Genomic DNA, 1,153,433 nt, shown 5'->3' with positions numbered 1-1,153,433 from the left:
TGGAAGGGAGGTGGTAGGGGGGATAGGGTAACTGGGTGACGGGCATTAAAGAGGGCACGTGATGTGATAAGCACTGGGTGTTATACACAACTGATGAATTACTGAACTCTACACCTGAAACTAATGATGTACTATATGTTGGCTAATTGAATTAAAAAAAAAAAAAATGTCCCTACCATCAACATGTTTGCACTTTGGTTAGAGTGTTGGTCAGCAGGTACACACATGGCCTTCTACCTCCCCCTTCTGCCCCCTTCCCAGATCCCTTCACTGGCTCTTTCCTTTCTCTTCTGCCCACCACTCAAGTGTGCTAGTCTCCATCTGTGGGGTCCTGCCTTTCCCTGCCTGAACTCATCCACGTCTGTGGCAACGGAGCAAACAAGGCTATGGATTCAACTCTACAATCAGGCCCACTTGCCTTGCTTTCACATTTGAGCTTCACCACCAACCAGCTGTAGGACTTCCATAAAGAAATGTAGCTTTTTGTAAACCTGTCTCTTCAGGTGTAAAATGAGGATAATCATTTCCACCTCCTACAGTTTTTAGGACACCTGTATTGAAATTAGGCAGTGATGTGCCTCGCCTTGTGTTTGGCCCAGGATATGCACTGGAAAGCAAATGTTGTTAAACTATCAAACATCTGCTGGTGACTTCTAGCTCTGTGTTTGGGACTTCAACCTTACTCCTGAATTCCATACCCTATTCCAACGGCCTCTGGGGCATTTCTACCAGGCTCTCTGGCAGATGTGTCAAGTGCAGCATATGCAAAAATGAACACATTATCTACCCTAACAGACTTGTTCCTTTTCCTGTATTCCTGGTTTTGATCAGTGGTTCCACCCTCACCAAAGTCTACCAAGCCTGAAAACTCAGTCACACTTGACTCCTCCCTCTGAATTACCCACACATCCCATCATCTGGGTCCTCTGATTCTATCTCGGACCAATTCCTGAGTGCGTTTCCTCCACTCCATTCTGTTAGAACACAGAGGTGAATATCTATTCAATATTATTTTTTTAAGTAGGTTTTTTAAAGATTTTTATTTATTTAACAGAGAGAGAGAGCACAAGTAGGCATAGCGGTAGGCAGAGGGAGAGGGAGAAGCAGGCTCTCCTCTGAGCAGGCAGCCCGATGAGGAACTCAATCTCAGGACCCTGGGATCATGACCTGAGCCGAAGGTAGTCACTTAACCGACTGAGCCACCCGGACGCCCCTCTATTCAATATTATTGAGGGCAAAGGATTTTTAAGCATTATGCAAAAGGCAGAAATCATAAAAGGAAGAGCATTTTAAATGTATATATATTAAAAATTACCAGAGACAAGACAAATGATAAATGCAAACTGAGGAAAAATTTGCAACTTTTAAGACAGGCAAAAAGGGAATATAGTTTATATATAAAAAGCTCTTGTAAATTATTTTAAAACATGCAACTAAAGGGACAGGGATATAAATAAACCACCACACAAGAAAAATGAAAAGCCAGTAGTAATAGAAGTAGGAAAATTAAACAATGAGATACCATTTTTCACTTTTCAAACAGACAAATATGTTTTAATACTAAAAATACCCAGTATTGACAAAGATGCAAAGAAATGGACATGATCATATGATCGTGGTCGGGCTATAATTTGAGAAAAAGCTGTTGGAGGGAAATGTGGTTATATGCATCAAAAACCTTTGACCTAATGATGTCATTTGTATGAATTTATGATAATGAAATCATTAGAGGTTTGTACATATTTAACTTCACAAATGTATATTACAGTGTTGCTTATCATAGAACAAAATGGGAACTTCCTAACTGTGTATCAGGTTAAATATCATAATGGCATAAATATATAATGGCACATTATACAACCTTTATAAAAATGAGGTAAAAGAAAAATACTGAATGACTTGGAAAGGTGTTCATCATATTTTTCACAATATTTTAAAACTGGAAAAAAATATAAAATATTATAATACCCCATTTGGCATATCTATCTAGTTTCCATTTTACATATATGCATAAATACACACAAAAAAGTATGGAAAATTATCTATTTATTATCAGAGATTATCTCTGGATGATGAGGTTACTGCTTTGCTGTATTACATTTTTTCTACCTTTCTGTATATTTTTTTACAGGGAACATTATTGATTTCAAAGGAAGAAAAAAAAATTTTTTAAATGAATGTACACTGATCGGGTCTTGGAGCAGTTTGGCCAGCAGCCTCATCCGAGGCTCCAGCCATCATTGTGTAACAGTGTTTTCTAGGCCTCTCCACCAGGTGCTCAGAATCAGTATTTTAGGTTTCCGTCTTTTTCCAGCCAACCTTTCTCATCCTGATTCCACTGATCTTATCAGTGCTGAGATGTCTGCCCTCCCAGGGGAACCATGGCACCGTGTCATGGGTGGTACTATCAGGCCCACACTCCAGAACGTCAGACAGGGTCCCCACACTGTCCTGGAGCCCCCGCCCCCAGCAGCCCAGGCTCCGTTCGCAGGGCAGTGATGGAAGCCGTCCCCATAGGCTCCACGTGCCTGAAAGGAGGCATCATCTTTCCCCTAAAGAGAGGGTCCTCCCCAACCTACATATCCTCCTCCTCTCCTTCCTGCCCATGTCCTGCTTTTCCACTTGGACACCAGTTTGCTGATTCTTCCCTCCCATATCCCTCCCATTCACTCTGTGCTTTCCATTTCAGTCCCTCTTGACATCCCATCAAGTGGCTGCTTCCTCAGGAAATCTCCCTGGCTCTGTTTCCCCTTCTTAGACCTGTCTGTTACCATTCCGAGATCACTCTTATTCAGAAATATTTTTTTCCAGTAGGGCACGCCTCTACTCACAACCTCTGAGATGATTTTATGTTTGAGAGAAATAAATTCGGTCTTATTTAACCCCTCCTGAGTGGTTTTCAGTTCTATGCAACCAAACCAAATCCTAAATGATAAACCTCTTGACTTCCAGCAAGGTCTTCTCCTTCCTAGCACACCTATGTAACAGCAGCATGTAGGTATGCTGTTCCTTACTCTGTCCTACCAGAATTACTTTGGGAGATTTCCTTCCAATCTATCCTACTGATCATATATTTTACCAGCACCTGGCACAGTACCTGCCACGTCACACCCATGGGCTCTAGACGAGGTCTGTCTTCTTTCAGACCGGGCTGCATTTACTGTCCTGGCTTGCACAGACAGTAAAGGTTTGAATGACAATGGAAAATATGAACCACGTGAGACCATATCTTACTGCCAACCACTTTGAGCCCTGGATGCAATAAGCTGCTTGTTTTTTTTTCTATAAGGAACTTACTTGAGCATTGCTGCTGGCACCCACAGAAAGCAAAGAGAAGGGGGGTGGGGAGTCCCATGACGGCTAGACTAGAAGTTTTAAGGGCTGTGTTCCATTTTTGACTCTGCCACTAACTCCCAGGTCGGCCTGGTCGCCTCACCCCACACCATCAGACCCTCTTTGAATACCTTCTCTAAATTGATGACCTTCTCAAAGACAATCTGGCCATATACAGTAAGAGTCTTGAAAATAGGCATAATTATGCAACAAATAGTAAATGCCCTTTAACCAGTTGTTCCTCTTTTAAGAATCCATCCTAAAAAATAATCAGTCGTTCAAAGACTTATGCACAAGATTTTTAGTAGCAACCCGAGTACCAATCAATAGAAAATTGGTTAAAAAGACAATGTCATAACCATAAAATTTAATATTTGATAGCTATCAAATATCACATTTGTAAAAAATATTTAGTGCCATGTAATGTTTTGGATATTATTTGGAAAAAAGCAAACTATGAAATTATATACAAAGCACATCTACGTTATCATCTGTCTCTTCACTACCCTCCTGGGAGATTCCCAGGTGTAATCTGAAACCAGCCTCCATCCTTGGAGGGCAGGAAGAGAGTAATAGAGGCAGGCCACTCCAGGTTGGTAGGTGGCTGTTCTAATAAGCAAAGGGAACTTATGTATAAGGCTGGTCTTGGGTGGCAACAAGACAAATGGATCCCCACACCTGTCCTCCAAATCTTAAGAGTATATGAAGAGGCCCTAACTGGGCTCAGTCAGGTATACTGTGCAGTTGTTCTCAACACCATGTAATAACTATCTCAAGGCTATGACCCTGGAGCAGCCTCTGAGAGCAGGAGAGGCAAGCAGAACACACATTCTCAGGCTGCGGTGGGGGCTGGGGGCTCCAAGTGGCTAGTGATATTCCCCCAACATCATCCCAATCTTGCAAACATATGTGCATGATTATATGTATAGCTGGCAGGAACCTTACCGAAATACTACTTATTTTTATTTACTCTTGGCATTTTGAAATTTTACAGTAATACACCTTTGTTGAAGTCACTAAGTAATCTCATGCCCTTCATTTTGGCAGCAGCATTTTTGTAATATTTCTTTGATAACTTGAACTTTTTTATCTTTTTGCAGTATCTTGAATTTTCTTTAATCTAATTCTAAACCACCATTATTAAGATTTTTTTTTAAATGTTTCATTCTTTTTGTTTCTTTATCTTACTTTCTGGAAGACTTGCTCAACTTGCTTTTCCAAGTGTTCCACTGAAAGTTTTTTTATTAGCCACTACTTTTTTTTAAATGTGACAGCTTCTGAAAACATAAATATACATCTTGATCAATAAGTTCTCTTTGTTGATTTTTGTGAACAATTTCATAGCAGCTTCCTAAACATTATTAGAAGATTCACCAGCTCTCCCCACCCCGAACCTACCACATTGGAAGTGTTTAGCACTGGAATTATATGATGCCTATAGATTTGCAAGCTCTGACAATCCCTAGCCTCAGCAATAACCTAGGAGTTTTGTGAAAGAGGTAAAAGATGGCCACTGGGGAGCAGGAATTCTTAAATTGCTTTGATCGACACTGGAGGACCCTTTCGTTGAACTAAGCTCACTTTGGGGCAAGCTAAGAGGCAGGGAAAATAACTAGTTTTTGCTGTTTTCTCCCCAGTTATCTAATAGCCCTCTTTATTTCAGAAGTTTGGGCTAGGAAGAACTCAAAGGAAAGACAAAATGTGGGCAAAGAGGAAGAAGGAAAGTGTGTTTTTATTGTTGTTCTTAAAAAAAAAACTTCTTGGCTCTGGTCCATTTAGACTCCAGTCTACCCATTAAAGGGGTTTGGAAATATCTTTCTGTTGATGAGGGTTTGGACCTCAGATTTTGTCAGCAGCTGGGTACCTGGATCAGAAGCCGGCCTCCCTCAGCCAGTTCCCCTTGGAGCAGAGATACTTAGCTAGACAGCTGGGATCACATGCCCTAGGTAAGGCCTACTGTTACACAAGCTGGCCTATATTACAGGGAATAGAGCCACAAAGAGGATTGGAGGCCTCCCAGACATGTCTGCTGGGCTTCTCGAGGCTGGTAATTCCATGATAAATAAGAAAAGAAAAGAAAGGAAGAGAAAAGAAAAGAAAAGAAAAGAAAAAAGAAAAGGGAAGGGAAGAGAAGAGAAGAGAAAAGGCAAGGCAAGAAAAAGGTGTCAGGTTCCTAGGTTGTTGGGTACCAGAAGGCTCAGGAAGATCCGGGCTACAGGCACTCACAACTCCAGGACCCAGGGGACTAGTGTTTACAACAGCTATAGAGAGGGAAGAGGGCCTCCTCCACTGAGTTTAGAGCTCCTGGTGACAGCGACTGCTGAGTGGTTTTTGCTGCTGCTTCCTTCATTCAATGAAATAATTCTTTAACGAAGCCTTTATGCCTGACTCATTAAAGTGAAGGTACTCCAAGGCAATCCCATCCAGGCATCTGACCCTAATGAACACATCTTCCAACACTCAGCTGTTCTGGGATAAAATCTGTGCATCTCCAACGAGCACCTCTTGGTTGTGCTGACAGGAGATCCTTCTGGAGAGCAACAGTTCAACCAGCTTAATTACTCCGGAGTCACTCCATGGTACCTTAGTTTACTCTAGGTTATATATTGTTGTTTTGGTTTAATAAAAGGTTTTAGAGTTTGTTAATTCTCTTCCACTTAGGAAAACTTTACATTGTGAGGAGCTTCTCTTGAGCCCTTTTTAAAGCACTCCCTTTGGAGAATAACCATCAGGAAGCAAGCTCCTGATGCTGCCCCATCTCCACCCCCATCAGGGTCATGGCCTGACAATCCACAGCCTGGTCCTCCAGCTCCTGGTATGCAAGGCTAACATTCTTTCCTACTGATACAGACTCCTGAAGCTCAGCCTGGGGGATTAGACAGCCCCTTGCCCTCCAGAGAAAAGGGCCACATAAATAATCATTGAAGATGAAAGGGATTTTCACAGTTTCAACTAAGGCTAAGAAGATTACCTGTATTCTAACCCTAATCACAGTGGTAGCTTTATTGCCACCAGGGTTCACGGTGAGGCCACAAGTCACTGGCAGTAAATAGGGGCCTTGGAAGAGCAAGTTATGTATCAATGTGCATTGTCTGCTATTTGCTAATTGGCTAGTGCTGCCTGGCATTTTTTATACAGCGAAGTTAGCAGAACTAGGAAAAACAAGAATTGGGACACTGGGCTGAGAGGCATTACCGAAAAGTCTGTAATTATGGGTCCCAGCCAGAGAAGTGACAGCCATCGTGGCTGAGAGAAGGAAACATATATATGTAGCAAATCCCCAGGACACACAAGCAGGGAGGTCAGTGGGAACTCTTAACTTTGCATTCGTGGCTCTTCAGATTCCACTAAAAAAAGCAAATTATTTGGTCCAGTCTCAGCTCTATAACTCGCTTGCAGTGTGACCTTGCACTGTCCTTGGATCTCTCTGAGCCTCAGATTCTCTAGCAATAAAATGTGATGAATATTATCCGACTTCCCTCGCTATAAAAATCAAATTGGATAAATGAGCAATTATTTAGGAAATTAAAGAGATCACTATACAAAGGTGAGTTATGATTTCTCAGTACTCCTGTTGCCCACAGCAAAGGAATTCTAATATAAGATGAAATACTAATACTCTACTCTAAGACCTTTATTATAGGGCTAAAAGAACTTTATTGCCCAGGCTATAAACCTAAAAGACCAAAAGAATTCAACCTCCTCTAAGAAAGCGTCACTGAACATGGCCAACTAGAGTGATTCTCTAGCCCCTGTAAAAGTCTGTGACTTTATGCGGCTGTTGCTTCAAGCAGACCTGAGTTTGTACGATCTTGGGGAAGTCACTTAACGATGGGGCTTGGAGTTGCCATGCTGTCCCCACTATGTAATGCAAGCCCATTCTTTTTTATGGGTGAATCATACCATTATCCCCATCTCAGGCTCAGAGGCTAAGTTCCTCCACCAAAGCCACACTACATGTAAATACTTGAATCGTATTTAAGCCCAGAACCATCCAGGTCTGACATATTCATGCTTACCATGAAGCAATGATTCATAATCAGCACATAGTAGATATTTGCTAAGTGTATGCATAGTATGCTGGTTAAGAGTGTGGGTCTGAAAAGAAGAAGATAGCAGGAGGGGAAGAATGAAGGGGGGAAATTGGAGGGGGAGATGAACCATAAGAGACTATGGACTCTGAAAAACAAACTGAGGGTTCTAGGGGGGGGGATGGGGGGATGGGTTAGCCTGGTGATGGGTATTAAAGAGGGCACATTCTGCATGGAGCACTGGGTGTTATACACAAACAATGAATCATGGGACACAAATCAAAAACTAATAATGTGATGTATGATGATTAACATAACATAATAATAATTAAAAAAAAAAAAAGAGTGTGGGCCCGGGAGCCAAACTGCCTGGCTTCATTCTGGCTCTGCCATTTATCTGATGTGTGACCAAGAGCAGGATACTTAATCTTTCTGTGCCTCAGTTTCTTCTCCCGTAAAATGGAGATAAAAGTATTGCAACTTTGTCAGGTTGTTCTGAGTACTGAGTTAATACATATAAACATTTAGAGTAAGTGCTTAAAAAATATGATCATTGCTTGGGGCACCTGGGTGGCTCAGTTGGTTAAGCCTCTGCCTCATGATTTCAGCTCAGGTCATGATCTCAAGGTCCTGGGATCCAGCCCCTAGTCGAGCCCCACAACCAGCCCCACACCCAGCTGGGTGTCGAGCCCTATATGGGGCTCTGCACTCAGTGGGGAATCTGATTGAGGATTCTCTCCCTCCATCTCCCTCTACCCATGCATACTCTCTCTCAAATAAATAAATAAATCTTCAAAAACTATATAATCATTGCTTATTAGCAATAATTTTCTGAACTTTTCTCACCAATCTGTACTATACATGTATTATTGTCCACTTTATGAAGGACCAAATATAGTCACTAAAAAGAAATAATTTATTTTCTTTCTTTTATTCACCACACTGAGACAAATAAGGATTATTTTAAATGTTTTTAAATTATACATTCACACAAGTACATTTTCAAGAAGTGTGGAAAATATAGACGGTAGAAAAACTAAATCATTCATAATTTCACCAGCCAACATCTTACTGCATTGTATTTTGTTACTTATGTCTATGTTTATTTCTCTGGAATGTATTTATGTGTAGATATATAAATACAGTTACAACAATATCATACAGGTACCTTAATTTCTTAATTCTAATTGTTTACACAATGGGGATTTCCTTTGTTTCAAACATTATTTCTTCCGGTCATCATCCATTGTCCCTTAAAAGCGTATTTAAGATAACACAGCAAATTATCAGTTTTGAACCCAAATAGAGCTTTTTAGTTATAACATCACTACAGTTAATGAGATTTTCCTATTTTTAACCCCATATGTATGAAGTGATATATCACAGGAAATGGCATGTTAAGAAAATATCATTTCCGTTTTCAAAAGATAATAAAACATCTGTGGGTTTTTTTTTTCCTAAGTGAAATAGGGGGTAATAAAAATAGTCTTCTTGAACTATATGAATTATCTTTCATATATTTTGGGAGTTTATCCAAAATGCAAATTTCACAAAAAAAAATCAATGTGGTCTTTGAACATAATTTTTAGCATGTGCAAATGTGCTATATCTAATTATACTTAGCACTTAGCACTTCTTATCTTAAAAGCATCAAAGCATTTCACACATCTTAATAAAGACTCAAAGTTTTTTTTAATTAAAGATTTAAACTGGAGTGATATTCAACAAAGAAAATCTATAAAAATATCCTTTATATGATGCTACATGTAATATATGGTTAGCTTCAATTTCTAGTGTACTAAAATAAAGGCTCTATTTCAAGATGAATATTATAGCAAAGGGAATCAAACAAACCCATATATTCTCATTTTTTACCTATGATAATTACTATTGAGATGAAATAGATTCAAATAGGAACTATTTATCAAGGATAGTCAATTAGGTAAATAAATAGCTTTAAAAGCTTTACTAAATCCTCATGCTTTTCTATCTTGCATTTAAAAATATTTGCAATATTTCAGGTACATTTGAAAGAAGATATAATTTTTATTATGATGGTTTATGGTTTGATATGTACTTACATTACTACTTTATTGGTTATATTTTTAGGTCTTTTTATTCTTGGTATTTTTGTCCTTTTGATCTGCCTTGAATTGCAAAAGGTATATTAAAACAGTCCCTTTACACAATAAATAAATTAAAAATAAACAAATAAATAAATAAAAATAAAATATTTTCCACTGTCGAGCTGCCAATCTTGCATCACTGCGCGTGTGCACCTAATCTCAGCTGGTCTTCCCAAGCCCCCTGAGTGCCAACCCTAGTTCCCCTGCGGGGTCCCATTTCCACTCCAACAAAATGAAAGTTGCTATCATAAACCAGAAGAAACTCGCCAAACTGCAAGCACAGGTGCACCGTGGTGGGAAAGGAACCACTCACCCAAAAAAGTTGGTTCATAGACTGGCTACAGCAGATGATAAAAAATTCAGTTCTTCCTAAAGAAGTTAAGGGTAAACAGTATCTCTTGGTATTGAAGAAGTGAATACATTCCCAAACCAAGGAACAGGATCCACTCTCACAACCCTAAAGTTTGGGCCATCCCTGGCAGGAAGGGTTTCACCATTCCAGGCCATGCTGAGACAGAGCAGCTAATAAACGCTACCCAGTGTCTTCAACCAACTTGGCACAGACAATTTGGCTAGTTTAAGAACACTGGCTGAAGCTCTGCCCAAACAATCTGTGGATTGTTTGGAAAAGCACCACTTGCTCCCAGAGAGGAGGAGAAGGAGGATGAAGTTCCAGACCTTGTGGAGAATTTTGATGAAGCTTCCAAGAATGGAGCAAATTGAATTGAGTCAACTTCTGAAGAAGATAAAACTTGAAGAAGTTACTGGGAGTTGCTATTTTATAGTATGATTGATTTTTAAAATTTTGTTCATGGGGGCGCCTGGGTGGCTCAGTTATTAAGCGTCTGCCTTCGGCTCAGGTCATGATCTCAGGGTCCTGGGATCGAGCCCCATATTGGGTTCCCTGCTCAGCGGGAAGTCTGCTTCTCCCTCTCCCACTCCCCCTGTTTGTGTTCCCCCTCTCGCTGTGTCTCTCTCTGTCAAATAAATAAATCTTAAAAAAAAAAAAATTTTGTTCATGGATCTGATAAAATTTAAATCTCTAATATTTTTAAGCCCTAGTCCCTTGGACACTGTAGCTCTTTCTAGTTTTGGCTTATATGCAATTAATTCTTTTCAGGTAATTAAGCTCAAGAAACCTGGGAGTAAAGGCTTATTTTTTTGTTTTCTTTTGTTTTAAATATTTCATTTATTTATTTGACAGAGAGAGAGAGCATAAGCAGAGTGAGTGGCAGGCAGAGGGAGAGGGAGAAGCAGGCTCCCCACTGAGCAGGGAACCCAATGTGGGCCTCAATCCCAGCACTCTGGGGTCATGACCTGAGCTAAAGGCAGACACTTAGGCAACTGAGCCACCCAGGCGCCCCAGGGGAATAAAGTTTGAAACAAAGTTAATGAAGTTCTTTGCCTAGTAATATATAAATACATACATACATACATACATACATACATAAATATATACATAATAAAATCTTTTCCCCTGTCATTTTTTTTTAAATAGTTTTCAGCCCTCTGTGGTGCTAGTTTGGATATCTAATTGCTCTTTCTCAGCAACATGTGTAAGATATGCCTGGAAAGTATACAGGCCATCCTCCCAAGTGGATAGTGATAGGTACTTCTAGTGTTAGAAAAATAGTTTTATTTATTTATAATTATATATATATTTATTTATATCCTTGATTAGATTGTTCAAAGAGCATTCATGCTAAAGAGTATCTGTTAGAATTTAAATGTAATCTTGGAGAATAACAATTTAGCCATTACATGTTTATCTGGAAAGGAAGTTATGAAATTAGGAAGCTGGGAAGGAAGGAAAGAAAATAGAAAATGACATGGAATAACTGTCATCTATTATGTGGGAGGAAGTAATATAGGCATTTGGCACTCATAAAGGTACAATGTGGCAGAAATCAGCCATTCACCAAAACCATTTCCTGCTTTTCCCTGAGATTATAGCTTGACTATTTCCCACTGGACTTCCAGTCAGATATAACCATGTGACCCATGTCTGGTCAGGGTAATGTCACAGACATGAGTAACAACTTTTAGACTTGACTCATAAAATTACCAACACATGATCCTTCATGGTCTTTCTCTTTCCATCGCTTGATGATAAAGAGCACAGAGATCTTGCAAGCTGTATGTTGAAAATGGAGAAGCCGTGGGACGTAAGGAGCTCAGGCACTTCAACTTCTAACTGGAATGGAGTAGAGGGATCAGACTTACCTTCCTTCCTGAAACAAAAATAAACTGGACAATATATTTAAAACAATGGTTTACAAGGCATTGGATATCAGGCAATGAAGGACAATGATCCCTGAGAGATCAAGGTAAGCTCTAAAACTGCCTCAAGATTTTCCAGGACATGGCTCAGGGATTGGAAAACCAGAGAGGACCCAGCACACTTATCTGAACTGGGAAGTCAGAGATAGGGGTCTGGGGACACCCAGGCAGCCAGAGTTCACAGGATAGAGCACTATAAAGGAAACAGCTTCCCAGAGAAAGAGAACATAAGAGATATGCAGAAGCTACCCCCTTTAGTGTTCAGCAACATACTCTCACAAATGTGTGTGAGGAAATTAAGGCTGGAAAAGGAAATGTTCTAGAGGAAATAGTATCTGGAGATCACACAGGGCTAGAAAGGTCTTATTAGCTAAGCTGGAAAACCTCATAATTTATGGAATACTGGGGAAAGTTTTTAGAACTAAGATTCTCTCTCTCCCTCACCCTCTGCCCCTCCCCCAACTCACATGCTCACCCTCTCTCTAAATAAATAAAATCTTAAAAAAATCTCTTACAGTGATTACAACTTTCTACCTTTAATTACAATTAATTACATGCATATAATAAGTTAGGAATACAACCACAGAGACAGCCAAGGATTAGAAGATTGTGAATCAAAACTCCTATAGGACTGAATGGAGACAGAACTTTTTGGTCAACAAAGGAAAAGCTGGTCTAATTACAAAGAGTCCCAGCAATATCTCTATTTTGAGTGGAAAGTACTTAGATACCAAATGTTACTATGCCACTTCTCCTTTTCCCAAAACAAGAAATAACATGAATTCTTGAGCATACAGTGTGTTACATGCAACAATGACCAAGAGTGAGAAAATGTTCTGATGAATGCAGTACCCAAGGAGGAAAGTTTCCTAGACATTTTCCAGATGTAGCAGTGAAGTCCCACGACATCTGGGAGATCAAACATACAAATAAATGAACCATCTAGAGAACCAAATTAAACATCAATTCTGACACTAACTCTAGTGCCCGGGTTTACTTTGGGGTTTCTATCAGTTTGGTGCTATGTGATGGCTGAAAGTTGTCATAACAACATGTTAGTAATTCATGGTGAACTTCTACTGAGCTGGTAGAACAGTCAGTTCTGGTTGCAAGCAAATACACTGGGAGGGTCACTTGTTCACACCTACTAACTTGCACGAGTTCACTCGCAGTATGTATGGTAGTAAATATAGAGTGAAGGAACTTTTATTAAATGGTCCTTTAAATTTTTCAATATTGTATTTTATAATGCACCATTAATCAAACTGGCCTACTAAAATAATGTTTTGGGGCCGCCCGGGTGGCTCAGTCATTAAAGCAGCTGCCTTGGCTCAGGTCATGATCCCAGGGTCCTGGGATCGAGCCCCGCAACAGGATCCCTGCTCCGCAGGAAGCCTGCTTCTCCCTCTCCCACTCCCCCTTCTTGTGTTCCCTCTCTGGCTGTGTTTCTCTCTGTCAAATAAATAAATAAAATCTTAAAAAAAATAATAAAAAATTAAAATGTTTTGGTAGTGACAAAAATGTTTCTACTAAAAATGAAATTAAAATGATTGTGATCGTGAAAAATAACCAAAGAATAGCCTGGCCATTTCAAAAGAACAAAATCAAGTACACACAAAAGCAAAGCATAAAACAAGCCAATGCATGTTTGTACTATTAAATTCAAAACTGGTATTTAAATTTCAGTGATACCATCTATCACATTTATTTTTTTTAAGATTTTATTTATTTAGTTTTAGAGGGAAAGAGAGCTCACAAGAGAGCAGGGAGGAGCAGAAGGGCAGGAATAGGCAGAGGGAGAGAGAATCTGAAGCAGACTCCAGGCTCAGCGCAGAGCCCAGTGTGGGGCTTGATCCCCTGACCGTGAGATCATGACCTGAGAGAAAATCAAGAGTCGGATACGTAACTGACTGAGCCACCCAGGTGCACCTCATCTATCACATTTAATTAATATTCTAATTCTAATTAAATAAGTCCTATGTATCTAATCTATAAATGTATTTTGATTTGTTTAGTTCTAAAAGAGCTAGTGAATTTATACCCAGTCTTATCCTTACACATATTTATGTAACATCGTAATAAAAATAAGTTAAACTAACACTAGAAATCCATGGAAATGCTTTCATTTTAAGGGAGGTCTATATTTTACTCAGGTTTGGGAAACAATCTTATATAAAACTTTTTCTTAATTAAACACATAGAGGGCATGCTCTACATTTCAGAAATCCTCAAGTTTGATAGGAAAAGTACCAGAAGAAATGAGATCAAGAAGAAAAAGAAACAAAAAATTCCTAGAAATTCCTCACACCTCAGACAATTTTTAAAAACCCTCCACGAATAAAAACATTATGCCTTTTGTTCTACCCTAAACTTTAAAAGCCTAAGAAAGTTTTCATACCTGATTCACCATGATCTTACACTCTATCTTATTTAATATGTGTTTATTTAAATAAATACATTCCAATCAGTCCATGCCCACACATATTTCAATTAAACAAAATTTATCAATTATGTGCTGAGAACACTTACTACAATAGGTGCTGTGGATGTACAAGTGAAAATGATATAATATATCCCCATGAATAATCACTGAGACATAAAAACTGTAAAGCAGTATGGTAAAAATAAGACGTATATTATAATTTATATATTTATTTTGATATAAAATATGTATTTTATATATTAAATTATGTATATATATCCAGGGGTGCCTGGGTGGCTCAGTCATTGGGCGTCTGCTTTCAGCTCGGGTCATGATGCTGGGGTCCTGGGATTGAGCCCCGCATCGGGCTCCCTGCTCCACGGGAAGCCTGCTTCTCCCTCTCCCACTCCCCCTGCTTGTGTTCCCTCTCTCGCTGGGTCTCTCTATGTCAAATAGATAAATAAAATCTTAATAAATAAATAAATAAATAAATAGTGTATATATATCCAGAAATTGTTCAGAGGATGGAATATTTCACTTCAGAATGGTAGCAGTAGAGGGAGGAGGGTCAGGGAAACATGTACAGAGGAAATGGTTCGATTCAGTTTTAAAAGCTGACTTTCTTAAATGGTGTAGAGTATGAAGATCATTCTAGGCAGAAGGAGAATACATGCCCTGCGAAAACAAGGGTCAGAGTTTTTAAAAATTTAATTGTATGGGGTGGTGAATTCTGTGACAGAATAAACGTCCTAGAAAAATAAAATGTTATGTTTACTCAGATTGAATACGAGATTTGAATTTACCTAGTCGAACATAATACACTTAATTTCTTCCTGAAACCAAAGAAAAGAAAATTATATTTTAAAATGTTTGTATATGCAGGGCGCCTATGTGGCTCAGATGGTTAAACGTCTGCCTTCGGCTCAGGTCATGATCCCGGGGTCCTGAGATCGAGCCCCACGTCGGGCTCCCTGCTCCACGGGAAGCCTGCTTCTCCCTCTCCCACTCCCCCTGCCTGTGTTTCCTCTCTCACTGTGTCTCTCTCTGTCAAATAAATAAATAAAATCTTTAAAAAAAAAATCTTTAAAATGTTTGTATATGAACTATAGACATAGTATTATAGGTATTAGGGTTCTCCAGAGAACGAGGAGACACACAGAGAGATGACAGACAGACAAGCAGATAGAAAGATAAATAGATAGATAGGTATTATAGGAATTGGCTCACGTGATTATGGAAGCTGAGAAGTCCTACAGTCTGCTGTCTGTAAGCTGGAAACCCAGGAAAGCTGGTTGTACTATTCAGTCTGAGTCTGAAAGTCTGAGAACGAGGGACACTGATGGTGTAAAACATACTATTAGTGATTGGAGCCAAACTAACTTTCCAATCATTGACTCATTGATTAAGTGTCCTTGAATTACTCAGCAAAGCTTTAAACTGCTTTGAAATGAAGATGAATATATTTTAATAGACACATAGTAAAGAAAAATAGTCTTGCTAAAAAGTAATACCTGGGAAATACAAGGTTTTATTAATCATGACAGTTGGTGATATTCTTTTAGCTCTAAAAACTGGAACTATGAGCCTGAAAATTTGCAAATGTAAAGACTTGCAAGTGATAATCAAAAGAGATCATGGCTGAGGAGGGGGGCATGGTTCATTCAGCTTCTTCCACAAGTCAACACGAGTTCCTTGCCCTCAATGGGGCCATCTTCCCACCCTTCTGTAATTTGTGTCTCACCCTGATGGTTTCCCCATAGGAAGACCCACTCTGTTTGTCTTGGTTCCAGTTCTCACCTACTACTCAATCTTCTCTCGACACAACATTCACAGCCCTACTTGTGTCATTGACCCTGAAGCCCTTCAGAACTAATTCCATTGTGTCTTTATTCCTGTTCCCATCAGTCATCTCCCGAAGTTCAGGACTCCCAGATCATTCCCTGTCTCCTGCTTGTAGCCCTGCATCCCCTACTGTGATCCTGCTTCTTAATTGGGCCTCAGCATTTGAAATCCTTCCACCATGTCCTCAGGAACTCATCCATTATGTCATCCGCAAAGTCCTCTACTTCACAACGATGTCTCTCAACAGTCTCTCCACCTTCTGGAAACTGACTTTTGCTAAGGATCCTGCCTTCCCTAGGGTTGTCTAACGTACCAGCATGATCATAAGATATTAACACATGGTTGGTAGTTGAGAGAAAAGATCAGTCCACAGAGAGACTTCCAGAATGGTTTCCTTCAACTTCCAGGTAAATGAGCTTTGGTGACCCTATAATTATCATAGGAGACACTATCTAACTTTCCTATGTATTTTATGCTGCAACTGTAACAGAACAGACTACAGAGAATCTTTGAGTTATAATCTCATTTTGCATTTCTCTGTGATTAAGAAAGGGGATCTTTGGTGTGGTCCAAAGAATCTAGGTTTGTACTCACTTCCAGAGGTTTGAATTCTGGCCCTTCAGTCTCCTACTTGTGTGACTCTGTGTAAAATTCCTAACCCTTTGCAGCCTGAATTGTCTTATTTTTATAATATAGAAGATAATATCTTTGAGAGTCTGAAAATTTAATGAGAAAATTTACATGAAAATAACTGAATAAAAACTGTATGCGCAAAATGACACTGTTCTTTAGGACTTATATGTCTGAGAAGCCTTTGTTTTGGAGAAGAACGTCCATAACTTTAACTTTGGGTATAATATCTCAATAGCTCCTACAAAAATAAATAATATAAAGGGAAATCATCCTACTTTTCAGATTGTTCCACATTATAATTAAAAAAACCCTTCATCTTTGTATATCCTTTCTCGTTATCCAAAACCTTTTCATACATATTATTTTCACAACTCTCCAAATATTAATTCATGTTTCCAGATGGAGACTGAATTTCAAAGAAATCCTTTTTACATTGCTCCTCAATGAAAATGATCTGTTTCGATAAACTATGTTTGCTGATTGTATCTCTAAATACAAGAAATTCCCAAATTCAAGAGAAGATTCATAAAATTAGGGAAGATTTAATAAAATAAAAGGTAGTTTAACTTCCAAAAATTAATAGAGCAAAGGATCTCTGCTTTCAAATGAGGTAGGCTGTGTCACACCTATACTCCCACCGGGTTTAAAACATTAAGCCTAGAAAAAGTCAGATTAAATTATACAAATCCTAATTTTGAAGACATTAAGATGCTGTGGGAACATGGACTAGATTAAAATTTCAGAGAAGCTTATATCTTGGGTAAGCAAGCTGATGATCTCCAGTCACTGTTCCCCATTGAGGTCATTGCCCATTCTGACCCCAGGCTGAGGATTGGGAGTGGCCCAGGCCTAGGACCTCTGATGGGGAAGGAAAAATCAAAAACTGTTAGCAACCATGCTGGGCTGGTGTAAAACAAGTTGGAAACCTGAGAGACCCCAAAGTCTACAATGATTCTGCTCCCAATCTCCAGTGTATTGGCAGTGGGGAGGGGGGCAGTTTCCACACCACCACCAATTCTTTAGCACTCTCTGGGTGTCCTACAGTTCAACTCAATTCTGACACTATCTACTGGGAGACAGCATTAGATTCCACAGGATAAGCGTTTGGTTCTACAAGACTCCCTACCCTACTTCAGATGCCAGTTGAAAGCCTCAGTTGTCACCTATGCCTCTGGCCAACTAACTAGATAAAGAGGTTCCCACCAATCCCTCCATGGGTTCAATTAATTTGCTAGAATGGCTCACAGAACTCAGAAACATTTTACTTATCAGATCATTAGTTTATTATAAAAGGATGTAACTCAGGAACAGCCAAATAGAATAGATACACAGGACAAGGTATGGGAAAAAGACACAGCTTCCATCCCCCTCCAAGCACACCATTCTCCCCCCATCTCCACGTGTCTGCCAATGGAGCCTCTCCAAACCCCATGCTTTGGGGTTCTTAGGGAGGCTACATTACATAGGCAAGACTAAATCATTGGCCATTGGTGGCTTAACTCAATCTTCAACCCCTCTACCCTCACCGGGAGGTTGGGGTGGGACTGAAAGTTTCAACCCTCAAATCACAGGCAACCAGCCCCTCCCTCCCACCCTCATCTTAAGGTGCTTTCTAAGTCACTTTATTAACATAACAAAAGATATCTTTATCTCTCTGGGCATTTAGGAAATTCTAAGGATTCTTGAGCTCTTGTCCCTAAAACTGGGACAAAGACCAAATACATACCTCTTATTATCAATCACAACATCACAAAATCCCTCATAAAATAGTTCCTAAATCCTGGGGCTGCACAGAGATTGGAGTTATGCAAAAGATTCTAGAAGGGGATGTTCAAATGCCCTTAGTCTCAGGGTGATGAGACTATAAAGACTGGTGGGACACGGTCAGCCTCAAGCACACACCCAACCTCTCCCCAGAGACATTTTACCAGATCGCGAAGTTGTATGAGGTAGGAGGCCTCAAAGCTATGTGGAAACCTTTGAAGAGCATAGTTGGATCTCCCATGGTTTTTCAGTACCAAAGAGACAAAGGCTTGCCAATCTTTCAGTATAAACCCTAGGATTTAGGATTGTTACATGTTCTTGGTGAACTGTCCTCTTTATTACCACACGATTGCACTCTCGTTGATAATATTCCACCTTCTAAAGTCTATTTTGTCTTACATTACTATAGTCACATGAGTTCTTTTGATTAGTTTTAGGTACAAAAGTACACATCTCCTTCTCCCACAGCAGTTTCTCTCATATTTTGATAATATGGTAGGTAACTTCAGTTTATTAAGTGATCAGAAAGGCTTCACATTGCATGCTAAATATCCAGCATGGTTACATGGGCTGGACATGCCATGAAGGCATGAAGTAGGGGTGTGACTCTCATGTCCCTTCCACATATGCTCTCAACATGCACTTTGCAGAGACACATATAAGCAATGAGCTTCCCACACTCACAGCAATCTCTCCAGCACACTCAAGAGGATGCCCAGAAATTTTCAGTGCACTAAGTTCTAATTCTGTTTCTTTCCCAGTCAGAAAGCAAAGGAGTGTGACATGACATTTAGTCAATCCTTCTCATTTATTTTTTAACGTACATCATTCCTTGGAAATTTTATTTATTGTTAACCTAAATGCATGCCAAATTGGTAATTTTCTCAGTATTGGTTGAGGGCAAACTTATAGCTGAAACCAAACAATGTAGGCCAGTACCTGTTCCCTCAAAATTCCACAGGGATGCTAGACCATCTAGGCAGATTCTTCAAAGAATGTGACTAAAGAGCCACCTCCTGAGGTTAGGGTAAATTTGGAAGGAAAGCAGTTGAGGGTATAAAGATACTTTCTCCCCACTACTCACTCCCAGACAAAAGAAAAGGTGTGTTCTCCTTATTTCAGGCCTATTGAGACAGGTTGCAAGAAGACCACTTAGGCAACTTGATATACAGCCCTTGGAGTTTGGGAACTAGTGACAAAAAAATCTGAACTGGGTAGGCTGTGACTACTGTCCTAGGGCCAGAGTGAAAAGTGGTATCCACAGCGGGAAGCAGCTGAGTTTCCAGTACTGATGGGGGGGAGATGCATATTTGTCAAGGACCCAACAAGGATTGCATAGTAGGGAGCCAGCCTGGAGAGTGCTTTGAAATAGACTCTGTCCAAGAGTTAGCCTCATTATAAATGTGTTTATTAGATTTGTAAAGAAAAGGGTAGAAGTCATGAGTGGACAGCCAAGAAGAAGACACTGCCAACCTCAAGAATGTGAAAATCAGATGTTTCCAACTGAGAAATCTCCAAGGAAGCCACAAATGTGCCTCATACAGGGGAAAAAAGAAAATCACTGACCATCCATCATGCCCAGAGACCACTAGCTCCAGATCACAAGCAAACAATTGAAGCATGGCATTTCCTGAATCTGACCTCTTTGTTCTTTCCTTACACCAGTCCTAGAGAATTCAAGAATCTCATCTAGTGAAAAGAAGCTTATCATGCATGGTTTTTTACCCCCAAACTGGCTTCCCAACACGATATTCATGCAAGTTGAAGAAAAGGGAAACTTTAGTTTCAAAGGGATTTCATAGTTTTCAGTTATTAGACTGCGATTTTTCTTGGAACTAAAGTGATGTTTAATTATCTGTGAGTGACTAGAATTGTCTTAGTACCTGATCTATTTTTCACAGGTAGCAAAGGAAGAAACAGCTTCACGGTATTTACATGAATAGGTATTGGTTGTAAGGAGACAGTAGTTTCTGTCAGCCTCTTGTCACAGAGTAGCTAGATGCAGATCAATTCCATCTCCTCTTCCAGGGAAACACAGGAAAAGTAATTTCCCAGCTTTCATTGTATTTGGGTTGGGGTCATGTGACTGAAATTTGGGCAGTAACTGTCCAGTAAAAAGGGACTGGAGATTTCCACTATGTAGGTCTGGCTATGAACCACCCAAAGATTCCTATCTAATTTTCTCTGACCTTATGCCTAAAAGTCAAAGGTCTATAGGACCACAGATGATGGACATCATGCTGCATGATGGGAAATCAACATCCCCAAGTCACTACTTGGAAGGCAGTACTACCCCAAAATCCCCAGCAAATCACCTGACCCTATGCAGACTGTTACACGAGCAAAAACTAAACCTTTGTTTTAATCTACTGTGATTTGTTTTCCTCAGCAGCTAGAGTTAATTACCCTGATGAATACACAGCCTAACTCTCTTTCTGACAACATTAGCAATTATACACATCATACCCACAACTGATGGTGATTAATCAGTGAGTGGTAACACTAAGTAGAGAGTGATTTCCTTGCAGAACCAGAGGTCTCCTCCTAAAGCCTGATGAGAACACAGAATCACAGACATCTGTCCTTTAGTGGACAGGCTACCAGGACTGCATCACAAGTCTGTGGTGTGGAGAGAAAAGTAGGATATGTCTATCTGAAGTCCACAGGAATGGTAAAGGCCAGTTGGGAATTTAAACCCTGTCCAAACTTAAAACAAGGTCAACTCCTGGTTTCTTAGTGGGAGGATTACTATCTATTAAATAAATTAAGGTTTCATCAAATGATTAATACAATGCAAGGACAAAACAGTCCTCAGAGTTTTAGAGCAAAACATCTTTTTCTTTGAAAAGTGTCATGGATTTTTAGGAGTTTATTAGGAAGGGAATGTAGTAGAGGAAAAACAGCCCGCCATTCGGAATTTGCTAAATCCTAGCTAAAACTTCCTTTATAAGGTATCAGCTTACTACCATAACTGTCACTTCTTAAGAGAAAAGTTTAAAGAAATTTATCTCTACCATGTTTTGCATTATCATTCCTATATATTTTCATAATACATGTTGTGAACAAGAAACAATTATTTATTGGATAAGAGATGCAGGCTCTACATCACTGAAAAAAAAAGTAACCTCCCCTTGAGGCTCAGTCATATTTAAATAGTAATAACAGAACTTGTGATGTATCAGATATTGAGCTAAATGGTTTATTACAAACATCAAGTTTGTAGAAATATTGTGGTATAATGAAAAGAGCTAATGTTTTAGAGTCAGGTAGGTCTGAGCTCAAAATTGACTCTTAACTATCTGGGTACCTTGAACAAGTTGCATATCCTTGTTGAATCTCATTCCCTTATCTTTAAGAAAGGGACAATAATATCTAACAAATGTTACCATATGTAAAACTTCTTCTATAGCACTTAGTACATAATAGGTACTCAATAAATTCACAAGTCTAACAGTAGGCACAGAAAATTTGTCAATGCTTTGAATAACATTGTCCTGGTATTTCTGGCCACATAGCCTTAGTGTTTCACCAGTAAATCCGATTGGGCAGAGGAGTAACTATAAATGACTTTTGGTATACAAAAAGCTAGATTTGGGTACACATTAATGTTGAATCAAAAGGCCAAAACTATTGTTAATACAATGCCTTGGTTATAGCTGAAAAATCAAGTCAGGTGACCTACTCTTTGTCTTCAGATCCTGATCATAATTTTATACACTTAAATTAATTTATTCCACCAGCCCTGTTCATTTTCCTGACTTTCCCTCATCTGTAGTTTGAAGATCACTATTAACATTATCTTCTTTAGCTCCTCTGATGTTGCAGACATTCACAAGACCTACCACAACATTTCCTGCCAGACATGATCAAAGCTTTGAAGTCAAAGACACTTTTCATGGAAGTTTTTCGACAGTTGGTCTATGATGAGCAATTAATAGGGTGTCTCCTTCTTACTGGGGCTTGCGTGCAATTAGTGCTAAGGGTTTATGGGGTATTTCTGAATATTTTTCCTTTTGATTTGGATTCTATCTGACCGAATGTTCTCAATCTCTCAATAAAATTTTATAGTGTTCTGTGTACAGGGAAACCTTGCACATCATTCATTAGCTAGGTAGTTTTTAAATTTTTTTCTGATTACTTTTTGCTGGTATATAAAAGGCAAATTGATATTTGTATGCTGAATTTATTAAATTAACTTGCTAATTCTTAAAGTTTATCTGGAGATTTTTTGGGATTTTCCACATATGTAATCACGTTATCCACAAATAATGACAGTTTATTTTTAATTCCTTTCCAAAACTCGGGCCATTTTCTTCTAACTAGGAGCTCCAGTATAAAGTTACACAGCAAAGGTGTAAGTGGGCATCTTACTCTCATTCCTGATCTCATGGTGCAAACTTCAAAGATTTTACCATTAATTGGTGAGGGGTTTATAAATGTTCTTTATAAGATTAAAGAAGTTTCTTTCTAGTATGCTAGGATTTTATCATGTGAATTCATGTAGAGTGGCATCAAATGCTTTTTTCTGCAACAACTGACATATGATTTTTTTCCTTCATTTTCTTAATATAGCATATTATATTGATTTTGAATATTGAAACAATCTGAAATAAACCCACCCTGATCTCACTTGATTCCATTATCAGCCAATATAATTTGGGATTTTCTCATCTATGTTTATGACAGATATTAACCTGTAATATTTCTTTCTTAATGTGTCCTTATCAGGTTTTGTTATCAAGATTATACTGGCTTAATAAAATTAGAAGTGTTCCCTCTTTTTCTATTTTCTGACCAAGTTTAGATAAGACTGGTGTTATTTTTTTCCTTTAATGTTTGGAATAATTCACCACTAAATTCATCTGTGCTTATAGTTTCCTTTGTGGGAAGGTTTTTATTTTCTTTCACATTTCTTTACTAGATAAAGGACCATGCAATTTCTATAATATGCCTTGTGTATTTTTTTTTTAAAGATTTTATTTATTTATTCATGAGAGACAGAAGGAGAGAGAGAGAGGGAGAGAGAGAGAGAGAGAGAGAAGCAGAGGGAGAAGCAGGCTCCCAAGGAGCAGGGAGCCCGATGTGGGACTCGATCCCAGGACCCTGGGATCATGACCTGAGCCGAAGGCAGACGCTTAACCATCTGAGCCACCCAGGCGCCCGCCTTGTGTATTTTTTTTTTTAAAGATTTTATTTATTTATTTGAGAGAGAGAGAATGAGAGATAGAGAGCATGAGAGGGAAGAGGGTCAGAGGGAGAAGCAGACTCCCTGCTGAGCAGGGAGCCCGATGTGGGACTCGATCCCAGGACTCCAGGATCATGACCTGAGCTGAAGGCAGTCACTTAACCAACTGAGCCACCCAGGCGCCCCGCCTTGTGTATGTTTTTAATAAATTGCATTTTAAAGTCATTTGCAGGTTTTATCAAAATTGTATAATTTGATGGCAAATGTTTTTCATTATCTCTATTTTAATTTCTTTAGACTCTAATAATAATGCCCTCACTTTTATTCCTGATATTATTTGTGCTCACATTTACCTTCATAACAACTCTATGAAGTAGGTATTATAATTTTCTCACCTTTACAGAGGAGGTAATGAATCTCAAAGAACTAAGAAGCTGTCCAAGTTCACGTAACCAGTCAGCACAGATGCAGGACTCAAAGCAAGATCTGTCACCTCAAAAGCCTATATTTTTTACAACCACATCATACTCATTCCAAACATACATGGTAGTCATGGCTATACGCTTATTTGAGTCCTTTCGGGGGTGGGAGAACATAAGGGAGCAGAGCTTTTGTCCACGAAAAAGAGAAAATAGACTAGGAACAAGATAAATGAACTTTCCTCAGTCTCTAAACACTTACACATTTAACATCAGTACTGTTTTGACTCAGTTTCCGCTTAACATGTGCCTTTCTGGGCTACTCAGTTTCTCTGAAGAGCACCTCCTCATCCTGTTAGAAAACTTTAAATTGTCCTTTAACTACCAGCTTCTATTCCATGAAGTCTTCCTTCCATTCTGTTGTTCTATTCTGCATCTTCAATCCCAAGAATTCCTTAACTCTCCTAACAAAATAGATCTCTCTGTTATATTACCACTATAGTTATTCTTTTAAAAACCTCTATTATAGCTCCTATATTGACATACAGAATTGTGACTATGTTTATAAACATCTGCTCTCCCACTTATCAGTTTCTTGAGGTTAATAGGCACGATGTCTCCTGCATTTTGCGATCTTCATTGTTGAACATAATCATAAAGGAGGTGCACAGTGAAAACATGATCACTGTTTTATAGGGCTAATTATTTTTATGCAGTCTTCTGACCTCCCCTAAGACCTTTTCCCTCAAGGAATCTACTACAACAAAACGCTACTTGGCATATACTAAGTGTGCTGTCTACCTATGGACTTTCTGAGAAGAAAAAATGGTCTCAACTTTCACCATTCGAAGCTCCAAATGTAATTATTTTAAATGAAGAAATGCTGATACCTGTCTACAAAAACTGAAGCATCTTTCAAATGTTTACCTCTAACTAGTTAATGCTTAAACACACCATCGCAGACTTAATTGTATTATCTCAATGAGAGACATCAAAGTCTAAATTTGATCTAAATTTGAAGCTTTTACTAAATGTGAGACTCAGAATAAATATTTGCCCTGTTCCCCTTCTTCTCCCCACCCCATTCCATTCTCCCTGGTTTACAAATTATGAATGTACCTTGTGAAGAACAGACCAAAACCCTCAAAGAAGCTCGAAGAAAACCTGGTAAACTAAGAGCTGCAATATGGGGCAAGACCACTAGGTGGAACCTCATAAAATCTGTTTGTCTATGGCCTGTTACTAATCCCTTTAGCGGTGGAATGCTGAGGCTGAAAAGGACCAAGGAAAGCAACAAACCAACCCCTTCATTTTCTTAGAGAAGGAATGTGAGGGCCAGCCAAGGAAGGACGAGCCTAGGCCCCTCGCTGAATTAGTAGTGGTAGACCCCACGTCAGCACCCAGAGTTTGTATTGCTGTAGGTCTCTGGATTTGCCACAGTGATTATTTTGCCCCAGGGCTATGAAGTGGAAAGGCGTACAGCTTAAATAAAAACAGGTGATATGGCTGATCAGTCGTCTGTATGACGAGACAAAGCAGTATTGGCACAACATTAATTAGCTTGTGTTCTGGAATAGTATGGATCCTCAGAAAAAGAAAGACAGGATATAGCTTTCATGACAGAGGACAAGTCATTTTAAGCCCCCAGCTATTTCTCCTGATCTCCATCCTACTTGCCCAAGCATACTTTTTGTAGAACTTCCTGGAAGGTGTTAGAATTACAAAGACATGCAAAAACCTCAGTAGTTAAGGATTTTAAGGGAACAAAGGAAATGCAAAAACAGTCCCTAGCAGGCCAGGAAATAGCCTCACTAGATCGGAGACGACAAAACAGTGGTAAAAAAAAAAAGAGTAAGCAAGACCCTGCCTTTCTTACCTGAGACCAGGAGCCCAGAACCCCAAGCAGTTTACGCCCTTTCTGGGAGCACACCCAGAGCCCCTTCCCCTGGTCTGACAGTCACCTCTGCTTCCTTACCATGTTAAAGTCTCCGCCCGAGGAGGAAGACAGGCTTCATTACCATCACACAGGATTCAGGGGTAGGCTTGTTTTCTAAGTGTCTGTGCAACCTTATGCCTGCCTTCATATGCGATGACTAAAGCTCCCCTTTCTGAATATTCATCCTAATCCTAATTTTTTTTAATTTTTTTAAAGATTTTATTTATTTATTTGAGAGAGAGAATGAGAGATAGCACGAGAGGGAAGAGGGTCAGAGGGAGCAGCAGACTCCCCGCTGAGCAGGGAGCCCGATGTGGGACTCGATCCTGGGACTCCAGGATCATGACCTGAGCCGAAGGCAGTCGCTTAACCAACTGAGCCACCCAGGCGCCCTCCTAATCCTAATTTAAAGGAACCCACTCACCGCTGCTCTGGGAGTCCTGGCTTTGAAAGTGGCGTCCTGTGATCTCCTTATTGGATGTAAATAAAGTTTCCTTTGTGTGACAACTCCACTTGCTGTAGTCTCTACCTCTGAGTCCCTTATCACCAAGAAGTGAACTCAACATTAGTTCATATAGTATTAACCTACTTGAGCCAGAGGCAGCAGGCTTCAGGGTCTGTCTGTAACAGTGCATCAGAATGAAAGTAGCTCAACTTCTCACTGCAGAATCGAGACCTTACATTACGGGTCTATTTCAACTGTAGGAAGGGGTTTGTGCAGACTGGGTGGAAAGGACTCTCAGTAGCTTTTCCACCGACAAACCGTGTAGTCTTAGAGGCAGATTTCCTGCCCACTATCTGTAAGGGGTAGAGCAGTGCAGTCCGCCTTGCCTAAGGGGCACAATCCGAACAAGGAGTTAATGGGATTTGGGATCAGACGACTGCAGAACAAAACTGATGGAGACAGGTTATCAGAGGCAGCTTCTCCACCCCTTCAGTTCTATCTGGTCCCTTATCCCAGGGTCCCCAATCTGCCATGCAGCTGTCCTAGAGAGGGAACATGGCAGACAAACACAGGGATCTGAGAAATGGAGGTAAGACAGGAGGTATAGTGTTAAGAGTTAGTTGGACAGGTAGGGAGTCAGGGCCAAGGTCCCCAACAAGAAAATACAGTCGAGACAGCTAAGATTTGTTTTGCAGCTTAGACAGGACCGCACTTGATGAGGGAATAGAAGGCAAGCTGAGGACAAAGTAGAAGCTGACACCCCACAACCCCCCCATGGGATATATGTGACATTCCTCATGCACTCCTGTCTCCCTAAAGCTAGGAAAAACAAATAGTTAAACTTATAGAAATCACAATCCTATAAGACGTAAGTCTCCCTCAGTTTACAAATGTCTTAGCAATCTACAAGAACAAAGTGTTTCTATCAATAACCTAGCTTCCAGAAGGAAATATAGATACAATTAAATGTCCTTATAACCGGCAGCCCATTGACAGATCCTTGAAGCGGGCAGAGTATAATGTTCCTCCAGAAGCTCCCAACTATCTTTATGTTAATGTCTCGCTAGAGGGAAAAACAACCTTAATTTGACAATGGCAAAGCCTCAGATATCTGTGAGTTTTCTTTAACATATGAAAGTTCTTTCAAAACCTCCCTTTTTCCAAAAAAATGAAAAAAAGAAAAAAAAGAAAAAAAAAATCTCCTTTTTCCTTACCTACCCCAGCCCCATAGTATATAATCAGTCACCTGTCTCAATCCCAGGCAGCAGCAGCTCTTTCTGCTCAGGGGTCCTGTCCCCGTGCTTTAATAAACCACCATTTTGCACCAAAGACTCCTCAAGAATTCTTTCTTGGTCATTGGCTCTGGACCTCACCCCACCGAACCTCACCTATATTCCAAAAACACATCACACTGACATTCTGGTTTGCAGCCTTTGTAGAACTGACTACTGCAAAACGTCCTAAAATAAGACAATTAACCATGAAATCATTTTCAATATCACGGGCAAGGGGCAATTAAGACCTAATCCCCAGATGTCAGCAAAAAAAAAAGACAAAGACCATCAGCACGTGGACATTAACCTAATAGGTAGATACATGACCAAAGCCCTGATTGGCACGGCTCAGCACAGCCTGACTGCTTAAAAAAGTTCCACAAAAAAGCTCATAAAACCCCTAAACTTAGAACAACCCACTGGGGCCTCCCTCCCTCTCTAGAAGCTTTATACTCTTGCTCAGTAAACTTTGCTCTGTTGCCCACCACTCTTCATCTGGTCTACTGCTTCATTCTTTGAAGTGGTGCAATCAAGAACAACAGGCACTAAGGGGACACAAATCCACTAACATTTTCTGGGGGCTCACCCTGGATTTTCACCATCATCAAGGACATCTACCATTGAGTAGTGGGCAGCAAGTCTCTCTCTCTCTCTCTGTCTCTCTCTCTCTTTTTGCTTGGCAAAACAACGGGCACTCATCAGCCATGTAAGAGTGATTAGCACGTCTGCCATTCTCAAGTCTCAGGAGACGGGTTTTCTGGGCTCCTTTCAGACTGATCCACCAACATCAGTTGGGAATGTCAGTTTGGTGAGGACTCAAAATTCCCTTTGGGGCAGATCACAAGATGTGGGGAACCCGGGAAAACCAAACAGTAATTGAGGGGTCCTGACCAAGGCTACTCTTCGGTGGACACCCAAAGGCTCAGAGGAACCTGGCTCCTTTACAAGCCCAAGTGGGCATTCAGAGAGAAACTCCTCCAACCACTCTTTTCTCAGCTGATTCCTCCCCAAGGAGAATGAGTGGGGAAAAACCCAGGACAGTCTCCCTGAACATCCTCTTGAGGGTGGCCTCCAAGGGATCATATTCACAGTTCCCTGTCATGGTGAGGAACAGCCTTCTGTCTCTGCCATCCTGGCTTTGGTGGCATCTTTGACTCATACTCCCTTACCTGGTTACCTAGTCAGATGGAAGGAGTCTTCATATTAACAAGATGGGCAGGCCATCGAGACCTCAGGATCCTGGCCCAGACAACACTTCAGAAAGACCACCCTTTGATTCCTCTATTAGGAAAGGGCAGGCACTACCTTCTCTGTGCAAAGAGGCATGATTGTTGTTTCTGCCTAAATAGAGGGTACAATCCACCACCCCTGAGTTTTGATCTCTGTGATGTACCATTAAGTCAACTTCCTCAACTCACTGGGGCCATCCTGCCCCACCCTATTGACACCCCCCCATGGGAATTACAGTGGACTCCCCGATGGCTGTGTCATATCTATGAAAGAATTGCAAGACAAGAATCAGGGACGAGGGTCTTTCCATGTTACTTCCCCCTCCCTGGGGGCACCCTATCTTGTCCCTCCAACAGCTGGCCTTTTCTTTTTAATTTTTTATTCTTATGTTAATCACCATACATTACATCATTAGTTTTTGATGTAGTGTTCCGTGATTCATTGTTTGTGCATAACACCCAGTGCTCCACGCAGAACGTGCCCTCTTTAATACCCTTCACCAGGCTAACACATCCCCCCACCCCCCTCACCTCTAGAAACCTCAGTTTGTTTTTCAGAGTCCATCATCTCTCAAGGTTCGTCTCCCCCTCCGATTTACCCCCTTCATTCCTCCCCTCCTCCTTTCTTGTTTTTCTTTTCTTTGTTTTCTTAACATATATTGCATTATTTGTTTCACAGGTACAGATCTGTGATTCAAAAGTCTTGGACACTTCACAGCGCTCATCATAGCACATACCCTCTCCAGTGTCTATCACCCAGCCACCCCATCCCTCCCACCCCACACCCACTGCAGCAACCCTCAGTTTGATTCCTGATATTAAGAATTCCTCATATCAGTGAGGTCATGTGATACATGTCTTTCTCTGATTGACATATTTCACACAGCATAACACCCTCCAGTTCCATCCACGTCGTTGCAAATGGCGAGATCTCATTCCTTTTGATGGCTGCAAAATATTCCATTGTGTTTATATACCCCATCTTCTTTATCCATTCATCTGTCAATGAACATCTTGGACCTTTCCACAGTTTGGCTATTGTGGACATTGCTGCTATAAACATCGGGGTGCATGTACCCCTTCGGATCCCTACATTTGTATCTTTGTGGTAAATACCCAGTAGTGCAATAGCTGGATCATATGGTAGCTCTATTTTCAACTTTTTGAGGAACTTCCATACAGTTTTCCAAAGTGGTTGCACCAGCTTGCATTCCCACCAACAGTGTAGGAGGGTTCCCCTTTCTCCACATCCCCGCCAACATCTGTCATTTCCTGACTTGTTAATTTTAGCCATTCTGACTGGTGTGAGGTGGTATCTCATTGAGGTTTTGATTTGGATTTCCCTGATGCCAAACGATGTTGAGCACTTTTTCATGTGTCTGTTGGCCATTTGTATGTCTTCTTTGGAAAAATGTCTGTTCATGTCTTCTGCCCATTTCTTGATTGGATTATCTCTATGGGTGTTGAGTTTGATGAGTTCTTTATAGATTTTGGATACTAGCCCTTTATCGGATATTCCATTTGCAAATATTTTCTCCTATTCTGTCGGTTGTCTTTTGGTTTTGTGGACTGTTTATTTTGCTGTGCAAAAGCTTTTTATCTTGATGAAGTCCCAAGAGTTCATTTTTGCCCTTGCTTCCCTTGCCTTTGGTGATGTTTCTAGGAAGAAGTTGCTGCAGATGAGGTCGAAGAGGTTGCTATCTGTGTTCTCCTCTAGGATTTTGATGGACTCCTGTCTTACGTTTAGGTCTTTTAACCATTTGGAGTCTATTTTTGTGTGTGCTGTAAGGAAATGGTCCAGTTTCATTCTTCTGCATGTGGCTGTCCAATTTTCCCAACACCATTTGTTGAAGAGACTGTCTTTTTGCCATTGGACATTCTTTCCTGTTTTGTCAAAGATGAGTTGACCATAGAGTTGAGGGTCCATTTCTGGGCTCTCTATTCTGTTCCATTAATCTATGTGTCTGTTTTTGTGCCAGTACCATACTGTCTTGATGATGACAGCTTTGAAATAGAGCTGGAAGTCCAGAATTGTGATGCCGCCAGCTTTGCTTTGCTTTTTCAACATTCTTCTGGCTATTCGGGGTCTCTTCTGGTTCCATACAAATTTTAGGATTATTTGTTCCATTTCTTTGAAAAAAGTGGATGGTATTTTGGTGGGGATTGCATTGAATGTGTAGATTGCTCTAGGTAGCATTGACATCTTCACAATGTTTGTTCTTTCAATCCATGAGCATGCAACGTTTTTCCATTTCTTTGTAACTTCCTCAATTTCTTTCATGAGTATTTTATAGTTTTCTGAGTACAGATTCTTTGCCTCTTTGGTTAGACTTACTCCTAGGTATCTTATGGTTTTGGGTGCAATTGTAAATGGGATTGACTCCTTAATTTGTCTATCTTCTGTCTTGTTGTTGGTGTATAGGAATGTCACTGATTTCTGTGCATTGATTTTATATCCTGCCACTTTACTGAATTCCTTTATGAGTTCTAGCAGTTTTGGGGTGGAGTCTTCTGGGTTTTCCACATAAAGTATCATATCATCTGCAAAGAGTGAGAGTTTGACTTCCTCCTTGCCGATTTAGATGCCTTTGATTTTTTTTGTTGTCTGATTGCTGTGGCTAGGACTTCTAATACTTTGTTGAATAGCAGTGGTGATAGTGGACATCCCTGCCACGTTCCTGACCTTAGGGGGAAAGCTCTCAGTTTTTCCCCATTAGGAATGATATTCCCTGTAGGTTTTTCATAGATAGCTTTTATGATAGTGAGGTATGTGCCCTCTATCCCTATACTCTGAAGTGTTTTAATCAAGAAAGGATGTTGTCCTTTGTCAAATGCTTTTTCTGCATCTATTGAGAGGATCATATGATTCTTGTTCTTTCTTTTGTTAATATATTGTATCACGTTGATTGATTTGTGGATGTTGAACCAACCTTGCAGCACAGGGATAAATCCCACTTGGTCATGGTGAATAATCCTTTTAATGGACTGTTGGATCCTATTGGCTAGTATTTTGGTGAGAATTTTTAAATCCGTGTTCATCAAGGATATTGGTCTGTAATTCTCCTTTTTGATGGGGTCTTTGTCTGGTTTTGGGATCAAGGTGATGCTGGCCTCATAAAATGACTTTCGAAGTTTTCCTTCCATTTCTTTTTTGGAACAGTTTCAGAAGGATAGGTATTAATTCTTCTTTAAATGTTTGGTAGAATTCTCCTGGGAAGCAATCTGGCCCTGGGCTTTTGTTTGTTGGGAGATTTTTGATGACTGCTTCAATTTCCTTAGTGGTTATAGGTCTGTTCAGGTTTTTTATTTCTTCCTGGTTCAATTTTGGTAGTTGATACATCTCTAGGAATGCATTCATTTCTTCCAGGTTATCTAATTTGCTGGCATAGAGTTGCTCAAAATATGTTCTTATAATTGTATTTCTTTGGTTTTGATTATGATCTCTCCTCTTTCATTCATGATTTTGTTGATTTGGGTCATTTCTCTTTTCTTTTTTTAAGTCTGGCCAGGGGTTTATCAATCTTGTTAATTCTTTCAAAGAACCAGCTCCTAGTTTCGTTGATCTGTTCTACTGTTCTTTTGGTTTCTAGTTCATTGATTTCTGCTCTGATCTTTATTATTTCTCTTCTCCTGCTGGGTTTAGGCTTTACTTGCTGTTTTTTCTCCAGATCCTTTAGGTGTAGGGTTAGGTTGTGTATTTGAGACCTTTCTTGTTTCTTGAGAAAGGCTTGTATTGCTATATACTTTCCTCTCAGGATTGCCTTTGCTGTATCCCAAAGATTTTGAACAGTTGTGTTTTCATTTTAATTGGTTTCCATGAGTTTTTTTAATTCTTCTTTAATTTCCTGGTTGACCCATTCATTCTTTAGTAGGATGCTCTTTAGCCTCCCTGTATTTGAGTTCTTTCTGATTTTCCTCTTGTGATTGAGTTCTAGTTTCAAAGCATTGTGGTCTGCAAATATGCAGGCGATAATCCCAATCTTTTGGTACTGGTGGAGACCTGATTTGTGACCTAAGATGTGATCTATTCTGGAGAATGTTCCATGGGCACTAGAGAAGAATGTGTATTCTGTTGCTTTGGGATGGAATATTCTGAATATGTCTGTGAAGTCCATTTTGTCCAGTGTGTCATTTAAAGTCTTTTTTTCCTTGTTGATCTTTTGCTTAGATGATCTGTCCATTTCAGTGAGGGGGGTGTTTAAGTCCCCCACTATTATTGTATTGTTGTAATGTGTTTCTTTGCTTTTGTTACTAATTGCCTTATATAATTGCCTGCTCCCATGTTAGGGGCATAGAAATTTACAATTTTTGGATCTTCCTGTTGGATAGACCATTTAAGTAGGATATAGTGTCCTTCCTCATCTTTTATTACAGTCTTTGGTTTAAAATCTAATTTGTCTGATATAAGGATTGCCACCCCAGTTTTCTTTTGGTGTCCATTAGCATGGTAAATGGTTTTCCACCCCCTCACTATCAGTCTCGGGGTGTCTTTGGGTCTAAAATGAGTCTCTTGCAGACAGCATATTGATGGGTCTTGTTTTTCTAATACAATCTGATAGCCTATGTCTTTTGATTGGGGCATTTAGCCCATTTACATTCAGGGTAACTATTAAAGTTATGAATTTAGTGCCATTGTATTGCCTGTAAGGTGACTATTACTGTATATTGTCTGTGTTCCTTCCTGGTCTATGCTGCTTTTAGGCTCTCTCTTTGCTTAGAGGGCCCCTTTCAATATTTCTTCTGGACTGGTTTCATGTTTGCAAATTCCTTTAGTTTTTGTTTGTCCTGGAAGATTTTTATCTCTCCTTCTATTTTCAATGACAGCCTAGCTGGATATAGTATTCTTGGCTGCATATTTTTCTCGTTTTGTGCTCTGAATATATCATGCCAGTCCTTTGTGGCCTGCCAGGTCTCTGTGGATAGGTCTGTTGCCAATCTAATGTTTCTACCATTATAGGTTATATATCTCTTCTCCTGAGCTGCTTTCAAGATTTTCTCTTTGTCACTGAGACTCGTAAGTTTTACTATTAGATGTTGGGGTGTTGACCTATTTTTATTGATTTTGAGAGGGGTTCTCTGTGCCTCTTGGATTTTGATGCCTGTTTCCTTCCCCATATTAGGGAAGTTCTCTGCTATAATTTGCTCCAATATACCTTCTGCCCCTCTCTCTCTTTCTTCTTCTTCTGGGATCCCAATTATTCTAATGTTGTTTCATCTTATCGTATCACTTATCTCTCGAATTCTGCCCTCGTGATCCAGTAGTTGTTTATCTCTCTTTTTCTCAGCCTCTTTATTTTCCACCATTTGGTCTTCTATATGGCTGATTCCCTCTTCTGCCTCATTTATCCTAGCAGTTAGTGCCCCCATTTTTTATTGCACCTCCTTAATAGCCTTTTTGATTTTGACTTGGTTAGATTTTAGTTATTTCTCCAGAAAGGGTTTCTCTAATAACTTCCATGCTTTTTTCAAGCCCAGGTAGTATCTTTAAAATCATGATTCTGAACTCTAGGTCCAACTTTGCACTAATGTCCGTATTGAGTAGGTCCCTGGCAGACGGTACTACCTCTTGTTCTTTTTGTTGAGGTGATTTTTTTCATCTTGTCATTTTGTCCAGAGGAGAATAGATGAATGAGAGAACAAAATGCTAACAGGTTAACAACGTCCCCAGAAAATATACTCTAAACCATCCAGAGAAGACCTGAAAGCAGGGGGAAAGTAAGGGAGAGAAAGAAAAAAGACAGAAAAAAAAAAAAAGATAAAGATAAAAACAAATAAAAACACAACAAAACAAAACAAAAAAACAGAATATGATCAAATATGATCAGGCTGGTGCAGAGATCAGAGCCACACACTAGATTTTGGTTGTGTTTTGGTCTGTTAGAAGAAAGTGCCTCCTAAATTTTTAAAGAAAGAAAGACTTATATATGTACACAATAAGGGTTGATACGATGAAGGGATGGAGTATGACTGTAAAGATGAAAAGTATAAAAAATTTTAAAAAAGGAATTGATCAGAAGGTGTTTGAAAAAATATAGAGGAGGATTAAAAAAAAAAAGGAAAGAAAGAACGAAAAAAAATGGGAGAGAATGTGATCAGGTAGGAGACCGGAAAAAAGTCATACACTAGAGATTTAAGGTCTATTTTGATATGTTAGAAGAAACTGTATCTCAAAATTTTAAAGAGAGAACAACTTATATATATATATATATGCCAAAAATAAGGGTAACTACTATGAAGGGATAGAATATGACTCTAAAAATGAAAGATAAAAATGTTTTTTTTAAAAAAAGGATTGATAAGTTTTTGGTTGAAAAAGGGAAAAAGAAAAATTCAAAAATAAAAACAGTTTTTTTACAATCCAGTAATTTAGAAGCATGTGCATTTGTCCAAGCATATCAACATGTTCAGTAACTCTGTGCCTCAGTACAAACCTCATCCCTGCAAAGCCCCTTCTCTTTCCTCACCCAAAACTACTCATTCTTCAGGTGATTCTTCCTGCATGGAGCTTTCTTTCCCTAAATCACACACTCCCTCCCCATTAGTTGCTTGTTACATCCTGAAAGGCTCAGCCATCTTTCTGCCACTGTTTTAGATTGTCCATTTTATAGTACAATTATTTTTATACATCTATCTCTTCCTTTGTACTGCAAGATCCTTAAAAGCAGAGAACCAGTCTTATTTGACTTTATAACTTCCTATCTTACCACAGTATCGCCACAAAGCAACTTTCAATATTGGTAGTGATGATGATGGTGATGATGATAGATGGATGGATGGGTGAAGAATGTAAGGCTCTACATCAACAAGAGTCGAGATATTTGATGCGACCGACCAAAAACCACGTGTGGGGCCCAGTGTGGCTTATGTGCCGGCCGTCTGTCCTGTTCTCCTTGGTGGGGGGAGTCCGTCTGGGGCAGTTGCTCCCACCAGGCCTGCAGCGGGCCTTCTACAGAACTACAAGCCCCCTGCATGTTGCCTAGAGAGCAGGAATGCCACACAGTGTCACAGACTGGGAATAGCAGATTGTGTTTCTCAGAAGGATCCTGCCTTAAGTGCCTAAACAGAAATCTGCCTGAAATTAGCCTGTAACCTTGAGCAAGCCTCTGTAATTTCCCTGAGAAAATTTTGCTTCTTTGTCTACACTGAGAATAGTAAGCCTGGTCTGTATTTCTTCCATGGCATGTGGTTGTATTCAGAAGGCACTCTATTTGACAGTGCTTGTAACCAGTGAGGTATGATGCAGATTTCAAAGATTGTTATTAAATGTTGCTTCTCTTCTTATGGATCCAGTCCTGGGTTTTTTCCCTTGGGAAAATTGTGTTCTATGGTTTCCACTTCAGCTATAGCATGTCTATCTCCAAATCCTGGGCATTCCACAGGATGGGTTGGTGAGGAGGCAGGGTGTATTGTGGAAAGAACACAGACATTTGATTTAGAAGATCTTGTAGAACTCTTAGATTCATTATTTACTAGCTATATGATCTTGGGAGGTTTGTCCAACATTTTTGCCCCTCAATTTCCTCATCTCCAAAATGGTAATACCAATGCCTTTCTTGCACATTCATTGTGAACATGAAAGACAATAAACCAATGATACAGCATATAAACGCCTTGTACAGATATGGTAGATACTCAGTAGAGTGAAGCATGGATGAGGGAGGAGATACACACCCAAATCTAATGGGTAAAAACTTCCTAATTGCCTACGGTAGATAATAATAATAATAATAATAATATAACAATTATTACTATAATAAAAACAAATTAACTTTGACTCTACAGAAAATGGACTGGAATTTACTAAGAAATATAGGAAGTATCAGTCTTACCGCTTGCATTTGAGAACTGCTTGTTTCCTGTCATTCATTCAGCACATCCATAATCTTTATATGTATCTGAGTAGTATCTGCACTATTATTTTCTTAGTTGACTAAGTTGGTTTTTACTTAGCCATATCATCCATGCAATCACAAGTTTGATATGCTGGTTAAATTTATTCTAATACACATGAATATATATATTTCATCTAAAACACATAATAATAATAAAGAATCATCAGGGTGCCTGGGCGGCTCAGTCGGTTAAGCATCTGCCTTCAGCTCAGGTCATGATCCCAGGGTCCTGGGATCAAGCCCCACGTTGGGCTCCCTGCTCAGCGGGGAGTCTGCTTCTCCTGCTCCCTCTGCCATTTCCCCAACTTGTGCTCTCTGGCTTTCTCTGTCGAATAAATAAATAAAATCTTAAAAAAATAATAATAAAGAACAACCAAAAAACAAGAGTGTGCACCACCTAAAAGGTTTAGAGAATTCTGCATTACAATCTTCTTCCAGCAAACGTCTGTGCCTTGAGGCCCTGCTCACAATTGCCTCATTAACTGGATTTAAAATAACCACAGGGAGTGACACAACTTTATGGCTTGAAATGTTTAAAATCAGTTTTAAAAATCTGTATTACACCAAGAGTTAAGCTTTTGCTTGCTTTAGAACGTCCAAATTTTACTATATAGTTATAGGTTGTTTCTAGTTCAGGCAAGGACCTGGCAGATAACTCAGATCTATAGTAATTTAATAGAGTAGATGCCTGGTGGACAGAAATTTATCATACGTAGTTGTGCATTTAAAGCCACTAACACTCTTTGCATGTTAATTTAATCACCTAAGAGTCAATTGAACTAAAACTTTCTATTCAATCTCAGAAGCCAGGTAACAGAGGTTTATGCAGAGGAATGTGGGGTACCACGCAAGGGGATCCTACCCATCTAGAAAGGGCAGAACATTGAGACAGAGAGAGAGGAAACTTATCTCACCTCCCTAAAATCTATTCTATCTTTGTTACCATGATTTCCAGAACCTTAGTTCAGACCTTGAGTAATTTAGGAAGGCAGAGTTTCCCAACGGGCTTCCCTGCCTCTCCCTCACTTTAGTGCCTCCCAACTTCAACACGGCTGCCAGCTTCCATTTCTTCACTCAGTAAATAGATCCTGAGCTCCTGCTAGGAGCCAGGCGCTGTTCTAGAGCTCTGGTCATGTTACTAGCCCCAACTTGATCCCCTCCCCCTGTGATCTTCCTGTTACAGTCCACAACCCTTAGCGTGGCACGCAGGGCTTACCTCCTGACCAGTCTTTTTTCAGCATCTCAAACTCCAACCCAGCTGCACTGCTTGACTTTTCCCTGCTACCCTGTGTTCCCACTCCTCACAGCCTTCACTTGTATACTTGTCTTCCTTCCACTGGCTGTCTCCTCCTGGCCTGTCTAAACTCACCCCTTCTGGGAAGGAGAGATATCGAAATAGATGGAATCTCCAAAGGGCATCTACACTGATATTTTTTAACACAAACAAACAAAAAATAGTTTCTGTTACATACACACATACACACACACACACCAAAAAAAAAAAAAAGATGCATTTACAATATTAACTGCGGTCATTTCTAAAGAGTAAAACAATGGATTTTTTTTTAATCTTTCCATTTGCCTGTATTTTTGCAAACTTTCTTTGATGATCATCTTTTAATTTTGTAACTGACAAACATTTTTAAATTAGGATGGGTGGAGGAGCAAAAGGATAGAAGCAAGGAAGAAAGATAAAATGCAAGATAGAGAAGCATGCAACAAATTTCAGAATGTTATATAAGTTACCATCAGTTTACTGAGCTTGTCTTCTCGGCTAATAAAAATCACCCACATGTTTCCCATTGATAGTCAGACTCAGTTAATTACAGCATTGTTTGTGGCTGCTTCTGGGCAGGGTCAATACAGGTAATCAGATCTTTTACAATCTTTAGAAAGTTACTCTCATTCCCCCTGAAACGTCAATTATCAGACGCAAGGAGACATGGTGAGCAGCGTGAATGAGTAACATGATCCTAAGGTCGGTGAACTGAAAAACTGAGGCAATTACAAGGATAACTCAGACATGGTTTTTTGTCCCTGAACAACCAAGCACAATTAATTTTTGTCAGAAATATTTAGAAAAAGGTCTCAATTCTGAATTTCAGGAAAATCAGGAGCATTCCAGAATCATACATTGTTAGAGCTAGACGGACCCTTAGGAGTTGTCAAACTTTGTTCTAGAAGTGAAAGCTTTTCTTCAACCCACCTCTTAAATAGGAGCTTCTCCATCATAACCTGTGGGGAGCATGACAAAGCAGAAAGGGCAGGAGTTACAACCTTAGAAGAGCGGGCTTGATTCTAGCTCCATCCCTAGATAAGTCAATTGGCCAGCCTGAACTTCGGCTTGTGAGTAAAGACAGTAACATCAACCTCAAAGATGAGTTGTGGAGGCCAAAGGAAATGCAGCCTGGAGGTGGCAGGCAGTATTAGTAAGTGGGCCCTGAAGTTTTATCAGCCCTCCTCAAACTAAATACTAGGGAAATGAGTTTGCCCCTTGGAAATTAAAATTAAGGCTGACATATGCAAAATCACTGAACAAGTCTGAATAATTTACAGCCCACCAGAACTGGTTTGTATCTGATTGAATTTATTAACATTTAAAGAAAGAATGTGAAGATCAGAAGGAGAGGTTGAGAACCTCAGAGGCATTCCACATGTAAGCATTTTCTGGAGGATTTTTCATATTTGGCCAATAGTCTGTTAAGTCCTATTCATGAGGGGATGGCCAGTGTGGAATGGTTGGAGGGATTTTCTGCCAAGGAAGTTTAGATTCCTATTTTCATAGGCACTATTGCCCTTACTCACCAGTGCTGGTGTCGGGGTGTCTGAGTCTAATGCCTTTAGACCTTGGGTGCCTCTGGTTTCCTCTGTCCTGATTCCATGCTTTTCTTTTCTTTTTTTTTTTTTTTAAGATTTTATTTATTTATTCATGAGAGAGAGAGAGAGGCAGAGGGAGAGGGAGAAACAGGCTCCCCCTGAGCAGGGAGCCTGATGCAGGACTCGATCCCAGGACTCTGGGATCATGACCTGAGCCGAGGGCAGACGCTTAACTGTTTGAGCCACCCAGGCACCCGATTCCATGCTTTTAATGCAACCTCTGCTGCTTCTTTGGAGTCCCATGTAGGTCAGCGTGTAGCAACAGTACATAGTGGGCCCTTGGAGGTTGAGTATTCCACTTCCTGTGGCCATTATTTCTTACGGTAAATTCATAAATTGGCATTTGAGTTTTGTATCTCAGCTCTGTAAGCTTGCCTGATATGATCTTGCCAACAGATGAATCTACTCTCTGTGCTGACATCAGCAAGGCCTCTGATCAGGGAAAATTCTGCAAGGCAATAAATGTGCCCTTGTGAGAGAGGATGGTTGGCAGACTCCTTTCATGGGACAGCCCAATGGAACTTCATGGCTAGGTTCAATCTTTTTTAGTTTCCATCCTAGTCACCTGTGAAGTATTCATTACATCTCTTTTCTATACCAAGGAGGAGTCTCTGGTTAAATGATACCTGAAGCACTATCCAAGGCAAATATTTGTGTGCAAATAGTATACTGGGGAGGTGATCCTGGGAAACATCAACAGAAAAGTGGGAGTAGGAGGTAGGAAATGGAAGAAAGCCAGTAAAGTTTATAATATCAAGCAAGTTAATGTTGGGGGCAACTAGGGCTTAATCTCAATAGGAACTTAGGGAGACGATATTGATTTGAACATGGCACAGAGTTACTCACCTCCTAACCCCCACAGGCAAGGAAGATGTACATTTGTTTGCTAGTTTCCATCTCTTTTTGGCTGAGGGCTATTTCCTGGTGCATCAACTCCTGGCACTTCTGGCCTGCTGGTATCTGGGGCCTAGGGGAGGCCCTCCCAGGTGAGAATCACATCGGTTTTCAGAAGAACTGTGTAGGCCTGTACTAGAAAGGGAGTGAGCACCAGGAAGGGGTGGGGGCAATGAATGGGGTACCCAACAGCACCTGCCAAAGGAGGTAGCTCATGAAAGAATAAAGCGCAACTGATACTCTCAAGTGCTTATGATGACTTGACATAGTTCTACGTGAAAATCCAGTTCACTGACAGTGGTAAAAACAGTGGAAAATTCTTCTCTGTGTTTTTGGATTTGGCTCCGTAAAGGGTACAGAAGGAAGGAAGGCAAATCTGAGAGTGAGCCCCACTTCGTATTCTAAGTGATGACTATAGGAACTTATTCCCCCAAGTCAATGCTGAAGCAGTATGTGACAGCTTTGCCTCATATTAACATTCTGTTTCAATGTCTGGCAGACATCAAAGCATGGGGGTGGGCCAGGTGACCCCAGTTTAACTCAGGCAAGTGTGATGAGATCAGAACCTAAGTTCAAATGTCTCCATGCTCAACACTCAAAGCACAAGTAATGTCCCATTTGTAATGTTCCTCAGTTTTATTTAGGATTCACTGAAGACTCCCCCATCCACCCAACTTTTGGGGAAATCCAATGTCAATTACCTGAAAGACTGTTGGTATGGGTTGCTTTCTCTCTTCCTTTTTATGACACAAGAACGCTAGCAGGGCAGGAGGGAGGTGAGGCTTAGATGGACCTGAAATGGTGACCAGCAGGCATCAAAAACCTGAGCAGGGGAGAAACAAGATCAGTGTATGGGTGTCCCTACTGCCCTTGCTCCCTGTGGCTGTGTGTGGCTTGGAGGAATTGTGCTCCCCTTTTACTCCTGCTCCAAGCTGTAGTAAAGTCTCTTCACCCCCCTCTCTTCCTGGAAGGCAGCTCTTTGGGCGGACTGCAGACCTTCCTAGCTAAACTCAGCTCCCATTCTTCTTCACACCTTGGTCTTAGGCCACAACTGCCAGCCCTGACCCGCATCCCCGCTGCCCTCTTTTGTAGAATCCTACTGAGTATGGATCCCCCACAAAACTAAAAGTCAAAAGTACTTTTTTATTGCCTGTTCTTTTTTTTTAAGATTTTAATTATTTACTTGAGAAAGAGAGAGTGACAGCATAGGTGGGGAGGAGAGAGAGAAGCAGACTCCTCACTGAGCAGAGAGCCCAATGTGGGACTCCATCCCAGGACCCTGAGATCATGACCCAAGCTGAAGGCAGATGCTTAATGGACTGAGTCATCCAGGTGCCCCATTTATTGCCTGTTCTTGAACAAGAAAGTCTAATTACTTAACTGGAACTAGAGTCAGGCTTGATTATTTTCAACTTCTCTTTTTTGGTCTGTAAATTCTTAGGCATACATAAACACAAATGCAGGAGGAGAGGAGAAGTAGAGAAGAGTGACATGGCGATAAGGGGATTGGAGTGTGATACATAGCTCCAAAGTCACTCACCAGAACCAAGGAGAACCAGCAGGCATCAAAGGCATTTCTGTTGCTAAAAGTGACAAAAATACAATTTGGCCTAGAATTCCACCAGAAAATTTCAGGAGTTATAAATGTTTACTCACGTGAGAGTCTGATGGAAGTGTCCCTGCCTTGACCTTCACTGGCTATCAATAGGCATCTGATTCCAGCCAGTCTTCAAGTCCCAGACTGCCCTGCACCATTCTCATCAGCAAAGATCACCTTAGTCATGGGATATTTAGAGACACAAAGAATTGATAAAGGTTTTTCTTTTATATGCTATTGCTTTGAAGTGGGTATTGCATTCCCTAAAGTCCTCTGTTAAGCTCATTTTGATGCGTCTACAATGCAGTGGGTGATACTTCGGGTTCTAAGATCATTTCAAGAACCTCACTGCAGGCTTTTTGACTATCTGAATTACACACACACACACACACACACACACACACACACTTGTGTATGTGTGATGGAAATATTTAATATTTGCTTAGTATAATAATTTTGAAACCTCAGTGAAAAATGCTAAAGGGATTTGTTAAAAATTCAGATCAGTTCCTAAGATTCTAATTCAATAGAAGACCTATTGGTCTGGGCCTAAGGAATCTGTATTTTTAATAATGGTTTTCAGATGCAGGGGTAAGAGGACCACTTTCTGTAAAACACTTATTTGATATCATTTATGTGTCAGGCAATTTGCTAAAAGCTTTAGAGACTTTATTTTATCAAACTGTCACATCAATGCTATAACACAAATTTATAACACAATAACAAACAAACACAAATTATCAGTCTCATTTTATAGATGAATAAATGGGAGCTGAGAGAGAAGTTAAAACTCAAGGTCATTAAATAAGTATGTGGTAGATCAGAGATTCAAATTAAATTATATCTACATGATTGCAAAACCTAAAGCCCTTCAATGATATTACATTATAAAATAAATTTTAGTATCAAGGACATTTCAATTCTAGCAAATATGGCAATTCTCTATTAATACATCTTAAATTAAAAAAAAAATGGAAATAATCTGCTCAACTCTATTAGCAAGGGAGTTGGGAAATAAAATTTCCAGGCTTCTGGCCACATCTGTACAGGGGAGAGCAAAGGAAGGAAAAGTGTGGGTGAACATTGTTCCATAGTGATGTCCCATATGTGATGGTTGCCAAAATGCACCTCCATGGTCTCCAGGCTGCTCCCTCTAATGTCATTTATGTAACTCGTTTATGTAACATCATGATGTGTTCATTCATTCACAAAGCTAGACCTTTTTTCAAATCTGCCATAATTGGAGAAGGAAGAACACAGAGAACCAAGTTGAGGAGTCCTTGGTCACCAGTATATCTCCAGCACCTATTAACGTGGCATACAAATAATAGACAATAAATACTCCATCAACAAATATTTTCTTTTTAGCCAGCATTTTACCTTGAGTCACCTACTTCTACCCATCAAACATACCAATCCCCATGCTGATGGGAATATAAATTATATATTCTCTTTGGAGGACAATCTGGTAAAATACATCAAAGTTTTAAGAATATACATACTCTGTGATCTAGCACCTGAATCACTCTGTGATTCTAGGACCTAGAGAAATAATAAAAATGGTGTATAAGAATGGCACATTGATAATAGGAAAAAATGGAGAAAATGTAAATGTTCCTTAGTAGGAAATTTGTTAAATTATAGTATATTCCAGAATGGACTACTATGAAGTCATTTAAAAGGATAATGATAGATAATGATAGATAGATAATGGTTGACAGGAAAAAAAAAAAGGTAAACAATACGATCAACTGAAATATTTCAGAAGAGCATATGTATATATATATTTTCAATTTTATAAAAGTAAAGAAAATTAATTCTATCTATATGGGTGTATTAAAATGTACAAGAAGAGGGGCACCTGGGTGGCTCAGTTGGTTGAGCGTCTGCCTTCAGCTCAGGTCATGATCCCAGGGTCCTAGGATGGAGCCCCACATCAGGCTCCCTGCTCAGTGGGGAGCCTACTTCTCTGTCCCCCTCTGCCCCTCCTCCCACTCATTCTCTCACATGCACACCCTCTCTCTCTCAAATAAATAAAATCTTTAAAAAAATAAAATACAATAAAATGTACAAGAAGAATGAACCTATAATGTCAACAGTGGTTCTCTCTAGGCAGTGGGATTGTGAGTTTATAGGTCAGAACAGAAAATCAGACTCAAGGAGACCTAAGGAATCTGAGAACTTGCAAAACTTAAAAGTCCAGAAGTAGTGCTCATTTTAGGTAACAATCTACCCAGCTACTCAGGATCACAAAAATATGGTTTCTTGATTCCTTCTCCAGAGTCTCCTTCATCTTCATTCCATGAAAGGGACCCCTTGCCCCCAAAGGACGCCCTCATATAGCCAAATGATTCAGCAAACTTGTTCCCCATTCAGAGGTAGAGAAAGGATCTCTTCTAATACCTCTTGTTTAAGTCCTGGGTTTTGCTTTTAGTGCCCAAGTTAAGCTTGTGCCCAGTTCTGAACCATCACTGTAGCCAGGAAGGTAGGATTGACTTCAACCAATCTGGACTTATCTCTGGAGTTGGGCCTTCGCTCAGCATCCCTTGAATGGCTGAGAGGGTAAATACCCCAGTGGAAAATCAGGGCCCCCTCTCTGAAGAGGTGAACGGACTCTGAGGAAGCACCAACAAATGTGCATGGCAGTGGGTAATTACGTATGTTATGCATTTTACTCAATAACCTCTTGTCCTTTGTATGAAAAATAATCTGTTCTTTAGTCATAATTCATGTTAGCTTATGCTGTGGTAATAAATAATGCCTGGAGAGTAGTGACTTAACTCAGATTCCTTTTCACTCATGTTCCATGCCCATCTTGAGTTGTGTTGGGAGTCCTGTTTCACCTTGTCTTTACTCAGGGACACAAACTGGCAGAGCCACAGCCATCTGGAATGTCACTGCTCTTTGTGGCAGCGGAAAACAACAAAGCAAGAAGCCATCAGCTCTCCTCTCCCATTTCCTCAGCCAAGACAAGGGGCATGGCCAGGCTTAGCATTAGGAGAGCGGGGAAGTGCGATTCTGCCCTGTGCTTAGAGGCAGAGAGCAGCAAATACTTGTGAGCAGCACAAAGGTTCACAGGCTAGCTGGAGACCACTAGACTCAAGGAAAGACAGCCTTGGTTCAAATTCTGACTTCACACTAGGCTAACACTACGATTTTAACCAAGGGAATAAATCTCAGTTTCTTCCTTTCTTGAGCAGGTATAATAATGCTTACACCATATGGCTGTAATAAGGCTACATCTATAATTTCAAACAGTCAACTGCCTGAAGCATAATAGATGCTGTCACTAAAACTAGTTGAACGAGAAATAATCACTGTGCTGACTATGGTTACCTATCCACATACCAATGATGTTTCAGATTCACATAGCTGTTATTTTATTTTCACATTTAAATTCAGAGATGGTGTCTAATGAAACTTGGGAAATCACCATGTAGGGGAGGATTGAAGAAAGTCACCTCTCTCCTTTTCATAGGCTGGGTTCCCCAGTAAACAGAGTCTGGGGTAAACATTTGTTTGCAGGAACAGCATCTGCAAAGGGATGTGTGACTCTTGATCTGGGGGCTCTGGGTTTGAGGCCCATATTGGGCATAGACATTACTTGAAAAAAATGATAAAACCAGCAAACGGCATAGGTTGTAACACTGGAAGAACCCAGACTGTGAGTTGTCATTATTTCTCATTGAATTGTGCTTCCATTTGAACAGTAAGTGAGGTATTTAAGTTTAATATTCTAATATATAAGCAGGGACATTTATAAAAAATGCAGAACTGGTATAGAACCTAAATTATTTTTCTCTTGCCTCTCTTTTGTCCTCATGTAGGAATAATTGCCCTGTGTTAGGTCTAATGACAAAATAGAACATATTTTTATGGAAATCACCTCAGAAATAATTCCTGGAAGGCAAAAATCAGTATTTGGCTTATTTGTACATTGGATGAAATACTTTCTAAGCCAGTAATTCTTAGACTGGAGCATGGGGTTTCTGCAGGACTTCTCAGGGGCATTTACCTACTTCTTAGGGGCATAACCATTTAATGGTTTTCAATTAAAAAAGCATATGTATTAAGAAGAAAAAACTGCATCATTTTAAAAATACAAGTATATCCTTTAAATAAATCTCATGCTCCCTGTAGAACACTCAAACCACATGGAGACACAGTGGATTCTGCTGTGCCTTTAAGAGAACTTAGAAGTCTGCAAAGCCTATTCTATTTTTTTAATTAAGTAATTAATTTATTTTTTAAAGATTTTATTTATTTATTTGTCAGAGAGCACAAGCAGGAGAGCAGCAGGCAGAGGAAGCAGGCTCCCCGTGGAGCAGGGAGCCAGATGTGGGACTCCATCCCAGAACCCTGGGATCATGACCTGAGCTGAAGGCAGCCACTTAACTGACTGAGCCACCCAGGCATCCCTACTCTATTTTTTTTTTAAAGATTTTATTTATTTATTTGACAGAGAGAGAGAGAGACAGCGAGAGAAGGAACAGAAGCAGGGAGAGTGAGAGAGGGAGAAGCAGGCTTCCCACCAAGCGGAGAGCCCGATGCGGGGCTCGATCCCAGGACCGTGAGCCGAAGGCAGACGCTGAACAGCTGAGCCACCCAGGCACCCCTGCAAAGCCTATTCTAAACAGTGACAGCTTTCTCATTACTGGCTGATCACTGCTTCTTTCAAATTTCAGTTTTTATACTGAAGAAATCACAATTCCAGCAATCATTTCCTTGGGAAAAAGAATAAACAAAGCTTTTATTTCTGTTAGAGCACTAAGTCTATCTCATCCTTCAAAGGGGCTCTATGTTAGCAAGCCAATGACACTCCAAAGAGATAGGTAGAACCTATCATCTCAAAGCGTCTTTCAAAATAGGGTCATGATGGAATGATCAGCGAGAACTGAATGAGCAATCATGTTTGTCAAGAATTTTCCATGGGCCAAAATATTTTCACAAAGTTTATCTCATATAATCCAGTTTTCAGGAAGTATTTATTATCCTGATTTGGTGAGTGAAGAAACAGAGGCTCAGAGAAATTAAGAAAATGGGAAAGGGCTTAAACTCAAGTTTGTTGGTGTTCAAAAATTACAGCTCCTTTATGTTAACATGTTGTTGGCCAAAATCCTAAATTCTTTTGACTACTATAGAGAAGCCCTATAGTACAGAGAAAGGTATTTGGGCTTTGGAATCACACAGAAGTTTAGATCCTGGTTCTATCATGTACTAAAACTATGACACGTAGAAAGGACTTAATTTTTTTTTTTTTGAGCCTAAGATATTTTATCTGGAAAAATGCCAAGACCCAGTGCTGAGTTGTGAGGATAAGAATGATATATAAAGGGGCACCTGGGTGGCTCAGTCATTAAGCGTCTGCCTTCAGCTCAGGTCATGATCCCAGGGTCCTGGGATCCAGCCCACATTGGGCTCCCTGCTTGGCGGGGGAGCCTGCTTCTCCCTCTCCCACTCCCCCTGCTTGTGTTCCCTCTCTTGTTATGTCTCTGTCAAATAAATAAAATGTTTTTTAAAAAAAGAATGATATATAAAAGCACAGAAGAATGGACTCTGAGAAACAAACTGAGGGTCTCTATAGGGGTGGGGTGGGGGGATGGGTTAGCCTGGTAATGGGTATTAAAGAGGGCACGTATTGCATGGAGCACTGGGTGTTATACGCAAACAATGAATCATGGGATACTACATCAAAAACTAATGATGTAATATATGGTGACTAACATAACATAATAATTTTTTTTTAAAAAGCACAGAATAATAGTAATTTTGTTGTATTTAAGATACACAGAATAACTTTCTAGGAGGTTCCAAATCTAGCTTTATATAAATCCTTGAAATGAATGTGTCACTTCTCCTGTCCAGTCTAGTTAGAATGAAAACCCTGAGTCACTCCAGAGCCCTGGGCAGGAGAGGAACATCTGACTCAGGGGCTCCCCTACCTGTAGAGTTCAGCCCAGCCCTGAATTTCTTATACTCCTCTAGGCAGTTGCTGACAATCAGATCATCAAATACCCTCCTCCAGTTTTCCCAAAGAAGCCTTGGTAATATTCTCAGTATGCTGTGGCTAATGCTTTTTTTTTTTTTTTTTAATCTTCCTCTTTTACCTGACCCACTTTTGGTGGGATATTTTCTCCACCATTTGAGCCAGTTTTAGTTAAAGCTGGTAATTCTGGGGTGTCTTCTACATGCTCCCTGATGAGTGTGATATAAATGGACACAATAAACAGACCATCTAATATTGATAGAGTCTACAGCTGCATCTGTTAATTAGGGCCAATAAAGGCTTTTGGGGCAAGAGTTCCCATGTGACATTTGCTTAATTAATGCCTTAGTCTGCCCTGCTCAGAAGGGTGAAAAATATTCCACTTAAAATAGACCGAAAACAAACATAGCTTTTAGAATGCAGAACATTCCATAATAGATACTGGGCTTCCAGAAGGAAGATTTTAGGCTAAAATAATATTTTTTTCTTGATAATATTTACAATGTTGTTGTTGTTTTAATGAAACAGATCATTTATTCTATTTCTCATAAAAATGATGTTTTTGTGGCATAAGTGGAAGACTCCAATCTATATGGTTGTCCTTGGTTCATGATTTAGCCCTGTGTTTTGCTAAAATGATAAATAGCACAGTGTCTTAATTCTACGATGCACTCCCTCTCCATATTTTAATGTTTCTGAAATCAAGATGCTTCTCAAAAATTGAAGCCAAAAAGGACTAGCCTTAGTTGTAAAATATGTCATTACCTCCAGATAAGCAAATTTAGATGTGTGTGTGTGTGTGTGAGAGAGAAAGAGAGAGAGAAAGAGGAGATAATTTTTTATTTGCCACTCACCTGTGTTTAGTTACTTGTACTATACTGGGGGTTAAATTTCAACTTTTATATTTGGAACCCTAATTGTTACTAAATATGCCTTCAAAAATACTACACTAGAAGGCAGTATTGGAAAAAAACAGTTATGAATGTTGACACTTTCCTGTCAACCACAGATAAGTAAATTAAAAGATTTCTAAACTCTCTCAGGACAGGTGATGAAATAGAGCTAGAAAAGATTGATCTGACCAGGTCACCTGTGGGAAGGACTGCAACTTCAGTTCCAGAATTCTCTCTTTGTAAAATTCCTTTCCTCTTTCCTTCCTTCCTTTTTTAAATAAGTGACTTTATTCTTGATATCTTCACATTATTAAAAATTCAATGCATATGGAAATTCAATGCATATATAAATTATCAATCAATCAATCAATAGAATAGATTAGAATAGACAAATTTCCTCTGCAGAAGAATTCCAAATAATTTATGTTGATACTTTACCCTCAAAAAAGTGAGGCATAATTCCTGACTCCTTAAGTGTGGGCTGTATATGGTAATTTCCCTCGAAGAGTAAAGTATGAAAAATGGGAAAAAGAATAACTTGACAGTGGAAAAACCAGACAGTCATCACGTCGGCCAGGTGAGTAAGACTGACAGTGATAAATCATGTTGACAGTATGGGCCCTTGATATAATGTGATGGAAATGGCACTTCACCTCTGGGATCTTCTTCCCCCAAATTTGTAACCCCAGCCTAATCATAAAAATACATCAAATAAATCCCAGTTGGGGGACATTCTATGAATACCTGACCTGTATTCATCAAAACTGTCAAGGTCATCAAAACCAAGGAAAGTCATGGCCCAGGGGAGCCTAAGGAGACATGATCACTAAATGTAATGTGATATGCTAGATGGCATCCTCAGAATTGAAAAAAACATTAGATAAAAATTAAGGTACTCTAATTAAGGAATTAAACTATGAACATAAGTTAATAAGAATGTATCAATGTTGGCAAATGGACCATACTTATGTAAGATGTTAATAATAGGGAAGCTGTCTGTGGAGGTAGATAGGAACTCTCTGTAGCATCTTCACTATTTTTCTGTAAATCTCAAACTATTCTAAAGTAGAAATTATTTTTAAAAAATTAAGTACTCCAAGAGAAGTACTGTATTTTTAAATTCTTTGTATATCACAAGAGTTATCTCCTAAAATATATTTCTATTTATTACATGCGCCTTTAAAGTTGAGATGTTAGAGTCATATTTTTTAAGTGTTTTTTCATCTTTAGAATTTCTGTTAGCTACCATATGTGATAGGTGAGAAATTAGTTCAATTACATATTATTCCTTCTTCTTTCCTTCTACCCCATTCTTTTGAAATATCATCATATATCAGTATCATTTTATTTAAAATATACAATACCTCCCACAGATGTTTACCTTTAGTCCTATATTTAAATAATTGGGTGCTAGCATTTTTAACCCAATTTTTTTCTATTTATGAAATTTTTATTTAAAATACATCAGTGGATCCCCCAAATCTCATTATCAAGTAGAGTTTTATTTTACAAAACTAACTCTGAAATTTTATATTTCCTGAGATCTGGGATGTCTGAAAACATCGATACACAGTGTTATACTTGAAATAAATATAACCAGGAGTGAATGTATTGCATCACACTTCTTAATCTATGTACTTTTAAATGCAAACCATGTGGGTGTGTGTGGTTTGCATTAAACAAATAAGAAGCTTACATTAAGTGTTTTCGTAACTGATTCTGCTGGCCTTTGTTCTGTATAATGAAAAAGCCTCACCTTTTTCAGTATCACAGAGTTTAAGTTGAAGATTTTTCACATTCAGAATTGAAAAATTATATTGAACCAATTTTGTTCCTTTGGAGTTTTAGGATATATATGAAACCAGCATAACAGAAGCAAAAATGGTAGGCATGGGAAGAAGGAACAGAAGAGTACAGGTTAGCCTGGTGATGGGCATTAAGGAGGGCACGTACTGAACGGAGCACTGAGTGTTATGCACAAACAATGAATCATGGAACATGACATCAAAAACTAATGATGTAATGTATGGTGATTAACATAGCATAATAAAATAAAATTAAAAAAAAAAGAAGAGTACAGCTTAGTTCTAAGCCACCAATAGTTGGTTCCAAAACTAGTATCTGGTTTATAATAGGACTTTCCATGAGGAGTTTCAGCTTTAACTCCTCTGACATAACATTTGAAAACACTTTGTATGGGACAAGGCAGAGCAGAAGTTTGTGTTGGGATCTGGGGCAAGAGGCATGAATGTGAGTTTGGCTATACTGACAGAGCTCACTTCTGCTGACAAGGTCCATCATCCCTGCCGACCTCAAGCACAGCCTCGGTGCCTTGGGGACACTGGGCACGTTCCAGCATTATTGTGTTTCTCTCTGAGCCTTTATCAATTTGGAGCGTCCATCTCAGCATTTATCTCATCAGCAGCCTGCTACCCACCTCCTAGGTGTGTGAATTTTTCAGGGAGCTCAATGTCTGGGGAGACCAAAATAAAAATTCATGTCTAAAAGTAGAGGCTGCAGGTCCGCTTTGAGCAAATATTTAGTGATATAGGTACAGTCCCTTCAGTAGCAACTTTTAGATGTGTAAATATAAAGTGGTGAGACATGTTTACTGAATTAAGGGAAGGACGAATAGGATCTCTTAAGGTTCAAAACAGGCTATCCTTTTAATTACCCTCTAGCATACAGAGCTGACATCTCTGTTTCTTGTGCCTTTCCCCAGCAAAACTAATACTTGGTTCAAAGACCATTTGTCACAGCATCTCTGACACTTTCATCCTCTGTCTTCTCCTACATAGTAGCAGTCAGAGCTTTTTTAATTTACAAGGAAAAAGTAGCTTTAGCCAAAACAGGGATTTTAATATAAGGAGAAACGGCAAATTCAGAAACATGTCAGTGCTGATGTGTCTCAAGAAGATACTGACACCAGGAGTAGAAAACTGAATCATCTGTTTCTTTGTCTCTGCTCCTGCTAACAAGTCTGTCTCTCTCTCTCTCTCTCCCTTTCAGATTGATGTGCTCTGTTTAAATTATTCAAGTCCATACAAAGGGATTCCTTTCTCTATAAAGTTGGAATGATAATACACAATGAAGGCAAATATGATTATAATAATGCTGCTGCTGCTGATGATGAAATACCTATTTTCTATGCCTAAAAACAAGGGTAATACCCATCCAATATGACTGTTGTAAATATTGGACAAAATCGTATTTGGAGAAATTTAGCTCACTTCCTGAGCCACAGTAAATTTAGAAGTCAAGTAAGGGTCCGACCACAGAGGGCTTTGCATGCTGTGTCAACAGTGATATTAATTAGCATTCGTTAAACACTCACTGTGTGCCAGGCAATTTTTGAATGGCTTTAGGTAAATTATCTTCTTTAATATTCTGCTCAACTCTATGAGTTGGGTGCTATCATTACCCTCATTGTCCAGATGAGGAATCAAAAAGACAGAGATGTGAGTAGGTGGGTAGCAGAACCTGAAACTGAAGCTTGTCCGCCTGACTCAAGGGTTTGTGCTCTTGACCTCTCGGTTACACTGACTCTCAGGTCGAATTTGAACCCCAGGACCGTGGTGATCTTATAATGGTTTCAACCAATGAAATTTTAGGAACAACTTGAGACCTATTTGGTTTTTATAAAGATCACTTAGATGATAACATCGAGAATACTTGAGGATACAAAGGTTAGCTCCCAGCACTGTTAGTAAAATTAAGCATAAAAATATCTCTGTGCCAAGAAACTGGAAATATATGTGACTCAAAATAACCCAGATAAATATATCACAGCCTTGAAACCATTTGATGATTTTAAAGGGTTCAGACCAAGGTTACCCTACATGCTGGTTTTTCAGAAAGCATTAGTTCTCCCTCTTTTCTCCTATGAGGCAAAATCTAGCTTAATGGCAGGACTAAGGACTTTTGAATTACTGACAGCAGACCAAGACTTGAGATAAAACAGCCTTGGATTCATGAAGAGATCAGTCAGATATTCAGCATTTCCGGATCAGACTGAGAGTGAGCTCCAGAGGGTTACCTGAGGCCTAAGTTTAAACATCCCTGAAGAGCAGGGGTGCAAAGCAAGTATGTGTGTGCTGCCAATCCTACGCCCTAACAACTGCAACTCAAAGAAAGCCGAGTGGACTCAAAAATATTTCATCTTCATACTAGGCACAGTCCCAATTTCAATTTGTAAACTGACGAAAACCAGATTTCTCTCAGCACTTGGCCTTCGCTTCTCAATTTCTCTTCTCTCTCTCCCACACACGTCCCCACATATATAAACACATACACATACAGATGCCTGCATACTTTAGTCATTAATTTTTCTTTCAATATATTGTGTTTAAATAAATTCAGTTCCAGACAACATGGATAGGAAATTGTTCCCTTTCATTTAGTTTGGAATGCTCTTTGGTTCGTTGAACTTTTTAATAATTTACTTTTATGTTTTAGATTCCCTCAAAGTCTGCACAGGGTCTCCCTCTATAAGTAAGTAATAGACTCAGGGCAACAAGAAATAGCTTTTTTATTTCTCATAACCCAGGTCTATTTCATGATATTTTAGTTGATCTTTGCTTTTATAGGATATGAAGTCTTGCTGTTCTGGTTACAAAAAGAAAGAAGTCCATCTTTTCCCTCCTTAGCAACCAGCCTATTTTTCAGAGGTGAGGCTGTTGACCTAGATACTCTGCAGTGATCTGGTCACTTCCCCTGACCATTCTTCAAGATGGTATTATACGGAATATTACTCCATTATATAACCCATGGATGATCTCTAAATATATCCCTATCCACACTTCAGAATGTCTGTGCAGTTATCAGAGATCAATATGATGTTTATATAACAAGTATTCCCCACAGAAATAAAATCTGATGAAGTAAGGCACGTTATGTGTGTGCATGAGGTAAGGATCTGTCTGGAAAAGGCCGAGAAGTTTATAACCCACCACAAAGGAACTACAGGGATAGTAGCATTTTTGTTCTTTAATAGATTTTGTAATCATATTTAGAATAGGTTATCCCAGAGTATCTCTGATGATCCCAAAGGCCTGCCTTGCAGGTTTCCTCCTTCTTTGACATGATTTGCTATTATCCAGCACAACAGAAGAACTATTTTTCCTCTTCATTGGTGTACCTACATACATGCAGGAGTGATTTTTTTTTTTAGAGTTTATGTTATTGCTTCTCTCCAAAACAATCTCTGAATGTAAGCACAGATTAAATTAAACAATAATTTAAAGTTGTATAAATAGTAGATGGGACTATTCATTCATTCAACTAACAAATATTTTTTTGAGCAGCAATTAGGTGCCAGCAAATGTGCGAAGTGTGGAAAATGTATCATCTGAGTTCTACATTTCCTTGGGATATAGAAAGGCAGAGGACGATTCTGTTTCCACTCTAATAATGAGAACAAGCCAGATACTATATAAAACCACAGAAGTTTTTAAATGTATTTGAGAACAGAGGCCACAGGGTAACCTGGGGAACTGAAAAGCACAAGGTGACGAGCCTCTTGAGCCTCTCAGATGAGAGAGCAGACACGCATTTGGCAGGGCAGTGAGAGGAAGAGGGAGCTGCCATAGACATGGGTAAAACGAAACTAGATGGAATTTTAATTACTTTTTAAATGCTGAGGCATGGAGATCTCTCCGCATTCCCTCACTGACTCTTTCCCTGGGCCTTCACGGAGTGCTCACAAGAAAGACTGGGGACAGAGAAGAGGAAATAAAAAAGACACTCTCTGTGGTATAAGGTATATGGCTATCTAAGTGAGAGCGAAGAGTGGGAGCCAAGAGGGGCCTGCTTGTGGGAGAAGGCAGTCATGGCTGGAGGGAGGAAGGGCAAGATATCACTCCTCCTGAGAGGCAGGCACGCCCCCACCCCCCCAAGTCTGCAGAAGAACTGCAAGGAGCCGGCCAGTGCTCCAGGCCTCTTACCAATTAGAACAAAGCCCTTGCTGCCATGGGGAATTTGAGGACTGCCATGCACAGAGGAGAACTAAACAGGGGGGTGCAGAGCAGATGGGACAAACAGAAGGTAAACACCAAGATGGTAGACTCAAATCCAACTGTTTCAGTAACTACACTAAGTATAAATGGATTCAATATCTAGCAAAATTCAAGGATTGCCAGGCAGGATTAAAAAAAAAAAAATACCCACCTTTTTACTGTTTATAAGTAACACAAAAAATGCAAACAAGTTGAATGACAAAGAAATAAAATAATATACCTTTGAACCTTAAATGTAAGAAAGATGGTCTAACTTGTGATTCAAAAAGTTGCCCACATGATAATGTCCTGCTATTGGAATCAATCAACCTTTCCCTTTTGACACATTGATATCCTTAAGCACAAGGTATCTCCATTTCTCTGTTCATGCCATACTTTGTCATGCTTTGTCTTTTTCACTGCAAAATCTCCATATATTTTTCTGATTCTTTTTCATTAACCTAATGCTATAAGCAAGCAAAATTAAGTGTATCAAATTCACCGAAGTTTACAATCTCATTAGGGAAGCATGATACAGAAACAGAAAATGAGTGTTCAATGATTTGGTAAGAGGGACTGTTAAGGATTTCTGGAAAAAGAAGTCTGACAAGGGTGAAGACGAGGCAGACAGTGCTTTGAAGAAACCAATAGCTTCCCAATTGATTTCAAGGTTTGCAGTCATGCCTCCTCAGCTTTTCCTTAACAACAAATAAAAATGTTAGCAAAATAACAATTTGATTATATTATTTCCCTGCACAAAATTGTTCTCCCCAGTGACCCTATCTTCACCGGCAGGGATGGCTGTTTAATATGGTTAAAATCCAAAGCGGCAGCCTTTCTTCCTCCCCAGAACCTTGAGCACTCACTCTCTTGGACTGTGTTATCCTCCCAGAGTCTTGGCCCAGTTTCCTGGGTCCAGATATCATGCTTACCCATTATTTTGTTGCGTCCTGACATTATGCCTACCTACTGCATCCAGGCACTAACTAGGAATCTTTTGCCAAAATTGAGAACATGTTAGGGCCCCCATTTGTGCCCAGGAGACTCCCATAGCCATGTTTCATCATCTACAGAAGATGTCCCCTTAGATATCAATGCTGTGTGGATCACATCACCATGTTTCCTTGGAGTCCATATATTGGACTGATGCTTCCTTTATTGTTCACCAACCCACCTCTGAGGTCCTAAATTGTTTCCCAAGCACAGGTTTATATAACATGGTTCCATTTGCCTCTTCCCTTGCTGACTTCTAAACTTCTTTCTCCAAGAAAAAGAACCAGGGATGATGGGAAGCAAATACACAAAGGATTGAACTCAGCCAGAATTATCATCAAATTGAAAGACAGTGAGTTAGTGCGATAGGCTTTTAATATAGAGGGCAAGCTATATCCTCACCTCAATACAGAGAACCATTTAGAGGTCTCAGGGCACTAAATGATATGAGGTCATGAGTTAGAGGATAGTGAATTTCCAGAGGCAGGAGATCCTGGTTAAAATAAATTTTCTAGGAAAAAGGAATGTGGGCATCAACACATATTTATGACTCCAAGACGTATTTACTTATGGGCATGTTGGTAGACACTCAAGCCCACACCTGTTTTATCATAACAGATCAGTCATGAGTAGGATGATTACCTTCAAAAATACTGTAAAAGTACTAATGCTAAGGAAGGTATAAATAACCTCCAAGTCATTACTGGTTAAGGGTGGTAGTATATAATTTTCTGTCAGGCACAGTTAAAGGAAGAATTACTAACTCACTGTTCACTCCATTGCATGTCAGATAATAAACATTGAAAATAATGTAGCAAAGTGGAAAGAAAACAGGCTCAAGTCTAGAGCTGTGGGCTCAAGTACTGATTCTTCCAAATATCCTGAGCCAGGCTTTTGGTCTCACTGAATCTCAGTTTTTATATCTATAAAATGGGCTGTTAAAACCTGTCCTATCCCATAGGTTGTTGGAAGAATAATATAAACATTACATATAACTTAGGTTATATAAACATTACACTGCCATGCAAAAGGTAATTATGCCTTGTTATGGCCATTTGCACAGGCACAGTGTCTCATAAGCAGGTTAATATAATGGCTTATTTTTGACATGTAAATGACCACTAAATGTTTTAAATCCTTCTTTAACACAGGAGATTTGAAGATCAGCTTTTGAAGCTAGGGTTTTGGCCAGAGACCAAGATAATTCAGCTGCCAGCTACAAAGTGCTACAGCAAGTGCCATAAACACTACTCATTTTTGAATTGGAAAAATATCTTTGCCAATCCATGTCTTAAGGGTTTTTATAGTTCTTTCCCACATGTCGCCATGAAAATGTTATTTTTCATATCTCATTTTTGAATGGTGCTGTCAGGATAACAAGTATTAACTCTTTTCCAGACCTGGGAAATTGAGGAGTATTTTAGGGAATCCAGTGAGTTATGTCTTGAAGGCATGGGCAGTACCGACTGAAATAAGCACAGGGGGCTGGTCTCCAGTTGCTAGCTGGTATTCCCAAGTCTGCTTCTGCACAGAGAAGCTCCCAGACAAACATTCGAGGACTGGCATCAACACCTGGGAGGACACGGTGGCAGTTGGGGAAATATTTGAAAAATGTGACAACTAATCATGTTATAAAGAAAGAGAAAATGCCATTGTCACTCTTAGCCATCCCCACCTCGTGGCCACATTAGGAAAAGGAGGTTTGTTTAAAGCAGACCACAACATCTACATTCCCAGCAGCTAGAACTGAAGATGGTTTGGGGAGGGATGAGGCCTCCGAACTGATGTGTGCAGGCCCCTGTTGCATCCAGGACCTAATCAGGAATGTCCTCCCTCTCTTACACTGCCATCCCGAGTATCAGCAGGGACCCTGAGAGGCTGAAATGGTAGAATAAATAGGTCTGAGTTTCTTAGGATGGGTCTGAAACTTTAATAAATGAAAATACTTGGAAAGTTATAGGACAGGACTAAAATAGTTTCAAGGGACTCAGTCCCCCAAGAAGATCATTTTTTAAAGAACAGCTGATAGAAGTTACTGCAAACAAATACAACTGTTTTGAGTTTACATCCTACATACTTGCAATACCACAATAAACCACTTACATACTACCAAGAAGTTTTGATATGAGTCAGATACAAAGCTATTCCCCTCACAATATTTGTCATTCAACTTGGTATATCCCAACCAGCCAAGAAGATTTTGCTGAGTTTAAACTCTGTAGCCTGGCATTCTGAAAACCACAGGTTTACTGAAGGTGCATTTTCAGACTCTTCACCTTGTCCACCTTTAAATATTTCTGAGCTATGGGGAGCCAGCTGAAGACTAAGCAGGGGTGTGACACTGTGACCATTGCCATGGTGAGGACTGGAGGAAGGCAAGGCTGGGAGTAGGAGGGGACACAGGAGGCTGTGGGTCAGTGACACAACTCATGGGAGCTTAAGACCGACACATGTGCACAGATAGAATACATCTTCAGAAGTGAGCAAGAGTAGGAGGTCATGACTAATAGAATGTTCGGGGTGGGGAAGAAGAAAGAATCAATGACAGTGCCTATTATTTCTGATTTTGGAAACGTGGTGAATGGCAGTGCCCTTAAAAGATGGAGATGAGCTTCCTTTGGGGATGGGGAAAGGATGATGTACTCAGATTTGTGCATTTTACTATTGCTAATGGAACTTGTACATCGATGTACAAGTGGGAAGTGAGATATCTGGTTTAGAGTTATGGCAGGCATTTTTATGTTGACCCCAGATATTCAAGCTTTCTGTAAAACTCTGGTTTTCAAGCTTTGGTATTCAAGCTTTCTGTAAAACTCTCACCTTGAGGAATTTGCTTCTGACCAGCAGAATATAGGAACATTGAGGAGATGTCTCTCCCATGATTAGGTTACAAAGACTGTGACTGCTATCTTGCTAGGGTGCTCTCTCCATTGCCTTCACAACTTGTGCACTTAGATGAGGCTAGCTACCGTGCTGGAGAGGCCCACATGGCAAGGCACTCAGGGTGCTCTCTGGCCAACGGCCAGCAAGCACCTGAAGGCTTTAATCCAAAATTATGCAAAGAACTGAATATTGCCTCCACTGACTGCATGAGCCTTCCCCAACTGAGTCTTCAGATGAGAATGCAGACCGCCCGCTGACACCCTTCTCACTCTTTGTGAGAAGCCAGGAAGCAGAGAACCCAGGGAAACTGAACCCAGATTCCTGACCCACAGCAATTGTAAGATGATAAATGTGTGTCAATTTAAGCCATTAAGCTTCTGGGTAATTTGTTTTGCCCCAAGAGATAACTAATACACAAGCTCTGGAGATGGGAACTGGGTTGGAGACTCACCAGCAAAGGGATGGTTTATGCTGACAGTGAAAAGCTCAACAAAAGATAATGTGTAGTGATGGGGAAAAGGAGATTGGTACAGAAGCTGGAGGAATAGTAAATTTTTTCAAAGATTTTATTTATTTATTTATTTGAGAGAGAGTGAGCAGTCATGAGCGAGAGAGCACAAGCAGAGGGAGCAAGGAGGGAGCAACAAAGAGAGAGGGAGAAGCAGACTCCCCGCTGAGCAGAGAGCCCAATGTAGGGCTCAATCCCAGGACGCTGGGATCATGACTTGAGCCAAAGGCAGATGCTTAATCTACTGAGCCACACAGGCACCCCTGGAAGAAGAGTAAAGTTAAGGGAAGGAGGGGGGATCACAAGCCTAATGAGAACTGTAAAGAAAGAGAGATCTGAATGGTGCGAATTGCAAGGTTAAGGAAAGCATGACCTAGTATCAAATGCTGAGATCAAGACTGAAAACTGCTTTTAGCAGCAAGGTGTCTTCTGCTTACTTTGATGTGAACAACTTCAAAGAAGTGACCCTGCAGAAGGCAGATTTCTACAGACTGAGGAGAGAACACAAAGTGAGAAGGGAAAAGAAACTTCTTTGAAGAAGCACAGCTGTTAAGAGAAGGAAAGAATAATGTGCTATTTGCAGTAAGATGAAAAGTCAGTGGCTTTTTTATGAGGGGAAACAGACTTGAGCCTGTGAGGCTTCTTGCTCATGCAAATTTTGATTGCATTTTCTGGTATTTATAACTAAGCTGTTATAACAAAAACAATAAAGAAATAACGCTCATTCATAATCTTCCTGCCCTTTTGAAGGTGCATATATGTCCATTTGCATTTTACAGAACAACAAAGCATTATTTTTGTATATATTATAAACATCTGCTAATGTATATCAGCAGCAGAGTTGTTTTTAATATTGCATAATATTGTCAAGCTTGCATACTATAAATGATCTATTTCCTATTTGTTGGACCTCTAGGTTGTTTCCAACTTTACATAACTGTAAATAATGCTGTGACTAATTGTGCAAAGTTGCTCCAAAACAAAAATGGAGAGGTTCCTCCTAAAAGATGTCTTCTGGATGCTTGCCAAAGCAAGCACTCCTTGGGCTTTGCAGGGCTCTGAGCTGAATGCAATAAAAATTCAAGTAAAAACTGCAGGGGCTCTTTCTTTTTGCTTCTTTCATTATCCCAAACTTCAAAAGCCCAACAGGTGAGTAGTTCAAATATACAGAAAGAGATCACTGAGTGCCCAAATTGATGTTCAAATTTCACTGAACCCAAATGCATTCCGTGAACTCACCCTGGCTTGATGTCTTTCTAACCAACATCCAGAGGTATAGGAAATATAGCAGAGGGCCTCACTCACCTTTCTTTTTTTACTTATTTATTTTTCATATACCTTCCTTGCCATTGCACTCCAAGTAAAATGATCTACTCTCGGAGGGCCAGGGGTGCTACCAGAAAATATCTTCCGTTTGAGCCTATAGCAATTGTTGCAAATCTGCTAAACATTAGGTTTGCCAAATCCTTATAAAGAATCACTTTCCCATTTCTGGTGAGATGCTTTTTGAAAGGAAAATCTTTTACTGCTTTTGCAGTGGTCAGCTGAAGTTCACCATGTTTAAAAGAGAGTATGTCATACCTTTTTCTGCTCATCCCCTGATTAACCTCTCTGCCTCTGAGATCACCCTTCTTTTATTCATCCTGGTTTAAGATGATGAATGAATCTTCTCATCTACCAGGGCTAGTGCTAGTAGGATAGTTACCTACAAAAGGACAAGGGAGAAGTAAGTGAACCCTTTACATACAATGTCTTATTCAATTCCTTGTAAAGATTCTGTTTTACAGGTAAGGAATAAGAGCTGTTAAATAACTTGCCCTAAATCACAGAGCTCATCCATTTACTTGGGCTTAGAAGCTGGATCTCTGTTTTAGAAGTTCAGCTTTATACTTCCTCCTTCAAGATGTCTTTCCTCTGTCTTCCCCAGTTCTGTTGGGGAACTGCCCCATTGTTCCAATGATCAAAATGTTTGGATCAATAAATGATGGTGTTGACTTTTCAGGAAATGGTCCCTATTACTCTCCCTTGTCTTTTTTTTTTTTTAAGATTTTATTTATTTATTTGACAGAGAGAGAGATAGCAAGAGAGGGAACACAAGCAGGAGGAGTTGGAGAGGGAAAAGCAGGCTTCCCACGGAGCAGGGAGCCCGATACGGGGCTCTATCCCAGGACCCTGGGATCATGACCTGAGCCGAAGGCAGACGCTTCATGACTGAGCCACCCAGGTGCCCTCTCCCTTGTCTTTTTGTTAAGGGGCTTACCACACTACCTGGCACAAAATAAGATTTTGATAAATGGTAGCTATTATTAACAATAAAAAAACAACTTAACTCTGTGCAAAAATCAAGGACATCTGGCAGTTAGAGTTAAGTTGGAAGAGACAATGGCAAGAAGGTGACCACTGTTTGACCCTCAAGCTAGCACCGGGCAATTAGAATCTCCTCACCTCCTCCCCTGTCCTTGGAATGTGCATTCTGCCTGGGAGCTCTTCTAATGCCATAGCCTTGAGTAAGGTGTCGTTGAGACCACCTGGATGGTATACATGCCCAAACTCAGGTAAGACCTCTTAAGATGCCAGCAGGCAGGTGTAGAGATCTACTCATCTTGTGGCTGCCCCAGACAAGCCTTGTAAGTTCTCTTGCTTATTAAACCTGCCCCTGACCAGTCCGGAGACGTCTTCCTCTTTGCTCAGTCTTTCCTTGCGCTCTGTGTATACGGGGGATCAGTTTGTGAACCACCAAGGTATCTCCTAGGTAAAGCTGCTGTCAGGGAGCAGGGGGCAGCAGTGAGTTCAGGGAGAAAGGAAGTAATGGTGCTTCTCATGTGGATGGCATCCAGTGCTGCACAAAATGAAGAATTTTTGAAAGCAGGCAGCAAACAACCAAAGAGTCTCTCCACTGGTGGAAGGACTGTAGTTGCCAGGTGGGGTTTTGCTGTCAGGGTCCTGCTCTCAAGACACCGATAGTAGGAGTAAGACTAGGTCCCAACCCCAGAGAAACCAAGACAAGGGGCTGGAACCAAAAGAACCACTAGGGCTGGGAGAACGAATGGGGAGCTCAGTGTCCAAACAGCTTCTGACCGAGAGGGGGGTTATGACTGCAAGCTGAGTTATCCACCAGATACAGGCCCCCCACACCCCACCTGCTGAGCCTTTTAAAGAGTTCCTCCCAGGCTAAAGCTGGAAGAAAATGGATAACACCTGCACTGCGGGATGACTACTTGCTGGGAGAAAAAGCACCTATACACACAGAAGTATACTTCACTATGCTGGCACTTATAGGTCTCCAAGAGGCTGCTGAAATTTTATGCAAAATTTAGGATGAGTGTGTGCTGTTTTGAGAGGGAAAGAATCCATCGTTTTATCAGTCTCAGAAGGGTATATGGTCCTCGATCTTGCAAGGGCAAAGGACAAATGCTTTAAAGAAATGCTCTTTTTAAGCACAAATACTACAATCTATTTCTTTCCTTGGTCAAAAGTCTGGTGAGTTGAGACAGGGTGTTCACCTCCTATGGCGGAATTTTCTCATACACCTGGGCCTCCGATTATCATTCTATCTTTCAGTTTGCTCCCCTCCATTTTCAAAATACAGATTCAACAACTTCTGGTCTACTAAGGAGCTCCATTCTTACTACATGGCTATGTGTTTAATAAGTCTAATATCTTCTTCAAATCATATCTGCGGGTTCCTATAGGGTGGAGGCTACCATAAAATGGGCCCAGTCTGTCGTCCTGAGACTGAGAAATGCCCTACCTTCTCCCATTTCTTCAATCTTCCCCACTGCCTGGGCCTTGCATGTCTTTTACTCCCCCCTCTTGATTCTTTACAGCTCAGCTCAAATTTCATATACTCTTTGGAAGCTTCTGGGATTAAGTTAGCCCCCCGGAACTCTCTCCCTTCTCCAAAGTCTATACTACCATTAGGTGCTGGGAAAAATGTGTCAGGCAGTGAGTGTGTTGTAGAGCAGGCTTTCTCCACTATGGCACCACTCACATTTTTGGGCTGGATGATTTTTCATTGCAGATTGCATCTCCTCTCCCAGCATGACAACCCCAGTGTCTGCTAACATTGTCAAATGTCCCCTGAGGGACAAATCACCTCTGGTTGAGAACCACTGTTGAAGTGTGATCTTCATGTATCAGGCAATGTGTTAGACTCTGTACAGACTTTATTCATGGTCATACTGTACTCTCCTACCTTTATCTTCCTTTACTTCCATTCGCTCATTTCTTTTGAACTTATTTTGTACTGCACCTTTACCTTTACAAAGAACTTTAAACTCTTTGCAGGGCAGGTAATATAAACAAACACTTATTGCTTCTTTTATGCTTTGTTGCACATAGCCCAGACAGGTGAATATTACCATTGCCTTTTAGCACATAAACACTGAAGGCTAGAAATCTCTGTTTGCTAACCAAACTAAGGTCTAAATAACAACTACTAGAGCAGCAAAGACTCAAAGTCAGGACTGTCTGCTTCCAAAGTTCACAGTATTTTCAGAGCACAATGCTACTTCGGTTACTTTCTCTCCATAGACTCATTCTTGTTACTGCTCAACTGTATTTCAGCCTGCAGAACTGGGATCATGTCTACTGCCTCTTGGGAATACTGTGCATTTCTTAAGATGCCATAGGAATAGTTAAAGGAAAAATCTAACTTTCTTTTTTTTAAGCTCTCCAGAACCCCACAAAAGAGAACGAGGGTATAAAAATCTGGTATTAAGGGCATTCATTTTCTAACACTTAAACTACACTGAAACTATTCAATACTTTTGAAGGGTCAGAAAATACATTTCAGGAAAAAAAAATAAATCATCTCAATTATTACTTTAAAGCACAACCCTAGCTTTGTGACATTTCCCTCATTTCCACAGGGGAAGGCTATTTCTCCAGCTTAATTCTTTTCCATTGATTGCTAGGATTTCAATCTCTTTAGACCCGTCTACTTGCATTAGAGGAAGGTAACAAATCTGCTTTACATTTTTCTCGACTCGAGGGGTTTGGAGTTTATCATATTCTTTCCCCTTTTCACGATCAGTAGAATTGAATTTCAAAAAACAAATATGCCTTTTAGGACAGAAAGCTACAACTCAACGTTTTGGATCCGCATCACATCCTCAAATTTGGAAGAGTAGAGGTTAAATTTCTCACTTCTCCCAACTCTAAGCATTTAAAGAAAAGCAATCTTGAGAAACAGACTTCTGAAGGGAAAAAGGAGGAAACCAGCAAAGGCACGGGTTGCATTTTCTGTCCAAAGGCTAGTTTCTCTCCTGAGATTTTGGTCAGCTGTCAGCACGAGGACATTCTGTAGCACAGGCGGGTCTGCTGAGGTTTCAATTATTTTACAGTCCAGGTGATTTCACATTTTCAATCACAACTACGGTTCAATGAGGCCAGTGTTCTACAGCTGATGAAATGAAGGCCCAGTGGCTAACTGACCCACTACCAATATTCAATTTCAAGTCCACCCAATTCCTGTCAGAGCAAAAGACTTTGATACATTTAAAGCTTTCCAGTCATGGTCAGGAAGTTTCCACTTAACTTTAGGCCAGAAATAAATCTTTATTACAGTTAAGACATAGAAATATTAATATCGCTGTATTTAGAGGACAACTGTTAAATTAAGCCTTCCAAACCACCACACGTGGACTGAAGCTTAGAGTACTTGCCCCTGAGAGATAATAGGATTTCTGAAAGCTGGAAAACAACTTAGAAATGATTTTACAGAACAAGGTGAGCTTATGTGTCTCGCAACATATGGATTTCTTTCTCCTTTTGTAACTGGGAGGCAGCAGGAACAGTAGAACGTTCTGGATTCAGTGGAATCTAGACTTAGCATTATTAACTAGAGCCCCAGGTATGCTACTTCCCCTCTGTAAGCCCATTTTTATTTTAACAAGAGATGAACCAGATAATCTTCCAGCACTAATGTTTTGTGACTCTATTATGCTTACCTTATCTTTACTGGAAAATCCAAAATAGGAAAATAAACATATTACAACCTTAGATTAACCTTAGTCTTTTTTGCTTTAAAATTGCAGTGACTTTTTTCTCAGCCATAGCCTTCCAAACTTGATGGCCTCTCACTGTTTTTCTCTCGACAGGGGTAGCAACAGAGGCACTCATGTGGTGAAGGATGTAAAAACCTCTGTACCAAGAGGCGCCTGGGTAGCTCAGTTGGTTAAGCGTCCGACTTTTGGTTTCAGCTCAGGTCATGATCTCAGGGGTGTGAGATCAAGCCCCGCTGAGCACGGAGTCTGCTTGGGACTCTCTCCCTCTCCCTCTGCCCCTCCCGCTCGTGCTCTTTCTCAAATAAAATCTTAAAAACAAGCAAACAAAAAAACCTCTGTACCAAAAAATTCAAAATGATCTCCCTCAAGTTTTTGAAGGTTTGTTTCTTTATGCTAGTGTTCTTCTATAGATTTTCTTCCTTAAAAGAATCTCATTAGCTCCTCTACTCTCATAGATTGTTTATTAATAGAACATGTCTTAGCTGCCTCCTCATAGCAAACAATTATTTTATAATTTGAATTTAGAAAAGGAAGACTTGAGTAATAACTAATATTTACATTCTCCTATCTTCCAAGCACTGTTTACATGCTCTACATATTAGGAAGGCATTTAACCCTCAGAAAACTCTGTGAAGTAGGTACATGTATATCCCTTACTATTCAGATCTATCCAGTTCTAGGCTTTGGTGGTTAGAGGTCAACTAGAGGTCAGTGAGCAAGTATGCCTGGCTGGGAAACTGCCTTATCTGAATCTACTTCGGTTTCCCCACTTGGGATGGTGAAAGGCTTGAACTTAAGTAAGGCAAACAATGGCATCCGAAAGTACAAATCTATTTGGTTCCGTCATTGCAACAGCAAGGATTTAGAGGGAGAGCTCACACAGGGAGGGTTATCTATCCTGCAGTTCAGGCACCTGAAGCACATGTGGGTTAAGGAAACTGCCTCAGGCTTTATGGCTTATATGAGGCAGAGCCAGAAAGCTGATCCAGGCACCAGGCACCCAAGTCAATGCCATGCTTGTGCTTGACTGCCCAGCTAAAACTTTATTTTCCTTTATGGGTGGTGGTGTCTCCACACATACAACACTGTTGTTCTCCTGGATAGGTCTTTGGGGAGGTTAGCCCGAGTTCCCATTCCATTTTTTGCAGAGCTCCACCCATCAACAGACTCTGATTCCATGTTCTAGTAGCACCAATAGAAACAGTTTTAGATTACGAAACTTGTTTTTTCTACAGCTTAAGAGTTTAATCACACAGCTTGAGGAACTGTGATGTTCCATTTAGTCACCATCTTTAATGAATTCTGCCACTGGGGATGAAGCAGTGATCTGTCATCTAGAAACAGGAAAAGCAGACTCCCATAGCAGATAAATTCAGGTTGAAGTGCAGTGGAACCTGAGCTCTCGTTCTGGGTAATCCCTCTTGTAATGTCAAGAAATTTAGGGTCTCCTCGAACCATTGCTTGTCAACTAATCATGCTTATGAGAATTGTTTCCCATCACCAGTTAGGTTCACACCTCTATGTAGTCTTTCAATATTTCCCAAAGTATTTTATGAATGATATCAGCAATGATTCTCCTTACGAGCTCGGCCAGGGTTCTCATGAAATTGTGCACAAGCACGGGTGCCCTGCATCTTCATGACTTACTCCCATCGGGGTGAGCAGATAGCAATGCAGGTGGAAAACCAGAGGATAAGCTCCTGCTTTCCTGTTAAATAATACCTTATTGGTTAAGCTGACAGGTAATATCTCTAAAAGTTCTAGTGAAAAGTAAATTCATGCTTGATTTCAAAGGCTATTTACACTTTCACAATAGCAACAAGGAAAGCGAGAAATAAAGTAAGACTGAGACGGCATTCATAGCTCCTTGGAGGCCTTCCACATGACAAGCACCCTGGCTCTGCCTGCCATTCATTGCGTCTGCTTCTGAGTCATCATGTGGTGAGAGAGTCAAAGGCATGTGGCAGTGCGCCAGGACACCCAAGAAGCCACACCTTACACATGGGGCATATTCCAGCAAGGAGAGAAAAGACGTCATTGTAGTGAACTGCAATACAAAAAGTCGAGGCTTCAGACAAAACTCTGACGCTTAACACGTGAAATTTCCAAGTATACACCTAGTATCTCCAGTCATTTTTGATTTTTTTGGTGGAAAGGGCTGAGACTCAGTCTGAAGATCTTGCTTCTACCCAGGCCCAGTCATTTACCACCTGTGTGACCTGACCCGTGTCACGTGCCCTTTTCTAAGCTAATCATTCTTTCCATGCAAAGAGAGGAATAGATCCCATGAGCTCTACGGTCCCTACCGGCTCCAAGAGGCTTGTGGATTTTGCTTATGTTTTAGAACTCTGACCACCTAATCTGCCTGATTGTCACATCATTTCTAATAGATGCCACCTGTTTAACCCCACAAAGAGATTTCATATCACTGTGAAATATCCCTTGGAGATCCAAGATCAGCCCAAATCTAAACTGCTAACTTCTCACTAATTTACAAATGCTCACCCAGTGAAGGCTGACCAATACTTCCAGATGCAAGATACACCAAAAGAAAGTTTAATCAGTATCCAGATCTTTATCAAAACTGATTTCTATTTTTGGCCTCTAGCTCATCAAATATCCATGGAATAATTTTAGGGTTAACTAGTCATTATTTGAGTATACCCCTTATCATAGAGGTTCATAGTTTGTTTTTTTAATTGAAATACACTCAAATTCTTTGTTTTCAAAATACTTATTACATAAGTAATAACCATAAGTCTAACTGAAAGGGTCAATGGAGAAACCTGTTAAGCACACATATGAATTCTATAATCTCTATCACCTGAACACTTACAAAAATCTTTTTTTTTTTATTTTAAAGATTTTATTTATTTGAGAGAGACAGAGAGTGTGCGTGCACTCATGATCGGGAAGGCAGGTGCGGGGGAGGTAGAGGGAGAAGCAGACTCCCCGCTGAGTGCAGGACCCAACCTGGGGCTCGATCCCCAGACCCTGAGATCATGACCTGAACCAAAGGCAGATGCTCAACTGACTGAGTGACCCAGGAGCCCTCGTCTTGTGACTTTTACAGTTTAAAAGGCTGGGAACTGCTCCCTACAATTGAGGAACTGGTGTGGCTGCCATGGCTATGCTCTCAATGGCACACTCATCAGTTCCTCTGCGGATCCGGAAGTAACCATTCTCACCCCAACTGGCGCCCCAGCTGTTTTTAACAATCCAGTAATCCATCCCAGAGGCTGTGTCAGTGCCATAGCCCACCAGCAAAACGGCATGATTCGTCAGCTCAAAGGGGTTGAAAGGGTCTCGTAGGCCCGTGTGGTAATAGATCCCTGTGTGGTAGTGGAAGAAGTCATCATAGACTTGAAAAGCAACAGCCATGGGCCCGTGATGGACCAGCTCGAGCTTCATCAGGGCCTCGTTGCAGCCGCCATAGAAACCTCCCACATAGTGGTACTCGGAGGAATAATAACGGAGGCAGTCCTTCTTCGGTTTGCACGGAGAATCAGTGCCTGTGTAGGGGAAGCAGGCCTCTTCCACCAGCCCAAAATCTTGGGCATATTTTCCTGCGATGAGGTACGGGAAGCCACCTTCACAGCCTGAGGAGGAATAACACACAGTTATTATTACCCCTCTGTTAGAAAGGGGCACAGAAGAAATGGTCCCATTTTTCTTTTTTTCTTTTCTACTCCATTAATTCTTTGTTATACTCAGGAGTTGTTCTTAGCTTAAATGTTACTTCGTTCATTCATCCATAGCCCTCTAGCCAACTATTCTCTCATCCCCATCTCATGAACAGTTATTTGGCACCTGGTGTGGAAGGTAACTATAGCATAGTGGTTACATGGGGAGGCTCTGAAGCCTGACCATGGAGGTTCAAATCCTAAACTGTGGAAAGAATTTAACTTCTCTGTACCTCTGTTCACTTATCTGTAAAATACAGATAGGACTAGAACCTTCCCTGTAGGATTAAATTAGTTACTTAATGTAAAAGCAATAAAAGTTGGCTACTATAGTCATTATTAAATAGCCAGACACCACAACATGGCTCTTCCTGAAGGAAGTCTTCTCTGATCACCCCCTGTGAACAAGGTCTAAATCCGGTCCCCATTACCCTCCTCCAGTCCTTGCTGTATTATACACGTCCATAATCCTATATTTTTTCTTCAACGTTCCTTTAATTACTTAATTTCTCCTTTCCTCACTTCAAAGCTTCATGAGGGTAAGGACTGTCTCTGATACTCAGTCCCCAGGGCCTAGAAGTCACACTGTTGGTGTTTAATAAATATTTCAGAAGGGACTAAAAGGCCCAATGACAAACAATCATTCCTAAGCAGTTTCACTTTCTAGTGGCCAAATCTGGAGATGACAGCAGAAAACTTTAAAATGAGAATGTTTTGCTCTAAATCAATTGCAGCTGGGCTTTCTGCATCATTACACAGGGCCTGTTCTGAAAGCCCAAGGACAGAATTGTCACTTTCTCAAAGGGGGAACCAGTGTGAGTGTGGTTTTAATATGAATTTGGTTTTGGAGTGAAACTTTAGTTGGAACTGAAACTCTAATGTTTAGAAGCTATGTGGCCTTCAAAATATTATAGAACAACTTCATGTCTGTCCCCTGGCAATAAACAGGGATATCTACTTCTCAGGGTTTTGAGCATTGTTGGATAATGTACATAAAAGGCTCCAAAGAGCTAGTGCTCATTCAATACGTAGTAACTACTGACATTTTGCTGAATGGTGCAGTGAATTCCATGAGAACCACTCATTAGTAAGTGATAAGGATTGAACTCCAGAACTTGCACTCAGGTGCTCCGACTCTGGACACCACGCTCTCCACTACACCATCCTTTTACCTTTGCCGACAATGGCCAACTGCACCCCAGTGAACAGTGCCTGAAATTTAACACTCACCTTGAGCATACTGGCTGCAAGAGACCACCTCCTGCGGACTCAGGATTGGGGTGTGCGTGTTGTTGGTTAGTATTCGGAGTCTTGCTTCCAGCATACCCATAGAAGCAAATGAGTAGCAGCTTCCACATGATGCTGGTGATTGAAAGGAAAGATATGTAACCAAAGGGAACTCTGAAGCACTTGCAAAGAAACACAGACAAATCTGAGTGGAGAGATACAGTAATATATTTATATTGAGTGTTGCTGTTGTTGTTCATGAGGATCAGCCCAATATAGAAGATTCAATGGAGAAATACTATTAACCTTATAGGCAAACATAAAGATCTCAGCTTTTTCACCAAAAGACAAATGTTACTACATGGGGCTTTCCTTGAGACTATTTTAGGAGGCAAAACAAAACAAAACGAAACCCAAAAAACTCCTCTGGTCTCATTTGATAGTATTCTTGATAATGAAGAAATGATATAGGTCCACAGCACGTGGAGCCTTTCAGTTCAGAGAAAACTATGGAGGGATACATGTGAGCTGAGCTTTTCAGTATCTCAAGAGCAGCATTTTCTTTCTCTTTTCTTTTCCTTTTTTAAAGATTTATTTATTTGAGAGCGAGCGAGCACACACACATGGGGGGGGCAGAGGGAGAGAGAGAAGCAGACTCCCTGCTGAATGCAGAGCCAGGACTTGGGGCTCTATCCCAGGACCCTGGGATCATGACCTGAGCCAAAGTTGAGAGTAGGATGCTCAACTGACTGAGCCACCCAGACGCCCCTCAAGAGCAGTATTTTCTAAAGCTGCTTGTTGGGGGGAACGAACCCAAAGAATGGCTCAGGTATGGGCATATTAGAAAAAGTTCAATTTACCCACGGTCCAGGAGGCAAAATATAACAAAGTCCGAGAAAAGTAAGAGATTATAATTATAAATGGTGAGATTAAAATTATAATGATGGATATGGTATTTAAGGTGGCCAATGAGGAAGTAAAACTCTAAGGATGGAGGTAGTGAAACTGAAAACAGACTGGTTCTAAGGGAAAAAGGGGAAGAGCAGTGCAGCTGTGGTTCCCTGAAAAGTGTCCCCTGGAGGAAAGAACATGAAGAGTAGCTGAATGGAGGTCGGGGAGCAGGGAAAAGAGAACTGCTTTAATACCTGGATGCTCTGTTGAAGACAAAATAAATGTATTTAAGAAGCACATGCTAGGAATATAGTTGCTATTTCAAGAGAAGGAAGAATGTTTTGTTATGAGGTAATTTATATGGACAATATTATCTTTCTGTGTTTCCTCAACAGATGTGGGTAAATACATACATACATTTAAGAAAATATGGCATGCATGTAACAAAGCTGGGATTTCAACTTGTTATAATTCTAGAAAAAAAATGAACATAATTTTAATATCTCTATTACTATAGAGCCTCTTTTACCTCTACCACTGATATAAATTCTACATGGAGATATGCTTGTACCAAATCCCAAACATTGGTATTAAATGTAGTTATACACAACTGATGTTATTCAATGCACTAATATATTATTTACCAAATTATTTGAATGGTGAGCACTCCCTTATGCACATACAGTAAGATTAATGGACAGCATTACATGAAAAAAATCATCCTACGCAAAGTGTTGCCTTTGTTCTCTTTAATAAATCTGAATTTAGTAATTTAGTACTGCCTTCCTTAGAGAGAGAAGTATTCAAAAGAACACAATGCATTAGAATACCATCAGGGCACTGTTTTTCCCTTCCCCAGGTAATGTCGATTCATGTTCCTCCCTGAGTGCAAACGAAAGCCGGGACACTGTATGCTCAGCCTCCAACATCCTAAACTCTTCCTGAATTACTTATATTGCTTTCCTCAGACTAAACTGTGAATTTCCTTGAGCGTACATAGGACATGTGCCTTCTTCATCTACGTGCCTGATGCAATGAAGAAACTCCATGTATGTTTATAGAAAGAAGACTCAAATTAGGAACAAGTAGACACATATTTACAACGAGGAAAAAGAGTGACTTCATCGGAAGCAGTCAACCTTTCCTTGTTTCTAAGCTACCAGGGAGGCAGAACCTACTGGGAGCCCTCTGGCGAGGTTCAACACCACCACAGGTCCTGGACTAGGGTCTATCAGAGTTTAACTACCCTTTAACTCTTCCATTTCAGATGTTCCCCAAACTTTTCCCTATAAATAGCTCAGATTTATCCATACCTTCTACTGCTTTTGCTGCCAAGAGATCACCTCAATTATGAAGATTAGGACAAACGCTTGGGAGAGGATCTTAAATTCATCTAGTGTACTATTGACTTGATAATGTATACACGGAGACTCAGAAAGAAGCAATGACTTGTCCAAAGTCCCAAAACTAACAGATGGCAGGTGCTAGTGGCTAAGTGTCTCCTAATGCAACTTGTGCTCTTTTCAGTTCATAGGTCTGCATCTACTTTAAAGAATTTTCAAATTTTCTTCCCCATCATCTAGTCACTAACCATGCCAAAGTTAACTGGCACAATTTGTTTTTGGAACCATCCAAGTAACACTATCCTTGGGAACCCCTCTTTCAAACGATAGAGTGTCAAAGAACTAGATCATCAATAGTAAACTGACAAAGCCAGTGTTCCTTTCATGTGTCTTCTAATAAATAACCTCCCAGGTATCTGGAAATGGCCCCATTTTGGTCATCCAGCTTTCCTGAACCACGGTGGCCACAGAAATAATCACTCTTGCTACTAAGCATGGAACGCTCCTCATGGGACCATCCAGCACTGTGGGAGGGCAAGGCCATGTGTCCATCCAAGGACTCAGAATGTGCTGTGAACAGAGAAACCAGGGGAATGAGGTAAAGAGATGACCTTCCTCAAGCCACTGACGTTCCCAGAAGAAGGTGTCAGCTGCCAAGGAAATTAATGCCTCTTTTCAAACAGTCAAGGCCAGAATGTAGATTGTAAAAGGACTATTATCCCTTAAGAAGACTAGAGCGTAATAAAGAATAAGGGGAATCTGACCCAGAGGTCTGCAGTAAATATATTTCCACAATCCCCAATAGGTAAACAGGATGATTCTCACGTGGTTTAACAGTGTTAGGCTGCAGCTTCCCTACAGGGGAGAGCACGCTGAGCTAAGAGTAAGGAATCGGGAGTCTTCATCCTCAGCCCATCACTCGGCCGTGGGACCCTGGGCATATCACTGGACCTTCCTGGCATCTCTTTTTATCTTGTGTGTAAAATGAACAGCGTGGAACAGAGTGTGAGGTGTCTGCATTCCAGCTCTAAGGGTACAGATGGTATTTAGAACAAGGCTTAAATGAACTAGAGTTTAGACAGTAGGAAAACACTGCACTTCCTAACTAATGTGACCTGAGAGACACTCCCCTTCTCTCCTGAAGATACAATCATAAATAAAGACAGCATAGTGGGGAGAAGAATCCAGAAAGTCCAAGTCTTCCAATTTCCTAGCTTCTCCTCCCTCTCACACTTGGAAGAGATCTAGCTACACAGCTGGTGCTTAAAGCTGATTTCAAGTATAAAGGTAAAACCTCATTTGTCCTCCCAATATTTCTTTTTTCCCTTAATCTTGATTTGCTCTCTGAATACAGAAAAGTTGTGAATTCCCTTAAGTTGGGTAATTCTGAATTCTGGTTTTCTAGAATGCTGGTGTTCCTAAAGTGAATGGAAATTTCCAAGTAGCCCCGTATTTAAGAAGAGAAAATAACTAATTTTTCCCCAACCTAAAGTGCAAAAAAACAAAAGGAAGTCAAAAGAGGAACCTTTAAAAATTGCCCATGTCTGTACAAATCATATTTATAGCACTCAAACAATATGGAAATCAGAGACAACAGCTTTTGCCAAGCTACAAGAAAACCAATGTCAAAGAATTTGGCTTTAAAAAGTCTAATTTCTGCCCCTGAATTATTGTCTTGTCATCAGTCAATTGTATCTTTCGGGAAGTGAGTGGAACTAAGCTTCTCTTTTGACCTTCTCCTATGCTCCTGATGAATTTAAAAAAAAAAAACAACACTTTATTAAGTATTTACCCTATGGTATTTTAATATTTTGCTTGCAGATCTTGCTAAACTGCAAGTCCCTAGGCTGAGAGCCATGCCACAGTTGTCTTTATATCCCCAGCCATTAAAAAAAATCTTAACACATGTTAGATGTTCTATAAACACTCTGTAATATAGCAAAAGCAGCCACGTGCCAGGCTTTCAATAATCAATGCTTGACATTGCATTATTTACTTAATCCTGTCAGATAGGTACAGGGAATCTGTTTGATGACAGAGTAAATTTTAATCCTCTCTTAACATCAACCCTTTAATTTCACTTCCCATTCATTCCTCAATTACCTTCAAAGTTCTCTCACTTCCTAACCCTCCTTTCCAAAGAAGCCCTCCCCAGGAAAGGAAAGGCAGGGGAGAATTTTCAGGATCCATAATTTCTCTAGAGCTGAAGAGTCCCAGAAGAACTTGTAAAAGCAAAGACAAAGAGATGAGATCTCTGATGTCATCTGTAGGACAGGAATGCAGCTGGCTGGCTGCTCCAAGACCTGCTCAAAGCTCCACATGCTCAGAACACTTGGCAAGAATTCAGCGAGCATGGAACTGAAGGGCTGGTGGTGAATGCTGAGCAGTCAGAGGGGCTGATTGTCATTGAGTTTCTAGGAAAGGGGAAGGACAATTTATCTTTGGGTGTTATTAATTTATAATCATCTCAGGAGACACTAATCAGAATGTTTCCAGACAGCAAATACTACACCTATTTTATAGTAACAAATCAGTCATGTGTACTATAATTATCTTCAAAATGAGCTTAGAATAAACCTGAGTACGGTATAAATGATTCTCCGAGTCATTGTTGGCTAAAATTTAGGATAACAAGATAATTTGCTATCAAGTACTATTAGAAGAAGAGTTATTAAATCTACTCATACTGGATCAAATTTCCAAAAATAATAGGTAAAATGCAATTAGAGTGATACTTTTGGTAAATCTGGGCTGTGCAAGGCCACCATTTAGGAAGTGGGGTTAATACTTAGCATCGTATGTCATGTTCTGACATAAAGTGAATTAAAAAGGTCCTTTACACAGCTCAAAAAATTTGCTTTACCAGAAAAAAAAAATTAAAGGATCCATTTTTCTGGGCTCTTACAGTAACTAAAAACTAAATGATGGGGGGCAGGGGGAGGTGGAGAATGGATGGACAAGTAGCAAAGAAGGATTCCACCAAACCACTTGTAGAAGGAAGACCAATTTTAATTCTATGCAATCCTTTGTTTCTACATGAGTCTCTCCTACTGGGGAGGGCAGAGGAGTTTGTCTTACCTATTACTGATTAATTTCATTAGCTAGCTAGAACGTATTTTGAGAAGGATACTCAAGAATGCTGGGCTCAGCTGGAGAGATTATCTATTATCCAAGTCTATGATGGATACAAAAAGGAAGAGGTGGCCGTTGGCCAAATATATTCCATTTCTTTACTAAAGTGGATCATGCCTGTTGCATCTCTGTATCCCCAGAATCTACCAAAGAGCCTGGAACATAGTAAATGTTCAATAAACATTTCAGAATGAATAAATTAAAAATCAGACCTTTTTACCTTGGTTTCGAACAGGACTAACAAAATTGGTACCATGAACGTTTCTCCAATCCCACGATGCTGGCAAACGTAACATCTTCTCCTGTAAGTCAGTGGTCAGGGGTGCGGGTTTGGGCCTGGGATGGAAATACACATCTGACTTCAATATAGAGTCTTTCCATTGAGGATGACTTCCTCACCTTTAATTCCGTGACTTCAGCTACCTGGCTGCCTAGAATCCAGATTCAGGCCCAAAGAGCACTTGTCCCATCAGAGTTTCCATTACACAACGTGTCCATTATGCAATGTGTCAATTATACAACTAAGTTTTGTCAGTGGCTTTCATTATCTGTGTCTTTTTCAGGATCTATTAACTTTCTTCTATGAAATGACACTGGTTCTGTCCATCACAGAGATGCTATTTTAAGTATGCTTAAATAGCTGCATTTTCTTAAACAGATTTTGGCCAAGAAAATAGACACATGGGAAGTTAAAGATGGCCTATGAAGGAAAAGAGAGGAACTACCGAGGTTTGACTCAGGAGATGGCTGGTAGTGATGATGAGGCAGCTGGAAAAGAAGGGAAGCAGGCACAGAAATTAGAGGTCTAAGTACAAAGTAGACTGACCAGCTCCATCAACAACAGACAAAAATGCTTCATCATTATTGACCTGCAGCCTACACGATATGGTTGCAAAGTAAGACACGAAAAGCAGAGTTGCCTGGAACGATGGATAGACACATTGTCTGGAAATGAGAAAATTGTTCTACAAGCTTCTCTGTATTAGCAGTGAAAAACAAACAGCATTCTAGCTCTAGACACACTAGATTTCTTGGGTGCTTCCCAAGTCAGCTACATGACTTCAGTGTTCCAGGTCTTTGCGCTGCTCCATTGAAACTGCCTATTGCCCCTGTTTAGAAGAAATCCCTTCAGGAGTTTTTCCCTCTTAATTTAAGGACTGCTCCCACAGCAGCCCGGGCTCACGAACCCCCAAGGAAAACTCACTCCTAGGCTCCATCAATTCTGTAGTTAGGACACTACTATTATACCCTGATAATGTGTATCTTTCTGATCCTGTAACTACTTGGATTTCTCATTCAACTTGGCAATAGCCAGACTGCACTGTTCTAACTTTTCAGTGGTTATCCTGTGCTTTATACCAGGTTCCAATTTAGTCACTGGTAAAGATTCTTTCTGGACTTCTTCGTGTCCTCTGCAACTACTTCCAAGGAGCTCCCTTCCGCACATGCTTTAGAGAGGCTGTTAAGTCAAGGCTAGGACACAATGGAAGGGAGCTAAAATAGAGGGAGAGAAAAAAGAATCACATATTAATAGCCATCATAACCTTGAGAATTATAAAAATAGACAGCACATTCCATAAAGAAATGTCAATTTTCACTAAAATATTAACTAAGCCAGGGACATTGCTGGAAGCTGTATATGACACAGAGATGAACATGAGGTGCTATTTGACCATATGGAGGACAGTATTAAGAGACATGAAACAATAATTAGAATCACAAATAAAAAGAAGTTGTAATGTTATAAAACATACAACTTGGATAATACCCATGGAATAACCAAGGTACATAAAAAAGCTATGCACCATGAAAACTGTATATATAGGGCAGGGGAAAAATCAAACCAAGAAACAAATCTTGGATACTTCCTTTAAGATTTATAAGTAAAAATTAGGGTACGAACAATTTTAGAACTGAATAAAGAGTTTCTGGGATCTCACACTGAGAGGCCAAAAGATTTGATCAATCAACAGATATTAACCGATTGTTTTGTATGTACTTAAGGATACACTAAGTAATTTAAAAGATAACGAAGGAATTGAAGTTTGGTAGCAAAATGTAATTTCAGAGCAGGTATCTTAGGGTCATACTGATCTCCTACAAGTGGTTTCACCACTTACTAGCTGTGTGACATTTGTCAAAGAGTTTAACATCACAAAACAATCAGTCTCAATGATGTGAAAATGAAGAGTGAAAGAGGAATTGGTGAGACAGACAAGACTGCAAACATTACCGGTGCACTATACATTATAGGCTCTTAATCATTTGGGTCTAGATTCTTTAAGAATCTGGTGAAAGCTCTGAACTCAGGCAGATGACCATACCTAATATATTTTTCTACACTTCTGGCAGTCTCAATGACTCCCTAAACCTCATGTTAAGAATTTCTGAGAGATTCTATTATGTTACTGGATTCTTCTAAGAGGACTAATTTATATACAAAAATGCTAATGAAAACCAGACAGCCAGACCACAATGTTTGCTTCGGTATTTCCCATTTCACTCAATTCTATCTTCGATCTTTAAATTTCTATGGAGACTTCACCTTAAAAGCAGCCCTTCATAAAGCTAGCCCTTTCCTAAAATAAAAGTGGTTGGGTGGAGGGCATCAAGGTAAAAGCAGCATGGCCCATGATGCACTGCCAAGCAATTATGTCTAAGGCTCAGATCTTTTAGGCGGGAGCTCCAGGACCAAATGCTGACACCTCTTCCTCTCACGCTCCTTTGGATTTTCACTAAACAGTTCTCGACTTCCTGTCTCACACATGCTCCATCACTTTAGCGAAACTGAGAAGGGACACAACATGCTCCCTTTCTTAATTTCCATTAACCAGAGTGTCCCATGGACTAGAAATTCCTTAGAATACACTTTGAGAAATACTGTACGAGATCCTTTGAGAAAGGGGCAGAATAATGAGAGAATGCTATCAGTTGAGATAGGAAAATTCTCCATACAGCCTTGCAGTTGAAAAATGTCAGAGTGTTAGGATTATTAGTCTGCAAATGTAAAAATTAGAAATGTATTTTAGTTAATTAATCAATTAGTGGCCTGTTCAAACAAAATCTGAACCAAAACTCTATAGATATTAAGAAATAATCATTGTATTCTCTGAAAACTGGAAAATGTTTCAATGTATTAAGAGGGAAAATAACCTAACTAGCTTATTGAGTCCCGGTGACTCCATATTAGTTTCCAGTTCTCTGCCCTTCGGTTATACCAATTTCTCCCAGAACAGGACTATCCTTGGCCATTTAACCCATGTTAAGGGACCATATATTCTGATAGATCCAGCTATAGTTTGGAGGAAATTTTTAAAAATCTGCCAAATTCCTGACTATGTAAATTCAAAGTATTTTTGACCCCATCTCCTAAAGTAAGAAGTATGACATGGAGTATGTAAGCTAAAGATGGGAAGTGTCAATTCTGGCTGAGGGTAGTAGAGGTACATTGATCTATGAGAAGGAATTTTTTTGCTGGACCTTATAACAGAGAGGGTTTTGAGATTTTTTACAGGTGACAAATCTGACAGTTATTGTAGGCAAGGTGAGGGATACTTGAAGCAAAGGGAGTGGCATGAACAGAGGTAACTTGAAAGCAAAGATTTCGGTAATTGTGTGTCATCTTGTTTGAAAACAAGTCATGGTACTAATATAGGCGTGGTCAAATTTAGATGGCTTACCCGGTGAAATGTATTCATGAGATAACAGGTGGCAGCACAGCCATAGCCAGATACAGGAAGATGAAACTAGCATTTTAGGGAATGGCTGAGAATGGGGGCTGGAAGGGACAGGACTAGAGAGACAGGATGTGGAAGGCTGATCCATAATGCAGCAGAAAAATGACAAAACCCTACACTGGTGTAGAGAAAATGGCCGGGGAATGATGGAAATGGCAGATGCTGTGAAAGCAAGACCCATCAACAGGACTCAGAGAGCACCAGAGATCTATGGAAAGGAGAGGAGGACAGTCGGAACAAAGATACCCTAAAAAGTTTAGGTTGCAATGACTAATAAAATGGTGGGCAAACCAGGGACAGCAGGTTGGAAGGAAGGGTGGCATTCAACACAAACAGCTTTATTAGTGAAGTGATAAAGGGATATGCTTTATTACCTTGGGATTCTCTGGCCACCACCTCTCCTCATCATGTCTCTCAGGGTGAGAGTCTCATATTCCGTGTATCTGGTTGCAGTCCAAGACTTCTGAATGGTATTGATTGCTTTCACAAACTCGTGGTTATATCTGTAGAGCTTATTAGAAGAGCTGCCAACAAAAATAAGGTAGCGCCAGTTACCCTCTTGATGTAATTGAAGGTAATATATATATATTTTTTTTGGTGATGCAACTGAACCACTTTATTCAAATCTCCAAAATAATCTTTATTCTACATTTTTAGTGTATTAGCGGGGGGGGGGTCATATAATACTGAATTTCTATTAACAGTCAATGGTATAGTCAAACATCACATGTTCGGAACACAAAATTTAGATAAACTGAAATGATCAGATAAAAAAATCCAACTTCAGAAAACAAAAACCAAACTATTAAGGATCCCTGAAATATTCTTACCCTTCATGAAACTTCACTGGACTCAAGTTATTTTGTAGTGAGGCATTCAGAATATGCCCCCATTAACCCAGCTCAAGAATCCTTGGGAACCATGAGTAACTGCATCAGACTCTCTAGAAATAAATGTAATCAATTTTTGATCTGAAAAATCCCCTTAATCTGGCTCTAAAGTTATCAGGCTTCTGAAATGCATCCTCCTCCTTGCTCCTCATATTTCAAACAAACTGTTGTTTATAGTAAGTTTCTGCTGACATCTTTTGTTCAAACAAAAGTCAGTTTCTCTGGCACCAAAGCAAATTTGGGTTTGGTTCATACATGAAGAGACAACCTATGAGGAGGGTCCAAAAAGCATTCTTCACCGTTGCCTGAGGAGAGGCACATGTATACTAACAGCCTGGAATTGGAATGACTCCTATAAAAATAAAAATTCAAGTTAACTAAGATGTATGTATAAGGATGTTCAATGAAACACTTTTGTAATAGTGATAAATTGTGAATAACCTAAATAAATGTTTTAAGATAAGGAACAATTAAAGAAATAATGGTACTTCATTTACTATCTAGTTTATTCAGTAAAAATGTACAGAACATCATTCAGTGTGTGACTATTAATTAAGGGAAACCTCACTAAAATGGAGTAGGGAGGTTGGCAGGGAAACTAGCTCTCATGCCCTACCACTCTTCATCAATTACAAATCCAAAGATTTGTAGGATTTGTAAAGGAAGATAGGGAGGGACCTTGCATGTGGATACACTTTGCTATTCCAGTACGAGGAACAGCCCAGCCAATGAGAGATAGTCACAACTTTCCCCTGGACACAGTCCAGCCAATGAGAGATTGCCACAGCTCAGCCAATGAGAAGCCACTATACTTCCAACTCCCAGTTGATTCCAATGGACTTTTTGTTTGTAAAAGCCTTCCCAACTCCCTCCTTTCCTCTATAAAAGAGTCTGCTTCTCCTTTGTTCTGCAGCTTTGCCTACAGTTTTTGCCTTAGCTTGTTTGTTCCAGTTGCGGTTCCCTGTTATTCCCGAATAAAACCATATTTTGCTGGTAAAATAATTGGCAGTTTTATTTTTAATATTAACAAGTGATATGGAAGAGTGTTCACACTACATTAAATAATAAGGCAGGATATCAAAGAAGTTTATGCCATCTGCAATGACGTGGATGGAACTAGAGGGTATTATGCTGAGTGAAATAAGTCAATCGGAGAAAGACATGTATTATATGACCTCAATGATATGAGGAATTCTTAATCTCAGGAAACAAACTGAGGGTTGCTGGAGTGGTGGGGGTGGGAGGGATGGGGTGGCTGGGTGATAGACATTGGGGAGGGTATGTGCTATGGTGAGTGCTGTGAAGTGTGTAAGACTGTTGAATCACAGACCTGTACCTCTGAAACAAGTAATACATTATATGTTAAAAAAAAAAAAAGAAGAAGAAGAAGATAGCAGGAGGGGAAGAATGAAGGGGGGGGAAATCGGAGGGGGGGACGAACCATGAGAGACGATGGACTCTGAGAAACAAACTGAGGGTTCTAGAGGGGAGGGGCGTGGGGGGATGGGTTAGCCTGGTGATGGGTATTAAAGAGGGCACGTTCTGCATGGAGCACTGGGTGTTATATGCAAACAATGAATCATGGAACACTGTATCAAAAACTAACGATGTAATGTATGGTGATTAACATAACAAAAAAGGGTATCAAAGAAGTTTAGATAGAATTAACCGTTTTGTGAAAGGATATTTATATTATAAATACTCTTCTTTAAATGCCAAAAATGGTTATCTGAATGACAATGCAGGATCACCACCTTTCCCCACCCTCTACAATTTCTACAATGCAACCTTTCTAACTTTGTAATAATAATAATAAAAGGAGAGGACGGCAGGAACTGTGTATCACGTACGTATAACATGGCAAACACTATTACCATAGGATGCAAAAAATTATCACATTGGACCTGGGTTTATATCCTTGTTACTCAAATTTGGTTCTTGAGTCCTGTATTAGCAGCAGCACCTGAAAGCCCTCTAAGTATCCAATCCAAACCACCTAAGTCAGAATCTACATTTTAACAAGATTCCCAGCTGAGTCATAGTAACATTAAAATTTGAGAAGCACTGGTTTCCCTGTTATCAAATGCTTGGGTACAGATACAGATAAATCCAACACAAAGAGCATGTTTACAAAGCAAAAAGATAGTCACACAATTCAAACATGTATCAAACCTATGTGCCAGATGCTAGGAATTACAGAATACACACCATATTATTTCTACTTAGAGAAGATTCCGTCACTCAAGTGTGACTCATTATCCAAGACTTCACAACCATGCAGAGCAAGATATACCTAATCTGAGAACATCTAGCCATACTATGAACTTTTCTTTCTCTTTTTATTTAGATGTTCACTGAGGAAGTATTTTGACATAGTCAAAAAACCTGGAAGCACTGAAGATAATAAGAAAGATGGGCAACTATATTCAGAACGTTATGTTTTTATCAAAGTTCTTCCCTTCTTGTTGCAAAGTATGAAACCAGAGAAGTACCTTTACTAAAGAGATTTTAAAACTGCCTATATCATATTTCTGACAACACTTGTACAACAACAAAAACAAGTTACAGTTGTTTGTCTCTTTAAACAAGGGGATAAAATTTTAAATTGTAAATGTGTATTTTGAAGTATTTTCTACTAATGAGTCACTATTGATTTTGAAGTATTCGAGCAACAGTAACTCAGCCCTACTTCCCTTGCTTTATCATTGACGTCTAGCAAATATCAGACACTGACATGTGCGTTATAATAACAAGGTAGGTCTTAAACACTTATTTTCAGTGTTTAAGATCCAAGTAAATTAAAAATAACGTACTTTACTATGGGATGACAGATCATTAAGAGCTGAAAGGGACCTTGAAGGTAATTTAGTCCCCAATGTTCATTTTATAGGTGCAATAACATAGGTTCTGAGCACTCCAGCTGGTAGCTTCTTCATTAAATGAGGCAACATTTGAAATAATCAAAAAGAACACATTAGTACATAGTACCTCCTAAATGGTAGGGTGAAAAGTGAACAGTTTAATAGGAAATGTATTGTTCAAGGATCACGTCAAGCAAAGCAATTTAAAAGGTAAATTCAAAATGGAGGGGATGTATTAGTTTAGATCTTGGTGAGTACCTTCCCAGACAAGAACAATTTGTCCCTTTAAACTCTTGTCCCCAACCTCTTTACTACAGAATCATTCACTCCCAGCATGGCCTGGCTTGGGATGATTTATTCATGTGTCCTTTCCATGGATTTGACAAACTAAATGAAACAGGAAGAAGTTGCTACCATTAATATCCATTTATCTTTCCCTTCCAAGTGAATAAAATCTGAAATCTCTTGTGTGGTTCAGTTACTTAAACTGAACCTCACTTAACAAAAACATTAACTGCATGTTGTAAGCTGAATTGTGTCCTTCCAAAATTCACAGGTTTAAGTCCTAACCTCCAGTACCTCTAAAAGTGACTATATTTGGAGATATGACCTTTAATAATGAAATTATGGTAAAATGAGGTCATATGGGTGGTCCCAACCCTGATATGACTGGGTGCGCTTATGAGAAAAAGAGAGCAGGACACAGACAGAGGGAGGCCGTGTAAGGACACCAGGAGAAGGTGGACATGTCAGGTCAGGGAGAGAGGCTTCCCAAAAATCCAAACCTGCTGACACTGACCTTGGACTTGTAGCCTACAGAACTGTGAGAAAATACATTTCTGTTGCATAAGCCACGCAGTCTGGGCTCCTTATGGCAGCCCTAGCAAACTACTACACTCCATCAATACTAAGAATTTTTATTTCGGTTATTCACTGCCTTGTGTAAAATTTATTTCAGTTAGTATCACCTACATTTGTTGCAACATAAACATGTATCTACGAGTGTTCTACAACATGTTATCACATGGCAATAATAAAATGATTTTTCTTTATTAGTCACTGCAATTCTATACTCTCTCATATAAATTTCCTTTAAAGCCATCACTGGTCCATTACTTTCAGAGTGCTGTGAAAAAAATACTTTCTCCTCTCAGTTCCATTACTCAACACCAGTGAATTTTTATAGAATATGGCTTCTGTTTCTAAGTCAAATAAATTTTATATAATCAAAAAAAAAATTTCCAAGAACTAACCTAGACACATACTGCTACATACTCTAAAACAAAACTAAATGTATCTCCCACTGGTGACGACTCACTTTTCCCGGAGCCTCTCAGAGTGTGCTGTGTTCACCTTCACTTTCTCAGGGATGGCTCCCATTTTGGTTCCAGTAAAACAAGCCCAGTTCCGGCCCAGCACGTCATGCACCCATCCAGGCAGGGTCTCGTTGCAGTAACTGGTTACCGTGTGACCCTCTTCTTTATACTATAATCAAAACAGGGAAGGAAACGTCAAGTGAATTGATGTTCATCTCTCAGGTCCATTTCCCTGGCTCCCATTCACAGTCAAGATGCTCTTTTTTCATTTCATCTTGGGAACCAGCCTCTGCCAACCAAAATAAAAACTTCACCCTGAGAGGTTACATTCTGAGAATTGGCCTAGAAAAGGATGAGAAATAAACTTTTCTATGATTACCATCACTAAGTGCCAAACAAAATTTACATAAGAAAACACTTCTGGGAATCAAATGCAGGGAAAGAAACATTTTTAGAGCATCTACCACATTCCAGGCATTTTACAAAAGTTCCCTCCTTCAATCCTCACAGGAACCCTAGGAGGAAGGAGGCTTCCATAACCCCACTTTACCAGCAAAGGAGTGGAGGCCCAGCTCAGAGAGGCCACGGAGCTCCTAAGGAAACAGAGCTGTGAATTGGCAGAAACAAAATTCTGCTTGGGCTGTCAGAATATAGTTTTCTACTCACAGAAGATGGACCCCGGCAAACTACAAAACAAAGAGTGAAACATTTCCATACAACAACAAAATCCTTTCTTCTGTCAACCTCACCATTGAGTAGGACATTCTGATTACGGGGGAGCTAAGAGGAACCTGATTATTAAATATGCTCTCCATTTAATTTCACGAATCTGGCCCTTTGTCTCATTGAAAGTTAATACTGAAAAACACCTACAAAGTGACAGACCTGGGATTTGAACTCATACTTAAGCTCCAGAGCTTACAAACATTCACATTATAACATCTCCTCATGGAGGAGGGACACAAAATCCAGAATGAGAGCACAGAGTTTTGGGAAGAAGAAAGGAAAAAATCACGCTAAATTTCAATGAGGAGGGACTTGGGCTGATTTCAGGCATTGACTTAATCTAATGGAACAAAAGCCCAAAAGCAGTCAGACAACACATAAACAAACTGGCACGGTGGTCAGCTGTGTTGCAATACTTTCCACAAGTACACAGTAGGTTATTTTTGGTTCATGGGCTATCGTTTGCAAACTCCTAATTAATATGACGGATAGTACTTTACCTGTGTGCAGGGGTTGGCAAGCTTCTTTTTTAAAAGCCAGAAAAATCGATACTTTAAGGCTTGCAAACTATAAGGCCTCTGTCAAAACCACTCAACTCTGCCACTGCCATATAAAAGATGTATAGGGAATACAGACATGCATGAACTAGGCTGTGTACCAATAAAACTTTATTTACAAAAACAGGCCTGTGAGGGGTGCCTGGGTGGCTCCTGCAGTTAAGTGTCTGCCTTCGCCTTGGGTCATGATCCCAGGGTCCTGGGATGGAGCTCCAGCATTGGGCTCCCTGCTCAGCGGGGAGTCTGCTTCTCCCTCTCTCCCTCTGCCTGTCTCCCCAGCTTGTGTTCTCTCTCTGAAATAAAAATCTAAAAAACAAAACAAACAAAAATAGGCCTGTGGTTTGGAAACCCTGAGTTCAGAGGCATGTATGGGCTAAACTATACATCAAGTAAAATTACCTTATTGCATCTGACTCTCTCTAAATTTGAATCATCTCTTTAGGAATGGAGTTAAAACTGTCTGGCTTTACAATCCCAAAGAGCTGGATTTGAATCCTAGGCTTCACCATCCACTAAGCTCTCCAGCACAGAATAAGTTACTATGGACTACTCATAGATACTTACACTTTGCATCTGTATTTGTGGTTCATGATATTGTGAGACCTGTCTATCTACCTCTGGCTAAGAATATCTTCACTTGCATGAGTTCAGCTCACCACTCCTTCTGTCCCTGCCAAAGCCCCAACTCAGGATGCGGAACACTGAGTAGAGGCCTAGGATATGACTGAGCTGCGACATTAGAGGGTATGTTGTATGGGGTCACTAAAATTTATATTATTCAAAACTACACTCGACTGCTATTTTTATAGATCAGAAACACAGTAATTATGGGTAACCTCGTATGATGTAACCTAAACCCTTTAGCGTTGTATTTCGTTTCTCTCTGGCACAGGCTCTCAATCATGTTCCCTTCTCGGCTGTCAGCTGTCAGACAGGCCAGGCAGGGCTAAGCCAAGGCTCCCCCACCCTTGAGGTTTTAGAAAGCAGTCTCACAAGACTGAAGAGTTCTTGAAATGTATCTCAAAGAAACTGTCATATACACATAAATGAAAAAAAATGCTAAATATAGGAAGACACTCCTCACAAGAGAACAGAAAACCTAAAAACAAAACCAAGAACAAAAGTGCCCAAATGTTCATGTATAAAAATAATTTAGTAAATTAATAACTCAAATAGTATTATATAGCATTCTACATGATAAATAGTAGTTCTGTAGGAGAGAGGTAGGTAAAGTAGGGCTAGAGCAGCCTGAGTGCTTCTGTGAGTATAGTTTTACTGAGCACAGCCAGGCCCCCTCGTATCTGCGCGGTCTACGGCTGTTGTCATGCTACAGCAGCAGGACTGCGCAGCTGCTCAGAGGACACAGGCCCACAAAGCCTGGAACATTTACTATCTGGCCTTATAAGAAAAAGTGCATCAACCCCTCCACAGAACCATAAAAAAAGCAAACCTATGTTAAGAAGAAAAAGAAATTACAAGACAGTGCTTAAGTTGAATACAAACACATAAAATTTTTCTGAAATATGGTTTTTAAAAAATGGAAACAAAAGGTGAAATGGGTCTCTGGGTGGAATTTTCTTGTTTATAAAATGAAGAGTGTTACATAAATTTTGTGAAATTAATCACTTTAAAAAAATACTCTTATTTCCTAAGAATGAGACTCACAGCCTACAAAGTCCTAGAAGAGGACACCCCTGAGGGATAGTCCAGGTGTTGTTAAAGGCTACTAAGGCTCATCTGTTTGGAACTAGAATTGCACTTTCTGGAAAAAAAATTGTTATTTATACAACCTATTTTGTGTTTTGCTAAGTTCTTTCACTTATTTATCAAGTATTGATTGGGCACATTTTTCTCAGGCATTGTGCATGTGCTAGGCATGCACACACATATGTACTGAGGTGGCCCCAGCCCAAACCTGAAGAGGCTCACAATTCAATGAAAGCAGCAGATGTAAATAATTCATTATGACATCATGCAGTTCAACAAGCTAACCATGATGGAGAAGCCCAGGAAATTTCCCCATCTAGGCAGAAATTTAGATCACAGATGAAATAACTTTCCCTACATACCAAAAGAGTTACGGGCATTCAAGTTGGAAGAACTGGGCCCCACGTTTTTCATCAGTGTGGTTTTGCACACCTGGTTGACACAACTGAGTCATAGTTACAAGCAACATGTCTAACACCAAATGAGCTTTCCCTGTGACAGGAAGGCTGACTTGTTATTTCGAAAGGGGGAAAAAATTCACCAAAGCATGACTTGTTTCACTGCATTCTCTTACCAGATCTGTTTAAGGACTCGAGATTCCTCATTGACATACAGCACGACAGCACCTCCACATTTACCTCTCACTTCATGCTTTATAAATACTTCACAGGTCACTCATCAATCTTAGAGGCTCAGGGAAACAAAGAGATAATACAGTCTCAGGGACCAAAAAAAAAAAAAAAAAAAGAGCCCTAAAGAAGGTGGTCAAATGAGAATTTATAACCAAGGGCTCCTAGATCCAAGGGTTCTTCCCCATACTGCGTACCACTTCTTCATACCCTTTTGTATTCTCACAAAGAGCTAGAGAAGTAAACATACTGGTCAATTGCCCAACACAGAGAGGAGATACCTAGACGTCATGCAGCCAAAGGTTTAAATCCCAATTTGCAAAGGGTTTCTGTCTGTATCATTTGAGCCACAAAATGATTCCTTGGGATAACAGGCATTCCCCTTCTCATGAAAAAAAAAAAAAGTGGCTTCACAAAGTAAATGGAGAAGAGAGAATTCAAATATGGGCTCACAGGTGATTGGATCATTGCTTCACCCATTGTTTCCTTAAAAAAAAAAAAAAGTTGCAGAAGATTAATGGACTCCCATGAATCAGGTCCAAATTGTTGTCAAAGCACTTTAAGGGCCACCTACATTCTCTAGCAGCCCTAACAGGTACCAGTCCTTCCCCACGGTGAAGTATTTATATTGCCTTCGTTTGTTAAGTCTTTTTACCATTTTTGATGGGAGGTGGGTAGAGGTCTAGGATATGTTTTTCTGGCTGGACTGCCTAGACTATATCCAGCTCTGCCACTTACTGGCCGTGTGAGCCTAAGCAGGTTACTTATCCTTTCTGTGTCCTCATCCATAAAATCAGGATGATAAAAGATTCCACCTCATAGATTGTTTTATATATACTAACCTATTTAATTTTCACAGCAGCTTATGAGGTTGTTCTGTCCTCAAAAACAAGCACTGTGAGAACAGGACTTTTTGTTTATTCAGGAACTAGGAAACTGGCATTAGGAAGCAATTAGTTATGGAATGAGTGAATACATGAATGAAGAATAGAATAGAAGGAACAATAGATGCCAAGTCCCGTTTAGCAGTAACACAAGAAACTCAGAAAAGATATGAAATTTGTAAGAGAAGTGTGGTGCTTCTAAGATACTAGAGAGACCCTGAAATTACCTTATAAAAGGTAGGACAGAGTTGTTAACAACACCGTGCAGAACTCAGTAGAAAGGAGGGATTTACCACTCCAGAAGCCAAGTGCTCATGACCTTCCAGCCTGAGAGGACCACACTCTGTGCTGTTATTTTCTTGCCTGGAACCTTCTCATGGTATCTGTTTTTTTTTTGCTGCTCTCATGAAATATTTCTTATTATGATTTCTGACATTATTACCAATCCAGAAGTTGAAGTTTTGGCCACACTATCCAGCTTGAAATGTAGCCAAAAATTTTTTTTAAGAGTTTTCATTTATTTCATTTATGTAAACATCAGTGTCTCAATACAGTCTTGCACAGATTAGATTCTATTTATGCCAATTTCAACAAATACATAATTTCATAAAATGTAAAGAAATTCCACATGCCAGCCCTTAGGGTTAGGAAACTACTGGTATTCCATAGCTATCCACTTGCTTCTTCAAAATTACTGCGGGATTGCCAAACACTCTCAAACCCCTCCTTAACTTCCCACTCATTTTATTTACATTTACCTAGTAATATTAACCATCTGAAAAAGAACAGACTGGGATATTTTAGAACTCAAGTTATTTACCCTGCGTCTCTCCCAATGGCTTTTTTGACACTGAGGGGTTTCAAATCAACTTGTTCCACTGTTTCCCTGATTAATAATATACTTGGCAAATATTTGAATACTTTATGTGATGCACTATGAGAAAAAAGCAGTTTAGTAAAAAGAACTTTGCCCTTTAAATCTTATTCTGCCACTTATAATTTATGTAAACTTGAGTAAGCCACAACTAAGAAGCCCCAGTTTCTTCACCTGATAATGGGAATGAAACCCACACTTCACTGGATTCCTATGACGGATAAAGAGGACATTGAAGTGTGAAGAGTTTAAAAAGTTATGAAACACTCAAAAAGCAACAATATAAATACTACAACCTGTTACCATGGAAGATACAAAGTTGTCTTAAGACTTTACTCTTGCCATGGAAGAACTTAAACACTAAACCCAATCTGGCAACTGAACAGCTGATACGGGTCCTACCCTGTGGCTTCCAAAATGAAATGAAAAGATGATCCACTGGAATATTGGGAAAAATAGAATTTTTTTTTTTTTTTAAAGATTTATTTATTTATTTGAGAGAGCGAGAATGAGAGAGAGTACACGAGAGGGGTGAGGGCCAGAGGGAGAAGCAGGCTCCTTGCCGAGCAGGGAGCCCGATGTGGGACTCGGCAGGGAGCCCGATGTGGGACTCGATCCCGGGACTCCAGGATCATGACCTGAGCCGAAGGCAGTTGCTTAACCAACTGAGCCACCCAGGCGCCCAATAGAATTTTTATTTACATTTGTAATTATATAAATAAAACTGAAAACCCACTTCCACTGTTATTTAATATCCAAAGCAACAGTGACACCGCCACTCAGTTTCAAGGTCCAACGTTCACCTGCCATGCACTGTGTTTACCAATGCGAAGGTTAGGACATGGCATCTTCCCTTTTACATGTGCCTACCTAAACTGATTTATGTACTTACCTGATTTAATTAAGCTAATTCTCACAATATGAACAAATGGCTTAAAATACTTACAGAGAAACCAGAATTTGCAAATAAATTTAAGCAGACATAAGCAAAGGGTAAAGCTTACATTTGTCCTATTCCTAGTAGGAGTTGTCAGCCTCATAAAAATCTAAGTTTTTGAAATCAGATGTTTTGAAATGTTGCCATCACTGCAGTATTTATTCACTGCAGTATTTATTCAGCTTTTCACCTTATTTATAAATAAAGCAAATTTGTCTAGCTACACTTGTGGTAAGCATAGCATAATGCATAGAGTCATTGAATCACTAGATTGTACACCTGACACTAATCTAACATTGTGTTGACTATACTTCAATTTAAAAAATTGCCCATTAAATTGTCATCAACCCTAATACCAAATAGCAATTCTTCAAAACGTTACTAAACTTTGACACTTTCATACTTCTAACAAAATGGATCAAAACTATTGAAATCTTTTAAAGATTTTCAGTAGAAAACTGTGCTTCCAAATGTTGAAAGTTTTCAGTATGAAAATCATAGGTTAACAGATTCTTACCATAATGAAGCATACTTTTGTATTATTTTCAAAGGATAGCATCATGAAATATATTTTGGCAGGATCCAAGTGAATCAAATATTTAATCATTTAATATTATGCCATGTGTTTGACATCAAACATCAGTATAGTACTGCATGTATATAATTTCTTAAATGTACCTTTACACACTGTGGAATACATTATAAAAAATTTGGAGAACCAGATCTTATCCATCAAGATCATTCACCATTTCCGAAAAGAATATCTGGCGTGAAGTTGAATGATTTAATGGTAAACCATATACATAAAGATATTATATTCCAGCAATACTGATTAACAAAAACTGTTTACTGGAGTTTTGCCCTTTGTTTCTTGTATATATCTATGTAAATGTAGATTATTTCAATTGCTGTCAGGTCTAGAGTGTGAGTAAAGCAAAACAAAACGAGGCACATTTTACTAAATTGATACTTTGCCAAACTTACCCAAGAGTACCACAGTTTTCCTCAGAAAGAAACAGACTTCCCTCTGTCAGTTTCAAGGATTAGCTCTGGTTTTCTAACTAGATTTAACCATTTGTTTAAAAAGTTGAATTTCAAAGAATTTTGAAACTGCCAAGAAATCATTATAGTGGTTGCAACCAAATACCTTCAAGCATTTTACTGAAGGAACTGGCAGCTGGATTTGCATGTGGAAATGGAGTCATAAATTTGCTTCCAGTGCTTGAAAGACATTCAGTTTAAAAGAAAATAGACACCCCAGAACTACTTAAAACAGCAGTTTATCACTCAACAAAGTAGTCAAAATCCCTTGGCTCATTCCTCACTTCCTCTCTCATAAACTGTGAGACTGGGAGAAATCTGAGAGTTCACCTAATCTAACCTTTGGCTCCTGCCTCTCACTGTTCTAAAGACAGGGGAAGGCAGGACATAACTTACAGCACTCCAGACTCATTCCCATTGTTGCTTCTCCAGGCTTTGGGGAACCACTGCAGTCATAAAGCTCACTATTTACCCTGACAGATAACTCAGTTTTGAGTAATTCTGAAAGTTAGAACTTTGAGCCCTATCTTGGCCTCTACAGTCTCACACAAAAATTAAAATATAAACAAACCAGATAAAATCTAAAAGTCTCAATTGTTTTCTACCATGTCATTCAACAAATACGGCCTGAGGGTCCACCACAGACTTTAAGTACATAAAGGTAACAATACTCCCAGAAACACATCAATGAAACAACAGGACAACACACAAATGAATATTATTCATTTTCTTTCTTCTACAGAAATTTATTAAAGGTCTATTTATCACATATCACACTATATACAGGGAACAAAAGTTAATAGAGTACATTCCTGCCCTCTGAATTTAAAGACTAGAGAAGACAAACAGTTATGAGAGAATGCTAAGCAGTATTATGTTATGGCGCTTCCTAACACAAATGTACCCACCAAGTCTTCTCCAAAATCAAAACATTTATGTGCAAAGTTGCTCAGAGAAATAGAAAAAAAAACTTTAGTAGAGGTGATTTTAAATTCGATATGAAATATATTCTTATACATATTAGCTGCTTTGTCAGTATTCAGTATTCGCATCCTGGAAATTAGGTTGAAAATATACCACTCTTTTAGAACTCTGGAGACGGGTAACCTCATTTTTTTAGAACACAGAACCAAAAATATAAACATAGCATCGTTCCTGATTTGTGCTTCTAGAATCCTATAGAATTAATTCTTTGCAAGCTGACAATACTTGTGAAAAAAGCCTTTGAAGAGACAAGAGAAGTGTGGTCAATTTTCCAAACACTTATCAAGTCCTGGGTGATAGGGTTCTGAAGACACACAGGGAGATCAACAGATTTTGAATCTGGAAGAAGGTGAAAATGTGCTATCAAAATCACTCCATGTCTACAGCAGTTAGAACAGTACTACCTGAGCAGAGGTGACTGCAAAGCACAACGTGAACCAAATAATGGCATCTCTCCCACAAATGGAGAGCGCCGGGGAGGGTCTCACAGGGGCTGCGTCAAGGTCCTGAGTGACGAATGATCAGATCCAGAGGTAGGATGGAAGAAAGTACCCACGTAGAAATAGTTACGTGTACAGTTACTTCACTTTTCTAAGACGTGACCTGCCCAGAATAGCAGACCAGTGCCTCTCAGAGGTCATAAAAGTATCTAAACCAATAAAATAATGATAAAAATACGGTATCTAGAGATTCCTCCATCAAAGCAAAGATACAGGAGAAAAGCCCTCCCAGAAAATAGGGACTAGGTGTAGCCCCACATTTTCAGTTTACTGAACTGAGCAGGAAACTAGTCCATTGTTTAGTAGGAAAGAGCTGAAAGATAGCAATCAGTGTGAACAATAGTGTAACTGCAAGAAGTCAATGTGGCAACGGTACTTAATTTGTAATTAATTTGAAGCTTACAAAGCTCTCCTTCCAAGTTGGAGGACTACAAAAGGAAAGAAGGTAAGTTTTCCTCTTGAAAAGGACTCTGGTTTAGGAAAGAAAGGGAATAGCCTAATTTGGTAAGGAAACGTAAGCTTTAAGCCAGTTCTCCTAAAATTTCAAAAGGAGCCAACGCAATGCAATTCATTCTATTAAACTAGCCTTCAAGATGCTTACAAACTGGAATTCACCAGAAAATCTATTGAAATCCTACTCCAAGTACCATTACTTCTTTGTGAAATGGCTTTTCTTTTACTCTTTAGCCCCAAGGAGGTCCTTAGGCTTGAGAGACTAGCCCTTGTCATTTTACAATTAGATGCCATGTGAGTTTAAGCACTGTAAGAGACTCATTTCCCTATCTAGAAAATGAAGCTAGTAATATCTACTTTGTAAGATTCTTGTAAGGTAAAGCGCATCAAGTTCTTAGTACAAAGCTGGCATCTAATCAAAAAATAGGCCAAAAAAAAAAAAAAAGTATTAATCACCCCATCTTTCTGGCCAGGGTAATGCAGGCCTATGATCTGCAAAGATAGCTTTTAGCAGTTTGACTTATCTCAGCAAGCCTGTTCCCCCAACCAAGTGCTCCACAGAACCATCTTTCCACCAATAACATATCTGTGCATCTTGAGATATCCTGAAGCATTTTCTCCTTACAGTAGGTGCTGGGGTTCCTCAAGGTAATTAGAGAAAGAAGGTACACACGAAGATAATTTAACTGGGAATAAAGTTTGCACTATGAACAAAATTAAACACAAAATTCAAATCCTAATCAGTTTGGAAAAAATAATTTCAGTAGAGTAATATTCAAAGGGAAAAACTTGAGTTGCATATCTTTCCTTTCATTCAAAGGCTGAATTGTGAAGCCACCTAAGACTTCCAGACTTTTCTTTCCTTTTTCCTGTGTAGTCTCTGGTTGTTCACATTTCAAAATGGTGGTTGCTGCTTTCCAAGGAAATGTTCCGGAGGGCAGCTGCCTTGGAGGTAGGTCACCAGGACTGCTCAGCATTTTACAGGCACAGAAAGACTCCAGAAGGGAATGTAGCTGCCAGAGGCCTCTGCTAGCTGTTAGAGGGAGGCAGGTCCATGGCTGAATGCTGCTCTGCCTCTTAGCCCCAAAGTCTGTGCTTGGCTGTTGTTTTAAAAGAGCCCCTCAACAGATGCTCTATGTAACAACTAAAAGACAATAAAAACTAGAGTTACAAGCCAACAAGGATCATACTGTCTCTTAGGATGGTTTAATCATATTAATTTAAATATAAATAAATAAATAAATAAGTAAAGACAGTACTAGTATTTGAAATGCTGGTAAATTTTTAATGCTATTTAAGACATTCACGATAATGCTATTTTGCCATTCTCAAAAGCTGAATGTTTAAGCAACATGTGTCATGCACACAGCCAACATGCTCAAGAAGCACATGCAGATGCATTTGAAATTAACTACCACTGTATAAATCTAATATAATTTTGAAATGTACTTGGAAGAAACAGGCTAAATCTAGCAACCCAGATACATTAACACATATACCTTTCAAATTCTACAGGGAGGCTTCATGCTGCTTTGATCCTTATTTCCAGGTACAAGCCTATTTATCCCATTTACAGAGCAAATACTGGGGGTGGGGTGGGGGTGGTAATCTTCTAGTAGAGGTGTCCCCCTAATTAGAAGGAAGAATGAGAATTTTAAGACAGAATTTTGTAAACTGCACAAAAAATGAGAAGACCTCATTTTTTGGGGAAAGTTTTCCTATTTTATCTTCCTAAACGACCGCTCTCTGATATATTAAAGAGTCTGAGAAGTTCTGAAATAAAGGAAACGATTCAACACAATCTATACTTATTCAACTACTAGGAATTCAGGGAGGAAAAAAAAAGCTTATTCTTTTCAGCTTCAATTTCCACTTTGAGCCATTCATGGTGGCTGCCTGAAACCACCTCCAAAGCTTCACAAGATGAAGTGAATGGAACCGATGAGCAATTCCTACTCAGCAGATGTGTGGGCCACTGTTGGGCCATGAACAGTTTGGAAAACGCTGATACAGGATAAAGCCGTGGAGCTTTCAACACTTGCCCCCAGTTCCCTTTTTTATATCCCCCTTCTGTACTTAGGAGTTTGTAAAGGAGGTAGGGAAAGGGGAAATAATATTGTGTTAAAATGCAAGGAATGGTTAAGTCTCTATCAACTTTACTCTCTAACCACCTTTTGCCCACAAAAACGTTAAGACCTCTGAATTTATGGATCCAATGAGAGTAATGATTTAAACTCTTTTCTAAGTGTGAGGAGAATGTAAAGAGTGAAAAAGTTCCTCTTTCCTTAGTCAGTAGTCTAAGTTCTGAGCAACAGCCAATTTGAAAAAAATGAGGGACTCTCCCAGGGAAGAGTGGCAGGTATGCAAATTTCTCCGGAAGAGCCACCCTCTCCACCAGAAGACAGACCTAAAATGTCAGAGCCTCACGTGGTTCCTTCTTGAGTCCTTTTAAGAAAAAGAAAAAAAAAAAAGCAACCCCAGGAGGCACAGCTACTTCAAGGAAGTGAAACAACCTTCAGCTGATTTTTTCTTAACTGAGTCTTGATCTTTTTGGGTTTAGGTCTGCTTAGGTTAGAAGCATCAGACTTGGGAGAACCAATTCGATGTGTGCAAAGAGAATAAAGTGAAAGATCACTCGCATAAAATAGTGCAGGCAGGTAAGAAACAGCAAATAAGCAGGCTCAAGCAAGAAATGTGTGTAAAAACCCTAATCTTTCTAGTCTCCATCTCCCTCTCCCAGATGAATCAACAAACATTGCTGGCTTTTAAGAAGTTAAAAATTTCAATGGAGCTCACCCAGTTTGTTCCTCAGATGTCTCAAATCATGTACCCTCACAGTTCCCAGCTGCATGAACAACTGACTGATAAAATCAGTGACATCCTATGAAGAGTTCACAATGGGAAACTAAGTCATCATGTTAAGATTAAGCATCACCATGAAAGAAAACAAAATTAGGCATGGACTGTTAAACTTAAATTTAAACACTATTAAGAGTAAACCCCAAGTTGTTAAAATTTAAAAAAGACAAAATCTGGATCTCAGTATACTGAATCTATATTAAAACAAGCAAATTACCCCCCAAAAAAAGTATTCTGAAAGGTGAACCCAGAAAGCAGAGTGAAAAAAATGTGACAGGATTCCCAAATCTTTAATTGTAGAAACATGATTGACATTTCTGGCTGTTGGTGACAAGCTGGAAATTTGTAAGTCACTAGCACACAAAATGGGCTCTAAATCCTCTGGTATGTTTTTCCCAAATTACGGCTCATTTTCAGTACCAACCTGCTTTAGAAACACCCATGGAAGTCTTTTTTGCTTAGAGTTCTACTAAGACTGGTGGGCCCCAAACAAAAATCAACAAAATTTGCTTGATGGTCATAAGATAAAATTTTCAGCCATGAGTCTAGTTTCCCTTCTACACATCTTTAGCCCTTGAGTGGCTTAATCTTCAAAATGAAATCAGTTCACTTTCTCCGAGAAAGTGAAATGAGAAGCAGGAAAAGGCTAGAAAACCTATTCAACTTGAGGGTGTTCTTTGGGACTTAAGTCTCTTTCATATGACTTCCTTCCTCTGAGCAACTAGATTAGATGGTGTGCAGAGGAACTTTATACATACTCATCATAAAAAATGAACAAAATACATAAAAGCATAAAACAAATCATTTATCCACCCAACACCAAGTCAGCCATAATTAAACATCCCGTTTCATTACATTCGGTTTTCATTTAAGAGGCTGGCTGCTTTTAATCTGCAGGTACTCTCAAGCGGTGGAGATCTGTTGGGTTTGCCAATAATAACCAAATGGTAAAGCTATTAAATTTGATGACTCTTAGAAACCAGCCTGCAGACAGTACTGTCATTTATTTTGACCAGTACATTATTTTAAAAGAAAATTGAGTACGAATGCCTCTAAGAAAGTTTCCGTTTTGTCACAGGTCTAATTACTCTTTACTGTTTTATATGAGGGTCATTTCAAATGCTTAGGTATCTGCCTGGGTGGGCCCTAAATGCATTTGAGTTTGTAACCCCTCAAAGCATTCAGATAATTGAATGTATGCGAAAGTTGAGTAGAAAAACTTACCTTCTATGAATATATACCTAGTGCTTCCTGCCAAACTCAAACTATCCAAAAAACTTTCAGTGTCAAGATTTATCTCCTTCCAAGCTTTTATCTAGCTTGAAGTCATATGCAAAAAAAGATGATCCCCATTCAAAAAGAACTTACAAACCTTAAATCGTGAAAATTGCCCACCTTCCAGGTGAGGCCTGAGAACTTAATAAAGCAAATTCCTAGCAATAGTAGTGGTATCACAACTGCTCCAAAGTTGGCATGCAGGGAGAATGCTGTGGAAGCTGTCTGCTCTGTTGAGCTGTAGGATAGTCTGGGGAAAAGGTGGACCAGCAGCCTAACAGAATACTCTGCAAAGATCACCTGCTGGGCAAACTCTAGCAGCAACAACAGACAATCGAAAGCAAATGTGCAATCTAATGAAAGCAAATCTGAAGAGGGCAAAAGGAAACAAGTGGTAGGGTTTGGTATGAGTCAATGGAGAGATATGGAAATCCACTTGATTTGTAGACTAACAGTACACAAAATAAAGGTGATAGATGTACATGGAAAAAATGTCAGATGTTTCTTTAACAGTGGTAGGCCGATGTTGTAGTTTACATGAGACATTTTAAATAACACATACTGCTTACGCCTTGGTAATTCTTCACTTATAAAAAAAAATTTTTCATTTTCAAAGCTATTTTCTAAGTCTGTAGAAAAAGCCACATGTGCTTTGCTCATTTCAATAGGTCTGCATTTTTCTTGAGTTAGAACCCAACTTGGTTTCCCTAGCACCACTGCAGGAAATGCCCTGGTGCTTCTGGTTAAAGCCAGCAAGTTGTTTGTGTTAGCCAGGGTCACCAAACGTGCTTCCCTTTCCTAGTATCTAAAGTCAATTCCAGGGGCGCCTGAGTGGCTCAGTCAGTTAAGCATCTGCCTTCGGTCATGGTCCCAGGGTCCTGGATCAAGTCCGACATTGGGCTCCTTGCTCAGCGGGAGCCTGCTTCTCCCTCTTCCTCTGCCCCTCTCTCCCCACTCGTGTGTGCTCTTTCTCTCACAAAATATTTTTTAAAAAATAAAGTCCATTCCACTCTATAATTTTTCTTAGATTTTTTAAAATTCAGTTCCCCATTACCCTGTCAGCTGGATTTGCTAAAAGAACATAGATTTTTATCACTCTGCAAAATATGTTGACCTAGAACTACTTGATTAGGTTAAGGGAAATTTTAAAGCCAAGTATCTTATATATATTCTACTCTGTTTATTGAAATTATGATCCCATCACAAGGCCTAACTATCGTCCAGTCAGAGTGACTGATTTCTCAGCACAAAAACAGCCCTGACAACGGTTCTATTAAATAGGCACTTCAAGAAATATACTGAAATCAGTTAACGTTAGAACACTCTTCCTATTTTTATTCCTAATCAGAGAATGCCATCCAGGAGCCTGTGATTAGGTAGGGTTCTAGCCTACAACAGTGTATAATAGCGATTCTCCCCACGTGTGGCTGAGTATACCAATAAACTCATTTGGCTTTATAAAGTGGATCTCTACTGACCTATAACTTATGTTCTGAGGCTATGGAAAATACCAAATCTGCTTACACTGTGATTTAAAGAGAAATACAAAGAGGTATTAGGATTCCTCCTCCAGCCACCAGCTGTTGCCTCTGTCCCTCCTAGCTTTGGACTCTTCTTTAAGCTGAGAGCAGACAAACTGATGGAAAGGTATTAATATAGGGAAACCAACAAGATCTATTTCTGGTTATGGCTCAGGGAATTAAATGGTGACTTTAGAAGTTTGCCCAACATTTTCTCCCATTCTATAGAAGGGAAGAATGAAAAATTTTCTAAGCCATATGGGTAAAACTATTTTATTTACTTGTCTATACTTACATACAACTCCCATCTAACACTTAAATAACTTTTTATTCAACCTATTTCTCAACTGAATTCTACTTCCATGATTCATTTTCATTTTTTTAAACAAATTCTCGACCAAGTGCCTAGTATGTGTCAAGCAAAAAAGGACAAGGGGGAAGGTGGGTAGATTCTATAGTGAACAACTGTCTTGAATATCTCCTTGTCCATCAATTCCATAGGCAAGTGGTTCTCAACCTGAAGGCAAAGAACTTTCGAAGGGTTATAGCGGAGTACCTACAAGGTCTACAGAGCCCTGAGCTCATCAATATGCAGACCAAGAATTATATTCGGAATGAATTATACTTACCATCAATGTACTACAACTTTAAAAATTCATATACTTTTTTTTTTTAAATACATAGTATCCAGGAGTGATAGTAAACATTTCTTAAATGGTCAAGCATGAGCTCCAACTACTAAAATGAGCAGGCTGCCCTCAACAGCCAGAATGGATCAATCGGCTCCCACCAGCTGATTATCAGAGCAGCCAATCCAGGCAAGAGGGGAGAATTTTTCCTTTTGTTCTCTTTCCTTTTTTCATGTTAAAAAGGGATTCTCATGGGGGGAGAAAAAAAAAAGGAGTTACTATTCTAAGAAAAATTGTTGGCTTAGATGTAACACCATATTGTAGTGATTAAATTACAAGAGAAAGCACAATAAATTTAGAGGTTACGCTTTTGTTGGTGTTTTGTTTTTCATCATCTTTAACAGATTCATCCCTACTTTCCCATGAATCCTACAATTGGCTAACTCTTAGCAGATGTTCCAAAGGTTGTAAAGCCTACTTCATGAAAAAGTCTGTGTGTGTTTGTACTCTATTTATAGCAAGAAACAGCTAGTCTCAGGTTTGTGTCCTCAATTTACTTAAACCAGTTAACACTCTGCTCGCAGGAGAAGTTCCAACTTCAGAACGATATCTGGGATGGACTGCAATGTGTGCTAAACTATTTTATCCTAGAATGTATCTGTAATTGGAAGCAATGCATTAGAATAGAAGAATGGACAAGACTTCTTCCCCAGTGAAAGAAGGAAACAAGCTGGACTGGCAGGGCTACCTTTTACTTTAGCCCAAGGAGTAACTCAAGTTCTCCATCTCTTGTCTCAGCTTAGAAAAGGGAGTTATTCACATTAACATATCAAGCACATTCTAACAGACAGTCCCTGACTTTACAATGGTCCAACTTACCATCTTGGACTTTACAAGGGTGTGAAAGCTATACACATTCAGTACAAACCAGACTCTGAATACTGATCTTTTCCTGGGCTAGCACTATGCAGTAGGATACTCTCTTGTGATGCGGGACAGCAGCAGAGAATCAGTCAGCCCCGTGATCCCAAGCCCCAGGGCAGGGCTTGAACTCAGGACCCTGTGATCAAGACTGCAGCTGAGATCAAGAGTTGGACTCTTAACTGACTGAGCCACCCAGGTGCTCAGTGCTGTTGCTTCTGGTTATCTTCTTAATCTAAAAATCAAAATTCTGAGGGTCTGATTAGAAGAAGCTTCAAATATCAAATCACCAAAAATACAAATGCATTTCCAACAAAACTAACCTTAAAAAAGGCAAACCACTTGTAGTCGTTCAACACAATCTCAAAGCCTTGATTGTAAATGATGGTGAAATGGCCGGTATTGCCAAGATCATCACGTGCTGTGTCCAACTTCTCAAGATGCACCACTACTTTTTTTTCTGGTGGTCCTAAAAAAAAATGCACAATAAAGGAAAATTATTTGGACTTCAACTGGGAGGGGAAATCTCCTCTACAATTTCCATTATTTTTAAGTGGCTTTACTTTCATGCTACCGATTTGGACCAGTCTGGCTCGTGAAGATACCAGCCCCCATCCTGTTGCTTCCCTCTGCACACTCCCACAGGGTCTCAGGCAAGCCTGTGAAGTAAAGGCTCAACAGTTAGAGATATGTCAAGTAGCCCAGCAGGCAGAGACCCCGAAAAGTACAGCCCTTTCCTTCCCAGAACATCCAAACACTGAAGAAATTTGTCCACTAAGGAAAAGGAGGAATAAGGGATGTTTAAAACGATACACAGAAATGGGTAGAATACAAGACGCTAATCAAAAAAAAAAAAAGGGGAAATATAAAATATAAAAGGATCTGCTATCAGATTATAAGGACAAAGGAAATTATCTCTTCAGAGAAGAAAAGGGGTATCTTTTTCCTCAATGGCTCTACAGTTCAGAACCTCAGAATCTGAATCCTTTCACGGTATTCAGCAAATTCAAGATTTCTATCCTATAAAGCTAGCTCGTGCTGATAGGAACTAAGCTTTCAACTTCCAGAAGATGGGGTGCAGGTCTTGGGGTGTCTATACTAGATTAAAGTCAAAGATATGACTTATAGGCAGAGGCTGCCTGAAAGGGTTCTGCTGTGTCCATCTGGAGGTTTCACACTTTGGACATTTCCTTCAGATTAATGCTCTGTAATAGGAGATTGCATGTGACAAACAGGGCCAATCCTGATCTCCCCCTCCTCCGTACCTCCACATTCCACTTTAAAACAGAAGGTGTTTATAATGCCCAGGATTAGGAAATGCCACACAGTCATCTGGAGTTGGACAGTTGAATAGGTCTGTTTTAGTAACAAATGACCTGGCAATCTTCCTCCTGCTGACAGGGAAATTGCAGCAGAAGAGATTCACTCGCTCTGCACATGCCACAGGGTGGTAAGGGTTTGGCAGAACAAGAGTGCCTCTTTTGATTGGGGATTGCTTTTTTTCTTCTCCATTTTCTTTGTCCTCAGTGTAGCTATGTTATCTGAGGGCATACGGAATATCCCAGCGGTGTTCTAACACTAAATATTCATTGACAGCCTTCCATGAGCTAGACATTGTGCTTGTCTCTGGGCATTCCCAAATATAATTACTGGCTAAAGAGTTATTTCAAAAAAAAAAAAAAAAGAGAGAGAGAGAAGAAACGGCGGGGGGGGGGGGGGGGGCAACTTTTATATATCTCCCGGCAATACATGAAAACACTGGAGCCATACCAAAAGTTTTCTTGGACTAGTAGCATCAACACACGTGTAAATCAAAAACGCTGGGCATAAGGGTTCTTTTCCACAGGCTAACAAAAGGAAAAAACAAAAAAACCAAAAACTTTTCTTGCTATATTCTCCAGTGTTTGAGCTCATTTTCCATGGGCAAAATTTAAAAAAAAAATGCAGATTGGACAGGGAGATCAGAAGACTGCACGGTTTCAATTCCTTTCCAAACTAAATTGACCAAAAGACAGAAACTAATGGAGGTTAAAAAGTTCCTGAAGAAAGTGTTTAGGTCCGATAATAACCAAGAAAACGTGAAATTAGAAGCTCTCAGCTGCTAAACTTTGCCTTCTTGGACCTACAGCGGCAAAGGGTACCCCAAAGAGCTTTAGGTCCACCCGGCTTCCCACTGGCACCGGCCCCGGGTGGGGGCGCTCCACGTGGGCGCTGCGAAAGAAGAGCTCCGGGACGAAAAGGTAGGAGTCCCGGGCTAAAGCGGGTAGGGAGAGAGTCCCGGGGCGCCGGCGGCTTACCCATGACCGAGCAGTTGACGTTGCGTTGGGAACCCACAGCGCCCACCTGGAAGACCCATGTGCCCAGCAGCTCAGGGTAGGTGCAGTTGGCCGGTGTGTCGCAGTGCGCGGTGCCGACGCCGGACAAGAGCAGGAGGAGGGCGGCCAGCAGCGAGCGGGGCCAGGGTCCCATGCTGACGGGGCTCCGGAGGGGAAAAGGCGAGATCCGTAGCCAGACAGCAGAAGGCCTAGAGCGAGAAGATCGGGACAGCGCTTGCCTTAAAATAGCCGGAGCTGCCGGAAACCGGCGGCCGGCGGGGGCGGGGCGGGGCGAGGGCGCCGCGGGCGGGGGGAGGAGCGCTCGGGAGCAGTCCCGCCCCGCAGGTGAGGAGACCCGAGTACGTGCTGCTCCGTACGTGGAGGGGCTGGACCTTGAGCCCGGAGAGAAGCGAGGCACAGGTTCTATGACTATGGGACGTCTCAAACTAGGATTTAAGAGCCACAGTGACTTTGCTCCTTGAAAAGTAACGGGCGGGGTGTTGGGGAGGGGGACGTGGAGAGAGAGAGAATGTGTGTGGGCAGGGAGGTGACCAAAGATCAGAAAGAGGCGGAGACAGAGTCTCAGGAGGGAGACTGAAGAAGGTGAGGCGAGGGGTGGAGGGGGAATAGACAGAAGGTGAGTCCCAGAGAGGGAGAGGTCTAACAAGTGAGGTTTTCTTTTACTTGCTTTTCTTCCCCGCTTCGTACTCACCAGCTCAGTTTCCCACCCCCGCCTCGGAAAAATTTTACTTGCTACCTCCAGTCACCCTGGCTGTTTGAGAACTGCTCTTCCTTCCGTTTTACAAAACTTTCTTTTTTTTTCCACAACCCTTTTTTGCTTGGTTTTGTCTAGTTTCCTGTTAATGTTGTTTATTATCCACAAGAGAATTCATTTGTAGTGCAAACTTGCAGTTTTTGTGTATTCGTTTTTTTTTTTTCTCCCCTGCAAACTTGATAGGATTTAGTTAACACATACAGGCACACACATGCACAAAAGCTGTCAGAGATTATGTAGCTCAACCCCTTCTTCTCTTACCGATGAAAAGCAGGAGGCTCAGAGAGAGGAAGTAACTTGTCCAGAGTGAGGAAGGAAGCGGGTGGGAGAAAGCTGGTCTTATGAGCAGGTTCCAGTGTGCCAGTCTGACTGCCAATAATTATTAGGTAGCACTGTTTTCAAGTGCCTCTTTGCTTAGTTTAAATATCACCCTTTTCTGTGAGAGCTCCTCTGACTTTCCTGGCTGTTAGTGGAAGTTGGGGCTCCTTTTGCTCACAGAGCCCATTATGTGTGTCAGGGCTTGTGTCAGCCTCAGGGCAAGTGATGAACAAAATAGACTTTTCTGTGTCCCTGCCCTGTAGGGCACATGTATTTTGCCCTCATCACACTGGTTACAAGTAAATATGCATGTTATTCACATGATTCATCTTTGTTTCCCTAGATTCTGACTCAGAAACACTCAGAAACTGTCTTGTGGTGTTAAAATAAATAAGTGAAGGGGTTTAGAGCAGGTCTCCTCAAAATGTGCCACTTACACATGTGCACTATTTTGGGCTGAAGGCAATCAAGACTACAGGGTCAAGAGAAACTTTTTTGCCCCACAGCTACCTAGAAGAATCTAAATGGGGATCTTTGTCAGAATGAGAGTTATTACCAGAGATATATTTTTTCTGACTGACCCATCTGTATGGCAGGGCAAACATCTAATTACCAAATACTTGCTCTTCTTACTGCTCTGTGAATACTACCCCTCCCCTTTGAGGCACCAGGCCCCTAGCCCTTCCTTAGCTCAGGTTGGCATATATACCTCATTTTACCTTTCTGGCTTTGAACTGCTCACGTATGTGGGGGTCCCATACAGATAAAATCACATTTTATTTCCTCCTGTTAATTTGGTACATGTCAATTTAATTCTTAGCCCAGCCAGGAGAACTTTTGAAGGGTAGAAAAAAATTTTCTTCTCCCTGATACAACCTTACCTTGGTTTCTAAGCCTGAAAGCCAATTTCAGTTTGGCAAGAGGAGTTACTCTTGAGAGCTCAGAAGTGGATATACTCTGTAATGTAGGCACAAACTGCAAAGGCAACGGTGGGGCCTTTTAGATTTTATAGCCCTATACTTAAGATTAAAAGTTGACATCATATAATTAAGCTAACACACTTAGAGATAAATTGGCAGAGTAGCACTGCCTTTCTAAGTCCCTGGGAAAGCAAGTTATTTGTTGTTAAAACATTAAAACTTTTACTAGGTTGTCAATATTGAAGAGTTGAACAGTCCCGTTGGAAATTTCTTTGATAGGTATAATCAAAGTAGCATACCTAATTGTGAAGAAAGTTTAAACAGTCTTTTTTCTTTTTTTAATTTTATTTATTTTTTGAGAGAGAGAACACACGAGCAGGGGGAGGGGCAGAGGGAAAGGGAGAAGCAGATTCCGCACTGAGCATGGGGCTTGATCACAGGACCCCAGGATCATGACCTGAGCTGAAGGCAGGCACTTAACCAACTGAGCCACCCAGGCACCCTGAAATAGTCTTTTTTTAATGAATGATAACTGAAAAGGAATCTTGGAGACCTTTTAGTCTAATGGGTTCATTTTAATATTGGAAAATGGAGATCCAGAGATCATAATAACTTGTTCAATGTCACATTGCCAGTTACTGAGATTCAAAAATAAGCTTCAGGTACCTTGAGTTTAAATTTAGTTTATCTCCAATTATCTACTAATTCCCAAACTATTCCCCCTCAAAATAAAATATTGCTCTGTTTCCATTAGCAGGGAGGAAAATCAGTGATTCTCAAACTGATCAGGCCCTAAGTTTTATTTTTATAACAATATTTTATTTTATTTTATTTTTTAAAGATTTTATTCATTTATTCATGAGAGACAGAGAGAGAGAGAGAAGCAGAGACAGAGGGAGAAGCAGGCTCCCCAAGGAGCAGGGAGCCCAGTGTGGGACTCGATCCCAGGATCCCGGGATCATGACCTGAGCTGAATGCAGACGCTTAACCATCTGAGCCACCCAGGTGCCCTATAACAAATATTTTATAGAGATCTTTATTATTCTGAAATGAAATGTACACATAAGCCAGTTACACACTTAATAAAAAAGAAGAATATACCAAATTTAATATAAAGAACAAATAAAAAAGATGTTTTAATTAAATTTCTAATGCAAAGACATATTTCATCATCTAAAATGCCCATGGATCAATATACTGGAAAACAGAATAAGACATTCAGATACTTTTTATACCTCTATGTAAAATTGTAGAATTAGGATAAAAGTGACAGGTGCCTGTTCTCTGAAAACAGAAATCATTTCAGTGAGTTAGAACACAAATATCAGGGCCCCTGGGTGGCTCAGTCAGTTAAGCCTCAGACTCTTGATTTTGGCTCAGGTCATGATCTCAGGGTTGTGAGATCGAGCCCCACATCAGGCTCTGCACTGGGTGTGGAGCCTGCTTAAGATTCTTTGTGTCTCTCCCTCTGCACCCTACCTCAAAAAAAAAAAAAAAAAAAAAAAGAACATAAATATCTCATCAGATGATCATTCAACTACCATACCTTGGTGTTGATGCTAGATAACTCTGTCAAGTGTCGATGCTAGATAACTCTTGGTCAAGTCCCAGCAGAAGAAACTACAATCTTCTGTTGATTTACCTGGAAGTGTCATTCCTAAAAATTTGGCATGTATTTAAATAATATGAAACACAACCGATTTTTTAAAAAGATTATTTATTAATTTATTTGAGAGAGAGAGAGAGCACGAGTGGGGAAGAGGCAGAGGGAGAAGAAGATTCCCTGCTGAGCAGGGAGCCTGTCATGGGTCTCAATCCCAGGACTCTGGGATCACGACCTGAGCCAAAGGCAGATGCTTAACTGACTGAGGCACCCAAGTTCCCCGTAACACAGTTGATTTTATATGCAAACTGGAATTTGGTGCTCAGATCATTATAACAAGTAAGTTTGTAGAGAGGCAACATGGCTTAGATGTAGTTCCCAAAGTGTGGTCCCAGAACCAATAGGACCAGCAGCAGCCACATCTTCTTGGAATTTGTAAAAAAGCAAATCCTGACCCCTACCTCATAACCTACTGAATCAGAAAATGTCCACATAGGTCCCAGCAATGTGTGCTTTAACAGTCTCCTTTCCAGAGTTCCTGATACAGCTACTGTTTGAGAATCACTGTTTTAAACATTGGCAAAGACTCAAGTCACACTGCTTGAGAGGGGAGCCTGGCACCTACCTCTCACCAGCTGTTTGATCTTAAAGATGTTATTTTTACTTCTTTTTGTACCTTGGTTTTCTCATCTATAAAATGTGCATGATTGTGTTCCCTCTCTGCCTCACCTGGTTTTGAGAAGACAAAATGAATTAATACAGATCTCTATGGAGATCTGACTGCATTTATTATTGTATTTATTTTTATTAGAAAACCATAGGCTCCAAATCTTGTTCTCTATTGTAGCCCTAGCACCCTGAATAATTTCTGACACACAATAAATTCTCAAATATTTGTTGAACGAATGAATAATATGATGGACATGAATGTATCTATATCTCATGGTGAAGAGCAAAGAGCATCATGATTTCCAAGTTCCCTGCCTTGAGCATAAGTTTGAAAGCCACTGTTCTGGAATGCCTATTAAAGCAATGAAAGATCTTAGAAATAGAGGGGGAAAAAGAGAACCTGACATATCATTGTAGCATGTTATTTGGTTGGCATGTACACCTCTGTCATTGGGAATCATAATAATCGTAGTAATTTTATTTATTTAGGACTGTACATTGTACCAAGATAATTCACATATATTAGGTCATTTAATTATCACACAATTGTATGAGGAGGATATTATCTATTTTATTGGAAATAAAACTGAGACTCAGAGAATTTATTAGGGACTAATGCCCATAAAAGAGAAAGTGGAGAGGGAAGAGGAATAGGAGGGGGGGGAGCCTCAAATTTCACTCCTGTTAAAGGAGGAAGGAAGGAAGGAGGGTTGAGGAGAAGGAGACTCAGGAATACAACTCTGAGATCGTTTCAGCCGGCACAGCAGAGACGAGCTTGACTTGGGCAGAAATGGCCAGGCCCTAGTCCCCGCGCTGCCTTTAGTCATTGGCCCTGACTGGAAAGCTGAGGTGGTTCCTGAAGTCATTACAGGTGGAGGCTGTCAGCCAGCTGCACTCCTATGCAGGTTCTCTCCTGAAGAAAACGGGAGCAGTGTGGCGCCCTGGCACCTACAGTGGGGACCTTCTGTCTGGAAGTAGGGCTTGATCCACAAGCATGAAAAGGACACCGGACCATTTGTTGAGGTCTTGTGATGTCCCGAGTACTGTTTCTGTCCTTCTGAACTCCTAGGAAAATGGCAGAAGGCCCTCTTGTGTCATCCCATGTTCCTGTGTTCATGATTCATTGTGATTATCTGACTGACTGCTTTTTCTACTGGATCCATGCTCCTTGATAGCAGGACTTTATTATTTTTGTACCTCAAAGTTTTAGACAGAGCCTTGCCAATATTCACTCATTCATCCTCTCCATAAAATTTATGAAAGGGCGGATCCTATGCAGGAAGGAAGGCAGAAGGAGTAAGTGATTAATTAGCTTTCTGTACATGAAAACAAGCTAATTAGAGCTTACCCTGGCTGAAATAAGAGGGTTGCTTAGGAATGCTGCCCAGGTTGGCTGATTGCACTATACTGTTTCTCATACTTTTTGTTCTTAGGACCCCTTTGCATTCTTAAAGATTATGAAGACTCCAAAGAGCTTTTGTATATATGGATTATATCTGCAATATTTACCCTATTAGAAATTGGAAGTAAAAAGTATTGACTTATTGAATAATAACAATAAAGTCAAAGTAACACACTTCTAAAAAATGTAGCTATATTTTCAAAAAACAAGAAAAAATAGAAGAGTAACATTGTTTTACCATTTTGCAAACTCGAATGCCTGGGCTAATGGAAAAGTGCTGTATTATCTGCTCCCACATTGCATATGTTGTGATGTGTTGTTTTGGTTGAAGAATATGAGGAACACCCAGCATTATACAGATATGTAGTTGAAAAAAAGAAGAACCTTACAAATTCCTGAAAAAGTTCCATGGGTTCCCATGCGTTCTCAGAGCACATGCTGGGAACTTCTTCACTAGAATAATTGTCCACCCTGAGATTCTCTCAAAAATGTGTGTCCTTGGTCATGAGGTGAGTAGAGATGAGCAGAAAGTGTGGTTTTCCGACCACAGTCACAACTGCAAGAAGGGAAAAACTGCTTAAGCCATGTTCCCTACTGATTGGGGGTCATTAGTGTCATTTTTGTATATGAGGGATGGTAATATTCTAGGTTTACTCAGTTAAGATATAAAAATTGGAGGAGGACATCCTTGCATTTGATGGAATATGAGCTGAAGAAGTTAGAAAAAGAACTATTGTGCTTTCTATTTGAATAGCTTATCATAACTTGCACAATACATTCACATGTTGTGTAAATCTGATAGCAATCTTATAGATATCATTACTCCCACTTTACAGATAAGGAAAACAGGGCTCAGGAAACATAAGTCACTTTTCCATAGTCTCACTGCTTGTGAGTATAGATAGGTCTGATAACCAACCGAAGACTTTCTGGTTTTTCATTAGATTACTGGAATGCGATTTCTAAAGAGATGTGGTCAGATATAAAATTAAGAGAAAGAAAGGTTCTACAAGTGAACTGGACAGAAGATGCATATGTTGAGGCAGCTGTGGAACCATGTAATGGAGAGAGTCTCTACTATTTGATCCCATTCTCACTTCACTATTTCCTTCTGTGAAATAAAACGAGTTTTGGAAATGAAATTTTTAAGAAGTATCCTCTTTACTTGATAGACCAGACTAATCCTGTAGATCACACAGAGTAAGAGCCAACAGATGTAATGAATGTATCCACTTTGCTCCCTTTCCATCAACATCACTCTGGTCCAATATGCCATCCTTTCTTACTGAACAACCATGGTTAGCTTCTAATTTCATCCACTCTTGTCTTGAATGTAATGTACAAGCCACGAACCTAAGTGTCATCCTTGACTCTGCCTTTTCCCACACCTTCCATCTGATCAGCCAATGTATCAAACTACCTTCAATACTGTGAATTTTTTTTTTAATTTAAATGTAAATCATATCAAGTTACTCCCAATATTTGGGAAGCTGAATACTTCCCAATAGGTTATCTTTTTATCATCTTTGAAGAAAATCCTACAGGAAAGATCTGCGTGGACTGTCCCCTATCTCTTTGTTCCTCCAGTTGCTCACTGTACTGGGAACTCTTGCCTTTTGTTTGATCCTCAGACCCTCTAGATTTCTCCTCTCTTCTTTACCTTTGTATTCTGCTATCCTCTCTACCTGAAATAACTTACCTATTCACATGGCTGCTCATTCTCACTGTTTATGACATTGTCACTGATAAATATTTCACCTTCTCAGAAAGACCTCCTCTACCCATGCTATCTGAAGTTGCCTTCTCCAGCTATTCAGTTTTATTACTGTTTATTTCTATGTAACACTTAAAACTGCCTGTAATTATTGAATTTTCTTGTTTATTATGTTTCTCCCCTATGGAACATAAGCTCCATGAGGCTTGGGACTTCTCTGTCTTGTTCACCATGGTATTTCCAAAACATAGTAGGTGCTTTGAACTTAAAAAAATAAAATAAAACTGCCAGTTATTTTACCAGCAAAAGACGGGCTTATTCGGGAATAGCAGAGAACTATAATCCAGGACAAGCAAGTTATGGCAGAACCCTAGGCAAGTCAGCAGAGCAAAGGAGAGAAATGCTCTTTTATAGAGGAAAGGGCAGGGTTGGAGAGGCTGTTGGAAACCCAAAGTCCACTGGAGTAAACTGGGAGTTGGAAGTATAGTGGCTTCTCATAGGCTAAGTTGTCAATGTCGCTCATTGGTTGAACTATTGCAGGATAGAGGGAGACTTTCTTCCTTCTGCTGGGATAGTGAAGTAGTAGCTAAAGCAGTAACCATGTGCAACGTCTGTCTTCCTGTTGGATTAGCAATTGCTGACTAGTGGCAGGGCATGAGAGCTCCCACTGCCGAACCTCTGGACTCCATTTGAGTGAGGTTTCCCATAAGTAATGTTCACAGTGTTCAATAAATACTTATTAAACATTGGGGCGCCTGGGTGGCTCAGTTGGTTAAGCCTCTGCCTTCAGCTCAGGTCATGATCCAGGGTCCTGGGATGGAGCCCCGTGTCGGGGGCTCCCTGCTCAGTGGGGAGTTTGCTTGTCCCTCTCCCTCTGCCCCCCATACCCCCGCTCATGCTCTCTTTCTCTTTCACTTTCTCTCTCTCAAATAATAAATAAATAAATAAAATCTTAAAAAAAAAACCCACCATTAAATGTTGATTGAAACTCTTTTACTCTCCAGCTTTAAGAATCATGTTGATTGGAAGCTAAGTTTCATTTGTGTTTGTGTGGCAAATGTTTGTGGAATGAGATGATACATTTTATATGTCTCACTTCATACTCTTCACTTTCAGAGACATTCAAGTAGTATAAGGGACCAGCCTGAGAGCCCCAGCAATCTCTGGAATTTTAAGTTAATATAACTGTGTGGGTTAGTTTGGAAGTTGACAGTGGACTGCTCCACAACTGTTTGGCTTGCTCTCCTGAAGTGAAGTTACAAACACATGTTGGCCAATAGGAAGTCTAACCCATGTCTCAGCATTTTATTTCAAAGTTTCAAGTTTTGATTTGAATTCCCTTTTTTGTATATGTTATCACTGACAAGGAAACATGAAGTCAACCACGGTGAATTCTAAAATAGCAAAACTGTAGAGCTTTTGCATGAAGAGCAAAACCAGACCAGGATGACAGGTTTCGAGGTCAAGACTGTCCATTTCTCCAAGCAGAGAAAGAGCAACCCTTTTTTAAGAATCAGATAACTCACCCAAGTAATGATATGGGAACATCTAAAATATTTCATTTTAATAAATTGAAAATAAGTTGACTTATTATTTATTGTTACTTTTTATTATTTAAGTTGACATAATCAAGCTGATTTATGCATTCCTCTTTTTAAACATTTAGTACTCTTAGAATTTAAATATATATATAAATAATAGATTTTTGTAAATATATAAATAACTTTAATGTGGGCACAATTAAGGTAACAACTCTGAGGAAAAATGACCTCAAATTTATCATCATTTTTATTTGTTCTGTAAGGGTGGAAAACTTCTCTCTTCTTCCTTTCTAGGTTCTTTGGATAGTTTAATACTTAAATTGATATAACACAGGTTGACAGGAGAAAGACAAACAGAAGTTCCTAATATGTATACCTGCTGTACACAAAGGAGAGACCTCGTGAGGCTGGACACCTGGTTCCAGACCTGCTATGACCGCATAAGCAGAATTATAGCTGTATTAGTTGCATTATTAACTTAGTTCCACATTTTGTTTGTTTCCCTACTTAATTATGTGCATAGAATTTGCCTTTCCCACTCCTAGCCCGTGTTTACCCACTGATTGTAGAAACCTAGTAGGAACCTGACGGTAACATTTGTTTTGAAATTACCTGAAATACCTGATGTACCAGGTCCCAAAAGACACCTCACTGGAAGAATGCATACCTCCAGATTGTTTCAAACCCCCACTCTCCTCAAGGTTTCAAGAAGCCCCACGCCCTCCTCTCCTGTATTCACTTCCTTTGCAAACATATAAGCTGTACCTAGGCTCAACAGGACAAGGCAGCTTTGCGATGAGCTGTCCTTCAGATAATAAAGCTGTCTTTGCTTCCCAAAACTGGTGTCTCAGACATTGGCTTACTGCGCATTGGATGCACAGACAAGTTTGAGTCTGATAACACCAGGAAAACTGAGTAACTCTCCAGAATGGCCAAAGCCATCACCTTAAATACCATCTTCAGCTAAAGACAAAAGATATTCATTGTGGGGAATCAGTGATAGGAGATTACCAGGAAAAGCACAATAAACATGAGTAAGGTTGTTACAGAGATTTAAATCTGTACGTCTCCATTGATAACAGTTTCTAGAGATTTAGAGTCATTCCCATCTTCCTGGTACAGCGAGGGTGACACCCTTACAAATGGAGATTTCCCTTGTTAACCTCTCTTCTAACTTCTATTGGGTTTTCAGAGCTTCACCTGTTTCTGCTGTTTCTTAAAAATGACCAGCTTAAAATAATCAATATGCCAAAGAGGCATGTTTTGGGGAGGTATAATTTGTTCTCCTTCAGTTGCTACGGCTGATTTTTGTTCCTTATACTTAACCATATTTATGCTGTTATGTAATGAGATATAAAATTCAATAAATTTTGTTTAAAATTATACCAAGTACATTTTGCCATTGTGCTACAAAGTTCCTGCCCCCCCCACCCCTTTTCCTTTTCCTTTTCATTTGCACCCTGCCAAGCAAGGTAATCTGTGTTCACTTCCTGGTGTGTCTACTTCCAGATCTTTTACTAAACTTACCAGCCATTTACAAACATGCATAAGAAGCAGGGCACGTGATGTATAAAGGCACAGATTCTAGATCATGAATGCCATGGTTTGAATCCTGGCACCACCTCTCACTATCTGTGACTTTCGGGAAGTTATCTTCTCTGACTCAGTTTCTACCCTAGTAAAACTGGGATAATAGTAGTACCAACATCACAGGGTTGTAGGGAAGTTTTGAATGAGTGAATATGTGAAATGCTTTTAATAATGTTGTCACAGAATAAGCACGTGGGTATGGATTTTGAGGCTTATTTTTATGAAATGGGAGCAGACGCTATACATTTCTCCTCCGTCTGACTTCATTTTTAATAAAAATTATTCATTCTTGAGCCCTGATTTGGTCTCTGGGCTGGGTGTGGAGCCTGCTTAAGAGTCTCTCTCCTCCCCTTCTCCCACTTGCTCACGCATGTGCATGCTCTCAAAAATTGTTTTTTCATTCTTAAGCTACAGAAATCTCTTCACATCAAGCAATTGCATTTGTTTAAGGAAAATAGGTGCATGGTGCTTAAGGCATATAACAAATCTATTTAACTGTTACTTAATTGGCATTTGGGTTGTTTCTAGGTATTTTAGCATTACTCCTTTTTTGCCACTGCAAGCCATGTTGCAATAAGAATTTTTGAACATATATCCTTCCTACGGCTGCTTTTCTTTCTTTCTTCTTCCTTCTGCATGTATAGCCATGTTTCCTTAAGATGAGATGCATGTACCACTTTATGCCTGCCTCTACATATGATGACAAGCCTTCCCATTCTAAATATCCATCCTAATCCTAAATAAAAGGAACCCATAAATGGGGAGTCATGACTTTGGAAGTTATTCCCTGTGATCTCCTTATTTGCTGCAAATAAAGTTTACTTTGTGTGACAGTCCCACCTGGCATAGTTTCTGTGACTCACCAAGGAGCAGACTCACATTAATTCAGTGACACCGGCAACATCAGAGAACCCTCCCCCACCCCTGCCTTGCCCGCTCCTTGCAAACCTCCTCTCCTCCCTGAGTTACAAATCTTTTAAATTGTTTTAAATTTAAATATTTTAAATTGGTTGAAATATTTAAAATAATGATTATTTAATTTTAACTTTGTATCTCAGAGGCACCTAAGGTCCGTTTTTGTATCTTGTGTGATAGATGGGTTCAGTTGTCTTTTCATTCAGGCAATGGTACCAACACCATTTATTAAATCTTATTTCCCTCTAAATTTAAATTTTTTTAAATGTTTTATTTATTCATGAGAGTCAGAGAGAGAGAGAGAGAGAGGCAGAGGCAGAGAGAGTCCTTGCTAGGCGGGGAGCCCGACACGGGACTAGATCACAGGACCCTGGGATCACGACCTGAGCCAAAGGCAGATGCTTAACCATCTGAGCCACCCAGGCGCCCTCCCTCTAAATTTAAACACCAAATTTGAATATATTCAATTCCCATAAATAATGGAATGCTTTATTTTGTTTTGTCTTACTGATTGACTTTAAAGCAAGTTTGACTGACTTATTTCACTCAGCATAACACCCTCCAGTTCCATCCACGTCGTTGCAAATGGCAAGATCTCATTCCTTTTGATGGCTGCATAATATCAGAGAAAGACATGTATCATATGACCTCACTGATATGAGGAATTCTTAATCTCAGGAAACAAACTGAGGGTTGCTGGAGTGGTGGGGGGTGGAGGGATTGGGTGGCTGGGTGATAGACATTGGGGAGGGTGTGTGCTATGGTGAGCACTGTGAATTGTGCAAGACTGTTGAATCATGGATCTGTACTTCTGAAACAAATAATGCAATATATGTTAAGAAAAAAAAGAAGATAGGAGGGGAAGAATGAAGGGGGGAAATCGGAGGGGGAGACGAACCATTAGAGACGATGGACTCTGAAAAACAAACTGAGGGTTCTAGAGGGGAGGGGGGTGGGGGGAAGGGTTAGCCTGGTGATGGGTATTAAAGAGGGCACATTCTGCGTGGAGCACTGGGTGTTATGCACAAACAATGAATCATGGAACACTACATCAAAAACTAATGATGTAATGTATGGTGATTAACATAACAATAAAAAATTATTTAAAAAAATAAAATAAAATAAAGATGCCAAGGGAAAAAAAAACAACTATGCTGTATGTAGAAGATAAGTGGATCCAATGTCAAATCTTGGTTCTGCAACCTAAAATTGGTCAGGCATTCTGAGCCTTACTTTTATCATCTGTAAAAATGGGGATAATCACACCATTTGCTCTATGTCTTTTTTTAAAATGATATGTATAAGACAACTGAATGGCATGAAAAGATGATAACAGTACATGTGTAAACAATCATGTCAAAAAATAGTATGCATGTCAGGGTAACATTTTTGTTTAAAAAAGTGGGACCTATATTCATAGAGACAAGGGCTGAAAAGTTATATTTAAAATATTAACAGTGGGTGGGAATGCAAGCTGGTAGAGCCACTCTGCAAAACAGTATGGAGTTTCCTCAAAAAGTTGAAAATAGAGCTACCCTATGACCCAGCAATTGCACTACTGGGTATTTACCCCAAAGATACAAATGTAGTGATCTGAAGGGGTACATGCACCCTGATGTTTATAGCAGCAATGTTCACAATAGCCAAACTATGGAAATAGCCTAGATGTCCATCGACAGATGAACGGATAAAGAAGATGTGGTGTGTATATATATATATATATATATATATATATATATATATATATATATAGTGGAATATTATGCAGCCATCAAAAAGAGAAGAAAAAAACAGAATCTTGCCATTTGCAATGACGTGGATGGAACTAGAGGGTATTATGCTAAGCGAAATATGTCAATCAGAGAAAGACAAGTATCATATGATCTCACTGACATGTGGAATTTGAGAAACAAGACAGAGGATCATAGGGGAAGAGAGGAAAAAATGAAATAAGATGAAACCAGATAGGGAGACAAACCATAAGAGACTTTTAATCTCAGGAAACAAACTGAGGGTTGCTGGAGTGGAGGGGGTTGGGAAGGATGGGTTGGCTGGGTGATGGACATTGGGGAGGGTATGTGCTATGGTGAACACTGTGAATTGTGTAAGACTGATGAATCACAGACCTGTACCCCTGAAACAAATAATACCTTATATGTTAATTAAAAAAATAAAAATAAAATAATAAAATAAAATATTAAAAAAATAAAACAAGTTTGATCCTTATTTTTCTATTTCATATTTTTCTCAGCTTTCTCAGGCATTTTCCCTCCTCCATAATGAATTTTAAGGGCACTTTATTTGTCTTAAAATTTTTTATCACCTTCAAAATTGTATGTTTTGCTACCCATCACCTTTGGTTTACTTGTTTGTTTTCTTAATGGAGCATTCAATGGGTATTATTTTATTTTTTAAGTTTTTATTTTAATTCCAGTTAGTTAACATATAGTGTTATATTAGTTTCAGGTACTCAATATCATGATTCAACAATTCCACACATCACCCTGTGTTCATGAGGACAAGTGCACTTGTTAATCACCAACACCTATTTCCTCTATCCACCCTCCCCCCCCATAACCATCAGTATGTTCTCTATAGTTGAATCTGGTTCTTGATTTCTCTCTTTCTCTTTTATTATTATTTTATTTCACTTTTTTTTTTTAGAGAGAGAGCAGGGATGGGGGTGCAGAGGGATAGGGAGAGAGAGAATCTTAAGCAGGCTCCATGCTCAACTTGGGGCATGATCTCATGACCCTGAGATCATGACCTGAGCCTAAATCAAGAGTTGGATGCTTAACTGACTGAGCTACCCAGGCAACCTTGAGTTTTATTTATTTATTTTTTTAAAGATTTTATTTATTTATTTGAGAGAGAAAGAATGAGAGACAGCACGAGAGGAAAGAGGGTCAGAGGGAGAAGCAGACCCCCCGCTGAGCAGGGAGCCCAATGTGGGACTCGATCCCGGGACTCCGGGATCATGACCTGAGCCGAAGGCAGTCGCCTAACCAACTGAGCCACCCAGGCGCCCCAACCTTGAGTTTTAAAAGAATTAACTTTGTACCATAATATTCTTTGGGTTTTTTTATTATTTTTTTAATTTGAGGATCTAATTGGCCTTATTAAATGGTGTACAAATTGGGCAGCATCGTGTCTAGCCAGTAGATGTGTGCTCTGAGAAGCTGTACAAAATGGAAGGTTCTTATAAAGGAGGGTGGGGCAAGAAAATTATTAGCAAAAGAAAAAGAATGTTCCAGGCAAGATTTTTGTTTGCTTTTGTTAACCTTCAAATAAAACTGTTATTTTACCAGCAAAAGATGGGTTTATTTGGGAATAACAGAGATCTGCAATGTGACACAAGCAAGCTATGGCAAAAACCAGAGGCAAGTCTGCAGCCAGGGGAGGAGGTAAGACTTTCTTCTTCCTGCTGGGATAGTAAAGTAGTATCCATGAGCCAGGTCCCTATCTTCCTGTTAGATTTGCCATTCATGAAGAGTGCTAGGGCATGAGAGCTAGTTTCCCTGACAACCTCCCTACTCCATTTTGATGAGATATCCCTTAATTTTCCTGTTTCCCCCTTTTGATCAAGATCTTTCTTTAAAAGCATTGCTGATTAATAACTGGGTTCTTTATATTTAATGATTTTGCCCCTCAGTTCCAGGAAGGACCTTTTCTGGTTGTCATATCCTCTGTCAGAGGGAAAGTATTTAGTAACTGGAAACCAGTTAAGGCCACATTTGAGTAACCAGAAAGGTTAGGAGGGAGAAACTCAGGCATTCCAGTCTAAAGTGTACATCTTCTCAAGGTTGTAAGTGTTGGAGATCATCTTGAAGCCTTGAGCCAACCTCACCTCATTGGGTACATCTTTTTAATTTTTTTTTTTTTTAGTTCAACAGTCAACAAAATACAAAATTTAAAATCATTATACAAAATAGAAGAGGTAACATAACAATTCCAAATTGTATGATGGTTCTAAATCAGGACTCTAGGTCTGAAAGTAGCCAGCTCAAATATCTATTGACACTTATTCCAATTTAAAGGAGAAAGGATCTCCTTATAAAGGCAAACCTGGGGTCTCTGTTTCTAGAAGTCTCTCCTTAAAGCAACCATGAAAGCAGATGAGTAGTTACAGCAGGAGCACACGGAAAGAATTAACGGAGTGTATTTGGGAAGATACAATGCAGGTATAAACATGAAGCAGTAGCTGATAACCTTGATGGAAAATAGAAAAACTTCAAAGAATCTTTTAAAACAATATTGTTATCTCAGGGGTGCCTGTGTGGCTCAGTCAGTTAGGTATCTGACTCTTGATTTCAGCTCAGGTCATGATCTCAGGGTGGTGAGATCAAGCCCCGTGTCAGGCTCTGCGCAGAGTCTGCTTGAGATTCTCTCTCTCGCCCTCTGCCCCTCTCCCTGCTCATGCTTTAAATAAATAAATAAATAAATAAATAAATAAATAAATAAATAAATAAAATCTTTAAAAAATATTTAAAAAATACAACAGTATTGCTATCTTAGAAGAACTGTTTGGAACCAAATGTGTTATTGATAATACAGCCTGTAAGACTGCAAATTCAGAGACCATGAATTTGGATAAGCTTCCAAAGTCAGTTAATAGTTCAGATGAAAGAAGACTTGGGTGAATTCTGAACCTTCTAACCCTTCATAAAAAACAAGTAAAAAATTAACTTGTCCCGAGATCATGATTGAGGCTATTTGAAAAGAAGAGTTTCCCCCCCTTTCACAAGGGTTTGGGAAATGCAGACAAGGGCCTTATCTTTCGAAGAAACAGAGAGAAGCAGCAACAATGAGAAAAAGGTATACAGACCTGCTCTGGACATTTTGGGAAAGGTCTCGTCAAATGTCCTCTGCTTTGATTCTAGGAATCTTCACTTTCAGGTCACAAGCTGGTGGGCAGCTCCAATCAGCGTTTGGTGCTTTCTTTAGATGTGCCATGTGAACCCAAGAGTCTATTTCCTGGAGTTTGGAAGCATGGGGGTTGGTTTGCAGTTGCTCATACGGGCCTTTTCAATGAGGCTGCAGAGAATGTTTCTGGAAGTGTCTATTCCAATAGATGAAATCTCCAGGTTGCCAGGTGTGATGCTTAGAGTCATTGTCCCCAGGCAGTGCACCAGGAAAAGACCGCTCTACCAAAGCACAGCTGTTTCTAATAGAATAAATGAGGCCTTTGCACTACGGAAGTATAGCTCCTTTTAACAACTGTGGGTCAAAAGAAGCAGGGGCTAAATGCATTGGATGCCCTGTGACTATCTCAAAGAGTGGGAGTCTATGAGTTCCCAAGAGGGTGGATCTGAAACTAAGAGGGACTAATGAGAGAATGTTGCCAGGGGAGTCTTAATAGTGTCATTAGTGAGTACACCTAACTTTGAGGATTAAGGATGTTATGCATGATGAAGTATTATAAAAACTTGTCAAACAGCCCAGATTTCTTGAAGAACTTGAGTGATAAAGGGGGTTCCCCACTCACTATGTTTTGAGAGGCATTTCCTAGGTAAGAATAATCTTTTCAAACAGAATTTTAGCCACAGGAAGTGTTGATCTGTCTATAAGGGAAAGCTTTGGTCCAGTAAAAAACAAACAAACAAACAAAAAACCACAAACAATGACTAAAACATATTTATGTTCATGATATGGGGAAAGGTATACGAAATCCACTTACCAAACCTAAAATGATCTATTTTTTTTTAAGATTTTATTTATTTATTTGACAGAGAGAGACACAGTGAGAGAGGGAACACAAGCAGGGGGAGTGGGAGAGAGAGAGAGAAACAGGCCTCCCGCCGAGCAGGGAGCGCAATGCGGGGATTGATCCCAGGACCCTGGGATCATGACCTGAGCCGAAGGCAGATGCTTAACTGACTGAACCACCCAGGTGCCCCTGATTTGTGGTTTAATTTAAAATGTTCACAAGTGGTTCCCAGTATTATATTCTGATTAAGTGGGACAAGCAAGATAGGCACTTTTTGTGGCCTTCTTAATACTTCTCCACCAATACTGGTTCATAAGAACTATCATTTTTCAGTAGAATAATGGTTTAATGTATGTACAGTGGTAAGTAGTAGGAATTTTAGAATTTCTGGTAGAGCTGGATTGTTATTTGGTCCAAACCCGAGTTCTCTCTCTCTCTCTCTCTCTCATTTTTTAAAAATTTTATTTATTTGACAGAGAGAGACACAGAGAGAGAGGGAACACAAGCAGGGGGAGAGGGAGAGGGAGAGCTGGCTTCCCGCCAAGCAGGAAGCTCGATGCGGGGCTCCATCCCAGGACTCTGGGATCATGACCTGAGCCGAAGGCAGATGCTTAACGACTGAGCCACCCAGGTGCCCCAAGTTCTCCCTTTTTATTGAGGCAACAGTTACTAGATTGCCAATATTGTTTCTCACTCCCTGGGGCCGATTGTTCAATGTCTTTTGTCAATTTTTCCAAATTCTCATTTGAGAGAAGATCCCTTTGGGCTGTGACGGAAGTTTGGCTATTGGTTTCCTTGACAACAGAATTTTTGGTGGAAATATCACTGAGGTGGATTAGGTCTCCAGGGAATGCCTGACAACCTTAATAACCAGAGAAGCCAACAAGATTATGGCATCTAATGTATTTTGTATATAGGAGCCATTTTGAATTTTATCCTCCTTGGAGGTAAGGGCGTCTTGCTGTTTCCCTAATACTCCAATGTCAGGAGCTACCCCAAAGGCATACCAACTACCAGTATATATGTTTGCTATTTTACCCTTGGGTGTATAATTCAGCCTTTTGGGCTGAAGTACCAAAGGTAAAGGAGCTGTCTCAATGACTTCAAAAGAGTTGCAATAGCATACCCAGTACAATATTTACCTTTTTTTCCTTTAAATAAGAAGCATCAGTAAAGCATGAAAGATCTGCATTAGTTAGAGGAGTTTCACTGTAAATTGTCTTAGTCAAAAGGTAATCTGTCAGTATTAAGCAGTCATGAGGGGTTTTGTCTGAATCCAAATGTAGTCCTTGTTTTGAGATCAGATGCCTTACGTATCTAACCCAAGTTTGAGCAAACTAGAATTTTTCTTTGGAGACTTTATGTCCCTTTAAGGCCAAAATGCTGTCTTCCTTGAAGAGTTTTGAAAAAGGGGGTAGGGAAGCAAATCGTCTATGTATTAAAGCAAGGTAGAGCCTATAGGAAACTTTATATCATCCAAATCAGCTTTTAAGGTTTGTGAAAAGTAATAAGGACTCTCTCTGTAACCCTAGGTCATTACTTATTGTCCAGGTGTACTTCTGTTTTTCCCAAGTGAAAGCAAAAAGATATTGGCTATCCTTCTCTACTGGAATATTAAAAATGCACTGCCTAGATCAATTACAGAGACAAATTTGCTTTCAGTGGGAATGGATGTTAGTAGCATGTGGGGGTTAGGAATGATAGGGTGCCTAGGGATAACTGTTATTTATTGCTCAGAGGTCCTGCACAAATCTTCATCCTCAGTCATTTGGTTTTCTCACAGGTAAAATAGGGGTAATAGAGGGGCTAGTGCATGGGATATTGAGGCCCTGGGTCTTGTAATCTTCTGTTATGGGCTTGATGCCCTAGAGAGCTTCTTTATTTATAGGGTATTGATTAATTATGGAAAGAGATTTGGGGGGATCCATTTGAATATTCATGGGAAGTGCACTGTGGATTCTGCCAACATCAATTGAAGATTTTGCCCTTAAAGAGGATGGTAGCTGATTCAATAGGAACAAATGATTATTGTCCCCAGATTCAACTATAGTGTCATTAGAGCATAGAAAGATGTCAAATGGTCACTTAATTCCCCTGGTTGGCTATTTTGATTACTACTTTCAAATTATAGAATTATTTTCCCCTTTTGGGAGAAATTCTGGCATGATACTTTTTAAGAAATCTCAGCCCAATAAATGGATAGGGGTGGAGGAACTAAGGAGAAAAAGGGTGAGTATCTCTTGAAGGACCTAGACAAAGGGAATAGGTTCAGAGACAGGGACCTGTTGAAGTTGATTAGACTCCCACTATTAGAACTGTTTTAGTATTCTCATGCAGGTGCTGCTTTATAGCAGGGGGTTAAGCACTGGGAGTGTAGCTCCCAGTGTCAATATGGACAGAGATTCATTCCCGATCTGAGGAGTGGTTTCTCCAAGCTGATTAAGAGAGAGAATTGGGAACAAATCCTCAGTTCCTAGTGGAGTTCCTGAGAGCAGTTCCTCAAAGCCCCACCACTTGGAATTAGGAGGACACTAGAAAGGCTGGTTAGAAGGTACCTGGAGCACTTAAATTTGTAACAGTCCTTTTTCCAATGCCCCGTCTCTTTGGAATAATAGCAGAAACTAGAAGGTTTGGGTGTTTATTTAGTGGCATCCATTTGTCAAAGTTGAAAAAATAATTTTAGCAGTCTTTCTTTTAGATGGCTCATCTAGGATGCAAGTAAGCTGGTTTGCCATAGTAACTAAATCGGGAATGGGCAGTTTCCCATTCCATCCTGGTCCTTTTGACTAAGAGTGAAAGATTCTAGTTCAGCTCATTAATAAATAGAATTATATGCTAGCAGGTAGAGTCAACATCCAAAAGAAGACCAGAATATTCTTAAAAGACAATTTGGAGTTGATTGTAATAGTCATGAATAGACAGGTTCACAAGGCTTCTGGTATAAACCTGAATTTTGTTCCTATCAACAGGCTTAGGAAAAGCTATTATATTAGCTCAGTGGAGATTTCCAGTGAGTTTTCTAGCATGTTGCCCAAAAGCTAGGAGTCTGTTTGTCTAATTCCTTTTCAGGATGTTCCCTTCTGGGTGGTATCATATAATGCTTGCCTTATCCTCACCAACAGGTATGCAGACTAATTGATATAAACCTGAGAAATTAGATTGATAAATTTCAATAACTATGCTAAATTCTTCAGCAAACTTATATGGGTTCTCAGCCACTTGAAGAAAATCCTTAACTATGTCTTACAATTTAGCCTTAGTCCAGGGAACATAAAAAATTTGAGGTTTATTTAGATCTTCAGAAAACTCAACTTTAAAGAGGCAAGTTTCAGTAGGTTCAGAAAAGGAGTGAGTGGGAGAAATTCATAAGAAAAGGGAAGTTCAGCAGATAGAGGAAAATAATGCTGGAGGTGGAGCCTGAGCACAAGATGGTCACCATGTGTCTGCAGACAGAGAAAATGGTAAGGAAAAAGAGGCCTCAGAAATCATTTTGACTTATTGCAGTGGTTTGCCTCAGTTAATATAGAAATAGTATTTTGCAAAGACACAAACAGAATCCTGAAAACATCTGTAAGTTTCAGGGTACCATTTAAAAATAGGCATCCCATTCAGTTGTCCACCCCCCTGCCCTGGGCTTCCCCCAACCACAACTTTCTAATTTGAGTAGAAAAAGTTTGGGAAGATCTAAAGTTCCCTATAATGGCCATTGAAGTTTTAAATTACTTTTGGCTAAGTCAGTCCACTTAGAAATTCACATGAGGAGGGACCATAGTTTTTAAGCATAAAACCAGCCCAAGTCTGAGTTATGGGGGGGGGAACCCTCAAAGCATTTGGTGACTGAGATCCCATTTTTTAGAGGTTTTTCTGGAGAAAAGACAAAAATTCCTAAATACCAGTTTCAACAGAAACAGCCTGGTTCCAGAAGAAATCAGACCAAATGCCAGACCAGTTCCAGTAGGAATAGCCCAGTTCTGAAGAAAGTAGACCAAAAGGCTGGCCCAGTTCCATCAGGAACAGTCCCATTCTGAAAATGAGTCAGACTAAAGGCCAGTACGGTTCCATCAGGAACAATCCAATTCTGAAAAGGAATTGGGCCAAACGATTATTCTGAGATAAAAGCAAAAACGAAAACCAAGGCCTTAAAATAGACCCCAAACAAAGCCTGACGAGCTCAAACACAAAGCATGGAGCTCGAAACCGAGGAGAAAACTTACCCTCCAACTCCAGGGTCAGTGAAAAAGCAGTGAGCCCAATCGGCTCTGTGGGTACCATCACCTGTTTGCTCTCCAGCCTTGGAGTTGCCAAAGGTCTTCTACGGATCCCACTTCTGATCACCAAATACTATTAACCTTATGAATAAAACTGCCAGTTATTTTACTGGCAAAAATTGGTTGTTTTGGGGAATAGCAGAAAATTGCCATCTGGGACAAACAAGCTACAGCAAAAACCTCCTGACTCCATTTTAGTGAGGCTTCCCGTGATTAATTGTCACATTTTTTAATGAATTGATTTCATATTTTATTTGTAAGAATTTTTCCTTCCAACTTCATTTGGTTCATTTTGTCTTTTTTACCTTAATTTATTAGCATGAGTACTTAGCAGCTCATTTTTACTCTTTCCCTTTAATGATTAAGGTGTATTAGGCTCACACTTTTTTCTAAGACAAGCTTTAACTGTATCTCACAAGTTACAGTATGAAGTCCTTTTTTTCTTCCCTTTGTAATTTAAAAAAGCTTGTAATTTAGATTTAATTTCCAGGTGCCTCCATAGGTTATTTAGGAGTCTCTTATTTTAAGTAGCTAAGTTCAAATTTATTTTTTTTATTTTATTAGATTATGTTCTGTAAAATATCAGCATTTAAAATTTTATTAGTTTCTTTGTGGCAAAATTTATGGCTGAGATTTATAAAATAAACATTAAAAATTACATTTCCTTTACTCAAGGCAACTGATACACAAAGTGATTAAATCTTTCTGTGGCTATGATTGTTATTTATTGTCTCTTACATCTTTCAATTCTGAAAGAGTGATTGAAATATTTCAATGTAACTTCATTCTAATAGAGTTCTTAGTTATCTAATTATTAATATTTTAATTGGTTTGTTATCTGGTAAATTTCCATGTAAGTATCTTATATCTTCTTTGAAACCTATGCTTTTTGCCTATTCATAGAGGTTCCACAATAGCTCTCACCTCTGGAAATTCTACCTAAAAGCAGCCACTAAAAGCAAGAGGAAATGATGGTGGAGTAGGTGTTTGGGGAAGAAAGACAAATGGAAACATGTATTTGAAGTATCTGTGGAATATCACAATGGAGATGTCTACTGATAAGCTGGAAATATTGGTGTAGGACTCAGGGGAGAGGCCATTCAGTCATTCAACAAATATTTATTGGTCATCTAATCTGTTCAAGGCACAGGCAGGCAATGAGAACAGCTACAGGTGTTAAGACTATCGTAGGTATTCACTGAATGCAGTTTGTAATACTCATCACCAAATAAATGAAAGTTGACTCTTATAGGAGAAGATCATCCAAAGCAAGTCAATAGAATGCAGGGTGTGCAGGGATAGTGAGCAGGGACAGGCTGAAGATAGCTGTTACAATAATTACCACAATTTAAGAGATAAGCTCAAGAAAAAAAATTCATGAAGGAAAAATTAAAAGAATCAGAATGAGGACCAAGAAAAATAATAATACTTTGAAAGTCAGGAAGAACCACTTTTGAGTCTAAACTTTAATGAGTGGAATTTTGCTTCAGCTATCCCTAAGTCATGATCAACTGTGTCTTCCTCTTGCAGGACCATATGCCAAGTTGGTGCTCCATTTCTTGGACTCAGGGCAAAGATTCCCAGCTCTTTGGGAAACTGATCAGAAACCTGGAGTTGATAGTCGCAAAATCCTCTACAAAACAGAAGGCTCCCTAAAACTGTAGCATGGCTACTCCTGATGGGCACTACTCTAAGCATTGGTTCATATTTTGTGGTTCTATGATATACAAATTGAGTAGCATCTTGAACCCGCTCAGTTCCATTATACCATCATACTGCAATATGGCACATACTGACAATTGCTTTAAAAAGTAAATTTCACATATGAACTTATTTATCATTGGCCTCTCCTTATAAGAGGATATAGATACATTACCATAATTTGAATTTCCTAGTTTCTTAGGACCTGAATAAATAGGAATAAATAGGAATTATTGTGATATGTTTCAATTTCTTTTTTTTTTTTTTAGGATTTTATTTATTTATTTGCTAGAGAGAGACACAGCGAGAGAGGGAACTCAAGCAGGGGGAGTGGAAGAGGGAGAAGCAGGCTTCCCGCCGAGCAGGGAGCCCAATGTGGGGCTCGATCCCAGGACCCTGGGATCATGACCTGAGCCGAAGGCAGATGCTTAATGACTGAGCCACCCAGGCGCCCCTGTTTCAATTTCTTTATTGATATTTTTTGGAAAAACTTAAGTTTAGTCAACAGACCTATTGCATTATTGCAAGAGCTAATGAAAAAATTCATCTGCACATGATTCACATGACATCTCTGAAAGTCAAAAATAAGTATTTCATTTTCTGTACAATGTGAAATTCAACATGGCTCCCTAAAGACCAGAAAAACAACTTCATATCATTTCTGATTTGGCTCAGCTGAATCCATTAATAGGCAATAAGTGATATAGAGGTATTATATCTCTACAAAGTGATGTATTTAGAGAATCACTATAATTATCCCTGTGAAACCAATTTGCATGAATGTTATTTTTAATAATAAAAATAATCAGAATTTCCCCCAAAGCATTGACAGTATTTAAGGAAAAAAAAAGTATCTTCCAAGGGCCAGGAAAGCTGGGTTGTAATTATATCACTGCCACTAATTCACTTGGGGAGTTTGAGGAGATCAATTCTAACTATCCCTGTGATTCTTCCTTTGTCAAATTAGGAACAATTGCTCTGCCAACCTTACTTTGTTGTTATGAATTTTGAAAAAGATGAAAAAAAAAGAAAGAAAAAAAGATGCATTAATTCCAGTAGTATTTATTAAGTGTTTACTGTGTGTCAAACTCTGTTCTAACATCTGGAGTTCAGTGAAGAACATGCCAAATGAGATTCCTGCTTTCACAGAGCTTAAATTCAAGCCAAGAATAAAATCATTGCACAGTTACATGAAGATGAGTACGGCGAAGGTAAGCATCAGAGGTAACAGCAATGTATGGTAGTTTGAGAGGTCAGGGAAAGATTTTTTGAGGAAAATGACATTTAAGGTGAGGTGTGCAGGGTAGGGCTTGTATATATTACTAGCATTCTAAGTAGAGGGAAGAACATAGAGGCTAGAGGAATTTGAGGAAGTGTGCAAAGTTCAGAACAGCAAACACAAAGAATGATGGGGAAGAAGTGAAAAATAATAATTATGAAAACACACCGTGACATGGCTAGTGAGACCATAAATTGATTTAACTTTTGGAAAGCATTTTGGTAATATGAAATAAGAATGTCAAAAAAGTATTTCTTTTTTGATCACCAGGGGCACCTGGGTGGCTCAGTCATTAAGCGTCTGCCTTCTGCTCTGCTCAGGTCATGATCCCAGCTTCCCTGTTCAGCGGAAGCCTGCTTCTCCCTCCCCCACTCCCCCTGCTTGTGTTTGCTCTCTCACTGTGTCTCTGTCAAATAAATAAATAAAATCTTAAAGAAAAAAACTTTATTAAGCAGATAAGATTATGCTCATCTTACAAATTAGATTCTAAGAATTTACAAGACTTACTCAAGGTCTCCCATTTTGTAAGTGGCAAATCATAGATTAACATTAGCAGTGTCTGATTGCTTGGCTTGGAATCGCTTGAGATGCTTTCTCCCACCGCCCCTTCCCCGCTCTCTCTTTCTAAAAAACAGACAAACAAAAACAAACAAACAAACAAAAAATGATATTGAAACCCTGTACCAATTTCCCCTTTACTTATTTTTATTCCTTGCTTCGTTTTTTATCTTACTCAAACAAAAGGTTTGAAAGAAAGGGTGTAGAATGTTTTCAACTGAAAAGAGTTTTAAATCTTTTGAGTCTTGCTTTCTTCTGTCTAAAAGTAGAGAATTCGACTAAGTTTATTCTTTTAGTTTTGACATGCTGAAATCACAGTTTCGAATTTAGAAATTTATTTTAGGTGGGGATTTATAAAACATTTTAAAACATTTCCCATTTTTAGGGATAGACAGAAATAGGCTTAATTCTTCAAACATGGAAAGCACCAAGGATCTATTGGCTTTTCTGACAAGTTAATACAGCTACATAGATGAATACTGCTATAAGAACTGTCTCTCCCTTGAATGCAAACATCAACACCTCTGGAATGTGGTGAGGAGAGCTAGGGAGGTTTAACCCACAGAAAACAGAACCAGATGAGAGAAAAAAACACAGGGACTGTTTTCGGTCAACTTTGCTAAATAATTAATAATAAATAATTAATTCAGTAAATGGATAATATATTAGAGTTTTTCATTGTTATATTCGGTAAATAATAGCCCAAACACATGTTCACCAGCCCTGCATCTTTTGTCTCTCCCCATTCTGATAAGAGTTTCCCCAAATGTAGCAACCTGTGTACTCATCCCTGTCCACCTTTGCCCCTCATTCATCCCCCTGTCCTTACTCCTCAACCTCCACTGAAGAAAAGGGAAAAGAATATGAGTTATTTTTCTCTCCAGGTTTACCATCAGTTTAGTGAGGGCAGTGACCACGTCTATTTTATACTGCTGTATCCCCATTAACTAGCAATCACCTATCGAACGGATGAACTGATATCCCTTCAAGCTGAAGCATGTGAAGCACCCATAGATGCTTCCCTCCCCAGTGGAAAACTGAGAGCCCTTCTAATCCTCAACTTCCTGCTTTTGGGCTTCATGAATAGAAAGTTTCCCCTGCTTATGGGGAAGGAATAAGGGCAAACAAAGCCAGCTCTCACTATAATTGTCAAGTTTGAATACTCACTCTTTCTGCTCCCCTCAGGGTTTTTCTTCTCTGCACAGCTGTAAATGATTTATTTCTCCCAGGGAAAAGACATAAATTTAACAAGGCTCTTTGGTGATTGCATTTCAATTTTCCTTTTGAACAAATACACATTCTTCATTAATAATGAAAGAAAATCCAATAGAAAAATGGACCAGGGATATGAATTAGCAGTTTAAGTGAAATAAAAATATTTAGATTCTTACCAGTTAATTCAATATGCAAATTAAACTGAGTTATTTTTGCCTAGAAGTGATAAAAATACCCACTTTGGGTAAAGATGTGGGGAAATAGGTACTTTGCTGTATTATCAATGGGTGCAACAATGGAAATAGCCCTTCTCAAGAGCAATTTGACAATATCGATAAAATGTAGTGCTTTAACTTTTCAGTTCCATGGGTTATGGGTCCATTATAGCATTGTTTATAAAAATGGAGTGGTGAGCTAAGTCAATTAAGGAAAATCCATAGTATGGAATATTTTCGGAGCTGTGAAAAAGAATAAGATAGAGCTTTCAATAGAGACATGGAAAGATGGCCATAATACATGGTATAAAAACAAATTACATGGTAAAAAAATATGTGTAACTTCATGTTTGTATTTACAAAGAAATAAACTGTGTGGGATAATCAGAAAATTCTTGGCAATCGGAGCTCTGAGATGGAGAGGTATGTACATGTGGGGGGCTGAGATATATGCACTGCAGTGATCCAAATGAGGACTATTTCTAACATTCTAGGAGGCAAGGATTTTTTTCACCTACATTTTTAATTGTAAACTCAATAGAGAGAATTTGTAAAGCAAATTTCAATGTTAATTCATTGATGACAATTGTTTTTATGTTTCTATGTTCCTTTTTGCCCTCCTGCATATGTTATTTGAGTCCTTTGTGCCCTGTGGCTTGATGGACAACTAGAGTGAGTATGCTAGCATTACTTGCTCACACTTACATGTGTGCATGCACACGCACGCAGGTTCCTGTTCTTACAGAGCTAACAGACTTTATCTATGTGCATACATGTTTATCTTCACTGTGGCATAGAATTTATGCCTGCTATTATTTTGCTTAACATTATATCTTATTTCTGAACACAATAGTTACTATTTTGAATATTCCATCAAACACAAGCACTGAAATATACATAATTATTCCCCTAATATTAGATATTTAGGATATATATATATACACCCTTTCTCATTTAAGAGGTCTGCCATCTAATAAGTTGTTAGTATCTACATACAAATTTTTGAGAGTGCTAAGAAGAAAATTACAGATGGGGTCCAAGAGATGTTGCCCAGTATCACTCTTATTGCACAGGGCGACCCTAGAACAGAAACAATTATATTGATACCTTTTATTTCTTGTGCACCTACTATGAGCCAAGCACTTTCCTGTATACCTCTTAATTCTCACAATAAGACTACAGTATTAGTATCTTTATTTTACCAATGAGAAAATTGAGTTCAGAGAGATTTTGTGAGGAGGTTATGATTTACCACCACTTTATTAATTTACTTGAGAGAGAGAGAGAAAGACTGCAGGGAGGAGGGGGAGAGTGAATGGGAGAGAGAGAATCCCAAGCAGACTCCCCGCTGAGCACAGCACCTGACTCGGGGCTCTGATCCCATGACCCCGAGATCATGACCTGAGCCAAAATCAAAAGCTGGTCACTTAACCGACTGAACTACATAGGCGCCCCTACCACCACTTTAAAAAATACTTTTTAAATTGCCTCTTTTGAAAGAGGAAATTGATTAATGCTTACATAATTATGTTTAATCCTCCAAAAACTCCAGCAAGATATGTATCTCTATCTTAAATTTACATCTGAGGGAATTAAAAAAAATAAAGCCTCGGTTTGTCAGGGACTAAATTGGCAGACTGCTAGCAAGAGTGTCAAGCAACACTAATAAGTGATGACATCTTATAGTGGGAGTAGATTCTCGTATCACATCCCAAGCATGGCGCGGGGTAGGGGGACTCTCTGTTCCAAGTTTTTCTCAATTGTTGTTACCACAACACTGGCCATCTCAAGCTATTCCTAGGTAGATTCAAGTTATTCTTCCTCTGCAGTATGTCCCCCAAGTTTCCCTTCCATTTTGGTTGAAACCAGAAGGATGAAAAGAAAGCAGGACCAGGCACGGCTGAGGTACTTGATGCATAGGGAGCAAAGGCAAAGGCAAGGTGATTTAACGGAGAGGCTGAAAATAAATGTATCCTTGACATTGCACAGTGATAAGATCACCTCTAAATAAAAGCTTCTGCTGTTACAAAAAACATCACATATTCTGCCTCTGAAAAGATAAGATAAAGTACAGGGTTTCTCCCTGCCAGAGGCCATAGCCTAGAATGTGTGGTCTTTTTCTCTTCTGCAGAACCCTCGTGTTTCCCGGTCCACCAAGAGAGCTCAGACTGCCTCCCCACAGTGACGCGAATCCTGGAGTTCAAACTGCACCTACTCCCTTATTCAAATGACAGACTTGTCAATCATTTCAGTTGTGCCTAAGGATACAGACAGGTCCTCAGGCTATTTTACTCCCCCAGAGTCAGGAGAGTGGTAGTTATGAGCATAAAACTTCAAGTTAAAAGATTTTGATTAGAATGACCAGTCTGTTCCCCACTAGATTTTGACAATTTATGACACCTCTCTGAGCTGGTTTTTGTAAAATGACAAAGCCAATGTTATGTTTTTCATAAGATTATTGTGGAGAGTAAATTTAGCTACCTAGTGGTGATGGCTATCATCATCATTGTCATCATCATTTCGATCATGATTTTATAGGCCTAAAAACCTTTATAGCTTCCATGTTGTGTTATACTGTCCATTCTTCCTGATCCCCCAGGCTCAGATTTTCTCTCAAATCTTGACTCATTTCTCACCTCCCTCACTTCCTTGGGTGTACCCCAGGTCTCCTGGTCTTTCTCCAGCCTGCAGACCACCTTGTTTTCTCATTGCTCCTTGACACCTGGATGGCAGTGCCTCTGCTGAATCGAATGTGGACTGATGAGAACAAGCCTCTGTTTCTTGCACATTGGCCAGCATAAGTTTCCAAGAACCGTTTTTCTATTTTCTGTGTGCTAAACTTTCAACCTTCTAATTTTATACTTTCAAGCTTTCCCCAAACTTTAACTGTTGCCTTTAGTTTATTCTGACTCAGGAGTGATTTATGTGAAAAGTCTTTGGAAATTTAAAAGTGCTATAGAAATGTTGAAAATGTTATTGCTTGTCTTCTGGCCAGCTGTTAGTAATTCTTAGCACAAAATTCCAATCATTAAAACTAAAGCATTAAAAATCTCATTCATGGGGCGTCTGGGTGGCTCAGTCATTAAGCGTCTGCCTTCGGCTCAGGTCATGATCCCAGGGTCCTGGGATCGAGCCCCACATCAGGCTCCCTGCTTTGCAGGAAGCCTACTTCTCCCTCTCCCACTCCCCCTGCTTGTATTCCCTCTCTTGCTGGGTCTCTCTCTGTGAAATAAATAAGTAAAATCTTGTAAAAAAAAAAATCTCATTCACATTTTGATTTCTTCTATACTTTTACATCTAAAGCAGACAGACATACATTTTTACTTATATTTTGAGGGAGAAGATTTTACATCATCTTTGGTGTAGGTTCCTTTTCCAGACATTTGAAGACTTATGCAATCTGTCTTTCAATTCAGTAACACCTCTTTAGCTGTGCAAATAAAGTTTGCTTATGTAAAATGAACCAGATGTGCTTAATTCTTTATCAAGAAAATCAGTTTAGTTAGTTTCTATTCATAATCCCAAACTTATTAATCAAGTGTTGGCAAACTAGGATCTTTAGAAAATTATTTTGCTGATGGGCGCCTGGGTGGCTCAGTTGGTTAAGTGACTGCCTTCGGCTCAGGTCATGATCCTGGAGTCCCGGGATCGAGTCCCACATCGGGCTCCCTGCTCGGCAGGGAGTCTGCTTCTCCCTCTGACCCTCTTCCCTCTCATGCTCTCTATCTCTCATTCTCTCTCTCTCTCAAATAAATAAATAAAATCTTTAAAAAAAAATAAAAAAAAGAAAATTATTTTGCTGAATAGATATAATTTATAATTTATAATTTATTATGAGTATTTTTATTTTATTTTGAGTATTTTATTTTACTTTCATCATAGCAAGTGCACTCCTTAATCCCCATCACCTACTTTACCCATCCCCCCACCTGCCTTTCCCCACCCCCAACCATTAGTTTGTTCTCTATAGTTAAAAGTCTATTTCTTGGTTGATCTCTCTTTTTTCCCTTTGCTCATTTGTTTTGTTCCCTAAATTCAATGTATTAATGAGATCATATGGTATTTGTCTTTCTCTGACTACTTATTTCACTTAGCATAATACACTCTAGCTCCATCCATGTCATGGCAAATGGTAAGATTTCATTCTTTTTTATGGCAGTATAATATTCCTGTGTGTGTGTGTGTGTGTGTGTGTGTGTGTGTATACACTTCTTTATCCATTCATTTGTCCATGGACACTTAGGCTGTTTCCCTAATTTGGCTATTATAAATAATGCTGCAATAATAATAGGTGTGCATGTACCCCTTTGAATTTTAAATTAGTGCTTTTGTATTTTTGGGGTAAATACCCAGTAGTGTGATTATTGGATCATATGGTAGTTCTATTTTTAACTTAAGGAGGAACCTCCATACTGTTTTCCGTAGCGGCTGCACCAGTTTGCATTCTCACCAATAGTTCAAGAGCATTCATTTCTCTCAACATAATAGCCAACACCTGTTTCTTGTGCTGTTGATTTTAGCCCTTCTGACAGGTGTGAGGTGATATCTCATTGTGGTTTTGATTTGCATTTCCCATATTAGTGATGTTGTACATCTTTTTATGTGTCTGCTGACCATTTGGATGTCTTCTTTGGAGACATGTCTGTTCATATATTCGGCCCATTAACTGGATTATTTTTGGGTGTTGAATTGCATAAGTTCTTTATATATTTTGGTTATTAACCTTTTATTGAATACACCATTTGCAAATATCTTCTCCCATTCAGTAGGCTGCCTTTAGTTTTGTTGACTGCTTCCTTCCCTGCACAGAAACTTTTTATTTTGATGTAGTTCCAATAGTTTATTTTTGCTTTTATTTTTCTTGCTCAGGAGAAATATCTAGAAAAATGTTGTTATGGCCGATGTCAGAGAAATTACTGCCTGTGCCTCTCTTCAAGGATTTTTATGGTTTCAGGTCTCAAATTTAGGTCTTTAATCCACTTTGAGTTTATTTTTGTGTATGGTGTAATAAAGTGGTCCAGCTTCATTCTTTTGAATGCTGCTGTCCAGTTTCATCAACACCGTTTGTTGAAGAGACTCCTTTCCCATTGTATATTCATTCCTCCTTTGTCGAAGATTAATTGACCATATAATTGTGGGTTTATTTCTGGATTTTCTATTCTATTCCATTGATCTATGTATCTTTTTTTGTTCCAGTACCGTATTAATTATAACTTTGTAATATAACTTGAAATCTGGAATTGTAATGCCTCCAGTTTTGCTGTTCTTTTTCAAGATTGCTTTGGCTACTCAAGGTCTTTGGTGGTTCCATGCAAATTTTAGGATTGTTTATTCTAGTTCTGTGAAAAATGCTGTTACTATTTTGATAGGGATTGCATTAAATGTGTAGATTGCTTTGGGTAGTATAGATATTTTAACAATAATTGTTCTTCCAACCCATGAGCATGGAATGTCTTTCTGTTTCTTTGCGTCACCCTGAATTTCTTTTACCTGTGTTTTACAGTTTTCAGAGTACAGGTCTTTCACCTCTTTGGTTAAGTTTATTCCTAGATAATTTATTGTTTTTGGTGCACTGGTAAATAAGATTATTTTCTTAATTTCACTTTCTGATGCTTCATTATTAGCGTATAAGAATGCAACAGATTTCTGTACATTGATATTGTGTCCTGAAACTATTGAATTCATTTATCAGTTCTAGTAGTTTCTTGGTGGAGTCTTTAGGGTTTTCTATGTATGTTATCATGTTATCTGCAAATAGTGAGAGTTTTACTTCATCCTTACCAATTTGGATGCCTTTTATTTCTTTATGCTGTCTGATTGCTGTAGCTAGGACTTCCAGTACTATGTTGGATGATATAATAAAGCATTTTATATAACAAATTACTATTACCCGTTCAAAACCTTTTTTATGGGTCAAATAATGTCACCATAATATTATTTACATTATATTTTGTTCTGCTAGCTCATAGATATAGTAATTCAATAACTATTTCACATATTAATAAAAAAGTCAAACAATCCTGTAGAAAAATTGAGAAAGTATAAATAGCCACTTAACATTAAAAGAAATATAATCAATAATGCTTGGAAAATGCTTATAATTTGAATAAAACATGAAAATTAAAATGAAACCTTGATAAATTATCATATTGATCAAAACATAAAATTTGATCCATAATATCCAATGTTGGCTGTATTTTGAAGTGGCACTGTCCAATAGAAGTTTCTGTGATGATGGAAAATGTTTCTACCTGTGGTATCCCATATGGTAGGCACTAACCACATGTGGTTATTATCACTTAAAATATAGCCAGTGTGAGTGAGAATTGAATTTTAAATTCTATTTAATTCAAATTTAAGCAACTATATGTAGGTAGTGGGTTCCCGTATTGGAAAGCACAAGTTTGAGAACATGGGAAGTTCATTAAATCTTTTGTGGTAGTATAAATTCATGTACCTTTTCTTGGTGAATGATTTGGAGAAATCAAAATTTAAAATGGAAACACATTTTGACTTAGCAGTACTGACAGTAGTGATTATGAGCACTTTAATGAATACTTGAAAATATGCAAAAACTCAAATGGTATTTATTACAGTATAATTTTTAAGAGTTAATAACTAGAAAGCCAGTTAAATATCCATTAGTAAAAAATAGGTTAAATAAGTTGTGATAGGTTTGTAACATGCAATTTTATAGTTGTTTATAAAAGTATATGTTAGATTTGAAATATTGACTTGAAAAGCTATCCATGATAGTCTATTAGATTAAAAGATAATGGCATGGCTAAAAATATACATAGTATGGCAAGTTCATTTCCCAAAGAAAAGAATGTGGGTATATGTTTGTCTATGTATAGAAAAATGCATGATAATATATTAAACCAAGTGCCATTGGTGTTTTTCAATGGAAGATGGGTTTATATACTGATGTGCTACTTAAATATTTTAAAAGCATGTTTCCTTTTTGAAATTAAAAGTAATCCATAGGAGGAAAAAAATGTCTTCTGATGTGCTCATTAGAATTCAAATTATGTGAAATTTGTATTCTACCTTTTAAGATTTTAAATTTCAGACATGAAAGAAATGCATTTATTAACAGTTGTGAACACTGTGGAACACTGGGATGTTGACTACACCAACATACAAAAGGGAGAGTATACATGATGGTGTATTTACTCTCGATGTGTGCAGGTGGTTATTACTGAGGACAGTTGCAATCTTTGTGCAGAAATGTGGGTGAAAGATCACTGTGGAATCAGCTGTCTTTGAATGTTAAAATCATGTGGTATTTATCCTGCATATAATCCCCAGGGGGTTGCTAACCAAGCCTAAGCCTAGACTTCTGATGATTGATATCTCTTCTTTCAAGCTTCTGGTTATCACAAAGTCTTGGATCAAAGGGGAGGCTTTTTTTTTTAAATATAAATTTGATCTTCTCAGTCTTTCAAATAAAAATCTTTAGAAGTCTCCATGTAGATTACAGAATATTGTTAAGTCCAAACTCTTTAACATCATATGCCAAGACTTCTACAGTCTGGTCCCAATTTTATTTTTCCTCCTTTGTCTTTCACTGCTTACCCATTCTCTTCCCTTTTGTAACAGGCTACTCATTCATTCCTGAAATGTGCTACCCAAACCTTCATGTCCCTTTCCACGCAATTTTTCTCAGTAATAACCTTAATTACACCTTTCTGTTCTTATCTACCTGCTGAACTCAAGGCCTAGCTTAATGTCACCTCTTTGAGTCTCTCCTTGATGCCCCTAGGCAGAACTAATCTCCCTCATGCTCTGTTTTCTGAAACTCTCTGTAATTACCTTTATCCTAAGTTAGAGATGTTTACATATTAAATTAGAGATAATTATTTGCATTACTCATTACCATTTTCCCATCTCAATGATGAGTTCCTCAGGCTGCTATCATGTCTTATTCATCTCTGTATGAGTTAATGCATACATAACTTGACAAAGTGTAGGCCCCTGATATATGGAGTTATTATCTTGTTGTGTATATTCTTAGTGCCTCCTCAAATGTATATTACAGATTTCATATTTAGTTGATTTTGCTTGAATTAGTGAATTCCTCATAACACAACTTGAATGAGCTGTCTATCATCTAAACCCTAGCTGAAATAGTACTGTTACATTGCTCACCTATGCTTCTGTGAATCCTAAAATTTTCTGATCTTCCCTGGTTTTAGATTACCATATTTCTCCTTGTCTTTATATCTTAATTTAATTTGTTCATTTCTTATAGAAACATGTACTGAACACCTATTTGAATCAGAGAGTTTACTAGGCACTGGGAATATAGAAGTAGATACAATGAGAATTATTCCTGCCCTCATGAAACTTCAGCATCTAGCAGAAAACATAAACATTCAACAAAAGGTTATATAATTAAAACTTGTTATCTGCAATGTAGGAAAATCAAAGGGTATTAGGAATGCTTATAAAAAAAGACTCTAATTTCATTAGGTGAGTTAAGAAATACTTATTTGAGGAAGTGATATTTAGGTTGATATCAAAAGAAAAGAATTATGTAAAAAAAGGGGAGATTGGGAAAATGGGGGAGAATTTCAGACAAAGGGAACTAACTCAGAAAAACATCATGAGTGAGAAGACAGCAGGCTTTATAGAACCAAGTTGTCCTATAATAAGTATGACTCCCTTTGCTGGGATTTTATTGTATATATAACCATGCATGATATTCATGAAACAGTCAGTATGGAGCATTGAAGGTCCATGGAGTTCAAAAACAAAACTGTTTAGTAAAACTTTGGTTTAGTCAGGAGGTAGATATGTATTTATCACATTTATCATGTTTAGTTGTGATCTCCCCAAACAAGGAATCATGAGGAAGCCCATCCATTTCCCAGGAGCACTCTTAGAGATGAAGAGGGTAGATCTTACAGTCTAGTACTCCAGTGTCACCCTACCACTATACATATATACATCATGATAAAGACATATTTCTATCAGGTTTTTTTTAAGATTTTATTTATTTATTTGACAGAGAGAGACAGCGAGAGAGGGAACACAAGCAGGGGGAGAAGGAGAGGGAGAAGCAGGCTTCCCGCTGAGTAGGGAGCCTGATGTGGGGCTTGATCGCAGGACCCTGGGATCATGACCTGAGCTGAAGGCAGACGCTTAATGAATGAGCCACCCAGGTGCCCCTCTATCAGTTTTTAAATTTAAATCGTAAAATTGAGTTTTAAGTTCTTCCGCACAGAAGTTTGTTTTGCTGAAGCTGTAACTGCTTTTTTCTGGCATAAAACTCACATAACTCTGAGCAGTAAGTAGAGTCTTCTCATCCAGGCCCCGGGAGGCACGTATAATCCCACCGTGGGTTCTGAAACCTACCTATTTCTCCTGAGTCTACTTGAAAAGAAGTATTAAAAGAGCTGATTCAGTCATGATCTTCCCCACTTAAAGCATCAGTACCTCCAAAGCAATTCCATAACCACTCTGCTCTGCTGCGATCAACAACAGCAAAATAAATGTGCCACACCTGGCCTTTCCCTCCACTTAACCTAATTTAAATTCAGGTTTCACACTTGTGCATCTGATTGGTGAAACATAAACATATCCAGAGTCTTTGCCTCAAGGGAATCTAGAAAATGCGATTTTCAACTTTACAGCCTCTGCAATACTAGATGATTAGAATGGATGTTGAAAGATTTCTGTTTTCTCCCAGATGTTGAGACAATTCACCATTTCTGTTTACTCTCTGCCTATATTAATTACATTGCAAGGTAATGAGATTTCTGATGATGTAATGATGAAATAATAAAAATACATATAAGTAAAGCTAGTTTCATAAAGATTCATAATGGCAGGAACTACCTAGCTCAGTGCCTGTAACAGAATAGCTGATCAAGAAAAAGCCGTCATTTTAATGATTGAGATTATGGGATCACCTTGACCAACCCCCTTGTTTTCCTGAGGACAAAACTAAGCTCCAAAGAGGTGAAATGATTAGCTCATATTCTCCACAATGGAACCCAACCAAAGTTTCCTATCTTAAGTGTGTGGTCATTTTATTGTTCCAAGGTTCTAATATTATAATTCACCATATCAAATAAAGTAATTTGCCCTTTTTAAAGGGTTAGAGGGAGACAGCAATGTGTAATCAAAAGGAAACTAACAAATTGAGTCAACAAATATTACTGAGCTGTTCAAATATGTAGGATGCTATGCTAGGTACTGCAGGGAACATAAATAAGAATATAAAATCCTGCCCCTCTAAAGCATCAACAAAATGAAGTTCTCAGGGTGGACTTTCTCTCTGTGCACTGTCATTCGCAGAGTGTTAGAGCAAAATTATACCTGCAATCCCCATAGCCACTTTCACATACATTCCCCAATACTTGAAGGCCCAGGAATGAAACAAACAGAAAGACAGTACATTTAAACCTAAAGATATTGATAATTACATTAGTTATAAGTGGTTCAAACATCTCAAGTAAAAGAGATCCCAGTCAGAGATTTTTAGACTTGATAAAGAAAACAAGAACCAATCACATGCTATCTATAAGAACACAAGTTTAAATATAAAGATAGAATTAGATTAAATGTACAAGGATGAAAAAATATATACTATGCAAAAACTAATCAAGAGAAAACCAGAATGACTATGTTAATATCAGACAAAGGAGATATCAGAATGAGCAGTATTATTAGGGATAAACAGGAACATTTCATAATGAAAAATGGGCCAATTCATGAAGATGACATTATGATCCCACATTACAAGGTAAAAACTGATAGAATTGAAAGGAAAAACAGGCAAATCCATAATTAGAGTTGTAGACTTGAACTCTCGGTGATTGATAGGACAAATAAACAGAATCAGTAAGTATAGAAGATTGGAATGACGCTATTGGGCAACATGACCTAACTTACATTTATAAAACAATATACCCCCATATAGCAAAATATACATTTTTTTCCAAGTACACATGAAAGAATCACCAAGATATAGCATGTGCTAAGCTAAAACAAATCTTAGCAAATTTAAAAAGATTCCAATTATTCAAAGTGTGTTCTGGGAAGACAAAGAATTAAACCAGAAATATTGACAAAATGTTATCTAGAAAATTCTGAAATATTTGAAAATGAACACTCTTCTAAATAATCTATGGGTCAAAGATTCCAGGGGGAAATTATGAGATATTTTAAACTAGATAAAAATAACAATATAACATGTCAGTGTTAGTGTGAAGCTGCTCAAACAGTGCTTAGATGAAAATCTATAGCATAAATGCTTATATTAAGAAAAGAACAATTGTCTCATATCAATGGTCTAAATTTCAACCATAAAATTTTTAAACAAGAAGAGCAAATTAAGTCCAAAGTAAGACATGGAAACAAATAATGGAACAAGTAAAAATCATTACAATTGAAATGGAGAAAAAAAATAGAGAAAACCAGTGAAAGTAACAGCTGCTTTTTGTCAAAGTTTCAATCAATTTGTAAAACTAGCCAGATTGGGCAAGAACAAGAAACAGCACAATCTACTAACATCAGAAAGGAAAGAGGGGCCATAACTGCAGATTTTTCTTACATTAAAAGATAATAAGGGGTTATTTTGAACAGTTTCAAGCTGTAAATTCAAAAACATAGATTAAATGATGGGGTGCCTGGGTGACTCAGTCGTTAAGCGTCTGCCTTCCGCTCACGTCATGATTCCCGGGTCCTGGGATGGAGCCCTGCATCAGGCTCCCTGCTCAGCGGGAGGCCTGCTTCTCCCTTTCCCACTCCCCCTGCTTGTGTTCCCTCTCTCGCTGTCTCTCTGTCAAATAAACAAATAAAATCTTTAAAAACAAAAACATAGATTAAATGAATACATTCCTTGAGAGGAAAAAAGTAACAAAGTTTACTCACAAAGAAATGACCTATATAGTCATCTATCTAGTTCACCTAGTTTTTATCTTAAAAGTCTATTGAATTTTGTCAAATGTCCTTTCGGCATTTGATGAAATGATCATATAGCTTTTAATTTTTTAGTCTGTTGAGACTATAAAAATGCAGATTGCTTTTGAAATGATGAAGAACCAACCTTGAATTACTAGAGTAAATCCACTTAGTCATAATATAGCGTTTGTTTTAAAAGCTGTAATTCTGATTTGATTTGTCAGATTTTTTACATTTTTTTCTTCTTATGCTTATGAGGTCTGGGGGGCTTTAAGGATATTTGGTTTGCTATCAGGATAATGCTGGCCTCATAAAATCACAAGTGTTGTCTACTGTATTAACTTCAGAATTTCAGGATAAATATGAAGAAAAAGACACTTTCACAATTTATAGTCAACTTGCTAAAAAAAAACAAAGATAAAGAGAAAATCTTGAAGTGAGAGAAAAAAGAAGCATTATACAAATGTGAAAATAGGCAGACTTCTCTTCTGAAACTCTGCCAGCCATTAGACAATGATATGCTTATCCGACACACAAAAAGAAAACACTCCCCACCCAAAATTATGCCCACTGAAAGCATTTTACAAATAGGAAAGCAAGGGGCCTTTTTAGACAACAAAAGCTAAGATAAATTGTTTCCAGGAGACTTGCATGAAAAGACACGTTAAAGACGGAGTATGATCAGGTAGACTTTTGAATCAACACACACACACACACACACACACACACACACACACACACACACACACAGGTGGGTGCTTCCTTAAAGGAGGATAGGGAGGGAGGAGGCAGCGGCAGCAGCTGGACATGGTAACAATGTGAGTAAATGTGATACACTAATTTTTTTAGACCCTTTAAAATAAATTTGACTGTATTTATCCTGCTCCATGAGTTTCTCTGAGGCTTTTGGAACTGTGGCTTATTGTATTTCATTATATTTGAAAAAGTCTTAGCCTTTACCTCTTCAAATATTTCTTCTGCCACATTGTTTCTCTTCTTCCTAAAATTCTAATTATGGGTATATTAAACCATTTGGTATTGTTTTACAACTCAGATGCTTCTGTTTGCTTTTTCCCTCTTTCTTCCCTCTTTGTGTTTTAGTTTGGATAATTTTTATTGAATTATCTTCAGATTTACTGATTCTTTCCACTGCTGTGTCCCTTCTGCTAATAAGCCTGTTGAAATAATTTCTTCATATATTTTTTCTAACATTTATATTTGAATCTTTTTTGTATTTTACTTATTTATTCTGAAATCTCCACATCTTTTCACACATGGTGCCATCTCTTTCACAGCTAAATTTCTTTAACAGGTTAATTGTAGTTATTTTAAGCTCCGTGCCTGATAGTCAATCTCTGGGCCATCTCCGATTCTGGTTCTATTCATGCTTTTATTTCTTGAATATTGGTCTTATTTTTCTTTCTTGCTTTGTGTGTCTCGTAATGTTTAAATAAATGCCAGACATGGTGAGAGGAATATCAGTTAAAGCTAGGTAAATAGAATTTATGCCTGGAAATGGGCAGCCTTTTCTTCTGTCAGACAATTTGAGTGGAAGGGTTGAGTAAATCTAATCTGTAGCTGAGCTGGGTTTGGGTTTCCTTTAGTGGTGGGGCAGTATTACCTTAAAGTTAATGCAAGTTCCAGAATGCTAGAAGTTTCCCTGTCCCACCCTTGGCTTTCTTGGGCTTGCACGTCTATGACACGTGGATGGTTTCTCTCTATGCCTTTGCCTCTCCCTTGGTGAAAGACTGCTATTGTTTGTTACTTGTGGTAAGAGCAGGGCTTTCTTGGTTCTCCTGCTTTAGCCTCAATCTTAGGTAGACCCTGTGCACAAGGTCCTCAGTGGTAGGATTTTCCAATGTTCCTTTCTCTTCCCAAGTGGTAGCCAATCACCACCTTGTGTTCATACAGAACCTACAGAACAGGTGGACTTCTCCAAGTACTCCTCCACCCACACACCCAGGTAGGTCCAGCATGCCTGTGCCACTAACAGACCTCTTTCTGGTCCTGCCCTGTCTCTAGTCTTCCTCATGAGCACCTGATAGATGCACACAGAAAACAGCTGGTGAGAGACAGTGGATTTCCTTGCATCTGAGACTCCCAGGAATAATAAACTGTCATGCTGGTCCATACTGCCTTTAAGAATTTATTAAAATATCTGTTATATTCTTCTACCCACTTTTATCATTAATTATCGTGTCATCTTCTTTGGGGGGAAAATTCATTACTTGAAAATAATGAAAGCATATGAATGTTTTAACATCTATGAAATGCACTAAACATAACAAAGATATGATATGATCTTATATTGCTTAATTCATGACACATAAATATCTGGAAAGATATGTTTATACCAACTTTATAAAGGAAGGAACTGTAAAAACTGACATAAATTGTCACCATATAACTAACAAATGGTGAATACAGTTCTCATTATCCAGACTTGCTTTGACCTTCATGTATCTACTCTCATGGAAGGCTTCTTCCCAAATACAGTAAGTGGACATTTGAGAAAATAAAAAAACAAAACCATTAACACCTATTAAATGAGGTGTGGAAGGAGTGAATGATGTCATGTTTCAGAACCTGCCTACTCACATGATCTAAATAAGGCACAGAGATTGTTAGATGATCTTGCATTAGAATCAATGCAGCATATGGGCTTCATAGGCTGAAGTTCACCCTGGCCACATTTAAGGACATTTTTGAAATAACCAGCAGGAATAAGCTTTGCAGCTTAAACCTAACCTTCTATAGAAAGCCTTTTCTAAAACCCCTAGACTGACCTCTACACTCTTTCTCTGGGCTCCACAGTTCTCTCTCCCTTTTATCTTTATACTTGTACTGATAGTGTTTCATTGTTTTTGCTTTTTTGTGTCTCACTGGATAGAGTATGAATTCCTCTCTTAGAGGTGAACTACTTCTTATTTTTCATGGTACTGAACATACAGAAAGAACATGACAAATATTTGTTAAATTAATTTAATGTCCTTCTGATGTTAAAAGATATGTGTCACTATTATTTGCCTTATTAAAAAAAAGCTATAGCTATAATATTTGTCATAATTTAGATAGCACATCATTTCCTAAACATCAATGTTTCCAAAATATCAGGTTTTAGAAAGAATGAATTTTTAAAATTTACCCTTTGTATGAAAGAATGAAACCTATTAAATATGTACAAAACATTATGAAATAGTACATATTACTAGATACAATATTAAATGACATTGGCAAGTTGAAGTGATTTTTGTTGCACTAAAGAATGTTTATGTTTCTAAAAGAATCATTGAGTATTTCCAGAATTTGCCTTGATTACAGTAAAGACCAAATGCAATAATTAAGAGAAGCAAAATAGTATAATACCATGCTTTCTCATCATTTTTAAACCAGAAAAGTCTTTTAGTGAAATATTACATCAAGGCCAAATACAGAAAATACCTTTGGAGTTTTATTCTCCTCTGGTTGAAGTAAGAGTGGGGTGTATTTCACTAGGTGGACCCCTTTCTACCTCTTTTCCATTTACACACACAGGCACATATTCCTTGGAAGCTTGAGAAGACCACGGGGCCCTGTGAAGGACAGACTGAAAACACCAGTGTACTAGAATGAGCCTTCAACAGGGCATTGGGAGACCTGGTTAAATAACAGCCTTTCACCAAGACATTCAATAGCCTAGTTTTTAGAAGTTCCTCAGGTGATTCCGATATTTAGCCAGACTTAGGGATCATTAGATATGTACTCTTATGGTCTTTTAGAAATTTATGACTTTACTATTTTTTCCCAAAATCTTATGTTTTCTCTTTTTCTTCCTCATTAGTTTTTTTACTCTTCTCCCCACTTTACTTCCTTTCTCTTATCTTCTCTTTCTTTCCTTTTTCTTCTTTTTCCTTCCTGAATAATTCAGTCCAAAAAACATGAGGTAGTAGGTGTCTGTGGTGGGAGGACGGCCCCTGTGGCACACAGTGTGGAGTCAGAGCTCAAGGGGGTTAGGAAGGATGTCTTTTTAGGAGGGTGTTACAATGATGGCATCAGAACCCAAGAGTTGGGGGAGATGGCCCTGAATACTGTGCTGAAGCCAGAGCAGGGTGAAGAGGGCATGCACATGCAGGGGGTGGAATCAACAGTTCTCAGACCAATCTGGGAACCCTAGACCCCTACACACCCTTTCTTGCCAGACAGGTTGCCTAATCCCAACCCCTGGACAATATAGCCCAGGGTATGTAGTCTGAATGGAGTTAGGAGAGCAGTAGAGTAAGGAGGGTGTCCACATGGGGAGTGGAGGCAGGTCAGGGAGTGTGTCAGAGCCCAAGCAGAGAGAAGAGGGTACATGCAAGAGGGCAAAGTGGGCATTAGTCCTGGAAGATGGTTGACATCTTGGACAAATAAGTAGATAAAGCTGGCATATTTCCTTTGGAAAAGGAAGCAAAAATTAAGTTTGCCCACAAGTCAAAGTCCACAGGCAAGACTTCAGGATGCTTTAAAGTAAAGTATTCAAATCCTTTTTAATTACCTCCCCTAAGGCAGATATGTTGATATTCAATCCAAACTCTTTTAGGTTATTCAGGATGGTAAGCAGCATGTCTCTCTATATTCTTTAAAGAAATAATTCAAAAGCAACTTAAGATAATTTTTGGCAAGACAAGATTTCCCCTTGGAATTTTGGAAACACATAAAAATTTTATGTGGGGTGCTGAGAATGGAGATGATTTTCAGGACTCTGAAATGGAGTATGTCAAAAGGTGCTCATCATGTCCATTCCACTGTAGACCTCTAGCTGCATCCTTTGCTGTTTCTGAGAGAAACACAAGCCTTCCAATTCTTTTTCAGATCAGGATAATATTCAATTCCTAAATCTTCCTAAGTTCCTCTATATAGATGTTCAAACTTGTGATACTAGATTAACAACTTTATAAAATTGTGTATGTCTTCATAAGACTAATTTCCCACAAGGCATGAGTCAATTTTTATAATGGTAGGTATAATTTTCATGGCTTCTCAGGGAATTTCATTACTTTACATTAATTAAATGCTCTGAGAAGAGAGAGATAGAGAGACAGATATGCTTGTTGCTCAACTGTTCATATCATCTCTTATTCACTCTGTTGGTGAGGGAGGGATGCCTCCTAAATAATTCAAGATGATCAATCATATGACAGAACACTGGAAAGAGTGTTGCCACGTAGGGCCACAAGGGGTTGTACTTGGGAGCACAGTGAAGAAGCAGGGGCTGTGGAAGGCAGGCTTTAGAGTGACAAGATGATGAGGTGCCCTTGGTTCTTATAGGAGAATGTAACTGGCTTATTTGAATAATCCACAGGCTGGCAGGGAACTGAAACAGGCAGGTTGAGGCACAGTGAAGCTGCTAGCTGAGTGGGTCTGCTGGTCGGGAAGCATATCTGGTGAGAGGAAAGGAACTCACAAACAACCCTTGGGACTCTTTGGGACCCAGTGACCCATGTCAAAGTAGCACAGGTAATTTTAGATATTACAACACATCAACCTAACTTCAACTGATAATTCAACTGGCAAAATCTTCAGAAAAAAAAGTTGATATGTTCCATTGTTGGAGAAAATTTAGTTGTGCTGTATTCATATCTTCAATATGGAGCCTTCTCAATCATAATTTTTAGTATATATGATTTTCTGATTAAGTGCTAAGATAGATGCTGCTAGTTGACTACTCAGTATTGGTTCTTTCCTTCTTCTTTACTAACTTCAACTTTATTTGGGCAACAATGTAATTGTTTAAAAAATGTGATGTCACAGGCTCTATTATATTTGTGGTGACCATGTGACATAGCTTTGGCCAAGAAGATATTACCGGGAGGCTACTGGGTGGGACTTTCAGAAAAGCAGTGCTTCTCTGATAAAATGTAACAGACTCATTTGGTACACATCTTTTGTTCTTAGCAACTTTGTCTGTTTCCTTTCTCGCTCCCTCATATGAAGATGCAATGTCTAGAAATGGAGAAATATGACCATAAGAAGGATGTAACTTATACATATATGTGAAAAATTTCAAGAGTTAGTGTGGCATAAGGGTAAACCTGAATTTAAATGTTGACTTCCAGCCATAGATTTGGTTGGATAAACATGAAACGATATGTAAATTTTCAGTATTCGCATTACTTTTCAATTTTCAAGGTTCCTATAAAGTTTATATCTGAAATGGTTTTATACAATATACACTCCATTGTGTCTGGCTGGCTTCTTTTGCTTCACATTATGCTCTTGGGATTCATCTACATTTTGCATATAGTTGTAGACTTATTCATTCTTATTGGTTTATATTTGCCACCAGGTGAATATACACAATCTATTAATCTATCCTTCTATATACAAGCATTTGAGTAGTTACCAGATGGGGGCTATTTCCATTATTATTTACAATATATTGTTATGAACATTCTTGTATTTGTCTTTTGGTGAATGTATGCATGCAATTCAACTGGATTCATACCTAAGAGTGGAATTGCTGGGGCACAGGGTCTATGAATGTTCGATTTTACTAGATACCACCACACCGTTCTCTAAAGTGTAGCAATGACTTCTCCTGTAACAATTTATTCTTCTATTAAAAGGTATTAAAATCCCAGTTCTTCCATATTGTTATCAATGCTTGGTATTCTCTGGCATTTTCATTTTAGCCACTTTGGTAAGCATGTCATAGTGTAGAAATAGTTATAATTTGCCTTTCTTTGATAAATAATTGTTCAGGCTGCTATAATAAAAATACCATAGACTGGGTGGCATTTACTTCTCACAGTTCTGGAGGCTGAAAAGTCCAAGATCAAGGTTCTTGCAGATCTAGTGTTTGGGGAGGGCCTACTCTCTGGCTTATAAAGAGCCACTTTCTCCCTGTATTCTGACATAGTTGAGAGAGAGAAGCACGTTTTTTGTCTCTTCTTATAAAGGTACTAATATTATCATGAGGGCTCCACCCTAATGACCTAATTACCTCCCAAAGTCCCAATCTCCAAATACCATCATATTGAGGATCAGGGTTTCAACATATAAATTTTGGGGGAACATAAACATTTAGTCCATTGCAACAATGAAATTGAGCACTTTTTCATGTGTGTATTTTTGATTTGGATAGCTTCTCTGTCTACTCAATTCTGTGACCATTTTTGAGACCTCTGCCTTTTTCCTTAATTTATAGGTCTTCTTTGCATATTCTGGATATACTGCTTTGTTAATATATATATTTTGCCAATATTTATAGGTGTTTTTATATATTCTGAATATGACTCCTTTTTTAAAAATAGAATACACTTTATTCATAAATATATCTCCATAAAGTTAAAAGCAGAGACAACCTCTTTTTGGAAAAGGGAATATAAGAAGGCAACATATCATGTATATATATATAGATAGATATATCTATCTATATCTATATATCTTGTCTCAGTCTGTGGGTTGCTTTTACCTTTTCACCCTCTTAATGGAGTCTTTTGATAAAGAAAAGTTCTGGAGAAGAGAATTTCCAAGTTATTATTCTGTATGTTCAGTGCTTTTGGTGTCCTGTTTAAGAAACAATTGCCTACTATGAGTTCATGTAGGTATTTCCCTATGTTTTCTTCTAAAGATTTTTTCTCTAGTAACTTTCAGTGAATTATATTCTGTATGAATCAGACAAAGCTTGTTTACTTTGCTTGCAACTAAGAATACTTTTATAATCACCTAGATATTCCAAAGTCACCCTAAATTCATCCAGAATAAAACAGAATTTGTTCTACCCTCAAAAACTAGGGCACTGCCTGTATTCTCTATAAAAGCATGTCAAAGTAGCTAAGAAAGCCAGAAATCTAGGAGCTATCCATGATAACTTCTTTTTCACTTACCACATTCAGTCTCTTTCCCTATGAATTACTATTGCTGTGTAATACTTCAGCAGCTTAAAGCAACAATAACTTTATTACCTCTCACAATTTCTATGGTTCAAGAGTTCAGATGTGACTTGGCTGGCCAATTCTGGCATGTAGTGTCTCTTAAGCAGGATGTAGTCCAATGTCAGCTGAAAATGCAGTGCTCTGAAGGCTTGAGTGGGGCAGGAAGATCTATTTTGAAGTTGGCTCATACACATGGTTGGCAAGTTGTTCCTGATTGTTGGTGTAAAGCCCCAATTCTCCTCTACATAGACATCTCCAAAGGGCTGCTTGAGTATCCTCATGGAATGGCTACTGACTTTCCCCAGAATGAGCATCTAAGACACCAAGGCAGAAGTTGCAATGCCTTGTTTGATCTAACCTCAGTAGTAATTGTCACTTCTGTAAATATTTTATTGGTCACATAGGTCGGTCTGATTCAATGTGGAAGTTGCTTATACAAGAACATAGACAACAGGTGAGGATCACTGGGTACCATCTTGGAGGCTGGCCACAACAATCATGGGTTTTGTCCATTTTGTATGAGAAATATCTCCCAACTCTGCCACTGCTGTGGTCTAATGGACAATCATTTATCTCTTATCTAATATCACATATCTTCTTTAAAACCCTTTATAAATCATATCCTCACCAGGAGCCAGAGTGATTTTTCCAAAAGATAAATCTGATCATGTTAGTCCTCTGCCTTAAATCATCAGTAGTAAAAATACTTATAATTTATAAAGATTATATTATACAATATAAAGATTATATAATGCAATCAGCATTATAAATACTTCCTAATAATTTTAAGAAAATACCTAAAGCCACTTAAAGACATATTGGGTCCCCCATGATTTGGCTCTGCTTCCTTGTACCTCTCCTTCTATTTAATGTACTATTACCTTACTAGTCCTCTCTCAGTTACTCCAATGCTAGCTTATTCAACTCTAATACCTCTTCCTGGAATACTCTTCCCTCTCACCCCATTTCTCATTTAATTAACTCCTAATCATTCTTAGATGCCCATTTAAATACTAATTCCTAACTTTTTTTTTTTTCCTAAGCTCCCACACTAAATTAGATCTTACTGTTATACTGGGGTGCCTGGGTGGTTCAGTCAGTTGAGCTCTTGATTTTGGCTCAGGTCATGATCTCAGGGTCCTAGGATGGAGCCCCATGTGGGGCTCCATGCTCAGTGGAGAGTCTGCTTGAGGACTCTCCCTCTCCCTCCTTCTGCCCCCCACTAAATAAAATAAATCTTAAAAAAAATTAGAACTTACTGCTATTCTTTATTACATCATATGATTCCTTTCTACCATAGTTCTTAGTTTAGTATATTTAACTATTTAGGTAACTACTTGATCAGTGTGTATCTCTTCTACTAAAGTTCTGTAGGAATTGGAACCATATCTGCTTTCCATTCCATAAGGAAATGCCTAACTCACAGTAAGTCAATGCACATTCTTGAATAGCTTTGAATAAATGGATGAGTAGATACATGGATGAATAGATGGATGGGAGTAGCTGAGTACCTAAAAGAGCAGCTGAGTAGAGAGCCTTAAATCTTGGGACATGATGAAGAAAAACAAGGTGGTAGATTTAGCTGGCCATATCTTTCCCCCAAGATAACTGGTTCCAGAATTTCTTTTATGGATATGTGTGTCTGGTAAATGGTGAAGGGGGTGATGGGAAGGTTGGATTCTAGCCAACAGGTGGATTCTGTAAAGCAACTCATACTTTATATCATGGTTATTACTGAAGGAATGCCAGTTCATACATGCAAAAGAGTGACCACTTTGCAAATACATTTTGCCCTGTATGTGTTATTGTTAATTATCAGAAGCTATTTCAATTTAATTAAAGAAATGAACAGTTTTGATTCTCTTGCATTGTGTTTAAGGACAGAAGTCCCTAGAAGACTTCCCTCGAAGACTTTCCTCAATGTCTTTAAAACTGAAAGGGCTTCTGTCCCTTCTAATCTTTATATAATCAGAAGCAACCTAGATTCCATGTCAGCTTAATGCTCTACAGAATAAAATGTCAATGATAGAAGTATTTTCAACTAAGGCCATAACATGAATTCTTTTTAAAAAAATCAGTTTAGGGCTTCAAAAAAATGAGGGCATGAAATATTTTTAGTTGTCTTTTATTTTGTACTTTAGCCCCAGTTCTTAATTCCACATACTATCTCAGTAACTTTGTTTCTTAGAAACACTAAGGAACAGCAACTCAAAGTCATAAACCAACTTCCTGAAAAGTAATTTTGGAAACAAGATCTTAATACTAATACAAAGATGAAAAATACATACAGTGAATGAGTTTGGTATATTTATTTTTGTCAGTTTTGTGTGTGATGGGAAAAAATTGGGTGTATGAAGTACACAATATGTGTTAAAGACCACTCCTTTCCTGCAGACCCTCAATTTCTGAATCTCGTCTAGTTTCTCTCCAGTATCATGCCTAATTGATCACATGCTGAAGCTTTTCCATGGGGCCTTCTTGCAGTATTTAGAAAGAACATCAGCTACAGAGCTGTATTTGGCTCTATCAAGCAATTTCTTGGTGGAAAATGACCAACGAGTTTAATTTCTCTCAACAGGGAATCATTCAGCCTTACTTCCTAGGGAAGAAAAGCAATGAAAGAAGGGGTTATAAACTGGAGAACACATAAAAATTTTAATTTCAATTTTATTCTACTTTGTAATAATAATCTTTTGCATTTGTATAACATGCTACATACAGCACTTTCATGTTTACTAAGATATATTTTGTGCTTGCTTATACAAGATTCTTTCTTGTTAAAAGTCTGTGTGTTTCTAATACTTACCAAATTATCTTAATTATTTCCATTATCTACTTTTTTGTTGAGAACCTCAGAACACATTTATTGGTCTGTGCCATAAATAAATGTGCTCAGTACTATTAAGAATTCACACATGCACACACATATGCTTAAGAAAGAATATCTGCTCATAATCCAAAATCCAATGACAAGAAGAGGACAAGTGCACAGACACCAATAACAATAGGGAAAATGTGGTAATGTGTGAAAGGATTCATAAAATGAAAATGCCAAAGAAGTTCTGAGTAGAATAGAAATTATCACTAGGATTCTTGAATGCTTATTATACACTAGATACTTTGTACTTTATACACTAGATTGAACATTTACAGAACATTATTCTGTGAGACAACTATTGTTTCCATTTTACAGATGAAAGAAAAAGATTCTCAAAGTTCTTGAATTCCCAATCCCAAATCAAAATAAATAAATGGAAGAAGATCTAGAATAGAAAAGCATGTTGAGAGCCTACGTATTTAGCTACTACGGAAAAGTTTCACATGGAAGTGTCATTTGAATTAAGCCAAGCATTGTAGGAATCAATAGAATTTTGAATAGACAAAGAAAGGGACAGAGGAAACCAACCACTTGAGCACAAGTACAAATCAGACCTCAGGCAGCTGGAATGGGTATCTGGAGGAGTGAGCTCAAGCACAATGGTGAGTTCTCAGCACAAAGCTGAGAATATGAACTCTAACATACAACTGAGAATAATGCCAAGAATGAAGTAAAAATGAAGACTGGGCACTAAGTGCTAAGGATATTAAGGAGGTGGGGGCATGAGCTAGTTTTCAGGGGGAGAAACGAAAGATGAGGATGGATAATACATAATGTCATTACATAAATTTGAAAAATTCCCTTGTCTCTGTTTTTAACCCCATACTGAAAAATACTGTGGTATCTGATTTGCCTTGTATATCAGAGACTGAAAGTAGTCACCAGCATCTTCATCTTCCTTATTATCTTCATCTTGCAGGACAGATGATTTCTTTATCCATTTTCCTAGCAATCAGATAAAGCCAGTGACTAAGTTCTGGCCAATGACACGTGAGTGAAATGATGAGCAGCACTTCCAGGCCTAGTCTAGGAAAGCCCTCTCCACTGGGTCAATGATGGTGTGGTGGATACCATCCACTGACCTATATTACTTGTCATGTGGGAAACACTGCACCCCCCTACCCTTTTTGTGGTAGTAAACCATTGGAATTGTGGGATTATTTGTCTCTGCAGCTATCCCACCCTGATACTCTTTGTTGAATAATTTGGCATGCTAACTTTTATCTCTGACCTGGTCCCTAATTCTCTCCTGCTTGCTATTCCTGAGACTGAACAGTGCTGGAGAAATTATGCAACCCTATTTGATAATGCCTTGACTGGGCTCCCAGTGTTTCTGTGCAATCCTGCTGTGTGCTTCTGGTCATGAACTGTTCTGATTCCTTTCATGGCCTATTTTGAAGATTCACGTCCCTCCTTAAGATCCTTTCTGCTCTCACTTGCAGCAGATGAATTAGCTTTCTCTTTAGTTAAGTGCTTATTCAAGAATTGTGTCCATGTTTTTGTTGTCCTTTTCTTATTAATTTAAGTAGTTCTTTATGTAATATAGATAGAAGACCATTATGCGTAAAAGATAAAAAATGGCTAAAATTAAAAAGACTGACTATGCCAAAAGTTGGCAATGATGTGGAGAAACCGGAACTCTTGTACACTCTTGATGGAAATGTAAAATGGTACAATCACTTTGTAAAACTTTGGGCAGTTTTTTAAAAAGTTCAGTACTCATGTATTCTATAATCTAGACATTCCACTCCAAAGTAGTTACCCAAGGGTCAGAGAGATTAGCCAGTAGTAGTATGGCTGAGAAGAGGCTTTATACAGAAGATTTCCTGTGGTTTTGCGGCAGGGAGTGAGATGTAAATATTTTTCTCTATTTTCCTTATGAAATCTTCGCTAAGGTTAATGTCAGTGACTAGTAAGCTGTTTTTCATGAAAAGACTACTGATAATTGGGCTATATTAGCAACATCTATTGATTACTTACCTTGGTCCAAGTACTATGCTGTCCACATTCAAATATATTCTTTTTCAAATCTTATAATTACCTTGAATAATAATTATTATTCCTCTTTTATAAATGAGAAACAATGTACCTGTACTAAAACTAAAATAAAACAAATAACAACTAAAAAGTTGCTAAGAATAACATACTGGGTGATCCTAACACCCTCTACCCTCCAATTAAAGATAAAGCCGCTTATTGTTATCTTTACTTAGAACTTGACCTTAATTTTTATCTCAGTTTTTGACCTGTCAATCTCAGGTTAGTATGAGTGGGAACTTACTTTGGGCTAGGTTTGAGGCAAAAAAAAAAAAAAAGCTTAGGAGTGGGCTGGAAAATAAGACATAGTACCTACATTCAATACTTTAGAGGGGATGGAGAGTAAAAAGATATTGCCTGGACATCTATAGTGAAGGTCAAGGTCCAAAGAAACACAAAGGAAGAGTATTGATGGTGTGAAAAAAGGAGCCTTCCCAGAGGAAGTGACACTTCACCTGGGTCTTAAAAGATATGCAGGTATAGGAGAAAAAGTAAGGGGAAATGGCCCTGAGCCATTTCTGGCAGAGGGGCTAGATGGTACAAAGGTAAGAAATTAGAAATCACAAAGTCATCAGAGAATAGTGGGTAGTTCAGAATGGCTGGAGCTTGGAACAGAGATTTCAGTACGTGGTGCATGGCAATAAATATGGGCAATGGTACAAAGGACACCAACTCCTAGGAAACTACTCTTGTGTTTAGCAGCCAACTGGACCTAAACCAGACTCAGTCCCCCACGCTCTATCTACAGGAATTTTATAACCGTTTTTCCTTCTTAGACATACAACATGGAGCTCAGTACTCTGATTTTCATTTATTTTTATATATACTCAGTTTAAATCAGAGAAAAAAGAACAGATTATTTCATGGCATAGAGCTTCTTATGTAGACAACTATTGATAAGATACCCTGATTTTGCCCTCAATTTTGTAGGTTCTTTAATGTGATTTGATCACCTTCTCCATGGATGAGAAGGCCCAAGACCTCCTAGTAGACTGCCTCACATTAACAAAACTTATAACCAAACTGGCAAATTAAATGTCCATTTATTCACTGATAACACAGGAATGCCTCTCCACTGGCCAGAATATTTGATCTGGGCATTCTTGGTAAGGGGAATGGCATTTAGTGAAGAACTACTCCATACAGCTGTGAACACTTATTTGTATTATTTCAACTAGTTGTCATCACAATTTTGTAATGTAGTTCTTACTTTATACCAATTTTATTGATGAGAAATTCAAATGAGAAACATTAAATGATCTTCCTTTTTCTCATAGCTATTAAGTCTTGAAGCTAAGATCCAAATCTAAGATTCTTTGATTTCTATCCCATACAATGGATAGAGTGTACCCACACTGGCTGGAGGAAAATGATGATGACCTAATTATTTTAATTATAATTTATTGGATGCTTACTTTCAGCGAGGTGCTTTTACATACATTATCTTATGTAAGCTTCACAACACCTCTATTCGGTGGGAAACTACTTTCATTTTAGAAGTGAGGAGATAGATGTTCAGAAAGATTAAGTAACTTTTCCAACCTTTCAACCTGGTTAAGTGGAGGGGCAAATATTCAAACCAGGTCTTTCTGCACATAAAGTTCTTTCCACTGCTAGTCAAATAAGAATACCTGATGAATGAGAGTCAAGAGTGGAGAGAATTTGTTAGTTGAGAGAATATTCCATCTAGACTGGGATAGAAAATAGAAAATCATTGAAATTGCCCTAGTAGGTACTGATCATGTCTTTATAACTTGATGTAGCAGACCAAACAGTTTATACTATCAGTTTTTACTTTTATTAAGATGTCTTATTAATCACAAAGAGCTCCTGTCACCATCTTTATTCACTGTAGGCGATATACAGTATAATTTTTGTTTATATATCTCTTTTTTCTCAGGAGATATTTTAGGGATGACAAAGAAACATTATCTCCAACCTGAGCAAAAACTTAATTACTTTTTGATAATATCCTAGAGCAATTTTTCTTTACTAATTGGTATTGTATCTTTTTAACATCCTGATCAGTGAAATTATAATCTAGCCTAAAAAATGGATATATGTGTGATAGTTTTACAAACTTAAAACCTTTAAGCAGTCTTGGGACTAGATCAATAAACTTTAACAGACATTCCTTTCTAGCACCTAGTGTAACAATCTTATCAAGACAGTGCTTTTGACATGTATCATATGATCTCACTGATATGAGGAATCCTTACTCTCAGGAAACAAACTGAGGGTTGCTGGAGTGGTGGGGGGTGGGAGGTGTGGGGTGGCTGGGTGACAGACATTTGGGAGGGTATGTGCTATGGTGAGCCCTGTGAATTGTGCAAGACTGTTGAATCACAGACCTGCACCTCTGAAACAAATAATACATTATACATTAAAAAAAAAGAAGATAGTGGGAAGGGAGAAATGAAGGGGGGGTAAATCAGTGGGGGAGAGGAACCATGAGAGACTATGGACTCTGAGAAACAAACTGAGGGTTCTAGAGGGGAGGGGGGTGGGAGGATGGGTTAGCCTGGTGATGGGTATTAAAGAGGATACATACTGCATGGAGCACTGGGTGTTATATGCAAACAATGAGTCATGGAACACTACATCAAAAATGAATGATGTAATGTATGGTGATTAACATAATAAAATAAAATTTAAAAAAAGACTGCTTTTTGTTTTGTGGGGGTGTGTGGCTTTTTTTTTTTTTTTTATAAAGGCTTTTTGCAAAAATAAGATTTGAACTAGCTTTCTTTGAAGTTAGTACCCTTATGGCAAGTTTGAAATAAACGTAGACTTCTGCTCAAAATAAATACATCCGAGAAACTTCCTTCAACATTCTTTTATCTCTTGAATTCAATTCCTTGAGAAAGTTTTTTTTTAAGATTTTATTTATTTATGGGGGGCGGAGCAAGATGGCGGAGGAGTAGGAGACCTAGATTTTGTCTGGTCTCAGGAATTCAGCTGAATAGGGATCAAACCATTCTGAACACCTACGAACTCAACAGAAGATCGAACAGGAGAGTAGCAACAACTCTCTGAACAGAGAAGCGACCACTTAATGGAAGGTAGGACGTGCGGAGAAGTGAATCCGAGGCGATATTCGGGAGGATAGACAGCGGGGGAGGGGCCTCCGTCGGCCGCTTCTGGCAAGTGCTAGAGCCGCGGAGCACAAAATCGGACCTTTTAAAAGTTGGCTCGGCGGAGGGACGTCGCTGCAGTGGCTAAGCGGGGGGTGGAATCCTCCCGGGACAGTGTGGTCTCAGGACCCTTGGGGTCACAGAGAGACCGGGGGTGCCTGAGTGCGGCAGAGCTCCCAGGTGTCGGGGCGGGGAAGCCGGCTGCAGATACGGAGCAGAGTCGCGGGCTCTCAGCTCGGGGTGGCCATAAGCTGTGATCTGCGGCCCAGTCGGGGCACGGCTCCCCCAGCAAGGACCCAACAAGCAGCAGATCCGGGGAGACTCCCCTTCCTTCCCGGGGAGGAGCGGTGCGGGAGCGCACTGCAGGGATCTGCTGGGTTTGGAGACTCCGAGCGGGGTCGGGTGCCAGAGATACAAACGCTCGGTCACAGGCCGGGTGAGCACGGAGTGCGGCCAGAGACCGGGGACACGGGAGTGACTGCTTTTCTCTGGGGGCGCACTGAGGAGTGGGGCCCCGAGTTCTCGGCTCCTCTGGGCGGAGACTGGGAGGCCGCCATTTTCGCCCTGGTCCTCCAAAGCTGTACCGAGAGCTTGCAGGGAACAAAAGCTCCTGAGAGCAAACTGGAGCAGCTTCCTTAGCCCGGACCGACAAGGGCGGGGCAATTCCGCCTCCAGCAAAGACATTTGGAAACCACAGCAACAGGCCCCTCCCCCAGAAGATCAACACAAACAGCCAGCAAGCCAAGACCAAGTTGATCGATCAAGGAGAATAGGAGAACTCCAGCGCTAGGAGAATACTGCACATAGATTCATGGCTTCTTTTTTTTTTTTTTTTTTTTTTTTTTACCATGATTCATTATTTCATCAAAGTTAATTTTTGTTGACTTTTTTTTATTTTTCTTTTTCCCTTTTTCAACCAACATCTTCTAAATCCCTTTTTTAAAAAAAAAAACATTTTTTATTTTTTTTTCATTTTTAGAGTCATATTTTATCCCTTCATAGTAGTTATCCTTGTTTTTGGCATATATATATAAGTTGTTCTCTCTTTAAAATTTTGAGGTACAGTTTCTTCTAACAGATCAAAATATACCCTAAACCACTAGTGTATGGCTTTGTTCTAGTCTCCTGCCTGATCACATTCTCTCCCTTTTTCCTTTTTTTTTTTTTTCCTTAAATCTCCTTTCTTTTTTCAAACAACTTATCTTACCAAGTCCTTTTATAAAATCTTTTATAATTTTCATCTTTATAGTCATCTTCCATCCCTTCATTGTATCAACCCTTATTTTGTACATATATGTCTTTCTTCCTTTAAAATTTTAGGAGGCCCTTTTTTCTAACAGACCAAAATATGCCCAAAATCTAGTGTGTGGCACTGATCTATGCACTAACCTGATCATATTTGATCATATTCTGCCTTTTTTGAATTGTTTTGTTTTTGTTTTTATCTTTTTTATCTTTTTTTTTTTCTTTTTCTCTTTCTTTTTTCTTTCTTTCCCTTTCTTTTCCCCTGGTTTCAGGTCTTTTCTGATTTGTATACAGTATATTTGCTGGGGACGTTGTAAACCTGTTAGCCTTTTGTTCTCTCATTCATCTATTCTCCTCTGGACAAAATGACAAGACGAAAGAAATCACCTCAGCAAAAAGAACAAGAGGTAGTACCGTCAGCCAGGGACCTACTCAATACGGACATTAGTACGATGTCGGACCTAGAGTTCAGAATCATGACTTTAAAGATACTAGCTGGGCTTGAAAAAAGCGTGGAAGTTATTAGAGAAACCCTTTCTGGAGAAATAAAAGAACTAAAATCTAACCAAATCGAAATCAAAAAGGCTATTGATGAGGTGCAATCAAAAATGGGGGCACTAAATGCTAGGATAAATGAGGCAGAAGAGAGAATCAGCGATATAGAAGACCAAATGATAGAAAATAAAGAGGCTGAGAAAAAGAGAGAGAAACAACTACAGGATCACGAGGGCAGAATTCGAGAGATAAGTGATACGATAAGACGAAACAACATTAGAATAATTGGGATCCCAGAAGAAGAAGAGAGAGAGAGAGGGGCAGAAGGTATATTGGAGCAAATTATAGCAGAGAATTTCCCTAATGTGAGGAAGGAAACAGGCATTAAAATCCAGGAGGCACAGAGAACCCCTCTCAAAATCAATAAAAATAGGTCAACACCCCGACATCTAATAGTAAAACTTATGAGTCTCAGAGACAAAGAGAAAATCCTGAAAGCAGCTCGGGAGAAGAGATATGTAACCTACAATGGTAGAAACATTAGATTGGCAACAGACTTATCCACAGAGACCTGGCAGGACAGAAAGGACTGGCAAGATATCTTCAGAGCACTAAACGAGAAAAATATGCAGCCAAGAATACTATATCCAGCTAGGCTATCATTGAAAATAGAAGGAGAGATCAAAAGCTTCCAGAACAAACAAAAACTAAAGGAATTTGCAAACACGAAACCAGCCCTCCAAGAAATATTGAGAGGGGTCCTCTAAGCAAAGAGAGAACCTAAAAGCAGCAAAGAGCAGAAACGAACACAGACAACAGACAGTTAACAGTCACCTTACAGGTAATACAATGGCACTAAATTCATACCTTTCAATAGTTACCCTGAATGTAAATGGGCTAAATGCCCCAATCAAAAGACACAGGCTATCAGATTGGATTAAAAAACAAGACCCATCAATATGCTGTCTGCAAGAGACTCATTTTACACCCAAAGACACCCCCAGATTGAAAGTGAGGGGGTGGAAAACCATTTACCATGCTAATGGACACCAAAAGAAAGCTGGGGTGGCAATCCTTATATCAGACAAACTAGATTTTAAAACAAAGACTGTAATAAGAGATGAGGAAGGACACTATATCCTACTTAAAGGGTCTATCCAACAAGAAGATCTAACAATTGTAAATATCTATGCCCCGAACATGGGAGCAGCCAATTATATAAGGCAATTAATAACAAAAGCAAAGAAACACATTGACAACAATACAATAATAGTGGGGGACTTTAACACCCCCCTGACTGAAATGGACAGATCATCTAAGCAAAAGATCAACAAGGAAATAAAGACTTTAAATGACACACTGGACCAAATGGACTTCACAGACATATTCAGAACATTCCATCCCAAAGCAACGGAATACACATTCTTCTCTAGTGCCCATGGAACATTCTCCAGAATTGATCACATCCTAGGTCACAAATCAGGTCTCAATCGGTACCAAAAGATTGGGATCATTCCCTGCATATTTTCAGACCACAATGCTTTGAAACTAGAACTCAACCACAAGAGGAAAGTTGGAAAGAACTCAAATACATGGAGGCTAAAGAGCATCCTACTAAAGAATGAATGGGTCAACCAAGAAATTAAAGAAGAATTAAAAAAATTCATGGAAACCAATGAAAATGAAAACACAACTGTTCAAAATCTTTGGGATACAGCAAAGGCAGTCCTGAGAGGAAAGTATATAGCAATACAAGCCTTTCTCAAGAAACAAGAAAGGTCTCAAATACACAACCTAACCCTACACCTAAAGGAGCTGGAGAAAGAACAGCAAAGAAAGCCTAAACCCAGCAGGAGAAGAGAAATCATAAAGATCAGAGCAGAAATCAATGAACTAGAAACCAAAAGAACAGTAGAACAGATCAACGAAACTAGGAGCTGGTTCTTTGAAAGAATTAACAAGATTGATAAACCCCTGGCCAGACTGATCAAAAAGAAAAGAGAAATGACCCAAATCAACAAAATCATGAATGAAAGAGGAGAGATCACAAGCAACACCAAAGAAATACAAACAATTATAAGAACATATTATGAGCAACTCTATGCCAGCAAATTAGATAACCTGGAAGAAATGGGTGCATTCCTAGAGATGTATCAACTACCAAAATTGAACCAGGAAGAAATAGAAAACCTGAACAGACCTATAACCACTAAGGAAATTGAAACAGTCATCAAAAATCTCCCAAGAAACAAAAGCCCAGGGCCAGATGGCTTCCCAGGGGAATTCTATCAGACATTTCAAGAAGAATTAATACCTATTCTCCTCAAACTCTTCCAAAAAATAGAAATGGAAGGGAAACTTCCAAACTCATTTTATGAGGCCAGCATTACCTTGATCCCAAAACCAGACAAAGACCCCATCAAAAAAGAGAATTACAGACCAATATCCTTGATGAACATGGATGCAAAAATTCTCACCAAAATACTAGCCAATAGGATCCAACAGTACATTAAAAGGATTATTCACCACGACCAAGTGGGATTTATCCCTGGGCTGCAAGGCTGGTTCAACATCCGCAAATCAATCAACGTGATACAATACATTAACAAAAGAAAGAGCAAGAATCATATGATCCTCTCAATAGATGCAGAAAAAGCATTTGACAAAGTACAACATCCTTTCTTGATCAAAACTCTTCAGAGTATAGGGATAGAGGGTACATACCTCAATATCATAAAAGCCATCTACGAAAAACCTACAGCGAATATCATTCTCAATGGGGAAAGGCTGAGAGCTTTTCCCCTAAGGTCAGGAACGCGGCAGGGATGTCCACTCTCACCACTGCTATTCAACATAGTATTAGAAGTCCTAGCCACAGCAACCAGACAACAAAAAGAAATCAAAGGCATCCAAATCGGCAAAGAGGAAGTCAAACTCTCACTCTTTGCAGATGATATGATACTGTATGTGGAAAACCCAAAAGACTCCACCCCAAAACTGCTAGAACTCATACAGGAATTCAGTAAAGTAGCAGGATATAAAATCAATGCACAGAAATCAGTGGCATTCCTATACACCAACAACAAGACAGAAGAGAGACAAATCAAGGAGTCTATCCCATTTACAATTGCACCCAAAACCATTAGATACCTAGGAATAAATCTAACCAAAGAGGCAAAGGATCTGTACTCAGAAAACTATAAAATACTCAGGAAAGAAATTGAAGAAGACACAAAGAAATGGAAAAACGTTCCATGCTCATGGATTGGGAGAATCAACATTGTGAAGATGTCAATGCTACCTAGAGCAATCTACACATTCAATGCAATCCCCATCAAAATACCATCCACTTTTTTCAAAGAAATGGAACAAATAATCCTAAAATTTGTATGGAACCAGAAGAGACCCCGAATAGCCAGAGGAATACTGAAAAAGAAAAGCAAAGCTGGCGGCATCACAATTCCGGACTTCCAGCTCTATTACAAAGCTGTCATCATCAAGACAGTATGGTACTGGCACAAAAACAGACACATAGATCAATGGAACAGAATTGAGAGCCCAGAAATGGACCCTCAACTCTATGGTCAACTTATTTTTGACAAAGCAGGAAAGAATGTACAATGGCAAAAAGACAGTCTCTTCAACAAATGGTGTTGGGAAAATTGGACAGCCACATGCAGAAGAATGAAACTGGACCATTTCCTTACACCACACACAAAAATAGACTCCAAATGGTTGAAAGACCTAAACGTGAGACAGGAGTCCATCCAAATCCTAAAGGAGAACACAGGTAGCAACCTTTTCGACCTTAGCCGCAGCAACTTCTTCCTAGAAACATCGCCAAAGGCACGGGAAGCCAGGGCAAAAATGAACTATTGGGATTTCATCAAGATAAAAAGCTTCTGCACAGCAAAAGAAACAGTCCACAAAACCAAAAGACAACCGACAGAATGGGAGAAAATATTTGCAAATGACATATCCGATAAAGGGCTAGTATCCAAAATCTATAAAGAACTTATCAAACTCAACACCCAAAGAACAAATAATCCAATCAAGAAATGGGCAGAAGACATGAACAGACATTTCTCCAAAGAAGACATCCAAATGGCCAACAGGCACATGAAAAAGTGCTCAACATCGCTTGGTATCAGGGAAATCCAAATCAAAACCTCAATGAGATACCACCTCACACCCGTCAGAATGGCTAAAATTAACAAGTCAGGGAACGACAGATGTTGGCGGGGATGTGGAGAAAGGGGAACCCTCCTACACTGTTGGTGGGAATGCAAGCTGGTGCAACCCCTCTGGAAAACAGTATGGAGGTTCCTCAAACAGTTGAAATTAGAGCTACCGTTCGATCCAGCAATTGCACTACTGGGTATTTACCACAAAGATACAAATGTAGGGACCCGAAGGGGTACGTGTACCCCAATGTTTATAGCAGCAATGTCCACCATAGCCAAACTGTGGAAAGAGCCAAGATGCCCATCGACAGATGAATGGATAAAGAAGATGTGGTATATATACACAATGGAATATTATGCAGCCATCAAAAGGAATGAGATCTTGCCATTTGCAACGACGTGGATGGAACTGGAGGGTGTTATGCTGAGTGAAATAAGTCAATCAGAGAAAGACATGTATCACATGACCTCACTGATATGAGGAATTCTTAATCTCAGGAAAGAAACTGAGTGTTACTGGAGTAGTTGGGGGTGGGAGGGATGGGGTGGTTGGGTGATAGATATTGGGGAGGGTATGTGCTACGGTGAGTGCTGTGAATTGTGCAAGACTGTTGAATCACAGATCTGTACTTCTGAAACAAATAATGCAACATATTTTAAGAAAAAAGAAAAAGAAGAAGATAACAGGAGAGGAAGAAAAGGGGAGTATGTCAGAGGGGGAGACGAACCATGAGAGATGATGGACTCTGAAAAACAAACTGAGGGTTCTAGAGGGGAGGGGGGTAGGGGGATGGGTTAGCCTGGTGATGGGCATTGAGGAGGGCACGTTCTGCATGGAGCACTGGGTGTTATGAACAAACAATGAATCATGGAACACTGCACCAAAAACTAATGATGTAATATATGGTGATTAACATAACAATAAAAAAATTATAAAAAAAAAAAAAAAAGATTTTATTTATTTATTTGACAGAGAGATATAGATAGCCAGAAAGCACAAGTGAGGGGAATGGCAGAGGGCAAGGGAGAAGCAGGCTCCCCACTGAGCAGGGAGCCCAATGCAGGGCTTGATCCCAGGACCCTGAGATCATGACCTGAGCCAAAGGCAGACACTTAACTGACTGAGCCACCCAGGCACCCTGAAAGTTTTGTTTCTTTCCACTGTAGCTCAGTTATCTGGTGTAAGGTTTGGTACAAGTGAACATGTTTTCTAAATGTTAGCTGAATAAATGAATATTTGAATGAATTCACCAACTATGGACTTGGCTTCATTTTTATAATGCTTTTTTTTTTAGAAAGATATCCCTGATAAAGGAAATTTGTGTAAAGGGACCCACTAAATGGAGGTTGCTCCAGTGGCCCAGATCACACCTCAAATCTAAACCAAAGTTAGCACAAACTTAGGGGAAACATCTCACTGTCTAGGAAACCTAACATATACTAATCACAATCCTCCAACTCAGCTTTAGCAAGCTCACCTTACTATAGAAAACAGTATTCCTAGCCAATCATGCTTTGTGTCTGTACTGCCTCTTCTAACATTCTGTAAAACTTGCTCTTGCCCAAAATCCCACGGGAAGAGTGCCTCACTACTTATGAGGCACTGTACTCCCCCAGTCCATGGATGGTTTTCCCTTACATAAAAGACATCGATCCTCTCCAGGTTTCTCAGGTGTGTCTTGTCCTATCTGACTTAGAGTTTTCTAGGCTCTGGTATTTCCTCACCGGCCTGGGACAATTCCACCCAATTAATTCACATCACATTCAAGGATAGCTTCCAAACCCCCTTCTCTTACGCACAAGGTTTTGTTTTGTTTGTTTTTCTTCTTAAATTTGAAAAGGATGGTGGACATTTATTTAGACAACTTACAGAATATTTAAACAAAAGAGAACAAATAAAACAAAAGAGAAGTAGGTAGAAGGTTAAGAAAAGGTCACTATAGTTAGTAAGAGTCTGACTCACTAAAAAAAAAAAAAAAAGCCATTAACTGACAAAAACAAATCAGAAGAAAAATGAGAACATTTTGGGTGTCTGGCCAAACCAATACCAAAGCTGCACGTGATAAGAATGGGAAATTAGTCAGAAAAGACTACAGGCACACCTCTCAGATACTGCTGGTTCAGTTCCAGACCACCACAATAAATTATCACAATGAAGCAAGTCATGAATTTTTTGTTTGCCTAGTACATATAAAAGTTATGTTTACACTATACTGTAGTTTATTAAGTGTGAAATAGCATTCTATCTTAAAAATGTACATACGTTAATTAAAACATATTTTATTGATAAAAAATGGTAACCATCATCTGAGCTTTCAGTGAGACACTCAACCTTTTTGCTGGTGGAGGATTTTGTCTGGATGTTGATAGCTGCTGACTGACTAGGGTAGTTGCTGAAGGTTGGGGTGGTTGTGGCAATTTCTGAAAATAAGACAATGAAGTTTGCTACATCATTTGACCCTTTCATGAATGATTTCTCTGTAACATGCCATGCTGCTTGATAACATTTTACCCTCAGTAGAACTTCTTTCAAAATTGAGTCCATCTTCTCAAACTCTGCCTCTGCTTTATCAACTGAGTTTATGTATATTCTAAATCCTTTGTTGTCACTTCAACAATCTTCACAGCGTCTTCATCAGGAGTAGATTCCATTTCAAGAAACCACTTTCTTTGCTCATCCATAAGAAGTAACTCCTCATCTGTTCAAGTTTTATCATAAGATTGCAGCAATTCAGTCACATCTTCAGGCTCCACTTCTAATTCTAGTTTTCTTGCTGTTTCCACCACATCTGAAGTGACTTCCTCCACTCAAGTCTTGAACCTCAATTTGTAAAAAAAAAAAAAAGCAGTATCTGTGAAGTGCAATAAAGTGAGGTATGCCAGCATTCGTGAGATGGAGAAATTTGCATGGCTCCTGAAGGGAGGTCTATGTGTAGCTTTGTTCTGGCTGGCTATGTGACTTCTCTGCACTCTCATTTTTTAAAAAATATTTATTTATTTATTTGAAAGAGAGGGGTGGGGAGGGGCAGAGGGAGAGGGAAAGAAAATCTCAGATAGACTCCGTGCTGAGCATGAAGCTCAACACGGGGCTCCATTTCACAACCCTGAAATCACAACCTGAACTGAAACCAAGAGTTAGACACTTAACCGACTGCACCACCCAGGTGCCCCACTACACCCTCACTTTTTAAAGGAGGAGATTGGATTAAATGATACATAAGATCCTTTCCAATTCTAATATTTTATAGAGGCTAGAATTTTCTAGCAGATTAAACAGATTCTTATGGCTTAAGTTGTATATTCATATTTAGTCTCATATAACTTGGTCTTTATATTTTCTTCATTATTTAAGCCATAATTATTTAGTGGTTGCCTGATGTTTGAACAGTGTGTTAGGCAGCGAGCATACAAGATGGGTAAGATAAAATAACTGCCATCTACTGCCTCACAGCTTCATAAATTGCAACAGAGCAACTGGTACAGAGAAGATAGCTGGGGGAGGGAGGCCAGGGTGGAGAGAGACAGTGAAAAGGATAAGAGCAAGAGAAAACATTTTGCAGTTTCTTAAGACACAAGTGAGACCATCACTTTAAAGTAAAACCTGGTTAGGATTTTCATTTTCACTTTGGTTTTATGAAGATGGTTAGTGCCGTATGACTTCAGCCACTTAGAAGGCTAACAAGGGATTCACTGGACTTTCCACACCTTCTATAAGAGAGGACAGTTGATTCTTAGTTGTGTTGATGTGGTCACTACCTAGCCTGGTCTATAGACTTGTTTTCAATGCACAATAGCTGCCTCTAGATCTGGGAGGTTGCTCAGTGGCTCTCCCAGAGCTTGATGCTGACATGAAAATCTGAATTCCAGATGGAAACCCTGAGAACAGAAGAGCCTAGGCCTGGTTGGGAATTTGGCCACCCTCTGAGCCCCTGCAGGTGGACATGAATGTGTGAAGCAAGTAGGCACAAGACAATAGAAAGCAATTTAATTAGCAATTAACTGGAAAGCATATTTCACTAAAAATCTTCAAATTCTTCTTTCTCTCCTTCTCTCCTTTGAACTCAATGCCTGAAAACTGCACAGGCAGTCCCAAGTCTCAGTTGGAGATCTCTGGTGCCCAATACATTTCTCCCCTGCATGATGACTTTTGATCTCAGATGCCTGGTCCAGTGCCTGGTACACTACAGTACTTAACTAAGCAAGCTATTTTTGCTGTTATTGCTTACTTGTTTTTATTGCCTCTTGTTTGAAAAGGTATTTAAACTTGTCAAATGTTAAATATTACTAGGATGACTATTATAAGCAATGCTGGAGATTTAGACGCAAACATATATAAACATTTGTTAAGTTAAAACAGTACATATAGTGGGGTGTCTGGGTGGCTCAGATGGTTAAGTGTCTGCTTTCGGCTCAGGTCATGATCCCAGGGTCCTGGGATCGAGCCCCACATCAGGCTCCCTGCTCAGCAGGGAGTCTGCTTCTTCCCCTCCTCTGCTTCTCCCCTTGCTTATGCTCTCTCTATTTCTGTGTCTCGAATGAATAAATAAAAACAATCTTAAAAAAAAACAAAAACAGTACATATAGAATACAGAAATACACAAAAAATTACAGAGAAAAATGCACATAGATACACAAACTGAGCATGCCTACATCAAGAAACACAACATCACAGAATCATGGAAGCACCAGGCCACCTCATGCTCATTTTTAAGGATGATGCTTAACATCAGTTAATAGTGTCTGCCTCCTAGAATGATCAGTGTAGAATCAAATTATTTTACTTATCTCCTCCATCAGACTATGAAAAACTTTAGTCAAGGATTGGGTTTTTTTTTCTCCTTTGTATCCACATTATCATGGCTTATAGGGTCATCTTAAAGTCCCCAGAGCCCAGACAACTATCTAATGGGAAGCCACAGAAAAATCCCATTTTCAGGTCACATCTCAGTTTCTGATTTTATATATCAGATTTAGCTCTTTAGATGTACTTAGAGCTCTCAGAAAAGAGGCATATTCTAAATACAGTCTCTCTGGTTGAAGAATAAAAACTGGAGTAGAGGGTGGTGATAGCAAAAGGAGTTAATTAGCATTTTGTGTACATTAGATAACACAGCTGCTTCCAGTTCAACGACCAATATCAGACGTTCTCTAGAAATGTGTTTGATGGAAATTCCCACTTACTCTTCCTTAAGTGGGTTGATAAAACTTCGGTAAGCAAATTGCAACACTGGGGGTGGGGGGAGGAGGCAAGTACCAACAAAGAAATGAACCTCAAGTGCTTTCTGGTACACCAGATAGCCGTGGGAAAATCAGAGCAGGATTGGAGGTTTCTGGCAAGCAGCCCCTCTCTTCATTTTCCTGTCCTTCTTTAACTGGATTATAGCACAAATTTTGTTATGTAGCTATTTCCTTTGCAGACCATTGTCTTTAGCTTAGGTTTACCTCTAATCAATTGAAATTATCCTCATGCAGTCCTGTGTTGAAATGTTGCTGAGCACCAACTGAAAAAGATCATACTTTATTACAAGATGGGGATCCATCTTGCAAGCTGTGAAGGAGGAGTGCAATAGTCTGTCTGGAAACATCTGTGGGGGTAACCAGATGTTTTATTTAGAGGAGAAATGCAGGCTGAATGAATAAAAGAAAAAGGCAAAGGAGTGGATGACTCATCTCTGAGCAGATGAAAGCACAAATGTTCATGGATTTTCTTTTTTTTAAAGCACTGTAGTTGGATTAAGTGTCTGAAATCATCCCCCTCATACCCTATATTTTTTGAAACTGTTGAATTAAGTTTCTTGCTTCATGGCTCCTACTCAAGGATGACAGCCTTTGCATAGCAAATTTCTGATGCCTGGATTGGGAGAATCAGAGCAAAGCCATCCCTGTTCATAAGCGGTGGTGGTGTGATTTCAAGGTCACCAGGAAAGCCTTCACTCATGTTTCTCTCTACCTGAAGTTCATAATCCCACCAAAAAGGATTCCTTCTTTCAGCAAAATCAATCAGCATCTGAACTTAGTTTTAAAGTGTAAATCCTAATACAAGGATTAACAAGTAAAATTCTATCTGTATCTCTTAAAAGCAAATTAAGGGTCTGGGAAAAAGAGCAGTGTGTGTGTGTGTGTGTGTGTGTGTGTGTGTGTGTGTGAGAGAAAGAGAGAGAGAGAGAGAGAGAGAGAGAGAGACTTTCTTAAGAATGTAGTCTATCAGGCACTTCTCTGACCCTGGATTTTGAAATTCTAGCAGCAAGCAGAGAAAGGAAGGCATCTGAGGAAGAAGCAACAAGGGAGGCAAGGGTTCAGAAAATGAAATGAGAGAAAACCAATTTTGGATTTTGAACTGATAATTTCACTTTTTGGAGTCTCAGTTTTCTCATCTGTAAAATAGAACCAGTAACATTTTTTTCCCAGCTATTTTTGGTCAATGACCAGAAGGTACTCTCTTTCCTTTGCCAGACTAATTAATTAACTAATTATCTTGTTCTTTCTACAAAATAGCTAGTGTAGGGATTTCAAGAGATGTATATAATCAAGAGTGTTTTCTGTTCTCTCCTATATTTGTTTCTTCGCGCTTCTCTGGTGAGAATTCTTTATTATTATTTTTTTTCCAAAGGCATATTGAAAGGATATTCTTCCTATCTTGGGTCAGAGACTGGGGACTAAAAGAAATCTGCCCAAGTTCATAGTTCATGGACATGATTTGATCAGGAATTTGAAAAGGCAAGATGATTTTGTGTTTTTATTCTTTATTTATCCAAGCAATTTTTTGGAAGCCTTTTTTGATACTATCCTCTAGATTACTTTCACTACTGACAGTTGGCTAAACCCAAGATTTTTCAGGAATGGAAAGATGATTTCATGTCAAATGTCCATCAGTTCTGGCCGCACAAGTTTCTAGAGACAGCTCAGGATCACTGCAAATCACCTAGGTTGAGGAGAAGAGTAAACATGATACTAAATATAAAGCACCTAGCAGAGAGCCTACACACAGTATGTATTCATAGCAACTTACATACTGACAATTTTGAGAGTAGCTTTCCTGGATTTTTTAGAACCACTCTATTTTATGCTACAAAATTTTTTGTCCTTTTTCACTGATTGAATAGGTAAAACACAAGCTGACAGAAAATTCAAATTTTAAGACATATGATATTATTTCTATGGGTACCCAGAAGTATTGTTACTTCTGAATTATTAATGCATTGGCTATTAGTGTATTAAGGCCCAGGTTACCTGTTTAAAACAAAACAAAACTAAATGATTCTAGGGACTTAGGATATCATAAACTTTTTTCATTACCAGTTGGCACGGAGCCAATTCTGTCACTAATTTAGACTTTTTATGAAGCAATTTTCAGTCTCTACCACCTCTTGAAGTAATGAGTTTCAGAAGATTGCTTCATAATTATGAGATAAGTCTTCTCCGCCTAGGTCTTCTTGGCCGAAGTCTGCCTCCTTCTCCTTCTCTTCCTCCCCTTCTTTCTTCTCCTTTTTTTCCCTCTTCTGCTGCCTCTTCCTCCTTTTTCTTCTTTTTGAGATCAAATTAACTATCAAGCTGAAAGCAGAGTTTCCTAGCTCTGATAGACTAGAATATCCAAATTATGTTTACCCATGAATAAAATCAGATTTATGGAATATCTTTAACTATTTGGTTGTCAACATCTCCAGGCTATTGACAAATATTTCATTTCTCATCCTGTCACACAGAAAAATTATACTGCTCATCTACTTTAATATGGGGCATATTCATGTGATTTATTTTTCCCAATGAAATCTGAATGAAAGTTGTATATGGCCACTTCTGAGCAGAGGTTTTAAGAGCCATGCTCAATTTGTCCCATCTCTTCCCCGGACAAAATAATTTTTTTTTTGAAATTAATTTTTTTATTGTTATGTTAATCACCATATATTACATAATTTGTTTTGGTGTAGTGTTCCATGATTCATTGTTTGTTCATAACACCCAGTGCTCCATGCAGAATGTGCCCTCCTCAATACCCATCACCAGGCTAACCCATCCCCCCACCCTCCTCCCCTCCAGAAACCTGTTTGTTTTTCAGAGTCCATCATCTCTCCTGGTTCGTCTCCCCCTCTGACTTACTCCCCTTCATTCTTCCTCTCCTGCTATCTTCTTCTTTTTCTTTTTTCTTAAAATATGTTGCGTTATTTGTTTCAGAAGTACAGATCTGTGATTCAACAGTCTTACACAATTCACAGCGCTCACCGTAGCACATAATTTTTGACAATTAAACCCTTACCAGCATAGGTCCCTGAGTGACTAGTATGAGCAGTGCTGACTTGCTCATACTAGTACATACTGGAAATGTACAGTGAAGAGAGAAGTAAATCAGCTATTAGACCATTGAGATTTGGAGGATGGTTGTTACTGCAGCATAATCTAGCCTATTGTAATAAAATACAATTGCATAATAGATTCTTAGCCTTTATCTTCTCAGACTGAAAAGTTAGTCTCTTTTTTCATTTTGAAGACTTTGTTTATTTTGAGACAGAGAGAGAGCGCAAGCATGAACTGGGGGAGGGACAAAGGCAGAGGGAGAGAGAGAATCTCAAGCAGACTCTAGGCTGAGTGTAGAGCCCCATGCGGGGCCTGATCTCATGACCCTGAGATCCTGACCTGAGCTGAAATCAAGAATCAGATGTTTAACTGAGCCACCCAGGAGCCCCTGAAAAGTTAGTTTCTAGTGATGGTTTTCAAGTTAGTGCAAACTTGCCATACATTGTTAAGAAGATCTCCTAATACTCATGGCTGGTGAAATCCTGGCCGGAAGCCCTTCACTTTTCATCATCATCATCATAACCAGCATTACCCAATGATGTACTTAATAATATAGACTCTTAAAGTTAAGAAATAAAATGAGTTACCTTTCTAACAGTCTTATTCCAGAAATGAGAAAGCTCAGATTTTCCAGAGATAAGGGATTTATCTAGGACAATATAGTTAGGTTTCTTTTTAATTTTAACATGTAATATTTTTCTAGATTTGCACTTTGCAACTCACTCCACTCATTTATGCATCCAATTTCAATTAAATTTTTTAAAAAGTGAGTATTTCCTGGTTAGTGGAGTAACCAAGATTAGTCTTAATGGCTTTTACTAGAGACCAGTGCTATTTCTACATGTATTAATTTCTTAGGGCTGCCATAACAAAGTACCACAAGATTCAGTGGCTTAACAGAAATGTATTTTCTCATGGTTCTGGAAACTGGAAGTCCACAAGGTGTTGGCAGAGATTCTTAGGTTTATTCTGAGGTCTCTCTCCTCGATGTGAAGATGCTCTTCCTTTTGTGTCCTTTTTTTTTTTTTTAATTTTTTTATTGTTATGTTAATCACCATATATTACATCATTAGTTTTTGGTGCAGTGTTCCATGATTCATTGTTTGTTCATAACACCCAGTGCTCCATGCAGAACGTGCCCTCCTCAATGCCCATCACCAGGCTAACCCATCCCCCTACCCCCCTCCCCTCTAGAACCCTCAGTTTGTTTTTCAGAGTCCATCATCTCTCATGGTTCGTCTCCCCCTCTGACATACTCCCCTTTTCTTCCTCTCCTGTTATCTTCTTCTTTTTCTTTTTTCTTAAAATATGTTGCATTATTTGTTTCAGAAGTACAGATCTGTGATTCAACAGTCTTGCACAATTCACAGCACTCACCGTAGCACCTACCCTCCCCAATATCTATCACCCAACCACCCCATCCCTCCCACCCCCAACTACTCCAGTAACACTCAGTTTCTTTCCTGAGATTAAGAATTCCTCATATCAGTGAGGTCATGTGATACATGTCTTTCTCTGATTGACTTATTTCACTCAGCATAACACCCTCCAGTTCCATCCACGTCGTTGCAAATGGCAAGATCTCATTCCTTTTGATGGCTGCATAATATTCCATTGTGTATATATACCACATCTTCTTTATCCATTCATCTGTCGATGGGCATCTTGGCTCTTTCCACAGTTTGGCTATGGTGGACATTGCTGCTATAAACATTGGGGTACACGTACCCCTTCGGGTCCCTACATTTGTATCTTTGTGGTAAATACCCAGTAGTGCAATTGCTGGATCGAACGGTAGCTCTAATTTCAACTGTTTGAGGAACCTCCATACTGTTTTCCAGAGGGGTTGCACCAGCTTGCATTCCCACCAACAGTGTAGGAGGGTTCCCCTTTCTCCACATCCCCGCCAACATCTGTCGTTCCCTGACTTGTTAATTTTAGCCATTCTGACGGGTGTGAGGTGGTATCTCATTGAGGTTTTGATTTGGATTTCCCTGATACCAAGCGATGTTGAGCACTTTTTCATGTGCCTGTTGGCCATTTGGATGTCTTCTTTGGAGAAATGTCTGTTCATGTCTTCTGCCCATTTCTTGATTGGATTATTTGTTCTTTGGGTGTTGAGTTTGATAAGTTCTTTATAGATTTTGGATACTAGCCCTTTATCGGATATGTCATTTGCAAATATTTTCTCCCATTCTGTCGGTTGTCTTTTGGTTTTGTGGACTGTTTCTTTTGCTGTGCAGAAGCTTTTTATCTTGATGAAATCCCAATAGTTCATTTTTGCCCTGGCTTCCCGTGCCTTTGGCGATGTTTCTAGGAAGAAGTTGCTGCGGCTAAGGTCGAAAAGGTTGCTACCTGTGTTCTCCTTTAGGATTTGGATGGACTCCTGTCTCACGTTTAGGTCTTTCAACCATTTGGAGTCTATTTTTGTGTGTGGTGTAAGGAAATGGTCCAGTTTCATTCTTCTGCATGTGGCTGTCCAATTTTCCCAACACCATTTGTTGAAGAGACTGTCTTTTTGCCATTGGACATTCTTTCCTGCTTTGTCAAAAATAAGTTGACCATAGAGTTGAGGGTCCATTTCTGGGCTCTCAATTCTGTTCCATTGATCTATGTGTCTGTTTTTGTGCCAGTACCATACTGTCTTGATGATGACAGCTTTGTAATAGAGCTGGAAGTCCGGAATTGTGATGCCGCCAGCTTTGCTTTTCTTTTTCAGTATTCCTCTGGCTATTCGGGGTCTCTTCTGGTTCCATACAAATTTTAGGATTATTTGTTCCATTTCTTTGAAAAAAGTGGATGGTATTTTGATGGGGATTGCATTGAATGTGTAGATTGCTCTAGGTAGCATTGACATCTTCACAATGTTGATTCTCCCAATCCATGAGCATGGAACGTTTTTCCATTTCTTTGTGTCTTCTTCAATTTCTTTCCTGAGTATTTTATAGTTTTCTGAGTACAGATCCTTTGCCTCTTTGGTTAGATTTATTCCTAGGTATCTAATGGTTTTGGGTGCAATTGTAAATGGGATAGACTCCTTGATTTGTCTCTCTTCTGTCTTGTTGTTGGTGTATAGGAATGCCACTGATTTCTGTGCATTGATTTTATATCCTGCTACTTTACTGAATTCCTGTATGAGTTCTAGCAGTTTTGGGGTGGAGTCTTTTGGGTTTTCCATCTTCCTTTTGTGTCCTTAACATGATCCTTCCTCTGTGCATACGTACCCCTGGTGTCTCTGTATTTAAATTTTCTTTTCTTAAAAGAGTACCAGTCAGACTGGATTAAGGCCCACCTTCACAGCCTTATTTTATCTTAATCAGCTCTTTAAGGTCCTACCTCCAAATATAGTTACATTTTGAGGTACTGGGAGTAAGACCTTCAACATATCAATTTGGAGGGGGGGAATAGATTCAGCCCCCAACACTAAGATGGCAAACTGATAGCATTTCATACTAAAAACAAAATAAAACAAAAGTTATGTTTAGAATCCCACTGTAATTTTCATTAGCAGTGATGTTTACAGAGTATCAGTTAGAGGAGTTGGATAGAAAATATCTGTAAGACTTTAATATATTTGCCCATGTTACAAAAGGCATTCTATCCCAGTGCCGAGACTATATCCTCATTTGGTGCAACTGACAGTTGAGCCATCTACAAGCTGTGTAATATTGACCACACCTCTGAAGGGGAATTCTCCTGGACGTCAAATGGAAAGAATCTCACTCCCACTAATGAAAGTCATAATACTTCTCTCCTCTCTCTCTTAGTCCCGCCCTTTCTTTCCCTCCTGCCCCCCCCCCCCCCCATATAGTTCCTGTGAGTACAATGCCAGTTTCAGGTACTATACTAGGAATCAAGGTTGGGTAAACCATAACTCTACCCTCCAGGGGCTCATATCTAGGACATAAGATAGACAAATGATCCCACAATTATAAATAATGCAATATATACACTGCTCTAGGCTATATGAAAGCATGGAGGAAGATTTTCTAAGTCACAATTGGAGGTGGTGGGAAAGAGTCTTATCCCTTTCATTTCTACAACTGTTTTTTTCTTTTCAAACATATTCCTATATTATCGTCATTATATTCCAAGAGATAGAGCATGTAGTACAAGGCACATTTGCAAAGTATGGGACTAAATTTCTAACTAACAAACTGGGAAATATGCTTCAAAAGAAGTTGGCCCCTTTAAAGTTACCCCTTTGAGAGGCTACTCTATAATTCCAAAGATGCTGCCTTTCCTTCAAGTATTTGGAATTTACATTTGGTCAGACTGTGAACTCTTCTAGAACACAACAAAAATTAATTTAATGTATGGTATATGATTAGGGTTTATAAAACAAGAGAATAAATCCAGAAACAGTGGCACATTTTTAATATCATGTTTGGCAGATAATACTTGTTCCTGCATGTTTTGGGTTTCTAGAGAGTTAAGACATCCAGATTAAACAAAATCATGATCAGATGAAGAATGTTTAGAGTTCACGGTGAAGTATGACTGTACAGTAATGGAACTGGATTCCTTTCAAACCAGCTCTGAAGAAAACCAGAACAAAAGCAGGAAGACAAGAAAGCAGAGTTTGTTGAATAGCAATGTCATTCTCAAATGTGAAGAGTGCTAGGTGTCATGGAGGAGGAGATTGCTATATAAAACCATAAGTACTTTCTAAGAAAATCAGGTTGTATTAGAGGTATAATTTCTTCTGAGAACAAAAGCACCACTCCAGGGTTACTCAAGCCCTGGATGATTGTGAATAAACAAAAGTGCCCTAGAGCTAAATTTCTGGATTGGAGCTGGACAGTACTGCATTAATACACATGGTGTGAAAAGAATTTGAAGTTCCTAGGAGCAAGCCAGGGGAAGCCCACCAGGAAGGAGAAGAGAGAAGAGACACCACCAAGATGAAGAAAGGACAAGTGACACCACTGTGCCTGGATGGCTAGGGGACAAAGGTAGATTGGTTCACATGGGGATTTGTTTCTTTGCTGCTTATACTGTTGTTGCAAGTATGAGCACCATACCTGCATGATTTTATTGTTGGTGTTTTTTAAAGTCAAAGAAAAGATCTGAAATTTTATACTTGAGTCAAAGTGGTATAAATCAGAGACACCACGCAAAGTAGATGCAATAAATAAAACTGATTTGTGGGAATAGGAGTTCAGAGCTACAAGTGACAATGGAAACCTAAATCCTCCAGGGATTCATAGAACCCTCAGAAAAGGCTTTCACTGTGGCATGGGAGTTCTGAGAAGTCTTAGTTTAATGAAGGAGTGGGGTTATTCCAGTTGACATGTGGGTTTCATGTAAAAGTGCTAGACAGACTTTTTTTTTTTTTTTTTGACAGAGAGAGAGACAGTGAGAGAGGGAACACAAGCAGGGGGAGTGGGAGAGGGAGAAGCAGGCTTGCGCTGAGCAGGGAGCCCGATGCGGGGCTCGATCCCAGGATCCTGGGATTATGACCTGAGCCGAAGGCAGACACTTAACGACGGAGCCACCCAGGTGCCCGACAGGTGCCCGACAGACTTTTTTTTTTAAAGGAGAATACTTGATTTGAACAAACAGAACTGCATACCTTCCCTTAAATCCTTCTGTTTATTTTGTACATTTTGTTTCCAAGGATCTGTGGTATAATCTGATCCTGATGAGGGATGTGATGTCATGTGCAGAAAAAATGGGATGAACTAGACATTAAGATCTGAGCATCTCAGTTTGGTTATAGAAGAGTGATCCCAGAGCTCTTTCCCCTTACCCAGAAATGTGCTCCTTTTTCTTCCTTTGCTTTATTAAGAAAAGTTTCCCATCCAACTACTGCCACTGTTACAGAGCTGACCGTGTCTGCTGGCATCCCATTGTATTCTCTGGGGATTTCTATTTTAGCACCTATACAATTTTAGAGAACTTATGTCTTTATGTATATACTTTTCTTCCCCTTTAGAATGTGAGCTACTTGAGGGCAGGGTACATGTCCTATTTATCTATGTTTACCCTGGCCCTGTTATTTATATCAATCATCCAATAAATATTTACTGAATAAATGAATGAAAAAGTGGTTAAATGTATGCATGCATAAGTAAATGAATGAGAATGGGTATCTATATTCCTAGAACTTACAATCTAAATATAGAAAAAATATGAGTAACAAAGTATGAGTGAGAACCCAAAACAAAGCTTTTCAAAAGTCAAAAGGAATTTTGCTTGACTTCCTTCTTCAAGACTGTCTCGGTTTGCTTGTTTTAAACATATTTCACCTCTATGTCCTTTTTCCTAGAATTTCTCATCCATCACCCTCACAAAGCAAATCTTTCCCAAGAAACAGAAGAGGAAATAAATGTAATTGGTTTGCATGTCTTACTGAATTCTTACAATGAAAGAATAACCTGGAAACACTTTCCCTTGCACTCAGCTGAACATTCTTCAGTCTACATAACCCACTAAATCAGAAGCTTGAAATATTGTTAAGAATGGAGCAAAATCCAAAGAACCAATTACATCCCCAGTCAGGGTTACTGGCAACAGCAGCTGGTGAGAGAAAAGAGGAAGTGGCTAAACCAGAAGATCTCACCAGCCTATTGATCATGTGAGGGGAAGCTCATAAGCTTTCTTTCTGTTGTTCTCATAGACGCTCTGTATCACCCAAATGGAGACAAGAGACCTCTTTAAAGAGATCACATAAAGCTGATAATAGGAGTGCATGGGTAAACATGAACCTTGGGGAGGGATTATTGACAAAAAACTAGAAGCATCAATTTGCCCTGTTCCTGGTCTTCTTCAAAGACCTACTTTGAAAGCCGGCCAGCATGAGCTGACTATTGCTCTGCAGTCGACCAGAACACACTCTATTACTGGAGAAAAAGCAGTATACATGGGAAGGAGCTCTGCACTCTTTTGTGGGCCTTGGCTTGTGATTGCACAGCAGAGGACCACAAAAGGAAACTAGCTTGCTTCAGTGTTTTTTTGTTTTGTTTTTAAGGAGGATTTGAACAAACAAAACTATGTACGCTCCCTTAAATCCTTGGGCTGATTTTGTACAATTTGTTTCCAAGGATCTATGGTATAATTTGATCCTGGTGAGAGATATGATGTCATGTGAAGAAAAAAAAAAGAAAGAAAGAAAAGAAGGACTTACATTAAAAATTATTTTAAGATTGGAAATAAATATGGGCTAGGAGAAGGAAAGGATGTGGCTTGGTGGCTAGGAGGCCTAGGAGGAAAGAGGGTGTGTTAGGTGGAGAGCACGTGACATGTGAAATCCTAGAAGTTAGAGGGTCTAGTGTTTGGGGTGGGCAAGTACTGTTTGTGTAGAAAGCCAAGCCAGGAAACCACTGTGGAGGAGATGGGTAGTCTCTAAAATCCAAGGTCAGATCCGTAGACACCTGTTTCTTTTTTGGTTTTGACTATATACTGGGATCATTTTTAAATGACTAATGCCCTGATATTATAGGAAGGTGACTTTAATATACCACATGCTAGAGGAAGCACCTTCATTATGCCCTGGGCAGCTTCAGTCTTGTAATACTCCTGACAGTATTTCTTGACTTCTTTTGCTTTAATGACCATCTGTAGTGTGTCACCTGCTAGCCTATCTGCCCCCTGAACATGTGGTTTTCAAATTTAAGATGCATAGGAATTTCCAGGGCATCTTATAAATTAATTTTTAAAGGACAGATTTTGATTTAGTAAATCTGGGGAGAGGTGCGAGCCTTAACGTTCTAACAAGTTCTTTGCTGGCCCTTTGAACACACTGAGTAGCAAGACTTTAAATTACACCCTACTTAAAGCCTTGTTCACACTTCAATTTTGGCATAGCTTTTAAGAGTCCAGGCTTTGGTTTCTGACCATATTGACTTCTACCTTCTACTTGCTGATCAAGTCTGGACTAGTTTATAAATTACTAACCTAGTTTCCTCACCTATGAAATGAGGATAAATGAGGGTTTTGTGAAGATTATAAAAGATCGCTAAAGTGGACTTACATGCAGGGCCTAGCACAAAGTTAGTGTCTAATATATATTAAATATCATTAGCTCTAACTCCTCAAATACTTTCTCTCATCAGAGCTCCTTTAATTTGTTTTCTCCTCTGCTCAACTCACTTCTATCGAATCTTACAGAAATTCTCAGTTCATCCAGTTGATCTCTAGTCCTGTGAATTCTCCCAACTTCCCTAATCCACTGCTTCTCCTTTGGCCTCTCTTCCCTTTCCACCCACGTGTGTTCTCTGGTCAATCATGAAGACCATGCCTTCTACCATGCCTTCCATCCATTCACTCATTAAATAAGTATTTTCTGAGCACCTGCTATGTATCAGGCACTGTGGTAAGCTCTAGGAGTATATCTGGTGGCTGGCTGGTAAATTTTAATGGGCATAAACATGTATGTGTACATATGCATATGCATACATACATACATGTTTTTATATTAAACACTTATACAAAGAATGGTAGCATACAATGTTCAATACTCTTTATTGTAAATTTCAGAGAGCCAGTTTGTTCCTAATTTTTATTTTCAGCAAACTCTTGTGTCTTCAGCCGACGGTTGCAACTGATAAATAAACATCGTCCACAGAGGAATGTCACTTGATTTTTTCAATATATATTAATGAGTAAGATGAAAGCAAAATGAGGACAAATGTTGCAACTTCATTTGTTTGCCAATGACATGCTTCCTTGATAATCTCAGGTTTTGAATACCGGAAGAATAACATTTCTTAAAGTTTTTGGGTAACAGCTATAAACACAGTCCTTTTTTAATCTTAAACTGTGTTATGAACATGTTCACCATTTTTTAAAGTCTAGACAAGAAAATAAATAATAAATCGAGGCATCAACTAGTGTTTGCTAATTTCTGTGGTATAAATACTTCCCCTATGGCTGATTTCAAGCTCCCAATGTAACATCACTGAACAGATATTTGGGAAGAGATGTGCAGTAGCACATCAATAAATAGTGTTTCTACTATACAGATACAATCAATGAAAATAACCTCAAGAGAATAGGTAAGAGGATACAGGGTGTGATAAATAGGAAGTGATCAGTTCTGATTATTTACTAACTTTTGAAAATATAATTTATGGGGCACCTGGATGGCACAGTCAGTTAAGCATCCAACTCTTGGTTTCAGCCCAGGCCGTGATCTCAGGGTTGTGAGATCGAGCTCCATGTCAGGCTCCATGTTCAGTGCAGAATCTACTTGAGTTTCTCTCTCCCCCTGCTCCTGCCCCCCCAACTCTCTCTCTCTCAAATATGTTATATGGCAAAGAGACTTTGCAGGTTTAATTGAGTTTATAAAGTAGATGACCTTAAGATAGAGATGTTATGGGGCACCTGGGTGGCTCAGTCGTTAAGCGTCTGCCTTCGGCTCAGGTCATGATCCCAGTGTCCTGGGATCGAGTTCCACATCGGGCTCCCTGCTCAGCAGGAAGCCTGCTTCTCCCTCTCCGGCTCCCCCTGCTTGTGTTCCCTCTCTCGCTGTGTCTCTCTCTGTCCAATAAATAAATAAAATCTTAAAAAAAAAAAAGATAGAGATGTTATCCTGGATCATTCCAGTGTGCCTAATGTAATCATATGAACCCTTAAAATAGAGGGAGGCAGAAGCAGAAATCAGAAAGATTTAAAGTATCAGAAGGATTTGATGCACCACTGTTTGCTTGAAGAGGAAGGGAATCATGTAACAAAGAAAAGGGGATCATGGTCTTATAACCTTGAAGAATGAATTCTACCAATAACCGTTAAGTTTGGAAGAGGAACCTCAGCTCTAGATGAGAACCAGAGCCCTGGCCAATACCTTGATTTTAGCCCAGTGAGAACTCAAGAAGGTAACTGTGCCATATCGTGTCAGACTTCTGACTTAGAGAATGGGTGAGATAACAAGTTTGTGTTGGGTAAAGCTACTCCATATGTGGTAATTTTTTATACATCAATAGAAAAATAATACAATCAATGAAGAAAGTATCAAAGTATAATAGTTTTGGACGAAGAGCAAGGGAAGAATGTTCCAGCACTTTCAGGGACCTAGAGCTGTTTGGAATGTACAAGAGGAAGAGAAATGAGAAATAAAAATGGAAATGAGATAGATCCACTTATGAAGAGCCTTTTAAGCTAGGAGAATATTTTGAACATTTTCCCAAGAGCAGAGGGAATCAAATTATTTAGCATGATCAGTTTGCATTTACAGAGAATAGATGAAAGGGGGGTAGACTGGAGGCAGGCAGATCAATTAGATCAGAGGAGCAATGTAAGTCTGGGAAAAAGTCGACTGGGAATGCCTAACCCTGGATATGAACTATGCCCTTCTTGTTTGTCCTTTCTCACTTCCATACCTCAGTTCAGGTCAACAATCTCTTGTTTGGTACCAACTGTCTGCCAGGCACCATGCCAGCAGCAGGATACCTACCCCAAGCTCCCAGACTCAGCATTGCTGCCCTTTATCAGCAATCACGTGGAGGAAGATAAATAAAGTTCACAGATTTCCCAAACTCGTTCTGTCAACCTAGGGTGAGTCACTTAATCCTTCTGAGTTTTCCTTTCCTGATGTGTCAATAATTTTATAGTTACTTCAAGAGGCTATTGTGGGAATCAAATATAAAGTATATAAAAACTTTAAAAGTCATAAATGCTTTATTCAAATGATTTATTTTCTTCTCTTTATATTCCATGTGCTCCAATTCTTCTTATATTCTTTTTTATCTCTCTTCGAGGTCATATTTCTTACAAAATTAGGTCAACAAATAATTCTTGAGGGCCTTGATATACTATCCACTCATCTGAATTTCCCTCTGTATTTGTTTACACATGTGTTTTACACACACACACACACACAGACACAAATAAACACAATTCCTGTCCCTCATGGAGTTTATTCTGTGAACACTTAAGTGTATATAACAAAGCTCATAATATATTTTTAAGTGGAAAAGAAAAGTGATTACAAAATGTGTTGCATTGGGCAAGCATGTTTGTATGTATATCTGTGTGGTGTGTGAAGGGAAACAGGAGAGAAAAAATATGAATTTATGCAAAGAACCAAAGACTGAAAAAAAATACTTCAAATGTTAGTAGACTTCATCTCTAGATGATTTCATTTGGCTTTCTTTTCATATTTTGTAAGTTTTCTGTAATAAACATATTTTATAAATTGAAAATATCTCTACACATTTTAGTTAGACTATAAAGTGCAAAGTGCTATGAATAACTTATACACAGGATGTTATGGGAGTGGATATTACTTTTATCTTTTTCTTTTTTTTGTGGGGGGCGGCAGGGGTGGAGTAGAGATTTCTAAATTAAATGATGCCTGAGTGGAATCTCTATGCTCAGCTCTGAGGGATAAAAATTTTTTAGGAAAGAACCTAGGGAATGACATTTCAGAAAGAGGACCCAGGGGGAAGAGAGGCTCAGCATGGAGTGCTTAAAGGACAATATTATGTGTGTAGTTCCTACTGCCTGAAATGTGCCTTGGTGTGAAGCAGGAGATGGGAATTGAATGTCATGCTATGGATCTTAGATTTTATCCTTTAAGTGCTAAGGCATTTGAACAGAGAAGTCACTGAGTCAGACCTTCATTTTCGGTAGATTATAGTGGTAGCAGCGTGAAACATGTAGAATAGAAAGATCAGAGGCAGACAGGAAGCATGGAGACTTGTTAGGAAGCTAGTGTCCAGGTTAAAAAAAAATGATAGACGTCTGGACCAAGACAATGTAGTGAGAATGAAGAGAAACATTTTATAGATAAATAAGAAGTATTTCGGGCTTATATCCTACTCCATCAATGTCCTACTACAATGCTAAATTAACAACACCATGACTCATAAGAGAATACACTTGGTGCCTACATAAAATGCCTACATGATTTTCCAACTGGAAGAAGAGTGTCAAAGCGGATGGGAAGGCCAAGACTCAAAGACCTTGGAAGAGTTCATAATTTGGCTTAGGCCTAACTTCTGCATGTACAGAGGACATATTTAGGGTTAGAAATTGCCACACTCTGACCCAGGACGAGGCCACAGAGAGATGGGAAACAGCGTTGAACCTGAGAAATTCCTGAGGGAGACCCAATAGGCTTCAATGGCAGACGAGGAGCAGAGGAGCCCCTGTGATCCTATGGGCTGTCAAAGGACAGGCTGTGCAGAGATGTGACTTGGACAGGGAGAGAGGGAGTTTTGTTTTTGAGTCATGCTTAGTTTTCGTGGCAGCACAATTTCCAACTGGCATAAAGTGAGTCAGGAATTAACAGAGAAAGCAAAGAGCCCGAGTGTTTCATGAGAACAGGATGTCAAGACATGTTTGCTGGCAGTGAAAAGTAACTTGGCTATCCATGCTAAGGAGGGGCATAAGGCACAGGGGAGGGATACATTCTCAAACTCTCTTTGGCCCATGCTTCACCTCATTCAAGGTCTGCTTTATGTTTGTGCCAAGAAAGCAAGAGCCTTCCTGGTGTGATTTTTGAGGCTTTCTCTTCATCATCTCTCCCTGACCATACAGGTGGGAAGTGTCTAAAAACTGTCCAATTAAGAGACAGATCTTCTTCTTCCATATGCAATGAGTGAAGGTAGGTACTGAAATACAAACCAAGTTGTGACTGATCTCTGCCTTCCTGCTGGCAGACCTTGATGAGTGTGAACACCGAGGTGTGAGAGGGGAGAGAAACCCTAAAGTAAGGAGTCAGGAACACAGGGAGGCTTTGCAGTAGAATGCAAAGAGCCTGAGATCAGAAGTCAGGAGCACCTATGACACACGCCTTCTGAAGTGATGCCCACAGAGGGTCACAGCCTCTTGTCTCTGAAGAGCCCTCTGAATTCTGCTACTGGGGGAAGTCAAACCTCGAGTGAGGTCTGAGGGGGTTAGACAACCTGACTTAGATAATCCCTAAGATTCTTTTCATTTTCACATTTAGATTCCATGGACCAGGAAGATTGAAAATAACAATTATTTGGAGCTTTTGCAGAAAATGAGAGGAATCTACAAAAGTGACCTTTCCACAATAGGATAACAGAGGTTTTTAACTGAACCAACATAGAAGGCCACAGGTAAAAATCACAGGGCTGCACTTTTCAGAGATGCCTACTTTGATTTTCAAAGGGATGTGTGTGCCTCACACTAGCCCTACATTAAAATACATGGGATTTGGCAGGGTCGTGTATGTGTGTGTTTATTTCTTTTTACTCAAGTGAAAGTGAAAATTCTTTCTTCAGCAAAAAGCCCCAAGGTACAGGAAATATAATGAGGAGGCAGCAGGTGATGGCATGGGGTGGTAGAGAGCTGCTTTGGGCCTCAAAGTCTTCAGATTGGATACCAGGAAATGACCTGTCACATGACCTCCAGGAACCTGAAGACTTGTGGAACTGCTTTTCTGAGAAGACTTGCCTGGCAAACACCCACCCACAGCTTCCTCTTGCTAGCTAGTCCTAAAGGAGTTCACTGTTAGCAAGGCAAGAGCAGCTACCCTGACGCCCCTCTCCCAACCTCTAAAGTGGCTCAGAGAAGGCCATGTAGTTCCTTTACTCCTGAGGGGAGCTCACTGCTGTGGTAAATACCCCCCTGGGAACTTTTTTTTTTTTCCTTTCTGTTTATTACCATTTTCCTAATCCTTTACCTTCAACAGATTTTCTTTTTCAAATGGAATTGTTGCTGGGGCACGTGTTTGGCTCAGTTGGTAGAGCACGTGACTCGATCTCAGGGTCTTGAGTTCAAGTCCTACATGGAGCCTACTTAATTAAAAAAAAAAGAGTCTGTAAAATGGAATTGTTGCCAATGAAATAGAATGACACTTGTTTTACAATTTTATCACTGGTTAGGCCCATGGGGATACACAGTAATATTTCTGAGGCCTTTTAATTTTTTTCATTTTTTTAAAAAAAGTACTTGTTTGGGCTACACTTCTTTCAGCTAGGTCTTTTTTTCTGGGAGGTGCTGAAATTGTCCGGGGGAGGGATGTGGGTGAAATAAAGTCACAAAGGCAGAGTAGGATTCCTACACCGATTGGCAAGAAAACCTGTACCTGTGTATGACCTTGATTTGGGAAAAGTTAATTATCATATTTCGAAGGGTTAAAAGCAAAGCAAAAAATTTTTTTTTAATTTGTATGGAACTAGAAAAGGCTCTGAATCACCAAGGGAATGTTGAAAAAGAAAAACAAAAGCTGGGGTCATCACCTTGCCTGATTTCATGCTATATTACAATGCTGTGATCACCAAGACAGCATGGTATTGGCACAAAAGCAGACACATAGATCAGTGGAACAGAATAGAGTCTCCAGAAATGGACCATCAATTCTATGGTCAATTAATCTTCGACAAATCAGGAAAAAATATCCAAGGGAAAAAAGACAGTCTCTTCAATAAATGGTGCTGGGAAAATTGGACAGCTATATACAGAAGAATGAAACTCGACCATTCTCTTATACCATATACAAAGATAAAGTCAAAATGGATGAAAGACCTCAATGTCAGATAGGAATCCATCAAAATCCTAGAGGAGAACATAGGCAGTAACCTCTTTGACATTGGCTACAGCAACTTCTTTCAGGACACGTCTCCAAAGGCAAGGGAAACAAAAGGGAAAATGAACTTTTGGGACTTCATCAAGATAAAAAGCTTCTGCACAGCAAAGGAAACATTCAACAAAACTAAGAGGCGACCCACGGAATGGGACAAGATATCTGCAAATGACATTACAGATAAAGGGCTGGTATCCAAGATCTATAAAGAACTTATCAAACTCAATACCCAAAAAACAAATAATCCAATCAAAAATGGGCAGAAGACATGAAGAGATGCTTCTCCAAAGAAGACATACGAATGGCTAACAGACACATGAAAAAATGTTCATCGTCATTAGCCATCAGGGAAGTTCAAATCAAAACCACATTGAGATACCACCTTACACCAGTTAGAATGACAAAAATTAAAAGACAGGAAACAAGTGTAGGCAAGGATGTGGAGAAAGCGGAACCCTCTTACACTATTGGTGGGAATGCAAATTGGTACAGCCACTTTGGAAAACCGTATGGAGATTCCTCAAAAAGTTAAAAATAGCACTACCCTATGACCCAGCAAGTGCACTACAGAGCAGATGGTTCAGTGAACAATTTTTTAAAACTGAATTTTGATCCTCTATTTGAAATTTCCCTGGAGCAAAAGCTTGTGGTCCAATTCCTTCATTGACTCTAAGGGTCCCAGTTTGTGAAATGTTGAATGCTAGACAGACTATAAATCTTCAGATGACTTTCCTTTGCCTTCCTCCCCCTGCCCCCATTGTCTCTTTCCTATGGAATTCCATAGTAGAAGATAATAACATCATCCGAACTTTTCTAGGGCAGCCAGCTGGCAAAGTGTGCCTCTTTACTTCTCTGGGTAGAAGAAAATTCTGAGATCTTTCTCCTTGTCTCTCTATGTCCACCTATCCTTCAAAACACAGACAACATACTTCCTTCATCATGAAGCCTCCTTTAATTCTCCTTTATTTCTTCCAAAATAAATTTTGAGAATTATGAATAAGTAAAAGATTTCCCTCTCCTAAGTTTCAAAGAGCACAAAGCGGTGTTTTGTTAATCTAGAATTAGAATTTCATGGATTCCAAGTTACCGATTAAGCACATTACCAGCACTAACATTGTAGGTAAATACAACTTTTATCTCCCTTTTGTAACTGATAAAGAGATGAAAAGATGATTTTGTGACTTGCTCAAGGCCATTGGTAAATGGTGGAGCCATTTATTTGATGTATTGATACACATAATATACTCTTTAACTTTACTGATGTTTATACTCCTTGTCTTATCTACATTTTCTCTTGCAACAATAATTAACATTTGTAAAAGGCTTTACATTTTGCCCATTCATGAGCTCATTAACAGCAAGAAACCTTTTGTGATGTGATTATTACTATTTTCCTCATTTCATCAATAAGTAGGGCTCTCCACATTCCATGGGAAGTATGTTATAGTGCTTTGATTATAAATTTCACTCTTCCTCAGACCACTGAACTCTGTTTCCTAGCCTCATTCAAGGTCAACCTGGTGTTTTTTCTGCCTTTGTAGGGCCAGGTCTTTCTCCTCATCATAGCTACCTGAAGGCCTAAATTGTGGAGAGAGGGAAGGAGCATGTCCCATACTGGCTCAGGGTTCAGAGAAGCCTGCACATTCTCTTTACTCCTAAGAGCCACCTTAGGGAGAGAATGTTCAGATCTTTCTAAAGTTGTATTACTTCCAAAAGGATTGATGGGTATCATTTTACACTGGGCCATTCTAGGAGGTCATAGAATGTAAGGAGCCAGGTCAATATGAACAGTGGCTTTACATGATCACGTCAATATATCAAGTAGCTTTCACCAGCCCAAGTCTGGATTTTGGTTCACAGAATGGTTCCTTCTCTTTTCTGAGGATAGAATAAAGGTCCAGTTCCATTTGGCCAACACACACTAAGAAAAACTAATGTGGAATAAAGTTACTTAAATGAATCCCTACAGTAGTTAAAGGACATGTTATAGTTCATTTATCCTTTTAGTCAGTCACTATCTTGAGCACTATGTGCCAGACCTATGTGCATATTAGAGCTTTACAGGTAAAACAGTGAACAAGAATTTGTCCACACCCTCAAAGATTTCATAATCTTGTGAGAGAGATATGCAAGATGGTTATGCTGTGCGATGGTGGCTCACAATAACAAAAGCAGGGTGCTTTGCATCAGAGAAGAGGGTCACTTACACTGCAGAGAGTTGGATAAAGCAGAAGGTGGCAATGGAGGGGAAGAGAGTGATTGAAGGAATGAGATACAGGGGAGAGTATTCCTGGCAAATGGAATAGCATGCACATGGGTGAGAGACAAAAGAGGACACAGCAAGGCTGGAGTTTAGCACTAACAGAATGTATTTGTACAGTAGGACTGGAATATCTTCCACCTCTTGGGAGGTTAGAGCAACTACTGATCTCTGAGGGTTATATTGCTTCACAGTTCACCCAACTAATAATGTCATTACACATTAAAGGAATTCTCTAGGCCTTTGGACAAAAAAGTTCCAACTGTTAAAAACAACTTATGCTCACAGAAATAAATGGATGGAGGATAGTGTTTTCTGGTTACTATACCGTGTAGTAAACTGCCCCAAATGTAGTGGCTTAAAACAATAAGCATTTTATTATGTTTAGATTGTGTAGGTCAGAAGCTCATAAAGAACCAATGAAGAAATCTGTTTCACATCTATGGCCTGAGGCTACCTGCTATTAAGTATAAGAACACGTCTTGTGATGGGCCACTGGGACTGTGTAATGTGAGTATGGCAAGCCAGGGGCATGTAAGAGTCTTCTTGGAGGCAGCCTTCTTCCTCTGGTTTCTTTGGTCTGGCCCTCAACTAGGCCTTGGGTGGCCTTCCATGGCTAGACTCCTGTTTAGCACCAGGTGACTTGCCTAGAACTTTTACTCTCATTCTATACAAGATTTTACAAATGGACTTTTGTGAATGGATGATCTCTTGAGGCCACAATGGCCCCTCCTGATTAGCATTTTATCCTGTTTGGCCTCACCCTTTTTCTCTTTAGCTCAGAACTAAACCTGAGTTGAGATGTCCAGATTCTCTGGATTAGAGTCTGTACCCCTGTTAGACTCCTGAGAGTACTCAAACCTCTCAGTTTTGTTTTGTTTTTCTTCTTTGACCCCAGTAATTTGAAGAAACTTACCAAAGCTATGTGTAAGAACCGTATCTCATTGGTTTCCTTTTAAAATTTTAGTTAAAAATGATTTTTTGAATAGGTAATGCATTCACATAGATAAAAATTCTAAGATGAATAGATAAATAGGTTCCTTTCCACACCATCGTGTGCCTCATAAATGTTTCCAATTTTTCTAGTATAGGACCTTAAAATACTCACTGAATTTTAACAGTCAGGTTCCTAGCCAAGTACACATAGTACATGAGATGGGTTTAGCTAATGAGCCTTAAGCTTCAGGGCACCTCACTTGCCTGGACCTTATCCTAGTTTGTTTGGGCTATATAACAAACTACCATAGACTGGGTGGCTTGTACGCAATAGAAATTTATTTCTCACAGTTTTGGATGCTAGGAAGTCCAAGATCAAGGTGCCAGCAGATTTGGTGTCAGGTGAGGACCTGCTGCCTGGTTCATAGTTATTTTTTCACTGTGTCCTCACATAGTGGGGAGCTCTCTGTGGTCTCTTTTGTAAGAGCATGGATCCCATTCATGAGGGCTTCACCCTCATGACCTAAGCATCTCCCAAAGGTCCTACCTCCTAATACCAACACACTGAGAGTTAGGATTTAACCTAAGAATTTGGGGGAGATGCAACATTGTCTATAGCAGGCCCCTTCCAAGTCACCTTCCAGGATTGTCTTTGCATAATTTGCAATCATAATATGTTTTAACCACATTATTTGAGTCTACTGACTCTCTCCACTCAAACTCCCCTTGCCAAAAGGTGAAGTGGGAGAGTACCTACTTGTGGGCAATTTTAGGATCTGGCCAAGGAGAAACTGAAGTGGGAATACATTTTGTTTATGTTTAGGGAGAGATGTTTACAAGCTTTACAGTCTCTTCTGTGAATAGCTAAGTTACTGTTAAGTGTAGCATTGATTTTCTGTTATATTCCTACTGCTCACTCACCTACTGTCATAATGTGACAACTCACCTACTGTCATAATGTGAATCTGCAAGGCCAGAGTTATTTGCTACATAAAAATGTGTTATGGCACCTGGAGTTGGAAGTATGTGTGAGAAAAATAAAGTATTATAGTGCTGGAGGAGACCATTTGTTAAAGAGAATATTAGGATATTTTTCTAGACTTTGTGATGTTTGTACTATCCGTCAGCACTGTTATATTTGTAATTTTTTCCCAAGTCTTTTGTCAATTTTAAAACATGTGTTTACACAATTTTTTGTTATTTTGTGTTCTTTTCCTTAGGTACCCAAAACTGCAAGAACTTTTGGCCCCACAGAATATTGATCCTCTCCTAGATAAATAGCTCAGCAGGTGTCTCACTACTTTCCTTTACTCCTTTGCCCATCTGTCCCCTAAGAATGACCCAAACAATAGAAGGATTGGCTGTGTTTCCCACAATACAGTCTTGGCACTTTCTTGGCCCTTGCCAAAGTCACCAGCTCATAATCTCCATCATTATTGTTCAGATTAAAATGCAATCTTTACAAGTCATCTTGGCTATGCCAATGCCTGAGTTAATGAATTGAGAAAAGGACAAAGAGGAGAAACCTAAAGGCAAAGCAAAGTGGGGGCGAGAGATAGCATCTCCTCAGCTGCCCTTTCTCCACAAACTTTCCTAGTTTTATTTCCAGTTTGCTCAGCAGTGTGTGCTTACTCTTTCTCTGACCTTGAGAGGACACTGTTAGATATGCACAAGGGAGGAACATGAAGAACTCCAGATAAACTAGACACTGACACAACAGACAGAGTCGAAGTCATTTGTTTCCTTTGACAGTGCTTTACCGTGCTGGATGGAAGGAGAAGAGATCATCAGTAAAGCAAATTGCTCAAATGGAGTTATAAATCAGCTCTGTACTCTTCAGAGGATTTATTCAGCTGAAGACATGTCCAATCCAGGCCCTCATGGCTTTATTATTATTATTATTTTGCTTATGTGGAGAAATAACAGTTAATACAGTTAACTATTCCAAGGCAGAGGAGTATTATTTAAAAAGAGTACTGTAAAATGTTATTGATTTCTCAAAATACCATCAAATATTTTAAGGTTTGCATTTAATAACATATAATACAATTTCTTTTATGGGATTTTTATGTTTTCCCAATCTTTATTATGCTGTGTGTTTCATATTTCAAAATCCTAATAAGAACAGTTGAATGGATCTTTATCCAGGTTACAAAAAACTATGGCCCTTAGAGCCACAATGTCACATTTCCCCAGTCACATCTTTCTATGTGACTGAATCTATTTTATGCTTATTCATATTTTTCTACTTATTAAATACACACAGTATAATGTGATGTGTTCTATAAGAAGAAAGACTGGACTCACAAGGATCCCTAAGCTGCTTTAGGGAAATGGGTGAGGGAGAGAAGATGAGGAAAACTTAGAAACTCATCTAAACTGAATTTAAAGCTTTTTTTTTTTTAAACCACGTCTGTTTTGTTCTTCATTCTTTGCCCAGTACATACGAGTTCCTGGCATTTGGGAATTATTCTGGTACAGGGAAGGGATGTGGGAGAAGAAAAAAAAATTGTTTCACAGAGAGACAATAGATATCTTCAAAGGAGGAGGAAACACAGAGATTAACAATAATTTATTGAGGGCACAAAACATGCTAAAATTGCTATGTGGATATGGTGAAAGATGCATTTGAAGAGTGGTGATCAGTTATTAAGTACATGCATACCAGAGAGCTTCATGATTTTCAGTAATATTTAAAAAGAGGTCATTTACTTGGAAAGAACCAGGTAGTTGGCAACATAATTGGGCTACAGCTGAAGCCTTCAAACCTCTGAACTACAATTTGTATGAGGAGATAAATTCCCTTTGTTATTTAAGCCAGTTTCTGTTATTTGCAACTGAAAGCAGCTGAGCTTTATGTCAGATGCAATCAAGGATAAAAGCAGAAAAAGTGACCTGCTCCCACCACGCTGCTCTAAACGTGTTCCATACAACAGCTGCAATGGTAGGATCACCATGGAACTCATCAGAAAAGCAAATTCTTGGGCCCCACACCAGGCCTCCTGAACCTCTGCGGCACACAGTGATCCTTTCGAACAAGTTTCCAGATGACTTGTATGCTTGCTGAAATTTGAAAACCATGGCAGTCCTGAGAGGTCCCTCCTGTGAAGCTTCAACAAGTCACAGGGACTGCCGATGCCACTGGAAGGCGGACTGGCCTTGAATGGCACAGCTGTAAAATATTCTCTTTCCTAAGTGCATGTGGAGGTACACACTCCAGAGTTTCAAGGGATTCATACTAAGATTTTGTTCTTACCAGAGGTATGCCGCAACGAATTGTGAATTAATTCCAGCTGGTTTCTTCCCAAAAGAAGAGGTGAAACAGCTGGAAGAACATTTCTTCTTAAATATTTCTTCTTTATATAAACAAAAGTGGATCCTATAGGTTCTTTGGCTGCTAGGAATAGTATAGGTCTCTAATGATTTTATTTTATTTTATATTAAAGATTTTATTTATTCATTTGAGAGAGAGAGAGAGAGAGAGAGAGAGAGAGAGAGAGAGAGAACCAGCAGGGGGAGCAGGAGAGAGAGAGGGAGAAGCAGGCTCCCTGCTGAGCAGGGAGCCCTACACGGTGCTCCATCCCAGGACCCTGAGATTATGACCTGAACCGAAGGCAGACGCTTAACCGACTGAGCCACCCAGGTGCCCCTCTAAAGATTTTAAACAAGGAAAAGTTTAGTGGAAGGACTCTGCCTAATTCACAGAGGAATCTGTAGCAGCAGAAACATGGGACTGTTCTTGTTCAAGGGCTGGCACTGGATGAGTCGGTTACAACAATCTTATACTCTTGTGTGTCTTCACTCAAGTGTGTACATGTGTCATTCCCACTATAAAAAGACTAGTCTATCTTTGGGCCCCATGATCACACATGTGTTTTGTTCATGATTGGCAGACTCATAACAATAACATGGATGGAGCTGGTGAGATGCTCTTCTCCCAAAGGAAAAGCTGCTGGACATAACAAAAACACAGATACCCATGATAATGCTTCTAATTCAGAAAAATGAGGAAGAAGAAGAAATAAAAGATTGTCTAAAAGCGCCAAAGGGGAATCATGAGAATGAAGTTTGAAAAGTTATGACACTGACCTAATGGGATGTATATATTTAATAAGCAACAAAAATAGTTAAAGAGCATATGCTAGTTATTGTGCATTCATGGCAGGTATGAGACTTGTTTTATATACTGCCAGGTTTCTCAATATCTGTGCAATGTACAATCATTCTCTTTTGGGGGTGGGGAGATGCAGCCCTGTGCATTGTAAGATGCTTAGCAACATCCTTGGCTCTACTCACTAGGTACCAGTAGCTACCCCCCTCCCTCGTGACAATCACAAAAGTCTCCAGACATTGCCAAATGTCTCTGGGTCAAAACAGCACCTGGTTTAGAACCAGTGATTTAGAGATTTCAGATTCTGGTAAAGACATGATCCAGTAAGGATGATTTTCAAGCCCTGTTGGGAAAAGGAAAGCTTACCATTGATCACAGGAGGCAGGGATAAATTGGCATGGCTATTGTACTTTCTACTGAGTCATTTAGATATGGATGAATGTAAACATCCTTATCATCCAGAGATGCCTTGTTCTTCCAAAGCATGTGTCATATAAGAGAAGGAAAGCTTCAGCAAGATGGCTAACCATTTCTTACTCCTGCTGACTTATATCCGAATTAAAGACATTTAAAAATAGAATTCTTTCTTAGTGTTGAGCATGAAGTTAAAGTAAGTGATGGGACTACAGATCCCAGGTGGAATTTTTGACATATCTTCCTAACCAGGAGACGTTAGAAGAGAAAAATGGTCTCAGAATTGAACATTTGGCTACACAGATGGTACTGGCAATCATTTGGACTTCTGAAAAATAGCCTAAGACACTGGAATGATGACCTCTTAGATGACATAGTCTATTTCACTAAAGCGGGAACATTTGTTTGTGAGGAATAGTACTTCTCAAAGGGTGGTCTGCATCAGAGTTATTACCCAGAATACCAGTTTCTGGGCCCTAACAAAGATCTACTGAACCCATTGGGAGAAGGAGATTGGAAGTTATTGAATTTGCAACTCGAAATTAGTGCTATAAGTCTTTATGCACTGTGAGCTTTGAGAACTTATGGTCTACTAGATAGTTCATCTATCAATTACACAGCATCAAACCAGGTGAAGAGTGAGTGAAAAATATGTTAAGAAAGTTACAATGTGAGGGGCACCTGGGTGGCTCAGTTGGTTGAGCATCTGCCTTCAGCTTGGGTCATGATCCCAGGGTCCTGGGATTGAGCCCCACATTGGGCTCCCTGCTCAGTGGGGAGCCTGCTTCTTCCTCTCCCTCTGCCTGCCACTCCACGTTTGTACTCTCTCTTTCTCTGTCAAATAAATAAATAAATAAATAAATAAATAAATAATCTTTAAAAAAACGTTCTAATGTGAAGAAAGGGACATATATCAAGTATCTGGTAATTCTAAAAATGAACAGAGAAACCCCAGAACTTAAAACAGTAATAAAGAGGACAAGACAATGTATACCTACATATTAACTTGTAAAATTGAGATTATCACCTCAGATAATAAGCAATAATCTTGTAAGGATTACTGAGACTTTCTGGGTTTAAGTGTGAGCCCTATTTAAAAAACAATACATCTTTTAGGCTAGAATTCAGAGATCTGCTCTATATCAAGAAATACATTGTAGAAATCTGCAAATTAGATTTTAGAGTCTATTTTCATGAGGACAGAGGGAGGGAAATAGAGGCGATATCACAGTGGATATACACTAGAAGCAGCAGGGACCAGTTATAGAAATGAATAATATATCCTAAGAAAGACATAAAGCCAATACTGCAACATCTGCCAAAATACTCCTCTGGCTCAAAGAAGGGTTTCTGACAATTTTCTTTACTACCTTTTGGATAATTTCACTCATGAGGAGGAGATAAAGTATCTAGGGTAACTGATTTATGGGGCCTAAAGATATAGTGAAATGCAAGAGATTTGCCTTCGGATAGAAAGCTGCCATGTTTGTTAGTTTAGTATGGCCTGGGAAGGAAAGACCAAGCATAGTCTGAAGTAGGCTTTGCAAAGCAGATTTCAAGTTCAGAGGAAAAAGAAAAAAAAGAAAAAAGAGCCATGACACAGCATTATGGAACATCTGGAAGGGAAGTTTACCAGAGATTGCTAAACTCTCAAAAAAAGCAATTGGCATCGTACAGTTGCAAGTGGCCTTAATGAAGAACAAAAGGACATAATTTAAAAAATCAGTGACATCGTACAGAGAGTGTGCCGAAGTGACCAGATTTTCAAAAAAGTACTATGTGTGTGGCAGAATAATTTATCAAACTATTAATATGTTTACTCTTTATTTTTCATCTCTCGTCCCTAATTCACTTCCTCATAAATTTTTCTAGAGTGGGAAACAGAAGCTTCTTTGGTCTATGGCTCTTTATTTTTCTGTAAAAATCCTTAAGTTTATTATAGAGGTTATACGAATGAATGTCCCTGAATGGTAGGCATGAGAGTGTTGTAAAAACACTTTTAAGAGATTTCTTAAGCCTGGGAAAGGGACAGAGGTTAGTGGGTTCTGAAAACAGCTAAGTCTCACATCCAACAAAAGAGCATCCTCCAGTAAGTTCCCCAGACCACAGAGAGAATGCCTGTGCAGTAGAGCTAAAGAACATGGATAGCAACAATTGTCATTACCCACACTAGAAAAGATACCTATGCTCTAGGGAATCAGTAAGGTGAGGTCCTGTGTTTCAGGTCAGGGAGTGTCTAAGAAGTCATCAGTATGAACTGATAAACAAGGACCAAGGGGCATTCCTAATCCTCTGGTGCCCTAAGTTGGAATCTTTGCACAAAATCTGATGGAAGACTAAAGAACTCCAATAAGACATTATATTAAATTTCCCAATATGTACTAGCTGTGTGATACTGGGAAACTTAATCAGCCTCTTTGTGCTTCAGCTTCTTCTGTAAAGTAAGGATGATGCATCTCATAAAGGAGTAAAGAGGATTAAATGAGACAATGTACATACAGTGGTAACACAGTGTCAGAGATGTAATAGGGACTGGGCCAATAATAACATTGTTCTTTTTTCTTTTCCAAGTTAAGAAATATAAACATTCTTGAGATTTCTAACTGGGCTGACGACAGCAGGACTATATAGAAGTCTGTAAAGGAGGACTTTCCACCTAGGTCCTTTCTTCCATCAGTGAAGGGCATTGGAGGTATATGTTCCTGAAAAATTAAAGCAGAGAGGCTATGGATTTGGGGACACCCAGCAAAGAGGTGAAGCTCTGTACTTAAAACAGAGTGATTATTGAAATTCTATATATTGAAGGTAAGATTTCTCATCCTTTGTCCATCTAGCTTCAAAGTGTCAGTAGCTAGGCTTATAGATTCCTGATGGAAGTTTGAAGGATTATTCTCTAGAGTAAAATAACATAACTGATACAGAAAAAAGACCTGCATATATTGAAAATTGGGGAAGTCTAATATAAAGGCTGGAATACTTTCAATTTCCAATTTAGATTGATTTGTATCAGTCAAGAAGCCCTGAATATGTACATAGTACTTCCAACCAGCTTTAGGACCCCACTTTTAAATATGAAAGGGAAAGAAAGAACTATTAAACATTATAGGAAGTATCTAAAATGAAAGAAAATCAAAACAAAAAAATCTATTTAGAAAAATAAGAGACAACAAAAGGTGAAGAAAATATGTAAGAGATTAAAAATACCACAGAGATAAGGAAAGCTACTTCAGCCATGAGAAGTAAACAGGCAGCTTTAAAAAATGAACAATCAGAAATTAAGGAAGGGTTGCCAGAAATTAAAATAGAATATCCAAAGTAAAAGAAAAATGTTTGGAAGATAAACTTAATAAAATCATCCACAAATAACAACAAAAAGGCAAAGAGACAAAAATAGAAGAAATAAAATTTAGGGAATCAATCTAGAAGGTATTATTTAAACAATACAAATTTGGGGAAAAAAGAAACAGGAAATGAAAAGAAGTAAATTATCAAAGAAATAATAGAAGGAAATTTATTAGGATATGGATTTCTAGTTGAAAAGGCCCACTGAGAATTCACCAAAACAAATGGTCATCAATTTGCAAACATCGATGATAAAATGTTAATTTAAAATTGATCCAGACAGTAAAAACAGTATATATAAAGATTTTGTGTTAAGAATGGTAGTTTGTAGATAATGGACTAATGTCTCCTAAATACTGAGAGGAAATGTTTTTCAACGTAGAATCATTGTGTCCAACTCAATCTCCAATCAGATGTGAGGGTAAAGGAAAGGTAGTTTGAGTCAAATATACAATCTCGATCTGCATGCACCTCTTTTCAAAAAGCTAATGGAAGATGCACACCACAAAAATAAGGGAGTGTATCAGGACATAGGAGAACATGGTTTTGTGGGAGTGGATAACCCAGAGCAGGAGAAAGAGGACGTAAATTCCTAAAATGGTGACAGAATCTCCAGGACCTCAACTGTGCAGCAGGATTTCTGTAGACCAGCCTCTGGAGTGAAGTATAGGACAGAAAATCTCAGAAAAGACTCCAAGGAGAAAATGGAAAAAAGAAATGGATTTCGTTGAATGACAGGTTTTATGTGTGCAATATTGTAATAGATCTGTTCAAAAGGTAGGAAGACGGCTTAGTCATATATTTATGTAAGCAAATAAAAAAAAAAGGAGGCAAATTTTAACTCCAGTAAAACAAGAAACCGGTATAAGAAATGTAATGACAATAGACTATTTGGTTCAGCAATAATAGTTATGTCATCATAACAATTAAAACAACATACAAATTTAACCAATAATAATGATGATAACTATAATGGGGATAACAGGGATAATGTGGGATAAAAGGGAAGGAAGAATGAAAGTTAACATCTTCATTTTCCATAATAGGAAGGCAGTTGAGAATGTATAACCATGATGATATAAAAGATAATAGTAAATACCTATTTTTAAATGTTTTTGTTTTGGAATAATAAATTTATAGAAAGTTGCCCAGAAATGTCCAGAGAAGTCCCACGTACCCTTCACCTAGTTTTGTAAATAACTTCCTCATTCTTTTTGTTTCTTTCTTTTTTTTTTTTAAAGATTTTATTTATTCATCTGAGAGAGAGAGAGAATGAGAGATAGAGAGCACAAGAGGGAAGAGGGTCAGAGGAAGAAGCAGACTCCCTGCTGAGCAGGGACCCCGATGTGGGACTCGATCCCGGGACTCCAGGATCATGACCTGAGCTGAAGGCAGTCGCTTAACCAACTGAGCCACCCAGGCGCCCCTCTCACTCTTTTTCCAGATCAGCTGTACTGGTTTCCATTCCCACCAGCACTGTATGTGATCCAGGTTTTCTGCACCCTTGTCAGCATTGGTTGTGACAACTCCTTTTATTTATTTATTTTAATTTTATTATGTTGATCACCATACATTACATCATTACTTTTTTCCTTTAAATTTTTTTATTGTTATGTTAATCACCATACATCATTAGTTTTTGATGTAGTGTTCCATGATTCATTGTTTGGGCATAACACCCAGTGCTCCACGCAGAACGTGCCCTCTTTAATACCCATCACCAGGCTAACCCATCCCCCCACCGCCCTCCTCTCTAGAACCCTCAGTTTGTTTCTCAGCGTCCATAGTCTCTCACGGTTCATCTCCCCCTCTGATTTCCTCCCCTTATTTTTCTGTTCCTACTATCCTCTTTTTTTATTTTTAACATATAATGTATTATGTGTTTCAGAGGTACAGGTATGTGATTTGTCAGTCTTACAAAAGTCACAGCACTCACCATAGCACATACCCTCCCCAATGTCTATCACCCAGCGACCCCATCCTTCCCACCCCCAACAACTCCAATAACCCTCACTTTGATTCCTGAGATTAAGAATTCCTCATATCAGTGAGATCATATGATACATGTCTTTCTCTGATTGACTTATTTCGCTCAGCATAATACCCTCCAGTTCTATCCACGTCATTGCAAATGGCAAGATTTTGTTCCTTTTGATGGCTGCATAATATGTCATTTATATATATACCACATCTTTATCCGTTCATCTGTCGATGGACATCTTTGCTCTTTCCATAGTTTGGCTATTGTGGACATTGCCACCATAAACATTGGGGTGCATGTAGCCCTTCGATCCCTACATTTGTATCTTTGGGGTAAATACCCAGTAGTGCAATTGCTGGGTCATACGGTAGCTCTATTTTCAACTTTTTGAGGAACCTCCATACCGTTTCCCAGAGTGGCTGCACCACCTTGCATTCCCACCAACAGTGTAGGAGGGTTCCCCTTTCTCCACATCCCCGCCAACATCTGTCATTTCCTGACGGTTAATTTTAGCCATTCTGACGGGTGTGAGGTGATATCTCATTGAGGTTTTGATTTGAATTTCCCTGATGCCGAGCGATGTTGAACACTTTTTCATGTGTCTGTTGGCCATTGGATGTCTTCTTTGGAAAAATGTCTGTTCATGTCTTCTGCCCATTTCTTGATTGGCTCATTGTTCTTTGGGTGTTGAGTTTAAGAAGTTCTTTATGGATTTTGGATACTAGCCCTTTATCTGATATGTCATTTGTAAATATCGTCTCCCGTTCTGTTGGTTGTCTATTGGTTTTGTTGACTGTTTCCTTTGCTGTGCAAAAGCTTTTTATCTTGATGAAGTCCCAATAGTTCATTTTTGCCCTTGCTTTCCTTGCCTTTGGCGATGTTTCTAGGAAGAAGTTGCTGCAGCTGAGGTCAAAGAGGTTGCTGCCTGTGTTCTCCTCTAGGATTCTGATGGACTCCTGTCTCACGTTTAGGTCTTTCAACCATTTGGAGGCTATTTTTGTGTGTGGTGTAAGGAAATGGTCCAGTTTCATTCTTCTGCATGTGGCTGTCCAATTTCTCAACACCATTTGTTGAAGAGACTGTCTTTTTTTCCATTGGACATTCTTTCCTGCTTTGTTGAAGATGAGTTGACCATAGAGTTGAGGGTCCATTTCTGGGCTCTCTATTCTGTTCCATTGATCTATGTGTCTGTTTTTGTGCCAGTACCATACTGTCTTGATGATTACAGCTTTGTAAGAGCTTGAAGTCCGGAATTGTGATGCCACCAGCTTTGCTTTTCTTTTTCAACATTCCTCTGGCTATTCAGGGTCTTTTCTGATTCCATACAAATTTTAGAATTATTTGTTCCATTTCTTTGAAAAAAGTGGATGGTACTTTCATAGGGATTGCATTAAATGTGTAGATTGCTCTAGGTAGCATTGACATCTTCACAATATTTGTTCTTTCAGTCCATGAGCATGGAACGTTTTTCCATTTCTTTGTGTCTTTCTCAACTTCTTTCATGAGTATTTTATAGTTTTCTGAGTACAGATTCTTTGCCCCTTTGGTTAGATTTATTCCTAGGTATCTTATGGTTTTGGGTGCAATTGTAAATGGGATCAACTCCTTAATTTCTCTTTCTTATGCCTTGTTGCTGGTGTATAGGAATGCCACTAATTTCCGTGCATTGATTTTATGTCCTGCCACTTTACTGAATTCCTGTATGAGTTCTAGCAGTTTTGGGGTGGAGTCTTCTGGGTTCTCCACATAAAGTATCATATCATCTGCAAAGAATGAGAGTTTGACTTCTTTGTTGATTCGGATGCCTTTTATTTCTGTTTGTTGTCTGATTGCTGTGGCTAGGACTTCTAGTACTATGTTGAATAGCAGTGGTGATGGTGGACATCCCTGCCATGTTCCTGACCTTAGGGGGAAAGCTCTCAGTTTTTTTCCCATTGAGAATGATATTCGCTGTGGGTTTTTCATAGATGGCTTTTATGATATTGAGGTATGTACTCTCTATCACTACACTCTGAAGAGTTTTAATCAAGAAAGGATGCTGTAGATGGTCAAATGCTTTTTCTGCATCTATTGAGAGGATCATATGGTTCTTGTTCTTTCTTTTATTAATGTATTGTATCACATTGATTGATTTGTGGATGTTGAACCCACCTTGCAGCCCAGGAATAAATCCCACTTGGTCGTGGTGAATAAGCCTTTTAATGTATTGTTGGATCCTATTGGCTAGTATTTTGGTGAGAATTTTTGCATCCATGTTCATCAGGGATATTGGTCTGTAATTCTCCTTTTTGATGGGGTCTTTGTCTGATTTTGGGATCAAGGTAATGGTGGCCTCATAAAATGAGTTTGGAAGTTTTCCTTCCATTTCTAGTTTTTGGAACAGTTTCAGAAGCATAGGTATTAATTCTTCTTAAATGTTTGGTAGAATTCCCCTGGGAAGCTATCTGACCCTGGGCTCTTGTTTTTTGGGAGATTTTTGATTACTGCTTCAATTTCCTTACTGGTTATGGGTTTGTTCAGGTTTTCTATTTCTTCCTGGTTCAGTTTTGGTAGTTTATACGTCTCTAGGAATGCATCTGTTTCTTCCAGGTTATCTAATTTGCTGGCATATAGTTGCTCATAATATGTTATTATATTGTTTGTATTTCTTTGGTGTTGTTTGTGATCTATCCTCCCTCATTCATGATTTTGTTGATTTGGGTCATTTTTCTTTTCTTTTTCATAAGTCTGGCCAGGGGGTTATCAATCTTATTAATTCTTTCAGAGAACCAGCTCCTAGTTCGTTGATCTGTTCTACCGTTCCTTTGGTTTCGATTTCATTGGTTTCTGCTCTGATCTTTATTATTTCTCTTCTCCTGCTGGGTTTAGGCTTTATTTGCTGTTCTTTCTCCAGCTCCTTTAGGTGTAGGGTTAGGTTGTGTATTTGAGACCTTATTGTTTCTTGAGAAAGGGTTGTATTGCTATATACTTTCCTCTTAGAACTTTGTTGCATCCAAAGATTTTGAACAGTTGTGTTTTTTCATTTTCATTTGTTTCCATGAATTTTTTAAATTCTTCTTTAATTTCCTGGGTGACCCATTCATTCTAGTAAGATGCTCTTTAGCCTCCATGCATTTGAGTTCTTTCTGACTTTCCTCTTGTGATTGAGTTCTATTTTCAAAGCATTATGGTCTGAAAATATGCAGGGAATGATCCTAATATTTTGGTACTGGTTGAGACCTGATTTGTGACCTAGGATTTGATCTATTCTGGAGAATGTTCCATGGGCACTAGAGAATATGTATTCTGTTGCTTTGGGAATGGAATGTTCTGAATATGTCTGTGAAGTCCATTTGGTCCAGTGTATCATTTAAAGTCTTTATTTGTTTATCTTTTGCTTAGATGATCTGTCCATTTCAGTGAGGGGTGTGTTAAAGTCCCCTACTATTATTGTATCGTGTGACAATTCTTTTTAATTTTAGTCATTCCAGCAGGTGTGTGGTAGCATTTCATTGAGGTGGGTTTTTGGGTTTTTTTTAAGACTTTTTTTTAAAGCATCCTCTACACCCAGTGTGGGGCTGGAACCCACAACCCCAAGATCAAGAGTTTCATGCTCTACTGACTGGACCAGCCAGGCACCCCTCATTGAGGTGTTGTCTTCTTTTAATGTCTAAAGGTGTTGACCATCTCTGCATGTGCTTATTTGCCATCTGTATATTCTCTTCAGTAAAATGTCTGTTCATGTTTACTGCCTATATTCTAACTGGATTGTGATTTTTTTTTTTTACTATTGAGTTTTGAGAGTTCTTTATGTGTTCTAGTTATTTTTCTTTTATTGGATATGTGGTTTATAAGTATTTTCTCTCAGCCTGCACCTTACTGTCTTTTCATCTTCTTAAAAGGGTCTTGCAGAAAAGTTTTTCTTTTACAGAAATGTAATTGATCAATTTTCCATTGGAGCATGTTCTTCATGTCAAGAATAGGAGGTCTTCACAGAGCCCTAGTTCCTGAGGACATTTTCCCTGTATTTTTTTCTTCTTTAAATTGAGAGGCTTGTGTGTCTGTTTTCCTACAGATGTCCAATTGCTCTGGCATCATTTGTTGAAAGGACTACTGTTCCTGCATTAAATTTACTTTTGGATCTTTGTCAAAAGTCAGTTAGCCATACCTGTGTGGGGTTTATTTCTGCATTCTCTACTATGTTCTATTAAATTGCCTATCCTTTTGCCAGTACCACTGTCTTTGTTACTGTAGCTATATAATGTTTTAACTTCAAGTTGAGTTATTCCTCCCACTTTATTCTTTTTCAAAACTGTTTTATCTATGATAGGCCCTTTAACTTCCACATTTTAGAATAATAATGTCTATATCTATAAAAAATTTTTGTTTGTGATTTTGATAGGAATTGTATTAAACCTGTAGATCAATTTGGGGAGGATGGATGTCTTCATTATCTTGAGTCTTCCAATTGATGAACACAGTATGTCTCTCCATTTATTTAGGTCACCTTTGGTCTATTTCATTAACATGTAAGTTTTAGTATATAACTCTTACACAGCTTTTGTTAGATCTATACTTAAATATTTTATTTTCTTTGAAACAACTATAAAAAGTATTGAGCTTTTTTTTAAATTTTGGTACTTACAACCTGTTTATTACTAGTATGTAGAAATGCAATTGATTTTTAAGTGTTGATCTTGTATACTACACCTTTACTGAACTTGATTAGTTCTGGGAGGGCTGGTTTTGTTTTAGTTTTTGTTTTTGTAGATTCCTTGGTGTTTTCTATGTAGACAATCATGTCATCTGTAAATAGGGACAGTTTTATTTCTTCCTTTCCAATCCATATGCTTTTTATTTCTTTCCCTTGCCTTATTGTGTTGACTAGAATTTCTAATACTTTGTTAAATAAGAGTGGTGAACGTTTATTTTAGTTACTATATTTTTCAGTTCCTTTATTCTTTTTTATATCTTGTATTCATTTGGTGGTATTTCTTTTTCTTAAATTTTTCCAAGAGCATTTATAATATTCTCATTTTTTTTTTATTCTGGCTGTGTTAAATCTGTGTCAAATAATTCCAGTATTTGATTCATCTCAGTGTCTTTTGATTGTCTTCTCTTTCAAGTTGAGATATTTTTCTTGTTTTTGGTATGGCAGGTGATTTTTGGTTGGATCATCAAAATTTGTAATATTAGGAGATTCTGAATTCTGTTTTTTATTTTAGGTAATAATCAACCTTTTTAGGCTTAGCATACAGGTCCTAGTCTACTTTTGTGGGCTATGTTTCCAATGACAATTGAGTTTTTGGAGCCCTTTCAGTGTGATTCTGGTCTGCTTCTTTTACTTGGTGCCAAAGGGTCTTTTGTTTCATTTCTGCTTCTACCCCTGGAGTGGGAGAGATGCACTTGCTGAACCTGGTAACTCCAAGGGGGGAGTGGGAGAGGTTGGGCCTATAAGGGTAGAAACTTCTTCCCTTGGCCACCAGATGCCAGGAAGGCCCCCTTTCAGTCCCTGCTGGTGTTGCCTCTGTAGTCAGAACATGCTGCCCTGGCCTCCATCCCTGGTTCTGTTCATGGGGGAGATGGAAAATGCCAGGCCACTGTCTTTTCCTCAAGTCCTATGGTCTCTAACAGCTCTTCTTTCTTTCCACATTTCAGTCCTTCTATGCATGACTGCCTGCTGTGTTATTTCCAGGTTTCTTAGTTGTGCTTAGTGTGGAGGAACAAGGAGAGGTGAATCTATTCCATCTTGTCCCAAACTAAAAACCTAATTATCAGTAAATGCATTTTTTAAAAATATGGAAGCAAATTTTAGAGCAAAGAGCAAAATAATTGAAAATAGTTGGCCCGGAGGAGCACAATGCAGAGGAGAAAGTCTTTGAGACAGAATACAGGACTTTCTTTCTTTCTTCTTTCTTTCTTTCTTTTCTTTCTTTCTTTCTTTCTTTCTTTCTTTCTTTCTTTCTTTCTTTCTTTCTTTCTTTCTTTCTTTTCTTCTTCTTTCTCTTTTTCTACTTTAAGTCTTTTGACACTATCTCACTTTTAAAACCATTCACAACTACTATTAGGTGTGGTAGGCAGAATAATGGTTCCAAAGATGTCCTGCCCTAATTCCTAGAAACTGAATGTGATGAAATACCCTTCTGTGAATATATTAGTTTACATGGCAACAGGGACTTTAGAAATTTAATTGAAGTTACTAATTAATTGACCTTAAGATGGGGAGTTTATCCTGGATTATGGAGATGGGTCCAATACAACCACACAAACCTTTGAAAACAGAGGGCAAGGACAGAAGAGAGAAGCAGAAGACAGTCAAAGAGACATGCTCTGCAGGTGTGGAAGAAAGCAAACATCCATGTTGTGAACTGCCAGCACAGAGTGCCAGCCTTCATTTTAGCAGCTAAGAGTGATCTCTAGCTGACAGAAAAGAGACAGGGACCTCCATCCTACAGCATCAAAGAACTGCATTCTGCTAACAGTTCTGCCCAGAGGTGGGCCTCCAGATAAGAGCCTGGCTTGCAGACACCTTGATTCTGTCTTATGAGATCCAAAGCAGAGAAGTCATTCAAGACTAGACTTGATCTACTGAATTCTGCTATAACAAATGGGTATTGTGTTAAGCCACTAAGTTTGTTATATATATTTTTTATGTCAGGAAAGAAAACTAAGACATTGGCTAAAAATTCATTAAAAAAGAAACATGTAAACAAGACAAAATAAATCATCATACCTTTGCAGTCCTCTTACTGTACTTAACCCACTATCTTATGATTAGTTCTATTTATATGTCTCCCATTCTAGATTATATGTTTATATCCTTCAAGATGATGCTAATGTCCATGACAGTGCTCATGCATGAGAACTGAGACAACAAATTCTAATGTGGAATAATAATAAGAGCTACTAATTACTGAGTAGCTACTCTGCAATACACAATGTGATAGGTATCATACATATTAACGCCCTCATTTCATCCTATTAGTCACTATTCCACCTGTTTTACAGATGAGGAGAATGAGGTTTGGAGAAGTTCACTAACTGGCCTAAGTTAATGTATTTTCTAAATGCTAAGCTGGGATTCAAAGTCTCTAAAATTAGTGAGTTTCCCACTATACCAAACTTACTTCTCTTATAAAAAAAGCAAATGACATTTGGTTTCTAAATATTCTTTCTTGCCAAAGAAATGTTGAAAAAGAAAACTAAAACTGGTGGCATCATAATCCCAGACTTCAAGCTCTATTACAAAGCTGTCATCATCAAGACAGTATGGTACTGGCACAAAAACAGACACATCGATCAATGGAACAGAATCGAGAGCCCAGAAATGGACCCTTAACTCTATGGTCAACTCATCTTCAACAAAGCAGGAAAGAATGTCCAATGGAAAAAAGACAGTCTCTTCAACAAATGGTGTTGGGGAAATTGGACAGCCACATGCAGAAGAATGAAACTGGACCATTTCCTTACAACATACACAAAAAGTAGACTCAAAATGGATGAAAGACCTCAATGTGAGACAGGAGTCCATCAAAATCCTGGAGAAGTACACAGGCAGCAACCTCTATGACCTAGGCCACAGCAACTGCTTGCTAGACACGTCTCCAAAGGTGAGGGAAACAAAGGCAAAAATGAACTACTGGGACTTCATCATGATAAAAAGCTTTTGCACAGCAAAGGAAACAGTCAATAAAACCAAAAGACAGCTGACAGAAGGGGAGAAGATATTTACAAATGACATATCAGATAAAGGGCTAGTATCCAAAATCTATAAAGAACTTATCAAACTCAACACCTAAAAAACAAATAATCAAATCAAAAATGGGTAGAAGATATGAACAGACATTTCTCCAAAGAAGACATACAAGTGGCCAACAGGCACATGAAAAAGTGCTCAACATAACTTGGCATCAGGGAAATACAAACCTAAGCCACAATGAAATACCACCACACACCAGTCAGAATGGCTAAAATTAACAAGTCAGGAAACAACAGATGTTGGTGGGGTTGCAGAGAAAGGAGAACTCTCCTACACTGTTGGTGGGAATGCAAGCTGATGCAGCCACTCTGGAAAACAGTATGGAGCCTCCTCAAAAAGTTGAAAATAGAGCTACCCTATGACCCAGAAATTGCACTACTGGGTATTTACCCTGGTATGTAAATACTGGGTATTCACACTGGGTATGATACCCTGGGTATCACAAATGCAGTTTTCCAAAGGGGTATGTGCACCCCAATGTTTATAGCAGCAATGTCCACAATAGCCAAACTATGGAAAGAGCCCAGATGTCCATCATCAGATGAATGGATAAAGAAGTTGAGGTATATATAAGTACAATGGAATATTACTCAGCCATCAAAAAAATTGAAATCTTACCATTTGCAATTACATGGATGGAACTAGAGGGTATTATGCTAAGTGAAATAAGTCAATCACAGAAAGGCAATTATCATATAATCTCACTGATATGTAGAATTTAAGAAACAAAACAGAGGATCATAGGGGAAGAGAGGAAAAAATAAAACAATATGAAACCAGAGAGGGAGAGAAACCATAAGAAACTCTTAATCATAGAAAACAAACTCAGGGTTGCTGGAGGGGAGGGGGGCAGAGGGATGGGGTAATTGGGTGATGGACATTAAGGAGGGCATGTGATGTAATGAGCACTGGGTATTATATAAGACTGATGAATCACCGACCTCTACCTCTGAAACCAATAATACATTATATGTTAATTAATTGAATTTAAATGTTAAAATATTTAAAAACAAATAAATAAATATTCTTTTTGATTTTGGCTAAAAATATTTTCCTCTGAGGAATATGGGCTTTTTACATATAAGGAGTGGATTTATAGGGGCTCCTGGACGACTCACTTGGTTAAGTCTCTGCCTTCGGCTCAGGTCATGATCCCTGGGTCCTGGGATTGATCCCCGTGTCAGTCTCCCTGCTCAGCAAGGGGCCTGCTTCTCCCTCTCCCTTTGTCTGCTGCTCCCCCTGCTTGTGTGCTCTCTCACTCTCTGTCAAATAAATACATAAAATCTTAAAAAAAAAATGAGTGGATTTATAGAAGTCTGTATTAAGGGCACTTTGTAAAAATCTCCAAAGGCATTGTTTGGTTTCATGAAAATTTCAATTTTTGTCATAGTGCTTCCAAAGAGAAAATGATTATTAAGGGACATGGTTTTTCTATCTCACAGGAAAGATATTATATGTATTGATTTTTCAAATCAAACTGCCTAACATCCATTCTTGGCCCCACCATTTACTAGTTGTGTGACACTGAGCAATTTTCTTATGCTATCTCAGGTTTCTCATCTGTTCAATGGGAATATTAACTGTACCATCTTTATATGGTGCTTATTAAAATAAAATTAGGAAACATGTAAAATCTATCACAGTGTCTAGCACATAGTAGACTGCCGAATATATATTAGCTAGCTCTTATTTTGATATAAAATTTTATTCTGCTTGGAGGTACATAAAATGTCAGCATAAAATGAAGTTGAGTCTTTAATAGCTGTTTTCACCTACTTAAGTGTTTTATGTGCTACAGCAGATGGCACTGGTTGCCTATCTAACAGCTATGTTTCTCTCCCTTTTTCTTTGAAAGCTCTGTATGCCTTCTATGACAGAGATTTAACATTCCAGACATCCATGTGGCCACCCATGCTTGCACACAGAGCATGAAGATGTGACCCACAACTAACCAATGGGATCTGATGATCTTTTTGGGGACCTAAAGCTAAGTTTTTGTGCTGGAAAGGAAATTTTTCTTCTTAAAAAAGAGGTATACCAGGAGAAGTTATCTTTTTTTTCTCTTTTTGATATGGCAGGATATGATCCTTAGGACTGGAGTAGTCATTTTGTGATTATGCCATAAAGAAGAAAATTGAGGATGGCAGAGCTAAAACAACGTGTAGTCATTTCCTAGATATGGGCTGCCATAGCAAAGTACCATAAATTGTGGGGCTTAAAACAATAGAAACCTACTGCCTCACAATTCTAGATACCACAAGTCTGACATCAAGGCATCACAGAGCCGTGCTCCCTCTGAAACCTGTAGGAGAATCTTTTCTTGCCTGTCTCTAGCTTCTGATGATTTGTTGGCAACCATTGGTGTCCCTTAGCTTATAGATACAACTCTCTAATCCTCTACCTTGACATGGTGGTCTCCCTGCATTTGTTTATATTTTCCCCTCTCTGCAAGTCGATCTCTATGTCCAAACTTCCCCTTTATAAGGACACAAGTCATATTGTATTAAGGCCCACCTTACTTTAACTGGATTACCTCTATTAAGATCCTATTTCCAAATAAGGACACATTCTCAGGCACTGGGGAGTAGGGCTTCAACATATCTTTTGGGATAGCACAATTCGACCCACAACACAAGTGGAAAAGGCATGGTTCCTACTGACATCAATGGGACATATAGTTCTAATCCTAATACCACATTTTCTCTTGATTTCTCTGTTGTAAAGACATTTTGTTACCATGGCTTAAGCCACTTTTAGATGGGTATTCTGTTATTTTCAGCTGGAATCATCTACTGATCCACATACTTTAGTCTTTTTATTTTTATAATAACACTAGTGTGTTACATAGAATAATGGAAAATTCAAGTTATGAATCCAGTTCTATCTGGCTCCAAAGCTAAAGCATGTAGTTATTCTTCCACATTGCCTCTTTCATTCATTCATATATGTCTTCATCTGTCCTTTATAATTCCAACTTAGCACAGTAAATTTTATCCCAGTAAACAATAAATGTTTACAGAACTTAATTTTCTTAAATTGAATCCTTCATAGTGAAATGTTCTCTTCATCCCAGAAAGATAATGGAGAAATTAAAAACAACCATCAACTTAAATTTTTGATTTTCATGTCTTTTGAGATGTTTTCCCCCCCAAATCTAGCTTTCTAGATGTGTAGCCTCTCATTCAAAGGAAAGTACTGCTGTGATAGAAGCAATGCTAGATCAAACCTAGCTCCCTTTACTGTTTACTTGCTCCCACAAGGCAGGCTAAGTCATCTTTCTCTGGGAGGCAACTTAAAACCATTTCTTTAACTCTATGTGATGCCAGAAGCAAGTCGCTACCTACCCCACATCTCTAGCATTTCAATCTAAAGTCCTTTAGCTTCCTCATCCTTTTCTTCCAGGCAGGTGTCCTCTTATGGGTAGGTAAAAAGAACATTTTTGGTATAGCTATTTTAAATCAGAATAAAACATTCCCAGAGGTTATTTAAAGTAAAACAAAACAAAACAGAACATTACTTAATGTAGAGCTCTATTTTAGTCCTTTGGATTCAACCTATGAGAAAGCAGAGTGTCTTTAATGGGTCTTGATCTTTCCCTCAATCTCTTTCCCATACATTTAGTTTATCAAGTAAGGCACATCCCTAACCTCCAGAAACTCATGGTCTAGTGTGGACACAACTACATTAACAAATGATAATGGTATGCAATTATGTGGTATTTCTTAGATATGTGTAAGGTCCTATGGAGACACAGAGAAGGAACAATTAACTATGCTAGGGCCCATAGAAGGGCCCATTCAGTTTTTGAAATTGATGCCACGTCAAAGCATCAAAGGCTGAAAAAGAGTTTGTCATGCAGGAGAAAAGAAAGTCTACTCCAGAGTGGGGACAGTGTGAGCAAAGTCATTTGAAATGGCAAGGAGTATTTTTCAGTATTCCCTATCACTGAGGATAGCACAGGGAAGGGCAAGTCACAGGAGCTGAGGCTGGAAAGGGAGGGAGTGTGGAGTCCTCTCAGCCTCCCTTACATTCCCACTCTGTCTCACCACAGGGTCAATGAAGAGCTCTGCCCTCACTTTACACATCTGTCCTCCTGAAGCGTCCTTGCTACCCATTCTTTGTACCAGTTCTATCTGTTCACTTCAGACCATTCCATTTGTTTCTTTGCTTTTTTTCCCTCAACCCTTCCTATTTGATGCTAGGCACTTCTGCTAGCTTCTATGCATAGCCAATTGTATGTGACTCTTGTTCTCTTTCCCAAGAGCATTTCTGAGTACCTCAGATAAACACAACTCCCAGTTTTTGTAGGCTTTCTCTTTAGTCCTGCCACTGGTAACACTCCCTAAGGCCATATTGCAAAAGGCTTTGTGCAACATGCTAAGGCATTTGGATTTTATTTTGAGGCCAACAGTGAACAATTAATGATGTGTAAGCAGAGGAGTGACACGAGCAGATTTGCATTTTGGGAAATATCCCTCTAGTTGAAGTGTAGAAATGAATTGGAAGATGATAAAAACAGAGTCAGGGAAATCCATGGAGAGTTTCATAATGATTGAGACATGAATAGTGACAGGCAGCTGATGGAGGAAGACAGGGAGGTGGATTCAAGAGTCAGTCAGTAGATACCATGTCATGTTATCACCAGTAACTATAATCAACTTAGGTCAATTTTCTCTTTTATTTCTTAAAAGGACCTGCCAATGCCTATATATTTACTCTTGTTTTATCCCTTAAATCCATCTCTCCAACTAAAATAAGCAATTATTAATCCATAAAAGTAAACTCAGAACTACTTTGACATCATCTAAGGCAACTGATGACAGAATGGAAGTCCCACTGTGACCTCTCACATATATGGTTGTTCTCCTGCTTCCTAATCTAATTTTCATGCTGTTACACAATAACTTTTGTTTTTCTTTCCATTATTTATTTTCACTTAGGTACATTCTCAATCAAATAAAAGCACATATTGCTTCCATACTCTGCATTCCTTCTCTAGGGAATACACATGGCTTAGAGAGGGGAAGTTCGGAAGAGGGACACAAAATCCACATGTGTGCAGCAATGACTGCTTACCCACTGAGCCCCATTCCCAAGTCACTGGGCTGGAGAATTCTCTCCTGTATTGTTAGGTTCTGCACTGCTAATCCTGCCTGCTTCCCAGCCCAATGGTTATGCCTCCCTTTGGAAAGCTCACACTATCTGTTTGGGTGTGACTTTAAATGGAATGTCACTCCAGTGGCAACTTTGTGGCTTGCTATCAGCATCTTCCATTAAGTATAGCCATGAGAGTGTCTGATGGACTGTGTGAAAGAGGCAATTTCCCAATTATAAGGAACTTCACTTGTTTTAACAGCCCCAAGCCCTGTCACATACTTCTACTGAAGGAAGATATTGCTTTTCAGCTTGTCACAGAGTGTGATTCCCTTATATAATAGCTTTCTGTACATCACTGTTTATCTTTTTTTTTTTTAATTTATTTATTTGACAGAGAGAGACACAGCAAGAGAGGGAACACAAGCAGGGGGTGCGGAAGAGAGAGAAGCAGGCTTCCTGAGGAGCAGGGAGCCCAATGCAGGGCTCGATCCCAGTACCCTGGGATCATGACCTGAGCCAAAGGCAGACGCTTAACAACTGAGCCACCCAGGCACCCACTGTTTACCTTTAAAAGCCCACCCGCTACTTCCATGTTACTGGCAGCTGTTGATAAGTTAAATTTCTAAGTAAAACAACCATTTTGGGGGAGATTCAGGACTGAAGAGTTTTGTGAACTTTTTCTGGGTTCACTCCAGGAAGCATTCCTTTCTTTTTATCCACTGTTTATAACTAATTCCAGACTATGAAGATGTCTCAAAAATCTGTAATGAATCTATTGTCTACATTCCATTGTCCTTAATGCACTTTAGGATTTCTTTAATCTCTCCCACAGAGAAGAAATTCCACCTAGTCTTATTTTTTTCTTTCAGTAGGATCTCTGTTTTGTATGAACTGAAACACTTCAAAAGTGTCTCAGTAAAGAGCATTTCTCTTTCACAGCTAAATACATTTATAGCTTGGTGGGGGGAGGGAAGCAAACTTTGTCAAATGTAGCACATTAGTAAACTTTATATCTGGAATGGACATTAGAGGTCTTGTTGTTGATATTTTGCAAACCAAATCATACTACAGACTCAGTGGTCATGGTCCACCAGGTGAAATCTAGAATGTGAGACAGGAAGAAGGGGAAACTGAGCCTCACTCCCAGAGGGGAACGGTGAAAGGAATAGTCACAAAAAGGTAAACAATTTGCCATACCTATCAGTAAATCAGTGGATGGAAAATATAGATCTAATGTGCAGATGAGGAAAATGGGACACAGAAAGAGTAAAGATTTGTTCAAGGTCACAGAGCTAGCCATTGGCTCTTTGAAGATGCACCCCTGAGTCTCTTTGCTGTGCTCCTTGTATATTATACCATAGCTGCTATTTGACCATTTACTTATACTAAGTACCTTGTTGGTAAAGACAGATCTTTCCTTAAGAGAATAGTTATTAGAGTCTGAGAGGTTTAAGTTTAAATACATAGACATTAAATGATAAATGCATGCAAGCTTTTTGGCTGAAGCCTGACACTACGCTTAATAAAATTTGAGTCATTATTATTAAGGTTTTTTAAAATTATATATAACTTGCCTAAGACAGTGCATAGCAAATAATCGATAATGAGTTTCCACTTCATTTTATCTCTAAGTTGGGAGACTTCCATTGTTTCCACTTCATTCTTAGGATCCTCACCAAATCCTGCCTTTCCGCTTTCACTTTGGTGTTACCAAAAAGGCAATCTTATCTATAGACTCTTTGAAATTCTCTTAAGAGTCTTCAGTAACGAGAAGCCCCCATCATTTCCTACCAACCCACCATGACATTTTCTTGGGCTATAATAAAATATAATATATAAATAAATAAATATAAATATAAAATATAAATATATAATAAAATATAATAAAATATCATCACTCTTAAGAAAACACTGCCTAATGCCTACATTGTCTTCTAATAATACAATCAATTGTCCTTATAATCACACTTCTGTCTTAGACATGAACATAATCTTCCAAATACTTGGTATGCATATTTTTACCTATTTACCGTCTTTAACTTATCCATCACCCAGTCTTATTATGTCTTAAGCTCCTTCCCTTCAATGTCACTGTTACAGTGTTTTTCAGTCATTGTTTATTTTTCTCTTACCTCCAGTGCTTCTCCTGGGAAGTCAGGCCTTCACACTGGTTCCAGAGTGGTCTTCCTTAAATATAACGATAATCTCATCATTTCCTACTTAAAACTTACCAGTGACTCACTGTGGGTTGTCTCACTATCCATACTTCAGGGCTCAGTTGAGGGTAAAAATCAAGACTCTTTATGAAGACTAACCCCTTACATCTATAAGGTGGCCCATGGTCACCTCTATAGCTTTGTTTCTTGCCATATTTCTTGATATCTGAGTTCCCACCTCCCCCCCCACACCACTGTTGAAAATTATGTTTTATCTGTTTGAAATGCTTATAACTCTATTTATAACCATACTTCCCTCCCTGTCACTTCTGTCTTACTTTACTCCATTCATTCTTCACATTTTTAGATCTTCACTGAGGTAGGCAGAATAATGGCCCTCCAAAGATGTTCACCTACTAATCCCTGAAACCTATTTCTATGTGTGATGGTTAATTTTATGGGTCAACTAGGCCAGATATTTGGCCAAACATTATTCTATATGTTTTTGTAAAGTTATCTTTTATATGATATTGACATTTAAATCAGTAGACTTTGAATACCCTCTATAATGTGGGTGGTTTTCATTTAATCAGTTGAAGATCTTAAAAGAAAAAAAGACCTTCTCCAGTGAAGATGGGCTACATCTATAAATCTATTTCTATATGTCTATTGGTTTTTGTTTCTCTGGAGAATGCTGACTAATATACCATGCCACCTAACCTGACAAAGGAAAAGGAACTTGGCATATGTGATTAAATTAAGGATCTTGTTATGGAAAGATTATCTTGAGTCATCCAGGTATGTCCAATATAATCACAAGGGAGGCAGGAGAGGCAGAGTCAGAAAGAATTTGAGGCTGCTATACCTGGCTGATTTTGAAGATGAAGGAAGGGGCAAAAAGCCAAGAAATTTAGGAGGCCTCTAGACGCTATAAAAGGCAAGGAGATAGTTTTCTTCTAGAGTATCCAGAAATACAGCCCTGCCAACACCATGATTTTAGTCAAGCGAAAGCTGTTTTGGATTCCTGGCCTCCAGAACTATAAGATAATAAATAATAAATAAATAAATAAATAAAAAATAAATAAGAAAATAAATAAATTAAAATGTATTGCTTTAAGTCAATACGTTTGTGTCATTTTGTTATAGCAGCAGTAGGAAACTAATACAGATTTTGGTACCTAGAAGTGGGATGGTGTTATGTGGAAGCAGTTTAGGAATTGGCAATGGGCGGAAGATGAAAGAATTTTGAACAGCATGAGAAAAAAAGTATAGATTGCCTTTAATAGACTATTAATATAAATGTGGACATTAACAACTCTGCTAGTGAAAACTCAGAATGAAGTGAAAAGCACAGTAGAGAAAACTTATATTGTCTTAGTGCACACAAATCATTATTATCAGACTATTGGTAGAAATATGGATGTTAAAGAAATTGTTGGTAAGAGATCAGAAGAAAATTAGGAACATGTTATTGGAAACTGCAGGAAAGAAGATCCTTGTCATACTGTGGTGGAATGCTTAGTTGAATTGTATACAGCTATGTTGCAAGCAAAATCTGTAAGCAATGAAATTGGATATTTACCCAGGTACATTCCCAAGCAAAGGATGAACAGTGTGACCTGGTTCCTTCTTGTTACTTAGTTAAATGAGGAGAAAGAGACAGACTAAGGGAAGAACTGTTAAGCAAAAAGGAACCAGGACTTCAAGATTTGGAACATACTCAACCTAACCAAATTGCTAAAGATGCAAAAATTAGAAGATTCTTTGTCAGGGAAGTGTGCTCTGGACTAAAAGTCAATGATATACCCAACAACTTTTTGATAGTGGATTGGAAAGATTAAAAAGTCAGCATATTCAGTCACATAGAAGGCTCCTTGAAGAGGTTAGACATGTGACTTCTGGATTCCCCTCAGCCATCTAAATAGAATCCAGGAATAGAGAAGGAATTACATAAGAAAGACCTGTAGTAGAGCTTCCTGCTTAAAGAAGTGAATCCCTGAGACATACATGAGAGATCCCCGAAGATCTTGAAAATGTTGTATCATCAGAAACACTGACAGATTGTAATGAAAAAAAAAAGAGGAAGACTTTTATTTTTTTATATATATTTTTAAGATTTTATTTATTTATTTGACAAAGAGCAACACAGAGAGAGAGGGAACACAAGCAGGGGGAGTGGGAGAGGGAAAAGACGGCTTCCTGCCAAGCAGGGAGCCTGACGCGGTGTTCGATCCCAGGACCCTGGGATTATGACCTGAGCCGAAAGCAGATGCTTTAACGACTGAGCCACCCAGGTGCCTCAAAAACAGAGGAAGACTTTTAGATTCACAAAATTCTATGAAAGGAAACAGACATTAAAATTTACTAAGAGAGTAGACTTTAAATGTTCACACACAAAAAAAAAGGAAAGGAAAAAAGGCAAATATGTGAGGTAAAAAAAGAAAAGTAAATACGCACACACATAAATATAATTTTCAAATCTGAAATGTGTCAGGAGAATAAAAAGAGAAGGTGGACACCCTTGAGATGGTTATTAGTGTTTTGGAAGAACAAGGAGAAATATATGACCAAACATATAACAAAATATAGAGAAATAGAGACAATGGAAGAAAAGATAAAGGATTTGGAAGAAAAACCCAGGGGATTTTATTGCTAACAATGAGACTTATAGAAAAGAAAGGAGCTAGCATAAGAGTGGTGATGGTTAACAAATGACAGAAGAAAATCTCGGTGAATTTAAAAAACATTTAAATCTTCTAATTTAGAGTCCTCACAATATTCAGGCAAGATGGAGAAAACAAAGATACAGACATACACATATCCTGGTAAAATACCTGAATGCTAACGATAAAGACTTTTTTTTTCAGATAAAGACTTTGAGAGATTTTTAAAACATAAAGATTAAAATTTAAGTTTCCTGACAGAGAAATAAGCTTTAAAAAAATGTTGAAGTGATATCAAGTATTTAATTTAAAATAGTAGACTCTAGGGGATGAAGAATAACAGCTACTGACGATGGGGAAAAGAACTACTACACTAGACCCTTTATTTTTTAAAGATTTTATTTTTAAGTAATCTCTACACCCAACATGGAGCTCAAACTCAAAATACTGAGATCAAGAGTTGCATGCTGTACTGATTGAGCCAGCCAGGGACCCCAGAGCTACTACATTAGACTCTTATGTCCAATCAGATATTATTTATCTGTCAGGATAAAAGGGAAAAAATTGTAGATATTCAAATATTTAGAGAATATATCTATTTGATAAAAATATTCCTGAAAGGATTCTAATAAATCAAAAAATGAAACCAATTAAGAATTAAGATGACTCAATCTCTCATTCTTAACCTCCATGTATATATGTATATAAATGGGTAATGATAGTGTGTGAATGTATACAATTCTAAACAAGAGCTCTTCAACTAATATAGTCATATTGCAAGGGGAAAACTTGATAATCACCTGTGATTAAAATTTCTAAGTTATCTTTTTTTTTTTTTTTTTTTTTAAATATTTTATTCATTTATTCATGAGAGACAGAGGGAGAGAGAGAGAGCAGCAGAGGGAGAAGCAGGCTCCCAAGGAGCAGGGAGCCCGACGCGGGACTCGATCCCAGGACCCCGGGACCATGACCTGAGCCGAAGGCAGACGCTTAACCATCTGAGCCACCCAGGCGCCCATAAAATTTCTAAGTTATCTTAATGAATATAGGTATTTAGGAAATTAGAGACTAGGGAGAAATCTTAAAACTTTCTAAACTTATCCTGGAGTAGCTAAGGGTTAGGGAAATAAAATACACTAAAACATCTATCATAATACACTGTAAAATAAAGCAAGAGAAATAGGAAATATAGAGATGGAAAATATTTAGTATCTTGTTTTCATATAATAATATACAGATTCATAAATATAGATAGATATAGATGTCTGATTTTCAGGAAATGAAGGGTAAATACAGTGGCTTGGAAGAATAAAAATATTCCCTAATAAAAAAGGGTGAGATGTTAAATAAAAACCAATTAAAACCAAAATAAAATGAGGAAAATGAATAAGAAAAACTAATACGATGAACATAAAATGGAAAGAATAAAACCAAGTATATCAGTTGTTGCAGCAAATGTGAAAAAATTTATTAAAATAAAAAGCAATGGGGAAAAGACATATTTTTAAATGAATGCTTTGGTCAACTGAGTATTCATAGGGAACTAGATGCTTCCCACACATAGAACAAAAACAAACCCATTAACTTCAGGTAGTTTGTAGACCAAAATAAAAAAAGGAAAAACTACAACATTCAGAAGATCACATGAGAAAATATCATCATGTAGTATTATAGAAAAACTGCTTAAACAAACAAAAAATTAACCATTTGCTAACAGATTGACATCTAAGGAAAAGAAAAAGGTATGTGTAGCACATATACCTAGCAAGCCCTTTGGCTTGCACTAGAACATATAAAAACAACTGAAAAACAATAATAAAAGAAGAAACTCAAAAGAATATTGGGCAGGACACTTGAACTATTACTTCTAATAACAGGAAAACCAAGTGGTCAATAAACATTTAAAAATGTACAATATCAGTAGTAATCAGGAAAAAAAAATAAACCACACCACTATACCAGAGTGGCAGACACACAAAAATAGGAAAGTCTGACAATATTAAGTGTTATCAAGGAAGTCAACTAGAAGATATTCATATTCACTGTTGGTGGTCTTGAAATTAATTTAGTTACACTGGAAAATGGTTTGGCATTATCAAGTAAAGTTGAAGATGCACATGATCTATGATACAGTCGATTTACTCATGTTATATATCCCAGAAAATCCATGCATGTGTGCACTAGGATACATGATCAAAAATATTTAGAGCAGCATTGTTCACAATGGCCAAAACTAGATAAAAAATCTCTCAACAGGAGAATGGATAAATAAATTGTGGTGTATTCATAAAAGAGAATTCTACACAGTGATGAAAATGAACTTGAGCTATATGCAAGAGCATGGATGAATCTTACAAATATACAGCTATAAAAAGGAGTAAGACATGAAATATGAATATAGTATAATTGAAAAGCAGGTATGACATTTCAAACTTAAGGGTGGTAACAGTGCCTTGCCTCAAAATTTCACTGTACCTTGCTCACACATTTATAGTCTTGTAAACTCTTCTCAAAATTCATAATTTATGTATGTCATCTCTTTCTGATGTATTTCTATCTGATTCAGCTGTCAAAATTATGGTAAATTTGGTTTGGAAACACTATTATTATTGATTGTATTTTCCAAAGTCAGCCACAAAATTATTTCCCACCATGCATACTCTTCCTACATAACATTCTTCCCATAGATAGGTGAAATTTATGTTCTCTCCTCTTAAAACTGGTTGGGTGTGTAATAATGTCGATAGAACTAGAGGGTATCATGCTAAGCAAAATAAGTTAATCAGAGAAAGACAACTATCATATGATGTCACTGATATGTGGAAAGCAATAATACGTTATATATTAATTAATTGAATTTAAATTTAAAAATGTTTAAAAAAACTGGTTGGGTATACGCCAGCTAAGTACTGCTGTATGACCTCTGAAGCTAGGTCTAAAAAGGTGATACAGCTTCATCCTTATTCTCTTAGGGCCCTCACTCCTAGAACTCAGTTGCTATGCATGAGAAAGCCTAATCAGTCATACAGAGTGTCATTTTTAGGGGTTCATATGTAGGTATGAGGTCCCAGTTGATAGCCAGCAAAATCCACTATGCATGTGAGTGAGCAAACATTCAAATGACTAAGTCATTCCTCGCCACTGAATCTACCCATTTAAGGCCCCAGACATCACAGAGAAAAAACAAGTTATTCCCACATAATATTTATGACTTCCTAACCCACAGAATCCATGAGTATAATAAAATAGTGGTTGCTTTATGCCACTAGGTTGGGGTTGTTAGGAAGCAAAGGAATAACTAGAAGAGATTTTGGTACCATAAGTTGTGTGTTACCATTACAAAAACCTAAAACAGCTATCATTGACTTTGGGACTATGCAGTGTGTGAAAGCCAAAGGGCCTCAAAAAAGTAATAGTGAAGGCAGCAGAGTTTTCAAGAGGCCATAAGTAAAGACTTGAAGAAAATAAGTAACATTTAATTAAGTAGATGGAGGAAAAGGGACCCTTGTTACTTATTAGTGAAAAGTTTGGCAACACTGTTGCCTGCAGTATAAAAAACAAGATACATAATGTTGATGACATAACAAAACTAATGATGACATAACTTCAATTTCCAGGAAGACCACTGAAAGTGCCACCTGGTTTCCTCTCACTGCATAATAAACGTGAGAGGAGAGAGATGAGCTAAAAAATATTAAATCTAAAAGAACCAGGACTTGTTCGGTTCAAAAATGCAACTATCACATTCTCATCTTCTCTGGGTGTCCAATTATTCTGAATTTAGGAAATGAGCTCCAGTCAAAGATCAAAGTTAAGGTAAGGCTGTCAGATCCTTTGTTAAGACATCAAAAATATGTAAGGCAATGTTTTATAGAACCTCTCAGACTGACAAACTGTTCATCTGAAAGAGGGTGCCTTGAAGATAAGGTTTATAGACATTTTGTGATTAAGAATCTTTTCCAAATTTTCATTTTTTGATTGCTTTATTATGTAAAATTGATTCATGTTCTTTTAAAGAAATTATCCTCTTTAATAACTGTACATATTCTTTATCTAAACCACAAATTTTAAAACATAAGTGCCATTCTCACAGAAATAGTAAACGCATAACACTTTCAGTTTTTAACGATAAAACTTTGTAGTGTCATTTGTATCCAAATTTTATGTTACTAGCAATAATAAGTCACTTGTATTTTTCATTGAAACAGTTTTTCTTTCCTCAAATGAAAGTTATTTGTTTCTATTTTGTATTCTCTTCCACATCGTCAAAAGACATTTTAGGCTTTTCTGACTTTTGCATAGTATCAGAAAAATATCTAGACTATAGTTCATTATTAGTGTCATTTTTTTTCTTCCCTATAGATTCAGAAGAATCAATCTAAACTGAGAATTATTAGTCACAACATAATCAAGGATAATGACAAACTAATGCTTCATCTAAAGAACAAAGTGTTTCATAAGCAATCCTTAGAGCAGCCTTGCAACTAATCATGACTTAGACCATCTGGAAGACAGTGCTGAGTGTTTTGCAGATGCCACCAGGATAGGAATCCAATTCCCCAGTGGTCTTTGTGGCATCCTAAGACAATCAGCATAAACCAATAAAATTATAACTTTCTTATTAATTAATATTGCTGCTTACCACAATTACCATTACTATTACAATTACTACTACATGAAAGAATCTCAAGAAAAAAAAGCAGTGTAGCCATTTCAGTACTAAAATATGAAAATTAATTTTTGAGAACTTAAGAACCAAGACAGTACAAGGATAGGAGCAGGTACACTTAGTGGCTATATTGAGCCCAGGCAAAAAGAAAGATAATTATCATACGGTTTCACTCATATGTAGAATATAAGGAATTGCATGGAGGACCGCAGGGGAAGGGAGGGAAAACTGAATGAGAAGTATTTGGAGAGGGAGACAAACCATGAGAGACTCTGGACTCTGAGAACCAAACTGAGGGTTACAGAAGGGAGCGGTGTGGGGGGATGAGGTAACCGGGGGATGGATATTGAGGAGGGCACGTGTGGTGATGAGCACTGGGTGTTATATGCAACTGATGAATCATTGAATGCTACATCAAAAACTAATGATGTACTATATGCTGGCTAACTAAACATAATAATAATAAAAAAGAAAAAATTATTAGTAAAAAAATAAATAAAAAGTTCAAAAAAGAAAAGAAAAATAGAAGCATTTTCTTCATTATGGCAATACATAAATTTTTGGGTAAAACTATAAATGAATTACAATTGTAAATGGATATGATGTAAATATTTGTATATGTAATTGAAACCTATATTGAAATACATTTTGAAACAAAAAAATTTTTGTGGATACCAAAAAAGCCTAAACAAACAAAAGCAAAACCAAAAAACGGCAAAAAAGAGAGAGAATATACAACACCAAATTTATATTCAAACATGTTACTCCATTCTTTTGATTTATTAAACCTCATTAACATGTCCTTAGAATACTAAGGTCAGTAAATGTAGAACTCAAGTAGACAAAAGTAAAAAATTTTATATTTTTTAATATTCCTTTTGTAAACTTAGCTCCACATACTCAGAACTGAAAATACATATGGCACTTCTGGAACTGTTTAGGATTGTTTTTCAAACTAATTATTAGGCAAATAACTAGATATGTTAGAATTCAGAGAATAATACCCAAAATAACCAAATAGCACAAGCAGAGCTATGAGAATGTAAATACCCTACCATGAGATTAAACTTTACATTAGGATCTATTGATATTTCATCCACAAATCAACATACTGTGAACACAAAGTTATGAAAATAATTCACTGCATCCAGTGAGCTTTGGATCATTCAGACGGAATACCCATAATGTTGGCACATACATATTCTGATACAGATGAGCATAGGTGTCAACTGCTAAATGAGTGCTCCCAACACTTCTTACATCAAGAAAATTACTTTAAAACTTGTTCTGACTCTTCATACAACAATAAAAATAAAGCAATTATTACAACGGTAAAAAAAAAAAAAAGAGATATATTCTATGTGAGATGGCAATAAGTGTTATACAGAAATAAGGAAGCAGGAATGCTGGGGTACACTGAGACTGAAGTTTCTATTTAATACGGAATAGAAAGGAAAGGCTTTCAAAATTTGCGTGCCTGAGTGCTCAGTCAGTTAAGCATCTGCCTTCGGCTCAGGTCATGATCCCAAGGTCCTGGGATGAACACTGCATCGGGCTCCCTGCTCAGTGGGAGTCTGCTTCTCCCTCTGCGCATCCCCCTGCTTGTGCCCTCTCTCTCAAATAAATAAATAAAATCTTAAAAAAAGTTTTGATATATATATATGTATATATATATTACATATATGTATATGAATAACAGGCATTCTGTAAAAATTTATAGAGCTATAATCTATGCACCTTTCTGCACATGTTTATTATACTTCAAAAAGGTTTTTAAAAATCCAGTCATCATCAACAATGTTTCAACTGCTTCACTTATTTTAAAAATGTACCTAATTGTAAAATTCATGACTTTGAAGTTATTTTTATGGCTTATGTTGATCCTCTGGACTAGAAGGAACATTATCTAAAATAATATACTAATTTTATTATTTATAACTGAGAAAAGTAGCATTCTTGAGAACTTTGAAAAGTGCATTAAACCTTTGTGCAGATGGTATAGTGTAATACTAAAGAGGGAGACTGGAGTTTCAGCCAAGATTTTGAAAATTTCCAGATGTTTTAATTGGCACTATTTCCAAATAAAAGTATCTCTAGATGATGCAATCATTGGTAAATTTTTGTAGTCACCTTTTTTCAATAAACTTTAAATTTGTTTCTAGTCAACACAGAAATATCAAAAAGGATTAAATAATACATCTGAAGATCTAGAAATCAGCAATTGAAAGAATATATGTGCAAGCCAAACTGGCAGCAACTTCTTTTCTAGCTGCAGAAGTGGTCTGGAAATTCTATCAGACCTTGGGTATTCACTCTGATGGAAATTATGAAATGGAGGTCACTAAAAATGTTTTAAGTAAATTTTAAATTAAACTTGGCTTTTCAAAATGATATTTTAACAGAGATGTTAGTATGTTCTTTCTCTTTACAAGAAGGAAACATGATAGTTGTAAAGTTGATAGATTAATTCAATGAACAGTGACTGAATATATAAATCAAAGAATGCATGAAAGAGAAGTGAAACTCTAAAAATGAAGATATATGACATACCATTTGAAATAAACCAAAGCAACAATTTCTAGAGGCTTAGATTGTCTAATAAGTTATATGAAAATATGCTTGTAAGATGAAAAACATGAAGGCATAATAAAAGTTTATATTTCTTTTAATTTATTGAGTCTTGAAAATTGGCCCAATGAGGTCTGCAAAGCTCTATGAATTAGGAGTAAAAAATAATTTATTAAAATTGGGATAACTAATTAAATATGATAGTATAATAATCATCCCTTAACATAATCTAATAAATGATTTTCTTCATTTAGTCAAAAGTAGAGAGATTAATACTACCTGAGATTTTAATATGCCCAAAGGTAGTTAAAAAAGTCATTTTGAAAGTAACTTGTTCTATTCATCTTAGGTCTATCATCATCTCTTTTTTTTTTGATATTTAGAAAATACTTAGTAATCTACAAAGCACTATTCAAACATAAGATATTGTTATTCCTGTCAAGTGCTGTATTCTAACACCAGAAAACAGTGTTGGGTCAGAGGATCAAACAAATGAAATATGAGCATTTAGATCTTTCTTTATATAAGATTTTGGAACTCTGGTTTTGTCCTACTTCAGTAGTTATAGGAAAGGTACATATTCAATTCTGGCTCAAATTTTTCCATGAGAGTCTTTTGGAAAATGTTTTATTTGGCTTTTATGACAAATATTTTGATGCCTCCATCAGAAATTCATAATTTGTTTGGGTCCACTCAGTGTCATGACTCATAAAATGTGTACTATAATTTATTGCCACTTTGGGACCTCAGTTTCACTCAGTTCTAATTCCAGAGTAAGGTTCCAAGATAAAAGAAAAGGAAAGCGTGAGAAAAATGGTGAGAGTGACTGTGTCAAGGAACAAAAAGCCAAAGGACCCTGGCGAGAGCCAGGGAGGAGAGGAGAATCTTGGTCACTCTTCCCAAAGGAGCATGTTTTCTCAGAAAAGATTAATCAAGACTTTTGTATTCTTAGGAACACTACTAAACTACTTAGAGGAAAAGGGAGGGCGGTGTTGTCAGGATATGGTGGGCCTTGCATAATGATGTATAGGACCTGTACAGCTGGGAAGCTTCGAAGCTGGGGCTGGAGATCTTAGAAAAGGGCAAGAGTCTTTACCACAGGCCCTCCATTACCATCACTCAGTGATTATGTGTGCAACAAATCTTCCTCTTTCTTTTCTGCTTTCAGCTAATTTAGTTTATCAATATATGTGAGCCAAATTTAAACTATAGCTTATCATTTTGCAATAGTTTGGATGAGCAGAATTTAATTCAGATGCGCACCTGGGCTAATAAGCTGTTTCCCATGGACATATTCAAGATGTGCACATTGTTCACTCTGCCAAACTGTGGACAAAAAATGTTCTATTAGAAGAGGTTGTGGCTAGATGGTGGAGGAGTAGGAGACCTGGATTTCATCTGGTCTCAGGAATTCAGCTGAATAGGGATCAAACCATTCTGAACACCTACGAACTCAACAGGAGATTGAAGAAAAGAATAGCAACAACTCTCTGAACAGAAAAGTGACCACTTTCTGGAAGGTAGGACGTGCGGAGAAGTGAATCCGAGGTGATATTCGGGAGGATAGATGGAACAGCCAGCAAGACAAGACCAAGATTACCGATCAAGGAGAACGGGAGAACTCCAGTGCTAGGGGAATACTGCACATAGAATTCATGGCTTTTTTACCATGATTCATTAGTTTTTCAAAATTAATTTTTTAACTGTTTTTTAAAATATTTCTTTTTCCCTTTTTCAACCAACATCCTATCAATTCTTTTAAAAAATATTTTTTATTTTTCATTTTTATAGTCATATTTTATCCCTTCATAGTAGTTACCTTTATTTTTGGCATATATATATAAGTTTTTCTCTCTTCAAAATTTTGAGATACAGTTTCTTCTAACAGATCAAAATATACCCTAAATCACTAGTGTCTGGCTTTGTTCTAGTCTCCTGCCTGATCACATTCTCTCCCCTTTTTTTTTCTTTTTTTTTTAATCTTCTTTCTTTTTTCAAACAACTTCTTATCTTATCAATTCCTTTTATAAAACCTTTTATAATTTTCATCTTTACAGTCCTCTTCCATCCCTTCATTGTATCAACCCTTAATTTGTACATATATAAGTCTTTCTTCCTTTAAAATTTTAGGAGGCAGTTTCTTCTAACAGACCAAAATACGCCCAAAATAAAGTGTGTGGCACTGATCTAGGCACTAGCCTGATCATATTTGATCATATTCTGGTTTTTTTGTTTTGTTTTGTTCTGTTTTTGTTTGTTTTTATCTTTTTCTTTTTCTTTTTTCTTTTTTTTTTCTTTCTCTTTTTTCTTTCTTTCCCATTCTTGTCCCCTGGTTTCAGGTCTTTTCTGATTTGTATAGAGTATATTTGCTGGGGACGTTGTTAACCTGTTACCATTTTGTTCTCTCATTCATCTATTCTCCTCTGGACAAAATGACAAGGCGAAAAAAGTCACCTCAGCAAAAAGAATAAGAGGTAGTACCGTCTGCCACGGACCTACTCAATACAGACATTAGTACGATGTTGGACCTAGGGTACAGAATCATGACTTTAAAGATACTACCTGGGCTTGAAAAAAGCGTGGAGGCTATTAGAGAAACTCTTTCTGGAGAAATAAAAGAACTAAAATCTAACCAAGTCGAAATCAAAAAGGGTATTAATGAGGTGCAATAAAAAATGGCGGCACTAACTGCTAGGTTAAATGAGGCAGAAGAAAGAATCAGCGATATAGAAGACCAAATGATTGAAAATAAAGAGGCTGAGAAAAAGAGAGATAAACAACTACAGGATCACGAGGGCAGAATTCGAGAGATAAGCGATACGATAAGATGAAACAACATTAGAATAATTGGGATCCCAGAGAAAGAAGAAAGAGAGAGAGGGGCAGAAGGTATATTGGAGCAAATTATATTAGAGAACTTCCCTAATGTGGGGAAGGAAACAGGCATCAAAATCCAGGAGGCACAGAGAACTCCTCTCAAAATCAATAAAAATAGGTCCACACCCCGACATCTAATAGTAAAACTTATGAGTCTCGGACACAAAGAGAAAATCCTGAAAGCAGCTCGAGAGAAGAGATATGTAACCTACAATGGTAGAAACATTAGATTGGCAACAGACCTATCCATAGAGACCTGGCAGGCCAGAAAGGACTGGCATGATATCTTCAGAGAACTAAACGAGAAAAATATGCAGCCAAGAATACTATATCCAGCTAGGCTGTCATTGAAAATAGAAGGAGAGATAAAAATCTTCCAGGACAAACAAAAACTAAAGGAATTTGCAAACATGAAACCAGCCCTCCAAGAAATATTGAAAGGGGTCCTCTAAGCAAAGAGAGAGGCTAAGCGCAGCATAGATCAGAAAGGAACACATATAATATACAGTAACAGTCCCCTTACAGGCAATACAATGGCACTGAATTCATATCTTTCAATAGTTACCCTGAATGTAAATGGGCTAAATGCCCCAATCAAAAGACACAGGCTATCAGATTGGATTAAAAAACAAGATCCATCAATATGCTGTCTGCAAGAGACTCATATTAGACCCCAAAACACCCCCACTCATATAGACCCAAAGACACATTGAAAGTGAGGGGGTGGAAAACAATTTACCATGCTAATGGACACCAAAAGAAAGCTGGGGTGGCAATCCTTATATCAGACAAATTAGATTTTAAAACAAAGACTGTAATAAGAGATGAGGAAGGACACTATATCCTACTTAAATGATCTATCCAACAAGAAGATCTAACAATTGTAAATATCTATGCCCCTAACATGGGAGCAGCCAATTATATAAGGCAATTAATAACAAAAGCAAAGAAACACATTGACAACAAACAATAATAGTGCGGGACTTTAACACCCCCCTCACTGAAATGGACAGATCATCTAAGCAAAAGATCAACAAGGAAATAAAGACTTTAAATGACACACTGGACCAAATGGACTTCACAGATATATTCAGAACATTCCATCCCAAGGCAACGGAATACACATTCTTCTCTAGTGCCCATGGAACATTCTCCAGAATTGATCACATCCTAGGTCACAAACCAAGTCTCAACCAGTACCAAAAGACTGGGATAATTCCCTGCATATTTTCAGACCACAGTGCTTTGAAACTAGAACTCAATCACAAGAGGAAAGTCAGAAAGAACTCAAATACATGGAGGCTAAAGAGCATCCTACTAAAGAATGAATGGGTCAAACAGGAAATTAAAGAAGAATTAAAAAATTCATGGAAACCAGTGAAAATGAAAACACAACTGTTCAAAATCTTTGCAATGCAGCAAAGGCAGTCCTAAGAGGAAAGTATATAGCAATACAAGCCTTTCTCAAGAAACAAGAAAGGTCTCAAATACACAACCTAACCCTACACCTAAAGGAGCTAGAGGAAAAACAGCAAATAAAGCCTAAACCCAGCAGGAGAAGAGAAATAATAAAGATCAGAGCAGAAATCAATGAAATAGAAACCAAAAGAACAGTAGAACAGATCAACAAAACTAGGACCTGATTCTTTGAAAGAATTAACAAGATTGATAAACCCCTGGCCAGACTTATCCAAAAGAAAAGAGAAATGACCCAAGTCAACAAAATCATGAATGAAAGAGGAGAGATCACAACCAACTCCAAAGAAATACAAACAATTATAAGAACATATTATGAGCAACTCTATGCCAGCAAATTAGATAACCTGGAAGAAATGGGTGCATTCCTAGAGATGTATCAACTACCAAAATTGAACCAGGAAGAAATAGAAAACCTGAACAGACCTATAACCACTAAGGAAATTGAAGCAGTCATCAAAAATCTCCCAACAAACAAAAGCCCAGGGTCAGATGGCATCCCAGGCGAATTCTATCAAACATTTAAAGAAGAATTAATACCTATTCTCCTGAAACTGTTCCAAAAAATAGAAATGGAAGGAAAACTTCCAAACTCATTTTATGATGCCACCATTACCTTGATCCCAAACCAGACAAAGACCCCATCAAAAAGGAGAATTACAGACCAATGTCCTTGATGAACACGTATGCAAAAATTCTCACCAAAATACTAGCCAATAGGATCCAACAGTACATTAAAAGGATTATTCACCATGACCAAGTGGGATTTATCCCTGGGATGCAAGGTTGGTTCAACATCCGTAAATCAATCAATGTGTACAATACATTAACAAAAGAAAGCAGAAGAATCATATGATCCTCTCAATAGATGTAGAAAAAGCATTTAACAAAGGACAACATCCTTTCTTGATCTAAACTCTTCAGAGTATAGGGATAGAGGGTGCATACCTCAATATCATAAAAGCCATCTATGAAAAACCTACAGCGAATATTATTCTCAATGGAGAAAAGCTGAGAGCTTTTCCTCTAAGGTCAGGAACGCAGCAGGGATGTCCACTCTCACCACTGCTATTCAACATAGTATTAGAAGTCCTAGGCACAGCAATCAGACAACAAAAAGAAATCAAAGGCATCCAAATCGGCAAAGAGGAAGTCAAACTCTCACTCTTTGCAGATGATATGATACTGTATGTGGAAAACCCAAAATAATCCACCCTAAAACTGCTAGCACCCATACAGGAATTCAGTAAAGTAGCAGGATATAAAATCAATGCACAGAAATCAGTGGCATTCCTATACACCAACAACAAGACAGAAGAGAGACAAATCAAGGAGTCGATCGCATTTACATTTGCACCCAAAACCATAAGATACCTAGGAATAAATTTAACCAAAGAGGCAAAGGATCTGTACTCAGAAAACTATAAAATACTCATGCAAGAAATTGAAGAAGACACAAAGAAATGGAAAAACCTTCCATGCTCATGGATTGGAAGAACAAACATTGTGAAGATGTCAATGCTACCTAGAGCAATCTACACATTCAATGCAATCCCCACCAAAATACCATCACTTTTTTCAAAGAAATGGAACAAATAATCCTAAAATTTGTATGGAACCAGAAGAGACCCCGAATAGCCAGAGGAATGTTGAAAAAGAAAAGCAAAACTGGAGGCATCACAATTCTGGACTTCTTGCTCTATTACAAAGCTGTCATCATCAAGACAGTATGGTAGTGGCACAAAAACAGACACATAGATCAATGGAACAGAATAGAGAGCCCAGAAATGGACCCTCAACTCTATGGTCAACTAATCTTTGACAAAGCAGGAAAGAATGTCCAATGGAATAAAGACAGTCTCTTCAACAAATGGTGTTGGGAAAATTGGACAGCCACATGCAGAAGAATGAAACTGGACCATTTCCTTACACCACACACAAAAATAGAATCCAAACGGTTCAAAGACCTAAACGTGAGACAGGAGTCCATCAAAATCCTAAAGGAGAACACAGGCAGCAACCTCTTCGACCTCAGCCACAGCAACTTCTTCCTAGAAACATCGCCAAAGGCAAGGGAAGCAAGGGCAAAAATGAACTATTGGGATTTCATCAAGATAAAAAGCTTTTGCACCACAAAAGAAACAGTCCACAAAACCAAAAGACAACTGACAGAATGGGAGAAAATATTTGCAAATGACATATCAGATAAAGGGCTAGTATCCAAAATCTATAAAGAACTTATCAAACTCAACACCCAAAAAACAAATATTCCAATCAAGAAATGGGCAGAAGACATGAACAGACATTTTTCCAAAGAAGACATCCAAATGGCCACCAGACATATGAAAAAGTGCTCAACATCGCTTGGCATCAGGGAAATGCAAATCAAAACCTCAATGAGATACCACCTCACACCAGTCAGAATGGCTAAAATTAACAAGTCAGGGAACGACAGATGTTGGTGGGGATGTGGAGAAAGGGGAACCCTCCTGCACTGTTGGTGGGAATGTAAGCTGGTGTAGCCACTCTGGAAAACAGTATGGAGGTTCCTCAAACAGTTGACAATAGAGCTACCATATGATCCAGCAATTGCACTACTGTGTATTTACCACAAAGATACAAATGTAGGGATCCCAAAGGGTACGTGCACCCCAATGTTTATAGCAGCAATGTCCACAATAGCCAAACTGTGGAAAGAGCCAAGATGTCCATCGACAGCTGAATGGATAAAGAAGATGTGGTATATATACACAGTGGAATATTATGCAGCCATCAAAAGGAATGAGATCTTGCCATTTGCAACGATGTGGATGGAACTGGAGGGTGTTATGCTGAGTGAAATAAGTCAGTCAGAGAAAGACATGTATCATATGACCTCAATGATACGAGGAATTCTTAATCTCAGGAAACAAACTGAGGGTTGCTGGAGTGGTGGGGGGTGGGAGGGATGGAGTGGCTGGGTGATAGACATTGGGGAGGGTATGTACTATGGTGAGCTCTGTCAATTGTGCAAGACTGTTGAATCACAGATCTGTATTTCTGAAACAAATAATGCAATATATGTTAAGAAAAAAAAGAAGAAGATAGCAGGATGGGTAGAATGAAGGGGAGTAAGTCAGAGGGGGAGATGAACCTGAGAGAGATGATGGACTCTGAAAAACAAACTGAGGGTTCTAGAGGGGAGTGGGGTGGGGGGATAAGTTAGCCTGGTGATGGGTATTAAAGAGGGCACGTTTTGCGTGGAGCACTGGGTGTTATGAGAAAACAATGAATTATGGAACACTACATCAAAAACTAATGATGATTATGTATGGTGATTAACATAACAATAAAAAATTAAAAAAAAAAGAAGAGGTTGTGGCTAGGTAGACACACTAACCTATCCAATACCATTCAACTAGTCCTGACTTGTTGTGGATTTATATAAGGGATGCAAAATAGTACAAAGCAAATAATTTTTATTCACAAAACTTGAGCTTTCTTTTGAAAGATCAGACTATCTAAAAAAGCAATAAAGTAGAGTGAAAAGAAATTGGCATCTAATGAAGTACTTTGTGGTACAGTAAAGAAAAATAGATGCCATGAGAACTCAAAGAGTAGGAAAGGGCTTCCCAGGGGAGCTTTGGACTGTCCTGGGCATGGAAGGATCACTGGGTTTGTGGCCATTCCACCCAGGAAAGCATGGGAAAGGATTCTTTGATTCGTAGACCAATTTATGCAGCAAGTAGTAATTGAACTTCTCTTATGTGGAAAACCCTATGCTGGGTGTGCAGATGTGAATGGGCATGCCATAGGTTCATGATGGATGGATGGATGGATGGTTGGATGGATGGATGGATGGATGGTGAATCTGCATAAGTAGGAGAGATGTGTTAAGAGAACAGTAGAAGAGGCAAAATTAAAATGAGGACTTAATATGGAGAGGCCCCAAAGCCAGGCCATGGACTTTTAGGAAACAAAAACTATTAAAGGTGCATAAACTAAGAAATGTCATGATAAAATTGGCATTGAAAGAAGACAAATTGAGCTGAGATGTATAGCCAGGAGACAGAGACACCAGCCAAAAGAAAATGGCCACAGACTGGGTGTGGATTATCAAGAACCGGTTCCAGGTTGTTGGCAGGGCCCAGAGAGGAAAAGACTGATATAAATGATATTCTAAAGGATGAAAATAAGAGAAGATAAATCAGTGATACTTCTGAGGTCTTTATGACATAAGTAGAAGTGATAGGGAGCTTAGAAACTGAGAGTTGGGAGGAAAAATATGTTTCAGTAAGTTTCTGAATGTGATGTGATGATAGAACATAGGAAAAACTTACAGCCCTGATTATAACCCTGTTAATGACATGGTCAGGGCATTTCTTTTCTTGTTCCTTTGTATTTTTTTCCTAACTCATTTCTGGCACCTGATTTCCAATGGATATAGATAAAAGAAACAGGTCTAACATCAGGCTTTTTCACATCCTTAGAGAATGAAGTCTTGGCCGTCTCAAAATTGGAGGCACTCCTGTGTGGCATTGAACAGCTGACTGTTTCCCTTAGAATGCATGATTCTTTTATAGTACATTGATTTACTAACTGGGGCTCCTCCCAGCAGAGGCTGACATACTGAATTAATGGCTCTGGCTGATCAGGTGAGAGTGATGGGGAACAATGCCCCATTTCCTAGGATGAATGCCGGCCTCATTTCACCCCACTCTAAGGAAATGTTTGTTATTCACCCACAGAGTAAAGTGTGCTCTGAGAGTATAGCACCAGTGACATACATCTAGATTATAGCATAAAAGGTCATTTTAGCCAACTTACTTTAAAAAATAAAGTATGTTACTTCCTGCCAAAATACTGCCTTTCTCTACCAAAAAATATTTCCAACTCTTAAGCCTCTTACTTTGGCCAACGGAGAAAATTGTATTGCATGTTCCTTTTGATCCCCTTTGCAAAACTCTTGTTTTCCACTGGAAGTAAGTGGACCATCTTCACAGAGAGCCTAACCCAGAAAAATCTGCCCCAGAAGCAGATTGTGGACAACAAGGGCTGTATGTCAAGGTCCCTCTGCACTTCACTATTAGTAGGATTTTACCTTTTGAACTGCATAATTTTAACCCAAACAGAACTGAAAAACCCTAACAGCTAGACTGTGGCTGTCACCCAAATATGGTTGGAAGATGGAAAATTCTGTCCTGTTGTTGTCAAATTTCTGGGTGATTTTTCTGAAGTGGGGATTTTGGGTCCATAAAGTCAAGGCAGCTTGAGGTATAATTATATTTTTCATTTTATGGTAACTCTTTACTTATTCTTATTCTTAAAGTGAAATAATTATCTCTGTCCATAGTGGTATCTCCATCTTCAGGTCTTTTTCCCATCTTAATCCAGCTCGAGTGCACCATTAACTGCATCTCTGCTTAACAGCTTAGCCAGGCCTAACTTTGCCACTTGAGATCTTCCACAACCTGATCCCATCTTAAATCTTCACTCCTCACATAGCTGGCTTCCTCACCGTGTCCCACCACCTCTCTGTACGTCCTCCTTCTCCCTGTTGCCTAGAAAACCATTGCCTCTTGATTCCAGATGTTTACATTCAGTCTTTATTTTGGAATCCAAAGAGTGAAGATGGGGAGAATGGGAAGAATCAGCATTTACTACCTGTGAGGCACTGCTCTATGTACTTTATAAAATTATCTCATTTAACCCCCCCAACATCACGATGCTGGTATTACTATTCCCCACTTGAGAAAAGAGGTAAATGAGGTAAAGTAACTTTTCAGGCTAAAGTAACTTTCCTGAGGTCACAGCTAAGGCTCTCCCGACTTCTCACATCCTCTTTCTATTATCTACATAAATAGAACAATACAACTTATACTATTTCTTGTATCTATTACTCAATGCCATGTCTGTGAAATTCATCCACATTGTTAGATGGATCATTTTTTACCACTGTTAGCTTAGCACGCTCTTGATTTGCTTAGTTTTCCACTCTCAGAAATTATGAAAATGCTTTATTTCCAAAAATTAGAAATTCCTACTTATCAAATGTGTAATATTTGGTATCTGATGATGTAGATCTTTTTAACTTTTAATATTATACCTTTTTCCAGTTTCATTGAGATATACTTGACAAATAAAACTTACACATATTTAAACTATAAAATGTTTGATATATATACATTATGAAATGATTATCAAAAATCAAGGTAATTAACATGTCCATCACCTCAGAGTTCAGATTTTTTGTGTGTGTGATAAGAACACTTAACATCAACTATCTTAGCAAATTTCAAGTGTACAATGCTGTATTATTAACTGCAGTCATCATACTGTAAATCAGATCTCTAGAACTCATTCATCCCACATAACTGAACTTTTGTACCCTTTGGCCAATATCTCCCTATTACCCCTGCCCCCCAGCTGCTGGCAACCACTATCTATTGTTTGCTTTTATAAGTTCAACTTTTTTAGATTCCACAAATAAGTGAGATCATACAGTATTTGTCTTTCTGTGTCTGGCTTATTTCACTTAGCCTAATGTCTTCCAGGTTTATCCATGTTGTTGCAAATGGCAGAATTTCCCTTTTTTAAGGCTGAATAATATTCCCTTGTATTTCACATTTTAATTAGTGAGTTTTATAGTTAGAAAGTGATGAACAAAATCACACTGTTTAAGTATTCACTTAATTGTTCAAAGATCATTAATCAAAAGCTTACTCTGTTCTGGAGAAAGAGTGGATATGTTTTTAATCCTGTAGTTGTTTTACCATCACTATTTTAACATTGGAAGCATTCTGATTCTGTGTTAATGATTATAAACATTTAAATCAGAATTATACTAGTACCAATAAATTATTGATGAGAAATTACTCTTAATAATTAATTTCATTAACCCAAATTAATTCCTTGATCAGTTTTGAATATAGCACAATTAAAATATTTCCAGCTTTGTCATGTGAAGAAACATACTGAAATTAAAGGGAATAAAAAGAGAATCTCACATGAAACATTGTCTTAAGGGAAAAGAAGTTTCAAAGTTTGAGCTCATTAGGACTTATCGACCATCTGATCCAATATTTTTCAAACATCTTTTCATCCAACCAACACTTAGTGATTATGTGACCACAGGCAAGTCAATGGACTTTCTGTAAAGGGGAGCTTACTCCTACCCCAGAGAGTACTACTACCCAGATTACCTGGTATGATGTTTATGCAAATTCCATGTAGTATGCTTTGACATATAGTAGGGACTGAAGTTTGTATATATTTTAATATGAGTAGGTAGTTGTGCTTGTGGCTCAAGTAAGTGGCTGTCACTGTGTTACCAGTTAAAAGCAGGGAGGCAGCATGGATGTGGCATAAAGAAAATTTGTCTTCATTTCTAAACACCTGGGTTCTGTTACTAACCGCCCCCCTTCCTACTTAAGGAGTTTCAAGACTTAATATTTTGAGCCTCAATGTTCTAAACTGTTAAATGGAGATATTTTGTATACATATATCTTAGAGGATTATTGTAACATTCTGCCTGCAGAGGTACTGTGTAAAATAAAATGCTTTTAAAATCCAAATGATTAGTTTTATTATAGAAAAGACTTTGGAGAAGCCTCACGGCATCACTAAGGAAAGAATCCAGAGTGGTTTTAACTTGATTCTTAATAGCTACACATTGTGGAGAATTTATAATATGCCAGTCACTGCTAAGCACTTTACAAACACATTCACTGACTCACTAAATCCTCACAAACACCAGGATTTAGAATTGCTCACATTTTCATGTGAGAAAATTGAGATTCACAGACATTAAGTATCTTAGCAAAGGCCACTTGGGAATGAGTAGGACCAAGGCACAAGCCCAGGTCTGTCTGGCTTCAAGGCTAATGCTCTTTGCATCACGCAGTACTGCCTCAGCCATGTGAAACAACAGATGCTGCCCAAATTAACATTACGTGGAGGTGTGGCAAACAGACTGGCATGGGCTGTGTGAAGTGGGTGAGACAGATGCTGAAACGAGGCAGAAGTATGTGCACTGTCTGAAGGGAACCAGGACAAACAATCAAAGAATGTGCTCATGAGAAAAAAAATCTGTTGCTCTCAAAATGTTAAAACATTTTCTTGTAATGAGGAGCATCAGAGATTTAGTGAAATATGATTAGTGAGGCAATCAGGAATGCTATTAAAAGTTACAGTATGTCCAGTCTCAGGAAGACCCCGAAAGTATGTGTCATCTTTAAGTGAGCCTCGTTTAAAGTATGACCCTTCAGTCCATTAATGTCCCTTTTGGCAATATTCTTAAATTGCTTATAAAAATGTCACACAACTTGTTAAAAGAAGCATGTAGGAGAATTCCAGCCCTCTCGGTTATATGGTCATAGAACACCTCGGGATGGGGGGGGAGAGATGTTTTATTGGGAAATTATGTCTTTTCTTTTTTAATTGTGAGTAGAACTACTTTAATTTAAATAAATAAATTATTTAAATTTAAATAAAGTTGAATTTCAAAGGAGCAGAAAAACTAGGTGGTTTTGTCTATACTACCTAATTATAAAGTTCTTCTGGAAAAAATATAAAAATGGAAACTGTAAAAGGAAATAAAATGGTAGGGATCCTTAAGTAAAGTCTGTGTTGTATTTCCCAAGCAAATATTTGGAGGAGCTCATTTCCTTTTCTGTTCTAAGCATTCATTTAGCCCTTTTATGTTTTTACTGATCATAAACAATAATGCATTCTTGTTGTAAATACTTTATCAGAATTATGTAGAACAAATGTCATCATCTAAATATGAACATTGTTTGCACTTGGATGAACATTCTTCTGCACACATCTCCTGTGTCTCTGTCTTCTCACGCATGCACACATATTCCTGCACACACGTCATCCTATAGAAATGGAATCAAACATATGTAACACTTTATTAATCTTTTTTGCAAGTTTCCATGGATATATTTCCAAGTTTTCTATTATCATGTTTAGTGGCTGCTTAGCATTTTCATCATATGAATTGATGAGGCATATTAATAGTACTGATTACATACTGAAATCAGAGTCAGCAGTTTCTATCAAAGCAAAGTCCCTTTCTCTCATAGTTTTTAAGGTTCCTGCTTATAAATGAGATGTTTGAAGTAGATGACTTACCTAACATTGGCCTTCCATACTTTGTCCATGTCCTACCTTGAATTGTTTTCTAGTTTTGTGTGCCCCTGTCTTTCCTCACCTCCCAGAATGCGGGACCATGAGAGCACACAAAGGAAAGAGAGAGAGAGAGGGAGGGAGAAGTGGCGGGCTGGGGAGTAGATTATTACATTTGGAAATCAAGAGAGGTTTTATTGGAGGAGAGCTTTAAAAGATGAACTTGACTTTGAAGAACTGGTACTGAACATGGGGCAGGATGTGGAAAAAGGCATGCAAAAAGCAGGAACAGAATAAGGACAAGCACTGAGGCAGGACAGAGCACACAGTCAGGTGAGGCTGACATAAGGCTACTTAGAGGAAAGTGACAATAAGCAAATTGGGATCATATTATGGAGGAATTTCTAAATTGCGGGAATTGTGATGTTGGGAAGGAGAGAGGGGAAGGTGATGAGTTTTTAAAGGCTTTAAGTGGGAGGAAGATAAAATAATAAGGGCAAAAGGATTTCTCTCACCTCTGTCCCCTTGCTGTTTTTGACTGGTTCAGAGAGGAGAGTTACTAGATCAGAAAGACCAGTAGGGAGGTTGCGGGACCTGAATCTTGTTAGCAGCCCTGTGGCAGGCAGGCAGAAGGGCTTGCAGCATCAAGCAGTTGGTCTCCAAGAGCCTGCCTTCTAGGACCAGATTGCCTGGTTGGAATCTTTTCTCCAGGGTTTAGCAAGTATGTAAGTTCAGGGAGTTACTGAAACAAAGTTTCAGTGTCTTCATCTGAAAAATGAAAATAATGCTATTGACTACTTTCATGGGGTATTGTGATGATTTAATGTATATATCTATGTATATAAATGTATAGATTTATATTGAATATAGGAAGTACCACCTTTTTGGCAGAGGTAGTATAAAGATGTAGTGAATGAAAGAGACACTTCAGAAATAGAGTTAGTGGGACATTTAGGGGAAAAGATTTGATGCCATAAGATGAAAAAAGGAAAGATGACTCCCAACATTTCTAATTCAGGTTACTGAGAACATATTAGAAAGTGAGTTGAGTAATAAGTAGGGAGCAGGTTTGCAGAGGGAAGTCATGTCTGGTTCATGCTAGGGGAATTTTAAGGTATATAAAGGATATTCACATAAAATATACAGCTTGAGATTTAAAACAATCTTGTACTTAGGAACCCAAGGAAAGGTGTAAGTTTTGGAGTCATGAATTTAACATATCATCAGAGGTCATTTTTGGATTTGATTTGATTGGGTTAAATTTGGATACGATTGGATAAAAATTCTAGGCTTAAAGAGATAGAGGGCATGCATCCATCCAATAAATATATATTGGAGGTATCTAATGTGTGCATGGCAGAATATGATTTTTTTATTATGTTCTGTTAATCACCATACATTACATCATTAGTTATGGATGTACTGTTCCATGATTCATTATTTGCGTATAACACCCAATACTCCATTCAATACATGCCCTCTTTAATACACATCACCAGGCTAACCCATTCCCCCCATGCCCCTCCCCTCTAGAACCCTCAGTTTGTTTCTCAGAGTCCATAGTCTCTCATGGTTTGTCTCCCCCTCCGATTCCCTCCACTTCAATTATTTTCTCCTACTACCTTCTTATTTTTTTAACATAAAATGTATTATTTGTTTCAGAGGTACAGGTCTGTGATTCAACAGTATTACACAATTCACAGCGCTCACCATAGTACATACCCTCCCCAATGTCTATCACCCAGCCACCCCATCCCTCCCACCCCCCCACCACTCCAGCAACCCTGTTTGTTTCCTGAGATTAAGAATTCCTCATATCAGTGAGATCATATGATACCTGTCTTTCTCTGATTGACTTATTTCGCTGAGCATAATACCCTCCAGTTCCATCCACGTCATTCCAATGGCAAGATTTCATTCCTTTTGATGGCTGCATAATAGTCCATTCTATATACATACCACTTCTTCTTTATCCATTCAGCTGTCGATGGACATCTTGGCTCCTTCCATAGTTTGGCTATTGTGGACATTGCTGCTATAAACATTGGGGTGCACGTACCCCTTTGATCCCTACATTTGTACCTTTGGGGTAAATACCCAGTAGCGCAATTGCTGGGTCATATGGTAGCTTTATTTTCAACTTTTTGAGGAACCTCCATATTGTTTTCCAGAGTGGCTGCGCCAGCTTGCATTCCCACCAACGGTGCAGGAGGGTTCCCCTTTCTCCACATCCCTGCCAACATCTGTCATTTTCTGACTTGTTAATTTTAGCCATTCTGACTGGTGTGAGGTGGTATCTCATTGAGGTTTTGATTTGGATTTCCCTGATGCCGAGCGATGTTGAACACTTTTTCATGTGTCTGTTGGCCATTTGGACGTCTTCTTTGGAAAAATGTCTGTTCATGTCTTCTGCCCATTTCTTGATTGGATCATTTGTTCTTTGGGTGTTGAGTTTAAGAAGTTCTTTATAGATTTTGGATACTAGCCCTTTATCTGATATGTCATTTGCAAATATCTTCTCCCCTTCTGTTGGTTGTCTATTGGTTTTGTTGACTGTTTCCTTTGCTGTGCAAAAGCTTTTTATCTTGATGAAGTCCCAATAGTTCATTTTTGACCTTGCTTCCCTTGCCTTTGGTGATGTTTCTAGGAAGAAGTTGCTGCAGATGAGGTCAAAGAGGGTGCTGCCTGTGTTCTTCTCTAGGATTTTGATGGACTCCTGTCTCACATTGAGGTCTTTCAACCATTTGGAGTCTATTTTTGTGTGTGGTGTAAGGAAATGGTCCAGTTTCATTCTTCTGCATGTGGCTGTCCAATTTTCCCAACACCATTTGTTGAAGAGACTGTCTTTTTTTCCATTGGACATTCTTTCCTGCTTTGTTGAAGATGAGTTGACCATAGAGTTGAGGGTCCATTTCTGGGCTCTCTATTCTGTTCCATTGATCTATGTGTCTGTTTTTGTGCCAGTACCATACCGTCTTGATGATGACAGCTTTGTAATAGAGCTTGAAGTCCAGAATGTGATGCCACCAGCTTTGCTTTTCTTTTTCAACATTCGGGGCTAAGGAATCTGCTGGGTTCACTCTTGGGAGCTTTTGTTCCTTGCAAACTTTCCATACAGCTTTGGAGGACAAGAGTGAAAATGGCGGCCTCCCAATCTCTGCCCTGGAGGAGCCAAGAGCTCAGAGTCCTCCTCCTCACTGAGCTCACGGAGAAAAGCAGTTAATCACTCCCATCTCCCCGGTCTCCGGCCACACTCCGTGCTCACCCGGCCTGTGCCTGAGCATTTCTATCTCTGACGCACGACCCCGTCTGGAGTCTCCAAACCCAGCAGATCCCTGTGGTGCGCTCCTGTGCTGCTCCTCCTGGGGGAGGAAGGGGAGTCTCCCTGGATCTGCCACTTGTTGGGTCCCTGCTAGAAGAGCAGTGGCCCGACTGTGCCATGGATCATGGTTTATGGCAACCCCGAGCTGAGAGCCCACTCCTTGGCTCCGTCTCTGCAGCCAGCTGCCCTGTTCCAATACCTGGGAGCTCTGCCACACTCAGGCACCCCCAGTCTTTCTGTGACCCTAAGGGTCCTGAGACCACACTGTCCCAGCCAGGTTTCCACCCCCCGCTTAACCACTGGAGCGATGTCCCTCAGCGAAGGAGACTTCTACAAGTTCTGATTTTGTGCTCTGCTGCTCTATCACCTGCTGGTAGCTGCTGATGGAGGCTCCCTCCCCCACCATCTATCCTCCCAAATATTGCCTTGGATTCATTTCTCTGCACGTCCTACCTTCCAGAAAGTGGTCACTTTTCTGTTCAGAGTTGCTGCTATTCTTTTCTTCGATCTCCTGTTGAGTTCATAGGTGTTCAGAATGGTTTGATCCCTATCCAGCTGAATTCCTGGGACCAGATGAAATTTAGGTCTCCTACTCCTCCGCCATCTTGCTCCTCTCTGGCAGAATATGATTTTAACATTGGTCTATCATAACAGGATTCATTTGACACACAATTTAAAATGGTCTGTTACTAGCTCTAGGAAACCTTGATGATACTGTTTTTCTGATACTCAACTAGCCTGTAATATAATTTCCAAATGATGTTTTTCCTACTGGGCTGCATCAAACACTGACAAATGGTCTCCTTAATGAGCCTTAATCTAATTAAAACACACACATGAGAGAATTCTATTGCACTTAATCAACAGAGAAATAAAGAAAAATTCACTGTGATGAGCAAATGAACTTGGTAAATCAATTATAAGTTAATTTCCAGAACAGATTTTGAAGGCTACAGAAATCTGATATGACATGGTTGTAGGTTAGTTGTTAAGTTCTGACAGAATGAGAGGAAAATAATGGGAAAACTACTTATCTGAGATTTAGAAAAACTAGGTGTTTGTTGGAGCTCTCCAACTAATTTCATGACTGGTCAAATCATTATACTTCCTTGAACCTCAATTTCCTTGTCAAATTACACTAAAAATAACTTTTGTGATCCTATGATGAAAGTAAGTGAGATGTTGCAGGTAGAAATGATTTCATTGTCTGCTGGTCAGTTTTGCCAGCACATGCAGGGACCAGGTAGGGTTGGGTCATTGATGTCTGTGGCAAAGAAAGTAGGCCTAGGTGCCAAGAAACTGTATTACAGTTCACCACCACTTTGGTGTGTTTAATTTACTATATGTCAAGGTCTGCACCTTAGCCTTGCAGGCTCAGCACGGAGGGGATAGATGCATTTCTCAGTGGTAGACTTATATATACAAGTGAATTAAACAGGAAAGAAAACAATTCCAAAGTTCTAATCTATAAAAAGACATAGCAATCAGTGAGAATTGAATATGAAGTATAAATTCTGTCATATTCTCTTCCCTGGCAGACCTTCATGAGACAGATGTTAATAATGCCATTTTAAAGCATGAAATTAAAAACAGGAATTACATAGAATCAGACGTGGAACTGTATAGCATTATTTGTATATATTAACATGCTGTAAACATCTGGAGAAGGTCTTGTTTTTTTTTTAAGATTTTATTTATTTATTTCACAGACAGCATTGTCAAATAAAGAGGGAACACAATCAGGGGGAGTGGGAGAGGGAGAAGCAGGCTTCCTGCAGAGCAGGGAGCTCAATGCAGGGTTAGATCCCAGGACCCTGGGATCATGCCTGAGCCAAAGGTAGACACTTAATAACGGAGCCACCCAGGCACCCTGGTTTAGTCTTTTCTTGAAAGTTCCTACTTCGTAGATCGTACTTAACTGGTCATAGCCCAAAGCTCACCTCTGTGATTCTTCTTTTCTAATCTTTAGTGACTGATTAAACACCATTCTAAAAGTCCATCTTTAATATGTTACTATAATCAAGCAAGTTATATTTAAGTCCATTGACTGGTGAGCCACTACCACTAGATCTTTCACTTCTCTGATATGAAGATGGCATTGATTCTACAGGTTTCTACAGTGCTCCACTACCACCACCCTCCACCCTCTCCCCTGCATCAGCATATGTTAGCAAAAAATTTTTATTTATATCCATCCATACTGATTATGAAATCCTAGGAAGTAGAATGAGATAGACTAGAGTGCTCTCCAATAGAACTTTCTGCAAAGATGGTAATATTCTGTAATCTGTGTGATACAATACAGTTTCCACTAGCCATGTGTAATTACTGAGGACTTCAAATGTAGCTTAGCTAGTGTGACTGAGGGGCTGCATTTAAATTTCATTCTATTTTAATTTAAATATAAGTAGCCACATATGGCTAGTGGCTACTGTGTTGGACACCAAAGGTAGAGTGGTGGTTCCCAAACTCACTGAATCAGAAAAGTGATTCAGTGGTTGCAGGCGTTTGTACTTTAGAGAAAAGGTTCCCAGAGAATTCTGATGCACAACTACCTTTGGAAACTTCTTAAGAAAAAGTAGTGAACTGAGAACAGAGAAGCCTAATCTTGCCTGCCCTTGGTCTTTTCCCTGTTTAGCTTTGGGCAAATAACTTAGTTGATCCAATTTTCAGCTTCTTTTTGCTGTAGAAGGGAAATTTACCTAGGGTTCATTGTATGTGTTAGCTAAATTAATACTCGTAAAAAATTGTTAGGTTAAAATTCTTGGGGAGTCCCAGAGTTTCTAAGACAGTAGAAGATGCTGAATGAATGAACGATTAAAAGTATGGCGGGAGAAAATCTCTAATAGGACATTTCTTAGTTGTTCGTAAGCATCATTTAATGATAATACTTTGAGCTAAAAATTATTAACTGTTTACTGTATGCAAGCCAATATGCTAATACTTGTATTACTCTCTGTAGTAGATATTTTAGAGGTAAGGTGTCTAAGATTCAAAGATGATAAATTTTTTACCCAAGACAACATAGCTAACAAGTGGCTGGGAGGGAGATCAAATCCATATTTGAATCCAATATCCATGTACTTGATCAATAAACTCTGCCTCAATTTCATAAGCTTTTCTTCCATTGGGATTCCAAAGGAGAGCAATAGAAGGAGCAGCACATAGAGGCTTCAACTGCTCATACTCTGGCTGATCTGAAGTAGCCATCAAAGTGAAGAGACTGGATGGATTGAAGAACAGAGAGGCTTGACCAGAACCTCATGTAAGGGTTGAGTGGGGTTGGGGGGGGTGGGGTGCCAGCAAGCTCTGGAAGGAGTACCAGACTTAAGCAGCCTCCAAGCACCTACTTACATTAACCCAAGCAAGGTTAACCCCTCTACCCAATTTGTAGTTTTAGCTAAGATATCTGAAATATAATGCTGTGACAGATTTTGATGAAAGTGTGACAGGTACCAAATTTTTCCAAAGCTCAAACTCTCAATTTTGACATTAAGTATTTTACAGAATTGGGCTTTGGTCCTTTTCAAAATTTCCAGTTTCCTCTACCATACTTCTTCTTCTGTTAAATACATTCCTCTTCTGTTACCATACATTAGATACACACAGACATTATAAAATCTTGACCAGGTTTCCCTGCTTAAGTTGCAGTTACAAGAGACTGACTCATCTAATCCTAACTTCTTGCCAGTCTCTACAATAGAGGCTTTAAAACCTAATAACTTAGTTTTTCATTCCTTCCAGTAAGGAGTAACCTTATCACACTGGCCCAAGAGATACAAGAGAAGTTTGGTTTAGGTGCTCCCTTGCCCCTTTTATCCTTCATCACAATTTTACTTGGTGGCTAGAAATGGAGTAGCCATCTTGAGAGGAAAGCCAGGAAATAGGAGACCCAGTAGTCTGACCCTTCTAACCCATGGAACTAAGGCCAGCAGACCCCTGCCTCAGGCATACTTGTTTTGAGGCTAAAATAAGCCTTTATTTTTTTCCACTATAATAAGTTTTCTAATATGTACAGGAAAGGAACCCTAGCCAATATAACTGCCTTTATAACCTGAATTGGGATATTTTTCTTTTTCATGAACCATAATTATTGACCATTAGAATTATGTATATTTTAAACTTAGATATTTGGTTAGTTAGTTGTGAAACCATCTGATCCTGTTGTCTGTTTGCTTGTTTGTTTGTTCATTTTTGGTGGTCTTTTTTTCTTTCTTTAAATTTTTATTTTTTAAAAAAATTGAGTATAGTTGACACACAATGTTACATTAGCTTCAGGTGTACAACATAATGATTCAACAAGTTTATACATTGTGCTATGTTCACCACAAGTGTAGCTATCATCTGTCCCCATATATCACTATTAGAGTATCACTAACTATATTCTTATGCTGTGCCATTCATCCCCATGACTTATTCATTATATAACTGGAAGCCTGGATCTCCCACTCCCTTTCATCTATTATGCCCCTCCCTTCCAGTAACTATCAGTTTGTTCTCTGTATTTATAGTCTGATTCAGCTTTTTGTTTATTCATTTGTTTTTCCTTTTTTTTTTAGATTCTACTTATGAGTGAAATCACATAGTTTTTGTCTTTCTCAGTCTGACATATTTCACTTAGCATAATGCCATCTAGGTTTGTCCATGTTGCCTCAAAGGGCACCAACTTATCCTTTTGTATGGCTGCATAATATACCATTTTGAAAGAGAGAGAGAGAGAGAGAGAGAGAGAGAGTATGTATGGTATCTTATCTGTTTGTCTATTGATGGATACTAAGGTTGCTTCCTTATCTTGGCTATTGTAAATAAGGATGCAATAAACAAAGTGGTGCATATATCTTTTTGAATTAGTGTTTTCACTTTTATGGATAAATACCGAATATTGGGATCATATGGTATTTTTAATTTTTTAAGGAACCTCCATACTGTTTTCTACAATGGCTGCACCATTTTGCATTCCCACCAAAACAGTCCAAGAAATTTCCTTTTTCTCCACATTTTCACCAACACTTGTTATTTATGTTTTTTATTTTAGCCATTCAGAAAGGTGTAAGGTAATATCTCATTGTGGTTTTGATTTGCATTTTTCTAATGATTAGTGATGTTGAGCATCTTTCCTGTGTCTGTTGGCTGTCTGTATGTCTTCTTTGGAAAAATGGCTATCCAGGTCCTTTGCCCATTTTTTTAAATTGGATTGTTTGTGTTTTGGTGTTGAGTTGTATAAGTTCTTTATATATTTTGGATATTAACCCCTTATCAGATATATCATTTGCAAACATCTCCTCCCATTTAGTAGGTTGCCTTTTCCTTTTGTTGGTGGTTTCCTTCACTGTGCAAAAGCTTTATTTTGATGGAGTCCCAGTAGTTTATTTTTGCTTTTGTTTTCCTTGCCTTAGGAGACATATCTAGAAAAATAGTGCAACACCTGACATAAGAGAAATTACTGCCTGTGTTCTCTTCTAGGATTTTTATGGTTCCAGGTCTCACATTTAGATCTCTTAACCATTTTGAGTTTATTCTTGTGTGTGGTGTTAAAAGATAGTCCAGTTTCATTCTTTTACATGTAATTGTCTAATTTTCCCAGCACCATTTATTGAAGAGACTGTGTTTTCTCCATTATATAGTCTTGCCTCATTTGTCATAGATTAACTGACTATATTTCTGTGGTTTTATTTGTGGGCTCTTTATTCTGTCCCACTGATCTATGTGTCTATTTTTGTACCAGTACCATACTGTTTTGATTACTACAGCTTTGTAGTATATCTTGAAATCTAGAATTGTGATACCCCTGCTTTGTTTCTCTTTCTCAAGATTGCTTTGGCTATTCAGGGTCTTTTGTGGTTCCATACAAATTTTAGGATTATTTGTTCTAGTTTTGTGAAAAATGCTGTTGGTATTTTGATAGGGGTTACACTGAATCCATAGATTGCTTTGGATAATATGGATGTTTTAACAATATTTATTCTTCTACTCCATGAGCATGGACCATCTTTCCATTTGTTGTGTTCATCTTCAATCTGTTTCATCAGTGTTTTACAGTTTTCAGAGTATAGATCTTTCACCTCTTTGGTATGTTTATTCCTAGGTATTTTATTCTTTTTTGGTGCAATTGTAGTGTCTCGTCTCTTTTCTCTTCTCTTCTCATCTCTTCTCTTCTCTTCGCTTCCTTTTCTTTTCTTTAGTAGGTTCCACACCCAGCATGGAGCTGAAGGCAGGGCTTGAACTCATGAGCTTGAGATAAAGACCTGAGCTGAGACCTTAACCAACTGAGCCACACAGGCACCCCAATAGTGTTTTCTTGATTTCTCTTTCTGCTACTTCACTATCAATATATAGAAAGACTACCAATTTCTGAGTATTAATTTTATATCCTGCAACTTTACTGAATTCTTTTATTCTAGTAGTTTTTTAGTGGAGTCTTTAGGATTTTCTATGTATAGTACCATGTTGTCTACAAATAGTGACATTTTAACTTCTTTACCAATATCGATTCCTCTTACTTCTTTTTCTTGTCACATTGCTTGGCTAAACTTCCAGTATTTTGATAAATAAAAGTGGCAAGACTGGACATCCTTGTCTTGTTCCTGACTTTAGTGTAATTGCTCTCAATTTTTCACCATTGAGTATGATGTTAGCTGTGGGTTTTTCATATATGAAAGTATGCAAGAAGTATGTTGAATTATGTTCCCTCTAACCCCTCTTTGTTGAGAGTTTTTATCATGAACCGTTGTTGAATTTTGTCAAATGCTTTCTCTGCATCCATTGGGATGATCTTATTGTTTTGTTGATGTGATTTATCACATTGGTTGTTCACAAATATTGAACCATCCTTGCATCTCCAGAATAAATCCCACTTGATCTTTTCAATGTATTATTGTATGCGGTTTTGCTAATATTTTATTGAGGATTTTTGCTTTTATGTTCATCATGGATATTGATTGGCCTGCAGTTTTCTTTTTTGTGATGCCTTTGGTTTTTGTATCAGGATAATGCTGACCTTGTAGAATGTATTTGGAAGCTTTCCTTCCTCTTCTATTTTTTGGAATGGTTTGAGGAGACTAGGTATTAACTCTTTAAATGTTTGGTAGAATTCACCTCTGAATTCCACTTGTCCTGGACTTTTATTTTTTTCATAGCTTTTTTTTTTCTTTTTTAGAGAGAGAGCATGGGTGGGAGGAGGGGCAGAGGGAAAGGGAGAGAATCTCAAGCAGATGCCCCACTGAATGTGGAACATGACACGGGGCTTGATCTCACAACCCTGAGATCATGACCTGAGCTGAAATCAAGAGATGGATGCCTAACCAACTGAGCTACCTACACACCCCTATATTTTTCATAGCTTTTTAATTACCAATTCAATTTTGTAATTTATAATCAGTCTGTTCAAATTTTCTATTTCTTCCTGGTTCAATTTTGGAACATTGTATATCTGTAGGAATTTATCCATTTTCTTCTAATTTGCCCAGTTTGTTAGCATATAGTTTTTTTTAGAGTATTCTCTTATAATCCTTTGTATTTCTATGGTGTCCGTTGTAACTTCTATCTTGTTTCTGATTTTATTTATTTGAGTCTTTTCTTTTTTTTCTTGATGAGTCTGGTTAAGAGTTTATCAATTTTATCTTTTCAAAGCAGCTCTTAGTTTTGTTAATTTTTTTCTATTATTATTTTAGTCTATATATAATTTATTTTTTATCTGATCTTTATTATTTCCTTCCTTCTACTCACCTTGGGCCTATAGTCTTTTTAAACTTTACCTTTCTTTTCTCTTTTTGGTAATTGGTTAATTCAAGTTACATATATATTCATATATATAAGTGATATATATGTTATATATATTCATAAAGTTAATACCATAAATTAGTTGGTAATTGGTTGATTCAAGTTATAAATATATATGTATATATATACACACATATATAATGAATATTATAGTATTGTTTGGTAATTGGTTGATTCAAGTTATACATATATATGTATATAATGACATTTAAGCTATGTATTGTTTTCTGTTAATTGTTTTAGTTTCTTATAGGTTGGGTTTGAAGTGTTCACATTTTGTCTTTTTATAGGAATTAGGTAATTTTAGGTTTATTTTGATTATGATCTAAAGGTTATCTAAATGTATGTTAATTAATTCCAAGTTTTTATGTAATTTTATTATTTATTTTTAATGTTTGCTTATTATTAGAGAATACTTATAAAATCTTTACTTTTGGAAAAGCTGTGAAGATGTACTTTGTAACCAAGTACATGACTATTTGTGTTAGTTATATGAATATGTAGAAATATATATGGATATACTTTTTTTAAAGATTTTATTTATTTATTTATTTGACAGAGAGAGATAGCAAGAGCAGAAACACAAGTAGGGAGAGTGGAGAGGGAGAAACAGGTTTCCCAGTGACCAAGGAGCCTGATGTGGGGCTCAATCTCAGGACCCTGGGATCATGACCTGAGCCGAAGTCAGATGCTTAAGACTGAGCCACCCAAGAACTAATAACTTTTAAAACTAATGAAATAGAATATACTTTAGAAAAATGAATTACTGGAGCGCCTGGGTGGCTCAGTCGTTAAGCGTCTGCCTTCGGCTCAGGTCATGATCCCAGGGTCCTGGGATCGAGCCCCACATCGGTCTCCTTGCTCTGCGGGAGGCCTGCTTCTCCCTCTCCCACTCCCCCTGCTTGTGTTCCCTCTCTCGCTGTGTCTGTCTCTGTCAAATAAATAAATAAAATCTTTAAAAAAAAAGAAAAATGAATTACTGGGTTGTCGTTTGATGATAGATAAGATTTAACTAAGCAAAACAGTGAAAGAGCAAAACAGTTGAATTTAGAAATAAGAAAAAATATATCTAGAGATGAAAATGAGGAAAATGTAAAGAATATTATGTGCAGCTCTTTGGCAAAAAAAAATTCAAATTGAGAAAAATTGATACTTTCCTAACAAATATGTTACAAAAATAACCAAAAAAAAAGTATCTTGAATCAACCAATTATCAAAAAGAGAAAACTGTCTTTCGTTCCAGTAACAATTTTCAGTAGATACCAAATAACTGGAAAGCTATTCGGATAAGACGTTAATGGCTCTGACAGACGTAAGCCTCAATGAGACAGATTGACCCTTTTCTAGCTATACTAGAGAGCAGGACTCCGTAGGACTGTGCTTTTCTGAAGTAAAGATGATCTGGTTCTCAAGTTTATGTGCATAATACTTTCTTGGTACTAGCTTTGATAAGGTAAATATTTTGAATTGTTGGCTCCAATAATGATTGTGCTAGTTCATAATCTTTATTAGATTATGAATGTAATCCCAAATCCCAAAAAGTGTTAGAAATATTTCCAAGCAGTTCTTGGTCTTTAGTCTGCATTTCTGGGCATTTGTAATATGGTATTCTACTGAGTTATATATTTTTTTAATTAAAGTTTGTGTTTAGATACGAAGGGGAAAGAAGTTTGGAAGTATATTCTAATAAAATATTAAGACTTTTACATATCCACATTAGAAGTTCTTGAGAATGTGGACTCGAAAGCTATATCCCTGATCCATTGCTTATAGCTGTGTGAGCTTGGACAAGTTTTTCTCATCTTCCCTGTTCTTCAGTTTCTCCATTTGTGAAATGGGAACAAATTAGCATCTGTCCCATGGGGTCAATAAATAGTATGCAAAGCCCTTAAAATAGTGCTTATACATGATAAGCACCTTATTAGTCTTAGCTATACTAGGAGGAAGAGGAAGAGTTATTCTGTTTGGTCTTCACAATCACCCTGCAAGGTATGCTGAGCAAGGATAATTATAGTTATTTTATTTTTGAGGAAATCAACACCCTGAGAGAACTAATGACTGGTTAGTGGTAGTCGTGTAACAGAAATCTAAATTCAGGCCTTTTAAACTTCAACTCAAAGGATGTTTGATGATAGAAAATGTTGGAACTGTCTATACTATTCACAGTGATTGCCAAGGAATACATGCTTCTTACATACACAGATAGTGCCTCAAGCAGCTGTGTTAGTAGGCACCCCACCCCCAGTGACTGGACCAGAGTTCGGCATGTAATTATAGTTCAGTCAGAATTCTTTGGCTAGGAATCTGGAATCTAGAAGGAGGGAAAGACTAAAAATAAAAATAAAATTGAGAGAGAAAGAGTGAGAGATCCATTGCGGTTCAAGCTCAATCATGTACACTTGGGAACTATAAGTAGCCATGTTCCTCCAGTATCACCATATTCCACCAGGTGGCTGATGAAGCAGAGATCAGAGATAAGAGGTGAATACTACTTTATTTGCCAATAGTTTTCCCATGTCTATTTTTAGCCCTTCCTGGAAGCTGGCTATATTCCTTTGGAGAGGGGGAGTATTCTGTGAGACAAAACTTAGCCATGGCAAGGGAATGTTGACGAATGAGTTAACAGCACTAACTCTGTTTGAACTCAAATCCTTCCTCTACCACTTACTAGCTATGTGACCTTGGTTAAAAGCTTTGGTGTCATTTTCCTCATCTGTAAAATGGGGATAACAATTGTACATACCTCATCAGTACCACTATGAGGAAAAAATGAGGTAACTATAATGCTTTTAGAATACTGCCTGGGACTGTAAATGTTCAATAACTATTAGCTGCTACTCTGCTTATAATAAATTCCCCTTTGGGGTTAAGCCAGGTCAAAATAGTTGGCACTGACCGGTTTAGCATCATCATCTTCCAAGCAATCCAACTCAAAAATCGCAGTCATATTACTTCTCTTTTCCCTTAATTTTCCAAATCTAATAAGTCACTAAGTCCTATTAAGTCTAGCATTGAGATTCCTTCTGCTACAACCCTATTCCTTACATCTTCATTTCATTGTATTTAGCTCTCTGGATTGCTAATGTGTTTATCTGTCTTTTACATTGGTTCCAGAGTAGATGATTGCAGGCACAGAATAGCATTGTAGAATGAGGTGGATCTGCCATATCTGAGTAACAACTGTTCATTTTAGATAGGAAACGTGCTGTTGTACTCCCTTCAATCTCCACTTAGAGAACAGAGTCCAATATCATTAATCTAGAATTCAAAATCCTTTATTATCTGGCCCCTATTTGGGCATTCAGTTCTCAGTGCTCAATTCATGCTTGACATTACTTACACTCTACCTTCACTGAACCAATTATTCATTTTCCTTAAATTTACATAGTCTTTCCATATCTTGGTAACCTGTTTCCTCTGAAATCATTCCTACCTATTGAAATTCTCATTCCACAAGCCCAAATCAAGGACTTTGTTTTCCAAAAAGCCTTTCAGAAGGCTCCAGAATGTTACCTCTCTCTGTTCACTGAACTTGAGGGGAGAGACCTTCTTTGGGTCAACTCTGCTGCTCCTTACCCAGCTCCAATGAACATTTGTCAGTTTCTTTGAGCAGTGGTTCTCAAAGTCCCCCAAAGCAATAAAACTTAGATCAGCAAAAAGGCTGTGTGTGGGGGGGTATAAAGAGTGTGGAAGATGGCATTCTTCATATGACAAATTCAGTATTATCTAAAATGAAAATAATTTGGGTGGAATATATGAAGAGAAGAATCAGTCTCTAGCACATCCCATTCTTTTGTTGGCTCTCATTTGCTTGCTGGTAGGCTGCAAACTTGTAGACATTAGGTAGGTACACATCACTCAGGTAGTGTGAACTGACATGTTGCTGAAAGGCTACAACTAAAGGATTCGATTTTTTTAAATCCCAAAACAAATCATGAAAGAAAGCTGCAAAGAGGTAAACATTGGACAGGTTAAACTATGCTATTTTCTACTTAATAAAAGGAGAGGAGGGCCTCTGCATGTGTTATCATCAGGTCAAAGGCTAGTTGTCTGGAAAGAAACTGTAACTTAGACATGTTGAACAAAATAGAGATTTGAAGGGGAAGTGCTTTTCTCCCCAAGGCATGAAGTGTATCATGTGTGAACCATTATCCACAACCTTTCCAAGGATCTGGGTCACATTCTATTATTTAAGGGAAAGAGGCAGCTGGGAAACTGCCCTTGTGTATGCCTTGGGGATAAACCACTTTATCTATCTACCTTTTATTTTGTGCCATGCAAACATTCTTCCTGCACTATTAATTCTCACTACAGTCCTGTGAGGAAGGCACCATTGTTATTTCCATTTTGTAGTTAATGAAACTGAGTATTAGGGAGGTGAAGTAACTGGCTCAAAATCCCAGTTTAAGTAATCTAACACGTGGTACTATACTAAGTGGAAGAGCAGAGATTTGAACAGAGGTTTGTCTAACTCCAAAGGCTATCTCTCCTAGAGGTCCACCACATCTCACCCACCCTTGACTTTTATATTCTGCTTATACTTAATATTTAGGCAGACATGGAGAGACCACATAATTATCATCTAAACTGGGATATTTTTGAGACTGGAAGTAGTTACAACCAGAACTTATACTGGGACAACATGTATGAATTGGGACTGCCCCCAAGGAAAACCAGGGTGTGTCATCTTGGTTCTATATCTATTTGGGGAAACAGCACAGACTTAGGAATGAAATAGTCTTGGGATCAAATCCAATTTTAAAGGCTCAGTTTTCTCAGCTCTAGGATGACCATAATCAAATCCTTAAATGATGTACTTATAAACTACCCGGCATCACCAAAGTTCATTGTAACTAATGCACAAGGAACGTAGGACCTTTTTACTGTCCCCCTTTCCCTTCATATATTATTTTCTCAGTCTTGCATTTGCATAAATATTCACATCTCCACTTACATGCCCCCAGAATTCAAGGTGCAAATCTTATAAAATCACATTGCCCACTCTCAGAGTAAATAAAAAGCTCACTGACACTCAATATATATTTGATGATTTGACTAATGGGGAAATAAATTGCATGCAGAGTTTGACAGTAATTATCTTTTTTTAAAAAATGAATTATATCTAGATTTTCTTATAAACAAATAGATTCTTGCCTTTTACTATATATTCTCGGGCATTCATATGGGAGCACTTCTCTAAGTTGTTATATCCTTAGTATCCCATCAATTTCTTCACTATTAAAGTTAGTTTAAAAAAAATAGAGAAATAGGCAGTAATCCTTAAATGGTCCAAAATGTTCTTTTACACAGATTTCCAAAGATGGCATCAAAATCACCTGGGTTCTATAACAACTACAGATTCCTTAAGCTCCACCCCTGAAGATTCTGCTTCCACAGGAGAAGTGCACAAGGTTTTCTTTCTTTCTTTAAGCCCACTCGCTGATTCAGACAAGCAGACATGGTTGTCAGTCACTTTTTTAAAGCTTTCTCATGGCTCTTCTAAACCAATCATCATGGTAGTTCAATTAATAAAGAAATATGTATTAGGTATCTATTATATGATAGGCACTAGGTACAGAGGATACAGCTGTGAATAACACAGATCCTGATTTCATAGTTGTAAAAGACAGTAGATTCCTTAAAGCCTAAATTTTCAGAGAGTTCCAATCCTGGGAGAAATACTATTGGAAAGAACCTTATGATTCATAAGGCATGAATTCAGATTTTTGCCAATTCCCAAAAACTTGGAAAAAGAACAAAGCCATAGTGAGAAGCACTCATTCATTCAAACATCAGAGACCTTCAAGTAGATCATGCAAGAGCTGAAATCAAAGACTATTAAATTTGTGAATGAAAAGTTTCTATTATACTCACAATAAAGTAAGAGTTTGTCATCACTTCATCTCTCTCTTGTCTATTTTCTGAGTACCATATAACCTCATTCAAAGCATGTATTTCTACAGTTGCAACTTTCCTATTAGTCTGTGTAATTGATTAATTTATCTGTACCATTGGACTAGATGACCCATGAGGGTGGCTACTGGCCCACGTTTTCTGTTCGCCATTGCATCTCAGTGCCTAGCACCATACTTCATACACAATAGATAATCAAAAACCATTTCTTGAATGGATAACTGAATGAATTCATGAGACACTTCTACCCGCCACACTAGAACATTCATACTCTAAAGGACCATAGAGTACTTCTAGGTAGCCCCCTTGGGGAACCTCAAGCTTTTCCTGATCAATCTAGCATTTCCAAATCTTTCCTGGAAGTCTAGAGAGTGGGTTGTGCATTTTGTTAAATAATTATCTCCAGTGGAAGTAAATATTCACAATTCAAGAGAGGCTTTTATTTAAAAAAAGTCAAGGGTCACACTTGGTAAAATATTGGAAAAAATGAAAATACTTGCATATAAATTTTGTTCTGGGTGAATAGTCATTGCCAAACTTCTTTTTAGAGAAGCTATATATTTTATCTCCCCACCGTCAGTGTACAAAGATGCTCGTTTAATTGCTTTTCTCCTTATATTAAATGTTACCATTTAAATGTTTGCTAATGTGTTAGAAACAATTATTTATAATTGCAATGTGTAGTTCTTTCACTCTCATAAAATTCAACTTTTTCCTATTAACATTTGTATTTAATTTTTCTTAATAATCAAATCTATTGATTTTTCTCCCTTCACCAATCCTCTTTGCTTCTATGCTTAGAAAATCTTTTTATTTTTTTAGTCCTGAGCTTAAATAGTCATTTTTCTTCTTAGTTTTTTTAAGACCACTTTTTTTTTAACACTCAACAGTTAATTGCACTTAGATATAGAGTGGTGTATGATATTTTCCAAATTTGATAATTTTGGTTTTTACATGCTCTATTTTTATGTGAGGAGTGTTTGTGCATGTGTGCATTCTTCTTTATTTAACCTTTACTTAATTATTAAATAAAATGTAGAGTTGCTGCTTTGTATGACAAGCCTTTCTCTTTTTTTGTCTCTTTCCTCTGGCAGGAGAGCTACTTACTTCTATTTTGTTTTATCTTGTTTCTAATGGGTCTGAAGGTTTCCCCAGTATGTGAAAGACTTTGAAAGGGAAGCAAAGGACAAGAACAACTTTGGCTTGTTTTAATTTCATGTTTATGAGTATTTATCAAAGATGAAGAAATTTTCTTCTGTGGAGTTGCCTGACTTGCAGAAAAGACCTTCGTCAACCCTTGGCTATAGGTTAGCAAGTGTTTCCTGCTAAACTATAGGAAAAGGTCTTTGGTTTGGGTTCATAGAGATGAAAGGAAGAGAGACTTTACTTAAATTACCTAGTTTTTAGATATAGAGAAACTAAAGGATAAATGAGATAATATAGTATATGTGACAATATCTAGCACAATGCCTGGCACATAAAAAGTGTCAATAGATACAAGTTTGCCTGGTCTATACCAAACATAAAAGCAAAATATCTTTTTTTTTTTTGAGGTCTTATAACAAAGATTCAAAAACATTGACCTTAGAATCATATTGCCAGGTAAAGAATATCTACTCAGTACTTAGCTGTAAAATCTCAGGTAAGTTATTCAATCTTTTTGTACTTGGTTTCCTCAATCTAAAATGAGAATCTAGTTCTGTAGCAATTTGGATTATGTTTAGCAGCATATAATTATAATAGTTTATTTATTTATTATGTAAAAGAATCACAGAGGAAGACCATCCATGGAATATATAGTGTCTTCTAATAATCTCAGAAACCCAGGCCATTTTATTCTGCATCCTTAACAAGTGGTTTCCAACCTTAAAGTCACCCTAGAGTTCAAGACAGCTGCTAGAATACATTTTATATTTTATATACATTTAGTCATTTTATATACATTTTGTGCATCAAGAACCTGAAATTAAATTGGGGCTCTCTTTCTAAGGACAAAGGAAAGAATTACTGTGTAAGAATTTAGTAGTATCTGCCACATAATAACTCTTTTGCAGGGTCAGTGACATAATTAAATAGGATGACGTATGTAATTGGGGCACAGGAGTAGAGTATTATAAGTGGTATTTACTACTGATCAACATTACAAAGAAAATCAGTCATAGAGTCAAGATCTGTGTCTAGGTTTCCAGGTCTTCCCTATTTTTCATTTCCCATGTATTAAGGATATATTGATGAGAAAAACACAGTGGGATTTTTAGAGGTTACTACCAGCTACTAGTGTATGTGTTTTTAATGGGGTGAACTTCTACTTAGTCCTTTCTTCCATGGCCTGGGGTGTCTGCAGATTCAGAAACCTGTTTTTGTTGACATAATGATAACAGATGTGTCTTAGAACAGACTCACAGTAAATAAGCCTACACAGACTAATGTATAGTTACTAGGATGTCAACTTATTGATTTACACTGAGAAATATAACCTCCAAAGGAAAGGATAACATAATGTCTTGCCTATATACTCATTCCCCGATAGTGACCTAAGCCTAAACCAAAATTTTATTAGAGAGTTATTAGTGAATATAATGGCAAGAAAAAAAACAAAATGAGCTTAAACTGGAAAATCACATCCTCTAGCTAAGAGCCACCCTCTTTCTGGTGACATGCTAGGGTCATACTGATGACATTCCACATTTCCTTTCTCTTTTTTCTTTTTCTCTCTATCATCTATAGTTCCCAAGTTCTCTTTTTTTACCTCAAATATTTATTGTTATGTTAATCACCACACATTATATCATTAGTTTTTGATGTAGTGTTCCATGATTAATTGTTTGTGCATAACACCCAGTGCTCCATGCAGAATGTGCCCTCTTTAATACCCATCACTAGGCTAACCCAACCCCCTAACCTCCTCCCCTCTAGAACCCTCAGTTTGTTTTTCAGAGTCCATCGTCTCTCATGGTTCATCTCCCCCTCCGACTTACTCCCCCTCATTCTTCCCCTCCTGCTATCTTCTTCTTCTTCTTTTTTTTTAACCTATATTGCATTATTTGTTTCAGAAGTATCTGTGATTCAACAGTCTTGCACAATTCACAGCACTCACCATAGCACATACCCACCCCAATGGCTATCACCCAGGCACCCGGGTCCCTCCCACCCCCCCACCACTCCAGCAACACTAAGTTTGTATCCTGAGATTAAGAATTCCTTATATCAGTGAGGTCATATGATATATGTCTTTCTCTGACTGACTTATTTCACTCAGCATAACACCCTCCAGTTCCATCCACGTCGTTGCAAATGGCAAGATCTCATTCCTTTTGATGGCTGCATAATATTCCATTGTGTATATATACCAAATCTTCTTAATCCATTCATCTGCTGATGGACATCTTGGCTCTTTCCACAGTTTGGCTATTGTGGACATTGGTGCTATAAACATCGGGGTGCATGTACCCCTTCGGATCCCTACATTTGTATCTTTGGGGTAAATACACAGTAGTGCAATTACTGGATCGAATGGTAGCTCTATTTTCAACTGTTTGAGGAACCTCCATACTGTTTTCCAGAGTGGCTTCAGCAGCTTGCATTCCAACCAACAGTGTAGGAGGGTTCCCCTTTCTCCACATCCCTGCCAACATCTGTCGTTTCCTGACTTGTTAATTTTAGCCATTCTGACTGGTGTGAGGTGGTAACTCATTGAGGTTTTGATTTGCATTTCCCTGATGCTGAGCGATGTTGAGCACTTTTTCATGCGTCTGTTGGCCATTTGGATGTCTTCTTTGGAAAAATGTCTGTTCATGTCTTCTGCCCATTTCTTGATTGGATCATTTGTTCTTTGGGTATTGAGTTTGATAAGTTCTTTATAGATTTTGGATACTAGCCCTTTATCTGATATGTCATTTGCAAATATTTTCTCCCATTCTGTCGGTTGTCTTTTGGTTTTGTGGACTGTTCCTTTTGCTGTGCAAAAGCTTTTTATCTTGATGAAATCCCAATAGTTCATTTTTGCCCTTGCTTCCCTTGCCTTTGGTGATGTTTTTAGGAAGAAGTTGCTGCAGATGAGGTCAAAGAGGTTGCTGCCTGTGTTCTACTTTAGGACTTTGATGGACTCCTGTCTCATATTTAGGTCTTTCAACCTAAATGTGAGGAGTCTATTTTTGTGTGTGGCGTAAGTAAATGGTCCAGTTTCACTCTTCTGCATGTGGCTGTCCAATTTCCCAACACCATTTGTTGAAGAGACTGTCTTTTTTCCATTGGACATTCTTTCCTGCTTTGTCAAAGATTAGTTGACTATAGAGTTGAGGGTCCATTTCTGGGCTCTCGATTCTGTTCCATTGATCTATGTGTCTGTTTTTGTGCCAGTACCATACTGTCTTGATGATGACAGCTTTGTAATAGAGCAAGAAGTCCAGAATTGTGATGCCTCCAGTTTTGCTTTTCTTTTTCAACATTCCTCTGGCTATTCGGGGTCTCTTCTGGTTCCATACAAATTTTAGGATTATTTGTTCCATTTCTTGAAAAAAGTGGTTGGTGTTTTCATGGGGATTACATTGAATGTGTAGATTGCTATAGGTAGCATTGACATCTTCACAATGTTAGTTCTCCCAATCCATGAGCATGAAACATTTTTCCATTTCTTTGTGTCTTCTTCAATTTCTTTCATGAGTATTTTATAGTTTTCTGAGTACAGATCCTTTGCCTCTTTGGTTAAATTTATTCCTAGGTATCTTATGGTTTTGGGTGCAATTGTAAATGGGATCGACTCCTTGATTTGTCTCTCTTTTGTCTTGTTGTTGGTGTATAGGAATGCCACTGATTTCTGTCCATTGATTTTATATCCTGCCACTTTAATGAATTCCTATATGGGTTCTAGCAGTTTTGGGGTGGAGTCTTTTGGGTTTTCCACATAAAGGACCATATCATCTGCAAAGAGTGAGAGTTTGACTTCCTCTTTGCCGATTTGGATGCCTTTGATTTCTTTTTGTTGTCTGATCGCTGTGGCTAGGACTTTTAATACTATGTAGAATAGCAGTGGTGAGAGTGGACATCCCTGCCGCGTTCCTGACCTTAGGGGAAAACTCTCAGCTTTTCTCCATTGAGAATGATATTCACTGTAGATTTTTCATATGGCTTTTATGATATTGAGGTATGTATCCTCTATCCCTATACTCTGAAGAGTTTTGATCAAGAAAGGATGTTGTCCTTTGTCAAATGCTTTCTCTGCATCTATTGAGAGGATCATATGATTCTTCTTCTTTCTTTTGTCAATATATTGTATCACGTTGATTGATTTGCGGATGTTGAGCCAACCTTGCATCCCAGGGATAAATCCCACTTGATCATGGTGAATAATCCTTTTAATGGACTGTTGGATCCTATTGGCTAGTATTTTGGTGAGAATTTTTGCATCCGTGTTCATCAAGGATATTGGTCTGTAATTCTCCTTTTTGATGGGGACTTTGTCTGGTTTTGAGATGAAGGTAATGCTGGCCTCATAAAATGAATTTGCAAGTTTTCCTTCCATTTCTATTTTTTGGAACAGTTTCAAGAGAATAGGTATTAATTCTTCTTTAAATGTTTGATAGAATTCGCCTGGGAAGCCATCTGGCCCTGGGCTTTTGTTTGTTGGGAGATTTTTGATGACTGCTTCAATTTCCTTAGTAGTTATAGGTCTATTCAGGTTTTCTATTTCTTCCTGGTTCAATTTTGGTAGTTGATACCTCTCTAGGAATGCATCCATTTCTTCCAGGTTTTCTAATTTGCTGACATAGGGTTGCTCATAATATGTTCTTATAATTGTTTGTATTTCTTTGGTGTTGGTTGTGATCTCTCCTCTTTTTTTTTTAATTTTTATTGTTATGTTAATCACCATATATTACATAATTAGTTTTTGATGTAGTGTTCCATGATTCATTGTTTGTTCATAACACCCAGTGCTCCATGCAGAATGTGCCCTCTTTAATACCCATCACCAGGCTAACCCATCCCCCTACCCTCCTCCCCTCTAGAACCCTCAGTTTGTTTTCAGAGTCCATCATCTCTCATGGTTCCTCTCCCCCTCTGACTTACTCCCCTTCATTCTTCCTCTCCTGTTATCTTCTTCTTTTTCTTTTTTCTTAAAATATGTTGCATTATTTGTTTCAGAAGTACAGATCTGTGATTCAACAGTCTTGCACAATTCACAGTGCTCACCGTAGCACATACCCTCCCCAATGTCTATCACCCAGTCACCCCATCCCTCCCACCCCCAACCACTCCAGTAACACTCAGTTTGTTTCCTGAGATTAAGAATTCCTCATATCAGTGAGGTCATATGATACATGTCTTTCTCTGATTGACTTATTTCACTAACCATAACACCCTCCAGTTCCATCCACGTCGTTGCAAATGGCAAGATCTCATTCCTTTTGATGGCTGCATAATATTCCATTGAGTATATATACTACATCTTCTTTATCCATTCATCTGTCGATGGGCATCTTGGCTCTTTCCACAGTTTGGCTATTGTGGACATTGCTGCTATAAACATTGGAGTGCACGTACCCCTTCGGGTCCCTACATTTGTATCTTTGGGGTAAATACCCAGTAGTGCAATTGCTGGATCGAATGGTAGCTCTAATTTCAACTGTTCGAGGAACCTCCATACTGTTTTCTAGAGTGGTTGCATCAGCTTGCATTTCCACGAACAGTGTAGGAGGGTTCCCCTTTCTCCACATCCCCACCAACATCTGTCGTTCCCTGACTTGTTAATTTTAGCCATTCTGACGGGTGTGAGGTGGTATCTCATTGAGGTTTTGATTTGGATTTCCCTGAGGCCGAGCGATGTTGAGTACTTTTTCATGTGCCTGTTGGCCATTTGGATGTCTTCTTTGGAAAAATGTCTGTTCATGTCTTCTGCCCATTTCTTGATTGGATCATTTGTTCTTTGGGTGTTGAGTTGGATAAGTTCTTTATAGATTTTGGATACTAGCCCTTTATCTGATAAGTCATTTGCAAATATTTTCTCCCATTCTGTCGGTTGTCTTTTGGTTTTGTGGACTGTTCCTTTTGCTGTGCAAAAGCTTTTTATCTTGATGAAATCCCAATAGTTCATTTTTGCCCTGGCTTCCTGTGCCTTTGGCGATATGTCTAGGAAGAAGTTGCTGCGGCTGAGGTCGAAGAGGTTGCTACCTGTGTTTTCCTTTAGGATTTTGATGGACTCCTGTCTCACGTTTAGGTCTTTCAACCATTTGGAGTCTATTATTGTGTGTGGTGCAAGGAAATGGTCCAGTTTCATTCTTCTGCATGTGGCTGTCCAATTTTCCCAACACCATTTGTTGAAGAGACTGTCTTTTTTCCATTGGACATTCTTTCCTGCTTTGTCAAAAATAAGTTGACCATAGAGTTGAGGGTCCATTTCTGGGCTCTCGATTCTGTTCCATTGATCTATGTGTCTGTTTTTGTACCAGTACCATACTGTCTTGATGATGACAGCTTTGTAATAGAGCTGGAAGTCTGGAATTGTGATGCTGCCAGCTTTTCTTTTCTTTTTCAACATTCCTCTGGCTATTCGGGGTCTCTTCTGGTTCCATACAAATTTTAGGATTATTTGTTCCATTTCTTTGAAAAAAGTGGATGGTATTTTGATGGGGATTGCATTGAATGTGTAGATTGCTCTAGGTAGCATTGACATCTTCACAATGTTGGTTCTCCCAATCCATGAGCATGGAAACTTTTTCCATTTCTTTGTGTCTTCTTCAATTTCTTTCATGAGTATTTTATAGTTTTCTGAGTACAGATCCTTTGCCTCTTTGGTTAAATTTATTCCTAGGTATCTAATGATTTTGGGTGCAATTGTAAATGGGATCGACTCCTTGATTTGTCTCTCTTCTGTCTTGTTGTTGGTGTATAGGAATGCCACTGATTTCTGTGCATTGATTTTATATCCTGCTACTTTACTGAATTCCTGTATGAGTTCTAGCAGTTTTGGGGTGGAGTCTTTTGGGTTTTCCACATACAGTATCATATCATCTGCAAAGAGTGAGAGTTTGACTTCCTCTTTGCCGATTTGGATGCCTTTGATTTCTTTTTGTTTTCTGATTGCTGCGGCTAGGACTTCTAATACTATGTTGAATAGCAGTGGTGAGAGTGGACATCCCTGCTGCGTTCCTGACCTTAGGGGAAAAGCTCTCAGCCTTTCCCCATTGAGAATGATATTCGCTGTAGGTTTTTCATAGATGGCTTTAATGATATTGAGGTATGTACCCTCTATCCCTATACTCTGAAGAGTTTTGATCAAGAAAGGATGCTGTACTTTGTCAAATGCTTTTTGTGCATCTATTGAGAGGATCATATGATTCTTGTTCTTTCTTTTGTTAATGTATTGTATCACGTTGATTGATTTGCGGATGTTGAACCAGCCTTGCAGCCCGGTGATAAATCCCACCTGGTCGTGGTGAATAATCCTTTTAATGTACTGTTGGATCCTATTGGCTAGTATTTTGGTGAGAATTTTTGCATCCATGTTCATCAAGGATATTGGTCTGTAATTCTCCTTTTTGATGGGGTCTTTTTCTGGTTTTGGGATAAAGGTAATGCTGGCCTCATAAAATGAGTTCGGAAGTTTTCCTTCCATTTCCTTTTTTTGAACAGTTTCAGGAGAATAGGTATTAATTCTTCTTTAAATGTCTGATAGAATTCCCCTGGGAAGCCATCTGGCCCTGGGCTTTTGTTTCTTGGGAGATTTTTGATGACTGCTTCAATTTCCTTAGTGGTTATAGGTCTATTCAGGTTTTCTATTTCTTCCTGGTTCAATTTTGGTAGTTGATACATCTCTAGGAATGCACCCATTTCTTCCAGGTTTTCTAGTTTGCTGGCATAGAGTTGCTCATAAACTTGTTTGTATTTCTTTGTTGTTGGTTTTGATCTCTCCTCTTTCATTCATGATTTTGTTGATTTGGGTCATTTCTCTTTTCTTTTGGATAAGTCTGGCCGGGGGTTTATCAATCTTGTTAATTCTTTCAAAGAACCAGCTCCTAGTTTTGTTGATCTGTTCTACTGTTCTTTTGGTTTCTAGTTCATTGTTTTCTGCTCTGATCTTTATTATTTCTCTTCTCCTGCTGGGTTTAGGTTTTATTTGCTGTTTTTCCTCTAGCTCCTTTAGGTGTAGGGTTAGGCTGTGTATTTGAGACCTTTCTTGTTTCTTGAGAAAGGCTTATATTGCTATATACTTTCCTCTTAGGATTGCCTTTGCTGCATCCCAAAGATTTTGAACAGTTGTGTTTTCATTTTCTTTGGTTACCATGACTTTTTTTATTCTTTAATTTCCTGTTTGACCCATTCATTCTTTAGTAGGATGCTCTTTAGCCTCCATGTATTTGAGTTCTTTCTGACTTTCCTCTTGTGATTGAGTTCTAGTTTCAAAGCACTGTGGTCTGAAAATATGCAGGGAATAATCCCAATCTTTTGGTACTGGTTGAGACCTGATTTGTGACCTAGGATGTGATCAATTCTGGAGAATGTTCCATGGGCACTAGAGAAGAATGTGTATTCTGTTGCTTTGGGATGCAATGTTCTGAATATATCAGTGAAGTCCATTTGGTCCAGTGTGTCATTTAAAGTCTTTATTTCCTTGTTGATCTTTTGCTTAGATGATCTGTCCATTTCAGTCAGGGGGGTGTTAAAGTCCCCCAGTATTATTGTTTGTTGTCAATGTGTTTCTTTGCTTTTGTTATTAATTGCCTTATATAATTGGCTGCTTCCATGTTAGGGGCATAGATATTTATAATTGTTAGATCTTCTTGTTGGATAGACCCTTTAAGTAAGATATAGTGTCCTTCCTCATCTCTTATTTCAGTCTTTGTTTTAAAATCTAATTTGTCTGATATAAGGATTGCCACCCAGCTTTCTTTTGGTGTCCGTTAGCATGATAAATGGTTTTCCACCCCCTCACTATCAGTCTCGGGGTGTGTTTGGGTTTAAAATGAGTCTCTTGCAGACAGCATATTGATGGGTCCTGTTTTTTAATCCAATCTGATAGCCTATGTCTTTGGATTGGGGCATTTAGTCCATTTACATTCAGGGTAACTATTGAAAGATATGAATTTAGTGCCATTGTATTGCCTGTTAGGTGACTGTTACTATATATTGTCTGTGTTCCTTTCTGTTCTGTGCTGCGCTTAGGCTCTCTCTTTGCTTAGAGGACCCCTTTCAATATTTCTTGTATGGTTGGTTTCGTGTTTGTAATTTCCTTTAGTTTTTGTTTGTCCTGGAAGCTTTTTCTGTCTCCTTCAATTTTCAATGACAGCCTAGCTGGATATAGTATTCTTGGCTGCATATTTTTCTCATTTAGTGGTCTGAAGATATCATGCCAGTCCTTTCTGGCCTGCGAGATCTCTGTGGATAGGTCTGTTGCCAATCTAATGTTTCTTCCATTATAGGTTACATATCTCTTCTCCCGAGCTGCTTTCAGGATTTTCTCTTTGTCTCTGAGACTAGTAAGTTTTACTATTAGATGCTGGGGTGTTCACCTATTTTTATTGATTTTGAGAGCGGTTCTCTGTGCCTCCTGGATTTTGATGCCTGTATCCTTCCCCACATTAGGGAAGTTCTCTGATATAATTTGCTCCAGTATACCTTCTGCCCCCCTCTCTCTTTCTTCTTCTTCTGGGATCCCAATTATTCTAATGTTGTTTCATCTTATCATATCGCTTATCTCTCAAATTTTGCCCTCTGATCCTGTAGTTGTTTATCTCTCTTTTTCTTATCCTCTTTATTTTCCACCATTTGGTCTTCTATATTGCTAATTCTTTCTTCTGCCTCATTTATCCTAGCAGTTAGTGCCGCCATTTTTGATTGCACCTCATTAATAGCCTTTTTTATTTCGACTTAGTTAGATTTTAGTTCTTTTATTTCTACAGGAAGGGTTTCTCTAATAACCTCCATGCTTTTTTCAAGCCCAGCTAGTATCTTTAAAATCATGATTCTGAACTCTAGGTCCTATATCGTACTAATGTCTGTATTGAGTAGTTCCCTGGCAAATGGTACTACCTCTTGTTCTTTTTGTTGCAGTGGTGTTTTTCTTCTTGTCATTTTGTCCAGAGGAGAATAGATGAATGAGAGAACAAAATGCTAACAGGTTAACAACGTCCTCAGAAAATATACTCTAAACAAATCAGAAAAGCCCTGAAACCAGGGGAAAAGAAAGGGAAAGAAAGAAAAAAGAAAGAGAAAAAAAATAAAAAGATAAAAACAAACAAAAACAGAACAAAATAAAAAAAACAGAATCTGATCAAATATGATCAGGGTAGTGCATAGATCATTGCCACTCACTAGATTTTGGGTGTATTTTGTTCTTTTAGAAGAAAATGCCTCCTAAAATTTTAAAGAAAGAAAGACTTCTATCTGTACAAAATAAGGGTTGATACAATGAAGGGACGGAATATGACTGTGAAGATGAAAATTATAAAAGATTTTATAAAAGAATTGATAAGAAGTTGTTTGAAAAAAGAATGAAGATTTACAAAAAAAAGAAGAAAAAATGGAGAGAATGTGATCAGGCAGGAGAGTAGAACAAAGCCATACACTAGTGATTTAGGGTATATTTTGATCTGTTAGAGGAAACTATCTCAAAATATTAAAGAGAGTACAACTTATATATATATATATATATATATATATATATATATATACAACTTATATATATAAGGCTAACTACTATGAAGGGATAGAATATGACCTTAAAAATGAAAAATATTTTTTTTTTAAAAAAGAGATTGATTAGATGTTGGTTGAAAAAGGGAAAAAAGAAAAAGTTAAAAAAGTTAAAAAAATTAACCTTGAAAGACTAATGAATCATGGTAAAAAAGCCATGAATTCTATGTGCAGTATTCCCCTAGCGCTGGAGTTCTCCCGTTCTCGTTGATCGGTAAACTTGGTCTTGGCTGGCTGTTCCTGTTGATCTTCCGGGGGAGGGGCCTGTTGCCGTGGCTCTCAAATTTCTTTGCCAGAGGCGGAATTGCCCCGCCTATGCCTGTTCGGCCTAAGTAATCTGCTAGCGTTTGCTCTCAGGAGCTTTTGTTCCCTGCAAGCTTTCCATACGACTTTGGAGGACAAGAGTGAAAATAGTGGCCTCCAACCTCCACCCAGGAGGAGCCGAGAACTCGGGGCCCCACACCTCAGTGTGTCCCCAGAGAAAAGCAGTGAATCCCTCCCATCTCCCCATTCTCCGGCCGCACTCCGTGTTCACCCAGCCTGTGACCGAGTGTTTCTGTCTCTGGCACCCGACTTGGTGTGGAGTCTCCAAACCCAGCAGTTCCCTGAGGTGTGTTTTCCCACTGCTCCTCCTGGGGGAGGAAGAGGATTCTCCCAGGCTCTGCCACTTGTTGGGTCCCTGCTGGAGGAGTAGTGGCCCGACTGTGCTGTGGATCCCAGTTTACAGCGACCTGGAGCTGAGAGCCTGCGCCTCGGCTCTGTCTGTGCAAGTTGGCTTCCCTGCTCCGATACCTGGGAACTCTGCCGCACTCAGGCTCCCCTGGTCTTTCTGTGACCCTGAGAGTCCTGAGACCACACTGTCCCGTGAGTGTTCCATCCCCCGCTTAGCCACTGGAGCGACGTCCCTCAGTGGAGCTGGCTTCTAAAAGTTCCGATTTTGTGCTCCGCAGCTCTATTGCTTGCCAGAAGTGGCCAACGGAGGCCCCCTCCCCCACCGTCTATCCTTCCAAATATCACCTTGGGTTCACTTCTCCGCACGTCCGACGTTCCAGAAAGTGGTCGCTTCTCTGTTCAGAGTTGTTGCTATTCTTTTCTTCAATCTCCTGTTGAGTTCATAGGTGTTCAGAATGGTTTGATCCCTATTCAGCTGAATTCCTGAGACCAGACGAAATCCAGGTCTCCTACTCCTCTGCCATCTTGCCGGATCTCCCCACATTCTCTTAAGAACTTATTAAAATTAGCATCTAAGTCCATTATTGCCAAATTTTGCTGATTATTTGATGTTAAATCTTACACCTAGGTCCTGGCCTAGATCTACTTAACCTGAATTACTAGGGACTTCAAGAGAAGTAGCTCAGGAATACACGTATTGAAAACTGTCCCCAGATGTTTCTGCTGAATGACACTCCCTGGCCTGCTTCTAGGAATCACTGTTCTAATCTACAACTTTTCTAAGACAGCTCATACACTCAAGTGAGAGGCAGAAGGAGGGAGCTGGGGAAGGGAAAGCACAGACATTTTACCCTGCAGGGAAGTGCTATCTTCTCCCATCCCCATTTAATTCTCAGTCTGAAATTCTAAAGGACCTTCTTCCTACCTGCCTTGAGAATTCTATTATAATGAGTCACTGTGACTCATTCTATCAAGGAAGGGACAATCAGTACTTAGCAGACATATTTGGTAGATTAAAATGCAAAAATGATTCACAGGCTAAACTAGAGGGAGAAATTTTGGTGGGGAAGAAAAAAGGAACAACCATTCTTGACTGGATGGATTAGGTAAGGATCTAGGAAGGCAATGATATCTAAATTCAGTTATGACAAGTGGCCAATGAGAGGTATCAGTTCAGGCAAAAGGAATACTGTGTGCACAGGCATACAAGTCTGACACTGTAGTATCGTCTCTTTGAGCTTACACCAGAGGTCAACTCTGTTCCTTCCCTCCACTTACCTGTAAGATAATTCTGAGCTTTGGAAAATGCTTGTGGGTATGTGCTCCTGCTCATGTTGAAAGGTCAGTTTCTAAAGCTTTGAGAGCCTGATCCAAAGCCGTGTCTTATAAACTAACAAGGAAATAATAACAGATAGAGAAGATCAAGCCAAACTCTGTGGTAGGTTAAAACTGGAGGTGAATGGTTTCATTATCTCTTAGGTAGTCTTCAGAGATCAAGTATTGTGCTGACATAGATGTTCCAATTCATTAGCAAAATATCCTTAAAGGAATGAGAAGACCTTGAAGGCTATTGTAAAGATTTAGCTTTTATTCTCAGTAATGTGAGAGGGTCTTGGAAGGTTTTAAGCAAAGGAATGTCAGAATCCAACTTATATTTTAAAGGGATCACTCTGGCTATTGTGTTGAAATACGCTGGGGTGGAAGGAAGGGATGTAGGGTGGAAGCAGAGACCAGTTAGAAGGCTACTGCTGAAATTAGGCAAGAGACAATGCTATCTTGAACCAGATGGAAGTAGACTACTGTGAAGTGTTCTGATTCTATGCTTTGAATGTATATCAAATGATAGTTATGAAGGTATGAAAGAGGAAAGAAGGAAAGAGAAGAAACAAGGGTGTAGTTTTTGACTGAGCAATTAGAAGAATGGATTTGGCAGAAATATTTTAGTATTTTAATGATTAGTATAACAGTAGACAGCTAATCATTTTATAGTTCTATGTAATTACAAGGGAATTTGTAATGTTATGACATTATTTTATCAGCAGAACAACCTGGAGATAGGCTTAGCACTATTATCAACTCTATTTTCTGGAAAATAAAACTATGGCTCAAGGAAATAAAATTACTTGGCCTAAAATCTCATGGCTAGTTTATGATGGGACTCAAACTTTAACCGAGGTCTGATCCATCCAAGTCACATGCTGTTTGCCTTTTAATTTACTGTTTATCCAATATTTATTCAAACTAAGAGTAATTCTGTTTTCACACTGATTTCTTATACTCCAATCTATGTTACCAAAGCAGCTACAGCTAATGCCATTCTGGGGAGATGTAGACACAAGAGGAAAGGTGAGAGAAATGTGTAACTGTGCTTCTCTAACAAACAGACACACTTAGCCATGTCACTTGTGACATGAAGTAGTGGCAACTTCTTTTGCCAATTGCTGAGATATAGAAGAGTTCAAATAAAAGGAGGCAGTAAGGTGTCATGAAGGCAGCCCTCACATCAGGACCTGATAGAAGACCTAGTTCAAGTTTCAGCATTACAGAATATTAGCTGTCTGATTATGTCCCTGTCAAAAAGCTAATGCAAATCTTATTTAGGATGAAACATTATTATTAAAGTTAATAATAATAATAAACAACTTACAAATGGCATTGATCACGAACACTATTTTGTTTTAGTCACCATTAATCCTGCAAGGGAGGATGTCTTACTGATGGGAATTCTGACATTGTTAGTAAGTAGAGCTGGGAGTGTTAGTAAACAACAGAGGACATGTTAATTCCATTGCTCTTTATAAAAAACTTGCCATAGGGGCACCTGGGTGGCTCAGTCGGTTAAGTGACTGCCTTTGGCTCAGGTCAAGATCCCTGGTTCCTGGGATGGAGGCCCACATCGGGCTCCCTGCTTAGCGGGGGGCCTGCTTCTTCCTCTCCCTCTGTGGGTCCCCCTGCCTATCCTCTCCTACTCTCTGTCAAATAAATAAATAAATAAATAAAATCTTTAAAAAAAACTTGCTGTACTGAGTCCTCTGAAACACCTGGGTTAATCCTCTATTTCTTTCATTTGCCAAGAATTTTGGCTTGAATTCATGAACCTTTGATCTAAAAAACCCCTAAAATACAAATGTTAAAAACTTGCTAAGCTTTCTCCTTAGTTCTTCTTCCTCTCTGCCCATTCACTATCCAAAAACAACTTGTCACTTCAGGCAAGGCCAGCTGCATGGCAAGGTGAATGTATATTCAGTTGTTTGCCTGATTCAGATAGTTGTATGTTTCTTAGCATTCTTAGTGTCCCTTTGGGTGTTTTCCATGTGTTTCCTGCGCAACAGAGAGATGTGTTGGTTAAAAATGAGTTAAAAACAAAGTAATCAAAATGGTCCCTGGTAGGGCAGGAAGGGGTATAATGGAATAATCTTGAAAGAGGACCATTTTCTCTGGGTGTCTAGATGCTATCACATGCGACTTTGCCCATCTGTTGGCAGAACGGATTTTTAGCATATTGTCCACAGATGGATGATGTTAGCAGTGGCTACAATCCCTTGCCCAGGGCTTCTGAGCCAGAAGTGTGTCAGACTCATCTCTGGAGAATGCCGAGGGAGATGCTGCTAGATAGCATGTCTCACTCCTTTGCTCATAGTGTTTTCCAAGTTGGCAACTGCATAAGCATATGATATTCGTTATTTTAAAAAAAAAGTGAGAAGTCATTTGGGACCTTCCTAAATTATTCTCTCTAGGAAAGAAGCTGGGAGAAAGAAAAATTTTCAAATATGATTCCAATCTTTCAAATTATTTGAACCCGAGTGTCTTGCTGACCTTGGCCTGCCAGCTGCTCTGTTTTGTTTCTCCTGAATCCCATCCATTTATGATTTTTGAGCCACCTGTCAGTATGGTAAACAGGAGAGAGGCCACAGCAAGAGGGCAAATTAAATGGGAATGTCTCTGTGAGCTTCTCTGTCATTGGAAGCTAATGCAATTGCATATTGAGCAAGCAGAGGATCCAAAGAGAAGCTGCATGCTAGGGCAGAAAGCCACTGGAATGGGATCTAGGAAATGGGATCTAGAAAATGGGTTCCAATCTAATTCACAAGGGCTTCTGTATGGATTAAATGACACTACATATGTTCTATGTCCAGTTATAAACACATAGCAGATGTTCAATCTTTCCCTTTCCTGGTCCTGAGTCTTTCTGAACTAATTGCAGCACTGGACAAATCAGTCATATTCTCTGCAATTTCATCTCTAATGGAAGAAGAGCTGAGAAGGAAGGATGCATATTTAGACACTATGTTGCCAAGAGCTATGCTAGGTGTTTAACATAAATTATTACATTTAATCCTCATAAGAACCGTTTTGGTAGGTTTTATCATCATGAGTCAAATGAGACATCCAACACTCAGAGTTTTAATAATTTGCCCAAGGTCATGCAAACTTTATTTTTTTAAGTTATTATTTTAATTCCAGTTAGTCGACATACAGTGTTACATTAATTTCTGGTGTACAATACAGTGATTCAATAATTCCATACCTCACCAGAAGCTCATTGTGACAAATGCACCCCTTAATCCCCATCACCTATCTAACCCATTCCCCAACAACCATCAGGTTTGTTCTCTATCATTGAGTCTGTTTCTTGATTTGTTTTTTTCTTTTCCCTTTGCTTTTTTTTTTTTTTAAGATTTTATTTATTTATTTGACAGAGACACAGCAAGAGAGGGAACACAAGCAGGGGGAGTAGAAGTGGGAGAAGCAGGCTTCCCGCGGAGCAGGGAGCCTGATGTGGGGCTCGATCCCAGGACCCTGGGAACATGACCTAAGCTGAAGGAAGACACTTAACAACTGAGCCACCCAGGTGCCTCTGCTTGTTTTGTATCTTAAATTCCACATATGAGGGAGAGATGAACCATGGAAGACTATGGACTCTGAGAAACAAACAGGGTTTTAGAGGGAAGGGGGGTGGGAGGATTGGTTAGCCTGGTGTTAGGGAAGGGGGGTGGGAGGCACGGAGCACTGGGTGTTATACGAAAACAATGGATTGTGGATCACCACACCAAAAAATAATGATGTATTGTATAGTGACTAACATAACATAATAAAATTTAAAAAAAATTCCACATATGAGTGAAATCATATGGTATTTGTCTTTCTCTGACTGAAAGTGAAGGGATGGAGATCCATTTTCCATGCCAGCAGACCTCAAAAGAAAGTTGAGGTAGCAATTCTTATATCAGACAAATTAGATTTTAAACTAAAGACTGTAGTTAGAGACACAGAAGGACACTATATCATTCTTAAAGGGTCTATCCAACAAGAAGATCTAACAATTGTAAATATCTATGCCCCCAACATGGGAGCAGCCATCTATGTAACCCAACTGTTAACCAAAATAAAGAGTCATATTGATAACAATACGTTAATTGTAGGAGACCTAAATACTCCACTCTCAGCAATGGACAGATCATCTAAGCAGAAAATCAACAAAGAAACAAGAGCTTTGAGTGAAACACTGGACGAGATGAACCTCACAGATATATATAGAACATTCCACCCTAAAACAACAGAATACTCATTCTTCTTAAGCGCACATGGAACTTTTTCCAGAATAGACCACATACTGGTCACAAATCAGGTCTCAACGGATACCAAAAGATTGAGATTATTTACTGCATATTCTCAGACCCTAATGTTTTAAAACTGGAACTCAATCACAAGAAAAAATTTGGAAGAAATTCAAACACTTGGAAACCACTTTGCTCAAGAATGTTTGGGTCAACCAGGAAATCAAAGAAGAACTTAAACCTTTCATGGAAATCAATGAGAATGAAAACACATCGGTCCAAAAAGTATGGGATACTGCAAAGGCAGTCCTAAGGAGGAAATACATAGCCATCCAAGCCTCACTCAAAACAAAAACAAAAACAAAAACAAAAACAGAAAAATCCCGAATTCACCAACTAACTCTACACCTTAAAGAACTAGACAAAAAGCAACAAATGGTGCCTAAGCCATGCTTTAGAAGAGAAATAATTAAGATTAGAACAGAGATCAATGAATTAGAAACCAGAAACACAGTAGATCAGATCAAGGAAACTAGAAGTTGGTCCTTTGAAAGAATTAATAAGATTGATAAACCACTGGCCAGACTTATCCAAAAGAAAAGAGAAAGGACCCAAATTAATAAAATTATAAATGAAAGGGAGAGATCACGACTAACACCAAGGAAATAGAAACAATTATTAGAAATTATTATCAACAACCATATGCCAATAAACTGAGCAATCTGGATGAAATGGAGGCCTTCCTGGGAGCCTATAAACTGCCAAGACTTAAACAGGAAGATACTGACAACCTGAATAGGCCAATAAACAGTAACAAGATTGAAGCAGTGATCAAAAACCTCCCAAAAAACAAGAGTCCAGGGCCTGATGGATTCCCTGGGAGAATTCTACCAAACATTCAAAGAAGAAATAATACCTATTCTACTGAAGCTGTTTCAAAAAATAGAAGGAAAACTTCCAAACTCATTCTATGAGGCCAGCATTACCTTAATTCCCAAACCAGGCAAAGACCCCATCAAAAAGGAGAATTTCAGACTGATATCTCTAATGAATATGGAGTCCAAAATCCTCAACAAAATCCTAGCTAATAGGATCCAACAATACATCAAAAGGATCATCCACCATGACTAAGTGGGATTTATCTCTGGGATGCAAGTGTGGTTCAACATTTGCAAATCAATCAATGTGATAGAACACATTAATAAGAGGAGGGAGAAGAACCATCTGGTCCTCTCAATTGATGCAGAAAAAGCATTTGACAAAATACAACATCCTTTCCTGATTAAAACTCTCAGAGTATAGGGATAGAGGGAACATTCCTCAAGTTCATAAAATCCATCTATGAAAAACCCACAGCGAATATCATCTTCAATGGGGAAAAGCTGAGAGCCTTTCCCTTAAGATCAGGAACACGTCAAGGATGCCCACTCTTGCCACTATTGTTCAACAGAGTACTAGAAGTCCTAGCAACAGCAATCAGACAACAAAAAGAAATAAAAGGTATTCAAATTGGCAAAGAAGAAGTCAAACTCTCTCTTTTCGCAGACGACATGATACTTTATGTGGAAAACCCAAAAGACTCCACCCCCAAATTACTAGAACTCATACGGCAATTGAGTAATGTGGCAGGATACAAAATCAATGCACAGAAATCAGTTGCTTTCTTATACACTAACAACGCAACTGTAGAAAGAGAAATTAGAGAAACAATTCCATTTACAATAGCACCAAAAACCATAACATACCTCGGAATAAACCTAACCAAAGAGGTAAAGGATCTATACTCTAGGAACTACAGAACACTCATGAAAGAAATTGAAGAAGACACAAAAAGATGGAAAATATTTCATGTGCATGGATCAGAAGAATAAACATTGTTAAAATGTCTATGCTATCCAGAGCAAACTATACCTTCAATGCCATCCTGATCAAAATCCCAATGACATTTTTCAGTGCTGGAACAAACAATCTTAAAATTTGTATGGAATCAGGAAAGACCCTGAATCACCAAGGAAATGTTGAAAAAGAAAAACAAAGCTGGGGGCATCATGTTGCCCGATTTCAAGCTATATTACAAAGCTGTGATCACCAAGACAGCATGGTACTGGCACAAAACAGACATATAGACCAATGGAACAGAATAGAGAACCCAGATATGGACCCTCAACTCTATGGTCAAATAATCTTTGACAAAGCAGGAAAACACATGCAATGGAAAAAAGATAGTCTCTTCAATAAATGGTGCTGGGAAAATTGGACAGCCAGATGCAGAAGAATGAAACTCGACTATTCTCTAACACCATTCACAAAGATAAACTCAAAATGGATGAAAGATCTCAATGTGAGACAGGAATCCATCAAAATCCTAGAGGAGAACATAGGCAGTAACCTCTTTGACATTACCCACAGCAACTCCTTTCAGCATACATCTCCAAAAACTAGTGAAACAAAGGCAAAAATGAACTTTTGGGAATTCCAAGTTAAAAAAGCTTCTGCACAGCAAAGGAAACAGTCAACAAAACAAAAAGGCAAACCACAGAATGGGAGAAGATATTTGCAAATGACACTACAGATAAAGGGCTAGTATCCAAGATGTATAAAGAAATTCTCAAACTCAACCCCCCAAAACAAATAATCAAGTCAAAAAATGGGCAGAAGACATGAACAGACACTTTTCCAAAGAAGACATACAAATGGCTAACAGACACATGAACAAATGTTCATCATCATTAGCCATCAGGGAAATTCAAATCAAAACCACACTGAGATACCACCTTACACCAGTTAGAATGGCAAAAATGGACAGGGCAAGAAACAACAAATGTTGGAGAGGTTGTGGAGAAAGGGGAACCCTCTTACACTGTTGGTGGGAATGCAAGTTGTTACAGCCACTTTGGAAAACTGTGTGGAGGTTCCTCAAATAATTAAAAGTAGAGCTACCCTATGACCCAGCAATTGCACTCCTGGGTATTTACCCCAAAGACAGATGTAGTGAAAAGAAGGGCCATATGCACCGCAATGTTCATAGCAGCAATGTCTGCAATAGCTAAACTGTGGAAAGAGCCGAGATGCCCTTCAACAATTGAATGGATAAAGAAGATGTGGTCCATATATAAAGTGGAATATTACTCAGCCATCAGAAAGGATGAATACCCAACTTTTACATCAACATGGATGGGACTGGAGGAGATTATGCTAAGTGAAATAAGTCAAGCAAAGAAAGTCAATTATCATATGGTTTCACTTATTTGTGGAACATAAGGAATAGCATGGAGGACATTAGGAGAAGGAAGGGAAAAAATGAAGGGGGGGAATTGGAGGGAGAGATGAACCATGAGAGACTATGGACTCTGAGAAACAAACTGAGGATTTTAGAGGGGAGGGAGTTGAGGGGATGGGTTAGACCGTTGATGGGTATTAAGGAGGGCACGTATTGCATGGAGCACTGGGTGTTATACAAAAACAATGTATCGTGGATCACTACATTAAAAACTAATGATGTATTGTATGGTGACTAACATAACATAATAAAATTTAAAAAAAGAAATTTTATTTGGAAAAAAATAATAAATAAATTGTTGGATTATAAAAAAAATCAGAACTACTAATAGCCTACTACTTACTAGAAGCCTTACCAATAACATAAGCAATTAACACATCTTTTGAATGCTATATGTATTATACACTATATTCTTAGAATAAAGTAAGCTAGAGACAATGTTATTAAGAAAATCATAAGGAAGAGAAAATATATTTACATAATTGTAAAAAATCTATGCATAAGTTGACCCATACAGTTCAAACCTGTGTTGTTCAAAGGTCAAGTGTAATAGGATTTACTCTTATATTATCTTCTGTAATTGATTTATGTTTTACAGCTCCAGCCCAGACTTCTTCCCTGAGCTCTAAACCCTAATACCCACCTACCTTCTCTAAGAGACTTCTCAAATTCAACTTGTCCTGATTCTCCTTCCAAAATCTGTTCAAACTGCAGCCTTTCCCAACTCAGAGGCTGCTCAATCCTGGTCAAAAAACCTTGGACTCATCATTCTCAATTCCTCTTTCTTTAGCAGCCCGCTTCCAGTCCACCAACAAATCTTAATGAGTCCATCTTAGACACATATACAAATTATGACCCTTCTCGTGACCTCCACTGCTACCACCATGGTCTATAAAGTCACTATCTGTTTCTTGTCTGTTATTTGCAATAGCTTCTTAACAGTCTCCCTGCTTCCTAACTCTGCCTCCTAAAAATTTATTCCAAGGCTTCGACTGGTCCTCTTAAAATAAACTACGTAACTTATTCTTCTGCTAAAAACCCTAAGAGTAAATGCCAACCTCCTTATTATTAGCCAACCTCCTTATTATATAAATGCAAGGTTCTATATGAGTTGACTTAGGGCTTACTGACATCAGCAACTACTCCAGGATCAGTCCCTCAGCCACACTAAACTTGAGTTCCTAAAATTTTCAGATTTGTTCCTCAGGGTCTTTGCATTTATCATTTCCTCTGACTGGTATATTCATATGTTCATGATTTGTTTCTGTACTTCCTTCAAGTCTTTGCTCAGATATTACCTAAAAGTTAATCTTTCCATTGAATTTATTTACAATTACTCCCCTTTCCTGAATTTTTATCCTTTGCCTAAGTTATTTTTCTCCACAGCACTTACTACTTTCTAATATATGCTACACTTTGCTTTAAATTTTTTTTGTCTCTTCTACCAACACACACACATTCATATACATAATAAAAAGGCCCACGTAAACATAATTTTTGTTTTGTTCATTGCTGGACCTCCCAGAATCTAGAAAAGTGCCCTGGCACACAGCAGGCACCCATTAAGTATTTGTTGTTTGAATGAATTACATATACATAAAGACAAATTTCAACTCTTTTCCATTTATCAAAACACTTCTTAAAATTTAGTCTAAATTATATTTGGAAGAAAAACCCATGTTTTGATGACAAAATAAGATGGGATTATTTCATGCTTAGCTTAGATATTAAATGTAATTTAAAGGTAGGTTGAAATACACTACATATGACAAAAACCTGCCTTCATGATCTGTATTAAGAAGTATATTTGGAATTTAATAATCAAATTGCTTATATTTCTAATGTTCATGATTTGTTTCTAAATTAAACCAGACGTCTTCATATTGAAACCCAAAGCGACTCAATGCCTCCTAGGGTTTAGCAGACAAGATCTCATTCTTACCAGCTGCTCATCCGCTCCTAGCTTTTCTCAGTGTCCCTGGCATCTCTGTGACTTCCCAACACTAGGGTAAGTTTTTCTGCCAAGATGAGTGAGGCTCTTGGTGCCTTCTAGAAGCCCCACAAAGGCAGAATTGTGAAACGGTCCACCAGACTGCCTCCCCTGTCCTCCCCAACCTTCTCTGGGTGTCAGTTATTCTGGGTTTCACACAAGCGTCCAGGGAAAGCCTCTGGCCGGTTACCCTATGTCCTCGCCAGTGCATTTTAGACCAGTCATTGTGAGGCCACCTGCCCTGTCGCGCACATTCTGTCCCCTCCCGGGGCTCACCTCTGGCTGCAACCGGGACAGGCCCGCCGCCCTCTTCCAACTTTCTTCCCTACCCCCCCGGCACTGCTTGTTGACTGTGAAAAGGGCAGTAAACAGGCCTTTTTTTTTTTTTTTTTAAGATTTTATTTATTTATTTGAGAGAGAGCACATGAGAGGGGGGAGGGTCAGAGGGAGAAGCAGATTCCCCGCTGAGCAGGGAGTCCGATGCGGGACTTGATTCTGGGACTCCAGGATCATGACCTGAGCCAAAGGCAGTCGCTTAACCAACTGAGCCACCCAGGCGCCCCCTAAACAGGTTCAGTTTTGAAATGGCCCTGGGGAAATGGGTCAGGAGCTGTGCGGGAGAGAGGGAAGGTTCAGAACCACTGGACAACTGAGAGCGAATATATATATATATATATATTAGAAACAAATGCAGTGGAAACAAGTCTTTCGAGGAACCGACAAGATAACGGAAGTGGAACAGAAGAGGGCGACTTTTCACAAGCTCACCTACCTACCCTGTCTTGGAGCTGGACCAGCGGCTAAACACGGTCTAGTGGTGCCTGAGGCAGCTGAGCCCCTGATGGACTCTGTACCCGCGGGAGCCGGAAGCAGACGGCCTGCTGGAGCGCCTGAGCACAGCCCACAAGGAGGTCCCGCCCATGGAGAGGTCCAGGTGGTCCAAACGCACCTGCTGGGCCTACCTGGTCTTCGTACCGCAGGCAGTGGGCTTCTGCAAGGGCCTGACCTTCAACCAGGTGGAAAGCAAGCCTGGGTTGATTTGGCCACTACCTGGGCGAGTTCTCCCATCACCTTCAAAGCTGTGAATCACGGTTGGTTCCACATCCGGGTGCCTCACTTCAGCCGCTTTATAGCCTGCATGCCAATAAAGGCTCAGACTTCTCTTAAAAGGAAGGAAGGAAGGAGAAAGCAAGCGTCTAGATGGGTGTTGGGTAACATGGATCTAAATATTTAATTCCTTTTTAGTTATTTACAGTAGCCAGGATGTGTAAACAACCTAAATGTCCATCAACAGATGAATGGATAAAGAACATGTGACATAAATACAATGGAATATTCTTCTGTCTAAAAAAGAAGGAAATGCTGCCTTTTATAACATATTGGGTGAACCTTGAGGACCTTATGCTAATTGAGACAATCTAGTCACAAAAGGACAAATAATGCAAGATTATTCCACTTACATGAGGTATCTCAAATAGTCAAACTCGAAGAGTATATTAGTGATTGCTAGGGGCAGGGACTGGGAGAAGTGAGGAGTTGCTATTCATTGGGTATAAAGTTTTAGTAAGGCAAAATGAAGATGTTCTAGATATCTGCTGTACAACATTGTGCCTATAATTAACAATACCATATTACACACCTAAAATTTTTTTGAGGGTGGCTCTCATGATAAGTATTATTGCCGCAAAAAAAAAAGAGAAGTTAAAACGTATGTATCTATTGTCTTAAAGGCATGAAGACCCTTGCATAACTTTGAAAATCTTAGAAACATTGATCTAAGACAACCGTTTCAGCTGCCAGAAGAAAAAAGAAGGTCTAGGGAAGGGGGGTTATCTGAGTGGCGGAAGCTCCAGAACTGAAGGATGCTCTTGTCCAAAGTCATACACAGTGTAGTTTGTATTCTTCTAAAGTCCTCCTATTTTTGCCCTCCCAAGGTTTAAATATCCTTTTGTTTTAAAGGTTGTACTTAATTATTTGAGAGAGAGAGAAAGAGTGCGCAGGAGTGGGGGGAGGGGCAGGGGAGGAGAAGCAGACTCCCCGCTGAGCAGGGAGCCCTACATCGAACTTGATCCCAGGACCCTGACCAAGATCAAGACCTGAGCCCAGGGCAGACGCTGAACGGACTGAGCCACCCAGTCCCCCAAGTTTTAAATATCCTGATTCAAATGCCACGTCTTTGTTATATTCTCTCTCATTTTTCGTTCTTGTCCAGCCTTATTTACTTTTATTAGTTACCAGCCAGAGGTGATTTAGTAATTCACTTTTTCATTTAATCTAATTTGGTTGTAAATGTTTATATTAACTTCTTTCGCACATTTAATTCTGATATTTGTTATAGTAAATGGTTGTGAGCTTGTGGTGTGTGTGTGTGAGAGAGAGAACTATGCACGATTAGGATCCTGAATTCTGATTGGTTGAATTTATTTATATACCACCTGTTAGAAAAGGTGCATAAATGCTTAGGAATAAAAGTAACAATATCAATTTTGCATTGGTTTATTATTATTGTTTCATATTTTACGTAGTATTTTATTAAATCTAAGCATCCAACACTATCACTATACGACTACTGCTGCTGCAGCAGCTAGCATTGAAGGAATATATTATGTGTGCCAAACACCACGCACTTCACTTCCTGTACATTTTCTCACTTAATTCTCCCAAGGAGTTCTACTCAAATCAAACTAATGGTGAACACTCCTAACATACCATACACTTTCTTGTGTCAGTGGATGTGCTATTCCCTATGCCTAAATGTTTTCTTCTGTATGCATCTTGTCAGCCCCTACTGATCCTTTAAAATTTTGTTCTTTGTAAAGAACAATTATTATCCATATCTCGGAACATATGGATCTCACCTCCACCTTTCCCCTTTACTTCCTCTTTGTCAGGCACAGTTTCTTGTTGTTTTTCTTTTTTTCCACCACAATTAAAAAATTACTGTGTCTATGTCTTTAATTTTCTCTACTAGTTTAGCAGATTTTTACAGTGCTCATGAGCAATCTGTGACATGAAATTGCTTGCCCAAAGTCACAAACTCATCACTTTTTTCTTTTTTGTTTTTTCATTACACTACATTTAATATTTTATTCCTTTTTTATAGGTTGATGAATCTGCTAATAGTAGATTTATTTTTCTTTAAAGTATTAAAATCTGGGGCACCTGGGTGGCTCAGTTGGTTAAGCAACTGCCTTCAACTCTGGTCATGATCCCACGGTTCTGGGATAGTGCCTGCATAGGGCTCCCTGCTCAGTGGGAAGCCTGCTTCTCCCTCTTCCACTCCCTTTGCTTGTGTTCCCTCTCTCACTGTCTCTCCTCTCTCTCTCTCTCTGTCAATTAAATAAATAAATAAAATCTTAAAAAAAAAATAAGTATTAAAATCTACTTTCTCTTTCTTGACTTAGATATTATCTAGCCCTTCAAGTATCATATGAAATAGTAGTGAGTTAGAGTGAGCCTGTTTTGGTTTGCCCAGAACAACCCAGGTGTAAGTAGTTGCCCCAAGTAAAGCCACTTGTCTCAATAGAACTAACGGTTACACTTTAATCATAGTCACTTTAGAAATTGTGCACATATGGCCTACTTCTCTCATTCCTGATTTAATGGGAATTCTAATATTTTTTCTAACAATATCATGTATGTTATAGGTTTCTAATAGATTTTTTTTCATCTTAAGAAACTTTCCTTCTATTTTTAGTTGCTAATTTGTTTTACTTTATTTTACTTTTAAGATTTTATGTATTTCTTTCAGAGAGAGACAGAGAGCACTAGCAGGGAGAGGGGCAGAGAGAGAGGGAGAAGCAGACTCCCTGCTGAGCAGGGAGCCCGATGTGGGACTCGCTCCCAGGCAAAAAGCTGTCCAAAGGCAGACACTTAATCGACTGAGCCACCCAGGTGCCCATGCTACTTTGTTTTATTTTAATCAGAAATTGGTGTTGACTTATCCAGTGTTTTTATCTTATTTATTATATAGATTATATTTTTCTCTTAATATGTTAATGTAGTAAACTAGGTTAATAGATTTTCTAATATTGAACAACACTTAAAATCGTAGGATAAACTATGTTTAGTTATGGAGTATTACTAGTTTGTCAAATTTCACAACTTGGTGTATAGTTTATTTGGGATTTTAAAATCTATGTTTATGAGAATAGCCTATAACTATTTCCCTCCTTATCTGATTTGTGTTCCAAAGTTACAAAAGCCTCATAAAATGAGTTATAGATAGTTCCATGTTTTTCCATGTTCTATATTTATATTCCATAATAAAATTCTCCTATAAAATATTTAGGTATATGCTTTTTAAGGTAAGATATTTTAAAAATTTCTCTCATGATATTTTATCATTTTTTGGTTTATCTGCATTTTCTACTTGTTTTTGTTTCAATTGGATAATTTTATATTTTCCTAGAATAATATTCATCTATATTTTCAGATTTATTAGTAAAAAGTTTTACCTAGTATCTTCTTATATATGCTCTCTATACATGAAGCTATGACTCCTTTCTTATTACTAATATTAATTGTGATTTCTCTCTTCTACTTGATTAAATTTGACATGTGTTCAACAATGTATTGGTCTTTTCAAATTAGAAGACTTAAGCTTTAATGATCACTTTTAATTGTCTGTGAGTCATTTGTATTATTTTTTAAAAAGATTTATTTATTCAGTTGAGAGAAAGAGAGGGACAGATTGAGTGGAGTGGTAGAAGGAGAGAATCTTTCAAGCAGACTCCCCACTGAGCATGGAGCCAGCCACGGTGCTCCATCTCATGACTCATCAAGATCAGGACCTGAACCAAAACCAAGAGTTGGACTTTAAACCAACTGAGCCACCCAGATGCCCCAGATATTTGTATTCTTGTATTAATTTTGATTTAATTAGTATTTGTATTTTCTTTTTTTTAACACTTTTAGTTGAATGTTTAATTAATTTATTCTCAATCTATTTTTAAATGTACACATTTAGTGTAAAACATTTTCTTTGGCACACTCTTTAGTGGTTATACAGATTTTAATATGCAGGGTTTTCACTAATGTGTATTTCGAAGTAAGTTGTAATTTCAGTTTTCTTCTTCATCCTAAAAAAGCTCTTAGAAAAGAGATCCCAAATAAACATATTTCTTTTGCATATCTTTTTTTAATTTCAAAATTCATTTTTTTAGTCAGTGAATGTAGACTATATGATTTTTATTTTTTGGGATTTGTTAAGATTTCCTTTGTGGTCAAATCCAGGATTAATGTTTATAAATGTTTCATGGATGATGAAAAGAATGTCTATTATCTGTTAACAAGAACAAAGCTCTAAATAAATTTGATTATGGTATTTATGGTACTTGATTCCCCTAAATTCTATTTTTTTCTATTTTTTTCTTCTGGTTTCTTGCTATATTTGTGAGTTAAGTATATTAAAAAGATTCATTGTGATTGTGGAATTTTTGTGTGTGTATATTTCTATTAGTCTTTGCTTTGTATGTTTTGAAGCCACATTGTTAAGCACATATAGGTTCAGGACTGTTTTCTGAGCAGTTTTATCAATTCAAAATATCCCTTTGGCCCTCTAAATTAATTTAATTTTGAATTATTTCTTGTCAGACATTAATATATATACACCCACCTTTGTTTATTTAGCATTTGCCTCTCTTAGTGTTTTGCATATGTGAGGGTTGGGCTAACTGATGGTGCTGGTTAATCTCACTCAGTAACACAATTGCATTATTTTGTCTTTAGACCTTAGCTTCCTTTAATAGTTTATCTGTTTGTTGGCCTAGTCATCATTACTTGTATTTTTCTTGTGTCCCTCACCCCCACTTTGTCCATTTGGAATGGCTGAATCTCAGCTCCTTCTTTCTTTCTTTTTTTTATTATTTTTATTTTTATTTATTTATATTTTTTTAAAGATCTTTTTATTCATTTATTTGACAGAGAGAGAGCACAAGCAGGGGGAGTGGCAGACAGAGGGAGAAGCAGGCTCCTCACTGAGCTGGGAGCCTGACATGGAGCTCGATCCCAGGACCCTGGGATCACAACCCCAGCTGAAGGCAGACCCTTAACCGACTGAGCCACCCAGGTGCCCCTCAGCTCCTTAAGAATTGAATTTGGGGCTCTTTGTTATTATGCAAAGAGCAACAAAGCATTTCTACTGGCTTTTCTCTTACTGACCAGACAGAACTAGCTAGGGTATTCTCCTAATTTTGCTGCTTGATTTCTCCTAGATTATTAGGGTGGGTACTTGCCTTCCTAGGATAAGAACTTTTCTCTCTGTATACATTTAGTTTTTAATACCTCCTTGAAGTGTGGGGTGAGGTGGATATACTAGGGTTAATGATGTGATTTGAGCTCTTCAGAGAGAGAAAGTATGTGACAGAGAGAACCTCAATACCCAGGGAAGTAAAAGGTTGAAATCATTATTTTGAGTATGTAGGAGTAGAAATGCGTTATTATGGTATATGCGGTAGACACACCCATGTAACTTTGCATATTTAGGTAAGTTAGAAAAGTTTCTAAAATAACAGTTTTATAGTCTCCTACTACTCTTGGCATACAGTTCACTGGCTACTTAACATCTCCTAATGCTACAGTGTCACATATTGCTTCATCCAAGGCTGTTGGAATTGAGGGAACCATCCAACATATCTGATGAAAACAAAAACAAAAAAAGAAAGAAAAAGAAGAAAAAGAAAAAGCAAATCCTCAGCTTGACCCCTGAGAGTAAAGTTAATGTGCTGGTAGAGCACTTGAGAAATCAGAAAATAGGAGGAAAGTGGAAAATAAAATTGAGTAAGACTTCCCATGACTCAATAAAATGGCTCTGAAGGTGATGCTATCAATCCTTTTTTTTCTTCTCTAAAAGCCTTAGATCATTATGGAAATTAATTTTCAAGACTGAAGGAAAAAAGTATGTACAAATTATAAATTTTATAACATAGCAGTTTCAAAATTCATTCTATGAAGCTCTACTCAGAGGAGACTACTCATAAATAATAATAATAAAAAAAACAGACTTCTAAAGTTACTGTACATTAGCATATTTAAAGAGTGGCAAGTTCTGGGGGCACTTGGGTGGCTTAGTCAGTTAAGTGTCTGCCTTTGGTTCAGGTCATGATTCCAGGGTCCTGGGATGGAGCCTGCATCTCCCTCTGCCTGCTACTCCCTCCGCTCGTGCTCTCTCTCTGTCAAATAGATAAATAAAAATCTTAAAAAAAAAAAAAGAGTGGTAAGTTCTGAAGCAAAGGTAGTCATTTAACTTAGAGTTACTATGTTTTCCAAACTTTTAAAACTCTAAAATATTTTATTTTATGAAACATCTGTTACTATTTAGCAGTTCAGAAAAGCCAATTTACTACATTATGTAATTTTCATGGACATACCATTCATATAATTTATTATTTAACATTTGTCCTGTTATAGAAACATGATAGCTATGTAAAGCTTTCTTTTATGTCAACTGGTAAAAATACAAGCAATATTGGGGCGCCTGGGTGGCTCAGTCGTTAAGCGTCTGCTTTCAGCTCGGGTCGTGGTCCCAGGGTCCTGGGATCAAACCCCACATCTGGCTCCCTGCTCAGTGGAAAGTCTGCTTTTCCCTCTCCCACTTCCACTGCTTGTGTTCCCTCTCTCGCTGTGTCTATCTCTGTCAAGTAAATAAATAAAATCTTAAAAAAAAAATACAAGCAATATATAAATAAGCCAAATGTGTCTGATATATATACCACATAACTAGCCTGCTTATGTAAATGTTTATATGGGTCATATACCTAAAAAAGACTCATATGTCACAGCAAAAATAAATGCCTTTGGTCTGGAGTAAAAGCTAATTTAAAATATTCATTCATGTGGCTGTTTTCCTATAACACTTTTTGTTTAGGACTCTGAGAATAGCCACAGAGGCTGAGTCTACAGGTTTCCTTCATACAATTTACTAAAATACTTCTTAAAAAATAATAAACAGGGTGAAATGTAGTAACTGATTCTGAATTTCAAAATACTTTGAGAAAATAATGGAAATACTATACTGTGTTTAAGGAGATAATTTCATTAATATAATTCTATTTATCTACCTATGTTTCTAGCTGACTACCATAAAAAAGTAAATGCTTGAGACTTATTTTTAAAAACTGATCATTCATGTATAGTATAACCAAAAAATTGGCCAGTGTTCAGCATAGATTATAACAGAAGAAAATCATTCTTTCTGTCATGTTTAAGATCATTTTGCTATGTCCATCCTAGTCTGAGGTTGCATGAGTTCAAACTTCAATAGGCTTCCTCCCCACCCTGGCCCAGTGATATATGCTTTAAGTTGGACAAGAATTTGTTATAGTTCCACAAATAATATTAGATATAACATATCTAAGCTGAATATTAACTGTATAATAAATTCCATGTTACCACGAATAAAAGCTATTATCTACTGAGCATTTGTCAAGTACCAGGAATGCTGGAAATGAAAGAAATCTCACTGGTTATTGTAATTCATCTCTGCATTTTAAAAAAGGGGAACTGAGTTATAGAGAACTCAAGGTAATTTTTTCAAGGTCATATGGGTCAGGGTGATGGATTTTTTAATTCACTGCTATTTCTATTGCATCGGCTAGTTTTGACTGGCCTACTGTGAGTCTGTGGAGTCTTAGAAGACTCATTTGATCTTTAGAAAATGATTTGCTGAATGTGGTCCAGGTATCTCTCACCTCAGCCCTAAGTTTACATAAACATATGCCCATTTGTATTACTTCAGAATAGAAGACACTGAAGCAGTAGATTCTGACAAAGCACACAAAATGGTTTTCTTTTTTAAGATCAAACATATTTTGTATCAATTTCCATATGTATAAGAATATATGTATATACATATTATATGTATATAAATAATACAATGTAGGGAAGCAGAGAGAAGCTAGATTTTAAAATCTACTTGTTTTTCTCTTCCACACATCATGCTTTTAGGTTTTAGATAATCTGTGTTCAAGGAGTGTAAATTTGCTTAAGAATCCATCAAAGTAGAAAGTGATTTGACAAGTAATTTTTTTTTTCTGGTAAAATTATACAGATATGCCCATACATGCACACACAAACATGCACACAGAGACACATATACAGATGGACTCAAAAGTAAAATATTTACATAGATTTGTGTATGTCTGTATATACAACCAGACATACACAGATATATAAACACACATAATCTATATTGTTTTTATGATGTAACTTCTATCAACACAGATAACTGTGGAACTATAATTTGTATGTGTATTTCCAGACACACAAAAAAAGGTATAATCCCTACATGCTTCATTGTTTAAAAAAAATATTTATGTCTTAAAAGATGTTTGTAGATAGATATCTTTGAGGACAGCATCTCTGGTTGATTTGTGGTTGGTTTACATTTTTAATTTAATCTATTGTCCATAGGCTACTATGTAAATCCCATAATTCAAATGTGTAGATCATACAGAATTTAAAGATGAATTAATAGTATGGCTCTTTGGGTCTTGGAAAACACTATTAAGACAACATTCTAAACATTTAAGGGGAAGAATCTTAAAGTCACACCATAGTTTCTTTTTTAATATTTTTCAAAAAGTAACTGACTTCACAAACACCAACTATAACATGATTTAGACAACTGAGAAACAGGCAAGTGTACTTTTAAATGCTAAAAGAAAATACATTTATACAAGTACAAAGCAAAACAATGCAGATAAAAATGTTAAACTTTATGAAAAAAATCATTTGCAATTCACATCAAAATAATTTAACATTCTCTATTGTTTTAATAGTACAAGCTGCAACAACAGAAAAAGAACAGATACGCGCACACAATTTTAAAACCAAATCAGTTAAAGTGCAGAAAAAAGTAAGTACAAGCACTTATAGCCCACACAAATCTTTTAGGATTGGCACCATCTTTCTAAAACATCTATATTCTATATAGATTTCTAATTACAACACCACCAGCAGCTGCCATTGAATTCTAGAAATACACACAATATACATAGTATATTTGTTCACATTGGGAAGATCAGTGAAATTCAGCCAACTATTTTATACATGCCTCATTCTTCAACAGATAGTAGAGAATCTCCCAGGCCTCAGACCCTCTTGAGAGTGAATTTCAATTTATCTTTATGCTTTTCACTGATCTGTACTTTTTCACAGTATAAAATTGTAAATGGTTAACTACAGAGATTCTGCCAGCTCAAGGGTTATTAAGAAGCTGTGGCTAAATGTGAACTCAGATAATACTTTTGAAGTCTCCAAAACACGTACATTTTGCTGGGAGACTAGCATAGGAAATGTTTTTTGTTTTTTTTTTTCTTAAAAAGTGTTAAATTCCTGGTTTGGAAGTCACAGAACTGCAGCAGAGCCATTATAACAACTCATTCACAGTCCGAAATAGCTCCTAGTCTTCCTGATCACTTGCTGGGAACAGCAGAAGCTTGGGAAAGACTTTTACTAACAAGGATTTGCACATTTGGGGATTTACTGTTTTTCTTTGCTTCAGTCAAATCTCATATGATTTTCCTTTGCGTACTCCCTCTCTGGTACCCACCCCTCACACAGAGAGATGCTTCTTCCCAATCCACATAGGGTCTTCTCTGCCCCTACTCCTTTCCCAAAACAGAAGAGTGAGTGGACTGCTTAGATGGTCCATATAACTTGATCAAACCAGGTCTTCTTTTTTTCATGCTGGGACCAAACTGTCCTGCAGGGTCACTTTTCTGAATCTCAGCATTTCACTGTACTTTCCCCTTCCTTTTAGTCATGCTGGTCCAACTGAATTATCACTGGGCACCAGGAACAGACTGTTTTCAAGGAAATTCAATGAAAATAGGTACCCAAATGAATTGTGAAGTTCAAATCCTAGCCCTAGAATGAATATTCAGTTCTCCTTGTAGATTTATCACTTGGAACCTGGTATTAGAATTGGCAAAGAGACAGAGTTAGCATCATTCCAAAATAAAAGATCCCAAGAATGCATTACGAATAATATTATGTATCATACAATGTACTGAATGAAGTGGCAAAGGGTGCAGAAACACAGAGAAAAATACATCTTGTTCTCCTCCAATTGGATAAATTATTTTTCTTATTATAGTTTATCATAATTTCATATAGAATTATCAGATGGCAATTTGTTTGCATTAAATTTTAATTTCTGATGAATTTTCTCATAAGGTAGTGTACTTTTTAACGAAATATGTTACTAAAAATTTAGAAGAGGAATTTGATCATGGAGAAAGTTTTTAAAAATATTTTTCTGTCAGTCAATACAGAATAAAATGGAAATCAACCTAAGGGTTTAAGAAACAAATTTAAAACTTAGTAGAGTATATTTGGAAAGGTTTCAAAGTTTAAGAAATCAAGATGGTAATCCCCAGGTGAATGCCACCCTTTTCAAGAGGATTGAGGGGTGTTAATTCTTCAAAATACTTACATTTGTTTTTCAAGTAGAGGCAGATATTCAAGTTCAATGAAGCCATAAAGCTTAGCTAAATTCACTGTTTCATGAGTCTCATAATATGTGGGTTTCAGGGTGCTCTGATGACATTATTTTCAAATCTGGCATGGGAGGTTTGATTTTTGAAAATTTATATTTTACTAAATTAATGTGTGCTTTTAATATTTTATACTGAGAGATTTGATTTAAAAATTTAAGAACAGATATCAGGAAAGTCAAGCAGTATAATGTATTATAACTTTTAAAACTGGGGAATGATAAATTATGCCAATGGATATATTTCCATTTCTCAATTCCTTTTTTAAAGTAGATGTAAAATAAAAAATACATGCCAAAATAAGGATATTGAGCTAAAGAAAAAGGTTTCATTTATTTTTCCTTCTGCTAAAAATATACTTCTGCCTACCAGCAAATCTTTTTCATAAGGCTATCTTTAGTATAAGGCTAGATCAACTAAACTCTAAATTTATAGGACACCTCCTCCTTTTATTACTATGCTTATTTTTAAAAATTAAAAACGAAACCAAAACCAAACCAAACCAAACCAACCAACCAACCAACCAACCAAACAAAAAAACCATTTGGCACCTGAAGATAGCTGTAATGGGAGGAAGAAAGAGATGACAGTGGATGCAGGCCTTGAGCTATGAATTCTACCTATATGAGCCTATTAAAGCACATGTATTTCTATTATATCTTTAAATCTCTTTTCTGCAGTATTTAAAAAGTGACAGTATGAAGTGCACAAAAATCATATTAAGAATTATTTTAAAAAGGAAATACTAATAATTGCTTTGCCTCTTTTTGGAATGGCTAAGAAAGACTGTGTGGTTTATATTCATTAAGGTTCCTCTGTTTTAGTATTCTGTATTGCTTTGAAAAATCTACATTTGTCATAGTTCATAGCTGCCCTATTTAAGCAGCCAAGAAAAGTTAAAATCACTGCTCACTGGCATAGCTAAATCTCTGCTAAGCCGACTTGACACAGTTTAAAATTTCCAGTGTATTAAGATTGTGTTAACTTTTTGAACAACAGTCCCTTCAATCATGACGCTGTCTTCAGTGGGTCTATAGACCATTCTTCCAGTGGTGGGACTTGAAAAGAACAGAGGAGCTCTTTGTGCATCAGGTTCTCAAAGGAAAGGAATGAAGAAGCCCAAATGTGTATTTTAATATTTTAGCTGGCAATGCTAATGGAACAGCATTCATAAGGAGGAGTGGCCACATTTCATGAAAGAGATAGCCAAGCTGGAGCTCAGGAATTATTATTATTATTATAAAGAGAATTTCCAGCTACACAACATACCCCAGTGAGGGAATTACAAAACAGTATTCCAGAAAATATTTTTTTGCTACTCCAGTATTGATTGGCAACATGGTGAAATAGTCAAGAAATCTTCCACTGGTTTTCTGGGTTAATGGAGGTGAATTGAAATAACTAGGTGGACTCCCGGATGCAGGCTTCTGGAAGAGAATTTCAAACCAAATCGGAGAGGAATGTCTCTGGTAAAAGCCCTACACACGTCAGCGCAGCACTCATTATCCAGTTGTGTGTTATGCATGGGACACACTCACAGCAACGCCTCAGTAAATACTGGGCTCAAGGTACTGCTTTTCAAGGTCTTTACAGGACAGAAAAAAGAAAGAAAGAGAGAGAGAGAGAGAGAAAGGTTGACGTTTTGGTCCCAGATTTTGAGTTTGTTAGAAAATGTACATTCATGTTTGGTGAATCAAAGAATCTTCTGGGAAAAGAATTAAACAAAACTTTTTACAGTTGCTTATTAACTATGCTTTTCCCCCTCCATTATGCTGTTTCACACTCATTGCTTCCCTAGAGCAAAGCACTTGGTATGGAACTGGTTCAACAGACTCCTTGTCAGCCCTCAAAAAGATAAGCAGTGTTTCTTAAAAGCCCATGTTTTCTAAGGCCACTAGAAGAAAATCTGCCAAAAGTTTGTAGTTGATGTCTTCGTCGGTTGATGTTAAATAGCACTATTAATCTCATGTTTCCATTACGGGTGTACTTGGCATCTTCCACCTCGGGTCTTAACCAGGCAACTATGCTTGTCATGTGTCTACGTGAACGCGGGAGGTCTCGGCTCCCTTAGCGGAACCCAGTGTGGTTTCCAAGGACATTCACAACGACGAGGAGCTCTGAGTGTAATCTCTTATGATAAGTGTGTCATATTTGGGAGACGAGGGGATGCAGAGGGCCGACTCCGACACTGGCGAGTTGGGGGTCGTACTCCCCGAGTCCACCGAGTCTCTAAAGGGGGACGGCGGGGTGAGAGCCACCAACTCTTCCAGGTCCGGCTTGCCGGTCGCAGCCTCCGGGCCGGCCGCCGCCGGGGTCTCCCGGGCAGCGCCCCCTGCCGGCGGGGCCGTCGCCGCCGCCAACGCGGGCTGCGCGCCTCCGGTGACCTCGATGGCGGGCAGAGGCTGGATTTCGGCGAACGTCGTCATGGTCGTGGGCAGCTGGATCTCTTTGGGGATCAAGTAGGACGAGCAGAGCGGGGCGCCCACGCCGGCCCCGGGCGCCGAGGTGGACAGCATCATGGAATTGAGCTCGCTGATGTTGGCCGTGAAGCGGGTCACCACGCTGCTGATCTGCTCCATGAGCGAGCCCTGCGAGGAGCTGCTGCGCGCCGCGGGCTCCGAGTGCAGCGACGGCACGTCGTCGTCCGTGCGGTTTGCCGAGCCCGCGCGCTGGCTCAGCGTGCTGATGGGCGATGGCGAGCGCGGGCGCGCTGGCGCCCGATAGTGCTCCTCGGCCTCCGCCACGTCGTACAGCGCCTTGGGTCCGGCGTCCGGGGGCTCCGGCCCACCCGGGCCGCCGCCCGCGCCCCCCGCGCCCCCGCCCGCGCCGCCCGCGGCCCCCGCGCCGCCGCCGGCGCCCAGGCCGCGGCTCTCCGTGCTCTTGGGGAAGGGCTTGATGACGGCCGTTTGGTTGGGGTTTTCCTTCTTGTTGATGTGGATGGACAGCCGCTGCCACAGGTGCTGCCCCCGGCTGCTCTTCTCGTTCTGGGCCCACGTGACGGATTTTCCGTTGGAGCTGCAGGGAGAAGGGAGACCAGAGGTGATTCGAAAGTTCCCCAGTGCTGGGTGATGGGACTCGGATTGGGAAGGACTTTTCCTGGTCTTTCAGGAAATAAGGCGTCACAGGACACCACGGGCAGAGATCTTGCAAGTGACCTTCGATTTATCATTACCACAAAAGTGTGTCGCGGGGTATAGTAGTGAGGATAAAGGATGGGGATTATGGAGATTGCGCAGCAGTTCTGAACCCACCGGGAGTGCAAGGGCTGGTTATGCTGCCGAGCTAGAAGCCAGGGTTTACAGTATTGGGGCGGTGTACAGAAGTGCCTCGTACTGGGCAAGGCTTCCTGAAGTTGGCAGCCTCTGAAAGCATATGTTAGACCTAGGACATCAACTCACCAACCCAGTCATCAGAGGGGAGGGAAAGGGTACGAGTCAAGTTAGCAGGAAATAGTGGTTCCGGGTCACTGTTTTATTCTGCACGCCAACGATTGGTGTATTTGACTAGGGATTTCTATCGCAGCTCCAGACTTTGAACATGGTTTTGGTTAGTCTGGCTTATCTGCTAGGAAATAGGAATTCAGTGAACACATACACAAATTTCTAATTAATTAGAGCGTTTCTACTTCACCCGAATTTTCCTCACAAATTTGTTTTTCGGCCTAAAACTTGAATAACAGTTATATGAGGGAGCATATTGCCTTTGGCACCAGCATATTGATTTCCAGTTAGGGTCTTCATGAGTGTTACCTGGTTCACTTCACTTCTTAGGACCTTTCTCCCTCCTGTCTTTCCCCAAGCAGTCCATTTTGGTTTCCACCCTGGGGTCTGACAGCTGCTCTGATGAAGATGCAATTGGTGCCTCACCCGCAGGTGCCGACTGTGTCCTTCTTACCATTAAATAGGACACAACTTCTAAAACTACAGACCCTCTATCAGGAACCTCACTAATGTTCAGAGGATGTGGCCTGACCTTCAGGGATGTTCTATGGAGAGACCCTGGGGGAATTTCTCAGCACAAAGGATTCCAAGATCTCTGTAACTAGGGGGGTCTCTTTTGTCCATACAGCTCTGTCCCAGGTGCTGTGACCAAGAGATAACCTTGGGCAGTCTATGAACAAAAGGCTTTGGCCACTCAGTTTTCTATCTCAGCCAGGGGTGATGAAACTTAATCATACATAAACTCATCTAAGGCATTTGTCAACTATCCCAGGCAGGACCCCAGGAGATTCTGACTGTCTGGACTTTACACACACTCCATCCCCAAACTGATGATGTAGCAGGTGTTTCCCAAACTGAGAAACTCTAGCAGGAAGCTCTCCTTTCTTTCTGGGTTCCCATTGCTCCCTTGGCCTCCTTGCTGGAGGGCTGAACTGCTTTCGCCAGGCAGGGGACTGACTTGTATTTGGAGCGCACATGCCTTGAGCTTCCAGACTGTAATTGCCAGATCCACTCTGCCTGAGACACCTACTCCTTTGATAACAGACCTGTGTTTCTGCAGCTGCTATGATAGGGTGCTTCCTCTTTCCCATACTGCTTCTCATTTCTTCCTCTGTCCCTTTCCTCTTCGTGGTCTTCCTTTTTCTGCTTCTTCCTCTGAGATCTCATTCCATTTAATCTACCCAATATTTTGCAACCTGGTATCATTCAGAATTCTGGAATGTGATCATTCCCCCACCCCTGCCCCTCTTCAAATTCTTTCCAGGTTTGGAGGTTGCTGTGCATCCCCAGTAGCAGAATGGGCCCTGCCAACCTAACTTTCCTTTCCCAGGAGAGTTTCTGGATTTGTTTCTACATTTTTGCATTAACCTGACCTGCCACCTTTTATGTTTTTAGTGCATTACTTTCTTCTTCCTAGGTGTCTACTAACTTCTGGAACACGGCACAGAAGAAATGGGCCGGACTATTTATGGGATTTCATTGGGAGGATGGTTGCCAACAACCCCTTTTCTCTCCTACCAGCAGGATAAGAAACAGGCATCTTGGGAAGGACAATTAGTCTTTCAGGTTGCTGAGGCAATTTTTAATACAAAGCATGGGCTAGAAACTAGAAGCTTAACTGAATTTATTCTACTAAGCTTTACTATAGAAAGAGTCTTGCTCCCGACATAGAGAGGTTTTGATGGAATATAACTGTGGGTATTGATAGTGACAGTCTTTGGAATCATATGTTGTAGTGCCTAAAAACATGATGGCAGATTGAAAAGCGTTTGGTTGAATGTTCAAGAAGGAAGCTATCCTACCCAGCCAATCTGCATAGAGTACTGACATTTTCTTGGTCATGCCTTTGCTCATTAGTGTCCATGGTCATGTGGGAGAGAGAGCACCAATCTGCATACCAATGGAAATGGATGCAGGAGACACCAGAGAACTGGAGGCCAAATCTGAGTACTTCATTTCTTTCCTTGGGTCATGAAAGGTTTTTTTGTTTTTGTTTTTGTTTTTCCAAAATGGGAACTTTTCATAAGCACCTGATGGACGAATAGGATTCTTAAACTAGCAGGACCATTGTGTGGTATCCTGCAAAGTGCAGTGGACAAAGGAACCTAAAATCTGGCTTCTAATTCTGTATCTGCCAGCCTTGATGCTTGGAAAATAATGGTCTGTAAGCCTTGGTAAAAAGCTGAGAGGATATCATGTAGTGAAGGTGGTTGTGAGGATTCAATGAGACAGTCCAGGTCAAAGGTTCTTGTAAGGAGAAGGTATCTAAGAGTGTTAGTTTTTGCATTCCATGTGAATACTGAATTTCAGAAAATAAAAACAATATACTCAAGAGGTTTTGAGCTCTGGCTGAGAAACAGAGAATTCAGTGTAAAGTAAAATATTTTATGTGGTAAAGCCATAAAATATTTCTGGTTGTTCCATTGGGTTTGGTCTGTGGGACTTTTTCCACGGTAAGTTATCTACTTGGTGATCCATCCACTTCACTAAATTGTACATTATTCCTCTTCCACAATTTACCTCTTCTTGATATGCTCTTTCATGGTGCTCCCTCCTCTCTATCTCTTCCTTCCATTTTGACTAAGCTCTTCCTATTTTTTTTTTTTAATTTTACCTTAATTGTATTTTCTTGAGAGAAGCTTTTCTGACCCCACCTGACTAGGTTAGATTCCCAGAGTCCTTGCATCAGGTACTTAATAACAAGGTATGTCTGTCTCATCTGCTGGAGTGTTCTGAGGGTACAGACAGAGGGTTCTTTGTTTCCTGTTATAGCCATAGTGCCTAGTGCATGGTCTAGGACACAGTATGTGCTCAATAATATCTTTGAACTAATAATTGAGTGGATAAATGCATTTCATTTCAAAAAACCCATGCTGAATTGTTTTTGTTAGAAATATGTTTTAAAAATAATTCAATATTAAAAATCAATGGCAGTGAAATTCTATTTCTTTTCTCTTATGGATCTATCTACTTTTTATATAACTTACTGTAATCAGTAGTGTTCAGTGTATGCAAATAAAAAATATTTCATTAACTAAGTACAAAAACACAGATCTTCATATCTCCTATGAAAATTACAAAGGAACTATTTGTTCCTTTTTTCTAATTTATATACATATATGTTTAGATGTATATGTGTATGTATGTACGTGTGTGTGTATGTGTGTATCTGTTCTAGTGAAACTTCTCAGTGATGAAAGTTTATGGAGGCAGAATGGGTAGTAGCCCCAGAATGTGGGTGTAAGATCCAGCCCAGAGTGATGGTAGGCAAATCACTTAACACATTTGTGCCTCTTTGTTCTTTGGTAAAAAATGGAAGAAATAAACCTCCCCTTGCTTACCTCACATGATTTCTGGGAGGAAACCAAACAGTAGTACACATGAGGGTAATTTATAAAGCATAGCACCTCTGTAGACCTCACCATCAAATCTTCCAACCAATTGAGATAAAATCATCATTGTTGCTGTTGTTGAGATTTTTTTTTTCCACATCAGGATTATACATTTGCCCTAAGGGCCCTGAGGTAAGAAAAGGGAAAGCAAAATTTTCCTTACCTGTCTATAGCACCTGACCTTCCCCACTGAATATTTTAGACATTAGAAAAGAAGGAAAGAGGAATGGAGAGAGACGGAACAGATGGTTTGCTACATCTGGAATGGACAGTTTGGCCAAAAAAAAAAGCCTGTAAAAACTCTGTGCTCTGTCCAGGCACCAATTAACCCTTTGCCAAATATAATACTATGTAATCTAATGTTCTTTCTACTATGACAATTGGTTCTTTTCTGGCAGGGAGAAAAAAGCATTTTGATAATGCTGTTTGAGGGTTGCATTTTTTTGTTTGTTTTTTGTTACAGTTTGTGTTTGCCAAAATGACACCTTCTACCTTTATTCTCAGAAGTCTGTTCTTCCTTTTTCTATTCCATGCGTGACACATAAATAATTTATTCACTTCAAGCAGGCTCTGAATGTCAGCTCAATGACCTCTCCCAGTTTCTCTATTCACCTGCCAAAACCTGTAGGAATTAGCATTCTGCCACTGCAAACCATCATTAGGAGGCAAATGTTAATACAGAGAGTTTGACCATCCAAAAAGTCTATGGAATTTAGAATTTTTGTGTTCATTTTAAATGGCTATCGAATAAAAATAAAAAACTTTAAAAAAAAATGGCTGTTGAATGACCTGTGTGGTTCTTTCCTGAGAAATTGTTTAGGGTTTTATTAAGGCCATATAAATAATTAAAATCCTCAGAATATTTCACTGAATTAAAAAAAACTATGCCTTTATCCTCTCTTTTGTTACATGGTTTAGGAGTACCTTCATGAGTTGTACAGATCCAGAGCATCAAAATAATCAAATATATTATTTGAAAATTAGCACATTCTTTTCATGAAAAAATTATCTTCATTACTAAACCTCTCCTGTTTATGATTTTGAGTTGAGAGGCAGCCAGGAGAGAGGAACGGTGAGATTATGAGCTTCCTAATGCAAAAAATATTTTAAAAAATTTTTAAAAAGCTTGTAATGTCACTAGCAAATACAACTTTGGAATGACTTCAGAAAATAGGCCAGTAAAAGATTGTCATGAATTAAGAATATTATAAGCAGAAAATTTCCAATTGCAGTTCCATTTTCTGCACATTTTCTTAAACTTTTGCTTGCCATAATTTGCTTTGAATTACAAAGTATGGAAATAAGATTTTTAAAAGATAATGAGGAATTTGATATTATTTATATTCAGACACTCTAAATTAGGTGGAATAATTTTCTGAGCCTTGTCTAAAATCTGACATCTTGATTTTGACAATTACACTGAGAAATACACCATAATATATAAGAAAATGGCAGAGTCATCCATAAAAATTTCCCCAGTTACAGCGTAAATGGATGTAAATATCTATCTTACTGACAAAAACAAGTTAAATGGCCGTGATGATGTATGCATTAGAAATACACATATAGACAAAAACACTTGAGTAAATGGAAATGAATTACCTACAGTGACACAATAATCGAAGCACTATCACCTATTTGCATAGTGCTTTATAAAGTACTTTAGGAACACTGATTGTCAAAGGTAGATAGGATCAATGTCTTGGTCCTCCTTTCAAAAATAAGAAAACTGAGGCTCAGTGAGATAGGCGATTTGCCCAAAGTTAAGCAGTTAGAAAATGACAACATGCAACCAATACCATCTCATGATTTCCAATTCATTTTTCATGACAGGACACCATCCATATTTGTTTTTTAAAGTGAGCTGTCCTTATTTCATGGAAGAGAAGCCCTCAGATGTTACCTGGTGATGATATGCGTTTTTAAGTTGATAAGTTAGTCATTTGATTTATATCCTCTATCACTGTATATCTTTATTCTTCTTAATCATACACCTTGAAGTCTCAAGAAAACACCCTACATCACTCTTTGGTTGTTAACTCAAAACGGCACAGGTTGACCAAGCACTTACACTAGTCAAGGATAAGGACGATGCCTCGATGATGAAGGCACTTATTTATACCACCATATAAATAAATATCATATAGCAATTTTCAGCCCCTCTTTTTTTTTCCCATGCTGTGATCTAGTAAAAGACAGTTATCCTATGTGTAGCACACTTATTTTATGAGACTTCCCTCCAAGAGGGCAAGAGAGAAGATGCACATAGAAGGCTAACAATATGAGTTACTCATAGTATTTTGATAGAAAGAGGTTATTTTTCTTTTCCCTGAGTCTTGAAAGAAGGAAGCAGATGGGCATGTGGAAGGGTGCTGAGGACAAGGAGAATGAGAGATTGTGGAGCATAGGAACAAGTAGCTTACTGGGTAACTGTAGGGTACAGATCACAAGGGATTCAAAACTTCATGAGAGGAAGAAACCATTTCTAGCAGGGGGGGAGTGGCCAGGGAATGACGCTTGCTTCCAGAAGACATATTGTATCTACACCTTGAAAAATTAATAGATTATGGCAAAATTCAATAAGAGCACTAGGCATTGCCCTCCAGGAAAGATAGCAGTGACATAAGTTCAGGAATCCACAAAAGATATTCTAAGATAAGCAGTAGTCCTGCGTGGGGATGGATAAAGCATCAGCAGGTAAGAGTTTGGACTTTTTTGTCCACTATAAAAATGCTTTGTGGCCACCCATGACCTGCAAGGATCTTCTTTCTTTTCCTTTCTTTTGCTATTTTAATAACTCATTGGTAATTAACCTTGGACTTCTTATCAGTGTCTGGAAAAGATAGGTTGTCTAATATATTTGACCAGAGAGATGGTCTAATTATTAGATACATATGTAATCTACATACTCCATCAATAAATGAATGAATATATAAAGAAATACTCATGGGTTCTTTTCTGTGTTATTCTTCAACTGTAAGAAACTTCTTTTGTGTTATTTAATCTTTTAGGTATTCGATATTTCTGGAGCTCAACAAAAACAATTAAATGTAGGAATCATGCCAAAATCTTCTTTAAAACCTCACTGCAGATTCATCCATTGACCTTATTCCTTGTCTGCCCCAGTGCTGGTCCTACTTCAGGAATATGTTAAGGCCTAATTAATATCTGTTAAGTTAATTAGTCCTTCGGGCAATAAGGAACCAAGAAGATTGATACAAGCAAAAGAGTGGTGTCCAGGGTAGATTTAAGAAGCTGTTTCCAGGGGCACCTGGGTGGCTCAGTCGTTAAGCGTCTGCCTTCGGCTCAGGTCATGATCCCAGGGTCCTGGGATCGAGTCCTGCATCAGGCTCCCTGCTCAGTGGGAAGCCAGCTTCTCCCTCAGCTCCCCCCCTCTGCTCCCTCTCTCACTGTGTGTCTCTCTCTGTCAAATAAATAAAATCTTTAAAAAAAGAAGCTCTTTTCATAGAGCAGGGAACACAGTATTAAGATGCTAACAGATGTGGAAAAAATGAAGGCAAAAAGGAATATACTGATCTGAAAACTGCTATGAAAGAAAAAACATTTGTCCTTGCCCATTGGTATTAGAGTAATGCAGAGAAAAGTTGCTCACTGGGGAAAGAAGTTTCAAGGAAGGATTTGCAAATAAAGTGGAGATTAACGAGGCCTTAAAGCCTGGGGAATGTTAAAATAACACGGATAAACAAAATCCAATTAATATGTGTGTTGCATATATGGCAAAGCAGCTAATGCCACATGCTCAATCCCAGGAAGCCTTCCAACAACCTGGTAGGGTGGACTTCTGCCTCCTTTTTAAGTAGCTGGGAGCGAGCCGTGGCTGCCTGTGTCTATGATAATTCCCCCAGAAAATGTCGCTTGCTAGGCATTTAGTCCTTAATAAAATCCTTGCGGGACGAGAACCACTTGGCCCTATTTTAAGTAGGCTTTGGTTTAACAGGACGCCTTTTCAACAGGCCACAGCCCATCTGGGGGGGTTATTAAAGTGCCCTGTGCTTCTAGCTGCTGCTTGCCCCAAGTCCTCCTAAGGAGAAGGCATCTTACAAAGGCCCTGACGCAGGAACATGCGCCAAGCAGAAGCAAGCTGTTGGATCACCACAGAGTTCTCTTTCTCAAGTGAAGCTATATTTTTAAATCTAAAATTCAGTAACCCAAACTCAAACTTCAAACTAAACTACTCCTCATACTGAGATGTAAGTTCTAGGCTTTAGTCGAGGTGCTTCAACTAAGATTAGAGAATGTTTTTTATCCAAAACGGAAATGATTTTTTCCCAGCAATTACTACAAAGCCCAGATTACAATTTCATAAAGAGAAAACAACAGAAGACACGGCTATTTTACGTCCCTTGGCTGATGCCACTGAAAGGACTTGGTGGAGGAATCCAGCTTGATTTGAAGCTTGAATAAAACATGGGATTGGGATTGATGACTAAGAAGAGGAGAATCCTGGGATGATAAGAGCTCCCCTTGGAATAGAACTTTACACCTCACAAGGTGTTGTCATCTGTTTTATTATATTTGACCTTCACAACAGCTGTCTAACATAGCACTTACTGCACGGTATTTTTAATCACTTATTTACAAGTCTGATTCTGCAGGAAGCCTGGAACACTCCAAGGGCAGTGACTATGTACATTTCCTACGCTTGGTATGGTGCCTGGTGCAGGGTAGTGGGCTGGGAGTATCAGGGAAATGAAGCAAATTCTATCACTTGAATGCCTCATATAAACATATTATTAGGGACGCCTGGGTGGCTCAGTTGGTTAAGCAGCTGCCTTCTGCTCAAGTCATGATTCCGAGGTCCTGGAATCCAGTCCCGCATTGGGATCCCTGTTCAGTGGGGAGTCCGCTTCTCCTTCCCCCCTTCCCCGCCCCCGCTTATGCTCTCTCTCTTGCTCTCTAATAAATATATAAAATCTTTAAAAAAATAAACATATTATTTAACCTGTACTATAGATGCAAAACCTGAGATAAGGAACTTGTGCCCAAGTCAAATAAAAGGCAAAATACTGCCCCAAATTGGACTTTAAATCCAGAGTAATTGCCAACATGTGATATTGTCTGTGTGTTAAGGACACACCAAAACTAAAGGGCTAACAAGACACATCCTTATGGAGCATCCAGGGAAATGATAACACCCAAGTTTATATCCATAAAATGACCTGATAATAAATTCCAAATCTCTCTACTAACATTGACCTGAACATTGCAGAGATGAATACCGAGGGAGTGGAGAATAAGAGAATGTCCCAGGATTGTGATAATGGTTGCTGAAAAAATGACTTCTGCTTAGAAAAAAGATTCCTTATGCCTTATGCATAATAAGTGATGAATTAACATTTTTAAAAATAAATAATCCTTATGTTAAAGAATCCATTCAAAATGACTCATGAAACAGGATTAGATGAAATAGTGATTCAAGTTTCCAGAGCACTTAGCTTTGCTGAATAGTTTGCCCTTATTTTTGGTATTATCCACCTAATGGGAGTATGGCAATAAGATTTGGTGGACATTGCGAGATTTTATCCATATTTTGTGGTGGGAATAAAAGTAGCGAGTATGCCTCTGTCATTGACTTCTTCCTCTAGAATACAAGAATTTGAACTGATAACTCCAAGGCTGCTCCTTTTGTGGCCTTAGTTCTATTAGAGACAGTTCTGGTTCCCTTCTTCCCTTTTATAGGAAATTATAAGCTATCAAATCTTTTGTCTCAAAATATACACAAAGATGTATATTTGTACATAACTACTAAATTATCTTACATATGTATTTCATGGGCAAGGACAACAGCCTTACAAAAGATTTTGACCAGCTCCTTTTTTTTTTTTTCCACCCAACAAAAAGGATGTTAGACAAGAAGAGGACTGAAGGAAACTGAGAGCAGAGGGCTGGGGAACCCAAGCAGTCCCATTACTATGTTGTATTATGCCAGGCTGAAAGAAGTAGAATATACTCACAGCAATTAGTGATTCTTTTGGAAAAATAAGCAAAGGAAATTAGGAATCTGGTTCATATTTTCATATTTGTGGCACTTACTAAAGTTAATCATTTCTAGTCCAATCACAAGACATTAGCTGAACCCAGTTTTTGTCAGACTTATAAAATATTTCCCTAAGAAATTTCTTATAATAAGATTTCAGGAATTATTATAAGTTACTCAAAAATCTATAACTTTGTTCCTTTGTTTTCTTTTTTTTTAAGATTTTATTTATTTACTCAAGAGTGAGCGAGAGAGAGAGCACGAGTGGGGGAGGAGAGAGGGAGAGAGAGAAGCAGACTCCCTGCTCAGCAGGGAGCCTGATGCAGGACTCTGGGATCAGGACCTGAGCCAAAGGCAGATGCTTAACTGGCTGAGCCACCCAGGTGACCATGTTCCTTTTTTTTTTTTCTGATCAATATGCTTTTATAAAACTGGTTGGCAAACTGTTTAGAAAGTAAGAATGACCATAGGTGGTTCATGAATAAATGTCTCCATGGTCAAATAAGTTAAGTAGATTTAAACAGCTTTCTGTAGAACTTCTCAAGTCTGTCTGCCTGCCTTCCTAACTTCCTTTCCTTTTCTTCCTCCCTCCCTCCCTCCCTCTCTCCCTTCCTTCCTTCCTTCCTTGTTCCTCAGAGTGCTCACCTGGTGGCCTGGAAGTGGGGCAGAGGGAGAGGGAGAAACAGAATCTTAAGCAGGCTCCATGCCCAGCCATCCAAGCCCCCCTCAAGTCTTTGTTTTGTAAGCATTACTGAAAATCTCCAAGAAGGACATATAGCAGGTAGTATTGGCTATACTAATTTCATCCATACTGTCACTTCTGCCTTTTCTTCTCTCCTACTCATGGAGAATCTCTTGCACTTGGTCTAACAATCTTCAGAATATAGTTTGTGAAGTTTTCTTCCAGGGAATTCTAAAAACCTGAACTTGAAACTGCATGTCATGTTGCTTTCTCCCTTCCTTATTCAAATCTGGGCCTTATTATCAGGATCACAGATACAACTATACCTTAATGTAGCCTGCTCCTCCAGTTTCCATCAGAATGAGTTTTATTCCTTTATTGTCAGGGGCACATGGGTGGTGCAGTCAGTTAAGCATCCAACTCTTGGTTTCTGCTCAGGGTCTGATATCAGGGTCATGAGATTGAGCCCCAGGTCAGGTTCCACCCTCAGCATGGAGTCAGCTTGAGACTCTATCTCCCTTTCCCTCTGCCCCTCCCCTCTGTGCGCTCTCTCTCAAGTAAATACATAAATCTTAAAAAAAAAATAAAAGAAAAAGATTGTCAGTTTTTGCCTTAAAAATCCTCAAGTTTAGTGGGAAGAGACAGGTGACCAGATAATAAGCAGTATTGGAGGTAAACTTAAAATACTTTAGAATTATGAGTTTGGGAGGATGTAAAATAGATTGTAAGAATTTTGGAAAGGTTTCAAAGAGGAATTGATACTAGATTTGGGTTTTGAAAACTGAGTAAGAGTTTGCCAGGCAGAACAGGAATGGGGGTTGGAAAAGATGGATTCAAGGAGCAAGGAGGGGCAATTCAGGCAGAGACACAGCATGTATTAGAGTGTGAAATTGTAGAAAGGAGTCAGCGTGTTTGGAGAGTGGTAAGAAATTTGGGGTTTCTGGAGAAGAGAACACACGTGCCAAAACATGAATAAAGGTCAAGAGTTAGAATAGGGTTAGTGTGTGAAGGTCCTTGTATTCTGAGTGCATGGGTTTGGATTTTTATCTCAGGTGGCAGATATCATAGTGGCCAGAGTGTGAATTCCAGAATCAAACTGAGTTTGGTTCCAGTGTGGACTTTATCGTTTACCTTTTTAAAGATGAAATAAGAGATCATACAGGTAAAGCACTTAAGCCAGTGTCTGGTGTATCTAAGCACCCAGGGAGAACCATGGGAGAACATGAATTTTATTTTATTTATTTATTTTTAAAGATTTTATTTATTTGACAGAGAGAGACACGGCGAGAGAGTGAACACAAGCAGGGGGACTGAAAGAGGGAGAAGCAGGCTTCCCACGGAGCAGAGCAGGGAGCCTGATGCGGACCAGGGAGCTGGGAGCCTGATGCAAGGCTTGATCCCAGGACCCTGGGATGACCTGAGCCAAAGGCAGACATTTAACGAGTGAGCCACCCAGGTGCCCCGGGAGAACATGAATTTTAAAGCAGAGAAATTATATCATTGAATTAATTTCATTGATATTAGATTTTATTTTACATACTTTCCCAGAATTGATTGTTGAGAAAACAACCATGTTGGCAGGGGGAGAACGGAAGAAAAGACAAAAAAAAAAAAAAAAAAAAAAAGACTTTCTAAGCTGTGTAGCCTTGGGTAACAGTTATACTAAATAGAATCTATTGAATGCCTGGTAAGTGCTGTGCTTGCATTATCTCATTTAGTTTTCACAGCAACAAATAGTAAGGGAAGTGCTCTATTATTATCCTCATTTTGCAGACAATGGAGATTAAGGAGGTAAAATGGTGGCTCAAGGTCACTCGCTAATGCTGGAACCAGGTTTTAAAGTCTTTGATTTCAGAATTTTCACTAAGTCACTCTACTGTATAGATTATTTAATATCCCTGGGCCTCATTTTACTCATCTGTACCATGGAAAGATCTTTCTTGGCAGAGTTTAGTGCATAACCAATGGGAAGGGACCGCTACGGTGTTTGATGCATAGTAATTATGCAAGGGTAATAACTGGATATTGTTATTTGCTTTAGGACATCTCTAAATGTAAGTTAGAACATTAATCTGAAACTGACTTTGGGGAGGAATGAAGAGAAGACTACTGCAGCAGTCCTATCACTATGAAACTAGCTGGCTTCATACTGGAAAGACAGAATGTTGCTCTCTGTGGCTCTGAATTTAATGTAACTCTGTGTGAAGTCCCTTCTGAACAGTCAGTTCAGGTTAATATTATTTAGTTTCTATTACTCTTAATTCTATTTGCACTGGCATAAGCTGTAGTTTTGATATCAAATGAGGAGTTAATGGGACACATAACTTTTCCTGTGGGACAGGGGTTTCTGTTGCATTGTAATTATCTGTTTTTTCTGGCTCTGTTCTCCTGTGGACTACAGATTTTCAAGGGTTCAGTCAAATCTTTATCATCCATTTATCTCCAGAGTCTTTTAAGTGCTTGGCTCATGGTAGGTGCTTAATAAATGAGCATTACTGAGGGAAGAAATAACTGAATCAAAGAAAGGCAAAACAGTCTTAACACAGACATCACATTTTGGGATTGCTTTTCAAATCTGAGTTCCTCATGCCTATGACATCACCATTACCAGATTCTCTGAAGGCTCTATGAAATATTTATACTCATTAAAATTAGATGTTACACTTACTAGGTGAAAATCAGTTACTCAAGTGATTGGGGATTAATATGTCACCTAATTGATATCATAACATTGCAACAGTAAAAATAACCACGTACCACCTTCCTTCCTTCAAGCCCTGGAGGGGGACTATAGATCTATTTCATTTGATTAGGGAGCACTTTTCCAAAGAGAGACCCGGAGGCTCAGAATGTCTGTGCCTCTCCTTCATGGGGTACAACTCGAGCACTTCAGAACGCAGACTCCAATGAGCACTCCGATAGACTGGCCTGGCTGAGACAGGAGATAGTAACTTTCACTGTTGGGGTTTTAGCCATCTCTGAGGTGGACCATCTCAGTGTGAACTCATACAAGAATTCCCCGTTCTTAGAGCACCTCCCTGTTTCAAACTCTCTTTCACTTCTCCTGCAATCAGGAGGTCTCTGCTCTGAAACACACTTAGACTGTCCACTGTGGAAATATGAAAAGATGACAAGTTATGCTTGATTCTGACAGAAGGGGAAACATTCACATAAAAGGAAAACAACAACATGATATTTCAGGAAGCTAGAGTGTTAGGGATACATATAATGTTCTTATTCCAAATGTGGGGGTGGAGGCAAAAGGGAGAAGTGAGGGAGTGTCTCTAAGGCCCTGTCATTATTTCAGGGAAGATGACAGTGTTCAGCTCTAGGGCTGCAAGCACCGGAAAACTCTCTCTCCCTGTCAGGTAACTTGGCTCTGGAAGAATCACCCCAGGCATGAATTCTCTGGGTCCTGTCCTTTGCATAAATTTCAGCATAGAAAACATAGGCAAATGAGATGCAGGGCAACACTCCAGCGTTTCTGCCATTGTTTGAGCTTCCCTTAGCCCTCCCTGGGACGGGTTGTTTGGTTAAGGCCACAGAACCAGCCCAGATGTTTGCAAAGTAAATATGCTTGACTCTGACTCTGGGAAGCAACTGGCAGGGTGGGGAAGAGTGGGATCCAATAAGAAAGAGGGCCTCAACAGCTGATGCTAAAAGTATCTGTAAAAGTCCAATAGTGATTCTTTCCCCAGCCCTTCTATTCAGTTCCAGAGGAAGCACACTGGGATTAACTACTGTAACCTCTTATTTAGAAATGGTCTACATTGCCTTTGTCTCCTCTCTGATACCTTTTCTCTTAATATTCATTTTCAACTTATTTCTCCCAGATAAATGTCATTGTGTGTGTATGTGTGTGTATTTATATAAACAAATATGAAGTTGGAAAAAAAGATTTGACAGTTTTAGACATTTTAGCCTCTCCTTTTATGTGTCTCTAGGCATTTTCTCCTCCCTAATGGAAAGCTCTCTTAGAACACTGAAGGACTCACTTTCCCTCCCAAGTACTTTCATTCTCTTCTATCAGGTTTTATTTAATGCTAAAGAAATGGGAAGGAAGAAAAAGTAGGAAGGGACGATCATTTGTTCCCAATGAATTATGCTTATCCATGGGACTGAGGTGGTCATTCCAACAGAACTATCCTTACTAGTGCATGCAATAGTCCCCTGGGCTTACCTGGATATATAAATGTAATAAGCCTTGTCATTACCTTGGCTATATCCAAACAAGCGAGGAAACAAAAGCTAACTATTATCTTGCTGTTGTAGAGAAACTTGGACTATTCCCAGTGTAGTTACATTGAATTGCTGTCTCTATGGATCTGGACCTGACCCAAAGAATATTGGTCTGGTTGACCTGGAGTCCCCTTATACCTTTGTGTCCTACTATCTCCTGTCCATCTCCTCACCCATATTCAATCAAGACTGCCTTGAGCAAATCTAATCGTTGGGCTGATTGGATCTAAACACTACCAAGAACAATGCATGACCCAATGGAGACCTAATGTTTACCACGAATAGCTCCATGTCATCTCCTAGACGAATGGATTATTCCACAATATCAGTTTATGGATATAAATTGGAACGACCTAGGAAACTTGTTACAGTACAGATTTTGTCTCAGTACATTTGATAGGCAGCCAAGTTTGGGAGGTCCAGTCCTAGACAATTGCTTCAAATCAGGACTCACTCTGGACAGAGCCCCTGTATTCATTTGAGACAGTCATTTTCACCTTGTCCAGCCAACTCCAGTGCTGTTTGACTGATTTTCAAGGACAGGAATTATGGCACTTTGTCATATGTGAATGGAAGGAAACCAGTAGGCCCAATAGTGGTCTGTTGTATTACTCCCACAAAATGATCCATTGAGACTTATCTTCTGGACACATTGAGATCCAAAGATGGCTGTATAAAGGGATCATGGACAGAAGGACATCAGATACACTAATGTGCACACAAATATATATGCTTACACAGGTACACACGCTCTCATTGCCTTGTTCCTGGGAGCCATGGACAAAGCTGGCCAAGCTCTCAGCCAGGGCTGCTCTAAATGATTGGTCAGACTATATGCTACACAGTTCCGGGCACCATTTTCACAGACAGCAACATGAATTCCACTGCCCCCCTCCAAGAAATTGTGCCATGCGGTGGTCCTTGGAAAAAGTTAGACATTATTTTGAAAGCCAGAAGGAGCCTACTACAGAGGAAGCAAATACAATGGTTGGGGTGAAAGTTCAACAGGGCTCCACAGGATTATCTTTTTGCTGTGCAGATGGATACCAAGTTCTGCTCTCAGCACACGCACACATACATGTACACACTGTACTTCCTGCACCTCCCCTTTTCTTTCACCAGGCTGACCTGCAGCAGCTTCCCTTCCACACCTTTGTACCACCGATGGATGCGAAATGCCACAACAAAGTAGAAGTGGAGAGTTAGTTCATGGTGAGTGAGTCCCCCGCTCAAGGCTCCTCCGACATTCTGAAACTGTTTAACGCCATTCTTGACAGTACTTGTCTCCAGAGCCCTTTTCTTGAAATGCGGTCCCATGCAATAAAGCACGTTCATTTCATGCAACACAGCTAAGTTGATGCTTATAGTTCTAAATAACCCAGTTGACTGGGCATAGTTCAGTTGGGAGTGCCTGGTAGGAAAGAACATGCATAGCACAGCGACAGGGGGTGTTGGCCACTAGACACAGAGAAAGAAAGGAGCTGCAAAGCTATGGTAGGTAGAGGAGGACTAGCTTTCCAGATTTCAGTTCATGAAAAGCCTCTTGCCTTGACAGCTCACTAGTTTGGCATGGCATTTGACCTTGGCTGTAAAATGATGTTACATTGAAAGGAAGTCAGATTAATTCCCAGGTTTGTTTGGGGTCAGGGCTGGAATCTTCCCTCATTGCAGTCCTTCCCTCAGAACCAGTCTTAGGCTTTTGCATTTGTTTTGACAACTGATTGGACAGTCCCGAAACGTGAATTGCCTCCAATCTCTTCCACTTTGCAAACTCCAGAAGCATTTGACCAGTAAGTTAAACTCCATGGGAGAACTGAATGTGAGCTAAGGCTTTAGACATGCAAAGCACAGGACCCTGGGAAACAGCAGCATCTGGGACAGGAGGCTCCCATCACTTCACATGGGGATGGCATGGGTTTTGCAAATCAAACACACACAGAAAACCAGTGGTGGCCCCGGTTGGACACACTGCATGGGGGACACAGTGGAGTGAGGACCTAGACCAGGGAGCCGCCTGTTCCTCTAGCTTGCCGACATTGAGTTCACACCACCTCAGGCCACTCACGGTTTGCTTACCTGCTCATTGTTGCTCTCCCACCATTCCCCACACTCCCTTTGGGGGTGAAACACTCTATTTCCGACTTGTGCTGGGCCAGTCTCCTGTCTTTGTACCTGGTAAGCATGAACAAGGACAGGAGCAAACAGAAAGATATGATTGTGTGCTTAACTGGCCAGGCTGAGGAAGAGCGGTGGCTGCAGAGGGTGGTCCCACGGTAAAGCAGGCTTCTGCTCTTCCCTGCAGCGGCTGACCTGTAATATGTATTAGATGCTTGTGATGGCATATGGGTCACATTGGGCATGATTTTGTTACTGCTTTTTAAATCACACATGATCTACACTTCTACATGGCCTATTACTCTATGCTTTCATCACATTTAATAGTCAATGGTAAAAGGAAGGCAATTCCTAGCCTCTAAGCAAAAGATTAATATCAATAAATTAGAATTCATTTAGTGTTTACCATGCACCAGAGATGGTGCTAGGATTTTACCTAAATTTAAACCTGGCAACAACCTGTGGCAGAGGCTCTGTTATGATTATATCCATTTTACTGAAGAGAAGAAACCTAAAATTGTAAGAATTAAGTAGATTGATCAAGGATTTTGAACACAGGGAGTCTCAGTTTAGAACCCACACTTTTAGTCATTGTAATGTGTTGCCTTCTATTGTGTTTTTTTTTTTTCAAATTGTTCTTTTCATTAACAAAACTTTGTTGAGTGGCATTATGTCTGAGCATTATATCAGAGCCTCGTGATGCCAAAAGAGAAGAGATGCTTCTTGGATGTAAGATGCTCATATAACCATTAAACTGAAATTGAACAGTCCGTATTGGGCTGCCTGCATTGTGGTGGATAGCTCAAACAGCTTTTGTATCAGAACTGGCAATTCACCACACCTAGAAGGTACTAGATGTTTCATCTAAAATAAGTTGTAAAGTTTCCAACATTAGTCTGCTATATGGACAGTTTTCAGAACCAACATGCTTTCATAGAAATAGTCTTTTTTTATCCATCAGTTTAAGCCTGTAGGTGACTAAAGAGGGTACAGTTATGCTCATTTGCCATATGAGGACATTGAGACTTTTTAACTGACTTGACCAATATCACAAGCCTCACTGGTAAAGAATAACTGTTAGTAGAACTGGCAAGGGCCCAAGACTCTTAAGGTTTATTGCCTTTTTCCTTTCTAAAACTGGAGCCTGATATGATGCCACTTCATCCATGCCCCTGGTGTTCAACAGGCAGTGATAAAGTGACTTGGTATCAGAAGACTTGTTTACCCTTGGTATAGTCATCTTATCCCTAAATTTCTTTTCTTGCTGTCTCAAAATTAATATGAAAAAAAACAAAATGCAATAAAAGCAAAGTCATTATTAGTCCTGGATAGAGGCCTTTCTCTTAATTTTCTTTTCTTTTAAGTTGTTAAAAATATTTAGTATTTGAATAAAAATGGCTCATTAAATCAAGCCAAGTGGATGGAATGGATTACCTTATTCAACAGACTTTAGTTGAGCATCCATTTAATTCTAGACAATGCACTTTGGCCTGGAGATATAGAGATAAATAATCCATAGGTCCTGCTTCACAGAGTTCACAGTGTAGTAGAGAAGGAGGGGAAGAAGGCTCATGTTGTTTATCAGTTTCAGCCAATGATCAAGAGAGAGAGTCTTCTGGAGATTTCTCTCTTTTTTTTTTTAAGATTTTATTTATTTATTTGACAGAGAGAGACAGTGAGAGCAGGAACACAAGCAGGGGGAGTGGGAGAGGGAGAAGCAGGCTTCCCGCTGAGCAGGGAGCCCGATGTGGGACTTGATCCCAGGAGCCTGTGATCATGACCTGAGCCGAAGGCAGATGCTTAACGACTGAGCCACCCAGGCGCCCTCTTCTGGAGATTTCTAAGAACAGTTTCTTTTTTTTTTTTTACTCTTGGCAAACAAAACACTGGAAATCATGGTCTCTTTTTGCTATGGACAATTGTCTGGTATGGTACTTAGCAATGCTACACGCATGTTGTAGGCATGAGAGAAGGTAAGCCAACATTCTAAAAAATGGTGGCACAGAAGATTAGAAGAATGTAAGTCCTAGACATTATCTCTGAGCAATGGAATTAGCCTGTTTCATCTCAGAACTTCTTTTTATGTGAGTCTTATCATGTCAGCCACTTTGAATTAGGTTTTAGATTCTCTGATGCCAAAATCCTCCTAGCTTTTACTTTGCTTTTGTTACTTTCTCTACCACAAACGAGTCTGAGAATTTCTAAGGTTGTTTATCGCATTAGGTTTGGATATTTATAAGTTCTCCTAAAGAAGCAAGTTACTGGGGCACCTGGGTGGCTCAGTTGGTTGAACGTCTGCCTTTGGCTTGGGTTGTGATCCCAGAGCCCTGGGATTGAGCCCCACATCCAGCTCCCTACTCAACGGGGAGTCTGCTTCTCCCTCTCCCTCTGCCTGCTGCTCTGCCTACTTATGCTCTCTATCTCTGTGTCAAATAAATAAATAAAATCTCTCTCTCTAAAAAAAAGCAAGTTACTAACAAATGCTCTAGTCTTACCTAATCATTTGTCTTCTTTTTAAATATTGTTCCCTTTTATACATACCATTGTATGTAAAAAAGTATAAGAATCTTCAGAGTTAGATTTTGTATAGGAAGAAAAAGAGGGAGACAGACTGGGTAGAACAAAGGATTATTTTCTCAATAACCCACATTTAGAGAATACCTAAACAAATGGCCCTTATAACCATGATACAAACACCACTGTTAATTTACTGGAAGCCATGCTAATTGTAGTCCTAACCCGTGTAATATGGGGATTTATAAGAAAAATATATATTTGGTTATTCAGATGACCAAATATAAGTAATACGGATGACCAAATATATATGAGAATATATATATATTTCTTTGATATATTTGATCTTCTACTGTGCCAGGCTCAAGGTTCCCCAAACCCTTGGAATTTCCTAAGCATTGAGAGTCATAAAGATGCCTTTTGTTATGTTAATAAGCTGAATCCTGAAAGCACTTAAGGATGGGGGCTAGTTGCCAGTGGATTAGAGGGCTTGAACTTCCAGGCCCACTCCCTTGCTCTGGGGGGCGGGGGGGGGGGCGGGCGGTAGGTAACCTGGAGACTGAATTCAACCACCAGCGGTTGATGATGTAATCAATCATGCCTTTGTAATAACACCTCCATAAAACCCCAAAAGGACGGGTTTGGAACGTTTCTGGGTTGCTGTACTCTGTGGGCTGCTCGAGGAAATTACTCAAACCTGAGGAGGGGGTCATGAGAATCTCTGGCTTATAGCCAGCTGGTCAGAAATACAGGTAACAACCTGACTTGCAACCGTCTCAGAAGTCCAAAGAGGGGAATCGTTGGAATCTCCAATCTACAGCTGGTCGGTTAGAAGCCCAGGTGATAGCCCGGGCTTTTGATTGGCATCAGAAGGGGTCGTGGAGGGGGGACAATCTTGTAGTACTGAACCCTTAACCTGTGGCTTCTCCAGGTTGAAAGTGCCAGAATTGACTTGAATTATAGGATACCCAACTTCAAGAGAATTGCTTGTTGGTTTGGGAAGTGCCCACACCCAACACACACACACACACACACACACACACACACACACACACACACACACGCGCGCGCACCGGAATTGAGTCCAGGAAACCAAAGTAACCAGTTACTCTGGGTTTAGTGCTGCATTTTCCAACTGATTAACTAATGGGCATTAACAAGTCAGAACACTGATGAGTACTTCAATAAAGCTTTTGGTCCCATGTTTGCAGCATTGGCCTCGGTCTGCATGGATTTGCCAAAGATTTTCCTCAATCACCTTTCCTGTCACTAGACTAAGAAAGTGTCAAGAAAAACAAAATAAAGAATACCAATCTGTTTCCCTATGTGCTCATCCCTCACCTCGTCCAGTTACAGACCCGTGTAAAGGTGGTCCTGGCTCTCTGATGATTTTGGATTTCTCTTCCAGTTGCCATCATGTCTGGGCTTGGAGCCAGATTTTTTTCCTAGTTTTCCCTTTGCCTTCCTGGCTTTGGACAGAATGTTTCTGCCTTAGTTTTCAGTCACTGTTTCCCTTTCCCTCTGTCCCAGTATGGGCCTTCCTAATAGCTCCCCTCCGTCCTAGTACGGACTTCCATAACAGCTTTGGAAACATCCAGCTCTGTTCCCATGCTGACTCCTCAAATACCAGCCTAGCCTCAGCTTTTGGACTCCAGACACAGTTCAGATCAGACACCTACCCTTAGGTAGTATCCTTAGCAATCATCTAAAAACACAGTTTCTGATTTTAAAATGTATGAGGCAGAGTGCAACCCACTGCATTTTATTTCCCAGATATATTGCCACATCATCTTTAGGATTATCCTAATTTTGGATGCTGACAATGATAAACTAAGGAGAGAAACTATGATATACATTTGAATAGCATTTCCAATATCTTAGACAACGTTTCCTGTACCATTTGATTCTCTCAACAAACAAAGTAATTATTATCCTCATCCTTCAGGAGAACCTGTGGCTCAGAATGCTTTACAATCTGGTCAAGTCTCCATAATGGCCAGTCACAGAAACAGGGCTAGAAAACATATGATCTACCTCCAAACATCATGCTTTTTATTAACACCTCACTTCTTAATGTCATTTTACACTGAAACAAACAAACAAACAAACCTTTTCTAAATAATCTGATAGCCCATTTGAGGGACTGAAAATGTCATACATGAAGGGACTAGTGTGTACTTAATGCAGGTGGGCTTTGAGCACAATATAGACCGATTGTTTTTTTCAAAGGTCAAATTTGACTACACCATGGCCAAGTAGGACAGATCACCCTCCAGGCCCCCTGCTAACATGGAAACAGACTGCCATTCCTCTGACTGAAGTTTACCTACAAGGGATACAAAAATCTAAAGGCCAAAGAGGCATTGCTGAGAACAGCTGTTGGTCGGTATTGATGTAGGGGATTCTGCGCCGTATCAGAAGATACACAAGATGAGGTGGTAGACTTTTTCAACAAGTCTGAAGTGTTACAGAGAGAACCGCAGGAAATCCCAAGTCAATCTTCCAAGTCAAATTGCTCAGGGGAGAATTCTAGCTGAAGACAGAAGGGAAGTCCTTACAGATCTTCACTTTAGAGGGAAAGAGTAAGGCTAAATCTAGTTCATGATTACAAAAGATTCCCTACTTCAGTCTCATCCTTCTGTCCCCTGTGTGTCTGTATGCAAGTAAATGTATTCAAATGGTTTACTACTTGTTCCCACAGATCTTGTGGCCCCCGTGTCCAGAAAAAAAAATAGCTTTTGTCCAGACTTGCAATGTCAAGTTGATTCACTCAGAGATGTCAGATTAAAAACAAACAAAAAAATAAGCATGATTAATAGCCTGAGAAAATAATGTCAGAGATGAACATAAGTTGGGAAAGTATTTGAGAAGCTGCCACGGAGCATACTGCTCCCTCCTCTATAAAATAAAAGGAAGGTAGAAGTTGACAGGTGGGGATCAATGCAAAGAAGCAATTAAAATGTAAAGAATCAGCTATATTGGCCCAGGAATTCTATTTATAGGAATTTATGCTAAGGAAATAATTCAACAGAAGCTCAGAGGCTTCTGCACAAAGATTTTTTTCCTTTCAGTGTAGTAGAAAAATAGCAGAAACTAAACAAAACAAGAACAAAGTGCTGGAGAATGGTTTAATAAATTATAGCGTAGCAATATTATGGAAATGTGTTAAATTTTGTATTGAGTAAAGTCTTTCATTTAGCTTCCAGAAAATTCCCCAAGGATGTATTTTAATCCCACTTACAATGAGAACTTGTTTTCAGATATGAATCATCTGAAGTCATTGCCTTTCGCCATGTGCTTTTTTTTTTTTTTTTTTTGACGCTATTTGTTTCACAATAGAAACCCAGGAAGATACAGATTTTAAAACTAATTCTGAGGTGCTTTACAAGCTTACACAATCTCCTCAACAGGGAAAACTTTTCAGGGAGGAGCACAACATTGATTGACCAGAGGGAGGATCTCCAGAAGAGAATAGGATCAGCCTAGAGAAATGTCATGGCAAAGCATTAATTAGAAGTTGCTGGCTTCTCTCTTAGGACTGAGGGATTTTCAGACAAAATAATTTATTCTTCCTGAAAACCGATGAGTCATTTTCCGACAGTTATTTTTCCTAACATTTTTGTGCATAAACAGCTGGAAAAGCTTTGGAGTCAGACCAAACTGGGTAATGACCAGAAGAGCCAATATATACGGAGCACTGGGAATATACCAGACACATATTGAGTACTCAAACTTACTGATTTAATCACTGCAACAGCCCTACACATTAGGTACTACTGATTTCCCTATTGTACAAATGAGGAAGAGCCAGGATGCAGGGAGATGAAGCGATTTACCCAAGGTTACCAGATTGGTTAACTCTGATGCATATTGTTTCTCACTAAAATGCTCATTACCAACACTAGCAGGGCCATTTCTTGGGCCTGGTTTTCTCTTAAATGGTTGAAGGCACACTGGGAACTGTGCTATTTTTTGAACTCTTTTATCTTTTTTCTGATCTCCTAGCTTAAGCCCCTGCCTCTGCTCTTCTTTTGACACTTCTTATGCTAGTGGAGAGGGAGCCTGATCCCTCTTCCCCTCTCCCATACTGACTTTGGTTACAATCTGCACTTAATAACTTCATTTTCTCAGCCTGGGGGTTGGTTGGAGCCCAAACCTCAGTGCTTCTCTGTGGAAGCAGATTTGCTCTGAAAGTAATGGAGACTCAGGGGCCCTCACAGCAGTCCCTTGCAAGGCAGTTTCTATTTTTCTATTCACATTTTGTTACCTTTTTCTTAAATAGAGTCCCTTCCCCAAATTGTATGACCTTACGTCTCATAAAACTTGAATCTACTGCGGTGCCTGGGTGGCTCAGTTGGTTAAGTGTCTGACTCTTGGTTTTGACTCAGGTTGTGATCTCATTTGTTGTGAGATCCAGCCCCACGTGGAGTTCTGTGCTCAGCGGGGAGTCTGCTTGAGATCCTCTGCCTCTGCCCCTCCTCTCTCCACATACCTGCTCGCTCGCTTGCGCTCTTTTTCTCTCTAAAATAAATAAATAAATCGAGTCCAGTGTCTGGCTCCTTGCTCAGTGGGGAGTCTCCTTGTTCCTCTGCCTGCTCCCCCTGCTTGTGCACTCTCTCTCTCTGATAAATAAATGAATAAAATTAAAAAAAGATAAATAAATCAGTGTGCCTGGGTGGTTCAGTCTGTTAAGCATCTGCCTTTGGCTCAGGTCATGATCCCAGCGTCCTGGGATTGAGCCCTGCATGGGGCTCCCTACTAGGCAAGGAGTCTGCTTCTCCCTCTGTACCTCCCTCCACTCGTGCTCTCTCCCTCTCTCTCTCAAATAAATAAAAAAATCTTTAAAAAATTAAAAATAAATAAATCTTAAAAAAAACCCAAAAAACAAAACTTGAATCTACTGCTTCCCAGAGTTTGCCTGCTCTCCCACAAGGAAACCATAAACCAGCTGTGTTATACTAGTGGACTTGCTAATGCTCTCTGAGTTACAATTGCCCCACCTGCCAAACGGACATGTTGGGGATCAGGTGAGAGAGTTTATGTAAAATTCTTAATCTTAACAGGTGCATATTAATGGTACTTTTATACCTCTCATTTTTTTTTTTGTTCTAATAACTTCTATAACCTGGTAGGTTTTCCCCAGACAATTCTGATGCAAAATATTTTGTCCTGTTTTCTCCACATGTCCCCTAATACTTAGGAAGCTATGGGTCCTCCTATGGGATAGGATCTGGATGACCCCCATTACATCTTGTGGATTAATGAATCTTTGATTTTTACCACCATTCAAACCTTGCTTGCAGGATCTGGGTGCTCCCACTTGCCCTAACTCAGGCTACGGGAATGTAGGCTGGATTTGAAAGAGAAATGCAGGCAAAAGAGGTTCTTTTCTTTATCTCAACCCGTCTCTCCTGTTGGTCTTTAGTAGTGCCTTTGGAACACTTATTTCAAATTCTAATTAGATATCAGTTTGCCTACTAGCTTATTATCTCTCATTAAACTGTAAACTTCATGGGAGCCAAGGGCATGTGTGTTCCTTTTGCAAGCACCTCTCGCAGGGCCCAGCACACAGCGACAACTCAGCGAATGCTTCTTTGCAGATTGCCACTGCAGAGATGGTAAAAGCAAGAACGTTTATCAAAGGTGAGGCGGTAATATTTATCCAAACCTAGTTCCATCTAAACTGCCTTTCCCTTTCTGTTGTACACACACGGTCATTCACCGGTTCTGATCACAACGGACTTGTTCTGTTGGCTACCCTCCTTTCTCCCTCTGTCCTCTTCCTTCATCTTCATTGCTCCGGCCCCACAGCCACACATAAAACTTTTCTTTTTCTTTACTTGTCTGTCTCTTGGCTACTGAGGGACAAATAAAAAGTGTTTCCAACTACCGCCAAGAATCTTAGTTCCCCTTTCTCTCAGGTTTAAAAATCACTTGATTTTGATAGGACCAAGAGGGGGTGGGGTGACAGAGGGAGGTTGCGGTGTTCCTGATCCCTGCGTGCATGTGAGGGGCTGAGGAGTGCCAGGAGGTCATGCTTCCTGTGACCGTGGCAGCTGCCTGAGAAAGGGGGCTGCCCCCAGAGAGAGGGGAGCAGTTGTGGCAAGTCTGGGTTTGCTGAGTTGTGCTCTGACTCACGTGAGTGTCACAAAAATCATCTCTACTCTAGTGCACTGGACAGAATGCACTAAAATCACAAGTCTTTGACTAAGGATTGCCTTTCCACCTCCCTTCTAGACTTCATTTCATTGTTTTAACAGTATTTTAATAAAGGCAGTTATACTTCTCCTGGTCTTAAGATAATGTCTTATGGTTTATTATAATCACATATAACTACAACAGATGGATTTACTAATTTTGCCATTTCTGAGCAGATTCCACATTGTTCAGTGTCTATCACAATAAATTGAAAGTGAGATTGTTTTAATTTCATAATGGGAGACACCCAAAGAAACATTACATAAAAATGATGCTACAAGGTCTTTTCTTTAGTAAATTTACTTGTTTCTTAAGTACTCATTATATACCAGGAGCTGAGCTAGTAGTTGCATGGTGATCTAGAAGTACAGGAGTTTATCATGGCAGAGTGTGATAAACAAAAGTATGCAGTTATACAGCATCATATATACTACACATATACACAAACTTATATGAATACACATACATTTATACACACACAATTGCACACATATCTCTAAATAATCATATACAAACACACATATAGGTAGAAATGCAGTAGTTCTCCAAATCTTTCTAAATATGTTGGGTTTTAGTTTACATGAGATAGGCAATAAATCAAGGTAATTAAGTGTACTGGCTTTGGAATTAGTCAACATGAGTTTGCTTCCTAGCAATACCACTTACTAGCTGTATGATTCTGAGTAACTTATATAACTTTTTAAAAAATTTTCTTTTTGAATAATAGGAGCAATGCTACTTAACTCATAGTGTTGATGTTTTGCATGAGGATTTTAGCATTTAACTTCACAAAGACATTATGAGGTAGGTACTATTATCATCCTCATTTTACAGGTAAAGAAACTGAGCCACAGAATGGTTAAGTAACTTGCAGAAAGTCACACAGTAAGAGGAGGCAAAGCCAGACACATATCTGAGCTGTTGAATTTGCAAGGTTGTGCTCTAGAACATTAGAACCAACATTAACAAAGGGATGACTAAAAGGGAAAAGAAAACTCATTTTAAAAACATCAAGGAGAAGCCAAAGAATAGGAAGAGGAGGGGGGCAAACATAAGTGCCAGGCACCGTGTTAGGAGTTTTTACATATTGTCTCAAGCATCCTTACAACGTTGGGGAGGGGTAGTGATGACTTTATTCAAAAGAGAACTATAGTTCACACAACTGGTGAATATTGATGTTGGATTTCGACAGTAGGTTCTTCTTATAAATAATATACTCAGACACATATCGTGTGTCTTCTAGATACTTAGCACAGTGCTTGGTTCTGTAGTTGACATTAAGAAAACTTGTTTCACTGCCTCTGACCTCAAAGAGTTTATAATCTAATGGGGATGACAAACATGGATGCCCTAAACAGTCAGGAACACTAAATCCAGGGTGAAAACAATACCACCACATGTGGCCAAGACTGATGGATCATAGAACTAAAATGGCAAATCTCATGATGGAATTCTAATTTAACCTGGGCTGAGAGGCACATTGTGCAGTCACGGGTTGTTGAATGCATAAGCGAAAAGACATGATGTTATTTTTTCCTTTTTTTTTTAAGATTTTATTTATTTATTTGAGAGAGAGATTGAGTGTGTGTGTGCATGCATGTGAGTGAGCTGGGGGAGGGACAGAGGGAGAGAGATCATCTCTAGCAGACTCCCCATTAAGCACAGAGCCCCATGTGGGCTTCATCTCAGGACACTGAGATCACGACCTGAGCCAAAATCAAGAGTTTGATGCTTAACCAACTGAGCCATCCAGGTGCCCCATGATGTTATTTTTCTATTTTTCTTTCTTCTCACACAGGACCTATCAGACCAAAGGGCTTAGCTCTCTCCATCCCTAGAGAGAGGGTAAATTGAGGGGGAGGAAGAGGAAAACCGATGGGGGCAAGTTCATTGCTTTGCCTGTTAGTGCCATGTCAGAGCCACATTGGTATCCTTGTGCCCACAACTGTGACTAGAACCTGGCAGGGTTTGATAAAAGAAATGTGCTGATTTGAAGGAATAAATGAGGAGAGGAAAAAAAAGATTATTTCAGGGAAGACCTAGAGAAATCACAAGAGATACAAAAAACACTACCACCAGGACCCATAGTATCATGTTTTCCTTTGAGGCCTTTCCTGTCTGTTCTTAGATAACTATGTCCTTTTCTGTGCCCCTGCCATGCCCCCAACAAAGACTTGAAGGACCTACAACTCTCTACTGACATTATCTGTTTACATCTCTGGCTCCGTTTTGAGGAAAGGCATCGTCTAGGGGAAGGACAATATTATATTCATCTTTATTATCTCCAGTGCCTAAAATATCATCTTGCTTACAGCAGACAACATTATGAATAATAGGTTCTCAGCAAACAGTACCTGTTTATTATTACAGTCAGGATAATAAACATGCACTGAGCAGAGAACCTTGCTTTCCTGTGACTGACTTCCGCCCAACTCTTTCTAGCCAACTTGTTTTTGTTGTCTGGTATACAACTTAGATCCTCCTACCTCTACTGACTTCAATTCATTGATTTGGATCCCATTCTCTGTACAAGTGTGCATTGCCCCCTTGTGTCTCCTCTGGTGAAACAACTCACGAACCCCCTTTCCGTATTTCTCCCCCTTCCTGTGAGGCTCTGCTGCCCTCTAGGGGGCCTTGTTCATCTCAAACTTCTCAGGATCCAGTTTGATCTTCATTTGGCAGCACAGTCCTTAGGGGCTAGCTCCCAGGGTTCCCTTGCCTGCACTTGTCACCCCCATCTTACAAGCCTGTGGCTCCATAGTGTCATGGGTTTAGGGATATTTTACTCGGGCATCAGCAAGCAAGGAGGATGTCAAGAATGGAAATTCATCACAAGTGGAGGTTTTGAGAAGGCTGCTGTGGGGTCTCACTATGCTTGGAACCAACAGGGTCCTCAGTTATGGGTATTTCACTTGCATCTCAGTAGTTTACATATTACATCAAAATGTATTCTATGGAATCCAGTAGCCAACTAATGGATGTGTTCTACCTGATGAATGAACAATGATTTCTGTCTTCGAGTGGGCCTCTGGGAGACAAGAACTTCCTCAAAGTGTCTGGGGACTCAATTGCTTTTTGTCAAAGCCCAAAGCAACATCCGGTTGCCATATCCAGTTAAGGATGACCCTTAAGTCTATCTAGTTTGACTTTGCTGGAGCTGCTGACTACTTCTTCATTTATGAATCATTCTTTTTCCTTTTGTGTCACCACTTGCATCTGGGGGGGCAGGGGTACTTGGTCTATTCTTTAGGAATTCTTTGTCTAGTCTGCAGACGTGCTTTCTTTATCTAGTCTCTGGTTCTTCCCTTGGCTCTCCCTCATTGTACTTCAAACACTAAACTCTCCTGATCTTCAGGCCTGTTTTCCAGCAGCTTCTTGGACTCATTCACTTAGATGTTCTCTTGGGAATCTTGAATTTAGCAATTCCAAAACCAAACTTGTGTTTTCTTCAAACTTTCTCTCCTTTACCTTGGGATCATCTCTGGTCCCAAGTGTCTCCTCATTTCATCCTCTTATCATCACATGTGGATGGCTCCCCCCAATCCTTTTATTTTAATCTCTAGCTTGGACTTCTCTAAACTTATAAGACATAGTATTAATGTGTCCAAAACTGAACACTTGATTTTACCCTTCAAAACTCTCTTCCCCAAGTCTGAATTACAACAATCCCAATCCTCCCATTTACACAGGTCATAAACCCAGAGCTCATCTTTATTTTTTCTCTTTCCTTTATATACAACTTAATGATTAAGTCCTATCTCTTACCAAGCCTGTCATAATGGATGTCTGATTTCTTTCTTTCCTTCTCTTCTTTCCACTCTACATTCTATTCTATCTCTAGAAACCAGACGGATCTCTTTAACATATTATTCTCATCATGTAACTTCTCGATACTTCCAAAGTTTTCCACCACATTCAGGACAAAAAACAAAATCTGTACCTCACTTAGTCTGATCCTCAAGTGCCAGTCTGCATTTTTCTCTTACTGTTCTCCCCTCTTCTTATCTTACCCCAACCACAATGGATTCACTTGCCGCCTAAGTTGACAATCTGGTTCCTGCCTCAAGATCTTTTTACCTGTTGTACCCTCTGCCTGGAACACTTAGCCTCCACCTCCCAGATCTTTATGTATCTTGTTTTCTCACTTCATTGTGCTCTCTGTTCAACTGATTCAGAGAGGCTGTTCATGACACCATATCTAAAAATATCCAAAATAACTTGCCAAAGCTCACTGTAGTCTCTCACCTTTCTTTATAGAAATTACACCTACCTGGAATTACACGATGTATTTTTTTAATATTTGGAAATATGTTATGTATTTGTTTATTTTTTATCATTCTTTCCAAATAGAATTGAAATTCTGTTAGGGCTGAAATTTTGTTTTGTTCGCCATTTTATCCTCAAAGCTTTATCCAGTTCCTGGTACACAGCACATTCTCAATTAATACTGGCTAGATATACTCGGTTAATAATGTCAGGCTATTGAAATATAATCTGAGTCCTTATATAACTCATATAACTTTGGCTTGATCTTCAATGGGGTGATGTATATAAAATGTATTATGTATTAGTTTGAAAATATTTTAAAATAGCATGTAATACCTCAATAACATCTAATACCTGATTAAATATGTTTAAGTTGAGGACAAGAACAAATTAAACATTGCTAACATTTTGAGACTGGGAAGTAACATTTGTTACATTTAACAGAAAGACAGAAATAGTGAAACTATTACAGAAAAATTTATCTGATATAAAAGTGAGTTTTGGATGTGTTGGGGTTGAGATCATGCCAGTTATGAAGATGGTACTATCCAGGTACCATGTGAAGACTAATGACCAGAGCTTAAGGAAGACTACTTGACAATTGAAAATACAATGATGGTTGGGTTCTCCAAAGAAAAGAACACAAGGAAAAAGGAGCCAAGGACCATGAGTTGATCTTAGAGAGATAGCTAGGAGACAGGAAGTGGTCCCACGTAGCCCTAAACTCTGTACCTTTGTGCCTGCTGTTATCTCTTGTTGGAATGTCTTCCCCTCCCTAAGCAACTTGAACACTTCTACTTAGCTTTCTTTTCAATGCTACTCCTGTGAATTTTTTTAGTAGATCACTGAGAATCGAAATTGATAACTGATTCCCCCTTTTCAGACCAACAGAAATATTTTTTTTTCAGCTGAAGAGTAATGGAGGATATAATAAGGCACAGTACAAAGAGCATGAGGAGTCACCTGGCAGTCATGGGTTTAATTCAGTTCAATCATAGGCTAAGTGTACAATCTTGGAAAAATGATTTCATCTCTCTGAGTCTCCATTTCTTCAGCTATAAAAATTAGTGTATCTTTACTTTTCAAGGTTGTACAAATTAAATGACATATGTAATAGTTCAGAGCACACTGAAGGAGCTCGATAAATATTCGTTCTCTTCTTGTGTGTGTGTATGTGTTGGGGGAAATTGGGAGGAATGCTAGAACAATCAGTGGCCAAATGACTCAAGAAAGGTGGAAAAACTGTTTTAGCCAAGAAGCTAGAGAAAAGGATATTCTTATCTTCCCACTGTTTATTTCTTCCTCAACAATTCCATCTTTACCAAGGGAATGGAGATTGAGGAAAGAGGAAGAATCATTAACTCACAGATTTATGCCTAAGGCATACTTTCTTTTGGTATGAAGTGTTGTGTTCTGAAAGAGATGTGACTTGCATGCCCCAGATATGGTGTAGCTAGCTCACTTCCAAGCAGGGCTAATACAAATAAAAAGAACATTTCTGGAAACAAAACTTTGAAAAAAATGCTTAGTTTGCCCCCCACCAAATTTGTATCAATTAATTGAAAATATTTTAATCAAATTCAAGTAGTAACAAATAAAATCACTAACGTCACTTGCAAATTAAAATTCACTATAATCACAGCATTCAAGAATATCAATTCATTATACAAAAGGAATGTTTTAGATGCAATTCATCAAAATCATCCAGACATAGTCTTTTATAGTTCCACAAATATACGTCAATTATTGGAGAGCCAAACCATTTAATTAATCATTTCAAAGCATTTCTCTTCACCCAAATTAAATACCTGAAACATATCATTCGTAACACTACAACCCACCAGATCTAAATTTTCTTAGCATTTACCTCTACCTACCCAGTGAGATATATTTAATTTTTGTTAAATATAACAGAAATATATTTAATATCTGTTAAATATAACAAATATATTTAAATGCCATATTATTAGGCAGTGGTAGAGCAAAACTTGACAAGTCGACTTATTCTCTTGGAAAATGAACTACTATTGAGTGCTGATTCACCATTAGGTGAGGAACTAGATCTTTACCAGAGGGAATCTTTGCTGGTCACTCACTCACATATTTATTAGAGAATCTTTTTTTAAAGATTTTTTTTTTTATTTAGGATCGAGTGAGAGAGAGAGAGAGAGAGAGCACAGAGGTAGAGGGAGATGCAGACTCCCTGCTGAGCAGAAAGTCTGATGTAGGGCTCCATCCCAGGACCCAGAGATCAGGACCTGAGCCGAACGCAGATGCTCAACCAACTGAGTCACCCAGGTGTCCCTAGAGAACCTTTTAAAACAGTCACTGTGTTAGTCGTTGTTGATGAAGACATAGAAAACAATGCCTACAAGAAACTTACAGTCTAGCAGGGAGAAAAGCAAATAAATAAAATACAATTTGAGGGGTTCTACATGAAGGGACCCAGCAAGTCCAATGGAAATGCAATTTATAAAAGAGGTATAATATTTGGGTTAGGAATTGGAGGGTAAAAAGTGTTTTTTAGGTAGAAGGAAGATAAACACAGGTATTAGTAGAGGCAAAAAGAGTAGATTATACACAGACAGGAGTATACCAAAAAAAAAAATAGCCAAGGCCTTTCATTACTCATGGAGGGGACATCAGTAGTGGGTAGGATATGTAGTATGTGTGTGCAGGAGCACAGGAGCACTGGATCTTTGGGGATTGGTGGAGTACCCTGGTGACTGGACCTCAGGTTGAGAAGGTCAAGTCTTGAAGGGCCAGGTCTTTAAGGGCTTTGTGAGCTATGTGAAAGAGTTTTAGATTTTTTATATTTTATGGCTTATATACGTACTGTTTGAAGGTTGGGTAACATGATCAAATTTGCAGTTTAGGAAGATAGCTCTGACAGCTGTTGGGACAGGCTGGCATATCAATAATAGAGATTTAGGACCTTGTGTCAGTAGTTCAGACAATAGGTTATGGAGTTCTGATCCATGGCGATATCAGTGAGGATGTAAAAGATAAAGTAATGTAAGTAGAGAATATGATTGATTGGATATGAAGCATCAAGGAAAGTGAAGAGTCAAGACTGACACAGGTTTGGGCAGCTAGGTTGAAGGTGTAACTTTATCCAGAGAGGAAATGTAAAAATGTACAAATAAGAAGAGCCTGCAATGATAATGTTTAGAGAAGTGATGATGAAGTTATTATTTAATTTCCTGGTCAAAATAATGTTTTCCTCTGATGTCCTGTCTTATACATTATAATTATCCAGGATGTCAAAAACACTGAATTCTAAAAATTGACTTAAATATTTGCATGCAATCAGTGCTTAAGAAATATCTGGTAAACAAAGATACAAATATAGGGATCCAAAGGGGTATGTGCACCCCAATGTTTATAGCAGCAATGTCCACAATAGCCAAACTGTGGAAAGAGCCAAGATGTCCATCGACAGATGAATGGATAAAGAAGATGTGGTATAGATACACAATGGAATATTATGCAGCCATCAAAAGGAATGAGATCTTGCCATTTGCAACAACGTGGATGGAACTGGAGGGTGTTATGCTGAGTGAAATAAGTCAATCAGAGAGAGACGTGTATCATATGACCTCACTGATATGAGGAATTCTTAATCTCAGGAAACAAACTGAGTGTTGCTGGAGTGGTGGGGGGTGGGAGGGATGGGGTGGCTGGGTGATAGACATTGGGGAGGGTATGTGCTATGGTGAGCGCTGTGAAGTGTGCAAGACTGTTGAATCAGATCTGTATTTCTGAAACAAATAATGCAACATATGTTAAGAAAAAAGAAAAAGAAGAAGATAGTAGGAGGGGAAGAATGAAGGGGAGTAAGTCGGATGGGGAGATGAACCATGAGAGACGATAGACTCTGAAAAACAAACTGAGGGTTCTAGAGGGGAGGAGTGTAGGGGGATGGGTTAGCTTGGTGATGGGTATTAAAGAGGGCACGTTCTGCGTGGAGCACTCAGTGTTATGCACAAACAATGAATCATGGAACACTACATCAAAAACTAATGATGTAATATATGGTGATTAACATAACAATAAAAAAAATAAAAAAGAGAAATATTTGGTGAATTTCAACCATACCTGACCACTTTTATTTTTATTTTACAGATTTTATTTATTTGTTTTACAAAGAGAGAGAGAGAGCATGAGCGGGAGTCGGGGGGGAGGTAGGGGATGAGGGAGAGAGAGAATCTCAAGCAGACTCTGCACTGAGTGCAGAGCTCCACACAGGGCTCGATCTTGAGACCTCTCGAAATCAAGAGTTGAATGCTTAACTAACTGAACCACCCAGGCGCCCCAATCTGAGGACTTTTAAAAGATATCTTCCACCATCTCACATAGGTTTAAATTGCTAACTTTAGAAATAGGCTTCATTTGAAGAAAAGAAATAAAAATAAATCATTAAACAATCATAACTGGTAAAAATGTAACCATGTACTTAGTCTGATTCTGCTTTTAGGGAATATACCCCATTCCTTGTAGTAATTTAGTTCAAGTGAGTGCTGTCTACATTATGTGGATATTTCAGCCCCCCAAAAACCCTGAAATGTCCTTCTTGTGCATACTTGCTTTGATGACCAAACACGGATGACTTTGGACCTTAACTAGATTATAACTTAGCAGAGTACTTAATCACAGAAAAAGAAAGTACGAAGGGAAAATGTTAACAAAAGAAAATGGGACAAGGAGTAATCATTTCATTTGCCAAGGGGCTTAAATGGGAAGGTATCCAACCTAAATCAAAATACAGGGAAGATGACACTTTTTACAAGTGTCTTTTTTCAACCTTGACATTTCATTGATTCCTACAAACTCTTCACTACCTTTTCAAATATAGTATTAATGTTTATAATTTCTGGTAGCTAAGGTCGTGGACTCTAAAGCCAAACTCCTGGGATTAGGATCCAAGGTCCAACCCTTCCTAGATATCTGTCCTTAGGCAATTTGCTTTTCCTCACTGTCCCTCAATTCTCTCGTTTATAAAGTGAGGATACTCATGGGGTTGACTTAGGATCTGATGGAAGTTTCTGAGGCATCGATAAATAGTGCCTACCACATTATAATTGCTGGTAATGGTTAGCTATTAGCATCAGCATCATCATTCTGGTCATCCTGTTTCCACATCTTACATTCCACCTTCTCTTCTATGGTTTCTGCTTGTTTTCTGCTTGTTTACACTTTGGACTGGAGTGCCTAAAAGCTTGATTTTAAATCTAGCAGTGGTGACTGCCTGATCCCATACTTGGTGTCCTTTCATCTGCCTCCCCCTGGCAGTCTGTAGCCTCATCTTACTTGCACCGAGCACTCTGCTACAAAATGCTGCAGACTCTGACTCATTAACTTTTACTGAAGTAAAAAGCTACCTGCCCCTTCATCATGCTTTGGTGCCCTGTGGAAATGGTCTGCCTCAGCACGAGACAGGGCAGATTGGCTTCTCAGTCAGGAGGTCAAGCTCCCGAGAAAGCCTTACATTTTAGGGCTAAAGTTCATAACTGCAACAGTGGTGTTCAAAACTGGGTTGAGTCACTCACCACTTTGGGTAAGTGTCTTCATCTTTCTAACCTTTGGTGTCTTCATTTGTATAATGGGCCTTCCAAGCAGGATCATGTAAGAAATGTAGTGGACTAACAGAACAAAAGACAACTTACTGAATGGGAGAAGTTATTTGCAAAGGACATATCCAATAAGTGGTTAGTATCTAAAATATATAAAGAATTTATACAACTCAACACCAAAAACCCCCAAATAATCCAATTAAAAATGGGCAGAAGTTATGAACAGACATTTCTCCGAAAATGACATACAGATGGCTAACAGACATATGAAAAGATGCTCAATACCACTCATCACCAGGGAAATGCAAATCAAAACCACAATGAGATATCACCTCACACCTGTCAGAATGGCTAAAATCAACAACACAAGAAAATACAAGTATCGGGCGGATGTGTAGAAAAAGGAACCCTCACATACTGTTGGTGGGAATGCAAACTGGTGCAGCCACTGGGGAAAAGAGTATGGAGGTTCTTCAAACGTTAAATATAGAACTACCATATGATCCAGTAATTCTACTACTGGTTATTTACCCAAAGAATAGAAAAACACTAATTCAAAAAGATATATGCACCCCAGTGTTTATTGCAGCATTATTACAATAGCCAAGATATGGAAGCAGCCCAAGTGTCCATGGATAGATGAATAGATAAGGAAGAGGTGATACACACACACACACACACACACACAGACACACACACACAGACACACACACATATATGCACAATGGTATATTAGTCATTAAAAAGGAATGAAATCTTGCCATTTGCAATAACATGGATGGATCTAGAAGACACAATGCTAAGTGAAATAAGTCAGAGAAAGACAAATATCATATGATTTCACTCATATGTGGAATTTAAGAAACAAAACAAGGTAACAAAGGAAAAAAAGAGACAAATGAACAAACAAAAACCCCCAAACTCTTAACTATAGAGAACAAACTGGTGGTCACCAAATGGAGGAGGGTAGGGGGATGGGTGAAATAGGTGAAGGGGTTTAAGAGTACACTTATGATGAGCATTGGGTAATGTATGGAATTGTTGAATCACTCACTATATTGTACACCTGAAACTAACATAGTGCTGTATGTTAATTATACTGGAATTAAATTTTTTTAAAAAAGAAATGAATTGGATTAAATACATAGTATGCATGGGCACTTGTTGTATCCCAGTAAATCAAAGATCTTGATAGAATTTGGTTTGATTCCTGAAGAATAAACACTGGAAGCCTGATCAATTGAATTCAAAAGGCATTACTAGTGGCCAAGTGTGTGGCAGGAAAATATTTAGGCAAGGCTCCTTTACAGTATATGACAATAATATGTATGTTTCTAAAATCTAGCATCACTATTCTAGTAATGCTGATTTTTTTTTCCAGCTTTTATATGTCACACCGTTTTTATAGGTATGGAAATAGGTTATCAATGATGATGAGAAAACCAACAAGTTTGTGTTAGGAATATTCCTCAGTCAGTACATCTGGGAATCAGCACATCTACCGTTCGCACTGCTTTCTACAAAAGTTTGCCTCCAGCTGCTCGCATCAAGCTGTCCGTACAAGCCCGCAGTGGCGGTTCTGCATTGTCGCCGCACAAGCTTAGTGAAATTCCCTCGTCCCCTGGAGCGGCCCAGAGAACCCCGCCTGCCACCTAGTGGCCAGGAGAGGGACTGGTCCACTGCTGCCCGGGGTGGGCATGAAGGGGTGTGGGGGCAAGGAAAAGAAAAAAGAAGGGGAGAGTCCGTAAATAGTTGACACACTGAGCCTGGTTCTTCACTAGCATCACTGAAGATGGTTAGAAATGCCCAGGAGTTAAAGGCTGTCTGATCCTTTCAGCTGGCGACTTGCTCTCTGTCTGGCACTGTTCTCCCTGGAGATGCAGTGGCAAAGCAGTGTCTGCACAGTGAATACAATTAAATGAAAGCCTCTGGAAATGTCCAAGGGGAATTAGATAACATGTGCTTTGATGCAGGGATTTGGAGTTTGAAGGTGAAAAAGACAGGCAAGACATCAGATGTCTGCATCTGCTTAGCCCCAGTTCAGCTCATTAGCATTCTGCTAATGTGTCTTTGTAAGTTCTTTACTGAAGTCAATTTGCTCAGTTTTTCTCAAGTATCATCAGACATTTTGAACATCTTTTAGATTAAAGTTAGACTTCTGTGATGAGTGGATGCTGGGATCATTTTTTTCTTACATTTTTATTAGTTAACCAACAAAAGGGAAAAGTGCTTGCTGGTCCATTTGGGCTGGAACATTTGGTTCTTATTTTGCTGCCCTGGCAGCCATTAGATCAGTAGAAATGTCTACTTTTGCCCTGGTCCATTCTTCAGCTGCGGGCTGCACTCTTGGCTGTACCGCATGGCTGGATAGTCCCTGTGAGAAGCATCCTGAACTCAAATTCCCTCTTATTTCCCTCTGATGTTCCTACTGTGCCTTTTCCCCCTCAATGTTATAATGTGTCTGCTTGAGTCATAACACGCTCTCGGGAGTGCCTAACTCCCACCAATGGGTCAAGTGGGCCCTGCTGTCTTCAGTTTCTGACCAAGACACTGGTGGGAGCCAGAGTGAAATGAACAGACATATCATAGAGGATAGTTGAGATGGATGATGGAGAACAGTGGGAACCTTTTATCCTTTGAGAACCCTAAGTAGGAGGGATCAAAAGGGCTTGATCTCCTTTTTACCTCCTGTATCACCACAATAAATATTTACTGAACTCCTACCCAGAGCCAACCTAGGGATAAATAAGAAAATGTTCTTGCCCTCAGGGATTTCTGGTAGAATGTGTGTGTGCATGTGATACATATGACCATAGTAAATCCTCGTAGAATGTCATGGAACCTCACCAGAATTTTGTGTGGAGAAGAACAGTATCTCCTCTCTCTCTGCCTGAGTCAAGATATCTTTTCAGGAGTGTTATGGTCAGAATATAATCATCTAGCTTACAGAGTAACATCTTCAAATCTCTTTCTGACTCCAGTACCCCTGCCTTCCTCTTATAACAACTCTTGTGACTACCTTGGTTCCACCTGAATAATTCAGGAAAATCTCTTCTCAAAATCCTTAACATAATCGCATCCACAAAGTCCCTTTTGCCATGGAAGGTGACATATTCACAGGTTCCAGGGAGTGGACTGTTACCATGTTTGAGGGTCATTACTGGGCCTACCACAGAGGACATCCTTGTTGATATTATACTACTCCATTATCTCCCTTGTGGACAAACAGGAAGGAGGAACAACTACCTACTGAATATACCCTGTTGAAAGCTTGTCAGTCATGTTATTGTGGGAAAAAACTGGTGTTTAGTCTTGGGTTTGAATCCCACCTGCAATCACTAAACCTCTCTGCACTTAAGTTTTCTTGCCTTTAAAACAGAAAATAATAATATCTAATTCATGGGGCACCTGGGTGGCTCAGTTGAGCATCCAACTCTTGGTTTTGGCTCAGGTCCTGATCTCAGGGTCGTGGATAGAGCCCTGCGTCAAGTTCTTTGCTCAGCGTGGAGTCCCCTTCTCCCTCTCCCTCTGCCCCTCCCCCAACTGGCTCTCTCTCTTCTCTCTCTCAAATAAATAAAATCTTTAAAAAAATAAAATAAATAATATCTAATTCACATGGTTGTTGTTAGCTGAGAATATGTAAGTCTGTGGTTCTCAACATGTGATCCCTATGTCACCAGCACATTCATCAATATGAATCATTATTACCTGGGAGCTTGTTAGAAATGCAAACTCTCTGGCCCCACCCAGACCTGCTGCATCAGAAACTCGGGAGTTGGGGAGCTTTATTCTAGAAGATACTCATGTGTAATACATGTAGTACAGTGTCTCACACATGACTGGGACTTGCTTAGCAGATGCTGATTGTAATGATCTTGACCTACTCTGGGAGCTTCATTAGGGTTACCACACTTTGTTTTTTACTTACCATTCATTTTAGAAGAACAAGCAAGGTCAGTGACAGATCTGTTTGTTTACCAAGTCATGATCTCTCTCTTTCTCTCTTTTTTTTCCTCCAACAAAACAAGGCACATGAATTAGAGAAAATAGTGCTATTAGTTTGTATTTTGGCCATGCCATTTTAAGTCAGCAGAAGGAGAGTCATATTCTCTGGCAGCTTCTCCCATCCAGAGTATGTAATCACGAAGCCTGATAACAAGGCCAGGCAGCAAGCTTGTACACAGGAGGGATGTTGTGATTATTTCTTGTTTCTTTCTTTTCTTTCTTTCTTTCTTTCTTTCTTTCTTTCTTTCTTTCTTTCTTTCTTTCTTTCTTTCTTTTTTCTTTCTTTTCTTTCTTTTTTTTTTGCTAAATGTAAATGAACAATGTGAGCATGCACTTGCCTTCCCAAAGAGAGCTTCATATCATGTGATATATAAAATTGACCACAGTGATTCATCACTTAGTTTCTAAACATTAAGTAAAATGGACCCATCTGGGCCAAGTTAAAAATCAAAATAGTTTTTTCATGAAGATTTATAAATGTACTGCCAAAACCACAGGGGGAATGAGAAAAGTGGCTAACACTTACAAATCGCTTTTATACTCTGAGGGAAGCCTGACTTCTGATAAAGCATTGTCACAGAAACTCCGTAAACTTCTACCTAAGAATATAAAGGAAATTTAGAGGGCCATCGGTCCCCAGGATGTAGCCATGATTTACTAGTAATTCAGGCCAGGTTCCCAAAGTCAAATATTTCCATTTCAGTTAATTTCCTGAAGACTGATGTCATGGAACCTCATATTAGGTCACCAGAGCTTTATATTGGGAGGACGGGAAGTGAGATGACCCCATGATTAGGAAAAAGGAAACTCACGTCTCATGAACCTGACGTGTGGGACATAATCTGTAAGATGTTCACAATGATCCTGTATGCATAATACACAGTGGGATGCATAGTATCATCCTCATTGTCCAGAGGTTCTGAGAATTAAGGGCTTGGTCTCAAGTCCCAGTTTGTGTGTGGCAGAGCCAGGATTGGAATCCATATCTTTGCTGACTAGGCTCATTTCCTGCACCATAGTACTTCTACCAAGTTATAAACAGGATTGACACTGACAGCCTATCTTTTTCCATGATGTCACCCTGACTGATTTGCCCGTATGCCAAAAAAAAAAAAAAAAAAAAAAAGTCACCTTTAGGGTCATTTCTCTAGGAGTAAAAATTAGAATAAAAATACTAATATTTTATTTGGTAGAAATACATTCACAGTGACTATCAAAAACAAGATGGAATGTATATACATGGTTGAGAAAAATGAATCCATCAGAAAGGCAATATTAAAATAAAAAAGAGCTATAAAAACATACAGACCTGGGTTTGAATCCCAAATTTACTACTTATAAAATATGCACAAAATAAAGCTTGCTTAACCTCTACCTGTCTCAGTTATTTTCTTTTTCTTATCTGTGGAAGGCGTGATACTTTCTATTATAAAATACTGTGTGACGATCCAGTGAGATAGTACATACAGAAGTACTTAGCATAGTCTCTGTAATCAAATAGTTGTTCGAGAAGTGTTTATTTACCACCTAGAGGATGAAGCAGGTCACGAAGGATCATTATTGGGAAAGCACAAACAAATTCGTATGTTTTCTAGCAGAGAGGAAGGTGAGGACACATAAGTTTTGGTGGGGGATAGCTGGGGAGGCATCACACTGGTGTTAGGAAGTGGCCATGAGTATATGGAATTTGATGGTAAACCGAAGAGGTTATTGAATGGAAGTTGCAGGAGCTGGAAGGCGGGCAGTTGGCAGCCCCCTTGCTCAGGCTAAGCCTCTGCAGTCCATTCCCTGCCTCCTGCCCACACACATTTGACACACTGCAATTCTCTGCCCACACCGGGTTGGGTCATACCTCTGGGCTGTTGTTCATATTGTTCCCCCACACTGTGTACCTCACGGTTTTTACCTGGCTCATGTCATCTTTCATCTTTCCCAAAGAATGGGAAATAATGCAGTGCAGGTGTTGCCTTTCCAGGAAGCCTTCCTGAAACCTCCAGATTGGACAAAGTGTCCTTTTTAGCCTGACTTACCTCTGCATCATCTCCTTTATCACTTCATACACTACAAAAGTTAATGATTTGTATATGGTTTGATCTCCCCCACTACTCCGTGAGCTGCTCCTAAGGGCAGGGTTTGTGTCTTATTTGTCTTTATATTCCTAGAATTCAGCAATGTACTGAGGGTACAGTGATTATTCTAAAAACACTGGTTGGAATTACACTGGATTGGGTCAAGGTGGGAAACACTAGGATTCCCTGCCTATTTCATGAGATTTTTATTGGAGATTAGGCATACCACAAAACACAAAGAGTTATGTCAGAAATTATGTAAATCCTCATAATTCCTAATTATAATAAAATGCTCATATTAATAAGTATAATAAATACTATAAATAGTAAAAACAAGTCAGATTTTTTCCTACACAAACAAAATCTATATAGATAGCCAAAAATCACCGTTAAGTAGAAAAGATATCGGGCAGCCTTTTCAAGTTCAAATTTTACTTCGTAGGCTTCTGAGCTAAAACACAAGTCAGATCAGGCTCAGCTGAAGGAATGACCGTGGCAAGAAAGTAAAGTGCCATAAAGTTCCAGGAGCAGTTTGCAGGGAAACTCCTGGGGGCAAGTCACATTTCGCACCCATTCAGTCTCAGTTTTTCTCAGTCCAGGCTACAAAATATGAAGAGCTGGGGTGGGGACCATTGTTGGATGGTTATCTGCATGCGCCCTGAAGCCAGCCCATCTTTATTGGAAGCCTGCCTCTTCTACCAGCTCTCTTCATGGATTTGAGCAAGTAAATTACCCTCTGCTTACCTCAGTTGCCTTATCAGGAAAATGAGGATTGTTTTGAGGATTAAAAGAGTTAATCCGTATAAGGATTTCAAACAGCACTGGGCCCATCACCAAGTGGTCAATGAATATAATTATTCGCTATCCTCCACCCTTCTTTGTGTTCACTGTCAAATGCCAGTGTCATCCACGTGTCATTATTCGTATATCCACCCATCTATCCATTTACTCAATCAACATTTTTGAATGCTAACCACATGCCTGGCACTGGGCTGGGATCCAATGGCGCAGAAAAATGAAGACATGGACCTTGTGCTTAGTAAGTTCACATGATAGTGTGTGAGTGTGTGTGTGTGTCTGCTCACACTCATGCGTATCATGTGTGTAAGGGAGTCTTACAGTTAAACATGGAATTGCAGCACAGGGTGATGAATGTGCTGGAGGGAGAAGCACATGGCTCATTTGGATCATAAAGAGTGGGACCTAATGTGGTCTCAGAGGGTCAGGACAGGCTTGCGGGTAGAAGGGGTATCAAAGCTGAGTATGATTTAGCCGACTTAGAGTTGAGGGTGGTGGAGCAGGTGTATTTTATAACACATTAGCTGCACTGATAGAAGCCTGAAAGCAAGAAAATTGAATGGGTCCAAATGGAAAGTCAAGGAGGGAGGGACTAGATGCCAGGCTGGCTGGGGGAAGGCTCATACCACCAGGGGCCTTTCCTGCCACGGAAGGGTAAGGAAGTTTGGCTCTAACCTATCCTCGCTGGGGAAGACCTGAGGATGGCTAAGTAGGCCATAGTATTTAAATAGTATCTATTGTTGGAATTGGATCCTTTGGGCGGTATTTCTAATTCTCCACACGTAGAATTTGCTGCTTCTGCCTCTGGGCTCTTTTGCTCCCCCCCTAGACTCCTATCACAGCACTTCAATCATTTTATTGAAACTAACCTGTTTCCAGTTCTGTTTCGGAAGACTGAGAGCTCCTCAAAGACTGTTACTTATGCTCTGTGTCCCCAGAATCTACTTGGCACACAGCAGGCCTCCAAGGAAGCTTGATGAAAAACAAAAAGTTTGCTTGTAGCAAAAAAAGATTTTTTCTTATATTTTTCGAACCAAGTATTATCAGATAAAATCTGGGCAATCAAGTCCATAAAGTGAGTAGTTCTGCTCCCCGTAACGGCAGTGTAAGCCCTAAGAGCTGCAGCCCACCCGAATCAGACTCTGTCACTGAGCACTGCTGTGTGTCAGGCACGGGGCTAGACGCCAAGGAAGACAGAGAACTACTGTTAAGACAGCATCAGGTAGCTACACAAAACAACCCCATCCCGGGCCCCTAGGGCCTACCACAGTGCCTGACAATGTTCAGTTCTGTTTGTATCAGAAATAAATGAAGAAGGTGTGAGGAATGTGTGCTAAATGTTCTGAGAGTCCAGATGAGGGAAAATCTATGAGACAGTTTAATCTGATAGGGTTTCAGTGCGGAAGCTGGGCCCTGGAAGAGAAAAACAACCCGGAAAGATAGAAGGAAGAGGCAGGGGATTCTAAAGGAAGAGATAACACGAACGTCCCTTCATATGGACTAATAACTCCTTAATGAAATCTAAGCAGATGGAACTCATCAAAGCTCTGAGCATCTTTGGGGTATATTGGCATTCACACAAGAGAACCAATTTTCCAGGCAAATTATAATTTGGGCAATGGACGTGAAAGGGCTAGCGGTTGCTTTAGCAGATAGTCTGAATGGGCTCTCATGACAATGTCAATGAAAGCAAAGTTAATTAGTTAATTAAAACAAAAGCGGCACATGAGAGTTTCTAAAATTAAGGTGGAGGCAGGGAGAATGTTTCTGCCACTGAGGAGAATCCCCAGCGAGGCTTTTACTTTCTGAGAAAATGTATGGTCTGGAGCTACAGCCTCTGTCATTAATGTAGCTATAAATGCCCACTGCATCTGAGAACCTCAGCCCCATGACCCTGGAAATTCTGAATCTTGTAGAACCAGAACTTTAGACTCCTCACATTCAATGCTTTATTTAGGTCAGAAGGGGTTTTGTGCTCATTTGTCAATTTGCAGCTGAAGTGAAGTCCTTCCACGGAAGCATGGCATTATCTGCTTGACAATGATTTGATGCTGCACCATGTCGTGTGGGAAAATTAGTGTCTAGAACCAAAATGTTAATCACAGGGACCTCTATACATTGATGGCATAAATAGTATGTTTCTATATTTAAAAAAATCTATAGTGACTCACTCCCATTTAAATAAAAATCTCCCTTTGCTATTTCAGTGAATTGAATGAGTGGCTCTGGGTATTTTCTTTTGGGGGCTCTAGGGTGAGCCTATTTCACTTCCTAAAAAACTGCTAGATCTCTTAGCATTGGCTCTATTTTTCCCTGAGGTGCTCAGAGAACAAAAGTGACTCTGTCTCCATGACCAGAGGTGGGAATTGGCTCCTTCTGTCGCCCTCTCACTGGTGATAGGAATAACCCTTCAGTCGCCCAGAAACACATCTTCCCTTCGGCTATGATGATATTTTCCATCATGATTCCCCTTTGTAGTATTAATGCTCCAGAAAGTTAAGAGAGTTACCTGAAAATAATAGTCCTGTGTTCAACAAGTGTGGAGAATGATTGAAAAGAATGAACGAATGAATGATTGGTTTCTACACTGCAAAACTTCTCAGTGTTTATCCGTAAACACAGTCACACTATTTTAAAGGTATAGTCAGGAATAGTCAGAGTGCTTTCAAACTTGTTTGACCAAATACTTTTTTTTTTTTTTCATAGAACAATTTGTGAGACTAGCTCTCTAAAGAATATATTTTGGGGAAGGCTCAGCTCTAAGGCCAACGAGTTAAGGCCTGAGTCGAGAGCTGAGTGTAACTGGTCACAAGACTGTGGGTGAGCATTCTAACCACGCTGGACCTCAAGTTCCCCGTTTGAAAAATGGGAAAGATTATTGTTTCTCCTTTCAATATTTTGTGACCACTAGGTAATTCTCCTACCATTACTACTACCACCACCACTACTAGGTACTATCACTTTCCACGGTAGACACTATTCATGTGCACTTGACGCCCCCTTCTGAACCTTCTCAGTTTCCATTATAGAAGATGTAAAAGCTAAATGCACACTTTTTTCCTACTCTCTTGCAGCTAGGGGTATCTGCAGGAGACAGTTTTGGTCAATGTGACAGAAAGGCAGCTATGGGATCCTGAGAAGACAATTGTTTTCCCTAATGAAAGGATGTAACACATGAAGCCATTGAGCAACCATTAGTAAAAAGGCCCAGAGACGACACCGGGGTGACTCAGTTGGTTAAGCATCTGCCTTCCACTCAGGTCATGATCCCAGGGTCCTGGGATTGAGCCCCACATCAGACTCCCTGCTCAGCTTCTCTCTCTCTCTTGGCCTTTCCCCCTGGCTTGTGCACTCTCTCTCTCTCTCTCTCTCCCTCACGCTCTCTTTCTCTCGAATAAATAAATAAAATCTTAAAAAACAAAAGGCCCAGAGAACAGTGGAGATGTTGGCTCTGGAACCACTGAGCATTGGAAGACCACGAGGAGCTGTCTGTCTACGTGTTTCTTGTAACATGAGGGAAGTGAAACCCATACAAATCATAAAAGTCTCTGAAAATCAGGCTTTCCCTTACTTGCAGCTGAACACATTTCTAAAGATTTACCTACCATTTATTGAGTGCTTTCTGTGTGCTAATACTAAGCATTTAACACATATCACTTCATTTACTCTCACAACAGGGATCATTATCTACCATTTTACAGTTGAGGAAAAGGACTGGTGTACCTTGTTCAAATTTACACTGCTAGATTTGAATCCAGGTGTGGCTCCAGAGCCAGAACTATACACTAGTTTGCTATATGTGCATCTACTGTCTCTACATCCACTGCTCCAAGAGTGTGTCCTAACTTTTGGAAACACAGTCACTATAACCTCAAGAGGTATTACTTTCATTCTAACATATGCAATTCATGTCATCTTTAAAATGAAGCCCTAGCTGTCTGCCATGAGATGCCTTTTCAAACAGGGCCCAGACCCAGTCTGGGTTTATAGTAGCTTGCCTCTCCATGTAACAGATGGAAGAAAGCAGAACCAGGCTGGGCCTAGCATAGCAGCTGCTTCTCTCCAAAGACCTACAGTCAGAGATCTTTTTTTTTTTATTAAAGATTTTATTTATTTATTTGAGAGAGAGAGAGAATGAGAGATAGAGAGCATGAGAGGGAAGAGGATCAGAGGGAGAAGCAGACTCCCTGCTGAGCAGGGAGTCCGATGCGGGGCTCCCTGCCCAGGACTCCAGGATCATGACCTGAGCCGAAGGCAGCCGCTTAACCAACTGAGCCACCCAGGCGCCCCTACAGTCAGAGATCTAAGTTAACTATTTAAGCTCCCTGTAAATCCCAATAGATGGGCTCATTGGCATATTACAGAATTCAAGCCTGAGAAGCCCAACTAATGAAGGTAATTTAGAATAAAATGTGAAAGTATTAGAAGCATCCAAGTTCACGTCTTTCCCCATTATTTAAGTCCTAGAGATAGATAATGTGATACACACTGGACTTTATAAACTAAAAGGGAAGATAAATCCATATATAACCAGTTATATCTTACAATGTGATAAATACCATATTAACATTCTGAACATCTTGATGTTGGATCACAGAAAAGAAATACTTAGTGTGAGAGCTCATGGGAGACCTAGAGGAAAATAATTTTAGTTTGGATCTAAATTATGTTGTAGGATTATAGCTAAAAGAGGGTGGCTGGTAGGGGATGTATGTGAAGCAAGGGTATTATAGCTTTTTCTGGTCTTTCTTCTCCATATCAAAAGTAGGTTCCAGCAAAAAAGAAGTCACTATATAATCAGACTATAGCCTGTCTCAGCCAGAATAGACCAGCATTTGCCAGAACTAAGTACAGGAAATTCAACAAGTGCCAAAGGTCCCTCCTCACTACCTTTGATATTCTAATACCCAAACGTACTGACCGCAAAATCCATTCATCAAGGACTACATGGCTCTGTAGGGAAAACAAGTTAAAATATTGCCAAGAATCCTGAGAATTTCTGTTTCCTATTGGCACTATCAGTAAATTTTGTTATTTATGTTGCCCCTTATTTACTAAAGTAGAGAGGAAATAGTTGAAAATAGTAACCTAATGTTACTAGAGGTATGTTAGAATTATAGAAAAACATGAGATCAATGGATGGGATTGATGACCTGATTCTTGAGCAGAAACTGAGGACCACGGGAGTGCAGGTGATACTTGTAATAGAGATCACAGTAGGGTTCATGTTATGAAAGGTAGTAGAACCACTAGAGGATAGTAGTATGCACATCTGAACACAAGCAAGATATACCCCCACATTCCTACCTTCCCAAATTTATTTGCTCAATAAATATACCAAAGATTATCTTGTCTTCTATGCATCAAGCACCCTTCTTGGTACTTCCAGACACTGGAGGCACAGTGATGACAAGGGAGACAAGGATCCCACTCCTAAGGAGCTCACCTTGCTTAAATTAGGACAAAGGGTATGTTCTATAATCTGGCAAGGAACTAGACCATGTCCAAATGGAGATGCTCTGGAAAGGTCAGGCTGTGTAATCAATGTGCCTATAGACCTATACTGCGTTTTATGATGCTCTCTCTGTTATTAGGATCATCCTGGTTGCATTCCTGACACAGAGACTTTCAAGGGTGGAAGAAGACTGACAATTGTTAATGTAGTTAAAAATAACAACAAACACACACTTATGAAGTGCTTATTGCATGGCATATACTTTACATGTATTCTCTCATGGTAGATGAACCATGAGAGACTATGGACTCTGAGAAACAAACCGAGGGTTTCAGAGGTGAGGGGTGTGTGGTGATGGGTTAGCCCGGTGATGGGTATTAAGGAGGGCACATATTGCATGGAGCACTGGGTGTTATACACAAACAATGAATCATGGAACACTATATCAAAAATAATGATGTACTATATGGTGACTAACATAATAAAAAAATACTTTACATGTTTTTACTCATTTAGTCTTACAACTCTGTATGAAGGCTGTGTTTCATTATGTCCATTCATCAGAGGAGGAAAGCAAGGCATAGAGAGGTTAAGTGATGTGCCTATGGTTCCACAGCTGGTAGGTGATGCTGCCAATATTCAATCCCAGAGCTGCCTGACTCTATACTCTGACACGTTCAGTAAGGTATCTACTGTGTACCTGGACTTTATGCATATATTGTTTCTTTCACTGTTTACAGCCCTCTGAGGCAGATGATATGATCTCAGTTTGGCAGATGAAGAAACTCAGGCTCAGAGAAAAGAATGGCAGCACCACAGGTCAGACTCAGGAGAAGCTGGCTACAAAGTCAGTGCTTTTCCCCATCACTCCACACTGTCTAAGGAGCCTGTCTGAAGGGAGTGTTTGAGGTGCTTCAGCACAGGCTCACAATTCCACCCCTCTCACAGCCTGTTTGTATTACCTATCAGGATGCCTTGGAAGGTTTTATTTGAAGAGAGAGTTTGGTAAAAGAGAAGTCTGGAAAATAAATCTTCTTAGACAAAATAAAAGTCTGATCTTGCAGAAGTTTCAGAAAAAAAATATTCTAGAGAGGAGTCAGGAAAGCATATGGAAGATATTCTGGCAGTTTAGAGAGATGAAAGGTCTTCTGTGGATAGACCATGACATTGCCACGATTTATTGAAGAAATAGAAGACACAGTTATTTGCCCCAAGATTTACAATTTAGTTAAATACCTTGCTCAGTGTACATGGAAAGAGATGAGAGGCATACAGAAATTAGAAAAAAAATTAAAAGAGGCAAGGATACAAGTTAATAACACAAATGAATTAAGCGATGTGATTAAGTACATTATGAGTGCTTTTCAATCCTCAGAAGAAACAGTATCTTTACCATCACTATTATTCAGGATTTGAAGAATTAGGGCTGATAGAAAGGTGGGACTTTCCATGCAGGCTAAATTATGGCATAAGAGAATTGTTCAAGCAATAATATTTAGCTATTTATCTTCCATTTGAAAGATGTTTATCTTTCATTTATTTATCAGGCTTTATGAAAATTATAAAATCTCTGTGAAGTAAGCAGATGATATCCTGACTAGCTCTTCTGATAGGTACTTTTTATTTTTTTTTTTTTTTTTATTTTTATTTTTTTTTTTTTTAATTTTTTATTGTTATGTTAATCACCATATATTACATCATTAGTTTTTGGTGCAGTGTTCCATGATTCATTGTTTGTTCATAACACCCAGTGCTCCATGCAGAACGTGCCCTCCTCAATACCCATCACCAGGCTAACCCATCCCCCTACCCCCCTCCCCTCTAGAACCCTCAGTTTGTTTTTCAGAGTCCATCATCTCTCATGGTTCGTCTCCCCCTCTGACATACTCCCCTTTTCTTCCTCTCCTGTTATCTTCTTCTTTTTCTTTTTTCTTAAAATATGTTGCATTATTTGTTTCAGAAGTACAGATCTGTGATTCAACAGTCTTGCACAATTCACAGCGCTCACCGTAGCACATACCCTCCCCAATGTCCATCACCCAGCCTCCCCATCCCTCCCACCCCCCAACCACTCCAGTAACACTCAGTTTCTTTCCTGAGATTAATAATTCCTCATATCAGTGAGGTCATGTGATACATGTCTTTCTCTGATTGACTTATTTCACTCAGCATAACACCCTCCAGTTCCATCCACGTCGTTGCAAATGGCAAGATCTCATTCCTTTTGATGGCTGCATAATATTCCATTGTGTATATATACCACATCTTCTTTATCCATTCATCTGTCGATGGGCATCTTGGCTCTTTCCACAGTTTGGCTATGGTGGACATTGCTGCTATAAACATTGGGGTGCACTGTACCCCTTCGGGTCCCTACATTTGTATCTTTGTGGTAAATACCCAGTAGTGCAATTGCTGGATCGAACGGTAGCTCTAATTTCAACTGTTTGAGGAACCTCCATACTGTTTTCCAGAGGGGTTGCACCAGCTTGCATTCCCACCAACAGTGTAGGAGGGTTCCCCTTTCTCCACATCCCCGCCAACATCTGTCGTTCCCTGACTTGTTAATTTTAGCCATTCTGACGGGTGTGAGGTGGTATCTCATTGAGGTTTTGATTTGGATTTCCCTGATGCCAAGCGATGTTGAGCACTTTTTCATGTGCCTGTTGGCCATTTGGATGTCTTCTTTGGAGAAATGTCTGTTCATGTCTTCTGCCCATTTCTTGATTGGATTATTTGTTCTTTGAGTGTTGAGTTTGATAAGTTCTTTATAGATTTTGGATACTAGCCCTTTATCTGATACGTCATTTGCAAATATTTTCTCCCATTCTGTCGGTTGTCTTTTGGTTTTGTGGACTGTTTCTTTTGCTGTGCAGAAGCTTTTTATCTTGATGAAATCCCAATAGTTCATTTTTGCCCTGGCTTCCTGTGCCTTTGGCGATGTTTCTAGGAAGAAGTTGCTGCGGCTAAGGTCGAAGAGGTTGCTACCTGTGTTCTCCTTTAGGATTTGGATGGACTCCTGTCTCACGTTTAAGTCTTTCAACCATTTGGAGTCTATTTTTGTGTGTGGTGTAAGGAAATGGTTCAGTTTCATTCTTCTGCATGTGGCTGTCCAATTTTCCCAACACCATTTGTTGAAGAGACTGTCTTTTTGCCATTGGACATTCTTTCCTGCTTTGTCAAAAATAAGTTGACCATAGAGTTGAGGGTCCATTTCTGGGCTCTCAATTCTGTTCCATTGATCTATGTGTCTGTTTTTGTGCCAGTACCATACTGTCTTGATGATGACAGCTTTGTAATAGAGCTGGAAGTCCGGAATTGTGATGCCACCAGCTTTGCTTTTCTTTTTCAGTATTCCTCTGGCTATTCTGGGTCTCTTCTGGTTCCATACAAATTTTAGGATTATTTGTTCCATTTCTTTGAAAAAAGTGGATGGTATTTTGATGGGGATTGCATTGAATGTGTAGATTGCTCTAGGTAGCATTGACATCTTCACAATGTTGATTCTCCCAATCCATGAGCACGGAACGTTTTTCCATTTCTTTGTGTCTTCTTCAATTTCTTTCCTGAGTATTTTATAGTTTTCTGAGTACAGATCCTTTGCCGTCTTTGGTTAGATTTATTCCTAGGTATCTAATGGTTTTGGGTGCAATTGTAAATGGGATAGACTCCTTGATTTGTCTCTCTTCTGTCTTGTTGTTGGTGTATAGGAATGCCACTGATTTCTGTGCATTGATTTTATATCCTGCTACTTGACTGAATTCCTGTATGAGTTCTAGCAGTTTTGGGGTGGAGTCTTTTGGGTTTTCCACATACAGTATCATATCATCTGCAAAGAGTGAGAGTTTGACTTCCTCTTTGCCGATTTGGATGCCTTTGATTTCTTTTTGTTGTCTGATTGCTGTGGCTAGGACTTCTAATACGATGTTGAATAGCAGTGGTGAGAGTGGACATCCCTGCCGCGTTCCTGACCTTAGGGGAAAAGCTCTCAGCCTTTCCCCATTGAGAATGATATTCGCTGTAGGTTTTTCATAGATGGCTTTTATGATATTGAGGTATGTACCCTCTATCCCTATACTCTGAAGAGTTTTGATCAAGAAAGGATGTTGTACTTTGTCAAATGCTTTTTCTGCATCTATTGAGAGGATCATATGATTCTTGCTCTTTCTTTTGTTAATGTATTGTATCACGTTGATTGATTTGCGGATGTTGAACCAGCCTTGCAGCCCAGGAATAAATCCCACTTGGTCCTGGTGAATAATCCTTTTAATGTACTGTTGGATCCTATTGGCTAGTATTTTGGTGAGAATTTTTGCATCCATGTTCATCAAGGATATTGGTCTGTAATTCTCTTTTTTGATGGGGTCTTTGTCTGGTTTTGGGATCAAGGTAATGCTGGCCTCATAAAATGAGTTTGGAGTTTCCCTTCCATTTCTATTTTTTGGAACAGTTTCAGGAGAATAGGTATTAATTCTTCTTGAAATGTCTGATAGAATTCCCCTGGGAAGCCATCTGGCCCTGGGCTTTTGTTTCTTGGGAGATTTTTGATGACTGTTTCAATTTCCGTAGTGGTTATAGGTCTGTTCAGGTTTTCTATTTCTTCCTGGTTCAATTTTGGTAGTTGATACATCTCTAGGAATGCACCCATTTCTTCCAGGTTATCTAATTTGCTGGCATAGAGTTGCTCATAATATGTTCTTATAATTGTTTGTATTTCTTTGGTGTTGCTTGTGATCTCTCCTCTTTCATTCATGATTTTGTTGATTTGGGTCATTTCTCTTTTCTTTTTGATCAGTCTGGCCAGGGGTTTATCAATCTTGTTAATTCTTTCAAAGAACCAGCTCCTAGTTTCGTTGATCTTTTCTACTGTTCTTTTGGTTTCTAGTTCATTGATTTCTGCTCTGATCTTTATGATTTCTCTTCTCCTGCTGGGTTTAGGCTTTCTTTGCTGTTCTTTCTCCAGCTCCTTTAGGTGTAGGGTTAGGTTGTGTATTTGAGACCTCTCTTGTTTCTTGAGAAAGGCTTGTATTGCTATATACTTTCCTCTCAGGACTGCCTTTGCTGTATCCCAAAGATTTTGAACAGTTGTGTTTTCATTTTCATTGGTTTCCAGGAATTTTTTTAATTCTTCTTTGATTTCTTGGTTGACCCATTCATTCTTTAGTAGGATGCTCTTTAGCCTCCATGTATTTGAGTTCTTTCCGACTTTCCTCTTGTGGTTGAGTGCTAGTTTCAAAGCCTTGTGGTCTGAAAATATGCAGGGAATGATCCCAATCTTTTGGTACCGATTGAGACCTGATTTGTGACCTAGGATGTGATCGATTCTGGAGAATGTTCCATGGGCACTAGAGAAGAATGTGTATTCCGTTGCTTTGGGATGGAATGTTCTGAATATGTCTGTGAAGTCCATTTGGTCCAGTGTGTCATTTAAAGTCTTTATTTCCTTGTTGATCTTTTGCTTAGATGATCTGTCCATTTCAGTCAGGGGGGTGTTAAAGTCCCCCACTATTATTGTATTGTTGTCAATGTGTTTCTTTGCTCTTGTTATTAATTGCCTTATATAATTGGCTGCTCCCATGTTCGGGGCATAGATATTTACAATTGTTAGATCTTCTTGTTGGATAGACCCTTTAAGTAGGATATAGTGTCCTTCCTCATCTCTTATTACAGTCTTTGTTTTAAAATCTAGTTTGTCTGATATAAGGATTGCCACCCCAGCTTTCTTTTGGTGTCCATTAGCATGGTAAATGGTTTTCCACCCCCTCACTTTCAATCTGGGGGTGTCTTTGGGTCTAAAATGAGTCTCTTGCAGACAGCATATGGATGGGTCTTGTTTTTTAATCCAATCTGATAGCCTGTGTCTTTTGATTGGGGCATTGAGCCCATTTACATTCAGGGTAACTATTGAAAGGTATGAATTTAGTTTCATTGTATTACCTGTAAGGTGACTGTTAACTGTCTGTTGTCTGTGTTCGTTTCTGCTCTTTGCTGCTTTTAGGTTCTCTCTTTGCTTAGAGGACCCCTCTCAATATTTCTTGGAGGGCTGGTTTCGTGTTTGCAAATTCCTTTAGTTTTTGTTTGTTCTGGAAGCTTTTTATCTCTCCTTCTATTTTCAGTGATAGCCTAGCTGGATATAGTATTCTCGGCTGCATATTTTTCTCGTTTAGTGCTCTGAAGATATCTTGCCAGTCCTTTCTGGCCTGCCAGGTCTCTGTGGATAGGTCTGTTGCCAATCTAATGTTTCTACCATTGTAGGTTACATATCTCTTCTCCCGAGCTGCTTTCAGGATTTTCTCTTTGTCTCTGAGACTCGTAAGTTTTACTATTAGATGTCGGGGTGTTGACCTATTATTATTGATTTTGAGAGGGGTTCTCTGTGCCTCCTGGATTTTAATGCCTGTTTCCTTCCTCACATTAGGGAAGTTCTCTGCTATAATTTGCTCCAATATACCTTCTGCCCCTCTCTCTCTCTCTCTTCTTCTTCTGGGATCCCAATTATTCTAATGTTGTTTCGTCTTATCGCATCACTTATCTCTCGAATTCTGCCCTCGTGATCCTGTAGTTGTTTCTCTCTCTTTTTCTCAGCCTCTTTATTTTCTATCATTTGGTCTTCTATATCGCTGATTCTCTCTTCTGCCTCATTTATCCTAGCATTTAGTGCCCCCATTTTTGATTGCACCTCATCAATAGCCTTTTTGATTTCGATTTGGTTAGATTTTAGTTCTTTTATTTCTCCAGAAAGGGTTTCTCTAATAACTTCCACGCTTTTTTCAAGCCCAGCTAGTATCTTTAAAGTCATGATTCTGAACTCTAGGTCCGACATCGTACTAATGTCCGTATTGAGTAGGTCCCTGGCTGACGGTACTACCTCTTGTTCTTTTTGCTGAGGTGATTTGTTTCGTCTTGTCATTTTGTCCAGAGGAGAATAGATGAATGAGAGAACAAAATGCTAACAGGTTTACAACGTCCCCAGCAAACATACTGTATACAAATCAGAAAAGACCTGAAACCAGGGGAAAAGAAAGGGAAAGAAAGAAAAAAGAAAGAGAAAAAAAAAAAAAGAAAAAAATAAAAACAAAACAAAACAATACAAAAAAAGCAGAATATGATCAAATATGATCAGGCTAGTGCATAGATCAGTGCCACACACTAGATTTGGGGCGTATTTTGGTCTGTTAGAAAAAAGTGCCTCGTAAAATTTTAAAGGAAGAAAGACATATATGTACAAAATAAGGGTTGATACAATGAAGGGATGGAAGATGACTGTAAAGATGAAAATTATAAAAGATTTTATAAAAGGACTTGGTAAGATAAGTTGTTTGAAAAAAGAAAGAAGATTTAAGAAAAAAAAAAAAAAAAAGGAAAAAGGGAGAGAATGTGATCAGGCAGGAGACTAGAACAAAGCCATACACTAGTGATTTAGGGTATATTTTGATCTGTTAGAAGGTACTGTACCTCAAAATTTTAAAGAGAGAACAACTTATATATATATATGCCAAAAATCAGGATAACTACTATGAAGGGATAAAATATGACTCTAAAAATGAAAAAAAAAAATTTTTTTTTTTTTTTAAAAAAAGGGATTTATAAGATGTTGGTTGAAAAAGGGAAAAAGAAAAATAAAAAAAAGTCAACAAAAATTAACTTTTATGAAATAATGAATCATGGTAAAAAAAAAAAAAAAAAAAAAAAAAGAAGCCATGAATCTATGTGCAGTATTCCCCTAGCGCTGGAGTTCTCCTATTCTCCTTGATCGATCAACTTGGTCTTGGCTTGCTGGCTGTTTGTGTTGATCTTCTGGGGGAGGGGCCTGTTGCTGTGGTTTCCAAATGTCTTTGCCGGAGGCGGAATTGCCCCGCCCTTGTCGGTCCGGGCTAAGGAAGCTGCTCCAGTTTGCTCTCAGGAGCTTTTGTTCCCTGCAAGCTCTCGGCACAGCTTTGGAGGACCAGGGCGAAAATGGCGGCCTCCCAGTCTCCGCCCGGAGGAGCCGAGAACTCAGGGCCCCACTCCTCAGTGCGCCCCCAGAGAAAAGCAGTCACTCCCGTGTCCCCGGTCTCCGGCCGCTCTCCATGCTCACCCGGCCTGTGATCGAGCGTTGCTATCTCTGGCACCCGACCCCGCTCGGAGTCTCCAAATCCAGCAGATCCCTGCAGTGCGTTCCCGCACCGCTCCTCCCCGGGAAGGAAGGGGAGTCTCCCCAGATCTGCTGCTTGTTGGGTCCTTGCTGGGGGAGCCGTGCCCCGACTGGGCCGCAGATCACAGTTTATGGCAACCCCGAGCTGAGAGCCCGCGACTCTGCTCCGTATCTGCAGCCGGCTTCCCCGCCCCGACACCTGGGAGCTCTGCCGCACTCAGGCACCCCCGGTCTCTCTGTGACCCCAAGGGTCCTGAGACCACACTGTCCCGGGAGGATTCCACCCCCCGCTTAGCCACTGCAGCGACGTCCCTCCGCCGAGCCAACTTTTAAAAGGTCCGATTTTGTGCTCCGCGGCTCTAGCACTTGCCAGAAGCGGCCGGCGGAGGCCCCTCCCCCGCCGTTTATCCTCCCGAATATCGCCTCGGATTCACTTCTCCGCACGTCCTACCTTCCAGTAAGTGGTCGCTTCTCTGTTCAGAGAGTTGTTGCTACTCTCCTGTTCGATCTCCTGTTGAGTTCGTAGGTGTTCAGAATGGTTTGATCCCTATTCAGCTGAATTCCTGAGACCAGACAAAATCTAGGTCTCCTACTCCTCCGCCATCTTGCTCCGCCCCCCGGTGCCCAGCTGATAGGTACTTTTTAAATTGAGGGAGTCCTTATTCCCAGGAACAATCTATGTAGCCTTTTTAATACCTCCAAATTTGTTCCCAAGCCACCGATAAGATGATCTCATTGCCCCCATGTTGGGAAGTTATTAGTTGCACTAATTTTACATCTGCCCCTCACAGAGGCCACAGTCTTCTCTTCCCCCGAGAAGCAGGGAAGGAGAAAGTGGTTACTAGCCAGACTTGCTACTAGCATAAGTCTGAGCAGCTATTTGGGATGATAGGTTACACTTCAAGTTCTTAAAGCTTGTCATATTTAAACAGATTTTAAAGGAACCATAGGTCTCTGGGATAGCATGGAATATAGCAATCTATGCTACCAGTATTCTCTAGATGTTTATTAAAGATACAGATCTCAATTGGCTAAAAAAAAAAAAAAAAAATATCTCATCGCCTTCTGAAATGCCTTAGGAAGTATTTACCACATAAAAGTCCCTCATGGTGGGGGAATCATTGGCTGATGGCTCCAGATTCTTTTCAGATGGGACTTGACCCATAAGTACCACCTGAGATACTAAACTTGAAGGGAGGATGGGACTGTGGGCAACAGAGAAAACAGGAAACTGGCTAGTGGTTGTGGAAGATTATATGCAAGGTCACTTTTGCCTCATTCGGATACTTAGACATTTCCCAAAGAGTTCAGGTTGCCCACTAGGAACTAAAACATGGAGTCTACATTTGCATATCTCTATGGGATGGGCAGTCAAAGGGCTCTTCTGAGCTTGGAAAAGTTCAGGCACACAGCACAGCCAGATACATAAGGCTTGTGGCACTCTGTGCTCAGCTTAATCTTCTGTGTCTTCTCTACTCTGTTCTGGTGAATTAGAATTTGGTCCACAACGTATTTCTGTCTCCTCAGGACCTGGAGGTCCTTGCCTTGGCTTAATGACTTAATTGTGCTCTCCCTGCCCTTTTGGACCTCATTTCCTTTCTGCTGAAACTCTGCTTTTTTTTTTTTTAATCCCAACTTCTCTGTCTCTGGCTTTGGCATAGGTAACTGGGGCCACATCCAATTAACCCCACAAAACCCATTCAATGAGAATACCCAAGGCCCCTTTCCCCACACCCTGCCTCCCAGAGTTTAATTCACTCATATATTTCCCATTTAAAAGACCCAGGAAGCAAACACCATTGCTTCAGCTATAGGGGCCAGTGCCCCACAATCTCCCCCAAAACTTTTACCTTAGGGTTTCCCCAGAGGAGCCCCTCCTCTTCCACAGGTTGACCAGGCTGCTGGATCTGCTCGCTGCTGAGGATGACTTGCCATCCCCCACATGCATGCGCACCACGGTAGATGTGGTGAAGGCGCTGCGCACATTTCTCTCTGGTTTGGCCAGGATGATGTACACCTTCGGCACAAACATGCAGCCCAGTGCCACTGTGGCACTGAGACTGACTGAGAAACACATGGTGATGATTTTGTAGTTGCTGCCAAAGTAGATTGGCACAAAGGCCAGCCATATAATGCAGGTGGTGTACATTGTGAAGGCGATATACTTGGCTTCGTTGAAGTTAGCTGGAACATTTCTGGTCTTGAAAGCATAGAAGGTACAGCTCAAAATCAGCAAGCCATTGTATCCAAGAGGAGTGACAACACCTAGGTTGGTGGTATTACAGATCAGGTAGACTTCTCGAATGCTTGGGTAGTCGTGCATTATATCAGGAGGCTCCATTATAAAGAGGGCAATGATGATGCCCAACTGAATGCATATAAGAATGAAAGCAATCACCAGCTGGGCACAGGCACTCATGAATCTGGGCTTTTTGGTACAGATCTTCTTCTTGCTGCCGGCCAGGATCCTTGCAATACGATTGGTCTTGGTCACAAGGGCTGAGTAGCTCATGGCTGGGGAAAGACCAATACCAATTCTCTGAAGGTAGCAATAAATCTGTTTGGGCTTTGCAATGAGGCAGAAGGTACATAAGTAACCCAGGCAGATGCCAGCAAGAATGATATAGCAGAGTTCCCTGCTGGAGGACTTGACTACTGGTGTATCACGATAAATGATGAAGACTGCAGTGACAAACAGGGTGGCCAGCAGGCCGAGGCAGGCAAACACCACAGCTGCAATGGGCTCAGGGTCACCCCAGCGGAGATACTGTACTGGGATCAAGTCACAACCTGCAGAGACACAAACACATATCAGAAAAAAAGGGAAGGAACATTTACTTGGGTCCACCTAAGTAAACTGCCTAAGTTACAAGGAGCTGCTTATGACCCTTTCACTTTGACTCCAGTCTACCTTTCTAATCTCGGTATCTTATGCTACTCTGTTCTTCATATATTCATTCATAATATATATATTTTTATAATATCACATACCCTGCGATAGGAGCTGTTCTAGGTTCTGAAAACAAAATGGTGAAGACCTTGCTCCCTGCTCTCCTAAGAAATAACTGGGGAGGGTGTGCTTCTAAATAATTACTTACAGCTGTGATAAGGGCCATTAAGAAGGACAGCATGGTTCCTAATGTAGTCTGTGGGAGCAATCAAAGCCTCCTTCAACAGGATTGAGCAAATGGAAGTGTTGGTTTGATGAGTTTGGGCATCCATTAGGTTCGGCACATGGAGATTAATTGTAAGGAAAGAGCTAGGGGGCACTGGAGGCATGAAAGGAGGCCACCGTACAGGTGGGATGAGTGGCCTAGATAAGCCTGGGAGGTAGGCAGGAAGGGATCTTGCAGGACAGAGAGGCCTAGACCAATAGGAAATCATTGGAGGGATCTATATACAGGAGAGGAAAGACATGGTCAGACCTATTTTAAACATTCTTTTGGTTGCTGTGTGGATCTGGGATGAGATAAAGGTGTGGACAGATTTGAATATTATTTGAAGCAATATAAAGAGTTTAAGTGGGTGTGGGGCTCCTTGAGAGGTGAAGACATCAGGATGACCAACATTGGATCCATCTATGCTGTCCTTGAATCCACTGTATAGAAAAGTTAGGATTTTCAGAGAATTGTATGGTTCCAATGTTACAGAAGAGAAGACACTTTATAAAAAAGGGAGGGGCAGCAGAGGAAAAGTGACCCCAAAGGCAAACAATTGGTCTGTGTGGGAAGTGGCCAACACTCCAAAAATTATTCTTGACTCATGGCTTGCAGGTTTTTATATCACTTCATTACACATCAGAAGAAAATGACAAAACTTGGCATCATTTGGGTTATGTACCTTCTTTTCACATTTCTTTATGATAGTGATTCTCAGACTTGGCTGCACACTGGAATTACCCAGAGACATTTAAAAAAATACTGTGGCCTGGGTCTCACTGTCAGAGTTTCTGATTTAACTGGTCTGGACATCAGGATTTTTAACAGACACTCCAAGTGATTCTAAACATGCAGCCAAATTTGAGAACCACTACTCTAGAAGGGTCGTGTATGTGTGTGTGTGTGTGTGTGTGTGTGTGTGTGTGTATGTGTGTGTGTAAAGTAGCATTTGTTATATTTAACAGAAACATAGAAATAAAGAAACTGTATTGAGTGAGCAGGAAAGGAGTTAAACAATCTGGAGCATTGGATATTTGAGGAACAAGGCAGAGATAACTAATTGCTTGCAAATATCCATTCTCCCCTTTATATCAGCAACAGATCTCTAATTTCATTTGGGGCTGGTAAAGGGTGCAGCTACCCTACATTTTCCAGCAACCTTTGCAGTCAGAGGTGCTATGTGACTAGGTTTTAGCCAGAAAGATGTAAGCAGGGAACTCCTTATAGAAAAATGACTCATAGTGGAGAATACACTTTTTGCCCTTTGTGGCTTTCTCCTTCTCCTGCCTGTAATATAAAGATGGTGGCTAGAGCTCCAGCAGTTATCTTGGAATATAAGGTAATTTTAAGGACAGAAAATGTGTTCTGAGTTTTGGAAGAGAATCCCTGTTAACCATGGAATCACTGACTAGCTCTAGACGATGGACATCATATTTGCCTTGTTTAAGCTACTTTACCCACCCCGTTATATGTAGCCAAACCAAATCCTGATACAGGTATAAGATTTTCCTATTAAATTCCCATATTCCACAATCAAGGGTGTTGGAGTTAAGAGGCTTTGAATACCAAAGTTACTTGGAGGTAAGGGAGACAACAATAAGTAATGATAGCATAGAAGCATGTGGTTCTTTCAAAATATGTCTAAGGGCAGCTTTTGTAAAAAGGAAAGGAAATATTCTCTGTCCCTTATTTCTGCCTGCCAGTCTCTGTTCAAGATCTCAGACTTCAAATAGTACCATTAGTTTATTGTTAAATTCATTATGGGTTTAATGGGATTTGTGAGTTAGCCTAGGATCTTCAGCACACTTTACAGAGTTGTTTCTATGGGAAAATGCAGTCTTATTTTTAAAAATCTGTGTGTTTAGAGGCCCCTGGGTGGCCAAGTTGGTTAAGTATCTGACTCTTGATTTCGGCTCAGGTCATGATCTCAAGGTCATGAGATTGAGCTCTGCATTGGGCTCCAAGCTAGGCATGGAGCCTGCTTAAGATTTTCTCTCTCCCCCTCTCTCTCTGCCCCTTTCCCCTGCTTGCTCTCTCTCTCTCCCTAAAACAAAACAAAAATAAATAAACAAAACCCTTGTGTATTTAATATTGGAACAAGGTGCTTTTAACTTAAAAAAATATGGATCGCCCAGATTAAATATGAGACTGTTATTTTATATAATGTTATTAATTATAAATAAACACATATCTCACTGCTAATGAAGATAGCTGTATCCTTATTTTTAGGCAACAGTGTTCACATATGAGGCTTATATGTTGGAATTCAGACTCTGAAATTTTAGTATACCAGGGGGTTTAGCTTCATATTTATAAATTTGCTCCTTGTAGAGACTATTTTACAATAGAAAAATAGGGATTAATCAATCATTCCTATCTCTATTCTTCCATAACTTTTATTTAGAACAGTGATGTGACAATGAAATTTATTATCTACTGTAGTTAATTCTAATGGGGACTGTTTCCCCTCGTAAGTCATGAGCTGCTAATACCCACAGTAACTTACTGACATAGGAAACAGGTTATGTGGTACATGAAGTGGGAATCCTTTCATTAGCTAAAAAGAATCAGCTGAAAAAAATGTATAAATGTTTACTTTAAAGTCTTTCGTTTTACTCCTTTTTCTCTGCTGTTTTGCTAAATCTTAATTGCTTTTATCCAGATGTAATTAGCACCCTAATCCTAAATGTTTTGCATATGACCGCACTCACCACTATTTTTACATCAAATATATTCTTGAACTCTTCCTACGTAACCCATTAACATCATGTGTGAAACTAAAGAAAACGCCATTACATATATTTGTTGGAAGAAATGTGCATGAGGCATGCCTCTAATGTGATGTGATTATTGTCACAAATTTGCCAGAACTTATACGTTCAAATGTATGTTTTTTCATTTAATGTGAACCACTCAAAAGGCTTTATGTTTAGTTTAATGATGCTGCCATTGCAGAAAATACTTTTGTAACTATTCTCTTGGAATAACAAACTGGATTCTGATTAGACTGCTATAATCACTGAATCTTATAATTGATTAAGTTCTTAGAGTTTCCAAAAACAGATGTGCATTGCAATCACTTGTGGCATCTACAAAAATACAATCCAAGGGTCTAACTCAGGAGATTTTGAATCAGTGCATTTTGAATCAGGACAAAGGAATCTTATTTTGAATAAGTAAGCTTAATGACTATACAACTGATCCTTGGTTGGCAGCCCAATGTTGGACTATCAGACTCACTTCTTATCCAGTATGTGAATGTCTTCTTTGATACTTCCAAGGTGTGATCATCCACACTGTAGCTAAGACTTTGAACTATATTGTCTCAAGGCCAAGATTAGTGGTGGGGGAAGATAGATCAGAAAGGCAGGAGGTCAGGATGGCAAGTGGAGACTGGAGGTGAATAAATTGGTCAGAAGGCTATCACAAGAGGATAGTCCTGGGATGGTGGAGCAAAACTAAGTCATTGTACTGAAGAAAACATTGATCTGGGAAAGACATTTTAGAGCTGGAATTGAAAGAAATTATGAGGTAGACAGAAGCATTAGGAGAGGGACTTCTAACCAAGTTGATAGCAATGCTAATAAAATAACTAAGATGAGGGCTGTAGGAAGAAAAAGGTCACATTTTATGGGGATGATATCTAGTTCCAATTTGGACATGTTGTATTTGAAATGTCTATGAGTTACTGAGTAGGTGGAAGCAGAGGTTTAGAAGAGATATCAGGGTGGCAGTTATAGCTTTAGGAATCAGGAGGAAATAAGAGACATATAAATAAATATAATTAATGAGGAAATTCACAGATAGAGAGCAGAGCTTAGAAGTCTGGCTTAACACCAATATTAAGGAATGGCAGAGGAAGAGTGTATGTCAGGGAAGACAAGGTAGACCAGCTAGAAGGAAAGAAGTGTATCAGCAGCCAAAGGGAAGTGGTCAAGTAGATGGCCCACCATATCCTTCTCCAACAATATCATTACAACTTTTCTTTTCTTTTCTTTTCTTTTTTAAGCCCTTGCCCAGAGGGCTGGCAAAAAGTTGTGAGCTTCAGGTTTGCAGATATCTCTTCTGGTGGTATACCTTTCTCTGATTTCTTTCCCCCCTTACTGCTATTAGATTTCTTTTGAACAAGGTGGTTTCCTTCCATTGTTGTATTCCTATCACAGAACATATTCTTCCAAATCTTGGAATAATGTTAATCTTATTATGATATAAATTTAAATTCTCATTGACTACTACCTCTGCTCTGTGCCTTGGTTTACAAACATCTGAATGCCCTGTTATTCCCCCCAAATCCTTCTTTATTTCCTTCCGTGAATTACTGGGCATTTTCTCCCTTAATGTTTGTTTGTTTTTTAATCCCTGTCTCCTTCTTAGTATAATGGTAAGTTACTGGAAGTACGGTAGGTTACTGGAAGTACTCTTAGTGTACTGGTCAGTTACTACATACTGGAAGGGTATATAGAAGTTAAATAAGAATAGAGTATATATATTTTATAGATTTAGAATAAATTTAATCAATTGAGCATATGTTATGTTTTAGATTAAAGAATCTTGATAATGTCAATGAAGTTCCCTCCTAGCAAGCATATTAGAGTTTCACAGAAGGTACACAACATTGCAGCTCTTTCTAGAAATGCAGATGATCAGTAGACTAAAAAACCAAGACCTATTTTCTGATAACATCTATTTAAATAGCTACCCATTTCTCATTTTCCTCCTCTTTCATGCTTGATCCTTATTCTACTGTTCTCTAGTATAATCTATGCTTTCATAGCTTGAAGTGATAAATATTGAAAATAAAAGAGATTTTTTTTTTAAGGGAAAGTGAACTGCCAAAACTATATTATCCACACTCATCCTGTGATTCCACCAATGTGTTTTCCATACCTCTAACAGGAGAATGGATGGTCCACTGATTTCCTGGACACCTAAAAACAATATGACTGCTCAGTAATAACTGGTACTCATGCTTATCGTTTGGGTATTAGTCTTACAGGATTAATATTCCTGTGGTTAATAGTTCCTAGACTATTGCATTTTTCAAGTCCTGTTCCAGATGTCTTTTTAGGCAGAAGGAATGACGAGTCAAAGACCCTAGGATGGATACCTGATATTCTATAAGTCAGCTAGGCAGGAAATCCTTAACAAATTCCGTATTTTGGGAGGAAGGGAAGGTTGCTGCGAATCTCTGAGAATCAGATGTATGTGTTCCCAGCTGCTGATCAGGCCATTTCAGGTGTACAAAACCGAAAACCAATATGGGGCCATTGTGGGACTATACTTTGATACCTGAGCAATAGATCTGCTCAGAGTACAAGGTGTTGACTAGTGACAAACATCATGCTGGCTTTCAGTCTGTTCTATCCATAGACCATTTGTCTGTCTTTACTCCTGTCTTTACTTGTCTAGATTTTAATTTCTAGGATGTTGAGCTATCAGAGGAATGCAAACTCAGAATTCTTTCTGAATTGTCCATATCCCTGAAAATAATCTCTTCACATAGCCTGAGCTAAAGTTTCTTTTTTCTTTATCACTTCCGTGGTTCAGAAGAATTGGAAGTGGTGTCTCTCTCTCTCTCTCTCTCTCTCGTGTGTGTGTGTGTGTGTGTGATATTTAGGTACCATATTTTTCTTTGTAGCATTTACTATAACATCACCTATTTTGTGTGTATGAGAGAGAGAAAGAGAGGGTGAGTATATTGTTAAGGTCTATCCTCCTTCCTTGACTATATAACACTCTGATGTTAGGGAATTTGTCTCTTTTGCTCATAAATGGATCCCTAGTACTGAGCACAGTGCCTTACTCATATTAACATAGCAATTAACAAATTAGTATATATACCATACAGTCAAAGTTTATAATTTTCATCCTGGGGTATGGATCAAGTCATTCTCAGCAAACATTTTGTTGACTTTAAGAAATTCCAAGTTACAGAATTCTTAGTTACCATTATAGATAGAAGTCTGAATTCAGTACATTACACCTGAATTTTAGAGTAAAGATTCTGGTAACCAGAGAGAGCAAAACTAAGTAAGTACCTCAAAAGCTTACTTCTGCCTAGAGGTGACCTGTTTCACATTAGAAATATTCCTGGTACTAACTTGGCAATGATGGCAAAAATGTTTTATGATTGACTGATTAATCTCACTCTGAGTAATTCATGGATCTGGGAAGCATGGGTAGAGGAAAAAGAAGGGCAGTAGACAGAAGTCATTCTTTAACAAGTGCCATCTAACTAGGAAGTTCAGATTCACTCTTCTCAAAAAGGCTGCTAATTGCAACATGTTTTACTTTAGAACAGGAAAAAAAAGTCCTCATTGGCAAAAGCTTATTCCAGACTTAATTGATTTTTACTATTACATTATCATAAAACAAAACATACCATGATTACTCCCTGATTTAGTCTGTATCCAAAATGTTGGATAAGTTTTATCTGAAACTGCCTCAATAGGAAGCTACCTCATTCCTGCTTATTGAAGCATTACAAAAAGGAGGAAACTAACATTTATTGAGTGCCTACTATATGTCAGGTATTATCCTAGGTATTTTAGTAATCTTCATAATCAACAAGTAAGATAAGTATCATTAATTCTGTTTTACAGAGGAGCAGTATAAAGTTTGATATGCTAACTTATTGGGGCTGAGATTAAAATCCTGTGGGATTTTTGACTGATTGACTGATTGATGCTGTATCAGGAGAGGCAAACGGATCAAGTGCCACTTTGAAAGGGGTCTTGAGTCTACTTAGAAGGAAAGCGAATCATGAATGATTAACAGTGTCTGCCCATGGGCTAGGAGGGGCCAGTGGTAGCATACATATTTGATATTTGTTATCCTAACAGAAGGCCATGCCCCCTTCCTGAGAAAATCTCATTGGTTGACACTCATCAGCAATGTCCTCAACCTGGCACATATGTCCTGAGTTGCTGGGCCAGAGACACCAATTGTTGCTTTTGTGTTCCTAAAGTTTTTTAGTGTAGACATTTTCTTGAATGGGCACTGGATCCCCACAAGTGACTAGAACAAGGATTAATTGTGCGACATTTCTAAGATTGCCACACAGGGGACTCACAGCCATCCACTTATCATTGGACCCAGCCTATATCATGCCCTTCATGGTTAATTAAATATTTGTGTTTTAGATTCCCTTAATAAAATCCCTTCAGAGAGGTGACAACTCAGGGCTGTAGCTTTTATTTAGTTTTCATTTTTTGTTCTTTTTTTATTGGTTATGTTTTATAGGGGAGTTTGAAATTGTATGCAAAGATTTATTTCATAATTAAAGCATAAAGGATGGTTTAATGGAACTGCAGGGTAGTAAGGGGAAGGATTATCACAGATGCACATTTGTAGGGAACAGCTTTGAAAAATATGGCTTCCAGGCATACTGCAGATGAAGAAGGGAGGAAAAACACAGCATAGGAATTTCAGTAGTAAAATGTGCTGACTGGAATACTTTTGAGCCATTTTTACCTTTCCCCTCTCCCTTTTCACTAGCCAACTCCCCCTTCCTCTTTCATTTGCCAGATCCTCTGAGCATGGCTATGGCTTTTCTGATCTCCTGAGCCCAAAGCACAGGTCCCTCCCAGGTGGTCAGCCTCTGGGCCTGGGCCTATCACCACGCTCACACCACACTGTTTTGCACACAACAGCACAACCTTCATGCTCACGGTGAGTTTGCAGTGTCTGTCTTACCCAGTGGACTGTGAACAATTTGAGAGCAGGGCCGTGCCTTTGCTTTTGTACTGTGCTTGACACACAACAGGGAGGAAAACAGTTGAATGAATGCTTGATTACATTAAAGAAGAGGAGGGACTACTGAAGAATCAGGAGACAAGCACTTCATTTTCACCTTGCATGCAACTATTTCCTGTGAATATGAGGCTTTTACTCTATTTGTGTCTCAATTTTCCTGCACATGAAACAGAAATAATGCAGAATTCCATCCCTTTCTCTTCCCTATAACAAGACATTTGATCTTGAGAAAACCCTTGAATAAGAATTCACATAAGAGAAATTAAAGACTGATTACCTGTAAAGCATGAGTGAAGCAATTTCTCGGGACTGAGTCTATAAAAGGCTTAAAACTATTTTTGTGTTTTACTAGAATAAAACACTACAGTCATCCCTTTAAAACTGACAGACTCTCAAATAAAGTTTTACATAGATATTTTCAGCTCTAATGAGTGTTTTACAATTAATTTATATCTCTTTCTATTGAAATTATGGCTTGCCAGACCCCTTTCTCTGGTTTTAGTCAGACTCTTATAATATTTTTTCAAATAGTCTACATACTAAAAGGCATTTTCCTCCTGTGTGGCTGGTCTTCCATCGAAATGTTCAGAGGCTTTCTAATTTTATGACTCAGAGCTTTTACAGGCCCCACAGTATTCCTTCTGTGTTCCCACAGACCCTGTCACATGGTCTTCATTATTTTTTTTGACCTTGGAGACATAAGAAGAGTGTTCTAAGGCCTGGGTTTACATTACCTTAACTAAGGCTGATTGCAAAATCTCATGTATATTCTGTCATAGATTTTACCTCTTGTTTCTGTTCCCAAACTGACTAATTCCTGAATTTTAAGTGTCATAATATTTAAGTATTTCTTAATTGAGCCACTGGTATATATGTTATTAACTAAAATGCTCATGTTTACTATAAGAAGAAAATGTAAGAAGAGACCCCACCCATATATAAATGCATAAGGACCAAAATTAATGTCTCGTCTTACCATTAAAGAGAATAAAAATGTTCACCTAGCTCAACTAGAGCATGCCACTTACTTCTCAGTTGAGCGCACATTAGCAAGCACCCATTCCATTCAAGGCACTTGGCCCACACCATGATGATACAAAGACAATCATTTATTCCTTTAAAATGGTGGCTTGGTCAAACACTCAGGGTCTTTACTCTTCTAGGCACTTATATCTTCTTCAAAACCCCACATTCTACTAGGTAGGCACCATTACTTCATGCATTTTTAATGAAGAGAACTGAGGTAAGATTGGATGTGGAGAGCATCTGGAGGGAACCACAGTAGGAGAAGAACAGATGTGGAAAACAGAAGAAATGTGAAGAAAAGGGTGAAAGGCAGAAGTCAGATGTACAGAGGCCTATCTCTACAGCTTCATGATAGAATGTCATAAAAGCATTATATTTCTGGCAATTACTGCTGAAGGTTCAAATGGGAAGTCAATAAAAGCTTTAGGAAGGAAAATAATACTTTCCTGCCTACATCTCAAGGATTAGACCGAGGACCACATAAAATAACATGAGACTTGAAGAGTGGCGTGATAATTATGAAGTGAGAAAAGGAGGAAAAAGAAAAGTGTATGCCTAAAATGGTAGTGACTCAACAACTGCTAATTTGCCTGTGTGTTTTATTAGATTGTCCTATGTTCTTCTGGGGGAAAGCCAGGCCTATTTCATCTTTCTCGCCTTTTATATATACACAACCCCAAGTAAATGGTATTATATTGTCTTAAATTGTTTGTAAGTACAAGGCAGCACATATCCTCTCAGAATTTTTCACTTAATGTGATTTTTAAGAGGTGGCAAGTAGGAGACATCTTTCTGTTTCATATTACTCATATAATATACCACTGTTTATGAAGCATTTTCCAAGTGGGTTAGATAATGTAGTGGTAGGCACTGTGTTATAACGTTTTATGTTATTGGGGGGAAATGTGATAGTTTATTTTGGGTAAGCTATATTTAACAAGAACTGAACTCAATGAAACCACATTATTTTCTTTAGTCTGGTTATATCAGAGTGGTTTTTGACCACGAGGACATTGTTTTTAGCCAGACCACAAATTTATCACTGTGAAGAATACAGCACACATTTCTCATTCCATGGTTTCTGGCGAGATGAAAATTGGCTTATGTTCTCTTTGAGACTTGTTTTGAGAAGTTCCACTGAGAGAGGCCCTTTTAGCAATTTCATTTTTCCTGGCACAAATGGTGTTATGCTTGTAAATATATCATCTTTTTGACTTCTCTGGTGGGATAAACAAATTTATCAGTTAATGAAAATTGAGAAATTGGAAGAGTAAGAAGGCATTTTATAATTTTTCGATGCCTGAGCCCTGGAATTTCACTTTAAAAAACCATTGTTCTTTACAGCATTAACTAAAACAGCTTCATCAAGCTCACTATTTGAAAAAGACCACTGCACACAATTTTTCATTGCATTTTAGAGATCCTTCAGGAGAAATCCAGCGATTCATGCTTATTTCCATATTGCCTATGGCATCATATCAAGGAAAAAGCTAAGAGTTTTACAGTAAGGCTTGAACCTTATTTCTGTTACTTACTGTGTGACCACAAGCACAGATATTTTACACTTACAACCTCAGTTTTCTGTAAAATGGAGATAATGATTCCAATCTTTCTGGAGGATAAAGAGGATTATTTAGCACCTATTACAATGGGTGACAGGCACTCTCTACATGGAGATTTGTTTCCTTCTATTCTGTAATTTATTTCTTCAGCAAATATTTATTATCTTCTTTGTTCTAGGAACTTGATATTCCAAGGTGAACAAAACAGGCAAGAAAAGGAAAAAAACCTACTTTGGCTTAGGGATATTGACAATATGCATAAAATCAGTAAAAATAAATTAATACATAAACAACATAATAGAATGAAAGTTATATATGAAATGGAGAAAATAGGAGGTAGAAGAGGGTAAGGAGGGACAACTGATAGACAAGTTGCCCAGGGTAGACATTTGAGCAAGGACTTGGAGGAAGGAAGGATAATAGTATATGTGTCTGGGGTGGAGCATTCCAGCAGAGAACACCTAGGGCAATGACCCTAGGACAAGAGCCTTCTAGGTGTTTTAACAGAACTAAAGAAGGACAAATGTGTTAGAGGGAGGGGAAGATGAAGTGAAGGGAAAGTACTCTAGAGATATAACAAAGGACCAGATTATACAGAACATAAATTTGTAAGGACTTTGAATAAGATAGGAAACCATCGTAGTTTATTAGACAATGGAGTAACATGATTTGGCTTACTTTCCAAAAAGTTATCTCTGCCTGGGGTGTTAAGAAGTAGCTGTAGGTAGGGGTAAGAGTAGAATCAGGGAGACTATTTAGGAGCTTGTTTCAGTAGTAAAGGTAATTAATGATGATTACTAGGACCAGGGATCTTATAGTGGAGGTAATGAGAAGTGGTAGAATTCTCTTTGAAGAGTCAGTGGGATTTCCTGATTGACTGATTAAAGCATATGAGAGGAATCAGAAGATGATTCTAAAGTTATTGGCTTGAGCTACTGAAAGAATGGATTTGCCATCTGGTGAAATATAGCAGCTTTGGAGATCAGGAAGGTAAAGACCTGGTTTGCATCTTTGGAAATGTAGAATTTGAGACATTCAAATAAATATGTCAGGTAGGCAGTTGAATATTCAAGTTTGGAGATTAGATGAGATGTCTGGGCTATATATTTAAATTCAGAAATTTCTTCAATGTATAACTGAGAACAATAACATGAGACTGGGTAAGGTCACCAGTGAAGCAAATGTAGATAGAAAAGACTTAGCCCTGAGATACTACAAAACTTTATCCTTAGCTTTATTTCAAACACAAAGCTGGATATAAATGTAAAAGTACTGAAGGCAATAGATGCTAGGTCCCTTTGGGGAAGATTAAAAAAATCTTTTTCCTCTTCTGATTGAGAAAAATAGCAGAAGTGGATAATGATGCCTTCAATGAAACCAGAAAACCCTTGATTACACAGAGTGGTTTATAAAAGGGGGGAGGCGGTGCCTGGGTGACTCAGTTGGTTGAGCATCTGACTCTTGATCTCTCATGTCTTGGTCTCGGTCATGAGTTCAAGCCCAAAATGCCTTTTAGTATTGTTATGGCTCATGACTACTTTTCTGGGGTTTCCAGATCATTGTTAACTTGCATAATCCATTCATTTAGAATCAGAAGGCCTAAGAAGATAATCTGAGTGACCTTAAAAGAAATGTTCATAATAGTTCAACAATGTTCACAATAGTTCAACAATTCCTATTCTGTGCCATGCACTGGGCTAGATAGTCATTGATTTAAAGGATCTTACTGTCAAATGTGGAAGACACTCAATAGAGAGAGGTTGGAACTTTTTCCAGATTTTCTCATTCATCCATCTTCAATCAATCAATTTCTATATTCATTTCTTATCACTGTATATTTTTTAAACTTTATTAACACTAGACTGATAATATAATTGAATTGTTAACAGGTACTAACTCCTTGTACACTATTTCATCTCTCCAATAATTCTTTGAACTAGTTACTACTATTACCTTCATTTAATGTAAGAAGTTGAAGTTCAGAGAAGGAAATTTATTTACATAAAGTCACACAGTGAATCACTGGCAGAGTATAGATTTGAACATGGATATGTCTGACTCTGAAGCCTCTTGATTTAAACCACTATGCTATTGGAAGATAATAAAGATGAATTGTTGCAGACATGTCATGCACACAGCCAAAATTCTCATCTGCATTTTTTAAACTACATTTGTCATAAATTCACCTTCCTCAGATTGTACTGGTGTTTACGTAGCAAACTTAAGGAAAATCTAGAAAGTGTTTAGCGACCTGGGAATTCCATTGTTAAACAAAGTAGTCGCTTACACCTGGTCACCATTATGATGTTTGGTCTTTAGAAAAGGATAGTCCCCAGGCATCTAGGTGGCTCAGTTGGTTAAGGTCTGCCTTTGACTCATGAGTGTGCTCTCTCTCAAATAAATAAATAAATAAAGTCTTTAAAAAAAAGAAAGAAGAGGGTAGTTCCCATAGTATCAGCTTTGTTAGAGAGGTGAATGTGAAACAGTGCTTCACTTGCCCCTGAATAGCTTTTGATATTGGAAAAAATATTTTCAGAAACATACATTCCGAGATATGACATGTAACATTCCTTAGCGTCTTTTCTTTCTGTTTGAAAATTCCTCTCCCTTTTACCTGGTTAACTTCTCATTCCACATTCGTTGATTCCATTTCCTTCCAGAAGGTACCACCAAACTGCCAAGACCTGGTTAATTTTCTCTTCTCAATGCTCCTTTAGTAATCATTATTTACTCTAATCCTAACACTTTCCTTTCTCCTTTTTTTTTTTTAAGATTTTATTGGTTTATTTGACAGGAAGAGAGATAGTGAGAGCTGGAATACAAGCAAGGGGAGCAGGAGAGAGAGAAGCAGGCTTCCTGCCGAGCAGGGAGCCCGATGCAGTTTTGATCCCAGAACCCTGGGATCATGACCTGAGCCAAAGGCCGACGTTTAACGACTGAGCCACCCAGGTGTCCCTTTCCTTCCTCCTTGGTTTCTTTCCTTTGTTTATTCATTTATTCTCTTATTTCCTCTTCTCTCTTATATTCTTTCAGTGGATGGACATTAAATCAATTTCTCCTATATGCTGGGCATACTTAATATATTACATTAAAATGGCCTTTTTATTAGTACATTTGTCTGCCCAGCCCTGGGATACTTGAGGGTAGGATCTGTGTCTCCATGACCACTGTGTGTCCCATGCCCAGTGTTATGTTTGCACCTACTTCGAACTATTTGCTCACGACTACTATAATGTGGCACTGGTGAACCCGGCATTATAGTTCCTTTATAGCATATGTCATAGGTTATCTCTTAATGCAATTACTTCTTTTTTTTTTTAGTTTTTATTTTTTGACAGAGAGAGAGACAGTGAGAAAGGGAACACAAGCAGGGGGAGTGGGAGACAGAGAAGCAGGTCAACCCTCTTCTGTTAAGGACGTTTGATTCTAGGGGCACCTGGGTGGCTCAGTTGTTAAGCTTCTGCCTTTGGCTCAGGTCATGGTCCCGGGGTCCTGGGATCGAGCCCTGCATCGGGCTCCCTGCTCAGCGGGAAGCCTCCTTCTCCCTCTCCCACTCCCCCTGCTTGTGTTCCCTCTCTTGCTGTGTCTCTCTCTGTCAAATAAATAAATAAAATATTTTTAAAAAAGGACATTTGATTCTATATAAATGGAAATTTAGGCACCTTCCATTTACATCTCTATCAATAGTACTTTGCACTGTTGACAACACTGTAGAAACTTGATAAAAGAACTTCTGTTAAATGAATGATAGAATAACCAGCTGGTATAACATATGTTCCTATTCAAATTACTACCTAACCTAGAAGCCAAGAAATTAGAGGTCACCATTTATGAAAACCTGTTCTGTGTTTAATATTAACAGGAACTATTTATTATAATCATAATGATAAAAATAAACCAATTTCTCAGCTAAACTCATAACAGATCTCTCCTAGAGAATCAGAAGCAAATAATATTTAATACATGGCAAGGATTTTTTTACCCCTTTCCTCATCCAAATTAAATTGTAACAAACAGGCAGCATATTTTAAGCACATTTGAAATGAAAATATCACAGCAATTTTGAGATAATTAACGTGACCAGCTTGAAAGCTGAATTTTTTTCTTTTCTATAATTTCTGGATAATATGGGACTCCAAAATGTGATGGTGGAGAAAGGAAGGTGATGTAGCATAAAACAGTAAAATCACAGTACTTAGGCTTGATTTTCCACTAGTTTTGTCAATTAGTCACTAGTTTGAACAGTTCACAGAATCTTCTTGGTCTTAATTAATTCAATTATAAAATAGCAATATCTACCTTGTAGGATTCAAAAGGATAATGCTTAAGATAGTTGTAATTATTGGTAATGAAAATCAATCTTCCCTATATTTTTAAAAATGTACTTATTTATTAAAAGGCAAAAAAAAGTCCCAAGGAAAGGGGACAAACTGAGGAACACAAATGAAGTAATTATTTTAAGAAGAGAGTAGCTGAAATGCCAGAGTTATAAATCTTGAGTAGTTAGTCCCCTTGGAGCTCATCCTCCAATCCCTCCCAGGTTCCCACCAACTCCCTTTTATTTGACTCTCTTCTCCTTTTCTCCCTTAATGAAGATACAAAGGTTCCCATCTCCGAACCAATTAGGTAACTCAGGGAACCAAAGAAACTTCCAAAAGAATGTTCCTATTGACATTAAAATGTTGATATGCCCTGCCTTCCTTCTATTTTACAGCTCTGCGTTGAAAATAAATAGGATACATTTCCTTATAAGTGAAAAGCAGGAAATCGTTATAAATTCCTGTCATAAAGCTTCTCATTGAGTTACTTTCTGGAAAGTCATTTTGTTTTTGCTTTTTCCTTTCAATTAGTTTGTTTGAAGGTTGCCAGACTTGGCAGATCCACCTGAAAGGGTTTCCCGTGGCTTTGGCTTTAGACAGAGGAGCCAAAGATCTGTTACTTTTAACCAATCCCAAATTCTTTGAGAGAAACAAATTAAAGATTCTTTCTAGGACAGTTTTTGCATTTATCTGGTGGGGAATGGTGTGCAATGAAAAAGTTGTCTTGGCAGAAGATTTTAAGGAATTCTCTGAATACTGAACCCCAATTGTTGCTTTACACTAGTTTTCCCTCCTTCCTTGATCAAACCAGACTGCATTGGCACTCTTCTCTCAGGGAAACAATTACCTTCTTTTGTTTTTAATTCCTAATCAGATCTCTCTGTTGATCTTTTTTCCCCACCACATCATCATAGTCCAAACCATAGATTCACATTGTGATTTGCAAAATTTCATTACTGTGGTTTTTCTCTTATCCTCCTTTTAAAATCCCCACTTTAATCTTCATTTTTAAATTGTATCTTTCAGTATTCAATATATGAATAGCTCAAATAGTATGAAATATTTTAAGTTCTAAAGATTGTAAACATTCAGGGAATTACAGAACAAACATAAAAAATCCAGACTTAACAAATCACGATATTTTGCCATAATTGTTTCAAATTACACACACACAGCTTATGGAAAAAATTGAAACCTCTTTTGTAACTCCCATCTGACTCCCTCCCTTCTCTCTCTCCAGATGAAACCACTGTTCTAAAATCATGTTTTTAAACAATATTCACTCTTTACATTGTGACTATTTGTTTTTTTTTTTTTAAATTTTTTTATTGTTATGTTAATCACTATATTACATCATTAGTTTTTGGTGCAGTGTTCCATGATTCATTGTTTGCGTATAACACTCAGTGCTCCATTCAATACGTGCCCTCTTTAATATCCATCCCCCACCCCCTCCCCTCTAGAACCCTCAGTTGGTTTCTCAGAGTCCATAGTCTTTCATGGTTCGTCTCCTCCTCCGATTTCCCCCCTTCAATTTCTTAAAAATATTTATTTATTTATTTTAGGGGGGAGGGGCAGAGGAAGAGGGAGAGAGAGAACTCCCCACTGAGTGTGGAACACGACATGGGGCTTGGTCCAAGGACCCTGAGATTACAACCTCAGCCAAAATCAAGAGTCAGCCGCTAACTGACTGAGCCATCCAGACACCCCCTTATTAACTTCTTTAAGATAGATGTTGCATATTTATTTCTATATCTTTATTTCAATGGTAGGAAAATAGACATGTAATATATGCATTTAATAAATGTTTACTGAATAAATTGGAAGAAAAGATGAAAGGTATTATATTCTGTTTTTATACTGTAAAAATTAGAAATAGCTATGAAATATAATCTTGAGAACACAATGACATATTCCTTTACATGTTTGGGAGAAAAAAAGAACCCAAACCAAAACAACACAAAAGCCAAACAAACAAAACAAACAACAACAGCAAAAACAAAAACCCAAGCAGAGATGAGTTTTACCCTGTGCTAACATTATTCGAAAACTCATTAGTTAGAGCTTCGTGGTTTAGACTAAGGAAAAGTACTAAGAGTAGCAAAGTTTTAGACCAACTTCCACCCAAATCTGTGCTACTTTTTTTGCTCTTGGATATGTCATGACATATTTTAGCCTTTTCCTGGCAAACAGCTCTCTCTCTCCCTGCCTCAAATGATGGTTAACTGGGGCCCTGCTTAGGACCTTCTGGGAATATTCTGAGGATGGGCTGAAAAACCCAGTAGAAAACCTGGGAATTCTGATCTGCTTTGGGGGTGAGGGTGGGAATATTGACCAATCTCTCCCTGTGATGTAAAGATTTTCGTGATCAGCCCAGACATTGGGAAGGCTTCTGTCCCTAAGGGAATTATTTGTCATATGAACAGGACCACCAAGATGAGAAATACTTGGAGAAGTGACCCCCTCCACCCATATCTGTGTCCTTTTGCAGTTGATTTTTGAGGCATGTACCCCAGCTGACATTGTGATACATATACCTGTCAGGTCATCAGTGGGCCACGACCCCAGCTGACACGCCTTGCAGGTGTACTCATCAAAGACATACTCATTCTCTTTACAGGGTGTACAGGTCCAACAACAGCTGACTTCTCCCTTCCGGATCACCTAAGGTAAATATTTAAAATTTTCATTATTTTTTGTATAGATGAAAATCCAGCAATCTATTATACAAATATGCTCTTTTGAAAAACAGAAATTGCTTTCACATAAATTATTCCAAATGTTGTCAGATAGGCAGTATATATATTAATATTCTCATTTTATAATCACAGAAACTGAAGCTGAGTTTCAGTGATCAGTCTACATCATAAAATTCGTTGGTCCCTCTCACAGGGTCTGGAATTATTTTTTACTTTAATTTTTTTAAAGGTTTTATTTATTTATTTGAGAGAGAGAGAGAATGAGAGATAGAGAGCATGAGAGGGAAGAGGGTCAGAGGGAGAAGCAGACTCCCTGCTGAGCAGAGACCCGGATGTGGGACTTGATCCCAGGACTCCAGGGTCATGACCTGAGCCGAAGGCAGTCGCTTAACCAACTGAGCCACCCAGGCACCCAGGGTCTGGAATTAAATTAAATGCAAGTCTTTGGATACTTAGCTTTAGATATCTATATTTAATTAAGTGCCTGTGTTTGTGCTTATATATAAATACATTCATTTACATATGTATATATGTAACGGTGAATTTTCCCCAGAGTCTGTGTCTGTCTTTCTCTAAAATTAAGAACTTTTACTCTTTGAATTTACCTTTGCTTCCCTCCACTAGCTGAATAATTTTTAGCAAAAAACATCATATACCTGCTACAGTTCAAAACTCTACCCATATTGATCAAAAAATCACTAGGAATTTCTACTGAGTTAAGAGGTAGAACATGATTTTTTTTTTTTCTGGAGTTCATCTTTTGGTCTCTGTTTCTACTCAAAATCTGGTTCAATAACTCACAGCTCATTCTCTCCTATTCTAGTAGCTTTGATTTGCTTGGGATGACGGTGGATAAGGTCACTGAGACTGTTATATACCCCTTCATCTGTTAGATTTTTTTAAAGCAATGGAAAATAATTGAAATAATTTAACAGTTGAAGGAGTCCCAGATGTTATTCTTTAGAAATGGATGTCTTTTATTTTTTTCCACCACTGGTGCATGAATAACCTCTGTGGAATAGAGACAGCATTCATTAAACATTTCTATAAATAATTAACACTGTGATTAATCACCAGTGATAACAAAAGACACAGTGATGATTACACCATATACTCCTTGTCCTCCATGCTCACTCTCTAACTGACCTTCTATAGTAACAATGTCTAGATATTGATAGCCATATACAAGTGTAATCTGGCACGTCTTTCTTTGTATTTTCTATCCCTTTTGCTGGCTCTTGACACTGCAACCACACAAGGAGAAAATGATGACAAAATGGTCTGAGGGTCTGAATCGTCCTTTCCTTAAAATAACCAGATAAGTGAGGCAGAGTTGCTAATTAGACCTGTTTAATCTACCTAAAGTATTCTTCATAATAATACTATTTATTGGCTGTTTTCTGCGTGCCAGGCCGTATGCTGTTATCTCTTTAAAACATGAAAGTGGCTCTGTTGAAGGTGGCTGGTTTTTTTTGGTTCTGTTTTTTTAAAGGGGAGAGAACTGAGGTGTAGTGAGCTTACATAACATGTACGGATAAATGAAGTCTCAAACAATAACCTTTGGACTTCAAGGCTAATGCTCATAAATGCAGAGCCTTATTAGTCTATATAAAGGTAGAGTTCAGGGGCAGGTGGGGGGATGGGGGAAATAGGTGATGGGGATGAAGAAGGGCACTTGTCGTGATGAGCATTGGGTGACGTATGGAAGTGCTGGATCACTATATTGCATACCTGAAACTAATATAACACTCTATGTATAACTAACTGGAATTAAAATAAAACTTAAAAACAATAAAGATAGTGTTCATGATATTTTGAAAGATGTAGTAGAAAGAGTTCTGGCCTTGAGAATCAGAGGCACCAGGGTTCTAGTCTTTCTTGTAGCCACTAAATAAATTGTGCAGCTTTGAACAGTCCCCCAGCTGATCCCAAGACCAATGCTTTTTAAATAATATCTAGATTTATTGGCTTTCCTGAGGATTAAATAAAATATCACACTGATTTGTAAACTGTAGGACACTCTAAAAATGTTGTGTTTTATTAGTAATATGCATATAAATATTTATATAGAGAAATAAATTTGATCTTAAGGTAATTTCAACCACACTTGGTAAAACTATTGTTGGAGAATTACTAGATTTTGTAATGCAAGCAAGCATTTGAAATACTGAAGGAGGGGTGCCTGGGTGGCTCAGTTGGTTAAGCGGCTGCCTTCGGCTCAGGTCATGGTCCCAGGGTCCTGGGATCGAGACCCGCATCGGGCTCCCTGCTCGGTGGGGAGCCTGCTTCCTCTCCCTCTGCCTGCCTCTCTGCCTACTTGTTTTCTCTCTGTATCTCTGCCAAATGAATAGATAAAATCTTTAAAAAAAAAAGAAATACTGAAGGATTCTCTTTCTTAGCAGTGCATGGTAAACAAAAGCAGTTGCATTTTTCCTTCTAAAAATATGTTCACTCCCATGCTTTAGTTTGCACTGGTGTGTAAATTTCAGGTTTTTTTTTCTTTTTTTACCAAAATAAGATCCTTTCCTTTTCCAAGAATAATTCCAGTATTATAGTCTTTTTAAAAAATCTGGTGACAGCTCGGTATGTCTGCTTCTGATCATTTAGAATTGATTTTTTTTTACTTTTTTAATTTGAGATATATATATATGTTCTGTTTCATATTCATTTTGAGTATAAGAGGTAGTGATAATTCTGTTACATAGTGATTCCCATTCTTTTTGAAGACCCTGGAAGTAGTCATGCTTTCTTTATGAATAACAATATGTAACACATTTGAACCTTTGCCAGACCAAGTGTACTTCTATGGACACTAAGTTAATAAATCGGAAAAATGGCATGAGGTGTTGACATCTTTAATGAAATTGCTCAGTGACATCTTTAAGCCATATTAAGAAAATGTTGTCATTTGCATATTTAATGGAGTGAAATGATATATGGTTAGGAAAATAAAATTTGGGATGAAAAAAGACTAAATAAACATTACAGATTAACTAGTATTAAAAATATGATACTAGGGAGTCAAATTCTTCCATCGTGGAAGTTACTCCCAGTAGAATGGGGTGGAAAAGGATATATAAAAAAATCTCCCAAATCAGCCATTCAGCATTTTGAAGTTACAGGTTCAAATTGTCTTGCTGTGAAATGTCAAAACAAATAACGTCCATGTGGTAGCTTACAAAGGCTTATCTTTCTACAGGAGGAAATGGAAATTATGAACAATCAGTATTCTGAGTGAGTCTAAAAAGAATTTCACACACAGAGTCTAATTGCAAGATGACTGGACAAGATGCAGACTGTCACTGAATATTAAGGGTTAGCAAACTTTTTCTGCAAAGGACCAGATAGTATTTTTGGCTTTGTGGGCCAGACTGTCTCTCCTGCAACTCAACTCTTCAACTCTATTTATTATAGCATGAAAGCAGGCATACACAATACAGAAACAAATTAGCATGGTGTACTTCAATAAAACTTTATTTTTTAAAAGATTTATTTATTTATTTGAAAGAGAGAGAGAGCGCGCGCACGCACACACATGAGTGAGGGGAGGGACAAAGGGAGAGAGAGAGAGAATCTCAAGCAGACTACCCACTGAGCATGGAGCCTGATGTGGGCTTGATCCCAGGACCCTGAGATCAGATCTAAGCTGAAATCAAGAGTCAGACACTTAACCGACTGAGCCACCCAGGACCCCCTCAATAAAAATTTATTTACAAAACCAGGCAGCAGACTGGATTTGGCACATGGGCTGTGGTTTACTAACCCTTGTATACCATAACAAAACATACAGAAATTTTTAGCTACTCCACAAGCTACTGTGCCATTTAGCAGATATTAATAAATTTATATTTATCTTTATTTACTTTGTCTTTCTTCTTTCTGGTCTTATGCTTACCAAATCTTCAGAATTACCCCTTGAAGATTTTAGAATTAATACTGAATTATTTCAGTTTCATTTGTAATCACCAATGAATGAATACCTCAAATGTTCCAAACAGAGTAAATACGAGGTTGATTGAAAAGACCAAGGTAAACTGCTCCAGGTGTATACAGTGCTTGAAATGTGGTACTGTAGTATTTCAATAACTATTTGATGAATAAATTATTTTGATATCGTTTTTCTTCCCCTAAGGCATTATACCCCAATAACTAAACTTCTTTCTATTTTTATTATATCCTCATTCTTTCTTTCATGACTTTTTATTTCCTCTAAGTGTGGCCAGAACTTACTTAGCCTAAAAGTAACTTTTCAATGTCCTCAAACTACCAGGACTGCCCCTTACCTGCTTTTCACCACACACTTCTTGCTGCTCTGTTATCCTTCTATCCTTTTTAATCTCCAAGTTCTGTTTCCAGAAGGCCCCAGATGAAGGGCTAACCACAATTTTCCTGTCTTTCCCTCAGTTCTTGTCTTCCTTGACCTCTCTCTTCCACTGAACACCACCTTACATGACCGTGTGCTCTCTGGTTCTATCTCCCTCTAAACCTGTTGTCCCTCACTCTACCTTTTCTTCTTCCTTTATGCTTTCAATGCAGATCTTCAATATCTATTTTTGGTCTACATTTATTTTCTCTGTATACTTTCAGGTTCAGTGACTGATCTACTCAAACAGCTCCAATTTCAGCTCTATTCAATTAACTTCTAAATCTGTATCTTCAGCCTTATTACTCAGTGTTGTAGACCAGTGTTTCCTATCACTGCCTAGATATCTCAAAACCAACAGCCCACCAAACTAACCCACTGCCTTTCTCTAAAGCCATTCCCATTTTTCTATGCTTGACTATGACACTTTCTAGTTACTAAGAATTGAAATTGCAATAGATTGTCATAGACTTCTTTTTCTTCTCCAACCCTACATCCAGTTGGTAGCCAGGGCTCACTGAGTATACCTCTCTATATGATATTTCTCTTAAATATCTCTCCGCTCCCTCTCCATTCTCACTGTTTCTTCCATAATCCAGGATTCTTGTCATCATTATCACAGTGTCCTTCTTACTTGTCTCTTCTTTCTCTATTCATGTTTCACAACTACTCGTACATCTCACCTACTATAGTCCACCTTATGTCAACATCTTTGTCAAGATTACTTTGACTCCTGGTTAATAAAAATTAAGTTCAACCTGCTTAGTTTGACATTCAAAACTCCCCACAAATGTGGCTTCAATCTATCATTTTGACTTTCTCTTTTATAATAACTATTTAAAGCAATGAACCCTAGATTATTCACTGTTATTCCAGAACAGTCTTCAATCAACTACTTCTGTATCTTGCCTATTACTGTTCCTTCTACATAAGTGATCATTTTCCCACATCTCTCTCTGAAATCATATCCATTCTTCATGGTTCAGTGTCTGATATTTTACTCAGAAGAAATCTCTCCCTTTATTTTATATGAACTTATATACATCTGTTTTTTTCTTTCTTTCTTAATGAAGTCATCGCATTTTATATGATGTTGCTTATTTGTGCCCATGATATTTTTCCTCATCTAGACTATATATCTTCTGGCAGTAAATGTGTGTTACTTATTTTTGTCCCATTGATATAAACTATTACATTAGTAGGAGCTTGATAAATATTTGTTAATTAGAAATTAATGTGGTTTCCAACTGTGAACTATTTATCCCCAAGAAGCAGGTCTTTAAAAGATTTACAAGAGTATAAAGGGTGTGGGCAAACAAGACTCATCAGCTGGTTCAATCAGTCCAATCACTAAGATTATTGTGGGTCATACTAGCAAAAGGAATTAATGAGAGAAAAGTAAAAAACAACAACAACAAAAACCCCACAAAACACAATTTCTGACATTAGAAGCTTATAATGTAAAAAGACAAATATCTAAATGTTTTAGAAATAGCCAATGATGAGGCACCTGGGTGGCCCAGTTGGTTGAGTGTCCAAATCTTGGTTTCTGCTCAGGTCATGATATCAGGGTTGTGAGACTGAACCTTGTGTCAGGCTGAATGCTCAGTGCAGAGTCTGCTTGGGATTCTTTCCCTCTTCCTCTGTTCCTCCAACCTGCCTCCACTGCATGTGCACACACATGCATTCTCTCTCTCTCAAATAAATAAATCAATCTCTTTTTTTAAAAAAGAAATAGCCAATGATAGTGAACACTTTAATTTATGACAAAAATTTAAAAAAACATGGACTCCATTTTACCTTTATCTGGCCTTTCTCACATGGTTCACTGCACACGGATCTGATGATGTTGTTTTTCTTGGACCATACTTCATCATCATCCATTTTTAATTCTCCATTGTCCCAGCTTCCAACATTGATATAGTCAAAATAATCTTTTCCCATTTCCTTGAAATTCATTATTTCATACCTTAAGAACAAGAATATAATGATTATTTAGCTAAGGATATAAGTTTTCAGCTAAGGAAAAGCAATAGACTTCATTTCCCAAAAATGTATCTACTGTCATATTAGTGACACTGGAATTTTCCATGTCACTAAGCTTAGAATAGCAAAAAAGCCTGTTGGCTTCACTTTCTCTTGAGACTTTTTTTTTTAAAAAACATCAAGCTTATACCTGAAATAGAAGATAATCCCATGTGAGAAGGTGACTTGACCTCAGCAGGATGAAAGACAGTTTTGAAATAACTTCAAGAAGTTTAAACAAGTACTACTGTTAGTCTTCTAAAAAAGATAGAAAGGTTTTTATCTCCACTTAAATAAAATGACAAAATTTTCCTTTACTAACCAAGTTAAGAAATTTGGAAACCTTTAATCTTGTCTTCGGCTTTAGGGAATGTGGGGATAATCTGGACCTGATCTTACCTTTTTTTTTCTTACCCTTTATCAATGGCTAAACTCATTGTATAAAAGATACTTTCAGGAATGATGTTTAAAATAAGTCTGAAAAGAATTTATGAGGCTGGAAGATGGCAGCAGAGTAGGAGGATCCTAGACTTGTCTTGTTCCTCAAGTACAACTAGATAACTATCAAATCATCCAAAATACCCTAGAAATCAACCTGAAGACTAGTAGAACAAACTCCACAACAGAGAAGAGGCCTCACTGAAGAAGGTAGGAAGTGTGGAGACTCAGTTTGAGAGAAACAGGTCATGGCTGCTGTGGTGGGGAGGGAGCCACGGTTGCAGAGAAGGGTGAAAGACATACCAACACACAGGGGAGTACCTGAAGAAAACAAATCCCCATACAAATTGACTAGGAAGGCAAGAGGGCCTGAATTTCATGAGTTCTTGCAGTCAGTGGGGCTTAAAGCCTAGAGTTCTAAAGGTCAGTGGGCTTGGCTCCAGGAGAACCTGGAGGATATTGGTGCTACTCTTATAGAAGAGGCAGGCAAATGATCAGCAGACATGCAGCATGGAAACAGCAAGCTGGAAATTGTCTGAGGCACATAGTGGGGAGGTTATCTGCTCATCTTGGAGCATGTCCCAGAGAAGCACCATTCACAGAGAGACCCCTCCAGGAATGAAGAAACTGGAAGGCGCCATTTCCCTGCACTGCCCCTCAGTGTAAACACAGAGCCACCTGTGGTAACAAGCCCAGCACTGACCTCTCATTATCTGACTTGCTACACCACACCATGACCCATGCTCCAGGGCAACGGCCCTTCCCAATCACGCCTGCCTAAATGCCAGCATGACCAGCTGCCTCCCCAACAGGACGGGACAAAACCCCAGCTCACACCACATCTCCTCATGCAGGAGTTTTCAGGGCCTTGGTTCAGGAGGCAGTGATGACAGTTCTCATTGCACAAGCAGACCAGAGCACACCTAGTAAAAATGAGCCACATTCAGGCCAGGGACCCAACACTGCCCACAACAGACAAAGAGAACCTCTGCAGATGACTAGCCTAATGGATAAAGTGGCCAGGGCACAACAGCAGAGCACATGCAGCACACACTAGAGCTACTCGTTGAAGTCCCAGGCTCTGGGAAACAGGGGATAATACACTGTAAGCACTACAGGACCTCTTCTTCATAAGGCCATTACCCTCAAGAACAGGAGAAGTAGGTGAATTTCCTAACATAGTCACAGAGACTTAGACAAAATGAGAAGATAGAGGAATTTGTCCCAAATGAAAGAACATGACAAGGTCACTGCCAGAGATCTAAGTGAAACAGATATCAGTAACATGCCTGATAGAAAATTTAAAGTAATAAACATAAAGATACTCACTGGCCTTGAGAAAGGAGTGTAAGACATGAATGAGACCCTTGACACAGATAAGCAGTAACATAGCAGAGATAAAAGGTTCAATAAAAGAAATGAGAAACATGCTTGATGGAATGAAAGCAGGCTGGGAGAAGCAGAGGAATAAATTAATGACCTAGAATTCAGAGCAATGGAAAGTGATCAAGCTGAATAAAAGAGAGATTACAGAATTATGCAAACCAAGAATATACTTAGGGAAATCGGTGACTCCATCGAACACAATAGCATTCATATAATAGGGACCCCAGAAGAAGAAGAAGAGAGAAAAGGGGGCAGAAAATTTATTTGAAGAAATAATAGCTGAAAGCTTCGTTTACCTGGGGAAGGACACAGATACCTAGATCCAGGAGGCACAGAGAACCCCCAACAAAATCAACAAAAGCAGACCCACACCAAGACATATCATAAATAAAATAGGAAAATGTAGTGATAAAAATGTTTAAATCAGCAAGAGAAAAGAAGACAGTTAGAAACAAGGGAAACCCCATAGGGCTATCAGCGGAGTTTTTTCAGCAGAAACTTTGCAAGCCAGAAGACGGTGGCATGATATATTCAAAGTGCTAAATGAGAAAATTCTGCAGCCAAGAACACTCTATCCAGCAAGGCTATCATTCAGAATAGAAGGAAAGATAAAGAATTTCCCAGACAAACAAAAACTAAAGGAGTTCATGACCACTTAACCAGAAGTATTAAAGGAGACTGCAAGAAATATTAAAGGAGACTGTTTAAGTGGAAAACACAGACCAAAAGTGAAAGTATAATGGAAATACAAAAGCAGTAAAAATTAATATTCCCATAAAAATCAGTCAAGGAACTCACAAAATAAAAGGATGTAAAATATAATAACATATACCTAAAATGTGGGGAGGAGAGGAGTAAAAAATGGGTTCAATCTTAAATGACCATCAACTCGATATAGACTGCTATATGCAGAAGAGGTTATATACCAACCTATTGGTAACCATGTATCAAAAACCACTAATAAATATGCAAAGAATAAAAGGAAAGAAATCCAAATATATGACTAAAGAAAATCAGCAAAACATAAAAGAAAGAATGAAAGTAAGAAAGAAACAACAAAAGAAAGAAAAGAAAAGGATAAGAGAAAATTTTCAGAAACAACCACAAAACAAACAATAAAATGACAATTAGTACGTATCTATCAATAATTACTTTAAATGTAAGTGGAGTAAATGCTCCAGTCAAAAGACATAGGGGGATGAATGGATAAAAAATAAGACCCATCTATATGCTGCCTACAAGGGACTCTTTTTAGACCTAAAGACACCTGCAGATTGAAAGTGAGGGGATGGAGAAACATTTATTATGCAAATGAATGTCAAAAGAAAGCTGGAATAGCTAATACTTACCTCTGACAAAATGGACTTTAAAACAAAGTCTTTAAAACAAAGACTGTAACATATAATAATAAATGCACACCCAACATAGGAGCACCCAAATACATAAAACTGTTAATAACAAACATAAAGGAACTAATCTATAATAATACAATAATAGCAGGGGACTTTAACACTCCACTTGCATCAAAGGACAGATTATCTAAACAGAAAATCAACAAGGAAAAATGGCTTTGAATGACACACTGGAACAGATGGATTTAACAGAATATTTCATCCTAAAACAGCAGAATACACATTCTTTTTAAGTGCACCAGGAACAATGTCCAGAATAGATCATATATTGGCCCACAAAACAAGCCTCAACAAATTCAAGAAGATCAAAGTCATACCATGCATGACCTGACCACAACACTATGAAATTAGAAGTCAAACACAAGAAAAAACCTGGAGGGGCCACAAATACATGGAGGTTAAATAACATGCTACTACAAAATGAATGGGTCAATCAGAACATAAAAGAAGAAATAAAAAAAATATGGAAACAAATGAAAACGAAAACACAATAGTCTAAAACATTTGGGATGCAGCAGAAGCAGTTCTAAGAGGGAAATTTATAGCCATATAGGCCTCCCTCAAGAAGCAAGAAAAATCTCAAACATTCTTACACTGAAAGGAGCTAGAAAAAGAACAAGAAACAAAACCTAAAATCAGAAGAAGGAAGGAAATAATAAAGATTAGAGCAGAAATAAATGATACAGAAACTAAAACAACAACAAAACAACAACAGAAAACCCCGAAAGAACAAATCGATGAAACCAGGATCTGGCTTTTTGAAAATGACAATAAAATTGATAAATCTCTACCCAACTTTATCAAGAAAAAAAGAGAAAGGACTCAAATAAATAAAATCACAAATGAGAGAGGAGAAATAACAACCAACACCACAAAAATACAAATGATTTTAAGGGCATATTATGAAAACTATATGCTAATAAACTGGACAACCTGGGAGAAATGGATAAATTCCTAGAAACATATAAACTACAAAAACTGAAGCAGGAAGAAATAGAAACCAGATCAATAACCAGCATAAAAATTGAATCAGAAATCAAAAATTCCCAACAAGGAAAAGCAGGACCAGGTGGCTTCACAGGCAAATTCTACCAAACACTTCAAGAAGACTTAATACCTATTCTTCTCAAACTATTCCAAAAAATAGAACAGGAAGGAAAACTTCCAAATTCATTCTATGAGGCCAGCAATACCCTGAAACAAAAAAACAGATAAAGATACCACTAAAAAAGAGAACTACAGGCCAATATCCCTGATGGACATAGATGCAAAAATTCTCAAAAAAACACCAGCAAACCAAATTCAACAATACATTAAAAAGAAATCATTCACCATGAACAAGTAGGATATATTCCTGGATTGCAAAAGTGGTTCGATATTCCCAAATCAATCACTGTGATACATCATATCAATAAGAGAAAGGATAAGAACTATATAATCATTGCAATAGATGCTGAAAAGCACTTGTCAAAGTACTACATCTATTTATGATTAAAAAACCCTCAGCAAAGTAGCTTTAGAGGGAACATACCTCAACATAATAAAGGCCATATATGAAAAACCCACAGCTAACATCATCCTTAATGGGGAAAAACCGAGAACTTTTCCCATAAGATTAGGAACAAGACAAGGATGTCCACACTCACCACTTTTTTTAAAAAAAATAATTTTATTTGGGGTGCCTTGGTGGCTTAGTTGGTTGAGCATCTGACTCTTGGTTTCAGCTCAGGTCATGATTTTGCAGTGGGATGGAGCCCTGTGATCAGCTCTGCACTCAGGCAAGTCTCCTGGAGGTTCTCTCCCTTCCCCTTTCCCTCCCACCCCTCCCCCCACATGCACTGGCATGCTCTCTAAATAAATAAATAAAGAACGAATGAATGAATGAATGAATGAATAAATAAATAAAATCTTTAATTAAAAAATTTAAAAAAATTTTTCTAACCAATCTCTTACACCCAACATGGGACTCGAACTCACGATCCCTAGATTAAGAGGCATATACTCTACCAACTGAGCCAGCCAAGTACCCCACATGACTTTTATTCAGCATAGTACTGGAAGTCATAGCCACAGCAATCAGACAACAACAACAACAACAACAACAACAATAAGGCATCCAAATCGGTGAGGAAGAAGTGAAACTTTCACTATCTGCAGATGATATCATACTATATATATAGAATCAAAAAATTCTACCAAAAAAACAGCTAGAACTGATAAGCAAATTCAGTAGAGTCAAAGGATACAAAATCAATGTACAGAAATCTGCTGCGTATCTATATACCAATAATGAAGCAGCAGAAAGAGAAATTAAGAAAACAATCCCATTTACAATGGCACCAACATAATAAGATACCTAGGAATAAAACTAAACAAAGAATTGAAAGACCTGTACTCTGAAAAGTATAAAACACTGATGAAAGAGACTGAAGAAGACACAAAAAATTGGAAAGACATTCCATGCTCATGGGTTGGAAGAACAAATATTGTTAAAATGTCTATATTACTGAAAGCTATGTATGCATTTAATGCAATCCCTATGAAAATACCAACAGCATTTTTCATACAGCTAGAACAAACAATGCTAAAATTTGTATGGAACCACAAAAGACCCACATAGCCAAAGCAATCTTGAAAAAGCAAACAAAGCTGGAAATATCAAAATTCTGGACTTTAAGTCATATGAAAAAGCTGTATTGATCAAGACAGTATTATACTGGCATAAAAACAGACACAGAGATTAATAGGATAGAATAGAAAACCCAGAAATAAACTCACAACTATATGGCGAATTAATCTTTAACAAAGCAGGAAAGAATGTCCAATGGAGAAAAGAGTCTCTTCAACAAGTAGTGCTGGGAAAACTGGACAGCAATATGCAAAAGAATGAAACTGGACCACTTTCTTTTACCATTCACAAAAATAAACTCAAAATGGATTAAATACCTAAACATGAGACCTGAAACCATAAAAATCCTTGAAGAGGGCACAGGCAGTAATTTCTTTTACATCAACCATAGCAACATTTTTCTAGATATGTCTCCTGAGGCAAGGGAAACAAAAGCAAAAATAAACTATTGGGACTTCATCAAAATGAAAATCTTCTGCACAGTGAAGGAAACAACCAACAAAACCAAAAGGCAACCTTTGGAATGGGAGAAGATATTTACAAATGACATATCCTATGAAGGGTTGGCATCCAAAATATATAAAGAACTTATAAAAGTCAACACCCAATAAACAAATAATCCAATGAAAAAACGACAGAAGACATGAATAGACATTTCTCCAAAGAAGACATTTAGATAGCTAACAGACACATGGAAAGAGGTTCATCATCACTTACCATCAAGGAAGTGCAAATCAAAACTATAACGAGACATCACTTGGACCTGTCTGAGTGGCTAAAATCAACAATGTAAGAAACAACAGGTGTTGGCAAGGATGTGGAGAAAAAGGAACCCTTGTGCACTGTTGGTGGGAATGCAAACTGGTGCAGCCACTCTGGAAAACAATATGGTGGTTCCTCAAAAGGTTAAAAACAGAAGTACCCCACAATCCAGCAATCACACTACTGAGTATTTATCCAAAAAATACAAACACACTAATTCAAAGGGCAACATGCACCTTTATGTCTATAGCAGCATTATTTACCATAATGGATATTGCAGATATGGAAGCAGCCCAAATGTCTATTGATTGATGGATGGATAAAGGAGAGTTATATATATACTGGAATATTATTCAGCCATAAAAAAGAATAAAATCTTACCATTTGCAATGACGCGGATAGAGCTAGAGAGTTTAATGCTACATGAAATAAATCAGTCAGAAATACAAATACCACATGATTTTACTCAAATATGGAATTTAAGAAACAAAACAAACTAGCAAAGGGAAAAAAGGGAGAGAGGGAGATATAAGTCAAGAAACAGACTCTTAGGTATAGAGAACAAACTGATGGTTACCAGAGGAGGGATGGGTGGGGTGTTGGGTGAAACAGGTGATGGGGATTAAGGAGTGTACCTGTTGTGATGAGCACTGGGTGATGTATGGAATTGTTGTCACTATATTGTACACTTGAAACTAATATCACACTGTATGTTAATTAACTGGAATTAAAATAAATAAAATAAAATAAGTCTGAAAATAGCTTCTAAAGCACCTTATGCAACGTAAAAATGCTGGAAGCTACTAATACTTTGTGAGTTCTCAGCCTTTATTAGCTATTGTTCTCATTTTGAGTATGGGGGATAGAGAGTGTAAAGAGGGAAAATTAATGTTCTTATTTGTAAGATTTTTCTTGTGTGCAAGAACATTTCCAGAGAAGTATTTTTGAAATAATTTTCCAATGTCAGGACAGTGGATGAGCAACTCCTGTAGACATAACTGTGGGTATGTCTTAGGTACACAATGTCTTCACATAGAAACCTATGCTTTTACCTCCTAGGACTTATAGGATGGGCAGATGGGCTTTGAAAATTCCCCTTCCATCTTTCCACGCTCAGCATAGTTAGCTATCTGGAAATTGACAAGGATGGAAAACTTTCTAGCTTTTGGGTTCCAGTGACCAGGTGACCATAGTCAGACCAATGCTCAGTAAGGAAATGTTAAGAACAAATCTGACATTAGTCTGTTTGGATCTACACTGTAAAGGGATACCATTCTGTTTTTACTCCTAATCACAATATTTTACAGTAGTATCTTTTTCAGAATGCTAATTCATTCTTAAATTTGTTAGCTGTTCAGTAGCTTAAGGATCATCCTAAAGTGTTTTATTTTCAGTAACAGTTTTGAGTAACTGTCTCAAGTCCACTTCTAAGCCCAAAGTACCAGTCTACAGGATACATAACTGAGTCCTAAACCTTCCCACTGTCACAGTTATCCAAGGGTTACTAGGCATACAATGAGTTGAGATATTCGAAAATAGAGCACTAAGGCTACAGAAGAAACTCATATATTATGTCATTGACTACTTCAAATACATGGGCTCCGGAGACTTCCAAAGGTACTCTGTGTGAGCCAATAAAGACTGTGAGCAAATAAGCTTTGAACATTCTAGGCTGGGAAAAAGAAAGAATCATCAGTGTCAGGAAGCTTCTTTCTTTGCTGCTGCTAATTTGAAGAGCTATGAGGGTTTCACTGCTCACCCCAAGGAAGGCTCAAGCCATTCCTACCCATCTTTAACTCTCTCCAGGTCTATCCATATTGTGAATTTTACAGATAATGAAACCGGAGCTTGGCTAGGTTATTGAGTTGTACCATGTTGCGGAGTATGCAAGTGGCAGAGGAAACTGAAACTCAGCCTTTAGACTTCTAATCCAATGTTCTTCTCCATTAGACTGTTCCATATCTATTTGACAGAGTGAAGAACGAACTTTCACTGTTCCTCGATTGCAGAACTCTGTTTTATGTAGGAGAAACGGTAAAATGTGGAGAGATCCAATTTTTGCAAAATAAATATGAAAACTGCATAGAACAGAAAATGTTATATTTGACAGGGAAGAGATTTCAAGAAAAGTTAAACCTTAATTTTGGTTCAAACCTGTCAACCTGTTTTAACTGTGTTAGAGATAATGAATCCTCCTCATGGAATTAGCTTTTAGAGTTCTGGTAATTATTTCTTATCTACAAGAGAAATACAGAGATGGTATCACTAATTGTTTGGTCAATGAAATGATAACATTGCTGTAAAAATCTTTGGTAGCAGTACATTAGAAAAAGAAATAGGTAAATAATTCTTCATAAAAAAAGATTTCTCCCTTCACTTGTCAATTGGTATGAATTCTTTCAATTTTCAGAGATGGGATATAGGTTTTATTCTCCATCATAAGTGAGAGAAAGTGAGTGTTTGAAAAATACTCTTAGTTAGATTTTAGTTAAGAATTAAAACACATAATGGATTCCTGCAATTGTTTTCCCATTATTCAATTCCCTCTCTTTCTTACTGTCTTGCTCTTTTGCTCTTTCACTGAGTCTCTTGGTTTCTACATCTTTCTGCTCCTGAAACTTCTTTCTCATCACTGTGTGGTATATGTGACCTGTCCTCTGTAATATCTCTCCCTTCTTTCTCCTTTCTCTCTGCCTCCCCTTGTAGCTCTTCCTTAACTGGCCACAGTTCATGGTCAAAATATACTGAAATTTTTTAAAAATGAATTTTATATAGCATTCAACACCAAAATAGAACAGATAAAATGTGTTCTAACCAAAAAGAAAAAAAAGTCCTATTAAAGCATTAAATAGAAACTAGAGGCAGGCAGGGTTCAGTTTAGCAGAATTGAAGAACTTTCTAAGTGGTTAAACTCTCTGAAAATTAGAGCAGCCTTCCTTCCTCAGAAGATAGTGAGGTTTTCTTTACCCAACAGGGATAAAGCAAGATTGTCAGGAAAATGGCAACATCATGAGGGGGGGAAGGGATTGTGCGGAAATTTAGATTTATATAGCTCTTTTATCCTCTCAGTCTAGAATTCTAATGCTTAGGGGTGTGTGTGTGTGTATGTGTGTGTGTGTGTATGTGTGTGTGTGTGTGTGTGTGTGTGTGTTTTAGAGTTTGATTCTTAAATATGTGGTAAATTGTCTGTTGGTCTAGAAAATAGACACTTTAAGCTCCAGTCCACGCAACAAAGCAATTACAATGATCTGTGTCTTTGGGGTTGGATTATCAGAGATTAGAGAGAAACCACAAGGTGGTTTTGACCAAGTCCTTTAATGGTAACTAATAATGAAATCTTTTTCCAGGATATACATAGAACCATTTCACATGTAACATAAAGAAAATGGGGGGAAAAAAAAGAAAAGAAAACTAAGTTACATTCTCCTCATTTGAATTTAATGATTGTGCCTGGGAATTGCGTACTGTCCTTGTTCTACTACTAATTGACTGCATGAGAGTGGGCGCAACTCTTCCTCTCTCTGAGACTCCATTTTTGCCCCAAGGAAAGTTAGGAAATTAAAAACAAATCATCTCTGAAGTCCTTCTGTGGGTAGAGCCACATATTAAGAACCCTTGTGGAAACCAGCTCAGTATCTTCAAATTTCTAGTGTTCTAGCCTTACTTTCTATTTGTCACATCTGTTTACGTCCACCCATTCCTCTTTTCTTGCCTCTTGGATTAATCAATTTTTTAAAAGTATTCTATTGGCTTTTTAGCTATTCCCCTTGCTAAGGGATTAAATATGCATTCTTTCTTTATCTTATTCTATTTAGTGTTAATTATAAGAAACTTGCTGTTGTAGAATTCTAGACCCCCTTTCTTTATGCTGTGTTGCCAAATAGTTTACATCCCCATACTTAATCAATCCCACAATATAATGTTGAAATTCTTGCTTTAAATAGTCAATTGTACTTAGTCCGATGTTCTGATGTTGACTCTCCATGTTTCCCCTGCCCAATTATGGTCGGTCCCAGGCAGTGGCTAGACCTCCTAAACCTTAGTTCTCAATGGACTCTCTCTAAGAGGGTCAGAAAACTTTTGCTCTAAAGGGACAGTCAATATTGTGAAGCTTTGTGAGATGGTCTCGGCTGAAACTACTCAACGCTGCCCATGTAGTGTGAAAGCAGCCAGAGACAGGTTCTAAATAAGTGGGTGTGACTGTGTTCCCATAAAACCTGATTTATGAAAACAGACAGCAGACTCCATTTGGCCTGCAGACCAGTTTGCTGACCTGTGGTCTATACCATTGGTGGTAAACAGTCAAGGTCCATATTTCTTATCTGTAATTCTGAAATCCTTAGAGCTCTAAAAATTATATTTTTATAACTCACTTGGCAGCAAAACATGACCCAATCTGAACTTATCTGGTGAGAGAACTTGACCCGCCCTGTAATGAGGCTCTGTATCGCCTATTTATCACACTTTGTGTGACTACTTGTATGTTTTACTACAGAGATATTAATATGTTGATTAAAGAGTGCTGCTCCACAGCATGCTGGTGGCGTTAGAGGACTGTGTTTCCTTTTCTAAATGGAAAAATTCTCAATTCTGTAACATACCTGGCCCCAAGGGTTTCCTTAAAGAATTGTGGACTGATAGTAGTCTGATTCAATGTGAGGTTTAATAGAGGTGGTAAAAATGAACTCTTTAATGGTCTATGAGTGTGTTTGCCAGAATAGTTGCTACCTGTCCCTATTTCCTCTTGTTTAAGAACTTCCTCCTGTGCCTCTGGCATTTTAGGGGACTCTCTAGTCACCCAAGCTCCTCTGGTTCATTGCCCAGTTTGGAATGTCTTTGACCCAGCAGAACTGTAACTTTTAGTCTACAGAAATAACAATAGAATGCCTACCAATACATTTCTCAAAAAATAGTGGTTTTTTAATTTTGGTCCTGGTTGATTAATTGGCAGGCTGGTTGGATAAAGTTAGGGGTGAAGTCCAGAGATTGAATTAGAATCTTGGTTGTCATTTATTAGATTGTATCTTTGGGGAAGTCACTTAATCTGTGTAAGCCTCAGTTTGTGAGCCTTCAGCTGGAAAAGAAAATGCTAACATTACCTCATAGGATTCAAATGTAGAGGACTTAGCTAAGTGTTTGGCTCAGAGCACATGTTCAATAAATATTAATTTAGTTATTTTATAAATAAAACGATTAATTGGAAAAATAAAAATGCTGCAAACCACCTTCCTGAGTCTGGTTCATGTCCTCAGAGGCCAATTCAGATTATTTATTAATGGGTTACTGTAACACCCAACCTTTGAAATATGTGGAAAGTCTTTGAACAATTGTGAATTCTTGGAAATTGTTTGCAAAATTTTATGTGTATTGTCCTTTAGAGAATATCTATAAATTGCATCTGAGTCTTACAGAGATTCACGTTCTAAAAAAGATTAAGAAACAATGTCCTAAATGCACCCCATTACAGCATATTTGGAGGATTATGAATGAGACAGTGATGTTCTGTCTGATCCATTAAAGTTTCCCATTGGAATAGAGCTGAGACATTTCTTCACTATCTGGTTTTGTGAAACTGGCTTGGGTGCATGACATGAAAACTCTTTGAATATTTGGAGTGTAGTCATCAAAGTTTATGAGCAAGTCCCAAGCTGATGTCAGTGCTATAGGTATGCTCACAAGAATAATAAATCCATGCGCAGATATCAGGGACTAGGTCTAGACTTGAGCCTATAGACTGAGCTCATTGGTTGACCTGCCCTGTGACGCCTTATGACAAATGTGAAATTTTCTGTGGCCCTGATAAAATGCTTGTATTCCCTGTTCCCCATGGGTATACTGAACAGCCAAAAAGAAGAAAACTATATGTGAAAAGTCAGCTTATCTTGGCAAAGAGCCTGCTTGGAGCAATATTCTTCAAGTCTCTAGAAGAGAGAAAATATATATCTTTCCTCTTGGCTGCATGACTTGGAACTAGCTGTCACTTAGCAGTTCAGCTTGTGACATGGTAACAGCTGCCTCAGAGACCAGCTCCAGTTCACCTCAGTAACACGGAGACAAGCTAGAACCAAGGTGGCTGGTACATGGGTGGGCACATTGGGTGTGAGTTATGGACCAAGTCATGAAACCTTCTCTTGGCAGGATCTGCTGCAAACAGAGTGTAAGGACACCCTCTCCAAGCATGAATATCAGGAATAAACTGTTGCTGGAAGAATACTTACGATTTTACAGTGGGAGACCACAGGACCCTGAACGTGCCGATGTAAGGCAGAGTGAAGAGCCAGCTCTGCTACAGCTCAGAATATCTTTTCAGTGACAATATCCCTCATGGATTAAAAGTCTCATGTGTAGAGTCACTTAAGAATTTAGAGTATGAGATAGATGTGAATTCTGGTAAGTTTTAGTTACCTAATGACTTCCCTGGAGGCTGATCCGTAATAATGAGTAAGTTCATATTTCTCAGGCTCCTCTATAAATAATGAAAGGTGGAATTTCAGAGTAAAAGGCAATTTAGTCCTCAAGAAAGGAGAAAGTCCTCCAGCTAAAGGATAATAAAATAAAATGACTTATAATTTACTATAGGTACAGCAAACAACATAACAGCACCTTAGCCCAATTTCTGAATTACCAGAAATGGAATTGTTCCGGTTTCAGAATAGTTCTATGGCCCATGAAGAGATCAGACTACGGAAAACATGTACAGAGAAATCACAGGGCTGGTTTTTGGGTTTCTACCATAATGTGAGGCTCCTGTCTCTAAGGGTGGGTCTCTGAAATGGGATGATCCCAAGAGCCTGTTTTGGAAGTCAGCATCAATATGTGTACCTGGCCACAGAAAATAAGGTTCCCCTTCTCTATCTTTAATCCCTTTGTGATGTCGGAGCTGGCCAAATATGACCAGTAAGCCTAGATAACCACAAAGGAGATAAACAGGCACATCAGGATCAATGGATGACTGTTCAGGTGCTATTGTCTAGAGGAGAAAATATTGTCTAATAGTACCTTCCTGGAGAGTCTCCATTCTCATCAAATAAGATCATATCTCCAGAAACTCCAGTAAAATTGGTTTTCATCAGGGAATCCAAAAGTTTCCGTCCATCGATTGGCTTCATTGCATCACAAAGGCCCGCATAGCCTGGACAGAGGGACATCTGCATGTTGTGGAGTCCATAGGCCATGGAATAGATTGCATTAATCACAAATCCCATTTTGGAATCTTGAACGTGATGTGTTCTCAGAGTCAGAGAACCTGTTGAGAAACAAATTATGGATTAACTATGAGATTTAATTCTACTATAGCTCTCTCCATGGATTCTGAATAATTGGAGAATTCACAGGAGCAATTTATCAGAATTAGAACCAGAGTAAATGCAAAGATACAGGTGCCAGCATAGTATGCCTACTAACTGTCTTCTATTTCCAGGTTTTTCTCCCCTGAAAACCTTGAAGAACGACTTGAATTCCCAACAGTAATAAGGTTCACTTCCTCTATTACCAATCTCTGGAGATGGATGCAGGAGAACACTGTATTTCTGTACCAGAAAATTTATCTTAAGGACAGATTAATCTCCTTAGTACTCAACTATGATAATATAACTCCTTGGAGTAGAAATCCATGACAAATCTCCAGTTTCCAAACTATTTAAGTCCTAGCTTAGCAAACTAGATTTTCTACAATCTTGCCTCAACTTACCTGTTTGGATTTATCTTGCACCACTTCCAACCTCAAAGCATACGCTCTCCATTTGGAAATTCTAAAATATAATCTAATATAATCTAACATTTATGCTCCATTAATTAATTAATTAATTATTGGAGTCTGAGCATACAAAAAGCTGTGTGGTTGATGATCTAGGGACAAAACAAAGGTGAATTGGGCATGGATTCTGCACTTAAGAAGAAACTTGTTCAATAATAGAGGTAAATTATGTAACTATAGTGAAAGTTCAAAGGTGATATATCTGTAACACATGTGGAGGTAAAATCTACGGAGGCCCAAAGAGGGAGAGATCCCTTCCAATGGAGGGCTCTTGGGAAAGTTTCGTTGAAGAACTAACACTTGGTCTGGCTTACTGATTCAGTAAATATGGAATAAGTGCCTGTTACTTCTGACTGCCCAGAACCTGCTGGGAATGAGGGACATAATGTTGAACAAGATAAATCTGATTCTTGTCCTAGAGTCTAGAGGGCACATGAGCATCTAAGCAAGCCATTGCAATGTGGTTTGATAAGTGTGGAGGCAGGACTGAGTTGGGAGGGGCACCAGATCCAGAAGCTCACTGATGCTAACTATTATGGCTGAGTATCAGCTGGATGAAGAGTGGAGGGAAGAGTGTTTGAAGGTTCATAGGTGAGACAGAGCATGCTGTGTTTGGGACACTTTAAGAAGGGTGGCATATCCAGAACATGACATGGGAGATGTGAGAATGGGGAGAGCTAAAGGAGCAGAGGAGGGAAGGACTGCTTAAGCTACATTAAGATTGCTGCAATTTATCATCAGATCATTGGAATCCTTTGCAATGTTTAACTAACAAGGGGCATGATCAGATTTCTATGTCAGGAAGACCAGTCTGGCTACAGGGTGAAGAAAGATTCAAAGGGCTGTGGGAGTGGAGCCAGAGAGACCTATGAAGAGGAGATGCAATGATCTGCATGATAGCTGAAGGTGGCCTTGCCTAGGGGGAGGCCATGGTTATGGGCATTATGGTCTAGGAGGCAGAATCTACTACCAGGCCTGGTGAGCGAAAAATGGGGAGGATTGATACATATAAGGAGAATATGGCAAGAAGGTGAAAGGAACAGCTGAAGTAAAGACAGAATTTGTTATTTGGGGAGAAGTTTTCTGTAAGAGAGATAAAAAGGAATTTTTCAAAGTAGCATGGTTCTTCATGACTTTTCAAACTGAAGAGGCATATTATCCCACTTCTTCATATATCCCCAAATGCTGATACTTTATTACCCTGAGCAGAGAAACAGGGAAAACAGCTTGGCTCATCCTGACATAAGTCTAATGTGGGGAATCCTGTTTCCATCTAAGGACTAGACACTGCACCCAGGCTACTTTCCAACCAATTCTTACAATTTCCTTCTCTACACAGGCTGTCTCAATACTTCCACATTTCCTCTCCTGTCAATGGAAACTCGATACTTCTAGGTACTAAGTCAAATACTTTGGGATCACTTTTCACTCCTCTTTTCTTCATATATTCTCAACTCTTATTTGATATATCTTTAAAATATATCTAGAATTAAACTACTTCACACCCATCTACTTCTACCAGATTAATCATCTCCTGTCTGGATTACAGTGACAGTCTTTTGACTGGTCTCATTTTTACTTTTGCCTATCTTCCCCCACTCCAGCCAATTTTCAACACAATGGCCAGAAAAATTCCCATAAAATTTAAATTTGATCATGACACTCCTCTGATCAAACTTTCCAGTGGCTTCTTTATTACTGAAAGTAAAAGCCACAGTCCTTGCAATGATCTTTGAAGACATACAGGAACTTGACTCATGGCACTCCATCCCTCAACTTCTGACTCCATCTCCTAACACTCTACATTTAAATGATTTCTCTCTAGCCACACTAACCTCCTTCCCAGTCTTCACCTATTCAGGGGTGCCTCTGCCTCTGGGCCCTGTACTTGCTGTTCCTTCTACCCAGAATGTTCTTGTTTCCTCCTCAGTGCAGGTCTTTGCTCAAATATTATCCTCTTTGTGAGACCTTCTGGAGATATCCTGTCTAAATCTTATCTCCAATCCTCCCCCCCCACCCCATACACCCTACCTCCTTTCCTGGCAATATTTTTCTCCTTACCACCATCTAAAATGCCACATGTTTGTCTTTTTATTGTCTGTATCATCTACCCACTAAAATCTAAACTCTGTGAGGCCAGGGATTTTATTTCTAGTTTTGTTCACTACTCAGTGCCTAGACCAGTGTCTAGCACATAGTGGGTGCCCCAAAAATATCTGTTGAATAAAGAACTGTCCCTTCTAACTAGACTATTCCCTTCTATTTTCTTTTCCTTCTTGACCCCACTAATACGAATTCTATCCAGTTTTAAAGGTTCCAAGAACATTTCCTTCATGAGGACCACCATGATTGCAGATACTAAAATTAATGTCACCCTTCGGAACTCCCTGTCACTTTTTCTATATCTCTCTCTCTCAGGCACCCTGCACACCATACTATAGAAATGTGGGCACACTTAGGGGAGGGAGAATTTGAAGCATCCATTCCCCATGTCAGTCCATCTCCTACCTTCCTCTAATGCCTTAAGTGGATGTGTTACTCACACATCACCTCAGCCTCCCAACCCACTATCAGAGGTCAGCAATAGTTGCTTCTATGACTACTAGAGAGGTGGTTGTTTGAGTCTCATTCTCTTCTTTTTTTTTTCTCTTATGAGCAGAGGATGGAAATGCTTTATGTCTTCCTAGCTCTGTGACTTGGGCAAGTTACATAAATTCTCTAAGATTCCGTTTAATCATCTGTTAAATGGTAATAAGTCATAACTACCTCGCACAGCACCTGGCACAAGAGAGATGCTTCATAAATAGTCACTGTACCAACATGTAAACCATAATGATCTTTAGCCACTATGATGAGTGGTCAAGCCTTTGGAGAATGAAAGCAAGCCAAAGGTCTTGCCTGACAGTATGTGCAGTAGAGTTCTCAGGCAGTCATCATTCCGTGTGCCTTTCCTGATTTTTCTTTATGCCTAGTCTGTGATAGACAGCAACTGGCACAAAGGCAACATGTGAGGCTTATTCATTTGTAAATCAAATCACAGTGCTTAGGGCATGGTCACTGCACTGTTTGTTGAATTGAATGGGGGCAAGAATGAAAATTTGCATTTTTGTTTGGCACTTTTCAAAATAATTTTTGCGTATATCAGTGATATGCTGCAATACTGTATTCATACTGCAGAGATAAAGAAACTGAGCTGTAGAGAGGGAGGAGAAAAGATGGCAGAGGAGTAGGGGACTCTATCTCAACTGGTCCCCGGAATTGAGATGGATATCTACCAGACCACTCTGAGCACCCACGAAATCAGCCTGAGATGTAAGAAGATCTGGATCTCTACAAACAGAATATTGCAGACAGTTCGTTTTGAGGTATGAAGCGGGGAGCCGTGATTCGGCAGGCAGATATCAGAGGATAAACGGCAGCGGGAGGGAGCCTGGCTGTGGGGATCCTACACCGCTGGTGAGCGACAGCCTCGCTTGCTGGGGATGGGGCAGACTCCCAGATGGGTAGCAGCAGGGAAAGGACTTTAGGGCAGCCCCTGGGTCGGAAACCCAGAGCAGGGGGGTCGCACCTGCGAACTGGGAACGGCTGGTGGTTTTAGAAGCACAAAGGGCAGAGACGTGCCGCGACCTGGAGGCAGGACTGGGAGCGCTGCGGAGGGGTGCACAACCCAGGCTGCTGCAGTTTATAGCAGCATGGACAGAAACGGAGACAGTGTGGTCTGGAGAGCTCACTGAAGAAGACTGCGGTCTCTCTGCTCTGAGGCAGAGGGCTGGAAACGGTCTCTTCTGCTCTGACTCTCAGAGAGACACAGAAAGCCGCCAGGGAAAGCCACCAGAGAACAAAAGCCCCAAAAACTGATTACCGCTGAGCCCATCCCCTGCCACAGGGGGCAGGGCAACTCTGCCCAAACAGAGTTGCCTGAGTAACAGCGCGGCAGGTCCCTCCCCAGACAGGCTGGGAAAACAAGAGGCCAGCAACACTAAGGTCCCTAGAAAACAGGCGCATCTTGCTTGGGTTCTGCTCAATAATTTGGACTCTAAACATTCCCTCAACCACCCATCAACAGAAAGACTAGGAGGAGGAACCCCCAAAATAGAAAAGACTCATTACAAATGGATGCAGATATAACCAAGATGTTGGAGATGGAATTCAAGCTAGCAATTGTGAAGAAAATAGATAGAATGGAGAAATCAATTAATGGCAACATAGAGTCTCTAAGGGCAGAAATGAAAGCTGAATTGGCAGAACTTAAAAATGCTATCAATGAGATCCAATCCAATCTAGATAATTTAACAGCTAGGGTAAGTGAGACAGAAGAACGAATAAGGTCTTCCAGGTCAGACAATATAATAGATAAAAAGGGAAAAGAGGAGGCCAGGGAAAAACAACTCAGAATCCATGAAAATAGAATCAGAGAACTAAGTGACACCATGAAGCATTCCAATGTCAGAATAATTGGAATCCCAGAGGGAGTGGAGAGAGAGAGAGGACTAGAAGATGTATTTGAGCAAATCATAACTGAGAACTTCCCTAATCTGGGGAATGAAACAAACATTCGCATCCTAGAGGCAGAGAGGACCCCTCCCAAGATGAAGGAAAACAGGCCAACACCCTGGCAGGTAATAGAAAAACTTGCAAATCTTAGAACCAAGGAAACCATCTTAAGGGCAGTTAGGGGGAAGAGATTCCTATGTACAGAGGGAAGAACATCAGGATAATGTCAGACCTATCCACAGAGACCTGGCAAGCCAGAAAGGCCTGGCAAGACATATTCAGGGTACTAAATGAGAAGAACATACAGCCAAGAATACTTTATCCAGCAAGGCTGTCATTTAGAATGGATGGAGAGATGCAGAGCTTCCACGACCAGCAGAAACTGAGAGAATATGTGACCACTAAGCCGGCCCTGCAAGAAATATTAAGGGGGGGTTCTATAAAAGGAAAAAGACCCCAAGAGTGATATACAACAGAAATTTACAGGGACAATCTATAAAAACAATGTCTTCACAGGCAACATGATGACAATTAATTCATATCTTTCAATAATCACTCTCAACGGGAATGGCCTAAATGCTCCCATAAAATGGCACAGGGTTGCAGATTGGATAAAAAGACAGGACCCATCCATATGCTGCCTACAAGAGACTCATTTTGAACCTAAAGATACATCCAGACTGAAAGTGAAGGGATGGAGGTCCATCTTCCATGCCAGAGGACCTCAAAAGAAAGCTGGTGTAGCAATTCTTATATCAGACAAATTAGATTTTAAACTAAAGTCTGTAATTAGAGACACAGAAGGACACTATATCATTCTTAAGGGGTCTATCCAACAAGAAGATCTAACAATTGTACATATCTATGCCCCCAACATGGGAGCAGCCATCTATGTAACCCAACTGTTAACCAAAATAAAGAGTCATATTGATAACAATACGTTAATTGTAGGAGACCTCAATACTCCACTCTCAGCAATGGACAGATCATCTAAGCAGAAAATCAACAAGGAAACAAGAGCTTTGAATGATACACTGGATCAGATGGACCTCATAGATATATACAGAACATTCCACCCTAAAACAACAGAATACTCATTCTTCTCAAGGGCACATGGAACTTTCTCCAGAATAGACCACATACTGGTCACAAATCAGGTCTCAACCCTCAATCAAAAGACTGAGATTATTTCCTGCATATTCTCAGACCACAATGCTTTAAAATTGGAACTCAATCACAAGAAAAAATTTGGAAAAAATTCAAACACTTGGAAGCTAAAGACCACTCTGCTCAAGAATGTTTAGGTCAACCAAGAAATCAAACAAGAACTTAAAAAATTCATGGAAATCAATGATAACAAAAACACATCTGTCCAAATCTATGGGATACTGCAAAGGTGGTCCTAAGGGGGAAATACATAGCCACCCAAGCCTCACTCAAAAAAATAGAAAAATCCTGAATTCACCAACTAACTCTACACCTTAAAGAACTAGAGAAAAAGCAACAAACGATGTCTAAGCCACGCATTAGAAGAGAAATAATTAAAATTAGAGCAGAGATCAATGAATTAGAAACCAGAAATACAGTAGATCAAATCAACGAAACTAGAGGTTGGTTCTTTGAAAGAATTAAGATCGATAAACCACTGGCCAGACTTATCCAAAAGAAAAGAGAAAGGACCCAAATTAATAAAATTATGAATGAAAGGGGAGAGATCACGACTAACACCAAGGAAAAAGAAACAATTATTAGAAATTATTATCAACAACTATATGCCAATAAACTGAGCAATCTGGATGAAATGGAGGCCTTCCTGGAACCCTATAAGCTGCCAAGACTGAAACAGGAAGAAATTGACAACCTGAATAGGTCAATAACCAGTAATGAGATTGAAGCAGTGATCAAAAACCTCCCAAAAAACAAGAATCCAAGGCCTGATGGATTCCCTGGGGAATTCTACCAAACATTCAAAGAAGAAATAATACCTATTCTACTGAAGCTGTTTAAAAAAATAGAAACAGAAAGAAAACTTCCAAACTCATTCTATGAGGCCAACATTACCTTAATCCCCAAACCAGGCAAAGACCCCATCAAAAAGGAGAATTTCAGACCAATATCCCTGATGAATATGGATTCCAAAATCCTAGCTAATAGGTTCCAACAATACATTAAAAGGATCATCCACCACGACCAAGTGGAATTTATCCCCGGGATGCAAGGGTGGTTCAACATTCTCAAAGCAATCGATGTGATAGAACACATTAATAAGAGGAGGGAGAAGAACCAGATGGTCCTCTCAATTGGTGCAGAAAAAGCATTTGACAAAATACAACATCCTTTCCTGATTAAAACTCTTCAGAGTATAGGGATAGAGGGAACATTCCTCAAGTTCATAAAATCCATCTATGAAAAACCCACAGCGAATATCCTCTTCAATGGGGAAAAGATGAGAGCCTTTCCCTTAAGATCAGGACGTGTGTCAAGGATGCCCACTCTCGCCACCATTGTTCAACATAGTACTAGAAGTCCTAGCAAGAGGAATCAGACAACAAAAAGAAATAAAAGGTATTCAAATTGGTAAAGAAGAAGTCAAACTCTCTCTTTTCACAGACAACATGATATTTTATGTGGAAAACCCAAAAGACTCCCCCCCCAAATTACTAGAACTCATACAGCAATTCAGTAATGTGGCAGGATAGTAAATCAATGCACAGAAATCAGTTGCTTTCTTATACACCAACAATGCAACTCTAGAAAGGGAAATTAGAGAAATGATTCCATTTGCAATAGCACCAAAAACCGTAAGATACCTCGGAATAAACCTAACCAAAGAGGTAAAGGATCTATACTCTAGGAACTACAGAACACTCATGAAAGTAATTGAAGAAGACACAAAAAGATGGAAAAATATTCCATGCTCATGGGTTGGAAGAATAAACATTGTTAAAATGTCTATGCTACCCAGAGCAATCTATACCTTCAAGACCATCCCGATCAAAATTCCAATGACATTTTTCAAAGTGCTGGAACAAACAATCTTAAAATTTGTATGGAATCAGAAAAGACCCCGAATCACCAAGGAAATGTTGACAAAGAAAAACAAAGCTGGGGGCATCACGTTGCCCGATTTCAAGCTACATTACAAAGCTGTGATCACCAAGACAGCATTGTATTGGCACAAAAACAGACATATAGACCAATGGAACAGAATAGAGAACCCAGATATGGACCCTCAACTCTATGGTCAAATAATCTTTGATAAAGCAGGAAAAAACATGCAATGGAAAAAAGACAGTCTCTTTAATAAATTGTGCTGGGAAAATTGGACAGTCACATGCAGAAGAATGAAACTCGACCATTCTCTAACACCATTCACAAAGATAAACTCAAAGTGGATGAAAGACCTCAATGTGAGACAGGAATCCATCAAAATCCTAGAGAACATAGGCAGTAACCTCTTTGACATCGCCCACAGCAACTTCTTTCAAGATACATCTCCAAAAGGTAGTGAAACAAAAGCAAAAATGAACTTTTGGGACTTCATCAAGATAAAAAGCTTCTGCATAGCAAAGGAAACAGTCAACAAAACAAAGAGGCAACCCACAGAATGGGAGAAGATATTTGCAAATGACACTACAAATAAAGGGCTGGTATCCAAGATCTATAAAGAACTTCTCAAACTCAACACCCCAAAAACAAATAATCAAGTCAAAAAATGGGCAGAAGATATGAAAAGACACTTCTGTGAAGAAGACATACAAATGGCTCACAGACACATGAAAAAATGTTCATCATCATTAGCCATCAGGGAAATTCAAATCAAAACCACGTTGAGATACCACCTTACACCAGTTAGAATGGCAAAAATGGAAAAGAAACAACAAATGTTGGAGAAGTTGTGGAGAAAGGGGAACCCGCTTCACTCTTTGTGGGAATGCAAGCTGGTACAGCCTCTTTGGAAAACAGTGTGGAAGTTCCTCAAAAATTTAAAAATAGAGCTACCCTATGACCCAGCAATTGTACTCCTGGGTATTTACCCCAAAGACACACATGTAGTGAAAAGAAGGGCCATATGTACCCCAATGTTCATAGCAGCAATGTTTGCAATAGCCAAACTGTGGAAAGAGCCGAGATGCCCTTCAACAGATGAATGGATAAAGAAGATGTGGTCCATATATACAATGGAATATAACTCAGCCATCAGAAAGGATGAATACCCAACTTTTACATCAACATGGATGGGACTGGAGGAGATTATGCTAAGTGAAATAAGTCAAGCAGAGAAAGTCAATTATCATTTGGTTTCACTCATTTGTGGAATAGCATGGAGGACATTAGGAGAAGGAAGGGGAAAATGAAGTGGGGGAATCGGACGGAGAGATGAACCATGAGAGACCATGGACTCTGAGAAACAAACAGGGTTTTAGAGGGGAGGGGGGAGGGGGGATGGGTTAGCCCGGTGATGGGTATTAAGGAGGGCATGTACTGCATGGAGCACTGGGTGTTATATGAAAACAATGGATCGTGGATCACCACATCAAAAACTAATGATGTATTGTATGGTGACTAAAATAAAAAAAAAAAAAAGAAACTGAGCTGTAGACAGATTAAGTACATTTTCCAAGTTTATGCAGATAAAATCAGAAGTAGACACGAATTTCTAACACCAAGATTGGTGCCCTTTTTGCTATACTAAATCACTTTCACTAGAAATACTCTCTGCGTAATATTACTGTATCACCTTTTAAAATTTTTCTTTTTATTTTAAGATTTTATTTATTTATTTGACAGAGAGAGACACAGCAAGAGAGGGAACACAAGCAGGGTGAGTGGGAGAGGGAGAAGCAGGCTTCCCGCGGAGCAGGGAGCCCGATGTGGGGCTCGATCCTAGGACTCTGGGATCATGACCTGAGCCGAAGGCAGATGCTTAACGATAGAGCCACCCAGGTGCCCCTAAAATTTTTCTAATTAAGAGATAAAGTGAGGGAAAAAAAACTGGTAACAAGATTGGATCTTTCCTGGAAAGTGTATGTTTCTGTTCCCTTGAATAATGCCTACTAGCGCTGCCTAAAACCTGGGCCCAGGGACATACAAAGGGGCTGACCAAAAGCAAGAGCTCGGAAACCAAAGGACACAGTGGTTGTGCACAGTCTGTTGTATCATTTGTTGTTACTGGGCATCTGGAAACAACTGGCCTGTTTGGGTAGCATTAGGGTCTTGGGGAAGTTCCTGGTAACTGTTTTCCCTTGTCATTGGAAATACCAAAGGATCACAAATTCAAAAACAAACAAAGCCTGCCAGAAGAAAACTAATGTAAATCTAACCTTTATAATTTCTCCTTAAGTCATTTCGATGCATGAATTTTTAAGGAAAAACATCTTAATCTGTTTTAGCATTCTGGATGCAACAGGGGGGTCAATTAATAGAAATTAAAGTCTAAATTCTGCCTATACCACTTCACCTGGGTACCAGCCTTTTTCCTCCATTAGAAGCAGCAGCTCAAGGCTGAGTTATCACCTTTTGGTAGCTGAGAGAGCTCGGGTGCAATGTGTGACAACAAAATAAATGTGTGACAACAAAATAAATACTTTAAAAATGCTTTAACTTCATGAAACTCAATGAGCTTTAGGAGCTTTTTCCACAATAGATGAAGAAATTAAGGAAATCAAGATGCTTGTTAATAGCTGGCAAGCCTAGCTTTTTGTGCAAGGGGTAGTGGTAGCTGTATTTAAAAGCAATTAATGTGATAGACTCAGTATTTGTATGTGTGGGGGGAAATTTGGTTAATTAAGGAATTCTTCTGCCTCTTATTTCTTCAGGCTTCGATCTCTGTCTATATCTACCTGCTCCCTAACTCTGCACACATCAGAAGTGGGTGAATCTGCAAGATTCCTTACTTTGTCTTAGAGATGCATGTCAACTACTAGGAGAGGCCGAACATAGTGGATTTAGAGTACAGATTCTGGAACCAGGCAGCAGGTTAGGATCACAGCTCTGCCTGCTACTTACTAGCTGTGTGACTTTGGCCTACGCCATGAACCTCTCTGTGCCCAGAAAAAAATGGGTTTAATAATCCTATCTAACTAATAAATGTATACAAGGATTAACTTAGTTTATATTTATAAAGCACTTGATAAAATGATTTATATTACTTGGTCCCTGATCTAAGTTCTGTTACAAATGATCTGGTTTGTTTCTTTACATTCAAAATATAAAGATCTAGAAGAAGTGTGTTGCCAAGCAGAGAGGCATTTGCTGGTGCAATTGTGCCTAGCGTGTTTTTGAGGAATAAAAGAAAGGCCAAAACAGTGAGTAAGGGGAAGACAAGTAGGATATGAGCTAGGGGACAAGGGCTGTATGATATAGAATTTTGGAGTGTTTTTATAGGAGAAATATCATTACTTTGAGGATGGAAGATTGAGAGAGAGTGGGAAAACCTACGGAGTATGGAAATAGGAGCTAAGAGACAATGGGACCTTAGTCTGGGATAGGATTCTAAGTATATTTCAGAAGCAGGGAGAATAGGATGTGTTAGTCAATTGGATGTGAATTACTAAAGAAAAAGAAGAATCAGGGTTAATTCAGGCTTTCATTTTAAGCAACCAGGTGGATTGGAGTGCCTTTGAGGTGTGAGAAATAGGTCAGTGGGTGTGGGGAATCCAAAGTGCTGTTCAGGGTGTGTTGAACAGGGAGATGAGTCAGTGGCCAATGTGACAGACCAGACAACAGACCCTGGTGGCTTAGATGAGGGTGATAGCAGTAGAGATGGTGAGAAGTGTTCAGATTCAGGGCCCACTTTGAAAACAGAACTGTCATGAGCAGCTGACTGATTGGATCTATCTCATTCATCAGACTCCTTCTTGAGTTCCTGGCACCACACTATTTTACTAGCTGTGTGTGGATATAGCATGGTTTATTTTTTATTAGTTCCAGAACTAATTATATAATTAGTAATTATATAATTTCTTGCTTGGGTTACTACAATAGCCTCCTAACAGGTATTACTGCCTCCCAGCTTGCTCCGCTGGAATCTCCATATTCCCAGTGTAGATAATATAAAGAGTGGTCTTTCTAAAGCACAAAATTGATTTTATTAGTCTCCTTTTAAAACCATTCAGTTGATAACCAAATTATATCCTAAATACCTTGTCCTGACTTTCAAGAACTTTCTATTCTGCCCTTGATTTACCCCTCAATTCTGATCCATGATACTCTATATACACCAGATATTTGGAACTTCTTGTAGCCACATAATAAACTCTTCTCCCTTGTATCTGGGCCTCTGTGCATTTCACTCTATATATCTGGAGCCTACTTTCCTGCAGATTTCCTACTTATTAATTTGTGTGGGTCTAAGACTCACTTCCACTCAGAAATTGGTCACGACCCTCCTCCAGTTCAGAATTAAGGATTTGCTCTGTTCTCCCACAGCAGTGATGCTGGAGTTTATCACACACTGAACCCCCTAATACACAAATTGCCTGTTTACCTATACGTCTCTAGTCTAGACTTAAGGCTCTGCTTTGTTCTCTTCTGGCACTGGTAGTGACCTCTGGCCGGTTTTTAGTACAGTCTGGACTCCCCAACGACAAAGATTCTGTGTCATTCAGAATGTAGCCCTTGTGCCAAGCACAGCACCTGACACATAAATGACACTATTAATAGATGTTAAGTACATGAATGAGGTCTGATGAATGACAGGATGTCTCATGGGCTGTCACCAAATACCAGGTCTGGTCTTCAGATTGTCAAATCAGTGGACTAGAGCAATCATTCCTTTGTTCAAGAGCACTAAATGAAACTAATATTGCCAGTGTACAATAGGATTTGCCAGGTGGACCAGGCGATCCCCTTAAGCAATCTCATGGGCTTTCACTACCTCTTAAAACTATATGAGAAAAATTCTGGCCCAATCAAGATCAAGGTGGAATAAGTCCTCTTCTCCATCCAGGTTCTCCCATTGAATGCAGCTAAAATCCTGAGGCAGAATGAGTGGGAGCAGCTTTCAGAGGATTCTTTTTTTTTTTTACATTTTCATTTTATTTTATTATGTTATGTTAATCACCATATATTACATCATTAGTTTTTGATGTAGTGTTCCATGATTCACTGTTTGTATATAATACCCAGTGCTCCATTCAGTACGTGCCCTGAAAAGCAAATGGTAACAGGTGGACTGAGGAAGGAAACCAGAATTTAAAACACCACTGAAGCATGCATGAGATTCTTGGATCCTTTCCCTCCCGTATTTCCAGGCTCAGTTGCAAAGGTGACCCAAAACATGGAACTGTGCACTAGTTCGAGGTGCAGGCAGAAAGAGCTCCAAGAGAAGCCCTCTGTTTCTGGTCTAAAGTGTGGAAAGGGGCACCTCACAAGTCAGAGAGAGTGGAGGAAATTCCATTTTTGTTTTTTATTTGTCTGTTTTCCTGTGTGAGCCCCAGGGCAGCCCTGCAGAGATGGTGGTGGCAAGGGCCACCACGGCTGAGTAAGCTCCTGTCCCTCTTAGGATGGGATCCCTTCTCTATGACCAAAGGAACTGTGTCCCTAAAGTACAGGCAAATGCTCTTTTCCTTTCTCTAGCCTCTCCTCACGTGACTCCCATGGCAATCCAGCCAAAGGAACAGGTGAGGGACAGAGGTAGAGACGAAAGCCTCAGATTTCTACCCACCAGGACCAGGACAGGATGGGAGAGGCTGAAAAATGTTGGGGAGAGTGGGGAGCGGGAGATACCGGTGTAGAAATGTCGGTATCTAGAGCCAGACTGAGCTGAGGGGGCAGCTGAGGACAGTGATACTACAAAGTTGAATGTGAACTCCTGGGCTCCCCCCTGATTTGTGCAGGCATAGATTTGACCCTAGTTAGCCGACCAAAGTTTAGAGACGTGAACTCTGGGGTAGAACACTGCCTGGGTGCAAGACCGGCCACTCAGTGAGGCGCATGAGCAATAAACTCTGAAAGTAGCACAGAGGCTTTGAAAACTGGGCTGACGGTGGAACCAAAGCCCGCAGAAGGTGGGTTCCAACTTGCAGCCTGATGCTAACCAGGTTGATTTCTGGTTTTGTTTTGTTAATCAACTTTCTCTAGAAGATAACATTATATATGAAATGTCCAGATTCATGAGATTATATGTGGACTATGGGGTTTGTCTGTGATCATTTGGAAGAGCTGTAAAGGTCCCAACCACCTTCTACTGTTCTTCTGTCTATATTTTCAAACTCCTTACTCTCTGTTGGTTGACACAGCCTTTCTTTAGATGTCTTAATAGAACTCGGAGCTCTATTCAATTCCTTTTGCTTGTTGCTTAGGCCCTAAGAGAAATTCTGGATCTTACTTAATTTATTCATTGTCTCATTCAGAGGTTAATTGTTATTGATTAAACAGACATTTATTGAGTCCATACTATACGTCAGACCCTGTGATGGATGCTGATGAGACAAACATGAGTAACAGGATTTCTGTCCTCAGAAACACTTAGCACATAACCTATGGGCTCAGTGACAGAAGTTTGTGGGGATCCAAAGAGTTTGACTTTATTTGGAAAATGTTAAGGTACAGACCACACATAGTAAAACAGCTCATTTTATTTAGACTTCTTTTCACATCCACTAAGCAGCAGGAAAGAGAGGGCATGTTGATGCAGGAAAGAACTGGACTTTATTCAACAGTATTTGCTTTGTTTGAGGATTATTTCTTAGGGTCTCCTATGGGCCAGCCCAACATGGGCATGAGAATCTGTGCCAATCCAAACTGGACAGCTACTCCCAGGCAAGAGCCACCTCACAGCACCCGCACAGAAGAAATGGAAGCAAGGGAAGAGAGGCAGTGCCCTTTTTATTTCTCTTCTCAAAACTGGATCTCAGATTTAGAACACTTAACATTCAATCCTAATTTTACCATTTAATCAAATGAGAAGACTCCAAAAGGATTAGCAGAAACTGAAATCCTCCAATCTGTGATTACAATTTAATTTTACAGTGCTCAAAACATGTTCTTTAATTCATCTGGGGAATCGGAACATTGAAACTTAGTAGCTGCTAAACAAAGGGAAATCAGAATGTCTTCACAATGCAGAATCAGAGAAGATACAAGGGACTCCAGAAAGCATCTAGTCTAGAAGGGACAGAGAGGAAGTCCTTGGGCTGAACTGGCCTTTAGATATGTTTTGTTTGGCTAAATACTATTTTGTGGAAATTTTACAGGAGAATCCAGCTTAGTAGACTCTCTTGAAAAAAACTAGAAGATGTCACAATACTGGCTTCACATTCTCACATGGTAAATGCTTCTCCCTCCTATATCATCTCTTTGGCCCCTATACCCGTCTGATTCTGGGAACTCCTAATATGGTCCAATAAACTCATTTTATAGATGGAGAAATAAGGCCAAGGGAGGGAAAAGGATATCCCTAAAGCCATACCTTTGGTTAATAGCAGCTGGCCCCAAACCTCTTGTGCTTAAACTTTTGGACTAGTGCTATTTTCATAGGGGAGGCAAAGGAAACCATGATTTAAAATTCTTTACAGCAAACTAACCCATGACCATAGCGTAATGAAACTGGTAACATTTATTTAAAAAAAAAATTTAGAAATCCCAAGTCAACTCTTTACATTAGCCCTTAAACCTAGACACCAAAACACTTTTGGAGTGTAGAGGTAGAGTTCAGTGATTCATCAGTTGCATACAACACCCAGTGCTCATTCCAACACGTGCCCTCCTTCATGCCCACCACCCAGTAACCCCATCCCCCCCCCCACCTCCCCTCCAGCAAGCCTCAGTTTCTTTCCATGCTTAAGAAGTCTCTTATGGTTTGTCTCCCTCTCTGGTTTCATCTTGTTTTATTCTTCCCAGGTTTGTTTTTGTTTTTGTTTTCACTAACCAGTAGGGGAAGGATAGTAAAGGGAAGGAAGATGTAAGGGAAGAGATTCAAGTATTTTCTAGAAAGGAGATTATAAATCTGGAAGATGTCATGTGATAACATACTGTAAATTGCAAAGAAAAAGAAACAGCAGGGAAACAAATTCTCCCTAATGTCATTTATTTTCTGAATCTACTCACTCCTTATGCATACAGCAAATGGATTCCAGTTATACTCAGTGGCTGACATAATCATTTGCTTTCACTGTGACAGAAGGGCAGGACATCCCCCAAGCCAGAATTAAATCTTTTGTTGTTATGTGCTCCCACAGAAATGTATTTATACCTCTATTACAACACATAATACTCTCTGCCATGCATTAGAATTACCTATGTGCTTGTCTGTGCCCATCACAGAGTATTAGCTACATGAAGGCTAAAACTGTCTTGTGTACATTGTATGCTCCACAGTTCCTAATGCTGTGGCATAGAGTGAGCAACCCATTCCTTCATTTACCATTTACTAAACACCTATTTTGTGCAAAAAGTCTCAAAAGATACCACGAGATTCAGAGATTAGTTCATACGAGGCAATGAATTCTATGCAGATGGGGTCCACATTGATCTTACTTCCCAGCGCCCAGAACATTGTTCGATGTTGTCAATAATGATGAGTCATATCAGTGATGGAGGAATATGAACAGACCTCCTGTATGGAACTTAATATATGGTGGGCCAGAGACATGTATGTTCTAATGAAGATACAGCTAGCTTCTTGGGAGCAGAGGTTAAGATTAATAAAATAAAGGACAGGTTAAGTGATCTGGGGCTTGGATCAGAGATTAGTGATACCAGGAAGGAAAGAAATAGTCTACAAAAGGCCTGGATTGGACTGCTGACATCACATAACTCATTCATGCTCTTTCCTAACACTGCGCCTTTCCTGTACCAGGAAGCCTGGCAACACTGGCACCCTAGAGCTGTATCCATACACCTGTAGGGACACCAATTTCCAATACCTGCTGGGGCTCCAATTTATAACTGTGCCTGAAATTCAGGCAGTTGACCTCTAAATGTTCATATTGAAATGCAAATGAATGCAGCAGCTGCAAAAAGAAGACATGTCTTCAGGGAGCTACAGAAATTCAACAGGGATTGCACACTTCTATGTGCGGAACAACAAATTTTAAATTTAAATGATTCACCATGAACAGCCGGTTGGCAGCCCTCTGATGGATATGTTATTTCAGATAGTGTATCTCTTTCATTCACATTACAGTATTTTGAGGAACTTCCATATGGTGTGTAAATGAAGGAAGACTTCCACAGGGATATGAAGGCTGGTGGTTATATTATTTAAAAGAGTACATGGCAAAGAGTCATAGCATTACATTCTCCTTACTATACTAAGACCAAACTCCTAGGCCGGAGCTTTCCACTTGGCCTATCTGTTTGTCCATCTTCGATGTCACCATTCTCTTCCATTTGCACTGTTTCACAATATTTCCTAAAGATGTAGCATTCTCATCTCTATCTAATGTGCTTCCAATTACATTTGAAAACACAGTTTAGTGATCTCTCTACTGTGGAGCCTTGCTAGAATTTCCCAGTAGAGTTGAATAATTCTTTTTTTCAGGACTTCCTCATTTGGAAAACAAGGAAAATAATACCTTCTTGTCAAGTTGTAAGAATAAGAGACAATACATATTGAAGTCATGACCCCATAAGAGGTACCAAATACTACCAGAAGCTCTTAGCTGGTGGTGTTGTCTATCTAATACAGTTTATATACAAGAGGTTACTAGATTATTCAAAGGTATTTGTAAATTAGTGCTCCCCATCTTTGAAAATTTGAGAATTACTATACTTTTTAATTTGCAAAGTGTTCCAGAGTTTACACTTCTGAAAGTAAGGAATGCTAAAAATTTAAATTTCATTAAGACTTTTACATCTAATTAAAAATAACATGCTAAGTGGAAACACCATCTCCTATAAGAAGCACTGTGATTGAAATGAAGTAGGAAATTGAAAAAATGAATTACAGCATATAAACCTTCTGTATATAAGCAAAATGCAGTTCACAAATTGTCCATGTGGAAGATTAATTGTCCTGTCTAATACCAGGGATTTGATTAGAATAGAAAGATTTGATAGACATTGGATCATGTTTATCAGAAACTATGAAGCTCCCTCTGTGAGCATGCTATTTACTGTACTGCTAGTACTAGCTTCTTCATTATAGATATTGCATTAAAATCATATTAATTCCATTTTCAACCATGACAATGATTATTTTCTATAAACCATTTTATTTTGAAATATTTTCAAAAACAGTCATTAATGGAGAAGAGATGGGAGAAAAAAGTATCCCACAATGCTGGATACTAGGTGCTTTATCTTCATTATCTCATTTAACCCTCACTGCAGACATATGAGCTAAACATTATTTTCTGCCTTTGTTTAGATGAGACACTTTGGACTCGGAGATTTAAAATGCCCAATGACATAGAGCTGAAATGTAGTAAATGGAATTGTAAATGTAGTAAAGTGGAATTTCAGAATCAGACTCAGTTCAGTCTGGTGCTATAGATGGACATTTCTACACCAGTATCTCTCCTAATTTTTTATGAACATAAGAAAGTCACTTTTGCAAATGCCATTTTCCTTCCCTTGCAAATGAGACTCACCATCCCTATTATCTTTGGAGGGTTAAGACTTGAGGAGAAATGAGAAAGTGTATCAATAGTAATGAGTACTATTTATTGGGAAATTACAGTATTCTAATTTAGCTATTACAAAAGCCCTGTGAATAGGTATTACCACTAGCCTCACATTTTTTTCAAGATTTTATTTATTTATTTATTTGACAGAGACAGAGAGATAGCAAGAGCAGGAACACAAGCAGGAGAAGCGAGAGAAGGAGAAGCAGGCTTCCTGCTGAGCAGGGACCCCGACTGTGGGACTTGATCCCAGGACCCTGGGATCATGACCTGAGACACCAAGGCGCCCAAGCCTCACTTTTTATACAAAGAAACTGAGGTTCATTTATGTTAAACAACTTTTCTAAGGACAAACAGATTGAAAACATCAAATTGTATAATTTCAGAAGGTAAAATTCTGGTATGCCAGAAATTAGGAAATTCCTGTCTCAATAATGTGTAACTAGGACATATCTTTTTTGGGGGGGTTTCCTTTTTTTAATTTTAAGTTCAATTAGTTAACAATATAGTGTATTATTAGTTTCAGAGGTAGAGTTCAGTGATTCATCAGTTGCATACAACACCCAGTGCTCATTCCATCATGTGCCCTCCTTCATGCCCACCACCCAGTTACCCCATTCCCCCACCTCCCCTCCAGCAAGCCTCAGTTTCTTTCCTATGCTTAAGAAGTCTCTTATGGTTTGTCTCCCTCTCAGGTTTCATCTTGTTTTATTCTTCCCAGGTTTGTTTTTGTTTTTGTTTTCACTAACCAGAATCATGCTGTATTGTTCTTTGATGTGCTTGTTGGAGATGTTCTCACCCTAGCACATTTCTTTTATCCATTCTATATTCCACAGAAATAGTTAGATGTTTGGGTTGCTTCATTCTGCTGTTATAATTATGCCTACTATTGTGCACAAACTTGAGCACAGGGGCTGGAATTTGAGGGGAAGAGTGTCAATTTGAGCCCTTGGCAATCTGAGGTGAAGGCGTGTTGACTTGGCATTTAGCAGGTGGCAGGCCGTGCATGCTGACTCGGGCAGGAGGGTGGCTGGACTGTGAATTTGGGACCCACAGGCCGATGGCATCATGTGTGACAGGGACGTGGCTGGCTTTGCTTTTAATTTTTGTTTTTCTGGGAAACTCGATCTCTCCCTCTATTCTAAATGAAAACCTTGCTGGATAGAGTATTCTTGGCTGTAGATTTTTTTCCTTTTAGCAGTTGGAATTTATCATGCCACTTTCTTCTGGCCTGCAGAGTTTCTGCTGAAACCCAATGAGAGCCATATGGGGCTTCCCTTGTATGTACCTGCTTTCCTTTCTCTTGCTGCTTTTAAATTCTCTCTTTATCACTACTTTTAGCCATCTTATTTACTTTGTGTCTTGGTGCAGACCTCTTTGGGTTGTATTGGGGCTCTCTGTGCCTCCTGGATCTGGATTTCTCTTTCCTTCCCCAGATTCAGGAAGTTTTCAGCTATTATTTCTTCAGACAAATCTTCTGCCCCCTTTTTCCACTCTTCTCCTTCTGGGATCCCTATCATGTGACTGTTATGCCTGACAGTGTTGCTGAATTCCCTGGGTCTATTTTCATTTTGCGTATTTTTTCCCCCTCTCATCTGCTCGGCTTGATTGCTTTCCATGACTCTGTCCTCCAGGTGGCTGGTCCTTTCTTCTACTTCCTTTTGCTTGCTATTTATTCCAGATGGTCTATTTTTATTTCCATTTAGTGAGTCCAATAGCTCTAACTGGTTCTTTTTTATGTCTTCTATTTCTTGGTGGAGGGTCTCATGGAGGTCCTGCACTCCTTCCTCAATTCTAGCTAGTATCTTTATGAGTGTTACTTTAAATTTGCTATCAGACATATTACTTACCTCCGTTTCACTTAGGTCTCCTGCTCTGATTTTGTCCTGTTCTTTGATTTGGGACATATTCCTCTGTCTCCTCATTCTTTCTCTTGCATTGTCTGTTCTTCTGTGTTAGGACAGTGAGCTACATCTCCTGCACTTGAAAGTAGTGGCTTTATGAAGAAGAGGTCCTGCAGTGCAATGTCTGTTCCAGAATCTGGTGCTTCAGGGGGTGTTTCTGGGAAGATGGCAGAGTAGGACATCCCTCAGCTCACCTCTTGCCATGTGGCCACCTAGAGAGCGCCCACATCGTCATAAATAACCTAGAAAGCAGCCCGAAAACTGGCAGAACAGACTCTCCGCAGCCTGGCATAGACAAGAGGCCACAGCGAAGCAGATCCACCCCTTCCAATCGCTCTTGTCAAGATCCCATCAAAGCAGTGCCACAAGCCTGGCAGTGTGCACGCGGCCCAGACAAGGGCCAGTGCCACTCCAAAGTGAGTCCTGCCCCAGGGAGAGGGGAAGATAACCACACACCCATCTGACTGTGACCTCAGCAGTGGTCTGGGGGCAGGCAGTGGGTCTGATTGCAGGCCCCTACCCACCAACAAAAGCTTCTCAGGGGACTACACAGGGACAGTGCCTGCAGTTTGGTGTTACTGCATCTCTGGCAAATGCCTGGTCTGACTCAACTCAAGCCCAGGGCAGCCCCAGAGCCACCCACTAACACCACGAGCACCAGACTCTGCCCACAACAGTCAGAGAGCCATCGCAAACAACAGAACTGAAGGCAAACACATCCTAGCCACGACTAGGACATATCTTAACTAGAAACAAATTCCTAACTATATTACCACATGCTTAGTCTAAATAATAATAATAATGATATATAAAAGATTAAAATATAAAAATAAAGCAAGTATATGTATCCAAAATTTGGGTTGAGTCTACATATGTTATATAAAAGAGAGGGCAGAGGAGAAAAAAAGGGAAAGAAAAATACAAAGTTATCGAATGCCTACATGTGTCAGTTTCTAGGTTTCTTTTAATATACATTGTTGACACTTTCCTCTCACTTCTTCCTCATCCTCTAAAGTATCCATATCCAAGTCCTCTCAATTCACCTCCAGTCTCCATTCATGTGTCTACATCTCTACCATCACCAATTTAATCCAAACGACAATCATCCCTCACTTTTATTACCATAATTACCTTCCAACCGATTTAGCTTCATCCACAGTGGCCACCCTTTAATTTGCTCTCTATATGCATAAAGAAAAAGTTTTTGAAAAACAAATCTGATCATGTCACCATATAGTTTTCCTTGATTCTCCTCACTCATAAAAACTTTGAATGAATTCCCATTGTCTTAATATAAAAATAAATATGTTGCTCATACTCTGCCTACTTCTCCAGGCTCATCTAAGGTGACTAACCTATGATAAATCCCAATATTTATTAGATCCCTATAGTACATAAGATGTAACAACTGTAATTGAAAATAATTGCTAGGTACACTCCCGCACTGTTGGTGTGAATACAAACTGGTGCAGCCACTGTGGAAAACAGTATGGAGCTTCCTCAAAAAATTAAAAATAGAATTACCATATGATTCAGTAATTCCACTCCTGGATATTTACCCAAAGAATACAAAAACACAAATTTGAAAAGATATACACACCCTTGTATTTATTGAAACATTATTTACAATAACCAAATCATGGAAGCAGCCCTTAATAGGGCTATTATTGAAGCATCCCTCAAAGATGAATGGATAAGGAAGATGTGGTATGAATATAGAAGAGCTGAATATTACTCAGCCATAAAAAAGAATGAAATCTTGCCATTTGCAATGATATGGATGGAGCTAGAGAGTATTATGCTAAGCAAAATAAGTCAGTCAGAGAAAGACAGAAACCATATGATTTCACTCATATGTGGAATTCAAGAAACAAAACAGATGAAGAAAAAAAGAGACAAACCAAAACACAGACTCTTACCTAGAGAAAACAAACTGATGGTTGCCAGAAGGGAGGTGGGTGGGGGATGGGTGAAACAGATGAAGGGGATTAAGAGTACACTTACCATGAGGAGCACTGAGTAATGTATTATTGTATACTTTAAACTAGTATAACACTATATGTTAACTACACTGGAATTAAAATTAAAAAAAGAGGAACATAACTAAATGGACTAAGAAACTGAAAGTGACCAAAAAAGAAAAAAAGAAAAAAGCAAATGGTGAAGCACTGCTAGTATCTGGACTGAACACTTTTTCAAATATTCTAGCACTGTGTTAACATAGAGAATCATGGAGGGGAATACTATAAGAAACCAGCCTTTGGAACATTAACTTTTTTATCTCCTAGGCTCACTCCCAACTTAACTCTGTGTCATCATGCCACCAGGCAGATACATATCCTTAGAGCACCAGAGAGATACCACACACCATAGGCCCTTCCCAGTGGACCCACACTTAATGCCATGTGTTGAAGACAAAACCCAACAACATAGAAACCATGAAGCTAAATCTCCTTGAGACAACTCAGGGGGAGACTGATTTTTCCTGCTTTACATCATTCTGCAAAATTCCAGATTGTGTTCAATAGTGGCTTAATGTTACCAGCTGGATAATTACTTACTAATTATTTGAGTTCTAATTCATCCATTACTTTTTAAATAATTATTGGTTTGGTTCTATCTAGTGTTCTATGTGTTTGTTTTACATTTATAGCATTCCCAATTACTGAATTAATTTGTCATAATCATCATTATTTGGCCTCAGAATCCAGATCCCCTTCCCAATTTTGAGGAATTCCTCATTATACTCGGATTATGGTAGGCTTTATATTCCTTTCATTAGGGAAGTTGAAGTAGCCTTATTCCATGGCATTCTCCGGGCTTTGGTTGCCAAGTAATAAGAATGTAACCCAGGCTTAGTAAGTTATAAGCCTCCTCCCAGGAATCTGGAGAAAGTGAAGTAAAGCAAAAGGATGGCCGGTATTAATTCATAATGAAGTAAGCGGTGGGAGCCAAATGCAGTTAGACTCTGGCCAAAGTGCTAAAAGAGGAGCTTCTTGTTTTGTGGCCTTAGGGAGCTGGTCCAAGTTTTCAAACGTGGCCCTCCAGCAACCAGTAGATCCTGCAAGGCCTCAATATTCTTCCAAATCCTAATATTTATTTATATTTATATTTATTAATTTTATCTTCAAGAGCCAAGCTAATGTCATTTCCAGTGATTACAACCAAAACCTCTGACATGAGTTGAATTGTTTGCAAAAGCAAACTGTTATCAGCGGGACATCTACTCACTAATTATATAAATTCCAATTATCTGTTAATTTTTATAATAATTACTGGGTTGTCTCTATCCAGTATTCCATGTGTTTATGTGGGTGCCTACAGTCCAACAGAGACAAATTATTTAATTTTAAGACTGAAGGAGAGCCACAGACTAAAAGATTGCCTGAGTTGAATTATTAAACAAAGAGAATGCAGACATCAAATTTGGTTCACTACTCCTGCTTTCCCTTGTCAGAAGAGCAGATGCTTTGCACCCTGGAAGCTGTTTTCACAAGAGAGAACACTCTCCAATTACCTGTGACTATATGAACAAGCTGATGCAGTTTAGAGAAAGAATCACCAGATCAATTTTTTTCTGTTGGTGTGTTTCATTGCACATTGAGCCTTAATTAAATATTACCTGAAAGCACAGAGGGAAACCCTCTTGTCCTTGCCTATTTCTTTCCCTCCTCCAAAGAAACTGAGAAACGTGAGAGGAAGCAAAAATGACAACCGAGAAACTAGAATAAGAAGCTGAAAATCTCAGGCTTCAAGGGAACTCCTACTAAAGAAAAGTTGCCATGTGCTTCTGAGATAGTCTGATCCAACACCAGTTTTGTTTCCTAAATTTTCCACATGATGACTGGTAACAGGATTTAAAAATCCAGAATTTTTAAAAATACCTCCTGCCCCTTTTGAAGCAATTTACTATATGGCAGATAAGGTGTTCTAGAAACAAAGCACTCTTAAATATTGTTTTTATATTTTGCTAGAATTTCCAGATGCAGCATATGCCAATTTGAGCAGAATATGGAAAACATTTTGACCTGGAACATCCCTAGAAGCAAGAGTTTGCACATAGTTTATAAATGCACAAACGAAACCTCTTGTGTTGCTCTCTACTGAGGCCTATAGGGGTTTGTGACTTTGTTTGAGTTGTATTTTTCATACAATGTAATTTTTGGCTGAACTCTTTCTTAGAATCATATTCTTTTTATTTGTTCTGCAGTGTTGGGATTCTTAGCTCTGTAAAGCTACTAGAGAAAAATAATGGTGTGGAAGAAAAATACTAATAATGATAGAATTTATTGAATTTTACTAAAGGCCAGAGACTATGTGCTATGGATTCAACCTATGTCCTCTCAAAAGCCCTAACTGCCAACATGATATTTGGGATAAGGCCTTAGGGAAATAGGCCCTTTGCAGGATATTTGGGATAGGGCCTATGAGATCATGAGTACAGAGCCCTCATGATGGGATTAAGATCCTTAGAAGAAGAGACACCAGAGAGCTTGCTCCCTTTCTCTTTGCCATGTGAAGAGGCACCTGTGTGCAAACCAGGAAGAAGAGGTTCTTACCAGAACCTGATCATACCAGCACCTTGATCTTGGGCTGGCAGCTTCCAGAACTGTGAGAAAATAAATTTCTGCTACTTACACATCCCAGTCTATGGTATTTTGTTATGGTAGCCTCAGCTGACTAAGACACCATGTTAAGTGCTTCATAGGTACTATTCCATTTTCTTCTAAGATTCTAGGCATTTAACATCATCCCAAATTTATATCTGAAAAAAATGAGTAAGAGAGTTTAAGAAACTTGTCCATTGTCCCAGAGCTATTAAGTGGCAGAGCCAGTATATAAATCTAGTCTGTCAAATGCCAAAGCTGACCCATAACCACTCTACTTTGATGTTGCCAATGTGTACAACTTTTTATGTAAACTTGCCACTTATCAACCAATTTGATAACATTTGTCATATTTATTAATAGATAAGTTTATATCATATTTCCTTATAGAACATTTTTAGGTTGAATGGTCTGTGCTTTTTCTGTTACTGTCTGAATGATGGGCATTAAAGACAGTGGTCAATGGCCTCTCACCTTGAGTTCTCTATGCTTCCATCTAGCCTTCTAGTCTTGCATTTACTGTAATTTTATACCAGGACTTCCTCATTACCACTGCATGTCACTAAGCTACCAGTCCCATTTCTAATCGTCCCTATACCTGTGTAACTTCAAACGTGAAATATTTTAAGGGAAACTCATTTTCTCTTCCTAATCAATCCTCTTTTTCTATTTTCCCTATTTCTCTATTAAAAATTTTTTTCTCAGTCACCTATAATTGAAACCTTGAAGTCACCCTTGACTCCTCCCTTTTCCTCAGCCCCACAGAGGGTCACCAAGTTTATATCACTCTTCTGTCATCCAACAGGGGCTGCTGGGACATCCTCAAATTCCCAGTGGATTAAGATAATTAAAGCTTATTTCACACTCATTTCCAATATTAATCCTTCCTTTATCCCATCAACTCCCAAGGACACTGTCAGATTAACCTTTTTAATTTTTTTAATTTTTTTATTTTTTAAAGATTTTATTTATTTATTTGACAGAGAGAGACACAGCGAGAGAGGGAACACCCAAGCAGGGGGAGTGGAAGAGGGAGAAGCAGGCTTCATGCTGAGCAGGGAGCCCGATGTGGGGCTCGATCCCAGGACTCTGAGATCATGACCTGAGCCGAAGGCAGACGCTTAACAACTGAGCCACCCAGGCACCCCCAGATTAACCTTTTTAAATATGATTTTTTTATTGTATCATTGTTCTGCTAAAAAACTTCCAAAAATTACTTAATATGTAGAAGAAAAATCTTCAAATCATAGCCTGGCATGCATGATCCTTAAGAAATATTTCCCCACTTTCATTTCCAGTCTTCATCTGTTACCACATATGACACTTCCACTCCAGTTGAACAAGATCACCTGCCTATCACCTGAACAGGCCTTGTATTTTCTCAACTCCATCCTTCAGTTTCTCTAGGCTTTAATGCTTAGAATAATCTGCCTCAGACTCTCTCTCTTAGCCCAACTGAACTTTTGGACTTAACTCAAATGCCAGCTGTTATCATTAAGCTCTCACCTGCCCAGCACAAGCAATCTCTACCTCTCTAATGCCTAAAGCTCTTAAGGCCTATTTCACTAATTTTCTACTTAACAGGTATAATGTTATATTAAAAGTATCCCCAGATGAATTATAAGATACCAGAGGGAAGAGGTCAACCACTAAACTAATTTTTGCATCCTCTCTTATAACTTTTGAACTAGTCCAAGATCTTACTTAATCGATGTTCAAAAAATGGTAATTTGATAAAGAAGATATAATAAAATTTTAATAAATGCCCTGAAGTTGCATCAATACTGATTTCTCCTATCCATAGACTTCCACGACTCTGTACTTGAGTCTCTCTTCCATAGTGCCTGGCATATAGAAGCACTCAATAAATAGAGGTTCCTTCTGCTTTACTTCCACTAGTTAAAAAACCCACTACTTCCACTGCTACTGCCTGGATCCCAGCCATCATCTCTCATTTTATTACTGCAATAGCCTTCTAATTATCTCCCTGCTTTCTTCTCTGCCTACACTTACCATCTATTCTTAACATGACAGCCAAAGTAATCTTTAAAACAAAACAAAAAACCAGTTCAAGTCCTTCCTTTGCTCCAGTCCTTTAATGGCTTCATGTTTCACTTGAGTAAAAGCCAAGGTCAATGCTATGCCAAAAAGACCTTACAAGATCTCCCCTCTGTTACCTTTTTGCCATCGTCTCCTTCTAGCTTCCTCCAATTAACTCTGCTCCAGCCACACCTGCCTTCCAACTCTTGCCCCTCTCGGGACTTGTTACCTATGATTTTCCACTGCTGTGATCATCTTCCTTCCCATCCACCTGCGTTAGTCCCTCATCTCCTCTTGGGGTTTGTAGAAAGTCACTTTCTTAGTAAGGTCATCTCTGCATCCTCCCTAACATTCTAAATCCTGCTTCACTGCTTTCTTTTTCTCTTAGCAATTATCACAATCTAATATAATACATAATTTGCTTAATCTATTTTGTTTTAATCTGTCTTCCCCCTAATAAGCATATAAGCTCCATGAAGGCAGGAAATTTAGTTTACTGCTATAGCTCTAGCACCAAAAAAAAAAAAAAGAGTGGCACATAGTAGGCATTTAGTTGAGTATTTTCTGAAGAGATAAGTATTCAGTTTTAATAGAATATCTTTTATTCTTCTATGTTGATACCCTAAAGTCAAGTACCAGATCATAGGCTTCCCCTGGATTCCACCCCAGTCTTACCCAATGCCATAAGGGTACAGCAATAACTTACCAATGTGAATTATCTTTTAATAGTCAAGCACTTTCACATCATTTTTTTGGTGATCATATCTTTGAAAGAAGGCTCTCTTGTCACCTCCGTGCCGCATCACAGCTGTGGGGGACAGTAGCTTCTTTATTTAGTAGCCATCTGGCCTGGGTGTCAGTTCTCTACAATTTTTAAAGGTTGTGACACTGGCAATTACTGAAATGTCAAAACACTAGGCCAGCCATGGGGGCTGTGGCAACAACCATCCTACACAGTTACCATGGTGATGTGAGTAAAGTCATATATAGCATCTGACACTGACATAAAATTAAAAAGTTAGCTCTATATATTGGCTCAAGGAATGGCACCTGTTATAAAGCAGGTACACTCGACTAAAACACCTACATTAATATGAAGACTAAGGCCACCAAAAGGCAGAGGAAATATGTGTGTGTGTATGTGTGTGTGTGTGTGTGTGTGTGTGTTTCAATGTCATATTTTAATAATATGCCGTTAATCATCATTCCTAGCCCGGAGATTATTGGAAAATATGTTTACTAATACTACCTGGTGCATTTCATTTTCATTTTCAGATTAATGTAATATAAATACTTTTAAGGTAAAACCCAATTTGATAATTTGGTAAGTACAAAGTTTTAATACAACATTTCTAGAGATCTTTTTATAGGATTTTTACATGTTATCATCTTATCCTCATAATGAATCTAAAATAGAAGTATTATCCAAATTGCGTAAGCAAAAAGGCAAGGCTAAGTAACTGGCCCATGGTTACAGAGTGAGTGACTGGTGGAGCTGAACTTAACATAGTTCCCTGCCCACCACAAAGCTCTCCTGCCCACTGCACAGAGACTACTGAGCCATCCGAGAGACTAGCACAGAAAGCTGCACGGGAGCTCAAAGGGGATGAGCTCCGGGATTAAAAACAAGAGGAAAATATCCTATAAAAGGAATTTTTATTTGGTTATGGGCATCAAAATCATAAGAGATAGAAGAGATCAAGGATTTGCTTATTTGCTAGAATTCTCTGAAGCCTGAGAGTACGTCTGGTAATAAATATTTACATATTTGTACTTAAAAACTTAAAGTATAATTGACATATATTAAACTGCACATATTGAAAGTGGACAATTTAATAAGTTTTCATATATTTATACTTCTGTGAAACCATTACGACAATCAAGATAATGAATGTATCAATCACCTCCAAGAGTTTCTTCATAGACCTTTTTAATCGCATCTCCAGGCAAACACTGATCTGCTGTCAGTGTAGATTACTTTACATTTTCTAAGGCTTCATAGGAATTGAATCATGCAGTGTGTACTCTTTCTTTTCCTGGTTTCTTTCACTCAGCATAATTATTTAAAGATCTGCTATGTTGTTAAGTGTACCAATAATTCATTGCTTTCTGGTAATGAATAATATGCCCCTGGACCTACAGCTATCTAAATTTTCCAGTGTCATTTTTTAAAAAGCCTATCCTTTCTTCACTGAATTGCTTGTTCATCTTTGTCAAAAGTGGTTTTGACACTTTTCCATATATGTGGGGTCTGTGTCTGAATTCCCCATTGATCTATGTGCCTCTTTATACTGATACTACACTTTTAGTTACTCTAATTTTTTAGACTGAGTCTTAAGATCATGTAGTGTTAATCCACTAACTTCATTCTTCTTTTCCAGAGTTGTTTTGACTAATTTAGGTTTTTTGCATTTCTATACAAAATTTTTAATCACTTTGTCAATTTCTACTTGAAAAAAGACTGCTAAGATTTCTATTGGAATTCTTTGAATCTACAGATCAATTTCAGCAGGATTGACACATTAACATTATTGAGTCTTCTGATATGTGCAAACATTGTCTCTCTCCATTTATTTAAATCTTCAAATTTCTGAGCAACATTTTATGGTTCTCAACACACAGATTTGCATTTATTAATGTTTCAAGTTTTTTTTTTAGTTAGTTAACATATAGTGTAGTATTGGTTTCAGGAGTAGAATTTAGTGATTCATCACTTACATATAACACCCAGTGCTCATCACAAGTGCCCTCCTTAATACCCATCACGCATTTAGTGCATCCTCCCGCCAACCTCCCCTCTCGCCAGCAACCCTCAATTTGTTCTCTATAGCTAAGAGTCCCTTATGGTTTGTTTCTCTCTCTTTTTTTCCCCCTTTCCCTTATGTTCAACTGTTCTGTTTCTTAAATTCAACATATAAGTGAAATCATATGGTATTTATCTTTCTCTGACTGACTTATTTTGCTTAACATAATAACTCTAGTTCCATCCACATCATTACAAAAGGCAAGATTTCATTCTTTTTGATGGTTGAGTAATATTCCATTATATATATATCCCCTGCATCTTCTTTATCCATTCATCAGTTGATGGACATCTGAGCTCTTTCCATAATTTGGCTTTTGTTGATAATGCTGCTATAGACATCAGGACATATGTGACCCTTTGAATTGATATTTTTGTATCCTATGGGTAAATAACTAGTAGTACAATTGCTGTGTCATAAGGTAGTTCTATTTTCAACTTTTTGAGGAACCTCCATACTGTTCTCCAGAGTGGCTGCACCAATTTGCACTTGCACCAGTGGTGTAAGAGGGTTCCCCTTTCTCTGCATCCTCTCCAACATCTGTTGTTTCCTGTGTTGTTAATTTAAGCCATTCTGACAGGTGAGGTGGTATCTCATTGTGGTTTAGATTTGCATTTCCCTGATGATGAGTAATGTTGAGCATCTTTTCATGTGTCTGTTAGTCCTCTGGATGCCTTCTTTGGAAAAATTGTCTATTCATGTCTTCTGCCCATTTCTTAACTGGATTTTATTTTTTGGGGGGTGGTGTTGAGTTTGATATGTTCTTTGTAGATTTTGGATAATAGCCCTTTGTCAGATATGTCATTTGCAAATACCTTCTTCCATTCTGAAGGTTACCTTTTAGTTTTGTTGATTGTTTTCATTGCTGTGCAGAGCTTCTGATTTTGATGAAGTCCCAATAGTTTATTTTTGCTTTTGTTTCCTTTGCCTCAGGAGACAGATCTAGAAAAATGTTGCTATGGCCAGCATCAAAGAGGTTGCTGCCTGTGTTCTGTTCTAGGATTTTTATGGTTTCAGATCTCACATTTAGGTCTTTCATCCATTTTGAGTTTATTTTTGTATATGGTATAAGAAAGCGGTCCAGTTTTATTCTGCATGTTGCTGTCCTGTTTTCCCAACACCATTTGTTGAAGAGACTCTCTTTTTCCCATTGAATATTCTTTCCTCCTTTATCAAAGATCAGTTGACCATAGAGTTGTGGGCCCAAGAAATACCATAGATTTTTGCACATTAATCTTGTACACTACAAACTTAATAAATTCACTAGAACTTTTTGAAGAGTCCACTGGATTTTCTAGGTAGATGATTATTTCATTTGTTAATAAAGACAGTTTTACTTCATCATTTCAAATCTGGAGATTTTTATTTCTTTACTTTAGTTGCTATGGTCTAGTTCATTGACAGAAACCGGTGGTACCAGAGCCAAACTCCTTATTGCCTGATCATATGGGGAAATTTTACTAGGTTGAGGAAGTTTCTGTCTATTTCTGTCTAAGTTTGCTGGCAATTCTATCATAAATTAATATTAGGTTTTGACATTTAACCCTTTGGTAAACAAGTTTTTAATACATTAAATTACACTGACCAATTTTTGAATATTAAATCAACCTTACATTTTGGGATAAATCTTACTTTGCCATGATATAGCATATTTTTTGACATCTAGTTGGATATAATTTGCTAAAATTTTCTTTAGAATATTTACACCAATGTTTTTGAGATATGTAGTTCTTTTCTTGTGATATCTTGGTCTGGTTTTATAACAGGGTAATGTTGGCCATATTGATTGAATTGGGACTTATTTCTGCCTTAATTTTCTGATAAAGTTTATGTTAGAATTTCTATGAGTTCTTCCTTAAATATTTAGTAGCGATTCACCAGTGAAAGCATCTGGTCTGTAGTTTTCGTTCTGGAAAAATTTTTAACTACAAATTTAATTTTTTAAAAGATTTTATTTATTTATTTGACAGAGAGAGACACAGCGAGAGAGGGAACACAAGCAGGGGGAGTGGGGGAGGGAGAAGAAGGCTCCCCACTGAGCAGGGAGCCCAATGGGAGGCTTGATCTCAGGACCCTGGGATCATGACCTGAGCCAAAGGCAGACGCTTAACGACTAAGCCACCCAGGCACCTCTACAAATTTAATTTCTATAACAGATATAGGACTATTCAGGTTGTCTATTCTTCAGTGATCTTTTGTAGTTTATGCATTTCAAGGAATTTCTCCATTTTATTTAAGTTAACAAATTTATTGGATAGAATTGTTTTAAAAATGTTTCCTTATTTTCTTTCATATTTGTTGACTCTAGAGTGATGCTCTACGTCTCTCATTCCTGATATTTGTAATTTGTTTCTCTTTATTTTCCTGATTAATCCGTTTTTTTTTTTTTTCAATTGTATTGATCTTTTAAAAGAACCAGGCTTTAGTTTCATTGGTTTTCTCTATTGTATTTCTGGTGTGTATTACATTGATTTTCACTCTTATCTATTACTTCCTTTCTTCTACTTACTTTGAGTTTAATTTGTTCTTCTTTTCTAGATTTCTTAACCTGGATCTCTGGTCATTGAGTGGAGATATTTTTCTTTTCTGATGTAGCAAGTTAATGCTATAAAATTTCTCCTGAGTGTTGTTTTAGCTCTCTGAACTGTAAGTTTTTCTAGCTGGACAGCTGTGGACAGATACTGTTCCCTTGTCTCATATGGGTGCCATACTGTTCTCTCTAATCCTCTCGTGGTTCTTTCCCAGGCCTTTTTATTTTTTTGGTCATTTTCCCCTTTTATTCTTTTTTAAATAATTTTTTATTGTTATGTTAATCACCATACATTACATCATTAGTTTTTGATGTAGTGTTCCATGATTCATTGTTTGTGCATAACACCCAGTGCTCCATGCAGAACGTGACCTCTTTAATACCCATCACCAGGATAACACCCCCCCCACCCTCCCCTCTAGAACCCTCAGTTTGTTTTTCAGAATCCATCATCTCTCATGGTTCATCTCCCCCTCCGATTCACCCCCCTTCATTCTTCCCCTCCTGCTCTCCTTCTTTTTTTTTCTTAACATATATTGCATTATTTGTTTCAGAGGTACAGATCTATGATTCAACAGTTTTGCACAATTCACAGCGCTCACCATAGCAATACCCTCCCCAATGTCTATCACCCAGCCACCCATCCCTCCCACCCCACCCCCACTCCAGCAACCCTCAGTTTGTTTGCTGAGATTAAGAATTCCTCATATCAGTGAGGTCATATGATACATGTCTTTCTCTGATTGACTTATTTCACTCAGCATAACACCCTCCAGTTCTATCCACGTTGTTGCAAATGGCAAGATCTCATTCCTTCTGATGGCTGCATAATATTCCATTGTGTATATATACCACCTCTTCTTTATCCATTCATCTGTCGATGGACATCTTGGCTCTTTCCACAGTTTGGCTATTGTGGACATTGCTGCTATAAACATTGGGGTGCACATACCCCTTCAGATCCCTACATTTGTATCTTTGGGGTAAATACCCAGTAGTGCAATTGCTGGATCGTATGGTAGCTCTATTTTCAACTTTTTGAGGAACCTGAACACTGTTTTCCAGAGTGGTTGCACCAGCTTGCATTCCATCAACAGTGTAGGAGGGTTCCCCTTTCTCCACATCCCCGCCAATATCTGTCATTTCCTGACTTGTTAATTTTAGCCATTCTGACTGGTGTGAGGTGGTATCTCACTGAGGTTTTGATTTGCATTTCCCTGATGCCAAGTGATGTTGAGCACTTTTTCATGTGTCTGTTGGCCATTTGGATGTCTTCTTTGGAAAATGTCTGTTCATGTCTTCTGCCCATTTCTTGATTGGATTATTTGTTCTTTGGGTGTTGAGTTTGATAAGTTCTTTATACATTTTGGATACTAGCCCTTTATCTGATATGTCACTTGCAAATATTTTCTCCCATTCTGTCAGCTGTCTTTTGGTTTTGTTGACTGTTTCTTTTGCTGTGCAAAAACTTTTTATCCTGATAAGTCCCAAGAGTTCATTTTTGCTCTTGCTTCCCTTGCCTTTGGTGATGTTTCTAGGAAGAAATTGCTGCGGCTAAGGTTGAAGAGGTTGTTGCCTGTGTTCTTCTATAGGATTTTGATGGACTCCTGTCTCACATTTAGGTCTTTCAAACATTTGGGGTCTATTTTTGTGTGTGGTGTAAGGAAATGGTCCAGTTTCATTCTTCTGCATGTGGCTATCCAATTTTCCCAACGCCATTTTTTGAAGAGACTTGTCTTTTTTCCATTGGACATTCTTTCCTGCTTTGTCAAAGATGAGTTGACCATAGAGTTGAGGGTCCATTTCTGGGCTCTCTATTCTGTCTCATTGATCGATGTGTCTGTTTTTGTGCCAGTACCATACTGTCTTGATGATGACAGCTTTGTAATAGAGCTGGAAGTCCGGAATTGTGATGCCGCCAGCTTTGCTTTTCTTTTTCAAGATTCCTCTGGCTATTCGGGGTCTCTTCTGGTTCCATACAAATTTTAGGATTATTTGTTCCATTTCTTTGAAAAAAGTGGATGGCATTTTGATGGGGATTGCAATGAATATGTAGATTGCTCTAGGTAGCATTGACATCTTCACAATGTTGGTTCTTCCAATCCATGAGTATGGAAAGTTTTTCCATTTCTTTGTGTCTTCCTCAATTTCTTTCATGAGTATTTTATAGTTTTCTGAGTACAAATCTTTTGCCTCTTTGGTTAGATTTCTTCCTAGGTATCTTATGGTTTTGGGTGCAGTTTTAAATGGGATCAACTCCCATACAGATATTGGTCTGTAATTCTCCTTTTTGAAGGGGTCTTTTTCTGGTTTGGGGATCAAGGTAATGGTGGCCTCATAAAATGAGTTCGGAAGTTTTCCTTCCATTTCTATTTTTTGGAACAGTTTCAGAAGAATAGATATTAATTCTTCTTGAAATGTTTGGTAGAATTCCCCTGGGAAGCCATCTGGCCCTGGGCTTTTGTTTGTTGGGAGATTTTTGATGACTGCTTCAATTTCCTTAGTGGTTATAGGTCTGTTTAGGTTTTCTATTTCTTTCTGGTTCATTTTTGGTAGTTTATACATCTCTAGGAATGCATCCATTTCTTCCAGGTTATCTAATATGCTGGCATACAGTTGCTCATAATATGTTCTTACAATTGTTTGTATTTCTTTGTTGATTTGATCTCTCCTCTTTCATTCATGATTTTGTTGATTTGGGTCATTTCTCTTTTCTTTTTGATCAGTCTGGCCAGGGGGTTATCAATCGTGTTAAATCTTTCAAAGAACCAGCTCCTAGTTTCATTGATCTGTTCTACTGTTCTTTTGGTTTCTATTTCATTGATTTATGCTCTGATCTTTATTATTTCTCTTCTCCTGCTGGGTTTAGGCTTTATTTGCTGTTTTTTCCCTAGCTTCTTTAGGTATAGGGTTAGGTTGTGTATTTGAGACCTTTCTTGTTTCTTGAGGAAGGCTTGTATTGCTATATACTTTCCTCTCAGGACTGCCTTTGCTGCATCCCAAAGATTTTGAACAGTTGTGTTTTCCTTTTCATTGGTTTCCATGAATTTTTTTAATTCTTCTTTAATTTCCTGGTTGACCCATTCATTCTTTAGTAGGATGCTCTTTAGCCTCCATGTATTTGAGTTCTTTCTGACTTTCCTCTTGTGATTGAGTTCTAGTTTCAAAGCATTGTGGTCTGAAAATATGCAGGGAATTATCCCAATCTTTTGGTAGCAGTTGAGACCTGATTTGTGACCTAGGATGTGATCTATTCTGGAGAATGTTGCATGGGCACTAGAGAAGAATGTGTATTCTCTTGCTTTGGGATGGAATATTCTGAATATGTTGTGAAGTCCATTTGGTCCAGGGTGTCATTTAAAGTCTTTATTTCCTTGTTGATCTTTTGCTTAGATGATCTGTCCATTTAATTCAGCGGGGTTTTAAAGTCCCCCACTATTATTGTATTATTGTCAATGTGTTTCTTTGCTTTTGTTATTAATTGCCTTATATAATTGGCTGCTCCCATGTTAGGGGCATAGATACTTACAATTGTTAGATCTTCTTGTTGTATAGACCATTTAAATAGGATATAGTGTCCTTCCTCATCTCTTATTACAGTCTTTGTTTTAAAATCTAATTTGTCTGATATAAGGATTGCCACCCCAGCTTTCTTTTGGTGTCCATTAGCCTGTTGAATCGTTTTCCACCCCCTCACTTTCAATGTGGGGGTGTCTTTGGGTCTAAAATGAGTCTCTTGCAGACAGCATATTGATGGGTCTTGTTTTTTAATGCAATCTGATAGCCTATGTCTTTTGATTGGGGTATTTAGCCCATTTATATTCAGCGTAACTATTGAAAGATATGAATTTAGTGCCATTGTATTGCCTGTAAGGTGACTGTTACTGTATATTGTCTGTGTTCCTTTCTGCTCTATGCTGCTTTTAGGCTCTCTCTTTGCTTAGAGGACACCTTTCAATATTTTTTGGAGGGCTGGTTTCATGTTCGCAAATTCCTTTCGTTTTTGTTTGTCCCAGAAGCTTTTTATCTCTCCTTCTATTTTCAGTGACAGCCTAGCTGGATATAGTATTCTTGGCTGCATATTTTTCTCCTTTAGTGCTCTGAAGATATCATGCCAGTTCGTTCTGGCCTGCCAGGTCTCTGTGGATAGGTCTGTTGCCAATCTAATGTTTCTACCATTATAGTTTACATATCTCTTTTCCCGAGCTGCTTTCAAGATTTTCTCTTTGTCACTGAGACTCGTAAGTTTTACTATTAGATGTCGGGGTGTGGACCTATTTTTACTGATTTTGAGAGGGGTTCTCTGTGCCTCTCGGATTTTGATGCCTGTTTCCTTCCCCACATTAGGGAAGTTCTCTGGTATAATTTGCTCCAATATACCTTCTGCCCCTCTCTCTCTTTCTTCTTCTTCTCAGATCCCAATTATTCTAACGTTTCATCTTATCGTATCGCTTATCTCTTGAATTCTGCCCTCGTGATCCTGTGGTTGTTTCTCCCTCTTTTTCTCAGCCTCTTTATTTTCAATCATTTGGTCTTCTATATCACTGATTCTTTCTTCTGCCTCATTTATCGTAGGAGTTAGTGCCCCCTTTATTGATTGCACTTCATTAATAGCCTTTTTGATTTTGACTTGGTTAGATTTTAGTTCTTTTATTTCTCCAGAAAGGGTTTCCCTAATAACTTCCATGCTTTTTTCAAGCCCAGCTAGTATCTTTAAAATCATGATTCTGACCTCTAGGTCTGACATTGCACTAATGTCCGTATTGAGTAGGTCCATGGCAGACGGTACTACCTCTTGTTCTTTTTGTTGAGGTGATTTTTTTCGTCTTGTCATTTGTCCAGGGGAGAATAGATGAATGAGAGAACTGCTAACAGGTCAACAACGTCCCCAGAAAATATACTCTAAACCAATCAGAAGAGACCTGAAACTGGGGGGAAAGAAAGGGAAAGAAAGAAATAAGAAAGGAAAAACAAGAAAGAAAACGATAAAAGCAAACAAAAACAGAACAAAACAAAAAAAAGAATATGGTCAAATATGATTAGGCTGGTGCATAGATCAGTGCCACACACTAGATTTTGGGTGTATTTTGGTCTGTTAGAAGAAAGTGCCTCCTAAAATTTAAAGAAAGAAAGACTTATATCTGTACAAAATAAGGGTTGATACGATGAAGGGATGGAATATGACTTTAAAAATGAAAATTATAAAAAAATTTTAAAAAAGGAATTGATCAGAAGGTGTTTGAAAAAATAAAGAAGAGGTTTTAAAAAAAAGGAAAAAAGAAAGAAAAAAAGGGGAGAGAATGTGATCTGGTAGGAAACTGGAAAAAAGCCATACACTAGAGTTTTAGGGTATATTTTGATATGTTAGAAGAAACTCTATCTCAAAATTTTAAAGAGAGAACAACACATATATATATATGTATATATATATATATATACATATATATATATGCCAAAAATAACGGCAACTACTATGAAGCGATAGAATATGACTCTAAAAATGAAAAATAATTTTTTTTTAAAAAAACCGGTATTGATAAGATGTTGGTTGGAAAAGGGAAAAAGAAAAATTTAAAAAAAACAGTTAAAAATTTTAACTTTGAAAGACTAATTAATCATGGTAAAAAAGCCATGAATTCTATGTGCAGTATTCCCCAGTGCTGGAGTTCTCCCGTTCTCATTGATCGGTAAACTTGGTCTTGGCTGGCTGTTCATGCTGATCTTCTGGGGGAGGGGCCTGTTGCCGTGGTTCCCAAATGTCTTTGCCGGAGGCGGAATTGCCCCGCCCATGCCGGGTCCGGGCTTAGTAATCAGCTCGGTTTTGCTCTCAGGAGCTTTTGTTCCCTGCAAGCTTTCCGTACAGCGTTGGAGGACTAGAGTGAGAATGGCAGCCTCCCAATCTCTGCCCCAGAGGAGCTGAGAACTCGGGGCACCGCTCTTCAGTGTGCCCCCAGAGAAAAGCAGTTGGTCACTCTTTTCTCTGCAGTCTCCAGTCGCAATCTGTGCTCACCCGGCCTGTGACCGAGCGTTTCTATTTCTGGCACCCAACCCCATGTGTAGTCTCCAAACCCTGAAGATCCCTGCGGTGCGCTCCCGCACTGCTCCTCCCAGGGGAGGGAGGGGAGTCTCCACGGATCTCCCGCTTGTTGTGTCGTTGCTGGAGGATTAGTGCCCCGACTGTCACGGATCACAGTTTATGGCAACCCCGAGCTGAGAGCTTGCTCCTCGTCTCCGGTTCTGCAGCCGGTTTCCCCGCTCCAATACCTGGGAGCTCTGCTGCACTCAGGCACCCCCGGTCTTTCTGTGACCCCAACGGTCCTGAGACCACACTGTCCCGCGAGGGTTCCACCCCCTGCTCAGCCACTGGAGTGACGTCCCTCAGCGGAGCTGACTTCTAAAATTTCCAATTTTGTGCTCCGCAGCTCTAGCACTTGCCAGAAGCGCTGCCGGAGACCCCCTCACCCGTCTATCCTCCCGAATATCACCTCGGATTCACTTCTCCGCACGTCCTACCTTCCAGAAAGTGGTCGCTTTTCTGTTCAGAGAGTTGTTGCTATTCTTTTCTTCAAGCTCCTGTTGAGTTCCTAGGTGTTCAGAATGGTTTGATCCCTACGCAGCTGAATTCCTGAGACCAGACGAAATCCAGGTCTCCTACTCCTCCGCCATCTTGCTCCGCCCCTCTTTCCCAGGTCTTAAGTATTATCCTCATATGCATGCAGTGATCAATACTCAGCTGCATACTCAGGAAGGAGCCTCTGCCAATCTCCAGAGTTCCCCCTTCCTGCACCTCTCTACTCTTTGTTCCTGTGCTCTGAGAACTCTAGTTTCCGTGGTTTTTCTGAACTCACAATTCCATCTTCTTAACTCTGAATTGGGCTCTTAACACAGCAGGGGAGTGGCAGAGGGAGATGGAGAGAATCCTCAACACACCCCTTGGTAAGCATGGAGAGCAATGTGGGGCTCCATCCCAGGACACTGAGATCATGACCTGAGTTCACCTCATTTATTTCCTGTTTCTTAAGAATAACTGTCCTTCATCACTTGATATTCAATGTCTTAAAAACTGTTGTTTTATATATTTTGTCTTTTTTTTGTTGTTGTTGCTATTTTAAGAAGGAGAGTAAATCCAGTCTCTATTACTTCACCTTTACTAGAAGCAGACACTTTCCCATCACATCAAGTGTCTTCCCATACATCATCATACCTAAGCCTCACTAGAGTCCTCTGTCAGTTAGGTATCTGTTTTAATACTCACCTCATCTCACACCTGAGAAAACAGAGATTCAGAGACACCTAATACTGGCTACAAGTTAAGTTTTTTAATATAGATCTTCTGGGTGTAAATGTAATACTTTTTACAGTACACCTGTATACCTTAAGTGACTGATTCAGCAAGCTTGTCTGGGCTCTCTTTGGTTTATGTTAAATATCTTTAATACATCATGCATTCCATTTCCAGTATGTTAAGAGTTTGAAAATCTTGGCAGTTTCTAATGCAAGGGTTTTGTTCTGGAGATCTCTTCGAGTACTTTTTTGATGGTAGCTATTCATCATGAAGAATTACATACACTGACACTTACTTGGATGGATAATTACTCTTATTTCTTAACTTTGGAATTCAAATAAGAAATATGACAGATTATGTTTCTTAAAACTTTGATATGTTAATATCTGGGGCCTTGATCTGGCTCTATGTTCCATTTCTTTAAAGCAGAGTCCAAGATGGTGAAATTCTCCTCTCCTGGCAATGAAAAGTATCAAAATGTAACAAATCCAAGAATTGCATTAAGCCAAAACTGACACTTCAAATTCTAATTAACTTAATTCTTTGGCTGATATAAAGAAAGAAATGGGCTTCTGCTTAGCAGATTTCATCACATACATTATGATAATGTGATCGAATTTCTTTTTCAGTATATGGTTATTAAATTGTCCTAGTGTAGTCTTTCCTGAAGTATGGTGATAATAAATGTCATATAAGATAAGTTCATAGTAAAAGGAAACAACAACAAAGGAGATGCTGAATTAACGAAAGGTATTTAAATTTTTTTTACAATGGGATTTGTCCTTTTCCAACATGTGGATATACATTATGTATCTCTAAAAAATGGACACAGAATGTAATAACCCAATATATGCAACCATGGAATCCTTTTTGCACATTGGATTAGTTTTCTTTCCAAGTGCTATCTTGGATATATTAATGTAGTGCAAGGATGAGAAATCTCTAATCTAGAGGTTAGGTATGGCATTTCATTTATTTGGCCTTTGTGATGCCTTTACTAAAGTTCAGCTCCTCTTATCTAGACAATTATTTCCTCTCAATTTACTGTTCTGGGTTTTCTAGTCATGTTTTTAGAAGAGATGCTGAAGTGTTTTGAGCAAAGTCTAAACCACAAAGAAGTGTTTTTGTTTTGTTTCTTTTCTTAAAATTTATTTATTGGGGCACCTGGGTGGCTCAGTCAGTTAGGTGTCTGACTCTTGATTTTGGCTCAGGTCATGAGCTCAGGATTGTGAGATCAAGCCCTGACTCTGGCTCCACACTCAAGTGGAGCCTGCTTAAGATTCTCTCTCTCCCCCTCTCCTCTCTCTCTCTTTCTGTCTTTCTCTCTCTTAAATAAATAAATTTATTTATTTATTTATTTATTTATTTATTTATTTATTTATTTGAAAGAGAGAGATTGAGAGAGAGTGAGTGTACACAGCAGGGAAGGGGCAGAGGGAGAGAGAGAGAATCCTCAAGTAGACCCCTTGGTAAGCGTGGAGCCCAATGTGGGGCTCCATCCCAGGACCCTGAGATCATGACCTGAGCTGAAATCAAGTGTCAGCCACTTAACTGAAGCAAACAAGATGGCAGAAAGAAATTTCTGATGCATAAGAAAGTATCCTTTAACTAACCCACCTCAAATACTTATGACACATATTTATCAGAGAAAATGTGGACATCTCTGGCTGGAAACCTGCTGTAACAAAAATGGAAAAGAGCTACCTCCAAGCTAGTGAAATTAACAGGAAATGTTTTTAATGTCAAAAAATTCCACACACTCCATAAATGTGATTAGTATTGCTAGTATCTTTTACAAAGAAAATGCGTAATGGTAATAAGCTACCATGATTTGAGCAATTTAAAATTAATTTGTAATTTGTTAACTGCAGCAGCTTGTGCATAAAAATAAGGGACTTCCATATATAAACACACACATGTTCACACAGGATATTCAAGGCACAGTTCAGTTCACTGATAATGCTAAACCAGATAAGAATTCTGGATCTAGTCAACAAATCAACAGTGACCTTGGGATCTGTAGCCCACAGATTGGGAACCTCCGTTCTAGGTCCTCTAGCCGTTGTAACACTACATGGGTCTAAGAGAAATGAAGTCACATTCATTTAACAATATTTATCACATACTTGTTCTATATAAGGCATCATGTTAAGAATTTGGAAAACACAGATGAGTAAGACAGTTCTTCTCCTTGAGAAATTTATAATTTAATGGAGACAGATGGACATAAAATGTTTACATACTGGTGTAACAATGTGAAAAATTTATTTATATGTTAGTGTAATACAGTGGAAAAAATTATACTGCTGTAGCTGCTTTATCTCCTCTGAGGATGGCATCATGTTTTCTCTGGAGTAAATGGTTTTCTGCTTGGCAATGTAACTTCAGTAGCAGCTTTGCACTCAAAAGGTGAGCAACACTTCTCCAAGGGTAGAATTTTGAAGGAGACAACAAAACAAAGAAACAGATCAACAGCTCTACCTATGAAATGAAGAGATATTTACTGTGGCATATAAAAATATTGAGAGGAAAGGGGGTAAGGGTTATAGAAAAAGAAAGGGAGAGGAATCAAGCAACATAGTGGCAGAAATCTGGTGGGAGTGGGTGTGTGTGGGGGGGAGAGTATGAGAAATTTGGACTGAAGGGAATGTTAGACTGGACATAGTGGCAATAGGACTTTTATGTGGAGGTGGGTTAGTTAAGGTAAACTCAGAACACGAACACAGGGAAGTGCAAAAATCATAACTATACATTAATTTTTTCAAAAGAAACACATCCTAGTGATTATCACTGGCTCAAGAAATAGCACCAGAAATGCCCTCCTGGCCAAAGGACTTTTACGTTGCTCTGAACCCATTTTTCTCATCTTCATTTTATTGGTAGTAGTTTGGCATATGCAGAAATGCCTGTGTGAGTGGTGACTTGGTGGCATAAAAATAAAGGGCATGGAGGATCTACGTTCAATATCTGGATTGGTATGTGACAAAAAGAAGACAAAAGGCATAGGAAGGGACATGAGGAAAAACACAGTTTCTTTGAGAACAGGAAACTGAAGTCATCTGAAACCATGAGAATATATGCTCTGTGGAATTGACAAATATCTTGAGGTAGGTCTTTCACTGAGCAAAAGTGCATGTGCAAAAGTTCAGGGACTTAAGTAGGCATGCCACTTGAAACTGGATGAGCACAATCTGTGAAGTGCTTGGAGCATAGACTTCTTGGGCTTAAGGTATAAAAGCTGAGATTTGAAAAACATATATGGTGAATTTGAAGAGTTGTTTTTTTTTTTAAGATTTTATTTATTTATTTGACAGAGACAGAGAAGCGAGAGCAGGAACACAAGCAGCGGGAGTGGGAGAGGGAGAGCAGGCCTCCCACCGAGGAGGGAGCCCGATGTGGGACTCGATCCCAGGACCCCAGGATCATGACCTGAGTCAAAGGCAGACGATTAACGACTAAGCCACCCAGGTGCCCTGAATTTGAAGAGTTTTGACTGGGGCAAAGAGGTGTGTTTCCTTTTTATAGACATTGGAGAACCATGGAAGATCATTAAGAATGGGAGTAATAAGGATGAGATTCATTCTTTATATGGACTCTTTTGGGGTTATTTGTCAGCATAAAATGGAGGAGGAAGAATCTGGTATCAGTAAGAAGATTAAATAGGAAGATTTTTCTAATATATGTAGTGAGAGATGGTGAAGAACCAAACCACAGCAGTGGTTTAAAGATTTGAATTCAGCCAGCAATGAAGAACAGATAACAGATGTGGAAAATGTTCAAACAGTAGAATTAACAGTATTTGGTCACCAGTTGGCTGAGAGGATGCTAGAAGGGGCATAGGAGAGGGCCACTTTTCCCTACATCTTGGGAGACAGGGTAGATGGATTTATCATTTACTCAAACTGGAGATGCTAAAAGGAGGAACTCAAAGTTTAGGGCTGTGGTTGCAAAAGTTATAATGAGGCAAGTTTTAGGTATGTGAGTTTGAGGTGCCCTCAGGACATCCAGATAGGAATGTTTGTGTGTTAATGTCATAAATGACATCTCTGGAAAATACTGGAAGTGACAGGGAGAAATCATAGAAAGGAGACAGTAAATGAATGTCAGTGGTTGACAGTGTAACTGTAAAGGAAATGGGTCCTTAAATTCATTCAAAAATGGAATAGCATACAGTTACTAGAAAACAGTTTTAATTTAATTCTCTGTAGCTCTTATTACTGGGTTATTTAAATAAACAATTAGAAAAGTTAAACTATATTCTTCATACTTTAATTTATTATCATTACTAGTCATTTAGTTTATAATTCAATTGTAACATAACTGCAATTTAAGTAAAATTTACTGAAATTGGGCTCACTGTTAATAGTATATAAACCTAGATTCTGTCAAAACCACTTAGTAAGACACTGAAGGTTTATAGTAATATTTTGATTTAAGTTTTTAAATGCTTAAAAATAAAACAAAAATTAACAAAAGTATAAGCATTTTGGACATTATAAATTGCAGGGTTCACTTATATATCCAAACTGGGATTGTACAGGTAGTGACGATTAAAAAACAAAAAATAAAGGAGGAACCTTTGGTGTTAGGTAGGATGGAGAAGAAAGCAAATGGAAAATTCTTTTACTGCATAACTTTAATAGGCCAAAGAAATGCAAAATTAAAAAAAAATTTAAAGGCAGTGAAGATGTATGGACACAACAAAGACAGAATGAAGAACAAAGAGGAGACCTATGAAAGTGGGCAGGTGTCACCCACTACTTTGTTGTTTGAGGGCACCTGCAGGTTCTGGACCAGGCTGCCAATCTAGTTTGGTCTGAATGAAGGGACATTAGTTTACTAGGGTGGCCATAACAAAGTACCACAAACTAGGTGGCTGAAAACAACAGAAATTTATTCTCTCATGGTTCTGGAGGCTGGAAGTCAGAAATCAAGGTGTCGACAGGGCCAAGCTTCCTCTGAGACTCCTGGGGGAGTCCTTCCTTGCCTCTTCCTAGCCTTTGGTGGTGGCCATTGATCTCTGGCAATCCTTGTCCTTGTGTTGCATCACTCAAGTATCTGCCTATGTCTTCCCCTGTCACTTTCCCTGTGTGTCTCTCTGTCTCTCTGTCACTTCTCTTTTGGCGAGATTAAGAGCCCATCCTACTCTAGTGTGTCCTTATACTAGCTAATTACATCTGTGATGATGCTATTTCTCAATAAAGTCACCTTCTGAGGTCCTGGGAAAGGATATGGCATGTAGCTGGGGGAGGGGGAGGTGTAACTCCACACAGTACATGACAGTTCTGGAAAAAGAGAAACCAGAAGTACTTCTGGATATTGAAATGATCTGCTATCTCAATTTATAAACAGCAGGAGCCCTAAGTGCATGGTAGTCTTTTTCCTTTTTGATTCATTTGCTGATTCTGGGGGCTGCATGGAGGCTCAAGATTTTGAAGAGGAAGACTGAAATCTCCCATTGTTTTATACTATCTGAAAGAAAAGACCCACCTGAGGAATAGAAACTGCTCAAACTTCAATTAGTTCTTTCCTCAGAATGCATGCCAAATTTGGAAACCATATGGTACAGGAAGCTCGAGAGCAAAGCTCAAAAATAGTAAAAATCTGATCGAGTCAGTCAGCCAGGGCATGGGATACACTAGACTCTCAACTGATATTACATGTTAGCTGTCCCTTAAAGACATTTTTAAACCAGAAGTTGACTCCTTCTATCTTATGTTGCAACTTACCTCATTTCAATTTCTTTGAATCTGGACAAGGTGAACCATTACTGGGGTGAAAATAATATAAAATTCAATCTGTATGGTATTTTATACTCAATGTCTAGCACAAAAGAAAACATGGTAGATGTGTCAAGAAGCACAAAATGTAACCAATGTGAAAAATAAGTCAATAGAAGAAGACTGACAGAAGATCCAGATGTTAGAATTAGAAAAAAGGGACCATAAAATAGCTATAATCAATCTGTTCAAGGAAATAGGATAAATGATTGAAAAAAGTGGATGAGAAAGAATATTTCAACAGAAAGTTGAAGACTATAAAAAGAAAGAAAATGAGCATTCTGGGACTGTAAAACACCATATCTGAAATTAAAAACTTATTTTGTTTAACAGCTGACTGGACATAGGTGGGGATATGATTGGTATAATCAAAGACAGAATAATAGAAAAGAACCAAATTGAAGCACAGAGAGGAAAAAGAGAAGAAAGCCCAGAGAAAAAGTCACCGGTATGACACAGTCAAATAATCTAATAGGTGTATTTGAGCACAAGAAGGAGCAGAGAGGGAGAAAAATGTGGCAGAAGGAATGTTTCAGGAAATAATGTCTGGGAAATTTTCAAAACTGATACAGGTCTTTCTTCCACAGGTTTAAGAAGTTCTGGAAGCCCAAAGGATGAAATATATAAGGGAAATCACACCTAATCTCATCATGATCAACTAAGAACTTAAAAAAAAAATCTTAAAAGCCTAGAAAAAAAGATACATTTGTATCAAGGCTACAACATTAAGAATGGTGGCTAAATTCTCAATGAAATAATGGAATACAGAAAACAAAATGGAATGCTGTTTTCAAAGAAAAATTAAATAAACTGAAGAAGACCCAGCAATACAGAAAGCTATACTTGGCGAATACATTTTTTAAAAAATAAATGTGAAATATAGATATTCTTATGAAAAAAAGCTGATAAAATTTGTTGGCAGTAGACTTATATTACAAGAAATACTAAAAGAAATTCTTTAGGCTGAAAAATATCACTGGTGAAAGCAAAGAAGTACAAGAAGGAATGAAGAACACTAAAGTGGGTAAATATGACTGTTGACCATTTACAGCAACAATCCTAGGAAAGCCTGTGGGGTACATAATACATATAGAAATAAATTATATGGCAATAGCAAAAAATAGTGTTGGGGGATAAATAGATATAAATATTTGCAAGATTTTTGAATATAAGCAAGAACCATCTTAAAGATCTATTTAGTAGTTCTATGGAAAACTAAATGAATTATACTGAGATGAAACAAAAATATTAAGAGAGGTGATAGAATAAGATAATAAAAATTATTGATGAATCCACAAGAAGGCAGTAAAAGAGAAAGAGCTGAAGAACAAGTGGACAAATAGAAAACAAATAACTAATGAGAGAAATAGAAACTAGAAATAAGCCATGGTCTAATTGGGCAATTTTCATGATACATATATCCACATTATATAAGGAAGTCTTAAAATAGATGTTAAAAGATAATCAACTCAAAGAAATGTGCAAAAGACTTGAACAGACACTTTACAAAATAAGATGCCCAAATTTCCAATAAGCATATGAGAAGGAACTTAGCTTGGTAATAGATAATGGAAAGCCAATCAAAATCACAATACGATACAAACACACACTTACAGAATGTTTAAAAAAAAAGATAGAACCAAGTGTTGGCAAGAGTGCAGAGCAATTTGAACTCTCATACATTTCAGGGAAAGTAGAAATTAGTCCAATCATTTTGGAAAACTGCTTGGCACTATCTACTAAAGCTAAACATATGCAGAGCCTATGATGTAGCAATTCCATTACTAGGTATACATCTAACAATAATTAGGATATAGGTCTTCCAGAAAATATGTACACACTTATTAATAAAATTTTTATTTCTAATACCTAAAACTGTAAATAATCCAAATGTCCATCTATAGGAGAACTGATAGGTAAATTCTGGTAGTAAATCCATACAAAGGGACATGACATAGCAGCAATAAAAAAACAATAAACTACTAATATACAATGATGGGATAAGCTCTACCACATTACTTTGAGGGGAAAAAGCCAGACACAAAAAACCAAATAATGTAAGATTCTATTTATATTATATAAGAGAATAGGCAAAGCTAACAGGCATTGAAGAATTCATATGAATGGGGCATATTCTCTATAAAGCTGCTGCTAATTCTGGACTACTAGATTTAGATACCTCTCCTAACTTTTATACTTTGCCTCCCAAGAATCTCCTAAGAAAAATAAGCAGTAATTCAGCTATGAATATTTCTATTCTTTGGGTCAAGCCATTTTTCTTTTGAACTCTCTGATTTAATGTACTGTAGACAGTGAGTAACATAAAACATCTTGACTGGCATGAATTACAAACTCTTAATACTTCTTTTTTTTATTATGTTATGTTAAACTCTTAATACTTCTTAACACTCTAACTCAAAAATGGTTGTCTTATGCACACTGCCTGATGAAAGGGCTTAAGTGCATTATATTTAGGAAAACACTGGTAAATTCAGTAGTGTTATAAATACAAGTAACCTACTGGGGCCTCTTTGAAGATGGGGATTAAGATAGTGCTTGCTTCGACAGCACATATACTAAAATTGAAGATGGGGATTAAGATACAAAAAGGACATTTGAATAAATAAGGAAATATGTTCAAAAGTAGAGAGTAGTGAACATTTGGGTATCCATTACTGCATTCCATAGTCATATACAAATAATTTTAAGATTTTTCTTTTTTGTATCTTTGGCCTATTTATTAACTATTATATAATGCAAATTTGATGGCAATTTTTAGAAAACTATCATATTCTATCTCTTTAGTATATCATATTGGTTAAACTTTAGACAAACCTGAGTCCAAGTATAAGTTCCAGTGTTTAATAGTTAGGTGACCTTGAGCAAGTTATTTTTTCTCTCTAAATCTTGGTTTTGTTATTTTTAAATAAGGATAATCATAGTGCTTCCCTTATTGAGAAGAATAACAGAGGTACTTCACATAAGTGTCCATGTTTATGTACAAAATGACATCATTGTCAGATAAGATTCCAATGGTGGCAGAGTAGCTGAAGACTGCTTTCTTTCTTTTTTTTTTTTAATAAATAATCTATATTTATTACATGCGAATAAGTAATACAAAATCAATTAAGCTTCTGTGATTTATGTCACCACCGTTCTTTTTGTTATCTCACCTCTTTTTTTTTTAAATTTTTTATTGTTATGTTAATCACCATATATTACATCATTAGTTTTTGGTGCAGTGTTCCATGATTCATTGTTTGTTCATAACACCCAGTGCTCCATGCAGAACGTGCCCTCCTCAATACCCATCACCAGGCTAACCCATCCCCCTACCCCCCTCCCCTCTAGAACCCTCAGTTTGTTTTTCAGAGTCCAACGTGAAGACTGCTTTCTAATACTAGAGTAAGGAACCAATTCTGAGCAGAGAAATTATATCAGGAAAGTTACGTGAAAGAGAGCTACAGCAATAGGTTGAAAGGCAGGCTTTTACAGAACAATTTCCATAGAAATAATATTCCATGGAAATCAATTAAAGAGTTTTTCAAGACTGTATCTAAATAAGGTCTGTAACAGTAGAGAAACAAAGACCTATTTCAAGGAGAAAACATTTCAGACAAAGAGGCATAGGAACAGAGCATTGGTACAAAAGAGGATGAAGATCAACTGGAAAAATTCCCTTAGCCAGACTGTTAGGGACAGTCACTAGCACCTTGGTAAAAGAGACTGAAGAAGAGATCAGATCTATTGTTTACTCTTTATAACTCCTTGAATGTAGCTACATATAGTAACCTGTACACAATCATAGAATTGGAGCCCAGAGAGAAAGAGTTTCCCAAATCTCAAGAGCAGAAATAAGTCTGTGGCCATCAGAAACTGGATAGAATGGTGAAAAAATATGAAATTATCTATAAAAATTGAAATTGTATAACAGGAGTCACAATGTATTGTGTTATGTATTCTCACACATTTCTTTTTCCTGAAAATAAAAATAAAAACAAAGGAAATGAACAAGCATTTGAAAATTTTGGACAAGAAGTATCTGAAGTGAGAGAGAAACAAACACAGGCTCACACCATGAGCCTTCTGTGATTTCTGGATTTCAATGACCAGTACAAAATCCCACACTCCAGCATCCCTCCCCTCCCTCGCTACCCTAATAGGAACTGACATAAGGTTGCCAAGTTCTTATTTTAGTAAGAACTGACATTTAAAAACAATCACAAATTGCCATTTACTCCTTTCTTCATTTCACAAAAGAATGAACTAATACCAAAAAACATAGGATGGACATGAACTGGGAGGGAAAGTGCATTATGAAAAAATTCTCTATATCATTCCCATTATTCTCATTTTTGTGCTGGAATGGGACAACTTCTCTGTGAACTGGAATTGGTTTGTGGGCCAGGATTTCAAACCCACTGCCAGGGTTTGTGTTCCAGGCTTGTGGATAAAAGACACCTCTACCACTAACTCAAACTATTTTATTCCCATGTAAATGCATATGGGGTTCTTGTTACACAACGTGGGGATAAGGCAGTCTCAACAAATCCCTTATCAGTTTTAACAAACCTAATTTTTAGAAAATTTGACATATAGATCAATATTGGCCTTACCTCGGTTATTAGAGTCGAGATTCCCTTTCAACGTGCAACTTATAAATAAGAGTGCCAAGACCCTGTGTTTAACTCTTATAATACCACTTACAATACTGGATTGCAACATTGGCTGGCATGACTATCTCCCTTCTAGACACTAAATCTCTTGAGAGCAGTAACTAGTTTTCCTCACCTTGGTACCCTTACAGCCAAAGCCAACAGTTGGGACAACGTAAGCCCTTATACATATGTAAGAATGCATGGCTCTGCTCAGATTGTGTCTCCTAAAACATAATAACTATACACAACAAATCCCTGCTGGGAATTGGCTCTGTCCTTCAATATTCACTGATTCATTCTTCAGAATATATGAAACCCTTACCAAGTGTTTAACGCTGTACTAACTGCTCAAGACAATCAAAATGAGCAGAATGTAGATCTTGCCTTCAAGGGCGGCAACAGCATTTCCTCTATGAGGCTCACGTTATCTTCTTAGCACAGTGCCAATTTCTTGAATGATATAAATAATAAAATTGTTGGAGATCTCCGTGGAGCAAACATTTGCTCTGATATGTTTTTCTTAGTGAGAATAAAGTCCGTTTATCACTGTAAGTAGCAATACCCACCCTGTTTCTGTAAGAGTCCTCTTCTCTAACAGATTACAGCCACTATTCCCCTGACATACTTTACTTAAATTGGAGCCTTAGCCTTATCCACTCTAAATGAAACAATAAATCTGCTTACTATTGCAAGTTTTGTTGTATTTGCTGTTCTCCTGTGCAAACCCTTCCAGCCGGCACTGAAAACGATGCTGCCAAAATTCTTGAAACCAAGGGTTTCGAAGGTTTGTTTCTGGCCGGAGCTTCAGATAATAATCATCAAACCACTTGACATCGGGAGATTGGAGCTTGATTGTGATTCCACCAACAGCTTCTCGCTGATATCCATCTGTCACATCATACCTGTCCGCCCAGCCATCACTGTGGGGAAACAAAAACCAGCTCAGCTCAGAACAAATAGTTTCTAAGGAAATGATTCCATATTTGCTTTCTTTTTGAAAAGTTTAGTCATTAAATGGCTCTTCAGGCCACACCAGGGTATACATTATACCTACATGATTACTGAAAAAGAAGCTTGGAATAAAGAGTATGAAACACCATGGGAACTTTGGGTCTAAGAGGGCTAGAAGGCACCAGTCTTACAAACCTCAAACTGTGGAGAATAACGTAATGCTTTTGGCAAATTTTACTGGTTGTAAAACTAGTATATGCATGGAAATTGCATGATATCACCATTCATACTACTTACTGGATAGCTAGGTCAACTTTAAATCCATTCTGTTCCTTTACTTTATAATAATTATTATAATGATCATAAAGTAAAAATGAAAATATTTCTAAAACACACCTAATATAAATTTAACATCCTATGACATGATATTAATTTTTTTTCCACATTTTACAAGTAAATCATAAGGAGGTTATAAAAACTGATTATGGTCATTCTGTTAAATATAGATTCTTCAACACTTCAAATGGTGTCCCATAATCCACAATCCATATACTCTTTCCTGTCACATGGTACTTCTTTAATACATTTAAAATGCACATATGAAATCCTGTTTTACATTGGACAGATTAAAAAACTTCTTAACAATGAGCCATCAAGGATGGTGACAGGGATCATACACTCCAATATTACTATCATTCTATGTACTGACCACTCAAAGTAACCTAGGAATTTTAAAATAAAAGAGTTTGAAATCAGAGAGTTTGTGTTACAATGGTATAAGAGTATAAAAGAATAAGGGGAAAGTATTCTAAGCTTATTTGGAAAATATGTGAGACACAACATCGGAAATAAAAGATATAAAAATATGTTTATATCAAATTTGGGCACACCTCGAGGCATTCAGACAAAAGATACTGACTTTTCCATCCTCTCTCCCATTGGAAGATGCACAACTTGTGCTAAGTATCTGCTGGGACCTGGTGGGGCTGTCCTTCTTTGAAGACAGGCAAATGCTTTTTCAGGAAAGATAAAGAAAGTCAAGGGACATTTTAACACTGAGAAAAAGTAACAAAAAGGGAAGAGAAGGGGTTTGGAGAGAGCTGAGTGGAAAAACAGAATGGAGCCTCCTGAAAGCAAAGCAGGAAGTGTTTGGAGGTAAGGGGCGGGAGGGGGGGGGGTGGGAGGATGGGGGGGTCGGTGAGGTGGTGAGTGCAGGCACGGGGGAAAGGGGGAGGGAAAGGATTTACATTCACAATCATTGTTTATTTCATCCATATTAGATATATTTATCAGAATGTAAATTTCCCTTTATCTTCCTTAAAACGCATTTTTGTCTTTTTAACTTTTTTTGTAGGTGGAGAGCATGCTCCAATATTTTGCATATAAAATCAGAAGGTATTATATAAGTAATTGATTAAAATAAGTATAAAAAAACATGTACTTTTTTTCTAGCATGCTCTGCTATGGCAACTCTGACTTAAAAACTGATAATGAGAGTTTTTCCAAAGGTCACGGATTACTCATTAAGATATCATAGGGGCTTGCCATAACTTGAGATGTTTCCTAAGCCATCAATGGGTAAAAGAGGAGAAAATAAATAAATAAATAAAATGAACCATTTCTTCTAAGTTGTCGCTGACAAAAGAGATTTCGTTAAAAATTATGGTGAAATTTCAAAACTTTTGTGGCAGATCAGGAAAAAAACACTAATAAGTCATGCAATATGTTTTGTCCCAGTGTTGAATTTGGTTACTTCACACATTCTCTTCCCTCAAATTTCTCATTTTCAGCTGCAGAAGTTTTTATTTAAAGCTGACAAGTTGAAATGCTGTGGGCTTGTTTGCCTCATTTTCTCCCTCTGTTGTGGAGGGTTTATTATATCACTGGTATGAGAGTGTAGGTCTCATTGGCGCTGGAGGAGATGCAGGGGCGTGCTGCAAACGGAGCAGAAAAGGCTGTTTGTCAAGCAGAGCCCCATTCTCCAAGAAGTGGGAATTTAAATTGCTCCTTTTGTTAATGCTAGCTCGCTCTTATGTAACACTATGATTATGAATATTACATAAGAAATGGTTCCAATTTACCCTTCACAATTCATTCACTGAATTTAAAGAGGATTGTAAAAAGCTTGTCTTGATAAACTTTTTTAGAGGAAATATTTCCATAAAAAAAGTATCCAGGCCAGATCAATTCTCATCATGTTCTTTAGCTTTATTTTTCCAGGTACAAATCTCTTCTCCATATTTAAGAATCTGGCAAAAGATGTTTTATTAGTAGTCTGTAAGTTAGAGTTGTGAATTTAAAACAGTTTTGTTCCAGATGTTTCCATTCAAGAGCAAAGTAAAAAATCATAATGGAGTTTGTATGCAAACAGAAAATTCCAATATCTATTTGACAAAACAGGGTTATTCTATTTAAACTTACTGAGGAATGTCTGCTATGTAAGTTTCAAGAAACTTCATTCCATGCTGGCTAAGTTAGATGGTGTCATGTTGACTTTAGGTTATTAAATATTAACATTTTCATAAAAATGTGCTTTTAAGATTTGTGTTAAGATGATAGGGTATCTCTAAGTAAGAAATAATAAATCCAAAAGCAAAATGAAATACCAAGAAAAACTTGCGCTTACTTTTCTATGATCTAATGCTTTACATTACATTGATAGATTAGACTGTCAAGTACTACCTAAATACTTTTGGGTAACATCTATTCTACCAAATAAGGAATAAAGAGTAGGGAGGAAGATAAGGAAACAAACTAAAAATACACCATTTTTAAAACATCTCTCTAGATTTAGTATCTATCTATCATCTATCTATCTATCTATCATCATCATCTATCATGTCCATCCATTCATCCATCCAACCATCATTTATCTAATTTCCCTTCTCACTGGTGGGCGTTTTACCCATCTCCCCATAATCCATTTCATTATTTTCCTTCCGATTCCCTGATATACAGTAAATCCTCATTATTTGCAGATTTTGTATGTGCAAATTCATCTACTTGCTAAAATTTATTTGCAATCCCCAAATCAATACTCATGGCAGTTTTGTGGTCATTTTCACACATGCACAGAGTGGCAAAAATTTTGAGTCTCTTGATGTGCACATTCCCAGCTGAGACTGAACAACATGCTCCTCTGCTTTCTTGTTTTAGCTTTCATATTATAAACAAGTGTTCTTTTCATGATCTATTTAGTATCAGGGTTTTTGTATTTTTGTAGGTTTTTTTTTGTTGATTTCACTGTTTAAAATAACCCCCCAGCATAGTGCTGATGTGTTGCCTAGAGTTCCCAAGTGCAAGATGGCTGTGATATCCTCTACATAGAAAATGCATTTTTAAAACCAGCTGCATTCATGCATGAGTAAAGTGCTATTCGTTGTGAGTTCAATATTAATGAATCAAAAATATATATTAAATAATGTGTTTTTAGACAGGAACATGCATAAAGCAAGGTTATGTACTGCCTATGTGATGGAAATGTTGTGAGTAGAGGCCCCCAGCAATTTAAACCTGTACTTCCCCTGGGGACAGTGGTCACTATTCACTAATTCAGTGTTTGGTGCATGTTTATGGAACATTACTGTGAATAACAACAATTAAGTGTACATATAATATTCTTAATTGGAGTGTTATATTAATCAGGGCTCCAGCTTTTCTTTGACTATAGAAACTGAGTGAGTTGGACATTTAAAATAGGAAAAACATTTTTAGCTTACTTGGCTTAACTAAAGGAGGAATCTTTAATATATACCCAATCTAAAAACACCTCCTTAGTAGATACCTTAGATTCTTTAAATTCTCCCTGAAGACATCTTAAGGACATGCTCATCCTGCAAGAATTTATTTTCATTTTCTTTCCAAATTGCATTACTAAAATATATATTCCTACTCTATTATCTACATATCCTCCTTTCTTCTCTCAGCCCTCAATTTCCACTATTTCTCCTAATTAGCAATTCATGGAAATTTAATTTTTATTTGTTTTCAACAGAAGATTGTTGTTTAACAAAATTGACTCTGGAATTCTCTAGCTATAATTCATCTTCCATATCTCTACAGCTTTGCTTATTTTCATCAACATTTATTAAATATCTACCTATCTTAGACTAAATTATTTTGTGGCAATAAGCAGTTCCAATGTCCCAGTGGCTTAGTACAGAAGTTTATTTCTTGCTCAGCCTTTAGATTCATTGCTGATGGTCTATAACTCTGCTTCATGTTGCCTTCATTCTGAGACACAGTCTGAAAGAACACTTTCCTTCTGGGACATAGCCAATGTTGCAGAAGGAAAAAACATGCAATTGTTCTTAAGTAGTCTACTCAGAAGTGGCACAGGTCACTTTTGTTCATATTTCATTGATGAAAGCAAGTCATATGGCCAAGCTTAACCTAGTAACAAACTATAGAAATGATCCCTGAAAGTATAGTCTTTGGCCAAGCCTAACCTAAATGGGACAGGTGCATGTGATTTTTCCCACACAGGGGATCAATTAATGTTGTGAAGAAAAATTTACGTCACCACATTTATTATGTATTGACATTGTATTGAGACTGAAAAAAAACAAGTTAAATAGGTTTTAGACACTACACTCCAAGACTCACAGACTAGTAGAGAAATGAGAAAGAAGGACAGATATATAAATAAATGACTCATATAAATAAATATTGTTGCAGGTGTGAAACAAATGCAATGGGAGAGAACATCGGTAAATAACTGACTATGTAGGAAGATCAGTTTATTTATTTATTATTTATTTATTTATTTATTTATTTATTTATTTATCTATTTATAAAAGGAAACTTATTTATTTGTGAGACAGAGGGAGAGTGCAGGGGAGGGGCAGCGGGAGAGGGAGAGGGAATCTTAAGCAGGCTCTACAGTCATCATGGAGCCTGACTCGGGGCTCCATCTCACCACCCTGAGATCATGATCTGAAACAAAATCAAGGGTTGGACGTTTAACCAACTGAGCCACCCAGGTGCTCCCAGTTTTATTTGTTTTTAATATTTATTTATTTATTAGAGGCGGGTAGGGACAGAGGGAGAAGGAGAGAATCCCAAGCCAACTCCCCACTGATCTCGGTGCTCCACTCGGCTCCATTTCAGGACCCTGAGATCATGACCTGAGCTCAAGCTGAGAGACCGGAGCTTAACCAACTAAGCCACTGAGGCTCCCTGGAAGATCAGTTTTAAACTGAGCTTGAAAAGTATGGATAATGGAGTGATAAAGGTATTTTGAAATGTTATTTTCTAGATAGGGAGAAGGTATTTGGGGATCAGAAAATAGTGACTATGAAGGATCGGAGCTACGTAGATCACCCAGGAAAGTGAACCAATGAGAATAAGCAAAGGAAGACCAATTGCGAATGGTCTGTTGTGTCATCCCAAGGGTTTGAACTTTTTCATTTGGGCAACAGGGAGCCAGTGGTGGCTTTTAAAGTGGGAAATGAAATGAGGAGACAATGAGAACTGTGTGAACTATGGTAGCAGTTTAACAGATCAGCGTGGTCGTAGATGAGTGTTCAGGGAATCAAGTTAGAAAATGTGCTGCAGTGTTCACGGAAACTGTTGGAAGCCTGAATTTCAAGGAGTAGCAGTGGGCTTGCGGAGCCTCATTTGTAAGGAATTCTAAGAATCCATAGGAAGAGATGTGTGGAGAATCGGGGTAAAGGGGGATTTTTACGGTTTATGGGGGACATTAATGCTATTGTGATGATATTGCAGGTATAAAACATCCTAAATGTAAAGGAGAGGAAGACAACAGGTCTGGGGTGAAAAAAAGAAAATGAATACAAGCTGGAGTCTGTGATGATCAGATTTCCTTTTATATGCTCTCTAGTAGTTCTTTTCTCCTGGATTTTTTTTTTTAAGATTTTATTTATTTATTCATGAGAGACAGAGAGAGAGAGAGAGAGAGAGAAGCAGAGGGAGAAGCAGTCTCCCAGAGAGCAGGGAGCCTGATGCGGGACTCGATCCTAGGACCTTCAGGATCACCTGAGCCGAAGGGCAGACGGTTAACCATCTGAGCCACCCAGGCGCCCCTTCTCCTGGATTTCTATCTGTTCTCTACATATACAACTGATTTGAATGTTAAAAAAAATAAAAGTTAACAATTTTCTTATCTTTGGTCCACTACCATATTAACCTACCCTATTCTATTTAGTATTTTTGTATGCTGAACAATAGCTGTTGGCAACCAGAAAATGAGAAATAATGAAAATTATAGAACTCTAAAGACTTGATACTCTATACCATTATGTCCTTACAATATAAATATTTTAACCTTAGAATTATTGTTTTTATCATTTATTTTATTAAATCAGTGATATATAAAGCAGATCAATACTTATGGTTATAAAATAATTACTTCCAGGTTTACAACCAATAGATTTAATATCAAAATAAATTTCTGGAATGTGAAAGCCCCTGAAGGCTACATGCTAACAGGAATAAGAAAAAATCTTGGAAAATTATAAAGAGAAAAGGTTTATGAATTATCAAATGTTATTAGAGATGATAAATAATTTTAAAAAATTGTTTCTATTATCAAAATCTAAATCTGTATAATGCAGATGATATAATATTCCTTTCCTCATTTCTTGTTAATATATTTTAAGTGATTGCTATGGAAAACAGAAAAATACATGTAGCACAGAAAATTGCCATTGGATGATCCTTTAGTTACAGTCTCCATGTTCTATTCATTCCAGCTCATTAATTCAATAAGCATTTTGAATGCCTCTTCTGTGCATTCGAACTACACAGACACTGTGGTAGGTTCTAGTACATGCCCTTAAGGAGCCAACAGTCCATTAGGCATGACCTGGCTGAATGGGCAATCCTGACTTACGACCCATTGGCAGTCTCCTCCTTTATCCTTCGGACTGAACATGCCCTTTCCTTTTTCCTTAGTCTATCTGCAAACAGTACTGTTCATTAGGTTTCCAGTCACTGCATCACTTACTAAAAATCACATTCCTGTCCTACCTCCCTGAGATTATTCCCCAATAACCCCAATTAGTATTCTGGGTGTTTTCAAACTCTCAGTTCTTAACATTTACAATCTCTTGATTTATTTACTGGGATGGCTAATCACATACAATTGGTATGAATTTCATTAGTTGAACTCTCAGACAACCCAATGATTCAGTATAACTCTACAGAGTTCTTGGGGAGGCATCTGCCGTGGGCAAACAACATGAAAAATCCCCTCCAAATCTGTTTCAAAAGGAGCAATACCAGATTTAAAATGTAAGCATCGGAATGACTGTTCCTCCAAGGGAGCAGTCATTAAATTAGTGTCAGGAGATGTGGGTTGGGGGCTGTGCCAGGCACCCATGGTCATTCTTCAGTCCTGCGTGTCAGAATGTCAGTGCTGCAGAGAGTAAGCACACACATGTTGTATCCTGGAGACGTAACACATAGATTCCTTTGCCTCAGATGTGTCACACATTCACACCCCCAGGCCTTTGAGTACACTATTCCCTCTAGAAAGAGTGCCACCTCTTCAACACGTCACATGTCTTCTGATTTTAAAATCTAATTCATCAGTCAAGCCTGGGCTAGAATGCGACCTAGCAATGACTGGGCTAGAATGCAACCTAGCTTGAGCTCCCCTGGGCTGAACAGTTTCCTCCTCTCTGCTTCCAAAATGCCGGGACACTTATTCCTTTATTCATTGAACAAGTATTGGGTAACTTATATGCTAAATGTGGGGTATTGTGGTGAACAGGAAGACAAGACCTGCACTCATGGGGCAATATTATGATGCTTTTAGTTTTGCATGTGTCATCATATTTATTTTTGTTTTCTCTAAGTAGACTAGAAATGTTATACTTTGGAAAACTCCTCATCTTTATGTCTATTATAAAGCCTGGCACGTAGTAAGTTTAATATAACTTACTAGAAAATTAGATCTTAAAAGGCAAAATTCAAATGATAGAGAATTATTTTAGGATAACTGTATATATTCATTTTTAATTGAGGATGCTCCACTGTCGGATGTACCTTGTAAAATGACTCTGAAGGCTGAATTGACTCCCCCTTCCAAAATGGTCCTCTCCATTCTCTACCTGATGCTATTAAGGTTAATGAGTACATTCATTAGACTGCATCCCAGCATTTTTTTTTTTCCAAATCTCTTCACAACCCACATAATTATTATGGAAACTGCTGTTCTACCCACATGTAATCATCATCCTGCCAAATCTTTTACCAATAGCATTTTAACAGATATTTCAGGATTTTTTTTTTCTAATAGTGGGAGTCTACTGACTGCTTGGCTGTCTTCATATAATATTTCTTTTTTTTCTCCTCTGGGGGAGTAGGAGGTCTTAGAATCTCTAAATAATAGTGAAAAGCAAGGAAGGATATTGCGCTTTCAGACAAAAGTTCTTATGAATATACACCAGTCAACACTAATGGATTATTTAATTCTAAAGAGAAGCACAATGTAGATTTTTTGAGAAAATGTTTAGGTTACTTACTGATAATCAACCTATCTCTGGGGTTTATAAATATGAGTTTTCCCAGTTTCCAAGGCTTTATAAAGAACAAGTAAATGTGGATTGGAGGAGCTACATTAGAACATTCAAAAGAAGGATAAAAAGTTAGGAACCTAAACTTTGCTATGTGTCTAGCGTAGATCAGGTGATTTCTATCATAATACTTTCCCTAATTCTCTGTAGGCTTTGGAGGTGACTATTTTTAGCCCTGGGTTTTACTGCTCAGGAAACTGAGGTTCTGAGGGATTAAGGAACCTACTCAAAATTTCACAGCAAATATAGAGAGGATTTAAACCCAGATATTTCTAGCTGCAAAACTCCAGTGCTTGCAGTGATGATAGCAAGAAGTGTTTCTTAAGGGGAACATATTTAAAAGGCATGTAATGGAGGATGGGGAGCAGAGTGTAGGGCTAGGGCTGCATAGGTAGAATTCTAACATGACACCCAAGATTGTTGCTCTCTGGTGTACACACACCTTCTCCTACCTTTTTAGTCAAACACTAATCTAGATAGGTGCTGCTGTGAAGGGATTTTCAAGATGCAATTAAGGTCCCAGATAAATTGACCTTAAAAATACAGGGAGATCAACCTCAGTTATCTGACCTAATCAGGTAATCCCTGAAAAGAGACTGGCTCTCCCTGGACAAAGAGATTCCAACATGAGAGGGATTTGAGGTGAGAGGGCTGGAGGAGAAGCTCTATTGCTGGCTTTTAAGATGGAGGTAGCTCTGTGTAAAGAAACACAGTGGCCTCTGGGAGCTGAGAGTGCCACGAGGCGAACAACCAGCAAAGAAACAGAGACTCAGGCTTGAATCCAAAAGGAACTGAATTCAGCAAAAACTTGAATGTGCTTGGAAGCAGATTCTTCCACAAAACCTCTAGAAAGGAATGCAGTTCAGCCAATGCTCTGATTTCAGCCTGTTTAACTAAGTGGAGAACCCACTCATGCCAGGCATGGACCCCTGACTTCTAGAAAGCATGAGATGATAATGAATACTGTTTTAAGCTGCTAAATTTGTGGTAATTTGCTACACAGTAATAGAAAGTTATTATGCATTTCCCACCTCTCTGCTACATTTCTTCACTTGGAAGGCCAAAGCATGTTAATATTGGAAGGAATGCAATTGTAGGAGGTTTGACCGAATTCTCAGTTTGGTCCCAATAGACAGACTTCCAAAGGATTGGGGATTACCAAAAATTATGGAGAGTATTTAGCATATTGGAATAGTTGAAACATCGAACTTGCTTCAGTTTAGATTTCAGGATGATAAGCATTCTCCCCTCTGGTTTAAAGACTTGTTCCTCAGGGGAATGCTTCCTTATCATACACATCCTTCACAGAGGAGAAGCTGAGAATAGATTTTGTGAATAGATTATTTTGTGAGTTGTGCAATCTATTGTTTCTCTTGTCATATTATAGCCATTTGGAGAAATGCAAAAACTGAGGCAATTGTGTAAGATGTGCAATATGGTAAGATAATTCATTTAAATGGAGAAAGTGCATTATGAGTAGTCTACTGTACCCACAGCTTTCTATATAACTTTTTCTATGTTTTCTCATGAAGCTTCCTTACTTAGGATAACCTTCCAGTTTTCAAACCCCTTTTTCACTGACTTGGACTAATTTCTTCTGTTATGCCAGTAAACTAAGCATAATGTTCAGAGTAATAATTATGTATTGAACATCTATTAAGTTCCAAACAATAAGGCATATTTCATGATGATGCTGGTGAATATACAACCCCCCATCCATACACACCAATTTGTTTTCTTCCCTTATATCTTAAAACAGGTCTTCAGGGACTTCGTAATTTCAGATCTACTGTATTTTCCTCATACTTTCCTCAACCTTCCTGCAGTATTTGACCTACTGTTCCAGTTAGCAGCATTTAATGAGTAACACGGCACATGCTAAATTCTCTGCAGAGTGCTGCAGATGAGGACTAAAGAGAAGAAAAGCTGTCATTCCTTACCCACTAGGCAGCATTAGAGACAGGGAAATAAGAATTTACAGAGTAGTAACGGTCCTCACGTATTTAGGGTTTGCTATCTGCCAGGCATTGCTCTAAGCACTTTCTATGGGTGCTTCCTCTCTGCCAGGTATTATTTATATATTCATATTCATTGTATATTAGAGAGGGTGGGTGGGGGAGGGGCAGAGGAAGAGGGAGAGAGAGAATCTTAAGCAGGTTCCATGCCCAGCACAGAGCCTGATATGGGCTCAATTCCACAATCCTGAGATCACAACCTGAGGAGAAATCAAGAGTCAGATGCTTAACTGACTGAGCCACCCAGGGACCCCTCATATGATATTTTCTATCTTCACATTTCATATGAAGAAAATTCAGCTGGAAAAATAATAAATCACCCAGGGTTATATAGGATTCCAATTCAGTCTACCTAAATCTAGAAATCGAAACTGAATACATACAACCTATTAATGTGGTCTTTGATCCAAATCTGTGTCCAAAGTGATCTGGTTTTGTACATGAAAATGTAGAGAGAACGGTTATTTTAATTTCTGTTAAACACACACATGCACACATTTGGAATTCGTTTCTTTTTTTTTTTTTTCTCCCTGGGACTGTAAGCAAAGAATTGCCTTAAACCACTGCATCCATCTTCTGAAAAAAAAATGCCTATCTTTTTAGTGTTAGAATACACTGGCACGGTTATTAAGAATCCTTCTACTCACAAGGAAAAGAGCTATTAGGAGATGCTCAAGAGACCTTGATATCTGTACATAAACACAGAATGGACTCTCTTCAGTTCACATTTCATTTTGAGGCAACATGTTTTTCCTTGACAAAATATCCCCATGACACCCACTGAAACCAAGTGTGTTGTTAACTTCTCACATCTATCAGAGATGGTTTACCAGTGAACACTCACAAGCTGTGGAAGTCAAGTAAATAATCAAAAATTGCTCTGGGTGTGAGACTAAGGTTTAGAAATAGTCACTACTGAAGAAGCCAGATAAAAGTCAAAACCTAAAAGCCTGAAAATTTAGATGAATTTAGATGCTACAGGCCTAATAATTAATCCAAATAGACTGAAAATGTAAGTCACATATTAGAAACTGAACAGCTCCTTCCATTTCCAGCTATGATAGAAGAGACATACCTGCCACTGAAGACAATTAGAAAAGCTAGGTAAACTTTGAAAAATGTCTGCTTATGCTATTAGAAAGCTGTCAAGTCAACTAGGTCTCAGGGACCAAGATCCTAGAGAGAAAAAAAATTGTACAGAGGTATGATTTTCCCTTTGAGTCGTGATAATTCATTGAAAGGCGGGGATGAGTGGCTAAGGGGTTGGAACAAAAGCAGAAAGTGAGGTTCAAAGTTTTTTAAGTTCTGGGCTAACATTACTCCAAAACATGATCAGCAAATATCTGGGAGAGAAGAGAGCACAGATGTGAAAAAAGACATTTGGTACTATCCCTTGAGCCATCTGCTTATTTGTAGACGGTTGCTGAGAAGCTTAGAAGTTGAGCATAAAGCAATGGCTAAGAGGCTGAAAAGATGGGCAGAGCTTTACACAGTTACAATGGATTGAAGAATAAAATAATTGGAATTTTGGACCTCCAAAGAGAAATACTTCAGGCTTTCATTTGTGATCTTTAAAGGCTATACCTTCGTTGTCAGGCCAAACCAGAAAAAGACAAGCCCCAACAAAAATGGGACCCAACTTCAAATCATCTCAATAGTAAATTAGATTAAAATGGTCGCTCTCTGTTGTAACTGCTGGAAAGCAGCAAAAGCAAATCTTTGGAGCAACGTACTATTAGACATAGCTTCAGATAGTCTCTACATTGTCTATCATTCAATTAAAAATAAATTTAAGCAGTTTTTTGGGGGGTGGGGTGAGATGTAGAGGATATTTATGAACAGATTCTAAAATTTGTGTGGATATATAAATGACTAAGAATAGTCACTATTATACTGATAAAGGGAACAATGTTGGGAAAATATACCATTTAGATGCCAAGGCTTAGTATAAAGTTACAACTATATATAATTTGTAGAGATAGATAAACAGACCAATAGGACAGAGTCCTACCTGTATACAGAGATTTGATTTCTGACCAAGTCAACACCACAAAGAAGCACAAAAAATATTCTATTAAATGAATGAAAATCTGTATCTATATGGAAAAAATCCTGATACTTAATCCATGAAAATTAATTCCAGGCAGTTTGTAGATCTAAATGTAAATGATAAAACAATAAAGCTTCTATAAAGTTTTTTTTTAATGTTTTTATTTATTTATTCATGAGAGTCAGAGAGAGAGAGAGAGAGAGAGAGAGGCAGAGGGAGAAGCAGGCTCCCCGCCTAGCAGGGAGCCCGATGCGGGACTCGATCCCAGGACCCTGGGATCATGACCTGAGCCGAAGGCAGAAGCTTAACCATCTGAGCCACCCAGGCGCCCCAACAATAAAGCGTCTAGCTGATGACAAAATCTTCCAGATATAACACAAGGAGGATATATTCATCATCTTAGGATAAGAAAGATTTCTCAAACATAGTACAGAAAGTACTAACCATAAAATCAGGATTATCAAAAGTATTTATAATAAAGTTGACATATATATACATACATATATATTTTCATCAAAGATATCACTGACTGAATGAAAAGGAGGCCACAAATTAAGAGATCCCTGGAGTGTGTGTGTGTGTATGTATGTGTATGTGTGTGTGTGTATGTGTCTGTGTGTGTGTGTGTGTGTGTACAGGTAGATAGACAATAGATGGATTAAGAGGTAGGTAGATGATAATTTAGAAAGTATTCATCTCTAGAATACATGAAGAATTCATATACATTAATATAAAAATAAGTCCTATAGGAAAAAAGGTCAAAAAGTTTGAACACTACACTTCACAGAACAGCTTTGAAATGGCCAATAGATAAAACAAGCACTCCACTTCATTCATAAAGGCAATACAAAGTAAAACCACGATGGATAGCATTACACACCAACATGGATGGCTAAAGTTAAAAAAGATGGACATAGAGCAGGGTTAAATCTGAAGCAATTTCAGTTCTCAAACATTGACAGTATAAGTATAGTTTGGTATAATCACTTTGGAAAACTATTAGACAGTGTCTTTTTTTAAGATTTTACTTATTTGAGAGAACCAGAGAGAGAAAACGAGTGGAGGGGAGGGGTAGAGGCAGAAACAGACTCCCCACTAAGCAGGGAGCCCGATGTGGGGCTCAATCCCAAGACCCTGGGATCATAGCATGAGCCAAAGGCAGATGCTTAACTGAGCCACCCAGGTGCCCTGAGGCAGTGTCTATAACAACTGAATATAAGCATACACTATGACCAAGCAATTCCACTCTTTGGCATGTCCCCAATAGAAATGCTGTCATATACACACCAAAAGGCATGTAGAAGAATGTTTACATGAGCAATATTTGCAATAGTCCTGTTTTGGAAAATAACCAAAATCTTGATTGCCAGTTAAAAGGATAATAAAGTGTGGTTTACTTCACATAATCAGTACAGATAGAATGAAAATGCACAAGTACTGCTACATGAAGCAAAATATATAATATAAACATAACATTGAATGAAAAAATATTCACAAATGAGAAAAACATTCCATTCATATTAAATTAAGACAAAGATAATGCTAACCTACAGTGTTAGAAGTTAAGATAATGGTTCCTTTTGATGAGTGTTCTCCAGCTTTCCTCCTGTTATTGATTTCTTGTTTCATTCCACTGTGGTAGGAAAAGATATTTGACATAACTTCTATCTTCCTGAATTTGTTGAGACTTGTTTTGTGGCCTAATATTTGATTTATCTTAGAAAATGTTGTGCGCACGTGAGAAAAATGTGTATTCTGCTGCTGTAGGAAAGAATGTTCTGTATATGTCTGTTAGGTCCATTTGATCTATAGTGTTGTTCAAATCCTCTGTTTCCTTATTGATTTCCTGTCTGGATGATATATCCATTGTTGAGAGTGGGGTGTTAAAGTCTCCAACTATTAATGTTTTGATGTTTATTTCTCCTTTTAGTTCTGTTAGTATTTGATTATATATTTAGAAGCTCTAATGTTGTGTGCATAAGTATTTACAATTGTTTTATGTTCTTGATGGGTAGGGCCCTTTATCATTACATAATAACCTTTGTCTTTTTTTGACCATTTTTAACTTAAAGTCTATTTTGTCTGATACAAGTATAGCTACCCCTGTTTTCTTTTGGTTTCCATTTGTTTGAGATATCTTTTCTATCCCTTCACTCTCAGTCTATGTGGGCTTAAAACTAAAGTGACTCCTTTGTACGCCTACTTTTGGGATGCATATTGGTGGATCTTGGTTTTTTTTTTTTATCCATTCAGCCATTTTTTGCTTTTTGGTTGGATAATTTAAACCATTTATGTTTTAAAGTGATTATAGATATGTAAAGATTTACTATTGCAATTTTTTTTTTTTTTTCTGGTTTGATTCCTTGTTACTGTGTCCTCTCTTGCGGCTTCATTTGTAATTTGATGATCTTTTGTAGTGGTATGCTCTGACTCTGTTAGCATAATCTTCTGTGCACCTACTACAGATTTTTCCTTTGTGCTTTTCATGAGGTTTATGAAAAAATGTCTTATAGCATCCTACTCTATTAATAACTTAACTTCAATAATATACAGAAATTTTAGCTTTTACTTTTCCCATCCTCTCATTTTTGGCTATTGATATTATAATTTCCACCTTTTTAAATATTATGTATCTAATACCAAATCACTGTAGCTATGGTTATTTTTAATATATTTGTTTTTAAACTTTAAATCTAGAATTGTACATGAATTAGGCACCAGCATTACAATATTCAAATCTGAGTTTATCTATTTACCATTACCTATGAGTTTTACATATTTAGATATTTTTACAATTTTAATTAGCATCTTTATTACTTCTGCTTGAAAAACACCCTTTTGCATTTCTTGAAAGGCAAGTCTAGTGGTGATGAACTCCTTAGCTTTTTGTTTGCTTGTTTGTTTTGGAAAGAGTTTATCTTTTCTTTATTTCTGAAGGACAATTTGCCTAGTATAGTATTCTTGGTTGACAGTTTTCATCTCTGGTCAGGTGAGGTTGCTGGCTATGTTCTGTTGGGGAGTTGCCACTGGTGGACTTCTTGATTGGGTTATGGCCTTGGCTCTTCAGTTGCTTCTGGTTGTGTGGAGTCTCAGGCCATGATCTTTCACTGGATGGTGCTGCTGGCTGGACTCCGTTCAGGTGGGGCTGCTGGCAGAGCTTTGTGGTCATACAGGGTCTCAAGCTGTGTTCTACAATCAGGTGGGGACACAGACTATGCCCTGAAGTTGGGTGGGACTACAGGCTAGGCTTCCCAATCAGGTAGGCCAGTGGCTCTGTTCTGCTATTGGGCAACGTCATTGGCCAGGCTGTTTGGTTGGGAGGAACCTTCAGCTATATTCTATAGTTGGATAGAGCTAGAGACTGTGCCTCACATTTTGTGGGGTGAGGATTACTTTCCAGTCTCCTTTGTTGGTGGCAGAAGACTCTGGCTATGTTCTGTGATTTGACTGGGCCACTGGCAAGGCTCCCTGAAGGCTATGTTCAGCAATCAGGAAAAGCCATAGGCTGGGCTCTATTGTGGGGTGGGGCTATAGGCTGGGCTTCATAGTTGAGTGGCACTGAAGACTGGGTTCCAAGTCCAGGGTCACTGATTAGACTCCATAGCTGCCTGAGTTCTCTGGTAAGGCTTCCTGGTTGGGCAGGACTTGAGGCTATATTATATTATTTATTTATTTATTTTAAAGATTTTACTTATTTATTTGACAGAGAGCGAGAGCACAAGCAGGGGGAGCAGCAGGCAGAGGGAGAGAGAGAAGCAGGCTTCCAGCTGAGCAGGGAGCCCAACATGGGGCTCCATCCCAGGACCCTGGGAATATGACCTGAGCCGAAGGCAGACGCTCAACTGTCTGAGCCACCCGGGTGTCCCGAGGCTATATTTAGCTAGTAAGCAAGGGTTTAGGTTTGCTTCCCTGCCCAGACAGGGCCATTGGACAGGCTCCAAGACTGGTACAGAGTTTTGCTTGATTCAGGTTGGTGACCTGAATCAGGAAAAACACTGGGGGAGCTGGATATCCACCATGGGTTCTTTTCTCCCCACTGGAGAAAACCTAGGCTCAGGGGCCCCTCTTGCTCTGCCGCTGTGCTGGCCTGGGGCAGGGGTGATGGAGTCTGCTGCTCATGTAGCTGCTCTTCTGGCCCTTCCAACGGGTGCCCTGCTTCTCAGTCTCTGTGCTCCAGAGGTGCTTCAGTGGCATCTTTGTTCTGGGATTTTCACCACCACGTCTTGTCTATGTATAACTGCTAGTTGTGAGGGCGACTGAAGTCAGGAATGACCTGTGTTGCTATCTTGATGACATCAGTCTGACCAGCAGTTTGTTTTTCATAGAAGTTTTAAACATGAATATGACATAATTCAATGTACAGTTTTGATGGAAGACTCTTCTCCATGAATATGTCTGAAGAAAGGCAAGACTTATTAGAAGGCAAGGACTTATAATTCAGACAAGGACTGATGAGCATTTGAGAGAGAGAAGAGAGCACAAGATAAAAGTAAAGGACTCAAGTAAGTAGTTCAAAGAGGCAGGGTTTGTGGATAAATATTCTGTAGAGTAGGAGTAAGGTGAAGGAGTTAGAAAGATTCCAAATTTTCTTATTTGTGTGATAAGTACCATTTAGTAAAGAGAAATGTGTATTGAGACTTTAGTTTTAGATATGTTGACTTTGAAATATTTGTAAGATATTCAAATGGATTATGTCAAGAATGCAGTTACACAGATAGTCTGAAACTTAGAGAAGTCTGGCCCGAGATATTTAATTTAAATGTTGCCAACAAGGGGTGCCTGGGTGGCTCAGTCGGTTAAGCATCTGTCTTTGGTTCAGGTCATGATCTCAGGGTCCTGGGATCAAGTCCCACGATGGGCTCCCTGCTCAGCGGGGAACCTGCTTCTCCCTCTCCCTCTGCCACTTCCCCTGCTTATGCTCCCCCCCTTTCTCTCTCAAATAAATAAAATCTTTAAAAAAATAAATGTTGCCAACAAATTAGTGTTTGGTAGAATTGTTAAAAGGTAATGTAATCACCCAATGAGAGTGTTTTGTGTGACATAAGCAAGGGAGAAATGTCTAAGTCCAGATGATACTTGCATTTAAGGAATATGTGGAAGAGAAGATATGCTTTTAGGAATTTGATAAAGAAAGATAAAGAGGGAAGAGAATAACAATAAGTATAGTGATGGGAGTAGGGTGCTAATGCAAAGCCAAGAAATGCAACAGCTTGAAAACAACCTAGCCACCAGTGCACCCATCACAAGGCACAGGACTTAAAACTGTCCTTAGGATCTGGCAACATGGTCAAGACGTTCTAGTGGAGTGGTAAGGACAAAAGCCAGATTTTAGTAGAATGAGACTGAAGGAAAAGGGAGAAAGAAAGGGCTGGTATGGATCATGATGGAATAGAGTTGCATGCTTTTCTCTAATATTTCTCAACAGTTGAGAAATAGGACTGCTGAAGGTGGATTATAGAATGGATTTTGCCAAATGAGTGAAATGTAAAGATCGGATTTGTAAGACATTTGAGGGTCTGGCTGAGAAACTGGTTTGAATAATCAACTATGGTGTAAGATGATTAAGAAACTCAGGCTGGACTGGAAGGAGCAGAGATACTGGGGGAAAATGGAGAAATCCTAAAATAAGGGTCTTCTATAAGAGCAAGGACATATGAAGAGGCAAGGAAAACAAGAAATGGCAAAAGCAAAAAGTAGATAATAAAAGTGAAATTAAGAGATGATAAAATAAGATAAAAACAGAGAGGGAGGTAAACCATAAGAGACTCTTAACTGCAGAGAACAAACGGAGGGTTGCTGGAGGGGAGATGGGTGGGGGATGGGCCAAATGGGGGATGGGTATTATTAAGGAGGGCACTTGTTGGGATGAGCACTGGGTGTTGTATGTAAGTGATGAATTACCAAATTCTACTCCTGAAACCAATACTACATTATATGCTAACTAACTTGAATTTTAAAAACAAATATGCTTTACTGAGAAAAAAAAAGGCATTAAAAGGAATAAGCCAGATACATTTGGCTAGCTTCAGAAATTATAGTAGTGGGATTTGTTTCAAACAGACATAAACTATATGAACCTAACCCAGACTATATAAAAATGTTGAGCCTAACCCAGACTATTTAAGAGAGAATGCATTACATTTTTATTAATAAGCTTTAGAATACCCAACAACAACAACAACAACAAAAGAGATGATAAAAGCATGTTTGTTCAGAAAATAGGATATTGGATTTAGAATTTGTAGGTGATGGAAGAATTGAAGATGTGCCATTAGGCATGTGCTAGGATAAACTGGATATTTATTTCCTTTATTCCCCATGCAACTCTATTCTTTTCTATTGAATTTCACTTCAACCAATTATTTTTAAGCACCCATGTATTATCATGTTTGATTATAATAGAGAAATTTTACAACTAGGGAAGTCTTGAGCAGGTGTCAGCAAACAATCTTTTAATAACAAGGAAGTTATTTTGTTTGTTATTGTTATTTGTGGTTTATTTGTTGAGTTGTTCGAACGTAATGTGATGTTCGTCTGTTGGACAGAATGTTTTTACCTAACTAGGAACATGAACTTCTTAGCTTTTCTGCTAACCAGAAAATCACTGTTAGTATCTGTTCTCTAGAGCAGTTAGGGTTTTATACACACAGTCACACTCATGTGCACACACATCAATACACACATTAACACATATAAGCCCACGTACATCCATGCACAGCACATGGATGCAGATACATTTGCAAAGGAAGAACAGAACGAGTGTTCAGTGTAAGCATCACCTTATCTGAGACATTATTCCTTACAGGATATTTTGGAAAGGGACAAAAATTCATTTGTTCCAAAGAACTGAAACAGTATGATGATCTGCAGCTCTAAAATTACTGGCAATGAGCAGTGCAAGATTTTAGTCACAATTCAATACAGAAAAGTCAGCCAAAAAATAGCACTCAGAATGTGAATTCAGGCAGTTCAATGATTCTGCTCTGGACTAACATCTGGTTATTAAAGTCACCCTGGAGAAGCCTGGCAACTTAAGAATAATTTATTTCTGAGAAGTAGATTCATTTGTTCCTCATCTTACCAAATTCATTTATTCTAGATTTTTAGGGGAATAAAATTCACTCTTTTAGTTTGCTATTGCCCCTAAAAGGTTTAATACTGGCTCGTCATGCCTGAATGTCCAGTTAGAACAAAAGCTATGTTTCAAAAGTAGAAAGGGAGAAAAAAGGTGTCGAGGGAGGTGTATTATATTTTTAGTAGAAAATATGAACCTAGACAATGTGAGAGGAATAGAGAAGGGATGGATAGGGCCAAATGGTTCATAATTTATCTCTATCAGACCAGGGGCACCTGGGTGGCTCAGTCATTAAGCGTCTGCCTTCAGCTCAGGTCATGATCCCAGGGTTCTGGGATCGAGCCCCACATTGGGCTCCCTGCTCTGCGGGAAGTCTGCTTCTCCCTCTCCCATTCCCCCTGCTTGTGTTCCCTCTTTTGCTGTCTCTCTCTGTCAAATAAATAAATAAAATCTTTAAAAAAAATCTCTATCAGACCAGAAGACACCACATTATCCTCTCTCACTTAGATTAGGTGCTACTGGTCTTCCTTTGCTGTTACCAGTGAGATTTTTAAAACCCAAACCTAATAAGATATCAGATGTGATAACATCTCTGCAGAAACATTTTCTTTGGTTTTCTCTGGCTTTAAATAAAGTCCAAACTCCTTAAGGAAGCACACAGATTCTTCATGATATTGTCCTTGCTCAATATTCTCTCTCATCTTCTGCTGTTCTTTCTGTATGTCCTCATTACTTTAAGTTCCCAGAAGATATCACGGTTTCTTACTAATTCTCCCTACTACCAGTTTTAATAATCACTCGTGTTTGCTTAGTCACACTTTTCTTCCCTTCATTTTACTAATTCTGTTTTCTGACCTCTTTTCAGATGCCTTCTCTAAGCCTCTTATGATCCCACCAGTCTGAAAGAGATATGCTTTTGAATCTTAATTCCAATTTAGTATGCATCACATTGAATTCCATTTGTTTATATACTTCTCTTCCTCAGGACATGGTGAATTTCTTAAGGGTGGTGCTTCTGTAGCCCCAGCACTTAACTCATTGCTTGTTGATGAAGCAGAGATTCCATAGTATTGGATAAATGGAAGACATGTGGCAGTGGTTAAAGAGGAACATTCTTTATCCGAATGAAAAGAGAGATATGCTAGCAGTTTAAATGGATAAGGATTTTGGAGGCTACATTGAGGTTTCAGGCCTGTGGGGCATTTGAGAGGGGAAGTAATATTTTCTATCTTCAAGAAGATTAAAGCCTTTTTGGTTGACAAACTTTTGGTACACAAAATAATTTTGAACCACCTAAGGCTGTCTCTAAGCAAAGGTGTTGTACACCAGAAGAGATGCGCAGCAGGAGGGAATATTTACAGGAATAAGGATAGTCCAAGTAGGGTTTATTTATTTTTTCTAAGATTTTATTTATTTGAGAGAGTGAGAATGAGAGAGCGAGAATGAGATAGAGCACATGAGAGGGGGAAGGGTCAGAGGGAGAAGCAGACACCCTGCTGAGCAAGGAGCCCGATGTGGGACTCGATCCCAGGACTCCAGGATCATGACCTGAGCTGAAGGCAGTCGCTTAACCAACTGAGCCACCCAGGCGCCCCTCAAGTAGGGTTTAAAGAAAAGATTTGAACTGAGTTTTGATTATCCATAGGTTTTGTGTAGGCTGAGAAAAACAAGATTTTTTAAGATAAAGGGATCATCCGGCACAAAAATGGAGATTTTCATGGCATGTGTGAGTGGTGATAAAGATTCCTTCTTAACTATTGCCTCCATGAAGAATCAACCTCCCTCCAAGGATTCTGCCCCACAATCATAACTGTTTGCCAGATGGTTATATCTAGGTGTCCCATCCTCACCTGAAACTCTATATTTAAAGTCAAACTCATCTTCCTTCCTCCCTAGTCAGTTGCCCTGTGTTGACCTTTCTCAAGCCATCCAGCCTTCAAAGTTTGGACTCATTAGCTCATGTCCTACACATGAAGAGTCAGGTAATGGTCTTGGCACATACTAGGCATTTTATAAAAGTTTACCAAATTCATAAAAGGAAACACTTTGGAGTCCAATGTGACCATGTGAAGGTTAAACACAGGAATGGATGGATGAGGTATGGAAAGGCAGAAAGAATAGATAGCCATAATTGAAGGTCTGAGCATCCCAACATGTAAAAGAATCAAACATAGTGTTTGGAGAGTTAGAAACATTAGGTGCTGGGAACTGCAGCTCTGGTTTCATGAGCCCTTGGATAAAAGATTTGAAGTTAATTATAACAAAGAACTTGGCAACAGGGATCATTAGGAAAGTTAACGTATTTTATCCTTTAGGGAAGTTACCAGCATTCCATAAAAGTTAATTTAATGTCTTGAATTTTGTCATAATACTCTCATAAAATTCAATCTATCTAATTCAGTGTTTTATTTCCCTAATTGATTGGTTTTATAACTGATTGACTTGAATCCCACTCCCAACCCTTCCAGAAGAATTGAGTGAGCTGTAAAATTCTCCAAAGGACATTATTAATTTGGTCTTCAATGGATTATTTGTAAACTTAAAAATGTTCATCAGGTACCTACTATATATCTATGCTATCATTTGAGTTACAATGGCAAATAATATGTTCTTTATTCACCCTCACCCCCACTCCACATATTCTTAAGTTTGTTGGAGGCAGGTATTGTATCCTTGTTATATTTATGTTCCAGTGCTTGGCAAATAGTGAACACTGAATAAATATTTGTTGAATTAATGGATGACAAATTACACATTGTAAGTGCTATGATTTATATATGCACAGTATGCTATAGGAAGTATAAAAAGAATGATGATTACTTATTGCTTAGAACAGTATATTTCAGAGGGATTCTCAATTTTGTTCATAAATTTTGGAAAGTATAAGACAGAGTGAATCCCTCAACTCAAGCACTTCATCATTATCAAGTTGCTAGATAATGAAAGTAATTATTTTTAAAGTGAAAATTACAGACTTGATAAGTTAGTGAGTCTAAGACTGAAGTTAATCCATTCATCTAATCAACATGTATTTATTTAACACCTACTGTGTGCCAGGTACGGCACTTAATGCTTCTCGTCAAATGATGACCAAGATGTGGTCATTTTGTTGAAAGAACTCAGTGATTATTCATCTGAAATTACAGAAAAGCAATTTATATTATTTATATATTATTTATATTAAAAAAATGAAAAGTGGGGTGCCTGGGTGGCTCAATCGGTTGAGCATCTGCCTTTGGCTCAGGTCATGATCCTGGAGTCCTGGGATCAAGCCCTGCATCAAACTCCTTGCTCAGCGGGGAGCCTGCTTCTCCCTCTGCCTGCCCCTCCCCCTGCTTGTGCTCTTTCTTTCCGTCAAATAAATAAAATCTTTAAAAAAAATGAAAATACTCTCTTCTGCTTAACCAACTACTTGAAAAAATACTTCAAAGCTGTTGAAATGCATTTAGGATAGTAAGATAATAACAAGTAGTTCTATAATAATTTTAAATTCTTTTATTGTTGGACAACCTGCCATTTCACCTTTTTATTTATTTTAATGTCCAATGATGTTGATTTTACTATATGCATTTATGTGATGAGAAGGTATCTCTCTCTGTCTCTCTCTCTCTCTCTCTCTGTGTGTGTGTGTGTGTGTGTGTGTGTGTGTGTGTGTGTGTATACATACAGTTTTTATTCAGTTGTACATTTGCAGCATTCTTCAGAAGCCCTGACTTATAGTGGGTAATGGTTTCCTGTCAATATATACTTTTGTCCTCCTCCATAGTAAATGTTTTAACTCCAGAGGTATGACCTATTAAGTCTCAGTCAAGGTAATCTTTCTTATTGCCACAGTTATGTGTTTAGGTAACCTTAGTCAATATAGTTAGAATTTATATTTTTTTCTGGCCTACACAGAACTTTTCTGGAAATTGTGTGACGTAGATATTCTCTTTCCCCCTGAAGACAATGCCATATGAAGGGGTAAAGCTGCTAACTGCTATTCTTCCACCATGAGGGAGAAACAAACCCAAGAGCAAATCTGCTTTGGCTTCATGTTTCATGGAGAGTCATAAGGAAATGGAGTCAGAGTTCTGGTCACAACATACCTAAAACTTGACCACTCTGGACTTTTTAGTTACATGAACTAATACATTCTTTTTAATGCTGAAGCCAGTCTATATTGAGTTATCTGTTATTTGTATCAAAAATAAAAACATTAAAAATTATAGGTAGGTGTTAAATTCAGATGTGGCTATGAATTCATCATTGATCATAAAGCTGTATCTTTGTGTTTGACTTACATTAAACATTTAACTGGAAGAAAGAGACTTTTATTTCATTGAATACTCAAAATTGATAAGTTTTTAGATTAATGTTGCATACTATAACAATACATGGAATGTTATTATTACTGCCAGATGTCAGTTACTGACAATTATGCTGTAAAAATTCCAAGATATTGGAATAAACATATAGTATTAATAATGAACATGTGATCCTTAAGCAAATTATAAACCATGGGAGACTCTGGACTCTGGGAAACAAACTGAGGGTTACAGAAGGAAGTGGGGTGGAGGGATGGGGTAACCAGATGATGGGTATTAAGAAGGGCACGTGTGGTGATGAGCATGGGGTGTTATACACAACTGATGAATTGTTGAACACCATTAAAAACCAATGATGTACTATACGTTGGCTAATTGAACATAATAATAATTTTTAAAAATCACAGTATACAGAATAATGTGGACCTAAGATTGCAAACATGATGAATTTTTAATAGGTCTAGCCCATCCTGAACCTCTCCTCGCCTGTCCATTATTTGAGCCACACCACAGAAATTGTTGCTTCTTAGTTCCACTGGTCATCAGCACCCATTTTCCACCTTTGAACATATTTCAGCAATTGGCTAGTTCTTTCCCCTCCATAATCTCATTTATTTTTTAACTCATTCATTCAACACATTTATTTAGCAACTCCTACACACCAGACAATGAACTAGTTACAAAACACCGAATACAGCAACAATGAAAAAGATATGTGATGCCATTACAGTGAATAAAAACATTTATACCAAGATCACATAATAATTTTAAATTACAAATTGATTACAAAAAGAGAAAGAGGTACAACAATGAAGAAATATCAAATGTTGACTTGACCTCATCTGGGGGCCAGGATGACTTCCATGAAGAAGTGAACATTTAATCAGAGCTCAAAAGATGATGATAATTAACAACGAAAGAAATATACCAGTAATAATTCAACCAGGTAAAGCAGGATCCCAAGAAGAAGTAACTTATTTGAAGCTCCTATATGAAGTCCCTAAGGTAGGAAGAAGCATGACCTCATTGAAAGAAGTGAAAGAAGGCCAGGGCCGAGAATGAGAGGGGAGAATGGTCAATGTGCTGAAAACCACATCGCTGGAACCTCACAGGTCACTTGAAAGATTTTAGTCTTTGCCCTAAGAATGAAAAGTCACTGAAGAGTTTGAAGTAAGAAATGGCAGGATTAGATTTGCATTTTAGAAACATCACTCTCTAAACTAGTTAAGAATATGAAACATTACTGGTGAGAGCCCAAAGTAGAGGATACAGTTGCAAATTAAGATGTGAATCCTATTATGAATTCTATTTTAAATATGGTGACTTTCTAATATACAATTGGAGATATTGGATATATGAGTTTGGGATTCCAAAAATTTGGCATTGTACACATGAATCTGAGAATAAGGAATCAGGACTCTCAGGTTATAAAAGAAATAAAATACAAACTAGCTTGTGTAAATATATGTATGTATGTATGCACATACTTATATATCTATCTATCCATCCATCTATCCATCCATCCATCCATCCATCCATCCATCCATCCATCCATCCATCTGGATTCTTTTGCCTTATTACCAGGAAGTTCACTCATAGGGTTGGCTTCACATATCACTATATCCTGGGGTTCAAATAATTTTATTAGCCCCTTCCATTTAGAAGTTGGGAGAGAAGTTAGATTCAATTAGTTTAAAAACCATGTGGAAGGTGAAAAAATTGAACAGCAAGTGTCATTATTCTGAGGGATATCTCTGTCATTGCCATTTAGACTGATTTCTTTTTAATTAATTAATTAATTACTTTTTAAATATAAATTTTAGTTCGTTAATATACAGTGCAATATTGGTTTCTGGAGTAGAATTCAGTGATTCATCATATACAACACCCAGGGCTCATCATAACAAGTGCCTCCTTAATACCCATCCCCCATCTAGCCCATCCCCCACCCACTTCCCTCCATCGACACTCAGTTTGTTCTCTATCCATTAAGAGTCTCTTATGGCTTGTTTCCCTCTCTCCTTTTTCTTTTCTTTTCCACTTTCCGTATGTTCATCTGTTTTCTTTTTTAAATTCCACATATGAATGAAATCATATGGTATTTGTCTTTTTCTGACTTGTTTCACTTAGCATAACATACCCTAGCTCCATCCATGTTGTTGCAAATGGCAAGATTTCATTCTTTTGATGGCTTGAGTAATAGTCCATTGTGTGTGTGTGTGTGTGTGTGTGTGTGTGTGTGTGTGTGTGTGTGTGTATACCACCTCTTCTTTATCCATTCATCAGTTGATGGACATTTGGCTTCTCTCCATAGTTTGGCTATTGTTGATAATGTTGCTATAAACATCGGGGTGCAGGTGCCCCTACAAAAAAGTATTTTTGTATCCTATGGATAAATACCTAGTAGTGCAATTGCTTGGACCATAGGGTAGTTCTATTTTTAACAGTTTTGAGGAACCTCCGTCCTGTTCTCCAGAGTGGCTACACCAGTTTGCATTCTCAGTAAAACACAAGCTTGGCCGTATACTGGACAAATCCTTTTTAAGTGAGACATTTTTCTGCTTTTGAGAATTGAATTTGGTACACACTCCCATAACCCTGTTTCCTGACATCTTCCTTACTCTTTATTTTTTCATCCACTTAATAAGAAACAAAAAACCAAAACCCTGAGAGTTGCTACAGTTTCAATGATTAAACCACTAAGTTACATAAACCGAGTCTATCATCCTTCTTCTGGCTTCTCCAGATGCTGGACTGGGATGGGCAGTGACTTCAGTGACAATCATTATTAAACCAAAATTTCACACCTTTCATCATGTCTATATCTTACTACTATCATATCACCCTCACCATTTTCCTTCTTGAGGCTTCTGGATGGTCTGGAAAGCACTCAGAAAGAAGTCTATAAGGCAGACAGTGAAGGAAGAATGATGGTATGGGTTCCACTCTGGACTGTCCATGATACAAATTTCCCATTTGAATCCTAGAAGGCCCATGATAAGGCTACTTCTTTATGTATAAGATTTAATTAAAAAATCCAGAGCTTGATTGAGGTACCTCTTGAATGAAAAGCATATATCACTCAACAAAAGAGAGTATATTGGAGCAAATTTGGGAATCAAAAATTCATAGTGGTATGAAATGCTATGTGAAAAAGGTAGTTGAGAATTTTATTTTATTTTTTTAAAGATTTTATTTATTTATTTATTTGAGAGAGAGAATGAGAGAGAGAGCATGAGAGGGGGGAGGGTCAGAGGGAGAAGCAGACTCCCCACTGAGCAGGGAGCCTGACACGGGACTTGATCCCGGGACTCCAGGACCATGACCTGAGCCAAAGGCTGTCGCTTAACCAACTGAGCCACCCAGGCGTCCCAAGAATTTTAGATAAGAGATAATTATAAAACTTTTGCAAGACTCTGTGTCTTTTGTAAGATTTTCATGACTGATTCTAAGTCTCAAATTCAATGTCGTTCATTGTGTCTAGATCAGACCCTCCTCTTCAAAACACTTGAATGGACGGGACGTGCTCTCAGAATCCTCATCAGCATTTCCATTTTTCTCTTTTCATTCTCTCATTTCCTGCATCTTCAAATTTGCACAGACCTCAACATTCTTAAAAACAGTCTTAACTTGCTCCTATACCCTAATAAGTTATGTCATCTTTGTTCTTTTTTGTTCACTTTCAAACTTGTGTTAATGGAGCACACTTTACACTTCTACTTCTTCATCAATCTCTTACTTTTTTTAAGTCATTTCCCCTTCTACCCTTCCTACAGAAATTACTTTGTCAAAGTAAATAAGTACATGTAAACACACATACATACACACACCCTAATTTTTGTCCTTTTTCTCCTTTGACCTATCTGGAGCCCTTTCTTGAAACTTTTCTCTTTGGTTTCATGACCAGGGCTATTTGGTTTGGAACTCCTTTTCTGGCTCCTTTTCTTTCTTTCCATTCTTTCATTTATGGATTATATTTTCCCCTCTTGTCCACAAACTCCAGAGGTTGAGTCCTTTTCTTTTTGTTTTTCGTATTGCATGTTTTTTTTTTTTTTTGAGAAATCTAGCTATTCTCATGGTGATCCCTTATCCTACTCATTAAGTGATCCAAATCGTAGCTACCACATATACTGCTACATGTTTATATATGAAAAATCTAGTGTTCACATAGAACAATAAGGTTACCAATATTGTCAGCACAATTTAAAATGTATGATTACTGTTTGATTTAAATTCAACGAGCTGACTTTAAATAAACTAGGACTCAGGGCCCAGAATAGGTAACTTATTTCCTTATGTATCAATACACATCTATGGGGCTGCTGGGATGACTGCTGAAGTAAAGAGGCAGAGCCTGGAAGATGCAAGGGTATCATTCAACTTTATGATAAGGTGAATAAAATATAAAAATTCAGCAACAACCTGTCCTTGGAGAATAATGATTTTAATAAATTACTGCATTTATTCAAATCAGAAAAAAGTAGACATTGATTATAAATCAGGTATCATGCTGGATGTAATCATGTGTAGCAAATAATATACAGGACAATGCGCTATCTATATATTTAGCTGTATGAAAACTACCACCAGAATATCAGTTATTTGACAACTGAAAAATTGTGCACCATTTTTTTCTCTTTAAATCCTATTCATTCTAGCATTAATTACTTCCTGATACCTTAATCAATCCTCCCTCCTCTCTTAATAATGAATCAATTTTTCTTTTTTTTTAAAGATTTTATTTATTTATTTGAGAGAGAGAATGAGATAGAGAGCATGAGAGGGGGGAGAGTCAGAGGGAGAAGCAGACTCCCCGCTGAGCAGGGAACCTGATGCGGGACTCGATCCCAGCACTTCAGGATCATGACCTGAGCTGAAGGCAGTTGCTTAACCAACTGAGCCACCCAGGCACCCATAATGAATCAATTTTTTATATATATCTGTTTGTGATGCTTTTTTTGTATGCTTGTTAATTCAGTTATCTGTAATCACCGTTGGACAGGTTACAGTCTGGTGTTTACTAGTGTATACTACCATTAATTGGTGATCTACATGAATTAAAGGCATAGTCTTTCCTTCCTTTCTTCCTTCCTCCTTCCTTCCCTCCTTCTCTCCTTCGTTTCTTCTTCTTTTTCTTCTTGCTATTTCCCATGTCTGGTTCATTATAGCTGCTTCATAGCTTACTGGTGTTTACACAGAATAGTCTTTTTAATCAACTAACATTTTAGGCAACCATTTTGTACTGAGCATTTTCAATGATATCAATTTCATTGCCACCTTAAATAGTTAATTTCTCAGATCTTAAACAAAGCAAGATACTTTTCTCCCAACTCATACAAAATAAAGTTTCCATCCTATTTTTAAAGTACTTTTCCTCCTAACAATTTGTGACAGTGAGTCATAGCTACAATGCCACCACAGGTAGGTCTCAGGGGATCACTGTCCCCACAAGGAAGTGCATTAATTTCACACTGTGGTTCATTAATGGTATTGTCAATGCCCCCATGAGGGATGGGCGTTTGTGAATCCCTGATGTTTCTTGATTACTTGGCCTGCACTCTATTCCTCTACAAAGAAGTCTTTCCCACTAAGTTGTCACTAAGGAAAACATTATAAAATGGCACATCATATAAACTATGTACACAATCATCTACTACCATAGCATTTTATACTGCACCTGTTAATTGTATGTACAAATTTATGTATGTATTTGTCTAGCTCCTGCTAGACTAAGACATGTTAATGATTTCCTGGGCACAATGTGATAAGCTATACAGAAAATATCATAATGGAGGCTGTCAGTTGGCATTGTTCTCAAACTCACTAATAACCACTCAAAAAACCTAAAGTTTTATTATTTAGAAATTAGTTTTCTGGATAAATTCATATATAGTGGGTAGTTTAAAAAGAATTCTTTGTGCTCTCATTCAAGATTCAACATCTACTTTGGATAAATGAAAATTGATTATACATGACAAAATCCTTCACCAGTTAAAAAATACTTAATGAACTCTCTTACGTGCCAAGCACTGGTTTAGGTGCTGGGAAATTAGTGGTAGCAAGGGATAAGAAGGGTGCCTGTTCTTCCAGAGCTTCTTTCAGAGGGATCTGCAGAAAAATAAATAGGCACACACACACACACACATATAGTGATTTGTGTTATAATAAAAGAGTGGAGTCCAAGAGTCAATAGTAATTGTGGCAGGGATTGTGGTATTTAGCGAGAGTGATCAGGAAAGAGTCTTCTGAGTTAGTGATATCTGAACTGAGACCTGAATAATGAGAAGGAAGCACTCAGAGGGAAGTCTGGGAAGAGAATATTCTGGGCAGAGAAAACAGGAAACACAAGGGCTTTGCTGAAGAAATAAGCCCTGGTATGTTCTTATAATGAAGAACAGTGTAGCTGAAACATAATGAACAAAAGGGAGAATCATAAGAGATTACTCTGTAGAGGTAGAGAAGGATTGGATCATGTTGGATTTGTAGGCCATTTTATTTTAAATGTGATGTGAAACCTAATATACTAGTCCAGGTAAGGGATCATGATGGCTGGGAACTGAGAGGTAAAAGGATTGGTGATACCACTTATTGCACTGGGTATATATGGTGAAGCTTAAACACAGTGCAATTTACTGTTGGTTGGATATGAAGAGTTACAGAGGGGAGTTAGAGGTGAGCCAAGCGGTTTTGGCTTGAAGAATGAATGGTAGAAATATAATTAAAGTGGAGATATCTGGGGGTGGAGGGTGGAATAAGAGGTTCAGAGGCACAGATCAAGTTATCTATATTAATATGCTAAATTTAAAATGCCTATGAGGTATTCTAATGGAGATGTTGAAAAGGCAGCTGAATGGATGTGTCTGGAGCTCAAGGGGAGAGGTCCAGCCTGGAGACAACAGATTTCAGAATGAGTAGAAATGAGGTGGCCTTCAAAACCATAGGAAAAATGAGAATGTGAGGCAAAGAGCACAGGACACTGTTGAGCTTTTCACAAAGCCTCTCTCCTCCTTCCTCCTCTCCTGAGGCTTCCCACCCTCTACATATCCCCACACTCTCCTCTCTGATTGCTCAGCTGGAAGGGATCCTTCTCCAAACTCCCCTCAAATCATCCCTTTCCTATCTCATGGTCCTCATGGCACTGACTAGATTTTGCTTTCTATTACAGTTCTATTTTAGCTTTATCTCCTCTACTAGACCCTCTTATGATTACAGTCTCCACCTGGAACTTTCTATCTGATTTGCCTGGAAAAGTTATTTTCTTTCCCAATCCCAGCTCTTCCCTAATATTTTACCTGGTCTACACTTACGTACTGGGCAGGACCTTCCTCCCTAACACTTTCCCTAGTCTAAATGATACTCTGGTACAACTCTAGGTTTAAGATCTATGGTAAGATGTAGCCATATCAGAAGTTCATCATTAAAATATATGTACTCTAGGGGCGCTTGGTTGGTTAGCGTCCAACTCTTGGTTTCAGCTCAGGTCATGATCTCAGGAACCAAGCCCTGAGGCCTACATCTGGCTCTGTGCTCAAAGGGGAGTCTGCTTGAAGATTCTCTCCTTCTGCTCCTCCCCCAACCCCTGCATGAGGTTTTGTGTTTTTTTGTGGGTGCCACTGCCCTAAACATCAAATTTATTGTGCTGTTCTTACATTCCAAACCCACCCCCCTCTCCCAATGGGGGTCAGCAGAAGGAAGGATTTTCACAGTAGCTGCATGCCCCCTGCCAAACTTCCCCCTCTTAACCTTCAGTCCATCTATCTGTGGTCACTGAAACTCAGTTAGGGACAAGGGCTGAGGAGAAATAGAAATCTCCTTTGGAGAACAGGAGGAAGAAGCTAGAGAATTTGATTACCCCTCCAATTCCCATACCTGAGGAGAACAGAGGTCAGCAAACAGTCCATGCCATCCAGCCCGGTGAGTGGCAGGGAGAGAGGAAGATGTCGGTACTCAGCACAGCTGGGCTTGCTGCTTAGGGTGCCAGAGGTGTAGGGAGGAGGCTGGGGCAGCAACATAGGAAAAGCTTTCTTTGCAGATCCATGAAAGGAAACTATTTTTTGGAGCCAAAAAGGAAAGACCTTGGGATACTTTCCTTTTCCCCAGGTCCTTAAGAGCTCTCTATCTCTCCCTAAAATAAACAAATCTTTAAAAAAATATAAAAACATATAGTATTCCATATCTATCTACACATGATGGTGGAAAATGAATTTTATATACTTTGCATCTAAATTTCTGTATAGTTTCACTGAGTAAAATGGGAATTTTCAATTCAATATGTATATATGTATAGTGCTTTATATTTAGGAAAGCCCCTTCACCAACATTATTTAAATAATTCATTAGCATATTAATATATAATATTAATAATAACAACAAATAATAACTATTAGTATTACTATGCTATATATGAGAAAAGTTAGGAAACTTTAAAAACCTAATCTAAGTTACAGATAAGTGATAATATTGAGAGTCAAATCCAGAACACTGTCTACCACTGCAGTCTTCCTTCCAGTCTAACACAGCTTATTCAGAAGCATCAAATATTTCATTTAAGCCTTCATTTAAATTTAACCTTTTCATTACATTCACTATATGCATTTACATACCCTCATTCACAGGCATTTGCACATACATACTCACTCATATTAAACGGTCCATTAGGCTGTACCATTTGTAAAGGTCTTGGATGAGAAATGAGAAAGGCAGTGTGACAGGTATGATTATAGACTCATAAAGTGAAGCTCTATAATGATCGACCTTCAATACTGAACTTAAATACTGAAGTCTCAAATTGTTAGAATCAGATTATTGGGTATTTAAATAAATGTCTTAAATGCACTAAGTAGGGAATAAAATAAAGTTTATATCTTGTTATATAATCTACTTGTTACATAATCTCTTTCAACTTTCTTTAATTGTATTTAATTTTAAATCACTTTATTCCTAATAGCTATAATTAAGGTGCAAGTGGACAAGTTATTTTCTGATGCCCAGGCTGTAGGAAGCCCAAACAAGAGCTAAGAATAATATTCTCCAGGGGTGCCTGGGTAGTTCAGTTGGTTGAGCGTATGACTCTTGATTTCAGCTTGGATCATGGTCTCAGGGTCCTGGGATCGAGCACCTTGTGGGGCTCTGCACTCAGCGGGGATCTGCCTGGGGTTCTCTCTTTCCCTCTCCTTCTCCCTCTGCCCCTCCCCCTGCTCACTCTATAAATAAATAAAATCTTTTTTTAAAAAAGGAATAATACTCTCCAAATTTCAGTACAAAATTCAAAAGCATTAATAAAATATTGACCACAGTGGGACTTCTTGTATTTGAATAAAATCTACTTGATTTCATAATTAAATATAGCCTAGTAAAAATCAATTTTAAGACACATAGAAAGATCCAACCAGAAAAACTGTACTTATCCTGAGACTATTTTTTAGTTATTTTTCAAAGAAACAAAATCACCCAAATATTTTATTCACTAATCCAAACCACATCAAAGAGGAATCCAATTGAATGCAAACTAGTATAGCCACTGTAGAAAACGATATGGAGTTTCCTCAAAAAAAAAAAAATTAAAAACAGAATTACCATAGGATCCAACAATTCTACTACTAGTAAATTCCATTTGCCCAAAGAATAAGGAAGCACTAATTTGAAAAGATATATGCACCCCTACTTTTGTTTATTTGCAGCATTATTTACAATGGCCAGGATATGGAAGAGGTGATATACAAATATAAATGTAAACACAACTATAAATATATATAATGGAATATTACTCAGCCATAGAAAGAATGAAATCTTGCCACTTGCAACAACATGAATGGATCTAGAGAGCATAATATTAAGTGAAATAAGTCAGTCAGAGAAAGACAAATACCCTATGATTTCACTCATATGCAGAATTTAAGAAACAAAACAAATGAACAAAGAAAAAAAAGAGACAAACCAAAAAAACAGACTCTTAAATATAGAGAACAAACTGACAAGATACCAGGGGGCAGATGGGTGGGGGAATGGGTGACAGGTGATGGGGATTAAGGAGCACACTTACCATGATGAGCACTGAAGAATGTATAGAATTGCTGAATCACTATATTGTGCAACTGAAACTAATCTAACACTGTATATTAACTACACTGGAATTAAAATAAAAAAGAGAAACCCAATCTCTTTCCTTTATTTGCTCACCAAATTAGAGAATTATATTAATTAAATACTTATAGATACACAGTAGAAAAAGAATTATCTTTGAATGAGACAGATCTGAGTTTTGATTCCAGCCACCCCCTCAGTTTATTAGATTAGACTTTGAGCAGTTAGTGAGCTTCCATGAAACTCACTTTCATCATCCGCAAAATGTGAGGCAAAGGACCACTTCTACATGTTTTTTTTTTTTAAGATTTATTTATTTATTTATTTGACAGAGACACAGTGAGAGAGGGAACACAAGAAGGGGAAGTGGGAGAGGGAAAAGCAGGCTTCCCGCAGAGTGGGGAGCCTGATGCGGGGCTCAGTCCCAGGACCCTGGGATCATGACCTGAGCCGAAAGCAGACGCTTAACCGACTGAGCCACCCAGGGACCCCTCTACATGGTTATTGTTATAATTAATGTTAAAATATAAAAAGCACTCAAACGAAACAGACACTAAACAAAAGGATCATTGCAAAGACAAAAATTCATAATGTAATGCTCACGGCATTGGGTACAGTACCTGGCACCTAACAGACACTTGATAAAGATTTGTTGAATGAATGAATCCTAGAAATTACTGAGATACTAAAAAGACTCTGTTTTTTTTATTTAAGATTTTATTTATTTATTTGAGAGAGAGAATGAGAGAGAGAGAGAGCATGAGAGGGGGGAGGGTCAGAGGGAGAAGCAGACTCCCTGCTCAGCAGGGACCCCAATGCGGGACTCAATCCTGGGACTCCAGGATCATAACCTGAGCTGAAGGCAGTTGCTTAACCAACTGGGCCACCCGGGCGCCCAAGACTCAGTGTTTTAACAGTTCTTGTGCAAATGTAAAAACAAACCATTCCTTCTTACATTTCATTCAACAAATCTTTATCAAATGCCTGCTCTATGTTAGTCATGGTGCTAGGCTCTGGGTATGGTGAATAAGTGTAACTTGCAGAGAAGTTAGTAAAACAGATCCTTGAATAGGCAACTTGCACACACTGGGATAAGATTGGTAGCACAAAGAGCGACATGAACTTGCAGGAAGTGTACCCAACCTAGTTTTGAGGAACCTGTTAAGACTTCTCAGAGAATGACCGAGAGGTTGGAGTCTGCACAAAAATAGTGGCAGAACGGAGGGGATGAAAGCCTATTATAGATGGGGGGAGGGGAGCAGCATACACACTAGAAAAAGCCTGGGTCACTGTGGGCCTGCACAGCTAAACAGTGAGGAACTTCTATCCTGCAGACATGCTTGCTAATTATCTTCAGTTTATAATCCACTAACCTCTCTGGATCCTGATCCGAGTCAGTCCCTCAGGGACTCACCATTGTTCTCACCCGCATCTGCACGCCCCTCAACCAGGTCACTTTCTGATTCCCAGCTCTGTTTTTCTTCTCCCCGCTCAGCTTTGAGGTCCTGCTTATTTCTCATGGTGTCTGACATGGGTTCATGACCCTTCCTTGGCTTCTTTCCTCCGCGCTGCTCTTGGCACGAAGACAGAGGCTTGGCTGTGTGGCCTGGCAATACAGATGACCACCAGATACCCTCCAAGAGTAAGATGGGGTGGTCCTTAATTTAAAAATGACTTTTCTTTTTTTCTGAATTGAGAAGACATGTTTGAAGTTCCTTCTTTTATGCCAGACACCAAGGAATAAAAACAACCTGTCCTTCAGGAGCTCACTACCCAGCTGGGTTGAGTAATATAAAAACAAATGTCTAGCACAACAAGAGAGGTGCTGATAAAAATTTGTGCAAAGGCCTAGGACATCGTCAGTTTATTAATGCAGATAAATAAGAGTATAGTTGAGCATATATAACACTGACACATATATCAAGCATCACAGTGTTATTTTCTTTTTATTTATGGTTAAATCAACTCTTCTATATTACAGAAATGGTTTTAGAATATGAGAAGCTTTCTTTGTTTTTTTTTAAGATTTTATTTATTTATTTGACAGAGAGCGAGAGGGGGAACACAAGCAGGGGGAGAGGGAGAGGAAGAAACAGGCTTCCCGCCGAGCAGGGAGCCCGATGTGGGACTCGATATTGGGACCCTGGGATCATGACCTGAGCTTGAAGGCAGATGCTTAACCATCTGAGCCACCCAGGCGCCCTATGAGAAGCTTTCTTGATCCTGACTTTCAGATATATGATTCAGAATATTTGATTCTAACTTAATAGCTCACATTTTATTCTTGGAACAGAGCTCAATCAGTATTTTGGAGGGAAGAGGAGCTCCATCATTGTGGGAAGGCATATTAGAAATCTTGAACAAAGAAAGTAAAACTGTCACTATTTGCAGATGACATGATACTATATAAAGAAAACCCTAAAGACTCCACCAAAAAAGTATTAGAACTAATAAAGGAATTCAGTAAAGTCACAAGATACAGAATTAACATACACAAATTGGTTGTGTTCTACACACTAATAATGAGCTATCAGAAAGAGAAATTAAGAAAACGATCTTATTTACAATTGGATTAAAAAGAATAAAATGCTTAGGAATAAATTTAACCAATGAGGTGAAAGACCTGTACTCTGAATACTATAAGGCATTAATGAAAGAAACTGAAGATGACACAAATAAATGGAAAGATATTCTATGCTCATGGATTGGAAGAATTAATATTGTTAAAATGTCCACACTACCCAAAGCAAGCTATGGCTGCAATGCAGACCCCATAAAAACACCAATGGCATTTTTCACAGAACTAGAGAAAATAATCCTAAAATTTGTATGGAACCACAGAAGATCCTGAATAGTCAAAGTGATCTTGAGAAAAACAAACCTGGAGGTATCACTGTCCCAGATTTCAAACTCTACTATAAAGCTATCGTAATCAAAATGGTCTACCGGTTCTGGCACAAAAACAGACACGTAGATTAATGAATAGAGCAGAGAGTCTAGAAATAAACCCAAACATACATGGTTGATTAATCCACAACAAAGAAGGTAAGAATATACAATAGGGAAAAGACAGTCTCTTCAGGGGCGCCTGGGTGGGTCAGTTGTTAAGCACCTGCCTTCGGCTCAGGTCATGATCCCAGGGTCCTGGGATCAAGCCCCACATCAGGCTCCCTGCTCTGCAGGAAGCCTGCTTCTCCCTCTCCCACTCCCCCTGCTTGTGTTCCCTCTCTCGCTGTCTCTCTCTCTGTCAAATAAATAAATAAATTCTTAAAAAAGAAAAGACAGTCTCTTCAACAAATGGTGTTGAGAACACTGGACAACTACATGCAACAGAATGAAACTGGATCACTTTCTTACACCATACATCTAAATAAATTAAAAATGAATTAAAGAATTAAATGCAAGATCTGAGACTGTAAAACTAGAAGAAAACAACGACAGTAAGCTCTTTGACATCAGTTTTAGAAATATTTATATTTTTTTGAACCAGCTTCCTCAGGCAAGGGTAGCAAAAGCTAAAATAAACAAATGGAATTATCAAACTACAAAGCTTTTTCACAACATAGGAAACCATTAACAAAATGAAAAGGCAATGTTCTGAATAGGAAAAGATATTTGCAAATTATGCATACGACAAGGGGTTAATAACCAAAATATATGAAGACCTTACACAACTTAATATAAAAAAAATCCCGACTAAAAACTGGGTAGAAGTCTTGACACGATATTTTTTCCAAAGAAGACATAGATGGCCAACAGACATGGGAAAAGATGCTTAACATCACTAATTGTCAGGGAAATATAAATCAAAATCACAATGAGCTATCACCTCATAGCTGTCAGATTTACTATTATAAAAGACAAAAAATAATGAGTGTTGGCAAGGATGTGGAGAAAAAGGAACCCTTGTATATTTGATGGGAATGTAAATTGGTGCAGCCACAGTGGAAAACAGTATAAAGTTTCCTCAAAAAATTAAAAATAGAACCACCATATGCTCCAGCAATTCTACTTCTGGGTATTTATCCAAAGAAAATAAAAAACACTGAACATAAAGAGATATATGCACCTCTATGTTCGCTGCAACATTATTTATTATTGCCAAGATATGGAAGCAACCTAAGTGTCTATCAATGGATAAACGGGTAAAGAAGATGAGGTATGGGTGTGCACGTGCGTGAGCACACACACACACCCACACACAGACACACTGGAATATTAGTCACCATAAAAATGAATGAAATCTTGCCATTTGTGGAAAACCTGGATGGACCTAAAGGGTATTATACTAAATGAAATAAGTCAGACAGAAACAGAAATACCGTATGATTTCACTTATACGTAGAATCTAAAAAACAATACAAATGAAAACAAAACAAACTGTTGGGTTACCAGAGCAGAGAGGCATTGGGGATTAAGCCAAATAAGTGAAGGGGATTAAGAGCTATAAACTTCCAGTTATAAAATAAATAAATCAGGGGATGTAATGTGCAGCATAGGGATTATAACCAATGATATTGTAATAACTATACGGCAACAGATGGTAACAAGACTTATTGTGGGGATCGTTTCATAACATATAACAACATCAAATCATCAGGATGCACACCTGAAGCTCACAGGATATTGTATGTCAATTATACTTTGGTAAAAAAAAATTAAAAAAAGGAAAAGTAATTAAAAAGAAAGTGATAGGGTAAAATAGATTTAGTCATTAAAATAGGGTATTACATGCAATTCCCCAATGACATTTTTGTTCACAATGCTTTATCTTTTTAAAAAGATGAATTCTGGAATGAATTACAGTTTGTTTGAAAGAAATAGTTCCTACTTCATATGACTTGTCATGGTTTGGCAGAGATAGATAAATACCCAAATTCCTGTTTTGGATTTGATGCCACACTAGGTGCTGAGGCAACTAAAATGAATGGCATGTTCCCTCCCCTGAAAGAACAGTCACTCTGGTCACAGAGATCCATGTGGTTCTGAGGGGGTAGTAGGGTAAAGTGCTCTTCTCAGTCAGGATGGGGCTGGATGGCAAAAGGGCCATGGACAGTTTCTAAGGCTAGAGGTGCAACCTGAAGTGAGCCTTGAAAACAAATTATATAATCACTGAATCCACATTCCTTTTGACCTCACATCTTTATTCATCTCTCTGCTCAGTGAGTTGAGGTAGCGTTACAGCTGAAACTTGCATATGTGGAATTTGGAAGAGAATCAATTTCAAACCAGCATATACACCAGTTTGCTTAACCCGACATGCAAAGAGGATGCTGCCCTTTGTGTTCTTTAAATAAGTTGCCACTGGCAGGAAGAGAGGGCTCTAGCTAGAGTGCAGTTCGGTAAATTTCAGAGGATGATAGGGTGGGGAGGAGGGGCGGGAGGGTGGTGTAGAAGAGAATACATTTCTAATAAAGTTAAATAGGGGCTTGAGTCAAAAATCTCTTCTACTGTGACCACAGCTTTATTTTTTCCCTCTATTATACTGTAGGAAGGATCACATTTAACATATTTTAATTATCGCAATGACCCATGTAGTCATTTTTTCTGTATTCCTAAGAATAATGTGTAGATGTGTCATCACTCTGGTGTTTGGTATTTCAAAAGAATAATAGTTACTTTGCTCAGCCATGTAGGAAGACCCAAGAGTGACCTTCCTTTTGGAAGTAAGAAACGTTATCTATGCTGTCAAAGCAATTAGAAATACAGTTACATATAGAAAAGATTCTATCCACACCCATAATTTTAACCACTGTCTCTGTATTGAGGATTATTTTATGCCTCAGCTGCTCTCTACGCTGTCTGCCCACTGCAACCTGGATAGTCCACAAACACTCCAACCTCAACATCCAGATTTATCATTTATCTCTCCACATTTACCTGTCACCTTGGGTTTCCTGGCACTGCTAATACCCAGGAATTTAAGCCAGACTTTTAGGCTTATCCACAGTTTCCACCTTCTTTCTCTCCCTCACTTTTTTAAAGATTTTATTTATTTATTTGACAGAGAGAGACACAGCAAGAGAGGGAACACAAGCAGGGGAAGTGAGAGAGGGAGAAGCAGGCTTCCTGCCAAGCAGGGAACCTGATGCGGGGCTTAATCCCAGGACCCTGGGATCATGACCTGAGCCTAAGCCAGATGCTTAATGACTGAGCGACCCAGGCGCCCCCCCCTTCTCTTATACTGCCTTTCCTATGAACTCCCAATAAACAGGCATTTGATCAGGATCAAGTCTTGTCATTCTATCATAAATATCCCTCAAACAAGACTCATGTCCATCTCATTGACTCTTCTTAGACAAGAATTTACAACAGCCTACATTCTGTTCTTGTGGTTCCACAATGAACTTTTTATGATGTAATCGATGACATCATCCTCCTCCCTTTTTATGATGTAATCAATGACACCATCCTCCTGTTTGAAGTAGCTCCCTAGGAGCAGAAGGATAGAGTCTAATTTACTTAGAATGGCCTCATCTCTTCCTTAGCCCTTACATGCTGTCGATGTCCTCAGAGGAATACTCTGCTCTGGAAACTCTGGAAGCTCTGCACCATTTTCTTTGGTCTCTGGATAACTCCTGCGAAAGCCCTCAATGTTCAGCTAAAAACTGATCCCCTTTTAGGAAATTTTCCTAGACCTCAGGCTGGTTAGAGACTCTCTTTCACCCTCCCATAGCATCTGCACTCTAATATTTCCTTTTCTGATCTGTCCTTCCTTGTGGGCCCCTCCAGGGCAGGAGCAATCATCTGTTTATCTCTGTCTCTAGCACCTCCAGTTGGGTTCTGCATAGTGTAACTGCTCTGTTAACAGCTCTCAGAACGTATTAAAGCATGGACACAGGTGAAGGAATGAGTCAGTGAATGAACTGGATTATGATTATTTACAGAATGAACTTCAAATAAAAAATAATGCTGAATGAGCAGAGCACAACTTTCATCCAAGGCCCTCATGACATTCAAAAACCCTGTCCCTGATGTTCTCTGTGACCTCTAATGAGTCACTTCGTTTCTCATCCATAAAGCTTAATTAGTGTTTCAGCAATAAGTGCAAGCTCTTAAAATGCTAGGTGTTAAGTTCATTGCTTCAGAAACAGTGTCAAGAGCATATTCATTTGAAATAAAACTATAAAATATGCAATGATACTCCATTTTCAATTAAAAACACTAGGTTCCCTCTTGCCTGAAATAGACTTAAAGGCAGCCGGCTTCCAGCTGATCCTGAAGATGCTTCAGCTTTAAATATGAGAATGCTGCCATTTCTGAGAGGCAAAGTCCCTTCTCTTAATTCCAGGGTAACCTCTCATGACGGTGGCACCCGGGGTCCCAAGCGGGATGAGTACTCAGAATGGAAGGAGAGGCAAACAGGCCATTCTTCTAATGGAAGCAGTTGATTGGCTCACTGTCTGCCAGAAGGCCAGCAATTTTTCAGTTTCTCCACTGGGCCTGAATCACCTCACTCAGTGGCCTACTGCAGAGGAGAGGAAATGGAATTTGTTTTAGCCAACAGGGGAATTAAGAAAAGTGCAAAACAAAAAGTTTAAAGTTACACACAAAGATGACATTGCATGAAAGCAATTATATTCAATTCAATTCAAAAAATATCTTTTGGAGATTCTACTTTTACAAAATACTGCATTAGGTTCTGCAGAAGATACACTGATGAAGAGCAACAGTTGTGAGCCTTGACAGTTTCACATAGGCAGCAATAAATGTGTCACTAATATAAGTGAACCTGTTATAAAAGCTCATATGGAGGGAGAGGAGCAAGATGGAGGAGGAGTAGGAGACCTAAATTTCATCTGGTCCCAGGAATTCAACTAGATAGGGATCAAACCACTCTGAACACCTATGAACTCAACAGGAGATCGAAGAAAAGAATAGCAGCAACTCTGAACAGAAAAGTGACCACTTTCTGGAAGGTAGGACATGCGGAGAAGTGAATCCGAGGCAGTAATTCGGGAGGATAGACGGCGGGGGAGGGGGCCTCTGTCAGCCACTACCCGCAAGTGATAGAGCCTCAGAGCACAAAATCGGAACTTTTAGAAATTTGCTCCGCTGAGGGACATTGCCCCAGTGGCTAAGTGGGGGGGAGGGGGAACCCTCGCTGGGACAGTGTGGTCTCAGGACCCTCGGGGTCACAGAAAGACCGGGGGTGACTGAGTGCGGCAGAGCACCAAGGTATCGGAGCGGGGAAGCCGGCTGCAGAGACAGAGCCGAGGAGCGGTCTCTCAGCTCCGGGTTGCCATAAACCGTGATCCTCTGCACAGTCGGGCCACTGCTCCTCCAGCAGGGACCCAACAAGCGGCAGATCCAGGGAGACACCCCTTCCTCCCCCGGGAGAAGCGGTGCGGGAGTGCACCACAGGGATCTGCTGAGTTTGGAGACCCACACGGGTCGGGTGCCAGAGAAAGAAAAGCTCCGTCGCAGGCCGGGTGAGCAGAGAATGCGACCGGAGACGGGGGAGACAGGCGTGACTGACTGCTTTTCGCTGGGGGGCTCACTGAGGAGCGGAGTCCCAAGTTTTTGGCTCCTCCGGGCGGAGATTGGGAGGCTGCAATTTTCACTCTCGGCCTCCCTTTTGCAGGGAACAAAAGCTCGGGAGAGCAAACCCGAGCCGATTACTTAGCTGGGACCCAGCAAGGGCGGGGCAATTCTAGCTCCAGCAAAGACTTTTGGGAACCATGGCAACAGGCCCCGCCCCCAGAAGATCAGCAAGAACAGCCAGGCAAGACCAAGTTTACCCATCAATGAGAACAGCAGAATTCCAGTGCTAGGGGAATACTGCACATATAATTCATGGCTTTTCCCCATGATTCTTTAGTCTTTCAAAGTTAATTTTTTTTAACTTTCTTTTTCTTTTTCTTTTTTTTTTTTGAATTTGTCTTTTTCCCCTTTTCAACCAACATCTTATCAATCCCTTTTTCATTTTCAGGGTCATATTCTATAGCTTCATAGGAGTTAACCTTACTTTTGGTATATATATGTATATATAAGTTCTTCTGTCTTTAAAATTTTGGGATACAGTTTCTTCTAAAAGACCAAAATATACCCTAAATCTCTAGTCTATGGCTTTGTTCTAGTCTCCTGCCTGATCACATTCTCTCACCCCCCCCTTTTTTTTAATCCTCTTCTTTCTTTTTTCAACCAACTTCTTATCAATTCCTTTTATAATATCTTTTATAATTTTTATCTTTACAGTTATATTCCATCCCTTCATCGTATTAACCCTTATTTTTGTACATATATAAGTTTTTTGTTCTTTAAAATTTTGGGAGGCACTTTCTTCTAACAGACCAAAAACACCCAAAAGCTAGTGTGTGGCACTGATCTATTCACCAGCCTGGTCATATTTGATCATATTCTCTTATTTTTGTTTTTGTTTGTTTGTTTTTATCTCTATCTTTTTCTTTTTTTTCTTTATTTCCCTTTCTCTTCCCACAGTTTCAGGTCTCTTCTGATTTGTTTAGTGTATATTTTCTGGGGACATTGTTACCCTGTTAGCAATCTCTAATTCATCTATTCTCTGGACAAAATGACAATATGGAAAAAAATCACCTCAAGAGGCAGTACCAAATGCCAGGGACCTAATCAATATGGATTTGGAACTAGAATTCAGAATGATGATTTTAAAGATACTAGCTAGGCTTGAAAAAAGCATGGAAGACATTAGAGAAACGCTTTCTGGAGAAATAAAAGAACTAAAATCTAACCAAGTCGAAAACAAAAAGGCTATTAATGAGGTGCAATAAAATATGGAGGCTCTAACTGCTAGGATAAATGAGGCAGAAGAGAGAATTAGTGATATAGAAGACCAAAGGATGGAAAATAAAGAAGCTGAGAAAAAGAGAGATAAACAACTATTGGATCACGAGGGCAGAATTTGAGAGACAAGTGATACCATAAGATGAAACAATATTAGAATAATTGGGATCCCAGAAGAAGAAGAAAGAGAGAGAGGGGCAGAAGGTATATTGGAGCAAATTATAGCAGAGAACTTCCCTAATTTGGGGAAGGAAACAGGCATCAAAATCCAGGAGGCACAGAGAACCCCTCTCAAAATCAATAAAAATAGGTCAACACCCTGACATCTAATAGTAAAACTTATGAATCTCAGAGACAAAGAGAAAATCCTGAAAGCAGCTCGGGAGAAGAGATCTGTAACCTATAATGGTAGAAACATTAGATTGGCAACAGACCTATCCACAGAGACCTGGCAGGCCAGAAAGGACAGGCTTGATAGATTCAGAGTGCTAAATGAGAAAAATATGCAGCCAAGAATATGATATCCAGCTAGGCTGTCACTGAAAATAGAAGGAGAGATAAAAAGCTTCCAGGACAAACAAAAACTAAAGGAATTTGCAAACACGAAACCAGCCCAAAAGAAATATTGAAAGGGGTCCTCTACGCAAAGAGAGAGACTAAAAGTAACATAGACCAGAAAGGAACACAGACAGTATACAGTAGCAGTCACCTTACAGGCAATACCATGGCACTAAATTCCTATCTTCCAGTAGTTACTCTGAATGCAAATGGCTAAATGCCTCAATCAAAAGACACAGGCTATCAGATTGGATAAAAAAACAAGACCCATTGATATGCTGTCTGCAAGAGTCTCATTTTAGACCCAAGACATCCACAGATTGAAAGTGAGGGGGTTGGAAAATCATTTACCATGCTAATGGACACCAAAAGAAAGCTGGGGTGGCAATCCTTATAACAGACAAATAAGATTTTAAAACAAAGTGTGTAATAAGAGATGAGGAAGGACACTATATCCTACTTAAAGGGTCTATCCAACAAGAAGATCTAACAATTGCAAATATCTATGCTCCTAACATGGGAGAGGCAATTATATAAGGCAATTAATAACAAAAGAAAAGAAACACATTTACAACAATACAATAATAATGGGGAAGTTAACACCCCCCTCAATGAAATGGACAGATGAGCTAAGCAAAAGATGAACAAGGAAATAAACACTTTAAATGACACACTGGAACAAACAGACTTCACAGATCTATTCAGAACATTCCATCCCAAAGCAACAGAGTACATATTCTTCTCTAGTGCCCATGGAACATTTTCCAGAATAGATCATATCCTAGGTCACAAATCAGGTCTCAACTGGTGCCAAAAGGTTGGGATCATTCCCTGAATATTTTCAAATCACAATCATTTGAAGGAAAACTCAATCACAAGAGGAAACTCAGAAAGAACTCAAATACATGGAGGCTAAAGAGCATCCTACTAAAGAATGAATGGGTCAACCAGGAAATTAAAGAAGAAGTAAAAAAATTCATGGAAACAAATGAAAATGAAAACACAATTGTTCAAAATCTTTGGGATGCAGCAAAGGCAATCCTAAGAGGAAAGTATATAGCAATACAAGGCTTTCTCAAGACAAAAGAAGGTCTCAAATACACAACCTAACACTACACCTAAAGGAGCTGGAGCAAGAACAGCAAAAAAAGCCTAAACCCAGCAGGAGAAGAGAAATAATAAAGATCAGAGCAGAAATCAATGAACTAGAAACCAAAAGAACAGTAGAACAGATCAATGAAACTAGGAGCTGATTCTTTGAAAGAATTAACAAGATTGATAAACCCCTGGCCAGACTTATCAAAAAGAAAAGAGAAAAGACTCAAATAAATAATATCATGAATGAAAGAGGAGAGATCACAACCAGCACCAAAGAAATACAAACAAGTATAAGAACATATTATGAGCAACTATATGCCAGCAAATTACATAATCCGGAAGAAATGGATGCTTTCCTAGAGATGCATCAACTACCAAAACTCAACCAGGAAGAAACAGAAAACCTGAACAGACCTATAAACACTAAGGAATTGAAGCAGTCATCAAAAATCTCCCAACAAACAAAAGCCCAGGGCCAGATGGCTTCCCAGGGGAATTCTACCAAACATTTCACGAAGAATTAATACCTATTCTCCTGAAACTGTTCCAAAAAGTAGAAATGGAAGGAAAACGTCCAAACTCGTTTTATGAGGCCTGCATTGCCTTGATCCCAAAACCAGACAAAGACCCCATCAAAAAGAGAATTACAGACCAATATCCCTGATGAACATGGATGCAAAAATTCTCACCAAAATACTAGGCAATAGGATCCAACAGTACATTAAAAGGATTATTCATCATGACCAAGTGGGATTTATCCCTGGCTTGCAAGATTGGCTCAACATCTAGAAATCAATCAATGTGAAACAATACATTAATAAAAGAAAGAAGAAGAACCATATGATCCTCTCAATAGTTGCAGAAAAAGCATTTGAGAAAGGACAGCATCCTTTTTTGATCAAAACTCTTCAGAGTATAGGGATAGAGGGTACATACCTCAATATCATAAAAGCCATCTATGAAAAACCCATAGCGAATATCATTCTCAATGGAGAAAAACTGAGAGCTTTTCCCCTAAGGTCAGGAATGCGGCAGGGATGTCCACTATCACCACTGCTATTTCAACATAGTATTAGAAGTCCTAGCCACAGCAATCAGACAACAAAAAGAAATAAAAGGCATCCAGATCAGAAAGAAGTCAAACTCTCACTCTTTGCAGATGATATGATACTTCATGTGGAAAACCCAAAAGACTCCACCCCAAAACTGCTAGAACTCATCCAGGAATTCAGTAAAGTGGCAGGATATAAAATCAGTGCACAGAAATCAGTGGCATTACTATACACCAACAACAAGACAGAAGAAAGGGAAATTAAGGAGTCAATCCCATTTACAACTGCACCCAAAACCATAAGATACCTAGGGATAAATCTAACCAAAGAGGCAAAGGATCTGTACTCAGAAAACTATAAAATACCCACGAAAGAAACTGAGGAAGACACGAAGAAATGGAAAAACATTCCATGCTCATGGATTGGAAAAACAAACATTGTGAAAACGTCAATGCTACCTAGAGCAATCTACACATTCAATGTAATCCACATCAAAATACCATGCACTTTTTCCAAAGACATGGATCAAATAATCCTAAAATTTGTATGGAACCAGAAATGACCCTGAATAGCCAGAGGAATGTTGAAAAAGAAAACCAAAGCTGGCGGCATCACAATTCGGACTTCCAGCTCTATTACAAAGCTGTCATCATCAAAACAGTATGGTACTGGCATGAAAACAGATACATTGATCAATGGAACAGAATAGAGAGCCCAGAAATCAACCTTCAACTCTATGGTCAACTAATTTTCGACAAAGCAGGAAAGACTGTCCAATGGAAAAAAGACAGTCTCTTCAGCAAATGGTGTTGGGAAAATTGGACAGCCACTTGCAGAAGAATGAAACTGGACCATTTCCTTACACCACACACAAAAATAGACTCAAAATGGTTGAAAGATCTAAATGTGAGACAGGAGTCCATCAAAATCCTAAAGAACACAGGCAGCAACCTCTTTTACCTCAGCCACAGAAACTTCTTCCTAGAAACATCGCCCAAGGCAAAGGAAGCAAGGGTAAAAATGAACTCTTGGGACTTCATCAAGATAAAAAGCTTTTGCACAGCAAAAGAAACAGTCCACAAAACCAAAAGACAATTGACAGAATGGGAGAATATATTTGCAAATGACATATCAGATAAAGGGCTAGTATCCAAAATCTATAAAGAACTTATCAAACTCAACACCCAAAGAACAAACGATCCAATCAAGAAATGGTCAGAAGACATGAACAGATATTTTTCCACAGAAGACATCCAAATGGCCAACAGGCACATGAAAAAGTGCTCAACATCGCTCGGCATCAGGGAAATCCAAATCCAAACCTCAATGAGATACCACCTCACACCAGTCAGAATGGCTAAAATTAACAAGTCAGGAAATGACAGATGTTGGCAGGGATGTGGAGAAAGAGGATCCCTCCTACACTGTTAGTGGGAATGCAAGCTGGTGCAGCCACTCTGGAAAACAATATGGAGGTTCCTCAAAAAGTTGAAAATAGAGCTTCCATACGATCCAGCAATTGCACTACTGGGTATTTACCCCAAAGATACAAATGTAGGGATCTGAAGGGGTACGTGCACTCCGATGTTTATAGCAGCCATGTCCGCAATAGCCAAACTATGGAAAGAGCCAAGATGTCCATCGACATATGAATGGATAAAGAAGAAGTGGTATATATATACAATGGAGTATTATGCAGCCATCAAAAGGAATGAAATCTTGCCCTTTGTAGCAACGTGGATGGAACTGGATGGTATTATGCTGAGCGAAATATGTCATCAGAGAAAGACATGTATTATATGACCTCACTGATATGAGGAATTCTTAATCTCAGGAAACAAACTGAGGGTTGCTGGATCTGTGGGGGGTGGGAGGGATGGGGTTGCTGGGTGATAGACATTGGGGTGGGTATGTGCTATTGTGAGCACTGTGAATTGTGTAAGGCTGTTGAATCACAGATATGTACCTCTGAAACAAATAATACATTATATGTTAATAAAAAAAAGGAAGATAGCAGGAAGAGAAGAATGAAGGGGAGGGAAACGGAGGGGGAGATGAACCTTGAGAGACTATGGACTCTGAGAAACAAACTGAGTGTTTTAGAGGGGAGGGGGTCGTGGGGACGGGTTAGCCTGGTGATGGGTATTAAAGAGGGCACGCACTGCATGGAGCATTGGGTGATATTTGTAAACAATGAATCAAGGAACACTATATCAAAAACTAATGATGTAATATATGGTGATTAACATAATAATAATAAAGGAGAAAAAAACCAACAAATGTGCTCTAAGAAGCTTTGACAGAGATGGGTATGTTCATTATCTTGATTATGGTGATGGTTTCACAGCTGTGTGCTTATGATTAAAACTCATCAGATTATGGATGTTAAGTATTAAAAAAAAAAGCTGATATGGAAATACAAAAGATGGTGTCGAGGAGAAAAAGAAAAGCGATTTCTGACTTGGGTTTGGAAAAAGCTTTTCAGAGGACGTAGAATCTAGGGATCTGGGCAGGCTCCTAAACTGCACCGCTTATCTCTGCTCCATTCTGAAAAAGTTGTGAAATAAAGAGTAACAGTGTGGGGTAAAGTATCACCATAATCACTGATGACACTAAGCTGGGAGACAACTCTCATGGAGAAACAAGTGGGCTTCTTAAAACGCATTCCCAGAAGTAGATAGACGTATTCACTTACCATGGTAGCGTTCGATGGGACATACTTTTCCATATGGACAGGTTGAACACATAAGATTTAGGAACTTGGGACAGTTTTTGCTCTAAAATAAGGATTGCTCTCCACAGAAGAAAGGTAAAGATGAGCAGATACTCGTTATTCTTCCCACACTTACCAGTCAGAGAAGTCACCCTACCTCCTCAGAGAGAAGCCCAGAACTACACTAACTAAGCTCCCTCTGAGGAAGGAAATATTAGGACTAGGGAAGAAATGTTCCCAACATATGCTAGGATCTGAGTGGTGAGAGAGAAGGAGGGGCGTTTCAAATATGAACTTTGTAAGCAAGCCCTGAGGAGATGGAATAATGTGATGATTAAGAACACTCTGTGGGTAACACCGACATGGGTTTAAGTCTAATTCTTCTTGATATAAACAAATCACCTAAATTCTCTGACCCTTGGTTTCTTCATCTTCAAGTTGGGGCTAAGAGTACCACTTCACAGAACTCAATAAATAGTCACTATGATAACTTCTACAACCAGAGTGACTAGACAAGAGGATTTGTTGAATAATCAGACAGCTTCCTTCACAAAGTCATTTGACGATTTTAAGTTTTATTAATAATCTATTTCTTTCTGATATATCAGCTTGGTGAAACAAATTCCTGGGTATTGGGTTTTCTCGAAGTGAACTGGGCCTATTAAACACTTTAGTTCACCATATTTCTGTAGTGTATTAGCATAGGAAGACTCTCATGTGGATTTGTGGAGCAGGAGATAAGAACATTACAGGCAGGTACAAAGAATGGCACAAGAAAGTATAGTATAGGAAGCAAAAGGATGGGACCCAGTTTAAGTGAAGTGGTGTGAATGCAAATGAAGACCGCCAGAGAGTGGAAAGAACACTGGGCGTCAATTCATTTCCAGTTCCACACTTTTTAGAGCATCTAACTTTTTTGATGGGACCAGGCTAATGAGCCTGAACAAGCTTTAAACAGAACCCTACCTGTTACAAGGCCTTAATACCCTTAAATGCAAGACTGAACAATCAGAACATCATGAACATGCAATGGAAGATTATTCAGGAATGCACTTTCTTGGTCTTTTAGAAAGCAATATTGTGGGTATTTTTATTATATAAATATGAATGTTTATGGCTATGGAATCATCTTAGGCTGTTGGTTACATGTGACTTAGGGGAAGATGAACTATTTCTCCTGTTTATGAATGTGCTAGAATGCTAAAATACATCCATCACACATGTTTTTTGGAAGACTACCTGAAAACTGGGATCTTCAAATGGAAATGTTTTTAAGCTTCCTGATGAAGTAGCCACTCCTAAATGAGCTCTGAATTTAACCATATAAACCTTGGCTCCATGCCAGTTCAACAACTAATTTCAGAGTTATGTGTCTGAATCAAAGTTTACAGAATAATTGGGAGGGCTTATTTGCAGCCATCTAGGTGTGACATCTGACAAGGAGAAAGAAGATAGCAAAGAGCTAGCATGCTTCTTAATTTTCATTAAATAAATTTTCAGAAGGGAAGCCAAAAGGACTTGTCTGACTGCAATTTAACAACCTCTAGAATGGATTATGTAACCAGGTAGCAATGTTTATCTTTAAAAAATATACAGTTCTTAGATGTTGAAAATATCACTGCTTGACCACTTAACTCAGCCATCTTCCAAATATGAAATTCCATTATTTCTATAGTGCAGCCATCCTACTTGCTTTTAAGACCAAATGCTGAGATTCACTAAGAAGAAACTTTTCACTTAAGACCATATCTCTACTTCGTGTGATCATATTACCACTTTGAAAGACTCCAGGTCAGTATTTTTAGGAAATAACTATGGTAGGGTTTCTTTCTTTCTTCTTTTTTCTTTCTCCTTTCTTTCTTTCTTTTTCTTTCCTTCCTTCCTTCCTTCCTTCCTTCCTTCTTTCTTTCTTTCTTTCTTTCTTTCTTTCTTTCTTTCTTTCTTTCTTTCTTTCTTTCTTTCTTTCTTTCTTTCTTTCTTTCTTTCTTTCTTTCTTTCTTCTTTCTTTCTTTCTTCTTTCTTTCTTTCTTTCCTTTCTTTCTCTTTCTTTCTTTCTTTCTCTCTTTCTTTCTCTCTCTCTTTCTTTCTCTCTCTCTTTCTTTCTCTCTTTCTCTCTTTCTCTCTCTCTCTTTCTCTCTTTCTTTTCTTTCTCTCTTTCTTTCTTTCTCTCTCTCTTTCTTTCTTTCTTTCTTTCTTTCTTTCTTTCTTTCTTTCTTTCTTTCTTTCTTTCTTTCTTTCTTTCTTTCTTTCTTTTCTTTCTTTTTCTTTTTTTTTGCTTTTCTCCAGGTCCTAAGTGAGTCTAACTATTCCCATTACCAAAGAAGCATTAAGATTCCAACATGGTGACTTAGATTATGCTTCCTCTTCATACTTAAATATCTCCTGGTGGGATTTTCTGTGTCCTCCAATTACAATGGTCCTGAAAGAATATTTGCAGTTTTCAAGGGCTCAACACATATCTTTGATAGTTGTGTTACTATGATGACAAGAATGACATGATTTGAGAGAAAAAAAAGACTGACAGATGATTTGGATATTAAACTACTCATCCTAAGTTACACTTAGGTGGGAGGTGTGGTTTAGGTGAAATGGTCATTTATAAGATAGCACTTTGGCAGTCCAAGTCAGACATGCCTGGATTTCATTATAGCATTTGGTATTTAATCATGGAGTCCCACTGAGGAACTTAAGTGACATTTCTGATCTTCAGTTTAGTCCTCAGTAAAATGGGTTTTATAATGGTGAAGATTACATGGGATGATGTATATAAAGTAGTGTCACAATATTTGGATATTTTACACACAGTAAACCCTTAATATGTATTTGGAGTTATTACCTTTGAATGAAAGAAAGAGAAAAAATGTTTGAACTTCATCAAACTTCTCTCTAAACTCCAGATTATGGTTAAATTTCATGTCAGATGATTGAATACTTTTAGAAGACTCTCTGGAGAAAGTGATACTGCATCTCCTTGTATATGACTTAATTTTTTTCCCTTCCAAGCCTGCTAGCTACAATTTAAGGACTTACTCTCTTTTCCATTATTTGTGGATTGACCCAGGAGCTGATTTAGCATATATAGTTTATGTCTCATGTGTATACAGCATGTAGTGTATATGATCGCTATATATAGTATGTTTATAAAATGTTCATCATGGAATCAAACCCTAAGTCAGCAATTCTATTTCAAATGCAGCTGCATCCAAATGAATCTATCCTTGGGGAAGGAACTATTTTATTCCCTACCCCCCAAGGCCACATGAAGCCAGGAACTCAAAGGGGAGCTGACAGAAGGCAGTTTTTCTCTGAGGGAGAGTGGCTTTTTCCTGACTGTAATGCCAGGGCAACCCTTGTGTTTGGTTCTGTCATTAAGGATTAATGTACTTTTGCATGGGTTCCCAGAGGAACATTTATGTTTTGTGATTCCCTGTGAGAATTAGGATAGCGCTTTGCAAGTGCCCACTAGATGCTCATCTGTTTACCAACAGTAAAATACAAAATGAATGGGTAACTGTAGCAGCTGTGTGAAGTTATGTTCCCTATCTTCCAACGTTGTGTTGTGCGGTGTGCAAGTGAAGCAACAGGGTACGCATTAGAGAATAAAGATTTGGTAGAGCTTGTTTTGCCTCAGATCTATAGACTGCATAAATTCCATGTGAACTGAAATTAACATGGATGAAACTGGCCCACAAAATACATGCAAAATCATGAGTTGATGAGAAAGCACTTTTTTTTTTTTTTTGGACAGAAGTTATGAAACTTCTGTTATGAAGTTGTCATCAATTTCTTACAGGATCTACAGTTCAAAAATTAAGGATCATATTGAAGACTAAGGCTCAAAATTCATAGAATTCTCTTTGTATATAAGTAAACTCATTAAATATTTAATCACATTTTGCCTGGACATGTTTATATGTGTCTGTCTTGGCATTCCTTCCATTCAGTTACAGTAACCAAACCCTGCTTTATTTTTTATTTATTTATTTATTTTAATTAATTTATTATTATTATTTTTTAAAGATTTTATTTATTTATTTGACAGAGAGAGAAATAGTGAGAGAGGGAACACAAGCAGGGGGAGTGAGAGAGGGAGAAGCAGGCTTCCCACGGAGCAGGGAGCCCGACATGGTGGGACTTGATCTCGGGGCCTCGGGATCATGACCTGAGCTGAAAGTAGACGCTTAACGACTAAGCCACCCAGGAGCCCCTATTTTTTATTTTTTTTAAAGATTTTATTTATTTCTTTGTCAGAGAGAGGGAGAGATCACAAGTGGGCAGAGTGACAGGCAGAGGGAGAAGCAGGCTCCCCTCTGAGCAGAGAGCCCAATGTGGGACTTGATCCCAGGATCCTGGGATCATGACCTGAGCCGAAGGCAGACACTTAACCCACTGAGCCACCCAGGTGCCCCTGTAACCAAACCCTAGAAACCATTCTAGACATCTTTTCTCCCATATGTAATCCAGCAGCTTGTGTTGTCCATGTTACTGACTGAATACTTTTCAAGTCCATTCACTTTCTCCAACTCCACTAGCTGAATGTCATTTATGTTATCTTCATTTTTCATCTGAACAACTGCAATGACCCCCTAACTCTCCATCACCACCCAGTCTTGTCCCTTGTCCATCCTCCACAGGGCAGTTAGGGGGACATTTTAAAGATGCAAACCTAATTATCTATTTTCCTGATTAAAATGATCCAGGCAGTTCTTCAGGGTAAAGACAAAACTCCTGCATCATCTGGCCCTTGCTTACTGGTCCCACTATACTGCACACACTTGTCTGTTTTCTCTACTCAGCCAGAATAACCTTTTAATCCTTCGTATGGGCCATGTCTTCCCCTGCCAAAGGGTCTCAGCATGTATGGCTCCCTCTTTCTTGAGTACTCCTTATTTTTTCCATCAAGTCAGCACTATTACTGCTTTGTATCTCCATGCAGTAAGCGTTACCTTAGCAAAATCTTCTGTGACATCCACGATTAGGTCATGTCCACTTTTATGCACATTCATGGAGTCACAGTTCTCTATTTCAGAGCACTTATCACAACTATAAGCTTTTATTTACTCTGTGATTATTTGATAAGTGTGAATCCTCTCAATGGGCAGAACTTTGGTGGATATTTACTTTATGTGAGAAAAAAGTTCCCTGACATAGAATATATATAGTTTATTGGCTGCAAGGAATTTAAAGAAAAAAAAAAGGAAATCCACAGCAAGAAAGTCTGGGGGAAAGACAGATGTATGAACTTATGGGAGTGGCCAAAGTGTGAAGAGCATTATGTTGTACGTTAAAGTTCATCAGAAAGCATCGCCACAGAAGGGGCACCAAACAACCCCTTGATACCAGCCATTCTGTCACTGGCCACTCAATTGCAGGCACAATGTGCTCAAGAAGACAGTACCTATTGGCTATGCATGGATTTTACAGCATGGGTTTTCACTCTCCAAGATTGATCTAGCTATTGACACTGTCAAAGCTTTAAATTACAAGCAACAGAGACCAAGGTCAAGTCCCTGATATGGAACTGTTGCTCAAGGAGACTAACCAACTACTTGGGACATGATGTCTATGTTGCACTTCTTCTACCTTGAAAGGGAAAACAATTTATTTTCAGTGATACCAACACATAGTCCAAGTATGGATTTACCTTTCCTGTCCACAGGGCCTCAGCTCGTACCTCTAAGTGATGGCTCAGAGTGTTTGATCCACAAACCTGGGATCTTGCATAATGTTGCACTAGACCAAGGGACACACTGATCAACCAAAGTGGTGTGGTAGTGGTCACATACCCATGCGATTCACTGGTCCTATAACATATTGCACCTCCCAGAAGCTGCCAACCATATAGAGCACTGGGACAGTGTCTTGAAGGTATTAGCTTGGATACAATGCCCTCCAAGGACAGGATGACATTCTTTAAGATTCAGTGGACATCTTTCATCAATGAAGTCGTGCTGTGTCTTTTGTAGGTAAAGTGTATTGGCTCAGCAACCAAGCGTGGAACTAGGAGTGGCCTCCCTTATCATCACTCTATGTGTCTCACTTGAGGTATTTGTGTTTTCCCTGCCCACACACCTAGGTTCCGTGGTTCTAGTGGTCCTGGCTCCCAAAGAGAGAGATGCTTTCAGCAGAGGACATAGCAAGCATCTCAATAAACTGTTAGCTTTAGCTGCTACTCAGTCATTTTAGATTTCTTGGGTGAGGAAAGCAGGCCATCCTGGTCTGGGTAATTGACCAAGTCATCAGGAAGGAAGAACTGCCAACACACAATGGCCACAATGATAGTGAATAATATGATTTCCACTTGGGTGAATCACTGGAATGTCTTTTGGTATGTCCCTGTCCCATCTTGACAGAAAAATGAATGCAGTAGCCACGGACTATAAAGGACATAGTGACCAGGAGTTCAGACCCCTCAGGGATTAAGCTCTGCATCACAGCCAGTAGGGAAGCCCTCAAAACAAGCCTAGCTAAGGATGCATACACAAGTGAGGAAATCTAGAACATAAACATACAAATCTAGAATGGGTAGTAGCAGGAGAGAATGACAGTAGTATGAGTGAAGGACTCAAGTCAGCTATGGTTTGTTCTACCAACCTTCTTTTTGTATATTTTCTTAGGTAAAAAGACCAATCAAAATCTTGGAGTAGATATTTCTAGTAGAGCAAAATCAGTATATGAAGCCACTAGATCCAAACAGTACAAGAAATAGACTGGGGCAGACACAGGAAAGCTGCTTTGTCCAAGATATCCCCCATCCACAGAAATAGTTGTGTGATTCAGGGGTACAAAGAGGGACAATCTACTTCAAAAGGGGAAAACTCTGAAAGGTTATTTAGCTCAAGAGTCCTAAAGGATCACAGAAGTTTCTCTGCTGCAACTGCCTCACAGTTCAGCTTCTTCTGTTCAGTCCTGCTTTGCTTTATCCTTCACAGTTGTTACCAAGATTCTCCAGCAAAGGCCCTACATGCATTTTTCAGATTTGTGGCGTCAGTTTCCTGGGACCCAGATATTGTGTTATGATCCCAAGAGGAAATTCAGCTACTTTTTAGTATTTGGTGTTTACTTGATTTTATGGGGAGGCGATATGTATTTGAGGGTAACTTAAAAGCTGTTTTTTGGACAATTTTGTAGGGTCAAACCATGTGATTCATTGAATTAAGACTCACTGATAAGGTGTTATTGGCTGAATTGTGTTCCCTAGAAACTTCTATGTTGAAGTGTCAATCCCCGGTGCCTACAAATGCCAGTAATGTCTTCTCAGACCTAGGATGGGATCATTGCATATTCTTCTCCCAAAGACATTCAAAACTGCTTCTGGCAGAAAAAGAAACCCAGTATTTAAATGGAACTGGATATTCTGAAAATTATTTTCTCAACCTGAGACTGTTCAGGAAGATTTAATAGACTTAAGAGAAAAAGTGAATGAGTGACTCTCCCTGACCCTTTTGCTCTCCTTCCATTTATTTAGTCTTTAACTAAAGCATGGAACTAGTCTATTTGCAAAGTGCTGCCCTTGATGCTGGGGATGCAACAATGAAGAAGACTGACATAGCCCCTTGCTTTCATGGGATTTTTCTTTTTTCTTATCGATATGCTTTTTTCTGTTCTCTCATAATTACCTTTCCCAACTACCACAGGAGGAAACTGATTATATATAACTTAATAAGGCTTGTCTACCCTGGGTTGGTGGAATGCATATGTGGTCTTATGCCCTTTTCTGTGCATAAAGTTCTTCTTCTCTTTGTTTTATTTTAGCAATTTTCTTTTCCTGTCTTGTTCCCTGCACCCATTTCTATCCTCAGTATAAACATATTACAAAATGGGACTATGTATCAAATGCCCAGGAGGTTCCAAAGTTGTTATAAGTACATAAGAAACTATGTTTATATATTATAGGTGAGACAGGTAACACAATTATCAGCCACATCCTGAGAAAAGCATGTCTGGGGTTCACCTTCCACCTGTGTCCAGTGTGGGGGTTGGATGGGATCAGTGGTGGTTCTCTGCTCTGGCTCCTGGCTGCACATGAGAATCACCTGGGGGGTTTTGAAGATCCAGCAGTGCTTGAGCTTCACTCCCAGAGACCCTTACTTAAGTGATCAAGTGTGGGACCTGGGGATTGATATTTTGTAGAATCATCCTAGAGGGTCTTGACTGTAGCCAGGGTAGAGAGCCACTAGGCTGGATCATTTCTTTAGGTCTCTTCTAAATTTAACATTTCAGTCAACCCTAAAAGTACCCGCTATACAAATAGATGCTAAGAGTATTACTGTGTTGAAGGCTCAAATTTCATCTTCACAAACCTAATGTGGTTAATTAGCTTTGTGGCGAGGATTTCCCACCAGTATGGTGAGGATTTCCCACCAGTATGGTGAAGATTTTGACATGGGGTTAGGTGATGCTGCCGCTTAACCATCTACTGAAATAGCTTCTCTCTCTGCCTCCTACTCATCTCATCTCCAATCCATCCTCCACACACTTGTCAAGAATGATTGCTTTTTTAAAAATCTAATCTGATTGTTTCAGTCCTCTCTGTGCCACTCCCCTTCAATAATTGTTCTTTCCCTCTGGATCAGGTGCAAACTCCTTGGATCAGTCACACAAGAAACTGCCCCCCCCCCCCCACTTAGGATATTCATATGTATACACTCTATATGTTTCAATCTAATTAAATCAATAATAACCAATCTTTTTAACACTTACTATGTATCACCCGCTTTTTAAAGTTTTTTTACATACATTAGCTTAGTGAAGTCTAACAACCCTATGAGTTAGACATGGTTGTTCTCTATTTTATCCATTTAGAAGCTAAGACTCAGAGAGCTTCAATAACTTCAATGACACACACAGCTAGCATTTCAGACTTGGTATTCAAAATCTGACACTTTAATCCCAAATCCCGTGTTTCTTGACCACTAAGTTTTATTATCTTCCTTACATATCTCATTAAGTTTCATTTATTGTTCTTCTATTATGAATGCCCATCTTTCTCTAAATCCTCAAATATTGATTAATATCTATAATCCTTTAAGATTCAGCTGAGGTGTTTTCTCCCTGAGAAGCAGTCCCTAAGCCCACACGCTGTACTCTACACTGACCACCTCTCCTCTATTGTCCAGGCACCTTGTCTCAACATCTCTATCCTGGCATTTGCTGCACTGTCCTGTAATTTTATTTCTATGTATCTCCTTCGAAGTGGGGTGAAATCCACCCTGTGAAATCTCGAGGGCAGGAACTGTATCTCCTATCTGTGTATTGTTATCATCCCCCACAGGGGCAAATGAAGTCCCTGACATGGGATGTTCTCTTAGATAAAGTAGCCATATAATTTATCATCCAACCCATGGGTGAAAGAGGCATTATTAACAGTTGTCCAGGGATTATATGTATAAACCTGGATGTATGGTTACCTTATTTTAAAAACTGTTTCCTAAGGTGACTTCCCCTGTGTCTTAATGATCAAATTCTGACAATTACAGATATTGATTTACCTTTAAGTAAATGTCTTTATTGTGCAAGAGAGATTGTACAACTTCTCCAAGATATGAATGCTTATGATTTCACAACATCTATACTTTTGTTTACAGCTAAGTTTAAATTAAGAATTAATAGCTGTATATAGAACTGGTGTTTCATTAAAGAAGATGGTATTTAGTTAGTGGTGACAAATCGAAGTGGGGTGAAATTTACTTTAATGTGCTTCAATTTCCTCACCTATAAAATATTATAAACCTACCTTTAGTCCCATGGGCAAAGACACAATCAGATCAGTGATCTGAACACATGAAGCGTTCTGGGTAGCCGCAGCATGGGGGAAGGATAAAGTAGAGATCAACCATGAGGCTAAAGGGCTGGTTAGAGGTCAGGTCATGTAGAGCCAGGCCTCCTTCTGATGAGCAAAAAGAGTCCTTTAAGCAGGGTGTGGCAAGCCTGGAATTGCAATGCTGAGAGATTTCTGTGGACTTTTGCCATGGAAGCAGGTAGGTAAGCCCAGTGAGGCCCGGAATGAGGAAGGGCCTTCTTGGAAATGGAATCCAACCTAGTTGTCTGAAGTGAGGGAACTCAAACAGTGCCCCTAGAGAAGAGGCGACCTACGCGTCATCCTGACTGATCACAGCAGAAACCAACACGAACCCCCAGCACTGGATCCTGGGCTGTCTGCCCGAACTCACTCAAAGGCAACAGAGGCTGTATTTCTGTGACTATTCCCAGGCAAGCCCGTGTTGCCGACATCATCCCCGTGTGCCCCGGGGGCAAATTTAGCTGGGTTGTGAATGTGTGAATGCCCCATTGTGGCTGAGAGTCTGAAAATCTCTCTTCACAAACGTGCCCTGAACAAACCGGAATCTCTTCTCAATAGGAAATAACTGTGCCACTGGAGTTGGCCCAGTGAAGTTGGAAAGTGAGCAAGGTACAACTCAGCTGCCTACCAAGCTGCCTCTTCCAGCTTCTTGCTAAAGGCCCCTTCGCTTCTCTCTCCTCCACAAACTGGAGGGAAAATGATGGGTATTCACATTCACACCTCCAATTGTTTCAAATTAAACTGCCCCGGGAGCTGAATTACCTCAGCTAACAGTTTCTCAGTATTGTGGACTCTGCAGTCTAGAGGTTTCAAACAAGATTCCCTAAAGATAGGCATTGTTTCCTTCCTCCGCTCCAAAAGAAAGCGCTTGTGAAGTTGCAATTGTGTCCCCACAGAAAATGTTGTTTGTATGGTTTCATGAAACTGGTGGGTGGGAAGAAAATACTGCAACAAAATAGAAAACGAAATGTCTAGAAAAGAATAGTTTCCAGCACATCCCTGAAACAGTTGTATTGAAGTTCCTTTTATTCTTAGGACCTGAGAGAAACTTCTGCTAAGCAGGTGACCATGCTGGCCTGGCTTGCTAGCAGGAGCCCAAGAGAGGCAGTAATAATAGGACATGGATTACCCTGAACCTGAGATTAAATCATGGTTCTGTTACAGACTGTTTGTCTGTAAACAGCAAATTAGACAAGTCACTTAAGTTCTCCAGCCCATTTTCTCCATCCTCACAGAAATGTGGTTGAAAATATAGCATGCCATTATAAATTGCTTTGCAAATATAATGAGCTCCTCAACTCTAAAGGTTCAAAATTACTTAATAAAAATTTGAAAAATGTAGTCTTTCTTTGGCTTCCAGTTCCATTAATTTATTCAAAAATAATTGAAACTTCTTATGGGTCAAAATAACCCCCCAGAAAAGGAGCCCACCAGAGGAATAAATAACCCAACTTTACTCCTTCCTCCCTTGAACTTCTTGCTCCAGCCTCCTAGTGGCTGAATCCAAAGGCAAAAGAGCCCACTGATGATGTCCACATTTGTTAGCCACTAGGGCGCTGGGTTGGGCTGAGAAGAAACCATTGTGGATGGTTTTGGCCCGTCCACAATGCCTGTTCAAACCCAGGCAGGCATTGTTCCTTCCTTTGCTCCAAAAGAAAGCACTTGCAAAGTTGCAATTGTGTTCCCACAGAAAATGTTGTTTTGTATGGTTTGAGTGAAGTTGGGTTATTTATTCCTCTGGTGGGCTCCTTTTCTGGGGGGTTATTTTGAACCTGTAAGAAGTTTCAATTATTTTTGAATAAATTTAAAAGCAAGTGCTTTCGTTTGAACAACACACTGCAAGGGGTGTTCTTAAGGGACTATGTCTTTATTCTAAAGGCAGCAGAGCTTTCAGCCTTAAAATCCTTTGCCTAAAGCTCTCCTGGTTCTCATACTGACGTGCACTTCTCCAGTACACATGCTTTGGATTTGGAGTCCTTGGGTTTACAACCTGGACCTACAACTTGTTATCTGTATGACTACGAGCAAGTTGTTTAATCTCTCAGTTTCCTCATCTATAAAATGGGAGTAATAAGAATAACTTTGATTAGGACTACTGAAGGGATTAAATGTCATCATTCATTTAAAACATCTAGAAGAGTGTCTGGCAAAATAGGCAGTATCAAAAAAACACTCTCCTAATTCATATTATTGACATTTCAAAGAATAAAGAGTCAAAGTTTAGAGACTTTTCCAAAAAGTCACACAAACTAGTCAGTCTCAGAACTGCGGGAGAGAGATTCCATTATAACCCACCAACTCTAGTAACAGTAATCTACACTTTCCTATAAACTCCTTGAGGGCAAGGATTATATCTTAATCATTTTGCATTCAAGAAGCCATCATAGTACATAATTTTTGCTCAATAAATGTTTGATGAATGAGTGTATAAAGCACTGTGACAGAGATACAGAAGTAATTACTAGAGGAAAGAGAAGAGCTTTCCTTGCAAGCCTAAAATTCTTCTCTCTTGTCCTATATAAATTGTTCTATAAATAAAACATAATTTGCTTTCTTCAAGAAGGTACTGAGATTCAGTAATAAATTGTAAAAAACTGGCAGGTTGGAATGACTGCTCTGAGGTCCATTACTTTGGTTGAAATATTTGAGTGACCATTCCTGAAGTCCTCCCCTCCTGCATCCTATATATATTGGAAGGAGAGATGGTCTATAGCTTGTAGGAACTCGTTACAGCCAACATTCTCTGAAGTCTAGTAAACAATTGTCTACTATTGTTTGGTAGAGGAATTGATGCGTTATTCAATGAGACGCTGTTAGTGGCCTCACTGGCGCTTTATTCACCCTCATCTTGCATTGACTATAGGATAGTCTGGGGCTTCCCTGGAAAAATTGAGCCTGTAAGTGTATAACCAGAGTTGTGATCTAATATCTTACTCACATGGGAGGTAAGGCAGGAGTCTTAAAAAACCGAGGTAACTTAGTCATCTTAGGTTTAGAATGGTCTTAGAATGAATCTTGTTTATAGTTTGTTGTCAATAAATCCAGAAGGAAAAACGGACTAGGAATCAGAAGACTTGGGTCATATCATTGACGGTCAGGACAATTTCACTAAACTGTAAAATGAAAATAATAACTTGCCTTGTTACCCATCATAGTGACATCATTAGAATCAGGTACAATTTTTATCCTGTACATTCTGTGAATAATATAAAAACCAATACAAAAGCCAAAAGTTATTATCTTTCTGTTTGTAAGAAATTGACAATTATACATTGTTGTCTCTATTTGGTGCCTTTGGTATTCACCAAGGATTCTATCTTCCATTTGGTCAATGTTTGCCTTTACGCCTGGGTATAGAAAGGCCCTAGTGTAGAAAAAAGGAATGCCTGCCTTCCATTCCTTCTAGATTTGGGGAGATCTTAGCAGATTATAATAAAATTTTGGAACACTCATAGTTTTCAATGGCATTCCAGAAAGCCTAGCTCCACACTGTACCTCTAATTCACTTTGAACATTTTGTCAAAATAAATATTTACTAAGCATGTTTCTAAGAGCTGTTCTGCGTTAGTCAAGTGGTTTCTAAATAAATATTAATAAAAATGTCCTCTCTCCCAAGAGAGCTCATGGTTTATTACAGGAAAGTGAAGGGATTAACACTAAGAGCTTTGGGTAAGTAACCCGATCCTCTTTCCCAAGCGTCCATTTTGACATGTGTTAAATAGAGGTAATTGCATCTACACTTAAGGTTGCTGTGAAGATGAAAGAATCTTGATAATTATAAAGCTTTGAGCACAGTGTCTGTCACATAAGTGCTCGGCTAATGATGGCTGTTTTTCTTAGGAAAGGCACGTACTGAAAACAGATCTTGCTGTGCCATTGCTACCCAGTGACAGAACGAAGGTGTCTTTACCCATCTCCTTTTGTGTCCAGGAGTACAGACACTTTTGCTGTATAACCAAATACTAAAATGTGAGAGATGTGAATATGATGTTGTAAATGTTCCATAGAAGGAAGAAGAGTAGTCTTTTTCTCCAGTAGGAAGTATGCAACTTCACCTCTGCAGGCATGGGCAACTTGGCTCAGGTACTCCGAGCCTTCTTTGGAGACTAAAATTCATTGTGGGCCTTAAATGTTAAATGCTACAGGAGAAACACATTCCAAATTTTCCTGAAAATTCTCCCAAATTGTTGACAGCTCTCCAAGAAAATGAATAAAACCAGTATTTTTTTTTTCTGTTGAAACAGTACATTTTTCAAAGACAGTAACAGGAAAAGATTGACACTGAAATTTTAAGATTTATGAATCTTATGGCCTATAATCAACTTATCAAAGATTTTTTTAGATTTCAAATAGGTGGATTTTTTGTGCCAAGAATGTGGATTTTAGTTTTCACCTCTTTCAATCATGGTGGTTAATCTGATATGGAGTTAAGGGTTTTGTTTCGGAGTTTCAGTTAGCCAATGAAAGAGTGTCAGAGACAATAAATTCTGGAGAGATCTAGAAGGTGGAGGAGCTACCATGGGCTTCAGGGGGGCTGTGGAAGGTTTTCAAAAAGGATGCAGGCCGTGAACTGGGGTTAAGGAGCTATTAGAGTATGGGTGGGGTAGGAGCAGAGGTGTAGGACGTTTTCTCAGAGAATAGGTAGGTGAGCCTAATGTTAGAAATGCATGGAAATGCTGGGCAGGGAGTGTCAGCTGCAAGGTCAGCTTCACAAAAATGAAAACACACATCTTTGGGAGCACTTATTCATTTAGGGTAAAAATGGAGGAGAATTATTTTGATGGAGACATTCTGGGAAACAGATCTAGATCATGTCTTGCAGCTCACAGGTCTGGCCGTATAGCACGGAAGAGTCCGGCAGTTTTACAAATCACTAGGGTCCCTTCTTCAAGATATAGTTGCATCTTGATCACACCTAGATGGCAATCACTTGGCCTCTGCTGTTTGCAAGTGCATCTACAGTCCCTTCATAAAGTTCTCAAGTAATCTGTGAAATGGAATTTCATGTACAAAAGAATGAGGCAGATGCAGGTTTCCTGTTGGTGTATATTAGAGCGTCTACGGTACAGCTGCGTCTAGAACTCTGTAAAGATGTGACTCCGGGCCTTCTCCCTGGGACCCGTCATGGTGAAAAATTCCAAATGAGACCATAAATTCCACTAGTTCTGCATCAAAGAAAGAACCTCAGCACAAGTTAAGGGACTTTTTTGGATCCCAGCTTCTGCCTTATTTTTCTTCAGAATTAGAAGTGTTTTTAAAAGGGACATTTGGGAGAATTGTTTTCCCAACTATATTTTGGGGTGTATATATATCACTTGAAAAGAATCAAAGGTGGGGAAGAGAATTAACACTATGGAATGCTTATAAATATACAAAGGTTTTATGTACATTTCGGCTTCACAACAATCCTCTGAAATAGGCAGAGTTATGCCTTACAGAGAGGGTGGGGAGTTGTCTGTTTTATTCCCCCAAGTGTTTAAAATAGTACCTGTCATATGCTAGATGCTCAAGAAATATTTGGGAAATAAAAATGAATTGAGTTGAATCTTGTCAATAAAGAAATAGTAGTAAAGAACAGTTAAGTCTATTTCCCAGGACTGCAGAGCTATTATGGGCTAAGTATGGTACATATAGGAGGATCTGAATATAGTTTTATCTGACTGTTAGACACAGGATTTGCTAACCTACATCACAATACCTTTCCATGATGACATTTTTATGAAAGACAAAAAAAACCTATGCAATTCTCAATAAGGTGGATGTTACCAGTTTAGGGTAGGAATTTATCTAGGAAGCAGATATTGTTTCTGATCCTTCCTGGATTATTCTACAATTGAATCCTCTCCTGAATCAGAATGGAGAGAGATTTTACATGAATATTGATTGGTAAGCTGCCTTAAATACTTTCTGGAACAGGGATGAGTAAACATGAATACACACAAATAATGCTGAGGATCCACTGTGGTTTCATTTTCACTTCAACAGGTATTTACTAAGTGCAACTCTGCAATTTTGCTTTGGGTATGTAGCATTAGGGATCAAGGACATAGTGAAGAAAGGATACATTTCCTTCCTGAATTTGGGCTCAGCTTTATTCTAGGTGGGAAGATTAATCAAATCAGTGTTTCCTAAACCTGGTTGTATATAAGAATAACCCATGGAGCTTGTTAAAATATAGAATTAAACTATCTGGGGTTGGGTCTGAGAGTTTCTGTTTTATCAACAGCCTCAGATCATTCTGATTCACAACCACATTTAGGAACACTGAATTAGATGCACACTCAAATCCCTTCCAGCTTTGGAATTCTGATTTTCTATTACTCTACAAGTGTCCTACAAAAATAGGAAAAAAAAAAAGAGGTACATGTTTTCTGTCAGCAGAGCATTGCTCTGAGAGGGAATGCTAGAGAGAAAAAGATGGAAGCTGTTAGTAAGAATGAAGTTTGTTTGGAAAGTCACAGGCAGCTCTGGGCCAAGCACCAGCCTAAACCCTGAGTGACTTAGGCCAGAGGTAGATTACCTAGGCTCTTCAGGTTTGGCTAAGTTGGTATGACTTGGACTAATTATGGAAACTAAGCCAGCCTACTTGCTTGCATTTTTATTCTTTCCTATTTAGAAAAACAGCAAATCATCATGTATGTCTGCACCTTACTAGCAAAGCTACACAATGCAACTGCTTCCTTTATTTTTTTTTTAAATTTTTATTTATTCATTTGAGACAGAGAGATACCAAGCAACACAGAGAGCACGAGCAGTGGGGAGAGGCAGAGGAAGAAGGAGAAGCAGACTCCCTGGCAGGGGGCCTGATTCAGGGCTTGATCCCAGAACCCGGAGATCATGACCTGAGCTGAAGGGCAGACGCTTAACCATCTGAGACACCCAGGCGCCCTGCTTCCTTTCTTTAAAGGAAAAGAACTCCGTACAAAAACATCCTTCTGTAGACTGAGCCATTTAAATACGAATCCGTTCTTTATCACAGAAAACCAGGATTAGTGACTATTGAGGGTTATATACTAAAAAAAATCTGTTAGTCATTGTGTATGTTAAGATTACTTTATGAGCACTGAAACATCAGAAAGATAGTTGTTAATATTTACTATATACAATAATAACAATTGTTAATATTGTTAATGAGTATAGTAGTTAACATTTATTTATTGTTTAATATTCCCACTGTGTTTTGAAACATTTTCCACAATTGATTCAATCTCTTTAACCACTTTATAAACTAGATCTCTTTTTAAACTCCATTTTACCAATGAAAAAATTGAGGTTTATAGAGATTGAGTTCCTTGAAAGATCCAGCTGACAAGTTTGGGGCAAAGACTCCAGCCTACTTCTGTTTGAATCCTCAGCTCATATTTTTAAATACTACATTAAATTAGCTAACTAAATAAAACAAATCTTTCCATACAACAGAATATTATTCTCTAGCCATTAAAATTGTGTTTTTGAAGAATACTTAAAGGCATGGGACGATGTCTATGGCATTAATAGTAGGTACATATAACACACACTAGGGAAATATACACACAATTTAGGAAAAAGTTTGAAGGAAATACATCAAAATGTTAACATTTTTCTTTAGGTGGTTGAATTACAGATGTATATTATGTTCTACCCAATACTTCTCTGTGTTTTCCATATTTTCTATAATAGCTATTTATAGTTAGAAGGATAATTATGTATTATTAATTAAAAATAAAACCTTTTGGGGCACCTGGGTGGCTCAGTTGATTAAGCATCTGCCTTCAGCTCAGGTCATGATCTCAGGGTCCTGGGATTGAGTCCCATGTTGGGCTCCCTGATCAGCGGGGAGTCTGCTTCTCTCTCCCTCTGCCCCTCCTCCCTGCTTATGTGTGTGCTCTCTCTCTCATAAATAAAATAAAAGTCTTTATTTATTTTTAAAGATTTTATTTATTTGTTTGAGACAGAGAATGAGAGATAGAGAGCACAAGAGGGAAGAGGGTCAGAGGGAGAAGCAGACTCCCTGCTGAGGCAGGGAGCCCGATGCGGGACTCGATCCTGGGACTCCAGGATCATGATCTGAGCCGAAGGCAGTCGCTTAACCAACTGAGCACCCAGGCGCCCTAAGTAAAAGTCTTTTAAAAAAAATAAAATAAAATAAACCTTTTAGTGTATTAGAAAGATTATAAGGAAGATTAATCAAAATTTTGAAAAGGCATTTATTTAGGCAAAAGAGCTATGAAACTTCAAAAATATCACTTTTTAAAAAAATAATTTCCTAAAGTGTCCTCATAGAAAATATTTAAAAAATCCAAATGCCTTGGTTACCATACCAGATTTTTATAATCTAGCCCTTGGCTATCTTTCCAGATAAAATTTATCTTTCCAGAAAGATTTATAATCTTTCAAAGACTTAAATCCCTAAAACTCTCTGTGAGATATAGTCTGTTTTCTGGTTTTACCAAACCACTTGAAGGTGAACAATGACCTATTTCTTCATATGTCTATGCCTGTACCGTGTGGTTCCCCTTGCCTGGAATCACTGGACTGTAGCCTTTTTGAGGCTGAGGTTCATATTGTCTTAATCCTTGTATCCAATGTACCTAAGATGGTGCTCACTGCACACAAGGCTTGCATACATATTAGTTGAGCATATGGAGCAGGCAGGTCCAGGCTTTACAGCCAGTCCGAGTGAAGAGTGGTGTGTGCGTTTCATATCCACCCTATGCATTGTTGAAAGTCTGACAGTAGAAATGTATTCACTTACTAGTTATGTAATTTGAAATACGGAGATGAAAAGACATGTTTCAATGTAAAATTTTCTTGACAGAAAGGAAAAGGTTAGCTGTTATTATTAGTAGCCATTATCATTTTTAATCCTCTGTTCAAATATCGCCTCTTTCCTAAAGCCTCCCTGTATTCCCCATAGGCTCAGTTCACTTCTCTATCTTCCTATTGTTCATTTTGCTTTTTATGTTTCTATCCTATATCTTCACTGCATTGAATAATTTATTTCTGACTGTTTTCCCTGTTATGATGTGAGGGGGAGCATAGAGTCTATTTCACTTTTATACTCTAAAAGCTTAACTCATACTATACATTTGTTTAGGACTGGACATGCACAGGATTCCTTCTCTCATATAACGCACAGACTCTGTGAAAGACCTCACTGAGAGACATTTGACTGAATTCCTCCTCTCCTTCCAGTTGTTACCTTCATGCCCCTACCCAGTGAATCACACCCGGCCCGCTTGCCTAAATGGCCTCATCCTGTCCCTTGTCCAACACGCTCTCTTCTCCTTCCCTGCAACATTTTTCTCCTTAGTACTTATTACTACCTAACATGGTGTACACTTACTTATCTTTATCTCTTTATTACTTTTCTTTCCTCATTGGAATGTAAGCACCATGAAGACAGAGCTATGTGTCTGGTTTGTTCACTGCTAGCCCTCGAGCCTAAAATAGGCCTGGGGGGTGCATGGGTGGCTCAGTCGTTAAGCGTCTGCCTTCAGCTCAGGTTATGATCCCGGAGTCCTGGGATCGAGCCCCGCATTGGGATCCCTGCTCCACAGGAAGCCTGCTTCTCCCTCTCCCACTCCCCTGCTTGTGTACCCCCTCTCGCTGTGTTTCTCTCTGTCAAATAAATAAAATCTTAAAAAAAAAATAGGCCTGGATGTACAGGCGATATCCGGACTGACATTTGTTGAATAAATGAATGCCACGGACAACACTACAGAGGCCTGCACAGAAGGTGTGTTCTTCTGTGGATGGAGTGACTCTACTGTACAAAATCTAAGCCTTTTTCTCAAATATCGTTTTGACAAGCAATGAACCAAGGAACTGAACCTGAGATAATACTCCAGAGAGAGCTTTGAGCGGGGAGTCATCTATATTGACTGATGAGTTCAGATCTAACGGGATCTTAACTGTCCCTAGGATACAATTAAGTGAAGGGAAGGGTGAGCATCCTTTCATAAAATATGAATAATTTATTAAGCAGCTACTCTCAGCCTCTGGTACAAGGTACTTGAATAAGTATCTGCCTGCAAGATTGCCATTCACCTTAAAAATTGCTTCCCATCTCACACAATCTACTGGGTGGAGAAAGCTGTAAGGTTTTACCCCACAGATTGTTACCAAAGTAGTTTTAGCTTGAAACATTACTTACCAGAAGTATAACTAGATACTTATCCTAGCCAGGGTACAATCCCAACAAAGCCCCTTTTAGAGCACCATGTTACACCATGGTAGAGCTTCTTCCATGCAGTCCACCAGGATAATGGAATCAGAAATAGTGAGGTAAGTAGCTGAGGTAATATACTGACAGCCTGAGCAAAAGATTGGGAGCAAGAACAAAAGATACATTTTGTTTTTAGAGTATTTGCTGTCCCTTTTTCCATTAGGCAATATGAAGCAAGCAGGATCTGTTGTTTACTCAGACCTTTCCCAGTTTACCTAGTAAAATCAGACTGTCTGCTATAGAAGACCATGGTATTCTTTTCTCTGTAATGGGAAAACATATCTGGTTTCTCAAAAATTAAGTCAACACATTGTAAAAGAGTTAAAAAGAATGTTGGAGAACACTTTCTGTTTAACCTCTCTGAAAGTACTATGTGCCCTCTCCAAAGACCATTTCTATGGACTCAGACTCATGTAGTATTTGTAGGACAATCGTTACCAGGAGTGTTTGCATGTGTGGTGGAGCGGGGTGAGGATGGTCCATGTTCAGTTTATACTACTGAGCTCAAAACCAGTCCCCATCAACAGCGACAAGTATTCAGTAATGTCTACAAACCTCAGATGTGTTTTTTCCAGAAGTAGAAACAAATACACATGATTCATGTAGGGTAGCCATGACGTAGCATTTTGATATGTGGATTCAAATCCAGGCATTGCTGCTTTACTATCTACGTGATCTTATCACATTTCTTAATCTTTCTAAAACTTACTCCCCTGTGCTATAAATTTGGTAATAACAAAACCTTAATATAGGATTGTTGGAAAGGTTAAATAGGAGAATACATGTAAACCATTTAGCCTCCTGCCTGTGACACAGAAACATAATAATGGTTACCTATAATAGTGAGTATTCTCATTATTCAAAGAGCAACTAACTTTCCTTCTTTCTAGAAACTGCATATTTTGGTGGGACTATGGGGCTGAGAAATGTCCACAGAAGAGGTCGCATCTGATCATTACGGTCACCTCCGCAATATTTGGGAATCTGAAAATAAGAATACATTGCTTCATATTTTTCTTGATTTTATTGACCGAGGAATATAGAATGAGTGACTATTCAAAAGTAGGACCTTTCTTCTGAATTCAGACAAGCCTGTTTAATACATTGTTAGCAACAAAAACACACTTTAAAGTTTCTCTTTGGAGCATTCTCTTTCATTGTAAGTGGCATTAATCATGCATACTTTATTACTGTTACATATCAGTAATTATTCCAAACACCAATAAATCTCTCCAGAATCATACTGTTACAAATGCACAGCCACATCTTGATTTTGGGCCATCTAAGGAACTGACAATTTTGTTAGAAATGAGTGCAAAGCATCTATCTGTGAAGTCTCTCTCTGTAATGAAATTTTTATGCTTCTGAGGTTAATATAGAAAGAATGTCCTATTGTACCAAGATCTTCAAATATATGAAAAGAAATTGACAAAGAAAAAGGCAGCTTTTGTTCTCCACAATACTGGATGCAAATTTGAAGACTGTTCACTTTTAGGAAGACACACCTCATTGCTTCCTAATTTCTTCCCAGAAAAACAGACTGAGGATGTAAGGTATGACTGAATGACTGGTGATACCTAATTATCACAAGCTGAATACATGGCCTGTCACTGAGTATTGGGTCAATTCACATTTCTAAATTAATTAGCAAAGCAATGAGAAGAAAACATCAAATAACCGAACATTCTTTTGGTCCACATTTAGTCGAGGTTACATGGCATTGCTGAGAATCACTAACAACACCTGTGCATTTAGCCTGTAACCATACTTGGCATTAGTTTGCACCCTTCTTTGGTTTTGGCCTTTGGAGGTGATGGGGAAGGTGGAAGAGCAGAACGATATTAACAAACCTGTTTTGTAAGATTGTGAATTTGAGTTGGTATCACTGAGGAGATGTCCAGCCATTTGTCACTTATTGGGAAATCTGCTGAGCTTCTGACACAACTCAATCCTACCCCAGGGCCCTTGCTGTGACTGTCATTCAGGCATATCTCTTAAGTGTTGAGCAGAGGGGAAACCCAGAAATGAGAAAAATCACTTCATGGTGGCTTTTGTATTTCTTAGAGACTGTAACATGCAGAACACTCTGTGCAGCTGCTTCTTTTCCTCAATCCCTCACATTTGTTGGGAGGCCATGGCACAAAAAATTCTCTCTGCACTAAGACAAGGGAGATCCCTTGGCAAAAAGCCAGAGATATTCCATTGTGGGCTGTATGACAAAAGAGTCTGTTTAGTTTCTGCTTTCTAGTAATTCATGGCTATGGCATGATTTATTTATTTTTTAAATCAATAGACCTTATTATTTTAGAGCAGTTTTAGGCTTAAAGAAAAATTTATCAGAAAGAACAGGCATACCCATTTTATTGTACATGGCTTTATTGCACTTTACAGAAATTGTGTTTTTTACAAATTGAAAATTTGTGGCAGCCCTGCATCGAGCAAGTCTATGGGCACCATTTTCCCAGTAGTGTTTGCTCACTTCATGTCGCTGTGTCACATTTTGGTCATTCTCACGAAATTTCAGACTTTCTCATGTTTGTCATGGTGATCTGTGATCAGTGACCTTTGATGTTACTACTGTCATTGTTTTGGGGCACCACAAACTGTGCCCATAAAAGACAGAATTCAACCAATAAATGTGTTTGTTCTGACTTTTCCACCAGCTTGCCATTCCTCCGTCTCTCTCCCTTTCCTCAGGCCTCCCTATTCCCTGAAACACAACAATCTTGAAATTAAGCCAATTAAGAATTCTACAATGGCCTCTGAGTGTTTAAGTGAAAGGAAGGGTCACACATCCCTCACTTTAAGTCAATAGCTAGAAACGGTTAAGCTTCGTGAGGAAGGCGTGTTGAAAGCCAAGATAGGCCGAAAGCTAGGCCTCTTGTGCCATATAGTTTGCCAAGTTGTGAATGCAGATGAAAAGCTCTTGAAGGACATTAAAAGTGCTACTCCGGTGAACACACACATAATGAAAAAGAGAAACAGCGTCATTGCTGGTATGGAGAAAGTTTGAGCAGTCTGGAAATAAAATCAAACCAGCCACAATATTCCCTTAAACTAAAGTCTAATCCAGAACAGGGCCCTTCTTCAATTCTAAAGTCTGAGAGAGATAAAGAAGCTGCAGAAGAAAAGTCTGAAGCTAGCAGAAGTTGGCTCATGAGTTTTAAGGAGAGAAGCCATGTCTATAACATAAAAGTGCCAGATAAAGCAGTAAGTGCTGATATAGAAGTTGCAGTAAGTTATACAGAAGATCTAGCTGAGATAATCATGAAGATCGTTACACTAAACAACCAATTTCAGTGTAGACAAAACAGCCTGCTATTGGAGGAAGACGCCATCTAGGACTTTCATCGCTACAGAGGAGAAGTCAGTGCCTGGTTCAAAGCTCCAAAGGACAGGCCGGACTCTCCTATTAGGGGCTAATGCAGCTGGTGACTTTCACTGGAAGTCAAAGTCCACATACCATCCTGAGAATCCTAGGGCCCTTCACAGTGATGCTAAATCTATGTTTCTTGTGCTCTATAAATGGACAACAGAGCCTGGATGACAGCACATCTGGTTTACTGACTATTTTAAGCCCACTGTTGAGACCTGCTGGTCAGGAAAAAAAAAAAAAAAACTTCCTTTCAGAACATTACTGCTCATTGACAAAGCACTAGGGTCACCCGGGAATTCTGATGGAAATGTACACCATTGATGTTGTTTTCATGCCTGCTAACACAATATCCGTCCTGAAGCTTATGGATCAATAAGTAATTTCAATTTTTAAGTCTTATTATTTAAGAAATATATGTTGTAAGGCTAGAGCTGCCATAGATAGTGATTCTGCTGCTGGACCTGGGCAAAGCCAACTGAAAACCTTCTGGAAAGGATACACCATTCTGGATGCCATGAAGAACATCCATGATTCATGAGATAAGGACAAAAGATCAACATGAAGAGGAGCTTCGAAGAAGTGGATTCTAGCCCTCATGGATGACTGTGAGGGGTTCAAGACTTCAGTGGAGGAGATAACTGCAGATGTGGTGCAGAGAGAACTACAATTACAAAGGAAGCCTGAAGATGGGACTGAATTGCTGCAATCTCATGTTAAAACTTTAATGGATGAGAAATTGCTTCATATGGATGAGCAAAGAAAGTGGTTTCTTGAGATGGAATCTACCTACTCCTGATATAGATGCTGTGAAGGCTGTTGAACTGACAATGGAAAAATTTAGGATATAACATATACTTAGTTAACAAACAGTGGCAGGGTTTGAGAGGATTGACTCCAATTCTGAAAGTTCTACTGTGGGTGAAATGCTATCAAGCAGCTTCACGGGCTACAGACAAATCAACTGTGAAAGGAAGAGTCAATCAGTGCAGCAAACTACATTATTTTCTTATTTAACAAATTGCCATAGCCACCCAACCCTCAGCCACTACCACCCTGATCCTTCAGTAGCCATCAACACTGAGGCGAGACCCTCCACCAGCAAAAAGATTACGACTTGCTGAAAGCTCGGATGATGCTTAGAATTTTTAAAAATAGAGTATTTTTTTAATTAAGGTATGTACATTTTAGACACAATGCTATTGCACACTTAACAGACTATGGTATAGTGTAAATCTAACTTCTATGCACCGTGAAACCAAAAAATTCATCTGACTCACTTTATTGCAATAATTGCTTTATTCCAATATTCATTTTACTGCTGTGGTCTAGAAACAAACCTGAAATATCTTTGAAGTATGCCTGTAGAGAGTTCTTATATACCATCTCACACCACTCCCAGTATCCCTTATTATTAACATACTGCATTAGCGTAGTACACTTGTTACAATCAGTGAACCAATATTTATAAATTATTATTGACAAAAGTTCATAGATTACATTAGATTTCACCCTTTGTATTATACTTTCCGTAGGTTTTGACAAAGATAGAACATGTACTCTGTGAATGTATGGTACAGAATAGCTTCATGGTACAGAATAGTTTCACTGCCCTAAAAATCCCCTGTATTCTACCCATTCATCTTCATCCCATGCCCCTGAAACTGTCGGCAAGCACTGATGTTTCTACGGTTTCCATAGTTTTGTCTTTTCCACCATGTCATATAACTGGAGTCATACAGGATGGAGCCTTTTCAGATTCGTTCCTTTTGCTTAGCAATAGGCATTCAAGGTTTCTCCATGGCTTTTCAGAGCTTTGATAGCTCATTTCTTTTCATTGCTAAATAATATTCTATGTGTGGTTGTACCGCAGTTTGTGTATCCATTCAGCCACTGAAGGGCAACATGGTTGCCTCCAAGTTTTTGCAATTATGACTAAAGCTTCTGTAAACATCTGTGTGCAGGTTTTGGTATGAACATAAGTTTTCAATTCATCTGGGTAAATACCAAGGAGAGTGATTGCTGGATTATATGGCAAGAGTATTTTTAGCTTTGCAAGAAACTGTTAAATTGTCTTCCAAAGTGGCTGAACCATTTTACATTCCCACCAGCACTGAATGAGAGTCCCTGTTGCTTCTTGCTTTTTTCTTGCTTGTCTCTCCAATCAAGTGGTTGTTAGTGTTGAAGGGGTCATTAAGCTATGTGAATTCTAAAAAAGATGTGGGAAATATCTGAAAATTCAGGCAACTAGGTAACAAATAACTGTTCAGTGTGGAGCATCTCTGCCTGTTATCTCTGACGTTCTGAGCTGCAGTTCCCCTGTGGTTAGCATCTCCAGGATCCTCCAGCCCTGCGGTCACAACCTCCATCTTGGCCAACATCAAAGCATTCTACTCTAACCACATGTCTGCTCTTCCAGAACCTATTATAACTCTTTATTCATTTGGTAGCCAGAGTGATCATTTTAAAATGCAGATTCTAACCTAAACATTTTCAGGAGACAGACTTCAAATTCTACTTTTTTTTAGATGGGGGAGGGGCAGAGGGAGAGAGAGAATCTTAAGTAGACTCCACTTTTAGAGCAAAGCCAGACACAGGGCTCGATTCCATGACCTGAGCTGAAATCAAGAGTCGGATGCCCAACCCACTGAGCTACCCAGGCGCCCTGACAGTTCAGCTTCTTAATACAACGTAGGAGGCCTTGCATGTGCTGGTAACTACCTATCTCTCCCCATCCAGCTCTGACTGCTTTCTTGACTGCTCAGTTCTGAGCATCTCTACTGGCTGTCTCCCTCTTTCATAAGAGTATTGAGTTGCTAACCCACCACAAAGCCTAAGCATATGACATCCCTTTGTGTGGGATGTCCATTCCCTCCCATTGCTCTTCACCTGTTGAAATCGTATTCATTTTCAGGTCTCCACTGAAATGTTCTTTCCTCAGGAGACCATCTCTGGTACTCTGTTCATCTTGGACCCTAAAGTTACTGGCTTCCCAATACTCCAAATTTCCTCTTCATAGTGTCTCCCATAATTGTTAGTTTATAATTAACTATTTGACATTTATCTCCTTCTCTAGATAGTATGTTTTATGAGGGTAGGGTTGCTTTATTCTCAGAACTATAATAGTGATTGGGCATTGCAGGAAATCAACGAATACTTAGTGAGTAAATGGATGGATAACAAACATATAGATATTATCCTTCCAGATGGTAATTACTATGAGTTAAAAAGAAAATCTTCATCATGTACTACTGAAAACAGAAACTTCTAATATCCAGAAAAAAATGCCAGTTTTTTTTTAATGGCCCCAGAAAGTTGATAGAGTCCTTTATCATACAGGCTTAGCCATAAGTATAAGATTCTTCACAACTTCACTCCTGCCTACTTCTCCAGCCTCATCACCTGCCTTTCCTCCCTTATATGTGATGTTCTAGTAATGCTGGAATGAACTGTTTGCTATTCCTCACAGGCACCATGTTGTTTTATAGCCCTGTGACATTGCTTCCTCTTTTTCTACTGCTGGAAATATCCTCACTGTCTGCAAATCACCTGTGATTCTTCTTGGTATGACTTACTTGCTGCCTCCTCCAGGAAGACTTCCATGAATTCTCAGCCCAAGCCAAGTGTATCTGTGTGCTGCCACTTCACTCTCTGTAGTCCTATATCATGGCTCAAATGTTCAACAAATGTTGAATGAATGAGATGAATATCACATGAATATCAAATCACACCACATCATTGGAATATATTTTTATCTTCCCATCTCCCCTAGAGTAATGAGACTCTTTTCCTTATCTGCTGTTTTATCCGCGGTGACTGGCATGGAATGGCCACCTGATCTAAATGATCTGAATAATCAATACCGAATGATATTAAGTAGGTCAAGATTTGCTCTTTGTTTTTTTGTTGTTGTTGTTCATCCTTGGTACCTAAGGGCTTATAAATAATCACAGCATCCTTTTTGTCCATCTTTGATAACCTAAGCAGTTATAAAAAATACATGAATTTGCTGACTTCCCAATAGCTGTCAGAATTCATCTCTTGTAGACTATAAGAACAGCAGTTGTGTCCCAGCTACAATCTAAACTGCCATAGGACCACTGAATTAAGGCCCCTGTTATAGATACCTTGCAAAAATGAAACCAAAATAAGGTTTGTCCAGGTTTTCCTGGATCACATTCTAGTTCTTCCTTCAATAACAGAGACAATAACTCTTCATCCATTTCCTCTTTGAAACATCCCTGCCTATCACCAAATTTGAGCACTCCCTCCTCTGAGCCCTACCATACTTTGTACGTGTGTTCATCATAGGACTTACCAAGTTGTATTAAAACCATTTGTCAAGGGGTGCCTGGGTGGCTCAGTCAGTTAAGCATCTGCCTTCGGCTCGGGTCATGATCTCAGGGTCCTGGGATCAAGCCCCACATCGGGCTTCCTGCTCAGAGCGGAGCCTGCTTCTCCCTCTCCTTTGGCCCTTCCCCATGCTTGTTTTCTCTTGCTCTCTCTCAAATAAATAAATAAAATCTTTAACAAATAAGTTACAAAAATTTGTTGAAATGTATGTCTCTCATGGTTGATTGCAAACTCCCGAAGGCAGGATTCTGTCCTATCAATCTCCAAATTCTAAGAATCTAATCCAGTAGCTAGCCCAGGCACATAACAATCCAAAGTTTTTGAGTAAATAAACCAATGGCGATACATACAATAGAATAAGGGTAGTGTTATAAATAGGTGTTATAAATACCTGAAAACCAAGAACACCACAATTTTTGAAAAACACAGTGTAATCTTTAACATTGGCTCTGGGGAAATAACCGATATTTACTGAATGCCTACCGTGTACTGAACATTGGGCCGAATTCTGAGCACTTTGCCAACGTGCTTGTTTCATCTTTATAATAACCTGTCAAAATAAATCAGTCAGCTTATTTTTCAGGTGTGGAAACCTGAATTCAGAGAATAGGGTTATAAGTATATGAAATGTTTGACAACAGGGCGCCTGGGTGGCTCAGTCAGTTAAGCATCTGCCTTCAGCTCAGGTCATGAACCCAGGGTCCTGGGATCAAGTCCCGCATCCGGCTCCCTGCTCAGTGGGGAGTCTGCTTCTCCCTCTGCCTCTCTTCCCTCCCCCACCCTGGCTTGAGCTCTCTCTATTGCTCACTCTCTTTGGCAAACAAATAAATAAAATCTTAAAAAAAAGACTACATCAAAAACTAATGATGTAATGTATGGTGATTAACATAACAAAAAAAAAAGAAATGCCTAACACCAAAGTTTCTTTTCATGCTATTGAGACACTATTATTTAAAGAGAAAGATATTCAGAATGGGAGAGAACATGTGGAGAAAGATGAAGCGATCTCTGATTAACGGCCCAAAGTAATCCTCCCCATGCAAAACTTTGTCAGCCTCCGAACACAAAGTCTCACTGTATCCTTTTGACTGTCCCTGCACATCTTTCTGTGCCTAAGCAGATAGAACTCGTTCTGCCTAGAGAACTCTGGGAGGCCTGTCCCAGCTATACTTTTCAGGACTGGGTGGCATCCATAGATGCCTTAAACTGGGATCCTTGTCCAAGGATCGTTTGAAAGCTGTGGTTACCTAAGTGCATTTTCTACTTTTATTCTGAATTGCCTTAACACTTTAATTTTACTACAATTTATTAGTCCTGCCAAGTAGATTTCATAGGGATAGCCCAATAAAACTATTTAGCAATAATGGATATGAGAGATGAAAAAATTTTAGTTTTTATAGGATCAAACAATTCTTTGTATTATAGTGTGTTGTTTCTCTGGGTGTTTATACATTTGCTTCATTATAAGTTTTTTGAAAGTAGGAACCACATTCTGCTTAGCTGTGTCTCCCCAGCATCTGGAACAGTATCTTAAAGGTAATAACTGTAAATTAAAGTCTGTCATTGAATATTTAAAGCATATATATCATTCTTCCATCTGTTCATGAAGGTTCTGGAAAGCCCAATGAAAAATATACACTTTGAGATGAATAACAACATACATATATATAACATATATATACAATATATGTATATTTATACATATATATACCTATATATTATACACACATATATATGTGTCTGTATACATGCATGTGTTATATATGTATGTTGTATGTATGTATGTGTATATATATGTAGTGTGTGTGTATATATATATGTTATATATATATAATGAGAGAGATGAGATTCAGTGAAATCAAATCCTTTCATCAGACCATGCATTGTGAGGGCCAGAACCCAGATTTTCTGGCTCTGAATCCTCTCTGTTTGCAATGTAATCATCTTGGGGGCTAGGGGATGTCTTGATATGGCATACCTTGAGATCCCAGCAAATTTCTTACTTCTTTAATTTTGAGAAAATAAGTAATGCTGCCATTTATGCTATAGTAGTTGGAGACACGTTAACAAGTGAAAATTGAAAAGCTAGAAATAGCAAAGCTTTTGTGGTTCGATATTAAGATTTCTGGGAGTTGACCCCACAGGACTGCTGATGTTTTCTCTGCTTGTCTGTTATGTAATAGCAGAGAAATTTCTCAGGAACCTGAGTGGATTTTATTCTTGCAAATGTTTATGGTTCCAGGGAAGCTCAAGGGAATTAATAAGCTTTAGAGAAGGCAATCGGCTTCCATAAGAACAAAATGCAGTAGTGGAAGAAAAGTGGGGGAAAAGGAGTGTCTGTGGTCAATCCCACCCTTACGGTAACAGTTTCCCACACATTCTGAATCAGTGAGTCTCCTGATGCCCACCTGCTCTGCAATTCTAAGAGGGTTGGGTAAGCAGTATTTACCCAAGTGTGGTATGGGCCACTGGGAATCTACAAGATGATTTTAAGTACTCACTGGCGAATAGTTTTATTTCAATACTCATATATTTTTATGGCTAATTTATATTTATTAAAATTACTCTGTTCTTCCATTTACAGAAGTAAAGCTAATTTTCCTTCTAAGTAAACTAATTCCATTATGGAATTGATTTTATTCAGAAATGACAAAGAAACTAGTAGCATAGGTTGTACATGGATATGAAAAATTATTTCTGAAATATAAAACACTTGTGACTGACATTCAAGAAACACTATGTTACAGCGTAAGTTGATCCAAATAATCCTATTTTCTAATTTCCTTTGTAAAATAAAAGGCTTCAGGAGTTGTACTCCTCAACAAGTTGAATCTGTTTTTAATTTCAGACTACCTGGATCATTTTTTTCTGGCCCAGATGCAAAAGTTTCATGTATTATTTTTTTACAAAAGACAATACCTAGTACAAAAGGTGCTAAGTAAAAGGTACCAATAATGTGTTTTTAAGGAGTCTGTGACTGCCAATATATATATAGCAAATTGGAAATAGAGCCCAGAGCTGGAATTAACACTGTTTGGTAACCAGATGGCTGTAACAGGTGACCACGGAGAGACATCTAGATGGGTTCTAGGTTCCCTAAAGTAGCATTTAATCAGGTAATAATATACTAAAATAAGTGAATTCTTTAAGTTACTGGTCTCACTGAGATTTTACATTTGATGTGCACATTCAAAATAAACATATTTTAAGCTATCATTGCTTTTATAACACTTGATCACTCACTCTAAATGAAATCCTCTTATTATATAACACCGAGAAATATATTAATATTTTAATTTACTTTTTTTTTTTTTTTAGTAATCTCTACACGAATGTGGTCTTGAATTCACAACCTCAAGATTAAGAGTCACATGCTCTTCCAACTGAGCCAGGCAGGTGCCCCAAGAAATATATTAATTTTTCTTAATGTTGATATATACCACCTTCTCACTCTTGTCTCCTGGGCTTTTTCTTCATTTCCTCAAAGATAACTGTTCCTTTAACAGTGCAATGAAATCTCTCAGCTTCCCTGGCACTCTGTGGTCAGTAAACTTAGTCTAAAAATGTAGTTTCGTCAGGATTCCATTTTGCCAGAGAAATGAAATAAAAGTAGTTCCCAGGATAAACAAATCTGTGCCCATTAACTTGCTGCTACATTTCACACTGGTAAAATGTTTATTTCATTCTGTGTCACTTCCTACCTATCTCTATCCATCTCTGCCCGCTTTGTTTCCACACAGCAGTCTGTAATAACAGCCTGGTGAGGAGAGAGCTTAGTCCTCCAGACCCTGAGCCAAGGAGTATCTGGAAGTAGGCTGGGGCCTTTTTCCCTCTGAGGAGTAAACAGGGTCTGGAATGTGTCTGCCGCCCCCATTCCTGATATCCTGGTCACAGAGGGAGTGACTGAATATACCTTGTACCGTAGCTTCACGCTTGCATGAACACCAGTATCTGCATGCTTCTGCCTTTCCACTAGTTTATAACTTGAAAACAACTCATCAGTTTTTCACACTATTCTTAAATCTGCTGTGTGATAATGTCAAATGCCAGAGCGTCTGGTGACACTGACTCGGGTAATGCCCTTCTCCATACTACTGACACCATAACATCCAGCCACAGGCTCTCCCCCACAGTCATGAAGGGGGTGTGCTCATACAACTGTCTGACAGCCAAATCCAAAAAACATCATTAATAATTATTTTTATGTCTAGAGTAACCAGAGGGCCTCATTTTCCTGTGATATCTCCCTCTCTGCAAATAATGCCCTTCAGCACTCTCAAAGTTGTACTGATTTAGACAATCCATGGTGGTCACTCAATTTATACCCTTTGAAACACCTGTTCACCTCTCTTAGACTCAGTCAAAGGGACTGGATGCTATGATTTTTAAAGATCCTCCCAGTTCTAACATTTCATGAGAAATAAGGCCCACATGAAGTACACAGAAAAACAAGGAGTGAATTAAAACAAAACAAAACACTTCCCTGAAACCCACCCAATCCAAGTAATAATATGAAATTTACTTTATTTTTGGACTCACAGACTAACTTTTCACGTGAAAATTGATCTTATGCCTACCGAACCCTACACAGGTAAAGAAATATAAGTTCCAATGCCCCCGAGGTTTTTCTCTGTTTCTTTCTCAGGACCTCTTTTCAAGAAGCTAGGTGCACAGGGCTGAGTCAGCTTAGAGACAGAATAGGCTGATTCCAGCAGTGGGACTCTGGGGGCCCCCTTTCTAACAAGGCTATTTCCTCAACCAATAAACCTCTGTTTTTACCTAGAGTTGTTGATGTTCCCTGCCTCTGTTTCCCACTTTCTTACAATTATGTGAATGTGAGGAGGACAGGGTCCCGCTTTGCTAGCATTTTCCATGGTGCCTTCAACTGGCCTGCCCAGGCACATTTCTCTGCAGGGCAAGAACGAATGGGGAAACAGTATAATTTTTTTTTTTTGATTCTCTGTTGTTAAATCCACTTGTATGGCAACAATATAATCCACCATGACAAAATGAAAGTGCTCCTTTCATTGTATCAGTAGCCATTTCACCAGGGATGCAAAATTTTATTTATCACCGATATGTGGAGAATGAGGCAGCACAGTTTGGCCAAGTGATTGCAAACCTCTGGCCCCTGTCCCAGCATTGCTCCCATGTGGCAGCTGTGCAGCCTCATCACCTAGCCTCCAAACTGGTCTATTTATCCAGGAAAGAGATGTACTGAGTAGATCAAACTAAATTCTGGACCATGAAGCTACCTAAGTAAATTGATTACGGCAGCCAGGATTGAAAAAAAAAAAAAAAAAAGAGGGCCCCTAGAGGAAAAGAAAGATTGTGAATCCCAGATATTAAGCGTCGATGTGAACCTGCAACTTGCAGTTCACGTCATGAAAAGATTTCCTGTGGGCAGAGAGGAACAAATTCTCATCAAGTGTTGCTTCTTATGTCCAGACACAGATTTCACGGTTGGTGGTTCTTTCCAAAGGTACAATGCCATGAGGGTATGTACCTAGGTCTCCACATTTTCATAGGCAGGGTTAAGAGTTGAATAGACTCTGGCTGTCCAGCCCCTAGAATTAAGCTGATAAGCTGAAGTCAGGGACAGTGTCTCTCTCTGGGAAAGTGTCTTTCTCTCCCAGTGCCTTAGATCCGGGAGGTATTCAACAAACCCTTAAATGTTGACAATTAATGAAATATAGGGGCATGTGACATGCATTAAATATCTTTTATGTGTTACATTCTTTCACATCTTCTCTTTTTTCACAGGTAAAATACTCAGACTCAGAGAGCTCATAATGCCTGTAAGGGGCAGAACAAGAGTTACTGATTTTTCTTTCCATGTGTGGTGGTCTTCTGTACTGATCTGTTGACACTGAGGGGTCAACAGCTGGGTAGCTACATGACACATTTGTACAGAACATCTTGTGGTGTTTTTCCCGCCAGCTCTGTGCGATGTAACAGGTGGGGAGGGACTATGGACTCTGGGGAAACAATCTGAGGGTTTTGGGGGGGTGAGGGGGTGGGGTAGCTGGGTGATGGGTATTAAGGTGGACATGTGTTATAATGAGCACTGGTTGTTATAGGCAAATAATGAATCATGGAACACTACATCAAAAACTAATGAAGTACTGTATGGTAACTAACATAATAAAAAAATAAAATTATATATTGTAAAATTGAAAAAAAAAAAAAGGTGAGGAGGGCACCTTGTCAGGATTTTAGACTCTAACCTTCATTCACATCTAGCTATACTACAAGATACATCTTCCTTTTTAACAGATTTTAAAAGACTAAATGAAATTCATATATTTTGAAATTTTGGAAACAAGCCATAAGAGACTCTTAATGGTAGAGAACAAACTGGGGGTTGATGGAGGAAGATGGGTGGAGGATGGGCTAGATGGGGGATGGGTATTAAGGAGGGCACTTGTTATGATGAGCCCTGGGTGTTGTTTGTAAGGGATGAATCACTGAATTCTACTCCAGAAACCAATATTGTGCTGTATGTTAACTACCTAGAATTTAAATAATAAAAAAAATAAACAAAATGCTATCAAGTTATATTTGAGAACTTTATAAATAGGAGCAGTAGTTACATAATCCCTAAACTGTACAGTTACCATGTCTATGAATCTTTCAAATAAATGGAACTCTGTTTTCAAATGAGCTACCCCCAGAGACAGTAGTTTTAATTCACTGAGAATCTCTCATGTTTGCTTTTAATATAGGAGTATTTTCATTGAAACTTTTCTGTTTTCCTTACGCCAATAACAATGCAGACCAGGATTATCGTCTATACTGTTACAACAGTTGTTGCATAATTAGTGTCTCCACAGTACTGGTTTGCCCAGAATGGCTGGATTTAAGCCTGTTTTCCTGGTGTAATTAATAGTAGCACTGTCAGAAGTGAAAGTGATAAGGTATACCGGTTGGTTTGTCTTGAAAATACTCATTCTCTCAGCCCTCGGCCAAGCATGAGCCAGAGACTTCCAGCCATCTATGTATGCATTTTGTCATGCAAAAATTACTGTTTTTCTCTATGTGCCATGGCATTAATATGGTTAACACATCAACTGGGCAATGCAAGGCTAGGCAAAGAAAAAAATTCTCCAATTTTTAAAAGTGCACAGGACAAATGTAATTGATTTATTACTTTCCCTGAATCTGGGACTTAAGGGAATTAGAAATATATATTTCCAAGTTTATTTGGGGAGTTATAATAATCTGGTCGATAGTGCTGGTTTTTCAAGTCAAGCTCATAAATACAGAGAACAGATTGGTGGTTGCCAGAGACAGGAGGTTGGGGAACACATGAGTGAAGGGGGTCAAAAGGTACAAACTTTCAGCTATAAAATAAATATGACATGGGGCTATAATGTACAGTATGGTTACTATATTTAATAATATTGTATTGCACACTTCAAAGTTGCTAAGAGACTAGATCTTAGAAATTCTCATCACAAGGAAAACAAATATTTTTTAACTATGTAAGGTGACAGATGTTAATCAGACTTATTGTGGTGATCATTTCACAATGTATACAAATATCGAATTGTTATGTTGTACATCTGAAACAAATAACCTCCATTAAAAGAAAAAGCAATAATGTTGATTTTTTTCAATAATAGAAGGGAATTTGGAATCATGAACTTAGATTTTATTTTATTTTTTTATTTGAATTCAATTAGCCAAGATATAGTACATCATTAGTTTCAGATGTAGTGTTCAGTAATTTATCAGTTTTGTATAACACCCAGTGCTCAACACATCACGTGCCCTCCTTTATGCTCAACACCCAATTACCCCATGCCCCCACTCAACCATCCCCAGCAACCCTCAAGAACTTAGATTCTAATCTTGACTATGATGTGCCCTTGGCAATTAACTTGCTCTTTCTAATTCTTGGTGTCCTTATCTGTTAAATGGGGATATTTTTACTTACATCTCATAAGATTATTATGAGGATTAAGATCACATATTAAGAATCTAATACCAGGGGTGCCTGGGTGGCTCAATCAGTTAAGCATCTACCTTTGGCTTAGGTCATGATCCCAGGGTCCTGGGATGGAGCCCCTGTGTTGGGCTCCCTGCTCAGCGGGGAGTCTGCTTCTCCTTCTCCCTCTGATGCTCCCCCTCTTGTGCTTTTTCTATCTCTCTTTCTCTCTCTCTCTCTGTCAAATAAATAAATTTTAAAAAAGAACCTAATACCAAATACTCAAATAGATATTAATAATTGTTAGTAAATGATACTTGGGTATGCCCTTCCCGTAGCACCCACTACCATAAAAATCAATGTTCTTATCCATTTTCCTCTGTAGACTGTAACCTTCTTGAGGGCCAAGAAAAGGTCTTACTCATCTTAGATCCCAAGAGACTGCAGCGGTGAGTGTGGTTCATGTTAGGCACTTGAATGTTTTGAAAGAAAGGTTATACAAAAAGTGGGAACCTCAGTTGACTTTCCTATCTTTTGTATGAATTTACTAAGTATCTTTGGAAGATTTCCTTTTAATCTCTGGACTTCAGAATAAATGCATTCGCTTTCAATAATTTCAACCAACATCAACAATATTAATTATCAGTACTGAAAATCCAATGACAAAAATGCCATATGTTTTTTTGATCAGTTAAGTAAACTAACTTTGCTTTTAGGAACTAGAATATCACTTAAGAAGTGAGTGCTTCTAAATTTTTTATTTAGAAAAACTATTTACATGCACAAGAGTATTTGTTCTGGCATTGCTTGTAAAAGCCAGTAAAAATAACCTAATTTCCAGTAATAGTAGAATGATTAAGGAGGGTATGTTTAGCCACACAATGTAATATTTTTCTCTCAAATAAAAGAAAATTACACACAGAAAAATGTTAAAGTGATTTTAAAAGCTAGGAAATAAAATTGATAATTATAATATTTTTAAAACATATATATGAAAATGAATAAACCAGAACGAAGAAAGTTAGAAAGTTTTAGCTAGTGAAAATAGATTTTTTTTTAATTCATTTATTCAGAGAATAGTTTTCAAGCCAAACATTGTGAGCTGTTAGTAACATTGGAAATCACAGGGCATTTTTTAAATGTTTAAACTCATATTTCCGTATTTTATAGTGTTATTTTGTTATTTGTACTTTAGCATAGTTATAAAATCTCTTCTGAATATAAAACATGCCAAATAGAGTATAAAAAGATTTATTATATAATGCAAAGCTGGTAACCTAAATATTATGTCTCAAAATTTGTGCAATAAATGGATATTTAAGAAATGCTATGGAGAAATTAATGGTCAGAACCTCAGTAAAATGGTGTCAAGTTCCTGAATTGCACTTGACATGCTGCCTTCCTTAAATGTGCATTAAAATAAAAGATTCATCCACTTCCAAGCCTTTATTTAAAACTGCTTCATGGGGGGAGGAGCAAGATGGCAGAGGAGTAGGAGACCTAAATTTTGTCTTGTCCCAGAAATTCAACTAGGTAGTGATCAAACCATTCTGAACACCTATGAACTCAACAGGAGATTGAATAAAAGAATAGCAGCAATTCTGAACAGAAAAGTGAACCACTTTCTGGAAGGTAGGACGTGAGGAGAAGTGAATCCGAGGCGATATTTGGGAAGCTAGACTGCAGTGGGGAGGGAGCCTCCGTCAGCCACTACCAGCAAGTGATAGAGCAGCGGAGCACAAAATCAGAACTTTTAGAAGTCGGCTCTGCTAAGGCACGTCGCTCCAGTGGCTAAGCGGGGGGTGGAACCCTCGCTGGGACAGTGTGGTCTCAGGACCCGCGGGGTCACAGAAAGACCAGGGGTGCCTGAGTGTGGCAGAGCTCCCAGGTATTGGAGCGGGGAAGCCAGCTGCAGAGACGGAGCCGAGGAGCGGGCACACAGCTTGGGGTTGCCATAAACCGTGATCTGTGGCACATTCGGGCCACTGCTTTTCCAACAGGGACCCAACAAGTGGCAGATCCGGGGTGACTCCCCTTCCTCCCCCGGGGGGGAGCGGTGTGGGAACGCACCGCAGGGATCTGCTGGGTTTGGAGACTCCACATGGGGTCATGTGCCAGAGATGGAAACGCTCAGTCACAGGCCGGTGAGCATGGAGTGCAGCCGCAGACAGGGGAGACGGGAGTGATTGACTGCTTTTCTCTGGGGGCGAACTGAGGAGTGGAGTCCTGAGTTCTCAGTTCCTCTGGGGCGGAGAATGGGAGGCCATCATTTTCACTCTCATCCTCCAAAGCTGTACGGAAAGCTTGCAGGGAAATAAAGCTCCTGAGAGCAAGCCCGAGCAGATTACTTAGCCCGGGCGGGCAAGGGCAGGGCAATTACACCTCCAGCAAAGACATTTGGGAACCACAGCAACAGGCCCCTCCCCAAGAAGATCAGCAAGAACGCCAGCCCAGACCAAGTTTACCGATCAATGAGAAGGGCAGAACTCCAGCGCTAGGGGAATACTTCACATTGAATTCATGGCTTTTTTCCCATGATTCTTTAGTCTTTCAGTTAATTTTTTTTACTTGCTTTTTCTTTTTCTTTTTTTTTTGAATTGTTCCCTTTTTCAGCCAACATCTTATCAATCCCTTTTTAAAAAATATTTTTTATTTTTCACTTTTAGAGTCATATTGTGTCACTTCATAGTAGTTAACGATATATATATGTATATACGTTGTTCTCTCTTAAAAATTTTGGGATACAGTTTCTTCTAACAGACCAAAATATACCCTAAATCTCTAGTGTATGGCTTTGTTCTAGTCTCCTGCCTGATCACATTCTCTCCCTTTTCTTTAATTAATTCCTCTTCTTTCTTTTTTCCATCAACTTCTTATCAATTCCTTTTATAAAATCTTTTATAATTTTCATCTTTACAGTCATATTCCATCCCTTCATCGTATTAAACCTTATTTTTGTACATATATAAGTTTTTCTTTCTTTAAAATTTTGGGAGGCATTTTCTTCTAACAGACCAAAACACGCCCAAACTCTAGTGTGTGGCACTGATCTATGCACCAGCCTCATCGTATTTGATCATATTCTGGGTTTTTTCTTGTTGGTTTTTATCTTTTTCTTTTTCTTTTTTTCTTCTATTTTCTTCCTTCCCCTTTCTTTTTCCCTGGTTTCAGTTCTCTTCTATTTGTTTAGTGTATATGTTTCTGGAGACGTTGTTACCCTATTAGCATTTTGTTCTCTCATTCATCTATTCTCCTCTGGACAAAATGACAAGATGGAAAAAAATCACCTCAAAAAAGAACAAGAGGCAGTACCTACTGCCAAGGACCTAATCAATATGGGCATTAGTAAGATGTTGGAACTAGAGTTCAGAATGATGATTTTAAAGATTCTAGCTGGGCTTGAAAAAATCATGGAAGACATTAGAGAAAACCCTTTCTGGAGAAATAAAAGAAGTAAAATCTAACCAATTGAAATCAAAAAGGCTATTAATGAGGTACAATAAAAAATGGAGGCTCTAACAGCTAGGATAAATGAGGCAGAAGAGAGAATTAGTGATATAGAAGACCAAATGATGGAAAGTAAAGAAGCTGAGAAAAAGAGAGATAAACAACTACTGGATCACGAGGGCAGAATTCGAGAGATAAGTGATACCATAAGACAAAACAATATTAGAACGATTGGGATCTCAGAAGAAGATGAAAGAGAGAGAGGGGCAGAAGGTATATTGGAGCAAATTATAGCAGAGAACTTCCCTAATTTGGAGAAGGAAACAGGCATCAATATCCAGGAGGCACAGAGAACCCCCCCTCAAAAACAATAAACATAGGTCAATGCCCCAACATCTAATAGTAAAACTTACGAGTCTCAGAGACAAAGAGAAAATCCTGAAAGCAGCTCGGGAGAAGAGATCTGTAACCTAAAATGGTAGAAACATTAGATTGGCAACAGACCTATCCACAGAGACCTGGCAGGCCAGAAAGGAATGGCATAATATATTCAGATCACTAAATGAGAAAAATATGCAGCCAGGAATACTATATCCTGCTAGGTTGTCATTGAAAATACAAGGAGAGATCAAAAGCTTCCAGGACAAACAAAAACTAAAGGAATTTGCAAATATGAAACCAGCCCTACAAGGAATATTGAAAGGGGTCCTCTAAGCAAAAAGAGAGCCTAAAAGTAACATAGACCAGAAAGGAACACCGACAATATACAGTAACAGTCACCTTACAGGCAATACAATGGCACTAAATTCATATCTTTCAATAGTTACGCTGAATGTAAATGGGCTAACTGCCCCAATCAAAAGACACAGGCTATCAGATTGGATTAAAAAACAAGACCCATCGATATGCTTTCTGCAAGAGACTCATTTTAGATCCAAACACACCCCCACATTGAAAGTGAGGGGGTGGAAAATCATTGACCATGCTAATGGACACCAAAAGGAAGCTGGGGTGGCAATCCTTATACCAGACAAATTAGATTTTAAATCAAAGACTGTAATAAGAGATGAGGGAGGATGCTATATCCTACTTAAAGGGTCTATACAACAAGAAGATCTAACAATTGTAAATATCTATGCCCCTAACATGTGAGCACAAATTATATAAGGCAATTAATAACAAAAGCAAAGAAACACACTGACAACAATACAATAATAGTGGGGGACGTTAACACCCCCTCACTGAAATGGACAGATCATCTAAGCAAAAGATCAACAAGGAAATAAAGACTTTAAATGACACACTGGACCAAATGGACATCACAGATATATTCAGAACATTCCATCCCAAAGCAACAGAATACATATTCTTTTCTGGTGCCCATGGAACATTCTCAAGAATTGATCACATCCTAGGTCACAAATCAGGTCTCAACCAGTACCAAAAGATTGGGATCATTCCCTGCATATTTTCAGACCACAATGGTTTGAAACTAGAACTCAATCACAAGAGGAAAGTTGGACAGAACTCAAATACATGGAGGCTAAAGAGCATCCTACTAAAGAATGAATGGGTCAACCAGGAAATTAAACAAGAATTAAAAAAATTCATGGAGGGCGCCTGGGTGGCTCAGATGGTTAAGTGTCTGCCTTCAGCTCAGGTCATGATCCCAGGGTCCTGGGATCGAGTTCAGTATCGGGCTCCCTGCTAGGCGGGGAGCCTGCTTCTCTCTCAGCTTCTGCCCCTCTCTCTCTCTTTCTCTCTGACACTCATAAATAAATAAATAAAACATTTAAAAACAATAAAATAAAAAAATTCATGGAAACTAAGGAAATGAAAACACAATTGTTCAAAATCTTTGGCATGCAGCAAAGGCTGTCCTAAGAGGAAAGTATATAGCAATACAAGCCTTTCTCAAGAAACAAGAAAGGTCTCAAATACACAACCTAAACCTACACCTGTAGGAGCTGAAGCAAGAACAGCAAATAAAGCCTAAACCCAGCAGGAGAAGAGAAAAAATAAAGATCAGAGCAGAATTCAATGAAATAGAAACCAAAATAACAGTAGAACAGTTCAATGAACTAGGAGTTAGTTCTTTGAACGAATTAACAAGATTAATAAACTGCTTGCCAGACTTACCAAAAAGAAAAGACCCAAATAAATAAAATCATGAATGAAAGAGGAGAGATCACAACCAACACCAAAGAAATACAAACAATTATAAGAACATATTATGAGCAACTATATGCCAGCAAATTACATAATCTGGAAGAAATTGACACTTTCCTAGAGATGTTTCAACTCCCAAAACTCAACCAGGAAGAAACAGAAAACCTGAACAGACCTATAACCACTAAGGAAATTGAAGCAGTCATCAAAAATCTCCCAAAAACAAGAGCCCAGAGGCAGATGGCTTCTCAGGGGAATTCTATCAAACATTTAAAGAACAATTAATACCTAATCTTCTGAAACTGATCCAAAAATTAGAAATGGAAGGAAAACTTCCAAACTGGTTTTATGAGGCCACCATTACCTTGATCCCAAAACCAGACAAAGACCCCATCACAAAGGAGAATTACAGACCAATATCCTTGATGAATATGGATGCAAAAATTCTCAGCAAAATACTAGCCAATAGGATCCAACAGTACATTGAAATGATTATTCCCCACAGCCAAGTGGGATTTATCCCTGGGCTGCAAGGTTGGTTCAACATCCACCAATCAATCAATGTGATACAATCCACTAATAAAAGAAAGAACCAGAACCATATGATCCTCTCAATAGATGCAGAAAAAGCATTTGACAAAGTACAGCATCCTTTCTTGATCAAAACTCTTCAGAGTATAGGGATAGAGGGTACATACCTCAATATCATAAAGGCCATCTATGAAAAACCCACAGCGAATATCATTCTCAATAGAGAAAAAGTGAGAGCTTTCCCCCTAAGGTCAGCAACGCAGCAGGGATGTCCACTATCACCACTGCTATTTCAACATAGTATTAGAAGTCCTAGCCACAGCAATCAGATAACAAAAAGAAACAAATGGCAATCGGAGCAGCAAAGAAGAAGTCAAATCCCACTCTTTGCAGATGATATGATACTTTATGTGGAAAACCCAGAAGACTCCACCCCAAAACTGCTAGAACTCATAAAGGAATTCAGTAAAATGGCAGGATATAAAATCAATGCACGGAAATCACTGGCATTCCTATACACCAACAACAAGACAGAAGAAAGAGAAATTAAGGAGTCAATCCCATTTACAATTGCACCCAAAACCATAAGATACCTAGGAGTAAATCTAACCAAAGAGGCAAAGAATCAGTACTCAGAAAACTATGAAATACTCATGAAAGAACCTGAGGAAGACACGAAGAAATGGAAAAACATTTCATGCTCATGGATTGGAAGAACAAATATTGTGAAGATGTCAATGCTACCTAGAGCAATCTACACATTCAATGCAATCCCCATCAAAATACCATGCACTTTTTTCAAAGAAATGGAACAAATAATCCTAAAATTTGTATGGAACCAGAAGAGACCCCGAATAGCCAGAGGAATCTTGAAAAAGAAAAGCAAAGCTGGTGGCATCACAATTCCGGACTTCCAGCTCTATTACAAAGCTGACATCACCAAGACAGTATGATACTGGCACAAAAACAGACACATAGATCAATGGAACAGAATAGAGAGCCCAGAAATGGACCCTCAACTCTATGGTCAACTCATCTTTGACAAAGCAGGAAAGAATGTCCACTGGAAAAAAGACAATCTCTTCAACAAATGGTGTTGGGAAAATTGGACAGCCACATGCAGAAGAATGAAACTGGACCATTTCCTTACACCACACACAAAAATAGACTCCAAATGGTTGAAAGACCTCAATGTGAGACAGGAGTCCATCAAAATCCTAAAGGAGAACAAAGGCAGCAACCTCTTTGACCTCAGCTGCAGCAACTTGTTCCTAGGAACATCGCCAAAGGCAAGGGCAGCAAGGGCAAAAATGAGCTATTGGGACTTCATCAAGATAAAAAGCTTTTGCACAGCAAAAGTAACAGTCAACAAAACCAAAAGACAACCGACAGAATGGGAGAAGATATTTGCAAATCACGTATCAGATAAAGGGCCTGTATCCAAAATCTATAAAGAACTTATCAAACTCAACACCCAAAGAACAAATGTTCCAATCAAGAAATGGTCAGAAGACACGAACAGACATTTTTCCACAGAAAACATCCAAATGGCCAAGAGGCACATGAAAAAGTGCTCAAAATCACTTGTCATCAGGGAAATCCAAATCAAAACCTCAATGAGATACCACCTCACACCAGTCAGAATGGCTAAAATTAACATGTCAGGAAACGACAGATGTTGGTGGGGATGTGGAGTAAGGGGAACCCTCCTACATTGTTGGTGAGAATGCAAGCTGGTATAGCCACTCTGGAAAACAGTATGGAGGTTCCTCAAAATTTGAAAATAGAGCTTCCGTACGATCCAGCAACTGCACTACTGGGTATTTACCCCAAAGATCCATATGTAGGGATCCAAAGGGGTATGTTCACCCTGATGTTTATAGCAGCAATGTCCACAATAGCCAAACTGTGGAAAGAGCCAGATGTCCATCAACAGATGAATGGATAAAGAAGGTATATATATACATTGGAATATTATGCAGCCATCAAAAGGAATGAAATCTTGCCATTTGCAACAATGTGGATGGAACTGGAGGGTATTATGCTGAGCGAAATAAGTCAATCAGAGATACATGTATCATATGACCTCACTGATATGAAGAATTCTTAATCCCAGGAAAGAAACTGAGGGTTGCTGGAGTGGTGGGGTTTGGGAGGGATGGGGTGGCTGGGTGATAGACATTGGGGAGGGTATGTGCTATGGTGAGTGCTGTGAATTGTGTAAGACTGTTGAATCACAGACAAATAATACATTACATGTTAAAAAAAAGAAAAATGATAGTAGGTAGTGAAGAATGAAGGGGGGGAAATCAGAGGGGGAGATGAACCATGAGAGACTATGGACTCTGATAAACAAACTGAAGGTTCTAGATGGGAGTGCAGTGTGGGAATGGCTTAGCCTGTTGATGGGTATTAAAGAGGGCACATACTGAATGTAGTACTGGGTGTTATACGCAAACAATGAATCATGGAACACTACATCAAAAACTAATGATGTAATGTATGGTGATTAACATAATGTAATAATAAAAAATAAAATAATATAAAAATAAATAAAACTGCCCCATCTACTTTTTGGAACAGCCGGTAGCATATGTCTTAATGATCTAGCTGTTCACCATCTGCCTTTGTGAATGTGAAGATCTCTGAGTTCACAATTCTTTATTGGTTTATTTAAACATGAACAACTATTTCATAGTTAAGAAAACAATGCTCATAGCTACACTCTTTTTTCTTCTCTGAATACTGAGGGTTTAAATAATACATAGTAGCCAATAGTTTATATCCTGATCCTCACCTTCACCTCCTCTAACATGGTCACCCTTATACCTCTCTGCTGACTGATCTTGGCATTACCTTGTCCAAAATCCTTTCATGGCTCCTAATGACTACTGGATGATATCAGTACATTTTGTCTTTGCATTCAAGACCCTCTTCAATGAAAACTCAATACCCATCTTCAGCAGTGCTCCTGCAAATATTCCATGCTCCATGATGAACCTCTCCCTGAAATTACCTGCTCTTGGCTCTTTGATTATGCCATTCTTATACCTAGACTTCCCTTCTCTCCTCTACCTTTACATGTTCTGATTCCAGATGTCCTTTGAGGTGCAGCTAAAATGCTGCCTTGTTTATGAGATCTTTTTTTATACTTCCTATTAGAAGGGATTTCTCTATTTCCAACTTTTTATATAAAGTCCATATCTGCCCCTGCATGGGCTGTGGATATCAGACCCAAGGTTTTCAGGGGAAAGTTGAGGAACTGTCTCACTGCAATTACAGTTAAATATTTCATAGTGTTTAGCACTTTTTACATTGTCATTTTATACCTTTTACTAGACTATAAGCTCCTAGAGCATTAAACCCTATGTTTGCTTTATGCATATGATCAATAGGCTCAGATTTATAAAAATCCCACTAATTGTACAAATAATTCTCATGTAGCTTTCACCAAGATTCCCTAAACACTAACATATTACAAAACCAAGTACAACTTTCAAGACCAGGGAATTTACCTCAACTCTAAACTGATAACCAGTCTTCTGGGTTTTTTTAAAATTTGCCCATTTCCCCACTAACATCTTTCTCTAGATGAGGACCCAATCTGGGATCATTTTGTTGTTAGTCACCTTACATTTTCTTCAATTTAGGACAGATCTTCAGTCCGCCTTTGTTTTTGATGACTTCCTCACTTTTAAAGAATACTGGCCAGTTATTTTGTAGAGTATTACTCAATTTGGGTTTTTCTATGTTTCTTCCTGATTAAACTTGGACCATGCATTTTTGGTAAGAATACAACAGTTCTTATTTTGAGCCCTTTCAAGGAATCATATCAACAGGCACATGCTATTAATATGTCTCATTACTAGTGGTGTTCATTTTGGTCACTTGGTTAAGATGATATTTGTCAGGTCTCTCCAATACCCAGTTACTATTTTTCCTTTTGTAATAGCTAAGTGCTGTATAGAGAGATACTTTCAGAATATGAAAATATCCCATTTCTCATTACTTTAACACAATTTTAGCAACCACTGATGATATTTCCTGAAACAATGGTTGCTATGATATTCACCAGCTTTTCCCCTATTTTCATCACTCTTTCAACACTCACTAATTGAATTCTACCATGAGGAATAGCTTCCTACACCCTCCCTCACTTACCTATATTTAATCATTTACTTCCATTATTTACTTCTGTAATCTATTATTGACTCATGGATATTTTTTCAATTAATATTTTTAATATAATTACATAGATCTTGGAGCAGCATATATATATATTTTTTGAGAATATCTGGGCAGGATGCCGCTGGTAACTGTTGTGAATTTTACACCTGTTTCAACTCAATCTTCATATTAATGCTCTAGGCAGGTAGTATTGCCAAACTCATTTAAAGATGAGGAAATTGAGACACTGGGAGCTTAGATGACTTGCCCAAGTTGTTCCACCAGTAGGTAACAGAGTTAGGATCAGAACCTCAGCAGTTTGGCTCCAGAATTCATGTTTTTAACCAAAATAAAACATTTCATCCAATAAGCCTAGGTGAGAATCAGGAGGAGTTTTTTCTCTCCTGTCATTCATATTTCTCTAGTCAAGATCAGTCAGTGCACAAGGCATGTTAGGATCTCAGCATCACGGAACCAGAAGGCAGAACTTGCTTGTAAGGGTGAGGTTGGAGTATGACAATCTTGTTGCATAGGCAGGTTCTAGCAAGGATGGTAGAGCAATTGGATATATAACAGAGGATTGTTTCATCACGTTCCAGATATGGTCTATTGGTAGTCCTTTCCTCTGTGCTGTCTTAACCGTGCTCATTGCTGTAACTGATTAGGAGTATATATCATGAGTGCAGGATGGGAGAATGAATATACCTGAAGTAGTTAATTAGTCAAATATAGAAGGAAAACCAAGAATTAGAAAATTAGGCAGCAACCTCTGTTGATGAGGAGTTTAATGGTAGGTGATTGAAGTATACTCATGCTGAAAAGAATTACTATCTAAGTCTAGAAATAGGGCTAGTCAGAAGTAGGTGACCACCAGATCAGAAGTCTGGAATACCAGGCAGGTAGTCAGGCTGACTACAGAGCAGAGAATTGAAGAAAAATTTCAGTTCTACCACTGGGCCAGCACAGGAGAAGAAAAGGGAATGTTGCAACTTGGAAACCTTCAAGACCACTCCTTTGGTAGACAGAGCAGCACATAACTACACAACCAGGTTAGGCCTAGTGATTAGATTTCAGTCTAAACTTTTGGCAGGGCTGAGAGTGGTGTCATTTCTACTGCATCTGTCAGGAAATAGCTCAAGAGCTGGACCTCACTGAACTGATAGATAGGGCTCTTTCATTCATTTATTCTTACATCCATGCGTTCACTCTGTATTGACGGTCTCCAATGAGCCATGCATATATGCAGGGTATGCAGGGAATAGATGATCAAGACATGATCTACATCCTTGAAGGATCCATGTTCTAGTGAGGCTGTGCTTCAGTCATGAATAGCGGGTGCACATGGGATGGAGTGGTCACTCAAACTTGTGGTGGTGTGTCTGGATAGGAGGGTTAAGAGAAGGTTTCATGGAGGAGACAGTTCCAGCTGTGAGGATAATTAAGGCAGAGAAATTGAGACAAGTGCCCACAGAAGTACACACCTGTTATAAATGCCAACACGTTAAAAAAATATGAAGTGGCCCAATTTAGTGAAAGAACATCATCAAAACCACCCCCATTACCATCTCTGATTAGTATGTTCAGCTATGGTGGAATGGAAGGAAGGTTAGGCTGTGCTCGAGATATTTATAGACTCTAAAATAGCTGTAAAGCACAGCACTGAATGACATTTGTGTGACCCCTTCCCTAATAATAGGAATTAGAGCTATGCAAGATCTAGACGGTCATGGAGTTCAATCTCTAATTATTTCTAATTCTAGACAAGGTATAATAATAATTATTTACATTTGCATAATACTTACAAAACACCTTCATAACCATTATCTCATTTGGTCCCCACGATAATTTAATGAGATAAGCAGAAAAGATATTAGTAAAGTCCTTATTTCCCAGAAAAGGAAACTAAAGGTGTTGGAAATTTTAATGGCTGCAGAAGAAAAATCCAGGAAGTAGAACCAAATCCGGAATCAAGTTTTCTAACTTCTCTTTGAGCATTCTCTCCATAATACCAACTCCTCCAAATTGCCAGCTAATCAAGGAGCAGCTCATACTGATGGTCCCTGACTTATGATGGTTTGACTTACAATTTTTTTTTTTTACTTTACAATGGTTTGATGGTAATACATATTCAATAGAAACTATATTTCTAATTTTGAATTTTGATCTCTTCCTGGGCCAGTGATATGCAGGATGATCTTCTCGTGATGCTGGGCAGGGGCAGGGAGCTGCAGCTCCCAGTCAGCCATGTGATTATTGGGGTAAACCACCTACAACTCTTATAACCATTCTGCAACCTGAGCACTCATTCTCCTTTTCACTTTCAGTATAGCATTCAATAAATTACATGAGATATTAAATACTTTATTACAAAATAGCCTTTGTGTTAGATGGCTTTGCCCAACTGTAGGCTAATATAAGTGTTCTGAGTGCGTGTAAAGCAGACTAAACACTGGGCACCTGGGTGGCTCTGTTGGCTAAGTGACTGCCTTAGGCTTGGGTCGTGATCCTGGAGTCCCAGGATCGAGTCCCACATCAGACTCCCCACTCAGCGGGGATTCTGCTTCTCCCTCTGACCTTCCCCCCTCTCATGTACTCTTTCTCAAATAAATAAATAATTTTTTTAAAGGTAGACTAAACACTGCTATTCAGTAGGCTGGAAGCATTAAATGCATTTCAACTTATGATATTTTCAGCTTACAATGAGTTTATTGGGACATAACCTCATTGTAAGTTGAAGAAGATCTTCACTTTGAAATGGGGAGTCTGATATTCTCTCTTAGTGATTCCCTACGTATGCATCCTTCCTGTGGAAAGGCCATGAGGAAGGGGAGTAATAATGTTATATAGAGAAAGTCTTTCAAAGTGTGACCTCTCTGGAATACCCATCTTAACATGTCCTCAGGAGTTTGCAGAAAAGACATATTCTTATCTTTAGGTCAAATATAAAAACAGGAAGCTTGTTATTAAAATACTGCGTTAAGAAAGTCTCCTTGGCTCTCCTTCTAATGAGATTGCTACCCATTAAGCTCTATTTGATATAAAGTCCATATCTGCCCCTGCATGGGCTGTGGATATCAGACCCAAGGTTTTCAGGGGAAAAGTTGAGGAACTGTCTCACCTTCCCTATAGAACTTCGAAATGTAAGCAAATATACAAAGCTCTGAGGAAAATCCCAACCAAAAATAATCACCCAAACCGCCCTACTTGGCACAGAATCTGGGTATACAACAGGTCTCATGATTATGCTTTGCTTTTTAGTGGCACAAGATTCTGGGAGTGGGGGAAGGGAAAGTGGTGGGCAGATGATATTCTGATAACCTGAGCATGTTGGATCTTTATCCTTACCTCAGTTTCCAAACATCTGGGACATACACACTTTGCCTCCCATGCCATTCCCTCTCCACTGCTTGATGTGTTCAGGATGACTGGAAATGACAGAGCCTGGGCCTTTCCCAAAATGACACTCACTGGTGACCTCTTCAAGGGCACTGTCTCTTATTTTTTGGGCTCCAAATCAGAGTGGACTTGCAGGATTCAGGGACAATAAAGGAGATATGATTAAAAAGCCTCAGGATAGGCCTTGGGTCATTTTGGCAGGATCCAAATTATCAGTGAATCCAACAGCCTGTGGTAGAAAAGATTTGAGGCAAATAAAATCACATTGCATCATATCAAAAACCTAACAACAATTTTCCACAATTATTCACTAACCCAGAATGGCAGATTGTAGCCCCAGAAGCAGCAGATATTTCTAATTAGTGCTAGATGATTGACCACACACACTGATTTGGCCATACATGCTGGAAGGAATTACAGTTAATTGCCAATGGTAATGAAGCTCATATTGACTAGTTAAGCAAATATCAAAAGCAAAACTCAAAGCAGTTTCAAGAAAAGATTGAAATGGTACTGAAGGTTGGTGAACAAGGCAGCTGTTTACAGGTTTATCAAATGAACTTTAATATGAGAAACATGCTAGCAAAATTACAGAAAGGGATAAACCTGTACTGCCTATTTACTAAGTTCTGAATTTATAAATCTAGGATGATAGATAAATAAATTCACATCTCAACCTGGTAGAAAGCCAAATGAGAGCAATTTGATTTACATTAAATATCTCCAAATGAAGAATATTAATGAAAGGCCAGAGGAAAAAAGAAGGCAAGGCAAGAAAAAATGATAGTGAGGCCTAATAGCAATGCATTACAAACAGGCAGGGAGACATTAACGGCCAGGCGTTCTGTGCAGCAAACTATTATTTATGACAAGGTCACCTTTGCTATAAGTAGATATTCAGCAACCACTGAATTATAGGGTGGCAGAGACCCTAAAAGTTACAAAATCCATTCTTTTCATTTCACAGTGTCTACAACTGAGGCCCAGGAGTAGGGGAGAGAAGAGAAGAGAGCACCTGTCGTGGAAAAGTGTACATTTCTATGCCTTTCGCAGACCCCACTCATTCCATCCCATTATAAACCTTGAAAGGCAGGTGTCTTTGGTCCCAGGTCATACAAGAGAAAACTAAGGCTTCAGAGAAGTGGTAGAGCTTGTCCTGTCACTCCTTCTGCCTTTATGGGAAGGAATCATGGCTGGCCCATTTGGTGAGCCAGTGGCAGCCCGGGGAATGGACTCCAATCTCAGAAGTTTATTCCTCACCCAGGGGATAATAACAGTTCTATCAGAGGCATTTTCTAAGATCTCAAAAATAGTACCTGGGAACCATTTAAAAAGCACAAGCATTTAACAACCATTGGGTTTTAGGACAGGGGAAGGCCTACTTATCCCAGAAGAGTCATATATCTATATACCAATTTAGAAATGAAAAAAGTTTCCTAGAGTATACTGGCTAATAATGTTGGTTCCCATTGATTGAAGAGCAGCTATATGCTTGGCTCTCTGGTAGACAATTTACTTTTATTCATACCTGATAGTATAATTTTTACCAGACCTTGCAGGTTAAAAAAAAGAAAAGAAAAAGAAAGGAAAAGCAATGTATTACAGAGTGGTTAAGTGACTGCCACAAAGTTCTATGGTCCAGAAGTGTCAGAGCCAGATTTTATACCCTGGTCTGTGGGTCCCAACCCTCCTGTTTTTGCTTCTTGATATCCCTAACTCTTCACTGAACCCCAAAGCATTCTCAGTCTGAACAGTTCATTTGGATCTTGATCTTGGTACATATCCTGTATTTCTAACTTCCAAGTTTCTTTCTGTGCTAGTCCTGTCTCCCTATGAAAATGGCATGCTTGGATACCTCTCTCTATCTTCCCCAACATGAATGATGGTACCTCACATACTGCTGACACAGTTTATGCCAACAGTAAAGCTGTGACCAAGGACTGCTATAGGCAAGCTCTGCAGAGAGGTTCCCCAGCATCCTCTCCCAACCCTGGGTATTGTTGTTCTTGTTGTTAGTGTCTGTCCCTGCTGAGAACTGCCTAAGGCATTCAAGAGGGAGGCTCAGAGGAAGTGTCCATTGCTGAACTATAAGGGCTTGATAATATCCAGTTAACCTGGAACCCATCTTTCTATGAACACCCCAATCTATCTTTCTTTGTAGGATAGGTGGGAACTGACTTCAACTGACTGGATCTCCCAAATGATTCTGTTTAGAAAGTTTGGTACTCTTTATCTCATTTCCTCATCTTTCTCATAATCATGTTACATTTCTTTCAACTGCTTCTCTTCTTTGCAGGTATTCCATATCCCAGAACCCTGGCTAGAAGAAAATCCAGTAACAGTGAGCACTGGTCCTCAGGGAAGGCAATAGAAATGAAGAAAACACTTCAAAATGTAGAAGCAGCAGACAGATCTTCCAATGCTAATGAGGCCAAAATGGAAAACTGTAAGTAGACAAGTACTTAATGGCATCAATCAGTGATCCAAGGGTAAGGACTGATAAAATTTAGGAACAGAGTTAAATTCAGAATAAAACTGAATTCATTTTGAGAGACAAGATTGAAGAGAAACTTCCTTGAATTAAGTGATTGGAAAGATTATGTTTTTTTCATTTTGGTTTCCCTCTGAGACTAGAAGCAGACTATTTGAAGGAAATAATATTTTTTCAAGATTTTTCCTTTTCCGCTTTAGTCTTCATACAAAAATGCTATATAATCTTATCTCAAATATATTTAAATATCATAAAATAATTGTATTTTATTTTCTAGTCTTGATAAAAAATAAGTATTCTTGGTTACAATATTTGATGTGCTTAATAAGCTTTAATACACATTAAATAAGACTTCATTTCAAGTTACCTTGCTGAATTGGGGACTACTGGGCATATAGTTTCTGTTTGAGGTAAAGTTATCCAACTCCATCACCAGTAAACATAAAATCTTGAAAGGAATCTTCTTTTTTTAACTTTTTACTGTGGAAAGTTTCAAACACATACAAAAAGAGATAGGATAATATAATGGACTCCCATTTATCCATCAACTGGCTTCATTTCTCTTCAAAATTTTGCCAATCATCTTGTCCCACCTAAACTCTTTCCCTTTCTCTCTCTCTCCCTGTCTTTCTCTCTTATTGTGGTATTTTAGAGCTAAATCTTGACATCAAGGCATTTCACTTGTAAACACATTAGTATTTCTAACAGATATTTAAAATATATACGTATTTCACAATATCATAATCACACCTAATAAATTATTAAGAATCATTTATTAATATTATTTAATACTTATTTCAACACTGAAATTCAAAAGTTGATGAAACCAGCTTTTATTGTGAAATGTAGTCAGGATGTCTCTGGTATGGTAAAATGAGGAATTACCACCAATGTGGCCAAGGTTAGCAAGACTAGGACTCTTGGCCGAGAAGCTTCTATGATTCTGATTCTTTTATAGAAAAGAGCTTCCTGCTTGTATTTCCTAGCTGACTTAGGATCAGCTTACTTGCCTTATTCTCTATTTTCTGAATTAATTCTCCTAAATTCTAATTGACTATTATGATTTGACTCTCGACTTTGAACATGCATTCCTGTACAAACACTTACTTTAGATTTGATTCTAGCACTTCAGTTAAACTTTGACCCCCATTTTCTATGGAGACAGCATAATCCACTGGTAAGTCTCTGTCATTGCACAGTTTATGTTTTTTTTCTTCTTGAAATTTTTATTTATTTATTTATTTTTAAAGATTTTATTTATTTGAGAGAGAGAATGAGAGAGAGCACATGAGAGGGGGGAGGGGCAGAGGGAGAAGCAGACTCCCCGCCCAGCAGGGACCCCGATGCGGGACTCGATCCCAGGACTCCAGGATCATGACCTGAGCTGAAGGCAGTTGCTTAACCAACTGAGCCACCCAGGAGCCCCTATTTTTTTATTTTTTAAATTTAATTTTATTATGTTAGTCACCATGCAATACATCATTAGTTTTTTTATTTTTTAATTTTATTATGTTATGTTAGTCACCATACAATACATCATTAGTTTTTGATATGGTGATCCACCATCCATTGTTTTCGTATAACACCCAATGCTCCATGCAGTACGTGCCCTCCTTAATACCCATCACCGGGCTAACCCATCCCCCCTCCCCCCTCCCCTCTAGAACCCTGTTTGTTTCTCAGAGTCCATGGTCTCCCATGGTTCATCTCTCCCTCTAATTCTCTCCCCCTCATTTTTCCCTTTCTTCTCCTAGTGTCCTCCATGCTAGTACTTATGTTCCACAAATAAGTGAAACCATATGATAATTGACTTTCTCTGCTTGACTTATTTCACTCAGCATAATCTCCTCCAGTCCCATCCATATTGATGTAAAAGTTGGGTATTCATCCTTTCTGATGGCTGAGTTATATTCCATTGTATATATGGACCACATCTTCTTTATCCATTCATCTGTTCAAGGGCATCTAGGCTCTTTCCACAGTTTGGCTATTGCGGACATTGCTGCTATGAACATTGGGGAGCATAGGGCCCTTCTTTTCACTACATCTGTGTCTTTGGGGTACATACCCAGGAGTGCAATTGCTGGGTCATAGGGTAGCTCTATTTTTAAATTTTTGAGGAACCTGCACACTGTTTTCCAAAGTGACTGTACCAACTTGCATTCCCACCAACAGTGTAAGAGGGTTCCCCTTTCTCCACAACCTCTCCAACATTTGTTGTTTCTTTCCCTGTCCATTTTTGCCATTCTAACTGGTGTAAGGTGGTATCTCAGTGTGGTTTTGATTTGAGTTTCCCTGATGGCTAATGATGATGAACATTTTTTCATGTGTCTGTGAGCCATTTGTATGTCTTCTTCGGAGAAGTGTCTTTTCATACCTTCTGCCCACTTTTTGATTTGATTATTTGTTTTTTGTGTGTTGAGTTTGAGAAGTTCTTTATAGATCTTGGATACCAGCCCTTTATCTGTAGTGTCATTTGCAAATATCTTCTCCCATTCTGTGGGTTGCTTCTTTGTTTTGTTGACTGTTTCCTTTCCCTTAAGATCAGGAACACGTCAAGGATGCCCACTCTTGCCACTATTATTCAACATAGTACTAGAAGTCCTAGCAACAGCAATCAGACAACAAAAAGAAATAAAAAGTATTCAAATTGGCAAAGAAGAAGTCAAACCCTCTCTTTTCGCAGACGACATGATACTTTATGTGGTAAACCCAAAAGACTCCACCCCCAAATTACTAGAACTCATACAGCAATTCAGTAATGTGGCAGGATACAAAATCAATGCACAGAAATCAGTTGCTTTCTTATACACTAACAACGCAACTGTAGAAAGAGAAATTAGAGAAACGATTCCCTTTACAATAGCACCAAAAACCATAATATACCTCAGAATAAACCTAACCAAAGAGGTAAAGGATCTATACTCTAGGAACTACAGAACACTCATGAAAGAAATTGAAGAAGACACAAAAAGATGGAAAAATATTTCATGTGCATGGATCGGAAAAATAAACATTGTTAAAATGTCTATGCTACCCAGAGCAATCTATACCTTCAATGCCATCCCGATCAAAGTTCTAATGACATTTTTCAAAGTGCTGGAACAAACAATCCTAAAATTTGTATGGAATCAGAAAAGACCCCGAATCGCCAAGTAAATGTTGAAAAAGAAAAACAAAGCTGGGGGCATCATGTTGCCCGATTTCAAGCTATATTACAAAGCTGTGATCACCAAGACAGCTCGGTACTGGAACAAAGACAGACATATAGACCAATGGAACAGAATAGAGAACCCTGTATGGACCCTCAACTCTATGGTCAAATAATCTTTGACAAAGCAGGAAAAAACATGCAATGGAAAAAAGACAGTCTCTTCAGTAAATGGTGCTGGGAAAATTGGACAGCCACATGCAGAAGAATGAAACTTGACCATTCTCTAACACCATTCACAAAGATAAACTCAAAGTGGATGAAAGACCTCAACGTGAGACAGGAATCCATCAAAATCCTAGAGGAGAACATAGGCAATAACCTCTTTGACATCACCCACAGCAACTTCTTTCAAGATACATCTCCAAAAGCTAGTGAAACAAAAGCGAAAATGAACTTTTGGGACTACATCAAGATAAAGAGCTTCTGCACAGCAAAATACATCATTAGTTTTTGATGTAGTGATCCACAATTCACTGTTTTCGTCTAACACCCAGTTGTCCATGCAGTATGTGCCCTCCTTAACACAGTTTATTTTAAACAAGTTTTGGTTTCTCCATTTTCTACCTGTGCAACTTTGGGCAAATTATTTACCTTCTCTGTGCCTCAGTTGCCTCATTTGCAAAATAAACATAATAAGAATACTTAACCTTAAAGAGTTGTTTGAGAATTAGAAGAAATAACCCTTTGCTTAGTGCCTGGTATATGGTAATCACTCAATAAATGTTGACCATTATGGTCCCCCTTTGCTTCTAGCCTTTGCTGTGCATTTGATAATCCTGGGTTTTCCTCCACTCCTTTCTGATCTCTTTAGCATATCCCAACAAACACCTTAACTCAGGTGTCACCACTTTGGGGATAACCATCCTCATTACTGTCACTCCTACCACCCTGTTTGCATTGCTCATATTTTCTTTTGCACTTTCTCTGAAATATTAATAGATTTACATAATGACCTAGAAAATAAAAATCCCCATCTTTAATTTGCCTTTTCTTACTATTGGGCAATAAGCTGCTTAACAACAGGATTGGTATTTAAGGCACCTTTGTTCAGTGTGCTTCTAGCATAGTATCTGTCATAAATGTTTACTGAATGAATCCCTAGGTATTATATATAAACACACTTCCTTTCTTTCTGTTTCTAATACTAGTTCTTTTCTTGATTCAGGGACCCAGTGCTTACATAATGCTATAGTATCTTCTTCGATAACCTTCAAAGATTTTCTATTTTCTACATCATGATTAAGCTCTATTTGAACTTCAAAGTCCTGTATAATCCAGCCTCACTATATTAATCCAATTTTATCTTACTCTACTTGACAATTATAATTCCTTGGCTGATAGGCAGGACTCTTTCCATCCTACACATGATGATACAATGGTTATTTTCATTGTTAAGCACTTTTCAAAACAGAACTTATATCATTCAGGTCCCCAGGTGAGAAAATGGGATGATTTTTTGTTGCACTCCTTTTGTTTAAAAAAGACATCTTATTTTGATTTCATGGTATTTTATTGGCTTCTCTGACTCTTAATCAAATACTCCATTATATGATGGATCACATGGCCTAGATTCAAATCTGTATTCTTTCATTTGCTAGCTGCATGAACTTGGATTAAATATTTAGCCTCACTAAGCCTCAGTTTGCTCACCCGTGAAAGGGCAAGAACATTAATACTCATCTCAGTGGGCTGCTTTGAGGGTTAAATGAGACAATGGCATATTGCAAAGGCTAAATAAATGCTAACTGCGATGATGATGGTGATGATGGTGTCAAAAGTAAAGAATCTATTTTCTTGGGATGAAACTGGATTCAGTTTGCACCCACTGCATTTAGAGACAAAAACAAACAAAAAGGTAAGCCTACATATTTTTTCAATATATAAGCTGATTGATTTTCTCCTGCCTTCTTCATCCTAATTGGTTTAAAGGCAACAGATTTTCAGAATTTATGATCTCTTGTTACAGCCAAAGAGAGTGTCTACTAATATGGCTAGAATAACCATTTTCTATATATACACACATCAAACCTAACTGCAAGCAGAAAAAATATATAGCATGTAAGCATTTGAGAATGAAGGGGAATTTTGGTTGCTATTGCCAATATAAAAATTTAAAAACTATAATAAAGTCAAGAAATGTATCTATTAAAATGTAAACTCTATCAATCATACACTTTAGACCTTATATTTTTCCTGAAATTTTTAGGTACAGAGATTATCCAATTGAAGTAGAATGTTTTTCTTAAAGATTTTATGTATTTATTTTGACAGAGAGACACAGAGAGAGAGGGAACACAAGCAGGGGGAGTGGGAGAGGGAGAAGCAGGCTTCCCATGGAGCAGGGAGACTGATGTGTGGCTCAATCCCTGTGATCATGTGGTCCTGACCACAGGACCCTGTGATCATGACCTGAGCCGAAGGCAGACGCTTAACAACTGAGCCACCCAGGCTCCCCTGAGGTAGAATTCTTAAAAGTTACATGTTTTATTACTTAGAGATTAAAGTGTTTCAGATAGTAAATGTACAATCAGTATAACACTGTGATTCCACAAGTAAGAAACACCCTTTTAATATTTTTAATAAGAAAATACAATTTGTATTCATTTTCTGTTTCACATTTAACCCATAGGCTGCCAACTTGACTTCCCATTTCCTGATAGTGAGAAGCTAGGAATTCAAAACTCTTTCAAAGAGTGTAGATGCATGCTAAAGTACAGTGTCAGATGTTTTCCACACATATGTCCAAGAAGAAGTTTTAGGGAAATTAAAAAAAAATATTTTGAACTAAATTAAAATAAAAATGAAACTTACCAAATTTTGTAGGATGCAGCAAAAGCAGTACTTAGAGGGAAATTTATAGGACTATTATAATTTATAGAGGGAATGTATACACTGGAATGGACAAAATGTCTAAAATTAATAATCTAAGCTTTCACCTTAGAAAACCAAGAAAAAAAGAGCAATTCAAATATAAAAAAAAGAGGAAGAAAGAAGTAATAGAATTTCAGCACACATCAATGAAATTGAAAACAGGAAATCAATGGAGAACACAAATTAAGCTAAAAGCTCATTCTTAGAAAAGATTATTTAAAATTATAAACCTCTAATTAAGCTAACCAAACATAGAGAAAACACAACTTACTAATATCAAAAATGAAAGAGGGATAACTCTTGACACCATGGTTATTAAACTATAATAAGGAAATATTATGAATAGCTCTATGTCCACAAATTTGATAACTTAGGTAAACTGTAACAACTCCTTGAAAGGTACAAAATACCAAAATTCATACAAGGGGAAGTAAATAAGCTGAATAGGTTTATGACTACAGTACTAAAGAAACTAAATCAATAATTAATAACCTTCAAAAAAAAAGCAATTACCCAGACAGATCATTTCCATGTATGCAAGGCTGGTTCAACATTTGAAAATCAAGTGCTATAATTCATCACATTGACAGAGTAAGGAAGAAGAATCATGTCATCATATCAATGGATGCAGAAAAAGTATTTGACAAAATCCATATCCATTTATGATTTAAAAAATATAAAAAACTGGAGGGAAACCCCCTCAACTTGATAAAGAATGTCTATAAAAGAACTATAGCTAATATTATAATTAATTATGAGAAACTGGGTACATTCCACTTAAGATTAGGAACAAAGTAGGGATGCCCCTGTCTCATCACTACTATTTAACCCCACACTGGAAGTCCTGGTTAATGTAGTGGAACAAGAAAAGTATACATATATGGAAGGAAGAAATAAAGCTGTCTTTGCTCATAGATTACATGATTGTTTATGCAAAAAGTTTCAAAGAACTGGATAAAAGATCCTATAATTAAAAAGCAATTAGAGCAAGGTCACAATATGCAAAGTTGGTACACCAAAGTCAATTGGTTTCTTTATTACCAGCAATGACCACCAAGAATTTTAACTAAAACTGTAATACCATTTATAAGAAGAATGAAATGTTTGGGAAATAACTCTAACAAAATATATACAGGATCTGAATGTGGAAATCTATAAAATCATGATGAAAGTGATCAGGGAAGATCTAGATAAGTGGAGAGATGTTTTGCATTCATGGATTAAGAGTCAATGTTGATACATGTTAAAAAAAAGAAGAAGATAGTAGGAAGGGTAAAATGAAGGGGGGAAATTGGAGGGGGAGATGAACCATGAGAGACTATGGACTCTGAGAAACAAACTGAGGGTTCTAGAGGGGAGGCGGGTGGGGGGATGGGTTAGCCTGGTGATGGGTATTAAAGAGGGCACGTATTGAATGGAGCACTGGGTGTTATATGCAAACAATGAATCATGGAACACTATATCAAAAACTAATGATGTATGGTGATTAACATAACACAATAAAATTTTAAAAATATATATTAAAAAAGAGTCAATATTGAGATGTCAATTCTTTCCAAGTTGATCTGCAGATTCAACTCCATTCCAATCAAAATACTTGGTATGATTTCAGTCTTCTTAAATTTGTTGAAACTTGTTTTGTGACCTAACATGTGATCTGTCTTAAAAAATGTTCATATACTCTCCAGAAAAATATGTATCGTATTGCTGTTGGGTGGGAATGTTCTAGATGTGTCAATTAGAACCATTTGGTCTAAGCATTGTTCAAGTTTGGTGTTTCCTTATTAATTTTCTGTCTGGATGTTCTTTCTAATGTTGAAAGTGGGGTGTTAAAATCTCCTGCTCTTATTGTATTGCTGTTTACTTCTCCCTTTAATCTGTCAGTGTTGGCTTTATATGTTTAGGTGTGCTCGTGTTGGGTGCATGTATATTTATAATTGTTATGTCTTCCTGGTGAATTGAGTCTTTTATCAATGTATAGTGACCCTCATTGTCTACTGTGAGAATTTTTGGCTTAAAGTCTATTTTATCTGACATAAGTATAGCCACCTTTGCTCACTTTTGGTTACCATTTGTAAGGAATATATTTTTTCCATCCCTTCACTTTCAGCCTCTATACGCAAGATATTAGTGGATATTAACAAACTGATTCTAAAGTTTGTATTGAAAGGCAAAAGACCCATAATATCCAACACAGTAGTAAAGAAAAAGAACAAAGTTTGACGATAGACGTTACTCATCTTTAAGACTTCCTATAAAGCTACAGCATACTATGGGTGAAAAAATAGACACACAGATCAGTGAAACAGAATAGAGAACTAGAACTAGACCCACACAAATATAGTTAATTTATCTTTGATAGAGATCAAAGGCAATTCAGGGTAGAGAAGATAGTCTTTTCAACAAATGGCACTAGAGAATTGGACATCTATTTTTAAAAAATAAATATAGACACAGACCTTAACACCTTTCACAAAAATTAACTCAAAATGGGTCATGTAAAATGCAAAGGCAAAATACAAAATTATGTAAATGTAAAATACCAAACTATAAAACTTTTAGAAGATAACACAGGAGAAAATCTAAGTAACCTTGAGTTTGGCACTGATCACACAATCCATGGGAACCCCCCCCAAAACAAGATGAATTCACCTTTATTAACATTAAAAACTCTACTCTGAGAACAATACTGCTAAGAGGATGAAGAGACAAATTATGTACTGGGAAAATAGTATTTGAAAAGCACATATGTGATAAAAGATTTCTATCCAAAATACATAAAGAACTGTAAAAGTCAATAATAAGAAAACAAACAATCCAATTAAAAATTGGGCAAAAGATTTGAGCAGACATCTCCCCACAGAAGATATACAGGTGGCAAATGAGTATAAGAAAAGATACTCAACATCATTTGTTACCCACCATATACCCTATTAGAATGGCTAAAATTTAAAAAAACTGACAAGAGTAACTGTTGATAAGGATTTAGAGCAATAGAAACTCTTAGTCATTTCTGGTGGGAGTGTAAAACAGTACACTTTGGAAAAAAAGTTTGGCAGTTTTTACAAAGCTATGGTATGATCCACCAGTTGTGCTCCTAGGTATATTTCTACTTGACGTGAGAACTGACATCCACATAAAAACCTGCACCCAAATGTTTATAGAAACTTTATTAATAATGTCCAAAAATGAGAAGCAACCATGATATTCTGCATTAGGAGAATAGATAAACAAACCAGGTACATCCTTACAAAGGAATATCATTCAATGATAAAAAAAGAAATGAGCTATCAAACCATGGAAAGGCATGGAAGAATATTAAATGAATGAACAAAGCCAGTCTGAAATGCCAAACACTGTGTGATCGTAGTTATATTACATTATGAAAAAGGCAAAAATATAGAGATATCCAAAAGTATAGTGGTTGCCAGGGTTTGGGAAGCAAGGGGAAATGAATATATGAAGCACAGGGGATTTTAGGGCAGTGAAACCATTCTGTATACTGATAGATACATGCCACTATGCATTTGTCAAAACCTACATAAATTTGCAACATAAAGAGTGGATCTTAACATATACAAATAAAAAAATCATTTAGGATTTTGGGGATGCCAGGAAAGAATGCAGATTGTAACAAGAGTATCTAACCTTATTAAAAATGTATGAAACAACCTCATTGAAGGAGGTGCTAGCCTAAGTATCTTTGGAAATAAATGGAGTCTAAAAGTCAAAAGAAACTGCCTGTAAGCAGTGTGCTGTAGTCAATGTTGTTTCACATGGGAATATGGCTTAACTATGATGATACTGATATATAAGTATCCCTCAATTGAGTAATTAAATAAATGGATAGCAGCAGATGGTGGAAGCCAACTTTCTCAATGTTGGAGTGGGATTTTACAGATTAGCAAGGTGGGGGGGATAGCATAACCCATGTGTAGTAGAATTGGAGACATCAAGAATGCATGCTCAATTTAACATAAATGCAGATTGTTACATACAGAAATATTTATAGATATGTGTATACATGGGTTAGTGTACACACAGATGTTTCTTTGTTCTGGCAGCTGAAAGGGCTCAGTAGTAGTGAGCACACCTAGCATCCAGATCTTGATTTCTGTTACCATTCTCCAATAAAAGTACGCAGGAATGGCTGATTCTAGGTGCAGCCTGGAGTATCTTGTAATACTGTCATAAAGTAAGGAAGCTCTGACAAAACAACAACAGCAAAAGACACTGATAGGGGTATGTCAAAGGGACAAAAGAACAAACTGGAAGAACTCCCAGTGGACAAAGTTAGACAATTTGAGCAACAAAATACAGTATTATTGTATTACAGTCTAAAAAATAAAATACCCGCAAGACCACACTGATAAAAGTAAATAAGTTAATAAAATAGATAAATAGATAAATCCCTGTAGAATTCCAAATAAGTTATGTAAGTATTCTACCCCAAAGGAGGCGGAGCAAAACTCTTACACTCTTAAAGTGAGAGTATGTGTAGTGACTTCCTTACAAAGAGTAAAGAGGAGGGGAGAATAACTTTATAGTGGGGGAACTGAACTTAAACATTCCTTCAGCCAGGTGACCAAGGTCATCATCAACAGTCATAAATCACATTGATAATATGCACCCTTAAAATGATGTGATTAAAATGTCACCTTACCTCTGTGATCTACCCTCCAAAACCCTGTAACCCCAGTTAACCATGAGAAAAACATCAGACAAATCTGTTTGGGAACATTCTACAAAATACCTGACGAGTGCTCATCAAAACTCTCAAGGTCATCAAAAACAAAGAAAGTATGGGTAACTGTCACAGCCCTGAGGAGCCCAAGAAGACAGGATGACAAAAAGGTAATGTATTCTGGATCGGATCCAAGAATAGGAAAAGGACATCAGATAAAAACTAAGGAAATCTTAATAAACTATGGACTTTACTTAATGACATATCAATATTTTTCATCAATTTTAACAAATGCACCATATTAATATGTGTAATGTATTATTTAAGACCTTAATTCAGCGGGAATTTTTTATGTGTCTGTTTGGTAGGTAATAAGGAACTCTGTACTACCTGCTCAATATTTTTGTAAATCTAAAACTTCTAAAAAATAAAGCCTATTCATAAGGAAATCTATTGAAAAAAAAATCCTTGCTTTTAATTACTTGATGAAGCATGCATATAGTTTTTTTTTTAAACAAGGAACTACTTTTTATTTTATTTATTTTAGTTATTTTTTTAAGATTCTATTTATTTATTTGACAGAGAGTGAGGGAGCACAAGCAGGGGGAACAGTAGGGGGAGAGGGAGAGGCAGGCTCCCCGCGGAGCAGGGAGCCCGATGCGTGGCTCGATCCCAGGCTGCTGGGATCGTAACCTGAGCCGAAGGCAGACGCTTAACCATCTGAGCCACCCACGCGCCCCCATATAGTTTGTTTTAATGATGTAGGACTCAGAAATTGTGTTGGCTTGGTTATATATTTGTTTTATTACTTTGTGATTGATAGTATGTGTCACTAAAACTGAATAGAATTTTATCACATGAAAGGAGTAACAGGAATATGCTTCCAGCAGAGAATGTATTCTTGTCAGAAATTGATAAGAATTACAATTCTGGGGCATCTAATGATTTAAATCATTTATAGTATTAGTAGAATTTGGCAGAGTTTAATTTAAACATAATCATTTGATAATGTATTCAGTTCCAAAAAGAATAACAGAGGGACATTTGTCACTTAGCCTCAGAATGGATTCCTGGACAAATATGACCATATTGCCACTCAGCAGTTGCTAAGCAATTTAAATGTCCTTTTCTCATTTTTAACCCAGTTAAATCAGAAATTCATCCCTCACTACTTTGTAAACCCATGGGCTCATGAAAAATAACATTCAGTAAAAACAGAAAAACAAATGTGAAATTTAAGAAACAAAACACATGAACATGGGAGAAAAGAGAAAGAGAGAAAGCATAAAGCAGATTTTTAACTATAGGGAACAAACTGAGGGTTGCTGGAGGGGAGGTTGGCAGCAGGGATGGGTTAAATGGGTGATAGATATTAAGGAGGGCACTTGTGATGAGCACTGGTTGTTGTATGGCTCACTAAATCCTACATCTAAAACTAACATTACACTGTATATTAACTAACTGGGATTTAAATAAAAACTTGGAAGAAAAAAAATAAAAAGAAAAACAAATGGCTAAACATGTGGTTAATACCACAGAATGTTGATATGGAAAGATCTTTATAGATCATCCAGTCCCAGGAGGTCCAGGATGGTGGTTTCTTTAGCCACTTGACATGTGGCTGGTCTGAACTAAAATGTACTAAAGTGTAAAACACACTCATGCTTTTGAATACTTCTAGCCAAAAAAGAGAAAGCAAAATTGCTCAATAATTTTCATATTGTTTACATATTGAAATGGTAACATTTTAAATACATTAGATAAAATACTAAAATTTTCACCTGCTCCTTTTTCACTTTTACAGTGTTGCTATTAGAAAATTTAAAGTTATACATGCGACTCATACTGTATTTCTCTTACATTATATTTCTATTGGGCAACACTGATCTAGTCTAATTTGAGTTTTGTATAAAGGAAGAAACTATGGCCGGAGAACTTAATGCTAATCAATTCAAGGTCCTGTTCTCAGTTAAGCTGAGTATTTTTAAACAAAAATATTTCTCTGTTAAATTCAGGAGAAAAGCTGTTTCAAATTATGTATCAGGATATCTTCACTTAGGTTTCATGAAGTTTAAATGTACTTTACAAAATAATTCACTGCTCTCTACTGAAGCAAGATCTTGGCATGCTGCTCTTCTGGATTAAATAAAATGAGCTGCCATTTATTGAGTGCTTACTCTATCTACATCAGGGCTGCACTTCGTATCATAAATAACCTGTCTCATTTATTAGTTTAATTCTCACTTAAATCCTTTATAGATGGTGAATCTGATGCCCAGAGAGCAATTTGCTTAAGAAACCAGATTAGTCAGAAAGAGGTAGGCATGGGATTTAGACTGGGATGTTTAATCTAAAGCCTGTGTTATCTACTGTTCTCAACTACCTCCTGCATACGTGAAGATGTGTTTTGCTAAGCGGCTGGCGCTGTTAATAGGAAACCTGTAAGGAGAATGTACCCTTTCACAGTTGTTTGGGAGTAGCGGACAGTTGAAATCCCTTCAGTTCTTCATCTGGCTGAATCCAGCCATGTGTCATTTGCTCTAAAGAAAATGAGCATACTGTATTTTGTTCTCTGGTATGTCAAATTTATCAGGTTCTGCTGGGTATAAAGGATCACATTGCAACAGAGGCTAAGGAAACAAAGAACAGTGGTTTGAGTTTGGATTGGTGTTCAATTTTTTCTGCTATTTAGAAAACCCCCAATTATCTGAAGATTTCAATAACAGGATTTTGTTCTGTGCTTTCTCAGGAGAAAGAGGAAATGACATCAGAGATTTCTATTTTCAGAATTAAAGAAACTAATATCCTTGCACACCCACATTCATGCCCACCCACACATACAGTTCTGAAAGAGGTTCATCACCCTTGAAACTGTTCCTCCTCCTAACTTCTATATTCCAGCTAAAAACCTTCCTTATTTGGGTTCTTAGTCACCAAAAAGCAAAAGCCATAGCTCATTTGCTTCAAATCAATCTTTTTTTATTTATGTACTTTTTTTTTTACGTCACACATCAACACTATTACTAATTTCCATTAATGTCAACTCCTTGATGTCTCTTGCATTATCTCCCTCTTCTAACATGACAACCAACTAGTCATGACCCCCATCACCTTTTCCTGGCCTAGGGCTACATCTCCCTCTTGCTCTCCATATTCCAGCCACTCTGGCTTCTTTCATTTCCTAGAAAATAAGATGTCACTCCTTATGCCTGGAACATTCTCCCACATCTCCTTTCCCTAGCAAAGTATAACTCATTCTTCTGGTCTCAATTCTTCTGCAGAATCCCTTCCTGCAGAAATAAAGGAGATGATGAAGATCATCTTTAAATAGGCTCTCATGGCCTTTTTTTGTGGTAGCACTTATAATGATAATAATTAATTGTGTAGTTATATTTTAATACTTCTCTTCTCTGTTGGAATGCTCTTAAATGTCATGCTAGGCTACTTCTCCACTACACTATGCTGCGTTATTTTCTTATCAATGATTTCCTCTATTAATTCTATTGGGAAATCTTTGAAAATTTTCAAAATACTAGCAAAAGTATCAAGGTTTATACTTTTGCTAGTAAAGGAAGCTTTACTAGCAAAAGTATGTAAGCATGTGAGCATGGTTTAGACTAGTTATAGTTTGAGACTCCTTTTCTTGGCCTACCCTGATAAGGCTGACCAAGCTACTTCCTAGTTGTATGATATTGGAAAAATATGTTCTCTGTGAGTCACTTTGCTCATCTGGAAAGTGGGGATAATAATACCATTAAACCTCAGATTTTAGAGCAAAGAGAGATAATTCAGGCAATATATCTGGCGGCACATACATAATATCCATGAATGTTGTCAAGTATTAGTTTGCATTTTAGGATATTTATGTATTTAGGAAATATATACATATATCTCAATGATTTATTAGACACATTAAAAAGTGATTAAAACAATCTTTCAGAATTAAACTCCTGTTACTAATAGGAGCACCTCTCAAGAATGAGACACATTTGCACCATTCTTTGATCTACTCACACATTACATTTCTGTAGTTATCAAAACATGGAGATTTTTTTGTTTCACTAGGAAGTCTTAAAACTTCTTGAAATCACCTCAGGCTTATTCTAATCTTTTTGAGTAGCTCTATGTTTGGCATTCAGAGCTGGAGAAACAAATAAATGGGACGGTAGAGAAACAACCAAGCAATTATGTTCTATATTTTCTTTGTTGTAACCTTTTGTGCAAGGCTTATTTTGCAAAGCACACAGGGGTAGGGATGGCTAAGAAAGGAAGCATGAGGGGAAGAGAAAATTCAACATCTTTAAGATTTCTCTGATTACAGCACTTCTCCCATGTGACTCTGAAGAGTACCAGAATGTGCTCTGAGAATCAGCAGCAGAGAAGTGAAAACACTATATAAACAGAGATGGACTTCACAAGCTACACACACACACACACACACACACACACACACACACACCCTTATTATGTAGGCATGCATCTTTCATTTGTTTACAGATATATGCAGAACTCAAACCAGTCTATTTTTACCACACTACTATGTATCTATGCTTCCTGCATGTATTATGTCAGATGTACAGTTAAGTGAACAAAGGTGTGGTACAGCCTTTTGCTTGGCATTTCCAAGCAGGATGTATTTTCCTGGCTGTGATTCTGGCCATCACAACTACATTTTATTCTCACAGATGGTCCCCTGGTTGCTTTCAACTAGGCCCATTTGTCAGGCAAACAGTGAGCTTGTTCTGCTGCTCAGTGACTTTCAGAAGGGTCCCTGGGTTCCTGCTAAGTGTGAACAAAGAGGGGAACCTTCAAGGTGCTGACCACAGAACAACCCAGGCATGGAGCTCTGCTAGGGGAACAAGAGTTCTGGGTCTAATCGCCTCTTAGCTCAGTGACACCTGTTGAAACTGACAAGCCAACAAACCTAAGATCCCACGCTGAGCAGAGGAATTAGGGACACTCCTAGCTGCCAACAATGTGGCTACATGACAGCAGGAGCCTGAGAATCATATTAACATGGTGCTGGATTTATACGTGTGTTTCCAAGCCTTTCTTCTATGCTATCCCTCTTGGATAAAAATATTGCATTTATGCATTGAAAAAATATTGTGAGTCACAAAATTATTTTTTATTTATTTAGATGTTTACAGATTTTGTCCTTGTTTTTTTTTTTTAAGATTTTTATTTATTTATTTGACAGAGAGAGACATAGCGAGAGCAGGAACACAAGCAGGGGGAGTGGGAGAGGGAGAAGCAGGCTTCCCGCTGAGCAAGGAGCCCGATGTGGGACTCGATCCCAGGACCCTGGGATCATGACCTGAGCCGAAGGCAGACGCTTAATGATTGAGCCACCCAGGCGCCCCAGATTTTGTCCTTGTATCACATTTTTGAAAATTTATGTTATTAGATCCATTTTTTCCTAAAAGTATTTAAGAAAACACGAATTCTAATAAGAAAACATCAATTATTCTTGTATTATTATTAGCAGTAGCAGTGAGGGCTAACTTTTACCAAGTACATGTTGTTTTGCCAGACACTTCCCTGTGACTCTACATGTATTGGTCCATTTAGGATTGTCTTCATTATAAATGAAGCTGTACCTCTTTATGCTCTCTATATTGGAAAATGTTAGGTTTCACCACATTACAAGATAAAAGTTGTCTTTATTAACATAATGACCAAATAACTAAATTGTCAATTCAAATGGTCCAAGACTTACCATTTGTGGTTCTAACAGGTTCCAGAAGAAATACCAATAGTGATAATGGGTGACTTGCTTACAGACCACTCACTATGTATGCCAGGCAAGGCGGTAGGCCCTTTACTGATATTGTTGTTTGAGAGATTAAGTCATTTGCCCAGGATCGTTCTGCTAGACTGTGGCAAAGCCAGGGCTGAAATGAAAGTCTTCCTGACTCCAAAGGCTTGACTCTAAATTATTATGCTAGCAAGGACCCAAATGAATTATTTTCTAAATACCGCATTTGTTCCCACACTTTCAAAATGGAGTGAATCTACATACAGTTTAAGACATGGATGCTATCTGTTAGATTTAGTGAGGTTTAACTATCCCCTTACAGTAATTTGTAGATACCTTCAAATTAAACTCAGTATGATTGACTTTTACTCAAACAAGGTATCCATTAGAGTCATCTCTGAATCTTAAGAATTCTGTAAACAATCGAGCATTAAGTGGTGGATCTCCAGGCACCTGGGTGGCTCAGTCTTAAACATCCAACTCTTGATTTTGGCTCAGGTCATGATTTTGGGGTTGTGAGATCAAACCCCACTTGGGGCTCCATGCTCAGCCATGAGTCTGCTTCTCTCCTTCTTCCTCTACCCCTACCCCTGCTCGCAAGCACTCATACACACACACTCTCTCAAATAATTCTTTAAAGAGTGGGGCTTTTCATCATTCCCATCTATAATTATGACTTTATGACTGAACTTCCATTATATAATAATAGTTGTCTAAGTATTTAAGTATTTGCGGACTCTAAAATACTACTTCACTAAGAAAAAAAGAGAGAGAATGTAGGTAGGTAGGTGCGTCTGAGCAGAAATGAGAGTAAAGCAAACCCAAAGGAAAACAATGAAGCACAGGTAGTTAGAGCAGGGCATCTGTCCCATAGTTAGTTCTCCTACATAATAATGATAACTTTCCAGGAGTCTGATTTTTAATTCTGTTTTTCTTCTTTTCCTCTTTCTGGATAATAAGGACAATTCTACCCATATTCATTTGGATGCAAGAACATTCCTGTCATTGAGACAGCAGATGATATACTATGACAGAAATGAAGGAACACTTCTACTATATTTCTTTCTTGTTTGCACTTAGAAAATATCTTACACACCTAATTTACATGGTTTTGGAAGGATTATATGAGCTACTGCTTGCAAAGCATCTTACACACTGGCCCATAAGAAACACTAGTGATAACTTTTACATTCCATTTTTGAGTCCATAAATCTGCTAGCAGTGAGTCCCTCTATATACAGAAAAAAAAATAATTCCCCCAAATCAGTGAAGAGCTGGTGTCAGCCTCATATCAGCTTAAGGAAACCCAGTATGCATATTTCTTCTTAACTTCTCCTAATGTGACAAATCAACCTCCCCTCATGTCACTTCCCCACTTCCTGTTATTTGCCTCAAGATCTAGTTATACATCCACTAGTGTAAGAGATAATTTACTTTCCACATTCTTCCCTCAAGGAAATCTTATAGTAACAGGCAGGGTGGAAAGCAACTAATGGAAAGCAAGCAAGCAGTTATCTTGTTTGTGTTCACAGCAATCTCATGCTCTGCTCAGGTGTCAAAGATAAGGCAATGTCTCCTAATCATGTACTGATCCATCAGATGGGATATCCAATCATAGTGGAAAAGTCTGTTAGTTTAAAACCACCCATAGGAACCATACTTCTACTCTCCATCCTCACGCCCACTGGAGAACTAATTGATCATTGCTCTCTTCTCACTGAGCCCACTCTTACTTAGGTGCTGGATATTGTGTTGAGGGCTTTAAATGCAAATCACATTACATTATGACAGTAATTTAATGTGGTAGATATTACCTGCAATGAAATACAGAGGAGGAAAATGAAGTTCAGAAAGACTAAGTGAACAACCCAATGTCAAGAAAACTCTAAATGTTTGAGCCTGACTGGCTAGTATATAGGTAGTCAGGATCCAAAGCCTATGCTATTTACACTATATCATCTCCTCTCCTATTATGTTGAATAAAAACTGTGTTGCCATGGGTAGATGGTATTCATCTTATAAGTGAAGAAAACCAAAGCATTAAGAAATGAATGTCTTTTAAAAATGATTCCATAAATGTAGAATTTCATGTCTCCTTACAGAATTATACAAAATACAAGGCAAGTCCATAAACCCGATTAGCAGATAAAAGGCTGCCCATCTTTGGGAATGTTAATCTCTGGTCACATGTTGCAAATATTTAACTCCTATCTCCATCACATAATCCCTTCTGGTGAATTTATCTTGAAATATTTTTACAGCTTTATGCCATATAATTCACAAGAGAAGACCTAACTTAAGTTAATGTTTTGAAGCCATTCTCAAGATGTCTTGCAATGTAAAATTCTATATTCAATTTATCACACTATGGCAACTAACACACTAAAAAAGCAGAACATTTTGATTACTAGCATTAAACAGAGCTCTTAAAAGATTCCAAATGTATTCTGCAGAGGATTGTCAGTGGAGGTGGAGTGTATGGGATTATCTTTCTATCTCAACTGAAATGATTCCACGATAAGCATTTGGTTACTTAGTAACATTAAAATTGCATTTATGTTCCCTTATAATTAACGACTTTCAAATAAATACTTTTGTGAACAAATTACATACTTCACCAGAATTTTATTCTCTATCTTGGTAATTATTTCACTCAATTCCTAAATGTAGAGAGCATGATTTTCCTTTATAAATACTTTTGTACATTCTAAAGAAAGGTTGAAATTTTAAGGACTCCACCAAAAAACTACTAGAAGTGATAAATGAATTCAGTAAAATTGCAGAATACAAAATTAATACCCAGAAATCGGTAGTGTTTCTATGTATCAGTAACAAAGTAGCAGAAAGAGAAATTAAGAAAACAACACAATTTAAAATTGCATGAAAAAGATAAAATGCCTAGGAATTAACTTAACCAAGGAGGTAAAAGACTTGTACTCTGAAAACTATAAAACACTGATGAAAGAAATTGAAGATGACAAATGGAAAGATATTCCATGCTCACTGACTGGTAGAACCAATATTCTTAAAATGTCCTTATTATCCAAAGTAATCTACAGATCCAATGCAATCCCTATCAGATGCCACCAGCATTGTTCATAAAACTAGAACTAATAATACAAAAATTTGTATGGAATCACAAAAGACCCCAATGAGCCAGGGCAATATTGAGAAAGAACAAAGTTGAAGGTATCACAATCCCAGATGTCAAGATATACCACAAAGCTGTAGTAATTAAAACAGTATGATACTGGCACCAAAACAGACATACAGATCAATGTAACAGAAGAGAGCCCAGAAATAAATCCATGCTTCTTTGGTCAATTATTCTATGAGAAAGTAGGCAAGATTATGCAAGGGGGAAAAGACAGTCTCTTCAATAAATGGTGCTGGGGAAACTAGACAGCTACATGTAAAAATATGAAATTGGACTACCTTTTAACAACATACACAGAAATAAATCAAAATTTCTCTGTAATTTCTCTGACACTGGTCATAGCAAATTCTTCTAGATATGTCTCCTAAGGCAAGGGAAACAAAAGCAAAGATAAACTACTGGAAATACATCAAAACAAAAAGCTGCACAGCAAATGAAATCATAGACAAAAAAAAGGACAACCCACTCGATGGGAGAAGATATTTGCAAATGATATATCCAATAAGGGGTTAATAGTTTGGATATATCAGTAAGGAGTTAATATCCAAACTATATAAAGAACTTATACAACTCAACACCAAAAAACAAACAAGTCAATTAAAGAATAGGCAGGGAACCTGAATGGACATTTTTCCAAAGAAGACATACAGATGTCCAACAGACACACGAAGAGATGTTCAACATCCATAATCACCAAGGAAATGCAAACCAAAACCACAATGAGCTATCGCATGTTAGAATGGCTAAAGTAAAAAGATAAGAAATAACAAGTGTTGTTGAGGATGTGGAGAAAAAAGGAAACTTGTACACAGTTGGCGGGAATGTAATTTGGTAGAGCCACTTGGAAAATAGTCCATATTATTCCTCAAAAAGTAAAAATAGAAATATCATATGATCTAATATGATCTATATGATCTATATGATCTTAATGATCTAATAATTCCAGTACAGGGTAATTTCCCCAAGAAAACAAAATCACTAATTTAAAATGGTATATGCACCCCATGTGTACTGTACCATTATTTACAATAACCAAGATATAGAAGCAACTTGAATATCCATCAATAGATTAATGGATAAGGAAAATGTGGTATCTGCACACACACACGTGTGTGTGTGTGTGCGTGTGTGTGTGTAAAATATACATGGAGATATTAGACAGTCATAAAAAGGATGACATCATGCCATTGGAGGCAACTTGGATGGACCCAGAGGGTATTATGCTAAGTGAAATATATCAGACTAAAAAGAAGACAAATACCACATGAGTTCACTTATTTTTTAAAAATTTTATTATGTTATGTTAGTCACCATACAATACATCATTAGTTTTTGATGTGGTGATCCACGATCCAGTGTTTTCGTATAACACCCAGTGCTCCATGCAGTACGTGCGCTCCTTAATACCCACCACCGGGCTAACCCATTCCCTCCCCAAAACCCTGTTTGTTTCTCAAAGTTCATAGTCTCTCAGGGTTCATCTCTCCCTCCAATTCTCCCCCCCTCATTTTTCCTGTCCCTCTCCTAGTGTCCTCCATGCTAGTACTTATGTTCCACAAATAAGTGAAACCATATGACAATTGACTTTCTCTGCTTGACTTATTTCACTTAGCATAATCTCCTTCAGTCCCATCCATGTTGATGTAAAAGTTGGGTATTCATCCTTTCTGATGGATGAGTAATATTCCATTGTATATATGGACCACATCTTCTTTATCCATTCATCTGTTGAAGGGCATCTCGGCTCTTTCCACAGTTTGGCTATTGCGGACATTGCTGTTATGAACATTGGGGAGCATATGGCCCTTCTTTTCACTACATCTGTGTCTTTGGGGTACATACCCAGGAGTGCAATTGCTGGGTCATAGGGTAGCTCTATTTTTAAATTTTTGAGGAACCTGCACACTGTTTCCCAAAGTGGCTGTACCAACTTGCATTCCCACCAACAGTGTAAGTGGGTTCAGCTTTCTCCACAACCTCTCCAACACTTGTTGTTTCTTTCCCTGTCCATGTTTGCCATTCTAACTGGTGTAAGGTGGTATCTCAATGTGGTTTTGATTTGAATTTCCCTGATGGCTAATGATGATGAACATTTTTTCATGTGCCTGTGAGCCATTTGTATGTCTTCTTCAGAGAACTGTCTTTTCATATCTTCTGCCCACTTTTAGACTTGATTATTTGTTTTTTGGGTGTTGAGTTTGAGAAGTTCTTTATAGATCTTGGATACCAGCCCTTTATCTGTAGTGTCATTTGCAAATATCTTCTCCCATTCTGTGGGTTGCCTCTATGTTTTCTTGACTGTTTGATTTGCTGTGCAGAACATTTTTATCTTGATGAAGTCCCAAAAGTTCATTTTTGCTTTTGTTTCACTAGCTTTTGGAGATGTATCGTGAAAGAAGTTGCTGTGGGCGATGTCAAAGAGGTTAGTGCCTATGTTCTCCTCTAGGATTTTGATGGATTCCTGTCTCACATTGAGGTCTTTCATCCACTTTGAGTTTATCTTTGTGAATGGTGTTAGAGAATGGTTGAGTTTCATTCTTCTGCATGTGGCTGTCCAATTTTCCCAGCACCATTTACTGAAGAGACTGTCTTTTTTCCATTGCATGTTTTTTCCTGCTTTGTCAAAGATTATTTGACCACAGAGTTGAGGGTCCATATCTGGGTTCTCTATTCTGTTCCATTGGTCTATATGTCTGCTTTTGTGCCAGTACAATGCTGTCTCGGTGATCATGGCTTTGTAATATAGCTTGAAATCGGGCAACGTGATGCCCCCAGCTTTGTTTTTCTTTTTCAACATTTCCTTGGCGATTTGGGGGTCTTTACTGATTCCATACAAATTTTAGGATTGTTTGTTCCAGCACTTTGAAAAATGTCATTGGAACTTTGATCGGGATGGCATTGAAGGTATAGATTGCTCTGGGTAGCATAGACATTTTAACAATGTTTATTCTTCCGACCCATGCGCATGAAATATTTTTCCATCTTTTTGTGTCTTCTTCAATTTCTTTCATGAGTGTTCTGTAGTTCCTAGAGTATAGATCCTTTACCTCTTTGGTTAGGTTTATTCCGAGGTATCTTATGGTTTTTGGTGCTATTGTAAACAGAATCGTTTCTCTAATTTCTCTTTCTACAGTTGCGTTGTTAGTGTATAAGAAAGCAACTGATTTCTGTGCATTGATTTTGTATCCTGCCACATTACTGAATTGCTGTATGAGTTCTAGTAATTTGGGGGTGGAGTCTTTTGGGTTTACCACATAAAGTATCATGTCATCTGCGAAAAGAGAGAGTTTGACTTCTTCTTTGCCAAGTTGAATACCTTTTATTTCTTTTTGTTGTCTAATTGCTGTTGCTAGGATTTCTAGTACTATGTTGAACAATAGTGGTGAGAGTGGGCATCCTTGATGTGTTCCTGATCTTTTTTCTTTTTAAAGATTTTATTTATTTATTTGAGAGAGAGAGAGAGAAACAGCATGAGAGGGGAGAGGGTCAGAGGGAGAAGCAGGTTCCCCACTGAGCCGGGAGCCTGATATGGGACTCAATCCCAGGACTCCGGGATCATGACCTGAGCCGAAGGCAGTGGCTTAACCAACTGAGCCACCCAGGTGCCCGACGTGTTCCTGATCTTAAGGGAAAGGCTCTCAGCTTTTCCCCATTGAGTATGATATTCGCTGTGGGTTTTTCATAGATGGATTTTATGAACTTGTGGAATGTTCCCTCTATCCCTATAATCTGAACAGAGTTTTAATCAGGAAAGAATGTTGTATTTTGTCAAATGCTTTTTCTGCATCAATTGAGAGGATCATATGGTTCTTCTCCCTCCTCTTATTAATGTGTTCTATCACATTGATTGATTTGTGAATGTTGAACAATCCTTGCATCCCAAGGATAAATCCCACTTGGTCCTGCAGGGTGATCCTTTTAATGTATTGTTGGAACCTATTAGCTAGGATTTTGTTGAGGATTTTGGAATCCATATTCATCAGGGATATCGGTCTGAAATTCTCCTTTCAGATGGGATCTTTACCTGGTTTGGGGATTAAGGTAACGCTGGCCTCATAGAATGAGTCTGGAAGTTTTCCTTCTGTTTCTATTTTTTGAAACAGCTTCAGTAGAATAGGTATTATTTCTTCTTTGAATGTTTGGATTCCCCAGGGAATCCATCAGGCCCTGGACTCTTCTTTTTGGGGAGGTTTTTGATCACTGCTTCAATCTCGTTACTAGTTATTGGCCTATTGAGGTTGTCAATTTCTTCCTGTTTCAGTCTTGGCAGTTTATAGGTTTCCAGGAAGGCCTCCATTTCAACAAGATTGCTCAGTTTATTGGCATATAGTTGTTGATAATAATTTCTAATAATTGTTTCTATGTCCTTGGTGTTAGTCGTGATCTCTCCCCTTTCATTCATAATTTTATTAATTTGGGTCCTTTCTCTTTTCTTTTGGATAAGTCTGGCCAGTGGTTTATCAATCTTATTAATTCTTTCAAAGAACCAACTTATAGTTTCATTGATCTGATCTACTGTGTTTCTCGTTTCTAATTCATTGATCTCTGCTCTAATTTTAATTATTTCTCTTCTAATGCGTGGCTTAGGCATTGTTTGTTTCTTTTTCTATAGTTCTTTAAGGTGTAGAGTTAGTTGGTGAATTTGGGATTTTTCTATTTTTTTGAGTGAGGCTTGGATGGCTATATATTTCCCCCTTAGGACCACCTTTGCAGTATCCCATAGGTTTTGGACTGATGTGTTTTCGTTCTCATTGATTTCCATGAATTGTTTATGTTCTTCTTTGATTTCCTCTTTGACCCATACATTCTTGAGCAGAGTGGTCTTCAGCTTCCAAGTGTCTGAAGTTGTGCCAAATTTTTTCTTCTGATTGAATTCCAGTTTTAAAGCACTGTGGTCTGAGAACATGCAGGGAATAATCTCAGTCTTTTGGTATTGGTTGAGACCTGACTTGTGACCCAGTATGTGGTCTAATCTGGAGAAAGTTCCATATGCGCTCCAGAAGAATGAGTATTCTGTTGTTTTAGGGTGGAATGTTCTCTAAATATCTATGATGTCCATCTGGTCCAGTGTATCACTCAAAGCTCTTGTTTCCTTGTTGATTTTCTGCTTTGATGATCTGTCCATTGCTGAGAGTAGAGTATTGAGGTCTCCTACAATTAACGTATTGTTATCAATATGACTCTTTATTTTGGTTAACAGGTGGCTTATGTAGGTGGTTGCTCCCCTGTTGGGGGCATAGATATTTACAATTGTTAGATCTTCCTGTTGGATAGACCCTTTAAGAATGATATAGTGTCTTGGGCGCCGGGTGGCTCAGTAGTTAAGCGTCTGCCTTCGGCTCAGGTCATGATCCCAGGGTCCTGGGATTGAATCCCACATCGGGTTCCCTGCTCAGAGGGGAGCCTGCTTCTCCCTCTGCCTCTCCCCCTGCTTATGTTCCTTCTCTCGCTGTGTCTCTCTCTGTCAAATAAATAAAATCTTAAAAAAAAGAATGATATAGTGTCCTTCTGTGTCTCTAATTACAGACTTTAGTTTAAAATTTAATCTGTCTGATATAAGAATTCCTACTCCAGCTTTCTTTTGAGGTCCTCTGGCATGGAAGATGGATCTTCATCCCTTCATTTTCAGTCTGGATGTATCTTTAGGTTCAAAATGAGTCTCTTGTAGGCAGCATAAGAATAGGTCCTATCTTTTTATCCAATCTGCAACCCTGTGCCGTTTTATGGGAGCATTTAGGCCATTCACGTTAAGAGTGATTATTTGAGAGATATGAATTAATTGTCATCATGTTGCCTGTGAAGACGTTGTTTTTATAGATTGTCCCTGTAAATTTTTGTTGTATATCACTCTTGGGGTCTTTCTAAACCTTTTATAGAACCCCCCTTAATATTTCTTGCAGGGCTGGCTTAGTGGTCACATATCCTTTCAGTTTCTGCCAGTCGTGGAAGCTCTGCATCTCTCTATCCATTCTAAATGACAGCCTTGCTGGATAAAGTATTCTTGGCTGCATGTTCTTCTCATTTAGTACCCTGAATATGTCTTGCCAGCCCTTTCTGGCTTGCCAGGTCTCTGGGGATAGGTCTGACGTTATTCTGATGTTCCTCCCTCTGTACGTAAAGAATCTCTTCCCCCAAACTGCCCTTAAGATGGTTTCCTTGGTTCTAAGATTTGCAAGTTTTATTACATGCCGGGGTGTTAGCCTGTTTTCCTTGATCTTGGGAGGGGTCCTCTCTGCCTCTAGGATGTGAATGCTTGTTTCCTTCCCCAGATTAGGGAAGTTCTCAGCTACGATTTGCTCAAATACATCTTCTAGTTCCCTCTCTCCACTCCCTCCGGGATTCCAATTATTCTGACATTGGAATGCTTCATGGTGTCACTTATTTCTCTGAATCTATTTTCATGGATTCTGAGTTGTTTTTCCCTGGCCTCCTCTTTTCCCTTTTTATCTATTAAATTGTCTTCCAGGTTGCTTATTCGTTCTTCTGCCTCACTTACCCTAGCTGTTAGATTATCTAGATTGGATTGGAGCTCATTGATAGCATTTTTAAGTTCTGCCAATTCAGCTTTCATTTCTGCCCTTAGAGAGTATGTTGCCATTAATTGATATCTCCATTCTAGCCATTGTCTTCACAATTGCTAGCCTGAATTCCATCTCCGACATCTTGGTTATATCTGCATCCATTTGTAAATCTGCAGCATAAGTCATAATCTCTGAGTCTTTTCTATTTTGTGGGTTTCTCCTCCTAGTCATTCTGTTGATGGGTGTTTAAGGGAATGTATAGAGTCCAAATTATTGACCAGAACCCAAGCAAGATGCACGTATTTTCTTGGGACCTTACGGTTGCTGGCCTCTTGTTTTCCCAGCCTATTTTCTGGGGGAGGGGCCTGCCATGCTGTTACTCAGGCAACCCTGTTTGGGTGGAGTTGCCCATCCCCCCCTGTGGCGGGGTATGGGCTCAGCGAGAATCAGTTTTGGGGGTTTTGTTCTCTGGCACCTTTCCCTGATGGCTTTCTCCGTCTCCTTCATGAGTCAGAGCAGAAGAGACCGTTTCCAACCCTCTGCCTCAGAGCAGAGAGACTGCAATCTGTTGTTTAGTGAGCTCTCCAGGTCACACTGTCTCCGTTTCTGTCTGTGCTGCTATAAACTGCAGCGGCCTCAGTTGTGCGCCCCTCTGCAGCGCCCCCAGTCCTGCCTCCAGGTCGGGGCACATCTCTGCCCTTTGTGCTTCTAAAACCGCCAGCCACCCCCAGTTCGCAGGTGCAACCCCGCTGCTCTGGGTTTCTGCCCCGGGGGCTGCCCTAAAGTCCTTTCCCCGCTGCTACTGGTCTGTGAGTCTGTGCCCCATCCCCAATGCGTGAGGCTGTTGCTCACCAGCGGTGTAGGATCCCCATGGCCAGGCACCCTCTTGCTGCCATTTATCCTCTGATATCTGCCCGTGGAATCAGGGCTCCCCGCTTTGTACCTCAAAAACAACCACCTGCGATATTCTGTTTGTAGAGATCCAGATCTTCTTACATCTCAGGCTGGTTTTGTGGGTGCTCAGAGTGGTCTGGTAGATATCCAGCTCAATTCCGGGGACCAGTTGAAGTAGGGTCTCCTGCTCCTCCACCATCTTTCCTTCCCCCCCACATGATTTCACTTATAAGTGGAATCTTAAAAATTAAAAAATAATTAACATATAGTGTATTATTAGTTTCAGGGGTAGTATTTAGTGATTCATCAGTTGCATATAACACCCAGTACTCATTACATCACTAGCTTGAATTTAAATAAAATCTAAAAAAAAAATAAAAGTACTGGGGGTTAAGATGTGGACATATTTGGGAGGGCCTTATTCTACCTACTACAAAGTATTTTTTATAAATGTATTATTTTGTTCACATACTTAAGTAATAAACACAGAGTTTACACAGCCTGAAAAAAAATAAACAAATAAATAAATAAATAGCAGAATCAGACTTACAAGTCCAGAGACTTGTAACTGATGGTTGGCAGAGGGTAAGTGGGAGGAGTTGGGCAAAATGGGTGAAGGGGAGTGGGAGATACAGGCTTCCAGTTATGAAATGAATAAGTCACAGGAATAAAAGGCACAGCATAAGGAATATACTCAATGATATTGTAATAAAAATGTGTAAGGACAGATAGTAGCTATATGTGTGGTGAACACAGCGTAATGTATAAACTTGTTAAATCACTATGTTGTATACCTGAAACACTGTGTGTCAACAATACTCAAAAAAAAATAAAGATGAAAGTTTGGCTCATGCTTAGGTTCAGTGTGGAAATGAATAGATTAAGAGGAAAGAGACCAAAGATTTCTCAAAAAATTGAGAAAGATGTAAAGAAGATGTGTACTGTCATATTTCTTATGATTCCAAAATACCTATAGTGAAAACAATAGCACTAGATACCGAAGGTGGCTGAACAATCATGTCTAAGAATATTGTGTGTAGTTATGTTGTTAGAAACACATTTTGGTAAATGATATATAATACTTATACACTCACCATTGTGCAGTCAAGTATTCAGTTGTTTGACCCAATTAATCACTTTTACTAAAGATAGTTGCAAATAATAAGCATTTAGGAAAGGCTCATTATTATTGATGAAGTGAATCTTCCAATTTTTATTGAAAATTTTAGCATGAAAGAAATTAACAAGCAAAATAGTAGCTATGTTTTGTCATTTTTGACATGGCTAGTGACAGTGACAGTGACCCTCAGCTATTTAGGTCCAGGCAGAGAGAAAGGTAACTACTGGAAAGAAAATAAAGTAGTATCTTGCTATATTGGCAGCATTTTCATTCTCTCTTCAGGTGCCAAAGATAATGTGATATCATCTAATCATATATTGACACATTAGAAGAGATACCCAATCTCTTAGTTTAAAAATATGTTATTTCAGAAACACCAATAGGAAGCACACATTTTCTATTTCCATTCTTACATCCAAGAGATATCAAGTATTTGCCATACACTGTGTCAGGTATTGAATATACAGGTATGAATAAGACACAGTCTTTGGCACCAAGAAGCTCATGGCCTAGGAGAGAAACATATTACAAATGTAGAGTGTAATGAAATAGAAGTATGCAGAAGATGTAGGCACAGTGTGATGGAGGTGACACTTGGGAGGGTTCTGAATGATGGGTAGGAGTTTGATAGGTAAACAAGAGTGACTTCAGTTATCATTTCCTCCAAGAAATATTTGCTGCCTCTGCCTTCCCTGCACCAACCAGAATGAATTTGAAGCGATAGGTCGCAAAATGCTTTTTGCTTTGTACTGCCATGATTTGGTATAGATTATACCACACAATCCTCCAAGGGCTTTCCACTTTCTTAAAAGTAAAAGCCAAAGTGGTCATAATTCTTGATTTATTCAGTCAATTCTCTTTGGCTTTTTGTATTCATCTCTTTCAACTCTTCTGATCATTCATGTCATGTCAGCCACCCTGGAAGATGTATGGAGCATCTTCCACTTCTGATCCTTTGTCTTTGTACTGTCCTCAGCTGAGACAGCTCTTCCCATAAATACCAGCATGGCTCCCCACCTCTCGTCTCCTTTAAGTCTTCTCAAATATTACCCTATCAGTAAAGCCATTCTTGACCATCTTATTTTAAGTCACTACCTTCACATACACTCTCCCAATGTCCTTTCCCTGCCTCATTTTTCTTATATTCAATGATTTACTTTTTGTGTTTATTGTCTGTTTCCCCTCCCTGACTTTAGTTCTGTGTCCCCTCTCTGACATTAGTTGGGGTGGTAGAAAGGACTTTTATAAAAAAGTGAGTCATATTTTTATCCAATAATTCCATTTACTGTAAATTAGAATTTAAACTCCATGAAGTCAGAGAATTTTGTTTGCTTTGCTCACTGCTGTATGCCCTGGGTCAGGAAGAGTTCCTGACACACAGGAGACCCTCTAAAAATATTTGTAGGATGAATTAAAACTAAAATCATGTGTTTATTTGTTGAAAATTCTAAGCCCTTACAATGTTTCAGATGTCCATTAGATATGACCTTTAGATGGAAGGTACAAACAAATGTAAGCAAGTAAATGAAAACATATTAATTACAGGTTGTAATTAATATACAATAAAAGAAATAAACAGAACTCTTTACTTAAAAATAGTGTGTGTGTGTGTGTGTGTGTGTGTGTGTGTGTGTGTTTGTGTTCGTCTTTTAATTAGAGCAGTCAAGAAAGGCCTCTTGGAGGAGATGATGTTTTAGCTGAGACCTGATGTCTAAGATGGAGCACTAATTTACAGAGCTGGTGAGTAGGGATCAGTAATGTTCAAATCAGGGATTAGGCAAGTATAAATGTCTAGTGCAAGAAAGAACTAGACATTCTTTTAAATGCCAGGACAACTATAATGGAGAGGTTGTGGAGGACAGAGGGATGAGTAAGGCTGTTGATAGAGGCCACATATTGAAAGGCATTAGGAGACATAAGGAATGAGGATGTATTTGAGGAGTTTATGGAAGGTGTCAAATGGCTTTGATTAGAAAAATGGCACAACCTCTTACAGATTTCAAAAAGAGTCTTCGGGATTCTGAGTGGTGAGTGATTGGGATTGTTGCAAGGATGGAGCCAGAATAGAAGGCTCCTATAGCAGTCCAGGTGTGATCCAATGGTTTGGGTTAGAAAGATAATAGAAACAATGGAAATGAGCAAATATACTTAAGTTCTGCTTTAACTGATGGGTTGAATTTGGGAAGTGAAGAAAGGGGATAATTTCCTGTTTGGGTAATGAACTAATATCACTTACTGAGATGGGGAATCTGACTTGAGTAGGGGAGAAGGAATGGAAATGTAGTTTTGGTGGGTTTTTTTTTGACATTTTAAGTTGAAAGGGCTGTATGATACCCAAGTGTAGATACCATGTAGGTAGGTATATATGATTTAATTTATGCCTGTCTTAACCATTATGCTATCAATTTCTCAAGGGGAGATATTTTACCTTATTCATCTCTATGGCAAAGTGGGTGTTTTATAAATATTGTTGTAAATACTAATGACACTGTAAATACTGTTCTCTTTATATCCTGCTGGCTTATATTAGGTTTGCAAGAAACATCTCCTTACTCTTCTTATCTTCATAGATCAGAATAGGCCCCATTTTATGTAAATGGTGGACTCCAGAATAATTTTTTAAAAATATTTTTCTTTGTTTTGTAAAATAAACCTGATGGGCCCTTTGGATATGACACAATAAACCTGATGGGAAGTTTTTAGAAGAAACAAAGCAGATTAAACATAGGGATAAAATTGTATCCATAATAATAGAAGAGAACTTCCCTAATGTGGGGAAGGAAATAGGCATCAAAATCCAGGAGGCACAGAGAACCCCTCTTAAAATCAATAAAAAAAGGTCAACACCTCGACATCTAATAGAACTTACGAGTCTCAGAGACAAAGAGAAAAACCTGAAAGCAGCTCGGGAGAAGAGATATATAACCTACAATGGTAGAAACATTAGATTGGCAACAGACCTACCCATAGAGACCTGGCAGGCCAGAAAGCACTGGCATGAGATCTCCAGGGCACTAAAAGAGAAAAATATGCAGCCAAGAATACTATATCCAGCGAGGCTCTCATTGAAAATTGAATGAGAGATAAAAGGCTTCCAGGACAAACAAAAACTAAAGGAATTTGCAAACACGAAACCAGCCCTCCAAGAAATATTGAAAGAGGTCCTCTAAGCAAAGAGAGAGCCTAAAAGCAGCACAGATCATAAAGGAACAGAGACAATATACAGTAACAGTCACCTTACAGGCAATACAAGGCACTAAATTCATACCTTTCAATAGTTACCCTGAATGTAAATGGGCTAAATGCCCCAATGAAAAGACACAGGTTATCAGATTGGATTAAAAACAAGATCCATCAATATGCTGTCTGAAAGAGACTCATTTTAGACCAAAAGACACCCCCAGATTGAAAGTGAGGGGGTGGAAAATCATTTACCATGCTAATGGACACCAAAAGAAAGCTGGGGTGGCAATCCTTATATCAGACAAATTAGATTTTAAGACAAAGACTGTAATAAGAGATGAGGAAGGACACTATATCCTACTTAAAGTGTCTATCCAACAAGAAGATCTAAAAATTGTAAATATCTATGCCCCTAACATGGGAGCGGCCAATTATGTAAGGCAATTAATAACAAAAGCAAAGAAACACATTGACAACAAGACAATAATAGTGGGGGACTTTAACACCCCCCTAACTGAAATGGACAGATCATCTAAGTGAAAGATCCACAAGGAAATAAAGACTTTAAATGACACACTGGACCAAATGGACTTCACAGATATATTCAGAACATTCCATCCCAAAGCAATGGAACACATTCTTCTCTAGTGCCCATGGAACATTCTCCAGAATTGATCACATCCTAGGTCACAAATCAGGTCTCAACTGGTATCAAAAGATTGGGATCATTCCCTGCATATTTTCAGACCACAATGCTTTGAAACTAGAACTCAATCACAAGAGGAAAGTCGGAAAGAACTCAAATACATGGAGGCTAAAGAGCATCCTACTAAAGAATGAATGGGTCAACCAGGAAATTAAAGAAGAATTAAAAAAATTCATGGAAACCAATGAAAATGAAAACACAACTGTTCGAAATCTTTGGGATACAACAAAGGCAGTCCTGAGAGGAAAGTATATAGCAATACAAGCCTTTCTCAAGAAACAAGAAAGGTCTCAAATACACAACCTAACCCTACACCTAAAGGAGCTGGATATAGAACAGCAAATAAAGCCTAAACCCAGCAGGAGAAGAGAAAAAATAAAGATCAGAGCAGAAATCAATGAAATAGAAACCAAAAGAACAGTAGAACAGATCAATGAAATTAGGAGCTGGTTCTTTGAAAGAATTAACAAGATTGATAACCCCCTGGCCAGACTTATCAAAAAGAAAAGAGAAATGACCCAAATCAACAAAATCGTGAATGAAAGAGGAGAGATCACAACCAACACCAAAGAAATACAATTATAAGAACATATTAAGAGCAACTCTATGCCAGCAAATTAGATAACCAGGAAGAAATGGATGCATTCCTAGAGATGTATCAACTACCAAAATTGAACCAGGAAGAAATAGAAAACCTGAACAGACCTATAACCACTAAGGAAATTGAAGCAGTCATCAAAAATCTCCCAACAAACAAAAGCGCAGGGCCAGATGGCTTTCCAGGGGAATTCTATCAGACATTTCAAGAAGAATTCATACCTATTCTCCTGAGAGTGTTCCAAAAAATAGAAATGGAAGGAAAACTTCCAAATTCATTTTATGAGGCCAGCATTACCTTGATCCGAAAACCAGACAAAGACCCCATCAAAAAGGAGAATTACAGACCAATATCCTTGATGAACATGGATGCAAAAATTCTCACCAAATTACTAGCCAATAGGATCCAACAGTTCATTAAAAGGATTATTCACCATGGCCAAGTGGGATTTATCCCTGGGCTGCAAGGTGGGTTCAACATCCGCAAATCAATCAATGTGATACAATACATTAACAAAAGAAAGAACAAGAATCATATGATCCTCTCAATAGATGCAGAAAAAGCATTTGACAAAGTACAGCATCCTTTCTTGATCAAAACTCTTCAGAGTATAGGGATAGAGGGTACAAACCTCAACATCATAAAAGCCATCTATGAAAAACCTACAGCGAATATCATTCTCAATGGGGAAGAGCTGAGAGCTTTTCCCCTAAGGTCAGGAACACAGTAGGGATGTCCACTCTCACTACGGCTATTCAACATAGTATTAGATGTCCTAGCCACAGCAATCAGACAACAAAAAGAAATCAAAGGCATCCAAATCGGCAAGGAGGAAGTCAAACTCTCACTCTTTGCAGGTGATATGATACTGTATGTGGAAAACCCAAAAGACTCCACCCCAAAACTGCTAGAAATCATACAGGAATTCAGTAAAGTAGCAGGATATAAAATCAATGCACAGAAATCAGTGGCATTCCTATACACCAACAACAAGACAGAAGAGAGACAAATCAAGATGTCGATCCCATTTACAATTGCTCCCAAAACCATAAGATACCTAGGAATAAATTTAACCAAAGAGGCAAAGGATCTGTACTCAGAAAACTATAAAATATTCATGAAAGAAATTGAAGAAGACAGAAAGAAATGGAAAAACGTTCCATGTTCGTGGATTGGAAGAACAAACATTGTGAAGATGTCAATGCTACCTAGAGCAATCTACACATTCAATGCAATCCCCATCAAAATACCTCCACCTTTTTCAAAGAAATGGAACAAATAACCCTAAAATTTGTATGGAACCAAAAGAGACCCCGAATAGCCAGAGGAATATTGAAAAAGAAAAGCAAAGCTGGTGGTATCACAATTCCAGACTTCCAGCTCTATTACAAAGCTGTCATCATCAAGACAGTATGGTAGTGGCACAAAAACAGACACATAGATCAATGGAGCAGAATCAAGAGCCCAGAAATGGACCCTCAACTCTATGGTCAACTAATATTTGACAAAGCAGGAAAGAATGTCCAATGGAAAAAAGACAGTCTCTTCAACAAATGGTGTTGGGAAAATTGGACAGCCACTTGCAGAAGAATGAAACTGGACCATTTCCTTACACCACACACAAAAATAGACTCCAAATGGTTGAAAGACCTCAATGTGAGACAGGAGTCCATCAAAATCCTAAAGGAGAACACAGGTAGCAACCTCTTCGAACTCAGCCACAGCAACTTCTTCCTAGACACATCGTCAAAGGCAAGGGAAGCCAGGGTAAAAATGAACTCTTGGGACTTCATCAAGATAAAAAGCTTTTGCACAGCAAAAGAAACAGTCCACAAAGCCAAAAGACAACCGACAGAATGGGAGAAAATATTTGCAAATGACATATCAGATAAAGGGCTAGTATCCAAAATCTATAAAGAACTTATCAAACTCAACACCCAAGGAACAAATGATCCAATGAAGAAATGGGCAGAAGACATGAACAGACATTTTTCCAAAGAAGACATCCAAATGGCCAGCAGACACATGAAAAAGTGCTCAACAACGCTTGGCATCAGGGAAATCCAAATCAAAACCTCAATGAGATACCACCTCACACCAGTCAGAATGGCTAGAATTAACAAGTCAGGAAACGACATATATTGGCAGGGATGCGGAGAAAGGGGAACCCTCCTACACTGTTGATGGGAATGCAAGCTGGTGCAACCACTCTGGAAAACAGTATGGAGGTTCCTCAAAAAGTTGAAAATAGAGCTACCATATGATCCAGCAATTGCACTACTGGGTATTTACCACAAAGATACAAATGTAGGGATCCGAAGGGGTACGTGCACCCCAATGTTTATAGCAGCAATGTTCACAATAGACAAACTGTGGAATGAGCCAAGATGTCCATCGACAGATGAATGGATAAAGAAGAGGTGGTGTATATACACAATGGAATATTATGCAGCCATCAAAAGGAATGAGATCTTGCCATTTGCAATGACATGGATGGAACTGGAGGGTGTTATGCTGAGTGAAATAAGTCAATCAGAGAAAGACATGTATCATATGACCTCACTGATATGAGGAATTTTTAATCTCAGGAAACAAACTCAGTGTTGCTGGAGTGGTGGGGGGTGGGAGGGATGGGGTGGCTGGGTGATAGACATGGGGAGGGTATGTGCTATGGTGAGCGCTGTGAATTGTGCAAGACTGTTGAATAACAGATCTTTACTTCTGAAACAAATAATGCAACATATGTTAAGAAAAAAGTAAAAGAAGTTAGCAGGAGAGGAAGAATGAAGGGGAGTAAGTCAGAGGGGGAGATGAACCATGAGAGAGGATGGACTGAAAAACAAACTGAGGGTTCTAGAGGGGAGGAGGGTGGGGGGATGGGTTAGTCTGGTGATGGGTATTAAAGAGGGCACATTCTGCATGGAGCACTGGGTGTTATGCACAAACAATGAATCATGGAACACTACATCAAGAAGTAATGATGTAATATATGGTGATTAACATAACAATAAAAAATTTAAAAAACTTTATTCATAAGGAAACAAGAATTTTGAATTGGATGATTGTAAGAATAAAGAGAAAACAGTAAGAACAGAGTGGGTAGAGGCCGGGGACTATGTGAGTAGGTAAAATACATGAAAAGTCAGTGTGTTAGAAAGGAATCGTATGAGGAAATAAATCATATTTTATCCCTAATTCCATTTACAAATATAGCGAAGTTCTGGTTATATGTTGTTTATCCCCACCTCTATGTTTCATATGACATCTCTTCTATTTGAGAACAAAGAGAGGCATGGTCAGGCTTTGCTGTAAAAATAGAATAAATCACTTAAAATCTGTTAAAACTATTTGAGCTCTCAAAAAACGTGACAATCATGGGAACAGGTAAAAAAATTTCTTCTTAAGTTTCAGTTCTGTTTAAAGCAACTACAGTTGACTCTTGAACAAACAACACAGGTTTGAACTGCGTGGGTCCACTTATATGTGGATTTTTTTTTCTATGTAAGTACAGTATAGCACTGTAAATGTATTTTTTCTTCATGATTTCCTTAACATTTTCTTTTCTCTAGCTTACTTTATTTTAAGAATACAGTGTATACTATATATAGCATACAAAATACGTGTTAATTGATTGTTTCTGTTATTAGTGAGGTTTTCAGTCAAAAGTAGCTATTAGTAATTAAGCTTTGGGGGAGGCAAAAGTTACAGATGGATTTTCAATTGTCAGAAACCCTAACCCCCAAATTGTTCAAGGGTCAACTGCATGTTGTTTCAAAATCTGTCAGTTGCTAGGGAAAATGGAAAAGCGGCTATAAAATTGTATATGGAAAGCTAGTTGCAAAACAAATCAAGTAGAGATTTACACAGTTAGATATAACTTTTCAGATACAATATAATGTGTAATAACCTCAGGGAATGTTGAAAACCTCCAAAGTTGGTATTATAATGGAGATTCTATGCCATTTTCAAAAAGCTATTGGTATTTTTACCATAAATCACGGGCATCCATCTTTTTATTGGCCTCTTGGGGAGTATATTGTTTAGGAGAGGGAGTAATTTTAGAAGAAAAGCCAGAGCCTTTGTGGATCAATAACATAATTAAAGGAAAGAACACTGGACCAAGAAGTAGAACACGTTCTACACCAGGCCCAGCTGTAAACTTAGGAAAGTTTGTTCTCTTCTCTGGTTCTTAGTTACAACAACTGGATGATGAAGAATATGGGACAAATAATTGTTAAAGTTCCTTCTAGTTATAATAATCAAATCTATGATTGACAGATGAATGGCAAACTAAGAAGTGGAGGATAATATCCTTAATAAGGAAATTGTGGGTAGTGAGATAAATTGTCAGGATTTGCAGGCAAAATTAAATTTAAATAGCAGAGAAGCAAAAGGGAAATTATCTCCTTTAAGTGAAAGTTTAAGAATGAGTTGTTTAGGTAAAGCCTATCTATCAGTTGAGATATTTGCTATATATAATAACTTTTCATTTTGTCATAAAGAGAAACAACATTTATTGTTCAAGTTCACCATATATAATCATTTTTAAAAGATTTTTTTAATATACAAGAGAATTTATAAACACTTTGAAAATCTTGTCATGAGTCTTGCTTATCTTTTGGAATGGTAGAAACCTCTTAACTACCTCCTTCTGGTACCATGTTAAAAACTCAAAGGGAAATTTCAAACTCTTTAAAACACATGCCAATGGCATTCCGTAGTCTACAGGATAGCTATTAAACTAAAAACTTCACTAGTTCATGAGATATTTTTCTTCCACTTCTCCCTATAGTAAATTCTGTGTTGTTGCAGTATTAAAGTGTTTGCTGCTTTCCAAATAGACAATGCTCTTTTGTTCCCTGTCTTTGCACATACAATTCCTCTGGCCTACTACAGACTTCCTTTCCTTGTATTTCTACCTAAACCTTGCATATTCTTTTTTTTTTTTTTAAAGATTTCATTTATTTATTTGACAGAGAGAGACACAGCAAGAGAGGGAACACAAGCAGGGGGAGTGGGAGAGGGAGAGGCAGGCTTCCCACCGAGCAGGGAGCCCAATGCAGAGCTCGATCCCAGGACCCTGGGATCATGACCCAAGCTGAAGGCAGACACTTAATGACTGAGCCACCCACCCACATATTCTTAGTACCAAATACCAAATGAAGTCCTCCTTGACTCTTAACATCACTAACTAATGTCTAAAATTAATTCATTTAATGATTATTTACTGACCATTTATTATGTGTCAGGGAACCTCTAAGTGTTATTCCAGACTTTCTATGCTGTTTTTTCACTATATTTATCTTCCCATCTATCTACCCATTCATTAATTCCCTCATAAAATGCGATTCATATTATTTGAACACCTACAACAACACAGAGGACTGTACTTACCAATTTATGCAACTATTTTTGCTACCAAACTCTGAACTCTTTGAGTGCCTAGACTATCTTATCAATCTTTACTGAGTAAGAAAATGACCTAAAAAAGCTATACATGAAAACATTTATATTTTATTATTATGTAACAGCCACTTTGACTAGATATTTGCATCATAAGAAAACCTTACCACATGAGATTTATAACTTCAGATGAAGCACAACATTTTTCTCTTTTAAAACATAAAAATATCACTGGGAAATAAGGTATAAAAAGTCATTTTAAAAACAGTATATGAGATTAGATGTATATGACATACAGGCAGACTCTTGGGATAGTATGAGAGGATAGGATGCCTTGGATGGAAAAGAGAGAAAAAATAATGAAGTCAAAATGAGGAATAAAGACAAGGGGTAGAGCATTTTAGACAACAGAGGTAATGATTTGGAGGTAGGAAATAACCTGACGTACTCTGCAAAGGTGAACGTGGAGCATTTAACAGCGAGAATGAACACAGCGAAAATAGATTTAGAAAGGATGGCAAGGGTTAGACTATGAAGAGCTTGAAATGCAATGATAGATAGTTTGAACTTTATCTTGTAGGTGGCAGGGAGCCTCTGGAAATTAGAGCAGCAGAATTAAATTTTAGAAAGATCACTCTAGCAGCAATGAGGACGATGAATTGCAAGGATGGTAGAAGGAATGCAGGAAGACCACATAAGAGACTATTGCAAGGGCAAGAGATAATGAAGGTCTGAAAACACTGGCAGCATGAATGCAGAGAAATAGACTGAAGACGTTAGTCATCGATTAGACTTGAGGGTTTAAGGTTTTAAAAAAAGATTATATGATGACTCTCATTTTTCAGGATTGAAACTTCTGAAGAAGAAGGCAAGAGGAGCTCTAGATGGTAAGATAATAACCTGGTTTCATTCTAGCTGAGTTTGAGGTTCCTATGAAAAATTCACTGAAAATGTCATATGTGGGTGAAGATCTTAGGAAAAAAATGTGGCCTGAAAATTTAGATATGAGGAAACCTAATAAGATGCTTAAGAAGAACAACTCTGTCTCATTTTCTCTATATTTTCAATGTCAAATGTAAAGCCTGGAAACTTCAATGGACGCTCAGCTGTTGCCATTAACATTGAGCTGATATCAACACCAACTCCAAGCTCTCTTGATTAGACAGGTAACAGAGGCAAATTTCCTGTCACAAAGTAGAGGCTCAATAAACGGACATTCCACAGATAACTTGGACTGCTAGGATTGTTTTTATTTGTTTTATTTACTAAATTGCATGTCTTAGAATTATAAAATATCAATATGTGTTAAAAGACCAACATTACAATATATACAGAAGTATATGGGGCACTATTAAATAAAGGGGGTTTAAATTATGCTAAGGCATTATATTAATATTTTTAAAAAGCTTACAATTTTATGGCATAGTCAGAAATAGAATTGATGTCAATTCATGTTTAACCTGGCCAGGAGTTTTTGTTGGTTGGTTGGTTGGCTTTTGTTTGTTTGTTTAATCAGTGTTTACCCTGTATTCTATAAACTCACTTGTTTTTCTCTGAGGTTTTATGTCATTTATTTCCTATTCAGTTATTTGTAACATCCTGTTTTAGCTTAGCTGAAAAATACTAAAATGGATTTGAAGGCATTGAGCAGTATATGACCTAGGTTGATGTATAAGCTAGGCAGAAGGACATCTGTAGAAATAAAAGAAAGCTGTGGGAGCAAGTAGGATACAATGTGGAGTTCCAGACAATAAGACTGTCAACATCCATGCTGCTTATCTCAGCACCCAATTTTATTGTCAACAATCTGATTTTGTTTTTATTCTTGCGGTGGCATTAAGGGTTGAGTCCTGTGATCAAACCAATAGCACTGTTTACTTAAGGGAGAGCGGCAAATTTCAGATATTTTTGTTCTAGAAGTAGCCCATTTCATGCTTAGATGAGTTTACATGTATGAACCTAATCTGGGCAAAACCAGTCATAGGTAACTTAAGATATTTGTTCCATTATCCAATTTGGTTTATTTACAGGACAGAAAAAGCACAATGGAGGCCAACTCTTGAAATAAAAGAACTAAACAAATGTGGTGGCCAGGGAAACTACCCTTCTATTAGTTGCCATTAACATACTTCATTTCAAAAGTAAAACATATTTAAGATGGGGCTTCTGTGATTTTTGGTACTGAGAAGATGACAGTGACATGGAAAATAAGGGGGATTTCTAGATAGACTAATAAAGCTCCAAACTATATCTCTGTTGTAAGAAGGAAATTTTAAAGACAGGAATTTCTACCAACAACCCAATCAGTATTTAGACAGAACATATTGTCTGGCCTACCTAATATATTTCTGTGCTTTGGAAGAGGTAAGAAAAATATAGAGTTTTGATCATAAAATAATATCATCTAATAGTATTTTCTTGAAAAAAATTTTTCTTAGTCATCTTATAGGAAATAATACCATTCCCTATTCCCATAGAATTAAGAATTCTCATAGACTTAAGAATATGTGCATGTGCTTTTAAAAACTCCTTAAAAACCATAGTGTCCAACAAACAGCACATATGGGTGAAGATGTGGAGAAATAGGAACTCTCATGAACTAGTGGTGGGAATATAAACTTGTGCAGGCAGCCACTGTGGAAGAGAGTATGGAGATTCTTCAAATAATTAAAACTAGAACTACCCTATGATCCAGTAATCATGCTACTGGGTATTTACCCGAAGGACAGGAAAACACTAATTCAAAGGGATACATGCTCCCCTATGCTCATTTCAGCATTATTTATAATAGCCAAATTATGGAAGCAGCCCAAGTATCTTTCAGTAGATTAATGGGTAGATGTGGTATATACATACAACAGAATATTATTCAGCCATAAAAAAGAATGAACTCTTGCTATTTGTAACAACATGGATGGATCTAGAGAGTATAATGCTTAGCAAAATAAGCCAGTCAGAGAAAGACAAATACCATATGATTTCACTCATATGTGGAATTTAAGAAACAAAACAAATGAACAAAGGAAAAAGAAAAGAATCATAACTCTTAACTTTAGGGAACCAACTGATGGTTACCAGAGGGGAGGTGGGCAGGGGATGGGTGAAATAGGTGATGGGGATTAAGGAATGCACCTGTTGTGAAGAGCACTGGGCGATGCATGGAATTGTTGAATCACTGTATTGTATACCTGAAACTAATATAACACTGTATGTTAACTACGCTGGAAATAAAATAAAAAGAATAAAAAATAAAAATCACAAAGTGCCAATCATAAGATGAAGAAAAAAAATAGAATGTGTTTCTGGGTAAGGCGTAGAATTTCCTTCTATTTTATTATGTAGTCATTACCTAATTTTTAGAAATAGAGCCCAGACAAACCAACCAGGAAGGCCAACCATGTTTGCTCACACTGAAATAGGGACACTCACGTGGTGAGGTGAAAAGGAAGGAACTGAAGGCACCTGGGACAGATTGGGAAGGACAGAGAAAAAATAAATAATTTGGCATTTGGAATCTTCAACATATCTGGAACATGCCTATTTTTATGTATTCCAATCTGTACTACACTCCTTTAGGGAACCAGCATCTCTCACCACAACTAATTCTTTGGCAGATCTGGGATAGTGTAGTAAGTCTAAAGAACTGGGTTGGGGCAGATCATAGACTTTTGAATGAATGATATTTTAATAGGAATATTCTGCTAAGCCTTTAGAAGATGATCCAAAGTGAAGACACCACAAGCCTTGTGACCAGTGAAGAACCTACTGCAACTGAGATGTTAAGAATTTGCTGTACAGTACAACAATAGGAATGGATGTGAGAAGCATTATGGAGGTAAACTTAACAGAACTTGAAAACAAAATGTATACATTGGATATTGAAGAAATTCAAACCTGAACAAGGAAGAGGATGATGATGTTAGTAAGAGAAGTAAGAGAGAGTATTAAGATGAGGGGTTGCATCCTTTCACTGTATGGTCACTGAGACTGCCATGTCAACTCAGTTACAGAATTAGGCCAAAAAGTACATTCACATCCTAATGAATATACCTCGTGGATGGGGTACATGAAGGTCCATACTCTCCATGAGTTTGGAGCCTAGTTAGTATGAGAAATAGCTAAGACAACTGTAGATGTAAAGCCTAGAGAACTCCAATAGGACATAATTACCACCCTCCAAGGTGCATTAAATGAGAAAGAATTTTGGCCATGTAGCTCTAATGACCAAGACCAAACAATGACTAAAGACCAAAATGCAAGGAGTAGAATTTACAGAAATTCTTAAAATAAGCAAGAGTATTTATAACCAGAGCCAGACATATGGAAAGATGGTAGGATCCACATCACTGGAATATGAAAATGTACTGAAAGGCACTGGAATCCTCACCTGTAGACTTTCACAAGAGAGATTATGGCAAGTTTGAACTGAATGAGCTTTATAAGAGAAAGCAGTGTCCCAGAGGGAAGGAAGTGACTTGGCTAGGTTTGAACAGGTGGTGACATATTCTGATCCCATTTGATTCACAGGCCATGCCCTCAGATTACATAACAGTGGCTACTCAACAGTGTTGTGATTCCCTCAGAGACACCATGGAGGGAAGGCCTGAACTGAACAACACAGATGAGAAAGAAGGAAAAGTGAATTGACTGTGAACATAGAATAATCTATTAGGATGGATTATATAACAGGGAGTGGCAAATAAAGAACTGTTTTTTTTTTTATGGTATTACTGCTTGAAGGCATCTGTGAAGTCATTAGAAATAACCAATGGTGGTAGTAGTGGTCACAGCAGTAGTAACTACAGGATTGTACGCTTATTTGTGCAAGGCTCTGTGACAGGTTCTTAACCTAGATAGTACTCTACAGCAACCTTATCAATTGGATACTATTATTATTCCTCATTTTGTAAATGAGTAAACAAAAACTTATAGAGATTATGTTACTAGCTCAAAATAATTTCTCTAAGACTTAGAAATCAGTCTATGTCCTGAACCGTTTTGCTTTATTGCCAATGTGCTTATCACAGTGGATCTCTTAGTTTGAGAAAACAAAATATTTCATAGTTACACATTTCCTTACTGAATAGGAGGGCCTTAGAGAGACATTTCAGAAGCTTTCTTGGTAAAAAACAAAAACAATTAGCCAATCTTCTGGATTGTTACTTATTTAATGAAATGTATTAGTAATTTGAAATGGACTACAATGAATTACTCAGGGAAAATGGGTTCAACTAATTCGTCCAGAAAATCATCTCAAGGATATAATTAAATTGTCTAGTATACTATTACTGCTAGCATAAACACTATTACAGATCTTCGGGATTGCTTGCATTTCCAGCACTGTTAAAAATAAGTGGTGAGAAAGAGGAGATCCATAAACAAAATGTGGTTCAAGGAATCAGTCATGTGGTTAGCTAATGAAAGCAAAGCAAAGTCAGTATTTGAAACATTTCCAGCATTTGGCTTTGCTGCTATGTATTTTAGTTCTTAAGAATCATTCATTTAAAATAATCATCAAACTCTAAGTGTTTTTTTGTTGTTTTATTTTGTATTTTTTGTTTTGTTTTGTTTTGTTTTAGGGCAGTTACCATCTTTATTAAGACCATACTTCTGGGTTGCTTGGAACAAAAGATATTTAATAAATATATGTTGAATAACTGAATTCAATTTTTGTAAAAAGTACCATTTTCCTCCAAATTTTATAGAAGACACAATTTAAAAGACATACATGACACTACATTATTTAGTGAATTTAGTGAATTTAATTTGTTTCAGGCTAATGATAGATAATTGGATCAGAAAATTACATATAACTTCAATTCCAATTCTGTACTTCTGTAGAAATTCAATGATGATAAAAAAGTCAGGTAATAAATAGCAAAGAATGTAATTATTTTTAAGTGCCAGGATATTTTCATGACTGATTTCCATTTTTGCATGAGAGGTCAGGAAAGAGGGATCAACATCTGCTATGGGTCCTGCATTATATATACCTGATTCATAGCTAAAAAAAACAATTGGAACTTGGTAGATGGAAAACAATATTGGGATCTAAGTTAGGATCATATGTGTTTCTTCTTTGTCACAAGTTACCTTCTGCAAGGGCCATGAAGTAATATTGCTCTCCAGGGAAGATGCAGAACAAACAGGTGCCTGCATATTTGCCTGATGACACAGGTGGGAGGAAGGTGTACATATATATCTAAGGAAAGGGGAGTAATTTTATTACACTCTTAGAATCTGGATTATTTCTTGGTACACAGTAGGCAGCCAAGAAATTTTTGTTATTAAATTAATGAATTCCAAATTATTTTCTGTGACTGTGTAGGCTTGGGCATCATCTCTACTGAATATATGTATTCAGCATAAGAAGATGGGGGTTTTCATTATCCAGTCAGTTTTTTTTTACTAATGCAAATCAAAGAACCAGCTCCTGAGAAAAGCTAAATATAATAAGCATGTCTTAAGTGATCTAAGCAATAGCCCAGAGGGTTTTACCATTAAATTCTTCTGAGGTTTGCTTAAGACCATACCAAAAACACTGTGAGCCACCAAAACTAAAATTGAATAAATCAGGCAATACTAATTTCCCAATAATAATCTCTTTTAAAGCAGGCTCTAAATTTTCTGAATTCTCCTACCTGTCACAACATAGGAGCCTGTTGTGGTATAAGACAGCTGAGATGGGTGTCAGGACACCTATATTCCTATCTTGATTTTGAAAATATAATTTACTCTGTGAACTTAGTTTCAAGAATTGCTGTTGTTAAGGATGAGTGTTAAGGAGCTTTCCTGCCTGTGGGCTTACTTGCTCTTTTGCTTTCTCTCTCTCTCTCTCGCTGGCTCTCTCTCTCTCACTCTCTTCACACGTCTCTTAAATTTCACTGGAGAGATATGACATAAATATAGAAAATAATAAACCTTAAAATGTTTCACTATATGATAAAATACCATGTTGTCATTTTTCCTTCTCTGCATTTTATAATACTTTTAAAAATCCTGTGCTTTGCTCTAACTGGAATCCTATTTACTTTTTCATCTGTTCTTTCCTCCTTCACTTAGCAAACAACTAACTCCTTTAAGTCCCCAGGCCAAGTATCAAGTTCTGGTGGAAATATTTTCTGACACTAAATGCTTCCCTTCCATTTAAATCAGTGTTAGGTGGTATTCATCTCTGCTCTCAATCTTATCATTGAATATGACAACATCATTTAATTAACTTTCTTTCTCCTCTCCTCTCCATTTGTCTGAAAAATCCCTTGAGGTCAGGTACTTGTCATTAATCTTGCATCTATTCATTGCAAAAACTTTTGTTGAACATTTGTTAAGTACAACGCCCTGGATTTGGGGCAAAGTTCAGTCCATTGCACAGAAAACAACTCTGTGGAATGAATGAATGAATGAATGAATGGTAACTTAAATCAAGGAAATTTCAAAATGTAGCTCATTTAAAAAAAACAGTCTTAAATGGAAAGTTGGTTGTTGTGGGGTGGTTGTTCTAGTAGGGCAGAGAACCACAATCTTCACCTTACATCATTAAGTTCATAATTCTTTATTTTTAAAAAGTAAACTTTCAATCTTTAAATGTCATGTCTTTTCTACAGTTTTAACATTGGTAAGGAAAACAAATGAGAACACAATAAATATGGAAGATTTTGAAAAGTATATGTTATTGTAAAAAGTTATATTATGGTCAGAATGATTGCTTCACAGGTAGGGATGTTTGGGAGAGAGCTGAGATTTAAAATCCTGGCTTTTGAGTCAAAGTTGTGTTTCTGTGCTCTTTTTTAATCTTAGCATGGAAAAAGTACAATAGTGGATCCTATTCTATATGAAAAATCAGAGAAGATACAGGAGTTAAGCATGCAATTTTGGCATTTGTTCTAAAGGAGCTCTGCATGTATACTAAATGAGAAAGGTATAAGGTAAAAAAAAATAAGTACTTCTAAAAAGGAATCACTATTTAGTATGCAATGTTGCAAAGATGAAAAAACAGGAACCCTCAGGTCCTTTTTTGAGGGCAAATTGGTAATATGCATCAAGAATTCTAAAAAGTACATGTCCTTTCATTCAAGAAGTTCACTTTCAGATACTGGTCTTAAAGAAAATTGCCCACATCTTTTCATATGAGAATTTTCATTGCATTTCTTATCCAACCTAAATTTTTATTATTGATTTCTTAAATAACTTTTGAAGATTAAAAATAAATATTTAAAACTAACCATTTAATATGGAAATGTATCAGTGATAATTAAGTAAGGAACTATAAAGCTCTACATGCAGTGTTACCTCATTTGTTAAAAGTCTATAGGGATGTATATACATATATATTTATTTATTGAAGTATAGTTGACCCAAAGTTACGTTAGTTTCAGGTGTACAACATAGTGATTCCAAATCTCTATGTTATGCTATGCTCAGTATAAGTGTGGCTACCATTTGCATAGAAATGTATATTTAAAGAGAATTACATGTATATTATATATATCATATACTATAATACTCATATGTATGCACATGGAAAAGTTTTGAAGCGTATGCATCAAATTATTAGTCCTATTCATTTGAGGGCAGAGAGGTTATGGATAATATGGATAAATGTGTAATGAAATAAATAATACAAAGAAACAGAAGTGCATACCATAAAGATATTCCAAGCTTAAAATACCATACTTGGTACCTCTAATGGAAAGCAGATATGATTTCAGCCTAAGTTTGCATATGAACCTATATGTCCACTTGTCTTGGGGTTTTTTGGAGCAATGTTGGTTTTCCTGTGTACCTATGCTTATAGCAGTTCTACAATAATAGAGGCCAAAGATCTCTCAATCCACATTTTCTTATCCTTTACCTACGTAAATGAGAATGGTATGAATAGTTTAGAAAGTGCCCAGCTCAAACCAAATACTGGATAATGTGCTGAAGCACATATTAGTAATCCCAATTGAAACAGTCTGGGCTTTGGTCCCAAACTTCCTGGCAAACAACAGACTCTGTAGGCCTATAGACAATGGAAGTTAGAACCAACTTCCCAGAGAAAAAAGAAAGTGACATCATGAATGAGTTCCTAACTGGAAAAAAATCTTAGCAGCAATTTCTGAAAACAGTACTACAGGGAGTTTATGCACATCTGTGAGAAAGTAAAATAAATAAATAAATAAATAAACCTCAGGGCTGGAAAGGAACTATCATTTAGCTGAACGCTTTCATTTCACAGAGGAAGAAACTGAGGCCCAAAGGGGGAAAAATTGCCAAAACCACTGTGTGAATTAGTTCTTTAAAATCAAATCTCCTGATTCCCAAGTTAGTAGAGTTCTTGTTTAGGACACATAAGCCACAACTCCAGTGTTTCTGCAGGCTCTGTCATTCTCCAGACAAAAGGAGATTATGTTATATCAAATTCTTTTCTGATCATCACAAGCAGAGTTATTTAATATTTGTGGTTATAATACAAAACTCTTTTTTAAACGTCTGTTAGATTTACCCGCAAAACAGTATCAAATTATTTATTTGTCTCCCATAGCAAATTACGTGTTCCTTGAGGACAAGAATCATCTTTTATTCACCTCAAGTCCTCAGTACCAATTACACAGTCCAGGATATATCAGACACTCAGTAAATATTTCATAAATGAATAAATGATTTTCTTTCTATTACAACTGGGTAAGAGGTCCTGTTCATGGATCAGCCAGGGGGTATCATGATAAGAGTGGGCTCTGCTAGTGAAGAGCCTTGGATTTCAGCCCCATCGGTTGCAGTTGCTAAATACAAGACTTGAGGCAACATGCTTAAGTGTCTTGAGCAACATATTCCCCATTCATAAGCTGGAGAAAATACTACCTGCTCTTCCACCCCCACATGTGGCCATGAGGATCAAATGCAATATGTGTGAAAGTAGGAGCGATTTTATTAAGAGCAAATTGTTAAAAGAATGAAAGGGAAAGGTGTGCAGGCCGAGGGTCTGGCTTTTCATCATGGTCTGGCTTTTTCAGGGCATGCCATTCAAACGGAATGACCATCATATTAAAAGAGAATATGTAGGCTTATTTCTACTGGTAAATGGCATATGCCTCGGGTATGCTCTGCTGAGAAATCTAAGTCAATGGCTATATAGTCCTGAGAGAATGACAGTGCAGAGGTATTATCAGTAGACCTTTGACATGAGAGAGTGATAACATCCACAGATTTGGGGATTCCCATAAACTTGAAAGACCTCAAATTCCAAAAATTTCTCCTCAAATGCATAAATAATTGCAAGAGGAGGATAAGAAAGGATGTTGCCATGCATGTCCTTGAAAACTGGCCAAAGGAGTTGTTCCTATATGTCTCTGGATCAGAGATTCCTATTTGTATCTCAGTAAAAAAAAAGATAAACTACATGGTACAGGCAATGTGCTCCTTTGAGGCAAATAAATCTATTGAAGTAATCATCCATCCAAGTCTTACTGGAAGAAAATTTAGGAACATCTCATTCTCTAAGCACACCACCTAACCTAAATTCTGTGTGTCGATCTCAAAGACTCATTACTTCTGTCTTAAGCACCAAGGGGGTGTAGCAAGAGGATAATGGAGGGAAAGTGAGGCATAGGGGAGAAACCCTTATGATAGAAAAATTGGATTTCTTTCATACAGACAATAAGTGTCGAGAAATAGAAGGCACATTCGCTTTGGAGGCAGGCATTCCTAAGTCTGGATTTAAATCCTGGTCCTGCCATTTGCTAGATATATAGTCTCAGTTAAATTTTATAACTTGTAGGAAGAGAAAAACTTATATAGGCCATGCTGACAGGGGCCAGAGAATTTGGTATGCTAAGCACAGGTTAGATCTTTCCCTAGTTGCTCCTATTTGCATGATACAATAAGGCCAGGAATCTTCCCAAGCTTTGGGAAATCTCTTCCCTTGGTTGACCAAATGGAGTAGAGTGGGGAAAGGAGACATAGAGGGATATTCCAGGATAGTTCTAAGTTTCAGGGAGACAAATTCTCTCCTTTTTCCTGGGTTTACTTGATGTTATGCTTTTTGTTTTGTTTTGTTTTTACTCTTGCAATGAAAGTGGTAAGAACTCACGGATCAAGATTTAAGAGTAAGGACACAGAGGGGGGATAAAAATCAAAAATAGGATTTCTTCTGCATTTGGTTCAGGTTCTAAGACTATGAAGTCTAGCTCAGTTCACAAAAGAATTGAAATTCCAAATAGAAGTTGACGCCAAAATCTCAACTGTAATAAATCTGGTGATTTTTGTCCAGGGTCTCCCATCATAAACACATGTACTGGAGACCTGATGGGGATTGTTGCAAACATTAGTGGGTAGCTTGTTAAGGAGTTGGACCCTGAGGTTCTATTGTATCACAGAAGCTTTCACATGTATCAGCTCATGTGTGCTGGCATCTCTCCATATAATTAAAGAAAACAGAAAACACTGCTTCTTAAAACATTCAGTGCTGGTTTCCAGAAAACTATGGCAGGTTAACCATCTGTATAGCTTTACTAACGTAAAAGAGAGGCTTCTAGGCAAATGAACATTACTGATCTATGAATCTTCATTCTTCTAATTCTTCTAATAAATGTCTTCTAATAAAAAGACATTTTTTATTAGAATGTCTTTTTTATCTACTTAAAAAAAAAACATTTTAAACACCAAAGAGTAAAGCCTAGACACCGTCATTTGTATTCTCTCCTTTTCCTGTTCTCAGTAATTAGCACATAATAAATGCTCAAAAATTTTGTTCAATGAAGGAATCCATTAATCTCATTAAAAATATATCTCTCCAACTCATTTTGTTGTAGTTGAAGGGTGTTTGATCTTTTTAGAATAATCTCTTCTCTATGCCTTCTTCCATCATTGCCACTGCCATTTTAAGTTTCTGGTCAGACTTCTATTTTTTTTTAAAGATTTTATTTATTTATTTGAGAGAGAGAGAGAGCAGATGCAGAAGAGAGAGGGGCAGAAGGAGAGGGAGAAGCAGGCTCTCTGCTGAGCAGGGAGCCCGATGCAGGGCTCCATCCCAGGACCTTGGGATCATGACCTAAGCCAAAGGCAGACACTTAACCGACTGAGTCACCTAGGTGCCCTGAGGTTTCTATTCTGCAAATGGCTTTGACTCACTACCTCTTCCTGAGGCCTCTAGAGGTAAAGTCCTTCAGAGGCAGCTGTCAGGTACTGCCAAGAGCACTGGAAAGGAAAATAACAATTCAAATCCCATCTTACCATTCACTAGCTGTATGGCCTTAAACAATGTACTTAATCCCTCTGGACCCCAGTTTCCATACCTATACCATGTAAAGAAAAACTTTAACTGTTGATTCTTAACCAGGAATGAACATTGATATCACTGGTAGAACCTATTACCATATACAAACCCAGGTCTATCCCCAAAGATTCTGATTCAGTAGGTCTGAGGAGAGGGAAACAGGGGAGACAGCCTAAACATCCATATTTCTAAGATGGTCCATAAGTTTCTTCCAAATATAAGTTTGAAGTTTTGGAAATTTCTGAATTCTCAATCATTTATTCAAGAATTTATTAAACAGGAATTGGGTACTTTGTATTATTCTAAATCTTCTGGAGGAAATGTATTGGGTATTTCAACATTAATCTAATCATTAATTTTAATTATTCTGTTACTCATTAATTTTAATGGTCAATTTAATTATTAACAGATGAGATCTAATTCCTTTGGTCTCTGCTTCTAGCTAATCAGTTCTGGAGCCAAGGAAGTAATATGCAAACTACACTCTATCTTTCAGTTGATCTCCACTGTGGACACTCACTAGTTCCCAGGAATCAACTGAGGCTGGAGAGGACACAGCTCTGTGGCTGGTACTACTCAGGTCATTTTACATAGAGCTGGATTTACACTTAATTATGAAGCAGGCCACACTCATCAATTCTGGTGCCCTTTATTACCTTCAACACCCTTGAACTGAGATTCCACACAGAAATACAGTCTTGGGCTGCCTCATTGGTATGTTGTGGAATCTACCCTAATTTCTTATACCAAATTTGTTCAATATGTATGAGGTCGTAATAAATTAACTGGTCCTCAGGGTCACTAATGGCTAATACTGTTAACCTCATTTCCTTATCCTGAACAGTCAGATACAACATAAATTTTAAAAGAGAACTTTTTAAAAATTATTTTATTGTTATGTTAATCACCATACATTACATCATTAGTTTTGGATGTAGTGTTCCATGATTCATTGTTTGTGCATAACACCCAGTGCTCCATGCAGAACATGTCCTCTTTAATACCCATCACCAGGCTAACCCATCCCTCCCTACCCCCACCTCTAGAACCCTCAGTTTGTTTTTCATAGTCCATCATCTCTCATGGTTCGTCTACCCCTCCGATTTACCGCCTTTCATTCCTCCCCTCTGCTATATTCTTCTTCTTCTTTTTTTCTTAACTTATATTGCATTATTTGGTTCAGAGGTACAGATCTGTGATTCAACAGTCTTGCACAATTCATAGCACTCACCATAGCACATACCCTCACAATGTCTATCACCCAGCCACCCCACCCCCACTCCAGCAACCCTCAGTTTGTTTCCTGAGATTAAGAATTCCTCATATCAGTGAGGTTATATGATACATGTCTTTCTCTGATTGACTTATTTCACTCAGCATAACACCCTGAAGTTCCATCCACATCATTGCAAATGGCAAGATCTCATACCATTTGAGGCTGCATAATATTCCATTGTGTATATGTACCACATCTTTATTCATTCATCTGTCAATGGACATCTTGGCTCTTTCCACAGTTTGGCTATTGTGGACATTGCTGCTATAAAGATTGGGGTGCATGTACCCCTTCGGAACCCTACATTTGTATCTTTGTGGTAAATAACCAGTAGTACAATTGCTGGATCATATGGTACCTCTATTTTCAACTTTTTGAGTTTCCAGAGTGGTTGCACCTGTTCCATACCCACCATAGTGTTTTCCAGAGTGGTTGCACCAGCTTGCATTCCCACCAACAGTGTAGGAGGGTTCCCCTTTCTCCACATCCCCGCCAACATCTGTCACTTCCTGACTTGTTAATTTTAGCCATTCTGACGGGTGTGAGGTGGTATCTCATTGAGGTTTTGATTTGGATTTCCCTGATGTCGAGTGATGTTGAGCACTTTTTCATGTGTCTGTTGCCCATTTGGATGTCTTCTTTGGAAAAATGTCTGTTCATGTCTTCTGCCCATTTCTTGATTGGATCATTTGTTCTTTGGGTGTTGAGTTTGATAAGTTCTTTATAGATTTTGGATACTAGCCCTTCATCTGATATGTCATTTGCAAATATTTTCTCCCTTTCTGTCAGTTGTCTTTTGGTTTTGTTGACTATTTCTTTTGCTGTGCAAAAGCTTTTTATCTTGATGAAGTCCCAAGAGTTCATTTTTACCCTTGCTTCCCTTGCCTTTGGCGAAGTTTCTAGGAAGAAGTTGCTGTGGCTGAGGTAGAAGAGGTTGTTGCCTGTGTTCTCCTTTAGGATTTTGATGGACTCCTGTCTCACATTGAGGTCTTTCAACCATTTGGAGTCTATTTTTGTGTGTGGTGTAAGGAAATGGTCCAGTTTCATTCTTCTGCATGTGGCTGTCCAATTTTCCCAACACCATTTGTTGAAGAGATCATCTTTTCTTTCCTGCTTTGTCAAAGATTATTTAACCATAGAGTTGAGGGTCCATTTCTGGGCTCTCTATTCTGTTCCATTGATCTATGTGTCTGTTTTTGTGCCACTACCATACTGTCTTGATGATGACTGCTTTGTAATACAGCTGGAAGTCTGGAATTGTGATGCCGCCAGCTTTGCTTTTCTTTTTCAATATTCCTCTGGCTATTCGGGGTCTCTTCTGGTTCCATACAAATTTTAGGATTATTTGTTCCATTTCTTTGAAAAAAGTGGATGGTATTTTGATGGGGATTGCATTGAATGTGTAGATTACTCTAGGTAGCATTGACATCTTCATAATGTTTGTTCTTCCTGTCCATGAGCATGGAATGTTTTTCCATTTCTTTGTGTCTTCCTCAATTTCTTTCAAGAGTATTTTATAGTTTTCTGAGTACAGATCCTTTGCCTCTTTGGTTAGATTTATTCCTAGGTATCTTATGATTTTGGGTGCAATTGTAAATGGGATCGACTCCTTGATTTGTCTCTCTTCTGTCTTGTTGTTGGTGTATAGGAATGCCACTGATTTCTGTGCATTGATTTTATATCCTGCCACTTTACTGAATTCCTGTATGAGTTCTAGGAGTTTTGGGGTGGAGTCTTTTGGGTTTTCCACATACAGTATCATATCATCTGCAAAGAGTGAGAGTTTGACTTCCTCTTTGCCTATTTGGACGCCTTTGATTTGTTTGTTTTCTGATTGTTGTGGCTAGGACTTCTAATACTATGTTGAATAGCAGTGGTGAGAGTGGACATCCCTGCCATGTTCCTGATCTTAGGGGAAAAGCTCTCAGCTTTTCCCCATTGAGAATGATATTTGCTGTAGGTTTTTCTTGGATGGCTTTTATGATATTGAGGTATGTACCCTCTATCCCTATACTCTGAAGAGTTTTGATCAAGAAAGGGTGCTGTCCTTTGTCAAATGCTTTTTCTGCATCTATTGAGAGGATCATATGATTCTTGTTCTTTCTTTTGTTAATGTATTGTATCATGTTGATTGATTTGTGGATGTTGAGCCAACCTTGCAGCCCAGGAATAAATCCCACTTGGTCATGGTGAATAATCCTTTTAATGTACGGTTGGATCCTATTGGTTAGTATTTTGATGAGAATTATTGCATCCATGTTCATCAAGGATATCGGTCTGTAATTCTTTTTGATGGGGTCTTTGTCTGGTTTTGGGATCAAGGTAATGGTGGCCTCATAAAATGAATTTGGAAGTTTTCCTTCCATTTCTATTTTTTGGAACAGTTTCAGAAGAATAGGTATTAATTCTTCTTTAAATGTTTGGTAGAATTCCCCTGGGAAGCCATCTGGCCCTGGGCTTTTGTTTGTTGGGGATTTTTGATGACTGCTTCAATTTTCTTAGTGGTTATAGGTCTGTTCAGGTTTTCTACTTCTTCCTGCTTCAATTTTGGTAGTTGTTACATTTCTAGGAATGCATCCATTCTTCCAGGTTATCTAATTTGCTGGCATAGAGTTGCTCATAATATCTACTTAAAACTGTTTGTATTTCTTTGGTGTTGGTTGTGATCTCTCCTCTTTCATTCACGATTTTGTTGATTTGGGTCATTTCTCTTTTCTTTTTGATAAGTCTGGCCAGGGGTTTATCAATCTTGTTAATTCTTCCAAAGAACCACCTCCTAGTTTCGTTGATATGTTCTACTGTTCTTTTGGTTTCTAGTTCATTGATTTCTGCTCTGATCTTTATTATTTCTCTTCTCCTGCTGGGTTTAGGCTTTATTTGCTGTTCTTTCTCTAGCTCCTTTTGGTGTAGGGTTAGGTTGTGTATTTGAGACCTTTCTTGTTTCTTGAGAAAGGCTTGTATTGCTATATACTTTCCTCTCAGGACTGCCTTTGCTGCATCCCAAATATTTTGAACAGTTGTGTTTTCATTTTCTTTTGTTTCCATGAATTTTTTTAATTCTTCTTTAATTTCCTGGTTGACCCATTCATTCTTTAGTAGGATGCTCTTTAGCCTCCATGTATTTGAGTTCTTTCCAACTTTCCTCTTGTGATTGAATTCTAGTTTCAAAGCACTGTTGTCTGAAAATATGCAGGGAATGATCCCAATCTTTTGATACCAGTTGAGACCTGATTTGTGACCTAGGATGTGATCAATTCTGGAGAATGTTCCATGGGCACTAGAGAAGAATGTGTATTCCGTTGCTTTGGGATGGAATGTTTTGAATATATCTGGGAAGTCCATTTGGTCCAGGGTGTCATTTAAAATCTTTATTTCCTTGTTGATCTTTTACTTAGATGATCTGTCCATTTCATTCAGGGGGGGTGTTAAAGTCCCCCACTATTATTGTATTGTTGTCAATGTGTTTCTTTGCTTTTGTTATTAATTGGCTTCTATAACTGGATGCTCCCATGTTAGGGGAATAGATATTTACAATTGTTAGATCTTCTTGTTGGATAGACCCTTTAAGTAGGATATAGTGTCCTTCCTCATCTCTTATTACAGTCTTTGTTTTAAAATCTAATTTGTCTGATATAAGGATTGCCACCCCAGGTTTTGTTGTCCATTAGCATGGTAAATGTTTTTCCACCCCCTCACTTTCAATCTGGTCGTGTGTTTGGCTCTAAAATAAGTCTCTTGCAGACAGCATATTGATGGGTCTTGTTTTTTTATTTATTTTATTTTTTTATTTTATTTCATTTTTTTAAAGATTTTATTTATTTCAGAGAGAGAGAATGAGAGATAGAGAGCACAAGAGGGAAGAGGGTCAGAGGGAGAAGCAGACTCCCTGCTGAGCAAGGAGCCTGATGCGGGACTCGGACCTGGGACTCCAGGACCATGACCTGAGCCGAAGGCAGGCGCCCAACCAACTGAGCCACCCAGGCACCCAGATTCTTGATTTTTAATCCAATATGATAGCCTATGTCTTTTGATTGGGGCATTTAGCCCATTTACATTCAGGGTAACTATTGAAAGATATGAATTTAGTGCCATTTTATTGCCTGTGAGGTCACTGTTACTGTATATTGTCCGTGTTCCTTTCTGGTCTATGCTGCTTTTAGGCTCTCTCTTTGCTTAGAGGACCCCTTTCAATATTTCTCGGAGGGCTGGTTTCGTGTTTGCAAATTCCTTTAGTTTTTGTTTGTCCTGGAAGCTTTTTATCTCTTCTATTTTCAATGACAGCCTGGCTGGATATAGTATTCTTGGCTGCATATTTTTCTTTTTTAGTGCTCTGAAGATATCATGCCAGTCCTTCTGGCCTGCCAGGTCTCTGTGGATAGGTCTGTTGCCAGTGTAATGTTTCTACCATTATAGGTTACAGATTTCTTCTCCCGAGCTGCTTTCAAGATTTTCTTTTTGTCCCTGAGACTTGTAAGTTTTACTATTAGATTAGATGTCAGGGTGTTGACCTATTTTTATTGATTTTGAGAGGGGTTCTCTGTGCTTTTTGGATTTTGATGCCTGTTCCCTTCCCCACATTAGGGAAGGTCTCCGCTATAATTTGCTCCAATATACCTTCTGCCCCCCTCTCTCTTTCTTCTTCTCTTGGGATCCCAATTAGTCTAATGTTGTTTCATCTTATGGTATCACTTATCTCTCGAATTCTGCCCTCGTGATCCAGTAGTTGTTTATCTCTCTTTTTCTCAGCTTCTTTATTTTCCATCATTTGGTCTTCTGTATCGCTGATTCTCTCTTCTGCCTCATTTATCCTAGGAGTTAGTGCCCCCATTTTTGATTGCACCTCATTAATAGCCTTTTTGATTTCGACTTGGTTAGATTTTAGTTCTTTTATTTCTCCAGAAAGGGTTTCTCTAATAACTTCCATACTTTTTTCAATCCCAGCTAGTATCTTTAAAATCATGATTCTGAACTCTAGGTCCGACATTGCACTAATGTCCGTATTGAGTAGGTCGATGGCAGACGGTACTACCTCTTGTTCTTTTCGTTGAGGTGATTTTTTTCATCTTGTCATTTTGTCCAGAGAATAGATGAATGAGAGAACAAACTGCTAACAGGTTAACAACATCCCCAGAAAATATACTCTAATCCAATCAGAAGAGACCTGAAACCAGGGGGAAAGAAAGGGAAAGAAAGAAAAAAGAAAGAAAAAAAAAAGAAAAAGATAAAAACAAACAAAAACAGAACAAAACAAAAAAAACAGAATATGATCAAATATGATCAGGCTGGTGCATAGATCAGTGCCACACACTAGATTTTGGGTGTATTTTGGTCTGTTAGAAGAAACTGCCTCCTAAAATTTTAAAGAAAGAAAGACATATGTACAAAATAAGGGTTGATATGATGAAGGGATGGAATATGACTGTAAAGATGAAACATATAAAAAATTTTAAAAAAGGAATTGATCAGAACGTGTTTGAAAAAATAAAGAAGAGGATTAAAAAAAAGGAAAGAAAGAAATAAAAAAAGGGGAGAGAATGTGATCAGGCAGGAGACTGGAAAAAAGCCTTACACTAGAGATTTAGGGTATATGTTAGAAGAAACTGTATCTCAAAATTTTAAAGAGAGAACAACTTATATATATATGTGCCAAAAATAAAAGTAACTACTATGAAGGGATAAAATATGACTCTAAAAATGAAAAAATAATTTTTTTTTTTAAAAGGGATTGATAAGATGTTGGTTGGGAAAGGGAAAAAGAAAAATTAAAAAAAAAAAACAGTTAAAAAAATTTAACTTTTAAAGACTAATGAATCATGGTAAAAGCCATGAATTCTATGTGCGGTATTCCCCTAGTGCTGGAGTTCTCCTGTTCTCATCGATTGGTAAACTTGGTCTTGTCTGGCTGTTCGTGCTGATCTTCTGGGGGAGGGGCCTGTTGCCGTGGTTCCCAAATGTCTTTGCTGGAGGCAGAATTGTCCCGCCCTTGCCCAGTCCTGGTAAGTAATCAGCTCGGGTTTGCTCTCAGGAGCTTTTGTTCCTTGAAAGCTTTCCATACAGGGTTGGAGGATGAGAGTGAAAATGGCGGCCTCCCAATATCCTCTGGGAGGAGCCGAGAACTTCGGTCCCCACTCCTCAGTGCGCCCCCAGAGAAAAACAGTCGGTCACTCCTGTCTCCCTGGTTTCCGGCTGCACTCTGTGCTCACCCAGCCTGTGACTGAGTGTTTCTGTCTCTGGCACCCGACCCCGTGTGGAATCTCCAAACCCGGCAGATTCCTGCAGTGCGCTCCTCCCGTTGGGGGAGGGAGGGGAGTCTCCCCGGATCTGCCACTTGTTGGGTCCCTGCTGGAGGAGCAGTGGCCCAACTGTCTCTGATCACAGTTTATGGCAACCCCGAGCTGAGAGCTTGCTCCTCAGCTCCGTCTCTGCAGCTGGCTTCCCCGCTCCGATACCTGGGAGCTCTGCTGCACTCAGGCACCCCCGGTCTTTCTGTGACCCCGAGGGTCCTGAGACCACACTGTCCTGCGAGGGTTCCACCCCCACTTAGCCAGTGGAGTGACGTCCCTCAGCAGAGCTAACTTCTAAAATTTCCGATTTTGTGCTCCGTGGCTCTAGCACTTGCCAGAAGCGGCCGACAGAGGCCCCCTCCCGCCCATCTATCCTGCCGAATATCGCCTCGGATTCACTTCTCCACATGTCCTACCTTCCAGAAAGTGGTCGCTTTTCTGTTCAGAGAGTTGTCGCTATTCTTTTCTTCGAGCTCCTGTTGAGTTCATAGGTGTTCAGAATGGTTTGATCCCTATGCAGCTGAATTCCTGAGACCAGATGAAATCCAGGTCCCCTACTCCTCCACCATCTTGCTCCGCCCCCCAAAATTTAAAAGAGAACTTTAAGACGTCATCCTCTTCCTCAAAGACTTGATTCAAATGTTACTTTCAGTGAATTCTTCCCTGCCTTGTCCAGGTAAATCCAAATCCTACCTCCCCTGAGATGCTTCTGCATTTTAGATGCTGTGCTAATCATCTGTTGGCATGGATTTCCCACCAGACTATAAGTCTCTTGATGTCAAAGGCATTGCCTTTATATCTGTGCATCTTCATTGCCAGCTGTAATTCCTGAACATAGTCAGCATCCAAAAGTTGCTGGTTGAACAAATGAATGAATGGATAATGTAAGAATTTGAGACAGCTTTTAAAATGGTCTTAAAACTTCAGGTAGCTTTTGAAAGGGAACTTACAAAATCACCTCATAATTGAACTTATTGGTGAATTTGTATTCTACCTTTTCTGAAAGAAAAAAACAGTGGGCCATCGAATGACTATTGTTTAGATAAAGACATAGCCTCCATTCCCTCGTGCCTTTATTCAGACAGACTGTGTTTGCACTCCTATTCAGACAGTCACTGTGAAATGCAGAGATGAGTCTGAAATTGACTCTCTCTTCAAGTGATTTATAATCTGTGGGATGGATAAAAACATCAATGAATAAGAGTAATTCAGTGTTATAAGTCAGGTACAGAGAAAGTTCTACTAGAATTTAGAGAAAGTGATCAAGGAAGGAATCATAGGAAACATGAACTTCAAATTGCGTCTGGAGAAAATACAGTATTTGAATAAGCAGAGGATTAGGAAGGCTATTGCAAGCAGACAGAATACATATACAAAGACAGGGAGGTGAGGAAAACATGGGTGGGGTTCATACATATTTCTACTGTTGGGGAGAAAAGTATGAAAACGTGTGTAGGATGGAGGCAGATCATATATAGCTCTTGGCAGACACAAGAGAGTTTGAACTATATCTTCTTACATCAGTGGGGAACCACTGGATTTCTCAGCAGTGAATATGACATTACCAGAAATGGAAAGGCCTTTCATATAAGACAAACCTAAATTCAGGTATCAGCTCTATCATTTATTAGCTGGGGTGACCTGAAGCAAGTTACTTAAACACTTTGACACCCAGTTCACAATTTGCTTTGTTAGTTACCAAAATGATTAAAGAAATGATCCCTTGAAAGCATTGAACACTGTTCTTAGCTCAGAATATTTTATTTTAGGAAGAATATTCTGTCTCCAATGAGGATGCTATTTTGAAATCTAAAGAGACAGGAAAAAGAGAAACTGTTTGGGAGACTTGTTCAAATGGCAGACAACTAAGGCTGGGAGAGCAATAGGACCTATATCTCATAGGTACTTAGTACATGGGAAGACAATCATAAAATTGCTTCTACTATGGTTATGTGAAACATCCCCCTGCTCTGCTAAGGGCCCATGTGACATTTACCATTGATCAGACCTGCAACCAGAGAATATCACCACTCTGTTAAGCACTCATTACTGGGCCCTATGAGTCAGGAGTGATTGATGGTCTGTCATCTTTCTGAGAAACCTAAAAACCGTAAGTAATTATTGCCCATCAGGCTGTTAAGCAAATCTGTCACCAAAAGAGAGATCTGATATACAATTAGACAGGAGGCAGGAAGATTCTCTTCATATAAACTATCATTTTTGAAGGATCCAAAAGTTAGGAAATGTATCTTTTAAATAAGGCCTTTTTGAATTATTTGAATACACTGTGTTAAGAAATTAAGTTCTATCTACTATCCAATTAGCAAACTATTTCTCACCTGCCATTGAGTTTTTATAATACTTTAGAATATTTATTCCTCAGTATTTGTTATCCTTTATAGAATGCTAATTTTAATCCCAAAATAGGCACACTGGACATTTTATAACTATACTTTGGTAAAATATTCAATTATGAATTTCTAAATTTGAGTTATTTAAGATATGGATGTATATAAGTAACATTGTATAACATCTATTATTCAATCATATTGCATGTTACAGTATATATACTATATAGTGGCAATTCCTTATAATATAAACACATTTTATGTATATATATGTGGAAGGGAGAATCTTAAGCAGACTCCCCGCTGAGTGCAGAGCCTCTATGGGGCTCCATCTCAAGACGCATGAGATCATGTCCTGAGCTAAAACCAAGAGTCTGACGCTCAACCAACTGAGCCACCCAGGTGCCCCATAGTCATACTATTTTAGATGTAATATGCAGAGTGTGTATTTACTATGAAAACTGCTTTTCTTGAAAGAACATGCAAGGCACACAAAGAAATAAATAGAAAACATACTAAAAATGTTATGCTGCATTTGCATTATTATTTCTAATTTCTTCCCTTTAAATAAAAGGGAAAGAAAAGAAGAAAATGGCATGGATCCTTACAGGCATTGTGAAAAATGGCTTTTGTGAAGTGAAAAAGAAAGTTTCCCCAGACTTTATTTAGAGGTGACCAATTTCTCAAAACACATATCAACACAGTGACCGTGGAAAATGACACTCGTAGGTGTCAGCATGTTATGTTGGAATGTAAAATACCACTACCGGAGAAATAATAGTAATAGCATCAGAATTAGCTATTTTAAAAGCTCCTCTTTTCAATCTCTCGGTCTTCCTAGATGAACTGCTGGCTTGGTAGAAATCTCTGAATTCTGCTCATTCCATGTTCATGAATACTAATCATGTACCTTGAAATATGATCCCTGAACATGAATTCATTCTGCTCCCCAGGACAAATTTTTATTTTTCAAATTTCACAAAGATTTATGAGAGACACTTCTTTGGCATTTGTTGGCATCAGTGTTTCACTAATTAACATTCTTGTATATCCATAGAGGAGAATGGACACAGATTTGCAATCCACTTCCTTTATCTTTCAATAACGTGTTTGTTCCTGTGTGGAGACTGTTAATTAGTTTAACTAAGACATTTTCCTTCTATTTTTTTTTTTTAATTCTCAGGTCACTGAGGAAATAAAAACCACAGAGCAACTAATTCAAATGGAGAACATTATCTCATGTATTTCTTGTACTCGAGGAACTACTTGGAAAATAGTCTCATCACGAAGATACGGGAATATCCAAGTGAAGGGAAGAATGTGATGAGTAAGTGTATTTTCTTAAGCTTCATGCAGAGCTTCCTTTACTCTGTGGAGCATATTACCAAAAGTCTTCAACTGTAACTAGCTGATTCAAGTTTAAGCCCCCAGCTTCCCCATGCCTTGGCTCTGTGATCTTAAGCAAGTTAATTAGGGCAATGAAAGAGGAGCATGGAGGTTATACAGGTTCATTCGATCATTTATTTTCTTTTATCTGTCAGGGAATTTGCTTTATGTAGTTCATCCCATTTAATCTTTGTAACCATTTGTCAAAGTAAATATGATTAACTCTATGTTATATCCTAGAAAACTGAAACCCAGAGATATTAAACAACCAAGTTAATAAATGGTAAAGAGAGTAACCATAAAACTTCAAGTAACAAATGTGCTTTGAAAACAGCACAGCATTACCGATATGTAAGGTACTACATCATATAAGGACAATAAATCAATACTGATTGAGACCAGGTATCAAGCAATTAGTATGTCAAAAAAGCTGTGGGGGATTCCCCAGAGATAGGGTTGCCAGATTTGGCAAGTAAGAATACAGAATTACCAGTTAAATTTGAATTTCATAAAAATAATACATGCTTTTAACTTGAGTATTTTCCATGTAATATTTGGCATAGTTGATACTAGACAAAAGTATTTTTTTTCATTTGACATTCAAATTTGACTGGGTGTCTTATATTTTATCTGACAGCCCTACTCAGGGACCTTCATCTATGAAAAACAAAGGTTAGAAAGACTATTAATACTGAGGACAGAAACCACTGGAGGAGCTTATGCAATAGGATTTTACGTTTTGGTTAGACCTCTGATATTATGACCATTATTAGGAATGAGATGACCCCACGAATTAGCATGATTTCAGAACAAAATATTTGGATAAAACTAATGTTTGGATCAGCAAGTTTGAGTTAATGGAATAATACTGGTGTGGTAGTCTCACTGGGATCCAGGAAAGTCAGTAATTATGAGGTTAAGGTAGTTGAGAAAGGTTTGATGAGAACTTGGGCAGACTCTTCCAAAGAAAAGTAGGATTCAGGAATATGAAGAAGAATAAGGGAGGGTTAATGTTTCTGTGGCAGCATTGGCAAAAATAAACACATGAGACTGAGCCTGTATTAAACATCAATTCTGCCCTAATATTCCCTGTAGCCCTATCAACACTATAAAAAGAAAGAGATAAGATGAGAGTAAATGTCCATAAGTAAATTGAGCGAGTTAGATTCTTGGAAACCAGGGATTGAGTTAGGAAAGGAGAAGATACTGAAGATCAGTTAGGGGCTATTGGAGTAAGCATGCTGCAGAAGGCATCAACTGGCAGAATGAATCCCCACCCCCATTCCTCCAAAAATGAGACTGACCAGGAAGAAAAGAAACAGCTTTTATCAGTAATTTTATATGTTGCCATATAGAATACTCACAATTAAATTCATTGTAAAATATAAATATAAGTTTAGAGATGTTCAGTGTCCACCCAGGATCATTGTATATGTTTTTCCCTAATGTATTGCCAATCATGGCCAGGGAGGAAGTCAATAATGACAGGTGGTCTCCTTGCCCTCAAAGAGTTTTCAAATTTATCTCAGTATTTGAGAGAAACAGACCAAAGTCAGGAAGCCTGCTACTAAAACGTTAACAGAGTTCATTCACCTATAAAATGGGAGTAAGACTACCTACCTTAAAGAAAGATCATGAAGACTGAGTTAGATAAGGTTTGGGAAAAATGATCTCAGCTGTAATATTCTAGGCTTCCTGCTTTGAAAAAGCCATTGATCTAGAAATACTTTCAACATCCTTTCCAAGATACTATGATTCTATGAGAGATTAGAAGGACAGCTTATAAGAATAACAATTCAATTATTCAGACATGTCCCCAGCAGGACATGGACGAAGCTGGTGTCACTGAAGACAAATAACAAAAGATATTTTCTGAAAAACATTCTGAATACATTTTATGACAGACTAGAGAAAGGGGATAGAAAGAATAAAAGGCTAAAAAATGAATTCTAAAATATAAAGATACAAGGACTTTGATACGCTGAATAAGGAATCATAAACCCAGTTTTGCATATTTTATAACAACAAAAACCTTTTATAGAACCCACAAAACAAATCTCTAGTATTCTGTACATATAGAGAAATTCTGACCTTTTGTCCTTCCAGACACAAAGGGAAAAAAGGATTACTGGAGACCTCTTGGAGAATTAGAGAAGAAAATGGTTTTGTCGGATATTAGCTTTGGTGCCCTTTTGTAGATTGAATGTACCTACTCTATCTCAATCAGCGAAAGTAGAATGAGTTTTTTTCAGAATTAGAGAGATTCGGCTCTGTAACTTAATACCTATAGAATTAAATACAGGTTTGACAAGATGGGGAAGTAATGATACAAAATACATATACTGTCATTTGTATTAAATGAGCTATCTTATATAAAGCCTACCACAGGCACACAATAAATGATGATTTCCTTCCTTCTCCAATCAAATCTACCCCACCAGGTCCATTGCCTATCCTTTTCCAAGGGTACAACATGCCAAAAACCCCAGTGCCTGGTGGTACAAATTTACAACATGCCAAAAACCCCAGTGCCTGGTGGTACAAATTTACAACATGTATCAGAGATAATGGCCAGGAATGACATACTTTCCCTGAAGAAAGTCTTTTTTTCCAGAGTGTAAAGGGAGAATTAGGTCATTATATAATACATTAAATGAGTACATTCTAGGCCACTTTGGTGATATTGCTAATGTTACTGCCTTCAGTGGTAACAAGAGGAAGGTAAAGTTAATTCCCCTTTCCTTCAGAAGTAGTATGTTTTATAAGTCTGAAGGGTACAATATTATGATAACCTACATACAATATTAACCATTTTCTGCCAAAAGAAACATTACATTTCAATAGTAATTCCATAAATATCCAAGAGAAATTCTCCCAATATCCATATATATTGCAGTTAGCTCAGCAGGAAAAGCCATTTTAATGATGAGGCTCTGAAGAGCCACTGCAAACTTGAGATAATTATATGTGATCCATCAACTACCAAAAGCATATTGGTGAGAGCTGCCCAATTATGTATGAATAAGAATCTTAGAATTATAGAATGATCTAGCTGAAGAGAATCTTTTCTAATGCATTCATTGTAGAGATAAGGAAATGACACCTGGAGATTATTTGCTTAGGCTTGCCCAGTAAGTGGAAGAGATGATTCTGAACCAGCTCTTTTGACTTAAATGCTTTCCATTAATAAACTACCATCATTGATACAAATACAGCTAATACTTTGACTCCTATCATGAAGATCTTTATAAGGAGATACAAAAAAACCCTATGAAACCTTTTCAATAATGAAAGACATAATTACATTTGTTCTCCCAAACCTAGATTTTAAAACAGAAAGCTTGAGTTCTAGGAATTATAATACTCCTTTTGAAGTTAGTATGGCACCTGGTTTTACATGTGGGGAAATGGAAACACTAATATTTTGAATGTTTTGAGCATGGCTTCATAGCTAGAAAATGACTTGAATACAAGGCCTCTGAATCTCAGTCTATGCATTTTCCCCCTCATCTTTTATATCCTTTCTCACCTAAATGCTGGTAACATTTCTACACCTGAAACTAATATTACAGTATATGTTAACTAACTGGAATTTAGATAAAAACTTGGAAAGAAAAAAAGAAATTAAGCAAAGCAGTTAGGCAAATGTGTACATACATATTCCCACATACAATACATGATTCATGTAAAATGTTGGATTATCCAGATAGTTCCATATGTGAGCAAGAATTTTCAATGCTGAATAAAGTAGTCCAAAAATGTTTAGGAATGAAATATGCTCTCTTTATTCCATTTCAATTGATTCTACATCTATATCTTACACAGAATCTTTATAACAATATTTACTTTCTTGTTTAGCCATTAATCCAAAAGATAAAGAAAAGCAAGATTTGGTTTTCTAAATTCAAATTGCTTCTGGGATGTAGTAGTAATTTCAACTAATAATGATTCAAAAATTAGAGCCATTGGACTCTGGCTTCTGACCAAGTTGTTGTAATAAAGATCAGATTTACCCTCCCATCTGAAAAAGCAAAAAACTGGACAAAATATACAAAAAAAAGTGTTTTCAAGAAACTGTATATAAAGCAATGGAAGATAGTGAAAGATGGCAAATAAGCAAGATGGACCATATAATTGCCCCTATCCTACTATTTAAGGGAATTTCCAGGCCTTTGCCCAAGAAGTCTGGGGAGACAGAGGTTGCTTGACTTTACAAGATACAGGACTAGAGAAGAGGACCCTGAAGATCTACAGAAGTCCTTCCTGAAGTATTTACCAGGGTATTGATCAGTACATGCATGTGAGCTAACTACTAGAGGTTGTGTAATATGTCATATGAAATGATTAGATTGCATAGTACCCAGAGAGTATACAGGGCATGGAATAGTGCCTGTACCCATAAGCCAAAGTGGAAGAACTCATAATTAACAGGCATTGGGAAGAAATCAGAGAGGGAGACAAACCATGAGAGACTCCAGACTCCAGGAACCAAACTGAGGGTTACAGAAGAGGGGGGGTGAAGGGATGGGGCAACTGGGTGATGGGTATTAAGGAGGGCATGTGTAGTGATGAACACTGGGTGTTATACGCAACTAGTGAATCATTGAACACTACATCAAAAACTAATGATGTACTATATGCTGGCTAATTAAACATAATAATAATTTAAAAAACAGGCATTGGAAAAACTCATAATTAGCAGGCACTGAGTAGAGTACTCAGAAGGCTCCTGCTTCTGTGATGGAGAATAATTAGCTCTAGCCGAAGCACAGATATAGTCCTGCCTAAGAAATTATGAAACAGGATCAGTAAGGATCAAGCTGCTTCCAACTAACTGCATCCCAAGACAAAACTGAATACACACACACACACACACACACATACACACACAAAACTACCATGGCAAAGGTAAAATTTATATGATCTAGATTCCAATAAAAAAGTTACAACGCATGCATAATAGTAGGAAAAGACAAACAATAATGAAAAAAAAGATTAGTCAATTGAAGCAGACACAGAATTGAGGAAAATATTACCGTGGATATAAGTGTCAACTCACCCAGTGGACATGATAATCCTAAACATCCAAGCACCTAATACAGAGCTTCAAAATACATGAAGTAAAAATTGATGAAACTGGAAAAGACAGAGATGAATTTACAACCATAGTCAAAATTTCAATACCCCTCTCCAATGACAGATAGAACAAAATGAATGAAAAATAATAAGGATAGAGAGGACTTTAACTCTGTCAACCAAAATGAGCTAGTTGAAATTTATAGAACATTATATCACACAACCACCGATATGTATCCTTTTTAAGTCCACACAGAATGTTTATCAAGACAGACCATATTCTAGGCAATTAAACTAATATCAAATTAATTAAAAAAATTTAAGTCATACAAAATATACTTTTGGCCACAATGAAATTACATTAGAAATCAATACCAGAAAGATATCTGGAAAAGTCCCTCACTATTTGGAAATTAATAACACACTTATAATAACATATCAAAGAAGAAATCAAAATAGAAATTAGAAGAGAGTTTGGAGTGAATGGAAATAAAAATATAGCATATCAACATTTGTGGGATATCAATAAAGAACCACTTAAGGGAAAATTTAGGGGACTATATGTCTTTATTAGAAAAAAAGGAAAGGTCATAAATCAAAAGTCTTAGCTTCCACTTTATAAAATTAGAACAAATGAAACTGAAAGTAAGCAGGAAAAAAATTAAAAAAATCAAAGCAGAAATCAATGAAAGAAAACACAGAAAATCAATGAAACAAAAACTGCTTATTAGAGAAGATTCATAAAATTGATAAATTGATAAATTGATAAATCTCTAGCCAGATTGATCAAGAAAAAAGAGAGAGAGAGAAGACACAGATTACCAATATGAATTATAAGACAAGTGACATCATTATGAATTCTATAGATATTAAAGGGATCATAAAGGAGCATTATAAATAATTTTATGCTAACAAATTTGACACCATAGATGAAATAGAAAAATTTCTTCACAACTCATTTATGAGGAAATAGATAACTCAAGTACACTTACAGTTCCTTAAAGATGAATTTGAAATTCAAACTTCTCAAACAAAAACCAGTTAACTGCTTAACTGTTGAAATTTATTACAGTAACTTGAAATTGGTTTACCACATAAAAATCAATTAATTTAATACTATATATTAACACAGAGAAAAATAAAAATATGATCATTTAAATAGACACAATAAAGGCATTTGACAAAATCCAGCATCCATTCCTGATAAATGCTCTCAGTAAACTAGGAATAGAAGGGGTCTTACTCAACCTGATAAAGGGCATCTATAAAAAAGTTAAAGCTAATATCATACTCAGTGATGCAATACTGAATGCTTTCCCCCTAAGATTAGAAAGAAGAAAAGGATGCCGTCTGTCACCATAACTATTTAACATAATAGTAGAGGTTCTAGACAATGAAATAAGACAAGAAAAAAAAATAAAGGGCACATGGATTGGAAAGTTTTTGGGGTAACAGAAATGCTCATCTGTATATTTAAAAATATGCAATTAGTGGTGTGTCAATTGTATCTTAATAAAGCTGTTAACAAAATATTACCAGGAAGCATAAACTTACACAAAAATAAATTAATGCCTATGAAACATAACAACAAATTAACTAAATCACCACTTGATTAAGAAGACAAAATTTGGCTCTGTAATGCTCTGTCGTTTTGGTTCACATAGTTGACTCGTCCTAAAATGTCTTCAAAATGGATTGAAAATCTGCAGTCGTAACACAGATGGGAATTTTTCACAAATAATTTTGGTTATGTTTGCTTAGTTGTGTCAGTAAAGTGTAACCGATGTTTAAAATGTCTTTTTGATGTAAGAAAGTTTAATATTGGACAGTATGAAGAATTTTTCTTCATTTTTTTATCCATGTCTAATTTTTTTTCTGTTAGACTTATTCCTTCATGGCTTTAAACTATGACTTACTCAATTTTCAGCTGTACTTAAGACAATTCCTAAACCCTGAGGAATTAATTTTCAGTTTGGTGTCATCATATGATATCAATTCAGAAAAGTAGTAATCTTTTGCCATATTTAAAATTTTACATTGAGTTCTAATTTATTTGACTAATGTTACTAAAATTAACATCAATAAATTAGGGGTATTTTTATCATGCACAGACCAACCAACAAACAAAAACAAAAAATTACTTTGGATGTGTAAGGAAACAAATTGTAAGCTCCTTGAGAAAGTGATAATAATATTGAGTTATTTATCAAGTTACTGAATGCCTACTTTGGTCTAGGCCTTGTGTTAAGTTATGGGATTAATTGATAATCAGCTTTATATTTGAGAAAAACGAGGTTTAGATAAATAACTTGCCTGACATCTCACCTGGTAATCCACAGAGATAAGAACTAAAATCAGCTTTATCCTATCTGAAGTCTGTATTTTTAGCCACCATGCTACAATATTTCCCTAAGCCTCTTTCTTTCATTTCTATAGTTTCACCTACAATGGAAACTTAGAAGTAGTAAGTCATTTACATTATTTAAATTGATCAAAACCTTAGTTCCTTTTTTCCTTTGAAAGGTCAGAGAGCTTATGAAACATGAACATACAAGACAATAAATCCACCTCCATTATAAAAAAGAAAAAAATGAAAATTAATAGTCTAAAGGATCTGTAACAGTCCCACCTTTGTGTTGCATTTGAAGACAGATGGAACACTGTATGTCTGAAGTTGAAACAGCACATTTCGTTTACCTGTCACCATTATCTCTGGATTTATTCAGCAATAGGTTGTAATCATGATTATGACAGAAAAAATCAGCCTTTGACATTCTAATAAATGCCTTTGTTTTGTGCAGAAGTATATGACCAACCTATATTTTGAATGTATGTTCATGAATGATGAATATGTATTTCAAATGTGAATAAGTTATGCCCTTTCTGGTATCAAGATTAGATTTATAAATGTATGGCTGTTTTGATATTCTATAATCTTCTCATTGCTGTTAAACATTCATTACGTAGAAATTGTTTTGCAAATTGTAACAGAATGACACATTCAATTAATATGTATACAATAGGCATTATTCGACCCTAAGTCTTTCTACATCAATTTTTCAAATTATTCTCCTCAAACTAGCTGTAATCAATCAAAACTAATATTCATATTATATGCCTCTAAATAATTGTTTCCTATATAAATAGTCCATAAAATCAGTAGATATCAAAGGTAAATGCTGATTTCAATTCTATAAAATAGGAAAGGAAATAAAAAGAAAACATTAATTATTTTGGACACTTAAAAAATTCTTATAGTTTGACAGAATCTCCAAGGTCATTGAATGCATTAATTGAACCTACTTGCCAGGGTTTATATTTATCGCTGCTAAATTTCAACTTCAAGTTTAATTTCAAATTTTCAATTGGAAAAGTTTTTTTTCTTCTAATTTTGACTCTGTCATTAGTCACATAAGTTGAAACTTCCAGTTCTTTGTGAAGGACAAATTTGCTAAGCAATGCTTCCATGACTTCATACAAATCACTAATACAAATGCTTCCAAGAAAGAGAAAAAAAGTCTAAGTAGGGTGTAAAGAATATAGATCTTGGAATCAAAATAACTAGGTTTGAGGCTTGATGCCACCATTTCTGAGCTGGTGACCTTGGGTAAAGCATATAACACTGAGAGTTATGGCTTACTCCTCTAAAGCAGAGAAAATGTACAAAAATATGAAAATGCCTTGTCAATTGCAAATGCTATGTTTATAGACGGTATTCATAATATATAGTAGATATGTTACTGAAGACATCTTTTTTTAAGACATCTTTTAAGTTGATATTAATGTATAAATATTATTTAAGTAATGAGTTCATCGAAATTCATATTTAGTTATCAACTCATCTAATCTCCCTTTTTCAATATCATCCTCAATAATATCTGCCTAGATTTTTACCAGATATCTTGCTAAATTCAGTATCTCAATTATCATTTTTTGAAAGAAAGAATGAATGAAAAGAATACATGTTGTTAATGGCAATACCATAATTTGCCCTTCATTCCTATTAAAGTTGGGGATCATTCTTAGTGAATCCATGTGATTTCTGTGGATCACATAATTTTTTAAGGACCCCAAACAAAAAATTTTAAAAATAATCCAATATAATCAGCAAAATTAATATTCCTATTATTTTTATCCTTCTTCTTCCCCAACCACATAGTTGTGAAAATGAAATACTCACTGGCCAACTGATTCATCTGCAGTTAGGCATTAGGAAAAAGAACTTTGGAGTTTGAAAAAACTCTGATTTGAACTTGGTTCTGACATTGATTAGTCATGCAAGTAGCCTGGCTTCTCAGAGCATCTCATGCAGAAAATAATTTTTATTTTGCCAGTTTGTTATCAAAATTAAATGAAATAACATGTGCAAAGTGTTTAGTTAATGTCTAACCCACACCAAAAGTTATCGCCACAATATTCACTTCCTTTATCCCATTTCCTTTCTGAAACAGAACGAAATATTTTCAGGTTTATCTTTTAGAGGCATAGATTCCTAAACATACACTCCAACTAGGAAATATAGTGAACACTAAGAGAATGGCTTTTCTAAAATTTGGATAAGCCAACAAAAGCACCAAATTGGCTCTGTCAACAACCCTTTCTTTGGGGCACTAGACAATTCAGCCTCATAAAGGAAAGGCAAAATTCTCTATATTCAGACATGTAGGGTCTCATTTTAGAAATATATACAAACACAGAGGGCACTGCCTGTGGATATGCATCACTAAAGTCAGGAAATTTGTCAGCAGAGGTAATGATCTGATGGCCTCAGCTTAGTTCCTGAAAGGTTCTCTACAACAGTGTTAAAATGGCCATAAATAACAAGATAATTAAGCATCTGTTCTGAAAATCCACTTGAAAAGAGCTGTTTAAGTTTCTGACAGTAAGGCCTCAAAAAGAGAAGTGAAAGCAGAGTTTGGGTTTCTTAAAATTACTAGCTTCCTGTTTCTTATTTTAAAAAATGCTCACAAATCTTTTGAGTTGTTTGCATCTTTGGAAATTTTCCTGAAGAGCCAAAAAGGAGAGAATAAAGCAGGGTAAAAGGGGTATATATCTAAAATGTCCACCACCTGAGCAGAGAGCCCTTAGTTGCAAGACCAGCCGGACAGGGAGAAGTTCATTGTTTTCTGCCTCCTTCCTCCAGACTGTACAAGCCAGGACCCTTGTTTCTCCGCTCTTCCTCTTGTATTACTTTACTTCAGACCTTTAGCATTTCCTGAATTATTGTAATGATATCTCAGCTGATCTTTCCAGGCTCTAGCCTGGTTTTCCTTTTGATCCACTTCCATTTTACTCCTGGAGTAATCCTTAAGATACCAAACTTGCTCCTGTTGTCTCCCCTGCTTAAAGTGTCCCATAAGTCCATTGTCTTCAAGATAAAATCTAGACTGGGAAAAGAATTATTTCCAGTTTTGAACCTAGCATATGTTTCCAGATTCTTCTCCAACCACAGGGAATTCAGACTTGAAAAGGCCCTTGAAAAAGAGAAAAGTAGGGGCACCTGGGTGGCTCAGTCGGTTAAGCATCTGTCTGCCTTCCACTCAGCTCATGATCCCAGAGTCTCTGGATCGAGCCCCAAGTTGGGCTCCCTGATCAGCAGGGAGTCTGCTTCTCCCTCTCCCTCTGCCCCTCCCCCACTTGTTCTCTCTCTCTCTCTCTCTCTCTCTCTCTCTCTCATAAAGAAATAAAATCTTAAAATAGAAAAACAGAAAAGTATTATGGAGAGGAGTGTGTGTTCCCAATGAAAACAGTAATGGAAGGAAGAATGAACAACAAATCCCTGTCTTTGTGAGACCATGGGCTTGATCTGAGAAGATCTAGACCTTTAGGCTGGCTTTGAAGGATAGAAAGGGCTGAATTAACCAAAATAACTGGTGAGAAAATTCCAGGGCATGAGTTGAGTTCATACATGACTCTGTGAAAGAAACAGGCAGAGCAGTGTGGTCTGCATGAGATGACTACAGCATTTGCCAGCATAACTAACCTCTTCCCCACCAGGAACTCGTCAGTCATTCTTGGACCTGACACATGGCAAGTCTACAACAAATACTCGGTGATGAATAAATTAGTCCATAACAGATTCCCCTTCCTTGCTATATAAACTTTACTATGAAGCAGCTTGTGCCCAGTGCTTTACAGAGAAGCTCGTCTTTTGATGCCTGCCTGTTTCATGAGCAATCATTTCAGTGGAAGTTTTTACTCAAGTACCTTTTGATATTTCCTCTCTCAGACTGTTGTTTGGATCAAATATTCAAATGACTTTATATAGTATATATTTTGTGAGCAACTACTAAATGCCAGGCATTGAGAATACAATGGTAAATAAAACAGACATAATCTATGCCCCATGGAATTTATATCTTAGTTAGAAAGAGAATTATAAGAACAGGTAATTTCACCACAGGATGGTTCACAATTTGATAAGTGACCTACTATGTTCTAATAACTGTGCAAGGCATAGTGGAGCTTATACTCTTGTAAAGAATGGATATTACAGAGATAAAAATGCCAGTTCTTCTATAATTACAAACTATACAAATGCAATGCTTTAAAATACAGGATAATTCTTTCAAAGAAGCAGCTCCTAGTTTCATTGATCTGTTCTACTGTTTTTTTGGTTTCTATTTCATTGATCTCTGCTCTGATCTTTATTATTTCTCTTCTCCTGCTCGGTTAGGCTTTATTTGCTCATCTTTCTCCAGCTCCTTTAGGTGTAGGGTTAGGCTGTGTATTTGAGACCTTTCTTTTGTCTTGAGAGAGGCTTGTATTGCTATATACTTTCCTCTTAGGACTGCCCTTGCTGCATCCCAAAGATTTTGAACGGTTGTGTTTTCATTTTCATTTGTTTCCATGAATTTTTTTAATTCTTCTTTAATTTCCTGGTTGACCCATTCATTCTTTTTTTTTTAAGATTTTATTTATTTATTTGACAGAGACACAGCGAGAGAGGGAACACAAGCAGGGGGACTGGGAGAGGGAGAAGCAAGCTTCCCACTGAGCAGAGAGCCTGATGTGGGGCTCCATCCCAGGACCCTGGGATCATGACCTGAGCCAAAGGCAGCCGCTTAACGACTGAGCCACCCAGGCGCCCTGACCCATTCATTCTTTAGTAGGATGCTCTTTAGCCTCCTTGTATTTGAGTTCTTTCCGACTTTCCTCTTGTGATTGAGTTCTAGTTTCAAAGCATTGTGGTCTGAAAAATATGCAGGTAATGATCCCAATCTTTTGGTACCAGTTGAGACCTGATTTGTGACCTAGGATGTGATCTATTCTGGAGAGTGTTCCATGGACACTAGAGAAGGATCCTAAAGGAGAACACAGGCAGCAACCTCTTTGACCTCAGCTGCAACAACTTCTTCCTAGAAACATCGCCAAAGGCAGGGAAGCAAGGGCAAAAATGAAGTATTGGGACTTCATCAAGATAAAAAGTTTTGCACAGCAAAAGAAACAGTCCACAAACCCAAAGACAACCGACAGAATGGGAGAACATATTTGCAAATGACATATCAGATAAAGGGCTAGTATCCAAAATCTATAAAGAACTTATCTCAACACCCAAAGAACAAATGATCCAATCAAGAAATGGGCAGAAGACATGAACAGATATTTTTCTAAAGAAGACATCCAAATGGCCAACAGGCACATGAAAAAGTGCTCAACATTGATCGGCATCAGGGAAATCCAAATCAAAACCTCAGTGAGATACCACCTCACACCAGTCAGAATGGCTAAAATTAACAAGTCAGGAAATGACAGATGTTGGTGGGGATGTGGAGAAAGGGGAACCCTCCTACACTGTTGGTGGGAATGCAAGCTGGTGTAGCCACTCTGGAAAACAGTATGGAGGTTCCTCAAAAAGTTGAAAATAGAGCTACCATACAATCAAGCAACTGCACTACTGGGTATTTATCACAAAGATACAAATGTAGGGATCTGAAGGGGTATGTGCACCCTGATGTTTATAGCAGCAATGTCCACAATAGCCAAACTGTGGAAAGAGCCAAGATGTCCATCGACAGATGAATGGATAAAGAAGATGTGGTATATATATATATATGTGTGTGTGTGTATATATATATATATATATATATATATATATACACACACACACACACACAATGGACTATTATGCCGCCATCAAAAGGAAAGAAGTCTTGCCATTTGCAACAACGTGGATGGAACTGTAGGGTATTATGCTGAGCGAAATAAGTCAATCAGAGAAAGACATGTATCATATGGCCTCACTGATATAAGGACTTCTTAATCTCAGGAAACAAACTGAGGGTTGCTGGAGTGGTGGGGGGTGGGAGGGTTGGGTTGGCTGGGTGATAGACTTTGGGGAGGGTATGTGCTATGGTGAGCACTGTGAATTGTGTAAGACTGTTGAATCACAGACCTGTACCTCTGAAACAAATAATACATTATATGTTAAAAAGAAGAAGAAAAGAAGAAGAAGAAGAAGAAGAGAAGAAGAAGAAGAAGAAGAAGAAGAAGAAGAAGAAGAAGAAGAAGAAGAAGAAGAAGAAGAAGAAGAAGAAGAAGATAGCAGGAGGGGAAGAATGGGGGGGAAATCGGAGGGGGAGACAAACCATGAGAAACTATGGACTCTGAAAAACAAACTGAGGGTTCTAGAGGGGAGGGGGTTGGGGGGATGGGTTAGCCTGGTGATGGGTATTAAAGAGGGCATGTTCTGCATGGAGCACTGTGTGTTATAAACAAAGAGTCATGGAACACTACATCAAAAACTAATGATGTAATGTAGGGTGATTAACATAATAATAAAAAGAAAAAAATAGAGAATAATATAAGATCACATAACAGGAGTGAAGTTATTTTAGATAATAAGAGAAGATTCACTGAAGAAGTGATATCTACATTGGTATTTGATGGATGAGTAGGAATTTGCTGAGCTAAAAATTGTAAACACATTCAGATTGAAAGAATAGCATGTGCAAACATCCTGAGGCAGAGAAAGGCTGGGTATATTTTAAGAACTCAAAAAGTATAGCTCAGCTGGTACATGGTGACAAAGTACAGCAGCAGACAGGGATGGAGTAGACATGCCATCTTAACAATAGATTCTTCCAATCCCTGAATGTGGTATATCTTCCTATTGATTTTAATATTTTCTCAGTGATATTGATTTCTATTCTTTTTCTTTTTTCTTTCAAGTTTTTATTCAAATTCTAGGTCATCAACATACAGTGTAATATTAGTTTCAGGTGTAGAATCTAGTGATTAATCAGTTACATACAACACCCAGTGCTCGTCACAATAAGTACCCTCCTTAATCCTCATCACTTATTTAACCCATCCTCTCCCCACCTCCCCTCTGGTAACCCTCAGTTTGTTCTCTATAGGTAAGAGTTTCCTGGTTTGCCTTTTTCTTCCCCCCATGTTCGTCTGTTTCCTTTCTTAAATTCCACATGCGTGAAATCATATGGTATTTGTCTTTCTCTGACTGACTTACTTTGGTTAGCATTATACTTTCTAGCTCCATCCATGTTGTTGCAAGATTTAATTCTCTTTTATTTTGGCTGAGTAATATTCCATTGTGTGTGTGTGTGTGTGTGTGTGTGTGTGTGTGTGTGTGTGTGTGTGTGTGTGTGTATGTACCACTTCTTCTTTAGCCATTCATCAGTCAATGGACATTTGGGCTTTTTCATAATTTGGTTATTGTTGATAATGCTGCTATAAACATCAGGGTGCATGTATCCCTTCAGATCAGTAATTTTGTACCCTAAGGATAAATACCTAGTAGTGCAATTGCTGGTTCATAAGGTAGTTCTATTTTTAACTTTTTGAGGAACCTCCACACTGTTTTCCACAGGGGCTGCTCCAGTTCACATTCCCACCAACAGTGTAAGAGGGTTCCCCTTTCTCCACATCTTCACCAACACCTCTTGTTTCTTGTGTTACTAATTTTAGCCATTCTGACTGTTGTGAAATGATATCTCCTTGTAGTTTTGACTTGTATTTCCTTGATGAGTAATGTTGGGCATCTTTCCATGTATCTGTTAGCCAACTGAATGTCTTCTTTGGAAAAATGTCTATTCATGTCTTCTGTCCATCTCTAAACTGGATTATTTGTTTTCTAGGTGTTTAGTTTTATAAACTCTTTATATATTTTAGATACTAACCCTTTATCAGATACATAATTTGCAAATATCTTCTCCCATTCCAAAGGTTGCCTTTTAGTGTTGATTATTTTCTTCACTGTGCAGAAGCTTTTTATCTTGATGAAGTCCCAATAGTTCATTTTTGCTTTTTGTTTCCCTGGCCTTAAGAGACATGTCTAGTAGAAGTTGCTATGGTTGAGGTCAAAGAGGTTACTGCCTGTGTTCTCCTCTAGGAGTCTGATGGTTTCCTGTCTCACATTTATGCCTTTCAATCACTTTGAGTTTACTTTTGTGTATTTTGTAAGAAAGTGGTCCAGTTTCATTCTTCTGCATGTTGCTGTCCAGTTTTCCCAACACTATTTGTTGAAGAGACTTTTTTTCCATTGGATATTCTTTCTTCTTTTGTCAAAGATTAATTGACCATATAGTTGTGAGTCCATTTCTGGGTTCTCTATTCTATTCCACTGATCTATGTGTTTGTTTTTGTGCCAGTATCATACTGTCTTGATCAATACAGCTTTGTAATATAACCTGAAGTCCATATTTATGATATATCCAGCTTTGCCTTTCTTTTTCAATGTTGCTTTGACTATTCGGGGTTTTTCTGGTTCCATAAAAATTTCAGGATTGCTTGTTCTAGCTCTGTGAAAAATGCTGGTGTTATTTTGACAGGGATTGCATTAAATGTGTATGTTGCTTTGGGTAGTATAGACATTTTAACAATATTGGTTCTTCTGTTCCATGAGCATGGGATATTTTTCCATTTCTTTGTGTCATCTTCAATTTCTTTCATCAGTGTTTTATAGTTTTCAGAGTACAGATCTTTTACCTCTTTGGTTAGGTTTATTCCTAGGTATCTTATGGTTTTTGGTGTAATTGTAAATGGGATTGACTCCTTGATTTCTCTTTCTGCTGCTTCATTATTGGTATATAGAGATGCAACTGATTTCTGTATGTTGATTCTGTATCCTGCGACTTTACTGAATTCATGTTTCACTTCTAGCAATTTTTTTGGTAAAGTCTTCTGTGTTTTCTACATAGAGTATCATGTTGTCTGCAAATAATAAAAGTTTGACTTCCTCCTAGCAGATGTGATGCATCTTATTTCTTTTTGTCATCTGATTGCTGAGGCTAGGATTTCTAGAACTATGTTAAATACCAGTGGAGAGTGGACATCCCTGTTTTGTTCCTGAGTGTAGAGGAAAAGCTCTCAGTTTTTCCCTGATGAGGATGATATTAGCTGTGGGTTTTTTGTACATCGCCTTTATAATGTTGAGGTATGTCCCCTTTATCCCTACTTTGTTGAGGGTTTTGTTATTATGAATGTCTGTTGTACTTTGTCAAACAAATGCTTTTTCTGCTTCTATTGAGAGGATCATTTGGTTCTTATCCTTTTTTTTAAGTTAATGTGTATCACGTTTTTACTAATGTGTATAATGTTGATTGGTTTGCAAATATTGAACCCCCCCCCTTGCAACCCAGGAATAAATCGCATTCAATCATGGTGAATGATTCTTTTAATGTACTGTTGGATCCAATTTGGTAGTATTTTGTTGGGAATTTCTGCATCCATGTGGGGATCTTTGTCTGACTTTGGAATTAGGGTAATGCTGGACTCATAGAATGAGTTTGAATATTTTCCTTCCATTTCTATTTTTTAGAATGTTTTTGAGAAGTATTAACTCTTCTTTAAATGGTTGGTAGAATTTCCCTGGGAAGCTATCTGGCCCTGGACTTTTTGTTTGTTGGGAGATTTCTGATTACTGATTCAATTTCTTTGCTACTTATTGGTCTTTTCAAGTTGTCTATTTCTTCCTGTTTCAGTTTTAGTAGTCTATATGTTTCCAGAAATTTATCAATTTCTTCCAGATTATCTGATTTTATGGCATACAATTTTTCATAATCTCATATTTGTTTGCATTTCTGTGATGTTGGTTGTTATTTCTCCTTTCTCATTTGTGATTTTATCGATCTGGGTCCTTTCTCTTTTCTTTTTGATAAGTCTGATTAGGCATTTATCAATTTTATTAATTTTTTTCAAAGAACCAGTTCCTGATTTCATTGATCTGTTATTTTAGATTCTATATCATTTATTTCTGCTCTAATCTTTCTAAACTTTATTATTTCTCCTCTTCTGCTTGCTTTAGGCTTCATTTTTTCTTTTTCTAGCTCCTTTAGATGTAAGGTTAGCTTGTTTATTTGAGATTTTTCTTGCTTCTTGAGGTTTTTGTATTGCTATATAATTGCCTCTATGAGCACTTTTGCTGCAACCCAAAGGTTTTGGACCATCATGTTTTCATTTTCATTTGTTTCCATGTATTTTTTTTATTTTTTCTTTAATTTCCTGGTTGACCCATTCATTCTTTAGTAGCATGTTGTTTAACCTCCATGTATTTTTGGTCTTTCCAAATTTTTTCTTGTGGTTGACTTCAAGTTTCATAGCATTGTGGTCAGAAAAGATGCATGGTATGATCTCAATCTTTTTGTACTTGTTGAGGCCTGATGTGTTATCTGATATGTTATCTATTCTAAAGACTGTCCCATGAGCATTTGAAAAAAATGTGTATTCTGTGCTTTAGGATAATATGTTCTGAATATATCTGTTAAGTCCATCTGGTCCAATGTGTCTTTCAAAGCCATTGTTTCCTTGTTGATTTTCTGCTTAGATGATCTGTCTATTGATATAAGTGGGATGTTAAATTCCCCTACTATTATTGTATTGTTATCAATGAGTTCCTTTATGCTTGTTATTAATTGTTTTATGTATTTGGGTGATCCCAAGTTGGGGGCATAAATATTTACAATGGTTAGATCTTCTGGTTGGATAGTCCCCTTTATTATGATATAGTGCTCTTCATCTCTTGTTACAGTCTTTGATTTAAAATCTAGTTCGTCTGACATAAGTATTGCTACTCTGGCTTTCTTTTCATGTCCATTTGCATGATAAATGTTTTTCCATCCCCTCACTTTCAATCTGCAGGTGTCCTTGTGTCTAAAATGAGTCTCTTGTAGGCAGCATATAGATGAGTCTTTTTTTTTTTTAATCCATTCTGACACCCTATGTCTTTTGATTGGCGTATTTAGTCCATTTTACATTCAGAGTTAATTATCAATAGGTATATATTTAGTGCCATTTTATTACTTGTCTGGAAATTTTCTCCATTCCTTTCTAGTCTTTATCACTCTTGTTCTCTTCTTCCCACTCAAAAAATTCCCTTTAATATTTCTTGCAGAGTTGGTTTAGTGGTCACAAAGTCTTTCAGTTTTGTTTGTCTGGGAAACTCTTTATCTCTCCTTTTTTAAAATTGTTTTTATTAACATTAACATATAATGTATTTTATCTCTCCTTCTATTCTCAATGATAGCCTTGCTGGATAGAGTATCTTGGCTGCAGATTTTTCCCATTCAGCCCATGGAATATATCATGCCACTCTCTTCTACCTTGCCAAATTTCTGTGAAATCTGTAGCTAGCTTTATGCATCTTCCCTTGTAAATTAGGGACTTCTTTTGTCTTGCTGCTTTTAGGATTTTTTCTTCATCACTCTATTTTGAAAATTTAACTACAAATATGTGTTGGTGTTGTCCTGCTTTTGTTGACTTTGATGAGAGTTCTCTGTGACTACCCTAGATTTGGATGTTTGTTTCCTTCCCCAGATTAGGGAAGTTTTCAGCTATAATTTCCTCAAACAAAACTTCTGCCCCTTTTCCTCTCTTTTCTTTTGGGACTCCTATGCTATGAATGTTATTATATTTGATGGACTCACTGAGTTACCTAAGTCTACTCTTGTGATCCATCATTCTTCTTTCTCTCTTTTGTTCAGCTTCATTATTTTCCATAATTCTATCTTTTATATCACTTATTCATTCCTCTGTTTGTTCCATCCTTGTGGTCATTAAATCCAGTTGGTTTTGAATCTGTTATTACATTTTTCATTTCTGCCTGATTGTTTTTAGCTCTTTTATCTCTGAGGGAAGGGTCTCCCTGATGTCTTCCATGCTTGTCTCAAGCCCAGCAAGTATGCTTATGATTGTTGCTTTAAATTTTGTATGAGGCATATTACTTATAACTGTTTTGATTAGATCTTTGGCCATGATCTTTTCTTGATCTTTGTTTCGGGATGAATTCCTTCATCTTGGCATTTTGTCTCTGTCTTCTTTTCTGTTTTAAACAATCCTGTTATGTTTCCTGCTCCTGAGAATAATGACTTTATGAAGAAGAGGTCAGGAAGCATCTGTAGTGTGTGCTGTGTGTACTCTGCTGCTGTATTTTGCCTGCTCTATCCCTCAGGTCAGTCATCTGCAGAGGTTCTCCTTGCCAGGAGTGGGCAGTGTTCAGACCTTGGCCGGAGTGTGGCAAGTTTTAACTAGGTGTGCTCTGGTCTGCATTTTAAATAAGACCTGATGCTATTTCCTCTAGAATTGAAGCTTTGCAGGATCCTATGGTCAACAGACATGTTGCATGTGGGGGTTTGTTGGTTTTCTGGGGAAGGGCCTGCTGTCCTAGTCCTCAGGCACACTTTCCTGAGAAAAGTGGTACCAGCAGAGCACAAGGGGGTGGCCCTTGGTGTGAGAAGTTTAGGCTGCCACTATTGATGCTATGCTGCTTACTGAAGTTGGTTTATGTTGAGGGGTGGGGGAAAGAAATGGTGTCAGCCAACTCCTTTGTCCCAGATAGGGGAGTCCTTGCTTGCTTTGTTCATGGAAGGACTCCCCCAAAAGCAAATAATTTCCCCTCATGTGTTTTAGGCATTTCTCAGATAACTGTTTTCATGCTGTCTGTCTCTGGGTTGCTTGCCTGCCTGGAGCAGTGCAGTGCACCCTGGGCTCTATCCCATTCAAATCTACTGACTTTGAGAACCTTAAACTTTAGGGACCTGGTGTGGTGGGGACCTGTGCTGGTCTTCTGGGAGAGGTCTCGCTGTGCTGGGACTGATGCAGGTTTGACCCAGAAGGGCAGACATGCCAGAATGCAGGGGCATGGGATTTGGATCAAAGCAAGCTACCATCAAAAATTCCTGAGCTTTTGGGGGTTCTGTATTGTATATTAGTTTCTTGGCTGAAAACTTGGCTTTCTTTCTAGTTCATTCTTTCTTTCTACCACTTGGCCATTTAAACATTTGTGATGCTGTCATCTCTTCTTTTTTTTTTTTTTTTTGGTCTTCATATAATTTATGGAAAAAAATCCCTTTATTCAATTTGGAGGCATTCAGGAGAAAAGGGAGTTAATGCCAGTGTTCAACTTTCATTATTAGAAGTTTTTGGATTGACTTTTGAAGTTTCACGGAATGTGCTGGGGTGGTGGTGGAGAAGAACTGTGGAGAATAGCAGTCTTTGATGAACACATCAGGAACTACAGGGCTAGATTATATGAAGGGATCCTTTCCTCTTTTTGAACATCTATATACTTTGCCTTTTCTCCCACCAACCCATATACAAGGTCTATGGCTTATTTAGAAAGTTCTAAATCATTAACCAGCTTTTGCATATGTGTGTGTGTGGGGGGGTATATTTGTTAAACTGAGCATTCTTAACAACTATCATCCTTTATGAATCACATGTTTGTATTATGTACTTATTTTTAGATTTATAAATCCTGCATGCATAATCATTTATGTAAACCTAAGCAATAACATGTTTCTAAACTTAGATATATAAACACGAGTTCTTGTGAAAGCTACCACTTCTGACTGTAAGTGTAGTCTAAAACAATTATGTGCCCTATACAATTCTTAGTACCTCAGTCTGATATATTTGGGTTTTTTCCTTATATTTTCATCTGTAACTTTTAATTCTTTCTACCTCTCTGTTGGATGTTCAATTTACCTTCAGGATCATCCATTATTTCGTTAACGGGTTAAAGATCAACTGAGCTGGATCTTGAATCCTTTGAGTTAAAGTTTGTTCTTTTTTCAATTACTGCTGAGTTTCTTCTTCCTTGATTTATACCATTTCTGCCAGTCAATAAGGCAAATGCCACCCGAACAAGGTTGAAAGATTTTCACTATTTCTCCCAGTTGCCTTCAATTTTTCCCTCTAGAGGCATTATGTTAGCACTAGCCGAATCATTCAGGAATACTAGAGGCATTCCTATTTGCTTTATTTATGACTCTGTCATCTTAATTATATTCAGAAATGAGTTATGTCTTAAATCAGCAAATCAATATTTTCTATGACTTTTATCAAGACAAGGGAATAGCTATCACTTAACACACATTTGTGGGTCTCTCTCATCATACCTCAACAATCCTTGTAAAATAAGATTGACAACATAAATCACAAGTGGGGTGTAATGAATGCTAGACACTTGAAAAAGTTGCTTTGTGTCTTAAATATGAATAAACCATTCAAGACATAAAAGAGGAAAGACAAGTTGGACTCAAATGATCATGACTTTTGGAATTAAGTTAATTAGGGCAAATACTGGCTCTAGCCATAAGGAAGACTATCACTGTTTATGTATCTCTGAAGAAACACCGAAAGGAGTTAAGGCAGCTTGGATTATAGTATGACTGATACTACCTGCTTTCTTTGATATTTTCAGTCACCCTTACTTTATTTCATCTTAACACACTGCATGCTCAAACACTATTATAAATGTTAACCATATTCTGCATTCTAATTTGGAACACAAATACATTGTTTTTTTGATAGTTACTGGATTATATAACAAGAAGTGATTATTTTTATGTAAAAGAAAAGGACAAGTCTCACTGTAGCTGTCAAGCTGGCTTTTAAACTCATCACTTCTGGAGTAGTATCTTTAAAGGTATAGGCACATCATGGGGAAGTCCTGAAACACCATAAACACCATTATGGTAATAAAATAATTCAGAGTCAACAGAACATTGGCAATTCAATTTTTTTCCAATTTTTAGCAAAACAAATTATCATTAATTAATAAAGAATATCTTACTTCCAAAACCAAATAAAAAAAAGATTTCTTCACTGTACTTATTAAACTTTGCTACTACACAACAAAAAAACAAAACAAATAAAACAACAACAAAAACAATCAGACTGAAAAGGCATCCTATGGAATGAGAGAAAATACTTGCAAATCCTTTATCCGATAAGGGGATAATATCCAAAGTATATAAGAAACTCATATAATGCAACAGCAAAAAATCCAAATAACTCAATAAAAAAATAGGCAAAAGACTTAAATAGGCATTCCTCCAAGGAAATGCAAATGGACAACAGATATATGAAAAGGTGATTGACATCACTAATCATCAGGGATATACAGATCAAAACCAGGAATATCATCTTATCCCTGTTAGGATGCCTCTTATGAAAAAGACAAGAGAAAAGTATCATCAGTGAGGATGTGGAGAAATTGTAATATGTACACACTGTTGACAGGAATGTAGAATGGTGCAGCCACAATAGAAAACAGTATGGAGGTTCCTCAAAAATTTAAAAATAGAAGTCCCATATGATCCAGCAATCTCACTTCTGGATATATATTAAAAATAATTGAAATAAAAAGATGAAGAGATATCTGCACCCCCACATTCATTAAAGCTTTATTCATAATAATAAAAATATGAGAACCCACAAGTCCACTGACAAATGAATAAAGAAAATATGGGGGTGCCTGGGGGACTCTGTCAGTTAAGTGTCTTGACTTTGGCTCAGGTCATGATCTCAGGGTCCTGGGATTGAGCCCTGCATTGCACTTCCCACTCGGGGAGTCTGCTTGTCCCTCTGCCTGTCCCCCTGCTCATGCTCTCTCTCTCAAATAAATAAATAAATTTTTTAAAAAATATGGTATACACATACAATGGAATATTATTCAGCCATAAAAAGGAAATCCTGACATCTCCAGGATGAACCTGGAGAACTTTATGCTAAGTGAAATAAGTCAGTTACAGATGGACAAATACTGTATGATTCTACTCATATGAGTTATCTAAAAAGTCAAACTCATAGAAGGAAAGAATAAAATGATGGTTGCTGGGGGCTGATGGGGAAGGAAATGGGGAACTGTTTTATAATGGATACAGTTTTAATTATGCAAGATGAGTAAGTTCTAGAGATCGGCTCTACCTATAGTTAACACAGTACCCATAGTTAATAATACAATAAAGTTTAAAAGCTTTAAAATAAGTTGAGAATGGGGTAACTGGGTGGCTCAGCTGGTTAAGTGACTGCTTTTGGCTCAGGTCATGATCCTGGAGTCCCGGGATCAAGTCCCACATCGGGCTCCCTGCTTAGCAGGGAGTCTGCTTCTTCCTCTGACCCTCCCCCATCTTGTGCTCTCTCTCTCTCATTCTCTTTCTCAAACAAATAAATAAAATCTTTAAAAAAATAAAATAAGTTGAGAAGATAAATCTCATGTTAAGTATTCTTACTAAAACATACACAACATGCACAAACACAAAGAAATTTTTGGAAATGATAGATATCTTTGATGTGGTGGTGGTATCACAGGTTAGGCATATGTCCAAATGCCTCAAGAAGTATAGTTTCAATGTGTGCAATATATTGTATATCAATTATACCTTGATAAAGATAAAAACATAGAATTAAATATTTGATTTGTTGTTTGTTTAAATCCTCCAAAAGGACAGGGTTACATTGGTCATTTTTGCTACCTTATCAATGAGTCAGTGTATAGTGTTGCAATATAGTAAATACCAAATAAATACTTGCTGAAGAAATAAAAGAATGGAAAAATCCTTTTTAAAAAAAGGGTAGACAGCAACTATATATACACACAGATGAATAGACATGTGTGTATAATCGTTTGTTCATTTAATTTCATTTTGGACCTTTGAAATTTTCATTAAAGCTATCTAAGGGCCCATGAGCCTGCATTTGGTGGCCACTAGTCTACTGCTTATTTGGGTGGCTGATGTCCATTTTCAGCCATCTGGACACATTTTCATGGATGGCTATCATGCATTTACTGAGCAAGGAGGATTAAATTGCATAATGCACATAAAAGCATTTGTAATTTTTAAAGCAACTACAGAAATATAAGGTATTAGCACTGTTATAGCTATGATATTGGCTCAAAATGTACAGTAGCAAATTCTAAGCCAAGAAAAAAGTCTTCTCCTTGTCTACTTAGAAATCATAAGATTATGCAACATTTTTAAAAATGAAATTTTCCCACAGGAATTTCCACCATTGCCTTTTTCAATTGTTTTGCCACATAATCCAGCTTGCTATAAAAACTGCAAAAATGTAAAAATGGAATTGTCAAGCTATAATAATCTCTTGAGACAACCATATTAAATATAGTTACATCTTATAAGATTTTGGCATATCTTCAGAACTAAGATTCTACTGTGGGAGACAAAAGGTTTATTTGTAATGGATTTTTTTTTTTTTAAATAATGTTCTCTTCTCTGGCTGGATAAGTGATTTGTACAAATGACAAATATCCTTTTTTTGAGATATGAGAACATTTGAACTAAAAACACAGAAACTCTAGTAAATTCAACATTCCCGTAAGTAACGATCAGTGAGCAAATGGCAATACCATCCACCTCTACATTAACTTAGTCACCCTCTCCTAAGGCCACCTCCTGGGCTGTGACCTCATTTGGCTCTGCTCCATATCAGCACTGTTACATTTTAATACCCTAAGCTTCAAGCACATCTCATCTTTCTGGGTCTCACGTGACTCATCCCCACATGCATCCTCATATTTCATGGAGATCTCCAGAACTCTTAGCTTTTTAATTTTGTCCTAATATATTAGGCCCTTCTTTCTCTCCACAGCTTTGTTTTGTGACAAAGGAAGAGACAGCTGTTCAAAGAGTGTCTGGCTGAGATGAGGCTGGTGAGAGCAAGGGAACTAGCTCAGCTGTTCTGATATCATAAAACTATTTATTTGGCTGGTGATATGAAACTTCCTTTTTCTCTCAGATATGCTGTCTCTGATCTCTGATGATCCCAGTGTACTAAGAGGGAAAAATTTTTTAAATTTTACCTGCCAAAATATGGGTTAAGGATCCTCTAGCTTTTTAAAGATGATTTTATTAGGTTCTTATCAGATGTTTCTCCAGAGACAGAGGATAGAGCAATGAACAAAATGATAAAAATCTGTGCCCTCCTGGAGTTTATCTTCTAGCACAGACTAGAAAGACAATAAATCAAGTGAATAAGAAAATTATGTAGCATAGTAGAAGGTAATAACATGTTGGACTTCAGGTAAAGAATCCAGTGATGAGGATATCTGGGACAAGACTGTTTCAGGCAAGGGAAACACTAAGTACATAGGCCTTGAGGTGGACATGTAACTCAGATTTTTTGAGGAACAGTAGAAACATTGTGGCTGGGCTGGAGTCAAAGAGGAGAGAAGCAACAGGACATAGGTGGGGAGATACATGCGGGAGTCTGGTACCATATTGGAAAGACTGTGGTTTTTACTCTAAATGAAATGGCAAGTCAGTTCAATGGGTTTGGAGGCAGGAGGAAGGTGAAACTAGTGTGTTTAGGTTGCCATCTTGAACTAGATCAATACGTCATTTTTAAAAGTATTCTTTGTGATAAAGCAAACTATAATTTCAACACAGGCTTCTAATTTCACATCTCATTTTATTTGTTTTAATATGAGTTTTTGTGTGTCTGTTTGTACATTCTTTAATTTGTGTATTTGTGTATACGAGCACCAATGCTTACAAAAATGACAATGTAAAAAGAAAATAAGTAAATATGCTAAAGACAAAAATATAAAATTCTAAATAGTAAAATAACAAACTAATCTCATCAAAATCAAGTACAGGGAAGGATACCTGTTATAATTACTATCATACACCAGTGTTTTAGAGATTTTAGATTTTAGAATTTTAGAGCAAATACAATAAGTTGAGAAAACGACATAATTAGTATAAGTAATGGAGAGGAAGTTATCAATTATTTTGTCGATAAAACTATGGCATATCTAGAAAATGCAAGGCTTCTGGAAAAAGCTACAAATACTGAAAAAGGAATTTGAATTATACAAACAACAAGCTGCTTTTATCTATACCAGCAATAATTTGCTAGACAAAAATATACTAACAAAAAGACAATGCACAGTAATAATTCAATAAAAATACAAAATCTTCATAAAGTAATCTTTATGGAAGGATATAAAAATTTGATTAAAATTCATTTCCTATATTTGGATTTGAACATCTAATATCATTAAAGTTTCAACCCTTCAAAAATTAGTATTTAGAAACTAAATTTTATAATTAGAAAAATAACCTTAAAGTTGTTAGGGATGAACAATATTTAACAAAAACTTATGGCAATAATAATTAGTGTGGCATGCCTTATTAAAGTTATTAAAGTTCACTAAAAAGATAATATAATAAAAACACTCTGTTACTAGCAACAGTAGTACTAAAGAGAAAATCTAAAATTATATACTAGTACACAGAAAATAATTTTAATTAATTTTAAAAATGTAAAATTAAATATACAAAGCATTATTGTTATTTCATTAGGAAATGATTATTTAATAACTCCTGCAGGCACACTTAAGAATCTACCTTAAAGAAAATATGATGGATCTCTTACTGTATAGATTTAATTGAAAAGAATTCTGGTTGAATTAAATGAATAAAGGTAAAAAAACAAGCAATACTCTCCTGGTTTCAGAGAAAACAATTTCTTTCTTTTTTTCAGAGAAAGCTTTTTGAACAAAGGAGAAAATCCAGAAGCTATAAAAGAACCATATTTAATTATGTACATGAAAAAACGACAAAACATATTCAGATTAACAAAAAAAGCCAAAAACCAAAAATAAAGAAAAAATTGGTATGGTGGGAATGAGTGTATTATAACAGCAAGACTGTGGAGCAATAGGAAATTTTACTCATTCTTGATATAATTATAAAATGATACAGTCACTTTAGAAGGTAGTTAACAATTTCTTACAAAAGTAAATATACCCTTACCATACAATCCAGCAATCATGCTCCTTGGTATTTACCAAAATGAACAGAAAACTTATGCCCATACAAAAACCTGCACAGGGATATTTATAACAGTTTTATTTGTAATTGCCAAAACTTGGAAGCAACCAAGATGTCCTTCAGTAGGTGAATGGATAAAAAATGTGATACCCAGACAATGAAATATTATTCCTCACTAAAAAGAAATTAGCTATTGAACTATGAAAAAACATGGGGGAAACTTAAGTGCATATTACTAACTGAAAGAAGACAATCTGAAAAGGCTACATACTGTATGATTCCAACTATATGACATTCTGGAAAAGTCAAAACTATGAAGACAGTAAGGACATCATTTGTTGGCAAAGGTTGTGGAGAGAAAGAGCAATGAATAGACAGAGCAGAGAAGATTTTTAGGGTAGTGCAAATGCTCTGTATGACACTGTATGACTCTGTTATTATACATTTCTCCACACTCATAGCATGTACACCACCAAGAGTGAGCCATTAGGTAAACTATGAACTCTGTATGATAACGATTTATCAATTAGGTTCATCAGTTGTAATAAATGCAACATTTGGGTGGGGAATGTTGATAATGGGAAGGCTATGCATGTGTGTGGGAGGGAGATTATGGAAAATGTCCATACCTTCCTCTCCACTTTGCTGTGAACCTAAAACTGCTCTAAAAATTAGCCTATTAAACAAACAAACAAAGCAAATTTAGGGGTCCAAGAATGTTAAATTGAGAGTCTCTACAAATCATCTTGAAATATAAAGATTTGCATTCATGTATTGATAAGATAGCAGAAGACAATACAGCTTTCAAATGTTCTGAACAAATAACTGAACCATTTCTAATCTACATTCACCACAGTTGGCAAGGCTAATGCATTATGGTCAGAGTACTGAAAAAACGAAACCTGTTTTCTTTCCCTTCACAAGGAGCTAAAACTTTGAAGTCTTTCTCTGAAATGGCAGAGGCATGTGTCCAAACATGTTCATGGCATTCCTTATCTCACCATTTTATTAATCATTGACTTTTCCCATTGAAAGTGATCAGCTGATCACATGATTTAGCATCATAGAAAGTGCTTCATTTTTCACTGATGTGTTTTGTGAGGGCTAGAAGCTCAGCATCTATACTGAAACCTGTGAAATAGACCTCTCTTGTGAAATCATAGAGAGTGTGTCCCAGGAATTGCCCCTCTACCACAGGGCTTTTAGTTGGCTTCCTTGCAGAGTGGTCTGTGCTCACATGATTCTTTCTATTCCATAAGAGCTTGAGAAACCTACCTTTTACTGAGGCTGACTGGAGTTGAGGAAACTGCCACACTTGATTTTCCTCTGTGGTCACAGCTATTCTTAAATGTTCATAATATGGCAGGGACTAGACGTCACAGAGATTAATCAACCTTTGACCACACTTCAAGGAGCTCATATTCCAGTGGAGAAGAGGAAGAGGAAAACAGAAAAATAGAAATGAAAGTCACAAGGGCTTTAAGGGATCTGTGGAAGTCCTACTAGAGTTTAGGAAGTCTTTGAAACTGTTGGGTAATGTCTCACATGACAAACCTGAGTTTCTCTCTTTTTGAATTTTTTAAAAATTTTTATTTATTTGAGAGAGAGTGAGAGAAAAGAAGGGAGAGAGCACACAGGGAGAAGCAGACTCCTGCTGAGCAGAGAGCCCCATGTGGGGCTCAATCCCAGGGCCCTTAGATCATGACCTGAGCTAAAGGCAGTCACTTAACTGACTGAGCCACCCAGCTGCCCTGACAAACTTGACTTTCATGGTAAAAGACAGGGAGGTCACTCCAAGGAGAAGACCATGTAGGTAATTCTGTAAGGTTGGTATGTTGGGGAATTATAAGAATTTTGATATAGGAAAGATAAGGAGTTGGTAGTGGTGGGAGGAGGGTAGAAGTATAATAATTCCACTATTTAGGAGGAATGCATTGGCATCTATTTACCCATTGGTTATGATTCTCATCTGTTCTAGTTGGACCCATGTCTTACTAGTTGGCAAATATTTTAAATTTCACCTTTGAGTATAATAGGAAATGATTGGCAGATTTGGCCATATTTTAAAGGGCCATGCATGCCAAATTAGAGATTTGAATATGAAAAAGAGAGTCAAGTAAGATTATTATGCAGAAGGATTGCATAACTAAATTTGTTTTTCTTAAAAAATAACTCTCAGGAAAATGGGGAGGATGGATAGAAGGAGAAAGGATAAAATTTTAATCTATGTCATCAGTTCAATTTAGCAAATGAGAGGAGTAAAAATTGTTAGAAAGATTAATATTTATAACCAAACGGTGCATTCTCTATTAAATTTAGTACATTCTTTTATTTTAGATAAAATTAAATCACTCAGGATTGAATAAAGAGGTATTTCAAATGCATCATATGTTTCAATTGCTTTGAACATTATGTTCCAGAATGCTAAAATAAAATTTTGAAAAACTCCTTTGTTCTTGGTCTCCTCTCCATGATAAACATAGCACCCAAACCTGTGCCTCTAACTCTGGCCAACATTCCTAGGACTAGGACTGTCTGATCCCATGACCCAGCAGGGGACTTCAAATTTCAAGGAGAATTGAAAGGAATGTGGAGTTTAGTGTAAACCTTGACTATTGCTGAATAAATACTCAAAGTCCTAATAGGTATGTAAGTAAGCAGAGCTATCTCAACAGATGGGGAAAAAAAAAAAACCCTCTCGATCAAGGGTCAGCAGACGTTTTTTTCTTTCCTTTTTTCTTTTTTCTTTTTTTTGCATGTGAAGGACCACATAGTAAATATTTTAGGCTTTACGGGACATGTGGTCTTTATTACAACTACTCAGCTCTACCAATGTAGCCCCAAAACAGCCATTGACATTGTATAAATGAGTGTGGCTTTTCCAATAAAACTATTTACAAAAAGAGGATGGACCCATGGGGGTTAGTCAGCCAGCCCTGTTTTAGAATGGTTTATCACAGTGTCCTCCAACTAATAGAAATACGTACATAAGATAGTCACTCCACCAGATCATATTAGTCTCCCAGAAAACAGTAGAAGAGTAAATGAACCTCACCTGGTTTCACCACAGAATAATATTTTATGTTTGCCTTTGTTTCTTCACAGGTGTTTGATCATTCTTTTTTTTTAATTATATTTAAATTCAAGTTAGTTAACATATAGTGTATTAGTTTCAGGGATAGAATTTAAAATGATTCATCAGTTGCATGTAACACCCAGTGCTCATTATATCACATGCCCTCCTTAATGCCTATCACCCAGTTACCCCATCCCCCACCCACCTCCCCTCCAGCAACCCAGAGTTTGTTTCCTAGAGTTAAGAATCTCTTATGGTTTGTCCCCCTCTCTGTTTTTATCTTATTTTATTTTTCCTTCCCCTCCCCTGTGTTCACCTGTTCTGTTTCTTAAATTCCACATGAGTGAAATCATATGGTATTTGTCTTTCTCTGACTTATTTCACTTAGCAGAATAGTGAAATATATCTAGTTCCATCCACATCATTGCAAATGGCAAGATTTCATTCTTTTTGATGGCTGAGCAATATTCCATATTATATATATAATGAAGTAATATATATATGTATATATATATTACCATATCTTCTCTCTCCATTCATCAGTTGATGGATGTCTGGGCTCTTTCCATATTTTGGCTATTGTGGGCACTGCTGCTATAAATATTGGGATGCTTGGATCCCTCTGAATCACTATTTTTGTATCCTTTGGATAAATACCTCCTAGTGCAATTGTTGGATCATAGGGTAGCTTTATTTTTAACTTTTTAAAAGGATTTTATTTATTTATTTGACAGAAAGAGAGCAGCAGAGGGAGAGGGAGAAGCAGACTCCCCACTGATCAGGGAGCCCGGTGTGGGACTCAATCCCAGCACCCCGGGATCATGACCTGAGCTGAAGGCAGATGCTTAACCGACTGAGCCACCCAGTCATCCTATTTTTAACTTTTTGAGGAACCTCCATACTGTTTTCCCCAGTAGCTGCATCAGTTTGCACTCTGACCAACAGTGTAGGAGAGTTCCCCTTTCTCTACATCCTCGCCAACCCCTGTCATTTCCTGTGTTGTTAATTTTAGCCATTCTGACTGGTGTGAGGTGATGCCTTATTGCGGTTTTGATTTGTATTTCCCTGAAGATGAGTGATGTTGGGCATTTTTTCATGTGTCTCTTAGCCATTTATGTGTCTTTTTTGGAGAAATATCTGTTCATGTCTTTTGTTCATTTCTTGACTATATTTTTTTGTTTTGGTGGTGTTGAGTTTGATAAGGTCTTCATAGATTTTAGATACTAGCCCTTTATCTGACTGATCATTTGTACATATCTTCTCTCATTCCAAAGGTTGTCTTTTAATGTTCTTGGTTGTTTCCTTTGCTGTTCAGAAGATTTTTTTTAAAGAATTTTTATTTATTCATTTGAGACAGAGAGATACAGAAAGAGAGAGCAGGAGCAGAGGGGAAGGGCTTAGGAAGAGGGAGAAGCAGACTCCCCACTGAGCAGGGAGTCCGATGTGGGGCTCGATCCCAGAATCTGGAGATCATGACCTGAGCTGAAGGCAGACGCCCAACCATCTAAGCCACCCAGGTGCCACATGCTGTTCAGAAGATTTTTATCCTGATGAAGTCCTAATAATTCATTTTTGCTTTTGTTTCCCTTGCCTCCAGCAACATGTCTAGTAAGAAGTTGCTCTGGCTGAGGTCAAAGAGGTTGCTGCCTATGTTCTCTAGGAGTTTGATGGATTCTTGTCTCACATTTAGGCTTTCATCCATTTTTAATTTATTTTTGTGTATGTTGTAAGAAAGTGGTCTCTTTTCATTCTTCTGCATGTTGCTGTCCAGTTTTCCCAACACCATTTGTTGAAGAGACTGTCATTTTTCCAGTGGATATTCTTTCCTGCTTTGTCGAAGATTAGTTGACAATAGAGTAGAGGGTCCATTTCTGGGTTCTTGATTCTGTTCCATTGATCTATTTGTCTGTTTTTGTGCCAGTACCATACTGTCTTGATGATTACAGATTTTTAATACACCTTGAAGTGTGGAATTTTGATGCCACCAGCTTTGGTTTTCTTTTTCAGTATTACTTTAGATAATTGGGGTCTTTTCTGGGTCCATATAAATTTTAGGATTGTTTGTTCCAGCTCAGTGAAAAATGCTGGTGTTATTTTGACAGGGACTGCATTAAATGTGTAGGTTGCTTTGGGTAGTATAAACATTTTAATAATATTTGTTCTTCCAATCCATGAGCATGGAATGTTTTCCCATTTCTTTGTGTCTTCCTCAATTTATTTTTTTTTAAGATTTTATTTATTAATTTGAGAGAGAGAGAAAGCACGAGCGGGAATTGGGGGGGGTGGAAGGGGCAGAAGGAGAGGGAGAAGGAGAGTCCCTGCTGGGCAGGGAGCCCGATATAGGGCTCCATCCCAGGACCCAGAGATTATGACCTGAGCAGAAGGCAGATACTTAACTGACTGAGCCCCCCAGGTGCCCTTTCAATTTCTTTCATAAGTATTCTATAGTTATCAGAGTGCAGATCTTTTACCTCTTTGGTTAGGTTTATTTCTAGGTGTCTTATGGTTTTTGGTGTAATTGTAAATGGGATTGATTCCTTGATTTCTCTTTCTACTGCTTCATTACTGGTGTATAGAAATGCAACAGACTTCTGTGCATTGATTTTATATCCTGAGACTTTGCTGAATTCTTGTATCAGTTCTAGCAATTTTTTGGTGGAGTCTTTTAGGTTTTCCACATAGAGTATCATGTCATCTGCGAAGAGTGAAAGTTTGGCTTCTTTCCTGCCAATCTGGGTATTTAATCGTTCTTTTTTAAATTAATTAATTAATTTATTTGAGAGAGAAAAAGACAGATAGTGACAGAGAGAGAGAGAGAGCTAGAGCGAGCACAAGCACAGGGAATAGCAGAGGGAGAGGGAGAAGCAGGCTCCCAGTGGAGTAGGGAGCCCGACGTGGGCCTCGATCCCACAACCCTGGGATCATGACCTGAGCCGAAGGCGGATACTTAATCCACTGAGCCAACCAGGCGCCCCAGTATTTAATCATTCTTATAAAGAAAACAAACTTTTCTACTTGCTGAAAACTAAATTTCATCAGACTGTTTCCATGTAAAAATAGTGATGTAGACTGAAAAGTCCATCTAATCATTGGATTTTTCTGGTTTACAGAATGTTGGATTGCTCCAGGTTTTATTTATCTTAAGAAGAAGGAGGATGAGGAGAGGGGGGAAATCTCTCTTTTGCAATCATCTTTAATGGCTGTTTTTTCTTTATTAAAGATTATCTATTTTAATAACAGAAAAATAAATTATTCTTTTATACCATAAGAATCGTTTATTATGGAAATGAAGAATTATCAAAGATCTAACTAGTTTACCATAGTGGTTAAGGATACAGACTACCTTCTAATGCCCTCTCTACCACTTACTGCTTGTGTGATCTTGAGTGAATTGCTTATCTCTCTGTGCCTCAGCAATAAAATAAGTTTAATAATAACAGTTTTCAAATAGAATTGTTATTAAAAGTCAATAAATTAATAAATCAATACCAACCACTCAGGGCAGTGCTTGTTACACACAAAGCACTCCATCAAGAGCTATTATTATCATTCAATTAGTTTAAATTTTACTTAAAGATATTTTGCAAGTGCAATGAATCTTAAAGCTACCAGAACCCTCTGAAATGCAGATGCCTCTAAAGCACAAGCCCTAGGACTGTAAGAGGTCTTTGAAGTCATTTGTTGTTTTCATCACTCACACAGGAATCTTTCTCTGTCCAATAACATCAAGGCCTTCTGTTCCCCTTCTGGGCATTTTCAGTTGTCAGATCCATAGCACCTTACAAAGCAACTGGTTTCATTTATTTATTTAATTATTTATTTATTTATTTTAAAGATTTTATTTATTTATTTGAGAGAGAGAGAATGAAAGATAGCACGAGAGGGAAGAGGGTCAGAGGGAGAAGCAGACTCCCTGCTCAGCAGGGAGCCCGATGTGGGACTCGATCCCGGGACTCCAGGATCATGGCCTGAGACAAAGGCAGTCGCTTAACCAACTGAGCCACCCAGGTTCCCGCAACTGGTTTCATTTAAATTTCAGCTGCACATCTAATAAGCACAGGGGTATTGATGAAACAAGTGATGTCTCTCAGTTCAGTGTCTTCATCTGTAAAGTCAAGTTAATATTCTTTATCTACTTCATAAAGGACTTGAGAGAGAGAGAGAGAAGAATATCTCTCACTCTTTAAATTTCACAAAGGAGCATTCGAGAAAGATTCCCACTCTCTGGGAGGGAAAAGCATGGAAAGAAAACACACAGCTTGTCCTCACCATGTCCCTCCCTTCCCCTGGGAATGAGTGACTGGCCTGTCTAGTGAGGTGGAGAAAGAACTGAGCAGGTGTGACTCAGCCTCTTCTTTTTATGGAGCAGTCTGTCCTCTGAGTCTAAGAGTTTTCCTATTGTCATTCTGAAAATCATCTTCTAAAGCAGGAAAGTCCTGCTATTGTCCAGCCCTGCCTGTGACTCTAGGATTGGGGGGCAGTGTTAGGAGGTCCATTTGGTCACAGATCAAAGACTAGGTCTCTAATTAACTGATATACGTTAATCTCCATGACTCACTCCCATTGGTTTTTAATTTGAGAACAGGGCTGCTGTTTAATCAACCTTTAAAACCCTAACAGTAAGAATTCATTACAACCCTTGATGAGAAAGTACATAGGCAAATGTTAAATCTGCTGTTATTTTAAGAGCATTTCTCCATGATAGTATAGCCAGATCTTTCTCTCCCTACTGCTTGTAACCAATGGGATAATATAAAATAAAGATAATATCTAAAACCACTTATTAACAGTCTAGTTTTCCTTGTTCTCCAACCTTTACTGACAACTTCTCAAACCAGCTGCTACCCCCCACTCCACAACACACACACATTCCCTTCTTGCCTCCAAAGTTATGAAGAAAAGAGGGGCTATCAAGTGACTTTGGTATTTTCAAAACTTTAAACATACCTACCTCATTTAAAAAAAAAAATTCTGTTCCACTTCTGGAGTTGACTTTCTCAGCTTGCTCCCTCCATCTATGCTTCAAATGTCACTCATTCCCACATTTTAGGGGTTTTATACAATTAATTGTCTTCCCTCACTTATTAAATTCCCTGTCCTACGTTGATCCTAAAATTAAACAACCAAACCTCTGTGACTGGCCTCTGTATGCAATATACAAATCCTTATGAGTCATAAAAGAAAAAGGTTGGCATTGTCCAAAGTGACATAAACAAAGTCAAAATTAAATAACAAGAGGGAAAATATTTGCTACACATGTCAATGAACCACTTTCCTTAATTTATAAAGTACTTTTGTATAAATCAACAAAGAGAAATAAACAGAAAGAAATTGACTAATTGCATGAAGCTTGAAGAAAAAATATATCACTTATTCATATATGAAAGATGTAGAATCTCACTCATAATTAAAGAAGTACAAATTAAAATATTATGATGCCAGTTCTCACCTATAAAATTAGCAAGTACCAAATAATTTATTAATACCATGTAAGGACACAGATATAAAAATATAAGTGTTTTTCACTATATAGATTTTTTCATCGTTAAAATTATTTTTTCATGATCATGAATTACATTTTTGGGAAAAAATGACTGTATTAAAAACCTGTCTCTTGATCTTCTCTTTCCTTAAGAGATAGTTTTATCATTCTCCATTTCTTATTAGTTTAACCTCACAAAACAGTGGCTTATATGCCATGGGTTCATTTTCTCACCTCCTTACATCTTAGCTACTTCATTCTGAATATACTTTAATTTCTCCATTTGTCCATCTCTTGCTAAATCACCAATTAATAAATCTACCTCAATAAATCTAAAGGTCCTTTCAGTATTATTTTTACTTGATCTAGAATTGTTTGACACTGGTGGCCCCCCTTTTAAACATTCTCCCCCACAGGTTGGGATGACACAACGCTCTCTGGGTTTTCCTCCTTCATCTCTGTATTTGCTTTCTCCCTATTGCCTTTTCACAGTTTATCCTTTTTCCAATCATTATATTTTGAGATCCCTTTCAAAGCCAAGTTCTTAGACTTCCTCCACTTGAAGTCTACATACTCATGTCTTCCGTTCATAAATCTAAACTACTCAGATGATTCACCCATTTTTATTTAACAGCCTATAGATCTCTTTTGAGCCCCAGACTCACACGTTCTCCAGCTTTCTTGGCTATATTTATGTTTGAAATGCACATCAGGCCATTTTATCCAAAACTGAACTCATGATCTGTTCTCTAATTCACACCTGATTCTTTTCCAACTCTCTTCATCTTGGTAAAGTTATCATCATTCATCTTGTTATAAAACACAAGAATCTTACAAGTCACTCTTGACATCTTCCCTATGCTTCTCTACAATACCCAATGCACCCAACAGCTCCTATTGATTTTTTTCCCAACTTACTGAGTTGTACATAATATACAAAAAGTCACATATATTCAATGTATACATTTTGATGAGTTTGGATTTATGCATCTATCCTGATACCATCATAACAAAAACATAATACACACATTTTAATTAGTAATCTGCTATTTATTCCATGATCATAGTATTCTTGTTAGGGATATTTGTTCCTCCGTATCTACCCTATCTCTTCTAATCCATAATCTATACCCGTTATCTTTTGAAATACCACACCTATCATATTCTTACCCCCACACACAAAAAAAGGCTTCTCCAATAATGGGATAAATATCAAAATACTACAAAGCTGAAAACATTGTTTCCTGGGTTCCTCTCCAAACTTCTTCACACATGCTCCCCTTATCTTCTTGCTCAACCTTCATGGTTCATAATCTGAGGCAGATGCAACTAGACAACTGCTTGTTTATAGATTGAATATCGTGCAACTAGTCTGGTCTTTCCATCTCGAGTTCAGGTAAGCACTCCAGGCAAAATGGAGCATAGTTTGGTTAGCTTTATTTGCACTATAAATTCATCACAAAAATCTCAATAATTTTCAAGGCATTTTACTAAGTTTATTTAATTTTCAAAGGATAATCTAAAACAACAAAAACAACAATAAAGCAAAATTAAATGGAGTTTATCACAAGTGCAGAAACATTTATGTTGCTAAGCCTTCTCTCTTTGTGATACTTAGAATTGTCAGTAGGATTAAGAAACTGATATAATCTTGTTCAGTCATTTAGCTTCTGAGTCTCAATTTTCTCCCCTACAAAAATGGGGTCATTATTACCAAACTCAAAGGCAACTAAAAGTTGACATATTCAACACTGCTTACAGCACTAAATTAATCTCTCTCTCTCTTCCTCCCCCCTCCTCCCCTCTTGTCTCCTCTCATCATTTCCTCTCCCTTCCCTCACCTTTTCTTTCCCTCTCTCCTTGTCTCCTGACACATAACAGGAACTCAGTGAAAATAAGTTTTGTTTTCTTTTTCTCAACATGATTAAAAGACACTGAATGGTCCATTGGAAGGCCAGTATACTTATTTTAAAAAGGATTTTAATTTAGAATGAATATTTTGATAATATGCAAGGATAAAGACTAATGTCTACTTCTGAATAACACCTACTATAATAGTTTTAGTAAAACAATTGTTTGTAATTCTATCCACAAACATATTTATTAGAATAAGCTCTTGTCCTTTCCATTTTGAAAAATATTGATGAAGACTGACCTCCTGATAAGAAATACAGGTTATAATTCCCAAATAGTTTTGAAATTTAAGTACATTTCCTCTCACAGCCTGGTAACAATCATCATATTGAAGGACAGTGATTCTTAATTCAAACAGATACACAGTTTTAGTTAATTATAGACAAGATAAAAAAAGATCTTTAAGTGTCTAATTTGCTAAAAGTTGCTCCTTGTTTCCAGGTTCATATTTAAGTATATAACTCATAAATAATATACCTCATATGATATTTTCTCAGGTCAAAAACTAAAACACTGTATCCATTCTAGAAAAACAAGCTCCTTTAGAAATGTCATTACTGTTCAGATTATTGATCCCATTCTGCTGTCAGAACCAAAGGGTTTAGCAAGACTATTTCAGGGACCTGGACAGGACATTTTTATGGGCAATGAGACCAACAGATTACCCTGAATTCAAATGAGAAGACCCAGTGGCCAGATCTATATCACTCTAACATTCTTCTGATGTGCAGCACAGATGGTGAGAAATGTAGATGAATGAGGCCGTCTCAGCAGCAGAATTATCTTACTAGTCCTGCCACACATTTCAGTTGAATGACCTATTAAACATGGCTGTCCCAAGGCAACTGGATAGGTTTATAACTACAGCTGTTAAATGGGACCCTCTAGGAAGTTCTGAATATAGATTCCCTTCTCATAGCCTTGACTTCTAATTTCTTTTTTCTTTTCTTTTTTTTAAGATAGAAAGCAAGCACGCATTAGTGCACGAGTGGTAGGGAGGGGGAGAGGGAGAGAGAGAATCTTAAGCAGGCTCCACACCCAGTGCACAGCCAGATGCGGGGCTTAATTTCACAACCCTGAGATCATGACCTGAGTGAAATCAAGAGTCGGACACTTAACTGACTGAGCCACCCAGGCACCACTTGACTTCTAATTTCTAAGAACCATCCTGAGTTGGGTCTGAGTTGGGCAGGGGAAGGAAGGAGCATAAAGGGAGATAGGGAGTATATATGCAAACAAAATAATCTCAAATTATTAAGAGCACAGCATAATGAATATAGTCAATGATACTGTAATAGCATTGTATGGTGACAAATGGTAGGTACACTTGGGGTGAGCATAACATAACCCATAGAGATACTAAATCACTAATCTGTACATATGAAACTAATGTAACATCATGTGTCAACTACAGGAGTTATAGGGTGAATTGACTTTTTAGGAGGGAGCATTAAAATAAAAATGCTAACTTAAATTAGAATTATCTAGGATAATTTCTTTATATACTCAGGATCTGTGAAGAACTGGGAGTTTGCTATCAGACAACTCTTCACTGTTTCTATTTTATAGGAAACAGGCTAATAGGGAAAAGCACTGAGTTATGGTCCACAGTAATCGGGCTCTTGAGCATAAACCTTAACTATGTTATCCAAACTTTTGGGGTACCAGTTTTCTCACTTGTAAAATTAGAGTGAGTAGATGTCCTAAATACTCTCATAACTGTTATATTTTGCCTTTCCACTCACTACCCTAGATTTCCACTCTTATGAATAAGAATACTTTAAATTTACTGAAAAGTAACAGAACGCAGCACTAAATGCTCAATCTCTAGAATTACACACATTTATATTTAATGTTGGCTTCAACACGTACATCTATATAGCCTTCTATTACTCAATATAAATTGAGTCTTAGAGTCCTTGTCTATAAATTGGAGATAATAGTATTCAACATGAAGTTGTTCTTAGATTTACTTATTTTTTTCATAGCACTTACTACCTTCTATCTAATTTACCATCTGTAAGGTCCATAAAGGTAGCGAATATTATCTGTTTTATTCACTGATGTATCCTAAGCATCTTAACATATAGTAGCCAGTCAATGTCTATCAAATGAATACATGAAACAATGCATATACAGACTTTAGTAATTGGCAGAAAGCATTTGATAAATGATGCCATAAATGATCTTGATACATAGAGTGTTATTTCACCTTGAAGAAGTAGAAACAGAAGAAGCAGGAATGTTTCAAAGAGAAGATGAAGGGGACTGATGACCATACCATTACCAAATATCTTTAAGAGTATCACACGTTACTTTCAGAGACAAAAATATGAGCCAAGAGGTGGAAATTACAGGGAGACATTATTTTTTTTTAATTTGGAGTAAGAAGACATTTCTTTTTTTTTTTTTTTTTTTTTAAAGATTTTATTTATTTATTTGAGAGAGAGAGAGAATGAGAGATAGAAAGCACGAGAGGGAAGAGGGTCAGAGGGAGAAGCAGACTCCCTGCTGAGCAGGAAGCCCGATGCGGGACTCGATCCCGGGACTCCAGGATCATGACCTGAGCCGAAGGCAGTCGCTTAACCAACTGAGCCACCCAGGCGCCCAGAAGACATTTCTAACAAAACTCCTCTAAGATGAAATGAACTGGTGCTCAAGTAAATATTGAATTATTATTGGCCAATAAATGAAGGGATTAAGAAATCTAATTAAATGTTATGAATCTATTTTTCTATGATTCAAATGATGTGGAGAGAACTTCTTATAAATAGCATATACAAAATAAATATTAAAATATATAAATAGAGGCACCTGGCTAGCTCAGTCATTAGACTATGTGACTTCTGATCTCAGGGTTGTAAGTTTAAGCCCCATGTTGGGTGTAGAGATTACTTAAAAAATAAAATTTTAATTTATACAGAGATATATATATAACATTATAAAAATTGTGTATGTATATGTTATATATATAAAATATTGAATTTTGGCCTTGTGGTACTGTTGGCAATAAAAAGATAGAGGGAAAATGGCAAATATAGTGAATACCTACCTATTTCCTTGTGTACTTGTGATCAAAGAATATTTACTTGCTGACAAATCATATAGGCTGAAAAACAAATGCTTATTTGTCTTATTAACGTTGGTAAAAGCAGCAGATAGCAGCTACAGAATCTCATACCCTACCAGAAAAACAGGACTGTTTAAAGCCAGCTTCTTTCTTTCGTGTTCTTTTTACCCCAGTGGTAACACTGCACTTTGGAATTTAATACTGGAGTGGGAGCACTCCTGGGTTGTATGAAACTAATTGGTGCATCACTCTTGCCAACTAGGGATGATTTTAGACAAAATGTATGACATTTTGGAATCTCACTCAATATCACTTTTATGAAGGATAGTTGGCCTCATACTAAAATAGTCCCATCAATCTACTGTCATCAGGTCAGACAGAAAAGCATTAGGTACATAAAGTGGTTGTCATAAAATGTAGCCAAGCAGGAGCCAAGTCTGATCACAGAAGGTCAGTTAGGCATTTAGAAAATAAAGGAAGCATGTTTTCCTTAACGAGCCATCAAAAGTTAATAACAAGTGAGTTAGCTTTCTATTTTGGACAGAAATATTGAGAAAGAAGCGGGGGTTCTGAAGGTTTTCTCTATTTTTAAATTGGCTGCCTACTAAGAATATGTACAATAACAAGACTTTTTTAAGCTCTAGAATAGTGAACTACATTCACATGGTCAAACTATGGGGTCATTTTATGAATTGTGATGGTTAATGTCATGTGACCAGTTATTGGGCCATGGGGTTCCCAGATACTTGGCTAAACATTATTCTGAGTGTGTCTATGAGGGTGTTTCTGGATGACATTTGCATTTGCATCAGTATACTAAGTAATGAAGATAGTTCTCCCTAATGTGGGTGGGCTTCATCCAATCTACTGAAGACCTGAGTAGAACAAAAATGACTAAGTAAGAGGGAACTCTTCCTGCATGACTTCTTGAGCTGGGACATTGGTCTTTTCTGGCCTTCACACTTGAACACAAACACTGGCTCTTCTTCCCTAAGCCTGTCAGCTTTCAGACCAGAACTATACCACTGGCTCTTCTGGGTGTATCTCTCATCTCATCTCATTTCTCTCTCTCTCTCTCTCTCTCTCTCTCTCACACACACACACACACACACACACACACACACGCATGCACGCACACACCATTATATCTGTTTCCCTAAGAGAACTCTAATATATGGATTCAACAGCATCAGCAGGGAATGAATTGAGTTGTGCCAATCAAGTGCATTATCCAGATGATTAAAATCAATCCCAGTAGAAGTTAATATTTTAGAAACTTGTCTGGTAACAGTGTGGATGATCAGGCAATGTAATAACACTTTTGTAATATAAATAATGAGCCAATTTTCCAATGTTTTAAAAAATTAAAGCAACTAAAACTAAAGCAACTCCTCACTTTCAAACTCAAGATTCTACGACTATATTATAAAACAAGTTTAGGTAGCCATTCTCAAAATCAATTTCAAATGCAACAGCAAAAAGTCTGAAAAATGCTTATTTCCCAAGGGAATTATGAAATGATCCAAGTATCTAAGAACCCATCTCATTTCCTTACAGTCATTTTTTTCAAGACTTAAGTACTCATTGTCTTCATGTGTTGATTCCTGTTATCATCATTAATCAGCACATGGCATATCTACTTATTTTCCATGATCATCTCCAGGCTCTGATGTTTTATGATACTTAAGTTCTATTTCTACCACACAGATTAAGTTTCCAAAGCATCTGTCCTTATGCACCTGAAGATACACTTTGATGCTGCCAAATTCCTGGTATTACCTTCATGTGAATTTTCTTTGTCACTCACCTGCCCAGAAGCAGAAATTCGCCTGCTAGACCCAGGCGCCTCATGGCCATCAGCAGACCTCTCACCGTCATGCCCTCACAGAAGCAGGCCACTACCCGGGCCTTGGGCAAGTGACTCCTGAGCTTCTTCAGCAGCTTATCAAAGCTCTGTTCCCCTGCGTTGCTATAGATTTTGTAAGAGTGAGCGATGCAAATTCCTTCTTTGGCTGACATATCTTTGAAAGCTTCCATCCCACTCTCTCCATAGTTGCCTGTGTGAAAACAGATAAGCAGAGAGGTAGTGAGATAGCAGTGCTGGGTACACTGGATCCAATTAAGAATGCAAAAGGCTGGGAGCATGAAGATCACTTGGTAGTGCTGAACTTGGAGCCTGAAGACCTGAATCAGTTTTTGCTCTTTCACTGACTTGTTCATTTTGGACAATTTACAACAAAACTACATTATACATATATGCATTGAACTTTAAATTGTGTTTTCACTGAGAGACAGAGAAAATAGTATAAAAAGCAGAAGAAATTCAGCTACCCCTTTGACTTAAAAAGTTCATACTCTAGTGTGAGATGATAGAAGATATTTATCTGCTGTATTTTCATTCTATCTCACTTCCCTTTGCTTCTTATTGTATGACCATCTCATCCCACCGGCTCAGATTCCTATATTTAAAGACACAATATATACACTTAATATGTAATAGATGCCATTGTACAGATATCACATAGAATATTATATTTTATAGAATATTATGCATATTATAATCTATTAGCAATCATAAGAATCAGTGGCTTTATCCCAACTGAAAATTCCATATCCTTGTTTGAGATTTGAGTCTTGTCACAGGTAAATGTATAAGCTTCAAGTGAAACATTTGAAGTTTCATTCTGTAGAGCTATAGGGAAGTTAGTGATTTGGGGGAATAATTCCAAAGTCTCCTACAAATCTGGGGGGCTAAGGACTGATGGTGGTCCTTTAAATTAATGGAAATTGCTGATCAATACTGACAATCAACTGTATGCCAGGAAGTATGCCAAAACCTTTACAGATGTCATCTCATTTAATTCTCACGAGAGTATACTGAGGTATGCATTATGACTTCCATTCTGCAGATAAGAAAACAGATGAAGCAGTTAGGTTTACACTTGCCCAAAGTTACATACCCAGGAAATGGAATTCTGCACTACATTCTCAGATCAAAGAGTATGGTTTCTGCTCCCTCCACTCATGCATGGCTGACTTTTGGAAGACTCAGAGGCCCAATTATATATACATTTCTTTTTCCTATTTAAGGGTCACAATGCTTCAATTTTAGGTATTTTTAGAGCCTCTTAAGGCTCTATAAATCATACCAGGCTCATTTTCTGAGTTCCCAAAAGATTAGGTGGGTAAGGGGGAATGATTTAAAGAATACAGGAGCCTACTAAAAGACAAGCAAGCTGTGGACATCTAAGGATGTAACCAGCCTCACAACAAACCAGACCTAGGAAAGGAATTTCATCAGGAGGAGATCTCCAATGAATAAGGAAGTAAAAGGCATTTGGTTGCATTGGTTTCACTATATGACTCTAACAGAGATCACTTATAAATCAGTATACCCATATAACATTTGGATTTTTGAAGTCACTTCATACAGATTAGCTCACTGCTCCTTGCATCAACTCTGTGATAGAGGTAATATTATCTTCCATGCAAAACTGATAAAACTGAAGTTCACATTTAGCAAGTAGGTGGCCAAGTCTTGGTTTGAACATATAACTTTTCACACCTGCCCCTGTGTATGTTCCACTATAGCACAGGTACCTTGCTGCAAATGAGATCCTCAGACTTTGAAGGTGGATTTTTATGTGGTTTTATCTTCCTGAACAAACTGTGAAGTGTAGAGCAGAGCAGGATGGCTTAAGTCCTAGCCAAAAAAACCTGTTGGGACAGCTGCTTCTTTCCTTTTTCTCTAGAAATAAAATAACAAGAAGCCTCTATGATGATGGCAAGTGGGCAATGTAGTTATTTTGCAATTAACAAAGTTTAAAGGACCCCCTCTGAAAAACATGCCCAGGGGCCTAAATTACTAGTTTTATACTAATCTGAGTAATCTATTATTCTCTGATTTGTTTTTAGCCAACCCTATTTTTCAGCTAACTGTCTTGCACTTAATGCTTTCATTAGTACTGAGGTATTTGCATAAATAATTTGAAATTGGGTACATAGTGATTGTGATGGCAATGATAAAAATTCTGTTTATTTGCAGTTATTTAAGAAAAAAATGACAAATTCATAATCTTTAGCACCTCTCCCAACAACTTTAATATTATTTTTTTATACAGTAAGTTATATGGAAGCAGCAGAGAGAGAACCTTGTTATTAGAGAGATCTGAGTTCTAATTCTGCTTGGATAGTCTCTCTAAATCTAGCTTTTTCACCTGAAAATCAGAGGTAACACTGCCTAATGCATGAGTATTTTGTATATTATATATGTTAAACATTATATCTAGTTTAAACATTATAATAAATGCTTATAATTATTATGTTATTTTTATAATTAATTATGCATACTATTATATAATATTTTATATAGCATGCATAAACATTATATATAATAGATATTATAAAATAATATATATGTTAACTATATAAAATATCTGATAGGTAGACTGAACCCAATTAATTGTACCTATTGGCATTAGATATAGTGAAGCTGCTCTCTCCTGGAGCATCTAAAACAAATAATGGAGCAAAAGCTATTAATAATGAACATTGGATTAAAGAATGAACTTAAACTAGTTGGAGAAATATGATTTTCTCAGAACAAAGCCCAAGCAGTACTCTATAAAATTAAAACAGGAAACAGTTCTAATATATGTGTGACATAAAAATTCTGCAGAATAATTTTGATTTAATAAAAGCCACTATAAGCTGAGAATTAAAAATGGGAGCATGTATTCCATATATTCCAATAAAACTGGGAAGCCTGAATTCAGCTGGCATTAGATCCCAGCTGAAAATTGAGATTTTCAGTAGTTGATATAAAGACCGTATTCTGGAATTACACATTTAAAAATAAAAGAGAAACTATTAAAAAGTTCATAAGCTTCTCATAGGAAATGAAATAGATTTCAAGCGATGTATAGGATGAGAAAAAGCTGAGGAAACAAAGATTTATTTTTCCAACAGGGAAACAAAGGTGATAGAGAAAGGAAGGTAGGTGTAAAATAGAAACTAGCCTGTGTCTTCATTTTAAGCAACTGGTAAAAGCAGGAAGGAATCCATCAGACACTCTTTTTTAAATAGCAGAGGGCTGGTGATTTGGAATTATGAGAAGAAAATGTAATCAAGGCTTTACTGGACTCTTAGCTCATACTATTTTGCAACAATGCAAATGCCAATTACTGATTTTCAACCTTATGAATCCACATAGGGACAAAGCAAAAAACTCATTATGCAATAGAAATAAATCTTATCAACCTTTACAAAAAAATTAAAGGAAAAGATGATAGGTTGAAGCAGGGAGAACTAGGGTGTTAAAATCTTTTACGCACAATTTGGAAGTCAAGACATACACAGAAAACAAAGAAAGATGAATTATTTAAATCTAAAAAATAGACTAAAATAGAATTATATTTGAGGGAAGATACATGAATTAAGAGTTTATTGTTCATAAATTAAAAAGTAGGCATTAAAATACATATATTCCTACTAAGAAATATGAAGGTAAAAAACAGGAAAAAAAAAACCCCTAAAATGCACTTTTTACCCTTAAGGCCTTCTGTACTATTAGATTTTGAAAAATATGAAAGTACAAGTTTGAATGAAAAAAATTTAATAACATACTTAAAAGTTATTGAAATCAGAAAGTAGACATGAACAATTTTAAATAGTTGCTTTCAGTAGTTCTATTTGACCTACATCATGTCTGTGGAGATCTGGAAGTATCTGCGTCCATCTGGGCCTACAAGGTACACATTGAAAACAAGACTGGTTAAAGAATAACTCTAAATCTTTCTTCTAAACTAAGAGAGATTGTTTATTTGAACTTTATGATTAAAGGCAGTGAACAATCGTTTAGTATGTAATGTATAATCAAAGGTAACTGCTCTTTCCAGATGGTACCAATTCAGTAGCAATAACTACTGTGTTATTGTAGCTTAAACATACTTTCAAATAAAGGTAATAAAGTATAGGAACATAAATAGGATATATATATATATATATATATAATATATATATATATAGTAAATGAGAGATTTTTCTAGCAAAATATACATTCAAGATATGGTTCAAATTTATAAATTTTGTGTGTATTGGGAAAAATGATCATAAGAATCAGAAATTAATAGAATTATACCAAAAACACTCAAATACTTTTCTTTTCTTTGACATTTATTTCTTTTTCTCATCAGACCATCATTATTCCTTTTGTTGGAGCGTATGCGGTCATGTATAACCTCTTACCACCTATCTTTCATTTATTCAAAACTTTACCAAACTTTATGTTTGGGAGTCTTATTTCTTACTGTGCCCTTCCATATGTCCCTTGGATGCCCTACGCATTCCCAGTTATTTACTTTTATTCATGATGCTCTTTCTACCCCGAATACCCTTTCTCCATGTCTCCATGTTGAAATCTTACCCATTTTTTTTCTGGTCCAACTCAAATGCCCAGACTAAACTTATTTAGGATGTAGACCACATCTCCATGGCACCACCCAGCAAATGCTTGTGGAATTAAACTGATCTACCCCACCATGCTTTTCAAGAATCTCCCTATTCATTTAATAGATATTAATGAGTTAATTAAATACAGATATGAGGGCGCCTGGGTGGCTAAGTTGGTTAAGCGACTGCCTTCAGCTCAGGTCATGATCCTGGAGTCCCGGGATCGAGTCCCACATTGGGCTCCCTGCTCAGCAGGGAGTCTGCTTCTCCCTCTGAACCTCTTCCCTCTCGTGCTCTCTATCTCTCATTCTCTCTCTCTCAAATAAATAAATTCTTTAAAAACAATAAATACAGATATGATACTAGGCACATGGTAGACTCTAGATATTTACATATTTTAGCTATTGATTATTTTATAATATTGAAGAGATAATTTTTGTTACTTGTAATTGTTAAAGAAGTTTATAATTGCAGTTCCCTCAACTTTATGAGAAGGCTGATCACACTAATGATTTTTTTTTGATACTGAGAATTTTGTTAAAAATCCAATCCAAGATAATAAATTTGTTAATATGTGATAAAACACATATAACCCACTTCATATATATGTTTTATCATGAGATTTCTAAGGAGAGTTCCTCAAGTCAGATAATGAGTTACAGTGCTAATTAGGTATTATACTGTATTAGGCTCAATTTAAAATACATATTCTGTATTCTTTTATGTATGTATATTTATATGTTACATGCTATATATACTTACTTATATTTTGGATATATTATATATCCTGCTTTCAAAAACTGTGAGCACCTTGAGGGTAATAAATTCATTTAAACATATCACCACATAATAGGTACTCATGTTCTTGAACAGAAAGATAGGGAAAGAGTAAAATTTTTTTTTATTTTTTATTGTTATGTTAATCACCATGTATTACATCATTAGTTTTTGAGGTAGCATGCCATGATTCATTGTTTGTTCATAACACCCAGTGCTCCATGCAGACTGTGCCCTCTTTAATACCCATCATCAGGCTAACCCATCCCCCTACCCTCCTCCCCTCTAGAACCCTCAGTTTGTTTTTCAGAGTCCATCATCTGTCATGGTTAGTCTCCCCCTCTAACTTACTCCCCTTCATTCTTCCTCTCCTGTTATCTTCTTCTTTTTCTTTTTTCTTAAAATATGTTGCGTTATTTGTTTCAGAAGTACAGATCTGTGATTCAACAGTCTTCCACAATTCACAGCGCTCACCATAGCACATACCCTCCCCAATGTCTATCACCCAGCCACCCCATCCCTCCCACCCCCAACCACTCCAGTAACACTCAGTTTGTTTCCTGAGATTAAGAATTCCTCATATCAGTGAGGTCATATGATACATGTCTTTCTCTGATTGACTTATTTCACTCAGCATAACACCCTCCAGTTCCATCCACGTCGTTGCAAATGGCAAGATCTCATTCCTTTTGATGGCTGCATAATATTCCATTGTGTATATACACCACATCTTCTTTATCCATTCATCTGTCGATGGACATCTTGGCTCTTTCCACAGTTTGGCTATTGTGGACATTGCTGCTATAAACATTGGGGTGCGTACCACTTCGGGTCCCTACATTTGTATCTTTGGGGTAAATACCCAGTAGTGCAATTGCTGGATCGAACGGTAGCTCTAATTTCAACTGTTTGAGGAACCTCCATACTGTATTCCAGAGTGGTTGCACCAGCTTGCATTCCCAACAACAGTGTAGGAGGGTTCCCCTTTCTTCACATCCCCGCCAACATCTGTCGTTCCCTGACTTGTTAATTCTAGCCATTCTGACGGGTGTGAGGTGGTATCTCATTGAGGTTTTGATTTGGATTTCCCTGATGCCGAGTGATGTTGAGCACTTTTTCATGTGCCTGTTGGCCATTTGGATGTCTTCTTTGGAAAAATGTCTGTTCATGTCTTCTGCCCATTTCTTGATTGGATTATTTGTTCTTTGGGTGTTGAGTTTGATAAGTTCTTTATAGATTTTGGATACTAGCCCTTTATCTGATATGTCATTTGCAAATATGTTCTCCCATTCTGTCGGTTGTCTTTTGGTTTTGTGGACTGCTTCTTTTGCTGTGCAAAAGCTTTTTATCTTGATGAAATCCCAATAGTTCATTTTTGCCCTGGCTTCCCGTGCCTTTGGCGATGTTTCTAGGAAGAAGTTGCTGCGGCTGAGGTCGAAGAGGTTGCTACCTGTGTTCTCCTTTAGGATTTTGATGGACTCCTGTCTCCCGTTTAGGTCTTTCAACCATTTGGATTCTATTTTTGTGTGTGGTGTAAGGAAATGGTCCAGTTTCATTCTTCTGCATGTGGCTGTCCAATTTTCCCAACACCATTTGTTGAAGAGACTGTCTTTTTTCCATTGGACATTCTATCCTGCTTTCTCAAAGATAAGTTGACCATAGATTTGAGGGTCCATTTCTGGGCTTTCGATTCTGTTCCATTGATCTATGTGTCTGTTGTTATGCCAGTACCATACTGTCTTGATGATGACAGTTTTGTAATAGAGCTGGAAGTCTGGAATTGTGATGCTGCCAGCTTTGCTTTTCTTTTTTTGTTGTTCCTCTGGCTATTCGGGGTCTCTTCTGGTTCCATACAAATTTTAGGATTATTTGTTACATTTCTTTGAAAAAAGTGGATGGTATTTTGATGGGGATTGCATTGAATGTGTAGATTGCTCTAGGTAGCATTGACATCTTCACAATGTTGGTTCTCCCAATCCATGAGCATGGAACGTTTTTCCATTTCTTTGTGTCTTCTTCAATTTCTTTCATGAGTATTTTATAGTTTTCTGAGTACAGATCCTTTGCCTCTTTGGTTAAATTTATTCCTAGGTATCTTATGGTTTTGGGTGCAATTGTAAATGGGATCGACTCCTTGATTTGTCTCTCTTCTGTCTTGTTGTTGGTGGATAGGAATGCCACTGATTTCTGTGCATTGATTTTATAGCCTGCTACTTGACTGAATTCCTGTATGAGTTCTAGCAGTTTTGGGGTGGAGTCTTTTGGGTTTTCCACATACAGTATCATATCATCTGCAAAGAGTGAGAGTTTGACTTCCTCTTTGTCGATTTGGATGCCTTTGATTTCTTTTTGTTGTTTGATTCCTGTGGCTAGGACTTCTAATACTATGTTGAATAGCAGTGGTGAGAGTGGACATCCCTGCCGCATTCCTGACCTTAGGGGAAAAGCTCTCAGCCTTTCCCCATTGAGAATGATATTCGCTGTAGGTTTTTCATAGATGGCTTTTATGATATTGAGGTATGTACCCGCTAACCCTATACTCTGAAGAGTTTTGATCAAGAAAGGATGCTGTACTTTGTCAAATGCTTTTTCTGCATCTATTGAGAGGATCATATGATTCTTGTTCTTTCTTTTGTTAATGTATTGTATGACGTTGATTGATTTGTGGATGTTGAACCAGCCTTGCAGCCCAGGGATAAATCCCACTTGGTCGTGGTGAATAATCCTTTTAATGTACTGTAGGATCCTATTGGCTAGTATTTTGGTGAGAATTTTTGCATCCATGTTCATCAAGGATATTGGTCTGTAATTCTCCTTTTTGATGGGGTCTTTGTCTGGTTTTGGGATCAAGGTAATGCTGGCCTCATAAAATGAATTTGGAAGTTTTCCTTCCATTTCTATTTTTTGGAACAGTTTCAGGAGAATAGGTATTAATTCTTCTTGAAATGTCTGATAGAATTCCCCTGGGAAGCCATCTGGCCCTGGGCTTTTGTTTCTTGGGAGATTTTTGATGACTGCTTCAATTTCCTTAGTGGTTATAGGTCTGTTCAGGTTTTCTATTTCTTCCTGGTTCAATTTTGGTAGTTGATACATCCCTAGGAATGCACCCATTTCTTCCACATTATCTAATTGGCTGGCATAGAGTTGCTCATAATATGTTCTTATAATTGTTTGTATTTCTTTGGTGTTGGTTGTGATCTCTCCTCTTTCATTCATGATTTTGTTGATTTGGGTCATTTCTCTTTTCTTTTTGATCAGCCTGGCCAGGGGTTTATCAGTCTTGTTAATTCTTTCAAAGAACCAGCTCCTAGTTTCTTGATCTGTTCTACTGTTCTTTTGGTTTCTAGTTCATTGATTTCTGCTCTGATCTTTATTATTTCTCTTCTCCTGCTGGGTTTAGGCTTTATTTGCTGTTCTATATCCAGCTCCCCTAGGTGTAGGGTTAGGCTGTGTATTTGAGACCTTTCTTGTTTCTTGAGAAAGGCTTGTATTGCTATATACTTTCCTCTCAGGACTGCCTTTGCTGTATCCCAAAGATTTTGAACAGTTGTGTTTTCATTTTCATTGGTTTCCATGAATTTTTTGAATTCTTCTTTAATTTCCTGGTTGACCCATTCATTCTTTAGTAGGATGCTCTTTAGCCTCCATGTATTTGAGTTCTTGCCGACTTTCCTCTTGTGATTGAGTTCTAGTTTCAAAGCATTGTGGTCTGAAAATATGCAGGGAATGATCCCAAACTTTTAGTACTGGTTGAGACCTGATTTGTGACCTAGGATGTGATCAATTCTGGAGAATGTTCCATGGGCACTAGAGAAGAATGTGTATTCCGTTGCTTTGGGATGGAATGTTCTGAATATGTCTGTTAAGTCCATTTGGTCCAGTGTGTCATTTAAAGTCTTTATTTCCTTGTTGATCTTTTGCTTAGATGATCTGTCCATTTCAGCTAGGGGGGTGTTAATGTCCCCCACTATTATTGTATTGTTGTCAGTGTGTTTCTTTGCTTTTGTTATTAATTGTCTTATATAATTGGCTGCTCCCATGTTAGGGGCATAGATATTTACAATTGTTAGATCTTCTTGTTGGATAGACCCCTTTAGTAAGATATAGTGTCCTTCCTCATCTCTTATTACAGTCTTTGTTTTAAAATCTAATTTGTCTGATATAAGGATTGCCACCCCAGCTTTCTTTTGGTGTCCATTAGCACGATAAATTTTTTCCACCCCCTCACTTTCAATCTGGGGGTGTCTTTGGGTCTAAAATGAGTCTCTTGCAGACAGCATATTGATGGGTCTTGTTTTTTAATCCAATCTGATAGCCTGTGTCTTTTGATTGGGGCATTTAGCCCATTTATATTCAGGGTAACTATTGAAAGGTATGAATTTAGTGCCATTGTATTGTCTGTAAGGTGACTGTTAACTCTATGTTGTCTGTGTTCTTTTCTGATATTTACTGCTTTTAGGCTCTCTCTTTGCTTAGAGGACCCCTTTCAATATTTCTTGGAGGGCTGGTTTCGTGTTTGCAAATTCCTTTAGTTTTTGTTTGTTCTGGAAGCTTTTTATCTCTCCTATTTTCAATGACAGCCTAGGTGGATATAGTATTCTTGGCTACATATTTTTCTTGTTTAGTGCTCTGAAGATATCTTGCCAGTCCTTTCTGGCCTGCCAGGTCTCTGTGGATAGGTCTGTTGCCAATCAAATGTGTCTACCATTGTATGTTACATATCTCTTCTCCCGAGCTGCTTTCAGGATTTTCTCTCTATCTCTGAGATGCATAAGTTTTACTATTAGATGTCGGGGTGTTGACCTATTATTATTGATTTTGAGAGGGGTTCTCTGTGCCTCCTGGATTTTGATGCCTGTTTCCTTCCTCACATTAGGGAAGTTCTCTGCTATTATTTGCTCCAATATACCTTCTGCTCCTCTCTCTCTCTCTTCTTCTTCTGGGATCCCAATTATTCTAATGTTGTTTCGTCTTATCGTATCACTTATCTCTCGAATTCTGCCCTCGTGATCCTGTAGTTGTTTCTCTCTCTTTTTCTCAGCCTCTTTATTTTCCATCATTTGGTCTTCTATATCGCTGATTCTCTCTTCTGCCTCATTTATCCTAGCAGTTAGTGCCCCCATTTTTTATTGCACCTCATCAATAGCCTTTTTGATTTCGACTTGGTTAGATTTTAGTTCTTTTATTTCTCCAGAAAGGGTTTCTCTAATAACTTCCACGCTTTTTTCAAGACCAGCTAGTATCTTTAAAGTCATGATTCTGAACTCTAGGTCCGACATCATACTAATGTCCGTATTGAGTAGGTCCTTGGCTGACGGTACTATTCCTGTTCTTTTTGCTGAGGTGATTTTTTTCTTCTTGTCATTTTGTCCAGAGGAGAATAGATGAATGAGAGAACAAAATGCTAACAGGTTTACAACGTCCCCAGGAAATATACTTACACAAATCAGAAAAGACCTGAAACCAGGGGAAAAGAAAGGGAAAGAAAGAAAAAAGAAAGAGGAAAAAAAAAGATAAAAACAAAAACAGAACAATACAAAAAAAGCAGAATATGATCAAATATGATCAGGCTAGTGCATAGATCAGTGCCACACACTAGATTTTGGGCGTATTTTGGTCTGTTAGAAAAAAGTGCCTCCTAAAATTTTAAAGGAAGAAAGACATATATGTACAAAATAAGGGTTGATACAATGAAGGGATGGAAGATGACTGTAAAGATGAAAATTATAAAAGATTTTATAAAAGGACTTGATAAGATAAGAAGTGGTTTGAAAAAGAAAGAAGATTTAAGAAAAAAAGGAAGAAGGGCGAGAATGTGATCAGGCAGGAGACTAGAACAAAGCCATACACTAGTGATTTAGGGTATATTTTGATCTGTTAGAAGAAACTGTATCTCAAAATTTTAAAGAGAGAACAACTTATATATATATGCCAAAAATAAGGGTAACTACTATGAAGGGATAAAATATGACTCTAAAAATGAAAAATAAGAAATGTTTTTTTTTTTTAAAAGGGATTTATAAGATGTTGGTTGAAAAAGGGGAAAGGAAAAATAAAAAAAAAACAGTTAACAAAAATTAACTTTGATGAACTAATGAATCATGGTAAAAAAAAGCCATGAATTCTATGCGCAGTATTCCCCTAGCGCTGGATTTCTCCAGTTCTCCTTGATCGGTAAACTTGGTCTTGGCTTGCTGGCTGTTCGTGCTGATCTTCTGGGGGAGGGGCCTGTTGCCGTGGTTTCCAAATGTCTTTGCCGGAGGCAGAATTGCCCCGCCCTTGTCGGTCTGGGCTAAGCAAGCTGCTCGGGTTTGCTCTCAGGAGCTTTTGTTCCCTGCAAGCTCTCGGTACAGCTTTGGAGGACCAGGGCAAAAATGGTGGCCTCCCAATCTCCACCCGGAGGAGGCGAGAACTCGGGGCCCCGCTCCTCAGTTGCCCCCAGAGAAAAGCAGTCACTCCTGTCTCCCTGGTCTCAGGCCGCACTCCATGCTCACCCGGCCTGTGACCGAGCATTGCTATCTCTGGCACCCGACCCCGTGTGGAGTCTCCAAACCCAGCAGATCCCTGCGGTGCGTTCCCGCGCCGCTCCTCCCCGGGAAGGAAGGGGAGTCTCCCCGGCTCTGCCGCTTGTTGGGTCCCTGCTGGAGGAGCAGTGGCCTGACTGGGCCGCGGATCACAGTTTATGGCCACCCCGAGCTGAGAGCCCGTGCCTCGGCTCCGGCTCTGCAGCTGGCTTCCCCGCTCCGATACCTGGGAGCTCTGCCACACTCAGGCAGCCCCGGACTTTCTGTGACCCCAAGGGTCCTGAGACCACACTGTCCCGCGAGGGTTCCACCCCCCGCTTAGCCACTGCAGCAACGTCCCTCAGCCGAGCCAACTTCTAAAAGGTCCGATTTTGTGCTCCGTGGCTCTATCACTTGCCAGAAGCGGCCGATGGAGGCCCCTCCCCCGCCGTCTATCCTCCCGAATATCGCCTTGGATTCACTTCTCCACACGTCCTACCTTCCAGTAAGTGGTCGCTTCTCTGTTCAGAGAGTTGTTGCTACTCTCCTCTTCGATCTCCTGTTGAGTTCGTAGGTGTTCAGAATGGTTTGATCCCTATTCAGCTGAATTCCTGAGACCAGATGAAATCTAGGTCTCCTACTCCTCCGCCATCTTGCTCCTCATCCAAGAGTAAAATTTTATTAAAGTAAATTTACTTGTTCAAATATGATCATCAAGCAGGTGCTAAAAAATGTAAAAACTACTTTTTCAAAAAGCATTCACCTTAGAAAATTTTAATTCACTTTAAAGACAAGTATTGAGAGTGTTGTTCCACATCAGAACTTTTTTTTTCTTCCTTTTAGTTGGTCCAAATGATCATTTTCCAAAAAGGAAATGAAGATTTTCAATATAAACAGTAATTTTAAAATACATTCTGATTGGCTTCTACTACTAATATCCTGTTACTATTATAAACAATGTATTTTTTATTGGCAACTACTAGTGAAGGAAAATCCTGCCATTTCTCATGGGAATGACTGCCTAGGATGATACCATCCCCCAGAATATGTGTGAATGGGATCATTAAAACAGTGTCCAATCACCACTTCCTGCCCTTCCATGGGGCCATAAATGTTCATCAAGGATCTTAGCTAAAACTGCCCTTATTGAGTAGGCTATGTCTTAGTTAAACCAGTGGGGTTAACTAAAACAGCTAGAAGGGAGAAAAGCCAGGGAGACAAACACCTCTTCTGATTGTATTAATGTCTCTTTTATAAAGATGTTTCTCCTTTTAAAAAACATGTCTTTCCCCATTATAGCCATCTGTGCAATGAGTATAATAGCAATTTCAAACTCTATATTGCACTCATTTATATTTGTCTTCTACTACTAGACAATTAAATTCTTCAAAGTAGGTATTTATATCCTCACAACAAAACAATATATGTACATATTTTTGTTCAGTGAAAAGAAGGAAGTTAAGTGTCCCAAGATATATTCCTAAAGAGGCCTATAGAACTGAGATTTAGATGTTTGGGATGCTGGAGATATTATTAATGAAAAGATTTTTTAAAGCAAAATGGTTGGAGTACATAAAACATTATTATCATCTATCATGTACCCTCATGGTTCCATGAATTATTACAAATGCCTTTGCTACAAAAACCTTGACTAACAAACAGATTTTCAAGTTTGGGCCAATTATTTCAAATCCTATCCTGGAGTGTTTCTATGCCATGACCCATATAACACAGTATTCAATGTGAGGTAGGACATTATTAGATCTCATCCAGAGTATTTTATTATTGAAAGTATAGAAGGATCTCATTTAGCAAAATCACTTTAGGAATTACTCTAGGCATGGATTATATAAGCAACATTTGAGCAATATTCCAATAGTGAATTCAGGAGGAAAAAATAGTGTAACATAACTTAGTAACTTGGATTTTGAAATATACACATATATATTAATATAAATATACATATTTATATCTATTATTTATGGGAATATGAACCAGTGCTATTGAATATTGTCAGAAAAGTATGTACCAAGCAGTTGCTGAGCAGTATACTATGTTGATGAACTTTCCTACTGTCTACCAGGATTAAAAGCTAGAAAAAGAAGTTTGATCTTAAGAGCAAAGATATGGGATGCCATGGTGGCTCAGTCAGTTAAGCATCTGCTTTTAGTTCAGGTCATGATCCCAGGGTCCTGGGATCGAGTCCTTCATTGGACTCCTTGCTCAGTGGGGAGCCTGCTTCTGCCTCTGCCTGCTGCTCCCCCTGCTTGTGCTCTCTCTCTCTCTCTCTGACAAATAAATAAATAAAATCTTAAAAAATAAAAAAATTAAAAATAGATAAATAAAATGAAGAGCAAAGATACAAGTTGACCGTACAAATCCATACATGGCAGAGGACACGAAAATCAAATTAAGGAAAGAAGAATACATGAGAATCATAGCTGTCACACATGTCAAGTACAATAATTCTGAGTCCCACCTTTGGTTCTGTACTGTAGGTTGCTGAGCCTTAGAATCAAAAGTTGTGAGGTATACTCCCTCCAATAACTCTAGTCCATATAATTGGGTTGAACTAATTGAGATAGACAAAACTGAAAGGGAACTAAATTTAGGAAAAAAAATCAAGTTTTAGAATTTATTTTTAAATATCTTTGAAATAGCTAAGTAGGAATGCCAAATAGAAAACTGAATGAGGACATTCTGGCTCAGAGAATAAAAGTCTAAATTGGAACTATTTGGGATCAGAATATGGACAGCAATGGTAAGAGCTGCAATTGTAGGATATGAAGAGAAGAGGGAGCTGATTATATCCTAAAGAATTCAAATATTTATGCATGGAGAAGGAAAAGTTGACATAGACAATGAAGAAGAAGAAGAAACCAAGAAATGTATTGTCATGGGAGCCAAGATAAAAAATGCTTTTATTTGCTTTTATACATTAACTGTATGAATAGTAAAGTAAGATGCATGGTGAAAAAACTCACTGATTTTGGCCATATTATAGTAGAAGACATATAAGAGCAGGTTGTGTGTGAATTGGAGTAAGAAAATGAAGATAGTATATATTTTTTAAAAGATTTTATTTACTTAGTTAACAGAGAGAGAGAGCCCATGCAAGGGGAGCAGCAGAGGGAGAGGGAGAAGCAGGCTCCCTACTGAGCAGGGAGCCCGACGTGGGGCTCCATCCCAGGAACCTGCAATCATGATCTGAGCCATAGGCAGATGCTTAATGGACTGAGACACCCAGGCACTTGAAGATAGTATATTTATATACAACATTTTGAGACACTTGACAGTGAAGAGAAACAAAGAGGTACGGTGATAATTGGAAGAGAATGTGGAAATCAAAGGAGAAGTTTTGCTTATTTTCAGATAGGGGTCCCTTAGGTGAAGGGCTGAGCCCAGGACATGGGGCAGAATAAGCACTCAATATGTGATAGTTTCTATCATCATCATCATCATCATCATTATCATCAATCTAGATCCTGTGGAATTAATTGGTAAAAGGTTAATAATAATATTGTTGGTCACTTCAAATAACACGACTACTAATAATTTAAACCAACCAATCCTCTGAGGTGGCTATTATTTCCCACATGTTATAAATAAAGAGTTTATGCTGAGAGAATTTGCCAAATAACTGATAGCTTCATCTGTCAAATTTCAAAGCATATGCTCCTTTCCTACTGTATATTATATCCTTAAAGCACTGAGTGAGAATTGGTCATTCAGTCCTGTGGTTCTTCTAAAAGCATTTACCCACCACTAAATGTTTCATTTGAAACCAATGCCTGATACTACTGAATAGAATTCATCTCAGGAAACATACATTATTTAACAAGTAAGTTTTTGCCTACTTACTACAAATATGATAGACATATATGGTGTAGCACTAAACGATCCAATCTATATCACTGCTGAGAATTGATGTTTAAATATCAAAGCCTTCCTCGTACAAAATATACAATGCTTAATTGTAACTTTTCTATAGACAAAGGCCTGTAAATTAAGAGGAAGCTTTTGGAAATAGACATGCCATATCATTGGTCATTGTTACTTAACTAAATTATTACAGGGAAAGGAATCTTTGCTTGGACTTCAGAGGGACAGAAGGAAGAGAAAAAAACTAATCTTGCTATTAAAAATACTGCAGTGTTTTCATTATTACCTTGTGAATACAGCTTAAATTGAGATTTGTAAAATGAAAAAAATCACTTTATTAATCTTCTCAAAAATAATGGATTTGTTGACTCATTTCTTTTTCTGGCTATTAGTCTTCCTAAAGGAAAATAAAAAGTTGAGACAGAAACTGTGACCCAGATTCCTGCTCTAACCCTCCTGAATTCAACTTCCTTCTTTCTTTGTAGACTGTCACCTCCACAGCTAAAGTGCATGTCTCATTAGGAGCCGCTTCCGTTTCCACAGGAAGGACAAACCTCTATACAGAGCTGGGTGTCAGTGGGCCGGGGGGGTCGGAGAGTTATTCACTGTGCCTGTTTTAGCTGGCAAGTCACCTCTGGTTCTGGATTCTAACTGGCTCCAGTGCCAACCCGGAAACTCCCCCATCTCAGCGGAAGGCCGAAACTCTGCAGCACAGCCAAAGTCATTCAAGCTTGACAAGACTTTGCTGAAAGGAAGCAACTTCTCTGACAGCAGCTCCCTGGCCTGCCACTCGCTTCTCCAGTTCACAGCTATAGAGTCCGGCTTCTGCGGCTGCTACATTCTCTCTGGAAGAATGGTAACTCCCACAATACAGAGAACAGGGGCTCAGTTTGGAAAGATCTGCCAGGCCCATGATTTACTGCGGGACTGAGAAATGAGGAGAAAGAGTTGGAATGCAGTGCTGTGGCTGCAGAGTGGGTGCCAACTGGGCTTCATTCAGGAGTGGGTCAAGCATGCTGCGTTTAGCATTCTGGCCTTGGGGACTGTCTTGTGTAGTGCAGACCTCTGCTGTCCAATACGGTAGCCATTGGCCACGTGTGGCTATTTAGCATTTGACATGTGGCTAATTCAAATGAAGATATTCTGCCACAATAAAACAAAATAGATTTCAAAAACTCAGTATAAAAAAAAGAATGTAAAAAAGAACATTAATATTTTATATTGGTTACATGTTGAAATGATAAAATTTTCGATGTACTGGGTTAAATAAAATGCATTTTTAAAATTAATGTCACTTGTTTCATTTTACGCATTCTCAAAATTACACACATAAAATTATATACTCGTTTTATCTTCATTAGAGAGTACTGAATTATACATTCAGAGAAGATTGACATCCTCTGTATTTCAGGGTAGAATCTAAACCTCTTAGAACACTTTATGACGTCCAGGATTTTTTTATTAACTAGTGTCTAATCTTTTTCTCTAGCCTCACTGCTTGCATTTTCTTTATGTATATAGCACATGCTTCAGCCATACCAAAGAATATACAGATCACCAAATACACCATGCTTTTTCACATCGCTCAATTTCACACTAACTCCTTTTTCTAAGATATTCTTCTGTGTAGCTAATTCTGGCTCATCCTTCAAGACTCAGCGGAAAGTGACAGAACTCTCTAACTCTCTAGTTCTAAATAGATACCCTCTGCTGTGCCCTTATTACCCACCTCCACTGCAACATCACAGGATTTTTCATGTTTTATTATAATTATTTGTGTTTGATTACCAAAGAGACTGTGAACTAATCAGCAAAAGAGGTTACATCTTAGTTACCCCCTTTGTCCAGAGCCTAGGCAACCTAAGTATTTGTTGAATAAATGTATTTTAGAAAATGAGTACTGAGTTTTTCCCCCAGGTTTACGAACATATAATTGACATATAACATTGTGTAAATTTGAGGTGCAAATGTGATGACTTAACATACATATATATTGTGAAATGATTACCACAATAAAGCTAGGTAACATAACCCTCACCTCACATAGTTGCTTTTGGGTTTCTTTTTGGTGAGAATATTTAAGATCTACTCTCTTAGCCACTTTCAAGTATACATGTTAACTATAGTCAATATGGGTGTATATTAGATCCTCAGAATTTACTCATCTTACAACAGCAAGTTTGGACCCTTTGACCAACATCTCTCCATTTCTCCCACTCCCTGGCCCCAGCAACCACCAATTTATTCTTCGTTTTTATAAGTTCAGCTTTCTTAGATTTCACATATAAGTGAGATCATACAGCATTTTGTTTCTCGGCTTGACTTATTTCCTTTAGCATAATGCCCTCAAGGTTCATTGATTTCTCATTAAAAAATTATTATTGAGCATGTACTATAAATAGCTGCGCAAAGCAGCTCTGCTGTTGAAGCAGCTCTGCATTCGCTCTGATCTGGAGGGGCTGAAAAGTCTGTGAGGAAGGGCTGCACAACTCAAGAACAGGTGCCTTGGACAGAATATGGGGATAGTGTCTGAAATTGGTTCTTCAACTTATCACCTGCAGGGTCTGAGAAACTGCGTAACTTTTTGTGAACCTGCCTTTATATCTATAAAATGATATGCATTCTAGGGATCCTTTAAGTTTTCAATCTGTCTCCTATGTTGTTTTGTGATAAAGAGGATTGTAACCATTGTCTCCTTCCCTTTTAAATACGCTTGCTCCAAATTCCACTTTCTACTTCTCAATATATGTGTTCTGAGCCTTGTAGATAATCCCTAAGTTAAATTTGCTTTGTAAATTTAAATGTTTCAAGAGCCAGAACTTCTACTTGATGCAGTTATTGGAAAGGTGTTGGATAAAATGCCTCTGGTAATATATGAAAACTAGTATTCATTTAAGTGGGAAATTTTGCAATTTATATAACTATACTTAATCATCTGCTCTATCTATACTTTCTAGACATCATATCAAATATTAGTTGGTCTTTTTATATATTCCATTCTTTATAAGATCTGCTTAGTCTACTAAAACTGTTTTCTTTCTTTTTTCTGTCTCAATGTACTCATATCAATTTGTTAAAAGATTCCAAAAACGCAATAAACTTTCCACCAGACACAAGACATGCATTTTTTTTATATGTATCAAACCAAAGGAGAACAAAATTCGCTAAGTATATTTTTAAAAGAGCTAAAATTGTTTGCTGATAATTGGAAACCCATGGGGAAACCTATGGGGGAAATGTATATTTCCTTATAAATAAGATGTGCCAGTGTGTTTTGTGTGTGTGTGTGCGTGTGTGTGTGTGTGTGTGTGTACCAAAAATTCCCAGGAGTGAATGTGTCTGAGTGTCTGTTCTAAGGCAAGGGGAAAAGTTCCTGGCCTGGGACCAGGAGAAGTTGTTATTTTAGGTCTCATTCGGAAGGAAGCCCAATTTCAAGCATTAGTAAGTGGACTCTAGGTTTTATATAATTTCTAAGGCCACTAAAACTCTTGCTTAATATGGGGGAAAAAAGGGGTAGGCAGAGGAAGCCTGACACTGCTTACTAGCTTCTTAATGTTAGGTAGTTTCCATGGATCCCAAATTCAATACCTTTAACAGAAATAGGCTCCATTCCAGTCAATATCCAAGCATTTGTTGAAATGAATAAAAAAAATAAAAACTACATAAGGCTGGGGGGGTGTGAGGTGAATAAATATGTCTGTTAATGTAATATTAATTAACATATAGAGGACTGATATATGAATGCCTATATATATATAATGATCAATGTTCTTATAAGTGGGTGTATATATGATATTCATAAAGATATATGATACATATACATACATATGTATACATATGCATGTATATACTGTAACAGCCATTCAAAGTACTGAGTTGGATGTAGGTAGTAGAGGTAAAAGAAGAGATTTCTTCTAATTGGACACATCAGGTGACTTATATACTAAATCCTTTTGCTCTATCTGTTTTCTCCTTCAATTATATCTGGATAATTTCTTTTCTTATTATTTCAATTTTAATTATTTATTTTATTTGTGTATAGTTCACATAGTTTCAGGTATACAACAGAGAGATTCAACTTTTCCATACATTAGGCTATGCTCACCATATTTGACATTGTAAATAACTTAGATACACCCTCTTTCGAAGGACTAGTTTTGTCACATGAAGTAGATGTTATCAAACTTTTCTCCATCTGCCCCACATGATTCTAGGAAGTACCTTGGCCTGGGTCCTCCGTACTACAGGGCTGAGGGAAACCAAGAATGAGGCAGGGAAGGAAAGGTGGGCAATACAAGAGTGGATTACTGAGGCCATGGATTACTCATTTTGTTGGACCATCTTTCAAGAGGCCATATAAAGCTGCTTCTGAAAGCTATGTTGAGGAAGAAGGGAGAAGAGTATGTCCACAGTTTCTCATTTGCCAATGGTTAAAGATTACCTCCTCGGTGCATTAGTTCCCCTACTCTTCTTTCTTATCATGAGTTGGCTCCAACCAGTCATACCATGTGAGAGGTATGTGGAGAAGATGCAAGGCAAGGCACTACTGAGCTGCACCCATGTGAAATGATTTCAAGTCCATGTAAAGCTGATTACTGCATTGCTGGCTGGGAGTGCAACTCAAAACAAAGGCCTGGAAACAAAGGAAACCAAGAAGATTTGAAATGGTATCTTAAGTGATATCTGATATCAAAGAGGTTATTTCAACTATTTGCAAGTGCCTCTGTTTTTTTGCTTTTGACAAGATGTCTGCTTGGCTCCCATAATATGAGGGATATTTGGTGGTAAATGTTTAACAACTACTTCTTTGATGGGAAATGTGTGAGTGTGTGTGTGTGTGTTACAAATGTTACTGATAATACAATTAATGTAGCACAGCTTTTGGAAATAATAATAAAATACACAATGTGCTTTAGTATAAATTCCATATAATCAATTAACTCTCACAAAATGCTTTCATTGCATTTTGCCAAAATCTTATATCCATAGCCAATGCATGTTTACAATTCACCAATCAGTGTATTTCTGATATGAATGGTGACTGAAATTTTTATATATGTTAAGGTGTTTGATGAAAGTGAAGCCAAATAAGTTGTAGTCAGAACTTTGCTGAATCACAAAATAGTTTCAAATGCTAGAAGAATATTTTTATATATTGTGCAATCAAAATGTGGTGGTTATAGACTTGACATACTTTTAAGTTTAATCTAAATTGATAAGATTTTCTCCATCAAATCAAGCCCTGATTTTTAGTATGCCAATTTCTATGGTTTAAATATTCTCACCATGACCAATTTTCAGTCTACTAATGTGAGGTCATGAAACATGGAGTTGGAAGGGGATGAGCAGTAGCACACTAATACAGTATATTGACCATATATATATGTACTGTCAGTCTGAATAGCCTAAAGAATAAAGAAAACTGTAAAATGTGGTGAAATAATTAGAAATAATCTGTTTTTCATTAGAATGTATTGATATTCTACTTTTAAAAACAATTTATGTAATTATAAATGTATATAATTTAATTTTTAATAATGGCTCTGCTTAACAACAGGCTGCTGAAAATTTAACAATTCTTTTGCGCATACCTCTATGAACTATTGGCAGCACACACCAGATATGCCAATAAGATATTTTAAGATTCTGCTGGCCAGGGTACCTGGATGGGTCAGTTGGTTAAGCATCCAACTCTTGGTTTTGGCCCAGGTCATGATCTAAGGGTCACGAGACTGAGCCACACATCAGGCTCTGTGCTCAGTGGGGGTGGAGAGTCTGCTTGAGATTCTCTTCCTCTCCCTCTGCCTCTACCCAGCACACACTCTCTCTTTTTCCAATAAATAAATCTTAAAGATTCTGCTGGCCAATGGTTTCTGTGTTATTTTTAGTGCCTCCTGGATTTTGGAAGTTACAGACTCCCTTTGTAAAGATCCAGTACAGTAAAGGTGAAAGTTTAACAGTGGAAAAAGGAATATCATATCACTTCTGATTGGGCTGAGGAAAAGGCCCGCTCATGAAGGAGAATTTAAGTTGGGTCTTGCAGAAGGAATGGATTTGGGCAATCAGGAGATAGCACTCCAGATGGAGCTAAAAGAAGCAGCACAGGTTGAGGTGATAAGTGTGGGGTAAAGGTCCAATCTTCCCACCTCAGAGGCCATAAGAAGGGAAAGCCAGGTCCAGTCCAGGATCACAATGGGGAGGCCCTAACTTAATAGATAAAGAGGCATGAGAGAAGGGATTTGAGAGAGCAGGTGACATTATCTGAATGCACTTAAGAAAGAGTACCCTATTAATAAAGAGCCAAGAGAGTGGAGTGGTTGTCCAGAGAAAAATGATAGAGTATTGGAATTACAAAATTTAGAAGTAATAAGGGACTGAATTAGGATAGTGATAATGGAAACAAAGACAAGATGGTGTACAGGGCCACTCTGAAATATAACTCAGAGGGGTTTGGCATTCACGTGGAATACAAAGTGAATGATGGTCTTTGGGATTATGCTATATGGTCTCTTTTATTTTTTCTTTGTTTAAGATTTTATTTATTTACTTGAGAGAGAGCTAGAGAGAGAGAGAGAATGCACAGAGGGAGAGGGAGAAGCAGACTCCCCACTGAGCAGGGAGCCCAACATGGGGGATCAATCCCAGGACCCTGGGATCATGACCGGAGCCAAGGGCAGACACTTAATGGACTCAGCCACCCAGGTGCCCTGTTACGCGGTCTCTTAAAAAAAAAAGACAAATGATTACTTCATATGAGATTAGAGAGAAAGCAGTAAGCTTAGTTAGGAGGTTAATGCAGTAGTCCAGGTGAGAAATGAGGGTGACTTACAAGCAGTGACAGTGGACACTATATCCATGGGCTGAACTGTGTGTTCCCAAAATTCATATGACAAAATCTTAACCCCCAGGGCCTCAGAATATTACTGTATTTGAAGACAAAGCCTTTGAATAGTTAATTAAGATGAAATGAGGTCATATGGGTGGTTCCAAATCTGATATGATGTGTCCTTATAAGAAGAGGAGATTAGGGCACAAACATGCACAAAGGGAAGATGATGTGAGGACACAGGAAGAAGAGAGTCATCCACAAGCCAAGGAGTCAAGCCCTGAGAAGGAAACAACCCAGCTGATATACTGATCTTAGGCTTCTAGCCTCCAGAACTGTAAAAGGAAACAAATTTCTGCTATTTAAGCCACCCAATTTATAGTTCTTTGTTATAGCCCCCCAAGCAAACGAATACAGCCCTCTGCAGCCATCCTCAGGCAGATAAAATGTAATCCAATTTTGTGGTCAGAGGAATCATGAGTATTTGGAAAGGACATTGGTGTTTGTAATACATGGACTGAGTTGGATCCTTACATCAGCAATTTACTAAGCACAGGAGCCTAGGCAAATTGTATAATTGTCTCTGAGCTTTGGTTTCTTAAATCACATCAGATATGATATGACAGCCCAATGTCTGGCACAAAACAGATGTGACCAAAGTTAGTTCTTAGTTCTCTCCTAGTTTTTTCTTCCTAACAGGCAGTTACAAAACAGGCCTTAAAAGAAAGGCGCTAAATAGACTAGTTTAAATCTCGCTTGAATTCGTGAAACCTGGGTTCAAATCCTGGCTCTGTCACTTGCCAGTGTTTGGGCAAGTTACTTAATCTCTCAAAACCTTTGCTGCCTCATCTATAAAAATTCTCATAAAGGGACTATTAGGATTAAATGTGATTTTGCATGTGAAAGGCTTAGACTATAAATATTGCTTAGTACATAGAAAAGACTTAACAAGTATCACTATTACTATTCACAAGCAATTTTATAAGTTCTTTTTCTGTAAATTCTTTTTCTTAGATTCTGGTATTTGCCATCACTGTCTATGACCAATCCCTCTCAAGAGAAATTCTTCCTCTGTGGTTTGCCTCTATTCTCAATGCTTCAGCTAATATCTGCAGCTCCCAATTTATATTTCCACTTAGATACCTGGCAAATGTTAATTCAGCTGTTGCCAAGCATTCTTCCCAGACATTTGAAACTAAAGCTGTTCATTAGATATGGTGGTGCACTGAGTGTTCAGTAGTGTTGCTACAAAGTAATAACATTTTAGTGTTTCTTAAAAACATGATCCCTATCCCTGTTGCCTATGTAGGCACAACACAAAGCAAATTAAGACAGACATAACCTCTGTCATCAGGGAACTTTAATAGCTAAAGCATCTTGATTGGATTCACCCAGTGTTTTAATAAAATCACTCACGGTCCAATTCTCTTGTCCTCATTTTGTTGCTGATGAAATCCCAGGATAGTACCGAAGTGCTGGCTTTTTTCACTCTGTTGCACTAATGTCTGCTCTGTTCCCCATACTCTAATCCTTTAATCATACCTTTGGGATACTAGAGTGTAGTAAACCATTTGGGATTATCCCACACACAGGAATAGCAAGTTGTTCTCTGAAGCATATGGAGGCTGCCAATGTGGCTTATTTCCTCCCCGTCCCTCAAGATATCTTTGATTCTTCCCAGGGCTCCACAGGGCACTTCTGGCTAAGAGAAATCCCTGAAATGGAAGTTCTGACTCTTCCTAACTTGGCATTTTAAAAGTGAGTCAGATTTAGAAATGATCCTAGGATTCAGGACTATGTTGAATCATGAACTTGTGGAACAGTAGGCCAGCTACGAGAAAAGTTAAGTGATGATGGTCATGTTTTAATAAGAACTCATTCTTATTGATACAAACATGGTATCTGTCCAGCTTTCAAGAAGTGCCTCAGTGCCATCTCTGTGCATGGTCCCTTTTCCTGGCAACAGATTCCTCTGCCTGTTTACTGGAAATGAGTGTATAATCTGCTTTACACTTATAGCTCTTCAGCCCCTTGGCCTCAGTGATTGGCTTAAAGGGGTGAGATGTTACCTAAACTGGTCATCAGGTCTTTTACATGGATTTTTCAAACCCAATTTCAAAACTTATATAGGGAATGTCTTTATTGCCTGCAAAATCTCTTCATTCTCTGCAAAAATGTGAGCCAAGTGTACAGCATAGTTCTAGACACATGAAGAAATGAAAAAAGAGAACAATGCCCCATAAACAAAGAGGGGAGAGGAATTAAGAGGCAGAGAGTGGATCTATCAGAATTGGGCTCCTGGTTGTCCTTGCTAGTTTTCTCCTACTGCATCCCTGGCTTTCACAATTACATAAATAAATGAATTCACTTTCTTGCTTAAGCTAGCTTGGTTTCAATTTCTGTCACTTGCAATGACAGTGTACTGACTGTTATTCTAATTAGAGCAAGAAACAAATATAAGGTAGCAGAAGAAATAATTCCACAGAGGTATTAGAACTTTAGTTAGGCCATAAGGAAGGATAGAAAAAAGAAATACTTTACTAGATGACACAGAATTCCAGATATGGAACAGAACTTTATATGGGGTTGAGAGAAGAGATAATGGATATGAAATATACTTGTGGTTGTTACCAGATTTTTCTAAATCACAGGGTCCATGTGTGTTAGCAATGGGAGAAAGCTCTAAAATACAGAGAGGTTTCAAAGCCAGACAGAAAGTTCCAACCTAATACAGCAGACAATAAAACCATTTTTATGTTCCAAGCAGGAAAGTTACAGAATGAAAATAGCATTTAAAAAATCTTTCCCTGGAAGTAATTTGTAGTGATGACTGGAGACAAGAATACAGTGAGAGATCTTATGAGAAACTCCTGAAGGAATCCAATTATGAGATGACAAGAGCCTGAAATTGGACATAGACAGCAGGAATGGAGAAGAAAAAGTTAATTGTAAAGGCACTTCTAAGAAGAACACAGTGTTTGGCATTACATGGAGTAGTGGAGCACAGATCACACTTCAGAGTGCAAAGGTAAAATGAGAATAGGAGGTACAGATGCTGTTTATTGTCTGCAAATTCTAGTACATGGAAGTGAAAGGAAGGATGTAACCAATCTAACTCAGGTAAATCAACATTAGCAAGAAGACACCAGCATATTAGGGAAGCTTTCATTCACATGATATTTTCACTCCTCAGGGTAATATACAATGCTAATTAGTGAAAAAGAATTTACAGATATTAAACCAATATGTAAGTAAGTAACTTCAATTGCATTTTACTGGCAGTTAAATATATTATAACTCCATAATAACCATGGGAGAATGAGTTAGACATTATTACACCCAATATACAGTTAAAGAAATTGAAGTTCAGAAAATTTCGGTAACTTGCTGAAGACCACAAAACTAATAAATATGGGAATAGAAACTAGGCTTCTGGAGTTTATCAAGTTCTCTTTCCATTATATCACAGAAACTTACAAATCCAATTATTATTTTGCTATTAGGAAAACCTACATTTTCATTTAGAAGAAAAATGAGGACAGAAAAAAAGAAATTAAAGCTATTTAGCATTGTCAGGGTATTCTGGAAATCTTTGTGAGACTAATGAGAGCTACATGTCCCAGAAGATATTATATTATCATATATGCAAAGAATCATGAGCAATACAATTAATAGCTGAAGAAGAAAAGCAAGTCAAGATACAGGTAACAATGCCCAATACAATGTGATAAGATAAATTGAATCATCTAAGAATTATAATACAGAGAAATGATGGAAATCTGGGATAATTTAAATTTCATTGAAGTGAGTCTTCTAAAAGGTAAACTCATAATAAGTTAAGGTGAAGCTGCAATTTCTTTCTCCTTCAAGACTCTATATTTTATCACCCAGCTATTGGGGAGGGTATGTGCTACGGTGAGCGCTGTGAATTGTGCAAGACTGTTGAATCACAGATCTGTACTTCTGAAACAAATAACGCAACATATTTTAAGAAAAAAGAAAAAGAAGAAGATAGCAGGAGAGGAAGAATGAAGGGGAGTAAGTCAGAGGGGGAGACGAACCAGGAGAGATGATGGACTCTGAAAAACAAACTGAGGGTTCTAGAGGGGAGGAGGGTAGGGGGATGGGTTAGCCTGGTGATGGGTATTAAAGAGGGCACATTCTGCATGGAGCACTGGGTGTTATGAACAATGAATCATGGAACACTACACCAAAACAAATGATGTAATATATGGTGATTAACATAACAATAAAAAATTTAAAAAAAAGACTCTATATTTTAGATGGGGCATTTTTTAGAATAGATCAAAATAATGTCAGATGTTAACTATATTCTGAATATTAATGAAAGCAAAATAGACTATGTAAAATGTTTTAAGCTAATCAGATCCATCTTTCTAAGAAAAAGTATGCTATCACAATGCTTTAATCCTAAAGACTTCCATTAAATGATAATAAACTAAAGGAAGGACAGAACAAAATTAAACAGTAAATATTTATTAAGCATTTACATTTGTAGTGTCTGGGTGTGGAGAAGCATATACAAAAGATTGAGAAAGTCTGTGCCTTGAGAAGTCTATACTACAGTGAAAAAAAAGCTTACTTTAAAATGGAAATAACAATTTGATATAATACATAGTATAATAAAAGAAAACAGACAAGAATTTAGATTTTGTAAGACATGAAGTTCAAGAAGGATCACATTTCAAGTGAAGATAGAAAGACATAGAGATGAGACAGTGTAAGATCATTAATCAATGATGTGTAATCCACTTTGACTTGGAAGAGAATAATTTCATAGTATAAGAGAAAGTTGTTGGCTAAAAACACAACATAAAAGCAAGTTGTAGAGGTTGGTGAGTGTGGGCTGAGTAAATTAGCTCCAAACAATTGATCTGAGCATCTTTTGCCCTGATAGCCCGTCCTGTGTCATTTATTTTTATGGAGATCATTCAGAGAAGACTTTTATTTGCTTTTCTTGGTTTACTCCACATTTACAGGGTTTCTTACCTGGTCTCTATGGCCTCAAAAGGTCTGTGGATAGAATTCATAGCATTCATGACACTGATTAGGCAAAAATTAAAAGAAACATACCAAAATTTGTATAATACAGTATGCCAGCATTTAGAAGGAAATTGATCACATGAAGTGCTTAAATTTGAAATTAAAGGAGGTCTAAAATCAATAATCTAAGTTTCAACCTTAATAAACAAGTGAGAGAAAAAGATCAAATTAAACCCAAAACAGGAAGAAGGGAGGAAGGAGAGAAACAAATATAGATAAAATCTAAAACAGAAAAACAACTGAGAAAATTAATGAAACCAAAAGCTGAACCACTAGCCATATTGACCAAGATTAAGACGGAGTTGGCACAAATCACAAATATCAGGAATGAAACAAGGACATCACTACACAGCCATATAGGAATTAAAAATATATTAAAGGAATACTACTAAAAACTCTATGATCACAAATTGATGACTTTAAAAGAAATGAAACAATCCTTTCAAAGACACATCTACCAATAGTCCCTTAAGAAAAAATGGATAATTGGAATAGTTCTATATCTAGTAAAAAAAATATTAAGTTAATATTTGAAATTCTTCCAACAAAGAAAGCTCCAGGTTCAGATCATTCCACTACCCAGTTCTTCTAAACATTTAAGTTAGATATAATACCATTTCTGTAAAATCTCTTCCAGGAAATAGGATAAGAGAAAGCAATTCCCAATTAATTTTATAAAGCCAGAATTGCTCTAATACCAAAGTCTGAGAAAGATATTACAAGAAGACTACAGACAGGAAAAATCCTCAATAAAATGTTAACAAATCAATCCCAGCAATAATAAAAGAGACAATATATCACAATAGAGTGGGGCTTCTTCTAAGAATGAAAAGCTAGCTCAACATTCAAAAATCAAGAAATATAATTGAAAGTAGTAACATAATAAAGAAAAAATAATATGATCTTCTCACTATTTGCAGGAAAAGCTTTAGATAAGATTCAATATTCATACATAATAAAAACTCTTAGCAAAGTAGGAACAGAATGAAACTTCACTAACATGATAAAGGACATTTACTAAAAATATAAGGATAACTATGCTTCTGTGAAAGACTAAATATATTGCCTCTAGATCAGGAACAATGAAAGTATATCTCCTCCTACCATTATGATTAACATTATACTGGAAAGTCCTAACCAGTGCACTAAGGCAGGAAAAATAAATAAGATAAATTCAGATTGGTAATTAGAACATAAGTATCTCCTTTCACAGACATCCTTTCCCAAAATTGTCTAGGTAAAATATCCCAAGGATTACAGAGCAGCTCCTAGCTTAATAAGTCAGTTTAGCAACATCACAGAATATAGAATCATCATACAAAATCAATGATATTTCTAAGCATTAGCAATAAATAACTGGAATTCAAAGTTTAAACAATAGTGGCATTTATGGGGCACTGGGATGGCTCAGTCATTAAGCATCTGCCTTTGGCTCAGGTTGTGATCCCAGGGTCCTGGAATTGAGCCCCACATCGGGCTCCCTGCTCTGTGGGAAGCCTGCTTCTCCCTCTCCCACTCCCCCTGCTTGTGTTCCCTCTCTCACTGTGTCTTTCTCTGTCAAATAAATGAATTATAAAATATTTAAAAAAATAAACAATAGTGGCATTTATAATAGTACCCCACATAAATTAAATACTTAAAGTGTATCAAAACAAAATAGCATAGGATCTGCGTACTGAAAACTACATGGATAAAATAAATCAGTAAGAGCTAAACAAATGGAGAGATACGTATGTTCATGAATTGGAAAATTCAATATTGTTAAGATGATATTTTCCCCTAGCTTTAGCCATAGATTTAACACAATTCCCGTAAAAATTCCAAGAGAATTTTTTTTGTAGGTAGTAAAAAGTTCATTTTAAAATTTATATGGAAAGGCAAATGACCTGGTATAGCCAATTAAAAAAAACAACAGAGTATTCACACTGCCTGATATCAAGGCTTCCTATTAAGTTACACTGATCAAACATTATTGGTTAAAGTATAAACACATAGGTCAATAGAATAGAAAAGAGAGTCCAGAAATAGACCCAAACACATATGGCAAATTGTTGTTTGACTTAGTTGCAAAGGCAACTAAGTCAATTTAAAGGAAAAAGGATAGTCTTTTTAAACAAGTGGTACTGGAATGATTGGGCATTCATCAATAAAGAAAGAGACCTCTATGCAAACTCCATGCTTTATTAAAAATTAACTCAAATAGAGATAAATATAAAATCTAAATCGTAGATATAAATATAAAAACCTAAATCATAGATATAAATATAAAACAAAAATCTATAAATCTTCAGAAAACAGGAGAGTATCTTTGTGACCTTCAATAGAAAAATAGTTCTTAGATATCACACCAAGACATGATTCATAAAATTAAAACAACACTGGTATATTAGACTTCATGAAAATGAAACACATTTGCTCTGTGAAAGATACTCTCAGAATTTAAAGACAGGCAAGAGACTGGAAAAAAGTATTTGCCAGTTACAAATCTGACAAAGGACTTGTACTGAAATATGGAAAGTACTCTCAAGACTCAACAAGAAGAAAACAAAGAATTCAATTTTAAAAATAGGCGGGGGAGCTTAGTAAGATGGTGGAGTAGGCTTATCCTGAGCTCACCTCCTCCAACAGACACTTCAGGCCAGCAACTTCTCTGAGACACATACAGTGTAATTCACTCTGAAAATGGCCTGAAGGCCAGTGGAACAGCTCTTCTACAGCTAAAGATATAAAGAAAGAGACACATCAACAAGGGTAAGAGGGGCAGGGATGCGGTAGGGAACAAAACCCCTATATGGCAACTCACAAGGAGGAGGGGTATCATAGGCATGGAGGTCCTCCCTGAGCGGCAAGAGGATCAAGCTCTACATGAGGCATACACACACCCCCGCCCCGGGGATTTGCACAGAGAAGACAAGCCCTCCTAACATCTGGCTTAGAAGATCAGTAGGGCTTTACTTTGAGAGCTTTGAAAATCAGTGGGGTTTAATTCTGGAAGAGTTGGAGGGTTCCAGGAAACTGAGACTCTGGGCAGCATACTCTGTCACTCAATCCAACAGAGCACAAACGCAGCAGTTTGAAAGCACCTGGGTTATACGTGAAGGAGATATGCTGACTAAATTTAGGGCAAGTGCTAGAGGGCAGCGACCTATAGGAACTTCCTCTGGGAACAGGACTGGCAGGTGCCATTTTCCTTGCCCTGCTTCAGCCTAGCTGGCCCTAAGCTAAGAGGAGCCAGTTATGACATTCTCCATCTACCTTGCTAGCACTACTTGGCCCGCCTCAGTATTCCCCTGTAAACAGGCTCCACCCAAGAAACCTGCCCTGGCAAGTACTCCTCCAAAGAGACTCCTGCTTTAGGGAGGGGAAGAGAGAGGGGGAGGGAGCAAGGCCAATGATTAAGAGACCTCTAGGGCAACATCAAGCATACTAACATTTGCAATATCAGGGTCTCAGAGGAGGACAGATATATTATTGTGTAATCTACACCAGTGAACAGCAAATATTTTTTTCTTCTTTTCCTTTTTTTTCTTTTTCTTTATTTTTATTTTATTATGTTATGTTAATCACCATACATCATTAGTTTTTGATGTACTGTTCCATGAATCATTGTGTGCAGATAATACCCAGTGCTCCATTCAGTACATGCCCTCTTTAATACCCATCACCAGGCTAACCCATCCCCCCACCACTCTCCCCTCTAGAACCCTTAGTTTGTTGCTCAGAGTCCGTAGTCTCTCATGGTTCACCCCCCTTCAGATTCCGCCCCCTTCATTTTTGACTTCCTGCTATCTGCTTCTTCTTCTTTTTTTTTTTTAAACATATAATGTATTATTTGTTTCAGAGGTACAGGTCTGTGATTCAACAGTTTTACACAATTCACAGCGCTCACCATAGCACATACCCTCCCCAAAGTCTATCACCCAGCCACCCCATCCCTCCCACCCTCCACCACATCAGCAAACCTCAGCTTGTTTCCTGAGATTAAGAATTCCTCCTATCAGTGAGATCATATGATACATGTCTTTTTCTGATTGACTTATTTCACTCAGCATAAACCCTCCAGTTCCATCCACCTCATTGCAAATGGAAAGAGCTCATTCCTTTTGACGGCTGCATAATATTCCATTGTATATATATACCACTTCTTCTTTATCCATTCATTCGTTGATGGACATCTTGGCTCTTTCCAAAGTTTGGCTATTGTGGACATTGCTGCTATAAATATTGGGGTGCATGTACCCCTTCAGATCCCTACATTTATATCTTTCGGATAAATACCCAGTAGTGCAATTCCTGGGTCGTACAGTAGCTCTATTTTCAACTTTTTGAGGAACCTCCATACTGTTTTCCAGGGTGGCTACACCAGCTTGCATTCCCACCAACAGTGTAGGAGGGTTCCCCTTTCTCCGCATCCCCGCCAACATCTGTCGTTTCCTGACTTGTCAATATTACCCATTCTGATTGCTGTGCGGTGATATCTCATTGAGGTTTTGATTTGGATTTCCCTGATGCCGAGCGATGTTGAGCACTTTTTCATATGTCTGTTGCCCACTTGGATGTCTTCTTTGGAAAAATGTCTGCCCATGTCTTCTGCCCATTTCTTGATTGAATTATTTGTTCTTTGGGTGTTGAGTTTGATAAGTTCTTCATAGATTTTGGATACTAGCCCTTTATCTGATATGTCATTTGCAAATATCTTCTCCCATTTTGTGGGTTGTCTTTTGGTTTTGTTGACTGTTTCTTTTACTGTGCAAAAACTTTTTATCCTGATGAAGTCCCAAGAGTTCATTTTTGCCCTTGCTTCCCTTGCCTTTGGCGATGTTTCTAGGAAGAAGTTGCTGTGGCTGAGGTCAAAGAGGTTGCTGCCTGTGTTCTCCTTTAGGATTTTGATGGACTCCTGTCTCACATTTTGGTCTTTCAACCATTTTGATTCTATTTTTGTGTGTGCTGTAAGGAAATGGTCCAGTTTCATTCTTCTGCATGAGGCTGTCAAATTTTCCCAAAACCATTTGTTGAAGAGACTTTTTTTCCATTGGACATTCTTTCCTGCTTTGTCAAAGATTAGTTGATCATAGAGTTGAGGTCCATTTCTGGGCTCTCTAGTCTGTTCCATTGATCTATGTGTCTGTTTTTGTGCCAGTACCATACTGTCTTGATGATGACAGCTTTGTAATAGAGCTGGAAGTCCGGAATTGTGATGCCACCAGCTTTTTCTTTTTCAACATTCCTCTGGCTATTCGGGGTCTTTTCTGGTTCAATACAAATTTTAGGATTATTTGATCCATTTCTTTGAAAAAAGTGGATGGTATTTGATAGGGATTGCATTAAATGTGTAGACTGCTCTAGGTAGCATTGACATCTTCACAATATTTGTTCTTTCAATCCATGAGCATAGAACGTTTTTCAATTTCTTTATATCTTGCTCAATTTCTTTCATGAGTATTTTATAGTTTTCTGAGTACAGATCCTTTGCCTCTTTGGTTAGATTTATTCCTAGGAATCTTACGGTTTTGGGTGCAATTGTAAATGGGATCGACTCCTTAATTTCTCTTTCTTCTGTCTTGTTGTTGGTGTATAGGAATGCCACTGATTTCTGTGCACTGATTTTATATCCTGCCACTTGAATGAATTCCTGCATGAGTTCTAGCAGTTTTAGGATGGAGTCTCTTGTGTTTTCCACATAAAGTATCATATCATCTGCAAAGAGTGAGAGTTTGACTTCCTCTTTGCCGATTTGGATTCCTTTATTTCTTTTTGTTTTCTGATTGCTGTGGTTAGGACTTCTAATACTATGTTGAAATAGCAGTGGTGATAGTGGACATCCCTGCTGTGTTCCTCACCTTAGGGGGAAAGCTCTCAGTTTCTCCCCATTGAGAATGATATTCGCTGTGGGTTTTTCATAGATGGCTTTTATAATATTGAGGCATGAACCCTCTAACACTATACTCTGAAGAGTTTTGATCAAGAAAGGATGCTGTACTTTGTCAAATGTTTTTTCTGCATCTATTGAGAGGATCATATGGTTCTTGTTCTTTCTTTTATTAATGTAATTAATTAATACATTAATTAATGTATTATTAATTATTAATGTATTAATGTAACACTGATTGCTTTGCAGATGTTGAACCCACCTTGCAGCCCAGGGATAAATCCCACTTGGTCGTGGTGAATAATCCTTTTAATGTACTGTTGCATGCTATTGGCTTGTATTTTGGTGAGAATTTTTGCATCCATGTTCATCAAGGATATTGGTCTGTAATTCTCCTTTTTGATGGGGTCTTTGTCTGGTTTTGGGATCAAGGTAATGCTAGCCTCATAAAATGAATTTGGAAGTTTTCCTTCCATTTCTATTTTTTGCAACAGTTTCAGAAGAATAGGTATTAATTCTTCTTTAAATGTTTAGTAAAATTCCCCTGGGAAGCCATCTGGCCCTGGGCTTTTGTTTGTTGGGAGATTTTTAATGACTGCTTCAATTTCCTTAGTGGTTATAGGTCTGTGCTAGTTTTCTATTTCTTCCTGGTTCAGTTTTGGTCATTGATGCATCTCTAGGAATGCATCCATTTCTTCCAGGTTATCTAATTTGCTGGCATATAGTTAGTTGCTCATAATATGTTCTTATAATTGTTTGTATTTCATTGGTGTTGGTCGTGATCTCTCCTCTTTCATTCACGATTTTGTTGATTTGGGTCATTTCTCTTTTCTTTTTGATTAGCCTGGCCAGGGGTTTATCAATCTTGTTAATTCTTTCAAAGAACCAGCTCCTAGTTTCATTGATCTGTTCTACTGTTCTTTTGGTTTCTATTTCATTGATTTCTGCTCTGATCTTTATTATTTCTCTTCTCCTGCTGGGTTTAGGCTTTATTTGCTGTTCTTTCTCCAGCTCCCTTAGGTGTAGGGTTAGATTGTGTATTTGAGACCTTTCTTGTTTCTTGAGAAAGGCTTGTATTGCTATATACTTTCCTCTCAGGACTGCCTTTGCTGTATCCCAAAGATTTTGAACAGTTGTGTTTTCATTTTCATTGGTTTCCATGAATTTTTTGAATTCTTCTTTAATTTCCTGGTTGACCCATTCATTCTTTAGTAGGATGCTCTTTAGCCTCCATGTATTTGAGTTCTTTCCGACTTTCCTCTTGTGATTGAGTTCCAGTTTCAAAGTATTGTGGTCTGAAAATATGCAGGGAATGATCCCAATCTTTTGGTATCGGTTGAGACCTGATTTGTGACCTAGGATGTGATCAATTCTGGAGAATGTTCCATGAGCACTAGAGAAGAATGTGTATTCCATTGCTTTGGGATGGAATGTTCTGAATATATCTGTGAAGTCCATTTGGTCCAGTGTATCATTTAAAGTCTTTATTTCCTTGTTGATCTTTTGCTTAGATGATCTGTCCATTTCAGTCAGGGGGTGTTAAAGTCCCCCACTATTATTGTATTGTTGTCTATGTGTTTCTTTGCTTTTGTTATTAATTGCCTTATAAAGTTGGCTGCTCCCATGTTAGGGGCATAGATATTTACAATTGTTAGATCTTCTTGTTGGATAGACCCTTTAAGTAGGATATAGTGTCCTTCTTCATCTCTTATTATAGTCTTTGTTTTAAAATCTAATTTGTCTGATATAAGGATTGCCACCCCAGCTTTCCTTTGGTGTCCATTAGCATGGTAAATGGTTTTCCACCTCCTCACTTTCAATCTGGTGGCGTCTTTGGGTCTAAAATGAGTATCTTGCAGACAGCATATCAATGGGTCTTGTTTTCTTATCCAGTCTGATAGCCCATGTCTTTTGATTGGGGCAGTTAGCCCATTTCCATTCAGGGTAACTACTGAAAGATATGAATTTAGTGCCATTGTATTGCCTGTAAGATGCCTGTTACTGTATATTGTCTGTGTTCCTTTCCTGTCTATGTTACTTTTAGGCTCTCTCTTTGCTTAGAGGACCCCTTTCAATATTTTTTGTAGGGCTGGTTGTGTGTTTGCAAATTCCTTTAGTTTTTGTTTGTCCTGGAAGGTTTTTCTCTCTCCTTCTATTTTCAATGACAGCTTAGCTGGATATAGTATTCTTGGCTGCATGTTTTTCTCATTTAGTGCTCTGAATATATCATGTCAGTCCTTTCTGGCCTGCCAGGTCTCTCTGGATAGGTCTGTTGTCAGTCTAATGTTTCTACCATTGTAGGTTACAGATCTCTTATCCCGAGCTGCTTTCAGGATTTTCTATTTGTTTCTGAGACTCATAAGTTTTACTATTTGATGTGGGGGTGTTTACCTATTTTTACTGATTTTGAGAGGGGTTCTCTGTGCCTCCTGGATTTTGATGCCTGTTTCCTTCCCTAAATTAGGGAAGTTCTCTGCTATAATTTGCTCCAATATACCTTCTGCCCCTGTCTTTTTCTTTTTCTTCTGGGATCTCAATTATTCTAATATTGTTTCAACTCATGGTATCACTAACTCTCAAATTCTGCCTTCTTGATCCAGTAGTTGTTTACTCTATTTTTTCACCTTCTTCATTTTCCATCATTTGGTCTTCTATATCACTAATTCTCTCTTCTGCCTCATGTATCCTAGCAGTTAGAGCCTCCATTTTTTTTAGTCTTTTTTTTATTATGTTATGTTAATCACCATACATTACATCATTATTTCTTGATGTAGTGTTCCATGATTCATTGTTTGCGTATAACAGCCAGTGCTCCATGCCGAACTGCCCTCCTTAATAGCCATCACCAGTTTAACCCATCCCCCCCACCTCTCCCCTCTAGAACCCTCATTTTGTTTTTCAGAGTCTGTAGAGCCTTGATTTTTTATTGCACCTCATTAATAGCCTTTTTGATTTCAACTTGGTTAGATTTTAGTTTTTATTTCTCTAATATTTTCCATGCTTTTTTCAAGCCCAGCTACTATCTTTAAAATCATCATTCTGAACTCTAGTATCTTTAAAATCATCATTCTGAACTCTAGTTCCAACATCTTACTAATGTCCGTATTGATTAGGTCCCTGGCAGTTGGTACTGCCTCTTGTGCTTTTTTTTGAGGTGATTTTTTTCCATCTCATCCTTTTGTCCAGAGGAGAATAGATGAATGAGAGAACAAAATGCTAATAGGGTAACAACATCCCCAGAAAAATATACACTAAACAAATCAGAAGAGACCTGAAACTGGGGGGAAAGAAAGAAAAAAGAAAAATGTAAAAAAAAAAAACACAAAAACAGAATAGGATCAAATATGATCAGGCTGGTGCATAGATCAGTGCCACACACTAGATTTTGGGCGTATTTTGGTCTGTTAGAAGTAAATGCCTCCCAAAATTTTAAAGAAAGAGAAACTTATATGTGTACAAAAATAAGGGTTAATATGATGAAGGGATGGAATACAAATGTAAAAATGAAAATTATAAAAGATTTTATAAAAGGAATTGATAAAATAAGAAGTTGGTTGAAAAAAGAAGAAGGGAACTTAAAAAAAATAGAGGGAGAGTATGTGATCAGGCAGGAGATTTGAATAAAGCCATACACTAGATATTTGGGGTATATTTTGGCCTGTTAGAAGAAACTGTATCCCAAAATTTTAAAGAGGAAACAACTTATAAATATACCAAAAATAAGGTTAACTACTATGAAGGGATAGAATATGACTCTAAAAATGAAAAATAAAAAAAAAATTTTAAAAAAGGGATTGATAAGATGTTGGTTGAAAAAGGGAAATAGAAAAATTCAAAAAAAATGAAAAAGAAAAAAAGAAAATTAAAACAATTAACTTTGAAGGACTAAAGAATCATGGTAAAAAAGCCACGAATTCTATGTGCATTATTCCCCTAGTGCTGGAGTTCTGCTGTTCTCATTGATTGGTAAACTTGGTTTTGGCTGGCTGTTCTTGCTGATCTTCTGGGGGAGGGGCCTGTTCCCATGGTACTCAAATGTCTTTGCTGGTAGTGGAATTGCCCCGCCTTTGCCAGGGCCAGGCTAAGTAATCTGCTCGGGTTTGCTCTTGGGAGCTTTTGTTCCCTGCAAGCCCTCCCTACAGCTTTGGAGGACGAGAGTGAAAATGGCGGCCTCCCTATCTCCACCCCGGAGGAGCCGAGAACTTGGGGCCCCAGTCCTCAGTAGCCCCCAGAAAAAAGCAGTCAATCAGTCCCGTCTCCCCGGTCTCTGGCTGCACTCCATGCTCACCCAGCCTGTGACCGAGCATTTCTATCTCTGGCACCTGACCCCATGTGGAGTCTCCAAACCCAGCAGATCCCTGTGGTGTGCTCGCATGCTGCTCCTCCTGGGAGAGAAAGGGGAGTCTCCCTGGATCTGCCGCTTGTTGGGTCCCTGCTGGAGGAGCAGGGGCCCGACTGTGCCACAGATCATGGTTTATGGCAACCCCGAGCTGAGAGCCCACTCCTCAGCTCCATCTCTGCAGCTGGCTTCCCCGCTCCGATACCTGGGAGCTCTGCTACACTCAGGCACCCCCGGTATTTCTGTGACCCCGAGGTCCTGAGACCATACTGTTTCAGCAAGGGTTCCACGCCCCACTTAGCCACTAGAGTGACGTCCCTCAGCGGAGCTGACTTCTAAAAGTTCCAATTTTGTGCTCTGCTGCTCTATCACTTGCTGGTAGCAGCTGATGTAGGCTCCCTCCACCCGCTGTCTATCTTCCTGAATATCGCCTTGGATTCACTTCTTTGTACATCCTACCTTCCAGAAAGTGGTTGCTTTTCTGTTCAGAGTTGCTGCTATTCTTTTCTTTGATTTCCTGTTGAGTTCATATGTGTTCAGAATGGTTTGATCCCTATCCAGCTGAATTCCTGGGACCAGATGAAATTTAGATCTCCTACTCCTCCATCTTGCTCCTTCCCCCAACAGCAAATACTTTTACAGCAAAACAATTTATAATAGTTTAGAACGTTGACATTATTATTAATTAAGGATTACCACAGATGTCAAGAAACCAAGTAACAACTATTCATTGGTTCCTCAGATTTATCTCTATTTCTGCTTTGAATAATAGGCACAGTGGCTTGTGGAAAAATAATAATGATAAATAGCAGTATTTTATATTCCTTATAACTCAAAAATATTTTTACAACCCAATTATGATAGTCAACATTTATTATTAGCTATGCAAAATTCTTTACTGTATTATTTTATTTAATCCTCATGATATAACTGAGAGATCAGTATGGTTATTATTCCCTCTCTACAATGAAAGACACAGCATTATTGACATTAAATTATTATTAAATCACAAAGCTACAGATTAGGATTCAAAATTCCAGTGTCTGTTGTCAAAGTTCATCACCCCTATAACGTAGCTGAGAAGTGATTTTCATAATTACCTCCATTCTACAGATAGATGATGAAAATGTGTCACAGAGTCTCTTATGTAATCCTGTGATACAAATTTCCCTAATCTAAAACCACTGGCATTGGGGTGCCTGGGTGGCTCAGTCGGTTAAGCGTCCACCTTCGGCTCAGGTCATGATCTCAGTGTCCTGGGATCGAGCCCCTCATTGGGCTCCCAGCTCAGTGGGGAGCCTGCTTCTCCCTCTTCCTCTGCCTGCCACTCCCCTTGCTTGTGCTCTCTTCTCTCTCTGTCAAATAAAATCTTTAAAAAGAAATAAAATAAAACTATTTGTGTCTACAAAGAAGAACTCAAATCAGTCTTTTAACTATTTTTTTGAGTTATATCCTTAGTGTTTCCTATAGGGCCTACAATATACATTTTAACTCATCAAAATCTACTTCAGATTTATACTAACCTAATTCTAGTAAGCTATAGGAATTTTACTCCAGAGTTAACATTGTCTACCTTTATTTACCATTCAAATAAATAGTTTACCTTAGGTTTTGTTTATTGTTTGAGGTTTCACAACTCAGATCTTGAGAAATGAAATGCCTCTTTCACATCTGTATTTGAGTGGACATGTGAATTTATTTTCTGCCTGTGAAAGGCAAAACAATGGTCCTCAAATATGTCTGTGCCCTAATCCTCAGGTCCAGTAGGTATGTGATCTTACTTGGAAAAACAGACTCTGCAGATGTGATTAAGGTTAAGGACCTTGAGATGGGGCACTTATCCTTGATTATTCAGGTGGTCCCCCTCTAATCACTTGAGTTCTTATGAGTGAAGAAACTTTTCTGATTGCAGAGAATCAGAGAGATGGCAGAAAGAAAAAAAAGGAAAGAAAAGTATGTTCTCATTGGTCATACTGCTATTAGAATGACCACAGCGAACTATAATACATCTGTCAAAAGATAAAAAATGTAATAAAGATTATTAAAAAAAAAAGAGTTGTCATTTTTCCCATAGAATTGAAAGAATATATATATAGATAAAACTTTAGTGTATTCTCCAAATATTAATGAAAATTCAATAGGATTAAGGTATCTTTTTTGCAGCTTAATAAATTAAAATATATTAATCATTATCTTAAAAGAACAATAACTGCTAGGGAAGTAAGAGTAGAGTTTGTAATAAGCTCTGTATGTATAAACTTATTTCTATGTTAATTAAGCATGAATATTGCTATTTGCATTTTAAAGCAAGATTTTCTTAAAAATAAATCAAAATACCAAAAGCATATTTGTTATATTTTTTAATATAAGGTATAGTATTACTATAATGTTTGGGATCCTGAAATTGTGCTTATGTGCTTTTTAGATATATTATTGAAATATATCCTTCATATGGTCTCATAGATTTTTAAAGTCTTCACTCATGGGTGATAAAGTTTCTTTTATTTTTGTATATAAAGAGTAGATGCATTTAACTTTATCCAATTGTCAACAGAGATAAGAGGGAACAGATTCTTCTTCCCTTCCTCAGAAGAACAGATCTTATACCTATTTTAGGATATTGAACACAAATGCTCTGTTGATAAAAACTTGCTAGACTACCCACCACACAATCAACATGGGTTTTAGGTTTCACTATGTTGGACTCTGAATAGAAAAAAGAAAAATATTAGTCTGAAAATATTTGAAGAGTGCTAGGTAAAATGTGGATAGGAAACCAGATATATCTATTTTTAGAGCAGTTACAAGAAAGGATGCAGCTGTCAAAATTGTAGTGTTTAGACAATTAAGGACTTGAGTACTGAGTCTCAGGCAGCTATGATAGTCTGGAATCTTCAGAAAATACTTCTTTAATTTTTTAAATTTTTAAAAGATTTATTTATTTGAGAGAGAGAGAGATGAGGGAGGGGCGGAGGGAGAGGAAGAGAAGCAGACTCCCCACTGAGTGCAGAGCCTGACACGGCGCTCCATCCCAGGACCCTGAGACATGACCTGAGCCAAAATCAAGAGTTGGTCATTTAACCGACTGAGCCACCCAGGTGCCCCCAAGAAAATATGTTTTAAGCTTTACCATTCTACATACCAGTCAACTGAGTTCCTATCTTCACAAATTTAAAAACGAAGACAACAAACTCTACAGATTATTCAGCCATGTTAACACTTTGTTCAAATTAAACTGAAATCTACAGGACTCCTTAAGCCAGAGCTGATTTAATAGGTGGGTCATTCTTTGGGGCCTTTAGAATTAGCCTAAACTCAGAGTTTTCTAGTAAAGGAAGGCACTTTTCCACCTTAAACTAATGCTTAAAGATTTGGGTAAAAATCACTTCCTTTGTGTAGGAAGGAACATGTGGGCTTTGGAACCAGAAAAGGATTGTTGTGAGTCACTACTTATTAGTCTTATGTTTTTACCAATTTTATTAGTTTCTTAGGGTGCCCTGTCACTCCAGTCCTCCACCTTCACTTGGCATCTCCATGTGTGTCTTCACATTGTCTTCTTTATGTGCCCAATTCCCCCCTTTTATAAGAATATCAGTGATTTTGAATTAGGGCCAAACTTAGAGTCTACTTTTAACTTGATTACCTCTGTAAAGGCCCTATTTCCAAATAAGGTCACATTCTGACGTATTTGGGGTTAGGACTTCAACATACCTTTTGAAACGGACACAATTCAACTGAAATGCCACTAACTTAATTTCCCTAAGCTTCTGTTTCTTCATCTGTAAAATGCAAATAATCCTGTCTGCAATAATATTGAGAAAGAAGCTATGGAAAGCCAACTAGCACAGCAGCTGCTGTACCACAGGTGCTCAAATATATATAATTTTCCCTTTTCATTTACATTTCTCCCAGATATTTATATCTCTTTCATGTTCACCCAAAATATGATGCAATTTTCCTTCCATTTATTATATTAAAACTGTGTATCTATTTATCTGTTTGGCTTGCTACTATTTTTGAGATAGGAGACTGTTACAGTAATTTTTAGATGCCCAATGCATACCTTAGTTTACTCACTAAGGGGATTTATTGATAAAAGAAGGAATGAACAAATGATGGATAGATGAAAAATGCCTAGACTTTACCAAAAATATTCCTTTTAAACCTCAATTTCTCTCAGTGGGTCAGAGTTTAGGGAATACCAGAAGTAATCTAAGGAATATACATGTTCTGCTTTATTATTCCATTGTATGTTCTTATTCTTGTCACTTGAAAGTTCCCTAGTTATCTGATTGTGATCTTGAGATTTTTCACTACAAGCTTGGATTTTTAAAATCCAATGGTGTTCACTGCAATTTCCGAAGAGTTTCCTTTTAGAATATCTGCCAAAATAATTCATTGTTCTCTCAAGTTATTTCATCTTTAAAGACATCAACATTCTGCCTGGGAGGGGGGTGTGGGGGAGAAATCTCATCAGAAAAGATGCTGGTTATAATCAGACATCTATCAATCACAGTTAAATTTTATCTCACACTCTGAGATGGCGGAGATGCAGACCAATTTACATTTTGCAATAAAAATTCTTTCTTCCCCATTTACTATATTTGGAAGAAAAACCTAGTAGCTTCACTGGTTATTTATAAGAAGAAAAAAGAAACAGAGAACAGTATTCTAATAGAATTTAAAAAACGCACCCATATTCTTGAATGCTTCCACCCTCAAGTAATGACAGAGGAAATGGACTGATTTATAACCAAAGATTGCTTTATAATAATGACCTGCAGTTTGAAATCCAGGCTTCATTTAGCAACATGAAACAATTATTCATAATACTGGAATAGCCTGAAATAATCTTTTATTATCCTGAATATAAATCTGAAGTTAAGGGGGAAAAAGCCTATATATTTTCTATGCAAAGGAGTATAAAACAATCTCAACCTTATATTCCAGAAAAAGTCTGAGGAACCAAATTAACTCCACACTTTTTTGCCCAAATAAGTAAGATAAAGGAAAGGTTTGGTCAGTTGATTAAATTTATCAGTACTTTTAACACTATCATTATTTTCTAGCTCCACAAAGATTCTCTGTCCAGTTCACTGAACTTTGAATTTGATCCACTCAGAAAGCTGATTGTTCCAGCTACTATTTAATAAACCTACGAAGACGTTAAAAGCTACATCAGGAAAAAAACAAGTTATAGAGGGAGACTGTTTACCCATATTAATTAATTGCTTATTTTATGGGTATCTGCTGTACATGCAAACAATTTTGCTAGGAATTATTTATGGGCATCTAGGTGGTGTAAAGAATGAAATGGAGGGGTGCTTGAGTGGCTCAGTCCATTAACTGTCTGACTCTTGGTTTCAGCTCAGGTTATGATCTCAGGGTTGTGAGACTGAGCCTTGTGTCAAGCTCCACACTCAGCGTGGAGTCTGCTTGGGATTCTTTCTCCTCCCCGCACCCCTCCCTCCGTGCCTCCCACTCATGTGCGTTGCACTCTCTCTCTCAAATAATAAATAAATAAATCTTAAAAAGGAAAAAGAACGAAATGGGGCCAGAAAACTAGACACAGCTTCAACCTCAGATAAAGCCATGAATGCAGAACTACACAAATTAGAGTAATATGCTGGTAAGTGTACAACCACCGGCTCTCTGGGAGATAAAAAGTGCTGACATGCAGTATTTGTTGACTTCCATGGCCTAAACACTACCACCATGGCCAGTTTCAAGTTTCTAACATGAAGTTGCTGAACATGGAGTTGGGAAGAGAAACACACAATTGGTTCCTGTGAGTTGGTGGGAACAAAGTTCAATGCACCACTGCTTAGATTTAAGTATATAGAGTGAATGGTTATTTTGCCAGATAGGATATTAAAGAATTTATGTGAATTTTTAACAAAGAGAATCCTCTATGTCCAAAAAATGACAGTCAAAATTACCATTTTGAATAGCTAAATCTGCAGCCATCCTTATAATACTAATGCAATTAAAACAGTAATAACTTTCTCTATGGAGGGCATATTACATGCAACAAATACATACTAGATTATATTAAATTTTATAGAATACCTACTATGTATTATATTGGACCCTTGCTATGAACTGGTGATTTGGCGATCAGTGGGGCACTGCATCTGTCTTTACATTCTAGAGAGGGCCACTAAATAACTAATTACAGTAGATAATGGAACAAATAGTAACACAGAGGTAAGAACCTGTTCTGCAGTACAGAGAAGGGATATTTAGCCCAATCTGATTCACGATGGCTTTCTGGGAAAATGATGCTGCCAGAGCCACTTCACAAAACACAGGCTTTGTTACTTTAGAGTCATTCTAGTATTGCCAACCACATCTGTCCCATATTTGAGGTGAACTCTGAAGACTTCATTGAAGGCAAAGCAGGTCCGTGATTTTGAGGATGGTAAATAGAGGCTGAAAATCAAATGGAATTTTTAGGTCAGGTATAAGATCTTTAATGGAATCAAGATTCATTTGGTGGTGATCCTGAGATGGAGAGCTCCGGTGGTAGCTGGCAGATTAGGTAATTAACAAGTTCCAGTTAGTCATTTTCCCTTATCTGTTTTTTAATCAATGAAATCAATGGTTTGGGCTGAACACTAACAAAGTAACAGCTATTGTTTATTATCTGACTTCAATGCTGTTAGTTTATTTCACATACATTAATGCACTTAATTGTCACAATGAACCTATAAAGTGATATAAAGATATCTATCTTTTCATCTTTATATTCAAAATTTGAGATAATTGTAAACTGCATAAAATCCCAAAGTTAAGAAAGGACAGAGGTAGAATTCTAACCTAGTTCTTCCTGACTTAATCTCTTAGGCCTCTCTTGAGGTAGTTTCCAGCCTCATGTTCTTTGATTTCTGATTTATCTTGCAATGTTGCCTCAATTGCTATATTGGCCATGCAACAAAGACTGGGGAAACCAAGGATCCAGGCTCTGCTCTTTTCATATATATGCATCCTTGTAAATGAATTCTGGAAACAACAGGGAATTTTGCTATCAAGTTTTCACATTAACTTTTCAGCAATATTCCCCAGTTTACCAATTAGGAGGGAGGTCTGTCTTCTCCTTGGCCTTTGAAAAGTGATCATTTGCTGATTGCTCTCAACAGAAATCTTCCCATTGCCTCTGATATTTTCTTTTCATCTCTTCTGGGTTGTTTATTTTTAATTATTTAACATTTTTGAAGCCTCCTCCTCTGAATGCATCGCAAACCTAGGGCTAAAAAAGCCAAATGCTTCTATTTTGTTCCCCCACCTTCTATGCAAACAGCCAAAATGAATTTCACAAATGAGCCATGTTTTTTTCACAACTCTGGAATTACACAGGCTGTTCTCACTTCTGGGAGTGGTTCCATCCTTTCACTCATTTCTTTACATGGAGGACTTCTCATTAGTTATGATTTAGATGATCCTGTGAGAAGCTCCCCAAGGGTCTCCCATTTTCACTCTGCTATAGCCCTCATCCTACTGTATTATGTGCTGCTTTTCTTTTTCTCTCATAAAGCTGCAGGCTGCCTAAAAGCAGAGAAGAGTTGGCCTCCTGCTTTTGATGCAATTCTGCTATAACATAATGTGGAAGAGCTTGGGGTCTGTAGCTAGGATATCTAGGGTTAAATATTGCCCTCTGCCACTTAATGGCTGTGTAACATTGGGCAAATTTCTCAATTTTTCCCAGCCTCAACTAATCATTTGTGAAGAGCACATAATAGACAACTCACCTCAAAAGATGTTGGTCAGGATTAAATGGAAGTGGTCCATATAATTTGCCTGGCACATTTGCTGGTACATATTCAGAATTCAACAAACATTATCATTAGGTGCTCCAATGTTGAATGATAAGAAATGAATATATTTACTTATTCAGAAAATATTTATTGAGGTTTACTTTATGCTAGGCACATTTCTAAGACCTGGGGAAGCAGCAGTGAGCACACGACAGCCACACGACAGAAATTCACAAATGACATATTAATAGTAAAACTAAACTGACCTTGTGTAAAGGGAAGTGAAGACAAAGGCATTGTGACAGGTATGAGACTGTGAGTGTACGTATGCAAGTCTGAGTCTAGTTGTCAACCCTTTACCACTTCCAGGCTCTACTGAGCTTACATTCTCTTAGACACAGAAATCAAACATAAAAATAAATACGATATGTATGGAAATAAAGAAAAGTAAGAGAATAGAAAATTAAAAAAACAAACAAACAAGGAAATGCTATTTTAGATAAGGTAGCCAGGGATGACCTCCTGATTATGATCAGATTTATTCACATACCTGAATGAAGAGAGGGGTATATCTGTATCTGTATCTCTATCTGGGGGAAGAGCAAATGCAAAGGCCCTGAGGCTAGAGGATTTCTGACATTTTTCAAAGAAAAACAAGTCAAATGGCTGGTTTGTTAGAAAGGGAGTGATCAAAGGGGAGTTAAGGGGGGGAATGTTAGGAGGAGAGGGTGAGCATGATAATGTGACAGAACTTTAGGGTTTGTTAACCAAGTAAGGACTATGGATTTCACTCTGAATGAGATAGAAAGCCATTTCAGAGTTTGTAATAACATTACAGCATGAACTGATAATGCTTCAGTTGAAAATAAGATAAATAATTGGGAGGAGGGGCACCTTCAGATAGACTCTGAAGGGTCTATTAGTCAACTGATAAAAAGGATACACTAAAAATTTGAAGTTCAGGGAAAGGTGAGAAATTCACAAATGACATATTAATAGTAAAACTAAACTGACCTTGTGTAAAGGGAAGTGAAGACAAAGGCATTGTGACAGGTATGAGACTGTGAGTGTACGTATGCAAGTCTGAGTCTAGTTGTCAACCCTTTACCACACAGAGAACCTTTGAGCATTTATTGTGTTTTCTTCTTGGAGCCCATACTCTGAAATATTTTATTAACCCAAAATAATTATAATTCATGCTGCCATATTGTATTCATCAAAGCTGTAAATAACCATCAATCTGAACTGATTGGTGAGAACAAACCAATGTCATCCCCTCGTAAAGTCACCATTCTAGCCCAGAGCAAATGAACCTCCAATTTTCATCCTCCTGTGCTACCCAATGACAAGTATTATATGCTATCTCTTGGGCTTATTTAAATACTGGAAATAACTTGTATATTTCCATTACTTCTTTAGTGGAGTGCTAGGTATCTATGGAATATAGGTTTGAGATAAAATACTCATGTATGCCTGCAAATATAAAGTATATCTTATGTAATGCATTATATATGTATCAAATCATACATATGTATACAGAACATTGTATCTCTAGAATATATGTATGTATAGCACTACAATATATACATATGGTGCTTGTAAATAAGGACATCCACAGCCCCTGGGGGTTAGAATGTGGATCTAACTTTTGGGGGACCACCATTCAACTCACTATGTATAGAGGGGAAAGTTGGATTGGAAAGGAGAGCTATCACGCTGCATTATCTGTTAAGCATTTTGGATTATTATGTTAATATAAAAGATCCCATACATGGAAGTCCTTGCTATCCAGTCAGAGTGTACTCATTTTTTATTGGTATACGATTATACAACTGAATCATGGGTTCCTTTGGGAGCATACAACATATATCTGCATCCAATCAGAATGATTGGATGGCCTATTGTGTTCCTATGTTTTATCTGTTGATCTTTCAAAAACTGCAGGGAAATGTTACCCTTGCAGATAAATCATTCTTACTGAGCTGCAGATTATGGAGTAGGGAAGAGCTGGGAAATAAAACATGTCTGGAAATCTATTCCCAAAGAGAGCTCAATATTTATTTATGAGGACCCTGAAAGCAGGAGGCGCCAGTGAGCAGAGGACATGCCCATGAAAACAAAGAGGGTAATCTATCAAAGAGGTAGGGACCTCTTGTTAGATTGATTCTCCTGAGAGACTATCTTCCTGATATCTGAGTTTGAGTACAGGAGTCTTTCAGGATCTCTCAAAAGCTCATCTAAAAGGCATTTATTAGACACCTACTAATGCCAGATATAGACATGAGCTAATGAACAAAACAGAGTCTGTGCCTCTTGGGAACATAAAGCCTGGAGGAGGGCAGAGCTGGAATGGGTGCTGGGGTCTAGGGGAGAAACAGATGCATTTACTACATTGAAATCTTACATTTTAATTTTATCAGAAAAATTTTAAAAATGTAGAAGACAAAGATCAAGATCCAAAGTGAAAAGAAATTTAAAAATACTATATTCAAAAAAATATTTTTAAAGATTTTTTTTATTTATTTGACAGAGAGAGACACAGTGAGACAGGGAACACAGGCAGGGGGGGTGGGAGAGGGAGAAGCAGGCCTCCCCCGGAGCAGGAAGCCCGCTGTGGGGCTCGATCCCAGGACCCTGGGATCATGACCTGAGCCAAAGGCAGACGCTTAACAACTGAGCCACCCAGGCACCCCTATATTCAAAGTTCTTGAAGTACCCTTAAATCTACTTACCACAGAGTAGAAAATCAATTATATTGGTCCTCCATGCTTCGTAAGCCTGAATTAATTTTAAAGCATCTTTCTAAGGCAGATAAAAGAACTGGGGTTTACTAACAAGTAAATCGAAAGCATTTACAGTTATTGGTTTGTTAATTTCAGCCGAAATTGGAGCATTTCTAGCATTTATATTGGGCCATTTTGATGACACACAGGAAAACTGAAACAAGAGTTTTTCTAAAGTGAATTTTTTAGGATGTGAAACATACATTATCACTTTATTAACCATCCTAAAATTTTGAAAATATTTATACATAGATCCATGAGTTATTTTCAAGAGGTTATCTCACTAGATCTCTCCTTAAAGTATAAGTAACATTACTGAAGTAATGCTTTCCATCTGCGATAAAAAAAAAAAAAAAAATTAAGTTCTGCATTGGGGCACCTGAGTGGCTCAGTTGGTTAAGCATCTGCCTTTGACTCAGATCATGATCCTGAGTCCTGGGCTCAACTCCTGCACTGGGCTTCCGTCTCAGCGAGGAGTCTGCTTCTCCCTCTTCCTCTGCTGCTTCCCCTGCTTGTGTTCTCTTGCTCTCTCAAATAAATTAATAAAAAATCTTAAAAAAAATAAAGCTCTACATTATTTTGGTCTATTATCATTTTAGGTAGAGGCAAACCTATATTCCTAGGAGAAACAGATGTTGGTAAGTTTTTGAAAAATAAATGTATGCCAAAATTTTGGAAATTATCTGTGTCAAAAATAACCAAAATCATGGTATAATGAATAAGTACCTTTCTTGGAATTAGGAAATGTGGCATAAATTTTGAGCTTTGTCACATATTAGCTATATGACCTTGCTAAAATCACTTAATCCTACTTAAATATCATCTTCCTCTGCTAAAATTGGGTGAATTAGCATGGAGCAGTTAGATAGATTAAAACACACTACCATGTTTGCAAGTGGTAAGTGATCCAGGGGTGGCTGAATGGCTCAGTCAGTTCAGTGTCTAACTCTTGCTTTCAGCTCAGGTCATGGTTTCATGGATTGTGAGATCAAGCCCCGCATTGGTGTCTGCATTCAGCAGGGAGTCTGCTTGACGATTCTCTCCCTCTGCCCCTCCCCCCACTCACACACACTCTCTAAAATAAATTAATAAATCTTAAAAAAAAAAAGTGGTAAACGATCCATACCAGAAAAGTTTAAAGTAGGACATATTCAGTCACTATTACTTTTTATATATATATATTTTTAAATATATATTGTATATATTTATAAAATTATATATAATATAAAAAGTTTTTATATAACTTTTTTAAATATAAATATATATTTTTAACTGAAGTATAATGAACATACAGTGTTATATTAGTTTCAGGTGTTCAATATAACAATTCAACAATTCTATACATTACTCAGTGCTCATCACTATAAGCATACTCCTAATCCCCTTTATCTATTTTGTCCATCCCCCCTCACTTCCCCTCTGCCAACCAACAATTTGTTCTGTCTTTAAGAGTCTGCTGTTTTCCTTTGTCTCTTTTTTGTTTGTTTCCTAAATTCCACATATTAGTGAAATCATATGGTATTTCTCTTTCTCTTAGTTCACTTAGCATAATACCCTCTACATCCATCCATGTTGTTGCAAACAGCAAGATCTTGTTTCTTTTTCATGGTTAAGTAATATTCCAGGGTGCATGTTTGGGGAGGTGTATCTATATGTATATCTGATTCCATCTGTGAATCTTACATGATTCTAGGAAGTTATCCATTTCTTTTAGGTTGTTCGATTTGTTGGCATACACTTTTTAATAATGTTTTCTTACAATCCTTTGTATTTCTGTGATGTCAGGAGTTATTTCTCCTCTTTCATTTCTGATTTCATTTGAGTCTTCTCTCTTTTTTTCTTGATGAGTCTGATGAAACATATATCAATGTTGTTGATCTTTCCAAAGAACCAGCTCCTGGTTTCATGGTTTTGTTCTATTGTGGTTTTTGTTTTTGTTTTTAGTTTATTTCATTTATTTTTCTTCTAAAACTTATTATTTCTTCCCTTCTGTTGGCTTTGGGCTTTGTTCTTTTTCTACCTACTTTATGTGTAAGGTCAGGTTGTTTATTTGAGATTTTTCTTGTTTTTTGAGGTAGCCTGTATTGCTATAAACTTACCTCTTTGAACTGCTTTTGCTGCATACCAAAGACTGTTGTGTTTTCATTTCCATCTGTCTCTGTGTATGTTTTTAATTTCCTCTTTGAAATTAAAAACATACACGGAGCATATATGTTTGACTGACTCGTTCATTGTTTAGTAGCATGTTATTTGGACTTCATGTATTTGTGTTCTTTGCAGATTTTTTCATGATTGACTTCTGGTTTTATACATTTGTGGTTGGAAAAGATACATGATATGCCTTCAATCTTTTTGAATTTATTGAGGCTTGTTTAATGGCATAACATGTGATCTATTCTGGAAAATGTTCCATGTGTTCTTTAAAAAATGTGCATTCTATTTTTAGATGGACTGTTCTATACGTATCTGTTAGGTCTATCTGGTCTAATGTGTCATTCAAAGCCACTCTTTCCTTGTTGATATTGTGTCTGGATGATTTATCCATTGATGTATGTGGAGTATTAAAGTCTCCTACTATTATTGTATTACTGACAATTTTTTCCTTTATGTCTATTAATAATTGATTTATGTATTTAGGTGGTCCTATGCTGTGTGCATAGATAGTTATAATTGTTTTATCCTTGTTGGATTGTTTCCTTTATCATTATGTAGTATCTTTTTTTAAAGATTTATTTATTTGAGGGAGAGAGAGAGAGAGCATGCACATGAGTAGGGGGAGGGGCAGAGGGAGAAAATTTTCAAGTAGACACCCTGCTGAGCGCAGAGCCCAATGTGGGGCTTGATCTCACAATCCATGAAATCATGACATGAGCTGAAACCAAGAGTCAGATGCCAACTGACTGAGCCACTCAGGTGCCTCATGTAGTACCCTTCTTTACCCCTTATTATAGTCTTTGTTGTAAAGTCTATTCTGTCCAGTGTAAATACTGCTACCCTAGCTTTCTTTGTGCTACCATTTTCATGGTAAATGTTCTTCTATACCTTCACTTTCAATCTACATGTGTCTTTATGTTTGAAGTGAGTCTCTTGTAGGAAGGATATGAATGGGTCTTGCTTTTCTTATCCATTCACTCACTCTATGTCTTTTGATTAGAACATTAATATACTTTATTAAGGTAAATATTTATAGATATGTACTTATTGCCATTTTGTTACTTGTTTTACAGATGTTGTTTTTGTTGTTTTTAAATTTTATTATGTTATGTTAGTCACCATACAATACATCATTAGTTTTATTTATTTATTTATTTATTTATTTATTTATTTATTTATTTATTTTTAAAGATTTTATTTATTCATGAGAGACAGAGAGAGAGAGAGAGAGAGAGGCAGAGGGACAAGCAGGCTCCCAAGGAGCAGGGAGCCTGATGCGGGACCCGATCCCAGGACTCTAGGATCCTGACCTGAGCTGAAGGCAGACGCTTAACCATCTGAGCCACCCAGGCACCCACATCATTAGTTTTTGATGTGGTGATCCACGATCCATTGTTTTGTATAACATCCAGTGCTCCATGCAGTATGTGCCCTCCTTAATACCCATCACAGGGCTAACCAGTACCCCCTCTCTCCTCCCCTCTAAAACTCTGTTTGTTTCTCAGATCCACAGTCTCTCATGGTTCATCTCTCCCTCCAATTCCCCCCCCTTCATTTTTCCCTTCTTTCTCCTAATGTCCTCCATGCTATTCCTTATGTTCCGCAAATAAGTGAAACCAAATGATAATTGACTTTTTCTGCTTGACTTATTTCACTTAGCATAATCTCCTCCAGTTCCATCCATGTTGATGTAAAAGTTGGGTATTCATCCTTTCTGATGGCTGAGTAATATTCCATTGTATATATGGACCACATCTTCTTTATCCATTCATCTGTTGAAGGGCATCTAGGCTCTTTCCACAGTTTGGCTCTTGCAGACGTTGCTGCTATGAACATTGGGGTGCATAGGGCCCTTTTTTTCACTACATCTGTGTCTTTGGGGTAAATACCCAGTAGTGCGATTGTTGGGTCATAGGGTAGCTCTATTTTTAAATTTTTGAGGAAACCCCACACTGTTTTCCAAAGTGCCTGTACCAAACTGCATTCCCACCAACAGTGTAAGAGGGTTCCCCATTCTCCACAATCTCTCCAACATTTGTTGTTTCTTTCCCTGTCCATGTTTGCCATTCTAACTGGTGTAAGGTGGTATCTCAATGTGGTTTTGATTTGAATTTCCCTGATGGCTAATGATGATGAACATTTTTTCATGTGTCTGTGAGCCATTTGTATGTCTTCTTCAGAGAAGTGTCTTTTCATATCTTCTGCCTGCTTTTTGACTTGATTATTTGTTTTCTGGGTGTTGAGTTTGAGAAGTTCTTTATAGATCTTGGATACCAGCCCTTTATCTGTAGTGTCATTTGCAAATATCTTCTCCCATTCTGTGGGTTGCCTCTATGTTTTGTTGACTGTTTCCTTTTCTGTGCAGAGCCTTTTTATCTTGATGAAGTCCCCAAAGTTCTTTTTTGCTTTTGTTTCACTAGCTTTTGGAGATGTATCTTGAAAGAAGTTGCTGTGGGCGATGTCAAAGAGGTTACTGCCTATGTTCTTCTCTAGGATTTTGATGGATTCCTGTCTCACATTGAGGTCTTTCATCTACTTTGAGTTTATCTTTGTGAATGGTGTTAGAGAATGGTCGAGTTTCATTCTTCTGCATTTGGCAGTCCAATTTTCCCAGCACCATTTACTGAAGAGACTGTCTTTTTTCCATTGCATGTTTTTTTTTCCTGCTTTGTCAAAGATTATTTGACCATAGAGTTGAGGGTCCATATCTGGGTTCTCTATTCTGTTCCATTGGTCTATATTTCTGTTTTTGTGCCAGTACCATGCTGTCTTGGTGATCACAGCTTTGTAATGTAGCTTGAAATCAGGCAATGCGATGCTCCCAGCTTTGTTTTTCTTTTTCAACATTTCCTTGACGATTCGGGGTCTTTTCTGATTCCATACAAATTTTAGGATTGTTTGATCCAGCACTTTGAAAAATGTCATTGGAATTTTGATCGGGATGGCCTTGAAGGTATAGATTGCTCTGGGTAGCATAGACATTTTAACAATGTTTATTCTTCTGATCCATGAGCATGCAATGTTTTTCCATCTTTTTGTGTCTTCAATTTCTTTCATGAATGTTCTGAAGTTCCTGGAGTATAGATCCTTTACCCCTTTGGTTAGGTTTATTCCAAGGTATCTTATTGTTTTTGGTGCTATTGTAAATGGGCTCCTTTCTCTAATTTCTCTTTTTATAGTTGCATTGTTAGTGTATAAGAAAGCAACTGATTTCTGTGCATTGGTTTTGTATCCTGCCACATTACTGAATTGCTGTATGAGTTCTAGTAATTTGGGGGTGGAGTCTTTTGGGTTTTCCACATAAAGTATCATGTCATCTGCAAGAAGAGAGTGTTTGACTTCTTCTTTGCCAATTTGAATAAATTTTATTTCTTTTTGTTGTCTGATTGCTGTTGCTAGGACTTCTAGTACTATGTTGAACAATAGTGGCGAAAGTGGGCATCCTTGATATGTTCCTGATCTTAAGGGAAACGTTCTCAGCTTTTCCCCATTGAGGATGATATTTGCTGTGGGTTTTTCATAGATGGATTTTATGAACTTGAGGAATGTTCCTTCTATCCCTATACTCTGAACAGAGTTTTAATCAGGAAAGGATACTGTATTTTGTCAAATGCTTTTTCTGCATCAATTGAGAGAACCATATGGTTCTTCTCCCTCCTCTTATTAATGTGTTCTATCACATTGATTGATTTGCGAATGTTGAACCACCCTTGCATCCCGGGGATAAATCCCACTTGGTCGTGGTGGATGATCCTTTTAATGTATTGTTGGGTTCTATTAGCTAGGATTTTGTTGAGGATTTTGGAATCCATATTCATCACGGATATTGGTCTGAAATTCTCCTTTTTGATGGGGTCTTTGCCTGGTTTGGGGATTAAGGTAACACTGGCCTCATAGAATGAGTCTGGAAGTTTTCCTTCTGTTTCTATTTTTTGAAACAGCTTCAGTAGAATAGGTATTATTTCTTCTTTGAATGTTTGGTAGAATTCCCCAGGGAATCCATCCGGCCCTGGACTCTTGTTTCTTGGGAGGTTTTTGATCACTGCTTCAATCTCATTACTAGTTATTGGCCTATTCAGGTTGTCAATTTCTTCTTGTTTCAGTCTTGGCAGCTTATAGGCTTCCAGGAAGGCCTCCATTTCATCCAGATTGCTCAGTTTATTGGCATATAGTTGTTGAAAATAATTTCTAATAATTGTTTCTATTTCCTTGGTGTTAGTCATGATCTCTCCCCTTTCATTCATAATTTTATTAATTTGGGTCCTTTCTCTTTTCTTTTGGATAAGTCTGGCCATTAATTCTTTCAAAGAACCAACTTATAGTTTTGTTGATCTGATCTACTGTGTTTCTGGTTTCTAATTCATTGATCTCTGCTCTAATTTTAATTATTTCTCTTCTAATGCGTGGTTTAGGCATCGTTTGTTGCTTTTTCTCTAGTTCTTTAAGGTATAGAGTTAGTTGGTGAATTCAGGATTTTTCTATTTTTTTGAGTGAGGCTTGGATGGCTATGTATTTTCCCCCTAGGACCGCCTTTGCAGTATCCCATAGGTTTTGGACCGATGTGTTTTCGTTCTCATTGACTTCCATGAATTGTTTAAGTTCTTCTTTGGTTTGCTGGTTGACCCAAACATTCTTGAGCAGAGCGGTCTTTAGTTTCCAAGTGTTTGAATTTCTGCCAAATTTTTTCTTGTGATTGAGTTCCAGTTTTAAAGCATTGTGGTCTGAGAATATGCAGGGAATAATCTCAATCTTTTGGTATCAGTTGAGACCTGATTTGTGACCCAGTGTATGGTCTATTCTGGAGAAAGTTCCATGTGTGCTCAAGAAGAATGTATATTCTGTTGTTTTAGGGTGGAATGTTCTCTAAATATCTATGAGGTCCATCTGGTCCAGTGTATCATTCAAAGCTTTTGTTTCCTTGTTGATTTTCTGCTTAGATGATCTGTCCATTGCTGAGAGTGAAGTATTGAGGTCTCCTACAATTAACGTATTGTTATCAATATGACTCTTTATTTTGGTTAACACGTGGCTTATGTAGATGGCTCCTCCCATTTTGGGGGTCTAGATATTTACAATTGTTAGATATTCCTGTTGCATAGACACTTTAAGAATGATATAATGTCTTTCTGCATCTCTGATTACAGCCTTTAGTTTAAAATCTAATTTATCTGATATAAGAATTGCTACCCCAGCTTTCTCTTGAGGTCCACTGGCATGGAAGATGGATCTCCATCCTTTCACTTTCAGTCTGGATGTATCTTTAGGTTCAAAATGAGTCTCTTGTAGACAGCATATGGATGGATCCTGTCTTTTTATCCAATCTGCAACCCTGTGCCATTTTATCGGAGCATTTAGGCCATTCACGTTGAGAGTGATTATTGAAAGATATGAATTAATTGTCATCATGTTGCCTGTGAAGACATTGTTTTTATAGATTGTCCCTGTAAATTTCTGTTGAATATCACTCTTGGGGTCTTTCTCCTTTTATAGAATCCCCTTAATATTTCTTGCAGGGCCAGCATAGTGGTCACATATTCTTTCAGTTGCTGCTGGTCGTGGTCGCTCTGCATCTCTCCATCCATTCTAAATGACAGCCTTACTGGATAAAGTATTCTTGGCTGCATGTTCTTCTCATTTAGTACCCTGAATATGTCTTGCCAGCCCTTTCTGGCTTGCCAGGTCTCTGGGGATAGGTCTGACGTTATTCTGATGTTCCTCCCTCTGTACGTAAGGAATCTCTTCCCCCAAACTGCCCTTAAGATGGTTTCCTTGGTTCTAAGGTTTGCAAGTTTTACTATTACATGCCGGAGTGTTGGCCTGTTTTCCTTGATCCTGAGAGGGGTCCTCCCTGCCTCTAGGACACGAATGTTTGTTTCATTCTCCAGATTAGGGAAGTTATCAGCTATGATTTGCTCAAATACATCTTCTAGTCCTCTCTCTCTCCACTCCCTCCAGGATTCCAATTATTCTGACATTGGAACGCTTCATGGTGTCACTTATTTCTCTGATTCTATTTTCATGGATTCTGAGTTGTTTTTCCCTGGCCTCCTCTTTTCCCTTTCTATCTATTATATTGTCTTCCAGGTTGCTTACTCGTTCTTCTGCCTCACTTACCCTAGCTGTTAGATTATCTAGATTGGATTGGATCTCATTGATAGCATTTTTAAGTTCTGCCAATTCAGCTTTCATTTCTGCCCTTAGAGACTCTAGGTTGCCATTAATTGATTTCTCCTTTCTAGTGATTGTCTTCACAATTTCTAGCCTGAATTCTATCTCCAACATCTTGGTTATATCAGCATCCATTTGTAAATTTGCAGCATAAGTCATAATCTCTGAGTCTTTTCTCTTTTGGGGGTTCCTCCTCCTAGTCATTCTGTTGATGGGTGGTTGAGGGAATGTATAGAGTCCAAATTATTGACCAGAACCCAAGTAAGATGCTCCTGTTTTCTTGGGCCCTTAGGGTTGCTGGCCTCTTGTTTTCCCAGCCTGTCTTCTGGGGGAGGGTCCTGCTGCCCTGTTACTCAGGCAACCCTGTTTGGGCAGAGTTGCCCTGCCCCCCTGTGGTTGGGAATGGGCTCAGCGGAAATCAGTTTTTAGGGGTTTGTTCTCTGGTGGCTTTCCCTGGGGGCCTTCCGTGTCTCTTCCATGAGTCAGAGCAGAAGACACTGTTTCCAACCCTCTGCCTCAGAGCAGAAAGACTGCAGTCTGTTCTTCAGTGAGCTCTCCAGGCCACACTGTCTCCGTTTCTGTCCCTGCTGCTATAAACTGCAGCGGCCTGGGTTGTATGCCCTTCTGCAGTGCCCCTAGTCCTGCCTCCAGGTGGGGGCATGTCTCTGCCCTTTGTGCTGCTAAAACTGCCAGCCACTCCCAGTTCCCATGCGTGACTCTGCCGCTCCGGATTCCCATCCTGGGGGCTGCCCTAAAATCCTTTCCCCGCTGCTACCATTCTGGGAGTCTGTGCCCCGTCCCCCCATGTGAGGATGTCACTCACCGGCGGTGTAGGATCCCCCTGGCCAGGCACCCTCCCACTGCTGTTTATCTTCTGGTATCTGCCCGTGGAATCAGGGCTCCCCATTTCGTACCTGAAAACCAACCGTCCGATACTCTGCTTGTAGAGATCTAGATCTTCTTACATCTCAGGCTGGTTTCGTGGGTGCTCAGAGTGGTCTGGTAGATATCCAGCTCAATTCCGGGGACCAGTTGAAATAGGGTCCCCTACTCCTCCGCCATCTTTCCTTCTCCCCTATAGTTGTTTTTGTATTTCTTCTTTGTTCCTTTCTTTTCCTGCTTTCTTTTCTTGTGGTTTGATGACTTTCTTTAGTGTGCATTATAAATTTTTGATCTGTGGTTACTCTTATTTCATATATAACATCTTATGTGTTTAGCACTTTATATTGATGATTGCTTAAATTTGAACTCATTCTAAAGGCACTAAGTCTTTACTTTCCCACCATGTTTTATGTATGTGATGGCATTACATCATTTTATTTTGTGAATGCCTTGACTGATTTTTGTAGATATAATTGATTTTACTGCTTTGTGCTTTAACCTCCATACTGGTTTAATAAGTGATTAACCTATGCTTTTATTACACATTTGCTTTTATGTGTGAACTTTTTTCCTTTGTAAGTTTTGTACTTCTTGATGCCTGGTGGCTCAATTGGTTAAATGTCTGCCTTCTGCTCAGGTCATGATCCCAGTTTCCTGGGATTGAGCCCTGTATCAGGCTCCCTGCTCAGTGGGGAACATGCTTCTTCCTCTCCTCCCAGCTAGTGCTCTCTCTTGCTATCTCTGTCTCTCTCTCTCAAATAAAATCTTAAAAAAAAAAGTTTCTTACTCCTGGTTATAGTCTTTTCTTTCCATTCAATGAATTCTCTTTAACATTTCTTATAAAGTTTAGTGGTCATGAAATCCTTTAACTTTTTTTGGGAACCATTTTATCTCTCCTATTCTGAATGATAACTTTGCTAGGTAGGGTATTCTTGGTTGCAGTTTTTTTTGTTTTGTTTTGTTTTTTTTTTCCTTTCAGCACTTTGAATATATCATTCCACTCCCTTCTGGCCTGCAAAATCTCTGCTGAAAAATTATCTGATACCCCTATGGAGTTTCCTTGTATGTAACTGTTTTTCCTTATTGCTTTTAAAATTCTCCCTCTAACATTCCTTTCTGCCATTTTAATTATTATGTTTTGGTGTAAACTTCCTTGGGTTAATTTTGTTGAGGGCTTTCTGTGCTTCCTGAGTCTGGATGTCTATTTCCTTCCCCAGATTAGGGAAGTTTTCAGCTATTTTACTTGCAATAAATTTTCTGTCCCCTTCTTACTCTCTTATCTTTTGGGGATCCCTACAATATGTATATTATTACATTTGATGATGTCATTGAATTACCTTAATCTATTCTCATTTCTTAATATTCTCTTTTCTTTTAGCTGTTCAGCTTTGGTGCTTTCCATTACCATGTCTTCCAGATCACTGATCTGTTCTGTCTTCTCTAATCTGCAATTGATTCCCTCTAGTGTATTGTTTTATGTCAGTTATTGAGTTCTTCATCTCTGACTGGCTCTTTTTTATATTTTCTCTCTCTCTCTCTCTCTTTCTTTCTCTCTCTCTCTCTCTGTTGAAGTTCTTACTGAGTTTATTCACTCTTTTCTCAAGTCCATTGAGTATCTTTATGACCACTACTTTGAATCCTTTATCAGGCATATTATCTCTGTTTCATTAACTCTTTTGTTGTGGTTTTGTCCTGTTCTTTCATTTGGGACATATTCCTCTGTTTCCTCATTTTGTCTAAATTTCTGTGTTTATTTCTATATAATAGGAAAGTCAGCTACATCTCCTGATTTTGAAAGTCATGCCCTTATGAAGAAGAGATCCTGTGGTGTCCTGTAGCACAATGCCCCCTGCTCACCAGAACCAGGAGCTCCAGGGGAGTCTCTTAGGTGGGCTGTGTGCACCCTACTGTGTGGCTAAGCCACATTTGCTATCAGTCCATTTCGCTGCAATGACCCATTTTGCCTATTGTTGGTACACCATCAGTTATTTTTATTAATAAAAAGAAATACTAAGTAATTCCAGGTGCTCATTAACTATTCTGAACACCTATGACTGCTAATGACAATCTTTATTTTATCTGGCTGTCCTTGCAATTTAAGAGTTAGTTTGAGGATTTTAGGTAGTTTGGCTAATAGGTAAAGAACGCTGGCTTGGAAGCAGATGCCTGAGTCCAAATTCTAGTTGTTCTGTCTTTCTGGCTATGAGACCTTGCATAGATTATTTGGCTTTTCTTGCCATAGTGTCCTCATCTGTAGAATGGGGATGTTTATGGGAATCAAAGTTCTTAGAGGCTTATTTGGCATACAGTGCCTGCCCCATTAATGTTAGCTAGTAGATGTCATTGTAGAGTTTGGCTGGAAGCCTGCTAACAGCCAGAAGGTCACAGCTGGTCACATTTCAGTCTCCCACAAAAGCCCCATGGAACATCTTCTGGTCTTCTGTGCTCCTTCTCTGCCCAGGCCTGCTACCAGTGCCATGCATGGACACAGAAAGAGACTGGGTGCAACTGAGAGAAAAGACTAAGAGAAAATTGTGGAAATACAATAAATAAAATGCTATTTCAACACAACAGAGTGGACTTTAGAAGGCAGAGTGCTGGGCCACAACTCAAGGTCTGGCCTCTTATGCTGTATCTTATCACTAAATATTTGTATGACTTTAAGATATCATAACTTCTCTGCAGCTGTTTTTACTCATCTGTATATTTGAAATTATAATTATATGGATTAACTGTGTAAAGTTTTACCATTTATAAGGGAGAAGTGCAAAATAACATAATTGTGAAAACAGAGCTTTGGAATCAAGCAGGTAAGGATCAAATCCCAGGTCTGCCATTCTTACCTATATAATCTCTGCAATTCACTTAACTTCTTTATGTCCCAATGTCTTAATTAGAAGAGTAGCAATTAAGAAATGTTCCTCATAGAATTATTAACAATTTAAATAAAAATGTATAAACACATATACATGGTTCCAGAATCTCATAGCAGAAAGTTTGGCAGTAGCTTTAAAAACATCTCACGTGTTCTCTCTGTTGTATGTGATTCATGCCATTTGAACAGAATCGCACCACAACTGGAAACAATATTAACCGAAGGGACAAAAAGCAAAATAAGACAATACTGGTAAAAGTGTATTATAAAACAATGCCATCAAAAAATAGAATACATACTAAAATATTAACTATGGTTGTCAAAATGAGATAAAACTTGGGGCAATGTTTCTTATTTATCCTTTCCCATATTTTATCATTTTTCTACATTGTTTTTAATATTTGATCAAATGACATGTGCAATAAAAATAATTGTAACTAGAGTGCCTGTCTTTCAGTGCTATTCGAAGTAGAGCAACCTGCTGCTACTGCCTTCTATCTGATAGTTACAACAGGAGGTATCGCTCCTGAAAAGCCTAGGATTGCATAATAGCTTTTTTGAAAATGAAAATAATAGTCATGATTCATCCTCTTCTTACATGATAAAAGAGAAAACAAATTATTAGACTTTCCTAGTAATATGAATAAAAATTATTGCCTCGAGTCTGGTCAGTAGTGATAGTATCCTTGCAACCATTCCTGGGGTAGTCTCTTTCCTCTGCAATCCATTTTTTCTCATACAGCCCCCAGCCCAGATAACTGTTTTCCTGTGAACTTGAAAATGATTGCCCAAAGCATAAGAGAGTAATTTTTTTTGCCCTTTTTTCAGAAGCAGTATGACTTCAAGTTTGATTTTCAGCTTATTATCCTATTATATTTTCTTCTAATACTGTATTTAATTTTCTAGGTATATTTAAGTACAATCTCCAAAGCTTTGGTCATTTTTCCCCCAGAATGGTATGCATTACTATTCCCCTATTATTTGCTTTTGAAAATCCTTTTCAATATCTCAGATTAACCTAACATGCCCACCAAAGAGTAGATTTTAAACTGATTGGTCAGATTTCAGGATGCCCACTGAATAATGGGTGACATTAATGGAGTGAGGTCACCTAAATGCATGTGGCTCTCTCTTCTCTCCACTCCCGAAGGAAACCCATCAACCTTGCCTTCCTGGCTGCCTTTTATTAGTACTTTTGTGCTCAGGAATATTCATCACTTTGAGCTTCGCAGCCAGTTAGTAGTTAGATTTGGACTTTGAGGTACAAAGTTTTGCTTAGGAATATTGAGTCTAATTCACATACTTTGATCCAGCTTTTCCAGAAAGTTTCACTGGCAGTTATAGGCATTATTCCAACTGAAAGTAATGTGGAACTTTGATTACTCATTTGTCATTGTTCGTTAAGTATATAATTGCCCCTGAAGCCTCAAGGGAAATAGATGATTTGTAAGATAGAGTTCTAGCAGTCTTGGGTTGCTCTGGTCAAATACTATTCAACAGCAATCTAAAACTCATTGTACATTTACAGTTAACATATTAGCAAAGCTGGCATCTTGTTCTTGTGCATCTACTTCCTCCTTCAATGTGGCTGGTGTGTGAGGTAAACTGGGTCATATTCTTTTTTCTTTTTAAATTTATTATGTTATGTTAATCACCATACATTACATCATTAGTTTTTTTAAATTTTTATTGTTATGTTAATCACCATACATCATTAGGTTTGATGTAGTGTTCCATGATTCATTGTGCATACCACCCAGTGCTCCACGCAGAACGTGCCCTCTTTAATACCCATCACCAGGATAACCCATCCCCCCAACCCCCTCCCCTCTAGAAACCTCAGTTTGTTTTTCAGAGTCCATCGTCTCTCATGATTCATCTCCCCCTCCAACTTACTCCCCTTCATTGTTCCCCTATCTTCTTCTTCTTTTTTTTTTTAACATATATTGCATTATTTGTTTCAGAAGTACCGATCTGTGATTCAACAGTCTTGCACAATTCACAGCCCTCACCATAGCACATACCCTCCCCAATGTCTGTCACCCAGCCACCCCATCCCTCACACCCACCACCACTCCAGCAACCCTCAGTTTGTTTTCTGAGGTTAAAAATTCCTTATATCAGTGAGGTCATATGATACATGTCTTTCTCTGATTGACTTATTTCACTCAGCATAACATACTCCAGTTCCATCCATGTCGTTGCAAATGGCAAGATCTCATTCCTTTTTATGGCTGCATAATATTCCATTGTGTATATATACCACCTCTTCTTTATCCATTCATCTGTCGATGGACATCTTGGCTCTTTCCACAGTTTGGCTATTGTGGACATTGCTGCGATAAACATTGGGGTGCACGTACCCCTTCGGATCCCTATATTTGTATCTTTGGGGTAAATACCCAGTACTGCAATTGCTGGATCCTATGGTAGCTCTATTTTCAACTGTTTGAGGAACCTCCATACTGTTTTCCAGAGTAGTTGCACCAGCTTGCATTCCCACCAACAGTGTAGTAGGGTTCCCCTTTCTCCATATCCCCACCAACATCTGTCATTTCCTGACTTGTTAATTCTAGCCATTCTGACGGGTGTGAGGTGGTATCTCATTGAGGTTTTGATTTGGATTTCCCTTAGGCTGAGCGTGTAGAGCACTTTTTCATGTGTCTGTTGGCCATTTGGATGTCTTCTTTGGAAAAATGTCTGTTCATGTCATCTGCCCATTTCTTGATTGGAATTATTTGTTCTTTGGGTGTTGAGTTTAAGAAGTTCTTTATTGATTTTGGATACTAGCCCTTTATCTGATATGTCATTTGCAAATATTTTCTCCCAATCTGTCGGTTGTCTTTTGGTTTTGTGGACTGTTTCTTTTGCTGTGCAAAAGCTTTTTATCTTGATGAAATCCCAATAGTTCATTTTTGCCCTGGCTTCCCTTGCCTTTGGCGATGTTTCTAGGAAGAAGTTGCTGCGGCTGAGGTCGAAGAGGTTGCTACCTGTGTTCTCCTTTAGGATTTTGATGGACTCCTGTCTCACGTTTAGGTCTTTCAACCATTTGGAGTCTATTTTTGTCTGTGGTATAAGGAAATGGTCCAGTTTCATTCTTCTGCATGTGGCTGTCCAATTTTCCCAACACCATTTGTTGAAGAGACTGTCTTTATTCCATTGGACAGTCTTTCCTGCTTTGTCAAAGATTAGTTGACCATAGAGTTGAGGATCCATTTCAGGGCTCTCTATTCTGTTCCATTGATCTATGTGTCTGTTTTGGTGCCAGTACCATACTCTCTTGACGATGACAGCTTTGTAATAGAGCTGGAAGTCTGGAATTGTGATGCCGCCCACTTTCCTCTTCTTTTTCAATATTCCTCTGGCTATTCGGGGTCTCTTCTGGTTCCATACAAATTTTAGGATTATTTGTTCCATTTCTTTGAAAAAAGTGGATGGTATTTTGATGGGGATTGCATTGAATGTGTAGATTGCTCTAGGTAGCATTGACATCTTCACAATGTTTGTTCTTCTAATCCATGAGCATGGAACGTTTTTCCATTTCTTTGTGTCTTCTTCAATTTCTTTCATGAGTATTTTATAGTTTTCTGAGTACAGATCCTTTGCCTCTTTGGTTAAATTTAATCCTAGGTATCTTATGGTTTTGGGTGCAGTTGTAAATGGGATCGACTCCTTGGTTTGTCTCTGTTCTGTCTTGTTGTTGGTGTATAGGAATGCCACTGATTTCTGTGCATTTTATATCCTGCTACTTTACTGAATTCCTGTATGAGTTCTAGCAGTTTTGGGGTGGAGTCTTTTGGGTTTTCCACATACAGTATCATATCACCTGCAAAGAGTGAGAGTTTGACTTCCTCTTTGCCGATTTGGATGCCTTTGTTTTCTTTTTGTTGTCTGATTGCTGTGGCTAGGACTTCTAATACTATGTTGAATAGCAGTGGTGAGAGTGGACATCCCTGCCGCATTCCTCCCCATTGAGAATGATATTCGCTGTAGGTTTTTCATAGATGGCTTTTATGATATTGAGGTATGTACCCTCTAACCCTATACTCTGGAATTTTGATCAAGAAAGGATGTTGTACTTTGTCAAATGCTTTTTCTGCATCTGTTGAGAGGATCATATGACTCTTGTTCTTTCTTTTGTATCACGTTGATTGATTTGCGGATGTTGAACCAATCCTGCGGCCCAGGGATAAATCCCACTTGGTCATGGTGAATATTCCTTTTAATGTACTGTAGGATCCTATTGGCTAGTATTTTGGTGAGAATTTTTGCATCCATGTTCATCAAGGATATTGGTCTGTAATTCTTTTTGTTGGGGTCTTTTTCTGGTTTGGGGATCAAGGTAATGCTGGCCTCATAAAATGAATTTGGAAGTTTTCCTTCCATTTCTATTTTTTGGAACAGTTTCAGGAGAATAGGTATTAATTCTTCTTTAAATGGCTGATAGAATTCCCCTGGGAAGCCATCTGGCCCTGGGTTTTTGTTTCTTGGGAGATTTTTGATGACTGCTTCAATTTCCTTAGTGGTTATAGGTCTGTTCAGGTTTTCTATTTCTTCCTGGTTCAGTTTTGGTAGTTGATACATCTCTAGGAATGCACCCATTTCTTCCAGGTTATCTAATTTGCTGGCATAGTGTTGCTCATAATATGTTTTTATAATTGTTTGTATTTCTTTGGTGTTGGTTGTGATCTCTCCTCTTTCATTCATGATTTTGTTGACTTGGGTCATTTCTCTTTTCTTTTTGATAAGTCTGGCCAGCGGTTTATCAATCTTGTTACTTTTTTCTAGGAACCAGGTCCCAGTTTCGTTGATCTGTTCTACTGTTCTTTTGGTTTCTATTTCATTGATTTCTGCTCTGATCTTTATTATTTCTCTTCTCCTGCTGGGTTTAGGCTTTATTTGCTGTTCTATATCCAGCTCCTTTAGGTGTAGGGTTTAGGTTGTGTATTTGAGACCTTTCTTGTTTCTTGAGAAAGGCTTGTATTGCTATACACTTTCCACTCAGGACTGCCTTTGCTGTATCCCAACGATTTTGAACAGTTGTGTTTTCATTTTCATTGGTTTCCATGAATTTTTTTAATTCTTCTTTAATTTCCTGGTTGACCCATTCATTCTTCATAGGATGCTCTTTAGCCTCCATGTATTTGAGTTCTTGCCGACTTTCCTCTTGTGATTGAGTTCCAGTTTCAAAGCATTGTGGTCTGAAAATATGCAGGGAATGATCCCAATCTTTTGGTATTGGTTCAGACCTGATTTGTGACCTAGGATGTGATCTATTCTGTAGAATGTTCCATGGGCACTAGAGAACAATGTGTATTCTGTTGCTTTGGGATGGAATGTTCTGAGTATGTCTGTAAAGTCCATTTGGTCCAGTATGTCATTTAAAGTCTTTATTTCCTTGTTGATCTTTTGCTTAGATGATCCGTCCATTTCAGTCAGGGGGGTGTTAAAGTCCCCCAATATTATTGTATTTTTGTCAATGTGTTTCTTTGCTTTTGTTATTAATTGCCTTATAAAAGTGGCTGCTCCCATGTTAGGGGCATAGATATTTACAATTGTTAGATCTTCTTGTTGGATAGACCCCTTTAGTAAGATATAGTGTCCTTCTTCATCTCTTATTACAGTCTTTGTTTTAAAATCTAATTTGTCTGATATAAGGTTTGCCACCCTGGCTTTCTTTTGGTGTCTTTTAGCACCGTAAATGTTTTTCCACCCCCTCACTTTCAATCTGGTGGCGTCCTTGGGTCTAAAATGAGTCTCTTGCAGACAGCATATTGATGGGTCTTGTTTTTTAATCCAATCTGATAGCCTGTGTCTTTTGATTGGGGCATTTAGCCCATTTACATTCAGGGTAACTATTGAAAGGTATGAATTTAGTGCCATTGTATTGCCTGGAAGGTGACTGTGACTTTATATTTTGTGTGTTCCTTTCTGATCTATGCTGCTTTTAGCCTCTCTCTTTGCTTAGAGGACCCCTTTCAATATTTCTTTTAGGGCTGGTTTTGTGTTTGCAAATTCCTTTAATTTTTGTTTGTCCTGGAAGCTTTTTATCTCTCCTTCTATTTTCAATGGCAGCCTTGCTGGATATAGTATTCTTGGCTGCATATTTTTCTCGTTTAGTGCTCTGAAGGTATCATGCCAGTTCTTTCTGGCCTGCCCGGTCTCTGTGGATAGGTCTGTGGCCAATCTAATATTTCTACCATTTGAGGTTACATATTTCTTCTCCTGAGCTGCTTTCAGGATTTTCTCTTTGTCTCTGAGACTTTTAAGTTTTACTATTAGATGTGGGGGTGTTTACCTATTTTTATTGATTTTGAGAGGGGTTCTCTGTGCCTCCTGGATTTGGATGCCTGTTTCCTTCCCCACATTAGGGAAGTTCTCTGCTATAATTTGTTCCAATATACCTTCTGCCCCTCTCTCTCTTTCTTCTTCTTCTGGGATCCCAATTATTCCAATCTTGTTTCATCTTATCAAATCGCTTATCTCTCGAATTCTGCCCTCGTGATCCTGTCGTTGTTTCTCTCTCTTTTTCTCAGCCTCTTTATTTTCCATCATTTGGTCTTCTATATCGCTGATTCTCTCTTCTGCCTCATTTATCCTAGCAGTTAGTGCCCCCATTTTTGATTGCACCTCATTAATAGCCTTTTTGATTTCAACTTGGTTAGATTTTAGTTTTTTTATTTGTCCAGAAAGGGTTTCTCTAATAACTTCCACGCTTTTTTCAAGCCCAGCTAGTATCTTTAAAGTCATGATTCTGAACTCTAGGTCCGACATTGTACTAATGTCAGTATTGAGTAGGTCCCTGGCAGACGGTACTACCTCTTGTTCTTTTTTCTGAGGTGATTTTTTTCGTCTTGTCATTTTTTCCAGAGGACAACAGATAAATGAAAGAACAAAATGCTAACACGTTAACAACGTCCCCAGCAAATATACTCTATACCAATCAGAGAAAACCTGAAACCAGGGGAAAAGAAAAGGAAGGAAAGAAAAAAGAAAGATAAAAAAAACTAAAAGAAAAAGATAAAAACAAACAAAAACAGAACAAAACAAAACATAACAGGATACGATCAAATATAATCAGGCTAGTGCATAGATCAGTGCCACACACTAGATTTTGGGTGCATTTTGTGTGTTAGAAGAAAGTGCCTCCTAAAATTTTAAAGGAAGAAAGACATATATGTACAAAATAAGGGTTGATACAGTGAAGGGATGGAAGATGACTGTAAAGATGAAACTTATAAAAGGTTTTATAAATGGAATTGAAAAGAAGTTGTTTGAAAGAAGAAAGAAGAAGATTTAAAAAAAAGAAAAAAGAAAAAAAAATGGGTGAGACTGTGATCAGGCAGGAGACTAGAACAAAGCCATACACTAGTGATTTAGGTTATATTTTGATCTATGAGAAGAAACTGTATATCAAAATTTTAAAGAGAGAAGAACTTATGCCAAAAATATGCCAAAAATAAGGGTAACTACTATGAAGGGATAAAATATGACTCTAAAAATGAAAAATAAAAATTTTTTTTTTTAAAAAAAGGGATTGATAAGATGTTGGTTGAAAAAGGGAAAAAGAAAAATTAAAAAAAAAACACAAAAAGTTAAAAAATTAACTTTGAAAAACTAATGAATCATGGTAAAAATGCCATGAATTCTATGTGCAGGATTCCCCTAGCGCTGGAGTTCTCCCGTTCTCCTTGATCGGTGAACTTGGTCTTGGCTTGCTGGCTGTTCGCGCAGATCTTCTGGGGGAGGGGCCTGTTGCCATGTTTACCAAATGTCTTTGCCGGAGGCAGAATTGCCCCACCCTTGCCCATCCGGGCTAAGCAATCTGCTCGGGTTTGCTCTCAGGAGCTTTTGTTCTTTGCAAGCTCTCGGTACAGCTTTGCAGGACCAGGGTGAAAATGGTGGCCTCCCACTCTCTGCCCGGAGGAGCTGAGAACTCGGGGCCCCGCTTCTCAGTGTTCCCCCAGAGAAAAGCAGTCAATCACTCCCGTCTCCCCAGTCTCCGGCCACACTCCGTGCTCACTTGGCCTGTGACCGAGCGTTTCTATCTCTGGCACCGGACCCCGTGTAGAGTCTCCAAACCCAGCAGATCCCTGCGGTGCACTCCCGCACCGCTCCTCCTGGGGGAGGGAGGGGAGTCTCCCCGGCTCTGCTGCTTGTTGGGTCCCTGCTGGTGGTGCAGTGGCCCGACTGGGCCGTGGATCACAGTTTATGGCAACCCTGAGCTGAGAGCCCACGCCTCGGCTCCGTCTCTGCAGCCGGCTTCCCCACTCCGATACCTGGGAGCTCTGCTGCACTCAGGCACCCCCGGTCTTTCTGTGACCCCCGAGGGTCCTTAGTCCACACTGTCCCGCGAGTTTTCTGCCTCCCGCTTAGCCACTGGAGGGATGTCCCTCAGCGGAACCGACTTCTAAAAGTTCCAATTTTTGCTCCGTGGCTCTATCACTTGCCAGAAGTGGCCGACAGAGGCCCCCTCCCCCGCCGTCTATCCTCCCAAATATCGCCTTGGATTCACTTCTCCACACGTCCTACCTTTAATAAGTGGTCGCTTCTCTGTTCAGAGAGTTGTTGCTACTCTCTTCTTCGATCTCCTGTTGAGTTCGTAGGTGTTCAGAATGGTTTGATCCCTATTCAGCTGAATTCCTGAGACCAGACGAAATCCAGGTCTCCTACTCCTCTGCTATCTTGCTCCGCCCATCTGCATCATTAGTTTTTGATGTAGTGTTCCATATTCATTGTTTGCATATAACACCCAGCGCTCCATTCAATACGTGCCCTCTTTAATACCCATCACCTGGCTAACCAATCCCCCCACCCCCTTCCCCTCTAGAACCCTCAATTTGTTTCTCAGAGTTCATAGTCTCTCATGGTTCTTCCCCCCTCCAATTCCCCCCCCCTCATTTTACCCTTCCTACTATCTTCTTTTTTTAACATATAATGTATTATTTATTTCAGAGGTAGAGATCTGTGATTCCACAGTCTTACACACTTCACAGCACTCACCATAGCACATACCCTCTCCAATGTCTATCACCCAGCCACCCTGTTCCTCCCACAGTGGGTCATATTCTTTTTTTTTTTTTTTTACCTACCACTAAGATGTGGCTGAATAGCTAGACTGACCTGCCTTCCCTATTTCCTCTGATTTTGTGTTAATTTTGATTTTTCTCTTCACTCTGAATCTTATGTTTCCTTTGAAGGAGGGTCCTCCTCCACCCATACTCATCAGTGCATGCATGTACACATGTGCACACACACACAGTATTTCATGCCCTTGACTTCTTTCCTTTATGGCAATTATTACAACTTGCATTTTTCTCTTTTTGTTTGTCTATTTGCTTGATGTATCTCAGGCTTCCCCACTGGGTATATAAGCACCACAAGGGCTCCCTTGTATATCCACAGTCTGCACAGCAGTGCCTCTCATGGATAAAGGAGCACAATAATAATAAATACATTCTCACCTGATATCAGGTGCTCAAAGTCCCATGGTGGGCAGCCTCAGCTATTTCAGTAATGGTAATTTTGGGGGCAAATAAGATTTTTCTTGCTGTTTGTCTTTATTTTTCCTCTAGGAGATGGTATATTTTATTCTTTTTATAATTGTGGTAAAATATAATATAAATATAAAATATTTACCATTTTAACTACTTTAAGTATAAAATTCAGTGGCATTAATTACATTCACAATATTTTTAAAAAGATTTTATTTATCTGACAGAGAGAGAGACAACGTGAGAGGGAACACAAGCAGGGGGAGTGGGAGAGGGAGAAGCAGGCTTCCCACTGAGCAGGGAGCCCAATGCAGGGCTTGATCCCAGGACTCCAGGATCATGACCTGAGCCGAAGGCAGATGCTTAACAATGGTGCCACCCAGGTGCCCCACATTCACAATATTGTACAACCATCATCACTACCTCCAAAACCGTTTTCTCCCAAACAGAAACTCTTTACCCATTAACCAATAGCCTCCCATTCCTCCTTCCCCAGTCCCTACTTTCAGTCTTTACCAATATACCTATTCTAGATATTTCATATAAGTAGAATAATACAATATTTGACTTTTTGTGTCTAGCTTATTTTTCTTAGCATAATGTTTTCAAGGTTCACCCTCACTGTAACATGGAACGGAACTTTTTTTAATGGTTGAATAATATTCCCTTGTAAAGATACACTGTCTTTTGTTCTCGATGTACACTTGAGTTGTTTATACATGTTGGCTATTGTAAAATAGTGCACTTACAGATATTGGTGTATGCGTATATTTTTGAGGACCTGTTTTTGATACTTCTGGGTGGGCACTTAGAAGTAGAATTTTAAGGTAATGTGGTAGTAACTCTACAGTTAACTTTTTGAGGTACCACCAAACTGTTTTCCACAGCAGCTGCACCATTTTACGTTTTGCTGAGTGTAGATTGGCTTTTCCTTGAACTGAGCTTATAAGCAAGGAATGTATTAAACAAAATCTTTAAGCAATTTCTCATAGATATGCCTGAAATTGTCAAACAGATAGACAAGAAGAAATATTTTCACCTATGCCATTTGAATCTGAAGCACTTATAAGCAAAAACATGACAAACCAGCAGAGGTATTTAAGACTTATTTCAAGTGAGAACGGAATAGCTGAAATACCTATGTACATAAACAAATAGCCACATAAGTGGGCTCAACACTTTAAAAAATAAAATGCAGAATATATTTTATTTCAATTTGAAATAAAAGTCCTAAAATTCCATGCAACCTGAAATCTAAAATAACATTTTGGAATTCCTAGTCTTTGTCTTTTTGGTAGAGAATAGGGAGAGAAAGATAAATTCAAAGTCTTTCTAATTCTTAAGGATTAAATCTTTTACTGAAATGAGCATATACCCTAAACCAATCAGTAAACACTTCATGTCATATTTGGAACAAAATGGTTTTTTTTATAAATAGGAATGTATTTTTTTTCCTAGCCATTCTTGATTTTTCCATGCGACTCACTTGCTTCCAAAGAAATTAAAAAGATTAAAATTCACCATATAGAGTTTAATAACAATAAAAAAAGGACTGGTCCCCATTGTGTACACAGCTCAGCTCCACGTACAGGGATAACTGTCTGGACACTGGGGAGTCATAGGAAAAGAGATTCATTTTTAACAAGCCTTTTGCCCACACAACTCTATAAATACACAGCTTGTGTGGGTGTCTGTATCTTTCTCTATTTATCTACCTTGTGTTCCCTGCTCATTTCCTAATAAAAAAAAAAGTAATCATAAAATAAGCCAGGTGAAATTAAAACAAACAAATTAGAAAGCATTTAGATATTTTGGATTCAAAGATAAAGCTCCCCCTCCCTGCTGCAATACTCTAAACATTTCTATCTGTAGGATTGGCAGTATGATTAGTTCATTCGTGTACCAACAGGACTTTAGCCCAGGTCACATACTGTACTCAAAAAAGCACTGAGGTTCACAGCCTTGTTCTTCATCCTGGCTCTAATTCTAATAAGCTGTGCGATGTTGAGTGAGACATGAAATCTCTCTGAGCTGTGTTTTTTTAATTTGTAAAATGAGGAGGTTGAACTAGATTGTTGGTTTACACATCGTGTTATCTCAGAAGTTAAAATTAGATGTGAGTGGTTGGCAAACTGGTAGGGCTCTGGGCTCCTTATCCTCACTTCAAACACAGTGGTTTTACCTTTATTTGTCTCATGCTTTTGCAGTCTGTGCACAATTTTGTTTGGGAGAAGAAAAAGTTCTCTTATTGGAGGCATTGGGGGGAAACCTAGAAATATGAACCATTTAGTAACAATAAATTCTTTATCCAAGTATGAGCTTCACGTATTTGCTTTAATATAAACCTGTGAAAATGACAGCATTTACCAGTTGGGGGTGCTGGTGAGCAATCTATAAGTAAGTGCCGATGAGGTTCGGGGGAGCATGTATGTATCCACCACATGACTTCGTAAAGGGACCAAAATGAAGAGTAGTAGAATGCTCAAAAGTCGAGATTGTGGAGTACAAGTCAAAATTCTATTCTTCAACAGTTGTTTTGTTTTTTTTTTTTTGCATCAAGATAATACATTAAATTATAAATTTACTTTGGTATAACTAAAATCATAATTGTTATTGACAATTTACTATCATCAAACAAATCCATGTTTATTATTTTCATAAACGGTGTGACTCATGCTAAGGAACTTCTTTACTTCTTCCTAGTTCATGAAAATAACTTCAAGATGGAAATCAAGATGCTCTGATTCTGGTCTTGGTTTCCTAAACTAACTCTACAGTCAAAGGCTGGCCTGTGCCCTCTAAGCATTTGTCCTGTATTTCTGTACAGTCACATTTTGCCATAGTATAATTATATAAGCATAATAAATCATTAAAAATAATAATGTAGAAGCAAATGTCTAAAATTTGGGTATCGCAACTGTATAAGAAAACTTGCAAGACCTCTCCATAAAAAAACCGCAGAAGCTGTTTTATCTCTCTGTCTCTGTCTCTGTACATATATATGTAATAATATCTATTAATAACATATATTATGTAATATATATGTAATAATGTGTATATATGTAATAATCTCTCTATACATGTAATACATATACATATTAATATATATGTAATTATATATCTCTCTCTATATATATAGATATATATATCTATCTCAGGTTAATCTGTCTACAACTGAGGATAATATATCAGCTCTTGACGGCATTTTTGTCAAAGAATATGTTAGATTTATAATCCATAGAGTTAGAAACATCCATGTTGGTCATTTTGTCCAACATCTTGCTTAACATGAAATCCTTTCCATACCATCTCTGACAGATTGTAACTAAACTCAGCACAGAGAATTTCAGCTATAGGAAAGATATTCTGTTATCAAACAGATCAACGTCTTTAAAAAAAAAAAAACAAAGAACACTGGATAAAATGCCCTTCCTTGGATGTGGATTTTACTATTTTAAGACACAGACTAAGCTTTACCCATTGACCCCATCATCCCCATGCCAGTCCTTTTATTGTGTGATGGAGGCTGACACATTGCCAGGGCAGTCTACATGGGCACATAACCTGGGAATGTGACTTAGCAAGGCAACATGCTTGGTTTAATCCTCTCCTGTCACTGTTCTGATAGTCTTAATAATTTTAGAACAGTGATCCCACATCTTGATTTTATAGTGGGCCTTTCAAATTATGTTGCCAGTTCTGTATGTTTCCTTAAGTCATATGTTCCCAAGCTTAATAACCCCTGTTCCCTCATTCACAATGGCTTGCATTAGGTAGCTTATGTTCCTTTGTCAACGAGCATGTTAGAAGGTGGTGCCCAAGAACCAAGCCCAGTGCCCTAGGTATGGGCTGGTCAGTGAGGAAATCAGAGAAAAATTGTGTCCTGTGCAGATTACCCCCCGTGTCTCCATGTCCCCACCTACTCCAGAACAAACCTCTAGACTTCTTTGCCCTGCTTTGTGCCTAAAAGGCTGACTCTTAAAGAGGCAGCAACTGGGATCCCTTCTTGCTTGGCTTCCAGTGGGGTTTGGCTAAAGGGAGGCAATAGGAGTGGGGGGAGGCATAGAAGAGAGAGTTCAGGATATTTCTTTCTCCCCCTTTCCCATCTCAGGGCTGCACCTCTGATAGAAGCTGCATCCCTCCCTGACTACACTTCCCTCTGGTTGGCCACTCTTCCACAGCTCCATATCTCACTGGGCTCATAATACTATTTCTCTCCTTGTTCCATCAGTTCTAGGGGGTAATACTGGTTTCCTGTTGTTGCTGGTCCTTAGTGCTGACTACACATCTGTGTGTAGTCCCTTCATTAAAGTATCTTTTTTCGTTTTTTTTTTTTTTATTTAAGATTTCATTTATTTATTTGAAAGAGTGAGAGAGAACACGAGCAGCGGGGAGTGGCAGAGGAAGAGGGAGAAGCAGACTCCCCACCAAGCACGGAGTCCGATACAGGGCTCGATCTCAGGACCCTGAGATTGTGACCTGAGCTGAAGGCAGATGCTTAACTGACTGAGCCACCCAGGCCCCTCCAAAGAATCTTCTTTTGAACCATGTGAGGTAAATTCTGTCAAGACCCTGAATGATAAGCCATACAGCATGCAGATGTCATGTGTCCATTCATGCAACCAGTTTGCATATGTTTTGGGAAATTTCTCTAGAAGGCTCAAGTTGATTTTCTTTGCTTCACTCAGAAGCTGATCTGTCTCCTTCCATGTTTTCAATTGCCATCTTCAGGCTGATAATACTGAAATTTCTAACTTTATAACAAATTGCTTCCAGAATCCATTCATTCAAACAAATATGAAGAAAGAGTTACTGCATGTCAAGTACTCTTTCAAGTGTTAGGGATATAGTAGTGCCTAAGCACATAAAATTCGATATCCTAATGAAGCTTATATTCTTGTAAGGAGTGATAGATAATAAAACAGAGGACTATGAGCAACTAAATGACATGAGTGACATAATTTAAAAAGATCACACTGTTTGTGTTTTAGAATAGGCTGTCAGGAGCCTAGGGCAGAAGCCTAGAGAACAATTAGAATAATCCAGGTGAAAGGTCATGGCAGTCAGACCAAGGTGGTGTCAGCAGGGGTGCTAAGGCTAATGCTGAGCCTTGGCATACACCCTCTGCCCCTGTTGCCTACTGAATCCCAAGTCAGGAGCCATACCTATTGGCACTTTACTGGTTAACTTCAAACAAGGTGTGCATAACTTCATAATGGATTCAAGGTCAATAATACTCAGCACAGAAGGACAAGGAAAATAATTTTCCTATTTCTTAGCAATATTTATTACCCTTTTTTCTCAAATGTAAAAAAAGAAGTGAAGTTATAGCAAGCTACCTAGGGAAAATTAAAAATAAAAGAATAGTGAAAAACCTTTTATTGATCACTAAAACTTGTTAAATGAAATAAAAATGTGATTATCATCTTTAATTGGCCTTGGTGTTCAGGTAAAGATGAGAAACTATGCAGATAATCAAGGTTTTCTCAAAAGGATTTTTTTTTAAACATTTCATTTATTTTTATTTTAAGAGCAAGAGCCAGAACGAGGGGGGCTGGGGTGGATAGGGGCAAAGGGGGAGGGAAAGGGACAGAGGGGGAGGGGAAGAGAAAGGGAAAGGGAAAGAATCTCAAACAGACTCCACACTGAATGATGTGAGGCTCAATTTCACAACTCTGAGATCATGACCCAAGCAGCCAGACGCTTAACACACTGAGCCACCCAGGCACCCCTCTCAATAAGATTTGTAATGACTTTTTTAAAAATCAACTTTTATGAAAAAGTGAATGTCTATGTTTTCCAGAAGATAGAATAATCAATCATTATAATATTTAGAGCCCTAGGTATGGCTACCACAACCTATGCTTGACAGAATAAAAAGATCTTAATTTCTAATTATATTGAAAGCAAAAGAAATTGATGAGATAGAGAAGGAGGAGGAGGCAGAGGAGGAGGGGGGAGCAGGAAAATATCAACAGCTATACTCTGAAGCAGTTCTCCAAGCTGTCCTATAAGGCTTTTCTAAAGTAACATATAGTTGTAGTTTTACACAGAAATCATAGAGCAATTCACTCCTTAAAAGGCCTCAATCTAGAACCCACCAAAATATAAGTCCCACAAGGGCTGCTTCCATGCTCGCAATGGCCCTTTGCACATGGTAGCTACTCAGCAAATTATTGTCAATAAGTGAATCTAACCCCTCTATTTTAAATAGATAAATTGTTCAAATATTTAGCAATTATACTTCCACTATTTAATATTTAATTAACAGTTACACACTCATAATTCAACTATTCACATATTTAAGCCATTTACACTAAAATGTTATGATCTATTGCTTTTCCATTTCTTGTAGCCTTTCTTTTGGCCTTTTTTTCAGAAGGCTAAAACTCTAAGGCATATCATACTCATTCATGGTCAGCCTCATGATGTCTTGCATAAAGAAAGCCCTCTTTCTTCCTCCGTGGTTTGGAAGAACTGAGCTGAGTGCACCAGGACTAAGGATGTACCAAAAGGAAGGAAGTCAGCACAGACCAGACATCCAGGAAGCTCTGTCCCCAGCTGGCCCTCCTCCAGTTCTGTTAGTGCTATTTGCACACAGCCAAATACCCCAGGATTGAAAATTAAAGCCTTCAGACTTTTTGGCAGAAAGAATGTATTCTAGAAGTAAGACCTCAGTGTTAGACTGTTTTGACTATCTGGGAGAAGGCATCATTATTTAGAGTTTGCAATGTGAATGCTAACCTGCTAACCACCCCTGCCCCCCAAAAAAAGAAGAAAAAAAAACTTGATTTGAAGCTGCACATATTTGTCATTATTTAGAAAGAAGATTACATTTTAAAAGGCCTAAATATTTTCAATAGAAATTTTTCAACCACAAAAGACTTAGCGGTTTATCATAAATTTGGCATTTGTCAAACCACTGAACCTAATTTAAATGGGCCAAACTTTGTCTCTTGGCAACGAGAATCCACAGGAATTGGTAGAGACTGTCTCAGGGGAAAGATCATGCTCCTCAATATTTATGAGCCACATTATTAACTCTTCCATCTTTTCTCTAGCTAAAGGCTGGCATTACTATTGAAAATCCCACAAAGTTAAACCACCAATATAGGCAGGAAGGATTTTCACTTGATTTTCTCTTGTATTGTTTGTTTGCTTTATCTGTATGCATGTTCAATTAAGTTTTATGAAATAATGAATGATATTTATTGAATAATATATGAATAATATAATAATGAATAATAAATGAAATTTAGATTTCTTAAAAACATCTCCAAAGACATTACTCATAGCACAAATAAAAGCCCTAATAAATGCACATTATATCAAATTATTCCTGCTAAAATCCAGGGAAAAATTCATATAAAAATATGATCTAAAAATTCCTTCAATCATTGGGATTTCAGACCCAGGTTCTGGTAGCCCACTCTCACTCCACCTCCCAGACTACTTGGTTTTTAACGTAGAAATAAAGATGGTAGCCTTGATAAGTGTTACTACCTGGGGCTTGTGAGTAGCCTCTAACAGGATTGTGAGCTCTCTTAGGATTATGTGCAGCATTTCATATGGATGTACACACGTACATTTTCCCAGGCTAACAGTCCATCAGATTCTAAAAGGGACCAGGAGTAAAATTGATAAGAAATTTTAATGTGGGGAAAAGTATATAAGACTAAAATTTAGCCAAGTCTGCATTCTGAATATAGTAGGGTGCTCACAAGTTATATATGGTGAATAAATCTTTCTGGGCCATTGTTACTTCATCTCTGAAATGAGAATAATAGGCTATTCCAACAATTCCACATTGTGCAGTGCAATCAACTGTAGCACCAAAAAGAGTAGATGTGAGAAGACTATGAATCTCTAAGTGCATCAAGCTCCATCTATAGATTGACAACATATCTCACATATGTGTTTCTAAAGAATGGTGACTTCCCTGTGATTAATAAAACAGAAAAGTATTTAAAAGCATCCCTCAATTAATTCTAGTTTTGGGTACTCTGTTTTCTGAATCAACCAATACTGAAAAAAAAATGACAACTAAGTGTGGGCTCTGCCAAAACATACTGGAAGGGCTAGTCCAGACGACCCGTATGGTATGCACAATTCAGTAAACATAAACTTCAAACATTTAATTAAATATCCCAAACAAAAAAATTAAATATCCCAAATATGGGCCTATAATTTTATGTTTTAATTTTGAAGTTTCTGTTTACATACATCAAGATAATTTTAACCCTTAGAGCATTTGATAGCAGGTGACTTTGTAGATGCATGGATTGCAGTAAAAGGATACTGAGAGCTGTGGATAGAAAAACTCTTTCCCCAGAAGCTAATGATGTAATGTACGGTGATTAACATAACAATAAAAAATTTAAAAAAAAAAGAAAAAATCTTTCCCTTAATGTTATCTAGAGGTATGTACCTATGTTATATACATCCAAGTGTTTGTTTCTTTTTTTTTTAAGATTTTATTTATTTATTTGACAGAGAGAGAGAGAGAGAGAGCACGAGAGCAGGAACACAAGCAGGAGGAGTGGAAGAGGGAGAAGCAGGCTTCCTGCCGAGCAGGGAGCCCGATATGGGACTCAATCCTGGACCCTGGGATCATGACCTGAGCCGAAGGCAGACGCTTAATGACTGAGCCACCCAGGCACCCCCAAGTGTTTATTTCTTAGGTACTTTGGTTGCTGAATATAAGATTTAGTGTCAGAAAACTTAAGTTAATATCCTACCTCTTTCCCTGGCCAAATAAGTGACCAAGTAAATAAACATTTTGAACTTCAATTTCATCATGTGAAATAAGGATAATATTAACCATGTCATGCTACAGGACATATGAAAAAATTAGACTCTATATCCCATGTCTGATAGGTTCTTGGTTCTGGATTATTGGTTCAATCTGCACTTCCAAGGGTATATGCACCCAACTAAGACCCAAGTAAGCTCTTATACTGTTTTTTTTTAACAGAATTTTATTTTCCCCTTTTAAAATGTTTTATTTAAATTCCAGTTAGTTAACATACAGTGTAACATTGGTTTCAGGTGTACATTACAGTGATTCAACGCTTCCATACATCATCCAGTGCTCATCACAACAAGTGCCTCCTTGATGATGGGGATCATCACCTATTTCACCCATCCCCCTGCCCACCACCCCTCTGGTAACCACCAGTTTGTTCTCTATAGTTAAGAGTCTGTTTTTGGTTTGCTTCTCTCTCTCTTTCTTCCCTTTGCTCATTTGTTTGGTTTCTTAAATTCTACATATGAGTGAAATCATATGGTATTTGTCTTTCTCTGACTTATTTTGCTTAGTATTACACTCTCTGGATCCTTCCATGTTGTTGTGAATGGGAAGATTTCATTCCTTTTTATGGCAGAATAATAGTCCATTGTGTATGTATACACACACACACACACACACACATTTTCTTTATATATTCATCAATCATTTGTACTCTCTTAAATGGGTATTAAGGAGGGCATGTATTGCATTGAGCACTGGGTGTTATATGAAAACAATCAATTGTGGATCACTACATCAAAATGTATGATGTATTGTATGGTGACTAACATAACATAATAAAATTTAAAAAAATTAAAAAATTAAATTACCTTTTAAAATAAAACTGTAGCTAATTATTTATATTAATAAATACAATAATAAAAAGGATAGTAATAATTACTCACATTAATAATCCAATAATAAAAAGCAATAATATTGCTTTGTAGAGCAATACTTAAAACAAGCACATGTATAATTTCCTTTACCACTCATCTTTAACTGTTATTAAACATAAACTAAATACTGGCATTTTACAAATTTAATTAAGAATTTCCTTTATTCAGAAGACATCCAAATGGCCAACAGACACATGAAAAAGTGCTCAACATCACTTGGCATCAGGGAAATCCAAATCAAAACCTCAATGAGATACCACCTCACACCAGTCAGAATGGCTAAAATTAACAAGTCAGGAAATGACAGATGTTGGCAGGGATGCGGAGAAAGGGGAACCCTCCTACACTGTTGGTGGGAATGCAAGTTGGTGCAGCCACTCTGGAAAACAGTAGGGAAGTTCTTCAAAAGTTGAAAATAGCTCTACCATACCATCCAGCAATTGCACTACTGGGTAATTACCCCAAAGATACAAATGTAGGGATCCGAAGGGGTATGTGCACCCCAATGTTTATAGCAGCAATGTCCACAATAGCCAAACTGTGGAAAGTCCCAAGATGTCCATCGACAAATGAATGGATAAAGAAGATGCGGTATATATATATACACACACACACACATACACACACTCACAATGGAATATTACGCAGCCATCAAAAGGAATGAAATCTTGCCATTTGCAACGACATGGATGGAACTGGAGAGTGTTATGCTGAGAGAAATAAGTCAATCAGAGAAAGACATGTATCATATGACCTCACTGATATGAGGAATTCTTAATCTCAGGAAACAAACTGAGGGTTGCTGGAGTGTTGGGGGATGGGAGGGATGCATAGGCTGGTTTGGGGAGAGTACGTGCTATGGTGAGCACCGTGAATTGTGCAAGACTGTTGAATCACAGATCTGTACCCCTGAAGCAAATATTACATTATATGTAAAAAAAAAGAAGAAGAAGAAGAAGAAGAAGAAGAAGAAGAAGAAGAAGAAGAAGAAGAAGAAGGAGAAGAATATAGCAGGAGGGGAAGAATGAAGGGGGGAAATTGGAGGGGGAGATGAAGCAGGAGAGATGATGGACTCTGAAAAACAAACTGAGGGTTCTAGAGGGGAAGGGGGTGAGAGGATGGGTTAGCCTGGTGATGGGTATTAGGTAGGGCACGTTCTGCATGGAGCACTGGGTGTTATACGCAAACAATGAATCATGGAACACTACATCAAAAACTAATGATGTAATGTATGGTGATTAACATAACATAATAAAAAATAAATTCCTTTATTCAGACTCAGATTGTCCTATGTACATGCAAAAGCAAGATAAAAAAATCTGACATTGTTTTAATTTATCACAAAAAGTTTTTGTTAAGTACAATGGTCTACTTAAAACTAAGAAAGAGCCTAACAGAATTTGGGTTTATTAATTTTCCTTTTTGTGATTTTAAGCATTTTGTTTATTTATCAATAAGTATTTTATGAACTGATAAAGTAACCTATATTTATCAATGAGACCTCACAGATTCTTTTTTTAAAATATGTTACAAATGATAACTTATTTAATCCACCAAACTCATTTTTTTTTATTTCTCTAGTTTCTCTTAAAATAAGATTATTGGGTAAGATTGATATTTCAAAGAAATAAATTAAAATATAAATAGCTGAATAAAGTTAGACACAGAGAAGAAACTGTCATCTCTCCCAACTTTATTGCTGTGTATGTGTCTCAAGCCTCCCCAAAATAAGACATGCCAAAGAATGGCTGTGTTAGTTCAGGCAAAGGAAAATGGTAGATTAAATAATATTCTGGCACATTACTCGAAGGAAAAGAAACACAACTTGGATTATTTGGCCATCAAATATGATCTCATATCATATTTCTTACTCTTGGAAGGTAAAGAACAAAAAGAAGTAGACATAAGAACCATTTTTAATTATTGATGAAGTGAAAGTGTGGCAGGTTTTCTAAAAAATAAAGGTGAGGGAATGTGGTTTCTGATTTTATTATTTCTAGCTGTGGAAAGTTAGACCAAGTATATAAAAATGGAGGACATTATTCTAATGACAGAATGGGGAAAAATGCTATTATATGTACTATAGATGTGTGACTACTTCCAAAAACAATTGGAAACTTTCCTAAAAATATTTTTTAAAAATTCTCCAAAGATCAGGCGCCTGGGTGGCTCAGTTGGTTAAGCGATTGCCTTCGGCTCAGGTCATGATCCTGGAGTCCCGGGATGGAGTCCCACATTGGGCTCCCTGCTCAGCAGGGAGTCTGCTTCTCCCTCTGACCCTCTTCCCTCCCGTGCTCTCTATCTCTCATTCTCTCTCTCTCAAATAAATAAATAAAATCTTTAAAAAAAAAATTCTCCAAAGATCTTAGAATATTATGGGCTATAAGAATAAGCATTACAAATAAACACTATATCTTATTCATTCAACAAATATTTTTTAAATATTTATTTATTTGAGAGAGAGAGAGAGAGACAAAAAGAGTGGACAGGTGCGCAAGTCAGGGGAGAGAATCTTTGAGCAGAGCCAGATGCAGGGCTCAATCCCATGACCCATGAGATCATGACCTGAGCCCCTGAGCCTAAACCAAGAGTTGGATGCTCAACCAACTGAGCCACCCAGGTGCTCCAGCAAATATTTTTAAGTATACACTTTGCCAGGCACTATGATGTTGAGTTCTGGTTGTATTTCAAAGGTGAGTAAGATATATCCCACTCAAGGAATATGCATCCAAATGGAAGAAAAGGCCTTATTAACAATGAACTACATACAATTAAAACTAAACAGAGAGAGAAACACTATTGGGAAACCAAAAAGAAAAATAAACCAATTCTAATTAGGAAGATCAAGACAGCTCCAAATTGGACAGTGGCATTTGATCTAGGGGATAAGTAGAGTGTGGACAGGTAAAGAAACCTAGGGCAGGCCTGGAAAACCAGGTTGAGGAAGTGGCATGATCAAGGACAGAAATTTGTAAATTCTTAGCTCCAGTTTGTGCTCTGAAAGAGATAAAATGCAGTTACTATTGTTGTTTTTCTCCTGCACTGGCTCTATATTATAACCTGGAAATTGTATTGTGTATGATGTCATACCCCATTTGGGCAGTAAATGCTCTGATATCTTATTTTTACTGTCATTTGCTATTTGGGTATAGATAGAAAGTATGATGAAATATTTTTGAGCCTTTTTTTTACGGTTCACATTTGGACTAAAGTGATAGTACTATTTAAATCTTCTCTTCTGTCTCCAGATATATAACATGATTTATGTTGTGAGGGCACACTACTTGGTCCATCTATTAAGATGTCCTAGTATATGAACCCACCTATAAAAGTAGAGAGGGTAGTAATTTATTGTCTCCACAAATAAATTCACCTGGATCAGCTTCAAGGCTGACCAGCCTTATCAAAGATTGAAACACATGATAATAACAGTGTCAGCAAGAAGGCAGGGAAAGAAGTCTCATGAACTATTAATGGGGATATAAACTGGCATGAGATTACTGGGTGATAATTCATCCACCCTTTTCAAAACCTCAGTGTTTCTCCTCCTTTCTGATACAACAGTAAAATAATGATGTCTCAATGGGATATGTAAATGTTTTTGATTCAGGAATTATGTTTATAACAATTAACCCCAAAGTAATAATTTAAGATGTAGGAAAGATCTGATTATGAAAAAATTATCTCACGTTTACATACATGGCACAGAATATTTGGAAAGAACACAAACGCCTAGTGATAGTTATGGCACAGTCATAGTATGTTATGCTGACATGCTATGCAGATACTAAAAACTACAATGTCTATACATACATTTAGTTAGTGACATGGAAATGTTCAAGATATGTGTAAGTGATGCTCAGCATAGTTCATTGCATATAGTGAGCACTTGATTCTGCTTAGTTATTATTATTGTTCTTGTCTATTAGTAATGAAAATGTAAGAGAATATAAGTAATATGAAGCAGGTTTTTATAATCTCTGTGACTACAGGATAATTATAAAGAAATAGTTATATATGTAACAGACATGTTAATTGTTGTTATATTTAGGTCAGGTATTACAGTGATTTAAAAATCATTCTTTGTTAGCCAAGCAATCTTGAGAAACAAGAGCAAAGCTGAAGGTATCACCATTCTAGATTGCAAGATATACTATAAGCTCTAGTAATCCAAACAGTATGGTACTAGAACAAAAAGAGACACATAGATCAGTGGAATAAGATAAAGAACCTAGAAATAAACCCACACTTTTATGCTCAATTAATCTATGAAAAAGAAGACAAGAATATATCTTGGTGAAAAGACAGTCTCTTCAATTACTGGCACTGGGACAACTGGACAGCTATATGTAAAAGAATGACACTGGACCACTTTCCTATACCACACACAAAAATAAACTCTTGGGACTACACCAAAATAAAGAGTTTTAGCACAATGAAAGAAACCATCAACAAAACAAAAATGCAACCGACCAAATGGGAGAAGATATTTGAAAATCATTTATCTGATAAGGGGTTGGTATCTAAAATATATACATAATTTACACAACTCAACACTAACCCCCCCCAAATAAACCAATTTAAAAATGGGCAGAGGACCTGAACAGATATTTTTCCAAAGAACATAGCCAGATGGCTAACAGCCACATGAAAAGATGCTCAACATCACTAATCATCAGGGAAATGCAAATCAAAACCATAGTGAGATATGACCTCACATCTGTCAGAATGGCTAGTATCACAAAGGACAAGAAATAACAAGTGTTGATGAGGATATGGAGAAAAAGGAACCCTTGTGCACTGTTGGTGGGAATGTAAATTGGTGTAGCCACTGTGGAAAACAGTATGGAGTTTCCACAAAATATTGAAAATAGAAATACCATAAGATCCAGTAGTTCCACTACTGGGTATTTACTTAAAGAAAGTAAAATACTAATTCAAAAAGATATATGCACCCCTATGTTTACTGCAGTGTTATTTACAATAGCCAAGATATGGAAGCAACCCAAGTATACACTGATAGATGAATAGATAAAGAAGATGTGGAATATTACTCAGCTATAAAAAGGAACAAGATTGGGGACACCTGGGTGGCTCAGTTGGTTAAGCGACGCCTTCGGCTCAGGTCATGATCCTGGAGTCCCGGGATCGAGTCCCACATCAGGCTCCCTGCTCAGCAGGGAGTCTGCTTCTCCCTCTGACCCTCTTCCCTCTCGTGCTCTCTATCTCTCATTCTCTCCCTCTCAAATAAATAAATAAAATCTTTAAAAAAAAAAGAACAAGATTGGGGTGCCTGGGTGGCTCAGTCAGTTAAGTGTCTGCCTTTGGCTCAGGTCATGATCTCAGGGTCCTGGGATCAAGCCCCAGTGGGGCTCTCTGCTCAGTGGGGAGTCTGCTTCTCCCTCTCACTCTCTGTGTTCTCTTTCTCTCTCAAATGAGTAAATAAAAATCTTTAAAAAAAAAAAAAAGAACAAGATTTTTGCCCTTCGCAACAACATGGATGGATCTAGAGGGTATAATGCCAAGTGAACTAAGAGAAAGAAAAATACCATGTAATTTCACTTATATGTGGAATCTAACAAAACAAACAAACAAAAAACCAGAAACAGACTCTTGAGTACAGGAAACAAACTGCTGGTTGCCAGAGGGGTGGTGGCTGTGGGGATGTGGCAAAACAGGTGAAAGGGATTAAAAGGTACAAAATTCCAGTTATAAAATAAGTAAGTCACAGGGATGAAAATTGCACAGCATAGGGAATAGTCAGTAATATTGTGATAATATTGTATGGTGACAGATGGTGACTACACTTACTGTGGTATGCACAGTGTAATGTACAGAATTGTCAAATCACTATGTTGTACACCCAGAACTAATACAACCTTGTATATTAATCATACATCAATTTAAAGAAAATCACTCTTTGTTTGATATATACTTAGTAGTCTCCAGATATTTTCTGAGGTTACCAATACTTTTAAATCGCACTGGCTCACTTCAAATTGAAATCCACTCTAAAAAAAAAAAAAATTTGAAATCCACTCTAGACAAAACGGTGTTAAATGGAAGTTCCAGTGCCCTGTGGATTCTTTAGCTAAAAAGTCTTTAAAACATGATGTTGCCAAAATGCCAGGTAAGCTTTCATTAAAGACCACCTAAACTGTTAACATTTAATTTGCAATTACTTATATACTTGCCTTGACCCATATGTCTCTAAATCATGTAGATGACATTTTTACAAATCAATTTTATTTGGATAAACATACTCTTTGAGATTCTTTTAAGTTGTCTCAGAGACAAGCCTTCCAAATGGGTAATTCAGAAAGATCACTCATAAGTAATTAACATTTAAACTTTACATTACTTTGTATCTTTTAATAAACCAGAAAACTTGGGAAGTTTTCAGAAAATACTTTGGCTGTGCAGTACAAATGTTTTGGGTAATACTTTTTGCTAAGCACATGCTTTGATTTGCCAGTGGAAAAGAAATGTGTCACTTTTTCTCCCTCAACGAACATCTAACTAAATATGAGGTTCAAGAACAAAAGTAAATAAATAAAATAACATCAATATATGTCGAACTGTAAGTACACAAGCTGGTGTTCTTTTTGTGAAATGTCTCTGCTACCTTGGCCATGACTCTCCTGTCTCACTGTTCATTGCTAAATTTCAAATGGATGTATTAGTGACAAACTGCACGTTAATAGCCTTTCAACTGTTCATATTTGTTCATCTCTCCAAATCCATGGACAGGCTACTCTTTGGATATTTTTCCTCACTTCTAAAAATTTAAATACTTTCATTAGTGTTCTCATTTTATGTTCCATTCAGTCTCACTTGTTGGATCTACTTAGTTTGAGTCTTAAATCAATGTACCACACAACTGTCTAGGTCAAATTTGACATTTTTCCTAATTCTATCCATTACATACTCTTGCATTAGACCCAAATCAGGAAGACCCAGAAATCACATTAAGAAATATTTAATTCATTCATTTCTTTACATGTTGGCTGCCTAAACTGCTTAGGGAGATAAGAATAAAGCCCCTTTTGAAATACTCTTCAGAGATTAAAATTACTTCTTCCTCCATTACATGGCTTGAAACATTCATTACATATGCCAGACATTCAAGGGAATATAAAAGTGAACCATATCTGGACCTACTGAAATAGAAATGTACCTTCAGATACTAGCCAAAAAGGCAAGGACTACTGGGGCTACAGTCGTAAGATTGGTTTTTATCTTACTGATATTTTTTTCTTCTTTTAAAAAGGGGCTTAACATCAATAAAGTCACACTTGCAATAGCATGACTAAAAACTACCAAAGTAAACAAACAAAAACTCTTCATTTCACACTGCCCCAAACTTGCTTTTTCCTTCTTAGTAATGTCATCAAAACAGTTACTAGAGGTTTATTTTTTGTTCTTGAATCTTTTTCCATTTGCTTTGGTCATTGAATAAGGAAGGATTTTCAAAGACTAATCTGCTATTCTTTGACAACAGGGTTTATAATGAGGTCTACAAATTAGTCAAACTTTGTCAGTTGATTTCAAGGATAACCCACAAAAGTTAATAGCTCTTCTCTTCTGAATGAGAGTATAGCAGCCTGATACTGTTGCACATTTTGGTGCCCAAAGCCACATCTGATTTGCCATGGGTTTTTGAGAAACCAAACAGTGGCATACAGTATGTACAGGATCATTTGCACCAAGAGAAGGTTAAATAATACCAGAACCCAATGTAAAAATGGAGAATTTGAATAACTGAAGTAAAGAAAAGTGACAGGAGATTAGAGTTATCACATAGCACAATGAGGTAGAATAAGGCTAAATGCAAAATCATATTCAGTATTATACTCATGTTGTGCACCATGATTTAATTTCAGAAAAATATCAATCATATTAAATTCATAGTTTTATTTAAGTTTTCTTGGATGTTAATTTCATTTAAATTTTATTTGAAAATCTGCTCTACTTAAAACTGAATAGGCATTACAAACATAAGCATTTAATTCATAACGTAGTGCTTTTATATTTTTTCTTTTCTTTTTTAAAGATTTTATTTATTTATTTGACAGAGAGACACACAGTGAGAGAGGGAACACAAGCAGGGGGCATGGGAGAGGGAGAAGCAGGCTTCCCACGAAGCAGGGACCCCGATGTGGGGCTCGATCCCAGGACCCTGGGATCATGACCTGAGCCAATAAAAATAATGTGTATGCTTTCCCTTTAAAAGGAGCTGAAAGTTAAATCTGAAACACACTAGGCTACAGAAAGAGGCCATCGATGTGCAAGAGAGTTTGCCAAATTCTATGATTGAAAGTTCTGGTGAAAGAAAGGGAAGGGGCAAATTAATATCTGTCAGATGCTTGTTGTGGGCCTACTATGTGCCAGGTACTGTGATAGCTTTTGTTGTAATTAACAATTTCATTTAATTCTCACATCAACACTAAGCTATTAATATCCCCATATGACAAATGAGAAAATAGGAGCATAGAAACATCAGGTGACTTCATCAAGGTCCCAGCCTAGGAAATGACAGAGCTAAGATTCAGATTCTGATTTTATTTTTCTACAACCCCATGTTCTCTTCCAAAGGAACTGTGCTGTGTTTTGGCTCTCAATTTTCAGGTTAGAGGGTGCCAAAAATAAAGTAAGTGAATAAGATGACAAGGGTAAATTGGAATAGTGAAGAGAGATGATGACAAGAAATAATTTGTATTTTTTTTAATTAACACTTATCAATCCTTGCTACCTGTAAGTAATGATTTCCCTTTTTGAAAATAAGGAAAAAGCTGTGAAAGTTACATGGTTCAAAAGACGTAAAGCAGGAAAAACCAATCATGTTTGTCCAGCTCCAAAGTGGCTCTGTAGTTATTATGAGAACCATGCTTCCAAATAAATAAGGAGGGGTTCCTACAAGCTATCAATATGGTCTGGACATTAAGTTCTCCCATTACCAGATGCCTTCATAAAAGCAAAGGGCTCATAGGTCTCATTTCGAGCCTCACCCCTTCACTGGATTAATGGAAAGGGAGACACTCTTGTCAAAGAAACCCAGAAAATAGAAATTTTACATTATGAATAATCTTTATATATAAACTATACATTATATGTTTTCATGTTATTTTCTGTTAATTATCCTCTTTATAAAAAGTGTTTTTTTTTTTAAATATACATTCTACTATTTCTGGAAAGAGTTAGCTGACTAGTATGGTATATGCTTGAGGTAGGAATAATTAAAAATAAAACTAAGTAAGCCACCACTAATCCTGGTATCTTTTGGCAATATTTAGATGACATACAGGTTACATCTATTTTAATGTTGGTTTTTTTTTTTACATCTTCTATCAAGTAATCCCATATTTCTTCTTTTCTGATTATCAGAAGTCAATAGGAACTTCTGATTATTAATGGGTACAAATATCAAGACTGTAGATAGTTATGGAACAGGGTCTCAGAAAGACTGGTGTTCAAATCTCACTTTAGCCACCTAGTAGCTATATGAATTAAGTTATTTAAATTACCGAAGATTGAAGTTCCTCATCTGAACAAAACTTCCTTGCAGAGTGATTGCACAGATTAAAATGACATATATAAATTTTTTAACCAAGTGCCTAGAATTGGAAAGAAGTCAATATATAGTGAATACTATTATTAGTCAGAAGATCCCTGTTTTAAATATAAGCCAAATTTTAATACATAAAAGCACCTGTTGAAGGAAACAGAGGCTCGGCTATTAAGGCCAATAGCAGTAAGACACATCCGTGTCATGCAGCTCTTTCTCACTATTGTTTCTTGCATTTTTCTTCTGTTTACTACCATGTCAAAGAAAGTCGTGAAAACATGAAAAACAATATGAAATAAAATGGCATTTAACATACAACTAAGGAAAGCTGACATAACTAGATAAAATATGTGGCAAGGACAAACACTTTAATACAAAGGATATAACTGGATATGTAAATATCAGCTTTTATGGATATTAAAGTCAGAATTAAAGATTCCCCCATAATATTTTTAACCTGCTAATTTTAAATCATTATGAATGGTAATAGAAATATCATTAATCCATTCATTCACAGAAAATTAGCAAGCTCTAAGGCATCAAAAGGGTCAGTCACTTCATTCAATTAGTTTTATTTGAACCAACTGGAATATTAAAATGTAAATCTACCCTTGAGAGAAGAATGCAGCTTGGGCACAATTTATTGAATATTAATCACTTTGAGCACTAATAAGTATACTTGACTGTTCTAGGATTTCAGGTATAGAGAGTAGGAGAGGGAGAACTTAGAAGCAAGATTACTAAAGAAAGAGCTGTTTCAATATCGGCCATGCTATATAACTTACAATTTATTATAGAAAAGAACAAACAAATGACATAGGTGAGAGTGGCAAAATAAAACTCTCAAAGTCATCTAAAGAAAAGAATGTTTCTTTGGGCCCTCTAAGAAAGAATATAGGTATTGAGCTTAATTGGAGCACAAAGGAGCCAAATGGCCTCGACCTTAATGTGTGGGGATGTTGTCATGATTTCTCAGATGAAACATCCTACTTATCACACCTGCTTGCCCTGAAGGTGCTTAAAATCAAATAGTAGATGATATTATTAATAATGCTTTCTGAGTAGAACAAGGAAACCATGAAAGTAATTTGAGGACCTGATAAAGCAATATTTACACAAGTTCTTAACAATTCTCTCCTTTCATCATTTATAATGACTGAAATCTAATTGATAGATTTCTCATTTTCTACACAATGACGACAGAGCCTCTGATATGAATTTGTATATCATCATTTATCAGCAATAGTATAATAAATGAACCAAATGAAAATAATGATAGTAATGTTTCTTTTATCCAGCATTCATATGTCTCAAACTCTAAACTAAACAAAAATTATACTCTCAGTAACCAGAAGTGGGGGGGGGAAGTTTCTGAACAAAATTTGTGACACAAAATCCCTGGACTCTGCACATCTCTTTCAAGAGAGGCTTTCAGGCACTCACACAGAGTATGTGTCTCTTATTTTATAGACAGATTTTAAAGCAAACTCAATCCAACCATACTCCAGAATAGAAGCAGAAAATTAGAAGAGATGATCGTGACCAAGTCACACTGATATCCATGAGCAAAGGCAACAAAGGTGCAGACAAAAATGACAAGTAATGAATAAAACTGACACAGTCAGTGTCATTTACAAAAGGGCAAACAGTTGTCATGATTCAAAAACTTCAGAAAACATGGTTGTATCAAAACAAAATGTAATTACAAATGATCATAATGACAAGCCAGGTAAGAAGATACTAGTTTTTGTACTTTTTACTCATGTTAGGAAGATAGCAGAGTATGCAATATGTTGCTTTGTGTTTTTTAAAAAATATATTGTTTTGGGCGCCTGGGTGGCTCAGTTGGTTAAGCAACTGCCTTCGGCTCAGGTCATGATCTTGGAGTCCCAGGATCGAGTCCCACATCGGGCTCCCCGCTCCGCGGGGAGTCTGCTTCTCCCTCTGACCCTCTTCCCTCTCGTGCTCTCTATCTCTCATTCTCTCTCTCTCAAATAAATAAATAAAATCTTTAAAAAAAATAAAAATAAATAAAAAATATATTGTTTTTTAAAAGATGAAGAAATTATTTATATTTTTGATATTGGAAGAGCTAAACATCTGTTATTTAAAAAATTAAGAGAAAAAGCCTGATCTTCAACAAGAAAAAAGAGGATCATTACTGAACATGTATTATATTTCAATTCTTGTGCTAATGCTTTTCACATATTTTCTAATTTAATCCATACAATAATCTTTTGAGGTTATTATTATTTTATTTTTTAAGAGAAAGAGAAAGCACGTGCACATGTGGGGGTCAGGGAGGAGGGGCAGAGGGAGAGAATCTTAAACCAGCTCCAAGCCTCATGTGGAGCTCCACATGGGGCTCAATCTGACAACCCTGAGATCAGGGCCTGAGCTGAAATCAAGAGTTGAATGATTAACCGACTGAGCCACCCAGGCGCCCCTGAGGTAATTATTACTATTCCTTTTTTTTTTTTTTTAAAGAATAAACTATGCCTTGGAGAAGTCATGTAATCTATCTAAAGTTACACATTCAGTAAGTGGTAGAACCAAATTCAGTCTTTTTGATTCTCAAGTACCTCTGTCCGAAACATTCTGTCTTGATTTACTATCTTCTTATCCCACCTGCAGCATAATAGAGTTTAAGTAAAGGCAGGTTAACCATTTGAATGCAACATTAAAATTTTATGTTTTTACATCTGCATGTTTTGGCATCAAATATATAAAATTTAAATTTGTTTTTGATTTCCTAAGATATATTAGTGTTGCATCTTGAAAACAGACCATTTCCATTAACATGTTCCAGGATGGATTCTAGTCCATATTCTCTTTTATCCCCATAACTGTGAATTTGTACTGATATTTGCCTAAAAAGTTCTTGATTGCATTATATTTTAAATACACAATTGCTCTATTTTTCATCTTCTGCAATAATTTTCCTTGCATATTCTATATTTTTAGTTGATGACTAATTCATCTGTGGATGACTCAAGAATCCCTTTTTATTCTGGCACATCTGAAATCATTTCTCTTCCCTTGAGATCACCACAACATATATTCCAACTTCATTCCCAAATGTCACTGCTAAGATCTGAATTGTTTACTCAATTTTGTTTTGCTTTGTTTTAATCATCACAACTTTGGTGCCAGGTGTATCTACTTCAAAATAATATATTTACAATACAAAGCAATTAATTTTCAAATCCATTAGCCAAGTCTATCCGCATTAATTGCATTTTCATGAAGCTCAAACAAACAAGATGTACCAATATTATCCTAGAGACTAGGGGAAATTATCGTAACACTAGAGAAAAATAGGTCAAAATTATCAAAGGACAGTAGAAGCTAATAGCTTTTAAAAGTTGTAGCTGTGTGCATATTTTATCTCCACATTCAGGCTACAAAGGAAGAGACTGTGATCATTCCTCTTTGGTAATTCTCACTTGGTCTTCTAAGAAGTACTTCTGGGATGCCCCCATGTGTTAGGCATTATGCTGGGCCCTTGAGGCCTGCCCTCAAGGAGCTCACAGTTAGAACAGATGAAGCAAACACAAAGTCAGATCTGAATAGTTATCAGTGTGTATAAGTTTGGTGAAATAATATAAGCTCACCTGACATTTAGTAGACAATGGATAAATAAGTGTTGAGGGGTAGGAAGGAAACAAAATACCTAATGTTTAAATAAAGACTGGTATTTAGAAGTAGTAGCTTCCAGTTGAAAAAATAAGCCAGAGGAGGGGACATGCCAACCAAGGGGTAAAAATACAGAAATGAGAAGTAAAAGCATGTGTGCAAGGGACTGTGCCTAAGTTGGGGTAGCTGTGACAGAAAGAGCAAAGAAGATGACACAAAGAGTTGAAATGCAGAACTAGAAGAAGCCAGACTGTAGACTTGGTCACATATCATTCAATGAGGTTTAGCAGAGCTGAGTAGCCTAGTTTTAAACTTGGAGCTTCTTTTTTCTTTTTAATTTAATTTTATTATGTTATGTTAATCACCATACATTACATCATTAGTTTTTGATGTAGTGTTCCATGATTCATTGTTTGCGTATAACACCCAGTGCTCCATTCAATATGTGCCCTCTTTAATACCCATCACCAGGCTAACCCCACTCCCCTCCCCTCTAGAACCCTCAGTTTGTTTCTCAGAGTCCTTAGTCTCTCATGGTTCATCTCCCCCTCTGATTTCCCCCCCTTCATTTGGAGCTTCTTAACACAAAATTAGGTAAACCTGTCCAGATATACCAGAATGGAACCTGTTAGTGGCCCAGGCCTTAGCTGACACACTCCAAAATTCCCCAAAATACACCAATTGTAATTTTCCTTCTTTGTGCTTTAGCTTCAATTTGCAACATTATTTAAGTGGCCCCTTTTTTTCCTAATCTGAAATTACCCCACATACCGTGATCTCATTTTAGATTTGTATCTTTTTGAAAGAACTTTTAAAAGCATTTCAGCTTCCTTGGACAGTCAATATATTTTTTTTACTTCATTTCTTTGGGACAAAGGAGACTTTTTGATCAAAATAAGGTTGAAAAAAGAGTTCTCTGAGTTTTTATTTTACATAGTTTTAACTTCTGAAAAATGGAAATGGCTTAATTATTCAAAAATAGAACAAACACAAGAGAAAAAACACAAACTCTGAAAGTGAATAAAAATAGAAATAATTCTGATTCCATGTAAAATTGATAAAATATTCACACAGGGGGAAAAAATCAATTCAAACAATTCTGAACACAGTATTTTGACTGTAAAACCAATAATTAATATAGCATAAGAATAAAAAGAACTTAAAAACAATCTCAAACTTTACTTAGATGATTTCTTTGTAGTTATCTGGGTGGACTGAATAAGAAACCATTTTGGGCACCTTCTGGGATTGAAGAGATGATTAAATATGGATATTTTGGGGGTAGCAAGATAATTCACTGCAGGAGAAGAGAAATACAAATATCATAGAGAGGGACGTGAGCAAGAACCCTGTAGGGTTGTATTTCAATGTGAACCACCAGTATGAATACACTCACACGTGTGCTCATGGGCAGGCATGCATGTGCATACACACACATTTTTCCCTGATTAAATCCCCTGAAAGGGCCAAGAAGAAATGACATACAAGAGGCAAAAACAAAACAAAACAAAAACCCTCCAGAACTTAGATCTTTTCTCCTAATTAGCATTTTCCAATAATAAGAACCAGAGCTTCTTGGAGAAATGGCTGATTCCAGTCTGGGGCAGAAAGAGTACAAGGTGAGCACAGAATACCTTGTTGTGCCAGAAAATAAGGAGATGCTGAAAGCCGAATGGGGACATTACAAAGGAACACAGAAGCCAGTGTCAAAAAGATCCCACTAACAAAACTGGAACAACCTGCACATCAAAAAAAGGATGATGATAATGGAACATAACACATTTGAATTAAAAAAAGGAAGAAAAGAAACCACGTGTACATAGCAATAAGAGAAGGAGACGGATAGAGAGAAAGAGAAGAGAAAATAAAAAAGAACAGAGAAGAGAAGGGAAGGGAAGGGAGAGGAGAGGAGAGGAGAGGAGAAGCTCCTTTGCTGAAAAATGGCATCTATAAATGTAGAATCACTGTAGTAATAATTGATTTAGAGAAGATCATTAAGCCATAGACTGAGATGTTGTTGGGAAATACAATATCAATTTTGATTTTACAAAGTGGAAAACTACTTTTACCATGGAGATTATCTCATGGTTTTAGTCTCAACTAAATAGCAGTGCACCATGTGCACACGTGATATGATGCTGTGAGACTTACCCCACCAATTAATGGCAGGGTGTTCTTGCCTGGAATGTTTGCCTTAAGTTGACCCAGTGAGACAGTCAGACAAATCTAGACTGTGAGGTATTTGGAAGAACAACTGACCTGGACTCTCAAATAATGCAATGAGATGAAAAACAATGCAAGTGAAAGAGACTGTTTCTTGATCAAGAGGGACTGAGGAGAAATAATGTGAATATATGAATATTGATTGGACATTATGTATAAAAATAAAAAAACACAAAAAATTCAAAAACAAAGTAAAATATAGCCATAAAGGACATTTTTTTTAGATGATTGGGGTAATCTATATGGGCTGTGTATTGGGGATGTTATTGAATTAACGCTGACTTTCTTGGGTATCATAAAGGTGCTGAGGCTATGCCAGAGAAGCCACTCATTCTTAAAATATGCATACTGAGGTATTTGTGGGTGAAATGTTATGACATCTGCAACCCATTTTCAAATGGCTTGGCAAAAGGGAAGTTCAGGATAAGGTGTTTACAGATGGTGAATTTGACAAGAGATATATGAGTACACACCGTACCATTCTTTCAACTTTTAATTTGTTTTAATTACTATTTTTTTCAAGAGGGAGAGGAGGCAAGGGACAGAGGGAGAGGAAGACACAGAGAGCATTAAGCAGGCTCCATGCTAAGTATGGAGCCTGACGTGGGGCTTGATTTCACGACCCTGAGATCATGTCCTGAGCCAAAATCAAGAGTTGGTCGTTTAACCAAATGAGCCACACAAACACCCCCAAGTCTAATTTTTTTTAAATGAAAAAGAACAAACAAGCCAGAGACACTGTTTGAACAATTGCAGTCCATCCAAAATCCCAGATTAGTGTACTCATTATCTATTTCCTTCTCAAATGAGAACCGCATGAGGGGCAGCTTCTCCTCTCCCCCCGCTACAAGTTTCTGATGCCCCTCCAAAGTTCTCCTGGAATTATACATTCATAAATTAAATCTGAGCAGGTCACTTACATACTTAAAACATTTTCAGGGGTTCTGTTGACCTACAGGATGACTTTTCAGCCTAACACAGCATATAAGATCTTCTATTCGAAGATCTGATGCCCTAGATTTCTCATCTTCCTTTAAAATGACAGTGTTCAAATTCAGAAACAGTGTGACACTGCTGAACTTTGAAATTACTTTGATGTTCTGAGTTTAATTGATTTTTATAATATTGCATTTGCTCTGTTAGTACCTCAACAAATAGGTTTCAACATCTGTGATATCCCAGTGCTCTCATTTTTTATTGTAATAGCTGCAGGATGCAAAGTAGAGGCCCATGCCAGAAATTTTAGAATACATGTATCATGCAAGCAACTCCAAGTGCTCTATTAATATAGAACCATTTCTTGAATCCTTACAACTCCCTAGGAAGCAAGGGGCAAGTGGCCCCATCTGAGCACATTATTGCTGTTGTTATTAATAACTGTTATTACTCTGAGGTTTAGAGAGATTAACTGATTCACTCTTACAGTTTCTCATAGGTGTCATTAGTAAAGAACTCCTGAACTCTATGACCAATATTATCTCTTTTCTCACATATTAGGCAATAAATTTTGATGTCTGTATAGTTTTTAAATTTATAGTAGTCATATAACCAAAACTAGCTTTCATTTGTGAAAATTAGATGCTGTTAAAATTTCTCCAGACAACTAAAAATCATCATAAAGTAAACCTGTTTCCCTTCTACACATTAGCCTCAGAGTTGGGGGCAACAGGATAATTTCATCCATTTCCACCATTTCTTCTCCCATGTAAATACTGCTAATTCTGAAATTTGAAAGTCTAAATCTGACTGTGTATGGCCAATTTTCTTTTTTTTAAATTTTTTTATTATGTTAATCACCATATATTACATCATTTGTTTTTGATGTAGTGTTCCATGATTCATTGTTTGTTCATAACAACCAGTGCTCCATGCAGAATGTGCCCTCTTTAATATCCATCACCAGGCTAACCCATCCCCCTACACTCCTCCCCTTTAGAACCCTCAGTTAGTTTTCCAGAGTCCATCATCTCTCATGGTTCGTCTCCCCCTCTGACTTACTCCCCTTCATTCTTCCTCTCCGGCTATCTTCTTCTTTTCCTTTTTTCTTAAAATATGTTGCGTTATTTGTTTCAGAAGTACAGATCTGTGATTCAACAGTCTTGCACAATTAACAGCGCTCACCATAGCACACACCCTCCCCAATGTCTATCACCCAGCCACCCCATCCCTCCCACCCCCAACGACTCCAGTAACACTCAGTTTGTTCCTGAGATTAAGAATTCCTCATATCAGTGAGGTCATATGATACATGTCTTTCTCTGATTGACTTATTTCACTAAGCATAACACCCTCCAGTTCCATCCACGTCATTCAAATGGCAAGATCTCATTTCTTTTGATGGCTGCATAATATTCCATTGTGTATATATACCACCTCTTTATCCATTCATCTGTCGATGGACATCTTGGCTCTTTCCACAGTTTGGCTATTGTGGACATTGCTGCTATAAACATTGGGGTGCACATACCCCTTCGGGTCCCTACATTTGTATCTTTGGGGTAAATACCCAGTAGTGCAATTGCTGGATCGAATGGTAGCTCTAATTTCAACTGTTGGAGGAACCTCCATACTGCATTCCAGAGTGGTTGCACCAGCTTGCATTCCCACCAACAGTGTAGGAGGGTTCCCCTTTCTCCACATCCCCGCCAAAATCTGTCGTTCCCTGACTTGTTAATTTTAGCCATTCTGACTGGTGTGAGGTGGTATCTCATTGAGGTTTTGATTTGGATTTCCCTGAGGCCGAGCGATGTTGAGCATTTTTTCATGTGCCTGTTGGCCATTTGGATGTCTTCTTTGGAAAAATGTCTGTTCATGTCTTCTGCCCATTTCTTGATTGGATCATTTGTTCTTTGGGTGTTGAATTTGATAAGTTCTTTATAGATTTTGGATACAAGCCCTTTATCTGATACGTCATTTGCAAATAGTTTCTCCCATTCTATCGGTTGTCTTTTGGTTTTGTGGACTGTTTCTTTTGCTGTGCAAAAGCTTTTTATCTTGATGAAATCCCAATAGTTCATTTTTGCCCTGGCTTCCCGTGCCTTTGGTGATGTTTCTAGGAAGAAGTTGCTGCGGCTGAGGTCGAAGAGGTTGCTACCTGTGTTCTCCTTTAGGATTTTGATGGACTCCTGTCTCACGTTTAGGTCTTTCAACCATTTGGAGTCTATTTTTGTGTGTGGTGTAAGGAAATGGTCCAGTTTCATTCTTCTGCATGTGACTGTCCAATTTTCCCAATACCATTTGTTGAAGAGACTGTCTTTTTGCCATTGGACATTCTTTCCTGCTTTGTCAAAGATGAGTTGACCATAGAGTTGAGGGTCCATTTCTGGGCTCTCAATTCTGCTCCATTGATCCATGTGTCTGTTTTTGTGCCAGTACCATACTGTCTTGATGATGACAGCTTTGTAATAGAGGTGGAAGTCCGGAATTGTGATGCTGCCAGCTTTGCTTTTCTTTTTCAATATTCCTCTGGCTATTCGGGGTCTCTTCTGGTTCCATACAAATTTTAGGATTATTTGTTCCATTTCTTTGAAAAAAGTGGATGGTATTTTGATGGGGATTGCATTGAATGTGTAGATTGCTCTAGGTAGCATTGACATCTTCACAATGTTGGTTCTCCCAATCCATGAGCATGGAACGTTTTTCCATTTCTTTGTGTCTTCTTCAATTTCTTTCATGAGTATTTTATAGTTTTCTGAGTACAGATCCTTTGCCTCTTTGATTAAATTTAATCCTAGGTATCTTATGGTTTTGGGTGGAATTGTAAATGGGATTGACTCCTTGATTTGTCTCTCTTCTGTCTTGTTGTTGGTGTATAGGAATGCCACTGATTTCTGTGCATTGATTTTATAGCCTGCTACTTGACTGAATTCCTGTATGAGTTCTAGCAGTTTTGGGGTGGAGTCTTTTGGGTTTTCCACCTACAGTATCATATCATCTGCAAAGAGTGAGAGTTTGACTTCCTCTTTGCCGATTTGGATGCCTTTGATTTCTTTTTGTTGTCTGACTCCTGTGGCTAGGACTTCTAATACTATGTTGAATAGCAGTGGTGAAAATGGACATCCCTGCTGCGTTCCTGACCTTAGGGGAAAAACTCTCAGCTTTTCCCTATTGAGAATGATATTCGCTGTAGGTTTTTCGTAGATGGCTTTTATGATACTGAGGTATGTACCCTCTATCCCTATACTCTGAAGAGTTTTGATCAAGAAAGGATGCTGTACTTTGTCAAATGCTTTTTCTGCATCTATTGAGAGGATCATATGATTCTTGTTCTTTCTTTTGTTAATGTATTGTATCACGTTGATTGATTTGCGGATGTTGAACCCACCTTGCAGCCCAGGGATAAATCCCACTTGGTCGTGGTGAATAATCCTTTTAATGTACTGTAGGATACTATTGGCTAGTATTTTGGTGAGAATTTTTGCATCCATGTTCATCAAGGATATTGGTCTGTAATTCTCCTTTTTGATGGGGTCTTTGTCTGGTTTTGGGATCAAGGTAATGCTGGCCTCATAAAATGAATTTGGAAGTTTTCCTTCCATTTCTATTTTTTGGAACAGTTTCAGGAGAATAGGTATTAATTCTTCTTGAAATGTCTGATAGAATTCCCCTGGGAAGCCATCTGGCCCTGGGTTTTTGTTTTTGGGAGGTTTTTGATGACTGCTTCAATTTCTTTAGTGGTTATATGTCTGTTCAGGTTTTCTATTTTTTCCTGGTTCAATTTTTGTAGTTGTTACATCTCTAGGAATGCCCCCATTTCTTCCAGGTTATCTAATTTGCTGGCATACAGTTGCTCATAGTATGTTTTTATAATTGTTTGTATTTCTTTGGTGTTGGTTGTGATCTCTCTTTTTCATTCATGATTTTGTTGATTTGGGTCATTTCTCTTTTCTTTTTGATCAGTCTGGCCAGGGGTTTATCAATCTTGTTCTTTCAAAGAACAAACTCCTAGTTTCGTTGATCTGTTCTACTGTTCTTTTGGTTTCTAGTTCATTGATTTCTGCTCTGATCTTTATTATTTCTCTTCTCCTGCTGGGTTTAGGCTTTATTTGCTGTTCTTTCTCCAGCTCCTTTAGGTGTAGGGTTAGGTTGTGTATTTGAGACCTTTCTTGTTTCTTGAGAAAGGCTTGTATTGCTATATACTTTCCTCTCAGGACTGCCTTTGCTGTATCCCAAAGATTTTGGACAGTTGTGTTTTCATTTTCATTTGTTTCCATGAATTTTTTGAATTCTTCTTTAATTTCCTGGTTGACCCATTCATTCTTTAGTAGGATGCTCTTTAGTCTCCATGTATTTGAGTTCTTGCCGATTTTCCTCTTGTGATTGAGTTCTAGTTTCAAAGCATTGTGGTCTGAAAATATGCAGGGAATGATCCCAATCTTTTTGTACTGGTTAAGACCTGATTTGTGACCTAGGATGCGATCTATTCTGGAGAATGTTCCATGGGCACTAGAGAAGAATGTGTATTCCGTTGCTTTGGGATGAAATGTTCTGAATATGTTTGTGAAGTCCATTTGTTCCAGTATGTCATTTAAAGTCTTTATTTCCTTGTTGATCTTTTGCTTAGATGATCTGTCCATTTCAGTCAGGGGGTTGTTAAAGTCCCCCACTATTATTGTATTGTTGTCAATGTGTTTCTTTGCTTTTGTTGTTAATTGCCTTATATAATTGGCTGCTCCCATGTTAGGGGCATAGATATTTACAATTGTTAGATCTTCTTGTTGGATAGACCCTTTAAGTAGGATATAGTGTCCTTCCTCATTTCTTATTACAGTCTTTGTTTTAAAATCTAATTTGTCTGATATAAGGATTGCCACCCCAGCTTTCTTTTGGTGTCCATTAGCATGGTAAATGGTTTTCCACCCCCTCACTTTCAATCTGGGGGTGTCTTTGGGTCTAAAATGAGTCTCTTGCAGACAGCATATTGATGGGTCTTGTTTTTTAATCCAATCTGATAGCCTGTGTCTTTTGATTGGGGCATTGAGCCCATTTACATTCAGGGTAACTATTGAAAGGTATGAATTTAGTGCCATTGTATTGCCTGGAAGGTGACTGTTACTGTATGTTGTCTGTGTTCCTTTCTGATCTTTGCTGCTTTTAGGCTCTCTCTTTGCTTAGAGGACCCCTTTCAATATTTCTTGGAGGGCTGGTTTCGTGTTTGCAAATTCCTTTAGTTTTTGTTTGTTCTGGAAGCTTTTTATCTCTCCTTCTATTTTCAATGACAGCCTAGCTGGATATAGTATTCTTGGCTGCATATTTTTCTCGTTTAGTGCTCTGAAGATATCTTGCCAGTCCTTTCTGGCCTGCCAGGTCTCTGTGGATAGGTTTGTTGCCAATCTAATATTTTTACCATTGTAGGTTACATATCTCTTCTCCCGAGCTGCTTTCAGGATTTTCTCTTTGTCTCTGAGACTCGTAAGTTTTACTACTAGATGTCGGGTTGTTGACCTATTATTATTGATTTTGAGAGGGGTTCTCTGTGCCTCCTGGATTTTAATGCCTGTTTCCTTCCTCACTTTAGGGAAGTTCTCTGCTATTATTTGCTCCAATATACCTTCTGCCCCTCTCTCTCTTTCTTCTTCTTCTGGGATCCCAATTATTCTAATGTTTTGTCTTATCGTATCACTTATCTCTCGAATTCTGCCCTCGTGATCCTGTCGTTGTTTCTCTCTCTTTTTCTCAGCCTCTTTATTTTCCATCATTTGGTCTTCTATATCACTGATTCTCTCTTCTGCCTCATTTATCCTAGCAGTTAGTGCCCCCATTTTTTATTGCACCTCATCAATAGCCTTTTTGATTTCGACCTGGTTAGATTTTAGTTCTTTTATTTCTCCAGAAAGGGTTTCTCTAATAACTTCCACGCTTTTTTCAAGCCCAGCTAGTATCTTTAAAGTCATGATTCTGAACTCTAGGTCCGACATCGTACTAATGTCCGTATTGAGTAGGTCCCTGGCTGACGGTACTACCTCTTGTTCTTTTTGCTGAGGTGATTTTTTTCGTCTTGTCATTTTGTCCAGAGGAGAATAGATAAATGAGAGAACAAAATGCTAACAGGTTTACAACGTCCCCAGCAAATATACTGTATACAAATCAGAAAAGACCTGAATCCAGGGGAAAAGAAAGGGAAAGAAAGAAAAAAGAAAGAGGAAAAAAAAAAGAAAAAAAGATAAAAACAAAAACAGAACAATACAAAAAAAGCAGAATATGATCAAATATGATCAGGCTAGTGCACAGATCAGTGCCACACACTAGATTTTGGACGTATTTTGGTCTGTTAGAAAAAAGTGCCTCCTAAAATTTTAAAGGAAGAAAGACATATGTGTACAAAATAAGGGTTGATACAATGAAGGGATGGAAGATGACTGTAAAGATGAAAATTATAAAAGATTTTATAAAAGGACTTGATAAGAAGTTGTTTGAAAAAAGAAAGATTTAAGAAAAAAAAAAGAAAAATGGGAGAGAATGTGATCAGGCAGGAGACTAGAACAGAGCCATACACTAGTGATTTAGGGTATATTTTGATCTGTTAGAAGAAATTGTATCTCAAAATTTTAAAGAGAGAACAACTTATATATATATGACAAAAATAAGGGTAACTACTATAAAGGGATAAAATATGACTCTAAAAATGAAAAATAAAAAAAAATTTTTTTTTAAAAAGGGATTTATAAGATGTTGGTTGAAAAAGGGAAAAAGAAAAATAAAAAAAATACAGTTAACAAAAATTAACTTTGATAAACTAATGAATCATGGTAAAAAAAAAGCCATGAATTCTATGCGCAGTATTCCCCTAGCGCTGGAGTTCTCCCGTTCTCCTTGATCGGTAAACTTGGTCTTGGCTTGCTGGCTGTTCGTGCTGATCTTCTGGGGGAGGGGCCTGTTGCCGTGGTTCCCAAATGTCTTTGCCAGAGGCAGAATTGCCCCACCCTTGTCGGTCCGGGCTAAGCAAGCTGCTCGGGTTTGCTCTCAGGAGCTTTTGTTCCCTGCAAGCTCTCGGTACAGCCTTGGAGGACCAGGGCAAAAATGGTGGCCTCCCAATCTCCACCCGGAGGAGCTGAGAACTCGGGGCCCCGCTCCTCAGTGCGCCCCCAGAGAAAAGCAGTCACTCCCGTGTCCCCGGTCTCTGGCCGCACTCCGTGGTCACCCGGCCTGTGACCGAGCGTTGCTATCTCTGGCACCTGACCCCGTGTGGAATCTCCAAACCCAGCAGATCCCTGCGGTGCGTTCCCGCGCCACTCCTCCCCAGGAAGGAAGGGGAGTCTCCCCAGGTCTGCCGCTTGTTGGGTCCCTGCTGGAGGAGCAGTGGCCTGACTGGGCCACGGATCACAGTTTATGGCAACCCCGAGCTGAGAGCCTGCATCTCGGCTCCGTCTCTGCAGCCGGCTTCCCCGCTCCGATACCTGGGAGCTCTGGCGCACTCAGGCACCCCCGGTCTTTCTGTGACCCCAAGGGTCCTGAGACCACACTGTCCCGGGAGGATTCCACCCCCTGCTTAGCCACTGCAGCAACGTCCCTCAGCGGAGACGACTTCTAACAGTTCCGATTTTGTGCTCCGCGGCTCTATCACTTGCCAGAAGCGGCCGGCGGAGGCCCCTCCCCCGCCGTCTATCCTCCCGAATATCGCCTTGGATTCACTTCTCTGCACGTCCTACCTTCCAGTAAGTGGTCACTTCTCTGTTCAGAGAGTTGTTGCTACTCTCCTCTTCGATCTCCTATTGAGTTCGTAGGTGTTCAGAATGGTTTGATCCCTATTCAGCTGAATTCCTGAGACCAGACGAAATCTAGGTCTCCTACTCCTCCGCCATCTTGCTCCGCCTCCCCAAAAAACAGAGTCTTAACTATAGAGAACAAACATGGTTTGGCCAATTTTCTATTGAACATCTTCATCTCAATATATTGCTACTGCTCACCAATATCATTTCAAAATAAAAACAAAGTTTTATTTCTTTCCCATGAAAATCTTCTTTCTCCTGTGAATTCCATATCAACTAGTGATATAATACATGGCTTCTAAGTGAGAAATTTCGGTGCCCCGTGGGACTTCTCCTCTCCCTCTCTCTTAACTGCCATGGAAAGTAGTTTAGTAGAAATAGAATTGGTACTAAGAGATCTGGACTTTGTGTCAATAGACATGAACACAGATTCTGGCTGCATACTTGAGCACACATCCTTACTTGTATTGGGTCTCTGATTTCTCTAAAATAGAGATAACAAACTTCATCTCAAGAGGTTTACGTGAGGAGTGCCTGGGTGGCTCAGATCATTAAGCGACTGCCTTCAGCTCAGGTCATACTCCTGGAGTCACAGGATCAAGTCCCGTATCGGGCTCCCTGCGCAGGGGGAGAGTCTGCTTCTCCTTCTGATCCTCACCCCTCTCACGTTCTCACTCTCACTCTTTCTCTAATAAATAAAATCTTAAAAAAAGAGGTTGTTGTGAATCATAACTATGAATAGTCAAGGTCAAATGTGTGGCACTTTAATAGTTATTTGTCTCCTATTAGTTGCAAAATATCAGATCTCAAAGAGATAAAGTTAATCATGGAGATCATTCAAAAAGCACACTTTTTTTAAAAAAGGGAAATCACATTTGGACCTAAGTAATATAAGGACGAAAGAAGATAAAGGCAAGTGCAAATAAAGGGAAAAAGGAGCTGAAAAGAGGAACAACTGCTTTCAACCGGGGCACCCAAGGGGAAATTAAACATGGCCACCTTCCCATTTTATATCTGGAATGGCATTACTCTGTTTCCAACAAAACAGCAAGCCCAGAATCAGCTTGCTTTGCTCCATCTTTACTGTCTAGATTGATGACTGATGAGCAGATACCTGATCACCCTGCTGTCCCTTGAAGTGACCCTCCTAAGATGTAAGAGCAGCCTCTGGCCACCATGGTTTGTATTTATAATAAAAACACAATGAATAAATAAGGCATAAGGCCCCATTTTAAATCTGAGTGCCATCTAGAGGGAACTCACCTTCTTTCATCCATGAACTCACACTCTTCTAATTGTTTTCCCTTCAGTGTTGTGCTTTTCCACCTTTGTGCCCCTTTAGTTTTGAACGTCTTCCATCAATATAATCATTACACTGTTTTGTAACTGCTGGTTCCCTGTGTCTCTTCCATTACTGTAAACTCTGTGAGGGAAATGCTTTGTTCTACTTGATTTCCACTATTTCCCAGGGTGTGCCTCAGTTTTGAAATATAGTAGGCATACCAAATAAATATTTGTACATTTGAACAAATTTTACCATAAAAAGTACAATCATGAAATATTACTCTTCTTGGAAACATATTTGAAGTAATTGAACATATCAATGACTGAGCCTGAGGCAATGTAATATGGACAATTTATGAAGTGTGAATTCGTTATTACAAGATACCAAATATAAATATGATAAAATGAAAAGTTTTAAAGAAACTGAAGACTAAACTTAAGGAAACCTTTGAAATATATTCTTTTAAAATAAATATCAGGGGATGGATAAACAGGTGGAACACAGAGCATTTTCAGGGAAGTAAACGAACCTGTAGGATGGATGCTTATCATGGATAAAGACATCATGTCTTTGTCAGAACACACTGAGCAGCAGAACACAAGGAGTGAGCCTGACTGTAACTATGGACCTTAGTGGATAATAATGTGTTAATACTGTTTCACTAATTGTAAGGAATGTACACCACACTAATGCAACATGTTATCCTAATGGGTAAGAAGACAAAGGGTTACATGGGAACTCTCTGAACTCAATTTTTCTTTAAACCTGAAACTGCTCTAAAAAATAATGTCTAGGTAAAAAGAAAAATTGAATCAAATAAATATAGATGTATTACAGAGTTATCTATAAGGATATTCACTGTAACATTTTTCAAATAGCAAAAAAAATACATAATACATATAGAGTATGTAATCATCAGAAAAAGTAACTGAGAAGGCTAAAATGATGTATGTATCACTTATTATTCAATATTTCATGTTATCTATTAGACCCCATTAGGAACAACTGCTCTTTCTCATTTACTATTCTAGAATTTTGTTTAGAAAAATTCCTGGCATATAGTAGTAACTCAGTTGAATCTATGTTGTATTGGTAATTGAGAAAAAAGGTAACTGAAAATATTTATAAGAAGAACCTATTAAGAGACATGTGTGTGATATATGCTTGTGTGTGTGTGTGTGGAAAGAGAGAGGATGTATATGAGAAATGCATGTGCATATATAATATGCATGCACAGAGAGAGAAACTCAGTGAGAGAAAGATAATAGCAAAACTATCTCTGGGGAATTTTTTCAATGTTATTTTTACTTTGAAATACCTTCTAAATTTTCTGTAATAAATACATTAATTGTAAGGGAAAAATAAAGAACTAGAAAATGAGTTACAAACTACTGAAAATACAAGTATTTATGAAGTGATGTCCTTTGACATGGGGCAGTCTACTGTTAGAATGGCAAGGCAAATAGAAGTGTAGGACTAAAAAATTAGAAAAAATATTAAGAAAAGCCATCAGGCATTCCAGCTGGAGACTCCAAAATGCCATCCTCTTGTACTACGAGAAAACTCTTCTTTGGGCATTATTTTCTTTGAGAGTACCAAGCTAAGCAGCTATTTTGTAGCAAAATCCATTTTATTGTGGTCATTGAGCAGAATTTTCACCTCACAAGCCCAACCCACATTAATAATATTCCCAGGTTCGATGTTAGGATCAAAGAAATGCTCCTTGGAAGAGAAGTTGGAAATGCCTAAGTGTACAAATGCACATATGAATGATACTCCAGTTATTTGATACTACCAGTGTTGGCAAAGAGCCAGGACTAAAACCAGAAAATGTTTATTATAGAAAGTCATTCTCCTAATTTCTGCTTCACAGTTCCTCTTCCTCAAATGGCAGGGTGTGTATGAGAGAGAGAGAGTGAGAGAGAGAGAGAGACAGAGAGACAGAGAGGGAGAGGGAGGTTGTCTAATTTTTTAAACCAATGAATAGAGCTTCATGTCTATGTATCTTTTCTGCTTTGTATGTAAAACTGTTGAATTCAAACCAAAAGGAGAGTGGTTAACACTTCCAGGATCAATTCCATTTCCAGAACAGCCTCAGTTTTCAAATGTTTTATTGAAAAACTGTGAGGTAAGAGAGAAGGCTAGAATATAAGGAAATTATCTGTGGGCTCATTGAGATATTTAAAAACCAGCTTTTGAGAGGCATGGGGAAGTTAAAGGAAAAGAACTCTTCCCTTCTGGGGAACTTCAGGCCTCCCTAGTAGCAGAATGCATTAGACTGATGTCTCAGGCATTTGGCTGGTTGACAACCTCTTTTTATACGTTGGGAGGTAAAAACTGATTTAATTTGTTTTTGCTTTTTCAATTTATCAAACCTCAAAAATGGTTCATATTAGTTCTCTTGGTTAGACAACAAAGGAGCATATTGTGGTAGACACAATATAGACTTCTGGCACATGATCTGATGAGCACTGGGTGCTATACACAACTGATGAATTCTGAACTCTACATTGGAAACTAATGATGTTCTATATGTTGGCTAATTGAATTTAAATTAAAAAAAAGAAAATATCCTGATAAGGACCAAAAACTAATGAATTTTCTGGTTCTTAAAAAAAAAAAAAAAAGAGGGCTGCATTAATAGAGAGGTCCAGGCAACTTGCTTATCCCTTCTGAGCTCAGTTTTCTCTGATTTATAAACAACAATAGCTAGACCAGAGGGATTTTCTGAGGATAAGACACTCTATGTGGAACTGTGGGCACATGCTAAATGCTCAATAAACAAGTGACATGTGATGACTGATGAGTAATTCTGGCCTAGATCTATGTCTGCACATGCCTGTGTGTTATGTATGTATACATCATTAAACAAACTGTATCACCTCATCTCTCAAGCATGGGGGTCTATTCAGTGCATTTAGTTTTGATTGCTCTGTACTGACTGTTCCTATCGCTGTTTAGTGTGGCAATAACAGAAGACACTTTTGGTGGAGCCATCTTTCTAAAATGCAATTCTGTTCTGCCACTCCCCTCCTTACAACACACTGAAATTTCCCCAACTTCCTTTGCATGGAGTCATGCTCTTGCCAACTTCAGTGTTAGCTCTCAGCAAAATCTCTCTCCTCTAACACACACACACACACACACACACACACACACACACACACACACACCCCAAGCTCTCTGCTTTTTCTCTGAGCTCATTCATATGATCTTCTTTCTCTGGAACACCAATCTTTGTTCCTTCCTTGAAAAACTTCATCTTTGGAGTTTCTTCATTGAAGGCTATTCTGATGGCTCTCTGTCTTCCTGTTGTCATTGCAATGACCTTGGTCGCACTGGATTGTAACTGCTTGCTTAATCATATGTCTCATACATGAGCCTGGAGGCTGCCCAAGAGCAGAGATTTTTTTTTCCCTTTCTCACCATTTTATTGCCAGTGAATTGTACAGTAAATGGTATGTGGTATGCACTCAATCCATATTGGTCAAATGGTTGAATAAATAAGCTAATGTTCTAATGCAAAATTCATATTCCAAAATGAGCAGAAAAACTTCTATCTTCAACTTAGTCAACTACCTCCTCTACATTTCACAGAAAGTGAGAAAGTTTCCCCGGCAAGAGACCTCTTTATCACCATAAGTTCTAACATGGAAAATCACAGGGGTTCAGATGCTGTCTGAAGTTCTACTGTCCTATCGATGTTATGTGTTGACAGGAAAATCAGACAATGGGGATCTTTTAAAAAAATAAATAAATCAGAGCAATTTATCTTCAGTCTTGGGCAAGCCTTTCCATTTCTTACATGAGAATAAAATAGGAGTAGATATCCATTTCCACCTGCTATCATGGCATGTCATGGAACAAAGACTTGTTTAAACATCCCTGAAAGAAACCCAGTATGTTTTATGTTAATTCAGTGTTTTGCATTATAAATGTGTAGACAAAGGTACTATTCAAAGAATAGTTATCAACCTGCTGCTCAACTTCTAGACTTAACTTCACATTCTAGCCATTTCTGAGCAATCTCATCCAATGATAAGTACAAATCCCTAGTCTAAATACTTTCCCCCCCAATGAAGAGTGAACAAAACACAACATAAATCATGTTGGCACCCTCCATATTAACAGTCCCCAAAATGTTTCATTTGAGATGTAATGATGCAGACCTAAAAGAAAATCAGTGCAGGATTCAAAACCCTGCCATCAACATCACGAGACCCCCAAAATGATATAGTGACCCCTGTCATTTTATAGTAATTTTTAGCTGACATTTTTTTGTAGCCTCTCTCAGGCAAGTAAAGCCAGTGTTATCACTTTTATGAGAGTGTTATATAAAGAAAAATGAGGCCCAGAGAGAAGAGATAATTGATGGAAGATTATTTAACACCTTAGTATTACAGTCAGGTCTAACATGAGAGTCCAACACTGTCCAAGAGAATTTTCTTCAGTGATAGAAATGCTCTACAAATCAGAGCCATCTGATATCTGTAGCTACTGGGCACTGGAAATGTGGCTGGAACTAAAGAATTTTCATTTGTTTAGTTTTAATCAATTTAAATTTAAATAGCCACATGTGGCTAGTAGCTCCGATACTGGACAACACAGTGCTGGCGGATCCCTCCTTGCTCTGCCCTGCGATCACCTGGGAGAGATTGTTACTACTGCCCAGAGCTCAGTCAGCTTGCAGTAAGGGTTCTTCCAGCCTCGCTGCCCTGTGATGTGCATGGTGGAGAAGACACTGGGAAGGGCTAATGGAGGAAGGTTGCAAGGCAAAAGCTGAAGGAGTGAAATTTAACAGGGTGAAGAGAAGGAACTCTTTTATCTATTATGTTTTCCCTAATAATAGAATCCATGGAGATACTTTCCCATTTACTAAGTTCCCCCCAAATAATGTGAACAAATTTTATAACAATTGATGGCTTTACTCACACTTTAAGTGTGCAATAACAACAATGACAACAATGAAAAAGTCAACAAATAGGTAACTGATATAAACTAAGATAAATATAAACTAAGATAAATTCAAGCTAAGATAAGGTAACTTGTTCAATAACACAACTGTGAAGATGTGCAATGTTGGGATTCTTAAAGAATAGACAGGATGTACCAACTTCCATTCCCACCAACAGTGTAAGAGCGTTCCTCTTTCTCCACAACCTCGCCAACATTTGTTTTTTCCTGCCTTGTTAATTTTTCCCATTCTAAATGGTGTAAGGTGGTATCCATGTAGTTTTGATTTGAATTTCTTTGATGGCTAATGATGATGAACATTTTTTCATGTGTCTGTTAGCCATTTGTATGTCTTCTTTGGAGAAGTGTCTGTTCATGTCTTCTGCCCATTTTTTGACTTATTTGTTTTTTGGGTGTTGAGTTTGAGAAGTTCCTTATAGATCTTGGATACCAGCCCTTTATCTGTAATGTCATCTGCAAATATCTGCTCCCATTCTGCGGGTTGCCTCTTGGTTTTGTTGACTGTTTCCTTTGCTGTGCAGAACACTACATCAAAAACTAATGATGTACTGTATGGTAACTAACATAACATAATAAAAAAAATAGGATGGAGAAAATCTTTTTAAATGTGCCATACAAAATACATTTTTTAAATTTTTTTGAAGATTTTATTTATTTATTTGACAAAGAAATAGCGAGAGCAGGAACACAAGCAGGGGGAGTGGGAGAGGGAGAAGCAGGCTTCCTGTCGAGCAGGGAGCCCAATGTGGGACTTGATACCAGGACCCTGGGATCATGACCTGAGCCGAAGGCAGACGCTTAACGACTGAGCCACCCAGGCGCCCGCCATACAAAATACTTTCAATGGTTCAACTTATGTTTTGTATACTGATCACTGCTGTGCATTAAGGATGATTCAGAAAAATCTTATGCTGAATATTTGGGTTTAACCCTAAGTTACTGATGAGTATGTATGTTTATGTTCTATCTTGAAAATCAGTACATTTTGTATACCATGCATATTATCGCTTCATAACTATAACACATATACATAATTATATAATTTTGTTTAAATCTGCATTTCCCTAGCATGTAAGAAATAATCTGCCACATCTCTTCCTCCACCCTCCACTGCTTCATTAGCTTTAATACCCATATCCTTCCTATCAAATTTCTTTACATTTCACCTATACTCTAACCATCCGTTGTTCCTCTCCCTGTTCCAAATTTCCCTGCGATTTCTGCTTTTCTGCTGATATGGTGGAGTTCTCCTGGAGTGCTGTTCGCACTGCCCTGCACCCACTAAGTCTTGTATTTCCAGTATGCAGACCAGATCCCTCCCACTGCAGGAAGTCTTCTCTCTCATCAGAAGTCATCACTCCCCACTCAGTATTTTCTTAGCAATTCTGACCTTGACATCATGTCTTGCACAGTAAATAGATGTCTGGACGTACATGTTTCTAGTTAATAGTAAAAAGGCACCTTGAGGTGAGGACTATTTGAATCCTTCCAAAGTGCCTGCTTATGAGTTTGGTTCTTAACACTAGTTTTAAGGAATTTTTTTTTAAACAAGATGGGAAAACAGCATTTGTTTTTGTCACACTGACTCCAGACCATCAGTTTCACAAACAGCTTCAGAAGGAAAGGCAAACTCTTACTTCAGCTACTCCTGATACTACTCATAAATGAGAATGTGAAAGCACAGAGCTTAGAGTAGCAGGTTGGCACAGGATCCCCTCCACCTGATAATTTTGTCAGAATAATCACCTAACACTTTGCCTTCACAATCTTTGCACAGAAAAACTAGAGCACTTGGAAGGCAACTCCTTTAACAAGATTCTAAGTAGTCAGAGAAAAAAATAAATCTTAGTGATAGGTGGCATTTATAACTAAACTTATCCTAATTAACTGAATTATTTTCTTACTCAGTTATTATCATATAAAACATATTTTACCATAACTTGATAAGCATCTTATTCACTTATTCAACAAATATTCATTAAACACACATTATATACTAGACATTCTGCTAGGCTGGAGACTGATTATAAATACTACATTGTCCCTATTCTCAAGTACAAAGTCCCACAGGAGAGTCAGGATTACATAATAGCTTAAACACAACTTTAAGTACACTGACTTCCATTCATTTCCTGGCTTGATCAACTGATCATTTAACTTTGGGCAATCCCCTTTGCTTCTCTTGAGCCTGTTCATCTGTAGAATGGGGGACACTAAAAGGACATGACTCACTGGGCTATTGTGAGAATTAAATAACCCAATGTGCATAAAGACATATAGGACTTAGTTCAATGTTTGGAATTTAGTAAGTGCTTTGCAATTAGTGGTAATACTAAGAGCAATTCAATGAGAAGAGTGTTATGACTAAGGAATGTGGAATCTGCTCTGCACGTGTGAAAGAACAAGGACCTCATTCTGTCAGAGCGAGCTGGGGAAGGCTTCCCAGAGGGAGGAGTGAAGAAAGCAAGACCTGAACTATGAGTAGGGATTTTCCCAAAGACATTACTAGGAAAGGATGGCTGCTTTAGATTAAGGACACATCCTCAGAGAAATATATTCAGAGATCTGTAAGCAGCACAGGATGGCTCAAGCAGAAGGCATATGGAGAAGAACCTAGAGAGCATGGCAAAGGGATTCAAGAAACATTCAGAAGAGGAGGGCTCTGAGTGGATTTCCATTTTACAAAGGTCAGTATGGCTACGGCTTAAAAAACATACACTTCAGGGAGCTGAAGTTTTAAGTGAGAAAACAAGTTGGGAAGTTACTTCAACTATCCCAGGCCATGGACAAGACTTCGGATTTAGTTATAAATGTCATGGCTGGAGATGAGCGAGGGATGAGGAAGCATCAAAATGAGGTCATGATTGGTCCCATAGCTTGGCTTTTGTAAATGATGCTGCAATCAACAGAGGGGTGCACATATCTTTTCAAATTAGTGTTTTTATTTTCTTTAGGTAAATATCCAGTAGTGGAATTACTGGATGATATGAATAAAGAAGATGTAATACACACACACACACACACACACACACACACACACACACACACATCCACACACACTGGATTATTACTCAGCCATAAAAATGAATGAGATCTTGTCATCTGCAACAACATGGATGGATCTAGAGGGTATAATGCTAAGTGAAGTGAGTCAGTGAGAGAAAGACAAATACCATGTGATTTCACTCATACATAGAATTTAAGAAACAAAACAAATTAACAAACTAAAAAGAGATAAACAAAAAGACAGACTCTTAAATACAGAGAACAAACTGGTAGTCACCAGAGAGGAGGTGGTGGGGGATGGATGAAACAGGTGGAGGGGATTAAGAGTACACTTCTCTTGATGAGCACTGAGTAATGTATAGAATTGTTGAATCACTATATTGTACACCTGAAACTAGTACAACACTATATGTGAATTATACTTCAATAAAAAATTTAAATGATGCCATGATTGGTAATAGGGGTTGAGATATCAACATAATATCACAGCAGAAGAAAGTATATTCCTCAATGAATTATTTTTTGACCATTTGCTATAATAAAAATGGACATACAAATACCTGAATTGCCATTACCAATAATATATATTATATTTCAAGCCCTTCAGAAAGTCACCTATCCTTAGGGCGCCTGGGTGGCTCAGTTGTTAAGCGTCTGCCTTCAGCTCACGTCATGACCCCAGGGTCCTGGGATCGAGCCCCGCATCGGGCTCCCTGCTCAGCGGGAAGCCTGCTTCTCCCTCTCCCACTCCCCCTGCTTGTGTTCCCTCTCTCGCTGTGTCTCTCTCTGTCAAATAAATAAATTAAAAATCTTAAAAAAATAAAGAAAGTCACCTATCTTTTCAGTTTATCCATATATAAATTGAGGATAATAATACTGACATGCTTGGATTGTTGAGAAGACAAAGTAAACTGCAAATTTAAAGTAATTGTCCTAGTGCAGCTATGTACTAGGACCTAAGTAAATGCAAGTTTCTTTCCCACTGCCATCCTTAACAGCTAGAGGGAACAACATCCCCGTTCTCCCCAAACTGTCCTTGTTCATCCTTGTCCTGGTGTCCTTGGTTAAAAAGTGAAAAATCCAAAAGAAATGCTACTGTATTATTTTTAATGACTGCAATAAACCTGGAGAAAAATGTTGTAGGGGCCCTTGGACATATTTATGTATAAAGTAAAATATTTAATATAATGTGTTTCTGAGGCTTGGCTGGTAAGGATTCTCCTACCTTCCTTTTGATAGTGCAGTTCATGTCATTGGTACGGTCTTGGTATTTAAGTCTGTGGTTGTTTCCCCACAACTTTTCCCAGCCTATATTTCTTAGTCTTATTCACATCTAAGGGTAGCCAAGACTATATATTCTTTCAAATGGAATATAAGCAGAAATGATGTGCAAAACTTTGGTATTACTCCTTTTCCTGCACTTTCTTCCTTTTTCCCTTACTGCAGGCTCAAATGTGGATGGTGATCATCAACCAGCTTCAACCACGCAGTGAAGGCAACACCCTAAGGGATGATAGGGTAGCAAGAGATGCAAACTGTATCCCCCAGTACTCCCACAGGGCAGAGCTGCCTCCTTGTTTTGGGTCACCTATCCACCTTTGAACAGGTACTTTTCTTATCTGCATAAGAAAGAACAAACTATCTTTCTTGTATGGAAAAAAAACCCTGCATTAAAGGAATAGGGATGGTTTTGATAGATGCACCTTTTTTATTTCTACCTTTGTCCATAATCTCATCTGGTAAAGGGTGAAACAGATGTGCAGCTAACAATGTTTTCACTTTAACAGACGGTTAAATATGAAAGACAATAATTTCTCTCTCTTCTGCTAACTTTTCAGACACAATATAATAATTTTTTTCAAGGACAGCATAGAGGATTCTTGCTGACAAAACAGCATATTTTGACATGAGTAGCTAGGATAGGTAACTGCTGGTTTAGGCTGGATGTAAAGGAAGTGTCTGATGCTCTTCGTATTTGTTGTACTAGCCAGTCTGTAGCATCAGGGGGGAAAGTGGGAAATGAATAAGTTAGGTACACATGAAATAGGTTCAGTGAATAGAGGTCAAGCAACCAGTCTTGCTGAGAGTAATATGAACTCTTTTATTGCAGTGGTTTGGTCATTTGTGAATGGAATAAATCTACAAATACGCATGCATTTAATTATATTGTAATGCTTTATTTTGTAAATGAATTGTTTCAACAGGTATGAGCTACAAAAAGAGAGGTGCGTGTTTCATGACAAGTTACTGAGTTTCCATTTCTAGAAAGTTCCATTATTAGAAATTAATGTATAATATGAACTTACTTATAAAAACTATTTTTAAACATTTACCATCTAACATGACAGTCGTATAACTGACCCCATGAACTTGATGACACAAAACTGAAGACGTCAGCATCTGCTTAAATAGTTAGTCATCAGTTTAAGAACATTGCACCTGAGACAATAACGCAACACACCTGTCAATTCAGAAGTTGCATGACTTTTCATTAAGCTCAAATAACTGTGCTCTATATTAATTTTGCCCATTTTCACTCCAAGTTGTCTTGTGTGGATAAAGGAAATAAAATGGTCGTGCTAGCTAGATTAACTGCAACAGTTTAAGATGCAATAAATAGAAGGATCATTAGATGCCTTTTTCTCTTCCAGTTCATAGAATAAACTTTAGGAAGTTCTTTCCACTGAAAATGAAATATCTAGCAGTACTGTGTATGCTACCACAAATTCGGTTTAAAAGATAAGCGCTGAAGATAAAGTAACTTGTTTTTATGATGCAAATAAAAGTACAAATTTTGATGGAGCACAGTACCATGAAAAAACAACCATCATTCTATAAAAGGAAGAGTAAGAAGCAGAAATATACTTGCAATTTGCTGCACTATAAACATAATTCACAAAAGCATCAAAACAAGCTTCAACATTACATCAATCCAAGTAGAATCTATAGTTGTCAAAAGCAATATATTCAAAGGGTAGCTAAACTCGTATTTGTGATGTAGCAGATATTGAATAATTAAAAAAAAACTTTAGCATGTTGAAGTATGTCCTTTGCCTTTTTACTATCCACCATCAATCAAAATTTAGAAGTATGTCAGATTTTGAAGAACTAATTTTACATAAATCTCAATCTTCTTCCTTGATAGTGAATGAATTTTGTAAATCAGTTGTATAAATTTTGGTTGGATTTTGTTCAAATTCAGTTTATAATTTGTGATCAAACTATTCAATTACTAGAGTACCAAAAAAGTTATCTTTAAAAATTTTGGTAGAAGTGCACATAATGACAACAAAACTTACCAAGAAAAAATATTTAAATTTATCCTACTAAAGCAAAAAGGATAGATTAGAAGGAAAGCTCAAATTATGCATAGTGTTCTAATTTTTAAATTCTGTAATTATGTTTTGTGCTATTTCAAACCATGGAAAGAATTTTATTTTATTTTATTTTATTTTATTTATTTTATTTTATTTTATTTTAATTTGAGGGAAAGAGAGAGCACATGTGTGCACTAGCATGCATTGGGGGGGAGGGGCAAAGGGAGAGGGAGAGAATCTAGCAGGCTCTACTCTCAGGTTTCAGCCTGAAGCAGAGCTGGATCTCAGGACCCTGAGATCATGACCTGAGCTGAAATCAAGAGTAAGAGGTCTAACCAACTGAGTCACCTAGGCACCTCTATGGAAAGAATATTTTTAAGGACTCTTATTTTTTAATTTGGGAAATTTATAACACAAAGGATTGAAATTGAGAAGATACAGAATTTTCCAGCATCTAAAATTCTTGGAGCAACTGGGTGGCTCAGATGGTTAAGCGTCTGCCTTTGGCTCAGGTCATGATCTCAGGGTCCTGGGATTGAGCCCCTCATTGGGCTCCCTGCTTGTCGAGGAGCCAGCTTCTCACTCTCCCTCTACTGTTGCCCCTGCTTGTGCTCTCTTGCTCTTTCTGTCAAATAAATAAATAAAATCTTTAAAAAATAAGTAAATAAAATTCTTTAACCTATTAAAAGAATCATAGAAACAATTTGTTTGATGAGTTTAGTATTATAAAAATATTTCTCAAAAAAAATATTCTTAAGAAAGGGGAAAAGAGGGAGCAAGATGGCGGAGGACTTGGAGACCTGGATTTTGTCTGGTCTCAGGAATTCAGCTGGGTAGGGATCAAACCATTCTGAACACCTACGAACTCAACAGGAGATCAAAGAAAAGAATAGCAACAACTGTCTGAACAGAAAAGCGATCACTTTCTGGAAGGTAGGACATGCGGAGAAGTGAATCAGAGGCGATATTCGGGAGGATAGATGGCGGGGCAGGGGGCCTCTGTTGGCTGCTTCTGGCAAGTGATAGAGCCGCAGAGCACAAAATCAGAACTTTAGAAGTCGGCTCTGCTGAGGGACGTTGCTCCAGTGGCTAAGCAGGGGGTGGAACCCTCGCGGGACAGTGTGGTCTCAGGACCCTTGGGGTCACAGAAAGACCGGGGGTGCCTGAGTGTGGCAGAGCTCCCAGGTATCAGAGCGGGGAAGCCGGCTGCAGAGATGGAGTTGAGGCGCGGGCTCTCAGCTCAGGGTTGTCATAAACTGTGATCCGCGGCACAGTCGGGCCACTGCTCTTCAGCAGGGACCCAATAAGTGGCAGATCGAGGGAGACTCCCCTTCCTCCCCTGGGAGGAAAGGCCCAGGAGCGCACCAGAGGAATCTGCTGGGTTTGGAGACTCCACACCGAATGAGTCTCCAAAGAGAGACAGAAACGCTTGCACAGGTCGGGTGAGCACGGAGTGCGGTCAGAGACTGCAGAGACGGGAGTGATTGACTGCTTTTCTCTGGGGGCTCACTGAGAAGTGGGGCCTCGAGTTCTCGGCTCCTCTGGGGCAGAGACTGGGAGGCCACCATTTTTACTCTCCTGTTCCAAAGCTCTACTGAAAGCTTGCAGGAAACAAAAGCTTCTCAGAGCAAACCCTAGCAAGAGCAAACCCCCCCCCAAAAAAAAGAGCAAACCCGAGCAGCCCGGACCGGCAAGAGCAGGGCAATTCCACCTCCAGGCAAAGACATTTGGGAACCATGGCAACAGGCCCCTCCCCCAGAAGATCAGCAAGAACAGCCAGCCAAGAACAAGTTTACCGATCAATGAGAATGGCAGAACTCCAGAGCTAGGGGAATACTGCACATAGAATTCATGACTTTTTTACCACGATTCTTTTAGTCTTTCAAAGTTAATTTTTTTCTTTAACTGTTTTTTTTTTTTAATTTTTCTTTTTCCCTTTTTCAACCAAAATCTTATCAATCCCTTTTTTAAAAAAACTTTTTATTTTTCATTTTTAGAGTCATATTCTATCCCTTCATAGTAGTTACCCTATTTTTGGCATATGTATATATAAGTTGTTCTCTCTTTAAAATTTTGAGATACAGTTTCTTCTAACAGATCAAAATATACCTTAAATCTCAGTGTATGGCTTTGTTCTAGTCTACTGCCTGATCACATTCTCTCCCTTTTTTTAAATCCTCTTCATTTTTTTCAAACAACTTCTTATCAAATCCTTTTATAAAATTTTTTATAATTTTCATCTTTACATTCATATTCCATCCCTTTATCTTATCAATCCTTATTTTTGTACATATATAAATTTTTCTTTCTTTAAAATTTTGAGAGGTACTTCCTTCTAAAAGACCAAAATACACCAAAAATCTAGTGTGTGGCACTGATCTATGCACCAGCCTGATCATATTTGATCCCATTCTGTTTTTGTTTTGTTCTGTTTTTGTTTGTTTTTATCTTTTTCCTTTTCTTTTTTTCTTTTTTTTTCTCATTCCCTTTCTTTTCTCCCTGGTTCAGGTCTTTTCTGATTTGTTTAGAGTATATTTTCTGGAGACATTGTTACCCTGTTAGCATTTTGTTCTCTCATTCATCTGTTCCCCTCTGGAAAAAATGACAGGACGGAAAAAAATCACCTCAACAAAAAGAACAAGAGGTACCACCAACTGCCAGGGACCTACTCAATACGGACATTAGTACGATGTCGGAACTAGAGTTCAGAATCATGATTTTGAAGATACTAGCTGGGCTTGAAAAAAGCATGGAAGACATTAGAGAAACCCTTTCTGGAGAAATAAAAGAACTAAAATCTAATCAAGTTGAAATCAAAAAGGCTATTAATGAGGTGCAATCAAACATGGGGGAGCTAACTGCAGGGAAAAATGAGGCAGAAGACAGAATCAGTGATATAGAAGACCAAATGATGGAAAATAAAGAAGCTGAGAGAAAGAGGGATAAACAACTACTGGATCACGAGGGCAGAATTTGAGAGATAAGCGATACCATAAGACGAAACAACATTAGAATGATTGGCATCCCAGAAGAAGAAAGAGAGGGCCAGAAGGCATATTGGAGCAAATTATACCTGAGAACTTACCTAATTTGGGGAAAGAAACAGGCATCAAAATCCAGGAGGCACACAGAACCCCTCTCAAAATCAATAAAAATAGGTCAACAACCCGACATCTAATAGTAAAACTTTCGAGTCTCAGAGACAAAGAGAAAATCCTGAAAGTAGTTTGGGAGAAGAGATCTGTAACCTACAATGATAGAAACATTAGATTGGCAACAGACTTATCCACAAAGACCTGGCAGGCCAGAAAGGCCTGGAATGATAGATTCAGAGCATTGAACGAGAAAAAATATGCAGCCAAGAATACTATATCCAGCTAGGCTGTCATTGAAAAGAGAAGGAGAGATAAAAAGCTTCCAGGACAAACAAAAACTAAAGGAATTTGCAAACACGAAACCAATCCTACAAGAAATATTGAAAGGGGTCCTCTAAGTAGAGAGCCTGAAATAACATAGACCAGAAAGGAACACAGACTATGTACAGTAAAAGTCATCTTACAGGCAATACAATGGCACTAAATTCATATCTTTCAATAGGTACCCTGAATGTAATGGGCTAAATGCCCCAATCCAAATACACAGGGTACCAGATTGGATAAAAAAACAAGACCCATCGATATGCTGTCTGCATGAGACTCATTTTAGACCCAAAGACACCCCCAGATTGAAAGTGAGGGGGTGGAAAACAATTTACCATGCTAATGGACACCAAAAGAAAGCTGGGGTGGCAATCTTTCTATCAGACAAATTAAATTTTAAACCAAAGACTGTAATAAGAGATGAGGAAGGACACTATATCCTACTTAAAGGGCCTATCCAACAAGAAGTTCTAACAATTGTAAATATCTATGCCCCTAACATGAGAGCAGCAAATTATATAAGGCAATTAATAACAGAAGCAAAGAAACACATCGACAACAATACAATAATAGTGGGGGAATTTAACACCCCACTTACTGAAATGGACACATCATCTAAGCAAAAGATCAACAAGGAAATAAAGACTTTAAATGACACACTGGACCAAATGGACTTCACAGACATATTCAGAACATTCCATCCCAAAGTAATGGAATACACATTTTTCTCTAGGGCCCATGGAACATTTTCGAGAATAGATCACATCCTAGGTCAAAAATAGGGTCTCAACTGGTACCAAAAGATTGGGATCATTCCTTGCATATTTTCAGACCACAATGCTTTGAAACTAGAACTCAATCACAGAGGAAAGTTGGAAAGAACTCAAATATATGGAGGCTAAAGAGCATCCTACTAAAGAATGAATGGGTCAACCAGGAAATTAAGGAAGAATTAAAAACATTCATGGAAACCAATGAAAATGAAAACACAACTGATCAAAATCTTTGGGACACAGCAAAGGCAGTCCTAAGAGGAAAGTATATAGCAATACAAGCCTTTCTCAAGAAACAAGAAAGGTCTCAAATGCAGAACCTAACCCTATACCTAAAGGAGCTGGAGAAAGAACAGCAAATAAAGCCTAAACCGAGCAGGAGAAGAAAAATAATAAATATCAGAGCAGAAATCAATGAAATAGAAACCAAAAGAACAATAGAACAGATCAACGAAACTAGGAGCTGGTTCTTTGAAAGAATTAACAAGATTGATAAACCCCTGGCCAGATTTATCAAAAAGAAGAGAAATGACCCGTCAACAAAATCATGAATGAAAGAGGAGAGATCACAACCAACACCAAATAAATACAAGCAGTTATAAGAACATATTGTGAGCAACTCTATGCCAGCAAATTAGATAACCTGGAAGAAACGGATGCTTTCCTAGAGATGTATCAACTACCAAAACTGAACCAGGAAGAAAGAGAAAACCTGAACAGACCTATAACCACTAAGGAAACTGAAGCAGTCATCAAAAATCTCCCAAAAAACAAAAGCCCAGGGCCAGATGGCTTCAAGGGGAATTCTACCAAACATTTAAAGAAGAATTAATACCTATTCTTCTGAAACTGTTCCAAAAAATAGAAATGAAAGGAAAACTTCCAAACTCATTTTATGAGGCCACCATTACCTTGATCCCAAAACCAGACAAAGACCCCTTATAAAAGGAGAGTTACAGACCAATAATCTTGATGAACACGGATGAAAAAATTCTCACCAAAACACTAGCCAATAGGATCCAACAGTCCATTAAAAGGATTATTCACCACGACCAAGTGGGATTTATCCCTCAGCTGCAAGGCTGGTTGAACATCCACAAGTCAATCAACATGATACAATACATAAACAAAAGAAAGAACAAGAATCATATGATCCTCTCAATAGATGCAGAAAAAGCATTTGACAAAGTACAGCATCCTTTCTTGATCAAAACTCTTCAGAGTATTGGGAGAGAGGGTACATACCTCAGTATCATAAAAGCCATCTATGAAAAACCTACAGTGAATATCATTCTCAATGGGGAAAAACTGAGAGCTTTCCCCCTGAGGTCAGGAACGCGGCAGGGATGTCCACTCTCACCACTGCTATTCAACATAGTATTAGAAGTCCTAGCCACAGAAATCAGACAACAAAAAGAAATAAAATGCATCCGAATCGGCAAAGAAGAAGTCAAACTCTGTTTGCAGATGATATGATACTTCATGTGGAAAACACAAAAGACTCCACCCCAAAACTGCCAGAACTCATCCAGGAATTCAGTCAAGTAGCAGGATATAAATTCAATGCACAGAAATCAGTGGCATTCCTATACACCAACAATAACACAGAAGAAAGACAAATCAAGGAGTCGATCCCATTTACAATTGCACCCAAAACCATAAGATAGCTAGACATATATCTAACTAAAGAGGGAAAGGATCTGTACTCAGAAAAGTATAAAATACTCATAAAACAAATTGAGGAAGACACAAAAAATGCAAAAACTTCCCATGCTCATGGATTGGAAGAACAAATATCGTGAAGATGTCAGTGCTACCTAAAGCAATCTACATATTCAATGCAATCCCCATCAAAGTACCATCTACTTTATTCAAAGAAATGGATCAAATATTCCTAAAATTTGTATGGAACCAGAAAAGACCCCGAATAACCAGAGGAATGATGATAAAGAAGAGCAAATCTGGCAGCATCACAATTTGGACTTCCAGCTCTATTACAAAGCTGTCATCATCAAGACAGTGTGGTGCTGGCACAAAAACAGACACATAGATCAATGGGACAGAAAAAGTGCCCAGAAATGGACCCTCAACTCTATGGTCAACTCATCTTTGACAAAGCAGGAAAGAATGTCCAATGGAAAAAAGACAGTCTCTTCAACAAATGGTGTTGGGAAATTGGACAGCCAATTGCAGAAGAATGAAACTGGACCATTTCCTTACACCACACACAAAAATAGACTCCAAATGGTTGAAAGACCTAAATGTGAGACAGGAGTCCATCAAAATCCTAAAGGAGAACACAGGCAGCAACCTCTTCGACCTCAGCCGCAGCAGCTTCTTCCTAGAAACATCGCCAAAGGCAAGGGAAGCAAGGGAAAAATGAACTATTGGGACTTCATCAAGATAAAAAGCTTTTGCACAGCAAAAGAAACAGTCCACAAAACCCAAAGACAACCGACAGAATGGGAGAACATATTTGCAAATGACATATCAGATAAAGGGCTAGTATCCAAAATCTATAAAGAACTTATCAAACTCAACACCCAAAGAACAAATGATCCAATCAAGAAATGGGCAGAAGACATGAACAGACATTTTTCCTGAGAAGATATGCAAATGGCCAACAGACACATGACAAAGTGCTCAACGTCGCTCGGCATCAGGGAAATCCAAATCAAAACCTCAATGAGATACCACCTAATACCAGTCAGAATGACTAAAATTAACAAGTGAGGAAACGACAGATGTTGGCAGGGATGTGGAGAAAGGGGAACACTTCTACACTGTTGGTGGGAATGCAAGCTGGTGCAACCACTCTGGAAAACAGTATAGAGGTTCCTCAAACAGTTGCAAATAGAGCTACCATACAATCCAGCAATTGCACTACTGGGTATTTACCCCAAAGATACAAATGTAGGGATCCAAAGGGCCCGTGCACCCTGATGTTTATAGCAGCAATGTCCACAATAGCCAAGTTTTGGAAAGAGCCAAGATGTCCATCGACAGATGAATGCATAAAGAAGTGGTATATATATATATATATATACAATGGAATATTATGCAGCCATCAAAAGGAATGAAATCTTGGCATTTGCAATGACATGGATGGAGCTGGAGGGTGTTATGTTAAGCAAAATAAGTCAATCAGAGAAAGAAATGTATCATATGACCTCACTGATATGAGGAATTCTTAATCTCAGGAAACAAACTGAAGATTGCTGGAGTGGTGGGGGGTGGGAGGGATGGGGTGGCTGGATGATAGACATTGGGGAGGGTATGTGCTATGGTGAGCGCTGTGAATTGTGCAAGACTGTTGAATCACAGATCTGTACCTCTGAACCAAATAATGCAATATATGTTAAGAAAAAAAAAAAAAAGAAGAAGATAGCAGTATTGGTAGAGTGAAGGGGGGGGAATTGGAGGGGGAGAGGACCTATGATAGACGATGGACTCTGAAAAAGAAACTGAGGATTCTAGAAGGGCAGGGGGTGGGAGGATGGGTTAGCCTGGTGATGGGCATTAAAGAGGGCACTGTCTGCATTGAGCACTGGGTGTTATAAAGAAACAATGAATCATGGAACACAAATCAAAAACTAATGATGTAATGTATGGTGATTAATATAACAATAAAAAAATTTTAATAAAGGGGAAAAGACTATAACTGTAAAACTATATATGCTTAAATATTTATACATTTCAATATAAAAATATAACTGAACACATCTTTTATTTAGAAGATGTCATTTTCTGATGTCTACTAGGTATATTAGTGAGTACCCAGAATAACTTATGTTTTGTGGGTGATATATATATTGCTATTTAGTATATTAGAAATCGAAAAAAATCTTACTTTACTTAAAATAATAAATCCATTATGTTACCATAAATACTTTGATTAAAATTGGAATATATTTCTATAGAAAAAGTTCTCAGTGAGAATAGAGGTGCTTTTTTTAATTTTTCAATTTTTGTAAAGTATCTGATTTATAGAAAGCAGTTGGATTTTCATATTTGCTTCTGCATTCAGTCTGTTGTGATATCACCTCAGTAAGCCTATGGAAAACTCTACCATACGTTCAAGAGAGAATGAGAGCAAGAAAGATAAATGACCTGATAGTATTATAGAAAAGTGGTTTTGATTTCATGGGCACTGTGAAAGATTTTGAGTCCTTTCGAAGTTTTTGTACTACATTTTGGTACTTGTTGCTCTTCAAGAAAAGATCAATTGGAGGTATCAACAATTTAAACTTAGTAACTCAAAATGCAAGTCTGAAGATGTTTACAGCAATTTGTAGAAAAAATAAAAATAGTGATATCATATTGAAATATATTCAGAAAATTATCAGTGACTATTAGAGACAGATATGTCTAATAAACTGATAAAATTATGTAAAATTTTACTATTATTCAAATTATATAATTTTAATGTTAAGATAATAGAAAAGTTTTTAATTAGCTTCAATGTACATGTTACTGTAGAAGTATGCTATTTATAGAAATAATTTTATTTTTTTATTTATTGAATGTTATTTATAGAAATATGTTATTTATAGAAATTATTTTATTTTTTCATGCTTTTTAAATTTCAAAATTTATTTTTAGAATATAAAATCCTATAGAATATAAAAACCTAAAAACACAGTTTTACGGGTATGAATTGATAAACCATTCATCTCAAAACTATAGTTCTTTTAAAGTTTTGAGATGTTCTATTTTGGGAGGAAATCGAGAGACTACACTTACCCCATACCTGCACATGCACACACACAAACACAAACATACACAGTTTCATCTCTGATTTGGGAGAGTCCTGAGTTATTGACCTTGGTTGAGTCAGCCAGAGCCAGAAAGCTCTGAGTTAGAACTACGGCCCAGCCAAGAAAAGGAAATATGATAAGAGGTCAGTGTTTTGCTGTTAATCATACTATTGATTTCTATGCTTAGATGAGATGGGGAGGAATAAATCATTAAAGTCAGTAGTCTTCCTAACATGAAAAAAGCACAGTTAGAACATGGAAAGATTTTCTTCTCTTATTTTCCATAAGGAAGAAATTTTCAACTAAATTTAAAATACGGTGTTCACGGTGGGTATTTACTCAAAAGACAAAAACACAAATTCAAAGGGACCCATGTGCCCCTATGTTTATAGCAGCATTATTTACAATAGCCAAATTATGGAAATGCCCATTGATAGATAAAATAGATAAGTGGATGAAGATTTTGTATGTGTGTGTGTATATATATATATATATATATATTATATATATGGAATATTATTCTGCCATAAAAAAGAATGAAATCTTTCCATTTGCAACAACATGGATGGAGGTAGAGAGTATAATGCTAAGCAAAATAAGTCAGAGAAAGACAAATACCATATGATTTCACTCATATGTGGAATTTAAGAAACCAAAGGGGTGGGTGGAAAGACAAACCAAAAAAGAGACTCTTAGAACTAACTGATGATTACCAGAGGGGAGGGATGAAACAGTGATGGCGATTAGGAGGGCACTTGTGATGAGCACTGGGTGATGTATGGAAACGTAGAATAACTGAATTGTACATCTGAAACTAATTTTACACTGTATGTTAACTATATCGGAATTAAAATGAAAACTTAATAAAATATATGGTGTTCAACAAAGGTTTCACTGATAAGATGATGTTTGAGGACACATCTGGACAAGGTGGGGGAGCGAGCCATGCAGACTACTGGGGGAAAGCATATTGTAGGCAGAGGGAACTTCATGTGCAAAGGACCTGAGGCTGGCTTGTGCTTGGCGTTTTTGAGGAAGAACAAGTAGACCATTCACCTAGAGCAAACTGAGGGAATGGGTGGAGTAAAGGCATGAGGTCAGAGAAGTCGTGGGGATCAGAATAAAGTGTTGGTCAATTCGCAGTTATTAAGAATGAGTTTGGGAACTACTGAAAGTTTATAAGCAGGGCAGAGACATTATCCAATAATTTACACTTATAACAATTACTAAGTGTCAGGCACTATTCTAAATACTTTATATAAGCCTACCTAATTCTCACAAGTGTTGAAAATATTGCTACATAACTGCAACTGCGTTTTGCTAAGAGAAGAGATTTCAGGTACTCTCATCACGATAAAAGAGGTCACTATGTAAGGAGATATGTTAATTAGCTGAACTATAGTAATCATTTCTCTCTCTATAAAATCATTTTGCACATCTTAAATATATACAATTTTGATTTAAAAAAGAATATTGCTAAATATTAAAAGGGAGTTACAGAGTTCTTAAGATTGACTTTTTAAACTACTCTTTATACATAAAGACAAAGTTTTCTACGAAGGAACATTCACCACTAACAAGTTGATTTCTGACTAATGCTTCATGCAACAGAACTAATTTTTCGTGTAAAAGGATCACACTGTATGGTGAGAATAGACAGTAGCAGAGCAAATGTGGAAGCAGAGAGAAGATTTGGCAAACTTACAATATCCAGGAATTTTGGTGTACTCAGGAAAATGTGAGAGATGAAGATGTTTTGGTTGATTTATCCTGGATTCTTCATTACTGTCAGTGACCCAATAGTGTTAGTTGCATTTGATAGTATGGGACAAAAACAAGAGTAAAGGGGTTCAGTAGAATGAGAGGATAGATCTGAAACCAAATGAACCTACAGGACTGTGGTTAGTATAAATAATAAGCCTAAAGTGATTCTGGTAAAGTCACCTATTATTTCTGGTTCCATTTGCTGCCTAGAACAAAACAAAAACAAAAACAAATCCTAGACCCATCAGAGTAAATAAGTCAACAGATGAGAAGGATACTGGCAAGTCTCAGAGATATTAGAATATATACTAAAGGACACCCAGCTAACAGTTGTTAGAGTTTGGATTTGAACCCAATTGTGTTAAACTTCAGAGCCTAAAATACCTGCTAAATTTTATCCCTAACCCTTTGATTTATAGTTGCTCAGGAGTCTCTGCATCTCTGGGTGATAATTTCTTCAGGAATAACCTAAATATATAAATCAAATCGTCAAGTCGTCAATCTAGGAGGCTTGACCAGAGCCAGATGGGGTAAAAGAACGCTGAGACCAGGGAGCATAAATGAATCACTGTTTCAGAATATTGTTCTGAGCATCCAGGCAGGCAGATAAACAAATGGGTGTAATGTTCAAGCAGCTCAGCTGTCCCCAGTGATTTGCTTTTTTGTTTAAGTCAAAATAATTCAGCCAGGTTGTCCTCAGAGAAATGTTAACTGCACTTTTTAAAAATTTAATTGTATTTTATTATGTTATTTTTTTTATTGTGTTATGTCAATCACCATATATTACATCATTAGTTTTTGATGTAGTGTTCCATGATTCATTGTTTGCATATAACACCCAGTGCTCCATTCAGTATGTGCCCTCTTTAATACCCATCACCAGGCCAACCCATCCTCCCACTCCCCTCCCCTCCAGAACCCTCAGTTTGTTTCTCAGAGTCCAGTCTTTTAAAAGATATTTTGCTTATTTTAAGAATACTGGCAAATCCAAAGAGACAGCAGCCAAGAACTAAGGCTGCCGCTTGCAATTGTGCCAGGTTCAAAGTCACTGTCCTTGGGCCATTCATTCAGCTGTTTTGAGACCTCATTTTCTACTTCACAGTTAAATGGACTTTTGCTACTTACAGATTTTTACTTTTAGATTTTTCAGATAATTTCCCGTTTAATAAGAAGTATAGACAAGATGTTGTCATCTTTTCTGTTTTTATCTTCCTTCTCTTTATCTCCCAAATTTCCAACATAACATTCCAAGGTTTGCTTGACTTTTCACGATCTTTCTCCTTTTTACAGTTCCTAATAAATCTGTCATCTGGCACTGAATATTCCTTTCATTAATGGTGGTTATCCTTTAATACATGTGTCCTATCTACCTACAGTAGCTGGGAGATCCTAGAAGGCAGAGAGCCACAATTATGAAAATATTTCTATATACATCCAGGGATTAGTCAAATGTGCAGGAAATAAAGAGTTGGCTGAGTATTTGAGGATGATGACTGTAATAACAATTACTTTTATGGAATATATGATTGATACCAATCACATTATATAATGCCCTATTTTACCCTTACAAAAATCTTGCAAGGTATTTATTATGATTTGATTTTAGAGATGAGGAAATTGAGATGTACAGAGTTTAAATAATTTGGGAAAATCAGAGAGAAATGGCAATGATGTGATAAAAATCTAAACTTTTCTATATCCTAAACTGATGCAGTATGGCAGAAGTATCAATTCAGATATGTTTATGTGTATAGGATCTCCCCACCATTCATTCACCAAAATGGATTTATGCATCCATTTGTCCATTAATTTAATGATTCATCAATTCATCCACCTTCCCTTCTATTTACACACTCATCCCTTATCTATTCATGCATCCACCCTTTGATCCATCCATCCACTCACCATGTCATCCATCCATTCATTCACTTACCCAGCCATTTATCTAACCATTTATGTACACATTAAGCAATCCATTCATTCATCAATCTACTCACCTATCCAATGATTCCCTAACTGCTTCATTAATTCCCTCAGCTATCTGTATATTGATCCCCTAGAAAATCAGTCCATTTATTCAGTTAGTCACTCTTTCATTTAGTAATTTACTCATTCCTAATCCATCTATCCTTTCACTCACATATTCATCTAATAATTAAAAATACATTCATTAATTACTGTTACCAAGCTCCTTCTTTGTAGCATATCCTTGTTAGTTACACAGAAAACCAAAATGAATAATACATAGTCTCTGCCTTGAGTTTAAAGAAGTTCAAGAATCTAGAAAAAGTGCTGTGTGGCAGACAAGAAAATAACTTTGTCATATAGATGGAGAAGATGGTTCAATAAAAAATTATCAAAGTAGGTGATATACAAATGCAGTTTCAAAAGAAACATGAGTTGACAAGTTGGAAAACAAGAGAAACAGTTATTTCAGGCAATGGGAAATGACAAAGTAAATGCAAATTTGCATTAAATAATGGAATATATATGGCAAATTGTTAGCCATTCCCTAATATTCATTATGCCATTCTCTGTGATACTAATAAAACCACCAATTAGTAGCAAGGCAAATAGTTACCCAGAATCAAAGTTACATTTTTCAGTCTCTCTTGTAGTTAAATATTGCCATTTACACAAGTTTTGATAATTGAATATGACCATGAGTAATGTACACAACATCCATACTATATTTTAAATTTAATATAATATCCTTCTCTTTTATCTTTCTTTTGGCTGGAATACCATTATCCTATTGAGCCACCTTGGATCATGAAGACAAAAGCAACCTGCTAGATATGGCAAAATAAATAACAGGATAGAAAAATTCAGAGCCCCTGATGACTTTGTGCTTTTGAACATCTTCTAGCTTGGGCTTTTACCTTCTATCTTGTTTAAGACACTTCTAGTTTATTGTTCAGATTTTTTAATAGTATGTGAACCTGTATTGAAACAATTTACACTTTGGTACCTTAAAATGGGATGCTTCTTTAACAGAATATTAAATATGTGGCATTTTCTTTGAGGAAATAGAGTTAGCTGTGAACATCCAGGTAATACATTCTGGAAAGTTGGCAACTCTTAGTATATTGTGGTAAATATTTGTAAAACTTGCCATGATACTTAAAAAGAAGACCACTTCCTAAGAGAGTCTATGCTCAAGAGGAAATTATTGAAAATATTCAGAATATTGGTATATATCAGGTCCTTCCTTAATATTTTAGTAAGGGCTCCAAAGAGATAGAGGACAATGGACTTGAACTAAGGAGTTTGCACAGATTGAAGACTATACAAATACGCTAAGTAAGCACTCTATATGCAGCTTGAAATCTAAACTGATAGAGAATCTGGTAATTTGTGGCCTTATAGTTTGGAAAAGTGAATTGAATTTTTTTTATCTTAGATTGAAACAAATACTAGGAAGCTTCAAAAGAAACATCTTAGTTGGAGGAAAGGATGTGGCACCAAACTTTTTTAATTAAAAAAATGTTAGCCAGACACTGGAGCTACTGCAGTAACAAAAATCAAATTATCTTCCCATTTAAACCTATTGTTTCCAGTGACTCAAAGACAGATGTCATGATTTTGAGAAACCATGGGATAGACAGGATTTATAAAGGATTAAAAAGAAGGCCAGATTTTCCAGACTTAATACCATACTAAAGCCACATTTTTCTCAGGGATGTAGGGAGCTAGAAGGTGCACCACTCCCAATCTAACAATAAATATACGCTGGGCAAACATCCAGCTCATAAATTCTGTTGACTCCTTCAAAGTGCTGCTGTCACATGGCAATCAACTGGCCCTAAATCTACAGATGCAGAGATAAGTGAAGCATAATCATTTTCTAAAATTATTGACAGACGACAAATTACTGATTCAAGAAGCTCAGAATAATAAGCAGGATAAATACCAAAAATACCAGATCTAGGCACATCATATTCAAGCTGCTGTAAACCAAAGACAATTTCTTCATGGTAGCCAAGGAATGAAGTCAAATTATATACAGTGCAATAATACTGGGAATTACAGATGTCTCTTCAGAAATCCTGCACACTGGAAGATAATGGAGTAACATCTTAAGAGTGCTTTAAGAAAACTAACTGAAAATTTCCTTTAAAAATGCATAGTTAACCAAAGTAGTCAGAAAAAGAAGAAAAATGAAACAAAACTCAGATGGAATATAAAATACCTAGCAGATTGTAGATTTTAATCCTACTGTATCAATAATAGCATTAACTGTGAATGTTTTAAACATACCAGTTAAAAGATTGTCAAATTGCATAAAAGTCTAAGACATAGTTATATGTTATCTACAAGAACCTCATTTTAAATATAAAACCTTATAAATGATGAAGGAAGAAGGTGGAAAGAGATGTAATAAACAAACCCTAACCAAAGGCAAGTGGGGTAACATTATTTTTTTTTAAAAGATTTTATTTATTTATTTGACAGAGAGAGACACAACGAGAGAGGGAACACAAGCAAGGGGAGTGGGAGAGGGAGAAGCAGGCCTCCCGCGGAGCAGGAAGCCCGATGCGGGGCTCGATCCCAGGACCCTGGGATCATGACCTGAGCCGAAGGCAGACGCTTAACGACTGAGCCATCCAGGCGCCCTGGGGTAACATTGTTAATACCAGATAAGTAGAAATCAGAACTAGGAATATTATCAGAAATAAGTTACATAATTTTGCTAAGAAGACATAATTGTGTATGCAATGAATTAACATAGCCTCAGAATACATAAATCAAAAACTGTTAGCAAAGAGAAGATAAATAGACAAATCCACAATTGTAGTTGAAGACTTTAATACTCTACTCACTAATTTAAAGAACAAGTAGGCAAAAAATCAGGTGTTTATAGAATACCTCAAAAACACTAGTAACCAACTTGACATATTGTACAGCACTCTAGCCCCAAACAGCAGAATACATACTGTTCTCAAGCACACATAGAATATTCACCAAGTCAGAGTACATAATGAGAAATTCAATAAACCTTAAATTTTATGAAAGTAAAAATGATGCAAGATCTATTCTTGTGCCATAATGAATTTAACTAGAAATAAATAACAGAAAGATATCTGGGAAATCCTCAAATATTTTAAAAATAAAGAACATACCTTTATTTTTTCAATTTTAAGTCTTGTGTAATTAACATGCAGTGTTATAGTTGTTTCACGTGCACAATATAGCAGTTCAATAATCCCATATATTACTTAGTGCTCATGAAGATAAGTGTATTCTTTTTTTAAAACAGCATTTCTTTTTTGTTTTAATTTTTATTTATTAGAGAGAATGAGCAGGTGGAGGGGGAGAGGGAGAAGCAGGCTCCCTGATGTGCAGGGAGCCCAATGTGGGGCTCGATCCCAAGACTCTGGGACCATGACCTGAGCTGAAGGCAGATGCTTAACTGAATGACCCCACCCAGGTGCCCCAAGAGAAGTGTATTCGTAATCCCTTCCACCTACTTCACCCAGCCCCCCCAACCCACCTCTCTTCTGGTAACCATCAGTTTGTTCTCTCTAATTAAGAGTCTGTTTTTTGGTTTGTCTTTTTTTTCCCCCTTTGTTTGGTTTCTTAAATTCCACATATGAATGACATCATATGGCATTTGTCTTTCTCTGGCTTATTTTCCTTAGCGTTATACTCCCTAGACCCATCCATGTTGTCACAAGTGATAAGATTCCATTCTTTTTGATGGCTGAGTAATATTCCTGTGTGTGTGTGTGTGTGTGTGTGTGTGTGTGTGTGTGTGTGTGTGTGTGTGTGTGTGGTGTGTATGTGTGTACATACCACATCTTTACCCATTCATCTAGCCATGGACACTTAGGCTGCTTCCATGATTTGGCTACTATAAATAATGTTGCATGAACAACACACCTCTAATTAATGCCAACACAATCAACGTGGAACTCTCAAGGAAAAAGAAGTTAAACTGAATGAATAAATAAATTAGGACAAAATAAAATTTTTAAGATGCATATAAATGAGTTTTTAGAGAGAAAGCTATAGCATTAAATGCTCATCTAATAAAAGAAAAGATTTTAAATTGGTAACCTAAGTTCCAACTTAAGAAAATACAGAAAGAAGAAACAGTTAAATCCAAACCAAGTAGAAAGAAATAATAAAGTTATGAGCAGAAATCACTGAAATTGAAAATAGAAAAGCAACAGGAAAAAAAACAATTTAACAAAAACTGCATATTTGAAAAAAAAACCTGATAAAACTCTAGTCAGGCTCGTAACCAAAAGAGAGAAAAGATGTAAATATCCATATTGGGAATGAAATAAGAGACATCATGATATCCTCTCAGACATTAAAAGTATAATAGGGCAGAACTGAGCAATTCAATGACCATAAATTTGACAAGTGGGTCGTTTTACTTTGGCTGCACTGTTCTTATTTCAGTGTTGCATTTTGGGTATGTAATGGGTCACTAGATTATCAAGAACCACAGCTAGACCTGATATAGGTGAGTACTTATAACCTAGAGATCATGGACTTCATGTCAAATACAGTCACTGGATGAGTTCTGCGACTCTCTCAAAATGAAGTATGTTCTCCATGTACAAGGAAATGTACACAAATGTATCTGGGTGACCAAGGAACACACAGGCAGATAACACTGGTTGTTATTTAATTTTTACTGCTGTCTTCTCTCACAGAACAAGATCCATGAGTTTTAGCTGTGTTCATGGCCATCCAGAATAAAAAATTCTATTTCTCACCATCCTTTAAAGCTAGCTGTGATTATGCATCTAGGCCAAAAGAAGTGCCAAATTGATATATGGAATTCAAGGTCATGCATTCTATCAGGCATAGCTCATCTATTAAAACAGAAACCAGTCTTTCAATCAGAATGTATTTTTGAAGATTTTATTAATTAATTAATTAATTTATCGTAGAGAAAGTGAGAGAGAGACAGAGAGCACATGCGAGTTGGCGGGGGGCAGAGGGAGAGTCTCAAGCAGACTCTGCGCTGAGTGTGGAGCCCCTCGAGGGGCTCAATCTTATGACCCTGAGACCATGGCCTGAACTAAAACCAGTAGTTGGATGCCTAACCAACTGAGCCATCCAGCTGCCCCTCAATCAGAAGTATTTCATAGAACAAATTTGTTACACAGTGACAGAAGATCTGAGAAGCCAAACACAGTCAATTTCTTAAAAAAGACAAACTATCCAAACTCATCAAAGAAGACATAGATAAACTGAGTGATCCTCTCTTAAAAATTAACCAAAGAAGGATACCACTCTAACTCATAGGATAGAAGGATAACAGGAATCCAGAAACCTAAGCTCCCTGTTGATGGTTGCTTGAAAACTGAGAGACCAGAGTTACAGGGGTGTGGACCACTAGTCTGGGGCTACAGGCGCAGAGGAAATGCAGCTGCTGTGGATGCCACTCAAGGCTGCAGGGAGGAAGGAAATACCCTACCTGCCAAAGTCACCTACCAGATTACACAGGAGAGTAGGTATAACTGAGGAACATACCTTACAGCATCAGATGAATGACCAACAAATACACATGAAAGAGATAGCTGGGCCTTACCCTTCTTTTGAGCTGGAAGTTAGACGTGATGGGAAGCCACCTGCTGATTGTATAGCAAGAGGATATATAGGGTCCCTGACAATTTCATGGAGGCTTTTATATGAAAAAGCTCAGCCCAGACTTTTATGAGAAAAAGAAATACACTGTTAAAGCCACTGTTGTTAAAGCCACTGTTAATTCTTAATGTGTGATCCAGTAGTTAGTCTGTATTAATACAGTATGTTACAATTAGAACTGCATAGCTGGAATCAACACAATGGGAGATGGAGTTATAAAAGAAAGGGTGTAAAAAGCAGGCAGGGACATATTGTATGGAATCCATTATATGAAATGTCCAGGATGGGCAAGGCTCCAGAGATAGAAAGTCGATCAGTGGTTCCCAGAGGCTAGGAGGAGTGATTGCTCATGGGTTCAAGATTTCTTTTCAGGGTGATAAATATGTTATGGAATTAGATATTGATAATATTTGCAAAAGTTTGTGAATATATTAAAACCCACTGAATTGTAACTTAAAAAATAAAAACTAAATTTAAAAAAGTAGGCAAGAGGATAATCATAGAGCTTATATGCTAAGGCCAAGAAATCTTGGATTCCTTCTCTAGGTTATGGATAGCAGTTGTAGGGTTTTTTAGAGATAATAACAATGAGATTGGATTTTTAAAAAGAAAATTCCAGCATCAATGTGGAAGAGGTTGTGAACAGAAGAGGACAATCTTGGAGGCGAGACGACAGTTGGTTCACTCAGGTGGGAGACAATGAGGACATGAACTAGGGCAATAACAATGAATATGGAACCAGGCAAAGGAAAATAGGGGTAAAGGAAATGAAATGGGGAGTACAAGAAGACATTTCAGTCATTTAACTCTTGTTCCCATCAACTGTGCATTCTGTGAGATGATCTAAATCACCTATGCTTTTTTTTCAAGTTTTTATTTAAATTCTAGATAGTTTACATATAATGTAATATTGGTTTCAGGAGTAGAAGTCAGTGATTCATCACTTACATACAAAACCCCGTGCTCATCACAAGTGCCGTCCTTAATACCCATCACCCATTTAGCTCATCCCCTGCCCACTTCTCTTCATCAACCTTCAGTTTGTTCTCTATCGCTAACAGTCTCTCATGGCTAGCCTCCCTCTTTTTTCTTTTTCTTCCTTCCCCTATGTTCAGTTTCAAACATTTTTTTTATTCTGTCATTTATTATATATTTTACATGCTATGAAAACTTAGCTCAGGTCACCAACCATGTGAGGTACTATCAATACCTGCAGATACCTATATTCACAGGCCAAACTTAATAGTACTCCAGGTACTTTTAGGGACCAAAATAATTACCTTTGCTATACATAGTTCACTATGCGAGATGACTTTTTCAATTACCTTCTAAACTAAGATCCAAGTGTTCCTTATCCTTATGAAATACAACCAGTCTAACTTTTCCATCAAAAGAACCTCTTCAGGTCAGTGATTTCTTTACTGAAATCAATCACCCATCTCCTGGAACTCCCATTAAGAAAAGGCTCTTGGGTGCTAATAAAATAGATTACAGCCAATGAAATGAAATTAATTTTAACTCTTATTTGTCAAAGATGTAATATGTAGCACTGATGTTAGTAGCTTCATCAAAGCTCAGATGTTTATAGTGGTACTGATTCTGCGTGAAAATTTGTTTTACATCTCATTCTTTAGACATGAGACTGTCATGAACATAGAATAAACTGATATCAAAAATGAAATATATGAATACTCTTTGTAATATTCCACCTGAATGATGAGTTAGTTCCATATACAGAAGGCAAGTCTGCATAAAATCTATAACTCCATCTATGTTCCCATCCAGTCTTCGTACATTTTGAGTTATAGCCATTTCAAGAAACATAACTTCCCATGAATACAACTTCCATTTGTGTTCATGGGAACACCCCTCTGAACATTTACATATTCTATTTTCGCTGATGAAAATGCTTTCTTAGTTTTTGCTTGCCTCGTTAATATTTATTTTTCAAGACTCAAGTAGGTATTATCACTTCTGGGAAAACTTTTCTGAATCACTTCCATACCCCAATATGGGTTCAGTGACCCATACTTACCTAGCATAACTATTCACAAGATATACTATTTAAGTAAAATATTAATTTAAAAAGATGTATTAATTTGGGTAATTTGAATTAGCTTCTGTAACAAATAGACATTTGAAAATGGAGTGGCTCAAACAAAATGGAAGCTTCTTTCTCACTACCCAATAGTTCAATGTGAGTGGCTCTGCTTCACACAGTACAATTCAAGCATTCCTCCTTCTTATATCCCGTGGTTGAAGCTTTCCCTAACTTTTCACTGGTATGTGCATCTAGCAGACAGAGAAGAAAAAAGAGGCAAAGGAGTTATAGCTTTTTCTTTAAAGTCTTGGTCCAGATATGCCACACGTTACTTCTACTTGCATTCCAGTGGTTAAAATCCCATCATTCAGCTAATTTAACTAAAAATGAAGTGAAGCTGAAAAATGAAGACTTACTGTATACATAGGAAGAAGAGATACTGATTTTTGTTGAACAACTAGTAGCAGCATTAAACTGAAAGTAATTATATTAGCAGATTAGCCAGGATTTTGACATGCATGCCCTTTAAGGACAGGGGACAGCATGTCAGGATCCAACTCTGGGCTAGCACACTGGTATGATAAGTGCTGCATGTCTAGAATCAATATTTCTAACTGTTTCATTCTCCTTCTTCCTTCCTTTCCGTTTTTCAGCATCCAACTTTCATGTGGTGCACACAGCACTCGGGGTGGGGGGTGGTGATGGCATCTAGGGGTCTAGCTATGAGCCACCATATCCGTGCAGGGGGTGGGGTTCTGGGGCTGGGCTTTTTAAATGGCCTTTTCTTCTTCATCCTTCTTCCATCATCTTCATTCCCCTATCCTCTCCCCTTCCTTTGGATGAACTTTCAGCCTGTAAACCCAGTGGGGAAGACAGAGTCCAAAATCCAGCTTTTTACTGTCATGGTGAGGAGTTTGGTAAATGGGCAGGATTGAACACATGAGTAAATCCATTAAGGATAATGGAAGACAAGTTTCTCACTGGTGAAAATGGAATTCATGAATTAGGAAAAGAGATAATGTTGGAATACAATTGGAAGTATCAATCTGAAAAATGATCCAGTACGATACAGCTCTAGTTAAAGTTAAGGTAAGATGTAGAAACATATAGATATATGCATACACAAACATATTATTTGCAAACATATACTTCTTATCTCATTCTGTTGAGAAAGCATGGATACATAAATGTCCCAGTCACAAAGAACACACACAGTGCCCAAGGATTTGTTTCTAAATACTTCTTCCTAGAGATATATAGCTGACGCCAGGGCTGAAGAAAAAAAAAATACAGGATGATGGGAACATCGTGTTGGCCCAGAAACGAGGGTCATGTCAAAAGAACACAGGAGCCAGCTAAAAGGAGCTCCCACAGGCCATGTCTGAAACAACGTGAATATCAAATAAATAATAATGACAACAGATTATAATCTTTTGGGTAAAATGAGTATCCATGAGACTATACTACTATAAAAACACAGTTGAATGCAGATATAAATAGGGGTGAATAGATGCTTCTATGCCAACTAATAAATCTAAAATGAATTATTGAAATAGAATATCACAATTTGACAATAATCACAGTGTTAATTGATTCAGGCAAATATCATCAATGGATGGGAAATGTGGTATGTGAAAGATTGATGAGAAGCAGAATATTCATATATTCTCAAGGTAACTTCTCATAAGATACAGATTATTTATTAGTTAATAAATATCACATACATATTTTTTTAATTTTTATTGTTATGTTAATCACCATACATTACATCATTAGTTTTTAATATAGTATTCCAAGATGCATTGTTTGTGCATAATACCCAGTGCTCCACGCAGAATGTGCCCTCTTTAATACCCATCACCAGGCTAACCCATCCCCCCACCCTCCTCCCCTCTAGAAACCTCAGTTTGTTTTTCAGAGTCCATCATCTCTCATGGTTCGTCTCCCCCTCCAATTTCCCCCCCTTCATTCTTCCCCTCCTATCTCCTTCTTTTTTTCTTAACATATATTGCATTATTTGTTTCAGAGGTACAGATCTGTGATTCAACAGTCTTGCACAATTCACAGCGCTCACCATAGCACATACCCTCCCCAATGTCTACCACCCAGCCACTCCCTCCCTCCCACCCCCCACCACTCCAGCAATCCTCAGTTTGTTTCCTGAGATTAAGAATTCCTCATATCAGTGAGGTCATATGATACATGTCTTTCTCTGATTGACTTATTTAACTCAGCATAACACCCTCCAGTTCCATCCACGTCGTTGCAAATGGCAAGATCTCATTCCTTTTGATGGCTGCATAATATTCCATTGTGTGTATATACATACATATATATATATATATATATATATATATATATATATATATGCCACATCTTCTTTATCCATTCATCTGTCAATGGACATCTTGGCTCTTTCCACAGTATGGCTATTGTGGACATTGCTGTTATAAACATCGGGGTGCATGTACCCCTTCAGATCCCTACATTTGTATCTTTGGGGTAAATACCCAGTAGTGCAATTGCTGAATCATATGGTAGCTCTATTTTCAACTTTTTGAGGAACCTCCATACGGTTTTTCAGAGTGGTTGCACCAGCTTGCATTCCCACCAAAAGTGTAGGAGGGTTCCCATTTCTCCACATCCCCGCCAACATCTGTCATTTCCTGACTTATTAATTTTATCCATTCTGACTGGTGTGAGCTGGTATCTCACTGAGGATTTGATTTGGATTTCCCTGATGTCGAGTGATGTTGAGCACTTTTTCATGTGCCTGTTGGCAATTTGATGTCTTCTTTGGAAAAATGTCTGTTCATGTCTTCTGCCCATTTCTTGATTGGATCATTTGTTCTTTGGGTGTTGAGTTTGATAAGTTCTTTATAGATTTTGGATACTAGCCCTTTATCTGATATGTCATTTGCAAATATGTTCTCTCATTCTGTCGGTTGTCTTTGGGTTTTGTGGACTGTTTCTTTTGCTGTGCAAAAGCTTTTTATCTTGATGAAATCCCAATAGTTCACTTTTGCCCTTGCTTCCCTTGCCTTTGGCGATGTTTCTAGGAAGAAGTTGCTGCAGCTGAGGTCGAAGAGGTTGCTGCCTGTGTTCTCCTTTAGGATTTTGATGGACTCCTGTCTCACATCTAGGTATTTCAACCATTTGGAGTCTATTTTTGTGTGTGGTGTAAAGAAATGGTCCAGTTTCATTCTTCTTCATGTGGCTGTCCAATTTCCCAACACCATTTGTGAAGAGACTGTCTTTTTTCCACTGGACATTCTTTTCTGCTTTGTCAAAGATGAGTTGACCATAGAGTTGAGGATCCATTTCTGGGCTCTCTATTCTGTTCCGTTGATCTATGTGTCTGTTTATGTGCCAATACCGTACAGTCTTGACGATGACAGCTTTGTAATAGAGCTGGAGGTCGAGATTTATGATGCCGCCAGCTTTGCTTTTCTTTTTCAACATTCCTCTGACTATTCGGGGTTTTTTCTGCTTCCATACAAATTTTAGGATTATTTGTTCCATTTCTTTGAAAAAAGTGGATGGTATTTTGATGGGGATTGCATTGAATATGTAGATTGCTTTAGGTAGCATTGACATCTTCACAATGTATTTCTTCCAAGCCATGAGGATGGAACGTTTTTCCATTTCTTTGTGTCTTCCTCAATTTCTTTTATGAGTATTTTATAGTTTTCTGAGTACAGATCCTTTGCCTCTTTGGTTAGATTTATTCCCACGTATCTTATGGTTTTGGGTGCAATTGTAAATGGGATCAACTCCTTCATTTTTCTCTCTTCTGTATTGTTGTTGGTGTATAGGAATGCCACTGATTTCTGTGCATTGATTTTATATCCTGCCACCTTACTGAATTCCTGTATGAGTTCTAGCAGTTTCGGGGTGGAGTTTTTTGGGTTTTCCACATAAAGTATCATATCATCTGCAAACACTGAGAGTTTGACTTCCTCCTTGCCGATTTGGATGCCTTTGATTTCTTTTTGTTGTCTGATTGCTGTGGCTAGGACTTCTAATACTATGTTGAAATAGCAGTGGTGAGAGTGGATATCCCTGCCACGTCCCTGACCTTAGGGGGAAAGCTCTCAGTTTTTCCCCATTGAGAATGATATTTGCTGTAGGTTTTTCATAGATGGCTTTTATGATATTGAGGTATGTACCCTCTATCTCTATATTCTGAAGAGTTTTGATCAAGAAAGGATGCTGTACTTTGTCAAATGCTTTTTCTGCATCTATTGAGAGGATCATATGATTCTTGTTCTTTCTTTTTTTAATATATTGTATCACATTGATTGATTTGCGGATGTTGAACCCACCTTGCAGCCCAGGGATAAATCCCACTTGGTCATGGTGAATAATCCTTTTAATGGACTGTTGGATCCTATTGGCTAGTATTTTGGTGAGAATTTTTGCATCCATGTTCATCAAGGATATTGGTCTGTAATTCTCCTTTTATAAGGGGTCTTTGTCTGGTTTTGGGATCAAGGTAATGGTGGCCTCATGAAATGTATTTGGAAGTTTTCCTTCCATTTCTATTTTTTGGAACAGTTTCAGGAGAATAGGTATTAATTCTTCTTGAAATGTCTGATAGAATTCCCCTGGGAAGCCATCTGGCCCTGGGCTTTTGTTTGTTGGGAGATTTTTGATGACTGCTTCAATTTCCTTAGTGGTTATAGGTCTGTTCAGGTTTTCTCTTTCTTCCTGGTTCAATTTTGGTAGTTGAAACCTCTCTAGGAATGCACCCATTTCTTCCAGGTTATCTAATTTGCTGGCATAGGGTTGCTCCTAACATGTTCTTATAATTGTTTGTATTACCTTGATGTTGGTTGTGATCTCTCCTCTTTCATTCATGATTTTGTTGATTTGGGTCATTTCTCTTTTCTTTTGGATAAGTCTGGCCAGGGGTTTATCAATATTGTTAATTCTTTCAAAGAACCAGCTCCTAGTTTCGTTGATCTGTTCTACTGTTCTTTTGGTTCCTATTTCATTGATTTCTGCTCTGATCTTTATTATTTTTCTTCTCCTGCTCGGTTTAGGCTTTATTTGCTGTTTTTTTCTCTAACTCCTTTAGGTGTAGGGTTAGGTTGTGTACTTGAGACCTTCTTGTTTCTTGAGAAAGGCTTGTATTGCTATATACTTTCCTCTTAGATCTGCCTTTGTTGCATCCCAAAGGTTTTGAACAGTTGTGTTTTCATTTCATTGGTTTCCATGAATTTTTTAAATTCTTCTTTAATTTGCTGGTTGACCCATTCATTCTTTAGTAGGATGCTCTTTATCCTCCATGTATTTGAGTTCTTTCTGACTTTCCTCTTGTGATTGAGTTCTAGTTTCAAAGCATTGTGGTTTGGAAATATGCAGGGAATAATCCCAGTCTTTTGGTACTGGTTGAGACCTGATTTGTGACCTAGGATGTGATCTATTCTGGAGAATGTTCCATGGGCACTAGAGAAGAATGTGTATTCCATTGCTTTGGGATAGAATGTTCTGAATATGTCTGTGAAGTCCATTTGGTCCAGTGTGTCATTTAAAGTCTTTATTTCCTTGTTGATCTTTTGCTTAGAAGATCTGTCCATTTCAGTAAGTGGGCTGTTAAAGTCCCCCACTATTACTGTATTGTTGTCAATGTGTTTCTTTGCGTTTGTTATTAATTGCCTTATAAAATTGGCTGCTCCCATGTTAGGGGCATAGATATTTACAATTGTTAGATCTTCTTGTTGGATAGACCCTTTAAGTAGGATATAGTGTTCTTCCTCATCTCTTATTACAGTCTTTGTTTTAAAATCTAATTTGTCTGATATAAGGATTGCCACCCCAGCCTTTCTTTTGGTGTTCATTAGCATGGTAAATTGTTTTCCACCCCCTCACTTTCAATCTGGGGGTGTCTTTGGGTCTAAAATGAGTCTCATGCAGACAGCATATTGATGGGTCTTGTTTTTTAATCCAATCTGATAGCTTGTGTCTTTTGATTGGGGCATTTAGCCCATTTCCATTCAGGGTAACTATTGAAAGATATGAATTTAGTGCCATTGTATTGCCTGTAAAGTGACTGTTACTCTATATTGTCTGTATTCCTTTCTGGTCCCTGCTGCTATAAGGCTCTCTCTTTGCTTAGAGGACACCTTTCAATATTTCTTGGAGGGCTGGTTTCGTGTTTGCAAATTCCTTTAGTTTTTGTTTGTCCTGGAACCTTTCATCTCTCTTTCTATTTTGAATGGCAGCTTAGCTGGATATGGTATTCTTGGCTGCATATTTTTCTCGTTTAGTGCTCTGAATATATCATGCCAGTCCCTTCTGGCCTGCCAGGTCTCTGTGGATAGGTCTCTTGCCAATCTAATGTTTCTACCATTATAGATTACATATCTCTTCTCCCGAGCTGCTTTCAGGATTTTCTCTTTGTCTCTGAGACTCGTAAGTTTTACTATTAGATGTTGGGGTGTTGACCTATTTTTATTGATTTTGAGAGGGGTTCTCTGTGCCTCCTGGATTTGGATGCCTGTTTCCTTCCCCATATTAGGGAAGTTCTCTGCTATAATTTGCTCCAATATACCTTCTGCCCCCCTCTCTCTTTCTTCTTCTCTTGGGATCCCAATTACTCTAATGTTGTTTCGTCTTACCATATCGCTTATCTCTAGAATTCTGCCTCCGTGATCCAGTAGTTGTTTATCTCTCTTTTTCTCAGCGTCTTTATTTTCCATCATTTGGTCTTCTATATCACTGATTCTCTCTTCTGCCTCATTTATCCTAGCAGTTAGTGCCCCCATTTTTTATTTCACCTTATTAATAGCCTTTTTGATTTCGACTTGGTTAGATTTTAGTTCTTTTATTTCTCCTTAACTTCCTCGCTTTTTTCAAGCCCAGCTAGTATCTTTAAAGTCATGATTATGAACTCTAGTTCTAACATCGCAATAATGTCTGTATTGAGTAGGTCCCTGGCAGACAGTACTACCTCTAGTCTTTTTGTTGAGGTGATTTCTTTCGTCTTGTCAGTTCGTCCAGAGAAGAATAGATGAATGAGAGAACAAAATGCTAACAGGTTAACAACGTCCCCAGAAAATATACTCTAATCAAATCAGAAAAGACCTGAAACCAGGGGAAAAGAAAGGGAAAGAAAAAAAAAAAAGAAAGAGAAAAAAAGAAAAAAAAAGGAAAAGATAAAAACAAACAAAAACAGAACAAAACAAAAAACAGAATATGATCAAGTATGATCAGGCTGGTGCATAGATCAGTGCCACACACTAGATTTTGGGTGTGTTTTAGTCTGTTAGAAGAAAGTGCCTCCTAAAATTTTAAAGGAAGAAAGACTTATATATGTAGAAAATAAGGGTTGATATGATGAAGGGATAGAATATGAGTGTAAAATGAAAATTATAAAAAAATTTTAAAAAAGGAATTGATAAGAAGATGTTTGAAAAAGGAAAGAGGATTTAAAAAAAGGAACGAACGAAAGAAAAAAAAGGGGGGAGGAAAATATGATCAGGCAGGAGACTAGAACAAAGCCATACACGAGATATTTAGGGAATACTTTGATATGTTCGAAGAAACTGTATCTCAAAATTTTAAAGACAGAACAACTTATATATATATATATATCTGCCAAAAATAAGGATAACTACTATGAAGGCATAGAATATGACTCTAAAAATGAAAAATAATTTTTTTTAAACGTGATTGATATGATGTTGGTTGAAAAAGGGAAAAAGAAAAATCCAAAAAAAAAAAAAACAGTTAAAAAAAATTAACTTTGAAAGACTAATGAATCATGGTAAAAAAGCCATGAATTCTATGTGCAGTATTTCCCTAGCGCTGGAGTTCTGCCATTCTCATTGATCGGTAAACTTGGTCTTGGTTGGCTGTTCATGCTGATCTTCTGGGGGAGGGGCCTGTTGCCGCGTTTCCCAAATGTCTTTGCCAGAGGTAGAATTGCCCCGCCCTTGCCCATCCGGCTAAGCAATCTGTTCGGGTTTGCTCTCAGGAGCTTTTGTTCCCTGCAAGCTTTCCTTACAGCTTTGGAGGATGACAGTGAAAATGGCGGCCTCCCAATCTCCGCCCTGGAGGAGCCAAGAACTCGGGGCCCCGCTCCTCAGTGCGCCCCCAGAGAAAAGCAGTCAGTCACTCCCGTCTCCCCGGTCTCCGGCCGCACTCCATGCTCACCCGGCCTGTGACTGAGAGTTTCTATCTCTGGCACCCAACCCCGTGTGCAGTCTCCGAACCCAGCAGATCCCTGCGGTGTGCTCCCACGCCGCTCCTCCTGGGGGAGGAAGGGGAGTCTCCCCGGTTTTGCCGCTTGTTGGGTCCCTGCTGGAGGAGCAGTGGCCTGACTGTTTCACTGAGCACAGTTTATGGCAACCCCGAGCTGAGAGCCCACGCCTCAGCTCTGTCTCTGCAGCCAGCTTCCCCGCTCTGATACCTGGGAGCTCTGCTGCACTCAGGCACCCCCAGTCTTTCTGTGACCCTGAGGGTCCTGAGACCACACTGTCCTGCGAGGATTTCACCCCCAGTTTAGCCACTGGAGTGACGTCCCTCAGCGGAGCCGACTTCTAAAAGTTCTGATTTTGTGCTCTGTGGCTCTATCACTTGCCAGAAGTGGCCAACGGAGGGCCCCTCCCCCGCCATCTATCCTCCTGAATATTGCCTTGGATTCACTTCTCTGCACGTCCTACCTTCCAGAAAGTGGTCGCTTTTCTGTTCAGAGTTGTTGCTATTCTGTTCTTCAATCTCCTGTTGAGTTCGTAGGTGTTCAGAATGGTTTGATCCCTATCCAGCTGAATTCCTGAGACCAGATGAAATCCAGGTCTCCTACTCCTCTGCCATCTTGCTCCACCCAATATCATATACTTATTAATTAACTTTCCAGTGAAGAAATCCGACAGACACCGTTAATCAAATGATAAATGTGAACTTCATCAGTAATGGCACAAATCAACATTGTTTGCTTCCAAAGAAGATGCGTCAAGAAGAGCCCAGCAATGCCTCTGTGGTAATCATGCCCAGAATGCATGAATTCTCTAATCATGACAAACATCAGACAGACCCAAATGGTGGGACCTTCTACACAGTAACTGGACTATGCTCTTCAAAACTGTTAGGTCATGGAAGATCAAGAAAGGCCAAGGAACTATTTCAAATTGAAGGATATTATCTATATATGACAATGAATGGAATAGTTGTTCTTGGATTGGCTCCTGGACTTAATATATATGTATGGATATATTTGGGATATCTATGAAATTCTGAATGGGGTCTGTGGACTAAATAATATTGGATCAATGTTCACCTCCTCATTTTGATGGATATATTGTCCCTATGTGGGAAAATGTTCTTTTTTTTACATTTTTATTTAAATTCCAGTTCATTAACATACAGTGTAACATTAATTTCAGGTGTACAATTTAGTGATTCAACACTTACATACAACAACACCTGGTGTTCATCACAGCAAGTGCACTCCTTAACCCCCATTACCTACTTTCCACATCCCCCACCCACTTCCTCTCTTGTAACCATCAGTTTGTTCTCTATAGTTAAGAGTCTGTTTCTTAGTTTGCCCCCCTCTCTCTCTCTTTTTCCCTTTTGCTCCTTTGTTTTGTTTCTTAAATTACACATATGAGTGAAATCATCTGGTATTTGTCTTTCTCTGACTGACTTATCTCACTTAGCATAGTATTCTTGGATGGGAAAATGTTCTGATACACAGAAAATGCATATCAGAGAATCAAGAGGAGTGGTAGGCAGAATAATGATCTCCTAAAGTTTTCAGGTCCTGATACCTACAACCTATAAATATCACCTCATAACAAAAAGCGTCTTTGCAAATGGGACTAAAGTAATAATCCTGAGATGGGAAGATTATCTTGGATTATCCGAATGGGCCCTCAAAAGCCATTATAAGTGCTCTTATCAGAGAGCGGAAAAGGGAGATTTGACAGAACAGGAAAAGACAATGTGAAGATAGGGGCTTTTATTGGAGTTATGTGGACACAAACCAAGGAATGCTGGCAGCCATGAGTATTTGGAAGAAGCAAAACACAGATCTCTTCTAGAGACTCTGGAGGGAGCACCACCTTGCTGACACCTTCATGTCAGCACAGTAATGCTAATTTTGGATTTCTGGCCTCCTGAACTATGAGAAAATACATTTCTGTTGTTTTAAGCATCAAGTCTGTGGTCATTTGTTATGGCAGACAAAGGAAACTAATACTAAGGATAATGGGGCATCATTTCTGAAACTTCTCAACTTTTTCAGAATATGAGAAATGCTAACAGGCATATCTAGGTGAAAGGTATACAAGAGCTCTGTATATTTCAATCAACATTTTTATAATTTTGAAATTATTTCAATTTTTTAAAAAAAGCTTTAAAATTAGAAGGTTAAATTGGTAAAGGCTAAGAGTTATTATTCAAACAACATGAAACTGGCAGAAGCTAAAAAAAATTGCAGAAAGATTATTACCCCTAATTTTCTATTTCATCCTTAGAATCTTGGCCTTTTATCCTAAAATTTTTTACTTCTTAGTTGTAAGGTGGCTATAATATCTATACATATTACATTTGCCTTCAAGATCAAAAGTGTAGTGAAAGAGGATAAGGGGTCATGCCAGTTGATTCTATCATTTTATCAAGAAAGCAAGAGTTTTCTAGCTATCCCTAGAAAATTTCTGTAGCTAGAACTTTAGCTGCAAGAGAGTCTGTGGAGGTGAGCAATCACTTTCCCAGCTTCTTGAGTAGATATGGAGGAAAAGATTGAAAATATCTGTTGAGTAGACTAATAAACAATATATCTTACATGTAGTTGCCTATCGCCCCTTTTAGACTGTTAGCTCCTTGACAATATTTATATTTGTATTTAAAGGTCTTAGCAGAATACTTAAAATATGTACTCAATGGTTGTAGAAATAATTTATGCATATGTAAATGAATGTGTGAATTAATGGATTAATGAACCTAATACTCCAAGATCATATTAAGCATGTGAATAAATATCTGTTTTATCAGAATATAGTTTTCAATGTAGAATCACACTAATACATAAAGAGCACTGATATTTCAGAATACTTTGACAACTATGCCATCATTTGCCTTTTGGTACATAAGTTTTGAATCATGATGATTTTCCTATGGATTTCTGTCTTTGTGCTCACTGTTATGGTATCAGATTAAAACCATATCAAACTTTTGCCTGAATTGTTAAAATATCTCTTATCTCTCATCTCTTCAATGTCTTGTCTCCCACCCATCAAATGAGGCAAGTAAGTAGGCACATATAGGAGAGGAAAAACAGGAAAGGAAAAACTTGGTAAACAATTTAATATAAGGAGTGACTGATAAGGGTACTTAATAAATATTGTGAAGACTCTCTCTTAGATAACCAAGTGGATGGGAATACCAAACACAGAAAAAGAGATCAATTGATAAGAAACAGATGATGCAAAATTGATGAGTGATGCTTTAGACAGATATGTGATGTGCTTATGCAAATCAATAGTCCAGAGTTAAATATTTGAGCCTTGAACTAAGAAAAATTAGAACATGAGATATACACTTGGCATTCTTCTGCATGTGATAGTTGAAGCTTGTGGATAGATGAGAAGAAGAAACTATGTTAAGTGTGAAGAAAACAAATTGAGAAAAACCTTGAATATTCACAAGTCCTAATGGCAGGCAGAGAATTGAAAATGAAATTATAAGGAAATGATAACAGCTGCCATTTACTATGGTGTGCAAAGCACCATGATGCTAGGTTTAGACAGAGCTCAGCTATGCACTGTGCAAGATTACTAGCATTACCTCAAGGTTTACAAGTGAGAAACCAGAAGCAAGAACATTTCAGCTCTTTGTCCCTGGGTAGAGACAGAGCCAGTCATTGTTACTTGACCAAAGGAAGGGGTACTGAAACAGAAGTAGGCCATGAATGCCACAGGAAGTAAGAGTTTTGGGTTAGATTGAGTAAACCAATCACATGGGACAAGGATGTTCAGCAGGTCAAGGATCAAAAAGAGTCCTTGGATCTGTATTTTGGCAACCATTGGTGATACCTGCCAGTGAAATGTCAGTTCAAAATGAAGTTTAAAAGAAATGTAAATGATTTTCGAATGAAACCAGAGGAGAGGACGTAACAAAAGATCACAGATTTGGTTTTGAAATACATTCGTTCCAACACTGGTTGGAACAATGGTATCTGATATGTGGGAAAAACAGAGAAGGAGTACTATTTTGTGAGAGCTGTAAGGAGGAGAAGGTGTGGGAAGAGAAAAGGCAACACACCAAACTTCAGTAGTTTAGCAGGCCTGTTCAAGTGAGTCCAACTGCAGACCAACTAAAAAATCTTCAAATTAAAGGAAACCCATCACTGGAAATAAATATGTAGATTCTGGTGAGTGTAAATTTTTATTTCTGGGTATCCAGCTATATTATGGCTGAGGTACAGCAAAATAAGGCCATGTGAATGCTGCAGAGCTGGGAGTGTAATGCAGGCAAAGCCTTAGTTTCTAATACACGTTTCCCTCACTATGAGCACCAGGAAGAGTGAGGGTTCTGAAAGTTGATGAAATGTATGTCCTAGATAAATATTTCAGGTAAGAATAGCTAGCATTTGTTAAAAGTTTACCATGTGTCCAACTTTGCTAAATCCCTCAAATGGCTCATTTTTATGGCCTTCAGAGCATACTTTGACTTTAGTACTATTCTTAAACCCATGTACAAATGAGGAAACTGATGCTGACAGGTGTATAATAACTTGCCCGTGTTTCATAGCTTGTAAGTGGCAGAGCTTTGATTATAACTGGGGTCTGAATGACTCTTGATAATATACTTTTACCTCTCTACAATGCAACCTGCCATGTCCTTTGGTGGAAACTCATCAATAGGTCTTAGATGAGAGCAATAGTAATGTATCAAAATATGACTTCCCTGGGCATTGAGAGCATAAAGAGGAGACAAAAGCGCAGATCTCAAGAAATTAGAATTTAGACTTTCAGGGACCTTGGGAATCACCTATTTTTAAGTTCTTCTCAAAACAGAAACCTCTCTGCAATATACATTCTCAGGGCACCTACCTAACCTCAGCTTGAACACTTCCAGTAGCGAAGAACAGTCCACTTGATTGGCAAACCCATTTTTCATTCAGTCATCTCTCATTTTTGTTTTAATTACTTTCTGAGCCATAATTTGCCTCCCTCCAATGTGGTCCTGATTTTATATCAGTTTAAAAAATATTCATTATCTTTAATCAACATCAACATACTCTCAATGTATGTATTTTAAGTTGTAATTACCTAGGACTAAATTTTATTTCTCTCTTCTTGAGGTTCAAATCAATAATCATTAGCTGGAATCATTCCACTTAGAGCATCAGTAAATTTACCAAATTAACTAATCAAATAGGTGTAACCAACATAACAAGCAATTTCACAAACAGCTCCATGCTAGCTGCAACCTGAATATTCATGTAAAAGTGTAAGACCAATGTCAGGCCATAGCTCTCTGTTCAAATGGAAGCAGAGCACATTATATTTGTAACATTATTTCATTCTTACCTTAACCAAGGAAGGACGCTATTATGATCCCCATTTTATCCATGTAAAAACCAAGGTTAGCGGAAGCACAGTTCACTCCCAGATGTCTGGTTTCAAACCTCAATTTTTTCATCCCACAGTATATTGGAATTGACATGAGATCAACGCCACCATTTGAACGATGTGAAAACTGAGGTCCTGATATGCTAAGGACTGCGGTGCTTGCCACAATTTAATGCCCATACAAATCACCTGGAGATCATGTTAAACTGCTGTTTTAGAGTCAGTAGATCTGGATTGGGGTCTAAGATTTTACCTTTCTATCAAGCTCCCAGGTGATGCTGATGTTGCTGGCCCATGGGTCACATTTTGAGAAAGACAGTTAATTAGTCTTGAGATTTAAAATCAGTCCCACCCGGCAGCATTGGCATGATCTGAGAACTTCTTAGAAATTCAATCTATCTGGCCTTGTTTGAGACCCCACCAAATTAAAAAGTGTGGGCATGAGACCTGGAAATCCATGTTTTAGCAATCTTTCAAGGTTTTTGTGTTCACACTAAAGTTTGAGAACCATTAACTTAGATTGTGCCTTGAATTAGTATCAGAATAAGAAATGGTATCTCCTCACTCTCTTGAGCAGTGCTCTTTCCTGTATCCCAGATTGGTGCTCTCAGAGCTGGAATTAGCCATATTGGTCTATAAATGCTTAGCCAACTAAGCCATATTGGTCTATAAATGCTTCTCCCTTAGGATATCTATGTGGTGGTTTTAAAATTATGCCAACAAATCCTTTGATACACCTCTCTTCAATAAATGGAGCTGTTACCCTCTGCTTATATGTTGGCTGAGTTGACTGCCGCATATCTAATGAATAGATATAGCCGAAGTGATGACCTATACTTCCATGATTAGGATATGGAAAGACTGAGGTTTCCACCTTGGGCACATTATGTCTCCCAGAAACCAGCTTATGATATGTTGTGAGGGCATTCAGGTAGCCTAAGGAGAGACCCATGTGGTGACAAACTGAAATCTCTAGCCATTAGTCACTGAGGAACTCAGGCCTGCCAACACACACGGTGGAGCTTGGGAGAGACTGCTCCTGCACAAGCTTTCCCATGAGACTCAAGAGAGACCCTTGGGCCAGAATCACACAGCTATGATGCTCCCAGATTCCTGACCTAGTGAAACTATAAGAAAACAATTTTTTTGTTGTTTTAAGTTGTTTAAATCTAGGGTTATCTGCTACACAGCAATGGAAAAATAATATAGTCTCTCAGCAATTGGTTTCCTATGAAGTGAATAAGCTGACAGGGTAACTCAAAACTTCCTATATTCTGGCTGTTTCTTGAAGAAGCAACCTATAGGACCTTCCCTCTACTACTGCTTTTTCTTCACTTTTTTTTTTTTAATACATTCAACTGCCTCAAAAAATGACCATGTTTTAAGAGTGGCTTCTGCCCGGAACTAACACTACTAAACTTGACATAAAATAAGGATTCAAGAAATGCCTGCGACTTACCAAATTACAATGTAAATGAATCAATCACTATTTAAAAAAAAAATACTTATGTCATCCCAGCCCCAAATAGCACATTTCCTCCTCAATGAATATACAAGTCCTTCCAAGACTTGGAGAGATGAGTTTCATCAGCTAAAATGGATTTTGTGAAATAGGTAATACAAGTATTCAAGTCATTCTAGAGCATGAGAGCTATAAACACTTAAATGAAAATTTTACTTTCAAATACTCCTTCTGCAGAATGAGTTTGAACTTCTCCATGTTTCAGATTCATAAGCCTAAATAAAAGCACTGACCGAGCTGTTGTGGACTCCATAGTCCCACATGGGTCTAACATACTATCCATTTCCAGTGAAATGGACCTTTGAAATACATGGTGAGAAATGATTGCAATAACATCTCAATCTTAGGCCTAGTTAGTCCCCTAGAGGTATATTTTGAAACTTGAATCCCTGAGGAGTTAGCCAAAAAAGGTTAAAAGCCTTTTGCCTAGCACAATCATCAAAGCAAAGCCACTCATTATGCAAAATGCCCACAAAAGTTAAACAAATCTCTGATACATTAACACATTTATGACACTGAATACATTGCCAGGATAAATCAGCATATTACCAGGGTATTGATGAGAGAACTGCCTTCTGAGCCACCCACCTTGGCTTCCTGGTGTCTAACAAGGAACAGTCACAGAGAACAGCTGAACTGGGCTAAGAAGGAGTGTTAATGCTGGAAACGTCATGCTATTTTAGTTTTCTAAAGTTGAAAGGGAATTTTTAGCTTGCCTCGTTTTCTATTTTTTTTGTGTGTGTGAGATGATCATTCATATTCTGTTTAAATACTTCAATGTTATTACATTAAAGGCATCTCATTCCATGTTTCATCATCCTTACCTCCTCAAAAATCTTCATATATCTAAATACTGCTTCTCTGAGGATTTCCCAGGATTGGGTAAAAAACACAAAAGATGACCACAGGTTGAGTTAAAGATAGTAAAAGGACAGTGCCTAGCACAAGGTTTTGCTATGTAGTCTGGGAGACTGTCCAGAAGAAGTCAAGATGGGGGGCCAGTTAAGGAATATAGTTCTGGCCCAATCCCAAGTATAAGCCTGCAAGAGGTCACATCAGAAGAGGTACCAAAGACCTGGATGATCTTGCTCATTTTAGCTCTAATGGGTTGACAAAGTTCAGAGTCAAATGAGGTAAGGGAGTTAGTAACAGTGCTAAGGGTAAAGTTAACACAGCTGGTCTTAACTCAGCCCCTATTTGCCTTCACTTGCCTCAACCCCAAAGACTTCTAGATTCCCTGGGGGAACTATGGGTATAGATAATATTAGGAAAGGTGAGGATTGCTGTTGCTTGCAGTAGTGGCAGATTACAAGAGCACTCTGATGAGCTTCTCTGAAGAACCATTTATTGAGTCAATGCTGTTGGACCCAAAGGCATTACACATCAAATATAATCAAGGAGTTTTCATAAAATTATTTCTGTGCTTTACAAAATGCAGAGTCATAGCCACTGCCTATAGTATGCATTCACTCTTTTGTTCCAATGATAAATGCATTCTTCCTTTATAAACTTCACAAGATTAGGTTACCTTTGTGCCAGCTGAGGCTCTGAAATGCTATGAGGTTCACCAGGAATTAAAAAAGAATATCTTTCAGTTTTAAGATACAGAAGGGATTGCTGTGCAAAATTTACACTTTGATGATTTATTGCTTTCTCCCATAACCTTAAACTGGCAAACACTATAAATAATTTAATTCTCTACATACTTCTGATGTGTGTGCATGGTCGTGTATGTGTGTGTGTGTAACATAGTGTATATAAATGTACATAAATTCCCAAGAGGAAAAATAATATAAAGAAGGGCCATTAATTCTCCTTTAAGCCAAATATCTCTAGTTCCTTCAAACCTGCCTTAAGTGGCACAGAATTGAACCCTATAGAATCACTCATTTCTGAGACATTTACCAGTTTGTTTGGCCCTTTCTTACCTGAGAGCCCCTGAACCCAAAATGGAACACAATTCTACTAGGGTGGGCTGCTCAGTTTAAGAATCATCAACATCATCATTATCACCACCACCACCACCCCTTATTGTCTCCATGCACCCAGCTCTATGGTAGATAGATCTTTAAAGAATACATCTATTATCATTCCTAGAGCCTACAGTGGTTATCATGAAAATACCACCACACTATTACTGATTCAGCTTTAATTTACAGTAAGTTAGTCTATGGTTTTTAAAAGTTATTTATTTATTTATTTATTTAGGTATTTATTTATTTAGAGAGCATGAGCAGGGTGGGGACAGAGGGAGTAGGAGAGAAAGAGAATCTCAAACAGACTCCACACTGAGCCTGAGATCATGACCTGAGCTGAAATCAAGAGTCAGACACTCTACTGACGGAGCTACTTAGGTGCTCTTCTTTATGATTGTTTTTAATGAGAGCTTTAGAAAGCCACAGATACATTATTCTATTCATATTCAAGCATAGTATGTTTTAACCTAAAATAAAATTTATTTATCTGTATAAAATGTCATCTCATTAGAGACAGCAGAATGTAACAGAAAGGTTTAAGCTTTGGTGTGAGATAGACCTGCCTTTGCACCTCTAGAATGCTACTGGCTATGTGACTGAAGGTCAGTTCCTTGACCTCTCTGTGCCTCAGGTCCTTCATTTGTAAAAGGACAACAACAGTGCTAACTCTTCTGGGTTATTGTGATGGTTACAGATAATATATAAGAAGTATTTGGCATATAGTAAGGTTTCAACAAATGGTATATTATCCTTTCATTGTTATTGTTATCATGATGTCTGACATTTTTAAATGACAAGATCTCAAAGATTTGAATCTTTCCAAATTTCATCAGTATTCCATCTCTGCCAGTATCCAAATCAATAATGCAAATGTCCAGGACATGACAGCAATTAGAGGTCGCAGTCTACCACTAGGTAACAAATTCTAGGTGGTTGTAGATTATTTAATCTAAAATAAGAGCTCACATGTATTGATTCATAGTAAAAGCCAGGACAGATACGTATAGCTACTCAGTAAGCTATGGCAATTTTACAAAGAAACGGGGGCACAGTAAGGAGTGCAATTATGATTCTGAACACAGAACCCAAACTCTCAACCCCCACAGAATCTGCATTTCTTACTATTATCAAACAGGTTATTAGTCTGCCTGAACCTTCCATGTCAGTTTATCGTCTGAGATGTGCAAATATTTTATCGTGTTAAACACCCTGCCATAATCCAGATATAGTGTGCCTACAGTCTTATAACTTTGTATTTCTAAACTTTCTATTTTTTTAAAAAAAGATATAAAGTTTACTTAAATTTTATTATGGTTTTATTTCTGTTTCCTTTTCAGAGTTCTCAAAAATACCTTGAATAATAAGCTCTAAACACTCGTTGAAAGGTATTTCAGTTTTAGGAATCTTGTGAATCTATTTCCCTCCTTTCCTAAACTTTATTTTTTATACGACTTCCGTAGCCTGATTCTTATTTTCCAAAGACTTTGTTTCTTTATCTAATAAGTGGAGATAATAACATCTAATAAATGGTGTTGTTGTAAGGAATACATTTAAAAATCCAAGTGCTGAACACATGGCTTGGCATAAAACTAATCAATAATAGCTATTATTATGTAAATTTCACTCACAATAGATTTGTGGGGAAGTTGATGATGCTGTTTTTCAACATTGTATTCTTTATTATTAGCAGCACTCTATTATACACAGAAGCAATGTTCAATAATTGTTCACTGAATTATGCATCCAGAGTAAGTTTTTATATCAGTACAATTTAGCAGCAAGTCTGAACATATAAAATATTTTATTTTTCAGAAATAAAAATAGACAGCTTGTGGAGGCTTATTCCCACTAAAGTTGTCCTATAAATAAATAAAAATATTTAGGTATGCTGATTTTTCCTCTAGGCTTAGCATATTTCCCCTAAATAATCCTGCTGGAGAAGACAGTAAGTGAATAATTTTATCTCAAATAAACTAGTCAATATTGGAGCAAAAACACTCAGTTTGTTCTAATTTTCTTACATATTGAATGAAATACTATTTCTAGTGTGCATAGAGTAAGATTCCAGCAAAATTGTATTTTCAAATAATAGATTCACTTGAAAATATTAAAAAGACCCTTACTCTAAATGAAGGAACATTTTAAATGATTGGAAAAATTCATCACAGATGGTTTCAACAGAACACACCTTTCAATGTTTGATAATTATCGATAAAGTCTTTAAAAATGACATTGGGGAGGGTATGTGCTATGGTGAGCGCTGTGAATTGTGTAAGACTGATGAATCACAGACCTGTACCTCTGAAACAAATAATACATTATATGGTCAAAAAAAAAAAAGATGGTAGGAAGGGAAAAATGAAGGGGGGGAAATTGGAGGGGGAGACGAACCATGAGAGACTATGGACTCTGAGAAACAAACTGAGGGTTTTAGAGGGGAGGGGGTGCGGGGATGGGTTAACCTGGTGATGGGTATTAAAGAGGGCATGTATTGAATGGAGCACTGGGTGTTAAATGCAAACAATGAATCATGGAACACTACATAAAAAACTAATGATGAAATGTATGGTGATTAACATAACAGAATAAAATTAAAAAAGAAAAAAAACTGGGCTCAATTTTTAAAAATGAAGTTCTGCTCAAAAATGTACAAATTTAAATTTCAAGGGTACTGTCCACTTGTTATTAGATAGGAGGGTTTTGAATATCTGAAGTGATGTCACCAACAAGAGGTTGAGACTTGGTCTCAATAAGTGACCGCAGCAGGTAAAAAGCATACTTTCTACAGTGACAAGATTCAGATTTTAATTTGAGCTATCACACTCTGTCAACTTCAGTGTTTCAGGAAGGGTCATTTGCCCATAAAAGGAAATTTTCTAGAAGACAGATTTCACAGAATTCCCTCAAAACTCTGAGGCTCTGGTATTGGCATTTCAAGGGAGTGTTTGATTTCAAAATGCCCTGGTAAAGATGGGTAGAAGAAAGAATTACTTCCTCTTGTACAGCAACATAACTCCAATCACCAAGGCATCTGATCTCCTAGAAATCTTGCACAGAACTTTTTATTTCCCCTGGCATTTAACATTTCTGTTTATAAATCCTTAGGCATATCATCTGCCTTATTTGACACTGTATAGAAAATTCTGCATGTTTTTATTCATAGTAGCTAAGTTTTTCTTTCACTTGTACCAAATCAGTCCTCAGATTAGCCTGCTCTGGGAGGTTGATGTTGGAGAGAAGGAAGAGAGCAGCTGATGCTTTGAGTGCCCCATATCGTCAGTTCCTATACAAGGTGCTCCTAACTATTATATGTCATGTGATCCTCACATTCTCTACTAGGTATGCATTGCCTTCATTATACTGATAGGAAAACTGGGGCTCAGAGAGGGTAAACAACTTATCAGAAGACACCGACCCAGTGAGTGGGAAAGCTGCGATTCTATGCATGATTCCTAGCTTCAGCTCAGACACCTTTAAGTCTGCATAGACTTTTACTGTGTCAAACAAGACATCACCACAACAGGATGTCTCAGTGCCCTTCAGTAAACTCCTGCTTCCTCTAAAACTGTCCTGGTTTCTTATAAAACTCAATTTCACAAGGACCCAGGATTCATTTTCTTTTTCAGCAATGTAGTTTCATCCCTGATGCTGCTAAGAACTCTTAAATAATGTAAACCTAATGAACAGTGGCAAGAGCCACAGGCAGGTGAGAGGAGAGTAAGGAGCCTTCAAGTGCTGTGCCCAGTGCTTAGCTGACTCTGTGGGCAAACAGCCCGTTAAAGCAACAGAAAAGCCTCTCGAATCATGGAGGGTCAAACTGGTCTTGCCATCATGCTTTCCAAATTGAAGGAGGATTTATCAGGTGACTGGTTGGTCATTAAAATTACTTTCTTATGTTCATTGTGTGATTTTTTACAAATAATCTGAAATAGTTCAAAGAATTTAGTGTCATTGGGATAACAGAACTTTTTCTAGCCTACCTTTTTATTTATGTAAACAGTATTCTGTGTCCCTTGCATTTATAAAATTGAAACATAGGAAAAAGAGTGATACATAAATCTTTTGCTAACATCTCAATTTTAACATTAAGTAATATTTAGCCACAGGTTTATGAATAATAGAGAAAAAGAGCTTTTTCCAGCTTATAAAAAGCTGGCATTTCTAATAAATTATTTTATATGTGTAATAATTAGATTTCTTAACTTATAGTATTTTATCTTTTGATAAATTCAATACTAAAGTATTCATGAGAATATCTTAATCCAGGATAATTTTGTAACCACAGGAGAAAGAAATATATATATACATATACACACACAATTTATCTGCATTTTTGTTTTAGAGACATACAGTAGATTAATAACATATATCACATTAGGATACAATTTTGTGAAGGAAGTAGAATGAAAAAACCCATTCAAGATTAACTGAGAATGTTAATGTTATGACTGTTGATGAAAATTGCTTACATTTTTAAATGGCTCAATCCTGAGTATAAGATTGCTAGTTTTTAGATTTCACTTGTTACATTCAAATCAGTGATATTATTATGGTTTATTTTTAAATGTAAATACAATGTAACAGAAATCATGTCTTTTGTAACTATTCAAAGTTATAATTAGACATTTTAGATAACATCATAAAAATGTAAGTGTGTGTACCTATTGTGCAGGTATGATTCTCGGTGGGGGGGCCTGTATATTCTTTCAGAGTCTATATGAGCAAAAGAGTCTGAAAACAAATGAGATAAGGCAGTTAGTTGATTTTTAAGTAGCTGGTTTTAAGTGTTTAAATTTAAATTTAAAGTATTTAAATTTAAGTTTAAATTTAAATAATTCTGGGGCAATTTGGAAGAGCAAAGACTCATGATCCAATAGAGGAAGGACTGTAAGGCTAGAGACTGAATGCGCCTTATCTGTTATTCTAGGCCTAACACATAGTTGGTGTTCATTAAAATATGTGTTGAATGAGTAATTTATAGTAGAGGAGTCTATGTTAATCCACATTGTTTTAGCTTCAGTTAAAGGACAGAATTATCCTATGTGCATCTTTGCTGATTTTCTTTTTCCAAAGAAGTTAAATCTTAAGCTTAACCTTCACAACCATGACAGACCCTGCTTTTTCACTTTTTCTTTTGCAAGGCATTCACATTTACATTTTCAAGTGTATGCTATAATACTAACAGACAAGTCTTTGCAATGTGAGCATATTAACTTTTAGATTAATTAATTATAAATTTTTCTTCCTCACAGCAATTCTCTTGCTACTTTAATTGACACACAAATAAAACTCTATTTCCCCCTTGGGGTTGTTTTCGCAATTTATCTTAATTAGCACCTAAAGCTTCTATGTGCATACTGACTACATGTATATTATGCAACTAATTAGCAAATTTTTTTTAACTGTAAGAGAGTTACTTCCCTAAATTCAAACAAACAAGTAATAAAAAGTAAAACCTGGCTAAATGAAGTTCACTTTATACTTGTAAGCGAGATATTTTTAATCTAAATGGTTTCAACTCTATATAACACTCAGTTTATTAAAAACAGCAAGAGAAAGGAAGGCTACCATCTTACTTGTAGTACCAGTGGGGAACCTACAGAGAGACTTGAGGTACTTTTATTTTCCAAGGCAGAGCATCCCAAAGAAATATTCCATTTCATGTCTTCAAGTTCTAAGAACACCTGCCTGATAACATCAAGAAAAGGAAATTTTATATTTATATTTAAGATTTTGTTAAATTGCCATTTTAACAATTTTATCCATTATCTTTCTAACTGCATTATCTGTAACTTAAAATCTGATATTGAGTTTGAGTCAAGGCAACTTAATCATTTACTGAGTGCTTTTGACCCCAGGCCCAATAAACACACAGTTATAAATGCCACCCACCAGGAAGAAGGCCAGCTACCCCACTCCCCTCCCCAAATCTCTGTCTCACCATGTTCTTTAATACCTGGTTGCAGTGCCATCATTTTTTCTGGGGCTTTCTTTCTGACTATCCCCATGCTCACAACTCCAAAAGGTTGGTGTGCCCCACCTCATGCCACCACAGCTGGACAGGACTGATTCTGTTTATTAATATCCCCAGAGTCTGGTAAATTCTAAGTACATAATAAACATCCTTTAAATTATTTCATTTTAATAATGATTATGGGAGTGGGTAAAACAATAGGTGAATGTTCAGAGTATAAACTAAGGCAATTCCCTAAGACAATTAAGATAATTAAACCTATAACTCATTTTAACAGGAGAGCTCCGTGGATCTCAGTCACACCCTACAACTCACCGGTCCTTGGATTTTGATCCCACAGAACCTAACATACACTTGGAACAATGGTTTAATAAACAAAACCTTCTGATCCTCATCATACTAGGAACACCAATAGAATGTTTCTGTTTTATATAATGTTTTAATTCAGCAGTTTTCAAAGAATGGACATGGACACCACTTTCAGAGAATCCACAATGTCAAAGTTCTTTTCATAGTATTACTAAGACATTGTCTATCTTTTTCTACTATATGGACACTTGCACTGATGGTACAAAAGCAATGGTTGGTAAAACTGTTGGGGCCTTGACAGTATGAATCGACAGCAGTACCAAACTATAAACATTTGGGTTTTCTTTTTTTCACCACCACACATTTGTAATAAAAAACTGAAAAGAAAATCCAGTTTTACTCATATCAACTTTATTTAAGATTTGTTTATCCATTTTAGAGAGAGAGAATGAAAGCATGAGCAGGGGAAGGGGCAAGAGGCAAAGGGAGAGAGAGAATTCTGAAGCAGACTCCCTGCAGAGTACGGAGCCCGATGGAAGGTTTGATCCCAGGACCCTGAGATCATGACCTGAGCTGAAATCAAGAGCCGGCCATTCAACCAACTGAGCCACCCAGGCGCCCCATCAACTCTTTTTTTTTTAATGCACATCTTTGAAGTGTTCTGTGCGATAAAATAGCAAGTACTCATGAAGCTCTTTTGCTGCATACCAAAATATGATGATTGTCTCTAGGAACAGCACTTGTAAGATTGAATTATGAGATAAACTAGTCATTTCTTCATAGAAGTACAGCTTTATTTGAAAGAATGACCAACATACAAATGGTGGTGATTTAGACTTAGATATTTGGCTGATATTTTCTCCAAATTTTCATTTTTTTTAAAGATTTTGTTTATTTATTTGAGAGAGAGAAAGAGCGAGAGGGAGAAGTAGACCCCCTACTGAGCAGAGAGCCTGATGTGGGATCCATCCCAGGACCCTGAGATCATGACCTGAGCCAAAGGCGGAAGCTTAATTGACTGAGCCACCCAGGCACCCCTATTTTCTCCGAATTTAATGAAGTGACTCTATCATTTCAAAGAAAACAACTGGCCATATTTTATGCCAATGATAAAACTTGAGATTAAAAGAAAAAAGAAAGAATTTTGGAAAACTGTTATACATTGTCATGAATTTAACAGTTTCTTAGTACTTAAATACCATTCTAATGAGATCAATGGTGATATTAACAAATGAGATCTTTTGAAAGAACATAATAAAATGTGTCAATGTTTGGAAGATCTTCATAACTGAGTGAACCAATATTTTCCAAGTGACCAATGAACAGAATTACAAAATCAGACAAGGGTAAAAGATTCATTCAAAGTAAAAATTGGCCGGGCACCTGGGTGGCTCAGATGGTTAAGCGTCTGCCTTCGGCTCAGGTCATGATCCCAGAGTCCTGGGATCGAGTCCCGCATCGGGCTCCCTGCTCCTTGGGAGCCTGCTTCTCCCTCTGCCTCTCTCTCGCTCTCTCTCTCTCTGTGTCTCTCATGAATAAATAAATAAAATCTTTAAAAAAAAAAAAAAAAACAAAGTAAAAATTGGCCAATTGATTTTATTGTAAAAGAGCTCAAAATTTTCATTGATATGCTTATCAGATGCTGTACTGCATTTAACATTTTAGGAGATACTATTTGTATCTTTTCATTGTAGAATCAATGAGACCTATCCATTTATCTAACTGCATGGTGCTAGAATTTTGTCAAATACTTGGATCAAAACAACATATTGAAAAGACTGAATGCTGAAACATCTATTAGAATTGAGATATCTTGTATGAAGCCAGACATTTAAAAGATTTGCAAAGACATTTTAAAATACCCACTCTTTTGAATAGTTATTTTTGTTTTGGAAGAGAAAACTATTTTTCATAAAAATTGTTATTTCACATAAATATTATATTGTCTTAAGTTTATAAATATTTTTAAACATTTCTTTGTTCATTTTTAATATGGTAAATATCAATACATATAAACCACATAAACAAAAGCTCTTTGGGGGCCTGCTACTTTTTAAGAATGTAAAGAAGTGTGGAAATCGAAAGTTTGGAAACTGCTTTCTTAATTTAACTTACTTTATTTCAGTCTCACAACAGCACAGTCAGGTATGTTTTTAGGAAATAGACCCAGGGTGCCTGGGTGGCTCAGTCGGTTAAGTGGCTACCTTCGGCTCAGGTCATGATCCTGGGGTCCTGGGATTGAACCCAGTGTTGGGCTCCCTACTCAGCAAGAAGTCTGCTTCTCCCTCTCCCTCTCCCTCTGACTCTGCCACTCACTTGTGCTCACTCTCTCTCTCAAATAAATAATTAAAAAATCTTAAAAAAGAAGGAAACAAAGACCTACAGAGTTTAAGTGAAATGATGAAAATAAGAAGCCAGAATATAAAACACATTTATATTTCAATATAAATTGAACCTAGATTTATGTCCAGAACTCTTTCTATGATACCTCATTCTCACTTCCAGATTTATAGAGTTAGCAAAAATCATTTGCTTTTGGTTTGGATCCATAATATAGAATACAAAACAAAATGAAGACAGCTTTTGCTTTATGTGTGTCTTTAAAAATCTACAGCTAATCAGAGTAAGGTCTATTTAGCTACAGTACTCAAAACAAAGTGGTATTGGAGGAAGAATAGACAAAAAGATCAATGGAACAGAAAACTCGAAACAAAGTCACACAAATATGCTCAACAAATCCTGACAGTACCTGTACTATAGATTTTTTGGGGCGGGATTTATTTTTTTTTATTTAAATTCAATAAGCCAACATATAGTACATCATTAGTTTCAGATGTAGAGTTCAATAATTCATCAGTTGGGTAGACCTGCACTACAGTTTTGCATATATTACCATCGGTGGAAACTGGCTAAAGGGTACAGGATTTTGTTTGTATTATTGTTTGTATTATTTTTTAACTACATGTGAATTTACATTTATCACAAAATAGTTTAATTTTTTAAATCTATGAGTAACACTCTTCAAAAGTATGGCAATGCCATGAAAAGCAAGGAAATCCTGAAAAACTATCAAATGCTGGAAGTATCAACACTACTAAATATGACATAATATCCTGAATTGGATCCTGTAACAGAAGAAGAACAATTCGAAAAACTGGTGAGATCCAAATAAAGACTCTAATTTAGTTAATGATATTAAAGCAAAGTTAATTTCTTACTCTTTTTTTTAAAAGATTTTATTTATTTGACAGAGAGAGCACAAGCAGAGGGAGAGAGAGAGAGAAGCAGGCTCCCTGCTGAGCAAGGAGCCTGATGTGGGACTCGATCCCAGGACCCTGGGATCATGACCCAGGCCAAAGGCAGACGCTTAACCGACTGAGCCACCCAGGCGTCCCTAATTTCTTACTCTTAACATATGTACCAGGAATATGTAAAATGTTAACATTAGAGGAGACTGGGTGAAAGGTATACGGAAACCATGTTTTATCTTTGCAATTTCATTGTAAGTCTAAAATTATTCCCAAATAAAGAGTTTAACAAAAACCTATCCTTAAGAATTGTCTCCTACCCATTGTTTCTAGTCAAATACTAAGCATTTTATCTAGGCAAACGAGGTACTCTGTCATTTACCCCCTGTCTCCCCACCAAACTTATCACCTGCTGTTGGTTTGTTATCCCTGAACCTATATCAGTACGGAATGCCGTGTAGTTCTCCAAATGTGTTTCATTGGGTCAACACTTATTCTTTTATACAGACTATTCACTGGGCCAAGAGTGACTTTCTATTCTCTCTTTCTTCCCACTTGATAAAACCTAGTCATTGTTTAGACATCCAGCTTAGACAAAATATTTTTCATGAATTATTCCTTGACCATCTTCACAACAGCACTGATACACTTCTGTTTCTTTACCTTACACAGAAACAATACTCTCATATGACTAATAATGATTTTTTACCATGTTTTTTGCTCCATAAAATTTTGATGAAGCAGTAAAGTATTGTGGGGGAATGAGCACAGAACTTTGGATTAAAATACACCTAGATTTGAATTTCTCCTTCACTATATTTTTTAATTTTTTTAAAGATTTTATTTATTCATTCGAGACACAGAGATAAAGAGAGAGAGAGAGAGCATGAGCAGGGGGAGAGGCAGAGGGAGAGGGAGAAGCAGGCTCCCTGCTGAGCCAGGAGCCAGACGTGGGGCTCGATCCCAGCACCCTGAGATCATGACCTGAGCTGAAGGCAGATGCCCAACCATCCGAGCCACCCAGGCTCCCCTCTTTCACTATATTATATATTTCACTCTATAATCTAAGGCATGACACCTAACTCTGAGCCTCAATTACTTCTTCTGTTAGAAAATCAGGACTATTATTTTTACTTTATAGATTCGCTGTGAAATTAAATGAAAGAAAATAATAATGCAATAACATGGTATGGTGACAGATGGTGGCTACACTTACCGTGATGAGCACTGAGTAATATATAAAATTGTTGAATCACTATGTTTTACACCTGAAACTAATATAACATTATATGTTAACTGTGCTTCAAAAAAAAAATTTAAAGCCAAAAATTACTTAAACATCTAGTAAGACACCCGACAAAAATTCAATTATATTATTAATTTTCATGATTACTTTTAAGTTATTATTACATATTATATTTTTGTAATGCCTTAGTATTACTGTGAAAAGAATTTTGACATCATGGATCCTCTGAGAAAGTCTTTGGGACCCCCCCAGTATCCACTGTCATTGTTTGAAAAGTACTGCATTAAAGGAATGGAAGGAAATAGGAAATTTACTATTATTATATAAAATAGCAAAACACTCAGATGGTGTTTCTGGTATGATTAGGATTTGATTAAGATGAAGATTTGAATTAACTTCATGTAATAAGATTTTATTTACTAAACCACTGCCCCAAGTGGGGGAACACTGGATCAAGATCCAAGGACCAGTGAGGTAGGGTTTGACTAGATCCCCCAGAGCTCCCTGATTTCAACGAGTTATGACTTAAGTTATCTTAATTATCTTAGGAAATGCTTTACTAATAACTTACCTATTATGTTTTACTCAGAACATTCACCTAACTCCTCATTCATTTTCATAACCATTATTAAAATCAAATCATTTAAAGGATGTTTATTATATATCTATAATTTGCCAGACTCTAGAGGTACAGAAATGAACGAAATGTGTCCTGTCTAGCTGTGGGGCACTTAACCTTCCAAAAATTGTAGGTATGAGGATAGTAAAAAAAATTCCCAGAGAAACAATGACATTATAACTAAGATTTAAAAAACATGGAGAGCTTTGGGTGTGAAAGTAGAATAGCAGGCCTTTAAGCAGAGAAAATAGGAAACAATTGGCACCCACATGGGAAAAGACATGAAACAGGAAACCACTAAGAGATAGTTGAATGGAACAAAGTCTATGTGTGAACATGTGACTTAAAATAAGGCCAGGGAGGTATACAGTGCAAAGTACAGAAGAGGAGTGTAGGATACATGTTATGAAGGATGTTTAATGCATTAATGATGTAGGATGTGGCCCCAGGCAAAGACAATTAGAAATCATCAGGATGGGCTTGATTAATAACTATGATGGCTGCTGAGCTACTGAGATCCCCAAGGTACAAATCATTTGGCATTTTCTAAATGTAAGTTCTCATTTCTGATAATATGATTGAAAAATAGTGTGTATCAAATATGGGAAGGGCATCCAGCAAGCTCCAGTTCTTGAAATGTCAAATGATAAAATATATACAAATGAGTGAGCATAAACTGGAGCCATGGGCATGGAATAGGGTGGAACCATATGATTGCTTTCTTCTGAATTCTTCATCTAGAGACTTTCCAGCAAGTGACATCAACCCCAGATATGGTTTTTAAAATCAAAGACAGAAAAAAATCAAAAACAAAGTATTTAAAAACCCTCAAAGAACAGAGGGACAATGGTACATAGTTGTTAGTCAAAATAAATGTACACTCATGTGAGAGCTTATAGCGTCACATTTTTTAGGGAAGTTTTAATTATCACTCAACTTATTAGTTTCACAGTTCAATTCAGCACAAAAAAACCCTCTGTGGGATAGTTTTACTACAAAACGGCCTATTTTCTTTTTTCTTTTTTTAAAATATTTTATTTATTTATTTTGAGAGAGAGAGAGAATGAGAGAGAGCACATGGCGGGGGGGGGGGGGCGGTCAGAGGGAGAAGCAGACTCCCTGCCGAGCAGGGAGCCCGATGCGGGACTCGATCCAGGGACTTCAGGATCATGACCTGAGCTGAAGGCAGTCGTTTAACCAACTGAGACACCCAGGCACCCAAATAACCTATTTTCTATACACATAATTTGATTACAACTATGTCTTTGTCTCTGAAATTCATGAGAACCATCTGTAATAAAACATTTCATTTTCAAAACTATGAAGAAATATGCTGATGAACTTCCAAAGGACTTCTCTAAATCCCTCTGAAGAGAAAAAATGGTGGCATTTGGTGCATTTGGGCTTCAAAAACCACGCAAGATAATGCAGGTTGAAACAACACACACTTAACACACACAAGCACACACAGACACATATGCATGAACATCATGCATGGCTTGAACTAATTACTTAATAAATTTGAACGGTGACAGATTCAAAATGCCATAAATTGGTGGCAACTCTATTTCCTTTTGCACTTAAAGACAAAAATAACAAAAGAAAACATCTACCTATTTTTTAAAATCTAAATTCTCCTCCTTGTCTCTTCTTACCTGCTCTACTTTGTCAATTTTAAGCTATCTGGGGAGTATCTAAGACATAATGGTAGCTGTATTAGGACAGGAGCTATATTGAGATATGTGGAATGTCAAAAACTGAGAGAGTGATAACATGCCACACAAGAACTTATGATACTAGAAGCAGGAAAGAATTCCACATAGTATCAAACCAAAGATTTCCAGAGACAGATATTAAAGCGGAGGTCTGAAGCTAAGAGTCAGGGCCAAGTTGTAGGAAACCAATACTACTGAGCTCGAAGCATAGGGTAATGGGAGGAAGAGTTAGTGATAGGGTCTAGTATAACTGTCCAGTAGAGTTATTATAATTCAAATATTGCATTTATGGATGTGGTGTATGGCTTAAAGCTATGCATTCAACTTCATTGACTTGTGGTAAGAAATATTTTTCATCATGTCCATTGTGTGTGTGTGTGTGTGTGTGTGTGTGTGTGTGTGTGTGTTGTGTGTATTAGAATGAAAAACTTCATGAAACATACTTATTTTTACTATATTTAATGCACTCTGATATTTCCACACTATTGTGTTATATACTTTTTAGATTATTTAAAATACAATTTTGTTCACTGAATTGTTTTTACAAACCACTAATGGGCCTCATCTAGCATATCCACTGGCTAAAAGAAACAAGAGCAAATTGGATATTCAAATATGGCAAAGAAATCTGGTTTTCTAGAGGGAAAAGAGTAAATACAGTAGGTGAAGAATAGAGCATTTGTATATTCTTTTAGAATACTAGACCTAAAATTGGCCTTAGGGATTTTCTAGTTATGGAACTTGATTTGACAGATGGAAAAAGAAGTCACCAAATAAAGTCACTTGTCCAATGTCTCACAGTAAGTGGCAGAGCTGTATTTAAAACCCCAATTGATTATCTCCTGGGACTCTTTCCAGTTTAGGTGTATATGCATATTTGCCTAAGAAGTTTCACAGAGAAGCAAGGAAGGATGCATTGGAATTAGATTTACAAGGCCCCAGAATTCCAAGTTAAAACATATTATACTTAATCTTGTGGGTCATACCAAGTTATTAAACAATTATTATCATGAAAAATTGTGTGTTTATAAGATACATGGGGCAATTTTATGGGGGTAGATTGACAGAAAGAGCAAGACAGGAAGACCAATTAGGCAATTACAGCATTCTAGGAACAGATTAAAGACTTGGGGGGACACTGATTAACAGAAGTCAACAGGTAAGGGAAAACAAAGATGACAGAGCATCATGAAGAAAGATCTAGCAAGACTTGGTTGGTAATGGGGTATGAAGGATGAAGAAGAGAGTAGAATTAAGATGAGTGGTATTTCCAGTCTTGAAGACAGGGATAAGAGTGGTATCTCTGACATTATAGTTGGAAACAGGAAAAGAAAAATGTTGTTTTCAATACAGAGATGGTTGGTTAAGTTTTAGATGTGCAGATTTGGGGGCAATGATACAAATCTAATGTACATGTCCTTTTACCAGTTTTCTTGTATATTGATATACAAATAACCGTACATATTTAACATGTGTAATTTGATGACTTTGATCATATGCAAAACCTGTGATACTACTACCACAGTCAAATAGACATATCAACACCTCCCAGAATTTCCTTATGGTTCTTTCTTTTTTGGTTTTGTTAGTTTATTGTGGTTAGAACACAAAATGCAACCAACCTTCTTTCCAGATGTTGTACAGATGTCTAGAATGTATTCATCTAGCAAAACTGAAACTTTAGACTCATTGAACAACAACTCCCCATTTCCTCCACCCCCCTTTGCCCTTAGCAATCACTATTACGTTCTTTTATTCTATGAGTTTGGCTATTTTAAATACCACATATAAATGGAATTATGCAATATTTGTCATCCTGTGAATTAACATGCTGTCCCCCAGATTCATCCATGTTGTCATAATATATCTTTCCTAAAAGTGAAAGCCAAGAAATAGGAAAGAAGCTGGCATGGGTGATGAACACTTGGGAGGCATCAAAATGGGTAAGATCTCTTTGAGAACAAATGTTTTAGAAGAAGCCAAGTATACAGCTGAACCAGGGCAAATACCTGCAATCATGGGTCAGAGGCAGGACCCATCTAATCAGAGAAGAAGGAATTCAGATTATTTAATTACCATTTTTTTGAGCAGCTAATATGTTCCAGAGACTACACTAGAATCGAAAAAAATAATTACAGATGAATATTGTCAATGGGATTATAATATGCTTACCAAGCTATAATGAGATACCTAATCCCCCTACCATGGTAGTGTTAGGGATGAAGGACTATTGGAGCCAGGATCCTCCTTGCTGCCAGGCAGGATTAAGAAAGCAACACCCTCATTAGTGAAAACCATGTGGGGAGTCTGAATTTCTACTCTCACCTAGCAAAAATGAGGTACCACGACTCTCCTTGATGGATTGACCCCAGAGGGACCTCTTAGACAGTCAGAACTTTTACCACCACCCAGTGGTAATGAAGATACCACCTCTTCCCCACCTCCAGTGGTGTCAGTGGGAGGTGTTATATGAAGCTTGAACTCCTAATCCTGTTCAGCAGTAATGAAAATCATCCCTAACTTGGGTGTCAATGGAGACCAAATGGAGAACCTGGAATTCTACCCCACCTAACAATAACAAGGTGGCACCCCATCTTCTCCTGCTAGACCAATGTCAAAGTAAACCAGTTAAAATAGATTTCAGTAAGATGTAGAGTCTCACAACATAATGCTCCAAATATTCAGATTTCAATAGAAAATCATTCAAGCACTCATACCATGAAACAGGAAGATCTCAGATTTAATGAAAAAAGACTTATCAATAGATGTCAAGAATAACATGGCTGAGATATTAACATATATTTTAAAGTAGTCATCTTAAAGAGGGCAGAAGGAGGGAAGGTAGGTAAAATGAGTGAAGGAGAGTGGGAGAGATAGGCTTCAAGTCATGGAATGAACACAGCATGGGAATTAAAGACACAGTATAAGGAATACAGTCAATGATATTGCAATAGTGATATATGGGGACAGATGACAGCTATACTTGTGGTGAACACAGAATAACATAAAAACTTGTCAAATCACTAGCTTATACACCTGAAACTAATGTAACATTGTGTGTTAACTATACTCAAATAAAAAAAAATTATAAAAAATATCATTTTAAAATGTTTCAATAAGAAATTGTGAAATAATGAAAAAAATTAAGTCTCAGCAAAGAAATGAAAGATATAAAGGAGAACTAAATGGAAAATGAAAGATACAGTAACAAGTAAAAACAAAACCCCTTAGTGGATGGACTTATCAACAGAATGGAGGGGATAGGAGAATCAGTGAACAGGGAAACAGAAGAAGAGAATTACTCAATCTGAACAAGAGAAAATGGACTAAAAAAGAAAAGAGCCTCAGGGATCTAAGGATTTATAACAAAGGATGTGACTATTATGTCACTGGAGTCCTATAAAGAGAAGAGAAAGAAGATAGAGCAGAAAAAGTATTGAAATAAATAATGGCTAAATACTTCCCAAATTTGGTAAAAGACATAAGCCTAGAGATTCAAGAAGCTGAGCAAACTCCAAACATTATAAACCCAATAAAATCCACACCAAAACACATTATGGTTAAACTTCTGAAAAATAAAAAACCCTTAAAAGCAATTAGACAGAAAGGGCACATTACCTTTGAAGAAAAAAATAATCTGAATTGGCAGATTTCTTATTAGAAACCAGTGAGGCCAGAAAGAAGTAAAAAAATATTTTTCAAAGGCTGCAAGGAACACTGAAACTAAAACCAAATTCAGTAAAAAGGTTCTTCAGAAATGAAGGGGCAATAAGACATTTTCAAACAAAGCAAAACTAGGAAAATATATTGTCAGAAATGTACATCAAAAGACCATCTAGAGTATATTCTCTAAACAGAAAGAGACAGAAAAAGAAGGAATCTTGGAACATCAGAAAGTAAGAAAGAATAGAAAAAGAAAAATATAAGTAAATAAATTACATTTCCCTTCTCTTCAATTATGTATGACAGTTGAAGAAATTATATAACATCGTCTGACATGGTTCTAAATAAATGTAAGGGAAATATTTAGGATAATTATATTATAATTGGGGAATGGGAAAAAGGTATGAATATAGGTAAATTTTCTACACTTCACTTGAACTTCAAAAATAACATCATAGACTGTGATAAACTATGTGTATCTAATGTAATGCCTACAACAAAAGCTATTCAAACGGATGCATTCAAAAACAATATAAATACATCAAAATGAAATTTCAGAGTATTCAAGTAACCCACAGGAAAGTAGAAAAAAAAAGCTCAGAGAAACCAAAATGAGAAAATCATCAGAAATCAAAACTAATGGGGCGCCTGGGTGGCACAGTCAGTTGAGTCTGATTCTTGGTTCCAGCTCAGGTCATGATCTCAGGGTCCCAAGATCGAGCCCGCCATCGGGTTCAGCATCAGACTCTGCTTAAGCCTCTCTCTCCCTCTGCCCTTCCCCAACCAGCACACTCTCTCTAAAATAAATAAATCTTTTTAAAAAATCAAAAATAAAATGGAAACTTTAACCATAATATAGCAATATTACACTAAATACACCAACTAAGAGATTGACAGAGTGGATTAAAAAAACATGGCCCACAATATACTCTCTATAAGAAACTCCAAATATAATGATATAGGCAGATTAAAAGTAAAAAAAAAAAGGGAAAATATATATTATGCAAACCATAATCAAAAAAAACAGTAATGGCTATATTAATGTCAGATAAAGCAGACTTCAAAGCAAAGAAAATTACCAGAGATAGAGCAGGACATTATATAATGATTAAAAGGGCAATCCAATCCTAAATATGTATGCAATAAACAATAAAGCTGCTAATTATGTGAAGCAAGAACTGATAGAATTGAGAGGAGAAATGAACAAATCCACAGTTGCAGTGGGAGACTACAACACCCTTCTTAACATTTCATTGAATAAACAGCAAAAAAGCAGTAAGGATACAAAATTGTTCAAATCAAGTAACAGGATTTACTGAACATTTATAGAACATTCTACTCAACAACAGCAGAATAAACTTTTCTTTTTTCAGTGCCCTTGGAACATATACCAAGATAGACCTTATTCTGGTCCATAAAACAAGCCTCAACAAACATAAAGGACTTGAAGTCATAAACAGTGTATTGTTTGGCTACAATGGAATTAAACTAGAACCAGTAATATAAAGATAGCAGAAACTTGCCAAATACGTTAACATTAAAAATATATTTTTAAATGATCCATAGGCCAAAGAGGAAGTCTCAAGAAAAATTTTAATAATCCATGAAACTGAATTATAGGAATTATACACCATGACCAAGCAGTGTTTATTCTAGGGATGCAAGGCTGGCATGACATTTAAAAATCATCAGTGTAATACACCATATGTATTCATATTATCATATTAATCAATGCAGAAAAATCATTTAGCAAAATTCAACATCAATTCATTAAAAATAAAAAAAACCTTTCTGGAATATAGGTATACAACACAACTTTCTTATCTTGATAAAGAACATCTACAAAAACTAACAGCTAATATTATACTTAAAGGTGAAAGAATAAATGCTTTCCTAAGTTAGAGAACAAATCAAGGATGCTGGATCTTGAATAAGAATATATTTTTATCCAAAATAAAGCTAGACATTCTAACCAGTACAATAGGCAATAAAAAGTAGAAAGATTAAAAAGGAAGGAATAAAACTATCCTTATTTTGGGATGACATTATTGTCTAAATATAAAATATCCCAAGAAATCTACAAAACAACTCCTAATCTAGCAAGTGAGTTTAGCGAGGCTGTGGAAATTGTTTCTATATACTAGCAATAAACATGTGGATACAAAAAGTAAAAATGCTATACCATTTACTATCACTTGAAGAAATGAAGTACTTTGGTCTAACTCAAATGAAACACATACAGAGTTTTTTGTAGATACAGACCAAAATAATCCTAAAATTTTTATCCAAAGGTAGAGGAACTAGAATAGCTAACACAATTTTGGAGGGAAAGAATAAAGTCAGTCTACTTGGTTTCAAGATCTAGTATTTAGTTACAGTAACCAGCAATGTCTGATGCTGGCAGAAGGACAGGCACATAGATCAATAGAACAGATCAGAGAAGTCAGAAACACACCCACACAATGTGCAAATCTGCCAACTGATTTTTGAGAAAGGGGTAAAGAAATTCAATGGAGGAATAGAGCCTTTTCAACAAATGATGCTTCAGTAAGTTGTCATGCATAGGCAAAAAAAAAAAAAAAAAAAAGAAAAAAACTTCATCTAAACCTCATACCTTATACAAAAAAAATAATTCAGAATCGATCATGAACTTAAAGTAAAACCTAAAATTATTTTAGGAAAAGGTAGGAAGAAGTGTTCATAACTTAGGGCTTGGCAAAGAGTTCTTATGCTTGACACAGAAAGCAAGATTTATAAAAGGAAACAATGATGAACGGCACTTTGTCAAAATTAAAAACTGTGTTCTACACAGGACCATATTAAGCATGTTAAAACAAAACAAGCTATAGACTGGAAGAAAATATTTGTAAACCAAATAACCAACAAAGGAATACTGTCTAGACTATATAAAGAATTCTCAAATTTCAACAGTAAAAATGAATGCATGAATGAATAAATATTCCAATTAGAAATTAGGCAGAAGTCTTGGTCAGACATTTCACCAACGAGGATATACTGATGACAAATAAGCATATGAAAAGGGGTTCAACATTATTAGCCATCAGGGAAATGCCAAAGAAACAAAGAGACATCACCATACACTATACAGGGTGGCTAAAATTTAAAAAAAATTAATGACACCACCAATTATTCATACATCAATAGTAGGAATATAAAATGACACAGCCACTTTGGAAAACAGTTTGGAGGTTTCTTGGGAAAAAAAAAAAAAACCTAAATTAAATGAAGCTTTTCACCACATTACAACTCAGTAATTGCACTCCTGGGTATTTATCCTAGAGAAATAAAAACTTATGTTCACACACTAAAACTGTACTGGAATGTTCATAGCGGCTTTATTAGTTGTAGCTGAAAACAGGAACTAGATCACATGTCCTTCAGTGGGTGAACAGGTAAACAGACTGTGGTATATCTATACCATGGACACTGCCTATCAATAAAAAGGAACAAGCCACTGATACATCCAACAGTCTATACAAATCTCCAGAATCTTATGCTAAAGAAGGAAAGCCAATCCCACAGAGCCACATATGTAGGGTTACATTTCAGGAACGCGTTTGAAACAGCAAAATGGTAGAAATGGCAAAGAGATTAACGGTTGCCAGGGTTGAAGGATGTGGAATTGGGGAGGGAGGAGGGCGCTGCTATAAAAAGAGATCCCTGTGATGGTGAAGCTGCTGTGTTCTGACTGGACTAATGTCACTAGCTGGGGTATGATTTGTTTTGCAGTTTTGCAAAATGCCATTGGAGGAAACTGTGTAGAGTACATGAGGTCTCTCTGTATATTTCTTAGCACTGCATGTGAAGCTGTAATTATCTCAAAATTGAAAGCTTATTTTTAAAAGCCCTGACATCAGCATCCTGCTTTTTAAAAAATAAATCATTTAAGGACTTTAAATAACATCACATTAATCATAACAAAGCCAACAAAAATGAAACACATATATTTTAGGCAGACTGTCATTACTAAAACAAAAATTCTAAGTCCTATTTTTTCTTAATGCTCTCACTTCAGCATGATTTTTACTTATATTGAAATAAGAAGCACCTATGTTTCTTGGAACTGTGAGCTGTCTTCTTCCCCAGGAGAGTTCTGGAAATATGGTGATAACAACATTTTAAAAGGCATGTGGGCATAAAGGAAGTGCTTGGAGCACATGTTGTCTTCTAAACCTCCTGGCTTAAATGCACTGGCTTCTATTTCAAATTTATCTATTTTCAGCTTGCTTTCCTAACTGTATTTAGGTTAAGAAAGATGTAAAGTGCCAAAGTTGGAAGACAATTAAAAATTCCAGAAGATTATATTTTAAATAAAGTCATAACAAGGAACAGAAGAATTTTATTAAATTGTGCAAGTTATTTGCATCAGGGTAAGAGTTGGTGGATATATTTTAGCAAACCGGATATGCATGATCTTGCCATTCAAGAACATCAGAAAAATTCCATTTCACTTCCCAAAAAATACTCAAAAAGGAGCTGTTAATGCTAATAACTGGATTTGTTGACCCTGATTCTCAAATAAAGACAGGCTTCTTTTGCAATGAACCCTGGCAGACTACCCCTTAGCAACAGCAACCTGTCATTCAAGTTCATTAGCTCCTTTTTTCACCATATATATGATGTGTGAACTTGGTAAATATATTCTCCAAATATATTCTCTGCAACAAGAACAACCTTTGTTTTGCATATGTCCAACATCAATAAAATACACAGAACCAACAGAAGTATTTAATAAAATCAACTGTTGTGCACTTTACAATCAGTGTATGCTCTTGTATTTTTGTTTATGTATTTTAGCGTCAATCAAATAATAATCCTGTTCTGTTAAAGGTCTGCAGAGGCTTCTCATCTCTGTCAAGTACTCTGCACTTTTTCCCAACTGCTCAGAACGCTCCACCCTAGACAGCTACATCACTCCCTCGACTCCTTAAAATGGTTCTCTAAAGTCCCCTCCCCAGTGAGGCTGCCCTGGGAACCTTACTTAACATTCAGTCTAGCCTGCCTGTCCCACACTCACAGACTTTAGGGTTCATTGATTATTTGTTTTTACAAGTCCTTCTTCACCAGCAGAATATAAGATCCAAAAAGCAGAAATTTTTACCTGTTATTGTTCACTGCTGTATTGGCAGCACTTCTCTCAAGCACAGATTATGAGCTTGAACAGTTATGTTAAATAAATGGAAGAACTTATGTTTTTCTTCCCTTGCCATGTTTCCACAAACATTTGCTTAGTATTTATCATGTTGATGGCATCATGCTAGTGCTGGAAGCAACTACAGGCTAGACACCAGCTCTGCTCTCGCAGGTTTTGCTGTGGAGGGAAAGGCTGGAGCAGAGTCAGGGAAGGGTATTGAAAACAGACAGACGAGGCAGTGCTTTAGGCCCCATACCCGCTATGATATCAGGCTTCTTCTTGCTAACACAAGATGCAAACAGACCACAACAGAGCCCTTAAAATCCTTACCCTTGGGGATCCATCTAATGAGGCTGAAGACAGACAGACAGGGGTGGCTGTACAATGTTATGTGCATTAGGCTGAATTCAAATAATGGGAATTCTTGGAACATGGAGGAAGGACTGCCTAGATGGCATGGAAGGCTCTAAGGGCAACACTTGAACTAGGTCTTAAAGATTCATGAGTAATTTTTAATAGTGCTTTACAAATTGGAAAGCTAGAATGAACTGAATGGGAAGGTGCTGAGGCACTATCTTGAACATTTAAACAACTTGTTATTTGAAGCACAAGGGTAAGTGGTGCCTTAATATCAAAATCTATGTGAAAGCCTCCCTCCCTGCCTTGCACTGGATTAATGCAAAATACACAGCCTATGCAGCTGGCCATGTAGCCCTAACTCTGACCAAGTGATACTACTTTTCATGCTAAAATGTTTTATAATTTAAAAAACACATTCATATTTGTTATATCATTAAAATCTTATAACATGGGTGGCAATACTGCACCTCTTTTTTTAGAGACAGGGAAATGGGGTTTAAGAGATATATTTTCGTCCACTCCCAAATTTATGCAGCTAGTTAATGAGAGATGTGGAACATCTTCTCAATTTTTCTGACATCGAGTCACACACAGGTATCTGTTTAATTCCTACCACCCTCATTATCTAGTACATTCAGTGAAGAAAGGAGCCACATCTCCAGAGCCATAATAATCCTTAGGACCTTATAACACTGTTCATCTATTATAACAGCAGGGAAAGCAAACTACATGGGGAGAATTTCAAGGGCCTTGGTGGATCTGTTGGTAAGAGAATTAAGACCTCTCCTGACTTTTCTCGATTTTCTCAGTGAAATAAGAAGGAAGGTCATTATTGAATGTAAAGAGCCAGATAACTTTTACAGGTTTCAGAAGAGAGGAACAGGTGTGAAGCAGTAATCTAGGGCACTGGGAGGGTGAATGAACTAACAAAATGTGGTTGTAGGATTGACAGGCGATAAATTGGGGCCATATCAGTTTTATGAAAATAAATTAAAGTAAAAGTAATCAGTATCATTGTGTGTTTCCTCCAGCCCTGTTCAGTGGCTCAGGTGCAGGTATAAAAAAGGAGAAAGTGGGCTCAGCCGAGGCTGCCATTGTACCAGTCAAGTATGGTGGCAGAAACTATGTACAAAGGAAAATAAAGCTATGCCAATGAGTGAGCATAAAGTTGAACTTGAATTATAGGCTGAGTGGAATTGTTGTGAAGACTTGAGAAGGAAGATGGAGATTAAAAAGGTAAGTAAAGTCAACGAGTTTTAGGTCTTCATGGAATCCAGGAATGACTGGAGTTGAGGGTACTGGAGGAATGCAATTAGAAAGAGAAAGTAGCAGAGATCCTGGCATATTAATAGGTGCTAAATGCTTCATATTTTAATGAATGAATATCCCACAACTCTCTCCTAAATGCCAGAGGCTACACCAAATAATCTCTTCTTATCCTCTATGCTAAATTCCAAGAGATTTACATTTAGATTCTAAGGTGAGTTTCTCATTTATTTAGCAAGAAAATATGGCTTGTAATATTTTGACATCAGCTTATTTTATTGGGGATAGACTGTAAGGGCAAAGAAGCCTGAAAATGTCTCTAATGTTGACATTTCTATTCCGCAACTTAAAACTGGATTTCTCACATTGTTTTACATTTATACTTTTGATGGTCTCTGTTAAAGACCTGCTGCACTTGGTTAGGGGGAGGGGGCAGCCCTTTTTTCATCCTTTAGAAACCAGGGTTGGGGACCATTGGTGAGGACAGAATAAAGATATATCATCTAAGAGAAGCTCATAGGATTTGGGGATCTCTAACCTGAAACCAAAAGGAAAAACACAGCACTCCTAAGATAATGAAGGAAAGCATCTGCAGGACAAGGTCTTAATGTTTAAGACATTCAGATTATATTTAAGACATGGGATCATTTAGACCCCCATTTGAAATCCACCTTTGGGACCTGAGCAAGTTACTTGTATCCTTCTAAGAGCCATTTTGCTCTTCTATAAAGCATAGCCAAGTGTGCTGTTTGTAAGGCTGGTGAGAAAAGGAATCTGATTACATGAGCTTTCAGGTCCACTCAAAATCTACAATTTTTTGATCCCATATCCAACTGGGTGAAATATTCACGGTTTTGAGACTAGAAATCCATTCTCTTCTATAGAAAGACGTTGTCTTCCAAACACAGCTCTGCTTGGTCCACATAGAGAGCTATGAAGCCCAGAGAGATAATATGTGGTTTACATACAATTGAGAACTCCAGAATTTCACCTCTAAAAATGGAATGAACACACTCTAGCAGACCCAGCTGTTGCTGGGCTTAGGACACTACTGCACTACTGCCTTCTATGACAGAAAGATTTCATGTGCTAGAAGCAGGGTCAACATTCGGCAAATCTCTTACTTAGATGAAGTCTATCTTTAGACTGGTGCTGAAGTAAGATTCCGCAACTGGTTGTTAAAATATTTTACTGTGTTGGGGAGCCTGGATGGCTCAGTTGGTTAAGCGATTGCCTTTGGCTCAGGTCATGAACCTGGAGTCCCGGGATCGAGTCCCACATCAGGCTCCCTGCTCGGCGGGGAGTCTGCTTCTCCTTCTGACCCTCCCCACTCTCATGCTCTCTCTCTCTCTCTCATTCTCTCTAATAAATAAAATCTTTAAAAAAAAAGATTCTCTCTCTCCCTCTTCATCTGCTCCTCCCCCTGCTCACCCTTGTGCTCTCTCTCTTGCTCTCTTTCAAATAAGTAAATAAATACAATCTTTAAAAAAATGTATTTTACTGTGTCTTACAGTTTTTAATATATTTGTAAAAGGAATAGATTTGAAACAGTTGTTGCCAAAACTTGTTGAAGAATTTCTCATCATTTGAGCAAAAGTTGCATGTATGTCACTCTACACCAACAGCAGACTATATTTTCCATAAGTAGAAGGAGCTGGAAAGAGCAGAAAAGACAGGTGGCAGAAAGAACCACCTGTTTCTGTCAGGTTTGTTTGGGGAAGGTATGTAATTTGGGAGGATAGGGTCAGGAAAGGCAAGATGTTATTTCCTATCTAGCACCAGATAGCTAAAAAAGACCAAACAAATCTAATAGGGATAGATACACTGTAATCTAAGTCAAAGATCTTTGAATTCAGAATGATTTAAGTTTGAATTGTGGACGTGGCGATCTCAGATAAGTTACTCAGTTTTCTCGTCAGCAATATGGACACAATAACACCTATTTTTAAAGACTTTGTGAGCCTAAAATAGGATAATGTAGCCAGTGTCTAGTTGAATAGCTGGCACTTAGAAAGTGGTCAATCATTTATTGTCAAGGGTTGTTTTCAGTGACCCTTTGCCACGAATGCTGGATCCAGGGGGTGTCCGAGTTGCTTGATCTGGGTGATTATCCTAAGCATTCCTTTTATTTAAATTTTGTTTCATACCTACTACACATTTGGCATCTTGCTAGGCATCAGGACTATAAAGATCCTATCCCCTGTCTTTAGGCGCTTATGAGCTATCAGAGAAAGAAATAAGGAAACAGCAGGAAAACACAATGTGCTCTGAAATCCTGGAGGACAGACACTGACAAGGATTGGGAGCCTGAAGCAGCCAGGGTTGGAGAAGACTTGCAGGGATTCATTACATGGAAGGACATTACAAGGTGAGGAAACAGTAATGAAAAATTATAGCAAAGTGAGACACACCGCATGGCAGAATATGGAAAGAAAATGGCAGAGTTGGAAGAGAGTACAATTTAGAATTCAGATACTTGGTTTCTGTGAGCTGTGCCACATATTCCTATGGGACTAAGTAAATTTATGTAACTCCCTTAAGCCTCAATGGACTGATCAGTGAAGTGGACTTCATCGCTTTGTTGTCAGGCTTAAAGGAGATAATATATTTCACTTCAGAAATATACGTATTTCTTTTTACACCCATCATTTCCAAACTAGCATAAGTAAGAGCAGACATCCTCTCTCGGACTCTTCCTTACATTCATTTGGACCCCTGCTTCTAACTTATTCTCCACCATGAAGGCTGAGGGACCTTTTCAAATAAATACCAGGTAAAGTCACACTTCCGTTTAAAAGCCCCAAATGATTTCCATTGCCTCCTAAACCAAATAATTAATGAAGGGCTAAATGATTTGTTCCCTGTCTCACTCAAGTCACTTTCATGACTCCCCTTCCCTCATGCTCTGTGGGGCAGTCACACTGGCCTTCTGGAAGTTCACACCTGTCAGTGCCCCCTCCTACACTTTGTATTTTGCATACTGCCTCTGTCTTGTACTCCTGTGTCTCCCACTTGGCCTACATAATTTCTAGTCATTCTCTACCTCTTATGTCAAGTGACCTTCCCCATCCTTCCTGACTAGGTCACATGCTCCTATCCTGCTTGCTCCCTTGATTTTGTAGCTCTCAACAAAAATGAAACTTTGTATTTGCTTGGCTGAAAAGGTGCATTCCTCTCCACAGGGAATGTACTTGTTGCTTGATCTGGATGATCAGTGTTCTTTGCTTGGCAATGGATTTCTCCACTAAGTAGAATGCCACGTACATGGTAGGCATTCAGGAAGTATTTTGTCAAATGGATATATAAGTCAAAACTCCAAACTCAGTGATTGATCACATCACTGGTAATCAATGGGAGTGGTTTTTATTACTGTTATTGTTGTTCTCAGTTATTTCATGTTTTATGGTATTTATAAATAGAGCATAGGTGTAAGTCAATGAGGGAGAAAAAATACTGCTTGGGGAAGTAGGAAGGGAACAGATCATGGAGGGCCTTGTATGCCTTTCTAAGTACAATGGGTTTCATCCAGAAGCAGTAAAGGGGTTAAAGCAGAAGAGCATTGTGAATAGGTCAGTGTTTAAGAAACATCTGATCTCCAGGGGCACCTGGGTGGCTCAGTCGTTAAGCGTCTGCCTTCAGGTCTGCCTCATGTCATGATCCCAGGGTCCTGGGATCGAACCCCACATCAGGCTCCCTGCTCCACGGGAAGCCTACTTCTCCCTCTCCCACTCCCCCCTGCTTGTGTTCCTTCTCTCGCTGTGTCTCTCTCTGTCAAATAAATAAATAAAATCTTAAAAAAAAAAGAAAGAAAGAAACATCTGATCTCCAGAGTAGGGAAATGACTGGAAGAACAAAGTGAAAGGAGGGAGGCTGGTTAGAGGGCTCTTATGTAATCAAGGTGAAAAGTAAAAGTGGGTCCTGATTCCCTAATCTTCCTGGGTTCACTGCTGTGTCATTAATAACTCACTTGGATGGCTTCAGTGAAAACCTTTTATTCATTATTTGTTACATCACTCAAAATTTTAAAGCATCTATAACTTCAAATTTTATACACAATGGAATATTATGCAGCCATCAAAAGGAATGAGATCTTGCCATTTGCAACGACATGGATGGAACTGGAGGGTGTTATGCTTAGTGAAATAAGTCAATCAGAGAAAAACACATATCATATGAACTCACTGATATGAGGAATTCTTAATCTCAGGAACAAATTGAGGGTTGCTGGAGTGGTCGGGGGTGGGAGGGATGGGGTGGCTGGGTGATAGACATTGGGGAGGGTATGTGCTACGGTGAGCGCTGTGAATTGTGCAAGACTGTTGAATCACAGATCTGTACTTCTGAAACAAATAACGCAACATATTTTAAGAAAAAAGAAAAAGAAGAAGATAGGAGGGGAAGAATGAAGGGGAGTAAGTCAGAGGGGGAGACGAACCAGGAGAGATGATGGACTCTGAAAAACAAACTGAGGGTTCTAGAGGCGAGGAGGGTAGGGGGATGGGTTAGCCTGGTGATGGGTATTGAGGAGGGCACATTCTGCATGGAGCACTGGGTGTTATGAACAAACAATGAATCATGGAACACTACACCAAAACAAATGATGTAATATATGGTGATTAACATAACAATGAAAAATTAAAAAAAAAATAAAAAAGCAGTCCTGAGAACCACTTGAAAACAGAATTTCAAACTTTAGTATGATTATAATGTACTCAAAAATACCTATTTTGCTTTTAGATATGTAATAAAATTATATTTTTTCTTTTTGTTGAGTCTTGATTAAAAAGGAGCATTGCATAAAGGAGAAAAAATTGCTTTGGACCAAAATTTGTTCATTGGGATCCTATGTATGTTACAAAAAAAAAAAAGGTTTATCCAGTGCTGATATGTAAACTGAAGGATATAGAATATTTACCACCTAAACTACCGACTTTACTAACAAAAGTAAAAGTCATGGTTGGCTGGATAATTAAGCAAATATTCCAAGTAAAATTAAATTTGACTATGCTCAGGTCGCTATCACACATAACATATTTTCTCTCTTATTTTCTCCATTATACATAAATAAGGACTATTTTCCTGTAAAATTGTTTTACTAAAAAGTCTGTTTTTACCCACCTAAATGTTATTCTTCATGGCTTTGTTTGTATAGATATCAAGATTGTAAAAGACTTGTCAATATCATATACTCAAAACTATGGCTAGAGTAGATGATAAATGATAATTCACTAATTGCTAGTCTTTTCACTTATAATTGAACTCAGGGAACACAGCAGTTTTGTTGTTATTGTTTTCATCATAAAGTGAAGTTCTCTAGTTTTACACAGCACAAAATTTCATCATAACTTCTGATATTGGAGAATATAGTTTGGTCTACTCTACTTTCTTGCATTCCCTGGTGTAAGTTTAACGATATCTCTTGTGACACATGGGTGGCTCAGAGGATTAAGCATCTGCCTTTGGCTCAGGTCATGATCTCCAGGTCCTGGAATTGAGCCCCATGTCAGGCTTCCAGCTCAGCGAGGAGTCTGCTTCTTCCTCTTCCTCTGCCTCTCCCCTTGCTTGTGCTCTCTCTGCCTCTCTTTCTCTCTCAAATGAATAAATAAAATCTTAAAAAAAAGATGTCTCTCATTGACTCTGATTCAAACTCTACACAAAATTTTGTTTCTTCAAAATATACAGTAAGTTATGATTTCCATGTGGTCAAATGCAAGTAATGATTTCGGTAAAAGCAATCAACAGAAATCACATTTAGAGGATAGAAGGAACAATAAATGTGCATGGGTTCTTTTTTAAAATTCCTGCATTTTCATTTGCCGCTGTTATTTCTTTAGAATGTGTTTCCTAATTAAGGGCATTTGGGCATAATTTTTTTTATTATGTCATGTTAATCACCATACATTACATCATTAGTTTTTGAGGTAGTGTTCCATGATTGTTTGCGTATAACACCCATTGCTCCATTCAGTATGTGCCCTCTTTAATACCCATCACCAGGCTAACCCATCCCCCCAACACCCTCCCCTCTAAAACCCTCAGTTTGTTTCTCAGAGTCCATAGTTTCTCATGGTTCATCTCCTGCTCCGGTTTCCCCTCCTTCATTCTTCCCTTCTTGCTATCTTTTTTTTTTTTTTTTTTTAACATATAATGTATTATTTGTTTCAGAGGTACAGGTCTGTGATTCATCAGTCTTACACAATTCACAGGACTCACCATAGCACACACCCTCCCCAGTGTCCATCACCCAGCCAACCCATCCCTCCCACCCCCCACCACTGGAGCAACACTCAAGTTTGTTTCCTGAGATTAAGAGTTCCTCACATTGGGGCGCCTGGGTGGCTCAGTCATTAAGCGTCTACCTTTGGCTCAGGTCATGATTTCAGGGTCCTGGGATCGAGCCCCGTATCGGGCTCCCTGCTCAGCGGGAAGCCTGCTTCTCCCTCTCCCACTCCCCCTGCTTGTATTCCTTCTCTCACTTTGTCTCTCTCTGTCAAAGAAATAAATGAAATCTTAAAAAAAAAAGAATTCCTCGTATCAGTGAGATCATATGATACATGTCGTTCTCTGATTGACTTATTTTGCTCAGCATAAACTGGAGGGTATTATGGGGATAATTTTTTAAAAAATAACTGACAGGGGTGCCTGGATGGCTCAGGTGGTTAAGCATCTGCCTTCAGCTCAGGTCATGATCCCTGGGTCCTGGGATTGAGCCCCGTGTCAGGCTCCTTGCTCAATGGGAAGCCTGCTTCTCCCTCTGCCTGCCTGCTCCCCCTGCTTGTGTTCTCTCTCTCTCAGTCAAATAAATAAATTAAATCTTAAAAAAAAGTAACTGACAAAGGATACAGAAGAGTCTAATTTGCCTTTAACCCTATCACCTTAAACACCATATAAAAGACACTGTCAGTGTCTTATCCTTCTTATGGATCTCTTCCTCTTTTACCCCCTTACAAAAACAAAATACAAACAAAACTAAAATGTAGAGAATAGTCCCAGTGTTTGTAAGTTAATTTGTAGTGTATAAAATGAATTAATTTGTTAAAACAAAGGTAAATTGACATGTTAGCATGCATGGATGGAATGACACTAAGTTGTAAATCACATAATTTTAGTTCTTATTCTTAACTCTTTTCTTTCTCTGGTATTTCTTAGACTTTCAAATTGAATGACCTAATTACAATTATGAAAAAATTGAAAAGTGAAGAATTAGATCATTATATTCACTTCATTTCAATCACTAATTAACCTAAGTTTCCTTGAATGACAAACAGCAGTCCATTGATAAAACTAAAGCTTAGAGAAATGGAGGAATTTACTCAAGATCATTTAATTAACAGTTGACAAAACTAGGACTCTGCCAAAGCCATTGGTATGTGACGTGATGGCTCTGTGAATTAATTAGATGGCTATATGAATTAATTTCACAATGTAAATGTATATGTATATCAAATCATCAGGATGTATATTTTAAACCTCTTACAATTTTAACTGTCACTTATACCTCAGTAAAGCTGAAAAAAAACCCCACTTAGCCATGGTATCCATCAGGTAAAATAATAAAATATATATAATATTGTACAGACTACCAAACTACTGAAGACCTAAACAAAGCAATTATTGTCTCCAAGCCATAAAATAAAAATGTGAAATCAAAATTTATGATTTTAATGAGATATCTGCAAAATGAAACATACATCAAGTAGTTAGCTACATCTCTCCATATACATATATATATATATATATACATGATATATATAAATATGCATGCACTCCTATGCATACACATATTAAGGCAACAGGAAAAAATAATTTTTAAAACTCAAACCTCAAAATTATAAGACATAAAAATACTTTCACATTTTTTAGCAACAGAAAACTTTTAAATGTAGAATGTGAGTGTATTTTAATATGACTATTTCTTTGGGAACAGCTGGTGTACGTGTAAGTGTTCCTATGACTTATGTATGTCTTAAGATGGCTTTGACATGAATGATGGCTCCTATCTAAGAGCCTGGGCTGCTGCAAGGACACCATACTGCAGGCTACACCTCAGTCAACAGTGAGTCTGAGGACTTGGAAAGATTTGCGAGAGGACTGCGGTTAGAGGTGCAAAGGGAGAAGAGGGTAGATGCAGAATAACCACTGTTGATACCTTCTAGATCTGACAGGGAATCAAGTGTATGGGATTGAGGTAAATACTGGGCAAACAGGTTTTTTAATGTGAGTTTTTTAAACCTCAAGACCATGTGTGATTATACAGATTTATATACAGTGAAAACATGCCCAAAGAGTACTTTCCCTTAAAGTTGCACAATGAATATATGAAGTAACCAGAATGTGGACTGAGATCTGATTCTGAAGTCCAAGATTTTTCCACTATGTTACCCTACAAAGATGACCCAGAGAAACTGTATATTAATGCCCAAATCTCACAGCATATCCGAAGCTAGAGGAAGTACAAAAGGACATATCCTAGTCTCAGAATTCTTCCCTAGAGTCTTTTCACATACATTTTCCTGCCACTCCCTAAAAAGTATCAGCTATTTGAGAGAAAAATGTTAAATGCCTAAGGATCACAGAATTACGGAGTTACAGTAGACGCAGCAATTGCCTAGAGTAAGGGTCCTTAACTTAGGGTCCATGCAGTTGTAAGAGCATCAGCGTGGCACAGAATAATTAAAACTTCATATAGATTTATTTGATAAAATTTCCATATTTCTGGCAAGAAAATTCATAGGTTTCATGGTATTCTCAACGGGACTGTGACTGAAAATGTTTAGAACTGGTGATATAAAACAAACAACTTTTTATAGATGAGAAATTGCAAGCACAGAGAGCTACAGTGACTATGGGGGAAACACACAGCTGGACAGTGGAAGAATAGCTCCTAGAACAAAGGTCCCTTTCTTTCTATTCCAACACTTTTCCCATATCAGAGGGCCACATATAATGCCCCATACCATGAAGGTGCAAAAGGAAAACTGGTATCTGGGGAGTGTTAAGCATCCTGGTGGACCATAGGTCCCTCCCTCCTTTGCTTTTAAGGAGGCTGATAAGAAAATCTGTGTTTAGTTTAACATGGTTCAAGTTGGAGAGAGAAACAATATCTTATGTTTTATAAATTATGGTGCAAGGCTAACTGTGACCATTTTCTAAGAGAATTCTATGACTTCGGACCTGCTAACCTCAGTAAACAAAACCTCAGTAAGGTGTAATTAATGTTCACCGTGCATCTGCTGAATTTTCCAAATGCAGTAGTCTCTTTCCCCCCTCCTTTTAAAACTCCTATAACTCTTTGTAAGCCCGACTTTCAGTAATTTACAGTCAGGTTTCTTATCTTATTTTAACATAATAGCACAATGCTAATTTAGATGTTAGTTTTTAAGGGCAGAGGGATTAAAAAAATTAATAATATATTCATCAAAGTTTTCAGGCTAATGCAGTTGTGGATTTTATAAAAATAATTTAAAGGAGAGATGACATCTATATTATCAGTTCAGTGTGTCTGGTTGAACTTTTCTATATTGTAGGGAAATCGTCAGGAGCTGCAAAAGAATTTTTCAGTTTGCCTACATGTAAGGATTAATTCTGATTATTGAAAACCAGAACTTCACAGAAAATTGCCCTTTCAGTCATAGTGGCATCCCAAAATTGATGACTAGAATTTTGCAATTTCAGAAGGAAGTAGGTGTGATACACTTGAAAAAGCACAATGATCCATCTTTGCTGCCACCACCACCAATGACCACCACTATCAAAGCAGCAGTCAAAGCATCTTGACCATTCACTGAGTTTTCACTAGGAGCAAGTCTGCTAGATGTATTGCTTCCATTATTGTACCTAATATTTATGCCATTGTTATTATGTGGATGCTATCACTCCTTTTAATACCTACAAGATAACAATATCATCTCATAGACATTTTCATAAATGAGGAAACTTGCTTGGAAGGAGATTAAATGACTGGCCCCTTCTTCCATAACTGGTAAGGAACCATGTCTGGATTTGACTCCAGATTACTTTGATTACAAACCTAGTTCTATAAACCACCAAGTTATTTTGTCTCCCAAGTTGTTTATCTCATAGCAATAATGCATAGGTTAATGGATGTATTTTCCACACTGATTTGGAAGGAAGGAAGGAAGGAAGGAAGGAAAGAAGGAGGGAGGAAGGGAGGGAGGAAGGGAGAAAATACTATCATAAATTAAAAATATAAAGTGGGAAATGTATGGTCAAAGGAAAAGAAATGAAAGGTAAAGCAAATAGCAGAATGAGTAGACTTTTGTTGCAATGGAGCTCTGGACAAAAGAAGGCAAAATATACCTGCAAATTATACTAGCAAATAAACATCTCTAGGAAGTAGAAGGAATTTAACATGCTGGTTCACGGTCCTTAGGTTAGAGCATCCAGATCCAATTCAGTGAACACTGGCATCAAGTAACCATGAGCAAAGTGTGGACCATTTAACTTAGCATGCTGAGAGAGTGAATTTGGTTATCCTTTGTATTGCAAACACAGGCCTTTTTGGTAGAATTCATGGTAAGTAGAAAAATACAATTACCTTATAACTCTACCTTTTGTGTGTATAGAATTCTCTCTCTAGGGCCGAGTCTATTCAAAGAAGCAAGAGCTACTGCTGCACAGCTTTTGGCAACTCACACCCTAATAAGACAGAGAAAGAAATGCATAGAGGGAGAAATGTATTCAAAGCACGCACAAAACTGAACAAAATTTGTAGACCTTACAGAGACCAAAGATGTAAAAAATTTCTTAAAGCCTCAGCACATCAGCATCATAGCCAGCCCAAATGGTCAAAGAGCAAGAAAGCAATGCTCAAGAACGACATGAAGAAATCTTTCCATTCTGTTTGAATCATTTCATAAAATTCACTCAGTGCTCTATTATTAGCCAAAGCACTGAGAACTTGTTTGCCATTACAGATGGTGGAGGATTTCTAGTTTGCATAAAATCAACATCCCATGAAGTCCTGAAAAAAACATATGTTTGCAGATGATTATTCAAAGATAGCACCAGACACCAGAACATTCATTATTCATTAGCTGCATCATTACAAATTTAATATGATCCATTCTCCATATTTCACTGAATCTAAGTCCCTGTGGAGCAACTTGATACAGGCAGTTTTATTTCCCTTTTCGGTTCAGATTAAATCAGTCTGGAGGATGATACATGAGCTCACCTCAATGTGAGAGTTTGATAAATGTGATAAATGACAGATGTTGGAAGTAAAACAGATACAAATTGTTTTTGTAGATTTGTCAATAGCTACTGTAGGAGAAAATAGGCTCTCTGCACTCATGTTCCTGCCTTGGCCCACACAGAACAAATGTCTGGGAGTACTTCTGCCTTCTGGGGAATATTAGAAGGAAACTCCTATATTTGTCTCTAACTTCTACTTTATTGTTTAAAATAGCACCAGAGGAGGAAGCATAGAACCTTCCATGTGACACCTGAATGAAGCTGATTTATGGATCTCTGTATTGCACTTTATGGACATGTTTTAATCAGGATACTGGTGAAAAAGAGAGTAAATAATAAAAATCAGGTACCAAAATCCCAACAACTCAATATATTCTGACCTGCTTTCAAATCTTTGCTCTATGAGGTCAGATTTACCCCAAACTACTTTCAGGCAGAAATCCTTTTGCTTCTGATTGTGGCAATAGCTATAAACTGTGAAAGCTACTCATCATCCCATGTCACCATCCTTTTCATAATTAAGGGTTTAACCAAATGTCATTTCTACGGAGAAAGGGTTTTTACATCTCAAGTCTAAATCTAATGTCCCTTCTGTGACCCTTTAGCAATTTTAACCCTTTTATAGCACTTATCACAGCCTGCCAGATGATTATTGAAATTATCTGACTATGTACCTTGTTTAATGACTAGACTATGAATCACTCATAAGTAGAGTTTACGTGATACTTATTTGTGTCTTCTCTCAGTCCTTACAGAGCACATTATATATGAAAGGTATGTGCAGATTTGAATCTATAAAGCTACATATATCTACATATATATCTGTAAAATATATATATATATACATATATATGTGTGTGTGTACATATATATATATATGTACACACACACATATACATTCTAGTTCAGGGAAGACAGAGTGGCTAACATCAATAAATCAGGTCTTCTACTAAGAGATTCATGAGTATAATCACTGATGACATCCTTGACCACATGCATATGCGTGAATATGTGTACATGGCATCACACACACATGCACACACATCTCTATATATACATGCACAGCACCCCACGCATCTTCTCTTATCTTTCCATAACTGTGGCTAGTAACTCAACTTCTATTTCTTAATCAAAAATTTCTTTGCAAAAAAATTGCAAAGGCCATGGGCCATTTTTAGAATGTAGTATCACAACACAACACAAAACAAAATGTGTGCTACTGGTCAATAGTGCTGGCACATCATAAAAGCATAAAGTTCACTGAGCTGATCTGAATTTAGCTTAGAAGTTGTTGCCTAAATTCACTGTTACTACACACAGGGCTCCTTCTTCTTCCTCCTGTCAATTACTCTTAAATGTTTGGTTCTGGATCTTCTGACTTCTTGTGAGCAAACTGCCCACTGCAGGTACTCACGTAACCTGTACCAATTCATTATTACCAAGGCTGGTTCACAGGGTGGCCAGTGCCATGTGAAAGACCACAGCTTGGTGTTTACATCAGTCAGTGAAATCACACAATACAATATAACATGGTTCTGATGAAAGAACACAGAACTAAGTGTTGAAAGATCTGGGTTTAAGTAACACTCCATGACTTACTACTTATTTGAACTTCGATTGGTCACTGTGTCTAAACCTCAAATTCTTGGGGTGCCTGTGTGCCTCGGTCAGTTAAGTGTCTGCCCTTAGTTCAGGTCATGATTTTGGGGTCCTGGGATCGAGCCCTGTGTCGGGCTCCCTGCTCGGCAGGGAGTCTGCATCTCCCTCTCACTCTCCCTCTGTTCTCTGTCTCTCCCTGTCTCTTTCTCAAATAAATAAATACATCTTTTAAAAAAATAAACCTCAAATTCTTTATTGGTAAACTGTGCACAATTCTAAAATTTCATAAATACACTTCATAAGATCGTTACATTATAATTTTGTAGACTTCATTATTATACCAAAGTCAGTGATTCCAGACCACACAATTTAAAATTTATGTCTCATTATTTTTGTTTCCTTTCAATGTGAGTTACCTCATGATATCACTTTGGTGCCAGTTCTGAGGAAATGTGTTGGCTGTTCATTTTATTCTTCTTCTTCCTGCCACTAGTGTTCATCATTGAAAAGAGATCAATGAGTGTCTTGGCAGTATTTGGAAGATGTATTCCTTAGGTAATATTTAGAGGTAGTTACTCATGGGCAAACAGAAATGTTTCTAGATATGAGTCTGCCCTCATGTGGATATCTGAGCCTTATTCTTCATCAGGCAATTGTCAGTTCATTTTTTTCCCTGAAGCTATTAAAGAGCAAACATATCCTTTCTTCTATGTATTTTTGAAGAGCATAGGTAGTACCAACGGCCATTGCCCAGTATATATGTTCAGTATCGTGGACGGTGTTCCTTGGACTTTCCACTAGAAGAGCTTCCTGAATGTGTGAAATTTATTTGATTGAAAATAGCTTCACGAGCTCTCATTAAAACTTTGTGACTACACAGACCAGTTTGGAAGAACACCAGTCATCACCTGGTTATTCTTACCTTGAGTCTCCCATTAGCTAACAATGTGATTTAAAGAACATGTGCTATGGTGAGCGCTGTGAATTGTGTGAGACTATTGAATCACAGACCTGTACCTGTGAAACAAATAATACATATATGTTAAAAAAAAAGAAGAAGATAGCAAGAAGGGAAAAAATGAAGGGGGGGAATCAGAGGGGGAGACAAACCATGAGAGACTATGGACTCTGAGAAACAAACTGAGGGTTCTAGAGGGGAGGGGAGTGGGGAGATGGGTTAGCCTGGTGATGGGTATTAAGGAGGGCATGTTCTGCATGGAGCACTGGGTGTTATATGCAAACAATGAATCATGGAACACTACATCAAAAACTAATGATGTAATGTATGGTGATTAACATAATAAAAAAATACTACTTTTCCTAAAAAAAAAAAAAAGAACATGTCATTTAACTTTGCTGCTCTCATTTTTTTTCTCTTGAAATAGAAGGCATGATATGTTTGCAGCTGAGGTCTTCATTGCTTCTAAAACTTATCTAATATCATTTATAATGAAAGGGGCAGATTGCTGAAATTGAATAATCAAAATCCAGTTGGAAGGAAAAAGAATTAAAGGTATCAATCATCTAAGGGAAAACAAAAATTCTGCCTTTAGAAATTTATTCTAGCACTGAGCTTCCTGGAAGTTTAGGTAAAAAGAAAAAAAAGTCTATCACCTATACACACACATATATACTTATATAATACCATGTATATATAATATATAATATAGCACATATACTTTAATATTTATTACATATTTAGGTTATACATATATTTCTATGTTACATGCATGGAAAAATATTGGTATTCTATATACACATATATTTTCATAAAATTTGTCCTAACGGGAAATTTTCCATGTTGATGTTCCTTTATATAAGGACTTTGAGCAACAAGAATGATAATGTCTTTATTAGTAGTTTTTTTTAAATTTTATTTATTTGAGAGAGAGAATGAGAGACAGAGAGAGAGCATGAGAGGGGGGAGGGTCAGAGGGAGAAGCAGACTCCCTGCTGAGCAGGGAGCCCGATGTGGGACTCGATCCTGGGACTCCAGGATCATGACCTGAGCCGAAGGCAGTCACTTAACCAACTGAGCCACCCAGGCGCCCTTTAATATTAGTTTTATAGAAAGAAATTAAAATTTTTTTTAATATTTTGAGAATGTGGTATTTGCTGGCCGATGTGTAATCCTTTACATACACTCTCCATAGTCATTTAAATATCTCTAAAAAGTGGATATTATCATCTCCATTTCTAGACAGGATAAAGACAGGATTTAAAGAAGTTAAGTGATTTCCTTACGGTCAATGAGCTGCTATAATATAAAGCCATTATCATGTGCTATTTCTATGCATCTGGACATAACTCAGCAGACGTGCTTCTTTTGAGAGGTCAAACCAATGAGGAACATATTGGCTCCTCAGATTTGGTACATGGATACCAATTTCTACCTCTCCAGGGATAGAAGGATAAAATAGTCTTGAATATATCCTAAAGTAAATATTGCTTTTACTCAGTTTTCAACAGGGAAAAGGAACTGGATAATAGCCATTTACACATAAACTTTCTAATAAGATTATAAAATAAGGGTATTTTTAAATTGCTGGTAGCATATGATTTCATGGGGCACCTGGGTGGCTCAGTTGGCTAAGCCTCTAACTCTTGATTTCGGCTCAGGTAGTGATCCTGGGATCGAGCCGCTACACTTGTGGTGAGTGAACACAACATAAAACACAAACGTCAATTCACTATGTTTTACACCTGAAACTAATGTCACATTGTGTGCCAATGATGTTCAAATAAAAATACAAAGAAATAAATAGCTGGTAGAAAGAGAAGCTACATATTTTTATTACCAGATAAAAGAAGTGAGAGTGTCACTATCAGTAACACCAACAAGTCATTCATATTGTCTCATGATGACTACACAGAGGTGGATACAAGGGCAATAAACATGATGAGCCCTCAAGTGCTTGCAACTCGAAGAGTCTTGTCTCTGTAAAACGGACTATATGGAAAGACAGGCCTGTACTGGACACCACTGACAATCAGGAATTCATCAGTGCACCCTTGTTCTATGTATGACCCTCCATCTTCAAAGTTGAACTGCTAGACTTCTGGGCATGACCATGGCTCTAGTCTGTAAGCACTGCTGAATAGAAGGTAAGTAGACACGTCTGCTAATATTACTTTCTCCCATACAACGTTGTTCATTGGGCAGGCTCATTCAGTAAGATTAATATTCAAATAAGGCCCAGGAAAATATATGGAGTGTGAAAACTGGCCTTAGTACAACCATGCCCCCTCCTCCCACCAGTTACTGTGCTTTTCTTCTCCCCCCACATGTAACAAAAATGCCATTTACCGGTGATCAAATACCTACCTCGCATCCAGTGTTTGACACAAATCACTAGTCCTCCCAATTATCTTCCAAGAGAAGAATGAGAATTTCCACTTACAGAGTGGAAGCTGAAGCTGATTGGCCAAGGCAACAAAGTTACTAACTGCAAACCCAGGATTCCAGTCCAAGTCTATCTGATCTTGGCTTGAACTCTTTAAACTAACAATGTGCTTTCTCTAACAAGCACTGTGTCTGATGTGCAGTTGTTACTGGGTATTTGCTGAGTCTTCACTACAGAATTTCTACTGAAGAAGGAAAAGTAAAGGTCACTATGCCCATCAATAACACTCTGTTTCCACTCCCTACCATGTCTCTCTCCACTTCATGTCTCCCACTCTCCCGGTTGTATATCCGGCGTTTGGAGCATAGTAGACTATATGCAACCTTACGTAAAGTTACTTAATCTCTCCACCTCAATTTTCTCATCTCTAAAATAGGACTAATGATATTAATCTACAACACAAAGAGGTTGCATGGTTGCAAGCAGTCCACTCTGGCAGCCAGCACGTTATAGGACTATATAAACTTATGTAGCAAGTATTCAATAAACGCTAGCTATTATTATCACTTTTGTCATTACACATTTGTTACATGAATTAATGAATGAAACACACAGGCAGGAGGCACAAATTTGCTATAGATGAAATGGCTGTACTTAACACCAACAGGCACCCGTGGACCATCTCCAATCCCTATAATAGAACCCTGCCCCTCAAAAATGAACCACTTGTTAGTAATTATATTATCAGTGCTGCAACAATATGGGAAATGGGCTGTGACCAGGACCCTCAGTTACTGCTCTTCTCCAACAGCTTCTCAGCACAATCACTGTTCATGGCATCTTCTAGCCCTAGTATCCCTGTCCCTTCAGTTATTGGTTCATTTTAAAAATTCATCTATTTATTTTAACAGTGATTTGTTCCATTTTTCCCCGCTTACGCTACTACTTGAGTATCATCTATAATGTCTGAAACACTGTGAAAAGCACCAGAATTTGGAGATAAGAGACCAAACATCTGTCCTGTGAAACAATTATAATGCAATGTGCTATGAAATAGACAGGAGAGACTAATCCAGACCATGGTGGTAGGGGAGAGTGGGAAGATATAACATTGTAGGCTTACATAAGAGGAAGGTTTCCTAAAGGAGGGACTTGAATTTTGAAGAGTAAGAATAATGATTTTTAGAATAGCTTTAGATTTGTAGAATTATTACAAAAATAGTACAGAGAATCCTTATGTGTTCAATAACCACTTTCTCCTATTGTTAAAATTTTGCTTTAGTATGGTTCTTTTGTCAAAAATAATGAACAAATACTGATACATTATTATTAACTGAAATCCATACTTTATTCTGATTCCCTTAGTTTTTACCTAGTTTCATTTTTCTTTGCCAGGATCCCATCCAGAGTACCATATTATATTTACTCGTTATGTCTCTTTAGGCTCCTCAAGACCGATTCTCAGATTTTTCTTTCTTTTTTTCTTTTTTTTTAAGATTTTATTTATTTATTTGAGAGAGAGAGAATGAGAGATAGAGAGCACGAGAGGGAAGAGGGTCAGAGGGAGAAGCAGACTCCCTGCTGAGCAGGGAGCCCGATGTGGGACTCGATCCCAGGACTCCAGGATCATGACCTGAGCCGAAGGCAGAGTCGCTTAACCAACTGAGCCACCCAGGCGCCCTGATTCTCAGATTTTTCTTGATTTTGAATGCCTTGACAGTTTTGAGGGATACTAATCAGGAATTTGTAGAATTGTCCTTCATCTAATATTTTTCTCATAATTAGACTGGGGTGACATGTTTGGGAAAGAAAGACCATCAAAGAAAGTGCCATTCTCATCACATTATACCAAAGGTGCATACCATCAGTATTGCAGATTTAGACTTGATCATCTGACTGAGGTCATGTTTACTAGGTTCTCTGCTGTAAAGTTATTCTCTTCCACCCTTTCATACCATGTAGGCTTAATGCCAAAAAATATGCCATCTTAAAAACATTCCTTTTCATCTCAAATACATCTCAAGTCAGAGTGGAAACTACAGAAATTTTTCTACTATAAGTAGGGTGATGAATCGGTGACCTTTGGTTTAACCATTCATATGATTTAATGGCTGACGGTGCACTGACTGAAAGAAGTGACATGACTCTGGAAGCCCCACTTATTACAATTTTCTTCACACACACACTGAGCTCTATTTTATGTGCTGCAGCTGCAGCAACTTCAGGACATGCCTCATAATCTTGTCTGTGCAAAATCTGGGCAGGGAGAGGGGTGGAGTGCAGCTGTGCGTGGTTTGTGGAAGGAGGTAAGCAAAAGCATTAACAATTGTTAATTTCTTACTTTCAAGGTGTTGAATATAATTATCTTATTTAATTTAACCCACATAATAACCCTGTGAGGTAGGCATTACTGACCTTATTTTATAGTAGAGTAGTGAAAGTCTCAGATCATACCAGATGGTAAGTGGCACAACTAGAATTTAAACCCAGGTGTTTGGAGTCCCAATCCTGTGTTTATAGCACCAACATATATTTTAAGCAAAGATTAAACTTTAACAATATATTACATTCTTTTTACCACCACAGAAACTATAGAGCATGCTCACTTGTAGAAAGCATTCTTAAGCTAAGTTGTCATCTTTCTGGCAAGTGGAGAAATAACAGAGATCCATACTGAGAACATGAACCAGTGCAGACTTTAGTGATAGACTATTGGAATTATGAAAAATTAGTGCATGTTAACAGTTAGAAAAATCTAATTATAGAACTATTAACTAGAGGAGTAAAACCAGCCATGACGGTCCTCCTTCGATTGGATTAGTAGGTAGCCTCCTTAAAGACTTCCGAATACTCATGTGGAACATGAGGAATAGCACAGAGGACCACAGGAGAAGGGAGGGAAAACTGAATGGAAAGAAATCAGAGAAGGAGACAAACCATGAAAGACACTGGACTCTGGAAAACAAAATGAGGATTACAGAAGGGAGGGGGGTGAGAGGGTGGGGTAACAGGGTGATGGGTATTAAGGAGGGCACATGTTGTTATGAACACTGGGTGTTATACGCAACTAATGAATCGTTGAACACTACATCAAAAATTAATGATGTACTATATGTTAGATAACTGAATAAAAAATTAAAAATTTAAAAAAGACTTCCAGATAACTTGGCCTACATAGCCTAGACACAGAACTGTAGACAACATCAATTCCAGCCCTCAACCCCAGCCTAGTTTTTGATAGATTACTAGTTCATTACACCTGGGAAATGATGTATTATGCTTATGTATCATTATGTATTACCTTGTGTTAAAATAGTAAGTTCAACACCCATTTATGCAGTATCTGCTATGTGCCAACCAAGGTCCTAACAGCTTTCACAATTGCTATCTCACTTAATTCTCGAATATCCCTGCCGTGTAATCATGATGAATCCCATTTGACAGAAAAAGAAACTGAGGCTTTCTGAAGATAGGAGCTTTCTGAAGGGCCCAACTAGGATTCAAGTCCAGGACATTCTTCCTATGAGGGCTATTCCCTTTCCAAAGCACTGTGAGAGTCCCCATGACAAAGGGATGGCCTCATTTCACCCTCTAAGTTCTGTGTCATAGTTATCTTCATACAGCCTCAGTGGTCTATCATAAATGAATTTGTTAGTAGAACAATCTGATACTCAGTATTTTAAAACTAATGAGAAAAGGTCAGATTTAAATGTCTGTACTATAAAAGAAAGAAAATGAATGAGATCCAGTGAATATTTGGAATCCTGACAAGAAGAAAAAAATCTCCTTAAAGTTCTGCATGAGGCTTCTGCTTCCGTCAATATCACAAAGAGAAAGAAAAATATTAGAAAAGGGGAAAAACTATCACCACCAACAAGGGCACCCCATTACCTGCACAGTGCTCTTTATTTAAAAAAAAAAAAAGATTTTATTTATTTGAGAAATAGAGCATGCATGAGAGAGCAGAAGCAGTGGAGAAGGAGAAGCAGGCTGCCCATTGAGCAGGAAGTCCGAAGCAGGACTCGATCCCAGCATCGTGGGATCATGACCTGAGCCGGAGGCAGCTGCTTCACTGACTGAGCCACCCAGGTGCCCCTGCACAAGCCTCTTTAAAAGCCACCCATGGCCAAGGCTCCTGCTGTCAGTTCACTGCAGCAACAATCCATTGGCTAGCTGCTTCCTTAATCTTACCTTTCTGCTTCCTTGATTTGATTCAAGGATGCTTTCACAAGCTGGGGATGCAGATACCAAACTATTGGGAGAGCTGGTTTTATGTAAAGTTGAGCATTCCTAGGTATCTTAATTCAAAGAAACACTTAATTGCAAAACTCCCTGCCCTTTTGAGCAGACAACTTTAAAGTGCAGGCCATCTGTACTGAGAGCTGCAACTCAAATTCCTGTGCACCCTTGAAAAAAGAGAGACAGAGACACGACAGGGCCAAAATCCTGTGGAGATGTACAGTGCAGCTAAGGAACACAAGCTTTAGAACTGGAAAAAAGTTAGCCTGAGTTCTAGGCTCTACATCCATTTAGTTAAGTTCTTAGAGCCTCAGTTTCTTCTCTTATAGTGAGAGTTACAATGTCTTCCTCATAATGTGATTTATCCTTTAAGTCATCCATCCATTCAAAATTATTTCATAAGTGAATATTATGTACCAGGTTCTCCTTTAGGCATTGGGGATATTGGGCAAAGTCTACTCTGACAATTTGGGGGAAAAGCAGACAAGAAACAAGAGAATAGCAACAATGAAAAACACATGGGAATCTGAGATAATAAGTCTTCTTAAGAAAATAAGTTATGTGGTAGAGAGTGTCTTCAGGGTTTGGCTTAGATTGGGTGAGGCCTGGCACAGGTGGGATGGCATTCCTTAGATGACATGAGAGATGTAAGCAAAGGTAGGCTGTATGTTTCTTGGTTGTTTTTTAAGATTTATTTATTTTAGAAGGAGAGAGCAGGGAAAGGGGCAGAGGGAGAGGAGGAGAGAGAATCCTGAAGCAGACTCTGCTGAGTGGGGAGGCCAAGGTGGGGCTCGATCCCAGGACCCCTTAGATCATGACCTGAGCCGAAATCAAGAGTCAGCTGCTCAACCAACTGAGCCACCCAGGGGCCCCTAAGCTGTATGTTTCTTAAGGACAGATGCCATATCATATTTTTCTCCAGGATAACACATTGAGGCCTGATTTGCAGCAGGTATTCAATATATATTTTAAAGGAACATGTGCCTGGCCCCCAATAGGTATTCATTTCATGGTTTTTCTTTCTGTATCAGTGAAAATTGATTTTCATGGCCAAAAGATTCAACGTACACTACACAGACTAACTAAAATTTCAAGCATTCTTATACTATAGAACCTTGACTCCATAGTCACCATTCACCAACTATTTAACATGATCCAGGGCAAGCTATGAGCAAAACTAAAAAAAAAAAAAAAAAAAAAAGGAAGAAGTACAACAAGGTCACGGTCCTTATTGGTCTGGCCAGGGGGCTAATAAAATGTGTTCAAACAGAACTACAGTATAAGATAGCACCTTCTCTGGTACCTAAGTGTGATATGAAATGCTTTCAGTATGTCAAGAGCTGACTTACGGTGGGGCTACAGAAGAGTTAAAGGAGGTGGGCTTTGAACTGGTTCTAAAAAGATTTAAAAATGAAAATGTAGGAGCAAATACTTTCAGAAATTATGTTTAAAATGAAATTTCCAGAAACTTAATTCTCAAACATTAGCCTGCATCAGAATGCCTAAAATACAGATTGCTACCTCTCCTCCCAAGTCCTTGATTCTGAAGTCTGGAGTAGGGTCCAAGAATGTGTATTTTTGACAAGTTCCCAGATGATTCCCATGAAAGTTTCCAGATATTTCTCCCAGTGATATATGATAACCCAAGTTGTTATCACTACACTCCCCTGATCGATTAGGGATGAATGAAGTAGACATTGGGTGTGCGTGCACACATGCGCACAGGCGTGTGTGTGTGTGTGTGTTCGTTGTGTGGGCAAATGCAGAATACTGGAATAAAATTGGAGAATGGTCTATCCCCTACTACCAAGGGAAAACATTATCCCTTTTTTATCTGCTTTCTATTTTATACAACATGGACCTAACCATTCTTCCACTGCCTTCTTCCTTCTACTTCCCAGACTCATGCTACCTATCATAATATTAAAGAAATAAAATGTTGCTATTAAACTAGAAATAAGTGCCACTGAGGTCATAAGAAATTCTAGTCTCAAGGTAATACAAACTAATTTGTAGCTCTAGTCCCAGACACAGCAGGATCTTTCCCTGACCAGCCATCTATCCTTCATCATTTCTTTGATGCTCTTTTACCTTACAGTGGGTTCCTTCATAAATTTAAAAATATCAATTTTAAAACATATATTAATGAAATAACACATTTTTTTCAATGGAAGTCCTTACTAAATCCAAAATACCAGCAGACACGTTCATTCATATTACCAAATGAATGCTAATTTCAAATTTTTAGCCAAAAGTTCTCAAGATAAAAAAAATTGTATTCTATGTCAATATATTATGGCCAAAAATATTAGCAAAACAATATGTTCTACTTTGATCAACTTAATAAAATATTTTCAATTGTTGTCTGTATAATTAGAAAGAACAAATTGAATATCCTGGCCTAGGCTTGAAATTTATGGATCAAGGCTTGCAACATAATATTGGGCCCTAACACTGTTTATAAATTATCTTCTACACCTTGGCCCAGCCCCTGAATTATAGTCGATTCCCTAAATAACCAGAACTGGCTGTTCTACAGATGATGATATCAAATGACAAGTAATCAAATCAGTTCTACACCATGATTAGGCAAGTCTTCCACCATGAAAGAGTAATTTCTCTCTTCTTGATGTCTTTCCTTAGCCAGAAATTGTAAGATGTTGGCAGGAGAAACTGAAAGCTGAAAACCAAGTGTAGTGAGAACATAATCTAAAAAGTCTTATTCATGTTATATTGGCCTCCATTTTCCTCTCCATCTTGTGTAAGGGTGTGTGGAGTAGTGGGAAATGAGAAAAAGGACATGCACAATACTTTGCTGCTCAGAAGGGAAAACCTCCATCTGTGTCCCTGACTGCCAGAGAAAAATGTAGTTCTGTCGAAGTGATAACACTTTCTATCTGTATTGGCGGCTGATGATGAATCATGAGCTCAGTATCTGAGATGGACATGAAATTATGTTTAGAAGTTGCTGAGGATGGCAACAAGAGACACAGAGGAAAGGAAAATGCAGTCCAAATGCCGAAGACTTCATCAACAGTGAAAATATGAGACAAAGGTAACGCAGACACGTGGAATGCGGAGTCAATAAAATTACAAAGAAACATGATAGCACCTAAGAATGACCTGGAAGTAATTTACTCTTAAAAGATGCGTCATACAAGGGCACCTGGGTAGCTCTGTTGGTTAGGCATCCGCTTTTGGCTCAGGTCATGATCCTGGGGTCCTGGGATTGATTTCTGCATCAGGCTCTGCTCAATGGGGAGCCTGCTTCTCCCTCTCTCTCTGCCAGCCACTCCCCCTGGTTGTGCTCTCCCTTTCTCTCTCTCTCTCTAATAAATAAAATGAAATCTTTAAAAGAAAAAAAAAGATGCATCATACTGACTTGAAAAGGTGTCCATGCCACATTGTTGCTGTTGCTTTTTAGATTCAGCTTCAAAAGAAAGTGAATGGGATTGAATTTTTGTTAAAAATATTATTTAACAAAATACAGAGAAAGAGCAGGAAGAAATGAAAGAAATTGATTTTGAAAAATTATACAGAAAAGATGGAAAATTACAATACTGCCAATAGCAGTTACCTCCATGAATGGAACTGGAGGGCCATGATTCCATAGGTATACTTTACTCTTCTGTGGTATTGGAATTTAGAACATAGGATATAGCATGATATAATAGAGTTTTTGGAATCAGAAATGCCTCAAATGAAATTTTGTCTAAGGCATACTGTAACCTTATAAATTTATTTTCTCTGTACTTTAGTTTCCTTGGTTCCTATAAAATGACAATAATTATATTTACATTACAAGTCAATAGGAAGAACAAATGAGATCACATATATGAAAATCTACACATATAAATGTCATTCAATGTGTGGGAATGTATTATTGTTTTTCATATTCTCAGACCCTGTTGGAAAAAAGGAAGAAGAACACAATAGATTAATAACTCTTTCTTTCCCTGTGAATTGAATACAGATTTAGAAAAAAAGAGAAATACATAGGGTGGCATGGAAGGTCACCTGGGAAAATTTTTTTATAGTTATTTAAAACTACTTTTCTTACAATATTTCATGTATTATTGAAGTCATATGTCTTAAGTGACCCATATGACAAAGTGTAGAAGCAAAGAATGGCCAAATGATCATACATGGGGCAATCACACATCCTTTCACACACACGGGACACAAAGAAGACAATCCTCACACCCTTTCAGGAGACAGGGACTAGCTTATTCTCACTCTTCATCTTCTACTTTCTCTTACTTATTGGATAATTGCTCACTAGCCATGCCCAGCAATTCCTAACTATTCTGTATTTCATCCGGCTACTCACTCAATTATTTCAAAGCCTAGCAGCAATTAGTAACTAAGTTAGAGTGCCTAATAGACTACTGAAACAAAGAAGGCCAAGAAGAGTTGTTTTACTAGACAAGATTAGTTTATGACAAAGTTTCAGATTTTCATACTTCTACATCAAGTAAGAAACCATAAATCCAAGGTTGCAGTATAGACCAAGATCTCATGAATTAATCACCCCAGTCTAACCTCTAAGACTATGACCTCTAGGTCTTAAAATGAAACACTTCCACCCTAGCATTTTTGTGTCCTTCTTAGACTATATAGTTATATTTGAATTCAACTTTGAATAAATGTAACTCAACATGTGTTTATTTGACATCTATGTACTCAGAATTTTGACAAGTGCTACAAAAGACATAAACAAACTTGTCATTCTTTATTACAAGTAGCTTCCACTGTCATTAATTATGTATAACATTTATGTAATACCTTACTCCAACAGAATTATTACCTAATTTTTAGCAATTCAAATACCAGAATCGAACCACTGTATGACCAAAGTGTTTAGTGGCATTAAATTAACACACAGCATAATGTTAGGTGTTAAAAAAGAATAGTGCTCTGATAAATCTCCAATGGTACATCTTTTTCTGATCAAAATATAGGATTTATAGCAAAAATAAACTGAAGAAATTAGTAAGGGAAGGAAAGCTACAAATTATTTGGTAGAATCACAATTAAAATTAATATTTGATTATTCTGTCAGAATAGTATTTTGGAGGAATAATTAATACAACAAGAAACCAACTAAATGTGAAAACAATTAATAACATCTAAGAAAGTCAGATACTTTAGCCCATTGATAGAAACTTAAGTTTCCTAATAATTAGTGCTTTCTTCCTAAGATTCTGATATAATTTGATAGCAGGTCACATTCACTTTCAAAGGTAACAGTTCTCCCCTACCCCCATTGGCATATATATTTAAAGAGATGCAAAAAAAAAAAAAAGTATTTGACAGAGTACAACATGCATTCATGATAAAAACTCTCAACAAAGTAGGTTTCAAAAGAAAACACTTCAACATAATAAAGGCCATATGTAAAAAAACCCACAGCTAAGATCATCCTCAATGGGAAAAAGCTAAGAGCTTCTCCTCTACAGTCAGGAATGAAACAGGGATGTCCTTTCTCATCACTATTATTTAACATAGCACTGGAAGTCCTAGCCACAGCAATCAGACAACAAAAAGAAATAAAAGGCATCCAAGTCAGCAAGAAAGAAATAAAACTTTCCCTATTTGCAGATGACATGATACTAAATATAGAAAACCCTAAAACTTCACCAAAAAACTGTTAGAACTTATAAACGAATACAGTAAAGCCATAGGATAAGAAATCAATATACAGAAATCTGTTGTGTTAAGGAATGGGATTCATTTGCAATTGCACTAAAAACAATAAGATACCCAGGAATAAACCTAACCAAAGAGGTGAAAGACCTGTAATCTGAAAGCTATCAAACACTTATAAAAGAATTTTAAGAGGACACAAAGAAATGGAAAACATTCCATGCTCATGGGTTAAGAACAAATATTTTTAAAATGTTTATATTACCTAAAGCAATCTACACATTTAATGTAATTGCTATCAAAATACCACCAGAATTTTTCACAAAGCGAGAAGAAACAATCTTAATATTTGTATGGATGAACAAAAGACCCCAAATAACCAAAGCAACCCTGCAAAAGAAAAGCAAAGCTGGAAGCTTTAAAAAATTCTGGACTTCAAGTTATATTACAAAGCTGTAGTGATCAAAACAGTATGGTCCTGGCACAAAAACAGACACATAGATCAACAGAACAGAAAACCCACATAACTATGTGGTCAATTAATCTTCAATAAAGCAGAAAAGAATACGTAATGGGAAAAAGACAGTCTCTCTTCAACAAATTGTGCTGGGAAAACTGGGCAGCAACATGCAAAAGAATGAAAAGAAGAAAAAAAGAGTCTCTCTTCAACAAATTGTGCTGGGAAACTGGGCAGCAACATGCACTTTCTTACACCATACACAAAAATAAATTCAAAATTGATGAAAGACCTAAATGTGAGATAGGAAATCATCAAAATCCTAGAGGAGAACACAGGCAGTAACCTCTCTGATGTTGGCCAGAGCAAGTTCTTTCTAGATATGTCTCTGGAGGCAAGGGAAACAAAAGCAAAAATAAACTATTGGGACTTCATCAAAATAAGAAGCTTCTGCACCAAACTAAAAGGAAACCTATGGAATGGGAGAAGATATTTGCAATGACATATCCAATAAAGGGTTAGTATCCAAAATATATAAAGAACTTATAAAACTCAACACCCAATAAACCCAAATAATCCAATGAAAAAACAGGCAGAAGACATGAATAGACATTTTTCCAAAGAAGACATACAGATGGCCAACAGACACATGAAAAGATGCTCAAAATCACTGGTCATCAGGGAAATGCAAATCAAAACAACAATGAGATGTTATCTCACACCTGTCAGACTGGCTAAAATCAACAATATAAGAAACAAAAGGTGCAGGCAAGGATGTGAAAAACAAGGAACCCTCATGCATTGTCAGTGGGAATGTAAACTGGTGCAGCCACTGTGGAAACCGTATGGAGGTTCCTCAAAAACTTAAAAATAGAATTATCATATGCTCCAGGAATTCTACTACTAGGTATTTACATAAAGAATATGAAAACATTAACTCGAAAAGATATATCCATTCCTATGTTTCTTGCATCTTTGTTTCCAATGGCCAAATTATGGAAATAGCCCAAGTATCCAACAACTGATGAGTGAACAAAGAAGAAGTGGTATATACAATGGAATATTACTCAGCCATAAAAAAGAAGGAAATCTTGCCGTTTCCAACAACACGGATGAAGCTAGAGTGTATTATGCTAAGTGAAATAAGTGAGTCAGAGAAAGACACGTATCATATGATTTCACTCATACAGGTACTTTAAGAAACAAAACAAATGAACAAAGGAAAAAAGGAGAAAAATTAAAAAACCCAGACTCTTTAAGATTTTATTTATTTATTTGTGAGAGAGAGAGAGAGCACGCAAGCAGGGAGAGCACCAGAGGGAGAGGGAAAAGCAGGCTTCCCGCTGAACAGGGAGCCCAACGTGGGGCTCGATTCCAGGACCCTGGGATCACGACCAGAGCTGAAGGCAGATGCTTAACTGACAGAGCCTCCTGGGCGTCCCCAAAACACAGACTCTTAACTATAGAGAACTGATGGTCACCAGAGGGGAGGCTGGAGTGGGGAAGGGATGAGTGAAATGGATGAAGGGGATTACGAGCACACTCATCATGATGAGCACTAAGTAATGTATAGAATTGTTGAATCACTGTATTGTACACTTCAAAATAATATAACTAATATAACACTGTATGATAATTATACTGGAATTAAAATAAAAAGAAAGAACTCCTTTAAAATTTTTAAACTAAGTCCTTAAGATGGGTTATGTGATTTTCCCAAGTTAATATAAATGTGAAATCTTAGATCCAGATTATTTGACTCCAAATTTTGTGCTTTTATACCCTGCTATATTTCATTAAGACCATAGGACATAGACACAAAATGGCAAGCATTGGAATCATGTGGACAACTGTTTTGGAGAGAAAATAGAGAAGAATGACACCGGTGAGTTTGATTAAATAGCCCATGGAGGAAGCAAGACTAACACAGCTTCAGAGATGGATAAAATGTGGTTAGGAAGGAGAAGGTCAGTCAACATTGATGTATTTAAAAGATAGTCTCACCGGCGTAATGCATATGTGCAAACTCATCAAACTGCAAACATCAAACATGTGCAGGGTTTTGTATATCAATTATATCCCAATAAAACTGTTTTTAAAAGACTATCACAAGGGGCGCCTGGGTGGCTCAGTCGTTAAGCGTCTGCCTTCGGCTCAGGTCGTGATCCCAGGGTCCTGGGATCGAGCCCCGCGTCGGGCTCCCTGTCAGCGGGGAGGCCTGCTTCTCCCTCTCCCTCTCCCCCTGCTGTGTTCCTTCTCTCTCTCTCTCTCTCTCTCTCTGTCAAATAAATAAAATCTTAAAAAAAAAAAAAAAAAAAAAAGACTATCACAAAAGCTACAATATAATTTATGTGTATGGTGAAGAGAAGGGCTTACAAAGGAATATTAAAGGATGATTTACACTTGAAATGAGGTCTAACAAAGTTTTTATTCTAATAATTTTTATTGTTATGTTAATCACCATACATTACATCATTAGGTTTTGATGTGTTCCATGATTCATTGTTTGTGCATCACACCCAGTGCTCCACACAGAATATGCCCTCTTTAATACCCATCACCAGGCTAACACATCCCCCCAACCCCTCCCCTCTAGAACCCTCAGTTTGTTTTTCAGAGTCCATCCACTCTAATGGTTCGTCTCCCCCTCTGACTTACTCCACTTCATTCTTCCCCTCCTGCTATCTTCTTTTTTTTCTTAACATATATTGCATTATTTGGTTCAGAAGTACAGATCAGTGATTCATCAGTCTTGTACAATTCACAGTGCTCACCATAGCACATACCCTCCCCAATGTCTATCACCCAGGCACCCAATCCCTCCCACCCACACCACTCAAGCAACCCTCAGTTTGTTCCCTGAGATTAAGAATTCCTCATATCAGTGAGGTCATACGATACATGTCTTTCTCTGATTGACTTATTTCACTCACCATAACACCCTGCAGTTCCGTCCACGTCGTTGCAAATGCCAAGATCTCATTCCTTTTGATGGCTGCATAATATTCCATTGTGTATATATGCCACTTCTTTTTTATCCATTCATCTGTCGATGAACATCTTGGCTCTTTCCACAGTTTGGCTATTGTGGACATTACTGCTATAAACATTGGGGTACACGTACCCCTTTGGATCACTACATTTGTATCTTTGTGGTAAATACCCAGTAGTGCAATGGCTGGATCATATGGTAGCTCTAATTTCAACTATTTGAGGAACCTCCATACTGTTTTCCAGAGAGGTTGCACCAGCTTGCATTCCCACCAACAGTGTAGGAGGGTTCCCCTTTCTCCACATCCCCGCCAAATTCTGTCGTTTCCGGACTTGTTAATTTTAGCCATTCTTACGGGTGTGAGGTGGTATCTCATTGAGGTTTTGAATTGGATTTCCCTGATGCCGAGCGATGTTGAGCACTTTTTCATGTGTCTGTTGCCCATTTGGATGTCTTCTTTGGAAAAATGTCTGTTCATATCTTCTGCCCATTGCTTGATTGGATTATTTGTTCTTTGGGTTTTGAGTTTGATAAGTTCTTTATAGATTTTGGATACTAGCCCTTTATCTGATATGTCATTTGCAAATATCTTCTCCCATTCTGTCGGTTGTCTTTTGGTTTTGTGGACTGTTTCTTTTGCTGTGCAAAAGCTTTTTATCTTGATGAAATCCCAATAGTTCATTTTTGCCTGGCTTCCCTCGCCTTTGGCGATGTTTCTAGGAAGAAGTTGCTATGGCTGAGGTGGAAGAGGTTGCTGCCTGTGTTCTCCTTTAGGATTTTGATGGACTACTGTCTCACGTTTAGATCTTTCAACCATTTGGAGTCTGTGGTGTAAGGAAATGGTCCAGTTTCATTCTTCTGCATGTGGCTATCCAATTTTCCCAACACCATTTGTTGAAGAGACTGTCTTTTTTCCATTGGACATTCTTTCCTGCTTTGTCGAAGATTAGATGACCATAGAGTTGAGGGTACATTTCTGGGCTCTCTATTCTGTTCCATTGATCTATGTGTCTTTTTTTGTGCCAGGACCATACTGTCTTAATGATGACAGCTTTGTAATAGAGCTGGAAGTCCGGAATTGTGATGCCGCCAGCTTTGCTTATCTTTTTCAATATTCCTCTGGCTGTTTGGGGTCCTTCTGGTTCCATACAAATTTTAGGATTATTTGTTCCATTTCCTTGAAAAAGGTGGATGGTATTTTGATGGGGATTGCATTGAATGTGTAGATGGCTCTAGGTAGCATTGACATCTTCACAATGTTTGTTCTTCCAATCCATGAGCATGGAATGTTTTTCCATTTCTTTGTGTCTTCTTCAATTTCTTTCCTGAGTATTTTATAGTTTTCTGAGTACAGATCCTTTGCCTCTTTGGTTAAATTTATTCCTAGGTATCTTATGGTTTTGGGTGCAATTGTAAATGGGATCGACTCCTTAATTTGTCTCTGTTCTGTCTTATTGTTGGTGTATAGGAATGCCACTGATTTCTGTGCATTGATTTTATAGCCTGCTACTTGACTGAATTCCTGTATGAGTTCTAGGAGTTTTGGGGTGGAGTCTTTTGGGTTTTCCACATACAGTATCATATCATCTGCAAAGAGTGAGAGTTTGACTTCCTCCTTGCCAATTTGGATGCCTTTGATTTCTTTTTGTTGTCTGATTGCTGTGGCTAGGACTTCTAATACTATGTTGAATAGCAGTGGTGAGAGTGGACATCCCTGCTGTGTTCCTGACCTTAGGGGAAAAGCTCTCAGCTCTTCCCCATTGAGAATGATATTTGCTGTAGGTTTTTCATAGATGGCTTTTATGATATTGAGGTATGTACCCTCTATGCTTATACTCTGAAGAGTTTTGATCAGGAAAGAATGCTGTAGTTTGTCAAATGCTTTTTCTGCATCTATTGAGAGGATCATATGATTTTTGTTCTTTCTTTTGTTAATGGATTGTATCACGTTGATTGATTTGCGGATGTTGAACCAGCCTTGCAGCCCAGGGATAAATCCCACTTGGTCATGGTGAATCATCCTTTTAATGGACTGTGGGATCCTATTGGCTAGTATTTTGGTGAGAATTTTTGCATCCATGTTCATCAAGGATATTGGTCTATAATTCTCCGTTTTGATGGGGTCTTTCTCTGGTTTGGGGATCAAGGTAATGGTCGCCTTATAAAATGAGTTTGGAAGTTTTCCTTCCATTTCTATTTTTTGGAACAGTTTCAGGAGAATAGGTATTAATTCTTATTGAAATGTCAGATAGAATTCCCCTGGGAAGCCATCTGGCACTGGGCTTTTGTTTGTTTGGAGATTTTTGATGACTGCTTCAATTTCCTTAGTGGTTATAGGTCTGTTCAGGTTTTCTCTTTCTTCCTGGTTCAATTTTGGTAGTTGATACATCTCTAGGAATGCACCCATTTCTTCCAGGTTATCTAATTTGCTGGCATAGAGTTGCTCATAATATGTTCTTATAATTGTTTGTATGTCTTGGGTGTTGGTTGTGATCTCCCCTCTTTCATTCATGATTTTGTTGACTTGGGTCATTTCTCTTTTCTTTTTGATAAGTCTGGCCAGCGGTTTATCAATCTTGTTAATTCTTTCAACGAACAAGCTCCTAGTTTCGTTGATCTCTTCTACTGTTCTTTCGGTTTCTAGTTCATTGATTTCTGCTCTGATCTTTCTTATTTCTCTTCTCCTGCTGAGTTTAGCCTTTATTTGCTGTTTTTTCTCTAGCTCCTTTAGGTGGAGGGTTAGGTTGTGTATTTGAGACCTTTCTTATTTATTGAGAAAGGCTTGTATTGCTATATACTTTCCTATCAGGACTGGCTTTGCTGTAGCCCAAAGATTTTGGACAGTTGTGTTTTCATTTTCATTGGTTTCCATGAATTTTTTAATTCTTCTTTAATTTCCTGGTTGACCCATTCATTCTTTAGTAGGATGCTCTTTAGCCTCCATGTATTTGAGTTCTTGCCGACTTTCCTCTTGTGATTGAGTTCCAGTTTCAAAGCACTGTGGTCTGAAAATATACAGGAATAATCCCAATCTTTTGGTACCGGTTGAGACCTGATTTGTGAACTAGGATGTGATCAATTCTGGAGAATGTTCCATGGGCACTAGAGAAGAATGTGTATTCCGTTGCTTTGGGATGGAATGTTCTGAATATGTCTGTAAAGTCCATTTGGTTCAGTTTTTCATTTAAAGTCTTTATTTCCTTGTTGATCTTTTGCTTAGATGATCTGTCCATTTCAGTTAGGGGGGTGTCAAAGTCCCCCACTATTATTGTATTGTTGTCAATGTGTTTCTTTACTTTTTTTATTAATTGGCTTAAATAATTGCCTGCTCCCACATTAGGGGCACAGATATTTCCATTGTTAGATCTTCTTGTTGGATAGACCCTTTAAGTAGGATATAGTGTCCTTCTTCATCTCTTATTACAGTCTTTGTTTTAAAATCTAATTTGTCTGTTATAAGGATTGCTACCCCAGCTTACTTTGGTGTCCATTAGCATGGTAAATGGTTTTCCACCCACTCATTTTCAATCTGGGGGTGTCTTTGGGTCTAAAATGAGTCTCTTGCAGACAGCATATTGATGGGTCTTGTTTTTTAATCCAATCTGATAGCCTGTGTCTTTTGATTGGGGCATTTAGCTCATTTACATTCAGGGTAACTATTGAAAGGTATGAATTTAGTGCCATTGTATTGCCTATAAGGTGACTGTTACTGTATGTTGTCTGTGTTCCTTTCTGATCTATGCTGCTTTTAGGCTCTCTGTTTGCTTAGAGGACCTCCTTCAATATTTCTTGTAGGGATGGTTTTGTGTTTGCAAATTCCTTAATTTTTGTTTGTCCTGGAAGCTTTTGATCTCTCCTTCTATTTTCAATGACAGCCTAGGTGGATATAGTATTCTTGGCTGCATATTTTTTCGTTCTGTGCTCTGAAGATCTCATGGCATTCCTTTCTGGCCTGCCAGGTCTCTGTGGATAGGTCTGTTGCCAATCTAATGTTTCTACCACTGTAGATTACATATCTCTTCTCCTGAGCTGCTTTCAGGATTTCTCTTTGTCTCTCAGACTTGTAAGTTTTACTATTAGATGTGGGGGTTTTTACCTATTTTTATTGATTTTGAGAGGGGTTCTCTGTGCCTCCTGGATTTGGATGCCTGTTTCCTTCCCCATATTAGGGAAGTTCTCTATTATTTTCCCCAATATGTCTTCTGCCCCTCTCTCTCTTTCTTCTTCTTCTGGGATCCCAATTATTCTAATGTTGTTTTGTCTTATCGTATCGCTTATTTCTCAAATTCTGCCCTCGCGATCCTGTAGTTGTTTCTCTCTCTTTTTCTCAGCCTCTTTATTTTCCATCATTTGGTCTTCTATATCGCTGATTCCTTCTTCTGCCTCATTTATCCTAGCAGTTAGTGCCCTCATTTTTTATTGCACCTCATTAATAGCCTTTTTGATTTCGAATTGGTTAGATTTTAGTTCTTTTATTTCTCCAGAAAGGGTTTCTCTAATAACTTCCACGCTTTTTTGAAGTCCAGCTAGTATCTTTAAAGTCATGATTCTGAACTCTAGGTCCAACATTGTACTAATGTCAGTATTGAGTCCGTTCCTGGCAGACGGTACTACCTCTTGTTCTTTTTGCTGAGGTGATTTTTTTCGTCTTGTCATTTTGTCCAGAGGAGAATAGATGAATAAGACAACAGAATGCTAACAGGTTAACAACGGCTCCAGCAAATATACTCTATACAAATCAGAAAGGACCGAAACCAGGGGACAAGAAAGGGAAAGAAAGAAGAGAAAAAAAAAGCGGAAAAGAAAAAGATAAAAACAAACAAAAATAGAACAAAACAAAAAAAACAGAATATGATCAAATATGATCAGGCTAGTGCATAGATCAGTGCCACACACTAGCTTTTGGGCATATTTTGGTCCGTTAGAAGAAAGTGCCTGCTAAAATTTTAAAGGAAGAAAGACTTATATATGTACAAAATAAGGGCTGATACAATGAAGGGATGGAAGATGACTGTAAAGATGAAAATTATAAAAGATTTTATAAAATGAATTGATAAGTTGTTTTTTAAAAAGAAAGAAGATTTAAAAAGAAAAAAAAGAAAAAAAAAGGGAGGATAGGGAGAATAGAACAAAGCCATACACTAGTGATTTAGGGTATATTTTGATCTGTTAGAAGAAATTGTATCTCAAAATTTTAAAGAGACAACCACTTATATATATATGCCAAAAATAAGGGTAACTACTATGAAAGGATAAAAATATGACTCTAAAAATGAAAAATAAAGTTTTTTTTAAAAAAAGGGATTGATAAGATGTTGTTTGAAAAAGAGAAAAAGAAAAATTAAAAAAAAGTTAAAAAATTAACTTTGAAAAACTAATGAATTATGGTAAAAAAGCCATGAATTCTATGTGCAGTATTCCCCTAGCGCTGGAGTTCTCCCGTTCTCCTTGATCGGTAAACTTGGTCTTGGCTTGCTGGCTCTTCATGCTGATCTTCTGGGGGAGGGGCCTGTTGCCATGGTTCCCAAATGTCTTTGCTGGAGGCGGAATTGCTCCGCCCTTGTGAGTCCAGCCTAAGCAAGCTGCTCCATTTTGCTCTCAGGAGTTTTGTTCCCTGAAAGCTCTCGGTACAGCTTTGGAGGACCAGGGTGAAAATGGTGGCCTTCCAATCTCTGCCCGGAGGTGCTGAGAACTCGGGGCCCCACTCCTCAGTGTGCCCCCAGAGAAAAGCAGTCACTCCCGTGTCCCCGGTCTCCGGCTGCACTCCGTGCTCACCCGGCCTGTGATCGAGCGTTTCTATGTCTGGCACCCGACCCCGTGTGGAGTCTCCAAACCCAGCAGATCCCTGCGGTGCGCTTCCATGCCGCTTCTCCCAGGGGAGGAAGGGGAGTCTCCCCGGCTCTGCCGCTTGTTGGGTCCCTGCTGTAGGAGCAGTAGCCCGACTGGGCCACGGATCACAGCTCATGGCAACCCCGAGCTGACAGCCTGCGCCTCAGCTCCGTCTCTGCAGCCGGCTTCCCTGCTCCGATACCTGGGAGCTCTGCCACACTCAGGCACCTCCCGTCTTTCTGTGACCCCCGAGGGTTCTGAGACCACACTGTCCTGCGAGGGTTCCACCCCCTGCTTAGCCACTGGAGCGACGTCCCTCAGCGGAGCCGGCTTCTAAAAGTTCTTATTTTGTGCTCCCTGGCTCTATCACTTGCCAGAAGTGGCCGACGGAGGCCCCCTCCCCCGCTGTCTAACCTCCCAAATATCGCCTCGGATTCACTTCTCCGCACATCCTACCTTCCAGAAAGTGGTCGCTTTTCTGTTCAGAGTGTTGTTACTATTCTTATCTTCGATCTCTTGTTGAGTTCGTAGGTGTTCAGAATGGTTTGATCCCTATTCAGCTGAATTCCTGAGACCAGACGAAATCCAGGTCTCCTACTCCTCTGCCATCTTGCTCTGCTCTCCCTAACAAAGGTTTAATAACAACCTCAAGCTTGATGCACAGTCACTCTATATATTTAAACCTTCAAAATTTTATTTCACAGGACCAAAACTTTATTTTGAAAGCAACTTGGGTAGGGTTATACACGGGCAGGGAGAAATACAATGTTTTGCTTCTCAAGCAAGGTAGTCATTAGGTAAATATATTGATATTTACCTGAACTTTTATGCCAGCAATCATTTACCTAAATAACTTCTAATCTTGATGTTATAAATTTCAGGAGCCTTAAAAATTGTTCATACCCTTTCAAAGTTGTACAGGATTTTAATCTTTTTGCTTTTTGTGTTTATTCTGTTAATTTAATTAAAAAGTTTTTAAATATAGAAGTAAACATCAGATAAAATGTTAATTTACATGCTTTTTAGGATTGCAAAAAATAGAAACAGTTTAAGGATTTCCAAATTTGTCAGGTTGCAGCAAAACAATATTATATATTCATAGCAATGTTTGTAAAGGGTATGAAAAATATAGGAAAATTCTCCCTACAGCGTTAACAAAAAACACAAACAAAAAGAAATACAAAATTATGGATAGTTTTCAGTTACAATTAGTTTTTAAAATTGTACATGAGAAAGAAAAATAAAATATCAAAATGTTTTTCTCTTGTAATGTTAATGATTTTCAAAATTCTTCTTGTGATTTTTTCTTTTCCAAATGTTAAATAATATCTATGTATGGCCTTTGTATTTGGAAATAATATATGTTTTATATATACCATTTTTGTCTTCCTTATTTTCACTTAAAAATATCATTTAAGTTGTTTTTAGACACCAAAATGATAGAATAATGTTTTCTTTTATTTTTTCTTTTTCTTTTTTTTGAGAGAGAGTGAGAAGTGGGGAGAGGAAGAATCTTGAGCAGGCTCCAAGCCCAGCCTGGAGCCCGACACAGGGCTCGATCTCACGACCCTGAGATCATGACCTGAGCCAAAAACAAGGGTCTGACATTTAACTGACTGAGCCACCCAGGTGCCCCGATGGAAGAATAATTCAAAGTTCAAATGTAATCCAATAAGTTATATCTGAACTAATGACTAGGCAAAAAAAAAGGCAATTATAACAACCAAATTAGTATTAACAGATGATGTTTGCTGATTGCCTCCTATAAATGGCATGTCATAAATAAGTGTTTTATTTATTTTGAAATTATTTATAATTTTGAATTTATTCATTTAATTTGCACAACAAATATTTGATGTAGGGCTACCATTATTCTCATTTTTTGTGACTCCGTTTCCTCATCTATAAAACAAATAATAACAGCACTAGCTCACAGGATTGCTGTGAGAGTTAAATGAATTAGTACGTGTGCAAGTACATGGAGAAGTGCCAGCACAGCCAGCGAATGTCCTGTCAGTGTGTCCCAACAGCAGTGACAGCAGCAGCCTCACCATCAGCATCATCAGTCCCTTACACTTGATGAGGCTGAGATTTACAGCGGTAAAGTACCTCGTTCAAATTCTGGTCTATTTAACCATAGAGTCCAAGCCCTTAAACTCTATGATAACAGGAGTAAATAATATTTCAATAATAATAAATATATAATTGCTTATGAGACTGAGTGTTCTTGTGCAAGACTGTTGAATCACAGATCAGTACTTCTGAAACAAATAATGCAATATATGTTAAGAAAAAAAAAAGAAGAAGAAGATAGCAGGAGGGGAAGAATGAAGGGGAGTAAGTTGGAGGGGGAGACGAACCATGAGAGACGATGGACTCTGAAAAACAAACTGAGGTTTCTAGAGGGGAGGGGGTTGGGGGGATGAGTTAGCCTGGTGATGGGTATTAAAGAGGGCATGTTCTGCGTGGAGCACTGGGTGTTATGCACAAACAATGAATCATGGAACACTACATCAAAAACTAATGTTGTATGGTGATTAACATAACAATAAAAAATTAAAATAAAAAGAATTCTCTGAACATTAGCTTACTTTCTAATCAGTGTCCTGGCACCAGGAGCTCCGTGACCTTAGATAAGTTGCTTAAATTTCCTAGGCCTCAGTTTCTCCTTTATAAAATGAGAAGGTTGAAAAAAAAAACCACAAAGTAACAGCAGTCAAGATTCTTTGAATTTTTGTGTGTGTTAGGTATGTTATTAAATCAATAATCAGGACTATCTGATGAGCCAAAAAATATTGATAATCTTGCCTCTTTTTGAAATGATGTAACTGATGGTTAGAAAACTGGCCTCACATCCACAGCAAGTAGTGATGGGGCTGAGATTTGAATCCAGGTTTCTCTGAATTCAATATCTGAGCTCCTTCAACTCTGCTGTGTTCCCACTGCTAGAAGTTCCAAGCCATTTTAGATCTGACACTTTATCAACGTCTGTTACTTATGCAACATGAACACGATGTGGAAAAGAAGTCCCCCACCCCCCAACCACATCTAGCCAGCAAAATCTCACTGTTTTTATTGTGGTGGAGACATCATTAATGAAAGGTCTTTGATTAGCATCTGATCTTCACACTACTGTACTTAATATTTTATAAAAGCCTAGCCCAAGCATATAGATCTTGGCACACAATGAGGGTTCATTTACTATTTCATTAATACATCAGGCAGCTTTAGATTTATAAAATGCATTAACTGATTATTCAATTGACCACCATAACAAAAGACTAGTACGGAGAGTACAGACATAACCATCTATCATCATACAAATGAGGATCTGCGGATTCAGAAAGGTTAAGTGAACTGCCCAAGGTCATTCCAAACTGGGAAATCAAATACAGTATCCAAAGTAATTCTAAGATTAATGCTCTTTCTACTGATCTCAAAACCAAATTCTTCAACACTCTAATTGGATCAGAGGTAAAGTTTCCCAGACTCAAATTCAATCACTTCAGTATGAGTTTTGGCTCTTTTTCCAGTTAAGACTCATTTCAGTTGCCTTTGATTAGAAATTGCATACAATTTCTGAAAGTCCACTCATGGCCACTTTCATATATTATATCTCAAAAATTTGAGAACCTGATTTTCTTTGTCATGTCTCTAGATGATATTCTTTCTTCCTATGGATGGCACAAATTTTATACTCTCCTCAACCTCTTTAAACCTTAAAGTCATATGCAATGCAATTTGCCATTTACTGAGTGAAGGTAAAAGCAAAGGCATGTAACAAGATTTAAGGCTAGCAGAGAAATTTCCTGCCAAACAAACCCAAAGTACTATTCTACAGTCACGAAACAGCACGGCCTCCTTCAAGGATGATGCTTTTCAAATAAATGAAACCAGTTCAGTAAAAACATTAATTCTACTGATTGATTACGCAAAAGAATTTGAAGAATATTACAGTTCAAGATTCTGACCTAAGACTCAGAAAGAAGGTTGAGAATTTCAAGGAAGATGCAAATACCAAGAAATGTCAAAATCAGAGACAGGATTGAGTTTACGAATAATTTCATTCAAAGAATATAAATTTGTATCAGGGAAAAATGTATGATTAAAAGGAATAAAAACATGTTTAAGTTTTCCCAGAGTTCCATATAATTAGATAATTATCAAAGGTCTAAATTCATAAAAAGAAATGACTTCAATTTTGTTAAATAAGCCAGAGAATGTCTTAATTACTAGCGATTTATGCACTTTATGGTTTATTGTTTGAGGTTGTCTGCAATATCTGTTAGTGAGGGAGATTAAAAATTGTTATTAATCATACCTACCTCAGACTATCCTGAATGGAACAATACTTACCAACTTCATCCTAGATCAGCGGCACTGAATAGTATTAACAAAAAGGTATAACTGGGAGACCTATGGTTCTCTACCTGGCTCCCTTTGATACCAGAATATCAAACACTAGGCAAGTATAAGAATCACGCTGTATTAAACAAAATAACAACACACTGTTTTCTTTTTTTAAAAAATTCTGGCAGAGGACCTCCATCCCTATTTATCTTAATCATGTAATATTCTGCTTGTACAATTACTTATCTCACTGATATTATTTAGTGGTGACTATAAATAGAGATTCTTATAAAAACAGCTTTAAACTCTCCACAATTTTCCAAAATATACTTAATAAAGACTTCTTTCCTTCAATCTAGTTTCTCAATATACTCATCTCTTGCCACACCAATGTCACTTTATAAATTTCTGCTTACACACAACCATATTCTTTTTATAAAGGTAAATTTTGTATTAATATGAGGTCATGACTTGGTATACATCTAAGAAAAGTTATGTGCTGGCAAATGCTTCAACTCATTTTTTTTCATAGTGTGCACTACAGAGTCTAACACATAATATATTCCTAATATACTAACTTATTAACGAATAAATTAGTTCATTTGTAGCATCACATGGACCTTGAGTTCTATTAGGTGTGCTTTTATATAGTATATGCTTGCATCGAAATACATTGCATTTTGTCCAAAATATATGACATATTGTGTGCAAAATCTTCTCTCAAATAATCAAAAATGTTGCGGCCAGTTTTTAATTACTTTTATAACTTTAAACAACTTGGCAAATTGAAGTACCATCAAACTCCCAAAAAACTTGTATTTTTTGCATTTTATTATTTATGTGAGGATCTATTATCAATAAGTACATACAAATTCATATAATTAATATTGCCAGCTTGATTCTTTAGCTTATACTTTTTTAATAAAACTTAGAGTTTTAACATTAAATGTAATGGAAATTAATAGCTGTTTATAAATTTTTATTTCCTCAGCACAAAAAAATGAGAATAAATTATATTCATGCAATAAGAGATGAGTGGACTTATTTACAAATTGAAAACAACCAAATTAAGTTTGATAATGAATAATAGAGCCAGATAGCTTACTTAATTTTTTCAGTGTCTTGATACATTTCTTCTCTTTTTTCTCAATTTACTTCAGTAAAAACATATTAATTACCAGGTTCATTTGTAATTCATTTTTTTTTAAATTCCATGAAATTGAAAGTAAACTAACATGACACTTCAATATGTCTTACTTAACTTGTATATTTCTCCAGCTTCTCAAAAGGATAAAAATTCATCATATACCAATGCAATAATACCTATTTCTGAAAGAATAATGATGTGCGGCTCTTATTAGGGAGAGTCAAGGCTTGAAATCCTAACCCAAATCTGGTGAAAAGTAGTTATATGACTTTTGAAAATAAGTTACATAACCAAAGAACTATCAAGGAGGTTTGTGAAGAAACTGGCAAAGATACCATATTTCTGTTTTTAGACAGCTTGAGATAAGAAACAAAGATATACCCTTTTTACTTTCTATTCTATTTTCATTGAAACTATGGGTAGGGCTTACATTCAGATAACAATAATAATAATATGCCAGTAATAGCTCCAAAATTTGTATCTGGTATCAGTTCATGGATTATAATAAAAACTGATAATTTCTGACAACAGTACATGCTTGATAAATAATAGTTACTATTATTGTCACTCTTATTATATGAGCTATAATGATCTGTAAGAGAGCATCAGCTTAGTTTTCCATCTAATATAGCTATGAATCTGTTTTGTTTCATAAGGTCCATATTATCACCTTTTGGTTTTATTCTAAGACCTCAGGCATGCCTCAATGTGTTAACAATTTAGCTTTCATCAGCAAAGTTGCAGTTACTGACTAGTTAAGAGGCAAGAGCTTGTCCAATTTGAAATTTACAAAGAAATTTTGTATTCATTGTAGGGTTTTTTTTTACTACAAAAGATGTTCATGATCGTTATAAAAGTAGCATAATTCAGAAGTACTTAAAATACAGTGTTACTTTCCATCTTCAACTTCTCTGTTCCCATACCTCCACCCCTACACACACACACACACACACACACACACACACACACACACACAGTGAATAACCATGTTAACAGTCGAGCTCTGGGATTTTCCAGACAGCTCATTTTATTACACCATAATGCTTCTCAGCAATTGAAGGAGAGTTTGTGGGATCTAGTTATAATTGTACCAAAGCACTAAACACTCTCTGTTGTATTATGTGATTGCAAACCTAACTTCCAAAAGGAAAATTGGTAAAAATCTAAAACTCACTGCATTTACTGGTCACTTTCCTAACTCTCCACCTCATTCATTAGTTAGCTTTAACTAAGCAAAGCCAAAGTGAAACATTCAGTTATGGGTTTTCTCTTCATATCCAAATAAGGCAAGTTCTTGGTGAACTAATTTATTTTTTTTAAGATTTCTTTATTTTAGAGAGTGAGAGAGAGAGAGAGAGGACACGAGCACACATAAGCCAGGGGGAGGGGAAGAGGGAAAAATTCTCAAGCAGGCTCAGGGCTGAGCACAAATCTTGAGGAAGGCTGTATCTTAGGACCCTGAGATCAGAACCTGAGTTGAAATCAAAAGTCCTCTCTTACGTGACTGGCGAACTAATTTAGAAGACACTTATTGAACATTTACTATGTGCCAAGGTTAACACTAAAAGCTTTATATTTATTTTTCACAACAGTCTGTGGGGGTAGGGATTATTATCTCAATTTGATAATGAGAAAACTAAATTAAGTGACTTAGTCTGAAGTCCCTTTACTAGCAAGAATGGTAATCAGGATTTACACTCAAACTTGCCTGTGTTCACACTACTTAAATAGAATGGTTGCAAAGAATCAGGAAACTCTGATTCCTGAGATGTCTTTGCAACAAACTTTGTAAATTTAAGGTCATGACTCCAATGTAGTTTACCCATTTCATGGAACTACTTTTACTAGTGCTCTCTCATATCTTATTTCACTTTATCTTACTAACAGTTTGGTTTGATCTTCCCATTCTCAAAATACCTCAAATTTAGACTTAACCACTTATCAAATGAGACTGTGCATGCAATCATTAGAAAACTCAGAGAAAACTGAAAGAAGACTATCACTTTATATGTTTAAACTTGTACTTTATTACACATGGTGTATCCTGATTTGTTATATGTAAAAAGGAATAAGCTTGGGAATATTATCACATTGTATTGTGTGTGTGTGTGTGTGTGTGTGTGTGTGTGTGTGTTGGGGGTAGATCTATTAATTTGGTATATGTACACTTTTAGTACCAAAATTATAATTAATATCACTTGTATTTATTTTTAATGAACTATATTGGGATATCAACAAAAATGTTCCCACGCTTGTCTTGATGTCTGATAAAAGCTTGGACCAGGAACTTGCCTCTGACTTCCTGGTCTGGTATCCTCACCATAGTCCTATGTTGATGATTATGTCACTTATCAACAACATATTAATTAGTTATGTTTTCTTAAAGTCTTCACCATTTCCCACCATGGGTGTCTTAGAATTCTTGCTTATTTTTAAGAAGAAGACTTAGAACTCATCCATCCAGGAGAGACAAACCTCATGACATTGTCACAGAAGCATAAACCTGAGTATTTATATTGCATTTTTCTAGCAAAAAAAAAATGTATTAACAATGTTAAAAAGAAGGGCGCCTGGGTGGCTCAGTTGGTTAAGCCACTGCCTTCGGCTCAGGTCATGATCCCGGAGTCCCGGGATCGAGTCCCGCATCGGACTCCCCCTTCTCTGTGGGGAGCCTGCTTCTCCCTCTGCCTCTGCCTGCCACTCCCCCTGCTTGTGCTCACTCTGTCTCTCTCTCTCTCTATGTCAAATAAATAAATAAAATATTTAAAAAAAAATAAAAAAAAACAATGTTAAAAAGAAGAGTAGAATAAGTAGCTTTCAAGTTTTGTTTTGTTTTTTTTTTTTAGCTGTACGACATAGTAAGAAACACATTTTAAGTGGTAACCCACAGGACACATATGGTTATATGCAACTAAAATAAAAATGTACAAAACAATACCTACTCTTACTATCATGTAATACTCTGATGTTTATATTCTACTGTATCCTATTTTATTCACCTCTATATTAACTGCTGGTCTCATTCCAATGAATAGGTTTTACAAACGACTCATGGGTTTTGATGCACTTTTTGAAAAAACAAAACAAAGACTAGGCAATCTCTTTCTCTTGAAAGCCTTCGTGTGTGTGTGTGAAAACAGATACATAAAATGTATCATTGGGGCATAATCACTCATTTCAAAGTCCCCTAAAATGAACACAGCTGACTATCACACCTCTTGCCAAAATATCTCCTCAACTCAACATTTGGTTAAGTTGAGAAGTCTTTCTGGAGTACATGCAAATGTGCCAAAATGAGATTTCATAACTCCTAGTCCTGATGAATTCCAAAGAAGTCTTTCATACATAAGGCCACATCACTTAACAATATGTTCTCCTGTTCCTAAAAAAATGTGTACCATCCTGCTTCCTCCTGTAATTGGCATCTGAAGGATGGAGTGTGGCATCTGCAATGAAGATGTGAATAAAAACAACCAGATACAGTCTGTACTTATCATCAGACTCACAAAAAGTTCTTCTGTGAGGTCAACTTGTTGCCATAAGCATCCTCCTTAATTTATTTTCTCTTTACTATAATTAATTCCTTCCATATGAACAAAGAAAGGTGTTGCTTTCAAAGCTGAATAAAAAGATACAAGAAACATGCTCAAAGATTTTCTCAGTGGGAAAACCAATAGTTTTCTTATTTCCTAGGAAGGGAAAAGGAGTCAATAAATGTGCATTCCACTTTTGCTTGAAGCCACCACTACCCCAATATAAAGGGAGGAAGTTTGGGTTTATTTTAAAAGAATTGCCCTTGGGTCCAAATCCTCTCTCTGCCACTAACTGGATGCAGTATTATTGGGGAAATTACTTCCTCTTTCATACCTATTCTCTAACCTATGAAATGATTACTTTATCAGAATGTGTTACAGAATAAATGAATCAAGTAACAAATTAATGAAATATCACAGTATATGCAATCATGCTTTAATTCACAGAATAATAGAATCTCATTTAAATGACATTTGATTGTCAATATCAGTAGTTATCAAAAGGGACAAATAGTCCAATTCTCTCCTTCCTCAAATGAGGCTTAAGTTCATTTTTCTATAGCCCCTCCAAGTGATTTTCTATTCCAGGCTATGCATAGGACCTACAGAAAACTGACTCACCACCTTCTAGAGAGGAAATTCCTTCAGCGAACAGTTGTACTAATGAATAAAAATAACCTTTTTTTAATTGAACTATAATTTGTTACTCTGGTATTTCAGTAATTAGCTCTCTTCATAATGCTCCTGGTCATACAGATTATGGCTTCTTTCCACCTGAATTCTCCAAATAACTAAAGGTAGCAGTCAGGTCCCTACTATCTTATCTTTTGTGTGCCAAATTCATTCTCTGAAGACACAGTTTCAAGTCTCATAACCATTTCTGACCACTCTCTTTTGAACAGATCATACTTGGTTGCATTTATTTTAAATGTGATGCCCAACATTTATAAAATCCATTCCAGTGTGGTCTGTGGAAGCATAAAAGCAAGTCACAGAAAGTCAGTCTTGGAAGGTACTTCCAAGAACATACTTTCTAGCACCTCTTCATATGACATATGAAGGAAGGAGTTGAAGTCATTTTCTCAGAGCCACATAGTAAACACTCCTACCTCTGATGCCAGTGATATTTCTTTTAGTAAAACCAGTCCTTTTAATTTTGTTTTTTCCACCTCCAAAATATCATTAATGTAATCTTCAGCTTTCATATAGTCATTTTCAAAATAATGGAATAATGAGGCTATTACCCTTGACCAGACTTAATGAACAACCTACAAAGTATAAAAACTGTCAGTAACTAAAGAAGAGATGAGGAAAATGTGGTAACTAAGAGAGACAGAAAGAAAAAAGAGAGAGAGAGAAAGTAGAAAGGGAAGAGATCCTCTGATTAGACTTTTGTGGATATCTATCCTCGCTTTTTCGTAAGTACTTGCTTCATGTGTATTGGGTAGCACATGCCTTCCCATTCGACAGTAATCTTCACTCAGTAGCAACCTCTGTTACTCAGACTAAACTTTATAAACCTAGAAGCTAATAAGGTTCTAATGACTGAGGAATGGAGTCACAAGATGACCTCTTTAATAAATAGAATGAACGAACTTTCTGAATATTCAAACTCTAAAGCTCAGAAAATAATGTTATCTCTTTGGGATCTGGAATAAAGGAGAAAAAGGAAGAACACACAATGTGGGCAGCTCAAATCCATAAAATGGATAAATGCTAAATATATCTAACAGTCATATATACTAAGAGCTCATCTTCCTTAAAGGAAACATCTGATTAGTTGGAACTTCACATCCTCCACCCCAGGTATTTATTTGTGTGTGTTGAGGGATCAGTGCAATAATACCCTCTGAAAACAAGGGTCCTTCTAACTTAGTCATCCCAGGCATGGAGTACTTCAAGGGGGGAGGATTTCTGGTATTTTCAGCAGTGAATAGATAGTAATAGTGCCTGAGAAAGTGGAAATAGGAATGCTATGTCTGTCATGAATCTTTTATACGTGAGTTAGAGTCAAACCTGGTCTAAAGTCCAACTTTTCAGATCAAATCTATAAACAGGGAAGATCTTGTCCAAGCCACAGCTAGATATGTTAATGGATCCTATGTTTTCTCTGATCAAGGCAATAATAACTCCCTCAGAGGTCAGTCACTAATAGTCTATGTGCTATCACCATCTGAAGACAGCACCCCCTAACAAATTTCCCAGGGCTACCTGTATTTCTTTCATGCTAACAATGAACTTTCTGATGGTGATGTATGAACATGAAAAATTACTTAATTACTATTAAAGTTGCCACCCTATTTCCCAGATTATGGTTCTATGATCAAATTAATTTCATGAAGAATCCACCTAAAAGTCTCTGCATCTTCTGTTTTTTATGGTTGTTACATCAGGGTAACCAATATAATTACCCAATCATTCCATGATCACAAAGACTTCTGGGGGTCTAATGTTTTCAGAATTTTTGTGAAGCTAAGGAAAATCTTTCAAAGTTTCTGCAAACCTGTAATATGACTCAGGCAAAGAAGCAATTCATCTAATTCACAGATCAAGAGCAAAGGGGTCATTCCATTTCTCAAAGGTAACTTCTACATTAATGAACTCATTTGTAGTCCCTGTTACTACTTCAGATAGATATTAAAACTTTCAGCATATTGGCATCATTGAAATGAAGGAAAAGGAATAGAGCAATGAAATGGAGAAGTAATACAATGGTGAAGGAGGAGGAGAAGAAGAAAAAGAAGAACAACAACAACAACTTGAGTAATTATCCCTAACAATGATGTAGAAATGGAATTCTGGACAGGAATACTGAGTTCCAAAGCCTAACTCTGTAACTAACTATGTACAAGTAGGGCAAATTACTTGTCCTCACTGTCTCTGTTTCCCCAGCTGTAACAGAGGTGTTAAACTACATGCTCACCTAAGACACTTCCAGTATTAACATTCTGCAAAGCTAACAATAGTTTGTGTCTGAAATATTATCATGATCATCTCAAAATCCACCTCACCTCTCAACACTATTCAATTTCTGGAGAAACAACATGAAACCCCTTTAGAAAGTACCAGTATGGCCCATAGTGATATTTCTCATCTTTCCATACTAAATTGTTGTCTTGATAGAATCCCAATTAATAGAAAAAAAATGTGACAGGAAAATGAAGTCCCATTTTTTAGAAATTAAACTAAGCATATAGACTATGAATTACATTGAAGATCTTTCAAGCAAAGCTTGATTGTTATCACCTGTTAAAATAATTGATGGAAAAACATCACAACTTGAAAGTGGTATATCACAATATGTAGGCTAGCCTGAAGACAATGTTCTTAATGATGTCATTTTACCAGTACAACTTACTGGTACATTTTTCTCCAAGAGCATCACTGACATGTTTTTTGGCTAGAACAAATTAGTATTCCTATATCATTAGATGGAAATAATAAATTCAAGAATGAATGCAAACAAAAAAGGAGTTAGGTATGGATAGCATTTTACAATTAATCAAGGGAGGCATTTTGGCTCCTCATTTTTATAAAGAAGCAAAACTGAAATACTACAAGCATCTGCTATTTATCTACATGCTACATATTCATAAATAGTGAGTTAGGTACTATTCTAACACAAATTCATCCAGTCACTAAATAGTCTTTGAACACCTATTATGTGCTAGGCACACTGATAGGCCCTGTGAACAGTGGAGTTTCAAAGTCAGCAAAAATTGTGAAGTATAAAATCCTGTAAGTCATCCATAAAGTATAGTATACATGACTTTGTACATAAAATCTAGTCTGTAACTACTTTTCTCCATGACATGAAGCTAGATCAAGGGGAAACATGTAATAATGGAATTATTGCAAGTGTCTGATTACTTAAACATCAACACTTTAAGGGAGTTATCGAATCTTTAGTCATGGGCATGTGGATGAAAGACTAAATTTTCCTTCTTGCTAACAGCATTTATTTCACATTTATAAAATAATACATTATATTTTATTTCACATTTAAATATAAAGATATTAATTCATTTTAATACATGTGTTTTGTTTTGATTTTGAAGTGTAAACATTGTAGAAGCAACCAATTGGGAGACCGGGCAGTTAAAGTCATGGGAATGAGTATGCTTATACTGGACTCAGTCTTGAAGGTATTCATTATTGTTCATAAATTTATGGTTAGCTGAGTAATGTTTATGGCTTCAGCTGGGCTCTATGTGTGAATGCAATTAACGATGGGTCAGAAAGGCAACTGTGTTGGATCTTCATTAGGTGCTCTCACATGGTTGAGGTCAAGTGGTCTAAGATGGCCTCCTCTAGAAAACCTGGGTGCTCTCATCCTTCACATGGTGATGATAGTGTCCCAAGACTGATAGACAGACAAGAAAGGAAGTTCTCACTTCCATCACATCATATTAACCAAAACATTCACAAGGCTGGAGCTGCTTGGTAATAGGAGTGAACTATCAAGTTACAAAACGAAGTCACCAAAGCAGCTGATCTGCCATACCTACAAACAGGCCAGCACCACTGATCCTGTGACATAAATGGACCCACATACCAAGGCTGGCAAAAGTGCTGAGGTAAAAGACCCCTGAGAGCAGAGAGAGTGCTGACAGGATTGATGCCTTAAAAAGCACTGATGTTTTTTTTCTTCTGAATGATTTCTGTTAATTTCCTACACACAGTTGAAGAACTGGTGTGGTCTGCATTTAAAAAAAAAAATTCTTTTTTTCTTTTTTTGATTTCATACTATTAATCCATTTGCCTAGAAGACCTAGGCACAATTTCTGCATGGTACAACAAGCCACAGTAAATACTCAGTCCTGTAGCCTAGAAAAAGCATATATCAAGGAAATGGCAAGTGTAAGAGATTATTAACATGAAGCTAAACCCCAAGTGTCCTTGTGCTCTCTTCTGAAATTCTGTGACAACAACACTTTCTTGAAGGAACACCTTGTAATCCCTGCCAAGAGGACTGTATGACATAGTACTACCATGTTTAAGCATAAAGTAAATGAGCAATTTGTGCAGTGGGGGAAGATAAATGATTTTTTAAATGGGACAACATCTTTTCATAGACCTCAGTCCCTCTTGGGAAAGCATTTGGAAAGTTCAATACTCTTTAAAAAAGAGTAATATCAACTGGGTAAAGACGGATAATTATAAGGACATAGGAATAGTTTGAGATCCTGGGGATGAGAGAGCTAGGGCTAGAGAGGGTTACCCCAATCCAGCCACAAAAAGAGGCTGAAGGAAGAACTGGTATTACCATTTCATGGAAAATCCCACAGGGGATTTCTGAAGGGCCAGGCCACAGAAAACCAGGCATCATTTTGGGGAGTTTCCACAGTACCCAACAGAGCTGTATCTCATTACACTCAAGTACTTTTCTTATCCCACATGTGATTTTTACCTTGTTAAACTTCCTACCACACCACTCCTATACAGATAAATTGTAAGACATAATACCACATAACCGCATTATCCACATACTTGCTTGGGATCAAAGCAATATAAATACTCTCTGACTAAACCACATAAAGAAATAAGCCAAAAGTATTTCTTCCCATCTTTGTCCATACTCAAAGTGTGTTCTTTCCTGAATCCTGGTGGTATCCAAATATTTTGCCAGTATTTGGCAATAAAATTTCTATTGACCTATTTTTGGCAAAATAATTAAATCTGCCTGGATTTGGCAATGGGATTTATATTGGTTTATTTTTTTTTTACCCACAAATAGAATGTTTCCTTTTAATGGTTATATTTCAATAGCTCCTTTTGCTTAAAATACACAACTTCAAACATTTGCATGTAAAAGTTATACAAGAAAAGTAAGTCTCTTCCTTTCTACCTGATCCTGTAACTCTTCTATGTCCTCCTCAGAAGGAACAAGTGTTACCTGTTTTGTTCTTCTCTGAGAGCAATTCTTTGAATATCAATCAAATGATTTACATAAACTCCATTTTACACAAATAACAAGCCGTTACACAAAACTGCACCTTGCTTTTTTCCCTTAAAAATGATCTTGGAGTTCATTATTATTTCATTACCTACAGAATGCCTCATTCATTTTAATAGCTATGCAATCATACTTATATGGACAAATCAATTTATTTTATTAGATCACTATTGGCATACATTTAGGTTAAAAAAATTTAAATTAGTAACAGCCAATAGTCATGATAATGAGTTTCACTTAGAACACAATCTTGAATTGCCCTGTCCTACATAGAGACCAAAACTTACTCTTCTAAAGCTAGAGGGACGTCCCTAATGAAATTTATGATTTGAAGTGAACCAAAACATAACTTTATCCTTGGCATTTTTTAAACCGTTTTTACTTTCCCATCTCATATTTCCTCATGTCCTTTTCTGGAAATCCATCCCTTCTTAATTTTCACCAATTGTCAGTATTCTTCCTGTCAAAATCCAACTCAAATTCCATGTCCTTCTTGAAGATCTTGAAGATGGGGCCCATCACCACAGAATAGGACTTGATTTTTTTCTCTGTCAGTTTACTTTAAAGACATATTTGTAACTTCTTGTCATCATGAATTATGGTTATATAAGTATTAATGCATGCCTCCAGCCCCTGCCAAATTGTATACCCAATGGGTATTGATATATAAAACATAGGGCTGTCCCTTCAGAGGACTATCAGAAGTCCTTACATGTATTTGTGTTTAATGAATATGTATTGTATAAACATATCCTCAGGTGTGATTACATTGGATTCTGTTCAATTATAATAGGGCCCTAAGCTAAAAGTCAGTAACTAGGAGTCCTACTCTTAAAATCACTGTTAGATATATATTGGATGGACCATTTAAACTCGTAAAGCATTTGTATTTTAAAACAGAAATAAAATATTTGGATTACCTATATCACTGGATTGTTGTGAGAATAAAGTGAAATAGTGGTTTTATAATGAAAATCTCAGCATTAGAAAAAAATCCAAGGTCTCCTTGATCATCTATCCATTGCTCAAAATTTCCACATACCAACATCTTGATAAGTAAACTACAAATTTATACATAAGAATTTCCAGAGGTATAAAAATCTCAATCCAGTACAGAAGCCCATTTTATGTTTGTGCAGCTCTGAACATTGTTAATGAGTGGGCATACAGTGAAATCTATATTACGCCACTTCATAATGAATAGTTTGTTATATCTGGCTGGTGACTGGTTACTAACCTCCAAAGTAGGCTCACTCTGGTGATTTCATAAATTGCTCAATAACTCAACCCCACATTTTACAGGATTGGATTGTTTGGACCATATTGATAATGTTATTGCAAGATTCTTTAATCTTAACTAATCCTCACAGTGCTTCCATGGACTATAAAAAAGTATTTTGTAGCTTCTGGCTTTAGTATATGCAGTATGTTGTGCTAGAAAGAGTGTTGTGTAATTAGTGAGTCTCACATTTGAGTCACTTAACCTCTGTAGTCAAACCAAACCTATCCCAAACAGCCTTGGTCATGAACTAATAAGTCATGCATATGAAAACATTTTCAAAGCACCATAACCAATAAAAAGGACTAATATTGTTATTGTTATAAAACCTCAGTCACATTTTGCTTCCTTGTTTTGCTTTGAGCATAAACAAACAATAAATTTCAAAGCAAAACTAATTTTGAATTGCTAAAACTTACATTCTCTGAGTATGTTCTAGACAAGGGTAGTATTAATTCATACATATCTCTTTTCCAGACTTAACTATACTCTCTTTTGAAAAAGAAAATACTTGTGAGACTAAACTGTTTGGTAATTTTCTATCACAGTAGACCTGGGCCAGAACTGACTGCCTTCAGTCCCTACCTGCATTTATGTGTACCTCTCTTTATCAAAAACAATAGGTAGTTGGAGCAACTTTAAATGTGAAAATTATGAGGTGTTCAATGAATTTCAGAAAACTTAAAAATTTCTAGCATCATCATAGCAGAATTACAGATAATATAATGCAAAACACACAAAAAATGTTCATTTCACAAAATCATGGCCACATAAACATTAATATTAGCCTAAATCTAAGCCTCTCTAGACATCTGCCACTTGAGCCCTTCTTATATTACTGGTATAGCCAGGCAACTCAAAAGATCCCAAATAATCAGGAATATTTTAGTCTTCCAAAACCTGGAATTATAACTGGGAATCTGCTGAGTGCATAATAAGACATATATCAACCAATGTAAAGGATGCTTACCTTCTGTGTGCACAGCTGACACATAGGTCCAGTTGTACCTCTTCACTATGTCCACCATGGCCCGTGCCTGCTGAGCATCTGAAGGCACAACCCTCATGAAGTACTTGAACAGAGTCTTGTCACTCAGATCCATGCTTGTTGCCGAGTAAGCAATCTGAGGTATGTTGAAAAGCTGGAGCAAGTTCTGGACCTGAATGGCCACAGAACTGGAGCCAGGCCCAATGACCCCTACGATGGGCTTTTTGGAGCGGAAGGAAGAGGAAGACCCATCCACGCAGCGCACCAAACCTTCTTCTTCTTCTGAAGAAATGAGAGAGTCCCTTATGAACTCAATGCTCTGCTCTAGGGCCACAGCCGAATGCCAGCAGGAATCCCTTATCTCGCAACCCAGTGTGATGTTGGGCAAGAGTGTGGGGTCTGAGTTGATCCTTTCCAGAGTATGCAGCATGGCCTCCACTCTCTGAATGCCATACTGTTCACGAACCGCCCCACATTTCCTCTCATGAACTTTGTCCACCGTGGGCTGGTGGTGGACAGAAAAGAGAGCTCCAATAATGATGTCACCTGGCATGTGAGCCACCACTCTCCTCTCACTGGATTGTGCACTCCCACGGACATCTTCTTTCAAAAGCAGAACTGACAGGATCAACAGAAGGACCATTTTAGGAAAGGAGTTCAAGCTAATAAAGATAGCATGGTGGGGAAAATTTACAAGAGTTCTGATAGATAGAATCAAACAACGTCCTATGTTGAGTGGCAAACCAAGGAATTAGCCAGTAATTTAGATGTGCTCTCTAAAGGACCACCATGTCCCCACGTACCATTTAATTAGTTTCATCCATGTGGTCATGATCTTCAAAACCTGGAAAAAAAATAGCATGGGTATTTAACAACGTAAGTACAACCAGTTTGGGAAGCTCTAATGATCTATACTAGTAGACTTTGATGATGTAGACTAGGAATATAATCTTTTTGAAAAAACAATCTAAAAATCCTTAAGACTCTCCTTTGTCTCTTTTGTAATTTTGTAATTTGATGAAACAATCCAATAGAGTTTCTTGATCCTACTTTACTTACATTGATATTCTTTTCATTTGTTCATCTGAGTACACAAAAGCAAATCTTATGTGTGGTAGGCCAAATGATATTTTTATGTGGAGATGAGAGAAAGCACCCTAAAAACAAAACTATGCCACAAACAGAAAACTTTAGGGAGTATGCAACCCAAAATAACAAGCATTAGTTATCTCTGGGTGATAGTATTTTGTGTTTTAGAAATACATTTTATTTCTTTCTGAATTTTCAGCATTTTCAGCATTATCAACTATGCAATCACAAAAAAAGTGACTTTTTAATAAAGGTTACATAACCCTTCTTTAAATGCAATTTAAGGCAAGCTGAACAATCTTCCCAATAAGTAAGTATTATGTCTAGTTTCCATATAATATAGAACAAAGACATATGAGGCCAGGTAGGTATTCCCAAGCTAAATGAACTATAGGAAAGAAGGAATAGTGTGGGTAATGCAGAGTAAATGTTCCCTAACTAGGTAGAAAGACAAAGTGAAATGGACACCAGTTTTTGGCAAAATTAATATTTAGTTCAAATTCCAGGTCTGCTATTAAGAATTATTAATAAATTGTTCGACCTCTCAGTACCAGAATTTCCTCACATGAAAAGTCCCATCATATGTACTAGGCTACCCTTATGGGAATCAACATAAGATATCAACTATGCAAATGTTTTGTATATTGAATAGGACTATATATAGTCAAGACATGACCTTTTCTGTTATTACATTTCTAAGGGTATTCTGTAGCTAGGTGGTAAGGACAGAAAATTCTCTGGCAAACCCCTCAGTCCTCCAGAGTCTTCAAAGTAATTACAGAGTCTTGTAATAAAATTCACAGTAATCAGTCCTCTATCTCTGATCCAGGAAAAAAAAAAAAATCCCTATCACAAAGACTCCAAGGGCTGGAAGGATGCATGTTTAGAACTACCCTTCCAAGTAGAAACTTAGTACAGCTTTGAATGTAGTCACCTATTTCAGTTTAAACTCCCGGAAAGAAGGAAATTTGTCCCAAATTGCCTATAGCAAATTCTATCAGTTTGTAAAGGGGAACTAACAAATTAGTGATTTGGGTTATTAAAAGAATTGTAGAAGAGACTTATTTAGTATGTTATCCTCTCTGTCAGCCAAGGATATCAAATTGTTTTCAAGTGACTAACTCCCTAAGCAACCCCTTTCAAAGGCAGGTGAAGCTTCTTCAGGAATTTATACAAGTATGATGCTTCTTAAGGAATATTAATGGTTTTCAACACCCATCAGATCTACAAAAATTCTAGTCCATACACCAACTGAAGATGACCTGAATCACAACTCTAATCACTCCCCACCCCCCATCATTTCTATCCTGTGACAAAAGAGAAAGGCTGCCTTGCATAGTGACAAATATTAAAATAAAAAAGCTTATCAAATAACTAGATGTTCTAGGATGTTCTAGGTGTTTAGCAATATTTAGGGCAAAAAATCAGTTTTGGTATGGAAGTTGGTATTGTAGACAGGGGCAGGGAACAAAGACTGATATTAATTTTCTCATTTGGGAAATTATCTGAATATTCTCAAGCTTTCCCTTCACTTGCTTAGACCAAAGACCTAGAGACCAATGCTTATTCACATGTGAATTTTACTGCAGACAAAAAAAAAAAAAAAAAATGTGTGTGTGTGTGTGTGTGTGTGTGTGTGTGTGTGTGTGTGTGTGTGTATGGTAAAAGAAATCACAATGTCTTATTAAATGCAGAACGTTAGTGAGCAAACTCAATAACAAAACAGGACTCATTTTTATTACATAAAAGCATCAAAAGAGCATCAGAGTGATAAGCCAGACTAGAAGTGACCTATCAACATGGTGAAACTAAAATATCCCATGAATTTTGTTAGAATTATTTTAGACAAGACTTCTATATTGAGACATAGTCAACACACACACACACATACACACACACACACACATATAAAACACTGAAATATTGTCTTCCAGTTATAAGCTAAATTAATCTTTTAACTCATTCAAGAAATATCTACTTACTATTGAGTGGGAAAGACTAATGTAACAAAGAAGCGCAATGATGCACATTGATAATTGCCATCATTATCCTTCACTGAACACCCATCATACACCAGGCACTTGTTCATTAACTCATTAAACAAATATTTATGGCATGCTTATGCTATGACTCTGTCCTGGAAATTAAGTATTCAAGAGAGAACAGGTGATACATGCTTTCTATAGGGCTCACATATCAGTACTCTAAAAGGTGACTTTAGCTAGAGCCTGGTAAATGCAAAGAACAATAAAATAAAGAAGGCAGTCATGTGAAAAGGGTGGCCAGAGCATAAAGAATGGGAGCAATCATGGTACAAAATGAGGCTGCAAAAATAAAGGGCCAGACCATGTAGGTTCTTAAAAGGAATTTGGATGTTAAACGCAACAGAAAATCATTGAGGAGATATAAACAAACAACTGGCACAATTCTATCTTACAAAAGATTATTCTAGGTGCTCATTGTTTTGGAAAATGGACAGAAGAAATCTGATTAGGAGACATAAATAATCTAAGTAAGGAATTACAGTGTCTTGGCTATTATTGGGGACAGCAGATATAGAAGGAAGTGGACACAATCAGATATATTTTGCAAGTAGAATCAACAGGACTTGTGATGGGCTGGATGTGGGTTAGAAGGCAGAGAGAAGTTAGGGTCTACTCCTAGGTTTTGAGTCTAAAAACTAGTGTATTTTACCATTAAAAGATATGGGACAGACTGGTACAGAAACAGATGGAGGCAGAGAAAAACTTAATTCTTTCCTGAACATGTTAAATGTGAGATAATATTTTTTAAGATTTTATTTATTTATTTGACAGAGAGTACAAGCAGGGGGAGTGACAGGGGGAGAAGCAGACTCCCCGCGAAGCAAGGAGCCCTATGTGGAACTCAATCTCCAGACCCTGAGATCATGACCTGAGCCTAAGAGAGACCCTTAATCAACTGAGCCACCGAGGCATCCCAAAGTGAGATACTTTCAAAGCACCTAGGTAAAGGTGCCAAACAGGAGGGTGGATATATAAGGCTGGACCAAGAGGAGTGTTTTGGGTTAGAGATATAAACTGAGGGTCACCAATACATAAAACCTTGGCAATGAATATAATCATCTGGAGAGCAAGTATAAATAAAGAAAAGGTAGAGCTGAGTATTAAGCCCCACAGAGAGGTCAGATGTGGAAAAGCCAACTAAGGAAACAAAGGCAAGTCATAAAGTAAGGAGAGAACATAAGAACATGTGATGTAAGAAGAACCAGAAGAGAATGTCCTGGGCAATATATATTTACAGACAAGCACAGGGCTTTCATGTTGCAAATAATAAAATGCATCCTGTTCTCCCAAAGACATTATTTTCTATGTGCACTGAGTATCTGTGGGTGGATGTGTCTGTGTGTGGCATGTGTGTGACAATAATCCTTATAACAACCTTGAGATGTAAATATTATTTTATTATCTCTATTTTACAAATGATATAATGGGTTTTGATAAGTTAAAAATTGGCCAGTCACTCATAGCATAACATATAAAGGTATCGAATCACTGTACCGTACACCTAAAACTAATGTAACATTGTGTGCCAACTATACTTAAATAAACAAATAAACAAACAAATAAATAAAACTAGCCAATCCCTTATGTCTATGCTTAGTGACTCCATCACATACTCTTTTCATCATCCCTTGCTGCCTTACTGCTCCTTCCTTCAAGAAAGGTACTTCACAAGGCCATAAAAAAACAAGAAGGGCCACCCATAGTTTGAACATTCCAGGGATATACAGCCCTACAGGAAATTCTTTAAAAACCAGAGGGTGGAGAGGAGGAATAAGATGGCGGAGGAGTAGGAGATCTAAATTTCATCTGGTCCCAGGAATTCAGCTAGATAGGGATCAAACCATTCTGAACAACTACAAACTCAACAGGAGATTGAAGAAAAGAAGAGCAGCAACTCTCTGAACAGAAAAGCAACCACTTTCTGGAATGTAAGACGTGTGGAGAAGTGAATCCGAGGTGATATTAAGGAGGATAGATCAGGGGAGTGGGTCGCCGTCCACCGCTACTGGCAAGTGATGGAGAAGTGGAGCACAAAATCGGAACTTTTAGAGGTCTGCTATGCTGAGGGATGTCGCTCCAGTGGCTAAGCCAGGGGGTGGAACACTTGCTGGGACAGTGTGGTCTCAGGACCCTTGGGGTCACAGAATGACAGGGGGCGCCTGAGTGCAGCAGAGCTCCCAGGTATCGGAGCGGGGAAGCTGGCTGCAGAGACGGAGCTGAGGAGTGGGCTCTCAGCTCGGGGTTGCCATAAACCGTGATCCGTGGCACAGTTGGGCCACTGCGCTTCCAGCAGGGACCCAACAAGTGGCAGATCCAGAGAGACTCCCCTTCCTCCCCTGGGAGAAGCGGCACGGGAGCACACTGCAGGGATCTGCTGGGTTTGGAGACTCCACATGTGGTCGTGTGCCAGAGATAGAAACGCTTGTCACAGGTCGGGTGAGCACAGAGTATGGCCGGAGACCGGGGAGATGGGAGTGATTGACTGCTTTTCTCTGGGGGCTCACTGAGGAATGGGGACCCGAGTTCTCAGCTCCTCTGGGGCAGAGATTGCGAGGCTACCATTTCACTCTCATCCTCCAAAGCGGTACGGAAAGCTTGCAGGGAACAAAAGCTCCCGAAAGCAAACCCGAGCTGATTACTTAGCCCGGACCCAGCAAGGGCAGGGCAATCTCGCCTCTGGCAAAGACATTTGGAAACCACAGAAACAGGCCCTTCCCCAAGAAGATCAGCAAGAACAGCCAGCCAAGACCAAATTTACAGATCAGTGAGAATGGCAGAACGCCAGCACTAGGGGAATACAGCACATAGAATTCATGGCTTTTTTCCCCATGATTCTTTAGTCTTTCAAAGTTAATTTTTTAATTTTCTTTTTTTCTTTTTCTGTTTTTTTAATTTTTCTTTTTCCCTTTTTCAACCAACATCTTAACAATCTGTTTTTTAAAAATCTTTTTTATTTTTCATTTCTAGAGTCATATTCTATTCCTTCATTGTAGTTGATCTTATTACATACATATATATATGTGTATATATAATATATACATATATTTATTTCTCCTTTTAAAATTTTGGGATACAGTTTCTTCTAATAGACCAAAATATACTCTAAATCTCTAGTGTATGGCTTTGTTCTAGTCTCCTGCCTGATCACATTTTCTCCCTTTTTTTTATTTCACTTTTCTTTTTTCAACCAACTTTTTATCAATTCCTTTTCTAAAATCTTTTATAATTTTAATCTTTATAATCATATTCAATCCCTTCATCGTATTTATGCTTATTTTTGAAAATATATAAGTTTTTCTTTCTTTAAAATTTTGGGAGGCAGTTTCTTCTAACAGACCAAAATACACCCAAAATCTAGTGAATGGCACTGATCTATTCACCAGCCTGATCATATTTGATCATATCCTTTTTTTCTTTTTTATTTTCTTTTTTCTTTCTTTCTCTTTCTTTTCCCCAGGTTTCGGGTCTCTTCTGATTTGTTCAGTGTATATATTTCTGGGGATGTTGTTACCCTGTTAGCATTTTGTTCTCTCATTCATCTATTCTCTGGACAAACTGACAGATGGAAAAACCATCTCACCTCAAAAAAAAGAACAAGAGGCAGTACTGACTGCCAGGGACCTAATCAATATGTACATTAGTAAGATGTCAGACCTAGAGTTCAGAATGACGATTATAAAGATACTAGCGGGGCTTGAAAAAAGCATGGAAGATAATAGAGAAACACTTTCTGGAAAAATAAAAGAACTAAATTCTTACTAAGTTGAAATCAAAAAGGCTATTAATGAGGTGCAATAAAAAATGGAGCCTCTATTGTGGACATTTCTGCTTTAACATAGGGGTGCACATACCCCCTCTGTTGAATCACAGACCTGTACCTCTGAAACAAATAACACATTATACATTGAAACAAAAAAAGGAAGATAGCAGAAAGGGAAAAATGAAGGGGGGGAATTCAGAGGGGGAGACGAACCATGAGAAACTATGGACTCTGAGAAACAAACTGAGGGTTCTAGAGGGAAGGGGGATAGGGGGATGGGTTAGACTGGTAATGGGTATTAAAGAGGGCACGTACTGAATGGAGCACTGGGTGTTATACACAAGCATTGAATCATAGAACACTATATCAAAAACTAATGATGTAATGTATGGTGATTAACAAAACATAATAAAAAAAGAAAAAAAAGAAACTTCAGGAGGAACCAACCTTATAAACACCTTAATCTCTGACTTCTATTGCCCAGAATTGTCAGAGAACACAGTTCTACTGTTTTTTTTAAAGATTTTATTTATTTGAGAGAGAGAGTGAGAGAGAGAGCACATGAGGGGGGGAGGGTCAGGGGGAGAAGCAGACTCCTTGCTGAGCAGGGAGCCCGATGCGGAACTCGATCCTGGGACTCCGAGATCATGACCTGAGCTGAAGGCAGTTGCTTAACCAACTGAGCCACCCAGGCACCCCAGTTCTACTGTTTCAAGCTTCTGGAAAAAAAAAAATGAGGATCTAACTGCTAGGGTAAGTGTGGCAGAAGAGAGAATTAGTGATATAGAAGACCAAATGATGGACAATAAAGAAGCTGAGAAAAGAAAGATAAACAACTACTGGATCACAAAGGCAGAATTCGAGAGATAAGTGATACCATAAGATGAAACGATATTAGAATAATTGGGATCCCAGAAGAAGATGAGAGAGAGGGGCAGAAGGTATATTGGAGCAAATTATAGCAGAGAAATTCCCTAATTTGGGGAAGGAAACAGGCATCAAAATCCAGGAGGCACAGAGAACCCCCCTCAAAATCAATAAAAATAGGTCAACACCCCAACATCTAATAGGAAAACTTACGAATCTCAGAACAAAGAGAAAACCCTGAAAGCTCTGGAGAAGAGATCTGTAACCTACAATGGTAGAAACATTAGATTGGCAACAGACCTATCCACAGAGACCTGGCAAGCCAGAAAGGACTGGCATGATATATTCACAGCACTAAATGAGAAAAATATGCAGCCAAGAATACTATATCCAGCTAGGCTGTCACTGAAAATAGAAGGAGAGATCAAAAGCTTCCAGGACAAACAAAAACTAAAGGAATTTGCAAACATAAAACCAGCTCTACAAGAAATATTGAAAGGGGTGCTCTAAGCAAAGAGAGAGCCTAAAAGTAACATAGACCAGAAAGAACACAGACAATATACAGTAATAGTCACCTTACAGGCAATACAATGGCACTAAATTCATATCTTTCAATAGTTACCTTGAATGGAAATGGGCTATATGCCCCAATCAAAAGACACAGAGTACCAGACTGGATAAAGAAACAAGACCCATCAATATGATGTCAGCAAGAGACTCACTTTAGACACAAAGACACCTCCATATTGAAAGTGAGGAGGTGGAAAACGATTTACCATGCTAATGGACATCAAAAGAAAGCTGGGGTGGCAATCCTTATAACAGACAAATTAGATTTTAAACCAAAGACTATAATAAGAGATGAGGAAGAACACTGTATCCTACTTAAAGGGTCTATCCAACAAGAAGATCTAATAATTGTAAATACCCCTGCCCCTAACATGGGAGCAGCCAATTATTTAAGCCAATTAATAACAAAATAAAAGAAACACATCGACAATACAATAATAGTAGGTGACTTTAACACTCGCCTTACTGTAATGGACAGATCATCTAAGCAAAGTATCAACAAGGAAATAAAGGCTTTAAATGACACACTGGACCAGATGGACTCCACAGATATATTCAGAACATTCCATCCCAAAGCAACAGAATACACATTCTTCTCTAGTGCCCATGGAACATTCTCCAGAATAGATCACATCCTAGGTCACAAATCAGGTCTCAACTGGTACCAAAAGATTGGGATCATTTCCTGCATATTTTCAGACCACAGTGCTTTGAAACTAGAACTCAGTCACAAGAGGAAAGTCAGAAAGAACTCAAATACATGAAGGCTAAAGAGCATCCTACTAAAGAATGAATAGGTCAGCCAGGAAATTAAAGAAGAATTTTAAAAATTCATGGAAACAAAGGGAAATGACAACACAACTGTTCAAAATCTTTGGGATGCAGCAAAGGCAGTCCTAAGAGGAAATTATATAGCAATACAAGCCTTTCTCAAGAAAAAAGAAAGGTCTCAGACACACAGCCTAACCCTATATCTAAAGGAACTAGAGAAAAAACAGCAAATGAAGCCTAAGCCCAGTAGGAGAAGAGAAATAATAAAGATCAGAGCAGAAATCAATGAACTAGAAACCAAAAGAACAATAGAACAGATCAACGAAACTAGGAGGTGGTTCTTTGAAAGAATTAACAAGATTGATAAACCCCTGGCCAGACTAATCAAAAAGAAAAGAGAAATGACCCAAATAAATAAAATCATGACTGAGAGAAGAGAGATCACAACCAACACCAAAGAAATGCAAACAATTATAAGAACATATTATGAGGAACTCTATGCCAGCAAATTAGATAATCTGGAAGAAATGGATGCATTCCTAGAGATGTATCAACTACCAAAACTGAACCAAGAAGAAAGAAAACTTGCACAGACCCATAACCAGTAAGGAAATTGAAGCAATCATCAAAAATCTCCCAACAAACAAGAGCCCAGGGCCAAATGGCTTCCCAGGGGAATTCTACCAAACATTTCAAAAAGAATTAACACCTATTCTTCTGAAACTGTTCCAAAAAAAAAAAAAAAAATGGAAGGAAAACGTCCAAACTCATTTTACAAGGCTAGTATTACCTTGATCCCAAAACCGAAGACCCCATCAAAAAGGAGAATTACAGACCAATATCTTTGATGAACATGGATGAAAAATTCTTACTAAGTTACTAGCCAATAGGATCCAACAGTCCATTAAAAGGGTTATTCACCACGATGAAGTGGGATTTATTCCTGGGCTTCAAGGTTGGTTCAATATCCACAAATCAATAAAGGTGATACATTAATAAAAGAAAGAACAAGAATCATATGATCCTCTCAATAGATGCAGAAAAAGCATTTGACAAAGTACAGCATCCTTTCTTGATCAAAACTCTTCAGAGTATAGGGATAGAGGGTACATACCTCAATATCATAAAAGCCATCTATGAAAAACCCACAGCAAATATCATTCTCAATGGGGAAAAACTGAGAGCTTTCCCCCTAAGGTCAGGAACACGGCAGGGATTCCACTATCACCACTGCTATTCATCATAGTACTAGAAGTCCTAGCCACAGCAATCAGACAACAAAAAGAAATCAAAGGCATCCAAATCGGCAAAGAAGAAGCCAAACTCTTACTCTTTGCAGATGATATGATACTTTATGCAGAAAACCCAGAAGACTCCACCCCAAAACTGCTAGAACTCAGACATGAATTCAGTAAAGTAGCAGGATATAAAATCAATGCACAGAAATCAGTGGCATTCCCATACACCAACAACAAGACAGAATAAAAAATAAATAAGGAGTTGATCCCATTTACAATTGCACCCAAAACCATAAGATACTAGGGATAAATCTAACCAAAGAGACAAAGAATCTGTACTCAGAAAACTATAGAATACTCATGAAAGAATGGAGGAAGAAACAAAGAAATGGAAAAACATTCCATGCTCATGGATAGGAAGAAAAAATATTGTGAAGATGTCCATGCTTCCTAGAGCAATCTACATCCTTAATGCAATCCCTATCAAAATACCATCCACTTTTTTCAAAGGAATGGAACAAATAATCCTAAAATTTGTATGGAACCGGAAAAGACTCCAAATAGCCAGAGGAATGTTGGAAAAGCAAAGCTGGTGGCATCACAATTCCGGACTTCAAGCTCTATTACAAAGCTGTCATCATCAAGACAGGATGGTACTGGCATGAAAACAGACACATAGATCAATGGAACAGAATAGAGAGCCCAGAAATGGATCCTCAACTCTATGGTCAACTAATCTTTGAGAAAGCAGGAAAGAATGTCCAATGGAAAAAAGACAGTCTCTTCAACAAATGGTGTTGGGAAAATTGTACAGCCACATGCAGAAGAATGAAACTGGACCATGTCCTTACACCACACACAGAAATAGACTCAAAAGGGATGAAAGACCTAAATGTGAGACAGGAGTCCATCAAAATCGTAGAGGAGAACACAGGCAGCAACCTCTTTGACCTCAGCCGCAACAACTTCTTCCTAGAAACATCACCAAAGGCAAGGGAAACCTGGGAAAAAAATGAACTATTGGGACTTCATCAAGATAAAAAGCTTTTCCACAGCAAAGGAAACAGTCAACAAAACCAAAAGACAACCGACAGAATGGGAGAAGATATTTGCAAATGACATATCAGATAAAGAGCTAGTATCCAAAATCTATAAAGAACTTATCAAACTCAACACCCAAAGAACAAATAATCCAATCAAGAAATGGGCAGAAGACACGTAGAGACATTTTTCCAAAGAAGACATCCAAATGGCCAACAGACACATGAAAAAGTGCTCAACATCTCTCGGCATCAGGGAATTCCAAATCAAAACCTCAATGAGATACCACCTCACACCAGTCAGAATGGCTAAAATTAACAAGTCAGGAAATGACAGATTTTGGTGGGGCTGCGGAGAGTTCCCACCCTCCAACACTGTTGGTGGGAATGCAAGCTGGTGTAGCCACTCTGGAAAACAGTATGGAGGCTCCTCAAAAAGTTGAAAATAGAGCTACTCTACGACCCAATAATTGCACTACTGAGTATTTACCCCAAAGATAGGAATGTAGTGATCTGAAGGGGTACATGCACCCCAATGTTTATAGCAGCAATGTTCTCAATAGCCAAACTATGAAAAGAGCCTATATGTCCATCAACAGATGAATGGATAAAGAAGATGTGGTGTATATATATATATATATAATGGAATATTATGCAGGCATCAAAAAAACAACAAAATCTTGCCATTTGCAACAATGTGGATAGTACTAGAAGGTATTATGCTAAGCGAAATAAGTCAATCAGAGAAAGACATGTATCATATGATCTCACTGATATGAGGAGTTCTTGATGTCAGGAAACAAACAGGGTTGCTGGAGTGCTGGGGGTAGGAGGGATGGGGTGGGGGGTGATTGACATTGGGGAGGTTATGTGCTATGGTAGCACTGTGAATTGTATAAGACTGATGAATCACAGACCTGTACCTCTGAAACAAATAATACATTACATGTTTAAAAAAAAAAAAGTAGGAAGGGAAAAATGAAGCAGGGGAGATCAGTGGGAGAGATGAACCATGAGAGACTATGGACTCTGAGAAACAAACTGAGGGTTCTGGAGGGGAGGGGGGTGGGGAATGGGTTAGCCTGGTGATGGGTATTAAAGAGGGCACGTATTGAATGGAGCACTGGGTGTTATATGCAAACAATCATGGAACGCTACATCAAAAAATAAATAAATAAATTAGTTAAAAAAACAACAGAGGGTGAAGAAAATTCCAGGAAAAGAGGTGATTCAGTGCTTGGAATGTAGATATGTGTATGATTGTTTAGTACAAAGGTATTTATATTGCCCTGGCCTCCCCCAATAGATTATGGCCTGCCTGATTATAAAGCAATCACTGTTTCATGATCTGCTGTGGATGCACACAATGGCTATATTTTATCAATATTAGCTATGAAGCTCACATACCTGGAAAATACATTCCGAAATAAATTAGGACTTGGAAACTTGACAGAATTGTGCTACAATTTAGCTTATTTAAGGTTAAACAAATCATCCCATGTGCTCCCAAAATACAAGAAATTAATAGAACATAAATTCCAAATAGACCAGTGAGGTATACACTAGATCTAGCACCATCATTCATTTGTCCAATACATGTTTATCAAGTAACTGTTATGTACCAAGCACTGTTCTAGGCCCTGAGGTTTCAGTTATGGACAAAGCAGACACATATCCATGCCCTTCTAAGGCTTATACTCTAAAGGGGAATTGTCAGACAATAAACAAGATAAGGATGTAAAATATTGTATGTACACAGTAATAAGGGTTAAAAAGAAGAATAGAGCAGGGATAGAAGATAGAAAGTGTCAGAGATGTGGAAAATTTTAATAATGTAGCCAAAGAAGTATACATGTTAAAAGTAAAATCTGGGTAAAGACCTAAAAGAAGAGAATGAGTTGTGCAAATATCTACAGAAAGAACATTCTAGGTAAAGGCAAAACCAGATGCAAAGCCCCTGGGGCAGACTTCTGCTTCATATGTTAAGGAACAGCAAGGAAGCTAGTGTGGTAAAACTGGGGAGAGAGGAAGTGATGTCAAGGGATAGTACAATCATGTGGATTCTTTTTGGACTTTAACAAACTGGGCTTTATTATCACAGGAGAGTGATTTTCCAGAAGAGTTTTCAATAGAAGACAGACATGCAATGACCAGCATTTCAACAAGAATTAGGGCACAAAGGCAGAACTGAGGGGGCAGTTAGGAAATGACTGCAAAAATCCTGGTGGGAGAGATGACAGAGGCTTGGATCAGGAGACATGGCCCTATCAGTGGAGAGAATTAGTGGAAGATTGGGCAGAAAAGTATGCAGTCAGATCTGACTTGGGATGTGAAGGAAAGATAAGGCTCAATGAAGACACTAAGGTTTTTGGCAGGAGCCAATAAAAGATGGTACCACGTTGACTGAGGTGGAGAAACCTGCGGAGGAGCAGATTTGGGTGGACTTAACAGAAATTAGTTTTGATGTGTCAATTTTTAGATACCTCTTAGAAATTCAAGAAGAGACATTTATAAGCAGCTGGATATAGGAGGCTAAATTTCTGAGAGAGGTCTGCATAGGAGATATAAATGGGGGAAGCATCACTATCCAGGTACTATTTTTTGTAAACCATGAAACTAAATGAAATCACCTAGAAAGTGCAGATAGAAAGGAAACTAGTTGTGAGACTGAGTCCCAGGGAATTCCAATGGTTAAGTTCCCAGAGATAAGAAGAAACCAGCAAAGGAGACCAGAAAAATTTTTGATATAATTTAAAATATAAATATGATATAAATATAAAATACTGAGTGTGTATGCATGCATGGAATCTGGAAACATACACACTGACATTAATAGCATGTTCTCTGAGTGGTGGGAATATGTGTAACTTTTCATTTCTTCTTTGTCTTTATCTATGTTTTCTAAATTTCTACATTTACTGTGAAAATATATTATTTGTGATATTAGTTTAAGTGTGGGACTGAGGGATCTGCCTTCTAAATTTCTGCCCCAGTGTCCCTTGTGGCTCTTATCTCCCTTGAATCTGCCCTTCCTTCAGAGTCTACTAGTCAAGTAAATTTGTGTTCCTTCCAGGTATACACTGCTTTACCCAATGGTTTTGTTCATGCTGCTTCTGATTCCTGACCTACTCTTGCTTCAGTAGCCTTTATGGCAGTTTTTAAGAGCATGGGCTGGAATCAAGTGGACCTGGGTTTGAATCCTAATACTGCCATTTGTTGGCTATGTGCCCTTGGTCACTTAGCCTCTCTGAGCCTAACTGGAATGACAATAGTATCACTTAAAGAGTTTTAATGAGGATTGAATGAGATAATATTTTAAAATAGTCCTTTTATAAAATCATCCCAGATCCTTCACCTTGTAGTATTTGCTCTATTCCCTGAATTCATGTGACATTTTTATTGATACTAAGCTAATATTATAGCTATTTATACATGTTTTATCTTCCAACAGACTTTGGATCCCTTAAAGGTTAAATTGGTACTATATATAGCACCTGGTATAATCCTTGCACAAAACAGATGTTCAATAAATTCTGCTGAATGAATAATATAGTGAATTGCCTCCACTGGGCTTTCTGGTCAACTACCTGATTGAGGTTCCAAGATAGCATCCCTCACCCCACCCTGGAAAATTGAAAGATGGATAATAAAACTCCCTCATCCAATGGGTTCAGGCAACAGAGGTCCTCAAAAAGAGAAGCAGGGACTGACAACGTAGCAGGCAGAAACCTTCAGTGTTCCTCATGGCTTTTCAAAATATTAAAGAAAATAGCATCACAGAACAGAGAGAGCCCTGTAGATAATTCAGTTTAATTGAGACTCACAAAGATTAAATGATTTTTGGCAGGCCTGGGACCAGAACCCAGCAAAATGCCGTCTCAAAACCCAGGTTTAATCACATTCTACAACTTGGTATCTGCTCTTCCATTATTTGCTAAGCATATAATTTTTTTATCATATTTTAAAATCCAAATAGTGTTAGTATGAAATCTATATCAATATATTTTATTCTTCTCTATATATTGTAAATATCTTTCCATAATGGTTCATTTTGTTGATGGGGATAACAATAATTAAAATACAGAGAGAGATTACCACATGCTAGGCACTATGTTTAGTGTTTCACGTGAAATATCAATTGTCATAAAAAGCTGTAAGATAAATAATTTTATGCATATTTTATAGATGAGAGATCTGAGGCTCTGACAGATGGGATGGTTTGGTTAATATTATAAAGCAAGTGACTGTCAGAGCCAAGATTCACACTCAGAACATCCATTTCTTTTTAACAACTGCATAGCATTCAACTATATTATTATACCAAAAGTTATTTAATTATCTCCTATTAGTAGATATTTAGATTGTTTATAGATTTTCCTACTGTTATAAATAATATTGTACTTAACTTACTTTTGAAAGTATTTCTATAGGACAAATGCATGATATTGCTGGCATAAGCATTTTCACATTTTACTATCAATTTAGATTTTAATAGGTAACATCAACTTCCTACACAAGTTCATGGGTGAGGCCATTTCTCTTTAGCTATCTCACCAGGAGGTATATTCATTTACTTAACAAGAGTCTTGGAGAAAAAAAAAAGGGATGGAAAATAGTAATACCACATTACTTTTTCTTTTTTTTTATACTTTTCTTTGTTTTTAGATTTTATTTATTCATGAGAGACAGAGAGAGAGAGAGAGAGAGAGAGGCAGAGGGAGAAGCAGGCTCCCAAGGAGCAGGGAGCCCGATGCAGGACCTGATTCCAGGACTCTGGGATCATGACCTGAGCTGAAGGCAGACACTTAACCATCTGAGCCACCCAGGTGCCCACCACATTACTTTTTCAATTTATAGAATTTTTTCCCATTATTAATCCCACTTCAACCTACAACAAAATTACTGCCAAGAACATCTGATTATCCCATTTCATATATCAGGAGATAGAGTCTCCAAGAGAATAAATTATTTGCTTTAAGTTATAATTCTGAGGTGGTAGAGGTTATAGATGGGTAGCAAAAAAAAATTAGGTTCTTGTTATAGATAAGGAAGAGGATTTAAAAAGCTTTCAAAATGTTATAGATCTACAACCTAAAATATGAAGAGCTTTAATTCAATCAAAAGCAGTAAATGATAGTTTACATAAATAGTGTAACTTACATAATAGGTTGGTTTAGGGTCTTATTTTCAGAACCACCAGTCTGCTGTATTCAATAGTATATTTCTTGGCTCATAGCATAAAAAAATTAATCACTACCCCATTATAGAAAACAGTAGACATATACTTAATATGCATAAAAGTATTTTGCTTCCGGTAATCATACAGTCTTATTGTATCCTAAATAAAGAAAATTGTTGGTGGGTAGAATCTGCATAAATGGCAACTTACACTGCAACCAGATTCACAGCTCACATTGTCTTTTATTTTCAACAATCTTCTCAAACATTGACCATCTTTCTGGCACAGATGTCTCTTATATAACTTAATCCCCACACAAGCAAATCACACAGTTCAGGACATCAACACTAAAATGATTCCTTCTGCCTGAGCAATAGCCTCATCCCAAATAGACAGGGGTGTCAATATTGCATATGCCATGAATGCATTTGATGTATTTTCCTGAAAACAAGTGCATCCCATAGATAAGAGACACTTTGAGGTATGACACCATATAGTCTAGGAAAGCTCTATTGTTGTAGCTATCGCAAGCATACATCTGTGACCTTGTAAACAAGAAAGCCCAGCACTCTCTCTGTTTAGCCCAGATCCAAAAATATGCCATATTTTCAACAAAACCCTCTTAAACCAAAAAGGGCCATAAAATAACATTGTACAAAAGTGAAATCTGTTATTTTCTGTATTAATTAAAAGGTGCTGGCACTAGAATAAAACTCACTAAATCATTGTAAATCATTAAATAACTGGTTTAGTAGTCTATGAAGACCCGAAAGAGCCTTCTACAGCAAAGCAATAAAAATGATGTAATCTACTGTTAACTAGTCTCAATTTAATTATCAAGCAGGGATTCCAGGCGTCTTCCCATTTTGCAGCCTTCAGCTGCTTTCTTGTTATTTATGGCATACCTCGGAAGACTGTAAAGCATTATCGTGCATATTTTATCATCAGGTGCTTGAAAATGTGCTTTTGCATTTCTAACTTGATCTCTAGTTACTTATTAATAGCTAATATTTATTGGGTGACTACTTTGTGCTAAATAATATATAAGCGGTATTTAACGTAAGTCTCAAAATGACCCTGTGAGGTAGGTATGATTACTACCTACATTAAATATCTGTAGAAACTGAGGTTTCGAGGTGAAGAATCATGCCAGGAGTCTCATACCTAATATAAATGGCAGAACCAGGACATGAACCCAATTCTCTCTGGCTCCAAAGCCCACACTCAACATAATCAGATGATAATGTCTCCCAAAAGACCAAATGGGTTGGCTGGTTAAAACTTACGCATTGATTGCAAAACATTCTGTAGACTCTCTCTGCTTTCCATTACAAGTTTATGTAATGCCAGCCAACTACATTTAAAAGCCATACAAACCAACTAAATAGAGGTAACTCTATTTCCTGGAATCATTTAGATCACAGTTCCCCAACCTTAGCACTGTTGACATATTGTTGTGGAGGTTTACTGTCCTGTGCATTGCAGATGTTTAGCAGCATCCCCACTCTACAGATGCCAATAGCAAACACACCTCCTCTTAGTTGTAACAAATGAAAATGTCCCCAGACACTGCCAAATGTCTCCTGCAGGTCAAAGTCATCCAGCTCAAAACTGCCGATTTATATCCTGGCAAGGTCTACATAAGCATCAAAAAAGAATATAACTAAGAGCTAATCATCTGGATTTGTCAGTCCCAGAAAACTTTTTCCTGAAACATCCTAATAATTTAAGGGGAGTAGTTTGGAATAGGTTTGTCTTATCCCTTCTTTACTTTGTAACTTGTTTCTGGCTGTATTATATTGTTTTGAACTTGCAATTTCAATTTGAAAAATACAGATTAAACCCTGAGAGTGAAGGATGATACTGCCTTACATTAAATAAGTATGGTTCTGAGTAGCCATAAGTTGTAATAAATGAATGAGAAGAGTATCCTGTGATATACTTTATCATTACAAAGACCATTTTTAATATGAAATATCAAGTTCATTTTAATTTTAACAAGACAAAGAATATTTTATACAGTAATTATACATTGGTTTTTCAAAATCTTTTTTATTTTTAAAAAGGTAATTATTATGTTATTTACTTTTTTCTCAGTCTTTAAAGAGTTCTACATTATTGTGTATTAAGGCAAATTGATTTTTAAGAAATATTTTTCAATTATTCCTCTGTAAAATATTATAAATGTAAACAGGCTACATTATTATTATTACAGTGCCCATTAGCAGCATTTTGATTATGATCTTTTAATTTTCCTCAGAACATTTATGTTTAAAAGCATGAAGTTTAAGAGTAAAGTTTAAGAGCAATGGCCTACAGCCAGAGTTACTGTGAAAACTGATCATTAGGGAATTATTCATAGGTCTGATATTTTTATAAGACCAACAGAATAATATCTACATTAAATACATTTTTTCACATCTAAATCTTTCCTTCAAATTTCCTAACTAGTTTGACCAAAATAAGAGAAGATATTTGAAACAGCAATTATGTACCAACTACAGGGTTGCTGAGAAGATTAAATTCAGGAACAAGGGAAAGCTAGGAAACATTTGATATTCAAAGGCCTAGATGAGATTAATAGTCACAACTACCATTTCTACACTGTTAATTGTGGGTCTGGAACTTTGCTTATATTTGTGCAATTAATTCACTGTAATTATTCAATGTGCCTTAGAGAACAACCTGTTCCCCATTTTTTTTTTTTTTTAAGTAGGCTCCATACCCAGCATGGAGCATGGAGCTCAATGTGGGGCTTGAGCTTATGGCCCTGAGATCAAGACCTCAGCTAACATCAAGAGTCAGATGCTTAACTGACTGAGCCACCCAATTGTCCCCTCCCTCCCTAAGCCCCCCCCACTCCCCATTTGAAAAATGAGGAAAGCAGAGGCAGAGCAATGTTAAGTAACTCACCCTAGGTTACATAGCTAGTAATCTCATACAGAGATGGGATTCAAACTCAGGTAATCTTGTGCAACGGTCTGCCCTCCCAACCATACCACAACTCACTGGAAACCACAACGAAACAATTCCATGATGTTTAGTCACACCATAGATGAAAAAAGTTACCTAATGTAATGAGAGAGGGTAAGTTTGATTTCCAAACCAATCGGATGTGTGTATTTATTTATTTTTTCCATTTCCTTGTCATATGACAGTGGAAGAAAAAAAACAACTCATTTTTAACAACAGAGAACTAGGAATATTGCCTTGCATAATTGTTATGAGGATTAAATAACATCAATGCGTGGCATGATGCCCGACATACTCAAGAAAGGGTAGTTGTTGGAGCAGGGATGAGCCTGAACCAAGACTTTTGCTTGGTTCCCCTTCTGACTAAAGGTAGATATATAATTCAGACAAGACTAGAACTGATAAAATCTAGATTTTTTTTTCTTCCTCTGTGAATTTAAAGGAAATGAAAGCAAGCCTATGGCATAATGTTTTTTAGAACTACGTTTTAACTGACTGAGATGAAGAAATACGAAGAAGATATTGCCTTTTACAAATAGTTGAAAATTCAAAATCAAAATTCAAATTTTATTTTTCACATCATGAACTAAAAAATATTTCTTTTGATGCTCCTATCTTATGTCCTCCTTAGCTCCACTCATTAATGAAAATGATTAAATGATGGTTCGGGAAAGCATTAATATTTCTCTGAATTTTAAAAATAACACATATTTTTAAACTATAGGATGTTCCTGCTTTGTAGTAATACACCTTCAGCATAACCAAACTCCAAACAAACTGATTAGCTTTAGCATATCCCAATATAAATAAAAAATAGTTCTCAGTATTTTATAAAGTTAGTTTATAGTCTATTAAAATAACAGAGCAAAGAGTATAAGGAAGAATAGTTGGATGCATCTCTTTCTTCATCCCATGAAGACAGAAAGTCTGGGAGTGAATGGTATACAAATAAGTACAATATTTTTCATTATTAGGGTTATCTCATGTTTTCTACCTATAATTTCACTTATGCTTTATTGGCATTTACTTTAGTTTTTTAAATCTAAAATGCTCTGAAAAATTCCATAAAAGATAATGTAAGACTCCTATAAAATCTTTAATGTGTTTTGAACAAAAATGAGAACATTAGAATTATTAAAATCCTTTAGTCACAAAAGTAATCCATATTTTGTGTTCGTTGGACAAAGTTTTCACTTTGGTGTCTGTCACCATGTCTATACATGGACTATGAAGTGATGGCAGAGGCCTTTGTCTCCCTATGGAAGTAAGTACTTGGATTGTTCAAACATCACCCCTTCTCCCAAATAATCTGAATAAATCCTTTAACAAATCAACATTGCAGTTTGGTTTCTCTTTGAGTTCAGTCCACAGCGAAAATACTGCCATGTGATAGCAGAGATCTAAGGGGTGCAATGAAAATATCCAAATGATACATTTTGTCAAGCAGAGTGTAAATGACTAAGGAAAGCTTTTCTCTTAAAAGAAGCAGTTATGTGGAAAGTATTATACCCACATTATTGTCCTAAGAAACCTTGAAGGATCTGTCCGGAGTGCTGAAAATGTCCCTGCTGGAGAAGGCTTTATAGGATGTGCCTGATGAGTTCAGGAAGCAGTATTTTTAAGTCCCAAACTAAACATCCTTTTAAACAGAAACTGAAATCTATAAAGGACAGAAATAGTCACAACTGATTCTTAAATGTGTAATTCATAGATATAAGAGAGAAATTAAAGGAGAAAATTCCTTGTGTTCTATGATGGTAATGAGGGGCACAAAGCACACCTAACAAGCCATAGCATTCCTGAACACGCCAAAACCCAAAAGAATGTCTAGAATGTTTTATAACTAAGAGAATTCTACAGAAAACCTTGGCTTAGCCCCACTCGGGTAAGAGGCTGAACATAGTAAAAGGCAATGTTAACTTGGCTGTCTCAAATGGCCAGACCCAACATTAAGAATGCAGATTAGCTCTGCCCCAGTCTCAAGGGACTCAGAACAATAAAACAATATGTGGGGAATGAAGAAAAAGGTGGAAGGGAGATAGTGCCTTCCCACCAGGCTGTGTCAATTTCTTAGCGGGAAGTAAGGTGTTGGAGAATCTATCTGTCTGGTTACTCAAGCTTACAGTTCAACTGAGGCAGCACCAGGATTGTTCCTAAATAAGCACAAGTTCTTGTTAACCTCTCCTCAATTTCCCTTCCCCACAGCACCTGCTCCGGAGGGAAATGAGGGCAGTTGGAAATTCGAGGACTAGTTCCAAGAACCTTCCAGGCCGACTCTTCACTCCCCTTTGTGAGGTCCCAAGTCTGGGTTAGGCTCTGGTCACCGGCTAGCTCATGGGCCTGACTGGGGTTCTTTCCCCAAGTCGCTGTAGCCTGGGTTCCCTCCTTGGTACGATGCTCATGCTGCCACTCCCGGGTAACTAGCAGGCTGTGTTTCCAAAAGGAAAGATGCATCCACAGGAGAAGAGCGGGAGGGAGCAGACTGGGGTTCAGAAAGAAGCACGCTAGGCTGAGTGAGAGCTGTTGCTTTCAGCACCACCCGCTGTTCCCCCTCCTCCTGCCGCAGGCGCCACGGTCGCGGCATCTTACCGATCTACTGGGAAGCGATTCTCCTTCCTTCCCTCTGCACCTTTGCTTCTCCCAATTCAGAGCCCTCCGGTGCTTTGGGGCAGCACAATCTGCATTCTAAACACGCACACCTGGCCTTAGGGAGTGAGAACTCGGATCCAAAGGCATGCAGGATCCCTTTCTCAATCCTTGCATTCATTCCCTCCTTTATACCCCATTGCTCTCGCCTTTTCTCCCAACAGGTTTAACTAAGGCCATCAGCAAATGGAGCGGACTTCAAGCTCAAGGTCTAGCCAGCCCTGCTCCACGCTCTTCCCACTCCCAAACCAAACTGTGAGCTACCCAGAAAGCTGATAGCTCCTGCATCCTTCCCGGGAGCGGGGACACTTGGGCACACAGACCCTTATCAAGCTTACCCCCCTGTTGGCTGCGCAGCGGGCAGTGAGATGCAGTCTAGCTAGCTCCCCATAAAGTTGGGCTGTGCTGATCAGCGGGGCAGAGCCGGCCTCTCCATTCCCGGGCTCCCCACCAAGAAGATCTTAAGCTCATCTCCTGTGCTCAGTGCGCACAGAACAGCAGAGCTGAGGGTGGCGTGTGCAGCAATCTCCCTGCTACTGAGAAAGGGGGAAAGGGGGGAAGGGGAGCTCGAGGAGGAGGGAGGGGTGGTAGTTTGTATTTATAGAGAACAGAGTTCTCAGCGCAACTTTTTGGTGCCACCAAGTGGCACAGTGAGTTCCTTTAGGAACACAGACTTCGGGTCGAATCTGGATGGGTGAACCAGCTCTGAAGCCAGATGCTCATATGATAAAAGGATCAGGGGCAGCCCTAGGACTGCTGTACAGGACATGTGCACCTTCATATCTCAGCACCTGGGATGCAGATCCCTGAGTTCTAGGAATGAGCTTGCATTGAGGGGAAGAAGAACCTGTACCCGCCTCGGACAAGTGGCAGAGTTGTCAAGGACAATGAGCAGATGCCAGTTGCCTCCTAGGAGTCTAGGAACCCTTGTCTCAGGAAGAATAGACATTCTCCTTTCCCTCCTAACCCCTCTGCCCAGATTACAGTATTCTCAGATCTCACTCTAAAACCTTCCTGCCATCTGGAGTGCCCAACCTTTCAAGTAAGATGCCATTCATTTTCGTTGTTTTAGAATCAATTCCAGATTATTTCCCAAACCCTCAGATTCAAAGAACTTCACAGCTTGCCACCAAACCTCCTTCTTTATTTGATACCTTAAAAAGCAAGTGACTTTGAATCTCTCCAAACAGCACTCAGAACTCTAGGTTCCCTTGGTTATAGTCTAGGTGTCTGATTGTCCTTCTCAACCATTTCCACAAACCTCTCAGCATGCATTACACCAACAGTACAGCCAGGAGCTTGCAAATGTCTTTGATACTTTGAGGGAGAATGCCCTGAAGCTTCATTTTATCTGGATTTTCTGAGTGCTCTTCCTTCCTTGTATGCAGATCCAAAAACCCATATGCTCACCGACAGACAATACTGCACGGAACTTTTGTGCCCTCAAACACAGAAGAATCTCTACATTTTACAGAAATGGAGGAAATGGAGAAACTGAGTACACAAAGGTTAAGGGACTTTTTCAAGGTCACACATTTTCCTAGAGACCAACCCAGGAACTACCCAGGGTGGGACTAAATGAACACAATGATGCCAAACCTGACTTCCAGGCTTCCGCTCCTTCTACCACCCCATCCACTCATACTCAACTCCCTTTCCTCCCCCACCCCCACCCGTCCCTCTCTCTGACCCCATCCTTTGCCAAAGTTCCATAAAGAAACCTAGTGTAAGGATGTTTCCTTATCCCCATTGGGAGTATATGAACCTGAGCTTATAGGTCCAGAGTTACAGTTGTACCCCCTTAAAAATGGCCCCCTGTTCTAGAAAACCTCTCCCTCCTCTAATGCCGTCATGGAACTGTCATTTTAGAAATGGAACACTGGCATTCACACCCAACCAGGGTACTCTTTTCAGGGTAAAGCATTAGCAAATGCTCTTACTAGCCCCCAAACACCTAATGGTCTCAAAGATAGATAAGCGCCCCCCCCCCCCCCCGCCCCGTTATACACCCTTTTGTGCACATGTATCGGTATGCTAGAGAGGGAGAGAGATCGAAATCCAAACGCCTCCTTTGGCTCAGATCTCTATTTTCTCCTCTGATTTTTTTTTTAGTTCGTTTTCTATGGAAACAAACCCACTTAAGTCCCTCACTTATGCAAATAAAAGCAAAATTATCTTCATAAACCTTTCGTTGGAGCGACGCCGCGGTAGCCTGGGCTGCCGACTAGAAATTCGTGTCTGATTCACACAGCACACGTCCTTGCAGGGTGACTTTTCTAAACTTGCAAGGACCTCGCAGCGTCCCTGGCTCCACCAGTCCTCCACCTGCCCACCACCTGCCCTCCTGGGTCCCTTTCGCCCGCGCTCCCGCCCCTCGCCGGAATGCTCTCAGTCCCCGTGCTGGGGGAGGGGCTCCGGCGGTATCCTACATCCGTGGTGACTCTCGAGCTGAAAGAAAGAAACGGCGCTGTGCTTACCAGGTGCGCGCCCTGAACCTGGCGCCCCCCAGCCAGCCTCTCCTCGCGGGCTTCCTGTGCTCGCGTGCCGGCCTGGGCTGCAGCTGGAGCGCGAGTGGCGGCGGCTGAGGCAGCGGCGGCAGGAAACTGAGCGGCTCCGGGGCCCGCGGCGGTGGCGTTCGCTCTCTCGCTCCAGCGCCGGGAGCACGTGCCGCGCTCGGGCAGACGCAGCTAGAAGCGCAGCGCAGGGCCGCTTCCTACTCCTGCAGCGCGCGACGGGGGGGCGGGGGGCGGACCAGAGCACAGACTCTGTGGGTAACCTGGAGCCTGGAGCCTCGTAGTCTCGGGGTGCAGGCGACAGTAGCCTCGGGCTCCCTCTGCAGCTCTTCAGCTTCCCTCTGGGAGCCGCGGAAGGAGAAGAGCTGTGCGTGGAGGCGTCGGTGGTGTGTCACTCAGAGAAAAACCGGGGAAGCAGGTAGATAATAAGCTTCATCCTGACGATGACACTTAAACCCCTGACAGTGATTGGGAGAAGGGGCGTCACTGCTGGAGGGTACAGAGAACCAGGAAGTCAGGGAACCCCAAGATGATTCGGAGGTGTGAGTGCTTAGAAAGAACGGTCTCTTTAATGGCATTACTTATTAATAATGCCATTTCACATTTGTCTGCACTTCTTACAAACGATTATTTCTACATCCATTAAAATTTCTCTCTCCGTAGTAGTTAAGTATGTTTTACTTATTCAAATGACTTTCCTTTCCCTCCCCTCCACCCCCATAACTACCAAGACTGCAAAAAATGCTGAAGTTATCTTTAAATTCCAAAAACAGACTTCATTTCTGCCTCTGAAAAAGAGATTGGTATAAATTAATTGCATGGCATAATTTAAAGAAAAGAAAGACATTGAAGTAATAGGATTATTACTATTCCCATTTTATTTCCCTAGCTGAATTTTAGGAGCCAGGTGCTTGCAGCAGTTGGATGAAAGACTGAAAGCTGAGGACACTCAAGTTGAGGGGGTTGGTCCTGATGAATACATTACTAATGTAGATTCCCACCAGACCCTTGAAAACAAAAGTTGTTCTTTGATAGCTTCGGGATTCAACAAGGAAAAGATATGTTATCTACCACACCTTGTTGATCTTCACAATGGCATCTTTCTTCTCCACATTTTCCTGTGTACTCTTCTGGTGGCATTGTTAATTTCTCAGATTCTTTGATTGCAATCCCGGAAGCAAGCTTTAGTACTTTGTAGACAGGCTAGCAAAGTTGTGGTTGATCTTCCTGAATGAGAAAGATGAGAAATGGTGAAATACAAAATACAAAATATAAAAATAGTGAGAGTTCCTAGGAAAATAATGGGGAGCTAGTGGCTAGCTTAATTCTGCAGATGTGATTAAGTTTGATGTACAAAATGATTTGTTAGCCCAGCTATCTGGGGCATTGATGATAAGGACAAGGTCACAAATTTGATCCTGGCCTGGACTACTTAACTTTGAGTAAGCATAGGACACACTAAGTTCCCCATCCTTCTTCATCAGTTGGAACTAGCTCAAAGCACATCAGTGAGTGAGCTCAAATCTAAGTAAGAAGGGGTTCTCATGGTGGCTACTCAGTTACTTAAACTCTTCAATTTCCTATGCATATTTCCTGCCCAGCTATCTGCCAGGGTTGTGGAGAGTATGGGATGAAATAAGACATGTCAGAGCATGTCAGAAATGATAAAGTACTCCATAAATGGAATACATAGTTTACCAAGACATATCCACTTCTAAAAGTTAAAATGCAAAGGACATTCCCCATGTTGAACAATAGTGATATTTTCAGCTGAGAAGGAAAACACAGTTATATAATCATGAATTGCTCAGTGACATTTTACAATATAGCTTTACCTCATAATGGTAATGTGCTGAATTAGGCAAAATAAAAATTTAAAGAAGCAAAGAAAGAATGTTTTAAGTCCCCAAAATAAGTTTTTATGGCAAAACGTTCAAAGGTGTTTCTTTTGCCTTAGGATGAGCTATTAATAATCAAAATATTGTAAATCTTATGTAGAATAGTATAAAGGAATGAAAAAGTTATTTATACTTATAACTGATTAAGTATAAAACTTGGAATTTGCATTCATTCCTTACTTTCTCTCACACATGATAATTGGTCAGAAAATAGCTCTACCTTCGAAATGTATCCAAGAATGTTATCACTTCTAACTACCTTCAGAGATACTGTGTTGAATCAAGCCATCATCATCTTTTACCTGCTTACAGCAATAGCTTCCAAACTGGTCTTTCAACTTCTTCACTTTTTCTCTATAGACACAGCAGCCAGAGTGGTTTGTTTGTTTGTTTGTTTTTTAAGGAATTTAGCTTAAATCAAAACCCTCCAATAAATTTCCATTTTACTCGGAGTCAACACCCAAGTCTTTACCATGACTCCACATAATCTGTCCCTGCTTCATTACCTTTCTGACTTCATTTCCTAGTACTTTTCCCTTTTCTTTGCTCCTTCTCCAGCTGCCAAGACTCCCTTGCTATTTCTTAAACATGCTTGACATGCTCCAATCTAATGGTCTTTGCATCATTAGCTGTTTCTTCTGCTTGGAATGCTCTGTTCACAAGTAATCATTGAGCTAAATTCTCTCCTTCAAATCTTTGCTAAAATCTTATCCCAAATAAGTCCTTCCCAGACTACCCTATTTAATACTACAGACTATTTTCCCTCATGATCTCAGTGTCTCTGATCCCCTTTACCCAATTCTGTTTTCCTCCATAGCTCTTAATACAGTCCAGTATACTATATAATTTCTCATTTGTTAGGATTATTCTTTATTGTCTGCCTATTCCCCTCCCTCCCATTAAATGTAAATGCCTCAAGAAAAGGAATCTTTGTTATTGATATATTCCAAACACTGAGAAGAAAATTCTAGCACATAGAAGCCACTCAATAAACATGTTTGAATGTTTAAATGAATCTGTAAATAGAGGTATACATTGCACACACTGCCCTTCATTTTCCTAGTAGGCATCACTGATAGTAAGTCATGGGAATGTTTGCAGGAGATCTGCAAGACTACTGAGGGACAGCCCTTGTGCCCAACCTGGGCACACTTCACCTCTTACCCTCTTCTGTCTTTGCATTTGTGCTTCTTAGACTTAGCCAGCTCACGTTCTAGACTCCAGAAGGATTAGTGTAATCCTAAATGTTTCACAACTATCTGGTTATCTGAATCCATCAACTAACAGATCATAAGTAGCCTTTTAAAATAATTGGTCCAAGTGAATTTATTTTCATTCCTTTAATGGTAACTCATCAAGCATCTATTTTTTTTTTTTGGCCTGTTACTATAAAAAAGACTGCAATAGAATGATGAACAAAATACTGGCTTGACTTTAGAAAACCTAAAGTTCTTAAGTATGTGTGTATGAGCATATATATGTTTATTGATTTGTTCATACCATTTATTGTATATTTATTAAACTACAATGTACCAGGCATGGCTAAGTGTTAGAGATGCAATGGTGAATGAACTAGAATGGGTCTTTGTCCTTATGGAGCTTAAAGTCAAGTAAGGGTTGGGTCACACAAACAACCTAATATGTCTTGCAACTTGTGGGACAGGCAATGAAGAATTGAACAAGGTAAGTTATAAAGAATAGCATGGCATGAAGAAGGGCCTGGCTATCTTTCTATAGAACATTAAAAAATAAATGAAACCTAAAAAAATTCTCTCTGAGATAGTAATATTAAAGATCCGAAAGAGTCATCTATGCAAAGAATGTTGCATGTGTGTTTGTGTTTGTGTGGGTTGGAGGTAAGGGAGAAATGGTTGACCAGTGAGAGTGAAAAAAGGAAGGGGTTTATAGGCATAGGGAACAACAGCTGGAACTTCTGAGGCAGGAGAACACTTGCCATGTTTTAGAAACTGAAAAGACATTGGTGTCAGTGAACTAGAGCTTGGAAAACCTTCACTGTATCTCAGTATGCTCAACTGCAAAATGGAGGTTGTTATTTTATCAGATTTTATTGAATAAATTTCAACTATTTTCTTTTTTTAATTTTGATTTAAATTTAATTAATTAACATATAATGTATTGGGTGTTTCAGGGTACAGGTCAGTGATTCATCAGTCTTATATAATATGTAGTGCTCATTACAACACATACCCTCCCTAATGTCCATCACCTAGCTACCCCATCCCTCCCACCCCCTCCACTCCAGCAACCTTCAGTTTGTTTCCTAAAATTAAGAGTCTCTTATGGTTTGTCTCCCTCTCTGGTTTCATCTTGTTTTAATTTTATCCTCTCTTCCCCTATGATCCTCTGTCTTATTTCTTAAATTCCACATATCTGTGAAATCATATAATTGTCTTTCTCTGATTGACTTATGTGAACGAGGCAATTATATATAAAAGTCATTAGAAATAGAAAATGAAAGCCATGCAGAAAGAGGAGGTGACACACACTCCAGTATTTTTGACTAGTGCAGGATCTGTGGTCTACCAGAAAATATTTAATTATGAGTTCACTAGGAAACAAAAAGAAGAGGGCAGATGTCTTACCTAATTATTATTATCTAATGTAAGAACATGAGTTTGTTCTTCGAAAAAAATTTTTGTTAGTGAATGCTAATATCATTCCATAGACACTTGTATAAACTGTCCTTAAAGACTCAAGGCCTTCAACAAGGATTTTACAACAAAAATACAAACCTTTTTCGTATTACATGGTCTTAATATAAAACTCCAATCTAGGTTCCAGGCAAAATAGGGAAATTTAACTCAAAGAAGTTGTAACTTATGGGTCTAGTGTTACTTATCTATTCTCTAAGCAGGCCAGATTTAGAATATGGCCCCAGGAATTTTTTTTATTTGTCTGATACTGGGTAAAAAAATAATAAAAGCTTTATTTCTCAGTACTTGAGAAACTATAAGTATTTCAGTCAGTGTTTTCCAGGACAAAGTCCTGTCCAACCAGTGTTCTTGGAAACATCTCCACTCTGTGATCATTGGCCATGCTTCACTCTGTCATCATGATAGGCAAAACACTTTCTTTCCTGGAAGCCCAGAGTGAATAACCAGATCTAATTAGACTTTGAGCCTAAACCGAAAAGGTGTTTCATAGTGCTTTCTGGATTTCAAGCCTAACAGATTCACACTTGAAAACTGGCTCTGGCTTTTTGGGCCAGAGAGGATTGGGCATGCTACTAAACCTCATTTCCTAATGTGGAAATGAGAAAATGGAAAATATAATTAAAAAAATACCTTGTTCTCTCGGTTATATATGTAGTCACTTTGCAAACCAAAAAGTATTATAGCAAATCATGGTTCTTTTTTCTCACATTACTTTACAATCTGACTTTATTGTTCCAGGACAAAAGTATGCATAGGCAAGATTTTTGATAATGATGTTGGATTACTAGGGTCTTAAATAGCAAAATAAAATTCCTCTCCGAGTTATCTTTTTATATTGACTAGAAATTTCTTATTTCCCCTCTCTATAATATAGATAATAATATCTTTCTAGTCAGGTTGCTGCTAAGATATTAGCAATATTGGGGTAAGGCGATTGTACAGTTCCCGAAACATGGTAAGTACATGGTATTTGGTGATGTAATGATACAAATGAGGATTCATTAATTTTAATTTCCAGTTATTTACATCCTGTACATTAGAATGGGCAAAGCAGTAGACATATCGCTTGGAACTTGAGGCTCACTCTTGAAGACACTTGGAAATTTGAAAACCACTTTCTAGTCTGGTGGGGTTTGTTTCTTTGTAAATGCATTTAAATTGCAGGGCAAGGTCTTGTGGTAACTCTTATTAGTTAATACTTTTGGCAAAGGAAGTGATTTGTTTCAACTACAATCAAAAATATATTAAATATAATGGCAGCATTCTCATTCTGTTTTGCATTTAAATGACCAAGTAAAGTTACACAGATTTTATCTTTCAAAACAGGGTTTGGAATCATTGCTTAATAGAATCCCTGGAAACTTTGCACCATATACATAAAAGACAATTATGCTCTTAATGGTATGCATACAACTGTTGCAATTATTCATAATACATTTAAATATAAAGAGTCCTAACCACTTAAAATCTAACATTATATCTAACATTCACCATAGTGATTTAGGAGTTTTCTGTTGTTTTTCAATGTTTCATCTTCTTATAAGTAGTTTATTGAGCTACAATCAATAATTTAAAGTTATGTAGTAATCAGTGCAATGCCAGAAACTTGAAAATTGATGAACTGACACCTTCTTTTATTCTGCTAAATATTTGGTTTTTGTATCTCTTCAAGATTTAGCAGGAATGTTGAGCTGTGCTAGGCATGTGGATCTATCAAGAATATTGACTGATGGCCCAAGAGCCCATGTGCTAGAGTTGAAGGAATAAAGCATTCACTTCTGCTCCTTAACTTCCGCAATCTATAAAATGGGGAAAATACAAGTTCCATGGGTTAATTGTGAAAACTCAATATGCTATACTTGTAAAGCACAGATCTTGGCACATGGTAAGCATTCAACACATTGTTAATCATAAGTACTGAAGATGAGAAGCCAGATAGGCACTACCTGAGTAAGAGCACAATCTCTGGTTTCAATCTGCATGGATTTGACTCTTGATGGTGTTGCTTACTGGCTGTGTATAAAGTAATTATTTAAACTTTCTGTGCCTTAGTTTCTTTATCTATAATGTAGTAAGAGAGGAATGGTGACTATTTCATAAGACCATTGTTAGTATTAAAGGAATTAACTACCGTTAAGTTTTTAGAACAGTGCCTTGCACATTAGTTACCATGTAGTATTCACTATTGTTGGTATAATTTAGTAAGCATTTTAATCCATAGTTACTCATTTAGTTTCCCATCTTCTCTGATATAATGCAAATTTTTGGGGGTAGGCATCATATTTTATGAATTCCCCAACCTTAGTATTGTGCCTAGCTTGCAGTGGTTACCAAACGTATTTAATGAATAAATTAACAAATACGTTCTATCAATCCATCCAGATTCTCATAAGCTAGGTTCTAAAGCAGCCTAAAGTGAATTCAGATCCATATACTTTCGAGTTTAGGGGTTCACACATTAGAACATAGGCTACACATTAGAATCATTTAGGAGAGCTTTTTAAAGCACTGATTTAATTAGTATCATGCGGTGGGGACCCAGGGAATTCGTTTTTTAAGAGCACCACAGATGATTCTAATGTTCAGCCAATATTCAGAATAACTGCCCAGTCTATTTAAGCCCTTTATGTTCATTTTAAATTAATATGGCATAAATTATATCATAAATAAGAGTAATAAGAGTATAGGTACCATATTTTAAGCAAAGCATAATTTGAAAATAAGTTCTATGAGATTCATGGCCTGTTAGCCCTTGTTGAGAATGGGAATCTTTTAAAATAAACTCCTGAATTTCACATTTATAAAGACTTTAAAGGCATACTTTATATCAGAAACACATATATCATCTCCAGATATTCTTCATACCAATTGTGGGAAATAGATGGTAAAACCCAGAGAAGTGAAGTAGCTTGCCCTTATCACACAAGTTTAAAATAGCTACCTGAAAAAATAAAATAACATCCTGAAACCCAACACTTGTGCTATTTACAATATTTCATGCTGCCTCTTATCCCTGCAAACACCCCTATACTTGGACATATAAATTGTGTAAATTGTGGATATTGACATACTTGTTTCATATATTCTAGAACAAAATGTTTTTATTATAAAATCTCAATTAAAGGGGTACCTGGATGGCTCAGTTAGTGATGGATCTCACTCTTGATTCCAGCTCAGGTCGTGATCTCAGGGTCATGGGATCAAGCCCTGCTTTGGGCTCTGAGCTGGGCTAAGAACCTGCTTGGGATTCTCTTTCTCCCTCCCCCTCTGTTACCCGCCCTCCACACACACATGTGCACTCACTCACATGCTCTCTCTCTCTCAAAAGAAAGAAAGAAAGAAAGAAAGAAAGAAAGAAAGAAAGAAAGAAAGAAAGAAAGAAAGAAAGAAAGAAAGGAAGGAAGGAAGGAAGGAAGGAAGGAAGGAAGAAAGAAGGAAGGAAAGAGTCTCAAACAGGTATCACTGCACTTCTAGGAAAATAAAAGAAAGCAAAATAAAAACATATTAGCAATTCATTTTATGAATGTACATTCAGGAATAATTGTGTTGAAAATATTGCAAGATCATTGATTCAATGTTGTATGTAAAGACAAAGAAACAAAGAAAAATATTTTTATTGTCCAGTAACTTCAAAATCAACTAGCTTTATTTATTTGCATTTTATTTTCAACTTTTTAAAATTATATATATGTGTGCACGCATGTGTGTATATGTTTTGATGTATTTATAGACTCTCAAGCAAATATTAATTGAGCAGTTGTTACATGTCAGAATTTGCACTGTGTACAAAGGTTACATGCTACAACAACCTCTAGGTTCTGAAAGTCTAGTTAGATTTATATGATACATGAATATAAATTTTATTCTGGTTGTCTTATTTGAAATTTTTCTAAACAATTTCCTGTATTAGTAATTATACTGGATGACAATTATTTTTTCACTATATTCTATTTGTAATCATATGTAATTATATAAGGAAATCCTCAAGAAAGGGTCAAAATTTTAGAAAAACTGTGAGTTCACTCTTACTAGCTGGAATATTCACTTAGAATATTAAATGATCTATTTTCTAATTATTGCTCTCTTTTTAGATTTTAATGTTGTATTATTTTTCTTAGTTCTTAGTAATATTCTTCAGTTAGAAAAGCCAATGGAGGGCGCCTGGGTGGCTCAGTCATTAAGGGTCTGCCTTCAGCTCAGGTCATGGTCCCGGGGTCCTGGGATCGAGCCCCACATTGGTCATGATCCTGGGGTCCTGGGATCAAACCCCACAATGGGCTCCCACATTGGGCAGGAAGCCTGATTCTCCGTCTCCCACTCCCCCTGCTTGTGTTCCCTCTCTTGCTGTGTCTCTCTCTGTCAAATAAATAAAATCTTAAAAAAAAGAAAAAGAAAAGCCAACGGAGTTTTGTCCTACCTTCTTTTTTTCACATTTCCCACCATAGATCTTCACCCAAAAAATAAGATGAAAAAAACGGAGGAAGAGAAGAAAAAAAAAAAAAGAGTAAATAAAGAAAGGAAGAAAAAGAGCTAAGGAGAGAGCAAAAAGGAAGGGATGGAAGGAGAGGAAAAAGAGAAAGAAAACAGTACAAGTAGAATTTTACAAAAATTGTCAAGTCTCAAGACTGCATAATCTAAAATAAATCATATAACTTATAAAGAAGTTATCCTCAAATGAAGGTTAAAATCTATGTCAGCATTCCAAATTTAAGACTCAGCTCAAGACCTCTCTTCTTGATCTCTTAATGTTCCATGGACTCATGTCTGGTTTCCATGGTGACCATTTTCATGAGTCTTTTAAATAATAAGAAAAATTTCTTTTCTCTCATCATTTATTTCCAGAATCTTTGAATTAGAATCTTTCCTCTCTTCCTGGCATCCCAAGGAAGACTGTCTTTAACTTAAACATTAAATTATCATCTCAAGAAAGAAGTGCAAGAAAGAGAAATAAACATGCATTGGGCATTACAAATTAAAGTTTTAGACAGATAGATGATAGACAATAGATGAGTGGACCAGCCTTATCTTTATTTCTCTGATGAAATGCATATAAACATATATCTCCTTCCATGGAAACATAAGATCTGTAACACCAATAAAGAGCTAGGGAGGAAATAGAACTTAAGGGCATAAGCTGAGCTTCAGGGGAATTAAGTTAATAACCTATAGCTGATTTCCAAGTTCAAAACATTCTAAATATTACTTTCTTGCACCAAATAATATGCAAAATATAATTAAGAAGTTCCCTAGAAACCTTGGCATTTTCTGCTATAAATATATTCTACCTAAATTTAAGCTCTCAATTTTGTCAGATCCATTATTGTTACTTCAAAATTTTAATCCAATCCTTTTTTATTTGATTATATTATGTATTTTATTATGAATTATTTATTTCCAATTGGAAACAAATAATACATTGAATATATGAATATATATGTTTTTGTAGTTTTATATATATAAAACTATATATATATATAGTTTTTATTTTTATGTATAAATGTAAGTATAAAGGCAGAATTCCCAGACAACAATATTTGATAATAGGATTGGTATAATGTTGATTTTTAAAATTATCATTGCTAGTGATTAAACTGTATCCTTTAGTTAAATAACATTTAAAGACAGAATTATAAAACCTTCAGGTTATAAGGCATCTTTAAAGTAGTGTTATCTGACAAAACACAGGAAACCAACTTAAATTTGAATTTCAGATTAATGAATTATTTTTTCTAATATAAGTATGTGCCAAATATGTCATGGGACATACACTAAAAAACTGTTTTTGTTTTCCTAAAATTAAAATTTAACTGGGTGTCCTTTTTTTTTTTATTTGCTAAATCTGGCAAACCAATTTTTAAGCCATATACTCAAACTGCCCTGTGTTCTGGGAATCTCACAGTGGAGTGGGGAACATGGGGGAGAAAACAGTGACAAATGGTTGGATGAGTGCTAGGATAGAGCATTGTATAAGCTGCTACTTGAGGGCTGTTTATAGGGGCTTTGAAAGCCCCCAGGAGACACAAATTTAAGATCTGGCAATCAAATGTTAGAAAGTTACAGTTATACACTGTTACATGTTCTAAAAATCAAATACGTGTACCTGGGAAGCAAGAGCAGGATCACAAAGGAAACAGCCCTTTTTTCCTCTTGAAGATGCCTCCTGGGCCTACAGTTCATGATATCAAAGAGCCTCCATCCTGCCTTAATTACTTACAGTAGATATCAAAGAGGCATCATCAAAAAGCAACACCCAGACTAATACAATGTAGCTGTTGATGATTTTTTTTAATGCATGTAAGTATCAGTTATGAAGCCTCTGACAGTTTCTATGAAAATCTGAAACTAATTTTGATAAAAGTTTAATATATCTGAGTGCTTGAGAACAGCAACTGGGCCTTACTCATGTCATATTTCTAACACAGCACAGTGTCTGGCAATCAAAACATATTTTAGAATAAATAAATTAATACTTCTTCACTCCCCTAGTGATTCTGCTTATCCGTTCTGCTTTATCTAATTCTTGGCCTGCTTCCTTTCTTATGTTGGCTGGTATTCTTTCAGCCAAGAGGCTAACTCAGAGACTGTAGAAGATGATCATGTGATAAAGCTTGCCTCAAGGAGTCAGTACGACTAGAATCTCTTTCTACCATGACCAGAGAAGGGTAACAAAGTCATGTGGGATTTGGGTGGGCATCACCATCTAGCCGTACCTGTCTGGCATGTATATAAGGGCCACCTGAAGTGTCTGATGATCCTTGATGTAAGGTAGATGGACACAGTCTAGTGTCAGATGATCTACTGGGGCTCCGAAGAGAAGCAAACATCCTGTATGCCTCTCCTGAAAATGGTCGAGCCAGGGTTACATAATTGTCACTATTAGACAGGTGTAGTGGGATTCATGGCAAGACTCAACCTAGCAAGAAACTTCAGTATGGATACTACATAGGTAATATGACATGAAGGTAGAGGGAAAGAATGTCATCCACTGGATACTGTGTGTGACAAGTTACTGCAGGATGAATTAAGACCTAAAAAGGGTCTCCAGAGAATAAAATGATTAAGGTGTACACCCATAAAAGACTCAAAATAAGATCAATAACTATCTGTAAAAACAGTGTGAAAAGTCCTACAGAGTTCCTATTTATTCCAATGATAGCTGCCTCAACATTTATTTTCCTAGAGCAGGTATAAAATATAAAATAAATTTTAAAGAAGGGTAGATATTTGCCATGTCCCTGAAATGTCCATAATTTGTTTTCCATTTGAGTAACATAAGACTGGGTCTAAGATGACAAAATTAATTTTATCTAGTAAGTCCCTTCCTACTGATGAAGTGACGGTAGTAAGATGACCCCTCCATTGGTTAGGGATGACTCTGAGACAGGTGACTCCAATCAGAGGGTCAGCAGAACAGCCACACTGGATATACTCAGTTTGCTGACTCTGGATGATTTCAGCTACTATGCCTTTATTGCATTTTAAAATTGTGTGTACTCATTTGGAATATTTTTAAATGCATATGATATACCATTTCAAAGGTATGATGAGTGAAAGTGATACATAAAACTAGGTATCCCTCCTCTTATTCATGTCCTTTCAAATGTAGTCTGAAATGCTTGTGTTATTTTTATTTTTACACAGAGTACAGCATATTAAGTGCACTGCTTTGCGCCATTTTTTTCTTTATCAGTACAAATTGTCCTCTTTGACTTTTTTCATTGCTGCATAGTATTTCTTTGTATAAATGTACTATAATTTTTAACCAGTATCTATAAGTAAACAATTAAGTTGTTTACAGAATTTTGGTATTGCCAATCAGATCATAAAAAATACTCTTATTGAACCTAACGTTTCACACAACTGTGAATATGTATTGAGGATATACCCAAAGAACATTCTCAGTTATAATTTTGAAAGATATTCCTAATACTCCTTCTAGTTCTAGTTAATACTTCAGAGGGATATATATATTTTTGAAATCCTCTTAATTTTATCCTCTTCTTTTCCTAATGGGTGCATCTTTATCCTTCAAGATAAACTTGCTTCCCTACACATTTACTAAGATAGTATGTTCATCACACGTACGATCTTGACAAATACAGTAGAAGAAAAAAATGACATCTCAGTATGGTTCTAATTTGCATGTCTCTTGTTACGACTAAGACAAAGTATCGTTTTGTATACTTATGAGTCAGTTGTAGTTCAATCAGCCATCCCTACCCTTTGCTTCCTTTTCCCTTGAGCTCATTATTCTTTCCTTATTGATTTGTAAAAACTCTTTTCATAACAAGAAAAGTAGATCTTTGTGATATGAATTGTAATTATTTTTCCAGTTTTTCGTGTGTCTGTTGAATTTGTTTTTTTGTGTTGATTCAATGAGATTTTTTAAAGATTTAAGGAATCAAATTTGTCAGAATTTTCTAATATCACTTCTGGGTTTGTATCCTATTTTGAAAGATTATTTTTATTTTTTTAAGATTTTATTTATTTATTTGACAGAGAGAGACACAGCGAGAGAGGGAACACCAGCAGGGGGAGTGGGAGAGGGAGAAGCAGGCTTCCCGTGGAGCAGGGGGCCCGATGCGGGGCTCGATCCCAGGACCCCAGGATCAAGACCTGAGCCGAAGGCAGATGCCTAATGACTGAGCCACCCAGGTGCCCCAGAAAGATTATTTTTATGAACCAAACTTCTCCTTTATTTTTTTCTTGTACTTTTATGGTTTCTATTCTATTTCTGCTTTTATTTTAAGCTTTGGATTATCAGACTTTATTCTGCTCTATATTTTTATTTTTTGCTAAATCATGAGGTAGACATCCAATTTTATTTATTCCAGAAAGCTATCCAGTTGTAACAACCATAATATTTAATATCTATCTTTTCTCCACTGATTTGAAAGGCCACCTTTTTCATATACTAAATAAGTAGTCAATTTTATTTGGATTTATTTTTATATCAATAGTTTTCAACTAATGCCAACTTTGTCCCTTGGGGAATATTTGGAAATGTCTGGAGATGTTTCGATTGTCATAACTTGAAGCGGTACTGGCAGGTGTTGCTTAGAGGCCACATTTGTTGCTAAACGTCCTACACGACACCTGGCAACAATTATGTATCCTAAGAGGTCACTAATGCAGAAATTGAGAAACCCTGTTCTTGATTTATATTCTAGTCCATTGAGCTGTCCACGAACCACTCTATCAGAGAAAACTATCACAGTTTTCTGATGTAATATCTGATAAAGTTAATTCCTTTTCAGTATATATCTTTCCTTGGAATTTTACTAGTTATTCCTGATTGTTTATTTTACAAAAAACAATCTGTTTCTCTAAACTCCCCTGACACCCAATAAATCTCAAGGCATTTTTATTGGCATTGTGTTAAATTTTAAGCAACTTGGGCAGAATTGCTGTCTTTATATTTTGCTTTCCTTAAAAACCTAATCCCTTAATTGTCCTCTAATTTTTTTTCTTATCGAAATCGTCTCTGTTGAAAAGTTTACTTTCTTTTAATTTTTATTTGAAATGGGAGTCTTTCACTATATATATATATATACATATATATATAGTGTCCTTTTTTTGAAACTAATGGGTTTTTATAAAGTAATTTTCAGGGTGCCTGGGTGGCTCAGTTGGTTAAGCAACTGCCTTCGGCTCAGGTCATGATCCTGGAGTCCCAGAATCGAGTCCCGCATCGGGCTCCCTGATCAGCAGGCAGTCTGCTTCTCCCTCTGACCCAACCCCCTCTCATGCTCTCTCTCTCTCTCTCTCTCATTATCTCTCTCAAATAAATAAATAAAATCTTTAAAAAATTAATTAATTAATTTTCAGCTTAATAAATTCTCTTATTTTTTGTAAATATTTTTATTTGACTTTAAACAGTTCTGCAAAATTGATTTGCTTTTACATAAACAGTTATATGATATCCAGAGAATAATAATTTTATAGCTTTTCTAATTTGTATACCTCTTCTTCCTGCCTTTCTCCAACTGCACTGCCTAATAACTTGCAATGATGCTACATAATAGTGATAACAAATGGTGACTTTGTTTTATTTCTGATTTTAATGAGAAAATGTTTTCCAGCAAACATGATGCATGCCTATCTACTGCTATTCCATCAAGAATAGATGTTGAATTCTGACAATTTTGCAACATTTTTGGAAATTATTTGTCACTCTTGGTAAAATTAGGTAGTGTTACCCAAACATAAGACATTTTTTTATTTCTAGAATAAGCTCCATTTGGTAATGCTTTCTTTTACTATTTTGTGGAATTCTATTTATTAATCTTTTATTTAGAATCTGCGTTAATACTCTATTGGATTTGACCAAACAGAAAAATATTGTTTTCATTGTACTATGCGGGCATGGTACAGCATTAGGTCATATGTTACTAGCAGCATTTTTTCCTTATGAGATTTGAATTCTAAATGGTCCCATCCAATAATGCCATTGCTCTGCAAAAGACCAAGAATCTACAGATAAATTAATTTGTGTTTGCATAACTAACCCTAGCTCCTGTAACAGATAAATCCGTAAACCTCAAAAAATCTTATTGTTTGTTCGAGTTAGTCAGCAGGGGTTGAGAGGCAAGAAGTGGTGTTTTTTCTGCTACATATTAATTTAGGGAGCAGGTAGTTTCTATCTTGTGGCACTGCTATTTTCAATACATAGTTTCCAAAAGTCTATGGAGTGGGAAAGGGGAAAGTGAGGGTTTTATGATCCTAAATATGGTGTGTATCAATTCCACCCACATTCTGTTGGCCAGAATGAAGTCAAATGGCCCAACTTAATTATGAGGGAGATTAGAAAACATAATCTTCCTTTACACCCAGGAGGAAAATGAAACAAGTTGTTGAACACATTGGCAATGGCAAACAAAGCAAAACAAAACAAAACTTTATGATCTAATCCACAAGAAAAGTGAGGGATCTGAGAGTCAATGACAAAACCAATAACAACAACAAAAGTCATACACCTTAACTTTTTCTATGTCTGTTCATAATATAGCTTTTTAAATGCTATCTTGACCGAATTTTGAGGCCCCAGCTGGTAAAAATGTACTACCAAGGGACAGGTTTCACTTCAGTACTCAAGTCCATTCCCCAACTAGCTCCGTATCAGATTCTCATGCTCCAGACCACTAACGCCTGCCCTAATTGTCCCAAGACTAGGTACCAGGTAACCAGGAACAGCCCCTATTCCTCAGAGCATGCTGAAATTATCCAAAGTAGCTCATCCCAAATTTGTTTCCCCATGGAAACCACATTAAGGCACTTGCCCACAGTTCTCATCTTTCCTTCTGCTTTGTGGCCAATCTGGTGTTTCCCCTGAGTAGGCCTGTTCAACATGCTGTGTTCTCCCCAGGGAACTGTGAGAAACAAACTGTAAAACTTTCAGTTTTCTCTCTCCTGATCTGTGGTTGGTTTCATGATACCTCACCCAAGATGATATGCTTAAAACACTCTTAAAAGGGCATACGGCGTGGATGGAGCTAGAGAGAATTATGCTAAGTGAAATAAGTCAGAGAAAGACAAATACCATATGATTTCACTCATATGTGGAATTTAAGAAACAAAACAAATGAGCAAAGGAAAAAAGAGAGAGGGAAAAGTCAAGAAACAGACTCTTAACTATAGAGAACACACTGATGGTTACCAGAGGGTAAGTGGGTGGGGGATGGGTTAAACGGGTCATGGGGATTAAGGACAGCACTTATCATGATGAGCCCTGCGTAATGTATAGAATTGTTGAATCACTATGTTGTACACCTAACACTACTATAATACTATATGTTAATAATACTGGAATTAAAATAAAATAAAATGAATTTTTTTTAAAAAGGTCATATAAATGTTCGATCCATTTTCAGGAAAGCATTATTCAGTTTCAGAGCCTAATCAGCTGAAATGTCTCACAGCATCTTATTTGTCAACATGACACTATTAGTTAGTCTGGGTCCAAACTGACAAAGGAAATTGAGATATTTACTTCCATTATCCAAGGGAGAAAGCCCAAAAAGTTGAATTAGTTGAATGCCTCTGTCCAAGCCAGTTCTCCAGTGAAAATCCATGCAATGTCATCAGCCTATAGGAGGATTGTTTACAATTCTGAAAAAGAAAAAGGAAATATGTTTCTAACTGACAAGAACATTTATGTTTTGATAGTTTCAAAACTATATAAGAAAACTTACCTCAAATTTGTTGTAAGCTATTTCCTCTAAAATGTGCAAGTGTATCAAACTAAGAAAATATACCACAAACTAAATGAAATAATAACTGTCTAGTTTATAAAACTAGCTGAAGGTTGAGTGCTGGTTCATTTAATGGCTATTTTTCATTTCTTGTTTCAGTGCATCGTTTCCTGAGGTTTTTCATTTATTTGTTTATTATTTTTAGAGAGAGAATATGCAAGCAAGAAGGGAGAGGCAGATAGAGAGGAGAGAGAGATTCCTAAGTAGCCTTCACGGTCAGGGTGAGCCCCATGTAGAGCTCAATCCCCTGAGATCATGACCTGAGCTGAAATCCAGAGTCCAACGCCCAGCTGACTGAGCCACCCAGGCGCCGCTCCTGAGGTTTATCTTTGAAGTGACTTAAGACAAAGGAAGGAAAGAGGGACAGGACATAATTCTTTCCTAGAGCTCTCCTTCAACCTCTTCCGTAGCAGTTGTGTTTCCGAGGCATTGATGTGGTTTCAGGTTTGACATCATAACACCATGAATCACTGTTAAATGTAATTATCAAATTGTGTTATTAACCTAGATCTAAAGGTCTCAGTAAGAAAGTACTACCAAAATAATTTATAATTTGATTTGAATTCTACTCATAACCTGGGTATCAGGTATTATGGATTCCTTACTCTACTAGATAAGCCATATCTTGGTATGTCTAGCACATTTTTGTCAAATATTATTTAGCTACTTTTGTATTTATAGGAATGCTACACCAAGTTCCCTGGAAGAAAGAACAAAGCAGAAGACCTCTAGATTAGTGTGTGGTTAACATCAAGGATCTGACTTGAATTTGAATTCTAGTTCGTAGATTTAAATAGCTCTTGCAAGCTTGATCTGATCACTTAAAATCTATCAATAAGTTTCATATCTTTAAAATATCAACAATGATATCTTTCTTCTAGCCATGTCAGAATTTAAAGAGCTAATGCATATGAAATACTTCATATAAAGTCTTCCAAGCAGGAGGTGCTGGATATTTGAAGGAATTGGGCGCACCCAGTTTGTACATGTCTACATTCTAATGTCAATTTAAGCATAAAGGAAAGATCTGTCTATCAATGCCTGACCTTCAATGATATCCTAGGCCTAAATATGCTATCTCAGACACCCTGCAGACCATGTTTCCTGATACATTGAACATAAGTGCTTGCCCAAGTTTTTGACACAGAAGTAATTGTTGTTAAACAAAATAAAAAATAGTAATGTTACCATTGATTGGGCATACAATAAGTGCCAAGCATTTTACTAAGCATTTTGCTTTCATCTCCATAACAATCCCGTGGTTAGGTATTCATGAGTCAATTCTTTCCCTTTTTCCCTTTCTCTTTCCTCCCTTCCTTTCTTTCTTCCTTCTGTCTTTCCTTCTGTACCTATACCCCATCACCCCCTTTTTATTTTCCATGTAGTGTTCCCACAGAAAAGAACACCTGGCCCTCCTTGTGCACAAGTTAGAACTTGGTTAGAAGCTACTTACCTAATTAACAATCTATGCAAGCTAAAGCACATGGTTCATAGATTGTAACTTTAAAAATGAACAAATTAAAATAGTAAATAGTAAATTTTTCCATTTAACACACCTTCAAAGGAAAGCTGTGCATGTTCCATGAAATAGTTGCCTAGGAAACAAATAATTTCATCTTATTTTCAGCATAGAAGTGTAGGTGTATAAATGCTCTGAATCAGTCCCCACACAGCATGAAAGCTGGTATTTATGAAGCCAGCAAAACAGTAAAGGAACTTCTACCTTGTGGTACCTTAGGAAATCCAGAGAGGAAATGAGGTCTAAAATTTTTCTAAGAATTCTTTGAGAGATCAACTGGACAAAAACATCCCTTCAAGTTACTCAGAGAAGGTAAGAAGGATTACAATAGATATTTCTCCAGAGAAGATATACAAATGGCCAATAAATATATGAAAAGATGATCAACATCACTAATCATCAGAGAAATGGAAATCAAAACCATAATGAGATATCCCCTTTAACCAATTAGGATGGCCAGTATGAATAATAATAATAATAATAAATGTGTTGATGAAGGTGTGAAGAAATCAAAACTCTTGTACACTGTTGGTGGGGTGTAAAATGGTGCAGCCACTATGGAAAACAGATGGAGGTTTCTCAAAAAATTAAAAGTAGAACTTCTTTATGATTCAGCAATCCCACATCTGGGTATTTACCTAAAAGCATAGAAAAAATTCCTAAAGAGGTATTTACACATGCCAGTCTCATTGCAGTATGATTCACAGTAGCCAAGAAGTGAAAGCAACCTGAATATTCATTCTTGAATGGATGGATAAAGAAAATGTGATATATACATACAATGGAATATTATTCAACCTTAAAAAAGGAGGAAATCTTGTCATCTACCACAACATGGATAAATCTTGAGAACACTGTAATGAATGAAATAAGCCTGTCAGGAAAAGACAAATATCACATGATTCTATTTATAGTAAGTATCTAAACTAGTCAAACTCTTAGTAGAATTGTAGTTGCCAGAAGCTGAGGAGAGGTGGAAAAAGGAATAATTAAATGAGTATAGGTCTTCAGTTTTGCAAGATGAAAAAGTTCTAGAGATCCATTGTAGTAACATATGCATATAATTAACATTATTGCACTGTATAGTTAAAAATGGCTAAGAGGGTAAATTTTATTTTATTTTTTTTACCATAATAAAAAAATTATAAAACAATTTTGGACTATTCAGATCCTTTGCCTTTTCATATAAATTATTGTCTCTTAATAAGTGTGGTGTCTTTTTTATTCTTAATATTGATAATTTGTATTTTTTCAATCTGTCTAGTGATTTATCAAGTTTAATCATCTTTTCAAAGACCTAACCTATGGTTTCATTGAATTTCCTCTATTATTTTTCAGATTTCTATTTCACTGATTTTTACTTCATTGATTTCTTCCCTTACACTTATTATTTCTTTCTCTCCAGTTGTTTTGAGCTTAATTTGGTCTTCTTTTAATAGTTTCTTAAGTTGGAGTCTTAGAACTTTAATTTGAGGCTTTTCTTGTGTTTTAGTGCTATAAATTTCACTGTAAGCTGTATCCAACAAATTTTGATATAATATACTTCCATTTTGACTTGTTTAAAATGTTTTCTAATTTCCCTTGAGCTTTATTCTTTATCCATGAGTTATTTACAAGTGTGTTCTCTAATTTTTGAATACTTGGAAATGTACCTTATTTTTCTGTAGTTTAATTCCATTGTGGTTTACATACATACTCTTATGATTTCAAACCTTTTAAATTTGTTGAAACTTTTTTTAGGGTCAGAATCTGACCTATCTTGATGTGTTCTGCACACAGTTAAAAAAATGTATTTTATGTTTTGCTGGTTATGGGATTCCATAAAAACAATCCTAGGCCAAATTTGTTGATAACTCAGTACGGGTCTTACAAATTTTTGTCAACTTCTTTTATCATTATTATGGGAGAAGCACAAAAGTCTACAGTATAATTGTGGATTTTTCTATTTCTCTTTTTGGCTCTATTAGTTTTTTGCTTTTTGCATTTTGAATCTCTGTGTATGCATACCCATTTCAGATCATTATATATTCTTGTTGAATTGACCCTTTGTAATCATATCATGCCCATCTTTGTCACTTAATTGTGAAGTCAATTAGCATCAAATTTGGCTAATATTTTCCTGGTGTATGAAAACAAATTGAGTCCATCAATATATTAAAAAGCATAACATATGATAAGTAGGTTTCATCTCATAAACAAAGCATTGTCAACACTGGAAAATAATTCAGTATATGAACAAAATATGAAAAGAGGAAAATTTTATAATGGTCTCAAAAGATGTATTAAAATATTTGACAAAAATTAAACATTTATTTATAGTAAAAACTCTCAGTGCACTATAAATAAAAAGGAATTTTCTCAACCTGAAAAAGAGCATCTATGAAAAACTTTCCCCTAAGAGCAAAGGATTAAATGCTTTCTCCTTGAAAAATCAAAAACAGGTAAAAAATGTCTTCTGTTACTAAATCTATTGAATATTTTACATAGATCTTAACTAAAGCAATATGACAAGATAAAAACAAACAATGCATATGAATTGAAAAGGAAGAAATTAGTATTTATAGATGACATTATAGTCTACATGGGAAAATCACCAAAAATATACCCAAAAAAGCTTCTAGAAATAATAAGTGAGTTTTACAAAATTACAGGACATAATTCAATATATAAAATTTGGTTGCATTTTACATACAATTCAGGGAATATTAAGGTGAGGCAAAAGAGTCACCTAGGATATAAAATTTAAGATGGCACTCATTTTTAGGATTGTGGGACTAGCAATAAAAAATATGAGATTCAAATAAGGAAATAATATTCATAATAGCACCGAAAGTCTGAAATACTTAGTGGTGAATCTAATAATATGTATAAGATTTGTATGCTAAAAATTGCAAAACATTGCCAAGAGAAATTAATAAAGATTTAAGTTGAATAAATAGTGTTGATCAATTAGAAGACCCAAATTCTCCTCAGATTGATCTATAGATTAAATTCAAGCTACATAAATCTCTCAGCAAGCCTTTTAACTTCTGGTAGAAATATATTAGCTTAATCTAAAATTTGGAAAGTGAAAGAACTGGAACAGGCAAAACACTCAATAAAAAAACAAAGTCAGAGGACTGAGACACTCTCTGATTTCAGTGTTTACTGTAAAGCTACAGAAATCAAGACACAAAAGGCAACATAAAGCATGATTCCATTTATATAAATTCTGGAAAAGGCAAAACTATAAGGATAGAATCAGATCATCTTTTGGCAAGGGCTCGTGGTAGGGGAAAGGGAATAATTGCAAAATCGCACCACGGAATGTTTTGGATGATGGCAAGTTTCTCTATCTTGATTGTGGAAGGGTTTACACAACTACATGTAGTTGGTCACATTATATATGTACTACATGATGATCACTGTGAATAGTAGGTAAACCTAAGAGCAGTAGAAGAATCATGGACTGCAGATTCAGGATTTATTTTATTTAAGTAACAGCTCACCTCTTTCCTGTCAGTGTAAGCTCAGGGACTTATATAGTGGGTGATTCTCATTTTTCTCATCTGTAAAATAATGATGGTAATAGTAACCTCTGTGTAAAGATCTCGTGGCACAGTGCCTGGCACATGCACGTGATATATATATTTTAATTTCCCTTCACTTCCTTTCCTTTTATGCCAGTATTTCTCAAAGTCTGACTTTTGAGCTTCTGACATCAGAGTCACTTGTATATTAAAATGTAATCTTTGAGAATAAGATTGCAGAAAGTATATTTAACAAGGGCTGAAATTGAGCAGGCAATGATGCTCTGCCACCCTCAGGCTTCACTTGTTCCCAGCCTCTGCACCTCCTCTTTTCCATAGGCAAAATTCCCACCTGCAGGATCTTCCTCAATCTCTAGGAATGATTTTAATCTGGAGCCATGAAGGATTTATTTGTTTTCTCAGAGTGTCATCTGAGGACTTTATGTATCAGAATATCCTGAGGGTGCTTGTTAAAAATCCAGATTTTTGAACTCCAATCCATATCTACTGAATTATAATTTCTAGGGATAAGGATTCAGGAATCTGCATTTAAACAAGCTTCCCAGGCGGTTCTTGTAAACTGTAATATTTAAGAACTCTAGCCAAACCACCAATCGCACTTACTCAAAGTGTGACTAATATTGGGTTCAGTTTGGGTAACTCTATTCATCTCTACTGTCCTGTGGCTGGTTCTCACTTCCAAGCAGCGGGAATGGAGGACTTCTCTGTATTTGTGTTGGGCAGATTCTGCCCCAACCTGCACCCTAATGATCAGGTTCTGATTCCTACTGATATTTCTTTATTCTGCAAGTGTTTGTTGAGCAATTAGTAAGTGTCAGGCCCTAATCTATGTGTTGGGGATACAGCAGTGACTACAAAAAAAAAAAAAAAAAAAGAAAAAATTCCTAAAGCGTATTCTCTAATGCATATACATACAATTAACAAAATTAAGCAGTTAAGGATAGCCTGTTAGATGATTAAACATTACTATGGAGAAAAATGAAACAAGGATGGAAATAGAAGTGTGATGATTATAATTTTATTTTTTTTAAAGACTTCATTTATTTATTTGAGAGAAAGAATGAGATAGAGAGAGAGATCATGAGGGTCAGAGGGAGAAGCAGACTCCCCGCTGAGCAGGGAGCCGGATGCGGGACTCGATCCTGCGACTCCAGGATCATGATCTGAGCTGAAGGCAGTCGCTTAACCAACTGAGCCACCCAGGCGCCCCATGATTATAATTTTAAATGGGATGATCAGAAGTCTCACAAGAAGGTGCTGCTCTACCTGCTTCTTGTGCTTCTTAATATGGCCTAAGAAAAATAATCTTTTCATTACCAATGTCAAGCTTACCCCCTTTTAGGAAACATTCCTAAAAGAGGTAACACAGAGGTAACGGTTACCATCATGGGTCACTGGCCCGTTCAGGACTCTTTGGCCAGCCCACCATCTAAAGTCTCTTACCATAGCCTTCAGATGTCAAATTCTGGGACAGGACTTGGTTGCCTAGAGCCTGGAGCTGGGTCTGGCTATAACATCTGCCCCAGGTCATTTTTCCTAATTCAGCCATTGCGAACCACACCTAGAGATTCACCTAGATTTGAAGGACTAATTGCAGTAGTAGACTCCCACCAGAAGAGGGTAGCAGAGGGTTGCAGAGTAAGAGCTTCTGCGGTCATAGGTCTTCCCCCGCGGAGGCTATGTTCAAACAGCATTAATGTAGTCAAAGTCAAGAGGTGAGTTCACAAAGTAAAGCACTGGCCTGAGAAAAACGTCATTTGTAAGAGCTGGGTCTAATCTGGAATTACACATGCCCTGGAAGAAAGGGAAATCAAAGTGTATCACAGCGACAATTTTAGAGCAGTTTTCTAATAAGATCTCTTACCTGCTAATAAAACTTTGATTTTTTGCTAGATGAAGTAAAGCCCATGACATAAATGTACTGCGGCCCTTATTTATTCAGGTTCCGCTCCTGCCACGCTCACATACTCCACTCCTGTAAGTTCTACCCCATTCTACCCACAATGGCCTCTACACATGCCATGAGATCTCAAGACTCAAACTTTCTTTTCCTTTTCCTCTGTGATAAACATTTACTTCAGTTCTTTGCTTAAGCTGATCATATAAAGGATTAAAACTGAAGGCTCAGAGAGTTCCCTTATTTGAGAATAACCTAAAAAAAAAGGGAACAAAGTCTCCTATGGGGTTCTTGTCTACAACTCCAGCAACTAGCACAGTGCCTGTACATTATAGACACTCAATATTTTTTTTTATTGTAAGCATTCATTGTATTATTACAGATGGCAATTAATTGAGATGGCAATTTTTACAGCCTTCTTAAGGGGTTGGCAGTATGATGAATTTCATTTCTACCTTATGCTCTACAGAAAACAGATATAATGCCTCCTTTGTCAGCAGTACCAAGCAAAAAGCCTGTCACCTACTGATCTCTTTGGGTAGTAAGCTGACAGTGATATCAAACAGATGAAGCTAAAAAGGCATCACCGGAAGGCAGAATGTTCTTACAACGATCATTCCCATGAGAATTGGTCCAAACAAGGCCAAAGGTCAGTACTATCCCCTGTGCTTCCAATGGCCAGGACACTAACACCTGTCAGCTATAGCAGATTTACCAACATCTCTCTCAGGACTTGAACTAACAGATAATATTCTTGACTCCTAGAGCCAAATATATGAGAAAGGAAAAGGAATGGGATTCACTGAGCTTGTTCTTTTCAACAATGCTGTGAAAAAAATATTCAAAAGCATTATTTTTCTTAGATTTTTTAACAGATCTGTAGAAAGCTATTATTATTTGCCTCATTTTTAGGAGGCAGGGAACTAAAGGGGGGGTAAAAGGACTTGCTTAACATCACCAGTTTTATTGACGTTAGTGTCCATATTTTTTTCTATTCCGCCATGCTTTACCAATTCAATTCAATGTAACCCATGTATCATGTTTTATAATTTACAAAATATGTTAATATTGATTTTCTAATTTATCCGGCATGAGCACCATATTGGAGAGGTAAAATATTTAGTTGTCTCTTTGGATAGATAAGGATATTAAGACCAGAATGGGGATACATGAATTTTGACTCTAAATCTTATCTTCCTTAAACAAATGGCTTGTCCTTGTAAAATAGTTCAGGCTACTCAAATTATAATGAAGAACAGGCAAAAATTTCAAGATAAGATCTGTCCTTTTCATCTTAGATAAGTGCTTAATAATAATTCAACCTATCCACACATAAGGTGATAAAAACCTAAACAAAATTGCTTCTCCCTTACTCAAAATGCTGGGGGGAAAAATCAGAAATAAACTTTGTCCTTTTAAACACAAAATAATTATGGTCCTTGCTGTTTTCTTACATGGGTAAGATGGGCTGAGAGGGCAGGGGCAGGTGGCAGTGACATAACTATAATTAGAAAAGGAGGAGAGAGACAGAAACCAGGTAGGGTCAGTCCAGTTGTTTGGCGGAGTACATTAAGGAGTTTTTTATGATATGGTTATAAAAATACTGAAATTTAGGGCTAAGTTTGGCAGTAGAGTCTAGTAAGAACTAAACTTGTTATATGAGAAAATTAGGGGAATGTGCTTTGTTTTGCTAAAATTACCACTAAACAGCAATAAAGTAAAAATCCTGAAATTAATACCAAAGGGCAATGTTTAACAGACATGAAATCCAGAGCGAAACATGACTATGAGAATAGACCTCCCTCAGAATTTCAGAAATATTGGAGAAGAAATTTGGTATGTAACCATACCAAATAGCAAGGGGAACTAAACTGATGTCTATATTATACTTGCCATTCACAATATGATTAACCAATGTTTATTGAGCAATTTTACATGTCAGCGTTGTTTAATGCATTTTCATACATGGTTTTATCTAATTCTCACAGCTCTATTAAGTGAATGTGATGATCATCAACATCTCACAGATGAACAATGAGACTTAGAGGTATTATGCAATTTTTCTCAAAATCCCATGAGAAATAGAATCAGGATAGATCAGATAGGTGTATTTGATACCAGTGTCTATGACCTTAAAAACTCTTCCATGACATAACTTCAAGAACCTGCAAATTATAGTCACAGCAGAAACTTCTTATCTCTAAATTATTCATTAATTTAGATTCAACTCTGTCACATAGAGTTAACAAGATTTCTAAGAAATGTGCTAATAGAGCCATTACTTAGGATGCTTCCTTATTATCACCATTTAAAATATAATCAAAATGAGCTATTCTGAAGAAACCCTCACAGTTTGCAAACTTCTCCTTATTATATCCAGGAAATAAATGTATATGTCAAGGAAAAGCTTTGGTTCCTATCTAACTTTTAGAAATGTTAACCCCTAAGAATAAATTAGTGTATAGAATTGTTTAATAAAAACCCCTCAGGTTTTTTGCACTTATATCATGGAAGTGTGATGCAGCTTGACATATGTGAAGGGATAAGGGATGGGGATAAGGCTATGTTTTATACTTGAAGGTAGTTTGGAAATAATTCAATAAGCATGTTCTCTGAGCTGGGCTCTTACCGATTGGGAGGTGGGATTGGGGGGTAAGAGAAATTGAGTAAATAGAAGATTGGGGCCCTATCCAAAAGGGATTTATATTTCAAATAAGAATACTAGTTCATTACATATTAAAATAACTGGGAGGGGGAAGGTTCAAGAAAATCCACTAGGAAATGATAATACAATGCTAGAACACATAAACAGCTACTAATGATGAGTGATTTCTCTCACCAGGCACTATGGAAGAACATCTTTATACATGGTTGTGTTTATTCTTCACAACAGCTTTATAAAGTCATTGTTATTTATTTCCATTGTACCAATGAAATGGCGACTCTCATGAGAGTGGAGATAAAGGGAATGGAAGGTACAGGCTTGCAGTCTGTCCAGGAAGCTGCTGTCTTCTTCCTTACTCCCAATCTGTAATCTAGTGAGCCTTGGAGGTATTATCTTCTGAACCAAATATGGTACTACTGCCCACTATCAAAACCATCATGCCATGTAATGTCTGCTACATCTTAGCCATTCTGGAAAGGCTTTGTTGGGTGGTTACCAGATCATCTAGGAATATTTCTGGATACAAGTAAATAAAACTTGTTAAATAGTGACTTAAGATACATGGATACATGGACTATGACTCTCATATAACCTGCAGTCTTGCAATAAGATACTGCTGGCATGGTTCAAAGACTCAGTGAAGACAGGGTGGGCGTATCTATCATCATATTTTTCTCTTGGCCTTTTCCCAAAATCACATGGAGGCTCTCCTAACTTCAGATATCATGTTGGCATTCATGGCAGTATAAAGCATAAAGGACTAAGTTCATCTTTGTGGGTCTCCAGGTAGGTAAGAGTAGTAACAATAATAATAACTATAATAGGAGCAGTAATTATAACTTCAAAGCATTTGTTGCTGCATTTGTGCCAGGCTGTATAATATTTCTCCATAGATGGTCGTACATAATCCTTATGACAACCTAGGCAGTATTAGTATTACCTTCATTTTATATATGATAACATTGAGACCCAGGAACTAACACCATATATTCAAGGCCACATAATTAGTAAGAAGGAAAAGCAGGATTCCAGATGTTCTTCTGATTCTGACTGATGTGCTTATTCCTACGCTAGCTACCTTGATGCTTATAATCAATGAATGAGTGATTGAATATATGTGTGTGTGTGTCTACACTTCAAAACCTCTTTCAGATGCCACATTCTCTATCATGCCTTTTATGACCCACAATTCTTCTGAAGTCCTCTTTCTCAGTTTCTATTTATTTGTTATATCTCTTACACCATCTTATTCATCCTTCTATCAAAGTCATTTTCCACATTTCCTTATTTTTGTATTCAATTGTAAGAACCTAATGGGCAGGGTCCATGTCCATTATTAAGCTCAAGCACATGGTAAGTGTTTAGTAAATGTGTGTTGAGAAGTCAACTGAATCCCTCTCCCTGGCCATGCTATTTTATGAAGCATGCTGGAATCAGGGATTCAATTCAGCTAAGTCCAATTGCTTGGACTCTCTTTGGTCATTGCTAAGTATGTCAGTCATGAAACAGTTTATGATCTCTGGAAATATAAATAAGGACCCAACAGTTTTATAACTATTACACTCAACTAGTCCTACCAAAAATCTCCAGAATATAAAACACAGCTCTCCCCCACCCCACAGGAATAAAAGTCCAGTTCTATTCCATAATAAATCAAGTGGTCTGTATTTGTGATATGTTAAATATTTGTAATTTTTAAGGTACTAATATTTTAGAAACAGTATAATAATAATTGCCACTACCGAGTTGCATATTACATCTCTTTATTCTAGAACTTCAAGCTATTAAACCTTTATTGTATATTTCATATTCTTCAATTATTTTCAGAGTGTTGTCTCATCTTTTTATCTCTGTTTAACCCAGAAAATACTTTATAATAACGCCTTTCCTGTGCATAGCACTATATGAAACACTGGGAATATAGAGATATAGTATGATAGACATTAGGAAGAATTATATTCAAGGTGCATTAATAGACAAAAGAAGGAGCCAATTTTCTTGAAAGCATTATAGAAGGTGTTATAGAAGAGGAAATATTGGGACAAGGTCTTGGAGGATGAGAAGTTTATCAGCTGGACAAGAGGACATTAGGGTAAAAGAAAAATCAGATACAAACATTGGGGAATTATAAATAAAAGAAGCTTCTGGCTTGCTCACGTTTTCTCTCTCCCTTGCTTGAGTCAGTCACTCTGGGAAAGCCAGCTGCAACTATATTATCTTCAGAGGCCTAAAATTTTCAAAACAATCAAATCTCAGTTTTGCCTTCCCTTCCTTTTATTTACCACTCTTCTTTTTCACTATAGCTACAGAGAAAAAGGGAGGCATTTATAACATTTTGCCCAGAAAACTCCCTAGCTGGATCATCCAGTTTAATAAGCATATTTTCTGCTTTCCATATTACTGTAGACAAAAATGTTCCTCAAATTTCAGCTACCACATAACTAGGATCTTCCTTCCTCTGTTTTCCAATGTTATCCTCACATCCCTTTAAGCCATCACAAGAAGCATTCTCAAAGTCCATCACGTTTGGCAGACAGTTTCCTCATTGGTACTCTTCCTACTATTCCAGCTTCGACCCACTGCCTGGTCCAAAGCCACTCCCATGTTTTTAGATATGTGGTATGACAGCATTCCCACATCCAAGTACTGAAGTTATCTAGTCTGTGTAAAAAAATCACTCCAAAATTTGATGATCTAAAACGTGAAACATTTGACATCTAACACAGTTTCTGAATATCAGGAAACTAGGAGCATTTTACCTGGATGGTTCTGACTTAAGATCACTCATGAGGTTGTACTCAAATGTATGCTGCAGAGGCAATCATCTAAAAGCATGACTGGGGCAGGAGGATCCACTTCCAAGTCACTCATGTGGCTGTTGGCAGGAGACCTCTCTTCCTTGTGACATGAACCTCCCTGTATGACTTCTCAAACAGGTGTAGCTGGCTTTTCCAGAGTGACTGACTCAAGCAAGAGAGAGAGAAGACATGAGCAAGCCAGAAACTTCTTTTATTAACTATTGTCTCCATAGTTACAGGCTGTCATTTCTTTATTTCTGCTTTCCTCTCTTGAGCATACAGACAAACCCTGATATATTGTTGAAGGCAGATAAGCAGGGTCATGAGTAGCAGGAGGGAGGATCCATGGGCTCCATTTAGAGGCTGGCTACTACACATGGACCTAGTTGCACACTCTCTTTGTTACCTTTATATGTGAAGGGAGCCCACTTACATGCGATGTATGAAGCATGGATAAGTCATTCACTACTCTCATTCTGTTTAATTTACGTGCAATTTGGGGAGAAGGGTAAAAGTTGTGAGTCCAGTCCAACAAAGCATAGTGGAAAGTATGTCTTGCTGCTACATTTTTAAGATGAAGATTTTAAGGGAGTGAATTATGCTCCATTCCTTACCTCTAAAAATAATGGCACCCTATCAGCTACAGTGCATACTCAAATTATCCTAATTTATTCTTGAGTAAGGGAAAGGAATAGAGGACAGAAACAAACATTTGTCAAGCCATTAATAAGTAGAGACATTATACCATGTTCACAACATAGTCAATCTCATTTAATCTTCACAAAAACCTGGTAAGGTATCCCTTCATTTTACACTTGAAGCCACAATTTGGGAGGGACACGTACCAGAGCAAAGAAAGCCACACAGAGTAGAGAAAACTATATAGAGGGCTGAAAAAATCTACAGAGAGTTCCCCTTGAATCTTCAGCTAAGTGTGGCGCTGTGTATGAGTGTGAGGAATTCCTCAGGGTCAGGGAAAGGACCGCCCTAAAGGTGGAAGGGAAGGTGGAAGACTCTGTGGAGCTCACAAATGGCCAGAAATTGTTTGTCTTCACTAGCCAGAGCAGAAAAGGTAATCTTCAGGAGGCATCAGGTAGAGGACTTAGAATGATAATACCCAAATAATGTTGAAAAACTTGGACTTGCTCAAGACCAACTCAACAAAGATAAAAAGCAAGTCTCACAGGATGAGACTGATCTTAAGAAAATTAATTGCACCCCAGAATAAAAGTTAGGAATATTTTAAAAATCCAGTTACTCAACCAGATCAAACCTATCATACCTGCCATCTAATAAAAAAAATAACAGGTATGAAAAAAGCAGAAAATATACACTAATAAGGAGAAAATTGATAGAAACAAAAAAGACAGGTAATAGAATAAATAAGGACATAACAGAGAGTTATAAGTATATCCCATATGTTCAAGAAAGTCGACAAAATCATGACCATGTTAATATGCAAAATTGAATTTCTAGATGTAAAAATATATTGTCTGAGATGAAAACTGTACTAGATTGAGCTAAAAGCACAGTAAACCTTGTAGGGAAAGATATTAGTGAACTTGATGCATAGGAAAAGAAAATACCCAAATGAAACACAATGGTAAAAGTAGTTTTCAAAAAATGGACAAACTAATTCAACCTAAAATTATGCATAAACAGAGTCTTAGGAAGAGGAAAGCATAAAAAGTATTTGAAAAAATAATGGTTAAGGTGTATCAAATTGCTTCAACAGTAGTAAAGAGAAAACTTGAAGAGCAGCCAGATATAAAAGAGACATATTATGTACCGAGACACAAAGAGAAAAATGACAAGGAACTTATTTATTGTCAGAAACAGCGTTAGTCAGAACATAAAGGAACAAAACCCTGAAACAACTATCCAGTGAGAATTCTGTATCCAGTACAAATATCCATCAAGAATGAAGGTGAAATGACAACTTTTTCTGACATACAAATGTTGAAAGAAACTATCGTTAGCAGACCTGCACTACAATGTACAGGAACTTAAAGGAAGTTACTCAGACAGAAGAAAAAAATAACAGATGGTAAATACATGGGCGATTATAATTTTTCCTTTTATTTATTTAATTTTAAAGATTTATTTATTTGATAGAGAAAGAGCAAGAGTGCAGGGGAAGAGGACAGAGGAGGAGGGTGAGAGAAACTCTAAGCAGTCTCAACACAGAGCATGGAACTCGACATGGGGCTCAATCTCATAACCCTGAGATCACAGGAGCTGAAATCAAGAGTCAGGTGCTTAACCGACTTGCTCCTTCCAGGCACCCCTATAATTTTTCCTTTTAAAAAATTCTCTTTGAAAAATAGTTGACTGAATAAAATAAAAATGCATTATAAAATTTATGACCTATTTAGAAACGAACTGTATATTAATAATATAAGGATGAGAGAGGAGAAATGGAGTGTTCTGGTGTTATCACCTCACATATAGTATATTACTAAAATAGTTAAGGAAGTTAAAGATGTGTAATGTCAACCCAAAAGAACAGCTAAATATGCAAATAAATAGTTAAAAGTAATAAGTTAGGAAAGAAGGTAAAATGGAATGATAAAAAAATACTGAATTAATACAAAACAAGGCAGAAGTTGAGAAAAATTGTGATTAATTACAGAGGACCAACTGAAACAAATAGCAAGATGGGAGATTTAATCCAAACCATATCAACCAACATTGAATGTAAATGATGTAAACACCCAATCAAAGAACAGAAAAGTCATATTGAATTTTATAAAGAGGCCCAGCTCTTTGCTGCCTAAAAGAAATTCACTTCATAAGGACACAAATCAAATGAAAGGACGGAAAAAGATATATCATGTTAATGCTAGCAAAAGAAAGGTAGAACGGCATATTTATTATCAAAATCTATTTCACAGTAAAGATTATTACCAGGAATAAAAGGATCATGTTATAATGATAAAGGAGTTAATTCATAACAATTTCTGTTACTAAGTGAAGAAGATATAACAATTTTCAATGCTTTTGCACTTAATAACAGAGCTTTAAAGTACACATGAAGCATAAATTTATACAAATAAAAAGAGAAACAAGTCCACAAATATATTTGAGGATATCTCTCAATTTTTATGGAACAAATACACATAAAATCAGTAAATATATGGAAGAATTTCACTTCCTTATCAACTAACCAAACCTATTAGACATTTATATAACATTCTATCCAATGCCATCAGGAAACACATATTTTATAAGTGCACATGCAACATTACTAAGAGAGACCATATCCTGGTCCATAAGACAAGTCTTATTAATATAAGCATGTTTTCTAATTACAATGAAATTTAAATAAAAATTAATGAGGGGCGCCTGGGTGGCTCAGTCCGTTAAGCTTCTGCCTTTGGCTCAGGTCCTGGGATCAAGCCTCGTATCCAGCTCTCTGCTCAGTGGGGAATCTGCTTGTCCCTCTCCCCCTCTCTCTAGCTTTCTCTCAAATAAATAAATAAAATCTTTAAAAAATTGCAGGCATTCTAGCAGCTGTATAGTATTAATTCATTGTGCTTTTAATTTACATGTTCCTAAGGACTGAATTTGAGTGCTCTTTCATGTATTTATTTTCCATATATACATCTTCTATGGAGTGTCTGTTCAAAATTTGCCTATTGTAAAATCAGCTGTTTATTACTGATGTGTTCTCTCTATATTCTACATATAAGTTCTTTGTCAAATGCATGTTTTGCAAATATTTTCTTTCAGTCTGTGACTGACTTTTTTCCCTTTCATTAATGGAGTCTTCTAAAGCGTAAAATTTTTTAAATTTTGATGAAGCTGAATGGATCCTTTTATATCTCTTGCTTTTTCATGTCCTATTTAAATATCTTTGTTGAATCAAGGTCTTCTATGTTTTCTTGTGGATGTTTGATAGTTTTTAGTTCTTAAATTTTAGGTCTGTAATCCACTTCGAGTTAATTTTTGCATATGAAATGAAGAAAGTGTCTCCATCACACATGTTGCAAATATTTTCTTTCAGTTTGCTTTATAAAAAAAGTTTTCACTTTGTTTATAATGGTTTTGTGGATCACAAAAAAATGTACTTTTTAGTTCAGCCAAATTTTCAATCTTATTTTTTATTCTGGATTTTGACTTATAGCTGGAATGCCTTTATCTGCACCTAGGTTAAAGAGGAATGCATTTTAAGTTAAAAAATTTTTTGATAGGGATGAATAAAATCTTTTAAATCATATATACCTCTAGGATTTGTATGGCTTGCTGTTTACTATTATATTGCTGATCCATTTAGAGCTTATTTTTTTGTGTAAGGTGAGGGATGGATCCAAGTTTATAATTTTTTTTTCAAATGGCCACCCAGTTGTTCTGGGCCCATCTTTGTCTTTGAACCAGCAATTTGAGCTGCCACTCTTCTCACGTATTGGAGTTCCACATTATTTGGGCTATATTTTTATATTTTATTTTTCTATTCCACAGGCCTCTTTACTTTTGTTGCCAGTACCACACACACTTAGTCAATTCCCATTAACGCATGATTTGATGTTTCATATATGTAAGATTTACAGTCTTTCCACCAACCTGCAGGAAAGTCTTTGCCAAGTTGACGCTCCTTCCTGGATTACTGCTATAAAACTACATCCAAAACTTAACTTTGTACCTGTTCCCTCTCCTCATTTGCCATGTGAGTCTACAGATTTCCTCTTTAGAGATCCTGAAAAATAGCAGTCCTGTAACTTCACTACTTTATAGTAAAACCACTTACCACAGAAGGAATACTTCTCCCAGGTGAGGTGGCCTCATCAGTAATTAGTGTCTCCTAGATACTCTTCTCTTCTTAACATTGTCGCAGAGTTCCCAGTGGTTCAGCTTCTATCCAGCAGGTTTCTGGAACAAAAATTCAGGGCTGGTGCTTGATGGCAAGATGAAATTTGGAGTGGTGACCCTATCGATTTTGGGCATGTATAGATGGAAAGGGTCTGAAAATCCATACACATCATTCAAAATGACTTTTGTCTGCTTATTCACTGATAGGTGTTACAATTGCTTCTTCAGTTGTTAGCACACAAAAAGGGAGTGGCCAATTCAGCCAGACATTAAGCAGCAGAGAAAATCTTAGATGTGGTATTATTTTCTGCAGTATTGGTTGGTCTCACAGAAGAAATACAGATTACTTAGATTAAGGTGTTAGTTATTTTCTATTTTGTTGTTCAGTGTCTAGGAACCCATGTATTAAATTCTTTTTGAAATTCAGTGCCGGAAAAAAATATTTACTCTTCCCAAGACCAAATAAATACATTGCATCTAAATAGATTATTTTCTAAGATTTGTCAAATCTTTTTTTTTTCTTTTTTGGAGTGGGAGTATGGAGTATAAAGGAACTAACCAAATAAATAAACTGTTCTTATGGTAACGGGAAATAGGTTAATATTCCCTTGTTTAACATTATCACTGAGAGGAGTACCATGGTAGCAGGACAAAGAGAGAAATCTTCCAAGAGAAAATTAAATGGACCATGAGAGGTAAAATCAGGCAAATTAATTATTCTGACACTACAAAGCCAAGCACACCTAAAGGCCTATATCACTAAAAAAAAATAAATCTTTCTCATAAAACAAAATTGCTCTAGGTTTCAATTCACTGGAAAAGGATTAGTCAAAATGTTAAATGACAAGTATATTAAACTTATTTATGCTTTCCACAATGGTAGAAGGTAGATTTTCAAATTGTTGCATACAGTATCAAGATTAGTGTAAACACAAGAAGCAAAATGACTAATTATGTAGACTAGCTACTTTAGGACTAGACATGTCACTCGATAATTAAAGTGTCAGTGAAATCAAGATTTATAAGTCTTGTGTAATGAAATAATAACCTGAGAAATGTTGATTTTCCATATAAATGGTGTCTTAGAATGACACGTGCATTTGCCACATAAATTTATTTAATACATGTTAATATTTATACTATCAGTGTTCTATACTACTTCAGGATCAAATCTTTAGAATAGAGAGGATAAATATTGTAAGAAATGTTATACTATGTTATCAAAAATGGGGGTGAAGGGGCCAAGATTCTACATCCATATATTTGTTCTACGCCCTTTTCATGGAAAAGCTTACCCATTTAATATTACCTCAATCCCATCTTCAAAATTGATATCTTTTGCCTTCATTTTTTGTGCGTGAACTATTAACACCAATTTTCAGTTGTCTGATGGATATCTGCAATAGCGTGCAAAGTAACTCCTGCAAGTTTCACTATAGCAACTTCCAATTTCTGGTCTAGCATGTACGAAGCTTGGAAATCACTCCTACATCCCTACAACCTGTGAAAAACTGAGCAACCTGAAAACTCAAGAACTCCTTTTATATCCATAAGAAAGTGAGGTCACAGGGAAAACCATTGTACCCAGAGTTAGATGGACAGGCAGGCAGAACAGAGAATCACAACTTGCTGGAGCAGAAACCTTTAGAGGAACCAGTGCTGGAATAACACCTTCTGTCCTCGGGAGAAACTATTTAACCAGAGTCTAATGCAATGGGGGTTTTTTTGGAGCCTAACTGACCCAGGAAAAGGGAAATACTTAACTCCAGCAACTCTAGCCTTCCAGAGAGAGGAAGAGAAATACACACATCTAAACACTTCTAGCCTTATGTATGGGATAAAGGAAATACACAGCTCCAAACCATTCTAGCCACCTTTTCCCATGTAGGGGGAAGAGGAATTGAGAAGCACTTCTGAAGTTCACAGTGCCATGGCACAAACCAACTAAAAGACCAAGACCTACTCATAGGACTATAGAATGTTTCCCCTCCCCCAACAACTCACCACCACATTACTAAAACCCTATTTACAGCAGTTCCTAAACCCAGTACATCATGTCCAGCTACCAAGAAAAAAGTACAAGGTATACAAAAAGGCAAAAAAACCCACAGTATTTTTTTATTTTATTATGTTATATTAATCACCATACATTACATCATTAGTTTTTGATGTAGTGCTCCATGATTCATTGTTTTCCTATAACACACAGTGCTCCATGCAGAATATGCACTCTTTAATACCCATCAACAGGCTAACCCATCCCCCCACCCCCCTCCTCTATAGAACCCTCAGATTGTTTCTCAGAGTCCATAGTCTCTCATGGTTCATGTCCCCCTCCGATTCCCCCCCATTCATTTTTCCCTTCCTGCTATCATCTTCTTTTTTCTTTTTTTTTTTTAACATATAATGTATTTTTTGTATCAGAGGTACAGGTCTATGATTCAACAGTCTTATACAATTCACAGCGCTCACAATAGCACATCCCCCCTCAATGTCTATTACAGAGCCACCCATCCCTCCCACCACCCACCACTCCAGCAACACTCAGTTTGTTTCCTGAGATTAAGAATTCCTCATATCAGTGAGATCATATGATACATGTCTTTCTCTGATTGACTTATTTCACTCAGCATAAAACCTTCCAGTTCCGTCCATGTCGTTGCAAATGGCAAGATTTCATTTCTTTTGATGGCTGCATAATATTCCATTGTATATATATACTACTTCTTCTTTATCCATTCATCTGTTGATGGACATCTTGGCTCTTCCCACAGTTTGGCTATTGTGGAAATTCCTGCTATAAACATCGGAGTGCACATACCCTTTCTGATCCCTACATTTGCATTTTTGGGGTAAATACCAGTAGTGCAATTGCTGGATCATATGGTAGCTCTATTTTCAACTTTTTGAGGAACCTCCATACTGTTTTCCAGAGTGGCTGCCCCAGCTTGCATTCCCACCAGTAGTGTAGGAGGGTACCCTTTCTCTGCATCCCTGCCAACATCTGTCATTTCTTGACTAGTTAATTTTAGCCATTCTGACTGGTGTGAGGTAGTATCTCATTGAGGATTTGATTTGGATTTCCCTGATGCCGAGTGATATTGAGCACTTTTTCATGTGTCTCTTGGCCATTTGGATGTCTTCTTTGAAAAATATCTGTGCATATCTTCTGACCATTTCTTGATTGGGTCATTTGTTCTTTGGGTGTAGAGTTTGATAAGCTCTTTATAGATTTTGGATACTAGCCCTTTATCTAATATGTCATTTGCAAATATCTTCTCCCATTCTGTTGGTTGTCTTTTGGTTTTTTTGACTGTTTCTTTTGCTGTGCAAATATTTTTATCTTGATGAAATCCCAATAGTTCATTATTGCCCTTGCATCCTGGCCTTTGGCGATGTTTCTAGGAAGAAGTTGCTGCAGCTGAGGTAGAAGAGGTTGCTGCCTGTGTTCTCCTCTAGGATTTTGATGGACTCCTGTCTCACTTTTAGGTCTTTCATCCCTTTTGAGTCTATTTTTGTGTGTGGTGTAAGGAAATGGTCCAGTTTCATTCTTCTGCATGTGACTGTTCAATATTCCCAACACCAATTGTTGAAGAGACTGTCTTTTTTCCATTGGACATTCTTTGCTGCTTTGTTGAAGATGAATTGACCATAGAGTTAAGGGTCCATTTCTGGGCTCTCTATTCTGTTCCATTGATCTATGTGTCTGTTTTTGTGCCAGTACCATACTGTCTTGAGGATGACAGCTTTGTAATAGAGCTGGAAGTCCAGAATTGTGATGCCGCCAGCTTTGCTTTTCTTTTTCAACATTCCTCTGGCTATTTGGGGTCTTTTCTGGTTCCATACAAATTTTAGGATTATTTGTTCTATTTCTTTGAAAAAAGTGGTTGGTATTTTGATGGGAATTGCATTGAAAGTGTAGATTGCTCTAGGTAGCATTGATCTTCACAATATTTGTTCCTCCAATCCATGAGCATGGAAAGTTTTTTCATTTCTTTGTGTCTTCCTCATTTTCTTTCATGAGTATTTTATAGTTTTCTGAGTACAGATCCTTTGCCTCTTTGGTTAGATTTATTCCTAGGTATCTTATGGTTTTGGGTGCAATTGTAAATGGGGTCAACTCCTTAAATTCTCTTTCTTCTGTCTTGGTGGTGGTATATATAAATGCCAGTGATTACTGTGCATTGATTTTATATCCTGCCAATTTACTGAATTTCTGTATGACTTCTAGCAGTTTTGAAATGGAGTCTTTCCACATAAAGTATCATATCACCTGCAAAAAGTGAGAGTTTGACTTCTTTGCCAATTTGGATGCCTTTTTTTTCTTTTTGTTGTCTGATTGCTGTGGTTAGGACTTCTAATACTATGTTGAGTAGCAGTGGTGATAGTGGGCAACCCTGACATGTTCCTGGGAAAGCTCTTAGTTTTTCCCCATTGAGAATGATATTCACTGTGGGTTTTTCATAGATGGCTTTTATGATATTGAGTTATGTACCCTCTATCCCTATACTCTGAAGAGTTTTGATCAAGAAAGGATGCTGTACTTTGTCAAATGCTTTTTCTGCATCTATAGAGAGGATCATATGGTTCTTGTTCTTTCTTTTATTACTGTATTGTATCACATTGATTGATTTGTAGATGTTGAACCAACCTTGCAGCCCAGGGATAAATCCCACTTGGTCGTGGTGAATAATCCTTTTAATGTACTGTTGGATCCTATTAGCCAGTAATTTGGTAAGAATTTTTGCACCCATGTTCATCAGGAATATTGTCTGTAATTCTCCTTTTTGATGGGGTCTTTGTTTCATTTGGGGATCAAGGTAATGGTGGCCTCATAAAATGAGTTTGGAAGTTTTCCTTCCATTTCTATTTTTTGGAACAGTTTCAAACAAATAGGTATTCATTCTTCTTTAAATGTTTAGTAGAATTCCCTGGGAAGCCATCTGGCCCTGGGCTCCTGTTTGTTGGGAGATTTTTGATGACTGCTTCAATTTCCTTAGTGGTTATAGGTCTGTTCAGGTTTTCTATTTCTTCCTGGTTCAGTTTTGGCAGTTGATACATCTCTGGGAATGCATCCATTTCTTCCAGATTATTTAATTTGCTGGCATAGAGTTCCTCATAATATGTTCTTATAATTGTATTTCTTTGTTGTTCGTTGTGATCTCTCCTCTTTCATTCATGATTTTGTTGATTTGGGTCATTTCTCTTTTCTTTTTGATTAGTCTGGCCAGGGATTTGTCAATCTTGTTAATTCTTTCAAAGAATCAGCTCCTAGTTTTGTTAATCTGTTCAACTGTTCTTTTGGTTCTATTTCATTGATTTCTGCTCTGATCTTTATTATTTCTCTTTTGCTGGGATTCAGCTTTATTTGCTCTTCTTGCTCCAGCTTCTTTAGGTGCAGAGTTAGGTTGTGTATTTGAGACCTTTCTTGTTTCTTGAGAAAGGCTTGTATTGCTATATACTTTCCTCTTAGGACTGCCTTTGCTGCATCCCAAAGATTTTGAACTGTTGTGTTTTCATTTTCATTGGTTTCCATGAATTTTTTAAATTCTTATTTAATTTCCTGGTGGACCCATTCATTCTTTAGTAAGATGCTCTTTAGCCTCCATGTATTTGAGTTCTTTCCGATTTTCCTCTTGTGACTGAGTTCTAGTTTCAAAGCATTGTGGTCTGAAAACATGCAAGGAATGATCCCAATCCTTTGGTACTGGTTGAGGTCTGATTGTGAACTAGGATGTGATCTATTCTGGAGAATGTTCCCTGGGCACTAGAGAAGAATGTGTGTTCTGTTGCTTTGGGATGGAATGTTCTGAATATACCTGTGAAGTCCATCTGAGCCAGTGTGTCATTTAAAGTCCTTATACCCTTGTTGATCTTTTGCATAGATGATCTGTCCATTTCAGTCAGGGGGGTGTTAAAGTCCCCCACTATTATTGTATTGTTGTCAATGTGTTTCTTTACTTTTGTTATTAATTGGCTTAAATAATTGCCTGCTCCCATGTTAGGGGCATAGATATTTACAACTGATGCATCTTCTTGTTGGATAGACCCTTTAAGTAGGATATAGTGCCCTTCCTCATCTCTTATTATAGTCTTTGGTTTAAAATCTAATTTGTCTGATATAAGGATTGCCACCCCAGCTTTCTTTAGGTGTCTATTAGCATGGTAAATCGTTTTCCACCCCCTCACTTTCAGTCTGGGGGTGTCTTTGGGTCTAAAATGAGTCTCTTGCAGACAGCATATCAATGGGTCTTGTTTTTTTATCCAATCTGATAGCCTGTGTCTTTTGATTGGGACATTTAGCCCATTTGCCTTCAGGGTAACTACTGAAAGATAGGAATTTAGTGCCATTGTATTGCCTGTAAGGTGACTGTTACTGTATATTATCTGTGTTCTTTTCTGGTCTATGTTACTTTTAGGCTCTCTCTTTGCTTAGAGGACCCATTTCAATATTTCTTGTAGGGCTGGTTTTGTGTTTGAAAATTCCTTTAGTTTTTGTTTGTCCTGGAAACTTTTTATTTCTCCTTCTATTTTCAGTGACAGCCTAGCTGATATAGTATTCTTGGCTGCATATTTTTCTCATTTAGTGCTCTGAATATATAATGCCATTTCTTTCTGGCCTGCCAGGTCTCTGTGGATAGGTCTGTTGACAATCTAATGTTTCTACCATTGTAAGTTACAGATCTCTTATCCTGAGCTGCTTTCAGGGTTTTCTCTTTGTCTCTGAGACTCATAAGTTTTACTATTCGATGTCGGGGTGTTGACCTATTTTTATTGATTTTGAGAGGGGTTCTCTGTGCCTCCTGGATTTTGATGCCCGTGTCCTTCGCCAAATTAAGGAAGTTCTCTGCTATAATTTGCTCCAATATACCTTCTGCCCTCTTTTTCTTCTTCTCCTGGGATCCCAATTATTCTAATATTGTTTCATCTTATGGTATCACTTGTCTCTCAAATTCCGCCCTCATGATCCAGGAGTTGTTTATCTGATTTTTTTCAGCTTCTTTATTTTCCATCATTTGGTCTTCTATATCTAGAATTCTTTCTTCGGCCTCACTTATCCTAGCAGTTAGAGCCTCCATTTCTGATTGTACCTCATTAATAGCCTTTTTGATTTCGACTTGATTAAATTTTAGTTCTTTTATTTCCCCAGAAAGGGTTCCTCTAATATTTTCCATGCTTTTTTCAAGCCCAGCTAGGATATTTAAAACTGTCATTCTGAACTCTAGTTCTGATATCTTACTAATGTCTGTATTGATTAGGTCCCTGGCAGTCCGTACTGCCTTTCTTTCTTTTTTTTTTTTTTTTTTGAGGTGATTTTTTCCATCTTGTCATTTTGTCCAGAGGAGAATAGCTGAATGAGAGAACAAAATGTTAACAGGGTAAAAATGACCCCAGAAAAATATACACTAAACAAATCAGAAGAGACCTGAAACCAAGGGAAAAGAAAGGGAAAGAAAGAAAAAAGAAAAAAAATTAAAAAATTAACTATCAAAGACTAAGTATTCATGGGAAAGAAGCCATGAATTCTATGTGCAGTATTCCCCTAGTCCTGGAGTTCTACTGTTCTCATTGACTGGTAAAATTGATCTTGGGGACTGTTCTTGCTGATCTTCTGGGGGAGGGGCCTGTTGCAGTGGTTCTCAGATGTCTTTGCCGGAGGCAGAATTGCACCCCCCTTGCCAGCTTCAGGCTAAGTAATCAGCTTGGGTTTGCTCTCAGGAAGTTTTGTTCCCTGCAAGCTTTCTGTACAGCTTTGGAGGACAAGAGTAAAAATGGCAGCCTCCCAATCTCCACCCCAGAAGGGCCGAGAACTCGGGGCCCCACTCCTCAGTGCGCCCCCAGAGAAAAGCATTCAATGACTCCCATCTCTCCAGTCTCTGGCTGCACTCCGTGCTCATCTGGCCTGTGACCGAGCATTTCTATCTCCGGCACACGACCCGTGTGGAGTCTCCAAACCCCGCCGATCCCTGTGGTGCGCTCCCGCGCCGCTCCTCCCGGGGAAGGAAGGGGTATCTCTCTAGATCTGCCTTTTTGGGTCCCTGCTGGAAGAGCAGTGGCCTGACTGTGCCGCAGATCACGGTTTATGGCAACCCCGAGCTGAGCGCCCACTCCTCGGCTCCCTCTCTGCAGCTGACCTCCCTGCTCCAATACCTGTGAGCTCTGCCGCTCTCAGTCACCCTTGGTCTTTCTGTGACTCCAAGGGCCCTGAGACCACACTGTCCCACGAGGGTTCCACCCCCCCTTAGCCACTGGAGCGACGTCCCTCAGTGGAGCTGACTTCTAAAAGTTCTGATTTTGAGCTCTGCTGCTCTATCACTTGCCAGTAGTGGCCAACGGAAGCCCCCTCCCCCACCATCTATCTTCCTGAATATCGCCTCGGATTCACTTCTCCTCATATCCTACCATCCAGAAATTGGTCGCTTTTCTGTTCAGAAAGTTGCTGCTATTCTTTTCTTCGATCTCCTGTTGAGTTTGTAGGTGTTCAGGATGTTTTAAGAGACAGAGCGGATAATACAACCAGATTACGATATAGCACACATTACAGAATGATCAGACTAAGAATTTAAAACAACCATGATTAATATGTTCATAACTCTAATGGATAAAGTAGACAGTGTTCAAGAATAGATGGAGCAAGATAAGCAGAGAGATGGAATTTCTAAGAAAGAATAAAAAATAGTTGTAGTAGAGATAAATGAAAAAATAAAGAATGTCTTTCGGGGTGCCTGGGTGGCTTAGTCAGTTAAGCATCCAACTCTGGATTTCACCTTAGGTCATGATCTCAGGGTCCTGAGATTGAGCCCCACGTTGGGCTCCTCGCTCAGCTGAGAAGTCTGCTTGGATTCTCTCTTCTTCTGCCCCTCCCCCACCTGTAGGCACGCTGTCTCTCTCTCTCTCTCTCAAAATAATAGATAAATAAATCTTAAAAAAAAAGAGAATGTCTTTAGTGGGTTTATTTGTAGAATGGACAGCTGAGGAAAGACTCTCTGAACTTGAGATAGCTAAATAGAAACTACTTAAACTGAAAACAAAGAGAAAAGAAAGACTTTCAGTTATATCCCATAACTGTGGGACAACTATAAGGGTATAACATACATGTAATGGGAATACCAGAAGGAGAAGAAAGAAAAGAACATAAAAAAATCTGAAGCAATAAAAACTGAAAATTTCCCCCAATTTAATGTCAGACATCAAATCACAGATCCAGGAAGCTCTGAGAACACCAAGCAGCATTAATGCCAAAAACTTTCACCTAGGCATATTATAATTAAATTACATGGTGCCTAACTGGCTCAGATGGAAGAACATGAGACATTTGGGGTCATGATTTTGAGCCCCATGATGGGTGTAGAGATTACTTAAATAAATAAATAAATAAATAAATAAATAAATAACAACAACAACAACAAAAATTTAAATAAAGAAGTCTGAAAGAAGCCAAAGAGATAAATATCCAACTTCTCATCCAAAACCAGGTAAGCAAGAAGAGAGTGAAGGGAAATGAGAGATGAAGTGAGAGACTTGATGAGAGGAAAAAAACCCTACTAATTTAGAATTCTTTATCCTGCAAAATGATCCTTCAAAGGCAAAAAATGAAAAAATAAAGACTCTTGTGTTTTTCAGTATGATGTGTAAGGCAGAGAATGGTGGGAGACGATGCTAGTGAGGCAGACAAAATCCAGATTAAAGGGGGTTAGGCAAGTCATGTAAAAATTCAGCTTAATCCCGGGATGCCTGAGTGGCTCAGTCAGTTAGTGTCTGATGCTTGGTTTTGGCTCAGGTCATGATCTCAGGATCCTGAGATTGAGCCCCACATCAGGCTCCATGCTGAGCATGAAGCCTGCTTAAGATTCTTTCTCTTTCCCTCTCCCTCTGCCCATCCCCCCTACTTGTGCCCTCTCTCTCTCTCTAAAAAAAAAAAATCAACTTAATCCTATAGTAAATGGTACTAGCCAGTACTTATTAAGTGCTTATCATTTCCTGAGTATTGTGGTATTTTTTATATATCTAATCTTATTTAAATCCTCACACAACCCAAGCAAGAAAATTGGGACACAGAAAAATTAAGCAATTTCTTAATAACAATGCAATGGGGAGTCATTAGAAGTTTTTAAGCAATAAAATGATGTTGCTATGCATATATTCTTTGCCTCTATTACTGACTCCTTAATGGATTCAGGAAATATTAAAGCTAAAATGGATTTGAGAGACTATCTAGCTCAACTAGTTTAATTTACCCAACAAGGAACAGAAGCCCAGAGAAGCACATTAACTTGGTCAGGCCCTGCAGATTCAGTCGTAGAGTATGATTAGAATCTAGGACTCCAGGCTGACTCTACAACTTCATGGCACATTCCTTCCATTAACAGTCTCTCTTTGGACTTTAAAGGTCATCGATTCAAACCAATAGCAATGACTGTTACCCTAACCCTAATAACATCTTCTTTCCTTCTTTTTCCACATTTACCATATCTGAAATGTACTGTAAGACAGAGAATAAGCAGACATTGGTTTTCTATCATGTGGAATTAGAATAGTTGAAGTTCTTTAATGCTCACTTAGTCATTTCAAAAAGAATTAATTTCATTTTATTACAGCTTTTAGGCTAAACTCTTGATAATTGCCTCATTAAATTTCACTCCTCCAACATGCTCCCTGGCAAACTGTGGAGCAGTTGTCTCTGAAATGGCATAGAGAAAAGATTGTGGACTTAGGAGCCAAGATAACAGGGCTCATGATCAAGTTCCATTATTTGTAAGTCAAGTGATCTTGGACAAATTACTTAAATATTTTGGTGAATTAGTGGCAGCATTAATAACAACCTTGCCAAATTGTTGTGAGGATTAAATCCTATCATGATAAATAGGCATATTTTTGATGTTCAAATGTTTTAGGAAAAAAACTAATTTTTATTTTTCTTTCTTTCTTTTTTTGTAGTCCACTAACTTGCTGAAAGCTAGTGGTAATAGAAGCAGATAATGAGAAAGGATAGCTGGGAATCTGCTAGTTTAAAATCTTTTTTTAATTTACTTTTAAGTTAGAGAATTTGTCACTTTAAAGCTATTAGCTACACAGTGTACAACTTTAGAGTGAGTCAGATAAAATCCAAAATGTGGAAATAACACAAAAATATGTTTTAGATTTTTCAGTGTCATATTCAGGCATGTGTAACAGACCCATCTAAAAGTTCAAAGACTATTTGAGAAATAAAGATGTATCTAGTCAGTAAGAAAACTAATGCAGAAATAAGTTCACTAAATTAAAGGCAAAACCCAGGATTATTTTATTTCTTAGATGAATGTATATTTGACTTACTATTTACTATTGATTAGGGCCCTGTTTACAGATTCTGTGTAGTTGTAAACTTTTTAAAACTTTTAGAAAATTGCTGAATTACAAATATTTTTTGGTCCAGAAAAAATTAAAATAATTCTTATCTAGGAGAAAAGATAACCCCAAAGGTTATAGTTTTATTGACATGCAGGGTATTAGCCACTTTTGTATCTAATACAGCAAATGTATTTATACATTTCTCTTCCAGCTGAATAGATAAATATGTTCTACACATGTTCTTTGTCTTTGAGGGGAGGGGAATTATGTGTAAGTGTTAGATCAATGAATTTTCACAAATTGAACCTACCCAATGGAACCGGAACTCAAGTCAGGATGCAGACCATGACTGCCATTCTAGAAGCCCCTCCAGTCACAGATGAGACATAAAAGGGTAACCACTATCTGACTTCTAACCACATAGATTAGTTTTGCATTTATATATATATAAGTATTACATGCATTTTATGTATATGTGCAATGCAAAACTTATCTATGTCATATATATCATCATATATACACTATATTTGATTATAGTAATCATACAGTATGTGCTCTTTCCTTTCTGACTTCTTTAAAAATTCAACATTAAATTTGTGCGATTCATCCAAGTTGGTGTGTTTAGTCATAGTTTGTTCATTCTTATTGCTGTATAGAATTCCATTGTATGAATCTTTTTTAAAAGATCTATAATTGATATATAACCTTTTATTAATTTCAGATGACAACACGATTCAATATTTGTATATATTGCAAAATGATCATCACAATAAATCTTTTTTATCACAATAAATCTTAACATGCATCACCATACATAGTTACCATTTGTTTATGATGAGAATTTTTAAGATGCACTCTTTTAGCAACTTTCAAATATGCTATGCAATATTATTAATTATAGTCACCATACTGTATATTACATCCCCAAGACTTTTTAATCTTATAACTGGAAATTTGTATTTTTTATTTGCCTTCATCCATTTTGCCCACCCCCACTTCCTATCTCTGGCAAACAACAATCTGTTCTCTGTTTCTATGAGATACAATGAGTAAATGTTCTTTGAACCAGCTTTACTATTTTGCTGTTTCCCTTAAATAATCAAATTTTTGAAATGTGTTTGATATATATTTATACAAGAATCATCATTTTTTAACATTTAAAAAATATTGTTTTGAAGGAGTGGGCCTTTTTGATGTAAATATTTTTCTAGGAAGAATCCCTTGAATGTTCCCTCCAGCTAAGGTCACAAAAGGAAAGGAGGCCCTTGCCACTCCAGCAAAAAAGTGGACTGAACCATTATTGGGGAGTTGTTGTGGTTGATTGATAACCTCTATCCATTTTATATCATTACTATGGGGGTCAACATATCTACATAGAAGCAAAGAGACTCAGAGACACAAATGTAGGCCAGAGCCTATATTGAACCCCTCTCCTTTTGCAGCTCAATTTTATTAAAATCTCTCGATTCCATGGCTTGAAATCAACCAGGTGAGGAATGCTGGCAGAAAGAATATTAAGGTCATACAAGGGATACTCACTTGGAATAGTCAGGATGAGTGAATCAGGCTCACTTCCAGGGCTGAATGACTGTGGAAAAAGGTAGTGTCACAAAGGAAAAACTGTGTGGAAAGGACCAAAAAACCTTCTGCCCTCCTCTTGTTGCTCCCCCAATTGCTCTGATACAGAAGCAGTGCTCTGGGAAGAGTCACTCAGCATATAAGGCTAAATAAAACATAGTAATCCTGGAGACCCAAATGCAGAGTGCTTCTGGCTATTCTCCAGCTCAGCATTACCACAGACTGTGAGGGGATCTACATCCATGGCTTGTTCAGGGACAGTCAACTTGACAGACCAAACTGTCTATACGGCTACCACAGGCAAACATCATACTTAGACAAAATCCTCTCTTTCTCCCATTTCCTATAGCCTTAGAAACTCCTGCCTGACCAGCCACTGGAGTAGTGGACAATGAGAATATCCTGCCTATCTGGGACATCTTACAACAGCAGACTGAGAGCGTGTGACAGAAGAAATGGCAGCAGGAGAGAAAGGCCATTATTAGACTGACTGAATTCATTAGCTTTCTTGCTCTGAATATTCTCAGGCAGTCCCTCTGGACTGAATAAATTGTGGGATCCTGAAAATACGCAACACAAGGGAGGAAGCCTCATAAGAAAAGATCGTACATTTTCTACTAACAGAAAGGGTGAAAGAAGAGTGGATTATTCAGAAGAGATAGGAACTTTAAGTATCTGCAGCTAAAGTTTCAGTGAGACCTATTCTAGTTGTTATGGGTCAAGTTGTGTCCCTCAAAATTTCGTATGTTGAAGTCATAACCCCCAACACCCCAAATGTACCTTATTGGAAATAGAGTCTTTACAGAACTAATCAAGTTAGAATGAGTCATTTGGGTGAAACTTTATCCAATATAACTGGTGTTACACAAAGGAGAAATTTGGACACAGACATTTAAGTGCACAGGGAGAATTGCATGTGAATACGAAGATGGCTATCTGCAACGCAAGGAGAGGGGCCTGGAACCAATCTTTCCCCCACAGCCCTCAGAGGAAACTAATCCTGACAACATGCTGATTTTAGAAGTCCAGACTCCAAAACTGTGAGACAAATTTCTGTTGTTTAAGCCACTCTGTAGTATTTTGTTATAGCAGCCCTAGCAAACCAATACACAAGTTTTTATTTGAACAAGTGAGTTATCTTGATCTGTAAGAAGACATAAATGCATACTGTATAAAATATTAATGTCTAGGGACACCTGGGTGGCTCAGTTGTTAAGCATCTGCCTTCAGCTCAGGTCATGATCCCAGGGTCCTGGGATCAAGCCCCGCATTGGGCTCCCTGCTCAGCGGGAAGCCTGCTTCTCCCTCTCCCACTCCCCCTGCTTGTGTTCTCTCTCACGCTGTCTCTTTCTCTGTCAAATAAAATAAATAAAATCTTTCAAAAAATCTTAACGTCTATTTTTTATATCATTAATATAACAAACTGTATATGTACAAATGTTATCCACTTAAAGTGGAGGGAGCTCACTTACACGAATATGCAGCCCTTTAATCAAAACCGTTTGGGGACTTAGTGTTATCATTGGCATCGAATACTCTTCTTTGCTGCTTCTTGGATCATAGAACAAGACTCAAGCACAAGCACAAATGTGAATATGTGCCCAAGACTAGCCAATCATATTATCCCCAGAACTTAGCCATCACAATCTATCTGGTCATGAAATGTATTTAAAAGTAAATGCCTCCAGGGACACCTGCGTGGCTCAGTCAATTAAGCAACTGACTTTTGATTTTGGCTCGGGTCATTGTCTCAGGGTTCTGAGATCAAGCCCCAAGGTGGGCTCCATGCTTAGCGGGGGTCTGTTTAGGATTCTCTCTCTCCCTCTGCCTCTGCCCTTCCCCTGCTCTCTCTCTCTCTGTCAAATAAATAAATAAATAAATAAATAAATAAATAAATAAATAAATCTTAAAAAAAAAATAAATGCCTTCTTACCTTCCAAGAAATTCCTCCTCCACCTATTTTATTGATTTACTTTAAATTGTGTTTCTGTCACTTACAACTGAAATTACAAAGTTTTATTCAATGCATTTTTTTAAATTTCCTTCAGATTAATACTCCCACTGATTAAGTGTAGACTATAAATCTTAGATTTTTAGAGGGGAGTCATTTGGCTTTATAGAATTAGACATTTGGATGACTCAGCTATGATCACACAGTTGTAAGTGGAATCAAAACAAAAACATAGGCCTTGTAATAGATAAAATAACAAATTAATGAGTTTTGGGAGCTGAAAACAGCAGTGAAACTCACCTAAACTAATTCCATCTAATACTTGAATGTTCTTGATGATATTTCTAATAAGTAACAAATTAAAAAGTGTCATGTTTATTATAACACATTGTTTTTCATAACGATGAGAATAATAAATTGTATTTAATTCTAAGTATACTAAATAAGGGATATAGTAATGTTATTTGGCACCGGACATATGGTATGTCTATAAAATAATGGATTTGCTTTCCTATGGGGTTATAAATAGATTTTATGAAGTTCAGAATCTTCAGAGATGCTGTATTTTCTTGATTGGATAGCTAACTTCCAAGTTCCTCATGTAGAAATAATTAATATACATAATTATAATGATAATGATACTTACTATATCTGAGGCTGAAGCCTCACACAGATGGAATACTTTTCACTTCTAACAAACTAAGTTAGCACACTGTAATTGTGTCAACTAGCAAGTCCTTTATTGCATACCTAGTACTGTGGGAGAAACAGCTATGAATTCCACTTTATTAGATTAGATAATTCTTACCAATGCAGAATTCAAACAAGTTATTTATAAAACAAAGAAAACAATGTTACATGGAATAGTTAATTTATAATTGTGTTATATGTGTATGCAAATCTGAAAAGTAAAATGTAATATACATATATTCATACATCTACATTTAATCAATTAGGTTTGAGTTGAGAACTATACAAAAAAACCTTAAGTAAAGCATAAATTGTACTGTAAATCATTTCCCAAATTGTAATCTGATGATCTGATAGTAAATATATAAAATCTCCTGCAAGTTAGAGATTCTACTACCTGAAATTACTTACAATTTATACCCTAAGCATGATCTACTTGAGGTCTTTGTACATAGCTCTCAACTCAAATCTAATTGATTAAATGCATGTGTGTAGGTATGATTATATGCAGATATAATGTTTTTATAAGGTTAGGTGTGCAACAAAAATTAAGGAAAATGCCACGGCATGTGTATACAACATTAATAAGTTAATCAGGGTTAGAAACATTCAGACACTAAAGAGAATTATTGAATTGCAACTAACATTTCCATGAACAATAGTAATAAACAAAGTACACATCCAGCCACAATCTGCAATTGCATTCACCACAGACACCACAGACTCCCTTTTGCTTGGAGCAAACAGACCACAAATCCATCCCACCAGACCATGTCAGCCTACAGTGACACTGATAAGGCCCCTGCAGTGACTGCTCAGCATGCCTGGTATTGCAGAGAATGCACCAGATAAAAAATTTGAGACAGTTGTTCATCGATGTGAAAGAGAATTATGATCTTAACAATTCACAATGTATTTTCTCTTAGGGAGTGAGTTATACAGGCATTTCATATTTTATTTGGTCTATCCATACCTGATTTTAAGTAATTTGTGTTGCTTTAGAGAGAATCTGAGCAGCTTACATTCTCATACTCATAATTATCCTCCTTATTGACAATGAACTTAGCTTGTCAAATGGCCTCTCTGCATTTGGAGTAAGTTCTTTTCCAAAAGGTTCCTCAATGGATCCCTGGTGGGCTAGCTACACTGGCTGTCCAGAAAGTTTAATTACCTTAAATTCTCTAAGGGTAAGCAACATGAAATTCAATCTGGGCTCCCAGTTTGTTTGTTCCCAGTTCCAAAGATGGCCCATGTTTAATTTCTAGAGATTAATCTCATGGAGGTTGAAGAAGTTGTTTTCCTTGTTAATCATGTCTCTCCTTGTAATAGTACTGGGGAGATAGGGATTCAAATTTAACACTTTCATAGAGCAATTGCAACGTGACAACATGTCCAGGGAAAGCAGGCCAGGGGAAGGGATGGGAAAAGGATGGATCGAAAGATGAAATGAGTGTGGATGTCTGTAACTAGGGGAAATCAAAATCAAGGGAGGAAACAGAGATGAAAGTCCGTTGGGTGACGGCTCAGGCGAGATTACTAAAGCAGAGAGGGGAATCCAAATAAGACATCAAAGATGAAGTCAGGACCAGATAAACACAAAAGCTGTCTAAATAGAGATCAAAAAATAAATTTATCAACAGACAAGTTAATTCTCACTTATCCCAAAAGGTGGGATTTCTGGAATACTGGTTAGAGAGTGTGGATTTAAATTGGTATGATAATGAGCGATCTCACTCCCTTCCTAAATCTATAAACCTCGGGGCTTACTGATGGGGACCAGGGATCTGTAGCATAAGCTTTGCTTGGGAACTGCTCATACACTAAATGGCCTGTGAAATGGAAGTTCAAGAATGGCAGGGCAAATTTTAAGGGGAGGTAATATAGTCAGGAGATGGATCTGTCCTTGTCTTATAACATGTTTATTGCATGAAAACAATGCATATTTGAGAAGACAAGAGCACATGAACACTCAGTGTGCCTGAGAGCAAATACAGTTCAAGTAAGAGACCATGTATTGCATGAGTGGTGAGTTCAAATAAAGAACACCAACTGGTAGAGGATATGTGGCCTATTGAATGACAAATTCTCACCAGTCCAACTATTTGCTCTTATTGCTACAGGGAAGAGTGAGCGAGGGGAAAGGTGGGGTAGTAAAACAGAAATTCCTTTATAGAAATTCCAAAGGAGCTAATGTGAGAATATCAGAAAAACGAGGTTTCTTCTGACGTTCCTCAGATTTTGTTCTTTCATCCCAAGGGCCATAGTAATATCTATTAACCAGGCATATTTATAAACCCATCAAGGAGAAAGACTAGCAAACAAATCATGTTTGATCTGTACTTACCTTCCTCATGCTGCTTCCTAATCTCTGTTACCACTGAGCCTTTCTGTTCTCTTAGGAAAAGACATGGGTAGTTCAGTGTTTATGTTCAGAGGAATCTAAAATAAGTAAAGAAATAATATGAATTATACTTTATTCCAATTTAATTTCCCATCTTCCATTTTCCTTCTCACGCAGTCCAGTGTGTCTCACCAGGGCATGGAGGACAGTGAGTGCTATGGGACAGATTAAGATTATTCAAAACAATAAAGATTTTGTAATATAAAAAAATCCATATTTAAATAATATTACTTCTGTCCTCTGTAAGAAAAGTTAAATCCCCAAAATGAAATCATCCACCCTTTATAGTTTATAGAAATCCAAATTAAAATTTTCAATGACTTATGGGGCATCTGGGTCATTAAGTGTCTGCCTTCGGCTCAGATCATGATCCCAGGGTCCTGGGATCAAACCCCGCATTGGGCTCCCTGCTCAGCGGGAAGCCTGCTTCTCCCTCTCCTACTCCCCTTGTTTGTGTTCCCTCTCTCGCTGTCTCTCTCTGTCAAATAAATAAATAAAATCTTTAAAAAAGTTTTCAATGACAATATCTTAATATGCTCTGTTTCAACTCAAAGAATTTCTCTCAAGTAATATCTGGATTCCTCTGCATAGCTGTGGCTCCTTCAGCATCTTCAGAGTTATATTAATCCTACTCTAAGACTCTCAGGAGCTCCACTTTTATAAAGAATCCAAAATTCAATAGGACCCAGAAGTATATCACACAATCAGCTCTACAACTACACATGCTCTTCCTCTCTAAGAAAATGCAAAAATATAGGACTTTCACAAATCATGCTAAGCAAAATTGTGTTTCTAGCAAGTAGGCCTTAGTATAGCTCAGACTGTCATTACAAAGAACACAACAAAGACATCCAGACAGTATTTGGGGGGATGGGAATTAGAGAGGAAGAGCATGTGAAGAGTCTCAAATGCTCTTGTATTCTTTCAAAACCTAAAAATTTTCAATAATGTCGCATCTAGAAACCAGCTCTTACTGAGGCTGCCTTCTTCCCCATAGTGTCTTCCTACAACAAGCCCAGATGTCTTCCAACACATCTTAGTTTTCTTGGTCTCATCCTAGGAGCGTCTTACTTAAATGGAACCTGTCTTCCTTTGTGATAGTTGCCTTCTGAAAACCCAAGCTCTCTTATTTATTTATTTATCTTATTTATCTTATTTATTCTGCATTTCTGAAGAATCAGAATCAGTATAACCACAAGATAGCTGCTGCCATTCTTTTTTCCCAGCACTCCCTGTGACCATCACCCTCTAAAATTCCAACATGCTGGAGATCAAGTCAGAGGGTTCTCTACATCTAATGGAAAGTCAAGAATGAAGAAAATAAAACAAAAGTGAAAAACTTTTAATCAGTCAAGCAAGAGACCAGTAACTCCAAAGTACAAGTCTCTCAAGGTAAAAGCAGATTGAAGAATGTGGCTTAAATTTAAGTCTGATAGAATCCTTTTACCACCCACCCATGTTTACAGCTTGGAACATGCACCTAAGGGAGGAGTTGACTTTACCAGCTAAAATAATTCAGGCCTTCTATACTTACCAGTTACTCACAGGGAAAAAATGTAGGAAGACAGAGTCAGAAAGCAACAGAGAACATGTGCATATGGGCAAGGAGAAAGAGAAGACAAAGAGAAATATGGACTCAGAGGGGGTCAGATGGACCAGACAGAGAGAAAGACAGACAGAGGGAGATTGAGGTTACTGTCTTTAGAAGGCAGTTTTAGGACCCTGACTCAAAGATTCTCACCACATAGTAGTAGGAAACAGAATAATCTTTCCATTGGTCTTCTTATTCATCTGTGAGACAGGAAATAGAAGGAAAAGGTAAAATGCATTTCCTAATATTTAGACAAAGTAACCCAACAGCTAGTAGAACAATGCTGCTCATTATAGGCCAGTCTCACAAATTAGATTAACTATATTTGTTCCTATGAGCAGGGACAAGTAAAGCCATTCATAGACAATGAAAGCTGCCTTCTCAGCATGATGCCAGAGGACAAAAAGTCTGCAGAAGTGCTCTCCTCAAAGAGCCCAAATGCGAATGTAGGGAAGGTAGGAAGATCTCTACCACCATACTTACCACTCATTATAATTCCAGGTGGATTGCTGTCTAGTGATAGGTAGAAATGTTGAGGAATTTTTTGCAGAGAAGGTGACATTTGTAAGATGATTTGAAAGTTAAGTAGGATTTTTATCAGTCAGTCAAGTTGAAAAGGGCATTCCAAGTAATAAGAGCAAAAACTTAGAGATATAAAGCATATATACTTCATTTGGCAGAGAACTCAGTCAGAAAAGGCTCATGTTATTGGAATTGACAGAGAAATGAAGAAATAGAATGTGAATGTGAGTGTACACGTATGTGTGGAAAAGGCAATTTGCTCACATATTATGCCACTTTTTAAATGTCACATGAAGGATCTAGATTTTAATCTTTAGCAATGGGAATTCAATAAAGGATTTTTCAATAAGGGAATTACATAATCTGATCTGTGATTTAGGAAAAAATATCTTTGGTGGACATGTGGAAGGTGGATAGAAGGCTAAACTTGATGTGATCTCAAGGTCTTTCTGGTCCAGGCAATCCCATATACATCATTGGTGCAATGCTCTCCATCAGGCATGAAGTTTTGTGATCTTTGCATAAGACAGGACCGTCTGACAACCTTGGGCCTCAGTGTATCTTACAAATGCTCTAAATGAGGGCTTGACCAATCTAAAATAATGGCATCAGGAGCTATCAATGTTTTAACATAATGGGCCAAAGACAACAAGAAAGATCTAGACCAATATTAACATGGCTCAGAGATTTGCAGTGAAAACCTGATTGGTAAACTTAATCTCCCCTAATCTTTGTGTCTAATGACCAGCTACAAGATGGCTCATAACCTGGGGAAGTACCACCCTCCTGAGAGTGTTTGGTAATTTAGGGGGTATTTTCAATGACCAAAATCACCAGAAAGTGCTGTTTTTAGTGAACAGGGCTCTGGGATGCAAAACTTCCCAAAATGTGTAGGAGAGGCTCTTAATAATAACCATCATTAACACTGTCCCACATCCAAAATGCCAATAGTTCTCCTGTGAGAAACATTGTTATATCAATATTTACTAAAGTGTGTTCTGTGGAACATTTTAATCTGAGGAAATTCCATGAAAAACAAGCCAACAACTCAAAAACAAAACAAAAAACAAAACAAAACAAAACTCCAGGGTATTGTGATAAGTGAGTTTGGTCAATTCTGAATACCCCATCTCTTCTTAGAGAAACTTTTCATACAGTTGCATATTAAAAACACCGAACAGTTCTGTTTAACTTTATGTAATCCAATGTTTCTGTCTTTTTTTTTTCCTGTATAGAAACCATCTTCCTAATCCAGTGTTTCTTAAATATATTTCCTGTAACATCCCATGGACCACTTTCAGAAATGGCTTGAGAAATACAGAATCCCAGAACACATCCCAGGTTTTGCATTTCTAACTAGCTCTGAGAGTAACACTGTTACTACTGGTGGGAGGATCATACTCTGGGTAGCAAGGGAGACTGTTGGTTCCCAGCCCTTTCTGTGATTAGAATTGACTAGGGATGTTAATATACATATTGGTGTCAGGGTCCCATTGCTGGAGATTCTGGTGAAGCTTATGCATCAACATTAAAGAAAAAAAAGAAAAAAGCCCTTAACAACTCCTAGGTGATTTTAATATCCATCCAGGTTGATAATCAAATTGCTTTGAATTGTTACTACTTTTTATTTAGTGGGTACCCATTTATCATGACAGATACCAATGGCTTTTATTTTTTGTTACTTCACTTATTTAGAAGAGGTCTGAGTTTGAATAAGTATAGTCAGCATGATAAGCAGAAAAAAATCTGGATTATAATATTTTCAGATCTATTTTCAGATCTAAGAGCAACCTCAGGCTTTTGTCTCTTAAGTTTCACTTTTCTCATTAAAGAAATGACAAAAGAAGCTGGCATTGATTTATCACATGATGATAATGATTTGAAAGAGAAATAGGTCTTATGTTTAGTGGAGCACATTTTGAAGAGCCGTTGCAAAGAGTCTATGGGTAAAAGAATGACATGTTTAGGCCTGTGTTTTGAAAGACTACTCTACCAAAATATCTGTTAGAGAATTGAATGGAGCAAAGAGAAAGTGAAGATGTGAAGGACAGTGAGGAGAGTGTTTCACATGTCCAGACAAGACATTATGAAGCTTTAAAGAGAAATGAAGCAGTGTATGCAGGTGGACGGAAATGAATCAATTAGAAATATTTTGAGTTAGTCTTGCTTAGATGTTACAGGAGAGGAAATATAATTTTTCTTTACCCTTCTAGGTTCTTGGCGGAGACCCACTCTATAACAAAAAGATTAACAGGAGAAAAGCAAATAGAAGTTTAATAATGTGTACACCTCCTCTATACATGGGAGAGACACAGGAAAATTGAGTAACTCTGAAATGTACCAAGCTACCACCTTAAATATTATCTTCAGATAAAGATAGAAATGCCCCGTTGATTGGGGAAGCCAGTTATGAGAGGCTATTGGGGAAAAGCCCAATAAACTGAAACCCCTTAAAAGCATAAAGTTGAACAAAAATAAAAATAGCTGCACTCATGCTTTAAGGAAGCTCAATTTTAAACTAAGTAACTCTTTTCCTCTCTTCTGAAAACCCCCCCTCCTCCCTTCTTAGCCTTTGTTTCAAGAACCTGGTACCACCCTGAAGACATGATCAATGAGGCTGGCAGCAGTACACAATTCCTGTTGAAACCAGCGAGATTCTCTATTTCCCTTATAAACCCCCACCCCCAGCCCCTTCCTCTGGATGGCTTGAAGTTTTTGAAAGCCATAGCCAGCTGCAGCCTCCTTGGCGCATCAAAGCAATAAAGCTACTGTTTATCCTAAACTCTGTCTTCAAATTATATTTTGGCTCCCAAGCAAGGAGGTAAGTTTTCAACAACAAAACAAGGGTATGGTTATCACATAGCTTTTAGAACTTGTCTTCTTCATTGATAAGAGTTATGAGAAATTTAGTCATTCTCCTCTTCCTGTTACAAGAGAAGGAGATACACTTACAAATGGAGATTGCCTTATAAATGTCAATGTACCTTACAAAAGGGTAACTTCTACTTGGTTTTCAGAGATTTTTCTGTTTTTTTTTTGTTTGTTTGTTTCTCAAAAACTAATCAGCTCAAGAGGCATATTTTAGGGTGATAATTCTGCTCCCCTTCAATGTTTATTTGTCCAAATGGAGAGACTGAAATAATGGACAATTTTACAAATAGCTCCCAGATTTTTTTTCTTGGAAAGCTAAAATACAGAAGGAGAAATAATTGAGGAGATATAGATTTGGAAGTATATATTTTTTAAGAATAAGTACTTAAAAAAATAGGTATGTAAGTCTATGGCCATACCACCCTGAACATGCCTGATCTCCTCTGATCCCAGAAGCTTAGCAGGGTCCAGCCTGGTTAGTACTCGGATGGGAGACCACCTAAGAATTGCAGTTGTTATTGGCAAATAAATAAACAAACAACAAACAAACAAATAAATAAGGTAAGTAAAACTATAAAAGTTTAGATATCATCCCAGGGAGAGAAAATAGATTAAAGGAAAACACTAAGAATGAAACCGACATGTTAACAAATGCTTAACAGTTCTACCCTAAGAAAACTCTCTTAACCTGATGGATTCATGACCCTGTCTTACAGACACTGAACATGAGTAAGACCAGCTAGGAGTGGAACTGGGAAGAATTCTTGTGCAGAAGGGAGCAAGAGTGAACGAAAATAACCTCTCTGATAACAAACCCCAACATCTCTCTGCATTGGTCATAATTAACACCACCATTCTTTGAATATCTGTCCTAAGAAGAGGCATTATTTCTGAATGCACATGCCCCAAAAAGGGGCCACCTCTCTTTGTCACTATAGCCAGTCAGCATATTCCACATTCTGACCCTTTGCCCTTAAATACATTCAACCCTAACCCTTTGAGGAGGTTCAAGAAATCTTCTTCCCTCTCCTTGCTTGGTGCCTTGCAATAAAACCCCTTTTCTCTACTCCAAAAACTGGTATCAGTGTTTGTCTTACTGTACATTAGGCAATAGAACTGTGAGAAACCTCCACATAAGTGATGAAAAGCAAGTGAAGACAAGTAAGTAGAATAATCAAAGGAGGAGGAAACCACAAAAAACCAACATGGAAAGATTTTTCAATACAGAGGAGGAAGGTAACAGAATCAGTGTGCAGAGAGATATCAAAGAATGAGAATAAAATTTATTGTTGTAACTATCACGAATCTACTCCTGACCTGTGAGACATATATTTCCTACCGTGAAGGAAACTATAGTCAGATTAAGGGGTGAAAGAGAGTGGGAATCAGGCTGTAAAATGAAGGCAAGGAAAAATAATCCTGAAAGAGTCATGAGAAGGTTTTTCTAGGGAGGAAATACTTGATATATTTAAGGGCAGAATGAAAGGCTGGTTGTAGGGTGTGATATGGCATTGGGGGCAGGGCTTGGGAGAAGATAACAATAGAACAAGTTGCAAGAGAAATCAATGGGAAGAAAGGTAGACAGTCCCATTGTTCTGGAAAAGGACGGATTTTCTAGCTAAAGATCAGGTCATCTGCCAAGAGGAAGAAAGTGTGTAAAAAAAAAAAAGGTTTGGGGTATCTTTTGTAGGAAAGATGAATAGGAATACTGAATACTGAAGGCCCAGATGAAATTTAACAAATTCAACTTGTATTTTGACCAGAGGGTCACAGGCCTCTTATCTTTTTTTCCCTAATGGTGTCACCTGGGAATCTTGGAGAGAAATAGTACTGATTAATCTAACTAGATTTCCTGCTTATTTTGAGCATAAAAGAATAGGGAGGAAACACTTATGACATTAATAATATGTTTTCTCTGATTGTGTATTAAAAGATATTTTAAAAAAGAATCCCAAATCTGGGGCACCAGGGTGGTTCAGTTGGTTAAGTGTCTGACTTCAGTTTAGGTCATGATCTTGTGGTCCTGGAATCAAGCCCTGCATTGGGCTCCCTGCTCAGCGGGGAGTCTGCTTGTCCTTCTGCCCCTCTTCCTGCTCAAAATTTCTCTCTCTCTCTCAAATAAATAAGTAAAATCTTTAAAAAACATCCCAAATCAACACCTTCAGCATTCCATCCTCTTCATGACCACAGAACAGATGACAAGAAATATTATAGGCATTCAATTAGAATTGGGTCATTAGTTCAGTAACCAGTCTACAGTTGGTGTGAGTGTGAAAGCTCTTGTCATCTGAGGGAAAAAATAATCCCTGTCATCAACTTGCTACAAGAGTGATTTTGACACCTCCTCAAATACTTCAAAAAGAATTTTCAGGTGATTTATTACCTGTCATAACAAATTCAAGCTCAAACTCTGAATACACCTTACTCAGTGTCAATCTAATCTGTAAAAGAAGTTTCATGGACAGGGAGGGAGAAAATCAGGAAAGGGGAAATTAACTATAAATATGGTAAATTTGATTTCTCACTATAGCATGCTTGAATAGAAGTTCAGAAAATAGGGTAGCCCAAGGAGAAAACATTATAGTAAATAAAGGAAACAACATGCACAGGGTAATCATAAAGTCTTCTATGATAGATTTGGGGTATATCAATCTTTAAACTCTCAGACTTCATTTTGAAGTCTTCAAAAGCCTCCATTCCAATTTGCAATTCTTTCACCTGATGAGATTTTACTAAAAATAAGATGAACAATTAAATTTGATTTCATAGTAATGATTGATGCTGTAGTGTCCCTATAGTGAGTAATCACTTGTTTATTCCTCTAACTGGGAATCAATTATAATTCCATTATAAGTACCCATTCCATCCCTTTCCTTTTTAGTAGATGTAGTCTTTTTGAAGGGAGGAGGGACATCCTGGGGTGAAAAATAAATCATATAGAAAGAAATGGAAGCCATTTGCCTTTAGGATCGTTTTTTGATACATGGCCTTGTCTAGACAAAGAGAATGAGAAGATTTCATGAAGAGTTGGTATGTTGAAATAGCTAAAAAGTACCATTAGAATCCCCCACGTTCCTTCATCTTCCCATCATCATGGCAATTGACATAATACAAAGGATGAAGAGCACAGTTTTCTAGCCTTAACTTCCCCAATTGTCTTCTCTTGCCTTTCTAAGGCTTACTCCCTTACCAAAAATGTGGGCACTGGACTTTGAAGAATAAAGTTACTAAATTTTATTTCTTTGAGGAGTTGATTCTTGTGGAATGGTGGAGGTTAAAAATATGACAAGGGTTTTCTAAAGCAATTTTTTAGAAAAACAGAATTGTGGGACATTCAGATAAACTATGGTTTCAATAGTAGTATTCACTTCTATCTCTTGAGGAATCACGGAAAACTTGAGGGAAGTCAGCTAGCCAACATTAATTCAGAACATATTTCTTTAATATTCTTTAAAATGTATTTGGAAATCATGTTAAAAGGTGATGCTATAATTCCAACACTTATATTTTAGTTCTATAAAGAAGTTAAAGTCACCCTTTCCAGTCCTCTATACCCAGGAGCAAATACAATTAACAAGTTGGATGCATATTCTCAAATTTTTTCTTGAACTCACAGAGGCATACTTATATTTGTAATATACTTGCACTTGCTAATCCTCCAACAAGATAGAGAGTCCATTTCTCTATTCACTGGAATCAGGGAAGCCCTAAGACTTTTTTTAACTAAATGATTATAAATGAAATAATAGTAGTCTAGTTACAGGTCTGGCCCTTAATTAGATTGGCAGCACCTACTTTGTTTTTCTGGGACACACTTTGAAATACTCCCTCTTTGAACCCAGTTTCTATGTTGTGAGAATCACCTGCCATGTGGAAAGGTTATGTGTGGGCAGTCTATTCACCAGGTACAACTAAGCTTTCATCCAACAGTCAACATCAACTGCCATCCATGTGAATGAGCCGTCTGGGACATCCATCCCAGTGATGCCTTAAATTACTATACTCAAAACTCTCATTTGAATGTAGTTATTTGAGAAAATCCAAGAAAGGATGGCTCAGTTGAGCCCAGCCAACCCACAGAACCATGAAAACTACCAGTGAATTTTTATATTAAGCCACTAAATTTGGGAGTAGATCATTACACAGCAACAGATAACCGAAGCAGCCTTTTTCACATTTTAACATTGCTACTATTCAAATTATAATGAATGTGGTAATAGAAGGCATCATTAAAAATTTTGCAATCGTAAATTTCTCTCCTGGTAGTACATAAGCTAATGGTGCTACTGATAATGCATCTGATAGTGTTTTAGACTTACGGAAATATTCTTTAAGGTGCCATGAATTAGAAAACAAAACAAAAAAACAAAAAACAAACAAAAAATGATGCCATGAATGAACGTCCTAGTAATTGTGATGGTTGAGATGTGTTGGTGTGTGTGAGGAGGATTAGTAAATAGATCATGCAGACCCTAAATATCTAGGGTTTCAAGATTGAACATGCACAGGGAAAAAGAGAGGAATACAGAATAAGGTATCCAGAAGCATAAAAATAAATCATCTATGCCAAAATATCTAGATAAACTTATAAGCCAAATTGTTTGTAAGAAGGTAGGGGAAATGTTAAGAACACTGACTTGAAATTTAAAATGTTATATTCCAAAATAACTGCTATATTGAAGTGTAGTCCCCTAGTTATCAATGAAAGTTTATAAACTGTGAGAACTAGAACTTGAGCAAGGTACTTCATCTTCCCAAATTTCAGTTGCTATGTCTGAAAAATGAAAAAAAAAAAAAAGAATATCCCTCCACAAAGTTATCTTATGAAATAATGCTTATGAAGGATTTCACAGTGTAAATTGATAATCAATGCAAGGGATTTTTATTAATATTATTAAAGTTAACAGCAATGGCTTAGAATGAATCATATTCCACATTCTGGGCCAGAATTTAGTCCAGAACTCAATCTTCTCTTTATTCTAAAACACTTAGCCTATAAACTCTACTATCATATTGAGATTACAAGGATGCAAAAATTCCTAGGAAAATATAAGCATATCAAATACAGTATATATAAAAAGTGTATATATATATGTATACATATATATATACACACACACACACACAAAAGTGTGTATATATACTCACAAAAGTGTGTGTGTGTGTGTGTGTATATAAATACATGTAAAATGTGCCATGATTAAATGGAGTTTATCTCAGGAATAGTTTTTCCCAGAAATTAATCAAATTTCAAAAATCAAACATTATAATTCACCATACACACCAATTTAAAAAGAAAAATTATATGATCATCCCAATAGATGCAAAAATAAATATTTGACAAAATTCAATATCTATTCATGACTAACATCCCACCCCTGAAAAAAATTTTCCAATACCTAGGGATAGAAGGAATCTTCCACAAACTAATAAAGCATATCTACAAAAGTCCTACAGCTAAAATCACACTTTATTTTCCCCTAAGATCGGGAACAGGGAATGACATCTATTCTCACCACTCATATTCAAAATCGTATTGCATATCCTAGTCAGTTCAATACAACAGGAGAAAGAGATAAAAACATAGACTGGAAAGGAAGGCATAAAACTACTTTCTCTTGGGACACCTGGGTAGCTCAGTTTGTTAAGCTTTCAACTCTTGATTTTGCCTCAGGTCATGATCTCAGGGTCATGAGATTGAGCCCTGCCTCAGGCTCACTGGCTGGGTGTGGAGCCTGCTTAAGATTCTCTCTCTTGAATGTACAGGAAATCCCAAAGATGCACAATAATATTAATTGAATATTTATGTAATTTGAAAAATGAAATTAATTAAATGGTACCACTTGTAATTGTATCAAGATGCATAAAATCTTTATGGATAAATGTAACAGACTATGTGCAAGAATCACACAAAACTTGAATGCCCCAAACTACAAAATATTGATGAGAAAAATCAAATCTGGCTTCAAACTGCTATGAAAGTCATCTAGGGAACTTCACAAAAATAGTTTCCTGACTTCTCCCTGGGTCCTTGAATGAGAAACTTTGAAAATGAAGCCTAAAAATCTGTACCTGTAGGTGATTCTCCTACAGACAAGTCTGCATTCAGATATGTTATTACATCACTGAACTAAAGTAGGATTATTTTTTCTATTAGTTTGAAAAGAGACTTCTATTCCCTCTCCCCATCAAGTACCTCTTCAATATGTTTCTTGTTTCCCTGAGCATTTATTTATTTTTTAAGATCTTATTTATTTACTTAGAGAAAGAGTGAGGGGAGGGGCAAAAGGAGAGGGAGAGAGACTCCCAAGCAGACTCTGCACTGGGCACAGAGCCCAATGCGGGGCCCCATGCCAGGCTCGATCCCATGACCCTGAGATCATGACCTGAGCTGAAACCAAGAATCAGTTGCCCAACCGACTGAGCCACCCAGGAGCCCCTCTTGTTTCCCCAAGCCTTTAGCAGATGCCCAGATCCAATAAATAAATGCTGACTTGAATAGAGTGTTTTCACAGTAAGCACTAGTAAAAGGGTAGGAACTAAAAAGAAGAGGATATTTGGAGGATCCTGGTATTCAGGATGTTCTATTTTTTTGTCACCCTAAAATTATATTCTGATTTGCAATCCAGAGTCCTACAAACTTGTTGAGAGCGGCAACGCAGTACCCACTGCATGAGGAATCAAATTTTTGCCAGAGCAACATCTGATGGTGAGCAGAGAGGTCTCTGGGAAGAGGTAAAACGACTGCATGGATAGCCGTCACGCTGTTAATTATCATTAATGGGTTTGAGGGAGAAGTAAATGGGGATGGAAGACAATCTTACAATGGCATGGGCTCTGGGGTGGTTCACGAAACATTCACAGAGAAGTTGCTCTTGGTTGGAGAGAAAAGAGAGACGGACAATTTTCAAAGGCTTCAAATCTTGAAGACTTCCAAGTTTTTCACAACAGGTGGGGGGGGGATGAAGAGTTTAAAGAGTATTAAATCGTACACCTAAAACTAATATTATACTGTATGTTAACTAACTGGAATTTAAAGAAAAACTTAAAAAATAACAAAAAATAAAGAGCATTAAGGGTCTAGAAGACTGGATTTTGATGCTCGTTCTGCTTCTATATGACTGTAATCTTGGCTATTTCATTACACCTCTTTTGTCCTTATTTTCTTGCTCTATAGAATGAGTGGATAGCATAAGTGGAAATTATCTTTAAGTTCTTATACTGGTCCAAAGAAAAGTCTGTACTTCAAAATATGGGATGTTTATACCAAATGAAAGGTACACAAAACTGAGATTTGGGTGAATAAGAAATGTGTCACTTAGGGCGCCTGGGTGGCTCAGATGGTTAAGCGTCTGGCTTTGGCTCAGGTCACGATCCCGGAGTCCTGGGATCGAGTCCCGCATCGGGCTCCCTGCTCCTTGGGAGCCTGCTTCTCCCTCTGCCTCTCTCTTGCTCTCTCTCTCTCTGTCTCTCATGAATAAATAAATAAAATCTTAAAAAAAAAAAAGAAATGTGTCACTTAGTCCTTGAAAAAGGGACACTAAATCTTAAGAAAATTCTTTTAACCTGAATAGGCATAAACATTTTTCCAAGAGAGATGCAAGAGACACAGAGAGACAAAAACAGAGCGACATAGAAACACAGTGTCATAGTAGTGATAATCTGTCCTGTGGCACTGAGAAAGATACAGTGTAATCTAAATCTTAAACAGCTTGAAACCCTGGTAACAGACAACTGAACAAGGAGAAAGAATTTGTTCTCCACACAGCACTGACTGCTGTTTTTATTCTCTTTACTATATCGCTGTTGGTTCATAACTGGCCCCCATAGACAGGGAACAAGGAGAGATGGAAGAAAGAAGCAGACCACTCCAGATTAGGAGGAAGTAAGGTGTCATAAGCAAGGAAATCTATGAGGCATCTCTTGGGCAGTCACAAGATGAGTTGATCACTGCACCTTAGTGCCTGAGTCTTAAAAGTTTATATAGACACATTGATGAGGTTGAGTCATGTGTACCATCCGGACAGTCTCAACAACACATTACCCTCTCAAGGCTGCATCCCTCAAATGGCTCTGGCTGTGGGAACTGTGAGCAGAACATCCATTCCAAGTGCTGGGGAGGGGGGAGGTGAAGTCCTGCTGCAAGTCAACCAGCGGTCATGTCCTCTAGATGACCTCCCCCAACAATCCCCATAATACCTCTCATGGTGTGGGGGTGGGAAGGATTGGTGCTCAGCCAGTTTAAATGGAGAGATTTTGTTTCCTCTTTTGAATGAAAGTTGCTCTTGAGTTGTTTATTTTTTTTCTTTTTTAAATTTCTCTTCAACCTGATAGGCCTCTGATCTGAGAGACTCTTTGGGAAGATTTTGGAAGGAGAATGAAGGAGAGTGTGTGTGATATTGTGATTTATAAGAAATAAATATTTGGTCTTTTTCTATGGTTACAGTTCCTAAACCCCCTGGAATTTCTGAAGTGATGAAAATTTAAAGTTGTCCTCTATACTATATTAATGAGGACTTACGGAACTAAAGTTGGGGGCTGGTCACCAGAGGAACCAACCATGAGATTAGAGGGTCAAAAATTTCGGTCCCACCCTCTGACCTCCAAGGAGAGGGAGACAGGCTGAAGGTTGAATGCTTCTTCAATGGTCGATGATTTAATCAAATATGCATATGTAATGAAGCCTCCATAAAAACCCAAAAGGATAGGATTTGGAGAGGTTTTGGGTTGGTGAAGACATGGATGTTTTGGGAGAGTGGTGTGCCTGGGGAGGGCATGGAAGCTCTGCACCTTTTCCCCACACCTTGCCCTATGCATCTCTTCCATCTGGCTTTCCCTGAGTTATATCCTTTTATAATAAACTGGTGATCTAGTAAGTACAATGTTTCTCTGAGTTCTGGGAACCACTCTAGAAAATTAATTGAATTGGAGGAGGAGGTTGTAGGAACCGTTGATTGATAGTTTGGTCCAAAGTACAGGTAACAACCTGGACTTTCCATTGGCCTCCCAAATTGGAAGGGATCCTTGCAGCCTCTACTTTGTAACCAGTCAGTGAGAAGCCAGGTAACAGCTTGGGCTTGCTACTGACATCTGACGTGGTATGGGGGTGGCAGAGGCACAGTGGCAGTCTTGCTGTCAACCTGTAGAATCTGATGCTATTTCCAGGTTGAGAGTGTCAAATAGGAATTGGGTCTAGGAACTTCATTTAGTAAGTCCTGTTGACAATGCAATTCAGACCAACAAGAGTTGGTGATAATTTTAATCCTAACCTGTTTTACATCTCTCATTCTCACCACCTCAGAACACAGGTAAAGCAGCTTGAGGAATGTAGCCATGTATCAGTACATCATTCCTTCTTATGGCTGAATACTATTGCAATATAGGGATATGCCACATTTTCTTTATGCATTCATTTGTTGATGGACATTTGAGTTTTTTCCCCACTTTTTGGCTATTATGAATAATGCTGCTATAAATGTTCCCATGCATGACTTTGTGTGAACATATGTTGTCATTTCTCCTTCCACATACCTAGGAGTATGATTGCTGGGTCTTATGGTAATTCTATGTTTAGTGAAAACACTATGCTAAGTGAAAAAACCCAGTCACAAAAGAGCACATGCTCTTTTATATATAACTCCACTTATTCGAAAATACAAAATAGGAAAATCTACAGAGACAGAATGTATATTAATGGTTGTGTAAGGCTGAGGGTAGAGGGGAGGGTATAGGAGAATAATAGCTAAAGGGTAAGGGGTTTCTTTTGGATGTGACAAAAATGTTCTAAAATTGACTGTGAGGATGCTTGCACCTATTTGTGAATGTATTAAAAACCAATAAAATACACATTAGGTGAATTGTATCTCAATAAAATTATTAAAGAATAATTGGAAAACACATTCATATTAAACCCAAATGAAAAAAAAAGTATGTGGGAGCCCTTTGTCTTACCCAGAACTGTCTATCCATGCTTGATTATTCCTTGGTTATTCATTCCAGGCAATCCTAGGTTGGTGTAAGTGAGGCTACTCTGCTTGCCACTGTCATAGCTCCTTCCACTCACACCAGATTTGTGTGTTTCATGGCTATCTTTACATTAGATTGTTATCCCTTTTGGAGGTGAAGTGATATCATACCAATAATTATTTCCCTAGGGCCAGACACAGAGTCTTGAACATAATGGATAAAAAATCAATATGTTATGTGGATGAATACCCCAAATCATTTTCTCCATTGGAGAGTTAGAGTTTTCATAAGGAAGCATAAAAAGAAGGTTTCACTTGGAGTTACCAATTCTGTTAAGTGACAACTTAGACTTCTCATTTAAAGTGGTACTCGGCTAGCAAGCTTCAGACACAGCCTCTTAAACTTACCACCAAAATACTTATAAACACATGGATAAAGACAAAAACTCACACCATCATTTAAATGGATACTGACAGTTTAAGAGCTAAGAATTTCCACTAATTATGACTGAGAGAGTGGGTTAAAATAAACCAATACCCAAACAAGCAGACATCAGTAAGTGTCTGGTTCTTGAATCACCTTCTCAGGTAGAAGAGTCCTATCCACATGAAAGAAGTTAGGGATTGAGGGTTTTAGAGGGGAGGGGGTGGGGGATGGGTTAGCCTGGTGATAGGTACTAAGGAGGGCATGTACTGTATGGAGCACTGGGTGTTATATGAAAACAATGAATCGTGGATCACCACATCAAAAAATAGTGATGTACTGTATGGTGAATAACATAATAAAATAAAATAAAAAAAAGAAGTTAGGGATTGATTTAGAATTCTTTTATTGAGAGGTCCAGGATTTTGTCAACAGGAAAATGGGCAACCACCTCTGCCATCTTTTCAGGGAGGCCATGTTTAATGGGTAAGATTACCATTCCATGCCCTACACCTCCAAATATGAAAACATCCATAAAGATATAGCAAGTCCAAGGACACATAAGGGACTGCTAGTACTTACATGCATCTGTTACCCAAATATAACTGTTTTAGACAGTTTTAGAGACCTGGTATTCCATCACCCCAACTAAAGATTGATGTCAAAATTTCATGAAAACATTATATATCTTTAAGTATTTTAAAGAGGCAGCAAAAGGGAATTACTTTGCAAGACTTCATAATCACCGTTTTTACCAAAAATTTCCAAAAAGTCCTTCTAGCAAATCCTCAATGATGTTTCTTATTTTCTTTCTTTGGCAAACTCTTTATTTTATTTTATTTTATTTTATTTTTATTTTATTTTAATTTTATTATGTTATTTTAGTCACCATAAAGTACATCATTAGTTTTTGATGCAGTGTTCCATGATTCATTGTTTACATATAACACCTAGTGCTCCATGTAATATGCTCCCTCCTTAATACCCATCACTGGGCTAACCCATCCCCCTACCCCCTCCTCTCTAAAACCCTCAGTTTGTTTCTCAGAGTCCATAGTCTCTCATGGTTTCTTTCCCCCTCTGCTTCCCCCACTTCATTTTTCCCTTCCTTCTCCTAATATCCTCCATGCTATTCCTTATGTTCCACAAATAAGTGAAACCATATAATTGACTTTCTCTGCTTGACTTCTTTCACTTAGCATAATCTCTTCCAGTCCCATCCATGTTGATGTAAAAGTTGGGTATTCATCCTTTCTGATGGCTAAGTAATATTCATTGTATATATGGACCACATCATCTTTTTTCATTCATCTGTTGAAGGGCATTTCGGAACTTTCCACAGTTTGGCTATCACGGACATTGCTGCTATGAACATTGGGGTGCACATGGCCCTTCTTTCACTACATCTGTGTCCTTGGGGTAAATACCCAAGAGTGCAATTGCTGGGTCATAGGGTAGCTCTATTTTTAATTCTTTGAGGAACCTGCACACTGTTTTCCAAAGTGGCTGTACCAACTTGCATTCCCACCAACAGTGTAAGAGGGTTCCCCTTTCTCCACAACCTCTCCAATATTTGTTGTTTCTTGCCCTGTCAATTTCTGCCATTCTAACTGGTGTAATGTGGTATCTCAAAGTGGTTTTGATTTAAATTTCCCTGATGGCTAATGATGATGAACATTTTTTCATGTGTCTGTTAGTCATTTGTATGTCTTCTTTGGAGAAGTGTCTGTTCATGTCTTCTGCCCATTTTCTGACTTGATTGTTTGTTTTTTGGGTGTTGAGTTTGAGTTCTTTATAGATTTGGATACCAGCCCTTTATCTGTAGTGTCATTTGCAAATATCTTCTCCTGTTCTGTGGTTTGCTTCTTTGTTTTGTTGACTGTTTCCTTTGCTGTGCAAAAGCTTTTTATCTTGATGAAGTCCCAAAAGTTCATTTTCCATTTTGTTTCTCTTGCCGTTGGAGATATATCTTGAAAGAAGTTGCTGTGACCGATGTTGAAGAGGTTACTGCCTATGTTCTTCTCTAGGATTTTGATGGATTCCTGTCTCATATTGAGGTCTTTCATTCATTTTGAGTTTATGTTTGTGTACAGTGTTAGAGAATGGTCGAGTTTCATTCTCTATATAGCTGTCCAATTTTCCCAGCACAATTTACTGAAGAGACTGTCTTTTTTCCAATTCATATTTTTTCCTGCTTTGTCATAGATTATTTGACCACAGAGTTGAGGGTCCATATCTGGGCTCTGTATTTTGTTCCATTGGTCTATATGTCTGTTTTTGTGCCAGTACCATGCTGTCTTGGTGATCACAGCTTTGTAATATAGTTTGAAATCGGGCAATGTGATGTCCCCAACTTTATTTTTCTTTGTCAACATTTCCTTGGAGATTCGGGGTCTTTTCTGATTCCATACAAATTTTAGGATTGTTTGTTCCAACACTTTGAAAAATGTCATTGGAATTGTGATTGGGATGGCACTGAAGGTATAGTTTGCTCTGGGTAGCATAGACATTTTAATAATGTTTATTCCTCCGATCCATGAGCATGGAATATTTTTCCATCTTTTTGTGTCTTCTTCAATTTCTTTCTTGAGTGTTCTGTAGCTTCTAGAGTACAGATCCTTTACCTCTGTGGTTAGGTTTATTCCAAGGTATCTTATGGTTTTTGGTGCTATTGTAAATGGAATCGATTCTTTAATTTCTCTTTCTACAGTTGCATTGTTAGTGTATAAGAAAGCAACTGAATTCTGTGCATTGATTTTGTGTCCTGCCACATTACTGAATTGCTGTATGAGTTCTAGAAATTTGGGGGTGGAGTCTTTTGGGTTTTCCACATAAAGTATCTTGTTGTCTGTGAAGAGAGAGAGTTTGACATCTTCTTTGCCAATTTGAATACCTTTTATTTCTTTCTGTTGTCTGATTGCTGTTGCTAGTTCTTCTAGTACTCTGTTGAAGAATATTGGCGAGAGTGGGCATATTTGTCGTGTTCCTGATCTTAAGGGAAAGGATCTCAGCTTTTCCCCATGAAAGATGATATTCACCGTGGGTTTTTCATAGATGGATTTTATCAACTTGAGGAATGTTCCCTCTATCCCTATACTCTGAAGAGTTTTAATGAGGAAAGCATGCTGTACTTTGCCAAATACTTTTTCTGCATCAATTGAGAGGACCATATGGTTCTTCTCTCTCCTCTTATTAATGTGTTTTTTTTTAATTTTTTTATTGTTATGTTAATCACCATATATTACATAATTTGTTTTGGTGTAGTGTTCCATGATTCATTGTTTGTTCATAACACCCAGTGCTCCATGCAGAATGTGCCCTCTTTAATACCCATCACCAGGCTAACCCATCCCCCTACCTCCTCCCCTCTAGAAACCTCAGTTTGTTTTTCAGAGTCCATCATCTCTCCTGGTTCGTCTCCCCCTCTGACTTACTCCCCTACATTCTTCCTCTCCTGCTATCTTCTTCTTTTTCTTTTTTCTTAAAATCTGTTGCGTTATTTGTTTCAGATCTGTGATTCAACAGTCTTACACAATTCACAGCGCTCACCGTAGCACATATCTTCCCCAATGTCTATCACCCAGCCACACCCTCCCTCCCACCCCCGACCACTCCAGCAACCCTCAGTTTGTTCCTGAGATTAAGAATTCCTCATATCAGTGAGGTCATATGATACATGTCTTTCTCTGATTGACTTATTTCACTCAGCATAACACCCTAAAGTTCCATCCACGTAGTTGCAAATGGCAAGATCTCATTCCTTTTGATGGCTGCATAATATTCCATTGGGTATATATACCACCTCTTCTTTATCCATTCATCTGCCGATGGACATCTTGGCTCTTTCCACAGTTTGGCTATCGTGGACATTGCTGCTATAAACATCGGGGTGCACGTACCCCTTCGGGGCTCTACATTTGTATCTTTGGGGTAAATACCCAGTAGTGCAATTGCTGGATCGAATGGTAGCTCTAATTTCATCTGTTTGAGGAACCTCCATACTGTTTTCCAGAGGGGTTGCACCAGGTTGCATTCCCACCAACAGTGTAGGAGGGTTCCCCTTTCTCCACATCCCCGCCAACATCTGTCGTTCCCTGACTTGTTAATTTTAGCCATTCTGACGGGTATGAGGTGGAATCTCACTGAGGTTTTGATTTGGATTTCCCTGATGCCGAGCGATGTTGAGCACTTTTTGATGTGCCTGTTGGCCATTTGGATGTCTTCTTTGGAAAAAATGTCTGTTCATGTCTTCTGCCCATTTCTTGATTGGATTATTTGTTCTTTGGGTGTTGAGTTGGATAAGTTCTTTATAGATTTTGGATACTAGCCCTTTATCTGATATGTCATTTGCAAATATTTTCGCCCATTCTGTCGGTTGTCTTTTGGTTTTGTGGAGTGTTTCTTTTGCTGTGCAAAAGCTTTTTATCTTGATGAAATCCCAATAGTTCATTTTTGCCCTGGCTTCCTGTGTCTTTGGTGATGTTTCTAGGAAGAAGTTGCTGCGGCTGAGGTCGAAGAGGTTGCTACCTGTGTTCTCCTTTAGGATTTGGATAGACTCCTGTCTCACGTTTAGGTCTTTCAACCATTTGGAGTCTATTTTTGTGTGTGGTGTAAGGAAATGGTCCAGTTTCATTCTTCTGCATGTGGCTGTCCAATTTTCCCAACACCATTTGTTGAAGAGACTGTCTTTTTTCCACTGGACATTCTTTCCTGCTTTGTCAAAGATAAGTTGACCATAGAGTTGAGGGTCCATTTCTGGGCTTTCGATTCTGTTCCATTGATCTATGTGTCTGTTTTTGTGCCAGTACCATACTGTCTTGATGATGACAGCTTTGTAATAGAGCTGGAAGTCCGGAATTGTGATGCCGCCAGCTTTGCTTTTCTTTCTCAAGATTCCTCTGGCTATTCGGGGTCTCTTCTGGTTCCATACAAATTTTAGGATTATTTGTTCCATTTCTTTGAAAAAAGTGGATGGTATTTTGATGGGGATTGCATTGAATGTGTAGATTGCTCTAGGTAGCATTGACATCTTCACAATGTTGGTTCTTCCAATCCATGAGCATGGAACGTTTTTCCAATTCTTTGTGTCTTCTTCAATTACTTTCCTGAGTATTTTATAGTTTTCTGAGTACAGATCCTTTGCCTCTTTGGTTAAATTTATTCCTAGGTATCTTATGGTTTTGGGTGCAATTGTGAATGGGATCAACTCCTTGATTTGTCTCTCTTCTGTCTTGTTGTTGGTGTATAGGAAAGCCACTGATTTCTGTGCGTTGATTTTATAGCCTGCTACTTGACTGAATTCCTGTATGAGTTCTAGCAGTTTTGGGGTGGAGTCTTTTGGGTTTTCCACGTAAAGTATCATATCATTTGCCAAGAGTGAGAGTTTGACTTCCTCTTTGCCGATTTGGATGCATTTGATTTCTTTTTGTTGTCTGATTACTGTGGCTAGGACTTCTAATACTATGTTGAATAGCAGTGGTGAGAGTGGACATCCCTGCCGCGTTCCTGACCTTAGGGGAAAAGCTCTCAACTTTTCCCCATTGAGAATGATATTCACTGTAGGTTTTTCGTAGATGGCTTTTATGATATTGAGTTATGTACCCTCTATCCCTATACTCTGAAGAGTTTTGATCAAGAAAGGATGCTGTACTTTGTCAAATGCTTTTTCTGCATCTATTAAGAGGATCATATGATTCTTGTTCTTTCTTTTGTTAATGTATTGTATCACGTTGATTGATTTGCGGATGTTGAACCAGCCTTGCAGCCCAGGGATAAATCCCACTTGGTCGTGGTGAATCATTCCTTTAACATACTGTTGGATCCTATTGGCTAGTATTTTAGTGAGAAATTTTGCATCCATGTTCATCAAGGATATTGGTCTGTAATTCTCCTTTTTGATGGGATCTTTGTCTGGTTTTGGGATCAAGGTAATGGTGGCCTCATAAAATGAATTTGGAAGTTTTCCTTCCATTTCTATTTTTTGGAACAGTTTCAGGAGAATAGGTATTAATTCTTCTTTAAATGTCTGATAGAATTCCCCTGGGAAGCCATCTGGCCCTGCGCTTTTGTTTCTTGGGAGATTTTTGATGACTGCTTCAATTTCCTTAGTGGTTATAGGTCTGTTCAGGTTTTCTATTTCTTCAAGGTTCAGTTTTGGTAGTTGATACTTCTCTAGAAATGCACCCATTTCTTCCAGGATATCTAATTTGCTGGCATAGATTTGCTCGTAATATGTTCTTATAATTGTTTGTATTTCTTTGGTGTTGGTTGTGATCTCTCCTCTTTCATTCATGATTTTGTTGATTTGGGTCATTTCTCTTTTCTTTTTGATCACTCTGGCCAGGGGTTTATCAATCTTGTTAATTGTTTCAAAGAACCAGCTCCTAGTTTTGTTGATCTGTTCTACTGTTCTTTTGGTTTCTAGTTCATTGATTTCTGCTCTGATCTTTATTATTTCTCTTCTCCTGCTGGGTTTAGGCTTTATTTGCTGTTCTTTCTCCAGCTCCTTTAGGTGTAGGGTTAGATTGTGTATTTGAGACCTTTCTTGTTTCTTGAGAAAGGCTTGTATTGCTATATACTTTCCTCTCAGGACTGCCTTTGCTGTATCCCAAAGATTTTGGACAGTTGTGTTTTCATTTTCATTGGTTTCCATGAATTTTTTTAATTCTTCTTTAATTTCCTGGTTGACCCATTCATTCTTTAGTAGGATACTCTTTAGCCTCCATGTATTTGAGTTCCTTCCCACTTTCCTCTTGTGGTTGAGTTCTAGTTTCAAAGCATTGTGGTCTGAAAATATGCAGGGAATGATCCCAGTTTTTGGTACCGGTTGAGACCTGATTTGTGACCTAGGATGTGATCAATTCTGGAGAATGTTCCATGGGCACTAGAGAAGAATGTGTATTCCGTTGCTTTGGGATGGAATGTTCTCAATATGTCTGTGAAGTCCATTTGGTCCAGTGTGTCATTTAAAGTCTTTATTTCCTTGTTGATCTTTTGCTTAGATGATCTGTCCATTTCAGTCAGGGGGGTGTTAAAGTCCCCCACTATTATTGTATTGTTGTCAGTGTGTTTCTTTGCTTTTGTTATTAATTGCCTTATATAATTGGCTGCTCCCATGTTCGGGGCATAGATATTTACAATTGTTAGATCTTCTTGTTGGATAGACCCTTTAAGTAGGATATAGTGTCCTTCCCCATCTCTTATTACAGTCTTTGTTTTAACATCTAATTTGTCTGATATAAGGATTGCCACTCCAGCTTTCTTTTGGTGTCCATTAGCATGGTAAATGGTTTTCCACCCACTCACTTTCAATCTGGGGGTGTGTCTGGGTCTAAAATGAGTCTCTTGCAAACAGCATATGGATGGGTCTTGTTTTTTAATCCAATCTGATAGCCTGTGTCTTGATTGGGGCATTTAGCCCATTTACATTCAGGGTAACTATTGAAATGTATGAATTTAGTGCCATTGTATTGCCTGTAAGGTGACTGTTACTGTATGTTGTCTGTGTTCCTTTCTGATCTCTGCTGCTTTTAGGCTCTCTCTTTGCTTAGAGGACCCCTTTCAATATTTCCTGGAGGGCTGGTTTCGTGTTTGCAAATTCCTTTCGTTTTTGTTTGTCCTGGAAACTTTTTATCTCTCCTTCTATTTTCAATGACAGCCTAGCTAGATATAGTATTCTTGGCTGCATATTTTTCTCGTTTAGTGCTCTGAAGATATCTTGCCAGTCCTTTCTGGCCTGCCAGGTCTCTGTGGATAGGTCTGTTGCCAATCTAATATTTTTACCATTGTAGGTTACATATCTCTTCTCCCGAGCTGCTTTCAGGATTTTCTCTTTGTCTCTGAGACTCGTAAGTTTTACTATTAGATGTCGGGGTGTTGACCTATTTTTATTGATTTTGACAGGGGTTTCTGTGCCTCCTGGATTTTGATGCCTGTTTCCTTCCTCACATTAGGGAAGTTCTCTGCTATTATTTGCTCCAATATACCTTCTGCCCCTCTCTCTCTTTCTTCTTCTTCTGGGATCCCAATTATTCTAATGTTGTTTCGTCTTATCGTATCACTTATCTCTCGAATTCTGCCCTCGTGATCCTGTAGTTGTTTCTCCCTCTTTTTCTCAGCTTCTTTACTTTCCATCATTTGGTCTTCTATATCACTGATTCTCTCTTCTGCCTCATTTATCCTAGCAGTTAGTGCCCCCATTTTTGATTGCACCTCATCAATAGCCTTTTTGATTTCGACTTGGTTAGATTTTAGTTCTTTTATTTCTCCAGAAAGGGTTTCTCTAATAACTTCCACGCTTTTTTCAAGCCCAGCTAGTATCTTTAAAGTCATGATTCTGAACTCTAGGTCCGACATCGTACTAATGTCCGTATTGAGTAGGTCCCTGGCTGACGGTACTACCTCTTGTTCTTTTTGCTGAGGTGATTTGTTTCGTCTTGTCATTTTGTCCAGAGGAGAATAGATGAATGAGAGAACAAAATGCTAACAGGTTTACAACGTCCCCAGCAAATATACTGTATACAAATCAGAAAAGACCTGAAACCAGGGGAAAATAAAGGGAAAGAAAGAAAAAGGAAAGAGAAAAAAAAAGAAAAAAAGATAAAAACAAAAACAGAACAATACAAAAAAAGCAGAATGTGATCAAATATGATCAGGCTAATGCATAGATCAGTGCCACACACTAGATTTTGGGCGTATTTTGGTCTGTTAGAAAAAAGTACCTCCTAAAATTTTAAAGGAAGAAAGACATATATGTACAAAATAAGGGTTGATACAATGAAGGGATAGAAGATGACTGTAAAGATGAAAATTCTAAAAGATTTTATAAAAGGACTTGTTAAGATAAGAAGTTGTTTGAAAAAAGAAAGAAGATTTAAAAAAGAAAAAAAAAGGGAGATAATGTGATCAGGCAGGAGACTAGAACAGAACCATACACTAGCGATTTAGCGTATATTTTTATCTGTTAGAAGAAACTGTATCTCAAAATTTTAAAGAGAGAACAACTTATATATATATATGCCAAAAATAAGGGTAACTACTATGAAGGGATAAAATATGACTCTAAAAATGAAAAATAAAAAATGTTTTTGTTTTTTTTTTATAAAAAGAGATTGATAAGATGTTGGTTGAAAAAGGGAAAAAGAAAAAGAAAAAAAAAACAGTTAACAAAAATTAACTTTGATGAACTAATGAATCATGGTATAAAAAAGCCATGAATTCTATGTGCAGTATTCCCCTAGCGCTGGAGTTCTCCCGTTCTCCTTGATCGGTGAACTTGGTCTTGGCTTGCTGGCTGTTCGTGCTGATCTTCTGGGGGAGGGGCCTGTTGTTGTGGTTTCCAAATGTCTTTGCCGGAGGGTGAATTGCCCCGCCCTTGTCGGTCCGGGCTAAGCAAGCTGCTTGGGTTTGATCTCAGGAGCTTTTGTTCCCTGCAAGCTCTCCGTACAGACTTGGAGGACCAGGGCAAAAATGGTGGCCTCCCAATCTCCACCCAGAGGAGCTGAGAAATCGGGGCCCCGCTCCTCAGTGCGCCCCCAGAGAAAAGCAGTCACTCCCTTGTCCCTGGTCTCCGGCCGCTCTCCGTGCTCACCCAGCCTGTGACCGAGCGTTTGTATCTTTGGTACCCGACCCCGTGTGGAGTCTCCAAACCCAGCAGATCCCTGTGGTGTGTTCCTGCCCCGCTCCTCCCCGGGAAGGAAGGGGAGTCTCCCCGGATCTGCCACCTGTTGGGTCCCTGCTGCAGGAGCAGTGGCCCGACTGGGCCGCGGATCACAGTTTATGGCAACCCCGAGCTGAGAGTCCACGCCTCAGCTCTGTCTCTGCAGCCGGCTTCCCCGCTCCGATACCTGGGAGCTCTGGCGCACTCAGGCTCCCCCGGTCTTTCTGTGACCCCGAGGGTCCTGAGACCCCACTGTCCCGCGAGGGTTCCACTCCCACTTAGCCACTGGAACGACGTCCCTCAGCGGAGCCGACTTCTAAAAGGTCCGATTTTGCGCTCCGTGGCTCTATTACTTGCCAGAAGCGGCCGGCGGAGGCCCCTCCCCCGCCGTCTATCCTCCCGAATATCGCCTCGGATTCACTTCTCCGCACGTCCTACCTTCCAGTAAGTGGTCGCTTCTCTGTTCAGATAGTTGTTGCTACTCTCCTCTTTGATCTCCTGTTGAGTTCGTAGGTATTCAGAATGGTTTGATCCCTATTCAGCTGAATTCCTGAGACCAGACGAAATCTAGGTCTCCTGCTCCTCCGCCATCTTGCTCCGCCCCCTTATTAATGTGTTTTATCACATTGATTGATTTTCGAATGTTGAACCACCCTTGCATCCTGGGGATAAATCCCATTTGGTCCTGGGGGATGATCCTTTTAATGTATTGTTGGATCCTATTAGCTAGGATTTTGTTGAGGATTTTGGAATCCACATTCATCAGGGACATCGGTCTGAAATTCTCCTTTTTGATGGGGTCTTTGCCTGGTTTGGTGATTAAGGTAATGCTGGCCTCATAGAATGAGTCTGGAAGCTTTCCTTCTGTTTCTATTTTTTGAAACAGCTTCAGGAGAATAGGTATTATTTCTTCTTTGAATGTTTGGTAGAATTCCCCGAGGGAATCTATCAAGCCCTGGACTCTTGTTTTTTCAGAGGTTTTTGATCACTGCCTCAATCTCGTTACTGGTTTTTGGCCTATTCAGGTTGTCAATTTCTTCCTGTTTCAGTCTTGGCAGCTTATAGGCTTCCAGGAAGGCCTCCATTTCATCCAGATTGCTCAGTTTATTGGCATATAGTTGTTGATAATAATTTCTAATAATTGTTTCTATTTCCTTGGTGTCAGTCGTGATTTCTCCCCTTTCATTCATAATTTTATGAATTTGGTCCTTTCTTTTTTCTTCTGGATAAGTTTTCCCAGTAGTTTATTGATCTTATTAATTCTTTCAAAGAACCAGCTTCTAGTTTCGTTGATCTGATCTACTGTGTTTCTGGTTTCTAATTCATTGATCTCTGCTTTAATCTTAATTATTTTTCTTCTTATCCCGTGTAGAGTTAGTTGGTGAATTCGGGACTTCTCTATTTTTTTGAGTGAGGCTTGGATGGCTATGTATTTCCCCCTTAGGACTGTGTTTGCAGTATCCCATAGGTTTTGGACTGATGTGTTTTCATTCTTATTGGTTTCCATGAATTGTTTAAGTTCTTCTTTGATTTCCTGGTTGACCCAAACATTCTTGAGCAGAGTGGTCTTTAGCTTCCAAGTGTTTGAATTTCTTCCAAATTTTTTCTTGTGATTGAGTCCAACTTTAAAGCATTAGGTGCTTGAAAAGAATAAGTATTCTGTTGTTTTAGCGTGGAATGTTCTGTATATATCTATGAGGTCCATCTGGTCCAGTGTGTCATTCAAAGCTCTTGTTTCTTTGTTGATTTTCTACTTAGATGATCTGTCTATTGCTGACAGTGAAGTATTGAGGTCTCCTACAATTAACGTATTGTTATCAATATGACTCTTATTTTGGTTAACAGTTGGCTTATGTAGATGGCTGCTCCCATGTTGGGGGTATAGATATTTACAATTGTTAGATCTTCTTGTTGGATACACCCTTTAAGAATGATATAGTATCCTTCTGTGTCTCTAACTACAGTCTTTAGCTTAAAATCTAATTTGTCTGATATAAGAATTGTACCCCAGTTTTTTGTTTTTGTTTTTGTTTTTTTGAGGTCCGTTGGCATGGAAGATGGATCTCCATCCCTTCACTTTCAGTCTGGATGTATCTTTAGGTTCAAAATGAGTCTCCTGTAGACAGCATATGGATGGGTCCTGTCTTTTTTCCAATCTGCAACCCTGTGCCGTTTTATGGGAGCATTTAGGCCATTCACACTGAGACTGATTATTGAAAGATATGAATTTATTGTCACCATGTTGCCTGTGAATTCCTTTTTTCTATAGATTGTCTCTGTAAATTTCTGTTCTCTATCACTCTTGGGGACTTTCTCCTTTTATAGGACCTCCGTTAATAATTCTTACAGGGCCAGCTCAGTGGTCACATATTCTTTCAGTTTCTGCCAGTCTTGGAAGATGTGCATCTCTCCATCCATTCTAAATGACGGCCTTGCCTGATAAAGTATTCTTGGTTGCATGTTCTTCTCACAATTACCTGAATATGTCTTGCCAGCCCTTTCTGGCTTGCCCCTAGGTCTCTGGGGATAGGTCTGATGTTATTCTGATGTTCCTCCCTCTGTACGTAAGGAATCTCTTCCCCCTAACTGCCCTTAAGATGGTTTCCTTGGTTCTAAGATTTGCAGGTTTTACTATTACATGCGGGGGGCATTGGTCTGTTTTCCTTGATCTTGGGAGGGGTCCTCTCTGCCTCTAGGACAAGAATGTTTGTTCATTCCCCAGATTAGGGAAGTTCTTAGCTACAATTTGCTCAAATATATCTCCTAGTCCTCGCTCTCCACCCCTCAGGGATCCCAATAATTCTGACTCTGGAACGTTTCATGGCGTCACTTATTTCTCTAATTCTGTTTTCATGGATTATAAACTGTTTTTCCCAGGCCTCCTCTATTTCCTTCTTTTCTATCAATTGGTCTTCTAGGTCACTAATGCATTCTTCTGCTTTGTTTACCTTAGGTGTTAGAGTATCTAGATTAGATTGCATCTTATTGATAGCATTTTCAAGTTTTGCCGGTTCAGCTTTCATTTCTGCCCTTAGAGACTCTATGTTGCCATTAATTGATTTCTCCATTCTAGCTATCATCTTCATAACTTTTACCTCAATTCCATTTCTGACATCTTGGTTATATCTGTATCCATTTGTAAATCTGTGGCAGAAGTCACAATCTCTGAGTCATACCTATTTTGGGGGTTCCTCCTCCTAGTCATTCTGCTGACGGTTGGTTGAGGGAATGTACAGAGTGCACATTATTGACCACAACCCAAGCAAGATGCACCTGTTTTGTAGTGACCTTAGGGTTGTCAGATTGTGTTCTCCCAGCCTGTCTTCTTGGGGAAAGGCCTTCCACGCTGTTACTCAGGCAACCCTGTTTGGGCAGAGTTGCCCTGCCCCCTGTGCATGGGGTGGAATGGACTCAGTGAAAAACAGTTTTGGGGGGGCTTTTTTTCTTTGGCAGCTTTCCATGTCTCTTCCAAGAGTCAGAGTAGAAGAGACCATTTCCAATCCTCTGCCTCAGAGCAGAGAGATCACAGTCTGTTCTTCAGTGAGCTCTCCAGGCCACACTATCTCCATTTCTGTCTGTGCTACTATAAACTGCAGTGTCCTAGGTTGTGCACCCCTCAGCAGTGCTCCCAGCCCTTTCTTCCCGGTCAGGGCATGTCTCTGCCCTTTGTGCTTATAAAACCACAAGCTGCCCCAGTTTGCACATGCAGTCCCGCAGCTCCGGGTTTCCATCCCGGGGGCTGCCCTAACGTTCTTTCCCCGGTGCTACCGGTCTGTGAGTCTGTGCACTGTCCCCAGCATGGGAGACTCACCAGGAGTGTAGGATCCCCACAGCCAGGCTCCTTCCCACTGCCGTTTATCCTCTGATATCTGCCCATGGAATCACAGCTCCCCACTTCATACCTCAAAACCAACCACCTGCGATATTCTGTTTGTAGAGATCCAGATCTATATTCTTACATCTCAGGCTGACTTTGTGGGTGTTCGGAGTGGTCTGGTAGATATCCAGCTCAGTTCTGGAACTGGTTGGATTAGGGTCCCCTACTCCTCTGCCATCTTTTTTGTCCTCCTCTCCTGCAAACTCTTACAAAATTCTGATCTTCCCTATAAAGACCAAAAGAACCTTGAATGAATCCTAACAGATAAAATGAGTTATTTGTAAAGAAATAAAAATGAAGCTGACCTCACTCTTCTCTGTAAAACCAAATGTCTGAAGTTTAATGGATACCTATCTTTACATTTTGATGGCAAAAGCTTCAGACATTAAAAGTTTATGGAAAACAAAATTTTGTTTCTATCAGTTAGGATCACAATTACCATTCCCTTCTTGCTTTTGTCTGTTTCACATTAGAGATTTCTTCAGGTATTGTGTGATCTTGGCACACGCACACCTCAACTTGAATTATTAAAAAGCTTATTGGAAAACATGAGCACCTGGGAGGGGCCTGTAGACTGTAGGCTTAAACATAGGGAGGTCTGAAGAAGCTGTTTCATTTGGAAACACCAGGTTGTTTTCTAGGACAGGTCAGATTTCTCAAAGAAAACTTCCAATTCTCCTTCCCAAAAGAAAACAACCAAAACAGCTGCTAGAAATCTAGGAACCAAGTGGGAGATGAGAGTTGGTATTTGGGGGCTCCTCTTTCAGTATGTAGATGGGCTTTTCCCCAGTCCCTCCATTTTTAGTACATTACTCCCACCATCAACTGTGGGCTTCATCCCTTAATGCAGATGTGCATGGGCCCTTCTCAGAGAGTGGTCAGTGCTTATGCAGGCAGGGCAGCGGAGCCCAGAGAAGACATTCTTTCAGAGCTGGCTTAGAGATCTTGGATTTAGACTACTTCTTCAAAAGACTCTTGATTAATCATACTGTTTTCCTTTTTCCCTCCCCATGCACTTCCAGAGATAGACTGTGCTATCAGTTACTGAGTCTTCCAGAATTTCTGCAGTATACACTGTGTAGTTTTGTTGATTTCCACTCTTCCGATTTAGGATTCAGCTTGGTCTGACTTGGTCAGACTGTTGCCTTGACCGTCCATCCTTCACGTTGCATCTTCCCAGTCATGTTTCTGTCTCTTCTTTCAATCATGTCCTTGTGATTTTATTCATTTAAGATTCCCCTTTATCACTTATTTGTTTAATCTTAACAGGAAGTGAAATTAAGATCTCTAACCAAATCTATTAATGAATTTATAATTTTAAATTATATATATAATTACTTTTAAATGACTAAGATGAATCCTATTTGGTCATAATTACTTTGCTAATTTTGTTTGCTAAAATTTTATTGAGATTTTTGCATTTTGTCCATAAGTGATATTCCCCTATTGATTTCCTTTCTCATATTGTCTGGGTTTGGTTTTGAAATAGGGTGAATGGGACTCATCAAATTAGTTAAAGCACTGTGTCCCATTTTTATTATCCATAAGGGATTAATATGGGAATATGTATTTCCAGATGTTTTTATAAAACAGAACTGTAAAATCACCTGGGAATGTTGCTTTTTTCAAATACATAGATGTTTCATTACTGATCAAGTTTCTTTAGTAGTTCCAGGGTTTATTTAGATTTTCTATTTCTTATAAAGTCAGTTGTGTTAATTGTATTTTTCCCTAAATGCATATATTTCATTTAAGACTTTAATTTTTTAAAAAAGGTTTATTTATAAATTGAGAGAGAGAGAGAGCATGGGGAGGGGCAGAAGGAGAGGGAGAGAGAAACTTTAGCAGACTCCTTGCTGAGCCTGATGAGGGGCTTGATATCATCACCCCAAGATCATGACCTGAGCTGAAACCAAGAGTCAGAGGCTTAAGTTTCTGCACCACCCAGGAGCCCCTAAGACTTAATTTTTTTTTTAAGATTTTTTATTTTTAATTAGAGAGAGGGAGAGGACAAGCAGAGGGAGCAGCAGCTAGAGGGAGAGGGAGAAGCAGGCTCCCCACTCAGCAGGGAGCCTGACATGCAGCTTGATTCAAGGACCCTGGAATCATGACTTAGGCCAAAGGCAGCTGCTTAACCAACTGAGCCACCCAGGCGCCCCAAGCCTTTAAATTTTTAATGATATTTTTAATAGAATTCTTCTTATGATTTTGTTTAATGCCCTTGCATCAGTAGTTATGCTACCTTTGTAATTTAATAGAGTTACTTTGTGTTTTGAGTTTCTTATCAAGCTCCTCAGAAATTTAACTATTTTAGTTCTCCAAAAAAGATATTTATTGTTTCATTGTCCTAAAAATCACTAATTGTATTTTTTTCTTCTACTTTCTTTGGCTTCTAATTTTTCCTTTAACTTGAACTGAACATTTAAATTACTGTTTTAGTAATACCTCTATTTGTAATGTATATATTTTGAACCATAAATTTTCTTTTTTTTTCTTTTTTTTAAATTTTTTTATTGTTATGTTAATCACCATATATTACATCATTTGTTTTGGTGTCGTGTTCCATGATTCATTGTTTGTTCATAACACCCAGTGCTCCATGCAGAATGTGCCTTCTTTAATACCCATCACCAGGCTAACCCATCCCCCTACCTCCTCCCCTCTAGAAACCTCAGTTTGTTTTTCAGAGTCCATCATCTCTCCTGGTTCGTCTCCCCCTCTGACTTACTCCCCTTCATTCTTCCTCTCCTGCTATCTTCTTCTTTTTCTTTTTTCTTAAAATATGTTGCATTATTTGTTTTAGAAGTACAGATCTGTGATTCAACAGTCTACACAATTCACAGCACTCACCGTAGCACATACCCTCCCCAATGTCTATCACCCAGCCACCCCATCCCTCGCACCCCCGACCACTCCAGCAACCCTCAGTTTGTTCCTGAGATTAAGAATTCCTCATATCAGTGAGGTCATATGATACATGTCTTTCTCTGATTGACTTATTTCACTAAGCATAACACCCTTGAACCATAAATTTTCTTCTAAGAACTATTTTATTCCTGCATCCTCCAAGTTTTGTTACATAAAACTTGTGTGTTTAATTCTAAGTATATTGTAATTTCTATTTTGATTTCTTCTATAATTTAAATATTGATTAGTTTATGCTGTGTGATTTTGGCTTTTTGTAAGTAATTACTACTTTTATTGCAATATGGTCAGAAAAGACATCTGTGTAATTTTGTTCACTCAATATTTGTTGAGATTAAATTTTTGGCCTGGTTGATAGTCTATTAAAATGTTTCATATTTTATTAAAAAAATGAACTTTGTTGTAATGGTTTCTCAGAAATCCCTGTTATACTTTTGGACATTTCAGCCTCAATGTTCAATTCTGGCAGTGCTCATTTCATAAATTTGGGGGAATATAAAAGTACAGAGTGGGGACCTGGGTGGCTTAGTCAGTTGAGCATCCAACTCTTGATTTTGGCCGAGGTCATGATCTCGGGGTCCTGGGATCGAGCCCTACATTGGGCTCTGCACTTGGTGGATAGTCTGCTTGAAATTTTGTCTCTCCTTCTGCTCCCCACCAACTGAGTGGGCACGTGCTCTCTCTCAAGGAAGCAAATAAATCTTTACAAAAAAAAGTACAGAGAATTTGTATGTTGCTATAAAGATTTAGAATTAAGCAACATAAATGCTACAATTAAAATTTATATTATCAAATAAGATGGTTCTAAATCAAACTGAGGGTTTCAGAGGGCTCGGGGTGGGGGCATGGGCGAGCTCATTGATGGGTATTAAGGAGGGCATATATTTATAATCCAAAAAGGGAAAGGAAAATAATCACACATATCCCGAGGAATCTAATAAAATAAAGCTTATATCTGACATATTCTCTTAACTTTTTTTAATTTAGATACTTAAAGAAAAAAATATGACTTTCATTAAGAAATAAGTCTGCTAATACAAATCTTGGCTGAAAAGATTCTAAGCCACTAACTAGCAGTGTAGACATATAGGTTGACTAAGGTAGGGTCTAGGCTGTCAGATAAAGAAAATCTCCCCTTTCTTCTGTCTTTCTGACACAGCCCTGATGTCCTTAGTTCACCCTTTGTAGAGTATGACCTTCTTTGGACTTTACATTTAATCATTATACCTCAGTGAACTGAACTGAGTCATACAATTGGCATGAAAGACAATCTGAAAGCTGTCAGTGCTCTGCATATTCCTAGTTTATAAAAAAAGAAAAAAAAAACAAAAAACTGTCATCTCTTGACAGCGTGAAAGAAGAGAATCAGGTTGGTTTTGTAGTCAGGCTATTGAGAAGACACAGTTGAAGTTGTGTATAACATGGCATAGCTGGAAGTTCCTGCTTTGGGGGAAAACTAGCAGAATTTTCCAGAGTTTCTTCTTCCCCAGAACTACTTTGCAAAATGAATTGGATGCAGGGCATTTGCTTCATCTCCAGCTTCTTTCATGGAAACAAAAGGCCAGTAATTTCAGGCTGCTTCAGAGTTGTTTTTCTAGCATGAAGCATATGTTTTCTCTGTGTGTCAATGCCTCTGATCACATGATATAAATATGCCTTTGTGCACAGCAGCAATTTTCAAAGGGTTTTACAAATATCAAATCTTTGAGGAGTAAGTGATCAGAGAGAATGAGGACTTCAATGCTTGGGAATTTAGTTACAACTATAAAATACTCAGAAGATCAGGAAGAAGTTTCTTAATCCCTTAGACTGTCTGATCCTCGAACATATGAAATAGAAATATTAGGGTGTAGAATCTTAGTAGCACAAAGATATATTTCTTCCTAAGTTTAATGGTTTATAAATTGAGATAATGTGGGATGAAAAAGAAATTGATAACCTGAAATTCTGTATAATTCTTTCATATTCATTGTCTAACATTTTTTTAGAACTGCTTAATATAAGGAACAAATTCAATATATATGAATTCCATTTTTTGAATTTTATCTTTTAAGTAATGGCATGTCCTCCAGGAAATAGATGTGTAAAACACAAAGGGAAAAGGGTATGGAATTTTTGAGGGGCTGAGGATAGAAACCTCTTGTTTTAAAGATATCTAATTTAATTGTCACAGTACTCTTGTTAACTAATTTTATTATCCCTATTTTATATAACTAAATAAAAAAACAAAAAACAAAATAAACTGAAGCTCAAAATGAGGTCAATGGCTGGTATAAAACAAAACTTTGGTCTTGAATGATGGACTCCCTTATTTTAAAGCCTATTTTGGTTTGTTTGTTTTATTTTCCTATGTATCATGATTGACTCTAGATAAAAGGTTTTATTATTGACCACTGGATAAAAGGAAGATGTTTGACAAAAGTAATAGAGTTCACATCTAAGTGGTGAAGGCACCAAGCTATAGCAAATGTGCTATCATGGAACTTCCCAGGCCAGAAGTCTTGCTAATTCCCTTATAGACTTGGCATTATTGATTGATTCTTTTTCACACATGCAATATTTATCATTGATTTAGGCTGACAGCCACTCAAATAGCACAAAATCACTATACTGTGTCCATAATAAGGATTATATATTTTATAATGAGAAAACTTCTGCAAAATGTTCGCTTAGTCCTCAATGGTGATGAATCAAGGGCTAGTGGTGAAGGAACTGGGTTGCTGTAATGAGGAAGCACCTTTTCTTTGTTTGTCATGACCTTGCAGTATCTCCTTTTCTCTTATTTTCACCTAAAATAATCCTATCCATTTGTCCACATGAGCCCTAATATCTATGCACCATGAAGTGTATAGCATGCAGTCTTTAAACTCATTCCTAAATCATGTCAGTTTTTCACACTGCTAGTAGAGAAGTCATATCTTCTCATTAATTCTACTTTTCAACCATAATCCAATACTTGAAGTACTAAATGCATCTTGTCATCTCTGTATTTTGCTGCTCCCTTACCTGGGCTATATATACTCTCTTCCCCTTCACTTGTGTACTCTTACGATTCTTCCTTCAAAGCTCAATTCAGGCATCATCTCTCCGCAGGAAGCTGCCTGACAATCTTGTCTCCCCAGACCCCTTCACAGGTGAGATGGTGAGATGAGATGGAAAGCATGTCTCCACCATGTTCCTCTAATTCCCTGCATGTAAATCCTGACATAGAGAGATCTGGTGAGAAGAACAGAGGTACTGTAACTACACTGGTAAGTTCAGACCCTGGATCCATCAGTTCTTAGTTGCATGCCCTTGGGTAAGTCATTCAAACTTTCTGGACTTCATTTTCCATATTGGCAAGATTAGAATAAGCATTTTACTCAGGTTTGCCCTAAGGATGAATGACAATGCAAAAGGCACAGAATAGGGTTGATGCTGGATATCATTCCTTTGGCCTCCTGGCTCCATTCTTTGCCTTTCTACCTCATTCTGGGACACATGAGGCTGACTATAAGAACTGTGTCAATGGGCACCTTGCCCCTCTGGCTTGAGGTTGGCTTCACTCACAGAGGTGCCCAGTCATAAAGATCAGAAGGCAGAAGGCAAGTGAAGTCAGGGGTCAAGGTATTTAGTCCCCAGATCCTATTTTGCCTTGTAGCCAGGGGTTGCCTGTATCCTTCTATAAGGCCACAGCTCCTGTCAGCTGGCTCGGTCAATACAGTGACCTTCTCTGTGTTCCAACAATTGTTCCCTCCCCTTGCCCTTCATGCCCAGGATACTGCATCATCCCTTGTTCATTTCTTTTGACTCTTCTTCCCAAATTGTAAATAGTTCCTTTATTAAACCCTTCTCAAAAAGCTAGCTTGAGTATGTCAGCTGTTTTCTGCCAGGGCCCTGACAAATATCACATTCAATATTATTAACAACGTGCACTTAACGAACTGTTCTGTAATTGTCTCTTGATTTTTTTGAATCTCTTGCCAGACCATGAACTACTGCAGAGAAGGGATCATGGTTTATTTCTCACTGTTATTCTCTGTTGTCACCTACAATGCTTGGCAAACTACAACCACTCAGTAAATGTTTGTTGATTAATTAGATGAGGGAAGGGATGCATATTATTCTGACTCCTTAAGAGTAGACAGTGCCCATTATTCTTCTGAGCAAGGTGCTTCAAAATGGGTGAGATATATATGTGTCTGCTATAATGAATGTGCATTTGTCCAGAAATCAGAATTTAAGATGATTGAAAGGAAAGTTTCAAGGCAAATTATTCTTGGGAACACTCAACGGACCATCAGGGTAAGTGCCATATGAAACTAGCTTAAAAGAATAAGCAGAACTGACTGAACTCTGGAGAGGACCCAAGAGTTGAGTTTGGATGAGTATCTTCATAAATCTATACTTAGTTTAATAATCAATGTAACCATTTGGAGAAAAGGGAGTTGAGAAAGGAAGCATTCCATAGATTATTTAGGTAAACGTTTTTTCAACTGTTGTCTTGCATTGAACATTACTGTGGCTCATCCTTTTGGGAAGATACCACTTGAAGTAAAATCACTAGGTTAGTTTTTTTTTCCCTTCACCATAAGAGGTATGGTAATTATGTTTATTTAGTGGGGGTAGGAATAATTATGGGAATTACATTTTTAACTCTGTTCATCACAGGGATCATTGGGTACCCAGGAACAACTGGAGCAGCTCAGGAAAAGGTAATGGGTTTCAAATGGCCAATTAGAAATTCTGGGTTGTGTTGGGGGTGCTGATTCAGGATGAAATAGTTTAAAAGACAAGGAGATTGAGTTTGTGGATGTACTTTGTTGTCTAAATCTATCAGGATGCCTGGGTGGCTCAGTCGGTTAAGCGTCTGCCTTCGGCTCAGGTCATGATCCCAGGATACTGGGATCGAGTCCCACATCGGGGTCCTTGCTCAGTGGGGAGTCTGCTTCTCCATCTGCCTGCTGCTTCCCCTGCTATGCTTTCTCTCTCTCTCTCTCTGACAAATCAATCAATCAATCTATGAAAAAAAGTAGCATCATTCTAACAAACTTTGGCAGTAGACCAGGCAGGCATTATTACTTTCATTTTATAACTGTGGAAGGTTAAAATCAGAGAGGTTAGGTGCTTTGCCTGAAGTCACACAGAGCATGGCAGTACCAGAACTAATATGAACTAATATGTGGCTCAGTGCTTTCCACCTTACCGGGATGACTCATCCCATCCAGAGTTGACCAGTTGTTTACTGGACTTTATTGTAGACCCATTTATTGTAGGCTTTTTACCCAAAGCTTTTCTTCTAAGAGTTCTATGTGTTTATTTCTTATTATAATGAATTTAACTTATTTATGTTGTTTTTGGCACTTACATGAGATGCTTTTAAAAAAAAAAAGATTTTATTTATTTATTTGTCAGAGAGAGAGAGAGCACAAGCAGGGGGAGTGGCAGGCAGAGGAAGACTCAGACTCCCCACTGAGCAGGGAGCCCGATGCAGGGCTGGATCCCAGGATTCTGGGATCATGACCTGAGCTGAAGGCAGATGCTTAACTGACTGAGCCACCCAGGCATCCCATATAAGGTGTTTTTTGATAATAACAGATGATCCTTACTGATAAAACACTTAGGGGTTGCTCATGTCAGCTCTCATTTTGTTTTGTTTTGTTTTTTTTCCTTAAAGATTTTACTTATTTATTTGACAGAGAGAGAAAGAGAACACAAGTAGAGGGAGCAGCAGAGGGAGAGGGAAAAGCAGGCTCCCTGCTGAGCAGGGAGCCCAATGTGGGGCTCAATCCCAGGACCCCAGGATCATGACTTGAGCAGATACTTAACTGACTGAGCCTCCCAGGTGTCCCTTGGTTTAAGTGTTGATGTCTTCCTAGAGCCACCCTTGTTCTTAAAAGCACACCCAAACCATTGGATGACATTGCTTTTCTGGTGACTCCCAACTCATTAGCTGCAGAGCCCTTAGGGAAACTAGTTAACATATGGGATCCTGAATGTTAAATTACAAACGATGTTATGTGTAGACGGAGTAATTTCTGAGACTTAAACATATATACTTAATGTTTTACAAATGCATGTACTCACTGCTATAAAAAGAAAATATGAATTTATATGAGAGAATTATTAAACCAATAGGTTTGTATCATTAATTATGTTTAATAAAAACTGAAAAAAAATGTACTTTCTCCCAGAGGATCTGCACTATCTATTGATATGAAAACAAGTTTTTTTCACTTACAAAAGTGCTGTGCATTTTAGTTCTACATATTGGTTCATTAGCTAGGTTTGCTTTAATGTCATCAGAGGCTGTGCTGTCTTTCAGTGGCCACTCTGCAATTGTGTCTTTGTACTAACCCATTTTCTTTTCTTTTCAAGATTTTCTTATTTATTTGAAGAGAGAGAGAGTGAGAGAGAGCACGAGAGGGGAGAGGGTTAGAGGGAGAAGCAGACTTCCTGCTGAGTGGGGAGCCTGATGCGGAACTTGATCCTGGGACTCCAGGATCATGACCTGAGCCAAAGGCAGTCGCTTAACCAACTGAGCCACCCAGGCACCCCCCATTTTTTTATGTGTCTTAAATTATACCCTCTCTTCTTATAATGCAGGTTTTGCTTTTTGATAATGCTGTTTAGATAATTTCTAATAAAAATTTAATTAAAAGTGGGGTATGCCTTAAGCAATAGCTAAACTAGCTTTACACATAGTATTGTGCACAGTCAAGAAATGGACCCACAAAGATTAAAACCCTATGCCTTTAGGACAATTTATAGACAGTTCGATTGAAGCAAAGAAAATAGGAGTCATTTTGGATCGTGGTGACCATGATTTACCTAACACCCAACAGTTTTATGAGAACAAGTTTTGAAGGGAGATTTAGTGTATGATTGAGGTACTCTATCACAAAAGACCACCTTCAAACTGGAGCAGAGGATGGCTAAGTTCCATCTCTACTCTAGAAGCTTATCAAGGATATGGTCAACATAAAAATAGAATATCTGTGAGATTTGGAGTTATACAGATAGATATGGCCTCTGAGATTCCCTAGTAGTTTGAAGTTAAGCACTCACCTTAATTTTCCTAACTATAGAAGGCTGATAATATGTTCCTTGTAGGCTTGTTATAAGGATTAAATTTTGGAGAAGATGAAAAAAATTATATTTAATTTAGCCAGCTGGACTATTTAGATGATCCCACTTTTATTGGCAACATCCAAAACATCATAGGCAGTAGCACATTGAACATATGCCTTCTTGTTTCCTTTGGGGCTGATCAGCGTGATTACCTTGGCCATGTCAATGTGTCATAGAGCTTCTTCAAAGCCTGTTTGATCTGGTGCTTGTTGGCCTTGACATCCAAAATGAATACAAGTGTGTTGTTGTCTTCTATTTTCTTCCTGACTGACTCTGTGGTCAGGGGGGAACTTGATGACGGCATAGTGGTCAAGCTTGTCTCTCTTGGGGGTGCTCTTTCCAGAATATCTGGGCTGCCTTTGGAGATGCAGTGTCTTGGGTCATGGGAAGGTAGGTGATATGTGGATCTTTTGTGACTCAGTACACCTTTTGGCACCACTTTCTTGGCCTTCAGTGTTTTTGCTTTGGCTTTGGTGTTGGCTTTGGGAGGGGCAGGCACTTTCATTTTCGCTTTTGGCACCATCTTCATGAAAAGTGAAGATTAAAAAAAAAAAGGTGTGTAAAAAGCCTAGCCCAAAGTAGATATTTAGTAAATACTGTTGCATGAAAATGACTGTTGAATAAATCCTAGGTAAATGCTAATTCTTTCTCTTCAGCTAGGAAGACCTCTGTCAGGATGTTGGCAAATGTGTCCCTACTCTCCCTGTCAGTATCTCTTCACAGTGGGCCTTCTCACCTTCCCTAGTCTATAATGATATGGCATGATGTGATCTTAAAAGTTCATCCATTATCCTAAACTGCTATGATTTATTAACTCAGTGTAGTGGATTTATGGTTGCTCATTTTATTATTTACCTTTTCTGTATGTTTGAAATATTTCAGAACTTTAAAACACACTTCACAAAATAAGGAAATAAGAGAAGAAGAAATAGATCTACCCATTTTTCAATCCACCCATTATCCCTCTAATAAAGTAATATGTAAAGTGCCAGGAACTATACCAGGTACTTGGTATGAAATCATTATTTTTGCCCTCAAAAGTTTCATGGTCTAAAGGGGGCATGAGACAAACTGACAGATCATTACAAGGTATTCTGATGAGTGCAATGCCAAAGGTGAAACCAGGGTATGATGGGAAAATAGAAGAAAGTCCCCCCACCTATCCTTGGAGGAGTCCTGTAGAAAGCAAAGGCTTAATTGACATCTGGGCTAAACGTGTACAGTGTGACTAGATTATGCAAGTGAATAGAGAGAAGCATTCTTAGTAGGGAAAAGGGCATGTACTAAATTCAGAATTCTAAGGAAAGCAAGACATCTTGGTGTAATGACAGAAGCTGAGTGTCTTAGAGAATAAGGCTTTAATTAGAGGAAAAGGGCAAATGAGGATGCTGGTTAGAGAAGAAGGGGCAATTTATAATAATGATATCTAATTATATCTAATAAAATAGTTATTTCCTCGCTCTTAACACTGCAAAGTCCTAGACATAATGAGAATCCTGTAGTGATGAACACCATAAGCACCCAATTTGTGGTTTCTAATAGTAACATTTAACATTTATTGAGTACTTCATACATGTCAGAACTTGTATTGAAAGTTTAACATATATCATATCATTTAAAACTTGAAAGAAACCTGTGTGATAGGGCTGAGTCCACTGAAGCCATGATAAGTGAGATTGTTGAACAAATCATAAGTATATGCCTGTGTTTCCCCCTTTATTCTTCCCATGAGGCCTAAGACTAATAACTGGCACTGCTTGGATAAAAACTCAGTGACTCCAGAGCATCAGATCACAGCTGAGGCCTGTGACTTACACAACTTTGCACCCCCCAGGCATCTAGTATATATTCTTGGACATAGTGGAAACTGAACATTTATTGAATGAATGAATGAGTTACATGTTTTTCCCTTCAACTCTACACATGCATACACATAAACACAATGATAATAATCATTACACAACTATCATAATGTAGGTTGGCTGATGTTTACTAATCAAATACATAAAATTCTAGAAGTCTTCATAATAGTTAAAACAAATGTGTAGGTTATGTTTATAGATTGTTAGGGCACTGAATCATTATTGTGAAAATTGATAAAGAACAAGAATTGAGCAGCTACCCCACCTTCTTGTATAGAATGTATTTCAGAGTAACCAAATAATTGATGAGGAAAAGTTTTCTTTCAAAAGAATCACAGTTAATAAATGCAAATAGAATTACAAAACTCACTATTCTCATAATCTTGTTTTTTTTAAAGATTTTATTTATTTGATAGAGAGAGATAGTGAGAGCAGGAACACAAGCAGGGGGAGTGGGGGAGGGAGAAGCAGGCTCCCCACCGAGCAGGGAGCCTGATGTGGGGCTTGATCCCAGGACCCTGGGATCATGACCTGAGCCAAAGACAGACAATGATTGAACCACCCAGGGACCCACTATTCTCATAATCTTTAGTAAAATAATGGATATAGGAATTTATTGTCAATGAATGATAAAATTACGAGGTAAAAGTTTGTCAGAGAACTATATAATAGACATGATGGTCTGATATCACCTCAAACTACTGTTCAATTTGTAAAACTAAGAGTGGAGTGACTGGGTGGCTCAGTGAGTTAAGTGTCTGTCTTTGGCTCGGGTCATGGTCTCAGGGTCCTAGAATCAGGCCCCACATCAGGCTCTCCGCTCAGTGGGAAGTCTGCTTCTCCCTCTCGCTCTCCCTCTGTGCTCTAATAAATAAGTAAATAAAAATCTAAAAGAAAAAACAAAACTAAGAGTGCAAAAAGCAGACAACATGTTCCTCTGATGTCTTTGAAAAAGTAATACATGACAACACCTGTGAAGAAATTCTTAACAAAAACAATAACAAAATTGATCCTGAACGTAATCAAATCTCTAAATCGAATTCCCTAATTATAGAAAATCCAAGAGGTTATTATTGAAAATCCATGAGGTGATAGAAAATACAGGGTAAAGAAACGTGTTAGATGATACTACAAGGACAAAATTAGTCGTCCTTGAAGAGTGGATAATTCTACTGAACAAAATCCAGTTTCTTCCATAAGTTTCATTAAAAAAAAAAAGATGAGAGGGCACCCGTGTGGCTCAGTCAATTAAGCGTGGGACTTTTGATTTCAGCTCATGTCGTAATCTCAGGATCATAAGATTGAGCCCTACATCGGGCTCTGCATTCAGCATGGGGTCTGCTTGTCCCTCTCTCCCTCTCTCTCTCTTTTTCTCTCTCAAATAAATACATAAAAACCTTTTTTTAAAAAAATATGAGAAAAGTAGTTTTTTTTAAAGACTTTATTTTTGAGAGAGAGAGAGCGAGCACATGAGCAGTGGGGAGGGTCAGAGGGAGAAGCAGATTCCCTGCTGAGCAGGGAGCCTGATGCAGGACTTGATCCCAGGACCCTAGGATCATGACCTGAGACAAAGGCAGACATTTAACCAACTGAGCCACCCAGGTGCCCAAGAGAGATAGATTTTTAAAAACAAGAAATATGTTAACCAAAAGCAATTTATAGACCTATATATAGACATATTCAAAAAATATGTTTAAGATGATTAAAGTAGATTGAGCATAGACTTGAAATCAGATGATATTAAGGAATTATCGTTCTTTCTTTTTATCTGAGATGTTATACTAGCATTGTAGTTATATTTTTAAATCCTTAATTGTTACTCGTGTATACTGAGACATTACAGAGAATCTATGTTATCTGACATTTATTTTAAAATATTAAAAATGTTTTTTTCTTTTTATGTTGATGGGACAGAAGAAACAATGTCTACAAAAAGATGACAGAGGGTGCCTGGGTGGCTCAGTTGGTTAAGCGACTGCCTTCGGCTCAGGTCATGATCCTGGAGTCCCGGGATTGAGTCCCACATCGGGCTCCCTGCTCAGCAGGGAGTCTGCTTCTCCCTCTGACCCTCTTCCCTCTCGTGCTCTCTCTCTCAAATAAATAAATAAAACCTTAAAAAAAAAGATGATGGAGGTTAAAGTGTGATGATGGGTCATGCTAATTAATTATATTATTTTTTTCTGGTTTGAGTATATTTAACTATCTCCAGAGTAAAATTTATTTTTAAAATGGTAAATGTTCAAATTGAGCTCATTATGTTACTTATATTCAATAAATGGTAGCTCCTATTAAAACTGAGAGAAGGAAGGCTAAAAAACAAAGCTGGGCAAGAGGGTTCAAACTATCATCAAATAAATGAGCAAAGACAAATGATCAGATTAAGGGAAAAGAGCAAAGTTGACTGGCCAAAACCAACGAGTGGGTGAATGATCAGTGCAAACACCAGGAACCAGAGGACAATTGTTTATGGCTAGATTAGGCCTTAAAGTTTCAAATTCAGCATGTCTAAAATTGAACCCATACTCAATTTCCACAAACATTTTACCCTCAATCTCTCCTCGTTTTAGTTAATGACACAAGCTAGAAACCTAGACGTCAGCCCAAAATCTCTTTCCTCTTCACCTCTCACTCCTTTTGAATTCATCACCCCTATATCTTTCAAATCCATTCACTTCTGTCCTTCTCAAGGATCACCACTCTGGTCCCAGGCCAAATTTCTTGCCCAAGTTACTGCAATAATCGCTAACAGTGATTTCTAGATTTAGTCTTGCTCCCATCCCCATGTCTGTTGTCATCTCAGCAGCTTCAGTGAAATGTTTTCAATTCATGTGTGAGAACATCACAACTCTGCTTCAAATCCATCAAGGACTATGATCTCATCCTTATGTACACCTCCATACTTATATCGCATCTCCGCAGTCTCTGGGGTTATAGCTACTTTAACTGTCTTTAGGATCCTTGAACGTGCTATGCTCCTTCAACTTTGTAGTCTTTGCCTGTAATATTCCCTCTGCCTGGGATGCACTCACATCCACTGTTGTCCTTTTCACCAAACAGACTTCTAATCTTTCAGATGTCACTTGTAATGTAACTTCTTCCAGAAAACCTTCCTTGACTATGCTTCATGACTAGATAGGTCCCCCTGCCATCTTCCCTAGTAGCTCTTTTTTTTCTTTTATAGCAGCTTTAAAAGTCATTTAACCAGGAAAAAAAAATTAAAATACACAGTTATAAATCTTATTTAAAATTACTAAAATTAAAATATTTTAATAGACTATATACTTTATGAGGGTAGAAACCATTCTGTTGTGTTTATCATAACATCCCCATCTCTCAGCATATGCCTGATAACTGATAGTCAAAAAATATTTGCAGGGTATTTACTAAGTTCTAATTCTGGCTAATAGAATATTGCATTAGCTTAGGTGTTAACTCATACGAGAATCTCTTAGAATAGGATAGGATACTCTCAAATTCTATAAACTAGAGATACCTAGAGAATGTACATCTAGAGTTCAGGGAAGAACCAGTTTAAATGGGGTTTGCTATGTAGAAAGTTTGTTTCGACAATAAGACCGTTATACATGTGGGCCAGTGTAGATAGTGTTCTATATTTAAGAGTAATAAAGAGGTCTGTCAAGTTAAAGAAATCACTTTTGTGAAGGAAATTAGAGGACAAAGTTCATTTTTGCCATTCATCTAAGCATGCTTGGAAGGCTATAAAAAAACAGACCTAGGAGAATAGACACAGAAGCCCAGCGGAGTGAAGGCTTTATATTATTCACTGGGAAGCCTGATAGGGGGGCAAGTGTAAAGCAAAATTTTTAATTAAATTGAACATTAGAAGTTGAATTCTGTCTGCAAGTAGATGGAATAGAATTAGAAAAGTCCACATGTGGTTATAAGTAATACAGAACCAAGACTCCCCAGGGGCAAGGAGCACTGTGTTAATCTCTTGGTGGCTCTGAAAGGAGGGAGAAAAAAGATTAAGCCTCCTTGTGGAGATCATGTGATGACTTCCTGATCCCAGCCAAAGGCAGCATTTCCATGGAAACTTACTCTTCTCTTCCTCTTCACCCACACACTGCTCCTTCCACCTAAAAAGGCTGCTTTTGAGTCCCAAGAGAGGGATATGGAGACACCTAGATGTTTTTCTAAATAATGAGACAAACTCCAGCAGAAAAGGGAAGAAAGCAGAGGCGGACACTGTGATGTCACGTGGAAAGTGATGGTCTTCCGCAGAACCCCGCAGCTCAGTGACCAGACACAGCTGCCTTCTTCGGAGCTTTCCCTTGTGCTCGATTGTTCTGTATTGTAGGTGGACCACCCAACTTCAAGTCTGGAACAGGATAAAGAAGGAAATCTCACAGGGACAACTGTGGTTTGACTACTCTCATCCTCTAATTCTTCAACTCACCTTAGTTTAAACTACTTAGCTTTTAGGCCCCTTCGTGGACGTGTCCTGGGTTTCATTTCTGCTAGTGTGGGGAGCCTACCTGAATCCAGTTCTCCAGCTCTGCCTCTGTAGTTTCTCCCTGTCTGAAGGATTATCTCCAGTCTCTTTGTCTTTCCAACTTATAGCCACTGCTAAGGTTTTATTCAAGGTTACTAAAAGGTTAGTAAAATTTGAATACTATTATCCAAAACTATGCAATCCTTTTCAGTATCCTCAGTTCACAAAGATGTGCCCTCCATTAAAAGTCTGATGTACATAATATCTATACTGCTCATTTGAAAACTAGCATATGTGGTAGAATTAGATTTTTACCCATGCATTTCAATTTTCTAGCTTTACTATACACAGGGAAAGAGTTCCTGAATGTAGATGATCAATAAATACCTGCTGAATAAACATATTGAAGCTATTCATTCACATCCTAAATTGAGAATTCTTTTATGAGACCCTATGGTAGACAAAATTTCAAAATTTTGATTTCTAGAACTTATGGGTGAAACAGGGTGGCTACAGCATTTAAATAAAAAGAGTTTCCCTTGGGATAGTAGCTAGTAGAAATCTCCACAATAAAGCAGACCACCCACCTATCCCATCCGTAGGAATAATCAGAAAATAAATGGTTAGTTTGCTAGCAACTAGTCAACTGCATCAAGATAATCAGGGAGACATAGCAGAAAGATTTCTTTTTCTTCAGATACTTTGTATGAAATAAATAAGCTGTAATATAACCAGAGATAAGATATAATCTCTAGGCTCTGAAAAGCATCTCTTTTTGCAAAGCTGAGTTTTGCAAATTCTGTGGCCTACTTACGGTCTTAGAAACAACTATCTTGCACCCATAATCCCTAACATTGCCTGAACTCTTTTAATAAGAGAAGCTCTATTCCTGACACTACCTCCTATTTTCCAATTCAAATCATCATTAATTTCCTAGTCAACTAACTGCATTTCCTTAGATCAGGCATTATTATTATTATTATTATTATTATTATTATTATTACCATGTGAATTAAACTACTAATGGTGAATAGTGTTTCTCACTTTAACACAGGCCTGTCCCACTGGTGGGATTCATGCCAACTCCAAAGAGAAGCCCTTAGTCATGTGGTTTTCAGAAGATGAAAGCTTAAGATAAAGCCCGAGAGTGTTTGATGCTGGAGGTAGGACTGGTATTATATAGGTCTTAGCCAAAACATGTGATAGTCACTGTAGGGGTAGCTGGAAAGAGAAGTGCGTGGCTCAGTTAACTGGCTCAAGCAGATCTGTGAGGACTAGAGGAAGAATGCTCCTGGCTGCTTTGTACTGCCTGCTGTGGAGTTTCCGGACCTCCACTGGCCATTTCCCTCGAGCCTGTGCCTCCTCCAAGAGCCTGATGGAGAAGGAATGCTGCCCACCGTGGAGGGGTGATGGGAGTCCCTGTGGCCAGCTTTCAGGCAGGGGTGCCTGTCAGGACATCGTTCTGTCCAATGCCCCCCTCGGGCCTCAATTCCCCTTCACGGGGGTGGATGACCGGGAGTCTTGGCCCTCGGTCTTTTACAATAGGACCTGCCAGTGCTTTGGCAACTTCATGGGATTCAACTGTGGAAATTGCAGGTTTGGCTTTTGGGGACCAAACTGCACAGAGAAGCGACTTTTGGTGAGAAAAAACATCTTTGATCTGAGTGTCCCAGAGAAGAACAAATTTCTTGCCTACCTTACTTTAGCGAAGCATACCACCAGTCCAGACTATGTCATCCCCACAGGCACCTATGGCCAAATGAATAATGGATCAAACCCCAAGTTTAATGACATCAACATTTATGACCTCTTTGTCTGGATGCATTATTATGTGTCAAGGGACACACTGCTTGGAGGGTCTCAAGTCTGGAGAGACATTGATTTTGCTCATGAAGCCCCAGGTTTCCTGCCTTGGCACAGACTCTTCTTGTTGCTGTGGGAACAAGAAATCCAGAAGCTGACCGGGGATGAGAACTTCACTATTCCATATTGGGATTGGCGAGATGCTAAAAGCTGTGACATTTGCACGGATGAGTACATGGGAGGGCGCAACCCAGCAAACCCTAACTTACTCAGCCCAGCATCCTTCTTCTCCTCGTGGCAGGTAAGGAGTCCTGGACATCCAATATCAGACCCTAAAAGAAACTTAGCAATTGCTTCTTCAGGCAGGTCTTCATACACCTCCCTCCCCATCTCTCCTGCCAAGAGTAGAAAAGATCCCCTATTAAAAATCCTCAAAGTACCTTGTATTTTTTCCTTTATAGCACACTTCATAATTGTAATTACATAAGTATTTGTGTGTTTATTTGTCTAATATCGTCTACCAGGTTCCTAAACTCTAATAAACAAAGAGCATCTGGTTCATCGCTCTATCTCTCAGCGCCTAGGATGGTGCCTGGGAAGTGGTAAGCGCTCATTAAGTATTTGTTGAATGAATGGGTGAATGAATATTTAGATGATTAAGTTAATGATCTAGGTCAGTGTGTCTGAAATTTTCTTCACAATAAAATTCATACAGTGTACAAATTACAAATCCCTGGTCCTAACCCTTAGACCCATTGATCAGAACTTCAGTGGGGGTGGGGGTGGGGTCCTTGGGAAGGCATCATTTACTAAATGTCTATGGTGATTATTATCATCAGGGAAATTTGGGGAATATTATTGAGAATAAATCTTTTTAAAAAATATATATGATGATCCTGGGGCCCAAATAGGTAAATAATGAAAACAGCTAATTTACATTGAGCATTTAGCCTGTGTGAAGCCTTGTTGCAAGTGTTTCTGTGTAGTTAACTCAGTTAGCACTTTTGCTATCTCTTCCCCTTGCTAAGGTTTAAAACACTGAGCTATAAAGATAACCTGTACAAGATCACAGGATCACTAGGAACTAGCAGAGACAAGTCAGGCTTGGCTGCCTGACCACCTATACTATTCCCAAGGACATGACTGCTATGTTGTCTTCAGCCAAAGAATCTGGCTTACACTGTCTCATCTTTTTTCATTAAGCTGCAGAAGAAATTAGCTTTTTTTCTAAATATGTGCAAACTTTAGAGGTACAAGATAAGGGATTGCAATTCTGAAATTTAATTTCTATTTCTCCTATGCTGAATTTTTCACTCTGGATTAGGGGCAAAATGTGTCCAAAGAAATATGCTTTTAATAATTTATCATTTTAAAACCATAAGGAGGAAGAAATGTTTTTCTGTCTGTATTCCAGACATTTCTAATACAGCACTTTTGACTAACAGTGCTTTATGGAATGAAGCCCAATGTTTAAATGGGATGGGAAGAATCTGGCATTCGCATCTTGTGCTCTGCAGGTTTGGAGTGTGAAGGGCTTCCTACCCTCCACACTAAGTTCACACACCTTCCAAATGGCAACTATTGAAGCTCATTTAAAAATGGTCATGGTGTCATATCTGGTATCACTAATGTCAGCTATTTACCAAGAGGGATGAGTGTATTTATGCACGAAAGCCTGGAAAAGATGAGCTTGAAAAAAAAATCTATTTCAATAAGATTTCAGACCTCCTACCTTAATCTATAAAGTGCAAAACTCTCATCCTCTGTTACTGCTTAAAATACTGTTAAGCGAGGACAGGGATTTTCAGTCCATTATAATGCTTTCCTTAACTGTACAGCCTAGCCTCACTTGACCCAGAAAGCCTGGTGACTTACTAAATTACCAAAAATGTTACAACATCCACATGGAAGCTTAATAGACAGATGCTAATTGATATTTGATTACCTGAGATATATGCTAGTTGGTGTGACTAGAATTATATGTGCATTTTTTTCTAATCATTTATTGAGTGGAAATTCCCTCCCCATCCCCTCTTTTCTTTATGATTGTGGCCAATTTTATTTCTAAATAAATCTTTTTGGGTCTAGTGGGTAAACACTGGACTGAAATTATGACATTAGGTTCCATATTATTCAATGATTAAACTGCTGTGTAGTAATTGGTGTTAAAAATCAAATTCAGAAACAGAGTGAACAAAGACCATTGAAGAAAAACCAGCAAATTATAGTTTAAATAAAAAAGGGGAAATGAAAGAGAATTTGTGGGGGCGCCTGGGTGGCTCAGTTGGTTAAGCGACTGCCTTCGGCTCATGTCATGATCCTGGAGTCCCGGGATCGAGTCCCACATTGGGCTCCCTGCTCAGCAGGGAGTCTGCTTCTCCCTCTGACCCTCCGCCCTCTCATGCTTTCTCTCTCTATCTCATTCTCTCTCAAATAAATAAATAAAATCTTAAAAGAGAGAGAGAGAATTTGTGTCTGCCTACTGTGAGTGGTGTCAATGTGTGAGGTGAAAGTTGCTGTTTCCATTTCTGGTTACTGTCCTTTAAAAACGAAGATCAGTTGTTTATATACATTTAATTCAGTAGTTCTTAGTATCTAAACCACTTAGGGGGCTTAAAGAAAATTGCATGGATCCACCCACCTAATTCCTGCTGGAAAATCCTCTTTAGGTGGTCCACTGGAAAGTCCGGGCATCTGCATTTTTAAACATTTTTAAAAGGATTTATTTATTTATTTTGGGGGGAAGGGGGGGCAAAGGGAGATAGAGCAAGAGAATCCTCAAACAGACTCCCCACTGAGCAGGAACCCCACATGGGGCTCCATCCCACAACTCTGAGATCACGACTCTAGCCAAAACCAAGAGTCTGGCACCCAAAAGACTGAGCCATCCAGGCGTCCCCAGGCATCTACATTTTTAAAACCTTCTCTTGTGGGATGCCTGGGTGGCTCTTGTGGGGCACCTGGGTGGCTCAGTTGGTTAAGTGTCTGACTCTTGGCTTCAGCTTAGGTCATGAGATCCAGGCCCACATCAGTCTCCACGCTCAGCATGGAGTCTGCTTGAAATTCTCTCTCCTTCTCCCTCTGTCTCTCCTGCTCATGCTCCCTCTCTCTCTCTAAAATAAAGAAAAAAAATCTTTAAAAATAAATAAATGAAACCTTCCCTTGTGATTCTAATGTGAAGCCAGCATTGAGAATCACTGATTTAATGAATCTAGAAGTTGTTTTGGTATCTATTTCACTTTATAAACTCAGGTTCTGTAATAAACACACCCCTAGTTTAAATGTTTTCACCTGAATTGTACACTCAAATTGAGAAGTGAGCTACTTTCTGTGAAGTGAGAATCAAATAGCTTCCAGACTCAGTGAACTCATAGAGACCTTCAAAATTAGCTAGACTGCTAGCCCTTTGAATGCCAAGCCTCGATTTCTTCCTCAGTCTCAGATATGTTTTACAACACAAAAACAGAGGTTTTAGAAATTCATAGCATTTATTAACTGTGAGCTAAGAGAAGAGACACTCAGTGGTGTGTGGTGTAGTGCCTTTATTTTGTAAAAGAAGATAGAGGCTCCAAAAAGATATGATTTGTCCAAGGTCACATAGCTGAGGACTGAAACCTGGTGCTTCTGACTCCAATGTTGTTTCTATGTTAATATGGAGCCATTTAGGCTCAGAAGAGATCAATTAAGTCACTAGTTTATGGATATAAAATTTGACTTATAGCCACTTGGACTCCCTTAAAATTCAGTTGCATAGACAACTGGGACAGACATTCTGATATAGTCCTTTTCATTTATTTTATAATAAAAATATTCCATTAGACTCTTACTGATGCACATTCCTTACTAAGGTAGAATTGATCCTCACACCTTTGAGCTTTGTACAGATTTATATGATGGAACCTATAACTCTTCAGTACATGTCATTGTTTTCAAACCTGTTTTTGTCTATCAGACTGTCAGCTGCTCCAAGGAAGAGACCATTTCTAATTTATTTTTGTATCCACAGAGCTCAGAACCATGATATATGCATAGAATGGGCTTTATAAATGTATGCTGAATTGAACAAAACTAAAAATCATAGAAATGTTAGCTCTAATAATAACATACATCAAAAATTAAACTCTGCATGCCTGGATTTCTAGAACCTTAGACCATACTTCTTTATAGTACTGGATTCCCCAAGGCCAAGGACACAACAATGTAAAATAAGCAGTGATTCACTGAACATGTAGAATAAAGCATTTTATGTAGTTCTCTCTGGGCTTCTATATATGTATGTTTATGCATGCAAAAAAATAAGAATATACAATAGAGAAAAAAAGCAAGTTACAACATATCTGAATGTTATTTAAGTGAGATTAATAATATTTACTGATAGGGTTTTCTATTAAATAAAATAATATGTAAATCAGTGTTAGTATGTTTAGAAAACTATTTTTCTCATATTCAGAATGCATGTCTTTTTTGTATATATTTTTTCATTTAGTTCTTTAATGCCAAGAGCTTTTAATGTAGAAGCATGTTTGTCATCAATTAAAACAGTCCAACATTTTTGGAGATGGGGGTCCTTAATAACAATAAAGTACAAATACCTGTGCTCAACACAATTAGATCCAATGTTATGCAAGCAGCTGATAGACCAGCCATAAAAAGCAAAGGTAGATCAGGGTAGCTGTCATGATGGATCAAAATAAAGATAAATAAACATTCTTAGGTGATAGACATGACTGAAATGTGGCCAGGGAATTCACTCATCAGGTGAAAAGCACATCACATGGAAGCGAACAGTGGGAAGAAAAAAGAAAAAATCACATTTCAGCAGAGAGTCATGGGTTTTAGGTAACCATGGCAACAGCTCAGTGAAATAACAGCTTCTTTTTTTTCTTTATGGAAAAGATTCTGTGGAATGTCATATGGTTTACTTTTTTTTTCCCCACAAATAAATCTCTAATGCCCTAATAGAATCTTTGCTCCTGACAGCTTCTAATAACTGGTAGTTTGTTGCTATTTACTTAACTTTAAGAGAACACTATCTAGGTTCACCTCAATTAATACATCTTTCTTCTTTCTATCTCTCTTTTTTCATTTGACTTGGGACACTTGATTTCCCCCCCCCATTATATGTTATAAATCACTGGTGTTCAAATAGAAAAAGAAGAACTTCCTCATCAGAGGACCTCTGCCACTTACCAGATGATATTGAACAAATTATTTAGAGTCTTTGACCTTTGGTTTATCTCAACAGAAAAAAATGGGGTGCAGTTATATATGCTTGTTTTCTGTGCTAATGAAAGCACTAAATGCAATGGAAAGCAGAATAATGTACTGGAAAGTATAGTCTTTTGAATCACAGAAACACGAGTTTCAGTGGACTTTTGTAACTTACTTCGCTACAAGATATTGGACAAGTTACTTATTCTGGAACCTTTTCCTTTAAAATCAGAATAATATATCTTAAAGCATTATTGTGGAGGGATTCAATGGAATCTGTTAATGTAAAATGACTGGTTTAGTATCTGACATATTCTTTGAGTTCCATGTGTGCAAATTATTACTATAACATATCTTTATATGATATATCAATGTTTGTTATTACAATAATGAATACTCAATCAGTATTATAGAGCCAGAGTTAAAAACAAATTGGTGGCCTGCCCAATGGGCTTGTATTCAATAATAGTATAATAGCTGTCATTTTTTAAAAAAGATTTGTTTGGGGGGGCTAGGAATAGAGGGAGAGCAGAGAGAGAACCTCAAGCAGACTCCCCGCTGAGCTCGATCCCACAACCATGAGATCATCACCTGAGCAAAAATCAAAAGTCAGACCCTCAACCGAGTGAGCCACCCAGGTGCCCCAAAAGCGATTATTATTAAACACTCTATAACTGAAACTGTATACTAAGTGCTTTGCATATGTTAAATTATTTGATCCTTCATTAAAAGCTGTTATAATCCCCATGTACAGATGAAAAACCTTAATACTCAGAGAGCTTAAGGAATTTGCCCAAGGTCATGTAGCTAATAATAGTCAATACTAGAAATCATGTCTGACTCTCAGCTCCATGATCCTAACCATTGTGCTTAACAATTTCTCCTCCCTGACTCTCCTTCTGTATCAAATACAAACATGATTACTTGGAACTAAGTTTTTCAAATTATTTCTGGAACCAGGGTAGATTTCTTCCTTGTTATTAATACATCCAGTCATCTGAACACTTAGTCAATTGGCAGTTGGCATTTCAGCAAAAATAGTTCCATTCAAACCTCTCTAATTTAAAAAAGTCTGCTATAGGAGTTTTTGAGGCAGTAGGATCTTTTGAAAATGTCCTGAGGTGGTTTATTATTCCAACAGGAATGAAAATGATTTTGTTTATGTACCTGCCATGATGTCTAGTTAATCGACATGATAAAGGAATCCAATATATTATATTCAATGCAAAAGCTAGGTTAGCTTTATTCAACCATTCCTAAGCCATTTACAGGCAGTAATAAATGTAGTGGATATATACATTTGGAATCAGCACTGTGTATTAATGTTCTAGCTCCCGCTCTAAGCATCAGATGACCTTAGACAAGTCACCCAACAGATCTATTTCTCAATTATGCGTGGATAAAAGGATTGAGGAATGTTGTGAAGTGTGAAGAAACCTGGAGAGCGACATTTGCTGGGCAAAAAAACTGTGCTACTTTCTCTTACTATTTTATTTCATTATTAATATAGTAGATGTGAATTACACATTACTGTGTTACATAATAGTATATTTTTATTATATCCTATTATATTTAATATGATTTCATGTTACAGTTGAGAAAATTGAGACTTATCAAGTCTAAATAACGTGATCACTGACACATCGCGAGTTAAGTAGCAGAGCCGGAACTGACGCCCACATCTACCGGAATTTAGCATCCAGTTCTTTTCCAACACACAACGCTTCAATTCATAAGTGATATCTTAGTGACCCAAAACTGAAAGCTTCTCTACGTGTCTCTCGTTGAACATAGTAGCAGCTATTCCTGGAGGGCACGGCTCATTCAGTTCCATCTCATGATAATTGAATTTACTTTTAGTTTCTCTACAGGGCAAACTCACTGCAGCAGGAGACTGATAAGATTGTCTTGATTATTTTTAACTGTGATGCAAACAAGTGACCAGGAAGGCTTTTCACTTTTAAAATATTGTTCCATGTGCCTTGCCTGTTGTCCATAAAAAGTAGTCATCATAATACAGGGTTTTAGATGCTACTAGCCCTTTGTATTCTTCCCTACTCAGACTGCATTTCCTCATCATTAAAATAGGAAAGAAAAATCATATAAACCTACAAGGTGGTTGTGTGAAATTTTAAAAATGTACACAGCGATGCCTTCCTGATGGTCTGGAAAGAATAGGGCTTCAATATATGTTTAAAAAAACGATACATTTAAAAAATACCTTCTAGGGCAGAGGTTGGTACCAATTACAGGACGAGTTAAAAAGTCTGCTTAACACGTTTGTAGTTGAAGATTCATTGGTTCGTCCATTGATTTGTTTTTCATCCATCAAATATTGATTGAGCCTCTATTCTAGATTAGGTGAACAGTAATAATAATAAAGTCCTCATGGAGATCACATTTTCTAAGGGAAGTGATACTGATTGTTTATCAAGGGAGTCTAAAGTAAATGAAGTCTACATTTGACAAAGAATAATATCTGCTCAGTGGGCACAGGCCTCCTGTGGAAGTATGTGCCTGTTATGAACAGTCAGTCATGGCAGGGTAGTTCTGTGCACTTTTTGTTTTGGGTTAGGATTGATATCTTGCTACTTAGTTCATTGCTCTCACTGAATCTAAGGCATCAGTGATTTTAAGATGAATTAATTTCTATAGCACCGAGACCAAAAAATAAAGATAAATTGGCTTATTAAATTATGGGGTAATATTTTTAATCTTTTACAATTTTTATTTTATATTTATACTGAAAGAGCTCCTTTTGACTTCTTTAGTGAAATATTTTTATTGTAGTTTATTCTTCTGCCTACCTATAAATGAAATTATAAGCAAAATAATTCAGTGAAGAATTCCTCAAAATTCTTCCTATTTAGAGTCAGATCCTTTTGAATTACTTTCAAAGTCAGAGTTAACAGTGTCTTTTTTTTCTAAGATAGTGCCTTGGCCTTGAAGACGAGGTCAGAGGTCAGATCCATGGCAAGGAGTGAGCATGCTTAGGCATGAAAAAAGTCGTGGCACGGAAAAGAACAAGTAATGTTCGGAGAAGGGTAGCCAACCTGGCTTTAGCAGTCAGATCACATCATTCGTAAACAAATTGAAGAATGGTGCCCAGATTCAAGCTATATTCTGGAGGTAAAATTGACAAGACTGGTTAAAGATTTCAATCATAAGCAAAAGACATAAGAGAATAAAATACAAATGGAAAGTCACCAGTTTCTGGCTTAAAAAGGATGACTCATAGGTTTGAGCTGCAGGACGGTTGGTGTGATAAGAAATATGGGGAGAGGAACAGAGTTGGGGGAGTTTAAATGTGACATGTGAGATGCATGGGAGATAAGACTGAAATAAGTAGTCAGAGATGGATATACAGGTTTAAGGTTCAGAGAAGTGGTTTTGAACTAGAGATAGGAACTAGGGAGTTCTCACCAGGTAGTTGGCATGTAAGCCATGAAACTTGTGAGAGCCAAAAGAGAAGATATGTAGAGAGAGAAAACCGGAGATGGCACAGACGTAAACTCGGGACCAGGGCTAGCTTCGTGGGCAGACAACTAGCAAAGTCACACGATGGATGTTTAACAGATGTTCTTCAGGCTAATGTTCTCATCAAATAAACATTTGACAAAATTATATGAAGTCGTTTTTATTATCCTCCTTCGATTGATGAGGCCTAGAAAATTTGACTCATTTTCTTAAGTAGATACAAGACGAGAATTCTGTTCTAGATTTTACCTTTCACTGCTTATTTGGCAACCCTCAGAAGACTGCTTCCTTCAACAATTTCCTTAAAATATGGAACTCTTGGTGAATCTCCCTGCCTTCCCCACTTTGATGTTGAGGCAGCCACAACTCCTTTAACATAAAGGTTTTTGTGTAGATCATCTGCACACGCCTGGAGGAGTACAACAGCCAGCAGGCTTTATGCGACGGAACTCCAGAGGGACCACTACTGCGCAATCCTGGAAACCATGACAAAGCCAGGACCCCGAGGCTCCCCTCCTCTGCAGATGTGGAATTCTGCCTAAGTCTGACCCAGTATGAATCAGATTCCATGGATAAAGCTGCCAATTTCAGCTTTAGAAATACACTGGAAGGTAATCCCCTTTTATCACTCATTTAAAATTTCCTGTTTTTCTGAACTATTTGTAATCTCTTATCCAAAACCCCAGATATGTTTAGGAATTCAGAATTTTGTGAGTAAAGACAAGTGGCATATATGCCTATATGGCCAATAATCCTCACAGAGTCTGAGCGGCACCATAATCCAACGCATACAACTCTTCAGCAAGAGGTACGAATACACCCACCGTCACAATAAAGAAAGACAATTGGCAGCCTAATGGTGAATAAGGTCAGCTTTTTCCACTGATAGAGTATTTTTTTTAGAGTATTGATGCTGAACAAAACATTTCAGACCAATTAGTATTTTGGAATTATAGATAAAAGACTGTGGATCTATCATATTTTGCAAGTTTTAGTATTTTACCTAGTTTAAAATACTTTGAACACTAGGCTTTTTGAGCCAAGTCCATTCTCTTACCTATAATAAGGATTAAATCTATATGTCAGGTTAAATCGCCATCTCATTATCCCTCGAAGTTTCTGTGCTTTGTCAGAGATTCCTTCTCAGAGGCTCTTCTAGGTCTTACTTTTCCTACAAAGTTCTCAGTCCTGCTTGCTCTTCCCTTCAGCACCTGTTGATTCTTCTCTGCTCAGTGCTGTCCTAGTCATAAAACTCACTTTTTTCACCTCAATATGCATTATGGAAACAAACTACAAACAAAACAAAATCAAGATCATTCACTCAAGTCATAGGTTTAATAAGAAGTTTGGGAAGACAAGGGCTAACTTGTTGCAATGTCAACAACTCAACATTTAACACTAAACAGTCCACCTCCTACAAAACTCTTTGGCACCCTACTGTGTAGACAAACCTTTCTCTTATTTCTTTCTTCTTAACTTTCTTGTTTTGTTTTATTGTCATCGTGGTTGATGTTGTATCCTGAACTTCTGTTGCTCAACTATACAGAGAAGTTTTATTGTCTCTTTCATATCCCTGGGTCCTTCCAACCATAACCTTTGGGCCTTTCTCTCCTCGAGAAGCAGTTTAAACAAGGAGTATATCACCTATAGCACCCTAAAGAGGAATCCTGCTTCCAGCCATTAAAATAAAAATTGTGTTTATCTTCTGAAAGTAATTTTAATGATTAACATTTTCCAGCCAAACACTATCTCAGTTAATTCTTACAACTATCCTCTGAGAAATATAGCACCATTATTTTGAGTTTAAAGAGAGGAAACAGGATTAGAGATATAATATAATTCAGCTATAAGCATTCATTCAGTAAGAGACAGAGCTAAATCTGTTCCGAGAATTGTCAAGTGCCAAAATCCAAGAGTGCTTTCCATTGTATTCTGATGACCCAGAATGGGTTGAGAATTTCTTGAGGGTGAACAGTAATTATATCAAGATGAACCCTCAATAATATAATAAGGCAATGCATGGTGTCAGGAATCTCAAAGCCTATATGCTGAGACAGAGGGGAACACACAAGTTGACAGTCACCATCTGGGAGGATTGGATGTCTCATTGGACTATGCAAGGGTTAACAGCAGGACTCCAAATTCTGACTTAATGACACTGCAAAGCTGGGCCTCATCCTTCTGTTTCAGAAGTACTTCATAGGTTTTTCAGGCAGATTTTCTAGCAGGAAGAAAGCATGTACTTTGAAACTAAGGAACATGGGCTGGTCACAGAAATAAGTAAGGGGGGGCCACACGTTTCTGGGCCTCAAGGTGAAAAAAGAAAATGGCTGGAGCTGTGTCAACTCAGCCAATGGCTTTTAAATGAGTTTCGAATGCACAGAGGTGAGTGGAGAACGTTAGATTTATCACAAATAATTTGCTGCTACTAATAAATTATGATTGTGAATTATTTTCTACTTAATTTTATTCTTTATTTTATTTTTTCTTTATTATTCTCATTCACACATAGTCCAGTATACTTTCTTGAGGAGGAGAAAAAAGCATATCATAGCACATTATCTGGCACATGATAGGTGTTCAATAAGTTTTTTTCTTTAAATTTTTTATTGTGATGTTAATCACCATACATTACATCATTAGTTTTTGATGTAGTGTTCCATGATTCATTGTTTGTGCATAACACCCAGTGCTCCACCCAGAACGTGTCCTCTTAAAGCCATCACCAGGCTAACCCAACTGCCCACGCCCCTCCCCTCTAGAACCCTCAGTTTGATTTTCAGAGTCCATCGTCTCTCATGGTTCATCTCCCCCTCCAGTTTTCTCCCATTCATTCTTCCCCTCCTGCTATTTTCTTCTTTTTTTTTTCTTAAGATATATTGCATTATTTGTTTCAGAGGTACAGATCTGTGATTCAACAGTCTTGCACAATTCACAACGCTCACCATAGCACATACCCTCCCCAATGTCTATCACACAGCCACCCCATCCCTCCCACCCCACCTCCACTCCAGCAAACCTCAGTTTGTTTCCTGAGATTAAGAATTCCATATATCGGTGAGGTCATATGATACATGTCTTTCTCTGATTGACTTATTTCACTCAGCATAACACCCCCCAGTTCCATCCACGGCATTCCAAATGGCAAGATCTCATTCTTTTGATGGCTGCATAATATTCCATTGTGTATATATACCACTTCTTCTTTATCCATTCATCTGTCGATGGACATCTTGGCTCTTTCCACAGTTTGGCTATTGTGGACATTGCTGCCATAAACATTGGGGTGCACGTACCCCGTTGGATGTCTACATTTGTATCTTTGGGGTAAATCCCCAGTAGTGCAATTGCTGGGTCGTATGGTAGCTCTATTTTCAACTGTTTGAGGAACCTCCATACTGTTTTCCAGAGTGGTTGCACCAGCTTGAATTCCCCCAACAGTGTAGGAGTGTTCCCCTTTCTCCACATCCCCGCCAACATCTGTCGTTTCCTGACTTCTTAATTCTAGCCATTCTGACTGGCATGAGGTGGTATCTCATTGAGGTTTTGATTTGGATTTCCCTGATGCCGAGCGATGTTGAGCACTTTTTCATGTGTCTGTTGGCCATTTGGATGTCTTCTTTGAAAAAATGTCTGTTCATGTCTTTTGCCCATTTCTTGATTGGATTATTTGTTCTTTGGGTGTTGAGTTTGATAAATTCTTTATAGATTTTGGATACTAGCTCTTTATCTGATATTTCATTTGCAAATATCTTCTCCCAATCTGTCGGTTGTCTTTTGGTGTTGTGGACTGTTTCTTTGGCTGTGCAAAAGCTTTTTATCTTGATGAAATCCCAATAGTTCATTTTTGCCCTTGCTGCCCTTGCCTTTGGCGATTTTTCTAGGAAGAAGTTGCTGCGGCTGAGGTCGAAGAGTTTGCTACCTGTGTTCTCCTTTAGGATTTTGATGGACTTCTGTCTCACGTTTAGGTCTTTCAAACATTTGGAGTCTATTTTTGTGTGTGGTGTAAGAAAATCGTCCAGTTTCATTCTTCTGTATGTGGCTGCCCAATTTTCCCAACACCATTTGTTGAAGAGACTGTCTTTTTTCCATTGGACATTCTTTCCTGCTTTGTCAAAGATTAGTTGACCATACAGTTGAGGGTCCATTTCTGGGCTTTCTATACTGTTCCATTGATCTATGTGTCTGTTTTTGTGCCAGTACCATACTGTCTTGATGATGACAGCTTTGTATTAGAGCTGGAAGTCCGGAATTGTGATGCCGCCAGCTTTGCTTTTCTTTTTCAATATTCCTCTGGCTATTCGGGGTCTCTTCTGGTTCCATATAAATTTTAGGATTGTTTGTTCCATTTCTTTGAAAAAAGTGGATTGTATTTTGATGGGGATTGCATTGAATGTGTAGATACCTCTAGGTAGTAGCATTGACATCTTCACAATGTTTGATCTTCCAATCCATGAGCATGGAACGTTTTTCCATTTCTTTGTGTCTTCTTCAATTTCTTTCATGAGTATTTTATAGTTTTCTGAGTACAGATCCTTTGCCTCTTTGGTTAAATTTATTCCTAGGTATCTTAAGCTTTTGGGTGCAATTGTAAATGGGATCAACTCCTTGATTTGTCTCTCTTCAGTCTTGTGGTTGGTGTATAGGAATGCCACTGATTTCTGTGCATTGATTTTATATCCTGCTACTTTACTGAATTCCTGTATGAGTTCTAGCAGTTTTGGGGTGGAGTCTTTTGGGTTTTACACATACAATATCATATCATCTGCAAAGAGTGAGAGTTTGACCACTACTTTGCCAATTTGGATGTCATTGATTTCTTTTTGTTGTCTGATTGCTGTGCCTAGGACTTCTAATACTATGTTGAATAGCAGTGGTGAGAGTGGACATCCCTGCCAACTTCTTGACCTTAGGGGAAAAGCTCTCAGCATTTCCCCATTGAGAATGATACTCGCTGTAGGTTTTTCATAGATGGCTTTTATGATATTGAGGTATGTACCCTCTATCCCTATACTCTGAAGAGTTTTGATCAAGAAAGGATGCTGTACTTTGTCAAATGCTTTTTCTGCATCTATTAAGAGGATCATATGACTCTTATTCTTTCTTTTGTTAATGTATTGTATCACGTTGATTGATTTGCGGATGTTGAACCAGCCTTGCAGCCCAGGGATAAATCCTATTTGGTCATGGTGAATAATTCTTTTAATGTACTGTTGGATCCTTTGGCAGTATTTTGGTGAGAATTTTTGCTTCCATGTTCATTAAGGATATTGGTCTGTAATTCTCCTTTGTGATGGGGTCTTTGTCTGGTTTTGAGATCAAGGTAATGGTGGCCTCATAAAATGAGTTTGGAAGTTTTCCTTCCATTTCTAATTTTTGGAACAGTTTCAAGAGACTAGGTATTAATTCTTCTTTAAATGTTTGATAGAATTCCCATGGGAAGCCCTCTGGCCCTGGGCTTTTGTTTGTTGGGAGGTTTTTGATGACTGCTTCAATTTCCTTAGTAGTTATAGGTCTGTTCAGGTTTTCTATTTCTTCCTGGTTCTGTTTGGGTAGTTGATACATCTCTAGGAATGGACCCATTTCTTCCAGATTATCTAATTTGCTGGCATAGAGTTGCTCATAATATGTTCTTATAATTGTTTGTATTTCTTTGGTGTTGGTTGTGATCTCTCCTCTTTCATTCATGATTTTGTTGATTTGGGTCATTTCTCTTTTCTTTTTGATCAGTCTGGCCAGGGGTTTATCAATCTTGTTAATTATTTCAAAGAACCAGCTCCTAGTTTCTTTGATCTCTTCTACAGTTTTTTTGGTTCCTATTTCATTGATTTCTGCTCTGATCTTTATTATTACTCTTCTCCTGCTGTGTCTAGGCTTTATTTGCTGTTCTTTCTCTAGCTCCTTTAGGTGTAGGGGTAGGTTGTGTATTTGAGACCTTTCTTGTTTCTTGAGAAAGGCTTGTATTGCTATATAGTTTCCTCTTAGGACTGCCTTTGCTGCATCCCAAAGATTTTCAACAGCTGTGTTTTCATTTTCATTGGTTTCCATGAATTTTCTTAATTCTTTTAATCTCCTGGTTGACCCATTCATTTTTTAGTAGGATGCTATTTAGCTTCCATGTATTTGATTTCTTTCTGACTTTCCTTTTGTGATTGGGTTCTACTTTCAAAGCATTGTGGTCTAAACATATCCGGGGAATAATCCCAAACATTTGGTATCAGTTGAGACCTGATTTGTGACCTAGGATGTGATCAATTCTGGAGAATGTTCCATGGGCTCTAGAGAAGAATGTGTATTCCGTTGCTTTGGGATGGAATGTTCTGAGTATGTCTGTGAAATCCATTTGGTCCAGTGTTTCATTTAAAGTCTTTATTTCCTTGTTGATCTTATGCTTAGATGCTCTGTCCATTTCAGTCATTGGGGTGTTAAAGTCCCCCACTATTATTGTATTGTTGTCAATGTGTTTCTTTGCTTTTGTTATTATTTGCCTTATATAATAGGCTGCTCCCATGTTAGGGGTATAGATATTTACAATTGTTAGATCTTCTTCTTAGATAGACCCTTTAAGTAAAATATAGTGTCCTTCTTCATCTCTTATCACAGTCTTTGTTTTAAAATCTAATATGTCTGATATAAGAATTGCCACTCCAGCTTTCTTTTGGTGTCCATTAGCATGGTAAATGGTTTTCCACCCCCTCACTTTCAATCTGGGGGTGTCTTTGGGTCTAAAATGAGTCTCTTGCAGACAGCATATCAATGGGTCTTGTTTTTTAATCAAATCTGATAGTCTGTGTCTTTTGATTAGGGTATTTAGCCCATTTATATTCAGGGTAAGTATTGAAAGGTATGAATTTAGTGCCATTGTATTGCCTATAAGGTGACTTTGAATGAATATTGTCTGTGTTCCTTTCTGATCTATGCTGCTTTTAGGCTCTCTCTTTGCTTAGAGGACCCCTTTCAATATTTCTTGGAGGGCTGGTTTCGTGTTTGCAAACTCCTTTAGTTTTTGTTTGTCCTGGAAACTTTTTAACTCTCTTTCTATTTTCAATGACAGCCTAGCTGGATATAGTGTTCTTTGCTGCATATTTTTCTTGTTTAGTGCTCTGAAGATCTCATGCCAGTCCTTTCTGGCCTGCCAGGTCTCTGTGGATAGGTCTGTTGCCAATCTAATATTTCTACCATTGGAGGTTACAGATGTCTTCTCCCGAGCTGCTTTCAGGATTTTCTCTTTGTCTCTGAGACTCGTAAGTTTTACTATTAGATGTTGGGGTTGACCTATTTTTATAGATTTTGAGAGGGGTTCTCTGTGCCTCCTGGATTTTGATGCCTGTTTCCTTCCCCACATTAGGGAATTTCTCAGTTATAATTTGCTGCAATATACCTTCTGCCCTTCTCTCTCTTTCTTCTTCTTCTGGGATCCCAATTATTCTGATGTTGTTTCGTCTTATCGTATCACTTATCTCTCGATTTCTGCCCTCATGATCCTGTAGTTGTTTATCTCTCTTTTTCTCAGCCTCTTTATTTTCCATCACTTGGTCTTGTATATCACTGATTCTCTCTTCTGCCTCATTTATCGTAGCTGTTACTGCCCCCATTTTTTATTGCACCTCATTAATAGCATTTTTGATTTCTACTTCATTAGATTTTAGTTCTTTTATTTCTCGTTTTTCTAATAACTTCCATGCTTTTTTCAAGCCCACCTAGTATCTTTAAAGTCATGATTCCGAACTCTAGGTCTGACATTCTACTAATGTCCGTATTGAGTAGGTCCCTGGCAGACAGTACTACCTCTTGTTCTTTTTACTGAGGTGATTTTTTTTTCGTCTTGTCATTTTGTCCAGAGGAGAACAGATGAATGAGAGAACAAAATGCTAACAGGTTAAAAATGTCCCCAGCAAATATACTCTATACAAATCAGAAAAGACCTGAAACCAGGGGAAACGAAAGGGAAAGAAAGAAAATGATAGAGAAAAAAAAGAAAAAGATAAAAACAAAGCAAAAGGAGGCGGAGCAAGATGGCGGAGGATTAGGAGACCTAGATTTCGTCTGGTCTCAGGAATTCAGCTGAATAGGGATCAAACCATTCTGAACACCTACGAACTCAACAGGAGATCGAACAGGAGAGTAGCAACAACTCTCTGAACAGAGAAGCGACCACTTACTTGAAGGTAGGGCTTGCGGAGAAGTGAATCCAAGGCGATATTCGGGAGGATAGATGGCGGGGGAGGGGCCTCCGCCGGCCACTTCTGGCAAGTGCTGGAGCCGCGGAGCACAAAATCGGACCTTTTAGAAGTTGGCTCGGCGGAGGGACGTCGCTGCAGTGGCTAAGCGGGGGGTGGAATCCTCCCGGGACAGTGTGGTCTCAGGACCCTTGGGGTCACAGAGAGACCGGGGGTGCCTGAGTGCGCCAGAGCTCCCAGGTATCAGAGCGGGGAAGCCGGCTGCAGAGACGGAGCAGAGTCGCGGGCTCTCAGCTCGGGGTGGCCATAAACTGTAATCTGCGGCCCAGTCGGGGCACGGCTCCCCCAGCAGGGACCCAACAAGCAGCAGATCCGGGGAGACTCCCCTTCCTTCCTGGGGAGGAGCGGTGCGGGAACGCAGTGCAGGGATCTGCTGGGTTTGGAGACTCCGTGCGGGATCGGGTGCCAGAGATAGCAACGCTCGATCACAGGCCAGGTGAGCACGGAGTGCAGCCGGAGACAGGGGACACGGAAGTGACTGCTTTTCTCTGGGGCACACTGAGGAGCGGGGCCCCGAGTTCTCGGCTCCTCCGGGTGGAGATTGGGAGGCCACCATTTCTGTCCTGGTCCTCCAAAGCTGTACCGAGAGCTTGCAGGGAACAAAAGCTCCTGAGAGCAAACCGGAGCAGCTTCCTTAGCCCGGACCGACAAGGGCGGGGCAATTCCGCCTCCGGCAAAGACATTTGGAAACCACAGAAACAGGCCCCTCCCCCAGAAGATCAGCACCAACAGCCAGCAAGCCAAGACCAAGTTGATCGATCAAGGAGAATGGGAGAACTCCAGCTCTAGGGGAACACTGCACATAGATTCATGGCTTTTTTTTTCTTTTGTTACCATGATTCATTATTTCATCAAAGTTAATTTTTGTTTACTGTTTTTTTTATTTTTCTTTTTCGCTTTTTCAACCAACATCTTATCAATCCCTTTTTAAAAAAAAAATTTTAATTTTCATTTTTAGAGTCATATTTTATCCCTTCATAGTAGTTACCCTTATTTTTGGCATATATATATAAGTTGTTCTCTCTTTAAAATTTTGAGGTACAGTTTCTTCTAACAGATCAAAATATACCGTAAATCACTAGTGTATGGCTTTGTTCTAGTCTCCTGCCTGATCACATTCTCTCCCTTTTTCCTTTTTATTTTCTTTTTTTCTTTTTTCTTAAATCTTCTTTCTTTTTTCAAACAACTTATCTTACCAAGTCCTTTTATAAAATCTTTTATAATTTTCATCTTTACAGTCATCTTCCATTCCTTCATTGTATCAACCCTTATTTTGTACATATATGTCTTTCTTCCTTTAAAATTTTAGGAGGCACTTTTTTCTAACAGACCAAAATACGCCCAAAATCTAGTGTGTGGCACTGATCTATGCACTAGCATGATCATATTTGATCATATTCTGCTTTTTTTTTGTATTGTTTTGTTTTTGTTTTTATCTTTTTTTTCTTTTTTTTTTCTTTTCTCTTTCTTTTTTCTTTCTTTCCCTTTCTTTTCCCCTGGTTTCAGGTCTTTTCTGATTGGTATACAGTATATTTGCTGGGGACGTTGTAAACCTGTTAGCATTTTGTTCTCTCATTCATCTATTCTCCTCTGGACAAAATGACAAGACGAAAGAAATCACCTCAGCAAAAACAACAAGAGGTACTACCGTCAGCCAGGGACCTACTCAATACGGACATTAGTATGATGTCGGACCTAGAGTTCAGAATCATGACTTTGAAGATACTAGCTGGGCTTGAAAAAAGCGTGGAAGTTATTAGAGAAAACCTTTCTGGAGAAATAAAAGAACTAAAATCTAACCAAATCGAAATCAAAAAGGCTATTGATGAGGTGCAATCAAAAATGGGGGCACTAAATGCTAGGATAAATGAGGCAGAAGAGAGAATCAGCGATATAGAAGACCAAATGATGGAAAATAAAGAGGCTGAGAAAAAGAGAGAGAAACAACTACAGAATCACGAGGGCAGAATTCGAGAGATAAGTGATACGATAAGACGAAACAATATTAGAATAATTGGGATCCCAGAAGAGGAAGAGAGAGAGAGAGGGGCAGAAGGTATATTGGAGCAAATTATAGCAGAGAACTTCCCTAATGTGAGGAAGGAAACAGGCATCAAAATCCAGGAGGCACAGAGAACCCCTCTCAAAATCAATAATAATACGTCAACACCCCGACATCTCATAGTAAAACTTACGAGTCTCAGAGACAAAGAGAAAATCCTGAAAGCAGCTCGGGAGAAGAGATATGTAACCTACAATGGTAGAAAGATTAGATTGGAAACAGACCTATCCACAGAGACCTGGCAGGCCAGAAAGGACTGGCAAGATATCTTCAGAGCACTAAACGAGAAAAATATGCAGCCAAGAATACTATATCCAGGTAGGCTATCACTAAAAATCGAAGGAGAGATAAAAAGCTTCCAGAACAAACAAAAACTAAAGGAATTTGCAAACACGAAACCAGCCGTCCAGGAAATATTGAGAGGGGTCCTCTAAGCAAAGAGAGAACCTAAAAGCAGCAAAGAGCAGAAACGAACACAGACAACAGACAGTTAACAGTCACCTTACAGGTAATACAATGGCACTAAATTCATACCTTTCAATAGTTACCCTGAATGTAAATGGGCTAAATGCCCCAATCAAAAGACACAGGCTATCAGATTGGATTAAAAAACAAGACCCATCAATATGCTGCCTGCAAGAGACTCATTTTAGACCCAAAGACACCCCCAGATTGAAAGTGAGGGGGTGGAAAACCATTTACCATGCTAATGGACACCAAAAGACAGCTGGGGTGGCAATCCTTATATCAGACAAATTAGATTTTAAAACAAAGACTGTAATAAGAGATGAGGAAGGACACTATATCCTACTTAAAGGGTCTATCCAACAAGAAGATCTAACAATTGTAAATATCTATGCCCCGAACATGGGAGCAGCCAATTATATAAGGCAATTAATAACAAAAGCAAAGAAACACATTGACAACAATACAATAATAGTGGGGGACTTTAACACCCCCCTGACTGAAATGGACAGATCATCTAAGCAAAAGATCAACAAGGAAATAAAGACTTTAAATGACACACTGGACCAAATGGACTTCACAGACATATTCAGAACATTCCATCCCAAAGCAACGGAATACACATTCTTCTCTAGTGCCCATGGAACATTCTCCAGAATTGATCACATCGTAGGTCACAAATCAGGTCTCAACCGGTACCAAAAGACTGGGATCATTCCCTGCATATTTTCAGACCACAATGCTTTGAAACTAGAAGTCAACCACAAGAGGAAAGTCGGAAAGAACTCAAATACAAGGAGGCTAAAGAGCATCCTACTAAAGAATGAATGGGTCAACCAAGAAATTAAAAAATAATTGAAAAAATTCATGGAAACCAATGAAAATGAAAACACAACTGTTCAAAATCTTTGGGATACAGCAAAGGCAGTCCTGAGAGGAAAGTATATAGCAATACAAGCCTTTCTCAAGAAACAAGAAAGGTCTCAAATACACAACCTTACCCTACACCTAAAGGAGCTGGAGAAAGAACAGCAAATAAAGCCTAAACCCAGCAGGAGAGAGAAATCATAAAGTTCAGAGCAGAAATCAATGAACTAGAAACCAAAAGAACAGTAGAACAGATCAACGAAACTAGGAGCTGGTTCTTTGAAAGAATTAACAAGATTGATAAACCCCAGGCCAGACTGATCAAAAAGAAAAGAGAAATGACCCAAATCAACAAAATCATGAATGAAAGAGGAGAGATCACAACCAACACCAAAGAAATACAAACAATTATAAGAACATATTATGAGCAACTCTATGCCAGCAAATTAGATAACCTGGAAGAAATGGGTGCATTCCTAGAGATGTATCAACTACCAAAATTGAACCAGGAAGAAATAGAAAACCTGAACAGACCTATAACCACTAAGGAAATTGAAACAGTCATCAAAAATCTCCCAAGAAACAAAAGCCCAGGGCCAGATGGCTTCCCAGGGGAATTCTATCAGAGATTTCAAGAAGAATTAATACCTATTCTCCTGAAACTGTTCCAAAAAATAGAAATGGAAGGGAAACTTCCAAACTCATTTTATGAGGCCAGCATTACCTTGATCCCAAAACCAGGCAAAGACCCCATCAAAAAAGAGAATTACAGACCAATATCCTTGATGAACATGGATGCAAAAATTCTCACCAAAATACTAGCCAATAGGATCCAACAGTACATTAAAAGGATTATTCACCATGACCAAGTGGGATTTATTCCTGGGCTGCAAGGTTGGTTCAACATTCGCAAATCAATCAACGTGATACAATACATTAACAAAAGAAAGACCAAGAATCATATGATCCTCTCAATAGATGCAGAAAAAGCATTTGACAAAGTACAACATCCTTTCTTTATCAAAACTCTTCAGAGTATAGGGATAGAGGGTACATACCTCTATATCATAAAAGCCATCTATGAAAAACCTACAGCGAATATCATTCTCAATGGGGAAAGGCTGAGAGCTTTTCCCCTAAGGTCAGGAATGCGGCAGGGATGTCCACTCTCACCACTGCTATTCAACATAGTATTAGAAGTCCTAGCCACAGCAATCAGACAACAAAAAGAAATCAAAGGCATCCAAATCGGCAAAGAGGAAGTCAAACTCTCACTCTTTGCAGATGATATGATACTGTATGTGGAAAACCCAAAAGACTCCACTCCAAAACTGCTAGAACTCATACAGGAATTCAGTAAAGTAGCAGGATATAAAATCAATGCACAGAAATCAGTGGCATTCCTATACACCAACAACAAGACAGAAGAGAGACAAATCAAGGAATCTATCCCATTTACAATTGCACCCAAAACCATTAGATACCTAGGAATAAATCTAACCAAAGAGGCAAAGGATCTGTACTCAGAAAACTATAAAATACTCATGAAAGAAATTGAAGAAGACACAAAGAAATGGAAAAACGTTCCATGCTCATGGATTGGGAGAATAAACATTGTGAAGATGTCAATGCTACCTAGAGCAATCTACACATTCAATGCAATCCCCATCAAAATACCATCCACTTTTTTCAAAGAAATGGAACAAATAATCCTAAAATTTGTATGGAACCAGAAGAGACCCAGAATAGCCAGAGGAATACTGAAAAAGAAAAGCAAAGCTGGCGGCATCACAATTCCGAACTTCCAGCTCTATTACAAAGCTGTCATCATCAAGACAGTATGGTACTGGCACAAGAACAGACACATAGATCAATGGAACAGAATCGAGAGCCCAGAAATGGACCCTCAACTCTATGGTCAACTCATCTTTGACAAAGCAGGAAAGAATGTCCAATGGAAAAAAGACAGTCTCTTCAACAAATGGTGTTGGGAAAATTGGACAGCCACATGCAGAAGAATGAAACTGGACCATTTCCTTACACCACACACAAAAATAAACTCCAAATTGTTGAAAGACCTAAAGGTGAGGCAGGAGTCCATCCAAATCCTAAAGGAGAACACAGGTAGCAACCTTTTCGACCTTAGCCGCAGCAACTTCTTCCTAGAAACATCGCCAAAGGCACGGGAAGCCAGGTCAAAAATGAACTATTGGGATTTCATCAAGATAAAAAGCTTTTGCACAGCAAAAGAAACAGTCCACAAAACCAAAAGTCAACCGACAGAATGGGAGAAAATATTTGCAAACGACATATCAGATAAAGGGCTAGTACCCAAAATCTATAAAGAACTTATCAAACTCAACACCCAAAGAACAAATGATCCAATCAAGAAATGGGCAGAAGACATGAACAGACATTTCTCCAAAGAAGACATCCAAATGGCCAACAGGCACATGAAAAGTGCTCAACATCGCTCGGCATCAGGGAAATCCAAACCTAAACCTCAATGAGATACCACCTCACACCAGTCAGAATGGCTAGAATTAACAATTCAGGGAACGACGTATGTTGGCGGGGATGTGGAGAAAGGGGAACCCTCCTACACTGTTGGTGGGAATGCAAGCTGGTGCAACCACTCTGGAAAACAGTATGGAGGTTCCTCAAACAGTTGAAATTAGAGCTACCATTCGATCCAGCAATTGCACTACTGGGTATTTACCCCAAAGATACAAATGTAGGGACCTGAAGGGGTACGTGTACCCCAATGTTTATAGCAGCAATGTCCACAATAGCCAAACTGTGGAAAGAGCCAAGATGCCCTTCGACAGATGAATGGATAAAGAAGAAGTGGTATATATACACAATGGAATATTATACAGCCATCAAAAGGAATGAGATCTTGCCATTTGCAATGACGTGGATGGAACTGGAGGGTGTTATGCTGAGTGAAATAAGTCAATCAGAGAAAGACATGTATCGCATGACCTCACTGATATGAGGAATTCTTAATCTCAGGAAACAAACTGAGTGTTACTGGAGTGGTTGGGGGTGGGAGGGATGGGGTGGCTGGATGGTAGACATTGGGGAGGGTATGTGCTACGGTGAGTGCTGTGAATTGTGCAAGACTGTTGAATCACAGATCTGTACTTCTGAAACAAATAACGCAACATATTTTAAAAAAGAAAAAGAAGAAGATAACAGGAGAGGAAGAAAAGGGGAGTATGTCAGAGGGGTAGACGAACCATGAGAGATGATGGACTCTGAAAAACAAACTGAGGGTTCTAGAGGGGAGGGGGTAGGGGGATGGGTTAGCCTGGTGATGGGTATTGAGGAGGGCAGGTTCTGCATGGAGCACTGGGTGTTATGAACAAACAATGAATCATGGAACACTGCACCAAAAACTAATGATGTAATATATGGTGATTAATGTAACAATAAAAAATTAATAAAAAAAACAAAGACAGAACAAAACAGAATATGATCAAATAAGATCAGGCTAGTGCATAGATCAGTGCCACACACTAGATTTTGGGTGTATTTTGGTCTGTCAGAAGAAAGTGCCTCCTAAAATTTTAAAGGAAGAGTTATATATGTACAAAATAAGTGTTGGTACAATGAAGGCATGGAAGATGACTGTAAAGATGAAAATTATAAAAGGTTTTATAAATGGAATTGATAAGAAGTTGTTTGAAAAAAGAAAGAAGATTTAAAAAAAAAGAAAAGAAAAAAAATCGGAGAAACTGTGATCAGGCAGGAGACTAGAACAAAGCCATACTCTAGTGATTTAGGGTATATTTTGATCTGTTAGAAGAAACTGTATATCAAAATCTTAAAGAGAGAAGAATTTATATAAATATGCCAAAAATAATGGTAACTACTATGAAGGGATAAACTATGACTCTAAAAGTGAAAAATAAAAATATTTTTTTAAAAAAGGGATTGATAAGATGTTGGTTGAAAAAGGGGAAAAGAAAAATTCAAAACAAAAAAAAACCAAAAAAACAGTTAAAAAAATTAACTTTGAAAAACTAATGAATCATGGTAAATAAGCCATGAATTCTATGTGCAGTATTCCCCTAGCGCTGGAGTTCTCCCGTTCTCCCTGATGGGTAAACTTGGTCTTGGCTTGCTGGCTGTTCGTGCTGATCTTCTGGGGGAGGGGCCTGTTGCCATGGTTTCCAAATATCTTTGCCAGAGGCAGAATTGCCCCGCCCTTATCAGTCCGGGCTAAGCAAGCTGCTGGGGTTTGCTCTCAGGAGCTTTTGTTCCCTGCAAGCTCTTGGTACAGCTTTGGAGGACCAGGGTGAAAATGGTGGCCTCCCAATCTCTGCCCAGAGGAGTTGAGAACTCGGGGCCCCGCTCCTCAGTCCGCGCCCAGAGAAAAGCAGTCAATCACTCCCGTCTCTCTGCCTTCTGGCCACACTCCATGCTCACCCGGCCTATGACCGAGCGTTTCTATCTCTGTCACCAGACCCCGTGTTGAGTCTCCAAACCCAGCAGATCCCTGTGGTGCACTCCCGCGCCGCTCCTCCTGGGGGAGGAAGGGGAGTCTCCGCGGCTCTGCTCCTTGATGGGTCCCTGCTGGAGGCGCAGTGGCCCAACTGGCCCGCGGATCACAGTTTATGGCCACCCTGAGCCCGTGCCTCGGCTCTGTCTCTGCACCCGGCTTCCCCACTCTGATACCTGGGAGCTCTGCTGCACTTCAGGCACCCCTGGTCTTTCTGTGACCCCAAGGGTCCTGAGTCCACACTGTCCCGCGAGGTTTCCACCTTCTGCTTAGCCACCGGAGTGATGTCCCTCAGCGGAACCGACTTCTAAAAGTTCAAATTTTGTGCTCCACGGCTCTATCACTTGCCAGATGTGGCCGATGGATGCCCCCTCCCCCGCCGTTTATCCTCCCGAATATCGCCTCAGATTCACTTCTCCGCACGTCCTACCTTCCAGTAAGTGGTCGCTTCTCTGTTCAGAGAGTTGTTGCTACTCTCCTCTTCGATCTCCTGTTGAGTTCGTAGGTGTTCAGAATGGTTTGATCCCTATGCAGCTGAATTCCTGAGACCAGACGAAATCCAGGTCTCCTACTCCTCCGTCATCTTGCTCCGTCCCTTTCTCTTTTCTTTTTGATAAGTCTGGCCCGGGGTTTATCAATCTTGTCAATTCTTTCAACGAACAAGCTCCTAGTTTCATTAATCTGTTCTACTGTTCTTTTGGTTTCATTGATTTCTGCTCGGATCTTTATTATTTCTCTTCTCCTGCTGGGTTTAGGCTTTGCTGTTTTTTCTCTAGCTTCTTTAGGTGTAGAGTTAGGTTGTGTATTTGAGACCTTTCTTGTTTCTTGAGAAGGCTTGTATTATTATATACTTTCCTCTTAGGACTGCCTTTGCTGCATCCCAAAGATTTTGAACAGTTGTGTTTTCATTTTCTTTGGTTTCCATTAATTTTTTTAATTCTTTAATTTTCTCATTGACCCATTCATTCTTTAGTAGGATGCTCTTTAGCCTCCATGTATTTGAGTTCTTTTCGACTTTCTTCTTGTGATTGAGTTCTAGTTTCAAAGCATTGTGGTCTGAAAATATGCAGGGAATAATCCCAATCTTTTGGTACCAGTTGAGACCTGATTTGTGACCTAGGATGTGATCTATTCTGGAGAATGTTCGATGGGCACTAGAGAAGAATGTGTATTCCCTTGCTTTGGGATGGAATATTCTGAATACATCTGTGAAGTCCATTTGGTCCAGTGTGTCATTTAAGTCTTTATTTCCTTGTTGATCTTTTGCTTAGTTGATCTGTCCATTTCAGTCAGGGCGGTGTTTAAGTCCTCCACTATTATTGTATTGTTGTCAATGTATTTCTTGCTTTTATTTATTGGCTTATATAATTGGCTACTCCCATGTTAGGGGCATAAATATTTACAATTGTTAGATCTTCTTGTTGGATAGACCCTTTAAGTAAGATATAGTGTCCTTCCTCATCTCTTATTACAGGTCTGTGGTTTAAAATCTAATTTGTCTGGTAGAAGGATTGCCACCCCAGCTTTTTTTGGTGTCCATTAGCATGGTAAATGGTTTTCCACCCCTTCACTTTCAATCTGCGGGTGTCTTTGGGTCTAAAATGAGTCTCTTGCAGACAGCATATTGATGAGTCTTGTTTTTTAATCCAGTCTGATAGCCTGTGTCTTTTGCTTGGGGCATTTAGCCCATTTACATTCAGGCTAGCTATTGAAAGACATGAATTTAGTGCCATTGTATTGCTTATAAGTTGACTGTTACTGTATATTGTCTGTGTTTCTTTCTGGTCTATGTTACTTTTAGGCACTCTCTTTGCTTAGAGGACCACTTTCAATATTTCTTGAAGGGCTGGTTTCATGTTTGCAAATTCCTTTAGTTCTTGTTTGTCCTAGAAGCTTTTTATCTCTCCCTCCATTTTCCATGATAGCCTAGCTGGATATAGTATTTTGGGCTGCATATTTTCTCATTTAGTGCTCTGAATATATCATGCCAGTCCTTTCTGTCCTGCCAGGTCTCTCTGGATAGGTCTGTTGCCAATCTAATGTTTCTATCATTGTAGGTTACAGATCTCTTCTTCCGAGCTGCTTTCAGGATTTTCTCTTTGTCTCTGAGACTCGTAAGTTTTACTATTTGATGTCGGGGTGTTGACCTATTTTTATTGATTTTGAGAGGGGTTCTCTGTGTCTCCTGGAATTTGATGCCTGATTCCTTCCCCAAATTAGGGAAGTTCTCTGCCATAATTTGCTCTAATATACCTTCTGCCCCTCTCTCTTTCTTCTTCTGGGATCCCAATTATTCTAATGTTTTTTTGTCTTATGGTATCGCTTATCTCTCGAATTCTGCCCACGTGATCCAGTAGTTGTTTATCTCTCTTTTTCTCAGCTTCTTTATTTTCCATCCTTTGGTCTTCTATATCACTGATTCTGTCTTCTGCCTCATTTATCCTAGCAGTTATTGCCGCCATTTTTTATTGCACCTCATTAATAGCCTTTTTGATTTCTACTTGGTTAGATTTTTGTTCTTTTATTTCTCCAGAAAGGGTTTCTCTAATAACTTCCATGCTTTTTTCAAGCCCAGGTAGTATTTTTAAAATCATGATTCTGAACTCTAGATCTGACATTGTACTAATGTTCATATTGATTAGGTCCCTGGCAGTCGGTACTACCTCTTGTTTTATTGTTGAGTTGATTTTTTTCCGACTTGTCATTTTGTCCAGAGGAGAATAGATGAATGAGAGAACAAAATGCCAACAGGTTAACAAAGTCCCCAGAAAATATACTCTAAACAAATCAGAAAGACCTGAAACCAGGGGAATAGAAAGGGAAAGAAAGAAAAAAAAAAAAAGAAAAGGTAAAGATAAAAACAAACAAAAACAGAAGAAAACAGAAAAAACAGAATATGATCAAATATGATCAGGCTGGTGCATAGATCAGTGCCACATACTAGATTTTGTGTGTATTTTGGTCTGTTAGAAGAAAGTGCCTCCCAAAATTTTAAAGAAATAAAAACTTATATATACAAATTAAGGGTTGACACAATGAAGGGATGGAATATGAGTGTAAAGACGAAAACTATAGAAAAATTTTATAAAAGGATTTGATAAGAAGTTGTTTTTAAAAAAGAAAGAAGAGTATTTAAAGAAAAAGAAAGAAAAAAAAAGGGGAGAGAATGTGATCAGGCAGGAGACCAAAACAAAGCCATACACTAGAGATTTAGGGTATATTTTGATCTGTTAGAAGAAACAGTGTCTCAAAATTTTAAAGAGAGAACAACTTAGATATATATGCCAAAAATAAGGGTAACTAGTATAAAGGGATAGAATATGACTCTAAAAATGAAAAATAAAAATGTTTTTTTAAAGGGATTGATAAAATGTTGGTTGAAAAAGGGAAAAAGAAAAATCAAAAAAAAATAATTAACTTTGAAAGACTAAAGATTCATGGTAAAAAAGCCATGAATTCTATGTGCAGTAGTCCCCTACTGCTGGAGTTCTGCCGTTCTCATTGATCGGGAAACTTGGGTCTTGGCTGGCTGTTCTTGCTGATCTTCTGGGGAGGGGCCTGTTGCCGTGGTTCCCAAATGTCTTTGCTGGAGACGGAATTGCCTCGCCCTTGCTGGTCAGGGCTAAGTAATGTGCTCAGGTTTGCTCTTGGGAGCTTTTGTTCCCTGCAAGCTTTCGGTACAGCTTTGCAGGGTAAGAGTGAAAATGGAGGCTTCCCAATCTCCAGCATGGAGGAGCTGAGAACTTGGGGCCCCACTCTTCAGTGCTGCCCCAGAGAAAAGCAGTCAATCACTCCAATCTCCCTGGTCTCCGATCACACTCCGTGCTCACCTACCCTGTGACTGAGTGTTTCTATCTCTGGCACCTGACTCGGTGTGGAGTCTCCAAACCCAGCAGATCCCTGTGGTGCACTCCCATGCTGCTCCTCCCGGGGGTGGAAGGGGAGTCTCCCCAGATCTGCCACTTTTTGGGTCTCCACTGGAAGAGCAGTGGTCTGACTGTGTCGCGGTCATGGTTTTTATGGCAACCCTGAGCTGAGAGCCCACATCTCAGCTCCGTCTCTGCAGCCAGCTTCCCCACTCTGGTACCTGGGAGCTCTGCCACACTTGGGCACCCCCGGTCTTTCTGTGACCCTGAGGGTCCTGAGACCACACTGTCCCAGCGAGGGTTCCACTCCCTGCTTAGCCACTGGAGCGATGGCCCTCAGTGGAGCAGACTTCTAAAAGTTCCGATTTTGTGCTCTGCTGCTCTATCACTTGCCAGAAGGGGAGGACGGAGGAGGACGGAGGCCCCCTCCCCCGCCATCTATCCTCCCGAATATCGCCTCGGATTCACTTCTCTGAACGTCCTACCTTCCAGAAAGTGGTCGCTTTTCTGTTCAGAGAGTTGTTGTTATTCTTTTCTTTGATCTCCTGTTGAGTTCATAGGTGTTCAGAATGGTTTGATCCCTATCCAGCTGAATTCCTGAGACCAGACGTAATCCAGGTCTCCTACTCCTCTGCCATCTTGCTCTGCCCCCTTCAATAAGTTTTTGATAACTGAATACATAAATAAAACCTAATGCACTTCAAACTGCATCTAACCTACCACTTAGTTTACTTATCAATGTTGTGTGTTGCCAACGTACTGTTGGAAAAATCTTAGCAAACATTGATCTGAGCTATAAGGGCTTTCTCTGATCAAGGGCACATTTTTTTTTTTTACTCTTTTATTTCTTTTATTCAGAAATAATTTTAAGCCTACAGAAAAATTACAACAATAAAATAGTACAAAAGACATACATACCCCCAGATTCACTTACTGTTTACATTATATCTGGTTTGCTGTTTCTCTCTCCCAAACTGAACCACTTGAGGATGAGTTGTGAGAACTCTTTATCCCTGGATATGTCACTGTATTTTTTCCTTAGAGTAGGAATATTCTCGTACATAATCATAGTTATTAACTACAGTAAATTCTATATTGATATAAAATTTTATTCTAATCTAATATTTCTATTCTATTTTTTTCAATACGCCTAACAATATATTTTATAGCATTTTTTTCCCTCCATAACAGGATCCAGACTAGGGCAGGTAACATTTAGTTGCCATGTCTCTTCAGCCTTCTTTCATCCAAAATATTTTTACTGATCCCTTTTTTTTCTTTAGTGAGATTGACACTTTGGGGGAATACAGTCCTTCCCACCATTTTTTAATAGAGTTTCCTTTTTTTTAGTTTGTCTGATATTTCTTCATGATTGGATGCAGCTAATGCCTTCTTAGCCAGAATTCTATGTAGGTGGCTTTGTGTCTAAGAGTGTATCCTGTCGGGAGGCACAGGACAACCATCTGTCTCACATTGATGATGTGCATTTGATCATCTGCTCCAGATGTGGCCCAATTTCCCCATTTCATAGTAACTTATTTTCTCTTTTTCAAAATAATAAATTGAGTACATGTAGATATTTTTTAATACTATGCAAATATTCTGCTTTCTCCTGAAGTTGCCATCCATTACAAAATGATGTTTCCAACTTTAGCACTCCCTTTACATTTATTAGCCAGCACTCAGAATTCTACTGTTAGCAAGAGCCCACCTGCTTGCCTGCCTTCTTTCTTTCCTCCCTCCCTCCCTATCATCTATCTATTATCTATCTATCATCTATCTATCTATCTATCTATCTATCTATCTATCTATCTATCATCTATCTATCTACCTATCATCTATCTATCATCTATCTATCTAATCTATCTATGGTATTGAGTAAAGACAGTTTTTTTCAATGGTATATAATTCTTTAAGGTGCATAATTACCTCAGTGCTCAGATGGTCCCAGATTCCATCGATGGGCACCCCTTCAAGCTGGCTCTTATGTCTCTGTTTCACATCCCCATTATTTTGTTAACATTTTCTTTCTTTCTGGTATAACAAAGTATTCTAGAGTCATCTTATACTTGCAGTGCCTCGGGCCTGAATCAGTCATATTTTTTCAGAAACAATGGTTCCTTTCTGTGGGGAAGGATATTAGAAACAAAGATCTGGGAACAAGTCTTGCCCACTGGACACATTTTAAAACCAGATAAGGTGTGGTGTGGGGTGTCTTGACTACAAGGAGTGCTCAAGCAAGTATAGCTGTGAGGAGTGCAGAGTGGGAGAAGCAGGAGCAAAGGCAACCTATTGCCTTCTGTTCTCAATAATGCAGGTGGAATGGAATGGTCAATTTTGATTGAACCTCACAGTTATTGCTGCCCTTTGATTCTTTCCAGCCTTGTGAGAGGTGTGTAATGTACATCCCACTGAACACATTCTCACAGCCAGTCCTGGGATGGATGATCTGTGGTGTTTTTGTCTGCTGAAGTTATTTATGTAACTTCAGCTTTCCTCTTAGATTTAAATGCTAAAATAAATATCGAAAATGGGCCACTTGTGAATTGTGTAAAAGAGACTCATGTTCTTCGATAAAGTAAAGAAAAAATAAGTATGCATTATAAAAGGTAGTCTTCTGATTAGGCTAAATTGTTGGTTCCCATGCAGTGTGGGCTATTGGATTCAAAGAAGAATCTTCTCACATCCAAATCTCTGACTGCCCAGCGTGCTTGTACTTCCCAGTTTATAATCGTGCTAATGCAAAATTAGCAGTGGCATGTGTGTTGGGGGCTGAGGGAGGAATGCCAATTTAGCGAAGTGGTTAAAAGCAATCAAACTGACTGGAAGTTGATCCAAACTCCACCACTTCCTAGATATATCACATTGAATAAGTTATTTCACTTCTGGGCCTTAGTTTCATCATCTTTAAAATGTAGATAAGAATAATAATTTATAGGATTTGTGTAAAGATTAAATGATATAATGCATGTAAGGAACTTACAACATTTCTTCAATAAATGGCAGCTATAATTGTGTTAAACCGGGATTGGTTGTTGATAACTCAGTTATCACTCATTAATTTTTCTGACAATTAGCTTAGAAACCACGTGTGGACTGACTCCTGAAAAAATAAGTCATGATGGGCTAGGTGTAGTAGAAAAATGGGGAGGGAGAACAAAGGAAAAAATTTCTTGAGGGAGGCCCAGAGATAGATAGCATTTCTGGTGACAAATAATTTTTCAGGGGGAGTTCCCAAAAACAAGGAGACAAGAGAAAAGGCAGCTCGTGTGACCCCAAAAGGGGAAAAGGTAAAAGAACAAGGAACAACTTTAATTTAAAGTTGTGTTCACAACCCTAAGCACAGTGCAACTTAGGATCATGGAAAGTTAGAGCTGAAAGACACTTCTCCATGCATTCACTCCAACATCCCGTACTGTGCTGAGATGCCACTATGACAACATCCCTGGGTGGCCATTCAAGGACAGGGACTAACCTACCTTACAAGAGAGAACAAAAAGCTCCAGGGTGCGGAAAAAAAAAAAAACCCAAACAACCATAGTTCTAGTCGATTTAAAAAGACCTCCATGATCCTGGTACTACAGGGGGTTATGGATGTCTAAAGACATGTAAAGATGAGAGTTACACAGTTTCTGACCTTGAGGAGCTTACCATCCAATGAGGAAATGTCACACAGGCACACAGGGAAAACACAATACGACAAGCAGTATAAAATGAGGTAGGAACCCAGAGAGACATATTTCCCAAGAAGGTAAAAATAGAAGAACTGGATCTTGAAATATCAATAATTTCTCACCAAGAAGGGAAGAAGAAAGTCATTTCCAGCAGAGGAGACAATATGCATTGTGGAACAGAGGTGTGAAATTAGTTACCACAAAATAAGAAGGTGTGTATGGCTGAAATATTAAGTTTACAATGGGAGATAAGAAGAGGTGTCAAGAACTTAGAATAAATACATCATGTATACCCCTGTATCTCAATCTGCTCCAGAGGAAAAAGAGTTATAGGGTCCAAAAAATATGCCCACAGATCCCTAGGGAATTAGGAAACTAAAGTTTGTTCTATGTAAATGTCTCTCATAGCTTGCCTGTAAAAGAGAGATATTTGAAAACCCAGTGTTTAAAAATCATGATACAATGTTTATATCTTCAAGAATATGTCTACATTACTTGTTTTGTGAAACATTGCTCTAGACAATGTGAGTCAGGAGAGGCCAGCAGGAAGTTGATATGATCCTCTCTATATGTCAACAAGGTACGAAGCTAGTGGCCTTAGCAGAATGCGGGATGATTAATCAGTGAGCCACTGGGGGAAATGGATGGTGAGGGCTTGTTTTCAGGTAGGGAGACTGAGATGCAGATGCGTTGGATGGAGTCTAGCAACTTTTGTATACTCTTGAGAATAGAGGATCAGGAGGTCTTGGTAGCCAAATGGGAGACAGACTGATAAGCAACACATTAAGAATAGTTCTAAAACATCTCCCATTGATTTCTCATAATTGGTCCTTGTTTTGTCCTCTCAAGCTAAACACCATTTAAAAATCTAGTTTGTCTTCATATGACGGCTCTTCTAAAATAACTGCTATTATGATTCTCCAAAACTTTTCTTTCGGGTAGCCCTTCAACCTTATTTTATTGTGACTGCCAAACACGTCACTGGGAAGTATCTCACCTCTTCATTTGTTAGGATTTCTTGAGGAGCAGTTCAAGAAAGTAAAAAAAAAAAAAAAAAAAAGAGCTCTGAGCTTTAATGAAAGAAAATGGAAGTTTTGACATTTTGAATGATGTTTTATAGCAGCATGCATATTTGAAGAGAAAGGCTAGCAGCCAGTCACAGTGAAGTCTTAAAGAATGACTGAGTTTTCAGTGTCTGTGCTTGAGGAATGGACTTTATTAAGACATACAGAAATGATCACACAGGTTCAAAAACTAAATTCCATTGAGACCAACTGTATAAATCTTAATGCCAAGGAGATGGTTTCAGTGAGATGGGACATTCTAGTGATGGGAAGTTTCCAGTCCTCTCCTGCACACCTTTACCCATTCTGAGGGAATCAGAAAGCTGAACAGCTTGGTATAGATTGGTATTCACTGACTCAGAACAGAAGCAAAAGGTTTTGAGAAGCTCAGAGCAGGAAAACTTTTCCAAGCCTGGGATACTTAACTCCCCAGAATTACCACCTTGCCAACCCTGTTGGTATTTGGATCAGGTAATATTCCTGATCATAATAATAAGAATAAAAATCTCTGTGTGTCAGACATTCTCATTTCTTGCATGTTATATTATTTAATCCTAACAACAGTCCTATGATATTTAACATTCATTGATCAAATTAAAGCACCATCTTGAGTAGTTATTCCAATGAGTTTAGAAATATTAAAGAGGGCATGTACTGAATGGAGCACTGGGTGTTATACGCAAACAATGAATCATGGAACATTACATCAAAAGCTAATGATGTAATGTATGGTGATTAACATAACAATAAAAATTAAAAAAAACTAATGATGTCATGTATGGTGATTAATATAACATAATAAAATAAAATAAAATTAATTAATTAAAAAAAGAAAGAAAACAGTGTGTCTCCTTCCAGTTGAATGAGCTGATTCAACTCATTTGACTCAAAGGATAGCATTTTTTCTCTTTATTCCAAGTTCTCAGGGAAAACAAGACCCTTCCGATAACATGTAGGGAATTCAAACAAGTATCCTGTGTATTACTTTACAAGTGGGTTTTCTTTGAATGTGCTTCTTTAATCAGGATATAACATTACCTTTTCAAAGGCTGAAATAAAATAAGGACTGCTATATTATGGAGAAGGCTTTGTGGATATATATGTATGTTTAAGAGATCTAGGGCAGAAGCTGTACTCAGGGTAGAGTTAATACTTATGAACTAGGTTCATAAAATATAAGTCAAACATAATTCCTATATATGAAATACATGCTAAATTCTTAATCAGTGCCTTATTTCCCAAAGCAGAAAGGTGACAAGATCAGAATACATTTATTTTATCTGACCATTAGATACTCTCTAGCCAGGATGCAGTGATCGTCTGCTAGAAACTATGACTGAACATTACAGGGCATTTTAAATTTTGTGGAAACAGATTTCTTCAGACTCAGTTACATTGTTCAGACATCTGGATAGTAGAAGCTTATAGCTTTATCTTTTTTTCAGAAAAAAAATACCTTAAAAACAGAATAGTTTAGAGTGTGGGGATATTATTTCTTGATAGTAAACTTTTAGCATAATGTGATAATGACATACCCTGAGATCTCTCTGTAAAAACAAAACAAAATTGACATGTTAGTCCTCATATATTTATACAGTTTTAAATGATTCTTCTGTTTTTACCCTCTCTGACTAGTTGTAATGCTATGCATATTGTCCTTGCCAACTGTGAATATTGAGAAAGTAAAGAAATTTATTTAAGTAATGCGTCATCTTTGCTATGAATTAAGAGGTGCTGGTATTATGTACTGGCCAACACCATCTTGGAAAGCTACACAGGAGAGAGAGAAGAACTTCCCGGATCTCTATAAAGTGGATTGAAACACTGATTTTGAAGGCTTATAGCAATATATTTGAGTATTGGTTTTAATATTATAAGCATTCCTCATTTTTAAAATTTATTTAATAATAACCTGTTTAGGCTATTGTGAGAATATACACACACCTAGCTCCTATTATATACACGTTTCCTTTTCTTTGCTCCTGTCTTTGTAATTTTCAATGGTTGTCTCAACTTCCTTTATAATTTAGTAAGCTATTAGTCCTCGTGATATGTATTTATTCATAATAGATAGCTTTTATTTATTTTTTCATCATTTGAATTCACTGTCAAAAATGGCTATTTGCTGAAGGATCATCTTTTTTTCCATTTAAGGTCACAGAAAATCTTTAAGGAGCAAAATAATAATGCACCAGTTCTAAATGGAGAGTCAGGCATTAGACATATGGAAATTACACTTCCTTGGGACAAATCTTGGGGAAAATGCCAGCACTCATTAGTAACAAACACTGCAAAGAAAAAGCAGGATTCTATTTGTATACATTTATTTATTTAACAAATAAGAGTTGAGAGACTTCAGGACATGAAAGACAAAGTAACTATGTCTCATGTAGGACTGCCTTATAATCATCTACAGTGGTAAATCTAAAATTTTTTGGCTTCAGTATCGAACTACAACTCTTATAAAGTATGGAGAACTCCAGTAAGACTTTGTTTATGTGGGTTATATCCATAGCTACTTACCGTTTTTAAAACTAAAACTAAAAAAAATTTGAAAATATTTGATTCATTAAAATAACAAACATTATCCTTTACATGCATATAAATAACATAATTAAACATATTTTCAAAAAAATAGAAAGTAGCATGCTATGGCTTTATATTCTTGCAAAAAAAAAAAAAAAAAAGGAAGACATCTGTATTCTATGTCTGCCTCTACACTCAGTGGTATTATGATACGGTGTTTGGTTGAAAACCTTGAAGAAAACCCAGCCTCACACACATATAAAATTAGAATAAGGAGAAATATTTTTTAAAATATTTTCTGATAATTGTGGATCTTAATTTTTTGCACATCAAAACTTGTCAAGTGGTAATCTCTTAAAAGTTGAGTTACACTGTCAAATTTGAAGCCATAAAAGTGAACTTTTTGTACTTGTTACATTGAAATCTATTAAAATACATCTTACATTATGAGTGGATTTCCCCCATATTTATTTTGTAATATCAAGCACAGATCATTTGCAAAATATTGGTTCACCGGGACTTGTAGATCTTTCAAATTTTGAAATATCTCTAATATATCAAAAAGTCACATTCATGAATATCACCAATAATCTCCGGCGCCTGGGTGGCTCAGTTGGTTAAGCGACTGCCTTCGGCTCAGGTCATGATCCTGGAGTCCCGGGATCGAGTCCCGCATCGGGCTCCCTGCTCAGCAGGGAGTCTGCTTCTCCCACTGACCCTCTTCCCTCTCGTGCTCTCTATCTCTCATTCTCTCTCTCAAATAAATAAATAAAATCTTTAAAAAAAATATCACCAATAATCTCATCAGAAATGTCTGAAGGTATTGAGAGTCTCTTGAGCTTACAGCGATGGAATCAAATTTTTCAGAATTCTGATTTTTGCTTGAAAACTCAAATTTTATCATGGACAAAAAATTGTCATCAGGTGTTTTCTTTTTTTAAGATTTATTTATTTATTTGAGAGAGAGAGTGGGGGGAGGGGCATAGGGAGAGGGAGAGAATCTCAAGCAGACTCCCCGCTAAGCATGGGGCCCAATGTGGGGCTCCATCCTAGAACCCCGAGATCATGACCTGAGCTTAAACCAAGAATCAGAGGCTTAACCGACTCAACTAAGCCACCCAGTCACCCCCATCAGTTGTTTTCTTTTAAGTGACATGTTATTTTGTTCAATATCCAGAAAATGTCTGCCAAATGCCTAAGTCTGAATAACCAGAGTTTATGTCTCAGTTGTGAATTCAGGTAGAAATGGATTCCATAAAAAGCATGGTTATTTCAGTTCTCAATATAATGGCAGAACTACTTTTCTTTTAGATAACCATCATACTTAAGAGTGCAGCAAAAGTATTAAATATGTATGTCCCATTCTGGCTTCTCAAGGTTACTAGAGCAGAACTTTGGTCTCTGATACACTCCCAATCCTGCTTCTGTTCTATGGCCCAGCACTAATCCCTCATTCTGTGTGGGTATCTTAGAAGAAATCATTGTGCAAAAACAATGGACTTTTTAGAAGACCCAAAATAAAGAAGAATCACAGTCAATAAACTAATAAAAGTACATAGACTTCCACTTCTGGGAAAGTGGAGTATATATACATTTCCCTATTCCCCTCTCTAAGTACAACTAAAAATCTCTGTATATTGTACATAAAACAGAATAATATGAATGGTGAAGGTAAGGAAGACTTGCTAGGGACCTCTTGCATGGTAAGGAGTCCCTTGTGCTTTCTTTTTGCCTCATATATCCAAGATCTAGAGCTGAAAAAGCCTGGAAATAGTAAGAGGTATAGAAAAAAAAAAAAAAAAAAAAACTAAGGGCAACAAAAAATTTGCTCTCTTTAGCCAAAAGGAATAGGGAAGAAAGCTTTTAGGCAATAACCACTATACTCCATTCAAACAATGAAAATACAAAAAAAAAAAAAAAGGAAAAAAGAAAAAAAAGGAAAGGAAAGGAAAGGAAAGGAAAGGAAAGGAAAGAAAAAATACTTTATGGTAGAATCCCCACCCATGCCAATAAATGTTAGTTGGGGTGACTAGACCTCCATCCTTATCAGACTTAACAGTGTGTCCCAATCCCCTGCTTGCATGGTGTCAGAGAAGTCTGAGTAAGAAGCAGAGATTTCCATCCCAACCAGGCAGTAAGGAGCCATTCCCACTACCTTACATGGAGACCATACAGGGGACCTGTGCTTCCACACCTACCTGGCAGTAAAAAGGTGACACTCCTTCTCTGTTGGACTGGTGTTGAAAGAGACTTATGGAGAGGCAGGGCCTCTACTACTACCCAGTGATAGATACTGAGGCCATCCAATCTGTGGTGTTAGTGGAAGCCAAGTAGGAAGCAGTAATGAGGCATTCCTACCTCTCAGAGCCAGGAAATATAGAGGCTTCCTGGAGAATAGGTAAATGGGGAAGCTGGACTTCTATCCCCCTTCCCCCAACAGTTATGAGGCAATGTTTTGTTTCCCCTTCCCTTGCTGGACTTGAGTTAGAGAAGACCAGTTAAAACAGATTCTAATAAGATCCAGAGTTTCAAAACTTAATACCCAAAATGTTTAGGTTTCAAACAAAAATCATCACACCAAGAAAATCTCATGCTTGAACGAAAAAGACCATCAGTAGACAGTAACATTGAGATGACAGAGAGGGTCATCATATAATGATAAATGAGTCATTCTACCAAGAAGTTATAGCAATCCTAAATATGTATGCACCGAACAATGGAGCTCCAAAATATATGAAGCAAAAGCTGATAAAACTGAAAGGAAAATAGACAAATCCACAATTATAGTTGGAGAATTTAATAATCCTTTCTCAATAACTGATAAGACTTGACAGAATATCTACAAAAATATAGAACTCACAGCACCATCAACCAAAAGGAAATGTCAACATTTATAGAACACTTCACCCAATAACAAAAAAATAAACATTCTTTTTGAGTGCCCGCAAAACATATACTAAGATAGACCATATCCTAGACCATAAAACAAACCTCAACAAATTTAAAAGAATTGAAATCATACTGATTGTGTTCTTTTACCAAAATGGAATTAAACTAGAAATCAATAACATTAACAGGAAAATATCATTTAAAAAAAAAGGATAGAAAGAAAACCACAGCCCAACATCCCTTATGCAAGGCTAATTCAATATGTAAGTGTCTTACATCTTGACTCTTACATGGACAATATCTTGGCTGTAATATTATATTATAGTTTTTCAAGGTGATACCATTGGGGGAAATTAAATAAAGGACACATGAAATCTCTCATTATTTTTTATAATTGCATGTGAATCTACAATTATCTGAAAATTGCAATTTTAATTTAAAAATGACAAAACCAAGATACAAACAAAAATTTTTAGGCCAAATTTGAAATTTACTTTTAAATAGATGGATGAGATAAAAGACCTTAATATTGAGTCTTTTTTGGTCAAGCAATTGACAATAGTTGTGTGTATTGACATTTATTCATAAATCAAGAGATGCAATGTGTAGCACTATCCAAGATGATATTACAGTTATTGATATATGGGAAAGCAGGCTTAGGGAAAACATAATATAGATTTTATTCTAAATGTCACATTCCACAAATAGCTATTGTCACTTTCTTTCCTGACAGTTTGAGATTAATAGAATTATTGCCCCAGAGAATGAAGTAATTTCCCAGTAACTGGTATACAACTCACCTGAATCTATAGATTGTTTAGAGAGAATTTCCTTAAATATACCTCATAGTTCTAGTAGACCAAGAACTACCTGCATCTCTAATTTTGCAAATATCTCTAAGACATCTTTATTAATTTTAAGAACCATCCTTAGATATCCTTGCCTTGTTTTGATTTATACAAACAGCATTAATGTTTACTTTTTATTTTATAGTCATATTTTATGGAAGAATAAGTTTCCATATAAATTTGTAATAGCTACTCTTTATGTTATAGTAAAGTTAGAACAGAAACATTTTAATGAGGCAATGGCCAAGTAGGTGACTAGCCTAGCTCACTGGTTAAGAAAAAGCCTTGGTCCTATTTTTAATTCTTGCAGTCATCAGATTCCTGGTTTGAAGAAAAATGTTAAAGGTTATATGTCATTAGCTTTGGGAATCTGATGTACATAGTCTAAACAATCTATGAAATAAGTGATCTATTTTTCCTTCAAAGAGATATGTAAATAGTAGGATAAATAGAAAAGTTGATCATTCATTAGACTTTAGTATTTGGGAAATATAGATGACACATACCTTTTTTAACACATCCTAGAATAAGGACTCTGAGAAGTTCTACAGTATAGAAAGCTGTTTTGATTTGTTTAACTAGAAAAATTTCTGACTAATTTGACCATTGATCCTATTCATTACCATCACCTTTTATCTTTTATTTCTCCAAATACTCTTTAAACTCTTCTGGCTTATAAATTTCAAACACTGGCTCAAAATTAAAATGTTACACCTACAAATAAGAAGGGTTAACTTTAGTCTCCATCTTTTTAGAGCCAATCAATTTCATGCCAGAGATTATGAATAATTATCCTTTCTTTCTTTACTGTTAAGTTTAAGAGGATCAAAGTGATTATTTATTCTCAAACTATTCCAAGAAATAGAAAAGGAAGGAAAACTTCCAAATTCATTCTATGAGGCCAACATTATCCTGACATCAAAACCAGATAAAGACTCCACTAAAAAAGAGAACTACAGGCCAATATCCCTGATCAACGGAGATGCAAAAATTGTCAGTAAAATAGTAGCAAACTGAATCCAACAATACATTAAAAAAAATCAACCACTATCAAGTGGGATTTATTCCTGGGTTGTGCAAATCAATAACATGATCATATTAATAACAGAAAGGATAAAAAAATCACATAATCATTTCAATAGCTTCAGAAAGGCTTTTGACAAAGTACAACATCCATTCAACAAGGTAGGTTTAGAGGGAACATACCTAAACATAATAAAGGCCATAAGAAAAACCAACAGCTAATGTCCTCCTCAATGGGAAAAAACTGAGAGCTTTTCCACTAAGGTCAGGAATGAGACAGGGATGTCCACTCTCATCATTGTTATTTAACATAGTACTGGAAGTCCTAACCACAGCAATCAGACAACAGAAAGAAATAAAAGACATCCAAGTTAACAAGGAAGAAATCAAACTTTCACTATTTGCCGATGACATGATTCTTTACATAGAAAACTCGAAAGACTCCACCAAAAAACTGATAGAACTGTTACACAAATTCAGTAAGGTCGCAGGATACAAAATCAATGTACAGAAATCTGTTGTATTTCTATACACCAATAATGAAGCAGCAGAAAAGGAAATTAAGGAATCAATCCTATTTACTATTGCACCAAAACCCATCAAATACCAAGAAATAAACTAATCAAAGAGGTGAAAGACCTGTACTCTGAAAACTATAACACTGATGAAAGAAATTCAAGATGACACAAAGAAATGGAAAGACATAATATGCCCATGGGTCAGAAGAACAAAAATTGTTAAGATGTCTATACTACCCAAAGCAATCTACACATTTAACATAATCCCTATCAAGATACCACCAGTATTCTTCACAGAACTAGAACAAAAATCCTAAAATTTGTCTGGACCCACAAAAGGCCCTGAATAGCCAAAGCAACCTTGAAAAAGAAGAGTGAAGCTGGAGGCATCACAAGTCCAGACTTCAAGTTATACGACAAAGCTGTGGTGATCAAGACAGTATGGTACTGGCACAAAAATAGACACATAGATCAATGGAACAGAAGAGAGAACCCAGAAATGAACCCACAACTATACAGTCAATTAATCTCCGACAAAGCAGGAAAACATATCCAGTGGGAAAAAGACAGTCTTTTCAACAAATGGTGGTGGGAAAACTGGACAGTAACGTGCAGAAGAATGAAACTAGACAGCTGGATCCAGGGGAAAACATGTGAAGTAGAAGACTGTTTACAATGCCAAGTATGTGTGAGATAAAAACAATCAAGGTCTTTTAAAAAATTCATTAAGGTTGTTGCTTGCACAACTTTAGGGACACCATCCACTTTTTATTGTATTGTGCTCCAGAGAAGGAAATTATAATCTAAATTGTACTCCCTAGGTTTGTACATTTTTATTATGCTAACTTTAAAAAACTAATAGCTAGCATTTATTGAGAGGTTACTAAATGTTAGGTACTTTAGTAAGTATTTTTTCTACCTTTTATCAACCTTATCCTAAGTGCTAAGTTTTATTTATTATCCCCATTTTATGGATTAAAAAAAAGTATGTCAGAAAGGCAAATCATCTGCTTATAGCAACATAGATCATAAATGGCAGAGCAGGAATCCAAAGTCAATACTGAATTCTGAGTCCCTAATCTCAATGGGAAATGTTTAGAAATTTGACGAGTATACTACCATCCTTGAAAAGAGATCCCTAGAACTCATGACATGAGACCGTGGGTAAGCTATTTACATTCACATAGCACATCTGTTTCATCTACAAAATGGAGATAATATTTTTGTACTATCTCTTAGTGTTCATGTGAGTATCAGATAAGAAATGTTTGTTAAATGTAGGAAGCCTCTGTTATACTACAATGAAGAAAATCTTTTTAAAGATTTGTTCATAGTATTTGAATTCCATTATCTTTCTATCAATAATTTTAACCCAAACTATATTTATTTTTCTGTTTTGTACTCCAGTAAATTCAGACTCTTGTTACAGTGGCCTCACAGTAGGTGACTTACCAATAGAAGCTTTGAACGTTTATGAACTTGGAATTATCACTTTAGTGTTTAAGTAGATAAGAATAGACTGATAAAAAGGATTAGTTTTATAGGCAGAAATACTTGAAATATGGTAATTAATAAGGATAAGAAGCCAAAAGCAACTATGTTCTAAGTATTCCTTCCAAGATTCCACAGGTCATTAATTCTATAAGATATTGCTGAGTTAATCTATTTATTTCTCCTTCTCTTTGTTAGGGCTCATTTTAGAATATTATAAGAAAGAAAACCCAAATAATGCGGCTTAAAAAAGACAGATTTTTTTTGCTATCATGAAACCACAACAGAAGTAGATAATCCAGGATTGGTAGTGCAATTCTACCATCCTCAACTCCCAACATCTGTTTCTAAATCTTCATTTTAATATTTTCATCTTCATCAGCAAGAAATCACAAAGTGGAAAGAGGAATGCGTGCCCATTTTCCTTTAAAGACATACGTTAGAAGTGTCTCTCATCAATTCTGTTTTATCCCTATGGTCAAACAAATATGGCCACACTTAGCTCTAAACGACAACTGGAAAATGTCATCTCCAGCTAGTGGCCATGTGCCCCACTACATTTAAGATATTTATTATTAGGAAAAGAAAGAGAACTAGTACTGGTGAAAAAAAATAGCAGTTTCTGTTACAATCCCTTTCCCTAGTGTTTGTTGAAATAATTTCCTTAGTGTTTGTTGTAAAATGAACATCAAGTATGTGCTGTCTACTATGTTTCATAGAAGACAACAGGAAATCTGTAGTGGTAAGTGAAGTACCAAAATATTCTTTTACTCCAGAACTTTTGAGTTATTAAACCTGGAGAATTTATTATATAATTTAGGAAATTAGAGTAATGTGCTAGAATGCACAGACCAAATGTTTGTGTCCCCTCCAAATTCATATGTTGAAACCTTCCCCCTCGATGTGAAGTGTTAGAAGGTGGGTCTTTGGAATTTAATGAGGATTAGTTGAGGTGATGAGAATGGAAACCTCATGAATGGATTAGTGTCCTTATAAGAGTCACAACAGAGCTTGCTTCCCCCCTCTGCTCTCTGACATGTAAAGATATAACCAGAAGCCAGTAGTTTGCAGCCTGGAAGAGGGCCTTCACCAGAACTTGACTATCCTGGCACCCTCATCTTACAGCCTCCAGAACCATAAGAAATAAATTTCTGTTTTTTATAAGCCACCTGGTCTATGATACTTTGTTATAGTAGCTCACACTGACTAAGACATAAGAGCCATAACAAACAAAGCCCCAAATCTTAGTGGTCTAACCTAATAAAAATTGATTGATTGCTTGCTCACACCAAGTCCAGTTTGGATGTTAATAGTTGGTGAGTAGCCTTTCATGTGGCTATTTTAGTGACTCTACTCTCCCTCAACTCTCTGATGGATATTCTGCATGTTCCTGGGAGACAAGAGAAGAGGGTGTTTGGAGGGTTCTAAGGGAAGAATATATGAGTCAAGCCTGGAAGTGGTCTACCTACCTTCTGCCCATATTTCATTAGCCACAGTTCATTCATAGGGCCACACCTAAATAGGAGGTTGGTTTCACATCCAGAAATTTGAAGAAATAGGTTTTGTGAATGCATTGAATGGCTATGTATTGGAACTTTCTCTTTGAGCCTTTTCAACTTTTTCCTCTCTAGGATTTAGTAACTGTTGGGGGTTTTAGTTTTGGGCTCACATTGAAACCTCAATTCTTAATTTACCTATTCTCACTTGCCATTGCTTTCTTCCTCCCACCGAACTTTCTACAATATTTTCCCACTTTATCCCATTTTCCACCAAGTAGTAAAAGGCCATGAAATTCTGTTTTCTCTAGCCATTATATATTCTTCTTTCCCAGTGGTGTCTCTCAAAATGTATCCCATGATCAATGGATGAATAATTATTTCTATTAATGTGTTTTTTTCAAATGAAGAATCACCTCTCTCTTCTTTCCTAACATCTACTATTATCTCCCCATGTGGAGCAACACCATAACTATTTTTCATACAACCTGCTCAGGCCTTTCCCTATATACAATTAATTATTGTGTCAGGAGAATATTGAGAGAATGGCCTATTCAATAAAAACATAAGAGCCAGATTCAGAGCCATGATCCATCTCACGCCATCATAAACCTAGGAACATTAGGGGCACATTCTAAAAACTTTAACTGATTTTATTTTTTTTTAGCTTAACTGATTTTAAAATTATGCTAGCAACTGGAGTTACACGTTTTATTTTTATTATTTTTTATTTTTTTAAAGATTTTATTTATTTGTCAGAGAGAGAGAGAGCAGGAGGAGGGGGAGTGGCAGGCAGAGAAAGAGGCAGACTCCCTGCGGAGCAGGGAGCCTGATGCAGGACTCGATCCCAGGACCCTGGGATTATGACTTGAGCTGAAGGCAGGGGCTTAACCAACTGAGCCACCCAGGTATCCCTGAAGTTACATGTTTAAAAAGAGAAATAAATATCATGTACTTATTTATTCAACAAATATTTATCAAGCATCTACTGTGTGCAGTACACTAGGAATGACTCGTGAATATGATGCAGGTCCTTCTCTCTTGGAACTTATAGTCTAATTAAGAATTGGACCATAAATATGTAAATATAATCCAAAGATAATAAATTATTAAGAAGAGGGAAGTATAAGTGTTATTAAATAGAGGGACCTAACCAAGTGTTTATTGTTAGAGAAACTCTGAGGATCTGATATTCTCAAGGATGAGTTGGAGTAGGTCAGGTAAAGTACAAAGAATAAAAAAGGGGAAAATTACAAATTCTTTCCAATATCCTAACAAAATAGTCTTATAAATTCTCAGAGAGTCCTTATAATTAATAACAACTGCTGGTGTCAATATAGCTCCACTTTTTCACTTCTTAAAAACTTTTCAGATATATTATCTTAATTGCTCCTCTCAAAAGATTTTATACCATCTTTATCATTACACTTATTTTGGAAATGAGGGAACTGAGATTCAGAATGACTTGACAAGGTCACACAGATAATAGGTAGCAAAATTGGATCATCAACAGGCGAGGTCATGTCTCCAAGTCTTTCAGATAGAGAGACCAAGTTTTAGAGGAAATAGAGAGTAGAGGTTAAGAATCAGACAGCCTGGGTTGAAATCCTGGTTCTGTCACTTATAGCCAGATGATTCTTGGTAAGTTTAACCTGTCTTTACTTGAGGTCCTCTATTTACAAAGTGAGGATAATCACAATACCAACCTCATGTGATATTACATGGGTTCATATTTATAAATGACTTAAAACAGTCTCTGTAATGGAAACATTTTACTATATAATAAAGTCACTGACTTGCATGCTGATGCACAGTCTTATTTTCTAGCTCCACATACAAACCAAATTCTAAACGATGGAGTGGACTAGTATTGTAGATCTCCAGTGGACAAAAATTATTCCAGAGAGTATTAGTCCCAAACTGAGTTGACATCCAAAGCGTTAACAACATGATAATACTTTCTACGTAAAATGACTTTTAAAATCAACATTTGAGATGCAATTAAACTCTTCTACAAACTTTTGAAATTCAGTAAGGGAATTCAATTTGACAGAAACAAACATGGGACTTAAGGAGGTGAACATCTGGCCTAATATAATGGTGGCACTTCCAAAGAATTCCAGCCTTCTCTGCGTTTTACGACAGAAATCTGATTGATCCAGCTGACTGTAAAACATTTGAAGTCCTGTGATAGGAAGCTTGTAAAGTATTCATCCAAAAAAAAAAAAAAAAAGAGGGAGAGTGGGAACCACCATGATAGGGCCTTCTCAATCTTGAAAGAGAATATTATGGAAAACTAGACTGGATCAGATGCCTCAGCCTTTTCATTGAAAAGAATTAAGGGAAACAAGGGACTGGAAAAGATGTGTTGTTATCTCAATGATTTTATATTTTAGTACAACTGATAGCTCTATATCAACAAAGAGTAACAGAATGACTAAGAGCAGAGCTTTGAAATCTGGTAGATAATTAACCCAAATCCTGACTCTGCCTCTTACCAGTTGATTCACTTTGGATAAACCACCACATTTTTTTGCATCTTAGTTTTCCGACCTGAAAGTTGGCTTGATGATATCTTCTTTACAGAGTTACTATGAGGATTAAGTTGCATAAAAACATAAGGAATCACTTAGCCTAGTGCCTACCACACAGAAGTTGAAAGTGTTGTAATAGCAAAAATCTTTGTTGCCTAGTGGTAACTAAGTAGTAACAAAGGCAAGTAAAATATATGAATCATGTTTCCATTTATAAGTAAATTGTGAAGAGGAAGTTTTGCCATATGCAAGCAGAAGCCTCTAGTTGAAACTGAAGGTTGAAAATGCAAACACACTTGTGAAAGATTTGAACATATTTTCAAGTGATTTTAATCAAAGTTATCTTAGAAATAATTACCCTGGTACAGCATAGGGAATATAGTCAAAAGTACTGTAATAGTGCTGTATGTAAGAAATGGTAGCTACATTTGCGGTGAGCACAGCATAACATATAGTTGTGAATTGCCATGCTGAATCACTGAAACTGATGTCACATTGTATGTCAACTATACTTCAGTTAAAAAATGTATTACCCTTAATTTAACAGAAGTAGAATCTTTGTTAATTTTGCTTCTCTACAACTAACTTTATTTGATGCTAATTTTTTTTCACCCATGGCATATGTATGCTCTCATACATTCATAGCAATAATTCCTACACACAAATTTATAGATAAGAAAGAAAGAATGGCATAAGGGGAAGAACACAGGATTTAGAGTGAGAAGATTGAAGAGATAGTTTTGGTAAAAACCACTCAAAAGACATGTGACCTTTAATGTCACCTAGATGCCACAACCTCTGCATTTGCACTAGGAGCATGGTGGTACCTATTCTATCTCCCCTACATGAGGAACATCCAGGGTTGTGTTGGAGCTGACTCGTAACTGCTATGAGAGCTGACACCATCTTTTTTTAAAATTTTTTATTGTTATGTTAATCACCATACGTTACATCATCAGTTTGTGATGTAGTGTTCCATGATTCATTGTTTGTGCATAACACCCAGTGCTCCACACAGAACGTGCCCTCTTTAATACCCATGACCAGGCTAACCCATCCCCTCACGCCCTCCCCTCTAGAACCCTCAGTTTGTTTTTCAGAGTCCACTGTCTCTCATGGTTCATCTCCCATCCAATTTACCCCCCTTCATTCTTCCCTCCTGCTATCTTCTTCTTCTTTTTTCTTAACATATATTGTATTATTTGTTTCAGAGGTACAGATCTGTGATTCAACAGTCTTGCACAATTCACAGCACTCACCATAGCACATACCCTCCCCAATGTCTATCACCCAGCCACCCCATCCCTCCCACCCCACCCCCACTCCAGCAACCCTCGGTTTGTTTCCTGAGATTAAGAATTCCTCATATCAGTGAGGTCATATGATACATGTCTTTCTCTGATTGACTTATTTCACTCAGCATAACACCTTCCAGTTCCATCCATGTCATTGCAAATGGCAAGATTTCATTCCTTTTGATGGCTGCATAATATTCCATTTATGGATAAAGATATATACCACATCTTTTTTATCCATTCATCTGTCAATGGACATCTTGGGTCTTTCCACAGTTTGGCTATTGTGGACATTGCTGCTATAAACATCGGGGTGCACGTACCCCTTCAGATCCCTACATTTGTATCTTTGTGGTAAATACCTAGTAGTGCAATTGCTGGATCAAATGGTGAGCTGAAACCATCTTTTCTCCACTCTTTACTCAAAGACATTAAGTTGGTACCTTGAAATTAACAATCGTGGGAATACTTAAACCCTGAAAATTGACAGAGGTTACAAAACAACATATTCTGCCCCTGCCCCACGTTTCCCCTCGAAGATCTGGTTATTAATCTTTTGCTAACACACTACTGGGAATGTCAAATGAGAAAATGTGCCTGAAGGTGCCTGAAAATTTTATATGCAAACTATAAAATATAATGCAAACATGTTAAAATATTCATTATAGAAAGTCATAGATATATAGGGAATCTGTGACTTGCATATGAAAATATCATTAAATGATCTTGCCTAATTAAAAAGCAAGGCATAATTAAGATAGCAGGACACATTTAAATCATTTGGCTTGTATTTTATAGAATTGCCCTATTCAATCAAGCCAATGAAAGAATGTTATATAGAACCTTTGCAGGGTGACTAACCATCTCTGTTTGCCTAGGATTATGGGGTTTCCCAGGACAAGGATTAGCTATATAATTTGCAAGGCCCAATGCAAAATTAAAATATGGAACACCTTGTTCAAAAAATATTAAGAAATTCTAGATAGCCACAGCAGAGCATTAAACCAAGTATGGGCAGTTCTGGGTGAGGAACACTCAGTTGCATGCTTATGAAACCTATCCTATCTATGACACAGGATTTTCAGTGCTAAAACCAGAACAGTGTGGGACAAACAGGGACTAAGATGGTTGGTTACCATACCTTTGCTTCGAAAATAATTAGCATTAGCATTAATATACCATCAAAGTTTTAGCATACCCAGTGAAATATACCAAATGCACCAACTACTATCAATTCAGTCATACATGAAGAACAGGGAAGAGAATACAGCTTGAATAACACGTTGTCTATAAAGATCTTTGCTTGTTTCAGTCTGTATAATTTGGTTAACTAAATGGCTGTACTGTGTGGTTCAACATTCCTGTCTTGCCAAACACACAAATCTAATCTTAGAATATAGAAAGCCATTATAAAATTTTACCTTAAAGTAAGTTTCAGACAAATTTTAAATGAAGAAATGGACAATTATCTTTGATGTATAAGATCATTTTATAGATGTGTCCATAAACTGGAGATAAGATCTAAGAAATGCTGAAAAAAAATCACTGGATGATGTGAATTATATATGTTGTGTATTTATAATATAAATAATATAATATAAAGAAAATGATCACATATGTGCATGCACATACATAACACACACACACTGAGGTTACTAACTGGAGAAATTAGTCTGATACTGAAAACAATAAATTTAGAGTGATGACACATGAAATAATTCTGTTGCTCTCTTTTATTGAGTTTATGGAGATGACTATGACTAATTATCCATAGTCTTTGTGCAAGCAACAAAAATAATTGAAGCAGTGGTTCTCAAACTTTAGTGTGCATTAGAATTGCCTGGAAGACTTGTTGATGCAAGTGGTAAATTCCACTGAATTCTGATTCAATAGTTCTCTGGAGGGCTAGAGTATTTGCATTTCTGACAAATTTATAAGTTAATGCTGCTGGCTCTGGGGCCATATTTTTGAGAACCATGGAATTTGTTGAGCATTTGTGACCTTAACTATCCAATAATTTTATGGTAAGAAGCAAAAGCAATAACCCGCTGCTACATTTGTTTCATTGCTCCATTCCCTGTTGTTGAAGGAATTTCCTGAGTCAAATTAAAAGTATTTTCTAATAAACATAAATGCTAATTAATTACATTTATGGCTGTAGAGCTAGTACTTTTTTTGAGAAAGCTTGAAATTGGATTGAAAGTTAATGCTTCCATTATACCTAGGGACCTGCTTAGAGCCAAGATCTTTTTTTTTGTTTTTGATCTGCAATATTGTATTTCTGCTGCAAGTATTTTAAATTATAAGCCTTTTTAAAGTACTCAGCCAGCAAATACAACCCCTCAAATTCATTGTGTATAACTCTGTGAGGCTATGCTCTTCATAGTTCCTGAATTAAGTTGCACATTAGGAGACTAATTAGGGGGAATGTAGCCAGGGGGCCCGACAGTCACTTTGCTTCAATCTTCCTATGCACTAACGTACGTTTGTCTATCTTTTTGCTTTTTTTTCTCTATTTATGTCACTAAAACTCTAAGAAATATTAAAAGAGGTTTGAGATGAACTGAAAATAAAATTAAATCAAAAAATGTACTCTGTTCTGAAGTTTAACTACATACTTTTTCACATTTCAAAATCTACTAGGCACGATGAAGTGTATCATCTATAACCCATCTTCCTAGAAAGGAGCATACGGAATTAAATAAGATGATATGTGTAAAAATGCCTCTTCAGTACCTGCCATATAGTAGTTGCTAAATTTTTTTAGACATAATTTTCAAGGGTTTACATCGGAACAGTTATCAGCAGGAAAATATTTTATCTTAACTATTTTTATGAGAGAGCGTGAGTAGGGAGGGAGCAGATGAAGAAGGTGAGAGAGAATCTCGAGCAGGCTCTGCTCTGAGCGGGGCTCAGTCTCACAACCCTGAGATCGTGACCTGAGCTGAAGTCAAGAGTCCAAGGCTTAACTGACTGGGTCACCTGGGTGCTCCAACAGGAAAACATTTTAAGGCAGAAGTGTGTGGTGTATGATTTTTAAAGGCAGAAGCATTTTTGGACTTCCAGAATATAGGAGCAGAAAATTTCAAGTGAAAGGAATAATACATTCAGAGGTAAAGTTTTTAAACTGTGAGCTCAGGTTTGGAGGATGGAAAGCAATTTATCCTAAATCAGTGAATTTCAACCCTGGTTGCCCATTAGAATCATTTGGGTGTTTTTAAAACTCCAAGTGACTGAGCCCCACGCTATACCAATTAAATCTGAATCTCCAGGGGTTGGAGAGAGGCTTCAATATTAAAAAGCAAAAAAACAGACAGAAAAACTCTCCAGAGTACTACTGGGGAGGAAACAAAAGAGAAAAGCCATAGATTGATGAGCTGAAGTTTTGTATTGTTAGGATCAGCCGGAAGCCGTGGTCATTAATTTCCCATAGGAATGCAGCACGCAGACATGAAGGCCTAACCCAGAATACGCTCGGCAACCCTCACTGCCCTTCCCAAAGAACTGGCAACCATTTTGCTGTCTGCGACTGCTAACAAGGTCCCTGCTGGCTTACTGGACTTCCCATCCTGGGGAATCCTTGGACAAGAGTGAAGCAGTCACGCATTCTGCATCATGCTGTTAATACAAGTAAACAGCGAGCTCATAAATTCATTTCGTAGTCTACAGGAAAAAGAGGCTTCCGAGGTGAATCAGCAAGTCAGCACAGATACAACCCAACAGTATACCGAAAATCACAGGTTTGAAACCAATCAGAGCTATCTTCGATTCCCTGATTCCTTCCATGACTAGCTTGAATTTAGATGTGTTAAGTAATAGTGTGTAACTTCTATATAAACTTAAGTTTTCTCATCTGTAAATTGGGAAAGTGATACTATTTATATCACAGGTAGCCCAGGGATTCAAATGAGATCAGGTACATAAGAGATATTTCAAGAGCTTGATGTATAAACTGTTTTTATTTGGAGCCTAGAATTTCCTTTTCAACCTGCTCTTCCAAAAGAGAATTAAAATCTCACCAAGACAACCTACTGATATTGGTGTAATCCTTTCTTATTTTTCCAAGGGGATTTAGCAGCCAAAAAATGAATTGTGTGAAGTAAAATAGAAAATCTTTATTCATATTTTCATACTATTCACATCCATGACATTTCCTCTATTTTTCTCTTAACAAGCAAGCAGAGTAGAGCACTTTGAGGGTCCCTTAAGATTTTATGGAAAGAAACGTATCTTTCCTATTCCCAGTCTTTGTAGAATGGGTTAAGTGAAGGATCTAAACATATTTTATGTTTGGTTTTCTTTTAAATACAAAGATGTGAGAGTCTCTGTCTTTGTGAAAAATCAAAGCAAAAGATTTGGTCCCTACTTCGAAGTCATTTCCAGTCTGTTTGAAGAAAGAAGATATGCACAGCTCATTTAAAAGAGTTAATATAATAAGATTATCTATATTAATAATCTAGTACCTATCACAAAGAGGTTGGGGATTTGTTCAACCTCTATCTTTGAACTATTTCTGAGCATGTATCACAATAGTCTGACAAACTCTATGTGCCTCTTATTCAGATGTTCTTTCTTAATAACATTGGAGGTTTTCCCAGATGCAGTATCTGGCAATTTAGCCAAAGAAGTGAGTAAAGAAATACTAAGCCTTTCTGAGAACAGTGATAGAAATGCAGTCCTACTTTCTAAGATCACCCTAATGTTGGATGACGGCAAGCAGCAGGCAGGGTCTATAGACCAATGGAGTTTAGGAATGGGAGAGGTGTCTGGTGTTGGGATGGGTCCTGATGGTTGGTAGTTGTGGCAAAAGAGACTTTTCTGCAGTGGGAGTGCATCATATTCTTGGCTAGTAGCTTCTATGATGAGCACCCATTGATCAAATGCAATGAGCTGATAGAAATGATAGGTACTACTCAGGAAGCATCTATTTTGTGCCAGATTCTGCTTCACACCTGCTATCAAAATTATTCCTCATCAGAATCCACATGGGCATTAATTATTCCCTTTCTTACCAATGAAGAAACTGAGGATCAAAAAATATAGCTATCTTGACAAAATCTGTATGTTTGATGGTAACAGAATTTAAAGTCAGGTCTGCCAAGCTCTAAAAATCTTTTCTCTATGGCAGTAACTTCAAACTGGGATAGACACACTACTGTAGGCTCACTAAGACTTTCTACAGGATACATGGTAAAGAACGTGTTAAGGAAATTTATTTCCAGGTCCTCCTCCCAAGTATATTTTTCTTTTAAAAAAATTATTTATTTGACAGAGAGAGCAAGCGCACACAAGCAGGGGGAGAAGGAGAGGGAGGGGCAGGCTCCCTGATGAGCAGGGAGCCCAATGTTGAACTTCATCCCAGGACCCCGGGATCATGACCTAAGTTGAAGGCAGACACTTAACCGACTGAGCCACCCAGGCATCCCCCCAATTATATTTTTCTAAAATGAATCTTGAATGGGAAAGTTCCTGAAGGTTCTCCTTTTCCTCTGCCCCTTCCCCAATACTTTTCTTCTACTTTTCAGGAGGAAAGCCTTCCTCTCACGTATCCCAAATCCATTCTCAACAGAACACATTCTCTGAAGGGGTAAAAACTGAGAGGGTGCCAAACAAGTAGAACATTCAAAATATTGGTTCCAGTGTTGCAAACATGACTTTAATGACTAGGTGGCGAATAACTTTGAGTTCGAGGTTTGTAAATAAATTCATAATTTATAAGATTGCTTTCATTAAAGAATCCTTGATTGAGTTGTCAGCTGATGAAACACATTATTTTGATGCTGGATCAGTGAGTCATTTTTGACATGTAACTAAAAGAGAGTTCAAATAATTGAGATTACTATGAAAAATCTTTTATTCCATGTGGTTATTTTTGAGAACAAAGTTTTCTCAGGACCCAGATTTAGTTTTTGATATTTAGAATAAGATTTATGTTAAACTTTATCCCTTTGCAGCAATAAACAATATTAATCCTGGACATTAATTTTTAATTAACAATCTTTCACCAATATTAAGAAATAAACTTTCAATAAAATTTTACTTTTTTATATTTAATATTTTATAAAATGTTTTAATATATTTGTGTGATTTTGATAAGTTGTTTATGGCTAAAATATTTAGTGATAAATTAACCCAGATTAGATTAATGTTTCCATGAAATTTTTGAAAAGTAATTTTAAGTTTTATACCTATTTTCATTGTAGAAAAGTTTTTTTTAATCAAGCATAACTTGTATAATATTTAGGTATGTTTCTCTGGGAAAGTAGAATAAAAATATGAGATGAAGTCAAAAAAGAAAACCTCATAAAATTTCAGATGATAATAGAGTTTGTTTAGGTATTTTTGATATGGATGATAATGAATGAGGTGGATACATTTTTAAAAAGTGGTATTACATTTTTAGTTTTACATTTATACTATTTGCAATATATCTGAAGTTATATCCTCTGAAAGTATTTACAGTTAGGATTAAAATAATCTGGATCTACTTAACAATATGTGAGAGCATATATAAAATGTGGTCTTAAAACTTTCACAGATCTGTACTTCTGAAACAAATAACGCAACATATTTTAAGAAAAAAGAAAAAGAAGAAGATAACAGGAGAGGAAGAAAAGGGGAGTATGTCAGAGGGGGAGACGAACCATGAGAGATGATGGACTCTGAAAAACAAACTGAGGGTTCTAGAGGGGAGGGGGGGAGGGGGATGGGTTAGCCTGGTGATGGGTATTGAGGAGGGCACGTTCTGCATGGAGCACTGGGTGTTATGAACAAACAATGAATCATGGAACACTGCACCAAAAACTAATGATGTAATATATGGTGATTAACATAACAATAAAAAATTAAAAAAAAAACTTTCATTTGGGGGGTGCCTGGGTGGCTCAGTCATTAAGCTTCCACCTTCAGCTCAGGTCATGATCCCAGGGTCCTGGGATTGAGCCCCCAGTTGGGCTCCCTGCTCGGCGGGGAGTCTGCTTCTCCCTCTCCCACTCCCCCTGCTTGTATTCCCTCTTGCTCTCTCTCCCTCTCTCTGTCAAATAAATAAATAAAATCTTAAAAAAAAACTTTCATTTGGTGCTATCAAGGGTAAAAGCTTGAAGACCATTGCTGTACAGAAGTTTGTCTTCCATGATGCAGGATTTATTGCTACATAGGAAAGGCAGTAAACCATTTCATTCAAGAGCCTGAGCTCTAGAAGAAAACAAGCCTGTGTCCCAACCTTAATTTCTATTTCTAAAGCTTACACAAATTACTTGACTTTCTAAGCCCCTTTTTTTCAAACTGATATAATGGAGATGATAAAGGTACCTAATTTGTAGGATCAATCTGAAGGTTATATGAAATTAATCATGTCAAGCTCTTAGAAAAATCCCTGCATATCGTAAAGGCCTTATGTGTATCATCATAAAAGTTTCATAGACGAGAGGGGAGAGAAGTGCATGTTCTTAGGCTAAGCTCCCACTAGGAGCCAGGCTTAGCATGATCTCCTAGAATGAGCACAAAAAGCTCAAAAGGAGAGGGGAAAAACTCACAAACTCAGGGGCAGGAATACTGAGCCACAATGGTGGAAGGGCACAAAGCATCAAATGTGGAAGTCAAGAGCTACACCTTTAAAAATGAACAGGTTGACAACAAAATAATCCTAGTTGCATAAAATTAGCTAGACCTCTCTGCCCAAATCATAGTGCCTTCACTGTGTGTATCTTACCTTTATTATTATTATCATCTTCCAGTTTCTGTATGATATTTCCAAATTCTGAAATTTAATAATATGCCTTTGGCCATATTCCCCCAACTAGGTTTGATAAATGGACTTCTTTCTCTGGTTCTGAATCTGAGTTCTATTTATGTTTTATGTTTTGCCTGAATGAACTCTGAAATGCTATCTTCCTCTTCCTCTTCCCAGGGACTGTGTGAAAGAGAAAGCAAAATAGCCAGAGCTCAGGTATTGAAGCTTAGTTGATCAAAGTTAAAATCCCAACTCTACCACTCCCTGTGTTGCCTAGGGGACTTCAACTTCTCTGAGCCTCAGTTTTCTTTTTCTCTTCTTTCCAGTGGAGATAAATAATTTTTAATTGACAGCATTGCTGAAAAGGTTGGAGGACATATGTCACCAAAAGCGTTTACCACGATTAACATTCAGAAAGTAATAGCTTGTATTATCATTATTCTCCCACTATTAGTATTCCTGATGCAATGAAAGGAACCATTTAATGGAGTTCTGATTAATTTTGAAATGAATAGTTTGCAAAATCAAACACATTCTGACCTGATATTCTCCAGGCTGTGATAGGGAAGGTCACAAATTTTCTGTTTTCTTTGGAACGAGAAACCAAAATTAAAAGCTACCACCAGAACTGGGAAACAAGGAGACACGTAACTGGCTGGAGAGATCTGCTCTAAGTGCCTTTAAAGACTGAAGGGAGAGCGACCATGCTGATTAGTATAAAAAGGTCTTATTCCTTTGCAGTATCTAACAGAGAAATAATAGGCAGAAGCAACAGGAGGGAATACGATTGGCTCTACCTATTCCATCTGGTTAATCAATCCACTGTACCCAGATTAACAGCCTTCAATTCCACCAAGATTTCTTAAATACTCAGTGGGCATCCGAAATGTAAGGGATCCCGATGGAGAATGAATTTTATTATAGATTTTTATTACTTGGAGTTAAGTGCTCTAGTGTAGTTGCAAACCAAATGAGATAATCATTGAGATTTTCAATTATTGGTGCAAACTGATTTTTTCTTTCCAATCTTCTTTTTACCAACAGGATTTGCTAGTCCACTTACTGGGATAGCAGATGCCTCTCAAAGCAGTATGCACAATGCCCTGCACATCTATATGAATGGGACAATGTCTCAGGTACAGGGATCTGCCAATGATCCCATTTTTCTTCTTCACCATGCATTCGTTGACAGGTTGGTTGACACTTTTTCATAAATTATGTGCTTATTGGTGTTAAATGTAGTGGGACTTTGTTACATAAAAGCTAAGAAATTATGGTACAGTCTATTGTCTCAGATCAGGTTCTCCTGGAAACAGACCCAAAACTAAGGATTTGGATGCAAATGTTTTATTTAAAGAGAAACCAGTAAGAGAATGGGTAAAGCACAGTAAGAAGGGGAAAAAAAGTCAAATAAGAATATGGTTTCAGCTGAAGTCCCAGACTCAGCCAGATTTTGGTAGAGTGTGAATTACACCTCACTATGTTTTGCCTTAAAACAAGGGAACTGAGTTTTTGTATTACCCCATCAAATAGTCATTGGTTACAGGTTGCCCTGAGGTAGGAGCTGTAAAGCTCCCAGGTTCTAGTCCATTCCAGACCAGCTGTGTGGCACTCCAGTGCCCAAAGGCAGTCTTCTGAATGTGGCAGGGCCCTATGGCTAGGAGTCAAGCATGTAGAATCAAGAGAGGTGGGTGCAGAGAGCTGGCACAAGGGATCTAAGGACTCTGGGCAGGGCATAAATCTGCTACATCTCTCTTCAAAACATTTTCTTTCTCCCCGCCAATGTTATTATTATTTCTTCTTTTCCAATCTCAGATCATCACATAGAAGCATATAGGGTCTTTGATCTCAGCCATCGGCCTGAGCATTATATGATTAGCTCTCCAGACATGATGGCCCAACCATCTTGTTTAAAATGATTTAATTCTCCTGGAGCCTTTTTCACCCTTATTATCTCTCTTCCTGTTTGTTACATGTGCAATGCCTTATCTGTAAAAAATTTAGACTTAATCATAGGTGATGATAGCAGAAGAGAAAGTACTTGGAGGAAGGTCAGCTGTCCGTTTCTGGAATTCTTCAAGAAGAGAGGAGAAGGTAAAGCATTGAATCATGACTGATGATTGTAGGACTCTTTTTTATTTTTTGGTCCTCTCTTAGGTAATTTTCTCCATTGAATAAAAGACACAGATTTATACCTGCCATTAAGATAATACTTTCCTTCTCTGTGGTAAATACAACAAGTTCTATTTTTCCTGTTTTAAAAATAAAGAAACTGACACTGAAAATGAGATGTTTTACTCAAATTATCACCATTTCTTTGTTTTTTAATTTTTTATTGTTATGTTAATCACCATACATTACATCATTAGTTTTTGATGTAGTGTTCCATGATTCATTGTTTGTGCATAACACCCAGTGCCCCATGCAGAACGTGCCCTCTTTAATACCCATCACCAGGCTAACCCATCCCCACACCCCTCCCCTCCAGAACCCCCAGTTTGTTTTTCACAGTCCATCGTCTCTCATGGTTTGTCTCCCCCTCTAACTTACTCCCCTTCATTCTTCCCCTCCTGCTATCTTCTTCTTCTTTTTTTTTTCTTAACATATATTGCATTATTTGTTTCAGAATTACAGATCCATGATTCATCAGTCTTGTACAATTCACAGTGCTCACCATAGCACATACCTTCCCCAATGCCTATCACCCAGCCACCGCATCCCTCCCACCCCCCACCACTCCAGCAACACTGTTTCCTGAGATTAAGAATTCCTCATGAGTGAAATAAGTCAATCAGAGAAAGACATGTATCATATGACCTCACTGATCTGAGGAATTATCACCATTTCTAACTCATTCATTTCCCTAGGAACATGGACATGACATCAGATAAAAAAGTGAGCCTGGAAGATTATTAGGCAGATTGTTATTGTGCAGGACAACTCTAATTTTATAGGAATTAAGTAACAGCCCAAGTCAAGTTTCATTCAGAAATCAGTTTTTAAGAAAGTGTATAAGCACCAAAATTATGAAATTAACATGACATCATAAGTACCTATACCCATATAGAAAGGAGGGAGCAGGAGGTTTGGAAAAACATTTTACCAGAAAAGATAGATTGAGCTCTTTTTATGAAGTCATTTTTACATCCTATTGTCCTTGCCAACTCGGCATTTTTTGATCTTTAGTGCCCCATGAACTTTCAAGAATTCTAGATTTTCTAGACACCTTGATGCTCTAAGCAAGAAATCAGCACACTATGCTTTATAGGCCTGATCTGTCTCCTGCCTTGTTTGTAAATGAGGATTGATTGGAAGCCAGCTACAGTCATTCATTTATGTCTTATCTGCAGCTGCTTTCATTCTATAAAGGCCAAGCTGAGTAGTTGCAACTGAGGCCATATTGCCCACAAAGTGGGAAATACTTAGTTTCTGGCCTTTTGTAGAAAAAGTTTGCTGACCCCCGCCAAACCACAGAATTCCATATTTATATGCCAGAAGAGAGGAAAAAAAAGTCGATCTTTAGCTAACTTGCCTGTATCTGTCTCCTCTGATAACTTCTTTAATTTCTGTCTTGCCCAAATCAGATCCTAAATATAGAAAAAGTTAAATAAATCTTTTAGAATATCTTTTACACCTAAAACTCTCTGTGATTTCTCAGAGGGCTCCTGGAAAAACCACAAAGCTTTGTTCTTTCATCTTATGAAAAGAGAGAGAGAAATAAGTAGGTTTATTTCTTAGTTATGATCGATGAGTTACATGGGAAGAGTTCTCAAAGAGGAAAAGATATTCAGCCTTCCTTAGGTTAAATTTGTATTAAGTAAATGACATTAATATTCGTTATTATTAATATTCATGTTAATGTTAATAATAAGTAAATGACTATTAATTATCTTTTAGAAACTGTATGCTTTATGGGAAGTTCCTAAGATCCATCAATGCCCTCACTGTCCATGATACCGTTCTATATATGAGTTCTAATGGGGCTTTGCCTGATATTAACAGCAAGAGAACAGTGTCATGTCATAATTTCAGTTATTTAAAATGTTAACTAGCCCATAGCATTCTCCTTTTTTTAGAGAAGTTTTGGGTTCACAACAAAATTGAAAGGAAGGTACAGAGATTTCCCATCTACCTTCTGCCCTGACACATGCATCACCTCCCCCATGAGCAATCCTCACCAGAATGATACATTTAGATGTGTTTAAATACCCAGTAGTGCAATTCCTGGATCGTATGGTAGCTCTATTTTCAACTTTTTGAGGAACCTTCATAATGTTTTCCAGAGTGGTTGCACCACCTTGCATTCCCACCAAGAGTGTAGGAGGGTTCCCCTTTCTCCACATCCCCACCAACATCTGTCGTTTCCTGACTTCTTAATTCTAGCCATTCTGACTGGCGTGAGGTGGTATCTCATTGAGGTTTAGGTTTGGATTTCCCTGATGCCGAGCGATGTTGAGCACTTTTTCATGTGTCTCTTGGCCATTTGGATGTCTTCTTTGGAAAAAGGTCTGTTCATGTCTTCTGCCCATTTCTTGATTGGATTATTTGTTCTTTGGGTGTTGAGTTTGATAAGTTCTTTATAGATTTTGGATACTAGACCTTTATCTGATATGTCATTTGCAAATATTTTCTCCCATTCTGTCGGTTGTCTTGGTTTTGTGGACTCTTTCTTTTGCTGTGCAAAAGCTTTTTATCTTGATGAAATCCCAATAGTTCATTTTTGCCCTTGCTTCCCTTGCCTTTGGCGATGTTTCTAGGAAGAAGTTGCTGCAGCTGAGGTCGAAGAGGTTGCTACCTGTGTTCTCCTTTAGGATTTTGATGGACTCCTGTCTCCCATTTAGGTCTTTCAACCATATGGAGTCTATTTTTGCGTGTGGTATAAGGAAATGGTCCAGTTTCATTCTTCTGCATGTGGCTGTCCAATTTTCCCAACACCATTTGTTGAAGAGACTGTCTATTCCATTGCACATTCTTTCCTGCTTTGTCAAAGATTAATTGACCATGGAGTTGAGGGTCCATTTCTGGGCTCTCTATTCTGTTCCATTGATCTATGTGTCTGTTTTTGTGCCAGTACCATACTGTCTTGATGATGACAGCTTTGTAATAGAGCTGGAAGTCCGGAATTGTGATGCCGCCAGCTTTGCTTTTCTTTTTCAATATTCCTCTGGCTATTCGGGGTCTCTTCTGGTTCCATACAAATTTTAGGATTATTTGTTCCATTTCTTTGAAAAAAGTGGATGGTATTTTGGTGGGGGATTGCATTGAAAGTGTAGATTGCTCTAGGTAGCATTGACATCTTCACAATGTTTGTTCTTCCAATCCATGAGCATGGAAGGTTTTTCCAGTTCTTTGGGTCTTCCTCAATTACTTTCATGAGTATATTATAGTTTCCTGATTACAGATTCTTTGCCTCTTTGATTAGATTTATTCCTAGGTATCTTATGGTTTTGGGTGCAATTGTAAATGGGATCGACTCCTTAATTTGTCTCTCTTCTGTCTTGTTGGTTTATATGAATGCCACTGATTTCTGTGCATTGATTTTATATCCTGCCACTTTACTGAATTCCTGTATGAGTTCTAGCAGTTTTGGGGTGGAGTCTTTTGGATATTCCACATAAAATATCATATCATCTGCAAAGAGTGAGAATTTGACTTCCTCTTTGCCGATTTGGATGCCTTTGATTGCTTTTTGTTGTCTGCTGTGGCTAGAAATTCTAATACTATGTTGAAGAGCAGTGGTGATAGTGGACATCCCTGCCATATTCCTGAACTTAGGGAGAAAGCTCTCAGCTTTTCCCCATTGAGGATGATATTCACTGTAGGTTTTTCATAGATGGCTTTTATGAAATGGAGGTGTGTACCTTCTATCCCTATACTCTGAAGAGTTTTGATCAAGAAAGGATGCTGTACTTTGTCAAATGCTTTTTCTGCATCTATTGAGAGGATCATATGCTTCTTGTTCTTTCTTTTGATAATGTATTTTATCACATTGATTGATTTGCAGATATTGAACCAACCTTGCAGCCCAGGGATAAATCCCACTCATTGGTCATGGTGAATAATCCTTTTAATGTACTGTTGGATCCTATTGGCTAGTATTTTGGTGAGAATTTTTGCATCCATGTTCATCAAGGATATTGGTCTGCAATTCTCCTTTTTGATGGGGTCTTTGTCTGGTTTGGGGATCAAGGTAATGGTGGCCTCATAAAACGAGTTTAGAAGTTTTCCTTCCATTTCTAATTTTTGGAATAGTTTCAGGAGAATAGGTATTAATTCTTCTTTAAATGTTTGATAGAATTCCCCTGGGAAGCCATCTGGCCCTGGGCTTTTGTTTGTTGGGAGATTTTTTGATGACTGCTTCAATTTCCTTAGGGGTTATAGGTCTGTTCAGGTTTTTTATTTCTTCCTGGTTCAATTTTGGTAGTTGATACCTTTCTAGGAATGCATCCATTTCTTCCAGGTTATCTAATTTGCTGGCATAGAGTTGCTCATATTCTGTTCTTATAATTGTTTGTATTTCTATGGTATTGGTTGTGACCTCTCCTCTTTCATTCATGATTTTGTTGATTTGGGTCATTTCTCTTTTCTTTTTGATAAGTCTGGCCCGGGGTTTATCAATCTTGTTAATTCTTTCAAAGACCCAGCTCTTAGTTTCGTTGATCTGTTCTACTGTTCTTTTGGTTTCTATTTCATTGATTTCTGCTCTGATCTTTATTGTTTCTCTTCTCCTGCTGGGTTTAGGCTTTATTTGCTATTTTTTCTCTAGCTCCTTTAAGTGTAGGGTTAGGTTGTGTATTTGAGACCTTTCTTGTTTCTTGAGAAAGGCTTCTGTTGCTATATACTTTCCTCTCAGGACTGCCTTTGCTGTATCCCAAAGATTTTGAACAGTTGTGTTTTCATTTTCATTGGTTTCCATGAATTTTTTTAATTCTTCCTTAATTTCCTGTTTAACCCATACATTTTTTAGTAGGATGCTCTTTAGCCTGCATGTATTTGAGTTCTTTCCAACTTTCCTTTTGTGATTGAGTTCTAGTTTCAAAGCATTGTGGTCTGAAAATATGCAGGAAATGATCCCAATCTTTTGGTACCATTTGAGACCTGATTTGTGACCCAAGATGTGATCTATTCTGGCAATGTTCCATAGGCACTAGAGAAGAATGTGTATTCTATTGCTTTGGGATGGAATGTTCTGAATATGTCTATGAAGTCCATTTGGTCCAGTGTGTCATTTAAAGTATTTATTTCCTTGTTGATCTTTTGCTTATAAGATCTTTCCATTTCAGTCTGGGTGGTGTTAAAGTCCCCCCACTATTATTGTATTATTGTCAATGTTTTTTTGTTTTTGTTTTTGTTTTTGTTATTAATTGGCTTATATAATTGGCTGCTCCCATGTTAGGGGCATAAATTTTTAAAATTGTTAGATCTTCTTGTTGGATAGACACTTTAAGTAGGATATAGTGTCCTTCCTCATCTCTTATTATAGTCTTTGTTTTAAAATCTAATTTATCTGATAAAAGGATTGCCACCCCAGCTTTTTTTTGGTGTCTATTAGCATGGTAAATGGTTTTCCACCCCTTCACTTTCAGTCTGGGCGTGTCTTTGGTTCTAAAATGAGTCTCTTGCAGACAGTATATGGATGGGTCTTGTTTTTTAATCCAATCTGATAGCCTGTGTCTTCTGATTGGGGCATTTAGCCCATTTACAGTCAGCGTAACTATTGAAAGATATGAATTTAGTGCCATTGTATTGCCTGTAAGGTGACTTTGACTGAATATTGCCAGTGTTCCTTTCTGATCTATGCTGCTTTTAGGCTTTCTCTTTGCTTAGAGGACCCCTTTCAATATTTCTTGTAGGGCTGGTTTCGTGTTTGCAAATTCCTTTAGTTTTTGTTTGTCCTGGAAGCTTTTGATCTCTCCTTTTATTTTCAATGACAGCCTAGCTGGATATAGTATTCTTGGCTGCATATTTTTCTCGTTTAGTGCTCTGAAGATATTATGCCAGTCCTTTCTGGCCTGCCAAGTCTCTGTGGATAGGTCTGTTGCCAATCTAATGTTTCTACCATTATAGGTTACAGATCTCTTCTCCCGAGCTGCTTTCAAGATTTTCTCTCTATCTCTGAGACTCAGGTTTTACTATTAAATGTCAGTGTGTTGACCTATTTTTATTGATTTTGAGAGGGGTTCTCTGTGCCTCCTGGATTTTGATGCCTGTTTCCTTCCCCACATTAGGGAAATTCTCTGCTATAGTTTGCTCCAATATACCTTCTTCCCCTCTCTCTCCTTCTTCTGGGATCCCAATTATTCTAATGTTGTTTTGTCTTATGGTATCGATTATCTCTCGATTTCTGCCCTCAGGATCCAGTAGTTGTTTATCTCTCTTTTCTCAGCTTCTTTATTTTCCATCATTTGGTCTTCTATATCGCTAATTCTCTCTTCTGCCTCATTTATCCTAGCAGTTAGTGCCACCATTTTTTATTGCACCTCATGAATAACCTTTTTGATTTCGACTTGGTTAGATTTTACTTCTTTTATTTCTCCAGGTAGGGTGTGTAATAACTTCCATGCTTTTTTCAAGCCCAGGTAGTATCTTTAAAATCATGATTCTGAACTCTAGGTCAGAGATCGTACTAATGTCCATATTGAGTAGGTCCCTGGCAGACGGTACTATCTGTTGTTCTTTTTGTTGAGGTGATTTTTTTTATCTTGTCATTTTGTCCAGAGGAGAATAGATGAATGGGAGAACAAAATGCTAACAGCTTAACAATGTCCCCAGAAAATATACTCTAAACAAATCAGAAAAGACCTGAAACCAGGGGAAAAGAAAGGGAAAGAAAGAAAAAAGAGAAAAAAGAAAAAGAAAAAGATAAAAACAAACAAAAACAGAACAAAAAAAAACAGAATATGATCAAATATGATCAGGCTAGTGCATAGATCATTGCCACACACTAGATTTTTTGTGTATTTTGGTCTGTTAGAAGAAAGTGCCTCCTAAATTTTAAAGATAGAAATATTTATATATGTACAAAATGAGGGTTGATACAATGAATTGATGGAATATGACTGTAAAGATGAAACTTTTAAAAAATTTTAAAAAAGGAATTGATAAGGTGCTTGAAAAATGAAAGAAGAGGATTAAAAAAAAAGAAAGAAGGAAAGAAAAAGAAAGGGGAGAGAATGCGATCAGGCAGGAGACTAGAACAAAGCCATACGCTAGAGATTTAGGGTATATTTTATATGTTAGAAGAAACTGTATCTCAAAATTTTAAAGAGAGAACAACTTATATATATATGTCAAAAATAAGGGTAACTACTATGAAGGGATAGAATATGACTCTAAAAATGAAAAACAAAATTTTTTTTTATAAAAGGGTTTGATAAGATGTTGGTTGGAGAAAGGAAAAAGAAAAATTCAAAAAAATAACAGTTAAAAAAATTAACTTTAAAGAAGTAATGATGTAATGTATGGTGATTAACATAACAATAAAAAATTAAAAAAATTAACTTTGAAAGACTAATGAATCATGGTAAAAAAGCTATGAATTCTATGTGCAGTATTCCTCTAGCGCTGGAGTTCTCCCGTTCTCATTGATCGGTGTACTTGGTCTTGGCTGGCTGTTCGTGCTGATCTTCTGTGGGAGGGGCCTGTTGCCGTGGTTCCCAAATTTCTTTGCCTGAGGAGGAATTGCCCCGCCCTTGTTGGTCTGGGCTAAGTAATTGGCTCGGATTTGCTCTGGGGAGCTTTTGTTCCCTGCAAGCTTTCCGTACAGCTTTGGGAGACGAGATTGAAAATGGCGGCCTCTCAATCTCTTCCCGGAGGAGCTGAGAACTCAGGGCCCCACTCCTCAGTGCGCCCCCAGAGAAATGCAGTCAGTCACTCCCATCTCCTCGGTCTCTGTCCACACTCTGTTCTCACCCGGCCTGTGACCCAGCGTTTCTATCTCTGGCACCCAACCCCGTGTGGAGTCTCCAAACCCAGCAGTTCCCTGCGGTGCCCTCCCGGAGGAGGAAGGGGAGTCTCCCCGGCTTTGCTGCTTGTTGGATCCCTGTTGGAAGAGCAGTGCCCCAACTGGGCCGCGGATCATAGTTTATGGAAACACCGGGCTGAGAGCCCATACCTCAGCTCTGTCTCTGCAGCCGGCTTCCCCGCTCTGATACCCTGGAGCTCTGCCACACTCAGGCACCCCCGGTCTTTCTGTGACCCCGAGGGTTTAGGGACCACGCTGTCCCGTGACAGTTCCACCCCCAGCTTAGCCACTGGAGCGACCTCCCTCAGCAGAGCCGACTTTTAAAAGTTCCCATTTTGTGCTCCTTGGCTCTATCACTTGCCAGAAGTGGCCTACGGAGGCCCCACCATCTATCCTCCTGAATATCGCCTCGGATTCACTTCTCCGCACATCCTACCTTCCACAAAGTGGTCGCTTTTCTGTTCAGAGTTGTTGCTATTCTTTTCTTCAAGCTCCTGTTGAGTTCATAGGTGTTCAGAATGGTTTGATCCCTATTCAGCTGAATTCCTGAGACCAGACGAAATCCAGGTCTCCTACTCCTCTGCCATCTTGCTCTGCCCCCTAAAGAACAAATTCTTAACATTGGAATTGAAAGTTGAGAGGTCGAATACATTTAAATTTGTAGGTATTCCTAAATTACCTTTCAAAAATGATTGTGCCAACTACATTCCCACAAGTAGAGAATGAAAGTATTTTCTTCACCCTGTACCTTCACCTGCATGAGAGAGAGGTCATCAGCCTTATTAACCTTTGCTACTCTGAAAAGTAGAAAAATATCTATTTGAATTTCTCTATTTCCTGTACATATTATAGATTTTTTTCCTAAAATCTATTGACATTTGTTGCTATCTTATATATATATTTTCCCTTTTTATTAGTAAATTGTATAGGCTCTTCATAATATTTTTAAAAGCAGGCCCTTTTATCATAAACATTACAAATATTTTCTGCATTTTAAAATTATCTTTTAAGTTTTAATGGTATGTTTGTCACTTAAGAAGTTAATTGTTTTTATATGGCCTTTTGTATTCAATCTTTTGTTTGTGGCATCAGTGTGTTTACTTTCTTCTTCTGCAGTATTCTTATCTGTAAAAAAGAATGGATTGCTATAAAAACTCCAATGTCCTTTCTGGATTCTACAATATTCTGGATATTTGTTTTATTTATTTGAGAGAGAGAGAGAGAGAGAGAAACAGCATGAGAGGGGAAAGGGTCAGAGGGAGAATCAGTCTCCCCGCTGAGCCGGGAGCCAGATGTGGGACTCGATCCCAGGACTCTGGGATCATGACCTGAGCCGAAGGCAGTCACTTAACCAACTGAGCCACCCAGGCGCCCAGGATATTTTTTTTTAAGAAATGACAATAGAATGCATTAGCACAATTACTGGGCTTTCACGGGTTTCTTAGTGACAGTTTAATCCTGTTTTTTAGTTACGATTAATAGGTGACAAATAATTCCAATTCATAGTTACATTTTTTTCCTCTGACATTCAGAATAAGGTCTCACAAGGGACTCTAGCTGTTCTCATGTTTGTTAAAAACAAAAAACAAAAAAGCAAAACAACTTTCTGGCAAAAAGAGAAGGTTGAGGAGCAATTACCCTAAAATAAAGAATAGGTTGGGGTGTTATTTCTTCTTTTTCTCTAAGAAGACCAGATTTGGGGCATAAATCTGGCTAAAAATAGAGGGATTTGAGACTTTAAACCAATCTAACACTACAACACCCATCAAGCAAAGCCAATGTTTAAACAATGGAAGTCAGAATTTTTATGCTTATAATTTTCTCTGGAAGGAAGAAGAGCATGGGTCCCTGCCGGATGGTGTATGTGGATAAATGTCAGAGCCAGAGAAAAGGAGTTTTGGAAATACTTCCCTTTCCTTGACGCCTAATCACTCAAGAAGGACTCACATGGGCAAAAGCAAGCACACCTCTGCACACATCTGTTAATTCCACAATAAGTACCCTCTTTATTTTGTGTGCTGTATTAGGCCATCAGGCTGCAGGAGTCACTAAATACCTAAAGCCACCCAGTCCAGATATGTGAATAGCTAAGTAACACAAAACAAGATGTCAAAGTCTTGAGTCGAGGTGGTTTAATAGGCTGGGGTATGTGAAAGAGCAGAAAAGAGCACCAAAATGTCAGGACCCCAGGAGCTGTCCTCTTCAACCCCTAGATCTGTAGCACCTGCCCCAAGCCTGGCACAGGGCAGCTAGTCAATGAACACTTCTCAGGGTCTCTTGTTTGGAATACTCTTATGACTGGGGGCTTTGTGAAGAATGAGTAGGATTTTTGACTTGTGAATTTTGGTAGTGAAAACATTCAATGCATAGGGAACAAAACAAGAAAGGCACAGAAGCATAAGGTTAACAAAAAAACAAAAAAACCTTTAGGAATGAGACAAAAGTTAAAACACAGTAAAATGATAAGAACACGGAGGCGCCTGGGTGGTTCAGTTGGTTGGGCGGCTGCCTTCGTCTCCGGTCATGATCCCAGAGTCCTGGGGTTGAGCCCTGTCTCTGGCTCCCTGCTCAACGGGAAGCCTGCTTCTCCCTCTCCCACTCCCCCTGCTTGTGTTCCCTCTCTCACTGTGTCTCTCTCTGTCAAACAAATAAATAAAATCTTAAAAAAAAAAGATGCTAAGAACACAACTAACTGGGCTTACTGTGCCCCAAATGCTAAATGCGTCACGTGGCTTGATGGGCAGTCCTACCAGTGAGGGACCATTTTCATCCTTAGCTGAGGGACGAATAGACTGAAGCACGGAGAGAAGTCATCTGTCAGGATACGAACCTGTATTCTTAACCTGTACTATATGCTTCTTCATAGGGAATTTAGAGAGTTAGCAGAAGACGTGTATAGAGAGAGAAAGAATATTCTCTTCCCTCAACAGGGGAGCAGGGGCTGCCAGAAGAGGTGGTTATTTTGAGCACCAGCAGAGCAGCAGGATTAGTGCAGCAGGAGGGGATTTTAAGAACAAGCTGGTAAAAAAAAAATACTTAGCAAGCTCCAACTGGCGGGGGTGGGGGGCGGGGAGCAGCGGGATGCAGGGGTGTGAAGGAGAACAAAGACAAGGCTGAAAATGGAGGGGGGAGGTTTCCCATTGAGGGTGCCCAGAAGCTTAAGTTCTCACTGATTCTTAACCACCCTCTGAGGTGGGTGGGGCTCTCCATCAGCCTGACTAGGCAGGTCGGGGACTCAGGGACGAAAGACAGTGGAGATGGAGAAGGTGGGTCCAGTACCCAGCCTCTAGGAGCTCGTGGTCTGGTCCCTGGATTATAAGTGGGGAAAAAAGTGCTCTAGTGGATGAACCGTGACACCTGCAATCAGAGGCCTGTGAGCATGTCCTGGCTCTGCCTTGTGATACTTGTGTGACCTTGGGAAGGTTGCTGAACCTCTCCCAGCCTTATTTTCCTCTTATAAAGTGGCAGTAATAATACTGCCTTCCTCATAGGAATATCAGTTTACACTTTAAAAACTATAACACATTATACCATGACTAGCTGTTGTAAAGGGAATAGAGTATAAGGGACTTTTAAAAGCTCATACAGTGCTTTTGTTATTTATTTTCCATGTGTTCCTCAGTATAGATAACACCCCATCCTGTAGCCTGTCTCTTGAGTGCATGGGAATCCCAGCTAGGTACCAACGTGAAGCAGAATATTCCAGGGATGGCAAGCCTGCTTCACAACACATCTACAGATTAATTACATCTTTTGGAGAGACTTGTTGGCTGTATTTGCTGCTGAGGCTTCCCCTCCACTCTACTCCCCAAGCATCTCCTGGGCCATCCTGCAAAGAATGCTGCCCTGATCCACATGCCCAGAAAGCAAGTGCCTTGCCAACTTGGCAGCCTAGAAATAGTCCAGGCAGAAGGCAGGTCCCTGGAGGTTTAAGAATGAACAGCAGATTGCTTGCCTGCTGGTGACTGCAAGGCTGAAGCTTGCTCAGAAAGGCAGAAATCCCAGGGTTATAGAAGGAGGTGAGTTCAGAAGCCAGAGAAATGTCTTAAAGTCGGCTCTAGGAATCAGATGGAATGGCAGAGGAGGACCTGGCTGTTTCTTGGTATCTTTTCATATTGTTGGATTCTAACCAGCTTTCAAAATGTTCCCTGTTTGTTTTCTAAAGCAGGAGAATTAATTCCCTAGAACAGGGAGCAGCTATAACATCATAGTTATACTTACCCATATTCCCATGGCTAATTTTGTTGTTGCTGTTATTATTCAGTTGAGCTCTTATATCAGTTGGCTTTGGTTAGACCAATTGTAGGTTTGTCTCTCTCTCTCCCAATAAGTCTTGAGCTCCTTGAAGACAGGGTCTACGTATTGACCATCTCTAGCATCCAGCACAGAGTCTAGCACCTAACACAGACCCTGGCACATAGCACACATTCATTAAATACTTATTAGACTAAAGTGTGGTATGATAATACTAAGGCAGGCAGCCATCTCCTGGGCTATCAATAACATTTTGTGGTGGAGTAAAATATTTATCTAAGGGAATTGAATTGCACCCTATTTGCCGATGAAGAAGTCATGTACTATAATAACCTAAAGAATGTTCCTCCTACAATGTGGGACATCTCCCAACTCTTTGCGGGATTAATTTGTTTTAGTAGTAGGGGAATTAAATTGCTTAAAGTATTGATAACTTAAAAATCCTAAATGAAAGAGGATAAAGAAACATGAGTTGTCATCATTTTTGCTGAATTTTTAAATCTGAAAGAGAATGTCAAGATCAATCCAAACCCCTTGCTCGACAAATAAGGAAGCTGGGGACCAGAGATGGTGACCTGCTCAAGGGCACAGTTTTCTGCAAAGTAGAGAGAAAAGTATTTCAAGGTCTTGTGGTGCCAAGCAGGAGGTCTCAGGGACAGAATGGAACTTTTTAACATGACAGGGGGATATTTAACCAGGGAAGGCAGAAGCAGTGTGACTATAGGAAGGTCCTCACCATAATTATTTAGAGAGCCAAAGGTCAGAATGGCTGAAATAGCACCAAATATTAGGTCCAAGGAATGAACAGGGCTATAAAATAAGTCAAAAGGCTGGAAATCAGGAGACTAGGAGGCAATGAATCATGTGATTAAGATCACAGATTTTAACAAAGACATGCCTCATTTTGAATCTCAAGGCTGCTACATCTAGCTCCATGATTCCTGGCAAGTTGTTTATTGTCCCCTAAGCCTTCCCTTTCTCAGCCATAAAATTCTGCTAATATTAGTAGCTATCTGAAGTTGTAGCTTTGATAATTAATATGATATTTTTATAAATGTATACAAAAGTTCTTAGTGCACAATTATAAAACAGACAAGGTCTTGCCATTAAGATGCTTGCATTCTAGAAGGGGAAAACACAAATAAACCAGGAAATAGAGAAATAAACACAAAACTCAATTAAGCACTATAATGTGATATAAAATATATATTTCATAAGGAATTACTTGGAAAATTTCCAATTTAGATAGACTGGCTTCTCTGAGGAAATGATCTATAAGTTGACACTGGACTTGTGAGGAGTCAGCCAGAAAATTCTTTTGGGAAAATATTTAAGGAAGTGAGAAGAACAATTCCAAAGGGCCTATGGCAGGAAAGAGCTTGACTTGTCTCAAGGAAACCAGCAAAGCAAAAGATAGTGTTTACCATCTTGCATCTGTAGGGAACCTGGTACAAGATGAGATTAAAGAGATCAGCAGAGATCAGCAGAGGCCTAAGAACAGTGGAAAGATTTTAAACGATTTTATCAGGATACTGCAATAATTTTAAGATGATTGACATTTTCAAAAGTTATTCTGACTACTGGGATAAATGGATTGTTGGGGCCAGAACTTTAATAGGGACATGAATTACTCTATTGCAGTAGTCCAAACAAGAGATGATAGTGATGCCAACCAGTTGGGTGATGACAGAGTTTTTGTGAATGAGACTGAGTCCACATGTATTTCAGAGGTAAAACCAACAGGATGTGTCACTGGACCAGATGATGATATAAATGTATCTAATGCTAAAAAGAAAAAAAAAGTGAAATCAAGATGAGTCTTAGGATTAGGAGCATTAGGGAAGACAAAGGGGCCATTACTGAAGTAGAAAAGACAAGGCAAGTAATGAATTTAGTAAAGAAAACTGAATCAAGAGTTCTCTTTTGGATATATTAGGGTCCTTTTTGGATATGGTGATGAGATATTGAAGAGAGCCTGCCAAGTAGTCTGTTGGATCTTGGAGTATGGAACTCCAAAGAAAGAAAAGAATTGGACACGTATATTTGGTCATCTTTAGCCTATAGGCATTATTTCACATCATGGGAGGGGAGGAGAACACCCTGGCTCTCAGAATAAACAGTGGAAAAGCCACAGTCTGGCAAACCCTATCGAAAGGATAAGTGGATACAGGTGAGCCATCAAGGAAGGATGAGAATCACTGGTCAATGAGGGAGAAGAGAAACAAGGATAATAATCACAAAGCTATGTAGGCAAAAAAAATGAAGTGAAAAAATGTGTCAAGTGCTCTTAAGAGATTAATACAGTGGGGAGAGAAAGAACCTATCAGGTCTGAAAACATGAGGATAGTTGTGTCTCTGAGAGCAACAGTTACAGTAGAATAGGAGCATCAGGAGCCAGAGTAAGTGGGTTCTAAACAATTCTTTTGAAAACTTTTGACAAGAAAAGGATCAGAGAGATGGGAAGCAGGGAAGGGGATAGGGGCCCAAAGGAGAAATTGAAACTTATTTCTTTTTAAAGAGAGAGGATATTAACAAATGTTTGTATGCCAGTGGAAATGAAAAACTACAGAGGAAGAGACATGTTAGTGAGAGGGAAAATCTGCCAGAGAAAGGTTCTTGAGTGTCGGGAGCCATGAGCAACAAAGGGGTTAATCGGGTAGAGCAAAGGCTCCCTGATCCCTTTGAACCATGGCCACCTGACTGCCCCCATACAAAAACATGTTGTACTGGCTATCTTGAGTTGTATACAGGCCAAGAAAGCCACAGTGTTATTGATAAGCCCTGAAAAATAGCACACCAGGCCCTTTGAAGGATGGGAGGAGACTATGTCCTTGAGGAACCTGGCCTTGGACCAAAAACTTGGGACAGAGCCAGGAGAGGGCAGGGAGAAAACTGTGGAACTTGTTTATGTCCTACTGTTATCTAACCTGAACTTATAAAAAGTGTGTAAGTAAGAATAAAGTTGTTGCTCACGGCATCCCCGTGGGCAACCCTCCTGTTCCCATACTTTTATGTTTCATTCTCTTACCCTCACCCCTGTTTGACCTTGCACGCGGGCCGTGGCACTTGAGATTTGAGGTCCAAAGCCCAGTGGAGAGGTGGGCCTTTGCAATGACTAGGGGTGGGTCTTCCTTTAGGCTTGAATGGATATAAAAAATAGGATGTAGGTGCATGTGTATTTGTAAACTTGGTGTTGGAAAAATTAGGGTCTTCTGATTCAATTACTTCCATTTTCTCACTGAAATATGAGGGGAGGTCATCAGCTCTAAATGAGGTAGGAGCTGACTAGAAGAATAAAGATGGGAGAGAAATAGTTTGTGGAAGGTTTAAGAAAAAATATTAAATAAGTTATCTTTAACTTATGTCATTCAATATAGCAGTGGTCTGCTGAATTAAAGAAACATGCTAATTGGACAAAGGAAAGAAAACACAAGTTTCATTAATCTCGGCTCAATATTCTGCAAGCCATTTCCATTTACACTATCTTTCTTAATACTTAAAGTAAGTATTTATTATCCCCTTTTTAGAAACTTGAAAACTGAGGTCAGAAAGACTAAATATTTCAGAGTTACTAATTGATGGAAATAAGATTTTAAATTTAAAAATTTCATTAGTCTGATATGAAAATTCCTATCTTTCAGTTCTATCATCATGCCAACGAGGAGGTCACTGTAATCGTATCAGAAACATGATTGGTAGGGTGATAGTTTAGTTTGCTAGGGCTGCCATGTATCATAGCACAAGAGAAATTTATTTTTCCACAATTCTGGAGGTTAGAATTCTGAGATCAAGGTATTGGCAAGGTTGGTTCCTCTCTCCTTGGCTTGTACATGTCCATCTACTCCCAGTATCTTCATATGGCCTTCCCCCCCACATGTCTGTGTTAGCATTTCCTCTTTTTATAGAAAGGACACCAGTCATACTGGATAAGGACTAATGATCACATTTTAACTTAACTACCTCTTTAAAGACCCTATCTCCAAGTATAGTCACATCCTGAGGTGCTCGGGATTAGGACTTCAAACTATAAAGGCAGCCAGGGGTGGTATAATTCAGCTCATAACAGATGGTGATGATGAGAGTCAAACTGTAGTAGAATGAAAACAGGATGGAAATTGAAAATGTCAAATGAGACCAAGCTTTTAATAATGTGATGACAAAATAAAATAGGACAGCAAATTGTTTGAAAAGAATTCAAAAAAGAGTGTTTTGGAATGGCTTTTTTTTCCTTTGACAATGAAGGATCCATGACTAAATTTATAACTTCAGAGACATTTTCCAAGGAAATTAGAGGGGGGGGAGGGAAAGCATTAAATGTGAAGCACACTGAAATGCTTTAAAAGTAAACTATGAAAAAAGATAAATGGCTTTGATTCTAATGATTCTCTAGGGAAAAGTATCCCATATTTTTTTCCAGAGGAAAAACTAATCAAAGAATGATAACTGATGTATAAAATATTCATTGGAAATGCCGTCTTGAGAGCTTCATTTGTCAAATTATTCATAAAATGTCTTTTTATCATATGACTTTGTTTTATTAAGTTCCTTTAGATGGTACAAGGGTTTCTGGAAATATCAAAACAAAATTTCTGTATGTAGGGTTGGCAAAGAAGAGAATAGAGAAAACCGAGGGTGTACAATATAAATGTTATTCATAGCCTGGAGTCAAGAAGGCCCAAGATAACTATTATCATGTACGAAATGTCAAAATGATCTACAAATAATGATGAGGATGAGAATCTGTTGGAAACTCAGGAAAGACATACTACTAAATACAAGTCAAAACAGCAGTAATAATGAAAAGAGTTTACTGTAGCTGGATCCTTATACAAAGGAATCTATCAGGAGAAAGTTACATATTATCATTTTTTTCTTTTTTTAATGATTATGTTCAATTAACTGACATATATTACATCATTAGTTTTTTTAATTTTTTTTAAAGATTTTATTTATTTATCTGACGGAGATACAGCGAGAGAGGGAACACAAGGAAGGGGAGTGGGAGAGGGAGAAGCAGGCTTCCCGCGGAGCAGGGAGCCCGATGTGGGGCTCGATCCCAGGACCCTGTGATTATGACCTGAGCCAAAGGCAGATGCTTAACCGACTGAGCCACCCAGGTGCCCCTAGTTTTTTTAATTTAATTTAATTTTTTTAACTTTCTAAATTTATTTTATTTTATTGTTATGTTAATCACCATACAATACATCATTAGTTTTTTAAAATTTTTTATTATTACGTTAATCACCATACATCATTAGTTTTTGATATAGTGTTCCATGATTCATTGTTTGTGCATAACACCCAGAGCTCCATGCAGAACGTGCCCACTTTAATACCAATCAACAGGCTAACCCATCCTCCCACCCCCCTCCCCTCTAGAACCCTCAGTTTGTTTTTCAAAGTCTATCATCTCTCATGGTTCGTCCCCCCCTCCGATTTCCCCCTTCATTCTTCCTCTCCTGCTATCTTTTTTTTTTGTTATCATATATTGCATTATTTGTTTCAAAGGTACAGATCTGTGATTCAACAGTCTTACACAATTCACAGCGCTGACCATAGCACATACCCCCCCCAATGTCTATCACCCAGCCACACAATCCCTCCAATAACCCCCCACTCCAGCAACCCTTAGTTTGTTTCCTGAGAATAAGAATTTCTCATATCAGTGAGGTCATATGATCCATGTCGTTCTCTGGTTGATGTATTTCACTCAGCATAATGCCCTCCAGTTCCATCCACATGGTTGCAAATGGAAAGACCTCATTCCTTTTGATGGCTGCATAATAGTCCATTGTATATATATATACCACCTCTTCCTTATCCATTCATCTGTCGATGGACATCTTGGCTCTTTCCACAGTTTGGCTATTGTGGACATTGCTGCTATAAACATTGGGGTGCACATACACCTTCGGATCCCTACATTTGTGTCTTTGTGGTAAATACCCAGTAGTGCAAATTCTGGATCGTATGGTAGGGCTATTTTCAACTTTTTGAGGAACCTCCGTACTGTTTTCCAGAGTGGTTGCACCACCTTGCATTCCCACCAACAGTGTAGGAGGGTTCCCCTTTCTCCGCATCCCCGCCAACATCTGTCGTTTCGTGACTTGTTAATTTTAGCCATTCTGACTGGTGTGAGGTGGTATCTCATTGAGGTTTTGATTTGGATTTCCCTGATGCCGAGCAAAGTTGAGCACTTTTACATGTGTCTATTGGCCATTTCTAATTATTACTTGGAAAAATAACTATTCATGCCTTCTGCCTATTTCTTGATTGGATTATTTGTTCTTTGGTGTTGAGTTTGTTAAGTTCTTTATAGATTTTGGATACTAGCCCTTTATCTGATAGTCATTTGCAAATGTGTTCTCCCATTCTGTCGGTTGTCTTTTGGTTTTGTTGACTGTTTCTTTTGCTGTGCAAAATTTTTATCTTGATGAAGTATCAATAGTTCATCTTTGCCTTTGCTTCCCTTGCCTTTGGCGATGTTTCTAGGAAGAAGTTGCTGCGGCTGAGGTAGAAGAGGTTGCTGCCTGTGTTCTCCTTTAGGATTTTGATGGACTCCTGTCTCACATCTAGGTCTTTCTACCATTTTGAGTCTATTTTTGTGTGTGATGCAAGGAAATGGTTCAGTTCAATTCTTCTGCATGTGGCTGTCCAATTTTCCCAACACAATTTGTTGAAGAGACGGTCTTTTTTCCATTGGACGTTCTTTCCTGCTCTCAGTTTTCCCCCATTGAGAATGATAATTGCTGCAGGTTTTTCAAAGATGGCTTTTATGATATTGAGGTATGTACCCTCTATGCCTATACTCTGAAGAGTTTTGATCAAGAAAGAATGCTGTACTTTGTCAAATGCTTTTTCTGCATCTATTGAGAGGATCATATGGTTCTTGTTCTTTCTTTTATTAATGTGTTGTATCACATTGATTGATTTGTGGATGTTGAACGAACCTTGCAGCCCAGGGATAATTGCCACTTGGTCGTGGTGAATAATCATTTTAATGTACTGTTGGATCCTACTGGCTAGTATTTTGGTGAGAATTATTGCATCCATGTTCATCAAGGATATTGGTCTGTAATTCTCCTTTTTGATGGGGTCTTTGTCTAGTTTTGGGATCAAGGTAATGGTGGCCTCATAAAACAGGTTGGAACTTTTCCTTCCATTTCTGTTTTTTGGAACAGTTTCAGAAGAATAGGTATTAATTCTTCTTTAAATGTTTGGTAGAATTCCCACTGGGAAGCCATCTGGCCCTGGGCTTTTGTTTGTTGGGAGATTTTTGATGACTGCTTCAGTTTCCTTAGTGGTCATAGGTCTGTTGAGGTTTTCTATTTCTTCCTGGTTCAGTTTTGGTAGTTGATATATCTCTAGGAATGCATCCATTTCTTCCAGTTTATCTAATTTGCTGGCATAGATTTCCTCATAATATGTTCTTATAATTGTTTGCATTTCTTTGGTGTTGGTTGTGATCTCTCCTCCTTCATTCATGATTTTGTTTATTTGGGTCATTTCCCTTTTCTTTTTGATAAGTCTGACCAGGGGTTATCAATCTTGTCAATTCTTTCAAAGAACCAGCTCCTAGTTTTGTTGATGTGTTCTACTGCTCTTTTGGTTTCTATTTCATTGATTTCTGCTTTGATCTTTATTATTTCTTTTCTCCTGCTGGGTTTAGGCATTATTTGCTCTTCTTTCTCCAGATCCTTTAGGTGTAGGGTTAGGTTGTGGATTTGAGACCTTTCTTGTTTCTTGAGAAAGACTTGTATTGCTATACACTTTCCTCTTAGGACTGCCTTTGCTGTATCCCAAAGATTTTGAACAGTTGTGTTTTCATTTTCATTTGTTCCCATGAATATTTTTAATTCTTCCTTAATTTCCTGGTTGACCCATTCATTCTGTAGTAGGATACTGTTTAGCCTCCATGTGTTTGAGTTCTTTCCGACTTTCCTCTTGTGAATGAGTTCTAGTTTCAAAGCATTTAGGTCTAAAAATATGCAGGGAATAATCCTAACCTTTTGGTGCCATTTGAGACCTGATTTGTGACCTAGGATGTGATCAATTCTGGAGAATGTTCCATGGGCACTAGAGCAGAATGTGTATTCTGTTGTTTGGGGTGGAAAGGTCTGACTATATCTGTGAAGTCCATTCGTCCAGGGTGTCATTTAAGGCCTTTATTTCCTTGTTGATCTTTTGCTTAGATGATCTGTCTATTTCAGTGAGAGGGGGTGTTAAAGTCCCCCGCTGTTATTGTATTGTTGTAAATGTGTTTCTTTGTTTTTGTTATTAATTGCCTTATATAATTGGCTGCTCCCATGTTAGGGGCATAAATTTTTACAGTTGTTAGATCTTCTTGTTGGATAGACCCTTTAAGTAGGATATAGTGTCCTTCCTCATCTCTTATTACAGTTTTTGGTTTAAAATCTACTTTGTCTGATATAAGGATTGCCACCCCAGCTTTCTTTTGGTGTCCATTAGCATGGTAAATGGTTTTCCACCCCCTCACTTTCAATCTGGGGGTGTCTTTGGGTCTAAAATAAGTCTCTTGCAGACAGCATATCAATAGCTCTTGTTTTTTAATCCAATTTGATAGCCTGTACCTTTTGGTTGGGGCATTTGGCCCATTTACATTCAGGGTAACTATTGAAAGATATGAATTTAGTGACATTGTATTGCCTGTAAGGGGACTGTTACTGTATATTGTCTGTGTTCCTTTCCGGTCTATGTTACTTTCAGGCTCTCTCTTTGCATTGAGGACCCCTTTCAATATTTCTTGTAGTGCTGGTTTCGTGTTTGCAAATTCCTTTAGGTTTTGTTTGTCCAGGAAATTTTTTATCTCTCCCTCTATTTTCAATGACAGCCTAGCTGGATATAGTATCCTTGGCTGCATATTTTCTCTGATTTAGTGCTCTGAATATATCATGCCAGTCCTTTCTGGCCTGCCAGGTCTCTGTGGATAGATCTGTTGCCAATCTAATGTTTCTACCATTGTAGGTTACAGTCTCTTCTCCTGAGCTGCTTTCAGGATTTTCTCTTTGTCTCTGGGACTCGTAAGTTTTACTATTAGATGTCGGGGTGTTAACCTATTTTTATTGATTTTGAGAGGGGTTTTGTGTGCCTCCTGGATTTTGATGCCTGTTTCCTTCCCCACATTAGGGAAGTTCTCAGCTATAATTTGCTCCAATATACCTTCTGCCCCTTTCTCTCTTTCTTCATCTTCTGGGATTCCAATTATTCTAATGTTGTTTTGTCTTATGGTATTGCTTCTCTCTCGAGTTCTGCCCTCGTGAATCAGTAGTTGTTTATCTCTCTTTTTCTCAGCGTCTTTATTTTCCATCCTTTGGTCTTCTATATCACTGATTCTCTCTTCTGCTTCATTTATCCTAGCTGTTAGCACCCCATTTTTGATTGCACCTCATTAATAGCCTTTTTGATTTTGACCTGGTTAGATTTTAGTTTTTTTATTTCTGCAGAAAGGGTTTCTTTAATAACTTCCATGCTTTTTCCAAGCCCAGCTTGTATCTTTAAAATCATGTTCCTGAACACTAGTTCTGACGTCGTACTAATGTCCGTATTGAATAGGTCCCTGGCAGTCAGTATTACTTCTTGTTCTTATTGTTGAGGTGATTTTTTTCCATCTTGTCATTTTGTCCAGAGTAGAATAGATGGATGAGAGAACAAAATGCTAACAGGGTAACAACATCCCTAGAAAATATACTCTAAACAAATCAGAAATGACCTGAAACTGGGGGAAAAGAAAGGGAAAGAAAAGAAAAAGGTAAAAACAAACAATACAGAACCAATCAAAAAACCAGATTATGATCAAATATGATCAGGGTGGTACATAGATCAGTGCCACACACTACATTTTGGCTGTATTTTGGTCTGTTAGTAGAAAGTGCCTCCCAAAATTTTAAAGAAAGAAAAACTTATATATGTACAAAAATAAGGGTTGACACGGTGATGGGATGGAATATGACTGTAAAGATGAAAATTAAGAAATTTTATAAAAAGAATTGATAAGAAGTTGTTTGAAAAAAGAAAATACAGGATTTAAAAAAAAGAAAAAAAGGGAGAGAATGTGATCAGGCAGTAGACTAGAACAAAGCCATACGCTAGAGATTTAGGGTATATTTTGATCTGTTGGAAGAAACTATATGTCAAAATTTTAAAGAGAGAACAACTTATATATATATGCCAAAAATAAGTGTAACTACTATGAAGAGATAGAATATGACTCTAAAAATGAAAAATAAATTTTTTTTTTAAAAAAGGGATTGATAAGATGTTGGTTGAAAAAACGAAGAAGAAAAATAAAAAAAATTTAAAAAGACAGTTAAAAAAATTAACTTTGAAAGACTAAAGAATCATGGTAAAAAGCCATGGATTCTATGTGCAGTATACCCCTAGCTCTGGAGTTCTGCCGTTCTCTGATCGGTAAACTTGGTCTCGGCTGGCTGTTCTTGCTGATCTGGGGGAGGGGCCTGTTGCCATGGTTCCCAAATGTCTTTGCCAGAGGCGAAATTGCCCCACTCTTTCTGGGTCCGGAGTAAGTAATCTGCTCGGGTTTGCCCTTGGGAGCTTTTGTTCCCTGCAAGCTTTCTGTCAGCTTTGGAGGCCAAGAGTGAAAATGGCGGCGTCCCAATCTCCACCTCAGAGGACCAAGAACTAGGGCCCTACTCCTCAGTGCACCCCCAGAGAAGTCAGTCACTCCCGTTTCCCCTGTCTCTGGTCACACTCCATGCTCACCCGGCCTGTGACCCAGCATTTCTATCTCTGGCACCCGACTGGGTGTGGAGTCTCCAAACCCAGCAGATCCCTCAGGTGTGCTCCTGCATCGCTCCTCCTGGGGGAGGAGGGGGAGTCTCCCTGTATCTGCCACTTGTTGGGTCCCTGCTGGAAGAGCAGTGGCCCAACTGCACCGTGGACCGCAGTTTATGACAACCCCGAGCTGAGAGCCCATACCTTGGCTCTGTCTCTGCAGCCGGCTTCCCCACTCCGATAACCTGGGAGCTCTGCGGCACTCAGGCACCCCCAGTCTTTCTGTGACCGCGAGGGTCCTGAGAGCACACTGTCCCACGAGGGTTCCACCCCCTGCTTAGCCACTGGAGTGACATCCCTCAACGGAGCAGACTTCTAAAAGTTCCGATTTTGTCCTCCGGGGTTCTATCACTTGCCACAAGTGGCCAACAGAGGCCACCTCCCCCACCGTCTATCCCCCCAAATATCACCTCGGATTCACTTCTCCGCACGTCCTACCTTCCAGAAAGTGGTCGCTTTTCTGTTCAGAGTTGTTGCTATTCTTTTCTTCGATCTCCTGTGAGTTTGTATGTGTTCAGAATGGTTTGATCCCTATCCAGCTGAATTTCTGAGACCAGACGAAATCCAGGTCTCCTACTCCTCCACCATCTTGCTTTTTAATTTTATTTTATTGTGTTATGTTAGTCACCATACATCATTAGTTTCAGATGTGGTGATCCACGATTCATTGTTTTCATATAACACCCAGTGCTCCATGCAGTATGTGCCCTCCTTAATACCCATCGCCAGGCTAGCCCGTCCCCCCACGCCCCCCTCCTCTCTAGATCCCTCAGTTTGTTTCTCCGAGTCCATAGTGTCTCATGATTCTTCTCTCCCTCCAATTTCCCACCCCCTTCATTTTTCCCTTCCTTCTCCTAGGGTCCTCCATGCTTATGTTCCACAAATAAGTGAAACCGTATGATAATTAACATGCTCTGCTTGACTTCTTTCACTTAGCATGATCTCCTCCAGTCCCATCCATGTTGATGTAAAAGTTGGGTATTCATCCTTTCTGATGGCTGAGTAATATTCCACTGTATATATTGACCATATCTTCTTTATCCATTCATCTGTTGAAGGGCATCTAGGCTCTTTCCACAGTTTGGCTATTGCGGACATTGCTGCTATGAACATTGGGGTGCATATGGCCCTTCTTTTCACCTCATCTGTGTCTTTGGGGTAAATACTCAGGAATGCAATTGCTGGATCATAGGGTAGCTCTATTTTTAATTTTTTGAAGAACCTCCACACTGTTTTCCAAAGTGGCTGTACCAACTTCCATTCCCACCAACAGTGTAAGAGGGTTCCCCTTTCTCCACAACCTCTCCAACATTTGTTGTTTCTTGCCCTGTCCATTTTTGCCATTCTAACTGGTGTTAGGTGGTATCTCAGGGTGGTTTTCATTTGAATTTCCCTGATGGCTAATGATGATGAAACTTTTTTCATGTGTCTGTTGGCCATTTGTATGTCTTCTTCAGAGAAGTGTCTGTTCATGTCTTCTGCCCATTCTCTGACTTGATTATTTGTTTTTTGGGTGTTGAGTTTGAGAAGTTCTTTATAGATTTTGGATACCAGCCCTTTATCTGTAGTGTCATTTGCAAATATCTTCTCCCATTCTGTGGGTTGCCTCTTTGTTTTGTTGACTGTTTCCTTTGCTGTGCAGAAGCTTTTTATCTTGATGACGTCCCAAAAGTTCATTTTCCCTTTTGTTTCACTTGCGTTTGGAGATATATTTTGAAAAAAGTTGCTGTGACCGATGTTGAAGATGTTACTGTGTATGTTCTCCTCTAGGATTTTGATGGATTCCTGTCTCGCACTGAGGTCTTTCATCCATTTTGAGTTTATGTTTGTGTATGGTGTTTGAGAATGGTTGAGTTTCATTCTTCTGTATATAGCTGTCCGATTTTTCCAGCACCATTTATTGAAGAGACTGTCTTTTTTCCACTGCATATTTTTTCCTGCTTTGTCGTAGATTATTTGACCATAGAGTTGAGGGTCCATATCTGGGCTCTCTATTCTGTTCCATTGGTCTATATGTCTGTTTTAGTGCCAGTACCATGCTGTCTTGGTGATCACAGCTTTGTAATATAGCTTGAAATCGGGCAACGGAATGCCCCCAGCTTTATTTTTCTTTTTCAACATTTCCTTGGCGATTCGGGGTCTTTTCTGATTCCATACAAATTTTAGGATTGTTTGTCCCAGCACTTTGAAAAATGTCATTGGAATTTTGATCGGGATGGCCTTGAAGGTATAGATTGCTCTGGGTAGCATAGACATTTTAACAATGTTTATTCTTCTGATCCATGAGCATGGAATATTTTTCCATCTTTTTGTGTGTTTTCTTCAATTTCTTTCATGAGTGTTCTGTAGTTCCTAGTGTATAGATCCTTTACCTCTTTGGTTAGATTTATTCCGAGGTATCTTGTGGTATTTGGTGCTATTGTAAATGGAATTGTTTCTCAAATTCCTCTTCCTACAGTTGCATTGTTAGTGTATAAGAAAGCAACTGATTTCTGTACATTGATTTAGTATCCTGCCACATTACTGAATTGCAGTATGATTTCTAGTAATTTGGGGGTGGAGTCTTTTGGGTTTTCCACAGAAAGTATCATGTGATCTGTGAAAAGAGAGAGTTTGACTTCTTCTTTGCCAATTTGAATAACTTTTATTTATTTTTTTTGTCTGATTGCTCTTGCTAAGACTTCTAGTACTATGTTGAACAATAGTGGTGAGAGTGGGCATCCTTGACGTGTTCCTGATCTTAAGGGAAAGGCTCTCAGCTTTTCCGCATGGAAGATGATATTTACTGTGGGTTTTTCATAGATGGGTTTTATGAACTTGAGGAATGTTCCCTCTATCCTTGTACTCTGAAGAGTTTTAATCAGGAAAGGATGCTGTATTTTGTCAAATGCTTTTTCTGCATCAATTGAGAGGACCATATGTTTCTTCTCTCTCCTTTTATTAATGTGTTCTATCATATTGATTGATTTGCAAATGTTGAACCACTCTTGCATCCCGGGGATAAATCCCATTGGTCGTGGTGGATGATCCTTTTAATGTATTGTTGGATCCTATTAGCTAGGATTTTGTTGAGGATTTTGGAATCCATACTCATCAGGGATATCGGTCTGAAATTCTCCTTTTTGATGGGGTCTTTGCCTGGTTTGGGGATTAAGGTAATGCTGGCCTCATAGAATGAGTCTGGAAGCTCTCCTTCTGTTTCCATTTTTGGAAACATCTTCAGGAGAATAGGTATTATTTCTTCTTTGAATGTTTGGTAGAATTCCTCAGGGAATCCATCAGGCCCTGGACTCTTGTTTTTTGGGAGGTTTTGGATCACTGCTTCAATCTCGTTACTGGTTTTTGGCCTATTCAGTTTGTCAATATCTTCCTGATTCAGTCTTGGCAGCTTATAGGTTTCAAGGAAGGCCTCCATTCCATCCAGATTGCTCAGTTTATTGGCATATATTTGTTGATAATAATTTCTAATAATTGTTTCTATTTCCTTGGTGTTAGTCGTGATTTCTCCCCTTTCATTCATAATTTTATGAATTTGGGTTCTTTCTCTTTTCTTTTGGAAAAATCTGGCCAGTGGTTTATCGATCTTATTAATTCTTTCAAAGAACCAACTTCTAGTTTTGTTAAGCTGATCTACTGTGTTTCTGGTTTCTAATTCATTGATCTCTGCTCTAATCTTAATTATTTCTCTTCTAATGAGTGGCTTCAGCATCGTTTCTTGTTTTCCTCTAGTTCTGTAAGGTGTAGAGTTAGTTGTTGAATTCAGGATTTTTCTATTTTTTTGAGTGAGGCTTGAATGGCTATGTATTTCCCCCTTAGGACCGCTTTTGCAGTATCCCATAGGTTTTGGACCAATGTGTTTTCATTCTCATTGGTTTCCATGAATTGTTTAAGTTCTTTGATTTCCTGGTTGACCCAGACATTCTTTAGCAGAGCAGTCTTTAGCTTCCAAGTGTTTGAATTTCTTCCAAATTTTTTCTTGTGATTGAGATCCAGTTTTAAAGCATTATGGTCTGAGAATGTGCAGGGAATAATCTCAGTCTTTTGGTATTGGTTGAGACCTGATTTGTGACCCAGTATGTGGTCTATTCTGGAGAAAGTTCCATGTGTGCTTGAGAAGAATGAGTATTCTGTTGTTTTAGGGTGGAATGTTCTATATATATCTATGAAGTCCATCTGGTCCAGTGTGTCATTCAAAGCTCTTGTTTCTTTGTTGATTTTCTGCCTAGATGATCTGTCTATTGCTAAGAGTGGAGTATTGAGGTCTCCTACAATTAACGTATTGTTATCAATATGACTTTTTATTTTGGTTACCAGTTGCCTTATGTAGATGGCTGCTTCCATGTTGGGGTTGTAGATATTTATAATTGTTAGATCTTCTTGTTGGATAGACCCTTTAAGAATGATATAGTGTCCTTCTGTGTCTCTAACTACAGTCTTTAATTTAAAATCTAATTTGTCTGATATAAGAATTGCTACCCCAGCTTTCTTTTGAAGTCCGTTGGCATGGAAGATGGATCTCCATCCCTTCACTTTCAGTCTGGATGTATCTTTAGTTTCAAAATGAGTCTCTTGTAGACCGCATATGGATGGGTCCTGTCTTTTTATCCAATCTGCAATGCTGTGCCATTTTAAGGGAGTATTTAAGCCATTCACGTTGAGAGTGATTATTGTAAGATATGAATTTATTGTCACCATGTTGCCTGTGAAGTCCTTGTTTCTATAGATTGTCTCTGTAAATTTCTGTTCTATATCACTCTTGGGGACTTTCTCCTTTTATAGGACCCCCCTTAATATTTCCTGCAGGGTCAGCTTAGTGGTCACATATTCTTTCAGTTTCTGCCAGTCTTGGAAACTCTGCATCTGCCCACCCATTTTAAATGACAGCCTTGCTGAGTAAAGTATTCTTGGCTGCATGTTCTTCTCGTTTAGTACCCTGAATATGTCTTGCCAGCCCTTTCTGGCTTGCCAGGTCTCTGGGGATAGGTCTGACGTAATTCTGATGTTCCTCCCTCTGTACATAAGGAATCTCTTCCCCCAAACTGCCTTTAAGATGGTTTCCTTGGTTTTAAGATTTGCGAGTTTTACTGTTACATGCGGGGGGCATTGTTCTGTTTTCCTTGATCTTGGGAGAGGTCCTCTCTGCCTCTAGGACAGCAATGTTTGTTTCCGTCCCCAGATTAGGGGGGATTAGTTCTTAGCTACAATTTCCTTAAATGTATCTTCTAGTTCTCTTTCTCTCTCCAGCCCCTGCAGGATTCCAATAATTCTGACATTGGAACATTTCATGGTGTCACTTATTTCTCTGATTCTATTTTCATGGATTCTGAGTTGTTTTTCCCTGGCATCCTCTTTTCCCTTTTTATCTATTAAATTTTTGTCCAGATCACTAATTCTTCTTCTGCCTCCCTTACCCTAGCTCTTAGATTATCTAGATTAGATTGGATCTCCTTGATAGCATTTTTAAGGTCTGCCAATTCAACTTTCATTTCTGCCCTTAGAGACTCTATGTTGCCATTAATTGATTTCTCTATTCTAGCTATTGTCTTCACAATTGCTAGCCTGAATTCCATCTCCGGCATCTGGGTTATATCTGTATCCATTTGTAAGTCTGGAGCATAAGTCATAATCTCTGAGTTGTTCCTATTTTGGGGGTTCCTCTTCCTAGTCATTCTGTTGAGGTTTGGTTGAGGGAATGTATAGAGTCCAAATTATTGATCGCAACACAAGTAAGATGCACCTGTTTTCTAGGGACCTTAGGGTTGCTTGCCTCTTGTTCTCCCAGCTTCTCTTCTGTGGGAGGAGCCTGCTGTGCTGTTACTCAGGCAACCCTGTTTGGGCAGAGTTTCCCTGCCCTCTGTGGTGTGGGATGGTCTCAGTGAAAACCGGTTTTGGGGGGCTTTTGTGCTCTGGCAGCTGTCCCTGGAAGCTTTCTGTGTCTCTCTGAGAGTCAGAGCAAAAGAGACTGTTTCCAACCCTCTGCCTCAGAGCAGAGAGATCTAGTCTGTTCTTCAGTGAGCTCTTCAGGCCCCATATCTCTGTCTCTGGCTGTGCTGCTATAAACTGCAGCGTCCTGGGTTGTGCACCCCCAGCAGTGCTCCCAGTCCTCGCTTCCAGGTCGGGGCCCATCTCTATCCTTTGTGCTTCTAAAATCGCCAGCCACTCCCAGGTCACCTGCGTGGCTCCACCGCTCTGGGTTTCCGTCCCAGGGGCTGCCCTAAAGTCCTTTCTCTGCTACCAGTCTGCGAGTCTGTGCCCAGTCCCCAGCGCGCGAGGCTGTCGCTCACTGGCAGTGCAGGATCCTTATGGCCAGGCACCCTCCCGCTGCCATTTATCCTCTGATATCTGCCCGTGGAATTAGGGCTCCCCACTTTGTACCTCGAAATCAACCGCCTGCGATGTTCTGTTTGTAGAGATCCAGATCTTTTTACATCTCAGGCTGATTTCATGGGTCTTCAGAGTGGTCTGGTAGATATCCAGCTCAATCCCGAGGACTGGTTGGACTAGGGTCCCCACTCCTCCACCATCTTTTACCCCTCCCACATCATTAGTTTTTGATGTAGTGTTCAATGATTCATTAGTTGCATATGACACCCATTGCTTATCACAACACGTGCGCTCCTTAATACACATCACCCTGTTACCCCACACTCCTCCCTTCTGTAACCCTCAGTTTGTTTCCCAGAGTCCAGAGTCTCTCATGGTTTGTCTCCCTCTCTGATTTCTTCCCATTCTGTTTTCCCTCCCTCCCCTGTGGTCTTCCATGCTATTCCTTATGTTCCACATATGAGTGAAACCATATAGTTGTCTTTCTCTGCTTGACTTATTTCTTTGCATAATCTCCTCCAGTTCCATCCATGTCGATGCAAATGGTGGGTATTCATCCCTTCTGATGGCTGAGTAATATTGCATTGTATATATGAACCACCATTCATCTGTTGAGCCACATCTTGACTTCTTCCACAGTTGCAGGAGAAAGTTACATATATTTATCAAAAGAGAAAAAGGTTTTGAGAAAAGTGCTTTTCCCTCAAGAAAAAAAAAAAAGCAGTAAAGCTCAGTTAATCTCAGCAAGAAAAAGACAGTCATACAAGCTTCCAGATTTGTGTTAGGGGGTTTCATCCAGTGTCAGCACAGCATAGATGTTGGCGGCTGAATTCTTAGTCCTCTCCCAGAGGTGGCTAATCTTTTCCTGGCAACAGGGCAGGGACCTGGGTAGAGGTGCAAATGCTTCCTCCCATTTCCCAGCAGCCAACGTCTTTTCCTCAAATCAAAGAAGGATCTGTGACCTGAGCAGGTTTTCTGCCTGTCCCACAGCAGCCAGTTAATACCCTGTGCTCTTGTATCCCAGAGCACAGATGGGTCCTTCAGGGACATCTCTGGTGCCTCAGGGCTAAACAGGCCCAACAGGTCCTCTCTTGGGTCCCCCAGTCTTTCCCATGGGCATCCAGTAGAGGGCTGTGTAAAAGAGCTGGTAAGTGGTCATATATTGCCCTTGTGTCTTGCATTCTCAAGAATTAGATACAACCCATTTTTTAAAATTTCAGTTCTTTCCTCCTTACCCCTTTTACTCCTTCCTCTCATATTCTGGCAAGCTGAAACAGTTCACATTTCCTGTCTCTCCTCAGTGTGTCTTGCCACCCGTTGTAATCAATTTGCCTGCTTTCACTGTGATGCTAGCTCTCTGAGGAGGCAAAAAATGTGATTTTTTAAATTATGACTTATTTTTATTGTTAAATCAGGAATAATGTACTCTTGTGATGTTTTTAGACTGTAAGCAGAAGCAGAGCTGATTGATGACAAGTATTAATTTTCTCTTCTCAGTCACAAAGGGAAGGCAATTCTAGTGTTAGTGCTAAGTGTCAAGAGGGAAGTAATCAAGCAAAAACCTTGGGGGTAAATATAGGGCGTGAGGAATGCATCCGGAGAGATACCGAAGTAATAGCTAAGATATAAAAGGGTGTTCAGATGCTGATACAGAATTGATGTCTGAGGAACTGCTAACTAGGAGCATGTAAACCTAAGAATCAAAGTTCACAAGTAAGTGTCAGCTCAGAACTGAAGAAATAAAGAAAGGCTCAAGAGCTTCTGTGGTCCCATTTTCCATCCAGCATAACTCCTGTGCTGCACTGCTATTACCATGGGATTGATTTCCCTTTCTCAGTCAGTTTTGTGGGTAATGCAGAGGCAGAACACAGAAAAAACATGGAAATCCTGTTAAGTAGTTGTATTTTACTTGTGTTCTGAACTTTGGCATCATGCAACTGCTGCATGTATTTGCAAAATTACATCCATAGATCATTGTATCACCAGGATGCAGTGTGAGCAAGAAAGCCTAGTGTAGGTCTGCAAATGTGGCTATTGCATACTTGACATTTTGCTAGTACAACTCAGGTATGCAATTTTCAATTTTAATTTAAAAATGGATGTGTGTTTCTGTTGTTAGAGAACTTTTAGTATGTTTGGAACAATTTGAGTACCTGAATATGTTTTTTCATCTGTAAAATGTATGAAATCTAAATACACATTGAGTATTTCTGATACTCTCCTATGTCTTATATCTTCAAATTATACTCTATAGTTACTCTCTAGGTTTTTCTTAACTTTTTCTGAAAAAAAAATTTAACCCATGACCAGTTAGCCAAGAAAAACTTTATTTTCCATAGTTTATTATCAAAAATTGACTGGGATGTGTGTGTGCATGCAAGTGTGTGTGTGAGTGTGTGTGTGTTCTATATTGGTCAGCATTCAATGAGAGAAAACAAATAATACCAGTTATTTTAACAGAGAGAACTTAATACAAATAGTAGTGGTAGATTAAATAGATTTGAGAATTAAAAAGGAAACCGGAAGAATATAAGGATAGGAGCTGGAAGAAACCCCTAGAGTTGGGAAAAGACAAGGAAGTGGTTAGACATATTAGAATCTGATGGCTTTGGGAAGGCCTTCACAGAATTTGCCTCAGAATTCTGACAAGGGGATTTTGTTCAGTTAGTATTGGTACCTCGTGGTGCTAGTTGATATTAGAAGTGGGGGCTTCATGAAAGCAGGAATTCAAACCTCTGAGTAGGGGTTTTTAAGTCAGTTGGTACTGATAACTCAGGAGTTTAGCAGCATTTTACAGAACTAGATATTAGACTTCTAGGGGGGAATATAGCCTAACCTATGTTGAAACTTCTTAAGGGGAATGATGATGCTGATTCTGGGAGTGCTGATAAAAAGCTGGAGGCTGGACTCTACTGCCTTTTCAAGGTCAAGAGCAGTCATTGAAATAAACAGGAGAGAGCAAGCCCCTTATTCTTCTCCCAGTCTATGTCAACATCTAGGAGGGATCCATCTAGGAAAGGAGATAAGCAGCTTACAAGGGCTCAGCCCCAGTATCACAAAGGGGGTATAGAAGGATAGCTCTAGGGTTGAGAAACACTAGTGAATAACCAGCAGAGTCCACCCCTTGGCTTTTGAGAGTAAACATAGACACACCTTCCCACACACGGTTAAATTTCCTGTTAAAGTTGTACCATGCTGATGTTTTTTTTTCTTTAAAAATAAAGATTCACTCATTCTATCCCCAAAAAGAAATATTCATTTCTGATTAATAGTCACAATATCTCTCTCTGGGAGATGTTATATGATTCTCAAATTCTGTAATAGTCTATATTGAATATTCTGTACAGTAAAAACTAAAGTGTAAAATTAAATATTATTGATAGTCCTTGTATGGAATAAGAAGGAGATGTTAAAAAAAAAAGATGTTAGTTAATATGTCAAAATATATGGACATAGATAGACACAAAAAATTAGGGAGTATGTAAAAATAACCTAGAATATACAGGGAAGAAAACATGCAGAGCTGCTGTTGCCCTCATTTCCCTAACAGGTGATAATGCCTTGGTTGTTATTTATAATTTTTTCTACTACCCATAACACATTCTGTTTGCCTTCAGCCAGTATCTCAGCTACCCAAAGCTCTTTACCTAGTGCATGACCCCAACTCTTATTCCTAGAGGATGTGAATTCTAAGTTACTTTGTCTTTCTTTGGGTTCTATAGTCTTCCATTAAATTTTACCATTGAAAATAGAAATGCTAAAAACTCCCCAGAGAATGCCCTGACTTTCATAGCTTTTCCCGCACTACTGTGTAGCAGCAACCCAAACATAACCTTGATGATAGGATCAATTGCATCAACCACTGTAGTATAGTATCCCTCTTGCTCAGTGGCATAAAGCATCTAAAATACCCTTCAATTAAGCTTCCAATCCAATGCAATATTTCTATGTAGTTATGTGGAAGCAGTTCTTCTACTTTGGAAAGTCATACCTGAAAACCAGACAATCTCAAAATTATGGTTATAGGAAAAAAATTATGTAAGTGGGTTGTAAAGTGCAATCATGAAGCAACCATTTTCATTTCCACTCTTACTTCCAGTGCCTGTAAGGATGCACATGGGAGAAATATTACTCAGTAATTCAAAACATGCACTGCCTTTGTAGGACAGAACCTCAATTCTTCAGGATGTTTTCTCCCAACTGGTACCTCAACTGAATCTTCAGTGGTCAATCCACTATTTTATTAAGCCAGAAGCTTTTAGGTGATGGAGTGCATAGTAAAACTAGTGAATTCCACAGGAAATGGCACAATAGTGCATTGCTTTTGCTATAAAATGATTTCTGTAGTCAGAAGCAATGTTGAATGGAATAATGTGATAATAAAGAAACATCGTCTGGGTCCATGGGTGGTGGTGCTGGCAGAAGCATTATCCACAAAGAAAGCAAATCCATATGCAGATATTCATCTGTTTTAGTGAAAGCAGTTGCTATATGCTTTATGACAATAGAAGTCCAATGTAATCAATGTACCAGTTGAGTGAAAAATTCCCTGCTCCAAAGACATGGTGTTTTATCAGAATCTCATACACAAGAGGGTATTAACAGAATCTGATACACCAGAGGGTATTAACAGATTTGGCATTCCCTAGTGGTGATAGCTAAGTCAGCCTTTTTGAGAAGGAAAGCTATATCATTGAATCTGTTCCTAGCCTCCACCTGATCTGTCACTATGACTACTGTGCAAAGGGGTTTTTTTGAGCAACACTGTTGCAACCTGGGGAAGAGGCTGAATGCCATCAACAGAATGTATAACTTATTACCAATAATGGAAGGGTCTGTGAGACATTTGGATATGTATTTGGGTCTGTGAGATAATAGCTTAATAATGACCACATGTTCTAAATATAAAATTTTATTATTCTAATAGCATCTATTTTTCTCTTTAATATAAATTCCCTCAGAGACTCCTCCGTTGAGAATTCTTTCTATGGAGAAAGGCAAGTAAATTATTTTTAAAACTATCTTTTACTTCCTCTAAGATGGACAGATCCCAAAGACTTTGGTATGTCATGATTAATCAGAAAGCTCCTTCCTATTTGCATAATAATTACAAAGAAGACCTCTCACTTCAAAGAAGGGCAGTATACATCATTTGAGGAAATAATAAAAACATACCTTAACTCAAGGCCCTGAGAGTTGAATAGAAATACATTCACCTATTTCTCAACTATATTCTCCACAGTTGAGTGGACTCATTGGGAATGACTGAGTTCTCCATCCTAAGTGGAGTCATTAAGAATGTGCCCCCCTCCAAAGGGTCTTTGTGAAAACTGTTACTTTTTCCTTTGAAATTCTCCAACAGCTTTTCGTTCCTTCCCCATCCACCAACTAAACTACTAGCAACACTTCAAACTCCAGCTCAAATATTGCTTCTTCTCGTTTTCCTTCCCTTCAGAATTGATCACTTCCTCCTTATTACTTTCTTTTACTTATTTCTATCCTAGTATCTATTAAAATTGCATGTTCCTGTATTTGTCTTCCCTTCCAGACTGTGGGCACTTTTAAGTGCAGGTACCAATATTTCTGTGGTCTTTATGTGCAAGAATCAGTGTAGCCACTCCAAAATATTTGCTGAATTTTGAATGGACACTTCAAGTTTGGGGCTAAACAAAAAATGACTCTTGATTGCAGATGGAGAATGTGCCAAATATAAGGCTTCTATCCCATGCAGAGGTTGGCCAGATACCATACTATTAGCTGCAGCTGAAAGGGGTAGTCTGTTTGGAAACTAAAATTGCCCACTCAAACAGGTTTACTTTGGGATAAGACACCCAACATTCAAAAAAGTTTTATTTTGGTAAATAGGGACTCAGTTCTAGAAGGACTTCACAAATAGGTTAGTAAGATAGTGACCCAGGTCAAGGAAAACATAGCAGAAAAGGAGAAGCACAGTTATTGGAATGTACATAAGTGGTCAGTCCATGATCAATGAGAACAGGTACTGTTATGGTGGTCTACTAATCCTTTCTACTGAGATCACAATTAGTCCTTAAAACTGGGACATGCCAGAGCCTGGGGTAGAAATTAAGCAAAACGTGGGTGAAAAGGGCTTGCAGAGGCTCGAAAAATAAGTCAGTGCTTATTTACTTTGTTAATAATTAAGTGTATAATAAGAACACTATTTTTCTTAAATCCACTCAATATCCATCTACTTACGCTTTGCTTTTATTTGTCCATTTGTTTATTCACTATCTGGATCATAATTTCATGGGAGTTTTCCCCCAATATATTCTATGATGCACATCATCAAAGGTGCCAGAGGAGGTGACACTTAAACGCTCATTTTTTTCTAATCTAATACCTAACTTTAAAATTGTCTTATTTTTCACACTGAAGCACCCCCAACTTATTTCACTGTTTTTCTATTTTTCACATTTTCCTTTGGTCAGATGTTGACATATGGGTGATGGAAGATTTTCCTTATTTTTCTCTTAAAAATGAGTTAGTATGTCCATCAGACTTCTAGCAAAGAAATCAATTTTTTGTGTGTGTGTTTTTGCTTGATTTGATACAGGCAGTTAATATGAAGACACAATTTTTCCTTTTTGGTGCCTTCAAAATATCAGGTGTTATAATTCTCCAAGTTATAAATAATAAAATAAACAAAAACAAAAACACAACTTTTTTCATCTATGTTTGGGGAGAACCCATCTGAGAAGATTTTTTATCTTTCACCATAGCAATTAATATGTACTTCATTGACAAAATGCCACACCCTCAAAATGAATTAATATACATAAAAATCAATATTGTGAAAGCAATTAAAGAAATCTCTTGAGATATTTGTTTTCACCAAAAAGCTACTGCACATTGTTAATGTTATCAAGAATATGAATGGGTTATTTTTTTAAATCAATGAGCCAGTCCCACTCAGCTTGGGATACTTAATACATTCTGCTCAATGTCTATCTTACTCATTTTCTAAATCAGACCTGATAGAAAAGGTAATCTATTATGAAAGTGGTTCTCAAACCTTGCTATAGAAGTCTGAGATGCTTTAAAAAAAAAACCCAGGTACAGGCCCCCCACAGACACACAGCTTCTTATCTAATAAATATAGAGGCCTAGGACTCAGCATGTTAATGGATTGAGGACCACTGTGCTTATGCCCACAATGAATGGGTCTAGAATTAGCAACATGTATATAGCCACAGATGTGCTAAAAGTGAATTCTAAGAACACAGATAGCCATCAGCTTACATCATTCTCTTAACCCCTTCTCCGCACAGCTAGACAACTTTCTTTCAAACTTAGCATTCCTTTTTTCATATTGAAAGTTAAAATTTTGCCCTGTTGTGAAGGATACTTCGCTAGGACACTAGTATCATGCTTAAGTCTTCTAAGTTCCTTTTCCCAAGAAGGTTAACACTGCTTAAACATCTATCACTGACAAAGAAATGCCAGGCAGACAGACTACCTAAAACTACATTACCTAAAACTCAGTACCCCTCCATCCCTGAACCACTAAATTAGGTTCTTCTGTAAAAACAATTTGTAAATAGCACCAAATATAACTATACTGAAGTGCATAATATAACTAGATTTTGGAATAAAGATCATTCATATGAAGGGTTGGAAGAAATAGGACGAAGGAATGAGTTTTCAAGGCCTGTGAATTTGACTAAGCCAAAGTCAAACCAGAGTCCATTATATCCTTTGCAATGCTCATGTTTAGATCCTTGGATTCCCTGTTCAGTGATTTACGTACCTAAGGCCAGAACAGTTTCCTAGACTCAGCTTACTTGTGGCTCTACATCTTTGTCTTCCGACTGTCATTCTATCAATTCCAAAGCATATCTGCTGGTCAACCCTTAATGAATAATAAAGAGAAGGATGCAGAACTTCTTAAAATATATTTCACTATTGTTACACTGAACGTCTCCTAATGTTAATTAAAAACCATTCTCGAGGGGAGGAGCAAGATGGCGAAGGAGTAGAGACCTAAATTTTATCTGGTCCCAGGAACTCAGCTAGTTATCAAACCATTCTGAACACCTACAAACTCAACAAGAGATCGAAGGAAAGAATAGCAGCAATTCTATGAACAGAAAAGCAACCACTTTCTGAAAGGTAAGAAGTGTAGAGAAATTAATCCAAGGTGATCTTCAGGAAGATAGACCATGGGGGAAGGGAGCCGGCTACCAGCAAGTGATAGAGCAGTGGAGCACAAAATCAGAACTTTTAGAAATCTGCTCCACTGAGCCTGGACCCAACAAGTGGCAGATCCGGGGAGACTCCCCTTCCTTCCCCAGGAGGAGCAGTGAGGGAGAGCACTGCAGGAATCTGCTGGGTTTGGAGACTCCACACGAGGTCATGTGCCAGAGATAGAAATGCTCAGTCACAGGCTGGGTGAGCATGGAGTGCAGCCAGAGATTGGGGAGATAGGAGTGATTGAGAGCTTTTCTCTGGGGGCTCACTGAGGAATGTAGCTCTGAGTTCTCGGCTCCTCCAGGACGGAGACTGGGAGGTCACCATATTCTTTCTTGTCCTCCAAAGCTGTATGGAAAGCTTACAGGGATCAAAAGCTACTGAGAGCAAATCTGAGCAGATTATTTAGCCCAGCCCCTGACAAGGGCGGTGCAATTCCACCTGGGGAAAAGACATTTTAGAATCACTGCAACAGGCCCCTCCCCCAGAAGAGCAGCAAGAACATCCAGTCAAGACCAAGTTTACCAATCAATGAGAACTACAAAACTCCAACACTAGGGGAATACAGCACATAGAATTCATGGCTTTTTTTCCCCATGAATCTTTAGTCTTTCAAAGTTAATTTTTAAAATTTTCTTTTTTTCTTTTTCTATTTTTTTTAAAGATTTTATTTATTTATTAGAGAGAAACTCAGCTAGAGAGGGAACACAAGCAGGGGAGTGGGAGAGGGAGAAGCAGGCTTACTGCTGAGCATGGAGCCGGATGTTGGACTTGATGCCAGGAACCTGGGATCATGACCTGAGCTGAAGGCAGACGCTTAACGACTGAGCCACCCAGGTGCCCCTCTTTTCCGATTTTTTTAAAATTTTTATTCTTTCTTTTTTGAACCAACATCTTATCAATTCCTGTTGTAAGATCTTTTTAAATTTTCATCTTTACATTCATATTCTATCCCTTCACCATATTTACCCTTATTTTTGTGTATATATAAGTTTTGCTTTCTTTAAAATTTTGGGAGTCAGTTTCTTCTAACAGACCAAAATACACCCAAAATCTAGTGTGTGGCTTTGTCCTATTCACCAGCCTGATCATATTCTCCCCTCGCCCCCAGTTTTGGGTCTCTTCTGATTATTAAGTATACATTTTTCTGGGGTCATTATTACTCTTTTAGCATTTTGTTCTCTCATTCATCTATTCTTCTCTGGACAAAATGACAAGACAGAAAAACTCACCTCAAAAAAAAAAAAAAAAAAAACAAGCAGTACCGACGGCCAGGGACTTAGTCAATACAGACATTAGTAAGATGTCAGAAACAGAGTTCAGAATCACGATGATAAAGATACTAGCTGGGCTTGAAAAAGCATAGAAGATTCTAGAGAATCCTTTTCTGGAGAAATAAAAGAACTAAAATCTAACCAAGTTGACCTCAAAAAGGCTACTAATGAGATGCAATAAAAAATGAAGACTCCAACTGCTAAGATAAATGAGACAGAAGAGAGAATTAGTGATATAGAAGACCAAATGATGGAGAATAAAGAAGCTGAGAAAAAGAGAGATAAACAACTACTGGATCACGAGGGGAGAATTTGAGAGATAAGTGATACAATAAGATGAAACAGTATTAGAATAATTGGGATCCTAGAAGAAGGAGAAAGAGGGTGAGGGGCAGAAGGTATATTGGAGCAAATTATAGTAGAGAACTTACCTAATTTGGGGAAGGAAACAGGCATCAAAATCCAGAAGGCACAGAAAATACCCCTTGAAATCAATAAAAATAGGTCAACACCCCGACATCTAATAGTAAAACTCACAAGTCTCAGACACAAGGAGAAAATCCCGAAAGGAGCTCAGAACAAGAGGTCTATAACCTACAATAGTAGAAACATTAGATTGGCAACAGACCTATCAACAGAGACCTGGCAGGCCAGAAAGGACTGGCATGATATCTTCAGAGCACTAAACGAGAAAAATATGCAGCCAAGAATACTATATCCAGCTAGGTTGTCATTGAAAATAGGAGAGATAAAAAGCTTCCAGGACAAACAAAAACTAAAAGAATTTGTGAACACCAAAGCAGCCCTCCAAGAAATATTGAAAGGGGTCCTCTAAGCAAAGAGAGAGCCTAAAAATAACATAGAAAAAAAAGGAACAGAGACAATATACAATGACAGTCACCTTATAGGCAATACAATGGCACTAAATTCATATCTTTCATTAGTTACCCTGAAGGGAAATGGGCTAAAAACCCCAATCAAAAGACACACAGTATCAGATTGGATAAAAAAACAAGACCCATCGATATGCTGTCTGCAAGAGACTCATTTTAGACGAAAAGACACCTCCAGATTGAACGTGAGGGGGTGGAAAACCATTTACCATGCTAATGGACATCAAAAGAAAGCTGGGGTGACAATCCTTATATCAGACAAATTAGATATTAAGCCAAAGATTATAATAAGAGATGAGGAAGGACACTATATCCTACTTAAAGGGTCTATCCAACAAGAAGATGCATCAGTTGTAAATATCTATACCCCTAACATGGGAGCAGCCAATTATATAAGCCATTTAATAACAAAATAAAAGAAACACATTGACAATAATACAATAATACTAGGGGACTTTAACACCCCCTTCACTGAAATGGACAGATCATCTAAGCAAAAGATCAACGAGGAAATAAAAGCTTTAAATGACACACTGGACCAGAGGACCTCACAAATATATTCAGAACATTCCATCCCAAACAACAGAATACACATGCTTCTCTAGTGCACATGGAACACTCCCCAGAATAGATCACATCCTAGGTCACAAATCAGGTCTCAGATGGTACCAAAAGTTTGGGATCATTCCCTGCATATTTTTAGACCACAGTGCTTTGAAACTAGAACTCAATCACAAGTGGAAAGTCGGAAAGAACTCAAATACATGGAGGCTAAAGAGCATCCTACTAAAGAATAAATGGGTACACCAGGAAATTAAGGAACAATTTAAAAAAATAATGGAAACAAATGAAAATGAAAACACAACTGTTCAAAATCTTTGGGATGCAGCAAAGGCAGTCCTAAGAGGAAAGTATATAGCAATACAAGCCTTTCTCAAGAAACAAGAAAGGTCTCAAATACACAACCTCACCCTACACCTAAAGGAACTAGAGAAAGAACAGCAAATAAGCCTAAACCCAGCAGGAGAAGACAAATAATAAAGATCAGAGCAGAAATCAATGAACTAGAAACCAAAAGAACAGTTGAACAGATTAACAAAAGTAAGAGCTGGTTCTTTGAAAGAATAAATAAGATTGATAAACACCTGGCCAGACTTATCAAAAAGAAAAATGACCCAAATAAATCAAATCATGAATGAAGGAGGAGAGATCACAACCAACACCAATGAAATAAAAACAAGTATAAGAACATACTATGAGGAACTCTATGCCAGCAAATTAGACAATCTGGAAGAAATGGATGCATTCCTAGAGACATATAAACTACCAAAACTGAACCAGGAAGAAATAGAAAACCTGAACAGACCCATAACCAGTAAGGAAATTGAAGCAGCCATCAAAAATCTCCCAACAAACAAGAGCCCAGGGCCAGATGGCTTCCCAGGGGAATTCTACCAAACATTTAAAGAAGAATTAATACCTATTCTTTTGAAACTGTTCCAATAAAGAGAAATGGAGAGAAAACTTCCAAACTCTTTTTATATGAGGCCACCGTTGCCTTGATCCCCAAACCAAAGACCCTGTCAGAAAGAAGAACTACAGACCAATATCCGTGATGAACATGGATGCAAAAATTCTCAGCAAAATATTAGCCAATAGGATCCAACAGTACATTAAAATGATTATTCACCATGACCAAGTGGGATTTATTCCTGGGCTGCGAGGTAGGTTCAACATCTGCAAATCAATCAGTGTGATACAAAACATTAATAAAAGAAAGAAAAGAACCATATGATACTCTCAATAGATGCAGAAAAAGCACTTTACAAAGTACAGCATCCTTTCTTGATTAAAACTCCTCACAGTTAGGGATAGAGGGTACACACCTCAATATCATAAAAGCCATCTATGAAAAACCCACAGTGAATATCATACTCAATGGGGAGAAACTGAGAGTTTTTCCCCTAAGGTCCACTATCACCACTGCTATTCAACATAATACTAGAAGTCCTAGCCACAGCAATCAGGCAACAGAAAGAAATAAAAGGCATCCGAATCAGCAAAGAAGAAGTCAAACTCTCACTCTTTGCAGATGATATGATATTTTGTGTGGAAAACGGAAAGACTCCACCCCAAAACTGCTAGAACTCATACAGAAATTCAGTAAAGTGTCAGGATATGAAATCAATGCCCAGAAATCACTTGCATTTCTATACACCAACAGCAAGACAGAAGAAAGAGAAATTAAGGAGTCGATCCCATTTACAATTGCACCCAAAACCATAAGATACCTAGGAATAAATCTAACCAAATAGACAAAGGATCTGTACTCACAAAACTATAGAATACTCATGAAATAAATTGAGGAAGACAAAAAGAAATGGAAAAACATTCCATGCTCATGGATTGCGAGAACAAATATTGTCATGTCCATGCTACGTAGAGCAATCTACACATTTAATGGAACCCCTATCAAAATGCCATCCACTTTTTTCAAAGAAATGCAACAAATAATTCTAAAATTTGTATGGAATCAGAAAAGACACTGAATAGCCAGTGGATCATGTTGAAAAAGAAAAGCAAAGCCGGTGGCATCACAATTCCGGACTTCCAGCTCTATTACAAAGCTGTCATCATCAAGACAGTATGGTACTGGCACAAAAACAGACACAAAGATCAATGGAACAGAATAGAGAGCCCAGAAATGGACCCTCAACTCTATGGTCAACTAATTTTTGACAAAGCAGGAAAGAATGTCCAATGGCAAAAAGATAGTCTCTTTAACAAATGGTGTTCAGAAAATTGGACAGCCACATACAGAAGAATGAAACGGGACCATTTCCTTACACCACACACAAAATAGACACAAAATGGATGAAAGACCTAAATGTGAGACAGGAATCCATGAAAATCCTTGAGAATACAGGCAGCAATCTCTTCGTCCTCAGCCACAGCAACTTCTTCCTAGAAACATTGCCAAAAGCAATGGAAGCAAGGGCAAAAATGAACTATTGGGACTTCATCAAGATACAAAGCTTTTGCACAGTAAAGGAAACAGTCAACAAAACCAAAAGACAACTGACAATGGGAGAAGATATTTGTAAATGACATATCAGATAAAGGACTTGTATCCAAAATCTATGAAGAACTTATCAAACTCCACACCCAAAGAACAAATAATTCAGTCAGGAAATGGGCAGAAGACATGAACAGACATTTTTCCAAAGAAGACATCCAAATGGCCAACAGACACATGAAAAAGTGCTCAACATCGCTCAGCATCAGGGAAATCCAAATCAAAACCTCAATGAGATACCACCTCACACCAATCAGAATTGCTAAAATTAACAAGTCAGGAAACAAGAGATGTTGGTGAGGCTGTGGAGAAGGGGAATCCTCCTACACTGTTGGTGGGAATGCAAGCTGGTGCTGCCACTCCAGAAAACAGTAAGGAGGTTCCTCAAAAAGTTGAAAATAGAGCTACCCTATGACCCAGTAATTACACTACTAGATATTTATCCCAAAGATACAAATGTAGTGATCTGAAAGTGCACATGCACCCCAATGTTTATAGCAGCAATATCCACAATAGCCAAACTATGGAAAGAGCCTAGATGTCCATCAATAGATGAATGGATAAAGAAGAAGTGGTATATATATACAATGGAATATTATGCAGCCATCAAAAAATGAAATCTTTCTATTTGCAATGATGTGTATGGAACTAGAGGGTATTATGCTAAGCGAAGTAAGTCAATCAGAGAAAGACAAGTATCATATGATCTCACTGATATGAGGAATTTGAGAAATAAGACAGAGGATCATAGTGGAAGGAGGAAAAAGTGAAAAAGACAAAACCAGAGAGGGAGACAAACCATAAGATACTCAATTTCAAGAAACAAACTGAGGGTTTCTGGAGTGAAGGGAGGTGGTAGGGAATTGGTGACTGGGTGATGGACATTGAGAGGGGTTGTACTATGGTGAGTGCTGTGAATTGTGTAAAACTGTTGAATCAGAGACCTGTACCCCGATATAAATAATACATTATATCTTAATAATAAAATAAAAATAAAAAAGACATATTAAGTTACCTAATGATACATTTTTTAATAAATATTTTTCAGAAAGCAAAAAAAAAAAAATTCTCTTGGGGCACCTGGGTGGCTGAGTCAGTTAAGCAGTTGCCTTCAGCTCAGGTCATGATCCTGGAGTCCCAGGATTGAGCCCCACATTGGTCTCCCCACTCTGTGGGGAGTCTGCTTCCCCTTCTGACCCTCCCTCCTCTTGTGCTCTCTCTTTCACTCTCTCTCTCTCAAATAAATAAAATATTAAAATAATTCTCAGTATTTAAATCTATTATTCCCTTTTGCTAGGAGATCATGGGTGTATTACATTAATTGATTTTTGAATGTTAAACCAACCTTGAATTCTTGGGATAAATCCCACTTGATTGTTGTTTATAATTCTTTTTATATGTTGCTGGATTTCATTTAGTAGAATTTTGTTGAATATTTTAAATTTATGAATGAATGAAATGAGAAATGGAAAGGAAGTATATACCGTACATAAATGGGGATAAGCAGTGAGGAGAAACTGTGCCTTAGGGAGTCTAGATGTTATTTCTAGACAAATACTGTAATCAACTTTTTAAACATGTGCAATGAGTTAAAAGAAACCATGTGTACAAAACTAAGGAAAGTATGACAATGGCATCTTACTAAATAGAGAATATTAATAAAGAAATAGAAATTATTAAGAAGATTCAAATAGAAATTTTCGAGTTGAAAGGTATAATAACTGGAGTAAAATATTAATGAAAAGGACTTAACAGCAGATTTGAGTCAGCAGAAGAATCATTAAACTTGAAGGTCATACAATTAAATTAATCTGTTTGACAATCAGAGAGAAAAAAGATGAATAAAAATAAACAGAATCTAAGAGACCTGAGGGACACAATCAAAGATATCAACAAATGCATAATAGAAGCCTCAGGAAGAGAAGAAAGAGAGAAGGAAACAGAAACAATATTTGAGAAGAAATAGCCCAAAACTTCCAAAATGTGATGAAAAACACTTATCTATGTATATAAGAATCTCAACAAACTCAAAGTAGTGTAAATGCAAAGAGATCCACCAATAGACAGATCATAGTAAAAATACTGAAAGCCAAAGACAAGGAGAACATCTAGAAAAAGCAAGAGAAGTGACTTATCACATAAAAAGAATCCCCAATAAAATTAAAGATTCACTTCTCATCAAAACCATGAGAGCCAAAGAAACAGAAGACTGACATATTCAACCTGGTGAAAGAAAATATTGTGAATCAAGAATTCTATGTCCATCAAAATAATCCTTCAAAAATGAAAGGGAAATTAAGATATTTCCCTATAAACAAAAACTAACAGATTGCATTGCTAGTTGACTTTTCCACAACAATGCTAAAGGGAGTCAGGCTGAAAAAAGGACACTAGACAGTGACTTAAATCTACATGAAGAACTCAAGACCATGGAGAAAGGTAAAACATAGGTGAATATAAATGCATTTTCAATTTGTAACTACTTTTTTTCTATCTGATTAAAAGAAAAATACATAAAGCAATAATTATGAACCTAGTTGGTGGGTGTATGATATATGTATGTGTAGCTTGAGACAATAATGGCATAAAGATGAGGGAGTGCTCTATAGGAGGAAATATTTTGTGTAATATTAAAATTAAGTTGGTATTAATTTGAAGTAGATTGTTATAAGATGTCAATGGTAATCCCCAGGGCAATCACTAAGAAAATAACTCTAGATAATATATTAAAAGAAATGACAAAGGAACTAAAAGGTTAACTAGAAAATATATATTTGTCATAAGAGAGGTCAGCAATGAAAGAACTGAGTAACAGAAAAGACATAAGACATCTATAGGCATAAAAAAGCAAAATGGCAAGAGTAAGAACTTCCTTATTCATAATTACATTAATGTAAATAGATTGAATTATCTAATTAAAAGTAGAATAAAAAAACAGAAATGACCCAACATATGTTGTCTAAAAAAACCCACTGTAAATACACAGACACAAATAGGCTGAAAATAAAAGAAGGAAAAGAATTCATGCAAACAGTATTCAAAAGAGATCTGGAATAACTATACTAATATCAGACAAAAAAAAAGAGACTTTAAAACAAAAAATATTACTAGATACAAAAGAAGACATAATATCATAATAAAAGGATCAAGCAATTAAGAAGACAAAACAATTAAAAACATATATGCACCTAACAAGAGAGTAACAAAATACATGAAGCAAAAACTGACAGAATTGAAGGGAGAAATACACAATTTAACTATAAGGGAGACGTCAATACCCGATTTTAAATAATGGATAGAATTACTAAGCCAAACATCAGCAAAGGAAAAGAACATTTTAACAATACTAAATACCAGTGAGACCTAGCAGACATACATTGAAATTCCATCCAAAAGCAGAAAATGTACATCCTTTCCCAGTGCACATGGAATATTCTCCAGCATCAGTCATATGTTAGACAATAAAATGAGTCTTAAAACTTTTAAAAGATTAAAATAATAAAATGTATGATATCCAACCACAATAGAAAGAAATGAGAAGACAATAATGGAAATTTGGAAATGTTATAAATATGTAGAAATTAAGCAACAAACTCCTAAGTAACAACTGGATCAAAGAAGAAATCACAAGAGAAATTAGAAAATACTTCAAGTTAATTTAAAACAAGACATAAAAAACACATGGAATGCAGCAAAAGTGGTGTGCAGAGGAAAATTTATAGTTGTAAATTGCCATACTATAAAATAAGAAATATCTCAAATTAATAACTAACCACCAACATTAGACATTAGAAAAGGAAGAGCAAATTAAACCCAAACAAGGAGAAAGAAATAAAAAAACTTAGACTGAAAATGGGAATCAGAATTATTACTATAGAGAAGAGGAAAACAATGGAAAAAATCAATAAAACCAAAAATCGATTCTTTGGAAAGCTCAACCAAAATGATAATCCTTTAGTTAAATTGGCCAAGAAAAAAAAGAAGACTCAAATCACTAAAATCAGGAATGATAGAGGGGACATTACTACTGGCTTTACGGGAAAAATAGATTATGAGGAAATACTATGAACAATTGTAGAGCAACAAATTAGCAACCTAGATGAAATGGACAAATTCCTAGAAACACATTAATTAGTAAAACTAAACCAAGAAGAAATAAAAAATGTGAAAAAACCTATGACAAATAAAGATATGGAGATAGTAATTTTAAAAAATCCAACAAAGAAAATCCCAGGATCAAATGGCTTAACTCATGAATTCTAGTAAGCATTTAAAGAATTAACACTAACTAAAGTCTTTCAAAAAATAAAATACGAAGATATATTTCCTAACTTATTCTATGAGGCCAGTATTACCATGATAGTGAAGCCAGACAAAACAATCACAGGAGAGAAAACGGCAGAATTATATCCTTTATATAAATGAAAAATTCTTCAATAAAATACTGGAAAATAGAGTCCAACACTATATAAGGTTTAGACCATGGCCAAGTGGAATTTATTCCAAAGATGCAAGTTATTTTAACATATTACAATCAATCAATGTAGTTTACCATATTAATAGAATGAAAGGAGAAAAATCACACGATCATTTCAACAGATGCAGCAAAAGCCAACATTCTTTCATGAAAAAAATAAACATTTATGAAACTAGGAATAAAAGGAAACTTTCTCATTTTGATGAAGAACATCTATGAAAAGGAATAGCTAGCATCACACTTAACAATTAAAAACTGAAATCATTTCCCTTAAGTTTAGGAACAAGACAAGTTTGTTTGCCTTTGCCACTTCTATTTAGCATTATAGTGAAGGTTTCAGACAGGGCCATTAGGCAAGAAATAGAATAAAAATTGTCCAAACTGGAAAGGAATTAAAACCATCTCTATGTGCAGATGACATGATCTTCTATGTAGAAAACCCTAAAGAATCTACCCCCCCAAAAAAAGTGGGGGTAGAGCTAATGAAAGAGGTTCAACAAAGTTGTAGGATATAAAATCAATATATAAAATTATATTGTATTTCAGGGCACCTGGCTGGCTCAGTCAGTTAATTATCTGACTTGATTTCTGCTCAGGTCATTGTTGCAGGGTCCTGAGACTGAGCCCTGCATCACTGGGCTCTGTGCTCAGCGGGTGTCTGTTTCTCTCCTTCTCCCTCTCCCTTTGCCCCTCCCCCTGCTTTCTCTCTCTCTCTAAAAAAAAATTAAAAATTAAAAATAAATAAATAAATATAAAATTATATTGTTATACACTAGCAATAAACAGTCTGAAAATGAAATTAAGAAAATAATTCCATTTGCAGAGCATCAGAAAGAATATGACACTTAGGAATAAATTTAAACAAAGTAGTACAAGACTTGTACACTGAAAACTACAAAACTTGAATGAAATTAAAGAAAATCTAATTAGAAAGACACCCATTTCATGAAGTGGAAGACTTGTTAAAATGTCAACACTTTCCAAATTAATCTGTAGATTCAAAGCGATCTCTGTCAAGTGAGAAGTAAAAGGGTCATGATTCAAATGCCAGAGGGTTTTATGCTAAGTAAGTCAGACAGAGAAAGACAAATGCCATTTGATTTCATTTATTATGGGGAATCTATAAAACAAAACAAATGAACAAATCAAAAACCAGAAACAGACTCCTAAATACAGAGACCAAGTTGGTGGTTGCCAGAGGGGAGGGGGCTGGTGGGGGGGGAGCTAAATAGGTAAAGGGGTTTAGGAGGTAAAAATTTGCAGTTATAAAAAAGAAGATTTTCTTGAATAAATGTTTCTTCATTTGTGGTATGACTTCATAAAAGTTTCCGGAAGCTTTAAATTATTGGGGTTGTTTTTTATAATTTTCACAGTTATGTTTGATTTATGAATCAGGTCCACAGAACTTCTCCCACTGCCCCTCAAGAAGTGGAAATCCAGAACCCTTTTATTGTTTAATTAAACTGTGGCACTTCAATATGTAAAAGAGATATAAGCAGAACTGCTCTAATTGTGTTTGAGCCCATCTGGATGGCAAGGCCTCAAACACTGCCATGACCCTAGGCTACTTATGTACCAACTCCCGGCTTAGATGACAGCATTCTTTGAAGTCTTAATATGTGTCACATTAATATTGGTATAATATGTGATTTCTACATCTAAAAAGACTTCTCTCTCCTTTCTCAGGAAAATCACTTTTCAAAAGTGCCACTGTCTTTCTGCTACTTCAAGAAAACAGCCAAATACATTTTTCCTCCCTTCGCTCTCATTTAAGTCCCCAGTAAACAATATTTACGTGTTTAGTTCATGTTAATTTTTTCAAGCTTCATCGATCCCTACATCAGTTTTGAGTACAAACACATTAATTAGGTAATCAAATCTCTGAGAAACCCTTATATTTTTGAATGAGTATATCTAGTAATATTTTCTTAATAGCTAGAGATTCTCAAATGTTTTAGATACAAAGAGAAACTGATAAAGCCTCATTGACACAGACAAGCTCAACTTTCAAAAGGAAACAAGGAAATCCTAGGAACTCAGGACACAAAAGATAAATGGAATTATTAATCTTCCCTGTCTAGGAGTATATAGAGAGTTGAGGGAAAGGCTTCAAACAGGAAATTCATTCCTCTGCTTTTGCAAAGAGAGGGATTGTCAGCTGGACCCAAGGAAGAGTTTGCAAATATGGCTTCATGTCCATCCTGTCCTTCAGAATTCCTCTCTCTCTGCCACATGATTATGGATTCAAATGATCTCCATGGCTCCTGTTTCCCTTGATGTTCTCTGGTAGCATCCTTCTCATTTCATCAATTTTAATCCTAATCACTTGGGGGAAAACAGGCAATAAGTGGTAACAAATTAGAATATTTGTAGAGATTCAAAAATTCTCACTGTCATAAACTCTTTGGTTTATATCCCTGACTCTTCCTGAGATGGTCTGTGTTTGCTCCTTTGGTCTTCAAACCTGTTAGTCATTGTTTTCAGAAGGGGTCTCTAATGTCTCTCCTCTCTAGAGATCATGCCTTAGCTCAGAAGACAGGGATTCCTTCTTTTGTGTTCATTGTCTTCCCATAACAAAGACCCAATACAAATAGAATAATATATTTGTCCCTTGCCTAAAGTGGCAATTTATATTTTTGACCAGATTGTGTGACACTCAGAATCAGTGATCATTGTAAGAAATATATTTGTCACAAACCATGACAGACTCTTGACTCTGGGAAACAAACTGAGGGTTGAGGAAGGGGAGGTCAGGGGGAGGAATGGGGTAACTAGGTGATGGGCATTAAAGAGGGCATGTGATGTGATGAGCACTGGGTGTTATACGCAACTGATGAATCATTGAGCACTATATCAAAAACTGATGATGTACTATATGTTGGCTAATTGAATTTAAATACATTAAAAAAAAAAGAAATACATTTGTCAGGTTCTCCCAATTGGAATAGAAGATCAGAGGCATAGAAAAGAAACTTAGAAATTGTGATAAAGATTTTTGGCTACAGAAAAAAATAAAAGGTGTTAGTTGGGTATATAACAACTACTTTAGAGAAACATACTCAGAAAATCTTTTTTTCAGCCCTTGATCTCTCTTTTCATGAGCTGCTTCCTTCTAGCAGTCAGAATCATTTGTTGTGATTAAGATGTTGGGTTATCCGGGGGCAGAGCAAGATGGCGGAGGTGTAGGAGACCTAGATTTTGTCTGGTCCCAGGAATTCAGCTGGATAGGGATCAAACCATTCTGAAAACCTACAAACTCAACAGGAGATCAAAGAAAAGAATAGCAACAACTCTCTGAACAGAAAAGCAACCCCTTTCTGGAAGGTAGGACGTGTGGAGAAGTGAATCCGAGGCGATATTCGGGAAGATAGATGGTGGGGGAGGGGGCCTCTGTCGGCCCCTTCTGGCAAGTGATAGAGCAGCGGAGCACAAAATCGGAACTTTTAGAAGGGAGGGAGTCACTCCAGTGGCTAAGTGGGGGGTGGAACGCTCACTGGGACAGTGTGGTCTCAGGACCCTTGGGGTCACAGAAAGACCAGGTGTGCCTGAGTGTGGCAGAGCTCCCAGGTATCAGAGCAGGGAAGCCGGCTGGAGAGATGGAGCCAAGTGGGCTCTCAGCTCGGGGTTGCCATAAACTGTGATCCACGGCACAGTCGGGCCACTGCTTCTCCAGCAGGGACCCAACAAGCAGCAGATCTGGAGAGACTCCCCTTCCTCCCCTGCGAGGAGCGGAAAGGGAGCACACAACAGGGATCTGCTGGATTTGGAAACTCCACACCGAGTCGGGTGCCAGAGATAGAAACGCTGGGTCACAGGCCGGGTGAGCACAGAGAGCGACTGGAGACTGGGGAGACAGGAGTGATTGACTGCTTTTCTCTGGGGTCTCACTGAGGATTGGGGCCCCGAATTCTCGGCTCCTCTGGGGAGGAGTATTGGGAGGCCACCCTTTTCACTCTTGTCCTCCAAAACTGTACAGAAAGCTTGCAGGGAACAAAAGCTCCCAAGAGCAAACCCGAGCAGATTACTTAGCCCGGACTCGGCAAGGGCGGGGCAATTCCACCTCCAGCAAAGACATTTGGGAACCACGGCAACAGGCCCCTCCCCAGAAGATCAGCAAGAACAGCCGGCCAAGACCAAGTTTACCGATCAATAAGAATGGCAGAAATCCAGCGGTAGGGGAATACTGAACATAGAATTCATGGCTTTTTCACCATGATTCTTTAGTCTGTCAAAGATAATTTTTTTAACCGTCTTTTCTTTTTTTTTGAATTTTTCTTTTTCCCCTTTTCAACCAACATCTTCTCAATCCCTTTTTTAGAAAAATATTTTTTATTTTTCATTTTTAGAGCCATATTCTATCCCTTCATAGTAGTTACCCGTATTTTGGTATATATATATAAGTTGTTCGCTTTTTAAAATTTGAGATACAGTTTCTTCTAACAGATCAAAATATACCCTAAATCTCTACTGTATGGCTTTGTTCTAGTCTCCTCCCTGATCACATTCTCTCCCTTTTTTTAAAAATCCTCTTCTTTCTTTTTTCAACCAACTTCATATCAATTCCTTTTATAAAATATTTTATAATTTTCATCATTACAGTCATATTCCATCCCTTCATCATATTAACCCTTATTTTTGTACATATGTAAGTTTTACTTTCTTTAAAATTTTGGGAGTCAATTTCTTCTAAAAGACCAAAATATGCCCAAAATATAGTGTATGGCATTGATCTATGCACCGGCCTTATCATATTTGTTCATATTGTGTTTTTTTCTGTTTCATTTTGATTTTGTTTGTTTTTCTTTTTCTTTTTCTTTTTTCTTTCTGTCCCTTTCTTTTCCCCCAGTTTCAGGTCTTTCCTGATTTGTTTAGTGTATTTATCTGGGGACGCTGTTACCCGGTTAGCAGTTTGTTCTCTCATTCATCTATTCTCCTCTGGACAAAATGATAAGATGGAAAAAAACACCTCAACAAAAAGAACAAGAGGCAGTACCGACTGCCAGGGACCTAATCAATACGGACATTAGTACGATGTTTGAAGTAGAGTTCAGAATGATGATTTTAAAGGTACTAGCTGGGCTTGAAAAAAAAATGGAAGTTATTAGAGAAACCCTTTCTGGAGAAATAAAAGAACTAAAATCTAACCAAGTCGAAATCAAAAAGGCTATTAATGAGGTGCAATAAAAAATGGGGGCACTAACTGCTAGGATACATGAGGCAGAAGAGAGAATTAGCAATATAGAAGACTGAATGATGGAAAATAAAGAAGCTGAGAAAAAGAGAGATAAACAATTACTGGATCACAAGGGCAGAATTCGAGAGATAAGCGATACCATAAGAAAAAACAATATTAGAATAATTGGGATCCCAGAAGAAGAAGAGAGAGAGGGGCAGAATGTATATTGGAGCAAATTATAGCAGAGAACTTCCCTACTGTGGGGAAGGAAACAGGCATCAAAATCCAGGAGGCACAGAGAACCCCTCTCACAATCAATAAAAATAGATAAACACACCGACATCAAACAGTAAAACATACGAGTCTCAGAGACAAAGAGAAAATCCTGAAAGCAGCTCAGGAGAAGAGATCTGTAACCTACAATGGTAGAAACATTAGATTGGCAACAGATCTATCCACAGAGACCTGGCAGGCCAGAAAGGACTGGCATGATATATTCAGAGCACTAAATCAGAGAAAATATGCAGTCAAGAGTACAATGTCCAGCTAGGCTGTCATTGAAAATAGAAGGAGAGATAAAAATCTTCCAGGACAAACAAAAACTAAAGGAATTTGCAAACACGAAACCAGCCCTCCAAGAAATATTGAAAGGGGTCCTCTAAGCAAAGAGAGAGCCTAAAAGCAAAGGAATAAAGACAATATACAGCAACAGTCACCTTACAGGCAATACAATGTCATTAAATTCATATCTTTCATTAGTTAGCCTGAATGTAAATGGGCTAAAAGCCGCAATCAAAAGACACAGGCTATCAGATTGGATTAAAAAACAAGGCCCATCAACATGCCGTGTGCAAGAGACTAATTTTAGACCCAAAGACATCCCCAGATTGAAAATGAGGGGGTGGAAAACCATTTACCATGCTAATGGACACCAAAAGAAAGCTGGGGTGGCAATCCTTATATCAGACAAATTAGATTTTAAACCACAGACCTGTAATAAGTGATGAGGAAGGACACTATATCCTACTTAAAGTGTCTATCCAACAAGAAGATCTAACAAATGTAAAAATTTATGCCCCTAACATAGGAGCAGCCAATTATATAAGGCAGTTAATAACAAAAGCAAAGAAACACATCGACAACAATACAATAATAGTGGGGGACTTTAACACCCCCCTCACTGATTATCTAAGCAAAATATCAACCAGGAAATAAAGGCCTTAAATGACACACTGGGCGAATGGACTTCACAGATATATTCAGAACATTCCATCCCAAACAACAGAATACAAATTCTTCTCTAGTGCCCATGGATCATTCTCCAGAATAGATCACATCCTAGGTCACAAATCAGGTCTCAACCACTACCAAAAGATTGGGATAATTCCCTGCATATTTTCAGACCACAATGCTTTGAAAGTAGAACTCAATCACAAGAGGAAAGTCAGAAAGAAATCAAATACATGGAGGCTAAAGAGCATCCTACTAAAGAATAAATGGGTTAAACAGGAAATTAAAGAATAATTTAAAAAATTCATGGAAACCAATGAAAATGAAAACAAACTGTTCAAAATCTTTGGGAAACAGCAAAGGCAGTCCTAAGAGGAAAGTATATAGCAATACAAGCCTTTCTCAAGAAAGAAGAAAGGTCTCAAATACACAACCTAACCCTACACCTAAAGGAGCCGGAGATAGAACAGCAAATAAAGCCTAAACCCAGCAGGAGAAGAGAAATAATAAAGATCAGAGCAGAAATCAATGAATTAGAACCAAAAGGACAGTAGAACAGATCAACGAAACTAGGAGCTGGTTCTTTGAAAGAATTAACAAGATTGATAAACCCCTTGCCAGATTAGGAAACGGAAAGAGAAATGACCCAAATCAACACAATCATGAATGAAAGAGGGGAGATCACAACCAACAATAAAGATATACAAACAAATATAAGAACATATTATGAGCAACTCTATGCTACCACATTACATAATCTGGAAGAAATGGATGCTTCCTAGATATGTATCAACTACCAAAACTGAACCAGGGAAACCTGAACAGACTTATAACCACTAAGGAATTTGAAGCAGTCATCAAAAATCTCCCAACGAACAAAAGCCTAGGGCCAGATGGCTTCCCAGGGGAATTCTACCAAACATTTAAAGAATTAATACTTATTCTTCTGAAACTGTTCCAAAAAATAGAAATGGAAGGAAAACTTCCAAACTCATTTTATGAGGCCACCATTACCTTGATCCCAAACCAGACAAAGACCCCATCAAAAAGAATTACAGACCAATATCCTTGATGAGCATGGATGCAAAAATTCTCACCAAAATACTGGCCAATAAGATCCAACATTACATTAAAAGGATTATTCACCACGACCAAGTGGGATTTATCCCTGGGCTGCAAGGTTGGTTCAACATCTTCAAATCAATCAATGTGATACAATACATTAATAAAAGAAAGAACAAGAACCATATGATCCTCTCAATAGATGCAGAAAAAGCATTTGACAAAATACAGCATCCTTTCTTGATCGAAACTCTTCAGAGTATAGGCATGGAGGGTACATACCTCAATATCATAAAAGCCATCTATGAAAAACCCTCAGCGAATATCATTCTCAATGGGGAGAAACTGAGAGCTTTCCCCCTAAGGTCAGGAACACGGCAGCGATGTCCACTATCACCACTGCTATTCAACATAGTATTAGAAGTTCTAGGCAAAGCAGTCACAGAACAAAAAGGAAAAAAATGCATCCGAATTGGCAAAGAAGAATTCAAACTCTCACTCTTTGCAGATGATATGATACTTTATGTGGAAAACCCAAAAGACTCCACCCCAAAACTGCTAGAACATATACAGGAATTCAGTCAAGTGGCAGGATATAAAATCAATGCCCAGAAATCACTTGCATTTCTATACACCAACAACAAGACAGAAGAAAGAGAAATTAAGGACTCGATCCCATTTACAATTGCACCCAAAACCATAAGATACCTAGGAATAAATCTAACCAAAGAGGCAAAGAAACTGTACTCAGAAAACTATGAAATACTCATGAAAGAAATTGAAGACACAAAGAAATGGAAAACGTTCCATGCTCATGATTTGGAAGAACAAATATTGTGACGATGTCAATGTTAGCTAGAGCAATCTACACATTCAATGCAATCCCCTTCAAAATACCATCCACTTTTTTCAAAGAAATGGAACAAATAATCCTAAAATTTGTATGGAACCAGCAAAGACCCCGAATAGCCAGAGGAATGTTGAAAAAGAAAAGCAAAGCTGGGGGCATCCCAATTCTGGACTTCCAGCTCTATTACAAAGCTGTCATCATCAAGACAGTATGGTACTGGCACAAAAATAGACACATAGATCAATGGAACAGAATAGAGAGCCCAGAAATGGACCCTCAACTCTATGGTCAACTCATCTTTGAAAAAGCAGGAAAGAATGTCCAATCGAAAAAAGTCTCTTCAACAAACGGTGTTGGGAAAATTGGACAGCCACATGCAGAAGAATGAAACTGAACCATTTCCTTACACCATACCCAAAAATAGACTCAAAATGATTGAAAGACCTAAATGTGAGACAGGAGTCCATCAAAATCCTAAAGGAGAAGACAGGCAGCAACCTGTTTGACCTCAGCCCCGGCAACTTCTTCCTAGAAACATCACCAAAGGCAAGGGAAGCAATGGCAAAAATGAACTCTTGGGACTTCATCAGGATAAAATTTTTTGCACAGTAAAAGAAACAGTCCACAAAACCAAAAGACAACCGACAGAATGGGAGAAGATAATTGCAAATGACATATCAGATAAATATAAAGAATTTCTTAAACTCAACACCCAAAGAACAAATGATCCAATCCAGAAATGGGCAGAAGACATGAACAGACATTTTTCCAAAGAAGACATCCAAATGGCCAACAGACACATGAAAAAGTGCTCAACATCGCTCAGCATCAGGGAAATCCAAATCAAAACCTCAATGAGATACCACCTCACACCAGTCAGAATGGCTAAAATTAACAAGTCAGGAAACGACAGATGTTGGCAGGGGTGTGGAGAAAGGAGAACTCTCCTACACTGAATGCAAGTGTCGGAATGCAAGCTGGTGCAGCCACTCTGGAAAACAATATGGAGGTTCCTCAAAAAGTTGAAAATGGAGCTACCCTACGGCCCAGCAGTTGCACTACTGGGTATTTACCCCAAAGATCCCTACAAATGTGCAGATCCGAAGGGGTACATGCACCCTGATGTTTATAGCAGCAATGTCCACAATAGCCAAACTGTGGAAGGAGCCAAAATGTCCATTGACATTTGAATGGTTAAAGAAGATGTGTATATATATATATACAATAGAATATTATGTAGCCATCAAAAGGAATAAAATCTTGCCATTTGCAACATCGTGTATAGAACTGAAGAGTGTTATGCTGAGCGAAATAAGTCAATCAGAAAAAGACATGTATCATATGACCTCACTGATGTGAGGAATTCTTAATCTCAGGTAACAAACTGAGGGTTGCTGGAGTGGTGGGGGGGTTGAGAGGGATGGGGTGGCTGGGTCATAGACATTGGGGAGGGTATTTGCTATGGTGGTCGCTGTGAATTGTGTAAGACTGTTGAATCACAGACCCTTACCTCTGAAACAAATAATATATTATATGTTAAAAAAAATAAAAGAAGATAGCAGGAGGGGAAGAATGAAGGGGGGGAAATCGGAAGGGGAGTAAACATGAGAGACAATGGATTCTGAAAAACAAACTGAGGGTTCTAGAGGGAATGGGCGTGGGAGGATGGGTTAGTCGGGTGATGGGTATTAAAGAGGGCACGTTCTGCATGGAGCTCTGGCTGTTATTCGCAAATAATGAATCATGGAACACTGCATCAAAAACTAATGATGTAATGTATGATGATTAACACAACATAATAATAAAAAAAAAGATGTTGGGTTGTCTGCTCCAGTTGAATTTGCTTTCTTTTTTTAATTTTTTTTATTATTAACTTATAATGTATTATTTGTTTCAGAGGTATAGGTCTGTGATTCATTAGTCTTACACAATACATAGTGCCCACCACAACACATACCCTCCCCAATGTCCATCACCCAGCCACTCCAACCCTCCCACTCCCCTTTCCTCTAGCAACCCTCAGTTTGTTTCCTGAGATTTAGAGTCTCTTATGGTTTGTCTCCCTCTCTGGTTTCTTCGTGTTTCATTTTTTCCTCTCTTCCCTTATGATCCTCTGCCTTGTTTCTCAAATTCCACATGAATTTGCTTTCTGAAGGATGTTTTACATTGTCTTCTTTGTTCATTAGGCTAGACTTGCACACAGTATTATTTTTTCTCATCTAAATTTTCAATGATATTGCTATTATTGCTCCATAAATTATTTGCATATTTGTGTTCCATATGTTTCTATAATTGTACATCATAAATATTCTTAGGCATGCATAGAATATTTGCTGTTCACTGGAAAGAAGCATTTGAGCTCATATTGAATTTTTCTTCTGCCAGATGGCATTCCTGGTGTTCAAATTTGTGACCTTCTTTGCTTTCTTGTTTCATTTACAGACATTACATTCAGTTTTTCTTACAGTGTTAGTATAGGCCCTAGTTACTTAGCTACCCCATATGTGTTGGTGGTCCCTTGCCTCTAACCTCTCCAACAAAAATCCTTCCTGGGCAACACTTCCATATACATCTTCTTATGCCCAACTTTTTTTCATGTCATTCACCTTCTCAAATGGCAGCAGTGACTCTGATTACATATGGAATAAATTCAAATGCCTTATGCTGACACCCATAGATTTTTGATATTTTGTTCCTGTCTGTCCATTTTTCTCACTACTCCTTCTTTTATCCATATGCACCAAATGAACATAATGATTTTTTTCATTAAATGTTCTGGAAAAGAGAAAGGAACCCAGGAGATATGCAGGCCAGGTATAGGTATTTATGAGTTGGCACCTGTCCTATTAGTGATCCAAGGTGAAGAATGAGATTCGTAGTAATTTTTATTAACAAGGACTCATAGAACCTACAAGGAAAATAAAAGATATCCTATTCCAGTTGAGGATTGGTGAAAACTGATTAATGGAATTATAGCCTTTGTGCCCCCGAGAATGCAGGGTTCTCTAGGCTGTGAGGTAGGTTCTTAGGAGAAGATATAGTTCCATAACCTCTCTGAATTTCCATTGAACAATACCAATTCTTGGTGAAGCTGAAAGCATCTGAAGGGCCAGATGCCAAAATGGTAGTAATATCTTTTTGTCTGGAGAAAAGAGTTTTCAGTACAAATAAAGGAGTTCTCCATCTGTGTAGGTAATCGACGTGTGGTGAACTCTCTGCTGTAATGCTCAGAAGCAGGTAAAACCAATCATGACTGAGGGAAAGTAGTAAGGCTGCTAACATCACATCGAAAGTTGATGCCTAGGGCCTAGAGACATGGTATTAAAAGCCCAATTTAGAATGTTGGAAACCACAGTGTCTTCTGGTGCTCGTGACAGCAATGCCGGGTCAGTGAAACAGTGCTTATACTAATTACGCCCACTTTGAACTTGATTTACTGTTCTTGCCATAAATGATGACTTTTACTCCATGATACCTAAAGATAATTTTCCACATTAGATACATGTCCTAGAACCTTGGCTAAACTAAAACTACAGAAAATATATATAAATGGTTTAGGTAGATTTCCTCCCAGAAGTTGCTTAAGGGAAGGACTTTGTCCTTTGAGACATTTTATCTTGCACTTTACCATACACTTCCTTTACTTGCCTGTGTGGGTAGATACTCAATAGCTATTTGTAAATATATGTTTTTAAAAATATGTATGTATATAATATATTCTCCTTCCCATGGGACAGATTCTAGAATAGTCACTTATCAAATATTTATTGGGTGCCAACTGCATACAGGCACTACTTTACCTTTAATGGATATAGCAGTGAGTGGATTAAGCTTTCATTTCTCATAAAAATGCCACAGATTTTTCCACTCACAAGCTCTTTCCCAATATTTCTCTTTTCCTGGCTAAATGAGAAAGTGGGCAAATCATGCAGGTTCACTCTGTTTGCAAAACACGCAATCAGAAGCACTTGTTGTCATGGAAAGAGCGCAGTGCAGTAAACCAGAGTTTGATTTCTCTTGCTCCATTTATTAACTAAAGAATTGAAGGAAGTTACTTAAACTCCTGTTTTTGGTCTGTTCACTCGGTTTGTGTGTTTTCATGTGAAAACTGCAGTGACGTAATACTTTGCCAAGGTTAAGAATAGGTACTGCGGTGAGGTTGTCTGGTTTTGAATCGTTATTCTGCCACCTGCCCCTGTACTAACTGTGTAGCCTTGAGTGCGAGTCTTTGTGCTTCAGTTTTCTCCTCTGTAAAATAGGGATAATAATCAAACATTTGGGGCACCTGGGTGGCTCAGTCAGTTAAGCTTCTGCCTTTGGCTCAGGTCATGATCTCAGGGTCCTGGGATTGAGCCCTGCATCTGGCTCCTGGCTCAGGGGGGAGAGCCTGCTTCTCCCTCTGCTTCTGCCTCTCCTCCTGCTCATGCTCTCTCTCTCTCTCTCTCTCTCTCTGTATCTCTGTGTCTCAAATGAATAAATAAAATCTTAAAGAAATAATCAAACATTCCCCACAAGTTTGTTTGGTGAATGAAATGAGTTCCCCTGTGAGAAATACTTCCAGCAGCACCCAGCACATAATGTTGTATAAGCTAATGCTCATGACTGCTACTCTTACTAATACCTCTCTTGCAGTAATTTTTGAGAAATAATATAATGTATGTCAAAATGCCCAGCATAGTACCACATATCTAACTACTTAATAAATGGGAATGATCACTGGATTGTCACTATTTGAGGAGCCCCGGAAGCATCACTATAATGAAGAATAGTAGGAAGTAATGGAAAAGTTTATGTTAAATCAAGAGAAATTTCATAAGGAATGGGGGCAGCATAGCTGTCTTAAGGAAAGTCATAGTTGTCTGCATATGTAGAAGTTGTCTTATTCATTACTGGTCCACTGATATATCATGATCTCCAGTAGATGGAAATTACATGTGTTGACATTATTATTTAATATAATATATAAAAATACACATACCTACTGTAATCATATTTCTAAAATTCAAATTCAGTCATGGTCACTCCTTATCTAAAGTACTTAGGTAGCAAATTAACTCTCAGGATCAATCCAAACTACACTCCCCTCCCCCTGTGCTGTGTATAAGCTGACACATCTCACCTTTCTCATTTCACTCCCTATTAATCTTGCCCCACTCTACATTCTATTCCAACACACCAAAAAAAATTTTCAGGTTTCAATTACATAGGTGCCCAGTCTCCCTATGGGTCTCTGTTTTTAACACAAAGCCTCCAGGATAGTCTACTCATCAGTTTAAATACCATCCCTGCCGTGAAAAGCTTTCCTTGACTCCCAACCATTAGCTGCTCCTCTTGCAGTCCCATAGGTTTTATACACATGCTTCCAAGAGCATCATTGACCTTGATTTGGAATTTTATGGTATCTGTTTATCACAACATGGAATAAGATCCATAGAGGATAAGGATCATTCTGATCCATCCATGGAGCTTGACATGTAGTGGGTACAAAATAGAATATTTAATGAACAAATAAATGGGAAATTTAGTGAAGGGGGCAAAGAAAGCTGTATTATCACCGCTTCCTTGGGAAGAGCACTGAGAATCTGGAGGCCAATCGGTAATATCTATTGAAAGCCAAATGAAAATGCTGCCCCATTTACACCAAACATTGTCTGGGAGGGCTGACCCTTTCAGATACTCCTCATGGACCACTCTGAGCAGCTGTGGCCTGTGAGTGCAGCTGGGCTCATTCAACTGGGGTGCAACTTCTGCCTAACACAGTGGTTCTCAGTCCTGGATGCACATTATAGTCACATGGGGAACATGGCAGCTTGCTTTTAATCCTCTCTCAAAACAGCTCGTGGCAGGGTGCCTTGCCACCTGATGACACCCCTACATGTTTATGGGAAAAGGAAAAATAAAACTCTGAAACTGCCTTTCATATACTTCTAGATTTTTGGTTCTTTTTGGTTCATTATCACGGATATTTTGGTTCTTACCTGAAAATTCCTTCAAGTTTCATCATTAGCTTAAGTGATTTTAATCTGGTTTTCACTCCCTTACCCATTCCCCAAGGACTTGGCTGCCCTTTCCCCAACCAAGCTAAGAAGTTGTAGAGCATATATTTAAAATTATGGCCAGTTGAGGTTGGCCCTGGTTGAATTTCTTAGCTGTGGAGCAGGCTTATCATTTGCAGCTACTCATCCCTGACAATCTATGCTCTTAAAGTGTCCATTTCTTTTAAATGTGTTATTTTTCAGTAAAAATTTCCATAATCTCCTTAAATGAGTTCTATCATTAGGCAGATACATGAAGAAAAGGAGCTTCGGGGAACTGTTATTTCAAACCCAGAAAGAGGCTCCAAGTTTTTGTAGGGGTCTCAGCATAAATAAGTTTTGTATCTACTGCCTGGTTACTTCCTTTGGGCCCCCAAAATTCAGCTGTTTATTCATTTAATTACGCATTCATTAAACAACAGGGTTATGTCAATTCCTTGCTTAAAATTCCCCAAAGTCTTCTCATATATTTCAAAATAATTTTCAGACTTTTTACCTTTTTTAATGTGTAAAAAGGCCCTATATAGTTTTGGTTTAGTCACATATACCCACATACATCCTTCCTTCCAGTCCTTTTGAACCACTTGCAGGGCCCCAAAGGCATACCTCCATTTCTTCATGCTTGTGCTCTATTCTTTCCTAAACTGCCTTTCCCATTTAGTAATTTGCCCAGACGCACTATTCACTTTTCAAGAGTTGGATATGAGTGTCATCTAAAATGGGGTGTCTTACCCAACACCACCATCATGGTTAATTTATGTGTCAACTTGGCTAGGCCATGGTACCCAGACATTTGGTCAAGCATTATTCTAGATGTTTCTGTGAAGGTGTTTTTAAAGAAGATATTAATATTTAAATTAGTAGACTTTGAGGAAAGCAGATTACCCTCCATAATATGGGTAGACCCCATTTAATCAGTTGAAGGTCTTCATAAGAAAAAACAGACCTCCCCAAGAAAGAATGAATTGTGCTAGTAGACTGCCTTTGGATTTTAACTGTGTCTCTTGCCTCGGTCTCCAGCCTGCCTGCCTACCCGGAAGATTTTGGATATGCCAAGTTTCTACAATTGTATGAGACTCGCTCTCTCTGGCTCTCTCTGTTACTCTATCTTCCTTTCTCTATATTTTTCTCTGTGTCTCTCTCTGCAAGCACACACACACACACACACACACACACACACACACACACACACACACACACACCCCTTTGGTTCTGTTCTTCTGGGGAACTCTAATACATCACCCATCCCCTTCTGAATCAGATGCTATCTCCTCTTTCTTTGTTCTCCCAAGATGTTAATGGCCCTGCTTCTCCCATGGCACTCACACCATACCATGCTGAGTGACTGATCAGACTGCAACTCTCTTAAAGATTAGACAGTTTGCCATTTGAACTTTATAGTCCCACCACCTAACCCAATGGTTATTACATGCTAGACACTGTGCTAACTGTGGTGGATCAATGAATAGCATCCAACTCAAAACCATCAGCATCTCTTGGATTCCTCTTTTTCTCAGTTCCGTTATCTAACCACTAAATAAATGATATCTTAATATATTTAATTCACATTCTCTTTGAGAATTTAGTAAAAATTTGTGTGCTCTTCCAAGAAAACTCTACAATTCCTGCTAAATTTCACATATCTTTGAACTATGTGAACCCAGCCCACTTGTTGTGTAGGCAGTATGAGGGACATTTAGTGAAAAATGATCAATAAGACATCATTGTTCTCAGTGTTTTTCCCCATACACTGTTAGAGAGTGACACATAATAAAATAATTACAATATGACAGATGCAATAATCAAAGGAGAGAAACATTAACTCTGATTGGTATTTTCATAGAAGTGGCATTTAACCAAAGCCTTGAAGAAGCAAAAGATGTAGTAGAAAATAAAAGTTTAATGAAATCCTATGAAAGGAAAACTCAAAAACAAAGTAATTATAGTTTTAATATCAATAATAGTAATACTTACTCTATTCTATACATTATGCTAAGTGGTTTCACATATATTAACACAATAATCACCAGAATTGCTTTAGGTAAGTACTATGATGTGTTAGTTTTGCTAGGGCCACCATAACACAGTACTACAGCCTGGGTGAATTTGTTCCCCACACTAGACTAGAATTTTGGCTGGCTGGCTGTAGGTATCCCAAGCAGTGTCTCAGAGACAATGTGATGATCACTGCATCTGTCTTGGCCTTCCAGAAAGATGAAACCTGAGAAATATAATCCCAGATTCTCTTATCCTTTCATTGTCTCACTAATCTGATAGCTTCACTTATTAACACAGGCTGGTGGCTTCTTCATTTATATTTCTGGGAGTAAATCTTGCTCTGAAATCCAGACCTAAATATTTAGCTGACCACCTGCCATCCCCATTGGAATGTTTCAAAATTATCTTCAAGCACACAGCACATCAAAAATCATAATATTAAGATCCCTTCCTCATGCCATACTTCCTCTCCAGCTGTCTACATCTTTGGGAATAAAAAATATTTTGCTCTGCAGTATAAGCCAGAAAACCTGGAGTTTTCTATGACACCTCCTCCTTCAGTTGTACTGCTTGGACAGTCACACACCATCTTTTTGCCTAGACCTTGTTTTCACAGTGATTTCTTCATTCCTTGCTCCCTGTAAGGGATAGTTCCCCACAATGCAATCTGTGCAATCCTTTAAAAATGATCATCATATCAATTATTTAAAAATTATCACCTACCACCCCAGAGACAGTGACTTCCTGTTGCTCTTAGGAAAATGTACAAATATTTCTCATGTGTCTTCTGCAGCACTTCATGATGGGGGCCCCATTTACCTCTCTAGCCTGATCTCTATTTTCTTCCTGCTTTCCATAGACCTATCAGTCATTTAGTTCCTTGGACTTGCTATGTACTTCTCATCAAAAGCCCTTTGCAAACTCTTTTTGAGTCTTCAGAAATGTTCCTCCACCATTTCTCTAAATATGCTTTCTTCAACTCGGTTTAACAGACTATCAGAGACTTTCCCAGAGGCTACAGACTAAATGAAGTCTCCTCATTACATCTTACCTTGTTGTTTTCTTGCATAGTATTTACCAGTCTGTAATTATAGATTTATTTTTGAAATTACTGGTTAGTATCTGTCTCCACCCCTAGCCTATAAGTACCACAAGGACAGGAAACTTCACCAAAGGTAACTTGGGGAACTTTTTCTTGCACAAAGACAGTTTATTATAGATGCTCAGAATGTACATATTCATCTATTTCTTAAATAGATGAATAAATGAATGAAAACTTTTTCTGCCAAAGAGGTGTATGTTACTATTTTGTTGTGGTGGTAGAGGAGGTACTAAAGTAAATCAGCTTTTAAATAAATTAAGGCTTTCTTGTTTGTTCTTTTAAAAAAAATAAACTCTCATTTAGAAGTCTTCTAGTTACAAAAATGTGCAAAGATAGAACCAAGTTCCCATATACTCCAGATCTATGTCCCCCTATTATTGTGTCTTACATTGGTATGGAACATTTGTCACAATTAATGAAATAATACTGATCCATTATTAACCAAAGTCCATACTTTATTAAGATTACTTAGTAGTTATTTAATATCTTTTGCAGGATCCCAAGCAGGATACCACATTACATTTAATCATCATATCCCTTAGGCTCTTCTTGGCTGTGACAAGTTTTCAGACTTCCCTTGTTTTGGATGTCCTTGACAGTTTTGAGAAATACTGCTCAGATTTTTGTAGAAGGACTCTCTATTGGGATTTGCCTGATGTTTTTCTCATGTTTAGACTGGAGTTATGTGTTTTGGGTAGGAAGATGACAGAGATAATCACCATTCTCTTCACGTCATTTCAAGGTTGCATGCTAGAAACACATATGATTATCGATGTTAATCTTGATCACCTGGCAGAGGTAGTATTGGTCAGTTTCTCAAACTGTTAAATGACTTCACCACTCTTCCCTAATGTACTCTATGGAAGGAAGTCACTATGTGCAGAGTTATATACCACCTGCATTAAGTACTTGGAGTATTTACATAATTATTTGAAATTCTTCTGCATGGTATACTTATGTATTCCCCCCATTTATTTATTTATTCATTAATTTATATCAGTAGTTTCAGTGGGTATCTCTGGTTGCTTTTATTGGAGAATATTTCTTCTGCTCTGTTCACTTTTTCTTCTTCTGTAATTCTAATTACACATGTTACCTTTTTTGAAATTATCCCACAGTTCTTGATTCCCCCCCCATTCTTTCTTTGCTTTGCTTTCTAGTTTGGGAAGTTTCTCTCTCCAAGCTTACTGATTCTTTTCTAAGCTGCGTCGAATGATGAACCCATCAAAGGCATTCTTCATTTCTGCTACGGTGTTTTTGATTTCCAACATTTCCTTTGAGTCTTTCTTAGAGTCTTTCCACCAATCTGCTTCACTACCCATCTGTTCTTGCATGTCATTTACTTTTTCTGTGAGAGCCCTTAACATATTATTCACAACTGTTTAAATTCCCTGTCTGATAATTCCAATATCTATTTCATATCTGAGTTGGGGCTTACTTTGCTTTGATTGCTTTGTCTCTTCAGACTGTCCTTTCCTTGCCTTTTGGCATGCTATGTAATTTGTTATTGAAAGGCAGATATATTTTGTGGAGTAGGAGGAACTGAGGTAGATAGGCCTTTAATGTAGGGATGTATGTTAATCTGGCAAGATGTTGAGCTGTGTTTAATGATTTTTGTAGCTGTAGGTGCTAGAGGCTTCAAATTTCCCTAGGTCTGTCTTAGTCTTCACTCTTGGCTTTGGGCTTTCCTGTATACTAGTCCTCTGATACTGTCTCTCTTGTAGCTCTTTCAGTTGCAATCTCTGTCATTATACTGGAGATCTGTTGATATCAAGGTGGGGTGGGGTGTTGTGTTCTAAAATATTCTGATTAAATTTCAGTCTTTTACTTGGCTAATGTCTTGGGGCTCTGACCTTTATGACTGTTTCTCCAATGGTATAGCTTTTCTTTTCCTCTCCTTCCTACATTTTTGGTTACAGTATTTCCAATTTATTTCCTTGAAGCCCTGACCAATGTGGCCTATGTTTTATTTCCTCTTAAGTGAGAGAAAAGCTGGAATCCCCTTCTCCCAGTTGGATAAGGCTCTGGAAAGTTATTTCCTCTGAATGAAAGAGGTTTGTTATAGAGAAGGCTGGGGACTTACTTCATAATGGTACCTCTCTCCCTCCCTCTGACAGAGCCAGGAGAGGATCTTTCTCCAGTCTTCATCATGAAAACCTGGTAGAGTTCCTGGAGTTAAAATCCCCAAATGCATGGGAGTCTCCCTAACACTCCCAGGCTCCCAGGAGTTTCTCACTACCACGGTTAGTCCATACTCAATCTCCAACTGTTCATCAAAATGTTCAAGTATCTCTACCCATTTATGGATACAACTATTTCTGTTCCTGAAGAGCAAGTCTCAGCTGTGTTCCCCTGGATGTACTTATCTCTGCAGTTTGGGGGCGTGGGTGACTGTTTGTTCTGTGACCTCATTCTCTCATGGTCCAAGAAAAGTTGTTGGTTTTCCATTTGTCTAGCCTTTTCTTGCTGTAAGGATGGGAGTGTCCAGGGTTCTTACACATAAGACTTGAAACCAGATGTCTTGCAGTACTTTTATATATAAAACACACTCCTTCCTATTTGCATCTGCCATCATCTTTATGTTTTCCTAATTCCGGAAAACTTCCTAGATACAGATTATATAAATCTTTTGTAAGAAGATAAGTTCTTGCCAAAATATCAGTGTGATTATCTAAGTTAAGCATCAGTATTCTAATGTGAGTCATTTTAGACATGGTTTGATGAAATTAACTGAAGATGAGAACCACCAATGAAGAATTTAATCAAGATTAATATCTTCCTTTTAAAAGGTTGATAAGGTGGGTGAGCACATTAATGGTTTTATCTATTAAATCTTTTGGTGCTAAGAATTGATGTCCTTGTCTTATCTAGGTAAAGAATTTTTGTTTCTTGGCAGAAAAAAAGATTATTTATAAGCTGAACTATAGTAGTAATTTTTCTCAATTGGTGGAAGGCACAATTTTTGCCTCAAGCCCTTATCTGGTAGCTCATTTAGAAACAGTGGGCTGTTTCTAAATCAAAGTTTAATAGAGGTGGGGGGGAGACTAATTGTATCAGAGAGCCTCCTTCTCATTAAAAAATATAGATTTGCCAGTTGACAAGCTGATAAATATTGTTTAAGCATGTTTAAATATTGTTTAAACATTAAATATTGCATAATGCAATAAAATACCTTTTAAATCATTATAATACAATTCTCTTTTTTGTTAAAATATATGTAGTGTTATTATGCAGATTTTATAAACTAGATATAACAGAAGTATGAAGCGATTATATGAATTCTTTCTTCTCTCATTTTGGCTCATTTATATTTTCTAAATTGCATATAATAAACAAGTAATGCTTTTATGGAAAGTAGAAACCTGCAGAAGTTAAAACAAAAAAACTAATTAATAAAATTTTAGGACTTGAATAGAATGTGGGACTTGTTTGTTAGGCCTTCTTAAAAAGATCCAGCTCAAAGGGGTGCCTGGGTGGCACAGTCAGTTAAGCATCCAACTCTTGACTTCAGCTCAGGTCATGGATCTGAGGGTTGTGAGATCGAGCCCTGCATTAGGCTCTGCACTGGGCATGGAGTTTGCTTAAGATTCTCTCTCTCCCTTTCCCTCTGCTCCTCACCTCCCCACCACTGCTTTCACTCTCCCTCTAAAAAATAAACTAAATGTTTCCCTAATTAAAAAAAAAAAAGAACCAGCTCAAATATACATGGCTTTGGCATTTCTGTAACAGTATGTCTCACTTCTCATGCCAATTTTAACATTCTTCAAAGATAACATTAATAGTGAGGAGTGGGGAGAAGAGGAAGAAGGGGATGTGGATGATGATTGTTTCCACTTACATTTGTCAAGCACTTAACTAGACATCTTACTGATATTAGTTAATCCAGAAATATTATTCCCATTTCACATGTGAAGAAAATGAAAATCAAACAGTTTAAGAAATTTTACAAAGTTCCCTTGTCACAACCCATGGAACTCAGGTTTTTATGCAGGCTCATATTTCTCCAAAATTTGACATACAATAAGTACTCAGTAAACATATTTAATAATTGAGCTATTTAGAGAGCATTTAATATTTATGGACCAGATTTTCAGTGCTTATCAGTGGCCTGCTGATCTCTCAATTAATTCAAAATTAAAAGCCAACTTGAACCACAACTAGTATTTGGAGTCCAGATTCTCTAAGCAAATAAAATTGTTTTTCATCATGGAAAAAATGATCACCATGCTGCCATCCAGCATCATTGTTCTCTTCTTTACTGTACTTCAAAATGTTTTTTCAATTTTTGTTTGTTTATTTGTTTGAAGCATTATCACTTTCCTTTTTAGCACCATTGCTGGGACCATGCACTTACCCTTTATCTCCTGGAATAAATTTTATAGCTAAGTACCATAGCTTACTTATTTAGCACTTTCCTAAATATTATCACATGAGATCATCCCTTTGGAAATAGGGCAGATATTATTGCTTGCATTTAAAGATGAGGAGGCTAGATCTCCAAGAATTTCATTGATTTGTTTAGAGTCATACAGCTTTTAAAGCACAGAGCTAGGCCTCAAGGGGAGTTCTCTGACCTCAGATCTTATTCTTCCTTCTGTTATATGGCCTAATAATACAAAGCCATTCTCTTTGTCACATTTTTTAGTGACACACTATAAATTCTTCTATAGGTTGAGTATTCTTACTCAATCTTTTTGATCCCTTAATTGTTAAGCTTTCGTTCCAGTCAGAATTTTTAATTGTGCAGAACAGAGACTAACTCTGGCCAATTTACAGAAAAAGAATTTACTAAGAAGATATTGGATAGCTCAGGAAATCATGGAGAAGCAGGTTCAGAAACAGGTGGGAACAAGGGAGGAGGAGGGTGGCAACCATGAGCTCTGCTAAAACCATTCTCTAGAGCACCAGATATTTCCTTGCTGGTTATTCCAGTCTTGCAATCCCTAAAAATTGGATATTGTTATTGCAAATGTCTTTGCCCATGACCAGAATAGTTTTCAATCATCCTTTCTTCTGTGTGTCACTATCTTCTGTTTCAAAGGCTTCATGGGTATATCTGAGTGACTGAGTATGGATCATAATGGTCATACTCTAGTTTCAGGGGAATTTGGGAAACCAGTCCAAGTATTTTTAGTCTCCATTATGGGAGGTGAGCTCTTTCTCTCTCCAAGTTTCATTAAGCATACTCTTCACTAAATATGGCAAGATGGTTGAAATAATTGAAAGTGTCCCTACCATGACCCCCAAAATGACCAAATTCCAGTATGGATTCCAACTTAGTTTTATGTGTCCTTTCTTTGGGTTAACTTTCTTTGAGATAAGAAACATATTTAATTTACAACTTTGACCCAGTTGTCACTCAACCAATAATTACCCTTGCTTTGCAGCTTTCTGAAAGGTCTAAACTTGTCATGTAAGATTCACTTACTTAAGAAATTCCCCTTCCAAAATTATCTTCCCATATTTCTTTCAAATAAGTGAGCTTCATCAGGGCCTGACAGTATGAACTAGTGCTTTACAAAATATTTTCAAAGCATGAAAAATATATTTGGCATCTTTCCATGTCTTGGGATTTTAAGATATGCCTTGTTATTTTACTTTAAGAATTCTAAATATTTTATAAATAGCATGTCTCTAAGTCTGAATAATCCTTTCCTCTACAGTATTTTTGAACAGTGGCTCCGAAGGCACCATCCTCTTCAAGAAGTTTATCCAGAAGCCAATGCACCCATTGGACACAACCGGGAATCCTACATGGTTCCTTTTATACCTTTGTACAGAAATGGTGATTTTTTTATTTCATCCAGAGATCTGGGCTATGACTATAGCAACCTACAAGAATCAGGTAAAGTTTAATTTCTTTCATATGAATTAGTGAATCTAGTGTGACCAACTTCTTTTGAGAGAGAACCTAACCATATGTATTTATAATGTTATCCCCAAAGCCTTTAAATTGGGAAAGCACATTACAACTCTTAATTTATCACTAATTTATTATTACATGAACTAAGTTGCAAGGATCTTTAAATTCACATCCATTCTGCTTAATATAGGGCATTTTGTATATGGAACCATGGAAAGAACACTAGAATTAAAATCAGAAAGGAAAAAACGGGTTTAAGACATGACCCTATCAGCTGACTGTTAAGTGACTTGGAAATTTTGCTTCAATCCCATGCATCTCAGTTTTTTAACCTGAAGTATTGGGATCAGAATACCACAAAGAGATATTGTGATAATTTTTTTAAAAGACTTTATTTATTTGAGAGCAAGGGAGAGTATGAGCTGGGGGAGAGGCAGATGGAGAGGGAGAGGAAGACTCCCCACTGAGCCAGAAGCCCTATGTGGGCCTCAATTCCAGGACCCTGGGATCATGACCTGAGTGGAAGGCAGATGCTCAACTGACTGCCTTCCAGACACCCCAAGATACTGTGATAATTAAATGAATATGATGTATTAAAGAGTCCAGTATGGTGTGGTACAAGATAGACATCCAGCAGGTTTAGAGTCATCTTTGGGAACTTTCTCCTAGGGTTACCAAGAAAATTTGTGGATATTTTTATTTTAAGTCCAGTTAATAATAATAATAAAAAAGAAAAAGGAGTAGAAGAAAGAATGAACTATTATGATAATTTTTATGACTATGATTAAGGTAATAGTATAAAACTCTAAGATTATAATTCTATATGGACTTTAAATAATCTTCCTGAGTAGAAATATGTCAATATCTTCTTAATAAATGAGGAACAGTTAGCAATGTCTTCCCCCACCAAAGAGCCTGCTACATGCAGATCTCATACATGTGTTATTAATCAATCATATGTTAGGTAAGTATTATTATCTCCAGAAACAGGTGAGGACGCTAATACTATGAGAATTTAAGTGACTTTCCCAATATCAGACACCAATATATGGAGAAGCCAGATATCAAAACCACAAGGCCCTCTCTTCAACTCAATACATTATGGCTCAGTCGTTAAGCATCTGCCTTCGGCTCAGGTCATGATCCCAGGGTCCTGGGATCGAGTACCACATCGGGCTCCCTGCTCAGCAGGAAGCCTGCTTCTCCCTCTCCCACTCCCCCTGCTTGTGTTCCTGCTCTCACTGTCTCTCTCTGTCAAATAAATAAAATCTTAAAAAAAAATTCAATACATTATGCTTCTACTCTAACACAAGATGGTCAACAACCAAAAACAGTAAAACAGCATATGGCTTGTAGGTAAGAGGTATTTGATAAGCATTGATATTTCATTATATTCATTGATAACTCATAAAATGATAATTCATAACAAGAAGATAAGTAAATTAAACAAATTAATGACATTTACCAACTTCCAAACCTTGTGTTAGATTTTAAGGAAAATGACTGACATAGTTCCAAATCTCAAGGAGCTCCAAGTTCAGTGTGGAAGACAGACAGTTGTGCAAGAAAGTACAAAACATCAGGCTGTGTTAAGTGCAGCAAAAGAGTCATAAACAAAAATCCAACAGGAGCACAGGGGAGAAAGCAATGACTTCTGAATAATTCAGCCTAGAAAGACAAGACAAGACTCTGAAGGATGAGCAGGCAAGTAGCAGATAGAAAAGGGCAGAGAATAAGAGAATATTCTAAATGAAGAAAATAACAGGAAAAATAGAGGTGGAAAGTGTACAGTGTATTTATACAATGTTAATTTCTCCTATTTGAGTAGGAGAAGCAATGGAAAATTTCCCTGTGGAGAGAAATGGAGTCCCTTCATAATAACTAACACATATTGAGTATTTTTTATGTGCCAGGAACTCCTCTAGGAGTGTCCTGTGCATTATTTCCTTTAATCTTCATAACATATATATATATATATATATATATATATATATATATATATAAAATTTTCTTTTTCAGGTGAGAAAACAGAGGCTTAAGAATATAAATAAGATGTCCCAGGCCATCTAGCTAGTATGTGGCACAGCAGAACCACAGTTTAGGGCCAACAGGAGAACCTGTATTTTGTCAACTTTTACCTGCCCTTTGGGGGGCCATTAGCTGAACAAATATGGGTTTGATTAACCTGTTTTGTTTTATCTGAAAATCATAGCCAGTGGAAGGAATACTAAAATGTCCAGCATTAGAAATCAGTTTCTTTAAAAACGTTGAGATCACTGAGAACAGGGGATTTTGCAAAGGGCAGAGGTGCGGTAGCTCTGTCAAAAAAGTGGCAGTCTCATGTAACAGGTCTTCCCTTCTGAAAGGGAGGGAAAGGAGCATATTGGTAATGGCTTTTCAGAGATTCACCACTTAGGACTTTATGATTTCCAAAACATGCCAGACTCTTTCATGGGCCCATGCTTTTAAACATGCTGTTCTCTCTGGCTAAATTCTGATCCTGTTTATCCATTTGTCAAACTCTCAGATAGGAAATCATTTTATGCATATATATATATAGTCATGTCTAATCACTCCTTATTAGAGTTATATGATAATTTTTTATGTTTGAACCTTTCCCCTGTCCACCTTGACTATGAGTCCTACAAGACTAGAATTGACATTTTGCAAACTTCTCTGGTTTAAGTATCAAATGACATTCGGTATCACTGGGGTGAAATCAGTGAGTCAATCTGAGTACAAGTGATATTGATCATGAAGGGTGGTATCTCTTAACCAATATAAGTAAAGATTCTTATTAAAGTGTCACCACTTTTAATATCCAGGTCATTTTTAGATATGTATTTTTAACATATTTCAAGTCTTCTATTACACTAGGTATTTTCTAGGTGGTTTTATTGATGTATTTATTCTCTCTTTTTTTTGTATTTTTTATTATGTTCTGTTAAACACCATGCATTACATCATTAGTTTTTGATGTAGTGTTCCATGATTTATTGTTTGCATATAACACCCAGTGCTCCAGTCAATACCTGCCCTCTTTAATACCCATCACCAGGCTAACCCATGCCCCGACCCCCCTCCCCTCTAGAACCCTCAATTTGTTTCTCAGAGTCCATAGTCTCTCATGGTTCGTCTCCCCCTCTGATTTCCCCCCCTTCATTTTTCCCTTCCTGCTATCTTCTTCTTCTTCTTCTTTTTAACATGTAATGTATTATTTGTTTCAGAGGTACAGGTCTGTGATTTAACAGTCTTACACAATTCACAGCACTCACCATAGCACATACCCTCCCAATGTCTATCACCGAGCCACAACATCCCTCCCACCCCCCACCACTCCAGCAAACCTCAGTTTGTTTCCTGAGAGTAAGAATTCCTCGCAACAGTGAGGTCATATGATACATGTCATTCTCTGATTGACTTATTTCGCTCTGCATAATACTCTCCAGTTCCATCCATGTTGTTGCAAGATTTCATTCCTTTTGATGGCTGCATAATATTCCATTGTATATATATACCACATCTTCTTTATCCATTCATCTGTTGATGGACATCTTGGCTCTTTCCATAGTTTGGCTATTGTGGACATTCCTGCTACAAACATCGGGGTGCACGTACCCCTTCAGATCCCTACATTTGTATCTTTGTGGTAAATACCCAGCAGTGCAATTGCTGGGTCAGAGGGTAGCTCTATTTTCAACCTTTTGAGGAACCTCCATACTGTTTTCCAGAGTGGCTGCACCAGCTTGCATTCCTACCAACAGTGTAGGAGGGTTCCCCTTTCTCTGCATCCCTGACAACATCTGTCATTTCCTGACTTGTTAATTTTGGCCATTCTGACTGGTGTGAGGTGGTATCTCATTGAGGTTTTGATTTGGATCTCCCTGATGCCGAACAATGTTGAGCACGTTTTCATGTGTCTGTTGGCCATTTGGATGTCTTCTTTGGAAAAATGTCTGTTCATGTCTTCTGCCCATTTCTTGATTGGATCATTTGTTCTTTGGGTGTTAAGTTTCAGAAGTTCTTTATAGATTTTGGGTACAAGTCCTTTATCTGATATGTCATTTGCAAATATCTTCTCCCATTCTGTCGGTTGTCTTTTGGTTTTGTGGACTGTTTCTTTTGCTGTGCAAAAGCTTTTTATCTTGATGAAGTCCCAATAGTTCATTTTTGCCCTTGCTTCCCTTGCCTTTGGCGATGTTACTAGGAACAAGTTGCTGAGGCTGAGGTCAAAGAGGTTGCTGCCTGTGTTCTCCTTTAGGATTTTGATGGACTCCTGTCTCACATTTAGGTCTTTCAACAATTTGGAGTCTATTTTTGTGTGTGGTGTAAGGAAATAGTCCCGTTTCATTCTTCTGCATGTGGCTGTCCAATTTTCCCAACACCATTTTTTGAAGAGACTGTCTTTTTTCCATTGGACATTCTTTCCTGCTTTGTTGAAGATGAGTTGACCACAGAGTTGAGGGTATATTTCTGGGCTTTCTATTCAGTTCTTATGGTTTTGGGTGCAATTGTAAATGGGATCAACTCCTTAATTTCTCTTTCTTCTATCTTGTTGTTGGTGTATAGAAATGCAAGTGATTTCTGGGCATTGATTTTATATACTGCCACTTTACTGAATTCCTGTATGAGTTCTAGCAGTGTTGGGGTGGAGTCTTTGGGTTTTCCAGACAAAGTATCATATCATCTGCAAACAGTGAGAGTTTGACTTCTTCTTTGCCAATTCGGATGCATTTTTTTCTTTTTGTTCTCTGACTGCTGTGGCTAGAACTTCTAATACTATGTTGAATAGCAGTGGTGATCGTGGACATCGCTGCCTTGTTCCTGACCTTAGGGGGAAAGCTCTCAGTTTTTTCCCCATTCAGAATGATATTCGCTGTGAGTTTTTCATAGATGGCTTTTATGTTATTGAGGTATGTACCCTCCATGCCTATACTCTGAAGAGTTTCGATCAAGAAAGGATGCTGTATTTTGTCAAATGCTTTTTCTGCATCTATTGAGAGGATCATATGGTTCTTGTTCTTTCTTTTATTAATGTATTATATAACATTGATTGATTTGAAGATGTTGAACCAACCTTGCAGCCCAGGGATAAATCCCACTTGGTCATGGTGAATAATCCTTTTAATGGACTGTTGGATCCTATTGGCTAGTATTTTGGTGAGAATTTTTGCAACCATCTCATCAAGGATATTGGTCTGTAATTCTCCTTTTTGATTGGGTCTTTGTCTGGTTTTGGGATCAAGGTAATGGTGGCCTCATAAAACGAGTTTGGAAGTTTTCCTTCCATTTCTATTTTTTGGAACAGTTTCAGAAGAATAGGTATTAATTCTTCTTTAAATGTTTGGTAGAATTCCCCTGGGAAACCATCGGGCCCTGGGCTTTTGTTTGTTGGGAGATTTTTGATGACTGCTTCAATTTCCTTAGTGGTTATAAGTCTGTTCAGGTTTTCTATTTCTTCCTGGTTCAGTTTTGGTAGTTAATATATCTCTAGTAATGCATCCATTTCTTCCAGATTGTCTGATTTGCTGGCATAGAGTTGCTCATAATATATTCTTATAATTGTTTGTATTTCTTTGGTGTTGGTTGTGATCTCTCCTCTCTCATTCATGATTTTATTTATTTGGGTCATTTCTCTTTTCTTTTGATAAGTCTGGCCAGGGATTTATCAATCTTGTTAATTCTTTCAAAGAACCAGCTCCTAGTTTCGTTGATCTGTTCTACTGTTCTTTTGGTTTCTATTTCATTGATTTCTGCTTTGATCTTTATTATTTCTCTTCTCCTGCTGGGTTTGGGCTTTATTTGCTGTTCTTTCTCCAGCTCCTTTAGGTGTAGGGTTAGGTTGTGTATTTGAGACCTTTCTTGTTTCTTTCTATATACATGTATTTAACACTACCTTGAACAAAGCATTGTTTTAGAATGGATACAGTGGTAAACAACATAGCCTATCTTCAGAAGGTTTACATTGTAATGGATGATAAGAACCTTAAACAATTACTTGCACAATGACTTATTTATCTAGTGACGTACCTACCTCTAGGGGTCAACAAAGTGTTAATAAGGAAGAAGTGATTAGTTGAAAAGGGGGTCTTGATTATAGATTTTGGCCATACTGTTAAAATTACAGAAGCCATTGATAAATTTTAAACGGTTTGAATATTCAAAACCTTCTTGTTGCTGTAGCATGTAGAAAATTCTGTAGCAGTTGCAAAGCACCTTCAGGGAAGGTAGTGAAAATGCTATTACCTGCATCCAGGAGAGAGGTGAAGGCAATGTGGATTGCAGTGGTTGTGCTCGGGAGAGGGCAGAAGGCATGAAAGAATTTGACATTATTTTGAATTTATATAAAATATACAGAACTTGGAAAATGATTCATATACGAGGTGAGAAAGAAGGAGATACTGGGGATGCCTGTAAGCTCTCTGGCCTATGAACATGATGGGTGGTGACACTCACTGAGATAGTGACAGTAGGAGCAAGACCAGACACAGAGGGAATCTCCTGGTTGTATTGGCTACACAGTGAAATGGGGTGATAGGAAACATCAGGGCAAATATAGGGCAGGTGGATGCCCCTGAAACTCGAAGACATTTTGGATTGCAGATACTAATGGGCTATAAATTACAGGCATCAGCATATAAATTGTTATCTCTGCTAATCTTCACAACCTTATGTAGTAGTGACTTTTGATTTTGTTTTATAGGTAAATTGAAAACAGAAAGGTAAAGTGACTAATTTATTTTTTAAGATTTTATTTATTCATTCATGAAAGACAGAGAGAGAGAGAGAGAGAGAGAGGCAGAGGGAGAAGCAGGCTCCCAAGGAGCAGGGAGCCCGATGCAGGACTCGATCCCAGGACCCTGGGATCATGACCTGAGCCGAAGGCAGACGCCCAACCATCTGAGCCACCCAGGCGCCCTAAAGTGACTAATTCTAAGTCACAGAGCTACGAAGTGGCCAATACCGAATCCCAAACTAATTTTCTCCCCATTACTTCACAGTAGAGAGGGTTCTCTTTAGTTCCCATATGTACTGTCCACTCTGTTCTATCTCATGGTTCCTTCCCTGGTGTCCAAATAGGTACTTTTTACTGAAAAGGCAGAAAAACCATTGGAACAGAGGAGGGGGTAGAGGCTCAAAGAGTCCCATTAGGGGCTTATGGTATTTATTGTTTATTTCTAGTTAAACATTTAAAAAAATAAAATAGATTTGAAATGTTTTATCTATTTAGGGTACTTTTCATACACCTGTGAATCCACAGTATTAATTTTAGAGAAGTTTGACTTTATAAACAACAATAGTAATTGCCTATTTTCCTTTTATGAATTATTCTATTGCTTCTGATGCACCTTCAAGGAATTTAAAATTTGTACTTAATTATTGCTAAATTTTAGGCCTACTAAAATTTCTTAAAAACTTCTTGATATAATTTAGTCCTCAAGCAGTTTGTTATTCATCATTCAGGTACTCATGTTTGTAATTACTTAAGTGTTTTTTGTAAAAGGCAGCTGATGTCTGGCATTTGTCAAACATTTTCTCTTATAATTGAATTTAGTGATGCTTTTAAAAATTGAGCAGCAGGTGATTTTGTTGCATGCATAATTGATTAAAAGGCAAGACCAAAAACCTTTGTCAATGAAAGCTTTTGAACTCAATGCTGTTGGTATATGTGATCCTGTTTTCTGTATGGTACTGCTCTGTTGAGAGCTTCCTAAACCCAATATATTCCCAGAGACCTTGACATCTGATGTTAAAAATGAGATGAGGAGACATGATCATGGTAACTAGAATGTCTCATTCTGCAGATGGGATTTGATGATGGGCTTCTGTCATTCACAGATGTGTTCAATAGCTATGCTTGTCTACATAGAATTTTGTCTATGTGTTAATAATCATTTATATGCCAGGTGGTGGTCCTGTTCCCTTTGCCTGGAATGGCTTGCCATCAACATCACATGCTCAAATTCTATTCATTCTTTTACTCAGTGAGAGAGTCTTCTGGGGGGCCTTCCTTGACTCCCCAAACAGATATAAGAGGTCTTTCCACCATGATTCCATTGTATCTTTTTCATACTTTCATCATTGCATTACTCTTGAAAAAATTTGTGTACTTTTCAGTCTTTTTTTCCAGTTATTGTTTCTTCAGGCCAGGACCTTTGCTTATGTATCTTACAGTGCTAGGACCACCACCTGGCATATCATGTGTCTCAGGGAACATTTGCTGTATGAATGAATCAACAAATGAATGGATAGAAGAATGAAAGATAAATCAAATAAGACCTAATACTCGCTCTCAAGAATTTATGATCAAGCCTGAAAAGTTAAGACATACATATAAATAATATTAACACATAGACAATTGTGTCATGTGTCCCAAGAAAGCAGAGAAAAAGTCTGAGAATACAAGAGAGAGCTGACCTGAATCAGTAATAAAAGCAGGTTCGAGAGAGAAAATTCTTATTGGAAGTTGGTTCCATTGAAATATTGTTGAAATTATTATGGAATAACAAGAATCAGTAACAGTTATGAATTGCTTTCTATGTGCTAGGCATTGTACCAAGGGTTATATATACATTGTCTCATTTAAATATTACAGACAAACCTAAGTTACAGATTCCTAATTCATTAAGTTAGGATAATGGTCCCAAACTAACTCATACATTTGTTGTGTGAGTCAGTGAGCATGTGATTTGAACATGATAGAGCACAAGAAAAACAGAAGACCATACTATTATTCTGAAGAGAAAGGGTGACATGAAAAATGGAACTTTAGGGAAAGATAGAAAAATTATGATATTAAGAAAGAATTTAAAGGTGCACTGTTTGGGTTCAAAAGCAGATAGCTGAGAACAGAAGTCTGAAGTTTGGTTTGGAGCCACTGAGAAATATAAAGAGTGTTTCAAAGAAGACCATTGGTGACAGTAAAAATTAAGACCACTTAGAGTAGACTGAAGTAAACAAACTATAAGAGAAGCTGAACAGCAGGACAGATGTAGAAATAGTATTTTGAAATTGTAACTTGGGTTTAAGCTGAGCCAGAAGCAGAGGAAATCATATTTCCTATGTAACCTCTCTGTGCTCTGATAGACATTTTAAATGTACTTTATATATTGAAGTGACTGCTAGCAAAATAAGGCAGACGTTTTAGTCCCTCTTTCAAAGTAATTTTAAATATATTGAAAATAGTAACTTTTTGATGTTTCTTTTTACTTTTAGCTTTTTGGCTTTCATTGTTTAGATTTAAATATCAAAGTTATAAATCATTTTTATAATTTATTTGGTATATCAAATATCAAAAAATCATTTTTATAATTTATTTGGTAATGTTTATCCTTTGCAAGTTGTTATCCCTTCCTGATGAAGAGAAACTCTAAATTGCAATACTGTTCAAATTAATGCACTCTAGGAATTTTAGGGGTAACTTAGTGACAGCTGTTTAAAAGAATGGTGTCAAGGACAGAAGAAGAAAATGTAATGGGAGAAATGGATCAGGTTTTAGCCCTATAGCCCCACGTAAGCGAGGGAAGCTCCACTTTTTTCTCCTTTGAATGAATATTGGGCTTTAGTGTTAGCGAAATTAGTTTGTAACAAATTCTCCTAATTAAAAAAAAGAACATTCCTGCTTTAATCATTCTGAACATTATGGAGTTTATGGCCAACAGTGAGACTTTCATTTTAAATTTTATTTCATGTTTCTTTCCAAGATAGTTTATTACCTTTCTCATTGGTTTGTGGATAGCTTTTTTATTATATATGGAGTTTACATATAGTTGCATTCCAAAATTTCCTAAGGTAATTACTCTATCTTTTATTGTGGTGGGCATATAATTAACTTTTAAAAATAATTAGGACTTTCAAAAATGCAAATGGCAGAAGCTCCATAGAAATGAAATTAGATTAAAAAGGGAATTTATTAGTTTAAAAAAATCCAAGGAAGGGATGAACACTCAGACTCTGGGAAAGGCAGAAATGCAGCTGAGACTGAGGAACAGCAGGAACCAGGGAACTAAGTGCTCTAAGGACTCTCTCTCTTTGTATCTCTTTGTCTCTCTGTTCCTCTGTCCCTCTCTCTGTCTCTCTCTCTTTCTCTGTCTCTCTCTCTCTCTCTCTCATTCTCTAGCTCTCATCTCTATTTCTTGGAGTGCATCATCCTGTCTTCCACAGGTTGAGATGTAAGGCTGTCATCAGCTCACAAGTCACCTGACAACTCTAGCACAGTGAATTCTGAGTAATGATTCTGATTGGCCCACCTTGAGTCAGTGGTCTACCATGTACCGATCAATTATAGCCAAGGAAAGAGTTTATAAAAGAATGTTATACTGACGCCTGGGTGACTGAGTTGGTTCAGTGTCTGCCTTCAGCTCAGGTCATGATCCCAGGGTCCTGGGATCGAGTCCCACATCAGGCTCCTTGCTCAGTGGGGAGCCTGCTTCTCCCTCTCCCTCTACCACTTCTCCCTGCTCATGCTCTCTCTCTGTCAAATAAATAAACAAAATCTAAACAACAACAAAAATTACAAACAAAAAATATTATAGTTCCTGCATCAGTGAGGGTGGGAAGGTAGGGATAGGGAGCAGATGCAGGTTCAAAGATCTATGGCTTAAATAAATTACTTGATTTATTCCTCAGGTAGCAGTCTTGGTATGTTGTTAAATATAATTTCAGGCACCAGAGCTGCTTCTTTCTTGTGGTTCCATAAAACCTAGGGTTTAATCTGGACCACATGGTCCATGATGGCTCATCAACACACTATCTGTATTCCAGATAAGCAAAAAAAAAAAAAGGAAAAGGGAGAAGACATAGCTTCTTATTTTTAAGAAAACTGCCCCAAAGTTACATATATTGCTTTTACTCAAGACTTGAGTCACATAGACGTAATTTATTACAAGAAAAGCCTGAGATTCACTCTCTGGTTTTCTTTGTATACAAAATGAATATGGAATACCCTAGAGTATTCTATAATTAGTGATGGATATTTTTAAATCAAGCAAAAGGATACAACAAGTTATTAACTCCCAGGGAAATACAATATAAGGAAAATAATCATAGCACAATATTTGTTTCCACTGTGAATATTTATATACTAAAACTTATGAAAATCCTAGGTGAGGATTTGACCCCAAATCTTGACCTTATTATACCAGAAGGACTGAGGAAAGAAAAGGGGGGTCGTAAGAGAACAAAAATTATTATTTCTATATGAAGAACTCCAGATATAAACTTGATGAATTAAAAGATGGTAATATTTGCCTACTATTTAGAAATATGGAAGCAAATATCAGAATAACAAGCTAAAAGTTACAGTAGTTGACTTGGCTGTAGGCACTGCATAATTTACAGATCAGATGTTATCAATCAATTTTAAAACATTCCAACAAGGTGGTATGTTCCTATTTTCCTATGAAGAGACTAGGGTGTAGGAGTACTCGGGTGGCTGTTCCGAGCTCTTACAGCTAGCAAGTGCAGAGCTGGCACTCAGACCCAAGCATCTGACTGTAGATAATGGTGACGATGTTAATGATAATGATGTTGATGATGATTATGGTGATGCTAACAATGACAACAGTAAAAACATTGGGATGTCTTCCTGTTTCAGATTGGGACATGTTTCAAGATTACATTAAGCCCTACTTAGAACAAGCAAGTCGGATCTGGCCATGGCTCATTGGGGCTGCTGTGGTGGGCTCTGTCCTTACTGCTGTGCTGGGAGGGCTCATGAGCCTATTGTGTCATCGTCACGAGAGAAAGCGGCTCCTTGAAGAAAAGCAGCCACTCCTCATGGAAAAGGATTACCACAGCTTGTTGTATCAGACCCATTTATAAGAGGCTTAGGCAATAGAGTAGGGCCAACAAGGCTGACCTCACTTTAACTCAAATGATGTCCAAGTCCCCAAGGAGATGTCCCCAGAGCAATCCCTGCCATTTGTCTATGAAGTCTATTATCAGAATTGATATAAAAGGTACCTGCCCCTCCTTCAGTTCAGGTAGAATACACCTGTGCTTGCCTTACTGTCTTTTGATCATTCCTTTGACAGTTTTCCTCAAACCCATATTTCTTAGAAAAGGATGCTATTTAGTAATGAGTGACTGCTACTTGTACCTGAATGAAAGTGCTCTTATAAAAATGTGGGAATAATTTTGATCTTTCCTCCTGATTGTTTAATGAAATGTTTCTTTTTATTGTCCCCTTTCTTTGATTTTAATAAAATACTAACAAATTTACATTGACTCCTTTGAGCTTGAGAAGTACATTTTTATCTTCCTCAGAAAGCATAATGTTGCCTTTATATTTTACATTCTTGCTCCAAAATGTGTTAAGGACTTCAAATAGACAACAATCTTCAGCTCTTTACTGCCATAATTCTATGTGTTTGAAGGTCGGTGAAAATAAAGACCCCACCCCTACAATTAATCTGGCTAAGTACCTGTCTCAAGATATACTCATTAAATATGTTGATAACAGTGATAATCCTATTAAAAGCTTTTTTTTTTTGGTTTTCTAAGAAGAATTTTATTAGAGAATGTTTAAAATGCTACAAAACATTTGAAGTTTGGGAACAATTATGTGAATTGCCCGCTTGCAGTTCTAGTAAAATCACATTTCTGTTTCTCTTGGCTGTTAAAGCCTTAAATTAGGATATGCAGATAATCTTGCTCCTTGAATTTTTAGTTCCCATTGAAATTCTAAGAATAATATAATTGATATTACATTTCTATTATAGCTATGTATAGCATAAAAGACAAGGACCAGCGAAATAAGTCAATCAGAGAAAGACATGTATCATATGTTCTCACTGATATGAGGAATTCTTAATCTCAGGAAACAAACTGAGGGTTGCTGGAGTGGTGGAGGGTGGGAGGGATGGGGTGGTTGAGTGATAGACATTGGGGAGGGTATGTGCTATGGTGAGCACTGTGAATTGTGTGAGACTGTTGAATCGCAGACCTGTACCTCTAAAACAAATAATACATTATATGTTACAAAAAAAGAAGGTAGTAGGAAGGGTAAAATGAAGGGGGGAAATCGGAGGGGAAGACAAACCGTGAGAGACTCTGGACTCTGAGAAACAAACTGAGGGTTCTAGAGGGGAGGGGGTGGGGAGATGGGTTAGCCTGGTGATGGGTATTAAAGAGGGCACGTACTGCGTGGAGCACTGGGTGTTATATGCAAACAATGAATCATGGAACTCTACCTCAAAAACTAATGATGTAATGTATGGTGATTAACATGACAATAAAAAATAAAGAACTAAAAAAAAAAAAAAGACAAGGACCAGTTGTTGGGAGTTACAGGGGGCCCTTTTGGTCCAATAAAAGGAAAAATTGTCCAATACTCAGAGCTTTCCAAAACCTAAAGAGTCATCCTTAGAAAATTGTAAGTGATGGCCACTATAATTCTTCACATATAGATTGGATGGCTAATTCAAGTTGAATTCTACAAAGAGAATTTAAGTATTAAGTCTGTAGTAATACTAAAATCTCCTCAGGACTCTTAACAACTCCCCGTTTAGAAATAAGACCAAGTATGTGTACAGAAAGTCCCTGTGATTCTTCCACAGTATTCCAGAATGTTTCACCAGATTCCAATTTCCACTCTTACTGGATATCCAACCTCATTTACTCTGTCCTGGTATCCTCCATCTCTTCATTTCTTTTATGGCTAGTTAACATTTGTCTGCTCAGTATTTTCCATATAACTTTAGATTTACTACTTGATTTGCCTTTCCTTCCTCATCTCTGGACACTGTCTTTCCACTGTCTCTTGATGCCAAGGTTTAAAGACAGACTTGTCTCATCCAGGCTCACATAAAACTGTGTGGGTCTGGCACCTGAACCTCTATATCACTGGGAGAGTATTTAAAAGGAGACCTACTGACCTGTACAGTACCTTTCAACTAAAATATTCTACAATTCCTGTAAGCTCTGAAGCACAGTGTTCAGATTGGTTATGAATGAATTTAAAAATGAGTGGACTGAAAAATTTGAGCTCTTAAAAATGCCTTTATCTGGAAGACACTGACTAGAGAGTCAAGATCACATAACTTTAAATGATTACATTTCACTTAGTTTGGATTTCAAAGAAGAGCAAGAATTAACCTATTATACACATTGGTCAAATGATCTTGGAGAATTTTCATCTAGAATAAATAGAAATTCATGATTTTATTGAAGTAATGCCTTTGACTCTCAGAGATTACTAATAGTTAATAAACTCAGTTAAATAGAGTAATATGATCTTCTAACTCCCATTAGTTGTCAGACTTATTTACTAGCTTGTCTAACTTCAGATGCTTAGTGGAGAAAAGTCAGGCAAGGGATGGGGAACAGCATATTTATTTAGACAGTGGGGGTTTGTGGGACTCGAGGACAAATACAAGGGATTCTCTCCTCAACTTGGTGCATAACCAGAAAAAAAAATTTTTAATAAATTAAAAATGGCATCTGAGGACTGGATTCAATTTAGCTGGGAATTGGAACCAGTAAAATGAGAACAAAAAGTGGGAAAAGACATTTGGATAATGGTCTTCAGAAGATTCTGAAGAAGCAGTAGCAGTGAATGCGTTTGGTTGCCTTTAGTCTAATCTCAGCACACAATACAGTTACTTAGCTAGGTTTGATTTGGAGGCAAAATTTTAGTCCAGGAGGTATTTTTTAATCAAAGCACCTCAAATAGAAGTCCACCCCAGGAATTTTCATTGTTCTTGATAGTGATCTTAGAAAGTCATTCTTTTCTTTATCACAAGACAATTCCCTCCTTTATCACTGCATTTCAAGATAGAATATTGTGTTGTTTCTCTAGAGGCTCAAGGTATTTACTTGTATAGCATTAATACCTGTGATAAAACCACCACCACATTGATTGTCAATAAGGTTTTCTCAATAAGGTACCTAAATTACCTGCCCGATATATGAAGATACCTGGCATTTTCACTAAATTCTAAACAACATTATATTCCACAGCATTGTTTTAGAGTGTGGCTTTTATAAATTGCTTCATTTTTGGCTCTGCTCTTTTTCCACTGCTACACTACAAGGCACATTTTGTTACAGAGAAAGGAATAAGCAGCTGCCATTCTTTTTGTTTCTCTTTCTGTGTTTTATTTTAAAAAAAAAGTATTTTTAGTAACCAACCTTTCCAACAAGTCAAATATATAATCCTCCATCTGTAGAAATAAGTATGTGATGGGTACAAGTCATTTCAACCAATGTCTCTAGCAGGCTGACAACTGGCATTGATGGTGGATATTTTTAAATAGGCTTTTCCTTGTTTATATGGGCTTTGATTTGTAGGAACGCTTTTCTTTGTCATCATAAAAAGGGCCTCACTGGGGCCTCCTATTGTTAGCCTGTGCTATTTTGGAGGGCATGTCAGTAGAACAAAGTTCCACTCCCCTTCTGATTAGGCTCCTTCTGAAAGCTGCTGAAATGCAAGTAAAAAGAGGCGTTTTTTTTTTTTTTTTTTAACTTTAGGCTGCTTATTTTCAAAAGCATTTCCTAGTTTGTACAATATCTTGAATATAAAATTGCCTATGGCAACTACTGGAGGTCTTAAGGACTTTCAAATCATTCAGCTATTTAAAACTATGCGGGAATAATTTGAGTATTTCTTTAAAATGTAAACCTTATTAAAACTCTAGATAGCCTGTGTTTATCTAATTGTTTCATAAGTTCTTTTCTTAATTAGCAAGGTAAGAAATTATTCTTATAACTTCATGTTAATGTACCAATTCTTGTGTGCTTTACAATCATGATCATAGTGATTTCTAATTCTTAGTTAAAAATAAATAACAAAGATGTTACAATCTAGTGAGTAGTTATGATGTTCCAAGAACTGTGTTGAGCACTTCATATTATGTGAACTCATTTACTCGTCATGTCAATATGGGAATAAGTATTATTTGTGTTTTCAAATGAGGAGACAATTGCTTAAACAGGAGACATACTTTGCCTAGGTCAGTTCAGTAGTTTAGGTAATTTAGCTAGGGTCTAAATCCAGTTCCTTGTTCATAACTATAAATGTCATTGTTGTTTGTTACTCAATTATATTGATGTGCCATAACTTGCCAATTCCTTGCTATGGGACATTTAGGTTTTCTCTAGTTTTTTTTAATTAAAAATTTTAATTCTAGTATATATGCACAGGGTTACATTGGTTTTAGGTGCACAATATAATGATTCAACAATTTATATGCTTTATCTAGTTTTTAAATTATGTTTAGTGCTGTATGGAATATCTGGGCATATTTGGCATCTAATTTCTCTTAAATTATCTTCCAGGAGTTCAATCTCTGGATCAAAGCATACGAATAATTTTATGGCTTTTCTAATGAATTGCCACAGTGCTTTTGAAAAGGGTTGTATGGATTTAAAAATGCAGAGATGAAGTCTAAAAATAAGAGATCAAAAGGAATGAAGAAGAAAATGAAGCGGTGAAGAACTTTGAAGAAGGAAGAAGAGTTGCAATTCTCTTTGAACAGAACTGAAGACCCTAATTGCCACTTGGAGTGTTGCTTCTTTTCATAAATCTTTTTAGAATTATAACATCAATTTAATGGGCATTTTTTTTTGTCTCACAAAAATTAGAAGAAAATTCAGACTCGAGCAATTTTAGAGAGATGGGGAATAACATGCATGTGAATTGGTCTCAAAATAAGATGTACATCTTGGCTAGGTATAGCTGTGTGTATGCCTCAAGCTATCAGAATCATGCAGGGAAACAAAAAACAAAAAACCCCAGCAACACTAAAATTCATCCATCCTTGGTAGAATAAGACAAGACCTCAAAATAGTCTGAATCAACGGAGAGTCAGGGTCAGCTATGGGGATAGATAAGATCATGGAACGGGTAGGGAAGGCTGGGAAGACTGCAAACCAAGCCCCAGGACAAGTTTGAATGCTTTATTTTTAGTGCTTTTTGAGCAAGTACTCTGCCTGGAATTTGGTCAGGCTTTAGCAGACTATGTCAGTTTTAAACACTCTTGCAGAATAATTTCAAAGCATAGATATGTTTATATCAGTGTGTGTGTGTGTGTGTGTGTGTGTGTGTGTGTGTGTGTGTGTGTGCACGTGCATACGGGCCATGTACAGAGAAAAAGAGAAAACCCAGAAAGACAAATTCTTTCACCTCTCTCCAAAATCAAAGAGAACTTTGTTGTTGATTGTATTCATTTTTATTGCTACTGCAGAATTGCCACAAACAGTGGCATAAACAATATAAATTTGTCATCTTGTAATTCAGTAGATGAGAAGTCCAACATGGGTCTCACTGAGCTAAAATCAAAGTGCCAGGAAGGCTGTGTTCTTTGTGGGGGCTCTGGAGAAGATTTCATTTCCCTCTGTTTTTCAGCTTCTCAAGACCATCTACACTCCACTTCTCCCTTCATCTTTAAAGCCAGATACATTGTATCACTCTGATCATTCTTTTGTAGTCATCTCTCTGACTGATTTCAACAAGAAACTTATAAATGAATTGAACTCATCAAGTTCACCCATTAGATGATGTAGTTAGGTAGTCTCAACAAAATCATGGCTAGTCTTAACAAACTGTGGCCCATGGCCAAAATCCTGCCTGCCACCTGTTTTTGTAAGTGAAGTTTTATTGGAACAGAGCCACATCCATTCATTTATGTTACATCCTGTCAATGGCTGTTTTCACTACAATGACAGAGTTGAGGAGTTGCAACCAAAACTATATGCCCCCACCAAAGCCTATGATATTCACTACCTGGCCCATTACTGAAAATGTTTACTGACTTCTGGCCTAAATCAAATCAAGAAATTTGGAGGTAGAAAGAGAAATAAATTTAGGTATAATATCATGAAAGAGAATTCCATCTTAACATTTGTAACAATAGTTCCTTTTCTTGCTATTTTACTGTTTTGCCAGTTTATTAAGATATAAAGTTTTTCAGTACAGAAATATAGATGTATAGATACAGTTATGGTGTGTATGTGTGTGTGTGTGTGTGTGTGTAGATTAGGGATGATTCACAAGGTTGCAATATTGAATTTTGTGTCTAAGGTCTATGAAATTGCCAGATAGGATATCCTTTATTTTTCCGCCAGCAAATCAATGAACTTCCTACATTTTTGTTTTATTCATCTTATTTTTATTTTCTGCTGTTCCCATTTAAGCATCCTTCCTGCTGTCAAGGCCCCATCTCTGTAAGCTTGATATCCCAACCCTTCTGAACTCCTGGGGGCAGGGGGGGGCTTTCCTTTACTGCTTTTCCTCCTTTCTTGTGTCTTCAACTCTTCCCACTCTACAGGACCCTTGACACTTTAGCATTTACACATGCTCACTTTTTTTTTTAGATTTATTATTATTATTATTATTAGAGAGAGTACAAGCAGGGGGAGCAGCAGGCAGAAGGAGAAGGAGAAGCAGGCTCCCTGCTGAGCAGGGACCTTGATGCAGGACTCAATCCTAGGACCCTGGGATCATGACCTGAGCCTAAGGCAGATGCTTAACCATCTGAGCCACCCAGGCACCCTACACATGCTCACCTTAAAAACAAAATCGCTCTCCTCTGACATCACATTTCCCCCCAGCTTTTGCCCTATTTATTGTCTCCAGTCAAGCTTTTTAACAGAACTCTTTAAAAATATGTGATGAGTACTGGGTCTTATACACAACTGATGAATCATTGAACACTACATCTGAAACAAATGATGTATTATGTTGGCTAACTGAATTAAAAAAAAGAAATATAAATAATATTAAAAATAAAAATAAAAATGTATGGTCTCTATGTCTTTGCCTCCTACTTACCATTCACCCCAGTCCAATCTATCTTCCGTTCCCACCTCTCCACTGAAACCCTTCTGACTGAGATCACCAATGGTCTGTAAATTGTCAAATCTGATGACATTATGGTACTCATTCTACTTGATCATTCATTGATCTCTTTTTAAACTTTTCCCTTGTGGTTTCTGGAATAGAACTCACTGTGGTTTTCCTTCTTCCTCTCTGGCTTTTCCTTCTCAGCATCTCTTATTGCTCAGTTCTTCTATCTGTACATACTGGAAGTTTCTTGGGCTTCTCTGACAAACAGATCAAGGCAGTAGCTTACATGCAGGAGATGTGTTAGGAAGTACTTGCAGGACTCACACTGCTGAGAGAGTAACAGAAGCAGGGTATAGAAGTAAGAGAAAATGGAATCCAATGGAAGCCTCACCAGCCCTACAAGTTCTGCGGCTAGAATGGATATGAATAGTATATATATAGAAATTTATATTATTATATAAAAATAATATGTATTAGAATGGATGTATGATGTATATAAATTTATTATAAGGAATTCACTTATACAATAATGGATACTTATGAAATAAATTCTGAAATAAATTTGAAGTCCTTAGGGCAAGCAACTCAGAAGAGAGGATAACAAGCAAACTAGAATCCCAAGAACATGAGCTGTAATGTCTTCACAGGTAGCGGTCTCTTTACTGAGGAAAGGCCAAACCCTGTTGAAAGGGCTTCCAACTGACTGAGTCAGGCCCACTCAGAATAATCTCCCTTTTGATTAACTTAAAATCAACTGAGTGGGGCCTTTGATGATACCTACAAATTCGCAGGTGCTGCCTGGATTAGTGCTTGACCAAATAACTGAAGATGTGTGTATGGGACAAAATGCTTCTTCCAACTCTATGAGAGAATGTTCCTTGTGGTTCTATTTAGAAACATAGTAGAAATCCTGGTACAGGAGTTCAGTATAGCCAAGCTGACACAGCAAAACCTCTCACACATGGTGAGGAGACCAGATGCTCCTGAATCTGAGCCATTCTCTCACCGCAGCTTCAAATGGACAAGCTGGCTGCTTTTGGGTGGTGAGATAGGTGATGGACTCTTTGGATCTGATGGTTATGTGCTCCCTGCCACATCTGCTTTGCTGTACAGTGTTAGTATCCTAGGATCCCCACTGGAATCAGTGCTAAAGCTACATCTCCTACTCTTAGTTCTGACTTAACATAGACACCAGTGAGCTTCTCAAAAATACCAGTGCCCTTCTTAGGAATTCTTAATTACTTTGGTAAATGGAGGTCTTTGAAGACTTACCATGAGACAGTCAGCAGGTGGTTTTCCCAGTCTTATCCACTCTATCCATCCTGGTCTGCCCTTTGTTCCTTCCTCCACCATCAGCCATGGAGTTCTGACATTTCACTTTCATTAATGGGGGCCATCTTTTTCTCAAATATCCAAAAGTGATCCTCGCATCATGTTAGCACTGTCTTCTGGGATTTTTTCAAGGATATTAAATTCTGTATCATGGGAGATGCTCCCCTTTTGGTAAATTTTTCCTATCTTGACCAGTTTCCTCAGTGTTCAGACTCATATATATTCTCCCAGACCTTCCTAGGTATGTATCAGCTAAATCTGTAACTTCTTGTTGTGTATACTTTTTCTTCTTTTAACTGACCTAGTATGTCCTCAAGCAGTTTCATATCGTCACTTGACCCTTAATTATTCATCTGATGTCCATGAGGAGAGTTAGATGTAGGTACTGGAAGAGGTGTGTGTTGTTTGCAAAACAAAGTTGGTATCATTTTCAAGCAAGAGAAGAGGACTAGCCTTTAAGACAGATGAGTAGGCCACTTTTGCAACCTAGAGGGTTAAGGGGAAGCTGAGGGTTCAAGATTTCTAAGTTCATTGGAGTGCCTAGGTGGCACAGTTGGTTGAACATCTGACTCTTGGTTTCAGCTCAGGTCATGATCTCAGGGTCATGAGATGGAGCCCCATATCTGGCTCCTCCCTCATGGCAGAGCCTGCTTGAGATTCTCCCCATCTCCCTCTACCCCTCCTGCTCATGCTCTCTCTAAAAATAAATTAATTAATTAAAAAAAAGATTTCTAAGTGCATTAACACAAATGTCTCCATCTTGACTCAGGATTCCTCTCAGTTCCAACCAGAGTCCTGATCTTTATGTATCAGAATTGATAAGGTTAAAAATTCAAACTCAGTAGAAACACAGTTCCCCCTATTATTAAGTCCTAGACTGATCATCTGGTGTTTCTGTCCTCTGGTGACAGGGGCTGAAATCCTCTTTAGATTCTGCCGAGGAGGCTCTCTGGCTTTCACCTATCAGCTTAAATTGTAGGTTCACCGGCTTTCACAATCCACCTTAAAATAATTACTCCCAGTCTTTCATTGTCTCTTTTTCAACGTATCAATAGCACTTAACAAGAGCGATTTGCCTTGAACTTCTCAAACCGCTAAATTATGCTTGAGTTACAGATGTATTCCATTCTACTATTAGCCTATTCTGGGTGAAGTTTGAAACAACTGATCACTACAACAAGCTAGGAGTTATCCACTCTCCAAAGATGACTAGTGATAGAATCTTGATTGCCAATTAACTGGTAGGTTTTCCCACAGCAAGATCCTATTTCAGAGCCTGCTTCTTAAGACGACTTCTGACACCAGATGTCTTCATGTGCTTTCCCTGATGTCTCAGCTGATCCTAGAGCTATTTGAAGCTGACATAAGTCCTTTAGAACTGTTCCACATCAAAGCAACGATCTTTAACTTTTGTTTTTCCACCTTGTCTACTCGTTGTATATGAGCTGTCCCGGGGAGGAGGTGGAAATTTGAGCAAGAGATTCCCTTCCAGTTCTTGGCGAGGGACTCAGCTCTGCACAATCTGTAGCCAACACTGCCAGTAGCTGGGGAAATGAGTGTCTCAGTCCTGAAGGAGCAATCGGTTCAGTACAACATAGCATCCCTAAGATCCTCTTATTTTCCCATTCTACTTTCTTTGTGAATTTTCCCAAATTTCCACAACTATTGATAATTCTTAAACTTATATCTCTAGTCCAAGTTTCTTTTCAGATTTCTGGATGGATACATCCAACCGCTTATTTTTTTTTAAAGATTTTATTTATTTATTTGAGAGAGAGAGAGAGAATGAGAGCCAGAGAGCACGAGAGGGAAGAGCGTCAGAGGGAGAAGCAGACTCCCTGCTGAGCAGGGAGCCCGATGCGGGACTCGATTCCGGGACTCCAGGATCATGACCTGAGCCGAAAGCAGTTGCTTAACCAACTGAGCCACCCAGGCGCCCCCAACCGCTTATTTTTTAAATTTACTTAAATATCCTTCAGGAATTAAAACTTACATTTAAAAATGAACTCTTGGGGCCCTTCAGCTCAGGTCATGATCTCAGGGTCTTGGGATCGAGCCCCACATTGGGCTTCCTGCTCAGTGGGGAGTCTGCTTCTCCCCCTACCCCCTGCTCATGCTCTCTCTCCCTCCTTCTCTATCAAATAAATAAAATCTTTAAAAAATAAATAAAATAAATAAAAATGAACTCTTAATACCTTTCTAAAAATTAGTTCCTCCCCCAAACTGCCACACATGAATAAATGGCACCTATACCCTAGCCACTGAAGTCCTTTCTAATATCTCATCCCCCTTTACCCTTCATCTTGGTTCTACTTTCAACATACTGTGCATGTAGAAGGTATCCCTTTGTCCTCACCTGCCCTCTGTGGAAGAGTAGACTCTCTACCTCAGGTCTGGCCAAAGTCATCATCATCTGTTGCTCGAACTATTCTGATAACCTCTTGGCTGGATTCTACCTTCTTCACTTGCCCTTTTCTAATCCCCATAACAGTTGAAGTGACTGTTTTTAACCGTGCTTCTAACACTTTGGAAGGTAAATATTCCTCTCTGGTTAAATCTCAGGTCTTCTCAACAAAGGTTTCCTTGTGGGGGGACTGCCTGTCTCTCCAGGCCTATCTCATTCCATTCTGCTTCTTAGAGGCACAGTGCTCCCACCACAGGGTGCTTTGTTTGCTTTTGCTTGGTTTTTACCTCATTAAATGTGTGATTCTTTCTGCCATCATAGCACCCCAGATATCACTCCCCTCTTGCCCCCAATTTCTACTCATACTTTAGATCTCAAATGCCACTTTCACAAAACAGATCTTCCTCTCATAACTGCTCATCACGTATTTTATTTTTCTTTCATAGTATTTACCACAGCTTTTCACTGCATAACTATTTGTGTACATACAGTTTAGTTTATTTTCTTCCCCTAAAGCAATAGCTCAACGAAGACAAGGCTGGCATTATTTCCATATTCTCAATGCCTGACCTCTTGTAAGCAGGTGATGAATATTACACGGAAGAACAAAAATGAAATCAACAAAAGCTAGATCTCAGCAAACAGAGAAAACTAAAAACAGAATAAACACAATGTGTACATAGAAAATCATGGCAGCCCCCACCTGAGCATATTAAGGACTTGCAAACACTTAGGGCTGTTGATAGTTCTGTAAAAGGTCAAACTTTCATGAAACTAGGTAATACTCCTAATAAAGGAATATGGAGAAGCTGGTGAAAAGAGTGAACCTGAAAAGAGAAAAGTGCTCATGGAAAGATCCTCAGCAGGAATTGAAAGCACAATGGCATGATAAATCTGCTAATGGCTCTAGAAGACAGTGTTCTTAGATGCAGATGGTAAGCATCCCCATTAGAGCTTCCATAGCATGATAAATCACAATGAAAAGGCCGTTAATGATAGACAATACTGGAATAATTTATAAAAATAGTTCAGTTCAGAACGATTCTTTGTAGGAAACAATCGATAAAATCATGGGCTAGAATCAAGCATACTCGGGCTTGGATCTGTGGACACACAGAAGAGAATAGACAGAATTGCTGCCCTTACAATGTTTGCAGTCCAGGAAGATATGTAAGAGATACTGACACGAACAAACAATAAAGATAGAGCAGATGTGGCTTGGGGTCATTGGAGAAGAATTATAGAAGTTGAAAGACTTGGTGGACTTAATATTTACAGAGGACTTTATCATAGTCATGTAAAGATCTGGGCATATTATGTATTTGATCTCATTCCATTGTCACTAAAATTCTGTGAGTTTAGTATTATCCTCATTGACAGAAAAGGAAACTAGACTATCAAAAGACTAAGTGGCATGCCCAAGGTCATACTACTAATGTGGAGCTGGGATTCAAAACTACATCTGATTCCAAAGTTCATGGATTTTCAAATATATATTGGTATAGCTTATTGGCACATGTATGGGATTGTGTGTCATGTGTGCGTTTGTGTGTGCATCTGTTGGGAGCATCAAGAAAAGTTCAAGGAAGTAATGACACTTAAGCTAATCTTTCTGGTTATTCAGATGACTGGTATGTCTTGAATTAAGGTTTGAATGCAAGACAGAAAAGAGTATGTAAGAGTTTTCAGTTTGTTTCCTTTGATAATAATGGAGCTTTTCTAGCAAAGCAAAAGAAAACCCTGTTCTCCTGCTCCCTGGATGACTAGAGGTCACTGGGGTGAGCATTCTCTGAAACTTTTCACTGAGATGCATCCTTAGCTGATGCCTCAAAGAATTTTGACTGTAGATATTGATATTAAATATAAAAGAAGGCCAAGAGCTATGGATATTGGATATCATTTCATGAAAAATGTTCCCAAATATACATGGAAAAATCATTTCTATTATGTAATGTGAATAGTCTCTAATGCTCCTCTACATTTTGGTCAATGAATTAATGAACTGGTATTGAAGTTGTATCAACAGGTGGGATGGTAGCCATGGGAAAAGAGAAAGACAGATGCAAGAAACTTCAAAAATAAAAGAATTAAGAGGATTTGGTTTCATAAGTAACAGAGAGGAAAAATAAAAATTAATATTCAAGTTTTGAAGTCTGATTCTACCTTTTCCCGAATTAGTCAAATAATTAATGTGTAAGTGCTAAAAAAGTCTTTGATCATATAAATGATTAACTGATTCTTGTTGGTTTTTCTTTATAATATTTTTTCTTTCTTGAGGACTATTTTAAGATTATTTCTATGCATAGAAGTACCTCTGGCAATATCCAATATTTCCTATTTGTATGCTCCTCATTTATAACAACACAATGAGAACTAGATTGAACTTAGCAAGAAGCTACTGAGAACCTACTGAGAATCAGATATTTTGCTAGGAACCAGAATATAAAGATGATTAAGGTCCTAAAACTATGAACTTCATTAAAGGAATGAACAATTACTGGAGGTGTCAGGCAAGCAGACAAATAACTATGAAATTGTAATGGAAATATTATCACCTCAGAGCAGTATCTTAAAACACATTTTCATAAATAAGATCATTATACAGAAAAAGTAACTAATTAACCATAGTCTACTCCCAATTTCTTCAGGCTGGCCTAAATTTCTTCCGTAACACTTATAATAGTTACTTATTTGTCTATTATATGCTAGACATAATTCTAAGCACTATTATTATATAATTGCTACTTTTCATATAAACCCTGAAAGTGGATATATTATCTTAATTTTAATAAGGTAGAAAGCCAAGGAACAGAGACCTGCCCAAAAGTCGCAGAACTAGACTTTTGATTCATACCTGTCTGCTCCACCATCCTGCTTCCAGACTTCCATATTCATCTTTCTCTATGTAATAAAATTATCATTGTTATTAACAGCATTGTGCACTTACTCTGTGTCCCTAAATACTTCGCATCTATTCATTCATGGAACTCTCATTCTATAGATAAGAAAACTAAAGCTGAGAAAAGTTAATGAAAAGAAAATTGCCCAAGATAACAGAGCTAACCTAAGGCAGGATTTTAACTTAAGCAGTATGACTCTAAAATTTAGGGAATTGTCTCAAAAGGAATTACAATCATTGCGATGTATGGTCAATTCTGGAATTCTATACGTCCAGAAAGACACCAATCTGTAAAGTCAATTGAAACAAGCTATCAGCCTCCATCCTGACAAAGTATAACTCTAAAAATGTGACACCTGATAAGCAATCAAATTGGCCTCACTGTGTCATGTGTTGACCTGACAAATGCTATCTTGGGTGCGGTGATTCTTCTGTATGAAATAAACAAAAGCATGGTGGGAAAACTGGTCTTTGGT

At 38.0% G+C, this 1,153,433-nt stretch overlaps 4 protein-coding genes and 1 pseudogene across 10 annotated transcripts; 1 reads left to right on the top strand and 4 right to left on the bottom strand.

Moving 5' to 3' along the window:
- Positions 1 to 64,980: 64,980 nt before the first annotated feature.
- On the bottom strand, positions 64,981 to 103,620 carry CTSC (cathepsin C). Of its 3 annotated transcripts, XM_027579271.1 has the most exons (7): positions 103,317 to 103,504; positions 101,343 to 101,488; positions 84,526 to 84,692; positions 79,831 to 79,980; positions 75,940 to 76,055; positions 70,357 to 70,488; positions 64,981 to 69,042 (listed from the first exon to the last, which is right to left on the bottom strand). In XM_027579271.1, exons 1-7 carry the CDS (start codon positions 103,486 to 103,488, stop codon positions 68,540 to 68,542), a joined length of 1,386 nt encoding a protein of 461 aa, XP_027435072.1. In that variant the 5' UTR covers positions 103,489 to 103,504; the 3' UTR covers positions 64,981 to 68,539. The 3 variants fall into 3 exon arrangements, 2 of the variants coding, with proteins under 2 accessions (XP_027435072.1, XP_027435073.1); XR_003517417.1 differs by lacking the exons at positions 64,981 to 69,042; positions 70,357 to 70,488; positions 75,940 to 76,055; positions 79,831 to 79,980; positions 84,526 to 84,692 and adding exons at positions 92,523 to 94,959; positions 95,315 to 95,444; positions 96,612 to 96,696 and having other exon boundaries at positions 103,317 to 103,620; XM_027579272.1 differs by lacking the exons at positions 64,981 to 69,042; positions 70,357 to 70,488; positions 75,940 to 76,055; positions 79,831 to 79,980; positions 84,526 to 84,692 and adding exons at positions 92,524 to 94,959; positions 96,612 to 96,696 and having other exon boundaries at positions 103,317 to 103,620.
- Positions 103,621 to 286,720: 183,100 nt separating this feature from the next.
- GRM5 (glutamate metabotropic receptor 5) lies at positions 286,721 to 900,302 on the bottom strand. 4 transcript variants are annotated; one of them, XM_027581095.2, is made up of 10 exons: positions 900,063 to 900,302; positions 875,390 to 876,251; positions 645,423 to 645,672; positions 439,919 to 440,154; positions 388,805 to 389,051; positions 374,954 to 375,122; positions 368,629 to 368,755; positions 350,122 to 351,061; positions 309,221 to 309,316; positions 286,721 to 292,408 (listed from the first exon to the last, which is right to left on the bottom strand). In XM_027581095.2, exons 2-10 carry the CDS (start codon positions 876,048 to 876,050, stop codon positions 291,493 to 291,495), a joined length of 3,642 nt encoding a protein of 1,213 aa, XP_027436896.1. In that variant the 5' UTR covers positions 876,051 to 876,251; positions 900,063 to 900,302; the 3' UTR covers positions 286,721 to 291,492. The 4 variants fall into 4 exon arrangements, with proteins under 4 accessions (XP_027436896.1, XP_027436897.1, XP_027436895.1 ...); XM_027581096.2 differs by lacking the exon at positions 900,063 to 900,302 and adding an exon at positions 899,771 to 899,862; XM_027581094.2 differs by lacking the exon at positions 900,063 to 900,302 and adding an exon at positions 897,924 to 898,133.
- On the bottom strand, positions 444,504 to 444,619 carry LOC113915653 (annotated as a pseudogene).
- Positions 900,303 to 991,182: 90,880 nt separating the features above from the next.
- On the bottom strand, positions 991,183 to 991,539 carry LOC113913908 (60S ribosomal protein L23a-like). The gene has a single exon (XM_035723121.1). The coding sequence runs from the start codon at positions 991,537 to 991,539 to the stop codon at positions 991,183 to 991,185; it is 357 nt and encodes a 118-aa protein (XP_035579014.1).
- Positions 991,540 to 998,590: 7,051 nt separating this feature from the next.
- TYR (tyrosinase) lies at positions 998,591 to 1,139,486 on the top strand. Of its 2 annotated transcripts, XM_035722986.1 has the most exons (6): positions 998,635 to 999,453; positions 1,002,368 to 1,002,369; positions 1,008,348 to 1,008,451; positions 1,055,982 to 1,056,129; positions 1,127,336 to 1,127,517; positions 1,139,132 to 1,139,358. In XM_035722986.1, the coding sequence occupies exons 1-6, from the start codon at positions 998,635 to 998,637 to the stop codon at positions 1,139,356 to 1,139,358; spliced, it is 1,482 nt and encodes a 493-aa protein (XP_035578879.1). The 2 variants fall into 2 exon arrangements, with proteins under 2 accessions (XP_027436354.1, XP_035578879.1); XM_027580553.2 differs by lacking the exon at positions 1,002,368 to 1,002,369 and having other exon boundaries at positions 998,591 to 999,453; positions 1,008,235 to 1,008,451; positions 1,139,132 to 1,139,486.
- Positions 1,139,487 to 1,153,433: the final 13,947 nt, after the last annotated feature.

The sequence above is a fragment of the Zalophus californianus genome, chromosome 11, assembly GCF_009762305.2.
Source record: "Zalophus californianus isolate mZalCal1 chromosome 11, mZalCal1.pri.v2, whole genome shotgun sequence".
Classification (NCBI taxonomy): domain Eukaryota; kingdom Metazoa; phylum Chordata; class Mammalia; order Carnivora; family Otariidae; genus Zalophus; species Zalophus californianus.
This window is presented reverse-complemented; position numbering and strand designations above follow the sequence as displayed.

Bases quoted from the DNA above. Each gene is read 5' to 3' on its own strand.
- CTSC (XM_027579271.1), bottom strand. From the start codon at position 103,488: ATGGGACCCTGGCCCCGCTCGCTGCTGGCCGCCCTCCTCCTGCTCTTG. The intron at 76,056-79,830 runs GTAATAAAGCAT...TTTCCATCCCAG, and splicing joins GGTGGCCAGAGAATCCCAAG to GCCCAAACCCGCACCCCTGA. The intron at 69,043-70,356 runs GTGAGTGTTAAA...ATTCCTCCTCAG, and splicing joins TTGCAGCCAGTATGCTCAAG to GCTGTGAAGGTGGCTTCCCG.
- GRM5 (XM_027581095.2), bottom strand. From the start codon at position 876,050: ATGGTCCTTCTGTTGATCCTGTCAGTTCTGCTTTTGAAAGAAGATGTC. The intron at 351,062-368,628 runs GTATATGTATCA...GTGTCTCTGCAG, and splicing joins GCCCACTGATGACCTGACAG to GTTGTGACTTGATCCCAGTA. The intron at 292,409-309,220 runs GTAAGCAAACCG...TTCTCCCTGCAG, and splicing joins GGGAGAGCAACAATGAGCAG to CTCCAACGGAAAATCCGTCA.
- LOC113913908 (XM_035723121.1), bottom strand. From the start codon at position 991,539: ATGAAAGTGCCTGCCCCTCCCAAAGCCAACACCAAAGCCAAAGCAAAA.
- TYR (XM_027580553.2), top strand. From the start codon at position 998,635: ATGCTCCTGGCTGCTTTGTACTGCCTGCTGTGGAGTTTCCGGACCTCC. The intron at 1,056,130-1,127,335 runs GTTGGTTGACAC...TTTCCTCTACAG, and splicing joins CACCATGCATTCGTTGACAG to TATTTTTGAACAGTGGCTCC. The intron at 1,127,518-1,139,131 runs GTAAAGTTTAAT...TTCCTGTTTCAG, and splicing joins TAGCAACCTACAAGAATCAG to ATTGGGACATGTTTCAAGAT.